Here is a 1135071-nt window from a genome sequence, read left to right on the forward strand (position 1 = left end):
GTGCTGAAAAAATCTCTGAAAACAGGGAACCTTGCACTCACAAAAACGAATGAAGAAAAAGCAAGTCGTTTCTGATCAGCCCTATGATAATTTGCATTGTAAACTGTTATGGACTATTTTATAGCATATTGGCTTCCATCCAAAGCGTGAGCCGAATGAGAAGGTATATTAAGGCTGTTCCTGGAGCTGTCATGGAAAACTTCTCACAGTGCAGCATCACAATGCATCATGTATGAGAAACAAGAACCCTCTTCAGTGTTTCTTCTTACTGTGGCGAAAGAATGCAAGAGGAGAGATGCGCTTCAGTTCCGCCCCTCTCCCTCATTGGATCTCTTGCCCTGTACGTGTGGCGGGTGACTGTCTGAAGTGGAGAACCTCCTCTATCCATGCAGACTCTCCACACAATCAAGAAACCTGATTTTCCAGCATTCTCAATCACGTGGAGAGTCCCTCCAGATACAGAAGGCTCTCCATTTCAGACAGGCACCCTCCACATGTACAGGGTGACAGATGCAACCAGCGAGAGGGGTGGGACTCAAGTGCTCCTCTCCTCATGCATTCTTTCACCATGGTAAGAAGAATGACTGAAGAGGGCTATGGTCAATAAGGAATGTAGCAGATAAACTCTAGTTGGGTGCAAAAACCTCTTGAGAAAGAGCTTGTGTAAACAGAAGAATGTCTCTATATTTGTGTGCTACTTTTCCCACTCAGTGCTCTTCCACTAGGCCAGAAACAGCCTTCCGGTGAGCAAAGGAGGGTTTTTCTATTAGTCGAATAACACGTCTGGGTCCAAATAACTGTTACCCATTCTGAGTGTTTGGGGAACTGGGTGGAATGCTGTTGATAACAACACAGTCTTTCCCCAGAGCCTCCAGGCATCTCTGATGCTGTTATGGCAGACTGAAGAGGTAAAGGTAGACATTCTCTTGCCATTATCATAACTCTTCCCCCCCCCCCCCGATGATCTTCTGAGCCTGGCAAGCAGGCTTTGTTGTGTGGGATTTATGATGTACACAATTACATACAAAATGGACAGGAAGCTTTATTACGGAGCACAATGTGCTGTTGAGAAAGTAAATTGATGAAGATGACTTGTTGGTTGTCAAACCGGGTGTTCCTAATTTACAGAAAAACTGAGAGCTCCATTATTCAGTTCCACCCACCCTTACCCCATGTGTCTTCCCATGCCAAATTATTTCTTATTTATGGGAATAGGAAGGATTTACTGGTTCAGAAATGAGACCTCGTCTACAGTAGGTATATAAATAAAAGGGAAAAATATCTCACTTTCTGTTGTCTGACAAAGCCTTTCTTTAAAGAAAGATCAATGGGCAAAAAAAGCTGTTGTCTAGAAATGCAGAATGAGCTTTTTTCTCATTACATGCTTCTACAAAACATAGATTTAAAAGGTAGTTGGTGTTCAAAGCCAATGCAAAGAGCATGAAACCTGATGGAAGGAAGCATTATTGTGTAGAGCTACAATGAATGTGCCTCTCTGGAGCCTCCCAAAACTGTCCCCTGGGAATATTTACATCCATTATTCCTTGAATGTCAGATATCAATAGGGAAGTTGGAGAAATCTGCAGCAGAATCCAAAGAGTTTTGATTTCTATGAATCTGACCTGCAGATTCCACAGTGGACTGGCTTTTCCCAAGTCGCACAGATTCTGCAGACTTGAGGAGCACTTCTTTTTTACTTTCTGCAACTTGACACAAAAATTTAGTCATAGACAAATACATTAAAAAAACACATACACTGGCCAAAAATCCAGATTTCCTCCATAGGCTAAAGCATGAAAATGCACATTTGGGGGGGATTTCTGCATTTTTGCAAGTGAGAATTGGCATAAATGTGAATGTCCACATATGCAAATTTGTACACATTCAGGAAATTGGGAAAAATCCAGTTCTGTCAATGAGCAGAAGATGGAACAAAAAGCACCTGACAATCTGCAAAACACAGGCATAAAGGATTTCACAAAATCTGTACATCCCTTGATATCAAAATGCTCAGGCAGACAACTTATAGAGGCTTTGTTGAATATTTGATATATTCCACTATGCTTATTTAACAATATAAAATATAAAAGCTTAAAACCACAATATAGCAATACAACCAGAATAAAACTTAACAGCAATGCATAGATTTAAAATACATATTTAAACACCCGAGCTAAAAGTTTAGGAAGCTAAAATGCTAGAATACGTGGGAGAATAAAAAGGTCTTGACATGGCGTTGGAAGGAGAACAACATAGGCTCCAGGATGATCTTAGGGTTCAGGCAGGCACATATGGGAGGAGGCAATCCTTCAGATAACCTGGCCCCAAGCTGTTTATGCTTAATTCAATGTTTTATATCTGAGCGTTGATGCTTGGCAGCATTTGATATTTGACAAGCAATGGAATTTAGCATTAGACATTATTGTTTGGACTCTGAAAGTGTTGGATGGATGATCCTTACAGCATTTGATATAACATCAGGAAGAAGCATGGTAAATCTGGTGCTTTCGGTTGCTGGCTGGGGCTGATGGCTGTCTGAATCCAACAACATCCAGAGAGCTACAGGCTCCCCAGAACTGCTCTAGAGTTCACACGCAGCATACAAGAGCCAGTGTGATACAGTGGTTAGAATATCAGACTAAAACTGGGGAGTTCTGGCTTCATATGAACCTCACTGGCTGACCTTGGCCAGTCACCATCTTTTCACCTTACCTGCTCACCCACAATCCTGTGAAGGATAATGGGGAGAACAGGAAGAACCATCCACTCTACCTGAGCTTCTTGGAGGAAAATTATATCATAAATTTAGCTATGTAATTAAGTAAATACTCATTGCCAGACCCTCCTCTTCCTGGTCCTAGATTTTCAGCTGTATTTTCTCTCTTCCTGAATAGACCTGTCCTCCCCAGATCCCTTTTTTAGTTATAGATCCTTTTGGCAGCCAAACAGGTGCTCCTACAGAGAGTTTGGGATGCCAACTGGGTCACTGCTGCCTTTGCTCTTGAGAGCCAGGGTGTAAAGAGGGAAAATTGGGAATCAAGGCAGGGCTTGGGATGGGTGAGAAGGGTTGTTGGGGGCCCCAGGCATGGCATCCCTGAGATGGGGCTCTTCGAGCTGCCTTTGGACTACTGCAGGTTCCTCCAGGTTTTCAGTTGGAGTGAGTTTCTCCACAGAATCCCACAGTTCGTCCTCTGAAGAGGATTCTCCAAGAACTGGGCCAGACAGGATCCTGACAAATATTCAGAAATGTGTGAACTGAAATCTGGTGGGTGGCTAAGTTCTGATCCATATATTGGTCTAAGAGGGTCATTTCATAAAAGAATCTTCATAGATAAAATTCCTCAACCTTGCCTATTCTATCTCTCACCTTCCTCACACTAAAAAATATATTCCAAAAATAATACTCTATGTGTTCACTTCTTTTTTTACATTATTAATGCATACATTTAATTGATCATGATAATTCCCTGCTCATTTGTCTTCCATTCATTCTGTCTTTGCATATATTGCCTGACACACCAAATATGTTTGTCTCTTTCATTGTATTTCAAAGCCTGCTGCAATATAATGCTTTGTTGAAACAAATCTACTCAGTGATATACTTAAAAGAATACAGAGGCAACCAAAGATATATTTTCTTTAAGACATTAGAAGACAAATCCTCCTCACCAAGCATAATCCTGTTGAAGAAAATTAATCTATGGATAAAAAAGCCCTGCAACATTAGTATGACATGGGACATGCCCCTAAGTGACTGCCTGTTCATTTAAAACTTCAAATAACGATATAGTTATGACTGAATACAAATTAATACTTGGATTTGTCTATCCATTTCAAAGTTTGAAGTAGGGGCAAATGGCAGAAGTTTGAGGCCTCTATGTAGTCCTATGTTGACAGGACCAAAAAGGCAAGATCATGGAGATTGTGGAGATGAGGACTCTGTGATGTTTTCTAGTGGTATTTTGAAGGGCCCAGAAGAATGGCTGGAGGACTTATGCACTTACCTACTACCACCAAGTGCTGACTGTAATGGGCCAGTTTGAGGCCTAAACAAATATTACCTACTGTCTTTGTAGGGTGGCCAGGTATACTACTATACAGAGGACAGTCCTCTGTTTGAAGGTGTCCTCCATTTGATGGGCTGACGAGTCCAAGTCTGATTTAAAGTCAAAGATCCAGAAGGAGGGAAAGCAGGGGCCTTGAAGTTGTCCATCCACAGTCAACAACTGGACAGCAGACTGAGCAGGCATACAGGTTACCTGGCTGGTTTTCTTACTATGGTGAGATGTACTGTATTTCTATTTAAATTATAATTATTTATAAATGTGCATCTATACATATAAATTGCCATATGAAATTGTTATGCAAATTAGTGAACTCTTTTGTCCTCTTTTTTGGTGATGCGTTTTCTCTTTTTTGGGTAATGTGTAAGTGGCCACCCTTCTAAGAGGGTGCACCCTACTAAGACTTTGTGCATGTCTCTGTGTAAGGCAGAGGTCCCCAATTTTTTTGGTCTGGAGGGCACATTTGGAATGTTAAGAGCATGCCATAGGCATGTTCCCAAAATGGCTTCCATGGGAAGCCTTACTCATTCATAATATGACTGCCATGGTGGGTATGGCCAGTCACATAACACTCATTTTCCAGAAGGCAAACTGGTCAGACTAACAGAAAAAGCAACTTGTCCAAAAACCTAAGTACAAGGCAGAGATGGAATCTGAGCTCCAAAACACAAAACCACTCTTTGGAACCCAAATAAAGATGGTGCTGGAGGGCAGCACTCTGTTTTGCCCAAGCTAGCCTCCCAGTTCGAAAAAATAATATTAATTTTTTTAAAGATATAAAATTAAAATCAGGAGGGGCAGGGAGCCTGGTGGGTGCCAAGAGAGGTGTCTGCAGGTCATCCCAGGTGTAAGGGCAGTCTTATAATGCCAGGCCAGGCCCACCTTCACCCCACAAACCACTTGGTGGTAGCAGTTAATATGCGCTATCGACAACCCTGTAGGCCATGGGTGGAAACGTATGCATTTCTGTGCTTACAGAACTCAGTACATGCTTGGAATTAGTATCAGGTGCCAAACCCATTCAGGAAGGTGCTGACAAAAAAATGAATTGTAGTTTGCAAAGGCTACAATTACAGACAAGTACTCTGGTAGTAGCAAAGAGAAGGCAAAACAAACAGAGAACTTGGCTTAACTTAATGCTTAACTTGAGGGGAAAACATTATTAACAGAAGACAAAAAGAAACTGCTTAGCTTTTTCTTTGTATATAATGCATCAAAGGTAAATCACAATCAAACAATACAGAAGGTGAGGGAAGGTTTGTAGGTCAGTTCTGGAAATGTAGCAAATTAAAGAATATTTGTCCAATTTATAGGAATTTAGCCAGCACGGGCTGATGAATTACACCCCAGGATGCTGATGGAAATTGCTGAGGAAACCAAGAAGTCATTTGCATTTATATTTGCACACTCATAGGGGGCAAGAAAGGTCCTAGATGGCTAGATTAGAATAAACACTGTTTCTGTTGTTATGGGAAAGGAAAATAAGGGGTAGTTGCCCATTTGACTCACCCGAAGCTGCTATCAGGTATTTTAATATTTCAAGAGCTCTTATCAGGTGTTCACTCTTTTCATGAAACCTGCTAGCTGATCCTTTTAACTGCTGGGGATGGAAGCTGGAACCTTCTGTCTGCATAACACTGAGCTAAGCATGGCAGTAAGACTGAATGGCAGAAGTAGGAAAGTGGCAGGGAAAGAACAGCATTGGAAAAAAAGTGGATGTGTTAGGAACAAGTGCCAAGAAATCATTGAGAATGAGAGGCACTTTTCACCACTTGTGAATATAAACATAAAACAAGGTGAGTAGTTTCAGCTCAGCCTTACTTTAATTTCTCTGTTCCAAAGATTTAAAAATCTCAGGGTCTATATTGTGGAACAGTATTGGGAAAAAAATCACTTCATACAGAGCAGGGGTGTGCAACTTTGGGAGATTCAGGGGGGCATTTTTGCCCCTCCAGACCTCCCCTCAGGTGGTGAAAATGGAGGGTGGGGGATAAAAAAATTAAAACAAAATATCATCTGGGACTGAGGGACCGATATGAGGTGAGCGTCCAAGTACAGCATAGTGAGCAGAGAACCACCTTGTCAAATGGATCAGGTTTGTTTCCTTGTCACTAGTTTCAGAACCTCCAAAAATGGGGAGGTATCCTGAAGTGATGTGTGTGTGTGTGTGTGTGTGTGTGTAATATTTGTTGTTGTTGTTGTTCAGTCGTTAAGTCATGTCTGACTCTTCGTGACCCCATGGACCATAGCACGCCAGGCCTTCCTGTCCTCCGCTCTCTCCCGGAGCGTGTTCATATTCATTGCATCGGTGATGCTATCTAGCCATCTCATCCTCTGCCGTCCCCTTCTCCTTTTGCCTTCAATCTTTCCCAGCATCAGGGTCTTTTCCAGTGAGTGGGGGAGTATTACCTGATTAAAAAAAGGATTTTCAAAAGGAATTTGGAAACGCATCCATTGTTGCTTTCTAGCCTTCCAAATAAGTAAACAGGTGAACCGTTGTCCTTGGCAATTCTTTTCTCTACTTTGTAACCTATCAAATGTTCTCAGGCCTTTTATTCAGTAAATCCGCCATAAAAGGCTGTGTGTGTGTGTAACCAGACATCAGAGAAAGCAGTGCGAACATGCTATATGGTTTCCCATGATATGAAAAACAAAATTCATCATCCTTGGATGTACAGAAATGATGAAGAAGAGAAACGATTTCGTGCTTTGAAGCAATTTTTGGCAGCTCAACTAAACATGGCTTAACCTTGTAATGTGAGTTCAGACTTGAGACTATTTTAAAGTCCAGTAGCTCAAGCTGTGATTACAAGGGTTTGGAGTCTAGTGTTAAATGGGCATCTGGATGTTCAAAGGAGATTGCTCTACAGAAGTGGATTTGGAGATAAAACAGACACATACACCCCATATTTCACAGATTAGGTACAAGCAAAAGGCAGCCTAGCAGATGCTAAGTGCATTACACCTTCATTTCCAGTGCAATTGACAAAAAAATTAAACGTCAGCAGCTGTTTGCGAGTGAATCTGTAGCAATCCCTCATTTGACTTAATAGCCCAAGAGGCCAAGTAAAGTTGGAGATGCTCTACACGGTGGTATTACTGGGCAGACACAGGATACAAGGGGCAGGAGAACAGAAAATATAATCAGAGATTTATTGACTGTGTTCTCTTTTTAAAGAATTTAAATAAAAGGCTTTGTGCAATGGAATGAGGACATTCCAGGTGGTATATATTACATTAGTGAACCTGGCATTGGGCTTAAGCTTCCTTTGAGAAAAATGTTATCTTCTGCCTATCCAGTTATTGTTATCAGTGCATACATTCATACAAGGGAAGATCAGTTTACATCATTCTCATTTCAAGATTCTGTGGGATTTCCTTGAGCCCCATAAATACCATGTCTCCTGCATGGTGTGGAGCCAAGGATGCAAAGCAGCAACATAAACTCTAGTAGCTAGTCCTGTTGCATTATGGCTAGGGATGTTGCGAATGGCTGCCTGGGTCCAGAAGTCCAGAGGACTTCCCCACGTCTGCCCTCCCCCGGACCCCACTTGCCAAACCACGGGGCGCTCATAGATTTGGCTACTGAGTGCTCTGGGGTTTGATGAGCAGCCAGGAGCAGCCTGCCCTCATTGTGAGCCATGGAAGCCACCAGAGTCCCCTTCACCTCATGCCACCCATTCTCCCTCTCCTCCTTGCAAGGAGGAGAGGAATAGTGGTTTGTGCACGGTGATGGGGAATCCAGCCTCCACCAGGTGTCAAGCCCTCAAAGTTTCCTTCCTTGCAAGGAAGGAGACCAGGAAGGCTCCAGAACCTGTGAGGGCAGGATGGTGGCAGCTTGCAATGGAGGTGGATAGCCCCACAGCCTCATCGGCTGCTTGCCAAGCCACCAAGTAGCTTGCACAGTGCCACAAGTAAGGGCGGGTGACAGCAACAGTTTGATAAGCAGCCAACAAAGCCAGGTGCGGGTGAGTCTGTCTATCCCTAAATATGGCAGACCTTTTCTATAATATAGTTGGGACTATGTGGGCAGATGCTTCAAGGAAGAAGCTATCCAACGAAGTTGTTGATAATGTGGCCGTTGGATAGTATCTAGTAGTGTCTGGCTGCTAGCACTAATGGTATTGTGCTAGCATAAACCAACGCTTGCACAACATAACTATGCACAATGGGGGAAAGAGGCAATTTGCTGCCAAAGTTGTCAAAGTTGTGGCATCTGGGTAGCATCCAAGGGTGTAAGAAATCCAGTGGGAAATCGACGCTTTCCCCCCATTGCTCTACTTATGTTGGGCAAGCTTTGGTTAAAGGTAAAAGGTAAAGGTGTCCCCAACCAGTCGTGTCCGACTCTAGGGTGCGGTGCTCATCCCCATTTCTAAGCCGAAGAGCCAGCGCTGTCCGAAGACGCTTCCGTGGTCATGTGGCCGGCATGACTGAACACCGAGGTGCATGGAATGCTGTTACCTTTCCTGCCGAAGCGGTACCTATTTATCTACTTGCAATTTCTTGCTTTCGAACTGCTAGGTTGGCAGAAGCTGGGACTGAAGACGGGAGCTCACTCTGTCACGCAGCACTCGGGTCTCGAACTGCTGACCTGCCGACCTTCCAGTCTGCAGATCAGCATCTTAACCACGCCATTAGCACTGGCACCCAGACACCACTGGATCCTTCCCTTTGTTTGTGATGATAACTCTTGGCAGCTGCCAAAGTATGAACTCCTGTCTCCTATTCTTCTACCTAGAAGTACCTTTTTTTCTGTATCAAGCCAGAAGATTACACAGTGTGTTGGTAGGGAAATGTATCAGCAATGAAATCCCTATGGAAATGTTGTTGCTGATTGTTTTCATGCTTTACTATTGAGTTGTGTTCCCCATATACTGTTTGGTGACCAGGATGGTCCTGAAAACATCCTTCCCATGACCTATTGTAGATTAGGAGTTGCTCCAGGTGAACAACTCTATACAGCATCTCAGGTATCTTGCTGAAGTAACTTTAGTAAGAATGGCTTTTCCCAGCTGACCTGGGATTAGGGATGTCCGTCGCCAGGAAATCTTTCTCTCTTTCTGCTCAACAGCGTTCTATGGTGCGCCTGACTCAGCTTGCATTTGTAGGCTGAGCCATGGGGTTTTCCTGAACTCTAGGAACTTTTTGTGTATTTTTTTTTTTGGTGGTGGCTCTAATTTGCGCAAATTGTAACTGCAATTTGCATAATTTGCATAAATTGTGACTGAAATTTGAAAATAAAAAATATGAAAAATCTGCAAAGTGGCCTGACTCAGTGCAGATCAAGACAGCCTCCATGGTGGAAAACAAGCTGAAGACCAGGTGTCTGAACCAAGGGAAGCTCATTGAGCTTCACCCCCTAAATGGATTCCCTGACATCCCTACCTGGATAGATTTTGCCTGGTCATTCATTACACATATATGTTATGCACAGAGTCCCCCAAAATGACAGTAAAATCAAATCAGTACATCTGATTGTAGTGGGGAGGATTTGAATCAGAAATTAATGAACGTATTGGTCATGGACACTTCAAAAGAACCTGAAATAGATACATATAATAACCAGAATGCAAGAGATTTTAAAATGTCTGATACGTGTTCATGTGATAACAATTATCAGAAGAATAAGGAACATTTTACATTAAATGAAGTTCTGGAAGAAATATGGGAAGAAAAGTTTGATTAAAAATGGTAACGTAGTATTCAAGGCACTATATGTAAAGGTACAGAACCTAGATCGTATTAAGTATTTCTACAAGGAATGCACTGCAAGCAAATTGGAGATAGTCATAAAAAAATTGCCAGAGTTGACAGGTACCAAGGATTTGCCAGAAGCATAAAGGAATTGCCTATCTCAGCCAGTGTCAATGGAAAGCACTATCCTGGATTTACAACATACCGGAGTTTTTAAGAAAAGGATATTTTAACAATTTAACATCATACTAATGCAATAAATAGAACATCTGGTGTAGTTTAGCTCTAGGTGAAACTTCTGTCTTAGCAAAAATGCAAATAAGAAAAGCATTTATGCAACAAGGGGAATGTGCAACTCTGTATCTGCCTTTACCTGGATATTATCCTTGTGTCATTGATCCTGACTCTGAAATGCACCCAGAGGTGATGCACAATTGCCAAAGAAACTTGTATCCTATGATGGTTGTAGCTTTAGATTTCATGCTGCCTCTTGTCCAACTAACTTTTTATTAGATATCTGGCCCCAAGGGTATAACAAAGATAATATATACTCTCACATCCCTTTCTAAAATTGGGGTAGGGATACTGTTCATCACTTACCCCTGATTGTGATTCCTGACTCCTGTCCCTAACTAAAACAGGTATACAGATCCACCAACCATGACTCAATTCCCATTACTCTGCTATAGAATGTAAACATCCTAGATTTTGAAAATGAGATGTTGTTTAGTCCAAAAAAGGTCTGAATGTCATTTTCTGACTGGAGGAAAAGAGGCTCTTCTTAGAATTTTTATTTAAACTGAAGTGAAAGTGATCCAGGCCTCCTGGCTTTTCTTTGAGAAAAGAAATGGTGGGGGGGGGAATCTTTTTTTTAAGAGGTTGGTGAATGCATTGGTTTTGGTACTCAGGACTCTCCACAAATTATCTTGAATTGTTAAAATGCTCCTACCTGGTCCACTGTTGGAGAACTCAGAGATCATCAGACAGGGTGTTGGACAGTTAATTAATTCTTATGCTCTAGAAAATGATGAAAAGATGAATTAGCCCAGATGTTTGGGACAAACTGTGACTGTTAATGGAGCCAGGAATGTTAAGTCCATGTGAAATTTAAGTTCGTTTTGGAAATGGTTGAATAGGAATTATTTTTGCCACTGAAGAGAGAAGGTCTGCTCATATTTCCTGGCTTGTGTAGTTCTCACTTGCCAAGTGTGGAGAAGGAAAATGAAAAGAAGAAATTAAAAAAGAAAACCATTGAAAAGCAAAATTCAGCTGAGAACTTGCTGGAAAGCCACTAGTCACAGCAGTAACCAAGCTCACTCATGACTCAGTTTCTGATATTCACTGACATATTTGCTATGGAACAATAATAGGAAAATATATGCAAAGAAATTATTACTACCATTGCTTTTGCTTCTCTCTGGGCTTCTCAGATGATGATGAACACCTAATTGCATGATTTACAGAACAAGGGAAAGTGAGAAAGCAGGGAATGGGGGCTAGAGTTGCTAAATGATCTGACCCTCCTGAGATTTAATGGAAATGAATTGAGGTTGTTATGTAGCTTGGGGATGCAATTACAGGGAAATAATCTAAGCTGTTTAGTGAAGCGTTGATATGGGGCTTACCAAAAATGATGGATGCTAGCTGCTAGCTCCACTTAATAAGAACACATTTTCAAAGGTTGGCATGGACCTGGTTGTTCTTTTGTGAGACTGTTCAATACACTATGAAGTTCAGCTTATAGTCTTATCTCCACTGACCATTTGTCTTGATTCTAGAAAATGATGTTAATGCAAAATTGGCTTTTGTATTTCAAGAAGTCACTCACAACAAGATTACATCATCTTAAAAGGTTTACATTTGCTGTGATAACACTGACAAAAATCTATGCCAGTCTAACTCAAAATACAACAAAGGAATGGGGTGAGTGAAAAAGCCCCCATTGGTCCTCCCTTCTTGCCTGACTTTTTCTGGCAGGGTTTAGGACAGATCAGAGTTCAGAGCCCTCCATCTAGCAAGCATCTGTCCTGTTGGATTGCACCCTAAGAGTACAGTCCTCTAAACTCTAGAATGATAAACAAGATTCTGATCATGCATGATCACCATTCAGTACAGCAGGTGGCCAAAATCAGCTACTTTGTAATCCATATGTACATAAGTTCTGATGTTAACCCCTTGGTCTTTATTAACTTATCATCGATTAGTATGAAATTACATCTTCATAGGCTTATTTGTATGCCACTTGTCCATGCTAAAGCATACTCAGAGTGTCTTATAGCAACATAAAAAAACACAATAAAATATAGCAACATTTCCAAATAATTAGCTAACAGTTACAAGTAATAATAACAAGATTTAAATAGTCTTATGCATAAAACATCCCACATTAATAAATATGCACTAGGATTAAACAATCAAATATAATTTATACTAAGGTCAAACAGAGGGGAAATAAAACAAAAATCCAAACAGCTACAACACCAGCTGCTTTGGATACACATGCACAGACGTTATTTAATATTAACTCTCCTTTCATTGGCTTTCCTTCAAATGCTCTACATGATCAGACTTACCACTGGTAAGTATCTTTTTTTTAATTCCTTATAAACATTTTATGTGGTTGTTGCCCCTCATCGAGATCTATTCACCACCAGCCCTTATTCCAAAGTGGCCTCTTTTTTTGGAGGGAGGGTGTTTGAATTTCTGGGAAGCTCTCTACTATGGTTGGTGCTAAAGTGGGTTGTAACTGAAGTACAATTCCTAGGAGGCAACATGACAGTGCACATGGACATTGAACCATGGGTTGGATCCAGACTTATTCTACTTAGAGGAGACCCATTGAAATCAAAGCAACTTAAAGTTAGTTAAGTTAGTTGCTTATTTACAAAGCAACTGATTGCAGTGGATCTTCTACTCTAAGTATGAGTAAGGATCCATCCATATAAAGGTCCATGTGCCAACATTTCAGCAGAAGTGAAAACTCTTGGAAAACATATGAATGAATGAATGAATGAATGAATATGAGCTTTTTCTGAATACTCACTGAGAAAGCTCTTAAATCTCAAGCCAATTCCAAGGGAAATTTCAGGGGAATTGCCAATCACTAGTTTGAATGGGTCTCCCAGATTTCAATTTTCATACCACGCAGAGGCTTCTTCATTTCTGGTACATTGTTAGATTCTTATGGACATCAAGTGTGCATTATTTTAGTACATTATTTTCAAATGAGGATTGAGTTATAATCATGTAATCCTCCTTGGCATGACAGCATCTAGTGTTTTCAGCATTTAACCTTCCCAAGTTGGTTTATTTCAAGGAACTCCTTTCCCATGATAAAATGGGAAGTAAGAGGCACAGGAATACCCCCTTAGAGAAGTTGAATCCAAAAACAAAGAGTTCCACCATTATACGCCTCAAAATTCTACTGCTTATAAAAATGACGCCTGTTGAGCTACTAACTTGAAACTTGGCATTCACAATCTACCTGATGTGGTCTACAATTGTACAACATTTAAAACAATGTGATACAATTGCCACGGATGCAGCAAGTTAAAAAGTGCTGAAAATTTTTTACTTCTTACTCCACATTGTGACTTAGCATAGCAAATATTTCCTTCAAATTTTGTGGGAAAGTACTGAAGTACTTCATTCAAGCTTGTCAGGGAGGTGTGACTTTCATTGGGTTGGTGAAATTCTGAGGAACAGTTTAGAAGTTATCAAGGTGTTCTGCCCCATAAAAGCCTATGTCAGCAACTGCTGGCAAAGTTATGTTGGGCAGCCTCAGTTTCATTCTGGAGCAAGGATGCTGTTGCCAGAACTCCAGTCTTCTGAGAGTACTGAGAGGATTTCTAGTGTTCCTGTCAGCATTCATTCAGACAGTGGGGGAAAGGAAGTGGGAAACTGTGTCAACTGAGACAAGAATGAAATAATGTTGAGGGCTGAGGGAGTCATTCTGCCTGGGAGATCACTGATGAAGAGAGGGAGAAAAAGGAAACAGTTATGCTGGAACCCTGTGCAAGCTTACTCAGAAGTAAGCTATTCTGAACATACAGGGGCATATCTATTCATTTGTATACATCTACTCAGTTAATGACTTCTTGGTGCTTAGTTTTTTACTTTGTTGTTGTTGGGGGGGGGAGGGTCAGATCACCGTAATACCAAATTTCCTTTTTTAAAACCAGGAGAATTTGATTATCAAAAAACCTGCCAGTTTAAGATCAGAGTTAAAGCTGACTTAACTATGTTGGCTCAGACTCCACAAAGCCAGGAACTTGGAAGCTAAGGCTGATGCTTTAACTAATGTGACCAGTGATAAGTAATAATGTTGTGCAATGTCACATATTGTGCTTATTTACAAGCAACAAATAGGCATGGTCAACTCACAAGAGGATTCCTCTTCCCCATCTGGATTTAGGCCTGAAAGACCAAGGAGAAGTGTGGGTGCATAGAGTTTTAAGCAAGCACAATTTGTGACACCATAGAGCATCATTGTTGATCATGATGGGACACATCTGTTAAGGCATCAGCTTTAGCTTCCAGTTTCCTGGCTTTGTGGAACTTAAGCCAACATGAGATTGCCTTAACTCTGGCCTTAAACTGTATTTTTTAAATCATTGAATACATATTCAGTATATACATATGGATGAAGAAATCTTAGACTTAACTAGATTCCAGGATAAACGATTTAACATTGTCATGCAAATTGATGATGAAAGAGTTTGTGATTACAGAATAACAAAATAAAAACCTGAGCTGACATATACTGAGTATTGCAACTGGGATTGCAACCCCTTGTCATGGCTGTTTAATGTCTTTGATTTCCTTGATATATTTTTTTCCATTCCACAAGAAAATCTTTAACCATGTGCTTCAAATGCAGTTCATAACTAAAGTAACTTATTTGGGATTAGCAAATCTATTGCAAACAGCTCTTGGCTCTTTATGCATGCATGTGTTGTTGGTATGTGCCAATAAATGCAGAAAATCATTTTTCTGCCTGTAGCATTATTTGTTGTCTGCTTACTTATTTTGATATGTTACTCATTATTTGTGCTCTGGAACTCACAGAACATGCTGTCTCATTCATGCTTTTTTTTTGGTCAAAGTTACCCAACTCTATGCTTAGTTTTGATTGCTTGCACAAATCCTGCTTAAGTCCATGCTCAAAAATTAAGCATGTGTTTGCTTCACAAATGTGTAGTTATAATAATAATCTTAAAAGTTTTTTTTTTTAAGCATTTCTGAGCATGAGTTTTTGGATGAATATTCATTCATGCTGCAAGCAGTGAAAGTTTTAGTTTTGCAAACCATGTTGTTAATAACTCTTCTATTGCCCTTCTACTTGTATATAATAAATTATGTGACCCAGTGAATTATAGCAGAATGCTGAACTCTGTGCTTTTATTTGCAAATCAATTATTTCTTACTATCCAGCCAACTGTGATATATACAGCAGTAATGATGCTGTCATTGAACACTGCAGTGATCTCATATTATTTCTAACCCCGACATCTGCAGGAAATGCAATAAATTTTGAAACAAAGCCTGGCCTCCCAGAAATCTCTTTTAGCTAGATGTCTAGCCAAAAGAGTACATTGAAATAAACCTCTATCAGGATGGTATTGCATAGATTTTTTTGCAATAATTATCCAAGTAGCCATCGTTTTTGCAACAGAAAGAGACACCCTGAAATCAGTGGAGGCTGATGGCTCCAATTTTAGTAGGACTGTGAATCCTGGGTTTTAGTCAGAACCAGCCGGAACTCTACAGGGGCTATCTAAGGTGCTGAACCTATTTTGAGGATAGGGTTCAGAGCCTTGAATAACTCCTTTAGAATTGTGGCTGGTTCTGACTAAAACCCAGAATGGATTCAGAGTCCCACCAAAATTGGAGCCACCAGCTTCTAGTGCTGCAATAGATAGAAACACCTTGCAGTGATGTCTGCTTCCACGGCTTTCACAATGAAGGAAGAGATTAGAGGCATCTCTCTAATCCTGCCATCCAGTGAAAGAGGAACAATTAAATGTTGCTCAGCTCATCATAAAACGATCCTATGAACGTTTTAAACAAAACAATTGTTCTGAATTTTAAAAGCATCCTTTGTTTTGAGATGAGACATTCAAGTCTTGCAGGAGGTGCCAATGTCATCATAGAAGCAGCACTGGGTGTACCCAGACTTAGTAATACAGAGTAGACCCATTGAAATCAATATGACTAAGTCTTATTCATTCCAATCAGTCCCATTGTCTGCTGCATGAGTTAGAAAGAGGAAGATTTCCCCTAAGATGTTGCTTGCCACTCATGATTTATGCATTAAAAACAAGGAACACGTGATTATTATGATCAATGTCTTTTAAGCAAATCAAATGCTTTTTAACTGAGGAACCTAACTGATTAAGTATCAATGCTGTTCCTTCCTTGCAAGAGGCAGCAGTTATTTTTAGGATTCAGAATACAATGAACACACTAATAGGCTAAAATGCTAAAAATGTATTATGCAGGAGCAATTTAACAAAGCAGAGAAAGCAAAACACTACAGAGCAAGATTATAAGCTTACGTCCCTATACCATATGACAATGGACGTGACTTCAGTAACATCCTGGCTTATGCAGCACCTTTCTGAATCAGGCTTCACTGAGATTACACCCTGGGAGTGTCTCAGGGATTCATATATACTATTATTGCTCATAGTAACCCCACCCCTATTCTGAAGCTCTACTCCTATGACTTTGAGAATGTCTGGCAATAAACCAGTATAGATAATTCCAATCCAGCTAGTCTGGCTAACCTCAAGATCTCACCAGAGGCTTATCTATTAGCCTCTCAAGTTGTTCAGTCTCAAATAGGGATGTCTCGAGAGTCTGCAGGGTGGGAGTGGAGTCCAATGGACTCCCCCTCGCCCATACTCCCAGACCCCATAACCTGAACTGTGGGGCACGTGCAGACCCACTCTGTGAATGCCCCACAGCTTGGTGAGCACCCAGCCCCATCCTCCTAGCGATCCACTCTTGTCTTTGTGCTGAAGAATGTGACTCGAGTGCCTCTAGGTAGGTAATATTGCATAATTGGTGGCCATAGAGGGCCCATTTACACAACATTACAGACATGAATGGAGCATTCATGCCTGTAATGTTGCATAAATGTATTCATTGGGAGCTCCCCGGGGTGCGACGAAGCTTGAATGGTGCAGCAAGCAGGGGCAGGCAGCGGCAGCTCGGCTTGTGCCTGACAAAACTGGGCTCAGGTGAGTCCATCCATCCCTAGTCTCAAACAGATAACTGGCCCTGGGAAGAAGAAGCATAGCTAACCACTAAAAGCAACAGGTCCAACCAGAAGTCTAACTACAGAAAGAGAAATTGTTGTACACCATTGACTCGGTGAAACAATAATTGTCTTCCACGTTTCCACTACAGCTTATTTCCTCTCATATCACATAGGAGATAAGACATGAGTCTAAGTCTATGTAAGAATGCTTCACAGCAAAGTCCAGCACAGCTCAAAGTCTGGCATAGTCCAGAGTAGAAACATGAAATCGGGTACAATGTTAGTGTTTAATTCATCCTTTCAGAGTAAAGGGCAAATGCATGTTCCTGGATGTATTAAAAACAAGTGGTACCACCAACAAAGTACTGCAGGAAGGAATGGTCCCGTTCAGGGTTCTAGCCAGACAGACATGCCCTCTTCCACAACACTCTATTCCATCCCCTCCCCTTTCCCCCTCATCCTGCAACAATCAGTCAGCATTCCATGATCACTGAACATGTCCAGTCTTCACTGGGATGTCCTTCTCCTCCCCCGCAACACACACACCTTTAGGGGAGTCCATATAGAATGTGTACTTCTGCAAAACTTTGGGTTCCCCCAAGCCTGCTGATACCTCCCCTTGTGCACAGATGCCGCCATTTTGACTACATAAGGATCCACACTCAGAGAATGAGTTCACTTTTAGTATATAGGGACACTTGGGACACTGGCCCAATTTTCTGCTAACAGTAATCATTGTTTTAAGGTAGTGGTGATAACATGTATGCCTGATGTGCAGTCACAACGAATTCAAAATGTATGTATATGTGTATGAGAGAGACAGGGAGGGAGGGAGGGAGGGAGGGAGAGAGAGAGAGAGGCTGTTTTTGCCTTGCATAGCTCAAAATTAGGGATGTCTGAAAAATTCATTTCAGTTGGGTTTTGATCAATATTTTACCTAGTTCACACCTTCTGGACTGAACATGGACCTGGATGCAATCTGCAGTCAAAGCCCATACATTTCCGAGCTTGCAATGTGATTTGCAGACCCCAAAAATGTATTCAACAGCATCAGCATGCGTACATTTGGAAAATGCATATGAAGAAATGTGAACTTTTGAAAAAAGCATACAAATTCTCTGTAATCAATGGAAGGAGAATATGTACATTTCAAAGATGCACACAACTGATGCATACATTTGGAAAAATGTGCACAAAAATATTCACAGATTTTCATGCAAAGAGAAAAAGAAATTCACAATGTGATATGGACTCAAGTCAGAACGGGGTTCAGGATAGAATTCGGAGAACTTTGGTGAGCTTGTGTTTTGCTGATTCTCACATACCTACTCAGAATCCAGTTGCCCAGTGTGGTCCTGCACTATTTTATTAATACTGGTATTGTGGTGCCTAGTGTGTATTATTCAGCCAAAACATGGGCAGATTTGCTGCAAACAAATGCCTGTGACAAAGTGGCAGCCCTAAACATTTTAACAGAGTGTCAGAAGTGAAGAGTCCTGTTCTCAGAGTGAAAAAAAAAAGAAATATAATTAAAAACTATCCTAAAGAAAGTATAATTTCACTCTCACCCATCTCAATAAATCTAAATATCAAAGGAATAAATATTGAAATAACAATTTATGTCAAAGCAAATCGGAATCTGTAGCAGTTACTCATCTGAGGAGTCAGCAAGTTCTGGAGGCAATGAGGTTCGTGAAGAATCTGAAATAAATCCCATAAGAGGACCACAGAACACACACATGTCATAAATGTGTTTTAATTGACTGCAAAATAATGAAAGAAAGTCCAGGAGGTGATATTTCTTCTAAGTCTCAGTGTCTTCAGGATGTCTAATGCTCAAGAATGGTTACAGCTTGCAAATAAAACATAAGAATAAGTACATATAAGAAAATCAATTCTGTGAATGGGCCATTTACACCTGCAATGTTGCGTAAACAGTGCTTTGTGGCCACCATTTACATAACGTTAGATTTACAGAAATCCTTGAGCTGCAATGTTTACACAAAATAGTGGCTTGCTAAGAGGACAGGCAGCAGCTGGACTCACTTGCTCAGTGAGCGGGTCCAGGCGAGTGTGGGGGCTCATCAAGTGAGTCTGGGGATAGCAAGCATGGGGGGGGGAGTCCATTGGACTCCACCTCCTTCCCAGGCTCTCATGCCATCCCTACATTTGGGGCCTTTTAATTTAGGGGAAAAAGGCTAATATTGGGTGGGGGGAGGGATGTGATCAAGGTCCATAAAAATATGCATGGTGTGGAGAAAGTGGCTAGAGCTGGCATGGAGGAAGTCTATGTCATAACATTAGACCGTGAAGTCATCCAATAAAGCAGACTGACGGGAGATCCAGGACAGGCAAAAGGAAGAACTTCTCCACACTGGACATAGTTAAACAATCGAATTCACTGCTACATAATGTGGCAGGAATTACACAAATTCATGGAGGATAGGTCTATTTGTGCTTTCATAAAACTCCAGCCCCTGTGCACAGACAAAGGTGTAGCTTCACACTGCTTGCATTACACTGGCCACTCTGCTCCCCCACCCAATGGTCTCCATGACAGGTGTAGAACCGGGAACACAAGTCATGGAAAACGCATATCCTGTGAAGTTTTATGTGAAGAGTAGGGATGTACAGACTGTGCGAAATCGGTTCTATCTGTGTTTTGTGGATTGTCAGGCGCTTTTTGTTCCATCATCCACTCACAGATCGATGTGGATTTTTTTTTGTCATGCAGAAATATACGCAAATTATGTATGAGGTTTCAGAAGAATTTACGTAATTTACCTTAGTACATAATATTTAGCATATTTTCCCCCATTCCATTCAACTGTTCCTTAGCAGAAACCTGTGTATTTTCCTATGAATAAATATGCATACATTTCAGGAAAATTAAAGAAAAAAATCCGAAAGTCCACGGACTCCATGCTGACTGAGGGGGTTGCTCCACAGTGGATTCGGCAGGTCGGATTCTTAGAAATCTGAGCTCATTTTAATCCATCTTGAATTTCTCCAGCATCTCTAGTGAAGAGTACATATGCCCTCACTTCCCCTGCTTCCACAGGAGCTGGTGAAATAACAGCCTTATTGAATGAGCTTGGCAAAATCTTAGTAATGTGTTAGGCTGACTGTTGTTTAGCTGAAAAAGCATATCCTTGTATTCATTTCATGCATAGTTTCCCTTTGAGTCAGTCATGTTACCACCTAACCTTTTGCTCCGCAGGACACAACCTCATGTAGCTATTTAACAAAATGTCATCCTTCCCTATGCATGCCATACATCTCATAATTGGAAGTGCCTCAGCTTTCTCATCCTTCTTGGCAGATCCGAGCCCACTCAGTGAAAGAGCTGTCACCCAACTATCAATAAATCAAAATGTCACCATCGATACAATGCCCCTATGTAAGTGGAGCGCAGTTTGAAAGCCTCCTTGGCATTCCATTTCCCTCATATTGTTAGGGAAGATATTATGAATCAGCTGCTGCTCATTTTTCTAACACTGAAAGATTCATCTATAGCATCTAAAAAGAAGAGAGATCAAATGACAAGCAGAGAATGAAATTATGCAAAACCTCACACACATTTACTTGGAAGAAAGCTCCACTGAATATGAATTCCAGGTAAACATGTTTAGGAGTTTCAGGGGCTATCTGTGCCATTAGTTTCTAATGGTCCCCACCTTTCCATCTTGTGCTTTCTACAAATGGGGCAATATACCCAGTGGTAAATTTGATGAATAAATCCATGTTCCTAATTTAAAAACTACATCCTCAGTCCAGCTAAGGTTAATCATGCTTGTGTAGCCTGTTGAATCTTGGAATTCAGGCTTCAACATGGGTTTCGGTAAGTTTATGAACATGTTCTAAACTATGGAAATCCTGGATCTTGAGATGTGGAAGAGGAATCTGCTGCAAAATTGTAAAATGACTCAGGTGTGGAAGGGAAAGAAAGACTCAGTATAACACAATGATGAAGTTCCATTGAAATCAGTGAGACAAATTAATCACACAATTAAGACCAATTGATTTCAAAGGGACTTAAGCCCGACAAACACTATCTATTTCCTTTTCCTTTGAATAATTTACCTATTTAAGCAATATCTCGGATAATATTCAGGATACATTCAATGGCTGTATCAGTTTCTTGTGGCTTAGCAACACAGACACATGATTGATTGTTGGGTAAATTACCTTAACTGCAGTGTCGGAATCGAGAGAAGCTCATAGATACTTTACAATGATGCAATCAGTACTGGGAACTGTTCGCAAGGAACCGCTTTAACTAAAATACACATTTTGTTCTTTCATATTCATACACCAGACTTCTCCAAGGTGCCGTCCAGATGTGTTGGACTTCTACTCCCAAGAGCCCCAGCCAGCATGGCCAATGGTAAGGAATGCTAGGAACTGTAGTCCAAAACATCTGGAAGTCACCAGGTTGAGAAAGGCTGTCATATGCACTCCCTGAGCTCAGACTGAGGAGAGAGAAAAGTCACTGAACAGTTGGAAGGAGAGATTGTTGGCAGGGAAGGCTATCAAGGAGCCTGGGAGCTCCAACTTAAGACATTAACAGCACTTGGGGAGGGGATTCTGTGCTACTACTGTGTTAGTAGCACAGAAATACAGGAATGAATAGAAGGTATGAAATCAGGGTAGAATAAGACACTTTGGAACAATCAGTAAAGAAGCCAGGATTATTGGGTGAACTAATGGACAGAATGTAGAGTGGAAAAATATGAGGCCGAACATTATTGGGCAGGATAGCTAAAACTTTGGAAGACAGAAACAAAATTCAAAGTGATCTGGATAGACTGGAGCGCTGGGCAGAAAACAACAGAATGACATTTAATAGAGATAAATGCCCAGTTCTGCACCTAGGAAAAAGAAACCAAATGCACAGTTACAAGATGGGGGATATGTGGCTTAACAACACTACAAGCAAGAAGGATCTTGGAATTGTTGTTGATCACAAGCTGAATATGAGCCAACAGTGTGATGTGGCTGCAAAAAAGGCCAATGCTCTTTTGGGCTGCATTAATAGAAGCACAGCTTCCAAATCCCGGGAAGTACTAGTTCCCCTCTACTCAGCACTGGTTAGGCCTCATTTTGAGTACTGTGTCCAGTTCTGGGCACCACACATTAAGAAGGATGCAGACAAACTGGAGGGTTCAGAGGAGGGCAACAAAGATGATCAGGGGACTGGACACAAAGCCCTCTGAAGAGAGACTGAAAGAACTGGGCATGTTTAGCCTTGAGAAGAGAAGACTGAGGGGAGATAGGATAGCGCTCTTGAAGTACTTGAAAGGTTGTCACAGAGAGGAAGGCCAGGATCTCTTCTCAATCATGCCAGAGTGCAGGACACGGAATCATGGGCTCAAGTAACAGGAAACCAGATTCCGGCTGAACATCAGGAAAAACTTCCTGATTGTTAGAGCAATACGACAATGGAACCAATGACCTAGGGAGGTGGTGGGCTCTCCCACACTGGAGGCATTCAAGATGAGGCTGCACAGCCATCTGTCAGGGATGCTCTGACTTGGATTCCTGCATTGAGCAGGGGGTTGCACTCGATGGCCTTGTAGGCCCCCTCCAACCCTACTATTCTACGATTCTTAGGGATGTACGAAAGTTCTGCCACAGATCTCGGGGAGGCTGAATGCCAGCGCATTCGGCCCCCCGAAATCGGTGGCGGAATGGCCCGCCCCCCCCCACACACACCCCGGGACGGGACTTACCTGGGGCGGATCTTCCTGGCGGCGGCAGCTCCGGCTCCAGCAGCGGCGGTGCGGTGGCGGCAGCCGGTCTTTCGACTGGCTGCCGCCACCATTTCCAAGTTTAAAAAACAAAACAAAACAAAACAAAAAAACGTGATAGGCTACGTAAACATTTACGTAGCCTATCACGGCTAAATTTTAAAAAACACTGTGATAGGCTACGTAAATGTTTACGTAGCCTATCACGGCTGATTAAAACAAAAAACAAAAAAAACGCGCGTATGCAAATGGCGGCGCCCATGGGCGCTGCCATTTGTGTTCCTTATTTTGGCACGTCTAGTCTACGTAAACATTTACGTAGACTATGGCGAAAATAAGGGGAACGCAAATAGCGTAGCTTCTACGCTATTTGTGTGCCCCTTACTTTTGCCGTATTCTACGTAAATGTTTACGTAGACTAGACGTTCCAAAATAAGGAATGCAAATGGCGGCGCCCATGGGCGCCACCATTTGCGTACGCGGGTTTTTGTTTTTTAATCAGCCGTGATAGGCTACGTAAACCTTTACGTAGCCTATCACGGCTGACTGCAGGGACGCAAACGGCGGTGGTTACGGCCACCGCCATTTGCGTCCCTGCTAGCCAGCGGCCGGCGGCACCGCAGAATTACTGCGGAGCGGAGCCGGACGGCCAGGATTCAGGGGGGGGGGAGGGACGGAGCGCCTCCCCCCTGGCTAGAATTTCGGGGGGAGGGACGGAGCGCCTCCCCCCCAGCATCAGCATAATCCACGAACGGGTAAGTGACTTTCGTACATCCCTATGATTCTATGTTCTGGATTCCATACCGCCAGTAGTAGTGATGAAGAGGAGGAGAGGCTGAAAGAGTCAAAGGACTTGGAGAAGATGATATTGTAAGAAGTAAAGGACAGAATGATGGACAGTGCAAAAGGCCAGGTGCATAATAGAAAGAAAGCACACACAGCACTTTTGGCTGCCTTGCAGTTGCAGTGGTTAGATAAGCTCAAAAACACCACAAAAATTAATTATAAAACACCCTGAAAATGAGGCAGAACACTGGAAACCTCTTTCATGGGGAAAGAAAACTTTCAGGAAATTGAAGGACAGATTTAGGCACAGCACTAGCTCCACTTCTTCCCTGGAAATAGATACAACACTGCCTTCCTCGCACCTGCATTGTTGTGGGTGCAAAATGGGGAACTGCCTGCCAGCACAGTTGATGCATTGCTGTTGCCACTTGTAACGGCAGCACAAAAACCCTTCAGAAAAATTAAAGAAGCTGTGTTGCACCTCCTGCCAATAGCGAACCCTACCTTTGAGAAACTGTTAAGAATTTCCCCTCATTCTGGAGAAATTTAGTGAAATTGTCCCCCCCCACCACCCCAATTTCTCTGCCCACAAATAGGGTGGAGACTTTCAAGAAGCTATTTGCACACTGCTCTAGTAAAAGCATTATCCATCCTGCTGCTTGCCAGATTACCTTTTGTGCAATTCCTCTTTTTCATAAATTGCTTCAACCTCTTCCTTTGATTCTAGCTTTGGAAACAAAATCTTGCTGTTGGCTAATTACGTTTGTCAGCACCTTTTGCTGCTGCCGTTGCTATTGCTTTTAAAAAGACGGCCTGTCTGTGCTTTTAAAGCAATTTGCATAGTATTACACACATTTGCATTAAATGTACTTACTTATTTCTACCCCCAAAGCACATATGTGTCTAGGAGACAATTATAGCCTATTTATACGTACTTCAAAAAATATCACAGTTTAAAAAAAATATTCCTTTGGGGTCAGCTGGACCCTGTTAGCATTCGGTGCTTAAATTCAATAACAGTTGGCAAATATCCCGGGGCCACTCTGAACAAATAAAGCAGAAAAATGAAGGGTTTGAGTAGCCACATAGGTTTTTATCAAGTTCAGTGGGAGTCCTGCACATGCTATCTGAAGCATAACATTTGATTATTCTTTTTTTCCAGGTTGTTCAATAAAAACAGTTATTATATGTTATTGCAGGGGAGTTTCTTGTTTTAGCCTTTACCATACAAGCCCAAACATTATCCCCAAATATACTAGCCAAGTGTAGCCTTTATGTACGTAACTGAATCACACCATCATAGAGTACTCCTATTTGCATTTTGTTAGGGTTAGCTTTTCAAGGGTGCAGCCCCCAAGGAATATCTTGGACCCATTTTGAAGCATCCTATTTATCAGCACACACATTCATCCTGCTGAGAAAACAGGGTGAAGGGGAGTGTGAGGTCTATCCCGATTAGGGATGGCGGAGAATTCCGCCACGGATCTCAGTAAGGCCGAATGCCAGTGCATTTGGCCCCCCCCAAAATCCGTGGCAGAACGAAGCCCCCCCACCCCACCACCCCACAAAAGGCGTGCGAAACGGAGCACCTACCTGGTGCCATTCACGCTGCTTTGCAAATGGCAGCCGTATCTGCAGCTGCCATTCGCTTCATGATTTTTGCTGTGATAAGCTACGTAAATACTTATGTAGCCTATCACGGCTAATGCAGGGACACCATTTGCGTCCCTGCGGAGGCTGTGATAGGCTACGTAAATATTTACGTAGCCTACCACGGCGAAAAAAAGGGATGCAAATGGCAGCAGCTACAGTGGCTGCCATTTGCGTCCCTGCGCAGCCCAGCAGCGGCTGGATGTTGCTGTGGGTGGCCCTGGCCAGCGGCTCCGTGGAGCTGGCGCAGAGCGTAGCTGGCTGGCAAGAATTTCAGGGGGAGGGACAGAGTGCCTCCCTCCCCACGGATGTCATGAACTGAAACAGTCGCTTTATACGTTCCTAATCCTGATGTTGCCCAAATAGAATAAAGAAATTGTTTTTAAAGTATAAAAATGGTTCTGCTGAATTGGACCAACATTCATCTAGCCCAGAATTCTGGTTCCAAAAGTGGATAGCAAGATATCTCTGGGCACCTACCTAGGAACAATGTACACAGGAAGTAGATTTTCCTTCTGGGCCCCCAGCACCTGGTATTCAGAGGTCTACAGTGCACGTATACCACTCTTCTTCAGGGTCTCCAAAGGGACTCACAGCAAAGGCTTTGTACAGGGACAATTCGCATATATCATTTTAGGGCGCAATCCTATGACCACTAGTCAGTAGCTAGATGGCCATAGGATTGGTCAGTTCCCGGAGAACTGCCTTCCACCCCCTCCCATTGCCACTTTGTAGGCAGTGCAGATTGGCCTGTGTTCCATGCTTGGAAGGGCAGCGACAGCGTCCAGCGGGAGAAACAGGGCGTTCCTGGAGGCGGAGCATGGAGGTCAGAACGTAAGGGTGTATGAAACCCCGCTTACCTGACTTCGCTGGGGTCTGCAGGTGGGGAGAGGAGATCCGTTCCTCCCCCCCGGAATCCTGCCCCACCGGCTCTGCTCCACGGCCAGTCTGCAGAGCCGCTGGCCAGGCCGATCTGCAGCAGGGCCTCCACCCGCTACTGGGCTGCTGCAGACGCAAATGGCGTCCTGCGTAGTGGACGCCATTTGTGTCCCTACGCTAGCCCATGATAGGCTACGTAAATATTTACGTAGCCTATCACGGCTAAAGCAGGGATGCAAATGGTGTGATAGGCTTTAGCCGTGACACCCCACTTTAGCCATGATAGGCTACGTAAATATATATGTAGCCTATCACAGGCAAGCGTAGAGATGCAAATGGCAGCCGCTACGACGGCCGCCATTTGCGGCTGCAGCAGCCCAGCAGCAGCCGGCTGGGAGACCAGCTGGAGCTGCCGCCACCGCTGCCGGAGCTGCTGCTGCTGCCACATCCACCGCCAGGTAAACTCCATCCCGGGGGGATTCCGAGGGGTGGCGGGAGGGAGGTTGTTCCAAAGAATCCGACCTCACTGGAGTCCATGGTGGAATTCTCTGACATCCCTAGTGCTGGTACAACACTTCCTATGTGTTGTCTGGCCTCCCCACCATGAGCTCTGAGGTCCCACAGCTAGACAGCTGAAATCGGTTTTCTAGCCAAAACAGCAGGGTGGCTGGAGTGTGGAGGAGATGCTCCTCCTGCCCTGCAGCGGATAGGCGGTCACCCCTGAGTTCGGAGGTGGCTGTTTCCCCCACAGGATTGCCCTCTACATTTCTTAATTAAAAACAATAATAATGCACATTTAATAATTTTACATGCATAACAATTCTGCAAAAAAAAGCAAATACTATTTTGGGCTACATTAATAGAAGCATAGCTTCCAAATCACATGAAGTACTAGTTCCCCTCTACTCAGCACTGGTCAGGCCGCATTTTGAGTACTATGTCCAGTTCTGGGCACCACACTTTAAGAAGGATGCAGACAAACTGGAGAGGGTTCAGAGGAAGGCAACAAAGATTACCCGGGGTCTGAAAACAAAGCCTTATGAGGAGAGACTGAAAGAACTGGGCATGTTTAGCCTCGAGAAGAGGAGACTGACATGATGGCGCTCTTTAAGTACCTGAAAGGTTTTCACAGAGAGGAAAGCCAGGATCTCTTCTGAATCATCCCAGAGTTCAGGACACGCAATAATGGCCTCAAGTGACAGGAAGCCAGATTCCAGCTGAACATCAGGAAAAATGTTACGACTGTTAGAGCAATATGACAATGGAACCAATGACCTAGGAGGGTGGTGGGCTCTCCCACACTGACTGGAGGCATTCAAGACGAGGTTGGACAGCAATGTGGCAGGGATGCTTTGACTGAGATTCCTGTATTGAGCAGGGGGTTGGACTCGATGGTCTTATAGGCCCCTTCCAACCCTACTATTCTATGATTCTATGAATTCACTTATCACCAAAACAATAAAACAGGGCACAGCCCTCCCAAAGTTCTGTCTTTCAGCTTGAGTCCACAACAAAAATATAAATAAAACTTATCTCTGAAGCTTGATTTTTCTGCTGGCTGAAGAAAGAAAACAGTCTACTCAGTTCACTCCAGCACCACAGCAATCTTCTCAAAATGGATCAGGACCCAGCAACCCAGGAACAACTTGTAAACAGCCCTTTATACAATATAAAGAACATAAAACAAACAAGGAACTCGTAGTGTTTGTAAAAAAAATCATGACTCTTTAAAAAAAAAATTCAAAGGAAACCTCCCTACCAGCCTGTCTCAAGAGTTCAGGGTCTTCTTACAGAGAGGAGAAAGCAAGCTTCTTCCAAACTGCATTTTGGAACAGCCTGAAAATGGTGGCCACTCCCTATCTCACTCCTTTACTGAGCATGTGCAGGAATATCTCCCCCTCCTTGAATTCTTAAAGGAAAATATACCAGTGGGTTACACATGGACGGGGACCGCAGTGGCTTAGTGGGGACCGTGGTGGCTTAGTGGTTAAGATGCTGAACTGCAGACTGGAAGGTCAGCAGGTCAGCAGTTCGAGACCCGAGTGCTGCGTGACGGCGTGAGCTCCTGTCTTCAGTCCCAGCTTCTGCCAACCTAGCAGTTCGAAAGCAAGAATTGCAAGTAGATAAATAGGTACCGCCTCGGCGGGAAAGGTAACAGCGTTCCGTGCACCTCGGTGGGTGTTCAGTCATGCCGGCTACATGACCACGGAAGTGTCTTTGGACAGCGCTGGCTCTTCAGCTTAGAAACGGGGATGAGCACCGCACCCTAGAGTCGGACACGACTGGTTGGGGACACCTTTACCTTTACACATGGACATTCCTTTTACCTGTCATGTCTAACAGCTGTTGATCCTCCACACATTTGTCTAAACCAGCCTTCCCCAAGCTGGCACCCTCCTGATGTGTTGGACTACAATTCCCATTATCCCCACCCAACCATCTGGATGGCATGAGTTTGGAGAAGGCTTTTTTTTTTTAACACCTCTAATAACTTTAGGGGATATATAAAGTATCAGGGTAATAAGCCGAAATGCAAATGCGTGGGACTTAGCTAGCAGTGAACTAGGGTAACCCGTATGTCACAAAGTCACAGAATAAATTCTGTGGGGAGGAATTTTCAGAGGGATTTAGTTTCAATCATGGTTGTTGTTAAACTGTGGAACTCGCTACCATACGATGTAGTGATGGCCACCAGTTTGCATGGCTTTAAAGGGGGGGTTAGACACATTCCTGGAGGAAAAGGTTATCAATGGCTACTAGTCTTGATGGCTATGTGCTACCTCCAGTACCAGAGGCAGTGACCCTATGTACACCAGGTGCTGGGGAACATGGGTGGGAGGGGTGCTCATGCCCTGCTTGTGGGTCAACAGCTGGTTGGCCACTGTGGGAATGGAATGCTGGACTAGATGGACCTTTGGTCTGATCCAGCAGGGCTCTTCTTATGTTCTTACCCTTGATAGCAGTTCTAATAAAGGAAAACCAAGTTCAGATTCCTGCTCACCCACAGGGCTCACTGTGTGGTCTGGGACTCACCCTGTGGTCAGCTAGCCTCAGGGGCTTGGCTGACTTGGCCCAGGATGTGCTTCTTTACATGACGGTGTCTGCCTTGCTTAAAGAGGCAGTAGTACATCCACTCCTAAAGAAGCCCAGCCTCAACCCAGAGGTATATGATAACTACCATCCAGTAGCAATACCCCCCTTTGGGCAAAGATGCTCAAGGGGGGAGCTCAGCTCCAGCAGGTGCTCTTGGCTGAATTGTCTAGAGCATTCCAATCTGCTTTCAGGCATGGTTTGGGAACAGAATCAGCATTGCTTGCCCTCCTTTATCAGAAGAGAGACCCAGTTGATTCTCCTTGATCTTTCAGTGGTTTCTGATGCCATTGACCATGGTATCCTCCTGGGCTTTAAATGGGAGGCACTATATTGCAGTGGTTCCAGAGAGGTGCATTGGGTGTCTCTGTGTTGGCCCCTTGGCATTTGTACTGTGGCATGTAGCAGGGTACTGTATTTTCTCTGCCGCTCTTCAACATCTATATGAAGTTGCTGGGAGTGCTCATTAGGAGAGTTAGAGCACTATGTCATCAGTATGCTGATCACTCTCTCAGCTCTATTTGTCTGTGACATCTGATTGAGATGTGGCTGTACAAGTTCTAGATCAGTGCCTGGCAGCAGTGGCGGGCTAGATGAGGGTCAATAAGATGAGGCTGAATCTTGACAAGATAGAAACTCTATGGGTGGGAGGTTCCTGTCTCTGGAAATTAGGCAGGTTATCTGTTCTGGATGAGGTTGAACTCCCCCTGAAGGATCAGGTTTGTAGTTTGAAGGTACTTCTCAAACCATCTTTGTTACTGGAGCTCCAGGTGGAATCAGTGTCTAGGAATGCCTTTTTCCAGCTTTGGTTGGTATGCCAGATATGGCCATTCCTGGATAGGGGAAGTCTCCCCACTGTGATCCATGCATTGGTAAACTCAAGACTGGATTATTGCAATGCTCTCTATGTGGGAGTTCCCTTGAGACTGGTGCAGAAACTGCAGCTAGTACAGAATTCAGCAGTTAGGTTTAGGGATGGGGAAGAAATTCATTTGGTTTGCATTTTAATTTAACTGTACACTTTCGAACTAATACATGGACCGAAATTTAGTTGGAACTCAGAAATTGCACACACAAAAAATGCATGTCAGAGAAATGCACACAAAAATGTATACAAATTTTCATGGAAACTTAAAAAGAAATTCTCCAAGCTCACTATGAACTGAATGTAAGATTGGAAAAATTGTCAAAATTCAGGATGAACTGAATTTAAAATTGGAAAAATGACAGAGGGAGAAACCAAAATGGACAGATTCATTCATCCCTAGTTAGGTTGCTGCATGAGGCATCGAGTATGTTACCATTGCTCAGAGAATTGCACTGGCAGCTAATATGTTACAGGGTAACAGGGGAAGGTTCAAGGTGATGTTTTTATGAGGCCCTAAACATCTTGGGACCAGGTTACTCGAGAGGGGATGCCTTTTCCTATAGTAAGGTGCTCATTCATTGAGATGTACAGATCAGGGCTTACTGCTTGCCTGCACAGGTACATCTGATGGCAACCATGGTGAGGGCCTTTTTGGTTGTGGCACCCCACGTTTGGAATTTTCTCCTCCCTGCAGTGCAATAGGCACCACTTTGATGGTATTTTGGCCCTTGTTAAAAACCAGGTATTTGCTGGGTTTTGATATTCCATTTGGTGGCTTTTCTGTTTTTTATTGTGGCTTGTGTTTTTATTCTTAAGGAATTATATACACACAGCCCCATGATTTCATAATGAAGGGTGGTATATCAATGTTTTAAATGAATAAAATAAGTACCCTTGACCCTTTGGGATAGAACAGGAAAGAAAGCTTGTTTGGGAAGGAAATAAATGTTAGTGTTTAAGTGATGACCACTTAAACACTAACATGTTTAAGATATGTGGGTGATGGTAGAGGAGTGGGAGGAGGAGGAGGAGGAAATATTTAGGGCAGTGGAGGATGGTGGCTCTGATGTCACTGGTTTCAGTCAGAACCAGTCAGAACTCTAAAGGAATGCTCCAAGCTGTGGAGGCACCTTGGGTAGCTCCCTTAGAGTTCTGACTGGTTTTGACTGAAACCTGGAGCGGATGCACTGCCCCCCTGGCATCGGACCCACCAGTCTCCACTGATTTAGGGGCATAGGAACCTGTCTTATCTTAGAGCAGCTTGTTTGTCCACCTGGCCCAGTATAATCTGTTATGACTGGTAGCAACTGTTTTTGGTCTCAGGAAGAGGCCTTTCCCATTACCTTCTACCTAATATTTTAAACTGAAGATGCAAGGGAGTGGACCTGTAACCTTCTGCATGCAAAGCACATGCTCAACCTCTGAGCTATGGTCTCTATATATTTGGCTTAAAGTTCCTCTGGTGTTCAACTGAGGTCCATTCTTTGGGCAGAGAGAACAAAGTGAAATTCAACACAATTGCTCACAGAAGAATGTAAACAAAGCAAACTTCTGCCCTTCTGCTGTATCTTTAAGGGGGAAAAAATGCACAGTAAACACACAGTCTGTCTCCTTTATTGGCCACTTGGCATTTCGCACTCAAAATGCTCAAACAGAAAGGATACAGATAAAAGGCAAAGTAAGAGGGACTGCCTCTTATTCTTGGTACATTAAACAATAGCATGAGCTTTTGATCTACCATGGTATATTGTTCATTTCAAAGATGCTGTTATTCCTGACATCAGCTGAGTCTGGGATGAGTGCGTAAAAATCCAAAAGTAAATCATAATAGTTGATGGAGTACATGGAATGAGTTATAGCACAATTCCTCATTTGAAATGTGATGGCTGATAGGCATCTACCCATGTATATCACTGAGGCTATCAAGGCCCAATGGCCCAAAGAGAATTCTATATTGCAGAGCAGTGGTGAGAAAAGAAAATATTGAGTAGGGTAGAATACGGGAACACAGATTTGCCTTTGTTCAGGTGTCTCATAACAGGAAACTGATATGAACCACTTACCAAAGCAGCCTTCATTTAAGAAGCGTTGTGAAAGGAGTAACAACCACCTGCTTTTTCAATAGATTGTCTATGCAGGAATAGGAATATGCTTTTGCATCTGTATTCAGATTACTGCATGCTAAAAATGGCAACCTTCCTTTATTCTTCTATGAATTTCCTGCTGGAAAGGAAATAAAGTTGGCTAAAATCTGGCATGAAATAGATGAAGTGAGGGATGGTTTGAGGTGTGTGTGTAGAAGGGGGGGACTATTACAAATCTGCTGATTTTTCTTTTAAATGGAAAATATAAATATTTTCCAATAAAATAAATATTTTAAATATTTTAAATATATTTTTAAATTTTAAATATATGACCACAACTATTACAGAAACTAGTACCCCCCCCGCCCCCGCTCTCCAAACCCTTGCAAATGTCAAATGATTTAGAACCAGGCAAGGGCCCTTTAAGGAAAACAGATGGTTTCTTCAGGGATATGGAGCCTAATGCAAACTAGGATTTGCCTGCCTTTATAAGGCCTCAGATGGTTTCAGCTGTCTGTTGAACGAACATCATTTGGCTTAGCCAGCAGAGCCCACTGGGAGCTTTTCAGGTTTCCACTTGATTTCTTTTAAGTGACCTCCCTTGACTTTGACTTAGCCTAACTGGACTTTGCCTGACCCTCTGGGCCTGTTTTCATGTAACAATAACCCATTAATTTAAAAACCAGTAGATTGTCATGCCTGCCTCTTCCCCTTTTACCCCACAACCCATGATTGGCTCCTTCATAGGTTGTGGAGTGTGATGTGTAGAATGAGGACTGCTGGGTTGTTTAGGGGCTAAACAAACCAGCAGTTTAGCCAACAACAAACCCATTTTTGAACTGATGGGTTGTTGTTACATGCAAACCAGGTCTCTGTGTCTCCAGACCGAGCAAAACAGGTTACCCTTCTGTATCCCTCCAGACTTATTGAAAAGGAAGAAGCCTAAGGATAAGGTGAAGATGTTGTCAGAGTAAAGTATTCAGTTACAAAAGCTAAACAACAGCTTGGCTTTATTGGTCTGCTCATTTCTTCTTATTCATGGCATAGCTCCCTTGAGAAAGAAAGAAACACTCAGACAGAGAACCCACCAAATTGTACCTAGCATTTATATTTTACTTGCACTTCTATGGTACATGGATTTAATGTACAGTAATAAATAGCACAATGATATCTTACATTTCTATTGCACCTTTTATGTTCCCCAATATATCCCACAACACTCTGCAGATGATGGAGCTCACATCTCCTCTCATGTTAGGTATACAAGGTCCATTGATTTTAGTGGAGTAACTCTTGACTGACATTGGCATGACTGAGATTGGAATCAGGCCATCATTATGCAAGAACTACTTCACTTACCACCGAGGCATGGCAAGGCAATTATGGAATGAGATTGTCTTGCATTACGGGAATCTGTTAGCACAGGAAAATAGAATAACCCTTTCTCTACGTGAAACAGATGTGCATTTAGAAAGGGCAAATATGAAAAACTGGAATTGCAGTTTGGCTAAGACTTCAACATCAAGATCAAATATGAGCATTCCTTCTTGTTATCACAGTCCTCATAAGAATAGTTCAATACAGGGCTGGCCATCTTCTGTATGCTTGGGGGAAGCAGCAATATATTCTCCAGACACTAGTCCAAAGGCCAGAAGAACTATTTGGTTTCCTCACATATGGTCAGTCTCTACAATACAGTTGGCATCACTTAATCTTTATAGATATGGAGTAAATGCAATCAGGTGGTAGGAAGTCATTGATTTGGGGGCCTGGAGTATTTCTTATTAGCCTCCCCTCAAAAGGCAGATTGGCACTATGTCCTTAGCCCTCTTCAGACATTCTACTTTACCATGTTGAAAGAACATGTGAAAGGAGGAGCACTCAAGCTCTGCCACCTCTGCTGTTGTATCTGTTGACCTGTATGCATGTATGGTGACCATCTGAAGAGGAGCTCCTCCTGTAACCATGGAGGCTCTACATGTGATCTTGGACCCTGGAAAATCAGTGTTCTTAATCATGCTGAGTGCCTCCACAGATACAGTAGACATTCCTCTTCAGACCATCACCCTACATGTGTACACAGGGCAACAGACATGAAAACTGAAGGGCTGGAACACTCCTCTCTTTGTGCCTTCTTTCAAAATGGTAAGTAGAACACCTGAATAGAGTTTTTGTCTTTACAGAATATGCATGACATGTGATACCATAGTATTCATATGAAACACACACGAAGCCTTATTACTTTTCCTTTAATTGTTTATTCATTTAAAATATATGTACTAGGGATGTACGAATTGTGTACCTTCCGTGCCGCTTGACTTCCGCAGTTTGCGGCCAGTTCTCCGTACCGTCGTTCGCAAGCCCCTGGAATTCTCCTCTTTTTTTTTCCACTCCAAGAATTTCGAAGATAAATCTGTGCTGACAGCCGTAATTCTGCATAACTTCCATAAGAAAGGCTATTTTTTGTAGATATTTATGTATTTTTTCCCCCTGCCCTGAGACGTGCAGTAATTACTTTCAGCCAAAACACCTCCTCATCCTCAGGGCTTCCCAAAACAAGGCTGCCCTAGGTGTGCCTGAGCGATGCACTCTTTGTTTAAAGCAACGCTGTTTGAAAGAAAGAAAGAAAGAAAGAAAGAAAGAAAGAAAGAACCTTTTAAAATGACCATGCCAGTCTGGAGCCCTGCACGACTATTATTCCCCCTGCTAGGCTTTCTATTTCCACATCCAGACTTTTTGGTGACATCCTGAGGCTAAAATGGAGAGGAGAACCAACTCTGTGCATGTCTACTCAGAAGTAAGTCTTACTGAGTTCAATGCAACTTACTCCTACACATATCAGCACCCCACTTGCCCCCAGCTCAGCTTTGTATTTCCACATCCAGCTCATTAGCAAACCTCCTGTTAGTTATCTCAGAAGACCCTTGGGTGAAGGGGGGGGGCGGTTTCCAGGGAACAGCTGGATGGAGGGAGATTACACACACACACACACACACACACACACGCGAAGAATATAGTTCTTCAAATTCCCTGGTATGTTTATTCCTCATTTTGTCCATTCCCTGAGCATGTGCAGAGTGTGCTTTTTATTCAAACAAAGAGAAGGTTGCTGATCTTTCCCTTCATGCTGCATTTGTACAAGTGAAGTGTGACTGCTTCTGAAAGAAATTTCCATTATACTGTCTCTTTTTCTTCATGAGTTTCATATAACAGAAGTGTGGTGTAGTGGTGAGAGGCCAGCCCAAAGTCACCCAGTGAGATAACTAGCAGGAGGTTTGCTAATGAGCTGGATGTGGAAATACAAAGCTGAGCTGGGGGCAAATGGGGTTTTTTCTTTCTTTCTTTCAAACAGCGTTGCTTTAAACAAAGAGTGCATCGCTCAGGCACACCTAGGGCAGCCTTGTTTTGGGAAGCCCTGAGGAGGAGGAAATGTTTTGGCTGAAAGTAAACAGAGATGGAGGATTTCAATTGAAAAAGAACACCACAAACAAGGCGATGAGCACAATTCAGTTTTTTTTTTTTTAAAAAACTTACATATTTCTTATCGAAATATAATACCTTACGTTTTTATTTACGAAAATTTCAAGACTCTGTGCGGATGACAAAAAAAAGCCGCATGACTGCTGGCTCCGCAGGACCTCGTGGTGCTGTTCCGCAGAGGTTTCCATGGCACAGACTGAAGGGAATTCGATCCCATTTCAGTCCATGGCAGAATTCTCTGACATCCCTAATGTATGCTGTCATTTGAGGTAGAGCCTTCTCAAGGTGGTGGCAGCACACAACAGCAGCATAAAACGTAATTAAAAATAAACAGTAAAATTATAAAATAAAAAGGGCATGTATTCATTAGGGCTGTGCACCGCTTCAGTCCAAAGCCTGAATAACAAGGTGAAGTGGGCTGATTCAGAGGTGCCTCATCTTGCTACGATGCAGATCAGCACAGCACCAAAGTGGGTCACGAACAAGGCGCCTTGTATATTCAGAGCTCTTCTTATGCCTTCTGAGCAGCCCAGACAGGCTGTCTTCAAAATGTATCAACTTGTGAAAGATCATGCAGAGGGGGAGGAGGAGGGAAGGGGAGAGGAGGCAGAAGTGCCAAATGCATCAATTTGAGAGAGATCTGGCCACCGGGAGGGGCAGAAGACAAGGAGGGAGGGGGAAAGGGAGAGGAGGTGGAAGAGGAGGAGTGAGTGAGCTTTGCTGTGAGTCAGCCTCCGTTAGCTCATTTATTTATTTACTTACTTACTTACTTACTTATTTCATTTATATACCGTCTAATAGCTGAAGCTCTCATTGTGAGAGAGGTGGTGTTACTGGAGAGGAGAGGACTAGAAGCTAGAGCAGTGGTCTACAAAATGGAGTGCATGCACCCAAGGGGGGGCACAAGAGGATCCATTGGGGTGCGCAAGCTGTCTGATAATTGAGCAGGCTCCTGCTGCCCTGAGGAGCTGCCATTGTGTGCAATGATGGTGCTGGTGGCAGCAGTGGCATGATGGGACGGGAACCATGACGGAAGCTCCACGGCATTTCTCTCTTGGCTCCAATCCTACCTGCATCTGCTGTGGCCACCAAGAGCAACTGCTCCAGTCTCAGCCAGTCATGGCAGAGGAAGCCATGGCACCAGAGTAGCTGGCATCCTGCTGAAGGAGAGCGGGAAGGAGATTAACCCTTCCCACTCTCCTTTGGTAGAATGAAGCCAAGAAGGAAGTGCATGCTATGACAGATATGTTAGTGTCCCCACTGTAATAGGTTTACCATTTATTCTTGTTTGTTCATTTGAAAATCCAGAAAATTTCACTATAGTTGCTTATCAGTCACCCCCCTCCCTTTTCAATTCTCTCTTAACCATTAGTTTGCCCTTACTTTGATTCTGTATATTACCCTTTCCTTGTTCTTGGCTCCCTTCCACCTCCCCTTCTCAATTCCTGTCTTCCTTCCGTTCCCATTTTTGATCTCTTTTCCCTAAAGTGAAAAAAAGGGAACAATCTTATGGCCGCTAGTCAGTGGCTAGATGGCCATAGGATAGGTCAGTCCCCTGAGAACCAACCACCACCTCCTCCTGGGCCACCTCATAGGCAGCGCGGAATGGCCCTGTGCTCTGCACTTGGGAGAGCGGAGCAGCAAAAACAGGGCATTTCTGGGGGCATGCTGGGGCAGGGAATTTGGAAATGCTGGTACGATACATCCTATGGGTCATCTGGCTGCCGCTTCCTGAGCTTCCACAGCTTGACAGCTAAAATCAGCTGTCTAGCCATGAAAGCCAGGCTGGGGGAGCAAGGAGAAGATCCGCTCCTCGCTTCTACTCCTGCCCTGCACTGGATAGGCGGTCACCCCCAGGTTCAGAGGCGACCATCGATCCAGATAGGATTGCTCCCTAAAAACCCTTTTCTCTTCTGTTAAGATTATAGTTAGTCGTCCCCCCCCACCGCCCTGCCACTTGTGGTTTAGTGTTGGCTTTTATTTTTGCTCGTGTGCGTGTGTGTGTGTGTGCACATGCTTGTGCTGTGTGGACAAGCAAACAGTGTCTTTTCAGTTGAACAGTGTCAGTGGACAAGCAAAAAGAGTGTCAAACGACTACACACTGTCCACATTTCCAAAAACAGTGGGCAAAGCACTACACACATTAACAACTATTATTTAAATAATACACTACACTGTGTGTTGCAAAGCAGGCAAGCCTGATATGGAGTAGGGCTGCATGACAGTCACTTACCTGGTCTCGCAGCTTTTCACGGTGGGGGGGAGGCGCTTCGCTGCTCCCCCCGCGAAGTTCAGGCCGGGGGGGGAGGCTTCCCGCCTCGCCCGGCCGAAATTCAGGCCGGGGGGGAGGCTTCCCGCCTCGCCCAGCCGAAATTCAGGCCAGGGAGGAGGCGCCTCGCCTCGCCCGGCCGCGAAATTAAAAGTAAAAAAAAAACAAAACGCCCCCGTGATAGGCTACGTGACGATTAACGTAGCCTATCACCGCTAGATCTGCAAAGTCAGCCGTGATAGGCTACGTTAATCGTCACGTAGCCTATCACGGGTGACTTAAAAAAAAATAAACGCGTACGCAAATGGCGGCCCCCATAGGGAGCCGCCATTCGCGTTCCTTATTTGGTCGCTGTAGTCTACGTAAATCTTTACGTAGACTACAGCGACCAAATAAGGAACGGGAATGGCGGTTCCCTATGGGGGCCGCCATTATCCGGACGCGCTTTTTTTTTTTTTTAAGTCACCCGTGATAGGCTACGTGACGATTTACGTAGCCTATCACGGCTGACTTTGCAAATCTAGCCGTGATAGGCTACGTTAATCGTCACGTAGCCTATCATGGGGGCGTGTTTTTTTTTTCTTTTATTGGAATGGCGGCGGCAGCCGCCGGTCGAAAGACCGGCTGCCGCTCCCGCCCCGGACGAAGACCCGACGAACTGCCGGCCGGACCCGCTGCTGGGAGGGACATTCGCCAAAGGTAAGTCCCGTCCCGGGGGGGGGGGTGCGGGGGGGGGCGGAGAATTTCTCCCCGAAACTTGTTCGGGGGGCCGAACACGTTGGCGCTCGGCCCCCCGAAGTTTCAGGGAGAAATTCTCCGCCAACCCTAATATGGAGCATCTTTGGGGTCTTGACAGGGGCAGAGGTGGGCAAGCTGCTGCTGTCCCCTCCTGGCAGGGTGCTTGTATTGCTTCCTGCCTCAGTCAGTCCATCAGACAACTGTTGTTGCTCTTCATTCAAGTCAATGTACCCACCTGGCAGGCTTGCTGCCCTTGTTTGCTTCCTGCCTACCCGCCAGTGTTTTCCCAGGCAATTCAGCCAAAGAGACCCTGAGGTTATTGACTGTCTGTGAATAGGGAAGTAGTACTATTTGCACTTCAAAGAAACCTACAGCAGAGTATAGGGATAGTGACCTCCTCAGCGCTTCATCACCTGACTTGATTATTCCTTTATGAGCTATGGTCTGAGTTTCTGAGAACAGCACATTTTACCTATGTCTAGCACAAAAACCACTGTGCCAACTGTCTGAAATTTGGCAGGTGGGATGCCCTCCAGGGGGGTTGCGGGTTCCCCAAGTTTCATGTACTTCTGTGCAGCCAATGAAAACTTATAGCTCTTTGCTTTGAGAGATTGCCTTGAAAAAGTCAAATTTCACCGGTGCCTTGCACAAAACCTCATTGGCCAAACTATCTGAACTTTGGCAGGTGAGATTCCCTCCAGGGAGTCTGAGAGTTCCCCAAATTTCAAATTATCCTGATAAGTGAAAAAGTTATGGCCATTTGTGTTTTCCTATGCAAGTCCATGGGAAAACGCCAGAAGCGAGTGATTTGGAAGTCCGAATCTCACTTCGGATTCAGATCTGAGTTGAAGCAGATGGGGTCCAAAACAGTCTGAAGCAAAGTGGGGCCACTTCAGAAGGTCTGGAGCAGCATCCAAAGTGAAGTGGGGGGTCCATGCACAGCCCAGAATACCCAGGTCTTTAGGGCTTGTTGAAAAACAGGAAGAGAGGGAATCACATGGACAATCCATGGTGGAGCATTCCACAAAGATGGAGCCACCACAGAAAAGGCCCTATGTGTTGTGCACACCAACCTAACAGATTTTACCAGCGGGGACATAAGCAGGGCCCCTGTGGCTGATCTTGAGGCCCAGTCAGGTTCATATAGGCAAAGGCAGTTCTTCTAATAATCTGGCCCCAAGTTGGTAAGGGCTTTAAAGATGATCAGTAGTGATGGGTGAATATACCCCAAATGAATTTGTTATTTGCTCAGAAAGTAACAAATTGATCTGTGTAATCTTGCAGGAGAGTTCTCCTTTAATTCGAGATCATGCTGTCTGCATACAAGTTTTTGTGCATGTGCAATATCAAACTGCATCTTAGGAGCTGTAATGTGTCATGACATCATGCATCATGTTATGTACCCCTTCCTGAGTCGTTGTTTCCACATGGTCCTTCTACTAAATGTTTACTGACCGTCATCGTTCAGTATATTGAGGAGAGAGAGATGAATCAGTATATGGAGGTGTGTTCAACCTATGTGACTGTTTCCATGAACATGATTGGTTTGTGAAATGAGTTCAAAATGCCAACCTTTCCCTACATGGTTAAAATGACATCAAATTTCCTCTCGAAAGAAAAGGGTTAAACCAATCCTTGGTTGAAACTCAGTGCATGCACAGAAATGCCATAGTTTAGGTGTAGATTGTGCATGCTCCCGAACTTGTAATATCTTCCAAAATCAATAATGGATTTGTAAGGCAGCGATCCAGGCTCATTAGAAAGGTGGACATTATTAATGCATGAGTTTTGACCAATGAGCCAACTAATTACAAAATTCTGTGTCATCACTAGCAATTATTACCAGCACTTTAAACTGGGCACAGAAACACACAAGAAACCAGCGCAGTTGATATAAAATCAATGCTATATGCTTGCTCTGATCAACTAGCTTCTGCAAGCAATAGGGCTGCATTCTGCACCAGCTGAAACTTCTGAACAGTCTTTATGGCATCCCCATGTAAGTGCATTATAGAAATCTATTCTGGTTGTAACCTGGGCCTGGATGACTATAGCAACGTCCACTTCCTTCAGACAGGGATGCAGTTGGTGAATTAGCCAAAGCTGATAAACTGATGCCACTTGCACTTCCATAAATAGCACTGAGTCCAGGAGAACCCCCAAGCTGCATACTTGATCCTTCAGGGGGAGTGTAACCCCACCCAACACAGATCTCCCACTTGTATCCAGATTAGGGATGGCGGAGAATTCTGCCACGGATTTCAGTGAGGAGTCCGAAATCTGTGGCAGAACGGCCTCCCACTCCCCGCCACCCCATGGAATCCACCCAGGACGAAGCTTACCTGGGGCGGATGCTCTGGCGGCAGCGGCTCTGGCGGCGGCTGGTCTCTCAGCCAGCTGCTGCGGCCGCAAATGGCAGCCATTGTAGCGGCCACCATTTGCGTCCTGCCAGGCTGCCGTGATAGGCTATGTAAGTATTTACGTAGCCTATCATGGCAAAGAGCAGGGACGCAAATGGCGGCGGCTATGCCGTTTGCGCCGCTGCTCTTTCCGTGATAGGCTACATAAGTATTTACATAGCCTATCATGGCAGCCTGGCAGGACGCAAATGGCGGCCGCTATGATGGCCGCCATTTGTGTCTGCAGCAGCCTGGCTGTGGCAGGAACTCCGGCTGCGGACGGCCCTGGCCGGCGGCTCCACGGAGCTGCCGCGGAGCAGAGCCGGCCATGGAGGATTCCGGGGGAAGGGATGGAGCACCTCCCCCCACCGCGGATCCCCCACTGCGGAGCCAGGTAAGGCATTCGTACATCCCTAATCCAGGTCAGTAGGACTTCTGTCTTATCTGGATTAAGCCTCAGATTGTGAAAAAGTTTGCATCTCTTCCCTCTAGCTCTGTACTTTTTTCAGGTGCACAGTAGAGGATGAACGGATAAAGGCCAAACCTAAAACCTGATCTGAAATCCCAGTGAGAAGAATAAGGAGGCTACCTTTCATCAAACAAAAAGTAGGGCTGTGCAGGGACCCCCTGATCTGACTTGGAAGCTGCTTCATGGCTTCAGAAGTGGGCCCGATTTTTCATGGGCTGATTCGGGGAGGCCCTGGCCTGACTCAGTCCCGAAACCATAGCAGGATTCAGATGGCTGAATCTTGCTTTGAGCCCCCCCTGACACCCCGCACAACCCCCAGCTCCTTACCTTGCCGCCGCCTCCTCCTCCTCCACTGCTGCCTCCTGCACTGCTGACATCATCGCCGCTGCCAGCTCCTGAAGCCTGGACACGCGCCTGCTCTTATTGCAGGGAGTCGCCATTTTCAAAAATGGCAACTCCCTGCAATAAGAACCGGCGCGTGTCCAGGCCTCAGGAGCTGGTAGCGGCGATGGTGGCAGTGCAGCAGTGGAGGCAGTGGTGGCGGTGACAGAGGCAGCAGTGGCGGAGCCAGAGGTGGCAATGGCGATGGCAGTGGTGGAGGTGGCGGCAATGGAGGTGGTGGCAGAGGTGGCGGTGGTGGCGGTAGCAGTGATGGGCGGCTCTCAGGTAAGGACCTGGAGGCGCCAGCGTGGCTGGGCCGGGGGTGCCGAAGCTCTGAAGTGCACCGAGGCATTTCAGAGAGCCCCCAACCCACTCCAGGTCATCTAGTGCCCCCTCCACTTCACCTCAGAAGGGGCTCGAGGTGACCAAAGCAGCCTGCTTCGATGCGGGCTTCGAGCCTCAGGCCGAAGCGGTGCACAACCCTAATGAAAAGTGACAGTTGTCCTATCGGGGGTGGTGTGCAACATACGCCAAAGTGGACAGAGGTCATGTATCCAACTTGTCCCAACTTTCCAAGGTGTTCATTTGCTAAGGACATTGGCTGGGGAAAACAATAGCCAATGAGATCCTGGCTTGGATATGCTGCCTTAGAATGAGTCAGCAGATGCCTAGTGCAATAGGTGCACATGCTAACCAACAGGCATCTCAGAATGATCCAGAAGGACTTAAAAGCCATTTGTACTGTTCAGGGGTTTGAGGCCGAGTGTATAGAGTGGCCACAACCCACCTTATGGAATATAGTAACTTGCAGCTTCAAAATGGCCACTCTGTCAGGTGGAATACAGAAAACAGCTACTCTGTTGGTGGGGGGAATACACAAAAAGGCTGCTCTATGGGGCTGGGGCAGGGAGCAAGGGGAAGGAGACCCTGGAGAGGGTCCTGGAGGGCAATTGGACTGGGGGCATGGCATTTTAGCCATGGAGTGGGCCCTGGGGGTGGGGCAGGGCTGAGGGGGCAAGGAGGGCCCTGGAGAGGGCCACAGGGGGCAGGACAACTGTCAGATTTTGTTTGACATAAGGTATATCCTTTATTCTTCAGTGTCCTACCCCAGAAATGGAGAGTTTGCCTGGCATCTCTCACGGAAGAAAACAGCATTCTGTAAGACAGCTTCTTCTTCATGATAGCTTGGAGAGCCTTGGTTCATACATACTAACTCTTGGCTAATCAGCTCAAAATACAAAGGCAAGGAACAAAGGTTCCTTTAAAAGGACTTGTTTGTTTTGAATGAGTGCTGAACAAGGAAATAAAACACAGATCAGGAAGCAGCAATAAAGCAGATGAACTAGTGCAGCTGACTTCCCAGGGGAGCAATTTAGGAATACCAGTGATATGTGGAGGTCTTTCTTTTCAGTCAGATGGACTGGGTTTATGATAGTAAATGAGGCCTTGTAGTGGCTGGGCGAGAAAAAAAGGCAACTCCTCCTGGCTGAATTGATCAAGGTACTCGCTCACTTCTCCCTGGAGAGCTTTTACCTTGGAGCTGGTGGCTTTTGGTTTAAATGTGTATATCTTCTTTCTGATGGCATTTATCCCAAACAAAGAGCCACAATGTCCATACCTGCTAACCTTTTAAAATCAAAGACAGAGAGGGATTCTACTTTCTCAATGTGACCTTGAGCCGAACCTCTTTGCCCAAATATATTACCCATATGAAAAGTAAAGACAGGAAAACTGGGATGTATAGTTTTGTATTTGCATTCTGTCAGTTGATCAATTCATAGGTGTCACATCCATGCTGTAAGGTTTGAACAGTAGATCAATGAAACATTATTCTGCCCTGTTTTCCTAAAGTTCTAACTAGGAGTTAATTAAGAACCTTTTCTAATTAAGAAACTCAGCTCCTAGTTAGTGCAAATCAAAAGTCTGGCAAAATCTGCTTGAGTCATGTCATCTGCTTGACCAGCTGCCGCCGCTGCCATTACAAGAAAAGAAAAAAAAAATGCCCCTGTGATAGGCTACGTAATGATTAATGTAGCCTATCACGGCTAGATCTGCAAAGTCAGCCGTGATAGGCTACATTAATCGTCACGTAGCCTATCACGGGTGACTTTGAAAAAAAAAAAAACGCGTACGCAAGTGGTGGCCCCCATAGGGAGCCGCCATTCGCGTTCCTTATTTGGTCCCTGTAGTCTACGTAAAGATTTACGTAGACTACAGCGAAAATAAGGGCAACTCTATTTGCGTTGTCCTTATTTTCACCGTAGTCTACGTCAATCTTTACGTAGACTACAGGGACCAAATAAGGAACGTGAATGGCGGCTCCCTATGGGGGCCGTCATTAGCCGTACACGCTTTTTTTTTTTTAAAAGTCACCCGTGATAGGCTACGTGACGATTAACGTAGCCTATCACGGCTGACTTTGCAAATCTAGCCGTGATAGGCTACGTTAATCGTTACGTAGCCTATCACAGGGGCGTTTTTTTTTTTTTTTTTACTTTTCTTGTAATGGCAGCGGCGGCAGCTGGTCAAAAGACCGGCTGCCGCCCCCGCCCCTGACGAAGACCTGCTGAACTGACGCTGGGACCCGCCGCCGGGAGGGACATTCGTGAAAGGTAAGTCCCATCCCAGGCGGGGGGGGCGGAGAATTTCTTCCCGAACAACCTTCGGAGGACCGAATGCGTTGGCACTCGGCCCCCCGAAGTTTCGGGGAGAAATTCTCCCCCATCCCTACGCGACAGCAGACCCAACGTTCACTACTTCTTTCTATTTCAGCTCGTCTCTGGGTTCAGTACACTTGGACGCCATGGAGGCCTTCCACCTTGCTTCGTAGGTTCACCATGGCAGCACTCCACCACTGCAGGCAGTCCACCTTCCTGCGACATCTCTGTTAGCAATGATCCAAGCAGCATCCTCCTCCTTGTGGTTTCGCCCAGGCGACGCACCACAGCTGGAGGCGGTTCGCCCTCATAGGGCATCTCCGTCAGGAGCACTGCAAGTGGCATCGTCTCCCTGGCTCCTGGATATGGGTGAAATGACTGCACTTTGCCCCACTTGTCCAGACAGGCGACCTTCAGGGCCGTGGGGTTGCCACCTTAGCTTACCTCCCTGGGGCGGCTGTCCCTCCCAATGTCATCTCCCTATACGATGCCCTTGCCGCCTACAGCTCCGTCAGTCACACCCCAGTAACCCCAGCCGCTTAACGCAGCATCTTACAGGGTTTTGCTGGATTAATTTGGGATACCTTGCCTGCCCCCGCCCACTCGGGCATCCACTTACCTGCGGTAAGTGGCATATCAGATCCCTATGCTAAGTTGGCGAGTTGTAATGTTACCAGCGCTACTCCTTCTCGTAATGATTTTCACCTGAGGAGGTGTGGGACTGGCTTAGGTTGAGGCCTTTCGCAGGAGGGCCGCCATTGCCCTTCTCGGCTCAGGGACCTGTTGGATCAGGACCTCTTGTTCCAATTTTGACTCCTTCCCGGCTGGGTTCGGCGACAGTTCTGGCAGTGGCCACATTCACCTGGCTGTCTCCAGCACTGGCCCTAGGACTATGGCTTCAGCACCGCTGTTTGTGCTGGGAATACAGCCCCAAGGGCACATGCTCCCAAGACATGTGCAGTTTCCATCGTGGGTGCTCCCTTGTAGTAGTCAGCCCTCATACACCTCTTGTCCAATGCCCGGGGATGGTAGGGTCCCCCTTGGAAAGGCCGAGGCAGTGGGAAGCTTGGGTTGGCCATGCCTGGTTAGGTTGGCGCCGCTACTCCGGCTTTAAGACGCTACCCCAACTGGAGGAACGCATCTTACCTTGGAACACGATTTTATGCTAGGTTTTAGGACCCCTCCCCCCTTTCTTAGGTCAACATATGCCATCCTTACCTCGTAAGCAACATTTTCCTCGCCAGGCGTCAACAGGTTCATGAGAGGTTAACAAGGCAAGTAATGGTAGAAGGGTTATGCCACCCCCCTTTTTCCCACACCCGTTATCTAGGGATCTCCCTTTTTGAAATGGTGCCCAGGAAATCCTCTAGGGAGTTTATCCTAATTCGTAACCTCTCTTCCCTGAGTGTCAGTCAGTTAATCATGAGATCCTTGATCATCTCTGTTCAGTGCGACACACCTCTTCGTTGAGGCAGCTGCCTTGGTCTGGGATCCCGGCCACGGGTCCCTGATGGGCATGTGCTACTGGGAGTCCAAAGATGGTGGTCAAGGTTCTGACCTAACGCAAGTATTGCTCCCCTTTCCTGTTACCTCGGTGTTCCTTAGCTCACAAAAGGCTGTGGGCCTGTCTCCCACATCAACATTCAGGGAAGTCAATCCGATACCCTTAGGCGTTATTCTCGCCTCCCTCAGGACAACTTTCAGGCCCTTAAGGCTCAGTTCCAAGCAGTTATACATCTTTCTAGGGTTTTTTCCTTTAAGGGGCCATACAAGATATGGTAGGACATCTTCTTTTCAGGTAGCGGCCCCTGACCGAGCCTTCTTGCGCCGGCTCAGTTTGAGCAGTGCAGGGACTGCGGCTGCCACACCATCGAACCAGGGTCACTTCTGCTGTGTGCATGTATCCATAGGCATGGCTTTAACTTAGTAAGGCTTTATGGCACCTCCTTCCGGAAGCGTGAGCCTCTACTCAAAGCCGGACTGCGGATTCACATGGTTCCGCCGCTACCATAAGGGGTTTCAGATTCTTGGGGCAGGTCCGATCGTGCTGTTGGTAACGGCCTGTAGAGTGGAGGCTGCTGCCGCCGCTAAGCACATTTTGGATGACCTTACAGCCAAGTAAGTAACACCCCCCCTTCAGTATGACAACATGAACTCGTTATTCATTCTCTGTCCTCCTGAAATTTGAAAGTCATGTCATGTGTCAGTGTGTTCGCGCTCCAGAGTTGGTGTTACAACATCTGGTTCGGGGTCCACCAGGTACCGGGTTAGGCAAACCCAATTGTCAGAAAATTGGGTCAATGTCTTCCGGGCCTTAGCCTCGTGGGTGCTCCTTTCCCACATCCCATCCTTGCAGTACCATGGGAGTCCGGGATACTGAAGCCAGGTATGCCATCCTGCATTCCATGGCTCTCCGTACAGGAGCCGCCTGCGACACAGCAGGTAGGGGGTGCTGCGCACTTGACAGAGCTTCAGCGATAGGACTCATGGCCCTTATCTATAGATCATTGGCCGCAATTTTGCGCCTCCTTAAGGAACAACAGACTATCTGGGTCCATAAGTCGCAAGCTGGCCATTTAGCCTTCCGGCCCATAACGGTGGGATTCACTGACAGGGCACAGATGTTGCCTGCTTTAGTAACTTAGCCACCCTTTCTCCCCAGATACCCCTTTCGGGCTCCGGGGGTAACAGCCCTCCATTTGAGCTTTACAGTAAAACGTTTCCTTCGGAATTCAGGGTTGGTTTGGGCTCCCAAGGCCGACTTGTCCCGGAGGGCCTTCGATATGCTTCAAGATACAGGTCTGGACCAGTGTAACCCATTTACATATTTGGTGATCAAACTGATCGTTATGGCAAGGGCACGGCAGTGGCCCATGGCCAAACGCAAGGCAATGAGTTCTGTCCAGTCGGCACCTTACGGGTTTTAGGGAATGCCACGGGTCTGAGGAAGGGCCTACATTTTATCACTTCAACGGCTTACTGTTGACATAAAGGCAATTTGGGCAGATTCTACATTAGCTCTACCCCGCTAGGCCTAGGTAATTTACAGTCAGAACCCACTGTTACATCGAAGCAGTCTCCATGGTAGCCGCTGGAGGTTTCTTTCAGGCATGTTATGGCAGTTAGAAAATGGGGCTTCACAGCATTCCGGCCTGCGTTCACGAGTTGTCCACTTCTTCCTGACACAATTTTCGCCTTGCTTGCCCTAATGTGCTTATTCCTTAGACCAGCAGACTCGTCGTACGCTGGTAGGGGTGCTCTTACATGGGCACATTATGATGTATGGAGCTGCATGAAGGGCTTGTATGTCATTTTCAGACTTCAGCTTTTGTCACCCCGTCACATTAAGATCCAGTGGCTTCACAGACATGGCATACGGTGGGAGTCCCCTCCTCACTCTGTTCCACCAAAGTTTGTCAATATTCCTCCGCAGGTCCAGGTGCTGCACATTGAGAGGAATGACTTCGGCTGTAAGCCAGGTGAGGACCTGATTGAACAGGCCTTGGTTGAGATGCAGGTGGTCTGGCATACCTGGCCGGAAGTAGCCTATTGCAGCCCTCACTGCTCCCATGGATCAATGGGAAGGAATGGAATGATGTTGCCAGTGGCAGGGCACGTCTGAAAGTGCACAGAGAAATGGCTTATGGCCTATGCGAATGAGGTGATGGATGCACCACCCGCCAGGGAATTCTGTGGACATGGAGGGAGCGTTACAGGATGGACAGTGTCCGCCTGTCTCATGTAATGTATAACATATTTCTGTCTGATCTGCAAAGGGGCCTGCGGGAAGTTCTTCTGCGCAGGTGGGGGGAGTTTCACAAGCTCTAGGCTTGTGACTCCTGTGGCGGCTAGGACGGGCAAAAACAGGAAAGTAGGGATGGTGTGCATGCAGAGGCACCTTATGGTGACAGGTGACACCTGAGGCCCCCCGAACGGGTTGTGCGGCTCAGCAGGGGGATAAGGGTTGCCTGGGAGACCAACCCTACTCACTCACCCAGGTGTTGTGCGGCACCGGGTTGGGGGTGACACCGGAAGGTCTACCTCCCCCAGAAGGGGCAGTCCAGAGGGATGGCGAGATCACCGCCACCCCTCAGGCTGGGTGTGTTTTCGCCCAAGAAGTGCCAGCTAGCCGCTGACACAGTTAGATGCCCGTCCTAGTTACCCCTTTGCAGCTATTTCAATAAACGTGGCCCAATTTTCAACCCACGTTTGCTGCCTGCGTCTTCTTTAACCCATCTCCGCTCGCAAATGCCCTCACCCCGGCGCCAGCTTGTCTGGCTGAAAGGGGGGGCCATTGCGGGCGGGTGGGGTGACAAGATGTAGGGGCCTCTGATTGGTGCACCGCAGTGGCACCACCATGCAGGGAGGGGCAGGCTGAGCTGCCTTAAACTCAGCTCTCCCTCCCAATCTCAGCTCTCTGGCTCGACGCAGCTCCCTCCCACCCTCCCCTAAGCAGTGTGGGTTTATTACCGGTTGCCCTTTGGGAACCATGTAGGAATTTTTTGGCTCACAGTTCGATTGGCCTATTACTGTGCGTCTTTTTTGCCTACGTCACACTGTTCTGCGGGTCGAGTGTGTCCTGTAAGGGAATATGGTCTTTATCATCAGTCACCTTCCAGTTGGCGGCTAGGACGGGCAAAAACAGGAAAGTAGGGATGGTGTGCATGCAGAGGCACCTTATGGTGACAGGTGACGCCTGAGGCCCCCCGAACGGGTTGTGCGGCTCGGCGGGGGGATAAGGGTTGCCTGGGAGACCAACCCTACTCACTCACCCAGGTGTTTCGTGGCACCGGGTTGGGGGTGACACCGGAAGGTCTACCTCCCCCAGAAGGGGCAGTCTGGAGGGATGGCCCAAGAAGTGTTTTCGCCCAAGAAGTGCCAGCTAGCTGCTGACACAGTTAGATGCCCGTCCTAGTTACCCCTTTGCAGCTATTTCAATAAATGTGGCCCAATTTTCAACCCAAGTTTGTTGTCTGCGTCTTCTTTAACCCATCTCCGCTCGCAATTTGACCTTTCTGAAAGTGTTCCATATATGTGAAAATGCTCCATGCATTTTCCTTTGGATTGGGGTAATCATGCATGGCATCATCTTTCCTTTCTCCACAACAGTCTATTAGAGGGCCAGTTCCTTGCAAGGACTGACAAATGGAGGTTTCTGGCTTTTCAAACATGCCCTTGAAACCCTCTCCACATTCCTTTTTGCCAGCTCTCAGTCAACTTCACTACTTCCAGTCAAACTGCCAGACTGTTTATCTTCAGATCCAAAATAAAGACAATGCATCTAGAAACTACTAGACACCAGCCACTCACTGTCATGTAAACAAGGATGTTTAATATTGTTTGCTATTATAAGTATCTATTTTATTTACTACATTTATAAACTGCTCCACATCTAGACAGATTCCAGAGGGTTGAACAATAAAAGATAAAAAAAGATGAGAAGATAAAAGAATAAAACTTCATATTAAAAATTATTTTTACAAAACAGAATACAAATTAAAAAATAATGGCTGGTCAGTCAAGAAAGGCTTCCTGAAATAAAGATGTTTTCAGGAGGCACCAGAAATACAGTGTTGGGACCTGCCTGACTTCCAGATGCAGGGGGTTCCATAGAGAGGGGGCCACCACACTGAAGGGTCTTCTCACAATTAGGTCCTTTGCCTGGGTTTTGAAGTTGACAGAAGCCCTGTGCAGGCATTCCTCACACAGCTGTCAACTCAAGTACAAAGGGGCTCTGGGACCACAGGTTTAGCCCCACCCCTGAGGTCATGTGGCTCCTGCCAGCCCTTCATGTGTTGAGGGATAATGTCTCCAGCAGTAAACCTTTTCTATCTGTGTAAGGCTCCCTGTGTGATTTAGAACCCTGGAAAATCAGGGCTCTAAACTGTGCACGGAGCCTACATGGGTAGAAAAAGGCTCCCTGCTGCAGACATTATACCCCTCAACATGTGAAGAGCCAAGAGGAGTTGCACAACTTCAAGGGCAGGGCTAAGCACGTATCCCTGCAGCCCCTTTATACTCACGTTGACCATCATGCAAGTGATACTTGCATAGGATACTTTTAATTCTTAACTAGTGATGTCACCAAATTTTGTAATTAGTCCACTCACTAGCTGAACCTCTCCCTTTGTAATGCTCACCTTTTTAATGACCCTTTTAATGAACCTGTTTAGCCTTGAGAAGAGAAGACTGAGGGGAGATACGATAGCACTCTTCAAGTACTTGAAAGGTTGTCACAGAGAGGAAGGCTAGGATCTCTTCTTGATCATCCCAGAATGCAGGACACAGAATAACGGGTTCAAGTTACAGGAATCCAGATTCCGGCTGAACATCAGGAAAAACTTCCTGACTGTTAGACCAATACGACAATGGAACCAATTACCTAGGGAGGTGGGGGGCTCTCCCACACTGGAGGCATTCAAGATGAAGCTGAACAGCCATCTGTTGGGGATGCTCTGACTTGGATTCCTGCATTGAGCAGGGGGTTGGCCTCGATGGTCTTACAGGCCCCTTCCAACCCTACTATTCTATGGTTCTATGGTTCTTTGGTTCTTTGAGTGTGGTTTACGAATTCGCTGTTAAGTTCAGAACTGATCGCAAGCCTTTGAGCATGTGCAATCTGTATCTACAACATGCCATTTCTGCACATGCACTGCATTGGTTGGATTAACTCTGTCCTTGCATAATCCGGTGCTGCTTCCCTCCTCACTGCCAACACTCTGGTTCTGTGGGAAGGAGGACTTGGCAGCCGCTCCCTATTTTTAGTCATCCTACAGTCTCCTTAGCAGCTTCCCCCATTGTCCCAGCTGCCACTACAGCTTCCAAGAGATGCACTTTGATATTGCCATGTGCAAAAGCTCATTTACATGGAATGAGAGGGAGAACTTGGAGGGAGAACTCTCTCATCATCCAAGCCTACATGAGTAAGTTCATTATTTTCTGAATAAATAATGAACTTACTTGGGGCATGTTCACCCATCATTAGTTCTAACCACCTGTTTAGGGCTACATGTTACTTGGGAGTAAGACCGACTGAACTCAGTGGGACTTACTTCTGAATAGACATGCATAGGTTTGCTTTGTAAGATACATTTATTAATAAAATCCTTTGGGGTCTGATTTTTTTTTTTTATCCCCCAAGAAACTAGGTACCTCTAATGGAGCAATCCTAAGGTGTAGGTGGGGGAGTTCCATGGTGAGAAACTGCCACGTCCTAAGCCTGCCAAGATGAAGGGGATGGATGGCTGTTTTTGTTCATCCCCATTTACTGTGCTAACTGTCATAGTTTCCTGGTGTGTTCGGGGGCATGTTAGAGGAACAAGAAGACCTAGGAAACTGCAGACCCTTGGCTGCCCCTGTCATGCTCCCCAAACTGCCCCATTTTTTGTCCCCACCATTGACAGAACATTGACAGGAAGAACAGATAAAAGGAAGTACTTCTTCACACAGCACATCATTAAACTATGGAATTCACTGCCACAAGATGTGGCCATCATTTTGGATAGCTTTAAAAGGGGATTAGACAAATTCATGGAGGATAAAGCTATCCATGGCTACTAGTCCTGTTGTCTATATGCTACCTCTAGCATCGGAGGCAGTATGTATACCAGTTGCTGGGGAACACAGGCAGGAGGGTGCTGTTGCACTCATGTCCTGCTTGTGGGTTTCCCCACAACTGGTTGGCCACTGCGTGAACAGAATGCTGGACTAGATGGACCCTGGTATGATGCAGCATGTCTCTTCTTTTGTTCTCCATGGGCAGACCTCCCTCTCTTCCCATGGAAGGGACATCTGCAGCATGCTATGACCCCTGGGATGCCCCCCTGGGGATCACAGGATTACATTCTAGCTGTATTTTTTTTATAATTTATAGGCTGCCCTGTAACAAAAACTTCTCAGGGCAGCTTACAGCACAAAATGAACCAAGTTAAAATTAATAATTTAACACTTTGGAAATTAAATAGCTCAAACTTCAGAACATGTGTCAATGACTTAGGCTTGCGGTATTGGGAGCGCATTTGGAAAACCGAGGTTCTGCTGCTGCCATGATGGTTAGTGACTATAGTAAATCTGCTTCCTGCATCTTGGCAGTGAAGCTCATAAGCAGAACGGCTCAGGGTGTTCCATTTTGGAACACTGCAGACACAGTCTATGCAGTATTGACCAAATGTTGTTTATTTTTATTATAATCATTATGCTCCTCTGTAAAAGGTTATTAAATGCATAATAAAATCAGTTCCCCAGAAAAGAGAGAGATAGTCATTTTGGAGAATTGTTCAGCCTTATGCAAACTTCAATCTGCATTGGCAGAGCAAAGATTTTTAAAGAATTGATTAGCCTCTTGTGTTCTGTGTTCCTTGTCATTTAAATGAGAAAGAGAGAGAGAGAGAGAGAGAACACCTGTTGAAGGTAGTCTTCCTACTAGGCATGCCAGAGAAATCTGTCACTGACTCAAATGAGGCTGGATTCCAAAGAATCTGACCTCTGGATTCTTCACTGGACTGGCCACACTCACCTCCATGTCCGCAAGAGTTCCCATGGGGTGGGTCTCCAGCTTTCTAAAAAATGCAAAAAATGTAATTATCACAGGAAAATTACAGCTGTAAATGGTGTATGACAGATTTTATTTTCTTGGGCTCCAAAATCACCGCAGACGGTGACTGTAGCCATGAAATTAAAAGACGCTTGCTCCTTGGGAGGAAAGCTATGGCAAACCTAGACAGCATAGTGAGAAGCAGAGACATCACCTTGCCGATAAAGGTTCGTATAATCAAAGCTATGGTTTTCCCAGTAGCAACGTATGGCTGTGAGAGCTGGACTCTAAGGAAGGCTGAGCGCCGAAGAATCGATGCTTTCGAACTGTGGTGCTGGAGAAGACTCTTACGAGTCCCCTGGACTGCAAGGAGGTCAAATCAGTCCATCCTAAAGGAAATCAACCCTGAGTGCTCATTGGAAGGACAGATACTGAAGCTGAAGCTCAAATATTTTGGCCACCTAATGCGAAGAGAAAACTCCCTGGAAAAGACCCTGATGCTGGGAAAGATTGAAGGCAAAAGGAAAAGGGGACAGCAAAGGATGGGATGGCTAGATAGCATCACCGATGCAATGAATATGGACTTGAGCACACTCCGGGAGAGAGCTCAGGACAGGAAGGCCTGGCATGCTATGGTCCATGGGGTCACGAAGAGTCGGACAAGACTGAATGAACAACAAAAATGCCATCTGTGGCCATAAAGCACTTACCTTTACATAAATACAGTCATAAGCAGCTGCAATATTTGTAAAAGTAAGTATTTTATGGCCGCAGATGGCATTCAATATGCCATTTACAGCTGTAATTTTCCCACAATAGGCTAATGGCAGCCACCATTAGCCTACTGTGTCTTTTAGAAAGCTGGAGAGCCACTCCGCCAACTCTGGTGGAAGCAGCAGGTCTCCAGAGAAATCTGCTGGGCTACAAGAGGCCTGAATTGCCCCGTGGTGGACTGCCCTCCCAGACCGGATGTTGGGGGATTCGCCCATCTCTGCTTCCCACACAGGTTTTCATAACAGTTTTCAAAACAATAATTTAATAAAAGCATAGAAATGAGGTGGTATGGGCTACTCAGCCTTCCCCAACATGGTACCCAATGGTCAGGAAAACTAGCAGTTGTAGCCCAAAACTTTGTTTGTTTATTTATTTAGAACATTTATATCCTTCGCTATATCATTAGGATCTCAGGACAGCATACAGATACAATCAATTTAGATAGTATAAAACAATAAATAATTTAAACCGCTAAAAACAGATTAAACCATTAAACAAGCTAATGCCAATTTAAAATCTAAAACAATAAAACAGTTAAACCAGTGTGCTACTTTAGGGAATGCATTTAGCCCTCAAAGGTTTTGATAAAAAGCTATGCTTTAACTTGGCGCCAAAATGAAACCAATGTCTGCCCCAATTGTGCCTCCAAGGGGAGGGCATTCCACAACCAGGGTGCCACAGCAGAAAAAGCCCTCTCCCATGTCCCTCCAAAACATATGGAGGGCACCAAGTTGGACAAGGCTGAAGTACATTATGTTAGGGATGTATGAGAAATTCATTTCAGTTTGTTTTTTGACCAGGATTTACCCAGTTTGCACCTTCCCAACCAAACACTGGCTAGGACGCAATCTATGTTGCAAACTTGAAATGTCCTTTGTGGACAGAAAACAAATGTGTTCAACAGCATGCATACATTTGAAAATAGTGCATGAAAAAATGCATGCTTTTGAAAAATGTGGATAAATACACTTTAATTGATGAGAGAAGAATGTGTACATTTGGAAAAAAAAATATGCATGAAAATAAGCACGGATTTTCATCCAAAAAGGAAAAAACAAAAACAAAGCTCACAATCTGACAATGCCTCAAGTTGGAACAAGCTTCAAGGTAGAAATCAGTGAACTTCAGCAAGCTCAATTTTTGCTGATTCATACATCCCTACATTATGTTATAAGGTCATTTCCTGATGGCTTCCCACTGCCTGATGGCTTAGCTTGCATTTGCAGACTTTTCCCAAAATCTGGGAACTTCTTTCAGGGGGTTTCCCCCTTAAATTGACATTTGTGCGAATGGTGCGTAATTTGTGCTTAATTTGTGCAAATTGAGGTGGTCATTTGCATAACGTATGCAGATTACAACCACAATTTGCACAAATGTCAAATTAAGAAAGAGAAAACAGTCTGGGAGCTGGCCCCACTTGATCTGCAACAAAGAAAAGGCAGAAGTGCTCAGTTCCTATTTTGGCTCTGTCTTCTCCCAAAAGAGGGTCTATGACCCCCCTGGCAAAGGTGAAGTACAGGCTGAAGGGGCAGGATTGCAGCTTGAGATTGATAGGCATATGGTCAAGGAACACCTATTTACTTTGAATGAGTTCAGATCTCCAGCACCAGATGAACTGCATCCTAGATTAATAAAGGAACTGACAGAAGAACTCTCGGAACCACTGTATATTATCTTTGAGCCCTGGTCAAATGAAAACAAAGAGATGGATAGGTGATGTACGAAAGTCACTTACCTTTTCGCAGGGGTGCTTCGCGGTGGGGGGGAGGTGCTTTGCTTCTCCCCCCGAAGTTCAGGCAAGGGGGGGAGGTGTCCCGCTTCACCCGGCCGAAATTCAGGCCGGGGGGGAGGCTTCCCGCCTCGCCCGGCCGAAATTCAGGCCGGGGAGAAGCGCCCCATCTCCCCGGCCACGAAACAAAGTGTAAAAAACAAAAACAAAAAAAAACCCGTGATAGGCTACGTAACGATTAACATAGCCTATCACGGCTAGATTTCCAAAGTCAGCCGTGATAGGCTACGTAAATCGTTACGTAGCCTATCACGGATGACTTTGAAAAAAAAAAGTGCTTACGCAAATGGCGACGCCCTATGGGCGCCGCCATTTGCATTCCTTATTTGGTCCCGGTAGTCTATGTAAAGATTTACGTAGACTACCGGGACCAAATAAGGAACGCAAATGGCGGTGCCCATAGGGCACTGCCATTTGCGTACGTGCTTTTTTTTTTCTTTTCAAAGTCACCCGTGATAGGCTATGTAACGATTTACATAGCCTATCACGGCTGACTTTGGAAATCTAGCCGTGATAGGCTACGTTAATTGTTACATAGCCTATCACGGGGTTTTTTGTTTTTTTTACACTTTGTAATGGCGGCGGCGGCAGCCGGTCGGAAGACCGGCTGCTGCCCCTGCCCCCAACGAAAGGCCGACAAACCGCCGCCGGGACCCGCCGCCGGGAGGGACATTCGCCAAAGGTAAGTCCCATCCCGGGGGGGGGCGGGGGGGCGGAGAATTTCACCGCCGATTTCGGGGGGCCGAATTCGGGGAGAAATTCTCCGCCATCCCTAGAGATGGATAAAGCCCAGACCAGGATAGGAGACCTCCTAAGAACCCTTGGAATGCCACTTTGAGTTCTATTGAAAATGGCAGAATATAAATGAAATAAATGGGACTTAAGAACATAAGAAGAGCCACACTGGATGTGACCAAAGGCCTATCTAGTGTAGCCTTCTGTTTGCACAGTGGTCAACCAGATGCCCTTTATGAGAAGCCCATAAGCAGAATTTGAGTGCAACAGCACCTTTCTGCATGTTTTCCCAAGGAACCTGCATACAGAGGCATCCTGGAAGTAATATATAGCCATCATGATTTGTACCCAGAACTTGGTTTCAGTGGGTCTACTCTAAATATGTCTAAATATGGATCCAACCCATAATGGAAGATGAGTTGGTGTGTGTGTTGTGGGGGGATAGTAGGCAAAAGAATGGGAACAAATGCCTGGGAGATTAGATATTAATTCCATCTAAAGTAGATAGTCACAAACCATTTAGGAAAGGCCTTATGAGGGGGCAGACTTTAAAGAGATCCTTATCATTCAATGAAACTTATCTCAGCCCTCAGCAGGGCTGAGATAAATATTTCTGTCCTCAAAACTAGCATGTCTCAGAATTAAAAAGGAGAGTGTTTTGTTTTGTTTTTTAAATCACTTCAAAAGCATGGAGTTTCATTTTCTTATTTCTCTCTTGATTTTTCATTCTCGGTGTCTCTAAAACGCTATATATTAATAGCATCTCCTTCTTACCAGGAAATAAAAAGGGTTGTGAGGAAAACTAGTCACCAGAAATGGCAGGATTTATTTTCATCTGGGAGCACCCTCCTTTCCAAGCAATAGAATTTTCCTCAACGAATTGGCCAGCAATATGAAGCTTCTGGCTTGGTTGTGTTTGGTATGAAATAGTAGGATCCTATTCTTCTATCCTTGCTAGTGATAGAACAAACTTATCCATCAGGCTTGGCACTGGTCACAAACTATTTCAAGGAAAATATCTCAGTTTATTCCAAGCGCAATTCTGAGACTACGTAACCCCTGTCACACTGCCAGTGATGTGACTGGGAATACAATGGGATCAAAACTCTCCCCACCATCCTCTAGAGAACCTCAAAACTGTCCCTCCTTCCCTCCTTCCTTACTACTCCAGTGATAGCAATAGAAGTGAGACGGAGGAAGGAAAAGTGTTCTCTCCCTCTCTCCACTGATATGCTTCCATGTATGTGAACCTGATGTCAGGAGCACACATTCCCCAGTGCTACTGACAGATGGAAAAATTACATTTGCCAGTGTTAAGAACATAAGAAGAGCCATGCTGGATCAGAACAAGGGTCCATCAAGTCCAGCATTCTGTCACACAGTGGCCAACTAGCTGTTGACCAGGAACCCACGAACTGGACACGAGCACAACAGAACCCTACACCCATCTTCCCCAGCAACTGGTGTACATAGGCTCACTGCCTCTGGTACTGGAGGTAGCACAGAGCCATCAAGACTAGTAGCCATCGACAGCCTTCTCCTCCAGGAATTTGTCTAACCCCCTTTTAAAGCCATCCAAACTGGTGGCCATCACCTGTGGTAGCAAATTCCATAGTTTAACTATGCACTGTGTGATGAAGTCCTTCCTTTTATCTGTCCTGCATCTCCCACCAATCAGCTTTATGGGATGACCCCAGGTTCTAGTATTTTGATAGAGGGAGAAAAATGTCTCCCTATCCACATTCTCCACACCATGCATAATTTTGTACTCCTCTATCATGTCTCACCTTACCCTTCTTTCTTCCAAGCTAAACAGTCCCAGCTGTTGTAAACAGCAGCTAAGTGATGGAGGAGAGGGCTGTGGACCCTGCAGCCTTCCCTGTGCCCCCTAAGCTAGCCTGCTGCGTGTGGTGGAAGCTGAAGAAAGATTCAGCTACCAGTGCAGTCAGCTTTTGTACATGGAATGGGAAAGACCACCATCTTGTGGTCTCAGGCAGCAAAATATCTTGGGCCAGTCCTAGTAGCCCTTGCCCAGGTAACAGAGTAGTGTCTGGTCTACTTCAGGGTCCAGCTTCACCAAATTACTTCCAAGTTCTCCACACTCTCATCTCCTAGGTTAGAAGATATTTGCCCACATCCCTGCTCAGTCTTCCTGACACAAATAATCATTCAAGAGAAGGCTACTCTCAAATGTGGAGCTACCTTTTCCTAGATAATAGTGCAACATCACACATCTCAGGAAATTATGCCTTACCTTTTAAAGAGATGTCATTGGAATGGATAATGGAAATGCAAAAACAAAACCCAATTTTCAAACAGGGCTGTGTTTCTAGGAAGAAATCAACAACAATCCAAACACTTATTCTTTCTGATAGATACAGGGTTCTTTGCACAAGAACAAAACAAGAGCTAAAAGGCCATGAAAAACATACTGGCTCTTATGATATTCCATCTGAGACCTGAAAAGGCATCTCATTAACCATAAGATGCAATATTGACAGGCCATAAGATTTGGAATATATTTATAAATGATTTACAGTTAGAGCCAAGTGACAACTAATTATGGTCACCGGGCACAAACTGCCTGCCCTAGTTCTTCTCTCGCTATCAATCCTCCAGTTCTCTGCTTGTAATTAGAAGTCATATTGACTACCTATAAATTGACTTCATTAAACCCAGAAAGGAGTCTTCTGCTTTTTACATAAAGAGCATTAGACTCAGACACTTAAAGTAGCAGGAGTGCATTGCCACCTAAAAGAAAGTTATTGCCATTCATACTGGAAGGAACTTGTTGATATTACAGGGTTGTTGGTGGGAAAGTAATTCATTTTTTTTCAACCAAATTTACAACTTAGATTTGGTGTTGGATTTGTTTTTTGTTTTGTTTTTTACTTTGTATGCTTATGCGTTTCTGTCCTTTATAATGTGACAATATTGCATCTTTCTTTTCTGAAATAAACATTTTTACTTTGAATTTTGCTTTGGGATTCAAAGCAGTGAGGCTTCTGAATGTCTCTTCTACTATTTATGTGAATGCTTGATCACTAATAATGCACCATAAAGACCAGATCTACACAAACCCACTCGGACATTAATCCAGAGTAACTGGAGTACTTTCCCACATTCCAACTGGATATTTAAATAACAACAACAACAACAACAACCTGGACACCTTGTGTCCAGAGCAGGCCATGATATGATGATGGCATCATTGCCAGATGGCAGAGCCAAGGGGTCTTAGGGAATAGAGTTCTCACCCTTCCTCCTCTCACCTAGTAGGTTGTACAAAAGGGTAAGATGTGCTCCATTCACTGCTGGAAAACACAGTCTCAGGCACAGGTTTTTCTAGCTCTGCTAGTTACCAAGAGCCCTTTTTTAAACCGGAGAGGATTGAACCTGAGACTGGGACCTTGTGTATGCATGCAAATACTTTAATGCTGAGAGATGGCTCTTAAAACTGGGAGATCAGGAGCAGCATCCAACAGGGCTGCTGCACTTATGCAAATGATGTGATGCTAGGGATGTATGAGAAATTTGCTTCAGTTCATTTTTGACCAGGATTTACCCAGTTGGCACCTTCCAGATCGAACACAGGCTCAGACACAATCTGCAGTCCAAATCCTTACATTTCCAAGCTCTCAAATGTCATTTTCAGGCAGAAAGATAAATGCGTTCAACAGCCTGAGTACATTTGAAAAATATGCATGAAAAAATGCTTAGTTTTGAAAAATGTGCACAACTGCACTTTATTCAGTGGGAGAAGAATGTATACATTTTGTAGATGTGTACAATTGATGCTTCCGAACTGTGGTGCTGGAGAAGACTCTTACGAGTCCCTTGGACTGCAAGGAGGTCAAATCAGTCAATACTAAAGGAAATCAACCCTGAGTGCTCACTAGGACAGAAACTGAAGCTGAAGCTCAAATATTTTGGCCACCTAATGCAAAGAGAAAACTCTCTGGAAAAGACCCTGTTGCTGGGAAAGACTGAAGGCAAAAGGAGAAGGGGACGGCAGAGGATGAGATGGCTAGATAGCATCACTGATGCAATGAATATAGACTTGAGTACGCTCCGGGAGAGAGCGCAGGACAGGAAGGCCTGGTGTGCTATGGTCCATGGGGTCACGAAGAGTCAGACACGACTGAACGACTGAACAATGACAACAACTGATGCATACATTTGGGGAAATATGCATGAAAATATGCACGGATTTTCATGCAAAAAGAAAACAACAAAACTCACAATCTGAAACCGACTTGAGTCAGCATGAGCTTCTGGAGAACTTTGGTGAGCTCAGGTTTCTCTGATTCTCACATTCCTTTTGAACATTAGTGCAAGTGACCTCTAGCACAACACCAATTTTCTCTGGAAAACCCCTTGCACCAGCTTATGCTATTGGTGTTGCACTAGATGTCACTTGCACTAACACTACATCAACTGCGTGAGCTCAGTGGCCCCACTGGATACTTCTCCAGTTCTATAACTCAGCAAACACATATTTAACAAGGAGAGCTTTTGAATATCAGGGTATAATTGCCCAGTGGAAACTAATATAAAGAAAAATGGAGGAAAGGTCTATGCCAAGAACCAAGCAGTATGGACATGTAAGTAAGTGAGTCTAATCTAATTTGCTTTCTGTTCATAGATACCTTTCTGATGGCCTTGCCATGGTGATCTCTTTCTGTCTTATTGATTCTTACCTGGGAGGAACTGGCTTTTTTTTTAACTGCAGAGTCAAGAGGTAATTTTTACATTGACTCTATTACCTACTTATAATTAAACTCATAAAAATCTGTCTCTAGCACAGAATCACTTCCTTAGCTGAAGAGAAGTTTCATAAAATGAAAGACATTAAGGGAACTTGCCATGAATCCCATATAATGACAGAGAAAATAACATAATTGTAGCTTATTGCAACATTTCAATCGGACTTCAGGCCTGGTTTTGGAATGGAAACGGCCTTGGTCGCCCTGTGGGATGACCTCTGCCGGGAGAGGGACAGTGGGAGTGCGACCCTGTTGATTCTCCTGGACCTCTCAGTGGCTTTCGATACCATCGACCATGGTATCCTTCTGGATAGGTTGTCTGGGTTGGGAGTTGGAGGCACTGCACTACAGTGGTTCTGCTCCTACTTGGATGGCTGATTCCAGAAGGTGGTGCTGGGGGATTATTGCTCTGTGCCACGGAAATTGTGCCATAGGGTTCCACAGGGCTCTATTTTATCCCCCATGCTGTTTAACATCTACATGAAACCGCTGGGGGAGGTTATCTGGAGGTGTGGGCTGAGGTGCCATCAATATGCGGATGACACCCAGCTCTACCTCTCTTTCTCATCAAAACCAGGTGAGGCAGTGGCTGTTCTGAGGGCACGGTAATGGACTGGATGAGGGCTAATAAACTGAAACTCAATCCAGACAAGACGGAGGTACTGTTAGTGGGTGGTTCGTCTGCCCGGCTAGGTGATATTCAACCTGTTCTGGACGGGGTTGCACTCCCCCTAAAGTATCAGGTTCGTAGTTTGGGGGTGCTCTTGGATCCAGAACTGTCACTTGAGGCACAGGTGAACTCAGTGGAACGGAGCACTTTTTATCAGCTTAGGCTGGTATACCAACTACGCCCTTATCTGGACAGAGATAGCCTAGCTACAGTTATCCATGCTCTGATAACTTCTCGTCTGGATTACTGCAATGCGTTATACATGGGGCTGCCTTTGAAAATGGTCCGGAAACTTCAGCTGGTCCAAAATAGGGCAGCAAGATTGTTAACAGGGACTGGCCTGTGAGCTCATATTACGCCAGTACTTTTCCAGCTGCACTGGCTGCCAGTCCATTTCCGGGCCCGATTCAAAGTGCTGGTGTTAACATTCAAAGCCCTTAACGGCTTGGGGCCAGGTTACCTGAAGGATCGCCTCCTCCCATATGTGCCTGCCCGGACCTTAAGATCATCATCAGCGGCCCTTCTCCGTGAGCCCCTGCCAAAGGAAGTGAGGCGGGTGGCTACTAGGAGGAGGGCTTTTTCTGTTGTGGCACCCCGGCTCTGGAATGAGCTCCCTAGTGAGGTTCGCCTGGCGCCTACATTGTACTCCTTTCGGCGCCAGGTGAAGACCTTTTTATTTTCCCAGGCATTTTAGCTTTCTAAATTTTTATCTTTGCTGTTTTAAATCTGTATTTTAAACTCCTGTACTGCTGCTAGGTTTTATTGTGGTTGTATTGTTATATTGTGGTTTTAATGTTCTATATATTTTAAATTGTTTTATTGTGTGTTGTTTGGTTTTAGTTTTTGTGAACCGCCCAGAGAGCTTCGGCTATTGGGCGGTATAGAAATGAAATAAATAAATAAATAAATAAATAAGGGAAGAGATGAGGCCTCCTTCAACTTTTTATAGTTCTACACCTAATACAACAAGTGCTAAAGCAACTTATCTTGGAAGAGTTCTCAGATCCCAGTTCAAGGAGGTCACCTGTCCAAAAGCAATGCTTTGGAAATGATTAATCAGCTAAGAACCTGTGGGGTGTCAGCTGCAATTTCTGAACTTGGTGATGCATGTGTCTGTTGGTCCTAATAAAAACATGGTAATAACACCATCATGGTATGTCAGCATTACTTTTTCCATATATTCCCCTGAATCCATTTGCCTTACAGGGTGTTATGTCAGCAAGCCAGTTAAAGAGCTCAGTTGGGGTGCTTGAATACAATGTGTGTGTGTGTGTGGGGGGGGGGGCAATAATAATAATTTTAAAAAGAAAGAGTGAAAATTCTAATAGCCTGATTAACTTCTAAATCTGTTTGTGTGAATGGCTCCATTACATGCCAAACTCTCTTTAGGACTAGGCTCTAAATGTTGTGTGTTATGAATAATCTAGATGGAATTTTGCAGGGACATAGGTGAGGAAGTTTGATTAAGGCCTTGTGCCTCTGAGCATAGGTGATAAAAATAAAATATATCATCCACTGTCTCTGTTTTGTTTTTAGATACAATGATTATTCATATCTCAGTGGAACACCAAGGACAGATTGCTCAGTCACGAAACAGAGCCATTGTACAAAAGCTTCTGCAATCTCACACAAAGAACAATCTTGACATTTATTAGCATGTATTCAACAAAAGAAGTTGTATGCAGATAGATTTAGATTTGTTTTGCCAAATGTATACCCCACCTATTCATAGAAGAGTCTCAGTACCTTCCAGCCTTGAAAAACCATATTCAAAAAGAAATTGCACAAATAAAATAAAAATCATATCTAGTAATAACATGCCCATAACAATGTATATAAATAGTAACAGTAAAGGTAAGGTTAAATATGACCATAATAAAATATAAAATTCCTACAAAAGCACAAAAATATAACCTAAAAAAATGTTTTCTGAAAATCTACATACTCGGACTTTGGCTGGGCACATATAGGAGGACAAACTCTTTGGTCTCTCCATCAAAATAATAAAGACTTCGTTGATTTCAGTACTTCATATAACTTTTATGTTACAAACAATTTCCATTTTAACAAAACAAACAAAATATGATTGAGGCTTAGTGTAAATGCCTTACTTCATGCCTGGCTTGCCTAGGTGCTGCAGGAGGCCTTTGAGGTGGGAGGGGAAGGAGACCCAGCAAGAAGGAATGCTATTGGCATTCTCCATGAGGCCTCACAGGTGGAGGGAGGGGCTCACAAGGTTCTTTTAGCCTGTGGGACCCCTCTCTTCCACCTCTTCGATGCATGGCTCCCGCCCTCCTTGTATGCAGTGTGGGTTTTGCTGGTCATCCTTTTGGGGGCTGAGTAGGCTTTTTTGGCTCATAGTCTGATTGGGTTATGTATCTTTTTGCCTACTTCACACTGTAAGTGGGGCCTGGGACTGTGTGCTAGGTTTATCTGGTTGGTTTTGTTTTGGTTAATTTGGTCACATTTAGCAGGTGGGCAGGTATGTGCAGGCATCTTTAATGGGAATAGGGTTGGTGAGCATTCAAAGGAACTATTTTGGTGACAGTAATGCCTGAGGTTTGCAGCCCCAGCTGGGAGATAAGGATTATATTTGAGGCCAACTCACCTCATCCACTCAGAGTTGTGCAGCCCGGGAGGAGGTGACATGGGAAGGCCTCCCTTCCCCGAATGTGGCAAGCTTGAGGGATGGTGATCTCACCAACACCACTCAATGTGAATAACTCACCTGATTCACTGCCTTGCTAGTTGCCAGCTTAGATTAGATGCCTGCTCAGGTTTCCCCCCTCTGCAGATCTTTCATAACAATAGCATTCAGTAAATGTGGCCCAAGTTTAAATACCATATCCATGTCTTGTCTAGTTATTTCCCCCTCTCCTTTCACTCACAACAATCCTAAACATTTTTGCTACTAGAATTCTAGCAGAAGTGAGCCATGGTATATCGTATCTTAAATTCTTTTCAAGTGGACTGGAAGACACTGCAAGTATTTTCCATCAGTACTTTTGTACTGAAAGTGAAACATTATTCAAAATTTCCTGTTGGTTAACTCAGTATTGCAATGGGAATGAGAGTGAGAGAGAGGGGGCGAGGGAGGGAGAAGTCAAATCGTGAAGTCGAAGTGTGAAGAAAGGTAACTGCTATAAGTCAGGATGGGTGATTCTTTTGAGTCTGTTTCCAAGCAAATTGCCAGATGCATGCAGCAGAAATCATTCTAACCCATTTCCCTAGCAATTTGTGGATTATGTGTACTAGTTTGCAAATAAACTGCAAATAAATCCATGCTTTTCTATATGCATTTTTCCAAATATGGGCATTTGTGTGCACGTTTCAGAAATGTATATATTCCCCCATAAGATAAAACAGTGTTGTGCGTATTTTTCAAATATATGCATTTTTGTTCACATTTTTTAATTGACAGAACCTGAGCATGGTGTTCCGGGAAAGTAAGAATTTCCGGTCATGGCGGTGTTCCAGTCCATGTCTTGGTCCAGGGGATGTATGTATGTATGTATTTACAATATTTATATCCTGCTCCACATCAAAGATTTTGGAGCAATGAACAGCAAGATAAAAAGAATAAAATCCCATAATTAAAACATTTTTAAAAAATGGATGAACACACAGCTGGTCACTGAGGGAAAGCCTTTCTGAATAACAACATCTTCAGGAGGCGCCAAAAGCAGCACAACATTGCACCCACCTGACCTCCAAAGGCAGAGAATTCCACAGGAAGGGGGCCACTATGCTGACTGAAGTCTCTCTTCCTGGTGGACTCCAACTGGGCCATAGGTCCATATGAAACCACCAGGAGCAAGGCCTCGACCTCAGTGACCGGGCAGGTTGGTAAAGAAGGCAATCTCTCAGGTATCCTGGTATATAGATATATAGATATGAGCCTGTGTGATATTTCTAAAAGATTAGCAAAGGAACATAGGAAGCTGCCTTATACCATTGGTCCATCTAGCTCAATACGAATGACAGTGACTGGCAGCAGCTCTCCAGGGTTTCAGACAGGGCTCTTTCCTAGCCCTATCAGGAAAATTCAGGGATTGATTCTGGAACCTTCTGTGTTATGTATCATGCATCTGATAGATATTAACGCAAATCCCAGCAACAGACACATGGATTGTTTTTCAACTTTATGAATCCCATTTTCATGACAGACAGATTAAGCTTGAAATGATGTGATAAAAACATATTACTCTTGTTGTTTTGTTTTGTTTTTTGCTGGGGAGGAGCTGTTAGCCTTCTGGCACTTACCAATCCTCCTGTTAAAGGGAAGCCATATTTTTTTCATGCTGGAAATGTTTTCCATCAGGAAATGCAATAATTTAAAGGCCAGCCAATATGCTGACCTTTAACCCAATTCTTTGGAACCAAGGAATCTATCATACAGGCAAGCTTCTACATAAATATAAAATGGCTTGGAAGTGGATAAAGCGGGCAAAGAAATACAAGAGAGCTTTGTTTTCTAAGCCAGGAGTCAAGGAAAAGCTCATGTAGCACTGAAAGCAAGGCATGCAGAACCCAAAATGTTTAATAGGTGCAATTGGCAAGTGATCCACACTAAGCTGTACATCATTGTGCTGACAAAGGGCACCAACACAGTTCTAGACAAAAGTGGGCAATGAAGACAGTTTCTTCATAAGCCATGGATTCCTGTATAAGGAAGTCTAAAAACCCAGCACTGAAATCATTCTTGTTGTTGTTGTTCAGTCGTTCAGTCGTGTCCGACTCTTCGTGACCCCATGGACCATAGCACGCCAGGCCTTCCTGTCCTGCGCTCTCTCCCGGAGCGTGCTCAAGTTCATATTCATGAAATCATTCTAGTTGGCCATAATTTAGCACAGGAAATGAAAAGGTAATGGGTGGATGCTGGAAGAAGACAAAGTGTTGAGCAAAAGAAAGACAGAAGAATTAACATAATAATTGGGAGTTTTAGCACTAAAATGACACCGGAACAAAGCTAAAAGAAAGGTTTCAGAAAGAGCAAAAGAGAATGTGAGAGTCAGCCAGAGCAACAATGAGAAGGAAACAAATCAAAAGGTTTTTAAAACCTGGGAAAGAGAAGATCATTGAAGGTCTGGTGGACGATACAATATATTGCCAGGCTTTACGATCGACACACACAATTCTGGATTAAATCTATGTTGTAGTACACTAACAGTGCAATCTTATAATGTCCATTCAGAAGTAAATCCCACTGAATTCAATGACTCTTGAGTTTTTGCTCCCAGGCAAATGGGCTTACGATTGCAGCCCAAGAGTTTTTATGGCCATGGTGATGAACCTTTAACCAGTGATTCGGTGGTAGTGGTGGTACTGATGAAACCTCTGGGAGGGGAAGGAAAGCTAGGCAAGAGAATGGGCAGGAAAGAGAAGTGCCTATAGAGTTGCTGAAGTTCAGATGTTGATTTGTGATTTGTTGCAGCCTCTAGTAAGTTGTGGGAAACAGGATGGTCTCTTCTGGTAAATGAAAGCACTGGATGTCCTCAAATCTGGATGAATTTCCTAGTTTATCCAAAGACTAGATGTGATGCTGGTGCCTGGTAATGGTGTTGAATACAACATTCTGCGTAAGACTGTGTCAAAGGTTCCTCACAGAAATGTGCTTCATTTTCATTACGCATTTTTCCCAACCTTCTTATGCTCTCTTTGCCGATTTTTGTTGGCACCTTGCAAATCCTGTGCTGTGCCTCCAATATAGCGATAACATGACCGTACTGTCTGATGGGGGTTGGACTCGATGGCCTTGTAGGCCCCTTCCAACCCTACTATTCTATGATTCTATGATATTGTATAATAATGGTATCACATTGCCATTTAAAGTGTAGTAAATGTGCTTGACCAATCCCAGGTGGTTCCTCCCTTTCCCCTGAGTTTAGGGAAGGAAATGCAGGTAAATTGCCCAGCTCTGCCCCACCCAGGGGCTCCCCAGGGCCTAGTGTATGATGCTCTTTATGAAGGTGCCTGCATTCCCCTGCTTCATTGCCTCCTCATGAAAGAAGCTCCCAAATCCATCACAATTTTTTTTTTCTTTTTTCTTAAATCGACATGGGTCATGAGACATTTCCCTGACTTTTCCTTGCCTGCCACATAGCCAGCTCCAGATTTGAAGGGACCCTGGGCAAAGTTCCCTCTGGTGGTCTTCCTCCTGGGTTTGAGGACCCTAACAGTCTTACCAGGTCTCAGCTGGCGGCATTGGCAGTGCTCACAACAGTGCCACATTGCTGGGTCTAGCTACCACCTTAATTTTTCCTATAATGCCTGTGTGATAGTGTCACCCTTGGGCATTCTGGGATGGGAAACTAAAAGAGCAGGTAGACTTGGCTGCCCAATGCTGCTTGGCATGCCAGGCCAATTTTTAAGGAGAGGGTAGAGCATGCATTAATAGCTGGCCAAGGATGCCAGGTCCCAACACTGCCCCTGCTGCACACCAACCTATAAAATCAATTGTACCTGTGCCAGCTTGGATGCAAAAGTTGATACAGGTCTGGTTGGATGTAGCCTTAGCCTCAGCTTGTCCAGCTATAATGGATGCTTTTCAATTTGTACAACCTGAAGATGTGGACAGGATCCTTAGAGGGGTGAGGCCTACCATGTGTGTGCTGGACTCTTGCCCTTCCTGGTTTATAAAAGTAGCTTGGGCTCAGGGGGGTGGGGGGACTGGCTGACTGGGTAAGAGTAATGGTGAATGTTTCCTTATGTCAAGGTGTAATTCCAGCTTGCATAAATGGGCTGGTGATAAGGCCTCTACTAAAAACACACACCCCTCCCTGAACCCCCACCGTATTGGATAATTTCTGACCAGTTTCCAATATTTCATGGGCAAGGTGCTGGAGTGCATGATGACATCTCAGCTCCAGGGGTTTTCTGGATGACCTGGGTTATCTAGATCCATTTCTAGATAATTATTTCTATCTAGCTTCAGGCCTGGTTATGGGGCAGAGACTGCTTTAGTTGCTTTGGTTGATGATCCAGACTGGGAACTGGATAGGGACCACGTGTCCCAGTTGGGTTTCCTGGATCTGTTGGCAGCTTTTGATACCGTCAACTATGGTATCCTTCTGAGGTACACATCTGGGATGGGACTTAGAAACAGTGTTCCATGATAGTTAATGTTTTATTCTGAGAAAGCCAATTATGAATGAAGCCCAGAAACAAACAAACAAATAATAAATACCAACCAGTGGCTGCTACAGAATTAAAATATTTTAACATTTTAAAAAATCTGAAATATTACACATTTGTTATGATTTCACTTGAACATTTTCAGTGAGGTAGGCTTGGTATATGCATGACATTTATTTTGTACATATTATACACATCTGTTCTATCCAAGCCCAGGCTTCAGCTGGCTGTGTTAAACTGTTACTGCAATACAAACAGATAAGGATGAATGGTTCTAAAAATATATAGGAGGAGGATGTAACATCTTCTAAGACACTCTGAGAAAAATGACAGCTCTTTTCAATGTGCTTCAGTTGTCCCTGTCTATAGATGGAACTGAAAAGAGATCACCAAAGTGATTGAATGTGAATGTAGTATCCTTGTTTTGTTTTCACATCAGAAACAGAAACATTTATTGAACTTTACTGACTTCTCTCCATCATTGCTCACAGTTTTGTTATTTATGCCTAGGTGTGGTTTTACATCATGCATTGCTGCAATGTTATACACAGCTAATCTTGTCTGCCCAGTCCTTGTGTATGGCAATGACAGGGCTGATATTCTGGGAGCTCAAAATGCAAACTCCCTCCTTGGAATGAAGAGGCAGTTCGAATTAGGGCTGTGCACTGCCTCATTACAAAGTCTGAATAACGAGGCAAAGTGGGCTGTTTCAGAGCAAAAGCCTCATGATACAAGGCAGTTCAGAGCAGTACCGAGGTGCCCCGGGGCAAAGTGCCCCCCCCACCATGAAGCACCTCCTCGTGTATTCGGAGCTCTATTGAATGCCTCAGCAGTCCAGACAGGCTGCCTCCAAAATGTACCAACTTCTCAATGTTCATGTGGAGGGGCATGAGGAGGAGGAAGAGGAGGAAAGAGGGGGTAGGCGAGTGGATGTGGGAAGGTGGGGGGAACTGAGAAGGCGAGTGCAGGAGGAGGAGGCAGTGTGCTTTGGCGAATAAGAACCCTCAGCCAGAACTGACACTAGCAGTCTCCAATCACAGAGTCAGAATCACAGAATAGCAGAGTTGGAAGGGGCCTACAAAACCATCGAGTCCAATCCCCTGCTCAGTGTAGGAATCTAAGTCAGAGCATCCCTGTCAAGGGGCTGTCCAGCCTCGTCTTGAATGCCTCCAGTGTGGGAGAGCCCACCACCTCCCTAGGTAATGGGTTCCATTGTCGTATTGCTTTAACAGTCAGGAATTTTTTCCTGATCTTCAGCCAGAATCTGGCTTCCTGTCACTTGAACCCATGATTCCATGTCCTGCACTCTGGGATGATCGAGAAGAGATCCTGGCCTTCCTTTCTGTGACAACCTTTCAAGTACTTGAAGAGTGCTACCATATTTTCCTTCAGTCTTCTCTTCTCAAGGCTAAACATGCCCATTTCTTTCAGTTTCTCCTCATAGGGCTTTGTTTTCAGACCCCGGGTAATCTTTGTTGCCTTCCTCTGAACCCTCTCCAGCTTGTCTGCATCCTTCTTAAAGTGTGGTGCCCATTTATGGCTGCATTTAGCTTAAACTAAGACCTTTATGGCCGCAAATGGCGTAGTGGATAGGGATGTTGTTAGAGAATTCCGCCATGGATCCCAGGGAGGCCGAATTCCAGTGAAGCAACCCCCCCACCCTGCGAAAGCCCCGCAAAACGGAGCTCCTGGCGGCGGCTCCGGCAGCAGCAGCTCCAGCAGCAGCAGCAGCTCCGGTGGCTCCAGCCACTGCTGGTCTGCAGCTGCAAGTGGCAGCCACTACGCCGGCTGCCATTTGCATCCCTGGCAAGCCGTGATAGGCTTTGTAAATATTTACAGAGCCTATCACGGCAAAAGCAGGGACGCAAATGGCAGCTGCTATGCTGGCCACCATTTGCCTCCTCAGACCTGCCGTGTGGATGCACCTGGCCGGTGGCTCCGTGGAGTTGCTGCGAAGTGGAGCCGACCAGGGTAGGATTTTGGAGGGAGGTACGGAGCGCCTCCCCCCCACCGCAAATGTCACCCTTCTAAAAGGTCAGTGACTTTTGTACATCCCTAGTAGTGGATGCCATTTGTGTCCTCAGTCAATCAGCCCAGCCAGCAATATAGCAATGGCGGCTGTATCGCTGGTGCTCCGGAGCCGGCCAGCAGCTCCACAGAATTGCTGTGGAGCGCAGCCAGCCAGGTAAGATTCCGGGGGCAGGGACGGATCACCTCCTCCCCCATGCCCCTCCCCGGACCTGGAGGCAGGTATTCCGTACATCCCTACCCTAGTCATTGTGCTAGCTGTGTCTTTGGGAGAGAGGGCTGGTGTGGGTAGATGATCATTTGCATGTGCATTCCTAGGAGTTCTTCCTTCAATTTATTCTGTTTTGATTGCCATTAGGCTTTCCTCCAAATTTAAATTAAAAGGAAATAGCTTGGTTGTACTGGGATCCTTCCCTCACTCCTTGATCGTCCGTCCCCTTTGGGACAGTGTCTTTTGCAGCACCCCTTCCAGCCACTTTCTCCTATATCTTTGTACCTCTGACTCATTTGTTATTTGTATTTGATTAGATTCACCTCTCCTTTCCATATTTTTTCACACTAACATAGTTTTCCTTGCAAGTTGCTGTCATGCTCGCCCTCCCGCAACATTCCTGTATTTGTTTGTTTATCTTGATTTTGGACTCCGGATAAGGCTGTGTTCGTTGTGTAACATTGAGCCTTTCTCCATTCTATTTTCTTGTCATTTTTGTCAGTCAACTGTGTTAGATTTTTTACAAACCCAGTCTTATTTGGAATTTTAAAAACAAACATTGACTTCTGGACATGTTCCTCCCCCCACACACATATTTTTAAGTCATATTCAAGCATTTGGTTTTTTCTTTCTTTCTAAATCCTTAAAGAAAGACATATTATAGCAGCTTATGTGTGTACTGTTTGTCCCACCAGCCCCATGCTGAAGTGAACCACCTGTGTCTTCTCTGTGTTGCTCCTCCCAAAACAGAAATTAAAGAGGGTTTTTTTTAAGGGGTTGATTTGGCTGTTATCTAATTGCCTGCACTATCGCCCTGTATTTCTTGAAGTTATCCTGCCTTTTATAAAAGAACATGAAATATAAAACAATAAATTAAAGACACATGTCATTTGCTTAGGTAGTTCTGCTTTTCTTTAGCTCTTGTGTGTCTGTGTCTGTGTCTGTGTGCATGCTAGGTTGTAATTCCACCAACAGTATACATCCAAATTTCAAGGCAGTGTTGAAAAAGCACAAAAGACATAGTATTCATATTAATTACCTTCTTATTCCAGTAAGAGTCCACTGTGTGGCAAAGCAATTCAGCGCTATATGAGGCATCTTCAGGGGGGTGGAGAGATCCCCAAATTTCATGCCTGTATCCTAAAAACTGGAAAACGTATGACCATTTGTGTTTTCCCATGTAAGTCAGTGGGAAAATGCCAAAACTGGCTGATCTGGTTAGCCAATTGCGAGCGGAGATGGGTTAAAGAAGATGCAGACAACAAGCTTGGGTTGAAAATTGGGCCACATTTATTGAAATAGCTGCAAATAGCTGCAAAGGGGTAACTAGGACGGGCATCTAACTGTGTCAGCGGCTAGCTGCCACTTCATGGGCGAAAACACACCCAGCCTGAGGGGTGGCGGTGATCTCGCCATCCCTCTGGACTGCCCCTTCTGGGGGAGGTAGACCTTCCGGTGTCACCCCCAAACCTGGTGCCGCACAGCACCTGGGTGAGTGAGTAGGGTTGGTCTCCCAGGCAACCCTTATCCCCCCGCTGAGCCGCACAACCCGTTCGGGGGGCCTCAGGCGTCACCTGTCACCATAAGGTGCCTCTGCATGCACACCATCCCTACTTTCCTGTTTTTGCCCGTCCTAGCCGCCACAGGAGTCACAAGCCTAGAGCTTGTGAAACTCCCCCCACCTGCGCAGAAGAACTTCCCGCAGGCCCCTTTGCAGATCAGACAGAAATATGTTATACACTACATGAGACAGGCGGACACTGTCCATCCTGTAACGCTCCCTCCATGTCCACAGAATTCCTTGGCGGGTGGTGCATCCATCACCTCATTCGCATGGGCCATAAGCCATTTCTCTGTGCATTTTCCCACGTGCCCTGCCATTGGCAATGTCATTCCATTCCTTCCCAATGATCCATGGGAGCTGTGAGGGCTGCAATAGGCTACTTCCGGCCAGGTATGCCGGACCACCTGCCTCTCAACCAAGGCCTGTTCGATCAGGTCCTCGCCTGGCTTACAGCCGAAGTCCTTCCTCTCAATGTGCAGCACCAGGACCTGCGGAGGAAGACTGACAAACTTTGGTGGAACAGAGTGAGGAGGGGACTCCCACCGCATGCCTCGTCTGGGAAGCCACTGGATCTTAATGTGACGGTGTGACAGAAGCTGAAGTCTGAAATCGATGTAAGCCCTTCGAGCAGCTCCAGACATCATAACATGCCCATGTAAGGGCTCGTGTTCCGGCATACGACAAGTCTGCTGGTCTAGGGAATAAACACATTGGGGCAAACAAAGCGAGAGTTGTGTCAGGCAGAAGCAGACGACTCGCGAATGCAGGCTGGAGCGCTGTGAAGCCCCCTTTAAACTGCCACAACGTGCCTGAGAGAGAAACCTCCAGTGGCTATCATGGAGACTGCTTCAATGCAACGACCGTGGGTTCTAAACTGCAAAATTACCTAGGTCTAGCGGGGTAGAGCTAATGTAGAAAATGCCCAATTGCCCTTATGTCAACAGTAAGCCGTTGAATCGATACAACGGAGGCCCTTCCTCCGATCCACGGCATTCCATAGAACCCTAAGGTCCCGACGGGGCACTAACCATTGACTTGCGTTTGGCCATGGGCCACTGCCGTGCCCTTGCCATACCGATCAATTTGATCACCAAATGCATAAGTGGGTTACATTGGGCCAGATATGCGTCTTGAACTGTATCAAGGCCCTGCCGGGACAAGTCGTACTTGGGAGCCCAGACCAACTCTGAATTCCTAAGTGGGGGGGTTTGATGAAGGCCATTAAGGCTGCTGAGAGGAACAGGGAAACATCTTTCTGGAAAGCACAAATGGAGTGCGATTACCCCCGGAATCCAAAAGGGGTAACTGGGGAAAGAGGGTGGCTAAATTTACTAAAAGCAGGCCACATCTATGCCCAATCCTATATTGCCCGCCGAATCCAAAATCTGACCTGAAGTCTGAGAATCCCATCATTGTGGGCCGGAAGGCTAAATGGCCAGCTTGCGACTTATAGTCCAATATAGTCTGTTGTAGTTAAGGAGGCGCAAAATTGCAGCCGATGATCTGTGGTAAGGTCATGAATCCTAACACTGAAGCTTTGCCTAATGCACGGCACACCCTACCTGCTCTGTCACAGATAGCTCCTATATGGAGAGCCCTGGAATGCAGGGTGGCATGCATGGCTTCAGTCTCCCAGTCCCTGCAAGGATGGGATCTGGGAATGGAGCACCCGCGGGGCTAAAGCCCGGAAGTCATTGACCTAATTTCATGACAAAGCGTCGACCATTGGGTTTGTCTGACCCGACACATGGTAGACCCAGAACCAGATGTTGTAACACCGACGCTGGAGTGCGGGCACACTGACACATGACATGACCATCCGGTTTCAGGACTGAGAATGAATCACGTGGTCACGCTGTCATACCGAAGGCGGGAGGTTACTGACTTATCTATAAGGTCATTGAAAATATTGCTCAAAGACTGCGGCCACCACTCTACAAGCCACTACCCACAGTGCGATCGGACCTGCCCTAAGAGTCCGAAACCACCTTGGGCGGCAGCGGAACCAAGTGAATCCGCAGTCCGGCTTTGAGGAGCAGCTCACGCCTCCACAAGGAGGTGCCATTAAAGCCTTACCCAGTAGAAGCAATACCTATAGATACTTGCGCACAGCAGAAGTGACCCTGGTTGATGGTGCGAAAGCCGCAGACCCTACATTGCCCAAACTGGGCCGGCGCGAGAAAGCGCGGTCAGGGGCCGCTACCCTAACTGTGAAAAGAAGATGCCCTACAATATCTCGCATGGCTCCCACAAAGGAAAACTCTAGGAAGATGTATAACTGCTTGAAGCTGTGCTCAAAGGACCGGAAAATTGTCATGAGGGAGGCTAGTATAATGCCTAAGGGTATCAGATTGGCTTTACTGAATGTTGATGTGGGCAACCGGCCCTGAGCCTTTGTGAGGTAACAGGAAAGGGAAGCAATACTCGCGTTAAGTCAGAACATTGACCACCATCTTTGGACTCATGTAGCATATGCCCCCCAGGGACTCATAGATGGGATCCTGAACCAAGACAACTGCCACGTCAACTAGGTGTATCGCACAGAACACAGATGATCAGGAATCTCATGATTAACAGGCTGGCCCTCAGGGAAGAACAGTTACGAATCAGGATAAACTCCCTAGATGATTTCCTGGGCACCAATTCCAGAAGGGAGATCCCTAGAGTAGATAACGGGGTGTGGAAAAAAGGGGGGGCTATAATCCTTCTGCCAGTACTGCCTTGTTAACCTGTCAGGAACATGTCGACGCCTGGCAAGGAGCAATGCTGCTCACGAAGTAAGGATGGTGAGTGTTGACCTAGAAAAGGGGATGATGTCCTATAACCTAGCATAAAACCGTGTTCCACGTTAAAACTTGTTCCCCTTGTTGGGGTAGCGTCTTAAAGTTGGAGTAGCGGCAGCAACCTAACCGGGCATGGGCCCAAGAAAGCTTCCTGCTGCCTCGGCCTTTCCACAGGGGGGGACACCCCACCGTCCCCAGGCATTGGACAAGGGGAGGACGAGTACTGACTGCTACAAGGGAGCACTCATGACGGAAAAAGGCACGGGTTCTGGGAGTATGCAGCTTTGGGGCTGCATTCCCAGCACAAGCAGCGGTGCTGAAGCAGCGAACCCGCCATAGGCGAAGGGCCATTGCAGGAGACAGCCTGGTAAATGTGGCCACTGCCAGATCTGTCGCCGGACAGGCTGGGAAGGAGTCAAAAGTGGCGCGAAAGGTCCTTGGCAACAGGTTCCTGCGCAGAAAAGGGTCAGTGACGGCCCTCCTGTGAAAGGCCTTGACGTAAGCCGGGCACACACCTCCTTAGGTGAAAGCCGTTAGGAGAAGAAGTAGCCCTGGTGGCATCCCAACTTGCCAGATTAGCGTCGGGATCTGATATGCCACCTATGTGGATGCCCAAGCGGGCGGGGGCAGGGCAAGGGATGGTAAGATAATCCAGCAGAACCCAGCAAGCTGCTGAGTTGAGCGGCTGGGGCTACCGTGGGGTGTGACTGACAAAGTTGCAGGTGTCATTGGGGGGGGCAGCCACCCCAGGGAGGTAAGCTAAGACGGCAACCACACGGCCTTGCAGGTCACCCATCTGGACAAGTGGGGCAAGGTGCAGTCATCTCACCCATATCCAAGGCAGCCGCGTGCGGGACCCCGGGAGCAAGGAAGACGATGCCGCCTGCAATGCTCCTGGACAGAGCTGTCCCAGGAGGGCGGACTGCCCCCAGCTCTGGGATGTCGCCTGGGCGAAACCACAAGGAAGGAAATGGAGGCTTCAACAGCATCCAGACGAGCTGCACCCATTGTGGCCGTGCTCTGATCCTTGACTGGAAGCTTAGATGTTGATGCTTGGGCATTCGGGGAAGAGGAGGTTGCAGAAGGGAGGAGCTCAACCGTGGGTGGTGAGCCATCTGGAAGAGCTAATGAAAAAGAAGTGGAGGCTTCAAGAGCGTCCAGACGAACTGAAAGAAAAAGTAGTAGCGAGCGTTGGGTCTGCTGTCATGTTTGCTTGGGCTGGACAGCTGAGAGCTTCTAAGGCCTGACCAGGGGAGGGGGTAGGGTTGGCGGAGAATTTCTCCCCGAAACATCGGGGGGCCAAGCGCCAACATGTTCGGCCCCCCGAACAAGTTTTGGGGAGAAATTCTCCGCCCCCCCCGCCCCCCGCACCCCCCCCGGGACGGGACTTACCTTTGCCGAATGTCCCTCCCGGCGGCAGGTCCAGCCGGCGGTTCAGCGGGTCTTCGTCCGGGGCGGGAGCGGCAGCCGGTCTTTCGACCGGCTGCCGCCGCCGCCATTCCAATAAAAGGAAAAAAAAAAAAACGCCCCCGTGATAGGCTACGTGACGATTAACGTAGCCTATCACGGCTAGATTTGCAAAGTCAGCCATGATAGGCTACGTAAATCGTCACATAGCCTATCACGGGTGACTTAAAAAAAAAAAAAAAGCGCGTACGGATAATGGCGGCCCCCATAGGGAGCCGCCATTTGCATTCCTTATTTGGTCGCTGTAGTCTACGTAAATCTATTTGCGTTGCCCTTATTTTCGCCATAGTCTACGTAAAGATTTACGTAGACTACAGCGACCAAATAAGGAACGGGAATGGCGGCTCCCTATGGGGGTCGCCATTATCCGTACGCGCTTTTTTTTTTTTTTTTAAGTCACCCGTGATAGGCTATGTGACGATGTACGTAGCCTATCACGGCTGACTTTGCAGATCTAGCCGTGATAGGCTACGTTAATCGTCACGTAGCCTATCACGGGGCCTTTTTTTTTTTTAACTTTTTAGTTCGCAGCCGGGCGAGGCGAGGCGCCTCCTCCCCGGCCTGAATTTCGGCTGGGCGAGGCAGGAAGCCTCCCCCCCGGCCTGAATTTCGGCCGGGCGAGGCGGGAAGCCTCCCCCCCTGGCCTGAACTTCGCGGGGGGAGCAGCGAAGCGCCTCCCCCCCACTGCGAAAAGCTTCGAGGACAGGTAAGGGACTTTCGTGCACCCCTAGGAGGGGGAGAGATCCTCGAGGAACACTCATCGGCTTCCAAACGAGCAAGAGTTGATGCCAGTATCGGGTCTGCCTCCTGATCAGACTCAGAATCAGGCCTTGGCAGCAGTCTCTTGGGGAGGGGAGGCGGGGCACTACCCTTCCCTTTTTTTTTTTTTACTTTGGCCTTTCTTGGGGGGCAAGATGTGTAAGGTGGGTTAAGCTTGGCACGAAGTTGGTGAGAAAGAAGCAATAGAACAGGTGCCAGACCTAATCCAACCAGCATCCCTAGAAGTAAATGCAGCAGGAGGCGACACACTGGGCTTGGAGGGCAACAGACAACACCCCACAGGTCTCGGGATCTGCAGACCCGAGATCAAGCTAAGGCGGAGAGTCCTGGGATGGGAAGTGGGCCGCGCTTCTAGATAAGAGGGCCACACTCGGCGGCCGATAACGACTAACTAGGTGAGTGGTGCGGAGGGAGGGAGCAATTGTTGCCCATTGCAAAAACTAGTGCCCAAAAGGCACGGGGAGGGCCCATGGCCATGGGAGCAGGGCCTGAACGCGGGGCGCTGCCTTGCCCCCCCTTCTTTTTTCTTTCTTTCTCTCTCTTTCTCTCTCCTTTTTTATTATTATTATTACTACTACTACTGTTGTTATTATTATTATCATTGGTTTTGTTTTGGTTGGGGTGTGTGTGTGTGTGTTTGCTTTGTCGTGGGGAGGGTGCATGCGCCGCCACCGCGAGCGAGCTGGGCTCCCCAAGTGGCGGCGAGAGCCGGCTAATCGGGCGGGGGGGGGACGCTGCGGACGCAAGCGCCGGCGTTCTCGCATGCCGGGAAGTGCCGGCAGCAACCAGAGGTGCACCCAAACGCGTGCTGCCACTGAAAAGGCGGCGAACCCGCTGGCGCGGCAAACCTCGGCCCGGAGGGGCGGCGCAGAAGCATGCGCGCCCTGAGGGAGGCGATCCCAGGGCCCATGCCAGTGCAGGAGGAAAAGGGGGGCGTCGGAGGGGGGGTGCGCTGCTGCCAACAGCACCGGCGCCCCCGCAGGGAAGCGAGGTACCAGCGCCGCCGCTGACAGCACCGGCGGCCCCGTAGGGAAGCGAGGCACTGGCGCCGCCCCCGATGCCCGCCACTGGCGCCGACACAGGTGCCACCGCCGGCGCGGCAAGGCACGCGAGGAGGGAGCGGCGCCCAAGCTCGTGCATCCCGCCACGAGCGGCGGCGCCCCAGGGGTGCAGCGGCATTCGCACGCCGCAACCCTGGGGAGGAGGCAGCAAAGGAGCAGGTCTGCCGCCGCCGTCAATGCCGCCAGCCCCACGGGGAGCGGGAAACAGGCGCGACCGCCTAAGGAGAAGCCAAGGGAGGGGGCGGGCGCACCACAGCCGCAAGAGCCGGCACCCCCCGTATGGGAGGGCCGAGGAGGGGGCAGCGTCTGGGCCCGGGCGCCCCAGCCGCACGCGCCACCAAACCCGGGGCCTGGTAGGCGCGCAGACCAAAGGTGGGAAGAAGGAAGGGGGTGGCGGGCGGGCCACCGCCGCAAGCACCGGCGCCCACGGGGACTGAAACCGCCCGTCGCGACAGGCGCTGCTCCCCAGTGCCTACCGCCACCAACGCCAGCCCCACCGCCAACAGAGCAGGCGGCGGGCCCGCTGCAAGAACTGAAAATGCTGGAGTCGAGGCAAGCGTCGACGTAGAGCGGTTTAGGCGCGCAGGTTGCACGCAGAGTCCGGGAGGCTGGAACGACAACGAAGCTGATCTCCAGCAGGCAGGTGTTCTTCATTTGTTTTCAGGCGGAGCTGTAACTCTCTCTAGCTGCGTCGAGCCAGACAGCTGAGATTGGGAGGGGGAGCTGAGTTTAAGGCAGCTCAGTCTGCCCCTCCCTGCATGGTGGTGCCACTGGGGTGCACCAATCAAAGGCCCCTACGTCTTGTCACCCCACCCGCCCGCAATGCCCCCCCCTTTTAGCCAGACAAGCTGGCGCCGGGGTGAGGGCATATCTTGCTTCAGATTCAGATCTGAGTCAGAGCAGAGGGGGTCTGAATCAGTCCAAGGTGGATTGGGGTCACTCCAGATGATCTGAAGCAGCATCCAAAGCAGATTGGGGGCGTCTGTGCACAGCCCTAGTTCCAATCTGAGTCTGCTAATGCGCCTTTGAGCTTGACTGACTTGACTTCGGTTGCATGCCCCACAAAGCTGTCATTTGCAGTAAGGAGTCATGGAGACTTGCATGAACCCAGCTCCAAATAAAGGGAACTCCTCAACTGTTACACTCTCCATAAGGCCTTGGAGAAAGGAGAGGATGTGTTGTTTCCACACTTCCATTTTGTCTTTCAGCATCCAGCTTGTCTATCTATGGCCACTAAGCTGGCAAGGGCTGACCACCAAGGACAAGGAGACCAGTGTCCACCCTTCACTGAAAAGGAAAAGACAGCAACCCAAGCCCGAAGTTCCCTGTGCTATGGAACTCTTGGACATGGAAAAGCCAATCTTAATACAACCAGGTCAACAGCCTGCCTCTTATTAACTCACACAATGCTGAGAGCCTTAAGCACCTTTCTGACCATCTACCTAGCAGTGGTGCCAGCAGGGAGGACTTTGGACCAGAAGTCCAGGCCTCCTCAGCAGAATGAGCAGGAGGGCCCCCAAAGGCAGCAGGTCCCATGTTCCACATTTTGAAATAATAAGAGAAGTAATATCCATTACCATCTAAACAGATCTCCCCACCACCCATAAGATCATTAACTTCAGGGTCTAAAAGGACCTAACTACTCAGATGCTACCTAACACACCTATCCAGCATCTACTTCTGCTTTTTCAGACTGTGGCCTTGGCATCTCCACCTGTTTTGACCTCCCAGAAAACCCCTTTCAGCAGACAAGCTGGTTTTTGGTTTCCAATGCCACAGCTCAGGCGAGGGAAACCTGTGGCCCACCTGATATTTTGGCATAGCCAATGGTGAATGGAGGTGTAGGCCAAAAACATCCGGAGGGTCACAAGTTGCCCACCATTCCTATGAATGCTTTTGGACCCTTTGATGAGGTGTGCTTTCTGAGAACTGTAGCAAATGCTTGGCTTGACTCATTCCTAGAAGCCCCTAACTAAATGTGCCTATTCTTGGACCTCTGCATCCTGAATGCTTACCCAGTAAAAGCTCTTCTCTGGCCAGGGAATTTCTGCTCTCCCTGCCTTTTGGGGTTTACTCTGCCACTGTGGATCTTTCTCCCCCTCCCCCTTGCTCCTTATCTCAGCTTATCAAGGACAAGTAAAATTTAATCTGCCTCTTTCCCTCCCCTCCCACCCAGAGGTGGTGCTCTTCAGAGTGCAGGGGGGCATTGCCCAGCCTCCCAAAAAGAAGAAAAAAAAAACATTTAAAACAATTACCTCCATCTTTGTCTTGGTGCTGGAATACCGGCTGAGACTGTGTGTGGGCAAGATGGTTTCCTTATTTTTGTTGCAGATGTGTAGGGATGTTGGAGGAATCCACTTGGGGGGGGTGGAACTTGACCAGCATTCTTTGATGTCCCCCCCCACCACTTTGGCTTGTTTTCTGCTGCAGAGCCCTACTCGGTCTGCAGCAAGTCAGGCCGGTTTGTAGATTTTCCTTTTTTTTTAATTTGTGCAAATTATGGCTCAATGTTGTGCAAATCTGCATACATTTTGACCACAATTTGGCAAATTATGCACATTTCAGCACTCAGCAGGTAGCACTTGAAAGCCACAAGGGAGGAAATCTGGGCTACATCCTCTAGGGGGCTTTCCGGGAAGCTCAAGAAGCCAGAGAGGCTGTAAGGATAGAATGGGAAAAAATGGTAAAAGAAACAGCCTCAGCCACCTCCTTACCATAATGTAAGCACTAAAGCCCTGCACCCTGAGAAATTTCTCCCAAATTCTCAAAATCCCAAAGAAAGAGGCAGAAAAATGACTTCCTCTTTTGCAGGGAAACAAAGAGTTTGCAAAATGGCAGGTAGTGTTTCGGCACAGTACAATCTTCAAGTGTAGTATCAACACTCAAAAAAGCCCTCAAGGTTTTTCAAGTGTTCAAATGGGCTACTTGAAGCAGCTTTTATTTGATGTCAGAAAGGAGGCAGGCCAGGGAACACAACCCTGATGGTGTTTGTGTTGTGTGTGTGAGCTACAGACATGATTTAGAAATAGCACCAGAGAGCTGAATTCTTGATTGTGTCAGTCACAAAGTCTTTGTTTCCTCCATGACATTCAGTTCATGCAAATGAAGGGAATTAACTCCTCACTAAGGATGGGCAAATCTGTCAAGCTCAGTCTCACTGAGGTTCTTGTTTTTCCATCACCATGTTCATTCCATCCTGATTCAGTATGAGCTCCCCACACACAGAGACAGAAATTTGTATATATTTGGGGGTACATTTTTCAAATTTTTGCATTTTTGTATGCACTTTGATTCTTGTACACATGTTCCCATTGACTAAAGTGTTTCCGTGCACATTTTTGAAATGCATATATTTTCTCTGCATATTTTTCAACTGTGTGCATGTTATTGAATGTATTTATTTATTTTGAGGAATGCACCACAAACCCAGAAATGTATGGCTTGCCTTTGGGTATGTGTTCAGTTCTGGGAGATACAAATCAGGTAAATGGGAAAGAAAACCTCAGTGGAGTACATTTTGCATCCATACTTACTCCTCATCTGGCCATTTTTAGAATTGTTACTCATTGAAAAGAAAATAAGTTTAAAAAACAACAACAACCAAAACCTAAAAGCAATTGTAGTCAAGAGATGGTCTCTTTTTCTGGCAGAGAGCTGGAAGAGTGGCAAGAGCCAACAGCAATTGCTTTACTCAAGAACAGCATCACATGTAGAGTTTAAAATGGGATATGTGTGTACAAATATGGTACCCAATTAACTGCTCAAGGACAGATTAATTGCCATATATTTCCAAGAATTATGAATGTGCTTCCAGAGCAGAATAAAATTAATTATAAAGTGGTTGTCTTGTGAAATATTTTGCTTGATAAATGAACAGTTTCAGGCCCGTGTGTGTGTGTGTGTGTGTGTGAGAGAGAGAGAGAGAGTGTGTGTAGCCTACATGTACTGGTTAGCTCTGACAGTGAATTCTGAAGAATTTTAGAAGGAAAAGAGCCACTTCTTGGCAAAGCAGTGAAAATGTAATGCACCTTCTCTAGCAAATACAGGAAATGTGTTTCTGCATGTACGAATCCCTTACCTTGTTCCGGTCTGCAGAATCCCTGGTGGCGGGGAGGCGATCTGTCCCTCCCCCCAGAATCCTCCCCGGCTGGCTCCACTCTGCAGCGAATCTGCAGAGCTGCCAGCTGGGGCCGCCCGCAGCCAGACCTCTGTCTACTGCTGGGCTGCGGCCACAAATGGCGGCTGCCATAGCAGCCACCATTTGCATCCCTGTGTTAGCCATGATTGGCTACGTATATATAGGGGTGGGCGGATCACTTACCTGGCTCCGTTCCAGGGATCCATGTGGGGGGGAGGCAATCCGTCCCTCCCCCTGGAATCATCCCTGGCTGGCTCCACTTCATGGCGAGTCCGCAGAGCCACCGGCCGGGGCCGCCCACAGCCGGACCTCTGTCTGCTGCTGGGCTGCGGCCGCAAATGGCAGCTGCTGTAGCGGCTGCCATTTGTGTTCCTGCTCTTTGCCGTGATAGGCTACGTATATATTTCCGTAGCCTATCATGAAAACAGCAGGGATGCAAATGGCATAACGGATGCTATTTGCATCCCTGCTCTTTGCCGTGATAGGCTACGTAAATACTTACATAGCCTATCATGGCTAACGTAGCGAGGGAAATGGCGGCCGCAGACTGGGGCCGCCATTCGCACCGGCGGACGGCCGACAAATGGTAGGTTTCGTCCAGAGGAGGTTTCGCAGGGTGGCGGCAGGGATTGTTCTGTTCCGCCACGGACTCCGGGGGGGGGCAGATTCTAAAGAATCCTGCCTCACTGGAGTCTGTGGCGGAATTCTCCGCCATCCCTATGTATATATTTACGTAGCCTATCACGAAAAGAGCAGGGACGCAAATGGCGTAGCGGACGCTATTTGCCTTCCTGCTCTTTGCCATGATAGGCTACGTAAATACTTACATAGCCTATCACAGCTAAAGTAGCGAGGGAAATGGCGGCCACAGACTGGGACAGCCATTTGCGGCCGCACACCAGGGGCAGCGGATGGACCGGACAGCCAACACAAGGTAAGATCTGTCCTGGGGAAGTTTCGCAGGGTGGTGGTGGGGATTGCTCCGTTCCACCACAGACTCCGGGGGGGGGGCGGATTCTAAAGAATCTGGCCTCATTGGAGTCCGTGGCAAAATTCTCTAACATCCCTACTGAGAATAACAGAATATATCCAAAAACTTTCCATGTGGCAGGTATGTATGCATTACATACTCAGTGTGTGTGTCTGTGCATGTTCATGCACAGTTTCAACAAACCGCTTGTGGTTTCAGGCATTGATCTCAGACACATGCTGGCTTTCATCACCCATGTATAACAAATCCCAAGCAGCATTCTGAGAGCATGAATATGCAAACCATTTTAAGGCAATTTAGAACTATAAAAATAAAATCCACCCCCCACCAAGTGTTTGACACTAATCCCCCTCATGCGTTATATACCAGGGGCAATGAGATTGCACTGCTTCTGAAGTTATGTGGCTTCGGCCTTGTCCACAGAGTCTACACTTTAGGTATGGAGATCTGTAGGGTAGAAACCTTCATGGGGGTTGAGGTGAGAAGGGAAGCTGTGTGTCCTTGGGAGCTGGGCCAACACTATGGCCCTGCTGCCCCTTGTGTGGAATCCTCTTCACAAAAAGAGGGCTAATGTTTGCAATTTGTGACTCAATTTCAATTGGGCATCCACATATTACTATTAAGCACCTGGCAGGTCACAATTCATGGTTGTTTGACTCCGTTTGGCATGGTTGGCCACAGGCTATATAGGCCTGGTTTATTTGCATTTTTCACCAGCTTTAAAGAACTCTAGCTAACACTTGGGGGTGGGGGAGTGTAATGCCAAATGCCTTGTTGCTCTCCCCCCCCCCCCCCGGTTAATGCATGTTTTCCATTTAATTATTTAAAATATGATATCCAGCCATTCATAGCACCATGGCAGCATTTATGAAAGCCTCCAGCTGGATGCATATTTACTGGCACCATGTCATATACTGAGTTTACATTCCAGCTCTGTTTTATGCTTGTCTTTCCTCTGATACAATGACGGTCTTGGGCTATTACTGTTGCAAGTCATAAAATATGGATATCACCACCATGAATATTAGATCTCAATTTATGGCCTTCTGAGGCAATTTGGGCTGTATAAAAGAATGTTTAAATACAGCTAACAGTGAAGAACTTTAAAATGCTCACAGTAAGCACAAAAGAGTAGAGCTAGCCATGCAACTATCAAGCAGTAACAATAATGGACAAAGCTTAAACCATAGCTTATAAGTATGGAATGGTTCAAAGGTAAGAGAACAGGGAGTGGTGTCCGAAAAGATACAAAAACTAGTGATGGGTGGCAAACAGCAACAGCCCCCACCAGCTCAGCTCATCTTCACAACTACCTGGGTTTTGAGAGACGAGAGATGGGGGACAAATGTGTTCAGTTTGCATTTTAATGTGAACTTACCTAATTTCATACATTCAAACCAGTATGTGAACCAAAAGTCACTTATGCTTCAAAATTTGCACTTTTCTGAATTTTTCAATAGAGTTCTCAAATTAAAAATGCATACAAAAATGAATATATTGTGGAAAATAACATTAACAATGCATTATATTAGGTGATTGCTTGCAAAAGTTGGAGGTTCAGCAAAAGCAAAGCAAACAAAGATGCATGTACTCGGAGAATATTGCTCAAAAATGCTTATGAGTTTTCATGAGAACTTAAAAAAAAACCCCAAACCTTTAAGTTTTGGATGAACTGAACCTGAGAGTGGAAGAATGAGAAATTGAAAGAAACTAAGCTAGGGATGGGAGAATGAGGGATGTTCAAAAATACTAGCACTCTCAGAACATTGTCTTGCCCCTAGGGTTGTCCATCGTGGGTTAATCTGGCCCTTTTGGAGCCTAATGGGGCCCACAATGAACCCCGCTCAGATTGCATTTGCAAGCCGAGACATGTGATAGTTCCTGAAACTCAGGAACTTTACCTTGCATGAACCGTACCTGTCCCAGCCCAGGAGCAGAAGGAGAGACCCAGGTCCCAGGAGTGGGAGAAGCAGCCATTTGAGCACAGAGACCTCAGAGGGAGAGGGGGAGCCAGGAGAGGGAGAAGCAGCCATTTGTGCACAGCAGCCCTGCTACTGTGCGAAAAATGGAGGATGAGGGAGAAGCACCGCTTCCCTCTCACTCTCCTGCCCCCGCAACTGTGCCGCTGCCACTGTAGCAGCGGGGGCAGGAGGATGAGAGGGAAGTGGTGCTCCCCTCTCATCCTCCCAAGTCTGCTGCTGTGCCACCGTGCAAAGGCAGAAAATCTGCCAGCCGGTCCAACTCAGTGCGGGCCAAGTTGGGCCAGCTGGCTGATGTCAGAATGAAGTCCATGGGAGGGGAGGGTCAAGCCGGTGAAAGCTCACTGAGCTTCTGCCCCCAAATGGATTCCTCTGACATGCCTGCTTGCTGCTTATCTTGGGCCTGATTCCCGTTCATGTTTGTGATTGGTACTCGCGCTGTGTGGATGAGAAACTTGCACAAATCGAGCAGCAATCTAACCGGAGATTTGAGACAAAAAAAATTCCCCAAATATGCATAAATTGTCTCCATAGACTAAAGGAGGGCTGATTCAATCTACATAGGAAATTTGCACAAATTGAACTGGGAATTGGGAATGAGACGAATGCGAGCACGTGTCTGACAATTTACAAATACTTTCAGCAGACACTTGCACTCACATTTGGAGATTTGAACTGGGCATGCTCACATGTTTTGCAAGCAAGAACAAAATTCTCATATATCTCTAAAATTAATAGATTCATCCATCCCTACAAGAGACATTTCAAGCATTCAACAGGAATGCTTGCAAAAATCTGTATGGTTTCCATGCAGCCTTTCTTTCCTGCTGGTTCTGACAGTTGGCATTGGCAAGCAAACACACACACACACACCCTTACCATTCCAAAGGGAAGGGAAGTAACTAGCAGGAGTGAGGGCTCACTAAATGCTGTCCTAGGCTTGATGTGATGCTCCTGAGTATAAAGGTAAGGATTTCTTTTTTATTTTATTTTCATGAATTGGCAGGGAGGATTAGAAGCAGTGATAGAGTCTAATGAAATGGGTCTGAATCCTTTTGCATTTTGAATCCCCCTTTAACTTCATTGGTGTCACTACAAAAGTTTTGCTTAAAGAAAATGGAGGCTTACTGTTTACCTGCAACTGTGATGCAGCGTCAGGGTGAAATGTAACATCCTAGAATTCTTGTATTGGGTTTCATTTCCCCTGTCCAATATGGTCTTTGGAACTACATTGCATAAAAAACACCCATGGGGCTGCTACTGAAAAAAAAATGGCAGCCTTATGGAGAGTGGACTCATGCCCCTCCATATTGTCTAGTTCAGTTTACCTTATCTACCAATTGTCCTGCTCCAACTAGGCTCAGCTCTTCACTAGGCAATAAGGATGGCTTGGGTGCTTGGCTGAGTCTGGGAGTCCAAAGGACTCTCCTGCCCCTGCTCATGCCCCTGGCTGTGCCTGCCAAGCTACTGTCCCCTTTCATGCCTACCACACTCACCAAGCTACCCGCACCTACCCTAAGCCATTTGCGAACACCTGTCATTCCCGGGTTGCCATTTTTTAAAAAAATATATGGCAACTTGGGAACTACCATAAGTTTAATACTGTGCACATAATGGCCATAAAGGCCCCATCTATGCAATATTACAGACATAAATGGAGGCACCCACCCAGGGTCAGTGGCTGGATGGGTGCCTGGAGAACGCAGATGGAGGTGTGGGGGGGTGTTCTTCCATCCCTTCTAGGCAAACACACAGTTGATTACAGCAGAGAAGCCAAGCAATCAAAAGTTAAGCACAGTATTAAAGGGCAAACACCAATTTTCTGGAGAGAAATTAGAGGTGTAGTCAAGGTCAAACACACAGGATATCAGTCTAGTAGAATCAGAGTCCAATAGGCAGCATCAGGCAGAAATCCAAAGACTGATACAGGGAGGTCTAAACATGAGTCGAGATCAGGGTACAAGATACTGCAGCAGGAGAAATGGCACTGTTTCCAGCAAAGGCTAGACTGATAATGCAGGCTTATATTGCCAGAGCCTCCTGAGCCCTATCCAAGGGTCAGCTGCAGTACATTAGAAGCCTTGCTTCTGAGGAGTTCTCTTGTGGAGTCCTTCTTTGGAGTTGGGTACTTCTTCTTAAAGAACTTGAGCACACTCCAGGAGAGAGCAGAGAACAGGAAGGCCTGGCGTGCTATGGTCCATGGGGTCATGAAGAGTCGGATACGACTTAACGACTGAACAACAACAACAACAACTTCTTAAAGGAGCCCTAATGATCTGCCTCGTAAGGCAATGGTGCTCTCTGGGACTAGGTGGTCACTTAGCTTCTGTCTCTGAAACAGTCCTCTCCTCTTCCTGCATGGTCCTCTCCCCTGAGGGCCCAGACTCCTCCATGTGTCCTGGTAGGGGTGAAACCCACTGTCCTGAGGGCCCAAGAGCCTCCCAGTCAGTCCTAGGATACCCTGAACTGACATCTGACTCAGGAGGCTCTAGACCATCCCGATAAGAGGTTTTTTCCAAGGAGGGCATGGCAGTGATGTCATTTCCATGTCCCCTGATTCATGTTATTGGTGACACTGGTGAGGAAAGAGAAACACACATTGTGATGGTTTCAGGAGATGGTATAAGTTGAATTATGGGATGGAAGGGGAACTTGACCTCAGGCTCTTATTTTCAGCAGTATCCACCTGCTCACTGTAAAATCTCTGTGTATTCTTCTGTTATGAATTTGAACCTATGTCAGTTATGTTATATTTAACTATACCCTGGGAAAGATTAGCACTGAGCATTTATATCATGCTTTTTTGAGTACTCAAAGCATTTCATGTACATTGCCTACATAAGAAATAAATCACCTGCAGACATATCAGTCCACAGCTCATATTCTAAGTTATTACATTAGACCAGCTTTCAATACGAGCTCTTAATAAACAAAACCAAAGAAACATCAGTTTTAAAACAAACAAACCATGAATCTTACTTAGAAAGTGATTACATGTATATATCTGACTTTGTGGGGCATGCAATTAACCTTTACCATGGGAGAGTGCCATGGAAAAGATATCCTGTGGTAAAGTGCTCCAGCTCATTGGTAGAGGACATGCTTTGCTTGCAAAAAGTCGCAGGTTCAATCCCCAGCATCTCCAGACATAGCTGGAAAATACTCCTGGAGAGCTCCTTCAGTCAAAATAAAGTGATAGTCTGGGGCATTTCAGAGTGGAGCCGAGATCATTACGGGTCAGAGTCCAGTGCAAAATGGATTCAGATCAGAATAGGCTCCTTCAAGCATTCAAGCCTTGTTTGTATCAAGAGTGCTACATCAAGGCTTGGAGGCTTCAAGGGGCCCATTCTGGAACCATTTTAGACTGGGCTCTGACACATAATGACCTGGCTGGGCTCCACTCTGAAATGGCCCCATAAACTGGAGTTTACCACTTTTCATTCTACTGTGTACCTTAATGCACATCTACCAGCTTCACACAGCCCACTTTCATGCATCAGTATACAAAACCTTATGGAAAAATATAAACCAACTAGTTAGTCCCTGAGGTGCAACACTGTCTCCCCACCCCCTTTATTTTGTTGTTGCCACTATAGATTGTCATGGCTGATCTTCTGGAAGCTGATGCGCTTTCAGTTATTGCTCTAAATCGGCTCGTGTTTGGGGGTTGCTTTGATTTGAGCTGCATCCCTTGTGGCCTCCCAACATGACTTCTTGCTTGCAGATAAAGATTACAGACTAGTCTCTGTCTTGCCTCTTCAGGTTTATCCTATGATATAGATTTCCCCAGTGTCTCACATTAAGTGCCATATATAAGAAGATAAAGGATTTTTTTTTCACTCTCCAAAATAAAGATACTTTAAGTACCCACAGAGGATTGCATACATCCACCTGAGTCTGCAGAAAAGATCCAGGCATACTTCTTCCCATCAGTGATTTTTTTCAAAAAAGATCCCTGCAGGCAGTTGGTTGATTGATGAGACTTGGATTGTGTAGCCACTATCTCTGTGAAAACTCTTGCAAAAGCTGCATTCCATTGCAAAGTGGTTTATAGCTGCCAGTCATGGTCCTTCTTTTTAAAGTACCAAGGAGGTGATGCCTACTCCAGGAAGAGCTGGGTCATGTCTGTCAGGGGACTCAAGCTGTTGCAGGCAGCAGTACAGGATAGAGTGTTGTATGTACCACTTATAGGAGGTATACTTGCCATGATTGAAGTTGCCCAGCATAAAAGCACTCAGACAGATGAAATAATGGTGGAACTAGGGCTGATACCCCAGAGAGCTGTGGGGGTCTCTCCCCTCAAGAATATTCTAGTCCCTCCATGAATTTTGGCTTTTAAAAGGGGCTTCTAGCTATGCCTCTAGCCCCTTCACTTGTGGAGATATAAAGAAATGCAGACAGAATTCAGAAATGTCCATCATTTGCAAATCTGGCACTTTGGGGGCCTGACAGATTCCTGCTTGCATTTGCAAGCCTAGCCACAGGTTTTTCCTGAACTCCGGGAACTTTAGGGGAGATTCCCCCCCCCCCCCCGTAAAATTGCAGTTGCAATTTGCCCAGCTTTCTATTTATGAAAAAACAACAACCAATAACTGGAAAATCCACGAGCTGGCCTGACTCTATGCAGATCACATTGGGCCAGTTCACGGTGAAGGGAGCAGAAGTCGTTGTTGTTGTTGTTATTATTATTATTATTATTTATACCATGGCTTTTTCCCAGTACTGGGACACAAGGCGGCTTACAAACATTAAAACATATTCAATTAAAACATATGAAAATATACAAAAGTTAAAATATAATTAAACAACAATACAATTAAAATTATATTAAAACATTAAAATAGAATTTTAAAACAGCATTTTAGCAGCTTACCCCCAGGTTCCAACTATGTCCCAAAGGTCTGCTGGAACAAAACTGTTTTAGCCTGCTTCCGGAAACACATCAAGGAGTGAGCCATCCTAGCCTCCCTAGGAAAGCTGTTCCACAGCCGTGGGGCAGCCACTGAGAAGGCCCTCTCCCAGGTTCCCATCAAACATACCTGTGACAGTGGTGGGGCTGAGAGAAGGGCCTCCCCAGAAGATCTCAGGACATGGGCAGATTCATAAGGGAGGATATGGTCTTTCAGATAACCTGGACTGGAGCTGTATATGGCTTTATAGGTCATAGCAAGCACTTTAACTTGTGCCTGGAAACAGACTGGAAGCCAGTGAAGCTGTTTTAACAAGGGAGTTGTATGCTCCCTGTAGGCAGCCCGAGTCAACAGTCTGGCAGCAGCTCTTTGGACCAACTACAGCCAGTTTCTGAACACTCTTCATAGGCAGCCCCACGTAGAGCTCGTTGCAGTAATCCAAACGGGATGTAACTAAGGCATGTGTCACTCACTGTGGCCAGATCAGACATCTCCAGTTGGGGGCGGGGGAGGGGGGAGGGAAGCTAATGAAAGCTCAGCAAGCTCTACCCCCCAGATGGATTCCTCTGATATCCCTACTTCCCATAGACCATAGGACTGAAACTTAAGTAATGCAATAAATTACTATAAACATATTAATTTTCGTGTATTTGTATTTTTGCTTTTCTGCAATGATTCCCTGCCCTCAAAGGCTCCCTCGGTGTTTCTGGCTGCAGACTAGGTAGAGCCAATCTAATTTAGGGAATGTTAGGGATGTATGAGAAATTTCACTGCATTTCTGACCAGAACTTACCCCATTCACACCTCCCAAACCTGAAAGCGAACAGGAACTCAAGCTGTGGTCAAAGGCTGTACATTCTCAAGCTTGCAATACTGTTCGTGGGGAGGGGGGAAGGGGAGACATGCATTCAAAAGCAGCATACATTGGAAAAATGTGCATGAAAAATGCATACTTTTTTAAAAAGTGAGCGCAAACACATTTTAGTCAATAGGAGAAGATTGTGTACTTTTAAATGCACACCCAAGTACACTCTCCAGTGTGATTTTTGTGTTTGTGTGTTTCTCATGAAACGAAAAAGCTTGCAATGCTATATAGACATGGGCCGGACGGGGCTTTGAGGTGGAACTCAGAGAACCTCAACAAGTTTGTGTTTTGCTGATTTCCACATCCCTAGGGAATTTAAGGGAATGCTAAAACAAAGTAGAAGGGTCACAGCTATAGACATGGAGATGTCTTCCGAGTAGCGAAATAAATGATTGTTTGGGACTATATATCTCTGATTCTGTGTAAGTAGTGAAGTTTTTATTATTTATTTATTTAGTCCATTTTTATACCACCCAATAGCCGAATCTTTCTGGGCAGTTCACAACAGTGAAAATGATAAAATATGAAACAATACAATACAATATAAATACAATACAATATAAAAATAAAATAATCAAACAGAAGCTAACAGCAAGAAATTTAAAATATATCGCTAGATTAAAAAACCAAACTAATAAACTAAAATGCTTGGGAGAGTAAAAAGGACTTCACCTGGTGCCGAAACAAGCATGACGTAGGTGCCAGGTGAACCTCTCTGGGATGCTCATTCTACAACTGGGGTACCACTGTAGAAAAATCCCCCCTCCTAGTAGCCACCCACCTCACTTCCTTTTGCAGGGGTTCCCATGGAAGGGCTACTGAAGCTGATCTTAGGGTCCAGGCAAGTGTATATGGGAGGAGACGATTCTTTAGGAAGAAAAGCCCCAAGACATTTCGGGTTTTGAATGTTAGTACCAGCACTTTAAATTGGGCCCAGACATAGACCAGCAGCCAGTGGAGATGAAAGAGTACTGGCATAATATGAGCACATTGGCCAGTCCCTGTTAAGTCTTGCTGCCCTATTTTGGACCAGCTGAAATTTCCAGATCATTTTCAAAGGCAGCCCCACATACAACAAATGGCAGTAATCCAAGTTACCAAGATAAATGCAGTTGTTATAAGTTAGTAAAAGCTGAGCGCCCACATTTAGAGCAGAACTGCTAGTGTAGTTGCTATATCCTCAAAAATGGTTTCTCTCTCATTTAGCTTAATCCTGTTACTCCTTAGAAAATGCTGTGTAAGTAGAGATGGAACACAAACATTAACTGGACCCTGCAGTTAATGGGTCCAATGACCAGATTAGGATTTTGCTTTTGTTTTCCATTTTTCCTGATGTTTGCTTACAGAGATTGGTGACAGGGTTTGAAGCCGTTTCGAGGTGTGATGCTGATATTAAATATCTGTCACCTTTTATCTGTTTCATTTGCTTGAGCAGTCTGTTTTATGTTATTGTGTGAGGTATTTTGACCACCTGGAGCTTTTTGAATGGGGAAACCTGAATATTCATTATTCAATTGAGTCATTATGTATTAATGTATTGCTTATGTGCCTCCATCTGAAGTCAGGTGTGTGTGGTTGTTCTTCCCAAGACCTGAAGAAAAGCCACTAGGCTGAAAATAATTCTGTTGAATGTGTAAATCTTGCTTCCTTCCTCTGCCCTCCCCCCACATTCAACCCTGTAACCAGGTAGGTTTGCTGACAATTACATCTGGAGCTGTGGAATACATCAGTGTTGGGAAGAAACCACTGGCTTCTGGCTGACATTTCTTCACACCAAGAGATTGGGAGAGGTTCTTTGAGCCAAAAAGCCATTCCATACCAGCCAGGCTTGCTTTTCATGTAAATTCTTATCCCTAGGTTTGTGAGGAAAGGTCATTGGGGCCCCTAAGTTCCTTAGAAGAGATGTGGCACCAAACCGGCCATCAAAGTTGTGCTAAATTCAGAGGCATTTGAAGAGGATCTAGTGATGACATTTGATGATAGCCATTTTCTTCAAATGTGGTTATCAGTGTTTGCTTAGGCTCCTCGTTTGCTCTTTCTCACCTCCTGATTGGTTTTGTTTTGTTTGCAACTTTAAAGGGGAAAAAAGGCCACAGACTAACAAACTCATCCTTTCATTTGCTATTCCACACTGATGGGAGAAAAAACAGATACTTTTACAATTCATAGCTTCACTGCTATCTATGCCAAATATTCGCTTCAGGAATCGCAGTTCATTCCTCCAGTGGCACTGCCTTATCTACAGAGCGCAGAGATTTAAGCAGGTTTCTAAAGGTCTTCAGAAATATAAATGTGGACTGAGCTCTTCATCGTTCATCCATTTACTGACAAGCTACATCCCTGCTGTAGTCTTAATTTCTCCTAACAAGGGAATAGAAGCTCGTCGCATTTGTAAATCTGCAGGTGATTCAAAGCTAGGGAAAAGAGCAAAGACTATGAAGGGCAGGATTCCAATGCAAAGAGGAGTGAAAAACTGTAAGAAAATGGCAGGGGACAGAAGCGATGAAACCGGCTCTGTTTATTCCTTTGCTCCCTCCCTTCCCTTCGTAATAAATCTATTAGGTGAGGAGGAGGGAACTGGGATTGGAGGAAGTCCACTCCCCTGTTGTGAAGTCACTTCAGATCAAAAGGGATGCCCAGGCCATCCTTTGTCCCCAAAACGCCTATTGGGGCAGGGGGAGCAGGCCCAGAGAGATGATCTAGCAAAATAATACATTGTCTCTGAATGCAAAAGAATGCATTGTCTCTGATGATCTAGCAAAAGAATGCATTGTTTCTGAGCCCAGTCCTTTCCGCCTTGTGTGGTCTCTTCAAGGAGGGAGGGAGGGCTCACCTTTGTCTCCAGCAAAAGGGCCAGAGCCAGATTTGAGTGGGTCCTGTGCATGATGCCCACTGCCCCCCTGCCAATGCAGGGGCTGCAGCAGGCAGCAACAGGGATGGGCAGCAAGAGGATGGTGGCAGGCCAGCAATAGGGATGGGGGAGAAAATCATTCGGTTTGCATTTTAACGGATATTTACCTAATTTTGCTCTTTCAAACCAAACATGAACTAAAACTCAGTTATCCTTTGAAATTTGCACTTCTGAAAATTTTGCAATGGAGTTTTCCTATCAAGAAATGTGTGCAAACATCCATATATTGGGGGAAAGCGTACACAAAAATGCATAATATTGGGGAAAGTGTACACAAAAATGCTCTAACCACGGAGCCAGCTTGTCTGGCTGAAAGGAGGGGGCATTGCGGGTGGGTGGGGTGAGAGGACATGGCTGTTGGTGCACCCCCAGTGGCACCGCCACGCAAGGAGGGGCTGGCAGAGTTGCCTTAAGCTGTGCCCCCCTCCCATCTTCAGCTCTCTCGCTCATGCGGCTCCCTCCCACCCTCCCTTAAGCAGTGTGGGTTTCTTACCAGTTGCCCTTTTGGGAGCCATGTAGGAATTTTTGGCTCACCATTCAATTGGCCTGTTACTGTGAGTGTTTTTTTTTGCCTACTTCACACTGTTACTGGGGTAGGGTGCGTCCTGTAGGTGAATTAGGTTCAATCGCATCGGTCACGTTTTAATTGGCGGCTAGGATGGGCAAAAGCAGAAAGAGGTTAGGGATGGTGTGCATGCAGAGGCACCTTATGGTGACAGGTGACGCCTGAGGCCCTCCGAACGGGTTGTGTGGCTTGGCGGGGGGATAAGGGTTGCCTGGGAGACCAACCCTCCTCACTCACCCAGGTGTTGTGCAGCACCGGGAGGGGGTGACAGGGGAAAGTCTACCTCCCCCAGAAGGGGCAGTCTGGAGGGCTGGCGAGATCACTGCCAGCCCGCAGGCTGGGTGCGTTCTCGCCCAAGAAGTGCCAGCTAGTCGCTGACACAGTCAGGTGCCCGTCCTAGGTACCCCTTTGCAGATATTATCAATAAATGTAGCCCAAGTTTCAACCCAAACTTTGTTGTCTGTATCTTCTTCAACCCATCTCCGCTCACAAATGTACACTCCCCAGAATTGGGGAAAATAACATCCAAAAATGCATTATATTAGGAGAACTGCTTGGAAAAATGTGTGTATTTGGCAAAACTGGATACCAAAATGCATGTATTAGGAGAACAATGTATATTTAAATACAAAAATGTATATGAATTTTCATGTAAACTTTTTTTAAAAGAAAAGAACCAAACTTGATTGGAAAATGAGAGAACCTGAAATTGACAGATTCATCCATTCTTAGCAGTGGAGTAGACACAAGCGGCACTGAAAAGAGCAGCAACTCACCTTGTCTGGTACTCCTTCATTCTGGCACTGAGAAGTGCTGGGCCAAATGACTACAGCCACCGTCTCCATTTCTCAGACTGCCTCTGAGCCTCAATGTCACATCAGAAAGAGATGAGTGGGGACCATCTCACATCTACAGTGGGAGTGAAGTCCAGATACTCAAGGTCGAAGATGGGGCAGCTGCAGTTGCCTGGCCCAGTGCATCATTTCTCAAGATTGGAATCTATTTTTTTAAAAAAATAAGGGCATAATCCTATGCATGTTTAGACAAAAAAATGCTGGCTGGGGAATGCTGGGAGTTGTAGGACTGTTTTATGTCTAAACACACATAGGATTGCACCTGAAATGGAGATGCCACCATCGGATGCAGTGGCATTTCCCCAACCATCCTGTGTGCTAATACTGGGTCTGCAGCCACACACTGACCTTTGCTGCCAGAGATATTCCTCAGTCGCATGAGAGAAATATATGTTCAGCTTTGGGCAGTTTTGGTAATTCTGGGAAGGAATTAGTAGTAGTAGTAGCAGTAGTAGCAGCAGCAGCATTTAAATTTCTCTGTTACCCTTTCTCTTCAAAGACCCAAGGCAATTTACAACAAAATTATTAAAACAAAATTATTAAAGCGTGTTCCACCCTTAAAGACACCCTTAAAGATTTTAGATAGACATACAAAAATATATTTTAAAAATCCATTAAAAATACCCAAACATAAAACCTTTGGTCTTTTCCTGACCACCTGCTATTTTTCTGCAAGTACAGGGGGTCCTAGACACCGTCTCCTAGCCTGACCTTCCAGTTCCACATTTAATTCATCCAAGATGCCTTCATGTAGACATCTCACTTGCAACATTCCAATATATATACTTCATAAAGACTTGATCATCTTCTTGATAGTCGCAGCTCACTTAGAAGTTGTGCAATATTAGAAAGAGGGTGCCATTGGCTCTTTAGAACCCATATACAGGAAATGGCCTTACTGGGGAAAAATAATGCATGAATTATTAAGAAATGTGGCCAAACTGATTTCTATTAAATATGGTATCCCTATATCTCCTGTACGACAGTTTATCCCTGTGTTCCTAGACCAACACAGGTGTGGTTCTGGACAGACACATTAAAACAGCCTTCCTGGTGCCCTCCAGATATGTTGGACTACAACTCCCAACATCCCCCAGCCAGGCTGCTCTAGGGTAAAAAGTCCAAGGACATTATGACTGTGTTAGTACTGCATGTGATGTATTATTACAACACTACAATGGCTGGTTTCTACTTTTTAAGAAATCAAAAAGGGAGAATATTCAGGTGGAAGAGTTCAGTACTGCTTTATGGTTTCACTGTATAGCATATTCTTCTTGGAGCTACTGAAGCCACAAGATTTTGAACACGCGTTGTTGGACACATGACTTGGCCCTCAGGAAAGTTCAAACAAGAACAGCTAAGAGCAGTGATTTGAGAGCTGGTTCTTGAAGCAGGATGAAATCTGTTAAGTGTTTAATGCTGATCCTGCCATGGCCTATAACTTCATTTTCAAAAAGGCTAAATCCATCTGCAAACGTTATTTTTTGAAGGTTATCTCATAGTTCAGTTGGTGCAGCGTGCTCTTATCAAACCTACAGAGTTTGCCATAGGATTGATAACTCTTAAGCCTCCCCTGTTTTCACAATTCTGCGAGGGAGAAGGAGAGGGAAGCAAATGGTGAATAATTGCCTCCTGCAGCAACAGATTTATCACCATGAAAATATGATTTGATCCCCTGGAATTTATATTACTCTCAGATCTTGTTGTGCTCCCCTGCTAGCAAAGAAATTACATTAGATAGAAGCTCCCACACCACTCCTTGTCAAGCCCCAGTTGGGCTCCATAGTAGAGATAATTGTTGTGAAGGCGGAAATTGCAGGCAGCGAGGGAATAAATGCAAAAATGGTTGCTCCGTGCACCAAAAAAGAAATGACAACTCTGTTAGGTGTTCAAGCATTCATTTTCTTGTTTGGATAAATTGGACTCCAGGTGTGGTGTTTTTCTTTTAACATTTAAACTTCAAATGCTTTCAGGGTCAGCATAAATGGACTTGCCAGCTCACTTGATGAATGCCACAAATGTGATAAAGAAAAGAGAAATTCATATGGAGAATTCATATTTGTGGTGCTGTGAGGGAGGTGGCAGTGATCCCCTTCATGGATCACTGCCTTGTTGTGGCGAAGGGGCTTGCATAACTCAGTGAAGCCATAAGCTATGCCGCGCAGGGCCACCCAAGACGGACAGGTCATGGCAGAGAGTTCTGACAAAATGTGGTCCACTGGAGAAGGAAATGGCAACCCACTCCAGTATTCTTGCCAAGAAAACCCCATGGAACGTATCACAAGGCTAAAAGATATGACGCCGGAAGATGAGCCCCTCAGGTCGGGAGGTGTCCAAAATACTACTGGGGAAGAGCAGAGGGTATTTCCAAGTAGTGCCAGAAAGAGTGAAGCGGCGGGGCCAAAGCCGAAAGGACACTCAGCTGTGGATGTGTCTGGTGGTGAAAAGAAAATCCGATGCTGTAAAGAACAATATTGTTTAGGAACCTGGAATGTCAGATCAATGAATCAAGGTAAGCTGGAGGTGGTCAAACATGAGATGGCAAGATTGAACATCGACATCTTGGGAATCAGCGAACTAAAATGGACAAGCATTTATTTATTTATTTATTTATTTATTAAATTTATTAATTGCCCATCTGGCTGGTCACCCAGCCACCCTGGGCGATGCACAGCACACCATAAAACAATTTAAAACAATAAAATTCTACCATAATTTTTTTAAAAAATACCCTAACCCACCCCAAATGCCTGCCTGAACAACCACGTTTTTAATGCACGACGGAAGCTCATTAAAGAGGGGGAATGACGGAGTTCCCTAGGGAGGGAGTTCCACAGAGTGGGGGCCACCACAGAAAAGGCCCTCTCCCTCGTCCCCACCAGTCTAGCTGTCCTGGCTGATGGGACAGAGAGAAGGCCATCCGAGGCTGATCTTGTTAAGCGGCCTGTCTGTTGTTGCTGGAGGCGCTCCTTAAGATAGGCTGGGCCGGAACCATATAGGGTTTTAAAAGTCAAAACCAACACCTTGAATTTGGCCCGGAAAACAACTGCCACTGCAACTCCTTCAGCACTGGAGTGATGTGATCTCGCCGGCGGCTGCCTTTAATCAGGCGAGCATGGGCGAATTTAATTCAGGTGACCATCATATCTACTACTGTGGGCAAGAATCCCTTAGAAGAAATGGACTAGCACTCATAGTCAACAAAAGGGTGGGAAAAGCAGTACTGGGGTACAATCTCAAAAATGATAGAATGATCTCAGTACGAGTCCAAGGGAAATCATTCAGCATCACAGTAATTCAAGTCTATGCCCCAACCACCGATGCCGAAGAAGCTGAGGTTGATCGGTTCTATGAAGACCTACAACACCTTCTAGAACTAACACCAAAAAAAGATGTCCTCTTCATCATAGGGGATTGGAATGCTAAAGTAGGAAGTCAAGAAATCACCGGGATAACAGGCAGGCATGGCCTTGGTATACAAAATGAAGCAGGACAAAAGCTAATAGAGTTTTGCCAAGAGAACACGCTGATCATAGCAACACTCTTTTCTAACAGCACAAGAGATGACTCTACACATGGACATCACCAGATGGTCAATATCGAAATCAGATTGATTATGTCCTTTGCAGCCAAAGATGGAGAAGCTCTATACGGTCAGTAAAAACAAGACCTGGAGCTGACTGTGGCTCAGATCATGAGCTTCTTGTTGCAAAATTTTGGCTTAAATTGAAGAACGTAGGGAAAACCACTAAACCATTCAGGTATGTCCTAAATCATATTCCTTATGAATATACAGTGGAGGTGAGGAATAGATTTCAGGGATTAGACCTGATAGACAGAGTGCCTGAAGAACATTGTTCAGGAGGCAGCAACGAAATCCATCCCAAAGAAAAAGAAATGCAAGAAAGCCAAGTGGCTGTCTGATGAGGCTTTACAAGTAGCTGAGGAAATAAGGGAAGCGAAAAGCAAGGGAGAAAGGGGAAGATATACCCAACTGAATGCAGAGTTCCAGAGAATAGCAAGGAGAGACAAGAAGGCCTTCTTAAATGAACAATGCAAAGAAATCGAGGAAAACAACAGAATGGGAAAGACTAGAGATCTCTTCAAGAAAATTGGACATCTCAAGGGAACGTTTTGTACAAAGACGGGCATGATAAAGGACAAAGAAGGCAGGGACCTAAGAGAAATGGATGAGATTAAGAAGAGGTGGAAAGAATACACAGAAGAACTATACAGGAAAGATCTTAATGTCCCTGAAAGCCATGATAGCGCGTTCACTGAACTTGAGCCAGACATCCTCGAGAGTGAAGTCAAGTGGGCCTTAGGAAGCATTAGTAACAACAAAGCTAGCGGAGATGACAGTCTTCCAGCTGAGCTATTTAAAATCCTAAAAGATGATGCTGATAAAGTGCTGCACTCAATATGCCAACAAATTTGGAACACTCAACAATGGCTGCAAGACTGGAAAAGGTCAGTTTACATTCCAATTCCAAAGAAGGGCAACACCAAAGAGTGTTCAAACTACCGCACAATTGCGCTCATTTCACATGCCAGCAAGGTGATGCTCAAAATCCTACAAGCTAGGCTTCAGCAGTATGCGAACCGAGAACTACCGGAAGTACAAGCTGGGTTCCAAAGAGGCAGAGGAACTAGAGATCAAATCGCCAACATTCGCTGGATCATGCAGAAAGCAAGAGTATTCCAGAAAAACATCTATTTCTGCTTCATTGACTACGCTAAAGCCTTTGATTGTGTGGATCACAACAAATTGTGGCAAATTCTTAATGTGTTGGGAGTACCAGACCACCTTACCTGTCTCCTGAGAAACCTGTATGAGGGTCAAGAAGCAACAGTAAGAACCAGACATGGAACAACCGAGTGGTTCAAAATTGGGAAAGGAGTACGACAAGGCTGCATATTGTCACCCTGCTTATTTAACTTATATGCAGAGTACATCATGAGAAATGCCGGGTTGGATGAATCAGAGGTCGGAATTAAGATTGCTGGGAGAATTATCAACAACCTCCGATATGCAGACGATACCACCCTAATGGCAGAAAGCGAAGAGGATCTCAAGAGCCTCTTGTTGAGGGTGAAAGAGGAGAGTGCAAAAGCTGGTTTGAAACTCAACATTAAAAAAGCTAAGATCATGGCATCTGGCCCCATCACTTCCTGGCATATAGAAGGGGAAGAAATGGAAGCAGTGACAGATTTTACTTTCTTGGGCTCCAAGATCACCGCAGACGGTGACTGTAGCCATGAAATTAAAAGATGCTTGCTCCTTGGGAGGAAAGCTATGGCCAACCTAGACAGCATAGTAAGAAGCAGAGACATCACCTTGCTGACAAAGGTCCGTTTAATCAAAGCTATGGTTTTCCCAGTAGTAATGTATGGCTGTGAGAGCTGGACTATAAGGAAGGCTGAGTGCTGAAGAATTGATGCTTTTGAACTGTGGTGTTGGAGAAGACTCTTACGAGTCCCCTGGACTGCAAGGAGGTCAAATCAGTCCATCCTAAAGGAAATCAACCCTGAGTGCTCATTGGAAGGACAGATACTGAAGCTGAAGCTCAAATATTTTGGCCACCTAATGCGAAGAGAAAACTCTCTGGAAAAGACCCTGATGCTGGGAAAGACTGAAGGCAAAAGGAGAAGGGGACGGCAGAGGATGAGATGGCTAGATAGCATCACGGATGCAATGAATATGAACTTGAGCACGCTCCGGGAGAGAGCGCAGGACAGGAAGGCCTGGCGTGCTATGATCCATGGGGTCACGAAGAGTCGGACACGACTGAACGACTGAACAACAACAACAACAACAACGAGGGAGGTCGAATAGTACTGGGCTAGCAATACACTTCACTGTCTCAGCTACACCTCTTCCTTCCTCTCTAAGTCCTGTTCCATGGAAGTAAGTGAAATATTCCCAACTATATATTCTTTTTATTACTGAAATATATTTGAAATGTTCCCACTTTCCTTCCAGTGTTAGGTCACAGTTCCAAGCTTTCCACATAGCCTTTTTAATAAAGCCTGAGTAAGCCTTTTCTCTAGTGATGTACAAGAATTTTGTTTCAGTTCACAAATCATTCTAACTTGCCTTGCTTGCAATCCCAAAAGTTCAAAATGTGCATATTCCCATTCGAATGAAAGAAAAATGGGTTGCAAATGAGAATGGGAGCAAGACAAATCAAGCTACAAAGTGGAGTTTACAGAATTTCAGTGAGCCCAAGAACCCCTGTTTCTCCTATCCCTACATTTGATTTCTCTCACTTCTAAAGCAGGAAGCAGATCCACCATTCCTTCTCTTTCTTCAGGACTGGATAACACAGTTTGATTCTGTCCAGATCCAGTGGCATTATACACAGTAGGATTACTCAGTCACCCTTCACCATCCAATGGGAAAGGAATCATCTGCCCTTGGAGATGTCTTTTCCCTTCTTCCTTGTAGTACATCGGAAGAAGCCACATATCCACAACAGCTGATGCTCTCCATCCTAAGAATATATTTCCTGGTTGTTCGTCTTCTGTAGCAGGGTGAATATGTTCCTTCTATACTTAACTACTTTTTTTCTAATCCCTGCCAACAGTCTTTTCGATTTTAGTGGCCCATTGACCCTAAATGTTTGAATCAGCACATCTACCTGTAAAACCAGTCATAATTCATGCTTTGTGACAGATACATTGGCACAGCAGTCTGGACGCTGCATCTTAAGCACAACATTGAGGTACAGCAGGTCATTAGATTAGGTCATTTGGGACTAAATATTTTTCATGACAAAGTGGCAGTGCAGTTAATGAAGTGTTTGATTCTACTTTAAAAAAAAAAAAAAAGTGGCTTACTGAATGTCTACAAAGCAAGAGATCTGTTTTGAGTAGAAATGAACCAAAACTATCCCTAAAGTTTTGGTTTGGGATGCAGGAAATATTTGTTGGTTTTTGTTGGTTTTTCAGCACACCTCATTTTTTTTTAAAGGATATTGTTTAAGTACCAATGGACACCCAGCGTTAGAAGTGCCTTCTAATGCTGGGTGTCAGTGGGCACCCATGGACACCCATGGAGGTGAAAAATGACCCTGATGATTGGGGGAGTGGTAGGATAATTTTCCGTGTATATATTCATTCAGGGGCTTGGCTTGGCTTACCTTAGTATTGGACAAGGTGGATGAGAGGTTTACTTCTTCTTTTTACACTTTAACATAAGGCCTCATGACTGTTCAGAGCAACTGCAAGACCTTTTTATTCTATTTAAGTGTAAAAAAAGAAAACAAACCTGTTGGCCACCTTACCTAAAACTGAGGTAAGCCAACCCCCTGGTTATTTCTCAGAAATTTCTCCCACACCACTGAAAGCAGCCAAAAATCCCCCCCAACCCCAGCTTTGCAGAGGTATGGCTTTTCTTCTGGCTCAGCATTCTGTTTCCCACAGGGCCTCTGGAAGTTAACAGGCATGGTGTTAAGAGGATGGCACTCCCCTGTTTTATGTCTCCAGCATCTTGCATCTAGAAGAATATTGCTTTCATACAGACAGCTCCATTTCAGTAGCCTATTTAACAGTATTGATAGACCTAGTCTCCATGAATTTGACTAAAACCATTTTTTAGAGCAGTGAATTCCACAAGCAAATTGCCCTTGGATAATAAAAAGAATACAAAGAAGATGAAGAAGAATTTTCTTTTGCCAGTTCTGAACCAACTGCCAATCAACTTTACTGAGGGAGTGCAAGTTCTATTATTAAGAGGGGAGGGCTATGTCTTCACCCCATTTGTTTATATTTCTATCATGCCTTCAGTTGTGTTTGCCTCCTCTGAACTAAAAGGCCCCAAATGCTTTAGCCCAGCCTCCTGCAACCTGGTGCCCTTCAGAAGTTTTGGGTCCCAGCCACCATGGCCAATGGTCCAGAATGTTCAGTGCTATAGTCCAAAACACTTGGAGTGCAGCAGGTTGGGAAAGGCTAGTTTACGATTCCCTCATTGGGAAAGGTGCTCCAACGCCTTGATCATTTCCATGTCTGTGAGCACTCTCCAGCTTGATAGTCTTGACTTGCCTTGATCTTCCAAGCCACCACCAACTCTCCCTTGCCTAGGCCCAGAAACGTACCTGGGGGCAGAGGAAAGGGGAAGCAGTGATGGACACTTTATTCAGCACTGGATGCCTCCAGTCACTGTGAGCATCCAGCTGAAATTCTTGCAAAGGTTCACCCTCTTTTAGGATGGACAGCAGAATGCTCATGCATCCACGGGGGGATCTTCACGACAACGGAATAAGAAGCGCTTTGGAATATTACCTGGATTTTCATGGAATCGGCTTTGGTCCATCAGGGACACATGAAGCAAGATAAGTCGAGTATAGCATACCTTTAATATCTGGTTTTCAGAGCTTGAAAGGAACATACTTCTGAGTAGGGTGGGGGTAGTAGACCTGAATGTCATCAAAATGGCAGGGGCTGCTCAACCAATGAGAGAGGCTTGTTTCCCACCCCTGTCTAGGCTTCCTGCTGCTACTACATTATGAACGGAGAGAAACTAATTTTCCCTGTGTGTGCAGATTTCCCTGAAGAAACCAAAATCCCCAGTTCTCCAGTGCAGCATCTGAAGGCTCCTGAGAGCTCCTCCCCACCCCAATTTCGCCGCATCCCAGCAATCTGCTGTGGAATTATTGCTCCCACCCCATTTGCCTATTGCTCCCAACCCCCCTTCCTCTCTTTCTCCTTCTCCCTGCTTGCAATGAGAAGCTCCCATAAATCTGAAAGATCATTACTATGATAAAGCAATAAAGCGGAGAAGGGGCTTTACATAACAATGGAGAAACAACTTTATAACAGAGAAAGTACAGGATGTCAAAGAAGCACAACATTACAATAGCGATTCAAGACAGCAATGGAAAAGTGAAAGAGTGCTTTAGGACAAGTTACTGAAGTTAGCCTTTAACCCTTTCACTTCAGGGGAGAGAGATTTATTTCTTACTTCTGAGTAAACATGCATAGAAGTGGGGGATGTTAAAGATTAAAAGCAGGCTAGCTAAGGTGAATGTGTGTCCCCACTACTGCGGAAATGTAAGGGGTTGCTGCTGTGCTCCTGGGGATTTTCTCAAGGGGAAAAACTACTTCCATTGGGGAAACAAGAGGGAATGGGGCATCCCACCCCCTTGACCATGTCACTGCCAGGTCACAGAGGCACACCTAGAATTTAATGCAGGGGGGATATAGCACACTGTGGCAAATCCACCAGGGAACCGCTTTTAGTAAAAAAAAAAAAAGTTGGAGTAAAAGGAGTTTCAGAAAATACGGCTTTTCAAGAGGGAAGTAGCTGCCTGGGTGGCAGCGGATTGGTGATGATGTCATCCATCGTGAACGAGCTCATACTGCTAGAATTTTGTGAAGACCGACCCCATACTGTGCATAACATTTTAAATGTGGATTCATGATAGATTTATATAAAGGCATTATGAAATTTTTCATTTTATTTTTGGTCATTTTCCTAATATGCCCTAGCACTGAATCTGTCCTCCCCCCATCCCCTCCACTGTTGAACAATGAGCTGGCATTTTAAGTGAACTCATTCTTTTCTCGGTAGTTAAAGGCATTTCAGTCTCCCTAGTCTCATTTTTATACTCTGTGAAGTTAGGAATTCATTCCCTACCCCCATTGTAGATCACTTTACATGCACCCTAAATACCCTGTTCCGTTTTGTTGCAAATTCATCAAGTACGGAGATATCTTTTTGGAGCGCTTCAGTCTGCTTGGCATTTCCCTATCCTAAATTGTTTGGTGTCATTCACAAACTTGGCTACATCACTGCTCACTCAGATAATTTATGAATGTCAATCCCTATAATAGACAGCTGTGGGTGTCCATGAGCACACACCCATAGAAAGAGAGTCCATCCTTCCCAGCCAAATTAGCATGGCATTGACCCTTCTGTTTTTTAAATATAGCAGCAGTGAAGGTTTATCTTCCCGTTAAGCATGAAAGTCCTTAAAGGTGCAATGCTATGCATGTTTAGACAGAAAAAAGACCTACAAGTCTCCCAGCATTCCCCAGCCAGGATGGCTGACTGAGGAATGCTAGGAGTTGTAGGTCTTTTTTTCTGTCTAAACATGCATAGCATTGGACAAGAAGTTAAGCATTACAACTACCTCCTTCCCAGCAACCTTGTTTATTTTTATTTTTTTTGTAATCTGATCACAACATACACTGAATTCCACACACCCCAAAAAACACCAGTGCAAGAATCTCTTAGTAAAACATTAATCTTGGATCACAGGTTTATTGTATGGATTTTGCAACACAGCTCATATTACAAACATTGTCTGGGAAACATTTACAAGAATAAATAAGATGGACTTGCAGTTGTAAAAAAAAGTTTACACTTCACTGTCATGTACAGTCAAAAAATATATCTGATGATATTCATTGACTTGACATTATTTACCCTCCCTTCTTGTAAACTAGAAAGAAAAGAAAAACTCTGAATGCACAGTGCTGAATTTTTGTATTTATATATTTTTTCTTTTTTTTTTCTTTTTTTTTAAATACGTGCTTTATCTATCAAACATCCAAACTGTACAAGTGAGCTTAACTGGTAACCTTAGGCATCAAGGGGATACTGAAAAAGAAAAGAAATTTAGGTCTCATGCAACAACCCCTCCTAGCTAGCAGAATTTGTTCAAAGGAACTAAAAGAGGAGTCTTTCAGCTAGCTTGGGACACTGCTGACACAGTTACTTCCCTCAGCCTTACAGGGAGAAAACAACAAAACTGTCTGCACAATACCTTTGTCAGATGCCAGTACAGCTTGGTTTCAACAGGGAGTAATGTGAAGCAAGGAGGAAGGGAAATCAATAGGGGTAGATTAATGCTTATTCCCCACCCCTCCTAATTGGTTTATAGAGGCAGGGTAAGGTAAATTTGAAATTGCATTTATGTATGTATGTATGTATGTATGTATTTATGTATTTATTTGGGATTAATGAGACCTGATTCTCAAGACAGTTTTTAATCTGGGAAATCTTACCAAAATGTGGTTTTCCCTGCCACTTTGATGTTGCGAAATGGTCTTATGTATTATGGAGCTAACAGCATAGAAAATGTCAGACAACAAAAGATGCTTTTCAGGATGTGGCGAGAGTTGTGACCTTAACATACACAGTATGAAATTTACGAGACTGCTTCATGACGCCAAATCTATGAATCACCTCATGGTGAGATTTCTCAGACGAAAAGGGTTCTATCAACTGGGCCTTAGCATGATGTGAAGGAGGAGGAGGAGGGGCAAGGGTTAGTTCTGTTCTGCAAATACCAATGATTACATCCAACCATGTCTACTCACTTTTGTGGTAGCTGACCTCACAAAAGCTTGCTGGCAAAGAGCAAATGATGTGATCTGCCAGCTCTTCATTTTGGAGCCGTAACCTGACATTTTTCCATAGAGACCTATGTGCACACGAAATACAGCAAATTGGCATCCTTGACAGCAAACCGCAGTAGTTTCACTCATCCCTCTGAATCACTACCACCACCACCAATACCATCTACGGCTTACTAATAATTTTTCCTTAATACGGCATAGCAAGCAAAAAAGGTAATCCCACTGAGATGAACAGTTGCCAGTAATCAGTCTAGCATGAGATTAAAATGAGCAGTGAAAGCTATTATTTGGGTTTAAAAAGGGGAGAAAGGAAGAAAGTTTTCAGACATTCATTCATCTTTCATTTTCAAATATAGCTGGCTGAAAACTTACCAAAACATCCTTATTCATACATTTCTTCATGGCCCAACCAGAGTTGTTCTGGTTAGCCAAGCCATGGGCCGGAATTTATGAGACAGATGCCTTTATAGACAAAAAATAAAATAAATCTCTTTTGGAAAGGGCAATCTGGTTGCTTGGAAGGCAGAGAGATTTCAGAGATTTGTTGTTATCATGTTTATGTTGGACCAGCTGCTCATCACAGCTACCGTCTTGTTCTCTCAAAAGAGACGAGCTGCTTTTAAAAATAGCCTCCAGCTGTTATGTCTGTGAAGAACCCCTCAAGAAAGTAAGCCAGTCATGAGGTGATGAGATGTTCACATTGACTGTACTCGAAACCTAAAACAACACTTCTTGGTTTGGGTGTTAAATTAAGCTCCTCAGTGAGGTGTTTCTCCCTCTGCCCATCCCAACCACATTGTGATAGAAATGTAGATGTTAACATTAGCAGTTCTATTCTTGACAAAAGAAAAGTGAGTGAGAATAATGGTGTTACTTAATTAGTTCCAATGCAGCCTCATTCTGAAAGTGTGAGGCATTTGGGTGAGTTCTTCCATAAAAAAAATAATTCTCAATCAGGATACACACAGAATACTGGCATGTTTTGAATGGATTTCCCATCATACTAGGCTTGATATTTCATTTCTGCAAGTCACATTTATTTGGTGGGTGGAGGGCAGCTGGGGAATGTCAAGCACTTCTCAAACTTAAAATAATCTTGAACAAAACAGAATTTATGCTTTATTCAAAGGCACTGCTGAATGGACTTTGTAGCCTTGAATGGCTAGAGGGAGTGGCTGAAGCATAGTTCTGTGAGAGGTACACTATGTAGTGGGTACACTGTGGAAGAAAGTTCTCTCTTGAACATTCCAGATGTATCTTAGGGTAAATCACTCATGTCTCTGAATCTGAGGATAGAAAGACACTAGTACATAGGTGCATGGAGACATCTATACCATGGTGAACAACTTATGGCCCTCTAGATGTTTTGGCTTACAGTTCCCATGATCCTTCACCATTGGCTATGCTGGCTAGGACTGATGGAAGTTGTAGGTCAAAACATTTTGGAGGGCCACAAGTTGTGTAGCCCTGACACTATACTCTGAGAGTTTGAACTGTTTTTAGATTCAGATAATGGTGTTACCACTGTAACATTCAGTCCAGATCCTGCAAAAGCTGCAGTCTCACTATGAATGAACTGCTGTGTGTTCCTGTTCTCTGTCTCTCTCTTAGACATGCGCATACGCACAGCTGGGACAGTGTTGCAGTGGGACAGTCCTCATTCAGTAATACCATTGCTGGATTCAAACCAACATTTTTTTCCCACAAGTGATTCCTTTTGCGCTCACCAGTGTAAACTGAGTAGAACCTAGCTGTGTGACTGGATCCAGTGTGTAATAGAATCCACTGCCCTCTCAATTCTAGCAACCAAAATGTTTTCCAGCTTGTCCACAGCTATTCCTTTTGGAGCTTCACTGCAGACCTAGTTAGGTGATCTTGGTCACGTCACTGTCTTCTAGCCTTAGTTCTCCCGTAAACTGTTAAATAACAGTGACCTGTCTTGTATGGCTGGTGAATGAAATAATGGATGTAAAGCATGTTGCATTATTTTAAAAAGGGGTATATACAATAAATAATCGTAGGACACGCCGCTTGCCGATTAAAACTTGCCTAATGCTTAAGAGAGCCAGTGCTTGATTTTCTCAGGATATGGCCCTTTGACAACAAGCTTGCAAATTTTAGTTTCTAAAATACAAACTAAAGGGAGCTTGGACTAAAGTCCCCTGATATAAAGCTCGCAGAATGCCAAACTATATATACATAAATACAAATAACAGCAATAATGCTGATGAATGATCACTCAACACTGTTGCATTACTACTGATGTTCAGGTCAAGGAATATATCAAGCAAAGCCCTTTGGCTTTTTAATGCACAGTCAATGGTCGGCATAATGTATCATTTGTGTACAATCTCACATCAGACAGTTTGTCTGATTCAGCAAATTACTACACATTTCTGCCCATCCACACACACCAATACACACTGTGTGAGTTCCAAATTAACTGTCCACAAAGAGCCCTTTTGGAAGTGTAGATTTCATATCATGGACTTCTACTACTTTCCAAAATCTGGTTACAAAATAAAAATAAGATTCCTAATCTAATTTTGCCATCTGAATGTTAAAAAAAAAAGGTAAAGGTGTCCCCAACCAGTCGTGTCCGACTCTAGGGTGTGGTGCTCATCTCCATTTCTAAGCCAAAGAGCCAGCGCTGTCCGAAGATGTTTCTGTGGTCATGTGGCCGGCATGACTGAACACCGAAGTGCACAGAACGCTGTTACCTTTCCCACCGAGGCAGTACCTATTTATCTACTTGCAATTTCTTGCTTTCGAACTGCTAGGTTGGCAGGAGCTGGGACTGAAGACGGGAGCTCACGCCGTCATGCAGCACTCGGGTCTCGAACTGCTGTCCTGCCGACCTTCCGGTCTGCAGTTCAGCATCTTAACCACTAAGCCACCGTGGCTCCTAATCTGAATGTTACTGCTGAACAAACAAACATTTGACCTCACAGAAATGCTGGCTTTGCATTCTTTATTCTGAATGTGAATGCAGCGCAAAGGTAAGATGCGAAAAGCACAAATATAGTCTGACCATAAGTGACAGATAAATTAAACAGGTGCAACATGGCACTACTCTCCCCTTCCACTTTCAAAATGAGCTTCCAATCTGTTGTCTGTCTCCAGCCTTGCTGAGTGAACCTGCTGATGCTCTTTTGTGGTTTTTGTTAGGGATGTACGAAAGTTCCGCCATGGATCTTGGGGAGGCCGAATGTCAGTGCATTCGGCCCCCTGAAATCGGTGGCGGAATGGCCCGCCACCCCCGGGACGGGACTTACCTGGGGTGGATCTTCCTGGCGGCGGCAGCTCCGGCGGCAGCTCTGGCGGCGGCGCGGTGGCTGCAGCGGCCGGTCTTCCGACCAGCTGCCACCGCCGCCATTTCCAAGTTAAAAAAAAAATGTGATAGGCTACGTAAAGATTTACGTAGCCTATCATGGCTAAATTTTAAAAAACACCGTGATAGGCTACGTAAATGTTTACGTAGCCTATCACGGCTGATTAAAAAAAACAAAAAAACCATGTACGCAAATGGCGGCGCCCATGGGCGCTGCCATTTGCATTCCTTATTTTGGCACATCTTAGTCTACGTAAACATTTATGTAGACTACGGCGAAAATAAGGGGAATGCAAATAGCGTATCGTCTACGCTATTTGCGTTCCCCTTATTTTCTCCATAGTCTACATAAATGTTTACGTAAACTAAGACATGCCAAAATAAGGAACGCAAATGGCGGTGCCCATGGGTGCCGCCATTTGAGTACGCGCGTTTTGGTTCTTTTTTTTTAAAATCAGCTGTGATAGGCTACGTAAACATTTATGTAGCCTATCACGGCTGACTGCAGAGATGCAAATGTTTGCGTCCCTGCTAGCCAGCGGCCAGATGTTGGCTGACTGCAGGGACGCAAAAAGCATTTGCGTCCCTGCTAGCCAGCGGCCGGATGTCCGGCCACTGGCGGAGCCGGCCAGCGGCTCCGCAGAATCCCTGCAGAGCGGAGCCAGCCGGCCAGGATTCGGGGGGGGGAGGGACGGAGTGCCTCCCCCCCGGCCAGAATTTCGGGGGGAGGGACGGAGGGCCTCCCCCCCCAGGATCAGCATAATCCGCGAACAGGTAAGTGACTTTCGTACATCCCTAGTTTTTGTATCAGCTGCCAATTACTGTACTGTTAGAAAAGCTGTTCATGCATGTGCTTGAAGTGGGTAGAATGATGGGGCTGTGCACGCTGGTCCTGCCCTCTATGTCTCCAGACATCCTGGCCTCACCCTCTTTGGTTCAGACATTGCTGTGTAGAATTGGCAAGGTCTGAAAGGGAATTCTTGCGTTCGCTTGAACATGAGTAGAAGTCTCTGCACAATTGGGAACCCTGATAAAGCAGGGTCCCCGATCACAAGGAGAATTTGCTTTCAACACAGCAAGATCGGGACTGAGGGGGTGGGGACGTAGGGGGCAGGCCCAGAATGCACATCCCCATCGCTCTACCCACTTAAAGTCCTGAACAGGACTTTAATGTGGTGGAATTAAGCTATTTTATAGCTTCTGTTTTATACAATGAGTTATTAATTTTTTTTTAGAAGTTTATTTTTGTTAGATTTTAAATATGTGCATAAACTGCCCTGAGATGTGAGAAAGGTGGGATGAAATATTTTAAGTTAACAATAAACAAATCTTCCAGGAGGAATGCAGCAAGGTTTATGACAAAATATGCTTGCTAATAATGAGATTCTTTACTCCCACGAACTCCTCTTCCTACTCTCACATATAGCATTAGGAACAAAGGAATTCAAACCTGAATTTATCTTTTCCTTTTAAACTTTCGTACATGTCGCAATCTTACTTCTCATACTTCACTTCTTCTTAATGCCTGTTCACCTCAACCTCCATCTCACTAGGGATGTATGAACCCCTTACCTGGCTCTGCACCGGAGCATCTGTGGTGGGGGGAGGTGCTCCGTCCCTCCCCCCAGAATCCTCCCCGGCTAGCTCCACGGAGCCGCCGGCCGGGGCCGGCCGCAGCCAGAGTTCCGGCCACAGCCGGGCTGCTGAGGCCGCAAATAGTGGCCGTCGTAGCGGCCACCATTTGCGTCCTTGCAAGCAGCCGTGATAGGCTATGTAAGTATTTACGTAGCCTATCACGGCAAAGAGCAGGGATGCAAATGGCGGCCACTATGCCATTTGCACCCCTGTTCTTTGCTGTGATAGGTTACGTAAGTACTTACATAGCCCATCACGGTAAAGGCAGCCATGCAAATGGAGTAGCAGCTGCCATTTGTGTGGCTGCCTTTACCGTGATAGGCTACGTAAATACTTACGTAGCCTATCACGGCAAAGACCAGTGGTGCAAATGGCGTAGCAGCTGCCATTTGCATCCTGCTCTTTGCCATGATAGGCTACGTAAATACTTACATAGCCTATCACGGCTGCAAGGCTGCAAATGGCAGCTGCAGGAGCCCGGCCGCAGCCAGCCAGGAGACCAGCTGGAGCCGCCGCTGGACCCGCTGCCACCGCCTCATCCGCTCCAGGTAAGTTCCGTCCCGAGGGGATTCCATGGAGTGGCGGGGGGCGGGAGGCCGTTTCGCTACGGATTCCGGGGGGGGCGGTTTCTAAAGAATCTGGCCTTACTGGAATCCATGGTGGAATTCTCTAACATCCCTACCTCTCATCTTTTCTTTAATACTTCATATGGAGCCTGTGTACATTTCCATCCAGATGTTTTTTTGTTAACTGGTGGTGCTCATTCAGTGCAGCTCATCCTCATAACACTCAGCCAATGTGGCTCCTCCTACCACTCTCACACACACTGGTGTACATGGCAGACTGAGGCATCACAGGGTTGGCATCAGTAGACCAGTTAACACAGGAACATGACACGCAGATCACACACAACATAGTGTTGTTTTCAGGTACTTCCCCACTTCTGGCTCAAGACCAAACTGGGATCACAGGAAGCTCCTATGTGTACATGTCTTTAGCTCACCCTTAAGGCTTCCTTTCTTCCACCAACCTTCTCTGTTTTTATTAAAACAACATCTTAAACTCTATATTAGATTTCACCTACCATCTCCTCTGAATAATTGATTCTGATATCTAATCATAACACTGCAAAAGCTGCAGGAGTATTGTCATTCATTATGGCCCAGTCTTTGTCATTAAAAAAATATGTCCACTGTATCTAAACGAAAGAGTAGTCTGTTTTATTGAGGTTAGTATATGGTCCAAATGGACATTTCTCATTTGGGAACTGTGACATGCAGTTGGATGCATAGGAAAAAGTTGACATGCATAGGAAAAAGTTGACAACTGTGACATGCAGTTGGATGCATAGGAAAATGCCCCTGCAAAAGGCAGGGGCATTTTCCCTACAGAACACTTCTTCAGTGCATCTAGAAAGCCTGGGGATTGCACAGTCCATTTAGGCCTCACCATCGTTCCCAAGTCAGACAAGTTGGAATGATTGGAGCTAACATAAGTTGACACCCTCTGGCAGAAATCACATGCACATTATGCCAAGCGCATCCATTCCCACAGTAAGCAGCAGTGGATGCACCCCGATAATCAGGATATCTGAAACATGTAAGAGAAAGTTGCTGTCAAGGACAAAGATCAAGCCTACTTGATGCTAGGGGCCTTTATTTTGAAGAATTTCATGGGGATTCAATTCCTAGCTTTGGATGCTACAATTGCTGTAGCTTCTTCTGAGTTATTTACTTGAACATTTGAAGCATAGATGGTTTCACTGGGATTTAATGATTTTATTCTCTGAGTGAACTTGTTAAAATATGTCTTGGGAAGCAAAAGGGATTACTAATTAAAGGTGCCTTCTAAATTAAGCTGTCTTGCAACTATCACTGTTTTGCCCTTTTATTTTTTTATTTTTTAAAAAAGAAATTAACCCCATATTTCAAATGCCAAAAATCAATGGGCCTAAAGCTTGAGTGCTTGCTTATTAATGAAATGACCAGAGGGTAGAATCACATCAGTAGGGACCTGTATGAAAGATTTCCATTAAAAGTAATAGCCTCTCCTCTGATGTGCAATGGAAATGAACAAGCCAAGCCAAGCAGCAACTCATATGCTAGGTATTCAAGTGTTTCTTACACAGATATTCAGGACCAAACTAGATGTCACAACAGAGATCTATGACTGGTTCTCTATAAATTTTACAAATAGTAGCCACAAGTATACTATTTTGGCACATGTAAAGGGGGATTTAAGCCCCCACCCCCTGACAGTTTCCTGTAAGGTTGCACCTAGGGATGTATGAGAAATTCATTTCAGCTCATTTTTTTATCAAGATTTTACCTGGTTCATAAGTTCTGGACTAAGCACAGACTGAGACGCAATCTGCAGTTGAAGTCTGTAGCTTTATGAGCTTGCAGTGTGATTTGTGGACCAAAAAATTGTGTTTACATTTGAAAAATGCATACTTTTTAAAATTAAAAATACGCAATTATGCTTTAGTCAATGGGAGAAGAATGTGTACATTTCAAAAATGTGCACAATTGATGCATACATTTGGGAAAATATGCATGAAAATACGCACAGATTTTCATGCAAATGAAAGAAACAACGCTTGCCATCTGATATGGACTTGAGTCAGAAAGAGCTTCAATATAGAATTCAGAGGACTTCGGTGAGCTTGCGTTTTGCTGATTTGCACATCCCTAGCTGTATCCATATGCTTTTCTAATGAGGGCATATAGCAGCTCCAAGAAGGTGATTTTCATCAGGAAAATGGTGGAGGGGTTTAAATGCTGTCTTTACATGCTTTGGTCCCAATCCATCTGTCTACCCACCCCATCTGCATCTACTACTCTGTTTAAAAAACAGAGATGCAGTCACACATCTCTGTTGTCATGCCTACTTTGGATCATAAGGATCAGAACAGCATGCTGCTCTAGTCTATGGCAGAAATTGACTGGATTTTTAAAGTTTTTAAACTAGGGATGGGGGAGAATTTCTCCCCGAAACTTCGGGGGGCCGAGTGCCAATGCATTCGGTCCTCCGAAGGTTGTTCAGGGAGAAATTCTCCCCCCCCCCCGGGATGGGACTTATCTTTCACGAATGTCGCTCCCGGCGGCGGGTCCCGGCGGCGGTTCGGCAGGTCTTCGTCAGGGGCGGGGCGGCAGCCGGTCTTTCGACTGGCTGCCGCTGCCGCCATTACAAGAAAAGTAAAAAAAACAACAACAACGCCCCTGTGATAGGCTACGTAACGATTTACGTAGCCTATCACAGCTAGATTTGCAAAGTCAGCTGTGATAGGCTATGTTAATCGTCATGTAGCCTATCACGGGTGACTTAAAAAAAAAAAAAGCACGTACGCAAATGGCGGCCCCCATAGGGAGCCGCCATTCGTGTTCCTTATTTGGTCCCTGTAGTCTACGTAAAGATTTACGTAGACTACGGCGAAAATAAGGGCAACGCAAATAACGTTTGCCTCCCCCCCATACGTACGTACGTTTGCGTACGCGCTTTTTTTTTTTCAAAGTCACTCGTGATAGGCTACGTGATGATTAATGTAGCCTATCACGGCTGACTTTGTAGATCTAGCCATGATAGGCTACGTAAATCGTTACGTAGCCTATCACGGGGCTTTGTTGTTTTTTTTTACTTTTCTTTTGAAGTTCGCGGCCGGGGAGACGGGGCACTTCTCCCCGGCCTGAATTTTGGCCGGGCAAGGCGGGAAGCCTCCCCCCCTGGCCTGAACTTCGGGGGGAGAAGCGAAGCACCTCCCCCCCACCGCAAGGCAAGCTGCGAGACCAGGTAAGTGACTTTCGTGCATCCCTATTTTAAGCTTAGCCTAGCAACTGCCATTTTTTTCCTACAGCCCACAAAACTCTTTCCCCATCCCATTCCTAGTTGCTTTTGGGCATATGTGTGTTTCAAGCCTTGCCTTCACTGGCTGGACTTTTTCTCTGCATTTCTGTCAACTTGTACCTTTTGTGGTTTCTCTGTGGAGTTGAATGTTTTGTGAATAAAATCTACCTGAGCTGTTTGTTGTTTTACTGTTCCTCTTTATTTTAGTCTTGATGGAATCTTTAATAAGATTACAAACAATACTTTCTGCCCAACCAGTGATTGGAGTTTTCAATCCCATGGGGAAATTGAAACAGAAAGTGGTTTTTATTTTATGTTATTTTTTGGTCTGGGGCTCAGTAGCCCCAGTTGTTGCCATTTGTATGTGTTCCACCATGGAATAGCTTCCTGATTGGCCTTGCTTCTTTGGGCATCTCTACACCTCCAGTTCATGGCACATTCATGATTGGCCATTCACTGAATAATGTTGGTCCATTACATGACATCGTCATTGTCCAGTTATTATCCCACCATTTCCGACCACCTGTCCCGTGTTTTCCTCAAACGGAAAAAATGTGATATTTTTCCAAATATGTGCAAAAGGAGCACCATGGCATCCCTGTGTATTTCTCCCCTAGCATGAATGAACTATGTGCTGAGGCTGAGGGCGGTTGTTTTGGGTTGTTGGGGGTGTGGTCATGATGGCGAAGGCAGTGACGACAGTCTGTGAGGCATGTTGACTCCTCTAATCTGCACCACTTTGGGTCCTTGCCATTTTCGGCCTGCAGCATTCTGAACAAGGCAGCAGATCAGCAGAGTGAGCAGCAAGGCGGCAGAGTGGCTGGTCAGCAGAGCGGCAGGTGAGCAGAGCGACAGGTTGGCACAGCGGCATGCTGGCCTTCCGACCTGCCAGGACACCCCTCTGCTGTGCATTCCCAGTGAGTAAACAGCTGAATAAATGGCAGAGATTGTCAAAAGACTGAACGAGGAGGCAGGGGCCTGGGAGATCGGTGGGGGGACTGTCTGTGTGTCAGTCCCCGTCCATCAGGAATGTCCAAGGGGAAGGAAAGGGGCAGGAACCAGGGAGGAGCTGTTGCGACACCCCAAGTATGTGCAATGCTTTTTTGTGGAAAGGTGGCGATGCCTCTGAGTGGCATCACCACCCCCATGGGAAGGACAGAAACGAAAAATAACATGACAGGGACAGCCATCTAAAGAGAACAACCCAGTCCTGGAATGATACCAGATGGGGAAAGAACTGGCATTGATGCGGAATTCTCTGCCTGGGTGATGGAGCCCTTTGAGATGCCTATCTTCCTCCATTTTGAAATGGGTTAAATAAAAACTGTCTGTTTTGGATCTAAGTAACTTGTAAGGGACCCTCCTCGTGTTGCAGATAAGTAACCTGAACAGGAAGCAGTTTGGTAATATTATTATATCTGGGGTAGGGGAGCAGTAACCATCTGTGAACACTCTTGCACATATAAGCCAATTTTGCAGAATACATTTATGCAAGGAGTAGGAATGATTCAGATCTATGTTATACTATTAGAGAGATTTCTGTGCTTTCAGATGCAGAATGTGATGTACAATGACATCAATTGCATATGCAACAATGCAAATTTGTATTCCCAGAACTGCATATCCACTTCAGCAGGTAAGTGTCCCAAATGTATATATAATGCAAGCATTTGGAAAGGACAGGTTTTGCACATCTGTAGTGGTGACCAAAAATCTGACATGTGATGAGAACATGTGGATGAAGGGCTTCTGGAAGATGATACAACTCAGAGTACTTTCCAACTAATTATCATGCCACATTTGAGCCATGACATTTTGCACAATTACTCCTTTCATCTGGGATGATTGTGCTGCTGCATGAACCCATGCTTGCAGACATGATGGATTGGGCGGAATCGGAGGGAGATAACATTTTCTTTCTTTCTACAACTTTTTAAAGAAATTTGATGGCTAATTAATGATGGCTAGACATATAAAAATACTGATCAACTGTAATACCTATATCATTTCTACAGGCCTCATGGTCCACAATGAAACAGAAACTGGCCATTTCATATTTCCCAATTTACACATGGCTCTGCAGCTTCAAAATATAATTGTTGACCTGAGGCAACAAGGCAGAATTGTCTGGTGTTCATTCCAAAAATTGCTTCTTGAGATTACACAGAAAAATCTGCAGAATATAACTTTGACTCTTTCCCCCCTAATATACCAGCATTTACCCTCTTTGTATGTGCTTCCCAACCTCTACCTGAATTCTTTCCTTTTGAAAGGCAAAGCAGCTCTTATTTTGGAGGTGAAGGGTTGTCATATTTCTTCTGCCTTTTACAAAACTGAAAAAACAAAGTATTTTTTGTTCTGAGGCATAACCTGCATTTTATCATGTACCAGTTAGGAATTACTTTGTTCAGAGAGCTGTCAGATAACAGAAATGTTAAGGCTCATATTTTATTTTAGGTAATCTTCCTTATTCTGTGTCATGGCAACTCCAAGGAATGTCCACATCCCTCCAACTCTCCTAGTCAGATATGACAGCTTTATCATGTCCCTTGTGTGGGGTATTTTGACCAGCAAGTCTAATCTGTAAAGGTAAACTTGTCTATACCACAAACTCATATGTTACATTTTTCATAAAAATGTAGTTCAGCAGAAGTTACACACTGCTATCATCCATTCTTATCAGATCAGTCATTACAGTCAATACCTCCTATCATGTCAGTTAATCAAGTCTTTACTGAGCTTGCCAACTTGACCATCTCCTACCACATAACAGAACATGTCCCTAGGAAAACACTGTATAGATGGTGGAAACAACCTCCAACACAAGTATACTGTAATACAACCAGCAGCTATATATTAAGCCCATCCCTCCATTTCAACCTATTTTAAAGAGACACTGCACACACACACACAAATACTTATGGTAAAATGAAATTAACTTCAGTACAAACCAAAGAACAATAATAGTTTGAAGCATTAAGGTAATTTTAGGGTGCCCTCAATTTAGGTGGCGAGAAGGTATGATTTTACAGAACCATTTCAGCAGTGCTGCAGCTGATATAAATGATTAAGATGGAACCAACCCATGCAGAACATTGGAAATCTAGAAGCACTGTGTAACAACCAAGGCAGCAAATTAGCCAGCAGCTTCTTGGTTCCATGGCCTGCTTCAAAGACAACAGGAGCAGACAGAAAATTACAGCTTCATGACAGAGGCCTTTTCATTTGAAAAAATGATCACAAAGGCTTACTGTGCTGAAAACCTTGACATGTGTCTACTGAAGCTTTCCTCCCTTGCCAAATGGCTGATAGATGAAATTAAAAACATAAAGTGAAGATTTGTGGGGAAACAGAAAGAGGGGCTGAAAGACAGTGGATTTTCCCAGTATTTTTTCCTCCATTTGTATCAAGGAGAAACAAAAATACACATCCAAAATGGCAGAGAGAAGCAGTCAAAGGGGATTAGAAAGCAGAGTCTTCTAGCCTGCCTCCTGCGTTGCCAATTTGTACAGTAGGTTGTTTAAAAAGTGAGAGATATTCCTGAAAGCAGACGGCAGCAGATCTCTCCTTCTTCCAATGGCACTGAGATATGACCTGGTTGCTTACTCAAGGGTGCAGAGCTTTATGCTCTTCACCCCATTACTCCTTTGAAGTAAAGGGGAGAACCAATGTCCTTCAAACATCAAGGCTTTTGGAATTCAGCAAGCTCCCTGCCCTCAGGGGCTAAAATGAACTCAAGTATTCCAGGGCAACTTCATATACAAATTTATATTGTTCCTAGAAGAGAATAAAGAAATACAGAAGAGAGAGAAAGAGCACAATGAGAAAAAGAGGCAATACTTAAGGGACTCATCCTCTTGTTTTTACTTTAGCATGTCTGCTTATCCCTCAAGGCCTCCATAAAGTTCATACAAACAGGGACTCTAAGGAAAGTATCCAACACTGCTGCTGTACTCCCACTGGGTCTGTTGCACCCATGGGTCCCACTGCCAACAGAACAGGAAGCTAGAACTTCCTAAAGAAACCACAAAAACACTGGTTTCCAAAATGGGACAAGTCAGTGGAGCTCCCTCGTACAAGCTCAGCTGACCTATCCAGTTCCAGAAACAAGCACTTCACTTGTTTCCATTTGCCTCAGGATCCACTAGCTTCCTGCTGCGCTAGGGTTCCTTTAGCATGTGGGCAGAGTAGGAATGAAAGGGGCTATGCGTATGAACTAGTGCTGTGCTGAAAATTTTGATCCTTCCATTTTGGCATTGGGGGGGATGAAAACTCTGGTGAAAGAAGCTGGAAGAGGTGAGAATTTTGGAGAATTTTCTCCTTGGGGAGGGGGACAGGATTTCTACATACCTTTTGAGTATAGGCAATTCTTGAAGGGTCATCTTTCTATTATTTATTAAAAACAAACACCCCCTGCACTTGCAGGTGCCCAGGACTCTTCTTCTGCCCAGCAGTTCTTTCTGAACTCCGAGTAGACCATGTGATCTCCCCCTCTTCAATAGGCATTCAGGAAGAGTGCCCAGCTGGAGAAGAGTCCTGGGCTTCTGCTAGGGATGGCAGAGAATTCCACCATGGATCACGGTGAGGCCGAATGCCCCGAAATCTGTGGCGGAATGGCCTGCCCCCCTTCCCCCCCACGGATCCCCCCGGGACGAGACTTACCTGGGGCGGATCTTCCGGGCGGTGGCAGCTCTGGCGGCGGCAGCTGGTATTCCGACCGGCTGCCGCCACCACCATTTGCAGTTGTTGTTGTTGTTGTTGTTTACAGAGACGTGATAGGCTACATAAGTTTTTATTTAGCCTAAAACGTCTGGGTAAAAAAAAAAAAAAAAGTGTACGCAAATGGCGGCGGCCATAGCCACCGCCATTTGTGTACCTGGGTGTTTTTTTTTTTCCCCCAGAGCCCTCCGCAGCCAGAAATCCTCCCCCCCCCCATAAACATAATCCGCGAAAGGTAAGTGACTTTCGTACATCCCTAGGTCCTGCAAGTGCAGGGGGTGTTTTTAAAAAAACAATAGAAAGAAGACACCCCCCCAAGAATCGCCTACACTTAAAAAAGGTATGTAGAAACCCTGTCCTCATCCCCAAGGAGAAAATTCTCTGAAAATCTCCCCCTCCTTGAGGAAGAAGGAGTATAGAGGAAGAAAAAATAATGCCTCTTTTGCAGGGAGAGAAAAAGTTCCAAAAATAGGAGGCAGGATTTGACACAGCAGCACTAGTATGAACTGAAAGGCTACAGGGCTTTAGATTATGGTACAAATATATATGGCTTGTAATTTACTGGAAGGTGGTTATATGTGTGCAAATGAGAAACTTGAAACATTTAAAATGCCTTGCTAACTATCCTATTTCTATTGAAACTAATTGGGGCAGTCATATTTCACAGCCAAGTGAAGTCAGGTGGAGGAGGTGAAAGAATTACCCACAGCTAGAAAATGAAGAAGTGTTCCTCTTCAGCATCCAGAATGAAATGTGCCCAAAATATATGCCCAGTCCCATTCATTTCTATCTGTTATGTCTCTGTTATTGCAGTCCTATTTATGCTACTCAGAAGTAAGTTCCATTGAAAACAATGGCATGATGCTGTCTAGGGGGCCATAGGATATGCTCATTTCCGGGAACTGACCTCCGAGGTCAGTTCCCAGAAAACCGACTGCCCCCCTCATCCGTGCTGCCTCAGAGGCAGCAGAGGGAATGGTCCCCCCATGCCTCTCCTGCCTTGCTTTGGATAGGCGGTCACCTCCGAGGTTGGAGGCGGCTGCCTATCTAGTTAGGATTGCACCCTTAGTATATAACACTGCAGCTTATGTTATTTAAAACCTCACCAATATCCTTCCAAAGGCCAACATAGGGGTTATAACCTCTATGTTGGCCTTCAGAATTCCAGTACACTCTCTCTCTCTCTCTCTCTCTGTCTCTCACATACACACACACACACACACACACACACACAGATACACATACACATGGCTACAATAACTTCCTTGAAAAAGTATCACTCAGCACAACAACATCTCGATAGAGAAGATACAATACTGTTGTATGTTGCATGTCCAATATTGAAGGACATGCATGGATGTCAGAGGATTTGTGACCTATGTTTTATGGACTATATGAATGCTATAATACAACAGATGTACTTATTTTGTTTGATATCTTAAAAAGAAGTGTGATTATTATCTCATACTGAAAACAGGATTTCTTTATTTGTTGTTACTTCATGTAAAATGTATTTTTACGTAAACACAGCAGGATTCCGTAGTAGGATTTTGTGTAGACAACTGCTCTCTACTGTCATCTTTCTCATAATTCAACAAAGTCCAAAATGGATGTTTAGGATGGAAGGAAGAACATGCCAAATTAGTAATCATGTACATTTCACACCAAAGAGCAGAAGGATCCAAGGTGAGGCATAAAATGGCCCACAGCATAACCACCTCTGTACCCTTTTCCTATCTTGCTGTACTTACCAGTGTCTCCACCATGTTGGATTTGTTGTTCCGTAAGGTTTTCACTATGTGAAACACATCAATGATGTTTTGCTGCTGGATCATTTCACACACGCTGCATATGGCGCAGAAGGTGCCACTGCGGCCACCACCATTCCTAGGCACAGAAGGAAGAGATGGTTCAGAAATGTAGGCAAATGTATATTAGTTGAGGACTACAAGGCACTCCATAACACTTCCCTAAAAATGCAACATGCAACTTATGTGTGTGTAGGTTCTGTGCACAATACATGGAGGTTCAAGGTGGGTCAATATACATACTCCCATCTCTGTCCTTCATGTGTTGATACACAAATATTCCAAGGATTGAGCAGACATACCATTCCACAGACTAATCCATCTGGAGTGTTGGGTGTGAGGGATCTTGCCTTAGGAGCATGGTTCTCAACTAGATTAAGGCTAGCATCAGAACCTGACAACCTTGGATAATTTCAGCAAAAGCCAAAGTTAAGGTAAATGTATACCTCCAAACAGCATTCTTTAATACACATGTATACAAATGTTATAACAACATAGTAATGACAAATACATCAATATAATTAAAACCTGAATGTGTAAAACCTAAAAACTATAATAGATAAACATGTTTGGACAGCAGTCTTCATCGGTAGCCTAAGAACATAAGAAGAGCCATGCTGGATCAGACTAAGGATCCATCTAGTCCAGCATTCTGTTTACACAGCCAATTAGCTGCCCACAAGAAACCCATAAGGAGGACATGAGTGCAACAGCACCCTCCTGCCCATGTTCCCCAGCAACTGGTGTACATAAGTGTACTGCCTCTGATACTGGAAGTAGCATATAGCCATCAGGACTAGTAGCCATTGATAGCCTTCTCCTCCAGGAATTTGTCTAATACCCTTTATTTAAAGCCATCCAAATTGGTGGCCATCACTACATCTTGTAGTAGCAAATTCCATTGTTTAACGATGTGCTGTGTGAAGTACTTCCTTTTATCTGTCCTGAATCTTCCACCAATCAGCTTCATGGGATGACTCCATTGGGTTCTAGTATTATGAGGGAGAAAAATGTCTCCCTATCCACATTCTCCACACCATGCATAATTTTGTAGACCTCGATCATGTCTCCCCTTACCCTCCTTTTTTCCAAGCTAAACAATCCCAGCTGTTGTAACCTCCCCTCATAAGGGAGTTCCTCCAGCCCCTTGATCATTTTAGTTGCCCCTTTCTGCACTTTCACAAAAAGAACACTTGGCCTAAACTCTAGTAAATAAACCTTTGATTGGAGGACTGAATAAATGCATCCATGCAACCTAAAAGTATGATCATCCTAAGTGAGCAGTTGCTTAATAATATGGTCATCATTACGTGGGATTTCTCTACTTATACCTGGCAAGTATTTCCAAAAACTCAGTGTTTTGTTTTGAAATTTTGAGGGGTTCCTCTCCACCACGAATATCTTTGAAACGGATGCAAATTCCAATTTAAGAAGGTGGGTTTGATTTTCCAGACCTTGCTTTATACCACCGGCTCTACTTGTTGACCTATACTAAATTTTGGTCTTTTCCAGTCCCATTAGATTTTCCATCCTGGTCAGATTGGGAATCCTGCTGTTTGGACCCCCTTTCCAAATGGATGGCATAAGGTTTTCCATATATCAGGACAGACAAACCCACTCCCACAATCCTGATTGTTAGAGAGGTGTAGTATATAATATCACGTCAATTACAGTTTGATCCATTTTCTCATGCTCAATTGACTTCATGGGGAAATCCATATTTAAAAATTGGAAATAAAATGTTTTTGTGGTGTACATGGATGGATAAGATGATTTTTACTCTGGATCAATTACTGGGTCTGGATGATGAGTTTCTGTCATTTTATGATTTGCATGCTAAATACAATTTACCCACTGTGGCTGAATGGCAATTCTTGGAATTGCAACGCTTGTTGGAATCTAGGTTTGGTCTGGCTGCTTTTACTGCTTCAGAGTCTTCATTGTTATTGGAAAAACTGATAGAGGCTGATCAGTCATATAGACCCACGATTTATGTATATAAATACTTGTTATCAGTAAATAAATATGATACTGTCTAAGACAGGAATGGAATAGAGAATTGGAGCACCCCATTTTGCCTAATCAATGTATCATTGTTTTAGCAGCTGTACCTAAAGCATCTATGGACCTTTGGCTATGCCTGATTCAGCAAAAAATATATATCTTGTTTTGGGTTTATTGGACTGCATAACATCTTTTAAATAAGGGTTTGTCTAAGTCACATAATTGTTGGAGATGTAATACACCTAATGCTTCTCTTATCCATATGTTTTGGCAATGCCCAATAGTCTCCTCCTTTGGGGAGAGGTCATAAACTTTGTTTTGGAACACTCTTTAATATTGAACGATGTACATGTCCTCCTAAACTATTTACTGTTTTTTTGGAATTTAACATATCCTCAGTGCAAATGGATTTTCTGAGGCATTTTGACAGCCAAAAGACTGATATTACAGCATTGGAAGGATAAGTGTTCACCTCCTATAATGCAATGGACTGAGGACCTAACAACACTATCAGTATTTGGTATTGGTATTTGGGTGATATATGGGTACCACTCGCGAATGGACAAATAGATGAATATTTAGTCTGTTTTTCTTGAAGCTTATGCATATCTCCTGTTGTTGTTGTTGTTGTTGTTATTTTAATGCTGTATTGTTTTTTGTATGCATATAATTTCTTGTCTTTTTTTTCTTTCTTTTTCATGATCCATTTTGTTTTGTTAAAATCACACTAAAAAGATTAATAGAAAATAATAATAATAATAATAATATGGTAATAAAAAAACAGTTAGCAGCAGCTAAGAATGCAGATGAAAGATGCATAAAATATCGTTCTCCTCCACTTTCCTGGGACAGTTTCAAGGCCATGTGTGAGTGATTTGTCTGGCTTCTGTTGATGGTACATTTTGTTGATGGTACATTTTGTTAAAGACTATTTTTTTCTCTGTTCTTCATTGAACCTTGGATACCTGGCAAGACACATTACTGACACCTGCCTTGGGCTCCCCTTTTCTTTTTTTCTGGTGTGACATTTCAAGTAGTATGCTTATAAGCTGGATTTAGCTACTATTCAAATTTCCCTCAAGGCCCTGGACTGACACTACATTGAGGGGGTATTGTGGGAAAATAAAATGGTGGCTAGACCCAGTTGCCTAGCATGCTGCTGCTGGCACCACCAATTAGGCCCTCCAGGACCCATCCATGGATGAGGGGTCCAATCAGAGGGCACTCTGCATGGGGCCCCCTCAAATCTGGAGTTGGCCCTGAACTAGATGATGTTTCTAGCTCTGCAGTTCTATAATGTGGTATTCAACAAGTGTTTGGGTCAGTAGGGACCACTTAATATATACATATACAACACACAGGGTATGGTGTTCCATCAGACAAAGGAGTAGAAGTACTTACAGGCAATGGACAACAGTACGTCCATCTCGCCCATCATACTGTTCCTGCCACTTCTCCAGCCGCCTGACCACCTTCAAGAGAGAGCGCTTGGAAGGAGGTATGTCTCTATATGCTGGCCAGCCAATATACTGCAAGTGCTGAACGATACGGTACCCATCTTGGGGCTAAGGAAAAATGATTATATATTGGTTGGATTGTGTAAAGGGATTGTATGAAAGTTTCTATGTACTCTCAGAAGACCATGTGTTGGAAGGACCATGAGCTCCTCCTTCTCACTGCAGAAGGATTCCAAAGGCAGCTACAAGTAGGGATGTACAGACTGTGTAAAATCCGCTCCGTCTGTGTTTCGCAGATTGTCAGGTGCCTTTTGTTCCGTCGTCCACTCACAGATGGATGCGGATTTTTTTCCATCATGCAGAAAAATACGTGAATAATTACGTAAGTATTTACATAATTTACCTTAGTATGTAACATTTAGCAGTGTCCTCCATTCCATTCCATTTTTCCTCAGCAGAAAGTTGCATATTTTCCTACCAATTTATATGTGTAAATTTCGGGAAAGTAAGAAAAATCATCTGAAAGTCCATGGACTCCCTATTGCTCTGCAGCAGATTCTGCAGGTCAGATTCTTAGAAATCTGAGTTCATTTTAGTCCATCTCAAATTTCCCCAGCATCCCTAGCTACCTCAGTTTTTTTGTACTTGGGGAATATTTGCAGTTGGCACTTTAACAGAGAAAACATGCAGACCAGTATGTTCTTCAGTTATGTCAGAAGAATTGACATTGTTCACATTTCCTGCTTTAGGAAGACTGGTTATCAAGAGAAATGACATGACATCCCACTTAGAGGGGTTTCCTTATAATGAACAGAATCTATAGGTTCTCTCCTGAATGTCACAAGAAAATATTTGGAGAAATCCAGTTCTTGGAACTGGAAGTTGATTTATACAATAGTTGTAAAACAAGTATCTTCTTTTTTGAGGTCCACCACAATCAATAGAGAGTTGGCACCTAATTTGTGGGATAAACTGCTCTGAAGGAGCGGTGAACATCAAGATGATCTTTGGCATTGGCACTGCAAGATTTTCTCAGACTGTTATTCAGAGAATCTTAGTTTGTAAGCATACTGGCCATTTCCCCTTCATATTCAGGCTCAATAATACTGATATGTAGCACGTTGAAGGGAACATTATTGGTCATGTTTGTGGTTAGGGGGATCATTTATCATGATATGTGTCATGATAAATGTGTCATGATAAATTATCATGGGGGGCAGGGGACTTCCAAGTTCTTGTAGATGGGAAATGGCAGAAATTTTGGAACTTGAGTCTGCTACTAGTTTTTAGACTTCTATTTTTTTTCATTGATCACCCCCTTCTTCCACCCAATTAGGATTCTCTAGAGTAGAGATGGGCAACCTGTACTCTCCAGATATTTTGGACTACAGCCCCCATACTCTCTGTCCCTTGGCCAACCACTCTGGGGCTTATAGGAGTTGTGTAGTGCAAAACATCTAGAGGTCACCAGGTTGTATATTCACACTCTAGAAACTTATTAAGGGAGAAGCTCTTAGGATTATAAAGAACAACTGTGGGTAATCTCAAGTAGTCCTTTTGTAGTGATTATCTTGCAATGTTAAATTCTTAAGATTTGGGGAAAAGGTCTTCAACTTGGATCCTTTCCCTAACCCTCTGGGTGGCAGAGGCTGGGCTCATCTCTGCCATTCTCCTCAATTCCGCCATGCTGCAGTATATGCCCAGTTTAGTTCTTCCAAGATCAAGGGCAAACAGGCAAAAGGTAGGATACCTGGGAAAGGTGTAGCCTCCAGGGAAAAGGACAGGAGGTGTAACAGGATATGTCCCAGCTACAGAGATTCAAGATATATGCCACAGGTATAGTGGGTTTAAAGAGAACCCAAGCTATGAGCAGAGCAAGCAACTGAGAAAGAGATCAGGCCACAAACTGGTAGTGAGAAAGCTGGACATCTTTTTACCCTTGCCATGTTGCAGATCCGGAATATCCTATTGATAATATCTTCATCTATATCAGCAGAAACAAATTCCACTTGGATTGGCCCATAACAACAGGATGTCTTCTCTGGCCAGTACTGCATACAGAGCTGGTCATAGAGAAAGGGAATCAGATAATAAATCAAAGGAAGAAAGGGAAAAATGCAAGACACCAGCTTTTACACATGAAAATCCCAAACGTCTAGTGATATTATGGAAACCTTGAGCATGATTGATCTATAATATAAAAACATGACCCTAAATAATGCAGTGGGGAGGGGAAAATGCCAGGATTCTGCCCCCTGATCCTCCAGCACAAATTGATAAACACAAAGTCATTGAGCTGGAAGGGGCTTTGTAGGCCATCTAGTCCAACGCCTTGCTTGATGCAGGAAATCATCATTGTAGGAGTACTTACCAGTTATTAGAGGAGGTGCATGCACAAATATTAGCAAGGATTACTACTATACATGCAGTCTTAATGCTTGATAAGGTTTCTTTTTTCCTTTCCTTTAAAAAAAATACTGTTTGGCACCCAGAACTGTGCATGGCAAGTGCATCCACTGAGGTATTTCATGGCTTGTGGCTTAGTCTTGTTGTATTGAATCACTGGTTAGTTGGTTCAGATAAATATCTGAAATCAGGGGTGGGCAACTATGGGTGGTCAGGGGGCCATTTTCACACACACATCCTGTGGGCCGCACTCTGACCCCCCCCCCAATGGCTACATTAGCACTATGGAGCACTAAACGGGCCAAATGTAGCTTCACAATTAGCTAAATTTGGTCTGTTGAGCACTCCTTAGTGCTAATGCAGCCACTTTTTGTTAATTGTTCATTTTATGTGTGTGGCACAGGTGGTGGGGGCCACACCAGGTGGTGGTGGGCCTGCATGTGGCCCATGTGTAGCCCATACCTGTCTTAAATGAATGGTGCTAGATAGCAGCAACAATACCAACTCTTCAGTAAGGCCAGGCCAAATATCTCCCCCGCACACACACACACACACACCTTCACCTTTATGGGACTATTTGGAGGGAGATATCAATTATCAAGGATATCAAGGTAGGGTGATATCAATTACTTTTGGGGGGCTAAATCTAAGAACAGTCAAGTGAGTTTACCATTACAAATGGGGGAACAAGGGGGTTTCTCCTTCCTTCCTTTTTCTTTTTTTCTTTTTCTACAATTGAAAGTGCTTCACCACCACTTGCTATCAGCAGCAGAATGCAGCAATGGGAATGATACTTTCTCAGGAGTTATCTCTGTATTTGACAGAACAACCATGGTTTTGGCAAGAGCATCAGCCAGACCTGCCAGAAAATCCCCCATAGCCCGCTGGAATCCCTCAGAATCTATTAGACTCCAGGAATGGGCCACTTAAATAGGAACTTGCTTTAAGCTTAAACCTCAGGAGGAAGTGATCCACCTATTACAATAGAATAGATGTATCACCAACCATTCTCCTGTCCCAAAAAGCGAACCAAGAGCATGTCCTTCTACATGTCTTGGCCCAATGACATGTTGAGACAGCCCCACTGCTATCATGACAGTCATGAAGTTCGGCACCACCCCAGATATGGCAGTCTTGGTCAACAAAGGACACCACAATAATTGGAAGCAAATCAGGGAAGAGCCCTTGACTGTCAAGGAAGGCCTATCTCACACTCTGAGATCGCAAGAAAAATGAAAACTTTAAGGAATATGTTTTATAGGAATCAATTTGAATGTATTTATCCAGTTTCCATTTGGCCAGACTATTTAGCTTTGCTGAAAAGGCCTGATCTGCATATACTTGTATGCTCAAACTTCTACCTACTTGTGCAGCATCCATTTCATTCAGCATCACGATAGAGGAACAGTTGTAATCAAACACCAGCCTCCAGAAATCTGCTACAGTGTTGGGTAACGGATGCTGGGTAACTATAAAGGCAGCAGGTTGTTTGTGGCTCTGACAAAGAGGTGGGGAGGGGAGGAGAGAAAAGGGATTAATGTTAGTGGGAAAAATCAATCACCATTTATTCTGAAGAATATTAAACCCATGAGGCTGTGGGTAGGCAAATGGATCCATGTAACCAGATTATACAAATTGCACCTCATACTCCTTGTTATCGCTGCACATTGAATGAATGAATGAATGAATAAAGCCTTTGTAATGGGATCCCAATGAAGGCATTTCATTAGAGAAGTGGCATAAGAACAAGGATTGAATAATGAATTATGTATGAATTATGTATGTATGCTCAGCAAAATAATAATAATAATTAGAAGAAATGACCGAAGGCAACAACTGGAAGCAGGATTTCTCTTTTCTTAAAGATATCAAAAATGGAGCAGTCAGGATCCAAAAAGCCACTTAAGCTTACACAGTGAGTTTGTGCTATCCCACTTTCCTAAACAGGAATGGTTTACTTTTTCTTTTAATGGTTCAACCCCATGTTGTAACAGAAACTGCTCTTGGAACTCCCCTTAGTTACAAAAGCAACGTGTGATGTAATATGTGAAGAAGACTACTGTTAAAGAAAAACAAGTTCAAAGCCCTTTCAGCCCATGCAACAACTTTCAATGTTCTTTGGATCCTAACCAATGCTTATGCACATCCTCTTCTCTCTATTTCATTCATTATGCAAGAAAAAACAAGTTAGCCAATCCTGTCTCTCTGACAAGTATCCTTATATGACACACCGGTTTATCAACATCAGTTTGTTGCATTCTCACTATACATATTTAGGTGTAAAAACATAATATGGAAGAGTCTCTCTCTCTCTGTTTTCAGACATTGCATCTATGTCGAGTGAACACATGTGGAATCATGTGCCCCCCAGTCTATGCAAGTTCATTTGAAAACAGGAATAGAGTTCTCAAAGATACAATTGTAGACATGTACAGCTCTCTCCACATGATCGTTTCCTAACTGGGAATCTGCACCCAAGAGGGAAAGAACTAGATAGGAAGAGTGTGGCCCATTCCCAATCTCTTAACAATTGTGTGTGCAGATTCCCTTTGATTTCAATGATTATTTTATACAGATAAGAGAATTCAGCTTTTCTTGATGTAGAATTTGGCCTACCTTGCACAAAATGTTTATTTAGAGTACCATACTGTACCCTCATCTTCTGTTATTATTCCATGGACAATAGTCACCACCCATCTATCAAATATGCCATCTCTAAAGGCTTCTGACACTAAGGAAACATCACATGAGAAAGAAACTCTTTTCCAAACTGCATGGAAAAAGCCATACACACATACAGTTGTACACACCCTATTCTGACCTTCAAATGAACACTCCTTAGAAACTTTAAAGTCTACATTCACAGCAGTACAGGCTCAAAAGTGCTATATGAAGAAGCTGAATTCTATACCACATTAACTGTGTTTTCACATAACACTAAACCAAACTTTAGAGTTAACAAGCATAAGCCTCGGGCTCATGTGCTGCCCCCTCCCTTCTTCTCCAGTGCAGCCACAAGGAGATTGGAAGATTTTGCTTTTGTTTTCAACAAACTGTGGTTACTTGTTATGTCTGAGCAGGGAACTCTGATCAATGTTAACTATGGTTTAGAAAACAAGCAAGGATCATTAGCTACGGTTTGAAGCTGGCTTATTTCCCTAAACTATAGTTAATACTTACAGGGCTGCGGTGGCTTAGTGGTTAAGATGCTGAACTGCAGACTGGAAGGTCGGCAGAACAGCAGTTCGAGACCCGAGTGCTGCGTGACGGAGTGAGCTCCCGTCTTCAGTCCCAGTTTCTGCCAACCTAGCAGTTCGAAAGCTACAAATTGCAAGTAGATAAATAGGTACCGCTTTGGCGGGAAAGGTAGCAGCGTTCCGTGTACCTCGGTGTTCAGTCATGCTGGCCACATGACCACGGAAGCGTCTTCGGACAGCGCTGGCTCTTCGGCTTAGAAATGGAGATGAGCACCACACCCTAGAGTCGGACACGACTGGTTGGGGACACCTTTACCTTTTTATAGTTAACACTAGCTACAGTTTGGCCAACTTTGGACATAACGAGTTAAGAGTGGTTAGCTGAAAATGGAAGTAACACTTCCGATCTCCTCACAGATGCATTGGAGCAGGGGAAGGAAAGGGAGGAATGCACAAGCCCAAGGCTCATGCATGTAACAACTAAGATTTGGTTTAAATGTTATGTGTGAAGACAGCCATTGTATGCCTTTTCTTTTCTTGGGCAGAACCATGCTATAGGTCTAAGTATTGACTGAACTAGATTACACTTCTGTCAAACTTGCCCTGCTCTTCCACTTGATATTTTACTTAGATATCCCAAATGTGCCCTGTGATAATATACACATCAGGTATCACTTTTGCTTTGGACAAAGCAGTGGAAATCCACTCTGTACTGTTCCAGTGATTTCATCCTATTATTTTAAAATGTGGGGGAGCTAAATGTTGGATTTCTTTAATGTTACGGGACATGTTTCTGCCTTATGCCCTCCTCTACTTCCAAGAACTGAAGTTTTGAGTATTTTAGCTCCCTAGTAGGGGAAATCAAGCCCTCCCTGCACATTTCTTGGAAATTGTAGCAGTCTTTCCTTATTCTTCATAAGTGAAAAAAAATCTCTTGTATTTCCAGCAAAGATAGAAATAATGGGAGAGAAAGAATATGCCCATGTGGTGTGGACTGACTGGTGTGTGTGTATGTGAGTGCGTGCATGCGTGCATGAAAGAGAGAGAGAGAGAGAGTTAACAGACCAAATGCCTTTGAGTGTAAAATAACAGCAAAATGTTATTAGCGAAGTGTTGCAGGTTCCCATGTGTGTTATTTGTATGTTTGCTACAGGATTAGCTTTTTTTTCATCACCATTTTGAGAACAAATTTTTGCTTCAAAATAGAATCAATCCCTATATTCTGAAGAATTTGGATGGTTCATAAGGTGGGTGCCCAGATTCTATAGTGAATAAAGCTCCTGTACCTTTAGTAGCTGTACAGAAGAAGGAATCTTGGCAGGTGCAATTTGTCTCAAGCTTGCAACATTATGGTTGACAAACTGCACCTGCCAATATTCCTTCTTCTACACAAATACTAAGGGTACGGAAGAACTGTCCTCTATTGTTTCTTATTAGCCTACCCAACACGGTTCATTTAGGAAAGCTGGATTCTGCTATTGACAACGCCGTCACCGTTTTGTAGATTTACAACATTTCTGGGCTTTGCGTTGTCTTTAGAGTACAAGGAAATGCTGGCATAAAAAGAGATTATATAGAGAGGGGGGGGGAGAAGGGAGTATTATTCCATTTTGACTGTGGCTTATAGTTTAAACAATTCTTTCTGAACATCTGTGGAATATACATGGATTAGGATATGGGTTAGTCTGAAAAGCAGATATTTAACTCCTTAAAACAATCAGCTAGCACATAAGAATCATGCCTGATGTATTCAAAAAGCAGCTATCAATCCCAAACAAATCAGGACCAGTGCAAATGTAGTGCCGACCATTCCTTAACCATAGCTAAGGGATCTGAAATGGGATACAAGATCGCACATACATGATTTCTCTCTTCCACCTCTGTCCTCTCCCCACCTCTCTCCCTCTCATATATCATTCCTTCTCCCATTATATGATTTCTCCTACCATTAACTATGATTTGGCATTATGCCTGCACTGTTAACCATAGTTGATCTTAATTGTATGGGGCCCATTTGAAATGAATTCTGGTTTCAAAAGCTTGGGCAAAATTGCATTTGAGTTCAGGTTAACCATGGTTAATAATTCCACAGGCACACCCATGCAAACCATACTCCACATGATTGTCCGACTGTTAGAAATGGGCTCCTCATAATCATAGTATACATGGTAATCTGGATGATCATGTTGGTATGCCCTGACCATTGGAGAATGGGATATGTGTGAGTGAGTGTGTATGTGTGTGTTTGTCAATATTAACTTGCATATGACCAAAAAGAGGATCTTAAAGCATTCATAAAATTAATCTCAGGGTTGTTTCAGGATTCCCATGTGAATACTGTTATTCACCAACATTTGAACTTTGACTATAAAATATATATGTCACACAACATGCATCCCCGAGAAAATTGGCAGTATCACACTCTTATTGCACTGATATTTTCCCTAGTAGTACACGTGTGGCAAGGCAGGAGTATGACATAACTGGCAGCAGTGGCTGGTGAGGAGATGTGCTGGAAGGTAAGAGTCAGGAAGAGGTCACCATCATTGAGTGGCAGGGGAGGCAATGCAGCAACCAAGATGAGAAGCCAAGCTCTCAAGACATATACAATGGTGGAGGCAGGGCAGGGGGGCAGCAGTAGTAAGCACCACAGAGGTCTGTAGGTGCTGACCAGCTAGGATCACCCAGTGTGGGTGGCAGAGGCTGACAGGTATTCCTAATCCATCAGCACTGTGTGCCTCCAGCTGTCACCTGCCTCCACCACTGGATTGTACCTTCTGCCAGTAAGGATGTCACACCTCTTTCCCCTTGGTTGGTGGCCCCTCCTGCCTCTTACCTCCTTACATGCTTCCTCACAGGCCACTGTTGAAGTTTAAGCACATAGGCAAAGGAAAACCCAAGTCTGTAATAAGGGCAGGAGACAGATGATCAGAAGGGGATTGTGAGACATGAGAATTACTGCAGTTTTGAAGTAGAATTGATCACTGTGCAACCTTTGTAAATGTGAAAAATACAGCACTTTTATTGCTGGCAGCTGCACAACTCACGAGTTAGACACAGACGGTTTGTGCAGAAAACAGCTTCTGCTTAGTGAAGCAGTAAAGGCCTTTGCTCACTCAGCTGTTAGATAACAGATATGTACCTACAATCACAACGCCTTTGAATCACTTCGACATGACTACATACTGTATCTGAAAGTACCTGAAGACTTGGGCGGGGGGAGGAAGAGAAGCAAATGTTTGATTGTGTAGCAACAGTTCTCCTCACAATAATGATAGCCTCAAATGAGCACGTGTTAAACAATGGAGAAGAGAAGGAAGACAAATATTGGTTTGCAGGACCTGTACTCTCAATTTATCTCCATTAATTCTAGGTTTAAGGAATAATACTGTATATAATAATGAAAGATAAGTCACATCATGTCTAGGAAATCTGTGTCAGTGAGTGCTGGGAGGAAGAAATGACTCAGGATACATACCAGTGGGGTTTTCCACTGTGCGCACACACACAGTGTGGTGTGCCATTTTGCAATCACCTTGTGTTGGAGATCCTGCCTACATCTTGCTCTTAGGACTGATTATCCATAGGAAGCTGCCTTAAACTGAGTCAGGCCATTACACCCCATTTCCACATTGATCTGCAGATTATTTTTTTTTAAGAAATCTGTACAAAAAATCATATGCATTTTATATATCCATTTTATCCCAAAATATGTATTTTTACATTCAGTATCCCAAAATTGCATGGCAATGTTCAGAAAAGTGCAGAATCAGAAGGATAACCATGTTCTGATTGCCGCATTCAGTTTGGAGGTGCGAATCAGGTCATTTCTTCTTTTTTATTATTAATATTTTAAAATATTTGTTATTGATTTCCTCATATTTTCACCCCACCCCCCACCCCCTTACAAGCGATAGTCCAGGCATATCAAAAATTGTAATAGGTCAAGGCAGAAAAATACAGAATATATTATTCACATGAACCAGAGGGACTGATTTGCTACAGGCAGAATATTATGAAGTTGAGTATTGCCAACATACAGGACAATATGATACCAATCCATAGTAAATGTATTTTGTTCCTACTTCCTTTCACCAGCCATAACTTATTTGTTATTTTTTCTTTAAAGGCAGTCTTCCAAACCTGAGCCCACCAAGTGTCCAAAGAAACTCCTCTTATGTCCTTCCAAAGAGAAATCCAGCCAACAGTTTAGAGTAGCAATGTCCATTGTTACCCCAAAACAATCCTAGAAGTGCCAGCTCTGGTGATCTCTCCAATTGCTGTCCAAGTATCTTATCCATTTCATCAAAGACTGCAGTCCAAAATTTTACCACTTTTACACATGAGCTAGGTGGATCCCAAATCAGGTCATTTCACTTCCAGATGTGGACTGAACAGAATCCTCAAATATCCCTGCTGGCAATAGCTCTCAAGGATTTCAGACAGAAGCATTTCCCAGCCCTACCTGGAGATGCCAGGGATTGAACCTAGAACCCTTTTGCAGGCAAAGAATGTGCTTTAACGCTGAGTTTGCCCTTCCATTCATCAACAGTCAGCTACTTTACAATTAGAAGGAGGAGAAGAGAAGAGAAGAGAAGAGAAGAGAAGAGAAGAGAAGAGAAGAGAAGAGAAGAGAAGAGAGAGCCTGGGGCCTTTTGCTTAGGGATGTATGAAAGGCGCTTACCTTTTGCAGATTATGTTTATGGTTGGGGGGGAGGCATTCCGTCCCTCCCCCCGGAATCCTCGCCGGGGCGGGAGGTGCTCCGTTCCTCCCCCCCCCAAGAATCCTGGCCGGCCAGCTGTGCTCCGCAGGGATTCTGCGGAGCCATCGGCCAGCTCCGCCAGCAGCCGGACATCCAGCCCCTGGCTAGCAGGGACGCAAATGGCGGCGGCCGTAGCAGCCGCCATTTGCGTCCCTGCAGTTAGCAGTGATAGGCTACATAAATGTTTACGTAGCCTATCACGGCTGACTTAAAACAAAAACAAAAACGCACGTATGCAAATGGCGGCGGCCACGGCCGCCGCCATTTGCGTTCCTTATTTTGGCATGTCTTAGTCTACTTAAATATTTATGTAGACTAAGACGGCGAAAATAAGGGGAACGCAAATAGCGTAGTGGACGCTATTTGCGTTCCCCCTTATTTTCCCTGTCTTAGTCTACGTGAATGTTTACGTTGACTAAGACGTGCCAAAATAAGGAACACAAATGGCGGCAGCCATGGCCGCCGCCATTTGCGTATGTGCGTGTTTTTTTTTTAAGTCAGACATGATAAGCTACGTAAACATTTACGTAGCCTATCACATTTTTTTTTTAACCTAGCCGTGATAGGCTACGTAAATTTTTATGTAGCCTATCACGTTTTTTTTAATTTTTTAACTGGAAATGGCGGCGGCAGCAGCTGGTCGGAAGACCAGCCGCCGCAGCCGCCACTGCTGAACCGCCGCCAGACCTGCCGCCGTAGCCGCCACCAGGAAGATCCGCCCAAGGTAAGTCTCGTCCCGGGGGGGGGGGCAGGCCGTTCTGCCACCGATTTCGGGGGGCCGAATGCGCTGGCATTCGGCCTCCCCAAGATCCGTGGCGGAATTTTCGTACATCCCTACTTCTGCTAGCCTTCTTGTGACAAAGCAAACAAATGCTACCAAGAAAGACAAGATCAGTGCCATATCCGGCAATGTAGGTTAGAGATGTGCATTAGATTTGGCTGAAACCCACAGTGTGAGCCAAATTCAGACCATTTCTGGTGCTTCCTGTCGTGAAGTGGACTTCCCTTCAAAGTGACCAGAACTGAAGCTGGACACTGCCAGGGATGGCGGAGAATTTCTCCACGAATCTTCGGGAGGCTGAGTGCCAACGCATTCGGCCCCCCGAAATTGGTGGGGAAATTCTCCGCCAGCCCCCCGCCCTCGCCCAGGATGCGACTTACCTTCGGCGAATGTCCCTCTCGGCGACGGGTCCCGACGGCGGTTCAGTGGCGTTTTGGCAGGGGCGGGGGCGGCAGCCAGTCTCCCGACCGTCCACCGCCGCCGCCATTACAAAATAAAAAAGTAAAGTAAAGTTAAAAAAAAACACACACCCGTGATAGGCTACGTAACGATTTATGTAGCCTATCATGGCTAGATTTCCAAAGTCAGCTGTGATAGGCTACGTAAATCGTCACGTAGCCTATCACGGGTGACTTTGAAAAAAAAAAAGCGCGTACGTAAATGGCGGCGCCCCATGGGCGCTTCCATTTGCGTTCCTTATTTGGACAAGGGTAGTCTATGTAAAGATTTATGTAGACTACGGCGAAAATAAGGAAACAGTATTTGTGGTGCCCTTATTTTCGCCGTAGTCTACGTAAATCTTTACGTAGACTACCACTGTCCAAATAAGGAACACAAATGGAAGCGCCATTTGCGTACGTGCTTTTTTTTTTCCAAAGTCACCCGTGATAGGCTACGTGACGATTTACGTAGCCTATCATGGCTGACTTCGGAAATCTAGCCGTGATAGGCTACGTAAATTGTCACGTAGCCTATCACGGGTGTGTGTGTGTTTTTTTTCTGTACTTTTTTTTTTCGTGGCCGGGTAGACAGGGTGCTCCTCCCCGGCCTGAATTTCACCAGCGAGGGATGGGGCGCCTCCCCCCCCGGCCTGAATTTTGGCCGGGCGAGGTGGGGCGCCTCCCCCCTCGCCTGAACTTCGGGGGGAGAAGCGAAGTGCCACCCCCCCACCGCGAAGCAAGCTGCGGGATGAGGTAAGTCCCTTTCGTCCATCCCTAGACACTGCATGAGGCTTCATTTGCAATTCAGCTTTGGAAGGGGAGAAGTATGTACAAGAATAGCATCTTTTGGTTAGGGATGTACGAAAGTCACTTACCTGGTCTCGCAGCTTGCTTCGCGGTGGGGGGGAGGTGCTTCGCTTCTCCCCCAGAAGTTCAGGCGAGGGGGGGGGAGCCGTCCCCCTTCGCCCGGCTGAAATTCAGGCCGGGGGGGAGGCTTCCCACCTCGCCCGGCCAAAATTCAGGCCGGGGAGAAGTGCCCTGTCTCCCCGGCCGTGAACTACGAAAGTAAAAAAAACCTAAAACCCCGTGATAGGCTACGTAACGATTTACGGAGCCTATCACGGCTGACTTTGGAGATCTAGCCGTGATAGGCTACGTTAATCGTTACGTAGCCTATCATGTTTTGTTTTGTTTTTTTACTTCAGCTGTAATGGTGGCGGCGGCAGCCGGTCGAAAGACCGGCTGCCACCCCCGCCCCCGCTGAAAGCCCGCCGCGCCGAACCGCCACCAGGACCCGCCGCCGGGAGGGACATTCGGGTACGGTAAGTCCCATCCCGGGGTGGTGGCGGGGTGGTGGCGCGGGGGTGGTGGTGGGGTGGCAGAGAATTTCACCGCCGATTTCGGGGGGCCAAATGTGTTGGCGCTTGGCCCCCCGAAGATTCGGGGAGAAATTCTCCGCCATCCCTACTTTTGGTTTTGTTTCTCTAAGTGCTGATTGTGGGGACGGTTGAGTGATGGATGGGTGTACCTTAAAAAAGCCTTAAGCTGGTTTTCAGTAATTAAAACCCTCTAGTCCCTGCACCTATCCTTCTGAAACTTTACAGGTTTCTTGCCTGGAGACACCTCTATGCTGTGTACCATTTTCATATAAATTGCTCAAAAAATCACCAGGGGAGAAAGGGAAGGGGAAGCAAATCACTACCTTCCCCTCCAATTTTAGGGTTCCCCTTCCATATAAACCATTGCACCTATCCTTCTGAATCTCTTCAGTCTTCATACTTAGGGCCTCCTCTAGGCTGTCTGATATTTTCAGAAAAATTGTCCACAAGGGACATAGGGGGATAAGTGTGTCCTCTTTTGAACACCTTTAAAATGTAAAGGCACAAACCCCCCTGCAACTATTTATCTGAAACATGGTAGGCTTGATCACCTCAGAAGGGGAAACTATCCTTGCAAGTCTCATCCAGTTATGCCACGAATAAATCCGCTGTTCCCTTAAAAAAAAAAAAAATCCAAATACAAGGTGCATAGCACAAAAATGCCTGGACCTATTTTTCTGAAACTTGGCAGACATAATCCTTTCCTAAAGGCTACTATGCCCGCAAGGCTTATTCACTTCTAATAAATAGAAAAAAGATGTAACTGTTTTTTGATTTTCCATTATACTCAATGGGGTCAAGATTTCTGAATCTTGACTCTAAGTGGACTGCCTCCAAATCAGTCCAAGCACCAAATCGGGGGTTGAGTCAAATCTTGTGATCAGTGCACACCTCTAGTGAAGATGGAATTTCTGGCCCAGTTCTCACTGTGGTGGTAAACCTGTGCCTGGGCTTCGGTCTGTAAAAGGGAGCTCAGATGATTAGATGTTCCTCCATATAAAAAATCCCTCTACATAGAAAAATAGCATATCAAGGAGATGGGTTTAAGTTCTGCCTGGCATGCTTGGTTTCTATGTGTAGGGACTATTCTTCATAGGGAAGCATTCAACCATGTGAGCCTCCTCTAGTCTGAAGTGGTACAGCCAAGGCCACCTCAGTGAGAACTAGGCCTCTATCGGGAGAGAAAGGAGGAATGAACCAGAACATTTCCACTGAGTCTGTCTGGGATCAACCACTGAACAATGATAGTTTCATCCCTCACTTGTGTAATATAGGCTACCTACGTTACAACATTTTTGTGTGTTTTTATGGAAAGAAGACTAAAATAAAATGAAATGCATACCTGAGCAGTTCATAGTGATCAGGGGTGAGGGCAGGGAGGTGGCATATACATTTTGCACTTAATTGTTCAAAAGGCCAAACAAGAATTGGATTTAAAACTCTATAAACTGTTCAGGAGAAAAACCCAGTTATAGCAACCGTATTGAATATTCTACTGTTGTACTACTGTACACATATGGCTGCAGAAAATTCTGGATAAATCATCTTTAGATTGTCTGTCATTGGTTGTCATAACCAGTACGGTGCAGTGGATAAAATGATGGACTGATTTCAAATAATCTCAGCCCTGAAGCTCACTGGGGTGACCTTGGGCTAGTCACTCTCTCTCAGCCTATCTCGTCACCTAGCAGGATAAAAATGGGGAGAAAAGAAGGAAGCTGCTCTGAACCCCCTCGACGAAGGGTAGCATACAAGGGCCGTGGCTTGGTGGTAGAGCACATGCTTTGCATGCAGAAGGTTCCCAGCATCTCCAGGTAAGGCCAGGAATGAATCATGCCTGAAAACCTGAGAGCCACTGCCAGTCAGTGTCAACAATACTGGGCTAGATGGACCAATGGTCCATCTAGCTTAGAAGCTGACTCAGTATAAGGCAGCTTCCTATGTTCCAAGTGTGATAGAAAGACAATAGCTGGCTGCCCATTTCCTACTTGGCTATAGAGAGGAAAATGAATCCAAGGTGTGATTTTTACTTACATCCATGAGTGCAGCGTTAATGTAGTTGCTTGATTCCCCATCAACGGAGATAAGGAAGGGGAGGCACCGGTCCAAGGGGAGTACATCCATGCAGCGGTTCTTGTCGTGGTTCCTTGGCAAGAGTCCAATGCTGCAATCTTCTGGCCGTACTCGAGGCGTAACTATATTAAGGGTCTATGGTCAAGGGCAGAAACAGGCATTGATGAGTACTGAACTCCCAAAAGATGTGATTTCTTGCATAAAAGGTAAGTGCTGTCTTTGTCCCTTCTCTTTAACAACGGTTAGACTGAACTTTCAAATCTTTTCAAAATATGAGGCCAGAACTCATACAGGTACAAGGGGTGGGGGTGGGGGGTGGGGTTGGGAGAGCAATAGGATCATCTTACTTCAGAATTTTGCTACAAAACTTTCCCAATGCTTGCAGAGTGCCTAAAAATAGAGATTTGGATTAAGCACAACCCTTGTTTTGAGACTGGTTGTTTTAAATAGAAAGAATGTGCATTTGTTAAATAGCCTAGTCTGCAGACACGCCAAAGCCAAAGAAACATGAAAAATATGACTAAGGCAAATGCGTGTAATACATAATGGTGAAAGGCCATCTTGATATTGCCTGAGCTATGGTTATTCTAGATAAACACTGGCTTAGGACAAGGTATATTAATGGCAGTTCACACTGTTCAGCATTGATGCTTCCAAACTACCTACCTGCCCATCTTGATTTAGTGTAGGCTAGGTCTTTCCAAGCCTTTTTGGAGAATTCTCCAAAGCTCAGAAAGACCTATGCTGGTGCACTTTCTCCGTATCAGCAACCTTCTCATCTGCCAGTTTCACTGCTCTCTTTCTCACACTTTTCCAGTTGCAGGCGAAAGGAGTGATGAGGGAAAATGGCAGCTGAGAGGGCTTGTAAAAACGGAGTTTTTCAGCTCTCTGCTATGAAGGCTTTAGAATATGCTCTAACTGTCCACTCTAACTGTACAATTTTGGGAACTGTAGTTCTCAAGAAGAGTAGAATATCATGAAATGCCAAATTCTTTTCTGGCTCAGTCACAGCAGAAATCCCAGCTTATCCTCGTGTGTGTGTGTGTGTGTGTGTGTGTGTGGGGCGGGGGGATGGTTATCCACAATGGGTTTCTCTGCAGCCAGAGATCCTAAGGGGGTGGGGGGAGTCCATGCAGGGACTTTCTTGGGCAAGAGAGAGCTTCTTTGCAGTTGAAGATCAGGCAAAAGAATCTGCAGCACCAAAAATGCCTGATAGTGGTGGTGGGGAAAATACATCCCCTAGCTGAAGGCCCTTCTTCAGACAAGAGGGTCTCCAGCAATGGACTGATGTTTGCCCCCAAATAAGCATATTTGTGGGCAAACTTGTTTCTGCCTGTTTCTATTCCCTACGCAGCCTAATGGAGCAATGTTGCATGGGAGAATTAAAGGAGGCTGCAGCCCTGAAAACACCTGGTGGGGGCAAGCAGCAATCGATGGAGGAAGATCCTCTTGCTGTTTGCTCCCCACCAGGCATTTTGAGGCTGGAGACTTTTAAAGCCTTCCTGCACAATCAAATGAAAAACACACACATTATCTTCTTAATGTTAAAGTAATGCATACGGGGCAGAAACCGATTGTACTGCACAACCCCTGGAAGGGGGGTGATTGGATTGGCTCAGAAATGAGCCAAGCTGTTCTGCTATTGTTTGGTAAGTAGGCACCTTACAAATTCTTATGAAATTGACATTTACAGCACCCACACTCAGAAATTCCCAGACCTGGGGGGCATGCTTCCCAATGACAAGCATGTACAACATATGAATGCACAAAACAAAAACCAATAAATGAACTGGAAGGAAGCCAGCACAGAGGGAACTAACTGGCTTTACCCTCCTTCTTTTGTCCTTCCAGAACAATCTGAAACATTAAATTGTCCTATCAGCTACAGATGAACGCAGTCACTCCCTCCTCCTGCTTCAAGTCTGTGCATCTGATTAACCATCAGTGGGGAGATGTTTTAATACGGCCCTCTTTTGGATTCCAGGGACAGCCAATTATCATCCCTTCTCTGGATTCAGCTTTAAATTTTAATCTTTATTATTATATTGTGCTCTAATTATAGTTCATATACTACCAGCCATTTTAATTTTCTTCCAGCCCAAGGAGCTAAACCAAGGTCAGTAAAAGTGTGATTTTTTTATAATATTCCACTTCCTACTGCCATATTAACATGACTCTTAGAGGAAGGAAACTCTGTATTCATGGGCTGATGCACACCAGGGTGTATAATGCATCCTCAGATTATATCAGTTTCAGATCAAAATTGCTGGCAATGTTGCAACCTTGCTTGCAAGTTACTGGAAGGGGGTAGTGTTGCAGCTAAGGATGGACGAAAGTCCCTTACCTTGTCCCGCAGCTGTGTTCAGTGGGGGGGGGAGGCGCTCTGTTTCTCCTCCCGAAATTCAGGCCGGGGGGGGAGGCGCCCCATCCCTTGCCACCAAAATTCAGGCCGGGGGGGAGTGCCCCGTCTCCCCGGCCACAAAATAAAAAAGTAAATTAAAAAAAAAAACATGATAGGCTACTCAACGATTTACGTAGCCTATCACGGCTAGATTTTCAAAGCCAGCCGTGATAGGCTACGTAAACCTTTACGTAGCCTATCACAGCTGACTTTGAAAAAAAAAAAGTGCGTATGCAACTTTTGCCATTTGCGTTCCTTGTTTGGGCAGGGGGAGTCTACGTAAAGATTTACGTAGACTACGGCGAAAATAAGGGCAACACAAATAGCGTTGCCCTTATTTTCGCCGTAGTCTACATAACTCTTTACGTAGACTACCCCTGCCCAAATAAGGAACGCAAATGGCGGCGCCCATGGGCACCGCCATTTGCGTACGCGCTTTTTTTTTTTTCAAAGTCAGCCGTGATAGGCTACGTAAAGATTTACGTAGCCTATCACGGCTGACGTTGAAAATCTAGCCGTGATAGGCTACGTAAATCGTTACATAGCCTATCACGTTGTGTTTTTTTTTAACTTTACGGGGAAATGGCGGCGGTGGCAGCTGGTCGGAAGACCGGCCGCCGCCCCTGCTGAAACGCTGCCGAAACGCCCCCGGGACCCGCCGAGAGGGACATTCGAAGGAGGTAAGTCCCATCCCGGGGGGGACAGGGGGTGTCGGAGAATTTCACCACCAATTTTGGGGGGCTGAATGCATTGGCATTCGGCCTCCCAGAGATTCGTGGAGAAATTCTCCACCATCCCTAGTTGCAGCTAGTTAGTTCATGGGAATTTTGACCACAGCTAGCCTCAGGATCTCTATAGACTACAATGTGGTTTCCTGTGATTTCTTCCTTTTGCTCCTCCCCTTCCCACCCCCCTCTCTGACCTCTACCACTGCTGGGAGCACGTGTGTTTGTTCTCTCGTAATGGAGCACCAAATGGACTGAACAAACCTTTTTTTGGAAACTCTACACTGTACTACATTTTATGTACAAGAATATTGTGAGTAAAACCATTTTACCTTTTCTTCATCAAAGAAGAGTGTGGTCTCTATTCTCCTAAGATAGCCTGCATGCATGTGGAACAGGCAAATGCTCATTCAGCTTTGCCTTTTGTTTTTTTCTTTGCTAATCACCTTTCTAACAGGCGGCATCATTACTAAATAATCCCATCAAAAACTAAGCACACTCAATGCCTTCAGTCAAAACTTGTCATATCATCATGTTCCATCTATGAAATCATATCAATACTAGTAGCTTAACTGTCTTCCTCCATATAACCATTGAATTTATCAAACCTAATGCTATACTGAATAAGACTAATGTACTCTTTTATATAGATCCATGGCAAGGCCAAACATTAAACTCAGAATCTGAATAAAAATACTTTGAACTGTCAAAATATGTGGGATGTTTTAAATCTGTGATCTCAGCAGGAATTAGGGATGGACTAAAGTCCCTTACCTGGTCCCGCAGCTTGCTTCGCAGTGGGGGATAGGCCCTGAAATTCTTGGCGGGGGGGGAGGCGCCCCATCCCTCCCCGCCAAAATTCTGGCCAGGGGGGTGGCGCCCCGTTCCTCCAGATGCGAATCCTCCTTGCCGGCCGGGACGCAAATGGCGGCGGCCATAGCCGCCGCCGTTTGCATCCCTGCAGTCAGCCGTGATAGGCTACGTAAATCCTTACATAGCCTATCACGGCTGACTTTGGGGGGGGGGGAAGCACGTACACAAATGGTGGCGCCCATGGGCGCCGCCATTTGCATATGCACGGTTTTGTTTTTTTTTCAAAGTCAGCCGTGATAGGCTACGTAAGGATTTACGTAGCCTATCACGGCGTTTTTTTGAAAATCTAGCCATGATAGGCTACGTAAATCTTTACGTAGCCTATCACGTTTGCTTGAGGTTTTTTTTTTTTACTGGGAAATGGTGGTGGTGGCAGCCAGTCGGAAGACCGGCTGCCGCCGCCACCGCTGCCGAACCACTGCCGCACCATCGCCGGGAGCCGCCAGTGCCAGGGACATTCGCCAAAGGTAAGTCCCATCCTGGGGGGGGGGGGGCGGACCATTTCTCCACTAATTTTGGCCACTAATTCATTTCTCCACTAATTGGCACTCGGCCTCCTGGAGATTCGTGGAGAAATACTCCGCCATCCCTAGCAGGAATCGAAGCATGTGATAGCTACCTTAAGTTTCCTCCAAATATATATATATGTATGTATACACACACACACACACACACACCAGAATACTCTCCCACAATGCTAAATCCTTTTGATGGAGTCCCATCAGGCAGCAATCTGGCAAAAAAAGTGAAACCTAAAATCCATTGTAATGACACTCTTTTGCCAGGATGCACATGATAAGCTGCATCATGAGAATGGCTAGACATTTGGCCTAGTGATTCATCAGTGTCTCTTTTCCACTAATCTGATAAATCAACATTCAAGCATGCCCACAGTCCCAGATTGTTTGGTTAGCTATAAATACAAGCAAACCTGTACCTATTAATGTCACCCGGGTCTCCTGTCTCCATCCCTGCAGCCATTCAGTTAATGTGCATAGGGACTGGAATCTAAATCTTTTTATACAGCTCAGCAAACTGAGGTCCCAGTCTGAACTGAGGCCTCCAGGTACCATTCAGATACACAGAGTAACAATAAATCAGCATCTCCAGCAAACTATATGATTTTATAAGGACAGCAGGCATTTTTACAGCATGCACAATGCATTTGTGACTAAACAGGAGAATGAAATTCAGAAAGAAATTTGGCCAACGGAAAACTTATATGAAAAAAGTTGCTAAGACTCAGATTTGTACAGATGCCTTAACTGATCACCAGATAGTTTGAATCTAGCTTAGTGATGAGCAAATTCACACTTCCGAACTGAGCTGGTCAAAGCAAGCTATTTTCTGAAAGCTATGTTTTTTAAAATTAATTATCTAGCAGACAGTATAGTTATAATCCATCAATACTGCACAAACCAAATAAATCAAAATTAACATCAAAATAAAGATTATATCAAACAATGTTACAAAATCCATTCTAATATTGCCAAAAAAAAAATCTTATCAAAAATAGTATTTATGCCACTTAATATTGCATATACCCATTCTAATATTGCAGAAAACCTACAAAACCTACATGGAAGCTCACTGGGTGACTTTGGGCCAGTCACAGATTCTCAGCCCAACCTACCTCACAGGGTTGTTGTTGTGAGGATACAACGGTGAGGAGGAGGATAATGTAAGCCGCCTTGAGTTCCTTGCGAGAGGGAGAAAGGCGGGGTATAAATGCAATAAATAAATAAATAAAAATAAATATTAAATAGTGCTCAAAGCAGAAAAAAAAACTCCATTTAAATCACTAATAGGGCTATCAAATATAAAATATAAATGATCAATAAGTATAAATATTCATAATCAAGTTTCCTAAATTCATAATAACATCAATAATAGCTAATAGACTAACAGTAATTAAACTGTATTAAAAACACATTAAGACAGCAATCCTATGGTTCCTGGGAGAGAGTCCCAACAATCATAGGCTTGCCTGTAAAATCCTTCTGAGGTCAGAGACAGTGCTCCAACCTTGGAAGGGGGGGGGTTGAGGATCCGATCCCTCTCCCCTGCCACCTTGCAGCTGGCACAGAGAGAACCATGCCAGCTGCCTCTCTGAGGTTGGAAACAGGACCTCAGAGTATGGGAATGGTGGTGTTCTGGGGGGAGAAGAGGAGACTGGTGAGGCCAGGATATCAATTATCATAACCGTCTTCCAGCCTCCTTTCTTCTCCCTCCAAAGCATCCTCACCAGACAGCCTAAAAAGCCCATCTAGTGAAATCTGCAGGGTGGGAGGACAGGGAGGTGAAGATCACCTGCACTGCTCCATTGTATGACTGCATGCCTACAAGTTTGGGGGCTTGTGATCAATCCTATCAATTATGCCCTAATACTATTTATAAAGGGGTGGAAGGTTTACCAGCGATAGCTCTCACTTTAGAATTCCAGAAGACTCTGGAAGGCCCTCATTCTCTCTCAGATTGATGGATTATTATTTATTACTGATGGCTGAAAAGTCATCAAGGGGGTGTACAACAATTTAAAACAATAAAACATTAACGTAATAAAAATAAGAACACTAAAAACAGTAAGACATGGAAACATGGGCAGAGCTATCACTTCTCAGACAGCATCTGAGAATCCATAGGATGGTGTGGACCCCCCCTCCCACCTCCCTGACACAGACACAGATATGATTTCAGGATTTTTCTACACACACCCTTGCAGTCGTCAGGGAAAGTATCATAGTGGTTTCTCTTCCAAGGATGCAACAGTGTCCTCAGGAGAGGGGGGGGGGCAAAATGGGGACATTCTGGTGGGCAGGGAGGGGAGGGAGGAGGAGAGACTTGGAGCCGCTCAATCCAAGAGCCTGTCCATTGCTGCCTCCACCCACCACTGTCTGCTAAGTTGGGTAGACAGGCTGAGAGGTACAGCTAGCTGTGAATGTTTAAAATGGAGGGATAGGGTTGCTGTAAAAAAAACCCTCCATCCTCCTCCTGCCCTGCCTAGTTCTTGCTGAAAGGGCTTTTGATAGATAGAGGGCTTCGAGACCAGAACCCTCTGTCTACTGAGCATCAATCCCTTAGGATTACACTCTAAAATAACTATATAATGTAAAGGACTAAATTAAAAAGATTTGTTTTTGTACCCTTTTAAAAGCAAAGAGAACGAGGTCCAATAATCGTTCTTGAGGGAGTACATTCTTTGGGAGCAATACCAGAGAAAGCCTTTTTGCACATGCCTGATAAATGGCACTGCAGGTAACAGTGTCCTCAAGAGGACCTCTCCTGCAAATCCTAATAAACAGGCAGATCCGTGATGAGACAGGCAGTCCCTTAGATAGCCAGGTCCTGAGGCATTTAGGGCTTTGAAGGTTAGAACCAACACTTTGAACTGAGTCCAGGAAGCGATTGGCAGCCAGTGCAGTTTTTTCAAAACAGGTGTTATATGATCCCAGTATCATGCACCAGTCAGCAGCCTGGCTATCACATTGTGCACCAGCTGAACCTTCCAGGCACTCTTCAGTTGGGACATGCCCCATTTATAGTGCACTGCAGTAGTACAAACATGATGTAACCAAGGCATTGATTACAGTTGCCAAGTGAGACCAACTCAGGAAGGGTTGCAGTTGACGCACTAAGCATAAGTGTGCAAACACAATCCTTGCCATTGCCGCCACCTAACAATCCCGGGACACCGTAGGATCAAGGAGCACTCCCAAGCTATGGACCTGATCCTTCAAGTGGAATGAAACCTCTTCCAGAACAGGTTCTGTGTGTATATTTATTTTTTCTTGCTTCCTATGTATATACCATAACATTTTATTCAGTTTTACCAAATCTCACATCTCAATGTACCATTCTCTTACTTGAGGCCCCTCTCCCCTTTTCTAGACTTTTGTATATATTATTCCTGCTGCCGAGAATATCATGTGAAAGATAGTCTCTTTCTGTTTTGGATCCACAGTAACACCCATCAAAAATATTAATATAAATATTTGGTGATCCAAAAGAAGAGTAATGTTTAAAATTCAATAGCTATGTCCAGTTTCAAAGTTTTGACCTCATCACGCTCCCAATGACATCATGGAAAACATGACAGAATCCCAACTTCTCTGCCCAATTGCAATTCATTCTGGGAGCAATATCATTTCTCTTGTGCTAGATCCAAGGGGTGAAGGAAGTGCTCAGTTTAAATTTGGAGTCAGAGAAGACTTTTGAGGGAAACTGCTGCTCAGTTTATAATGCAGCCAAGCATTATAAGCTGCACAAGTTCAGTGGTTTATACATTATCATGAGTTTGGTGAGCAGTGAAGTGGCCAAGTTTGCTGACAGCACCAAATTATTTAGGCTGGTTAAAACAAAAACAGACAGCAATGAGCGCCAAAATGATTTCAGCAAACTGGGGAAAGGGCATTAAAATGGAAAATATGGTTCAATGTAAGCAAGTGTAAAGTGATGCACATTGGGGCAAAAAACCCTAACTTCACATATATCCTGATGGCTGTCAGTGACTGACCAGGAAAGGACCATAGGGTTGTATAGGGATGTATGAGAAATTTGTTTAGTTATTTTTTTTTTTTTAACCAGAATTCACTCATTTTTTATTTATTTATTTACAGCATTGATATACCGCTCCACATCTAGCCAGATTCTGGACTCATAAAAGATAAAGTGATAAAAGAATAAAACTCCATGTTAAAAATTATTATTATTAATTATTATTATTATTATTATTGTTATTAAAAACAGAATTCCAATAAAAACCTTGGGTAGTCAGTCAAGGAGCACTCCTGAAATAAAGATGTTTTCAGGAGGCACTGGAAACAACACAATGTTGGCACCTGCCTGATCTCCAGAGACAGGAAGTTCCATAGAAAGGGGGCCACCACACTGAAATGTCATTCCTGGGTGGACTCCAATAAGGCCATAGGTCCATGAAGGACCACCAAGATGACCTCAGTGATCAGGAAGGTTGATAAAGAGGGAAGGTGCTCTCTCAGATACCCTGGTCCCAAGTTGTTTAGGGCTTTATATACTAGTATCAAAATCTTAAACCTGGACTGGTAGTGAATAGGCATCCAGTGCAGTTCCCTCAGCAAAGGAGTTGCATGCTGAAAAGGGGCAGCTCCCGACAACAGCCTATCTGGCAATAAGCCTATCTCGCAGACCCGGGAACCACTCACCCACAGAATCCATCTTGCCAGGATTCAACTTGAGTTTATTGGCCCGCATCCAACCCATTAGTGAGTCTAGACACTGATCCAGGACTTGCACAGCCTCACCTGGTTCAGATGTCACAGGGAGATAGAGCTGTGTGTCTGATGGCACTTGGCTCCAAATCCCCTAATGACCAACCTCAGCGGCTTCATATAGATATTGAACAACATTGGGGACAAGATGGTACCCTACAAAACCCCATATCTCAATTGCCAAGGAGGCGAGGAGTGGTCACCCAGTGCTACTATCTGAAATTGACCCCACAGGTAAGCCTGGGATCACTGTAACACAATGCCTCCAATGCCCATCCCACGGAATCGATCCAGGAGGATACCATGGTCAATGGTATCAAAAGCTAAAGAGAGATCAAGCAGGGTTGCACTTTCCCTGCTCCTCTCTCAGTAAAAGTTATCCATCAGGGCCACTAAGGCTGATTTGGTTTGCACCTCTTGTACCAATTTGGTCTATACCAATTTGCAGTTCATGGACATAATGCAGAGATCTGAACAGACTTGAAGTCCATACATTTTTGAGTTTGCACTGCAATCATGCCACACAAAAAGATATGTTAGAAAAATTAATACATTTGAAAAATGCAAAAAAACCCCCAAACCTATGCTCACAATCTGATATAGATATGAGTCAGATTGAGCTTTGAGATGGAAATCAGGGAACACTGATGAGCTTGAGTTTCACTGATTTGCACTTCCCTAGGATTGTGGTGGATAGCTTGATGAAAACATCAGCCCAGTGTGCAAGTGTGGTAAAACAGGCAAACTCCATGTTGGGAATCATTGGGATAAGAATAAAAAATAAATACTTTTTTCAGGTGCCAGGTGAAGACCCAGCATCTTAGCATTTCCCCAGTATTTTAGCATTATAGTCTTTTAACTTTGCTGTTTTAAATCTGTTGCTGTATTTCAAATCTCTACAATGCTGCTAGGTTTTATTCTGGTTGCATTTTTATACCATAGTTTTAAGCTTTTATATTTTATTAGGGGTGTGTGAAATACTTACCCCGTTCTAGCTGGCAGTCCGCGGTGTGGGGGGGGAGGCGATCCGTCCCTCCCCCCAGAATCCTCCCTGGCCACAGCTGGACTTCCGGTTGCTGCTGGGCTGTGGCCGCAGATGGCGGCCGCTACGCCAGCTGCCATTTGCGTCCCGGCCAAGCCGTGATAGGCTACGTAAGTATCTATGTAGCCTATCATGGCAAAAGGCAGGGATGCAAATGGCGGCCTGACAGCAGCTGGAAGATGACCCAGAGCCGCCACCGCCGCTGTGTGAGCCGCCGCCAGGTAGGTCCATTCCGGGGGGGATTTGGGGGGTGGCGGGGGGTAGTCCGTTCTGCCATGGGCTCTGGGGGCCCAGATTTTAAAGAATCAGGCCTCACTGGAATCCATGGAGGAATTCTCCAACATCCCTATATTTTATATTGTTTTTAGGGATGTACGAAAGTCACTTACCTTTTGACGAAATGTGATTCAAGGTGGGGGGGAGGCGCCCCATCCCTCCCCCCAAAATTCTGGCCGGGAGGAGGTGCCCCATCCCTCCCCCCCAAAATTCTGGCCGGCGGGAGGCGCCCCATCCCTCCCCCCCGAAATTCTGGCTGGGGGGGAGGCGCCCCGTCCCTCCCACCGCGAATCCTGGCCGGCCAGTCTGCAAATGGCGGCGGCCGTAGCCGCTGCTGTTTGCGTCCCTGCAGTCAGCCGTGAATGGCTACGTAAATATTTACATAGCCTATCACGGCTGAGTAAAAAAAAAACACAAAACCGCGCGTACGCAAATGGCGGCGCCCATGGGTGCCGCCATTTGTGTTCCTTATTTTGGCACGTCTAGTAAACATTTATTATTTATTATTATTATTATTATTTATTTATTTATTTTATTATTATTAGTGCCTTATTTTGGCACTACGTAAACATTTACGTAGACTACGGCAAAAATAAGGGGAACGCAAATAGCGTAGATGCTACGCTATTTATGTTCCCCTTATTTTCGCCGTAGCCTACGTAAATGTTTACATAGACTAGACATGCCAAAATAAGGAATGCAAATGGCGGCGCCCATGGGCGCCGCCATTTGCGTACGCGTGTTTTTTTTTTTGCTCAGCCGTGGTAGGCTACGTAAACATTTACGTAGCCTATCACGGTATTTTTTTAAAATCTAGCCCTGATAGGCTACGTAAATCTTTACATTGCCTATCACTTTTTTTGTTTTGTTTTGTTTTTTTACTGGAAATGGCGGCGGCGGCACCCGATCGGAAGACCGGCCGCCGCCGCCGCCGAACTGCTGCCGGAGCCACTGCCGCCAGGGAGATTCACCCAAGGTAAGTCCCATCCCGGAGGGGGGGCGGGGGGGCAGACCATTTCGCCACCGATTTCGGGGCGAGAATCTCCCCGAGATTCATGGCGAAATTCTCTGACACCCCTAATTTTTATTCTGTCCTTTGTCCTTTTCATTTTTGTGAACTGCCCAGACAGCTTTGGCTATGGGGTGGTATAGAAATATAATCAATAAAAAATAAAAGTGCTAATATTATAATGCCTTTATACAAATATATGGTGCAATCATACTGGAATAATATGTACAGGATATTGTAGAGACAAGGGCAACCCAAATGATCAAGGGGCTGGAGTAATTCCCCTATGAGGAAAACTTACACCATTTGGGGCTTTATTACTTAGAAAAAAGGCAAGTTCAGGGGAGGGGGGATGACAGAGGTAAAAAATTATGCCTGCTGTGGAGAAAGTGGATGGGGAAACATTTTTCTCCCTCTCTCATCATACTAGAATCTGGAGTCATCCAATGAAGCTGAATGGTGGGAGATTCAGGACAGATAAAAGGAAGTCCTTCTTTGCACAGCACACACGTAGTTAAACAGACTTTGGAATTCACAATCACAAGAAGTAGTGGTGCCGAATAACCTGGATGGCTTCACAGAGGGATTAGACAAATTAATGGAGGATATCAATGGTTCCTAGTCATTATGGCTATATATAGTACCTCCAGTAACAGAGGCAGTACAACTTTGTATTATTATTCTTATTTTATTATTTTTATAGAATTTATAAACTGCTCCACACTGACAGATATTGGAGCAGTGTACAATAAACTGAAACATAAAACACAAAAAAAGGGAAAGTGAATCAGCAAAGCCAAATGAGGTTGGGGAGCCATTTCCCAAAACTATTTCTCCTTGAGTTAGTGGGCCAGTTTCAAATATACCTGATTGAATCACTGTTTCTCACCAGCTCTAGGGGGCATCTCAGACTAGAGGGGGGGGGTGACAGTAATACTGGCCCGCATAGCAGGGTTGTTGTAAGGATTACAAGATAATGTAAGTGAAGGAAAATGCTATTATTATCATTATTATTGTTGTTGTTGTTGCAAATTTTATGCATTTTTTCTACATCCAAGTAGGAAAACCAATATGCATGAATTCACCCCCAGGGAACTTCATGAAAGTGTATTATAACCAGCAAGTTTTCTCTTGCATTTTTTTTTTTTACTTTTAGTAACAATTAGCATAAAGTGGTTGCTCATCCCATATCACTTGTAGGCCAGTTGCTGGTGAACACGAGTGGGAGGATGCTGTTGTGCTCATGTTCTGCTTGTAGGTTTTTCATAGGCATCTTGTTGGCCACTGTGTGAACAGAATACTTCACTAGATAGGCCTACTGGAACCCTGAATCTCCCATGATTTAGCCCCACTGGATGCCCCCAGTTTCTAGTATTATGAGAGAGGGAGAGGTGTCCTGCCAACTTTCTCTACACCGTGCATAATTTTATACACCTCTATTATGTCCCACCAATTACTTGCCTTTCTTCTAAGTGAATAAGTCCCAATCATTGTAACTGTGCCTCATAGGGGAGCTCCTTTGATAATTTCTGTTGCCTTTTCTGCTTGCATTCATGAACTGAACATAATTTCCCAGAGAAGTTCTTCTACAGCTCACAACATAAAATAAGAGTCTGTAGATGCATGGAACAGGCTTTTCATTTTAAATCTATTTTTGTCCCACTTCTGGATGCTAATCACAGCTCTAAGCAAACATCCTCAGACATTTCTTTTTCAGGCTTTATGTTCTGATGGACAAGCCTAGGGATGCTACCAGACATTGGCAGAAAGAAACAATGTTGTCCCCTGAGCTGCCTTGACTATGCTTTGGGAAGCTTCCCAGTCAAATGGCCTATAGCATATGTCAAGGCTTTCATTATAGTTTCTGTTATAGTTTCTCCTCAGCCTAGCCTGTCTTTGCTTGACCTCTTTAGCTTATAGAGACATTTTCTTGCCAGAAGACTCTGTTAAATGTCAAAACTTGGGATTGCAGTGTTGCTTATTAATTTGAAATAATATTCTAAAAGCTAAGGACACCACCAACAAATTACACACACTGGCATCTCTAGCCTGAAACCCCAACTGGGATAGAACTCTTTCCAGAATTGGATGGATCTAGGCCCATTCTTAAAATAGCTAGATGCCTACCTTGGGGACATCCTGGTCTGTGCTAAGTCTACAACTCGGATGCCTCCAAGCCTTTAATGTGCCAAGGGAAAATAGTAAACACCCATCGCTCACTGTGTCAGAAACATTAGCACATCGAGCAGAAGCCTAAGTATGGCCCAAAGAATCTCTCAGACTGCTCTAGCCACCACCACCCCACCACCCTGCTCACAAGCTCCAGAGCTTATGATGCATGGAGAGCAGAAAACTTTTTGGAATGGAATCAATTGCCAACAACTTTTGTATTTCTAATTTTTGTAACTCGCTTCTCTCTTAAGACCAAACTATATGTATCTTGATTCAGAAAGACTTCCCCAAATCAGTGATGATATATGAAAAGCTGCAATAGTTTCTGTGGTACATGACATTTTCCTAAATCCAGATCTTGATGACTGGTTGCAACATTCTATACAAAGAAAACATGGAATGCGTCTTTTATAGATTTCATTTTGTGCAAAACAATGTTTCAGGTGATATGTATGTCCTTCCGGTATGAAGAAAATGTTAATGGCCCTTTGAGTATGGGGCATGCTAAACAAATCAATGAAAATATGTCCGTGCTCTACCTTCATAATGGCCATTTTTAGATAAGGCAAGGTGAACTTAGTAACATAACAGAATTTAGAAACAATTTGGTGAATGGAAGAACATTCTGTTCACTGCTGTGAAAAAGGTTGTTACATTTTGTTTCAAAGCCCCAGGCAGACATTAGTGAAAATGTCCATGGAACCTAAATGTTGCCTCAGTGCTAGCACCAAAAAATTGTAGCAGAAAATGTGTCACCCGTTGATCACCTTTTTCTCCGATTCATAGGATTGTAACTTTTCAGCACTCTTGTAAATGAACAGAAATAATGCAATAGGAGAAGACTTGATAAGCAAACATCTGCCACAGAAACAGAATTGCAAACGAAGCAAAGAAATAACCTCAGTATTACTTTATGAAAAGAGAGGTACCAGAGCTCAAACATTTTTGGAGTTAACATAGCTGAACTTAGGGCAAGAATATGGTACACAGGAGGTGGGCTTCCCCCACACTGGTAGTTTTCCCAGGTGCAGCTGTCAAAGCCAGCCAAGAATTGTTGAAGGCTTACAGGCAGCTCTAATCCCTGCCTACCTTTGACAAAAATTTCATTCCTGTTCGGAAATCATGCAAACATGTCCCATTTGTAACCCCAAATGCGAACAGGAATGCAATTCTTGGGAAATTTTCACTATTTTCCAAACTTGCGTTCATGTTCAAAAGTGCACACTTGTGCACTTCCAAATATGCACAGTTGTGCAAATCCCCCCAAATCCACATTTTCAGGCTTTAGTTTATGGGGGAAATGCGCATTTTTCCCAATAAAAAATGCACATTTTTCCCAATGGGGGTGGGAGGTGGGAGAGACACTGGCATTTGGGAACCTGAACAAGGCAAAATGAACATTGAGGAAGAGTTTGGAGAACCTCAACAAACTCGAACATTGCATGTTCATCCATCCCTACTATTGACAACTTCATGCGGTCAGAAGAGGTAGATGTGGATCTTCTTCTGGCTGTAGAAAGCAATCATTTTCACCTGAGATCACAGGAGAGGGATAAACTTGAATTTTAATCCTAATTGGAAAAGGAATTGGGAGTTTGCAATGCTCAGTTCTTCTCTGAGGTAAGCATTATGGGCCTCGAAATTTCATATCTGGGTCTAAGGCTTCCTGGCATCTCACCCTCATTTCAACTAAGCCCTATAACATAGAAAAATACACATCTATCCACTGACACACATACCAATGCAATGGGTCTCTTTCCCTAGCTGCTGTCTTTTCAATCTAACCTGGTTTTAATTTCCACTATTGTCCCCAGTGCGCTAACTGCATATGCTACTTTCATGTACCCAGAGCAGTGGGGAAAGCTGCAATCTGAATATAAGCACATTCTCTTTTGTACTGAATACATATGAGATAACAAACAACATATTTGTGACAATCCTTAACATCCTATTGTGAGATTAATTTGAACACAGATAAAACAGCCAGGCCAGACACTAGTTGCCATGAGGGATGAAATATGAGGTCTGTTATTGGGTTTTACCTGGAATTCATCTTTTATTTGGCTGGAATTCGTCTGTGGATCCAATCTGCTGATGTTGTAATATATGGATCTGAATTCACAAACAGGGATGGCTGTGTTGCCACAAAGGCATGCTTCCAGAATGGCATCATGAACAAAGACATATTGCTCCTACACAGCAAGAAGTTGAACATTCATCATTGCCAGGCTTTTCAAGAGCTATCTTATGCATCCCACTTTAAGAAAGGAATTCCCAACAACCCCACTCAGAGGTCTCAGGTCAATAAGTAAAGCAAAACCATTCTTTCTCCAACAGTGATGAATGAAGTATTACATTTTACCATCATGTGTATGTTATGCGAATGAAAAAGAAAAGGGGTTTTCCTCCTCACCAAAATTAAACTCAGAGAAAACACATGCCAAATATGTGTATGTGGGCAATGGGAGGATATATTAAAGAAGAAGTATATAGCTTATCAGCATTTGGATAGGTGGAACAAATGCATATTGATCTGGGTTCGCATGACACTGGGTTCGCATGAGTTAATTAATCCATGATGAGCTGTGGTGCCTTCAGCTGCCACTTTGCATATCCAACTCCTATTTGGGGATTGTTGTGTCATGCGAACCTGGTGAGTGTGAGTTATGCAAGGGTTAAACAACCCTCATATGACCCTCGCATAACCTACACTCATCGGGTTCACATGACACAACAATCCCCAAATAGGAGTGCACTACTATGCAGTGTAACTTGTTAACCAGCCTGAACAACCCAATAAAAAAACATGGGTTCTCAAGGTGGCTTTTTTTGAGAAAATAAGCAATACCACATGGTTAACAAGCCACCCTGGCTGTGTGCAGACAACATGTTAACTCACAGTTCAACAAACAACCTATGGTTCAAAACAACCCACACTCAACCACTGAGTGTGGGTCAGCGTGTTGTATGAACAGCTTCACTAAGTGAACAAATGCTTTTCTTGGTCCTTATCCATCTTGAGCATTATAACTGAGTCTATTGATCGATGTCTATTCTATAGCACGATCTATGTACATGGCACTTCACGTTCTACAAAATGTAACTACAATTCCAGCTTTACATGTTTAATTGCCAAGTCAGGGCCTGATTTTAGATTAAAATAATCTAAATGAACATAGACTTCAATTCTGTAAAATAGTCTACCTACAAAATACTTTACCTGGTTTTTAAATTGGTGATAGTTAAGTGTTCTGAGAACACAATTACAATCTCTAAAATAAGGCTCATTTCATTCATTAATATGTAGAGGCAAACCTAGGTTTGCCACCAAATGTCTGTTCAGCAGGTAGTTGCATCCCAATCAGTATATCTGTATTGTGTGAGGCACGTTTGCAAACCATGTTTGTCGCAATCATGCCTTATGCAAACTCAGCATATCTTAGGTGTATGACTACAATTGTAATGTGTGAAGTAGCTATAAGACATCCTTCCTTGCTGGGGGTGGGTAGGCATAGGCTAGATGATCATGTGGATCATCCAAACATTGCAGCCATAATAGATATATTCACACCATTGCCTTCTGTTCCATTCAATAGTCTAGAGCCATCTGTAAGTGCTGAGCTCTTTCTTGGGAACAGGCTAGAAAGCAAGAAAAAAACCCTCACACCTACCTCTGTCTGCACCAAGTTGACCCTCTGAGATCGCAGCTCCCGCACACAGTTAAATATGTCTACCACACCTTCGTTCTCCGCCATGTCAAGCATGATGTCAATGGCAATAAAACACCCTGTCCTCCCAGCACCAGCACTGAAGGAGAGGTGGAAAGAAGAACAAGGACCTGATCAATGGACTGTGAAAAGGCAGAGCATTCAGAGGGAGGCAAAAACAAGTGTTGTAAATGCAGCTGTCTTCTTTCATTAGTCCCTCTCTGCCCCAAAGGTCTGGGCCTCATAGCTGTGCAACCATTGCTTTTTGGGGAGGGCAATGCCAGGAAACCTCAGGAAAGAGGAAGGTACAGAGATACAGAGAGAGAGGGAGAGAGCAGAAAATAAAATACCAAGATTGTACCCTAAATTAAAACAGACACAGTATATATCTCCAGGGCTTGGAAGAGCAGACAGAGAATTTAGTTATTTTGGCAAGCAGAGCAATAGGCATATTCAGAAGATCTATTTTGAATTGAAAGGGTCTTTCTTGAACTATATCTTTTAAAAGCAAACTTCCCATTGCTTCCAGAGGGAAAGAAAAGCTTGAAGCTTCGAACTGCAACTTTCCTCCTGCACTTTGCCCATCTGGTTATTCAGATCATACAGGTAGAGACTGAAACCTTGTCTCATGATGTTTCAAAGCAAATGTCTCACTATTCTGAGTATCTGGGATATCTAGACTTCTTCCCCCCAAATTATGTACTTGTTATCCATAGTAGTCTCGATTCTGTAAAGAGGACAAGGTGTTTGCCATTGTGCTGAGTGCACTGATTCATCTTGACAAACTTTCAGAAGCATGGACTCCTGAAGATATGGTGCTATCTTCACCCAGCACAATCATATGGAGGGGCCTCATTTGTGGGCTTTGCTCCTGCTAGGCCCAAGGAACTACTGGATTCTGCAAGCTCTACAGCAGCCATGATGGACTAAGTTAGATTTCAACTATGGAAAGTTTCAGCTCGGTGCAAGCTGCTTGGAAATGTGGCTGAATCTTTGTGACAGCCAATGTGTGACCCACCTTGGCATCTGGACTGACAACAAGGAAAAGAACACTTTGTAGTTACTAAGATGTCAAAGCAGCAGATGATGAAATGCTTGGTCTGTTTTGGAAGAAGATGCTTACATGGAAAGTGCTTATGAAGCAATTGAAAGACAACAAAAGAAGCACTAGTGACTTCTAACCTAGAAAGATTATGGGCTATGTGAGGTTAGGGATGTCGCAGCATCTGATTCGGGGCCAGAGTCCAATGGACTCCAACCCACTCAACCTAACAGACTGCTTGCCTGCCCTTGCTCATCGGGCTCACTGCTGGATAGGGATGTCAGAGAATTTCTCCACGAATCTCGGGGAGGCCGAATGCCAGCGCATTCGGCCCCCTGAAATTGGTGGAGAAACGGTCTGCTCCCCTGCCCCCCCAGGATGGGACTTACCTTGCTTGAATGTCCCTGGCTGCGGCGGCTCCGGTGGCGGTGCGGCGGCGGGGCAGCGGCAGCGGTGGCGGCTGGTCTTCCGACCGGCTGCTGCCGCCGCCATTTCCAAGTAAAACAAACAAACAAACAAACAAATGTGATAGGCTACATAAATGTTTACGTAGCCTATCACGGCTGACTTTAAAAAAAACCAAAAAACCACGTACGCAAAAGGCGGCGCCCATGGGCGCCGCCATTTGCATTCCTTATTTTGGCATGTGTAGCGTTGCCCTTATTTTCGCTGTAGTCTACGTAAATATTTACGTAGACTACACGTGCCAAAATAAGGAACGCAAATGGCGGCGCCCATGGGCGCCGCCATTTGCGTACGTGGTTTTGTGTGTTTTTTTTTAAAGTCAGCCGTGATAGGCTACGTAAACATTTACGTAGCCTATCACGGCTGACTGCAGGGATGCAAACGGTGGCGGCTACGGCCGCCGCCATTTGTGTCCTGGCAGGAGATGACGTTTCGCAACCGGAGGGATGGGGTGCCTCCCCCCCGGCCAGAATTTCGGTGGGGAGGGACGGGGTGCCTCCCCCCCACCACGAAGCAAGCGTCGGGATCAGGTAAGGGACTTTCATCTATCCCTACTGCTGGATGACTTGATGAGCACCTGGCAATTGCTGCGCGGCCACCCGGTCCCTTATTGAGCCACCAATTTGCATAAAAATGGCAGCTCATTATTCTGCATAAAAGGCCTTTTATGGAAATGGCAGCCATAAAGCTTCCTTTTATGCAAGATTAGAGGCAATCGCGAATGCAGGTAAGTCTGTCCATCCCTATGTGAGATGAAATAATCTATGTATCTACCCACATGCTTCATTATCAAATTGATATAAAACTTGAAATATAGATCATAGAATCATAGAGGTGGAAGGGGGCATTTAGACCACCGAATCCAACATCCTGCTCAGTGCAGGAATCCAATTTAAAGTATCCCTGACAGATAGCTGCCCAGTCTCTGCTTGAGCTTACAGCCTACCTAGCCAGTTGGTTCCATTGTCTGTCTGCTCTGACGGTTAGTAAGTTTTCCCTGATGTTTAACTGAAATGATTGAAATCTGCCTTCCTATAACTTAAGCCTGTTATTTCATGGCCTTCTAAATTGGATGACAGAGAAGACTCTAGGACATGAAATACGATATGATCCCATTTCAGATCAACATAGAAAAAAGAGCTTCATGGTCACTTTGGGGTGGTGGGGGTGGAGGATACATATTTATTTCTTTAAAATTATTTTTAGGCCACTTTTAAGGGTAAAACCCTTAAAATTTAGTGTGCACAGTGTTGGAATGCATCTCTCCTTTCATGTTCCATTTTAAGTAAACTCCAGGATGTTGATGCTCACATACAAAATACTAAATGTGAAACATGACAAAAACACTTAATACAAACAAAATAATCACATATAAAAACCGTTATTAAACATAAATACTGTTAATTCATAGGTACAGATTTTTTATAAATGATAAATACTAATATGATTACTGAGTTTCTATTGAATACTGATATTCAAATCAATACTGAAAGGATATAAACAACATCTGAACAATATACTGAATTGTTGGGAGAGTTAGGGAATGAGAACAATTCATTTTCAGAACTCATTTGAAACACAGTGGTTCTACTATCCAGTTGAGGATCCTACTGTGCCAGCCACTCTATCCCTTAGGTAGTTTGCATTCATGATAGAGTGGTGAATCTGGTGCACTATGTAGGATTTAAAAATTCTGCAGCTACCAAAAGCTGTATAGCTGTTTGTGGTAGCACTGTCCCTGGGGGAGCATAGATCTCTCCCATTTGCTATAGAGAAGGGTTTTGGACTACACAATATTCATTCCCATGATTCTGTAGCACAAGATAGTGGAACACCTGCTGGGCTAAGCAAACAAGCACAACTGGAGAAAATGGATGAAAAGAAATAACAGACAGAATCAAAATGTATACCTGCAGTGCACAACAATAGGCCCTGCCTCTGGTGGATTGAGGAACTTCACTTGTCGAACAAAGCCCAAGAGGCCTGTGGCATAACAAGGAACCCCATGGTCTGGCCAGCTGGTGAAGTGGAACTGCCGAATCTCTCGGATCTCATGGTAGCCTTTCTGAGGAGGATTAAAAAATCCTCTATTTCTCTCCATAACAGCAATAATAGTAAATGTATTATGAATCCCCTGCCAACACCCAGCCATTTCTTTAGGATATTACATTTTAAATCTAACTACATCCACATACATTTCATACGTACTTTGTATTCTCGATATTTCAGGGTGAAGAAGAAAAAAAGAATATACCATCTGGATGTCTCTAATAAACAGCAACAGATTTCCAGTTATCATAAATTTGTTTTAAAAAGAAGACATTGAACGGTGAAAACTATTTACCAGAATGGGGAAGGATGCACAATAGCTTGAGTTCTAGCAAGCCAATCAGGGCTTTGTATGGGGAACTAGAAGAACACTAGCAAGCTGATTAAGGATTTACATACAGAATTATGGTGAAAGCCAGTCAAAGCTTTGAATGGGGAACACTCAGGCAAGCTGGTAAAAAAAAAAAAAAGTATTATAATGGTGCCCTTCTCATTTCCAGTGTAGAAATGGTGCACAATTAAGCCCAGTATCTGTGCCTTTCAAAAGGAAGCATGCTCAATTAGACTACAATCCAAACTAATGACAAAAGCAGCATGTGAAATAACAGTTCAGAAAACTACTTGATTGTGCTTTTATTTTTTTCAGATGCAATCGTATTTTATTTTTACTTTTAAAAATGTTTTAATTATTTTAAATGTAGGCTACTATGGATTCCTAAGAGAGAAAGTGTATGGGATGGCCTTGGCCCTGCTCACCGCTAACAAGGAAACCCATGTGCAGGACATGATAACAATAGCTTTCCCCCCAGAAAAAGGTTGTCCTGGCTAAGGCTTGGACCTGTGCAAAGTGGCCAATCAGGTGCTCAAGAAGGCTCTGGTGGAAGGATGCTACAACTAGCAAGGCAAGGGTCACATTTGGTTGGCAGCTATGCTGGGTAAACAGCAAGGCAGAGACTAACCGCAGCTCAGACAGCAGTCTGTGAGTACTACTAGGCTGGAGTCATTCCTCATGGAAGGAGCTTACAGCAATCGAAGGCTTAAGTAAGACTGTCAGCTCCTGCTACTGACTGAATCCTTAAAGGGCCCATGCTCATTTTTGTAGCCTTAAGCTCTGATGTGGCTGAAGGACCTGAGAGGCTTTGGTAGAGCCATTCTTGGACGCTGAAGTTGATGGGAGGACTGAGTCCATGGGTCCAGAGAATTTGTTAGGGGTCCCCAAGACTCCTCCCTGGAATGGGGTGTTGGGTATCTTGTTGGGCTCAGAGTCCTCTTCCAGATGATGCTGAGCCTCCAGACCTGGGGTCATGACATTGGTATTCAGAGGCATGCTGTTTCTGACCTTGGAGGTACTACATAGCCATCATGAGTAATCACCACTGTATCCTTACCTTTTGGACTGTAAAAGTGCGTATGACATACTCTGCCAATGGTTCTGTCTCAATTAAGGTGACTTTGATATCTCCATAGACTTCTGTATCATCAGGCCAGTATCGGACACACTTCACCTATGAGAAGAAAGATCACACAGTGAATACCAGGGCAAGAAGTACGGCTATACACCTCTATTTGTATGTCTTGTCTGCATATAAACCCAAAGCATGTATATCTGCAGAAGAACAAATCAGAGTTGCATGATCAAAGTGCACATGTCCCCTCAATGTCCCCTGGTGCATCTTCCATTGGCCCCATGCTCAACTTGCATCAGTTGAAGGTGGCACTGTCACTCCACAGCCCACCTCACATGAAAGAAACAAATGACTCCCCCCCCCCGGCAATTAGTGGATTCCCAGAACTCATTGTTCTAGTGGAACAATTAACCTGGATGTGGCACATTGGATATGGCTATGATTGTATCCTGCTTATGGTTTTTTCCCCAGTTCATATTTTCAGTATTGCATTCCCAAGCAATATACTTATTTGCATTACAGATAAATGCATACTGGAACATATTCTACTGTCTTTGGAGTAACATTTGTTGAACAAGTTGTGAGCAACCGAAGCAGCTATCACACAAGAACTATTCATCCCAATAAAAGGTATCATCTGCATTCTAGTCACAGAAACGTTGGAGCAGTTGACCATAGCAAACTGTTCATTCAACAAGCCAATGAAAGATTAATTCAGATTACCTTTTTTTTCTCACTGTGCAATGGGCTTGGTAATCACCCTGCATGGTGAGATTCTCATGGAATTGTCTCTCTAAAACTGCCTAGCTCACAGCAGAATTGCAGCAACTATTCTCTTAGCAAGCATAAAAAACTGTAGCTTTCTGAAAGCAGGACAGTCACAGTGTCCCTTCTGCAGAAGCTACAGTACAATACAGAAAGGTGGGCCATCTGAATCCATCCCCATTCCTCACACTTGTTAGGTCCCGATTTCCGTATAAAACAAAGTTCAAACACTGAGATAGTAAATATAATACCAGGAAAGGGCTTCTGAGTCTGAGAGAAAGCAGGTAGGAGTGAAAAGAAACACAGAACTAATTATCATGTGGTAGTTGCATAAAGGCGCAATCCTATGGTGACGCCTGTACGCCTCCGAACTCAGAGGCTTACGGGCATCCTATGCCGAGCAGGAGGATGGTGAAATCAATTTTCGCCTCTGTAATCCTCCGGCTCTGCATGGCTATGCAGGCTTTTTTGTCCATCTAACTGGAGCATATCAGAATGGGAGGGAAAGAAGCTAGCGAGTTCTCAGAATACATCATATCCCGGTTTCCCCAGTGCCTTCCCCTCCCTGCCATCTGGCATGCTTCTTTTGCCCCCTCTCCGAGGTTGTGGTTGTGACTTCAGAGAGGCAGCTGGAGCAGTTCTCTCCATGTCAGCTGGAAGGGGGAGGGAGTGAGGGCAGACAGCACAGATTCCTGGATGCAGGGTTGGGGTGCTGTCTCCGACCTCCAATCCAGGAATCCAAACTATCCTATCCTACCCTAGACTCTGACTAGCGGCCACACAATTGCTCCATAAGAGTGTCTCCATGGTAGCTCTCATCATCATGGCGATCACTCGTGATGGAGTAAGATTGTCTTCCAAAGATAGAGTCTATATAGATAACTCTTTAAAAGGATTAAACAGATTCATAGAAACATTAATATCTAGCAGTGGGTCTGCAGGTGGCTGTAAAGGCCGATTCTGGATCTACACAGCCTCCCACAGTGAGGACATGGGTTTCCAGGTGGAAGGTGGTAACGGTGAGGGTTTGCTTGACATGCCTTCCGCTGAACTCATTTCTCCCTTTCGCCCTGTACTCATGCTTCTTCAAAGTCCATAGCGCCTTTAGGCTATGGTCATAATATAGGCTGACCTCCAGTTGGAACGCTCATGGGTTAGAGCTTCCCAGTTCTCAATGCTTATGTTACATTTTCTTAGATTAGCTTTGAGAACATCTTTAAATCTCTTTTGCTGTCCACCAATATTCCATTTTCCATTCCTAAGCTGGGAATAGAGTAACTGCTTTGGAAGACGATAATCAGGCTTTCGAACAACATAGCCAATCCAGTGAAGTTGATGTTGGAGAATCATTGTTTCAATGCTGGCGGTCTTTGCTTCTTCCAGTATGCTCACATTAGTCCATCTGTCTTCCCAAGTAATTTGCAGAATTTTTTGGAGGCAGCATTGGTGGAACTTTTCGAGAAGTTGGGAGTGGTGTTTATAGATGGTCCATGTTTCACAGGCGTACAGTAAGGTTGGTAGTACATACAGTGGCTTTGTAAACAAGCATTTTGGTCTCCCTGCGAATGTCCCGATCCTCGAACACTCTATGCTTCATTCGGGAGAATGCTACAGTCGCAGAGCTCAGGGGATGCTGAATTTCAGCATCGATGTCAGCTTTTGTGGAGAGATGGCTGCCAAGATAAGAAAAGTGATCGACATTTTCCAGCATCACACCATTAAGCTGGATTGATGGCGCTACAGAGGGATTGGTTTGTGCTTGCTGGTAAAGCACTTTGGGTTTTTTGATGTTAAGCGAGAGGCCGAGCTTTTCATATGCTTCTGCAAAGATGTTTACCATAGTTTGGAGATTTTCCTCTGAATGTGCGCAGATTACATTATCATCAGCATATTGAAGTTCTGTGACAGAGGATGTAATTACCTTACTTTTTGCTTTCAGCCTACTGAGATTAAAAAGTTTTCCATCTGTTCGATATATGATTTCTACACCAGTGGGAAGTTTCCCTTTAACAAGGTGTAGAATCATGGCGATGAAGATAGCAAATAAGGTTGGAGCAATGACGCATCCCTGTTTAACGCCTGATCCCACTTTGAATAGATCACTTTGTGAGCCATTGTTATCCAAGATTTTTGCCGTCATGTCATCATGGAGGAGCCGCAAGATGTTCACAAATTTATTCAGGCATCTGGTTTTCAGAAGGATGGTCCAGAGAGCAGTACGATTTACAGTGTCAAAGGCCTTAGTCAGATCAACAAACGCCATGTACAGGGGTTGGTTTTGCTCCCTGCATTAATGTTGGCACTGTTGTGCAGTGAAGATCATATCCACTGTCCCCCTGGAAGGGTGGAAGCCATTTTGGGATTCAGGGAGGATGTCTTCTGAGATAGGTAGAAGGCGGTTTGCAAGGATCCTTGCCAGGATTTTGCCTGCCGTAGGTAGAAGGGAGATGCCTCGATAGTTTCCACAATCTATTCTATCACCCTTTTTAAAGACAGTGATAATTATGGCGTCCCTGATCTCCTCCCTCATCCAGATTTTTTTGATGAGCTTGTGAAGCTGTTGTGTAGCTTCAGGCCCACCTTCTTTAAAGACTTCAACAGGGATCCCATCGGGTCCACTAGCTTTATTATTTTTCATTTGGTTAATGGCTTTACTGACTTCCTCCAAACTAGGGGATACTGCAAGCTCATCTCTGGTTTGTTTTTGTGGGATTTGTGAGAAAATCTCATCAGCCACAATAGAGTTATGGTTAAGGAGGTTGTGGTAATGCTCTTTCCAACGCAGTGCAATAGACTCTTTGTCCTTTAGAAGTTCGGCACCATCTATTGAGCGTAAGGGGCTTGTACCATGGTTTGTTGGTCTGTAGATGGCTTTTGTGGCATTAAAAAAGCCCCGTGTGTCATGGGCATCTGCAAAATGCTGGATTTCTTGAGCTTTCTTTATCCACCAGGTGTTCTTAAGTACTCTTGTTCTTCTTTGGACCTCAGCCTTTGCACTGGCATAGATTTTTTTCTTAGCAGCACAGTTGATGTCTTTTTGCCATATTTGGAAAGCTTTCCTTTTCTTATCAATAATATGTTCAATCTCCCTATCAGTCTCATCAAACAAGTCCTGATGTTTCTTAGTTTGGTATCCGATAGTTTGTTCACAGGCTGTGATAATGGAAGTCTTCAGTTTATTCCAGTGTTCCTCGACATTTTCAGGGGTTTCCATAGGTAGATGTTCCTTGAGGGTTGTTTGAAAGCAGGCTCGCTTAATAGGGTCTTGAAGGGCTTGGGTGTTCATTTTATGCCTTGGTTTTCTTCCTTGGAGCCTACTGTCAGGGTGGAAACTGAGCCCATAGAGCCCCAGAGCAGTTCTTAATCTGAGGAGGAATCATAGAATCATAGAATAGTAGGGTTGGAAGGGGCCTACAAGGCCATCGAGTCCAACCCCCTGCTCAATGCAGGAATCCAAGTCAGAGCATCCCTGACAAATGGCTGTCCAGCCTCGTCTTGAAGGCCTCCAGTGTGGGAGAGCCCACCACCTCCCCAGGTAATTGGTTCCATTGTCGTATTGCTCTTACAGTCAGGAAGTTTTTCCTGATGTTCAGCCGGAATCTGGCTTCCTGTAACTTGAGCCCATTATTCCGTGTCCTGCACTCTGGGATGATCAAGAAGAGATCCTGGCCTTCTTCTCTGTGACAACCTTTCAAGTACTTGAAGAGTGCTATCACATCTCCCCTCAGTCTTCTCTTCTCAAGGCTAAACATACCCAGTTCTTTCAGTCTCTCTTCATAGGGCTTTGTTTCCTCTGATCATCTTTGTTGCCCTCCTCTAAACTCTCTCCAGTTTGTCTGCATCCTTCTTAAAGTGTGGTGCCCAGAACTGGACACAGTACTCCAGATGAGGCCTAACCAGTGCTGAGTAGAGGGGAACTAGTACTTCCCGGGATTTGGAAGCGATGCTTCTATGAATGCAGCCCAAAAGAGCATTGGCCTTTTTTGCAGCCACATCACATTGTTGGCTCATATTCAGCTTGTGATCGACAACAATTCCAAGATCCTTCTCACTTGTAGTGTGGTTGAGCCACGTATCCCCCATCTTGTAACTGTGCCTTTGGTTTCTTTTTCCTAGGTGCAGAACTGGGCATTTATCCCTTTTAAATGTCATTCTGTTGTTTTCTGCCCAGCACTCCAGTCTATCCAGATCACTTTGAATTTTGTTTCTATCTTCCAAAGTATTAGCTATCCCTCCCAATTTTGTGTTATCTGCAAATTTGATCAGCATTCCCTGCACCTCCTCCTCCAAATCATTAATAAAAATGTTGAAGAGCACTGGGCCCAGGACTGAGCCCTGCGGTACCCCACTCGTTACCTCTCCCCAGTTTGAGAAGGTCCCATTGATAAGCACTCTTTGAGTCCAATTCTGTAGCCAACTGTGGATCCACCGGATCGTTGTTTCATCTAGCCCACTTTGAGCTAGTTTGCTCATCAGGATATCATGGGGCACTTTGTTGAAAGCTTTGCTGAAGTCGAGGTATATGATGTCTACAGCATTCCCACGGTCTACAAGGGAGGTTACTTGATCAAAAAATGAGATCAGATTTGTCTGGCAGGACTTGTTTTTGACAAATCCATGTTAGCTTCGAGTAATCATGGCATTGTTTTCAAGGTGCTTCCAGATGGATTGCTTTATCATCTGCTCCAGAATTTTCCCAGGGATTGATGTCAGACTGACTGGTCTGTAGTTCCCAGGTTCCCCCTTTTTACCCTTTTTGAAGATAGGGACAACGTTAGCCCTCCTCCAGTCATCTGGCACTTCCCCCGTCCTCCATGATTTCTCAAACAGAATAGACAGCAGTTCTGAGAGTTCTTCTGCCAGTTCCTTTATGACTTTAGGATGCAGTTCATCTGGCTCTGGAGATTTGAACTCATTCAAAGTAATGAGGTGTTCCTTGACCATATGCCTGTCGATCTCAAGCTGCAATCCTGCCCCTTCAGCCTGTACTTCGCCTTTGCCAGGGGGGTCATAGACCCTCTTTTGGGAGAAGACTGAGCCAAAGTAGGAATTGAGCACCTCTGCCTTTTCTTTGTCATCTGTTATCGTTTTGCCATCCTTATTTAATAGCTGAACCACCATTTCTTTCCTCTGCCTTTTACTATGCACATAGCTGAAGAAAGCCTTTTTGTTGTTTTTAACATCCCTTGCTAACCTCAGCTCATTCTCAGCTTTAGCCTTCCTGACGCCATCCCTGCAATTCTGTGCTATCTGCCTGTACTCTTCCTTTGTTACTTGGCCTTCTTTCACTTTCTATATGTGTCCTTTTTTGTTTTCAGGTCATCCCTAAGCTTTTTGTGAAGCCACATTGGCTTCTTCTGTTGTCTTCCAGCTTTTCTTCTTGTTGGAATTGCTTGTGATTGTGCCTTGAGAATTTCCTTTTTTAAAAGCTCCCACCCATCTTGGACTCCTTTTCTCGCTAGCATCACTTGCCATGGCACCTTACTGATCATTGTTCTGAGTTTATTAAAATCAGCTTTCCTAAAATCCAGGGTACGCGTTTGCTTCCCTTAGAACCAAGAACTCAAGTACAACATGGTCGCTTTCCCCCAGAGTTCCTGTAACTGCTACTTTATCCACTAAGTCATCTCTGTTGGTTAGGATCAAGTCAAGGATAGCCGATCCTCTAGTTCCTTCCTCTACTTTCTGTAGGAGGAAGTTATCCACCACACAAGTCAGGAATTTCCTGGAGGGGCCATGTTTTGCAGAATTTGTCTCCCAACAAATATTGGGGAAATTGAAGTCCCCCATTACTACTACATCATGCTTCCTTAAAACATTGGCTATTTGCTTTTCAAAAGTTTCATCCTTGTCTTCTCCTTGATTGGGTGGCTGGTAGTAGACTCCGACCACCAGGTTCCTTTTATTCTTTGCTCCATTTATTTCAACCCATATGCTCTCGATGGGGCTACCAAGCTCCTCCTCCTGTATTTCTGTGCAGAGATATGTATTTTTCACATACAGTGCAACCCCACCTCCCTTTCTGTTCCTCCTGTTCTTTTTGAACAAGTTATATCCTTCAATTGCTGTATTCCAGTCATGAGAGTCATCCCACCAAGTCTCAGTTATACCTATCAGGTCATAATTTCCCTCTTGTATTAAGAGTTCAAGTTCGTTCTGTTTGTTTCCCATACTCTGGACATTAGTATATAGACATCGAAGACCATGTGCTTCATAGTCTGGCTTTCTTCCTACATGTGTCTGAAGACTATTATTGGGCGTTATCAGAGCTGTTCTCTCCATTGCAGTGTATGTGCCTATGTCCATTGTTACCCCCAACATCACATCTCCCTTCCCCGTAGGATTCAGTTTAAAGCCCTCCTGATGAAGTTCTTCATGCTGTGGCCAAACACATTCTTCCCATCCTTTGTGAGGTGCAACCCATCCCTAGCCAACAGCCCATCTTCCAGGAAGTATAGCCCATGGTCCCAGAATCCAAATCTCTCTTGTCGGCACCACCTTCGTAGCCAGTCATTCACCCGGAGTATTTTTCGTTCCCTTTCTGTCCCTCTTCTAACTACTGGAAGGATGGATGAGAAAACTATCTGGGCCCCCAAGTTCTTGAGTTTCCTTCCCAAAGCTTCAAAGTCTGACGTGATCTCTTCATAGCTCCGCTTGGCGGTATCATTTGTTCCCACATGGATGAGAAGAAAGGGATACCTGTCAGTGGGCTTTATGAGTGCAGGCAACCTTTCAGTCACGTCTCTAATCTGTCCTCCCGGGTAGGGATGGCGGAGAATTTCTCCCCGAAACTTCGGGGGGCCGAGCGCCAACGTGTTCAGCCCCCCGAACAAGTTTCGGGGAGAAATCCTCCGAACCCCCCCACCCCCCACACACACCCCGGGACGGGACTTACCTTCACCGAATGTCCCTCCCGGCGGCGGGTCCGGCCGGCGGTTGGCGGGTGTTCGAGAGGGGCGGGAGCGGCAGCTGGTCTTTCGACCGGCTGCCGCCGCCGCCATTGCAATAAAAGAAAAAAAAAAGCCCCCTGATAGGCTATGTGATGATTAACGTAGCCTATCACGGCTAGATTTGCAAAGTCAGCCGTGATAGGCTACGTCAATTGTCACGTAGCCTATCACGGGTGACTTAAAAAAAAAAAAGCGCGTACGGATAATGGCGGCCCCCATAGGGAGCCGCCATTCCCGTTCCTTATTTGGTCGCTGTAGTCTACGTAAAGATTTACGTAGACTACAACGACCAAATAAGGAACGTGAATGGCGGCTCCCTATGGGGGCCGCCATTCGCGTACGCGCTTTTTTTTTTTTAAAGTCACCCGTGATAGGCTACGTGACGATTGACGTAGCCTATCACGGCTGACTTTGCAGATCTAGCCGTGATAGGCTACGTTAATCGTCACGTAGCCTATCAGGGGGCGTTTTTTTTTTTTTTTTTTAACTTTCGCGTTTGCGGCCGGGCGAGGCGGGAAGCCTCCTCCCCTGCCTGAATTTCGGCTGGGGCGAGGCGGGAAGCCTCCCCCCCGGCCTGAATTTCGGCCGGGGTGAGGCGGGAAGCCTCCCCCCCCGGCCTGAACTTCGCGGGGGGAGCAGCGAAGCGCCTCCCCCCCACCGTGAACATCCTTCGAGGACAGGTAAGGGACTTTCGTCCACCCCTACTCCTGGGAGACAACATACCTGGCGAGTCCATGGGTCTTCGCGACATACTTGGGTCTCGATCCCACGCAGCAAGGAGTCTCCCACTACTACCACTCTTCTCTTCTTCTTCTTGTAGGCCTGGGTTTCATCGCCTCTGTTTGACTGACCTTTAGCCTCTTGCTCACTCTCATGCAGGTTCCCCTGTGATTCTTCCTCTGCAGGCTGTCCTCCAGTCTCATCCGCAAGTACCTGGAATCGGTTCCACAGCTCCACTGCTTCCACTGGTGCAGAGTGGCGTCTAGTTCTTCTTCTCCTAACTGTCACCCTTTTCCAAGGACTATCCTCTATTCCATTGTTCTTCACCTCAGCATTTCCCACTGCCTCATCTTGCTGTTGCTCTTCAAGCTTCTGGTCTGCCCTTTGCTGCTGTAGTTCCCCCATTCTGTCCAAGAACTCTTCGTGTTCTCTTATTCCCCAGAGGGTCAACAGTCGCCGCTCCAGTCCACTTACTTTTTCCTCCAGCAGTGTGATCAACTTGCACTTGTTGCAGGTGTAGGCCATGTTGTTCTCAGGCAAGAAAACAAACATTGCACACACCTTGCAGGTCACCAACACTGGAGAGTCTTGTCCTTCCATAGCCTCTTTTCCCTTTTTGTGTCTAGCTCTGTGATTGCTCTAGACTAGCCTGTGCCTGCTCCTCTACTCAGTAGAGGTTAAAAGCAGAGTCCCACTGGTGTGAAAGTGTGTGTTACAAGACAAATAAATGGGAAAAAGTTAGTTAAAATAAAAAATAAAAAAATGAAAAAAAATGTTAGGGGCCTCCCCCTTGACCTCCCCTGCCAAACTCCCCTGGCCAACTCCTGTTTGCTCCCCCTGTCCGCTCGCTCTGGTCGCTCGCTCTCTGGGAGCTTGCCTGCTTCTGTAGTCCCTGGAGCAGCTGGAACAGCTTGCTCTGCTCTGCTCAGCTGGGAGGCGGGAAACAGACTGAAGCTTCCCGCCCAGTCAGCTGCTGGGAGTACTCAGGCCACACCCCTCCAATTCAGTTGGAGCTCTCAGAAGCACCTGGTGAGCTCACAGCCATCTCTCATCTCTCATCTCTCACAGATGAGAGATGCTCATCTCTCTCAGGCACAGCGGCTGGCAGAGATTCCTCCTGCCAGTATTCCTGGGATAGATAGTGACCCTGGCAGTGAGAGAGCGCTGGAGGGGGGCTTGCTGGATGCTCGGCGCAGACCCAGGGAGCGATGACAGCTGGAGGGCACCGAAAGGAGGCATACCACTCGTTTGGTGCTCAAACAACGGTCACGTCGCAAGGACCCAAGGGAAAGAGGGAGGATCTCTCCATAGCCCATATGTTCAGAGTCTTCCTGTGGTTCCTCTTCAAACGGGGACCAACTGCCTTACCTGGAGCTTAGGCTACTCTGCTATCTTTCCCCAGTGCTGTTCCTTGCTTAGTCGCTAGTGATTAGTATCTGAAATAGTCATAAAGTAATAAGGGAATAAAGCCTCGGAAAGAATCCTCGTCATCTGTGTCCTGAATTGGCTATTGGAGAGGACTGCAAGAGGCAGCTAGGGAGCTCCTGACACCTACGTTGAGGGACAATCTTAATGGCCACCATGGAACGAATTAATTGGTGGTCTGTCCAGCAGTCATCAGCACTTGTCATGGCTCTAGTGAGGAGTACATCGCAGCGATCTCTGGCACGGACAATTACATAATCTAGAAGATGTCAGTGGTTTGACTGAGGGTGCTTCCATGATGTTTTAAATTTATTTTTCTGACAAAAAAAAGTGTGTTGGTAATGACAAGATTATACTCTGCACATTTACTCAGAAGTAGGGGTGGGGGGATCACTTACCTGGCTCCGTTCCAGGGATGTGCGGTGGGGGGAGGCGATCCATCCCTCCCCCCGGAATCCTCCCCAGCCGGCTCCACTCTGCAGCGAGTCCACAGAGCCACCGGCTGGGGCTGCCCACAGCCAGACCTCCATCTGCTGCTGGGCCACGGCCGCAAATGGTGGCTGCCATAGCGGCTGCCATTTGCATCCCTGCGTTGCCATGATAGGTTACATATATATTTATGTAGCCTATCATGGCAAACAGCAGGGATGCAGATGGCAGCCGCTACGCCATTTGCATCCCTGCTTTTTGCCATGATAGGCTGCGAAAATATATACGTAAGCTATCATGGCAACACAGGGACACAAATGGCGTAGTGACCGCCATTTGGGTCCCTGCGTTAGCCATGATAGGCTACATATATATTTACGTAGCCTATCACTAAAAGAGTAAGGATGCAAATGGTGTAGCAGACGCTATTTGGATCCCTGCTCTTTGCTGTGATAGGCTACATAAATACTTACGTAGCCTATCATGGCCAACGGAGTGAGGGAAATGGCGGCTGCAGACCGGGGCCGCCATTTGCACCCACAGATGGCCAACAAAAGGTAGGTTCTGTCCCGGGGAGGTTTTGCAGGGTGGAGGGGGGGATTGTTCCATTCTGCCACAGACTCTGGGGGCTGGATTCTAAAGAATCTGGCCTCACTGGAGTCCGCGGCGGAATTCTCCGCCATCCCTAGTCAGAAATAGAATTCCATTCTGGTTGCTACTGCTGACTCCTTCTTTCCCAATGGACCCTGGCCACAAATCAAAATCATGCCCAACTCTTGCATTGAAATCTCCCAGGAGGATGATTTTATCCTCCTTAGGTATCTTTGATAAGATGGCATCCAGTTGGGAGTAAAAATTTTCTTTGATGTCTTCATCAGTGTCTAATGTTGGTGCATAGGCACTTAGAATAGTTGCTGCTGGTTTTTGGTGAGTTTTATTCGGAGGTTTGAGCGTCATTCATTAATGCCAGTAGGAACTTCTGACAAGAGCTTCATAAGATAATTTTTAACAGCAAAGCCTACTCCATGTATTCGTTGTTCTTGTTCAGGCAGTCCTTTCCAGAAGAAAGTGTAACCTCCGTTTTCTTCCTTCAGTTCTCCCTCTCCTGCTCTTCGAGTTTCTTGGAGTGCTGCTATGTCAATGTTAAAATGTCTCAGCTCCCTTGCAATGATGGCAGTCCTGCGTTCAGGGCGTTCACTATCTGTATTGTCCATGTTCCAAAGTTCATTTGTCTTTTGTGACCACTAAATGGTGACCCCACTGGACATGGTAATCCAGTCAGGGAGAATCATATAATCATAGAATAGTAGGGTTGGAAGGGGCCTACAAGGCCATCGAGTCCAACCCCCTGCTCAATGCAGGAATCCAAGTCAGCGCAGCATTTCTGAGAGTTCTTCTGCCAGTTCCTTTATTATTCTAGGATGCAGTTCATCTTGCCCTGCAGATTTGAACTCATTCGAAGTAATTAGGTGTTCCTTGACCATATGCCTATCGATCTCAAGCTGCAATCCTGCCCCTTCAGCCTGTACTTCGCCTTTGCCAGGGCAGTCATAGACCCTCTTTTGGGAGAAGACTGAGCCAAAGTAGGAATTGAGCATCTCTGCCTTTTCTTTGTCATCTGTTATCATTTTGCCATCCTTTTTTAATAGCTGAACCACCATTTCTTTCCTCTGCCTTTTACTATGCACGTAGCTGAAGAAAGCCTTTTTGTTGCTTTTAGCATCCCTCGCTAACCTCAGCTCGTTTTCAGCTTTAGCCTTCCTGGTGCCATCCCTGCAATTCTGTGCTACCTGCCTGTACTCTTCCTTTGTTGCTTGGTATTCTTCCCACTTCCTATATGTGTCCTTTTTTGTTTTCAGGTCATCCCTAAGCTTTTTGTGAAGCCACATTGGCTTCTTCTGTTGTCTTCCAGCTTTTCTTCTTGTTGGAATTGTTTGTAATTGTGCCTTGAGAATTTCCTTTTTTAAAAACTCCCACCCATCTTGGACCCTTTTCTCGTTAGAGTAGCTTGCCATCTAACTCAGAAAATGAGGCAGACTATGTTTAGGGCACCTTTTCTAGCCCCCTCCCCATACGGGGTGAGCAGAGTGGATCCTCCTGAATAGGACTGCTCAGTTGTGGATACAGGTGCTGAACTACTCAACTGCCTTGGTCCTTGAATCAGGACGACTGAATCTGTATCCACCGCCCATAAGCCGGTCCATGACTAGGGGCTTCCGGATTTCACAGTCCTGCCCCCATTGCCAATTCACTGATCGCCATAGGACTTTTGGTTGGTTGGGTTTAGATTGGAAGACACCTGTGCGTGAATTTGTTTTATGTGTGGAGATCAGTGCACAATGATCAACACACAGTCTTCACATAAAAGGCTCTAATCCAATGGCATGAATATAGGGATGGACGAAAGTCACTTACCTGGTCCCGCAGCTTGCTTCGAGGTGGGGGGGAGGCGCTCCGTTCCTCCCCGCCGAAATTCTGGCCAGGGGGGAGGCGCCCCATCCCTCCGGCCGAAATTCTGGCCGGGGGGGAGGCGCCCTGTCCCTCTGGCCGAAATTCTGGCCGGGGGGAGGTGCCCCGTCTCCGGCCGTGAATCCTTCTTGCTGGCCGGGATGCAAATGGCGGCGGCCATAGCCACCGCCGTTTGCGTCCCTGCAGTCAGCCGTGATAGGCTACGTAAATCCTTACGTAGCCTATCACGGCTGACTTTGGGGGAAAAATAAAAAAGCGCATATGCAAATGGCGGCACCCATGGGTGCCGCCATTTGCGTTCCTTATTTGGGCACGTGTAGTCTACGTAAACATTTATGTAGACTACGGCGAAAATAAGGGGAACGCTATTTGCGTTGCCCTTATTTTCGCCGTAGTCTGCGTAAATATTTACGTAGACTACACGTGCCCAAATAAGGAATGCAAATGGCGGCGCCCATGGGTGCCGCCATTTGCATACGCGCTTTTTTATTTTTCCCCCAAAGTCAGCCGTGATAGGCTACGTAAGGATTTATGTAGCCTATCACGGGTTTTTTTGAAAATCTAGCCATGATAGGCTACGTAAATCTTTATGTAGCCTATCACGTTTATTGTTTTGTTTTGTTTTTTACAGGGAAATGGCGGTGGCGGCAGCCGGTCAGAAGACCGGCCGCCACTACTGCCGCCGAACTGCTGCTGAACCGCCGCCGGGACCCGTCAGCGCCAGGGACATTCGCCAAAGGTAAGTCCCATTCCGAGGGGGGGTGGCGGAGGGGTGGCGGACCATTTCTCCACCAATTTCGGGGGGCCGAATGCGTTGGCATTCAGCCTCCCGGAGATTCATGGAGAAATTCTCCGCCATCCCTACATGAATATCATGACAATTGGTGGTCCTTTATCTGCTGCAGCCTTCATCCGCCTTCTCAGCCATTGTAACATACACCTTGTTATTCCACCTGTTCTGCCACTGAGGACTTTCTTGGATCGTTCTTTGTCCGGTTCCTCCCCCTTGACCTTGCTGCCATGGGTGACCCTGCTGGGAGTACATAACTCCCGAGGACTCGCTCACAGGGTTCATTGGAACACACAAACCCACTCACCACAGCAAGGTGACGATCCAGCGAGTAGGTAGCTCTAGCCATATGAAGACCTGGTTATTTTAACATGAAGCCATGTGGTGAGCTGAATATTATTATACTCCTGCAAGTTCTTGAAAATTTGGGAAAGCAAAGTAGTGATGGTAACACAAGTAGGGATGTTGGAGAATTCTGCCACAGATTCCAGGGAGGCTGAATTCCAGTGGATTCAGCCCTCCAAAATCCATGGCAGAAAGAAGCAACCCCCCCCTGCCACCGCCCGAAATGGGCCCGGAATGGAGCCTACCTGTTTGCAGCCATCTGGTGCTCTGTGAATGGCTGCCGCATCTGCGGCCGCCATTCACCTTCCCACGAATGGCCGTGATAGGCTACATAAGAATTTACATAGCCTATCACAGCCAACACAGGGATGCCATTTGTGTCCCTGTGGAGGCCGTGATAGGCTACATAAATATATATGTAGCCTATCACGGCAATAGGCTAAGTAAATATATACGTAGCCTATCATGGCAAAAGACAGGGATGCAAATGGCGTAGCAGCCGCCATTCGCCTTCCCACGAATGGCTGTGATAGGCTACGTAAGAATTTACATAGCCTATCACAGCCAACACAGGGACGCCATTTGCGTCCCTGTGGAGGCCGTGATAGGCTACATAAATATATATGTAGCCTATCACGGCAATAGGCAGGAACGCAAATGGCAGCTGCTACGCCATTTGCGTCCCTGTCTTTTGCCATGATAGGCTACATATATATTTACTTAGCCTATCACGGCAAAAGGCAGGGGCGCAAATGACGTAGCGGCCGCCATTTGCGTTCCTGCCTTTTGCTGTGATAGGCTACGTAAATACATACGTAGCCTATCACGGCAAAAGACAGGGACGCAAATGGCAGCGGCTATGGCAGCTGCCATTTGCATCCCTGCGCAGCCCATTAGCGGCCGGATGTCCGGCCGTGGGCAGCCCCAGCCAGCGGCTCTGTGGAGTCGCCGCAGAGCGGAGCTGGCCAGGGAGGATTTTGGAGGGAGGGACGGAGCGCCCTCCCCCCACCGCGGATGTCCCTGGACGAAACCAGGTAAGTGTTTCGTACATCCCTACACAAGTTACTACATGGTAGGGATGCTTGAGGAATTCAATCTGTGCAAATTCTGATATGAACTGATCTTATCCGCACTTCCTGAGCTAATGTGTGGATCAGAACATAGTTATCCTTCAGATTTTGCACTCCACTGAATATTGAGTTTGGGGCTCAAAAAGTGTTTAAAATGCATATTTTGGGATGAAATACATTTAGAACATACTTTGAGAATAAATATGTTTAGAAATGCATATTTAGGGCAAAATGCATTAAAATCTATTTTAATATGTATTCAAATAACTTTTTTGTAGGTAATAGTATAATATACTGTACTAATAATAGTATAATCATTTCATTTTTTTCAGATTAATGTGGAAACGGGATGGAACGGATTTAGGAATGAACACATGCAAAAATGCCATGGACCGCAATATGTGACTGAATGTTTTGGGCAAATGTCATCATACCCTGCCAACTTCTACCAGGTTGGTGACCATGACAACACTTGCAGAGTTCTCCTGCCAGGTCATCCTCCAAAAATCTTTCACTGTCTCTTGCATTGGACCTGAGGGGCAGAAGATGTGAGTGAGAGAGAAAGGAACACCCGAAAGTTGATTTTAGTACAAACAATTCATTTTCCTGACTTCCTACCAACAGCCCTACCATATCTGAAATGCCAAGTTTCTTAAGGAGGACTGCCTGTTCTTCAAAGTGAGGTTTGCTGAGTAACATGATCAGGGCTGGCATCAAGGGTAGGCATAGCTGGGCACCTGTCAATATCCCAGCAGGGGCCCATTGACAAGAGCCCACTGGACCTGTTCCTCCTCTTCATCATTGCAACCTGCTTGTTCATCTGCCACTTGCTCCAGACAACAGTGGTGCTGAGAAGGAGCAGCGGTAGATGCTACTCCCTGTTTGCTCACTGGCTCTCTGCCTGTCAAGCATGTTGTAGCAATGCTGAAAAAGGATGATAGGAGCTTGTGACAATTGCAAAAAGAAGCTACCCTCACTGAGGGAGAGGGCCATCGAGGGAGTCTTGCACAAGGGCCCTCAGAAACCTGGGGACAGCATGGGATACAATCCTTGAATCAAACAGGCAAATCCTCAGCTGGTGGTCAGGTCACCAGGCCCCTTCTTTGTAGACCCTCAGGAAAGCTCTGAAGTCCTACTTAGTCTCATTAGCTTTTTCTTGAATTGTATTTTTGGGCTACTAGTTTTACTTGTAATTGTTGTTTTTATTTTATTTTTACTCTTTTAATGTATTGTTTCTTTTATTATTTGCACCATGCCATCTTAGAAGGCTTCCACCCTTAAAGGCGGCCTAAAAGTAATTTTGAATAAATAAATAACAATATATAAAATATGGAAATTAAGCCACTCTACAACCAATGTATAACTAAATTTAAAGTGTTAGATCCGGGCATAGTAGTTACTAGACAGAAATGACAGCTACAATTCTGAACATACCCTCAATTATTTGGTGAGATTTTAGGTGATAATACCTTTGGGATACATCTTCATCATGTTAAATATAAATTGAATGTGTGATTTTTAACAGAAAGGTTTTCTTTTCCTCAGGAATTTGTTGCTAGATACTTTTATTCTTTTTTGTGAATTCTCTCTGCAGCATTTCCTTTTGAGCAGAATCATAAACACTGCTGAAACAAAATACTAAAAATACTGTGATCAGATTATATATATATATATATATATATATATATATATATATATATAGCTGTTGTTCAAATTGAAGGTCAAAAGTTGCACCAGCTGCAAACGTTCGAATGTCTCCAAAGGACTATATGATGGACTTAGTGAAATGAGGGGCAATAGGTCTTGCCCATGTGGCCAGCAGAGCCAGTTCCGGTCTACGTATGGACCCTACTATTTGTGGCCGCAATGTAGCGCTTCTGGGGGAAAGCCCTGAAATGAGCAGAAATGCTTGTTTCTGGAAGCTGCAGGTCATGCCTTCCAGAAATGAGCATTTCCATTCATTTCAGGGCTTGCCCCCAGAAACGCTACGTTGCAGCTGCAAGTGGTAGGGGTCATTCCTGAACCATGACCAGAGGGGCTGGGCATGTGCAGACCGCGGCCGACAGGACTGGCCACGCATGCAAGGCCCCTATTGGATACTGCCCCAGGGGCAATACTAGTGAGGTGCAATTGAGTGTGTGGCATACTATGAATGGGAGGAGAATCAATTATATATTATTAGGGGCACTTGAATCATTGCAAAGTCCAGTATGAATTGAGATAACACGATCTGCAATACTTGCCTTGAAAACAATAACAATGCGTCTTAAACTGTATTTTGAGAGAGAGTATGTTTCGAAATATGTATTTAAATGCAAATTGTAGTGAAGATTCTTGTTTTAAAAATCAGTAATTAATGCAAAAATGGAACAGAATGGACTTATGAGATAACACTTGAAAGTATTGGACAGGAAATAGTTTGATTTTTCCATCCCTATGTATTAAACGGAACCTAAATTTCTTTTTTAAAAACTACCTGCAGTGATTAGCCTTCTAAGCAGGTTGCATATTATGCTTTTTAGAAATCATTACATCAGTTCTTTATTTATAGTATTTACACCATGTCATTTGGACCATGGACCAGTTGTATTATCCTTACCTTGAGTTGCAATGTAATGGTGAGGCCGATGGTATCCCTGGAAAAAAGAAACAAAGAATGGAACTCAATGAGATTCTGGGCACCACACTTTAAGAAGGATGCAAACAAAGTGGAGAGGATTCAGGGGAGGGCAACAAAGATGATCAGGGGACTGGAAACAAAGCCCTATGAGGAGAAACTGAAAGAACTGGGCATGTTTAGCCTTGAGAAGAGAAGACTGAGGGGAGATATGATAGCGCTCTTCAAGAACTTGTAAGGTTGTCACAGAGAGGAAGGCCAGGATCTCTTCATGATCATCCCAGAGTGCAGGACAAAGAATAATGGGCTCAGGTTACAGGGAGCCAGATTCTGGCTGAACCTCAGGAAAGCTTCCTGACTGTTAGAGCAATATGACAGTGGAACTAGGGATGGCGGAGAATTCTGCCACGGATTTCAGTGAGGCCGAATGCACTGGCAATCGGCCCCCTGAAATCCGTGGAGGAATGGCCTGCCCCCCCGCCCCCCCATGGTTGTACGTAGGCTATCACGGCAAGCCAATCAATAAAAAAAATGGCGTACGCAAATGGCGGCAGCTACGGCGGCCTCCATTTGCATTCCCTATTTTTCGCCGTTTTAGTCTACATAAATATTTATGTAGGCTATTGCGGTGAATAAAAGGGGAACACAAATAGCATAGTGGGCGCTATTTGTGTTCCTTTTTTCCACTGTTTTAGCCTATATAAATATTTACATAAGCTATTACGGCAAAAAAAAAAAAAAGGAACACAAATAGCACCCACTACGCTTTTTGCGTTCCCCTTTTTTTTTCGCCGTAAGAGCCTACGTAAATATTTACGTAGGCTAAAATGGCGGGAAAAAAAGGAATGCAAATGGCAGCCACTGTAGCCGCCGCCATTTGCGTATGCCATTTTTTGGGGGGGGTGCTGTGACAGGCTACGTAAATACTTACGTAGCCTATCACAGCAGCCTGGCTGGACACTATGGCGGCCACCATTTGCGTCCGCAGCAGCCTGTCTGCGGCCGGAAATCCGGCTGCGGATGGCCCTGGCCAGCTGTTCTGTGGAGCCACCACGGAGCTGGCCAGACAGGATTCCAGTGGGGAGGACTGGATCGCCTCCCCCCATCGAGGATTCCGGGGGGAGGGATGGGGTGCCTCCCCCCCACTGTGAAAAATTCCGCGAAAAGGTAATTATTTTCACCGTAGTCTACGTAAATGTTTATGTAGACTACACATGCCCAAATAAGGAACGCAAATGGCGGCGCCCATGGGCGCCGCCATTTGCATACACGCTTCCCCCCCCCAGTCAGCCGTGATAGGCTACGTAAACTTTTACATAGCCTATCACGGTGTTTTTTGAATTTCTAGCTGTGATAGACTATGTAATCTTTATGTAGCCTATCACGTTTGTTGTTTGGTTGGTTTTTTTACTTGGAAATGGTGGTGGTGGCAGCCGGTCAGAAGACCGGCCACTGCCGCTGCCCCACCACCGCCGCCCTGCCGCCACCGCCCCCCCGCCCCCGCCATTCGACAAAGGTAAGTCCCTTACCTTTGACATTCGACAATGACATTCGACAAAGGTAAGTCCCATCCCGGGGGTGGCGGGGGGGGGGTGGCGGACCGTTTCTCCACCAATTTCGAGGGGCCGAATGCGTTGGTGGATTGAGGGGCTGAGTGCTCAGAAGGGAGTGGGGAGGAGGCAGGTAAACTGGTTGAGATTCAAGGCCCTATTAAAGTGAGCATCACAAAACTCCAAAGCTCATATTGGAGCTGGGATATGGAGAGGCTGTATCTACACTTACTGCCTTTTTTCGCTTCCAATGAGGTTTCACCACCCGCCTTTCACACTATGCAGTACCTGCCTCAAATTGGAACCAGAATTTCCCACTTCTGTGTCCCCGCTTTCAATACCCTAATATCCCAGTATTTCCCCTTAATGTGCTCTGATTTTCTGCCTTCGCTACCATATCCGGTCGTAGTCCCTTCCCCCACATGTCCATATGCAACAGTGTTTGTATTTCCCTCCTGTCCAATCACAGCCCCCAACGGCCCCATGTCTTCTCCCGGCTACTGATCGCATAGCTTCCTCAGCAGCCCCCGTTTCCTCATGATCAAGCAAAGGGCTGGATGTGCACCCGCTTGTCTGATCTCAGAAGCTAAGCGGGGTCGGCCCTGGTCAGTAGTTGGATGGGGGACCGCCTGGGAATCAGGCTTCCTGCACTGAACAGGGGGTTGTTGTATCCCTTCAAATGAGATTAAGTTTTACCCCCTCCTATCCCCTGCTCCGGATGTGTGTTTTTTTTAATTAAGGCATTATCCTCGCAGAATCGGGGCTTCTCCGCAATGTTTTTTTTTCCTAATTCAGGCATGATCTTCGAAGATTTGAAATTGTGAAGCTACACAACTTCAAATCTTCGAAGATCATGCCTGAATTAGAAAAAAAAAACATTGTGGAGAAGCCCCGATTCTGCAAAGATAACGCCTTAATTTTAAAAAAAGCATCAGGAGCAGGGGATAGGAGGGGGTAAAACTTAGTCTTTACTAACTTAGGCAGTGGCTGTTCTGAACCAGTGCCTGGGCATGGTAATGGACTGGATGAGGGCTAATAAACTGAAACTCAATCCAGACAAGACGGAGGTACTGTTAGTGGGTGGTTTGTCTGCCCGGCTAGGTGATATTCTACCTGTTCTGGAGGGGGTTGCACTCCCCCTAAAGGATCAGGTTCGTAGTTTGGGGGTGCTCTTGGATCCAGAACTGTCACTTGAGGCACAGGTGAACTCAGTGGCACGGAGCACTTTTTATCAGCTTAGGCTGGTATACCAACTACGCCCTTATCTGGACAGAGATAGCCTAGCTACAGTTATCCATGCTCTGATAACTTCTCGTCTGGATTACTGCAATGCGTTATACGTGGGGCTGCCTTTGAAAACGGTCCGGAAACTTCAGCTGGTCCAAAATAGGGCAGCAAGATTGTTAACAGGGATTGGCCTGTGAGCTCATATTACGCCAGTACTTTTCCAGCTACACTGGCTGCCAGTCCATTTCCGGGCCTGATTCAAAGTGCTGGTGTTAACATTCAAAGCCCTTAACGGCTTGGGGCCAGGTTACCTGAAGGATCGCCTCCTCCCATATGTGCCTGCCCAGACCTTAAGATCATCATCAGCGGCCCTTCTCTGTGAGCCCCTGCCAAAGGAAGTGAGGCGGGTGGCTACTAGGAGGAGGGCTTTTTCTGTTGTGGCACCCCGGCTCTGGAATGAGCTCCCTAGTGAGGTTCGCCTGGCGCCTACATTGTACTCCTTTCGGCGCCAGGTGAAGACCTTTTTATTTTCCCAGGCATTTTAGCTTTCTAAATTTTTATCTTTGCTGTTTTAAATCTGTATTTTAAACTCCTGTACTGCTGCTAGGTTTTATTGTGGTTGTATTGTTATATTGTGGTTTTAATGTTCTATATATTTTAAATTGTTTTATTGTGTGTTGTTTGGTTTTAGTTTTTGTGAACCGCCCAGAGAGCTTCAGCTATCGGGCGGTATAGAAATGAAATGAAATAAATAAATAAATAAATAAGTGTGAAAAAGTGTATTTGGGGGGACTTTGCACATTTGGGGGGGGGCGATTTGTTCATTTTCACACTGCATGCAAGTTTGGAAAATCGAAAAAAATCTGTTAATGAACAGACCATGGAACCAATGGCACCTGGGAATCTGTGAAACACAGATGGAAAAGATTTTATGAAATCCGTACATCTCTAATCTAGGCTAGTATTATCTATTCTGATTTGCTCTCTAGCACAGGTGTTGGGGACACCTTTGGGGTGGGGGCCAAATGACACCCCCACATTGAGCCCTTTGTAGGCTGGATGACATCAGGGGACATAGGCACACCCCTGACATTGCCCAGTCCCCAGCTGAAATGCTGGCTGGAGCTCTAGCTGGTGTTCCCAGTGAGGGAAGTTGCAGCATAGCGTTGCCCTTATTTTCGCTGTAGTCTACGTAAATCTTTACGTAGACTACAGGGACCAAATAAGGAACGCGAATGGCGGCTCCCTATGGGGGCCGCCATTAGCCGTACGTGCTTTTTTTTTTTTTTCAAAGTCACCCATGATAGGCTACGTGACGATTAACGTAGCCTATCACGGCTGACTTTGCAAATCTAGCCGTGATAGGCTACGTTAATCATTACGTAGCCTATCACAGGGGCGTTTGTTTTTTTTTTTACTTTTCTTGTAATGGCGGCGGCGGCAGTCGGTCGAACTGCCCCCGCCCCCGCCCCTGACGAAGACCTGCTGAACCGCCGCCGGGACCCGCCGCCGGGAGGTACATTCATGAAAGGTAAGTCCCATCCCGAGGGGGGGGCGGGGGGCACGGAGAATTTCTCCCCGAACAACCTTCGGAGGACCGAATGCGTTGGCACTCGGCCCCCCAAAGTTTCGGGGAGAAATTCTCCCCCATCCTTACAGCACGGATGTAGCTGGTGACATTTTGCCCACTCTGCAAAGGCCCAGGATCTTTTTCCACTTCACTCATGCTGCATCCCCCCCAAAGCAGGAAGGTACACCATGGGTGAAGCTACCCCAAACCAGGGAGTGGCTGGCCTGATCCAGCCACTGGTTAGGCCAGGGATGCTTCACTGATTTATCCAAACTGTGTCCTCCCAAATGCATGAAGGTGTAGTGCAGGTGAGTCCCTGGGTTCACACTGTTCACATAGGGACAACACATAGTGCATGAACTGACTTGGCTGCCGCTCAGCAGAGCTGTTCCTCCCAGCGCCACCTGAATCCTCCACCACCCATATCCCCACTGTTCTCTCCAGTCTGAGATCTGAGATAACAATGGGGATTCTTCTCAGGGCACTCCTCCAGGGGGTGGGTCTTGAAGGCCAAGCCCTGGCAGAATAGTATACAAAGAGACCCCATGGGCCAGACGAGGAACCTCCATGGGTAAAATTAGGCCCATGAGCCTGCGGTTCTCAATCCTGCTTCTGGTATTTCCGACATCATCTGCTACCTGATCATCTGCTACTGGAGATGCTGGGGATTGAACCTAGAACCATCTGTGTGCAAAACATGTGCTCTACCTAGTTACATGATTCCTAAAGCAAACAACGTGATGTGACATTACTGGATTCACTCCCCACTCAAACAAAGAGACACAGGAAGTTATTACATCTGGACAGGGACTGGGACTTAGACTTTGATTACAAACACCATGTATTTTGGAAGTTTACACATGCCTTTCAAATGCTTTCTTCATTCAGAACTGAAAAGTACAGAAGAAGAAGAGCCTCAAAAGCCTGAATTCAATTTTACTACAAGGAGCTGAATAAAAGGAATGGCCACCTCACTTCATTTTTTTCTTTCATTAGCAGGGCTGCATCAGCACCTGACATCCTTGGACATCTGTGAGGAACACAGCAGCGCCCACTGCTAATGCCTGCACTAGCTCCTCCTTTTAAAAAAATTCTGGCCGGGCATTTCAAGCAGCACCAGGTGGTTGGGTCTAGCCTCTATTTAAATGTCCACAGTGCCCCATCCTAGTTTCCTTTGTGGCATTGTGGGAAATTTAAATAAATGGTGCTGCTTGGAGCACTGCTGTTGTTGTCCCCCAGCACAGTCAACCAAGCCCATGGCTTGGAGTTACTAACAAAGGAGGGGATCCACCAGAGGGCATCTGGCCCAGAGTCCCCCTCATCAAGGTTTCCCTTATGACCTGGACCTCCTGAGTAACTCCTTAAGGATCTCTTGCCTCCTTAAGAGTCCCACCTTCCTTATTTTAAACTTCCCTTCCTAATAAAATGGGGTTTAGGCTGTAGGCATGGGGTTACCAACACTCTAGACGCAGGGTTTAACTACAACAGTTTACTGGTAAATTAAAGCAAGCAAATCACAAGTAAAGGTACTTACACAATAGAGCTGAGTGCTACAAAAGGCATTAAGAGAAAATAAAAGTTGCAAAATGCAAATTCCTTTACCCTAGCTGTACTTAGACTTCTCCAGGCTGCTTCCTCCTGCTCTCTTTTCATGCTATGGTGTCTCCTCTTACTGGCTCTCACTCTCACTCTTTTTATATACCCTCCTCCCTCAAAACTGAAAGTATTGTTTCAAACCTGAAGAAATGAAACTTAACTGGGGAAATGGAACTTAAACAGGGAAATGAAACTCCTCCTCCTAGGATACCCCCTGCTAACAAAAACAAAAAACAAAACAAAAACCAGGCCTCTAGGCCTCAGCTTTTTCCTTGCCTCTATAGGTCTCAAACCTTCACGCTCCTCAAACCTGGAGCCAACCCTGTTCATTAAGATGCTTTTTAAAAGAAAATGTTTTCATTGCACTTACATCTATATAGTTGGCATTTATGTAGTCTGAATGGGGATCTCCATCCAACAATTGTAGTCTCACCCTGGAGTGATCGTCTGAAAATAATCAAGGGAAATGTGCTATTGTTATTTAAAGGAACATGCATATAAGTGAATATGGATGGCAGAAAGACACAAAAGCATGGAAAATTCAGGAAAAATAATTATTTAATTCTAGTTGTGTTTACTTTTAAACTATAATGCATATAGCTTCACCTCAATGCATGACGGACCTATTCAGAAACTCGTTTATTATTTATCTAGAATGTAAACTTCACCTTCAGTGTGATTTATTAACACTCTGCTTAGACTCAGTATTTCCTTCAAAAGGTTTTGAAATATTAGCACCTTTTGTAACATGTTCTTTGTTGGGTCATAGCTCAGTCATTGCAGAGATGAATCTGAATCACAAAAACCATCTTGGTGTCAGAACTAGCTCATAAACTTTAGAGGCTTAAATTTTCCACCAACTATTTCAGCCCAATAGGTGAGAGTTAAGACACTTGTTATTAAATAAGTTTAAAGATATGGCAAATAAGACGGCAAGCAAATAATTTATAGTACAAAGATGGTAAATTATCAATGTTGGGATTACTTTTTTTTCACGCACCTACAATGACTTGGTGCTGTATAGAGCGCTCCAAGTTTACTCTCCAAGGGACTGGATACAAGAGGCAATGAGAAGGGAAGAGAGAAGGCTTGAGAATTCCAGGATGGATAAATATTGTTTTAATTTAAATATGGATATGGAAATTGTGAGCTGAAGGTAGACTATTCTAGTGACACAAGTAGGAACACAACTTAGCTGAAAGGGTTTGTAAGAATTGACTATATAGTACGGAATATGTTCTCCTGAAATGAGAAAACAAATCTTAAAGTAAAGGAGTTTTTTTTTTTAAATAAAGCTGGGCTTTAGGACTTCCTGGTGTTTAATTTTGTTACAGAGTTGTTGCAAAGGTGAAGAGGATTCCTCTCTCCTGGGGATTTATTTTGTTCAAAAGTATGAATGGCATGAAAGACATTCCCTTTGCTTATAAAGGAAGGGTAAGAAATATTAATGATCATAGCTCACTCTTTAGAAGGTAATGAGGCCTTTTATTTTATTCATATTTTTAGTGGGCTATGCTTAGTTAAAGCTAGCACCATAACTTATCTTCTAAATTCTGTTCTTCTATATGTTCGGAAGCTGTTGGGAAGATACAAATATATTTCATTGTGCTACAAAAGGTTTATGTATTAATAATCACTAGTAATAACTAGCAGTGAAACAGAATCGACAGAAAGAAGATAGAGCTATTGAAAGCTACCCACACGATGATATTTCCATCATCATACCAACTGTTTCATGCATAGCTTTCATTCCCCAGTTCAGTGTACCAGCTTTATACCACTCAAAGACTTTCAGTTTACTTTCTTTTCTGTGCTCATGACAAGTAGGAAGTGAAGCAAAAGAAGTTGTGGTTCTGGGTGTTAAACATAATGCTTGGCCTAGAGGCTGCTGGTTCTAATCTTGTCTCCCCTCAAGATTAGTCTCCATGTAATTAAGATAGTGTAAAGAGAGGGATCAGGGCTGCTGGCCCCACTCCAGCACTGCCCATGCATTGGGTGGGGGGGCATATCTGCAATGGGGAAACCTGCTGAAAATGCATAGATTCTCCCTGTGAGCTATCTCCCTGATTGTGCAGGGTTCCAGCTCATGGAGAATGCCTATGCACATTCAGCAGGCTTCCCCACTGCAGACATGCACTCAGTGCATGGACAGCATGGGAGCAGGACTAGCAGGAGAAGTGATGATGGCAGTGCGGCCAATGAGTAATGACTGAAGAGAGCTCTTGTCTTCAATCTTAATATTTGATCAGCACAGTCTCCCCATTCTAGCTAAAGTTACTTATGTGTAAGGGCTACATTACACATCTACATTAAAACAAAAATCCAGCCTTTTTTCTTGTGGAGTGAGTCTTTCTGGGATTATGATCAGCCCAATACAGATGCCTCCCCCTTTCCTCCCCTCCTTTTTTAGTTTTTGGGCATTTCCTTTATGGGGAAGTTCCAAAGAATCATAGAATAGTAGGGTTGGAAGGGGCCTACAAGGCCATCGAGTCCAACCCCCTGCTCAATGCAGGAATCCAAGTCAGAGCATCCCTGACAGATGGCTGTCCAGCCTCGTCTTGAATGCCTCCAGTGTGGGAGAGCCCACCACCTCCCTAATAATTGGTTCCATTGTCGTATTGCTCTAACAGTAAGGATGTTTTTCCTGATATTCAGCCGGAATCTGGCTTCCTGGAACTTGAGCCCATTCTAGGGATGGACGAAAGGGACTTACCTCGTCCCGCAGCTTGCTTCGTGGTGGGGGGGAGGTGCTTCGCTTCTCCCCCCGAAGTTCAGGCAAGGGGGGGAGGCGACCTGCCTCACCCGGCCGAAATTCAGGCCGGGGGAGGAGGTGCCCCATCCCTCGCTGGCGAAATTCAGGCCGGGGAGGAGCGCCCCGTCTCCCCGGCGGCGAAAAAAAAAAAGTACAGAAAAAAGTCACCCGTGATAGGCTACGTGACGATTTTTTCAAAGTCACCCATGATAGGCTACGTGACGATTTACGTAGCCTATCACAGCTGACTTTGGAAATCTAGCCGTGATAGGCTACATAAATCGTCACGTAGCCTATCACGGGTGTGTGTGTGTGTTTTTTTAACTTTACTTTTTTATTTTGTAATGGTGGCGGCGGCAGCCGGTCGGGAGATGAAACGCTGGGACCCTCCGGCGAGAGGGACATTCGCCGAAGGTAAGTCCCATCCCGGGGGGGGGGTGCGGGGGGCCGGCGGAGAATTTCCCCACCAATTTCGGGGGGCCAAATGCGTCGGCACTTGGCCTCCCGAAGATTCATGGAGAAATTCTCCGCCATCCCTGGCCCATTCTTCCGTGTCCTGCACTCTGGGATGATCAAGAAGAGATCCTGGCCTTCCTCTCTGTGACAACCTTTCAAGTACTTGAAGAGCGCTATCATATCTCCCCTCAGTCTTCTCTTCTCAAGGCTAAACATGTCCAGTTCTTTCAGTCTCTCTTCATAGGGCTTCATTTCCAGTCCTCTGATCATCTTTGTTGCCCTCCTCTGAACCCTCTCCAGTTTGTCTGCATCCTTCTTCAAGTGTGGTGCCCAGAACTGGACACAGTACTCCAGATGAGGCCTAACCAGTGCTGAGTAGAGGGGAACTAGTACTTCCCAGGATTTGGAAGCTATGCTTCTATTAATGCAGCCCAAAAGAGCATTGGCCTTTTTTGCAGCCACATTACATTGTTGGCTCATATTCAGCTTGTGATCTACAACAATTCCAAGATCCTTCTCGCTTGTAGTGTTGTTGAGCCACGTATCCCCCATCTTGTAACTGTGCCTTTGGTTTCTTTGTAGAACTTGGCATTTATCCCTATTAAATGTCATTCTGTTGTTTTCTGCCCAGCGCTCCAGTCTATCCAGATCACTTTGAATTTTGTTTCTGTCTTCCAAAGTATTAGCTATCCCTCCCAATTTTGTGTCATCTGCAAATTTGATCAGCATTCCCTGCACCTCCTCCTCCAAGTCATTCATAAAAATGTTGAAGAGCACTGGGCCCAGGACTGAGCCCTGCGGTACCCCACTCGTTACCTCTTCCCAGTTTGAGAAGGTCCCATTGATAAGCACTCTTTGAGTCCGATTCTGTAGCCAACTGTGGATCCACCGGATCGTTGTTTCATCTAACCCACTTTGAGCTAGTTTGCTCATCAGGAGATCATGGGGCACTTTGTCGAAAGCTTTGCTAAAGTCGAGGTATATGATGTCTACAGCATTCCCACGGTCTACAAGGGAGGTTACTTGATCAAAAAATGAGATCAGATTTGTCTGGCAGGACTTGTTTTTGACAAATCTATGTTGGCTTCGAGTAATCACGGCATTGTTTTCAAGGTGCTTCCAGATGGATTGCTTTATCATCTGCTCCAGAATTTTCCCTGGGATTGATGTCAGACTGACTGGTCTATAGTTCCCAGGTTCCTCCTTTTTACCCTTTTTGAAGATAGGGACAACATTAGCCCTCCTCCAGTCATCTGGCACTTCCCCCATCCTCCATGATTTCTCAAAGAGAATAGACAGCGGTTCTGAGAGTTCTTCTGCCAGTTCCTTTATTACTCTAGGGTGCAGTTCATCTGCCCCTGGAGATTTGAACTCAGTCAAAGTAATTAGGTGTTCCTTGACCATATGCCTATCAATCTCAAGCTACAATCCTGCCCCTTCAGCCTGCACTTCGCCTTTGCCAGGGGGGTCATAGACCCTCTTTTGTTCCATTTATACAGTGAACTGATGGTGCTGTGACATTGCAGCAGTATTGCACTATCCTGGAAATACACCACCTCTTTGATGGCAGTGTGTATTTATTACTGCATTTTCAGCAAGTTAAATCATGGTGGAATAAAGCTAAAAATGGTGGAAGAGGCACAGGAGGACGACAACATCATGAGAAGCAAACTTCAGTGAGTAACCAATCTTGATCACACTATATAAGCCCAGTGTGGAGAAGCCCTAAGTCCCAATGAAAGAAGCAAATTGAGTAACTAACATAAGGTGTATTGTTTTCAATATGACTCAAATCACAGAGTGGGGCGTATCTGAATTAGTCATGGCCCAGAGAATGGTCTGAAGGCATGTGATGCACATCTACTGTGGCAACTAAACAGATGTGGCCCTGTAAGTGGCTTAGATGGGAGTCTGCCCAGAAACCATATTTAAGCAGCTCTGAGCCATTTTGAAGAAGACTGGGGTATGTTTCTGTTTATTTAAATGAACTGCTATTCTTTAAATGAACTGTTGGTGAATTGCTGAACTGTCAGTATTATACTATAATGTCTTATTGCCATTATGGTTATTGATATGCATTGTATTTAGACTGTGGACAATGTACTTTCTAGGAGCCTCTTCAAGCACAATGCATTTGAGGAAAATACGGTATATAAATAAACTGTGTACAATCAATACATAGATAATGCAATTCTAAGCCTACTTGCTTGGAAAGGAGCTTCCATTAAAATCAAGTGGCCTAATTTTCAAGTATATATGCAGTATGGTATAAGATCAGAAAGTAGCAAAAGCTCCAATGCAGAGGTTGTAAACTAGAAGGCACTCTGGGACAACAACCTTCAACCAGCCTATCTTCTGCTCAGTAATAAAGTGAACACACTCCCTTACTTCCCATGAAAGCCCTTTGTTTGCATCATGCTTGGTTGCCACATTCTGTATTATTTCATTATTCATGCCCTGTCCTAGAAGTCCCATTGACTGCTTTAATTCAGCTCAACAGCTCTTTGAGAGAGAAAAATAACTATTGTCTTTTTCTTTGTTTTCGTATTCAGCCTCTCATATTTGCTTCTCTATACCTCTTCATTCTTTCCATCATTGCCGTCAACTGCTGGGCTTAACTTGGATGCTGATATTTTATGCCTCTTACATTTCCTTAATCAAATACATCCCTTCTCCTTCTTTATGCCTATGGTATTGTATATCTATTGTATAGCTATAGTTAGGCCCTTTGTTGAACAATGATTCAACTTCATGAACATTTTCCTAACGTTTCACTTCCTTGTTATCTGTTTGATGTTGCTTTCTTAGTTCTTTCCCATGTTTTGTTGTTGTTCAGTCGTTCAGTCGTGTCCGACTCTTCGTGACCCCATGGACCATAGCACGCCAGGCCTTCCTGTCCTGCGCTCTCTCCCGGAGCGTGCTCAAGTTCATATTCATTGCATCGGTGATGCTATCTAGCCATCTCATCCTCTGCCGTCCCCTTCTCCTTTTGCCTTCAGTCTTTCCCAGCATCAGGGTCTTTTCCAGGGAGTTTTCTCTTCGCATTAGGTGGCCAAAATATTGGAGCTTCAGCTTCAGTATCTGTCCTTCCAATGAGCACTCAGGGTTGATTTCCTTTAGGATGGACTGATTTGACCTCCTTGCAGTCCAGGGGACTCGTAAGAGTCTTCTCCAGCACCACAGTTCGAAAGCATCAATTCTTCGGCGCTCAGCCTTCCTTATAGTCCAGCTCTCACAGCCATACATTACTACTGGGAAAACCATAGCTTTGATTAGACGGACCTTTGTCAGCAAGGTGATGTCTCTGCTTCTTACTATGCTGTCTAGGTTGGCCATAGCTTTCCTCCCAAGGAGCAAGCGTCTTTTAATTTCATGGCTACAGTCACCGTCTGCGGTGATCTTGGAGCCCAAGAAAGTAAAATCTGTCACTGCTTCCATTTCTTCCCCTTCTATATGCCAGGAAGTGATGGGGCCAGATGCCATGATCTTAGTTTTTTTAATGTTGAGTTTCAAACCAGCTTTTGCACTCTCCTCTTTCACCCTCAACAAGAGGCTCTTGAGATCCTCTTCGCTTTCTGCCATTAGGGTGGTATCGTCTGCATATCGGAGGTTGTTGATAATTCTCCCAGCAATCTTAATTCCGATCTCTGATTCATCCAACCCGGCATTTCTCATGATGTACTCTGCATATAAGTTAAATAAGCAGGGTGACAATATGCAGCCTTGTCGTACTCCTTTCCCAATTTTGAACCAATCGGTTGTTCCATCTCTGGTTCTTACTGTTGCTTCTTGACCCTCGTACAGGTTTCTCAGGAGACAGGTAAGGTGGTCTGGTACTCCCATCACTTTAAGAATTTGCCACAGTTTGTTGTGATCCACACAATCAAAGGCTTTAGCATAGTCAATGAAGCAGAAATAGACGTTTTTCTGGAATTCTCTTGCTTTCTCCATGATGCAGCGAATGTTGGCGATTTGATCTCTAGTTCCTCTGCCTCTTCGAAACCCAGCTTGTACTTCCGGTAGTTCTCGGTTCACATGCTGCTGAAGCCTAGCTTGTAGGATTTTGAGCATCACCTTGCTGGCATGTGAAATGAGCGCAATTGTGCGGTAGTTTGAACACTCTTTGGCGTTGCCCTTCTTTGGAATTGGAATGTAAACTGACCTTTTCCAGTCTTGTGGCCACTGTTGAGTGTTCCAGATTTGTTGGCATATTGAATGCAGCACTTTAACAGCATCATCTTTTAGGATTTTAAATAGCTCGGCTGGAATACTGTCATCTCTGCTAGCTTTGTTGTTACTAATGCTTCCTAAGGCCCACTTGACTTCACTCTCGAGGATGTCCGGCTCAAGTTCAGTGACCGCACTATCATGGCTATCAGGGACATTCAGATCTTTCCTGTATAGTTCTTCTGTGTATTCTTGCCACCTCTTCTTAATCTCATCTGCTTCTGTTAGGTCCCTGCCTTCTTTGTCCTTGATCATGCCCGTCTTTGCACAAAACGTTCCCTTGAGATCTCCGATTTTCTTGAAGAGATCTCTAGTCTTTCCCATTCTGTTGTTTTCCTCGATTTCTTTGCATTGTTCATTTAAGAAGGCCTTCTTGTCTCTCCTTGCTATTCTCTGGAACTCTGCATTCAGTTGGGTATATCTTCCCCTTTCTCCCTTGCTTTTCGCTTCCCTTCTTTCCTCAGCTACTTGTAAAGCCTCATCAGACAGCCACTTGGCTTTCTTGCATTTCTTTTTCTTTGGGATGGATTGAGTTGCTGCCTCCTGAACAATGTTACGGACCTCCATCCATAGTTCCTCAGGCACTCTGTCTATCAGGTCTAATCCCTGAAATCTATTCCTCACCTCCACTGTATATTCATCAGGGATATGTACTTTGCTTGAAAAGAACATTCACTTCCCTGCAGTCATACTTAGTAAATAAATGGTCACCCCCTCCTTGCTGCTCTTGCTCAACTTTGCTTATTCATCCTGGCTTCTGTTTATTATGAACTATAAGCTGCTTTACATAGTCTGCTATCCCCAACAAAGAAACTGAGCTGCACTTATATCATCAAAGCACTTACATAGTCAAAGCATTAGCTCCGTGGGTGTCCTCAAAGCTTTATTTTATGTAATTGTGATACAACCATTAAAGCTGCAATATTTACAGTGTAATCTTATAACATGTAGCATCATTGTGTAAGGAACTGTTTTTCAGGACATTTGGGTGGGGTGAAAAACAAAGTGCCAAAGATGATTTGGCTAGAGGTGGGATTACTAGTAGTAGATGAGGTGGCTGGGTGGCCTGCCTGCCTGTCTGCCTGCCTGCCTGCCTGCCTGCCTTCCTTCCTTCCTTCCTTCCTTCCTTCCTTCCTTCCTTCTGTTACAGCCATGCTGCTGCTTCAAGCAACACTTTGGCTGCATGTGGCATCATTCCCATGGACATTCCTGGGAGCAACGTTGGCTGCCTGCATACACAGCTTTATATATATCTATCTTCTCAGAAGTAAGTCCTCTTGAGTTCAAGGGGACTTACTTCCATGCCAGATAGTGTGTTTAGGACTACAGCCCAAGTTGATAAATCAAATAGATTAACCAATAAAAAACTTCCTGAGCAACTAAAAAGGTTCCCTTAGTGAATTAGGCAGCAGATTTGTTTTATCATGAACTGAATTATTTTCAATACAAGAACTTACAAAACCTGTAGCTGGCAATCACTGTCCTAGAAGAGGCATTCCTCTCACACAAAAGACAGAATGCCTCTTCCAGGATGGTACTTGCTATGATATGTGTGCATCATTTAAAAACAAAGTTTGCTTTTTCATCAAAAGTATTATTTCTATTATTAAATATGCAGATTTAATCAACAAAAACTCACATGATCAAATGGTTGTATTTCCTCAATTGGTTTACTGAATGTCTAATTTTATCATTACTATTATATTCCCATCAATGCTGGGCCTGTGAACCTTCAATTCACTGCAGCCAATTTGTTCAGGTACATAGCACTGGAAGATGATAGAACTGGGCCAAAAAGTGACATTCCACATGTTCATTGAAGTTTCTACTGCTTCCATTTACCACCTGCCAAACTATGACACATACCAGGAGAAACCAGGGTTGTTTATTACCTGCCACTAGAGCTGAACTAAATGTTCACCCATTTTGGTTATAGAATTCAAAAACAGTGCTTTAACTGCTTTTAGGGAACAGAATCCTTAATTATGCCAGTGTTCATACTTTTCCTGATCCTGTTCACTCCCATTGTTTCTCCAATCTATTGTGGTGTCAGCAGCACCAATTTTCCCCTTATAATTTGTCATTAATGACTGGATCAACATCTTCTTGGGAATAGTCACATTGTTGATCCCACCTAATCAGGGATCACATTGCATGATTGCAAACAGGGAGGCATTAGACTTAGCTATGTGTTCTAAGGCCAAATTAAGCCAGCTGAGAGTGAAGTCAATAGTTCATTCCTGAATTGGTGGATATTTTTGAGTTCTTTTGCAACAATTGCCTCTGAAAGGGGGGGGGGATTTCAGCAGAAGCTGCTTTTGAAATCTGAGGGAAGTTTGCTATATTTAAAGAAAGTTTCAAATGTTGCTTGTGGCACTGGGTGGCTACTCTTAGGAAGCCTCTGTGTGCATATATGAAGGACTATTGAGGTCACAAACTCAGGAGTATTGATCATTATATTAGTGCTAACAGAATCTCCTATACATATAAGAATGTCTCGTGTCAATGCCAGATGCAACCTGCAGTCCAAAGCAATGCTATATTCCTATGGGTATGTGGAGTTCTGTGTGAACATAAGCAGCCCGATTCTGGGGTGGGCAACTTGTTGACCTCCAGATGTTTTGGTCTATCCTATCAAACCTACCCAGTATAGCCCATGGTGAGAGATCATGGGATTTGTAGGCCAAAACATCTGGAGGCCCACAAGTTGCCCAGTCCAGATTTAAGGCACAGTTCTGCATGGGCTGTGATGATGTATGCAAGGGCTAGTTCATTTCAGACTCTGTGCTAGGACCACCACATTCAGCATGGAAAACAAGGCCTCCATGCTGTAATAATGCCATAGGAAGAGAGGTTTGGAATTGTGATGTTTCCTGCTTTGGCATTCGAAACTACACCGGCCAAAATGCTCCTTTTTTTACCACTAATAAAGGCATGTGAGCCCTCTTCTGTACACAATCTAGCAGCTGTCTTAGCACTAAGTTTCCTTCCCCCCATTTTTAAATTCTTCTTAAGTTTCAAATTCTTCTTAGACTTGATTCCTCTCTGATGAGCTCACCTAAGTTTATTGCTTAAGGATCATTACTTTTCACCTGGTATTTGCAGATGTCCTGTGCTTTTTCAGACAGAATCCATAGCAAGGAAGACAAAATAGTGGATGTGATTAGTACCCTGAGATTTAATGTTCACCGCTTATCTGAAGCTAGGTGATAAACCTGTCCCTCAGGGCCAAGACACCTTTAAGCATGAAGAGCTGCATAGTTAGAAGTGTTTGTCACAAGTAATAGCTTCCAGTATGTACAGATAATGCCAACAAATGGTGAAAGAAGATAAAACGAGAAAGTATGTGTGCACTTAGCCCCTTTGTACTCCCTGCCGTGGGACATCATGAAGACTAACATTTCAGGTTTGGTTCGAAGAAAGAATTATTACCAATTAAAGGGCAGAAGAAGAAAGCCTGAAAATAGGAACAATGAAGAAAAAACAACTTGATATGTGGAGAACACCACACCAGCAAGTATTCTCTATCGCCCAAACTGCGGACCAGTGGAATAAAACCACACTTGGTCTCTAAGATCTGAAACAGAGGTTTGTCCCTCTTTAATTTCTCTGTATGAAGCCCAGCATCTGTGAATGGGCATAGGGGCAATAGTGGCATTGCACTAGCAGTTTCTTCTCCCAATGTATGCATATCCATTAGAATGTGTGAACAGAGACCCACACATCAAATTGTAAGTGCAAAGGACTCTTTATATGCAATCGAGAGGGCTGACTGCCCTGCAAAGACAAGGTTCCTGCTCGCATGAAGAGCTGTACGTGTGGGTCTCTCTCCTGTGCATGTTCTACTGAACATGCACAGATCAGGGAATGAGCCTGCAACTGTGAAAGCATTACTTCCCTACCTATTTTCTCAAATATCCTATAACAGCCTTCCCCAACCTGCTACCCTCCAGATATTTTTGGCTGTAACTTCTAGCATTCCTGACCACTGGCCGTGCTGGCTGGGGCTGGTGGGAACTGAAGTCCAAAACGTCTGGAGGGCACCAGGTTGGGGAAGGTTCTGCACTTCCTGGCCTGGGTTCTGCATTTCCTTGCCTTTTTCATTCACACACACACGTGTGTGTGTGTGTGTGTGTGTGTGTGTGAAGGAAAAGGTCAAGAAAGTGCAGAACTTGAGTCTATTGCGTCCACTGAGATAAATACAGAGGGTAGCTATGTTCGTCTGTTGAAGCAAAAACAACAAAGAGTCTTGTGGCGCCTTAATGGCATACAAATTTATTCTGGCATAAGCTTTAATTGACTGTAGCCCACTTCGTCAGATGCATGGAGTGTTGGGGGAGAGTGTTAGTTTATATACAGTTTCATATAGTGGAGAGAACTGTAAACAGTGAGGTCAGAAGGAAATTAAAAGCAGAAAGTATCAATGGCCAATCACATTATTAATGGTGATCATTCAGCCAATTAACACATGTAGTGTGATAACGAATCCTTTATCCCAATCTGGTGATAGAATTAAACCTGCTGATGAATTCAACAACAGGTTTAATTCTATTGCCAGAGGCTTGAATCTGGATAAAGAATTTTTATCACACTACACGTGATAATTGGCTTCTCTAGTGCCAGGGTGTTTGTGTTATCAGCAGCTACTACACTGTGAATGACCACTGCTAATAATGTAATTGTCACTTTCAGTACTTGCTGGGTTTAACTTCTTTCTGACCTCAGTGTTTACATTTCTCCTCTACACATACATGTACACACTCATATAAACCTGAAACTCTCCCGAACATGTCCCTGCACCTGAGGAAGTGGGCTATAGTCTACGAAAGCTTATGCCAGAATAAATGTGATGGTCTTAAAGGTGCCACAAGACCGCTCGTTGTTTTCATTGAGAGAAATGACTGTCTGAAGTAGAAAATTAGAAAAATAAAGGAAAAGGTGGGGAGGAAGAGAACAATAACAAGGAAGTTGAGTTTGAAATGAACAAATAGAAACATTAAGAATGCTAGGAACTGAGTGCTTGTATTCTTTTTTACAATTACGCTCTCAGACATACCCCCTCTCTGCTAGATACAGATACACACAGGAAGTTCAGTTCACTTTGAATTTGCACCTACAGGAGATGATGTTGCCATATCTATTCTTATTGCGATTTTCATCTTCTTTGGCTGTATCCCAAGACGCTGTCTGCCCCTCGGGTAGAGCCTGCAAAACAAACAACAGTGGTATATTTATGAAATAGCCAATGCCTTCAGGTGTTTTAACATAACAAAGTGGGGGTAGGATAAAGGCAGCATATAATTTAGTACTCAGCCAAGCCAACTGTTTTTCTCAAGAAAAGGGCATGTTTAATAATACAATGATGAAGAGACCATTAGCATCCTATGACTTATGCTGGCTTACAATTGGTTTCCCAGTGCAACTGGAATGAAAACAAGTGGGAAGGATTTTGCTTGTGGGTGGCTTTGTAATCATCAGGGTTTTTTTTTTATTTTTAATGTACCTTCTAACAAATGAATGTAGATAATTTCTTTCATGCCCATGAGAAATACCAGGATACATGTAAGATATTTAAATTGAAGACAGAGGCAGTGTTTCTGTAATATAAATTAAGGTATCTCAAACACATGGGCTTTATGAATGTCCCATATAATACATCCATATATTATGCTATATGTAGGTGTGTGCGCACAGACACACACACACACACACACACACACATTTAGTACCTATTCTTGCAAACACAATTCAGTGCTAATTTTGATACATAAATTCAGCTTGAGGGCTCCTTAATTTAGAGAACAGCTACCACATTTGTTCTTCTGCAACATTTAATTTCAGCCAAGAGCATGCATAAATATATAATCTGTGCATAAACTCTGTATTAGAAGGGCACAGAGAGGCATTCAGAGCAGATGCCCTAGTAATGTAGAACTCCCTTTGCTTAGACTCTTGCTAAAATCTGAGCCAGAACATCTGGAAATGGATGTCACTTTGTTTTTTAAGGCTGGGATTATGTGTTTGTGACAGATAACTATATTCAATATAGTCTTTTATATTTTTATGCAGGCGTCTATTAGACTTTGTCACTCTTGCGAAAGAAAAGAAAAGGAAGATTTTCCAAGGATTAACAAATCTTTCCCTAATGTGGTGCCCTGCAAGTGTCTTGGACTTCAACTCCCACCAGCTCCAGGCAGCATGGTCAATGGGCAAAAATACTGGGAGTTGCAGTCCAAAATATCTTAAGGGCGCCAGGTTGGGGAATGCTAGATTAACAGCTGATAAAAGTCTGGATGGTTTTATAGGAAGAGGATAGACTCACACAACAAAATGTATGTATTTATGTATTTATTACATTTCTATACCACACAATAGCCAAACAATCTAGGCGGTTCACAACAATTAAAACCACAGAATAAAAGATGATAAAATACATATACAAATTTAAAAGTTTAAAACTACAGTATAAAAATAATAAGCAAATAGAACCTAGCTGCAGGGCAAAGATTTAAAATACCATACCAGATTTAAAATAGAAACTGAAAACTGTTTGCTTCCTTGTGAATTCTCCTTCTACTTGTTTGCCATCCAGTGGTCCAGACACTGGGTGATTTCCTGTCTGTTCACTGGGAAGGAGGTTCTTTAAAAGGCAAAGTTGGGCTGGGGGGGTGGAGGTACCTCCTACTTCTGTTCTAGAACTAATTATGACTGATGTAGTAATAAGTATCCCCAGCCAATGAACTGGCTGGGAAACCAGAGATCTGCCCCAGAAATCTCTTTTCAAAAGTGGCTGTTGAGAATGCAATAGAACTAATGGAGTTTAAGTTGCCATGAATTCTTGCTCATGAATTTTGCCAGAAAGCACCTTCTCACACATGACAGAGCTACCACCACATTTTGGCTTATCTTTGTGATGGAAATAGGAAAAGAGTTCCTGCATCAGCTCTGTTTGGAATGCTGAATGTCAGCTTTAAAGATGGTGTTGGCTTAGGATTCCCAGAACAGAGCCTTCTCCTGTGATCATGAATTGCGCCCAAATAACACTCATTAAGAAGCCACATTTTCTACTATTAAGAAATAGCAATTTTCTGATAATGTACTTGCTTGTTTCTTGTAATGCTAGCTACTCCATTTGTAATTCCAAAGAAGGGCAATGCCAAAGAGTGTTCAAACTACCGTACAATTGTGCTCATTTCACATGCCAGCAAGGTGATGCTCAAAATCCTACAAGCTAGGCTTCAGCAGTATGTGAACCGAGAACTACCAGAAGTACAAGCTGGGTTTCGAAGAGGCAGAGGAACTAGAGATCAAATCGTCAACATTCACTGGATCATGCAGAAAGCAAGAGAATTCCAGAAAAACGTCTATGTCTGCTTCATTGACTATGCTAAAGCCTTTGATTGTGTGAATCACAACAAACTGTGGCAAATTCTTCAAGAGATGGGAGTACCAGACCACCTTACCTGTCTCCTGAGAAACCTGTACAAGGGTCAAGAAGCAACAGTAAGAACCAGACATGGAACCACCGATTGGTTCAAAATTGGGAAAGGAGTATGACAAGGCTGTATATTGTTGCCCTGCTTATTTAATTTATATGCAGAGTACATCATGAGAAATGCTGGGTTGGATGAATCACAGGTCGGAATTAAGATTGCTGGGAGAATTATCAACAACCTCCGATATGCAGATGATACCACCCTAATGGCAGAAAGCGAAGAGGATCTCAAGAGCCTCTTGTTGAGGGGGAAAGTGGAGAGTGCAAAAGCTGGTTTGAAACTCAACATTAAAAAAGCTAAGATCATGGCATCTGGCCCCATCACTTCCTAGCATATAGAAGGGGAAGAAATTGACAGATTTTATTTTCTTGGGCTCCAAGATCACCGCAGACGGTGACTGTAGCCATGAAATTAAAAGACGCTTGCTCCTTGGGAGGAAAGCTATGGCAAACCTAGACAGCATAGTAAGAAGCAGAGACATCACCTTGCCGACAAAGGTCCATATAATCAAAGCTATGGTTTTCCCAGTAGCAATGTATGGCTGTGAGAGCTGGACTATAAGGAAGGCTGAGCGCCGAAGAATTGATGCTTTCGAACTGTGGTGCTGGAGAAGACTCTTACGAGTCCCCTGGACTGCAAGGAGGTCAAATCGGTCCATCCTAAAGGAAATCAACCCTGAGTGCTCATTGGAAGGACACATACTGAAGCTGAAGCTCAAATATTTTGGCCACCTAATGCGAAGAGAAAACTATCTGGAAAAGACCCTGATGCTGGGAAAGATTGAAGGCAAAAGGAGAAGGGGACAGTGGAGGATGAGATGGCTAGATAGCATCACCATTGCAATGAATATGGACTTGAGCTCTCTGGGAGGGAGTGCAGGACAGGAAGGCCTGGCATGCTATGGTCCATGGGGTCACGAAGAGTCAGACACGACTGAATGACTGAACAACAACAAAATGCTAATGTTAAATTATAATTATGTTGTTTAAGAAGACAGTCCTTGCTAGACCACAGCTCACAAAGAACTCCTGGGGAGATAATCTCTGGATGCACTATGGATCCTGTTCTTGATAAAGATGGGTGATAAGTAGATCTATCTCAAATCACCACATGTATGAAGTAATGATTCAGGAAATGGAAAGATCTTTGATCACACATCCATTTCATTGTACAAAGAAAGTGCTACCTAATAGCACCTAATGTCTAGAGTAGTGGCAGAAGTATGGGAAAAAATAGATGAAGGAAGCTCATTTTCATCATCAAAGATAGAGAAGAAAAGGTACATTATTTGTACATTAGTGTCTAGTTGTAACAGATTGCCCAGAGAATGGTATAAGTCATTGGGGATCTCATCATGTGCTACCGAAGGAAAAAAACAACTCATCATATTATACATGCACCTAGGATGGTAAATTTGACTTCTGTCTAATGCACTTGTTACCAGATATTCATTGCTTTGACCAATAAGCTTCCAATCAAAACAATGGCATTTTGTTTAAAAAGCATGGATCCAATGTGTGCATACAAAATCCTGGAGAAAGCTGATGCCTCTTCTGTTTATTAAAAAGAAAGAAAAGGAGGCACTTGAGTCATATAACCAAATCTCAGTCTGATACATGGAATTGTTTGTTACAGTATGATTTATACGAAAACTCTTATATCCTTAGCATAAAATGGATTTTAACAATGGCTCAGTGGTATATCTTTCTCCCATTGCATGGTTGCCACTTTGAAACACTTATGACAATGATACACTTGGATCCACACTTGGTGTTCTGTGTACAGAAGAGCTCTTTCTATCCACAGAAGGTGTCCCCTAACCTTTCAGAGTAGATTTTCAGATGGTGCAAGCAGCTGCAGGGAGATGGGGGAATTGGTACAAGTCTCCTTCCGCTTTCACTGTTGAGAGCAAAGTCTGAATACAAGCTTTTGTCTTTAAAAGCTCGGAGTACTACTGATATACCCCGGCTGTGGAATGAGCTCCCTACAGAGGTTTGCCTGGCACCTACGCTGTATTCCTTCCGGCCCCAGGTGAAGACCTTTTTATTCTCCCAGGATTTTTGCATTGTAGCTTCCTAGTCTTTTAGCTTTGGTGTTTTAAATCTGTCTTTTTTATTATTTATTTATTTATTTATTTCTATACCGCCCAATAGCCGAAGCTCTCTGGGCGGTTCACAAAAATTAAAACCAAACGGCACACAATAAAACAATTTAACATATACAGAACATTAAAACCACAATATAACAATACAACCACAATAAAACCTAGCAGCAGTGCAGGAGTTTAAAATACAGATTTAAAACAGCAAAGCTAAAAGTTTAGAAAGCTAAAATGCTAAAATGCCTGGGAAAATAAAAAGGTCTTCACCTGGCGCTAAAAGGAATACAACGTAGGTGCCAGGCGAACCTCACTAGGGAGCTCATTCTAGAGCCGCGGTGCCACAGCAGAAAAAGCCCTCCTCCTAGTAGCCACCCGCCTCACTTCCTTTGGCGGGGCTCACGGAGAAGGGCCTCTGATGATGATCTTAAGGTCCAGGCAGGCACATATGGGAGGAGGCGATCCTTCAGATAACCTGGCCCCAAGCCGTTAAGGGCTTTAAATGTTAATACCAGCACTTTGAATCGGGCGCGGAAATGGACTGGCAGCCAGTGCAGCTGAAAAAGTACTGGTGTAATATGAGCTCGCAGGCCAGTCCCTGTTAACAATCTTGCTGCCCTATTTTGGACCAGCAGAAGTTTCCGGACCGTTTTCAAAGGCAGCCCCATGTATAACACATTGCAGTAATCCAGACGAGAAGTTATCAGAGTATGGATAACTGTAGCTAGGCTATCTCTGTCCAGATAAGGGTGTAGTTGGTATACCAGCCTAAGCTGATAAAAAAGTGCTCCGCCGTGCCACTGAGTTCACCTGTGCCTCAAGTGACAGCTCTGGATCCAAGAGCACCCCCAAACTACGAATGTGATCCTTTAGGGGGAGTCTCTGCATTGCTGCTAGGTTTTAATCTGGTTGTATTATTATACTGTGGTTTTAGTGCTTTTATATTTTATATTGTTTTATCCTGCGCTTTTTCGTTTTAACGTTTGTGAACTGCCCAGAGAGCTATTGGGCGGTATAGAAATGAAATAAATAATTAAATAAATAAATAAATAAATAAATAAATAAAATAGAGATTATATACTGATCTGTATATAACGTCTGAGTGGCACAGGTAAAAAAATGTAGCTGGTACAGCAGGAGAAGGGGACGGCACGGCAGAGGATGAGATGGCTAGATAGCGTCACCGATGCAATGAATATGGACTTGAGCTAGGGATGGCGGAGAATTTCTCCCGAATCTTCGGGGGGCCGAGAGCCAACGTGTTTGGCCCCCCAAACAAGTTTCGGGGAGAAATCCTCCGCACCCCCCCCGCCCCCCGCACCCCCCCCAGGACGGGACTTACCTTCACCGAATGTCCCTCCCGGTGGCTGGTCCAGCCGGCGGTTCGGCGGGTGTTCGAGCGAGGCAGGAGCGGCAGCCGGGCTTTCGACCGGCTGCCGCCGCTGCCATTGCAATGAAAGAAAAAAAAAAACGCCCCCTGATAGGCTACGTGACGATTCACGTAGCCTATCATGGCTAGATTTGCAAAGTCAGCCGTGATAGGCTACGTGAATCGTCACGTAGCCTATCACGGGTGACTTAAAAAAAAAAAAAGAGTGTACGGATAATGGCGGCCCCCATAGGGAGCCGCCATTCCTGTTCCTTATTTGGTCGCTGTAGTCTACGTAAATGTTTACGTAGACTACGGCGAAAATAAGGGCAACGCTATTTGCGTTGCCCTTATTTTCGCCGTAGTCTACGTAAACATTTACGTAGACTACAGCGACTAAATGAGGAACACAAATGGCGGCTCCCTATGGGGGCCGCCATTCGCGTACGCGCTTTTTTTTTTTTTTTAAAGTCACCCGTGATAGGCTACATGATGATTGACGTAGCCTATCACGGCTGACTTTGCAGATCTAGCCGTGATAGGCTACGTGAATCATCACGTAGCCTATCAGGGGGCGTTTTTTTTTTTTTTTACTTTCGCGTTCGCAGCCAGGCGAGGCGAGGCGCCTCCTCCCCGGCCTGAATTTTGGCCGGGCGAGGCGGGAAGCCTCCCCCCCGGCCTGAATTTCGGCCAGGCGAGACGGGAAGCCTCCCCCCCGGCCTGAACTTCGTGGGGGGAGCAGCGAAGTGCCTCCCCCCCACCGTGAACGGCCTTCGATGACAGGTAAGTGACTTTCTTCCACCCCTAACTTGAGCACGCTCCGGGAGGGAGCGCAGGACAGGAAGGCCTGGTGTGCTATGGTCCATGGGGTCACGAAGAGTCAGACATGACTGAACGACTGAACAACAACAGCTAAAATAAGGCACGTTTTAACAAAAACAACATCATCAACAACAAAGCAACTTTAACAGTTGTTGGCGCCATCATCGTTGCTGGCTCCAATTCTTGCACGTGGCCCTTTGCTTTGACATGGTATAGATAATTCTGAAATTAAATCTAAAGTGTTAATTAGAAAATTTGTTAGAAGATTTAAAGCAAAGTTCAGAAGTGTGGTATTTTTAATACCTTTTCAGTCTAGCAGGAGTTGTTGTGCCAGCAATGATCTCATTATCACTCTCAATTTATGAGAGAAACTTGGTTGGAATAAAAATAAAAATCTGCCTAAACAGTATGCATAACATACAAGAACATAGATGGTGCACTGGCTAAATCCAAGGAACCGTGTTTTTTTTAAAAGGTTAATTTGCATATTTTTTCTGAGATGCACTATAAAGTTGCAGCAATAGCAAAAAGCTTTGTGACACTGTTTGTGTATTATTATTATTAAATTTATTAATCACCCAGCCACTCTGGGCGATGTACAGCATACAGTAAAACAGTTTAAAACAATAAAATTCTACAGTAAAAACATTTTCTAAAATACCCTAACCCAGCCCAAATGCCTGCCTGAACAACCACGTTTTTAATGCACGACGGAAGCTCATTTAAGAGGGGGCATGACGGAGTTCCCTAGGGAGGGAGTTCCACAGAGTGGGGGCCACCACAGAAAAGGCCCTCTCCCTCGTCCCCACCAGTCTAGCTGTCCTGGCTGATGGGACAGAGAGAAGGCCATCCGAGGCTGATCTTGTTAAGCGGCCTGTCTGGTGCTGCTGGAGGGGCTCCTTAAGATAGGCTGGGCCGGAACCATATAGGGTTTTAAAGGTCAAAACCAACACCTTGAATTTGGCCCAGAAAACAACTGGTAACCAGTGCAACTCCTTCAGCACTGGAGTGATGTGATCTCGCCGGCGGCTGCCTTTAATCAGGCGAGCCGCCGCGTTCTGTACCAGCTGCAGCTTCCGAACCGTCTTCAAGGGTAACCCCATGTAGAGCGCATTACAGTAGTCTAAACGAGAGGAGACCAGGGCATGTACTAGCGATGGGAGCAGTTGGTCGGAAAGGAAGGGGCGCAGCTGCCATATCAGATGGAGTTGATACAGCGCTGTCCAGCTCACAGCTGACACCTGAGCCTCCATGGACAGCTGGGAGTCCAAAATGACCCCCAGGCTGTGGACCTGGTCTTTCAAGATGTGTCTGATCGTCTTTGGAGCGAGACTTCTGCCACCGGCGCTCTAGCCATCTCATCTCCTGTTTCAGAGCTCGTAACCATGGATTGAACCATGGTGCAGTCCGAGCCCTGTTCAGGGCGAGAGGGTGTTTCGGAGCCACCTGATCTAATGCCCCAGTGATTGCGGCATTCCAGCCACCCACCAGGGTCTCGACCAAGTGGCCGTTGGTGTGCCCCAGAGAATCCTCAAGCATGTTCAGGAATCCATTTGGATCCATAAGACGCCTGGGGCGGACCATTTTAATGGGTCCTCCACCCCTGCGGAGGGGTTGTGGAACCGAGAAGTCCAACATCACCAGATAGTGATCTGACCATGACAAGGGGGTGGTGGATATACCCCCGACTTCCAGATCACTCCCCGCTTCTCCAGAAACAAACACAAGGTCTAGCGCATGACCGGCTACATGGGTGGGCCCAGTTAGAATATGGTGCAGCTCCCAGGAGGCCATGTTCTCCATGAAGTCCCAAGGTGCTCCTGTGAGAATGGCCTCCGAATGTACGTTGAAGTCCCCCAACCCCAATAAGTTAGGGGACTGTACATGCACATCAGAGACCACCTCAAGCACCTCAGCCAGGGAGTCAGTCATGCAGCGGGGTGGACAGTACATGAGCAGAATCACCAGACTGCCCTTCAGGCCCAACCTCCAGTACATGCACTCAGCAACCTTGATCTCCCGCAGAGGGGGTCTGGTGAAGACCAAGGACTCTCGGTAGATAACAGCCACTGCCCCTCCCCCATCCCCATCCCTCGGCTGCTGTGCATACAAAAATCCGGCTGGACACATGGCTGCAAGGGTTGGAGCAGCAGCCTCGGCCAGCCAGGTCTCCATAATACATGCCAGGTCTGCACCCTCATCCAGGATCATGTCATGGATGAGGGGGGTTTTCTGGGTAACAGACCTGGCATTGCAGAGCAGCAAACGAAGGCCAGAAGATGGGGTCATGCCTCCCCCAGCCATCCTTTGGCTCTGGACAGGCCCGGAGCAGGGGACAGATACTACACATCTCTCCCTTGTTCCCCTTATCTGGCATGGCCTGCCCGTAGTGCTCTGCCAGCGCCTGCCGCCCAGCCTCGGTATGTTCTGGCCCCCAACACTCCCCCCACTGCCTCCATCAAGTGGACACATGCCCCCTCACTCCCACCTATCAGGCAGGCTACCCACCCCTAAAAATACAACAAAATCCCCCAGAAAAACAACAACAACAAAAAACAATTAAAAAAATCCCCTTAAAAATAACGCCAGGCAGGAGTCCACAGGGAAGGCCTGGTGGTGGTGGTGGCGGCGGTGGCAGCAGCGGTGGCAGCAGCGGCAGGCACGCCTCTTCTCCGGTGGTGGTGGTGGTGGTGGTGGTGGTGGCTTCTCCTGCAGGCCCTGGCTCTCCCAGGCCACCTCAGCCAGCCAGCTTATGTAGCCCCTCCAGGGAGGGGCAGGTGGAGCAGCACAGCTGGCTTGGTACCGGCGGGCCTGGTCCTGCAGGGACTGGCAGTCTGCCAGGCAGAAGTCTGAAGGGAAGGCCTGGTGGTGGTGGTGGCGGCGGTAGCAGCAGCCGCAGGCCCAGCAGCAGCAGGCACGCTTCTTCCCTAGTGGTGGTGGCTTCTCCTGCAGCCCTGGTGTAGATGTTGCTATGCCCAATCCTATGGCTTTATATTCCACCACAGGATCAAGCCTCCTTCTTAGTGTCCTCTTGAGGGCTGGTGAAGACAATATTTTCTCACTGAGCCTTTAATAGTTAATGCTGCTCTCTGTTCAGCTTAGATGCTGAATTCATTAGCATAGAGCAGAGGTTGAGTTGAGTAGGGAGCTTGAAATTACTTCCTTTGTGTTTGTTATGACTGCAACCTTTTTTAAAAAAAGACCTTGCATTTAGAAGCATCAAACCGTCAATGATAGGGGGGATATATTGTTATATGCCACAAAGCTGCCAGAAACTGATGCTGAAAATTAAAACCTGGATCTCACTTACAGTTAAGCATTTAAGCGACTTTATCTGACATTATCAAAGTCTGAGCAATTCAGTTCTTCATAGTCCATTAATACCCCATAAGGCATCTTATCTAAATTTTACAAAGCTGCTTAGCACATCTCATATAGGGTCATAATGTCTGCAGGAGGCCATGTTTATTAGCTACAGAAACTAAAGCCTTTTTGTAGAAGTGCACAGTGGGCAATACATATCTTTAATGTATCCACAGGTATTTAATGCACAGGGAGACATGCTTCTGTAAAGCCATGTTCACAGAAGAGATGCATAATACCTTTGGAACTCACAGTCATAAAAACCCCATTCAGCTCTGCCTTATGATGGCCATTCATGACTGAGGAAGTGTACCAGAAGACCACTGTATTTTGAGTAGGGATGGGGGAGAAATCCTCCACGGACCCCAGTGAGGCAGGACCCCGGAGTCCATGGAGGATTGGAAGACTTACCTCTGCCTCCTGGAAGAATCCATTTACAGCTGCATTTAGCTTAAACTAAGACCTTTATGGCCACAAATGGCATAGTGGACGCCATTTGCGTCTGCAGTCAGTCCACCCAGCGAGCGATATGGCAATGGTGGTGGTATTGCTGGTGCTCCAGAGCTAGCCGGCAGCTCCATGGAATCACCGTGGAGCAGAGCTGGCTGGCTAGGATTCTGGGGGGGGGGGATGGATCACCTCCCCCCCCTGCACACACACACCCCGGACCCGGAGGTAAGCGTTCCACCCATCCCTAATTTCAAGGAGATAGGAGAGTGGTGTGCCACAATTGTTCCTTGCATGCCTGAGTCTCCTGGACAACCTTAAAAACCTGCTCCCCTTAATAGCTCTCGAGCTTCTAGGCTGGAGGCTTTGCTTTTCAAGGTCATTTCTCTGCTTGGGAAACATACATTCTTGAATCAATTAGGTTGGCCACTGTCCACTTGCTTTAGCTTATCTTTGGGGCAGTACAAAAATGTATGAACGTCATGAGACATGATAAACTGACCATCACCCCAAGTGTGAGTAATTAGGGTGCTCCTCAAACCTGCATGTAGCAACAGGGGAACTCAGGTATAAAAGTCACTAGAGACTTGCCCACAGTGAGCTTCGACAGAGACCTGGACCATGGAGGTTCTGCGTGCCAGCCGTTTGACTGAGGGATCTCCGTTGTCGTTCACCTAGAGCTCCCAACAACTGGATGGGGAAGTATGCTATCTTGCTCAGTATCAGTGTTTTATGTTTCTCTGAATCATTTTGCCTGCTCTTTAATAAAATTCTTGATTTCTATCCACTTGTGTGTTTATTGCTTCTGAATCCTCTTGGCAAAAGATATGGATGTATCAGTGCATGACTCCTGCCACAGGCATGGAAATGCTGGTGGACCAGGGTTCCTATCCCTGAGGAAGCAGCCCTATACACATACGTTCAAACCCATGTAAGCTCCATTCAGAATGACAGCAATCAGACGTTGCTTGGAGTGTGTGGCTGGCTGGCACACGTGTTGGTATCTGGACTCTAGATAGTTCCTTTATGCATTCAGTACCCACCAGTGGTGTAGTGGTAAATATGTATGTATGTATGTATTTAAGCTACTTCTATTCCATGACATCCCATAATATAAAAACAATATAAAACAACAAATACCTTAAAAACATTGGAACAAAAGCAGTAAAACAGAGCAGTGCCATATTTGATTACAAGTCAGGGAAAGCCTGAGTGAATAAATACATTTTCAAGAGGTGTTTGAAGCTTGCCACAGTTAGGGATGGACGAATCCTCCCACACCAGCCCCGCATGCTGCTCACCGAAACCCCGCTACTTACCCGACCCTGGTGACTGTGTGGGGCAAGCCACGGAATGGCCCACAGGTGCTCAGCAAGACCAAGCATTACGCCAGGGAACAATACACGGTTGCTAGGGAAATTATGTTTCCCCAGCTACTGTGAAGGTTTCAGCTAAGCTCAGGAAACAGGGAATTCTGAGGAGGGTGGCAGATGATGTCCACATCAGAAAGTGGTGTAGTGCACCCCTGCAAGCCCTGGATCCACTTCATCACTGGTACCTACAGGTGCTGAATGCCTGAATATGACTGTGAGTGCAAAGTATGTATACATCTCTCGTATCAATATGGTGTTTCCTGGGACGCATAGCCAGCATGCACATCAGTGTCTGGGGAAAGAGGTAGCTTGCATGTTCTAGCTATGCCCTTCACATCTTTGTTACGATGGGTATGGAATGCCTGAATGCATATAAAAAGTTATAGGGAAAATTTAAATGGTAACCAAAAAAAGGACATTTTTGGCTGTGGTGTCCTGGTTGTGGAACTCCCTCCTCAGGGAGATTCAACTGGTGCCTTCTTTGTAATCATTTTTGGTGGTGTGTGTGTGTGTGTGTGTGTGTGTGTGTGTGTGTGTGTGTATTTCATGTCTCATGGAGGAACAAAACATCAAGAAACAGCCAACATGGTCTAGTAGTGTTGGAAGATACATATAAAATGTAGACTGATTACAAGTGGACCCTCCCCAGCTTACACTTCAGCAGTCCTCCCAGCATATCTGCCAAAGCACTTTTTAAATTTGGACATGGGGATATAGTTTAAAAAGTGATTTCATGCATGTGAGAGGGTGGAGGGAGGAGACTGTGTACAACTGAAGAAAGAAATGGAGAAATAGAAAAGCCCAGTGAGTTGTGATGAGTGGCTCAGAGACTCTGAGGAGGGGGGTGAGTCAGGTGGATCCCTCCCTGCCTGACCACCCAGACCCCATGCGCCGGGCCAGAGGGGGCTCGCTTGCCCACTCAGCAACTGACAGCAAGCGCTGCAAGGCCATCCGTTGCCTTACCAAGCTGCCATTGTGCACAGAAATTGAGGCTCGGTTAGTTCCGTAAATCTAATGTTGCATCTATGATTGCCTTAAAGGGATGATGACTCAATCAACATTACTGAGGTAAAGGGCCAGTAATGTAAAGTTAAGCCATTGAACTTTTAAGGCAGCTATAGATGCAACGTCAGATATGCAGAAGTAACCAAGCCACGATTTCTGTGCACAATGGTAGTGTGGTAAGGTGATGGATGGCCTCACAACACTTCTTGGGTGGTCACTCAGCCGTCCTCTAGCTCCCGCAGTGTGGCTTGCATGGGCAGGCAGCAATGGCGGCTGGTCAATGGCCTGAAGGGACCAGACGGAGGAGAGTCCATCCATCCCTACTGATGAATCCAGCTCATAAAGAATCCTTCACAGAATAGGAAAATGATCTGCTACTATATCATTAAAGGCATAATCCTAATATCCTACACACAGTTAAGACAGAAAAAAGTCCTACAATTCCTAGTATTCCCCAGCCAGACATTTTTTCTGTCTAAACGTGCATAGGATTGTGCCCTAGATTATGGTTTATGACACTTGCTATCAGAATAAAGGATAAAACCAGATCATAGAAGGCCAAGTATATTTGTATGTGAAACAGGTAACATCCTAGAATACATTACATTTTGGAAGTGAGGATTAGTTAGTAGAGACACCAGTGGAGGCTGGTGGCTCTGATGTCAGTGGAGCTGTGAATCTGCTCTGGGTTTCAGTCAGAAGTACTCATAACTGTATAGGGGCTTTCCAAGCTGCTGAACCCATTTGGGGGGATGGGGTTCAGCACCTTGGATAGCTCCTCTGGGGTCCTGACTTGTTCTGGCTGAAACCCAGACTGGATTCAGTGTCAGTGCCATCGGAGACTCCACCGGGAGACACCTAAACAACAGGTTTTCAAAAATAAGTTTGTTAATCTTGTCTCCTTCATAAACCTGCATATTCTGTCCTTCATAAACCTGCAGCAGCATGATGCCATATGAAGTAAAGAAGTATTTTCTAATGGAACGTATTACTGTTAATTTCCATAGCACTCTAATAGTGCAGAATGTTTAACACGGCTCATTTACTGTATCACTTCAGTTGTCTTATACAATACGTGGTTGCCATTCCCTCTTTATAGATGTAAAACAGAAGTGAGGAGCAGCGATGGGTAAGAAACCCTGAGCTCAATTTGGAATGGAGTCTTCTAAATTGAACTAATCTGGGCATAATTCAGATAGGGTTCAAATTGCTCATTTCATGCTCAAGCCAATTCTAAGCTCCAGGTCTTGATAAGCTCTCAATGATATACCTAGGAATATGAAAACCCATACAGGCCACTACTCTTCCAAAGGCCTCACAAGCCTCACCCTCCCCAGTTCTTCTCTGACTTTCCCCTCAAATGTAATTGGTTGTGGCAACTTTTTTTCCAGGGATCTTGTTGCCTTCAATGCTACTGCTACTCAGTGACACCTGCAGCAGCAGACCTTCTCATTACTGCCAACATCCACTAAGTAAGTCTGAGCAGGAAGAAAAGGGACAACTGTGGCAATGAAGACAACCAGAGCTAATCTAACTATAAGCTGAGCCCCAACTTCATAGAGGTTTGGGCCCTCTCTATAATTAGTCCGGAATTTCCAAATGGGACAACAGATGGATGGATCAGTCTACATGCAGTCCACATCAGTTTCCATGTGTTCATTCATAAGTCAGTTCTGCCCTCTTTTTGCATCAATCTGCATTTTTTAACCACACGGTAATGCACATTATTTTTATAGTTGCAGCAAAAATGTGCATTTTTTTTAACAACGTATGCATTTTTGCTATTATTTTAACAAATTACACATTGTTTCACAAATTACACATTTTTGTATGAATTTATCCTAAAGCACACATTTTTGAAGGCATTTCATTTTAAAATATGCATTGTTGTACACATATTATCCTAAAATACACATTTTATATGCATTTGGGTATGTTGTTTGAGCCAGGCACTGTATTGCAAAATTTGGAAAATTGCAGATTTGAAGGATAACTGTGTGTCAATCTGCATGTTAGTCCACAAAGTGCAAATAAAGTTGATTCATTAAAAAATGAGGACCGAATGAAATCCTCGAATATTCCTACAGTAAACTTCCAGATTCTAATGTTAGCCTTCATCACTTGTTCAAAGACAGTAAATTGAACCAGCTTGGTTAACCTTAAGATCAAACTCTTGGTTAACTCTTAAGATCAAATCTACTAGGCCTCAACAACTGGTTTGGTTTTTGTTACTGCTGCTTCTGAGTGTAACTTTATTATGCATAGCAATGTACAGTGAACTTGGGAAACTTTGTATACAGATTTAAATTCATCTTGTAATATGATCAACAGCTAACATTCATTTCCACACTTTGGTTCCTCATTAAAAATAGTTATCATCTGAAGTACCCCAGCAGAGTCTCAATATAGTTTTATTGAATATGACTGCAAAAGGAGGGAAGAAGGCCATGCCATACAGAAAAAAAAATGTGTAAGGCAGAAGCCAAGAAGTACTGCAAATATTTTATTGCCAAACATTTTATTGCCAAACAATTCCCAACATATTTGAAGCATGCGAGTTCTTCTTCGGGGACAGAATTAACAGAGCAATCCTACCAGGGAGTGGGTGGGGATCCAAGAGTGGAGGAGCCACCTTATACAAAGCCCTGCTGTGCTCATGCTGGCAGGGTAGAAGAGAGGGAGAAGCTGTGATTTTCCCCGCTTTTTGTCTCTCCCTTACCATTGGTAGTAATGGAAGGGAAGGGAAATTAAGTACGCCAGCTCCAGGGCTGGTGTACATTTTCCCCAAAACTAGGGCTGTGTCAGGTCAGGTGAATGGGAAGACTATGGATCCTGAGGTCTTGAACCTTCCTCTGACATGCCCTTCACATGATATTGGAATGCTCCCTTTGGGTCTCTCCAACATTGGAAAGGCAAGGGCCATAGAAGTTTGTGTAGTGGCTGGGAGGTGTGTGTTGTTGTTTTGCAAGGTTGGATCAACACCTCTGAGGTTAGACTTGAATAGACAGACCAGATATATGGCTGGATGGATGTCAAATAACTGCACTGACTAAAGGGGTTCCATGCATGAAGGGGGACAAGGAGACTATCCGCACTCATTGCCAGCCATGCCTCCTGGAAGCCACACACTTGTTGAGTGTGCGAAGGGGCTGTAGGAGCTCCTCCTCTGTGGGGAGGAGGTGGGATCCTACCCCAAACAGAGCCCTGGTACATTTGTAGGGCCTCGTTTCACACTCAATAAATGTATAGCTGATGAGGTGGGGCTTAATCCATTCCTCTTCTCAACAAATCAAATATGTTCATTTGAAGTCTCCTTAACTCACAGGGATATCATGATTAGAGATGGATGAACCATCAAATTCCAGTTTAACGGGGTTTCTTATTTTTACAATCTTAAGTTCCTTTCATCCCATTTTTGTATCAGTTCGCTTTTTTAAAAAAAAAGTCTGATTTTTTATGCAAAATTCTCCTAACACAGTCATTCTGTATACAATTTTTATGCATCACATAATTTAGAAAAGCACAACTATCGAAGGACAAAAACATTTCTGTTAGCATATTTATTCGGGAAGTGTGAATTAGGTATTGTGTGCATTAATAAGTGAACCGAATCAATTTCTCTTCCATTCCTAATTATGACCTAGAAAGCTGACATTTACTGCACACATATTGCAAGATATCCTAATTACTAGAAAAATCAGAAAAATGGGACATTTGCTCATCTCTTTTTCAAAACGAAGAAATGAAACTATATCCCAAAATGGTGAGGGTAGTTCTACCCTGAAAGAGCCCTGAAATTTGGGGTACATGTAGTCCAGATTACTAGAGAGTCTGAAAATGAGAAGCTTGCATTAGGGATGTATAAGAAATTCATTTCAATTCAATTTTTTTACCAGAATTTATACAGTTTGCACCTCCAGGAACCAAATGCGGACTTCAACACAATCTTCAGGTGAAGCCCATACATTTCTGAGGTTGTGATGCAATTCACATAAACAAATAAAAATGTACATGGGGAAATGCATACTTCTGACCAATGAACACAAATGTCCTTTAATCAATCAGAGAAAATGTGTATATTTCAAAAAAGCACACAATTGAAAAAAAATGTGCACAAAAATATACACACATTTTCATACAAAAAGAAAAAAACAAAGCTTGCATTCTGAAACAGGCACAGATTAAAATTAGATTCAAGGTGGAATTCATAGAACCTCAACAAGCTTGAATGTTGCTGATTCACACGTCACAAATTTGTATATGTTGCTCATAAAATGGGGTACATTACTTATTGTTGTTGTTGTTCAGTCGTTCAGTCGTGTCCGACTCTTCGTGACCCCATGGACCATAGCACGCCAGGCCTTCCTGTCCTGCGCTCTCTCCCGGAGCGTGCTCAAGTTCATACATTACTTATACTCCAAAATAATTAAAGTACTTCAACACTACTATAAAGGCTGAAATTGCACACACATGTGTGGAAATGGGTGAATATCTGAGCTCATTGAGGTTCTCTGAATTCCCTCTCAAAGCTTGGTTCACCTTATTTGCATTCCTGAACACAAGCACCCTTTTTATTATTATTGGGAGAAATGCACATTTTAAAAGTGCACACCCCCAATGCACTTTCCCCCACTGAATAAAGTGTGAGACATGTGCATTTTTCAAACGGGCTCACAAGTTCAGAAATGCATGAACACTTTCTCCCAAAATGCATGCGCATTGGCATTCATGTTCGGGGTTGCAAATGGGGCTTGTTCAGAGGTTTTGTGAGCAGAAATGAAATTCTCGTACATCCCTACACACATGGAGGAGATGGTGGGTCCCAATGATCAAATGAAAGATGGGCACATCCCCTCTTTTAAATGCTGGGACTTGGAGTGACCTTCCCTCTTTGCACTTCTCACCTCTAGGCACCATGGGCCATTCTGAGCTCTCGGTAACCTGCTGGGCTTATGCTCTGCCTCATCCCATCTTGCAACTCTTTCCCACTGCCTATAATGTGGTTGGGCTTAATTGTATTGTGTGGTTAAGAATGCTTTCCCCCAGATAATTGCTGTGAGAGTTCCTGTCTTCTCCATCAGCTGCTTCTATCGGGGTATTCTTTTTATTGTTCTCTGACTGGGAGTCAAGTGCAAGACTTTCACCCCCACAGCCCCTCTGTCTGATTGAAATGCTCCAATTTTAATTAAATTGTACATACTCAGAACTTGCACATGCTCTAATGTCAGAGCTGATACAGCGGCTTGCACTTACGGAAAAGTGAGGGTTAACAGTTGCTTTTCTGCAAATCTGCTGATAATATAACATCTTTTGGGGCCTGAACCACACCTGTTCGATCCCAGTAACTACCTTAACATCACCCACACTCATCCTGGCGAGTTTGGAAATAGGACACAGATTAGCTGAATATTTCAAGTGGGATCCCAGCCTTTCAGATAGATGATGCTGTACAGTATTACTGCAGCAACCATTGATTTTCCCCTCTTCTGCACTGAGAATTTGTCAGCATCTGTCCTTTCATAATTCAAAAATCACACATACAGTTCAGTTGCCACAGAAAGGAATCAAGAGTCACAAGAGAAAATTCCCTATTGTATCCCTAATAGAATTGAGCACTCTTTGTTCATCTGTTATATCACAATGTCTGTGCTGACAGCAAGACTAGAATGAAATGGAATGGAATGAGCATTTATTCTATTTTATTTTTAAATCTTAGTCTTCAGCTATTGCCGTGCAGTTCTATGGTAATGAGAACTATTCACCCAATAACCCAGGGGCAGCCATTTCACTGGAAAGTACTGTATGGAGAAGGATATGAAAGAGTCATCCCCTGCTTTGTAAGATAGTAAGGTAGTGTGTGTTCTGTGAGAATTTACCACAGTATGACAAAGTAAACAAGTGCAAATATGTCTCTTTATCCTATATCTAAGCTACTCTGAAGGCAATTCAGCACATAATCAATTATAGTTTGCCAAGAACTGCATTTTAAGAAATGTGTTATTAGGATTCTGTAATTGCTCTTCAATCCATGTACAACTAGTCACAGAAAATCTTTTCTATTACTTACTACTCATCTTTCCATCAACACAGCCCTATGCAGTCCCAGGCCATCTCCCTGTCTTGAATTCCCCTATCTGTAAAATATTCAGCTAGATTTGAAGGTTGAGTTTACTCAGTTTAGCCAAGCACAGTGCTAAGTTAAATAATCATTTAAATAGGGATGTCAGAGAATTCCGCCATGGATCTCGGTGAGGCCGAATGCCAGTGCATTCGTCCCCCCAAAATCTGTGGTGGAACGGCCTACCCCCCGCCCCCCCACAGATACCCCCCGGGATGAGACTTACCTGGGGCGGATGTTCCAGGTGGCGGTGGCTCCGGTGGCGTCTGCGGTGGCGGCGTCTGCGGCAGCTGGTCTTCCGACCGACTGCCGCCGCCGCCATTTGCAGTCTGGAGGTGGGTTTTTTTTTTTTTTTTACAGGGATGTGATAGGCTATGTAAAGATTTACATAGCCTATCATGGCTGGGTTAAAAAAAACAACAACCGCGTACACAAATGTACGTAGATTATTTACGTAGGCTAAAACGGCGAATCAAAAAGGGACGCAAATAGCGCCCGCTACCCTATTTGCGTTCCCCTTTATTTTCGCCGTCATAGTCTACGTAAATATTTACGTAGATTGAGATGGCCAAAAATAAGGAACGCAAATGGCGGCGGCCGTAGCTGCCGCCATTTGCGTACGCAGTTTTTTGTTTTTGTTTTAAACCCAGCCATGATAGGCTATGTAAATCTTTACGTAGCCTATCACGTCTTTTTTTTTTTAAACCCACCCAGCCATGATAGGCTACGTAAATCTTTACATAGCCTATCATGTCATTTTTTGTTTTTTAAACCCAGCCATGATAGGCTATGTAAATCTTTACGTAGCCTATCATGACATTGTTGTTTTTTTTTAAAGACGGTAAATGGCAGTGGCGGCAGCCAGTCGGAAGACCAGCCGCCGCCGAAGCCACCGCCAGAGCTGCTGCTGCCCAGAAGTTCCGCCCCAGGTAAGTCTCGTCCCGAGGGGGATCCGCAGGGGGGCGGGGGCGTGGCAGGCCATTCCGCCATGGAGTTTGGGGGGCCGAATGCACTGGCATTTGGCCTCACTGAGATCCGTGGTGGAATTCTCTGCCATCCCTACTCAAATGTAATTTATACTCATATATGTGGGTAATTTCAATGTATGGTTCCTGGGGTACAGACGGTAAGCAATTGGCTCTGTTCTCCTGAGACAATATTTTGTCTCTCAGCCATTATTTTGCATTTGTCTCCAGTTTTACTAGAACCCACCAGTCCTTGAGGGTTCTAGTAAAAAAATGAAATAGACCTCATAAACCTAAAGCCTGCCCACCTCTGTTCTAAAGGATCCCAGGAATAAGTTGTGTTTTAACACAGTAAAGTGACACTGTAGCCTTTAGGGATGCAATTAATTAAAAGTCAAAGGCAGTCAAGAGAAGATGTTTCTAGCCATTGCCCAGTCCAGCATTTTATCACACCTATTAAATCACAAATATCAGATATTGATTATGGGATCCAATATTATGCCAAATGCATCAACTGTTTAATAAAAGGTTCTAGCAGTGTTGTGCAGCAGACAGCTCCACAGGCAGAAACAGCCTCTCCACAACTCACTTATTTCACAGCAAGCTGAAAGCCGATCCACTGAGAAGGGGCGGCAGAAGGGAATCTGCAGCCAGCCAGAGCCAGCTCCAAGGTTGAGGAGGCCCTCAGCAAAGTATCTTATGGTGGGCTCTCCTATTTTGGACTACTGTAAAGTGCTTGCTCTACATGGGTCTGCCTTTGAAAAGTATTCAAAAACTTCAGCTTGTCCAGAATGATGGGGCCAGACTGTTGACTAGGGCTGACTACAGGGAGCATGAGACTCCCCTGTTACAACAGTTTCACTGGCTACCAATCTGTCTCTGGGCACAATTCAAAGTGCCTGGTTATGACCCATAAACGCTTATTCAGCTTGGGACCTGAAAGACTGCCTTCTCTCCATGAGCCTGCTTATGTTTTAGGATTGGGGGGGGTGTCTGGTGGGGACACAAGAATGGGCCTTCTCAGGGGTTGCTACCTTGCTCTAGAACTCCCTGCTGAGGAAGGCCAGATCTCTTTTTATTATTCAGGCAGGCTTTTGGCATGCACGTTCTTCTGCTGCTGAAGGTGTTTTTCACTGGTAGGGCGCAGTTAATTTCATTTATTTATTTATTTCTAATCTTTGCATTTGCAACACAATAGTAACAAGCAAAACAAAACAATCAAAAAATGGGAATTGATGTGTTTCATGAAGTTTGTTTTATTGTTGTGTTTCTAGTTGTATTTGTAATTGCATTTTTAGGTTATGTCTTAATTAGCTTTTTGTTTTGATCTCTATTATCCGCCATAGGCAAACGTTTTGCGGGAAAGGTGGACAAATGTAATAAACAAACAAACAAACAAACTTGTTTCCAATTTTGTGTATTTTTGTTTATATTCCAATTTCCAATAAACAAAATCTCCAGCTGCCACCAGGTAACTATGTCACTGGAGACCCGGGGCAGGGGTCAGCACCAGTGGATCCTGCCAGTGTGCTGGGTCATGGCAGCTGCCCAACAGTACCAGGTGCTGATGCTGGGCCTGAGGATAGCCAGATCTGCCCGGTTTAAACAGGAGACCATCAGCACAGCCATTCAACTTGCCCACTACATCAGTCACAAAGCCCATCCTAAAATTGCAAGCTTTTAACTACTTCCATGTTTTCAAGGAGCCAGGAATTAATGTATATCATCTCCAGGGTTGAGCACCAATGCCTTGAGGCTATTCATTCCATTACTATCAAGTCTCTGGTGTGCCATATCTCTTGGGTGGCATGCTGGTTGTAGCACACCAAATCTGAAAGTGCTGCTCTGTTGTCCAGCCCCATCACCCTTTACAATCTCTGATATATTTCTTGGCTGCATTGGGTGGGTGGGGAGGAATTATTAAATTATCAGTGATAATTATCAGAGAGCCAGTGTGGTGTAGTGGCAAGAGTGTTGGACTGGGAGCCGGGAGATCCGGGTTCTAGTCCCCACTCGGCCATGGAAGCTCACTGGGTGACTTTGGGCCAGTCACAGACTCTCAGCCCAACCCACCTCACAGGGTTGTTGTTGTGAGGATAAAATGGAGAGGAGGAGGATAATGTAAGCCGCCTTGGGTTCCTTGCAAGAGGAAAAAAGGCGGGGTATAAATGCAATAATAATAATAATAAATAAAATCAGAATACTTTAAGAGGGAGCTCACAAAACAGCCTCTGAAGTAACATTCATAGGGCCAGATGCTTCCAAGTGCCTGTACCAGCTAGCAGTTCTTATGATAGGCAAGTTTGTCACCTGTGGAAAGCCCCTTACCAGCTCTGTCAGGGCTGTCACACATCTGTTCACTCTCCAACAGCATCTGCTTTGGTTGGCAGGTAGTCACTATAATGGGAATTTGTTTGTTCCTCTCTACCTTAGAGGATTGGCAGTAATAGGCTGGTATGCCAGTTGCAGTCCTATCTAGAAAGGACGGACCTTGCCTCAGTTATTCATGCACTAGTGGTCTCCCATCTGGACTACTGTAATCCACTCCACATGATGGGTCTGCCTTTGAAGGTGGTTCAGAATCTTCAGCTGCTGCCACCCACATGTTGGAGGGCACGAGGCGATTCGATCATCTAATGCCTATACTGCACCAGTTGCACTGGTTACCACTGCATTTCTGAGCCCAATTGAAAGTGCTGGTTTTGACCTTTAAAGCCTTAAATGGTTTGGGGCCAAATTACTGGAAGGTCTGCCTTCACCCATAGCAGCCTGCCCAAACTTTAAGATCAGAAAGAGAGGCCCTTCTCATTTGCCCACCTGTGAGAGAGTTAGGTAACATGTGAGAGGGCCACCTCTGCAGTGGCCCCACACCTTTGGAATAAGTTGCCATTGGGGGGGGGGGTCTGCCATGCTCCATCATTGCAGGCTTTTAACAAGGGTTTGAAAACATTATTGCACCTTGGCCTTCTCCTGATATGATTGCTGTTGTTGCTATTGTTGCTGTGGTTTTTATTGTTGGTTTTAATTGCTGTTTTAAATGCTGTTTTAATTGTTGATTTTTATTGCAGCTTTTATTGTGTTCATGTTTTTATCACTTTCAATATCTTAATGGTTATGTGTTTTATTGTTGTAAGCCGCCTTGAGAGGGCTTCTGCCCTGAAAGGCAGCCAATAAATATTTTAATAAAATAAATAAAATAAATAAATAATAACAGTCAGTAGTGTAACTGCTACAGCCACATGGAGGCTTCTGAACATACAGAATCTGGTTCAGAGGCTACAATGTGAATAAACCCTTAGTAGTCCAACAAACTACTAAGTCTGGGGCCGCGGTGGCTTAGTGGTTAAGACGCTGAACTGCAGACTGGAAGGTCAGCAGGACAGCAGTTCGAGACCCGAGTGCTGCGTGACAGAGTGAGCTCTCGTCTTCAGTCCCAGCTTCTGCCAACCTAGCAGTTCGAAAGCAAGAAATTGCAAGTAGATAAATAGGTACCGCCTCGGCGGGAAAGGTGACAGCGCTCCGTGCACCTCGGTGTTCAGTCATGCCGGCCACATGACCACGGAAGCGTCTTCGGACAGCGCTGGCTCTTCGGCTTAGAAACGGGGATGAGCACCGCACCCTAGAGTCGGACACGACTGGTTGGGGACACCTTTACCTTTACCTTTAGTCCAACAAACATTTTATCAAATACAGTGAGCAAACTGAAAGCACCTATGCAACACCATATTATTGGTGGAATGTATATTAGACCTGAGTACAAATGGCTTCTTGAAATTCCCCACCTTATTTGTGGCCAGAGAAATTGAAGATATGATTTCACCAAATCTCCCGGGGGAGGAGAAATTCTCAACAGTTTCTCACAGGTAGGGTTCACCATTGGTAGGGGGTATAGCACAACTTCTTTTTTTTCCCTAAGGTTTTTCTGTGCCGCCACAAGTAACAACAGCATCACCTATGTTGGCAGGTAGGTCCCCATTCTGCACCCGCAACAATGCAGGTGTGTATGTGTGGGGGGGAGTGTGATGTCTAGCTCCACGGACAAGGCGGAGGTAGTGCTGTCCCAGAATCTGTCCTCCAACTTCCTGAAAGCTTTTTCCCTGATAAAAAAAGGCTTCCGTTCTTCTGCCTCATTTTCACGGTGTTTTATAATGTATTTCTGTGGTATTTTTGAGCTTATCTAATCACTGTGAGGCAGCAAAGGATGCTGTGTGTGTGTGTATTTTCTTTCTATTCTACATCTCTCCTTCACTCTGCATCTTCTAAGACTGCTTGTGGTTTCTGATCAGAGAAAGCCCTGTGGGAGGAATTACCTCATGGTGACTTCCGTTGGACTTTAATTCAATCCTGAGAAGCCAAGGAGGCTACAGGCTGCTGGAGAGATGATTGTACCCGGGACTATCTCCCTGGCCACTTCCTAAGTAAGGTAAGCGCAAGAAACCCGAACTCAGCCCATAATAATTTCTCTGAAATGTTCTTCTCCTTTGAATTTCTTTTTGAAAGCAATTTCTTTTCTATGAAATTGAATGAGAACGGTTGGGAAAAAAATGTGGGGAACATTTTTGGCACAGCACTAATGACATTTGGTGGCCACCACTCCAGATTCCATGAATGTTATGTATATGGCTGCAGTGAAAGGGGCAGCTTCATCACATTCATTTTCATACGTCAAGCTGTTGGGAAGCTTTTGTGGAAAGAAGAGCTCTGCCTCCACCTCACTGGACTGGGGCAAAGGCATTTAGGTTCTCAGAAATAAGATAATAAACCACTACAAAGAAGAGAAAGAGGACTCAGACAAGGATTCGGGGGCAAATGGGGGGGAAAGCATTACAGTTAGCATGTAAAATAAGCCTCTTAAGCTTCTGAGGCACTTCTCCAGAGTACTCATTCTGATTTGACAGTAGCCTTAATTTCATTCTTTATCTCCATATTCAAGTGAGTGAACATTCCTCTCACCTCATACTCCTCTTTAAATCCATAGCCCTGTCCCCGTTTCATCTGAGTGATGTGCTGCAACAGGTCGGCCACTCGGATTGCTGGCTGGAACTGCCCCCTGGGGTAGGACATTTCCACTGGGTCACAGCTTCGATAGGGATGGGTCTGGATTGTCAGTGTCGGCTGAGTCATCTCCCCATGGCTATTGTCTGTTTTAAAGATAGGGAGGCAAAACAAACTTTCACCTAGCTGTTATATGTTTATTTGTTCTCTTCCCCCAGAGGTTAATTTCTCCCCAGGGTGAAACAAACCACAGCAGGGAAATCATCCATGCCCAAAGCCAACCCAGAAAAGCTAATATAGATTCAATGGGCTTCATGAGAGTGTGAAGGAAGAAAGCACAGAACTGACAAATTACAAAACGGTTCTAACAACAGCAGGAGGAAATAGGGTTATTTGATGCACGTTACCTAAGAACTCGGAGCCTCTTATCTCGTGCTACCTACCTATGGGGTCTCCACCTCTTGACCTGCCTGTTACTTTCACAGCGTGAGGGCAGAAAGACATTATGCAGGCATCTCCTTCCTCTGGTCAATTCTCCCACCTTTATCCCTTGCTAGTGGAAGCAGGCAGGGTGATCACTGCCACTTCCCAGTGGACAGGAAATGTGAGTGGAAGAACAAACAGTTGCAGTAGGGTGGCCACTTACACATTGCCAAAAAGAGGAAATGCATCACCAGAAAAAAAGGGAGGGCAAGAAAGGACTCAGATTTGCATAAAACTTACATCTACTCATTTATATGTACAGATGCAAATGAGGAAGAATGACTATAATTTAAGTAGCAGTACCATACATCTCACCATAGTAAGGAAGACCATGATCAGGTGATCTGTGTGCCTGCTGAGCCTACTATCCAGGTGCTAACGGTTGATGGGCAACTTCAAGGCCCATGCTCTCCCTTCTGATGCTTCTTTATCTTTAGACCAGGCTTGGGCTGGATAGCCCTTCATACAGAGCAGGGGGGCAACCTCTTTTGGTCCTGAGGCTGGATTGCTCTCTGGACCAAGCCTGGTGGGCGAGATGGCATCAACTGGATGGGGCCCTAAGCCCCGCCCCCTCCCATCACATCATCAGTGTTGCCTCGCTCACCCGCTTTTTTCTCAGCATGGAAAGCAACTCTTTCCTGCAAGCTCCAGCCAAGCCAAGCGCCCATTTCCCGCTGCACTCATGTCCTGATTGGGGCATAAGTGGGTTGGGAAGGGACTTGGCTGGCACTTGCAGAAGCTGACTCCTGCAAGCACCAGCTGAGTCAAGAGCCTCCTGCTCAGATCCTGCTCAGGGTGTGTGCGGGGAGGGGAGGGACTGCAAGTCCCAGTCCAGTGGGAGGGGTACCCCCAGGGGATCCCCAGGAGATTACCCTCCCCAGGCCAGGGGGCAGGGCATGGGGGGGAGGGGGGAGGACTGCAGGAGTTGCCTAACACTCTACTGGTTGGATTGGGCAATCCATGGGCCAGATTATGCCCAGGGATTGGAGGTTCTCCTCCTCTGATATGAAGGACTGTTCTCTGTACAGCAGGACACATAGCCAACCTCAACTGCAGTATCAGGGCAGCAAAACCTGAATCGCTCTCCTTCAGCCTTCCTGAATCTGGTGCCCTCCAGATATTTTGGATTTCGATTTATAGCAGCCCCAGCCAGCATGGCAGATGATCAAGAATTCTGAGAATTGTCGTCAAAAATATCTGAAGTGCACCCAATTGGGGAAGGCTGTTCTACTTCATAACGTCAGTATGCCTTAGAAATGTGAAAGCAATTGAAATGTAGTTCTTGGTGAACAGGAGCTGGAAACCCTAAAAAGAAGGCAAGAAGAAAGAGGTTGTACAAATTCTCTCTTCTCTTTTCCCAGATTGTAGTTAAACTGTGCTGATGTGATGGCAGTGGGGGGTGGGGAGGAATCAGAGAGCATTTAGATGCTTCTTTAATGGGTCATATAGGAGGACGGGCCTTATACTATACTTTACCCATAGTTTTTATGTATTGGACTGTATTCCGAACATTTTCTCTTTAAGTAAAATCAGCTTAGATGAAGTGCTTCCCATAATACTTTATAAACCTTCACATGCTATAGGGGAAATGGGGAAAGTTTGCTTTTGGACCATTTATAGTTGGGGAAAGGTTAGACAAACTCAACTGAAGAGCAGGTTAACTGGAATTCTTCATTAAAAATCCCAAATTCCATGTGACAATTTACTCTTACATCTGCACAGCCCAGCTATTCTATTTGTATATCTTGCTAGGTTTTTGTTTCAATTGTTATCAGGTCTTGTACTGGTGAAGAGGGAAAAGGAAGAGGAAGATGAGGAATATAACGACAAGGTGAGAGGACCTTAGGGCCAAGCTAAATGTGATGCAGGAGAGACACATAGGACATAATGCTATGCATGCTTAGATAGAGAAAAGTCGTACAAGTCCCAGCATTCCTCAACCAGCCATGCTGGCTGGAGAATGCTGGGAACTGTTGGACTTTGTTCTATCTAAATATGCATTGGGTTGTGCCCATAGAAGGTTTGTCAATGTGTGGTGTGTGTTTCTTAAAAAAATGTTTACTGTAGCTGTCAGGGAGGGGAGCTCTACATTTGGAGAAGTAATACAGGTGGAGGGGTCACTTAACATTTTACCTGCAGGACAGTTATTCTGATTCAAATTCTCTCCCTCGCCCTAAAAGTGCTCTTTAAATTTGAACACGATGATACTGGTAGAGGAGCATGAGTATCATCTATCTATCTATCTATCTATCTATCTATCTATCATCTATCTATCTATCTATCTATCATCTATCTATCTATCTATCATCTATCATCTATCTATCTATCATCTATCTATCATCTATCATCTATCTATCTATCTATCATCTATCTATCTATCATCTATCATCTATCTATCTATCTATCTATCTATCTATCATCTATCTATCTATCTATCTATCATCTATCTATCTATCATCTATCTATCATCTATCTATCTATCTATCAATCATCTATCATCTATCTATCTATCATCATCATCATCATCATCATCATCTATCTATCTATCTATCATCTATCTATCATCTATCTATCATCTATCTATCATCTATCTATCTATCTATCTATCTATCTATCTATCATCTATCATCTATCTATCTATCTATCTATCATCTATCTATCTATCTATCTATCTATCTATCTTCTATCTATCTATCATCTATCTATCTATCTATCTATCTATCATCTATTCCTCAGAGCACGAGCAACACCTGATGAAGAAAGCTGTAGCTATAGATATAAAAGCACTGAGTGTTAACACAAATTTCAAAACTTTATCATTGTAGAGATATTAATTAGACATGAAAAATAAACATTCATTGGCTCCTGTAAACCTATTATTGTATATGTGTGTATATGTGTGTGTGTGGGGGGGTGGGGGCTAATAGAAGAGTAGCAAGCTAAGCATTTATTTATACAATAACCAGCCTAATGGTGTTACTAATGATAATTTGGGAACTCTGAACAGAGGGGATTTTCAAGGCCTATTAGTTCTCCAAACTGGATTTATTTTCCCATGCATCTTTCTTCACCCTATTCCTCTTTAACCTTTTGTAATAAAGAAAGGGGGCATTTTTTTAATGGTAGACCCCTCCCAGGGGACATGTGTTGCTTAATTTTCCATCAGTAGGCTGAATTCAAACCCAATTTCACAACTGACTTCTCTGAGGACTCTACATTTTTTTTATCAGCCTCAATTAAAAAACATTACAATATACTGTTCCAAGAGGGAACTATAAAAAGTAATGTGCAGGCTTACAAAAGCACACTCAAGGACTTTGGATTTGACATGAAATATAACTCAAAACTTCTCAGCTCAGTATATTCAGATGTAATTATTATTTTCTATGTTCAGAATAAATGTCAGGGGTGGTTTGTTTTCTGGTAGCCTCTTTTTTACAGTTCCATCATCAGAAATATATGGTGGAAGCACCTTCATATAGGCCTTTGACTTCACACACTGTCTAATTATGCAGCCACCTTGCAGCTCAGCCAGCAGAAGTTTATGGCACACATCTGAATTCTGAACTGGAGCAAAAAGAGATAGTTATGACATAGGATGGGATTGCCCATAGCTGTCCAATATAAATTGCACCTAAAATATCTGTGCGACTTCTGAAATCTACAATAAAAGTCTGTATGAATTCTACTACACAGACAAATTTAAAACCTTAACTTTCAGACTGTCTTTTCCATACTCTGATATTTGAGCATGAGCTACTGAATGTGATGGTAGCTCATGTGAAGCAGTCAGTGACATGCTCTTCAATTAATGGACTAGGTCAGCTTTCCCCCAACCTAGTGCTCTCCAGATGTGTTGGGCATCAAGTCTCATCAACCCAAGCCAGCATGGTCTTGGAATGGTCAGGAATGCTGTGAGTTGTAGTCCAGAACATTGGATATCACCAGGTTGGGGAACGCTGTATTAGACTTCATTGTCACAAGCTAGGTTCACTTGTAAAGCGGGAATAAAATGTTAAAATGTTTGAATAAATTGGGGAAGGTAATGTAAGAGCCTGGATAATTTGCAGAGAACATCTGGAGTTGATCATCATCTCTCTATATATCTATATCTATAATCTCTGTGTGCGTGTGTGAGTGTGTGTGTATCAATAAGACACTCACATACACTCACACACACACCAACTCAAAATGGACAATATGTGGGACCACAGCCAGAGGCTGCTTCTCCGACTTGTAAAACAAAAAGAAGAAAAAGAAGATTGTGTTTTCCTGTACCAAGAGCTCAAATGTTCCACAAGAAATACATAATGCTACAAACATATTGTTCCCAGTATGTCCAATTGTACTCCAAGACTAACGAAGACTAATGAGACATCTTTGGGCTTTGGGCCATCTCTATGGAAGTACTGTTTAGTGCTTACAATACCTATAAGAATAATTCAATATGTACTAGTAGAAGAAGTTTTAACAAATTCTTGTTTCTAAACCTCAGAGGAGCTTTCTGAGGGCAGTTTAAAATTTCTGGTCCTTTAGTTCTATTTCTACCATATTGACAAATGAAACTGTACATGAAAACTACTCAGAAAGCATTGCTGTGGGGTGGTATATAAAATTAATAAAAGAATTAAAACAAGTTGACAGTGCAGTGCCAAGGCATGGTGGTCCCTAGTCCTGTCAATGTGCAGAGGATTCCACTTGGTGCCACTATTCCACCATCCTGACCTCATTCCACTCACATATCATTCATCCAGTGCTTTTTATGGTGCAAGCGCTCTGCCCTGGGTTGCACCAAGGCAATCTCTTAGCTCTTCTGTTCAAACATGGAAATGGTACATTGAGGGATCCATTTCTATGCTAAATCCCACCAGCTTTCTGCTTTCTAGAGTGGATAGTAGGATTGTTCCATGAAGGTAATGTATTACCTACCTCTTAAAATATGTTTTTAATATAAGTATGCTCTGTTAGAAAGAATAATGTACAAGCACATTAACATGCATGTCCTCTACAGAAAAACAACACGGAAAATTAAGAAGTGTGGTCTTGCCACCACTGTCCACTGTTTTGTGACATAGTGTGTTTTATAGTGCTTCACAGGCTCCAGTAAGATTAATACTTCTAAAGTTAAAAGGCAGTAAAATAATCCATATTTTTTTCTTTCTTCATGCCAGATTATTAATCTTGTAAAATGAGAAGAGGTTGGGGAGTAGGAAAGCCTGTCAACAATACGACTAAGCTCTGTTGAAACAACTCAAGCACTGCCACAATGAAGTGTGTCTTGAATACAAAAAGCAAAGTTTTGTTTCAAAACTCTTCCTTTAATATCCACAATGTCTCTCTGATTTTGAAATGATAAGCCTATCATATCCATTTATATTTTTATTTTGTTAGCCCTGGCAAGTGTGTAACATGATAAGACATCCTTTGCACAAAATAAATTATTTTTGGAGTGGTGTTTGCAATGGATTTAATTACACACATTTCCAGTCTCACTCTCTTAGAGTAAAGGGTTGTCATTTATTTGACATTTCCTAAGAATCGCTCCAGAATGGCTAATGTCACTCTCTGTATTACCGAAGTGGCAATGGAAACACTTGTAAAATTGGCTCACAGATTGTCTTTATTTGTGTGTGTGGGGGGGCTATTATGTATGTGACAAACGGCTTATTTCAAGGTGATATGCTAATCTAACACAAACATGGCCAAAAGTGAAAAATGATCAACTGTCATACTACTCTGACTTAATATAGCTGAGCATATTTCCTCTCCTCTCCTCTCCTCTCCTCCTCCTTTTTAAAGACTGGTGTCAGGATGTATGAAAATTTCATTTCGCTGCACAAATCACTGAAAATGCCCATTTCGCAACCCCAAAGGCAAATGTGAACAGAAGCCCATGTTCTCTAAAAATGTTCACAAATGCCTGAACTGGCACTTGCATTCACAAAATGTGCACTTTAAAAAATGTACACTTATAAAAATGCATTTTTAAACTGTATATTTTTTAATTCATATTTTTAATGCTTTAGTCAATGTGTAGAAAGTGTGCTCTTTTGAAAAATGCAAACTGGAGCATGTGTTCTCTGAAAATGGTTTTGAAATGCACAACTTTTTAAAAAAACTTTTTTAAGTTGCGTGTTTTTTAAAGCTGTGCATTTTGGAAGTTGTGTATGTTTCAAAATTCACATTTTTCATGCTTTAGTCAATGGGGGGAAGTGCACTTTTTTTTTTTAAAAGGCGCACTTCTCCTGTTTGAACAAACCAAAACAAACAGGTTGTTGCAAATGAGAACGGGAATGGGCTGAACTGAGCTTTGAAGTAAAGTGCAGAGAATTTCAGCGAGCTCAAGCAGCCCTGGTCCTCCCATCCCGAGTGTGAAGTTGAACCCACTTCAGGGCTCAAACCAGGAGCCCTTTGGGTCAACCACTGGGCTCCCTGTACAGCTGGGAATGCTTGGACAGAGGAGGAAACTACAAGTCATTCCTGCTAGGAGTTTGCTGCAGCAGCCTATGATCTTTTTGGTCAAGTAATGCTTGAGGGCCAAACTAGTGCTAAAGAGGTATATAAAGGTATACTGATGTATATAGCAGACCTGCTGATTTCTCTCAGTCAGAGGATTTGCTGCTGGGAGGGGCCACCTGTACCTCCCTCTGCATCTCCTGACTTGTAGTAAGCCTTACTCTCAGCCTGCCTATTGGCTACTTGCCTGCTCTCAACCTGGAAGTGTATTTTGGCTTGCTAGCAATGCTGGCTGGGGAATTCTGGGAGTTGTAGGACTTTTTTTCTGTCTAAACACCCTAAAACTGTTTCCTGTTTGGATCAGCCTGATCTGGAGAATCTTCATGCCAGTGCTACACATTCCTGCTGGCTATTTCTGTTGGTGTGGATCAGTGATCCATACTGAAGTAATAAAAAGGGGGCAGAAACACAGATACACTGCAGGGGGGCGCTGCCATTAGGGATGTATGGACTGTGTAAAATCAGCCTGTCTGTGTTTTGGGGATTGTTGATGCCTTTAGTTCCGTCATCCCCTCACAGATGGACGCAAATTTTTCCCTGTCATGTGGGAAAATATGCAAATAATTCCATAAGAGGGTTTGTAACAATTTACATAATTTACCTTCGTACGTAACATTTAGCATATTAACCCCCATTCCGTTCAACTTTTCCTCAGTAGAACCTTGCTTATTTTCCTACAAATAAATATGTGTAAATTTTGGGAAAGTAAAAATAAAATAAAATCCAGAAGTCCACAGACTCCCCGCAGCCTGGGCAGGTCATTCAACAGTGGATTCCACAGGTCGGATTCTTAGAAATCCAAGCTCATTTTAGTCCATCTTAGGGATGTACAAAAGTCACTTACCTTTTCGCGGATTGTGTTTGTGGGGGGGGGAGGCGCTCCATCCCTTCCCCTGGAATCCTGGACGGGGGGGAGGTGATCCGGTCCTCCCCCTCGGAATCTTGCCCAGCCAGCTCTGCTCTGCAGCGACTCTGTGGAGCAGCCGGCCAGGGCCGTCCGCAGCCGGATTTCCGGCCGCGGACTGGCTGGTGTGGACGCAAATGGCATAGTGGGCGCTATTTGCATTTCTCTTTTTTTTTCACTGTAAAAGCCTACATAAATATTTACATAGGCTAGAACAGCAAAAAATAAGGAACGCAAATGGTGGCCGCCATAGCCACCGCCATTTGCGTACACCTTTTTTTTTTACACAGCTGTAAAGACTTACGTAGCCTATCACGGCTCGAAGGACGCCTTGGTGGCCATAGCAGCCCGGCCGTGGCCGGCCAGGAGACCAGCTGCCGTCACCACCGCAGCTGCTGCCGCAGCCGCTGCATCCGGCCCAGGTAAGTTCCATCCCGGAGGATTCCGTGGGGGGGTGGGGGGGCAGGAGACCATTCCGCCACGGATTCTGGGGGGATTCTTTAGAATCTGGCCTCACTGGAATCCGTGGCGGAATTTTCTGCCATCCCTAGTCCATCTCAGTTTTCTGCAGCATCCCTAACGGCTGTGCAGAAGCTTTTCTTTGCTACTATCTCATGCAAACTGTAATGTGTTGTATCAGTCTAAGGAGGTAGTCATTGTATCCTAGCATCAAGTCATTGTATCCTAAAATCAAGTCATTGTATCTTAGCATCAGGCTACATAACCAACCTATCATGGCTATCTTAAAATCAAAACAATGTATACAAATATATAACTCAAACTGCACTGCTCAAGGTAAATCATTTCCACAGTAGTTGCGTATTCTTAAAAAAGCAACTACAATGCCACCCCAGACGTTGAATTAATTGCATTGTTTACACAGTCAGTCAGTTGCCCTATGATAAATATGTATCTTTCTTTCCAGATTGTCTATTAAATGTTAAATCATCTCTTGAAAGTTTCATGGAAAGAAATTCCACAGTTTACTTTGGAAATATGTTCCATTGGTGGACTCTTTTTGTAATTATTTATTCATAAGTGCAGAACTTAGTTAATTATTTTTTCTTAACCTGTCTAAATTAGTTTAACCCTCTGCTTCTTGCCCTAGCAATATCTTTATTTGCTAGGGTAATCAACTGGTCTGTTACTTTCTGGAATCATTTTACATATCCAAAAACTGTAAGAGGTACAACATTTTTATTCTATTTTTTAAAAACAACCCAGTTTGTCCTGCTTTCCTTCTCTTGCCTTCAAGACCTTTTAATATACACTGTTCTCTACTAAACTCTTAACAAGTTGTTAACATTCTATGTGCAGATATTTGGAATTTGCCATAACCACTAAAGATGGTAAGGACAGTTTGGATGGAATATTGTTAAAGATACTCATCAGTCACTTTGCCTTGACAACTTAGTGTTGGGCTATTTTGCTGCAGATGAATCTATGGATCCTGTCCCTGCAGCAACTCTGGAATAGACTGCAATATGGCAGCTAATTTATCATGGATTGAGTTTTTAAACTCCCATTCCCCCCCAAAAAAGCTTATAAAAATAACTCAATCTTCAGATCAGGTTAATGATGCAGAACCTCAGTTATCATGCACTATCATCAGTTCTACTTTTTTCAGCTGTCTAGACACATGTAGCAGGGAAGCAGCACTTTCCAGGAGACAAGTAAGTAAAGTGCAGTGATTTTTTCTCCCCTGACTGTATAAGACTAAATTAGGGCTGATTTCCACCAAGATATTTGTTCATTAGAAGAAGAGAAGTCAAAGGAACTTGCATTGTGAATTCATGAGCAAAAATGCCAGTGGACTTTTCCCAAGCTGGGATCAGCCAGAAAACTCTCGGTGATCATACATGTCCACCTCAAAGGAGAAGACAGCTTCACAAGCCACCCAAAACCCAGGTTCTACTCACATGAGAGGTTGGAATGGAGAATAACACTTTAAGGGTGTGATCGTTTGCATGTTTAGACATAAAAAGTTCCTACAACTTCCAGCATTCCCCAGCCAGCTCTGAATGAGTATCTGAGCCAGAGAAGAATTTGTAGCTTCTCTCCACAATCCCTCTCTTTACCTAAAATACCCTCCCTGCCAGCCCCACACTTCCCCAAACACCTGTCTTTACTTACCTGTCCAGGAGCACTGGGGAAAGCTTTTCTTCAACACTCTGGCATAATGTACAGCTGTGCATCAGTAAGAAAAATGGGGTGGGGGGGGTTGATCTGTCTTCCATTGCAGCAGCCATTTCAAAGATCACAAATTTGAAAGGAAGGAGGGTGAGGGACAAACCTCCATCCTCTCCCTTCCCATACACTCTTGCTAGAACCCCATTGCTGCTGGTGACATGTTGATGGGGAAAGGGCCAGACCACCTTCCTCTCCCCTCAGCCTGCCACTGGCCAGATAAGGAAGGCAAAGTGTGTTTCAGGGAGTGGACATGGCAGAGATGGCATTTTGGGAATGGAGAGGGCTGGCAGGATAGGGGGTCATCTTCCAAGGAAATGAGTCTCATGGAAAGATTAGAAATCTTTTGGAAAGATTTTCCAAAAAAAGTTGAACTTTTTTTGTTTGAAAGAACTGGAATCATTTATGGGTCAATCTGAGGCTAACAAGGAAGAGCTCACCTATTTCTTTTTTCTGAGTCATATAGATAGAAAGGTCATCATTACACTCCATAGAGGAGTATAAAACTGAAACAAAACCATGTTTGCTTTTATTATTGTCAAAAGGCACCTCCATTCTTATTGTGCTTTTGAATGCGTGCCTCAAAAACCCTGTCTATTTTCTGTCCAATTCTTGGGTCGTAGAATACATTGTGAAAAAAATTCCCCAAAGCTTGTTTTTAATGTTCTAAGCTGTGCATAGCTCATAGAATGCAGCTCTGGGGAAGTAGCCAAGCCTGGGAAACAGTGTAACCACTGAATTTGTATGAGAAAGTTCAGGGAAGCTTCCAGACCTCACTGAACTAAAGCTTAGATAAGTTCCTGTTAGATATTCTGTGTAAGCCCTCAGACAAGGTGTCTGGTAACAGCCTTACTCTAACCTCGCTCCCCAATTACATAAAGGGCTTATGGACAGTATATAAAGGGACTCTACCTAAGCTTTAGGTCAATTGAGTGAGCATGGGCAGACAAGCTCAAGTATTATACAGCTACTTTGCTTCCAGACCCAGGAATTTCCTTGAGCTGTGCTCTGTGGGCTAGCTTGGGGGGGGGGGGAGTACACAATTCTCTTGAGCCCTAAAAACCAGCCTTGGGAGGATTTTTTTTTTTTACAGTTCTGCATGTGATTATTGTCCACAACACAGATGAAAAATAGAGAAGCATTTTCCATTTCCAGGACATTAGCTTAGCTGTTCAAGGAAAGGTTCTCCCAGACTGAAGATGCAAATTTCAACATGAAACTCATGAAAATTCACCTCAGTTCTAATCTTCCTTAGGATGAGCACATGAGGAGGGATGGGCCATAGCTCAGTGGAAGAACGCTAGGGATGTCAGAGAAATCCATTTGTGGGGTGAAGTTCAACACGTTTTCTTAGGTTCAGCCCCCTGGACTTTGTTCTGGCTCCTGCTGTGGTGCCTGACTGAATCTGCAGCAAGCTGGGCCACTTCATGGATTTTCTGGGAATTTTGCACATTTTTTGCAGGTTCCTCAATTTGTGCAAATTTCTGAGCAATTTGTGCAAATTTCTGAGCAATTTCTGCACATTATGGCTGAAATTTGCAGAGATTGTGGAACCTGTGGGGGGAAAAGTGTGCAAAAAAGGTCCTAGAGTTCAGGGGAAATCCTGTAGTTTGGCTTGCAAATGCAAATCGAGTTGTACAGGCCGCAGAACTCTGTTGCCTCAAAAAAGAACTGGATTTCCCAGCAATGGACATCCATAATGAACACATGCCTTGCATGAGGAAGAACCCTCGTTTGATCACTGGCATCTTGAGTTAAAAGAGTCTTGGATAGCAGGGCTTGAAAAGACCTTGCCTGAGAGCGTGGGGAGCCACTTCCAGTGAAAGTAGAAAGTGCAGGGCCAGGTGGACCAATGCCTGGACTCAGTATAAGCCCCCTTCATATACCATATGACCTGAAAACAAATACTGGGTCAGTCATACAACCCAATGGGTGACCTGGTACCACCAGTACCCTCTCTTAAACTAATCTATCACATAGAATGATATTGCCATTCTTAGTTGTTTGATAAGATACACATCTAAGATACATATTTGTATCTTAGAGAAGATACAAATGTGATAAAATAAAATATATATTCTGCTAGTGCTTTGGGTTACTGCCAAAAAAAGTCAGGCCAACTAATAAATAATAGTTTATTTTATAATTAAACGTATTAACAATAATCACAGTGCAGTACCAAAATATCTAGTCCATCAAACGCCTCCTATAACTATATTCAAACAAATAAATCCACCCCCCACTTGACCACATTTTCTTCCCCCTACGAAAGCACAAATCAACTTCTGTGCTTCTATTGTCTGACCACATTTTATGTTACAAATCTGTCCTTATTTCACAACAGTACACATCTGTACCATTGGACTTTATTTCTTTGTCTTAAAGATCACAATTCCAGAAGGATGCAATCTAACGTTTCTTTTATCCAAAATATGAAATAACTATGCTGCACACAGAATTATGGACTGGTTGTCAAGAAACATGAATATGAAGCATGGTAATGCAACATCACATACATTTATGGCTGAGTTACTAACTCTCAAACCCAAAGCACCATTCAAAAACTACCATAATGTGCTGTCTATAATGCACAATGATTGCTACATAAATAAATTTGCTGGCTTAGCTTTAATTTCTTCACTTTTGCAATCCTAAATTTTCATAAATATATTTAAGTAAGCACCTCCATTTCTTAAGAAAATGTGGTGCTTTTGACAATATTTATTGTTGTGTCTGGATGCTTACTGCAAGCACTCTAAAATAGCAGGTTGCATAAATATGAAAGGATAAATTATATGTTTTGCCATAAATTTTTCTCTTAGATTCAGATCAGATGAGTTGCCTTTTGCAAATTTAATACACATATAGTGGGTACACACTTCTTCAAGAGATATTCCAAACCACTAGGAAATAGAGTTAAGGTGATACAGGATTCACTGGAGCTAGGATATTATCTGCTAATGTAAGACATTCTTCCAAATTCTCCTCTGGCATATTATCATTAAGAAAACAATTAACGTTGCATGGAATATTCCCATGCATGGATGGTGCATGCTTGCCTCAGACTAAGCTGGCCCCACTTCTACTTGGGACTAATTATCCATGAATATGTGATGCTGACCATGTGATAGGGTGTATGAACAAGAAGGTTTTATACCAGTTGGAAAGGTATGCGTGGTTGACAATAATCTTTGCCTTGTGGAAAAGGATGCAGAAAATATGCTTACAAGGGATTGGTGAGAATTTCATTTCAGTTTGGTTTTGATAAGAATTTACCAAAATTCACCAAGCATCCCATATTCGGTACAAAAACCTAGAGATTTAAAAAATTCAAATGTGGGAGAAACCAAAACTGATCAATTTGTCCATCCACTCCAAAGGCTTTGAGTACTTAGCTCTTAAAAATCTGGGCTTGAATCCCTGTCTATTCAGCTTATGTTAGTGCTTAATTGGGGTTGCCACCTCTTGTTTTTTGACAGGTCCCTCATCTTTAGCAGCTATATATCAGGCAGATGTATCATGGTCCATTCAATGCTGGGAATAGCTGTTCCTATTGAATTTGGCTGCTGCAGATGGATGAGAATTTCGTTTCAGTTCATTTCTTATAAGGATTTACCAAAATTCGCAAGTTCTTCATATTCTGTACAGAAAGAACTCGAGATTTAAACAATTCAAATATGGGAGAAAGTGAAACTGACAGATTCACCCATCCCTAGCATTTACACACAAATGTCTAATCCCATGGAGGTCCCATCCTTATAATCTTTCCCTTATCACTACTTCTCTACCATAGAACGTTGTCCAGTGGCCAAGGTATTGTGAACCAGACTTAAGTCTACAACAGCGGGCTTATTCTGTTTTTAATGTGGGTTCATCCCTGATTTGTGCTATGTTACTGCTCACAGCAGCATTCAACCCCTGGAACCATTAATTAATTTCCCACTCCCTGTAACAGGAACAATTACTAGAAACTCACTGCTCTGTTCTGGATCTTATCTTCACAAATGAAACATCTGTGCATCAGTTTTCCAGATGCAACCTGTTTCATAGGGATGGCGCAGGCACCCAATTCCATCCGGGAATCAGGCGGAACCCCACTACCACCCATGCCCCGGAGCTGCACTCATCAAGCCCCTGCCCCCACATGCCCCCTGCCTGCACTTGCCGAGCCGCTTGCACTCAACCAGGAGACCTCGTTGAGCTCTGTGATCACCGTTTTCAGGGGAAAATGGCAATTGTGACAATGTGTATATTTGCATACATGCAAAATGGGGCCATGAATTGCCCATATACACAAGATTGCAGGCATTTACTTGCCTGTAATCTTGTGTATATGGGCCATTCATGGCCCCATTTTGCATATACAGTATGCGAATGTGCGCATTTCTGTTAATACCTAATATGAGGTATTCATGGCCCTGTTTTGCATATAAATATGTGCATATTTGCATATATGCGAATATGTGCATTTGTGAAAATGTGCATATTCGAGTATATGCAAAATGGGGCCGTGAATGGCCCATATACGCAAGATTACAGGCAAGCAAATGCCTGTAATCTTGCAAACATGGGTCATTCATGGCCCATTTTGCATATATGCAAATATGCACATTTTCATGATCAGCATTTCCCCCCAAAAAAATGGTGATTGCAGAGCTCAACAAGGCTTCAGGATGAGTGTGGGTGGCTCAGCAAGAGGCAGGGAGCTCAAGCACAGGTCCGGGTGCACGTCAGCAGGGGCATGGGCTGGGAGGGTGCCCAAAGAACCTGAAAGGGGGGGCGCCTGCCCGTCCCTACTGTTTCATTTGCCAAGGTAGGCATGTAAAGCTGAAGAATACAGATTTTGAGACCTTTATTCCTAAGAATACAAATATCTAATCTTAAAAATGAAAAGTAGAATGATAAAGATTGTGAAGGCATAAATTATTATTATTATTATTATTATTATTATTATTATTACTGGAATCAGTGATAGAAATTGAATCCCATAATGTGCCTCAAATGCTGTTCATTCAGGGCTCTTAGCACAGAAATAAATTTCCATGAATTTTTGTTACAATGGAGAAGATCAGAGCAAATGCCCCTAACTTTAGGCCCCTCAAATTAATTTGGGCAGGGGAGTGGATTTTAACCCTTTAATTTTCAAACAAAATTCCATGATGCTGTTTTTGAGTGTGTGTGTGCATGTGTGTCTGTGAGCCTACATCATAGTAAACAAGCTTTTAAGGAAAAAAACTGATAAAATAGCCCAGTTTCTACTCTGTGCATATAGTGAAATGATTATACTTTCACATATTAGTTTTTCAGTGATGAAGGGAGATGGTTACCATCCAAAAGGGTGCTTAACCCTAATAAATCACATTTTGGAGTATCTCTGTCAATGTTCTATTGAGCCATTTTCAGATAGAATGAATATGTTTTCTCATCAACAGGCTATTGTGCATCATAACAGTTCTCTTACCTAACAGTGTGGTCGATGGAACAGTGTCTGATGATACTTTGAGATGAAATTCCATTTGCGTACAGAACACGGATCAATGGAACCCAACAGAAGGTCAACAGGAGAAAAAAAATGTGGAAAACAAAATAAAAATACAAGGTTAGCTGTTTCCAACATCCCAAAGACTTCTCTGCTGCCATATTTTTGTATCTACAGGGAAATGCGGAAAAGCAAACACAATCAAGAATAAAGTCTGGCATAAGTACCTGAGTAGTAGGAATTCAACAAAGATTTGCTCTGAAGGGTTTTGCTTTGGACAGAAAATGAACAAGGAGAGGATGGTGCTAGGTAGGAAAGACATAAGGAAGAGACTTTAGAAATGTATATATATATAGAGAGAGGTAACAGAACAGGGAGAGAAATGCCTCAGAGAACAGGGTAGTATTGAATACATTGGACATATCGTAATTAAAGTGACTGGAAGCATATTGTCCTAGTAATACCTTTTCCTTTGTCTAAATATAATAGGCTTCAGTTACTTGGGTATTATTGATATATAGCAGAGACAAGCAACACAGCACATATAGGACACTTCTGTCTGCCAGCCTCCCCCAATCTGTTGCCCTCCAGTGGCCTTGGATTACAACTCCTCTCATTCCCAGCCAGCATGGCCTTTGGCTGTGCTGGCTGGGGATGATGGGAGCCAAAATCCAACATGTCCGAAGGGCACCAGGTTGCAGGGAGGCTGTGCTATGTTATTTATGTTCCCCCTCTCCAAGCACCATGCACAGAATAAGAATATAAGAGAATAAAGTCCATGGCTAGAACCCCAGAAGGACAACAGAATTGATATATTACAGTTTACATATATTTAAAACTAAGATTAGAATTAGGAGGTTCTCCATTAAACACATTTTGGGGGATTGGTTGAAGGAATGCAAAATCTGAAATATGTACACCAAAAATACAATTTGCAAATAGATGAATAGATAAACCAGAAGCCTGGTGCTCAGACAAATGCATCTCAATGACATGAGTTAGCTTGAAATTATATGAGAACTTGAAGTTGAAGACAAAGTCTCCAGATGTTAAGATTGCAGTGGCACTCCCTAGGGCTAGAAGCGTCTCATCATCACTGTTCATCAGGCCAATTCCTTTTCCTCCTTTGGGTCCATCCTTATGACCCAAGTTAGTATCAAACCTCTTGTCTGTTTCATCTTACTTGTATCTTGGCTGCCACATGACACCTCCCAATTCCCTTCCTTATTACTCATAGTCCATTCCTGACCTGATTGCTTTCCCCTTCCTTTCACCAACCAGCTAATGTAGAAACTGTGCTACTTCTATGTTCTATAGTACACTTAAAGAATAGTTTTGGTAATTGGAAAGAAAAGGGTTGCAATTTGACTGCAATATCTTTCAATAACTGCTGGATTCAGAGGAAGATAATGAGACAACTGAAACGGTTCATAGATGAGAACTTTAGTTTGGACGTCAAAGGCAGAGGTTATTCTGAGTATGTGTGTGCTTTAGGTTCTAATAACCCTGGGGTTATAACTTCATTGTTATCTATATGCAGCCACATAAGTATACTTATGTAAAACAGTCAAGAAAGGGCTGTTTCTGCATAAATCCATATAACGCTTTATTGTCAAGAAGATATTATAGAACTGACATCTATGAAGTGATATATCTGGACAGAGCAAGCAATTTCCTTTCTTGAACAGAGAGGGACATTGCAGTGCTAATCCATACTTTTGTAAGGCTTGACTACTGTGATGCATTTTATGTGGGGCTGCCCTTGAAGAGAACACCGAAGCTTCAGCTAGTACAAAATACTGCTGCGAGTTGTCTTATGGATGTGAATGATGCAATCAAATTCAACCAATTTTGTTCCAATTGCACTGGCTGTCAATATGCTCCTGGATTCAATTGTGATGCTGATGTGCAGCTTAACTATAAAGCCCTTCATGGCTTGGGTCCCACAGATCTCAACAAGCAAATATCTTCATACTCTCCCTTATGTCAGCTTTGATCTTCTTTTCAGGCCCTGTTCTGAGCTCCGACTTCCAGATCCACACAAAGTGAGGGCTGTGACAATGAGCTGCCCTTCAGTTTCTGTTCCTCTGAAGCTACAAGTATCTTTGGCCAGGATGCTTGCACCAGTAGCCCATTTGGAATAACACTCTTCTGTCTAAGAGTTTCCAGAACCACAACACAGGAAGCCTTTTGATGCATCCAGTCTGCCAGAGATGGCTAGGGATGGCAGAGAATTCCGCCACGGATCTCGGTGAGGCTGAATGCCAGTGCATTTGGCCCCCCGAAATCTGCGGCGGAATGGTCTGCCCCCCCGCAGATCCCCCCCGGGACAAGACTTACCTGGGATGGATCTTCCAGACAGCGGCAGCAGCAGCTGGTCTTCCGACTGGCTGCCGCCACCGCCATTTGCAGTCTTGTTGCTTTGTTGTTGTTTTTTTACAAGACGTGATAGGCTACATAAAGACTACGTAGCCTATCACGTCTGGCTTAAAAAAAAAAAACGCGTACACAAGTGGCGGCGGTTATGGCCGCCGCCATTTGCATTCCTTATTTTTGGCCGCTTTAGTCTACGTAAATATTTACGTAGCCTAAGACGGAGAAAATAAGGGGAACGCAAATAGCGTAGCGGACGCTATTTGTGTATATAGCCGCCATTATATACGTATATAGCCGCCATTTGCGTACGCGCGTTTTTTTGTTTTTTTTAAGCCAGACATGATAGGCTACATAAATCTTTACGTAGCCTATCACGGCTGACTACAGGGACGCAAACGGCGGCGGCTACATCCGCCGCCATTTGCGTCCCTGCTAGCCAGTGGCCAGATGTCCAGCTGCTGGCGGAGCTGGCCGGCGGCTCTGCGGAATCCCTGCGGAGTGGAGCCGGCTGGCCAGGATTCTGGGCAGGAGGCACAGAGCACCTCCCCCCTGGCGAGGATTCCGGGGGGAGGGACGGACTGCCTCCCTCCCCCAGAGGAAACTGGCAGAGCCAGGTAAGGGGACTTTCGTACATCCCTAGAGATGGCTAACATCATCCTTAATTAAAAAGTGGTAGTCCATCTCCAAGATCCCAAAGATGTGAAGAGGTTCTTTCTGCTTATGTACCACTCCTCTGATCTGTGAAACTTGTCGGGTGGTCACTCCTGCCACCCACGTGGCCAAGCATAATAAAACTGGAATGTGTTTTTTTATTCCTTTGTTATTCTGGACCATCATTTGGTCACTCTGTCACACTGGTCTCTGGTCCATCTGTTCACTCCCTCCATTGACTACCCAAACATGCTGTGCATGCTCCAATTCTCCAGACGACCTCTGCATTGTATGTTACCTCAAAGAGTTTACCTAGCTTAGCAAATGTTTATTTTCAAGGGGTGAAAGGGGGTGACATCCTACCACTCAGCTAGATCTGTCCACAGCTGGCCCTCCTCACAAAGCAGCTGTGGCATGACAAAGCATTACGACGACTGCTGTGAGGAGGAGCAAGGTTTTACTCGATTACCCAGAGTCTCTGGAGTGGACTTTTCATCACAATCTGAAATTCCTTCTCTATCAGTCTTCCTGATAGGGTGCAAATGGTTCCATTTAGCCTCTGGTTCTGCTGGCTAACTTCGTTTGCTTTTACTGGTGCTGTTTCTCTGGTTTTGTTGGCCCCTGCATTTTTGTTGTTGTTGCTTTATTTCTCATAGCATGCAAGCTTGTGTGCCAGAAAGCAGTTAATAAATTATTTTAATAAAACAAACAAACGAACAAACAAACTTTCCATTGAAGCAGGAGGGGCATCCAATGCACTCAGCAGAACTGAGAGGTAAAGCTTTTCCTGTACTGCAGTCTGTATCACTTTAGCCTGTAATTTAGGGATGTCAGAGAATTCCGCCACGGACCCTAGGGATGTACGAATTGTGTACCTTCTGTGCCGCTTGACTTCCACAGTTTGCGGCCAGTGCTCCGTACCGTTGTTCGCAAGTCCCCGGAATTCTCCTCTTTTTTTTCCGCTCCGAAAATTACGAAGATAAATCCATACCAACAGCTGTAATTCTGCATAATTTCCATAAGAAAGGCTATTTTTCGTAGATATTTATGTATTTTTTCCCCTGCCCTGAGATGTGCAGTAATTGCTTTCAGCCAAAACACTTCCTCCTTCTTGGGGCTTCCCAAAGCAAGGCTGCCCTAGGTGTGCCTGAGCGATGCACTCTTTGTTTAAAGCAATGCTGTTTGAAAGAAAGAAAGAAAAAACCTTTTAAAATGACCATGCCGGTCTGGAGCCCTGCATGAGTATTATTCCCCCTGCTAGGCTTTCTATTTCCACATCCAGCCTTGTTGGTGACATGCTGAGGCTAAAATGGAGAGGAGAACCAACTCTGTGCATGTCTACTCAGAAGTAAGTCTTACTGAGTTCAATGCAACTTACTCCTACACATGTCAGCACCCCACTTGCCCCCAGCTCAGCTTTGTATTTCCACATGGAGCTCATTAGCAAACCTCCTGTTAGTTATCTCAGAAGGCCCTTGGGTGAATGGGGGGGAGGGGGTTTCCACGGAACAGCTGGATGGAGGGAGATTACACACACACACACACACACACACACACTAGAAGAATATAGTTCTTCATATTCCCTGGTATGTTTATTCCTCATTTTGTCCATTCCCTGAGCATGTGGAGACTGTGCTTTTTATTCAGACAAAGAGAAGGTTGCTGATCTTTCCCTTCATGCTGCATTTGTACAAGTGAAGTGTGACTGCTTCAGAAAGAACTTTCCATTATACTGTCTCTTTTTCTTCATGAGTTTCATAACAGTAGTTAGAGTCCAGCCCAAAGTCACCCAGTGAGATAACTAACAGGAGGTTTGCTAATGAGCTGGATGTGGAAATAAAAAGCTGAGCTGGGGGCAAGTGGGGTTCTGACATTTGTAGGAGTAAGTTGCATTGAACTCAGTAAGACTTACTTCTGAGTAGACATGCACAGAGTTGGTTCTCCTCTCTGCTCAGCTTCCATATCCAGTTCATTATCAGACTTCCTGTTAGTTATCTCAGAAGACCCTTGGGTGAAGGGAGGGGGCAGTTTCCAGGGAACAGCTGGATGGAGGGAGATTACACACACACACACACACACACACACACACATAGGAAGAATATAGTTCTTCATATTCCCTGGTATGTTTATTCCTCATTTTGTCCATTCCCTCAGCATGTGCAGAGTGTACTTTTTATTCAAACAAAGAGAAGGTTGCTGATCTTTCCCTTCATGCTGCATTTGTACAAGTGAAGTGTGACTGCTTCAGAAAGAACTTTCCATTATACTGTCTCTTTTTCTTCATGAGTTTCATGACAAAAGTATGATCTAGTGGTTAGAGTCTAGCCCAAAGTCACCCAGTGAGATAACTCACAGGAGGTTTGCTAATGAGCTGGATGTGGAAATACAAAGCTGAGCTGAGGGCAAGTGGGGTGCTGACATGTGTCACTAAGTTGCATTCAACTCAGTAAGACTTACTTCTGAGTAGACATGCACAGAGTTGGTTCTCCTCTCCATTTTAGCCTCAGCATGTCACCAACAAGGCTGGATGTGGAAATAGAAAGCCTAGCAGGGGGAATAATACTCGTGCAGGGCTCCAGACTGGCATGGTCATTTTTAAAAGTTTCTTTCTTTCTTTCTTTCTTTCTTTCTTTCTTTCTTTCTTTCTTTCTTTCTTTCAAACAGTGTTGCTTTAAACAAAGAGTGCACCGCTCAGGCACACCTAGGGCAGCCTTGTTTTGGGAAGCCCCGAGGAGGAGGAAGTGTTTTGGCTGAAAGTAAACGGAGACGGAGGATTTCAATTGAAAAAGAACACCCACAAACAAGGCGGTGAGCACAATTCATTTTTTTTTTAAAAAAAACCTTACGTATTTATTATTGGAATATACTAGGGATGTACGAATCCCTTACCTGGCTCCGTGCAGGGGCATCCGCGGTGGGGGGGAGGTGCTCCGTCCCTCCCCCCGGAATCCTCGACGGGGGGAGGTGCTCCATCCCTCCCCCCAGAATCCTGCCCGGCTGGGTCCGCTCCGCGGCCAAGCCGCAGAGCCGCCGGCCGGCTCCAGCCGCCTGCAGCTGGACATCTGGCCACTGGGCAGCCCTGCAGGGATGCAAATGGTGGCTGTCGTAGCCACTGCCATTTTCGTCCCTGTATTGAGCTGTGATAGGCTATGTAAATACTTACGTAGCCTATCACGGCAGGGGACAAACCCCAGCATACGCAAATGGCGGTAGCCGCTGCCATTTGTGTACGCTGGGTTTCCCCCCCCCACCGTGATAGGCTACGTAAATACTTACATAGCCTATCACGGCCTCCACAGTGACGCAAATGGTATCCCTGCGTTAGCCGTGATAGGCTACATAAGTATTTACGTAGCCTATCATGGCTATGAAGAGGAGGAAGCGAATGGCGGCTGCAGGACAGCCGCCATTCGCAAAGCAGCGTGGATGGGAGCAGGTAAGTGCTCCATTTTGTGTGCCTTTCATGGGGTCGGGGCAGCGGGGACTTCGTCCCATGCCCCTTTCATGGGTTGGGGGGGCAGGGGCTTCGTTCTGCGATGGATTTCGGGGGGCCGAATGCACTGGCATTTGGCCTCATCGAGATCCGTCATGGAATTCTCTGACATCCCTAGAATATACTACCTTGCGTTTTTATTTACGAAAATTTCGCAACTCTGTGCGGATGACAAAAAAGCCACATGACTGCTGGCTCTGCAGGACCTCGTGGTGCTGTTCCGCAGAGGATTTCATGGCACAGACTGAAGGGAATTCGATCCCATTTCAGTCCATGGCGGAATTCTCTGACATCCCTAATGGACCCCAAGGAGGCCAGATTCCAAGAATCCGGCCCCACTGGGGTCCATGGCAGAACGGAGCACTCACCTCCGTGCCCTTCTGGAATCTGTCCAGGCCGGCTCCTCCATGTGGTGGTGCTATGGAGTCGGCGGCAAATTATATTTATGTAGATATTTGTGTAGCCTATGTGGACACCATTTGCATCCAGTGGACACCATTTGCATCCAGACTTAGCACAGCGATACGGCATGGCAATGGTGTGCGGCGGAGCTGGCCTGGACGGACTCTGGGGGCCGGGATGGATCACCTGCCCCCGCATACTCCCCCCTGTGGAACCCCCCTACCTGGAATGGGATAAGTGATCCGCCCATCCCTACTGTAATTGAAGAATCATATGCTTGAATGCATTCCCATGAGACAGAATACTTGCATATATAAAATCAGCATGTCAGGGAGAAGACAGACCCTGCTGTCTTACATGCTAGATTTTTATATGCAGAGAGGATTTTTCACCCTATAGAAGAGCATTAAAATATGCAAAACCCCATCTTTAGACTGAAGGTTTGTTATTTCAAAAAGGGTTTAAAAAAAAGAAGTCAAAATTATAATCTATGCAAAATATTTATATCTTAACATCTTGGAACCTGGCTTCTACATGGACCAGCCAATCTTCAAATTTTGTAGTTTGTAGGGATGTACGAAAGTCACTTACCTTTTTGATGGGGTGATTCGTGGTGGGGGGGAGGCGCGCCGCACCTCCCCCGAAATCCTAATCTGCCCGGCTCCGCCCCGCAGAAATTCCGCAGAGCCGCCGGCTGGGGCCACCCGCAGCCGGACATCCAGCCACTGGGCAGCCTGCAGGCAAAAAAACCACCAACAGCGTATCCAAGTGGCAGCGGCTACGGCGGCCGCAATTTGCATTCCCTTTTTTTCACTGTTTTAGCCTACGTAAATATTTACGTCAGCTATTACGGTGAAAAAAAAAGGGGGAACACAAATAGCATAGTGGGCGCCTTTTTGCATTCCTCCACCCCCCGTTTTAGCCTATATAAATATTTACATAAGCTATTACTGCGAAAAATAGGGAACGCAAATGGCGGCCGCCATAGCCACCGCCATTTGCCTACGCTGTTTTTTTTTTTTTGCCCAGCCATGATAGGCTACGTAAATATTTTTGTAGCCTATCATGGCAGCCTATCATGGCAGCCGCTATGGCAGCCGCCATTTGTGTCCACAGCAGCCCATCTGTGGCTGGAACTCCGGCTGCGGACGGGCCTGGCCGGCTGCTCTGCGGAGCCACTGCAGGGCAGAGCTGGCTGGGCAGGATTCTGGGGGGGAAGACTGGATCACTTACCCTCCCGTTGAGGATTCCGGGGGGAGCGATGGAGCGCCTCCCCCCCACCGCAAATCAATTCCGTGAAAAGGTAAGTGACTTTCGTACATCCCTATGAGGAAGCGAATGGCGGCCGCAGCGCGGATGGCAGCAGGTAAGTGCTCTGTCTTGCGTGCCTTTCATGGGGGGGGCTGGGGCTTCGTTCTGCCATGGATTTCGGGGGGCCGAATGCACTGGCATTCGGCCTCACTGAGATCCGTGGTGGAATTCTCTGACATCCCTAGTAGTTTGTTTACAGATATCAGGGCATGGGGTGCGTAATCCTTTCATATTTGTTTACAATTATATATTTATCTAGAACTTTACCATGATGGGAAATGAGTTAATAGAAAATAGGGATGGCAGAGAATTCCGCCACGGATCTCAGTGAGACCGAATGCCAGTGCATTCGCCCCCCTGAACTCCGTGGCAGAATGGACTGCCACCCCCCTGCCACCCCGCGGATCCCCCTGGGACGAGACTTTGGCAGCGGTGGCTGCGGCAGCGGCAGCTGGTCTTCCAACCAGCTGCCGCTGCCGCCATTAGCATTCTTGTTAAAAAAAACAAAACAAAACCACACATGATGAGATAGGCTACGTAAAGATTTACGTAGCCTATCATGGCTGGGTTAAAAAAACCCCAACAACAACGTGATAGGCTACGTAAAGATTTATGTAGCCTATCATGGCTGAGTTTTAAAAACAAACAAACCCGCATACGCAAATGGCAGCGGCTACGGCCGCCGCCATTTGCGTTCCTTATTTTTGGCCGTCTTAGTCTACGTAAATATTTACGTAGACTATGACGGTGAAAATAAAGGGGAATGCAAATAGCGTAGCGGGTGCTATTTGTGTCCCTTTTTGATTCACCGTTTTAGCCTACGTAAATATTTACGTAGGCTAAAATGGTGAATCAAAAAGGGATGCAAATAGGGTCCGCTACGCTATTTGTGTTCCCCTTTATTTTTGCCGTCATAGTCTACGTAAATATTTACGTAGATTAAGACGGCCAAAAATAAGGAATGCAAATGGCGGTGGCCGTAGCCGCCGCCATTTGCGTACACGTTTTTTTTTTTCCCAGAGCCCTCCGTGGCCGGAAATTCGGCTGTGGACGGCTGTGGCCTGGCTGGGCCTGGCTGGCTGCTCTGCGGAGCTGCCGCGGAGCACAGCCAGCCATGGAGGATTCCAGGGGGGAGGAACGGATCGCCTCCCCCCCGTTGAGGATTCCGGGGGGAGGGACGGAACGCCTCCCCCCCACCATCAACATAATCCACGGAAAGGTAAGTGAGTTTCGTACATCCCTAAGAAAACTCACATTATATAATATAGATGCTGAAACATAAAGTAGAAATTACTGTTCCATAATACAATATAAAAGTGGATAAAATTCAATATACATCAAAGTAATTTAAGAAGCAATTTCTGGGTCTTCAGAGTAAACCTTACTTACAAATATATAAAAGCTCATCGGAATTACTACATGGGGTGAACAATACTAATCTAAACGTCTCAGGTAGTGATGCATCAAGCCCACACAAATTATTATTGCATAGTTTTTTTAAAAAGTCAAGCAATTTCCCAAAGAATTGTCCAATGGGAAACTAAGAAAAAAAATATGTTTGTGTGCCGGCAGGATCTAATAATAACAAGGCTGTTTATAACTAGGGTACTCTGAGGTTCAGTTGATGGCATTTATGCACCCAGCTCACACACTCTATAAGTCTTGTATGAAGCCAGATCCTTTGCTTAGCAAAAAGACTGTGTATTACTTAGCACATAGGTGCTCCATCGATTTTAGATTGTACATGTATTGATGCAAACACACAGGCCTTTGGAAAGCACAGCCTAAACTATTACATCAAGAACACAAACTGGTTAGGAAAATACTGAGAGGGGCTCTTTTGGCTTGATCTAATTTGTCAGCACCACCCTTCCCTCCTGAGCTTCACAGAAAACCTAAAACTTACTACTGAATATACAGCAGGGAGCACCACACTGAATCATCCAATGGATGCAAAGAACAGACAACTTTTGGCAGTAAGCTATTCTGGGTTTCAGTCTGTTACTTTAATCACCCCTGAAAAATATAAGTTTTGTAAGGTGCCAACGAGCTTCAACAGAGGTGCTGCCAGGTTTGAGAGTCCCCAGATAAGGTGCCTTTTGGGGAGCATCCATTCCCTTCACTGCTCCCCACCACCACTGTCATTCCCTCCCTGTCCCACTCCTGCCCCACTTTTTTTTACTCTAGTAGTAATGGCAGCAACGAAAACAATATTCTTCTTCTCCTTCTCTCCTCTCCTTTCCCTATTGCCTCCTGGGCGGCGGGCTGCCTGCAGCCATGCACAGTAAAGGAATATGCTGCACAGGACAGTTGAGGCTGCCACTGTTCATGATTTTAATCTGAAGTATTTCCCCAAATGGGAGAGCGGCAGTGAGCTGAACCAACCAGATGCTGCCATTGGGGGGCATGCTTGGGTTAATACGTTAAATTAAAGTGGTGTGTGCCTGCAGACTTGACTGGCTGGGCAACATATTCCTTTACATTCATTCATTCATTCATTCATTCATTCATTCATTATATTTCTGTACAGCCCAATAGCCAAAGCTTTCTGCATGGTTCACAGCATGATAAAACACAATACAAAACCTTTAACATTCAGAAATTTTAAACAGTTTAAAAATAAGTTAAAAACAATTGACAATAAAACTGCCAGAACCTGATAAGAAACTAAAAGACCCTGTCATATGCTGCTGCGAGCCTGCCTGTCCCAGGGTTGTTTGAGGGTCCTGGACATGCACCTTCCTTTAAGCTAGCAGGGGTCACTTTGTCCCTCAAGGAGGCATTAATCACCCCCGAAGTCCATATTATCAGCCAGCTCTGGCCACTTTCACAAGCAAGCATGGGTAAAGTTTCAGAGAGCAAGAATATAAGACCCAGGAGCAGGAAAAGAAAGAGGATGCTACCCATGGATGCTTTGATTCTCCTTGGAGAAGAAATACACTCCTTGTTCTGGCATTTAAAAACCAATACCTGAGTTGTACCTGGAAGTTCTGAGCCAAAAAACTGAATTGTATTCGTAACTGAGCTGGAGAAGTGGGGCTATAAGCAAAAAAACACCCAAGACCCTGTTATTCCCATTGTCCTTAACTTCCAAGTTTTCCATACTGAAATCTCTTTACTTTTTAGAAGTAAATGCATAAAAAATAAATAAAACAAAGAAAGCGAAAGCCCCGTACAAATACAAATTCCAGATTCATAATGTCAAGAGATAGCACATGTCAATGCTGTACAGGCCTTAAAATGTGAAGTTCCAATATCTGAGAAAGGGGTTTCTACTCTTTCCAAAGGATGCTTATATCTGCCTGGTCTGCTTAATCTATAACCCTCTTCAAGACAACCCATCAGCATGGTGTCAGTGTAGGAGTGCCTCTGTGCAGAACACATCATTAGTGTATCATTGCTCATTTGATACAGTGCTCATCTGATACTCATCAATGCTCATGGGATGGCAGGCTACATGAGATGAGCTCCCTGTAATGACCTTGCATGTGCCTTGTTGGACACTCGAGACATTTGTGGATAATTTTAGCTCCCTGCTCTGATCTTCCCCATCATCTCTTTTGTTTACCAAGCTGGTAACTGTATCCATTTGTTTTGCAAAGCATGGAGTAAAATCACAGCACCTTCAGAAGAAAACTTTTGATATCACAGAACAATTTCAAATTCAACATACTCCCGATAATTGTCTGACTTGTCCTCTTTGTGTGTAGAAATTATTGCAAGCTTCTTGAAGGATAGCATTAAAACCAGTGGCACCTGCAACAAAATGTTGCAGTGTATCCTCGCCTCCTTACAGGACTGTACTTCTTCAGGGTTCCAGACAGCCTCCCCTGCTCCTAAACCAATTTCCCAGGTTTCTTTTCAAATTGTCACTATATTCTGTGGCTATTGAGCACACATTCTCCTGACAGGTAGGGATGGCAGAGAATTCTGCCATGGATCTCGGGGAGGCCGAATGCCAGTGCATTTGGCCCCCTGAAATCTGTGGCGGAATGGCCTGCCCCCCCCGCCCCCCGTGGATCCCCATGGGATGAGACTTACCTGGGGTGGATCTTCTGGGTGGCGGCTGGTCTTCTGACCAGCTGCCGCCGCCACCATTTGCAGGTTTTTTTTTTACACCGACGTGATAGGCTACGTAAGTATTTACGTAGCCTAAAATGTCTGGGTAAAAAAAAAAAAAGGCGTACGCAAATGACAGCGGCTACAGCCGCTGCCATTTGCATTCCTTATTTTGGGCCATCTTAGTCTATGTAAATAATTACGTAGACTAAGACGGCAAAAATAAGGGGAACACAAATAGCGTCCGCTATGCTATTTGCGTTCCCCTTATTTTCGCCATCTTAGTCTACGTAAATATTTACGTAGATTAAGACATCAAAAATAAGGAATGCAAATGGCGGCAGCCGTAGCTGCCGCCATTTGCGTACGCGGGTTCCCCCCCCCACCACCAGAGCCCTCCGCAGCCAGAAATCTGGAGCACAGCCAGCCAAGGAGGATTCCGTGGGGGAGGAACAGATCGCCTCCCCCCCGGTCCAGGATTCCGCGGGGAGGGACGGAACCCCCCCCCCATAAACATAATCCACGAACAGGTAAGTGATTTTCGTACATCCCTACTGACAGGGCCAGGGTTCTTTTTTGGGGGGGATTGGGATATTCCCCTTGTATTTTTTTAAACAAGAATTAAGAACAAAAGAACATAAGAAGAGCCATGTTGGATCAAACAATGGGTCCATCTAGTCCAGCATTCTGTTCTCACAGTGGCCAACCAGCTGTCGACCAGGAACCCACAAGCAGGATATGAGTGCCATGTTCCCCAGCCTCAGTTCGTTGTACTTCTGCAAACCTGAGCATGGTGACACATCCATCCTGGTTCTCAGTGGTCTTGTTTGGGCAATAATTCTGCCAGCACTCATCTGTGCTCTCTCACAGCTTGTTGTGTCATCCCAACCCAGACACTGGGGGTTGTGAAACAACAGTCACATAACTCTATAACACACTATGGGTTATGCAAGGGTTATTTAATCCTCACACAACCCTCACTGTCAGGATTGATTCTGAGCACAGGGAGATAGTTAGCAGCTCAGATTCAGAAGAGGAGCAGCCAGAACTGGGGGAGGCATTTTCACAAGCTAGTTCAGATATGGATAGGCATGCTTCTCAGGTTACCAACTCCCAGATGGCTGGGCATGAAGCTTCCTCCTTGCCCCCCTCTGTGAGAAGCAGTGGGGAGGAGGAGGTGGGGCCTGAGGTCTGTGACCTAAGGGATGCCCGGCGGAGATGCAGAGCTAAGAGGGAAACATCAGGGGCAGAGCTCAGACGGTCAACCCGGTTAGCGATGCGTGAGAGGCTACGTAGGGAACCATCAGGCGAGGGGTGGGACCTCCCTCTCTAAGTTGGCCTAGCCAGAGTGCCTCCCTTTCAAACTGCAACTTTCGGTGATCCCATTTGAATCCCCTAGAGGCATTCTTTTGTAGCCAGAGAGTCTTCAGGGATTTGCATCTGTAATGAAACTGTGAATAATGAATTAAAGGCATGAGACTGAAGCCTCTCTATTTGTGTGTGTGTGAGTGCTTGAGGAAAGAGGGGGTCTCCAAAGGGATTTTGGACACTCACTGCCCGGAGTTTGGATAACACAACGAGCCATGGTCACAGTCTGAATATTCATAGTGGCCATCTGCACACACCAGCACACACCGCAGCACCCGGTGACTTATTTGATTATGCAAACCAGCCCATTGTGATACAGATATTCCCAAAGAAGGCCTAAATAACTCTCTTAGGGTGCATCTGATAACTATAGAGAAAGAAAGCAAGGGAGAGAAACAAGTATATTCTTACATGGCCTTAATGGTCGTGACAATCATTGTGGAAAAGTACCTAATGCTATTTGCCATTCTTCATATCAGTCCAGGTGGGGGCCAACTCAAGTGAAAGGGGCATCAAGTGGAAGTACAATCTCTCTAGGACTCACAGATAGATCATGAGACCATAGGGCTCCTCTTGCATTGGCAGCATTCCTGGTTTTCTAGCTTTTGCATGCTATATTGCCTCTTCCAACAAAACAGTTCAACATTGTTGAGACGGTATTGATTAGGAACTGAGCCAAGTGTTATTTTGAAGAATGCGATGACAAAAAAATAACACTGCGTAATGTAGCACAGTGTTCTATTTTGTGCACTTTTCACCAGCCATCCCTTCCTCATAGCAATAATGTTAGCAAAGTATATCTTTCCATCTTAGCGAAAAATCTAAAATCTGTGCAGAGCATCCTCAGCTTGACTGCACTGATATGACACCCCTTTCCAGTGTAATGGAAGGAAACAAAATACCAGGCATGTCTGAGAGCTGAAATATTAAAGGTCCCAGCAGCTGTGCAACAATCCAGGCCTGCACCTAGTCATGAAGGACAAGGTTGTTATTCATATGCAACATGTGACCAAGAGCTGCAACTGGAGTTGGAGCTGCAATTGTTCTGATCAGCCTGCAACAGCATCAACTGTTGCTAGAAGTCCATTGTGCCATGCAGAATCCCAGCTTCCAGGGGGTAGGATGCCTGTTCTGGGTGGGGTTGCACAGCTGCGCTGAGGACTATGTCCATAATTGTTCTGCTCAAGCCAGAATTCAATGAGATATAGACAGCTGCTTAAACTACTCCGATGCAAAAATGAAACATTTTAACAAATTTACTCAAATTATATTAGAAAGGCAGTGAGGCCCATTACCACTTGTAAGCACTACAGCAAAAAGATAAGCATTTTAGGGGCAGTAATGGAGACATTTTACTCTCTGAAGTAATGGCATTGCTCTTCTTTCCCTTATATTTAATTTCAAGTCCTTAAATTTTTACTCCCATGGGATTCAAGTCTTTTAAGTTCCAAAGGCTTCCAGAATACAGAGGTGCCATTGCAAACAACTGAAACTTACTGAATCCATTAACATCTTGGCAGCTCGAAGTAAAAGCTTCTTCATTATGAACAGCACTGAGTTTTGTAGAAGTCTTGTCCGAAGAAGCAACGGGCCCCATTTCTCTCTGTGTGCTGCTTTGAGTCTCCTTTTGCTTCTTGGCTAATTTCCTTCAGGATGTTTTGAAGAGGAAGAAATCATGGTTAGTTTTTTTTTTTTTTACTCATTAATCAAATCAAAAGAACAACAACAACAACAACAACAACAATAACCACCTTTGAAAAAGAATAAAACCTTTTTGGCTTGGAACAACATGCAAAGATTGTTGCAAACGTGAAGAAGCATCATGTTGCATCTCCATTGTAAGCGTTAGCAATGGAGAGTGGATATGCAAACCAGCAATGGAGTGCCATGGAACTTCAGCGCAAACAAAAGTGAGGCCAAAGAAAAGAGAATGCAGCAGAATGGGACAATAACAGAATAATACCAAGCAATTATTTAAATCCAGCTTGGAACTATCTATTGATAGTTTATGCTAGGTCAACATCTAACAGCCTAGGATGAAATCTACTCCCCCTGATAAATGTTGTCTGCCTCTCCCTCAGATACCAAAGAAGAGGGGAAAGAGGCAAGCAACTGAGGCAGTAGGTGGGGTTTGCAGGTTCAGCCTTGTTCCACTACTTTCTTCCCATGGTAAGCCTCCTGAATAAAATATATAGTTTAAAATATATAGAATAAAATATATACAGGAGAGAACATTTAATAAGGTAGCATTTATGTTATGCTTAAACTGGGTATTTTATTGTAAATATCTGAGTGAGCATGATAGCCCTATCGAGAGCATCTGGACCAAAATAAATGGAGCAAAGAATAAAAGGAACCTGGTGGTCGGAGTCTACTACCAGCCACCCAATCAAGAAGAAGACGAGGATGAAACTTTTGAAAAGCAAATTGAAAAGTAGAAGTTACAGGAACTCTGGGGGAGAGTGACCATGTTGTACTTCAGTTCTTGGTTCTAAGAGAAACAAAAGCCGAGTGTAGTCAAACGCGTACCCTGGATTTTAGGAAAGCTGAGTTTAATAAACTCAGAATAATGATCAGTAAGGTCCCATGGCAAGCAAATCTAATGAGAAAAGGAGTCCAAGATGGGTGGGAGCTTTTGAAAAAGGAAATTCTCAAGGCACAATTACAAACAATTCCAACAAGAAGAAAAGGTGGAAGACAACAGAAGAAGCCAACGTGGCTTCACAAAAAGCTTAGAGATGACCTGAAAACACAGAAGGACACAGATAGGAAGTGGAGAGAAGGCCAAGCAATAAAGGAAGAGTACAGGCAGGTAGCACAGAATTGCAGGGATGGCGTCAGGAAGGCTAAAGCTGAGAATGAGCTGAGGTTAGCAAGGGATGCTAAGAGCAACAAAAAGGCTTTCTTCAGCTACATGCATAGTAAAAGACAGAGGAAAGAAATGGTTGTTCAGCTACTAAATAAGGATAGCAAAATGATAACAGATGACATAGAAAAGGCAGAGGTGCTCAGTTCCTACTTTGGCTCAGTCTTCACCCAAAAGAGGGTCTATGACCCCCCTGGCAAAGGCGAAGTACAGGCTGAAGGAGCAGGATTGCAGCTTGAGATCAATAGGCATATGGTCAAGGAACACCTACTTACTTCGAATGAGTTCAAATCTCCAGGGCAAGATGAACTGCATCCTAGGGTAATAAAGGAACTGGAAGAAGAACTCTCAGAACCGCTGTCTATTCTCTTTGAGAAATCATGGAGGACGGGGGAAGTGCCAGATGACTGGAGGAGGGCTAATGTTGTCCCTATCTTCAAAAAGGGTGAAAAGGAGGAAAGTGGGAACTACAGACCAGTCAGTCTGACATCAATCCCTGGGAAAATTCTGGAGCAGATGATAAAGCAATCCATCTGTAAGCACCTTGAAAACAATGCAGTGATTACTCGAAGCCAACATGGATTTCTCAAGAACAAATCCTGCCAGACAAATCAGATCTCATTTTTTGATCAAGTCACCTCCCTTGTGGACCGTGGGAATTCTGTAGACATAATATATCTCAACTTCAGCAAAGCTTTCGACTAAGTGCCCCATGATATCCTGATGAACAAACTAGCTCAAAGTGGGCTAGATGAAACAACGATCCGGTGGATCCACAGTTGGCTACAGAATCGGACTCAAAGAGTGCTTATCAGTGGGACCTTCTCAAACTGGGGAGAGGTAACGAGTGGGGTACCGCAGGGCTCAGTCCTGGGCCCGGTGCTCTTCAACATTTTTATGAATGACTTGGAGGAGGAGGTGCAGGGAATGCTGATCAAATTTGCAGATGACACAAAATTGGGCGAGATAGCTAATACTTTGGAAGACAGAAACAAAATTCAAAGTGATCTGGATAGACTGGAGTGCTGGGCAGAAAACAACAGAATGACATTTAATAGGGATAAATGCCAAGTTCTGCATCTAGGAAAAAGAAACCAAATGCACAGTTACAAGATGGGGGATACGTGGCTCAACATCACTAGAAGCGAGAAGGATCTTGGAATTGTTGTCGTTCAGAAGCTGAATATGAGCCAACAATGTGATGTGGCTGCAAAAAAGGCCAATGCTCTTTTGGGCTGCATTCATAGAAGCATAGTTTCCAAATCCTGGGAAGTACTAGTTCCCTTCTACTCAGCACTGGTTAGGCCTCATCTGGAGTACTGTGTCCAGTTCTGGGCACCACACTTTAAGAAGGATGCAGACAAACTGGAGAGAGTTCAGAGGAGGGCAACAAAGATGATCAGGGGACTGGAAACAAAGCCCTATGAGGAGAGACTGAAAGAAGTGGGTACGTTTAGCCTTGAGAAGAGAAGACTGGGGGGAGATAATGATAGCGCTCTTCAAGTACTTGAAAGGTTGTCACAGAAAGGAAGGCCAGGATCTCTTCTCGATCATGCCAGAGTGCAGGACCCGGAATAATGGGCTCAAGTGTCAGGAAGCCAGATTCCGGCTGAACATCAGGAAAAATGTCCTTATTGTTAGAGCAATACGACAATGGAACCAATTACCTAGGGAGGTAGTGGGCTCTCCCACACTGGAGACGTTCAAGATGAGGCTGGACAGCCATCTGTCAGGGATGCTCTGACTTGGATTCCTGCACTGAGCAGGGGGTTGGACTCGATGGCCTTGTAGGCCCCTTCCAACCCTACTATTCTATGATTCTATGATTCTATGAGTGAGACTGTAATGAAAAGTCAATTCTGAAGAAATTGTATTTCTTTTCTTTCTTTTTTAAGTTTCCTCTGCTTCCTACCCACACATTATATATTTCAGACGGAAGGACATTCTTAGTTTGCATCATGATTCTCTTGTGAAATCCTCTAGGTTCCACTGGAAACAGGATGATATCGTGGTCAACGGTATCAAAAGCCACTGAGAGGTTGAGGAGAACAAGGAAGGAGCATTCACCCCTATCCAAAGCCCTCCTCATATCATCCACAAAAGTGACCACGGACATTTCTGTCCCACGCCCAGGCCTGATTCTGAAGCACGATTGAAATGGATCTAGATAATTGGTTCTTCCAAGTGTGCCTTCAACTGCATCGCCACCACCCACTCAATGTTCTTGCCCCCAAATGGCAGATTCTAGACTGGGCAAAAGTTGTTCAAAACTTGGGGATCCAAGGAGGGCTTCTTTAAGAGCGGTCTTATCACTGCCTCCTTGAGGGCTGATGGCATCACTCCCTCCTCAAGGGAGGCGTTCACCCACCCTGATCCCCTCTCCCAATCTCTCTCTGTAGCTCATAATGAGCCAAGTTGGGCAAGGATCAAGTAAGCAGGTGGTCAGCTTTACAGATGAAAGCACCTTGTCCGCTTCATCAGAAGGAAGAAGCTGGAACCGATCCCACAAAACCAGTATGCCACAGGCCACCTCTCGCTCTCTAACTGTATCCACGGTGCATGGAATAGCACTCCTGATTCAATCAATTTTATCTGCAATGTGCCTTGCCAAGGCCTCACAGGAGGCCTTAGAATGTTCCAGCAGTTCCAGAGCAAGTGGACCGACCAGGCTCCAGATGACTTGGAACAGCCTCCTGGGACGGCACTCTGTGGATGCGATAGAGGCAGCATAGTATTCCTTTTTTGCTGCCTTCATCACCATGTGATAGGCTGAAGATACAGCTCTAGCCCGTGTCTGATCATCTTCGGAGCGAGACTTCCGCCACCAGTGCTCTAGCCGTCTTACCTCCTGTTTCAGGGTTCGCAACCACAGATTGAACCATGGTGCAATTCGAGCCTCTGAGAAACTAAGCCAAGTGATACCACAAAAATGAAAAAGAAAAACAGATGCTTGCTTTCTTCCTCTTATACTAACAAACAGAGCTTAATAAAAGAAACTTTTACAATGTTGAAATCTCCTGCACACTGATCTCAGATCATTGAGCTGGCATATCTGCCTGTGGTGATACGATATTTCACCAGTATGCTACACCTACACCATCCATCATAAGCCCTTTTGTGATGGGACTTCAGAGCTTTGAATAAGCCTGGTAGTTTCGCATAGATACAGCAGGGATGTATATATCCACAGAGACAGAGCTGGTCTGAGTGCAATTTGTACTAGGCTCCCCCAACCTTGCTTTCCTTAAATGGATTGTAGACGGGTGCAATAATATGGCACTGTAAAAGAGAGGGAAGCCACTTTTAATTCACACATTCAGCTACAGAGGATTCACTTGTGTTGAGTGTCAAAATCTGAACAGATTGTGAACGATAGCAAAAACATTGGCATAAACAAAAACCAGTACCAGTTAGGGATGTATGGATTGTGTGAAAGCTGTTCCGTCTGTGTTTTGTGGATCGTCAGGCACCTTTCAATGGAATCAGATTTTTTCTGTTTCCGAATCTGCGCAAATTCGCATTTGTGCATATTCGCACATGTGAAAATGTGCACATTCCTCCCCAGATGTGCATTTTCACAGTTTAGCCTCTGTGGGAAAATGCACATTTTTGGCCACGTTTTTGTATTTTGCGTATTTTTCTAGGACAAAATTTGCACAAAATTTGGGTAAGTTAGAAAACTGGTCTGCAAGTCCATGGAATCTGCCCAATATGGGGAAAGCAGGTCCACTGCAGAATCCATTTGGTGGATTCATGAAAATCCAAACTCATTTGGCTCTGTTGCGGACTTCTCTGACATCCCCAGTACCAGTGTATGCTCCAAAAATGCACTAACCTCCTCCCCCCAAGATGAAAGATGTCAATCTTTGCTTCTAGCTACCAAAAGTAAAATGGAGAAGAGTGACCAGATCAGCTTCTGTTGACATTTGACTACACTGGACCTCATTTGTATTGGGGTGGGGGGACTCTTTAAAAACTGAACTGTGACTTTCTATAAACCAGCAGCTTGGAAAGATGCTGCATGAATCCTCTGCACCAGCAAAGAAATTCGCTCACATGGCTTTCATTGATAAGAAAATAAAACAAATAAAAGTAAGGGAGGAAGAGAAAGATGACCATAAGTAGAGACTTTATGGACTTATTTTCTTTGTTTCTGAAATCTGAATAATGAAATTAAATTATGTGAAGATTTTTCTTTTCCCCATAGACTAAATTGATTTGCTCACAGGAAAAAAATGACTCTACATCATGCCTCCCTCTTTCAGTAAAAAATAATTTGATCCTTGCATAGGAAATCCATCTTTTCAATGATTTATCAACATGCTTATTTAACACACTGAAAACATTTACAGCCAAGCCATGATGAAAACTGTGGGCTGCAGATATAACTGTCCCAGGTATTCTAGGACCGTAGAATGCCTCCTCTCATGCAGAAATGTCACAACAGAGCTAAAAGTTTAAACCACATTGGAGCAAATAAATAACACATATGTTGCAGCCTTATCAACCTCTGGGAAGGAAGTTATGGCTCCTATCTGTGACTCCTGCCTGCCAAACTCTCTGGCTGCTACCCTTTGCAGCCATTGGCTGTGAAGCACCGAAGGAGAACCAAACACTTTTGCTACAGGTTCCCACTGTTGTCTGTGGCCATGAATGTTTCCTCTGTGTGTGTATTGTTTGTATCACACCAACAATGGAAACTACCATTTGCGTTCAGCATTGTGGTTATAACAATGTCACGGCCACAACCTTTCTGAATGGAGCAGGTTCAGGCCTGGCACCAGGTGTCATCATCAATGGGAACCTGCCCACACCCCAGCAAGGGGACCACTCCTGATGAACCCACAGATCCCCCTGAGCCTGCTCCTTACTGGAGCTGACACCGGCCAATGGAAGGCATGATTGAGCACCTGCTAAGCGGTCACACCCGAGGAGGGGCCTACTGACAAAAGGCCCCTGCACCTGCTCCTCCTCTTTACCATTGCAATCTGCTTGTTCACCTCCCTCTTGCTTTGGGTCAGACAACAGTGGTGGTGAGAAAGAGGAGCAGTATATGTCAATGTGTACTTGCTCACTGGCCCTTTGTTTGTCAAGCAAGGAAATGGCAGCAACGAGAGAGAGAGAGAGAGAGAGAATAAGGAGCAATAGCAGCTGGTGACAATGGTGATGAGAAGATAGATTCTCTGACAGAGGGGTTGCAGTGAAGGTGCCTTGGTCAAGGGTCCTCAAAAACCTGCAGCCAGTACTGGCTGCCTTTCACCTGCCCTGTCCATGTATATGAGCAGTGTCAAAAGAAAAGACAATGAGCAGCAGTCTCCATTTGCCTTGCCCTTTGGGGAAGTGGTGTGGTTGGCGACAGATGGAGAGAAAAAAACCAAATCAGGTGTGTGATGACAAACAGTGGTGCAGTTAGGTAACTTGAGACTCTGGATTTAATTTACTTACATTGGAGCTCTTGTTAGATGATAATGGATATTATTTCACTTACTTCAAAATGTGGAAAGCAAGCCCTGCTGCATATGGGCGCCCTCCTGCTTATTCTGCTGAGGGGGGTGGCAGTGGCCCTCTGCCCTAAAGTCCTACCCTGATGGCACCACTGGTGACAATGGTGAGAAGGTGAACCTACTCCAGGAGGAAAGCCTACCAAATGCACCTTGTCCAAGCCCCAGCTTCCAAAAAATCTGGAGCTGACAGTTTAAATATTTGCACTGCTTCCTCAGTTTTCAGTTTTGAAGAAGAATTCAGTAGTCTTGCACAAATAACATTAGGATGCAAAGCCAGGTTTGTCTTGCATTTCTGGGTACATCAGCTGCTCAAAGGAAAAGGAGAGTATTCCTATTTTAAGTTCAGACATGTTCCACTTCCTCCTTACATTTTACGGATCAATATGACAAATTCTAACTGACAGAACTAGATGTGCTAGTGATAAAAACAGCACTATGATCAGAAACAAAGAGCTTCATTAGGGAAAGACCTAGTAATGATGTCTTTTTAAAACAAAACAAAACACTCATTTATGGACAAAGCACAATTTATCTCAAAGTTCAGGAAAGTAAAAAAGCTTCACTCAGGGTTTTGGAATAACAGGACCTGGAGAGTGGAGTCTCACCAAATGAAATCTCTCTAAGAAGTTTTGCCATACTACATTAAACCTTTCCCCATCCCAAATATAGCATATTGATAAAAGTATATATTTAGAATGAATGCTGATTGTTTTGTAGTTCAGGTAAGTAACCTTCGATATTGGGGCGGGGAGGACGACACAGATTGAGGGAATGTAGCTATTTATTTCAAAATGTTGAGAAGAAGGGAAAAATACAGCGTCTCACAATGCAAATCAATGTATATTTACTCATAAGTAATTCCCACTGGGTTCAGTGGGGCTTACACCCAGGTAAGTGGGTAGCAGATTGCAGCCTCAGCCTATTTAACAAGCTTTATAGACAGGAAGTTGGGTACTGACACTAAAATTTTAAAGCCTGTATTAAATTATTTGTTTACCAAATATGGTTAGGCAGACCTAATACCAGCTCTCTAAACTGCAGGCATAATTTAATTTTTGTAAGATTTGTTATAATTAGGCTGACCATACGTACCGTTTTAAACAGGACAGTACCATTTTCTTCATATTTCCCGACCATCCCGTCGTTCTAATATAAATGTCAATTTTGCCCCATTGTTAATTTTTGTAAAAAACTGAACATGTTTATCATAAGGCTCCATGCTAATCAATGTGTGCAGTAAAACTACTAGTGTGATGAAAGAGGAAGTTCCACTTACGTTATCCAGTCAGGCCAGGCTTCTTGAGCTAGCGACAATCAGACGCCGCCCCCTGGCTTGTCTGCAGTGGCGGGGAATTCGAGAGGCGTCGCTAAGCCCCATTCAGTGTGTGGGAGCCAGGAGGGTGAGTCTTGCTGTTATTTCTACCATCATGCAGCCCATAGAGATTCTTTCTGCCCTACATTCAGTTTGATTCGGACTTTTCAGACTCATATTTCGGTTCAACAGGCTGTTAGCTATTTTTTTATTACAGTGGAACTCTCTGCTGTAATAAAAACCCCGTCCCTTTTTTGTCATCCCAATATCCCATTTTTGTCTCAAGGAAATATGGTCAGCCTAGTTATAATATAAATAACATCAAAACATAAATGATTCACAGGGTATGTTATGTGCAAACTCCATTGAAATGAATGGAAGTTACACAACCATTCAGAGTAGCATCAGGCGTACAGCCCCAATCTTAGGGACTCGTTGCACACAAAGAAACTCCAATGCACGTATGAGCAGCTTGCAGTAAATGTGAGCTTCCCCATTCACTGTAATGGAAAGGCCATCTCTAGGTGTATATTGACTTTGCATGTATCAAGCTGCAGCAAATGGGAAAACTCACTCTTCCTGAAGGAAGCTCTGTTTAGTCTAACAGTTAGTAACCTGGTTTGCATGTAACACAATGTCTTGGGTTCATTAACCCAGGATTTGCTGGGAAGAGCAGCAGTGAGCAAGCCCAGCAAATTAACAATCCACAGTTGCCCCGTTCATAGGTTGTTATCATGATGTCTGAATTTGGGGGTTAAACAACTGTGAGTTAACCTATGATTTGTTGCATTAACTCTGGGGTTTTTTTAACCCCTAAACAATCCAGAGGGTCTGGGTTTGGACATCACAATAACAGCCTATGAACAGAGCAATCATAGGTTGTTAAGTGAAAGTAGAAGGGCGGAGCTCATTGGAGGTAATACGCTCATTTACTCCCACTCATGCCTGGCAAGTCACGGGTTCATTAACCGATAATGTTGCATTACATGATGTGAATCAGTTCAGTGTTTGGTGTGGGGCAATTATGGCAAGTCAAAAATAAATAAAAATAACACCTATAGCAGGCTGCTCTTGAGTCTGAGCTGAATCTGATACTAATGAAACGTAGGGACACACACAGGTAGCTCTCACTACATAGTATTAAATTTCCAGTGAAGCATTGCTACACAATTTAGGGTACAATCCTATGGGGATAGGAGGCGACAGACTATCTAATGCAAAGTAGGTGGAGTGTGGAGGGGATCTTGTCCTTCATGCTCTGGCTGCCCTGAATTTGTGGCTAGATGGCCAATTTTGGCTGTCTAGTCAGGGCACCTTGGAGTTGGGATGGGGGGAAGATGGATGGTGCATAGGAAGCATTGTAACGGCATTTCCGCCGTCCCCTCCCTGCCCCCAGGAACACCCCAATTTTTATTATTATTATTATTATTATTATTATTATTATTAAATTTATTAATTGCCCATCTGGCTGGTCACCCAGCTTCAGAATTTCAGCTGCTTCACACAGCTTTTCCAAGTGGGAAGCCAGGGGTGAAATGCACCACCTATGAGGCAGTGGGGGAGGGGTGTCAGCATTCTGGGAACCGACCTCGGAGTGCTGGCTCCGAGCTTGGTTCCCAGAAAACAAAAAATCCTATGGTCATCTAGATGCTGTCTAGCAGCCATAGGATTGCGCCCTTAGTGTGTTTTAGTGAACATCATCATAATCTTTCTACAGGACTTTCATTTCATATCAGTTATTTGCAACAGACAAAGGAAATAGACGCAGGGTACATACCATAGCAATGGAATTCATAGATTTAAGCTGCTCTGTTTCAACATGGTAGTCTATAGTGACAAAATATGTCAGAGTTCTTTGTCCAGTTCTCCTCTGCTTTGTTATTGTAGGCTTTTGCTCGGCAAGCATACCATTGCCATCACACTGATAAAACTGTATTGCGTTAGTCTAGCTTCAAGGTTACAAACAGGTAAGGATTAGAGGTTTGTTTTCATTGCGTTCACACTTCCTTGAGTTAAACTGATCTTCAATTCTAGTTTAACTAGGAGGGCTTTTGAAATAAATTCTGAAATTAGAGCATGGACATTTTGCAGAGCATTATGGATATAAGGTTTGCTACAGTTCATAGTTGCATTGCATCTTTCTCCTCTCTTATGTTACCCATGCATGATATGCATTGGTAAAACATTACCAATGCCCCTCCCCCCATCTCAATGTGATCAAACATATTGCATCACAATTCTTTTGTGTGGAGTTTTACTAATGCACACATATGCTCACATTTCCCCTTCATGGATCACTGCCTTGTTGTGGTGAAGGGGCTTGCGTAACTCAGTGAAGCCATAAGCTATGCCGTGCAGGGCCATCCAAGACGGACAGGTCATGGCAGAGAGTTCTGACAAAATGTGGTCCACTGGAGAAGGAAATGGCAACCCACTCCAGTATTCTTGCCAAGAAAACCCCATGGAACTAATCACAAGGCTAAAAGATATGATGCTGGAAGATGAGCCCCTCAGGTCGGAAGGTGTCCAGTATACTACTGGGGAAGAGCAGAGGGTATTTCCAAGTAGCACCAGAAAGAGTGAAGCAGCTGGGCCAAAGCTGAAAGGACACTCAGCTGTGGATGGGTCTGGTGGTGAAAAGAAAATCCGATGCTGTAAAGAACAATATTGTTTAGGAACCTGGAATGTCAGATCAATGAATCAAGGTAAGCTGGAGGTGGTCAAACATGAGATGGCAAGATTGAACATCGACATCTTGGGAATCAGCGAACTAAAATGGACAGGCATGGGTGAATTTAATTCAGGTGACCATCATATCTACTACTGTGGGCAAGAATCCATTAGAAGAAATGGAGTAGCACTCATATTCAACAAAAGGGTGGGAAAAGCAGTACTGGGGTACAATCTTAAAAACGATAGAATGATCTCAGTACGAATCCAAAGCAAACCATTTACATCACAGTAATTCAAGTCTATGCCCCAACCACTGATGCTGAAGAAGCTGAGGTTGATCGGTTCTATGAAGACCTACAACACCTTCTAGAACTAACACCAAAAAAAGATGTCCTCTTCATCATAGGGGATTGGAATGCTAAAGTAGGAAGTCAAGAAATCACCGGGATAACAGGCAGGCATGGCCTTGGTGCACAAAATGAAGCAGGACAAAAGCTAATAGAGTTTTGCCAAGAGAACACGCTGATCATAGCAAACACTCTTTTCCAACAGAACAAGAGGCGACTCTACACATGGACATCACCAGATGGTCAATATCGAAATCAGATTGATTATATCCTTTGCAGCCAAAGATGGAGAAGCTCTATACAGTCAGTAAAAACAAGACCTGGAGCTGACTGTAGCTCAGATCATGAGCTTCTTCTGGCAAAATTTCAGATTAAATTGAAGAACGTAGGGAAAACCACTAAAGCATTCAGGTATGACCTAAATCATATCCCTTATGAATATACAATGGAGGTGAGGAATAGATTTCAGGGATTAGACCTGCTAGACAGAGTGCCTGAGGAACTATGGACGGAGGTCCATAACATTGTTCAGGAGGCAGCAACGAAATCCATCCCAAAGAAAAAGAAGTGCAAGAAAGCCAAGTGGCTGTCTGATGAAGCTTTACAAGTAGCTGAGGAAAGAAGGGAAGTGAAAAGCAAGGGAGAAAGGGGAAGATATATCCAACTGAATGCAGAGTTCCAGAGAATAGCAAGGAGAGATAAGAAGGCCTTCTTAAATGAACAATGCAAAGAAATCGAGGAAAACAACAGAATGGGAAAGACTAGAGATCTCTTCAAGAAAATTGGAGTTCTCAAGGGAACGTTTTGTGCAAAGACGGGCATGATCAAGGACAAAGAAGGCAGGGACCTAATAGAAGCAGATGAGATTAAGAAGAGGTGGCAAGAATACACAGAAAAACTATACAGGAAAGATCTGAATGTCCCTGATAGCCATGATAGTGCGCTCCCTGAACTTGAGCCGGACATCCTAGAGAGTGAAGTCAAGTGGGCCTTAGGAAGCATTACTAACAATAAAGCTAGCGGAGATGACAGTATTCCAGCTGAGCTATTTAAAATCCTAAAAGATGATGCTGTTAAAGTGCTGCATTCAATATGCCAACAAATTTGGAACACTCAACAATGGCTGTAAGACAGGAAAAGGTCAGTTTACATTCCAATTCCAAAGAAGGGCAACACCAAAGAGTGTTCAAACTACCGTACAATTGCACTCATTTCATGCCAGCAAGGTGATGCTCAAAATCCTACAAGCTAGGCTTCAGCAGTAAGTGAACCGAGAACTACCGGAAGTACAAGCAGGGTTTCGAAGAGGCAGAGGAACTAGAGATCAAATCGCCAACTTTCACTGGATCATGGAGAAAGCAAGAGAATTCCAGAAAAACGTCTATTTCTGCTTCATTGACTACGCGAAAGCCTTTGATTGTGTGGATCACAACAAACTCTGGCAAATTCTTAAAGTGATGGGAGTACCAGACCACCTTACCTCTCTCCTGAGAAACCTGTACGAGGGTCAAGAAGCAACAGTAAGAACCAGACATGGAACAACCGAGTGGTTCAAAATTGGGAAAGGAGTATGACAAGGCTGCATATTGTCACCCTGCTTATTTAACTTATATGCAGAGTACATCATGAGAAACGCCGGGTTGGATGAATCACAGGTCGGAATTAATATTGCTGGGAGAATTATCAACAATCTCCGATATGCAGACGATACCACCCTAATGGCAGAAAGCGAAGAGGATCTCAAGAGCCTCTTGTTGAAGGTGAAAGAGGAGAGTGCAAAAGCTGGTTTGAAACTCAACATTAAAAAAACTAAGATCATGGCATCTGGCCCCATCACTTCCTGGCATATAGAAGGGGAAGAAATGGAAGCAGAGACAGATTTTACTTTCTTGGGCTCCAAGATCACCGCAGATGGTGACTGTAGCCATGAAATTAAAAGACGCTTGCTCCTTGGGAGGAAAGCTATGGCAAACCTAGACAGCATAGTAAGAAGCAGAGACATCACCTTGCCGACAAAGGTCCATCTAATCAAAGCTATGGTTTTCCCAGTAGTAATGTATGGCTGTGAGAGCTGGACTATAAGGAAAGCTGAGCGCCGAAGAATCGATGCTTTTGAACTGTGGTGCTGGAGAAGACTCTTACGAGTCCCCTGGACTGCAAGGAGGTCAAATCAGTCCATCCTAAAGGAAATCAACCCTGACTGCTCATTGGAAGGACAGATACTGAAGCTGAAGCTTAAATATTTTGGCCACCTAATGCAAAGAGAAAACTCTCTGGAAAAGACCCTGATGCTGGGAAAGATTGAAGGCAAAAGGAGAAGGGGACGGCAGAGGATGAGATGGCTAGATAGTATCACCGATGCAATGAATATGAACTTGAGCACACTCCGGGAGAGAACGCAGGACAGGAAGGCCTGGTGTGCTGTGGTCCATGGGGTCACGAAGAGTCGGACACGACTGAATGACTGAACAACAATGCTCACATTTCCATAATCTTGTTCATACCCTTCTCCATGGCAGCAGAGGAAGCATCCATGGTGAGCAAGATAAGCCTGAGGCTTCCTTCAGTCCTGAAGCTAAAGAGAAGAGATGCCCCCACAACACAGGTACTAACATTCAGCTAAAGCCTGGGATTTGTTTGGGGTCTATGCTTAACATATGCAGGGGCAGAGTCACAACCAGCCTCCAGCTCCTATCTCCAACTTAGAGCTAGAGGGGTAAGGTGGAGTCCTTTGCACTTGACAGCTGCTCAGAGCACCTGTGAGGCTCAGATGCAGAGAAAGGCGATGTGCCTCCCTCCTCTCCCTTCCAGTGCTAGAAAGGAGAGGTCAAACAAGTGTCAGCTTGCATCAGTGCCTGTCCAGTGCTCCAAGCCTGGAGTGCCAGTCAGACACACAGCCAGAGAAAGCTGTTGTGTCTCCATCTCTCCCTTTTACTGGGGTGGGAGCGTTGTTTTCTGTTCTCCCTTCTCAGCTTGGAGCATGAAGCTGGAGCAAAGAGGGGGAGATTTTCCCCTGACCTCATCATGCTCCATTTCAGAGATGTAGAACAAGGTGAGGGAGGAGATCCTTGGGACTGGGCATGGGTGGGCAGAATCCCAGTGGCAACAAATGTTTGGCTGCACATTAAGGCTATCCAAAATTTGTTGACCTCTGCAACCAAAATTTCTTTACTCCTGCATATGCTCCTCTAGACTGAGAGATATGCACACAAAAATAATATTGATACAACTGTGCATACAATTACTTCAAGATAGCATTCCCCCCAGGGTTTTATCAATGCATGGGTGCTCATCAGTAGTAATACAGGAGAGGGAAAAGAAAAATGAACTGATGGTGCTGAAAGCTGTGACATACTATGCATGCATAGCACTTAGCATGCATAGCACATAGCACAGAATTTGGAAATAAAAAAGACAATATACCCATATCTGATGCCAGTGTAGCCCATTATGTTATAATTCCTTCCTACTTTGTTATTTTCTCGTGGAAGTCATGATCATAATGTGCAAAATAGCTTTCAGATATCAACACTTGTACATTTTGTAATAGTTTCAGTTACTATGTAACTATCTATGATTATCCACAGGTACACCATGACATATTCACTGACAAGTCAGGTGAACCTTGGGCAGTAATTACCTATCACCATAACAAATACTAGCAAATGGGTTTCCCAACCTCCTGTACAGAAATCATTAACTATGGACACAGTAGGGATCTCATGTGAACAAGCATTTCCTCCTTTACTGCACAGCCAGCTAATTAGTAACAAAAACTAGTCTTCATCAACCATTTTCTAGGAATATTTATGTTCTCAAGAACAACTCATATGATGGTGCAACATCAGTTTTTATAAATGTAGCCCAATGATGTGTACATTTACTCTGACTTAAGCCCCTGTGAGGTCAATGGGACTTACTCCCAGAAGAGTGTGCACATTACTATGGCCTTAGGGTATTAATGTGTGGCTGTTTTAAGAGGGAATGGATATAGATCCAATCACAACTGTGTTGTGATCCAATCACAACACAGGTCATGTCAGCCTATGCCATTCTTTTGCCTATAACTGACTAGACTCATTAAAGGCACGAACAATGACAGGACTAGTGTGCTGTAATCTGCCTGGCAGGCCCTGTATTTTCAGTGGGTGAGAAAAGGAAGCTACTTTCCTGTTTTCAGTGGTTCAAGGTTAGTGCAAAACACTGAAATAGAAAACACTGTACTGGTATGTCATTAAGGAAAGAGGGAGAGTGGGAGGATATTACACATATCATAACACACACAAAATCATACAACTAGCACTATTTCATAGTAGGTGGCCAGGTGGACTTTAATTTTATGTACCTTTACACCTCATAGAACAATGACTACGGCATTTCTGTCCATATACTCTTGAGTAATGGTAGTCTTCTGGATTTGCTAATAGAACACAGCTACATGAATTGCTTGGCACCAGGAATCCATCAGATTTCTCAGTGGGAAATGCTGATCTAAAACGAACGAGTCCTTAATAATGAGCACTCTGGACTGCTGGGGCAAACCACTATTGATGCTTTTAAAAAGGCTGTAAACAAAGGTGAGAACTGCTTATTAAATTCAGTTTGAATTAGTTCTGGCAATGAGTGGTTAGATGCCCTGATGCTTCCATTTCTTTTTTTTAAAAAAACATGACAAATGGCTCCATCTGGCAAGCTTAGTTTTCTTTTCAGGAAACAAACAATACTGTTTTGATTGGAATGGTCCATACAGAATGGAATACTTGAGCTTCAAAGGCACATCTGCAGCAAAGCAATTCCAAGTGATCCTGTTGCCCTGTAGATGACACAGGGGGTCCTGAAACACTGGCCTGGACTTGTATGTTTAAAAGGGAATGGTTTGGCAGAGGTCAGTATCCTTCATGCACTTGACATACCAGCCAAAATGGTAACCTGTTTTGCCAGCATGGAGGAGAATCAATGGATTGAACTAAGTATTGAAAAAAAAACCCTCCATGGAGCAAGTTGTGCAAAAGCTTCCATTCCTTCCTGCAAATGCTTCTATAGCCTAGCCATTATAAATATGTCAGATTGACATCTCAAAACAAGGGAGATTCAAATGTCTATCCCTCTGAATTTAACAGTGGGGAGGGGGTGTTCTATACACCAAAGATATACACTACATCTCATGCATACACTAGTCTGTAGAAAGCCTTGCAACCATGTTTAACAGCTTCTACTATTGCTTAATTGAAGGCCATGCCATGGTCCTTTTAGGGCAGCAAGACCTGGGTTGATAGATGTTGTACTTAGGCATATGGCAAAATGGTCAGCAGCTTCACTGTAGGCACCCAAGTGCAGCACAGCCAGGTTAGCATCCCCACTGTGCTGAACTGCCTCTTAAAATAACCATTCAATTAATTATAACATAATTTGCACAAAACCACACTATTCTTTTTGTGCATTATATATTTTTCATATAAGAGTACGGGGTTAATAGTTCTGGAAAAGGAGTTAATGGATGCTAAAACAGCTTTCCTCTTCCACCCCCACCCTCACCTCACTCTGGTGTTGTACTGCAATACAAAAGGTAAATCCAAAGTTTCAAAACAAGACTCCTCCAAATGGGCAGACAAAGGCAGTGGTTTAGTGGAACCAGGGATGTAGCGCTGGCACTTAAAAAAAAAAAAAAGTTAGCAGGGAAGCTAATGTCATGTCACCTCCCTCAGAATACCCTGTTCCCTCCGAACTTAGCTGCAGTTCTCACAATTGCTGGGGGGGAAAGAATTTTCCCAGCAACAATATCTTGTTCCGTATTGTAATGCAAAATTTTGCAGTGACTTGGTCTTGAATAGGCAATTAAGACACAACAACTTTACAAAAAAAACTGCTCCTAGTGGAGATGAAAACTGCTAGAACTGGTTTGTTGATATGGATCAACACAGGTGCCTGAATTTTTGGACTCTCTTTGGGGGTGTGGCTATGGGGACCATCATGAAGAGTGCCTACACGTCAAAATTTACTACTACAATACTGTGCAAAGGGAGAGGCATTTTTTAAAATGGTAGTATTCCATTAAAAAGGTAAAGGTGTCCCCAACCAGTCGTGTCCGACTCTAGGGTGTGGTGCTCATCCCCGTTTCTAAGCCAAAGAGCCAGCGCTGTCCTAAGACGCTTCCGTGGTCATGTGGCCGGCATGACTGAACACCGAGGTGCACGGAACGCTGCTACCTTTCCCGCCGAGGCGGTAACTATTTATCTACTTGCAATTTCTTGCTTTCGAACTGCTAGGTTGGCAGAAGCTGGGACTGAAGATGGGAGTTCACTCCGTCACGCAGCACTCGGGTCTCAAACTGCTGACCTGCCGACCTTCCAGTCTGCAGTTCAGCGTCTTAACCATTAAGCCATTATTGGCTATTAATTCAAAGGAAGGTACAATACATATTTACTTATTTATTTAATGTATAGCTTGCCTTTCCACTAAAATAGTGTTCAAGGCTGCTAGCAAGTTAGACCTTCAACTCCCCGCCCCCAAAATGTTAAACTGAAACTCAACCTATAGACATTTTGTTGATTTTCCATACTGTTTGAAGGAACAGTAGTCCTGCTATGGAAAAAAAAAAAAAATCAAATGATCAAAAAGATTAAAGCATCTAACATGCTAGAGCTTGACTTGTAGGCTGCCAGTCTGTTGAGCTGTCTTCTGAATGACATAAACATTTATCTGAAAATGCTTCCCTTCCACAAATCAGGCAATTGAATCACTGTCTCTGAAGTCCTGACAAGCCGTATCAGTGACAACTCCTGCTCTCTTCCCTGACCAGTATCCCATGAACACAACAACTGGAACATCCAGGGAAAGTGGCTTTCATCACATTAGTGTCAGCCCTTTACAGATCACAGGCTGTATATGACTGTGAAACAGGCAGGAAACTCACAAGCCAGTTATCAGACACTGAGAAGAAGTGTATGTGTATGTACTATGTTCCGTTCATTATACAAATGAAAAGGTCTATGAAGAAAGAGTTCCTGGATGGATACTTCAGAAAATAATGTAACAGAAGAAACTGAAATGTGCTGACATAAATGAAATATCAGAATGTCAATAACAAAGAATTAATTCATGTATTACTTCCACTTGTCTGAGAGCGTCTAAAACAAGAATGTGAGAATTTAGTTTATTAAGTTATTTTCTAGGCTACAGGGAAGAAAGCATCTCTGAAGCATGATTGACATCTAACAAGGTTTGGATTTCAATTAGAATGTGTAATGGTTACAAACCTGTTTACATAATATATTATTTGGAGATAAACAAACCTTGAACTTTTTTCCAGTCTCTGATTAATTGACACATTGAATCAGATGTAATGACTGGAAAGGTAGTTAACCACTTGTTGCAAAACCACGGGGCTTCTGAACTGCTTCTGGGATAAGTGATCATATATAAAAAAGAAGATTGTTATCTCTGGTGGGTGAGGCTGACATTTTGAGACAGTCATGTATAGTGGTTAGAGCATCAGACTTTGATCAGGGAGACATAGATTCAAATCCATGAATGAAATGCCTTGGGAGTAAGCTTAGGCCAATCACTACCAGGAAAAGAACCTTCTTTATACCCCCGCCCCCAATCTGTGGAATGCTCTTGCCAGGGCTAGCCACCTCGTGTCTTGATTGCATGTGTTTCGATGCCAGGTTGAGACCTTCTTCTTCCAGCAGCATTTAATTTCTAATCTGGTGCTCTCTGATTATTAACCTTACAGCTGGCTCTTTAATATTTTAAACATATTTTTAATGTTTTAATACTTTCATTTCTTCATTGTTGTATTTATTGTTTTGGTTGTTATTTTATTGTTGTTGGGGAGGTTTTAGGGCATCTGCCAATTGGGTGGTATATGTATTTAATTAATAAACAAACAAACAAATCACTATGTCTGAGTCTAGCCTACAGGTTTACAGGGGGAAGCCCACGTAAAGTTCTTGGAGGAAAGGCAAGATAAAGATGAAAATAATACTAATTACTCATAATCATCTATCTATCTATCTATCTATCTATCTATCTATCTATCTATCTATCTAAAATTATTTATAGGCTACCTTTCAGGTGGAACCCCTGTTGATGATAAATAATACATAACTACATAGAAACACCCCCTTCATGGATCACTGCCTTGTTGTGGCGAAGGGGCTTGCGTAACTCAGTGAAGCCATAAGCTATGCCGTGCAGGGCCACCCAAGACGGACAGGTCATGGCAGAGAGTTCTGACAAAATGTGGTCCACTGGAGAAGGAAATGGCAACCCACTCCAGTATTCTTGCCAAGAAAACCCCATGGAACGTATCACAAGACTAAAAGAGATGACGCCGGAAGATGAGCCCCTCAGGTCGGAAGGTGTCCAATATGCTACTGGGGAAGAGCAGAGGGTATTTCCAAGTAGCGCCAGAAAGAGTGAAACGGCTGGGCCAAACCTGAAAGGACACTCAGCTGTGGATGTGTCTGGTGGTGAAAAGAAAATCCGATGCTGTAAAGAACAATATTGTTTAGGAACCTGGAATGTCAGATCAATGAATCAAGGTAAGCTGGAGGTGGTCAAACATGAGATGGCAAGATTGAACATCGACATCTTGGGAATCAGCGAACTAAAATGGACAGGCATGGGTGAATTTAATTCAGGTGACCATCATATCTACTATTATGGGCAAGAATCCCTTAGAAGAAATGGAGTAGCACTCATAGTCAACAAAAGGGTGGGAAAAGCAGTACTGGGGTACAATCTTAAAAATGATAGAATGATCTCAGTACAAATCCAAGGCAAACCATTCAACATCACAGTAATTCAAGTCTATGCCCCAACCACTGAGGCCGAAGAAGCTGAGGTTGATCGGTTCTATGAAGACCTACAACACCTTCTAGAACTAACACCAAAAAAAGATGTCCTCTTCATCATAGGGGATTGGAATGCTAAAGTAGGAAGTCAAGAAATCACCGGGATAACAGGCAGGCATGGCCTTGGTGTACAAAATGAAGCAGGACAAAAGCTAATAGAGTTTTGCCAAGAGAACATGCTGATCATAGCAAACACTCTTTTCCAACAGCACAAGAGGCGACTCTACACATGGACGTCACCAGATGGTCAATATCGAAATCAGATTGATTATGTCCTTTGCAACCAAAGATGGAGAAGCTCCATACAGTCAGTAAAAACAAGACCTGGAGCTGACTGTGGCTCAGATCATGAGCTGCTTCTTGCAAAATTTCGGCTTAAATTGAAGAATGTCGGGAAAACCACTAAACCGTTCAGGTATGACCTAAATCATATCCCTGATGAATATACAGTGGAGGTGAGGAATAGATTTCAGGGATTAGACCTGATAGACAGAGTGCCTGAGGAACTATGGACGGAGGTCCGTAACATTGTTCAGGAGGCAGCAACAAAATCCATCCCAAAGAAAAAGAAATGCAAGAAAGCCAAGTGGCTGTCTGATGAGGCTTTACAAGTAGCTCACGAAAGAAGGGAAGCGAAAAGCAAGGGAGAAAGGGGAAGATATAGCCAACTGAATGCAGAGTTCCAGAGAATAGCAAGGAGAGACAAGAAGGCCTTCTTAAATGAACAATGCAAAGAAATCGAGGAAAACAACAGAATGGGAAAGACTAGAGATCTCTTCAAGAAAATTGGAGATCTCAAGGGAACGTTTTGTGCAAAGACGGGCATGATCAAGGACAAAGAAGGCAGGGACCTAACAGAAGCAGATGAGATTAAGAAGAGGTGGCAAGAATACACAGAAGAACTATACAGGAAAGATCTGAATGTCCCTGATAGCCATGATAGTGCGCTCCTTGAACTTGAGCCGGACATCCTAGAGAGTGAAGTCAAGTGGGCCTTAGGAAGCATTAGTAACAACAAAGCTAGCGGAGATGACAGTATTCCAGCCGAGCTATTTAAAATCCTAAAAGATGATGCTGTTAAAGTGCTGGATTCAATATGCCAACAAATCTGGAACACTCAACAGTGGCCACAAGACTGGAAAAGGTCAGTTTACATTCCAATTCCAAAGAAGGGCAACGCCAAAGAGTGTTCAAACTACCGCACAGTTGCGCTCATTTCACATGCCAGCAAGGTGATGCTCAAAATCCTACAAGCTAGGCTTCAGCAGTATGCGAACCGAGAACTACCGGAAGTACACGCTGGGTTGAGAAGAGGCAGAGGAACTAGAGATCAAATTGCCAACATTCGCTGCATCATGGAGAAAGCAAGAGAATTCCAGAAAAACGTTTATTTCTGCTTCATTGACTACGCGAAAGCCTTTGATTGTGTGGATCACAACAAACTGTGGCAAATTCTGAAAGTGATGGGAGTACCAGACCACTTTACCTGTCTCCTGAGAAACCTGTACGAGGGTCAAGAAGCAACAGTAAGAACCAGACATGGAACAACCGAGTGGTTCAAAATTGGGAAAGGAGTACGACAAGGCTGCATATTGTCACCCTGCTTATTTAACTTATATGCAGAGTACATCATGAGAAATGCCGGGTTGGATGAATCAGAGGTCGGAATTAAGATTGCTGGGAGAATTATCAACAACCTCCGATATGCAGACGATACCACCCTAATGGCAGAAAGCGAAGAGGATCTCAAGAGCCTCTTGTTGAGGGTGAAAGAGGAGAGTGCAAAAGCTGGTTCAAAACTCAACATTAAAAAAACTAAGATCATGGCATCTGGCCCCATCACTTCCTGGCATATAGAAGGGGAAGAAATGGAAGCAGTGACAGATTTTACTTTCTTGGGCTCCAAGATCACCGCAGACGGTGACTGTAGCCATGAAATTAAAAGACGCTTGCTCCTTGGGAGGAAAGCTATGGCCAACCTAGACAGCATAGTAAGAAGCAGAGACATCACCTTGCTGACAGAGGTCCGTCTAATCAAAGCTATGGTTTTCCCAGTAGCAATGTATGGCTGTGAGAGCTGGACTATAAGGAAGGCTGAGCGCCGAAGAATTGATGCTTTCGAACTGTGGTGCTGGAGAAGACTCTTACGAGTGCCCTGGACTGCAAGGAGGTCAAATCAGTCCATCCTAAAGGAAATCAACCCTGAGTGCTCATTGGAAGGACAGATAATGAAGCTGAAGCTCCAATATTTTGGCCACCTAATGCGAAGAGAAAACTCCCTGGAAAAGACCCTGATGCTGGGAAAGACTGAAGGCAAAAGGAGAAGGGGACGGCAGAGGATGAGATGGCTAGATAGCATCACGGATGCAATGAATATGAACTTGAGCATGCTCCGGGAGAGAGCGCAGGACAGGAAGGCCTGGTGTGCTATGGTCCATGGGGTCACGAAGAGTCGGACACGACTGAACGACTGAACAACAACAACAACATAGAAACACAGAGCCAATTCAAACATTTAGGAAGGCTTCTGGTGTAGTGCTGCATGTTGTTGTTGTTCAGTCGTTCAGTCGTGTCCGACTCTTCGTGACACGCTCTCTCCTGGAGCGTGCTCAAGTTCATATTCATTGCATCCGTGATGCTATCTAGCCATCACATCCTCTGCCGTCCCCTTCTCCTTTTGCCTTCAATCTTTCCCAGCATCAGGGTCTTTTCCAGAGAGTTTTCTCTTCGCATTAGGTGGCCAAAATATTGGAGCTTCAGCTTCATTATCTGTCCTTCCAATGAGCACTCAGGGTTGATTTCCTTTAGGATGGACTGATTTTACCTCCTTGCAGTCCAGGGGACACGTAAGAGTCTTCTCCAGCACCACAGTTCGAAAGCATCAATTCTTCGGCACTCAGCCTTCCTTATAGTCCAGCTCTCACAGCCATACATTACTACTGGGAAAACCATAGCTTTGATTAGACGGACTTTTGTCGGTAAGGTGATGTCTCTGCTTCTTACTATGCTGTCTAGGTTTGCCATAGCTTTCCTCCCAAGGAGCAAGCGTCTTTTAATTTCATGGCTACAGTCACCGTCTGCGGTGATCTTGGAGCCCAAGAAAGTGAAATCTGTCACTGCTTCCATTTCTTCCCCTTCTATATGCCAGGAAGGGATGGGGCCAGATGCCATGATCTTAGTTTTTTTAATGTTGAGTTTTGAACCAGCTTTTGCACTCTCCTCTTTCACCCTCAACAAGAGGCTCTTGAGATCCTCTTCGCTTTCTGCCATTAGGGTGGTATCGTCTGCATATCGGAGGTTGTTGATAATTCTCCCGGCAATCTTAATTCCGACCTGTGATTCATCCAACTCGGCGTTTCTCATGATGTACTCTGCATATAAGTTAAATAAGCAGGGTGACAATATGCAGCCTTGTCGTACTCCTTTCCCAATTTTGAACCACTCGGTTGTTCCATGTCTGGTTCTTACTGTTGCTTCTTGACCCTCGTACAGGTTTCTCAGGAGACAGGTAAGGTGGTCTGGTACTCCCATCACTTTAAGAATTTGCCACAATTTGTTGTGATCCACACAATCAAAGGCTTTAGCGTAGTCAATGAAGCAGAAATAGACGTTTTTCTGGAATTCTCTTGCTTTCTCCATGATCCAGCAAATGTTGGCGATTTGATCTCTAGTTCCTCTGCCTCTTCGAAACCCAGCTTGTACTTTTGGTAGTTCTCGGTTCACATACTGGTGAAGCCTAGCTTGTAGGATTTTGAGCATCACCTTGCTGGCATGTGAAATGAGTGCAATTGTGCGGTAGTTTGAACACTCTTTAGCATTGCCCTTCTTTGGAATTGGAATGTAAACTGACCTTTTCCAGTCTTGCGGCCATTGTTGAATGTTCCAAATTTGTTGGCATATTGAATGCAGCACTTTAACAGCATCATCTTTTAGGATTTTAAATAGCTCAGCTGGAATACTGTCATCTCCACTAGCTTTGTTGTTACTAATGCTTCCTAAGGCCCACTTGACTTCACTCTCGAGGATGTCCGGCTCAAGTTCAGTGGCCACACTATCATGGCTATCAGGGACATTCAGATCTTTCCTGTATAGTTCTTCTGTGTATTCTTGCCACCTCTTCTTAATCTCATCTGCTTCTGTTAGGTCCCTGCCTTCTTTGTCCTTGATCATGCCCGTCTTTGCACAAAACGTTCCCTTGAGATCTCCAATTTTCTTGAAGAGATCTCTAGTCTTTCCCATTCTGTTGTTTTCCTCGATTTCTTTGCATTGTTCATTTAAGAAGGCCTTCTTGTCTCTCCTTGCTATCCTCTGGAACTCTGCATTCAGTTGGATATATCTTCCCCTTTCACCCTTGCTTTTCGCTTCCCTTCTTTCGTGAGCTACTTGTAAAGCCTCATCAGACAGCCACTTGGCTTTCTTGCATTTCTTTTTCTTTGGGATGGATTTTGTTGCTGCCTCCTGAACAATGTTACGGACCTCCGTCCATAGTTCCTCAGGCACTCTGTCTATCAGGTCTAATCCCTGAAATCTATTCCTCACCTCCACTGTATATTCATCAGGGATATGATTTAGGTCATACCTGAATGCTTTAGTGGTTTTCCCTACGTTCTTCAATTTAAGCTGAAATTTTGCAACAAGAAGCCCATGATCTGAGCCACAGTCAGCTCCAGGTCTTGTTTTTACTGACTGTATAGAGCTTCTCCATCTTTGACTGCAAAGGACATAATCAATCTGATTTCGATATTGACCATCTGGTGATGTCCATGTGTAGAGTCGCCTCTTGTGCTGTTGGAAAAGAGTGTTTGCTATGATCAGCGTGTTCTCCTGGCAAAACTCTATTAGCTTTTGTCCTGCTTCATTTTGTGCACCAAGGCCATGCCTGCCTGTTATCCCGGTGATTTCTTGACTTCCTACTTTAGCATTCCAATCCCCTATGATGAAGAGGACATCTTTTTTTGGTGTTAGTTCTAGAAGGTGTTGTAGGTCTTCATAGAACCGATCAACCTCAGCTTCTTCGGCATCAGTGGTTGGGGCATAGACTTGAATTACTGTGATGTTGAATGGTTTGCCTTGGATTCGTAATTTAAATGACTAAGAGAAGCAGGAAAGATAATGCTGGAGTGTTTTAAAATAAATGGTTAGCATTAATCTGAGCCCTACTGTGCCCTGGGATTGTTTTGAAGAATATGCTGGCATGTATCAAAGTGACCTGAGTAAGGACCTACCAAAAAGCAGGGGTTCCAGTTGCATTTTCCCCTAGATAGATTTTAGGCTATGATGAAAGAAGATGCAATTGATGAAAAGATCTGGTCCCATATCTGATCAGTATAAAAGGGTGTTGAGGGACAGGCTCACACTGCACCTCCTTTATCATCTCATTCCTCCTCTCATTTCATTTTATTTATTTTTTCCTTCTTAATGTCCCCCCCCCCTCCCTCCTACCCCACTCCCTCCCTCCCTTCCTTCCTGTTGTTCCAGCTTTGCTGGAGATGAAAAGACCCTTGAATCCACTAGATGGGAAACTTTGAACTTCATCTAAAGTGCCAGGTAATTTAGAGTGGCTAGGAAACTAAGGATTGTTAAGAATCCTTGAAACTAAATGTGGTGGAGAAAGCAGCAGTAGGAAACAGCAGTCTTAAGAGTCTTGCTTTGAGTCATGGCCAATGCCATTCTTCAAACTATTTATATTATTCTCTGAATACTCACGTTGCTGTGTTTTTCTTCAAGTTATTATTTTGTATGTAAAGATATTATTTTCTGTGTGAAGCACTATGTATCAGTAAACTGATGAATGGGTTTGTTACAAACTCGAGTTTGTGGTTCTTGGCAATGGTTTTGCTTTATCCTCTGATTTACTGAGTTGCAACACTGCAAATTCGAACCCAGGTTAAACATCATCAGATTATCACAGATCACAGATTAGCTCAGATTAAAGACAGGGAGAATGAACCATGGGTAAGATCGCCTACCTCTTCCTATGTCTGAAGGCATCTGTCCTGCTCTCCTTACATGGCACATGGTGCTGTTTCATCTGCAACAGTGCTTGCCTTTGCTTGCCCAGCAATTGCTGAAGCTACCTCATAAAAACGGACTGCCCAGACATGACCGTTTAACAATTGCTGCTGCAATGCAGCCTCTTTTCCATTCATCTCAAAGAGGCTCGACATGAGGACCTTATGCCAGCCCTTTAAAAAATGCATGAAGAATGGCACAGCAGCAGTGCTTGCTGGATTGTATCCTAAACATACAGAGAGAATGGATGTTTTATTTATTTTCACATATCCTACAAGAAGCAACAGATTCAGCATGTAAATGGTGTCATTTTCCAAAATTGCCAGTATACATTTATCCAAATAATCCTTCATGAATTACGTCTTTTAAGAACAACTCCATCTATTACCTTATGAATGAGATTGCAGTGGAAGACAAATGAATTCCCTGCACAGCACCAGTTCCCTGCACCAGATGTTAAGTGTGTAGTGAGTGAGCTGCAAATGGTGTCTGGGGACTCATCTTGAGGCTGTGCAGAAGTCTCCAAATATCTTAGACAAGATAGAATATACTGTCAGAGATCCCGAAGCCTGAAGGACCTAGTCCAGTGAGCTGTCCTCAGGCAAACAAGAGAACAGATATGAGCAACATTCACCCCTCTGATTGGCGGACAATATGAAACCTCTGGATTGCCCCAGAGTATGATCTAAAGAACTATGAAACTGCAAAATTGGGGTCTGGTTCTTGTCTGGGTCTGGTCCTTGTCTGAATTAGAGAATACCTGGAAATAGGGGTGTATGAACCCCGCTTACCATTCCATTCTGAGGTCCGCTGGGGGGGAGAGGCAATCTGTCCAATCTGACCCGCAGCTGGACTTCCATCCGCTGCCGGGCTGCAGCCACAAATGGTGTCCGGCAAAGGGGACGCCATTTGCATCCCTGCCCTTTGCCATGATTGGCTACGTAAATATTTACATAGCCAATTACGGCAAAGGGCATGGATGCAAATGGCATCCCCTACACCACTTGCATCCCTGCTCTTTGCCATGATAGGCTACGTAAATATTTACATAGCCAATCACGGCAAAGGGCAGGGATGCAAATGGCATCCGCTACGCCGGATGCCATTTGCGGCCGCAGCCCGGCAGCGGCCGGTTGTGGAACGAGGAGAACAGACCCGGACCAGCCAGCTCCAGGTAGGGTCCATCCTGACCAGGCTTCACAGGGTGGCAGGAGGGAGCAGTCCATTCCGCCATGGACTCCGGATTTTTAGTTTGTAAACCTCACAGCAGGGCCTGCCTCTCTTTTTATTGATGGGGGCCCCTTGAAAGACAATAATTGTCTGAAAGGTGGGGTAGTATAGAGTGAATAAATAGGTAATAAACAAGCAACAACAATTGTTTGGGTCTGGAGTAAAAAAAAAAATGGTTCTGGAGTCTGGTTGGATCCAGACTCAGTTAATTGCACCTAGGTGCCACTGAAATCAGTGGAATAATTAGTTATGAGTTAACTTAAGTGCCATCCATTTCAATCAAACCTAAGTGCAAGTAACATAATCTGTATCCAGCCCTAGGAACTTGGCCTCCTGTCTTTGTGGGGTCAACAGGAGCAATATAGTCCCAGCTCCTCCACCTTGAGCCATTGACATTTGGATTCTGGATTTGGTGTAGCTGCCCACAGCCTTGACTAGGTTTGAGGAGATCTGAATCTTTCTGCAGCCAATGGTTGAGTTGTGCTATGGATGGATTGTGGGGGATAAGCTAGATGATAAGAGCATCCCCAGATAAACTGGGGATGCTCTATTAAAGTAACAGGGATAGGGAGATGGAATATTTGGATTTTTTTTACTACAGAAATATATTGTCCCCAGAATATTATGCTCCGTTCTCTCCAGAATACCAGTTTGGGTAATATTAAACCATTGTGTCATCATTATGAGCTTTTCTACACAGGCTGTTAATGCGCTGTATTTACTTTCGGTTTCATCACAGAAACTGAGATCCGAGCACTACACCAAGAGCATCTCCTTTTCTACTTTTTCAGCACATAACCTCTAGGTGGCACTGTAGTATAGCAGAATAGCACAAATACATAAGTGAAAAAAGGTTTTTCTTTCACTTTCACAAACACCACATTTTCCCTGCTCTAAAAAAAAAGTCACTGAAAGTGCTGTTTAGAAGCAGAAGTGAAAGTGGAGGGTACTGATGACATCTAAAGAACCCATAAACAACAGTGAGTAGGGAATGATGAACACACAATAAATACCTTGTGTGGAAAAGCTCTATATGTACATACTAAGGTTGAGTCATGATGATAAACTTTCAGGCAGCCACAGAAGTAATCCAATCAGAAAAAGGGAGAGGAAAGGGGGCATATATGTTCCCGCCCTTTACTAATTGGAAAAATCATATGGTTTTTATTAATGTTCTTTCAAGAGAAAATAATATAATATACATAAAATATTATAGCAATTGTCGGCTAAGTACAAAAAGCTCTTTTAAAGCAGGATTATAGTTCTTAGAGATGTGAATAATATGAAATGAATAAATTAAGCTAAACAAATACATTCATGATTCATTCTTTACTAAGACACATTTGTCTCTTTCTTGATAAATATTGGAAAATGTAAGTTGGCTAGAGTAATCAGAAGATATTGCTTTTTTGGAATCTAAGTAGATACAGTGCCCAAACCAGTTAAACCACAATACTTTCATCTGCGATGACTTACACTTTTTAAAATCTGGTAAATCAAAGTTCACTTAAAAGATATGCAGAGAATCAAAGTGATAAGCCAGTTTTATAGTGTTAGTGAGGGAGCCCCAAATTTATGCACACATGGCACACACAGGCATCTCAGCTGGACTGAGTCTCTCCTCCTTCCATTCAAAAAGGGGCCCAAACACAAGATGTTTTAGGTAATTTTCAGTCTGGCAACAGTATTGGCATAGCAGTAGCAGCAGCAGCCAAGCATTGCATGCAGCCCTTCGGAGAACTGCATCTCCCATAGTCCCCTGGGTTTTTTGCCTCATGACACAGAGTGTCAGAAATATAAAGATGGATAAAAAAGGCAAGCTTCCCTCCTCTCTTTTCCCTATGTGCATGCAACTTCTGCTCTTGTTGCTTGCTGCTGCCACTTATTAGGAGGGAAAGGGAGGTATGTTTTGGGCATCTAGCAAGGACAAGCTGGAACAGGGATGGTGCGGGTGCCCGATTCAATCCAGGAATCCAGAAGAACCACCCCTGCCTGCACCCTAGAACCCCACTCACCGAGCCTCTGACCCCGCTTGCCCCCCGCCCACATTCAGAAAGCAGCCCACACTCACCCCGGTGGCCTTGTCGAGCTCCATGGTTGCCATTTTTTGAAAAATAAAATGGCAATCGCAAAAATGCAGATATGCGCAAAAACGCACATTTTTGCAAATGCACATATTTGCGTATGCATGAAAATGTGAATTTTTCAAAAATGCACATTTACGCGCAAGAATAATATGCACATTCACAAAATGTGCATTTTTGTGCATATACAAATATGTGCATTTTTGTGATCACCATTTTATTATTTAAAAATGGTGACCACAGAACTCAGTGAGGCCACAAGGGTGAGTGCAGGCCACTCGCCGAGTGTGAGAGGGGCTCGAATGCAGTCTGGGGACCAGCGAGTGGGGGCTGGGGCTGGGTGGGCACCCAGAGAACCCAGATCGGGTGGGGGGTCGCACAACCCTAGCTGGGAATTCTTATCCAACTTGGTTTAAAATCTGAGCCAGAAAGGAATTCAGGGCTTTGAAAGCCTGTGTCTTCTTTTCATTCACTCTTTATGAGACCCTGAATCACATAGTGAAGCTTGAGCTCAGAGATGCTCATTGGCATCTCTACCTTTGGGCCACCTTGCACAATATCTGACATACTGTGGTTGCGTCTCCATCTGTGGTTGCTCCTATGACACTCTAAAAAGAACAATAAACCTTCTGTCTGATTGTTTTATTGTACTTGTCTTGCATACTTCCATAATATGCCAGAGACTCACACTTCCCCAGGAGGATGGGTGTCACAGGTACGTTATGTAAACTTACAAGTTCAGTTGAACAATGCAAGTGCAAACTTGCACATTCCCTGAGCAGCATGACAGAAGTGATGGCAACCATGTGCTTCACTTAACAGGTAAAGTAGCCGTAATGTCTGGAATATTACAGAGTATTTCAGTAAGAAGTGGTTACACATAGGAATTCTCTGCAAGATATGTTACCCCTTTGAAAGAAGCTTATTAATCACCCCCAAAGAGAGAAGGGATGCCAACCACCCTGCAGGAGTGGCTACCTCTTAACACAAATTTCACTAACCACACTTTTCAAACAAATCAAAGATTCCTACCCATATGACTTGAGCAACATTGCTGACATTTCCTGATGTCTGGATCCATTTGACATTGGTAATGTTTGGACAAAGAAATCATTTTAGGCTGGTGAACTACTTGGGAAGATCCCAATTTGGTGCTGTACTGTTAGTGGAGATGATGTGGGAAATTTCCTATGTGGTTCACCTATCCCCCATCATCTTGATGTTACTACTGGATGGATGCCATTTCAACCCATCTCCCTTCCAAATATAATGCCTCTAAGCACCTGCCATTTCATTGTATACCACTACTCACTGATCATTCCCCCAAACACTCAAGATACATTTTTGTGCTGCAGATCAATACAGAAGCCTCACCCAACCATCTTGCATCCTGAAAAGATCTTCTCAAGCCACTGCAGTTTTAAAAGAGTTTAGTAATGGTACACACACACAACAAACTAGCCAGAAAGGAGTCAGAGTCACAAGAACTCTTGAAGTGAAGACAGTGAGAGCCCCAAATGCTCACCGCCTGCTTTCAGATATACTGTTTCCTGAAGGAAGTAGAGGACAGTTATGATAACTTGGTATTCACCCTGTTAATTCCTTTTTAACTTATACAGACAGAGATGATAGTCAACAAGACTGCAAGGGGTGAGTGGGGTATGAAGGGCATGGATTTAATTGCAAAAGAAAGAAACTGTGATGGGTTCCACTACTTTTTTCCTAAAGGGGGGGGGGGCTTGGTGGCAGGAATATTGGGTTGATGGAGTACTTTAAAAATACAGACTATTGCAAAACAAAACAAAAAACAAAAAAAACAATACATGGCAAAATTAAAAAAAACAAACTGGTAAAAGAAAAAAGTAATTTGTAAGGAACAAAACCCCTGCAACTCTAATGAGCATGCTCAAGAAAAATCATATTCAGCTAGGTACTTACAAGTAATAGGAGTAGGAATATGCATTTCTTCTAAATATGCAGTCAGATGAAGAAAATGTCCAAAAGTGGGGAAGAAGGAAAAAAGCATGATTAGACTTGATATCCATTATTTTAAATTTGAAATGTACATAGTATTGCAGTTCTTCCTCCGCTACTCAGTTTACATTTACTTCCTCTACTTTTGAGCAGTGCTCTAAGATTGGTAGTTAGTCTGCTAGAACAGGAATTCCTGGGTCCTACAAATATAACTGCCACTAATGAATTGCATGGTCCTGGGCAAGTCACTTCACTGTGTTTTGAATCCTCCTCAAATGGTTATGATACCTACCCATGGCTATTCAAGTCTATCAATGAAAAGCACGAAGAAGAAAAGCTTGGTGCTATAAAAAGATAAGTCAAGAGGGTAATGAAACACTAGGGTTCAGCTGAAAATAGGGATGTGTGAGAAATCAGCTCAGTTGAGGGTTGTTGTTTTTTTTTTTTAATGGATTCACCCACTTCTCCTGGACCTGAATGCAATTTGTGAGCCAAAATCCATACATTTCTGAGCTTGCAATCTGTTTCATGAAACAAAAAAAATGCATTCAAAGACATGCGTGCATTTGCTAAATGCACAACGAAAAATGTGTACATTTCCAAAATGTGCACAAGCACACTTCAGTGCATGCATCCAAAAATGCATACATTAAAGAATGTGTATATTTAAAAACGTGCATGTAATTGTGTACAATATGAAAATGTGTACGATTTTTCATATGGATTCTTTCTTTTTTAATCACAAGCTGGTGTGGAAATGGGATAAAATGAGTCTGACCTGAAAAAAACTGACAATCTCAGCAAGGCCACAACTGACATCTCCACCTGTTTCTAGGAGAAAGTTCACTAGCAAACATTTTAAGCTTGAAGAGGGGTCTTTTCAGGGGGCAAAAAGGTTTAATGAAAGCCCTCCTTGCTCACCTTGCTACCTGTATGTGGTCCTTGGAAGCAGCAATTATTGTTTTTCCTGCTTCAGTGGGGCAATTCCCCCCCTTTTTTTATGCAGAAGGTTCCCGAGTGAGTCCCAGAAGCATTGCCCTTACTTTGTCTTCAAACATTATTACATAATGAAATCTTATTACAACGTAGGCAATGACATTTGACTAAAAGATGACATTTGAAGCCAAATCTGTGTTTTCTACTCTCAATCTGGAATCTCATGGGTAAAAAAGGGACAAAAATGGTGTTTGAAAGCAGTGGAGAGAGCAACTGCTGCCACAGCAAATGGGATAGACACTTTGTCTATGTGTAGGCTTGCCTCAACAACAGTCACTAGAGAGGGCGCAGCATGCAAACAACATGATGAAGTAAGGGGACATTTTGGCTCAGCCCAAATAAATACTGGTTGATAGGCTTATTTCACTTCTTGTATTTCCTAGTAATGGAATTGCTTCTGCATATGAAAATGCAATAAATAAAGTATGCACATGTCATAACTCATAATTATGTGTTCTAGACAAAAATGATGTACCCATGAATATTTTGGTTTAGAATAATTTCTTGGAAAGAGTAATGGGTTAGCAAGGATCCTAACCATGCCAAAACCAGTGTTAGCTAGTTGTGCGTGCATGCGCGTGCGCACACACGTACTCACACAAACAAACACACACACTTTAATAGGTGTATGACTTGCACAGAAATCAGCTGTTTGTAGGAAATACAATTAAACCTGCATGCAGGTTGTATCACACATGCATATACATCCTGTACAATTGCACACACCCCACTGATGCATTGCCTAGTTTGAGTATTGAGATATCAACAATTATTATTACACAAATGCTCTAAACCAGCTATGGGGCGTATACAAACAGGTACATGGGGATCCTCATGCTGTTGAAGCTGTGTGTACATAGTCCAGTTAGTAAATCAGTGATGATGACAATAAATTGTTTCGAGGATGTGATTTATTCCCCACTTCCTCTTTGCCAAACTGATCACTTAACAGAGCTACACATGCACAGCCCTGGCAGCTGAGCATGTACACTGTGGGATTGCAGACATCTACAGTTAAGGAACAGAGTACATATAATTGACTTATTTAGAAATAAGAACTTTTTATGGTCATTTTCTCTAATATTCCTTACTATTCCATATCTATATATTTATCTAATTAAGACTCTCTTGTTGGCAGTATACAATGTCCTGCTAACTCACACATAGAATCATAGAATAGTAGGGTTGGAAGGGGCCTATAAGACCATCAAGTCCAACCCCTTGCTCAATGCAGGAATCAAAGTCAAAGCATCCCTGACAAGTGGCTGTCCAGCTTCATCTTGAATGCCTCCAGTGTGGGAGAGCCCACTACCTCCCTAGGTAATTGGTTCCATTGTTGTATTGCTCTAACAGTCAGGAGGTTTTTCCTGATGTTCAGCCGGAATCTGGCTTCCTGTCACTTGAACCCATTATTCCGTGTCCTGCACTGTGGGATGATCGAGAAGAGATCCTGGCCTTCCTCTCTGGGACAACCTTTTAAGTACTTGAGGAGCGCTATCATATCTCCCCTCAGTCTTCTTTTCTCAAGGCTAAACATGCCCAGTTCTTTCAATCTCTCTTCATAGGGCTTTGTTTCCAGTCCCCTGATCGTCTTTGTTGTCCTCCTCTGAACCCTCTCCAGTTTGTCTGCATCCTTCTTAAATTCTGGGGGCCAGAACTGGACAGAGTAATCAAGATCTCCCCTGCTGAACCAGTATATGAACCGGAATACAGTTCTCCTTCAGTATTCACATTTCTAAGAATTTTGCGATGAAGTTTTCCAAACAGAAGATGTGTACAAAAATGCACGTACTAAAATTCACACATAGATGTGCACACATAAATGTGTATATTAGTGAAAAAGCCAAACAAAAAGCATTACAAAAGGGGAAACCGCTTGAAAAAAGGCATATAGTAGGCACAATTGCATACGAAATGCAATTGAGAAAATTGCACACAAAAATGAATACCAATTGTAATGCAGACTATTTTTTAATTCACAAGTTGATGTGGAAACAGGATGGAACAAACTGAAGTTGGAAAAATGAAAGAAATGGACATTCACAGATTCAGTCATCCCTAGAAAAAAGCTATCTTGATGTGATCATCATATGTATGATTATAACAAAATTGCTTTTTGTGTGGTGTCTTATTGAAGCGCACATGCACTCCAGCACGTTGGTAAAATGCCACACAAAAACAATCTTGATATAACTGTCAATTGATCAACACATCGACTTCTTCTTCTTCTCCTCCTCCTCCTCCTCCTCTTCCTCCTCTTCCTCCTCCTCCTTCTTTTTCTTCTTCTTTTGCAGTGTTATCAACACACCTACGAGTGCACATTCACATTGTTAAAATGCCATGCAAAAAGAATAAGGATGCAATCACACATTTTAATACATTAAGCGCACAATCCTATGGGTTGAGCCCTGGGTACTTGTAAGCCCTGAACTTGGAGGCTTACGCGTATCCTATGCAGAGAGGGAGGCACCTTGTGCCTCCCATGCTGCATTTTAACTAGACAGAAGATTTTGCCTGTCTAGCAGAGGTTTCAGGAAAGGGGAGGAAAGGAGGCTGGGGAGGTCATACGAAAAGGCGTAAGCCAGCTGCCGTGGCCTCTTGCCCTCCCTGCCCCCAGGAATGCCTCCTTTCCCCTATCTGCACTCTGTTTACTGAGCACGGAGGGGCAGCCAGTGTGGTTCTTTCCACTCTAGCTATGAAGGGGAGGGGAGGGAGTGCAGTTTTGGAGCCCTGTCTTCGAGTGCAGAGCCAATCCTATGTCCCCCAGATGCTTAGGGGACATAGGATTGCTCCCTGATTGCTTTTTTGTAATGTTTTATTAATGCATGCATGCATGCATATCAGAAATGCAAAGATCACGGAATACATGAATGAACTGAAGGCACTGAAAGACACAGCAAACTGCACGTGCACAGTGCTGTGTTAAAAATTGAGAAGTAAACCATAGATGAATGGAGAATGCTCTAATGCATTTGTTCCATTTTGAAACAAGACCAAGTAATCTGGAACTCCAAAATCTGGGGAGAAATTAAGATGATGAGAATTTTTGAAGCATAACTAGACTGATCCAGAGTAAATGATCTGTGGATTGCAGGCGAGGACATATTCTCAGGTTTGAAGTGGAATTAATTTGTCTTGCTGAATTCACACTGAGAAAAACCATTTAATCTCTCCTCTGTTTTGCAGGGGCTGGGCATTTGCAGACTCAGGAGACACAAGTCCTCTTCCTCCCTCCCCAACAACACAACGAGTGTTTCAGGGATGGTACAGGGACTACATTCATTTGTTTCTGAACTGTGAATCTCTACACCATCCTCGGTAAGAAAACCCCTACACTCCCTACATGCTGGAGCTGAGAAATAAAATGTTGTTATATCTGTCTAGTCATTATAGGCTTGGACTTGAAGCAGTAATTATTAAAAGCATGTGTCCTCAGTCCAGATACTACAGTGTCATGGGAGGAAATGCATTAATTCTAAGTAAGTTTAATGTTTGTCATTTCCTCTTTTGAGCCCCACATTTAATTTTTACAATTACAAATATGCAGCACTTTTCTGATGACATTTTAAAGAATCTGCCAGCAAGAGACCTAAAGAAGCCCATGCTCTAATTTTGAAGCAATGCTATTGGGGACTTTTAGAAATTTATGCAGAGTTTGTCTTCCTTTTAAAATGTTTTAAATTAAATTATGCTTCCTTTAAACAGAAGAAAATGACTAACACCACATCACAAGTAACAACATGTAATAATTCAATGACTAAATTTGATAAAGAAAAAAGTTTCAAAAACTATACAAAGATATGTCAGTTCACTTATTAAATAGATTATTTAATGATTAATTATTATGATTACATTATTATTAAATTATTATTTAATTTGCATACTGAATCCATTATCATTTGGATATTTTTGCACTGTAGAAATCTTTGATCTAGATCATAATCCAGTTTTATGAAATGTTCAACCATACTCCAAGGTTTATTTGTTCCCTGCATTTATGCGCTCACCCCGGCGCCAGCTTGTCTGGCCAAAAGGGGGGGGCATTGCGGGCGGGTGCGGTGACAAGACGTAGGGGCCTCTGACTGGTGCACCCCAGTGGCACCACCATGCAAGGAGGGGCAGGCTGAGTTGCCTTAAACTCAGCCCCCTTCCCAATCTCAGCTCTCTGGCTCGATGCAGCTAGACAGAACTACAGCTCCGCCGAGAAACAACGAAAGACACCTGCCTGCTGAAACTGTCGTCGTCGTTCCTTCCACGTGAACTCCGCATGGTTTCAGCGCGCCCAAGGCCTCGCTGCCACGCTGGTGCTCGCCGCAACTCCAGGATTCCTGGCGCTCGCGGCAGGGTGCGCGCGCTTCGGCGCGCCTCCCTCGTGGCCGGCGCCTGCCTTGACGGCGGGAGCAGTGGTATTTGTGAGTGTGCGCTGAGGGCCCCGGCACTTGCGGTGGCAGCGCGCCCGCCCTCCTTCTCCTCCATTCCTCCTTCTTACTCCTGAGGGCTCGGCGCGCCTGCAGAGGCTCCGACTTTGCCGGCAGCCGCGGCGGAGGCGCACGTGCTCTGACATCATCCCCTTCACGGCCAGTGTTTGGTCGCGCCGGCAGTAGTGGAGGTGGCTGTGCCAGCGGCACTCACCCGGGGGAGGTGCTGGTTGCCCGCTCCTTGTGCGCGGCCCCGGTCCCCCTTCCTTTTTCCTCCTCGGGCGGTTGCCGTGCGCCTGTGCCGCCGCGACCCCAGTGTTACCAGCGGTCGCGGCGGGGGCGTGTTTGCGCGGGTGCCGCCCCCTCGGCCGGTGCTTTTCACCTGACGGGGGCTCCGGTGGCTTTGAAGGCGCAGGCCCGGGCGCGCCGCCTCCAGTGTGCGCTCCCCTGCTGTGGCACGCGCGCTCCCGGCAGCCGAACGCCCGCCCCCCCAATCGCCTCCTTGGGCGGATTGCCGCGCGCCTGCACCGCCACAGCCCCGGGGTTGCCGGGGCTCACGGCGGGGGCGTGTGTGCACGAGTGCCGCCCCCTCGGCCGGCGCTTTTCACCCGAGGGGGATACTGGCAACTGCGACATCGCGGGCCCGGCGCGGCGCCTCCTGGTGCGCTCCCCTGCTGCGGCTGCGCTCCCGACGGCCGAACGGCTGCCCCCCCCACTCGCCTCCTCGGGTGGATGGCTGCGCGCCTGCACTGCCGCGGCCCTGGGGTTGCCGGCGCTCGCGGCAGGGGTGCGTGTGCACGGGCGCCGCCCCCCTCAGCTGGCGTTTGCCGCCCATCGGGAGCGCCGGTGGCTGTGCGGGCGCTCCTGGGCACGGCGCCTCCTAGTGCACTTCCCTGCTGGGGCGACCGTGCTCCTTTAAAAAACAAAACAAAACCGGCAGCTAGGCGCCCCCCCCGGGGTCACGGCTCCGTGGGTCGAGCGCCTGGTTGACATGCCGGGGGTCCCAGGTTTGATCCCCGGCAGCTCCAGGCAGGGCTAGGAAAGAATCCTGCCAGAAAACCCTGGAGAGCCACTGTTGCCATTGAAGGTTGGCACTCTTGGGCTGGAGGGAGCAATGGTCTGGCCCAGTATAAGGCGGTTTCCAACGTTCAACCCCCCCCCTCTTCGTTCTCGCAGGCGGTTGCACGGGCCTGGGTGCCGAGCACATCGGTGCCGGCTCTTGCTGTCTCCCGTGAGCGTAGGGCGCTCGCGGCGGCAGCACGTCCATCCCCTCCCAAAAATACACAAACAAACTTGAAATAAACAAAACAAAACAAAACAACTACCTGGGGGCGCCCGTGCTCAGGAGCAGCTCCCGTGGCCGCAAGCCCATGCTGCGCCTCTTGGACGCTGGGATTGCAGCAGGCGGCAACTGCGCCCCCTTCAACGACACTGTGTTGTAGTGGCTAGAGTGTTGGACTGGGACTTGACAGTCCCAGGTTCTAGACTCCTTTCCAGGAGCATCGTTAAGGCTGGAGCCCCTCCCGGGCATGCAGAAGGTCCCAGGTCCAGTCCCGGCATTTCCAGGTAGGGCTAGAAAACCCCTATCCAAACCCCGCAGAGCCATTGAGGGAGCCACAGATTCTCCACCCCTGCCCTATAAGCTAATAAGGTTAATGGCTAGACACACGGTGTCTTAAATGTGAACACACAGACACATACAGAGAATGGGTCTATGTTTTTGAGCTCACCTCTCTAGCCACTGCCAGACACCAAGGGTGCCCCCCCCCGTCTGGCGGTAGCAGCAGCACTGCCGCCTGTTGCCCGGGGTGCCCAGTGACTAGCCCACTGGAACCTCCTGCTATGTGCCTTGACCCCTGCCGTATTTACTTCCAGGGGTGGTGGTTGGTGTGTTGGATTGGGTTCGGGCACCCGTGCCCTTGCTTCTTCTTGCCAATGTCATGCCAAGCTTACCTCACTTTCTACATCATCCCCCTCAAGAAGGGCCATGGTTGAAAGATCGAGAAGGCTCGGGCCCGATGATGAAACAGACCCGGTTTTGGCGGCAATTCTTGCTCATCTGGAAGCCGCTGAGCATTCTTCAGGGATCCTGTTGGTCCAGCCTAAACGACCGCGACAGCAGACCCAACGCTCGCTACTTCTTTCTATTTCAGCTTGTCTCTGGGTTCAGTGCACCCGGACGCCACTGAGGTCTCCATCTCGCCTTCGCAGGTTCACCATGGCAGCATTCCACCACTGTAGGCAGTCCACCTTCCTGCAGCATCTCCATCAGCAGTGATCCAAGCAACATCCTCCTTCTTGGGGTTTCGCCCAGACCAGGTGACACACCACAGCTGGAGGCGGTCTGCCCTCATGGGGCATCTCCATCACGAGCACTACAAGTGGCATCGCCTCCCTTGCTCCCGGGGACCCAGACACGGCTGCCCTGGATATGGGTGAGATGACTGCACCTCACCCCAGTTGTCCAGACGGGTGACCTTCAGAGCCGTGAGGTTGCCGCCTTAGCTTACCTCCCTGGGGCGGCTGTCCCTCCCAATGTCATCTCCCTATATGACGCCCGGGCTGCTTGCAGCTCCGCCAGTCACACCCCAGTAACCCCAGCTGCTTAATGCAGCATCTTACTGGGTTTTGCTGGATTAATTTAGGATCCCTCACCTGCTCCCGCCCGTTCAGGCATCCATGTAAGGGGCATACCAGATCCCTATGCTAATCTGGCGAGTTGTATTGTCACCAGGGCTACTCCTTCTCGTAATGTCTTTCACCCGAGGAGGTGTGTGAATGGCTTGTTGAGGCCTCTCGCAGCAGGGCTGCCATTGCCCTGCTCTGCGTAAGGACCTGTTGGACCAGGACCTTTCGCTCCAATTTTCGACTCCTTCCCAGTCAGGGTTGGCAACAGATCTGGCAGTGGCCACATTCACCAGGCGGTCTCCTGCACTGGCCCTCGGCCTATGGCAGGTCTGCTGCTTCAGCACTGCTATCTGTGCTGGGAGTGAAGCCCCAAGGGCACATACTCCCAGGACACGTGCAGTTTCCATCGTGAGTGCTCCCTTGTAGCAGTCAGCACTCATGTGTCTCCTGCCCAATGCCCGGGGATGACGAGGTCCCCCTTGTAAAAGCCGAGGCAGTAGGAAGCCCTGGATGGCCCATGCCTAGTTAGGTCGGCACTGTTACTCCGGCTTTAAGACACTACCCCAACTGGGGGAATGCGTCTTAACTTAGAACTCGGTTTATGCTAGGTTCTAAGCGGTTAACAAGGCAGTACTGGCAGAAGGGTTTTAGCCCCCCCCCCTTTTCTCCACACCCCGTTAGCTACTCTAGGGATCTCCCTTCTTGAAATGGTACCCAGGAAATCCTCTAGGGAGTTATCCTGATTTGTAACCTCTCTTCCCTGAGGGCCAGTCAGTTAATCACAAGATCCCTGATCATCTCTGCTCAGTGCGACACACCTCTTCGATGAGGCAGCTGTCTCGGTCTGGGATCCTGGCCACGGGTCCCTGAGGTGCATGTGCTACATGGAGTCCAAAGACGGTGGTCAATGTTCTGACCTAATGCAAGTATCGCTCCCCTTTCCTGTTACTGCAGTGCCCCTTAGCTCACAAAGGCTGAGGGCCTGTCTCCCACAGCAACATCCGGTGAAGCCAATCTGATACCCTTAGGTGTTATTCTCACTTCCCTCAGGACAACTTTCAGGTCTTTTAGGTACAGCTCCAAGCAGTTATACATCAGGCATGGCTTCAACTTAGTAGGGCTTTAATGGCACCTCCTTCCAGAAGCGTAAGCCTCTCTTCAAAGCTGGACTGCAGACTCGCATGGTTCCGCCGCTACCCCAAGGGGTTTCAGATTCTTAGGGCAGGTCCGATCGTGCTGGGGGTAGTGGCCTGTAGAGTGGAGACTGCTGCCCCCGCCAAGCACATTGTGGGATGACCTTATAGCCAAGTCAGTTACCCCCCCCCCTTCAGTATGACAACATGACCACATTATCCATTCTCCGTCCTCCTGAAATTGGAGGGTCATGTCAGGTGTCAGTGTGTTCACGCTCCAGAGTCAGTGTTACAACATCTGGTTCTGGGTCCACAATGTGCTGGGTTAGGCAAACCCAATTGTTGATGCCTTGTCATGCAATTAGGTCAACATCTTCCGGGTCTTAGCCCTGTGGGTGCTCCATTCCCAGATCCCATCCTTGCAGTACTATGGGAGATGGGGATACTGAAGCCAGGCATGCCAGCCTGCATTCCATGGCTCTCCATACAGGAGCCACCTGCGACAGAGCAGGTGGGTGTGCCGCGCATTAAGCAAAGCCTTAGTGATAGGATTCATGGCCATTATCTATAGATCATTGGCCACAATTTCACGCCTCCTTAAGGAACAACAGACTATTTGTGACCATAAGTCGCAAGCTGGCCATTTAGCCTTCAGCCCACAAAGGTGGGTTTCACGGACTCCATGTCAGATTTTACGTTTCGGCGTGCAAGATAATGTTGGGCACAGAAGTTGCTTGCATTAGTAAATTAACCACCCTCTCTCTCCGGATACCCCCTTTCGGGCTCCAGCAGTAATGGCCCTCCATTTGAGCTTTCCAATAAGAAGTTTCCCTGTTCCACGTAGCAGCCTTAACGGAAGGCAGGGTTGGTCTGGGCTCACAAGGCCGACTCATCCCGGAGGGCCTTGATTTGCTTCAAGGTACAGGTCTGGCCCCATTTACATATTTGGTGATCAAACTGATCGGCAGTGGCCCACGGCCAAAACGTAAGGCAACGGATTATGCTCTGGTGGCGCCTTACAGGTTATGGAATGCCACGGGTCTGAGGAGGGGCCTCCGTTTTTATCAATTCAACGGTTTACTGTCGACTTAAGGGCAATTGTGCAGTTTCTGCATTAGCTTTACCCCGCTATGCCTAGGTAATTTGCAGTTCAGAACCCACTGTTGTTACATGGAAGCAGTCTCCATGGTAGCCGCTGGAGATTTCTCTCTCAGGCATGTTATGACATTTTGAAAATGGGGCTTCTCAGCGTTTTGGCCTGCGTTCGCGAGTTGCCCGCTTCTTCCTGACGCAATTTTCGCTTTGCTTGCCTTAATATGCTTATTCCTTAGACCAGCAGACTCGTCGTACGTCGATACGGGTGCTCTTACATGGGCACGTTATGATGTCTGGAGCCGCATGAAGGGCGTGTATGTCGTCTTCAGACTTCAGCTGCTGTCACCCCGTCACATTAAGATCCAGTGGCCCCATAGACGTGGCATACGGTGGGAGCCAGGGCCTGCAGGAAAGGCCACCACCACCACCACCACCGGGGAAGAGGCGGGCCTGCTGCTGCTGGGCCTGCTGCTGCTGCCGCCACCGCCACCAGGCCTTCCCTGGAGACTTCTGCCTGGCAGACCGCCAGTCCCTGCAGGACCAGGCCCCCAGGTACCGAGACAGCTGTGCTACTCCACCTGCCCCTCCCTGGAGGGGCTACATAAGCTGGCTGGCTGAAGTGGCCTAGGAGAGCCAGGGCCTGCAGGAGAGGCCACGACCACCGGGGAAGAGGCATGCCTGCTGCTGCTGGGCCTGCTGCTGCTGCTGCCGCCGCCGCCGCCGCCGCCGCCGCCACCACCACCACCACCACCACCAGGCCTTCCCTGTGGACTTCTGCCTGGCAGACTGCCAGTCCCTGCAGGACCAGGCCCCCAGGTACCGAGCCAGCTGTGCTGCTCCACCTGCCCCTCCCTGGAGGGGCTACATAAGCTGGCTGGCTGAGGTGGCCTGGGAGAGCCAGGGCCTGCAGGAGAAGCCACCACCACCACCGGGGAAGAGGTGCGCCTGCTGCTGGGCCTGCTGCTGCTGCCGCCGCCGCCACCGCCACCACCACCACCACCACCACCACCACCAGGCCTTCCCTGTGGACTCCGGCCTGGCATTATTTTTAAGGGGATTTTAATTGTTTTTTGGGGGGGTTGTGTGTGTCTGTGTGTGTGTGTGTTTTCTGGGGGATTTTGTTGTGTTTTTAGGGGTGGGTTGCCTGCCTGATAGGCGGGAGTGAGGGGGCATGTGTCCACCTGATGGAGGCAGTGGGGGGAGTGTTGGGGGCCAGAAGATACCGAGGCTGGGCGGCAGGCGCTGGTGGAGCGCTAGGGGCAGGCCATGCCAGGTAAGGGGAACGAGGGAGAGATGTGTAGTATCTGTCCCCTGCTCCGGGCCTGTCCAGAGCCAAAGGATGGCTGGGGGAGGCGTGACCCCATCTTCAGGCCTTCGTTTGCTGCTCTGCAATGCCAGGTCTGTTACCCAGAAAACCTCCCTCATCCATGACATGATCCTGGATGGGGGTGCAGACCTGGCATGTATTACGGAGACCTGGCTGGCCGAGGCTGCTGCTCCAACCCTTGTAGCCATGTGTCCAGCCGGATTTTCGTGTGCACAGCAGCCGAGGGCTGGGGATCGGGGAGGGGGAGTGGCTGTTATCTACTGAGAGTCCTTTGTCTTCACCAGACCCCCTCTCTGGGAGACCAAGGTTGCTGAGTGCATGTACTGGAGGTTGGGCCCGAAGGGCAGTCTGGGGATTCTGCTCGTGTACTGTCCACCCTGCTGCACGACTGACTCCCTGGCCGAGATGCTTGAGGTGGTCTCTGATGTGCGTGTACAGTGCCCTAACTTATTGGTGTTGGGGGACTTCAACGTACATTCAGAGGCCATCCTCACAGGGGCACCTCGGGACTTCATGGAGACCATGGCCTCCTGGGAGCTGCACCATATTCTAACTGGGCCCACCCATGTAGCCGGTCATGCACTAGACCTTGTGTTTGTTTCTGGAGAAGCAGGGAGTGATCTGGAAGTTGGGGGTATATCCACCACCCCATTGTCATGGTCGGATCACTATCTGGTGACGTTGGACTTCTCGGTTCCACAACCCCTCTGCAGGGGTGGAGGACCCATTAAAATGGTCCGCCCCAGGCATCTTATGGATCCAAATGGATTCCTGAACGCTCTTGGGGGTTCTCTGGGGCACACCAACGGCCACTTGGTCAAGACCCTGGTGGGTGGCTGGAATGCCGCAATCACTGGGGCATTAGATCAGGTGGCTACGAAATGCCCTTTCCCCCTGAACAGGGCTCGGACTGCACCATGGTTCAATCTGCGGTTACGAGCTCTGAAACAGGAGGTGAGATGGCTAGAGCGCCGGTGGCGGATGTCTCGCTCCAAAGACGATCAGACACGGGCTAGAGCTGTATCTTTAGCCTATCATGTGGCGGTGAAGGCAGCAAAAAAGGAATATTATGCTGCCTCCATCGCGTCTGCAGAGTTCTGTCCCAGTGGTCCGGAGCCTGGTCGGTCCTGTGGCTTCGGAACCACTGGAGCATTCTAAGGCCTCCTGTGAGGCCTTGGCAAGGCACTTTGCAGATAAAATTGATCAGATTAGGTGTGTTACTCTGCACGCTGTGGATACAGTTAGTGAGCAAGAGGCGGCCTGTGGCAAACCGGTTTTGTGGGATCGGTTCCAGCTTCTTCCTCCTGATGAAGTGGACAAGGTGCTTTCATCTGTATGGCCGACCACCTGCTTACTTGATCCTTGCCCATCTTGGCTCATTATGGGCTGCAGAGAGAGACTGGGTGAGGGGATCAAGGCGGTGGTGAACGCCACCCTTGAGGAGGGAGTGATGCCATCAGCCCTCAAGGAGGCAGTGATAAGACCGCTCTTAAAGAAGCCCTCCTTGGATCCTCAAGTTCTGAACAACTTTCGCCCAGTCTCAAATCTGCCATTTTTGGGCAAGGTGATTGAGCGGGTGGTGGTGGTGCAGTTGAAGGCACACTTGGAAGAAACTGATTATCTAGACCCATTTCAGTTGGGCTTCAGGCCTGGGCATGGGACAGAAACATCCTTGGTCGCCTTGGTAGATGATATGAGGAGGGCTCTGGATAGGGGTGAATGCTCCTTCCTTGTTCTCCTCGACCTCTCAGCGGCTTTTGATACCGTTGACCACGGTATCCTCCTGGACTGCCTGGAGGGGTTGGGCACTGGGGACACCGTATTGCGGTGGTTCCGGTCCTTCCTCTCCAGCAGGTACCAGGGGGTAGCACTGGGAGAGGAGGTTTCGGACCTGTGGCCACTCACTTGTGGGGTGCCACAGGGTTCCATCCTCTCCCCGATGCTATTTAACATCTATGTGAAGCCGCTGGGGGCTATCATCAGGAGGTTTGGGGTGCAGTGTCATCAATATGCGGATGACACGCAGCTCTACCTCTCGTTCAAATCTTCACCAAGGTTGGCCGTAGAATCCCTGTCCAAATGTCTGGAGACGGTGAGTGGCTGGATGGGGAGGAATAAGCTGAAGCTGAACCCTGACAAGACCGAGGTACTTTTGGTGGGAGACAAGAGGAGGCTAGGGGATGTTGACCTCGTGTTGAATGGGGTACGGCTACCCTTGAAAGACCCGGTCCGCAGCCTGGGGGTCATTTTGGACTCCCAGCTGTCCATGGAGGCTCAGGTGTCAGCTGTGAGCTGGACAGCGCTGTATCAACTCCATCTGATACGGCGGCTGCGCCCCTTCCTTCCCGACCATCTGCTCCCATCAGTAGTACATGCCCTGGTCTCCTCTCATTTAGACTACTGTAATGCGCTCTACGTGGGGTTACCCTTGAAGATGGTTCGGAAACTGCAGCTGGTACAGAACGCGGCGGCTCGCCTGATTAAAGGCAGCCGCCGGCGAGATCACATCACTCCAGTGCTGAAGGAGTTGCACTGGTTACCAGTTGTTTTCCGGGCCAAATTCAAGGTGTTGGTTTTGACCTTTAAAACCCTATATGGTTCCGGCCCAGCCTATCTTAAGGAGCGCCTCCAGCAGCACCAGACAGGCCGCTTAACAAGATCAGCCTTGGATGGCCTTCTCTCTGTCCCATCAGCCAGGACAGCTAGACTGGTGGGGACGAGGGAGAGGGCCTTTTCTGTGGTGGCCCTCACTCTGTGGAACTCCCTCCCTAGGGAACTCCGTCATGCCCCCTCTTTAATGAGCTTCCATTGTGCATTAAAAACGTGGTTGTTCAGGCAGGCATTTGGGGTGGGTTAGGGTATTTTAGGAAATGTTTTTTATTGTAGAATTTTATTGTTTTAAACTGTTTTATTGTATGTTGTACATCGCCCAGAGTGGCTGGGTGACCAGACAGATGGGCGATTAATAAATTTAATAATAAATAAATAATATGGGAGTCCCCTCCTCACTCTGTCCCACAAAAGTTTGTCAGTCTTCCTCCACAGTTCCAGGTGTGGCACATTGAAAGGAATGACTTCAGCTGTAAGCCAGGCAAGGACCTGATCGAACAGGCCTTGGTTGAGATGCAGGTGGTCCGGCATACCTGGCTGGAAGTAGCCTATTGCAGCCCTCACTGCTCCCTTGGATCAGTGGGAAGGAATGGAATGACGTTGCCAGTAGCAGGACACGTCTGAAAGTGCACAGAGAAATGGCTTATGGCCATGTGAATGAGATGAAGGATACACCACCCGATAGGGAAGTCTGTGGACAAGGAGGGAGCGTTACAGGTAGGACGGTGTCTGCCTGTCTCATGTAGTGTATAACATATTTCTGTCTGATCTGCAAAGGGGCCTGCGGGAAGTTCTTCTGCACAGGTGGGGGGAGTTTCACAAGCTCTAGGCTTGTGACTCCTGTGGCAGCTAGGACGGGCAAAAACAGGAAAAGTAGGGATGGTGTGCATGCAGAGGCACCTTATGGTGACAGGTGACGCCTGAGGCCCCCCGAACGGGTTGTGCGGCTCGGCGGGGGGATTAGGCTTTCCTGGGAGACCAACCCTACTCACTCACCCAGGTGTTGTGTGGCACCGGGTTGGGGGTGACACCGGAAGGTCTACCTCCCCCAGAAGGGGCAGTCCGGAGGGATGGCAAGATCACCGCCACCCCTCAGGCTGGGTATGTTTTCACCCAAGAAGTGCCAGCTAGCCACTGACACAGTTAGATGCCCGTCCTAGTTACCCCTTTGCAAGTATTTCAATAAATGTGGCCCAATTTTCAACCCAAGCTTGTTGTCTGCGTCTTCTTTAACCCATCTCCGCTTGCAAATGCCCTCACCCCAGCGCCAGCTTGTCTGGCCAAAAGGGGGGGGGGCATTGCGGGCGGGTGGGGTGACAAGACGTAGGGGCCTCTGATTGGTGCACCCCAGTGGCACCACCATGCAAGGAGGGGCAGGCTGAGTTGCCTTAAACTCAGCCCCCTTCCGAATCTCAGCTCTCTGGCTCAACACAGCTCCCTCCCACCCTCCCCTAAGCAGTGTGGGTTTTTTACCGGTTGCCCTTTGGGAACCATGTAGGAATTTTTTGGCTCACAGTTCGATTGGCCTATTACTGTGCGTCTTTTTTGCCTACGTCACACTGTTTTGCAGGTCGAGTGCGTCCTGTAAGGGAATATGGTCTTTATCATCGGTCACATTCCAGTTGGTGGCTAGGACGGGCAAAAACAGGAAAAGTAGGGATGGTGTGCATGCAGAGGCACCTTATGGTGACAGGTGACGCCTGAGGCCCCCCGAACGGGTTGTGCAGCTCGGCGGGGGAATAAGGGTTGCCTGGGAGACCAACCCTACTCACTCACCCAGGTGTTGTGTGGCACCGGGTTGGGGGTGACACCGGAAGGTCTACCTCCCCCAGAAGGGGCAGTCCGGAGGGATGGCGAGATCACCGCCACCCCTCAGGCTGGGTATGTTTTTGCCCAAGAAGTGGCAGCTAGCCGCTGACACAGTTAGATGCCCGTCCTAGTTACCCCTTTGCAAGTATTTCAATAAATGTGGCCCAATTTTCAACCCAAGCTTGTTGTCTGCGTCTTCTTTAACCCATCTCCGCTTGCAATAGACCTTCTTAGTCTTTGGAGATGCCCAGATGACTACTTCATACCCACCACCCCTATCCACACCAGATGAAAGGATTTTGCAGACAATCTTGGCATACCTCTAGGAGTACACCAGCCCCAGGAAGGGGACATAGATCTCATATCTCAATATGCATGTTAGGAGCTACCTTTGTCTGCCCCATCTCTAAAGAACAGAAGAATACATGTGAGAACTTTGTATGAAGGGAGCACTTTGCACACCGAACAGTAAACATCTTAAAGACAGGGAGATCAAAAAGAAATGAAAGATACGTTAATACATTGTTCTTCTCAGAACCATTACAGGTACCCTGTCTCATGGCTTCAGGCCCTAACAATAGGCCATCAGGAACCTCATCATAACTTCAACGCAGCAACTGAAGCTGCAAGCACAACATACTCCATAAAGGTAACAAGACCAGGTGCCCACCAGAGAGAAGAACATGCTCCAAAGAAGAACATCTGCACCTCCAGAACCCTCTCAAGGTAGTATCAAACATAAAAAAATACAGAAATATGCCAAAAATAGAGAAGTAATAAATAAATATTCAGTAAAATACTATTAAACAGGTAACACCAATAAAACAGATAACACCAATAACATCTAAAATTACTGTTGCTAGCAGAGAGTCCAAAAAGTGAGCTTTGTTTTGTTTTTATCACCCTGAGGTGGGGGTTAAACCCACATCTCCCATTGGACTGCCCTTTCCAACTGAAATACAATCAGCTCACTGTATGGCCTCCCTTTCTGTTATAGATCCAGTTCCCTGCTTACTGGGGAGCCGCCATTGTGAGCGCATGCAGGTCCTGTAGTGGGAAAGGAAGGGAGCTGGTGACAGCCTGGGCAGCAGCAGCGTCGGCACCTCCCCTCGGCGTGAGCGCCGAGCCAATCAAAAGGCTGGTTACCTCCACTGGTGGGAACAGCGGCAGGCAGTTCCGAGTTCCCTCTCTTGGCCATCTGAGGCTCACAAAAGAGCGAGGTGTTTGCTGGCACCTTTGCTGTTGCTAGCTTCACCACCTCCAGGGCGGGCAGGGCCAAGGCCAGGAAAACCCGGAAGAGTCAAAAAGTCAAGACAGCACAGAGGGGAGACAGACAGTGGGGGAATATCAGGTGAGACCTCCTCTTAGGAGGAGGGATCCCCAGTACCAGCCCCAATACCCACACCCCTGGCCTCCCTGGGTGGGCACTGCACCACCACAGGGCAAAGAATGCAAGGGGAAAAGGAAAGCCTGGGTAGGTGCGGACAACAGGAGAGAGCAGTACAGATGTCAAGCCCAACATCCATACATATGGGGACAATGAGGATTCCCCTGGCATTCACCTCATGTGAAAGGTGCGGGAGCACAACTTGAATGATGATTATGTAGATAAGTTCTCACTATTAAAACCAGAGATGGAGGAAGGGAAAGGTGAAACAAAAGGGAAGAAGAGCAGCAAGGGGTAGAGGAGAGATGAGGTGGAGAGGTCATTCTCTAACTGGCTTGCAGGATACGGTATATATATGGGGGTAGTAGTATCTGCCTACCCAGAGAGGGCATGGCACTTAATTAATCATTACTGCACAGTGCTGAGGGCCCAAGCATTAGCGGGTGACAGTGCAGCCATGGAGTATGACCAAGCCTTCCTCAGAAGAGTATCCCACAACCCCAAGCCCCGGTGGGACATCCTAAATGATAAACTATGTCTATTGATAGTGGGACCACACATAGGGGATAGCCCTGAGTCTTTTTGTCAAGTCAGGCCACAGGCAAGATGAGATGCCCTTCATAAAGTGTGCTGGGAGTTCAATCAGGGCAAGTGTCAAAGAGCATGGTACAAATTCCACCATGACTGCGAAATCTGCTTCGGCCCCCACCCTTGGGCCTTTTCTTGACCACAGACCTGATGGGGCCAGGGCTCCTTTCAGGGCACTAGAAGACTGGGGATAGCTATGGGAAAAGGGATGGTGCCTGGTTATTAGGGATGTACGAATCCCACTCACCCATCCGTTCCGGGGCATAGGCAGTGGGGGGGAGACGCTCCGTCCTTCCCCCCAGAATTCGCGATGGGGGGGAGGCACTCCGGTCCTCCCCTTGAACTCCTGCCTGACTGGCTCCGCTCCACAGCCAGTCTGTGGAGCTGCTGGCCAGGCCAATCCGCAGCAGGGCCTCTGCCCGCTGTCAGGCTGCTGCAGATGCAAATGGCGTCCCCTACGCCATTTGCATCTGTACTTTAGCCATGATAGGCTATGTAAATATTTACATAGCCTATCATGGACTAGCGTAGGGACGCAAATGGCATCCCTTACGCAGAATGCCATTTGCATCCGCAGCAGCCCAGCAGTGGGCAGAGGCCTTGCTGCAGATTGGCCTGGATGGTGGCTCCACGGACTGGCCACAGAGCGGATCTGGCTGGGCAGGATTCCGGGGCGAGGACTGGATTGCCTCCCCCCTGTTGAGGATTCCGGGGGGAGAAACAGATCACCTCCCCCCACCTGCAGACCCCAGCAGAGCCAGGTAAGTGGGGTTTTGTACACCCCGAGGTGGGATTCCCTTAAGAGATCTGGGTTGGTCCCTGGGTGGGCGCCACCAAGACCAGGCCAATGTGGTGGCTGCAGGCATGCACATCCAGGGTGGAGGCAAAGGGTTCACGTTAGCGGTCTGTGCCATGGTGGGCCTCTGACCCTTCCACCCGTCACCAACGCTCCTGGCAGGTGGGCCAGGAAGGAATATCAGGCAGCAAGAGGGCTGCCTGATGGGGGATCCATGCCCTATGTCTCTGCCATATTCAAATCAATAAAGTTGTGGCCAATTTAAGTTGGTGTCTGTGGTTTGTTCCTTTCATCTGCCACACGGACACAATTAGACTCTGTGCCACACAATGTCTATTCTTTGTTGTCCACATGGCTTCCTTTTTTCTCCTTGCACAAAGCTTGCTTGCCCCACACAGACACAACAAGTACAAATGTGCTATGTTATTTGTACAGTGCGTGTTTAATTGCTGTCAGGATTCAAATCTTTCTCCTAACTTAGTCTGGATCAACCCAATAACAATACTCTATAAAAATTACTAGAAACAACCATTCCCCACAGTTCTTATACTTATACATAGTTCTTATATTATGGCACTGTATTGCACTGCACACAAAGTCTTCTGCTAGTTAGTGCAACATTTCCATATTCCCCTTCTTTTGAGAGTATCCAATACTCATTTTATGTACCTTTCCATTAGAAAGCTTCAGCCCCTTAATGCAGTGTACTCTGGATTAAGATCTGCATATACAGAACTAGTAGTTCAAGTACTGCAGTTGCCAATATTAATAAATGTGAAGTTGTCTAATTCCTGTCATCCTACTATAATGTGAATTATAACTGTTTCTTTCCTTGGAAAATAATGTATAATTACTATTTTCTGTGGCTGACATATATGGGGTAAAGCAGCACAACAGCCAAGCAACAGGGAGGCTCTGGATACATTACAGATGCAGTCAGTCTTAAATAGAAATTTAAGACAGACAGACTAACAACAGAGTAATTTCAAAATATAATTACTGCAAAACATTTTGGCTTCCACCTTCATCACTAGCTGTAATGTTAAAAAAAGCTTACACACACACACACTCACACACACACACACGCCCGCTAAAAATACCTTGTTCATTTTCTTAAATAACTTGTACAAAGTTTCTGTTTGCATTATTCTGTCAAGCAAATTATCCATTACTACATTTATATCATTCCCTAAAATGATTTCTCCTTCTACAAAATCCTTCCATTAACATTTTCTCCAAAGTCTAAAGAAAAAGTTTTGTTTCAGAATTGGACATATGGATGCAAGAGTTAAGAAATTAAATTTATTTAGCTAATATTTTCCTTCCATAATGATACTGATCTTTGTCTTTCTATTAAATGAGCAATTTTGCACATTTTCCTCTTTGAGATTTAGGGACTACACATTCTGGGTAAACACTGGGTTCTGTGGTTTGGAAAGTGTTGAGTTAACTTGCTTGGGCTTGTCCACATAATGCTTATTTTTGAGATTAGGGGTTTCCTGTTTTAGCATTTCTGATTGCTGTAGTCCAGGTGTGCAAGTTACTTCCGTATATATTGGGTTTTGCTGAACTTGATGGTTGATAAGGAGTGGAATGTTCTGTGAGGGTTGCTTCTATAAGTCAACACTTAGATGTCCCAGTGAAAAATGTCCCTAAATTCCTACTGTACAAAATAACAATGAACAGCAGTGACTGAATGAACATCTATTCTTCAGGATCATGACACATATCATCCCAGTTATGTAGCTTGTAAAATTAAGATAAATTGAGGCTGCAATCCTATACAAACTATCATGGGAATAATCCCCATTGCACTGAGCTCAATGGGGCTTACTTCTGAGTAGGGATGTAAAGGACTGTACTGTAAGTGACATAACAGTTATCTCCTTATCTAGGATGTTTTCTTAGCCCACATAAGTGAGAGAAGGACAAGATGTATCTTGCATTGATCTTCCCCCTTCTTGGCTTTCTTGCACTCTGCTGTGTTCTCACTCCTCAGCAATGAAGGCACAATCATGATTGCAAAACATTCATGCAGAGAAACATTATGTCTAATGTAATTTCAAATAGAGTCTTAGCAGTTATTTTCATGTTTTAATCATTATTCTGTGCAGAAACTTTTCTTCTCCATGGCCACTCGTATACAAGGGGCTCGCTACTTGAACATTTCATACCTCTAGACAGACTTGCAAGACATAAATGTAATCTAAAATCACCAGGTCCAAAGACCAGCAGTGAAAAATTTGCCTTAGACAAATTAACGTAAATGGGTTAGGGATGGCGGAGAAATCTGTCACGGACTCCAGTGAGGCCAGATTCTTTAGAATCCGCCACCCGGAGTCCGTGGCAGAGCAGACTGCTCCCCCCCGCCACCTTGCGAAGTCCGGCAGGGACGGATCCTACCTGGCACCAGCCCATCTGGGTCCGTCCGCAGCCATCCACTGCCAGACTGCGGATGCAAATGGAGTCTGGCATAGCGGACGCCATTTGCGACCCTGCCCTTGGCTGTGATTGGCTACGTAAATATTTACATAGCCTGTCATGGCAAACAGCAGGGACACGAATGGTGTCCACTACGCTGGACGCCATTTGCGTGGCAGCGGCCGGAAGTCCAGCTGCGGACGGGCACAGCCGGCAGCTCCACAGATTTGCCACAGAGCAGAGCCGGCCGGGAAGGATTCTGGGGGGAGGGACGGATCGCCCCCCCCCAGTGGATGCCCCGGACCAGATGGGTGAGTGGGGTTTGTACACCCCTAATATGGGTCTACTCAGATGTAAGTCCCATTGAGTTCAGTAGGACGTACTCTCAGGTAAGTGGGTGTAGGATTGCAGCCTTGTTCTTTTGAATCCATTATTGTCATTGTAGGGTTAGGTGGCCTCTGTGGCTCAGACTGCCTTCTGTCCAGCAGGTAGCCCAGTTGCAACCCTATCTGGATGAGGATAGCCTAGCATCAGTAGTCTATGCTCTAGTAACCTATAGGTTAGATTACTGCAGTGTGTTGTATGTTGGGCTGCCTTTGAAGATGGTTCAGAAACATTGGTTCAGTGCCATTTGGGGGTAGAAAGCTGGGATACAAATTAAATAAACAAACTGCAGCTAGTGAAGAATTCAGTGGCTGGGTTGTTGACTGGGGTTAGGTGATGTGAATCAGGGATGTCATAGCCGCCTGATACAGGGGTGGAATCCGATGGACTCCCCCGCCCAGCTCAGACCTCTGGACCCCCATTCACGACCGCACAACACTCACCAGAGCCATCCACAACCACCACGTGGTCTGCGAGCATCCAGCAGCCTGCCCAATCGTTCCCCGAGCCACCATTCTTTGCAATAATGGTGGCTCGGGCATTTCTGGGAAAGGAATGTTGTGTACTGTAGATTGCATCTGTAAAGGGCCATCTACACATCATTACAGGCATGGCCCATTCACGCCTGTAATGTTGTGTAGATTGCCCTTTATGGCCGCTACCTATGCAACATTCCCTTCCCCAAAATGCCAAGGCGCCATTGTTGTGAGGAATAGCAGCTTGAGGAAGGAGCAGGCGGGTCTGCGGCACTTGTCGGTTGCTCTGCTCGTTGAGTTGTCGAGGGGCTCATGCGGCACGACAAGCAGGCACGGATGGTGGCAGATCCGCAAGGGACTGACGGCTCTGGATGGAGGTGAATCTGTCCACCTCTAATGTGAATGTATAAGCACAGTCCTAGGGATGGGCAAACAAGTGATGTACAAGATTGCCAGGACTCTCTGGACATTGTCTCACCACTCGTCTCATGCCCAGTTCCCATTCACATTGGCAAACACTGCTCACTCTGTGCGAATGGGAAACCTGCACAAATCAACTCTCAGAACCACTGTCTTTTCTCTTTGAGAAATCATGGAGGATGGGTGAAGTGCCAGATGACTGGAGGAGGGCTAATGTTGTCCCTATCTTCAAAAAGGGTAAAAAGGAAGAACCTGGAAACTACAGACCAGTCAGTCTGACATCAATCCCTGGGAAAATTCTGGAGCAGATGATAAAGCAATCCATCTGGAAGCACCTTGAAAACAATGCAGTGATTACTCAAAGCCAACATGGATTTGTCAAGAACAAATCCTGCCAGACAAATCAGATCTCATTTTTTGATCAAGTGTGGACTGTGGGAATGTTGTAGACATAATTTACCTCAACTTCAGCAAAGCTTTCGACAAAGTGCCCGATGATATTCTGATGAGCAAACTAGCTCAAAGTGGGCTAGATGAAACAACGATCCGGTGGATCCACAGTTGGCTACAGAATCGGACTCAAAGAGTGCTTATCAATGGGACCTTCTCAAACTGGGGATAGGTTACGAGTGGGGTACCACAGGGCTCAGTCCTGGGCCCAGTGCTCTTCAACATTTTTATGAATGACTTGGAGGAGGAGGTGCAGGAAATGCTGATCAAATTTTCAGATGACACAAAATTAGGCGGGATAGCTAATACTTTGGAAGACAGAAACAAAATTCAAAGTGATCTGGATAGACTGGAGTGCTGGGCAGAAAACAACAGAATGACATTTAATAGGGATAAATGCCAAGTTCTGCATCTAGGAAAAAGAAACCAAAGGCATAGTTACAAGATGGGGGATACGTGGCTCAACAACACTAGAAGCGAGAAGGATCTTGGAATTGTTGTCGATCACAAGCTGAATATGAGCCAACAATGTGATGTGGCTGCAAAAAAGGCCAATGCTCTTTTGGGCTGCATTAATAGAAGCATAGCTTCCAAATCCCAGGAAGTACTAGTTCCCCTCTACTCAGCACTGGTTAGGCCTCATCTGGAGTACTGTGTTCAGTTCTGGGCACCACACTTTAAGAAGGATGCAGACAAACTGGAGAGGGTTCAGAGGAGGGCAACAAAGATGATCAGGGGACTGGAAACAAAGCCCTATGGGGAGAAACTGAAAGAACTGGGCATGTTTAGCCTTGAGAAGAGAAGACTGGGGGGAGATATGATAGCGCTCTTCAAATCCTTGAAAGGTTGTCACAGAGAGGAAGGCCAGGATCTCTTCTCGATCATCCCAGAGTGCAGGACACGGAATAATGGGCTCAAGTGACAGGAAGCCAGATTCCGGCTGAACATCAGGAAAAACCTCCTGACTGTTAGAGCAATATAACAATGGAACCAATTACCTAGGGAGGTAATGGGCTCACCCACACTGGAGGCATTCAAGATGAAGCTGGACAGCCACTTGTCAGGGATGATCTGACTTGGACTCCTGCACTGAGCAGGGGGTTGGACTCGATGACCTTGTAGGCCCCTTCCAACCCTACTGTTCTATGATTCTATGATTCAATAAGTAGCAATCGAATGGGAGATTTAAGCAAATTTTCCCAAATTTGCACACATTTCCTAATTTGTGCAACTTTCCTCCATAGTCTTAAAGCAGAACTGATTCAGTCTATGGAGGAACTTTGTGCAAATTAGGAAATTTGCACAAATCGAACTGGGAATTGGGAAGGAGACGAATGCAAGCACGTGTTCAACAATTTACAAATATTTTCGTCAGGCAGACATGTGCTCGCATTCGGAGCTTTGAAAGGGGCATGCCTGCATGCTTTGCAAGCAAAAATGAAATTTTCATACATCCCTACACAGTCCTGGCTTGCCTCCACTGGTTGCCAATTTGTTTCTGGGCCAAATTCAAAGTGCTGGTCTTAACTTATAAAGCCTTACATGGCTCAAGGACCACCTCTCCCTGTATGAACCTACACAGTCCTTGAAGTCAGCTTCAGAGGCCCTTCTCTGTGTCAGTACAGGAACAGACTTTTTCTATGGTAGCCCTGTATTTATGAAACATTCTCCACAAGGAAGCCTGTCTGGCACCAACACTATCCTCTTTGTGGTGCCAGGCAAAGATGTACCTAGTATTTTCCCAGGCATTTGGATGTTAGTTATATGGCCAAATAGTTGTGGATAGCTGTTGTGATTCTTATTCTTGGTGGTCGGGGGGGGGGGATTTTGTATATTTGTGAATGAACACTGTTCATATTTTACCATTTTTAGATTATGTTTTTGTGATATTTATTTTTATTTGTATCATCGTGCTGATTATGGTTTATATTGATTTTATTTTGTTTTTTCTTTCTTTTCTTTTTCTTCCTATTATAGTAATCATGGATTTCTGTATTGTGTATGTAAGTTGCTTCAAGACTGCTTTTTGCAGTGGGAAGCAGCAATACAGACATTTAATAATAATTCTCCCCCCCCCCCCCGCAGTCCTTTAGACCAACCCTGATTTCGAAACTGTTCCATGGCTTCCTGGGCTTCACCACCATTCCTGCCAAATAAAATCCTTGTCTCCCTATAAAGCACACAGTTCCTCTCCTTCTGTCCATATAGATAATTAAACATATTTGGATTTTGCACGCATCCAAATTTGAGCATTTAGCAGCTATTTGTACACAGACTGGCTGCCTGTCTAATGTTACTACTTATTTTTCTTGTGGCCTACTACATTTTCTCTAAAACTTATGATCCACTGTATAGGAAGAATCCTTCCTCAGGGCCCCAGGGATGTGTGTTTCACTACAAACAAGCACAAGAATATGGCTGAAGCTGTTCATATAGTTTGTCAGGTTTCAGGTCCGCTTACATCAACAGAGCAGACTACCCAATGGATCTTAAATTATTCTGGAACCTTGTGGAATCCTGAGTGGTTCCATATCAAGCCAACATTTTGACAATAAATGAGGTAACATGAAGACCTTCAGTTTGAGGTTATTAGATCATGAAAGTAAAAGGGACCAAGAGAGACACATGAAAAGGAATCCTGTTTATGATTATGATGATTAAACAAACAAACCAACAAAGAAGGAAGTTTTTGAACAAATCCCAGGGCAACAAAAGTGCTATGATTTGAAGCTTTAGCACCAACAAATTTATCTATTTTTTAAAAAAATTCTAAAATATTTTTAAATAATAAAATAAAATAAGGAAAGAATGATGTTTGTTTCTGAAACAAATAAAAGATGCAAGACATGACAGATAAGAGGTGCCCTTTTCCATTTAGTCATGTGCAGAAAATCTCCCTTGTATTATCTGCTTGGTCTTTTCTTATCTCTTAATGAGAATATGGCCAGAATAATTTTCTGTAATGCCAAACAACACCATTCAGGATTGCTCATGCAATCATCGTTAACAGCACAGCTAGATGTAAAGACCAGCTCTTGAAACATTTACATGAGCAGAGCTTTCGCAAAGCTGCTGCCCTTTGGCTCAAAAATAAGCTACACATTTGCCTGTGGGGGTGCATGGATATGGAAAGAACTAGGACAGGAAAACGATGAGGATGTAAAATCCAGGAAAATGAAGATAAACTGCAGTTGTGACCATAGTGCCTTTGTAAAAAACATCAGCTGCTTCCTTTAGAACTTGGTGACGTTCTCCCGCTTTCTTCTTGGTCTGGAATTGGAGCTGACTTTCTTTTCTCTTCATCATTGCAGAAAGTGACAGGAGAGCCTAAGGTAAATGCTGTCATAGATGCACAGAGCCAAGTCTCTTTTCTTGCTGGGGACCTGGACTTGAACTACAAATCCCAGGACCCCTGAAGGAAAAAGACACTCCAAAAGCACATTCTTTCACTAGTACATTAGAGTGAATGGGTCATCATCCCCATATGCAAGAGTTTTGCATGTCAACCAAAACCAGTACACCCATGGAGCTCTAGATAAGCTAACTACCATGCAAACATTCCTGTCTCCCAAGAAGTTAAAAGATCTGTATTCTTCTTTACCTAATTTTCACCTTATTTAATGTGCAACAAAAATTAAGTTTAAAAGCGAGATAACTGCTTATTAATCCTAAGCAGACAAGGGGTGTGTGTGCCCTAACATAATGTTGCAGAGAGGGGGAAGACAGAAAAAGATGATTTTTCTTTCCTCTTTTTATCCTCGCTCTTCATCCCATACTCATATTTCCCAGCCCATGAAGCTGAAGCTCACAAAGGCTGCAACCACAGCCACCTGCCCATAAGCCAATGACTGAGTTCACATGATCACCACAGTCCACTGTGGTTTATTTAAGCCATGGTGGAGTGCAGCATGTGCTGGTTTCCCTTCTGAATATTCAAGCCATGGTGGGGGGTCGTCATGCCTTATCATGTCATGCAAGGGTGGTTTATGTGACTGTTAAACAAAACAGCCCATGGGTTATAAGCCACCCTTGCCAGGTTCGCATGACACGATAAGCCATGGCAACTTCCCACCGCAGCTTGAATATTCAAAATGGCCCAATAAGTATGCAGCAGCAACTGTTTGGCTATTGTCACCTCCCTAATGGTTTCAGAGGCAGAAGGGTGTGTGAGAGAGAGCTTATTCCTGCCCTTCGACCCAAAAGCCATCACATTTTTAAACACACTGTTTTTGTAATACTGACAAATCTTGCAGGGCCTCTTTATTTATCACTGTCAAGCTTGCACATGTGAATTCAATTGAAGCTCATAGATTGACGAACTTCCTAATACTACAGGACTTGAATATTGTCAAGCAGGTCCGAGATGCTAATATTCAACAAGGAATCACTTTAATTTCCTAAGATAACTAAGCTTCCAAGGAGCATCTCAATCTGAGTTTGTGTCAATCAGATGGAATCCTTTGGCTCTTCACCCACCCCTAACTTCAGTCATGTTTACTTCTGGCAGTGTGTCTTCTTCGCCAAACATTTTCTGCTTACACAGTTCCTCACTGTGATTGTTTCCCCATTTGGTTAGCAAAATGCTACATTCAGGAAAATTAAATGAATTGTGTCTATTACTAATCAGCTATAATGCCCTGGGCCATGAGCAGATGTCACTCTGATGTCTGAAGGTAGTGCCTCAAGTTTGTCTAATCAAATTACTACTTTTCTGCTTCATTGCCTTGAAAGACAAGAAAATCTTGTACTAGCTGCTTTGTGGGCTGAGAGATTATTCCTTTTATGGAAGCAGGAATTCAAAGTGGTTAAGCTGCATATGCTTGTTTTTTATATAAAGTGGTCACTGCTTAACTGTTTTAAAATTTATTTATTTAATGGTTGCTATTTTTTAAAGAATTCATTTATTACAAAAATTGTTCCTGCCCATCAATATCTTTGGATAGCTTCTAATCTGTATGCATTTCCAAACAAGCTATATTTGGTAAACACTTCCCCCAATAGGACAATCTTAACCACTGTTATCCTATTTATTATGCAACTTGATTGGCTAAGGACATCAGCAGCAACTTCAGGATATCAGCAGATTTAGTACAGAAGGGACTCCTGTTTAGGGCCTACCCCCTCACTTAGTTTAATTTCTGTTGTGTGCAGCCTGAAAGCAACTGAATCATATTACCTATGCTATGGTCCAAAGCCATCACTCTCTCTCTCTCTCTCTCTCTCTCACACACACACACACACACACACACACTTCACATATTGCCAGCAGGACTAAATAACCACTTTAAAATCTATGCTTGAATTTAAGGCAATTTAATCCCAGCATTGATGACAACAGCCTAAGGAAGTGATCCTAAATTCTCTTACACAGAAATAAATCTCACTGAAATTAATAAACGGAACCTAGATTCATTTATAGACCATGATCATCCAGTACAGATGACTGTATGAAAGTAGGTCTTTTCCATTGTCCATTATGCAATGAGAAATGGCAATGGTGAATGTATTTAAGGATTACAGAAGGCATCTAAAATGGATAAATATTGTACACTGCCTGTAGGACTTTAGAGCCAAATATTTTATAAGTTATAGTAACTAATCAAGCAGTATGAAAAATATATGTTTGCATTAAGCATTGTTGATGGTACTTTGACATCTCATTAAAAATCTAAGAAAATGTTTGTCTAGTAGGATGGGAGTAATTTTTACAATTTTCACATTAACATTAAATAACATTGTCTTATTATTAAGCAGTGTATTTGTCATATGTGTAATGAAAATAGTTTTAAAAGTATTAGAAATATATAATATCTTTATTCTTTGAAGTCTGCATTTTAAGTAGGTTTGGATATTTCCATATACAAAATGTACAAACTACCTTGTCTCCCCCATTCCACAACAAAGGATATTGTTCTTCACATAAATGAGGATGATTTGAGAGGAGACAGTAAAACTGTGGTAACTTGACAAGTACATTATTGTAGAATGCAGTTTTGTGCTTAATGTTTCCTTTAAATAAGACACGCACTATTTTTGTTCCAGTTATTCCTTTAATTAAGTTTCATTGTAGTTAGCAGAGAGAGTGGAACAAGGAATAAAAAGTAAATGCCCAGAAATTTAGTTTTACTATGAAAATTTTCTTTTTCTCACAAGAGAGGGAAATATTTTCTCCCTCTCTTTGGATTAGAAAAACTGCAAAAGAGGCAGAAAAGTATAAGGTACTTTGTATTGGACTGAATTTTAACCACAATTATATGAAAATGCATGCAGGATAGAAAAAATGTCCTATCCTGATGTACAAAGTGGTATTTGCAGATACTATCTAAAGATTTCCTAAGCATCCTCAACATTTACTCAAACAAATGAGACGTGAGGTCATCTTTAGTGCATTAGCATTTATTTTATGTGTGCTTGTGGGTGGAGTGGTTGCCTTTGTAATTTTGTCAGTGCAACTCTTGGAAAATGGAATGAGAGAAAATGGGGAGAGAGGCATGTTGAACAGGATCTAGAAAAGGTTTTCCTGAGACTGTAACATTTGTCCCAGAACAGGTTTTAGGCTAGATAATCTACAATTACAACACAAATATAGCTGCAGTTCTTGCCAAGCAATTAACTTACAATTAAATGAAATTCATTTGACACAACTAAAGATGGAAAACTATGCAACTTGTATGCACAAAGTCACACCATTGCAGCACTGGGATTTGGCAGACCATGGGCTTCCTTGAAAACTAGGCTTTGAAATGTGAGTAGAATGTCAAAAAATGACTTAGTATAAAATAAATACAAAAATGCTTCCTTGGTGCTAGGCCCTGCCAGCTAACTGAATCACTACTTCACAATATGTGGTAGGCATGGTGGTCATAAAATGAGAGCAAGGAAACTCAGCTGACATGCCATGCTGGTTCAAAGTGTGAGAGCCAGTGGTTCACATAGAAAGCATATACAGATGCAAAGAAAGATGGACTGCTTCAAAACTTTGTTTCCAATACATGCCAGCAACAGCTTCATAAAGTGGTGGTCATATATGAATTGAAACAAATCCTCAGACAACCCTTCTTCCCTGGGCAAGTTTTTAATAACTTTGTCCATCTGAATGGATGGTCCAGAGGAAATGGCTGTCAGTGAGCATGCACGGTCAAGCCACACTTAGAAGGTTAATAATCACCTTGGATCTACTGCACCGCTCCTTCAAAAAAGAATAGAAAGGCAGTTTGTGGAAGCATCCCAGACATTTCATAGCTTGTCATATCGAAATCAAATGGGAAACGCCATACACATACAAACTGCATGTTTTGTCCTTCTCCAAATACATACATATGTAGTTACACACACACACACACACACACACACACACACAAAGAATTAGAAAATAAAGTTTGCACAAGAGGTCCTCATCATTTACTATTCCAGTACGAAATTCCAGAAAAAATTCAACTTTAATAACATTGTTTATGTACATATATGAATACTACTGATCATCTGAGGGAGTGGAAGTGCTTGATAATTAGCCTTCTCAACACCTCCATGAGGCATGGCTTTCTTTTAATAGCTAAGTGAAATGACTTGCTCAGTTAGTACAAAATGGCCCTATCTAAACTACAAACTATATTGGTTTCATTTTTAGAATACCACTTTAAGGGCGCAATCCTATGCATGGTTAGACAGAAAAAAGTCCTACAACTCCCAGCATTCCTCAGCCATCCATGTTGGCTGGAGAATTCTGGGAATTGTAGGACTTTTTTCTGTCTTAACATGCATAGGACTGCACCCTAACTGTCATGGCTCCCACTGTAGAATCCTGGGATTCATAGTTTGGTGAGGTGTTGAAAATTCTGTTAGACATCACTAACCCTGCTCCTCAAACTCACAGAACTACAATTCACAGAATTTTCTGAGAGGAGAGAATGACTATGTAACCAGTGTAAGTCTGTATGTCTGGATATGCCCAGTGACAGAATTGAGTCTAGAACTCAGAACTTCTAATTGTCTCTTACACAGTTGTACATCCATTACATTGGTAGATGAGAATACAAAATGTTCTTCACCCTTCACACACTCACCAAGCCAGAAGGAAAGGTATCATGGGAAAGACTCACCCAATTGTGTACCACAACCACTGGGTGGGAGCAAACACACACAAAGATATACATCACAGTCATGTGGGACAGACTCACAGGGAGGTGGTTCCCATGTGTCTTACTGAGTGCATGAAGGGGGGGGTAGTTTTTCAGGTATGTAACTAAAACTCCATTAACCAAACCATCAGCCCTAAACTACCTAGCTCTGCTCCCCCAAATGAGCATTACATATGCTCTAATAAAGTACTACTTTTTTTAAACAAAAGACAAACATCCCCAAATCAAAGCAAATTAGAGACTGTAGAAACTTACCTTCTCTTGATTGTAAGCATTGCTCCCAAAAGGATAATTACAAACATCAGAAGACCAGCTATAACTCCTGCCATTTTCACAGTGTTGTCAACCTGCTTTTCTGGCTCCACTGCATTGGAATTCTGTGTAGAAGCTCCTTAAGAGGTTTCAGAAAAGAGGGAAATAATGACAAAAGTATTGTTGAAATATCCCAGGCAAATCAGCTGGGTTTAGACACAACACATTAACAGCAACTTTTCAAAAGACCAATCCTGCATTTGGCCATGACAGAAAAGAAGATGTAACTCCATCCCCAAATATGATGTAACATATGGGAATTTTTTTCCTTAGAATCTATTCAATTATACACTGACACACAGACTAAACAGCAAACACACATTTCATTTTTGCTAGCTTAACAAATGCTGCAAAATTTGCAACAAAAGCTTTTAACGTCTCTTCCTCCAAAGAGAATCTGATTGTTTTATGCCTGTTACTATACTTTTTGGGCTCTCAGACTCACTTGTTATAATTATTTTATTTATTATTTTATTTAAAACATTTGTATCCCGCCCTATATCATTAAGATCTCAGGGCAGGGTACAGATAAAATCAATTTAAGCAGTATAAAACAATACATAATTTAAACAGCTAAAAATATATTAAACTATGGACAAGCTAATACCAATTAAAATCTAAAACAATAAAATATTAAGAAGTGTGCTACTTTAGGGAATGCATTTAGCCCTCAAAGGCTTTAAAGGCCATGTTTTTACTTGTCGCCGAAATGAGACCAATGTCTGCGCCCATGATTGAGAATATAGATATCCATGACTATTGAGAATATAGATATCAGACCTGTGAGGTCTGAGTGAAAACTGAAATAAAATGAGTGGACATTATTTCTTACAGTCTCATGTCTGTACTTAACATAATGTTCATGAGAAGGTTTGTCTCAACTAGTTTCTGTATGACTATTAAGATGTCTTGAAAATACATTGTCACCTCCGGTACCAGGGGCTTTAACAACTGTCCTGTCTCCCCATCACCACCATCATCCATTGCGGAACAACATCTTAATTGTCAAGGCTTGATGGTTGGAAAGTGGGAGGATAGCAACCTAGTCCTGCCTACCTGTTAGGACTTCAACAGCTGCCCTAGCTCTGCATCCCTCCCTTTCCAGCCAGCAAAGGGAGAGGACCAGCCAGGTTCTGCCTACCTGCCATGAATTTCAACAACTGTTGTGATTTTGCCCACCCTCCTAACTGACAAGTAGAACTCCATCTTAAGAACTGCTGTGGACTGCTGCCTCAAACTACTGGCCATTATGGGAGCATGTAAGTAAGCTGTATTTCATCCATCTGCTGCAGTTGTCCAGAAGCATTTTGTAAAAGCAATGGAGTTTCTCATGGCCTTTCAGATTCCCAGTAAATGAGACACTCAGATGAAATTGGCAAAACTGGAATATCAGTGTATGGAGACATTAAAAAAAAATCAAGTGAAACTGGTAGCAAAGTGAAGGAAGAAGATATACGAATGCAGAGCACCAGCAGAAGAATATGATGAGTTTTCAACTATCCATCTATAGCAGAAGAGTCTAATTTGCTTTAAGCTTCGTTCTTTATTGTAAGCCATTTTGAGTCTCTGTGAGAAGAAATTGGGTAAATAAATAACATGAGAAATTGGATCTGTGAGATAGTTTTGGCTACATAACACTTATAAAAAGATGGATTGTATGCACTCCATCTCAAAACCATGGTAAAATTCTACATGTTTGATGGCCTTCCACAGCTCATTTTTTCCTGCCTTAGCAGTAACTAACTCCTCCAGTAGATGGGAAAGAAGTTAGGAGGATACAGGACTGAAAATAGAAGCAGAACATCAATTAGAAGTTAAAAAGATAGAGAAACACTGGGATGGTAGATAAAACAAAAGGAATGTCCCCAGTCCTGATTTTGAAAGGGCAGGAAAGTTGAATAGAGAAGGGCTGGACTTCACAATCTGTTAATTTGTTATGAGAGAAACATAGAACTATATAAAACATACAGCATAAAACTATAACTACATTTACTCTGATTAAAGGATTTCTTTGTATCTCAAACAACTTCTGTACAAAAGGTCCACACAATTATATTATGCTTTGGAGGATCTCTGGTGTAGTTGGCTCAGTAGGCCTGTTAGCAAGAACATGGATCCAGGAAGCCTATCCCAGGGAAAGGGCCAGGTTCATGGACATGGTAAATAATCTGGTGCTCTATAAAAGCTGTGGGACTCAGTAGGAAAGCATAAAAACAAAATTAAATGTGGAATGTCCCACATCGAATTACACTGAAAAGTACAGAATGGAAACTGGGTTCTATACACTGCTTTGCGTTCCCATAACTGCTCAGATTCTGGGCACTGGAATTGCTTGGAGTTGATACTCCAAATATGCCACAACTAAACTCCTTGCCAGCCTTTTCAAAGACAAAATTAGCACTTTCTATTGCCATTCTTGTTCAAAGTCCTAAGGGGCTGTTAAGCATAATATGCCTGGAGCAAATTATATTATCAATGACAAAGCTTGTCCAAAAATCATCTCTGAGGTCTTGCGATATTTTTTTCAAATTTCTTATAGCACCATGTGTCTGTTTATTTGTTTGTTTCTTACATTTATATCCCACCTTTCCTTCAAAGAGCCTAAAGCAATGTACATGATCTTCCTCCTCTCCATTTTATCCTCACAACAAACCTGTGAGGTAGGTGAGAATAAGTGACTGGCCCAAAGTCACCCAGTGAGCTTCATGGCCAAGTGGGGACTAGAATCCAGTTCTCCTGTGTCTCAGTCCAACATTATAACCACCAAACCACACTGTGTGTGTGTGTGTGTGTGTGTAATGTAATATATTTGTTACAGGACTAGTTTGGGGTTCCCCCCCGGATGGACCCTACCTGCCGCTGGCCGGTTCGGTCCATCCACTGCCATCTGCTGCTCCGGTCTGTGGCCACAAATGGCGTCCAGCATAGTGGATGCCATTTGCTTCCCTGCTTTAGCCGTGATAGGCTACGTAAATATTTATGTAGCCTATCATGGCTAAAGCAGGGATGCAAATGGCGTCAACTACGCCATTTGCATCACTACTCTTTTTGTGATAGGATACGTAAATGTTTACGTAGCCTATCACGGCTAAAGCAGGGACACAATAGGCGTAGCGGACACCATTTGTGTCCCTGCTCTTTGCCATGATAGGCTATGTAAATATTTGCGTAGCCTATCATGGCTAAAGCAGGGACGCAAATGGTGTCTAAGCTCATAAAGCCCACTGACAGGTATCCCTTTCTTCTCATCCATGTGGGAACAAATGATACTGCCAAGCAGAGCTACAAAGAAATCACATCAGACTTTGAAACTTTGGGAAGGAAACTCAAGAACTTTGGGGCCCAGATAACTCAAGAACTTTGGCACCCTGGCTGTGGAATGAGCTCCCTAGTGAGGTTTGCCTGGCACCTACATTGTATTCCTTTCGGCGCCAGGTGAAGACCTTTTTATTTTCCCAGGCATTTTAGCATTTTAGCTTTCTAGACTTAGCTTTGCTGTTTAAAATCTGTATTTTAAATTCCTGCACTGCTGCTAGGTTTTATTGTGGTTTTAATGTTCTATGTATTTTAAATTGTTTTATTGTGTGCCATTTGGTTTTAATTTTTGTGAACCACCTAGAGAGCTTCAGCTATTGAGCGGTATAGAAATGAAATGAAATGAAATAATGAATGAATGAATGAATAAATGAATGAAAAAATGAAAAAATAAATAAATAAGATAGTTTTCTCATCCATCCTTCCAGTAAGAGGGATAGAAAGGGAAATAAAAATACTCCAGGTGAATGACTGGCTACGAAGGTGGTGCCGACGAGAGAGATTTGGATTCTGGGACCATGGGCTATGCTTCCTGGAAGTTGGACTGTTGGCAAGGGACAGGTTGCACCTCACAAAGGCTGGGAAGAATGTGTTTGGCCACAGCATGAAGAACTTCATCAGGAGGGCTTTAAACTGAATCCTATGGGGAAGGGAGACATAAAGTTGGGGGTACCAATGTACAAAGGCTCATGCACTGCAACAGAGAGAACAGCTCTAATAGCGCCCAATAATAGCTTCCTGGGAGCTGTACCCTATTCCAACTGGGCCCTCCCATGTAGCTGGTCATGCACTAGACCTTGTGTTTGTTTCTGGAGAAGGTGGGGGGTGATCTGGAACTAGGGATGTACGAAATTGCCCTTACCTGGCTCCTCCAGGTTCCACTGGGGGGGAGGCGCTCCGTCCCTCCCCCTGGAATCCTCGCTGGGGGGGTAGGTGCTCCGCGCCTCTCCCCCGGAATCCTGGCTAGCTGGCTCCGCTCAGCAGGGATTCCGCAGAGCCGCCGGCTGGCTCCGCCAGCAGCCGCACATCCGGCCACTGGCTAGCAGGGACGCAAATGGCGGCAGCCATAGCCGCCGCCGTTTGCGTCCCTGTAGTCAGCCGTGATAAGCTATGTAAATCTCTATGTAGCCTATCACGTCTGACTTAAAAAAAAACCCCAAAAACGTGCGTACGCAAATGGCGGTGGCTACGGCCGCCGCCATTTGCGTTCCTTATTTTGGGCCATCTTAGTCTACGTAAATATTTACGTAGACTAAGACAGCGAAAATAAGGGGAACACAAATGGCGTAGCGGACGTTATTTGCTTTCCCCCTTATTTTCGCTGTCTTAGTCTATGTAAATATTTAGATGGCCAAAAATAAGGAACTAAGATGGCCAAAAATAAGGAACGCAAATGGCGGCGGCCGTAGCCGCCACCATTTGCGTACGCTTGTTGTTGTGGTGGTGGTTTTTAAGTCAGACGTGATAGGCTACACAAAGATTTATGTAGCCTATCACGTCTTTTTTTAAAAAAAACCTAGCCATGATAGGCTACATAAATCTTTACGTAGCCTATCACGTATTCCCCCCCCCCCAACACTGGAAATGGTGGTGGCGGCAGCCGGTCAGAGAACCAGCCGCCGCCACCGCCGCTGCCACCGCTGGAGCCGCCGCCGCCCAGAAGATCCGCCCCAGGTAAGTCTCGTCCCAGGGGGGATCCGTGGGGGGTGGGGGGGTGGCAGGCTGTTCCACCACGGAGTTTGGGGGGCCGAATGCACTGGCATTCGGCCTCACCAAGATCTGTGGCGGAATTCTCTGCCATCCCTATCTGGAAGTCAGGGGTATATTCAGCATCTCCTTGTCATTGTCAGATCACTATCTGGTGATGTCGGACTTTTCAGTTCCACAACCCCTCTGCAGGAGTGGAGGACCTATTTGTCAGGGTGGACACTGAGCCCATAGAATCCCAGAGTAGTTCCGATTCTGAGGAAGAGCTGTCGCTCCTGGGAGAGGAGCGCGCTCCTCTTTCCCAGGGCCAACAGCTGACGGAGATTCCTCCCACCCACATTCCTAGCTTAGATAGCAGTCCAGGGAGTGACAGAGTGCGGATAGCAGACTTGGTGGATGCGTGACGCCGACGCAGAGAGCGGCGCCAAATGGGGGGCGCAGAAAGGAGGCGTAGTGCCCGGTTGGTGCGCAAACAACGGCTGTGCCCAGAGGATCCAAGGGAAAAGGGGAGGGACTCTCCCTAGTCCTTAAGTTCAGGGGTCTGCCAGTAATTCCCTTTCAAATGGGGACCAACTGTTCCAACTTAGGGCATAGGTACTGTGCTGCTCAGATCTAGTTGCAAACAGTAGAGTTGTTAAGTTGTAAAAGTAGAATAAAGCTTTGAAAGGAATCCCTTTGTCTGTGTCTGGCCTTGGCTACTGGATTAGACTGAGAGAGGCCTCCAAGGAGCCCTTGATACTATTAAAATGGTGCGCCCCAGGCATCTTATGGATCCGAATGGATTACTGAATGCGCTTGGGGATTCTCTGGAACACGCAAACGGCCACCCTCATGGGTGGCCTGAATGCCACAATCACTGGGGCATTAGATTGGGTGGCTCCGAAATGCCCTCTCCCCTTGAACAGGGTTTGAACTGCATCATGGTTTAATCCATGGTTACGAGCTCTGAAACAGGAGATGAGACGGCTAGAGTGCTGGTGGTGAATGTCTTACTCCGAAGATGATCGGACTTGGGCTAGAGCTGTATCTTCAGCATGTCACGTGGCAATGAAGGCAGCAAAATGGAATATTATGCTGCCTCTATCACATCCACAGGGTGCTGTCCCAGGAGGCTGTTCCAAGTGGTCTGAAGCCTGGTCAGTCCAGTTGCTCCGGAACCGCTGGAGCATTCTAAGGCCTCCTGTGAGGTCTTGGCAAGGCACATCACAGATAAAATTGACTGGATCAGGAGTATTATTCCATGCACCATGGACACAGTTAGCGAGAGGCGGCCTATGGCAAACTGGTTTTGTGGGATCGGTTCCAGCTCCTTCCTTCAGATGAAGTGGAAAAGGTGTTTTCAACTGTAAAGCCAACCACCTGCTTACTTGATCCTTGCCCATCTTGGCTAATTATGAGCTGCAGAGAGCGATTGGGTGAGGGGATCAGGGCAGTGGTGAACACCTCCCTTGAGGGAGTGATGCCATCAGCCCTCAAGGAGGCAGTGATAAGACCACTCTTAAAGAAGCTCTCCTTGGATCCCCAAGTTTTGAACAACTTTCGCCCAGTCTCAAATATGCCATTTTTGGGCTAGATCATTGAGTGGGTGGTGGCGATGCAATTGAAGGCACACTTGGAAGAAGTCAATTATCTAGATCCATTTTAATCAGGCTTCAGGCCTGGGCATGAGACAGAAATGGCCTTGGTCGCCTTGGAGGATACCGTTGACCACAGGTGCCCTCTGAATGTACATTGAATGTGTATATGGGCAAGGAATATCTAATTACTTTGAATTAGGGGTGGACGAAAGTCACTTACCTGTCCTCGAAGCTTGTTCGCAGTGGGGGGGAGGCGCTTCGCTGCTGCCCCCGCGAAGTTCAGGCTGGGGGGGAGGCTTCCCGCCTCGCCCGGCCGAAATTCAGGCTGGGGGGGAGGCTTCCCACCTCGCCTGGCTGAAATTCAGGCCGGGGAGGAGGCGCCTCGCCTCGCCTGGCCGCGAACTCCAAAGTTTTTTTTTTTAAAAAAAAACCGCCCCCGTGATAGGCTATGTGATGATTAACGTAGCCTATCACAGCTAGATCTGCAAAGTCAGCCGTGATAGGCTACGTTAATCATCACATAGCCTATCACGGGTGACTTTAAAAAAAAAAAAAAAAGCGCGTACGCGAATGGCGGCCCCCATAGGGAGCCGCCATTCGCGTTCCTTATTTGGTCGCTGTAGTCTACGTATATCTTTACGTAGACTACAGCAACCAAATAAGGAACGGGAATGGTGGCTCCCTATGGGGGCCGCCATTATCCGTATTCGCTTTTTTTTTTTTACGTAGCCTATCACGGCTGACTTTGCAGATCTAGCCATGATAGGCTACGTTAATCGTCACATAGCCTATCATGGGGGCATTTTTTTTTCTTTTATTGGAATGGCGGGGGCGGCAGCTGGTCGAAGACCGGCTGCCGCTCTTGCCCCGGACGAACACCCGCCGAACCGCCAGCCGGACCCGCCGCCGGGAGGGACATTCGGCAAAGGTACGTCCCATCCCGGGGGGGTGTGCGGGGGCCGGGGGGGTGTGGGGAATTTCTCCCTGAAACTTGTTCGGGGGGCTGAACACGTTGGCGCTTGGCCCCCGAAGTTTCGGGGAGAAATTCTCCACCATCCCTACTTTGAATGAGTTCAAATCTCCAGGGCCAGATGAACTGCATCCTGGAGTAATAAAGGAAGTGGCGGAAGAACTCTCAGAGCCACTGTGTATTATCTTTGAGAAATCATGGAGGACAGGTGAAGTGCCAGATGATTGGAGGAGGGCTAATGTTGTCCCTATCTTCAAAAAAGGGCAAAAAGGAGGAACCTGGGAACTACAGACCACTCAGTCTGACAACAATCCCTGCAAAAATTCTGGAGCAGATTATAAAGCAATCAGTTTGCAGTCTTGAAAACAATGCAGTGATTACTTGAAGCCAAAACGGATTTGTCAAGAACAAATCCTGCCAAATGGATCTAGGGATGTACGAAAGTCACTTACCTTTTCGCAGCTTGGATTCGTGGGGGGGGGAGGCGCTCCATCCCTCCCCCCGGAATCCTCCATGGGCCAGCTCTGCTACGTGGTGGCTCCATGGAGCCGCTGGCCAGGACCATCTGCAGCCGGAGTTCCGGCCATTTGGATCCTGCCAGGCTGCCGTGATAGACTACGTAAGTATTTACGTAGCCTATCACAGCAAAGAGCAGGGGTGCAAACGGCGGCCGCTACGCCGTTTGCGCTGCTGCTCTTTCTGTGATAGGCTATGTAAGTATTTACGTAGCCTAACGTGGTAAAGGCAGCTACGCAAATGGCGTAGTGGCTGCCATTTGCGTCCCTGCTCTTTGCTGTGATAGGCTACGTAAATACTTACGTAGCCTATCACGGCAGCTTGGCACGACGCAAATGGTGGCTGTAGCAGCAGGCCGAAAGACCAGCCGCCGCGGCTGCCACCGGAGCTGCCACTGCAGCTGCCGCTGCCGGCGGAGCCCCAGGTAAGTTTCATTCCGGGGGGATTCTGTGGGGTGGCGGGAAGCTGTTCCGCCACAGATTTTGGAAATCTGTGGCAGAATTCTCTGCCATCCCTAGATGAATCTGATCTCATGTTTTGATCAGGTCACCTCCCTTGTGGACTGTGGCAATGTTGCTAGGGATGTACGAAATTGCCCTTACCTGGCTCCACCGGGTTCCACTGGGGGGGGGGAGGCGCTCTGCGCCTCCCCCCTGGAATCCTAGCCGGCTGGCTCTGCTCCGCAGCGATTCCGTGGGGCCGCCAGCCGGCTCCGCCAGCAGCCAGACATCCAGCTGCTGGCTAGCAGGGACGCAAATGGCAGTGGCCGTAGCCGCCGCCATTTGCATCCCTGTAGTCAGCCGTGATAGGCTATGTAAATCTTTATGTAGCCTATGATGTCTGACTTTTTTTAAAAAAAACAACACGCGCGTATGCAAATGGCGGCGGCTATGGCCGCCACCATTTGCATTCCTTATTTTTGATGTCTTAATCTACATAAATATTTACGTAGACTAAGACAGCGAAAATAAGGGGAACGCAAATAGCGTAGCGGACGCTATTTGCGTTCCCCCTTATTTTCGCCGTCTGAGTCTACGTAAATATTTATGTAGACTAAGACAGCCCAAAATAAGGAACACAAATGGCAGCGGCTGTAGCCGCCGCCATTTGCGTACTCACGTTTGTTTTTTTTAAAGTCAGACGTGATAGGCTACATAAAGATTTACGTAGCCTATCACGTCTTTTTTTTTTTAAAACCTAGCCATGATAGGCTACGTAAATCTTTACATAGCCTATCACGTTTCCCCCCCCACATTGGAAATGGCGGCGGTGGCAGCTGGTCGGAAGACCAGCCGCCGCAGCCGCCACCACCGAAGCCGCCACCGGAGCCACCGCCGCCTGGAAGATCCGCCCCAGGTAAGTCTCATCCCGGGGAGGATCCGTGGGGGGGGGGGTGGCAGGCCGTTCCGCCATGGAGTTTGGGGGCCCGAATGCACTGGCATTCGGCCTCACCGAGATCCATGGCGGAATTCTCTGACATCCCTAAATGTTGCGGACATAATATACCTCAACTTCAGCAAAGCTTTCAACAAAGTTCCCCATGATCTCCTGATGATTAAACTAGTTCAAAGTGGGCTAGATGAAGCAACAATCAGGTGGATCCACAGTTGGCTATAGAATTGGACTCAAAGAGTGCTTATCAATGGGATCTTCTCAAACTGGGGAGAGGTAATGAGAGGGGTACCTCATGGCTCAGTCCTGGGCCCAGTGCTCTTCAACATTTGTATTAATGTCTTGGATGAAGAGGTGCAGGGAATGGTGATCAAATTTGCAGATGACATGAAGTTGGGTGGGATAACTAATACTTTGGAAGACAGAAACAAAATTCAAAGTGATCTTGATAGGCTGGAGCGCTGGGCAGAAAACAACAGAATGAAATTTAATAGCAATAAATGCCGAGTTCTGCACCTAGGAAAAAGAAACCAAGTGCACAGTTACAAGATGGGTGTCAGGACTGATTCTGAGCACATGGAGATAGCAGCTCAGATTCAGAAGAGGAGCAGCCAGAACTGGGGGAGGCATTTTCACAAGCCAGTTTAGATATGGTAGGGATGGCAGAGAATTCCATCATGGACCCCAGTGAGGCCAGATTCAAAAGTGTCTGGCCTCCAGAGTCCATGGCAGAATGGAGCACTTACCTCCATCTCCCTTCAGAATCCTCTTTGGCCGGATCCTCCCCAGCTGGCTCCATATCGCCAGCGATACAGCCACCATTGCTGTGCTGCATCACTGGCTGAGGACTCACTCTGGACACAAATGGCGTAGTGGATGCCATTTGCGGCCATAAAGCTCTTAGATTAAGCTAAATGCTAGCCTATCATGGGAAAAACCAAAGACGCAAATGGCGTCATTTATGGATGCATTTAGCCAGCTATATGGCATGGCAATGGCGGCCATATCGCTAGCAATACGGAGCCGATGGCCAGCTCCGCAGAGCCGGCTGAAGTGGATTCCGGGGGAGGGACAGATCGCCTCCCCCCGCGGGCAGATTCCCGGCCGGAATGACAGGTAGGGAATCTGCCCATCCCTAGATATGGGTAGGCATGCTTCTCAGGTTACCAACTCCCAGATAGCTGGGCATGAAGCTTCCTCCTTGCCCCCCTCTGTGAGAAGCAGTGAGCAGGAAGAGAAGGGGATTGAGGACTGTGTTCTAACTCCTAAGAGACACGAGGCAGAGGTGTAGAGCTAAGATGGAAACATCAGGGGCGGAGCTCAGACGGTCAACCCGGTTAGCAATGCATGAAAGTCTACGCAGGGAAGCATCACGTGAGGGGCGGGACCTCCCTCCCTCAGTTAGCCTAGCCAGAAAGCCTCCCTTTCAAACTGCGGGCAACTTTTGGTGATCCCATTTGAATCCCCTGGAGGCATTCATTTGTAGCCAGAGAGTCTTTGAGGATTTGCATCTGTAATGAACCTGTGAATAATGAATTAAAGGTGTGAGACTGAAGCCTCTCTACTTGTGTGTGTGTGAGTGCTTAAGGATAGAGGGGGCCAAGGGATTTGTGACAACAGGGGATACTTGGCTCAACAATACTACAAGTGAGAAGGATCTTGGAGTTGTTGTAGATCACAAGCTGAATATGAACCAACAATGTGATGTGGCTGCAAAAAAGGCAAATGCTATTCTGGGCTGCTTTAATAGAAGTATAGCTTCCAAATCATGTGAAATACTAGTTCCCCTCTACTCAGCACTGGTTAGACCTCATCTGTGTCCAGTTCTGGGCACCACACTTTAAGAAGGATGCAGACAAACTGGAGAGGGTTCAGAGGAGGGCAACAAAGATGATCAGGGGACTGGAAACAAAGCCCTACGATGAGTGACTGAAAGAACTGGGCATGTTTAGCCTTGAGAAGAGAAGACTGAAGGGAGATAGCATAGCGCTCTTCAAGTACTTGAAAGGTTGTCCCAGAGAGGAAGGCCAGGATCTCTTCTCGATCATCCCAGAGGGCAGGACACAGAATAATGGGCTCAAGTGACAGGAAGCCTCTCCACTGAAAGAATACTGTGGTGGGGAAATAGAGCTCTGAGGCATGCTTCTGCTGAGCTCAGTTTCTGACTGCTCTTTAGGGCTGAAAGGAAGCAAATAGAAGGCTTCCTTGGCTTTTAGTCTATCAAATGATCAAATGCTGAGGACTTTGACTGTATTCTTCTCTCTGCTGGTGGGATGGAATCCCTGGAATCATGAGGACAGTGCACATTCCTAACCAATTTAGGTGGTTTACGTACATATGTGGGTTCCTCATCCCCCTATATTTTTCTGCAAGGATAAGGGCCACTACCATAGGTAGGGTCTCTATCATATCCTACCCTGACTCGTCAACATTTAGGCTCCAGTGTATGAATGGGAGTTTGTCTATGTGCAGGGTCAGCTCCAGATTTTTGAAGGTCTTTGGGCAAAAAAACTCTCAATGCGCCCTGTTCCTCAGGGAGTCTACCTTCTCACTGCCATTGTCGCCAGCTACTGTTTTCCTCATTTTCTTTCTCATTATTGCTATCACTTGCTTGCTTGACAGATAGAATGCCAGTGAGCAAGTAGGCTGTGGCATTTGCTACTGCTTCTTCTCACCACCTCCATTGTCTGGGCCAGACCCAGAGGCAGGTGAACCAGCAGGCTGTAATGGTGAAAAGGAGAAACAACTCCAGGGGACTCTTGTCTGTGGGCCCTTGCAGGGGGTGGGACCTCAGCTGGGGCCCCCAGCAGAACGCCCAGCCATGCCTACATGTGATGCCAGCCCTGTCTGTGGGTGTACCTCACTTTATTGAAATACTGACTTTTAAAATGTATGATGGTTGATACTGTTCCTTGATTTTAGCAGCTAGAATTATGTTATTCTATTTCTGTTGTTTTTAATTATTGCATCTTTTTATTGTATTGCTTTAACTCATTATGTTAATTCTGAAAGCTGTCTTGATAATTACAAGATTGAAAGGCATAATGGATATGTTTCAGATAAATAAATAAGTTTGCAATAGAAGTAGAAAGAGAACATTCCCTACGTGTTCCTCAGGAAGAATGAAGCTCCGTGGCAGAGCACTTTCTTTGCATGCAAAAGGTCCCAGGTTCAACCTTGGTATCTCCAGTTAGTCTGGGAAAGACTCTTGTCTGAGAAACCCTGGAGAGCTGCTTCCAGACAACATGGACAATACTGGGTAAATTGCTGGTGGAAACACCCCCCAGCACAACTGAAGTAATGTTCTGTGTCCCTGTGCAAAACTTCCATTTTATAACCACAACTAAGACAGTGAATTTACATGAGGGTTTTTTTTTATGATCATAGCTTAGCCTAGGAAAATTGTAGGGATGTACGAAAGTCCCTTACCTGAACCCGAAAGTTGATTCACGGTGGGGGGGAGCCGCTCCATCCCTCCCCCCGAAATTCTGGCCAGGGGGGAGGTGCCCCATCCCTCCCCCCTGAAATTCTGGCCAGGGGGGAGGCGCCCCATCCCTCCTGCCGTGAATCCTGTCCTGCTGGGACGCAAATGGTGGCAGCTGTACCCGCTGCCGCTTGCGGCCCTGCAGTCAGCCGTGACAGGCTACGTAAATGTTTACGTAGCCTATCATGGCTAGGGATAGCGGAGAATTTCTCCACAAATCTCCAGGAGGCCGAATGCCAACGCATTCGGCCCCCCGAAATTGGTGGAGAAACGGTCCGTCCCCCCGCCCCCCCGGGATGGGACTTACCTCATGCAAATGTCCCTCGCAGCGGCGGGTCCCGGCGGCGGTTCGGTGGTGGTTCGGCGGCGGCGGCAGCGGCGAACGCTATTTGCGTTGCCCTTATTTTCGCCGTAGTCTACGTAAATCTTTACGTAGACTAGACGTGCCAAAATAAGGAACGCAAATGGCGGTCCCCATGGGAGCCGCCATTTGCGTACGCGCTTTTTTTTTTTCAAAGTCACCCGTGACAGGCTACGTGACGATTTACATAGCCTATCACGGCTGACTTTGGAAATCTAGCCATGATAGGCTACGTAAATTGTTACGTAGCCTATCACGAGTGTGTGTGTTTTTGGGTTTTTTTTACTTTTTTTTTCACGGCCGGGTAGACGGGGTGCTCCTACCTGGCCTGAGTTTCGCCGGCGAGGAATGGGGTGCCTCCCCCCCGGCCTGAATTTCGCCAGGCGAGGCAGGGCGCCTCCCCCCCCACGCATGAACTTCGGGGGGAGAAGCGAAGTGCCTCCCCCCCATCGCGAAGCAAGCTGCGGGACAAGGGACAAGTCCCTTTCGTCCATCCCTAGAATTAAGGGATAGCAGTAAAATATTAATTTAAGATACTGGCATAGGTATCCAGCTTCTCAGAAGAACTTGAATAGGGATGTCAGAGAATTCTGCCACAGATCTCGGGGAGGCAGAATGCCAACGCATTCAGCCCCCCGAAATCGGTGGCAGAACGGTCTGCCCCCCGCCCCCCCCTGGGATGAGACTTACCTGTAGGGATGGCGGAGAATTTCTCCCCGAATCTTTGGGAGGCCGAGCGCCGCCGCATTCGGCCCCCCGAAGTTGGTTGGGAAATTCTCCGCCGGCCCCCTGCCCCCACTGGGATGGGACTTACCTTCGGCAAATGTCCCTCTCAGCGGTGGGTCCCAGCAGCGGTTCGGCGGCGGTTCGTCGCGGGCGGGGGCGGCGGCCGGTCTCCCGAATGGCTGCCGCTGCCGCCATTGCAAAAAAACCCACTAAAGTAAAAAAAACGAAAAACACTCGTGATAGGCTATGTAACGATTTACGTAGCCTATCACTGCTAGATTTCCAAAGTCAGCCGTGATAGGCTATGTAAATCGTCACATAGCCTATCACGGGTGACTTTGAAAAAAAAAAAGCGCTATTTGCGTTGCCCTTATTTTCGCCATAGTCTACGTAAATCTTTATGTAGACTAGACATGCCAAAATAAGGAACGCAAATGGCGGTGCCCCATGGGTGCCGCCATTTGCATACGCGCTTTTTTTTTTCCTAAAGTCACCCGTGATAGGCTACGTGACGATTTACGTAGCCTATCATGGCTGACTTTGGAAATCTAGCCATGATAGGCTACGTAAATAGTCACGTAGCCTATCACAGGGTCTTTTTTTTTTTACTTTTGTTTCGCGGCCGGGGAGACGGGGCACTTCTCCCCGGACTGAATTCCGGCCGGGCGAGGCGGGACGCCTCCACCCCCTCGCCTGAACTTCGGGTGGAAAAGCAAAGCACCTCCCCCCCACCGCGAAGCCAAGCTGCGAAAAGGTAAGTGACATTCGTACATCTCTACTTACCTGGGGGGGATCTTCCTGGTGGTGGTGGCTCCGCTGGCGGATCCGGCGGCGGTTCAGCGGTGGTTCGGCGGCGGTGGCTGTGGTGGCCGGTCTTCCGACCGGCTGCCACCGCCGCCACTTTCAGTGTTGGGGGGGGAAGACGTGATAGGCTACGTAAAGTTTTACATAGCCTATCACAGCTAGGTTTAAAAAAAAACCATGGTAGGCTACGTAAATGTTTACGTAGCCTATCACGGCTGACTTAAAAAGAAAAAAACAACGCGCATATGCAAATGGCGGTGACCATGGCCATTTGCGTTCCTTATTTTGGCATGTCTTAGTCTACGTCAACATTTACGGAGACTAAGACGGCGAAAATAAGCATCCGCTATGCTATTTGCGTTCCCCTTATTTTCGCCGTCTTAGTCTACATAAATCTTGATGTAGACTAAGACGTGCCAAAATAAGGAACGCAAATGGCAGCGGCCGTGGCCGCCTCCATTTGCGTACGCGCGTTGTTGTTTTTTTCTTTTTAAGTCGGCCGTGATAGGCTACGTAAACATTTACGTAGCCTATCACAGCTGACTGCAGGGACGCAAACGGCGGTGGCTACGGCCGCTGCCATTTGCGTCCCTGCTAGCCAGTGGCCGGATGTCCAGCTGCTGGCAGAGCCGGCCAGGGGCTCCGCAGAATTGCTGCGGAGCACAGCCAGCCAGCCAGGATTCCAGGGCGGGAGGAACGGAGTGCCTCCCCCCCGTCCAGGATTCCGGGGGGAGGGATGGAGCACCTCCCCCTCACCATCGACATAATCCGCGAAAGGTAAGTGACTTTCGTACATCCCTAAATGTGTAGAGATGCTCATAATATGTAAGCTGAACACCTAGCTGAGAGTGCAGAGGCTAAAGCAAACCCCAAGCAAACCCCATAGACATTCCATACAGCCAATGTACCAAAGAATTCAGTACTTAAGTAGCAATTACACTTAAGGAGAAGCATTTGACTTTTGCCATTCCCGCCTACCTCCTGCAGCCTTCTGAGCTATATCACATATGGTTCCAGCATGTCCCCCAGGCCCCAGGAGCAGCTTTGCAGGACATACAGGGACTGCGCTGGGTAGGACAGCGTAGTAAGTAGGGATGGCGGAGAATTTCTCCCCGAATCTTCAGGGGGCCGAGCACCAATGCATTCGGCCCCCCGAAATCGGCGGTGAAATTCTCTGCCCCCCCCCCCCGGGATGGGACTTACCTTTGGCGAATGTCCCTCCCGGCGGCCGTAGTCTACATAAATCTTTACGTAGACTACCGGGACCAAATAAGGAACGCAAATGGCGGTGCCCATAGAGCGCCACCATTTGTGTACGCACTTTTTTTTTTCAAAGTCACCCGTGATAGGCTACGTAACGATTTACGTAGCCTATCACGGCTGACTTTGGAAATCTAGCCGTGATAGGCTACGTTAATCGTTACGTAGCCTATCACAGGGTTTTGTTTTTGTTTTTACACTTTGTTTCGTGGCCGGGGAGATGGGGCGCTTCTCCCCAGCCTGAATTTCGGCCGGGCGAGGTGGGAAGCCTCCCCCCCCCGGCCTGAATTTCAGCCAGGCGAGGCGGGACGGCTCCCCCCCCCTCGCCTGAACTTCGGGGGGAGAAGCGAAGCACCTCCCCCCCACCGCGAAGCACCCCTGCGAAAAGTTAAGTGACTTTCTCACATCCCTAAGTAAAAGTTGGGTGCCCTACCTCATGCATGTGGATGTGCTTCCCACTGGTACAAGGCCAACACTGGATATAACCCATAAAGAACAGAGCCAAAGTTCCACTAAAAAGGTTTGTTACTATGCCAGAAGATAAAGATTAATGAAGATCTGGCATCACTGCAACAACCAAAGGTCTCAAATGAATAAACACTGGTATCACATGCTGTAATCACACATTTCGGATGAATTATTGAAAATACTCTGGTCTTATCAGACGTGGTCTGCTTTCTGTTCCAGCTGGCAATATATGTTGTAAAGGTGCTTCTTTTTAGTCCTTCTCACTCCAGAGGAGAAGAAATGCCTATTTTAATACAGCTATTGGCACTGAAGAACCTGTCATCATCTCTGGAGTCAAAAGGAATCCATCTCATCTCAGTAGTGTTTTGTTTGCATATCAAAGGGCTCCAAGCACTGAAATGCTTTCCTTCCCATCAACCCAGATGTGAATATTCTTTGCCAGATCCTGCATAATAAATAACCTCCTTAATACATGCTCCATGGAGAGATGGAGTTTGACATTATATGGTAAACTGGTGCTGTCTGATCTGCCTACAATACTGTGAGATATGGGGTTCAGCTGACAGAGGGGTTCTTGAGGAAGAAGAGTACTCCAAATCTTTATAAACACAAGGATCAATAGCTTTTCCCAAATTGGTGCCCTCCAGATGTGTTTTACTATAGCTCCCATAATCCCCAACTAGCATCAGCAATGGTTATGCTGGCTATGGATAATGGGAGTTGTAGTCCAACACATCTGGAGGGCAGCAGGTTGGGAAAGGCTGCCATAAAGCATCACTGATTAGGGATGTACGAAAGTCACTTACCTTTTCAAAGGGTGACATTCGCGGTGGGGTGGAGGCGCTCCGTCCCTCCCCCTGAAATTCTCTCTGGCTGGCTCCGCTCTGCGGAGATTCTGGGAAGCCACCGGCCAGGGCCGCCTGCAGCCGGACATCCGGCCGCTGGGCAGCCTGCAGGGATGCAAATGGCAGCTGCCGTAGCTGCCGCCATTTGCGTCCCGGTATTTTGCGTCCCGGTATTTTGCGTCCCATTTGCGTTCCTTTTTTTTTTTTTTGCCGTTTTAGCCTACGTAAATATTTTTGTAGCCTATTATGGCAAAAAAAAGGAACACAAATGGCAGCCATTATGCCATTTGCGTTCCCCCCCTTTTTTTTTTTTGCCATAATAGCCTACGTAAATATTTACATAGGCTAAAACAGCAAAAAAAAAGGGAACGCAAATGGTGGCCACCGTAGCTGCTGCCATTTGCGTTCCCTTAGTTTTGCCATGATAGGCTACGTAAATACTTACGTAGCCTATCACGGCTTCCACAGGGATGCAAATGGTGTCCCTGCGTTAGCTGTGATAGGCTACGTAAGTATTTACATAGCCTATCACGGCTATATGGAAGAAGCGAATAGTGGCCACAGACGCGGCCGCCATTTGCAAGTCAGTGCAGACAGCAGCAGGTGGGTGCTCCGTTCCGGGCCCATTTCACGGGGTGGGGGGGCGGGGGGACTTCGTTCTGCCACGGATTTCGGGGAGCCGAATGCACTGGCATTCAGCCTCACCGAGATCCATGGCAGAATTCTCTGACATCCCTATCACTGATGAAGACAAATTATTGTGGTGGCAGTGGTATAAGTCCAGCTTTAAAATCTGAGAAAATTGTAATCATCATACAGAAGGGTGCTGCAATATCAAAGAGAAACATTTATGAAGAGGATTCAATTTAATGCTTTAAAATTTGTCTATATATCATGAGTAGTTCCACATACATGCATATCCAAATTTAGGTGAGCAATTTCCTATTGGGAAAAATAATAATGAAAGTAGGTTTTTACTTTCCTGACCTTTGACAGCTTTAATGAATTTGAGCTAGTTCACAGTAGTTGGCAGTACCCCATAAAGGCAGCATTGCCTTATCTGCCATTACACAAATTGAAACAGGCACATGAATGGCTACCAGATGGAGGCACCAGTTCAAACCAATAGATCTTGCATGTGAACGCTTCTTGGTTACTGATAATCCCATGTACTCCTAAGGTGCACTGCTCATGTGGGGGCTGCTGATTAATGTGAACAGGCCGTCTCTCTCCAACACCTGCCTCTTTCTTGTATCACTGTTAATGCTGTTACAGAATTTTTAGGCATTATACCCAAAATAAGAATGTTAATGCAATGAGGATGAGGATGATGAGGATGATGAGGATGGCTGTATAAAGAGATGGAATCCCGGAGAAACCTTTTTAAGGATACTAAGGCATAATGTATTAATAATAGGTTTGGGTTTCTCATATCTTTGGAAGCTTAATTTTAAGGACACTTCATGGCAGTAATATATTCATGCTAACCTTTTGAAGCAACCCAGAGAGAATGAACAATTGATTCACGTTGTTCCATTGAAACAGTTTTGCTCCTTCGGGATCATGCCAGCACACCTTATGCAAAGGTGCTAAGGTATGTAAATTATGAACAGAATGTCAATCTGGTGACTGTTCACAGATATATTATCTTCAAAAGCTGTGTGATATTCCTTCTGGTTTGATGCTCCCTTTCCTCTTGATACATATGGCAGTCATCTGGGTGAAGCTTTGTGCCTGCGATCTCCAACATTCTTGATGTCTGCTGGGTAGGGATGGGGGAGAATTTCTCCCCGAAACTTCGGGGGGCTGAGTACCAACGCATTCGGTCCTTCGAAGGTTGTTCGGGGAGAAATTTTCTGCCCCCCCCCCGGGATGGGACTTACCTTTCATGAATGTCCCTCCCGGCGGTGGGTCCCGGCGGCGGTTCGGCAGGTCTTCGTCAGGGGCGGGGGCAGCAGCCGGTCTTTCGACCGGCTGCCGCCGCCGCCATTACAAGAAAAGTTAAAAAGAAAAAACGCCCCTGTGATAGGCTATGTAACGATTAACGTAGCCTATCACGGCTAGATCTGCAAAGTCAGCCATGATAGGCTACGTTAATCGTCACGTAGCCTATCACGGATAGGGGTGGATGAAAGTCACTTACCTTTTCTCGCAGCTTGTTTGCGGTGGGGGGGAGCGCTTCGCTGCTCCCCCCGCGAAGTTCAGGCCAGGGGGGGAGGCTTCCCGCCTCGCCTGGCCGAAATTCAGGCCGGGGGGGAGGCTTCCCGCCTCGCCCGGCCGAAATTCAGGCCGGGGAGGAGGCTTGCCGCCTCACCCGGCCGCGAACACGAAAGTAAAAAAAAAAAAAAGTCCCCTGATAGGCTACGTGACGATTCACGTAGCCTATCATGGCTAGATCTGCAAAGTCAGCCGTGATAGGCTACATGAATCGTCACGTAGCCTATCACGGGTGACTTTAAAAAAAAAAAAAAAAGTGCGTACGCGAATGGCGGCCCCCATAGGGAGCCGCCATTCACGTTCCTTATTTAGTTGCTGTAGTCTACGTAAATGTTTACGTAGACTACGGCGACCAAATAAGGAACGCGAATGGCAGCTCCCTATGGGGGCCGCCATTTGGTACGCGCTTTTTTTTTTCTTCGAAGTCAACCATGATAGGCTACGTGATGATTAACGTAGCCTATCACGGCTGACTTTTCAGATCTAGCCGTAATAGGCTATGTAAATCGTTACGTAGCCTATCACAGGGGCTTTTTTTTTTTTTTACTTTTCTTTTGAAGTTCGCGGCCGGGGAGATGGGGCACTTCTCCCCGGCCTGAATTTCGGCCGGGCGAGGCGGGAAGCCTCCCCCCCGGCCTGAACTCGGGGGGAGCAGCAAAGCGCCTCCCCCCCACCGCGAAGCAAGCTGCAAGACCAGGTAAGTGACTTTCGTACATCCCTACTGCTGGGCTTCCTACCCCTCCTGATTTTTATTTTGTGAAGATTTTTTTTTTAAAAAAATTAAGTGCTAGTTTGGCATGTTTAGGGATGGACGAAAGTCACTTACCTGTCCTCGAAGCTTTTCGCGGTGGGGGGGAGGCGCTTCGCTGCTCCCCCCGTGAAGTTCAGGCCGGGGGGGAGGCTTCCCGCCTCGCCCGGCCGAAATTCAGGCTGGGGAGGAGGCGCCTCGCCTCGCCCAGCCGCGAACTAAAAAGTTAAAAAAAAAAAAAACGCCCCCGTGATAGGCTACGTGACGATTAACGTAGCCTATCATGGCTAGATCTGCAAAGTCAGCCATGATAGGCTACGTTAATCATCACGTAGCCTATCACGGGTGACTTAAAAAAAAAAAAAGCGCGTACGCAAATGGCGGCCCCCATAGGGAGCCACCATTCGCGTTCCTTATTTGGTCGCTGTAGTCTATGTAAATCTTTACGTAGACTACAGCGACCAAATAAGGAACGGGAATGGCGGCTCTCTATGGGGGCCGCCATTATCCGTACGCGCTTTTTTTTTTTTTAAGTCACCCGTGATAGGCTACGTGACGATTTACGTAGCCTATCACGGCTGATTTTGCAAATCTAGCCGTCACAAACGTCACGGGGGCGTTTATTTTTCCTTTTCTTTTCTTGGAATGGCGACGGCGGCAGCCGGTCAAAAGACCAGCTGCCGCTCCCACCCCGGACGAACACCCACCGAACCGCCGGCCGGACCCGCCGCCGAGGGGGACATTCACCAAAGGTAAGTCCCGTCCCGGGGGGGGTGCGGGGTGCGGGGGGGTGCAGAGAATTTCTCCCAGAAACTTCTTCGGGGGGCCGAACACGTTGGCGCTCGGCCCCCTGAAGTTTCGGGGAGAAATTCTCCACCAATTCTAGGCATGTTGCAAAGTGAAACACACCTTTTTTATTTGGGTTCAAAATGGTGGTTTAGTGGTTTAGAGCTCAGACCTCTCCTCTGCCTTGTCCATAGGTTCCTGGGTAAGTTACTTTTCTTTTAGTCTCACCAATTTGTCTTCTGAGAAAATCAGTACATTGTCACTGGGCATGTTCACTATGACAGCCATTTTAGGAATGGGCAAGCCCCAACCACCCATGGCAGCCATTTTATGAGAATGCCCACAACATTCTCTCAAAATTCCAAATCTTCCCATTGACCCAAAAAGTATGGGGACCCCGTGTAGCACACAGCAATTCTAGATAACTCATCTTGCTTACAAACCATCCTTTCCTTTTTCATTTGGCCATTTGTTATAATAAACGGAGAAGATGCCTAAGTCATATTTAAACATACTGATGTAACCTGTCTTCCACTTCTGGATCTAATGGTGATGTCAGAATACTTCCTTTTACTTCTCATCATTAAAATTTCACCCTAGGGAAATTTTACTTTCATTACTATGGATAAGCCTGTGTTTCCAATTTTGTTTTTATGCCAAGGCTGATGTAAAAAAAAAAAAAAGTTGTCCACACAGAATTAGACTAACACTGTGGCATTCATTTTGTTTGTAAACCAATCCAAATTGTCTTGGATAAGACAAGGTTATTGCATTAGGCTATGAACACAGCAGGATTTCAGTATGTACTTTTAACACCATTTAGAAAGGCATGGTTTGGATTTCAAGCAAAAAGTATTCTTATAAACCAAGCAAGTATGTTGATTTTAGGATATTAATTTTTCTAAAATGGGGCATCACTCAGTAAGAGTGGTACAAACATGTTGCTAACACTTCTTCAGAGTGATACCTTGGAATTTCTTTTGGACAGAACTGAAGTGATGCAAGGACAGTATTGATGGATCTAACCTAGGGAGAAAAGCAGCAAAGCCTTTTGAAAATGAGAGTACCTAATGCAATAAACCTATCAAAAGAGTAGCATTCAAGTGTATCAAAAGACAAATGGCCATAACAGAAAAAACAATGGAGTTGTTCTAATAATCTGAAAGAAGTTTTATTAAAGGAGCAACCATTCTAAAGAATAGCCTTCTGATGTTACACAGTTATTCGTGTATTGAGGATGGAGTTGGACCTTTATTTGTTTTTATTTGTTTGTTTTACAGGCAGTTATTGTCTATATGTACTGTCAGTACATTAAGGTTTATGTTGATTTGTTGAGCTCTTCACTCCAATTCTATGTGTGCTTACAGTGGTAGATGGACTTCCTGCATATTACTTGGTTTCTCCATTTACTTTATCACTAAAACTTTCATGTACATAGTGAGGACAAATGTACAGAGCTACCCCAGATGTCAAAGGATAAATCTGCTTTGAAAAACAAGCAGCCCCACAGCAGCTGTTTCAGGGAATGGCTTCTAGCTCATCATAACACTTTAGAAATGGGATCCATATTTACTCAACTGATCCACGGTTGTAGAACACTAGCCAAGAGGAGTGCAAAATTCTTCCAGTGTCTCCAGTTACTGAAGTCTAGTTCAAAGTCAAGCAGCACTCCCACATATTGCATCCCCACAGCCACATTAGGGTTGCCTTTCTCAACCATCCCCAGGTTCCTCTAGCTTCAGGTTTTCCAAGGAAGGGAGGAATAGCAGTTTCCTTCCATATTCCAAGCAGGAAACCAAATCCTCACAAGTTCATTCCTCCTTTGAAATCATAATCACCACCACCACCACCATCAGCATCATCACAAGTTACATTGAACGTGTGGAGAAAAGCAGAAGTACATGTCTTGTTCACTCTCTCTATGTTCACATAATTAATCAATGATACATTGGGTTGGATCCAGATTTAATTATACTTACAGTAGACTTTTTGGAATTAATGGGACTTCTTAAGTTAGTTATCACTAGCTTAAGTCCCACTGATTCCAGTGGGTTTACTCTAAGCATGAACCCAGCTATCAGGAGTTATCCAGGATTTGTTGTAGGGTTTTGCAAGGGTTGTTTAACCCATGCATAACCCCCAATGCCTGGGTTCAGATGACACTCTGCAACCCCATTGGGGATTGCATATTCAAAATGTTGCCCGGCACATGCTGCGACTCATTGTGGGTTAAATAATCCACAGTGAGCCCATCATATCATGTGAACTGGGCTATTGTCACTGTGCATGGTTTAGATGCGATTGCAGAAAAATCTGTGAGGAAGCAGAATTCATAAGATATTTGCTTATATGTATAAACTGAAAATTGAACTGCAGTTGTTCTGGTGTAATATTTTCCAACATTTCAGCAGATATTCTAAAAAGATAGGTTACATAGTATCACCCCATCTTCATAAGTCATTTATCCACTCTTGACCTTTTCCTCTGCCTTGCCTTTTTCCATGTCATTTTTTATGTTAAAATAAATGTATATAAATAATACCAACAGCTATCATGTTTAATTGTCTACTAGAAACATATCCAGAGGAACCAAGGAAAAGATGGGTCATCTTCTCTTAGCATTAGGAACTAAATTATACTTAAAGTTTCAAGGCTAGTTTGGCAGTCTGAAGTTATTTCCAGACTGTACTAGTTGTCATTCTGAATATAGCAATCCAACATTACATTATTGTCTAACTACATTCAAATTGGATTTAGTTCTGGCCCAGTGCAAAATTATTAAAGAATCTCCTGTAAACAAATCAGACTGACATCATACTTGTTTCGACATGCAGACAAAATATGCCATGACAATCAAGTGGGTGCCAAAATGTTTTCATTTTTATGACATTCCCTTTCCTGAACTGATAATCACCTGTGCTCATGAGGCTGGGTGGGTTTCGGGTGGTCACCTGTTGCCTACTTATTACTGCTAAGAACAAGGAAAACGGTTCCCAGGCAGCATGCACAAGAGAGAAAAGAAAAAATAAAAAAAAATAAAAATGTGCCACTTAAATAAAACTGCATTTTAATTCCAAGAACTTGCACTCAGAAAAAAATGAACCTTCAGAGATATGGAACCATTTATGAGCCCTCTGCCTTAGTTTCAATTAGGTGCTGAAATTAATGAAACACACTCTGAGAGAACACAGGAGGTAATTGTTTTCTCCTTAGCAATTTCACTAAGCAATTTTTTCACTAATAAATTGTCAATACTAACTTATATTGTTTGGGGAGAAAGGGGGAAAAAAACCCAGTTCATGCCAAAAGAACCACTCAGATTAAAATAAGTACATAAAATGCATGTGACTAAGGGAAGAAAAGAGGAAAAAAACTGATTCAAAATCCTTTTTGAACTGAAATTCTGTGGCAGAGAATTGGTAAATTGGTGATTAATTATCAGCTTCTTTTAAAGGCTTCTGTATCAACACTAATGATACACATTCATGTTGTCAAATAAGTTAGCCATTTTTTAAAATCTTTAGTACACTCCCATCTCCTCCTAATTTAAACACAACTAGTCTGACTGTGGATACAAGTCTATAGGTGAAAGAGGCCAAAGATGCAAGGCAGATAATAACACTAATGGTAAATAATAGAAAGAAGGGCAATGTGTTGGCATTGAATGAGTAGAAGATGTAACTGAAATATAAAGTAACCATACAGGAATGGACAACACACAAAGAATGTGTTCAAATGTGAATGTGTGTAATATTCATGATAAATTCTGGAACTGTGATCACAAGGAAAGACTGGGATAAAGTACAATGGTCACAAACATCAGAGGCATGTGTTCAGCTTCGAACATTCAGTCAAACTAATGGTGAAGAGTATGTATTTATGTGTGAATAACCTCACCATTCAAGCACTCAAGATGATGTACAGAACAACAAAAACATCAGTTGTCCACTGTCAAAGACAGAATGCCCGACTAACATTGCAACCCTCCCATCGGGTTCAATGGGATGTACTCTCAGATAAGTGTGCATAAGATTGTGGCCTTTTAGAATGATTTAGCAAGTCAGTTCTTATGTTCTTATCGAAGATGGGCCAAAACAGCCCCCCCCGCCCTAATTTGTCACCCCATTCACAGATGATGAATTAGGGGCAGCTGTTTTGGGGGTCACAATTTGATTCCTGAAATGGTTTAGGAGGGGCATTACAAAACCAGCACAGTGAGGCTTCTATGCCATTTCTTCTTTAGAATGATTAACATCATCATCACCATCATCATCATCATCATCATCATCATTATTATTATTATTAGCTATAACTTTGCTAGCAGCTTTTGTAGCATGGCAGCAGCAGCAACAACAAAGATCTAGCAGCCAGCAGTGCTCCTATCACTGGGAAGGCGGTTGTGTAAGTGTACATCCATACTCATATAGGCCCCCTTAGAATAATGCCTATGACATGTTAGCCAGGCAACAGGGACAGCATGTGCGTCAGTGGCTATGGGGTGGGGGCCTACTCATGCATTCTCAATAGCCCCTTCATGCACTCAGTACTAATGGGTACCAGGTGCCTAAATAGGGCTTATGGGAGGCATAAATGCCAGCTGCACTGACCAGTGTTCAACTCCTGGCTATGCCTTTGAAGCTGAGACTTTAAAAAAAAAAAAATGAAGGAAGGAGGAGAGATCTAAAAAGACTAAGAAAAAATGAAGGGGGCAGGGGAGGTAATAAGCTCCCAGCCAGTGCTGAAGTTCTTGCCTCAGTCCTCTCCCCAAATCATTTCAGCCCTTCCTCTTTTTAGTTTTACTTCAGGGTTTCACCAAAATACCACCAGATTGAACTCTGGAAGTGTCACAAAATGAGCCTATGTTGTTTAAAGATTGCTATGGGATTTTATGTCAGATGCCATTGCTACCAAGTGTAACAGATTCATTTCCAATCCTTTATTTTAAGGGCATTGTTCTTTACTGTGTTTGCCTCATTCTGAGATATTGTCACACCTTGGATGGGCCTAAGACTTCCCTACAGGATCAGGGCTTCTGCTGGTCGAATAGTGCAGATAGGGAGCTCTTCTTCTCAATTTATTTAGGGAGGGGAGGGGCAGTGACCAATCATGCAGTGAAAGGGTGGAGCAAAGCAGATTTGTTAAGCTGCTTTGGGCTAAGCAGATGTGTGGTTTTCTTTATTTATTAAATTTTCATTCAGCCTTTCTGCCTAAATGACATTCAAACCTTAGGGTTCTGTTAAGCATTACACAACAGCAAATTTTGTTTTGCCACCAAGTGTACTCTTGACAGGCCAGGGAGCCACAGTCCATTCCAACTCCCTGACACGTATACTTGACAAATATACATTTGCAAACATGAATTTGCTGCAGTCACACACTTTACATTTTTAGTCTGTTCCTGCACACACACACACACACACACACACACGTATCAAGAAGGTCTTAGGACTGCTTCTCCAGTTACCTATGAAAGACCTGGATTAACTCTTAGAATAACCTAATATTAGGATTATAATACATAGATATCTTGGAGAAGAAGAAGAAAAATTGGAACTACTGCTAGCGCTCTCCTTTTGAGCATAAAAATATTTTCATGCATCTTTCAATACTCTTATGCTGTCCATGAGTTTTGAAAGCAACATGAGAAGCATGGCTTATAGTGACAGTATTAATCATGACCACACTTCAGAAATGTGAAATTTGTTATTGGGCAGAGAGAATCCAGCACAGCTCGAACTGTTCTTTATCCCTTGTGAGTGCAGAGATGAGCATGAAAACATGAGGAAAAGCATTGTTAAATCACAGAACTCAGAAGGGAGGTCAAGCAGAACTTACTAACATTGTGAGCAGTGGACTTTGGAGCTCTCCACAACCCCTTGTTCCTCTTCTGTGGCTAAAATACCAAAGACTAAATTATGCAAACTATGGAAGTATGATGAAAATTATTTGATTTATGTAACTTATGCTAAAAGCAGTATCCAATGGTGTCATTCTGCAATCTCAAATAGTGGTACTGGGCTCTGGTGAATCTTCCATTGCGCAACCAGTTCTGAAAGTAGTTGTGCAAGTGGTTGTGCTACCACTTGCACATAGAGTTGTGCAAGTGGAGTGTGCAAATAGTTACACAAGCATGATGCACACACACTTGCACAACCACTTGTGCAATCATGCTTGCATGAACATAACTTTAGATGGATTCTCCTCTTGTGCATAATTCAGAATCTATGTTCTGCTAGCACAATGTCATTTGCACTAATGGAATGACACAGTTGAATCCTGCCCAATATATAGAATATGTGTGTGAGGTAGTGGGTCTTTAACCCTTTGCCCCCTGCTGTGTTCCCAATCAGGATTGGGCATTGGGGGACTCCCACACCTATAATTTTAATTGCCCAAAGGTCATCCATTTGTTTTAATAGATCACATTTTGGAAATTAAAATGACAGGTAAAGGGGGGAATCCAGATAAGAACCACAATGGGGAACAAAGGGACAAAGCCCCTGACACCCCACAGTAGAGTCCCAATCCAAACTGAGCTCCCCTGCACTTACTTTAGAGAAAATGAAATAAAGCCATAGCCTCTAGCTATGCCTTCAAAGTAATGTGTAGTCTGAGTCTAAGTCAAGAAAGAACAGTTTGGGCTGGATCTAGAATTACGCAGCAGCCTGCACAACCTATAAAAACTGTTCACTCCCATTTGAAAGCTATTCTATTAGGATTGTTCAGCCAAAACAACATTTTTCCCAGCCACACTCTACCAATATTTATGAAGCTCCTTCCTTATGCAGGTTGCTGGAGACTATCACAATGACATTCAAGATAATGGTAATCAGATTATACATTTGCTTAAATGTATGCATTTATACATATAATTTGCTCAACATTGTGTCACACAGCTCAAATGCTTGCATGTATCTACTAAAATAAAAGTGAATATCTCAAATGAATAAAACCTTTTAAAAAGAAGTATGGTACATTGGCCTTTTGATGGGTGCATAACAGTATGGCTCTTTCTTTACCCTTCCTACATCTACCTTCTATCTTTCACACCTTGTTGCAGAAGTAACAAATGATTTATCAGTACAGCTTTCTCTTAAAAGAACATTTAATTTTCTCCGTCAATGCTTAACCCCCCCAAAAAAGTTCTGACAGGGTAGATGCCAATGGCATTTTGGAAGAAGGGTCAATAAGAATCTTATGTGCTCCATATATTTTCACCTATGTCCAAATTATCTTTCCACCAATCCCACTCCGCTGCAAGGCAGTAAAGAAAAATGAAGCAGTCCAAAATCATGTAAGTGTACATGAGAGCTTGTTGTCATGAATCAATCAGTTCACGGTGGCCAGGAGAAAAAAAGGCAGCCTGTGTTCACTCTTAGCCCTTCATAGTACTACTGTGTACCTCACAACATAAGCATAATTTGATCACAAGTAGGGATGTCAGAGAAATCCTCCATGGACCCCAATGAGTTCAATAGAATCCGGCCCCTGGAAGTCCATGGAGGATCAGATCTCTTACCTCCGCCTCCCCGCAAAGTCCTCACCGGCTGGATCCTGCCTGCCGCTGGCTCCGTACTCCCAGCAATACAGCCACCATTGCCGTATCACTGGCTGGACTGACGGACTGCGGACGCAAATGGTGTCTGCTACGCCATTTGCGTCCCTGCTCTTTGATGTGATAGGCTATGTAAATCTTTATGTAGCCTATTGCATGAAAAAACAGGGACGCAAATGGCGTCCGCTACGCTGGACGCCATTTGCGTCCGCAGTATGTCAGTCTAGCCAGTGATATGGCAATGGCGGCCATATCGCTGGGGCTTTGGAGCCGGCCGGTGGCTCTACAGAATTGCCACAGTCACAGAACGGAGCTGGCTGGCGAGGATTCCGGGGGGAGGGACGGATCGCCTCCCCCCTGCGGACCCCCCCCCCGCCGGAACAACAGGTAAGTAATTCGTACATCCCTAAATTCACAAGTTACCATGAAGTCATATTAGGCCTTTAGTGGTGGAATACCAGAGAAAGACTTCAGGTTGTTGACAGTGGGTGTACAAAACCAGTTTACCATGTGCTGTGTGGGATTAGGAGTCAACATGACCTGTTTTTCCCCCATGGACATAATGGCTGGGTCTGCACAATCATGGGGGTAAAAGAAGCTATCGTGGCTTCTCCCCCAATGTGTGCCAGTTGTGTGACCGGCATTTGCATAATTACTCGCAATGCAGTGGCGGTTGCTGAATCATCCAAACCAGTGTGCAGTGCAACGGGGGTAACTTTGTACCCACCCCAGAACTTCCACTGCACATCGTGGGTTGTTGGGTCAGTGTGAAGCTACCGCCACCACTCCATGTGCCAGGTTTGGACAACACAGCAACTCCCGCTGCATCGCAAGTAATTATGCAAATTCGGGTCAAGTGACTGGCATGCACAAGGGTGAAAGCAGAAGCCACGATGGTTTCTTTTACCCCCGTGATCATCTGAATCCAGGCAACATGTTCAAGCTGTGAAAAAGAGGTTTCATTGTTAATGCCAGTAGGAATAAAATGCATAAAGAGTCTTAAGTACATGCCTTCAGTGGCATACAAGTGTATTTAACTTGCTCTGATTTATCCTCACTGTCTCTTAAGTATAAGATCATGGTAACAATAAACTCTACAAAATATGTTCTTGTTTTTAATCCACACAGGAATTAAGGTGATAGATTGACCAAGAACTTCTCTGGAGAAAAACAATATGGAAAGACAGCAATATACTAAAAAAAAGCTCTACAATACAAAAATAATGAGTCAGAAAGAAGAATGACATACTCTCTTTGATTCACAGCAGTCACATAAGCCATTTACAGCATCATTTGTTACCACTTTCAAATTTTCAGCATAAGGACCTCTACCAGGTTCTCTGTGGTGTTTCATAAGTGCAGCTACTACCCTACCTATTAGAGATTGGTGGATTGCACAGAGCTCTCCCCTTTTTGAGTTGAGCTCTTTAAAAAACTGTCAAGGACCTGGTTCATTTTTCCAAACCAAAATGGTGCTTAGAAAAATGCCCATCCTGTCAGCCGTCTTCCATCCTGAAAAGCTCATCCCCCACTGCCTTTGCTTTCTTTCCAAATGGTAACTGATGCAAGAAAAGCAGCAGGGGCATGCAGGAAGAAGAGAGAAGGTGGTTGTTTCCTTTCCTTCCTCTGTCTTCTCTCCCCAATGCACTAATAAGCATCAAGGAGCAAAGTGCAGAGACTGATGGGACATGGAGTTCTCAGCCACCGGGCTTTGGCCCCCATGAAAAAACCCCCCAACCTTCTCCAGACATTGTCCTGATGTTTCTCTCACCACCTTTTAGGAAGAAACCAAATGGAAGAGGGAATCTGTTTGGGGTGATGACAGGAAAGGCTTGGGGATGACTGTTGGGGAAAGGCAGCAGGAAGAACTGGGAATTATTGTCTGCCTCTCATTTTAATCTGAGCCATATGTGAATTTCAGGGCTTGTAGAACTCCCCATTCCTGCTGAGGTGGGCTTCACAGGTCCCAAAGTTTGATAAGAAGCCTGGTTGAGGAGAATTTCATCGGCAACCCTACCATCTATAATTTTGGTTGCAGATTTCAGATGGGTACTTCTCCATCCTATACAAAGAATATTTTTCAGTTGGTGCTCTATGCTTTTGTTGTTGTCATTGAGAGGTAGCGCAAAATAGTGTTACACTGACATCTGATAAAATGAGTTGAACTCATGGGGAAGTCCTTGTCAATGTGAAAGATGGCGTGAGAGAAGGGATCTCCTAGAAACACAGCTTAATCCTCAGTCAAAGTAGCCCCTTTCTGGCTCAAAATGCAGTGGCTATTCCTACTAAAAGAAGAGTCTAGTGAAGGTTTTCTATAACACCACTGACATCAGTCTTCCTTGTTTCTGGAATTCAGGCTAGAGGTCACTTAAGAGCATTTTCAATTTTTATTTAGCTACATGTCCATCACCTGACCACCATCTTTTTTTCTTGATTATTTCTTGTAATTTATTATTATTATTATTATTATTATTATTATTATTATTAAATTTATTGATCGCCCATCTGGCTGGTCACCCAGCCACTCTGGCCAATGTACAGCATATAATAAAGCAGTTTAAGACAATAAAATTCTACAATAAAAATGTTTTCCAAAATACCCTAACCCACCCCAAATGCCTGCCTGAACAACCACGTTTTTAATGCACGGCGGAAGCTCATTAAAGAGGGGACATGGCGGAGTTCCCTAGGGAGGGAGTTCCACAGAGTGGGGGCCACCACAGAAAAGGCCTTCTCCCTCGTCCCCACCAGTCTAGCTGTCCTGGCTGACGGGACAGAGAGAAGGCCATCCGAGGCTGATCTTGTTAAGCAGCCTGTCTTGTGTTGCTGGAGGCGCTCCTTAAGATAGGCTGGATTTATTTATTTATTTACAATATTTGTATACTGCTCCATATCTAAAACAGATTTCAGAGCAGCGAACGTAAAAGGTAAAATAGTTAAAGGATAAAAAGATTAAAACACCATATTAAAGTTATGCTTTTAAAAAACAGAATGCCAATAAGAACTGTGGCTGGTCAGTTAAGGAATGCCTCCTGGAACAGTGCTATTTCCAGGAGGTGCCAGAGAGAAGAAGCAACCCGGTGTTGGTGCCTGCCTGACCTGCAGGGGCAGGGAACTCCAAACAAAGGGGAGAACAAAAATGTTACAAAGGTTTCCTGAGCTATTGTCATGCTGAGCTGATCCTTGATTAATTTTATAAGGCATGGAAGTAGTACCCAAACAAAAGGCTCAAATTTCACAAATATAACTACAGGAAAGGAGGCAGCAGGAGGGTTTCAAGTCATAACATGCAAAAGAGCTGTGAAGGCCACTGCTGCCAATGATACTGGGATAAACTGAACTTTTATAATTATGTTATTCTGCATGATATCAGTGCAAAGTTTGGGCAAAGTATTGAGAATACAGAACTGCCTGTGAGGCAGTCTTTATATGACTGCATTTTTTTCCCACTTCTGCAACTGTGTTCAAGGGTATGTTTATTGAGGATGTAGAATTGGCTGACAAGAATTCTCCTCTTTTACTTTTTGTTACAAATAAATTGCTTTATTGACACCTTTGCTGGCAAAGCTACCCCCAGGGTGATTCTCTTCCATTCTCAGGAGGCTCATAATAACTATTATGATCAAAAAAACGTACTAGGCCACCTATAATGCTTTTCCACAGGAGTCACAACCTTGTCATTTAGACTGAGGGGTGACAAATGTATTATTTTAACAGTGCACTGCCATTCCATTTGGATCAAGCTAGACACTGGTATGTGGCCAGTTTGGTTTCTTATCTCGTGTTAGTATTAATCTGAAGTCTTTCTTGTCAAGGTCACTGGAACAAAACCAGCAAAACTGGTAGATGACCAATATCAAGACACAACAGAAATGTAAGAAATGGTGAAATCAGACCCATTGGAAATCAGTGGCACATGTTATCTTTGAACTCTGCTTGCCAATTCAATTATTCCACCCAGGCTTTCATACCATTATGAAGAACAAAAGCATTGCCAACCCTACTATTCTATGATTCTATTCCTGAGGCACTATGTTTTTATGAGGGTAATTAGAAAAAAATGAAAGAAGCTAGAGAAAGCAAGATAAATGTTGGGGAATTAAAAAAAAATGAAGATGAAGATCTTAAACTGCCTTAAACCAACACGTGTAGATCCTCTGCACCAAACGTATTCATTAAGGGCACAATCCTATGCCTGTTTAGACAAAAAAAGTCCTACAACTCCCAGCATTCCCCAGCCAGCCATGGTCTTTTTTCTGTCTAAATGAGCATAGGATTGCATCCTAACTTTCCTTTACTGCCTTTTCTTTTGTGAATTCATCACATATCATTTAAATGACCAAAAAAAAAACTGTTTTGAGAAGGTTAGCTACAGTATTCTGTTGCAGCAGAACTACAAAATGTCCTATAGAATCTTAATGATCACCCGGTGGCTGTATTTTGTATCACAAGAGAATGTTTAGTACTAGGAGAAAGAGATCTTCAACATACCTTTTGTGGCCAGCCGGACACAGTTGATTTTGGTCTCCTGAAAATGACAGAATATGGAAGAGCATCATATGTGTTTGTTTCATTATTTATAAACAGTTTAATAACTAGTACTTTCCTTGAGTTGTTTGCAACCAGGCACATGGAGTTTTATTTCAGTTTTTATCATAATACATTTACAATTGTTACTGATGTGTTGCACAGGATCCAGATATCTTCCCTCTAGACTGTGCATCTTTTGCAGGGATATCTTATGTCCTCATAACTGTAACTCAAACAGTAATATTTCATATCTGAGAAAATAGCCTACCCATAACTATTGCAATTTCTATGTGGAAAGTGTACCGTGGGAATTGATGAATGCCTGTTCAGATAGCAAATGTTCTGAAAATTACATTGCTTAAGGATGTGCAAAGCAGCAAAACTCATCCTCCACCTCAATTCCGCCTCAAAGCTCATTCTGACTCATGTCTATATCAGATTGCAAGCACTGCTTTTTTCTTTTCAGACAAAAATGTCTGCATATTTTCATGCACTTTTCCACAAATGTACACATCAATTGTATACACTTTTAAATGTACACATTTTTCTCCCCTAGAGCTTGGAGGGATCTAGATAGAAGTTAGATGCAAGCTAGGAATACAGGGGCCAGAAGTAGACAGGAAGCAAGGTAGACAGGCAAGGATAGCCAACAAACTCCATGCAAGTTTGTTGACCAAACAGTGAGTCCTTGTGGGAAAACCATCTTTACAGCTGGAAGGATCAAAGGGCCTTTTGTTGCCACCGAAGATGGAGAATAGGAGGAGATCAAAAGATCCCAGTGAAGTATTTCCACTGTGTCTGGAAGTGACTGTCCAAGTGAGGTGCCACTGCCAGGCTAAACTAACAGCAGGCTCTGGTTTGAGACCCAAAGCTCTGTGACCCATATTTAGATTATGCTTAATACCTGCCTTGATCCTGGATCTGCAGAAAACTTACTATCGCCTTCATCCCATCTATAGTGAATGTGTGCTAACACCAGTGTTCAGAATCTCTCTCTCTCTCTGCATTATTTATTGACACAGCTCATACCCATATGGCACATTGGTTCTGAAAAGTTACTTTGTCAGGTGATAATAAGCTGCAGGCTTTACTTCCCAGTTATGTTTTTTACACTGTTATGTACACATCTCTGGTGTAATGTATATTGCATAAATTACTGTATGTAACAGGGTGTCATTAATATGGATACATTCTGTGCACATTTTGCGAATGCTGGCATGGAATTGCATCACAAAATGTCTATCTTGCCATATCATAATACTAATTTTAAAAGATTAAAATATTGCTCAGTTTCAGTAACATCTTATTATGGCAAATATGTTCTCTATGGGCTATAAAACATGACTACATCTCATAGCATAGATGCTCATGATTTTTTGCTCCTCAAATACTTCATGTGCAAGCTTTAGGAATATTTAGAACCCTACAGTAGGGATCAGCAACTAGAAGCCTCCACACTACGATTCTATGATTCTAATTTCTGCCCCCTGTCCCTCGTAGCTAACCAAGAAGCACTCTATTTGTGAGAAGAGAAACTGTACTGTCCATTTATTTACTGTATTTCTCCGGAGGGAGTAGAAATTTTTTGGAGGTGGGCATTACTAGTGGCTGTAGCACAGCTTCTTACTTTTGTTTGCTGTTGTGAATCATCCAGGGAGTTTTGGCTATTGGATAGTATAGAAAAGTAATAAATAAATAAATTTCCTAAGGTTTTTTTTTTTTTTACAGGGTGTGTGGGTTCCAAAGCCAGTGACAACAGAAACAACCTGGTGCAGTCTGACCACTGTTTTGCATGCTCCGCAATGCCCCAAACGTTATTTCGTGGTATTGGGGGGGGGAGTGGAGGAGGCAGCGAGCTAGCCACGACCACCCCCAGAAAAGGAAAAATGATGAAGAAAATTCAGAGAAAACTGTGCAAAGTGGCCTTCTATTTCTAAAAAAAAGGTGTCCCCAACCAGTCGTGTCTGACTCTAGGGTGTGGTGCTCATCTCCATTTCTAAGCCGAAGAGCCAGCGCTGTCCGAAGATGCTTCCGTGGCCATGTGGCTGGCATGACTGAACACCAAGGTGCACGGAACACTGTTACCTTCCCCGCCGAAGCAGTGCCTATTTATCTACTTGCAATTTCTTGCTTTCGAACTGCTAGGTTGGCAGGAGCTGGGACTGAAGACGGGAGCTCACTCCGTCACGCGGCACTCGGGCCTCGAACTGCTGTCCTGCCGACCTTCCGGTCCGCAGTTCAGCGTCTTAACCACTAAGCCACCACGGTCTTTATTTCTAGGGTTCTATTTCTATTTCTTCTATTTCTAGGAGATAATAAAAAGAAAATCTGCAGACCTTTTTTTTCAGATAAATGGCTCTGTTTTGGCTCAGTTCTAGTTGACATTCTTCAAGGTTCAGCTCCTCCCCCAGCCCCAGGGTCTCTCAAATGTTAACATTTCTGAGAGGTGATTGTGGATACATCTTGTCTGCAATACAAATGCTTATAATGCCACTCCTTCCTAGGGATGGACAAAAGTCCCTTACCTGTCCTCGAAGCTTGCTTCGCGGTGGGGGGGAGGCGCTTCACTTCTCCCCCCGAAGTTCATGCGAGGGGGGGGAGGCGCCCCGCCTTGCCCGGCCGAAATTCAGGCCGGGCGGGAGGCGCCCCATCCCTCGCCGGCGAAATTCAGGCCGGGTAGAAGCGCCCCGTCTACCCAGCCGTGAAAAAAACAAACAAAAAAACCCCACCCCCGTGATAGGCTACGTAACGATTTATGTAGCCTATCACGGCTAGATTTCCAAAGTCAGCCATGATAGGCTACGTGACGATTAACGTAGCCTATCATGGCTGACTTTGGAGATCTAGCCGTGATAGGCTACGTTAATCGTTACGTAGCCTATCACGGGGTTTTGTGTGTTTTTTTTACTTTCCTTGTAATGGCAGCGGTGGCAGCCGGTCGAAAGACCGGCTGCCGCCCCCGGCCCTGACGAAGACCCGATGAACCGCCGCCGGGACCCGCCACCGGGAGGGACATTCGTGAAAGGTAAGTCCCATCCCGGGGCGGTGGCGGGGGGGTGACGGGGTGGTGGTGGAGAATTTCACCGCCGATTTCGGGGGGCCGAATGCGTTGGCACTCGCCCCCCAAAGTTTCAGGGAGAAATTCTCCCCCATCCCTACTCCTTCCCCACACGCCCTGTAGTAGGTGTGAGGGCAGTGTTACGTCCAGCTCCAGGGAAAAGATAAGGCTAGTGCTGTGCCAAAATGTCCAATTTCCAAATGTTTTCTTACCTTGTGAAAGAGGCTTCTGTATTTCTGCCTCATTCTCAAGGCACTTAGAATTTATTTTGGTGGCGTTTTTGTGAGGAAGCCGAGGGTGCTTTGTGTGTGTTTTCTTTCAATTTTCACCTCTCTCCATCTCTGTGACCTCCCTCGCTGCCTATGCATCTGAAAAAGTCCCATGGGGAAGTTACCTCATGACATCTTCCCCTGGGCTTTAACTGAAGTGTGGGAAACTGGGGATGCTGCACAGATTGTACAAAGAAAGACAGGACACTCGGACACACTTCTCGGCTACCTCATAACTAAGGTAAGCACAAGAACCACCATCAAATTGAATGAGAATGGTCAGGAACAAAATGTGGAAGAACCCTAAATCTACAAAGTGGTTGTCCAAAGAGAGTTTGCAGAGACCGTCATGTGTATTTCTCATTCAGGGCGCACTAAGGTAGTGTAAATGCATCAGACAAGGCAGAAATCCAAGGTGAATATCCCCACTTTAGACATATTCAGGCTACCTCCAAATCCAAGGTGACTCCAAGGTCTGAAGAGGTCTGAGGCAAAGCAGGCTGGTCGAATCTGTCTCGGAGCCTCAGCAGGGATTTTAAACTTGTCTTGTCCAGTTTTTGAACCTCCCACAAGCTCTCCAATTTTTCCATCACAGGAAAATCCAAGCAGGAGAGGCAGAGGAGGGCATGTAATTTTGTGACTGATAGATCTAGCTTCTAATCATGGTATGACATAATCAGCACTTTCCTTTCACTACCAGTCACTGAGGTTTGGGGAGGGGAATATCCTATTTCAGTTATATCAGTGATGTCTCTGCTCTTCATTGACTGTGGCCTTCATCACAAGGTTTTTTATCCTGCAGCTTACCAGGGCTTCTGCTTCCAGGTTCCTTGCAGGATTTAAATCGGTTCTTTATACAGCTGGTTTTTCTTTTCATAATGCTACCTGCCATTTACACTGGTGGGTGGAGCCTGGTGGGATGTTATCAGATGTCAGCAGCATTGTATGCCCTCTGTCGATTTCTCTAGGGTAGCTCTTTCCCCCTCTCTGCATGAACTTTTCCATTTCAACTTCCTTGCCTCCCCTTTTCACTTCTGCTGCTGCCTCCACTACCTCAGCAACTTCTATATACAATCAACAGTACATTTGCAACTTAAGAAGTCTGTTCCCCCTCCCATGTGTGCAAGACAGTGTCTGCCATGCTGTGCTAGTGAAACACCAGTATGCTGCACTTCCAAAGTCCCCCCTCTCTGCCGTGTGCACAAGTTTTACAAGTATTGTCCTTGTAAATGCAAGCAGCAACACTTTTCTTGTTTGAGTATACAGTGGGAGAGGGGATTGAGTGGAAAGGGGTTGAAACATGGAAGGCATTCGGAGCAGCAGCGGTCTCTGCCATGCTGTACTAATGAAACATCACTATACTGCACTTCCAAAATTCCCAGTGTCGTTCCCAGGAACGGAATAGTGAAGGGGCTGGAGGACAAGGGAGGCACAGGTGGGTGACATTTCCACCCAATCGACATCACTAGGTGATGTCAACACTGCACTGCCCAACACCTCCCTACACAAAGCTTGCTGTAGTATGATGTCAGCAATACATGGGTGGGTGATGACAGATCCATTATGCGGCTGCAAATAATACTGCATTTTCCATCTACAGAAATATCACGGAGAAAAGGGGAGAAGGTGCGGGACAGCTGATGCAGGACAACGATGTCATGTGTTGCACATGGGAAATACCGTGAGTGAAGAATGACAATTGCACACACACACACACACACACATGCACACCCCATGCAAAGGAGCCCTGTGTCTGAGCAGCAGCAGCAGCAGCAGTCCTCAGGGTCTCTGTGGCTTCCAAAAATGGCTTGAGAAACACTGCTGCCTGTTTACAATAGGTGGCTGACACCAAACTCCCTGAACCTGGCTCAGCCAACCTTGTATGGAGTTCCACCAAGACTCCATCCATATTCAGAATCAAGCTCTGCCCTCCACAGCTCCATCCACCAACATTTTCTCCCTGGCTGTACAGGAAGGGTGTCATGCTCTTGCTAAAGATGCTGCATGCTGGCAGTTTCTAATAGTGGGCCACGGTGCATCTGGTTCTGGAACCAGATAACTGATCTTGCCACCTCTACTGCCTCCTCTTCCTCTACTCCTCCCAAAAACAACTGCTCTTAAAATAAAGCTACAATAATGAACTGGGCATCTCAGCTCTGAAAAGACCCAACCTCCATCTCTGCCTAAAAGAGGAGGAGAGTCAGGTTCTGATGGTTTTATAGTAGGGAGATTTTTAAAGTAGTGCTGGTGCACAGTATAATACAGTGTGTGTGTGTGTGTGTGTGTGTGTGTAGCATAGTCACACAACACACACAATAAAGAACAGAGACAGACAATGACTATAACATCTGGCAGGCTTTATCCCCTCAGAAGGGAAAACTCTGCCTGCCAATTCTGCAACCACAACAAAAAGTTAAAAGCTTATAGGTGTTTGTTGATTTCCCTTTAACAAAAAACAAACGAAGTTAAATTGTAAAAGTGCCTAGCACAATCCCTACACCTATTTGTCTGATATTTCTCAGGCTTCAGCCCCTAAGAAGGGGCTACTATACCAGTACGCAGGGCCAGCATCATGGGTAGGCATGGTCGGACACCTGCCAAGAGCTCACACCCCAGCAGGGGCCCACTGACAAGAGCCCCCTGGACTTGCTTCTCCTCTTTACCATTGCAAGCTGCTTTTTCACCTGCCTCTCAGTCTGGCCCAGACAACTGTGGTGGTGTGAAGGAAGGAGCAGCAGTGGATGCCCCTGCTTTATTTCACACTGGCTCCCTACCTGTCAAGCAAGCAAGTGATGGCAATGATGGGAAAGAGGAGCAGCAGCAAGAGCAACTGGTGACCATGGTGGTGAGAAGATAGACTCACTGAGGGAGGGCGGCCATTGGGGGTGTGTCTTGCCCAGGGGCTTTCAAAACCCTGGCGCTGGCACTGAGCAGGGGAAACCCAGAAATGATTCTTTCTCAAGTGACCTGTTTTTGTTTTGTGACTAACAGAGCATCATAAGACCCTGGTGCTGGCAGTTGGGGAGAACACTTTACATGCCCTAATCAGCAAGGGTGGGGCTGGCGTCAAAGGCTGGTATGGTTGGGGACCTGCCAAGGGCCCATATCCCAGCAGGGACCCACTGACAAGAGCCCCCTGGACTTGCTTCTCCTGTTTACCATTGCAAGCTGCTTTTTCAGCTGCCTCTCGCTCTGGCCCAGAGACTGGTGGCAGTGAGGAGGAGGAGTAGTCAATGCCACTGCCTTCTTGCTCACTGGCTTTCCGCCTGTCAAGCGAGCAAGCAATAGCAACGATGAGAAAGAGGAGGAGAGCAATAGCAGCCGGTGAAGCTGGCGGTGAGAAGGAAGGCTTGCTGGGGAAGGGGGCCCATTGAGGGTGTCTTTCCCAAGGGCCTTCAAAAACACTGCCTCTATGTTTCATCCAATTCTGCCCAAAATGGAAAAACAAAAAGTTATAGACGTTTGTTGATTTCCCCGTTGAAGTCGAAAGGGAAGACACCAGCGGTTCTGGAAGATAAGGCAACGCAAGGTTCTGCTCCAGATCACAGCTGAAGTGTGATGCCATTCCAAGGCTCCAAACAAAGGTGCTTTCCCCCATATGAGCCAACAAGGTGGTTCCAAGGCAACACACAAAAAAATAAAAGTCTGCACACAGCCCTAGCATGCACATCTTGACTTGAGGCATAAATAAATAAACGTGCACTGATTTTTACTGTGAGTTGTTTTGTCCTTAAGTTAGTAGCTGGGATGCACAGTTTGCAGGGTAGGTTTACCTTCAGGGGTGGGGGGTGGGGGGCGAGGAGGGTTGGCATCAGGGACAGTATGACCTGGGCCTGAACTTTGAAAGGGTTTGCACAAACTTCCCCTGTTTCAAAAATCTTACTGCTGTTACCCTTATAGATTCAAGTCGAGGCGCCTGCATTTTGCAGAGTCAAATTGGAGAGAAGGACTGAGTCATAAATGCTTGCACTGGTGGGTGGCTGATGCTGCTTAACCACTTCTCCAGTTTTGTAAAAATTTAGTGTATTTGTTCTCCAGCTTCTTTAGGCTGGAGGATGGAGCCCAGAGAAAAGAAGCTGCGTTAATGCATAAGCTCAGGCTGTGTGATGAAAGAGAGACAGAGCTGGACTGCTTGTAATCAAACCATGAGTGAGAAAATTTGAGACGTTATTTCTTTTTTTTGTAAAGGGAAGTAATTGGCAACAATTTTTCAGAGTACATGTGGGGATCTGGGTGGGGAGGTAATTGGGGGAATCTTGGGATGTTTTCTGTAAATTAATTTAAGGGGAATGCATTTGTGGGATCTGTGTTGGAAATGGATTGGGCATATTAATGGAATAATGGAAGTGGATTTAGGGGGGGTGATGTTTGGGATTCAGACTCCACCTTTTGTACTCAGTTTGTGTTTTAGGGTATGACATTTGTCTCCATCTGGTTTAGCACTTGGTTTCTAACAATGGACAAGCATATTTCTCTTGGAAGTTTACAAATACGGCATGAAAACAACAACCATCCACTGTTGTTTGACCAAACAATCTCATATTCAGAAGTGTCTGGACTCTGGAGGGGGTTCCATTTCACTATCAAGGCTAATAGGGGCTTCCATAGATGGACCATGGGGTGGAACAGGGAGGAGGAGCTTTGGGTAAATGGAGCTGAAAGGAGATGTGGTGGGAATGGTTTAGCAGGGTGCAGAGGACTTGTAGCAGCCATACCTTTTGGTGGTCCTGTCATCACAAGGCACTGAAGCCCTGGAAAACTATTCTGTTCTCTACAGTCTATAAATACTGGTTTCATCAGGCATGAGGGAGGAAAGCCAAAGTATGTGATTTTGAATATATTTGTATTGTTTTCCTCTGTAATTTTAAATCCTCTTTGGATTGTACATTGGAGGCTAGTATGTATGCCTTAGTCAGTAGCATTAGGTGACTGTGAACTATTACTTCATGTCACTCACAGCCCTTGCTTATTAACACTTCTGTAAAAGACTTTTGGGGGCTTCAATTTACTCATGTGATAGATGTCCTCAAACACTCACCAAACAAGTACACACATCTGATGCCCAAATCCAGACCATGAGAATGGTGCCCAGAAGGCTTATCCTGTTACCAGTGAGCTCTTCCCACCTCTTGTTTCTCCATAACCCCCTTACAAAGGAAAATTTGCTTAAGAAGGAACTGGTAGGGAGGACTCACTGGTGGTGAACTCAAGAAAGACAATCCAGGCAGTTTCTGAACTCCTCCAATTCCAAATTTGACCCCATTGAGAATCGTAATTTAGCCAATTCTGATCCTTAATGTGTACACTGGGAAATCAAGCAAGCATGCAAACATAGTGTTTCCCAAGAGGTGTAGGTAATTGAACTCTGTGGACTGCTGAGCTGAGTTGTATTGTTGTTGTTCAGTCGTTCAGTCGTGTCCGACTCTTCATGACCCCATGGACCATAGCACGCCAGGCCTTCCTGTCCTGCGCTCTCTCCCGGAGCGTGCTCAAGTTCATATTCATTGCATCCGTGATGCTATCTAGCCATCTCATCCTCTGCCATCCCCTTCTCCTTTTGCCTTCAATCTTTCCCAGCATCAGGGTCTTTTCCAGGGAGTTTTCTCTTCGCATTAGGTGGCCAAAATATTTGAGCTTCAGCTTCATTATCTGTCCTTCCAATGAGCAGTCGGGGTTGATTTCCTTTAGGATGGACTGATTTGACCTCCTTGCAGTCCAGGGGACTCGTAAGAGTCTTCTCCAGCACCACAGTTCGAAAGCATCAATTCTTCGGCACTCAGCCTTCCTTATAGTCCAGCTCTCACAGCCATACATTACTACTGGGAAAACCATAGCTTTGATTAGACGGACCTTTGTCGGCAAGGTGATGTCTCTGCTTCTTACTATGCTGTCTGGGTTGGCCATAGCTTTCCTCCCAAGGAGCAAGCGTCTTTTAATTTCATGGCTACAGTCACCATCTGCGGTGATCTTGGAGCCCAAGAAAGTAAAATCTGTCACTGCTTCCATTTCTTCCCCTTCTATATGCCAGGAAGGGATGGGGCCAGATGCCATGATCTTAGTTTTTTTAATGTTGAGTTTCAAACCAGCTTTTGCACTCTCCTCTTTCACCCTCAACAAGAGGCTCTTGAGATCCTCTTCACTTTCTGCCATTAGGGTGGTATCGTCTGCATATCGGAGGTTGTTGATAATTCTCCCAGCAATCTTAATTCTGACCTCTGATTCATCCAACCCGGCATTTCTCATGATGTACTCTGCATATAAGTTAAATAAGCAGGGTGACAATAGGCAGCCTTGTCGTACTCCTTTCCCAATTTTGAACCAATCGGTTGTTCCATGTCTGGTTCTTACTGTTGCTTCTTGACCCTCGTACAGGTTTCTCAGGAGACAGGTAAGGTGGTCTGGTACTCCCATCACTTTAAGAATTTGCCACAGTTTGTTTTGATCCACACAATCAAAGGCTTTAGCATAGTCAATGAGTTGTATATCAGGTCTTAATTAGACATTAGAGCCAATCGAATCCAGTTATGTGTCCAATAACTGGACACATGTGGTTACTTGTCATATGAGCCCATTCTGTGGCTTATGGTCTGGATAATAAAGAGGCTTTTGCTTTGATAGCCTATTGTTTCCAAACAAACCTGCGTGGGGGAGCAGTATTTACATGCCCATTTATATTTTACCCTAAAATGTTGCTAAACTTCCTTTGAAATAAATTTACTGATAGGGATGTGCGAACCCACCCCAGTCTAGGTTCTCTGGGTGCCTGTCCAGCCCCTGCCATGCTTGCCGCTCTCGAGTCCATCCCACACTTGGTGAGCAGCCCACACTCACACCAGTGGCCCTTTTGAGCTTTGCAGTCACCACTTTTTGAAAAATGAAATGGCTAGTGTGAAAATGTGCATATTTGCGTATGCGCAAAAATGCGCATTTTTGCAAAATGTGCATTCTCATGCATATGCAAATATGCACATGTGTGAATATGAGCATTTTGCAATTGCTGTTGCCGGGATGAGTGTGGGCTGCTCACCAAGCCTGGGCAGGGGGTGAGCGGGGGCAGGTGCTGGGCAAGCAGGGCTCAGGGATGCGGGCAAGGAGGCTTCCTCCAGATTCCCAGATGGAATTGGGTATCCAGGCCATACCTATTTACTGAATACAGTCAGAAAGCTACTGGCTTAAAATGAGTAACAATAGTGTCGGATTTGCATTGTTACCACTTTACTTTGTAGCAGAGTAAGCTCTATTCCATGATCTTATAGTGTCCGCTACCATTAGCTGTGATTGTTGCATTGAAAAAAGAACAATAATTAATAGCCAGTTATATAACAAATGTGGAAAATTGCAGCTGAATTAGATCATGCCCCTCCTCGCCTTCTGGTGCACAATATGATATTTGTTTTTTTGAGTCAGGATAAGATAGACGCTCATTTGAGTTCCAGTCTGTGGGCGGTCATAGGGGAGTTGGACTATCTGGTGTTTCTCCCAGAAGGTAGTCTAAATGGAACATGTGTGAAGCAGAATATTCTTTGGCTTTGTTGTACAAAGCACCTGTTTCTGAATGGTGTGAATTTTGCTCTGTGGGCTTGTCAAAAGCCAGATGCTTAACTGAAATGTGTCAGAGTTTGGTGTAAAGGAAAAACAACAAAACAAAAGAAAAGCATAAGCCAAGCTTTATACTCGTGGGAGAGGGAGAAATGCTATCAGTTCTTGTTGATCCTATGAGATCATGCAATAAACTGATATCACACCCAACAACTTATAGGCAGTAAAGGAATGATATCAAGCTGATATCACACCCCATAACTTATAGGCCATGAGCTAGCAGAATTCAGCTCAGGAACACTTTGAGAAGTATGTTCATTTCTCCAACCCTGTCAAGAATATGCACAAATGCTGCATATGACTTTATTTTCTATCTTGTAATTCCCATCTGTTTTATCCCTCCTGAAGCGGCAATGTTGTTCACATTGTAGTCAGGCAAAGGTGAGGTCAAGCCCTCATCTCCTTAAATTTATTTACCAAAAACTTACAAATCCTCCCAATTAATTTAGGAGATCCCCACTGCGCACACACTAGGGATGTATGAGAAATTTGTTTCAGTTCATTTCTTATCAGATTTACAAAGTTTCTACCTCCTGAACCAAACATGGAGTTGAACACAATCTGTGGTTGAATTCCATACATTTCCAAGCTTGCAGTGTGATTTGTGGACCCCCAAAATTGTGTTTGGCAGCATGCATACATTTGTAAAATGTGGATGAAAAAATGTGTATTTTTGAAAAATGCGCACCATCATGCCTTAATTAATGGAAGAAGAATGTGTACATTTCAAAGATGTGCAAAATTGATGTGTACATTTGGAAAAATACACATCAAAATATGCACACATTTTCATATGGAAAGGGAAATAAAACTGAGCTCAGTCTGATACAGATACAAGATGTAACGAGCTTTGAGGTAGAATTTGAAGAACTTTGAGAAGCTCAAGTTTTGCTTGTATGCACATCCCTACCACACACATATCAAATGTGGGCAATATAGATAGACAAAACCATGGTAACTACTAGCTACATTCACCTCCTCAATTACTGTTGTATGCAACCGAACCAGCATATTCATTCCTTCTTTTATTACATTTCTATACTGCCCAGTAGTTCAAGCTGTCTGGGCAGTTCACAGCATGGTAAACATAATATAAAACCTTTAACATTCAAAAATTTTAAACAGTTTAAAAATAAGTTAAAAACAATTGACAATAAAACTACCAGGACCTGTTTTAAAAAACAACAACACTAAATTGCCCCATCATATGCTGTCAAATGCCTGGGAGTAGAGGCAAGTCTTAACCTGGTGCTGAATAGATGACAATGTTGACAACAGCTGGACCTTACTGGGGAGCAAAATGTTGACACCATACGGTCTTTACTGGATAGGACTGAACATAGACTATCATGGTTGATACAGATTTCATTGTTGCAGATGATGACTTCATATTAAAGTGTTATTTTTGAACAGTTTTAATTGAAGTGGAAGAATTTGAACTGTAGCCTCACAGTTTACGATAAAATGGGAAATAGTGTGAATGCCACTGTATAAACTCACCTTCTTTCTCTTGTTTTGTGGCCTAAATCAGTTGCCATCAGACTTTTCAGACATATAGAAACCTTTGATGCCTCTAAAGAATGCAGGCACCTCTGATAGAAATGTAGCCCTGTCCACCTTCTGGACAGGAGATATATGTTAATGAGGAATAGGAACTGGGGAAGAGTCTGAAGAAAACCCAAGGTCAATAGGACATAAGATCAGGTAGGGGCAAAACTTTGGGACAGAAAGCAAGTGCTGGAACGAGAGCAGGAATATGGTTGCCATTTCTATCCTAACTACGTCACTTGGTTTAAATGCATCTGTTGCAGACAGAAACAAAACAAAAGCAATATTCATATTATACATTTATGACACATTATACTGAAGTGGAATAAAATTGCTGTGGTGACCAATTCATAATTAGGGATGGTGCAGGCGCCCAATCAGGCCCAGGAATCAAGTGGAGTCCCACCCGCTGAGCGCCCTGCTCCACCCAACCTCCCCCCATTTGCCGAGCCACCCAAACTCACCCCAGGCCCATCAGTAAATGGACAATACATGCAAGATTACAGATGTGAATGGTCCATTTATGCCTGCAGCCTTGTGTATATTGGCCATTCACAGTGCTGTTTTACGTAAGATCAAATGTGCACATATCTGTGGCTGCCATTTTTTTTCCTTTGCAAAATGGCAGCTGCAGAGATCACCAGATGGGCCTGGGTGAGTGTGGGTGGCTTGGAAAATATGGGGGGTCAGTGCAGGTCTGGGGGCACATGAGTGGGGGCAGGGGCGTGGCGGGCACCTGGAGAACCCAGACGGGCTGGGCGCCCATCCATCCCTATTCACAGAATCACAGAATAGTAGGGTTGGAAGGGGCCTATAAGACCATCGAGTCCAACCCCCTGCTCAATGCAGGAATCCAAGTCAAAGCATTCCTGACAAGAGGCTATCCAGCTTCATCTTGAATGTCTTCAGTGTGGGAGAGCCCACCACCTCCCTAGGTATTTTATTTTATTTATTTCATTTCTATACTGCCCAATAGCCGAAGCTTTCTCAGCGGTTCAGAAAAATGAAAACTAAAAAGCACACAGTAAAACAATATAAAATATAAAAACATTAAAACCACAATATAACAATACAACCAGAATAAAACCAATAGGTAATTGGTTCCATTGTCATACTGCTGTAACAGCCAGGAAGTTTTTCCTGGTGTTCAGCCAGAATCTGGCTTCCTGTAACTTGAGCCCATTATTCCATGTCTTGCACACTGGGATGATCAAGAAGAGATCCTGGCCTTCCTCTCTGTGTCAACCTTTCAAGTACTTCAACAGTGCTATAGTATCTCCTCTCCATCTTCTTCTCTTCTCAGGGCTAGACATGCCCAGTTCTTTCAGCCTCTCCTCATAGGGCTTTGTTTCACATAAAGTGGGACTAACTGGACACAAATATATATTTTATACTTTCCACTGAAGAGGCTAATGTGACATTGTTCCGGAAAGGGAAGAACTAAAGATTAACAGTGCAATCCTATACTTATCTATTCAGAAGTAAATCCTGTAGAGTTGAATAGGACTTACTAGCAGCCTTACTTGTTGTTGCACTCTTGGAGAAGGGTTTTTTTCCTGTCTATCTGTGTGTTTTATATTTATTTACATCCCACCTTTGCATGGTATTGGTAAAGCATGCTAAATAAGCTATGTTGGTGGGAGGAAAGAGGGCTAAATGCTGCCAGAAAGGCTATCAAAGCAAAAGATTGCAGCTATCATTTAAAAATACTAAACAAAGTTTTTTTTAAAATGTGTATATTCATTCATGCTATAGGAGAAGAAATGGCACATATTCTGGAAGTAACATTTGAAGCTTGAATCTCTTAGAATACAGTGATTTGAATCAAAACTTTCCTAAATTACTGGGGGGAAATGAGAGAATGGACCACACAATGCAGAGGGGAAAACTTTAAATTGAAATGTTTATAGAAAGCTATGAAGTACTCTGTTATTTCTATGACATCTACCATAGAATGTATGACTTCTATGACATCTCCAAGAACTGGATCCAATGAACAGTTTTATGCACGTAAGTTTTATGAACTCCAACTGAAAAATAGAGACTGTTCCAATGGCCAACAGCAGGGGTGCATAACCTGCATCCTCCAAGGCCTTTACTGAAGCCACCCAAGGATGCCCTGAGAGTAGACCCCATTCCAGCTGAGGTCTGCTCCCCCCCCCATTGCCTGTACTCTCTACTCATTCCCCCAGACAGCCTCATACAGATAGCTCTTATCCCACCGCTACTAGCAATGAGGAAAGAGCGATCTATAGCAGGATCACTGGGGTGGATTCATGTGTGCATACAGGTGTGTGTGCGCGTGTGTGTGCGTGCATGTGCACATGTTTTTGTGCACAGAACCCTAAGCCAGTATCACATGTGGCTCTCAGGGCCAAAAAAGCTGTGCATCCCTGTCCAACAACATCACCCAACAATACTAGAAGAAATGGAAAGGAACATGGGCTCCACATCATGGCTCAATGATGACGCCACAAAAAAATGGAAGGTACTGGAGCTAAGGTTTCCTCTTCATAGGTTTGACTTGGTGGCCTTTGTTTCTTTTTCTTTATGTAATGCACTATATTTAGTGGTTAAAAGTCAGGTTCAAATCCCCTCTTAGCCATGAAGTTCATGGAACAGCCTTCAGTTTGTCTCTCAATTGCACAGGTTTTTTGTAAGCTGGGGTCGTAGAGGTGAGTTGAAAGGGCCCTCCCCATTTTGCTGCCTTATTTTCATGACAAAATATGGAGAGCAACCTATCCAAACCTAGCAATGGCCAGATAAGTCATGTCTGTGTCAGTTTGATATGTGTGCATTCACAAGTGCCTTCTATGTGATTCTGCATTAATCTCTGTGTGTTTTTAAACCATGCATGGAAATGTGCATTTAAATATATCTATATATACATATTTTTTAACTCATTTCCCCACATAATGCAATTTCTAAACATATTTACTCCCAAATCATGCATTTCAAAATGTATTCTATCTTGAAATGCACAACATATTTTGATACATTTTTTAAACTGAAAGCTTCATTGCAAAATGCAGAGCAGTGTGAAATGTAAACGATAGCCATGTTCCAATCAGCACATTTGTCAGGGAAGTGTGGATTTGGCCAGTTTGTATCAGAATTTGCAAAGAACAAATTCCTCAAGCATCTGTATTCAAAACATCCCAGCCCTTAAATGTCCCCTCCCCAAGATGCACGTCTACAAGAGGAAGGACATGATCCACTTAAGTCACATATTTTTAATTTGTATAACTATATAACTGCATATAAGTCTGTGTAACTTTTCCAATTAACAGCTATAGGCACTTAAATTCTGTCAATGAACCTCTCACTAACAGCAACTGGTTAGGGCATAGCACTTATGCTACAGTTGTCTTAATTTGAAGTAATTTACATAGGGGTAGCCTTTTTAGTATGTTACAGCAAAAATGACAAAGAGCTTTGTGGCACCTTAAAGTTCAACAAATTTATTCTGGTATAAGTTTTCATGGACACCAAAAGCTTATGCCACAATAAATGTGTTAGTCTTTAAGGTGCCACAAGGCTCATTGTTGTTTTTAATTTGAAGTACTTACCTTCAAATACAGAAATAATCCATGAGAAGTGATGACAGAGGAGTTTAGAATGCAGACCCATTTATTCTTATCAAAATGTTGGATGAAACTGAAGTTCTCCCAACCAGAGCTGAGATAGATCACAGCAACAAGGATGGCTAAGCTAAACTTTGTTCTTAACACACTTACCCCATTTGCCTTACTGAGAGCCTGAAAGTAAATGCTGTAGCTTTTCAGTGGTGAAAGTGGAGCATTCCAATAGCCATTGTATGTTTTGTTGTCTCCCACTGTGAAGGGCTGAGTAACAGGAAGATTGACTGGTTTCAGCTCAGCTGCAAAGTAATGGGGAGAGTCGAGACTTGAAGCATTTTTGTAGCTCACTGGAACAGAGAAGCATTCAATGATGTCTGCAGCTCTTCGTGATTTCTGTGGCCTTTCTTCTTTCACAACAAGCTGATAAACACTGGAAGAGAAAGAACAGCAAGGTTCAATAGGCAAGTCTACACCTATTCTACAGGAATCCCAAATCAAGTGGATGCAAGACAAAATATCCAAAGAATCCAACCAGACAGCATAAGAGGCAAAGTTAATGAGTAAAGGAGAAGCAAGGCAACAAGAACAATGCTAGGATCACCGGACAGGATTGTGATATGGCCAATACCAGCACCGAGCCAGAGTTCTCTAGCTGGTCAAATTCCAGAAAGATTTACTAGGGGCTGGAACTGGAAGCAATCTCTAACCAATCAGAAGCTGAGGGTAAAAATTATAATGTGTCTTTTTTCTTACAATCGTTGATTACCACAGCTAATTCTGAATGATAGTGCACAAAATGAGCCTCAGCTGCAGCCTTTGGGATCTTAGGGACCCTAATCCTTCAAGACATGTAGCTGATGTGACACCTAATACAAACACACTCTTTCTGCAATGCCAGCCAGAGGAATTGTGTGTAGGCTTTGAAATTCTTCTGTTGCTTTTGCTTTTTCACTCAAGGCCATTTGCAAAATAATAATGCCCTGGATCATGTCCATCTAATTCTGATGTTCATCTTAGACCTTTTTCTGTTCATCTCAACACAAGTTCTCAGGCAGGGTTTCTTATAGCCAGAAACTCAGCATTTGTGTGAGATGGTTAGGATGGAGGCAACGGCACTGCCTAGACTTTCAAAATAACCAGAAACATGGCTGAAATTATTGGGATGGGTATAAAATGGAAATGCATCGATGGGAGGCAAAGGGACATGAAATTATTCTGGTTAGTTTCTATACACCAGGTCCAAGGGATGAATCACAAGAGACTTGAAAACAGAATAAAAAACAAAAAAGAATGAACATGTTCAGAATCCCTCTTCAAACTTTTGTTCTGAGCACATAAAGTTCAGGAGTGGAGGAGGCTGCACTGGCATATGTGCGGATGTTAAGGGTAGGGTTGCATGCACACTCCCAGCAAACTTTGTGCTATCATTCATTCAGGGTGAATGTCTGAATGGAGCTACCATGATTGTACATTCTAGCCAACATAGGTTTTACGGTTGCATTTCAGAAAGTAGATCATACAAACACTGTAGCTTCTCATATGTGAATGCTCTCGAAATCATCAGAACCAATTGTTTTATCTATTGTCAGTATGTGCCATAACTTCCTTCATCTTCTTGAAAACAGCTAGAAAACCTGTACACATCTACTAACAGCAGGGATGGAAACCTCCAGCCCGCAAGCCAAATTTGGCCAGCCAGTCGTCCCCATCTTGCCCACCAAGGGCTCCACTGAGGCCCCTCCTCTTCCCTGAAACCATGCCTGCACTAGTTTGGAGAACAGGGAGGGAGCATCAGACTGGCTCCCAACTGAACTGCCACCTCAAGGGTGCACTCCTCAGGGGGCTTCGCTCCTCCCTCAACTTTCTCAATTGGGAAAGGAAGCCAACTCATGAGTGAACCTCTGAGTGTGTGTGCATGTGTGTGCCTGTGAATCTTGTGTGTGAATGATGTGTGTAAGAATGGGGTCCAGACAACCACATCAGGGCTGCATGCCAGGGGTGGGGGCATGTGGCCCCTGACATGTTTACCCAAAGCCAGTTTGGAACTCAGGCCAAAAAAGATTCCCACCACTGCACTAACTTGTTCAGATTCACCATTTGCAATACCCTTAATCCAATATAGTTCCATTTTGACTTTAAAGGCTACTATTTTCCTGCTGTTTGGATATTTATTTATTTATATTGCTCCTATGTTCAGTTTTAGTATAAATTATTATAGTAAATTGTTTATTTTTAGTTTATTTTTATTAACATATGATGTTTTAATTATTCTATGTGTATTATTTAAGTTTTATTATGGCCTAGTTTTTATAGAATTATCTTGAAATTTTATATTTTATTGTGTACATTTTTCTGATGTAGCTGTAAGCCACTTGAGCATGGTTTTTCCATGGAAAAGCGGCATACAAATAAACAGATGATGATGAAGATGATGAAAGGAGAAACTGGAGGTTACATGGATTATGTCTTGAAAGCCAAACACCTTAATAAGCTGACAGCCCTGATGTAAACACTTTAATGCTGTGTAAATGTCATGCTACCCAGCCATGATGCAGAGAAATTATATCAAGAAAGGTTGAAAGTCATCCATCAAAAGTGTATTATTGATTGATTGATTGATTTGATTTGTGCCCCGCCTTTCTACCAAGAAGGTTGGCACTCAAGGTGGCCCACAATCATAAATACAACTTGATTAAAACAATGCATCACAATACAATAAAACACAGCCACAACAGAATAAGAACAGCACCCAACCCAGCAGACCCGCTTACACATGCCAAAAGCTTTCTTGACTAAAGCAGTCTTTGCCTGCTGGCAGAAGGGCAACAGAGAGGGAATGAACCTAGCCTCCCTCAGCAGGAAGTTTCACAGTCTGGAAGCGGCCACTGAGAAGGCCCTCTTTTGCATCGCCACCAGATGTGCCCCTGAAGGCAGCTGTGTCAAAAGAATGGCCTCTCCTGAAGATTTTAAAACCTGTTCAGGCTCATATGGGATAAGGAGGTCTTTCAAGTAGCCTGGTCCCAAGCCATATAAGCTTTAGAAGTCATAACCAGCACTTTGAATTCTGCCCAGAAACAGACCAGCAGCCAGTAAAGCTGCTGTAACAAGGGAGTTACATGCTGTCTCTAACCGGCCCTGGTCAATGGTCTGGCCACAACATTCTGGACCAGCTGACGTTTCTGATCAGTTTTCAAAGACATCCCCACATAGAGAGTGTTATAGTAGTCCAAATGGGATATAACTAAGGCATGCATGACTGTGGCCAGATTGGACAGCTCTACGAACAGATGAATTTGGCACATGAGCCTCAGCTGCATGAACACACTCCAGGCCACACTCCTGGCCACTGTTGAAACCTGGGCATCTACATCCAAACTGCAAGCCTCAATCTTCAGAGGGAGCATAAACATAACCCCATCCTTCTTCCTTAATCTGCCTTTTGACTGACCAGGAGCACCTCTGTCTTGTCTGGATTAAGCTTCTATTTATTTGCCCTTATCTAGTCCATTACCGACATCAGGCACTGATTTAGAACTAGAATAGCTTCCATGGATTTAGATAGAATGGAGAGATAGAGTTGGGTGTCATCAACATACTGGTGGCACCTAACCCCTAACTCCAGACAATCTCACTCAGTGGTTTCATGTATATTTTTTCAGCCTACTCCCTAAAGTCCCTGCTTTTTCTCATGGTGGATTAAAAGATCTTGAGCCACAGAGAAAGAGAATAAAAAGAATATCATCCAGGCAACTGCCATCGCAAAACTTCCAACAAAACATTCCCGTAGCACAGGGGTAGCAACACATGGCCCATAGGCCGCATGTGCCCCCTGCCAAGGCCTCTGAAGGGCTACCTACTGGTGCTGTCAAATTGATGCTGATTTTCCCTCTTCCACCCCATCCTGGAAAGCACAGCAAGAGCACTGCTGTTGTTGCCACTGAAGCAGCCATCCACCCAGCACTCAATGGCATGGCAAAATGAACTCCAAGCACTGGCCCACTTTCTTCTTCCACATCACTGAAATACAGGAAGTCACACTTTTTTACCACATGACTGCATCTCTCAGTTCCCTCAATTCTTTACTGGAAATGGTGGCAGAAGCAACAGCCATCGCCACTGTTTTCTCCTCCGCCACCCTCCTCTGGAAAGTAGGAATTGCTTGTTTGCCGCTGCCTTCTCCTCTCCCCCACCTCTTTGGGAATGTGCCACCTTCCCCCTTTGCCCTCCTACATCCTTGTCTCTCTCTTCGCTATTGCTTCTCTTTCCCTCCTACAGCAGACATTCTTGCAGTTGCTCTCACTATGGTTTCTGCCCTCTGAGACTGGAAGCCAGAAAGTCTACTGGCAAACACTCTTGCTGGCAAACTCGGAGGGCATGAGGGTTGGAGAGCTCTGCACGGAGACCCCTGGTGCATTTGCTGGGAGTAGGGACAGGCTTTAACCTCACCCTCCTCCCAGCAATCCTGCTGTGTGATGTGTGTGCCTGTGATATGAGAGTCTGTATGATGTGTCACGTGTGTGTGTGTGTGCGTGCAAGTCCCAACCACTCACCTATATGAGTGGTCGGGACTTGCATATGCAGCATATGCAGCCCTTGACCTAAAGAACGTTGCCCAGTCCTGCTGTAGCAGGACACCACTTGAGTCCTCCCTGTCTGCTCTTACGACATTAAAAAGCCGTGAGGCCCCAGGGAACAACTGTCTTCAGGGTGATGTTAATCATGACGTCTAAAGGCACCAACCACTTTCCTACATTTGGTAATAGGGCTTTGGAGGTGAGAAAATAACATAACTTAATAAATCTATTAAAATGATGCGGGGCTGGGGAGAGTGATATGTTATAAGGTGCTGAGGACAGATGAGCTACAACAGAATCATATCACACAGTGAGAACTGAAGAATGGGGTGGGGGAGAGAGAACAGGGAAAGCTGGGGGATTGATCTGAAAATATTGCAAACTTCTCTGAAGACCTAAATGTTTAAAAATGGAATATAAATCTAAAGACATAAATAAAAGCCAAGTGATTCGTATCCTGGAGTTAAAAGATTGAAAGGGCATCCAATGGTAGTTTTTGTCGGGATTTATGAGAGAAATGATAATTGTGATAATTATAGACATCCATTTTGTCACTGTGTAATCTCTATAACTTCTTAATCTTAGCAATATGTTTCTGTATACCAGAGAACACAGGCAGGAGGGTGCTACTGCATTCATAATCTGTGGTGGGCTTCCCATAGGCAACTGGTTAACCACTGTGCAGACAGAATGCTGGGCTAGGCAGCAAAGCTCTTATCTTCTTATATCATTTATTAATTATTATTTTATTTTAAATTATTTTTGGCTACCTTTAAGAGTAGACCCATGATGTACCAACTACTAGGATCTCATATTCAGTCCTTCACATTTAAGAGAAGAAGACTATGTAACATCCAGATACAGTTCCTTGTTCCCTCTGCCACTCCTAAAGCGCCCTGGTTTGGCACTGATACAGCAGAGGCAGACATACTTGAGTCTTAACGCTAGTCACCCATTTGACAAAGAGAAAGGTATCACTGCAAGTCACTGCACTTCTCATCAGGGTATTCATATATGCTGCCCTCAGCTGTCTATATGAAGCTGTTCCTTTGTCTTGTTAGACAGCAGAGATGGATGCAGGGCCTGGGAACAGCCAGTACCCATCATTCCAGCTGCTTTCAGAAGCTTGTTGTGGCAGAAAGACAGGCCTAAAACATTTTTAGCAATGTCTCACCAATACTACTGTAGGAAACAATGGGATGGCAGCTAAAGCAAGAAAGAGGATCCAAACATCTAACCCACATGCTGAAATCAATCACTGTCTTTTTGTATGAGTGCATGGCATACTCTTTCCTAAGAGAGAGAGAACAAAACAAAAACGAACTGTGTTTTTCTCTTAAAAGACAGAAAGAACTAGAGAAAACTGAAGTTTATATAGAAGTGCAGGAGCATGGATATCTGTAGGCATATACATACATCTTATATGGGTACGTGGGGATGGGGGGAGGCATTAGGATTGCGTCTTCTGGACCAACCCTAACCTCATTCAGTGTCATGTCTGTAGAGCAATATTTGCAAGATGGGCTCAGAACCCATTCATTCAGGCGCTATATTAAATATATGGATAAGATGCTAGCCGTTGTTTAATGGAGAAGCATCATTTGTCCAAGCATGTAAGATTTTTTTCTGGAACAGAAAATCCTCCTAGCAGTTCTGCTAAAGTCAAATATACCAGTGAACTTATTCTTTCCCCTACAAAACTATCTCAGTGTAGTCAATGGAGAACACTGCAACTCACAATACCATTGCCATGCATGCAGACACAATATGTTCATTACTGTGGTCTTCGAGGCCAGAAGAGGAAGTACGACCAAGCTGCCACATCAGGGCTGCTTAAAAAAAATAAAAAATACATACGCAGTACAACCCTACATAAAAGCTGCCAAAAGGCACTTCTGTATGGTAGTGTGTCCCAAAGGAGCCATAATGTTTGCAAGGCTTCTGCAGATTATTCATTCACACACACACACACGTGCACACGATGGCCCAACTACATGAAATATCTCCGTGTGAGTGTCGTATTTTCTGGTGGTTGCTAGTAAAAGCATTCTTCATGTGATCTCCCAGCACATGCAGTAAGAGACTTAGGGCACAATCCTATGGGTTGCGCCCTGGGTACTCGTAAGCCCCGAATGTGGAGGCTTACAAGTATCCTAAGCAGAGTAGGAGGTGCCTAGCTTCTACATTTTAGCTATACAGGTGATTTTGCTTTGAAGTGGAGGCTTCGGGGAGGGGGTGGAAAGGAGGTTGGGGTAGCCATAGGAAAGGTCATAGGAATGCCACCCCTGTCTCCTCCCCTTCCCTCCCCCAGGAACACCCTCTTTTCCCCATATCTGCACTCTGTTTACCAAGTGCGGAGAGGCAGCTGGAGCAATCCTCTCCATGCTGGCTATGAGGGTGAGGGGAGTGTGGTTTCCTGGCTCTGAGCTTGGGGCCCTGTCTTCGAGCATGGATCCAAGAAAGCAGAACATTGTATCTCCCCCAGATGCTATCTGGGGGACATAAGATTGCTCCCCTACAAATATTATACTCCATAAAGGGAGTGCCACTATGCAAAGCCAGTTTTCCGTGGCCTACACATGGGAGCTCTAATGCATGAATCCATAAGGAGGTGTAATGTATGAAGTGACCATCTGAGTTCATTGGAGAACATACGAATAGCTCTAAAACTGCTGATTCATCCCTCAAATATGCACCGCTACCATGGTATACTAATGCTTGCGTCCATATTCTCATTGTTATAGGATTTTATTGTATGAGATTTCATTGTGTAAGCCACCTTAGGAGGGCTTTTGGTCTTAAAGGTGGACAAGAAATATTTTAAAGAAATAAAATGGCCTCAGAATGTGAGCCTAATTACATTTATAGTAACTTCTCCCTGGCCCAAAACAGTTTTAAAGCAGGAATCCCAACTTTTATATGCTTTATACAGCACTATTCCCGGATGACACATAAAGTCTACCCTGCCCACTTGATGCCTGGATGGGTCAGCTAACAAGGTCTATCAGAGGCTGTTAGAGGCCAGTTGATCACCTGCTGAGATACCTGAGATTCCTATCCCATCACTGCCTCACACCAAACTGCTTTCCAAAAAGATCTCTCCAAGGAATATTATGCAGCATCCATAATAATAAAATATCTATCTATCATAAAAACAGGATGTGTCTGTCTGTCCATCTGTCAGTGTGATAGTGCCAAGACCATGAAACCTAGACACCTGAAACTTGGCATACATACCAAGGGAACAGTAGGGGTGTGCATCTCATGGTTATTTTGCTTTTTAATGCATTAATTAATTTAAATGTGTCCATGTGGTCAAAGCCTTCAGTAACATCTTCAGCCACTAGGGGCAGGCTACTCTAACAGCAAATAGCTTTGTAGCCCATATAGTCTGAAGCCAAGGGAGATTAGTGGAATGAGAGACATATATGCCTGCCCCCTCCCCCTGCTGTGGGGCAGCCCCCCACTCAGGGAAATGGAGTGGACTGACCCCTCTCTCAAGGTGCTACTATATGGTTGCACCATGGCAAGGGCAGGGGCCTCTGCGTCTGCCTGGAGTGCCATAGGGAATGGCTTCGCTCATACAATATGTCCAGCTCTGACAGCTGTGTATGTTTGCTTGAAGGCTTCACTGTAACAAACAAAGGGCTATTCCAGCCTATGTAAAACTGGGTCCATTTGCTAGAAAATAGGAAGATACAGATTTGAGTTACAGCTGGCTTTTATATTTTCAGAAATGGGGTTCAGCCATTGCTTCTTTGTCTCAGAATGGTAGGTGTAATCCAGGGGTGCCCAACTCTTTTGACCTGTGGACACATTTGGGAATTTGATAAACTGTTGTGGGCACCACCACAAAATGGCTACCTTTGGAGGATGTGGCTAGTCCCACAATGGCTGCTGTGGGGGACTGGCTAGTTAAAAGTTCGCTAAAGAGGAGGGGAAACAGTGAGGGTAGAGGCTGGGAGGGAGGGGGAAATAGCAAGGCAAAGGGGTAGAGAAAGAGCCAGCCTGGAGGCTAGGAGGGGAAGAAACAGTGAGCTAAAGAGGTGAGGGAAAATAGTGAGGTTAGAGGCTGGGAGGGAAGGGGAAACAGCAAGGCAAAGGGGTAGAGGGGAGAGAAAGAGCAGGGCTGGGAGGGGGAGAAACAGCAAGGTAAACAGGTGGGCTGAGAAATAGTGAAGCGAGAGGCTGGGAGGGAGAGGGAAATAGCAAGGCAAAGGGGTAGAGAAAAGGAGGGCTGCAACAGTGAGCTAAAGAGATTGGGGAAAATAGCAAAGCTAGAGGCTAGAAAGGGAGAAAAATAAGACAACTCTTAACATTTTCCAAGGTTTTTATTTTTAAAAAGCTTTTTGAACTGGCAGGGAGTGGAAAGCTTCATGAGTATCAATGGAGTTGCCTGCAGGTGCCATGGCAACCATGGGCAGGGGACCCCCAGTGTAATCTGTTAACTGCAACACCTACCAGACACTAATTCATTCAGTCTACTATCTACATTTTGAGACTACATCTAAACTGCAGACCTCGTGGCCCCATCATCTGGCCTAATATTTGGATGTTCTCGTTTCTTCCCCCATCCCATTATCTATTTATTTATTTGATTTGAACCCCACCTTTCTACCAAGAAAAATGACACTCAATGACACTTATTTTTGTATCACTAAGTTTGATGAAGACTTTTGGAGAACTTGAATGGTTGCACACTGTTTAGTGACTTTTGGTCCTAATGAATGTATCACCCAACTGTGATTTGGATTTTTTATCTCTCTCATGGACCACTGAGGCTCTTTGGGGTTTATTTATGTATTTAATTTCTTAATTGCCCATCTGGCCGGTCACCTGGCCACTCTGGGCGATGTACAGCAATACAATTTTCAAACCATAAAATTCTACTTTAAAACATCATATTTCTAGAAGTGCCCTAACCCTCCCCAAATGCCTGCCTGAACAACCATGTTTTTAATGCATAGCAGAAACTCATTAAAGAGGGACTACAGTAGAGTTCCCTAGGGAGGGATTTTTACAGAGTGGGGGCCGCCACAGAGAAGGCCCTAGCCCTCATCCACACCAGCCTAGCTGTCCTGGCTGATGGGACAGATAGAAAGCCATCCGAGGCTGATCTTGTTGAGTGGCCTGTCTGGTGTTGCTGAAGGTGCTCCTCAAGTTAGGCTGGGCCGGAACCATATAGGGTTTTAAAGGTCAAAACCAACACCTCAAATTTGGCCTGGAAAATGACTGGTAACCAGTGCAACTCCTTGTGCACCGGAGTGATGTGATCATGCCGGCGGCTGCCTTTACTCAGGCGAGCAGCCGTGTTCTGTACCAGCTGCAGCTTCCGAACCGTCTTCAAGGGTAACCCCACGTAGAGCGCATTACAGTAGTCTAAACGAGAGGAGACCAGGGCATGTACTACTGATGGGAGCAGATGGTCGGGAAGGAAGGGGCGCAGCCGCCGTATCAGATGGAGTTGATACAGCGCTGTCCGGCTCACAGCTGACACCTGAGCCTCCATGGACAGCTGGGAGTCTAAAATGACCCCCACACTGTGGACCTGGTCTTTCAAGGGTAGCCATACCCCATTCAACACCAGGACAACTTCCCCAACCTCCTCTTGTCTCCCACCAAAAGTACCTCGGTCTTGTCAGGGTTCAGCTTATTCCTCCCCATCCAGCCACTCACTGTCTCCAGACATTTGGACAGGGATAGGGATGTCAGAGAATTCTGCCACGGATCTCAGTGAGGTCGAATTCCAGTGCATTCGGCCCCCCGAAATCCGTGGTGGAATGGCTTGCCACCCCCCCGTCAATCCCCCCCGGGACGAGATTTACCTGGGGCGGATGTTCTGGATGGCGGCGGCGGCTTTGGCAGTGGCTTTGGCGGCGGCGGCTGTTCTTCTGACCGGCTGCAGCTGCCGCCATTTGCAGTCTGGTCGTTTGTGTGTGTGGGGTGTTTTTTTACATAGATGTGATAGTAGGGATGTCAGAGAATTCCGCCACGGATCTCAGTGAGGCCGAATGCCAGTGCATTTGGCCCCCTGTAAGCTGTGGTGGAATGGTCCACCCCCGTGCTGCCCCGCAGATCCCCCCGGGACGAGGCTTACCTGGGGCAGATGTTCCGGGTGGCGGCGGCGGTGGCGGCTGGTCTTCCTACTGGCTGCCGCAGCCATTTGCAGTCTTGTGTTTTTTTTGTTTTTTTTACAGAGACGTGATAGGCTATGTAAAGACTTACGTAGCCTATCACGGCTGGGTTAAAAAAACAACAACAACCGCGTACACAAATGGCGGCAGCTACGTCCGCCGCCATTTGCGTTCCTTATTTTTTGCCATCTTAGTCTACGTAAATATTTACGTAGACTATTACGGCAAAAATAAAGGGGAATGCAAATAGCGTAGTGGGCGCTATTTGCATCCCTTTTTGATTTGCCGTTTTAGCCTACATAAATATTTACGTAGGCTAAAACGGCAAATCAAAAAGGAATGCAAATAGCGCCCACTACACTATTTGCGTTCCCCTTTATTTTCGCCGTAATTGTCTACGTAAATATTTACGTAGACTAAGACGGTGAAAAATAAGGAACACAAATGGCGGCGGCCATAGCCACCGCCATTTGCATACGCTTTTTGGTTGTTGTTTTTTTAACCCAGACGTGATAGGCTATGTCTTTACGTAGCCTATCATGTTTGAATACAGGGACGCCAACGGCGGTGGCTACGGCCGCCGCCATTTCTGTCCCTGCTACTCAGCGGCCAGATGTCTGCGGAGCGTAGCCAGCTGAGCAGGACTCCGGGGCGAGGGACAGAGCGCCTCCCCCCCATTGAGGATTCCGGGGGGAGGGACGGAGCACCTCCCCCCCCACCGCGAAGCAGATCCGCGAAAAGGTAAGTGACTTTTGTACATCCCTAGACAGGGATTCTACAGCCAACCTTGGTGAAGTTTTAAATGAGAGGTAGAGCTGTGTGTCATCCACATATTGATGACACTGCACCCCAAACCTCCTGATGATAGCCCCCAGCAGCTTCACATAGATATTAAATAGCACTGGGGAGAGGATAGAACCTTGTGGCACCCCACAAGTGAGCGGCCACAGGTCCAAAACCTCCTCTCCCAGTGCTACCCTCTGGTACCTGCCAGAGAGGAAGGACCAGAACCACCCTAATACAGTGTCTCCAATGCCCAATCCCTCCAGGCGGTCCAGGAGGATACCATGGTCAATGGTATCAAAGGCAGTGCTACGGATGGCAGAGAATTTCTCCATGAATCTCGGGGAGGCCGAATGCCAGCGCATTCGGCCCCCCGAAATTATTGGTGAAATTCTCCGCCCCCCTGCCCCCCCCCCCGGGATGGGACTTACCTCCCTCAAATGTCCCTCTCGGTGGCAGGTCCCGACGGGAGTTCGGCGGCGTTTCGTCAGGGGCAGGGGCGGCGGCCGGTCTTCCGACCAGCTGCCGCCACCGCCATTACAAAATAAAGTAAAACAACAACAACACACCCGTGATAGGCTACGTAACGATTAACGTAGCCTATCACGGCTGACTTTGGAAATCTAGCTGTGATAGGCTACGTTAATCGTTACGTAGCCTATCACGGGTGTGTGTGTTTTTTTTTTTACTTTTTATTTCGCGGCCGGGGAGACGGGGTGCTTCTCCCCGGCCTGAATTTCGGGGGGAGAACCGAAGCGCCTCCCCCCCACCACGAAGCAAGCTGTGGGACCAGGTAAGTCCCTTTCGTACATCCCTAAAAGCCACTGAGAGGTCGAGGAGAACAAGGAAGGAGCATTCGCCCCTATCCAAAGCCCTTCTCATATCATCCACCAGGGCGACCAAGGCCGTTTCTGTCTCATGCCCAGTCCTGAAGCCCGACTGAAATGGATCTAGATAATCGGCTTCTTCCAAGTGTGCCTTCAACTGCATCGCCACCACCTGCTCAATGATGTTGCCCAAGAATGGCACATTCGAAACTGGGCAAAAGTTGTTCAAAACTAGGTGATCCAAGGATGGCTTTTCAAAAAGCAGTCTTATCGCTGCCTCCTTGAGGGCTGATGGCATCACTCCCTCCTCAAGGGAAGTGTTCACCACCACCCTGATCCCCTTACCCAGCCTCTTTCTGCAGCTCATAATGAGCCAAGATGGGCAAGGATCAAGTAAGCAGGTGGTCAGCCTTACAGATGAAAGCACCTTGTCCACTTCATCAGAAGGAAGAAGCTGGAACCAACAAAACCATTTTGCCACAGGCTGTCTCTTGCTCGCTAACTATATCCATGATGCATGGAATAACACTCCTAATCCGATCAATTCTATCCACAAAGTGCCTTGCCAAGGCCTCACAAGAGGCCTTAGAATGCTCCAGCGGTTCTGGAGCAACTGGACTGACCAGGCTCAGGACCATTTTGAAACAGCCTCCTGAGACAGCACTCTGGAGACATGATAGAGGCAGCATAATATTCCTTTTTTGCTGCCTTCACCACCATGTGATAGGCTGAAGATAAGGTCTAGCCCGTGTCTGATCGTCTTTGGAGTGAGACTTCCACCACCGGTGCTCTAACCATTTCACCTCCTGTTTCAGAGCTCGTAACCGCAGATTAAACCATGGTGCAGTCTGAGCCCTTTCAGGAGGAGAGGGCATTTTGGAGCCACCTGATCTAATGTCCCAGTGATTGTGGCATTCCACTCACCCACCAGGGTCTTGTCCGAGTGGCCATTTGTGTGTTCCAGAGAATCCCCAAGCACATTCAGGAATCCATTCGGATCCATAAAACACCTGGGGCGGACCATTTTAATGGGTCCTCCACCCCTGTGGAGGGGTTGTGGAACAGAGAAGTCCAATGTCACCAGATAATGAGCTGACCATTACAAGGGGGTGGTGGATATATCCCTGACTTCCAGATCACTCCCCGCTTCTCCAGAAACAAACACAAGGTCTAGCGCATGACCGGCTACATAGGTGGGCCCAGTTGGAATAGGGTGCAGCTCCCAGGAAGCCATGGTCTCCATGAAGTCCCAAGGTGTCCCCATGAGGATGGCCTCTGAATGTACATTGAAGTCCCCCAACACGAATAAGTTAGGGGACTGCACATGCACATCAGAGACCACCTCAAGCACCTCGGCCAGGGAGTCAGTCATGCAGTGGGGTGGGCAGTACATGAGCAGAATCCCCAGACTGTCCTTCGGGCCCAACCTCCAATACATGCACTCAGCAACCTTGGTCTCCCGGAGAGGGGGTCTGATGAAGGCCAAAGACTCCTGGTAGATAACAGCCACTGCCCCTCCCCGATCCCAAGCCCTCGGGGATCCCCAGCCCTCGGGGATTTATGCTTCTAATGCTGTTGCCCAAATGTTTTTTTCTGGACAAGGAGATCAAGGAGGAAGGAGGAGTCACAGCACAGGAGAAATGCTATACATGAGTGTACTCAAGATGTTGTTGTCCTTGGTCTTTTTTCTATGCTAGGTCATTTCAAAACTTGAAGACTGTTATGGTTTCTCTCATGCACCTCATATGGAAATATATTGCATACTGTATTACGTAAAGGATATGTCTTGAGTAAAAGTCCTATGTATTATGATTTATTCTAGGATGCCAATACTAGGGATGTGCAAATCAGCAAATCTTGAGCTTGTTGAGGTTCTCCAAATTCCACCTCAAAGTTCATTCCAACGCATGACTGTATCAGATTGCGAGCTTTCTTTTTTTCTGTTTGCACGGAAGTTTGTGTACGTTATCATGCATGTTTCTCATGCATCAATTGTGCACATTATTGAAATATACATATTTTTCCCACTGATTAAAGCATATTTCTGAGCATTTTTCAAACATATGTATGTCGTTGCACACCTTTTTTGGTCCACAAATCACATCACAAATTTGGAAATGTATGGACGTCAACCACAGGCTGTGGTTGAGTCTGGGTCTGGGTCCAAGTGGTGCAAATTGGGTAAATTATATTCAAAAACAAGTTAAAACGAATTTCTCATACATCCCATTTAATACAAGTCTGAATTACCAAGGAGTCAAGTACAAGTTGCTCCACGAACATCTCCTAATTATAAGGAGCATATCCTTAAACAGACCTTTGCATACTGTTTAAACAATAATTACAATTAAATAATATTTTACTAAATGAATCTTGGCTTCCTGGTTGTAAGAAATACTCCAATGTTATAATCCTTCAGACTGGACAAATTAGTTTGGCTGTGAACGTTAAGCAGCCTGTAGGGCTAACTATATGGAACTGAAGTCCTTTTCAAACCAACCTCTACAGATTTTACAAACTCTTCATCTTCAGAGGATGGCTTAGGCTTTTAAGATATGACTGTTTAATTAGTTGTGCAGTCTTCTTAAAAATCTTGAAAGAAATTGCATCATGGAGTCATTAAGAACACACGGGAAAAATGAAATAGCCTCATTTGGAGCCGAAACACAGAACTATTCGGCAGAAACAGTGCTCCAATTTTTTTTAAAAAATGTATATTTCTCAGTGGAGAATAAGCACGCACACACAACTCCCTCCCCTGTACAAATACTCTTCTAATCCAGAAAACTTTGATTCCTCTCAAGAATAAAATTAGACTTTATCAAGAATCAGACAAGAAGCTTTCAAGCTAAAGGAGGTTGTTTTGCGGGTAATCATAAAGAGCTTCACACATTTCAAAACCTGGATTATATCAAAAATCTAGTTATAAATGCAACAACTATTTTGCTGAGATGCTCAGCAATGCTATTCATATATTTCCATTTCTAAGATGGTAGCAAGGTTTCAGAGCAATTGCATGCATACAATTTTCTGCCTCTTTTGCTATCGTTAATCAATCTATATGGGGATTTTAAGGTAACAAAGGTTTTTAAGTGGGATATGACATGTTTCAAAGAAGCACTTGACAACTGTGCACAGTCAAGCTAACCCCAAATTTAATTTAATGTAATAAATTAATAGTGCAGTTTAATGATGGGGGGAAATTAGGATCAGAAGAGATTAAAAAAATAAAAATAGAAGATATGAAAGTAATGCCTATGAATTCCTTACACTTAAAAGATTTGTATAAGGATAACCTACAACTTGACCTGCTGGTGTCACTTACCCTGAAAGGCCCAGGGGCAAGTTCTTGCATTTGAGTTCTCTAGCAACTTTGATATTTAAAATTTAAATATACCTGTCAAATGAAAGATACAAATCACATGTACAAGAGCCTACATGAATTCAGCTATACACACATAGGCACTGGTCTCCAACCAACATCACACTAATTGATCTCTACTTGTGGAATGGGACTCCCTGATCTATTTCTTTTTGCACCCTGCTATATACTCTCCAGATCTGCTCTGGAAGGTCTCCTAACCCCCCAGAGCCCATAAGAGGGTGCGCAGGGCATATCCACTCTGCTAGCTATTTCCGTTCTGCTGGCAAACTGTTAGCAATAAAAACCTAAGAACATCAGAAGGGCCATGATGGATCAGACCAAGGGTCCACCTAATCCAGCATTCTGCTCACACAATGGCCAACAAACTGCCCATGAGAAACCCACAAGCAGGACATGAGTCCAATAGCACCCTCCAGCCCTTGTTCCCCAGCAACTGATGTACATAGGCATATTGCCTCTCTGGTACTAGAGGTAGCATATAGCCTTCAGGACTAGTAGCCATTGATAGCCTTGTCCTCCAGGAGATACAACCTTCTGTCTACATGAGCCCCCTGAACGAAATAGGAGTCAGACTGGCAGAGCCAGTAGACTTGATCCTGGCCCCACCCCAGTGGTTGTGATCCTGGTCTTTCCTGGTATACACACTTTCATTTCAAATGAACATGTATGTATACAGGGTTCAAGATAGACATGAGATAGGTAAACTGATTATATATATATGTTCCTGCTTAAATTGTCACACAAAACTCCCTGCTTCACCTTTCTGCATCAAAATTGCCTGAAGAAAAGTATCAGTGGGCATTTCAAGTTGTGTGTTCTCATATCACAATCATCTCCATAAACATGACCTGCCTTGCAGCACAGATTAGGCATAATAGCTACTTCCCTTGGTCTCTATCTTTCCAGTTCAATGTTACTCCTTGCTGACAGATTATAGATAATGACTGTGTACAGCAGTGACTTCTGTCATGAGAGAAGCAACATTGTGGCCTTTCCTATCCTGAACCACCTTCAATTCATTTGATTTGCAAAACAGGGCAACAAAAAGGTGTTCATGTCATTTAGCATTAAGCAGATTTTTGTTGGCTGGGATTGTCTAGGCATTTTGCGTGCTAGCTTGGTGCTTTCTTTCAGAGTTGCAAGGAAAGATCCAAGGACAAAGTGTTATTACATATGCAGCCTTCTAAGATGAGAAGATTGGAATCCACACACCTGAGGCTGCATTATGTTATTATATTCATATGGATCAATACACATGGAAATGTTACTTTGGAATATGTCATCTATGCAGCTTGTTAAATTATCATCACATAACCTGTATCTAACAGAAATCTGGAATATAGTTCACACTGGTCCTGTACATGTGTTCAGCTGAATGCGGGAGGGCATAAACTGTGCAAGGCATGTGTGTGTGTGTGTGTGCATGCGTGCGTGTGCACGCAACCCTGCCCCCCATGTGCCAGCATGTGCTGGCTCTCCCCCCGCTGCTAATGACCTTGCCACATTCAGTGTGAATGTCTGAAGGGAGATTATAAGTACAGAAGCCTCCTGGGTTGGGAACCCTGATACATGCTTAGAACTCTGAGCATGCTTAGAATCCATCTGAAGTGGAGCCAGTGTATGCAGGAATGTTTCCCGCACTCTAAGCCAATATGTATTAACTCAAACGCTTGAATATGGCTACCCTCTTCCAATAAATTATGTACATGGCACATTTTGACAAAGCATTATGACTTGCAACTATCCATGGGAATTCCTGAAATCATCCTACATGTGCAAAACATTTGAAATATGGGTAGAGATGTCAAATGTCCTGTATTTTGAACATAAGGAAAACACAATGGCTGTAATTCAGCGCAACAGTGCCTCAACCAATTCTCTTATACGTTGTGGTCAAAATACTTAGTGAAAATTCTGCTTAAGCAAACTGTTGTTTTTATTTCCTATCACTTTTCCATAAAGAAATACTACCAGTACAGCTGACCTGAGAGTCTTTTTAGTTTCAGTTCTGCTTTTGTTTCTGTCTAAAATAACCTGCTTTTCAGTGTGCTTTCAGTTGTCCCTGTTGGTCAATGTTTTGTCCACATCAGGATGTTTTGTCCACATCCTGAACACAAGAAGGAAGTATGCAAAAGCCCCCAAAGCTGCAAAGCTTTTGGATAACCTGTGGGAAAGTGCAGTCCTAGATTGAATAGTAAAAACTCTGCCCTAGTCCACCACCCCAGTACTGCTTATATTTGTGTAGGCTTTTACATGAATGTTTACAGACAGTATATAAAAGGACTTTTGCTTAAACCTTAGTTCAGTCATGTTAGCCCAAAAAGCTCAGGGACTGGTTCACCATGCTTACTCCCAAGAGTTGGGAAATCCCCTGAGCACTATGGACTAGCTCAGAGAACTCTCAGTTCTCTGGAAACTTTTTTTAAAGGCTTTGGAGCACCTTAGATAACTCCTTTAGAGTTCTAACTGGTTCTGACTGAAACCCAGAGTGGATTCACCGCCCCACTGACATTGGAGCCACCAGCCTCCACTGTTTATGACTGAGATAGAAAGTAGACAAACATTTTAGATTTCGATGCAATTTGCTTAGCTGCTTGACAAAGGTTTCTCCCTCACTGAACATGCAAGATTTCACATGGAAAAATTGCTACAGCTCTGGCATTGAGTAGTCTGCTTAGCTCTTTAAACTGAGATAACTCTAGAAATCAATCAATATAAAACCCTCTATTAAGAATAATGCAAAGTATACTTAGGAATATGGAGTTCTGAAACACGAGTTGCACACTAAGATACTTAAGTATGGGACTCTGAAGACAGACAATAAATGTTCAAAATACAGAGAGGAGGATTTGGACTCAAAACAGATGCACCAGCCATTATCCTACTTATACAGACGAAACACACTGTTCTAGAGAAAATAAATATCACCATCACATAAAAACCAAGCACACTAATAAGAACAACAGACAATTGTGATGCATATTAAAACAATACATGATAAGTTAAGGACAGGAGGATTTCCCCCATTCCAATACTTTATTGTTCCCAGGGTTTGCTCTGCCCCGCTGGTTTAACCAAAGCCCGATTCAGGTATTCTTTATTTAGGTAGGCTACATATGCAAGAAGGGATGCATTTTAGACCCACCGTGTCCTTGCACTTTTCCATTCCCCTCTTCTGAAAAAGTGAGCCTCCTCTATCCATGGTGGCTCTCTTGGAATGTTGATTTTCCAGTGTTCCAGACAGCATAGAGAGCCTCCGTGGATCCAGGAGGTTCTCCTTTTCAGAACGTTACCCTCCACATGCAGAGAGAGATAGAACCATGTGAGGAAGGGGCAGGGTAGCACGTTTCCCTTCCTTGTGTGTTTAGCCTAATTCAGGGGTGGGCAACACTTGGCCTGCAGGCCACACGTGGCCCCCGCCACCCCAAAAATGCTGGAAAAAATGTCATCTTCAGTGACTATGGAGCACCAGAATGTCAACATTAGCTTGCTTGCTCCACCGCCACCTCCATCGCTGCCACCACCACCACCATTGTCCTTGCTGCTGCTGTCCTTGCCGCCGCCGCCTTTGCTGCTGTCCTCACCACCGCCGTCCTCGCCACTGTTCTCACTGCCTCCACCGCCACTGCCTCCTCCTGAGGCCTGGATGCACGCGCTGACTCCCTGCAGTAAGACTTGGTGCACGTGTCCAGGCCTCAGGAGTTGGCGGCGGTGAGGACAGCAGCAGAGAAGGCAGTGAGGATGGCGGTGAGGATGGTGATGTCAGAGAAATCCGCTGCGGATTCAAATGAGGCCAGATTCTTTGGAATCCAGCCTCAGGAATCTACAGATCGGGACCACTTACCTCCGCTCCAGGAGGACTGGAGGTGGAATGGCACTCGGCTGCTTCTTGCCAGCCGGAGCCGTTCACCTCCTCCCTGCCAATCGCCAAGTCTTTAAAAAAAAAAAAAATGGCGATTGGCAGGATGTGTCCATACACTTAGATGCAAAATAGAGCCGTGAATCTTGCTTATAAGCCTATGGACACATAGACTTAGATGGAAGAGTCATGGCTCTATTTGCGTCTAAGTCTATGGGCACATCCTGCCAATCAGCATTTTAAAAAAAACAACACATGGCGATCAGCAGGGAAGAGGCGAACAGATCTGGCCAGCAGGAGGGAAGGTACCAGCCCCCAAGCTGGTTTCCCCACTCCTGGAATCACTCATGGAGCAGAGTCCGGAGGATTCTGGGGGGAGAGGAATGGATCACTTTCTCCCCCATGGATTCCCCACAAGAACGGACGTTGGGAATCCGTATACCCCTAGTGAGGACAGCGGCAGTGGTGGAGGGTGCAGTGGCAGCACTGAGGACAGCAGCGGTGGTGAGGACGATGGCGGCGGCAGCAAGGACGGCGATGGAGGTGGTAGCAGTGAGGATGACAGCGGCGGCGACACAGGCAGCAGTAGAGGTGGCAGCGAAGATGACAGCAGCAACAGTGAGGACAGCGGAGGAGGTGGCAGCGAAGGAGGTGGTGGCAAGGTAAGGGGGTTTGCGGGGGGCCGTTGGGGGGCCCTGAAGCGGGGTTCGACATCTGAATCCCTCTTTGGGTTCAGGGCCAAGTCAGGTCGGGGCCCCCTGAATCTGCCCGAGCCAAATCAGGCCCGCCTCCAAAGCCACAAAGCAGCTTCCAAGTCAGATCAGGGCGTCCCTGCACAACCCTACCCTTTACACGTGTGTTTTTTTCCCCCCAGCATTTTTTTCTCTACCTTTCTATATAATCCCTTACACAACCACTAGGTGGCACTGTGGTATTTCACAATTGTGCAAATACACAAGGCTTCTGTAATGACATTGAGAAAAGTACCAGACTTCCCTTGTTAGGAAAAAGGCCTGTGATAATGGTTGCAAAGCACGGGAGAGGCTCTGAAGGGTGATGACATAGTGTAAAGAACCCGCATACTACCGTGAGTGAGGAATCACGAGTGCACAATAAAAGCCTTGTGAAGAAAGAAAGTGTCAGAGCTGTTGGAACTGGAGAATGGATTGAGAGAACTAGACCAATGACAGTAAGATATTGCTTGGATAAAGGACTTCGATAAAATAGGGACACAATCTGGATGCATTTATACCTGGTTGTTTTATTACCCTATTGCTCATATGGGTGTGTGTGTGTGTGTGTGTGTGTGAGAGAGAGAGAGAGAGAGAGAGAAAAGAGAGAGAGAGCTCTGCATTAATTTGCATATACTATGGCATCCTATGCAAGGCTTTTGACCCACTCTTCCTGCTTGCTTCTAAAAGCTCAGAATACACTTCCTGGCAAGATACAACACCAGAAATAGGAACTCTGGGGAATCTCAGTATGCCTAAAATGGAGCACTTGGCCCTGCTAGCTGCCATCCTGTGCAGTACATGCATTTTGTATAAGTACATGGAGATTTTGTGTAAGAAATCTTTGTTTCAAATTACAAAATATTGTGCAGAGATGAAGGGAAGTGGTTAGAGTCTGTTTTTTTAAAACAACAACATTTCCCTAAAACATTGATATTTCTGAAATATTCTATATATTTTCAGTTCTCCAACCAAACGTCTACACCCCTCCCCCCATTTTAAATAGGCAAAAATAAGGATTATACCATTTGGATTTGATTAATCTACCTCCATCTCTCTCTGAAGTCTAGCTTTTGCTTTTAGGTAACTGTTAGACAGACAGAAGAATTCTTAGTGACATACCATAATTGCTGCTATGGTTTCCTTTGTATCTTTGCTGTGCATTTATGACAATCCCCTCATTCCATCTGCAGCCCACGCATTAATGCGGCAGCCCCCTTTTCTAGTTCCAAGAATTATGTATGCATTATGGAGGAAAATTAACACCTCAAAGCAAACTATAATTAGGAATTCTTCAATTCAGTTTATGCTTTTTCAATTAGGCCCTCTATAATTTTAATCATGGGAGCATTAACATGTTTCCGTAATTTATATACCTGTGGTATAATTAAGTCCTGAAATGCCTCAGTCAACTGCAGCAAAAGGGGAGCTTAGTCATCTCCCTTTTCATTTGTGTTTAGGAACAAACACATACAGTACACTGTGCACCACGTGGCCTGAATGTAAGGAACGAAAAGATGCACAGAGCCAAGTCTTTGTCTAGTCAGAGACTTTGCTGTCATCTGGATCTAAATAATTCTCTGCAGAGGGGTCTCCCAAGGGAGATTAATGTTAATTTATTCATAAATGATCTGCAGCCAAGGGTGAGCAGGTAGACAAGTTTAGAGATGACACCATACTATTCAGAATGGTGAATATCCAAGCAGGCTGTCCAGAAGTGCGGGAAAATATCTACATATCAGGGAAAGGGCAACAAAATAGACAATGATGTCAATGTAAGTAACTGTAATATGATGCACACTGGGACAAAAAATCCGAACTTCACATATGCTGATACAGTTTGAGATGGCAGTGAGTAACCATTAAAGAAATCTTGGGGGTACAGTAGATAGGAAAATGAAAACATCAACTCTGTATAGTGTCAGTGAAAAACACAAATGTCATGCTAGGGATTATAAGGAAGGAGACTGAAAATAAAACGGCCAGTAACAGTTTGCTCTTACATAAATCTATGATGCACTCGCATAGGTTCTGGCCATCCACTTTCAGGAAGGATACCCTAGATATGGAAATGGTGCACAAAAAACCAACTCAAATTATTAAGTGATTGGAACACTTTGCTTATGAACTAAGGCCAATGTATTTGCAGATTAGAATAAAAAAGATGAAGGGAAATGATAGAGGGTTGTAAAGTTATCATGGTATAGCGTTAAGTGTATAGAGATAATATGTTTCCTCTACGTTTCATAATACTAAAATTTAGGGCTGTGCACTGCTTCAACTTGAGGCCCAAACCCTGAGGTGAAGCGGGCTGCTTTGGATCACTTCGAGCCCCTTCCGAGGCAAAGCGGAGGGGGCACAAAGCGACCCAGAGTGGGTCACGGGCTCCCTGAAGCACTCAGTGTGCTTCAGAGCTTCAGCACCCCTGGCCCAGCCGCACCAGGTCCTTACCTCAGCTGTCTCCACCTCCTCCGCTGCTGCCTTCATCACTGCCTCCACTTCCACTGCCTCCATCACCGCCATCCTGGCTGCCTTCTCTGCCGCCAACTCCTGAGGCCCGGACGTGCATGCAGACTCTTACTGCAGGGAGTCACCATTTTTAAAATGGCAACTCCCTGCAGTAAGAGTCTGCGTGCACGTCCAGGCCTCAGGAGTTGGCGGCAACAAGGATGGAGGTAGACAAGGTGGTGAGGATGGCGGTGAGGGCAGTGGCAGAGGTGGCGATGAGGACAACAGCAGAGGCGGCAAGAGCAGTGGCGGAGGAGGCAGTGGCAAGGTAAGGCAGTTTGCGCGGGGGCATCAGGGGGAACTCGAGGTGGGGTTTGACATCCGAATCCCACTCTGGGTTCAGGGCCGAGTCAGGTCGGGGCCCCCCCGAATCTGCCCGAGCCAAATGGGCCCACCTCCTAAGCCACAAAGTGGCTCCCGAGTCGGATCGGGGGGGGGGTGTCCCTGCACAGCCCTACTAAAATTCACAGTTAACCAATGAATTTCAGTGGCAGTAGACAGTGCACAGAAAAAAGGAAGGCCTTCATGCTATAAATATACGCATTCACTGCCACAGGACAGGGTGATAGCCACGGAGTTAGGGAATTTAGTCAAATTCATTGAAAATAAAGCTATCAAGACTTATTAGTAATGACAGCTTCCTGAAACCACCAGGGGTGTGCTTCCAAATATCAATTACTGAGGAGGATGTTGCTTTTATGCTCTGTTTGTGGCCTTTTCGGAGGCATCTGGCTGTCTACTGTGGCAGAAAGAACTAGATGGATCTGATACAGAAGTGTGCTTCTGATGATCATCAATCCACTAGGAGAAACAATCCCAGAAAGCCCCTGCAGGAGACAATTTGGGACACTAGTCCCTGGTCATGTGAATGTGAATGGTCAGTATGACTGTTAAAATGCTAGTGCGCAGTGGGGAAGAGTGTTTGCCCCCAGTCCTGGTAGCTCCAGTTTCTTTTATCTACTCCTACAGTCTTGCAGGCTGCAGTCTATGCACATTCCCCAAGGCCTGTTCGAAATTATTCACAATGGCCAAAGAATGTGCAAAACGTAGTCGAGATATCGACATTCCCCAAGCCCTGTCGGGGATTATACACAATGGCTGGAGAATGTGCAAAATACATTTGAGAAATGCACATACCCCAAGGCCTGTTGGGGATTATGCACAATTATACATAATGGCTGGGGAATGTGCAAAATGCAGTCAAGATACGCACATACCCCAAGGCCTGTTAAGGATTATGCATAGTGGCCTGAGAATATGCACAATTCCCTATTCACCAACAGATTACATTCACATTCTCCATGAAGAGTGGTGAATGAGTGCAATGACTGGTTGTTATGCACATTAACTTACATTAGCCCCAACGTATAGTTAGAGAGCACCTACGTAAAGAAAAGAAATTTACTTTGTTCTTAACCGCCTGCTCATTTGTGTTGCCAAGTCTCTATCTATAGCTTGTAAATGCATTTTGTTTAATGCTTACAGAGCAAATATGCTTTTTCTAGAGAAGGCAAACACAGAATAAAGCAGGTATTCAATATTAATGGAGAGTTGTACAATAAACCTCCTCTGGCACTAAGCGCTCTCCAGCATGCCTCATTGGTAGTGGATGTCAATTTCAATTTACATAGAAATCCCAACAATACATTCCTAGCTACCTCCTTAATATCTACAACTTTAGCCACAAAATCAGCATCTGGCACTAAAACTAGCTCATGGAGGTAATGAACTCACAACCAAAATATTACTTTCCAGGAGTTATCCACTTCTTGAATTGTTCATTACGCATTCAGAACACTTAGGAACTTGAAGCTATTGCTATGGCATGGTGGAAAAGGTGTTTGTGAGCTAGCTTTATACAATAATAATAATTTAGAGCTTTCTGATTTCAGTCCAAGCCAGGGATGGCATCAAACTCCACCAAACTATTTTAAAAAACAGATCTGGCATGTCCATTTCACACAGGTCCAATTTAGAGTGGGCCTGAGACAGCTGGAGGCATGGGTCTGGTCCAAAAATTAATCTGGATCTGATGGTGCCATGGCCTGTCACAGAGCAATGACATCACCACATGCCAGATCACTGAGCCTTTAGATCCTGCCTGCTACAGACTTTCAAATAGGGTATCTCTGTGCTGCCATCTCCGATGACGCATCTAGGTAATATTAGACCCTGTTCTTACAGAGGGGCCCTTTAGATGGCCATGTGTATTGCTTCATTTGTGAAACACACAACAAACAATTATACACAGCCATTCCATGTATTATTTACAACTGCTTCTGGATGCCTGATACATTAGAGCAAAAAACCACCCACCCACCCAACAAACACAAAACTGTTTGCCAACACTGATTTTTTTTTTAAAAAAAAATTACTTTGGGCATGTGCACTTTTGCATTTTAAACTCATTTAAATCAGAGCATCATGACTACAGGAATAACAAGGAGCTTGCTTATGCTGCAGTAATGTAAAATTCATTTACTCAGGAATAAGACCATTTTCTTGTAGAAAAGGATACTGTATTTTAAAGTAAAACTAATGAAGCCAGCAGCTGTAGCTATGTCCATGCCCAGCTGGATTCCCACTGACTATAACATTAAAAAATAAAATAAGAAAGGATGCTGCGGTGGCCAGGATCAGCATCTGGTGGTCCCTGAAGTCCATCCTGGCCCAGTCTCTGACTCTAGGCCTGCTTTCCACTGCCCCACCTCCTGTTCTTTGAGTGATAATTGGGAAGGGGGGCAGGACTGGGGCTCTGGACTTTGCCTCTAAGTTCCAGCCCTAGCAGCACCACTCTTCATTGACCTAGTTCTCACATAACGACAAGGTACCATGGGTTAATTTCCCTGTGGGGCTTGTAGCTGTGGCACTGGCCAACATTTTTACAAATGCACGCTGCGGCAGGGCACACCGTGGCTTCTTGTTAAGTGCGAACCCTTCCAGGGTGGGTTCTTAGGGTTGTTAACAAACCACCCAGAACCCATGGCCTGTTTTAGGGTTGTGGGTGATTTGTTAACCACCCCAACAACCCACCCTGGATGGGTTTGCATGTAACAACAAGCCACAGTGTTTCTGCCGCCATGGCTTGCATTTTAAAAATGTCAGCATGGAACAACAAGGCCCATGGTGAAATGGAGCCATGGTGGGTTGTCATTAAGTGTCAACTGGCCCATCGTCTCTCACCTAGCAGAGGGGTGGTGGCAGCAGGGAAGGACTCCATTCTAGCAGGGAAAGGACAAAGGACAGAAGCCCTGGAAACTGTCACATGTGCATCCAGGGGTCCTGAGAATAATGAGAAATCAAGTTGTTGAAATCAAGAAATAAAGTCAATCAATCCTGGATGCATTGCATGCAGTTGTCAGGGCTACAGCATGGACTGAAACCCTGGTAACTGCATGGGACACAATTCAGACAAAGGTAAGTTATCACTTCTACATCCAAGCTAATTTCAATGGGAGAGAGTTAAGGTAGGACATGATTAGCTCCATTCAATTGAATTTAAGAGGACAGAGTGCTTAATGTTGACTCAATCACTAGACATTATTCTATGTAAGGCTAGGGGAGAAATTCAGAGAATCATACTTTTTTAGGGAGGTGTTTAGATTAGAAATATTGTTAGGATTTTTATATCTGTGACCTTCAAAAAAATATATCCTCTCATGTTTCTATAGAAATAAGGGTTTTGCAGTTTCTCATTCTTAGGAACAAACAAAAACATTGGTAGGGGTAGAAATGTTGGAATATAAACCAATATTCCTGTTTGTTTAGAAATATGGAAGGGGAAACCTTAGTTTGCTGATGGCCTATGTCAACTGTATTAAAAGTCATATTTTCTAGTACTTTAGACATAGAAATTCCATCAGCTTTCTACAGAGGGATAGTTGTATGCTGTTAGAGAGCAGAAAATGTCAAAAAATACTATTTAGGGTTTTTTCTAATGCCTGCTGTCCTAAGTGTTGCTATTTTCTTTCTTTTATTATTTTTCCTGTTCTTTATTTTTAAGCGCAATTTTCCTCACTTTTTTCTATATTCAGTATGTCTTAATGTCTATGGAAAAATGAGCCCATAATGAAATCCTTTCTGAGTGAAGTTGACAAAACTCCAGTGTGAATTCTTATTCCACTACAGTGTCTTCCATTGACTAAATTGAAATGCCACACATGAACACACACGCAGTGTGTGTTAGGCCTATTATAACAATCACATTTTCTTCACAGATAGGGCTCAGGCTGTTTTACAAAGTTAACAAGGGCTGTGGAAGCTTTGCTTTTCACTGACCCCTCATGAAATTGTAAGCTTTAAAACCAACATATTTCTAGAGCATCCCAGGGACCACAGGTTATGGTGGATCCCCCCACCCCTCCCAAGTCTGTAGACACTGCTTTGACTTCAGGAGGGGGAACCCAAGATCAGATTCTTCCTACTCCCCCTGCTTCTTGCAACTACCACCGAAAGCACCACAACGTCTGCTCTTCCAAGGTCTCAACAGGGGTGTCAGAAGAGGACATGGAGAAGAAAAAGGGGGTGGGACGATGGGTAGGGATGGAGGAGGAGAGGCCAGGATCTGCAGGATCTTAAAGCTTCTCCATCACTCATCCCACCCACAACCAAATAGGTCTGTAAATGTAGTGGTAAGAGAGAAACAGGAGGCATTTTTGCCTCTTTCCTCCTCCCACCCTGTCTGGCTCCTGCCAGTACAACGTATGGTACATGGAGCACTCCGATCTTGTAGCCCTCTGTCTATTGAGTGGTCATCCCTTAAGACTGTGCTCTTGTCCTGGCATAAGCTTTCGTATGCTAGCCCACTTCATCAGATGCATGGAGTGTTACAGAGAGATTCAGGTTTATATACAGTCAGTGACAGCTCTAGGTTTTTGAGGGCTCTTGGGCAAGACACCCTTAAAATGCCCCCTCCCTCCACAGTGAGTCTACCTTATGGATGTTGCGGGCATCTGGTTGAGACTCAAAGCTCAGCAATTTCTTGCCAGCTTGGCCCCCCAGGTGCCAGTCCGCAGATCCCCACACTTGCCCGACTCAGCACACGTTGAGTCAGGCAAATCTGGGGATCCTTGATCCCTCACTGAGTCACCATTTTGTGTAAAAATGGTGGCTCAGCCTTTTACAGAAAGGCTGATTTTGTGTAAATGGCAGCTGTAAACAGCCCATTTACACAAAATTACAGGCATAAATGGACCATCGACACCTGTAATGTTGCGTAAATGACCCCTTTATGGCCACCATTTATGCAACGTTACATTTAAGAAAAAAAACTGAGCCACCATTTTTTTGCAAAATGGCGGCACAGTGGACCAGCGGGGCCTGCCACACTTGCCTGAGTAGGCACTCACCAAGTTGGGCAAGCGCAGCAGACTGATGACTGGGAGCCTGAGTGAGAGGGAGTCCGCTGGTTTCCACCCCTTTCCCAGACTCGAGTCCTGCAACATCCCTAAGTGTGATAAAAATATTTTATCCTAATTCAAGACTCTGTTGATGCATTCTGACTCAGCAGTCTGACACTTTAATCTCCTTTGAAGATTTTTTATTCCACAATGATCACTTTAAGAGAATATCATAAGAAGAGCCGTGCTGAATCAGACTGAGGGTCCATCTAGTCAGCATTCTGTTCACACAGTGGCCAACAAGCTACTCACGGGAAACTCACAAGCAGACATGACTGCAATAGCACCCCCATGCCCATGCTCTCCAGGAACTGGTTTACACAGGCATACCACCTCTGATACTGGAGGTAACATATAGCCATCAGGGCTAGTAGCCAGTGATAGTCCAATACTCCATGAATTTGTCCAATCCCCTTTTAAAGCTATTCAAATTGGTGGCCATTGCTATATCCTGTGGGAGTGAATTCCACAGCTTAACGATGCACTATGTGAAGAAGTACTTCCATTTATCAGTCCTGAATATCCCACCAATCAGCTTCATGGGATGACCCCAGGTTCTAGTATTATGAGGGAGGGAGAAAAATGTTTCCCTATCCATTTTCTACACACCATGCATAATTTTGTAGACCTCTATCATGTCCCCCCTCACTTGCTTTTTTTCCAAGCTAAACAATCCCAGCTGTTGGAACCTTCCCTCATAGGGGAGTTGCTCCAGCCCCTTGATCAAATGATGCCCCTTTCTGCACTTTTTCCAACTCTACAATATCCTTCTTTAGGTGCAGTGACCAGAACTGTACATAGTATTCTACGTGTGATTTGTATAAGGACAGTATGATATTGGCAGTTTTATTCTCAATTCCTTTCCTAATTATGCCTAAAAGTAGTAAAATGGAGTTTGCCTTTTCACAGCAGCTGCACACTGGGTTGGGATTTTCATTGAGCTGTCCACCACAACCCCCAGATCTCTTTCTTTAGTCAGTCACTGCTAGTTCAGATCCCATCAGTTTATACTTGAAGTTTTTTTTGCTCCATACCTGAATGAATTTTTTTGCCCTAACGTGCATCACCTTACACTTGCTTACATTGAACCATGTTTGCCATTTTGATGCCCATTCTCCCAGTTTGGAGAGATCATTCTGAAGCTCCTTGCAATCCCTTTTTGTTTTACCACCCTAAATAATTTGGTGTCATCAGCAAACTTGGCCACTTCACTGTGCAGTAATTCATTTATGAATAAATTGAAAAGCATTGGTCCTAATACAGATCCCTGTGGGACCGTCCTGTTTACATCCCTCTGGGAGAATTTACCATTTATTCTTGCTCTCTGTTTTCTGTTCTTTAACCAGTTACTGATTCATAAGAGGACTTCTCCTCTTATTCCATGACTGTTAAGTTTGCTCAGGAGTCTTTGGTGAGGGACTTTGTTAAATGCTTTTTGGAAGTCGAAGTAAACAATGTCTACCAAGTAAACAATATCTACCCTGCCCACATGTTTATTGACACTCTCAAAGAACTCTACAAGTTTAGGGAGACTAGGGATGGCGTGGATGTCTGGTTGGGGCTTGAAGTTCGGCGATTTCTCTCCAGCTCAACCCCCAGGCACTAGTCTGTGGATCCCCATGCTTACCCAACTCGGTGCATGCTGAGTTGGGCAAGTGCGCGGCTGCTCACTGAGCCACCATTTTGCATAAAATGCAAGGCAGCTTGGCCTTTTTCATAAATAACCATTTATGCAAACGGTGTCTGTAAAGGGGGCATTTACGCAACATTACAGGTGTGAATAGACTTTTTATGACAGCTTAGCAAGGTAGCAGGCAGCCATGCGCTACGTGCCCACAGACTAGGGATGTACGAAACCCTTACCTCGTTCCGATAGTGGCGTCCGCTGGAGGGGGGGGCACTCCATCCCTCCCCCTGGAATCTTCCCCAGCCGGATCCGCTCTGCGGCAACTCTGCAGAGCTGCCGGCTCCGCAGAGTCACCGGCTGCGGCCGCCCACAGCCAGACTTCCATCTGCTGCTGGGCTGCGCCGGCTGCAAATAGCAGCCGCCATAGTGGCCGTCATTTGTGTCCTTGAGGAGGCCGTGATAGGCTACGTATATATTTACGTAGCCTATGATGGCAAAAGGCAGGAATGTAGGGGAGTCAGAGAATTTCTTGCCGAAACTTCGGGGGGCCGAGTGCCAACGCATTCGGCCCCCCGAAATAGTTTTGGGGAGAAATTCTCCGCCCCCCCACCCCCCACCCCCCGCCCCCCCCGGGATGGGACTTTCCTTTCCCGAATATCGCTCCCAGCAGCGGGTCCCAGCGGCGGTTCGGCAGGGCTTCGACAGGGGTAGGGGCGGCGGCCGGTCTTTTGACCGGCTGCCGCTGCCGCCATTCCAAGAAAAGTAAAAAAAAAAAACACCCCCGTGATAGGCTACGTGACGATTAACGTAGCCTATCACGGCTGACTTTGCAGATCTAGCCGTGATAGGCTATGTAAATCGTCACATAGCCTATCACGGGGGTGTTTTTTTTTTTTAATTTTTTATTTCACGGCTGGGCAAGGCGAGGCGCCTCCCCCCCGGCCTGAATTTCGGCCGGGCGAGGCGCCTCCCCCCCCGGCCTGAATTTCGGGGGGAGAAGCAAAGCGCCTCCCCCCCACCGTGAAGCAAGCTGTGAGACGAGGTAAGTGACTTTCGAGCACTCCTACAGGAATGCAAATGGCGGCCGCTACGCCATTTGCATCCCTGCCAAGCCGTGATAGGCTACCTAAGTATCTACATAGCCTATCATGGCAAAAGGCAGGGATGCAAATGGCGTAGCGGCCGCCATTTGCGTCCCTGCCTTTTGTCATGATAGGCTACATAGATACTTAGTAGTACGGAATGGTAGGGGGGATTCCGTGGGGTAGCGGAGGGGATTCTTTAGAATCCGGCCTCACTGGAGTCCGTGGAGGAATTCTCCAACATCCCTACCACAGACTATTCAGGGGCTCACTGCATGTGGCAAATAGGGCCAGGCAGCTAGCAGGCGTCCAGCAAGCAACGCTCAGCACAGGATGGGATGAGTTCACCCAGCCATCCCTAAGAGAGACAGACTTACCTTTGCAGAAGCCATGTTGATTCTTTTGCAGCAGGGCTTATCCTTCTATATGCTTACTAATTTTATCTTTAATAATGCTTTCAATCAATTTACCCATAACAGATTTTAAGCTAACCAGCCTGTCATTTCCCAGATCCTCCAGGATCCCTTTTTAGAAATGGTGTTACATTGGCCATTCTCCAGTCCTCTGGCACAGAGGCTACTTGACATGTTATATATATTTTGTTAAAAGATCAGCAATTTCATATGTTCTTCCACTGGTTTCTGGATATTGCCATCTTGTATGTCAATTCTATTGGTTCAATTCTATCACCATGATGGTTGAATCAAGCTGTTTCAGGTGCTGAAAAGCTTATTATGATCTGACCCTGATAGGGTATTGGTCACACCAGTAGGAGTTAACTCATTTTTAAAAAAGTTCAAAATTCCATTGGGAACAACTAATTCCTTAGACATTCCTAAGTAGCTTGTTGAATCCCATCCATAATTGCAAACTATGGTTTGATGCTTAGTATGGTTAGCAAAAACACTAGTGCAGATTAATGTTATCACTGAATCTTGTACTTCATTACATGGTTCAGAAAGAATACAAATTTGCCTAGCTCATAATGTTCAAAAGCAATACAGATTGAATATAGTTTCCCTCAGGAATTCTTCTATAGCCTGTAATGTAAAATAGGGGATATGTGCACATGTAGGTAGTGCCTTTTTCTGTCCAAGTTCTAGACACCAATTGCTGTTCAGAAAGAGTTAAGCAAATGACCCCAAAGAAGGATTTTTAAAGCTCTAGGTGAGCCTTCCCCAACCTGGCACCCTCCAGATGTCTTGGACTACAACTCCTATGATCCCCCTGCCAGCTCTGCTGCTCAGTAATTATGAGCAAAGTCCAGGAAGACTCAGAGTCGAAACTGTGCGAACCCTGAGCTTGCCTGTCCAACCACTGGCCACTCTTAACCTAGTCAGCCCCAACTTTGGAATCTTCTTCTTAGGGTTATCTGTATGATATTTATTCTGCTAGCTTTTACTTCTGCCTTGGCTGTTTTACAGTTTCCCCTATTCTGTTATCAATAGTTTTATTGTCAATTTGTATTATTTATTTTACTATATGGTTATCATCCTTGATGTTAGCCACCTTAGAAACATCGTACTGAAAGGCTGTATATAAAAAAAGAACATATGTCTTCCAGAACATCTGTAAAACAAGGAAGTAGAGACACCAAGTGAGAAGAAAGGCTCTTTTTACCTGACAGGTGCTCCCCGAGACTGTGCAGGCTTCAGCATGACTGTGATGGTGGTCTCCGTTTCATTCAGAGGGGAGTCTGTATCATATTCAGGCATTGATGGTGCTGGGGAGTGATAGAGAGATCCATGTGTTAGCTATCCTCCATGGAACATCATGAGGTTTGAAGCGAGTCACAGTATGTTGACAGTGGGGCTGAATCTCAAATGAGTTAGCACTCCACTTTTTATTCTTGGATGACAATGAACTGGATTTTTGACTGCTATTTTACAATAATTAGCAAGAACTGGTAATTCAAGTGTTCTTGGCAACCCTTAGTGTCAATCTTATTATTCCAGCTTATATGGCATGTTTGCATAGCTGATAATGTTTCAGGATCCAGCAGATATAATGTTTCAATGAACTCTGATCACTTTCCTACATACCATTTTAAGAGATACTGAAACAAAAGTGATTATATTCTGCTCTGTTTGCAAGTTTGGATCTTGACTTGCAGCTGATCTCTCACAAGAGCCCTTTACCAAGGAAATGACATCTGTACATGCAGATGCTTTTATTGGCAAATTTTCACATCAAATGCCAAAAACAGCTTGTTGAACTTGGGGTTCAAAGAACGTCTTGGGGTTCTTTGAAGGGAAAGTCTCAGAGATGCAAATAAGCAGTGCACATAGGTCATGGTCATTAACTTGCAGAAAACCTTGAGGCTGAGAAAAATTATCTCAGGTTTTTTATATGGTTACATGATGATATATAAATGTTAAATAGTAGTAGTAGAGTAATACCATTAAGAGAGCATGCTTGATCTTTAAACACATGTCCAACATGCACTCAGATGCCCAACCTTTATGAGTACTCTAACAGGTGTGATGGGCCTTTCCTGTTTGTAATCCATGTACAGGCTTCTGCCCCCATGGCTACTCCAACAGTAACATACCACGCAAGTGATGCTGCCTCACTGCTTGAGAATGGAGTTTCTTGCATGACATTAAACACACTGTTAGGAACCTTGTTAGCAGAAGACTTTACACAGACCATAATTGAGAATAATTCATATAAATTCCAAACTGAGAAACTAAACTCATGGTACTGAAACATCTCCCCTGAATATCAATGTTTCCAAAAAACCTTAGTGGCCAAAAATAAATGTTCATGCTCTTATTTATGCTCAAGAAAAAGGCATTCCAGAATGCCATTCATAAAATATATTGTGCAGAAAGTGATGGGGCATGGGGAACAGGTTCTGTACATTTGGTTTTATACGGCAGTCATTTAACAGAGCATCTGATATCTTGGGTAGTGGTAGAACTATACTACCTCTCTTGGTGAAAATGCAAGCGTCTTTCATCAAACAGCCTAATTTAGTCATAAATCTAAAATACATTTACTGCTAGGTACCTCTGCAGGTAAAAACTGGGATTGAATAAAGCTCAGTGGTCAAGTATATGCTTTGTATCTTTAAGGATCAATCACTGGATTATGGTAAATGGTTCAGGAAGCAGTGCTTGAATGGAAAAAAGTGCCATGTTTCACAAACCCCAATGAACTAACCTTGAGAACAGTTACTCCTTAGTGTTCACAATGCTAGATGATTGGGTTGTACCACTGGTTTTTCAAAGTTATTTGGCAACTCCTTTTTTTCTACAGGAACTTTTCTTTAACAATCCAGACCAAAATGCTAATTACTTTAAGCTAGGGATGGGCAGATCTGTCTAGTCCAGTTCCACAAATTTCCTTTCTTTCCCTCCTCTGAGTCTTTTCCATGCCAGTTCCATGTGGATGTCTGTAGTTTTTAAAGAGGGAAAAAACTGTACGGAGATTTTTCTCATGTTTTCATAAATGTGCACATTTTTGTGCACATTTTCTAAATTGTAGAAACATTTTTGTATGTGTCCACCCATTAAGTGAAGCTTGTTTGTATGCATTTTTGAAATGTATATATTTTTCTTTGCATACTTTTTATATGTGCACATTTAATCAGACATTTTTTTTCTGCAGAATGCATTGCCAGTTCTGAAATGTGTGGATTTCTGAACATAAAGTGTGTGTGGGTTTGCCTCCGGGTGGTCCAGATTGAGGAAATCCATACACAAAAAAATCCAGTGATGGATTCCTCACACACCCCTAATTTAATCTGGGTTTAGTCAGATCGAAGTGGAAACTGGGTTATATCCCTTTCCCCTTAAGTGTAGTACCTGAAATTTTAGTTGCAATCCGTGTAGTGATGGGAGGTCCAAAACCCTTCACTGTGCTGGCTTTGATAGTGAATGAATAGGTAGTCCCTGGATATAGCCCTACAAAGAGATGATGAGTTTCATTCCTTAGTTTGAAGACTTTTCCTCTCTGGTTTGACAAGTCAGCAGTAGGATCTAGGGATCCAACAGCCTTGTATGTAATCTGAAATGAAGGAAAGAGAAAATCAAAGTTCCTGTGTAATTTGTAATGAGTTACTAACTCTCTTTCCCCTCCCTATAAGTAACATATACAAGTATTTATAAGTTGCCCAAGATGATGTACAATAAAACATACTACATAAAAGTAGTAAAATAATACATATACCACTGGGATTTTAAAATGTCAATTACATGGTAATTACAGGTATGATTTTTTATTTTTATTATTTAGTAAGGGTTTCTCTCCATATGACACCTTCTGTTTTAAAAGCAAATCCATGATGATGATGATGATGATGATGGATGTACATCGGATTTGGCTGAAGCCTGAAGTTCGAGCCAAATTGGGCCCCAATGGACTGTTCTTGGTGCTTCCTGAGGTGAAGAGGGCTTCCCTCTGGAGTGAACAGAACTGAAGCTGACCTTGCACTAGGTTTCATTCACATTTTGGCTTCCAAAAGGCCTCAAAAAACTAGCATCTTCTTGCTTGCTTTCTTAAAACACTGATGACGGAGAAGGGAGGGTGGCAGGAGGGAGGTTGAGTGACAGACAGAACCATCTTCTAATTGTAGGTCATGTTTTACCAGGGGCTTTAGAATCACTGTGCTTCTAAACTGAGCACAAGGATGGGACAGTGAAAATCACCATTCTTCCAATCCCATCAAGCTTCACTATGAAAAAAGCCTTAAACTGGTTTAAGGCTCCCTAGCCTTAACTAACTCCCTAGCCACTGCACCTATCCTTCTGAAACTCTGCTGGCTTCCTTTCTGGAGACACCTCTATGATGTGTGCCATTTTCATACAAAATGTCCAAAAATCACAGGGGGAGAGGGAAGGGGAAATGAATCACACACACACACACATTTGAGGGCTCCCCTTCCATAGAAACTATCACACCCATCCTTCTGAAACATTGCATTTTTTGTACTTAGGGCCATCTCTAAGCTGTTTGTAATTTTCAGAAGAATGGTCCACAAGGAACATAGGGACATAAATGTCAAGACTGCTCTTGTACAAACCTCCCTGCACCTATTCATCTGAAACTTTCCGGGCTCCATGCCCTAAGAAGGGGCAGCTATCCAGTTCTGACAGAATATAATCAAAATATAAAGATGTGCAGCACAAAAAAACGCTCTGCCTATTTTTTTCGGAATTTGGCAGGAGTAACCCCCTCCTAAGGAGCTATTATGCTTACAGATTTTATTTCTGTCTGACAACCATAAAAAAGTTATAGCCATTTTTAAATTTCCCATCATAGTCAATGGGAGGCACAAAGCCTCGTGTTTCCAAATCTTGACTCGGGTATTAAACCCACATCAAACAAAGCTGACAGCCTCCAAATTGATGTGAGCAGAATTGGACCATTTTCAAAGTGCCAAATTGGGATCCGAGTCAAATTCTATGGTCAGTACACACCATTAATAATTTATTTCCATGATGTACTCCTCAGAGGTACTCTCCTGATGGCAGAAGGAGGAGGAAGAGTCCACCTCAGTTGGAACCACTGGGAGATGTATATTAAGGTATCTTCTTCCAGGAAACTGGACATAGTAAGTATATGTATACACATGCACACGTGCACGCACACACATGCACATACTGTGTGATGATACAGTGTGTGTGTATGTACATATACTTACTAGGTTTAGTTTCCTGGAGGAAGATCTCTCAATATACTAGTAGGGGCCCATGAAAATTGTATGGATGTTAAAAAACAATGGAGTTATCCTTTCAACATTGTTGTAAACAACCCACAGAGCTTCAGCTATGGGGTGGAATAGAAATGAAATTATTATTATTATTATTATTATTATTATTATTATTGACAGGAGGCTACCCACTGCTGAAAGGGCTGGGGGGAATTGGGCTACAAGGATGTGTACTACGTGGCATACATTTCTGGGAGTACCTGCCCTCTGTGCCTAGCTCCTGAGCTACACTTTCAGCAGTGATGGGACAGCCTCCTTTGCACTATGGGTTCCTTCTTATGTGTCATACCATGATGCAGCATATATAGCAATTCAGCCACATAAAGCCCACATTATACTTGGATTGCAATTGCTAATTTGGACAAATGGATATGCAAGAGAAGCAAATTTCATTTAGTAGTCTCTAAATGTCTGGGGTAAAAGTAAAGGTGACTGAAAAAAAATGAAGGATTTCTCTAAATAATTTTGTTGATACTGTAGATGGAAGGAAGGATCGGAAGAGACTTTGAAGTTCAGATCTTCAGTCCATTTTGAAAACCTGAATCATGAAAGCCTGTGTGATGTGGGATAAGGTTGTGGTTCCTTCCTAGTACCATAATTCTGGAGACTTTCCAAAGTAAAATCACAAGGCCGTTCTCAGGTGTCCAATTCAAAACCATGGCAGTAGAGGTCAAAATGACCGATGTTGGTGTTCAACACTTTGACTGTCATAATTTTTCCTCCTGAACCACACCTTGCATTAGATCCAGAAATATTAGATCCATATTTCTCCTGACAGAAATAGATTCATCAACAGAACCAGGAGGGTGGAGGTTTACCCACCTTCCTGCAGCTCCTCTCTCATACCATCAAAATCTGGAGACCTGGGAAACTCTTTGGAACTGATTTTTGGGTGAGGGGGGCTGCAGTGGGGAGGAGAGAGGGAGAATGTCCCATCACAATAACGAACTTCCACTAGCACAATGTTGGATCTATCACTGTGATCTTGATGTGGACGTATGAAAGAACCCTAATTTCATTATGGCTATTCTTGAATAAGTGGTCTCTGGCTTGCACCCAATGCCTCTGAAATATAAAACAGTGAAACATTTTATAAAGCTTAGCTTTTAATTTCACTGTTTCATATTTTAGAAGCACTGGCTGCAAGCCAGAGACCACTTACTCTATTATTTTGATTCTCTTTCTTCTTCTGATCACTGTCCTTAGTTTACAGAGATTCTATACAATGTCCATCTCAGAATGCTGGCACTTTAGTACAAACTCAAGCAAATATTCATGAGTACATACATTGTTGCAGCTACAAACACACATTGTGAGAACTACAAGCCCAAAGCTCACCTTTGAAATTCTATCTGAGCTCCTTTATTATGCTTATTAATGGCAACTGTACAGATATACACACACATTCAGAGGTAAAACTCATGACTTATTTACCAACCAATTTCTTCTCTGTGTTCTCAATTCAGTCTAAAGGTGGCTCGATTTCAGCAGAGCTGTCAATAAAATATAGCATGCTCTACTGCTCCCTTAACCTTTCCTGATATTACAGGATCCTTACTTATACGTAATGTAACAGTGTAAATAAATCAGTCTTTGTTATATGCACACATCTTCAATTTTTTATAAAAGGCTTCATAAAAAATCAAATTCACAGGTGTGAATTCGTTCCCCCACAGTCAGGGCGGCTGGGTGGGAGGTGGGGGATGAAAACAGTATTTTATACTAGGAAGGAGCTATTGCATGCCAACCAAGCCACAAAACCAAACCAGAAAAACTAGAATTCAGTCTTAATAAATCTGAAATAATGCAACTTTAAATAATGCACATCAGAAACATAGATATGGGGAAAAGTCAAAAGTGTGGTGCATTCTATTACCTAAAGCAAACTGATTTAATTTTAATCAGAAAATGTGTTACAATTAATCAATATTAAACAATATTAACCGTTGGTATTTAGAACTGTCAACATTTTAAAAAAATACACAGGATGGCATGATGATCCAGCAAAAGGTAAGCACTTGTAAATCCTATTGATATCAATGAGGATATTATGTTAACTATCTTTCACTGAAATTAATGGGATATAAAAGTAGCTCAGTCTTGTCCATTGGTTTGTCAAGGATCCTTAGAGGTTGCTCAGAATATCTGTCATGAACATCGACTGGTTCTAGCACAAATAAACTCATCTGCTGGCCCCAAGTAATAGTGCTAATAAAAACACCTGTGGGATTTTACTTCCCATGACAAAATTAATCAATCCCGTTGCCACAATAATTTTGCAAGAGAAATGAAAGTATTAAGAATTAGGTATCTGGGTCCTTGAATCTTCTCCCACAGCTAATTCCAGCCCACTTGTGGAAGCGATGATCAAATGATGGATTCTTGAGGAATTTGATCTTTGCAGATTCCAATATGAGCTGAGCTGACCTGATCTGCATCTCCAAGACTAATGTGTGGGTCAGAACTTAGTTACCCACTGGTTTTCATACTTCATGTTCTGACCTGGTTCAAAAAGGTATAAAAACACATTTAAACTGCATATTTTGAGAGAAATATGTTTATATGCATATTTAAATGAGACTGTGTGTGCAGTTTGTTTTAAAAATCACAGATTAATTCTGAAATGGGACAGAATGGATCTATGGGTGAACACATGTGAAAGTAACATGGGCCAGAAAATAGAATGATTTGCCCATCCTTAGCTCAAATCTCCTTTGGCTTGAACTATAATTGGGCCACCAAGTATGACCATTTTCAAAAATATTTGTGTTTGGGGACACTTACAACTGGTTCGCATTTTTGGCACACATGCCACCTTGCATTGTTGCCCAGGAATTGTAGTGTAGGGGCCATGCATTGCCTTGGCAACTGGGCAACACTTTCTTACCTACCCTGTATGTCAGGGATGCAGAGCTTCTTTCAGTCTGAGGGCCTAGTTCCATTTCATAGAAGCTCTTGGGTTCCACATTCCAGTGGTGGGTGAGGAGCCAAAAGCAAGAGGGATAGTACCAAAATACCAAAAACACCAGCATATTTTAGGTTAAGGGCACAATCCTACTGGGATAGGTGACTGCCTCCAAACTTGGAGGTGAATGCCTGTCCAATGCATGGAAGGAAGAGTGCAGAGGGGATCCTCTCCTCCATGCTCCAGCTGCCCTGCATTTGCAGCTAGATGGCCAAGTTTGGCTGTCTAGCTGCAGGACATCAGAGCACGGGACATTGGAGCATAATGCACAGGACATACTGGCACTTCCACACTCCCCACCCCTCCCTGCCTCCAGGAATACTCCCTTTTGCTCCGTTCCATGCTGCTCTTACGAGTGCAGAGCCCGGAGACAATCCACACCACCTACAAGGGGGAAGGGAAGGGGGAAGGGGAGGGGGGTGGTTCTCTGGGAACTGACCTCAGAGTGTGGGCTCCGAGGTAGGTTCCTTGAAACTGACCAATCCTATGGCTACCTAGCTGCTGTCTAGCGGCCATAGGATTGCACCCTAAAGCTTTTACTGCCACTAACTAAACCTTAGGACAAGCATTTCAACCTTTTAGAATGGGGAAAAAAACTGCACAAAAGCCCAGAAACCACCAAAGAACTGGTGGTTGGGGGAAAGAGGGTGGGGCCAAGGGAAAGGGGTGTGGTTTCTGGGTAACCCTGGATGGCCAGATTTGGTCCTCAGGCCTGAGGTTCTACACCCTGCTGCATTCCATGCATTGAAGCATTTGCACATGGTGTGTCACAATGTCTTGGCCCATGATTAATGTTCTTCAAAGAAAGATTAAAACAAATAATTGGAGGTTTTTGTTTTTTCAACAGCCAGACTTGCATTATTTGCATTTCTAAATTTCACACTTACATTATGCATGTCCTGCCCTCAGAGCATATATGAGGAGACATGATGATGTTCTCTAAATTCCATACCCATTTTTAATAAGTGGTTTGAGCCCACTTTGGCATGCAATGAAATGCTAACTGCTTTTTTGAGTGCCTAGATCGAGTTCCCCGCTTACTGGGGATCCACCATTGTGGGTGCATGCAGGTCCTGTGGTGGGAAAAGAAGGGAGCCATGCAGCAGCAGCGGTGCCTCCCTGCAGCCCAATAGTGCCGAGCCAATTGAAAGGCTGATTGGCTAGGCTGGGGTGTGGCCATGAGGAGACAAGCTAAATGGGAACAGGGGCAGGCAGTTCCCTCTGGTCTGCCTGGCTCATAAAAGAGCGGGACCTCATGTGTTGGCTGATGCCATTGCCATTGTCAACTTCCCCACCCACCCACACCTGGTAATAGTAGATCTCGAAGTGGACAGAAGTCAGTCGCCAGCTAATGGGGCTGGGAAGGAATTTTACCTGCCTTCTAATTGGCAACTAATTGCCTTCTAATTGTCAAGAAAGGGGAGGGCAGGGTTTTTGCCTTCCTCATTGCAAGAGTAGTCCATGTGTAAATAAGTTGAACTATTTATTTGTGTGCTCTCTTGGTAGAATTATATTGTTTGTGTCACAACTTTGTGGGGCATGATAGGCATTGGGCTGGATCAATTTGGGAGGGGGAGCAGGATTGGGCTCCCCACTTCCCTGCGGTGGGATGTGTGCTGTAGTGCTGAGAGTGTTGAACTGGGAGCCAGGAAATCTGGGTTCTAGTCCCCACTCGGCCATGGAAGCTGACTGGGTGACTTTCGGCCAGTCACAGACTCTCAGCCCAACCTACCTCACAGGGTTGTTGTTGTGAAGATAAAATGGAGAGGAGGAGGATAATGTAAGCTGCCTTGGGTTCCTTGCAAGAGGAAAAAAGGCGGGATATAAATGCAATACATAAATAATAAACAAACAAACAAATAAACCCTTTGGGGGATCTGGGTAGAGGTGGCACCAAGACCAGGCCAGCATGGTGGCTTGCAAGTGTACCACATCCAGTGTGGAGGGAAAGGGTTCACGTTAGTGGTCTGTGCCGTGGTGGGCCTCTGACCCTTCCACCCACCACCAACACTCCTGGTAGGAGGGCCAGTAAGAAAAATCGGACAGCAGTTGGGCTGCCCGATGGCGGGATCCATGCCCTATGCCTCTGCCAATCCTCTTAATTAAAATTAATGTTATAAAATATAACATAATTGTGGCCAATTTAATAACCCATTTAAGCAGGTGTCCCTGGTTTGTTCCTTTCACCTGCTGCATGGACACAATTAGACGCTGTGCCATACCATCACAGCTGGGAAGAAAAGTTTATGGTTATGAGGGCAGTGCTCACTGAAGGCTTATTTTCCAAAACTAGGATTACAGTCTTGAAATTTACAGAATTTATTAGGAAGAGCTATCTCCCATCTTGTCTGAAGTCACAGTCACCAACACAGATCAAAAAACTCCCACATCACATGTAAACATGCACTGACAGAATCATGGGGTGGGGAGGGGTTTTTTCCCTCTTTTACCATCATGATTGCAAGGATGGTCAATTGAGATAACTAACCCATATTAAGTGGTCTTGAATATTTATATGACCCTAAATTAAAAACCTTTCGGGTTTGGCCCAGCCACTTCACTCTTTCTGGCGCTACTTGGAAATACCCTCTGCTCTTCCCCAGTAGCATATTGGACACCTTCCGACCTGAGGGGCTCATCTTCCAGCATCATATCTTTTAGCCTTGTGATACGTTCCATGGGGTTTTCTTGGCAAGAATACTGGAGTGGGTTGCCATTTCCTTCTCCAGTGGACCACATTTTGTCAGAACTCTCTGCCATGACCTGTCCATCTTGGGTGGCCCTGCACGGCATAGCTTATGGCTTTACTGAGTTAGGCAAGCCCCTTCGCCACAACAAGGCAGTGATCCATGAAGGGGACACTCAGCTGTGGATGTGTCTGGTGGTGAAAAGAAAATCCGATGCTGTAAAGAACAATATTGTTTAGGAACCTGGAATGTCAGATCAATGAATCAAGGTAAGCTGGAGGTGGTCAAACATGAGATGGCAAGATTGAACATCAACATCTTGGGAATCAGCAAACTAAAATGGACAGGCATGGGCGAATTTAATTCAGGTGACCATCATATCTACTATTGTGGGCAAGAATCCCTTAGAAGAAATGGAGTAGCACTCATAGTCAACAAAAGGGTGGGAAAAGCAGTACTGGGGTACAATCTTAAAAATGATAGAATGATCTCAGTACGAATCCAAGGCAAACCATTCAACATCACAGTCATTCAAGTCTATGCCCCAACCACTGATGCCGAAGAAGCTGAGGTTGATCAGTTCTATGAAGACCTACAACACCTTCTAGAACTAACACCAAAAAAAGATGTCCTCTTCATCATAGGGGATTGGAATGCTAAAGTAGGAAGTCAAGAAATCACCGGGATAACAGGCAAGCATGGCCTTGGTGTACAAAATGAAGCAGGACAAAAGCTAATAGAGTTTTGCCAAGAGAACATGCTGATCATAGCAAACACTCTTTTCCAACAGCACAAGAGGCGACTCTACACATGGACGTCACCAGATGGTCAATATCGAAATCAGATTGATTATGTCCTTTGCAGCCAAAGATGGAGAAGCTCCATACAGTCAGTAAAAACAAGACCTGGAGCTGACTGTGGCTCAGATCATGAGCTGCTTCTTGCAAAATTTCGGCTTAAATTGAAGAACGTCGGGAAAACCACTAAACCGTTCAGGTATGACCTAAATATTATCCCTTATGAAAATACAGTGGAGGTGAGGAATAGATTTCAGGGATTAGACCTGATAGACAGAGTGCCTGAGGAACTATGGACAGAGGTCCGTAACATTGTTCAGGAGGCAGCAACTCAATCCATCCCAAAGAAAAAGAAATGCAAGAAAGCCAAGTGGCTGTCTGATGAGGCTTGACAAGTAGCTCACGAAAGAAGGGAAGCGAAAAGCAAGGGAGAAAGGGGAAGATATACCCAAATGAATGCAGAGTTCCAGAGAATAGCAAGGAGAGACAAGAAGGCCTTCTTAAATGAACAATGCAAAGAAATCGAGGAAAACAACAGAATGGGAAAGACTAGAGATCTCTTCAAGAAAATTGGAGATCTCAAGGGAACGTTTTGTGCAAAGACGGGCATGATAAAGGACAAAGAAGGCAGGGACCTAACAGAAGCAGACGAGATTAAGAAGAGGTGGCAAGAATACACAGAAGAACTATACAGGAAAGATCTGAATGTCCCTGATAGCCATGATAGTGCGCTCCCTGAACTTGAGCCGGACATCCTCGAGAGTGAAGTCAAGTGGGCCTTAGGAAGCATTAGTAACAACAAAGCTAGCGGAGATGACAGTATTCCAGCTGAGCTATTTAAAATCCTAAAAGATGATGCTGTTAAAGTGCTGCACTCAATATGCCAACAAATCTGGAACACTCAACAGTGGCCACAAGACTGGAAAAGGTCAGTTTACATTCCAATTCCAAAGAAGGGCAACGCCAAAGAGTGTTCAAACTACCGCACAATTGTGCTCATTTCACATGCCAGCAAGGTGATGCTCAAAATCCTACAAGCTAGGCTTCAGCAGTATGCGAACCGAGAACTACCGGAACTACAAGCTGGGTTTCGAAGAGGCAGAGGAACTAGAGATCAAATCGCCAACATTCGCTGCATCATGGAGAAAGCAAGAGAATTCCAGAAAAACGTCTATTTCTGCTTCATTGACTACGCTAAAGCCTTTGATTGTGTGGATCACAACAAACTCTGGCAAATTCTTAAAGTGATGGGAGTACCAGACCACCTTACCTGTCTCCTGAGAAACCTGTACAAGGGTCAAGAAGCAACAGTAAGAACCAGAGATGGAACAACCGATTGGTTCAAAATTGGGAAAGGAGTACGACAAGGCTGCATATTGTCACCCTGCTTATTTAACTTATATGCAGAGTACATCATGAGAAATGCCGGGTTGGATGAATCAGAGGTCGGAATTAAGATTGCTGGGAGAATTATCAACAACCTCCGATATGCAGACGATACCACCCTAATGGCAGAAAGCAAAGAGGATCTCAAGAGCCTCTTGTTGAGGGTGAAAGAGGAGAGTGCAAAAGCTGGTTTGAAACTCAACATTAAAAAAACTGAGATCATGGCATCTGGCCCTATCACTTCCTGCCATATAGAAGGGGAAGAAATGGAAGCAGTGACAGATTTTACTTTCTTGGGCTCCAAGATCACCGCAGACGGTGACTTTAGCCATGAAATTAAAAGACGCTTGCTCCTTGGGAGGAAAGCTATGGCCAGCCTAGACAGCATAGTAAGAAGCAGAGACATCACCTTGCCGACAAAGGTCCGTCTAATCAAAGCTATGGTTTTCCCAGTAGTAATGTATGGCTGTGAGAGCTGGACTATAAGGAAGGCTGAGCGCCGAAGAATTGATGCTTTCGAACTGTGGTGCTGGAGAAGACTCTTACGAGTCCCCTGGACTGCAAGGAGGTCAAATCAGTCCATCCTAAAGGAAATCAACCCTGAGTGCTCATTGGAAGGACAGATACTGAAGCTGAAATATTTTGGCCACCTAATGCGAAGAGAAAACTCCCTGAAAAAGACCCTGATGCTGGGAAAGACTGAAGGCAGAAGGGGACGGCAGAGGATGAGATGGCTAGATAGCATCACGGATGCAATGAATATGAACTTGAGCACGCTCCGGGAGAGAGCGCAGGACAGGAAGGCCTGGCGTGCTATGGTCCATGGGGTCACGAAGAGTTGGACACGACTGAACGACTGAACAACAACAACAAATTAAAAACCACATTTGGAGCTGGACTTCTGGATCTTGAACAGCTCCATATTTTTCTTAAATACCGTGGGTCCCATCCAGATAAAGTTAAGAATACCTAAATCTTGCCGAAATATGATTTAAGCATTTCACAGTGACTGTAAATCCTATTCATTTCAATGGAATATAGACATATGTCCCCTTGACTATTATTTCCTCATCACCCATGTAATCCTAATGCCTACGTCGCTTCCTTTACTCTAATGCCTATGCCACTGCAGTTTTTACCAAAAGAAAAAAAAGAGGAAAATAAGTCAAGAGGGGAAGAGAGGAACAAGGAGAAAAATATTGGATGCAAAATAAATTCTGCAAAGTATGTATGTGTAGATTTACTTAAACTCTGTTTAAGTAAACTTTGTTTCTTAAACTTTGTTTCTTAAACTTTGTTAAGTAAACTTTGTTTCTTAAACTTTGTTTCTACCTGGCATGCATTTGTGCTATTTGTTCACAGTGAAATGGAATATTTCTGGCATAGATTACAAATAACCCTACATATAGTGCATAGAAATTATTTCGGTAATCCCAATAGATGCCCCATCACATTGGTCTCCCTCATCTCCATTGCAATTCTGTGTACATTCCATCACATTATGCAGCCTAGCTAACCCTTTTGTCCCAGTTCTGATGCTATCTTGAAACAGCAAGCAGCAAATGTGTACTAATGCTGCAAGCACCACCTGGCCTTGTGACAGTGACAAGTAAGGAGCAGGGAGAGGAGAAACTCAAGAAGTCACTGCATTCAAGACCATCCTAGGATCTGAGCTTTGGGCCTCTAGGGAACATGTCTTTTCTTGGTTTTTCACATCTTCTGGGAGCCAAAATCCTGGAAACAGCTATTTATACGTCGAGTCTTGCCACATCATGGTATGTGCAACTGGGGCAGATCAGACAAGGGAAAAAACTAAGGATCCTCAGGTGGCTGTTACAGGAGTCAACAACTTTGCTAAAGCTTTTGAGTAGTAGAATACATGAAAAGCACACTTAGGGATGCTGGAGAAATTTGAGATGGATTAAAACGAGCTCAGATTTCTAAGACTCCGACCTGCGGAATCTGCTGCGGAGTGACCCCCTCAGGCCGGGCGGAGTCTGTGGACTTTCGGATGATTTTTTTATTTTCCCAAAATTTACACATATAAATCCGTAAGAAAATACGTACATTTCTGATGAGGAAATGTTGAATGGAATAGGGGACAATACACTAAATGTTACATACTGAGGTAAATTATGTAAATACTTACGTAAATACTTACATAATTATTTCTGTATTTTTCTGCATGATGAAAAAAAATATTTGCATCCGTCTGTGGGTGGATGATGGAACAAAAGGCAACAGGCAATCCACAAAACGCAGACGGAGCGGATTTTACACAGTCCGTACATCCCTAACACACCCATCCTTTCAGGTGGAAGACCTGTTAGTTCACACGAACGTAAAACTCACCCATCACTAAATATTGACTCAGTCTCCTCTGAGGCAAGTGCGAATACTGAATAAAGAACACTTTCCAAACACACCTACAGAACATAGTTCTCCCATATATGTGTAGAGATGATGAACCTGGCAAAATCAGAATAAAGACACATTCCTGATCACATGACCATCCACCCACCATTTCAGCTAAATAAATGACAGCTCATTTGATTTTCAAGGTATTCCTCATTTTGAAGTAGGGATGGTGGAGAATTCGCCACGGACTCCAGTGAGGCCGGATTCTTTAGAATCCAGACCCCTGGAGTCCGTGGCGGAACAGAGCAATCCCCAGCACCACCCTGAGAAGTCCCCACAGACTGGATCCTACCTGCCTCCGGTGGTCCGGATCCGGCCACTGCTGGCCGCTGCTCCGCTGTGCGGCCGCGAATGGTGTCTGGCGTAGGGGACACCATTGCGTTGCCGCTTTAGCCATGATAGGCTACGTAAATATTTAATTTACGTAGCCTATCACGGCTAAAGCAGGGATGCAAATGGTGCCTGCTATGCCATTTGCGTCACCGCTTTACCTGTGATAGGCTACGTAAATATTTATGTAGCCTATCACGGCTAAAGCAGTGATGCAAATGGCGTCCCCTACACAGGACGCCATTTGCATCTGCAGCAGCCTGGCTGCAGATCGGCCCGGCCGGTGGCCCCGCGGACATGCCATGGAGCGGAGCCAGCCGGGGAGGATTCCGGGGGGGGGGAGGATTCTGGGGAGGGGAGGAACAGATTGCCTCCACCCCTGTCGAGGATTCCTGGGGGAGAACTGGATAGCCTCCCTCCCCCGTGGACACCAGCGGAGCAAGGTAATTGGGGTTTCGTACACTCCTATTTTGAAGCCTAGATTTTTGTTCTTGTTTTTCTGAGTGAATTAACAATTCTTTGCCCATATTGCGGTTGTTTTAATTAGCTCCAAACAGGGGTAAACGAACTTAGGTTACAGGATCAAAATTTATATTAAAACAATCTAATTGGCTGAGATGCCATATATTCTATTGAGGTTTGTTTAGTAGCATATGTTAAATAAGGAATATCCATCTCTTTCTAAGATATTATAGAATACAGGAGGTTTACTTATTTATTTCAATGTTAAAAACTATCCAGAAAAATGCAAAGTTTGAACAGCATTCGATACTGAAGTGCAGTAAAATAAAATGAATTAACAGGCATACAAATATTCATAGCCATAGTATACTGCATAGTCATTTGTATACTGCATTTTCCACAGTACATCGTGCTCAAACAAGTTCACAGAAACAAACAAATACAATAGCCGTAATACATTAGAATACAACATTGACTCACAGTTCATTTAAACTACATCAAAATTTTAAATATGCACGAGACATACCAATAGATCAGTTAACAATATCCAGTATGAATAATAGCAACATTATACTCACATTAAACAATTTACTATACAGCTCATGATCGAACAATAAGATACCTCATTCAGATCAAAATTATAGCACAAAAGGGAAAGAAACACACACACACACCACAAAGCACTTCAAACAGCCCACCCTCAAGCAGCAGAAAGAGACCCTCCTCTCACCAAGGTCCCATGTCCTGAAACAAAAATGGGCACCCCCAACCCCATAGTATCTCCCCTCCTGGCTGGCTCTTGGCAGTACAGCGCCAGGACAGGCAAGATGGGAAATGCCTCTTCCTGGGCAAATGCCTTCAAGCTGATTTAAGACAGCACAGACATACCAAAAGGAGTCTCTTAAGAAGGCTCCTAAGTCTGGGGTGTATGGTGAGGCAGATGGAAAAAGCCAAGCCCTGATGGGCGGCAAATACAGAGAATGGCTTCGCATGACCACGGAGGGAGAAATAAGCCATGGTGGCTTATTTCCCATGTTGCAAGTGCTGGCCGCATGCCCAGGGGATTTTCATAATTACCCTCACAGGCGCAGCTTGCTGTGGCATGCAAACCCACTGAGAGTGGCTTGTTGTCAGTGTTAACAAGGCACCCAGAACCCATGGGCTGTTGCAAGGTTCTAGGGTGGCTTGTTAACCACAGCAACAAGCCACCATCACTGGATGCACATGATACAGCAAGCTGCAATGGTGATGGTAATTATGCAAATCCCCCTGGCATGAGAGATGGGGGAAATAAGCCACCATGGCTTATTTCCCCCTCCGTGATCTTGCGAACAGACCCAGGGTGTCTCTCCCCTCCCCTTTCCTTCTGGCAGCAGCTCCCTTATGAAGGGTCATGGCAAAGCAGGTAGAAACAGCCAAACACTGAGGGCAAACACAGAAGGTGGGTTTGCACAATCACAGAGGGAAAATAAGCCATGGTGGTTTATCCCCCCCCCCCGCATGCCAATTGCTAGCTGCCTAATTAGCATAATTACCCTCACCAGGTGCAAGTTGTCATGATGTTCAAAGCCAGTGAGGATCCTGGGTGGCATGGTTTACAAACCACCCAGCAACCCTAGGCTAGAACAAGCCACGGGTTTCAGGGTGCTTTGTAAACCACCCCAGCCAACCACCATCACTGGGTTCAGATGTCATGACAATCCGCACCCAGCGAGGGTAATTACGCCAACTAGGTGGCTTGCAGCCAGAGGAAAATAAGCCAACGTGGCTTATTTTCTGTCCATGATGGTGCAAACCTGTCTCTGTCTCTCTCCCCTCTCACAGTTCAATATACAGTGTACATTTCAAAACAGAATCAGAAACAGAATCATCATTAAAAGCACACTCCACAAGTCCTGTGTAATTAACTGGAATTATATAGTAGTGGAGAACCCCATCACTTTGATTGGCAGTGGAGAGAGGAAGGGACTATTGATTGACGAGACTCTAGAAGACAGAAATGTAATTCTCCCTCTGAAGGGCCAATGACACAAATAGCTAATGATAACATAGGATGTTCTCATCTCCCCACTCTCAGTTGGGATACAGTGGAAGTGGAACAAACAATCTGCAGCTCATGTCATCCTAGGCTAGTGAGTGGGAGGAGGGACCATGCTCTTCTATTCAGCATAAGCTGACAAAAGAGAGAATCTCTCTCCCTATTAGTAATGAATGGGTGGGCTTTCTTTGGCTTGATTCAGAATTGGGCCGGACATTATGAGTGTCATCAAAGAACTGTAAAAATAAATAAATGGGTTAGTTCTGAGAGCTCCTCATTGGCTTGTAATTCTTCTTTAATTAATGTATATTTCCTTTCTGGGATGCATACACATTCTCACATTGCCACTTGGGAATTGCAGTCTCTTGGGGAAAGGAGGTGGGTTCTTGAGGCAATGCTGTTGCTATTGTTGTTTTTATCAGCTGTAGTTGGACTTGTGAATTGTTTGAAATGTTCCCATTTACATTCTGCACACCCTTATGCCATATCTACATTTTCAAACCTGGAAATTCCCTGCCAAATTTCAATTGACTGGAGAGAAGGTATTGTTCTGTGAATTACATTCCAGTTTGCTAAAAAATCTCAAGTCAATTTCAGCAATCAACCATAGTTTCATTGAGAGTAAGGGGTTAAAGCAATCAATACCTCATGCACTAACTGTGGCTGCCAGGTCTGAGCACCTAATCTATCTGAGAAACAGACGTGCAAAATCAGCACACAAACCCAAATAATCTCAATTTAAATTTTGAGCCGTTGGAATAATTTCAGGGCAAGGGTTCTCCTTCAAATACATCTGAATGTGACAAGCAGAGAGAATCCATATTCCAGTTTTATTAATTTTGGTGGCATCATTAATTCCTACTTGCAGCAGCTAGGAATGCACACTGCACAAGTCCTGTGTAATTAATTTCCATTATTTCAATTTCAGTTTCTCTCAGTTTAACATTTTTCCAGTCTTCAGCTTGTTCTGTCCTGTTTCTGCATCAGTTTGAAGCTTTTTTTTAATAAAGCCCACATGAACATTTGTATGCATTTTATGCACATTTTTCTTAATATATGCATTTTTGTATTCACATTTGCCTAATTGTAAATTGCCCAGAATGCTTTGGGCAGTTCACAATAAATGAATATAATATATTCATAGTTTGTAAGCAGTTTCCCCTTAAATAGTGCTTTATGAGTGTATTATGTAATAGCCTTATGTCCCAGATATTAAAGCTTCATGAATAAAATGTCTTCAATAAAACTAAAACTTCTCTTTATCATGAGGTCCAGTTCCCATCTCATATATGGACCGCAATGCATTGCATAAAATCAGTGATGCAATTCTGTAAACATTCTTACTTGAAAAACTTCACCTAAAATCTTGATTTCCATATTCCATTTAGTAAACAAATCTTACTAAAAGCTCCTTAACATTAAAATCATTTTTCATTCTCATAATACAAATAGTTCCCAAAACAAACTGTTTTGCCTGGAGTCTGACATGTTCCTGCCAAGTTGCTTGCACAGTGCTGCTAACTCATTTCTATCTCAAAGTGAAACCCTAACTAGATTTAGAGTTCATGGTGCTTTGGGATAAAGGTGTTTTCTGTTATTTCAGTTCTTGTCTATGACAGGGGAGGTCGGTATTAGGAGCATACAACACTTCCAGCACAACTAGTGTTCAGTTTTTCCACGTACCTGTCAGTTTTTGTTAGTTCCCATGTAATGTGACATTAAATGAAAATTATTTGAGCTCATCTGCGTATTAGACATGTCTTTGTGGTCATCACACAATGCCTTACATTGAAGCAACAGAAGGCAGTCAGAGCTGGATCAAATTTGGCAGCTAAATTCTGGATTGATTGATTGATTGATTGAATGAATGCTCAGGGATTTCTACCAGGCACTATTCTGAGTTGTTCCTGAAGCTAAGTGTGAAGTTAAAGTTCAATGTGATTATCATTTAGAACAACTGAGCATACCAGTGATTTTGCATATGGATCAAATTGCATGCTGGGGAGTGAGGGCAGAACTCTAAACTAGGTTATTGTTGTAGTAGTAGTAATGATGATGATGATGATGATGATAATCATAATACAGGGAAGGGAGCTGACCTCATATTCTCCCTCAACCCCCTGCAAAACAGCTGGACAACAGCACATGTGTTCTAGATTCAAGCCACTGATACACTAGTCACAGCTAGATTAGGAGAGAGTGTTTAGCACATCAGGGTTTTCCCCACGCTAGCAAGCCACCTCATCCCTATGCCTGCTATCTCCATGAAATATATAGGAAGGAATTGCTATCACTGTGAATAGGGCTGAGCAAACTGGTCTCCTCTCCAGTGAATCTTTCTGGCACAAAAAGCCCTGGCTTTGGCCTAAAATATTTCCTAGAAGACTGCCCACCCCCTGGTTACTTTCTCCATGACTATTTGCAACCCAAATTGGCTCCTGTGTCTGTACCATTTTATATATATATATATATATATATATATATATATATATATATATATATATATATAACCTTTCTTCTTCATTCAAGCACCAGTTGGATTTATGTCTATATTACTGATGGCAAACAAAGTTAATTCAGAGTGAGTTAATATCTGCCTATTCAGGAGCAGTACCTTCAACATTTGCCCTCAGTAGCATCATCACATGAACACTGCTGATTGGCTATGTGATGTCAATGTTACTAGGAAGAAGGGTGATACGAAGAAAAAATAATGTGCAAGCTGCAGACCACTGGGGGCTATAAAGAGGCTCACAATGAATGAAGTTGCTGCTTGAATGCATGTTTGGGATGACTTTATTCCCTCTATAATCATGAGGGCACCATGTTTTCATGAAGAACTCACCAATAAAAAGCCTCCACCTGAAAAATTTCCAAAGGATGGGGATTTTTTTTCCCATGAAAAACACCCCTATTTCTACCTCATTGCTGGTCTTTCAACATGCAGCCAAAATCCAGCTGTTCAGGAAAAGCTTTAGGCTGATTTAAAGTGGCCTAGCATCATTTTTATTGGTTATATTGTTGTCTGGATGGCCCCTATCTCTTGCAACTTGGTGATACTTAACTCAATGTAAAATTTCTGTGATTAGAGCTGTCATGGTGGGTTTCATCAAAGTAGTGCCTTTTAAGGCTCAAGAAAAGATTTCTGATAGCCTGTAATGATCTGGTGATGTGTTTCAGTGGGGGCTAAGATGGCCCAAGAAGGCGTAGGTAATGGGTGGAGATGATTCATTGTCATTCCCCCTACTAGATGGGGGAGTGACAAGCCAGTTCTGTGTGTAAGCTCTAAGCAGGGAACCACAGGAGAAGCCTCAAGCCTGCAGTTCTGGAGTGAGACTGAAAAAGACACAGAGCTGAGTTGTTCTCTAAAAGAATCTTATGGTGCCCATTAGAAATCTAATGCGGGAGCAGTATTTGGAGTGTTAATGCTGTGAATCTCCTCTTATACTTAACCTGTAAGTGTAAATAATCCACGTATCACAAAAAAAAGCTATAAGCCTCCACTGACCTCATTCCAAAGAAACAAGACCCTGAGTAATGCCCACACCTCTGGAAGTTCTCATTGCGTAGATGTTTGACATGTGAAGGCATAACAATATATTGATAAATTATGTCATTGTAAGCCACCTTGAGCATTTTACTGAAAGCTGAAATAAATATTTTAATTAATTAATAAGTACAAATTCATATCAGATCGGCCCTAGTAACGAATCCACTCAGTCCAAGAATATCATTGAGTCTATTTCCCCCCACCATGATTAAGCTTGGGATGGGTGAATCTGTCAGTTTTGGTTTTATTCAGTTTCTCATTTTTCCAACCTTAAGGTTCATTTGCTTTGTCCCAATTCTGCATCAGTGTATGAATTTTAACTTTTAAAGACTGAAAATTGGTACACATTTTTGTGCACACTTCCCACATTATATCCATTTTTCTGCAAAATCTTTACGGACGTACATATTTTCATGTGCACTTCTTGCTAATGCACACATTTTTGCAAGCTATGTTCCCCTATAATAATGTTATAGTGTTATCTTCACTATTGTATACATCGTTGTGTGCACTTTTCCATAACGTATGGATTTTTGTGTGCACTTTTCCTGATGTCCACATTATTGTGCACTTTGCATGGGAAAGTGTAGTGCACACTTTGGAAAGTGTGAATTTCAGTGTGCAGCTCTGTTCCCATTTGTTCATTGGTTTGGCAGCTGCAAATGTGGTAAAATTCACATAAACATTTGTAGTGAATGAATTCCTCACTGAACCCTATATTTAGCATCAGTTTCCATTTGTGTGTAGGTTTGTTGACTACTATGCCAAAAATGTCCTAAGGAGTAAACAATAACAACTAGAATTTCAAAGACAATTAGTTTACAATAGTCCATATGCCTGAGGCACAGGTGGAGACCTTAGGAATGGAAGACCTCTAGTAGGCAATAATGAAACAACCCTTAAACAAAGGGAAGAAGTGATAAAACTAGGAGAAGTAATTAGTAGGGATGCATGAAACACTTAACCTTGCTCCATTCCGGGGCACCCGCAGTGAGGGGGAGGCGCTCCGTCCCTCCCCCTGGAATCCTCCCTGGCCGGCTCCACTCTGCAGTGACTTCGCAGAGCTGGTTGCCAGGGCTGGCTGCAGCTGGAATTCCGGCAGCTGCTGGGCTGCTGCGGCTGCAAATGGCGGCTGCTATGCCAGCCACCATTTGCATGGCTGCCAAGCCGTAGTAGGCTACATAAGTATTTACATAGCCTATCACGGCTTGGCAGCCACGCAAATGGCGGCCGGCGTAGCGCGGCCATTTGCGCCCCAAAGAGCAGGGGCGCAAATGGCATAGCGGCTGCCATTTGCATCCCTGCTCTTTGCCGTGATAGGCTACATAAGTATTTACATAGCCTATCACAAAGAAAGGCAGCCACGCAAATGGCGGCCACTACGATGGCTGCCATTTGCGGCCACAGCAGCCCGGCAGTGGCCGCATCCGCTGCCAGGTATGCTCCATCCTGGGGGGATTCCGCATAGTGGGGAGGGGGGGAGGCCGTTCCACCACGGATTCTGGGGGGCTGGATTCTAAAGAATCTGGCCTCACTGGAGTCCGTGGTGGAATTCTCTGACATCCCTAGTAAATAGGTTTCCAAGAGCTCACCAAAATCCACACTGGACTCCACATCAGACAGTATGCAAACATACCCAACATAATGACATGCTTAAATTGCATACGGAAAAGCAAACAACTGGAGAGAGATATCTCGGAGTGGTTTCCTAGGGCAGTATCTAATGCTGCCTGTTGTGCCAATGGAACCCACCAGCACGACAGGAAGCTAGTACTTCCTGAAGCAAACAGAATTGAGCCAAAACGCTCATTTCTGGAAAGGAACAGGTCATAGAATCATAGAATAGTAGGGTTGGAAGGGGCCTACAAGGCCATTGAGTCCAACCTCCTGCTCAATGCAGGAATCCAAGTCAGAGGTCAGCAGCGCTCATGGAATGGAACTCCACTGACTTGTCCCATTCTGGAAATAAGCATTTGGCTCATTTTAGGAGTTGCTCTAGGAACCAATAGCTTCCTGTTGAGCTGCTGGTGGTGCCAGTGCAACATAATCAGTGGAGGTACATGAGAAGCACTGGGTAGTGCCCCTAGACTAGCATGATGGATAAACTCTACCAGTCCAGGTCATCTATCCCTCAGCCAATGTACCAAGAACGATATAAGAACTGAGATTCCAGAGGGAGGATGCTGTCATTTAAAAAGGTGGGGGGGAGAGAAAAGATTACTAGATCATGTCTAATTTGGTCCTCAGTTTGCTCATCTTGAAGGGAGCAGTTAATATCAAATTATTCCTATAAGATTTTTGCCTCACACTGTCTCTTACAAAGACACCATTACAGTCTCTAGACTGATTTCACTTAGATTCATAACACTATCCTCTTCCAGACTTACAGAGACAAAATGAAAAATGCTAGTCCCTCTGGTAGGAAGTATCCTTGACTGAAATTTGCAAGGAAAAGCAGGTTTAGCCAATCAAAGAACCTTGCTGCCTGAAAAGAATAATTTCATCTACTACTATAGTTTACCACTGAGTTTGCCCTGATATGGTGGAGTGACAAAAAAGCACAAAAGTTGAAGACATGATCATTTCCTGTCATTGTCTGTTCGAAACAATGACTCTGATTGCTGTTTGTATAAGTGCCTTTGCAAGTTGCACTGTCAAGCTGCCCTAGATTGAGTTTCGACTCACCATGGAAGATGGAAAGGAAGCTGTTTCAATGGAAGGGAAAGGAGGAAATAGTCTGTGTGATTTACAACCCCACTTTTCTATTTTTTAAAAAATTAATACCTTTACACTTCTCACCTAGCGATATAATTCCCTAAAGTATAGCCTGGCTGGCCATGTAGAGTTTGAGAACCACAGAAACACAACCTATTCAAAATTAACTAGAAACAGGCAGAACACATTTTCTTCCTCACGCATTTCCAATGCCTGTCACAAAGAAGAAGGCAAGAGCTTTTTTCCATGACAAGATTTGTTTTAGAAAGTTAATCTTAATGCCCTAAAGTATACCAAACAATGTGAAGTTCCTGCAATGTGATTTTGCATTTTATGATGTGCTGTTTTATTGTAAGACATAGAATCATAGAATAGTAGGGTTGGAAGGGGCCTACAAGACCATCGAGTCCAAACCTCTGCTCAATGCAGGAATCCAGGGGAGTAGAGGGGAACTAGTACTTCCTGGGATTTGGAAGCTATGCTTCTATTAATGCAGCCCAAAATAGCATTGACCTTTTTTGAAGCCACGTCACATTGTTGGCTCATATTCAGCTTGTGATCTACAACAATTCCAAGATCATAGAATCATAGAATAGTAGGTTTGGAAGGGGCCTACAAGACCATCACATCCAACCCCATGCTCAATGCAGAAATCCAAGTCAAAGCATCCCTGACAAATGGCTGTCCAGCCTCATCTTGAATGCCTCCAGTGTGGGAGAGCCCGCTACCTCCCTAAGTAATGGGTTCCATTGTCATATTGCTCTAACAGTCAGGAAGTTTCTCCTGATGATCAGCCGGAATCTAGCTTCCTGTAACTTGAGCCCATTATTCCATGTCCTGCATTCTGGGATGATCGAGAAGAGATCCTGGCCTTCCTCTCTGTGACCACCTTTCAAGTACTTGAAGAGCGCTGTCACATCTCCCCTCAATCTTCTCTTCTCAAGGCTAAACATGCCCAGTTCTTTCACTCTCCCTTCATAGGGCTTGGTTTCCAGTCCCCTGATCCTTCTCACTTGTAGTGTTGCTGAGCCACGTCTCCCCCATCTTGTAACTGTGCATTTGGTTTTCTTTGTCCTAGGTGCAGAACATGGCATTTATCCCTATTAAATGTCATTCCGTTGTTTTCTGCCCAGCACTCCAGTCTATCAAGATCACTTTGAATTTTGTTTCTGTCTTCCAAAGTATTAGCTATCCCACCCAATTTTGTGTCAAATGCAAATCTGATCAGCATTCCCTGCACCTCCTCCAAGTCATTAATAAAAATGTTGAAAAGCACTGGGCCCAGGACTGAGCCTTGCGGTACTCTGCTCATTACCTCTCCCCAGTTTGAGAAGGTCCCACTCATAAGCACTCTTTGAGTCCAATTCTGTAGCCAACTGAGGATCCACCTGATCGTTGTTTCATCTAGCCCACTTTGAGCTAGTTTACTCATCAGGAGGTCATGGGGCACTTTGTTGAAAGCTTTGCTGAAGTCGTGGTATGTCCACAGCATTCCCACAGTCTACAAGGGAGGTTACCTGATCAAAAAATGAGATCAGATTCATCTGGCAGGATTTGTTCTTGACAAATCCATGTTGGCTTCGAGTAATCAATGCATTGTTTTCAAGGTGCTTCCAGATGGATTGCTTTATAATCTGCTCCAGAATTTTCCCAGGGATTGATGTCAGGCTGACTGGTCTATAGTTCCAATGTTCCTCCTTTTTACCCTTTTTGAAGATAGGGACAACATTAGCCCTCCTCCAGTCATCTGGCACTTCACTAGGGATGGCGGAGAATTTCTCCACGAATCTCCAGGAGGCCGAATGCCAACGCATTCGGCCCCCCAAAATTGGTGGTGAAATTCTCCGCCAGCCCCCCGCCCCGGGATGGGACTTACCTCATGCGAATGTCCCTCTCGGCGGCGGGTCCCGGCGGCGTTTCGGCGGGGGCGGCAGCAGCGGCCGGTCTTCTGACCGGCTGCCACCGCCGCCATTGCAAAATAAAAAAGGAAAGTAAAAAAAAAAACCACACACACCCGTGATAGGCTACGTAACGATTTATGTAGCCTATCACGGCTAGATTTCCAAAGTCAGCCGTGATAGGCTATGTAAATCGTTACGTAGCCTATCACGGGTGTGTGGGTTTTTTTTTTTACTTTACTTTTTTTTTTCGCTGCCAGGTAGACGGGGCGCTCCTCCCCGGCCTGAATTTCGGTGGCGAGGGATGGGGCACCTCCCCCCTGGCCTGAATTTCGGCTGGGTGAGGCGGGGCGCCTCCCCCCCCTCGCCTGAACTTCGGGGGGAGAACCGAGGCGCCTTCCCCCCACCGTGAAGCAAGCTGCGGGACCAGGTAAGTCCCTTTCATCCATCCCTACTTCACTCCATGATTTCTCAAAGATAATAGACAGTGGTTCTGATAGCTCTTCTGCCAGTTCCTTTATTACTCTAGGGTGCAGTTCATCTGGCCCTGGAGATTTGAACTCATTCAAAGTAATTAGGTGTTCCTTGACCATATGCCTATCGATCTCAAGCTGCAATCCTGCCCCTCAGCCTGTACTTCGCCTTTGAGCACTTTTTGGTGTAGACAGAAATCTGGACTGGCACCAGCATCAGTACCATTGGACCGTTGCTGTTGGCCCAAGCCCTCTGGAGCATGGATCAGTGTCATGGTGCCCGCAGGCACTGCTGTGCCCCCAGACACCTTCCTTGGTGCCCACCTACTCCTGCCAATTTTTATTTTAAAAGTATTTCCTTACTGGCAACTGGGATTACTTCAAAGCATAGTATGATCCTCTAGCTGCTGACATCTTAATTTCCCATGAATGACTCTGGTCAAGTTACTTACTTATTTATTTACAATATTTATATACCGCTCCATATCTAAAACAGATTTTGGAGCGGTGAACATAAAAGGTAAAATAATAAAAGGATAAAACGATTAAAACACCAGATTAAAATTATGTTTTTTTAAAAACAGAATGCCAATAAAACTGTGGCTGGTCAGTTAAGGAATGCCTCCTGAAACAGTGCTGTGTTCAGAAGGCACCAGAAGCAACACAGTGTTGCCTGCCTGATCTCCAGGGGCAGAGAGTTCCAAAGAAAGGAGGCCACGACACTGAAGGCTCTTCTCCTGGTAGATTCCAATTGGGCCATAGGTCCATGTGGAACCACCAGGAGCATGCACTCTGATGACCTCAGTGACCAGGAAGGTTGGTAAGGGAGAGGCGCTCTCTCGGGTATCCTGGTCCCAAGTTGTTTAGGGCTTTGTATACTAGTAAAAAGGTAAAGGTGTCCCCAACCAGTCGTGTCTGACTCTAGGGTGCGGTGCTCATCCCCATTTCTAAGCCGAAGAGCCAGCGCTGTCCAAAGACGCTTCCATGGTCATGTGGCTGGCATGACTGAACACCGAGGTGCATGGAACGCTGCTACCTTTCCCGCCGAGGCGGTACCTATTTATCTACTTGCAATTTCTTGCTTTCGAACTGCTAGGTTGGCAGGAGCTGGGACTGAAGACGGGAGCTCACTCCATCACGCAGCACTCGGGTCTCGAACTGCTGACCTGCCGACCTTCCAGTCTGCAGTTCAGCATCTTAACCACTAAGCCACGACCTTAAACCTGCCCCTGTAGCAAATAGGTAACCAGTGCAGTTCCCTCAGTATCCTTTATGTCTAGCCATGTCTACCACTGCCAACCATTTTATGGTTGTGCCCATGACAGTTTCTCAAATTTCCAGATGTGCCCATGGACCCAAAAGGTTGCTACCCCTGCTCTGGAAGGTCTACTACTTCACTTCGCTGCCCCTTACATTGAGGAAGAAGGACTCAGCAGGAACAAAAAAGCTGGTCTAGTTGGCAAGTGCTGCTGTTGGTGCCAGACATTTTAATTGCGCTTTGGCCCTGACATGGAGTCACTCCAGAGCAATGCTTCAACAGGGTTCCAGAGGCACTGTGGGGAATTTAAAATGGCTGGAACCAGAAGGAGCACTTGCTGGCTAGACAGGCTTTTTTGCTGCTTCTGCATCAGCTGGCCTCAAAATAAAGGGAGAGGAGCTGCCATACACAGAGTGGGAGGAGAAGCTGTTGCCACTGCCGCAACCACAGCTTTGTGGCTGAGGGCCCCACCCAGGGGAGCTGCTGAGGGCCCTGTCCAACATGGCAGCCCTGATAGCAATTACATAAATAAATAAACAACTGATACCCAGGGACTGCTGATTCATTTGTTATCTTTTCTTGAACTCATCTTCTTGAATTAAAATTATTAGGGCAGGGCATTTAAGAAAGAGCAATTGACCATATAACTAGAGAATGTTATAGAAACTCTTAACTGGGAAACCTACAGTTTCAGAAATCTCAGAAATGGTTCGTTCGTTTGTTTTTTATTTATTACATTTATATCTGGCCTTTTCCCCTCCTTAAGGAACCCAAGGCAGTGTACATTATCATCCTCCTCCTCTCCATTTTAGCCTCACAACAACCACCCTGTGAGGTAGGTTGGGCTGAGAGTCTGTGACTGGCCCAAAGTCACCCAGTGAGTTTCCATGGCCAAGTGGGGACTAGAAGAACCCAGATCTCCCAGCTCCCAGTCCAACACTCTAGCCACTACACTGGCTATTTCCTATTTAATTACTATAAAATGTAACTTAACTTCCTTTCAATGCAGTCTAACACAGTAACATAACCAGGCAATGAGTGAATGTAAATATATGTCTTTTTGTTTGGTTTTTACTTTTTCCCTGAGGAAACGTCAGCTTTTTGCCCTTTCACTAGTGAGCTGCAAAATCCACCTCCAAGCTGCCAGATGAGACTGACAGGCTTCCTCTATCTTATCCAAAACTGTTAATTTGCAGATGGAAAAGAAAACTTTGCCCAACAAGAAGAAACCCCAAGACTTCATGAAGTGAATATTCACAAGTTTAGCCCTGTCAAGCTATCACCAGACATCTCTCTTCTCTTGTCCTTACTTTTCTGGGAGGGTCTCCTAGTTAGCTGTTATTTCATTGTCCCATAGGTTGATTGCTACTCATAGCGACAGTTTCAAAAGTACTGCTATATAAATTCCTTTTTTTTAAGAAAAGAAAAAAAAGACAGCTGGAACAGTAGCACTTTGGTGAGTAGCCCACAGCGGAGGCCAACTGTTTTAAAATTATGAATGGTGTGGAGGTGAGTGAGGTTAATTGCTGAGGATGTAGGTTTAAGCTTCTTCATGCTGGGAGTCTCAGAACTAAACTGATCTTGATAGGATGTGGCAGTTCTTTTAAAGTTATACTTCATTAGGCTTCAGTAGCAAAGGGAAATTGGAAAGCCAGAGAGGGAGACATTTGGGCAATTTCCCTGCCGAAGAAGAAATTATTTTTCTTGGCTTTAATGTATTTGTTGTAATGCACAGTCTCCTTGTGGAATAGTTTCTGCCAGTTCCTTGAGGTGTTCCTCCAACTCCAAGCCACTTAGGCTGAATCTACACATAGCCGTTATACCGTTATCACACCTTTATCATAACTACTGGTGCCTCTTGGTGTTATGTGTACCAATAGTTATGATAACAGTATAACTGCTATGTGCTGTAGACTCAGCCCTAGACATGATGGGGGGAAAGAAACCACAAGTGCAAGTCAAATACAATTACATTTCCCCACATGGGACAATATGCAAGATGTTCTCGCACTAGAAGGTTGCCCTTCTTTCCACAGGGGACTATATTGCTATAGCTTCATGTGAGAGAAGCATTCACTGTCCCATGTAAAAATCACAGAGCATACATAATTAGAAAAAAAGCTAATTTTTAGCGCTGATCCACAACTTCCCAGAATATTTTTTGGGGAGAAAAAATCCTGAGAATTTTCTTCCCACACTCCTTCCCCCCACAAGGGGGGGCATTTTGTAGAATATTCACCCAATATTCTCCACCATTGTTGTTATGGCTGCTATTTTTAGCCCTCCGTCTCCAATGCCATGGAACAATGCTAGATGTGGACACTGTGAGGGTGCAAAACTGTGCCAGGCTGAAAACTCAGTCGCCACTGTTGCTGCTTATAGGGTCTTATACAGTCTTCCCCTCATCCCCAAAAATACTTTAGGAAAAAGTGAAAAAGCTATATAGCACTACCACTGCTGATGGGACGCCTTACCTCCAAGGATCTGTTGGATAATGGACATTTCTATATGAGGCTTTTATTGTGCACTTCTGATTGGTCACGCATGGTTTTTTGTGGGTCCTTTACACCACGTTGTCAACCTACTGGGCCCCTCCCATGTTTTCTGGCCATTATAGTGGAATTATTCTCAATGGGGGAAATCCAGTAAGAGATCTTATCCTGGTTTGAAGCACAATACATTTACAGTGAATTTCCAGAATCCTGCTATATCACAGCACCATCTAGCGGCTGTATGATTAAACATATAGAACTTGCCCAGAAAGAAAATCTCTGGGGGAAAAAAACATGTGTAAAGGAGGCAATCTTAATCCTGCAAGGAACATGGAAGCAGAAGCCCCAGAGAGGGTGTGGGATTTTAGCCTTGTGTGGAGAAACTCAGTTTGCTCAGTGTCTCCTCCTCCGTGGGGAAGTATTTGGCAAAATATTTTGCAAATAGGGTGGGCACTATTGGGAAGCTATTTTTGCTCAGCTCTTGTAAAGTTGTAGAGACTGTGTGAGGACTGCACCTCTCAGACAGTCATATATAAATCTATCCAAAGAACAGTGACAAAGAAAATCCTGAAAAAATAAGTCTGCCCCTTTAAAAAATGCTTTTCAAAGATTTAAAGTGTTTCATCATTCATCATTAGATGACCATGTAAGTTAGGTCCCTTGAGTTATCAGCTTCCCACAGGGCACATCCCTGAACCTCTGGTGCTGTTAGATGAAGCATGGTGTTGGTTTGTGACCCTGGTTCCCTTTTCCCTTCATCTATTTCCCTTTGCTTTCAGCATGGGAAGGATAAAAGGCATCTGAGTCTTTTGCTACTTACATTACCTGGACCTGGGATAGAGGCTGTATTTGGCATGTGATTGTCTATTCTGGGCTGGTTTTTTGTCTGTGTGTGTGTGTGTGTGTGTGTATATATATATATATATATATATATATATATTCAGCCACCATGTGTGTGTGTGTGTGTGTGTGTGTGTGAGAGAGAGAGAGAGAGAGAGAGAGAGGGAGAGAGAGAGAGAGAGAGAGAGAGAGGGAGAGAGAGAGATCTGGATAAAGACCAATGGCACACAGGAAGGGGGGGGCTGACTCTTCCCCTTCCCCATGCTGTTTTTCTGCCAAAAATCACCCCCAGTTTGTATTTGCTCCAGAAGGTGCCACCATTAATTTTTGTAAATGTGAATCACCCAGAGAGCTTTGGCTATGGGGCAGTATAGAAATATAATAAATAAATGACGTTTGCTGCAATAGCACCTCGCTCTGAGAGAAAGCAGCAGCTTTAGGGGAGGGTGTCAATTTTCTGGAAAACAGTGTAGAGGGGAAGTGTCAGACCCTTCTTCCCTGCAGGCCATGCACCCTGTCCAGATCATGCCCCCTTCCCATCTGCGATTCCTTAAAAAAAAAACACCCACACAAATACACACATATGCACACACGCATGCACACACACACACCTGAGATAGACAAGCACGTGGCAAATGTATCATTCGTTGCATTTCTGGATACTATTTTCTTAAATATGTTCTTTGCAATATGATTTGAAAAACCCTAGTATACAGTATATGATGTACAAGTGAAAGGTAAAAATATGAAATCACCACTTTTGATGCCAGCGGTCACTCTAATAGAGCTGGATCATCCTGTGGACAAGCATTCCATGTTCCCCAGGCATCATGCCCACTCATATATGAGCACTTTTGAAGATATCAAACCCTTATCAATATATTAAATAATCAAATCAATAAATTATATTCAATGTATTAAAATGTTATAAATATTTTAAATAATCCAACACATAAAATAATGACAGAAGCTTTCCACGTGGTTAACGGATATATAAGTCACACAGTATTACTCAGAGGACTTTTCTCAGTTTGTAAAAATACATTGCAACATATATAAATCCTGTGACCTTGGACCTTTAGAAAGTGCACAACAGTCCAAACCTGATAAGGATGCAGGCACATACAGATCTGCTGAGACAGCACAACCTGCAAGCCCTCAAATTCATGAAAAAATATGGCTTTAAATGCATAGTCTCAATTTCATAATAACCTCGATGATTTAGCCTGCAACTAAATACTTATGAACGGAACACGTTTTAAACAGCTTTTGCTTATTTTTATGCGAATAGACCAGAGGCTTGAAACTAAAACAGTCTTACCAACACACTGGGGAATTAAAGAGAGTCATCACAAACTAATGGAAAAGCAAGTTTTTATTCATTCAAATTAAGAGTAATTTATTGGAAAAGTAATCATTAGCTTCAAAGTCATTGCTTAAAGTCTCCTCAATTGAAGTTTGCTTTGATACATTTTTATACATACACATTGCGTTCCCACACACACTTTGTCACATAACGTCCAGTTGACTGACCTAAATAAACAGAAGTTACTATTTCACTACCATGAACTCTAAGCTAAAGCTAAACAATTTGATCTTCTCTTTCTGCCAACTGAATTTTTACTCAATGCAAGAGAGAGAGAATACTAATTCACCTACTCAAGTGTTTTAGACTTACTCAGTGACAAGATCTGACTACTGCACTGCTTAATAGCAAGACATTAACTAAGCTAATGGAAACCAACCCAAATGCTGAGACCCAAAAGCTTTCTTTAGGCATGCCCAAAATTTGTATCTTGGGGGTGCTTATATCCTGTGTCATTAGAGGCACAAGTTTTTTCACAGAGTACCTTTTATAGCTTATGCTGGTATTGCACTGTATGATAGAAATCTACAAACCTGCACAGAAATTCAAGAGAATGAACATGGTGATCCTTTTGAAAGCATCTGGGTTAAAATAAACAGAGGAAGGAATAAAACAATACTGTGGTTAGGGTCCAGTTGGGGACTGGAAACAAAGCCCTATGAGGAGGAGAGACTGAAAGAAGTGGGCATGTTTAGCCTTGAGAAGGGAAGACTGAGGGGAGATATGATAGCGCTCTTCAAGTACTTGAAAGGTTGTTACAGAGAGGAAGGCCAGGATCACTTCTCAATCATCCCAGAGTGCAGGACATGGAATAATGGGCTCAAGTTTCAGGAAGCCAGATTCTGGCTGAACATCAGGAGAAACTTCCTGACTGTTAGAGCAATACGACAATGGAACCAATTACCTAGGGAGGTGGGGGGCTCTCCCACACTGGGGGCATTCAAGATGAAGCTGGACAGCCACTTGTCAGGGGTGCTTTGACTTGGATTCCTGCACTGAGTAGGGGGTTGGCCTCGATGGTCTTGTAGGGCCCTTCCAACCCTACTATTCTATGATTCTATGCCAGCTATGACTTACCTGGATAGAGACAGCCTGGCTTCAGTAACTCATGCCCTGTTAACCTCCCATTTAGATTATGCCAAAGTATTGTATGTGGAGCTGCCCTTGAAGATGATGTGAAAACTTTAGTTATCACAAAATATGATGGCTAGGATACTGCCTGGAACAGGGCATTATGATCATATTACACTAGTATTGTATCATCCTCACTAGACCCCAGCTTGTTTCTGGGCCCAGTTCAACATGCTGATGTTAGCTACAAAGCCCTTCACAACTTGGGGCCACAGTATCCAAAGGTGCACTTCTTCCTATATTTGCCTAAAAGATGAAGGTAAAGGTGTCCCCAACCAGTCATGTCCAACTCTAGGATGTGGTGCTCATCTCCATTTCTAAGCCAAAGAGCCAAAGAGTCCGAAGATGCTTCTGTGGTCATGTGGCTGGCATGACTGAACACCGAGGTGCACAGAACGCTGTTACCTTTCCTGCCGAAGCGGTACCTATTTATCTACTTGCAATTTCTTGCTTTCGAACTGCTAGGTTGGCAGGAGCTGGGACTGAAGACGGGAGCTCACTCCGTCATGCAGCACTCGGGTCTCGAACTGCTGTCCTGCCGTCCTTCTGGTCTGCAGCTCAGCGTCTTAACAACTAAGCCACCGTGGCCCCCACATTTGCCTACCTATGCCCTAAAACTGTCATCAGCAGTCCTGCTCTGAGTACCCTTGCATGCTGAAATATAGTGTGTGGTGACCTGGGAGCAAGACGGTTCAATAGTAGCTCCCCATTTATGGAAAACCCTCATCACATAAGTCTGCCTGGCACCTACTTTGTTATCTCTTAGGTGCCAGGCAAGTACTTTCTTTTATTCTCTCAGGCCTTTTAATCCTCTATATTTCTTTGGTTATGCTACATTTTCAAGTAGTTTTATGTTATCTTTGATGTTTTTAGTCCTTCTTCTAATGTCTGTTTTCAGCCTCCCTTGCTTTTCATCATTTGTTGCTTTTTAATTGATTGTTGTATTATGCTGTGGCTCTGTTTATTTGGATTTTAGATTTTATTTGGGTTTTTACTGTATGCTGCCCTGAGAGCTATAAGCTATAGGGCAATAAAATCTATAAATAAATAAATATCTAGTGATTTTTTCTTTAAAAAAATATTTTTTTTCTTTGAAAAATGGAGCATCATAACATGCCACAAATGGCTTTGGAAAGTTCCTCATTTCCAAAAGTGCTTGAATTATAGGGGGAAAGGCAGGGATGTACGAAAGTCACTTACCTTTTCGAAGGGTGAAATTCGTGGTGGAGGGGAGGCGCTCTGTCCCTCCCCCCAAAATTCTCTCCAGCTGGCTCCGCTCTGTGGAGATTCTGCAGAGCCACCGGCCAGGGCTGCCTGCAGCAGGACATCCGGCTGCTGGACAGCCTGCAGGGCTGCAAATGGTGGCTGCCGTAGCCACCGCCATTTGCGTCCCTGTACTTTGCTGTGATAGGCTATGTAAATATTTACGTGGCCTATCACGGCAAAAAAAAGAAAAAAACAGCGGACGCAAATGGTGGCGGCTACGGCGGCCGCCATTTGCATTCCCTTTTTTTTGCCGTTTTAGCTTACGTAGATATTTACGAAGGCTATTATGGCCAAAAAAAAAAAGAGAACGCAAATGGTGCAAATGGCATCCCTGCATTAGCCGTGATAGGCTACGTAATTATTTACATAGCCTATCATGGCTATAATGAGGAAGTGAATGGTGGCCGCAGACGCGCCCGCCATTCGCAAAGCAGCGCGAACAGCAGCAGGTAAGTGCTCCGTTTCACGTGCCTTTCGTGGAGTGGGGGGGCGGGGGGCTTCGTTCCACCACAGATTTCGGGAGGTCGAATGCACTGGCATTCGGCCTCACTGAGATCTGTGGCGGAATTCTCTGACATCCCTAGAAAAGTAAGGGCAAAGATCATAATAAAATCTACAAACCTCACCAGGACTCACCCCAATTCTAACCAAATCAGGACCCCACCAATACCCTTCTAAAGACAGTAACTGAGGTGGCTGTCCCAGGCTTCCTCTCTTCCCTCTGCAATTCAAGCACTGGTTTCCAAAGTGATTTACTATGTGATTTGAGGGACTGGTGATAACATCCAACTCCCACCCTACCCCCAGTGAACACATGGTTATTTAGATTCCAATTAGGGATGGGGTAGAAATCCTCCACAGACCCCAGTGAGGCTGGATTCGAAAGAATATGGCCCCCCAGAGTCTGTGGAGCATCGGAAGACTTACCCCTGTCTCCTGGAGGAATCCTTGCCGGGTGACTCCTCCCTGCTGGCTGGCTCCGGAGTGCCAGCGATACAGCTGCCATTTCTGTATCGCTGGCTGGGCGGATTGACTGCGGACGCAAATGGCATCCACTATGCCATTTGTGTCCGTAAAGGTCTTAGTTTAAGCTAAATGCAGCCATAGATGGCTGCATTTACTTTAAACTAAGGCCTTTATGGCCGCAAATGGTGTCCCAGATGCCATTTGCATCCGCAGTCAGTAGTCCCCTTCAGCCAGAGATACGGCATGGCGGCCGTATCACTGGCACTTTGGAGCCTGCCGGCAGCTCTGCAGAATCGCCGCAGAGTGGAGCTGGTTGAAGAGGATTCCGGGGGGAGGAACGGATCGCCTCCCCCTGCCTGCGGATTCCCCCTCCCCCGGACTGGCAGGTAAGGGATTCGTACATCCCTAATTCCAGTCCATTATTTCTATAGTTCCATATTGACAGGGTGGTGTGCATGGGGGGGGGGGGTTGGGGGGGGATACATGGGTTTGGCAGTCGAGCAGAATATTACAAACAAATATTGCATGCATCTTGGCAACTGATACTACATTCATGTTGGTTAACTAACAGGATGTTTCAACAAAATCCACAATGCAATGACAATAGGATGTACAGGAAGGTTGTGGTATTAATGGGAACAATTCTGCTGGATCATCTAGTTCTGTATCCTATTGGACACAATGGCTGACCACATGGCTTTTTGAAGCCCCTATCAGGTCACGAATGCAATAGCCCTCCTCATACCATCATTTCCACCCAGCAAATGGCGTTTAGTAGCATACTGCTCCTGAACATGGAAGTGCTATTAAGCTATAACAGCAAATCCCACAGACCACTCTGTCACAAATTTTGTTATAGGAATAAAGCCAGTGGCAATCCCACTTTGTTACAGTGAGTTCCACAAATTCATTATGCATTATTTGAGGACATTCTCTCTTTTCTCTCTGTCTGATCTGAGTCTACTGTCAATAGCTTTTATCTCATGTAGTTCCAAGGCCTCTACAAAAGTAGGTATAGCTAAGAATTGTCACTACACATTATAGACTCTGGCTTCTAGCGCTGTATGGAATATATCTCCTTCTGAGCTTTCATTTGAAAAAAAAAGTGCCTGTTTCTAGCCATTATGATGGTGGAAAAAAAACTTAATGGATAAAGGTATTGTTGTTTATTTGGTCAGTCGCTTCCGACTCTTCGTGACTTCATGGACCAGCCCATGCCAGAGCTTCCTGTCAGCCATTGCCACCCCCAGCTCCCCCAAGGTCGAGTCCGTCACCTCCAGAATATCATCCATCCATCTTGCCCTTGGTTGGCCCCTCTTCCTTTGGCCTTCCACTTTCCCTAGCATCAGCATCTCCAGGGTATCCTGTCTTCTCATGATGTGGCCAAAGTACTTCAGTTTTGCCTTTAATATCATTCCCTCAAGTGAGCAGTCTGGCTTTATTTCCTGGAGTATGGACTGGTTTGATCTTCTTGCAGTCCAAGGCACTCTCAGAATTTTCCTCCAGCACCACAGTTCAAAAGCATCATTCTTCCTTCACGCAGCCTTCCTTATGGTCCAGCTCTTGCAGCCATAGGTTACTACGGGGAATACCATTGCTTTAACTATGCGGACCTTTGTTTTTCTTCAGCAAAGGAGATCGTTACCTTGTCATGGTGCTGGAGCTTGAGCACTCAATGACGTCATGAGCTAAACCGTGAAGGGACATCCAAGACTGGAAGGTCAAGGCAGAGAGGTCAGACTAAATACGATCCCTGGGGAAGGAAACGGCAACCCACCCCAGTATTCTTGCCATGAAAACTAAATGGATAAAGGTAGCTGCAGCTAAAAGAGAGCTGGAGTAACCATGATGCAATGTGAAACAGTGGCTGTGAGTGGCAGATACCAGAGGGAATGCTATTTTCCTTCTTTCAACCTCCACTTCTGTGTGTCTTTAAAAATGAGCTGGGAAAGGATGTGGTTATGACATGTTCAGATATGAACATGTCTAAAGTTAAGTTTGGGATAAAGCAGGGATGAACAACTGGTGGCCCACCAGATGTTTTGGCCTACAACTCCCATTAGCCCAAGGCAGCATAGCCACTGGTGAGCAATGATGACCATTGTAGGCCAAAACATCTAGAGGGCCACAAGTTACATGTCCCTTGGTTAAAAGTAACTTTGTGTGTTATAGTGGGTATCCTGAACACATGAAGAGGTGCACATATGCTGGTAGCTCTTGCCTTGCATATACATGGTATGCCCACTATATTTATTTATTTATTTATTAAATTAAACACTAAATAGTATGATCAACCAAAGATAAATACATGCATGTTCCATTGATTTCAATTGACATGAGTTTAGCACAAAATCAATGGGACTTAAAACCGCATAGATTTGGCTGGGTGGTGCTTAAAATCTGTAGCATCTGAAGTGCATAAGAACATATGAAACTGAAACAGGAGCATGTGAAACATATCAACAGTCTCAGACAGGGTTATCTGTAATACCACTTCTGCATGCAGCATACACCATACTAAATCACTACTATTAAATACAAAAGAACCATTTCCCACTTTAATTTCTGTACCAGATAGATATAACATCCTGAGCCAATATACTCCAGCTATAGGAACAGAACACAGAAGTATCATTAATAGATAAAAATCCTATGGCTTCATCCACAGGAATAAACGATGGCCCAATATCAACAAAGCATGCAATTTACAGTACAAAAATAAATCAGAACTGGGATAAAGGATCACTTGTACAGTAGTGGCTTTTTCCTCTGACATTTTGTTTTATTGCAGTTACATTTTAAACTGAAAGCTTGAGGAAACAATGCAAGCAACTAAAAGGAAATGTCAATGAAAGGACATTTGTGGGAAGGAATTGGAATGATAGGGCTTCAAAGACCTGCTGAAATGTTTTGCTTGCTGTACCAACTTCTTCTTTAGAAAGATAAAATGACTTTAACTTCTTGAGTATTTAAACGTCTTATTTTTTGGAAAGTTATCACATGAAACAACATGGGAGAAGACCACGTTTGGTACTTCAGGAATTTCCAGTCAATTGTAACCAGCATCAATGGTAGATCTTAAGGTTTCTTTGAACATTACTATCCATGTAATTAGTTGCTACTGAGAATTCATCTACATTGTATCAAAAGCCATCATGCATTATTTATAACTGGCATTAGCCAGTCGCAAATATTCTGAATCTGTTTGTTAGCAGAGGTGGTGATGTGGCAGAAATGTTTCACCATTCCTGGCCATTGTGCAACAGCCTAGTTCCTAGCAGATGGATATCTCACTCAATACGGAGTATATTTAGGAATATCAGGGACAAGCCACTCAAGCATCATTGGGCTTAACTCTACCTGTTCAGCCATATTTTCACCCTATGTGTAGTAAACTGATTGTATACATCAACCTTCCACACAAAAAAACACCTTGGCATGGCACTGCTTGCACAGCACATATTCAGATGATGGAGGGGGGGAAATCTACATGGATTGAAAAATATGGTCAAAGGAGGGATGTATGAGAAATTTCTTTCAGCTTGTTTTTGATCAGGATTTACCCAGTTTGCACCTCCTAGACCAAACACAGACTCGAACACAATCTGTAGTTGAAATACATACATTTCTGAGCTTGCAAAGTGATTTGCAGACCAAAAAACCCTGCATTCAACAGCATGTGTACATTTGAAAAATGCACATAAAAACGCATACTTCTGAAAAATGTACACGAACACGCTTTAATCAATGCAAGAAGAATGTGTAGATTTCAAAGGTGTGTACAACTGATGTGTATATCTAGGAAAATGCACACAAATTTTCATGCAAAAAAAAAAAAAACAAAGATCACGATCAGATATGAACATGAGACAGAATGAGCTTCGAGGTGGAATTTGGAGAATTTTGATGAATTCAAGTTTTGCTTGTGCACACATCCCTAGTCCAAAGGTTTTGTGTTCTCATTTTATGTTCTCATTTTATAAAGATTAAAGGACTAATTGAATGCCACTGCATAAGGAGAATAGCCCTTCTCACATGTTTTATGGAGAAGTTCACCCATGGTGGCTTTCTGTACACATGTAGTTCCTGTTTTGTTTTTTGTTTTTTGATTGGCATCACCCTGGCACTGTGGCTGAAGTATCCATTTTTTTCTGAGAAAGGGAGGAAGAGCAAGAGGCTTCACAGCTGCCAGGAACAAGAGAATCCTCTTGTAGCCAAGTGTGTGTGTGTGTGGGGGGGGGGGTAGTAATTGCCTATGAGTGTCATCTACTGATTAAATTACAAGGAGTTGCCCCCATGGAACTCTGAATGCTTTCCAAGCTACCAAGTCACCATCCCCAGCCAGATTATCCACAAGGCTACCTTTAATCTGGTTAATCCAGAGACTTGGTATGGAAGTGTCCCCAGTCCAAGATTAATCATCTGGTTAAAGCACTGTCTGGGCATTCCTTGTGAACTGTATACCTCTACTGAACTTACTCCCAGAAGCATGACTTTTGTAGTGCTCAGTCTGCTAGCTTTAGTTCAGTCCATTAGCCAGGAACCTCCTTGAGGAAGTTCCTTTTATTCCCCACAGTCAAGCTGTTAATCCCTTTGTTCTATCTCATCCTAAATCGAGCCTAGAGCTGTTGATCCCTTTGTATACTCCTCTTTTTTAAAAAAAAATCTATAACTGACCTTTTGTTCAAGCACATAATGCTCATTCTTGCTTCTCCCTGTGATCATAGGACTCAGTGTTGCCAGACATGCTGTAGCATAGCTTCAAGATCAGCCTGGGTTTAGCTTTCAAGTCCATTTCACATTATCCTTCCTAGAGCTCTCCCTGTCCTACTCTGGTGCCTAGCCCACAAAACTGGCATTGCCATTTCCTTAGCACCCTTCCCACTCGTTATTTGTCAAACACTAATTCCCCACCTCCTCCTTTCTCTATGTCTATGGGTATAGGACTTATCTGAGGTACATAGACTTCTGTGTGCACACTACACTTCTAGAAAAGATCCCTCCGTTTCCATGTTCATCGTGACATACAGTCAGGGCCAGAAATATTGGAACAAGGATAACTGTTTTGACAGTTGGCCTCTGTACACCAACACATTGAAGTTGAAAGGAAACACACCCAGATGGGAGCAAAGTCAGGACTTTCAGCTGCAATTCAAGGGGTTGGACAAAAGTGGAGAACTAATCATACAGGAAGTACAATCAGCGGTATACACACACCCCCATCGTTGGTGGCTCATAAGTAATGGAACAAACCAACATCATTTCAAACTTTAGGATCACCTTTAATACCTGGATGAAAATCCTTTGCAGTTAATGACTGCGTGAAGTCTGGAACCCATGGACATGACCAAATGCTGAGTTCCCTCTCTCAAGATGCTTTGCCAGGCCTTTACTGCAGCTGCCTTCAGCTGCTGCTTGTTTGTGGGTCTTTCTGCCTTCAGTCTTGTCTTCAGTAAGTGAAAAGCATACTTTATTCGGTTGAGATCAGGTGACTGACTTGGCCATTGAAGAATATCCACTTCTTTGCCTTGAGAAACTCTTGGGTAGCTTTTGCTGTATGTTTTGGGTCACTATCCATCTGCAATATGAAGCGGCGTCCTATCAGTTTGTCAGCATTTGGCTGAATCTGAGCAGAAAGTACAGCCCTATACACTTCAGAATTCATCCTGCTGCTTTTATCAGCAGTCAGCTCATCAATAAACACCAGAGACCCAGTTCCATTGGCAGCCATACATGCCCATGCCATAACACTGCCTCCACCATGTTTGACAGATGATGTGGTATGCTTTGGATCATGAGCTGTTCCTTTCCTTCTCCATACTTTTCTCTTCCCATCATTCTGGTACAGGTTAATCTCGGTTTCATCAGTCCAAAGAATCTTATTGCAGACCTGGGCAGGCTTTTTAAGGTGTTTGCTGGCAAAGGCTAAACTGGCCTGTGTGTTCTTGAGCGTTCCCAGTGGTTTGCACCTTGTTGTGAAGCCTCTGTATTTACACTCATAAAGCTGTCTCTTGACTGTAGATGTTGACAATGACATGCCTACCTCCGCAAGAGTGTTCTTGACCTGGCTAGAAAGGGTTCCTCTTCACCATGAGCAGAATTCTGCAGTAGGGATGTACAAAAGTCACTTACCTTTTTGACAGGGTGCCACAGAGCTGCCAGCCGGGGCCACCCGCAGCTGGACATCTGGCTCCTGGGCAGCCTGCACAGGGACGCAAATGGAGGCCGCCATAGCCGCCGACATTTGCGTCCCTGTATTTTGCCGTGATAGGCTACGTAAATATTTATGTAGCCTATCATGGCAAACAAACAAACAAACAGTGAATACAAATGGCGGCGGCTACAGTGGCTGCCATTTGCAATCCCTTTTTCTTCCGTTGTGATAGGCTACGTAAATATTTACGTAGCCTATCACAGCAAAACATAGGGAACGCAAATGGTGGCGGCTACAGAGGATTCTTAGGGAACTTGGGGAACGCAAATGGTGGCCACTACGTCATTTGCGCCCCTCTGTTTTGCCGTAATAGGCTACATAAATATTTACGTAGCCTATCACAGTGGGAAAAAAAGAAACACAAATGGCGGCCGCTGTAGCCGCCGCCATTTGCGTTCCCTAAGTTTTGCCATAATAGGCTACGTAAATACTTACGTAGCCTATCACGGCTTCCGCAGGGACGCAAATGGCGTCCCTCCATTAGCTGTGATAGGCTATGTAAGTATTTTACGTAGTCTATCATGGCTATATGGAAGAAGCGAATGGCGGCTGCAGATGCGGCCACCATTCCCCATGCAGCACGGACGACAGCTAGGGATGGCAGAGAATTCCGCCACGGAGCTCAGTGAGGCCGAATGCCAGTGCATTCAGCCCCCTGAACTCCATGGCGGAATGGCCTGCCCCCCCGTCCCCCCCGCGGATCCCCCCCAGGACGAGACTTACCTGGGGCAGATTTTCCGGGCAGCAGTGGCTCCGGCTTCAGCGGCAGCGGCAGCTGGTCTTCCAACCGGCTGCCACCGCCGCCATTTGCAGTTTTGTAAAAACAAACAAACAAACAAACAAAACACACGTGATAGGCTATGTAAAGATTTACGTAGCCTATCATGGCTGGGTTAAAACAAAAAACAAAAACGATGTGATAGGCTACGTAAAGATTTACATAGCCTTAGCCTATCATGGCTGGGTTTTAAAAACAAAAAACAAAACCGCGTACGCAAATGGCGGCAGCTATGGCTGCTGCCATTTGCATTCCTTATTTTTGGCCGTCTTAGTCTATGTAAATATTTAGGTAGACTATGACGGCGAAAATAAAGGGGAATGCAAATAGTGTAGCGGGCGCTATTTGCGTCCCTTTTTGATTCGCCGTTTTAGCCTACGTAAATATTTACATAGGCTAAAATGGTGAATCAAAAAGGGACGCAAATAGAGCCCGCTATGCTATTTGCGTTCCCCTTTATTTTCGCCGTCATAGTCTACGTAAATATTTACGTAGATTCAGATGGCCAAAAATAAGGAACGCAAATGGTGGCGGCCGTAGCTGCCGCCATTTGCGTACGCATTTGTTTCCCCCCCACAGAGCCCTCCGTGGCCGGGAATCCGACTGCGGATGGCTCTGGCCTGGCTGGGCCTGGCTGGCTGCTCCGTGGAGCTGCCGCGGAGCACAGCCGGCCGTGGAGGATTCCGAGGGGGAGGTACGGATCATTTCCCCCCCGTTGAATATTCCGGGGGGGGACAGAACGCCTCCCCCCCCACCATCAACATAATCCGTGGAAAGGTAAGTGACTTTCGTACATCCCTAACGACAGCAGGTAGGTGCTCCGTTCTGGGCCCATTTTGTGGGGTGGGGGTGGGGGGGCTTCGTTCCACCACGGATTTTGGGGGGCCGAATGCACTGGCATTTGACCTCACCCAGATCCATGGCAGAATTCTGGGACATCCCTATTCTGCGGTCATCCACTTTAGTTGTCTTCCGTGGTCTTCCAGGCCTTCTGCTGTTGCTGAGCTTGACAGTTAATTCCTTCTTTTTCAGGATGTTCCAAACTGTTGTACTGGCCACTCCCACTGTTTTTGCTATCTCTCTGATGGGTTCATTTTGTTTCCTCAGCCTAATGATGGCCTCCTTCACTCGCATGGACACCTCTTTGGACCTCATGTTGGGAGTTCCAGTGAACAGCTATCAAATGCAAATGTAACACTCAGAACCATCTCCAAGCCTTTTATCTGCTTGATTGGTCATGGGGTACCCAGGAAACAGGCCACACCTGGCCATGCAGCCATTTGTTCCATTACTTATGAGCCACCAACGATGGGTGTGTGTGTTTGCCACTGGCTGTACTTCCTGAATGGTTAGTCCCCCACTTTTGTCCAACCCCTTGAATTACAGCTGAAAGTCCTGACTTCGCTCCCATCTGGGTGTGTTTCCTTTCAACTTCAATGTGGTGGTTTACAGAGGCCAACTGCCAAAATAGTTATCCTTCTTCCAATATTTCTGGCCCTGACTGTATGTACACATGTGAGTTTATGTGTATGACTAATCAAAGACATGCACACAATACAATGAATTCATGGAGGGAGGGATGGACGAGCCAATCTCCGTCCAGGGCGGGGGGAGCTCAACGAGCTGCCCCCCACAGCTCATGCAGCCCGGACCTGCTCGGCGAGCTTCCTTGCTTGCCCCACTTGCCTATGAGCTGCGCGAGCCACCCCTCTTCCTCTAGCCAGCTGTGAAGGGCCAGGTCGGGGAAGGAGGGTGATGGAGGCCAACCTCCAGCCTCTTGCCCTGGCCTTCTCTAGAGGAAACCAGGGTGAGAGCCCTGCGGTGCTACCGCTGCCCTTCTTCCCCTCACCAGCTGTCAAGGGCCAGCATGGGTCAAAGGGCCTGGGCTGCCAGCCCCCAGCCTCTCGCCCTGGCCTCCAGCAGGTGGGGGGGGGAGAAGAGGATAAGTGCCTCCTTCTTTCCTCCATCCCCACCTGCTACAGTGTCAACAGCAAGGGACAAGCTGGTAATTTTCTGTAAGGCCCGCAAAACTTATGGAAAACAACCAGCCTTTCCCGCGCCACTGCCACGGTAGCAAGGATGGGGGAAGGAGGAGAGGTGCTGCCTTCTTCCCCTATCCTTGCTAAGGGAGCAGGCACTCAAGCTCTTGCTCGAGCTCAGATCCATGAACTGGTGTCGGGGGGCTGAACTGGCAACTTCTCGCCGGGCTTCAAGCCCCAACCGGAGGCTTACACCATCCCTAAATGGAGGGGAGGGGGAAGCAGTATCATGAGTAGGGATGTCAGAAAAATCTGCAATGGAATCAAATGAGGTCAGATTTCTATGAATCTGACCCATGGATTCCACAGTAGACTGGCTTTTCCCAAGTCGCACAGATTCTGTGGCCTTATGGACTGTTTTTCTTTCTTTCCAGAATTTTATGCATATTTAGTTATAGAAAAATAAAATAACACTGGCCAAAATATGTATTTCCCCCATAGGCTAACCATGAAAATGCGGGGGGGGGGATTTGTGAATTTGTGTGTGTGTGGGGGAGTGTTGTACATTTTCACAAATGCAAATTTTTGCAAATGCAAAGTTGCACATATTTGGGAAATTGGAAAAAATCCAATTCCATCAATGAGTGGATGGCGGAACAAAAGGCACATGACAATCTGCAAAATGCAGACAGAAAGGATTTTACAAAACCTGTACATCCCTAATTATCAGTGCTGTTCCTGCTCCTGACCTCTACATGTTCATAAAATCTAAATGTGTATAACTATATGTATTTAGGTTACTCTTCCCCAATCAGAAACCCAGGGGAAGTAGTATTCCCATCACAGAGAGAAAACCCTTGCATGTACAACTGGATCACAAGCCACACGGACCATTTTTGCCCTGTACTGTGGGACCTATGTCAAGTGCAGAGCAGTAGTCACATTGCTTAATCTGAATGTGAACACCCCAGATTCAAATCCTTGCTCAGACATGTTGCTTGGTGGGTAATATTGGACAAAACACTATATGTCAGTGTAATCTATTTCACATGATGCTTGATAAGGTAAACATGAGATTGCTCCATGTAAATCATCTTGAAATCACTATTAAAAGGATGACTAAACCTAGCAAAAAGTAGAAAGTGGCCAAAACCTGACCACATTTAAGATTTCACTGCACTTGCGATCTCAACTGGAATCTTGATTTTACTGTGGCTACAGTACTAAAAGATTCCAGATCTCAACTGGAATCTTGTAGTACTGTGGCTACAACTTCCTTCTAGATATCAATCATTTACCCCAGATCTTGTAGGAGTGGGGAGAGAAACTGCCATCATCTTGAAATGCACAATACGTTGGTGAAAATTAAGACATGGAGTTCCTTATGACATCTCATGTAAGAAATGTTTAATATCTTACACCTTACTTTCTGCACCATCAAGACATATTTAGGACAAGGCATATAGACCATTTTATATGTACGGTTGGGGTATGCTACACAGGCCTTCCAAGATGGCTACACCTGCACAAAATAAGCAACAAAAAAATCCTACAATGCATTTAGAGGAGTATAGATGTGGCATACAGCAGTACTAACTTTTAGGTCTACAATTATTTGTAGATGAAAATCATAATCATTTTCATAATTCAACACTGGAAAAACATAAGCCAGAGATATAACTTCTATATTTTGTTACCCTGAGTGTGTCAACAATTCAGAATCCATAAATGGTTTTAATAAAAATAATTATTTGATGTTTAGGGTTACACATTCCCTAGACATGGTGATGGATCCAGACATGGCCTTTCCTGCGAATGGAAAGGTTCCTTCCATTCATGGAAGGGACTCTGACCCAGCTCCTAATAGAGGAAGGGAGAGAGAGGCAATTTTTGCCAAATCTTTTGCCTCTTTCACCTGCAGCCCCCAGCATCATGTCCCATGCTCTTCCAACGGGTCTTCCAACCTTCTGGAGCAGCTTTTCAGGACTCAGGAGTCACAAACACTGAACATGTAGGAATAATCCTATTATCAAGGAGGATGCTGATAATGAATATACCAAAATGGGAGAACATCACTTTTATTAACCGCAGAAAAAAACTATGCACAAAGTGTACATTTATCTCCAAAGGAAACAAAACCAGAAGAACACTGCTTTTAAAATTATTCCCACAATTCTTCTTACTTTAGAACTCAGAAGGACATGCACCAACAAATGTTTAAATCCTGCACCAAAAACTGTCTAAATCCAGCACACAAAAATCTTTAGACAAAAGTCTAAAGACAGCAAGACCATAAGAGCAGTATATCTGATCTAAACTAGATACTAGGAATCAATGAAGCTGTCTGTTCCTGGTCCATTTAAATTTAGCATGTGCTCATTCATATATCTGTTTCACCCCCTTTCCACATTAATGTGCATTAAAAAAATCTGCATTAAAATACATATATAAATATGTATTTAAATATGCATTATTGAACATGTTTTCTTCACAAAACATGCATTTGTAAACATATTTTATCTAAATGTATGCATTTCTTAATGCACTTTAGCCATTAATTTTTCAGTTTGGATAAGTCTGAAATCCACAGGAATTACATTCCAATCCACATATTAATCTGGGATCTCTAGACCAGGTCAGTTCACATCAGAATCCACAAAGATCTATAACCTTACTAGCACCATTAGAAACATGACAACTTTATTTCAAGTGTGGTTTTCAAGCCAAATGCACTGATGAACTGGATAAAATATTCCCATTGACCTGCCACATTTCATGGCTTTGTGGTCAATTCCTCATTTTCTGATTTGATTCATTTAGGGCTGCAGCATTGATTTAAAATTGAATCTTCATTTTTTCACAACACTAGATATCTGATATATTGCAATAAAAGCACAGTTCACTCCAGGGTACTTTGTGTGAAACACAAATGTTGTTGAACAGAAGGCATTATTCTTTCATCTGAAGTTTCATCCAGGGAGATGTCTACTAGGTGGGTAAAGCAACTGCAACCTTTGATGGGTGGCTCTATCACATCAGATGTTAACTTGCTGCAATAAAAATTAGTACTTTTCAAGGCACTGCCAAGGCAGAGTGGGCTTACACTAGACTGCAGTGTTTTTAGCTGCTGGCAATATTTATAAGCTATAAAATTTATATGCACCAATATTTATAAACAGCAAATTCAGGGAGTGGTAAATTGTTAAATGCAATACTGAACATGACTCTATTACATTGGCTATAATGTAAAATTTCTGAGGCCAGCAGCAAGAAGCAACAGGAATGTCAATGAACTTTTTGTTGGCTGGGGCAGGGGGGCGGGGGAGCCCTAAAAAGCCAATGGACTTGCTAAATAAACTGAGGGTGAATGATAACATTTCTGTCAATTTTCTCATTGGGCTCCATCTTCTTGCTCTACAGTGTGGGAGTTTTTAATACTCCCCCATCCATTTCCAATCTCAGTGTTTCCTCTATTGCGGAGAAAAGTGAAACATTTTAATAGTAACAAACACTGTTCCAAACACCATTTGCTACAGAACTGATGTTAGTTTCCCCAGCCTGGCAGATGATTCTGAAATATAGAAGTATTATAGTAAATACTAATGAAAAATATTAATGAATGTATGTTTTCTTTAATTGGTTGCTCAGGTGGTTTTTCCAGCACACACACACAGAGAGAGAGAGAGAGAGAGAGAGAGAGACAGAGAGACAGAGAGACAGAGAGAAACAGAGAGAGAGAGAGAGAGAGAGAGAGAGTGTTCCTCGATGGAAGAGCAATACAAGCTCAAGCTTGAAATACATCAAATGCTATTGCTAGCCAACCTACTACATTGCAGAAATGTGTAAAAGTATCCTAACATTTTTTTTTTAAATGAAAAGTAGCCATAGGGTTGCAGTTGTCAACAGTGGGGGAAAGACCTTTGGCCTCCACCAATCTTTTCCATTCAAAATGCCCCATCCCACCCAAGTTGCTCTTCCAAGCACTGGGGGGGGGGGATTGTTTTTGTTTTGCCTCCATGGATGAAAAACTAGTTGGGGGGTGGGTGATTTTTAGTGGGAGAAAATACCCAGAAGGGAAATAATTAAGCAGACTCTGCTTCCGTCCTTCTTCCACCTCAGATCAACACCTGGAATGGCTACTTTTCATTTAAAAAGAAAAGAAATATAGGGGAACTATTACATGAGCCTGCTGTGTAACATCTAATCTGGCCCTGCTTTGTGGTTTATTTCACTAAAGACATTTTCATACCATTTTTGGATATCTTGTTTTCTGCAGAACAATCCTATGACCTGAAAGGCTAGAAGCTACACCTCCAGGGGGCTGATAATAGCAGATGACATTGGCCAGTGTCTGCTTCTGCCTGGAGCCATTCACCTTCCATTTTACACTGCTGTAATTCATGCTAGGGGTTGCTGAGGCAAACACTCCTGGCGCCTTGACTAATACACATGGATGCTTCAACTTGCTGGAAATTGATATATAATAAAGCTGCAGCCTTCTTGGTCTCCTCACTGCTCCTGGTCTTCTCTGCAGGCATAAGAAACACTTCCCATACCAACATACCTTTTCTGATGCTTCTTAAATCTCTAAATTTAAGAATTTATGATTTCCATCTGGTTTCCATCTACGACTTCATGGTTTCAAAGCACTGTAAGTCTTACATTTCTCCTATTATACATTTCAGACTATTATCTTTATCCCATTATCCTTATTGTTCCTTGAAGAAACCACAAGCTGTTATTTTGAAAAAAGAAAAGAACGCAGAAAACAAATCAACCCTAGGCATGTTGCCTACAAGGAAACTTAGCAGTTCATCAGTAAGACTTCTTCATTTGAGAAGATAAAATAAACCACACTCACTGTACGGGATTCTCTGGTCCAGGCAGGCTTTTGTAAAGGTCTACAATATTTTCTTCATTTAAATTTCTCAACAAAAGGAGCTAAGAATAGCTCCACCTTCCTTGCTGCCACAGCCATGTTGCTGCTGGAATTACATGAGTTAAACTAGTGGTGAGGAACTGAGGAGTTCCTAAAAACTCTTCTATAAGCAGCCTTCTTGATTACCATGACAGAAGAAGCTGGGAGTCTAAGAAACTCTGCTGACAGCAGAGCAGACCTTTGCCTCAGGCGAAACAGAATGAGTTCCTAACAGTTCCCAAATCAGTGTGATTTATAGCTCAAGGCTATGCCTCATTATTTCTGCCTAGCCAAGGTCGTTAGAACATCATGCCTTAGTTGTGGAATGGGCTTGCTGATTCCCTTGCCAACACTGCTATGGTTGAGAAGCCAAGGGGTTTATCATCATGGGAAACAAGTGGGCAAACTTTTCCTTGGTGACTACATTTGCACACAGCAGTTATGTAGTTGGTAATTATTTTACCATCAAGTAAGAGGAACAATATAGGTACTGTTCTATTTGGTCAAACTGGGGATTAGGAGAAGTCCACATCACTAGTATCTGCATTTTGAACAGCTAACAGAGAAAGCTGTTTCATGAGCATTTTATGATGTACACATTAATGATGGTGGCTTCTTATTTAAGCAGCTTTCTGGCTTATTGTGTTATCCACATATTTTCTAACATGCTGATTACGTTATATTGTATTAACATCAAAGATATATTCAAAGACATATGGCCACGCTAGGTAGAGGTCCTGTATTTGTAACATAGGAATGGGTGACAGGGAGAATGTTCTCACTCAGGACCACTCTCAAGCCCATTATGGCCATTTGTTGTTGTTGTTGTTCAGTCGTTAAGTCGTGTCCGACTCTTCGTGACCCCATGGACCATAGCACTCCAGGCCTTCTGTCCTCCGCTCTATCCCGGAGTGTGCTCAAGTTCATATTCATTGCATCGGTGATGCTATCTAGCCATCTCATCCTCTGCTGTCCCCTTCTCCTTTTGCCTTCAGTCTTTCCCAGCATCAGGGTCTTTTCCAGGGAGTTTTCTCTTCGCATTAGGTGGCCAAAATATTTCAGCTTCAGCTTCCGTATCTGTCCTTCCAATGAGCACTCAGGGTTGATTTCCTTTAGGATGGACTGATTTGACCTCCTTGCAGTCCAGGGGACTCGTAAGAGTCTTCTCCAGCACCACAGTTCGAAAGCATCAATTCTTCGGCGCTCAGCCTTCCTTATAGTCCAGCTCTCACAGCCATACATTACTACTGGGAAAACCACAGCTTTGATTATACGAACCTTTGTCGGCAAGGTGATGTCTCTGCTTCTTACTATGCTGTCTAGGTTTGCCATAGCTTTCCTCCCAAGGAGCAAGCATCTTTTAATTTCATGGCTACAGTCACCGTCTGCGGTGATCTTGGAGCCCAAGAAAGTAAAATCTGTCACTGCTTCCATTTCTTCCCCTTCTATATGCCAGGAAGTGATGGGGCCAGATGCCATGATCTTCGTTTTTTTAATGTTGAGTTTCAAACCAGCTTTTGCACTCTCCTCTTTCACCCTCAACAAGAGGCTCTTTAGATCCTCTTCGCTTTCTGCCATTAGGGTGGTATCGTTTGCGTATCTGAGGTTGTTGATAATTCTCCCGGCAATCTTAATTCCAACCTGTGATTCATCCAACTCAGCATTTCTCATGATGTACTGTGCATATAAATTAAATAAGCAGGGCAACAATATACAGCCTTGTCATACTCCTTTCCCAATTTTGAACCAATTGGTTGTTCCATGTCTGGTTCTTACTGTTGCTTCTTGACCCTCATACAGGTTTCTCAGGAGACAGGTAAGGTGGTCTGGTACTCCCATCTCTTTAAGAATTTGCCACAGTTTGTTGTGATCCACACAATCAAAGGCTTTAGCGTAGTCAATGAAGCAGAAGTAGACGCTTTTCTGGAGTTCTCTTGCTTTCTCCATGATCCAGCGAATGTTGGCAAATCGATCTCTAGTTTCTCTGCCTCTTCAAAACCCAGCTTGTACTTCTGGTAGTTCTTGGTTCACATGCTGCTGAAGCCTAGCTTGTAGGATTTTGAGCATCACCTTGCTGGCATGTGAAATGAGCGCAATTGTGCGGTAGTTTGAACACTCTTTGGCACTGCCCTTCTTTGGAATTGGAATGTAAACTGACTTTTCCAGTCTTGTGGCCACTCTTGAGTGTTCCAAATTTGTTGGCATATTGAGTGCAGCACTTTAACTGCATCATCTTTTAGGATTTTAAATAGCTCAGCTGGAATACTGTCATCTCCACTAGCTTTGTTGTTAGTAATGCCTCCTAAGGCCCACTTGACTTCACTCTCTAGGATATCCGGCTCAAGTTCAGTGAGCACACTATCACGGCTATCAGGGACATTCAGATCTTTCCTGTATAGTTAGTTCTTCTGTGTATTCTTGCCACCGCTTCTTAATCTCATCTGCTTCTGTTAGGTCCCTGCTTTCTTTGACCTTTATCATGCCCATCTTTGCACAAAACATTCCCTTGATATCTCCAATTTTCTTGAAAAGATCTCTAATCTTTCCCATTCTATTGTCTTCCTCGATTTCTTTGCATTGTTCATTTAAGAAGGCCTTCTTGTCTCTCCTTGCTATTCTCTGGAACTCTGCATTCAGTTGGATATATCTTCCCCTTTCTCCCTTGCTTTTCACTTCCCTTCTTTCCTCAGCTACCTGTAAAGCCTCATCAGACAGCCACTTTGCTTTCTTGTATTTCTTTTTCTTTGGGATGGATTGAGTTGCTGCTCCTGAACAATGTTATGGACTTCCGTCCATAGTTCCTCAGGCACTCTGTCTGTCAGGTCTAATCCCTGAAATCTATTCCTCACCTCCACTGTATATTCATAAGGGATATGATTTAGGTCATACCTGAATGGTTTAGTGGTTTTCCCTACGTTCTTCAATTTAAGCCGAAATTTTGCAAGAAGCAGCTCATGATCTGAGCCACAGTCAGCTCCTGGTCTTGTTTTTACTGACTGTATAGAGCTTCTCCATCTTTGGCTGCAAAGGACATAATCAATCTGATTTCGATATTGACCATCTGGTGATGTCCATGTGTAGAGTCGCCTCTTGTGCTGTTGGAAAAGAGTGTTTGCTATGATCAGTGTGTTGTCTTGGCAAAACTCTATTAGCTTTGTCCTGCTTCATTTTGTACACCAAGGCCATGCTTGCCTGTTATCCTGGTGATTTCTTGACTTCCTACTTTAGCATTCCAATCCCCTGTGATGAAGAGGACATCTTTTTTTGGAGTTAGTTCTACAAGGTGTTGTAGGTCTTCATAGAACCGATCAACCTCAGCTTCATCAGCCTCAGTGGTTGGGGCATAGACTTGAATTACTGTGATGTTGAATGGTTTGCCTTGGATTCGTACTGAGATCATTCTATCGTTTTTGAGATTGTACCCCAATACTGCTTTTCCCACCCTTTTGTTGACTATGAGTGCTACTCCATTTCTTCTAAGGGATTCTTGCCCACAGTAGTAGATATAATGGTCACCTGAATTAAATTCGCCCATGCTTGTCCATTTTAGTTTGCTGATTCCCAAGATGTCGATGTTCAATCTTGCCATCTCATGTTTGACCACCTCCAGCTTACCTTGATTCATTGATCTTACATTCCAGGTTCCTAAACAATATTGCTCTTTACAGCATCGGACTTTCTTTTCACCACCAGACACATCCACAGCTGAGTGTCCTTTCGGCTTTGGCCCAGCTGCTTCACTCTTTCTGGCGCTACTTGGAAATACCCTCTGCTCTTCCCCAGTAGTATATTGGACACCTTCCAACCTGAGGGGCTCATCTTCTGGCGTCACATCTTTTAGCCTTGTGATACGTTCCATGGGGTTTTCTTGGCAAGAATACTGGCGTAGGTTGCCATTTCCTTCTCCAGTGGACCACATTTTTACATTACATTGTCATTTACACATCACCAAAAATAGGAACTGTGTCATGCCCAAAAAGGACAAAAGAGGAAACAGATGTGTCTAAAAATGTTATATATAGTAAGACACATGGACAACCTACTCAAGCTCCATCTACAGGAGCCAGCTGGCACATTGGCTCATAGGGCAGTGCCTGGGCCTCAGCATGAGCAGGTGGTAAACTAGTCAGCAAGCCACTAGCCAGCCACTCACAGGAAAGAAGGTCTGTGATGCCTCCTCTCCACCCTGCAAAAGGCACAAAGCCCTCCCCGCAGGTAAGCATGGAACCATGGCTTGGTGGTTCAGTGTGGGAGGAAACTCTCTAAACTGCAGGCCCAATATACAACCCCATACTGTTAATCACTTTGCAATATTAGACAGATAGATGTACAATAACATGTTTTGTTATGTGTTTCTCAGTAAAGAAGAAGAAAAAGTAAAACAGATTAAATACCACTCACACAGCACTAATGAAAAATGCAGGTAGATGTCAGGGTGGAAACTGAGCTGATAGAACTCCAGAGCAGTTCTGATTCTGAGGAGGATCAGCAATCCGTGGGAGAGGAGCTAGCTCATCCCTCACAGGCCCAGCAGCTGGCAGAGATTCCTCCTGCTGGCATTCCTGAGATAGATAGTGATCCTAGCAGTGAGAAAGTGTGGGAACGAGGCTTGCTAGATGCTCGACGCAGACGCAGGGAGCGACAAGTGATGGAGGGCGCAGAAAGGAGGCATAGCGCCCGTTGGGCGCGCAAGCAACAGCCGCCTCCCGTGGACCCAAGGGAAAGAGGGAGGATCTCTCCCTAGCCCATAAGTTCAGGGTCTTCAAGTGACTCTCCTTCAAAGGGGGATGAACTGCCTACTCGGCGCAAAGGCCACTCTGCTGTTCCTTGCTTAGTCACTGGTGATTAGTATCTGAAAGAGTCATTAAGTTGCAAAAGGATTAAAGCCTTGAAAAGAATCCTTTTGTCTGTGTCTTGAGTTGGCTATTGGAGTCTACCGAAAGAAGCCACTAGGGCGCTCCTGACAGTAATGTATGCCCTTCACCCATTTCATTTTCTTCAAAATGAAATGGAGTATTATCCATAACCCAATGTATTTTCTGGGCGCTTACTATTACTCTCTTATACATACTTCCATGGAAATTATATTATTTTCATTAGCTATAAATAAAGCTAAATGGAGCAACATGTAAATGTAAAAGTGGAAAAATGAAGTGGATAACAAAGCAACTGTGAGCTCTACTATGATGTATACAGACCATTAAGGATTTCATTAGGTTTACTAAAAGGTCATTAGTGATAAAATATCTTCTTTTTTTTACCTACTTCCCAAACATTATAGTCAGTTCAGCTTCCCAAGCTCTGTAACCCATTGACATTAATTAGAAAGCTATATATTAGAGGAGCAGTTTTAATGAGCTGTTATTTCAAATGGCTTTATTGGCGAACAGCATTGTTCAGTTTAATAGCACATAAAATGACAACTATAGAAATTGCTTTGATAAGATTAAAGTATCTAAGGGTTATTCAATCCCCTGTACTGTACCTCTCTCACTCCTTGGGGCTAATAATATTTTATTTATTTATTCATTCATTCATTCATTCATTTATTTCATTTCATTTCTATACTGCCCAATAGCCGGAGCTCTCTGGGCAGTTCACAAAAATTAAATTATATTTTGCTATATACACACACAACTTGCTGTGCCAGCTCTTCCTAGGAGGATAGATAGATGATAGATAGATAGATAGATAGATAGATAGATGATTGATTGATAGATAGATAATCATCCTCAGAAGAGCAAAGAGAATACCTCATCTGAAGATTGTTGTACAGTACTACATGAATACATGCAGAACAAGTCACCTAAACTTATCTTTAAATATAGTCAGATGTTTCACATTTCTAAGACCTAGAGCAAACAATAATGATAATTTAGCAAGGTTTAGGATAAAACTATGCATTGCACTAAATATGTAGCATGCAGTTCTGTATATGGGGTTTTTGTTTGTTTGTTTGTTTGTTTTGTTTACCTAGAAGTAAGCATGGGCCCACTAATCCAAATCTGCACCATGATGTTTGGAAAGGGGAGGTTTAATCCTTCATTTCCCCACTTCTCTCTCTCTCTCTCTCTCTCTCTCTCTTTCTCTCAAAACATACACAGCAACTACTTGCTACAACAATAGCAATAGTAAAAATGATCCTGTTGGTGCAATAGATAGATAGATAGATATCCAATCACTATTTCGATTTTTTTTTTTTCATGAAAGCAGGGTGGGGGTGGAGAGAAGAATTAAATATCACCTCCCCATTTGTTGTAGTCCCAATCCAGATCAAGGCCCCCTGTGTTTACTTTTAAGTAGTAAACCAAAAAAATGAAAAAATGAAAAATGAAACTGCATGCTATGTATTTAATATAACATGCGGTTTGACCCTTATATATGTAAGTCCTACTGAAATAAATGGAACTAAATGGAAAAGTTAAATGCTTATGTTCTTATTTCAATGGCATATAGCCATATCTAATTTTGACAGGATAGCATTTATTACTTATAATCTTATGAAGTAACGTAAGATAATCATATCTACCCTCTAACTCATGCCATTGGCTTTCATGTATCCCATTCCCATTCCCACCAGAAATCCCACCTTTCCAAATAAGAAAATGTAGTTCTTTCTCAATTGTATTCTTTCTGTTAGTTATATATGCACAAACTCAAAATAACCTGTTGGTGAAAATGTATGATGAGCAAGTGAGGGGTGGGGAGGAGAGAAGATGAAGTCTAACAAAACATGTTTGACACATTTGGGATCTGCCAGGTGGGAACCCAAAAATACAAATCAGACATTAAAAAATAAAATATTAAAAACATTAAAATGTTGCCACTCAGAAACCATTCAGTTTCCCAGGATATTCTATAGCACACCTTGAAGTCACCATAGTCCAAAAAAGTTTCAAGGAAGACTCCAACGTGAAGCCACTGAACTTGAATTAATTTGCTTCATTTTCATTTGAATTTAGTCTCATCAAATCTAGGGAATTTCGAGGTTACTACAAAATGGAATTGACCCTCCTTAGGCATTTGTTTACATTATTGATTTTGCTATAACTATTTATCACCCATGATTGTTGGCCAGAAGTGGGTCTCACCCATGCGGTGAAAACATATTTATTGACTGGTTTCTGAATGTATTACTACTCCACAAATCATTGTGAGCAGAGATGGGTAATAAGGAGATGGACACATGTACTTGGATACAAATCAGGCCACATTTACTGGAATATCTGCAAAGGGGAAACCCAGGACAGGCACTAAACTGTGCCAGTCACTAGCACAGTTAGACACTGCAATGGGCAAAAAAACATTCACAGGCTGTGGAGTGGAGTGTCAATGTCACCACCCCACAGGGCTACCCCTTAGGGGGAGATAGACCTTCCCCTATCACTGTCCCTTGGGCCACAAAACACTGGGTGGGTGAGGTGAGTCGGCCTCACAGCTAATAACCCTTATCCCCTGATGGGCTGCAAAACCCAGATCGGAGACACCTCAGGAGTCACCTCTCACCAGAAAAGTACCTCTGAATCCTTACCATCCCTATTCTCATCCCCATTGCCTGTCCTAGCAGCTATTTGAAAATGTGACCAAAACTTGAAAAGAATTATATCAAATTCACCTAAGGACTCACCCTCCCCACTTACAGTGTGAAGTAGGCAAAAAGACGCATAGCCCAGGCCAATAAGACTAGGAGCCAAAAATTCCTGCTTGGCCCCCAAAAGGGCGACCAGTCAAAACCCACACTGTATAAGGGAGGGCGGGAGGGAGCTGCGCATCTGAGAGGTGTTTGAGAGGGGCACGGAGAGCAAAAAGAGACCTCTCCAACCCCTCCCACCTCTGGTAGTCCTACCGCTGACCAGCCAATGGCTGCCAGGCACGTGTCCTCTCCTCACCCACCCGCAATGGCCCCCCTGTGGCCAGGAAGTCAGACACAGGGTAGGGCAACTCTGACACACTGTGAAATGCTTGGGAGGTAGGGGGACCTCAACGCCCCACCCCTTGAGCTACAAATCAGTCACACTGATACTGAAGTTACATTTATGTGCCACATACTGACTTGAATACATGGGTATTACACCTAAGTCCTGTGACCCTCAACTTGTTTGCATGAAGTTCAATTCAAGGCAAAAAAGAACTTTTTCTTCTTCCCTCAGGTGGTAATATTACACTGGGTGGGTGCATTGGATACCTTGGGAACTGGCCAGGTAAGTACTGTTGCATAGGTTTTGGCACCTGGGAGGTTCAGACACTTCCAATAGACAAGCTGTAGGGAAGGCTTGGCCTCTGCCTTGTCATTCTCAGTGGTCAAAGGAGGTCCCTGAAGATGCTTGCCCCAGCTGTGTGATGAAGATGGGACAAAGACCAGTAAGCAGGGGGTCAGGGTGAAATTTCCTCTACACCAAGCAATGCCTTTCTACTTCCCTTTCCCCCAGCCAGCTCCAATTTGTCTCCTCATTCTCCACCTCTTCATAGATTAGAGATAACGAAGGGATTCTTCCTCCCACCTCCCCACAAGCCCCTGGTAGCTTGTGAACAGAAGGGGTGGGGCCTGTGGAGGGAACACAAGCCTCCATTGTCCAGATGGGGAATCTCCATTGGTTGGAGGATCCCAATCTCTGATCTACATGCTCAGGTGACCACTATGCATCTGACAAAATGGGTTCTGGTTTATAAAACCACAATATATTAGTTTGTTAAGATGCCACAGTCAGGACCCCATTGTTTTTGCTGTCACAAGCATGCTACTCCTCTGGAATCACTCAGCACTAGCTGTTACGGCCCAGTACTAATTATGATTCTATAAATACAGGACAAATAATTGTCCCAGAACCCTTTGCATTTTGCAAGACTCCAGCGCCAACCTGCATGATAGGCTACCTGGCAAATATTTATGCAAAATAGAGTTATTGGTCTTCCACATTTCTCTCATAAATTTCTACTCCCTCTTAAGTTAATAATTTTTATGAAGAAAGAAATGATATATTAAAATATATTCATGCATTAAGTTTGAATCAGTTTGATTCTAAAACCAGCATTCTAACAGAAGCATTTGTGCTAAAATGCTGTGAGTTTTCACTGAACTTTTCACTGACCTAGGATCCTGCTATTGTTAAAAGAATCTGTGAAAAGCAAAGTTTCCCATCTAAAGTAAGAAAAACATGCATTAGGCAAGAACAAAGGAAGAATAACTGTGTACTGGACTATTGTTCACATGTTTTTGCTCATGACGCAAATCATAAATATTATGAATTGTAAATAGAACTAAGAAGCATTTCAAATTTAAAACAGCAAAACATGACCTATGAAAGAGAACCAGGTTGCATCCTGTTTTAAAGGAAACATTTGGCTCACCATTGCTAACAAAACTATGATATAGATCATAGCTTGGAACGTTGGGAAAAATAATAACTCACTGTTATGAGCTGAATCACGTAAGCAGCGCTAATAAGAAATCATACAAATATGAGAGCCAGAGCACAAACTCTAGAACCAAACATTGGTTCTTAACAGGACATAATTTCTGCCATTGCAGGACACAACATCCATCCTCATGGGAAAACAATGGCACCAGTCCTCTGTTTTGCTCCAAGTTCAGCTATGTCAGTGGGTAAGAAACTTTAATATTTACAATGAAAAGCAAAACTCCTAAAACGATTCCTAGAAAACTTCTGAAAATGAGCTTTGTTTGTAACAGCTATGTATTTTGCATATTCTAGGCTCTTATATCAAATGTGAATCAAGTAAAAACTGCTTAAAATGTTGAAATTAAAAATGAAAAGAGACACCTGATCTCAGAGTCCTCTATTTAAAACTCTGTGCGTCAATACCAGGAATTTCGTAAATGTACCATTTCCACGGTCACACTTTGTTCTGGAATATGGCATGGGATATGTTACCTGCTGATCCATGATCTAGCTAAATATAGAAATCCTATCTCGTACAATCCCTAGACAAGGACAAATCTTGTCACAAATAGATGCGGAAGCCTGGTTCTCACAAATAGCGGTTGATGTGATATACCTCAGGGTATGTGAGCACACCCCAGCTCAGGTTCTCCCGCTGAGCCACTGTCCTTGCTCACCCCCTGCTCACCCCCGCTCACCCCCACTCACACCTGCTCACACCCGCTCGCGCCCTCCCAGACTCACTGCGATCCCGTCCAGTGAGCGCCTGCCATTTTCCTGCCTTTGTTTTCTGCGCAAAAAAGGCAGTTTTGAAAATGCACACTATGCGTAGTTTGGAGGCCTGGAAAGCTTAATATGCACAATTAATATGGAAGGGATTGCGGTACGTCCAGGAGGGCGTGAGTGGGAACAAGCGGGTGCGAGCAGGGGGCGAGTGAGGACAGTGGCTCGGCAGGCGCAGTCCGGGGGTTGCGGGCAGGGGGGCGACGGACTCCCAGACCCAGGCGGGCACCCACAACATCCCTAGATATACCTTTGTCTCAGCTATCACTTCAGAGTGAAGGTGGAGTCTCAGATAATGGAATCATCCCCACACACACCCATACACACAGAAACACACACATTCCTAAATGTAGAAAATTGGCCAGTCAGGTAAAGTGCATATAAAATCATTCTCCCTGAAATTAAGCTTTCTATATGCAGGGAGAATAGCATGGCCATGTGTCCAACTTTACAGTCTTCTATTTGATGAACTGGCAGACAGCAGTTCTGTATCTGAGGACATCCTCTCTTTGAATGGTTGTCCAGTTGAAGCCTAGTTTAAACATAAAGAACTAAGAAGGGATTGCCCAGGGGCCTTGAAGTTGCCCATTAACACTTAGCACCCGAGCAGCAGACTGAGAAGGCACACAGGCATTTCCATTTAAATTACAGTAATCATCATTACAGTTTCCTCTATTCACACAAATTAGCATATGCAAATTTTATGCAAATCTGCATCCTCTTTTGTTTTGTCCTCTTTTTCTGGCCATGCTTTTCCTCCTTTTTGGCAAGGTGAAAGAGGGAAGCAATCAATTATATGTTTCCCCCACCTGTGTGAAGTCACACTTCACCTGTGAGAAGTGGCACATTCCAGACAAGGGCAAATATCATCTTGCTTTGTTTCAGGGATTCAGCTGTTTGGGGGCACTGCGTTTTGGCCAATGCAGTGCCAGAAGCTAACCAAAGGGGAGCAGCAAATTGATCCAGCAAGAAAGAGAGGAGGCTAACAATTCTAACATTCAGAATTCCACACTGCACCACCTATAGAAGAGATCATTAGGTATGGAATGTTCCTTGCTCTAAATATACTAAGAAAGTGACCCACAGAATGCTTCTCAATTCTCTTTTTCCTCATGTAAATGGTGCATAGTATCTGAAGTTCCCTTTAGAATTTACAGGGAAGGTGTTGGTGTTGTTTTTTTGTTTTTTAAGAAATGGTTTGGGATCAGCCCTGATGGTTATATATACAGGTATAGAGTTTTTAGTTCAATTTGTTTAAATATTATTCTCATGGAAAAGAATGTGGTCCATAGACTGCCTTTGAAAGATGGCTTTGAAGGGTGAATCCTTTCCCTGTTCATTCACTCTGGGATAATTCTTAGTTTTCCTTTATGCTCAGTAGAAGGATGTGGATTATTCATCATGCAGTGACTGTTGGAATGGCACGGCAGTAATTGCTTTGCTAGAGTACTGGCCAGCCTATACAAAACCATGGGACTGAGTCCCTCCCTCCAAAGCTCATCATGTGCTGATCAGCAATCTGGATAAATGATCTGGCCTGGGCAAATAATGACGCAATCAACTTACTGCTTTGCCATCTTTCAACTTTCCACCATATGTTGTGTAGCCCACTTTCCGCAAGGGAAAAAAGAAACACCCACCCACAGGTTAATGGGTTCCTGTTGTAATCATGCTATCAGTTTTCATTTTGAAATGACTTCTTTTACCTACGAGGAATGCCATTTTGATATTAGTATCTTTTTGTTTCTCTCAAGTATAGTTAAGTCACTTGCTCAACAACTGAATAATAATGCTAAACTGAAAATGGGGAAAAATAAGGAAAAAAATTAGATGCAGGACTGAATAAATGCCATCATGCTTTTTAGTCTTTGCTTGATTTTAGAGCAGAGATGTTGTCCATATATAAAGTTTAAAGATAGCATGGCTTACATTCCCAGTACTTTGCATTCAGAGTTCCCCTTGAGAAAATTATAAATTCTTAAGAACCAATTCTTCTTCTGAAGTGAGGAGAAAAATCATGTATGAATAAGGAACTGTTAGAAATCAAACAAACATTCCTCCTAGCTTCAAGCATAAGTCAGAGCCTGGATACGGTGATCCTTCCAGGCCTGTATGGATCAGATACTTCCAGAGGAATTTTGCAAATCTGCATTTAAATGCTAACTAAAAGGCATCACTAGAAACTATATCTGGCTTAGAGGGAAACAAACTGAACCCTTTAAAATTAATCTCCCGCAATTCTTTCCCCTTGCAAACATTAGGCATAATATTTCATTCTATTGGATTCATACAATTACATCTACAGAGAGGCTTTAAGAGCTCAATAAGAAGAGCTCAGATGTATGAGTGTTTGACATTTATTTTTCAGCTTTTAATTATGGCAAGAATTAATTGATTTTTTCAAAATAATTCCTGTAATTTATTTGTCTTCCTGTGCATGGTACATGGAAATTATATTCTGAAATGTGTAACACAGAGAGATTGAGAAAGTCACTTATTAATAGTTCAGTTCACACAACATTTTCCTGATGCTGCAGGATTTTAATATCTATAATAATCAGCAGACAACTGGAGGAATCATGCAGCCTGATGCTGTCACGTTGGCTACTGCTCTATAAAAACAACTTCTGTGTCAACAGCTAAAGTAGCATCTTATACCTGGAAAGTGGAGCTAAGTTGTTTCAGGCTCTGCTCAACTGCCTTATTAAAGGAAAAACACACACCTTGATCCCATAAATGATAGGCATAACACTACTCCAGCAGTAGAGAATAGGGCCACTACAGTGTTTGCTTAAGACTGGGGGGGGGGGGCTTGGGCAAGATGCCCTCAGTTAGCCCTTCCCCAAAGGGCCTACCTCCTTGATACTCTGACCAGTGCCCATTCATTCATTCATTCATTCATTCGTTACATGTCTTATACAATCCATTAGCCAAAGCTCTCAGAGAAGATGCCTTCTCCTTCTGGGCCCAAATCCATATCAGTGCCGAGAGGAAGAGGGCAAGTTGGGGTGGGGCTGCTGCTCCTTTACCTTACTGTGGTAATTGCTTGCACACTTGGGCTGGATCTACACTTACTGCCCTTTTTCACTTCCAATGAGGTTTCACCGCCCGCCTTTCACACTTAGGGGTGTACGAAAGTCACTTACCTGGTCCCGCAGCTTGCTTCGCGGTGGGGGGGAGGCGCTTCGGTTCTCCCCCCGAAATTCAGGCTGGGGGGGGGAGGCGCCCCTCCTCGCCCGGCCGAAATTCAGGCCGGGGAGAAGCGCCCCGTCTCCCCGGCCGCGAAATACAACGTGGAAAAAAAAACCCACCCGTGATAGGCTACGTAACGATCTACGCAAATAAGGAATGCAAATGGCGGCACCCATGGGCGCCGCCATTTGCGTACACGCTTTTTTTTTTAAAGTCACCCATGATAGGTTAAGTAACGATTGATGTAGCCTATCACAGCTGACTTTGGAAATCTAGCCATGATAGGCTACGTTAATCGTTATGTAGCCTATCACGGGTGTGTTGTTTTTTTTTTACTTTATTTTGTAATGGCGGCGGTGGCAGCCAGTCAGAAGATCGGCCGCCGCCCCCGCCCCCACCGAAACGCTGCCGGGACCCGCCGCCGGGAGGGACATTCGCAGGAGGTAAATCCCATCCTGGGGGGGGGGGAGAATTTCACCAACAATTTCGGGGGGCCGAATGCGTTGGCATTCGGCCTCCTGGAGATTTGGGGAGAAATTCTCCGCCATCCCTATTCGCACTACGCAGTACCTGCCTTGAATTGGAACCGGAATTTCCCACTTCCGTGCTCCCACTTTCAATACCCTAATATCCCGGTATTTCCCCTTAATGTGCTCTGATTTTCCGTCTTCGCTATCATATCCGGTCGTAGTCCCCTCCCCTGCCTGTCCATATACAGCAGTGTTTGTATTTCCCTCCTGTCCAATCACAGCTCTCGACGGCCCCATGTCTTCTTCCGGCTACTGATCGCATAGCTTCCTCAGCAGCCCCCGTTTCTTCAGTAACAAGCAAAGGGCTGGATGTGCACACACTTGTCTGATCTTGGAAGCTAAGTGGGGTCGGCCCTGGTCAGTAGTTGGATGGGCGACCACCTGGGAATTAGGCTTCCTGCACTGAGCAGGGGATTGTTCTATTCCTTCAAATGAGATTAAGTTTTACCCCCTCCTATCCCCCGCTCCGGATTTTTTTTTCAAATTAAGGCGTTATCCACACAGAATCAGGGCTTCTCCGCGATGTTTTTTTTTCTAATGCAGCCCAAAAGGGCATTTGTCTTTTTTGCAGCCACATCACATTGGCTCATATTCAGCTTGTGATCAACAACAATTCCAAGATCCTTCTCACTTGTAGTGTTGTTGAGCTATGTATCCCCCATCTTGTAATTGTGCATTTTGTTTCTTTTTCCTAGGTGCAGAACTGGGCATTTATTCCTATTAAATGTCATTTTGTTATTTTCTGCCCAGCGCTCCAGTCTATCAAGATCACTTTGAATTTTGTTTCTGTCTTCCAAAGTATTAGCTGTCCCATCCAGTTTTGTGTCATCTGCAAATTTGATCAGCATTCCCTGCACCTCCTCCTCCAAGTCATTAATAAAAATGTTGAAGAGCACTGAGACCAGGACTGAGCCCTGCGGTACCCCACTCGTTACCTCTCCCGAGTTTGAGAAGATCCCATTGATAAGCACTCTTTGAGTCCGATTCTGTAGCCAACTGTGGATCCACCTGATCGTTGTTTCATCTAGCCCACTTTGAGCTAGTTTGCTCATCAGGGTATCATGGGGCACTTTGTCAAAAGCTTTGCTGAAGATGAGGTATATTATGTCCACAGCATCCCCACAGTCCACAAGGGAGGTTACCTGATCAAAAAATGAGATCAGGTTCTTCTGGCAGGATTTGTTCTTCTTGACAAATCCATGTTGACTTTGAGTAATCACTGCATTGTTTTCAAGGTGCTTTCAGATGTATTGCTTTATAATCTGCTCCAGAATTTTCCCAGGGATTGATGTCGGACTGACTGGTCTGTAGTTCCCAGGTTCCTCCTTTTTACCCTTTTTGAAGATAGGGACAACATTAGCCGTTCTCCAGTCATCTGGCACTTCACCCATCTTCCATGATTTCTCAAAGAGAATAGACAGTGGCTCTGAGAGTTCTTCTGCCAGTTCCTTTATTACTCTAGGGTGCAGTTCATCTGGTCCTGGAGATTTGAACTCATTCAAAGTAATTAGGTGTTCCTTGACCATATGCCTATCAATCTCAAGCTGCAATCCTGCCCCTTCAGCCTGTACTTCGCCTTTGCCGGGGGGTCACATAGTCCTTCTTTTGGGAGAAGACTGAACCGAAGTAGGAATTGGACACTTCTGCCTTTTCTTTGTCATCTGTTAGCATTTTGCCATCCTTATTTAATAGCTGGACCACCATTTCTTTCCTCTGTCTTTAATATGCACGCAGCTGAAGAAAGCTTTTTTGTTGCTTTCAGCATCCCTCGCTAACCTCAGCTCGTTCTCAGCTTTAGCCTTCCTGACACCGTCCCTGCAATTCTGTGCTACCTGCCTGTACTCTTGCTTTGTTGCTTGACCTTCCTTCCCCTTCCCATATGTGTACTTTTTTGTTTTCAGGTCATCTCTAAGCTTTTTGTGAAGCCACATTGGCTTCTTCTGTTGTCTCCCACCTTTCTTTCTTGTTGGAATTGTTTGTAATTGTGCCTTGAGAATTTTCTTTTTTAAAAGTCCCTCAGGCTGAAAAATGTTCCCCACACCTGTTCTATAAAAACTGTGAACAAATTATCTCCATTCTCAATTGTGGACTAGTGTGGAAGTGACCTAAGTCATTTTAATGATGCATCAACCCCACAGCCTAGCCCAGGCAACGCAGTATCCCTGTAGCTGTTCTGCCAGACTAGTAACTTCAGAATTAGAGAATTCCTTTCAGCATGGTGTATCCAAAAGGCACTGTTTAAATAGCAAAGTATTTCTTCAAACATTACAATGTGCTATCTTTTTCATTGTCACTACTGTTGGTTTATTTTCACTCAGCAGATCACCGAAATTCCCAGAATCTGCCTTGAAATATGATTTGATGTATAATTTATTATCTGCCATTATGTGTAGGGATGTAATATACTTTTAAGACTGTCAAGCCAGAGCTCATGTCAACCAATGAACAAAAAACAATACTTGCCTTGATTCATTTACAAGCAATTTTCCCTCTATAGATCTGCCACATGCCTCAACTATAATGTCCTACACTGTTGTCTGTAATGTACACAACACAGAAATAGCTGAGGATTTCCTATTAGTAGGATATCCTGGAAGCCTTTTGGTGACATGCACAAATATCCACCAGAAGCTTCGCTGAAACTATTCAACTCAATTTCTTAGTTTGACCCAAACCACTTTGGAAAATCATGTTTCCAGATGTGAAAGGCTTAGCAGTAGCACATTAACCTTGCTGCAAACACCCAGCCCTCTGCCATCTGCTTTTATAGCACAGGCGACTGGTAGAATTGCAGTAGTCACAGCAGTGCCTGAAACAAGACACAACAGACAAGATAATATTCTACCTTAAATGTCTTCTTTTTTTCCTGTATTAAATAAGCCTTTCAAGAACATTACAGGCAGGAGGCTAGATGGAATCACACTTGATGCCAGAAAAATAGGATGGAAAAGCTTGTAGCTTTCATTTGGCTACCTTATTAACACAACCCATTTTCACTACCATTGATTATATTTATTTTATTAGGTATTTCTTTGGCACACAGGGGCTCTCAGAAGGGTTTACAATGAAAATAATAAACAAGATACACTGCACGCAGGGTGTCCCCCACCACATTCTCTTCTATGGTCAGGGAACATACCTTGCATAATGAAACCCCCAAACACACACAGATTAAAGAGCTGGGAAGCCTGGGGGGGGGGGATCCCCACAGCAACGGGTTTAGTTCGCTCACCACTTTGCTGCAGTTTTTTACTGGAGCTGAATCTGCTCCAGGAAAATACATGAGGCTTGAAAACCCTGGGGACACACAGGGCTTGAAAACCTGGATTAACCCATAGCTAGCCTGGGGCTCTCAGCAGGTCATAGTTTGCTGTGAATTTGTTGGGTGGCTACTAGGGAGAGTTTTGTACACATCATCATTTAGAGAGCCTGTTCCCTCCCTCCCACCCTCACCTTGCCCCACCCCTTCTGCTTTCTCTGGCCAGTGTGTGTGTCAGTGCCCCCTCCCTCCCCATCCTATGTCCGACCCTCCCCCACCATTTAAAAAAAAATCCCCTCTAAAACCACAATAGCTAGGGATGTGCGAACCCACCCCCTTGCAGGTTCTCCAGGCACTTGCCCAGCAGCCCCTGCCCCTGCTCACCAGTCCCCAGACCGCACTCGAGTCCCTCCTGGGCTTGGCAACCAGCCCACACTCACCCCTGCAGCTTCCGCTTCGTCAAGATCCATGGTCACCTTTTTTGAAAAGTAAAAAGGTGATTGTAAAAATGTGCATATTTGTGTATGCGCAAAAATGCGCATTTTGCCAAAAAGCTAATTTTCACTCATATACAAATATGTGCATTCACATTTTCACGCATACTCAAATATGTGCATTTTCGCGCATACACAAATGTGCACATTTTCTATCGTCATTTTATTTTTCAAAAAATCAATGGCAACCACAGAACTTGATGAGGCTGCTGGGGTGAGTGTGGGCCGCTCGCTGAGCATGGGCAGGGGGTGAGCAGGAGCAGCTGCTTGGCAAGTGGGGCTCGGGGGTGCGGGCAGGGGGGTTCAACTGGATTCCTGGATGGAATCGGGAGCCCGGGCCATCCCTAGCAATAGTGCAACTGCGACAGTACTAAATGCGCAGACCTATTGATTTCATTTTACTTGTGGTGCTGGAACCATCAGGTGGAGTAGTTCCTTCCTGGGGGACTTTACCCATTCCCCCTTGTTTCCCCAGTGGAAGTAGTTTTTCCCATTCTGAGAAAAACTCCAGGAGTGCAGCAGCAACCCATAGTTTGATATTAGGAGAACAAGCCTAGGCTCCCTCTGAGCTCACATACTCCCCCATCCTTCTCTGGTGCAGCCGTAAGTTGTATTTTAGAAGCTCTGCAGTTATTCATAACTATGGTTAGTGGGAACAAGCAAACTCCAAACCATCGTTTATGAAGCTGGCTTGTTTTCACTAACCAACCACAGTTAAGATTCACTACACTTTAGGGTTCAAATGACACACTAAACTGGCATTAAACTAAACCAGAAATGCAAACTTCTGATTGCCTCATGGCTGGGCTGGATGAGGATAGATGAAGGGGGAATGTGCAAACATTCTTATAATGGTAAAACACAGTTTGGCATTATGGCAAAACACAATCATTGTAGGGACTGTGGGCTGCCTCCAACCCAGCAAGATGCCCCTAAGTCATCCAAAAAAGTGTACCTAGTTTTTTCCCTAGTGCTCATCCTCTATTCTCCAGAAGGAGAACTATAGTGAGAAGAAAAAATGACCAGTGATCCATAAAGATAGCTGTTAATGGCAATACAACTGTGGCACTTTCGCATAACAAAAACCAGAACCAGCACAGAAAAGATATGAGATGGATTTCATTATGTCTGAACTTACTATATTTCAGCCACAATTTGTCAAGATGGCAACCAACTGATGGATATGTCAATTTCTGCTCTACAAACATGTGACACAAACCTCTTTTCACCTTACTACAAGCACATTTGCATATGTACCATAGTAAACTACTCTCCAAATTTCACAATTAGCATTGACCTTATGATGGGGGAGCAAAGATGGCTCCGGACTGAGCTGGTGCTTCATGGATCCTGTCTTTGAGTTACTGGCTCAGGGGGCTTCACCTGCCCCTCACATTGTCTGAGGTAATGGGTCATAGGGCTAGCCCACCCCTTGCCTTCCCCAATCCAGGATGGTGAGGTGTGTGTGTGAAGCTAACTCTAGTCTCAGCTGTTTCCTAGAAGAGCCACTTGGAAAAGGCAAGGGGAAGTGAAGTTGCTTTGCTCTCCCTCACATTTCCCTACTGGGATAGGGAAGGCAGGAGCAAAGCCAGCTCCCAACTGGGCCAGCAGTTCAAGGAACACTCCTTGAGATGATGGGTCAGTCAAGAGCTGGATCAGGACCTCTCTATTCCTCAGCTGACTGGTGCAAATCAGCTGAGGATCAGAGGGGGGCTGATTTTCATTCCCTCCTCATCATGACATGCTGGTCAGGGAGGGTTAAGCCTCCCTGCCCACTGAACATCCCCAGTGTTCAGTGATGAGGATGAAAATGCCTCCTACCCTCAGCTAACTTACATGGATCAGCTGAGGAGGGTGTGGTCTCAGAAGGGTGTGTGTGTGTGTGTGTGTGTGTGTGTGGAAACTGAGCCGACAGAACCCCAGAGCAGTTCTGATTATGAGAAGGAACAGCAGTCCGTGGGAGAGGAGCTCGCTCATCTCTCACAAGCACCAGAGATTCCTCCTGCCAGCATTCCTGGGATAGATAGTGACCCTGGCAGTGAAAGCGCTGGAGGGGGGCTTGCTGGACGCTCGATGCCGACAGCAACGACAGCTGGAGGGCACCGAAAGGAGGCATAGTGCTCGTCTGGCACGCAAGCAATGGTCGCATCCCAAGGACCCAAGGGAAAGAGGGAGGAACTCTCCCTAGCCCATAAGTTCAGGGTCTTCCCGTAATTCTCCTTCAAACGGGGACCAACTGCCTAACCTGGAGCATAGGCTACTCTGCTGTTCCTTGCTTAGTCGCTGGTGATTAGCATCTGAAAGAGTCATTAAGTTGTAAATGGATTAAAGCCTTGAAAAGAATCCTTTTGTCTGTGTCTTGAGTTAGCTGTTGGAATAGACTGAAAGAGGCCACCAGGGGGCTCCTGACAGCGTGAATGTGAATGGTGTATTATGTGTGTGAATGATGTGTGTAAGCATGTGTTTGTGAGAATGTGTGTCTCTGTGTGTGAATGGAGTGTGTGTGTGTGTGTATGAAAATGTGGGGAAAACGCATGCCAGCAGTGGCTCCACCCACTTTGGGTGATGGCCCTTCTGACCAGGGATGGGAGAATGAACAATGTTCAAGATCTCTAGGATTCTATTATCATTGTCTTGCCACTCCCCAAATCTCCCCAAATTTGCACACTTTTCACAATCTTCACAGGTCAACAAGCAGCAGATCTTTCCAATATCAGCTGCAGAGACCTACAGAAACATTTGCCACAGGGGAAAGAAGTAAAACTTGCTTCATGGCAATCTATCCCCTTACCTCATAGAGTGTAATTATCCCATTTCCTAATTTGCGCAATGTTCCTCCATAGACTAAAGCAGGACTGATTCAGTCTACTGAGGAAGTTTGTACTAGGAAATTTTGCAGATCCAACTGGGAATCGGGAACAAGATGAATGCAAGCATGTGTCTAACAATTTGCAAATGTTTTTGGTGGACACATCCTCATGCTTGCACTCATGTTTGGGGCTTTGAATGGGGCACGCTCACATGTTTTGTCAGCAAGACCAAAATTCTCATACATTCCTACTGCCAACTCCTTGGTTCCTCACCCTGCTTTACGTGCTCTCCACTATTATGCCATCAGTTATAACTGAAAATAAAGCAGTCAACCTATGTCACTGAGTAGCATGACAAACCCGGGTACAAGCATCAGGGTATTTGAGTTAAGATTCTCCTTACCACCTCTACCTCTGAGTACCACCTCTACCTCCACAATAATCTTCACAGGTCAACAAGCAGCAGCTCTTCCTAATATCAGCTACAGACACCTACTAAAACATACTTCACATTTACAACAGGTGAAAAAATTAAAGCTTGTTTCATGACAATCCATACTCCTACCTCATAGAGTGTAATTATCCCATTAGTTTCATTTGGTGGCTTCCATTGAACGTAGATCTTCTCTTCAAAGGGTCCTCCCTGAATGGATTCAAGGGGAACAGATCCAGGAACTAGAAAGGAAATGAGAAAACCCTGTAAGTTACAATATATTCTACCCTCTTCTTCTAAAGATTCCAGTCTCTAGAGTCACTGCATCATGCACTAAAGAGGGTATTTAGAATTGCTGGGGCATTCTTCTTAAACAAGGCATTGAAGCTGCAAGACTGTGATTCTAGAAGATTCTTTCTTATGGTGGGGGGTAATGGGGGAAATTGCCCCCAGGTCTCACAGATAGATAATACAATTCATCAGTGTTGATGTGGCTATGTTTCAAAGCTTGAAATGAGCAAATCCTTTTCTCTTCAAGGCAGCAAAACTGGTCAATGAAAGCATAACTCCAGATCAAGAATAATTTCAGTACTTTGGATTTGCTCTGTGTCCATTTACTGGACCACTGACTTCAGTGGAGGGCTGTACAAATTTAATTAACATATAGCTCATTAACTCCTTTCCTTCTCCTGAACTTTTAGCATCCTTGGAGTGTGACATATTAGCCTCATGAACTATTAGCCTTCTGGGAGTGTGGAGGAACAGATCAATCACTTCATCCAATAGCAGCAAGGGATAGTTACTTGCTCAGCTCAAGTTCCTGCTAGACATGTTTCCCACTAACTTGTCTTGAGGTTAAAAAAAAATGGGGGAAATCACTAAACTTTATTATGGGGTGATAACATCCCTTTGCCAGAAATTAACTAATTTTTAAACAAACTTCAGAAACACAGGGTACAGTTGTTGGCTTAAATTTGGAGAAAATGATGTAATTCCCCCCCCTCCACATAGTGTGCCAGTGTGGTGTAGTGGTTAGAGTGTTTGACTGGGACTTGGGAGATCTGGGTTCCTCTAGTCCCCACTCAGCCATGAAGCTCATTGGGTGACTGTGGGCCAGTCATTGACTCTCAAACTAATCTACCTTGCTGGGTTGTTGGGAGGATAAAATTGAGAGAAGGAGGACCATGTAAGCTGCCTTGGGTTCTTTACAAGAGGAAAAAAGTTGAGATATAAATGTAAAAATAAATAAATACATATTTTAATTGATTTTTCCCAGAAAGGTAGCAGAAAATCTCCACCCAAAAATTGAGGTTGGCACCTTTGGTCCTTGATTGTATGAGCAGCATCTGTGGGGAGGAGTCTTTGCGATTCTGTATTATAGTCACAGAGTGTTGTGAAATGCTGATAGAGTTTGTACTTGCAAAATCTGACTCCAAGCCCAGTTGCTCGTGTGTGTGTGTGTGTGTGTGTGTGTGTGAGAGAGAGCATTTTGTGTATGCTGATTTTTACAACTTTGTTTTTCAACCATTTTAATTCATGAAAACTTTATTTTTCTTACCATCCTCCTCAGTTTGCACCACCAGCTCCTCACTCTCCATCTTGCCCTCTGGATTTGAAAGAGCCAGCCTAAGTCGTATAGTCATGAAGGGTCGCAGTCCTCGCAAAGTGTAGTGTGATGATGTCTGAATTAGTTCCTCCGCTTCATACTTCTGCTGGTTGAACACATACTGGTAATGGACTGTCAGGTTATAGCTGTGGCAACGGGTCACAACATAACCAAAGGGCTCCCATTGCAAGGTCAGCTGCCGAGATCGGATGTCAACAACCTCCACATTCTGGGGACCGTGCACTGGATCTGTGGAGCAAACACATGATCCTTTAGATAAGCAGGAATGCAATAAGTGTATTCTTGCAGGCCCTTCATAGGTTAAGATTGCTGGCATTACTTCACTCGAACAACCATTATTTCTGCATTTACTTGAGAGAAACTCAGATATTTTGGTCATATGGGCAGATACATTATATTGAAGAAAATCTGAAAGAGTCACAGGATGGATTGGCCTTTCTCAAGCAGCAAATTCTGGGGCAATAAATTCAGCCTATTATTATATTTTTATTTTAGTGAGGTGCCATTTATAGGTGAGCTGCCTCTGGGACCAAATTGTCTTGGGTACTCTCAGGAGAGATTTCATTAATACCAGAAATTCATTTAAGCCTCAACACAGTATTAAAGTTTCTACAATAGTGTGTGCAAAATGTTTTGATCAAATCACTGTGCATATATAGTGTGCAGCTTTGGACATTTCCTGCAATTATCTGGAACTATTTTGCTCAGCAGACATCATGGTGTGGTACATATTCTTCAGTCTGGATTAGGTGAAGTTAAACAGTTTCTTTCGAGCATGACAGCAGTTTCAAAAGGTGTGCTCAGAAATCCTGTACACCAACACTGCTGCCAAAAATGGTCAAATAAATGTTGTTTTGTGGAGTTAATTTACAAGACAAAAGTAATTACAAGGAGACATATGCTATTTGCCTTGCTGCACCCACTGCAAAATGTAACATGGCCAAAACTTGCTGAGATGTTGCTGGCTCTGTGACCAGAAAACCAACTGCACATGGAATTCCTTTCATAAGATCAACACATAGATCCCAATTTGGAGCAACTGAAGCCCTGTGCAGACAGACAATATGGGTATATAAAAGATCTGTACAGGGGCCTATACACATACACTCCACTGTACATAGGTTGTATATGTGTGCTCCACTCCCACTTTAAAGCTTATGTGCATAGGACAGGCATCAGATGTAGGCAGAGATACTATGTGTAATCCCTCCCATGTGCACAGTTGTTTATAGAATGAACATCTGCCCAAGGTTAATAAAACCACACTACTTGGGGTGTGCCCTTATCAAATGCTGCTTGTTATGAAGAATATTTACATAGACATTTCAGAGCAGGAAAAGCATGATACATGTCTTAATTCTGATCATTCTATTTGAACACATTTCAAATGGATTACCTGCTGTTTCTGTCTTCTATTAGAAAGGAAGTACACAAGCATTACCCATTTGTGCATGAGTTTTATGGACACAAAATGTGTGTGTGAAAGAGACAGAAAGAGAGTGAGAGAGTGGTATGTTTATACATTATTACTGGATGCCTTTCAATACTGTGTTTGGGAAATCTTAAATATTATATTCTCCAACTGCTCACTATGAGTGCACATATGGAGATGCATAATATAGTGAATGATTATATATAATTTTCACCCATAATTCCACAATTTCAAGATGCAATTAAAATATACTGCTTGCTAATTCCATCCTCTCCCAGTACGAATGTGTAGAAACATCAGTACTTTTTAAAAGCCCACAAAAACAAAAACATACAGTCTTTTGTTCTTAAAAGCCACATGTGATGTAAGGAAGACAATCTAAAAATTGCTGGGAAACAGAATAATCAAACCCATTTTATTTTATTTCTGCTCATGAACAAGGAATAGATGTGTTGAGCAGCTGGTGTGCTGTTTCTAGCTGTAAGATGGATTACCATTTTTTTCCCCAAAGCCTCAATATAGTCATATTTATTTTAAATCTTGTTTTAACAAATACAGAATTGGCTCCAAATTCCAAACATGCAAAAGAAAGATCTCTCATGCGACTGCGAGAACAGGCTTAGTTGATGTTGCCATTTAAAGAAGTATGAATGTAACTCTTGACCTGCCACCTTCTTTTCTGTCAGGACCTCTATACCTTTAAAAGCTTCATCATGCCAAACAGGGATATAAAGCTTAAAGATGCAGGCATATGAAAATATACACCTGATAGATTATTTCTACCAGGGATGTAGCTTGTAAAGGCATATGGATCATACTCAGGATGATCCTAGAATAAGGATGGTACAAAAAATACCACTTTAGTAAGACTCTTGCTTTACGAATCTTATAGTGCAATGCTATATATGTCTATGCAGAAGTAAACATTTTTGTGAACCACCCCGAGAGCTTCAGCTATTTGGCCATATAGAAATAAATAAATAAATAAATAAATAAATAAATAGTAAGCTCCACTAAGTTCAATGTGACTTACTCATAGGTGAGTGTGTATAGAACTGCAGTCTTAGTAATTTTGCTTTAGGGATCTTAGTAAGCCCCTTGCATTTGGAAATACTCAAGGTTCCTGTTTTCTTGGCATTCCCAATAATATACCGTCCTTCCCTTCTTTTCTGCTAAAGTGGCAAGGGAATCCCACGCAGCTTATTTCAGTATGCAGGAACACTTCACTTATTCTAGACAACAGCAATGCACAATAATGCGAGAATTGGGAACATCCAAAGTATAGCCACCATACATGGCTTGGGGCTCAGTTCTCACATTAACCTCTCTTGACACTGAGGTCAGTGAGTGAGGCACTCTTCTGGGTCCCCCCACCACCTGAAGTCATAGTGTGACAACTGGAGAGTGGGCATTCTCAGTGGTGGAATTCCATTTCTATTCCCTCCTCCATAGAGAGGCTCATTTGGTCCTTAAATTGCTATCTTTTGGTTCCAGGTATAAACCATTTTATCCTTTCAAGCCTTTTAAGTTTGGTTGTAAGGTGGTATGCAAATTTGTAAAACAAATACATAGACAGGTCTTTGTGTTACATGATGGAATGCTTGCTTAGGGAGGATGTTTACAAAAAGATTTAATGGGAAATTTAGATGTTTCTGGGAGAGAGCACACCCACCAGGCTACAATGGGGCAGTTCCCAGTTCATTAGGGATGTATGAGAAATTCATTTCAATTCATTTTTCACCAGATTTTACCCAATTTGCACTTCCTGGAACTGAACATGGACCCAAACACAATCTGCGGACAAAGCCCATACTCTTCCGGGCTGATTATGCAATTCACACTAGAAAAAGCGTGTTCAAAAATGTGTCCATTTGAAAAATGTGCATTTAAAAAGCACGCACACACTTTAAACAAATATGTACATTTCAAAAATGCATACAATTGATGTGTTGTTGTTGTTCAGTCGTTCAGTCGTGTCCGACTCTTCGTGACCCCATGGACCATAGCACGCCAGGCCTTCCTGTCCTAACTGATGTGTTGTTGTTGTTGTTCAGTCGTTCAGTCGTGTCCGACTCTTCGTGACCCCATGGACCATAGCACGCCAGGCCTTCCTGTCCTGCGCTCTCTCCCGGAGCGTGCTCAAGTTCATATTCATTGCATCCGTGATGCTATCTAGCCATCTCATCCTCTGCCGTCCCCTTCTCCTTTTGCCTTCAGTCTTTCCCAGCATCAGGGTCTTTTCCAGGGAGTTTTCTCTTCGCATTAGGTGGCCAAAATACTGGAGCTTCAGCTTCAGTATCTGTCCTTCCAATGAGCACTCAGGGTTGATTTCCTTTAGGATGGACTGATTTGATCTCCTTGCAGTCCAGGGGACTCGTAAGAGTCTTCTCCAGCACCACAGTTCGAAAGCATCAATTCTTCGGCGCTCAGCCTTCCTTATAGTCCAGCTCTCACAGCCATACATTACTACTGGGAAAACCATAGCTTTGATTAGACGGACCTTTGTCGGCAAGGTGATGTCTCTGCTTCTTACTATGCTGTCTAGGTTGGCCATAGCTTTCCTCCCAAGGAGCAAGCGTCTTTTAATTTCATGGCTACAGTCACCGTCTGCGGTGATCTTGGAGCCCAAGAAAGTAAAATCTGTCACTGCTTCCATTTCTTCCCCTTCTATATGCCAGGAAGTGATGGGGCCAGATGCCATAATCTTAGTTTTTTTAATGTTGAGTTTCAAACCAGCTTTTGCACTCTCCTCTTTCACCCTCAACAAGAGGCTCTTGAGATCCTCTTCGCTTTCTGCCATTAGGGTGGTATCGTCTGCATATCGGAGGTTGTTGATAATTCTCCCAGCAATCTTAATTCCGACCTCTGATTCATCCAACCCGGCATTTCTCATGATGTACTCTGCATATAGGTTAAATAAGCAGGGTGACAATATGCAGCCTTGTCTTACTCCTTTCCCAATTTTGAACCACTTGGTTGTTCCATGTCTGGTTCTTACTGTTGCTTCTTGACCTTCGTACAGGTTTCTCAGGAGACAGGTAAGGTGGTCTGGTACTCCCATCACTTTAAGAATTTGCCACAGTTTGTTGTGATCCACACAATCAAAGGCTTTAGCGTAGTCAATGAAGCAGAAATAGACGTTTTTCTGGAATTCTCTTGCTTTCTCCATGATGCAGCGAATGTTGGCGATTTGATCTCTAGTTCCTCTGCCTCTTCGAAACCCAGCTTGTACTTCCGGTAGTTCTCGGTTCGCATACTGCTGAAGCCTAGCTCGTAGGATTTTGAGCATCACCTTGCTGGCATGTGAAATGAGCGCAATTGTGCGGTAGTTTGAACACTCTTTGGCATTGCCCTTCTTTGGAATTGGAATGTAAACTGACCTTTTCCAGTCTTGTGGCCACTGTTGAGTGTTCCAGATTTGTTGGCATATTGAATGCAGCACTTTAACAGCATCATCTTTTAGGATTTTAAATAGCTCGGCTGGAATACTGTCATCTCCGCTAGCTTTGTTGTTACTAATGCTTCCTAAGGCCCACTTGACTTCACTCTCGAGGATGTCCAGCTCAAGTTCAGTGACCGCACTATCATGGCTATCAGGGACATTCAGATCTTTCCTGTATAGTTCTTCTGTGTATTCTTTCCACCTCTTCTTAATCTCATCTGCTTCTGTTAGGTCCCTGCCTTCTTTGTCCTTTATCATGCCCGTCTTTGCACAAAACGTTCCCTTGAGATCTCCAATTTTCTTGAAGAGATCTCTAGTCTTTCCCATTCTGTTGTTTTCCTCGATTTCTTTGCATTGTTCATGTAAGAAGGCCTTCTTGTCTCTCCTTGCTATTCTCTGGAACTCTGCTTTCAGTTGGGTATATCTTCCCCTTTCTCCCTTGCTTTTCGCTTCCCTTCTTTCGTGAGCTACTTGTAAAGCCTCATCAGACAGCCACTTTGCTTTCTTGCATTTCTTTTTCTTTGGGATGGATTTCGTTGCTGCCTCCTGAACAATGTTACGGACCTCCGTCCATAGTTCCTCAGGCACTCTGTCTATCAGGTCTAATCCCTGAAATCTATTCCTCACCTCCACTGTATATTCATCAGGGATATGATTTAGGTCATACCTGAACGGTTTAGTGGTTTTCCCGAGAATTTTACAAGAAGCAGCTCATGATCTGAGCCACAGTCAGCTCCTGGTCTTGTTTTTACTGACTGTATAGAGCTTCTCCATCTTTGGCTGCAAAGGACATAATCAATCTGATTTCGATATTGACCATCTGGTGACGTCCATGTGTAGAGTCGCCTCTTGTGCTGTTGGAAAAGAGTGTTTGCTATGATCAGCGTGTTCTCTTGGCAAAACCCTATTAGCTTTTGTCCTGCTTCATTTTGTACACCAAGGCCATGCCTGCCTGTTATCCCGGTGATTTCTTGACTTCCTACTTTAGCATTCCAATCCCCTATGATGAAGAGGACATCTTTTTTTGGTGTTAGTTCTAGAAGGTGTTGTAGGTCTTCATAGAACCGATCAACCTCAGCTTCTTCGGCCTCAGTGGTTGGGGCATAGACTTGAATTACTGTGATGTTGAATGGTTTGCCTTGGATTCGTACTGAGATCATTCTATCATTTTTAAGATTGTACCCCAGTACTGCTTTTCCCACCCTTTTGTTGACTATGAGTGCTACTCCATTTCTTCTAAGGGATTCTTGCCCACAATAGTAGATATGATGGTCACCTGAATTAAATTCGCCCATGCTTGTCCATTTTAGTTTGCTGATTCCCAAGATGTCGATGTTCAATCTTGCCATCTCATGTTTGACCACCTCCAGCTTACCTTGATTCATTGATCTGACATTCCAGGTTCCTAAACAATATTGTTCTTTACAGCATCGGATTTTCTTTTCACCACCAGACCCATCCACAGCTGAGTGTCCTTTCGGCTTTGGCCCAGCCGCTTCACTCTTTCTGGCGCTACTTGGAATACCCTCTGCTCTTCCCCAGTAGCATATTGGACACCTTCCGACCTGAGGGGCTCATCTTCCGGCGTCATATCTTTTAGCCTTGTGATACGTTCCATGGGGTTTTCTTGGCAAGAATACTGGAGTGGGTTGCCATTTCCTTCTCCAGTGGACCACATTTTGTCAGAACTCTCTGCCATGACCTGTCCGTCTTGGGTGGCCCTGCACGGCATAGCTTATGGCTATGATGTGTACATTTGGGGAAATATATGCACAAAAATATGCATGGATTCATGCGAAAAGGAAAAAATAAACAAAAGCTCACAGTTCTGATAGGGATGAAGTCAGAACAAGCTTCAAGGTGGAAATCAGAGAACTTTGGTGAGCTCAAGTTTTTGCTGATTCACACATCACACTTCCCTACCATTAATGCAGCATGAGGACAAGAAATATGCTGTCCTTTCCAATACAATTTCAATATTTGGCTTCTCTTGCCCCCTCAAGCCATTTGTGAGTGAGAGGCTTGTTTTAAATACATTCCTATTCTTCTTAGCCGCTGCCACCCCATCATGTGTTGGTTGGATTAGCACTCAGACACCACTGGGAGAAACGCCTCTGCAGAAGGCTGCAAAGGCCATCCACAGTAGCACTGCTGTGGCTGGTCAACAGGAGGCAGCCTGGAGCTGGATATTTAAGGCTGACTGGTTCATGATCATCCCCAGCCCTGAGGTTTTGCCCATTCCCACCCTATATTCCCATCCAACCTGTGTGTGAACCTAGCAGGCTGTTTTTTGAGTTTCAGGAGGATTTGTTTCTCTCATGTGGCCTAGATGCTTTGGAGGTTTTTTCCTCCTCCCTATCAGGCACTGCTTCATGGAGGCACCACTTTATTAAGAGTTGAGCTGTTGAAAGTTGAAAGTTCCTGCAATTTTGTTAAATAGGTCACATCTGGCAGGGTAAAGGAAAAGCAAGGAAGATTGGTGCACATGCTGTGTCATCATTTAGAAAGTTCTCCATACCTGAATCTCAAGTAGGGATGTATCCCTTACCTGGCTCCATGCAGGGGCATCTGCGGTTGGGGGGAGGCACTCCGTCCCTCCCCCCGGAATCCTCAATGGGGTGGGAGGTGCTCTGTCCCTCTCCCCAGAATCCTGCCCGGCTGGCTCCTCTCTGTGGCCAAGCCGCGGAGCCGCCGGCCGGCTCCAGCCACCCGCAGCTGGACATCCGGCCACTGGGCAGCCCTGCAGGGACACAAACAGCAGCTGTCGTACCTGCTGCCATTTGTGTCCCTCCCTGTATTGAGCTGTGATAGGCTACGTAAGTATTTACTTACGGTAGCCGCCACCATTTGCGTACGCTGGAACTTCCCCCCCCTGCCATGATAGGCTACATAAATACTTACGTAGCCTATCACGGCCTCCTCAGGGATGCAAATGGCAATGGCTACGACAGCCGGCATTTGCATCCCTGCAGGGCTTCCCAGCGGCTGGATGTCTGGCTGCAGGCAGCCGGAGCCGGCCGGTGGCTCCATGGCTTGGCTGCGGAGCGGAGCCGGCTGGGCAGGATTCCGGGGGGAGGAACGGAGTGCCTCCTCGCCATCGAGGATTCCGGGGGGAGGGATGGAGTGCCTCCCCCCCACTGCGGATGCCCCTGCGCGGAGCCTATCATGGCTAAGAAGAGGAGGAAGTGAATGGCCAGGATGGCCGCCATTCGCAAAGCAGTGCGCACGGGAGCAGGTAAGTGCTCTGTTTCACGTGCCTTTCGTGGGGTGGGGGCAGCGGGGACTTTGACCTGCGCACCTTTCGTGGGTTGGGGGGCGGGGGGCTTAGTTCCGCCACAGATTTTGGGGGGCTGAATGCACTGGCATTCGGCCTCACCGAGATCCGTTGCGGAATTCTCTGACATCCCTAATCTCAAGGCTCCTAGGGCATATGGGATCAAGGCTTAGAAAGTTCTCTATACTTGACTGTCATGGCTACTAGGGTGTATGGGATAGGGATGTACGAATCCCTTACCTGGCTCCATGCAGGGGCATCTGTGGGGGGGGGAGGCACTCCGTCCCTCCCCCTGGAATCCTGCCCAGCCGGTTCCGCTCCACGTCCAAGCCGCGGAGCCGCTGGCCAGCTCCGGCTGCCCGCAGCCGGACATCCGGCCGCTGGGCAGCCCTGCAGGGACACAAATGGTGGCTGTTGTACCCACCACCATTTGCGTCCCTGTATTGAGCCATGATAGGCTACGTAAGTATTTATGTAGCCTATCACGGCAGGGAGGAAAAAACCCAGCATACGTAAATGGCGGTAGCCACCGCCATTTGCGTACACTGGGTTTTCCCTCCCCCCCGGCCGTGATAGGCTACATAAATACTTATGTAGCCTATCATGGCTAGGAAGAGGAGGAAGCGAATAGCGGCCAGGACGGCCGCCATTCGCAAAGCAAATGGCGTCCCTGTGTTAGCCGTGATAGGCTACGTAAGTATATACGTAGCCTATCACAGCTAGGAAGAGGAGGAAGCGAATGGCGGCTGGGACGGCCGCCATTCGCAAAGCAGCGCGGACAGGAGCAGGTAAGTGCTTCATTTTGCATGCCTTTCGTGGGGTGGGGGCAGTGGGGACTTCGTCCTGCGCGCCTTTCGTGGTTTGGGGGGGCGGGGGACTTCGTTACACCACGGATTTCAGGGGGCCGAATGCACTGGCATTCGGCCTCACCGAGATCCATTACAGAATTCTCTGACATCCTTAGTATGGGATCAGGGACTGGCACAGTTTGGGGCCTGAACACCTCACTCACCAAAAGCTTTTTTGCCCTGGGAGGTGGTGATGTGGCCAGGCTTCTGTCAGTACATCACTGAATATGTAGGTTGTGAGTACGAGCCAAGAGAAAGTTGTGCAACTCTTCCAGGGCTCCAAGCCCTACAGGGTAGGTATAGGAGTGAGCTAAATAGAATGAAATCAGCACATTGCAAATCCAGTTAAAATAATAAATAACGCTTTGACCTCTGCGTGGGCTCTTAATTTCTGAGTCTAGGTGTGACCTACTTGTCATACGTGAAACAGGGCTTAACTTGAGACCATGTCAGGAAGACTGTGGCCAGGTGATCTATATGCTTGCTCTGTCTGCCGTCCAGGTCCTAACTTTTGATAGGCACATTCAAAGCCCCTGTTTTTCCTTGTTATGGTTCTTTATCTTTAAACCAGACCTTGGACTGGACCACCAACTTTCAACAGCTCAACATTTAATAAATAGAGGACACTATCAAATAGAGGACTGTTCTCTGTCAGCCATTCAAAAAGAGGACTGTCTTCTATAAAGTAGGATACATGGGCATCCTACACCTCAGTCTTTTTAATGTCTTGCTACTCTGTCTCTCAACCAGAGCCATGATTACCTACCTTCTCCCCCCCCCCACATTTGCAAATAACAGAAAGTGCCCAGGTCTGAGAATGTGACTTGTAGGTAGGTCTCAGCCCCATAGATCATTCTTTGAAAACAAAGCACCCACAGTGAATCATCTTGACTTAGATTCCTGCATTGAGTAGGGGGTTAGACTCGATGGTCTTATAGGCCCCTTCCAACCCTACTATTCTATGATTCTATGAGCTGTCATCACTGGTTTGTGTAGGATCCCAGTCCTCTAGGCTAGGCCCATGTTTTGTTTTAAATAAGGCTCAACACAACAGTTCTTCAAAGTTCCATTCTGAGCAACTGCCCAAATGTAACTAAACAATAGCATATCCACATACTTTGGTTAAAATAGTGCAGCTTTCTCATGCAGAGACTGATAGCTTTTTACCCCATGATCCCTGTAATATTGCAGGAAGCACAACTGAATAAACATGTAAAGCAATTAATCCAAGAGGGATTCTTAGCATGAAATTTCTGGAAATAAAAGAAAAAGATAAGACCAAAAATCAATCATTTTCCCCCTAGTTGACATTAGAAATTGCTTCCTATCTCATCCTCTTATTTATCACAGATGCTTAGCCAACAGGGATGTACAGAATGTGAACAATAAATATTTCGACAGCTGACTAACAAGCAACCAAGAAGTATAGTTTTCTGTAAAAGAGCAACCTCTTGAAAAACACAAACAGGGACAGATCACTTCATGGTGAATCAAAGGAAGAAGCAGCAAAAGCGTCATCTGATTCAAACTCCCATTCCAACCCCCTGCCCCAGAAGTGCAGGGTAGCAGCTCAGACTTTAAACCACCATGCAGGACCAAGCTATGGAGTATATGCAGTCATACAAGGAGTTAAGCAAGGCACCCTTGAGTTAATCTGATTTAGTTAATTGTTTCTCATTTCCCTTCCTATTGTATCCTTCCCATTTCCTTATGCTTTTGCTTATTAGATTGTAAGTCTGTGCACAGGGCCTGTCTTTAATTTTATTAGTGTACAGCGCTTTGGTTTGAAAGCACTTTATAAATAATAAATATTCATCATTTTTATTAATTATTAATTATTCATAATGTGTATACAAGATGGTAATTATCCAGCCCAATAATACTTCCACGTCCTGTAAGTAGCATTTATGTCATTGGCTCTCAAAGACTGCTGTCAGATGATAATATTTACTGCCGAGGTGCTTGCTCAACTAACAAGCAACAATGTGTACTGGCCCTTGCTTCAGACCTGCTGCGCAGAAACTGTCCCACATGCTCACCACATGGCAAGACCTCCAAACCAAACCTCACCACACTGCCGCAAATGGACAGGATAGAGGACGGCTTCGAAGAGTGTCCTTCCATCAGCAGAACAGACACCTCTGGTGGATTTAAGTCCTCTTCCCTCTGCACTCTCCCCCCCCCTCCATATGACCCACAAATCTGCACTGGAGGGTTGGGAACTCTCCAGAGCAGATTTGGGGTGTCTGCAGGGCACAGGTGAGGAAGGAAAAGGGATACTTCCATTGCTAGAGTGGAAGTCTGGTCATGTAATGTTGGATTTAGCCCATGTGGTTTCCAGTGGTATGGTGAGAATCCATGTGGGGAAACACTACACATAGGCAGCTTCCCTACATGATGCAGTCTGTAGACTGTGTGTGACCAGTTTTAAAAGGCAGCAGTCAGTTGGCTGCTTGTCATTTGAGTCTACTCTGTAAGGGCCAAACTAGGCCTGGTTTAAATATGGTACATGGTGTAATTTAAAAAAGAAATAAAGAAAAAAGAACAACTGTCCATGCAGAGTTCCATTATCGTGTATGGACTGGGTTGCTGGGCTTGAGTATTTAGCATTTGTGCACCAGCCAGTTGCAATGACCAGGCCAAAGATCCCACAACACTAATGTCTGATGTGTGCAGGAACCACCAATGTGCTTTAAACGTGACATCAAGCATATGTAACCCTACATGGCTATAGTATGGTTATTTTTCTTTAACATCCCAGACATCTCATTTAACCAGTGGTGTATCCAAGCCAGGGCTGAGGGGGTCAAAGCACCAGACCCTTTTTATTAGCAGGAACAATGACATCAAGTGCCACCCGCCACATCCCCTGTTCCTCAGCATAGCAGCAATCTTCACAGTAGCTGGGCAGGCTGGATTAATTTTCCAGCAACAATATATTGTTGAGAGCTATCCCATCCATGCCCACGCATGCACGTGCATACATACCGATATGGATCAACATAGCTACCTGGATTTTTGGACTCTCCCAGGGGGTGGGTGTCCATCGGGGCTGTCATGAAGACCACCTGCACATCAAAATTTACCACTACATCACTGCTTTTAACCCAGACCCTAGGCATGATGCTAAGCACATGGCTGCTGTGAAGAGGGCAGCCACACACTCCCTTTCCCTATTTTAACATCCAGTAGAATTTAGCCACAGTCCTACATAAAGGCATTCTACATTTCCCCTCCCCTGCTCAATATTATGGGGTGGGCAAACACTGGGATGTTAGGGTACTGATTTCTTCTTTTAGCAGTTTCGTTTATTGAATGAAGACAGCAAAGATGAAGTAGAATAGTTCTCTTTAAATGCTAGTCTATGTGCCATGCTCATTTCTTTTCCTTCTGAACAGTGCCAGTGTAACTTACTGGTGGGAAACAGAATTCAATCAGTGTGCATCTTGTGCACCATTAAAAGCAATGCTGTGTGCCACTGACAGGGTCACAAAAGATGAGCTTTGGGGGGCTCAGAGCAATATGGACATCGACTCAGTGCTGTTTCATTAGTGACAGGAACAATTTCACAAGAAGATGGGCTTTGGGGGGTTCGGAACAATATGGGCATCTTCTACTCAGTGCTGTTTCATTAGTGACAGGAACAATTTCTTGCAATTAAGCTCCTGCAGCAGGTAGTTAACCTAAAGGGCAATGGCTGATTGTCTCCATTTAGCTTTGCTGCTCAACTGAAGCCTTTCATTCAGAGTACAGCACTTTGATAGGAGCTCTGCCTTCCCTCCCACTCTGCTTGCCTGGCAGTGGGAGGCAAAGCAGATAGCTGTTATTAACAAGAGCCTAAATCAAAATTCCCAATCCCACAGCTTGCTATATGCCAGCAATCGCAAAAGAGTAAAGAAAATCATCCTCATCAGTCAAAAAGGAATGACAGAAAAAAGGAATAACAGATTCAGAAAGTGGGACACTTCTAACTGTAGCAGATTGATGGTGAGTGACTTTTCCTTGAGAGATAGTGAGGTCCTGGGTGTATGGAGGAACCAGGGCCTTCAAGCAAAATGGTATATTATTTTCAATAGAAAGATGGAACAAAGCACAAACAGGATGGAATTAAGGCACAAAAGGGGCTTCCCTGTTCTCTGTTGAAAATCAGTTTCTTGACCTATAGAGTTTTATGGCTTTGCATGCATGGCAAAAGGAGAAGAGTCAACTCTGTTGCCACTGCTAATGGTCATGAGTCCTCACAGATTGTCTTCATCCACCCCCCTCTAATGAATAGTCTGTTTGTTAGCCATCCCTGTTCTCAAATTGTCTCATATACCATATGACCACCACATCCTCTTTCCTCCACTTTTGCTTTGTCTCTGGAAGTTCATGTTCCAAATGAACCCTTGTTTGCAGCTTTCCCTAAATGATTCCTGTTCACATGAGCATAATGCTATGCTGCTCTGATTCTTCCTGCTGTGTTAGTAAGTGATTTGCTTGGGCTGGTCCTGAGGCTGCTCTGCAGGTTAATTGTAATCTGTGGTTGATCTTGTAATATTGTTGAGCTTTTTGCTGCCTGTTATTTGAATTTTTATTTGCTGCCCTGCATCAGTTTGTCATGGAGGTCTTTGTGTGCAACGCCCATGTGAGGTATGCTATTTGCCACACTACCTCCTTTCCTAGATTCTGCCACCGCTCTGTGATTAGTAGGTGGCCACTGAGGTGCAGAGAAGCCTCAGAGTCTCTGGGAATTTTAACTAGAGGGAGAAGGAGCAACCATCTGAGCCTCCAGTCACCACTGGGAGAATCAGCCCATTTTCACCTGTGTCTCCTTGAAACAATAGACAAAGCTGTTATCTTGGTTGAAACCTGGGATAACATGACAAGGCGGAGTGTCTCATGAGTGGAACTGCTACTTCTAGGGATGGATGAATCTGTCTGTTTTAGTTTCTATGACTTTCAAACTTTTTGAAGTACAAGGTCGTCTTTCTGCCCTGTTTCTGCATCAGTTTGCAAATCTTTGGGTAAAAATTTCACATGAAAACTCATTTGTAGTTTTGTATGCATTTCTCCCAGATATGCATTTTTTACCCATTTCTCCTAATGTATGCATTTTTGTATATATGTTTTCTAATCGAAGTATGGATTTGGGGATGCATTTCTCCTAATGCATACATTCCATTCCATTCCACGTATGAGTTTGAGGAATGTGCATTGTGTTGGTTCGCATTAAAATGTGAACTAAATTAATTTCTCCCCCATCTCTACCTACCCTTACTTGCAAGGTGCAATTTATCTGATGGAGGTCTTTGATAAGCTGAATTGTGCTAGCAGACATCTTGACTGGCTGCTTGTGCCAGTTTCTCTGATCATCACAAGGAGAATGTCATAACTTCTGCCCTCATTGGCCTGTTTATTTTTCATTGATTTAAGACACTTATATCCTGCCTTTCTACCAAATTTAGGTCTCCAAGGCAGTTTACAAAATAATGAAAACAATCAATTACAATAAAAGCAAAGATTAAAATAGAAAATAGAACTTGTAGCCAACAAACAAACAGTAAAGATGAACAACTAACTAATCAGTTGCCATCAAAGGCTTGGGTAAATAGGAAAGTTTTAATTGGCAGCTAAAAAGTAATAACGTAGTTAGCTGTCCTGATAAATAATGCAGTGTGTGTGTGTGTGTGTGTGTGTGTGATTCTGTTTAATCCCAGCTCCTGGTATATACATTTATACATTAAGGCTCTCTTTTGGGAGGGCAGGGAGGACAGTGACCCCCCCCCCGCCATACCTCTGCCCCATGTTTCAGACCAGTGTTCCCCAAAGCACCTACAGTCAGGGCCAGAAATATTGGAACAAGGATAACTGTTTTGGCAGTTGGCCTCAGTATACCACCACACTGAAGTTGAAAGGAAACACACCCAGATGGGAGCGAAGTCAGGACTTTCAGCTGTAATTCAAGGGGTTTGACAAAAGTGGAACACTAACCATTCAGGAAGTACAGCGAGTGGCATGCACACCCACCCACTGTTGGTAGCTCATAAGTAATGGAAAAAACCAACATCATTTCAAACTGAAGGATCGCCTTTAATACCTGGCTCATAAGTAATGGTAAGAATGGCTGACAAGCAGCTGCATGGCCAGGTGTGGCTTTGTTTCCTGGGATCCCATGACCAATCAAGCAGAGAAAAGGCCTGGAGGTGGTTCTGAGTGTTACATTTGCATTTGGTAGCTGTTCACTGGAACTCCCAACATGAGGTCCAAAGAGGTGTCCATGCAAGTGAAGGAGGCCATTGTTAGGTTGAGGAAACAAAATAAACCCATCAGAGAGACAGCAAAAACAGTGGGAGTGGCCAGTACAACAGTTTGAAACATCCTGAAAAAGAAGGAATTAACTGGCAAGCTCAGCAACAGCGAAAGGCCTGGCAGACCACAGAAGAAAACTAAAGTGGATGACCGCAGAATGCTGCTCATGGTGAAGAGGAACCCTTTCACAGCATCTAGCCAGGTCAAGAATGCTCTTGAGGAGGTAGGCATGTCATTATCAACATCTATAGTCAAGGGACAGCTTTATGAATACATAAATACATTATACAGAGGCTTCACAAGAAGGTGCAAACTACTAGTAATGCTCAAGAATCGAAAGGCCAGATTAGCCTTTGCCAGCAAACACCTAAAAAGGCCTGCCAGTTCTGGAATAAGATTCTTTGGACTGATGAAACCAAGATTAACTTGTACCAGAATGGGAAGAGAAAAGTATGGAGATGTCAGGAGCACCCTGGCGGCCTCTTTCAGTAGACTCCAATAGCCAACTCAAGACACAGATGGAAGGTTTCTTTTCAAGGCTTTAATCCTTTTACAACTTAATGACTCTTTCAGATGCTAATCACCAGCGACTAAGCAAGGAACAGCAGAGTGGCCTATGTGCCAAGTAGTCAGTTGATCCCCGTTTGAAGGAGAGTCACTTGAAGAACCTGAACTTATGGGCTAGGGAGAGATCCTCCCTTTTTCCCTTGGCTCCACAGGAAGCGGCCGTTGCTTGTGCGCCAAAACAGGTGCTACGCCTCCTTTCCGTGCCCTCCATCACTCGTCGCTCTTTGCGTCTGTGTCGAGCATCCAGCAAGCCCCCATCCTGCACTTGCTCACTGCCAGGGTCACTATCTATCTCAGGAATGCTGGCAGGAGGAATCTCTGCCAGCTGCTGTGCCTGTGAGGGATGAGCTGGCTCCTCTCCCATGGATTGCTGATCCTTCTCAGAATCAGAACTGCTCTGGGGTTCCATCAGCTCAGTTTCCACCCTGACAGGAGAAGGAAAGGAACAGCTCATGATCCAAAGCATGCAACATCACCTGTCAAAAATGGTGGAGGCAGTGTTATGGCATGGGCATGTATGGCTGCCAATGGAGCTGGGTCACTGGTGTTTATTGATGACCTGACTGCTGATCAAAGCAGCAGGACGAATTCTGAAGTGTATAGGGCTATACTTTCTGCTCAGATTCAGCCGAATGCTGCCAAAATGATAGGACACCGCTTCATATTGCAGATGGATCATGACCCAAAACATACAGCAAAAGCTACCAATTCGTTTCTCAAGGCAAAGAAGTGCGATGTTCTTCAATGGTCAAGTCAGTAACCTGATCTCAACCCAAAAGAGCATTCTTCTCACTTACTGAAGACAACACTGAAGGCAGTACGACCCAACAAGCAGCAGCTGAGGGCAGCTGCAGTAAAGGCCTGGCAAAGCATCTTGAGGGAGGAAACTCAGCATTTGGTCATGTCCATAGGTTCCAGACTTCAGGCAGTCATTGACTGCAAAGGATTTTCATCCAGGTATTAAAGGCGATCCTTCAGTTTGAAATGATGTTGGTTTGTTCCATTACTTATGAGCCACCAATGATGGAGGGGGGTTATGCCACTAGCTGTTCTTCCTGAATGGTTAGGGCCCCACTTTTGTCAAACCCCTTGAATTACAGCTGAAAGTCCTGACTAAGGATGGACGAAAGTCCCTTACCTGGTCCTGCAGCTGTTTTCGGTGGGGGGGGAGGCGCTCTGTTTCTCCCCCTGAAATTCTTGGCAGGTGGGGAGGCGCCCCGCCCCTCCCCACCAAAATTCTGGCAGGGGGGGAGGCGCCCCATCCCTCCCCGCCAAAATTCTGGCCTGGGGGGAGTGCCCCGTCTCCCCGGCCGCGAAAGAAAAAAGTTATGTAAAAAAAAAAAAAAGTGATAGGCTATGTAACGATTTACGTATCCTATCATGGCTAGATTTTCAAAGTCAGCTATGATAGGCTATGTAAATCTTTACATAGCCTATCATGGCTGACTTTGAAAAAAAAAAGCGCTACGCAAATGGCGGTGCCCTTATTTTTGCCGTAGTCTACGTAAATATTTACGTAGACTACCTGTGCCCAAATAAGGAATGCAAATGGTGGCGCCCATGGGCGCCGCCATTTGTGTACGCGCGTTTGTTTGTTTTTTCTTTTAAAGCAGCCATGATAGGCTACGTAAACATTTACGTAGCCTATCATGGTGTTTTTTAAAAATCATGGTGTTTTTTTAAAAAAAAAAAACACGTGATAAGCTACGTAAAGATTTACGTAGCCTATCAAGTTTTTTTGTTTTTTTGTTTTTTTTTTACTGGAAATGGCAGTGGCGGCAGCTGGTCGGAAGACCAGCCGCCGCAGCTGCCACCGCTGCCGCACCGCTGCCGAACCACCACAGCCACCACCGCCAGGAAGATTCGCCGAAGGTAAGTCCTGTCCCGGGGGGGGGGGGCAGACCGTTTCACCACCGATTTCAGGGGGCCGAATGCGCTGGCATTCAGCCTCCTCAAGATTTGTGGCGAAATTCTCTGAAATCCCTAGTTTCCTTTCAACTTCAATGTGGTGGTGTACAGAGGCCAACTGCCAAAACAGTTATCCTTGTTCCAATATTTCTGGCCCTGACTATGTATCTCTGGCTATGCAGTTTAGAAAACCCTAAACCCTAAATTATTTTAAAATGCACTGCTTTTCTGCAATGTAATAATGAAAAGATTAGGAGAGCTCTTTGAAGCTTGCTGTGAGTCTTGAGCAGGGATGTGCAAATCAGCAAAACCTGAGCTTGCCGAAGTTCTTTGAATTCCATCTGAAATTTTTTTCCAAAACTTTATTCTGAAACTCAAGTGTGTATCAGATTGAAAGCTTTTTTTTTTTCTTTTGGCATGAAAATCCATGACTATTTTAATATTTTTTCCCCAAATGTATGCATCAATTGTGCATATCTATGAAATGTATGCATTGTTCTCCTATTGATTAAAACATATTTGTGCATATTTTTCAAATGTACACATTTTTCATGCACATTTTTCAAATGCATGCATGCTGTAGAACACAATTGTTTTAGTCCATAAATCACATTGCAAGCTGGAAACGTCCAGACATCAACTACAGATTGCGCCCAAGTCCTTATTTGGCCCAGAAGGTGTCAACTTAGTAAATCCTGATCAAAAACAAAATGAATCTCATACACTCCTAGTTTTGAAATGGTGTTCCTCTTCCATATCAAAATATAGATGTGCAGGTGGCATCAGAAGCACCATGGGCAGCACTAATGTGGTTTAGTATGTTGTTGCAGGTGGGTCTATAAGTTAGGGGTGGGAAACATATGGCCCTCCAGATTTGTTGGACTGCAAGTTCCATAAGCCCTTGGCAGGATAGCCAATGGTGAGGGGTGGTGGGAGTTGTAGTCCAACAACATCTGGAGGGCCACACATTCTCTATCCCTTCTCTAGATTGAGCCCATAGACCAAAGAAGGCAAAGGGAACTAAGCAAGGCTGGCCCTACCATTAGGCAGAATGAGGCAATTGCCACAGGCAGCAGATCTTGGGAGGTGGCAGCAAAGTTTTGGAGGAAAACCTGTGTGCCATGCAGCCTGCTCTGTGCCCCCTAAGTTAGCTTGCTGCCTTCAGGTGCAGTGGAGAATGCTGTACCATTGTCAGTGTTGAAGACAGATTCATCTGGCAGGCCAGCTGGCTTTCATACATGGAATGGGCAGGAGTGCCATATTGTTCTTTGCTTCAGGCAGCAAAATGTTTTGGGCTGGCCCTGGAACCAAGGGAAGTGTGAGACAGAGGGACAGCTGCCAGTTCATTGTCTTTAGTAATATCCTGAAATCATGAAACTGGTTCACACACTGGCCCCTGTGTGTAAGCATGAGTTGGGTTGCAAGCCCAGGTTAGTAGCTCATGCACATACTCCCACCATGTATGAGAAATTGCCCACACAATCATTCCACATCCTTTTGGGGATTGTTGGCAGATCATGCATATGCCTCAGCTCAAACATGCCATTGTACCATTGACAGGTATAAGAGCCCAAGACTTGCTCCCATTCCCAAGTATGGCAGATTCTCAGCAAGGATAAAGGCTGTTTCCCGCCTCCCAGCAGAGCAGAGGAAGCTGCTCCAGCTGCTCTAGGGACTATAAAAGCAAGCAAGCTCCGAGAGAGCGAGCGATCAGAGCGAGCGGACAGGGAGAGCAAACAGGAGTTGGTCGAGGGAGTTTGGCAGGGGATGTCAAGGGGAAGGCCCCTAACATTAAAAAAAACAACAACTTCTTTTTTACTTTATTTTTCTTGTAACACACACTTCCATACCAGTGGAACTCTGTTTTTAACCTCCAGTGAGTAGAGGACCAGGCACAGGCTACTCTAGAACAATCAGAAAGCTAGACAAAAAAAGGGAAAAGAGGCTATGGAAGGACAAGACTCTCTAGTAAGGATGGGAGAAACCCCTACCTTTTGTTCTGGGGGGTGCTGCAGTGGGGGATCTGTCCCTCCCCCCAGAATCCTCTTCAGCCAGCGCCTCTCTGCGGTGATTCCACAGAGCCAGCTGGTGGCTCCGTATCGCCAGCGATACGGGCGGCCGCCATTGCTGTGCCATATCGGGCTGACTCCAGCCGCAAATGGCGACCTCACGTGACCTCACCTCCACAGACAATAAACAGAAAAGATGGAGGATTTCCATGGAGTTCAAGACTCAACCCCAGCAAAAGAAAGCCTCGGATCACAGGGAAAATGCCTTGTAAAAAGAGTAAAGCCGGTAGGGTTGGCGGAGAATTTCTCCCCGAAACTTCGGGGGGCCGAGCGCCAACGTGTTCGGCCCCCCGAACAAGTTTCGGGGAGAAATCCTCTGAAACCCTCCCACCCCCCGCACCCCCCCCCCGGGACAGGACTTACCTTCGCCGAATGTCCCTCCCGGCGGCGGGTCCGGCTGGCGGTTCGGCGGGTGTTCGAGCGGGGCGGGAGCGGCAGCTGGTCTTTCAACCGGCTGCCACCGCCGCCATTACAATAAAAGAAAAAAAAAACGCCCCCTGATAGGCTACGTAACTATTAACGTAGCCTATCACGGCTAGATCAGCAAAGTCAGCCGTGATAGGCTACGTCAATCGTCACGTAGCCTATCACGGGTGACTTAAAAAAAAAAAAGTGTGTATGGATAATGGCGGCCCCTATAGGGAGCTGCCATTCCCGTTCCTTATTTGGTCGCTGTAGTCTACGTAAAGATTTACATAGACTACGGCGAAAATAAGGGCAACGCTATTTGCGTTGCCCTTATTTTTGCCGTAGTCTATGTAAACATTTACGTAGACTACAGCGACTAAATAAGGAACGCGAATGGCGGCTCCCTATGGGGGCCGCCATTAGCGTACGCACTTTTTTTTTTTTTTTTTAAGTCACCCGTGATAGGCTACGTGACGATTGACGTAGCCTATCATGGCTGACTTTGCAGATCTAGCCGTGATAGGCTACGTGAATCGTCACGTAGCCTATCAGGGGGCGTGTTTTTTTTTTAAAAAAAACTTTCGCAGTCGCAGCCGGGCGAGGCAGGAAGCCTCCTCCCCGGCCTGAATTTCGGCCGGGGCGAGGCGGGAAGCCTCCCCCCCGGCCTGAATTTCGGCCGGGGCGAGGCGAGAAGCCTCCCCCCCCAGCCGGAACTTCGCAGGGGGAGCAGCGAAGCGCCTCCCCCCCACCGCGAACGTCCTTCGAGGACAGGTAAGGGACTTTCGTCCACCCCTAAAAGCCGGTCACGTTCTTCTTCCTCCATTTCCGATTTACAGATTTCTTTTCATAATTATTTTCGTAAAATCCGCTGTTTGGTGGACAAAAAAAAAAAGGGTCCATGTGATCTCCAGTCTGGGTAACCGGGCCACTCCATTCCGAGGAGGATTCCGTGGACCAGATTTGTCAGAATTCGATCCCATTTAAAATTCATGTGGAATTCTCTGACATCCCTATTTTCAGGTACTTGGGGATGAGACTGGAGGACAGCCTGCAGAGGAAGAATTACAGGGTAACCTGCATTAGAGCGAGCAAGAGGCTAAAGGTCAGTCAAGCAGAGGGGATGAAACCAAGGCCTACAGCAACAAGAAGAGAAGAGTAGTAGTAGTGGGAGACTCCTTGCTGGGTGGGATCAAGACCCAAGTATGTCGCAGAGACCTGTGGACTCGCCAGGTATGCTGTCTCCCGGGAGGACAGATTAGATACATGACCGAAGGGTTGCCTGCACTCATAAAGCCCACTGACAGGTATCCCTTTCTTCTCATCCACGTGGGAACAAATGATACCACCAAGCAGAGCTATGAAGAAATCATCTCAGACTTTGAAACTTTGGGAAGGGAACTCAAGAACTTTGGGGCCCAGATAGTTTTCTCATCCATTCTTCCAGTAGTCAGAAGAGGGCTACAAAGGGAAAGAAAAATACTGCGGGTGAATGAGTGGCTATGAAGGTGGTGCCAACAAAAGAGATTTGGATTTTGGGACCACGGGCTATGCTTCCTGGAAGATGGACTGTTGGCAAGGGACAGGTTGCACCTCACAAAGGCTGGGAAGAATGTGTTTGGCCACAGAATGAAGAACTTTTATCAGGAGGGCTTTAAACTGAATCCTATGGGGAAGGGAGATGTAAAGTAGGGGTAACAATGGACAATAGGGATGGATGAGCCCATCTCTGTCCAGGATCGGGGAGCATGACAAACTGCCCCCTCGCAGCTCACGCAGCCCAGGCCTGCTTGCTGAGCTTCCCTGCTCGCCGCTGCCTGCCTACGAGCTGTGCGAGCTGCCCCCCTTCCGCGCGCCGGCTATCAAAGGCCAGTGTGGGGAATAAGGCCCTCAGTGCAGCCACCCCTAGCCTCTCACCCTGGCCTTCTCTAGAGCAGGCCAGGGAGAGAGCTGCAGTGCCGCCATTGCCCCTCTTCCGCACGCTGGCTCTTAAAGGCCAGCGCGGGGAAGAGGGGCCTCGGCGCAGCCACCCCCAGGCTCTTGCCATGGCCTCCAGCAGGTGCGGGTCGGGGGGAGAAGAGGATAGGTGACTCCTTCTTCCCTCCATCCCCACCTGCTATAGCAGTGGCGGCTAGGGACAAGTAGGGATGGCAGAGAATTCCGCCACGGATCTCGGGGAGGCCGAATGCCAGTGCTGCCTTCTTCCCCTCTCCTTGCTGAGGGAGTGGGCGCCTGAGCTCTTGCCCGACTCAGTGTGCTGCAAGTCGGGCAAGAGCTAAGGTCCACAAACTGGTGTCCAGGGGGCTGAACCGGCAGCTTCTCACTGGGCTTCAAGCCCGAACCGGATGCTTGCGACATCCCTAATGGAAGAAGGCTCATGCACTACAATGGAGAGAACAGTTCTAATAGCGCCCAATAATAGTCTTCACAGACATGTAGGAAGAAAGCCAGACTATGAAGCACATGGTCTTCGATGTCTATATATTAATGTCCAGAGTATGGGAAACAAACAGAATGAACTTGAACTCTTAATACAGGAGGGAAATTATGACTTGATAGGTGTAACTGAGACTTGGTGGGATGACTCTCATGACTGGAATACAGCAACTGAAGGATATAACTTGTTCAAAAAGAACAGGAGGATCAGAAAGGGAGGTGGGGTTGCACTGTATGTGAAAAATACGTATTTCTGCACAGAAATACAGGAGGATGAGCTTGGTAGCCCCATCGAGAGCATCTGGGTTGAAATAAATGGAGCAAAGAATAAAAGGAACCTGGTGGTCGGAGTCTACTACCGGCCACCCAATCAAGGAGAAGATGAGGATGAAACTTTTGAAAAGCAAATAGCCAATGTTTCAAGGAAGCATGATGTAGTAGTAATAGTGGACTTCAATTTCCCTGATATTTGTTGGGAGACAAATTCTGCAAAACATGGCCCCTCCAGGAAATTCCTTACTTGTGTGTTGGATAACTTCCTCCTACAGAAAGTAGAGGAAGGAACCAGAGGATCAGCTATCCTTGACTTGATCCTAACTGACAGAGATGACTTAGTGGATAAAGTAGCAGTTACAGGAACTCTGGGGGAAAGCAACCATGTTATACTTGAGCTCTTGGTTCTAAAGGAAGCAAAAGCCGAGTGTAGCCAAACGTGCACCTTGGATTTTAGGAAAGCCGATTTTAATAAACTCAGAACAATGATAACTAAGGTCCCACGGCAAGCCACTCAAACGAGAAAAGGAGTCCAAGATGGGTGGAAGTTTTTAAAAAAGGACATTCTAAAGGCACAATTACAAATAATTCCAGCAAGAAAAAAAGGTGGAAGAAAACAGGAGAAGCCAGTGTGGCTTCACAAAAAGCTTAGAGAAATCCTGAAAACAAAAAAGTACACATATAGGAAATGGAAGGAAGGCCAAGCCACAAAGGAAGAGTATACGCAGGTAGCACAGAATTGCAGGGATGGCATCAGGAAGGCTAAAGCTGAGAACGAGCTGAGGTTAGCAAGGGATGCTAAAAGCAACAAAAAAGCTTTCTTTAGATACATGCATAGTAAAACACAGAGGAAAGAAATGGTGGTCCAGCTATTAAATAAGGATGGCAAAATGATAACACATGACAAAGAAAAGGCAGAAGTGTCCAATTCCTATTTCGGCTCAGTCTAGGGTTGGCGAAGAATTTCTCCCCGAAACTTCGGGGGGCCGAGAGCCAACGTGTTCAGCCCCCCAAACAAGTTTCGGGGAGAAATCCTCCGAACCCCCCCCCGCCCGCCGCACCCCCCCCCCGGGACGGGACTCACCTTCACCGAATGTCCCTCCCGGCGGCAGGTCCGGCCGGCGGTTCGGCGGGTGTTCGAGCGGGGCGGGAGCGGCAGCCGCCATTGCAATGAAAGAAAAAAAAAAAACGCCCCCTGATAGGCTACGTGACAATTCACGTAGCCTATCATGGCTAGATCTGCAAAGTCAGCCGTGATAGGCTACGTCAATCGTCACGTAGCCTATCACGGGTGACTTTAAAAAAAAAAAAAGCGCGTATGGATAATGGCAGCCCCCATAGGGAGCCGCCATTCGCGTTCCTTATTTGGTCGCTGTAGTCTACGTAAAGATTTACGTAGACTACGGCGAAAATAAGGGCAACGCTATTTGCGTTGCCCTTATCTTCGCCGTAGTCTATGTAAAGATTTACGTAGACTACAGCGACTAAATAAGGAACGCGAATGGCGGCTCCCTATGGGGGCCGCCATTAGCGTACGCGCTTTTTTTTTTTTTTTTTAAGTCACCCGTGATAGGCTACGTGATGATTGACGTAGCCTATCACGGCTGACTTTGCAGATCTAGCCATGATAGGCTACGTGAATCGTCACGTAGCCTATCAGGGGGCGTTTTTGTTTTTGTTTTTTTAAACTTTCGCGTTCGCGACCGGGCGAGGCGGGAAGCCTCCTCCCCGGCCTGAATTTCGGCCGGGCCGAGGCGGGAAGCCTCCCCCCCGGCCTGAATTTCAGCCGGGCCGAGGCGGGAAGCCTCCCCCCCCCGGCCTGAACTTCGCGGGGGGACCAGTGAAGCGCCTCCCCCCCACCGCGAACGTCCTTCGAGGACAGGTAAGTGACTTTCGTCCACCCCTAGCTCAGTCTTGTCCCAAAAGAGGGTCTATGACCCCCCTAGCAAACGCAAAGTACAGGCTGAAGGGGCAGGATTGCAGCTTGAGATTGATAGGCATATGGTCAAGGAACACCTAATTACTTTGAATGAGTTCAAATCTCCAGGACCAGATGAACTGCACCCTAGAGTAATAAAGCAACTGGCAGAAGAACTCTCAGAACCACTGTCTATTCTCTTTGAGAAATCTTGGAGGACAGGTGAAGTGCCAGATGACTGGAGAAGGGCTAATGTTGTCCCTATCTTCAAAAAGGGTAAAAGGGAGGAACCTGGGAACTACAGACCAGTCAGTCCGATATAAATCCCTGGGAAAATTCTGGAGCAGATATAAAGCAATCCATCTGTAAGCACCTTGAAAAAAATGCAGTGATTACTCGAAGCCTACATGGATTTGTCAAGAACAGAACCTGTCAGACAAATCTGATTTCTTTTTTTGATCAGGTAACCTCCCTTGTGGACCGTGGGAATGCTGTGGACATCATATACCTCGACTTCAGCAAAGCTTCTGAAAAAATGCCCCATGATATCCTGATGAGCAAACTAGCTCAAAGTGGGCTAGAAGAAACAACTATCAAGTGGATCCACAGTTGGCTACAGAATTGGACCCAAAGAGTGCTTATCAATGGGATCTTCTCGAACAGGGCAGAGGTAAATATGAGCCAACAATGTGATGTGGCTGCAATAAAAGGCAAATGCTGTTTGGGGCTGCATTAATAGAAGCATAGCTTCCAAATCCCTGGAAGTACTAGTTCCCCTCTACTCAGCACTGGTTAGGCCTCATCTGGAGTACATTGGACCAGTGGAGGCATTCAAGATGAGGCTGGACAGCCCTCTGTCAGGGATGCTCTGACTTGGATTCCTGCATTGAGCAGGGGGTTGGACTCGATGCTCTTATAGGTCCCTTCCAACCCTACTATTCTATGATTCTATGACTGAAGAGCCTAACACCTTTTCCAGTTCCAAGCCAAGCTGTAACGCAGTTCTCAGCTCAAAAAAATAAGAAAATACATTTAAAACGTCAGCATCCAAAAATACATATTTAAATATATATATTTAAGAGCAGATTTTTAAAAATCCACAGATTAATGCAGAAACAGGATGGAACAGATTTCATAGAATCATAGAATACTAGGGCTGGAAGGGGCCTATAAGACCATCGAGTCCAACCCCCTGCTCAATGCAGGAATCTAAGTCAAAGCATCCCTGACAGATGGCTGTCCAGCCTCATCTGGAATGCCTCTGGTGCGGAAGAGCCCACTACCTCCCTAGGTAATTAGTTCCATTGTCGTATTGCGCTAACAGTCAGGAAGTTTTTCCTGATGTTCAGCCAGAATCTGGCTTCCTGTACTTGAGCCCATTATTCTGTGTCCTGCACTCTGAGATGATCGAGAAGAGATCCTGGCCTTCCTCTCTGTGACAACGTTTCAAATACTTGAAGAGCGCTATCATATCTCCCCCCAGTCTTCTCTTCTCAGGGCTAATCATGCCCAGTTCTTTCAGTCTCTCTTCATAGGGCTTTGTTTCCAGTCCCCTGATCTTCTTCATTGCCCTCCTCTGAACCCATTCCAGTTTGTCTGCATTTTTCTTAAAGTGTGGCACCCAGAACTGGACACAGTACTCAAGATGAGCCCTAACCAGTGCTGAGTAGAGGGGAACTAGTACTTCCCTGGATTTGGAAGCTATACTTCCATTAATGCAGCCCAAAACAGCATTTGCCTTTTTTGCAGCCACATCACAGTGTTGGCTCATATTCAGCTTGTGATCTACAACAATTCCAGGATCCTTCTCACTTGTAGTATTATTGAGGTAAGCATCCCCCATCTTGTAACTGTGCATTTGGTTTCTTTTTCCTAGGTGCAGAACTTGGCATTTATTCCTATTAAATGTCATTATGTTGTTTTCTGCCCAGTGCTCCAGTCTATCAAGATCACTTTGAATTCTGTTTCTATCTTCCAGGGCATTAGCTATCCCTCCCAATTTTGTGTCATCTGCAAATTTGATAAGCATTCCCTGCACCTCCTGATCCAAGTCATTAATAAAAATGTTGAAGAGCACAGGGCCCAGGACTGAGCCCTGTGGTACCCCGCTCATTACCTCTTCCCAGATTTATGAGTGAACAAATGCAAAAATGACATGGAGCACAAATAGACTGATTCATCTATCTCTAGTTTTGAGCCTGTGCATTGTTGTTGTTGTTTAGTCGTTAAGCCGTGTCCGACTCTTTGTGACCCCATGGACCATAGCACGCCATCCATCCCTCCCCCCGGAATCCTCCCTGGCCAGCTCTGCTCCGCGGCAGCTCCGTGGAGCCGTTGGCCAGGGCTGTCCACAGCCGGTGTTCCAGCCGCGGCCCGGCTGCTGTGGACACAAATGTCGGCCACCATAGCAGCTGCCATTTGCATCCTGCCATGCTGCCGTGATAGGCTACGTAAGTATTTATGTAGCCTATCACAGCAAAGAGCAGGGATGCTAATGCCACTGCTCTTTCTGTGATAGGCTACGTAAGTATTTGCATGGCTGCCTTTACCGTGATAGGCTACGTAAATACTTACATAGCCTATCACGGGAAGAGCAGCGGCGCAAATGGCATAGTGGCTGCCATTTGCATCCCTGCTCTTTGCTGTGATAGGTTACGTAAATACTTACATAGCCTATCACGGCAGCTTGGCAGGACGCAAATGGCGGCTGCAGCAGCCGGCCGAAAGACCAGCCGCCGCCGCCGCTGGAGCCATCGCCGCCACCGCTGGAGCCCCAGGTAAGTTTCATTCTGGGTGGATTCCGCAGGGTGGTGGGGGGGTGGGAGTCCGTTCCACCACGGGTTTCGGGGGGCCGAATGCCAGTGCATTCGGCCTCACTGAAATCCATGGCGGAATTCTCTGCCATCCCTAGTGCTCATATTCATATTCATTGCATCGGTGAGGCTACCTAGCCATCTCATCCTCTGTTGTCCCTTTCTCCTTTTGCCTTCAATCTTTCCCAGCATCAGGGTCTTTTCCAGTGAGTGAGCCTGCACGCAGGACTGTATAAACAGCCCCTTAGTTACAACGAACTGAACCTGACTCCATGCTTTTCACACTTTTGATATATTGACTGTAGCTTGATTTAAAAATAAAAGACTGAAAATATATTCCCTTCCCTTCCGTGTTCTCAGGTTGTTCTTGGAGAAAATAACTCATTACCATGTTGTAATAAGCAAGCTGAGGTTGTATAATATATTCCATCAAATCCAGGAACTTCAGAACTCCCGGTAATGAAAGCAGAGCAGAACTGATTTTTAAGATTCTCAAACTGCTGGAGGAATTGAACAGACAAGAGACCAAGACCACAGCTCTTTCTCCTTTCTTTTTTTCAAAGCAAGGCTAGAAAACGTTTTAAAATGGTTCATGCTGAAAATAAATCAGACTTGAAAAAAAGAAACAAAAATCATTTTCTAAATTATATGGTCACACAGAAACAGAACCTTGTGGCAGAGAAAAGAGCAATCAGTACTTTTTTTCTTCCACTGTTCACATCAGTTTATTGTATTCATTTCAGACCTTCTCTTTGAACCTAGGGTGTGAAAAGCTGGGCGGGGGGGCTATAAACACAAGGAGGGGGTAAGGAATAAGCTGTGCTTGAGCAATGTATAAGCTACATTTTAATAGAGACAATTGTTGCCATGTGGGACCCACAGAATCCAAAACATAAAATGGACAAGGAAGTATCTTCGGCTTCTCAGGTATAGCAGTAATTTGGAATTAATGCAGACAGACAGACGGATGGACGGACAAGAATGAAATATATCATGCAGGAATGTTTTTCTTTCCATCATGTTCCACAAGGATTCAAAGCTTATATTTATTCTGGCCCTTTTTCACAAAGATATTTCAATTTTACATAGCAAAATTACATTAATTTTACATGGAGTTTGAAGAACTACCTTCTCCAAAATTCACAATTGCCTAGATTTGATGCATGGAAATTATTTCCTCACTAGGTCAACATGACTACCAAGTTTGGTTATGGTGTTAGGTATATGTGGATGATTTCACTTGTTTGAGGCATTATATAATCCTGTGGCATGGGCTTGTTTGTTCACACCTCTGCTAGTTATATACTAGAATCTGTATGATAAAAATTAGGACTGGAACACATATTACAGTGGCCATGAGAATAGCATCATAAAGGCTTCCCTGGGCAAACAAATACCTTCTCTCCCATGATTGTAAAATATAGAAGTCTTCACTGTGTGAATCTCTGCTATCATAAAGATTTTTTTTTTATTCTGGCAGGCCTCTGACATGTAAGCTGTTTTGTTAAATTTCTTTTTATTGTATTTTTACAATACAATTTCATTTGTTTTTATGTTATGTTTTAATCAAGGTTCTGTTTTCATGTATATTTTGTTACTGTTAGCCAGCGTGGATGCCATTTTGGGTGGAAAGATGGGATATACATTTAATAAATAAATAATAAATAAAGAGCTACCTAGCTTCTGCCAGCAATCTTCTGGAACATAATGGCAGGGCGGGGTGTGTGTGTGTATGGGATATTCAAAATATGATGGTGGACATCAACATGGGAAACAGTTCTATTCATTGATGGGAACCCCACATCTCTAGAATCCCATCTCTACTATTCACATTTCAGATTTTAGAAAAGTTTAGCTGTGTCACAGAACTCACATTGGGTTGTGAAACAGGAGTATGGCGTGAGTCTCACTTCAGAATAGGGATGGATGAATCCATCTATTTCTGGCCTTTTTCAGTTTTTCATATATTCAGTAATAAGCTAGGGATGGCAGAGAATTCCGCCATGGATTCCAGTGACGCCGAATGCACTGGCATTCGGTCCCCCACAATCCATGGCGGAACGGCCTCCTGCCCCCCCCGCAGAACCCCCTGGGATGGCACTTACTGGGGTGGATGCGGCGGCTTCGGCGGTGGGTGAGGCGGCGGTGGTGTGGTGGCGTGGCAGCGGCAGTGGAAGGGGTGGTGGCGGCAGCGGCAGAAGGTGTGGTGGTGGCGGGTGCAGCGGTGCAGCAGCGGCAGCAGCAGGTGCGGTGGTGGGGGTGGCGGCAGGGCCGGAAGGTGTGGCAGTGGCAGCGGAAGGTGCGGCGGCGATAGGTGCGGTAGCGGTGGGGGCGACGGCAGCGGTGGGGGCAGCGGAAGGTGCAGTGGTGGGGGCGGCAGGTGCAGCAGTGGCGGGGTGGTGGAAGGTGCAGCAGTGGGGGCCACAGTTGTGGTGGCGGGGGCGGAAGGTGCGACGGCGGCGGGTGAGGGGGTGGCGGCGGCGGGGGCGGCGGCTGGTCTCCTGGCTGGGTGCAGCATATGCAAATGGCGGCAGCTACAGCAGCCGCCATTTGCGTTCACTATTTTTAGCCATTCTAGCCTACGTAAATATTTATGTAGGCTAGAATGGCTAAAAATAGCGAACGCAAATGGCGGCCGCCGTAGCCGCCACCATTTGCATACGCATTTTTTTTACTTTGCCGTGATAGGCTATGTAAATATTTACATAGCCTATCACGGTTAAGTACAGGGACGCAAACAGCGGTGGCTATGGCCGCTGCCATTTGCGTCCCTGCTGCCCAGTGGCCGGATGTTTGGCTGCGGACGGAGACGGCCAGCGGCTCCACGGAATCCCCACAGAGTGGAGCTGGCCAGGCAGGATTCTGCAGGGTGGGATGGAGCGCCTCCCCGCCGTCGAGGATTCTGGGGGGAGGGATGGAGCGCCTTCCCCCCCACCGCGAAGCAGATCCGCGAAACGGTAAGTGGCTTTCGTACATCCCTACAATAAGCAGATTCTGTCCAATTTCTGCATCAGTTTACTTTAAAAACAAACAAATATGCTGAAGTTCATCTTTATTTTCAGACATGATTTTGCATTTTTGTATGTAATAGGGATGCCAGAGAATTCTGCCATGGATCTCGGTGAGGCCGAATGCACTGGCATTCACGAAATGCACCCATGAAATCTGTGGCGGAACGAAGCCCCCTGCCCCCACCCCGTGAAATGGACCCGGAATGGAGCACCTACCTGCTGCCGTCCACGCTGACTTGTGAATGGCGGCCGCGTCTGCCGCCACCATTCACTTCTTCCATGTAGCCGTGATAGGCTACATAAATACTTATGTAGCCTATCATGGCTTAACTAAGGGAACGCAAATGGCGGCGGTACGGTGGCCACCATTTGAGTTCACTTTTTTTTGCCGTTTTATTATGGGGAAAAAAAGGGAACACAAATGGTGGCCACTATGCCATTTGTGTTCCCTTTTTTTGCCGTAATAGCCTTCGTAAATATTTATGTAGGCTAAAATGGAAAAAAAAGGGAAAGCAAATGGTGGCCGCCGTAGCCGCCACCATTTGCATCTGCTGTTTTGTTTTGTTTTTTGCTGTGATAGGCTATGTAAATATTTACGTAGCCTATCACGGCAAAATACAGGGACGCAAATGGCAGCATCTACGGCAGCCGCCATTTCCATCCCTGCAGGCTGCCCAGCAGCCGGATGTCCAGCTGTGGGCGGCCCCAGCTGGTGGCTCCGCGGAATCTCTGTGGAGCAGAGCCAGCCGGAGAGAATTTCAGGGGGAGGGACGGAGTGCCTCCCCCCCACCACGAATGTCACCCTTCAAAAAGGTAAGTGACTTCCGTACATCCCTAGTATGTAATCTCCCCTAATACATACATCTTTGAACCCAATTTTTGAGCCAAGAACTGCATTGTAAAATTGGAATAAGTCCGCAGTCTGAAGAATAATTGTGTTCTACTCCACATATTTGTCAAAGTGCAAATTAGGTCAGTTTACTTAAAAATGCAGACCAAAATAAATTCTCCCTCCTCGTTACTAACAACTCCTTTCTGCTGGACTAAGTACTGGGGCTAAGTCATAGGAGGAGAATATGTAAAACATGCTAAAAAGATAAGAAAAGAATGCTACTTCACCTTAAGAACAACGTGACAAGCAGAAGCATTCTTCCTGTCAGTGACAGGTTTGCTGGCAATAACATACCACCACCAGCAAAGAAATGGAAGATAATCCCAAGAATGAAGAAGATAGCCCAATAATGGTGACTTCATAAAACGAATAGACATCATCAGAAACCATGGACAATATGGCCACAACTAAGAAGTAACTTATAGAAGTGAAGTCTCCAAACATCAGAATTGAAGACAAAAGGAAGGTACAGTAAAAGAGTGCTAAAGTGCACATACAGATAGCTGTCACTGTTAAGTGATCTAAGGTGTGAGGTGGAGCAAGACAGGACCATATAAAGAGAAGAAGCAAATGAGCAGAAGTGGGTAGTGGACCAGCAGTGTAAAGCAGTAAAGCACAGACAAACAAAAGTGAGGAAGAGCTTGAAAGGCAACTCAGAACCAGGGAAATAGACTTACCCAACAGATGGGCCATTATTCTTTCTTTCCTTCTTTCTTTATTACATTTTCATCCCACCTTTCTTCTGTCTTGGAACTCAAGGTGGCTACATGTGTTTCCCAATCTCCCCTCCAAGCACAGACCAGACCCAGACCTGCTTAGCTTCAGCAAAGTGGCTGCCTCATGTGCCTGTAACATGGTCTGAAGGCATTTAAATCTACATTTGGTGTGTGTATGTGTGTGTGGGGGGAGCTAAGGCACTTTGTTCCTCCAATAGTCCTGTTGTCTTCCTATTTCTGTCACCTGCTGTGGCAAACAAATCTGCCATATAAAGCAGGGGAGGGGAGAGGTGGATAAAAAGACCAATGAGGGGATGGGAAAAGGAGCCACTGGTGCCTTTCTTGTGTTTCTCCTGGTGTCTGGTCTTCTGGGTAGGGGTGTACAAAACACCGTTTGCCTGGCTCCGCTGGGTTCTGCTGGGGGGGGGGAGGTGCTCCGTCCTTCCCCCTGGAATCCTCAATGGGGGGGAGATGATCCGGTCCTCCCCCCCGGAATCCTCGAAAGCCGGCTGTGCTCTGCGGCAGCTCCGCGGAGCAGCCAGCCAGGCCCAGGCCAGGGCCATCTGCAGCCGGATTTCCGGCCACAGAGGGCTCTGGGTAAGGGGGGGGGGAAACGTGTACGCAAATGGCAGCAGCTATGGCCGCTGCCATTTCCGTTCCTTATTTTTCTTCGTCTTATTCTACATAAATATTTATGTAGACTAAGATGAAGAAAAATAAGGAATGCAAATGGCAGCAGCTGTAGCCGCCGCCATTTGCTTATGCCTTTTTTTTTTTTTTTACTCAGACGTTTTAGGCTACGTAAAAACTTACGTAGCCTATCACGTCTGGGTAAAAAAAAAAAAAAAAAGACAAGACTGCAAATGGTGGCTGCGGCAGCTGGTCGGAAGACCAGCCGCTGCCACCGCCGCCGAAACTGCCGCCGCCAGGAACATCCGTCCCAGGTAAGTCTCATCCCAGGGATCCGCGAGGGGGCGGGGGGGTGGCAGGCTGTTCCGCCACAAATTTCGAGGGCCGAATGCACTGGCATTCGGCCTCACTGAGATCCGTGGCGGAATTCTCTGACATCCCTACTTCTGGGTAAAAGATGGCAATGCTTTCAGTAGCTAGCCTGTTTTTCATACTGAAGGAGCAGATTCTCAGACCTAGCCCCAGTGCCACTGTGAGAGCTATAGGTTCTGAGCCAGACTCTGATTCAGACTTAGAACAGAATAAGTGGGGACCCAGTCCAATTGTGTGGAACTCAAGGCCCGCTCTGCCTGCTTCCCATCTAATTACAGGCTGAAGGGGAGCGGGACTCTCTTTCAGCCATAGCTACAAGATAAGGCTTTGAATCAAACCTCTGAGAATGTGGGAATTAAGCAGGAGGAAGACTCCACAGTGAAGGGGGTTTCAGGGTGTCGCCCAGATTAAGACATCAAATAAAACAGGTGGAGCAGAGACACCCGGTTCAGCACAGTACTCAGTTACAGGCTAGATTCCCGCATCAGGTTAGATTGTCAGAAGATAAGTTCTAGGAACCCCTCCTCTATATTTAAGCCAGTGCACAGCACAGGCTGGAACCCTTGGTGGAGAACATCATTCTAATGGCCTGAAAAGCTTTCTTGCTTGGACGTATTGTGAATTTTGGACTCTTGTCTGCTTTGAATCTCACACCATGTGCTGGTGCAGAGGTTGATGAGCCTTTGCTGGGAACATTGTCTTCCTCTGCTCAGAATGCATTCTTGTTTGGACTTATTGTGAACCCTGGACCCTTGTCTGCATGAATCCTGCACTGTTTAATCCATGACCTGAACTACCTTGTGTGACTTTGGATTCTATCTTGATACTGTGCGGATACTAGCCTTAGAACTGTTTCTTAAACTAAGCAAAGTGCTGATAGTAAATGCCTTTGCTATCTATAGAATCATAGAATCATAGGGTTGGAAGGGGCCTACAAGACCATCGAGTCCAACCCCCTGATCAATTCAGGAAGCTTGATTCCTAGGGATGGGGGAGAATTTCTCCCCGAAACTTCGGGGGGCCGAGTGCCAACGTATTCGGCCCCCTGAAGTAGTTTCGGGGAGAAATTCTCCGTCCCCCCGCCCCCCCCGGGATGGGACTTACCTTTCCCAAATGTCCCTCCCGGCGGCGGGCCCCGGCGGCAGTTCGGCAGGTCTTCGTCAGGGGCGGGAGCGGCAGCTGGTCTTTCAACCGGCTGCCGCCACCGCCATTCCAAGAAAAGTAAAAAAAAAACCACGCCCCCGTGATAGGCTACGTGATGATTAACGTAGCCTATCATGGCTAGATTTGCAAAGTCAACCATGATAGGCTACGTAAATCGTCACATAGCCTATCACGGGTGACTTAAAAAAAAAAAAAAGCGCGTACGGCTAATGGCGGCCCCCATAGGGAGCTGCCATTCATGTTCCTTATTTGGCCGCTGTAGTCTACGTAAAGATTACGTAGTCTACGGCGAAAATAAGGGCAACGCTATTTGCGTTGCCCTTATTTTCGCCGTAGTCTACGTAAAGATTTACGTAGACTACAGCGACCAAATAAGGAACACGAATGGCGGCTCCCTATGGGGGCCGCCATTTGCGTACGCGCTTTTTTTTTTTTTAAGTCACCCGTGATAGGCTACGTGACGATTAATGTAGCCTATCATGGCTGACTTTGCAGATCTAGCCATGATAGGCTACGTAAATTGTCATGTAGCCTATCATGGGGGCGTGTTTTTTTTAACTTTTTATTTCGCGGCCGGGCGAGGCGAGGTGCCTCCTCCCCGGCCTGAATTTCGTCTGGGCGAGGAGGGAAGCCTCCCCCCCCGGCCTGAACTTCGGGGGGAGCAGCGAAGCGCCTCCCCCCCACCGCGAAGCAAGCTGCGAGACCAGGTAAGTGACTTTCGTGCACCCCTATTGATTCCCAGGCAGTCTCCCATCCAAGTACTAACCAGGGCTGACCCTGCTTAGCTTCCGAGATCAGATGAGATACAATAAAAGACCTCACTGTTACTTGCGATTCTTATAAGCTTGCCAGTGTGTAGCAGAAAGGTGGGTCCCAACAGATTTATACAGAAGAAAATCAGATATGCAAGAAGACAATTAGGGATGCAAAGAAAGTATTTTGAGGAGGATATCACTAATAGCATCAAGGCCAATAATAAAATATTATTTTAAAACACCAGAAGCAGGAAACCTGTTATGCAGGAGGTAGGACGAATGGATGACAACAAAGTTAAAGGAGTACTATAGGAAGATAAGGAGATTGCAGAGAAACTGAATGAATTCTTTCCATCTGTCTTTACTGCAGATGTAGGACAGATACCTGTGCCTGAATTGCTATATTCAGGAAGGGAGCCTGACAGATTGAGACAAACAGTGGTGACAAGAGTTGAAGTTCTAGACCTTATTGACAAATTGAAAGCAAACAGTGAAGAGAAACCAGAGTATAGAATGGTTACAGAATGGTTACTTATACCATGGTTAATGAAAGTTTTGAAAATTGCAGAACTGACAAAACTAACAGAGTTCTTAAGACTGAGGGACAGCAAAGCAAACAAAAAATTGGAACATTTAATATTAGCTGGTCTCCTTTCATTTCTTTTATGAAATGAAGGTACAGTTTTGATATTGGTAAGTATAAGAGTTCTCCCATGTTGTAACATTTTAGAAATATTTTAAAATCAAGCAAGCAAGCAAGCAAACAAACAAACAAATCACCAGGTCCATATGGTATCTATCCTAGAGTTCTTATATGTCAAATTGCCGACCTTCTAATAAAAATATGTAACATGTCCCTAAGATCAGCCACTGTACCAGAGGACTGGAGAGTGGCTAATGTAACATCAGTTTTTTAAAAGGGAGCCAGGGAAATTACAGGCCAGTTAGCTTAACAGTTGTTCTAGAGAAATTGGTCAAAAGTGTCATTATTAAAGATAAAATTAGCAAGGAAATAGAAGGACAGGTCCTCCTGAAAAAGAAACTCTGCTTATCAACATGGCTTTTGCAAACTTATGTACTGTCTCATTAACATTTTAGAGTTCTCTGAGAGTGTCATTAAACATGTGGACAGGGTTATCCAGTAGACAATGTTTATTTAGATTTCCAAAAGGCTTTTGACAAAGTTCCTCACTAAGGACTACTCAGCAAACTTAGCCACTATACGGTAACAGGAGAGGTCCTCTTATGGATTAGTAATTGGTTAAGCAGAAAATAGGAATGGATGGTCAATTTCCATAATGGGGGGATGTAAACAGCAGGGTCCCACAAGGATCTGTGTTCGGATTCTTGCTTTTTAACTTGTTTATAAATGATTTTGGAAGTAGGAGTGAGTACTGAGGTGGTCAAGTTTGCTGATGACACCAAATTATTTTGGGTGATTTTTATTTTATTTTTTTAAGGGAAATGCTCCAAAAGGATCTCTCCAAACTGGGGGAATAGAAATTATACTGGAAAATGCAGTTCAATGTAAGCAACTGTAAAGTGATGCATATTGGGGCAAAAAAAATCCAGCTTAACACATATGGTGATGATGGGATCTGAGCTAGCAGTGACTGACCAGGAGCTGATCTACATGGGGCAAATGAGTAGAACTGAACATCATCAAATGGGTAGGTGTGGGAAAGTGAAGAGGCTTGTTCTCCCCCCCCACCCAGTGAAGCTTTTAAAATCAGTAAGGCTCTACATACTTTTGCACTACCATACATAACAGCCTTGTTATGCTCCCCTCCCCACTCCTGTGCTCAGTGAATATTTAAAGGGATAGGCAGAGATGAGCACAGGGTCGAACAGCATCATTTCAAAGCAGCAGGGCTGACTCCCATCCTGAAGGCAATGAGTTACTTCTGGGTAGACATAAGCCCCTGCCCCATGCAACTCTTCCCTTCCGCAAATCAGCGCCACTTCTACCAGCCCATGCTGAAGCCAGCTGAGATCACATGGACTCCGAACCTGCACTGAAGCTGCTGTGACCGGAAAACCCACCACAAATAGGGTTTTTAAAAATGGATTTAGGGCAAGAAACACCACATTAGCTATGGGATGGGGTGTGTGTCATCTGTCACAATCGACTCATGGGAAGAACTCCCCCTCTCCGGGAGACCAAGGTTGCTGAGTGCATGTACTGTAGGGATGTATGAAAGTCACTTACATTTTTGACAGGGTGATTCGTGGTGGGGGGAGGCACTCTTCACCTCCCCCCAAAATCCTAATCCGGCTGGCTCCGCTCCGCTGACATTCCGCGGAGCCGCGGACTGGGGCCGCCCACAACCGAACATCCGGCTGCTGGGCAGCTTTCCGGAAAAAACAACAACAGCGTACGCAAATGGCAGCGGCTACAGTGGCAGCCATTTGCGTTCCCTTTCCCCCCCACTGTTTATTTATTTACGCAGGCTAAAACAGCGAAAAAAAGGGAACGTAAGGCCGCCATTTGCGTACAGGCCGCCACTTGCATACACGTTGTTTTTTTTTTAGCTTGCCGTGATAGGCTACATAAGTATTTATGCAGCCTATCACGGCAAAGGCAGCTATGCAAATGGCATGGTGGCCACCATTTGCATGGCTGCCTTTGCCCTGATAGGCTACGTAAATACTTACGTAGCCTATCATGGCAGCCAGGCCGGACGCAAATGGCGGCTGCTACGGCTGCTACATTTGAGTCTGTAGCAGCTGGCCGAGAGACCAGCCACCACCGCCGGAGCCGCCGCCGGAGCCGCCACCACCGGAACATCCACCCCAGGTAAGCTTCGTCCCGGGGGGATTCCACGGGGGCGGCGGTGGGGGGGGAGGCCATTCCGCCATGGGTTTCAGGGAGCCAAATGCCAGTGCATTTGGCCTCACTGAAATCCATGGCAGAATTCTCCACCATCCCTAATGTACTGGAGGTTGGGGCCGAAGGGCAGTCTAGAGATTCTGCTTGTGTACTGTCCACCCCGCTGCATGACTGACTCCCTGGCCTAGGTGCTTGAGGTGGTCTCTGATGTGCGTGTACACTACAGTCCCCTAACTTATTGGTGTTGGGGTACTTCAACATACATTCAGAGGCCATCCTCACGGGAACACCTCAGGACTTCATGGAGACCATGGCTTCCTAGGAGCTGCACCCTATTCCAACTGGGCCCACCCATGTAGCTGGTCATGCACTAGACCTTGTGTTTTTTTCTGGAGAAGCGGGGAGTGATCTGGTAGTCGGGGGTACATCCACCACCCCCAGCCCCCGTCATGGTCAGATCACTATCTGGTGATGTTAGACTTCTCGGTTCCACAACCCCTCCGCAGGGGTGGAGGACCCATTAAAATGGTCCGCCCCAGGCATCTTATGGATCCGAATGGATTCCTGAACGCGCTTGGGGATTCTCTGGAGCACGCCAACAGCCACTCGGTCGAGACCCTGGTGGGTGGGTGGAATGCTGCAATCACTGGGGCATTAGACCGGGTGGCTCCGAAACATCCTTTCCCCCTGAACAGGGCTCGGACTACACCATGGTTCAATCTGCAGTTACGAGCTCTGAAACAGGAGGTGAGATGGCTAGAGCACCGGTGGCGGAAGTCTCACTCCAAAGACAATCAGACATGGGCTAGAGCTGTATCTTCAGCCTATCACATAGCGGTGAAGGCAGCAAAAAAGGAATATTATGCTGCCTCTATCACGTCTGCAGAGTGCTGTCCCAGGAGGCTGTTACAAGTGGTCCGGAGTGTGGTCGGTCCAGTGGCTCCGGAACCGCTGGAGCATTCTAAGACTTCCTGTGAGGCCTTGGCAAAGCACTTTGCAGATAAAATTGATCGGATTAAGAGTGTTACTCCATGTGCTGTGGATACAGTTAGTGAGCAAGAGGTGGCCTGTGGCAAACCGGTTTTGTGGGATCGGTTCCAGCTTCTTCCTTCTGATGAAGTGGACAAGGTGCTTTCACCACCTGCTTACTTGATCCTTGCCCATCTTGGCTCATTATGGGCTGCAGAGAGAGACTGGGTGAGGGGATCAGGGCGGTGGTGAATGCCTCCCTTGAGGAGGGAGTGATGCCATCAGCCCTCAAGGAGGCAGTGATAAGACTGCTCTTAAAGAAGCCCTCCTTGGATCCCCAAGTTCTGAACAACTTTTGCCCAGACTCACATCTGCCATTTTGGGGCAAGGTGATTGAGCGGGTGGTGGCGATGCAGTTGAAGGCACACTTGGAAGAAACCGATTATCTAGACCCATTTCAGTCAGGCTTCAGGCTTGAGCATGGGACAGAAACAGCCTGGGTCACCTTGGTGGATGATATGAGGAGGGCTCTGGATAGGGGTGAATGCTCCTTCCTTGTTCTCCTCAACCTCTCAGCGGCACTGGCTTTTGATACCATTGACCACGGTATCCTCCTGGGCCACCTAGAGGGGTTGGGCATTGGAGACACCGTATTGCAGTGGTTCTGGTCCTTCCTCTCCGGCAGGTACCAGAGGATAGCACTGGGAGAGGAGGTTTTGGACCCATGGCCACTCACTTGTGGGATGCCACAGGGTTCCATCCTCTCCCGATGCTATTTAACATCTATGTGAAGCCGCTGGGGGCTATCATCAGGAGGTTTGGGGTGCAGTGTCATCAATATGCAGATGACACGCAGCTCTACCTCTCATTCAAATCTTCACCAAGGTTGGCTGTAGAATCCCTGTCCAAATGTCTGGAGACAGTGAGTGGCTGGATGGGGAGGAATAAGCTGAAGCTGAACCCTGGCAAGACTGAGTGGGAGACAAGAGGAGGCTGGGGGATGTTGACCTGGTGTTGAATGGGGTATAGCTACCCTTGAAAGACCAGGTCCACAGCCTGGGGGTCATCTTGGACTCCCAGATGTCCATGGAGGCTCAGGTGTCAGGTGTGAGCTGGACAGCACTGTATCAACTCCATCTGATACGGCGGCTGCACCCCTTCTTTCCCGACCATCTGCTCCCATCAGTAGTACATGCCCTGCTCTCCTCTCATTTAGACTACTGTAATGCGATCTATGTGGGGTTACCCTTGAAGATGGTTCGGAAGCTGCAGCTGGTAGATAACATGGCAGCTCACCTGAATAAAGGCAGCTGCCAGCGAGATCACATCACTCCAGTGCTGAAGGAGTTGCACTGGTTACCAGTTGTTTTCCAGGCCAAATTCAAGGTGTTAGTTTTGACCTTTAAAACCCTATATGGTTCTGGCCCAGCCTATCTTAAGGAGCACCTCCTGCAACACCAGACAGGCCGCTTAACAAGATGAACCTCGGATGGCCTTCTCTCTGTCTTGTCAGCCAGGACAGCTAGACTGGTGGGGACGAGGGAGAGCGCCTTTTCTGTGGTGGCCCCCACTCTGTGGAATTTCCTCCCTAGGGAACTCCGCCATGCCCCCTCTTTAATGAGCTTCTGCCGTACATTAAAAACGTGGTTGTTCAGGCAGGCACTTGGGGTGCGTTAGGGTATTTTAGAAAATGTTTTCGTTGTAGAATTTTACTGTTTTAAACTGTTTTATTATATGCTGCCTTGTACATTGCCCAGAGTGGCTGGGTGACCAGCCAGATGGGCGATTAATAAATTTAATAAACAAACAAACAAACAAATAAAATAAGAACAGAACTGGAGTAAAAGCTTGGTGTAGATGAGCCCCAAGAAAGAAATCTTGGGGTTATGGCAGACAGCTCAACGAGAAGGTCAACCTAGTGTTCAGCTGCTGTAAAAAAATCAAATTTCAGGTTGGGCATAATTAGAAAAGGAGAACAAAAGTGCCAATATCTTACTGTCCTTATGCAAATCTATGGTGCAAACAACTTGGAATACTGTGTGAAGTACTGATCACTGGACCTCAAAAAAGGATATTTTAGAATTGGAAAAGGTGCAGAAAAGGGAAACCAAAAACATCAAGAGGCTGGGGCAACTCCCCTATGAGGAAAGGTTACAATGTCTGTTTAGTTTAGAAAAATGGCAAATAAGAAAAGACATGTTCAAGATGTACAAAATTATGCATTGTCTGCAGAAATTGGAAAGGGAGGCATTTTTCTCCTTCTGTCACTAGAACCCGGGATCATCCCATGAAGCTGAATGGAGGAAGATTCAGGACAGATAAGATGAAGTACTTCTTCCAGCTGTAGTGTTGTGCACTTTTAACACCAACTTAGATGGCTTTAGAAGGGTATTAGACAAATTTATGGAGGATAAGATTATCAATGGTTACTAGTCATGACGGCTATATATTTCCTTCAGTTTCAAATGACTAGATAGAGGTCTTTGATCTGATCCAGCATGACTCTTCCTATGTTCTTAGGTATAATTTGCACTTCCTGTTCATTTGATTTCCTAGCTAGAACTGCTATGCCCAGATTTTGTCTGCATGTTAGCTTGAAGGATCTGCACAACCCACCCATCCTGTTGGCCGACTATTCTGGTGATTCAGTGAGTGAGAGCCTGGCTAACTCCAAGGGCTCCCAGTTCAGGCCTGAGGGCACCTGATAATAATAATGGCAGGACAAACCCTATGCCAAAAAATCTAGCTCTTCCTAGGACTGCTTCTTATCAGTAATAGAGAACACAAGAGGCATCCTGTGTGGGTGCAACCCACACTGTATCCATATAAATGTTTTTTATTAGGTGATAAGAAAGAAAACAACTTGGATTTTTTAAAAAACACATTTCCTTCCCACATATGTTAGTACTTCATTAACCTGGGTAGAGTCATATTATGTAAAGGTTTAAAAATAGCTCAAATCTTTTTCTTATCTATCACCTTATTATTTTCTCAATACATAAGAACAAAAAGAACAATTAAAAATAAACCAGCACCAATAAAAGACAATTGTTGACTTTATTAAACACATCCATCATACATTCACAGAACTGGGTATTATTTCAAAGCTGACAACTGGGTATTATTTCAAAGATGACAATGGAATATACATTATGAAGTATTCTGAGGATTAATTATAAAAGCACGTTTGTAATAATTAAACACACACACACACACACACCTTATAACCCTTCCCAGGTATCACCAATACTTGGGACTCAATAAACTTAAAACTCGGAAGGGTGCAGTCAATTTCATTTGATTCAGATCCAACCTCTAGAACAAACCTCCTGATGTTTTGGACTTCAACTTCCATCAGTCCCAGCCAGCACAGCCAATGGCCAGGAATGCTGGGAAATATAGTCCAAAACATCTGGAGGGCACCAGGTTGGGGAAGGCTGCTCTAGACTGTGAAATATACAACCCACACACAAATATACATAATGAAGCACTGGAATGAAGGCTGGAAGCAGTGTGGCTTAAGTGGAGCCGCTTCTTCCTAATTGTTGTTGTGTTGAATTATACAGGGGAGAAAACAAGCAAAAAACCAGGGGATTGTTTCTATGGATAAGCATTTCTCTTTCATTGCTAAGGTTTTGTTCTCTGTTGTGCAATCTGCATGGACAAAACATTTGTTTTTCTGTCAGCCTAATTCACAGTAAACACAAATTAAAAATAAAGGATTTTCTTTCCCAGCTCGTGCCAGACAGGCACCACAGATGCAGCTTGGTCAGGACTGCACTTTCTCATACACACAAACTCACTCTCCCTCCCCCCACCACACACAGATACACCCAGGATGAACCTGACCAATGAGTAGGGATGGCGGAGAATTTCTCCCCGAAACTTCGGGGGGCCAAGCGCCAACGTGTTCGGCCCCCCGAACAAGTTTCGGGGAGAAATTTTCCGCCCTCCTGCCCCCCCCGGGATGGGACTTACCTTTGCCGAATGTCCCTCCCGGCGGCGGGTCCGGACGGCGGTTTGGCAGGTGTTCATGAGGGGCGGGAGCGGCAGCCGGTCTTTCGACTGGCTGCCGCCGCCGCCATTCCAATGAAAGAAAAAAAAACAAAAACACCCCCGTGATAGGCTATGTGACGATTAACGTAGCCTATCATGGCTAGATTTGCAAAGTCAGCCATGATAGGCTACGTAAATCGTCACGTAGCCTATCACGGGGGTGTTTTTGTTTTTTTTTACTTTGGAGTTCGCGGCCGGGTGAGGCGGGAAGCCTCCTCCCTGGCCTGAATTTCAGCCGGGCGAGGCGGGAAGCCTCCCCCCCGGCCTGAATTTCGGCCAGGCAAGGCGGGAAGCCTCCCCCCCCGGCCTGAACTTCATGGGGGGAGCAGCGAAGCGCCTCCTCCCCACCGTGAACAAGACTCGACGACAGGTAAGTGTCTTTCGTCCACCCCTACCAATGAGGTACCAGCCTGTCAGGGTGGACACTGAGCCCATAGAATCCCAGAGTAGTTCTGATTCTGAGGAAGAGCAGTCGCTCCTGGGAGAGGAGCGCGCTCCTCTTTCCCAGGGCCCACAGCTGACGGAGATTCCTCCCACCAGCATTCCTAGCTTAGATAGCAGTCCAGGGAGTGACAGAGCGCGGATAGCAGACTTGGTGGATGCACGACGCCAATGCAGTAGGGATGGCGGAAAATTTCTCCCCGAATCTTCGGGAGGCCGAGCGCCGAGGCATTCGGCCCCCCGAAAGTGTTGGGGAAATTCTCTGCCGGCCCCCCGGCCCCCCCCCGGGATGGGACTTACCTTTAGCGAATGTCCCTCTTGGCAGCGGGTCCCAGTGGCGTTTCGGCGGCGTTTTGTGTGGGGCGGGGGCGGCGGCCGGTCTCCCGACCGGCTGCCACCGCTGCCATTACAAAATAAAAAAGTAAATAAAAAAACAACACACACACCCGTGATAGGCTACGTGACGATTTACGTAGCCTATCACGGCTAGATTTCCAAAGTCAGCCGTGATAGGCTACGTAAATCGTCACGTAGCCTAAAGGGTTGGCGGAGAATTTCTCCCCGAAACTTTGGGGGGCCGAGTGCCAAAGTGTTTGGCCCCCCGAACAAGTTTCGGGGAGAAATCCTCCGCCCCCCCGCCCCCCCCCCGGACAGGACTTACCTTCGCCGAATGTCCCTCCCGGCGGCGGGTCCAGCCGGCGGTTCGGCGGGTGTTCGAGCGGGGCGGGAGCAGCAGCCGGTCTTTTGACCGGCTGCCGCCGCCGCCATTGCAATAAAAGAAAAAAAAAATGCCCCCTGATAGGCTACGTGACGATTCACGTAGCCTATCACGGCTAGATTTGCAAAGTCAGCCATGATAGGCTATGTCAATCGTCACGTAGCCTATCACAGGTGACTTAAAAAAAAAAAAAAGCGCGTACGGATAATGGCGACCCCCATAGGGAGCCGCCATTCCCGTTCCTTATTTGGTCGCTGTAGTCTACGTAAACATTTACGTAGACTACGGCGAAAATAAGGGCAACGCTATTTGCGTTGCCCTTATTTTCGCCGTAGTCTACGTAAACATTTACGTAGACTACAGCGACTAAATAAGGAACGTGAATGGCGGCTCCCTATGGGGGCCGCCATTAGCGTACGCGCTTTTTTTTCTTTTTTTTTAAACAATGGCTGCTCCCAGAGGATCCAAGGGAAAAGGAGAGGGACTCTCCCTAGTCCTTAAGTTCAGGGGTCTGCCAGTAATTCCCTTTCAAACGGGGACCAACTGTTCCAACTTAGGGCATAGGTACTGTGCTGCTCAGATCTATTTGCAAACGGTAGAGTTGTTAAGTTGTAAAAGAAGAATAAAGCTTTGAAAGGAATCCCTTTGTCTGTGTCTGGACTTAGCTACTGGATTAGACTGAGAGAGGCCTCCTAGGAGCCCTTGACACAGCCAGAGAAACTCTAGGGAACCCAAGTGATCCCTTATGATCATTATTTTGACAGGGGTTTTCCCTCTCACATTACATGGCAGCAAATTTGGGATTTTGCTAAGGGGTGTACTCTCAATGGGAAACAGTCAATCACTTATACTGGCTGCCTGACAGGTGTATCTATATGAAATTGCAAACATGCATTGGTTGTATTCTCAGGTTACCTAAAGTGTGTTCCTAAAACGTAGGTGTACATGTAAAAATAAAAGGCGTTGGATTGGCCCTTATCAATACAAAAACAGCAGGCCAATGCCTATGTTACAGTCGCTGGAAGTGGACAGGGTGACACTCTACATTCCAAGACAACCAAGAAACATACTGGGAAGGAAATTGTGACCTCCCATGATCAGCGGCTACACTTCCCTAGGACAGCCCATCTTGCACTTTTTGAACCTGTCTAGTTTTGGTTCAAGCTCAGCAGTTTTTCATTTTCACTTGACGTCTTACTACATACAGTAGTAAGAGCCAGGGTGGTGTAGTGGCTAGAGTGTTGGACTGGGAGCCAGGAGATCTGGGTTCTAGTCCCCACTCAGCCATGGAAGCTGACTGGGTGACTTTGGGCCAGTCACAGACTCTCAGCCCAACCTACCTCACAGGGTGTTGTTGTGAGGCTAAAACGGAGAGGAGGAGGATGTACGCCACTTGGGCTCCTCAAAGAGGAAAAAAGGCAAGATATAAATGTAATACATACATACATACATACATACATACATATTCAGCTATGGCAAATGGGCCCAAATGGGCAATTGGGTTTTTATGTACACAAATTAGATGTACTAAAGAGAATGCATTTTTGCATACACAGTTCTGCATTCTAGGCATTAATGTTCATCAAGTGATTTAAAATATTCGTAATTCAGGACATCACTAGTAACAGCCAAAGGATGACTTTTCATGTGATTTCATCTTCCTAGTGTCCATTTAAAGAAGCTGCCGACAAGAGTAGTCTGCCATTATTATATCAGCAGTTTTCAACTGATAAATATTTGTACAACGATGGCTTCCAAGGAGCAAGAAAAGAACAATCCTGGGGAAAGGATGGTTATGTCAAACAGCTAATAATAAGAAGAAAACAACAACAGAAAACTGCTTACATGAATTACTTGTGGGGCTCCTTTATCACAAATATAAACACTTCCAAAGAAGAAACAAAGCCAATTATTATTGCTTTCATTAATTAACAGACAGGGACACAATCTTACTGAAGTGGTTATTAGAAAAGGTTATTCCTCTGTGCTGTGTACTCGAGTTATTTTTTCCCCCTGCAACTTGTAAGCAACTCTGAAACTTTAATAACGTTAATGACCTTTTTGTACCTTGGTGGTGATAGTTTTAACTATAATGCTACTTAGCATTTCTATAGCATTCTTCCTGAGTATTCAAAGCACTTCACATGCTTTATCTCAGCAATCCCAAGGATGTCAGGTAGGTCAATATAATTTATCCACATGCTGCAGATGGGAGAAGGTGGGGTGGTGGTGGTGGTGGCTGAGGTTGCGAGATAGTGACTTGCCTAAGGTCACCTAAGGGAGTTCACAGCTTAGGGAAAAATTGAACTGGAGACTTCCTGATAGTGCTGCACCAAAAAGACTCCCCTCCATTTGCTAGTGTAGTGTAGTAGTTAGAGTGTTGGACAGGGACTCAGGAGATCCGAGTTCTAGTCTCCACCCAGCCATAAAATTCACTGATTACTTTGGGTCAGTCACTGACTCTCAGCCTAACTTGCCTCACAGGGTTGTTGTGAGGATAAAATAGAGAGGAGAAGGATCATGTAACCTGCCTTGGGTTCCTTGAGGGAGAAAAAAGGTGGGATATACAAATAATTAAATAAATAAATAAATAAAATATTCAATTATTGATTGGCAAATGGATGGTAGTGTCACATTGCCTGCTGTTTGGCCCCCAAATCATTTTATGATGGTTCAGGGGAGGAGGTGCTTAGCGTAGTGCCAGTAACTCTTTTAACTGATTTAAAATTCTGTTGTGAGGTTGTGGTGGACAAAGCAGAGCAGAGCTCCATCCATTATGTTTTCCACTAGGAATGGATGAATCAGTCTATTTATGGTACATATCAATTTCACATTTATTCCATCATAAATCAGTTTTGTCAAATTTCCCCATCGTTTTTCGAAAAGCACATGAAAACTCACATTTATTTTTTATACATGATTCCCCTAAATACCTGCATTTCTGTATACAGCTAATAAAAACATTTTTGGACACTACTTGCCCTAGTAAATGCATTTTTTGTACACAGTCTTTGAGCCAACGTTTGGAGAAGTGCACAGTCTGAAGGATAACTGGGTCCCATATTAGTCCAGAAAGTGCAAATTAGGACAGTTTGCTACAAAAAAAAAGGCAGACCAAACATAGAATCATAGAATAGTATAGTAGGGTTGAAAGGGGCCTAGAAGACCATCGATTCCAGCCCCCATGTCTCCCCCATCCCTAATTTCCTTTTCCCAGAATGTCTTTAGCAGTTGAGCAGTTTAGAGAGTCAGCAAAAGAAAATCATGTAGGGATGTATGAATCCCCTACCTGCCAGTCTGGGGGGGGGGGTTCTGTGGGGAGGAGGCAATCTGTTCCTCCCCCCAGAATCCTCGCTGGCTGGCTCTGCTCCATGGCAACTACGTGGAGCCACCAGCCGGCTCTGTACAGCAAGCGATATGGCCACCATTGCCGTGCCGTATCACTGAGCACTCACTGAAGGTAGGGATCCGGACGCAAATGGCATCTGCTACGCCATTTGCATCCCTGTTTTTTCACGCGATAGACTACGCATTTATATTTACATAGATACTTTTTCTGCTGTGGCACCCCGACTGTGGAATGAGCTCCCTAGTGAGGTTCGCCTGGCACCTACATTGTATTCCTTCCGGCGCCAAGTGAAGACCTTTTTATTTTCCCAGGCATTTTAGCATTTTAGCTTTCTAGAATTTTAGCTTTGCTGTTTTAAATCTGTATTTTAAATTCGTGCACTGCTGCTAGGTTTTATTGTGGTTGTATTGTTATATTGTGGTTTTAATGTTCTATATATTTTAAATTGTTTTATTGTGTGCTGTTTGGTTTTAATTTTTGTGAACCGCCCAGAGAGCTTCAGCTATTGGGTGGTATAGAAATAAATAAATAAATAAATAAATAAATCAGGGATGCAAATGGTGTAACAGTCAGATGCCATTTACTTCTGGATCCCTTCCTGTAGTGAGAGCTCAGCGATATGGCACAGCAATGGCAGCCGTATCGCTTGCTGTACGGAGCCGGTCAGCGAGGAGGATCCAGCTCCGCGTGGGTCCAGTGGGAGGCAGAGGTAGGTGGACCTATTCCACCATGGACTCCAGAGGCCGGATTCAAAAGGATCTGGCCTCAATGGAGTCTGAGGCTGAATTCTCTGCCATCCCTAAAACCATGAGGAGGGTAGGGATGTATGAAAGTCACTTACCGTTTCGCGGAATCTTTCAAGAAGGGGGGGGGAGGCGCACCGTCCCTCCCTCCGGAATCCCCGACGGCCAGCTCTGCTCTGCGGGGATTCCGCAGAGCCGCCAGCTGGCTCTGCCAGCAGCCAGACATCCAGCTGCTGGCTAGCAGGGATGCAAATGGCGGTGGCCGTAGCCGCCGCCGTTTGTGTCCCTGTATTCAGCCGTGATAGGCTATGTAAAGACTTATGTAGCCTATCATGTCTGGGTTTAAAAAAAAAAAAAACACATATGCAAATGGCGGCGGCTATGGCCGCCGCCATTTGTGTTCCTTATTTTTGGCAGTCTACGTAAATATTTACGTAGACTAAGATGGCAAAAATAAGGGGGAATGCAAATAGTGCTATTTGCATTCCCCTTTATTTTAACCGTCTTAGTCTACGTAAATATTTACGTAGACTAAGACGGCCAAAAATAAGGAACGCAAATGGCAGTGGCCATAGCCGCCGCCATTTGCGTACACGGTTGTTGTTTTTTTAACCGAGACATGACAGGCTACGTAAGTCTTTACGTAGCCTATCACATCTATGTAAAAAAAAAAGAAGAAGCGACCAGACTGCAAATGGCGGCGGTGGCAGCCAGTTGGAAGATCAGCCGCTGCTGCTGCCGAAGCCACCGCTGGAGCCGCCGCCGTCCGGAACATCCGCCCCAGGTAAGTCTCGTCCCGGGGGGGGATCCGCGAGGGGGCGGGGGGATGGCAGGCCGTTCTGCCATGGATTTTGGGAGGCCGAATGCACTGGCATTCAGCCTCACCGAGATCCATGGCGGAATTCTCTGACATCCCTAGAGGAGGGGAAACCGGCTAGCACCTCCCCCTCCCATCACCATTTCTGTCACTCTCTATGCATGGAGAGTGAGTCTCTGGAGGGAGACCCTCCTCTCTCCATGGAGGTTCTCCACATGATTTAAAACCATGGAAAATGGGGATGGGGTTTTGATGGGAAATCAGAGGGTTTAACAGAGAGAGGGCAGAAATTGTGATGGAAGGGCACGCTCCCCCTCCTCATGCATTTATTTTACCAGCATTCTGAATGCCTGAATAGGGCTCTTCTCTGGTGATATAGTGTCAGCAGAGAGAGGCATTCTGGGGGAGTAAACAACTCTGCTCTGGCCACCAAAAAGTTTACAATTAACTTTTAAGGGCGCAATCCTATGGGGATAGGTGGCTGCCTCTAAACTCGGAGGTGACCACCTATCCAATGTAAGGCAGGAGGGGATCATTCCCTTTGTGTTTCTCCTGCCCTGCATTTGTGGCTAGACAGCCAACTTCAGCTGTCTAGCCGCAGGAAGGCGGAGCGGGGGAGGAGGCTGCTGGATGACACATAGGATGTGTTGTACCGGTATATCTGCCTTCCTTGCCCAAGAATGCCCCCCAGAACACCCCATTTTGACAGCTGTGTGTGCTCTCCTCTCCTGAGCGTGGGGCTGTTCCATGCTGCCTGTGAGGCAGTGCAGAAGCAGGGGGAAGGTCGGATCTCTGGGAACTGATCTTGGAGCATGGGCTCCGAGGTCGCTTCCCGGAAAACCACATATCCTATGGCTGTCTAGCTTCTGACTACCAGCCATAGGATTGCTCCCTCAATCAATCTTTGTTGGAAGGAAAATATTGCCTCCACTGCCACCATGCTAAGCAACGACTCCCTCTGGAAAGTCACAAAATCATTTGGAGTTCACTCTCTTCTCCTTGAAAGCACCCTTGCCCTATTTCCGACAAGTCCAAATATTCCCCCAATTTAACAGAAACAATTGTTTTGGCTGAGTTCAGTTCAGCCCTGCTTTCTCATCACAAGCTTTCACTCTTTTTCACCATATTAACAAACTCTCATAATTTAACTAGGAACAGCCTACTCATCTATAAAAAGGAGTACCTTGTGACTTACTTAATCTTGTGTTTTAGACTAGGGACAGAATTCTTCAGGAATCTAATATGCAAGCACCATCAAAACAACACAGAATGCAAACACGTAGCTAAATTAGGATATATTGATCAGTTCTTAATATGTGCATCGGTGGCCATGTTCCTCAGGGTAACTAGCGATGGGCAACTCCTCTGAGCTCAACTCAGAAATTCAACTCAGGAACTCATCCCATCCCCATCAATTTTTTCTCAGAGAGTTCTAACTTGACTAGTAATGCTTTATCACATTGCCTCGCCTTACACTTCCATCTATTTTTGACCAAGTCCTTGATGCTAATTGCTTTACATTGTTCCTCAGCTGTCAAAGAACGTCTGAGAGAGGTAACACATTAATGTTGCATCTGAACATTCCAAGCTAGGCAAATTTGTATTCTGAACAAGGCAACTGCAAAGTCTGGTGACATCACTATCTTGTTTCTTTATTATATGAAGATGCAATGTGTCAAAAATGAAATGTGTGCAGCTGTTATCCCCAAGTACCACGGAATATGACATATGACATTCCAGATAGACCCTCTTTAATCACTACTCCATCATACACTATGCCCAGAATCATTTGATTGATAATTATAGTTTACTGTAGACTGAAAAAATGAATGACACTGTGGGAAAAATGATACTATGCCCCCAACCCAGCTACCACTTACTTGGAATTCACCCAAGTTCTTAAAAAAATAAAATCAGAAGAACTCAAGTAATTGTTCCAAGAGGGCTCATCTCAGAAGTCATTTTTCCCACTCCCAAAGGAAAGAATGGAACTGAAAGTACCTATTGGGCAGAAGGAAGGAAGCTGTAGGAGTAAAATAGAGAATAGGGCCCAAGAACCAATCCCCTATGGATAACCCATGGTAGAGTGGCATTCCGACCCAACCCCAAATGTAGTTGCCCCATCTCAGGGTCTGTTTCCTGACCAATAGGATCAAGTAGCACCATTAGTTCCTAAAGGGAAGGTAGAAAATGCAGTGTGTGTGTGAGAGAGAGAAAGGGGGGAAGGTTGGGCAGTGAAGGCAGAAAGCCAGATACCCACATATGAACTGCAGGGGCATTTTAGCCCCCCTATCCTTCCCAGTGTTTCCTGCCCTCACAGGAACTAATGGAACCAGTAGTTCCCATGGGAACATGAAAAAGCACGGTAGAAGTGAAAGCAGGGTGGGGTGCCCAACTCCTACTGGTCCTCAGTAGGAGTTGGCCCTCCATCACTCACCTCCCAGTTTTGCCCAGGCTGTTTTATTCCCATCCCAGTGTAAATGAAAACAATGAAGTGGCTTGATCAGCTTACATTAGAGTAGGGGGGAAATACAGCGGGGGTGAAATGGGGGAGTGGAAAGGGAGGCCCAACCTTCATTGGTCCTCAGCAGGTGTTAAACCTCCATCCCCCACCCCCTGATTTCACCCCCATGTAAGCTAATAAAGTCATGGGTCTGAAATTGGAGGGAGGGGGCCACATCCATGCTGGTACTCAGCAGTATGTCAGGTCTCCTTACTTCAGCCCCTGATTTTGCCCTGGCATTGAACTACTGACTTCTAGTAGCCTTAATCCCTACTAAATGTGTTTGAGAGATCATAGTCAGAATGTCAGAATACTATGCAAAATAAACTGGCTAATTTGGGGCACAATCCTATGCATGGTTAGACAGAAAGGAAGTCCTACAAGTGCCCCAGCAAGCACGGCAGACTGGGGCATGCTGGGAGCTGTAAAACTTTTTTTTCTGTCTAAACATGCATAGGATTGCACCCTTATTGTATGTATGCTAGAGATGGCCATCAGGGGGGAATCCAGCCCATTTTGGCTCGCTGGGTTTTGCTGAAGCCCTCGGATTGGCTTGCATTTGCAAGCCAAGCCATGGGCTTTTTCCCGAACTCTGGGAACTTTCTCGGGGGGGGGGGGGGTCTTTTCTTACATCACCATTTATGAAAATTGCAGCTGTGATATGCTTAACTTTGCGTAAACTGCACTCACAATTTGCAGAAACCAAGCAAATTACAGCCAAAAATTGTGTAAATTATGTAAATGCCTAAATTGTGTAAGTGGTGATTTAAGGGAACACCCTGTCTCCCTCAAAATCCACAAGATGGCCTGACTCAATACAGATCAAGTTGGGCCAGCTTGTGGATAAACTAGCCAGAGTTGGGGGGGGGGGAGCTGCTAAAAGCTCAGCAGACCTCACCCCCCAGATGGCTTCCTCTGACATCCCTAGCATGCACAATGCTTTCGTGCACCTGCTCACACTGGGGGGTTGTCGTACAGACCGACAGATCCCCTCTTCCATTCCAATGTATAAGCACACTTTTATAACAAAGCTAATGATTTCCCTTCTTTTCTCCTTTAAATAAATATTGGACCCTTTGAAGAAACAGTAGCTTCCAGAGCTGGAATTCACAATGTGATTTGGCAAGAAGCCTTCTGTGGGCCACAAGAGTGGGATTACTATAGCCTTGACAACATCCAGTCTATTTTAATTCTCAGTCTTTTTTTAAGCCCAGGCATACTTTGTTGAAGACCCAGAAGCTTTTTTTGGGGAAAAAAAATGAATGGATTAATTGCCTCCTCAGAAAATGGCTCACTTGTAAGTGATTCTAAATGCCTCTAATACCTGTAATCTTTTGACAGCCACATGGCAAGAAATGCATTATTGAATGTTTCTATTACCAGGGCATGCTCCAAGTTAGTTCAGGATGCCACATTCAACATAGCAGGAGGTACAGATTTGTGCATTACACACTTCAGGAGCGGGAAGCTTCGCTTGTATTGAGAAGCAAAGAAATTGATGAAATGGCCACAAGGCTCACTACAAAACTGGTAACAAATGAAATCTACATTTTCCACTTATCAAAGCAAAAGAGGACTTCAGTTGTTCATGGTGATGATAGTAGGGAGAAGGTGAAATCAATGTGGCATAGCCTTTTAGAGATGATCACAGGGTTTAATATTTGTTACTGCTCAGAACCAAATCTATTGTCTGTACTAGTGCTCAAAGAATGAAGTGTTTCTCAGAACTTGAATTGACTTTACACCCAGCTACGACATCTTTACTGAAGGTATGTCAAATAATCCCCCCTGGGGGGGATTTGTCCCCTTAAAAAAAGTGGGATGGTGTCATGCCCTAACTGGAGGAGGATTTGACTGACCTGACGGGGAGAGCCAGCATAACTGACTGACTGACTGACGGGGAGAGCCAGCATAATGGGCCCCGGCCAGAGCTAAGCAAGTAACAGGAGGCTTTGGCTGTAGGGATGTATGAAACGACTCACCTGTTTCGTTTCGTGACATCTGCGGTGGGAGGGAGCACTCCATCCCTCCCCCCGAAATCCTCACTGGCCGGCTCCGCTTTGCGGCAACTTTGCAGAGCAGCTGGCCGGGGCCACCCGCAGAAATATTCGGCCGCTGCTAGGCTGTGCAGGGACACAAATGGCAGCTGCCGTAGCCGCCACCATTTGCGTCACTTTTTTTCTCTGTGATAGGCTACGTAAATATTTACGTAGTCTATCACGGCCTCTGCAGGGACGCAAATGGCGTCCCTGCATTAGCCGTAATAGGCTACGTAAGTATTTATGTAGCCTATCACGGGGAAAAAAGGGAAGTGAATGGCGGCCGCAGACGCCATTCACAAAGCAGCGCAAACGGCACCAGATAGGTGCTCTGTTTCGCGCACCTTTCGCAGGGTGGTGGGGCGGAGGGGCTTCGTTCTGTCATGGATTTCAGGAGGCCGAATGCACTGGCATTCAGCCTCACTGAGATCCATGGCGGAATTCTCCGCCATCCCTACTTGGCTGACAGTCCTCCTAGGGATGGCAGAGAATTCCGCCATGGACCCCAATGAGTCCGTGGTGGAACGGAGCACATACCTCCGCCTCCCTGCAGAATCCTCTTTGGCCGGATCATCTGGCTCCAGAGCACCAGCGATATGGCTGCCATGCTGTATCGCTGGCTGAGGGGTATTGACTGTGGACGCAAATGGCATCCAGGATGCCATTTGCGGCCGTAAAGGTGTTAGTTTAAGGTAAATGCAGCTGTAAATGGATGCATTTAGCTTAAACTAAGATCTTTACAGCCACAAATGTAAACTAAGACCTTAGCTAAAAGCTTAAACTAAGACTTTTACAGTCCTGGACACCATTTGCATCTGCAGTCAATACCCCTCAGCCAGCGATATGGCAATGGCGGCTGTATTGCTGGCGCTTCAGAGCTGGCCGGTGGCTCTGCAGAATTTCCGTGAACCGGAGCCAGCTGAAGAGGATTCCAGGGGGAGGAACAGATCGCCTCCCTCCAAGGGTGGATTCCCTGCCAGAACGACAGGTAGGGAATCCGCCCATCCCTAAGTCCTCCCCTGGAAATGTTACAGGAGCAACCTGATCCCTCTTGAACAGTTCCTGAATTCTCCCAAATTCTGGAAGCAGAGAATGAGATAATCCATCTCTCTGAACGGCATTGAATCAGATGTGAGCAGCAAAAGAACAAAAGGAAGTCACCGCATGGGGCCTCCCTTAAAAGCAACATGATGACCTAATTAGCCAGCTGTGCTGATTAACGACCAGTTATAAATCAGCCCAGCCGATGCCAGCTCTCTGCTGCGAACAACAGCACATTAACCCCGGCATTGCAGTTCAAAATCCTAGAACTGACAGACTCCTAGACTATCAGGTATCAACCTAGACTATGATTTTGGACACTCCCTGACCGGCCTTGATGCTTGATAAAACTGATGCTTGTGTACTGACCTCTGGACTGCTTTGACCTCACCTCTGCTTGTTCTTGCAAAACCTCCTTGGAATTCCTATGTATGACCCTGGACTGAACTGGTTGCTCTCTCTTTGCTATTCCTGGGACTATCTGTGCCTTGCCCAAGGCTCTTGCCAGTGTTGGAATAGGACCGATGGAAACTTGAAGACTTTTCATCTTATCTATAAATACAAGGTGGTTGCAATAAATACATTGTGACAAAAACAGACAGACATACACAATGTGTGCCAAAACAAGGGCAGCCATTTTCCCCCCAGAATGCGTCTAGGAAGAATGTTATGCCATGTCATATGGTAACATCATTCCCAGGGGCATTTTTCTCCCCAGGAAAAAAAATGTCACTCCACCTCAAAAACCTAGAAAATTTGGCTGGGTTGAACACTTCAGTCCACGACAAATATACACACCTGGAATGAATTATAGCAGCCTTCCCCAATGTGGTGCCCTCCAGATGTTTTCACTACAACTCCCGCCATGGTTGACCACTGGCCATGCTGACCGGGACTGATGGGAGTTGAAGTCCAAAACATCTCGAGGGCACCATGATGGGGAAGGCTGAGTTATAGCATCCAGAGCAGAGAATGTGGCAAACATGAGCTCCAACAACCCTCTTTTTTGGAAATTAAAAAAGTATCTTGCTTAAATACTTGAGTATTAAGGGCCTTTAGTATCTTTTCAAGTCCAGCTCTGAGCACTGGATTGCCTCAAACAAACTGAAGAAAAGCTTCGTACATGCCTGGGTATGTATATGTGTCAGTGCAGTGAGAGAGTCAGAGAGCCAGCCAGTCAGAGATTTTGAGTCACTTCCATTTTGCTATGGCATTATAGGAACAAGGCTGGAAGCAAGCATATGACCATCCATGTGCAAATAACAGCCAGAGTTTTTAATAGAATTAGGCAGCTGAGCCCATTTCCGCCCCATTAGGATCAGTATATGAGACATGGCCACTGAAGAAAAGCAAGCACAAAAGATTAGTTTTCCTCCTCACTGCTTTAAGTGAGGCTCTGAGCTCCAAATAGAGGAAGTGAAGCTGTCCAGGGAAACTACAAAGCCCAAAGAGAGTGTAGAAATGGCTATTGCCAGCAAATTCCTTTTGAAGCACCATTTTCACACTAAGACGCTCCTGACCAATGCTTTACAGTATCAGTGCCTCACACTGTGGAAGAGCAGGGGAAAGAAGACAGCAAAGAAAGCAGCATCTGCTTGAGACTCTGTTTTTATTGAACAGATGTGAAGAAGCTTACGGCTGCAAAGCTTCAGTGAGTCCCACACAGCTGTAGCATTGTTCATATGCCATGCAGGCAGCCTTTGCCGATGCTTGCAGAGACGCTGCTTTCTCCGTGTGTTCTGAGAAGGGAAGAGGTGGCAAGCACTCAGTTTGTCCACCTGTGGCATAAGTGTATGTATCCACATGTGTTATGGAGAGAACATGGATTGTCTTTCTTTTCTTGATGCTTCAATATCTGGCATTGCTATTAATGATTTTCCTCTTGGGCTCATTGCAGAGAAGAGATGGATAGCAAAGTTTAGCAAATTCAAATACTAGAATCCTATGATCATTTGTCTCTTAAAAGGTGGCTACAGCTTATCTCCTCACACACACAAAGTGGAAATATAATGGTTCCTTGAATGATCCAAATAAAATAATAGAAGAGCAATTGAGTTCTGTCATTCAAACACTAAACTTTAAAACAAATAAACAATGGGCTTTCCATTCTATCCCTATTCAGGCATTATTCCTGAATAGGAAATCTAAACCCATTTATCATAGAATAGTAGGGTTGGCAGCAGCCTACAAGACCATCGAGTCCAACCCCCTGCTCAATGCAGGAATCCAAGTCAGAGCATCCCTGACAGGTGGCTGTCCAGCCTCATCTTGACTTGACTCCAGTGTGGGACAGCCCACCACCTCCCTAGGGAATGGGTTCCATTGTCGTATTGCTCTTACAGTCAGGACGTTTCTCCTGATGTTCAGCCGGAATCTGGCTTCTTGTAACTTGAGCCCATTATTCCGTGTCCTGCACTCTGGGATGATCAAGAAGAGATCCTGGCCTGCATCTCTGTGACAACCTTTCAAGTACTTGAAGAACACTATCCTATCTCCCCTTAGTTTTCTCTTCTCAAGGCTAAACCTGCCCAGTTCTTTCAGTCTCTCTTCATAGGGCTTTGTTTCCAGTCCCCGATCATCTTTATTGCCCTCCTCTGAACCCTATCCAGTTTGTCTGCATCCTTCTTAAAGTGTGGTGGCCAGAACTGCACACAGTATTCCAGATGAGGCCTAACCAGTGCTAAGTAGAGGGGAACTAGTACTTCCCAGGATTTGGAAGCTTTGGTTCTATGAATGCAGCCCAAAAGAGCATTTGCCTTTTTTGCAGCCACATCACATTGTTGGCTCATATTTAGCTTGTGATCTCCAACAATTCCAAGATCCTTCTCACTTGTAGTGTTGTTGAGCCACGTACCCTCCATCTTGTAACTGTGCATTTGGTTTCTTTTTCCTAGGTGCAGAACTGGGCATTTATCCCTATTAAATGTCATTCTGTTATTTTCTGCCCAGTGCTCCAGTCTATCAAGATCACTTTGAATTTTGTTTCTGTCTTCCAAAGTATTAGCTATCCTGCCCAATTTTGTGTCATCTGCAAATTTGATCAGCATTTCCTACACCTCCTCCTCCTCCAAGTCAGTAATAAAAACGTTGAAGAACACTGGGCCCAGGATTCAGCCCTGTGGTACCCCGCTTGTTACCTCTCCCCAGTTTGAGGAGATCCCATTGATCAGCACTCTTTGAGTCTGATTCTGTAGCCAATTGTGGATCCACCTGGTCGTTGTTTCATCTAGCCCACTTTGCACACTATTCCCACTCCTACAGTATGTGTGTGAGCCAGCCAAGCCCCTCTGTTTACAACCTTGCCACGTTGAGCAGCAAAATATAAAGGGGGCTTCTACTTGTGTTCTCTTGAGCATGTGTAGAATGCTTCTCCAGACATTGCTGCTCGATATGGCAAGGTTAGGAACAAGGAGGGTGGAGACAGGAACACTGATGCAGAGCTGCCATGTGCAGTCCCTTGGTCCCTGGATGGCTTAAGATTTCTTGTTCAGGCAAGAACTTGTGTGGCTGCTAGACATTCCACATATAATTGGCCTTTTGCAAAGTCTGTGTTCGATATGAAACTCAGATGTGCAAACCTCCCACTGAGGAAAATCACTAATCTTGCAAAAAAATATTTTTTAGTTCTTCCTTGGCTAACATAGTGGATTTTCCAGGCAAATTTGAAAGCAGCTTTCCTCAAACTGGTACCATCCAGGTGTTTTGGACAACAATTTTCAGCATTACTGTCCATTGGCCATACTAGCTGGGACAGGTGGGAGTTGGTCGAAAATATCTGGAGGACACCAGGTTGGAGAAGGACTATGCCCAGAGAAGCTGAACAGTCCTAGCTGAGAAAAACTGTATAATCCCCACATTACCCCGTGTAAGCCCTCCCCATAACCGACCTGGCTGTCAGCAAGCCATCCTTGCTTATGGCCAGGGAATATCTAGAGCTTAGTCTAGTTGAAGCTGGAGCTGAAAAGGTTCAGAAAGGGGAACCAAATGATCAAGGGACTGGAGCAATTCCTCTATGCGGAAGGGTTACAGTGTTTGGAGCTGTTTAGTTTAGGGGAGTGGAAGGCAAAAAGAAGGGGATATGATCTACATTTATAAAATTATGTATGGTGTGGAGAAAATGGAGAGAGAGAGAGAGAGAGAGAGAGAGAGAACATTTTGTCCCATTGCTGCTACTAGAATCCAGGATCATCCAATGAAGCTGAATGATGAGAGGTTCAGGAGGACAGAAAAAAGTACTGGTTCACAGAGTTAACTATGGAATTTGTTGCCATGAGATATGATGACAGTAACCAATTAATATGGCTTTAAAAGAGGATCAGATAATTTCCTGGATGATAAAGCTATCTATCAATGGCTAATAGATATGATGGACATACGTATGCTGCTTCCAAGATCAGAAACAGTACACCTTTGTATACCAGCTGTTAGGAAACAGTACCAGAAAATGGCTGTTGCCCTCATGCCCTGCTTGAAAGCTTCCTAGAGGCATCTGGTTGGCCACAGTGGGAAACCTGATGTTGGACTAAATAGGCCTTTGGTCTGATCAAGCAGGGCTCTTTTGTTCTTAATCAGTCTCTTTGAACTAGCTTTGGGTTTATTTCTTTAGAGCACAGATAGGAACCAGTGACCCTCCAGATGTCGTTGGACTGCAAGTCCCATTATTGCTCACCTGGGACTGATAGGAGTTGCAGTCCAACAACATCTGCAAGGCCACACATTCCCCATCCTGCCATAGGGCTAGCTGGAGATTCCACATCCTTCCTTTACAAAACTAAATGAATTGTGTAGTACCACACAAACAACATTTTCAGAAGGTCATGTCACAATCAGTTTTCCCCATGCCAAAGTAATGTTCATCCTATACAAAAAAAATAAAAGCTAAACTATGAATGAGTTATCTGAGCTCTATTTTTTTGCCACGGGGATGGCTCCAATCTGAAGTAGGGATGTACGAAAGGTACTTACCTTTCGGGGATTATGCTGATGGTGCGGGGGGAGGCGTTCTGTCCCTCCCCCCGGAATCCTCACTGGGGGGGAGGTGCTCCGTTCCTCCCCCCCAGAATCCTGGCCGGCCGGCTGTGCTCCGCAGAGATTCTGCGGAGCTGCCAGCCAGCTCCGCCAGCAGCCGGACATCCGGCCGCTGGCTAGCAGGGATGCAAAAAAGGGATGCAGGAATTCTCTGCGGTACCCCACTCGTTACCTCTCCCCAGTTTGAGACGGTCCCATTGATAAGCACTCTTTGAGTCCGATTCTGTAGCCAACTGTGGATCCACCGGATCGTTGTTTCATCTAGACCACTTTGAGCTAGTTTGCTCATCAGGATATCATGGGGCACTTTGTCAAAAGCTTTGCTGAAGTCGAGGTATATGATGTCTACAGCATTCCCACGGTCTACAAGGGAGGTGACTTGATCAAAAAATGAGATCAGATTTGTCTGGCAGGACTTGTTTTTGACAAATCCATGTTGGCTTCGAGTAATCACGGCATTGTTGTCAAGGTGCTTCCAGATGGATTGCTTTATGATCTGCTCCAGAATTTTCCCAGGGATTGATGTCAGACTGACTGGTCTGTAGTTCCCAGGTTCCTCCTTTTTATCCGTTTTGAAGATAGGGACAACGTTAGCCCTTCTCCAGTCATCTGGCACTTCCCCTGTCCTCCATGATTTCTCAAAGAGAATAGACAGCGGTTCTGAGACATGGAGCTGAGCATGTCTTGGCTCCATTTTGCTCCTATTTCTCACTTTTTTTGTCTCCTCCAAAATGTCGAGCAGGTTGAGGGTTTCCTTGTGCTGACAAGAAACTAGGGATGTATGAATTGTGTACCTTCCATGCCACTTGACTTCCACAGTTTGCGTCCAGTGCTCCGTTCCGCTGTTCACAAGCCCCCGGAATTCTCTTTTTTTCCACTCCAAAAACTACGTATATAAATTCGTACCGACAAACATAATTCCTGTGCCCAGCCATCTCGGTGAGTCTGCATAATTTTCGTAAGAATCACTGTTTTTCATAAATATTTACGTATTTTTTCCCCTGCCCTGACATGCAGTAATTACTTTCAGCCAAAACACTTCCTCTTCCTTGTAGGGGCTTCCCAAAAGAAGGCTGTCTTAGGTGTGCCTGAGAGATAAACTATTTGTTTAAAGCAATGCTGTTTTAAAGAAAAACAAAACCATTTAAAATTACCATGCCGGTCCTGGGGCTTAGCAGGGAGAATAATACATCATGCAGGGCTCCAGGACCCTTTTCTTTCTTTAAAACAGCATTGCTTTAAATAAATAGTTTATCTCTCAGGTACACTTAAGACAGCCTTCTTCTGGGAAGCCCCTAAGAAGAGGAAGTGTTTTGGCTGAAAGTAAACTCCCCAATGGAGAAGGAGGATTTCAATTTAAAAAGAACACCCACAAACACGGCGGTAAGCACAATTAATTAAAAAAAACTTACGTATTTATTATTGTAATATTACTATACTGCATTTTTATTTATGAAAATTCCGTGACTCCTTGCAAATGACAACAGAAAAGCCACATGACTGCTGGCTCCGCAGGACCTCGTGGTGCCGTTCCGCAGAGGATTCCATGGCACAGACTGCGGGGAATTCGATCCCATTTCAGTCCATGGCAGAATTCTCCGACATCCCTACAAGAAACCCTACGGACATTGTGGGCAGGCGGAGGAGCAGCTGGTGGACAACCAGTGTTATCTGTGTCCTCACTGAGCATATTAGTGCAATGCCTTGCTACTCATCTGGTGCTCTGCCACTCTGCCAAGAAACAGTAACAAATGAGGAGGTGGAAGGGCGCAGGTGCGGTGGGGTGACACTCCCACCCTGCTGTCATCAATGCCATCATCATCATAACCGCACCACCCGCAAATGCCCACACACAGCACTTAATTTTGCCATCTCGCAAGTACATGGGCTGGCGCTTTCATGGTGCGACAAGGGAAAATACCGCATTTTCCCCTTTATGAAATAGTATGGGGAAAGCAGGGGGAAGTGCGGAATAATCACTGGAGGACAACAATATCATGTAAAGGACACAGAAAATTCTGTGGTTGAGGAACACACAACAAAACACTGGTTTAGAGACACCCCTGGACTCACTATGGAACAGTGAGATGGAATGTTGTTATGACCACTTCCAAGCATCCTCTCCTGTGTTGTAGAGCCCATCTGGCTAGGGATGGCAGAGAATTCCACCACGGATCATGGTGAGGCCGAATGCCACTGCATTCAGCCCACCGAAATCTGTGGTGGAACGGCCTGCCACCTCCCTGCGGATCCCCCCGCGATGAGACTTACCTGGGACAGATCTTCCGGGTGGCGGCGGCTCCAGCGGCAGCTCTGGCAGCAGCGGCTGGTCTTCCGACCAGCTGCCACCGCCACCGGCATTTGCAGTTTTTTTTTTTTTACAGAGACGTGATAGGCTACGTAAGTTTTTACGTAGCCTAAAAAGTCTGTGTAAAAAAAAAAAGCGTACACAAATGGCGGCGGCCATAGCCGCCATTTGCGTTCCTTAGTTTGGGGTTGTCTTAGTCTACGTAAATATTTACGTAGACTAAGACGGCGAAAATAAGGGGAACGCAAATAGCGTCCGCTACGCTATTTGCATTCTCCTTATTTTCGCCGTCTTAGTCTATGTAAATATTTACGTAGACTAAGATGGCTCAAACTAAGGAACGCAAATGGCGGTGGCCATAGCCGCCACCATTTGTGTACGCGGTTTGTTCCCCCCCCCCCGAGTCCTCCGCGGCCGGAAATCCAGCTGCGAATGGCTCTGGCCTGGCTGGGCCTGGCTGGCTGCTCCGCGGAGCTGCCACAGAGCACAGCTGGCCGCAGAGTATTCCGGGGGGGGGAGAAACGGAGCACCTCCCCCGCCGGTGAGGATTCCGGGGGGAGGGATGGAACGCCTCCCCCCCACCATCAACATAATCCATGAAAGGTAAGTGATGTTCGTACATACCTACATCTGGCTCCCTGTTTACCAGATAGTTGGGTGTAATGAAACTAAAGATGGGAGAATCAGAAAGGCATTGCAGTTTTCCACATTCCACTTCAAAGCTTGGTCTGCCTTGTTCCTATTCCTGAATGTGAGCTTCTTCTATTTTGTTATTCAAATGGGAAACATGAACATTTAGGTGAGCATTTTTGAAAACGTGCACCCAAATGTGTACTTCCTCCCATTGACTAAAGAGTGAAAATGTGTATTTTTTCACAGTGCACATTTTAAAGGTGCAGATTTTTCTAACCAATGCATTTTGCAAACACAATCGCAAGCTTGAGAACATGCAATCTTTGCCCCCCAAATGTGCTCACATTAGTGTTCAGGGGTGTGAACAGGCCAGGCTCTAACATTAATGACTGAATGCAGATGGGATTGGTCTCATTAGTGACTACAGCCAGACACAAGGAAGAGCACGTTGTCATACTACTTTGTGGTGGTGAAGACGTGCTCCCACTTGTCTGCCTCCACTGCATCCTTGAGTAGCCATTCAGCAGAGCTTTTTTGAGCTTCTGGACCCTGAAAGGGATATGTTGGAGCCCTCAGAGATCTGTTGTGACAAGTCTGCTAGGCACTTGAGGGTATAGTCACTCATATTAACTCTGATCTAGACACCATCATCAAGACAGTTCCAGATGAGAAGTCCAGAATATTGACTGAATCAGTTCCAGTCAGTACTCTAGGATATGGTCAAGGTACTTGGAGAGGTCTGAGAAACCACTTGTATTCTCAACCCTTGCCCATCTTTGGCTCCTTAGATCAAGCTGAAGGGGATTAGGGATGTACGAAATCCCTACCTGGCTCTGTGCCAGTCAATCCGTGGTAGGGGGGAGGCGCTCCGACCCTCCCCCTGGAATCCTCCCCGGCCGGCTCTGCTCTGTGGTAGCTCTGTGGAGCCACCGGCCCGGGCTGGATGCAGCCGGAGTTCCAGCCGCTGCTGGGCTGCTGCAGCCACAAATGGCGGCTGTCGTAGCGGCCATTTGCATCCTTGCAATAAGCCATGATAGGCTACGTAAGTATTTACACAGCCTATCACGGCAAAAGGCAACCACGCAAATGGCGGCTGCTACGCCATTTGCGTGGCTGCCTTTTGCTGTGGTAGGCTATGTAAATACTTACGTAGCCTATCACGGTTTACTGCAAGGATGCAAATGGTGGCTGCAACAACCCGGCAGCAGCTGGGAGACCAGCTGGAGGTGCTGCCATGTCCACTGCTGCTGCCGCCGCTGGAGCCACAGGATCCACAGCCAGGTACGTTCCATCCTGGGGGGATTTCACGGGGTGGCGGAGGCCGTTCTGCCATGGATTCCAGGGGGCCAGATTCTAAAGAATCCAGCCTCACTGGAGTCTGTGGCAGTATTCTCTGACATCCCTAAAGGGGATTGATTGGGTGGGTCCAGAAGGTTATTAATCCTTCATTGAAACAGGGAGTGGTCCTGGCTGCCTTGAAGAAGCAGTTGCCTTGAAGAAGCAGTCACTTGTGAGAACATCTCACTGAGCCCAGAAGATTGTAAGGATGGATGAAAGTCCCTTACCTGGTCCCGCAGCTTGCTTCTCAGTGGGGGGGAGGCGCTTCGGTTCTCCCCCCGAAGTTCTTGGCGGGGGGGAGGCACCCCGCCCCTCCCGGCCGAAACTCAGGCCGGGGGGGAGGTGCCCCATCCCTCGCCGCCGAAATTCAGGCCGGGGGGGAGTGCCCCGTCTCCCCGGCCGCGAAATAAAATAATATTTTTTTTAAAAAAACACACACACGGGATAGGCTATGTAACGAATACAGATGTGCTTCAGCCAAGCAATATTTCGTAAATCCAAAGATCCAGCCTTTATCACAATTAACTGCATGTGTGTGTGTGTGAGCATGCGCGTGCATTGGTACTTGAACTTCTTTTCATGACCCCATTCATGACACAGCTATTACTCAGAGATAAAGCATTCTTCTTTTTTGCATGTTCATAATGAAAATTGCAAGAAGGCCTGCCTACACAGCACCTATCTCCCAATGTTCCCTTTATTTCCTGCACCTTTTCAGGAAGCTCCATTTGAATATAAGCACACTTTTCATGTTGAATGCCAACTGAACAGATCTCAAAAATACATTAATATACAAAGAAAACAACATCTGAGAATGTACAAGGAAACATTAAAGCATCCAAGTGGAAAAGTTTACTCATGGGATGGAACCGAGATTGCTAAATAAACTATGAAATCATGAGAAATCAAACCCACTATCCACATTTAGCATAAAGTTGCTTTACAAACTCTGCACTTGTTGAAAATAAAGAATATGAGCCAGGAAAAGCTGCAGAAGCCTTAATACAAGAATTGTTATATTGGATCAGACTAATAGTTCACTTCATTTATATTCCATCTTTAACAGTGACCAACTAGTTCACAAGGGAATTATGATGGTGCTTTTAACCATCCAATGTTTTTCAGCATTTGATAGCAAAAACAAAAACAAAAACAACCCATTATCTTAGACATGACAGTGTCAGGGTTGTCCCTGAGCATATAGAGTGTCAGAGCAGCTCAGATTCGGAGGAGGAGCTGCAACATGTGGGGGAGGAACTTTCCCAGGCTTCAGAGGCACAGCTGCACAGAGAGCCCCCCCCCCCTTCACACATCCCTGGGAGTGACAGCGAACAGGGGGAAGCGAGGGAAGAACAACCTGAACTCTTAGACGCAAGATGCAGATGCAGGCACAAGTGGGAAATTGCAGGGGCTGAACTTTGGTGCTCTGCCCGATTGGCTTGGCATCAACAGCTGTGCCTAGAAGTGTCACGGGAGAGGGGGAGATCTTCCCCTCCCACCCCTTAAATTAAGATTGCTTGCTGCCTTTTTCCCAAATGGACATCAACATCCGTAATTTCCCTTTGAACTCCCTGAAGGCTGTTCCTTTTGTAGTCTGTGAGTCTCTAGCAATTTGCATCTGTATGCCTCATTAGGGCAAGTGGAATTAAAGCCTTGGAAAGGCAGCCTCTTCTCTGAATGTTGATTTGGCTATTGGGGTTCTCAGCTGGGCAAAAAGGGAATCCTGACAGCTTGATCTCCATTTTTGGAAAAAGGTGGCAAGCTCTCTTAACTTAAGGGGTGGGAGGGGAAGATCTCCCCCTCTCCCATGACACCTCTAAGTGCAGCTGTTGATGCTGAGCCAATCGGGCAGAGCGCCCAAGTTCAGCCCCTGCGATTTCCCGCTTGTGCCTGCGTCTGCGTCTAAGAGTTCAGGTTGTTCTTCCCTCGCCTCCTCCTGTTCGCTCCCAGGGATGTGTGAGAGGGGGGGGCTCTCTGTGCAGCTGTGCCTCTGAAGCCTGGGAAAGTTCCTCCCCCACATGTTGCAGCTCTTCCTCAGAATCTGAGCTACTCTGACACCCTATATGCTCAGAGGCAACCCTGTCAGACAGTTATTATTCTGACTAATACAGCCACTAGACATGGAGAGAACTATTCTCCCAGGTACTTATAAAAATACTTATGCTTGCCTCTATTAAGAATCATACAGTAACTGTAATCATGCAGGTTTGGTGGAGAAATACATCCTTCTGTTTTATCTTGCGCTTACTGTGTATCACTTTTCACTGGATGACCCCAAGTTCTTATACTTCGAAGGAAACAAGTAACAATTGATCTTTCTTTTTGTTTTCTCTATACTGCTCATTGTTAGAGGTGCCTGGAAAGTCACACACCCGCGCACACACACACTCACATTTCACTAGCCTTAGCAAAACTTTCTTTATTTCCCTTGACATTCCTTGGGTGCATTGGCCAAAGCAAGCAACTCCAAATTCACCTTGAAGTTTCACTTGAGTTGAAATTTGGTGGGAACTCTCTACAATCTTCAAGGAGTTTCAAGCATTTCTTCCTTTAGGAGACTGACCATGTCAAACTGACATAAAACTTTCTTTTCCATATGCTTTGGAAATCTTTGACAGCAGATGGAATCCCACTGCTATGCTATACACATCTTAATTGAAAAAAATACTTTAAAACTATGAATGCCAGCAAAGGAAGAAAATACATGTCATGGATGAAGTCTAAGAGATGAAGTTATATAAAAAAGGTTTGGATGTCTGATGAGGCTTTACAAGTAGCTGAGGAAAGAAGGGAAGTGAACAGCAAGGGAGAAAGGGGAAGATATATCCAACTGAATGCAGAGTTCCAGAGAATAGCAAGGAGAGAGAGAAAGCCTTCTTAAATGAACAATGCAAAGAAATCGAGGAAAACAACAGAATGGGAAAGACTAGAGATCTCTTCAAGAAAATCGGAGATCTCAAGGGAATGTTTTGTGCAAAGACGGGCATGATAAAGGGCAAAGAACGCAGGGACCTCACAGAAGCAGATGAGATTAAGAAGAGGTGGCAAGAATACACAGAAGAACTATACAGGAAAGATCTGAATGTCCCTGATAGCCATGATAGTGTGGTCACTGAACTTGAGCTGGGCATCCTTGAGAGTGAAGTCAAGTGGCCTTAGGAAGCATTAGTAACAACAAAGCTAGCGGAGATGACAATATTCCAGCTGAGCTATTTAAAATCCTAAAAGATGATGCTGTTAAAGTGCTGCACTCAATATGCCAACAAATTTGGAACACTCAACAGTGGCCACAAGACTGGAAAAGGTCAGTTTACATTCCAATTCCAAAGAAGGGCAATGCCAAAGAGTGTTCAAGCTACCGTACAATTGCGCTCATTTCACATGCCAGCAAGGTGATGCTCAAAATCCTGCAAGCTAGGCTTCAGCAGTATGTGAACCGAGAACTACCGAAAGTACAAGCTGGGTTTCGAAGAGGCAGAGGAACTAGAGATCAAATCACCAACATTCGCTGGATCATGGAGAAAGCAAGAGAATTCCAGAAAAGCATCTATTTCTGCTTCATTGACTACGCTAAAGCCTTTGATTGTGTGGATCACAACAAACTGTGGCAAATTCTTAAAGAGTTGGGAGTACCAGACCACCTTACTTGTCTCCTGAGAAACCTGTACGAGGGTCAAAAAGCAACAGTAAGAACCAGACATGGAACAACTGATTGGTTCAAAATTGGGAAAGGAGTACAACAAGGCTGTATATTGTCGCCCTGCTTATTTAACTTATATGCAGAGTACATCATGAGAAATGCTGGGTTGGATGAATCAGAGGTCGGAATTAAGATTGCTGGGAGAATTATCAACAACCTCTGATATGCAGACGATACCACCCTAATGGCAGAAAGCGAAGAGGATCTAAAGAGCCTCTTGCTGAGGGTGAAAGTGGAGAGTGCAAAACCTGGTTTGAAACTCAACACTAAAAAAACGAAGATCATGGCATCTGGCCCCATCACGTCCTGGCATATAGAAGGGGAAGAAATGGAAGCAGTGACAGATTTTATTTTCTTGGGCTCCAAGATCACCGCAGATGGTGACTGTAGCCATGAAATTAAAAGACGCTTGCTCCTTGGGAGGAAAGCTATGGCAAACCTAGACAGCATAGTAAGAAGTAGAGACATCACCTTGCCAACAGAGGTCCGTCTAATCAAAGCTATGGTTTTCCCAGTAGCAACGTATGGCTGTGAGAACTGGACTATAAGGAAGGCTGAGCGCTGAAGAATTGATGCTTTCAAACTGTGGTGCTGGAGAAGACTCTTACGAGTCCCCTGGACTGCAAGGAGGTCAAATCAGTCTATCCTCAAGGAAATCAACCCTGAGTGCTCATTGGAAGGACAGATACTGAAGCTGAAGCTCAAATATTTTGGCCACCTAATGCGAAGAGAAAACTCTCTGGAAAAGACCCTGATGCTGGGAAAGATTGAAGGCAAAAGGAGAAGGGGACAGCAGAGGATGAGATGGCTAGATAGCATCACTGATGCAATGAATATGAACCTGAGCACACTCCGGGAGAGAGCAGAGGACAGGAAGGCCTGGCGTGCTATGGTCCATGGGGTCACGAAGAGTCAGACACGACTTAACGACTTAATGACTGAACAACAACAGCAACAACAGAGGTACTGCTGATTGCTGAGTAGCAGGGATAAGCTTAAAAATGAAACGGCAAAAACACTGATTGAAGACTTACAGATGAGTGGAAAGTAGGGATCTACAGATTTGGTTAAAGCCAGTCAGTCTGTGTTTCGAAGATTGTCTGGCGTTTCATTCCATCATCCACTCATTGACAGACTTGGACTTTTTTAAAGAGATGTACAAGAACTTTGTCCCTGTTTGTGAAAGGGCATTTGCACTAATGTATTTCCACAAATCCCCCCTCCCCAGTAAAACAAAAAGGTCTGCAAGTCTGCAGAATCCACACAAGTCATAAAAAGCCAGTCTGCTGCAGAATCTACAGGTTGGATTCATAGAAATCCGAACTCATTTGAATCCACTGAGGATTTCTCTTACATCCCTCGTAGAAAGTGACTGATGTTCTATTATGCTTCTTCCACTGCTGATTTATGTTAGCCCAATTCTTCTTATCCATTCAGTTAAGTCACTCATAGGATTGTGCTTCTAAATTCCAGCTTGAGGGAGCAACATTCCCCTTGTACAAATCCTGTGACTACACTCTCATCTTCAGATCTAGCACAGTATTTCACAGTGTTCCCTCTGGACCCCATGATGTGAAAGAGGCTTAACGGACACCGCCAAACTCGCCAAAGTTTAGATCCAGTGGCAGCTCTATAAGTCTTAAGCTAAGCAGGACAGCCCTATGCCACTGTTCCTTACTGGGGAGGGGAGATAGGGGGTTGGGAGGATTATGCCAACAACACTGTTTCATTTTAGCTTAGTGGTGCAAGCCATTTGGTGCAGTGATGTGGGCTATTGCTCATGCCATTACAGCTAAAACTGATATATAGAATAATCCTGCATTTACACATATCATGGTTTTTCATACTTTCAAAAAAAAATTTAGAAAGTGCAACATTACCACCAAGTTAATTGATTTTATTTAGTTATATAAGGACTAGATTAATGAAATGCTATGAAAATATATAGTCATTTACCACAATCCTCTGGCATTCCATTGCTCTCTGAATATTATAGTAGCTAGCTGCGTATCCTTAAGTGGTATGTTTTGTAATCCCCATTTCCCAGAAAGCTGTGCCAATTCAAGGCATGTATTTTGGACAAGTCCAGAATAAGTTGTAAAGTGACCTAGGCCTACAGAGTTCCAGTATGGTATGGCAGTTAGACTGTTGAGACCCAAGTTCAAATCCCACTAAGCCATGAAGCTCATGGCCTGATCTTGGCTCAGGATGCTTCCAAATGGAGGGCTCCTAGCAGTTAATTCTCTCTTTTCCACCTTAACATATTTTCTGCACTAAGACAAAAGATGGAAGAAGTGGTGGGAAAAATAAGGGAGGGTTACAAAAATGGAAGATGACAACATTGTCTGGACCCCTCATAAAACTTCAAGTTTGAGGCAGGACAATTGCACACTAAAAGCCTAATCCGGAAGCACCCCCAGTCTCTCTCTCAGCCTAACCGATCTCACAGGGTTGTTGTGTTGTGAGGATAAAATGTGGCGAAGATAAGATAATAATATTACATGCTTCTTTGATGAACTACATATATACTGATGCCCAAGAAGCCATGGTAGGCATCAGTCAGCTGTTGTCTTTGATTGGATGGCAAATTATTGTGCTAAATGGGATACTGAAAATATTGTTCTTTTTGGGGGGGAAACCCCTCTGCTGTGGTTTTCATTACACATTTCAATTACTGTTATAGATTAATCAATTTATACCCAACCAAACATAGTAACAAAGGCATGTATTGACACACTGCAACAGCTTGCTGCCAGAATCCGTGAGAAGACTACAAAATAGTGAGGACTTCCTGCAAGAACAGTGGTTACACTGTCAGCACTGGTGACAGTACCAAAAATATGCAAATCTAGCAGCCTAATAATAAAGATGAATGAGCTTTCCCCTTCCCTCCCAAAGGGACATGGTTTTGATCTTTTGGAATTAGAGGATGAACAGACATGTATGTCTCATATTGATGGTTGCCCTAGAATGGAAAGAAACAGAGGGTGGGAGGTTGGGGTGGGAGATTAGAAAAAGTAGGAGCTAGAAATCATTAACTACAGGGCTAATATCTTGCTGAGGCTAATTTCCCTATCTGAGATGTGACAAACCATGCTTCTTAAGAAATGATTTAAAAAACTGAACTCCACACATGGCAGCCAGTAACCATGAATGTCTCTCTACTCCTGCCTCCTTTGTAAAGGAAATTAATATTGAGGAAGAAAAATAACTATAAATCAGCCTTACACTGAGCCCATCAGCTGAAGTACCAGCCTGTGCATGAGAATGCATTTTGGCATTTCCGAGCTGATATTTCAAATGTGAAGAAAAGGCAGTGCTGTCAGTAAATCCAGCTTTGCTAATTGTGCACGAAGAGAAGAGAGAGCCAAGAAGTGATGCTTGCAGCCTGCTATTCACATTAGAAATAATGGCAAGGTAGGGAACCATTCTGTTTAAAACTCAACTCTGCATTTGTCACTGTACTCAAACCCAGTGGGAGGGAAAAGCACACGATTCACAGGCATGTCAATTATGGATGCTTGCCAGGCAGGTAGTCAGCACTTTAGGCTTGATCCAGTGAGAAAGTTCCTTTGAAGCCTTGCATACAAGACTTTAAATTACAAGGCTGTTATACATATGAGTGTAGTTGATATAGCTGGTTACAGGGGCTGCATGCATTAGCTTTTGAGAGAGGTTTTTGCATTAGCTGTGCTCACATTTATATACACGCAATCCTTTATGTCTTTCATAAAGGAAGTGAGAACAGGGAAATGCCAGCGCAGCCAGTTCTTAAACCCGGCATGATAGGAATATGAATGACAGCGCTACACTTGACATATTACACTTTGAATATAATAAGCATAAAAAGGAGGATATTTTCTTTGAGCTGTGAACCCTGCATGCTCATGGTTGTCAGAAAGTCCTGACAGAGGGTGAGGTGGAGTGAACAATTAAGTCCTGTGGAAATCTCCAGGATAAGTAGATGAACACTGTCCTTTACTCAAGGGAATGGGCTGGATTCTTGACATCTGAAAAAAAAGTGTATTTTCAGTCAAACCTTTCCAATGCAACTTCTCTCAATAGAGGTGAGCTTATTTCCAAAGGATTTTGACCTCCTAACTGGAAGGCAGAAGCTATGTTTTGCTGGATGCGCCTGATCTGGTCTGATCACAGCAGCTAAGCAGGGTCAGCCCTTCCACTTGGATGGGAGACCGCCTGGGAATCAGGCTTCCTGCATTGAGCAGGGGGTTGGACTCGATGGTCTTGTAGGCCCCTTCCAATCCTATGATTTTATTATTCTAAACCCCATTCAGAGGCACAAACCGAAAAAGAAAAATGAGAAGGCACCAAATGCAAGAAAAAACAGTGAAGGAAGCCTTGAAGTGCCCAGAAGAATGTTTACTCAGCCAAACACATTTCAATACAGATACTTCTTTGGGGCATTCTTAAGCATAACCAGCATCACTAAAGCCTGTGCACAAGGCATGCAGACAACCATTTGCCCAAGAAAATGGTTAAAACAGCTTCAAACTCTACCAACAGTAGCATAGCCATAGGCCACTGAATCAACTGGAAAAGAAAACTGGTGATGTTGGAATAGAATCAGGTGGCTGGCCAGAAATGTCTGGTAATTTACTTATTTTTGAGACTCATCTCTTACATTATGAGCTCATATTGCAGCTGCTGTGGATGGAAATGTGTTTTTTTACCATCTTCCTGGATGTTGCAGTTTCTATACACAAAGTACCACAAATTTATATTTTACTGAGTTCCTATGCTTTTCTTTGTCTGGGGAGGTTACCTTGGAGATAAACTGTTCTTGAATCAGCAAACTTTTTGGTTGCTCCCCTTATGACTTTTAGTAGTGGTTATTTACATCTTCATATAAACTGAAGAGAAAACAGCTGGTATGCATGAGGCTTTTCAATTACATGCATAAGATCACAAAACAAATACTTGATGGTGAGCTGTTAGCTGCTATGTAATTGTCCTGGTATGGTAGGTACCATAAAACAAACTGTGAAATCTCCCTTGCAGAGCATGAATACATTTAAGTTTGTTTGCATGCATATTTGTTAGTGCAGTACTTATTTTGTATTTCAATACTTTCCCTTTTGTATTTGAATACAAATTGAGAACAATTTACATCTACTTCTATGAGTTTTATTTTGCATTCAAATAACAAAACCTTGCGTGCACATTATACTACAAACAAAACAATGAAATGAGGTGTGTGCTATAAAAAATACATTATATGGGACTAAATCAAGTTAGAAATCTTACTTTCTTCCTTGAGTGAATGACTTGTTCTGTGATGCTTGAACACAGACAGCACTGCAAGCCAAGGCAAAAAGTATGGCGCAAGTTAAACGAAAGAAACAAAGTATAGTATCCTATTCTGCCTGCGCACTCGCAGGACCCACCACTCACATAATGGGGCTTTGCTGGCACTAAAAATAACCCAAAACAAGTGGAAACATTCATTTAGGAAAGGGGCGGATCACTGGAACTAGCAGAAGGTAGCTGTGGTTACCTGTCCCAATTTGGAAATGAAGTGTTTCTGCTCAATTCTAGGGTTATTTTAGGGATGTACGAAAGTCACTTACCTGTGACAAAATTTGATTCGCTGTGGGGGGGAGGTGCTCCATCCCTCCCCCCGAAATTCTGGCTGGGGGGGAGGCGTCCCATCCCTCCCCCCCCCCAAATTCTGGCCGGGGGAGAGGCGCCCCGTCCCTCCCACCGCGAATCCTGTCTGCCGGGACTGCAAATGGCGGCGGCCGTAGTCGCCGCCATTTGCGTCCCTGCAGTCAGCCGTGATAGGCTATGTAAATGTTTACTTAGCCTATCACGGCTGAGTGAAAAAAAAACCCTGCACGTACGCAAATGGCAGCGCCCATGCGTGCCGCCATTTGCGTTCCTTATTTTGGCATGTCTAGTCTACGTAAACATTTACGTGGACTACGGCGAAAATAAGGGGAACTCAAATAGTGTAGATGCTACGCTATTTGCGTTCCCCTTATTTTCGCCGTAGCCTACGTAAATGTTTACGTAGACTAAACATGCCAAAATAAGGAACGCAAATGGTGGCGCCCATGGGCGCCGCCATTAGCGTACGCGCGTTTCTTTGTGTTTTTTTCACTCAGCCATGATAGGCTACATAAACAGTTACGTCGCCTATCACGGTATTTTTTAAAAATCTAGCCGTGATAGGCTACATAAATCTTTACATAGCCTATCACGTTGTGTTTTTTTTAACTTGGAAATGGCGGCAGCAGCTGGTCGGAAGACCGGCCGCCGCTGCCGCACCACCGCCGCACCGCCACTGCAGCCACCGCCGCCACCAGGGAGATTCGCCCAAGGTAAGTCCCGGGAGGGGTGGGCGGGTGGCAGACCGTTTCGCCACCGATTTCAAGGGGCCGAATGCGCTGGCATTTCGCCTCCCTGAGATTTGTGGCGAAATTCTCTGACAGCCCTAGTTATTTTCAGAAATGCCAAAGCCCCATTGCACAAAAGGTGGGTCCCGCAAGTGCAATGGAGCCAAGAGAGGCAAAGCGGCCCTGTCAGATACTGCCCAAGAAGCTTGCTATCCAAAGCAAACTGTTAAGTTGCTCACTTTATTTGATAACTGCTGTTACACACAGGATATTCATTCATTCATTCATTCATTCATTCATTCATTCATTCCTATACTACCCAATAGCTGAAGCTATCCAGGCGGTTCACAAAAATTAAAGCCACAGAGTGCAACTTAAAACAATATAAAATATAAACGCTTAAAACCACAATATAACAATATAACCAGAATAAATCCTAGCAGCAATGCAGAGATTTAAAATACAGATTTAAAACACCAGAGCTAAAAGATTAAGAAGCTAAAATACTGGGAAAATAAAAAGATCTTCACCTGGCGTCGGAAGAAGAACAATGTAAGCACTAGACGAACCTCTCTAGGGAGCTCATTCCACAGCTGGGGGGCCACAGCAGAAAAGTCCCTCCTCCTGGTAGCCACCTGCCCCACTTCCTTTGGCGGGGGCTCCTGGAGAAGGATCCCTGAGGATAATCTTAGGGTCTGGGCAGGCACACATGGGAGGAGGCAGTCCTTTAGATAACCTGGCCCCAAGCTGTTTAGGGCTTTGAATGTTAATACCAGCACTTTGAATCGGGCCCAGAAATGGACTGGCAGCTGGAAAAGTACTGGCATAATGTGATCCTGTTGGCCAGTCCCTGTTAACAATCTTGCTGCCCTATTTTGGACTAGCTAAGTTTCTAGACCATTTTCAAAGGCAGCCCCACATATAATGCATTGCAGTAATCCAGACGAGAGGTTATCAGAGCATGGATAACTGTAGCTAGGCTATCTCTGTCCAGATACAAGCATACTAGGTATGTCAGCCTAAGCTGATAAAAGGTGCTCTGTGCCACCGAGTTCACCTGTGTCTCAAGTGACAGTTCTGGATCCAGGAGCACCCCCAAACGACGAACCTAATCCTTTAGGGGGAGTGCAACCCCCTCCAGAACAGGTTGAATATTACCTAGCTGGGCAGACAGACTAACAGTACCTCTGTCTTGTCTTGATTGAGTTTCAGTTTATTGGCCCTCATCCAGTCCATTACCATGCCCAGGCACTGATTCAGAACAGCCACTGCCTCACCTGGGTTTGATGAAAAAGAGTGGTAAAGCTGGGTGTCATTCACAAATTTATGGCACTTCTGCCCACACCTCCGGATAACCTCCCCCAGCAGTTTCATATAGATTTTGAACAGCGTAGGGGATAAAATAGAGCCCTGTGGAACCCCATGGCGAAATTGCTAAAAGGCACATAGCAACATATAACAATTGTTTATTTGCCATGGCCAAACTAGTAAATGACTAGCTGACACACAAATGTCCACTACACATCAAGTTCGGACCAAGGTCCATCTAGTCCAGCATTCTGTTCACAAAGTGGCCAACCAGCTGCCCATGGGGAATTCCACAATAAGACATGATGGCATTAAAAGGGGGTTGGACAAATTCCTGGAAGAAAAGGCTATCAATGGCTACTAGTCTTGATGGCTATGTGCTACCTCCAGTGCAAGAGGCAATGAGCCTATGTACCCCAGTTGCTGGGGAACTTGGGAAGGAGGGTGCTGTTGCACTCATGTCCTGGTTGTGGGTTTCCCATGGGCATCTGGTGTGGACAGAATGCTGGTCTAGGTGGACCCTTGGTCTGATCCAGCGGGGCTCTTCTTATGTTCTTATGCTCTTTATGAGTTCAATTGGACTTATTCTCAGGTAAATGTGTATGGCAGTAGCATAGAACCTCAAGCCAAAGGGCTAAATCTGGCCCTCCTGGAGTCACAATCCAGCCTTCTAGGCTTCCCCAAATAGACATACCCTCTTCCTTTGGCCCCATGCCCTTTCCCCCAACAATCAATTGATTGGTGGTTTCCTAACATGTGCACAGTTTTTTTCCCCAGTCTAAAACGTTGGCATGCCTCTCCTAAGGCCTTGTTACTGACAGTAAGAGCTTGAAGCTACAATATGCTGGTTTTTTTTGGTATTTCAGCCTGCCCCTTTTGCCTTCGGCCCCACCCATCACTGGAATGTGGCCCCCAAGAGCTTTTCCAAAATGGAATTTGACCCTCAGGCTGAAAGAGGTTCAACATCCATGGTAAATAGGATTGCAGCCTTAACTTCTGCACTAAGCAAGAAACCTGGTTTGTGTGTGGGGGTATCGATACTGATACACAGTTGAGATTTTGCTGGCATATTAGTACCCACAAAGCAATGCTATTGTTTAGAGGTTAATCATCATGCTGCTCCAAGGAACAGATATTTTTTTAACGTCACTCAGAAATCAGCATGGTGTGCTCATCGTTCATTGAAGCAATCAGAGGAATGCATTCCAGTCAACACCATTCATCAATGTCAACCACAAGAGCAATTATATTTTATCCAACAAAAAACACACAGATGACAGACATCATATCCTAAATGACAAGCGGAACTATCATCTGTAACTATATGTCAGTCCTGTCCTGGCTAGGGCAGGCTTGTTTATGAAGATCTGCAATGAAAAGGATTCAAGGATATTAAATAGGAACAAATCCCAATGGCAAAAATTGCTCATCCCAAGCAAAAACCAGAATCTGTTACCTCCAGGAATTTGTGAGTATGTGTGTTACCTACACACTGCGGCAGAAAACGTTCTATCGAGTCTCCCTCTGCTAAGTAGACATAAGGCAGTTAACAACAACAAAAGAGTATAATAAAAAGTATAACATACCATTTAAAAATTAGCTAATTAAAACAAAACAGAGCAGACAAAAACAGTAAAAGAACAAGACCTGAAAGGCCTTAACTAAAAGATGCCCTGTGAAACAGCACTGTCTGCAGTGCCCATTTAGAAGTGGCCAACAAGGGCAACAAACCAGTGCCGAGCCAGATCTTTCCGCCTTTTTGCAAGACCAGTCTTCCCTGGCCTAGCTGCTTTCAGAGGGTAGGTGAACGTTTCAGAGAGGATTGTCTCACCTTAGTTTAAGGCAAGGTGGCTGGGTGTTTTCTTATTTTGTACACTTTTTTAAAAAAAAAGTCTTGCCGCTGCTTATAGAGGCAGTAGGGGTGTACGAAACCCCGCTTACCTGGCTCCGCCAGGTTCCGCTGGGGGAGGAGGCACTCCGTCCGTCCCCCCGGAATCCTCGCTGGGGGGGGAAGGTGCTCTGCGCCTCCTCCCGGAATCCTGGCCAGTCAGCTCCGCTCTGCGGGGATTCTGCGGAGCCGCTGGCTGGCTCCGCCAGCAGCCGGACATCCGGCCGCTGGCTAGCAGGGACGCAAATGGCGGCAGCCGTAGCCGCCGCCGTTTGCGTCCCTGAATTCAGCCATGATAGGCTGAATTCATAGCATCCGCTATGCTATTTGTGTTCCCCCTTATTTTCGCCGTCTTAGTCTACATAAATATTTATGTAGACTAAGACGGCCAAAAATAAGGAACGCAAATGGTGGCAGCCGTAGCCGCCTCCATTTGTGTACGCTTTTTTTTTTTTAACCCAGACATGATAGGCTATGTAAGTCTTTACGTAACCTATCACGATTGGGGAGGGGGAAAAAAACAGACTGCAAATGGCGGCGGCGGCCAGTCGGAAGACCAGCCACCACCGCCGCTGGAGCCACCACCGTCTGGAACATCCGCCCCAGGTAAGTCTCATCCTGGGGGGGATCCGCGGGGGGGCAGGCCATTCCGCCACGGATTTCGGGGGGCTGAATGCACTGGCATTCGGCCTCACCGAAATCCGTGGCAGAATTCTCTGACATCCCTAAGGGGCAGGGAGGCTCTGTGCAGCCTATCAGCACTGTTTCCTGGGCCAGAATGACCATGGGAACAATGTTATGTCATGACACAATGTCGTTCCTAGGGGAATTCTGGCCCAAGACACATGGACTGAAGAAATTCCCCTAATCTTAATATTTTGGGGAATTTTATTTTCATCATTCCCCACTACTAATGCCCCCCCCAAATCTGAGCAGAAATGTATACAGATTTAACTAATTAAAATGTCCTTAAACAGTACACATACATACATTAAAATATTATTTTTTAAGGAAAGTAGGACCTGATATCAGCAATGTATTTGTTTCACTATTGTGTACCATTCTAGGAATACCATGGGGAAGTCAGAAAATGGTGGAATACTTCCCTAGGCTTGCCTTGAAGCTCCTCCCCATTTCTGTAGATCCTAAGGAAATGGGGGTCTGTGGAAGAATCTACTCCACCTCCTATGGAAGATCCTATTGTCTTGATTGTGACTACCAATTCCTGTGTAGCAAGCTGTGAAGGGCTGGAATCTTCATATTATCCCACCTATGTAACCTAACATGGAGAATTCTTCTTTATAATCCCACCCATAATCCTATTTATTGACTGTATCAGGTTTAATTATACTTCAAGGAAACCATCTAATACTTATCAAACCCTTATTACCCTTATCACACAATCTGTAGGAGATTTCAGGCTATAGGCATAGGATGAACAGACACAATAATAAATATATTATTTATTTAAAAACTGATTACACTTTAAGAAGTTAACTTATTTAGCAGTTTAGAAATAAAAACAATCCTTTACTTGGTTCTTGCTTAAAATGTTGCCGCTACTTTAAGGAAACAGCTATTACTTAAACTTAGTTCACTTTTCTAATGAAAACCAATTGCCAATTTCCTACTTCCACCTCAGTTAGCCCTCACAGAATATCTGAGAGGTCTAACTCACAGTTTTAGTCACAGCAGGCAGCTTCTTGAGACTTAGAGATCTTCATCTGGAAATCTGGTCTCAGCTTCACCTGGGCTCTGGTCACAGACTCACTGGCAAGGACACAGCACAGGAAAAGCATTTCAGTTGTCTCCTCCCGAAGGAACAGTACTTCCTGTATGGATGTGTGAATCAGCAAACTTAAACTCAAAATCCCCAAAATTCCACCTTGAAGCTTGTTCTGAATCATGCCTGTTCCTGATATCCTTTTTTTTTCTTTCTGCACAAAAAAATGTGTAAAATTTTGTGTACACTTTTTAAATGTGCACAGTCATTGACTAAAGTGGGTTTGTGCAACTTTTCAAAAGCATGCACTTTTTCATGTGGATTTTCAAATGTATGCATTTGTTGAAGACATTTTGTTGTTGTTCTGTGAATTTCATCACAAGCTCGGAAGCATATGGACTTTGATCACAAATTGCATTTGAGTTTGTGTTTGGGCCTGGGAGGTGACAACTGCGTAAACTGATAAAAAATAAACTGAAATGGATTTCTTATACACCCTAGCTTCCTGAGACTAATTAGTGTGGAAAACAGAAGATTTTCAAAAGGCAGCAGGACAAAACTACCTACCTCATAGGCATGCTTGTCAGTTCAACTACTGGGTGAGTGAATTTATGAATGGAATTTCTTCTGCCCATCAGTCGATATATTTGAAGAGGAGACTATCACGGAACATAAGTGAATGTTTGGAAGGAGAGTTTCAATAATGGAAGGTGTGCACTAGGTTTTGTGGGCTGAATTTCTGCTGTAACTTTCAGAGATATCCTTGACAAATTGCTTAAAATTAAAAGTGGATTGATTACTTTCCTTATTTTATGTACAAATCCCATTTCACAAACGCAAAAAAAAAACACAACACTTTAGAGAGGAAATATCGAGGTGGTTAATTAATTTCTCATGTGTTTAAAACCACTTCATCTTTGACCTTGTGCCACCCAAGGAAAATTATAATCACCTTTAACAAGAGCATTGTCTCATGTGCATTAATTCTTAATTATCAAGGTGAGAGGCTCATATTGAATTAGGTGTTTAATCAGAAACACACATATTTCTAAACATTAGTGTTCCACAAAATTTCTTAGCTAAGGATGATAATTCATCACTTTGTTTTCTTTATTGCTTTTTTCTTCCCCAGCATTAAAATACATGTCACAGCATTACAATTTAGACCTGCTAGATGGTTCTAGTAAGATAAGCAATTAGATAACCATGTTCTGCACATCCATATATTAATTGAGCAAATAATGAGGATTCTAATTTGCCCCCACAGTGGATTGATTGAATCTGTCATTGACTGAGCTAGTTGGAAACATCAGCAACCAACCACAGACTTACAGAATCATAGTTCTAAAAGCAGTCTGAAGCCCAATTGCTGGTCAAGGAGCTGCCTTCTCTTTAATCCTCATTTGTAGAGCCATTTATTCTGTGATGTGATTTAGGTATCTCTTTATTTACTATATTTATATACCGCCTTTCTGCCAAAGGACTCAAGGCGGTTTACCACTGAAAACAATGGATTGCAATCTAAGAGACACTATAAAAAAAGAGAAAGGAACAATGGGGAGGGAAGAGGAAAATAAGAGGCAATCCACTTGAGGTCAAGACTGGCCCATATATAAACATAATATATGCTCTGTGAAAAGTTATTTCTGTAATATATCAGACATATAAGTTTGAACAGAAAAGGTAGCACAGTAATAAAACAAATACTGAAAAAAGTGATCTTCTACTTTCTGAGGTCTGGAAGCCTGCACAGAGGACAAGTTCACAGCCTCCAACGTTTGTCAGATGAATTATGTACACAGGCTTGATATTACACAGGGGAAAAAAATGAATTCTTATAGTAGAGTAGAGAGAGAATCATGACAAAAAACCCAGTTCCATGGGATCTGCAATGGGCTTATACCATGAAAGAACTTTAGAAAGTGTGAAATTGCATAAAGTGTTATTTCCTGTCACCTAAAAACAAATATTTATTTGTGTGAAAACCATAAATACTTATATTTTTCACTGTCATATAAACTTGCCCACAAATATTATATACTTTTCCAGCATATACTAGCAAAACTTTTAGTTCTGGTATAAAACCAATGAAGTGGGTGATCTACTAGGCTAATAGGTTTATTTTAGATGGGCAGATCTGTCACAGATGTCCTCCTTTTCCCACATCCATGGGGATGTTTCCACCAGCGATTTACTCTGAGCTGGCTGCATGTTGAGGTCGTTAGGGATACATGACATCATGGCCATCCAGCAGCCACCCCGGAGCTTATCAGAGAAAAAACCAGATTCCCTGAGACTGCTTAAAGTCTGATTCTTTTCCTCAAGTCAGGTTCTCCCTGATATAGTTGCTGTGTGACCCCACCCTTGCATTGACCTCAGGTATGCTAGCCCTGCCCAGGGGTGTGCCTTTCACTGTGACCTGGGTCAAAGGGTGTTTCCTGTGTGTTTCCCGTCCCTGCACAAACCAATTAGTGTCTCCTCAGAAGTAACTGCCATTGTGGTCAATGAGGCTTGCCCTCTGAATGCCCACATCAGTACTTACAGATATCCCCCTCAATTGAAATGGCACAGTTTAAAGCCCAAATCCCGAAGTGTGATTAAGTGCAATCTTGAGGTGCCACTTCTCCATTATTTGCTTTATTGCCTTAGGAAATTTATTTATTTATTTATTTATTTAATTTCTATACTGCCCAATAGCCAAAGCTCTCTGGGTGGTTCACAAAAATTAAAACCAAAGAGCACACACTAAAACAATACAAAATATACATATAAAACATTAAAACCACAGTAAACAATACAACCAGAATAAAACTAGAATAAAACCTAGCAGTAGTGCAAGAATTTAAAATATAGATTTAAAACAGGAAGTAACTAATTCACAGCTTTGTTATAGAGATCCTGCCCAGTATCGGTTTGGTTAGAAAGGAAGCTGGTTTCCCCTCCCTGTGTTCTCCCCCCCCCCGCTCACTTTCCCAGCACAAACATATGTGTGACTACTCAGAAGTAACACCCATTGTGTTCAATGAGGCTTGGGGCTCCTTACAAATGCACACAAGGGGAAATAATGTCTTTCCACCTTCCTTACAGAGCATGGAAGGCAGGGGGAAGCCTCTTTTATTGGTTGAACAGCCCCTGCCACTCAGATGACGTTCACTCCAACCTCCCCGCCCCGAAAGTAAGTTATGTGAAGCCACTTAGAATGGTGTGATGTATACCTCATGGAGCCCTGCCCAGACCAAGAGCGGATCCAACAAAAATGCAGGTGAAGCACTCCTTTCTCCTTCCGTTGTCATGGAAATTGGGCCCAAGTCAATTCTGTGCTGGTTCTGGCCAAGTTTGTTTACAGGGGGAAAAAAATATGTGTAATTTCATGCACATTTTTCAAATGGATGCATGAATGGACACATTAATGAACACATTTCTTCACTGAAGTGTTTGTGCATATTTTAGAAATGTATGCAGTGGTTTTGCATTTTTCAAATCTGCGCATTGTCAAACACATTTTTTTGTCTTTCACATCACAAGCCCAGAAACATATGGCTTTCCAACCACAAATTACATCCGTTTCTGCTTTATTTATTTATTTATTTATTTATTACTTTTCTATGCCACCCAATAGCTGAAGCTATCAGTTCCAGGAGATATGAATCAGGTAATTCGATTAAAAAAATCTGATTGACCAAATTTCTCACCCATTCCTAGTTTATTTTAAAGATATGTTCTAGTATTAGTTAGAACCATACCAAAATATTCAGCCAAGACAAATTTCATAGGTTTTGTGAGGGGGCTGTATAAATACAGCCCCCCACAGGCTGTATTTGTATTTGGGGAGCAGGCAAGTTTAAGGAATGTTCACCTGACCTTAAATATGCTAAGGGGTTTTATTCTTTTCCCCTTTTATTAATCCACCTCCCAAAGGCTTGCTCCTTGTAGGCAATGGGGACAGCCATTTTTTTAACCAAGAATAACTTTGGGAATTATGCTATGTCATGACATAGCATTATTCCTATGGACATTTTGACCCAGGAATGTGACAAGGTGTTGTTGTTATTTAAAAAGAAGAAAAGCCCTAGGCAACTTTGTATTTAAGGTAAGATTAAAATTCTTTAAATTCCCCCCATTATCAAATCTCTCTTTACCCTTCACAGGGGATGAATGAGCTCCACATGAAAGGGGGAATATTTGAAACACCTTTAATATTAATGCATATTAGTTATATATAGCAACAACTGGTACTTGAGGAAATAGTTTCTGTACCTATAAATAGGCACAGTATGTGGGTATATCTAAGTTGTTCATAATCCATCTCTGCAGTTCTGTTACTGAATTATTACAGGAGGTTTCCATAACATAATGCATTGAGAATCTTTCCAAACATCTGGTTCCAAATAAGCTGTAGAGAAACCTGTTGAGAAGGGGGCATTGATTGCTCAGGGTCAAAAATCTGCCCCAAGTATAATCACAGAATTAGTATCTCTTCTTTACATATTATTCTACTAAAACAAAGATATGAATTACTGAAAGATGAGATAGAAGAAAATGGCTCAGAGGCAGTGAGGTGACAGGTAAGATAAAATGATACATACAATGGATGACTGAATTTTGAGCCACTGTCTTTTCTCAAGATGATATTAGTAAAAACAGTGAACAAGTTACATTAAGACGTGCCTAATCAAATAAATGTTTCCAAAACCACTATGCATCACAGTGCCAGTACTGGAATATTTTAGATTGTACCATTCATTGCGGATGGGTGATACTTTTGTTTCGTATCATTTTTGAAAAGGATTTACCAAAATGTGCATATTTTTCTTCGTATTTGGGAGAGAAAGAAATTGAAATTTTACAAAAATTGAATGTGGGAGAAACCAAAACTGGCAGATTCATCAGGCCCCGGGCTTTGCATGCTTAGTTCTGAAAAGTCTTAATGTGAATCCCTGTGTTTTCAGCCATGTTTGAGCTGAATTTGGGTTGCCACAACCTTTTTCTGACAGGCTCCTTATTAGGGATGTCAGAGAATTTCACCACTAATCTCAGAGAGGCCGAATGCATTCGCAGCGCATTCGGCCCCCCGAAATTGGTGGCGGAACGGTCTGCCACCCCCCCACCCCCCCGGGACGGGACTTACCTTGGGTGAATCTTCCTGGCAGCAGCGGCTCTGGCGGCGGTTCGGCAGTGGCGGCTGCGGCGGCCGGTCTTCCGACTGGCTGCTGCCGCCGCCATTTCCAGTAAAAAAAAAAAAAAAAAACGTGATAGGCTACGTAAAGATTTACGTAGCCTATCACGGCTAGATTTTTAAAAAATACCGTAATAGGCTACGTAAATATTTACGTAGCCTATCATGGCTGATTTAAAAGAAAAAAACAAAAATGCGCATACGCAAATGGCGGCACCCATGGGCACCGCCATTTGCGTTCCTTATTTTGACACGTCTTAGTCTACGTAAACATTTACGTAGATTAAGACGGCAAAAATAAGGGGAACGCAAATAGTGTAGCGTCTACACTATTTGCGTTCCCCTTATTTTCACCGTCTACATAAATGTTTAAGTAGACTAAGACGTGTCAAAATAAGGAACGCAAATGGCGGCACCCATGGGCGCCGCCATTTGCGTACGCGTGTTTTTTTTCTTTTAAATCATCCGTGATAGGCTACGTAAACATTTACGTAGCCTATCACGGCTGACTACAGGGATGCAAACGGCGGCGGTTACGGCCGCCGCCATTTGCGGAGCTGGCCGGCCAGGACTCGCCTCCCCCCCTGGCCAGAATTTCAGGGGGGAGGGACGGAGTGCCTCCCCCCTGGCCAGAATTTCAGGGGGAGGGATGGAGCACCTCCCCCCCACCGCGAATGTCACCCTTCGAAAAGGTAAGTGACTTTCGTACATCCCTACTCCTTATCTTTAAGAGCTGTATGGCAGGGAGATACAACATGGTCCATTCCATGCTTGCAATACTACCTACTGAGTTTGGATGATGCAGATGAGTGGGAATTTCGTTTCTGTTCATTTTTGATATGAATTTACAAATCTGAAATTTGAAAAAAAAAAAAAGAATGTGGGAGAAAGCAAAACTGACAGATTCATCCACCCCTATCATTCATGTTATGTTTTTTGAATGGTGCATACGTCTGACTTCTCTTTTACTGTATAGCTGCTCAGAAAGTTCAAAGAAGACTCCAGAAGAAGGAAAAAATATCAAGAAATATTAGCATCCAAAAGTCCTAAAACTCCACTCTTACCTATATATATCAACACTTTGATTTAAGCACATAGCTGTCCTGCTTTGGTCTCCAAAATTCCACTGGGTCTTTCTCCTTATTCAGCAAGTGATATACTTCCTTGGTTACAGGGTGTCCCCACAATAATACAGACCTCTTCCTAAACCACTTCCTTTACCTCTTCCTTCCTTCTCTGTTTCCTTGGAGCTCTGATTTCTGATTTTTGTTTCCTAGCTCTTAGTTATGTTATGTTCAGTACGTGTGTGTGTGTATATATATATATATATATATATATATATACACACACACACACACACATACACACACACACGTAATACACACACACATACATATATGGAGAGAGAGAGAGAGAGAGAGAGAGAGAGAGTGCTTTCATATGACTTTAACCATTATGGCTCCATTTCACCCTCTTCCTTCCACTGCCAATAATAGGGACTGTAGAATGGTGAGGATGCTGAGAATTCTCAGCCCCTCCAAAAGAACTACAGTTCTCAGATCCTGTACTGAAAAGAAATGACTGTTAAACTGGTTTAAGCCTGGAATGTGGATGCACTGTACAAAATATTTTCTTGGGATAGTTGTATGAGTGTTCAGATCCTAGCAACATTAATTCTGTTTTGAAAATACAGTACTCCAGACTTTTTTTCTTTTTTTTTAAACAAGAGTAGGATTTATTTTTAAGATAAACAAGATCATAACTTTGGGATGCTTTAACTAAAGTTCGTCTTTCCCAAACCCCTTACAATTTCCCCCCTTTCATACACAGAAACAGAAACACACACACAGCAAGTTCACAGCCTCATTTGGAGGGCTCTGAAGACAGCCTTCTTCTCAAATGCCCCTCTGCCCTAGGCATAGGAAACTGGAATCCCTATTCACTCAGGTCAGGTCTTCCCCTGGAGTTCGGTCTTCCCAACAAATTGCTCAGTCCTTTCTTTGGTGTCCTGAAGAACTATGCCTACAATTCAGAAAGCTAAGATCTTCATCTTGACTTCCAGGGTCTTTTCAGGTTTCTCCCCAGAGATTCAGTATGAGAGGGAATATATTAGATTTTATGGAAGATCAGGAAAGACATTCTAAAATATTCATCTCATTCTGTTTCTAGGATTTTTCACATATACTTTGGTCATATAGATTTTTCCAGAGCTTTATGTTCCGTGTTTATCTCATCAAATGCTGCAATCTTTGCTGCTATTCAAAGCATTCAGTGATTCCATCCCAGTGAATCTCCATGACCTCACGCCTTTGCACATTAACCAGGGGTGAGCTCTGGCAAAATGGAAAGACATCTTGTGACCTACTGAGATAACTGAAGAGCTTCAGGTCATGAACTTTAGCTATAGGGATCCCTAAATTTGCAACTCAATTCATTATTTCATCCAAAGGTCTCTGAAAGAAACCATGCTGAAAACATTTCATATAAAAGAGGTTCCAATAATTGACCATCTTATTATTATTATTAAACCATTCCTCCCTTCCTTTTAATTTATTTTAACGACAAAGTATTTTAGGATTTTGGCTTATTTTAACACCTTTTCAGAGGGTGCTATTAAATGAAGTCAGTGTTTTTAAAAGAGAAAAATGCACCAAAACAATATTCTTCTTATACAATAGAAATTATTTTTCTTTGTTTTGCAGGTCACAGATAATTTGATATTTCAACAGTTATGTTTGTAATCCTGCTTCTTCGAGGATGCATGAATTTTCATTACTGACATCTTTTAAATTATCACTTGGTTGGTCTCAGCGATGCGAAGTATATTTGTGGAAGGAATGGAAATAAAGAGGTGAGACAACAGTGTTGGATGAATCTCGGGCCACATTTCTTCAATATTTAAGAGATAAATCTTCAGAGGGGAAAAATGACGTGTGTGGGAGACTCGCTTGTTCTTGATCCCACAGGCCCACAGCCTGCAAGCATTTAGGGTGAGATAGGGTTGGGAAGTGGTTCCCAAGACCACACCCAGAGGCTGTGGAGGGTGGCCTTCCTGGGTTGCCCCCTCCCAGTGCCACACAACTCCAGGTAGGTGAGCCAACTTGGCCCCAAAAGCCATCTGTACCCTGCCACACAAGCTCAGGAATGGCCAATCACCATAAAGGTGTCTCAAGGTGCTCTCCAATTCCTATGTGCACCTGCTGGATCTCACACATCCCTGTCACAGGAGAGGGTCAAGTGAATGCTTAAACCCTTTGGTTGGTCTCAATGAAGTGAAGTATATTTGTACAAGATGTTTCTAAAATTAAACCCTGGTGTGTGTGTGTGTGTGTCCATGACAGTGAATAGCGCCTATCCTTCACTCTATTTTTTGTGCTCCAAGATACACAGCCTAATCTGATGCATGTTTACTCAGTAACAAATACCACTGATTCCAATGGAACTTCCAAGTAACTGCAGATACAATTGCAGGATGAATTAGACTAATAAAATGGTTTTGTGAAAGTAGCTAGCAATAATACAACGCTAGCCACTTGCAAAAACCACCACTTATGCAATGGGTCTACTGACATAATCAGTGGAATGAAAGGAAGGATACAAATAATTGTATATTTGTGTGTATGTATAAATATATAAATAAAAGCAAGACAGCCACTTATTTTCAATGTAAACAAAAACCACAACTTGAACATATACAAACTTTCTTTCTTTCTTTCTTTCTTTTATATTTCTAATCCACCAAATAACTAATATTATCTGGATGGATTAGGGACACAATTGACTCTCTTGGTTCAATTTCCAACACTGGAAATGTCAAACAACAACAACAGCAGTTAATAATAATACAGGGATATCTGATATATGGAAATATTAAGAGGTGGATTCAAGTAAGACTAACAGATGCAATTACCTTTTGTTACAGGAGAATAAAATGCAGCGTTAAGTATTTTCTCACATTTCAAGGTTGAATGAATGAAATCCCATCATAATCTCCTTGAACATTCTGTTAACATTAATAGAATAGGTTTAATTTGGAACACATGGCTTGTGGACAGGCCATTTCCATAAATGTGGAATTCAAGTAAAAATTTACAGTTTGGGTAAATCAGAACAGTGTCCAGAAAAGGGACTGCTAACTTTGCAGAATTCACAAATTGGTAACTAACCCTTATTGCCCCTCCCAGTCACTAATACAGAGAAGTAGCATGCCTGATCTATGCGGGTCTGAACGCACATGCAGGAATCTTGATGAACACTGCCAGGTCATGGTCTGGTCGGTGCCCAGATGGGGGACTGCCAGGTCCACTAGAGGTTGGATCCAGGTTTACACTGGATCGATTGCACTGGCAGAAGTGGACTTCCATGCCTCCCCTTCCCATGGCAGTTCAGCCCTCTGAAAATACTACACAGTGAGTCAGAAATAATGAATTCCTGCTGAATGGAATGAGCTGTGGGGTGGGTGGGTGGGGTGAGGGAGATCCCCCAAAAGCAGGCAGAGGGGCCTTCTGCAAGCAGAGCCCTTCCTCTCACAGAAGGCAGATCCAGGATCCAACCCTAGGTGCATTCCTTATGCTTCACAGAAGAAAGGTGAGATATAATTGATATAAATACAATATGTTGGACTCAAATGTCAGTTTCCATGAATTGAAGGGCTTCTTCCATCCATGGATGGCTTTTGATCTAGCGGAGGGGTCCCACTGGTGGAGTGTGGGTTAGTAACTTCTGCCAAATTCTCTCTTCCTCCTGCAGCCCCAGCACTCCCACACTGTTTTCTCCCACACTCCCAACCCTCTGGAGCAGACTTTCAAAGAGCTGCAAGGGGAAGATGGAATTGGCAAGTGTTGCTCCCCCCTTCCACTGGAAGAAGTGTCCTTTCAGCAGAACTCTAACTCAGGGGATGCTCCCACCAGTGGGAGCAAAGTATGGAACCAATCCATATAATATAGAGGGCAGAATACAATCATTCTGTGCTTGTTCAGAAGGCTTTAGGTACTGGTACTAAGCAATGTCCACATTGGCCTTCATCAGAGTCATGCATGAAGGTACAACTTCCACATAGATCACCTGCTGCCACCCTCTCTAGGCAGATAGAGGATCTTACCCAAAGAGGTTTTCCATCAAATCTACTACTAGGAAAGGGCAGGGGGGGGGATCAAAATTCAACCAGCATTCATGGGGAGGGTTGCTCTGATATCCTTGTGGAGTATGTTAAGACATGTCAATATCCCCAAGTTGAAACAAAAAACAGGAATGTGACTACATTCCCAATACAAACTAATAATGCAAACGGCATCCACGTAATCCACTAAAAACACTGTAATAGATTGGTAGGTCCCAAGCAACCATTTAGGAATAAGACTGTTTTAAACAGCTCTCACACAGCTTCATGAGTTATTAACGCACTGCTAATTAAGACTAAGTACAGCATGGGCCACAGTGCTTGGAGGAAGGCACTAGATTTTAATGATACACCTGCCATGCCACCAATTGGTAATCAGGCAATTCATCAAGTTGCTCTTTTTTAAAACAGACCACAAAACATACAAATAAGGCTTATAAGAATGAAATGAGAAGAGGGAGTGCTGTAACATGAAGCAGAGCCCAGAGGGGTTAGGGGGAAATCCAACACTGAGCTAGCTTCTTTGACAATAAATATCCAATTATTCTGGTTGGGCAGGGACAACCATTTGCCACAACCAAGAACCCCCTGGAATAAAAAAGAGACCATACCCATACTTTTTCTGGAAGGGATGCATCATCTCTTTTAACTAAGGAAGGAATAGAGAAGAAAACTGTGGCGTGAAGTGGGTGATTCGGAGAGAAAAAACCCAACAATACATACAATTACGTGGCAAAAGATTCAGAATAATGGGCCTATTTTCCATCATTTCAAGAATAGCAAAGAAACAAACTACATTTCCATTTAACACACTTTCTGAATTCCATTACAGGTGTTAAATGAACAGAGCAGCTTCAGGGTAAGACGACAGTAAAATAAATGGAATGTCTACTTCATATAAGGAGGGTGGTGTTTTTTGTTGTATTTTTTAATTGAACACTTTGTTCGACTGCTATTGCAATGCAGAATCGTTCACATACACTGCCCTGCCCCAACATGTTTTACTCTATGTACATTTTGGTTTCAACCCCTGTATTCCAACCCCTATGTCTCCACAGATATGCCTTACCCCTATGTCCGACTCACCTGGCCATGGGGAGGGGGTGCACTGCGGGCGGGCGGCGGGGAAGACAACTTGGACTGCCATTGGCCAGCCCTTCCCGCCATTCAGAGGGGGGAGGTGCTGGAGGGGTTTTGTTCACGTTTCCGCACCCCTCTCCCCTCAGTCTCTTGCTGGCGCTGCTTGCTGTTGGTCAGTCGGCATCAAGGCAGCGGCAGAGCAACCAGCGCCTTATCTCCCTCTGACTTGGCCTCTGTGGTTATGTGGCAGTGGCCTCAGTGGCTTCGGCAGCAGCCAAGCAGGCCCCAGCAGCCCAGCGGCATCGGTGGCAGTGGCCTCAGCAGCAGCGGCGTCCTCGGCAGCTGCGGTGGCGGCCGGGCGGCCTTGGCGGCAGCCTCAGCAGCTTCCCCAGCAGCTGCAGCCAAGGCAGCGGCCTTGGCAGCTTCCCCGGTAGCCCAGCAGCCTCGGCGGCAGCCCCGGCAGCAGCACTGACCTCAGCCTCGTTGGCAGTGGCCTCAGCAGCTTCAGCAGCTGCCAGGCGGCCTCGGCAGCGGCCTCAGCAACTTCCCCAGTAGCCCAGCGGCCACGGCTGCAGCCTGGCAATAGCGGCAGTGGCCTCGGCAGTGGCCCAGCTGGCCTCCACTTGGTGGTGTGTTCAGCCCAGTGGTGGTCCGGGCAGCACGTTCTTTCCCCGCCAGGCCTTGGCCTGCCCAGTGAGAGGCGGGGGAGGCCATGGCACCCGGCTTGCTGGGGATACGCTGCGTGTTTAAGCAAGGGGCGGTAGTTGCTGGCCTTCTGGGACGTGGCTGGGCCGCTCCCCTGCTCTTCGACTCAACCGGGCCTTCCCTCCCAGTGGCTGTTCAATGGCAAGCATGCCCAATGATCTACAGGGCCTTTAGGCCTGAGGTTTGGAGATTGGGCCCTGGGAGGGGGGTGAAGGGAGGGGCAGAAACTGGTTTTGTTCTTCAGGCCCAGTGCCCTTCATCTTTAGTGGCCCCAATCCCCCCAATACATTCTGCACAGATTGCGGCCTGCTCAAACAAAGGGAACACTGAGACTTTAGGCCCAGGGTTGGGCGGTTAGGACCTAGGGAAAAGCAAGGCCCAACTCAAGGCTGCGGCCTCCTTTTAGCTAGCGGCCTCCACGACTGGTACCTTCCAGGAGGGGAGGGCTGGGCTGCCCACCGGGGGGGGGCATCCACATCATCCTTCCACATGGGGGCATCCATGCCCAACACTTTCATCACACCAGCGGTTGCATTACCGAAGTTAACCAGGGCTTAGTTCAGTGGGGGTTTTGCACTTGGTGAATATACTAATTTCTCAGGCTTGGCATCATGCCTCCCAAAAAAGGGCAGGGCAGCAAGAAGGGAAAGGGCAGGACCCCTAGGGCCCCCACAAAGAGGACTCAGGGGAAGCAAGATTCTTCTTCTGAAGATGAGGTGGGCCCTGACTTAGCTTGATCCTGGCTCGCTTGAAGGCCGTAAAGCAGGGCAATGGGATTGTGCCTCCTCCCCCCGCTGGGCCAAATAAGTCCAGTGCCGTGCAGCCTAAAAGAATGAGTCTACAGACACAGCGCTCTCTTTTGCATTCCATTTCAACCCGTTTGGACACCAGAGAGGCGTCCTCCACACCCTCGTTAGCCCGTTCAGGTCTGGAACATCAGCATGAGGATTTACGTTCCTCGGCAATGGCACAGGCACAGACAGCAGGTGAATCAACAACCACCAGTGCTCCTGGGGTCTCAGGTCTTGCTGCCCAGGATGCAGGTTGCACCACCGCACACCGGGCCAGGCTCGGGGCCACTAGGTCCTTGGGGATGGTTCCCTTGGTTCAATCTCCAGGGCTGACCTTTCTCACCACCCTAAGGTGTCAGGCTTAACACAAATGTGGGTGGCCCAGTGGTTGCGCCAGAGACTCCTACTCTCTCACCGTATGATGGGACAGTGCCCTTGGCTCCAGCCGCAGTAATCCCTCTGACTACAAGTCCTACTGCAGCTGTGGGGGTGGGGGCGCCCCCCACCTCACTGCAGACTGAACAGGGGCAGGCCTTTTCCCCCTTTTCTGGCCTGGTGGGCCCTCCAGATTCAGCCTCACATGGTGCGATGTCTCCTTCATCTTTGACGGCCACAGCGGCTTGCACTAGCATGTGGCAGGGCCCTGCAGGACAGATGCAGGGGCTGTTTCTCTTGCTTTAGCCTGTGCAGATGGACCCCCAGGTTGCACACTCGCCTTTGCCTGCTCCTGCAGACCCGCAGGCAGTACTGCTGGACCCTTTTTCTAACCTGGGGAGGGGTGCAATGCCTACTGGCGCCACTTCCTCTCCAATAGGTTTGCACCTAACCCTAGCCACCAGGGACAAGATCCTGCGGGGGGAATTCATTTATATTTTTTCCTTGCTATTCCAAGAATCAGAATATGTCAACAATGACAAACCTAAGGAAAGACTGCTCCAGTGGAGCAGAGGAAAAAAGGTGGTGTGCACCTGGTCAAACTGGCTACCAGGTTTTCTGATTTATGTGGAAATCGTACAGCAAAGATTTCCGGAATGTGGGTGGGTTCTCACCAAATAAAAAAGGTAAAGGTGTCCCCAACCAGTCGTGTCCGACTCTAGGGTGTGGTGCTCATCCCCGTTTCTAAGCCGAAGAGCCAGCGCTGTCCGAAGACGCTTCCGTGGTCATGTGGCCGGCATGACTGAACACCGAGGTGCACGGAACGCTGTTGCCTTTCCCGCTGAGGCGGTACCTATTTATCTACTTGCAATTTCTTGCTTTCGAACTGCTAGGTTGGCAGAAGCTGGGACTGAAGACGGGAGCTCACTCCGTCACGCAGCACTCGGGTCTCGAACTGCTGACCTTCCAGTCTGCAGTTCAGCGTCTTAACCACTAAGCCACCGCGGCCCCTTCTCACCAAATATATGGACATTATTTACAGAACTGTCAGGGTGGACACTGAGCCCATAGAATCCCAGAGTAGTTCTGATTCTGAGGAAGAGCAGCCGCTCCTGGTAGAGGAGCACGCTCATCTTTCCCAGGGCCAACAGCTGACAGAGATTCCTCCCACCAGCATTCCTAGCTTAGATAGCAGTCCTGGGAGTGACAGAGCGCGGGAAGCAGACTTGGTGGACGTGCAACGATGATTCAGGGAGCGGCGCCAAATGGAGGGTGCAGAAAGGAGGCGTAGTGCCCGGTTGACGCGCAAACAATGGTTGCGCCCAGATTTTCCAAGAGAAAAGGGGAGGGACTCTCCCTAGCCCATAAGCTCAGGGTCTGCCAGTGATTCCCTTTCAAACGGGGACCAACTGTTCCAACTTAGGGCATAGGTACTCCGCTGCTCATATCTAGTTGCTAACAGTAGAGTTGTAGGGGTGGACGAAAGTCACTTACCTTTTCTCGCAGCTTGTTCGCGGTGGGGGGGAGCTCTTCGCTGCTCCCCCCGCGAAGTTCAGGCGGGGGGGAGGCTTCCCGCCTCACCTGGCCGAAATTCAGGCCGGGGGGGAGGCTTCCCGCCTCGCCCGGCTGAAATTCAGGCCGGGGAGGAGGCTTCCCGCCTCGCCCGGCCGCGAACACGAAAGTAAAAAAAAAAAGTCCCCTTATAGGCTACGTGGCGATTCATGTAGCCTATCATGGATAGATCTGGAAAGTCAGCCATGATAGGCTACGTGAATCGTCACGTAGCCTATCACGGGTGACTTAAAAAAAAAAAGCGCGTACGCGAATGGCGGCCCCCATAGGGAGCCGTCATTCGCGTTCCTTATTTAGTTGCTGTAGTCTACGTAAATGTTTACGTAAATAAACGTAAATAAGGAACGGGAATGGCGGCTCCCTATGGGGGCTGCCATTATCCGTACACACTTTTTTTTTTTTTTTAAGTCACCCGTGATAGGCTACGTGACGATTCACGTAGCCTATCACGGCTGACTTTGCAAATCTAGCCGTGATAGGCTATGTGAATCGTCACGTAGCCTATCAGGGGACGTTTTTTTTTTTTTTCTTTGATTGCAATGGCGGGGGCGGCAGCCAGTCGAAAGACCGGCTGCCGCTCCCGCCCCGCTCGAACACCGGACGAACCGCCAGCCAGACCCGCCGCCGGGAGGGACATTCAGGGAAGGTAAGTCCCGTCCCGGGGGGGGGTGCGGGGGGCGGGGGGGTGCGGAGGATTTCTCCCCGAAACTTGTTCGGGGGGCCGAACACGTTGGCGCTTGGCCCCCCGAAGTTTCGGGGAGAAATTCTCCGCCATCCCTATAGAGTTGTTAAGTTGTAAAAGAGGAATAAAGCTTTGAAAATAATCCCTTTTTTTGTGTCTGGACTTGGCTACTGGATTAAACTGAGAGAGGCCTCCAAGGAGCCCTTGACAGCGGCATACACAGAATACGAGGGTGGGCCCTGGCTGGCATATGGTGAGGCCTTCTGCCAGAGGGCCGCAATCGACCCATCCACGCAATGGGACCTTAAGGATCAGGACCTCTGGCTGCAATACATGACCTCATCCCGACCAGGTTTTGGTGATAAATCTGGCAGCGGTCACATCTTGGCCAAGTATGCACCTGCATTGGCCTCACGGCCGCTTGAAAAACAGGGGATTCAACACCGTGAGCTGTGCTGGGAATACAGTTCCAAAGGCTCTTGCTCTCGGAACCCATGTAGGTTTTGCCATGAATGTTCCTTTTGTGGCGGACAACACTCCTGCACCTCTTGCCATCGTGCCAGGGGCTGGCGGGGACCATTTAGGACGTACAGCGAGGCAGAAAAGCTGGAGGCAGGCAACAGCCCCCTCCAAAGGGCCCAGTCCAGTTAAGATCGGGCCTCTCCTACAACTATTAGGGCACTACTTACGCAAGGCGGACGCTGTATATCTTAAGCAGGGCTTTAGGCATGGTTTCAGGATTCCTTTCCAGGGTCCATGAAGGACGCAATCCGCTAGAAATCAGAAATCTGTCATGGCCATGCAGCATTTGGTACAGTACAAGTAGGGATGTACGAATCCCTTACCTGGTTCCAGTCGGAGCATCCGCTGGGGGCGGAGGTGATCCATTCCTCCCCCCGGAATCCTTGATGGGGCGGAGGCGATCTGGTCCTCCCCCCTGGAATCCTGCCTGGCCTGCTCCACTCCGTGGCCGTGCTGCGGAACCGCCGGCCAGGCCAACCTGCAGCAGGGCCTCCAGTCGCTGCCGGGCTGGTGCGGACGCAAATGGCATCCTGTGTAGGGGATGCCATTTGTGTCCCTACAGTAGCCCGTGATAGGCTACATAAATATATATGTAGCCTATCACAGGCTAGCATAGGGACGCAAATGCCAGCCACTACGACGGCCGCCATTTGTGGCCACAGCTAGGGATGGAGGAGAATTCCGCCATGGATTTCAGTGAGGCCAAATGCACTGGCATTCGGCGCCCCCGAAACCCATGGCAGAACGGACTCCTACCCCCTGCCACCCCGTGGAATCCCCCCCGGGACAAAGCTTACCTGGGGCGGATGTTCCGGTGGCGGCAGCTCTGCTATGGCCACCATAGCAGCCGCCATTTGCATCCTGCCAGGCTGCCGTGATAGGCTACGTAAGTATTTATGTAGCCTATCATGGTAAAGGCAGCCACACAAATGGCGTAGCCTATCACGGAAAAAGCAGCGGCGTAAACAGCGTAGCAGCCGCCGTTTGTACCCCTGCTCTTTGCCATGATAGGCTACGTAAATACTTATGTAGCCTATCACAGCAGCCTGGCAGGACACAAATGGCAGCCGCTATGCGACCGCCATTTGTGGCCGCAGCAGCCAGCCGTAGCCGGAACACCGGCTGCGGATGGCCCTCGCTGGCAGCTCTGCGGAGCTGCCGCGGAGCAGAGCCGGCCCAGGGAGGATTCTAGGGGGAGGGACAGAGCGCCTCCCCCCCACCACGAATCAAAGCTGTGAAAAGTTAAGTGACTTTCGTACATCCCTAGCCGCAGCAGCCTGGCAACGGCCGGAGTCGCCACCACCGCCGCTTCATCCGCCACTGGAACCGTCACTAGAGCTGCCACCGCCGCCACATCTGCCACCAGGTAAGTCCATCCTGGGGGGATTCCATGGGGGGGCGGGAGGCCGTTCCACCATGGACCTCATTGGAGTCTGTAGTGGAATTCTCCGCCATTCCTACGTGCAAGATTGACAAGGAAGTGCTTGCTGGCTGGGTTATCGGCCCGTTTGCCTTGCCTCCAATTCCTAACCTACGTGTGTCACCCCTGAGTATAGTACTGAAGAAATCCTCTGGGGAGTTCAGGTTAATAACCTCTCCTTCCCTAAAGGTAGGGATGTACGAAAGTCACTTACCTTTTTGCGGAATTGATTCGCAGTGGGGGGGAGGTGCTCCATACCTCCCCCTGGAATCCTCGATGGGGGGAGGCGATCCAGTCTTCCCCCCCAGAATTCTGCCCAGCCGGCTCCACTCTGCGGCAGCTCTGCAGAGCAACCGGCCACGGCCATCCGCGGCCGGAACTCCAGCCGTGGATGGGCTGCTGCGGACGCAAATACATACGTAGGCTAAAACGGCGGGGGAAAAACGAACGCAAATAGCGCCCACTATGCTATTTGCATTCCCCTTTTTTCCCACCATAATAGCCTATGTAAATATTTACATAGGCTAAAACGGTGAAAAATAGGGAATGCAAATGGCGGCCACCGTAGCCGCCATTTGCGTAAGCCTTTTTTTTTTTTGCTTGGCTTGCCGTGATAGACTACATAATACGTAGTCTATCACGTAGCCTATCACAGATTTACGTAGCCTATCACAGCAAAGACCAGGATGCAAATGGCGGCTGTGGCAGCTGGTTGAAAGACCAGCCCCGCCGCCATCGCCGCCGCTGGACCTGCCACTGTCCGGAACATCCTTCCCAGGTAAGCTTTGTCCCGGGGGGAATCCGCAGGGGGACGGGGAGTGGCAGGCCGTTCCGCCACGGATTTGGGGGGGCTGAATGCCAGTGCATTCAGCCTCACTGAAATCCATGGCAGAATTCTCCGCCATCCGTACCTCTGGGCTGACCGATTAGCCAACTCCGTGGTTCTATTCTGGTGTGACAACTTAGCCGCTGTTCACGTCATTAATACCCTGACCTCCTTAAACCACAGGGTTATGTCATTGGTAAGAGTATTCACGCTCCATTGCCTGCGACTAGGGATGTACGAAAGTCACTTACCTTTCACGGATTATGTTGATGGTGGTGGGGGGGAGGCGTTCCGTCCCTCCCCCGGAATCCTCAACGGGGGGGAGGTGCTCCATTCCTCCCCCCCATAATCCTCTGCAGCCAGCTGTGTTCCGTGGCAGCTCCGCGGAGCAGCTGGCCAGGCCCAGCCAGACCAGAGCCATCCGCAGCCGGATTTCCGGCCGCGGAGGGCTCTGGGTAAAAAACAAAAAAACAAAACCGCGTACGCAAATGGAGGCGCCTGCCGCCATTTGCGTTCCTTATTTTTGCCCTCTTAATCTACGTAAATATTTACGTTGACTATGACGGCGAAAATAAAGGGGAACGCAAATAGCATAGCGGGTGCTATTTGTGTCCCTTTTTGATTCCCCGTTTTAGCGTACGTATATATTTACATAGGCTAAAACAACGAATCAAAAAGGGACGCAAATAGCGCCTCCTACGCTATTTGCGTTCCCCTTTATTTTCGCCGTCATAGTCTACATAAATATTTATGTAGACTAAGACGGGCAAAAATAAGGAACGGAAATAGCGGCGGCTGTAGCCACCGCCATTTGCGTATGCAGTTTTGTTTTGTTTTTAACCCACCCAGCCATGATAGGCTACTTAAAGATTTACGTAGCCTATCACATCTTTTTTTTTTTTACAAGAGTGGAAATGGCGGCAGCGGTGGCTGGTCAGAAGACCAGCCGCTGCCGCCACCGGAGCCACCGCCGCCCGGAAGATCCGCCCCAGGTGAGTCTCGTCCCGGGGGGGATCTGCGGGGGGGGCGGGGGGCAGGCTGTTCAGGGGCCGAATGCACTGGCATTCGGCCTCACCAAGATCCGTGGCGGAATTTTCTGCCATCCCTACCTGCGACATAATATCCTGTTCCATGCCTGCCATGTGCCTGGCTTGGACAATTCAATAGACGATGCTTTGTCAATGTAACCATATCACCAAGTTTCAAGAGTTAGCACTGTGGGCTCGTCCACTGCCAGACCGTATGCCTGCTGCTCTATGGGAGATTGGAGGACTGAAGTTGAGCACACCATGATGAACTCCATAGCTCCCAGCACTAGGGCCGCCTATGACAAAGCAAGTAGGGAGTTCCAGGCCTTCCAGAGCAACTTGCAGTTGCATCACATGTGGCCCATCCCAGTGGATCACCTTCTGCAATTCTGTGTGTATTCCAGGAAAGGGGGCTGGCAGCCAGGACCATAAGCAGAAAGCTGGCCGTGTTGGCCTTCTGGTCTAAAGTCAAGGATGTAAGCAACTCCACAGCTGATTTCAGGATGCAACGCACCGTACAGGGCTGGGCTAGGATGTCACCCACACTGGTTGACCCTAGGCACCCCCTTTCTCCGGATACCATGTTGGGTCTTCGCAGACTTTAGCCATCCATTTGTGCTTCATACTTTGAGTCTACATTGTTCTAGGGATGGCAGAGAATTCCGCCATGGATTCCAGTGAGAATCCAGCCCCCCTAAATCTAAAGAATCCGGCCCCCTGGAATCTGAGGCAAAACAGCCTCCTGCCCCCCGCCCCCCTGTGGAATCCCCCCGGGATGGAACTTACCTGGGGCGGCTGCGGCGGATGCAGCGGTGGCGGCTCCGGCGGTGGAGGCTGGTCACCTGGCCGGCTGCGGCCGGGCTGCCACGGCCACCATTGGCGTCCTTGCAGCTGTGATAGGCTACGTAAGCATTTACATAGCCTATCACGGCTAACCAACCCCCCCCCAAAAAAACACCGTACGCAAGTGGCGGCGGGGTGGGTGCCATCGAGAAGGCTTGGCGAAAGGTCAACAGAGTGGTTGCCTTGGGGCTACACGAACATGGTGATGGAGTCATCACTCATCAGGAAATTCAACGGACTCAGAGGGAGCTCTACAGACAGGATGGTATGCATCTGTCTGACGCAGGAAATGACATCTTTCTGTCAGATCTGCAAAGGGGCTGTCAGGGTGGAAACTGAGCCGATAGAACCCCAGAGCAGTTCTGATTCTGAGGAGGATCAGCAATCCGTGGGAGAGGAGCCAGCTCATCCCTCACAGGCACAGCAGCTGGCAGAGATTCCTCCTGCCGGCATTCCTGAGATAGACAGTGATCCTAGCAGTGAGAAAGTGCGGGAGGGGGGCTTGCTAGACGCTCGACGCAGACGCAGGGAGCAACGAGCGATGGAGGGTGCGGAAAGGAGGCGTAGCACCCGTTTGGCATGCAAGCAACGGCTGCCTCCTGTGGACCCAAGGGAAAGAGGGAGGATCTCTCCCTAGCCCATAAGTTCAGGGTCTTCAAGTGATTCTCCTTCAAACGGGGATCAACTGCCTACTCGGAGCATAAGCTACTCTGCTGTTCCTTGCTTTGTCGCTGTTGATTAGCATCTGAAAGAGTCATTAAGTTGCAAAAGGATTAAAGCCTTGTAAAGAATCCTTTCATCTGTGTCTTGAGTTGGCTATTGGAGTGTACTGAAAGAGGCCGCTAGGGCGCTCCTGACAGGGGCCTGCAGGGAGTTCTTCTGCACAGGTGGAGGGGAGTCTGACAAGCAATAGGCTTGTCACTCCCTGTGGCAGTTAGGGCAGGCCAAGAAGAATGAGCTTAGGGATGGTGAGCATTCAGAGGCAACTTACAGTGACAGGCAATGACTGAGGCCTCCAGCGCGGGTTTTGTGGCAGGGGGATAAGGGTTGCCTGGGAGACCAACCCTCCTCACTCACCGAGGAGCTGTGCAGTCCTGGGAGGGGGTGACATGGGAAGGTTTACCTCCCCCATGAGGGGCAGGCAGGCCACCCCTCAGGCTGGGAATGTTGCTGCCCAAAAGGTGCCAGCTAACAGCTGGCACAGACAGGGCCCGTCCTATTTCTCCCCTTTGCAGTTATTTTAATAAATGTAGGGATGTCAGAGAATTCCGCCATGGATCTCGGTGAGGCTGAATGCCAGTGCATTCAGCCCCCCGAAATCCATGGTGGAACGAAGCCCCCGGCCCCCCAACCCACGAAAGGCGCGTGAAATGGAGCACTTACCTGCTGCTGTCCGTGCTGACTTGTGAATGGCGGCCGCCCTGCGGCCACCATTCGCTTCTTCATCATAGCCATGATAGGCTACGTAAATACTTACGTAGCCTATCACGGCTAATGCAGGAAGCCTTTTGCGTCCCTGCAGAGGCCGTGATAGGCTATGTAGGTATTTACGTAGCTTATCACAGCAAGCCAAAAAGAAAAAACCCCGCGTGTGCAAATGGCGGTGGCTACGGCGGCCGCCATTTGCGTTCCCTTTTTTTCGCTGTTTTAGCCTACGTAAATATTTACGTAAGCTATTACGGCAAAAAAAAGGGGGAACGCAAATAGCGTCATGGGCGCCATTTGCATTCCCCCTTTTTTTTCGCCATAATAGCCTATGTAAATGTAGGCTAAAACAGCGAAAAAAAGGGAATGCAAATGGCGGCCGCCGTAGCCGCCGCCATTGCGTATGCGGGTGGGGTTTTTTTGCAGGCTGCCCAGCGGCCGGATGTCCGGCTGTGGGCAGCCCCGGCCGGTGGCTCTGCGGAATCTCCGTGAAGCGGAGCCGGCCAGATTAGGATTTCAGGGGGAGGTGCGGAGCGCCTCCCCCCCACCGCGAATCATCCCATCAAAAAGGTAAGTGACTTTCGTACATCCCTAAATAAATGTGGCCCAATTTTGATCTAAGACTTGTTGTCAGTCTCTTTGTTACACCGTGTCCGCTCACAATAATTTCAACCAAGAGATGACAGATGATAGAAGATGATAGATAGATAGATAGATAGATAGATAGATAGATAGATAGATAGATAGATGATAGATGATTGATAGATGATAGAAGATAGATAGATAGATAGATAGATAGATAGATAGATAGACAGACAGACCACATTTCTTTTTTTGGCATAGCAATTTTCAGTCACTTTGTATTCAAATATCCATAGTCCAAATATTAATGGCTAGTCAAAAGGGTTGCCAGCTTGCAACCTGGAGATTTTATCTGCCTCTTAAAAGTAGATTAAATTGCAGCTGTGGCTTCTCCCACATATTCCTTCCTTGGTCCTTTCCTCCACTCTTAGTACCAATGTGTGACAGATGCATGGAAGGAAAAGGAATTGGACCAATGGGTAGAGAAATTGGTGGGAACAATTTCAACTGCTGTTGCCCTTCACACTTGGATACAGCAAATCTCCAAGTTGCAGCCTAGCAACCCCATCAGTAGGCCATGAGCCAGCTTGAGGCAATCACTGCATGGAGGGAACTCAAAATTTGTCAACAGAGATTGGGATTTCTTGATGACATGTCTTTAAGAACTTTGTGTTATCACCTGCTTCCCCTCCCTACCTCTTTTAGAGTTTTCTTTTTAAAAGAACAGCATTTATTGTTCTGTTTGTTTGTTTAGTCAGCTTTGTGCAAGGTTTCAAGATAACTTGCACATCTCTTCTGAAAGCCATGGCTGGAAAGATCAGGAAAAGTTAAGGGAAAGGCCTACTAGAACTGAAAACCAAGTGCTGGAATAATGGTAATGTTACAGCCCACCCATCAATCTTCCCAAGTTTCCAGTAGATTCTTGCTTTCCAGAATTTTGCTTTCCTTCTTATATTCTCCTGGTACCCCAGCAGCCCAGAAACATTGTGTTTTATTCAGTACTGTTTCTTTTTAACAGTTCTACCACATGGAAGATCTCACAACTGTGAAAAGAATTTATAGCAGACCATACTTGGCTTGCCAAGGACAATAGCTATAAATACATTTCTCCCCCCCCGTCCCTCTATTTCTTCAGAATTGTTTATCTACTAAAAGAAAAGGGGGTGGGGTGATGAAAAACATTCACAACGCCACACTATTAAGTACCCAGAAGCTTCAATTAATATATTAGAAGCTTCATGTTAAATTCATGCCAAACTATGGCAGTACTGAGGTGCCATTTCTGGCAGTTAATATTGAGATTCATGGTATTCAGTGTTTCTTAGTTAGAGAGGCTGTTTATGTGCATTTTTGGACATAAACATACCCTTCTTTCTGTGTGTGGTGGTTTCCCACCAGGTCGAGTGCCATAGTGTCAGTGCTGGGCTGTAATTGAATGTCTGCAGGATCAGGGGCCACTTTTTCAGGAAACTTCAGTAGCCATTACCTCAAGATTTAGGATGTATCTTAAAAATGGGGTTGTCCAATGGTCAAGTTATTCACTGGCTCAAATCCAAGTTGAGATCATCAGTCTAAAGGAGCAGGATGTTGGAAGGAGGTAGACAGGCAGGGAAACTAACAGGCTTGACTGCAACAGATTGCCTTGGCAGAAGATCCTGACCCTGGAACCATTTATATTCATCCCCTGATTTAATTTGTACGGTAACTGTACCCCATCTTTCTACTAAAAATGGCACTCAAGGTGGCCAGGCCAGACCAGGGAAAATCAATGAGTTGTCTATGGCTGGAATCATTTTGGATCAGACTATTAACGTGAGGTGCTTTCTGTTGCTCTGGGGTGAGGCTGGTTTTGATGTTAGCCCCTCAAGATCCCTTAAGGGGATCCCCCCATGGGGGTGTGGGGAGCCCAATCCTGTTCCCCACTTACAAATGGATCCAGCCCAATGCCTGCTATGTCTATACAGTTGTGACTTAACATAAAATGTTTGTAGCTTGATGTACCTCACAGGTCAACTATATACAACTGGAATAATATTCTTGTTATGAGGAAGGCAAAACACATGCATCATAGTACCACTCCACATGCAGGTAAAATTTCTTCACAGTCCCATTAACCGGGAACTAATTCTATCCACAGAAAGAGATCTCTTACTTAGGAGTGGGAGGGTGGCGAAATCAGTGATGGCAATGAGAAATCTGTGCTGGTGGCCTGTATTTATAGGCCAGGAGCAGAAGCCCCACCCACCTGCTGAGCAATCTGAGCCCTGACTTTCTCCTGGGCTGTCCATGCTGCCACAGGACTTGGTCAGCATTTCAGCCACCTACCCTGTCACTTCCTTCCTCCCTGCTGGAACTATGTACCTTGCTCCCAGGTAAGCCTTTGGGGGGGGGGGAGCAATGAAATTAATAGCTGAAGGTGTGAAAGAAATGAAAGAAGTCACATGAAAAATCACGTGAGGAGTTCTGTGGATTGTAATAATAAAAAGTCACGCAATAATGACAATGTTTTTTTAAACAACCATAGATTATTTAATATAGAAATTTCTTCCTGCAACAGAATTCTATATGATAATTGATATCTTCTGCTTTATGGCTTAATCTGTGCAGAACCATATTAAATGTTCATAGTGCACTACTGTATTTATCATCTAGGATTATTCTTTAATGGTCTACATAATTTATACTGCATAAGGAACAACCTTGATAACAAACTTTAATTCTAAATTGTATGTGCCGAGCTAAAGATCTTCATGTAATTTCAGTTTTGTTATTATCAAAAATCACTTGTGTTTTATGTGTATTCAACACCCCTTCATAATTTATGCAGTTATTGTTATCTAAGTCCCAGACTTGACGCAGAACCCCCAAAAGTTTTTAAGGCTATACTGACCTGTACAACCCCTAAAGGGCAAAGCAGACATAACCTTTAAAGACATAACTAGCAGCTACATCTTTTGTTCTGTTTTTACCCTAGGGTAGGTTCAGAGGGCGTGATCTTGACGGGGTCCCTTGAGTGAGGTGTAGAGGAGCTTTAAAAAATTTTCCCTCTGTGGTCCTGATCTACATGGGGAGGAGGGGCTGGAATCTATATTAGGGATGGACAAAACACTTAACCATCCGTTCCGTTCTGTTTCCGCGGTGGGGGGGAGGTGCTCCGTCCCTCCCCCAAGAATCCTTGATGGGGGGGGGGAGGCGATCCGGTCCTCCCCTCCGGAATCCTGCCCAGCTGGCTCCGCTCCATGGCCAAGCCGTGGAGCCACTGGCTGGCTCCAGCCGCCCGCAGCCAGACATCCGGCCGCTGGCAGCCCTGCAGGGACGCAAATGGTGGCTGTCGTAGCCGCCGCCATTTGCGTCCCTGTATTTAGCCGTGAATACAGCTATAGCTGTATGTAAATATTTACGTAGCCTATCATGGCCTCCGCAGGGATGCAAATGGCGTCCCTGCGTTAGCCATGATAGGCTATGTAAGCATTTACGTAGCCTATCACGGCTATGAAGAGGAGGAAGCGAATGGCGGCCGCAGGACGGCCACCATTCACAAAGCAGCATGGACGGGAGCAGGTAAGTGCTCCATTTCGTGCGCCTTTTGTGGGTTGGGGGCGGCGGGGACGTCCTGTGTGCCTTTCGTGGGTTGGGGGGGCGGGGGCTTCATTCTGCAACGGATTTCGGGGGGCCGAATGCACTGGCATTCGGCCTCACCGAGGTACGTCGCAGAATTCTCTGACATCCCTAATTTATATAGTGATCGATTCAAGCAAATAGAGTAACATGAGCTTTGTGCCTGACCTAACAACAGTACTGTTTAAGCGTAGCTGGTCTGCATTCTGTAAACACATACATATTATTAGGACTGCAAAACTGCACAGAAAACTTGGATAATATTAATGAAACACTTGGAGCTTCCCTCAACATTCGTCAGATGTCTTGCTCAGCCACAAAACTCCAAATTCACCCCCAAATTCACTGCATTGCCCTCCCTTGGGGCTTTCCAGGGCTGCTGCTTGCTGAGTGCCTGAAAGTTGAGTGAGGTCTTCTTCTTCTTCTAGTTAAAAGGTTAACAACAACAAAACAAAACCAAATATGCCTCGCTCAGCTTTCAGGCACTCAGCAGGAGCAGCGCTGGAAAGCCCCAAGGGAAGAAGTACTTGTTAAGTCCTGTAGGAGGCTTTCAGAAAACTCAAGCAGCCAGAGAGGCTACAAGGACAGGATAAAAACAGTAGAATAAAAAGTGCGCACGCCGCCACCACCACCACCCTCAGGTGAGCACTGAAGCCCTGTACCCTGAGAAAGTTCTTCCAAATTCTCAAAATCCCCATGACGGAGGCAGAAAAATGACTGCCTCTTTCACAGGGAAATGAAGAGGTTATGAAAGGGCAGGTGGGGTTTCGGCACAGCAGTACTAATAACATTCATCACTGTAGTAAGACAACCCTGGATTGGCAGCGGGGTTGGGGGTGGGGAGTGGAAGTCCCTGTTCCTAATGACCGAAGTCCCTTTCAGAGGTTGGGAAAAAGTAGCGCACATGTTGGGCAGCAGGCTGGGGCAATGACATCATGGTAACAAGTTCCTGAGGTCATTACACAATATGCAGTGAGTCTACATCTATACAAGCAGGGCTGAGGGAGGATCCCGCCCACCCAGCCCAGTGCCATTCCCCCCTTCATATATGTTCATTTCACCCAACTTCTGAAAAGGACTACATTTACCAAGGATGCTTGAAAGGTATTATCTTTGTGAATTCCGATATGAAAAGACCTGATCCGCTGTCTGGGCTAATGTGTAGATTGAAGTTATCACTGGCTTTCACACTTCCAGAATGTTCCAGCACATTTACTTCATTTTATTTTTTAAAATGAATTAAAATGCATTTGAGAGAAAATAATGTCTAGAAATGTGTATTTTGAAAGAAAATATGTTTAAAAATACATATTTAAATATGAATTTTAATATTGCAGACTAAAGCAGAAATGGGATGGAATGAGTGAATGAAAGCAAAAATGGCACAGACTAGAAACAGATTCATTTATTCATCCATCCCTACACTTACCCCAAGCATGCTCATCTCCATTCCTTTTCCTCATATTTTGGGCCTACGCACATTAAAATGACTGATTGGGGCTACAATCTGCCTGACTACTTTTTTTAGACCCTTCCTGTTCCCTCCTCATAGAATATCAATACTATGTAAGCTCACAGGTTCCTGGCAGGCAGGGTTTTTCAAAATGTCATTTTCTTTTAATTTGCAGCATTATTTCTGAGCACATAGAGCTCATTCTTATTTTGAGTGGCACCGTTTCATTTTAACAACTGATAGGCACTCAACCATCTGAGTTGTCTATTAGAGGGATGATGATGATGATATTCTAGGTACTGTACGAAGATTTCAAAAATTTACACAGGCCATGCCCTCAGGATTACCATCTGGAAGTCACAGTATTTGCTTCAAAATTCAGCGGAGACATCCATTCCCAGTAGTGTCCTACATTAGATGTGTCCTACATTACAGAGGGCAGTCCTCTATTTGAAAGTCTGTCAGAGGACAGAGGTTTGAAGGTGTCCTCTGTTTGAAGGGCTGTCCAGTCCAAGTCTGGTTTAAAGATAAAGAACTGTAAGACAGGAGAGCAGGACTTTGGAGTTCCCATTAACATGCATACAGGTTACGTGGTCAACATTTTCTCCACTATGGTGTGATATACTGTATTTCTAAATAAACTATAATAATTCTTTCTAAATGTGCACCTATGCTATAAATTAGCATGTGGAATTTCTATGCAAACCTGTATCCCCTTTTGTTCTCTTTTTTTGGTGATGCATTTCCTTTCTTTCTTTTTTGTCAATTCAAACTTGGTTACCATAATTTTCAAACTGACCCTCAACACTGGGTTGTAAATTAATATGCAAACATCTATGAAGCTCAGATGATCAGAATCAGTTACTCTTCAAAATAAGCATTCTAGCAGGCATACATAAACCTTTCTAGAAGGCTATCTTGAGAAATTATTTTGATGCACAGTAGTTTGAAATGGTATCTATTTTTATAGCACTAAGGAATAAGCCATTCTTGCTTTTATATATTGCGCTTTTTGATCTACTATGCTTTTGAATAAGTGCATTATCCATCATGGTGAAAGACAGATTAAAACAAATATTACCACCATCAAAGGGAGATGGGCTTTGATGGCTGAAACAGCCAAAATAGCAGGCAGCATCTCTCAAAGAAATTAAGTCCTGAATCACTTTCCTATAGGCCCAATTTGTGTTTTGAAAATGTGTTGGAAATGTCACTTGGAAAATGAGTAACTCAAATTCCTTCATTTTTATTTTTACTTTTACTTAACAAAGAAATGCATTTGTTGTTGTTGTTCAGTCATTCAGTCATGTCCAAAGGGCAAAAATAGTTTATAGCGTGGTCCACAGATTACTTAACCTGCTGTGAAACAGTGCCACATATATAACTGTTTCTCTGATGTAATGTTCTGTAAATACTCTGTGTGGCCTCTTAGAGGCTATAATGTATCTGTGTAGGCCTGAGGCCTAGTGTTGCTGTGTTGAAGACCTGCTTAGTAGTAGCTAGTTGGTGACCTTCTGAAAGGGGAGAGAGATATGATTGCTTTGAACATTTATAGATGGAGCCTGAATCAGGTAAATTCAATTCTGATAGGCTGAGGATAGGTAGGTGGAAAAGACCAGTTGGAAAACAACAGTTAAGGAATTGTCAGTTAGGCATTGAGCTGGTTTGTGAAGAGTGGTGAAGAAGGTCTGCTGGTTGGTGAGTGATGTTATAGAAGGACTAGGAGAAAGCTGTGGAGAAAGTGAATCGCTAAGGTCTGAATATTATGCTATTCCTTCTCTGGAGGATAACCATACATGTCTGGTGACGTTCAGGAGTACAGAGCAGGTGGCTGTGCTGTGCCATGAGGCTGCCCTAAGATCTTGCCAGAAGAAGTTTGCACAAGCTGGCAGCAAAAACCCAGATAACCTGTCCAAGCAGCCAGAAATTCAACAGGAAGAGTGTATTTGCCTGGGGTGAAGGTTTAGGGAATTTGGCCTGAGGTAAAAGTCCTTAAAAGGGAGTAGCAACAGTATCTCTTGAGTCCTTATGAACTGACAGTAAGCAGTCTTTTAATGCTAAGTAAATACTAATATTCCCTTATGTACAAAATATCCCTTTATTATAATAAATTAACTTGTTTAATAGTTCATCTTGTCTCTAGTGTTGGTGTCCATGTCATGTCTAAGCATTTTATACCAAGCTATTAAGGAGGTATTAAAGTTTTCAAAGAAAATGCATGGCAGCGGAAAAAGTTGTGGAACTCTGGGTTACAGTAGCAGAGAATTCCTTAGGCCCTGACATAAGCATTTGCTAAAAATAAGAAACCCCATGGGCAGGATTGTCCAGTGAAGGAGCAGTTTCCACATATGTGGTGGCAGTGCTAGAGAGAAAATCCCCCATACTGCCATTAATGGGCACACTGATGTATGGCTCGATTCATAGGTCTCCTGAAAAGTGAGGATTTGAGTCCTCCTATGTTACTCATTTGGTTAGACGGCAGCTGACCTCCTCTGACTAGGGAAAGGCACTGGCTGTTAAAAGTAGGAACTGGGCCACCACATCCTGGGCTAGAAACATAGCTTCTGGTTGGTGTGGAGGCATGTCTAGAGCAGACCCAGGACTTGGTGCTTTCCAGTGCATTCCAGAGCCATTCTGCAAATGGAGTCTGAGCTGACAATGACTAACAGGAAACAGATCTTAGGGGTGTAGTAGACAAGCTTGATGAAAACATCAACCCAGTGTATAGCTGATAGGGATCTTTAGTTGTTGTTCAGTCGTTCAGTCATGTCCGACTCTTCGTGACCCCATGGACCATAACACACCAGGCCTTCCTGTCCTGCGCTCTCTCCCGGAGCGTGCTCAAGTTCATATTCATTGCTTCGGTGATGCTATCTAGCCATCCCATCCTCTGCCGTCCCCTTCTCCTTTTGCTTTCAGTCCTTCCCAGCATCAGGGTCTTTTCCAGAGAGTTTTCTCTTCGCATTAGGTGGCCAAAATATTTGAGCTTCAGCTTCAGTATCTGTCCTTCCAATGAGCAGTCAGGGTTGATTTCCTTTAGGATTGACTGATTTGACCTCCTTGCAGTCCAGGGGACGCGTAAGAGTCTTCTCCAGCACCACAGTTCGAAAGCATCAATTCTTCAGCGCTCAGCCTTCCTTATAGTCCAGCTTTCACAGCCATACATTACTACTGGGAAAACCATAGCTTTGATTAGTCGGACCTTTGTCGGCAAGGTGATGTCTCTGCTTCTTACTATGCTGTCTAGGTTGGCCATAGCTTTCCTCCCAAGGAGCAAGCGTCTTTTAATTTCATGGCTACAGTCACCATCTGCGGTGATCTTGGAGCCCAAGAAAGTAAAATCTGTCACTGCTTCCATTTCTTCCCCTTCTATATGCCAGGAAGTGATGGGGCCAGATGCCATGATCTTCGTTTTTTTAATGTTGAGTTTCAAACCAGCTTTTGCACTCTCCTCTTTCACCCTCAACAAGAGGCTCTTGAGATCCTCTTCGCTTTCTGCCATTAGGGTGGTATCGTCTGCATATCGGAGGTTGTTGATAATTCTCCCGGCAATCTTAATTCCGACCTGTGATTCATCCAACCCGGCATTTCTCATGATGTACTCTGCATATAAGTTAAATAAGCAGGGTGACAATATGCAGCCTTGTCGTACTCCTTTCCCAATTTTGAACCAATCGGTTGTTCCATGTCTGGTTCTTACTGTTGCTTCTTGACCCTCGTACAGGTTTCTCAGGAGACAGGTAAGGTGGTCTAGTACTCCCATCACTTTAAGAATTTGCCACAGTTTGTTGTGATCCACACAATCAAAGGCTTTAGCGCAGTCAATGAAGCAGAAATAGACGTTTTTCTGGAATTCTCTTGCTTTCTCCATGATCCAGCGAAAGTTGGCAATTTGATCTCTAGTTCCTCTGCCTCTTCGAAACCCAGCTTGTACTTCCGGTAGTTCTCGGTTCGCATACTGCTGAAGCCTAGCTTGTAGGATTTTGAGCATAACCTTGCTGGCATGTGAAATGAGCGCAATTGTGCGGTAGTTTGAACACTCTTTGGCGTTGCCCTTCTTTGGAACTGGAATGTAAACTGACCTTTTCCAGTCTTGTGGCCACTGTTGAATGTTCCAAATTTGTTGGCATATTGAGTGCAGCACTTTAACAGCATCATCTTTTAGGATTTTAAATAGCTCAGCTGGAAGACTGTCATCTCCACTAGCTTTGTTGTTACTAATGCTTCCTAAGGCCCACTTGACTTCACTCTCAAGGATGTCCAGCTCAAGTACAGTGACCGCACTATCATGGCTATCAGGGACATTCAGATCTTTCCTGTATAGTTCTTCTGTGTATTCTTGCCACCTCTTCTTAATCTCATCTGCTTCTGTGAGGTCCCTGCCTTCTTTGTCCTTTATCATGCCCATCTTTGCACAAAACGTTCCTTGAGATCTCCAATTTTCTTGAAGAGATCTCTAGTCTTTCCCATTCTGTTGTTTTCCTCGATTTCTTTGCATTGTTCATTTAAGAAGGTCTTCTTGTCTCTCCTTGCTATTCTCTGGAACTCTGCATTCAGTTGGATATATCTTCCCCTTTCTCCCTTGCTCTTCACTTCCCTTCTTTCCTCAGCTACTTGTAAAGCCTCATCAGACAGCCACTTGGCTTTCTTGCATTTCTTTTTCTTTGGGATGGATTTCGTTGCTGCCTCCTGAACAATGTTACGGACCTCCGTCCATAGTTCCTCAGGCACTCTGTCTATCAGGTCTAATCCCTGAAATCTATTCCTCACCTCCACTGTATATTCATCAGGGATAATATTTAGGTCATACCTGAACGGTTTAGTGGTTTTCCCTACGTTCTTCAATTTCAGCTGAAATTTTGCAAGAAGCAGCTCATGATCTGAGCCACAGTCAGCTCCAGGTCTTGTTTTTACTGACTGTATAGAGCTTCTTCATCTTTGGCTGCAAAGGACATCATCAATCTGATTTCGATATTGACCATCTGGTGATGTCCATGTGTAGAGTCGTCTCTTGTGCTGTTGGAAAAGAGTGTTTGCTACGATCAGTGTGTTCTCTTGGCAAAACTTGATTAGCCTTTGTCCTGCTTCATTTTGTACACCAAGGCCACGCTTGCCTGTTATCCCGGTGATTTCTTGACTTCCTACTTTAGCATTCTAATCCCCTATGATGAAGAGGACATCTTTTTTTGGTGTTAGTTCTAGAAGGTGTTGTAGGTCTTCATAGAACCGATGAACCTCAGCTTCTTCGGCATCAGTGGTTGGGGCATAGACTTGAATTACTGTGATGTTGAATGGTTTGCCTTGGATTCGTACTGAGATCATTCTATCGTTTTTAAGATTGTACCCCAGTACTGCTTTTCCCACCCTTTTGTTGACTATGAGTGATACTCCATTTCTTCTAAGGGATTCTTGCCCACAGTAGTAGATATGATGGTCACCTGAATTAAATTGGCCCATGCCTGTCCATTTTAGTTCGCTGATTCCCAAGATGTCAATGTTCAGTCTTGCCATCTCATGTTTGACTACCTCCAGCTTACCTTGATTCATTGATCTTACATTCCAGGTTCCTAAACAATATGGTTCTTTACAGCATTGGATTTTCTTTTCACCACCAGACACATCCACAGCTGAGTGTCCTTTCGGCTTTGGCCCAGCCGCTTCACTCTTTCTGGCGCTACTTTGAAATACCCTCTGCTCTTCCCCAGTAGTATATTGGACACCTTCCGACCTGAGGGGCTCATCTTCCGGCGTCATCTCTCTTAGCCTTGTGATACGGTTCATGGGGTTTTCTTGGCAAGAATACTGGAGTGGGTTGCCATTTCCTTCTCCAGTGGACCACATTTTGTCAGAACTCTCTGCCATGACCTGTCCATCTTGGGTGGCCCTGCACGGCATGGCTTATGGCTTCACTGAGTTACACAAGCCCCTTTGCCACAACAAGGCAGTGATCCATGAAGGGGAGGGATCTTTAGGAAAGGAATAAAAAATAAAACTGCCACTATCACAGTGCCTTTATACAAATCTGTGGTACCACACATGGTACCAGTACATCCCCTGCTGTCCCCCAAAAGTAAGATTTTGGTTTTTTAAAGCAGCAGTTTGCCACCGAAATTCGGTGGCACACTGCTATGGAGATGAAGTAACGCCATCAACAATTAAACTAACATTTTTTTGTCACCACCACAGGTGTGTGTGCAGAAGATGGGGGGGGGAGTTGGGGTGGGATTGCTCCATGGACCACCTGAAGTTGCCACCATGGGCAAGAAGAACTCCTATAAGAAGAAATGTTACACTGTCTGGGACTGTTTAGCTCAGGAAAAAGGGCAAAAAGAGGTCTATGCACACGGTATGAAGAAAGTGGATAGGACAAAACATCTCATAATGCTAGAACCCAAGGTCATCCAATGAAGTTGAATGGTGGGTGATTCAGAAATTAAATACAGCACATAGTTAACTATCACAAGATGTAGTGATGGCCACCAATTTGGATTAGACAAATTCATGGGCGATAAGGCCATCAATGGCTAGGAGTCATGATGGCTATATATTACTACCAGTAGCAGAGGCGGTATGCATCTGAATACAAGTTGCTGTGGAACAAAAGCGGGAGGGTGCTATTGTGCTCATGTCCTTCTTGAGAGCTTCCAATAGGCATCTGCTTGGCCACTGTGGGAACAGAATGCTGCACTACTAGGTGGCCCTTTGATCTGATCCAGCAAAATACACAAGAGGTGGGTGCAGCATGGACTGAACTGTCCCTGACTATGCAACATCCAACTCTGGTGGCATCCAGTATACTGCAGAGGTGTATGTTATTTCTCCTTCTGTGCTCATCTGCTATGAGGCCACTAGTGCACTGATGGGGCCACGTACTGGAGGACTCACAGCAGATGAGAATTGGCATAGCACACCGAGAGAGACCTTACCCATGTACCACTAGGTATCTTTAACTGGCTCTGACACATCCAACATGCTAGCTGGAAACCATAGGACGTGGGAGGTGGGTGTAGAATGTGGGAGAAATGGAAAATCACAGTGTTGTCCATCCAGTCAGAGGACGCTGAGTACATAGTTCTTAAAAGTCTGGGTTTGAATCCCTGAGTGGTGCTGTTTTACTTGCCTCATCTTTTTTTTCTTTTTTCCTGACAGGCTGTCCATCTTTAACAGCTAAATGGCAGGTAGATACAATATGGTCCTCTCCATGCTGGGGGTAGCCATACTTGCTTGGCCTGTGCAGTTGGGTGAGAACCTAGTTTGGTTTGCTTTTTTAAAAGAACTTCAGTAAACCTTGACACATTTCATAATAAATGCAGGGGGTTGGACTCGATGGTCTTACAGGCCCCTTCCAGCCCTACTATTCTATGATTCTAGTATGAAATAATTAGAATATAGGTGAAAGCAAAACTTACGCATATGTCTATCTGTAGTGTGGTACAGCAGAGAATGGCTAAAGAAGTGCTGCACCCACCGTTTTTAGAATGGGCAATATCACTGCTCCACGGGTTTGTCAGAGGCATCAGAGAAAGTGAAAGGAAAGGAGGTCTAGTGGGACAATGCAGGAGGTTCCTTGAGCCATGCAACACATCCTCTAACCTGTTGTGAGACCAGTATCACCTACACCATAGCATATTGGAAGCCTCAGAAAAGAATTTAGCAGGCTCACAAAATCCCTCAGAGATGCTAGACATTTTGCATGCTTCATTTTTGTCTGCTAAACGGCATCCAGAGGATGCCTGGAATGGATTGCAAATTCATCTCACACTCCCCTAGAATCTTTCAGAGTGGAGATGTTAGGCTGTGTACACCCTTCAGTGAAGCAAATTTATTTATTTATTTATTTATTTATTTATTTATTTATTACATTTATATCTCTCCTTTTTTCCTCCTTAAGGAACCCAAGGCAGAGTACCTAATCCTCCTCCTCCATTTTATCCTCACAACAACAACCCTGTGAGGTGGGTTGGGCTGAGAGTCTGTGACTGGCCCGAGAGTCTGTGACTGGCCCACAGCCACCTAGTGAGCTTGCATGGCTGAGTGGGGACTAGAACCCGGATCTCCCGACTCCCAGTCCAACACTCTAGCCACTATACCATGCTTGCTCTCCTGATGAGGACCTGATGCTTCCCAAACATAGCATAGCTGCTGAGGCAGACAAATTGGTTTGAAGAAATAGTAGTGGAGCCTTCTCCATTCTGATTTCTTCAAACATGGAGCAAAAGAATGACAACCATGCCTTCAAATCCTCTGTACTGCTTTGGCTGACTACTCCAAATGCTGGTGCAACAGTCCTATCCCTTTCTTAGAATTTCAGACAAACAGGAAACTCACATCTACATGTTTGTAGAAAGTGTGAACTGAATCTTCGTTAGATTATGCACCTTATATCAGGGGTAAGAAAGCTGATGCCCTCCAGATGTTTTAGACTAGGAGGGAGCAGTCCTATGTGGGGAGGCAGCCCTCTCCAAACTTAGAGGTGACTGCCTACCTAATGCATGATGGGAGGAGGGCAGAGGGCATTGTCTCCTCTGCACTCCAGATGCTCTGCATTCGCAGTTTGACAACTGATTTTGGCTGTCTAGCCGTGGGGCATCAGAGAGTGGCGAGGGGAGGCGGATGACACATAGGAAGTGTTGTATTGGCACGTATGCGCTCCCCACCCCTGGGAATGCCCCTTTTGAACAGCTCTGCACTGCTCTTACGAGCATGAAGCCCGGGGATGATCCGCGCCAGCTACGAGGCAGAGGGGGAGGAGGCGGGGAGGCAGTTCTCTGGGAACTGACCAATTCTATGGCCATCTAGCTGCTGACTAGCGGCCATAGGATTGTGCCCTAATTCTCATAAGCCAATGGTCTGGAGGTTACCAGGTTGCCTATTCCTGCTTCATATAGTTCAGCCTTTATTCATAACCAGTAACAATTATCTTTACTTCCATCCACAAAGAGTTCGTCTGAAATTGTTCCATCTTGTTCCATTTCATTCCATCAGAATAAAGTTTGAAATAGAATCTTTGAATAAAGTCTGTTCATTAAAGCTTCCAATTTCTAAACACCACAATGCATTGCCAATGGATCTTTTCTTTTTTAAAACAATGACTTTATGACTAGGAAAATGCTAATCTGCCACTACCAGATTGACTCAAGATTACTTCACTGAAATTCTGGGGAAATAAGAACCTTCATCTCTGTATTAATAAAAGGCACTTTCTTAAAAAAATAGAAAGTTCAAACCATAATATGAAGCACAAAGACTTTGACAAAACAACATTCAAAATCTGAAACACCTGATAGGAGATGTCAAGGTTTTAAAAAGGATGCAACAGTGGAATAATGGAGCTTCATCATACAGAACATTTGGAGAGAAAATGTCCTATATCCTACATCAAACAAAATATATTTATTTCTGACCAAATTGATTTTTAAAAAAATGTTAGTGTGAAACAACATTGTTGCTGTAAATAATAAATGTTTGCTTCAAGGACACAAAATGTATCACGGGCATGGCTCACAGCTGCAGCCTACACAAAGGCCCTAAATTGTGTCTTAATATTTCTGTCCTCACCTTTACTGTTCTACGTAAGGTGTCACACTGCCTGCCTGGATGCTCCCTGCTGTCTTCTGTACCACAGCGAGAGTCACAAACAGAAATGAGGACTGTTCTCAATCTCAGCTTACATGTGGTAAAATCTAATTCCTCCTAAAAGTAAAGCAGATCGTCCCCATGCTGATTGCTTTGAAAGCAAAATGTGGCCACCCACAAACAAACCAAAGGATTTTGAGAACCTCAAGGTACATGATATTAAACATTCAATCCCCTCAGAGGGGCTCCACTTCCCAAATTGATTGCTGGGCACTGTGCAGGAATGTCTGCCATCATCCTTTTCCATATGCAGTGCCTCAGCTCTAGCCTGAAACTTGCACGTGTCAGGATTCTCCACCTCACCCCTGAAAGCCAGGTGAGGGACAGCAAGAGGCAGGGGAACAAAGGACAAGTGAAGAGATATGGTGAGAGTTGATATGGTAAAACTTGAGCAGAGGCAGAGGGGAGGAAACAGGACCATTTCTTTGCTGGGTGGGGGGACAGGGTTACCACTCTGAGCAACAAATTCCAGTGGTAGAAAAAAAAACCCTGAAATTCCATAGCAGAAAAGTGGCCAGTGAGGCTCCCCATACAACCTGCCTCCCCATACAACCCAGAATGCCTTGCTTTGAGTGGTCCTTCCTCATAGCAAGGTATTCTGGGTGAGGTAGCCTTGGAGATTGCCTCACCTAGAATGCCTTGCTAGGAAGGATCCTTCATGATGAGCAAGGCAGTCAGGCAGCAGCCCAGTGGAGGACCAAATAGTGGAGGATGGTGGCGGCCAGCAGGAACGGGGAGAAGGGAAAGAGAAGAGGAGGAGGAACAGGCCAGGGGGGATGCATGGGAAAGGGAATGAGGTCATGGCGGTGGCAGCCACAGCCAAGGTGGATGGGGAAGGCAAAGAGAAGAGGAGCAGGAAGAGGAGACTGCCAGGAAGTAGGTGTCAGGGTGGAAACTGAGCCCATAGAGCCCCAGAGCAGTTCTGATTCTGAGGAAGAACAGCAATCCGTGGGAGAGGAGCTTGCTCATCTCTCACAAGCACAGCAGCTGGCAGAGATTCCTCCTGCCAGCATTCCTGGGATAGATAGTGACCCTGGCAGTGAAAGAGCATGGGAGGGGGGCTTGCTGGATGCTCGGCAGAGACGCAAGGAGTGATGACAGATGGAGGGTGCCGAAAGGAGGCGCTCCGCTCGTTTGGCGCTCAAACAACGGTCATGCCCCGAGGACCCAAGGGAAAGAGGGAAGATCTCTCCATAGCCCATAAGTCCAGAGTCTTCCCGCAGTTCTCCTTCAAATGGGGACCAATTGCCTTACCTGGAGCTTAGTCTACTCTGCTATCTTTCCCCAGTGCTGTTCCTTGCTTAGTCGCTAGTGATTAGTATCTGTAAGAGTCATAAAGTAATAAAGGAAAAAAGCCTTGGAAAGAATCCTCGTTGTCTGTGTCCTGAGTTGGCTATTGGAGGGGACTGCCAGAGGCAGCTGGGGCGCTCCTGACAGTAGGTGGGTAGGAGGGAGGTGGTGGTGGCAGCAGATGGAGGTGGGAAGGCGAGGACGAGCAGGTGATGGCACCCTCTGCTGCCGGGGCAGGCAAGACAGAAGAGAGGGTGATGGCACATCTGCCAGTGGCGCACCACAATATCAGTTTGCCTAGGGTGCCAAAACAGGTTGAGATGGTCCTTGGAGGAAAGCGGCAAAATGAGACACACAGCAAAGAGGAGGAAAGAACAAGAAAAGAACAAAAGGAGAGCCAGAGCTTAGGAGCGAGAAAGAAAGAGCCAGAGATTGTGTGACAGGTAGGGGAAAGGAAGCAAAGGACAGCGGAGTGAGACATTGTGACTTTGTGGGAGGCAAGCATCAGAGCAGCAAGAAGAGGTGTAGGTAGGGATGTCAGAGAATTCCGCCACGGATCTCGGTGAGGCCAAATGCCAGTGCATTCGGCCCCCCGAAATCCATGGTGGAACAAAGCCTCCCCCGCCCCATGAAAGGCACGTGAAATGGAGCACTTACCTGCTGCCATCTGCGCTGACTTGTGAATGGCGGCCACGCTGCGGCCGCCATTCACTTCCTCATCATAGCTGTGATAGGCTATGTAAATAATTATGGAGCCTATCACGGCTAACACAGGGACACCATTTGCGTCTCTGTGGAGGCCGTGATAGGCTACATAAGTATTTACGTAGCCTATCATGGCAAGCTAAAAAAAAAAAAAACAGCGTACGCAAATGGCGATGGCTATGGCGGCCACCATTTGCATTCCCTTTTTTTTTTGCTATATTTATATAAATATAAATATTTATATAAATATTTACGTAAGCTATTACGGCGAAAAAAAGGGGAACGCAAATAGCATAGTGGGCGCTATTTGCGTTCCTTTTTTTTTTCTCCGTAATAGCTTACATAAATATTTAAGTAGGCTAAAATGGCAGGGGAAAAAAGGAGCCTAAATGGCGCCCACTACGCTATTTGCATTCCCCTTTTTTTCACCATAATAGCTTATGTAAATATTTATGTAGGCTAAAACAGCGAAAAAAAGGGAACGCAAATGGCGGCCGCCATAGTCGCCGCCATTTGCATACGCTGTTCTTTTGTTGTTGTTTGTTTTTGCTTGCAGGCTGCCCAGCGGCCGGATGTCCAGCTGCGGGTGGCCCCAGCCGGCGGCTCCGCGGAATGTCTGTGGTGTGGAGCCGGCCAGATTAGGATTTTGGGGGGAGGTGCGGAGCGCCTCCCCCCCACCGTGAATCACCCCTGTGAAAAGGTAAGTGACTTTCGTACATCCCTAGGTGTAGGAGATGGGAACAAATGGAATCATGTGTTTTTAGTTATTATTTGAGGGGTATCTAAATTTGCACAAATTGGATCGTGTTTTTTTCCTATTATTTTGGGGGTCTTTTTTCTGGGTCTTTAAATTTGCACAACTGGGGTCATTTTAATTTTTTTAAAAAAATAGCGGTCTTTCACAAGTCCACCTGCCTGCTGTGTATTCCCTTCATAAATATCCTTGTCAGTTTCATCCTCTCCACACTACCAAACACTATCCCCGCAGAGCCATATTTCCTACTTGTCAAAGAACTTGTCAAGGCTTCTGATTGGCCAAATCAAAGGTAAGCTCAGGGTTAATTGGCTGGGTCATAGTGATATGCATAGTGATATTATAGAACCCTAGGCCCAGGGGGCAAATCCAGGCCACCTGGGGTCCCAGTCCAGCTCTCCGTGATTCCCCAGATGGCCACAACCCCTTCCCCAGCCCCTTTCCCCTAACCACCCATCGTTTTGTAGTTTCCTGCCTTTTGTGCAATTTTCCTCCATTGTAAAAGGTTGAAATGCCTCTTCTAAGGCTTAATGACCCGCACTAGGGGCTTTATGTTAAAATACGCTGGTGTGATTGGTATTTTGGCCCCAACCCTTTTGCTTTTGGCCCTGCCCCCTTGCCCCTTGGCCCTACCCCCTTTGCCTTTGGCTGTGTCCCCTTTGCCTTTGGCCTGCTCACCACTGGATCGTGGCTTCTGGGAGTGTCTCTGAAATGGAATTTTCCCTTGGACTGAAAGAGGCTCAATAGCCCTGCCATAGTTATGGTGAGGAACTCCCTTTAATCAGTGGAGGAAGCACATGCCCACTCTGGCTCCTGAGCTCTATGGCCATCTGGAGCCTTGATGATGATCCAGGCAGCTTCCTATGCTGCAGATTCCAGAACAAAACAGATATATATCAAAACAGATTATCATACATTCTTTGTATGAAACAAAGCTTTGAAACCCAGTGAAGGACAGGCTACTGCGAGATAAGTTAAGAGCATATGGTAGGGAGAGAAGAGGCTCTGTAAATGTGTAATAGTGAGGAAGGGCACTCATTCAGTTATTCTTAGTGTATAGGGTTTGTTGAAAGAATAATGTAAGTAGATACATGTGTTTACGAAATATTGGAGAATATGAAATTGAAGGCAGGTGTTAATGCCAGTGCTGCCTGCTTAGGGATGTCAGAGACTTCTACCACGGATCTCAGTGAAGCCGAATGCCAGTGCATTCAGCCCCCCAAAATCCATGGCAGAACAAAGGCCCCCCCCCACGAAAGGCGCACGAAACGGAGCACTTACCTGGTGCCGTTCGCGCTGCTTTGCGAATGGTGGCCGCGGCTGCGGCCACCATTCGCTTCCCCATTTAGGCTTTGATAGGCTACTATCACAGCTAACGCAGGGACGCCATTTGTGTAGCTGCCGCCATTTGTGCTCCTGTTTTTTTGCTGTGATAGGCTATGTAAATATTTACGTAGCCTATCATGGCAAAAAAAGGGAACACAAAGGGCAGCTGCCATAGCCGCTGCCATTTGCGTTCCTTTTTTTTTTTTGCCGTGAGAGGCTATGTAAATATTTACGTAGCCTATCACAGTAAAGCAACGGGGGCGCAAATGGTGTAGCGGCTGCCATTTGCGCCACTGTCTTTTGCTGTCATAGGCTACGTACATATTTACGTAGCCTATCACGGCCAAAAACATGAACGCAAATGGTGGCCACTGTAGCCGCCACCATTTGCGTCCACAGGCTCCAGACGCCTGTGAATGCACCCGGCTGGCAGCTCCGCAGAGTTGCCATGGAGCGGAGCCAGCCAGGTTAGGATTTCCGCAAATCACCCCTGCGGAAAGGTAAGTGACTTTCGTACATCCCTATGCTATCTTTCATTCCACTGGAGAAATTGCTTTTAGTATGAAAGCTCATGCTTTGGTTAAACTTTTTGGGTTTTACACTTAGAAACTGACACCTCTGAGTATACCAAAAACCAGACACACACACACACAAAAAGACCACCTTGCAGTTCTGAAGATGCAACCGCTTTCATTATAGAGTAAAAGGAACTGTGATTATAGCACACTCATATGTTATTGCAGTATTCTATTACAGGTTATTGTAAGTGATGGGAGGGGCAAACATATTGAGTTCTTCCAGCACTTAAAGTCTTCTTCTGTTCGCAAAAATCTACACTGGTCTAGCAAATCCCAGTAGGGAAGGCCAATGGAATCCTGAGCATAAACTACTGTTTCGTTCAGTTAAATCATTAAAGGGTAAAGTTGGAAATAGAGTCCAGGTGGCTTCACATATGCCCCTACTAAAAAAGTGGGATACATGTAGGGATGGCGGAGAATTTCTCCCCGAAACTTCGGGGGGCCGAGCACCAACGTGTTCGGCCCCCCGAACAAGTTTCGGGGAGAAATTCTCCGCACCCCCCTGCACCCCACCCCACCCCCCCCAGGACGGGACTTACCTTTGCTGAATGTCCCTCCCGGCGGCGGGTCCGGCCGGCGGTTCGGCAGGTGTTCGTCCGGGGCGGGAGCAGCAGCCGGTCTTTCGACTGGCTGCCGCCGCCGCCATTCCAATCAAAGAAAAAAAAAAAACGCCCCCGTGATAGGCTACGTGACGATTAACGTAGCCTATCATGGCTAGATTTGCAAAGTCAGCCATGATAGGCTACGTTAATCGTCACGTAGCCTATCACGGGTGACTTAAAAAAAAAAAAAAGCGAATACGGATAATGGCGGCCCCCATAGGGAGCCGCCATTCCCGTTCCTTATTTGGTCGCTGTAGTCTACGTAAAGATTTACGTAGACTACAGCGACCAAATAAGGAACGCGAATGGCGGCTCCCTATGGGGGCCGCCATTTGCGTACGCGCTTTTTTTTTTTTTAGTCACCCGTGATAGGCTACGTGACGATTAACGTAGCCTATCACGGCTGACTTTGCAGATCTAGCCGTGATAGGCTACGTTAATCGTCACGTAGCCTATTACGGGGGCGTTTTTTTTTAAAAAAAAAAAAATTTTGAGTTTGCGGCCGGGCGAGGCGAGGCGCCTCCTCCCCGGCCTGAATTTTGGCCGGGCGAGGCGGGAAGCCTCCCCCCCCGGCCTGAACTTTGTGGGGGGAGCAGCGAAGCGCCTCCCCCCCACCGCGAAAAGCTTGGAGGACAGGTAAGTGAGTTTCGTCCACCCCTAGATACATGCACATTCTCCACTACCACCACACTCCCTCTCTCTCTCTCTCTCTCTCTCTCTCACACACACACACACACACACACACACATACACACACATAGGCTGGTGTAAAGTAGCACAACAGCAAAGCAACAAGGAGGCTCTGGATCCCCTGTGGATGCAGTCAGTCTTAAGGTAAAATATATAAGAAAGAGAGAAAGGCTAATGACAAAGTCTGTTGTTAGTCTTTCTATAGTTCATATCTATCTATCACCGAGAGAGAAGTAAAAGAGAAAAATGAAAACCTTAGTTTATTATTTTTAGTGAAATTGTTTGGTAGACAAGTTCCGAAAGGCTGCCAATCAATTGACTTTCAGAGAATTTGGCCACGAATCACCGAAATCGGTGATGAAACGGTCTACCCCCCCCCCCCGGCACGGGACTTATCTTGGGTGAATCTCCCTGGCGGTGGCAGCTCCAGTGGCAGTTTGGCGGCGGTTTGGCAGTGGCAGCTGCGGCGGCCGGTCTTCCGACTGGCTGCCACCGCCACCATTGCCAAGTTAAAAAAAAAAATAACGTGATAGGCTACATAAACATTTACGTAGCCTATCACAGCTAGATTTTAAAAAAATACCATGATAGACTATGTAAATGTTTACGTAGCCGATCACGGCTGAGTTAAAACAAAAAACAAAAACGTGCGTACACAAATGGTGGCGCCCATGGGCGCCGCCATTTGCGTTCCTTATTTTGGCACGTCTAGTCTACGTAAACATTTACGTAGACTATGGCGAAAATAAGGGGAACGCAAATAGCGTAGACGCTACGCTATTTGCGTTCCCCTTATTTTCGCCGTAGTCTACGTAAATGTTTACGTAGACTAGACGTGTCAAAATAAGGAACGCAAATGGGAGCGCCTATTGGCACCGCTGTTTGCGTACGCGCGGTTTGTTTTTTGTTTTTTTAACTCAGCCGTGATAGGCTACGTAAACATTTATGTAGCCTATCACGGCTGACTGCAGGGACGCAAACGGCGGCGGCTATGGCTGCCGCCATTTGCAGTCCTGGCAGGACAAGATTCGTGGTGGGAGGAATGGGGCGCCTCCCCCCAGCCAGAATTCCGGGGGGGAGGGACAGGGCGCCTCCCCCCCGGCCAGAATTTCAGGGAGAGGGACGGAGCGCCTCCCCCTCACCGCAAATCAACTTTCGTAAAAGGTAAGTGACTTTCGTACATCCCTACAATTACCACTTTATTCTCTATGAAAAAGAAGATAAAAGCTAGTGCAGAAAAGCCATTAAATAAATGCAGTTAAGAGAACACTGATTTTTTTTAAAAAAGAATTGTATGAGAAGAGCAGAACTCAAGCAGCCCTACCACTTCCCTTGAATGCTTAGGAATGTGATGGTATTTTAGGTACTTGTTTACTCTCTAATAGGGATATACGAAAGTCACTTACCTTTTCGCAGAATCTTTCGTGGTGGGGGGGAGGCGCTCCGTCCCTCCCCCCGGAATCCTCAATGGGGGGGCAGGCGATCCGGTCCTCCCCCCCCCCAGAATCCTCGACGGCTGGCTCTGCTCTGCGGCCAGGCCACGGAGCAGCCGGCCAGGGCCATCTGCAGCTGGATTTCTGGCCACGGACGGCCTGGTGCGGACGCAAATGTTGGCCGCTGTAGCAGCCACCATTTGCATCCGGCCAGACAGCTGTGATAGGCTACGTAAATTCTACATAAAAAATATTTACGTAGGCTAGAATGGCGAAAAATAAAAGAACGCAAATAGATAAATAGGTACCGCCTCAGCGGGAAAGGTAACAGCGTTCCGTGCACCTCGGTGTTCAGTCATGCCGGCCACATGACCACGGAAGTGTCTTCGGACAGCGCTGGCTCTTCAGCTTAGAAACGGGGATGAGCACCGCACCCTAGAGTCGGACACGACTGGTTGGGGACACCTTTACCTTTTTATGCTATTTGTGTTCCCCTTTTTTTTGGCCATTTTATCTTACATAAATATTTACATAAAATAAATCGGTGAAAAATAGGGAACGCAAATGGCAGCCGCCGTAGCCACCGCCATTTGCATACACTGCGTGTTGTTGGGGTTTTTTGAGGTTAGCCATGATAGGCTACGTAAATTCTTACGTAGCCTATCATGGTAAAAGGTTGGTAATGGCGGCGGCAGCAGCCCTGCCACAGTTGGCCAGGAGACCAGCAGCCAGAGCTGCAGCAGCTGGAGCCGCCACCACCGGAGCCGCCACCGGAGCGGCCGCCACCGCCGAATCCACTGCATCTGCCCCAGGTAAGTGCCATCCTGGGGGGATTCCACAGGGGGCAGGGGGGAGGAGGCTGTTCCGCCACGGATTCCAGGGGGCCGGATGGAATCCATGGTGGAATTCTCCACTATCCCTACCCACTAACAGTGAGCTTGTCCATGCCTTATACAGCTGTCTCAAAAATAATGAAAGCAAAGTAGGCATAAAAAGGAAGCATAGAGGCTGAATCACTGAAGCATGGAATTTTTAAGTAATATAAATTATACATCCAGGCAACAGTTATGTAAAATAATTTATAACCTGTATTCTGCAGAATTCTGCATATAGAGAACAAACAAGACATTTGGATATTTTGGCATATTACTTGCAGTTCATTCTGTGTTTCTAGCATGTCTCCTTTAATAAGAATAATTTCATAATGAGAAGTCAGTAACCTCCTGAGTTAAAATTAACTCATTAGGCATTCAGAAGAGTATACCAGATACAAGGAGCTGTTAATTTTGCCTCATTGAATGAGATTCAACAGGAATTAGATATCGAATCTATGATCCATCCCTTGCAAAATCTAGAGGAAAATCTCCTAGAGTTACTTGCAGTGCAAGCCTATACATCTCTACTCAGAAATAAGCCCCACTGAGTTCAATGGGACTTACATCCAGGTAAGTAAGTGTACAGGATTTTAGCCATAGTAAGTCTTACTGTCAAATCTGATGCATGTTTACTCAGAAGTAGGTTTTGCTATGTGTTACCATGCCCCCCACAACCCAAAAGCAAAAGAAAACACCAAATCCTGGTACTGCTTTGATTTGGCTGAGTTATCAGTAATCTTCTGGTAACCTGTTTATTTGCAGTTTTGTGATATGCTGATATTTTTCCTGCTATTAATGCTTCTATTTTGTTTTTGTGGTTGTTTTAGGGATGGCGGAGAATTCCGCCACGGATTCCAGTGAGTCCTGGAACTCACTGTCCAGTGAGTCCTGGAATTCCACCATGGAATACATGGCAGAATGGCCTCCTGCCCCCCACCCCCCTGCGGAATCCCCCCGGGATGGCACTTACATGGGCGGATTTGGCAGTGGTGGATTCGGCGGCGGCAGCTGGTCTCCTGGCCGGCCGTGGCCGGGCTGCTGCCGCCGCCATTGCCATCCTGGCTTGCAGCCATGATAGGGTACATAAGAATTATGAGCCATGATAGGGTACATAAGAATGGGTTAAAAAAAAAACACCCAGCGTATGCAAATGGTAGCGGCTACGGCGGCCGCCATTTGCATTTCCTATTTTTTGCCAATTTATCTTACATAAATATTTACGTAAGATAAAACGGCGAAAAAAAGGGGAATGCAAATAGCATAGTGGGCTATTATGTAAGATAAATATTTATGTAAGATAAAATATTTACGTAAGATAAATCTGCGAAATATAGGGAACGCAAATGGTGGCCACCATAGCCGCCGCCATTTGCATGCACTGGGTTGTTTTGTTTTGTTTTTTACCCAGCCGTGATAGGCTACATAAATTCTTACATAGCCTATCATGGCTAGGGATGGACGAAAGTCCCTTACCTTATCCCGCAGCTTGCTTTGCAGTGGGGGGGAGGCGCTCCATCGCTCCCCCCGAAATTCTGGGTGGGTGGGAGGCGCCCCATCCCTCCCCGCCGAAATTCTGGCCCGAGGGGAGGCGCCCCGTCCCTCCGGCCGCGAATATTGTCTCCTGCCGGGACGCAAATGGCGGCGGCTGTAGCTGCCGCCGTTTGCGTCCCTGCAGTCAGCCGTGATAGGCTACGTAAATCCTTACGTAGCCTATCACGGCTGACTTTGGGGGGGGGGAAAGCACATATGCAAATGGTGGCTCCCATGGGCGCCGCCATTTGTGTTCTTTATTTGGGAATGTGTAGTCTACGTAAATGTTTACGTAGACTACATGTGCCCAAATAAGGAATGCAAATGGCGGCGCCCATGTGTGCCACCATTTGCGTACGCACTTTCCCCCCCCAAAGTCAGCCGTGATAGGCTACGTAAGGATTTACATAGCCTATCACGGTGTTTTTTGAAAATCTAGCCGTGATAGGCTACGTAAATCTTTACGTAGCCTATCACGTTTGTTGTTGTTGTTTTTTTTTACTGGGAAATGGCGGTGGTGGCAGCCAGTCAGAAGACCGGCTGCCGCTGCCGCCGCCGCCACCGCACCACCGCCGGGAGCTGCCAGCGCCAGGGACATTCGCGCAAGGTAAGTCCCATCCCAGGGGGTGGGGCGGGGGGGTGGCGGACCGTTTCTCCACCAATTTTGGGGGGCCGAATGCATTGGCATTCGGCCTCCCAGAGATTCGTGGAGAAATTCTCCAACATCCCTAACACGGCTGCAAGCCAGGATGGCAATGGCGGCGGCTGCAGCCTGGCCGTGGCCAACCAGGAGACCAGCCGCCGCTGCTGGAGCCACCGCTGCTGGAGCCACCGCTGCCAGAACCGCCAGCCGTCAAGGATTCCGGGAGGGAGGACCGGATCACCTCCCCCGCGTCGAGGATTCCAGGGGGAGGGATGGAGCGCCTCCCCCCCACCGCGAAAGATTCCGCGAAAAGGTAAGTGAGTTTCGTACATCCCTAGATTGTTTATTATTATTGGCTGCCTTGAGTGGCTTAGGGAATATTGCAGCATACAAATTCCCCAAAATGAATGAATGAATGAATTATATGGAGCAATGATTTTTTCCTCCAGTGTTCTCCAAAGATGCTCATAATTGCTTACCCCAAAATTTTCTTGAAGGGAGTTGGCCTTTTGCTATCATCACCTGGTTATTTTCTTCATTGCACAATGACTACTTTTCTCTGTCATTCAAATATCCTCTAGAGCCATCCAAGCTTAGCTCCAGGGTTGTTAGACAAGTGACCACCACTGGACCCATTAACCAGAGTGTCAAATTGCCTAACCTTTTCAACCACCATTACATATACTGTGCTTCTCACCTGAGCAGTTCAAATGAGAGGCACATTGCAAAGAAGCAATTGGCAGATAAGAACAAAAGAAGAGCCACAAGGCCTATCTATTCCAGCACCATGTTTTCCACAGTGGCCAACTAAATGCCTCTAGGAAGTCCACAAGCAGGATATGAGGGCAATAGCCCTCTCCAGGTGATGTTCCCCAGCAGATGGTATTTGGAGGCATGTTGCCTGTGATCTTCATCCTGGAGACAACTTATTACCATCATGACATAAAACAGCAACTGTGAAGCCATGAGAAAACATTTCCCTTCTAATTCCCTTCTCTGTCTGATCGTAAGGCAAGGCAACTCCCCACAGCACACATCTCCACTAGAAGATGCCAACTGCAAATGCTGCCTTAGGCACCATTCTCAAATATAAATTTAAGAAAGAAAGAAAGAAAGAAAGAAAGACAAAAAGAAGGTTTTTTAAAAAAAACAAAAAAACCCACCAGCTCTATGTACTTTTCCTTCCCACCCTTTCAGAGGTGCCTCTCAGATAAAAGGTATGAGGCTGAGATGGCAGGAGAATTGCATTTGACTCAGCTACATCTGAGCCCCTCCTGCCTCTGAAGGACAAGGACCAACTGGTCCATAATATGGAGACATTCTAGGGCTAATATTGCTACATGGAATAACTTGTTGGAAACCAAGAATTATGATTCTCAAATAATGAAATTTCTATTCCCATTGAAATCTGAATGAAATTACACTTGCTAAACTTGCTAAAGTGCTAAACATGCTGTCCTAGTGAAGTTTTAACTTCTTTTGCATCTAACCAAATACATGTAAAACAGCTTTAATTTCATATTATGGTGCCTGAAGCTAAATGTCAGAAACTAGATCTATCAGTTATTTGCTTGTCCTGCTTGTTGACAGTTAGGCAATACTTGGGCAAATCCTTTGTTATGACATTTATCATATTTGCATATGCTGATGTACTATTCAGTCTGGAGATTAGTTACCAATGTGTTACCAATGCATGTTTTAGTTTAATACTCTGCCCATTGGTGACAAACTCACAGTTCAAACACGTATTACACACACACACACACCCATCACATCACATCACAATAGGTAAAGAAGGTTCAGAGGTCTTGTTCAGAAAAGGCTATACCTGCTTAGGTAAAATAAAAGAAGTTCAAAAGGAGCTAAAAGACTTTTGATACGTTTAAGTACATTTCTTAAGAGGGTGTGCACGTCCCTAAATTTCTGGAATAATTTCAAAAATAAAAGGGCTTATTTTCAAAATATTCTTGAATTTCTACTGGACCTGAACTGAAATTTCATAACATTTAAAAATCTAACACATTTTCAAATTTTAAAGAAGTCAGTACACAACTTATTAAATTCTATTGCAATATTGACCAAATATCCACACACTCTCAGAATATTAGCCATCAAAATTCTCAAAGGAGAATTTGGAGAGTAAGGACTTAAACTATAATTCCAACCTTCAGCTCAGTTTTAGCAAACTGTGTGACTAAAATATAAAAATACAACATCGTACAAAAGAAGACTGATACCTGGTCATATTTAATTATTTTCATATGTATAATCCTTTAAAAAAAATCAAGAAGAACTGTAGCGTACTAAAATGTACTCCGATAAAGGCAACAAAAATGTTAGCTAGATGGGCGTAATAAAAGCAGTAAAACCTCCCCACTTTTTAAACGACACGTTTAAGCATTTATTGCTTTCAACCCATTGCCCATTTTTATGTAGTGGGTCTCTTCATCCTGGGCATTGCATGCAGGAGACAATGAAGCAGAACAGCACTTCCTTCATCACAGACCCAAAGCAACAGATGGAACAATTAGCTCCCTGCCCTACAACACTGTTGTTTTTCAAAGCAAGGGTGCCAAGGAAGATAATTGCTTTTACTGTTCTCTTGGAACATGCTGTATTGTTTGCTGACAGCCTCTTCTACTCAGAGCACACTCCACAGAGCCCTGGGCGGTAAAGCTCATGTGTACATTGCAGATTTCTTTTCTAATTTAAGTACTCAGGATATTTCAGTTCCAGGATGGCATCCAATCTTAGCATTTTTTTTTAAGCCATGTTCACTTGAAAGTTTGCCTCAAAGACATCAAGGTCGCAGAGTAGTGAGCCGCTACCTTCTCCTGACCTTTGTTCTCAGTGATATGAAGGGAGAAAAAGGAAAACGTGCATTTTTATGTTGTGAAAAACAAATCCTATCTAACATGAATGGCTTGTACTAACAACTTATACCCCAAAAATGTTATCATCAATACAATCATATATATGTTCAGGGTAATGTGAGTTGAATGGTTAATGTGCATAATAACCAGCCATTGTGCACTTTTACCGTGACTCATTGAGAATGTGCACATAATCTGTTCACGAAGAGAAAATTGTGCACAGTTCCCAGTTTATATACATAGTATCCAGCAGGCCTTGAGAAATGTGCATATCTCAAGGGCATCTTATATGTCCACTGGTCAATATGCTCATTGTTCAGTCAATATCCCCAAGAAACATGCTTTTTGTTTTATCCCTACTTCAGAGAGAGCAACCCACTGCCCAGAGGCTGTGTTAAGTCTGCTGTCTAATTTTATGCTACTGGTGGCATTTCCTCCTGCAGTGGGAGAAAGGGTTAAAGGCTATGTGGCTGCAGCCTTCTTTTCCTGCTGCCCAGCTATTCCCTGATTATCAGCTGAGTGGCATGCGGACATCACTGTGGGGGAAGGTTTAACTGTTCCCTGCCCCTGCAATCCTGATTAAAATTGCCCTGCCCCCATTACACACAATTTAGGAAATACACAGACACACACACACACACACACACACACAGTGCTCAGCAGGAAACAGCTGAGCAGCAGGGAAAAGGGAGCTAATCCACAGATCAAATTAATATTTATTTGCAGTCCTACCCCCTTTTGCTCTCTGCTCAGCTGTTCCCCACTGCTCAATGTGGATGGATAGATGAGAGGGTGAGGGAGGTGGGGTGTGAATCCCACAGGATTGGGAGCCATTGCCCCCAATGACATGCTAAAGAACCTCTGGTTTTCCCCTGTTCAGACAACTTTTGTGGTCTGTCAGAATGATAGGAAAACCAGGAATAAGGCTGCAATCCTATACACATTTACCTGGTAGTGAACCCCATTGAACTCAGTGGGCCTTATGTCTGGGTGGACATGCATAGGTTTTCATTGTTAATCCTTCTTCCCTGCCCAAACCAGAGAATAGCTACATGCAGAAGCAGATATGATGAAAAATGAAAGTAATACAATAATGGAAGGTATTAATTTGGTATTCCATGCCACCAGATGCAGGCAGACAGACTGGTATAACTGATGAGTTAAAACTGGAAGGCATATACAAAGTCTTTGCCTCAAAATCAGTTCAATCACTTTAGGATTTTGTCTTTGATCATGAACAATCAGATCTGCCTGGGTGGCTGCTAAAAACACAAAGAACCACAATTACTTTTACACAAACCTACAGCAGCATATGGCCCTAGAAGAGACAAGATAGTACTGCTGCATGGGAAGAAACCCCCAAAACTGTGTTATTACAGTATTCATCTGCTTTGCAAACCATCTCTACTTTTTAATCTATTTATTTGCACTAGGGTTGAGAATCTCCCATTTACAGACTCTTCACTTTTCCCAAATGTTCCTGAGGGCCACTTCAAATATTAATTAATTAATTCATTCATTCATTCAAGAAACCGAGACCCCACTTCTCTTCCCCCCGCCACAAAAAGTAATTCAAAATGGCTAACAAAATATAAAAACAATAAAAGCAATAATTAAAATGCATTTAAAACAAGCTAAAAATAGCAGCCAAAACAAAAAGACAAAGAGCCAAACTAACAGTCAATAAATAAAATTTAGCAACAGCAAAGTTGAATGTTTGCTTAAAAAGAAACTTCTTCACTTGCTGGATGAACACAGATAAAAAGGAAGATAACTTCTTGCTGCAGGGAATTCCATGTACAGGATGTTGCCACTAAGAAAGCCCTCATATGTGTTGTCCCCAACCATGCCTCTGAAGGCAATGGCACATTCAAGGAAGGGCTTATTTACAAACCACAACACATGTTTGACATGCAAGGCATTTCCAGCTATGAACCTGTGAAAGCCTCACATCTTTTCTTGTGTGTCTCTGTGTGTGCATATTTCATGACACGTACCCTAGTTACATAAACAATGCCAAGTGAATGAAAGTCATTCCTTTCCTGCTTTTATATGAACCAACTGGGTACATTCTGGTCAAAAGTGAACTGAAACAAATTTCTCATACAGCCTCTGGCCACTGTCCTCAACATTGCTGTTGGCCACTATGTAGAGAATGCTACAGTAGACCAATTTAAATGTAACCAAGACATGCATGCTCATGGCAAGTCTGTGTTCCCCAGGAACAGGTCATTTGGTGCACTGGTCAAAGCTGGATGATAACACTCTTAGCCACAACTAGCACCTGGAAATCCCAGAGTAAGTCCAGATCAAGGAGCACTACGAAACTGAAAACCTTATCTTTCAAGGGGAGTGTGACTAAATTCAGAACAGGTTGCACCCCTACTACCAAGTGAACTTGTGACCAAAAGCACTTCTGTTGTGCCTGATGTAAACATCACTTTGTTATCTCATTTGCCATCCATTACAGTTTTCAGACATTGATCCAGTACCTCAACAGCCTCACTGGATTGGAATGGAAAAGAGAGATAGAACTGGGTAGCATTCACACATGATGGCACACTACTCCAAACTTCCAGACAACCTCCCCCAATAGTTTCATGTAACCGTTTAATGGCATAAGACAGGGGTCCCCAACCGCCGGGCCACGGACTGGTACCAATCTGTGGCCTGTTAGGAACTGGGCCACAGCAAGGGTGTGGGAACCCCCCTTACCTTGGGTCTGAGGGCAGGGAGGCGATCCACGGAGATCACCATGGACTCACCATGGAGCGGAGCCGGCCAGGGCCGGCGAGGATTCCGGGGGGAGGGGAAGGATCGCCTCCCCCCCATGGACCCAAGGTAAGGGGGGTTCCCATCCCCCCACTGCAGCCCGGTCCCATCCCCCCCCCCCCAGTCCAGGGAAATATTGTTTTCCACGAGACTGGTCCCTGGTCCCAAAAAGGTTGGGGACTGCTGGCATAAGGGACAAGACTCTGAGCAAAAACTTCCCAGCACCACCTTCAGGAATCTACTCTCCAGGAAAGACTGAAACTACTATAAAACAGTATCTCCAAGTTCCATCACAGACAGGAAAACCAAAACAATACCAAGGCTAATGTTACTGAAAACTGCTGAAAAAATCTAGCAGCACCACAGGGATGGAATTCATCTGTTAGTTCCTGGTGTATGCCATCTGGACTGGAAGCACAACAAAGGTGCTCTCCATCCCAAAATAAGGACAGAAACCAGACTGAAATGCATCTAGATAATCCGTATCATCCAGAAATTACTGGAGTTGGGTCACAACCATGGGTTTGAATGCCTTATCCAAAGAACAGAATATCAGAGATTGCCTAGTTACAATCCAACATGGTAGGATCAAGAAAGTTCTTTTCCACACAGGATATTACCAATCATAATGAGTTACCAATCATTACCAAGCACTACAGTATGAGAACCACATATATTTTCATGGGTTTTTTGTCCTTACCACATGGAGAGGAGAATAAAGGAGAGGAGAATAAAAAATGATGACAACAGAAATGACCTACATTGCTTTAAAATCTCACAATTCCTAAGATTATTTACTACAGTTCTTTAGCACACCAACCAGCTACCTGAAACACTAACTGGAGAGAAAGGAACTGTTATACTTACAGAAACACTAATAATTTTTTCCTAGAAGTGAAGTATTACATAATACTTGTACATTCTCCACACCACACATAAATACCTCAAAACAGCAATCATTCAAAGATTTATTACAGTCACAAACAAGCATAAGTGCAACTAATATCAATCAAATTCTCATTGCAGGTCCTTTTTTTCTTTTTTCTTTTGCTAAATCTTCAGTCTGCTATGTTATTTACATAAATGAAACATCTGATTAGCTCATTCAAAGATTTCTTTAACCAATCAGTTCAACTTGATCTCTTCATAAAATGGACGGTATCATAAGACCTGTATCACATACTCAGTCTCTCCAATCCTACAAGGATATAAACATACAGCAAAAGAAATACCCTGAAATCTTCCTTGTAGCAATACAGAAGGTAAAATATTGAATCTAGCTAATGTTACAGCATGCCTATATATTTAGGAAGGCTTAATACTTCTTACTATTTTTGCTTCTTTAATCCCATAATTGGGACTCACACCCACAAATAATAAAGAACAGGTTTTATTTGCTAAAGATAATTTATTTTTAAGATCTTAATCCCTAATTCTCTGAGACAGTAAATTTTTAGCTCAATTAGCTGCAATCATTATAAAATCCTCAGAGAAAACCCCCAGCTGAAATCCACCTAAAATTGTCCTATGTTGAGAAATAATTTCTTCTATTAACTAATGGATCAAAACAGTTTTGGGTTGGAACTGCAAATTCAATAAATCCTTCTGTTGATGTAAAATATGAATCCAATCTAATCTGCTTTTTGTTAGGCAACATTGAAATAGCATCTTTATCAAAACACCTCAGCTACTTAGTTTTACCCATTGCAGGGGAAGGAGATAAAGGGCATCACATAAAGCTTTTATCCTGCGATTGAGATTGCTCCTTCACAGATGTTTGCAGGCTCTTTACATGATGCTATGACCCTGTGGTGACCCTCCTGCACTACATGCCCTTTGTTCCATTTTTAAATAGATTGCAGATAATGAGCTATCAAATTACCCCGTTGTGTTCCGCTTCAGTTTCCTCTGTGAAAAACCTTAAATCCGCAAGAAGAGGAGCGAGATCAAAGAAAGAGAATGGAAGACTCAGATACCGGGGGGGGGGGGGAGCGCATGTAAAGGGAGTTGGTGGTGATCCTGCATTTAAAATGGAGGCAGAAAGCCCTGCTTTAAATGCAGGATTTTAGGCTGGTGTAGAAATGCCCGAAGTAGACAAACAAAATCATTCTACTGTTGATGTACACTTGGCACATGGTGCAAAAGAGTAAAAGTAACTAACTGTAATGCCAAGTGTACACTTGCTACATTGCCAAGGCACTTTACTACTGCAGTCTCTTATGCTAAAGAAAATTCAAAATCAAAACTTCCAGCCTCACCCAAAGTGAGGGTCCTGCCCACTTTGTGTAAGAAAAAGGAAGCTGTTGGAATCCTGGCTAATGCAGAGTGGAGACAAATATCATGACTTGTTCATCAGCAACAACTTTAATATATTGTTCAGTTCTTGACAGCCATGGTGCCACCAAGAATTAAGGTGCTCAGTCTTCTGACAGCACAACATAGAAAAGCAAGAAAGGCAACATGATATTTGATTGGATCAGTACTTAATTCATAGAAATGGAAAAACATTCAGCTTCATCAAAAGTAATGGAAAGCTAACTAGATTTTTTTGATGGGGGGACGCAAGGATAAGGTATCTTGATGATGTAAATTAGCCACTTTAGGTATCAAGTAGCATAATCAAAAGGCTTTACACTTGAAACTTTCATAATCCATTAATCAGCACATGGTACTGACTTTTTAGGTCATTATAATAATCTCTCACCACCATCACTATCAACCACCCCTTGCTAGATAATAATCCTGTATTAAATGTCATTGCTGCACCATTTACCTAAAGTGATATAAAGCTCAATCTGGTTCTGTTACAATCAAAAGGACAATTGCTATTTACTGAAATAGGATATGGAATGCATTCTAAACTTTCTCCATTAGAAGCATTGCTTGACCATAGAACTGTGCATTTGCTTTATGTCAAATTCTGTTCTGAGCATTTCTTGAGGGCAGAAAAAAGTTACCCTTCCCACCAAAGTAAAGATTTATTTAGGGCATGGTGTACACATGATAATAATTTTGGCATCAAAAGTATTAATCAGAGATTCTGCAGTCCTGGTAAGCAACTAATCATTTTGAAAGTGCATTTTGTATAAGAAAAAAAGACTGTGTCATCAATCCCCATCCTGTCAGCAAGTTCTGTTGCCACTTTCCCCATACCTTTTTTGCCTCCTAATTTGGCAATTAGGGAGGGGCAATTGACATCTCTCAGGGGAGTGGATTTGGCTCAGTAGCCTTCACATGCTGACCCCTACCATACAGTGTCAAACCATTTCTTGGCAAAGCCAATATGTGGTGAACAACAACAAAAAGCTTGTTCATTTGATAGTACCAGCCAAATACAGCTTTCTTCTTACCATAAGAAGCTAGTTGGTTAATGTGGAATGTTGTTCTACTTCTCTTTATTTTTCATTCTTAAAACAGTTTGGCCAAGCTACTAGGAACTTACCAAAAGCTACAGAACTTAAAATAGAGTCCCTTCTTTTCTAATGATCATCATTAAGAATACCAAATAGACACAATGATGGAGAATACATAGTAAGGATTTTAGTACTGTTTGATATTGCCTCACTGAGTTTGAAATAAGCAATGATAAAAGTTCACCAATGCATCCAAACCTACCCTTCACTTTAGAAATTCATTCCTAAGGGTGCTTGCTGTGATGATATAAAATCATATCTTATGTTCCTTCTTTTTATTATAATATTTTATTTGCTTTTCTTCTCAGCTGTCCACTTTGATTTAAGGTATGTTTTCCCTCTAGACTGACAAGGCAGCATGATACAGGCATATCAAAGCTAAAGAGTTATTTACTTGAAAAATGCCAGCTTTGAACATCTTTTTTCACATAAATGGTGCCTTTTAAAGCCTGGTCTATGCAGCAACCCACTGGGTGAAATTATCCCAGACCACTTTCATACATCCACTTCGGGCAACAACTCTGCATTATACAGTCTGTCCAGTGGCTCATGTAATTTATAATGGTGGCTTAATGGAGTTTATAGAGTTAAGAGAAAGCACCATTCTTACCAAAGTAAAGCACAATGCAGAGCTTTAGGGGGAATATATATCTCAGAATAGCATAACCAAATGCTGGATCATATTCATGTTGCAAACCATCTGTTCTTTCATTCCATCTATGGAAAGGATAACCATAGGATTAACAACTACTGGTTTTTACCAGTTTTCAGTTTTTCAATGCCTGAATCAGCACCATTCCAGGTCAGTAGTGTAGTGGCAAATTCAGAAGTGCAGGGTCCTTCATGACAGTCACAGCCATGCCCCCTCACAGCCACACCCCCTTCTAAGATTATACAACCTTGTAAGGTATATAGCCTTCAACTGGGATCCACAAACAGTGCAGCTGAGAGTAAGGCAGGGGTATTTCAGTTGGATGTCTGAGAAAAAAAATGCAGGGTTGCTAAAGGCTTTTTCACTCACTCACTCACTCACTCACTCATTCACTCAAACACAAACATTTTAGGTTTTCAAAATATGATACTCTATGGAAGCTTCACCCTCTCAACTCATCCCTCATGGATAGATCCCTTCTCATTTAAACAGCCCCCTTGCACACTTCCTTAGCGCCCCAACATTACCCATTAGCCTTCCCTAAGCTCCTTCATTATATCTCTCCCCTCCCCCTCCACATAGAACAGAAACATCCACATACCCAGCTGGATTGAACTACACACACACACACACACACACACACACAGTGTTGTAGTGGTAAATTTGGAAATGCAGGAGCTCATTGTGACAGTCCCTAACGGCAGTCCAAAAATTTCAGGCAGCTGTGTCGATCCATATCAACAAACCAGTTCTAGGAGTTTTCATCTCCACTAGGAGCACGTCTTTGGTAAAGGGAATAGGTCTTAACCAGACCAAGTCATCCCAAATACTTTGCATTGCAACATGGACCAATATATTGTTGCTTGGAAAATTCATTCCCCCCACAGCTACAGTGAGGATTGCAGCTAAGCTCAGGGGGAACAGGGAATTCTGAGGGGGGTGGCAGGTGACATCAGAGTCCCTGCTATGAAAAAGTGCCAGGGCTGCATCTCTGCAAGCCCTGCTTCCACTACACCACTGGGCCAGGTATCAGAACACAAGAAACTTCCTGCCACCATCAGACAAGAAGTCCATCTAGTCCAGCACCCTGTTCTCCACAGTAACTAATAAGATATTTCTGGGTGTCCACAAGTAGAGCTTGAAGGAAACACTGTTGCCTCTTCCACTGTTGCACCCTAGCAACTGGTCCTCAGTGGTCTTCTGCCTCCGAACACAGATGTCACATAAAGCTATTATGGAATATGTGGATGTTCATCATCACTCCATCATAGCTAATAACCATGAAAATGCCATCCAATGCCCTCCACTCTAACTATGGTTGCCAACTATCCAGAAACAGTACCAAAACAGCCTGGCTATTTTGCTTGCTTGCTTGGTTGTTTTCAGTGACATTGCTGGGCAAGCCCTTTTGTAAAAGTCTGGTCCTTCCCCTTTCTAACCCCTCCAAAACACTGGGCTCTATTCCCAGACTCACTAGAAATCACTGAGCTAAACCCACCATAAACCACTTGGCTCAGTCCCCGCAGTTTGCCAGAAACTGCAGGGGTCTGTAGCAGGTTTAGTCGGGATGCGATCAGGGCTCCTTTCTAAATACCTGATTTTTTAATGAGATTATCTACTCCCATCTAACAGCTGCAGCCTGACCTCAGGGCATGAGGGCCACATGGACAAAGCCACCCTCTCCTTTCCTGTCTCCAGGGCCGGCCTTTGGGGTGGGTAAGCTAGGTGATCATCCAGGATGCTGAGCTGAGGGGGGAGCCAAGCTGAGCTGAAAGGGGCACCAAGCTGAGCTTGGGTTTTGTTTTGTTTTTTAATTTATTGTCTGCAGTGAGTTAGGGTGGCAAAAAGCAAGTGTCTGTAATCCTCCCCCGCCACCAGCTTCTACAGGTTGTTTGGGTATTACCTACCAAAATGATCTTCCTTCAATTAGCTTTAAAGTATTTTTCTTTTTGACTTTCCACTTTGATGTCATTTGTGCTACGCAAAAATCAGTGGAACACTGTCAGGGTGGACACTAAGCCCATAGAATCCCAGAGTAGTTCTGATTCTGAGGAAGAGCAGCCAATCCTGGGAGAGGAGCGCGCTCATCCTTCCCAGAGCCAACAGCTGGTAGGGATTCCTCCCACCGGCATTCCTAGCATAGATAGCAGTCCCGGGAGTGAGAGAGCGCGGGAAGCAGACTTGCTGGATGTGCGACGCCGACGCAGGGAGCGGCGCTAAATGGAGGGTGCGGAAAGGAGGCGTAGTGCCTGGTTGGCAGGCAAACAACAGTTGCGCCCAGAGGTTCCAAGGGAAAAGGGGAGGGACTCTCCCTAGCCCATAAGTTCAGGGTCTGCCAGTGATTCTCCTTCAAACGGGGACCAACTGTTCCAACTTAGGGCATAGGTACTCTGCTGCTCATATCTAGTTGCTAACAGTAGAGTTGTTAAGTCTACTTAAATAAAGCTTTGAATAAAGGAATAAAGCTTTGAAAAGAATCCCTTTGTCTGTGTCTGGACTTGGCTACTAGATTAGACTGAGAGAGGCCTCCAAGGAGCCCTTGACAAACACAGCCTTACTTTGAGGCAACATTACTGAGCACTTCGCACTTCAAATTCAGTCCATCCATGCAATAATTCTTGCATGTGGCCCCCAGCTTTGTACACATACACATGGGTTCTGGTAGAGGGGCAGCAGCAGGGCCCCCAACATCATACCTGCACCATACCTAAACCCTCTGGGCGGCCTTGAAAAGCTGACCACAGGTTGGGGGGCACCAAAGGTACTCCTCGCACACGGAGTTATTTATCCTAGGGCCAGCCCTGAGTTGAACAATACTGAGATAGTGCTATTGATTCACCATACAACCTAAAGATCACACTGCCCAATCAGTTAAGAGGGGATTATCAATCAGAAAAATCCCCCCCCCCGCCCAACCTCAGAAATACTGTTGTAACCACAGTTAACCATGATGGATATTGGGCTTCTGGCAGCAGTATGCCCTTCCAGAAACAAGGCCACACTCCTGTTCACCCAGCCACACAGCTTTCTTGCAGCTGTATGCTTCTTGGGCCCAAGCAGTCTCAACAGAATAGATGTAGCATCATTCCCAAGGAGATTCTTGAGAGGAAAAGACAGCTGTCTGCCATGGAGGAAACCATCTTCCCTGCACCTCCCGCTCAAATGCCCCTGGGAATTATGCTACATCATTACACAGTGTTGTTCCCAGGGGCATTCTAGCCAGAATTCCATCTCACTTTTACCTTTACTTTGGATTTCCCCTAATGCTGTGTTGTCTCCTGTTTTTGGACAGAGAATAGGGAAGGAAAGGTATAATTCTCACTCACTCACTCACCCTCACCAGCTTTTCAATTCCGACTGCAAATCAACCTCTTCTCCCTTTCTCAGAAGTCTAGTTTCTGCACCAGACAGCCATCTCACTACTCATCCTTCCCCAAGTCCTCCTGTCTCTGGGGCAGCCTTTATAGTTAACTATTTCGTTTCCAGTTTGTTACATTTTCTCAATAAAATTTTATTTCCTCATGAAAACTCATGAGGTAGTCCACTACCTTAACTAAACAAGCCAAAGTTACTCAAACTGTGCTCATCTGTATTTGGAAAATACTTTCATTTCTGGGCCAACTCTATAGCCCCCTGGCAGACCACAGTCTGGGTTGCAGTGGGAAATGGTTCCCCTAGTACATTTGATTTGAGCTATATTTCACTCCCTCACCCACCACTGGTCATTTGTGTTCCAAAAGAGATTTTTGCCATAATATGGAGAAGTAGTCTGCAAACATGTGCAGAGACATATATCCCCCAACCCAGTGTGGTAACACTAGATGAACCATTTTAAACACAAACACAAATTAATCATTTCTATATAACATGTCCCTCCCCACTATAATTTCTTCAATAGCCATGTCATAGTTAAGGAACGCAAAAAAGAAAAACAGTGTGAAAGAATAGAAGAAGTAAAAAAAACTGAGATAGAAAAATTTCTATCAAATATTATTACTATTTCTTTCAACCCAAAGGTTCCATAAACTAAAAATAAACTCTCTTACCACTGTTGTTGTTGTTCAGTTGTTAAGTCGTGTCCGACTCTTCGTGACCCCATGGACCATAGCATGCCAGGCCTTCCTGTCCTGCGCTCTCTCCCGGAGTGTGCTCAGGTTCATATTCATTGCATCGGTGATGCTATCTAGCCATCTCATCCTCTGCGCCGTCCCCTTCTCCTTTTGCCTTCAATCTTTCCCAGCATCAGGGTCTTTTCCAGGGAGTTTTCTCTTCGCATTAGGTGGCCAAAATATTTGAGCTTCAGCATCTGCCCTTCCAATGAGCAGTCAGGGTTGATATCCTTTAGGATTAACTGATTTGACCTCCTTGCAGTCCAGGGGACTCGTAAGAGTCTTCTCCAGCACCACAGTTCAAAAGCATCAATTCTTCGGTGCTCAGCCTTACGTATAGTCCAGCTCTCACAGCCATATGTTACTACTGGGAAAACCATAGCTTTGATTATACGGACCGTTGTTGGCAAGGTGATGTCTCTGCTTCTTACTATGCTGTCTAGGTTTGCCATAGCTTTCCTCCCAAGGAGCAAGCGTCTTTTAATTTCATGGCTACAGTCACCGTCTGCGGTAATCTTGGAGCCCAAGAAAATAAAATCTGTCACTGCTTCCATTTCTTCCCCTTCTATATGCCAGGACGTGATGGGGCCAGATGCCATGATCTTCATTTTTTTAATGTTGAGTTTCAAACCAGCTTTTGCACTCTCCACTTTCACCCTCAACAAGAGGCTCTTTAGATCCTCTTCGCTTTCTGCCATTAGGGTGGTATCGTCTGCGTATCTGAGGCTGTTGATAATTCCCCAGCAATCTTAATTCTGACCTGTGATTCATCCAACCCGGCGTTTCTCATGACGTACTCGGCATATTGTAGGGATGTACGAAAGTGACTTACCTGTAACGAAATCTGATTCGAGGTGGGGGGGAGGCGCTCCGTCCTTCCCCCCTGAAATTCTGGCGGGGGTGAGGTGTTCCGTCCCTCCCCACCGAAATTCTGGCCAGGGGGGAGGCGCTCCGTTCCTCCCCCCCCGAATCCTGGCCGGATGGGTGCGCAAATGGCGGTGGCCATAGCCGCCGCCGTTTGCGTCCCTGCAGTCAGCCATGATAGGCTACGTAAATGTTTACGTAGCCTATCACGGCTGATTTAAAAGAAAAAAAAAGCGCATACGCAAATGGCGGCACCCATGGGCGCCGCCATTTGTGTTCCTTATTTTGACACGTCTTAGTCTATGTAAACATTTACGTAGACTACAGCGAAAATAAGGGGAACGCAAATAGCATAGCATCTACGCTATTTGCGTTCCCCTTATTTTCGCCGTCTTAGTCTATTTAATTTTTTTCCCCTTTAAATCAGCTGTGATAGGCTACGTAAACATTTACGTAGCCTATCACAGTATTTTTTAAAAATCTAGCCGTGATAGGCTACGTAAATCTTTATGTAGCCTATCACTTTTTTTTTTTACTGGAAATGGCAGCAGTGGCAGCCGGTCAGAAGACCGGCCGCCACCACCGCCGCACCGCCACCGGAGCCGCCGCCGCCAGGAGGATTCGCCCAAGGTAAGTCCCATCCTAGGGGGGGGGCAGACCGTTTCGCCACCAATTTCGGGGGGCCAAATGCGCTGGCATTCGGCCTCCCTGAGATTCGTGGCAAAATTCTCTGACATCCCTACATATAAGTTAAATAAGCAGGGCGACAATATGCAGCCTTGTCGTACTCCTTTCCCAATTTTGAACCAATCGGTTGTTCCACGTCCGGTTCTTACTGTTGCTTCTTGGCCTTCATACAGGTTTCTCAGGAGACAGGTAAGGTGGTCTGGTACTCTCATCTCTTTAAGAATTTGCCACAGTTGGTTGTGATCCACACAATCAAAGGCTTTAGCATAGTTAACGAAGCAGAAATAGATGTTTTTCTGGAATTCTCTTGCTTTCTCCATGATCCAGCAAATGTGGGCGATTTGATCTCTAGTTCCTCTGCCTCTTCGAAACCCAGCTTGTACTTCCGGTAGTTGTTTCGCATACTGCTGAAGCCTAGCTTGTAGGATTTTGAGCATAACCTTGCTGGCATGTGAAATGAGCACAATTGTACGGTAGTCTGAACACTCTTTAGCATTGCCCTTCTTTGGAATTGGAATGTAAACTGACCTTTTCCAGTCTTGTGGCACTGCTGAATGTTCCAAATTTGTTGGCATATTGAGTGCAGCACTTTAACAGCATCATCTTTTAGGATTTCAAATAGCTCAGCTGGAATACTGTCATCTCCGCTAGCTTTGTTGTTAGTAACGCTTCCTAAGGCCCACTTGACTTCACTCTCTAGGATGTCCAGCTCAAGTTCAGTGTCTGCACTATCATGGCTATCGGGGACATTAAGATCTTTCCTGTATAGTTCTTCTGTGTATTCTTTCCACCTCTTCTTAATCTCATCTGCTTCTGTTAGGTCCCTGCCTTCTTTGTCCTTTATCATGCCCATCTTTGCACAAAATGTTCCCTTGAGATCTCCGATTTTATTGAAGAGATCTCTAGTCTTTCCCATTCTGTTGTTTTCCTCGATTTCTTTGCATTGTTCATTTAAGAAGGTCTTCTTGTCTCTCCTTGCTGTTCTCTGGAACTCTGCATTCAGTTGGATATATCCTCCCCTTTCTCCCTTGCTTTTTGCTTCCCTTCTTTCCTCAGCTACTTGTAAAGCCTCATCAGACAGCTACTTTGCTTTCTTGCATTTCTTTTTCTTTGGGATGGATTTAGTTGCTGCCTCCTGAACAATGTTATGGACCTCCATCCATAGTTCCTCAAGCACTCTGTCTATCAGATCTAATCCCTGAAATCTATTCCTCACCTCCACTGTATATTCGTAAGGGATATGATTTAGGTCATACCTGAATGCTTTAGTGGTTTTCCCTACGTTCTTCAATTAATTTAAGCCAAAATTTTGCAATAAGAAGCTCATGATCTGAGCCACAGTCAGCTCCAGGTCTTGTTTTTACTGACTGTATAGAGCTTCTCCATCTTTGGCTGCAAAGTACATCATCAATCTGATTTCGATATTGACCATCTGGTGATGTCCATGTGTAGAGTCGCCTCTTGTGCTGTTGGAAAAGTGTGTTTGCTATGATCAGCGTGTTCTCTTGGCAAAACTCTATTAGCCTTTGTCCTGCTTCATTTTGTACACCAAGGCCATGCTTGCCTGTTATCCCAGTGATTTCTTGACTTCCTACTTTAGCATTCCAATCCCCTATGATGAAGAGGACATCTTTTTTTGGTGTTAGTTCTAGAAGGTGTTGTAGGTCTTCATAGAACCAATCAACTTCAGCTTCTTCGGCCTCAGTGGCTAGGGCATAGACTTGAATTACTGTGATGTTGAATGGTTTGCCTTGGATTCGTACTGAGATCATTCTATCATTTTTGAGATTGTACCCCAGTACTGCTTTTCCCACCCTTTTATTGACTATGAGTGCTACTCCATTTCTTCTAAGGGATTCTTGTCCACAGTAGTAGATATGATGGTCACCTGAATTAAATTCACCCATGCCTGTACATTTCAGTTTGCTGATTCCCAAGATGTCGATGTTCAATCTTGCCATCTCATGTTTGACCACCTCCAGCTTACCTTGATTCTTTGACCTTACATTCCAGGTTCCTAAACAATATTGTTCTTTTCACCACCAGACACATCCACAGCTGAGTGTCCTTTCGGCTTTGGCCCAGCCACTTCGCTCTTTCTGGCGCTACTTGGAAATACCCTCTGCTCTTCCCCAGTAGTATACTGGACACCTTCCGACTTGAGGGGCTCATCTTCTGGTGTCATATCTTTTCGCCTTGTGATACATTCCATGGGGGTTTCTTGGCAAGAATATTGGAGTGGGTTGCCATTTCCTTCTCCAGTGGACCACATTTTGTCAGAACTCTCTGCCATGAGTAGGGATGTATGAAACTCACTTACCTTTTCGTGGATTGTATTTGTGGTGGGGGGGAGGTGCTCCGTCCCTCCCCCCAGAATCCTTGACGGGGGGGGAGGTGATCCGGTCCTCCATTTGCGTCCAGCCAGGCAGCCGTGATAGGCTACGTAAGTCTTTACGTAGCCTATCATGGCTGGGCAAAAACAACAACAACAGCGTACGCAAATGGCGGCGGCTATGGTGGCCGCCATTTGCGTTCCCTATTTACGTAGACTAAAACAGTGAAAAATAAGGAATGCAAATGGCAGCCACGTAGCCGCCGCCATTTGCGTACGCCTTTTTTGTTGTTGTTGCTTGGCTTGCTGTGATAGGCTACGTAAAGTCTTACATAGCTTATCATGGCAAAGACCCGTATGTAAATGGCGGCTGCAGCAGCCGGTCGAAAGAGCAGCTGCCGCTGCCGAAGCCGCCGCCGCCCGGAACATCTGCCCCAGGTAAGCCTCGTCCCAGGGGGAATCTGCACAGGGGGCAGGCCATTCTGCCACGGATTTCAGGGCGGATTTCACTGAAATCCGTGGCGGAATTCTCCGCCATCCCTAACCATAACCTGTCCGTCTTGGGTGGCCCTGCATGGAATAGCTTATGGCTTCACTGAGTTATGCAAGCCCCCTCACCACAACAAGGCAGTGATCCATGAAGGGGCTCTTACCACTACAGCTAAATAAAAATCAATACAGCTCTCCAGCGTCCTTCATGCAGCCTACTTATGACCTATTTCAGATGACTATTAAGTGGTGGTAAAGTGAACATGAGATTTTACCATGTTGAACCATTTTTCTGTGAAGGCCTGCAACACCATTTTTCTTTAAAATGATTTTTATTTTTTAAAAAGCAATTTAAAACAAAGAGTAAAAATAATTAGGAATGAATGGCATTTCCTCCAAGAGTTCCTAAACAGCTCAAATATGAAATTATAGAGCCATTAAATAAAATCAGGTAACATCAATGATGGTTTATTATTCTAGTTTATTCTCTAACTAGAGTTTAAACAAATCACTGTTTCCTAAGTTTCAACATAATGGGAAACCATGGCTTGTTTAAAACTAGAAGTATTTTTTTCTGATTTCCTCCTCATTACTGTGCAAAGGAGGAGGCGGGGAGTGTGTGAGTCCAATGCTTGCTGTAGCCCATTCACATAGCAGAGAAAAACATAGCTTCCTATAACGTCTGAACAAGGCCGGAATCTGTCTGGGTACTTGATGACAGAATGTCATCATGTTGCCTATATGATCCCTGATTGGTTGGGATCACCCCAGGAAGTGACCCCAGGTTTGTTTTTGCAAAAATAAAAAAAATGAAAACATTTTTGTTTCACAGGGTGCAGATCAGGGGTGGGAAAATCTGAAAGGCTCAAGCTCATCAAAGTTCTCCAAGTTCTACCTCGAAGGTCACCTCGAAGGGCACATTTGCATGCACATTTTTTAACATGCACACCCAAATGCCTACTTTCTCCACATTGGTCAAATTGTGAAAATGCACATTTTTTTTTCAAAATGCTAACTTTAAAGTGTGCATTTTTTTCCCCAAGGGATAAATTTAGTGAATTCAATCATTACCTCAGGAATTGGCTAGCTTTTCCTGAAAAAAATGTGATTACTTTCGTGTTCAGGGGTATGAATGGGACAAGTTTATTTATTTACTGTACTTTTAAACCGCCTGGTAACCAAAGTTCTCTGGGCAGTGTACAATTACACCATAAAACCAAATTAAAAGTGCCAGCAGAATAGAGTACTAAAAGCATTAAAAACAATTCTTAAAATTTTCTGATCAAAAACAAATCAAAATGAAATGCTCATACACCCCTACTACAGATTGAGGGCAGGGGGAAGCAACTGTGAACATATAATGAATAGCATAGGAGTGGTAAGAGGGAAAGGGCTATGAATGTTTTTATCCCCAGACCCCAGCCCACTTTTATCTCAAATATATATATTTGAGTGAAAATTTAGGACAGCCCTAGTTAAAACTATATAATTAGGCATACCTTGATAATCTGTATTCTTCTTTACATGCACAGTCAAGAAAGTACACTTCCTCTCTCTCTCTCTCTCTCTCTCTCTCTCTCTCTATATATATATATTTGCTTCCACCTCTCAGAAACAAGAGGAAGAGAGGTCCAAGCAGCCATGAGGAACAACAATACCAAATTAGTCTTTAAGGAAGACAAACTGTCTGAGAAAATAAAGACAAATTGGCAAATACTTTGAAATCTACAGAACCCTTGAAAGTAATTAAAGGTACAAAAGCTCATCACATATGCTTTCACCATGAAAAGTACAAATAAACACAGATCACATTAAACTGGAAAACTAGCTCTTGGCATTAATCCTGCTGACAGCTTGTTGCCTTATGCATTTCAGTATTTATTCTTTGCTGCTTATTTGAAAGCATATGAATGGATGCAGTCATTTAACAGAATCTGCCCAATAAAGTATGAACCTTATTTTTATTCTTATTTTTGAGTCACTGTTTCGCTTGAAGCTGTGTGGGCCAGCAGGGGCTGTGTTGTGAAAACAGAGAAGGGTGCCATGTCCCACTGGAATCCACACCCAGGATTATAGATAGACCAAGGAATGATTAACTAGACCAAGCCCAAATCTAAGGAACAAAAAAAATAATAATTGAGCCATGTAGTCACCCCACTACCTCCATGTACAGTAAGATTAGTGTGAGTTAATTATATTTGAACTTGGGTGGGAGACTGCAGTTAAGATTATATTTAGCAACAAAGGTATTTGTCTTGCGTGGTCAATCTCTCCCCTTCTCTGTTTTCCGATCTGTAAAAAGGGACTAATAACAGTGTACCACATATGGCTCTGAAAATGAATTTATTAACAACTGTAAAGTAATTTGCATATTTCAAAGAATGGTGTAAGATTAAAAATAATCAGGGCCACTTCGTTATTTGTGGGATGCCACATGCATTGTGCCTGACCCACATGCATGTTATATTATGCACATTGTATGGGAAACAAACAGAATGAACTTGAACTCTTAATACAGGAGGGAAATTATGCCTTGATAGGTGTAACTGAAACTTGGTGGGATGACCCCCATGACTGGAATACGGCAAATGAAGGATATAACTTGTTCAAAAAGAACAGGAGGAACAGAAAGGGAGGTGGGGTTGCACTGTATGTGAAAAATATGTATTTCTGCACAGAAATACAGGAGGATGAGCTTGGTAGCCCCATTGAGAGCATCTGGGTTAAAACAAATGGAGCAAAGAATAAAACGAGCCTGGTGGTTGGAGTCTACTACTGGCCACCCAATCAAGTAGAAGACAAGGATGAAACTTTTGAAAAGCAAATAGCCAATGTTTCAAGGAAGCATGATGTACTAGTAATGGGGGACTTCAATTTCCCTGATATTTGTTGAGAGACAAATTCTGCAAAACATGGCCCCTCCAGGAAATTCCTGACATGTGTGGTGGATAACTTCCTCCTACAGAAAGTAGAGGAAGGAACTAGAGGATCGGCTATCCTTGACTTGATCCTAACCAACAGAGATGACTTAGTGGATAAAGTAGCAGTTAAGGGAACTCTAGGGGAAAGCGACCATGTTATACTTGAGTTCTTTGTTGTAAAGGAAGCAAAAGCCGAGTGTAGCAAATTGCATATCTTGGATTTTAGGAAAGCCATTTTTAATAAACTCAGAACAATGATAAATAAGGTCCCATGGCAAGTGACTCTAATGAGAAAAGGAGTCCAAGATGGGTGGGAGTTTTTTAAAAAGGAAATTCTCAAGGCACAATGACAAACAATTCCAACAAGAAAAAAAGGTGGAAGACAACAGAAGAAGCCAATGTGGCTTCACAAAAGGCTTAGAGATGACCTGAAAACAAAAAAGCACACATATAGGAAGTGGAAGGAAGGCCAAGCAACAATGGAAGAGTACAGGCAGGTAGCACAGAATTGCAGGGATGGCATCAGGAAGGCTAAAGCTGAGAATGAGCTGAGGTTAGTGAAGGATGCTAAAACCAACAAAAAGGCTTTCTTCAGATACGTGCATAGTAAAAGGCAGAAGAAATAAATGGTGGTTCAACTATTAAATAAGGATGACAAAATGATAACAGATGACAAAGAAAAGGCAGAAGTGCTCAATTCCTACTTTGGCTCAGTCTTCTCCCAAAAGAGGGTCTATGATCACCTGGCAAAAGCGAAGTACAGGCTGAAGGGGCAGGATTGCAGCTTGAGATCGATAGGCGTATAGTCAAGGGACACCTAATTACTTTGAATGAGTTCAAATCTCCAGGGCCAGATGAACTGCATCCTAGAGTAATAAAGGAACTGGCAGAAGAACTCTCAGAACCACTGTCTAATATCTTTGAGAAATCTAGGGATGGCGGAGAATTTCTCCCCGAATCTTCGGGAGGCCGAGCGCCAACGCATTCAGCCCCCCGAAATTGGCGGTGAAATTCTCCGCCAACCCCCCCACCCCCCCCGGGATGCGACTTACCTTTGGCGAATGTCCCTCCCGGCGGCGGGTCCCGGCAGCGGTTTGTCGGCCTTTTGTCGGCAGTGGGGGCTGCAGCCGGTCTTCTGACCAGCTGCCGCCGCCGCCATTACAAAGTGTAAAAAACACACAAAAACCCCGTGATAGGCTACGTAATGATTAACGTAGCCTATCACGGCTAGATTTCCAAAGTCAGCCATGATAGGCTACGTTAATCGTTACGTAGCCTATCACGGGGGTTTGGGGGGGTTTTTAGACTTTGTTTCGCGGCCGGGGAGAAAGGGCGCTCCTCCCCAGCCTGAATTTTGGCCGGGCGAGGCGGGAAGCCTCCCCCCCGGCCTGAATTTCGGCCGGGCGAGGCGGGACGGCTCCCACCCTCGCCTGAACTTCAGGGGGAGAAGCGAAGCGCCTCCCCCCCACCGCGAAGCACCCCTGCGAAAAGGTAAGTGACTTTCGTACATCCCTAGAGAAATCTTGGAGGACGGGTGAAGTGCCAGATGACTGGAGGAGAGCTAATGTTGTCCCTATCTTCAAAAAGAGTAAAACAGAGGAACCTGGAAAGTACAGACCAGTCAGTCTGACATCAATCTAGGGATGTATGAATTCCATGCCGCTTGACTTCCGCAGTTTGTGGCCAGTGCTCCGTACTGTTGTTCATGAGCCCCCGGAATTCTCCTCTTTTATTCCGCTCTGAAAATTACGAAGATAAATCCATACCAACAACTGTAATTCCGGTGCCCAGCCATCTCCGTGAGTCTGCATAACTTCCGTAAGAAAGGCTATTTTTCGTAGATATTTACGTATTTCCCCCCCTGCCCTGACATGCAGTAATTACTTTCAGCCAAAACACTTCCTCCTCCTAGGGGCTTCCCAAAAGAAGGCTGTCCCAGGTGTGCCTGAGCGATGCACTCTTTGTTTAAAGCAATGCTGTTTGAAAGGAAGAAAAAACCTTTTAAAATGACCATGCTGATCTGGATCCCTGCACGAGGTATTATTCTCCCTGATAAGCTTTATATTTCCATATGCAACGTTGTTGTTGATGTTGTGGGGCTAAAATGGAGAGGAGAACCAACTCTGTGCATGTCTACTCAGAAGTAAGTCTTACTGAGTTCAATGCGACTTACTCCTACACATGTCAGCACTCCACTTGCCCCCAGCTCAGCTTTGTTTTTCCACATCCAGCTCATGACCAAACCTGACACGTGCTGACATGTGTAGGAGTAAGTCACATTGAACTCAATAAGACTTAGTTCTGAGTAGACATGCATAGAGTTGGTTCTCCTCTCCATTTTAGCCTCACAATGTCAAACAACGCTGGATGTGGAATTATAAGGCTTAGCAGGGAGAATAATACCTCATGCAGGGCTCCAGACTGGCACGGTCATTTTAAAAGGTTTTTTCTTTCTTTAAAACAGCATTGCTTGAGTGCATCGCTAAGGCACACCTAGGACAGCCTTCTTTTGGGAAGCCCTTAGGAGGAGGAAGTGTTTTGGCTGAAAGTAAATGGAGACAGAAGATTTCAATTGAAAAAGAACACCCACAAACAAGGCGGTGAGCACAATTCATTTTTTAAAAAAACAACACTTATGTATTTATTATCGGAATATACTACCTTGCGTTTTTATTTAAGAAAATTTCACGACTCTGTGCGGATGCCAAAAAAATAGCCGCATGACTGCTGGTTGTGGTTCCGCAGGACGTCGTGGTGCCGTTCGTCAGAGGATTCTGTGGCACGGACTGAAGGGAATTTGATCCCATTTCAGTCCGTGGCGGAATTCTCTGACATCCCTATATCAATCCCTGGGAAAATTCTGGAACAGATAATAAAGCAATCAGTCTGTAAGCACCTTGAAAACAAAGCAGTGATTACTCAAAGCCAACACGGATTTGTCAAGAACAAATCCTGCCAGATGAATCTGATCTCATTTTTGATCAGGTCACCTCCCGTGTGGACTGTGGGAATGCTATGGACATAATATACCTCAACTTCAGCAAAGCTTTCAACAAAGTGCCCCATGATATCTTGATGAGCAAACTAGCTCAAAGTGGGCTAGATGAAACAATGATCAGGTGGATCCACAGTTGGCTACAGAATCGGACTCAAAGAGTGCTTATCAATGGGACCTTCTCAAACTGGGGAGAGATAATGAGTGGGATACCGCAGGGCTCAGTCCTGGGCCCAGTGCTCTTCAACATTTTTATTAATGACTTGGAGGAGGAGGTGCAGGGAATGCTTATGATATTTGCAGATGACACAAAATTGGGAGGGATAGCTAATACTTTGGAAGACAGAAACAAAATTCAGTGATCTTGATAGACTGGAGTGCTGGGCTGAAAACAACAGAATGAAATTTAATAGGGATAAATGCTAAGTTCTGCACCTAGGAAAAAGAAACCAAATGCACAGTTACAAGATGGGGAATACTTGGCTCAAGAACACTACAAGCGGGAAGGATCTTGGAATTGTTGTAGATCACGAGCTGAATATGAGCCAACAATGTGATGTGGCTGCAAAAAAGGCCAATGCTATTTTGGGCTGCATTCATAGAAGCATCGCTTCCGAATCCCGGGAAGTACTAGTTCCCCTCTACTCAGCACTGGTTAGGCCACATCTGGAGTACTGTGTGTAGTTCTGGGCACCACACTTTAAGAAGGATGCAGACAAACTGGAGAGGGTTCAGAGGAGGGCAACAAAGATGATCAGGGGACTAGAAACAAAGCCCTATGAAGAGAGACTGAGAGAACTGGGCATGTTTAGCCTTGAGAAGAGAAGACTGAGGGGAGATATGATAGTGCTCTTCAAGTACTTGAAAGGTTGTCACAGAGAGGAAGGCCAGGATCTCTTCTCAATCGTCCTGGAGTGCAGGACACGGAATAATGGGCTCAAGTGACAGGAAGCCAGATTCTGGCTGAACATCAGGAAAAACTTCCTGACTGTTAGAGCAATACGACAATGGAACCAATTACCTAGGGAGATGGTGGGTTCTCCCACACTGGAGGCGTTCAAGATGAGGCTGGACAACCATCTGTCAGGGATGCTCTGACTTGGATTCCTGCATTGAGCAGGGGGTTGGACTTGATGGCCTTGTAGGCCCCTTCCAACCCTACTATTCTATGATTCTATGATACCCACACATAACCACACACACACATGCATACGCATCACAGGCAGCAGTCCATATCAGACTCATCAGGGTCTCTTCAGTCAACAGTAGGAAGGCTTGGGGCTCAGGGGAGCCAGCACTGAACAAATGACTTACCAAGCAGCCATGATTAGTTTATAGGAAACTGCCTGTTCCAAGTGAGTTATTGTAAGGGAAGCTGAGCCTCCAACTGTACTATATGATCTACATACTACCCAAGCATGCATGACAGCACAATGCATTGTTTCGTGGCCTCTGAGTTTTATAGACTTTTCCCCCTGCCCTCGTGAACAGATAGCAGTTTAGCTAGGTTTGATGGGAAAGTGGCTGGTATTCTTATTTCAGCCTCAGCTTTATTTCCAAAGCCATTATTAATAATAATTTTAAAAGCAGCAGGGAGAAAAGCTTACTGTCTTGTCCACTGTCGAGGACAACCATTGCATGAAACATTTTATGCTCAGGAGTAAAATAGCAAGTAATATTACCACAGGTCCCTTCCTTGCTCACAGTTGCACTGCATTCTTTTTTAAAATTATTATTTTAAAATATTATAATTTTATTAAATTATTATTTAAAATAATTAAATTTTATTAAAATATATTATTTATATATTTATTAAATGTATATATTGCATCCTCCATCTAACAGGCACCCAGGGTGATCTACAATAAAAAGATGATTAAAAAATACAGTACAATTTGAGCAGCATCAAAATGAAAATTGAAGTGTGACAAAACATTAAAAGGTGTCCCCAACCAGTCGTGTCCAACTCTAGGGTGCGGTGCTCATCCCCGTTTCTAAGCCAAAGAGCCAGCACTGTCCGAAGACGCTTCCGTGGTCATGTGGCCAGCATGACTGAACACCGAGGTGCACGGAACTCTGTCACCTTTCCTGCCGAGGCGGTACCTATTTATCTACTTGCAATTTCTTGCTTTCAAACTGCTAGGTTGGCAGAAGCCGGGACTGAAGCCGGGACCTCACTCCGTCATGCAGCACTCGGGTTTCGAACTGCTGACATGCCGACCTTCCAGTCGGCAGTTCAGCGTCTTAACCACTAAGCCACCACGGTCACAAAGGAAAGGTTCCTCCTGTGCAAGCACCGGGTCATTACTGACCCCTAGAGGGATGCCGCTTGCACTAGCGTTTTTGTGACAGACTGTAGCGGGGTGGTTTTGCCATTGCCTTCCCCAGTCGTGACTACCTTTCCCCCCAGCAAGCTGGGTACTCATTTTACCGACCTCGGAAGGATGGAAGGCTGAGTCAACCTGAGCCGGCTACCTGGGACCCAGCTTCCGCTGGGATCGAACTCAGGTCATGGGGAGAGCTTTGGTTGCTATACAGCCGCCTACCACTCTGCGCCACACGAGGCTCTGAACAAAACATTATATAGAGTTAAATGTCCGACGGAACAGAATAGTCTTTGCTACCCATCTAAAACAGAACAAAAAATGAGCCAATCTCTCATCTCCCTTTGGACAGAATTCCACACTTGTGCTGCTGCTACCAAAAGGGCTCTATCTTGAGTACCCATCAACCCAGGCTCTCTTGGAGGTGGGACATATAACAGGGCCTCTGATGATTATCACAAATGATGGGAAGGTTTATATGGAAGTTAATAGACATCAGAACCACCAAATTCCATATGACTGTCCTTCCAAATGCTTGATCAATAGGCGAGTAGCAACCCACTTCTTTCCGATGACATCTACTCTTTCATATTCTTGATGATCAGATTGCTTATCTATAGGGCACCGAACTGCAGCACCATCATAGACTAGGGATGGGGGAGAATTTCTCCCCGAAACTTCGGGGGGCCGAGTGCCAACGTATTCGGTCCTCCGAAGGTTCGGGGAAAAATTCTCCCCCCCCCCCCGGGATGGGACTTACCTTTTACGAATGTCGCTCCCGGTGGCTGGTCCCGGCGGTAGTTCAGCAGGTCTTCGTCAGGGGCGGGGGCGGCAGCCGGTCTTTTGACCGGCTGCCGCCGCCGCCATTACAAGAAAAGTAAAAAAAGAAAAAATGCCCCTGTGATAGGCTACGTAACGATTAACGTAGCCTATCATGGCTAGATTTGCAAAGTCAGCCGTGATAGGCTACGTAAATCGTCACGTAGCCTATCATGGGTGACTTTTAAAAAAAAAAAAAAGCACGTACGGATAATGGCAGCCCCCATAGGGAGCCGCCATTCCCGTTCCTTATTTGGTCGCTGTAGTCTACGTAAAGATTACGTAGACTACGGCGAAAATAAGGGCAACGTTATTTGCATTGCCCTTATTTTCACTGTAGTGTAGCAGCCATATCGGGGGTCAGACTAAGTAGCCGCATGCAGTCTCATGCTTCATGTTCTTGCTGAGCTCTTTCTCCCTTGAATATATTGTTGTAAGCTGACGAGACACAGGAATTCCTTATCTTGTCAAAGGTCATACAGTTGTATATCTTGTTCTCTGCTGTTCTCTCCTTATCATGGCTACCCTATAACCCAGTTCTTGTATTATAAACAATAGTGCTAAGAGAAGAAATGTTGAGGATTGCAACCCCATGCGGGAGGGAGAGGAGGAGCTGTTTCATATGTGTCACAATGTCTATAAAACCAATGTGCTGATGTATTTCGGGGCTTCTGGCTCTTTGGAAATGATTCCAGCCTTAAGCCCGCGCGTTAAATAAAGAATCTCTTTTTCCTTCACTCCGTGGTCTCTCTGACTCTGGGTTCTGCAACATAAATGGTGCCGTGACTCGGATGTGGCAGGCTCTGAGCCAGACAGGTGGCAGTTGCCTGCTCTTGATCGCCGCACCGGGAAGACGAGCTCGGCGCATGCCTCCCTTTCTTGGCGCCACCGACCTTTTTGTCGAGTGAATGGGAGAAAGCCTGCGCCGGGATCGCCCAAACGGCAGCGAGCAACAAGAGAACCTTGGGAAGCGGAGGAAGGAACTTGAGCCCTGCCTATATCGCAGCTGCAATTGAGTTGAAACCCACATTGGAAGCCTTCAGGAGAAAGGCAAGTAAATGGGAAAAAGAGGGCCCCGCCTTTAGGGAGAAAGGCCACTGGGCAGAAAAAAAGAGGGCCCCGCCTTATGAAGAAGGTCAGTGTTGGTGGTATACGTATACAAAAGAACCTACTCCTTGCGGGTAGAAGGGGGGCCTGATCACACCCCCGAGTGGGCGCCAGTACCCAGCACGCCAGTACTCAGTAGGAAGCTGAGGAAGCTGGGGAAGCCGTTTTCCGCTCTGGTAAAAAGTGGGAAAAGTGGGTGGCAGGGACATATGGATGTAGTGGAGAGATTGATGATTGTGTGAGTGGCTACTGCGGTTTCTGAAGCATACCGTTGACCGTCCGGGTGCCCAGGCCAGTAGCAAAGTGCGTGGTGTGAAAAATCCTCTTGTGTCGGCCAGTGAGACCCCTTACTCACTGACCAATTCCCATTCCCTAATTGTGTCTGTCTTCAATTTAAGAGGGAGGCTATGGGTGGTGGGGGAAGCAAACCTTGCACCCCCTTGAGATGTTTGTCAAACAAAGAAGGAAAAAGGTTTTTTTTTTAAAGATTCAGAATAGAAAGAGAAAACAGCAAAAAGCTCAAGGTCGAGCTGAGAGGAAAAAAAGAACAAGATCTGAGGCTGTTAATTAGAAAAATGTTGCAGGACAGTCTGGCTTTTAACAAAGCGTGGGAGCGTGAGAGTGTAAGGCCGAAGAAGTAGCTGTTAGCCTAGCGCGCCGAGAGAGGGGGGGCAGGAAAATTGCCCACAACGTTCTGAGTTGTACAACATCATCACCTCGCCTAATTGAAATAAAATCCCTAAGAAATGGAAACTGAAAATGAAGACCCAAAAAATGAAGGCAAAATAGAAAATAAAGGTGAAGAATCAGCCCCCAGAGCACAAGCTAGACCCCTCTTCGAGTGAAAAGTGTGCCATAAGACTGTCCCAAAGCAGAATGAAGCGGAAAGACCATGTTGAAGATCTCTGTCAAGGTAACCGTGTTTAGCTTTGAACTGTGTTAGAATTGCATAGAGCCTGTAGCTACTGACCATCAGCTATATGATTTCTGAAGAGCGTAACCATTAAGCTTTTGCCGTGGGATTCCCTGCAATGAAGAAATCTCACTGATTTAAGTGTCCAGTGTTACACTGCCTAAGTGTGTGTGCTAAAGAGACCGAGAAACCAGACAGCATGTTCCTGGCCAAGCCAAAAATCACGCTACTACCATGCTCCTGAAAGCTGCAATGAACTGTGTAAGCTGGGAGACCCAACCTGATTGAGAAGAAAAGAAAATATTGGAGCAACTGTCTTAAAAAACAATGAGATCTGTGTAGCTGGCTGGCTGATGCTGTCAGTGATGTTACAACTTTAAATTAAGACTGTTTTCCTGTTTGAGACCCCAGCGAAGAAAGCTGACCCGAGTTATTTGTTGCCCGTGCCAAAGCAAGAATTTGGCTGCCCTGTACCTCATCGTGTCCTGTTTTGAGCTTGGGATTTACAAATACAAACAAACTGAGAAGCTTGCCTTTGAAGTCCTTCAAATCACTCCACCGTCTCCCCGAAGATTAATGGCTGCCTGAAAAATGCAAGTATAAGGCGATGCCCATCACCCCCCAGCGTCCTGAGTTTTGGCACTCAATGTTTCAGTGCTTTCGTGTACCAGGTTAGAAAAGAAAAAAAAAAAGAGTAAGTTTTTAAAATGTCTGTGAGAGAACCTGACAGAGGTAGAATAAAATTTACAGAGGAGTTGCCCAGGTTAAAGTGTCACGGCTAGAGAGCTGAGCTGTGCCGCTCTGTTTAGACAAAGGCCTTGCTAAAAAGTGAAAGGCCCTTGTCTGTCAGAAGGGGTGTAGGGCCACACTTTCCCTTTTTAAACTGATGCAAAAGTGGAGAGCCTTTGCTGGAAACATCTCATCTTCATTGCCCAGAGCCTTCTCTGTTTGCCTCCATCATCATCTGGGCTTTTTAGAGACACTCTGCACATGGACTAAAATTTTAAATTGTCAAAGACTTGCCATGGACAGTGCTGTGAAGCTTTTGATAAACTTGAACTCTCATCGCTGTAGACCGTGTGTCTGTGTTTGTAGTCAGCTCAGTGTACAGCAAGCTGAGTTTGATCTATAACTTTTAGATTTCCTTCCGCTAAAACTCATGCAGCATAGAGTTGCCGATGCAAAAATGGTGACCTAGAACTCTTTGCGTGTGTGGGTATGCCCGTCCCTTGATTTTAATGGGCCCTGAGCTTTCAGCCAGAAGAGCAGTATGATTGCTGGATCTGCTCCATCATGCCTTACCATGCAAAAAGTGTTTTCCATTCATTGTGTTAAATTGCAGAAAAAGTTTGTTGTGTATATTTTATGATTTCTTAAATATCATAAAATATATGTGATATTTGCAGATTAGTGTTAGTTGCAACTCCAAATGATACTAAGTGTGGTTCCCAATGGATGACAAGGAGAAAAGACAAAGGCAAGTAGAAAAGAAGGAAATAGAGAAAGTAGCAGACAGATAGAGAAGGGAGAAAAAAAAGAAAGAAAAGGCAAGAGGCAAAGAAAAAACATTTATAAAAAAGAAGCGTGGCCATAGTTACCCCCAGGGTAAATTAAAAGCAGCTGATTGTGCCTGGAGCTTATTACCTGGGGTAAAGTAGCCACAATAATGTAATAGTTCTTTAAAATGAAGAAAATGTAACTAGAAAGAGAAGAAGAGCCTATCCCAAATGTGTGTCATTGGGACTAGTGTAAGGCAGAAAGGTTTAAGTAAGTGAGTTTAACTTGAAAAAGACAAATATAGAGACAAGGCTGGTGCATGGATCAGAAAGTTGTATGTAAAAAGTTTGAAACATGATCTGCAATACAGACAGATCAGCAAAGAAAAAGAAAGCAAAAGAAAGAGAAAAAATTTGTCTTCCCATACTAATGAATAAAAGTGTTATCAAGCACTTTGGGAAGCAAAGTTGTTTACAGGAAGCTGTGCCTGAGAACCAAACACTTCTAGCCTATGCTGAAAATGCTTGCTAGTGTTGTGCTGCCTCATGGGTAACATGTATAGTATAAAAACCCATTTAGCCCAATAGCTCGTGGTTCAGAGAAGCTGTCTGATCCAGCCATTAAGTACGCCTGTGTGCTGTAAGTTACCCAATAAAGTCTCCTTGTAAGTAAATCCCCCCCTCGCTGGAATCCCAAAACACAAGTGGGGCTAGAGCGCCTCACCCAGTATCAAACCCTGCTGTTAAAAGCCATGAAAGCAGGTATGAAGAAGTCAGTTAATATGACCAAAGTGTCTAAAGTGCTGCAAGGTGCCACCGAGGCCCCAGAGCGTACTTGGAGCGTCTTTCAAATGCCTATCGCCAGTACACCTCCCTCAACCCAGAGGCCCAAGAAGACATGGATGAAAGAAGAAAAGAAGACCCGGCAGAGGCAGAAGATTCTTAAAAAAGAACCAGTGTGCCCAGTGTGGACAAGATGGACATTAGTGGCATGAATGCCCAAATAAAATAAATCAAATACACAAAGGAGAAAACCAAAGGAGCCAGAATGGGCGAAGAGGGAGACAGCTTGAGAGGGGCCGTGACATTGACTGTGAGGGGCCGTGACTTTGACTTCATGATTGACACTGGAGCGGCATCAAGAGCAACCAAACGTTAGCCTTAGACAAGAAGTCCAAACACTGAGCAAAGTTCTTCAAGCCCAGCGTCGCTTTGTCTTAAAAAATTAAGCCATTCCCATCACAGAAGCTCATCCTTTCCAACCAAGAGTTAAAGTATGAGTTAAAGAGGGAAAAATAACCCTTTGACTCCCATATGGAGAGGACTGAAAACTGTCATACTTTCCACCCCCGCAGCTATGAAAGCAGCTGGAGTTAAATCCTGGATACATTGGACACGAGGGGGAGAGTAGACTGTAAACAGAAATCCTGAAAATCCTTTAAAAATCATTCTGAAAAAGCAGTAAGAAGACTCAGGCTAGACCTTACTGTGGACACACCGGGAGACTGTCCCCCTGCGTACGGTCAGACCTGCAACTGGAGAATTGAAGAAGGGGACTAGACCCTACTGCAGCTTGCCAGGTGAATAGCTGCCCAGCATACGGTCAGATCCCAAAGAAGATCAAACATGCGTGTTGTAGTGTTAGTAGTGTTGCATTGTGTCTCCTTAATAAGGTGCAAAAAGGGGGGCCAGCCCCTAGAAAGAGAAGTTTGTCCCAGCGATTTGCTGATAATTACTGGTTTCACCTGGCTAACATCACGAGAGTAAAACATTTTTGTTTGCCAAAAGGTATACCTGCAAACAGGCTTATTAGCTCTTGCTTAATACCTGTCTGTAGACATCCTGGGAAAATTCAAAAAGATACCATGTTAAGAGTTTATAGTGTAAGTTTAACTTATTCCCAAAATGCTAATTGGGGCGTGGTTGCAAAGATCCTACCCCCTACAGAGTTCACTCTACGCACCCCCATCGTTGCTGAAACAAATGCTACATGTGCACGAATGCTTAATTGTCAAAAATTTTTCCAGAAAATATAAAGCTATCCCTGGCCCCCTTCCACTGTAATAAAATTCAAAACATATCTTTTAATGATGCCCACATACTTTTGCCTCATAGATGGTTTTAGACATGTAGTTCCCGCACTTGGTCATTCATTCCTGCCAACTTGTCTAATAACCACCCATGTTGCCTCAGCCGCCAATTGAACTGGTGCCAATTCTTCCCCTGTAGCCCGAGAAAATCCGTCAACGGCAGCCTCGAGCACTCCAACTAACTAAAAAGGAGCCGTTTCATATGTGTCACAATGTCTATAAAACCAATGTGCTGATGTATTTCGGGGCTTCTGGCTCTTTGGAAATGATTCCAGCCTTAAGCCCGCGCGTTAAATAAAGAATCTCTTTTTCCTTCACTCCGTGGTCTCTCTGACTCTGGGTTCTGCAACAGTAGTCTACGTAAAGATTTACGTAGACTACAGCGACCAAATAAAGAACGCGAATGGCGGCTCCCTATGGGGGCCGCCATTTGCGTACGCGCTTTTTTTTTTTTTAAAGTCACCCATGATAGGTTACGTGATGATTTACGTAGCCTATCACGGCTGACTTTGCAGTTCTAGCCGTGATAGGCTACGTTAATCGTCACGTAGCCTATCACGGGGCATTTTTTTTTTTTAACTTTTAATTTCGCGGCCGGGCGAGGTGCCTCCTCCCCAGTCTGAATTTCGGCCGGGCGAGGCGGGAAGCCTCCCCCCCAGCCCGAATTTTGGCCGGGCGAGGCGGGAAGCCTCCCCCCCCGGCCTGAACTTCGCGGGGGGAGAAGCGAAGCGCCTCCCCCCACCGCGAAAAGCTGCGAGACCAGGTAAGTGACTTTCATGCACCCCTACTCTTCATAGGGCTTTGTTTTTTTTTCTTTATCTGTAAATTGGTATTATCCAACAAGCTGTAGCTGAAATTAATGCAATAAAATTAATTCATGCTTGGAATCACAAATGAGAAAAAGAACAAATAAAGAAACACATAAACTGTGGCAAAGAGCTGAGTTTTACTACGAAACTAGAATTTAGATCCTAGCATTGGGAATTTCTGGCAGAATCTGCAAAGAACAACCAAATTTGTCTACTAGACTCTCTTATGCAATCTAATGCTGGAGAAGAGGATGGAGGAAAGCACTCCGGCTAAAAGTACTACAAAAATATATCTTAGTGCTGCTTCACAGCTCTTTGTAAGTTACAAGGAACTGCATGTGTACTAGTGTTTGGGAGGATCTCCATGTGGTTAACTGCAGCAGAATACATGTGACTAAGTTAAGAATGCTAGGAACTTAGAATAAACAAGTGGAACCTGCAACAAAATGATGCAGTATATCTTTACTCCTAATTCCTGTTCAGTGTTCCAGCCAGCTATGCCCTCATCCAAAATAATATAAGCCAGCCTTCACTAATGTGCTGCCCCCCAGATATTTTGGACCACAACTAGCATCAGGTCAAGTTAGCATGGTCAGTAGTTAGGGATGATGGGAGTTGTAGTCCAAAGCGCCAGGTAGGGGAAGATTGCTATAAGCTGGATGGGACTGTTGCAGGGCCTTCCTCCACCACCCTCTGGTTTTCTTTTTTTCTTTTCTAAGCATTGTGGTGCAGAGAACCAGTGTGGTACAGTGGTTAGAGTATTGGACTGGGACTCGGTAGATTTGAGTTCTAGTCCCCACTTGGCTATGAGTGAATTTGGGCCAGTCACTGACTAACCTACCTCACAGGGTTGTTGTGAGGATAATATGGAGAGGCGGAGGAGGACCCATGTGAGCCACCTTGAGTTCCTTGAGAAAAGAAAAAAGTAGGGATAGAAATGTAATAATAAATAAATAAAAATTAAAACTAACGGTCAATATTATGTGGCTACTGGTCACGTTAAGTCCTTACTGGCCTGTGTTTTTTGTTAGTTTGATTGCTTGTTTTATCCCTTAGGTTATTTTAAAAGGGAGGGTTGTATGCCTGTAAACCTCAGGGTTTCCCTGAGCATGCTGATACGTGCATCTTGTTTATTTTATTATTTATCTGTTATAAAATTTATAAACAACTCTACATCAAGAGATATTGCAGCAGGGTACAATAAACTGAGATACAAAATGTTACAGTACAAACAGATGCAACCATGGTGTTTTTCTTCTTCTTCTCAGTGGCTCTATTCTGTCAGCATTCACCACCTGTGTTTGCTATTAGAGAGAGCGATTTCGAAGAAGGGCGAGTTCAGAGGGTATGAGAAACACTGCCTTGGTTGTGTAGTCAAGGTATTGTTGAAAACTGACTGTATGCTTACAGTTAGGCCCTTTGGACCTTCCCCTGCTAGCCAACAAACCACGTTTTCACTGCAACTGAAATTAGCCAAGAAATATTGTTACATTACCTTCTTGCATTGCTGAAACCTGAAGTAATTCACTTCAGAATGGAGAGACTGTCTATCAGCTCAACAGTTCCCGATAAACTTGCTCAGCATTTAATGACACGTAGGACATTTAATAATATCATATCACTTGAATGAATATACGCACGTATATTATGCCATACTGAATATTCTACTACCCCATCCATCTGCCACAACAGAAATATAGCAAATAGATATCTATACATTTTTTAAAAATCGCAATTCTTTTTTTCTATTTAGAAACAAATGTTGTTATTTAAGCTAGGGGAGACAGTTTTACTCTGCAGTTAAGTCAAATCATGCATCAACAGCCAGTTTCTATCATTATTGCCTAAGCAATATTCTGGCTTTATTCTGAGAGTTTTCAAATGCTTTTGGCTACTTCATGAACAGCATACATACAGTTATATGTGAGTGTGGGGAGTGGGGCTGGAGGGGAGAGATAGGACACTGTATTAGCCCTTCTGATTTGTAACAGAATCATAGAATCATAGAACAGAAGGGTTGGAAGGGGCCTACAAGGCCATTGAATCCAACTCCCTGCTCAATGCAGGAAAAATACAATAGTGAAAAAGAGAGTCAAATATCTACACACACACAGCAACTTGAATGACAGTCCAGCATTTAGGAAGTCAAGGTATAACTTATGGAAAAGAAAATATATTTGCTAATTTCAACAGCTCATTAACATTATAGTTGTGTGGCAGTCAAGATTGACTCCAGACACACGATTGTCTCCAGACACACTGATATTTTACCTTTATGGAATTTCTAATGAAATCCATAATTAATCCCCACACTACCTTAAAGTTTGTTAACAGCAGTATTCTTTGTTATTCCCCATGCTAGATAATATCCTTTGGACAGATGGTTTTACTTCAGCCTGAAACACATATTTATCTAATAATTCATTAATAATAATTAAAAATGTAAGCATTACCCAAACTCCTTGCAGCTTGAGACTGATAGGCATATGGTCAAGGAACACCTAATTACTTTGAATGAGTTCAAATCTCCAGGGCCAGATGAACTGCATCCTAGACTCATAAAGAAACTGGCAGAAGAACTCTCAGAACCACTGTCTATTCTCTTTGAGAAATCATGGAGGACGGGGGAAGTGCCAGATGACTGGAGGAGGTCTAATGTTGTCCCTATCTTCAAAAAGGGTAAAAAGGAGGAACCTGGGAACTACAGACCAGTCAGTCTGACATCAATCCCTGGGAAAATTCTGGAGGATATTATAAAGCAATCAGTCTGTAAGCACCTTGAAAACAATGCAGGGATTACTCGAAGCCAACATGGATTTGTCAAGAACAAGTCCTGCCAGACGAATCTGATCTCATTTTTTGATCAGGTAACCTCCCGTGTGGACTGTGGAAATGCTGTGGACATAATATATCTCGACTTCAGCAAAGCTTTTGACAAAGTGTCCCATGATATCCTGATTAGCGAACTAGCTAAAAGTGGGCTAGATAAAACAACAATCAGGTAGATCCACAGTTGGCTACAGAATCGGACTCAAAGACTGCTTATCAATGGGATCTTATCTCTCTGGGGGGAGGTAACAAGTGGGGACCACAGGGCTGAGTCCTGGCTCCACTGCTCTTCAATGTTTTTTATTAATGACTTGGAGGAGGAGGTGCAGGGAATGCTTATCATGCAGATGACACAAAACTGGGTGGGATAGCTAATACCCTGGAAGACAGAAACAAAATCCAAAGTGATCTTGATAGTCTGGACCACTGGGCTGAAACAACAGAATAAATTTAATGGAGATAAATGCCAAGTTCTGCACCTAGGAAAAAGAAACCAAATGCACAGTTACAAGATAGGGGATACTTACCTCAACAATACTACAAGTGGGAAGGATCCTGGAATTATTGTTGATCACAAGCTGAATATGACCGAACAGTGTGATGTGGCTGCAAAAAAGGCCAATGCTATTTGGGGCTGCATTAATAGAAGCATAGCTTCCAAATCCTGGGAAGTACTAGCTCCCCTCTACTCAGCACTGGGATGCAGACAAACTGGAAAAGGTTCAGGGGAGGGCAAGGAAGATGAGAAGGGAACTGGAAAGAAAGCCCTGTGAGGAGTGACTGAAAGAACTGGGCATTTAGCCTTGAGAAGAGAAGACTGAGGGGAGATATGATAGCACTGTTCAAGTACTTGAAAGGAAGGCCAGGATCTCTTCTCGATCATCCCAGAGTGCAGGACCAGGATACGGAATAATGGGCTCAAGTGACAGGAAGCCAGATTCCGGCTGAACATCAGGAAAAACTTCCTGACTGTTAGAGCAATACGACAATGGAACCAATTACCTTGGGAGGTAGTGGGCTCTCCCACATTGGGGGCGTTCAAGACGAGGCTGGACAGCCATCTCTCAGGGATGCTTTGACTTGGATTCCTGCATTGAGCAGGGGGTTGGACCCGATGGTCTTATAGGCCTCTTCCAACCCTAGTATTCTATGATTCTAAGTAACAGAGCAATCCTAAGGAGGGAGGAGAGGATAAAGTGGCAGATCATCCACCACTTCCAAAAACCATCCAGGGAATGAGGTGGGTAGGAGAGCTTTTCTGGGTTTTTTAGCTTGGCAGTTCTTCATTGTTTGATATTCTCCACCTCCACTGAAACAAATGTGGGGAAAATATTAGGAATGTATGAGAAATTAGTTCCAGTTTGTATTTTACCGGGATTTACCAGTTCACACCTTCTGAACACAATCTGCAGTTGAAGTCCATACATTTCCGAGTCTGCAGTGTGATTCATGAACCCCCCCCCCCCCCCGCCCTGCAAAATGCATTTGACAGCACACGTACATTTGAAAAATGTGAGTGGAAAAATGCGTACTTTTAAAAAATGTGTAGAAACCCACTTTAATCAATGGGAGAAGAATGTATACATTTCAAAGATGTGCACAGTTCATGAATACATTTGGGAAAATATGCATGAAAATAAGCATAAATTCTCATATGAAAAAGTAAATAACAAAGATCACAATCTGATACAGACACGAGATGGAACGAGGTTTGCGGTGCAATCTGGAGAATTTCAACAAGCTTGGATTTTGCTTGTTCACACATCCCTACTTATTAACCACACCAGTTCCATCCTGGTATAGCTGAGGGGATGGCTTCTAGGGTAACTCTGGAAAATGGATCTAAAGCTCCCCCAGCTCCACCCCAGAATCCCTCATTTTGAGGCCTAGTGCCAGCAGTACATCTACCCTGGCAGAAGGGTACCTTCACCCTATTCTAAGCCTCTCCAGCCAGCAGATCTGGGGGTTATACTGCACTCTAAGTTCTATTGCCACCTAACTCCCATGGAAGAGAACACAATCAATGGCTGCTAGTCATGATGGCTATGCAGTATTGGAGGCAGTGTGACTCTAAAAATCAGTTGCCTGAGGAACACAAACAGGAGCGTTCTATCGCTATCATGTGGTGGGCTTCCAGTAAGGATCCAGATGAATCTGATCAAACACAGGGTAGAGGTTATTTGAAAGCCTACACCATGGCAATAAGGGCAACGAAGAAATTGTTCTTCATCACCACCACTGCATCTGCTCAGAGTCACCTGGCGGAGCTTTTTTGGGTGGTCAGAGGCCTGTTATGCTCTGACCCACAAGAAAAAGAGGAGAACCACTCAATATCCCACTGTGACCAATTTGCGCAACACTTTGCAGATAAAATTGATTGTATCCGTGCCAACTTGGATAGTTGATTCAGGTCCAATGAATGTAACTTTGGTTCTTGCTTGTCCAGTTACAATGGATACTCTTCAAATTGTACAGCCCAGGGATGCAGACAGGATCCTTGTAGAAGTGAGACCTACCACTTATGTGCTGGACCCTTGCCTTTCCTGGCTTATAAACGCAGCGAGGAGTGGACTGGCTGAGTGGGTAAGAGCACTGGGGAAAGCCTCTTTATGGCAAAGTGTGATTCCATCTTCTCTAAAGGATGTGGTGGTATGACCTTGGTTAAAAAAATCCCTCCCCGAACCCCATTGTGTTAGATAATTTCTGGCCAGTCTCCAATATTCCAGTCTTGGACAAGGTGCTAGAGCATGTGGTGGTTTCTCAGCTTCAGAGGTTTCTGGATGAGATGGATTATCTAGATCCATTTCAATCTGGCTTCAGGCCTGGCTATGGGACAGACACTGCTTTGGTCAACTTGGTAGATGATCTACACTGGGAACTGGACAAGAGGAATGTGACCCTTTAGTTCTGCTGAACCTTTCAGTGGCTTTAGATACCATCGACCATGATAATCCTTCTAGGGCATCTGTCTGAGATGGGACTGGGAAGCACTGTTATACAGTGGATCCAGTCCTTCTTGAAGGAGCAATCTCAGAAGGTGGTGCTGTGGGATTCCTATTTGACACCATGGCCATTGGCCTGTGGTGTCTCTCAGGGTTCCATCTTATCCCCCATGCTATTTAATATACACATGAAACTGCAGGGAGAGATTGTCCAGAGTTTGGGGATTCAGTGCCACCAGTATGTTGATGACACCAACTCTATCTCTCCTTTCTATCTAAATCCAAAGAAGCTGTTCTGGTTCTAAATCAGTGCCTGATGTCGGTAATGGACTGGATGAGGGCAAACAAATGGAAGCTTAATCCAACCAAAACACAGGGGGCCCTGGTCAGTCAAAGGGCAAATCAGGTAATAGGGATTCAACCTGTGCTGGATGGGGTTACACTCCCTCTGAAGATTCAGACTTGCAGTTTGGATCTACTCTTGAACTTGGCCCTCAACCTGCATGCCCAGGTCTCAGAGATGGACAGGAGTGTGTTTGCACAGTTGAGGCTAGTGCACCAACTGCACCCATTCCTAGAGATGTCTGATCTGGCCACAGTCACACATACCTTAGTTATGCCCTGTTTGGGCTACTGTAATGCACTCTATGTGGGGCTGCCTGAAAACTGTTCAGAAACTTCAGCTGGTCCAGAATGCTGTGGCCAAATGGTTGACTGGGGCCAATTGCAGGGAGCACACAACTCCCTTGTTACAGCAGCTTCACTGGCTACTCGTCTGTTTCTGGGCAGAATTCAAATTGCTGATTAAGACCTATGAAGCCCTATACAGCTTGGGACCAGGCTCCCTGTGTAGAGGAAATGCCGGAATACCTTTGTATTTCGAGGAGATAGATGTGACATGCTGCAACTGCTCCTTGCTTGATGAAACTTTCTGTGAGGCCCTAAAAGTTAGGCCTTTTAGGCTTCCTGGCTTGACGCTTGCTTTCCAGGCTCCTTGGCCTGAAAACATGTTTTCTCTAAGGTTCCTCAAGGTTAGAATCAGGATGGTACAACCTTGGAAGGTGGGAGGATCTCCCTGGCTGTGGTTCACCTGCCTTAGCTTATGTCATGGGAGCATGCATAAACATCATCGGACTAAGAATCAGAACACCAAAACAGGTGTGATTGATTAAGGAGGTTGTGGACAATGGCACGTAGACACAAGGGATTTGAGGTATATAAGTCCCTTTGCAGTGGCACAGACCAGGACCATGGAAACACTTCCATGTTTTTCACAATGGGAAACACTTCCCCTAGCATATTTGAACTAAACCTCCCCCCTTCCAGACATTCATGGACCAGAAGGGCTTTCTGAACACAGAGAAGTAGCGTGCAGACATCTACAGGGACACATGCCCCAAGCAAGCATGGTAACAGCCGTCTTTAACTCAGGGATTGTTGTCCACCACTTAAACTGGACCTGATGCTGACAGTGCTTTTGATAACCTGCAGAACAACTTTCCCACACTCCTGAAGAACTGCAAGCAGCCCCTACACATTTGCTACTATTAACAGTCTCCAGGGCAGAGCAGGCAATGCAGATATCTCTCTCTCTCTCTTCAGAAATTAGCCACTGCTTTTTGGGTTTGAGCCTTGTACCATCTGGCAAATCAAGAGAAAATCAGAAATAAAATAATGACTGTAGCTTGTGGGTGCAGGTGCATTTCCTAAAGATAAAGTGAATTTTACCAAAACAATATTCTTTTCAGCCTGTGTCTTCATGATCAGATTTGGAGATTATTGCTTAGTACAACTGAGGATATCATCTGGCTTTAGGCTTGAACAAATAAAGATAGGCAAACAGTCATTCATACTAATGAGCCTCTTCTAATCAGTTAGGGGAGGTTAATGTTTAGGAAACTGGCAAGGACCAGATGCATCAGTGCCTTGCGTGTGATGAGCTAAAGTACATAAACTCAAAAAGAAAACCTCAGATTAAGGCACTAATCAATTTCTGTACAAAATACTGAGAGGATATGAAGCACCTAATTGCATAAAATGACATTCTGGATCTTTGCACAGTGAGAAATTTATGTCAGTATGAACACGAGTAAATATTTATTTTATCTTGCCAACTAGTTCAGAAAAAAAGCTGCACATTGCCTGGTAGATGTCTATGGACAGGAACCAAAGATCTGAAGAGGGTGAATATCTCAAATTCTGATGCACCATGCCATACGTCCCCAGCATATGCCAGAAATAGTGTTAAGAAAGGGAAGTTATTCTAACAAGATACTTGATACAAAACATTGTCCAGTAGCAGCAATTATCAAGTGGTGCAGAAAAGTTAACATTTAATATTGCCCTCATACCTCTGAAGTAAGATGGAGGTTGTTGGCTCTTGTTAAAATGATGGACCTCCCAGCATTCACAATATTTCTAGCTTTCATGGTTATAAAGATAAGCTTTAACATGCAATGGCAAAAGTGTTTAAAAACAAGGAAATTGGCCTGCGGCTACAGGGAAAGGGCAGCTTAGCCCTATCCACCAGCCTGGTGTTCCCTCAATTTGGTGCCCTCCAGACACGTTGGACTGCAACTCCCATCATTCGCAGCCATGGCCTGCTGGCTGAGAATGATGGAAGTGACAATCTAACATATCTGGAGAGCACCAAGCTGTGAAAGCTGCACTAGTCACAGGACTAAGAGCTGCTGGGAGCTTATCCCCAGGCCCCCAGCAAACACTCCAGAACTACTCATCTATTTTGGATAACTGGAAGAGAGAGCACTGACTCTTTTGAAGTCATCTGTTGCTTGCCACTGATGGTTAATAGAATTTGGGGAAATCAAAGGTCTTTGTTCTTTCCCTGGTTTTCTTTTAAACTACAAATTCTTTGTGTAACCTCTCATCTATAAATTATAGCCATGGACAGGGAAAAAGATATAAACTTTTAACTCTAGCATTAGCAGTGAAGCAAGAGCATAAGATAAAGCTGTGAAACAGGAAGTTACATGAAGACCATGACATTATAGGACATGGTCTCTGTAGAAGGGTGGGTGAGGTGCATACCTGCTCCAGATGATACAGCAACTTTGCTATAGCTAAGGAGACCTGTTTAATGTCTGGATCTGGACCTCCTGGGCATCTGATGTGCATCACCTTGAGCACCTCTGAGGACAGGCATGTCCATGCAATCAGTCATTCAGTCTTGGGCCCTTTCTGCAGAGGCGGCCCACACAGATATCCTGTGGCAGTGGATTACCGCAGACATTGAAATATCACAATATCAGACATGGATGCTCAGATGTGAAATTATTTAGTGAGATATGAAATAGTTCTTAACTGTGTTGTTGCTAGTGGCAAAATGTTCGTTGCAAGTGAGTCTTTTGTCTTTGTGACTGGAAGACAATGTCACATTTTTATCACATTACTTCCAGGAACTGAAATCCAAAATGTTTTAAAAGCATAGCAGTTGTTTCTATGTCACAATGAAAATGGGATACAAAATTGTTAAAGGGAATCAGTACTGCTAGAAAATATAAGGCACAGACTTTTATCTCAGACCCACATGGAAGATTGGCTTTTTTGTACCCTTTGCATTCCCATGCTGTTTTGTATATCAGCATTAAAAATTCAGATGCTTTTGGGGGTAGACATTTTGATGCTACCGAGTCCATGGTAATAGTTTATAGGCATGAGGTTACACAAAACTCCCTGTTCACTGTGACACTTCATGAATCATGGGATGGGTTTTATGGGAACAATGAAACATTCATCTTTGACATAATAAAAATCAATCTAACTTGCAAAGAAAAAAATTACTTCAAAATGGCATACACATCTGAGGTTAAAGGCATAATGCTATAAAAATGTATTTAATTTATTGATTGATTGATTGATTGATTGCATTTATACCCCGCCTTTCTCTCTCTCGCAAGGAACTCAAGGCGGCTTATATTATCCTCCTCCTCACCGTTGTATCCTCACAACAACAACCCTGTGAGGTAGGTTGGGCTGAGAGTCTGTGACTGGCCCAAAGTCACCCAGTGAGCTTCCATGGCCAAGTGGGGACTAGAACCCGGATCTCCCGGCTCCCAGTCCGTCACTCTCACCACTACACTACACTGGCTCTCAACAGTGTCCTTTTAAATTTGGCTCTTTTTCTCACCTTCAATATTACATATTAGAGCTTCCAAAAAGCCAGTTAAAGTGCACTTAATTTTGTGTAATGTCTGAAATTGGGCACTTTAAGTGTGTAAACCAAAATGCCTCTTATTATTTGAGTGCTTTTTAATGCAGAGTTGTGCACATTAAAAATACATTTGAAAAAAAAATGAAAGTATCATTTAGGCTTTAAGCTGTCTCCAGAAAAATAAAAGGTACAAACAGATAAGCAGGAAATTGGAAAACAGCTTTCAACACTTTTCTGTAGTAAGTGTGTTGACTGAGAAACACAATCTGTGTTTTAAGATTTCTGTGATTTTTGCACTTTACACGTATTTGATCATCGGCAGATGTTCTTTATAGTAGAAATTGAGAGCAAGTTTTTATTCCCCTTTTTTCCCCATTGAAAGGAAGATTGGAGGTATGTGACCAACTGTTGAATATTTGCTGCATTAAAATAAAAACTTTGGGGTTGTTATCCTTTATAACTTTGTGGGAGGTAAAAGAAGATATTTCTACATAGATGCTTGTAAAGCAGGCAACTGGAGAATCTTCATCATCATCATCATCTTTCAGTTGTCTAGACTCTAGAGGCTAAAGATGCTTCAGTCTAGTAGGTAACAGAAATGGAACATTTCAAAAGAAAGGAATAGTAACATTGTATAAGGTTTAGCCAGCTTCAAAAAAGGGATCTATGCATTTGTTACACAAGCAAATATGCTTAAGGAGGTATATTGGCTAATTGATTATCCAAGTAAGAGGAATATGTTAGACCTTCACCTACCCTCTATTTTTGTGAACATTTTCAGCAGTGTTGAAAAATTCTCTCCACTTTGAAAATGTTATAATAATTGCTTTGAAAGTGTGTACCTATTCAGGGAGCATTCCCCACACCTAAACTGACTGTATTTGACTTAAGTGATGCCAGCATGTCAAATTTTATTGGATACATAATTTTGTGATATCATAGTCACACAACATGGTCCCTGATTGGCTGGGATCCCTGGTTATCTGGGATCCCTGATTGGCTGGGTTAGCCAATAATGTGAAAAATGCAGGAAGCATGAGCTCACTCTAAATCTTAGTTTCCCCTCAGAGATGTCAACACATAGCCAAATTTAATTCATAATGACACCAGCATGTTCACTATGATCTCTGATTTCCTGGGTTCATCTCTGTGAGTAATGCAGGAAGCAGAAAAGTTAGAGCAATTCACCGGTCAAATATATTCACCATATTACTTCTGTAAATGACCTATGCTATGAACTTTTTTTGCTGCAAGGGAGTAGTGGTGGAGTCCAGTCAACTTCCACCATGTAATGGCTGCCTATTCATGCCCACTCTTAGGGCAAATTTCTAGGCAGGAATTTGGAGATGCAGTTTAAACACCAGCTGCATGTACCTAGCTCAAAAGAGGATGGATGGATGACAGACAGAGTTGACAATAATTTTGTCATTGACTGGATGCATGAACCATCAGCACTAACTGCAGTTTTGGAGATGGTGTCATGGAAGTGTGTGTATTCCTGTCAAGCTACCAAACTGCTAATGCCTATCCAATGGACTTCCTTGCACTGCTATGTGCAAACTAGAGTCATGTAGCAACCAGGGGAGGGAAAAGGATGTAAACTTTGCAGTTGAACTTGAGGACTCAGAAGATGACTGCAGTGGTGACGAACATTACAATTAAATTAAATTAAACTAAAGATTAAATGTTAGCAGTTGTGTAATGATAACATTGTAACATTTGTAAATTAAAACATATGCATATTGAATAGTTGCTGAACTCACAAAACTAGTAGATGTTTCTTTGCAATAATGCTAAGTTACCTGTTATCCATACACTGTGTAAAATTACATAAAATGTGGATATGTTCGTCTGTGTCTAACTATGAGATGTCAAAATTAATGTACTCAAGTTATGGTTTGTTGGAAAGGTAAAAGAGTTAGGGATGGGGGAGAATTTCTCCCGAAACTTCGGGGGGCCGAGTGCCGTATTCGGCTCCCCAAAGGAGTTTCGGGGAGAAATTCTCTGCCCCCCCCGCCCCCCCGGGATGGGACTTACCTTTCCCGAATGTCCCTCCCAGCGGCGGGTCCCGGCGGCGGTTCGGCAGGTCTTCGACAGGGGCAGGGGCGGCAGCCGCCATTCCAAGAAAAGTAAAAAATAAAAATGCCCCCGTGATAGGCTACATGACGATTAACGTAGCCTATCATGGCTAGATTTGCAAAGTCAGCCGTGATAGGCTACGTAAATCGTCACATAGCCTATCACGGGTGACTTAAAAAAAGAAAAAAAGCACGTACAGCTAATGGCGGCCCCCATAGGGAGCCGCCATTCGCGTTCCTTATTTGGTTGCTGTAGTCTACGTAAAGATTACGTAGACTACGGTGAAAATAAGGGCAACGCTATTTGTATTTCTAAAGAATCCGGCCTTATTGGAGTCCATGGTGGATTTCTCCGCCATCCCTACTATCATGTCAGGAAAAAAGCTAGCTCTTCATTTGTTCAAGCCTAAAGCCAGATGAAAAGAATCCTTTTCCCTTACATGTTTTCTATATGCAAAGAGAACCTTATGTGGAGGAACCTTCAGTGACACAATACCCTATGTGTTGTTTGAAGCAGTGTAGTCCACAAACACTTTTATCACATAATGAGCTGTTTGTCTACCTTATGCTTCTCAGCTGACAAAGACATGCAACTTCCATAAGGACCCTAGTCTGCCTACCTTTAAAGAAACAGCTGTATCAAATGACAATACTCCATCTTTACAGACTTTATCTAGGAATGGATAATTATTATTCTTTGTTTAGTTTGGACCAGAATTTATCCAATTCATACATCCCAGAACCAGCCAATTTGCAGTTTGTTAAATGTCTGTACATTTCTGAACTTGCAATGGGATTCAGGAAACAAAAATACTGAGTTTGTTAAATGTGTAGATTTGGAAAATGCACAGAAAAAAAAGTGTGCATTTTTTAAAAGCATACATGTACACACAAACTTTAGTCAATGGGACAGAAAAGTACACTTTGAAGAATACACTCCACAACACACACAAAATTCTGAACAAGGGGGATAGAAGACTGCAACCTGATATGGACTTGACTTGGAATGAGGTTTGCAGTGGAAATTGGAGAACATCCATGAGCTTGAGTTTTGCTGATTCACACATCCCTACTTTTATCCTATGGATGTATGAGATACGGATGTATGAGAATTTCATTTTTGCTCGCAAAACATGCAAGCATGCCCTGTTCAAAGGTCCAAATGTGAGCACGCGTGTGAGGATGTGTCTGCCAAAAATATTCACAAATGGTTGAACACATGTCCATGTTTGTCTCATTTCCAATTCCCAGTTCGATTTGTGCAAAAGTCCTCATTTGTGCACATTTCCTCAGTAGACTGAATCAGCCCCATCTATGGAGGAAATTTGCACAAATTTGGGGAGATTTGCTCAAATCTCCACTTGGATTGCTGCTCGATTTGTGGAAGTTTCCTGCTCACGCAAAGTGAACAGCAATCACAAATGTGAACAGGAAACAGGCATAAGATGAGCAGCGGGATGATGTTTGCAGAACCCTGGCAATCTGCAACACCAGTTGTTCACTCATCCCTATTTTGTTCTCCCGCTGTCAGGAGCGCCCTTGCTGCCTTCTGAAATCCTCAAGTAGCCAGAATCAACACGCAGACAAAAGGGCTCTTTTCCAAGGCTTTATTTTTATTTAACCTAATGACTCTTACAGATGCTAATTGCCGGTGACTAAGTGGAAAACTCAAAGTAGCAGCCTACCAGGGGAGTCTAAGCTTCAGGAAGTCAGTTGGTCTCCGTTTGGAGAAAAAGCATGGCAACTCTCTGAACTTAAGGAGTAGGAGGGAAGACTCCCCCCCTTTCCCATGAGGCATCAAGGCACAGCTGTTGTCATCGCACCAAGCGGGCTGAGCACCTCCTCTCAGCGCCCGCAACCTCTCGCTTGTCTCTGCGCCTGCTCCTCACATCTAGAAGCTCAAGATGTCCCTCCCTCTCCATGCCAGGGTCACTGTTGCTCCCAGGAATGTGAGTGGGGGGGCCCCTCTCCCTTCAGCTGCGCTTCTGAAAACCAAGCGGGTTCCTCTTCCATGGATTGTGCCTCTTCCTCAGAATCAGAGCCGCCGCCATTTGCGTACGCCTTTTTTTTTTTTTGGCTTGGCTTGCCATGATAGGCTACGTAAATACTTATGTAGCCTATGACGGCAAAGACCAGGATGCAAATGGTGGCCGCGGCAGCCGATCGAAAGACCAGCCACCGCTGCTGGAGCCACCGCCGTCCGGAACATCTGCCTAGGGATGTACAAAAGGCACTTACCTTTCGCAGATTATGTTGATGGTGGGGGGGAAGGCACTCCGTCCCTCCCGCCGGAATCCTGGACAGGGGGGAAGCGCTCTGTTCCTCCCCCCCCAGAATCCTGGCCGGCCGGCTGTGCTTCGCAGGGATTCTGTGGAGCCGCCGGCTGGCTTTGCCAGCAGCCGGGCATCTGGCCGCTGGCTAGCAGGGACGCAAATGGCGGCAGCCGTAGCCGCTGCCATTTGCATCCCTGCAGTCAGCCGTGATAGGCTACGTAAATGTTTACATAGCCTATCATGGCTGATTTAAAAGAAAAAAAAACCGCGCGTACGCAAATGGCGGCGCTCATGCGCGCTGACATTTGCGTTCCTTATTTTGGCACGTCTTAGTCTACATCAAGATTTACGTAGACTAAGACGGCGAAAGTAAGGGGAACGCAAATAGCATAGATGCTATGCTATTTGCGTTCCCCTTATTTTCGCCGTCTTAGTCTACGTAAATCTTGACGTACACTAAGACGTGCCAAAATAAGGAACGCAAATTGTTGGGTTTTTTTAAGTCAGCCGTGATAGGCTACGTAAACATTTACGTAGCCTATCACAGTTTTTTTTAAAACTTAGCCGTGATAGGCTACGTAAATCTTTATGTAGCCTATTACGTTTTTGTTTTTTTTTAACTGGAAATGGCGGCGGTGGCAGCCGGTCGGAAGACCGGCCGCCACAGCCGCTGCTGCCGAACCATCGCTGGAGCTGCCACCACCAGGAAGATCCACCCCAGGTAAGTCTCATCCGGGGTGGCGGGGGGGGTGGCAGACCATTCCGCCCCCGATATCGAGGGGCCGAATGCGCTGGCATTCGGCCTCCTGGAGATCCGTGGCGGAATTCTCTGACATCCCACATCCGCCCCAGGTAAGCTTCGTCCCGGGGGGAATCTGTGGGGGGGTGGGGGGCAGGCCATTCCGCCACGGATTTCGGGGGGCCAAATGCCAGTGCATTCGGCCTCACTGAAATCCGTGGCAGAATTCTCCACCATCCCTAGTCAGATCAATAAACGCCATGTACAGAGGTTGGTTTTGCTCCCTGCATTTTTCTTGGAGCTGTCATGTGGTGAAGATCATATCCACTGTCCCCCTGGAAGGGTGGAAGCCATTTTGGGATTCAGGGAGGATGTCTTCTGAGATAGGTAAAAGGTGGTTTGTGAGGATCCTTGCCAGGATTTTGCGTGCCGTAGCTAGAAGGGAGATGCCTCGAGAGTGATAATTATGGCATCCCTGAAGTCTGCTGAGATCTCCTCCCTCATCCAGAATTTTTTGATGAGCTTGTGAAGCTCTCATGTAGCTTCAGGCCCACCTTCTTTAAAGACTTCAACAGGAATCCCATCGGGTCCACTAACTTTGTTATTTTTCATTTGGTTGATGGCTTTCCTGACTTCCTCCAAACTAGGGGATACTGCAAGCTCATCTGTGGTTTGTTTTTGTGGGATTTGCAAGAAGACCTCATCAGCCACAATAGAGTTATGGTTAAGGAGATTGTGGTAATGCTTTTTCCAATGCAGTGCAATAGACTCTTTGTCCTTTAGGAGTTTGGCACCATCTATTGAGCGTAGGGGGTTTGTATCATGATTTGTTGGTCTGTAGATGGCCTTTGTGGCATTAAAAAAGCCCCGTACATCATGGGCATCTGCAAAATGCTGGATTTCTTGAGCTTTCTTTATCCACCAGGTGTTCTTAAGTTCTCTAGTTCTTCTTTGGACCTCAGCCTTTGCACTGGTGTGGATTTTTTTCTTAGCGGCACAGTTGATGTCTTTTTGCCATATTTGGAAGGCTTTCCTTTTCTTATCAATAATATGTTCAGTCTCCCTATCATTCTCATTGAACCAATCCTGATGTTTCTTAGTTTGGTATCCGATAGTTTGTTCACAGGCTGCAATAATGGAAGTCTTCAGTTTATTCCAGTGTTCCTCGACATTTTCAGGGGTTTCCATAGGTAGATGTTCCTTGAGGGTTGTTTGAAAGCAGGTTTGCTTAATAGGGTCTTGAAGGGCTTGGTTTTCTTCCTTGGAGCCAAGTTGAGGGACAATCTTAATGGCCATTGTGGAACAAATTAATCGGGGTCTGTCCAGCAGTTGTCAGCACTCATCATGGTTCTGGTGAGGAGTACGTCGCAGCGATTTCTGGCATGGACCATTACATAATCTAGGAGATGCCAGGGCTTTGACCGAGGGTGCTTCCATGATGTTTTGAAAATTTATTTTTCTGGCGAAAGAGTATGTTGGTAATAACAAGATTATGCTCTGCACATTTAGTCAGAGTCTACAAGATCAGAAATATCCCATAAACTCTTGGTAACATATTCAAAGCACCTAGGTTGTGGCTTAATTTATCTAATGTTATCCACTTTCCAAATTTTGATTGCATCAAGCAACATAGAGAATCATAATCTCATCTGTCACGCCACAAAACAATGATAGTAATAATATGGCAAGAAAGGCTATTGGCTTATGAAAGATGCCATTTAACCGAACAATACAGGACACCATGCAATTTGAGCAAATTGCTTTTAGCTGAGGATTGTATGACAACTCAGAAGAGATTTCTCTCTTATTTCTCTTAGAGCTTATACCTTGTGATGTGAATTTGGGTTGAGGTGGCAGTTTTTCAGCTGCTGCAATTCAATAACCTCAATGTAATTACATCTAGTTTCAGTTGTGTTGAATTTCACCTGAAAAGGCAAGACATTTTAGGGCATATTTTATTTTAAAAAAGAAACCCCAAAACAGGACAGGACAGGACAGAAAAAAGTCTCATTTGAGGCCAAGTGATGCTTGAATTTTGTAATTCACATATGAAACATCCATTGGCTAGTAGATATATTAAGTTGAAAAATAGTTTATCCTTGCCATTTGATCATAAGAATTCACAATATATTCACAAGTGATGCATTCAAGTAGGGGTGGACGAAAGTCCCTTACCTGTCGTCGAAGGACGTTCGCGGTGGGGGGGAGGCGCTTCGCTGCTCCCCCCGCGAAGTTCTGGCCGGGGGGGGAGGCTTCCTGCCTCGGCCCGGCCGAACTTCAGGCCGGGGAGGAGGCTTCCCGCCTCGCCCGGCCGCGAACGCGAAAGTTTTTTTTTTAAAAAAACGCCCCCTGATAGGCTGTGACGATTCACGTAGCCTATCACGGCTAGATCTGCAAAGTCAGCCGTGATAGGCTACGTCAATCGTCACGTAGCCTATCACGGGTGACTTAAAAAAAAAAAAGCGCGTACGCTAATGGCGGCCTCCATAGGGAGCCGCCATTCGCGTTCCTTATTTTGTCGCTGTAGTCTACGTAAATGTTTACGTAGACTACGGCGAAAATAAGGGCAATGCAAATAGCGTTGCCCTTATTTTCGCCGTAGTCTACGTAAACATTTACGTAGACTACAGCGACCAAATAAGTAACGGGAATGGCGGCTCCCTATGGGGGCCGCCATTATCCGTACGCACTTTTTTTTTTTAAGTCACCCGTGATAGGCTACGTGACGATTGACGTAGCCTATCATGGCTGACTTTGCAAATCTAGCCGTGATAGGCTACGTGAATCGTCACGTAGCCTATCAGGGGGCGTTTTTTTTTTTCTTTGATTGCAATGGTGGCGGCTCCCTGCTCGAACACCCGCCGAACCGCCGGCTGGACCCGCCACCGGGAGGGACATTCGGTGAAGGTAAGTCCCGTCCCAGGGGGGGGTGCGGGGGGCGGGGGGGTTCGGAGGATTTCTCCCCAAAACTTGTTCGGGGGGCCGAACACATTGGCGCTCGGCCCCCCAAAGTTTCGGGGAGAAATTCTCCGCCATCCCTACATTCAAGGCTGAAATAGGGATGGCAGAGAATTCCACCATGGATTCCAGTGAGGCTGGATTCTGTAGAATCCAGCCCCCTGGAATCCATGGCGGAACAGCCTCCTGCCTAGGGATGGCAGAGAATTCCACCACGGATTTCAGTGAGGCTGAATGCACTGGCATTCAGCCCCCCAAAACCCATGGTGGAACGGCCTCCCACCCCCCACCCCCCCGCGGAATCCCCCCCGGGGACGAAGCTTACCTGGGGCGGATGTTCTGGAGGCAGTGGCTCCGCAGCGGCTCTGGCAGTGGCAGCAGCAGCTGGTCTCTCGGCCGGCTGCTGCAGACTCAAATGGCGGCCACCACGCCATTTGTGTAGCTGCCTTGCTGTGATAGGCTACGTAAATACTTACATAGCCTATCATGGCAAGCAAAAACAACAACAGCATACACAAATGGCGGCGGCTACGGCAGCCACCATTTGCATTCCCTTTTTACGCTGTTTTAGCCTACGAAATATTTACGTAAGCTATTATGGCGAATAAAAGGGGAACACAAATGGCTCCCACTACACTATTTGCGTTCCCCTTTTTTCGCCGTAATACCTTACATAAATATTTACATAGGCTAAAACAGCAAAAAAAAGGGAACGCAAATGGCAGCAACCATAGCTGCCGCCATTTGCGTATGCATTCCCCCCCCCCCCCGGAAGGCTGCCCAGCGACCGAATGTCTGGCTGTAGGCAGCCCTGGCCAGAGGCTCCATGGAATCTCCACGGAGCGGAGCCAGCCGGATTAGGATTTCGGGGGGATGTGCGGAGCGCCTCCCCCCCACTGCGAATCACCCTGTCGAAAAAGTGACTTTAGTACATCCCTACTCCTGCCCCCGCACCCCCCACAGAATCCCCCAGGATGGAACTTACCTGGGGCGGATGAGGCAGATGTGGTGGCAGCGGCAGCTCCGGCAGCAGCGGTGGCTGGTCTCCTGGCCGGCTGCGGCTGAGCTGCTGCAGCCGCCATTGCCGTCCTTGCAGCTGTGATAGGCTATGTAAGAATTTACGTAGCCTATCACGGCTACCCCCCAAAAAAAAACACCCAGCGTACGCAAATGGCAGCGGCTACAGTGGTCGCCATTTGCGTTCCCTATTTTTTGCCGTTCTAGCCTACGTAAATATTTATGTAGGCAATTATGGTGGAAAAAAAGGGAACCGCAAATAGCGTAGTGGGCGTTATTTGCGTTCTTTTTTTTCTTCGCTGTTTTATCCTACATAAATATTTATGTAGGCTTTTACAGTGAAAAAAAAGAAATGCAAATAGCGCCCACTACGCTATTTGCGGTTCCCTTTTTTTTCGCCGTAATTGCCTACGTAAATATTTACGTAGGCTAGAACGGTGAAAAATAGGGAACGCAAACGGTGACCGCCGTAGCCATCGCCATTTGCGTACGCCGTTTTTCTGTTTTTTTGGGGGGGGCATGCTGTGATAGGCTACATAAATACTTACGTAGTCTATCACAGCAGCATGGACAGACGCAAATGGCGGCCACTACGGCGGCTGCCATTTGTGTCCGCAGCAGCCCGTCCGCAGCCAGAAGTTCGGCTGCGGACGGCCCTGGCTGGCTGCTCTGCGGAGCCACCGCAGAGCAGAGCCGGCTGGGCAGGATTCCGGGGGGGAGGACCGGATCGCTTGCCCCCCATCAAGGATTCCGGGGGAGAGACGGAGCGCCTCCCCCTCAGCCAATGCCCCAACCGGAACCAGGTAAGTGTTTCGTACATCCCTAGTCTGAAAGCTTTCTTACTAGTATAAGATGCATGCAGGGTGGTGGTGGGGAGGTATATAGCACCTGCTAAATTGTACTTTAGCTTGTCTTTACTTTTCTCCTATGATTTTTGGGGATAAAATAATATAAACAAGAAGTTTTTGTATAGATATGCACAGATTACTCACAAACATAATGGATATCATGTTGTGATACATTAGAATGAACTTTCCTTTCATGTCCATAATGGGTTGATTACCCACAGTTTAACATTTTATCAACTTGTGTCCTATCCTTTCGAGCTACTAAATTCATTCTTTGTCTAAAATGCATTCTTAATAAGGCAACATTTTAAAACTGTAAAGTGAGAAGGAAGAAATCAAGTAACTAAGACTGATGTAGCATGTGGGTGCATAGAGAGTAAGTTGTGAGAAAGCACAACATCTTTACTGATCACAGTAGGGAAGTTGAAGAAATCCGCAACAGATTCAAATGAGTTCGAATTAATATTAAACCGATCTGTGGATTCCGCAGTCCAGTTTTTACAACTTGTGCGGACTTGTGGAGCGGTTTATACTGGGGGGGGATTTGCACAAATTCGCATTAGCACAAGTGCACATTTGTGTAAGTGGAATAAAATTCTGATACATCCCTAAAAGAAATCTAGTTCCATCAATGAGCAGACAATAGAACGAAAGACACCTGACAACCTGAAAAACACAAGCAGAACAGATTTAACAAAATCTGTACATCTCTAATCATGGGGCATATATGTTAAGGCATCAGCCTAAGCATCCAATTTCCTGGCTTTGTGGAGCTTGAGCCAACATGAGCCTTAACTCTGGTCTTAGGCCAACATGTTTTTAAATCATTTAATTAATTCTTAGAGCCAACTTAGATACGACATCAAACATGTCACTGAACTTTATATGCTTGGTTCTTATATCATGTATAGTAGGGGATCTGGATCAGGACCACTGGGGGGAAAAGAGAATTAGCATTCAGGACTATGGTGTGGTGGGGAGAGGAGATTTAAACTTTTACCCCTGCCACACTCCTAATCACTCAGAAGTTCATGGAAACTATGAGAACTTATGGGTCAGATCCAGAGTTAATTATGCTTACAGCAAACTGAAATTAATGGGACAAGTTAGTCATCATAACTAACTTAAGCCCCATTCATTTCAACTGGTCTACTCAAAGCATGGTTAACTTTTGTAAAATGGAAACAATAATATTGTAAGGCAACAAGGATTTGCAGTGCAGCCCAGATACTTTGCTCCCTGAAATGTTAGGGCAGCTTTTAGGCACAGGGAACTTCTAGCCATATCTCTGCTGCACTGAAGCACCACCCTGTAATGACCAGATATGGTATTATATTTTTGTCAGGCCAGCCAGATCAGGTGACTTGAGAAACCAATAAAGGCGTGGCTGGCTCCCTACTGTATAGCTGTTTCTCCATGTAGAGATAGACAACTCAGTCTATTTGTGGTCCACATCACTTTCAGATGTATTTACTCATACGTCTGTTTCATCCTGTTCCCACATTGCTGTGCTGTTTAAAAAAAAATCTCCACAAAAGTCACATTTCAATATATTTAAATATGTATTTACATATGTTTTCTCTCAAAACATGCATTTTTCAGGCTGTCTTTTGAGCTGAGAATTGCACAGGTACATTCAGGAAGTGGATCCAGCCACTGCACATCAGTGTGGGAGGTGCAGATTAGCTCAGTTCTTTCTGTGCACCAGAATTCGCAAAGATCAAATTCTTCAAACATCCCTAGTTCCAGGCTGAGAATTTGTATGTTATGGAAGGTGCTGAACAGGCTCCTCTTCCCTTGCCTTGTCACACCACCACCTCACCTGTCTACTCCAGAACCTCATCACCAGCCCATCTTAGACCAAGTAACATGCCTTTGGATTCTTGTCTGCCTTTTTAGATTATACCACTTTCTTCTGACTGCTCTGGACCCAGACAAATGTTCTTCTTCCATGCGTAATAGATAAAATAAGAGGTTCTGGAACAGAAGGGCCACACAAGAGCCCTACCCTTTACCATGGAAATCCATTTCCATAATCCAGACCTGTGAGACTAGTCAGAGGTAAGGCAACCTACCCTTACCTACCTACCCAATCACTGAGGTCATCAGAGGGCATGTTCCTGGTGGTAAATTCTCCCAGTGGAGGGAAGTACATAGTGAGGTCCCACAGGGATCTGTATTAGGACCAGTGCTTTTCAACCTGTTCATAAATGATCTGGAATTAGGAGTGAGCAGTGAAGTGGCCAAGTTTGTGGATGACACCAAATTATTTAGGGTGGTTAAAACAAAAAGGGATTGTGAAGAGCTCCAAAAGGATATCTCCAACCTGGGAGAATGGGCATCCAAATGGCAAATGCAGTTCAATGTACACAAGTGTAAAGTGATGCACATTCGGGCAAAAAAAATCGCAACTTCAAGTATAGCCTGATGGGATCTGAGCTAGTGCTGACTGACCAGAAAAGCAATCTTTGGTGGACAGCTCAATGAAGATATACAACCCAGTGTGCAGCTGATGTAAAAAAGGCAAACTCCATGTTAGGTATAATTAGAAAAGGAATCGAGAATAACTGCCAACATCATACTGCCCCTGTACAAATCTATGGTGCGACCACACTTGGAATACTGTGTACAGTTCCGGTCACCACACCTAAAAAAAAGATATTGTAGAGCTGGAAAAGGTGCACAAAAGGCAACTAAAATGATCAAGGGGCTGGAGCATCTCCCCTATGAGAGAAGGTTACAACAGCTGATATTGTTTAGCTTGGGAAAAAAAAGGGGGGTAAGGGGAGATATGATAGAAGTCTACAAAATTATGCATGGTGTGGAGAATGTGGATAGGGAAACATTTTTGTCCCTCTCTCAAAATACTAGAATCCGGGGCCATCCTATGAAGCTGATTGGTGGGAAATTCAGGAGAGATAAAAGGAAGGACTTCTTCACATAGCACGTAGTTAAACTATTGAATTTGCTACCATGGGATGTAGTGATGGCCACCAATTTGGATGGCTTTAAAAGGAGGTTGGACAAATTCCTGGAATAAAAGGCTATCAAGGGCTACTAGTCTTGATGGGTCTGTGCTACCTCCAGTACCAGAGGCAGTGAGCCTATGTAAACCACTTGCTGGGGAACGTGGATGGGAGGGTGCTGTTGCAGTTGTGCCCTGCTTGTGGGTTCCTGGTCGACAGCTGGTTGGCCACTGTGTAAGCAGAGTGCTGGACTGGATGGAACCTTGGTCTGATCCAGCATGGCTCCTCTTATGTTCTTATGGTTCCACATAGACCTATGGCCCAACTGGAGTCCACCTGGAGAAGAGCCTTCAGTGTGGTGGCTCCCATACTATGTAACTCTCTGCATCTGGAGGTCAGGCACACGCCAACACTGGGTTGTTTTCGATGACTCCTGGGGATGGCGGAGAATTTCTCCCCGAAACTTCGGGGGGCCGAGCGCCAACGTGTTCGGCCCCCCGAACAAGTTTCGGGTAGAAATCCTCCGCACCCCCCCGCACCCTGCACCCTCCCCCCCCGGGACGGGACTTACCTTCCCTGAATGTCCCTCCCGGCGGCGGGTCCGGCTGGCGGTTCGTTGGGTGTTCGAGCGGGGCGGGAGCGGCAGCCGGTCTTTCGACCGGCTGCCGCCGCTGCCATTGCAATCAAAAAAACACAAAACTAAACGTCCCCTGATAGGCTACGTGACGATTCACGTAGCCTATCACGGCTAGATTTGCAAAGTCAGCCGTGATAGGCTACGTGAATCGTCATGTAGCCTATCACGGGTGACTTAAAAAAAAAAAAAATGTGTACGGATAATGGCGGCCCCCACTCTGCTTACACAGTGGCCAACCAGCTGTCGACCAGGAACCCACAACGCTATTTGCGTTGCCCTTATTTTCGCCGTAGTCTACGTAAACATTTACGTAGACTACAGCAACTAAATAAGGAATGCGAATGGCGGCTCCCTATGGGGGCCGCCATTCGCGTACGCGCTTTTTTTTTTTTTTAAGTCACCCGTGATAGGCTATGTGACGATTGACGTAGCCTATCATGGCTGACTTTGCAGATCTAGCCATGATAGGCTACGTGAATCGTCACGTAGCCTATCAGGGGGCGTTTTTTTTTTTTAACTTTCGCGTTCGCGGCCGGGCGAGGTGGCAAGCCTCCTCCCCGGCCTGAATTTCGGCCGGGCGAGGCGGGAAGCCTCTCCCCCGGCCTGAATTTCGGCCGGGCGAGGCGGGAAGCCTCCCCCCCCGGCCGGAACTTCGCGGGGGGAGCAGCGAAGCGCTCCCCCCCACCGCGAACAAGCTGCGAGAAAAGGTAAGTGACTTTCGTCCACCCCTACTCCTGACACAACAGCTCTTTTCCATGAAGCCTTCCTTGGTTAATCAGCCTTGGTTTTATTGGCCCTCTGTTTTTAAATAATAACCTTAATATCATGTTTCTTCTTTTTATCCTTTGTTTCATTTTATCACTTGTGTTCACCGCTCTGGAATCTTTTTAGATGTGGAGCAGTATACAAATGCTTGAAATAAATAAATAAAAGTGCTCAGAGTCGGAGTCATTCTTTTTATTACAGATTCACATATTCTAGGGAGCCCTAGTATTCAAAACAGGCTTGAGGTTATATAATAATATAATAACCTGAAGCTCCTTTAGGTTATTGAGTTGGCATTCCGGTTGGCATAAGTCCTTACTTATTATTCAGAAAAAAACAATTCCCTGTGGCTGCACAAACAGGTAAAACACACCAAGGTACCAATTAAAAAGGGAGAGGGCGTCTCCTATTTATGGGCAACCTCAGATTTTATTGTACAAGAGACAAACTCAGTTGGAACAGAAGGCCATCTTATTGATATAATCTAAGTTTCTATTTTGACAACAGCATAAGGTCCATGGAAGACCCTGTGCCTTCCTTGAAGGTAACCTGCTAATTGCCATCCCACTAGCTACTCAGAACAGAATGCTAAATTCACACCCTGCTAGAAAGAAGTCAGAAATTGAAACACCAAAAGTAATTTATGGAAACACAGCTTGATGTGGAAGCGAATAGCTAAATACAAAACAAAATGTGAGAAAAGAACTGAGAACTATTTATCTGGGTTAAAAAAGATCAAATCGTAACAACAAAATCCCTTAGAATTTAAATCCAGTTTTAGCAAATATCCCTGTGGAAAAAGAAACAGGCCCAAATACTCGTAAGAGATGACAGTTTCTCAATAACATTTATAATGGCTACATTTATGTGTACACTAAGATGCAGGTAATCAAATCTTATGTTCCAGGCACAAGCTGATTTCATGCAGAGCCCAGGAGGAAGGGTTGTGAGGAAGGGATTTCCATCATCATGTATGAGGAATTGTTTGCATAATTGTTCAAATCACTAGATTCAGCATATGTGTTTCCTTAGTCTGGCATTATCTGCTGTTGACTGCTGCTTCAACCAAATTAGACTTGTGACTAGACTGCAAATTCTTATATTATGCTGCTCACAAGAGTGGAGGCCTTTGAGAAGGTTTCAGTATTATGTGCTTTGGTCTCTTAAACCTTTTCTTAATGGTGAGATTTCTGAACTGATGTAGACCAGCACTGTGAGTGTCGAGCCAGGGAGGAGAGCCCAGAACAAACCAAGCTCATAGCCAAACATTTTGTGTGGAGAAATCCTAAACAGATAGGAAATCATTTTAGAAATACAGGTAAATGAATATGTTTAAATTAGTATTTCTTAATGGTATGAAAGGGGCACAGGAATGCCCCTTTAGCTAAGACAAGACATAACAGAAAGATTCTTCCATTATTGCTATGGGTATTGGGCAGTATAGAAATGTAATAAATAATAATTATAACAATAATAATTATAACTCTCAAAACTGTATTGTTTATAAAAATGACTCCTGTTGAGCTAATAGCATGAAACTTGGCATCCATGATCTATTTGATTTCAAGGTCATTCCCAAGTAAGGGTTAGTGGTTTGGGTTTTTTTTTAAGAACTGTAGCCTACAGAGAATTTTGCTATTGTTGTTTTTACATGAAAATATATGGATCTGAGTACACCGCCCTCCTTTCTAAGCTCAGTACAACCGTTGCAGGTTCAGCTGGGTACAGATAGTTTTTGTTATCATGTGCTTGTGTGGAGTATCTTTTCTTGTCTCTTCTTTTTTTCTATTCTCTTCCTCTGTTTGCTATTATAGAAACTAGGGATGTGTGAACCTATCCCCATCCGGGTTCTCCAGGTGCCCACCCAGCCCCTGCCCCCGCTTACCAGTCCCTGAACCATGCTTGAGCCCCTCCCGTGCTCAGTGAGGAGCCCTCACTTACCCCGGCGGCCTCATGGAGCTCCGCGATCACCATTTAAAAAATATAATAAAATAGGACTTACTTCTGGGAAAATCGTGCATAGGACTGCAGTGCTTCTCTTTTGAATTTCCTGCATTGAGCAGGGGGTTGGATTCAATGGCCTTGTAGCCCCTTCCAACCCTACTATTCTATGATTCTATGATTCTGTACCAGAATACACCTGCATTCAATATATGTTCATAGCCATATTTTCACTTCTGAAATGCTATGGTTTTGAAAAGCAGGCATACATGTTTGCAAGACCCACTGACCCTAAGAAACAAGCAAGAGTTTGACTGAAAGCAAAAGACACAGGGCAATGAGCAACAGAAATGTGTGCATGCGAAAAAAACCAAACAGCATATACTTTGTGCTACTTCTCTAGCAGCAGGGGAACCCTTATTATGTAAGACTCTAATATTTATCCATAACCATCCACAGAGGTAAGCAGGGTGAATGACCAGCTCTCCATACTGCCTGTCACCTCCAAGAAGAGTCAGAGTGAAGTAATGGGGAAAGAACAAAATATTCAGAATGACTCTACTCTAGGGGAAGTGAAGTTCTACAATTCCCTTGCTCCACAGCCAACTTAAGCTTAGCAATCCTTCTGCCCCCTTCTCCCATGTTTATTCAGGATGGTATTTAATAGACCTGGTCACAAAACAGAAAAAAAAGGTGACTGGAAGTAAAAGAACCCTCAATCCAAGAAAATATCCAGACAAATAATAGGCAGTGCTTTCCCACCATCCTTCAGACCTGCAGGTCACATGAGCCAGAGTGACAGAGAAGAAAGCACATTGTATAAAGTGGATAAACAGAGGACACCTGGCCAGTAATAGAATCAAATTTATATTGGGTACAAAAGGCACTGTTTTGTAAACCCCAGACAGAATCAAACAGTCAGTGCTGACAGTCGATTTGGAAGGTTTGGACTCTACTGGACCTACAAATCAATTCTGGAATAAGGGGTAGAATTCAGAATTAGTACATTTTACTATGGTCCATAGGGTCATGAAGAGTCAGACATCACTTAACGACTGAACAACAACTCATGCTCCCAAAGGCGATGTATAATTAACTTGTGGATTTTATTCCACAAGGGATGTGGTGGTGACCAGTAATTGGAATCTCCATGTTCAGAAGCACAATATCTCTGAACATCAGATTCCGCATACATAGAAACTGCCCTGGTTGTAAGCTTCCCAATGACATCTGGCTGCCCAATTTTGAAAACAGGATGCTGGACTAGATGGACCTTGACCAAACTCTTATTGCACAGTGCTCAGCTGTAAGTGGTATAAATAATGATGAAAAAAACCAGTTATTGCTATTAGCAAGACAATTATTATCCAGCAGGAGAAGCCACCCCCAGCTGTAGAGGCCCATATGTTGGGCCCACTATAAAGGGCTTTCTCCCTTGTTATGCCCAAACTCTGGAATGCACTCCCTTTGGAGTTGTGATTGGTCCCCACTTCCTCTGCATTCAGGAAGGGGGTCAACACACATTTCTTTAACTTGGCTTTTAAAATTCTTATTATGGTTTTAAAGGTTGCTTTTTGTGTTTTGTTGTGTTTTTATTTGATTGTTTTATTTTGTGATTTATTCATTTTTTTGCAAACCATCTTGGTTGGCTAAGGCTTCAGAAAGACAGTACAGAAATACCATAAGTCAGTGAGTTACCTGGGATGCTTCCTGTCAAGGCTTTTATCATGCAATCACCCTGCCACATTCACAGAATTTCATGGAGGTCCAGACATCATCTCCTATTTGTAGCTCTCCACTGTTTTCACGCTACCTTCTATCTTTTTTCATTAAGGGGGATGTCTTTTGACTGATAGTGCTAGGAGCCATCTGTTTGGAAGCACCCCGGCTGATTTCCCTTACTATATTGCTGTCACAGGAATTGTTCTCCTTCCTCTCACGGCCAATGGCTTGGTCTTGTTGAAGCAAGAGTTGAAAAGGTACCTCCAGGGCATAGATGCTAGCATGCTGCAAGGGCCTGAGCTATTAGGAATGTAACACTATCTTTCCAGATAGGCTCATCTCCATGGAAGCATTAGACCCATGTGCCCACATCCCAAGGAGAATTGGGCAAATCTTATTAAGCATCCCCAAACTCCATTTCTTATCTTTTAATCTGATGTCTCTTTATGCTTCTAAATTCTACTGATGGACAATATGTCTTGGTTAATTTATCACTCCTCCCTGTGTGACATGGCATGGGCAAATTAGCTTAGACTTCTTTCCCTTTTCTATCTCCCATGGTACACACAGTTCCTTTATTACACACCTGTGCCCTTTCTGTTAAATTTCTTTCCACTTGAAACCAAGCAGACATCTGCCTATGACAAATGTATTGCATTAATACACTGCCAATGATTACTCAGAGACAACAATTTCTAAAATGCAGCCAACAAACTTCTGTTTCTGGAACTAAACATCACAACAAGTGCTCCATAAGCAAATGTTTTGTTTTAAATTTATTATGCTTCCCCGCACCTTTTCCACACATGCGCCTCCACCAGGGCCACATCTCCACTGACATCATCACTTCTGCATTATGGAGCCATGCCACACAATGTAGCATAGCTGTGGGAGGAACCATGGTCATGGAGCAGAAGATACCGAGCTCGAGCCCTGGCATCGGCATCGCAGCAAGTGATGTGAACCAACTTATTTTATTTACTTATTTATTTATTATTAAATTTATTAATCACCCATCTGGCTGGTCACCCAGCCAATCTGGGCGATGTACAACATACAATAAAACAGTTTAAAACAATAAAATTCTACAATAAAAACATTTTCTAAAATACCCTAACCCACCCCAAATGCCTGCCTGAACAACCACGTTTTTAATGCATGATGGAAGCTCATTAAAGAGGGGGCATGACGGAGTTCCCTAGGGAGGGAGTTCCACAGAGTGAGGGCCACCACAGAAAAGGCCCTCTCCCTCGTAGGGTTGTACGAAAGTCACTTACCTGGTCTCGCAGCTTGCTTCGCAGTGGGGGGGAGGCGCTTTGCTTCTCCCCCCGAAGTTCAGGCCGGGGGGGGAGGCTTCCCGCCTCGCCTGGCTGAAATTCAGGCCGGGGGGGAGGCTTCCCGCCTCGCCTGGCCAAAATTCAGGCCGGGGAGAAGCGCCCCGTCTCCCCGGCCACCAACTTCAAAAGAAAAGTAAAAAAAAACAAACACAAAGCCCCGTGATAGGCTACGTAACGATTAACGTAGCCTATCATGGCTAGATCTGCAAAGTCAGCCGTGATAGGCTACGTTAATCATCACGTAGCCTATCACGGGTGACTTAAAAAAAAAAAAAGCGCGTACGCAAATGGCGGCCCCCATAGGGAGCCGCCATTCGCGTTCCTTATTTGGTCCCTGTAGTCAACGTAAAGATTTACGTAGACTACGGTGAAAATAAGGGCAACCTGCCGGAGAGGAAGGACCGGAACCACCGCAATACGGTGTCTCCAATGCCCAACCCCTCCAGGCGGTCCAGGAGGATACCATGGTCAACAGTATCAAAAGCCGCTGAGAGGTCAAGGAGAACAAGGAAGGAGCATTCACCCCTATCCAGAGCCCTCCTCATATCATCTACCAAGGCCGTTTCTGTCCCATGCCCAAGCCTGAAGCCCGACTGAAATGGGTCTACATAATCAGTTTCTTCCAAGTGTGCCTTCAACTGCACCGCCACCACCCGCCCAATCACCTTGCCCCAAAATGGCAGATTTGAGACTGGGCGAAAGTTGTTCAGAACTTGAGGATCCAAGGAGGGCTTCTTTAAGAGCAGTCTTATCACTGCCTCCTTGAGGGCTGATGGCATCACTCCCTCCTCAAGGGAGGCGTTCACCACCACCCTGATCCCCTCACCCAGTCTCTCTCTGCAGCCCATAATGAGCCAAGATGGGCAAGGATCAAGTAAGCAGGTGGTCGGCCTTACAGATGAAAGCACCTTGTCCACTTCATCAGAAGGAAGAAGCTGGAACCGATCCCACAAAACCGGTTTGCCACAGGCCGCCTCTTGCTCACTAACTGTATCCACAGCGTGCAGAGTAACACACCTAATCTGATCAATTTTATCTGCAAAGTGCCTTGCCAAGGCCTCACAGGAGGCCTTAGAATGCTCCAGTGGTTCCGGAGCCACAGGACCGACCAGGCTCCGGACCACTTGGAACAGCCTCCTGGGACAGCACTCTGCAGACGCGATAGAGGCAGCATAATATTCCTTTTTTGCTGCCTTCACCGCCACGTGATAGGCTGAAGATACAGCTCTAGCCCGTGTCTGATCGTCTTTGGAGCGAGACTTCCGCCACCGGCGCTCTAGCCGTCTCACCTCCTGTTTCAGAGCTTGTAACCATGGATTGAACCATGGTGCAGTCCGAGCCCTGTTCAGGGGGAAAGGGCATTTCGTAGCCACCTGATCTAATGCCCCAGTGATTGCGGCATTCCAGCCACCCACCAGGGTCTCGACTGAGTGGCCACTGGCGTGTCCCAGAGAATCCCCAAGCACGTTCACGAATCCATTTGGATCCATAAGATGCCTGGGGCGGACCATTTTAATGGGTCCTCCACCCCTGCGGAGGGGTTGTGGAACCGAGAAGTCCAACGTCACCAGATAGTGATCTGACCATGACAAGGGGGTGGTGGATATACCCCCGACTTCCAGATCACTCCCCACTTCTCCAGAAACAAACACAAGGTCTAGTGTATGACCGGCTACATGGGTGGGCCCAGTTAGAATATGGTGCAGCTCCCAGGAGGACATGGTCTCCATGAAGTCCCGAGGTGCTCCTGTGAGGATGGCCTCTGAATGTACGTTGAAGTCCCCCAACACCAATAAGTTAGGGGACTGTACATGCACATCAGAGACCACCTCAAACACCTCGGCCAGGGAGTCAGTCGTGCAGCAGGGTGGACAGTACACGAGCAGAATCCCCAGACTGCCCTTCGGGCCCAACCTCCAGTACATGCACTCAGCAACCTTGGTCTCCCGGAGAGGGGGTCTGGTGAAGACCAAGGACTCTCGGTAGATAACAGCCACTCCCCCTCCCCCATCCCCAGGCTGCTGTGCATATGAAAATCCAGCTGGACACATGGTTGCAAGGGTTGGAGCAGCAGCCTCGGCCAGCCAGGTCTCCGTAATACATGCCAGGTCTGCACCCTCATCCAGGATCATGTCATGGATGAGGGAGGTTTTCTGGGTAACAGACCTGGCATTGCAGAGCAGCAAACGAAGGCCAGAAGATGGGGTCACGCCTCCCCCAACCATCCTTTGGCTCTGGACAGGCCCGGAGCAGGGGACAGATATTACACATCTCTCCCTTGTTCCCCTTATCTGGCATGGCCTGCTCCTAGCACTCCACCAGCACCTGCCGCCCAGTCTCGGTATGTTCTGGCCCCCAACACTCCCCCCACTGCCTCCATCAGGTGGACACATGTCCCCTCGCTCCCGCCTATCAGGCAGGCTACCCACCCCTAAAAACACAACAAAATCCCCCAGAAAAAAACAAAACAAACAAACAAAAACAATTAAAAATCCCCTTAAAAATAATGCCAGGCAGGAGTCCACAGGGAAGGCCCGGTGGTGGTGGTGGTGGTGGTGGTGGTGGCGGCGGCGGCGGCAGCAGCGGCGGCAGCAGGCCCGCCTCTTCCCCGGTGGTGGTGGCTTTCCCTGTAGTCCGTGGCTCTCCCAGGCCACCTCAGCCAGCCAGCTTATGTAGCCCCTCCAGGGAGGGGCAGGTGGAGCAGCACAGCTGGCTTGGTACCTGGGGGCCTGGTCCTGCAGGGACTGGTGGTCTGCCAGGCAGAAGTCTACAGGGAAGGCCTGGTGGTGGTGGTGGTGGTGATGGCGGCGGCGGTGGCAGTAGGGATGGACGAAAGGGACTTACCTCGTCCCGCAGCTTGCTTCGCGGTGGGGGGAAGGCGCTTTGCTTCCCCCCAAAGTTCAGGCGAGGGAGGGGAGGCGCCCCGTCTCGCCCAGCCGAAATTCAGGCCGGGGGGGAGGCGCCCCATCTCTCGCCGGCAAAATTCAGGCTGGGTAGGACCGCCCCGTCTACCCGGCCACGAAAAAAAAAGTTAAACACACACACACACACACACCCGTAATAGGCTATGTAACGATTTACATAGCCTATCATGGCTAGATTTCCAAAGTCAGCCGTGATAGGCTATGTAAATCATCACATAGCCTATCACGGGTGACCTTGAAAAAAAAAAGCGCGTATGCAAATGGCGGCTCCCATGGGGACCGCCATTTGCGTTCCTTATTTTGGCACGTCTAGTCTACGTAAAGATTTATGTAGACTACAGCGAAAATAAGGGAAACGCAAATAGCGTGCCCTTATTTTTGCCGTAGTCTACGTAAATCTTTACGTACACTAGACGTGCCAAAATAAGGAACGCAAATGGCGGCGCCCATGGGGTGCCGCCATTTGCGTACGCACTTTTTTTTCCAAAGTTAGCCGTGATAGGCTACGTGACAATTTACGTAGCCCATCATGGCTGACTTTGGAAATCTAGCCGTGATACGCTACGTAAATCATTACGTAGCCTATCACGGGTGTGTGGTTTTTTTTTTTACTTTACTTTTTTTTTTGCAATGGCGGCGGCGGCGGTGGCCGGTCGGGAGACCGGCCGCCGCCCCCGCCGCTGACAAACCGCCGCCGAACCGCCGCCGGGACCCGCCACCGAGAGGGACATTCGCCGAAGATAAGTCCCATCCCGGGGGGGGGGGCGGTGGAGAATTTCCCCAACACTTTCGGGGGGCTGAATGCGTCGGCACTCGGCCTCCCGAATATTCGTGGAGAAATTCTCTGCCAACCCTAGGTGGCAGCAGGCCCAGCAGCAACAGGCACGCCTCTTCCCCAGTGGTAGTGGTGGCTTCTCCTGCAGGCCCTGGCTCTCTCAATCCCAAGACCCTGAAGAGCCAGTGCTAGTCAGAGTAGACCAGGAGGAGGAAGCCTGGTGTCCTCCAGATGTTTTAGACTACAACTCCCATAAGCCCTAACCATTGCTTATGCCGCCTGGCGTTGATGGGAATTGTGGTTCAAAACATCTGGAGGGCACCAGGCTGCCGACCCCTGGAGTAGAAAATACTGTGCTAGGTGGACAAATAGTCTGGCCGATATAAGACAGCGTCCTGTGTCATTGCAAGGAAAGACAGGCTCACAGTGCCTTTCCAGAGGAACGGTGCAGCTGCTGTTAACTTATTTGTTGTAGCACAACTCTAAATGTCATTCCTTCAGGTTTTGCTTCTTTTCTGTGTCATGTTTTGGAATCAGAAACTCCTCATTCAGGAGAAAAGACCATTGCTTCTGATCCCCCAGATGGTTATATTTGAAATATACTAGGCATTACAACAGAAAATTGGAGTGCTTAGGGATGTCAGAGAATTCTGCCACGGATCTTGGTGAAATCTGTGGCAGAATGAAGCCCCCCCCACCCACCCCACGAAATGGGCCCGGAATGGAGCACCTACCTGCTGCCATCCACGCTGACTTGCGAATGGCAGCTGCGTCTGCAGCTGCCATTCGCTTCTTCCATGTAGCCATGATATGCTATGCAAATACTTACGTAGCCTATCACGGCTAACGCAGGGACACCATTTGCATCCCTGCGGAAGCCATGATAGGCTACGTAAGTATTTACATAGCCTATCACGGCTTAACTAAGGGAACGCAAATGGCGGCGGCTACAACCGCTGCCATTTGCGTTCCCTTTTTTTTGCTGTTTTAGCCTATGTTAAGATTTATGTAGGCTAAAATGGCAAAAAAGGGAACGCAAATGGCATCCGCCGTAGCTGCTGCCATTTGTGTCCACTGTTGTTGTTGTTTTGCTGTGATAGGCTATGTAAATATTTACATAGGCTATCATGGCAAAATACAGGGACGCAAATGGCGGCGGCTACAGCAGCCGCCATTTGTGTTCCTGCAGGCTGCCCAGCGGCCGGATGTCCGGCTGTGGGCGGCCCCAGCCAGCGGCTCTGCGGAAACTCCGCAGAGCAGAGCCGGCTGGAGAGAATTTCAGGGGGAGGGACAGAGCGCCTCCCCCCCACTGCAAATGTCACCCTTCGAAAAGGTGACTTTCGTACATCCTTAGGAGTGCTTTTATAAATACATTTTACTGTTCACTTCAGTGTCTTGTGAGGTTTGCCTCTTGGACTTTTTCAGACCTGGAATTGGTGACACCCTCTTTCTTTCCTTTTTGAATACTATGTTTTCCCAGCACTGATCTCATGGTGTCTATTTTTCATTGAGAAACTTTGGTGAGGAGTGAATGGGGGATGGAGGATATTTGTTCTCCATCCCCCATCCAAAAGTTTGTTCACATCACTTGTTGCTACTTTGAGATGCCAGGGATTGAGTTTGGGATCTTCTCCACACAAAGCATGTGCCCTATGGCTATGGTCTCTCCCACAGCTATGCTGCATTGGGTGACATGGCTCCATAATGCAGAAGTGATAATGTCAGTGGAGATGTGGCCCTGGATGAGGCGCATGTGTGGAAAAGATGTGGGGAAGCATAATAAATTTAAAACAAAACATTTGCTTATGGAGCACTTGTTATGATGTTTAGTTCCAGAAACAGAAATTTATGAGTCTCATTGGCATGTATTGGATAGTGCCAGTGACATTTCTGACAATGAATGTCAGAACTTTGTAATTTGTTCTTAAGTTATGAAAATGTTATTTTAACCTTCTGCTGTACTTCTGCAATTCTGAGTACTTAGGTAAACCTCTAAGAACAATAATTAAAGCACTGACGAATCCCTATAAAGCTAACCACCTCTCCACAATGTCCACAATTTCATGAATGTTTTGCTTAGGGATGGAAAAATTCAAGACAGGCTAAAATGAGCTTGGATTTCTAAGAATCCGACCTGCGGAATCTGCTGTGGAGCGACCCCCTCAGGCCGCACGGAGACTGTGGACTTCCGGATAATTTTTTTACTTTCCTGAAATTCATGTGTATACATTCATAAGAAAATATGTAAGTTTCTGCTGAGGAAACATTGAATGGAATGGGGACAATATGCTAAATATTACGTATTAGGGTAAATTATGTAAAAACGTAAATACTTATATAATTATTTTAGGGGTATATGAACCCCACTCACCCGTCCGGTCTGGGGCATCCGCTGGGGGGAGGAGATTATCTGTCCCTCCCCCTGGAATCCTTCCCGGCTGGCTCTGCTCTGCAGCGAGTCTGTGGAGCCGCTGGCCGGGACCATCTGCAGCCGGACTTCCAGCCGCTGCCACACAAATGGCGTCTGGTGTAGCGGACGCCATTTGCGTCCCTGCCCTTGGTTATGATAGGCTACGTAAATATTGGTGCAGTGGACACCATTTGTGTTCCTGCCCTTGGCTGTGATAGGCTATGTAAATATTTACGTAGCCAATCATGAAAAGAGCAGGGACGCAAATAGCGTATGCTATGCCATTTGTGTCCCTGCTCTTTGCTGTGATAGGCTACATAAATATTTACGTAGCCTATCATGGCCAAGGGCAGGGACGCAAATGGCATCCGATACGCCGGATGCCATTTGCATCCGCAGCCTGGCAGTGGATGGCTGCGGATGGCAGCGGATGGACCCGGACCAGCCAGCGCCAGGTAGGGTCCATCTCTACCAGACTTCGCAGGGTGGCGGTGGGGAGCAGTCCGTTCTGCCACGGGCTCTGGGGGGCCAGATTCTAAAGAATCCGGCCCCCCAGAGTCCGTGGCGGATTTCTCCACCATCCCTAAATTATTTACATATTTTATCGCATGGCCAAAAAAAAAAAAAAATCACTTCTGTCTGTGGGTGGACAATGGAACAAAAGGCACCTGACAACCCATGAAACACAGATGGAGTGGATTTTACACAGTCTGTACATCCCTAGTTTTGCTACTTCTCGTTTGTACTTCTCTCCTGCATTGCTGCACTTATCTTCCCCTTCCCAAATTTACTGGAAACTTAGGATGAGAACCTGACCATCCATTCACACCAAGGCTATATCTGCTATATCAGTACTGCCTGCACTGATCACACAGGGATAGGATAATGGGGTTGGATCAGAGAAAAGAAAATGACAAAGAAAACATATGTTTTTCATTTTCAATTATCTGGAAATAATTGGAGGAGTGCACTTCTCATGTTTAGGTGGAGGCACCCATTGTCCCCCTAGTGTGGTATAATATTTCGTCTTTGCCTGTGGGTCCAGTAGTTATTCTCTTAAGTCAGCAGTCACAGATAGGATGATAAACCTGTTCATTGAGAACAACATGTAGAAACATAAACTTCTGGTAGCAAAGCAAAGTCTATGCATGCTATATAATCCAACATACACACAGAGATGGAACAAAATCAGAACTACACCTAGTGGGACTGAACCATACCAGGCAAGTATCAGAGGGGGAAATCCTACTGTTTGAGTACAGGCCACTTAAAGACACATTCAGTTTAAGACACACAGTGGGGAGAGGGACAGTCGGAGACTGCAGGCAACACAACCAGCATTAGTCAGCTGAAGGACAGGAATAACTGGGCAGATTGGGGAGAACAATACTTTGCTATAGTCCATGCCTGGCTTTAATGGCCCACATGACTGTTATCAAGTCTATAACCTGGAAGTCTCTATTGTTGTTTTATAGTGGGCTTTATTTGGTTGCTGGCTGATAGAATCAAAAAGGAATTCTATCAAGTCCCCAGGCTGACAAAATGTGGGACCTGGGTTTTTGCCTTCCATTCCTCGTAACAAAGTGCTTTGTCCTGTTTGTACATAGATTGGTTGGTACAACTGATTATGGGCACAGCCCTATGCATCTTTAGACAGAAAAAGGACCTACAACTCCCAGCATTTCCCAGCCAGCCATGTTGGATAAGGAATACTGGGAGTTGTAGGAACTTTTTCTGTCTAAACATGCATAGGATTGTGCCCTATGTTGCTTTGCTGTTCATACTGTCAGAATCAGTGCTTGGCCATTGGGCAGAACCATAATACAAGAGGAGAGCAAGCAGGGGTGGGGTCCTCACAAACCTTCACAGGGGAGTGTTAAGCATTCTCAGTGGTTTGGGCAGACAGGGCCACCTACCATGGAAACTGGCTATCAACTATTTGATAGTTGATATATCAACTATACCGCCATATTGGTGGTTTTCTGGGCAGCTTGAGCAGCTCACACCATTTTTTGTCTTAGGCCACTCTTCTGCCCCCCCCCCCGCCCCCCAGTTAACCCAGCAAGAAAATTGGGTCAGTTTTCCCTGTCAGCACTTTATGCCAAATTCTTGGAAGTTGGAAGCCATAAAATTAAGGGCTGTTTTCAACTCAGCTTAGTGTGTTGTTCCTGCCCTCTCTCTCTCTTCCATCTGCTCCTCGCTTAGGGCACAAAGGGATGCTTGGTAATGAAGTTTGCTTCCAGCAGCACTATACGATTTACAACCTTGTGTCTGATGAGCTCACTTAAACTACTGGCATGCATAATGGAAATCATCATAGGATTGTGTGTGCTGGGACAGGAGATACAAAAAGAACGCAATCCCCCACTTTTAAAGCTCTTTGGAATGGAGAACAAAAAAAGCTACTGAGGCATGAACTGGCATATGCTGCTGTGAAAACGAAACTTATTTGGTAACCGAGTATACCTCTTCCTTTACAAAAGAGTGTTCATTGTGGTTATTATATTTACAAAAGAAAGAAAGAAAGAAAGAAAGAGAGAGAGAGAGAGAGAGAGAGAGAGAGAGAGAACAACAACAAAAACCTCTGAACCTGATCTTGCTGTTTCACAGGGTATAAATATCAGCAATTTGTTGTTGTTTTGCCATGGTAGTTTGAACGGGTGGATTTTATGGGCCAAGGCAGGTCAAAGAAAATGGAAAAAATGAAGAAATGTGTGCCAGGCCAAATACATAACTTTGAAGATTCCCATCAAAACCTGCTCCAGGGCATGCTGCACCTTTGATCATAAAAAGAGCTACCTCTCTCAAGTGAGTCACCACCATCATACTAAGTACAGCTTGCACTGCTTCCCATTCTGTGACAAAGTGAAGCAGAAACATAAGCAATCAGGAAAACTTTATTCAAAGACTGGTCAAGGATCTCCCCTAGGGATGTTAGAGAATTCCGCCATGGATCCCAGGGGGGCTGAATTCCAGTGAATTCGGCCCCCCAGAACCTGTGCTGGAATGGTCCCCCCCCCGCCCCACCACCCTGCAAAAGCCTCGCGAAACGGAGCCTACTTGGCTGCGGCTCTGGCGGCAGTGGCGGCGGCTCTGGCCAGTGCCAGGCTGCTGTGGCTGCAAATGGCAGCCATTGTAGCAGCTGCCATTTGCGTCCCTATGCTGGCCCATGATAGGCTACATAAATATTTACGTAGCCTATCACAGCTAAAGCAGGGACGCAAATGGCGTCCCCTATGCCATTTGTGTTCCCGCTTTAGCCATGATAAAAAGGTAAAGGTGTCCCCAACCAGTCGTGTCCGACTCTAGGGTGCGGTGCTCATCCCCGTTTCTAAGCCGAAGAGCCAGCGCTGTCCGAAGACACTTCCGTGGTCATGTGGCCGGCATGACTGAACACCGAGGTGCACGGAACGCTGTTACCTTTCCCACCGAGGCAGTACCTATTTATCTACTTGCAATTTCTTGCTTTCGAACTGCTAGGTTGGCAGAAGTTGGGACTGAAGACGGGAGCTCACTCCGTCATGCAGCACCCGGGTCTCGAACTGCTGACCTGCCGACCTTCCAGTCTGCAGTTCAGCGTCTTAACCACTAAGCCACTGCAGCCCCCTAAGCCACTGCAGCCCCTTAGCCATGATAGGCTATGCAAATATTTACGTAGCCTATCATGGCTAAAGCAGGGAACAAATGGCGTCCCCTACACAGGACGCCATTTGAGCCCGCAGCAGCCTGGCAGTGGCTGGAGGCCCTGCTGATGGTTGGCCTGGTCGGTGGCTCTGCGGCCTGGTCGTGGAGCAGAGCCGGCTGGGCAGGATTCCGGGGGGGAGGAACGGATCGCCCGTTAATGATCCTTGCCACATTATCTCTGATATTTTTTAAAAAATGGGATAAAGGTCAGTTAGCAGGGGAGACGCCCTGAGGTTGACAACATCATGTAAAGGACCCACAAACTTCTGCGAGTAACCAGTCTCGATGGCTGGATAAAAGCCCCATGTGGAGAAGGTCATAAACACAATGGAACCCTTCCTTTTCTGCCTATGACATAACATTACTACTTGTAGTTACAGCCATTTGATACAAAATGCAGGACATGGGCAAAGCATTTATTCATACAGATTTCCACACAGCCCAGTGCCTTGTATAGCACAACCTCCTTTGTGTACTGTGAGTAAGGTTGCAGTTTCCCTCTAAGTCATAGACCATTGGTGGGCTGTGCATGTAAAAATCTGCACTGTGGGCAGGACTGTGCATGGACCCCCTGATCCAACTCAGAGGCCGCTTTGGGGCTTCTGAGGTGGGCCCAATTCAGCTTGAGCTGACTTGCTTCAGCCTACAAAGCCAAAGTGGGATTCAGACATCCAAATCCCACTTCCCCCCACACACACACCACACAGCCCCCTGCTCCTTACCTGGGCTCTTGTTCTGTGGTGGGGGCACCACCCTGGGGGAGCTGCTGCCACTGGCACTGCCAGGGGGAGCCACTGCTGCCATCGGGAAAGCTGCTGCTACCGCTGCTGCCACCAGAAAAGCCACTGCCAATGGTTCCAGGGGAGCCAGCACTGGGGGATCCACCAATGCTAGTGCTGCTGGGGGAGCCGCTGCCGCCACCAGCTCCTAGGCTCTGTGGGCATACATCGGCAGCCATCTTGTTGTTCTGGAGGGGGAGCCATTTTTAAAATGGTGACTCCCTGTATTTCCGGAAATACAGGGAGTCACCATTTTAAAAATGGTTGCCCCCCTCCAGAACAACAAGATGGCTGGTGGTGCATGTCCAGAGGACCCAGGCAAGGAGCTGGGGTCTGGGCGGTGGCAGTGGCAGTGGCGGCAGTGTGGCAGCTGAGCTTCCAGATCGCTCCAAAGCACACCAAAGCATTTCAGAGGGACCTGCTTTGCTTCAGGCCATGTCAGGCCCCCTTGCTTCGCCTCAGAGGCAGCCTGAAGTAGCCTGCTTCGACACAGAGCTCGGGCTTCAGGCTGAAGTGGTTCACAGCCCTAATTGTGGGTAAAATATATATATTCAAAGAAGATGCTAGGATGTGTGCAGTCCTGCATGGGTACGTGCTTTGCCCTTACCAGGTCTTTCCCCCCTTTTATTATCAATGAGACCTGCCTGTGCACACACTTTGCTGTATCATAGTCACTGCCACCGTCTCACAGACCGAGCAAAACCTGTAAATGTTACATATGGAACAACTGAAGACATCAGATTTTGATCAGGTGGTTACCTATTAAAAGGTACTAATAAGACCTCCTAACAATATAATATGTAACGGTACAGTAGATTTCAGTAGATAAGATGGACCTGGGAGATCCGGCTTCAAATTAAGTTCATACATTTATGCATACGGTGACATTGAGTAGGTCATGGTCAGTTCCACATCTGCAAAATGGAAATATTATGGACCTGATTACTACTAGTACTGAACAACTACAGTTACAATTTATTGTACCCTAACAACACACTGGATACTCAAGAAAATATAATAAGAAAGCAAGAAAGACAACACAGAGATGGGGCTCTGGAAGTGTTCAAAGACTGACAAATGAATAGAGTGAAGTAGGTAGGCATGGTAGAAGTGGGCTTGCAGGGAAGAAGGGACTAGGGTAATTCGAGAAAGATTATTCAGAGGTATGCTGTGATAATGAGTAAGGATCACTTTTCTTACTCATTTTGTATCAGACTGAAAATTCTATGGAAATATTGTAGGAGCAATTATGTTGATTTCATTGTTCTATAATATCAACAGCATTTGTTTTAAAGGCTTCAAGCTAGAGAGATAATATGAGCACCAAAAATAGACATATTGCAGCTTCTGTCTCAGTGTTTATTAAATAATCAAGTCACTTTCCAAATTTACCACTGAAGCAGAAAGAACAAGACTTTCAGGTACTGTGCTCCACTTGCAGCATACAGATAAGAAAAGAACATGTTTTGAAAACAACCACCTCTTCCCACTGAACAGAAGTCTATTTTGTAGAGAACACTATCTTATAACAAAATGCCACAAACCACTGTACCTGTCCTGAGCCGTATTGATTGGAGCATTAGGCATTTGCAAAGGAGATTTCCATCTATGAAGCTTTCCTCTCAGCATCAGGGCATTTTATCTCAAAATTGCCTAATATTTTACTAATGCACTGTGATGCTGCCTATCTGTCAACTTAGAAAAAAGGGAATGAAATTGTATTAATTGCATCATCAATATAGTGCAACGTTGTTTTGGCAAGCACCTTGGGGGCCATAAAGATGACTTCAATGGAGTCATATGAAGAATGGGGGAAGAGAAAGACACATAAAACATACTGATATATTAACAGCAGGCATAAATCGTGTTTGGGATAGAGAGGTATTGATCTATAAAAAACCTTGACATATGATGTTAGACTATGAAGATTGTGGAGATATAGGGCAGTATCCAGTGGTGTCATAACATTCCACAAACTGAATCCTTCCATTTAGCAAGCAGTTGCCCATTACACACGCAGAAGGGGTTGTGCAGGCAGTTGCGCAACTGGTTGCACAATGCGTTGCACAGCCCATTGCACAATGGGTTGCACAAGTAGTTGCACAAGAGTTATGCACAACATGTTGCACAAACATAGCACACAACCGCTTGCGCAACTGCAGTTTTTGTTGGATTCTTCTCTCGCTCATAGTTCAGAGCCTAGTTTACACTAGCATAACATCATTTGTGCTGATGGAATGACACAGCTGAATACTGCCCAGATGATAGATAGATAGATGATTGATAGATAGATAGATAGATAGATAGATGATAGATAGATAGATGATAGATAATTAGAATCACATAATCATAGAGTTGGAAGGATTTCAAGGTTATCTAGTCCAGCCTCTACTGATGCAAGACATCCGCTACTACAGCATCCCTGACAGGTGGTCATCCAGCCTCTGCTTAAAGATCTCTAACAAAGGAGTGTTCACCATCTTCCACAGTCATCTGTTCACAGTTGAACAGCTCATACCAACAGGAAGTTCTTCCCACTGTTTAGCTGAAATCCTTTTGTAATTTGAACCGAATGGCTATTACCCCCTGGAGCAAGATAAAATAATGTTTGTCCAGCATCTGTGTGATACTTCTTCAAATATTTGAGGATAGTTATCACATAGCTTTTTGTCCAGACTAAATGATCCCTACGTGTTCAGTCTGTCCTCAACTGACTTGTTCTCAAACCCCTCAGCATCTTTGTCACCCTCCTCTGATCATGTTCTACTTTGTTGGCATCCTTCCTTAGTAGTAGTAGTAGTAGTAGTTGCTGTTGTTGTTGCAATATTAAAACGAATTGGTAAAACAAAAAATGGCAGAGTTGCTATGTCTGCAAAACTGAAACTGCTTGCTCTGAGATATTCCTATTGACAAAAATGACATTTGGTGAAAATGGATAATATTGCGTCTTTTCTTCAAGGTCATAATAGACACTTCAATGACAGTCACATTATCTTCTTTTGTCACAAATGATGAAACATATTTAAAAAGCTCTATGAAACTCTGAATCTGGAACACCCTCACCACAATGGGTCACTCTCAATAAAATGTTATTGTTTGGCTTTGGATAGGATTCCCAGGCCTGAGCCAGATTGGAGCCCTGGTGCCACTTTTGGAAGGGGCTTCAACCCCAGACTTAGGAATACCACCTGACTATCTATTTTTTCCCAATTCAAGATAAAATTTAGTTAGAACTACAGATGCTTATGGATTTGGTGTCTCCAGAATTCTGACCTTTGTTTTGATGTTCTGCTTTACCAGAAATGCTTTCCAGAACTCAAACCTTCAGAATCCATGATTCTGGAAGAGAAAGGAGAAAGTCAAGAAACTCTTTTCCCTCTCTTCCAGCCCAGTCTGTGCTAAGAGTTCAGTGGTAGCTGGAAGGGAAAGATGAGAGCCAGGTGATTCTTCTCCCTCTCTACATTTATTTTGTCATATGCACCTGTGCACTTTTCTTGCTTTATTTGTTTTTAATGGAACAAAATCCAAATATTGGAAAATAAATGCCTAGACTAAAAGAGTAATATATTAATATGTGGGATTTGGTAACCTTAAGCAAAATTGCATGGGTTCTCTGGGTTAAGAAGGGAAGATACCGGATACATACATGGGAACAGGAATGCGAGCCATTTTGGAAAATTTTGAATGATAAGCATGGTGTGATACATGGTAATCCATTTCCTCTATTGTAAGTTTGAAAGTTATTTATGCCTAGATGTTTTATTATTGTTAGATATTTGATGGGTCTCACTGCTTTTTAAAGTTTGTAATAGTTTTTAGTTTTCACAATGCCCCCCATGTGCTCACAGTGATCTGTTTTGTAAAGGAATCTGTTCTAAGAATAATAACTGTATTAATAATATTTTTTTTAAAAAAATCATGCATTTGAAAACTGGGAATGACATATGTGCAGAATCAATTCCGCCATCATTCTGAAAACTAAATCTGTGATTTCCATTCAACCAGAATGGAATCAAAGGATTGTTGGAATTTCAGAGCAATTATGAAATCCATTCATCCCTATAACACCACCATTGTGATGAGACAGAGAAACTGTTCTTCACATAGCAATAGGCCTCAAGTTGAAACAAAGCACAGATTAACCTCCAGCCTTCTAGTCCATCCAAATGCTTTTAGTCAGCCTCTTGTTTGAAGTAGGTCAACTCTTTTACCCTCTGCACTATTCAGTCCTTTCCACTGACAGTGCTTAGCTTGTTCTATCAGCCCAGGCTTCTTCATCTGCCAACCTCCAGCCTCTCAGGGCTGCCCCTTGTGAAAGGACATGCAGATACACAGAACATCAGGTAGTGATAAAAATGTGGTCAGGTTTTTCAGAACCATCAATTCCAGAAATGAGGAGAAAGGCAGTGTAAGATATTTCACACAGAATGGTTATATACTAAGACCACAAGCAATTTTGGTTTCTCATTTTACAATCTTAACTTCGGCTTTTCCCACACTTTCAGATTTTTTTTTTTAAAGTTTGCTTGAAAATGTGTACACATTTTTGTGTGCATTTCTCCTAATGCATGTAATTTTTTTTATTTTTTGTGAATACCAAGTTTATTTTTAAAAGATAATTAATTTTATTTTCTACAAATAGATCATATTTTCTTATATATAAAAGTGATATTTTATGCACACACAGAGATAAAGAGAGAGAGAGAGAACAAGAAACACTATATAGTAAAGAGAAGAAAATATATGGCAGAATATTATCTTGACATTTGCTATTCAAGAACATTACAAATAAGGTCAGTTTTTCAAGAAAAAGTATTTGTTGTTTATTCCTTAATCTTCTATAATAATTTTGATAAGATCGCAGTGTTCCACATTCTACCATACGATTCAGATATTGTTGGAGCAGCAGCATTCTTTCAATTTGCTGCTATACACATTTTAGCTCCTGTGGGCAGGTTTACAACAACTTCCAGGTCAGTGCCATTAACCAAATATTTAAGATAATATAATAGTACTACCTTAAGATTTTGTGGTATTGAGTAACTGGTGATTTCATTAACCCAAATGCAAACTATTGGTCCAAAAGAGTTGTATAACTGGACAATTTCAAAATATATGCAAAAAGTCTATGTGACACCCCCACACACACACACACACACTTCCAACAAAAACGAGAAGCTATAATAAATCTGGCTTAACCTATGTCAAATGCCATTGATATTTAATTTTTTTAAAGTTTTCTTTCAAATCAGCTAATATTAATGCATTTGATATATTCCTCCATATCCATTCTCACTCCTCCATTAGGCTTTCTTATCCCAAATCTTTTGTCCCCTTTTTAATAAAGGGACCAGATAACTCTCTTAAATCTAGTAACCAAGTATTCAGTTGGCTTCTGAGACCTATGGAAGTATCAGTGCTGATCAGTAAAACTATAATGCCATATATATTTTCTACATATCACGGCATGTCATTCTTGAAATACACGCATTTTTGTATGCAATTCTGCCTTATAAACATATTTTGCAGCAATTTTCCTAATGTCATGCATTTTAAATGTTATTTTCACAACTATATGCATTTTTGTATGCACCTTTCCCTAATATATGCATTTTTGTACACATTTGTGATTGGAGAACTCCACTGCAAAATTTGGAAAAGTGCAAATGTGGAAGGGTTATTGAATTGGGGATCATGTATTGGTTCAAAAATGCAAAATTAGGTAAGATGTGAACCAAATAAATTTCTCCCTCCTCTCTGGGGTCAACTATCAAGTTGAATAACTCCTAAGTTATGAAATAGTATCCTGTGTTCACCTAAGGCTAACTAGCAACAATTTCCAAAGAACCAATGATTTCTCAATTCTTAGATCCCTAAATTCAAAGTAAGCCAGTTTTTGCTGACCTGAAGTCAAATGCAGGTGATATGATTTGTCAGCAGGATAAGGACATACATAAGATTTTTGGAAAAAGTAGGGCCACATTGGAAGCACACTTACAGCAATCAGTCAAAACATTACTTCTGCCTTTCTAGGGTCTAGCTCTAAATGATTTCCAAAGTACTGGCTGTGAACTCTCTTTTATATATATATTATAAGGAGGGCAACAAAGATGATGGGGACTGGAAACAAAGCCCTATGAAGAGAGACTGAAAGAACTGGGCATGTTTAGCCTTGAGAAGAGAAGACTGAGGGGAGATAGGATAGCACTCTTCAAGTACTTGAAAGGGTGTCACAGAGAGGAAGGCCAGGATCTCTTCTCAATCATCCCAGAGTGCAGGACACGGAATCATGGGCTCAAGTTACAGGAAGCCAGATTCCGGCTGAACATCAGGAAAAACGTCCTGACTGTTAGAGCAATATGACAATGGAACCAATGACCTAGGGAGGTGGTGGGCTCTCCCACACTGGAGTCATTCAAGATGAGGCTCGACAGCCACCTGTCAGGGATGCTCTGACTTGGATTCCTGCATTGAGCAGGGGGTTGGACTCAATGGTCTTATAGGCCCCTTCCAACCCTACTATTCTATGATTCTATGATAAGTCTTCCTTTACCCCAAGACAGGCCAAATTAGAAAATAAAATACTGATACTGAATGCAGATTGATATAGGACATCTGATACAATACCTCATTTTGCTTGTTACTTCTAGCAATGGGTAAACTTCTCAAGTCTGCCATTCGCATGCCAACATAGTGTTCCTCTTTAAGGTCTGGCTGGCGAGTGTTTTCCAACAGCGAGCATCCAATTGTCACAGCAGACAGACTTAATTTATTGTGAATATAATTTCTAAACATCAAAAGCAGTAAAGACCCATAAAATCCTGCCTTGCCAATATAGCTATGTCAGCAGGATTTAAAAACAAACACACACACACACACACACACTGCTATGTATGGATATGCAATAGCTTCAGAAGACAGATAAGATTATTCTGTTTAATGTAAAATGTTGTTATTGTTCTGTAAAGCAAGACTTTTCATCACCAGTTGATGTGAACTTTTCCCCCTTTTTAATAAATCAAAAGCCATTGTAAACTTCTAGAAGAGCCCCATCCATTGCGTAATCAAGAATCTCAGAGAACGTAAATGGTGTTGATAACGGTGGTGTCGCATTTTCTTGAATTCATATTGAACTATTCCTGATCATGTTTTTCCTTTGATATAAAGAAACTTTGAACCTTCAGGAGGAGTTAAAATTCTGCAATATCTTCCCAATATGCCAATGGACAGAAGTAAAACATGACCATCATTATATGAAATTGGGCTGCTAAAAATTTCATCTCCTGAAATGTGTTCACACCTTGTGATTGGGAGAGTGTGGTGGGTGAGATTGAGAAGGATAACCCTAGAGATATTACTTGATGTAATATCTTAATTGCTGTTCCTGTAAGAAAGGGACACAGTGAGTATGAGCATACAAATTCACTTTTCCTCTAGAAAACTCTTGACATAAGGTTTGAAATCCTTGTAATTTTCCTGTAATTGATGTTCTTATGAATGCTCCCCCTAACAATAAAACAGATGTTCAATCATGGATTTTCTTCTCTATCGGAATTAGGCACAAGTGTTTCAATGCTGGAAATTCTCCCTTTTATGGCCCGAGGGCTACATTAACTGCTATAGAAGAAAGGGAGTACTCTAATATGGAAGTTGCATGGAGCACAGCAGATGCAAAATATCATGTTAAAGTATTTTCGAGAAACACGCACAGCCTGCTGTTACACTGGGACCTCTTGTGGATAGTGATGTCTCACAGTAAAAAAATTCTGAGCTGTTGCTGACAACCAAGTCACTGCCCCAGCTATCCTGTATTAAAGAACAACCAGCCTCCAATCTCTTGCAGTTTTGACTTTTCAGAATCATTCTGTTTTCCACTGGAGTCATTTAAGACAATCCTTTACAAAATGAGTTTTGGCTGCAGGCTGTAGAATTTGAGTGACTCAGTCTTTGGGAGGATTAACAGAAGATGAGACTGGCATGTTCTCAGATAATGAGCCCGTTGGGATGTTAGAATCCATATTTCTCACCTCTCATTCCACCTGCAACAACTATAAGCAACTCCTCCTTTCCTCCTGCTTCCAAAATCCATCTGCTGATTACTGACTGTGATAAAATAATCAAACATCTGTGTGCTAGAATGAATGGAGTCCAGAAATCTTTTTTTCTCAAGACGACCAGTGAAACAGGGCTAACTGTCTCTGGGACTTTGTAGGGTTCTAAGGGTGGAATGAAACAGCCAGCCCCAATTTGCTAGCCCTCCCTGAATGGGAGGGAAACTGTTAATGAAAAAGAAATCTGGCAACAGAAAAAAAAAAAAAGGAAAAAACACACACACACACCTTGTTTCTTGTCAATGCACAGCAGGGGATATGTAAGGCGATTCTTCCCTCTCCCACCCCATAGGATTGTTTTGCCTATGTATTATAAGCCACCATGAACTTATGGGACAGGGCATGGCACATTATCATAAGAAAATAAAATGAAATGCACAGCCTTTAAAATGATTGGAATTCTATGCACTAGGGGAAAAAATACAACCAGAAAAATAAAAAATATGTATGCCATATACTGAATTTAACCATAGGTAGGGATGATGGAAAAACCTGTAATGGATTCAAATAAGTTCAGATTTCTATCAGTTTGACCCGCGGATTCTGCAGTGGACTGGTTTTTTTCGAACAGTGCGGACTTTACACTGGAATTGTATGCAAATTTAGTCATAAAGAAATACAAAAGTTGCTGGAAAATATGCTAATATATATGCTTTTTGAAAACAACAACAACTTCTATACATCTCTGATCTCTGTTCAACCTCTCTTCAGCCTCTGCTATGTAGCAGTCTTTTGTATGTGCGCGCTCTGCTCATTGATTGTATGCTGAGCTAAGGAAAAAAAGTGCAAAATGTTACATGCCGCTGAAAGTTCTGTAAGTTGTGGCAGACTTTTTAACATACTTTTATGAAGGGGGGGGGGATCTGAATCCGTCAATAAGTGTATGATAGAGCGAAAGACACCTTACAATCCGCGAAATACAGACAGAATGGGTTTAACAAAATCCATACATTCCTAACCACTAGTCAACAGAAAAACATACGAGCCAAACAGCCTTTACCATAACATTTTCCTGCTTGTGTATCCCATGCACAGAGCCCTTAGTATTAAAACCAAGATGGCTTACCTGCACATTTTGTTCTTGTTGTGAGGGGAGGCCCCGGAGGTCCAGTCCCTCCTTCTCCAGGACGGGTAAGAAGCACTCTGATCTCATACTCCACATCTGGGTCTAGATGCCATAACTTGTAATTGGGTGAATCCACAATGTGGGTTTCAGCCCAGTTCCCATTGGTTGTACGGTATTCCACCTCCTTCAGGATGATAGGCCCATCTCCAATGATGGAGTTGGCATTTGGTTTGATCCACAGATAGGTGGCTCCAACTGCTAGAAGCTCTGGGGGTGCAATAGGAGTGGGAGGTTCTGCAAGCGACAAAAAATTAGACATTTGTGAATGCTCATTATTTTATTTTATTTTATTTTATTTGAGGAGGCTTATTATTATGCAATGCAAGAGGAGACCATATTCAAGTGTTTTAAAAAGAGATTATTATCCATGACACAAACATGAAAAGATTCATCCAAGCTTCACTTACTTAGCATGCCAATCAATACTGTTTTATTTTGAAGAATGATTTTACATGGACGGAATAATTCCTTTAAGAAAACATGTGGGAGGTTTTGTTTGTTTTTAAGAGATATTTTTATAGATAAATAATCTGTTGTTCCGTCCTGTTCAAGTGATATATCTGTGCTGTTGCTGGAGTGGGATTGCCCCATTGTTTTCATCCCCCCCCCCAACGCCTGACACATACACACCTTCAGCATCACTTCTGAGCAGAAGTTTCATGCATTCAAACTCTATGCAAATAGGCTCTGTCCAAGCAATTGTGTCCTTAATTGTGTGGGCGAAGCCTGGATGTGTGGTTTATACATACTTAAGGCTCTGTTGGGGAAGGGAATAATACTAAATGCACATAGAGCAGAGCTGGTGGACCTTTTTCAGGCTAGGGGCTGAACTACAATTTGGGAAGGGTTTCAGGAGCAAGATTCCAGCAATGGGTAGGGCTAAGGGCACAGAGAGGGCCAAGAACAAAGTGGGTGGGGCCAAAGCAAAGTGGGCACAGCCAGATGTAATTTGTATCAATTTGGACAGTTTCCCACCAAGTATTTAAGCCACAGCTCAGTTCTATGCATGTTTACTCAAAAGTAAACCACAGTACAATTCTGAACTACATCCCAGTTGTGTGGAAAGTTCCTGAGATGGCCACAGGAAATGGTTGTTACAAGCCTTCATGACAGCTAAAAGCCTTATACTCCAAGTAGGGATGGCATGGGAGTCTAAACAGGGGGTGGAGTTCGACAGCCTCCCTCTCATCTGGCCACTCACTTGCCAGGCTGCAGAGGACTCACTGGCCCGCTTGGCAACCAGCGGTAAGTGCTGTGAGGCCGTCGATCCCCTTACTGCAATTGTGCGCACAATCACATCTCTCAGTTACTTCCGAATATCTAAAGTTTCATATATGGATGCCTTAAAGGGACAATGACTCAAGATTACAGGCAGTAAGGGGATGGACAGCCTCGCAGCGCTTCTCGTGTGGTCACCGAGCCGTCCTTTAGCTCCCGCAGTGCGATTACCCAAAGGGACCGGATAGAGGTGAGTCCATCCATCCCTGACTCCAAGGCTGGAAAGAGAAATCTACTCCATCTACAATACATTGGACAGCAAGTCCCACAATTCTGGCAAATTTTGGAAAGGTTTATTATCACTGTCAGCTTTGCTCGGACAAATACACACATATTTGGTCCTCATATTTAGAATTATATGTGTAGTGGAAATTTGTGACTGACTTATGATTTTATCAGTATAAACTTTTATTTGCATTGCTATTCTTATTCTTGTTATTTTTGTTTTCCTTTTCTTTGCCTCCCCCACCCAGTGTTATTCTTGTTGTTTTGATTGTGTATGTCGTTTGTATGGACAGTTGTTAAAACCTGAATAAAAAAATATTAATAAAAGCAGTAAGCCCCAGTGCAACAACTTTCAGGCATACAAAGCAGAGCCCAATTCTATGCAAGTCTACTCAGGAGTAAGCCCCAGTGTAACAGCTTAAATATTAAATATCCAGAAGACTATTTAAAGTTTAAGTGCCTTTAAACTGATGTTATCTCTGATCACTGATTAGAGATAAGAGCAGGGTTTCCCTGAAGTGTGCAGAAAAAATGCTGTTTTGCTTGGAAAATCCCACTTCTAATCTCTGATCAGTGACTGAAGATAAGAGTGGGGGTTTCCTGCACATAGCTGGGGTGAGTAGGGCAGGGCCTGTAGAGGAAGTGCATAGGCCAGATGGGAACCTCTACAAGCCAGGGGTTCCCTACTCCTGATGTAGAAGGCTGAGGTAGCAGGCATAACCCTGCTTCCCCAGCATATGTTTTCCGTCAAGACAGATATGTTTTCTGAATATACTTCTCTTTCAATTCACCCTGACTTCACCTTCAGACACCATAATGGCTAAGCGCTCCATGTCATTCTATTTCTGAAAGCCTATATACACTCTAATCAAAACCCATCATTCTAGACAAACCATCTCATCTGTTCTCGGTATCCCCTGTGGTTCAATTACCAAATCTGGACGTAAAAGAACTTTGTGTTCAAAACGTTTTTTCCTTGAGGAAGAATCCTGAAGTTCTGCAAACTTGCAACACTTTTGCAAAGTCATTTGGACTTAAAATTATCAGTTCACCTCATGTGTCAAGAAAACACTTTCTCCCCATAAAAATGCAACCATCACAATTAGAGTATTGGCTGAGAATTTACCCCACTCTTTGTTGGGATTCCTAAGGGACAGAAGTGGCCTTTAACTAGAAACTACAATGCTGAGTACTCTACTTAGAATGAATGTGGTAGGGTGCCACATGGCAGAACAAGGTGTATATGTCACCATGCACTGGATAGACAGAGTCTTACACACTGCCTCTGCCAGCATAGAGTTAACTCAAGATATATGCTATATGGGAATTAGGTCACTGAATATGTATATATACTCTTCAAAAGTCCTGTGTAGAGGATTTAATTGAAATCTAATATCACTTGGAGTGACTGAAACACGTACCATATTAGGTGGGTTTTCAAGTGCTATATGAGCCTCGTGTGGCGCAGAGCGGTAAGCAGCAGTATCGCAACCAAAACTCTCCCCACGACTTGAGTTCGATCCCAGCAGAAGCCGGGTCTCGGGCAGGGTTGGCGGAGAATTTCTCCCCGAAATTTCGGGGGGCCGAGCGCCAACGTGTTCGGCCCCCCGAACAAGTTTCGGGGAGAAATCCTCCGCACCTCCCCGCCCCCCGCACCCCCCCCCGGGATGGGACTTACCTTTGCCGAATGTCCCTCCCGGCGGTGGGTCCGGCCGGCGGTTCGGCGGGTGTTCGAGCGGGGCGGGAGCGGCAGCCGGTCTTTCGACTGGCTGCCTCCGCCGCCATTGCAATGAAAGAAAAAAAAAAAAACGCCCCCTGATAGGCTACGTGACGATTCACGTAGCCTATCACAGCCAGATTTGCAAAGTCAGCCGTAATAGGCTACGTCAATCGTCACGTAGCCTATCACGGGTGACTTTAAAAAAAAAAAAAATGTGTACGGATAATGGCGGCCCCCATAGGGAGCCGCCATTCCCGTTCCTTATTTGGCCGCTGTAGTCTACGTAAATGTTTACGTAGACTACGGCGAAAATAAGGGCAACGCTATTTGCGTTGCCCTTATTTTCGCCGTAGTCTACGTAAACATTTACGTAGACTACAGCGACTAAATAAGGAACAGGCGGCTCCCTATGAGGGCCGCCATTAGCGTACGTGCTTTTTTTTTTTTAAGTCACCCGTGATAGGCTACGTGACGATTGACGTAGCCTATCACGGCTGACTTTGCAGATCTAGCCGTGATAGGCTACGTGAATCGTCACGTAGCCTATCACGGGGCGTTTTTTTTTTTTTAACTTTCGCATTTGCAGCCGGGCGAGGCGGGAAGCCTCCCCCCCGGCCTGAATTTCGGCCGGGCCGAGGCGGGAAGCCTCCCCCCCCGGCCTGAACTTCGCGGGGGGACCAGCGAAGCACCTCCCCCCCACCGACAACGTCCTTCGAGGACAGGTAAGTGACTTTCGTCCACCCCTACCCAGCTTGCTGGGGGAAAGATAATGACTGGGGAAGGCAATGGCAAACCACCCCGCTATAGTCTGCCAAGAAAACGCCAATGTAAGCGGCATCCCTCTAGGGGTCAGCAATGACCTGGTGCTTGCACAGGAGGAACCTTTCCTTTTTCAAGTGCTATATAGAATTAAATACTACACAACAACTAAAACTACCCGTGTATATACTTGCGGGTAGGGTAGGGTTGGCGGAGAATTTCTCCACGAATCTTTGGGAGGCCGAATGCCAATGCATTCGGCCCCCCGAAAGTGTTGGGGAAATTTTCCGCCGGCCCCCCACCCCCCCCCCGGGATGGGACTTACCTTCGGTGAATGAATGTCCCTCTCGATGGCGGGCCCCGGCGGTGGTTCGGCGGCGGTTTGACGGGGGCGGGGGCGGCGGCCGGTCTCCCGACCGGCTGCCGCCACCACAATTGCAAAAAAAAAAAAGTAAAGTAAAACACACACACACACACACACACCCGTTATAGGCTACGTAACGATTTACGTAGCCTATCACGGCTAGATTTCCAAAGTCAGCCATGATAGGCTACGTAAATCATCACGTAGCCTATCACGGGTGACTTTGAAAAAAAAAACGCGTATGCAAATGGCGGCGCCCCATTTGCGTTCCTTATTTTGGCACGTCTAGTCTACGTAAAGATTTATGTAGACTACGGCGAAAATAAGGGAACGCTATTTGCGTTGCCCTTATTTTCGCTGTAGTCTGCGTAAATCTTTACGTAGACTAGATGTGCCAAAATAAGGAACGCAAATGGCGGTCCCCATGGGAGCCGCCATTTGCGTACGCGCTTTTTTTTTCTTTTTTCAAAGTCACCCGTGATAGGCTATGTGACGATTTACATAGCCTATCATGGCTGACTTTCGAAATCTAGCCGTGATAGGCTACGTAAATCATTACGTAGCCTATCACGTGTGTGTGTGTGTTTTTACTTTTTTTTCGCGGCCGGGTAGACAGGGCGCTCCTACCCGGCCTGAATTTCGCTGGCGAGGGATGGGGTGCCTCCCCCCCGGCCTGAATTTCGGCCGGGGAAGGCGGGGCACCTCCCCCCCCTTGCCTGAACTTCGGGGGGAGAAGTGAAGCACCTCCCCCCCAACGCGAAGCAAGCTGCGGGACAAGGTAAGTCCCTTTCGTCCATCCCTAGGGTAGGGTATACCCCAAGTGAAGTAAGTGCGCTGCTAAACAATACAATTTCAATGCCTAGTAGTGGGAAGGGACCATAGCTCAGTAGCCGAGCACATGCTTTGCATACAGAAAGTCCCAAGTTCCTAAGTTCAATCCCCAGTACCTCCAGGTAGGGCTGGATGCCCAAAACCCTGGAGATCCACTGCCGGTCAGTGTTGACAGTACTGGGCTAGATGGATCACTGGTCTCATTCAGTATAATGCAGGTTCCTATGTCCCTGTGTTCCTAGATTCCAATGATTTCAAGGAAATACACATTAAGTTCTATTCTTTAAAGGTGGCAGCTCTTTTAGCATGGTAAGATTTTGATTGACTCAGTCTGGGCTGCAGTTCATCCTGCAAGGATATGGAAGCTTCACACTGATGTCCTAGGAAATGTCTGTTGCTCTATTTCTATGGCTAACCCAATATGAAAGATGAAATATTCATACTAGGGAAATGCCTGTCAATATAACAGAGGTGTGAAGGATTGCTGGAACTAATCCCAATGACCCTGCAAGGTAGGACTAGCCAAACCTGGCCTCAAGTCCCCAAGAGACACCCGGTAGCCACCCTCTGTGGACAAGAGGAACTGAAATTAGCACTGAGGTTACCCAGAAAGAAGCACACCAACTTGGAGTCAAGTAGATGTTTATTGAAGGGGTAGGAATAGGAGAAAAGGGGGAATTAGAGGTGGAAGGTTGTACAGAAGGTTACAAGCTGGAATACTTCAGACAGAAAACCACCAAACACAGAGAGCCTTTATACTGTTCCCCCAAGCAAAATAACTTAACTATCTAGCCAGTCCTTCCTAGAGTTGTACAAACCCCCCACTTTCAGGTCCGGGGGAGTGCAGCGGAGCTGTTCATGCCACATACGGCCCCTCGAAATCCTCTGGAGTGGCCCGCGTCTGGAGGATTTCATGGAGCAGCACTCCAGCTTCCTATACTAGGCGATACGGTAATGGCGGCTGCTATTACCCTATCACTGGCTGTCATCGTCCCTCTTCTGCATGCCGGCTGTCAAAGGCCGATGTGGGGAAAAGGGGCCTCGGCACAGGCCCCCCCCCCAGTGCTCTTGCCTGGTCTAGGGAGCAGTGCTCCCTAGACCAGGCGATATGGTAATAATGGCTGACATTAGCCTATCGCTGGGAGAAATACAGACACAAATGGCATATTTGTACATAGGGATGTCAGAGAATTCCGCCATGGACTCCAGTGAGGCTGGATTCTTAAGAACCTGCCCCCCCCTGGAATCTGTGGCAGAACAGCCTCCCCACCACCACCACCCCGCAGAATTCCCCTGGCACGGAGCATACCTGGCGGCGGATGCGGCGGCTCCAGCAGCGGATGCAGCAGCTCCGGCTGGTCTCCCGGCCACTGCCGGGCTGCTGCGCCTGCAAATGGCAGCCATCGTAGCGGCTGCCATTTGCGTGGCTGCCTTTCTTCATGATAGGCTACGTAAATACTTACATAGCCTATCACAGCAAAGAGCAGGGGCATAAATGGCAGCCGCTACGCCATTTGCGCCCCTGCTCTTTGCCGTAATAGGCTACGTAAGTATTTACGTAGTGTATCACGGCTTGGCAGCTGTGCAAATGGCGTAGTGGCCGCCATTTGCGTTGCTGTCTTTTGTTGTGATAGGCTATGTAAATACTTATGTAGCCTATCACAGCTTGGCAGCCACGCAAATGGCCACTGGCATAGCAGCCACCATTTGCAGCCGCAGCAGCCCAGCAGCGGCCGGAATTCTGGCTGCGGCTGGCCCTGGCCGGCGGCTCCACAGAGTCGCTGCAGAGCGGAGCCAGCCGGGAAGGATTCCGGGGGGCGGGACAAAGTGCCTCCCCCCCACAGATAACCTGGGACGGAGCCAGGTAAGTGTTTTGTACATCCCTAATTGTACTCCACTTGCGGCTGTAAAGCACTGTTTTTGACCTAAATACAGCCCTAAATGGCTGCAATTAGGTCAAAGTCAGGGCTTTACAGCCACAAGTAGCATCCAATATGTTATTTATGCCTGTATTTCTCCCAGAGATAGGCTAATGGCAGCCACCATTAGCATATTGCTTGGTCTAAGGAGCTGGGGAGCCGCTCCACATGAAATCCTCTGGAGCCAGAGGTAAGTGGAGCCACTCCGTCGCGGATTCCAGAGGTCAGATTCTTTGGAATCCAGCCTCATTGGAGTCCACAGAAGATTTCTCTGCCATCCCTAATCCTTCCACATACCTAGGTACAGGCATTTCTCAGGATAGCATCCAGCCAACAGCAAGTCTAAAACCACCATGATGAAGGGAGACACCACATCCCTCTCCCAACTTTAAGGCCCAGCTTTGGCAACCCAGGGCAGATTTCCCTCTACCCAGTCACCAGCTCAGCCCCAAAGGGGACCACCTTCACACTATCAGAGGCTGGATCTTCCCTAGGGATGTACTGACTGTGTAAAATCCTCTCCGTCTATGTTTTGCAGATTGTCAGGTGCCATTTGTTCTGTCATCCATTCATAGATGGATGCATTTTTTTCGTCATGTGGAAAAATATGCAAATAATTATGTAAGTATTTATGTAAGCATTTACGTATTTACATAATTTACCTTAGTACATAACATGTAGCATATTGTCCCCCATTCCATTCAATGTTTCCTCAGCAGAAACGTATGTATTTTTCTACGAATGTATATGCGTAAATTTTGGGAAAGTAAAAAAACATCATCCCAAAGTCCACAGACTTCACATGGCCTGAGGGGGTTGCTCCGCAGCAGATTTTGCAGGTTGGATTCTTAGAAATCTGAGCTCATTTTAGTCCATCTTGAATTTCTCCAGCATCCCTAATATTCCCACCAATTCAGCCATTATCTCCTTCCAAATTAGCAAAGACTGAGCCTGGCCTTGAGCATCAGGGCCAAAGAGCATTCAGATAACAACCCATTCCACGTGGCTGCCATGGACATGACACCAGGGCCTGGCCTTATGGTGGAAAAGCAGGCTGGTCTTCTTGACAGGAGGTAAGCTGTATGGAAGGTAGGCTTGAATATTGCAGGATTCCTGTGTCAGGAGGATGAGTCCAACCAAGCCCCTTGAGATGTCTACAAGCACCGATTCTGAATCAGAGTTTGAACAGCTAGATTAGAGCCTGGGAGAGAGGACCTTCCCAAGAGCCCCAAGAGGCTGGGAGAGATTCCTCTGAAGGCCTTGACAAACAGATGGCTCAGGCTGAGCCTCTGCCTCCTCCCTCTACCATGAGAACTCAAGTTTCTGAGGAGGAGGAAGAAGAGGGGCGTTACCTGAGAGACTCTAGGGTGCGTCACAAAGCAAAGCAGGGGAAGTTAGGGACAGGGCTTAGATGTTCCTCCAGGATAGCCACTCCTAGAAGCCAATGTAGGAGGAAGCCACCCTAAGGGAGGGGCATCACTGTGAAGCAAGTTTAGCCATAAGGTTCATGGGCAAACTGTCAACAACTTCGCTACCCTCCAGTTCATCTCCTCTGATTAGAGATCGCAGATTAGTTGTTTAGGGCCTGGGGCAGTCTGACAGCTTCCTTGAATCTGCATTTGTAGCAAGGCTAGTCTCTAGCAAAAAAAAAAAAAAAAAAGTCATATTAGCCTGAAGCTAAAAAGCTTTTAAAAAGCTAAAAAAAGCTAAAAAAAAAAGAAGTCATATTAGCCTGAAGCTAAGTCATATTAGCCTGAAGCTTTGTCTCTTTGTGGTGTGGATTGCAAAAGAGAAAGACAATCCAATCCTGACACCCTGTGAGATGTGATGACCTAACTTGAAGTGTTGGTGTTCAAGCTGAAATGACTGGGACACCTGCTTGCACGGACATCCTGCTCATATGGAGTAGCTTACATATAAGGATGTTGGATAAAGTCATTTGGGGGGTGGAGTTCGATGGGTTTTCCTAGGTTTGTCCCCCTGGACTTTGTTTCGGTTCCTGCTGCGGTGACCAACTTGATCTGCAGCAAGTTGGGCCAGTTTGTTGATTTTACAGAAATGTTGTGGGGGGGGGGAGGTTCTTCAATTTGTACAAATTTCTGAGCGTTTTGTACAAATTATGACCAAATTTGCACAGAGTCAGGTGTAATTTGCACAAATTGCTCAGAAATTTGCACCAATTGCCTGAACCTCCCCGCCCCCAAGCTGCAAAAATGTTCCTGGAGTTCAGGGAACAGCCTGCAACTTGGCTCTCAGACACAAAGCAAGTTGTACAGACTGCAGAATTCCATCAAGCCAAAAAAGAAGTGGACTTCCCAGCAATGGACATCCCTATTTGCATGTTGGGGTTCCTCTACAGAAAACCACATTAAACACGCAGATGGCAAAGAGTGTGGGTAGTGTGGGGAAGCAATGTTGGTGGTGGGGTGAGAAGCACAGCCCCTACTGTGCTTCACCATGGGGCTGCTGTACACGTTAGCATTCCATGAAAGGGGCTTTTCTGTCTGAATGAAGAGAATCTGTTTTCAAAGTTCACTCTGATTAGAACCGAGATGTGATGTTTGCTTCATTCAGTACAATTGTCATTAGAATGCCTGAGATCACACAAATCTCTTTGGATTATTCATGTTTGCTTTACATTTGGTGACCCAAATCACAGCAAGTGGATATATAAGTTCATTCTGCAGGGAGGGATGGTGGGCGTGGGAGCAAGCATACATTAACCAACGAAGAACCTCTAGAGAACAGGATGACAATAAGCATACTAAGTAAGCTATATAAATATTCAGATAATTATTCCAGAAAAAGCGTACTGCTTACTTAAGGTTACACTCTCCTAGACCTACACACAGAGATAATGAATATAGATAATTGAGCCATGGATAACGAGGATTCTATACATCTAAATGAGTAACCAGAAAGTAGGGTTGCCAACCATCAGAACAAAATAAAACAAATACGGCCCAGCCTCTGTCTATCTATTTATCTTTTTGACCAGTTGCTTGCCAATTCCTCTTTCCCCATCATTTCCACCAAATAATATTTCTATCTATTTTTTTAAACAATTTGTATATGCATGCATTGGGCACTGACCATGGAGAGGCCAAGTTGGTGCTTGTAAAATGGACATCACCTCTTTCCCTGGTTTCCGGTAGTGGCAAGGAGGAGGAGGTAGTGGTGGTGGGTTGAAAAGAGGGTTGCTGCACTGTTGGCTTACTGACTCATTCACGCTCACTCCACTGTGGGATGATGATGACAGGTAAGCAGGCGGGGGGGAGCAGCTCAGCCAGGTAGAAAACAATGGAGCCTTCAGTTAAACGGGTTGATTAGTGCAGCATTGAGGTTGCAGTTTTAAGTGAAGGCAGGGTGCTCACAGCTAGGGATGTACAGCTTTTGTTAAATCCATTCCATCTGTGTTTCATGGATTGTCAAGAGTCTTTCATTCCATCATCTGCCCATTGATGGAATCAGATTTTTTTAGGGGTGCACGAAAGTCACTTACCTGGTCTCGCAGCTTGCTTTGTGGTGGGGGGGAGGCGCTTCGCTGCTCCCCCCAAAGTTCAGGCTGGGGGGGGAGGCTTCCCGCCTTGCCCGGCCGAAATTCAGGCCGGGGAGAAGCGCCCCGTCTCCCCGGCCACGAACTTCAAAAGAAAACAAACAAACACGCCCCTGTGATAGGCTACGTAACGATTAACGTAGCCTATCACGGCTAGATCTGCAAAGTCAGCCGTGATAGGCTACGTTAATTGTCACGTAGCCTATCACGGGTGACTTAAAAAAAAAAAGCGCGTACGCAAATGGCGGCCCCCATAAGGGAGCCGACATTCGCGTTCCTTATTTGGTCCCTGTAGTCTACGTAAAGATTTACGTAGACTACGGTGAAAATAAGGGCAACGCTATTTGCGTTGTCCTTATTTTCACCGTAGTCTACATAAATCTTTACGTAGACTACAGGGACCAAATAAGGAACGCGAATAGCAGCTCCCTATGGGGGCCGCCATTAGCCGTACGCGCTTTTTTTTTTAAAATCACCCGTGATAGGCTACGTGACGATTAACGTAGCCTATCATGGCTGACTTTACAAATCTAGCCGTGATAGGCTACGTTAATCGTTACGTAGCCTATCACAGGGGCGTTTTTGTTTTTTTTTACTTTGCTTGTAATGGTGGCGGTGGCAGCCGGTCGAAAGACCGGCTGCTGCCCCCGCCCCTGACGAAGACCCGCCGAACCGCCGCCGGGACCCACCGCAGGGAGGGACATTCATGAAAGGTAAGTCCCATTCTGGGGGGGGGGCGGGGGGCGGGGGGGCAGAGAATTTCTCCCCGAACAACCTTCGTAGGACCGAATGCATTGGTGCTCGGCCCCCCGAAGTTTCGGGGAGAAATTCTCCCCCATCCCTAGATTTTTTGTACAAGAATTTCATTTGTTTGCAAATGCGCATTTGCACTAATGTACACTTGCGCAAGTGCGCATTAGCAAAGGTGCGCATTTGCAAATGAACGAAATTGTGCGAATCCCCCCCCCCAAGTTAAAAACTGCTCCACAAATCTGTGGAATCCGTAAGACTTGGAAGAAGCCAGTCCACTGCGGAATCCACAGGTTGGATTCATAGAAATCCAAACTCATTTGAATCTGTTGCAGATCACTCTATTGTGCCAACTCACAGCTGTGGCAGCACTGTGGCTGCTTGCCAAAAGTGGTGAACAACAGCAGTCAGTGGTATACCAAGCTTATCCTTCAGTGGCAAGCTCCACACCAGTCCTCTGTGTGTGTGTGCACGTGGGGCAGTATCCAATTGGAGCCTTCCATGAGTGGCCAGCCCCATCAGTTCCAAACTCCAATCTACAAGCAGCCAGCCCCACCAGCCCTGGTCTGCAAGCAGCCCTTACTGCTTGCATAATACAGTATAGTGCTTCCAGGGGCAAGCCCTGAAATGACCAGAAGTGGTGGTTGCTGGAAGTGGGGAGGTCACCGGAGCCCTGCCCCTTCCAGAAACGAGCATTTCTGCTTGTTTGGGGGCTTGCCCCCAGAAGCACTATATTGCATCACAAAAGTGGTAGGGGCCGCTTGCGGACTGGGGCTGGTGGGGCCACACATGGAAGGGCCCAACTAGATACTGCCCTTAGTGTTCAAATGCTGTCTCTTCCATGTATCTTGTTATCGTTCATCCTCTCTGATCCACAGTTCTGTCTATTCCCCCTGTTTCTTTGCAGCCTTGGTGCTCTTGTTTGCCTGTCTTTTTCCCCTTACATGTCTACCTCTGTGGCCTTGTCTATTTTATCTGCACCATCTCTGTTTATCTGCACCATGTGTTTGAGTTGTCTGTCATGTGTTCATTGATTGTCATTGGGACTAGTCTTGGCTTCAGTGTTACTATTGTATGCTGTGATAATGTTTTCCAGAATGTCCTATATAGGGGTGTATGAACCCCACTTACCTGAGTCCCCCGGGGGGTCCGCGGGGGGGAGGCAATCCATAGCCGGTCTTTGTCCGCAAATGGCGTCTGGCATAGTGGACACCATTTGTGTCCTGCACTTTACCGTGTCACGTTAAAGATCAGGGACGCAAATGGTGTAGCAGACACCATTTGTGTCTGCAGTCCAGCGATACAGCCACGGTGGCTGTATCGCTGGATCTTCGGAGCCGGCGGCAGGGAGGATCCGCCAGTGAGGAGTTCGTGCTGGAAGACAAGATAGGAGATCTGATCCTCCATGGTCTTCTGGGGGCCAGATTCAATAGAATCTGGCCTCATTTGGGTCCATGGAGGATTTCTCCAACATCCCTGGTCCTATATACTTCATTCCTTATCCTTGGCAATATGCTGTATGTGTACAACTTGATGTATATTGCTTGGCTTGGTTCACTTTAGCTATCTGTTCTGCAATCACTTCATTAATGCCTTCTTTCTAATAGTGGCACAGCTGTAGTCTAGATTATATTGTGACATGCTAGGCAGTAGGGGCCTTGCAATAGTTTTTTCCCTGTGCCTATTAGAAACCACTAGGCTCCATCCAGATATGAGAATTTTTGATTTTAAGCACTGGCAACCTTACTAGAATGCAAATGGGAAGACAGCATTCCACAAACCACTTTGATGAGTACATCTAGATTAGGAATGGACTCACCAGAATCCATGCTCAGTGGGTGGTCGAGCAGCCACCATGGCTGCTTGCCTACGTAAGCTAAGCTGCGAGAGCCCCGGAAGGGTTCTGAGAGCTATCTGGGAGAGCACCACAGCTACCTGCTACTTCATGTGACCCACCATCTTTGACGCAAGATGGGGCTCTATATTTTCATATATTTACTGTTGCGCACAATGGTGGCCGTAAAGGGCCATTTCCACAACATTAGACACCTCTAATGTGGTGGAAATGTCCCTTTACAGCTGCCATTGTGCTCAACAGTAAATATATGAAAATATAGAGCCCCATCTTGCGTAAAAGATGGTAGCTTGAATGGAAGATGGGCAGCTACCAGGTGTGAGGGGACAGGCCCATTAAGCCCCAGCCACTCACACTGCTCAGCAGGCAGGGGTGGCAGCTCACTGAGCTGGATTCCAGGGGAGGGGGCGAGCAGGGGAAGAATCTGATGGACTCCCAGACCCAGTCAGATGCCTGCGTCATCCCTAATTTACATATATTGGGGGGTATAGAAATAAATAAATAAATAAACCAACCAGTGCTCAGCTGGAATTAGGGATGTAGGAAAATCCATTTGTGGGGTAGAGTTCAATGTGTCTTCCTAAGCTTGCTCCACCAGACTTTGTTTTGGTTCCTGCTGTGGCACCCGAATCAATCTTCAGCGAAATGGCCAGTTCCCTTTTTTTTCCAAGGAATTTTGTATATTTTGGGGGTTGGGAAGGTTCTGCAATTTGCACAAATTTCTGAGCAATCTCTGTAAATTATGTCAGATTTGCACAAAGTAAAGCTGGATTTTCATAGATTACATCCACATTTGCATAATATGCACAAATGTGGTGGTATTTTGTGTAAATTTGGCAGTAATTTGCATAAATCACTCAGAAATTTGCACAATTGCATAAACACAAACCTCCCAACAAATGTGCAAAAAAGTTCCCAGAATTTGGGAAACAGCCTGCAGCAGCTTGGCTCACAGACACAAAGTGAGTCATACACAACTTGGAATTCTGTCAAGCCAAAAAAGTATCATTTTTCACAGTGACGGACAACCCTAGCTGTAATGGAAGTCTGTATTTCATGAAATCTCAACATACATTTTCTTGTTTTGTATTCCTGTGTTGAAAGCAGGTGAAACTGCTCACAAGAAAATTGGCATTGCCAAAGCAACCATACTAATGCTTCATCACCCTAATCTATTTGGGTGTGTTTGTTTGACTAGTGGTGGGACATAATATGAATGGAGATGTGAATACATACTTGTATCTGAACACAGAACAACATCCAGATTCTGTGACAAGTCATATGTTATGAACTACTAGAACTACTTGCATTGCTGCAAGGTTTTATTCTGGTTTTATTCTGGTTGTATTGTTATACTGTGGTTTTAATGTTTTATATATTTTACATTGTTTTATTGTGTGCTCTTTGGTTTTAATTTTTGTGAACCGCCCAGAGAGCTTCGGCTATTGGCTGGTATAGAAATGGAATGAATGAATGAATGAATGAATGTGGATCAGGGCACATGTCTTGCCAGGTAGCACTTACTTGTGGTCAATGAAACTGCCAGGGCAGTCGGGTAACAGGGAAAAATTGTAGCCTGAGCTGGAAGGATTTTTTTCCCCTCCACATTCAAAGTGAGGTCAATATAAGGGGTTTCTTTTCCTTTCAGTTAAATCATCATGAAGCCAAACATGACTAGCTATGTGGCACCTCGAAGTCATCATGTTCACTACATGATCCTTGATTAGCTAGGATCACATGGTGACCATGACATTTCAAGTTTACATAAATGGGACTGAAGCAACAGTAGACTGGGAGAAAAATGGCTTCAAATATGTGCAAAAACGTTCAAAAGAGTAGAAGGGGAGATGACAAACCTTGCTCCCCCAGGTAAGTTTGCATAAAATTTCACAGTACTAACAGAAAAGCTAGAGCTGCATGTTCCATTTGGCCTGTCAACATTCCCCACCCAATTTGTGACCGGAGAAATTGGGAGACCATGTTGTTGCACTTCTCCAGTTTCTCAGGGGTCATGCTCATGGGTAGTTCACATTTAACTGCATTAGCAGCTTCATACCTCCTTAAGGGTGTTGTTGCTGCTGCTGCTGCAGCTGCTGCAAGTAACAGCAGCAGCAACTATGTTGGCAGCCTGGCCACCACTTTGTATTCTCCACAATGCCTGGATCTGGCAGAGTTCGGGAGCACTGTGTGGGGAAATGCCAGAAATATTCAGAGAAAATTCTGCAAAGCGATTTTCTTTCTCTAGAGGGTGAGAAGATGCAAAATCTCAGTTAATTTTATCAGAAAAATGTATTCTGAGAAGTTTTTGTCTAATAGAAACTAGCCTGATCCATAGAAGAGACTACAGATGGGCAAGTTCACCTGCTTAATTGGCTTAGACACTTGCAGTAGTAATTTCCTAATTCTCAAAATGCTATGAACTTCAGTAACTATTGAAATTTTCCAATTAACTGATTAGTTAGAGCTTATTCTCAATGCCACTGAAGTCAAATAAGGATTTAACATAGACATTGGTTGAATTATGATGAAGCATTTATGCGCTTGCTTTACTCTTAAATGTAAAACATTTTGAATGAAACTATAATTTTAACAAAACAAGAATCTGCAACAGGGATAAGCATTGTTGGCCTTTATCTTGCATAGTACAGATATAGATGATTTGCCTGTTCTTGTTCTGGACGGGCTCTTTTAATTATTGCTTACTGTCCTTTTCTATAATTAGTTCTAAATGTATCTTAAGCAACGCGATTTACAGCAGGGATTCAAACAGAGCTGGCCAGGTCACCATAATAAAACTGTTCCTCTTAAAAACCTTTAATTTATGAAACCTTGTAAGAATGCCAAGCCAGTAGCTGAATCCATTGTACCTTGCTCTTAGATTGTGTACAGCCGCCCTACCAACTAAAATGGCTTTTCTGGTGATTAAAAAAAGGAGGACATGACAAAAAAACCCTGCTAAAATGTGTGCTTTGGTTATTCCTTTCATTGGGAGACAACTGCAGCACTATAATCAGAAATGAATAAAGCACAACAAAAGGCAGACAAATATACATCGACAAAGCAAGGCACTCTGCAGTTCCTAGTCTACTATCAGTAATTTCAAAGTGGGGAACCAAGTTAGAGTTGAGATTCAGTATTCAATCTAGCTCTTGCATTTTATCTACTGAATCATCCATCTAAGGCAGATGTTTTGGACTAGAACTACCATAAGCCCAAACCAGCATGGCCAAAGTTCAGGGATAATGGGAATTGTAGTCCAAAACTTTTGGAGAACACCAAGTAGCCTACCCTTGATCTAAGGGGTCATAAGAACACAAGAACCACCATACTGCATCAGATCAAAGGGTTATCCAGTACAGCATTCTGTTCACATAGTGGCCAACCAGCTGTCTGTGGGAAGCCAACAAGAAGGACAGGAGTGCTATAGCACCCTCTCCCTCTTGTTCCCCAGCAAATGGTATACAGAGGCATACTTCCTCTGAATCTGGTGGAAACTGCCTCTGTACCTGACTTCATAAATTATACTTTTTCCTAAATAGGTACAGGGGAATCAACTCCCATTAGCAGTTTCCCAGTCTGAGTACAAGTGATGAAACAGACATATGCACCATCTTTTAAAGTGACTGTGTACCCAGTTTCCCCCTCCCCTATGATCATGAACACCTGCATGGACAAAACCTAAGTGTGAAATGCCCCTAATTCATGGGGTTGATGAGGATCTGGTATGAGGTGTATGTGTGTGTATTATATATCTAGATCAAGATCTAATTTGCATTTATGCTTTTCCATATTAAAAAAGACATAACAACAGCCTATTAGGGTGGCCATTTATGCATCATCAAAAAAAGAGGAAATGCATCACCCAGAAGGCACTGATTTGCATAAAATTTGCATATGCTGATTGGTATTTCTAGATACTAACTTAGAAAGAGTTATAAAATTTAAATAGAAATACAAGGCATCTCACCACAAATAGAAATACAAGGCATCTCACTGTCCAGGCATTAACTGTTGATGGGCAACCTCAAGGTCCCTAGGCTCTCACTTCTTATCTTTAAACCAGAATTGGACTGGACAGCCCTTCAAACAGAGGATACCTTTAAATACAGGACTGTCTCCTGTAAAGTAGGACACATGGCGATCCTGTCATCTAACTATGAGGCAGCAAAACAGCTGGATGCATGCAAGTAGGACTTTCCCATAACTGGCAATGGAATGACACAGATCTATGAAGTCATATCTCCACACCCAGGAGCAGAGTTCTCATGTGTGCATGGAGCTACAGAACATAGCAGTTATGTGCAAAGCCACAGAGTGCGAGCACTGAACCTATGCTGTTCCATCCCAAAGATAAACTGCAGTTCTAACAAAGGTGATACATGTCAAGATTAATTCAAGATACAAAGTGACAAAGTTGAAAGTCTCTATATTAAAAACCTTCTGAGACATGTCCTTATAGCTCCACTTTATGGGAGGGAGTAACTTGGGGTCTTCACTCTCATTGAGGAATTTAAGCAGTGTGATTTTTGCCAGATGAAATGCAGCTGAATATGGATGGTTGGTGATGTGTGCTCAAAGGGCGTTTATTGTGCCCTTGTGTGTTGGATATTGCCCACAGTAGTACAAATCCATATCTATCTTGGCCCTACATAGTAGGTCACTTTGATATAATGGTTGATCCAACCCACAGGTATATCTTGATGCTGACCAGTCAGATAGACACATTTCTGCCTAAATGACTTGCATTCATATCAATAATGGAATGACTTGGCTGCTAGCAGGAATATACAATTTCTTATTATAACCAGCTATGACAGATTAGCAACCAGACATATCTTTTTAACAGATGCTAGGTAATACTAGGAATTACTGATTAGTACACATCATTAGCTCTGTAAAGAACCAAAGAAAGATTAGTTATATTTGCTTCTGAAAATTAGCCTATATGATACATTACATTCTAATACCAGGCCAATCAACAATAGTTATCACACCAAAAATGCCAAATGAACCCTTAAGAGATGGATATATTAGGTGCCTCTCCTCTAAACTAAAGCCTGAAAATCTTTATTACTTTAAATTTAAAAAAAAAAAAATCTCCACACACCAGTAAATCCAGCTAGCGACAGAAACTGGAAGATCTGATTAAAACAACTGGCAAGAGCTCAAAGAACAAGGAAAAATATGGATAAGGGACTAATCCTCACAAGGAAAGACTGCATGGTATCTAGAAAGAGGTGAGAAAGTAACAGCACTGACTAGAGGGCTGGTTTTCTGCAGGGCCACAGTAATACTATATCATGATAGAAATTCCATGCACCTCTCATATGCTATAAGCAGCTCTCCAATAACACCTTTTGCAGACTCCTATCCTTAGGGCCCACTGAGGAGTATGAGACAAAATTGCACAATCGGATTAAGGGATTTCCTGCAGACACGTAGGAGCAAATCTGCCCCGATACACCCAGGAGCCTGCACCCAGAGTCTTCTACCGGGTATATATGACCTGAGAATCCTAGGTGCCCCAAAGTTTGGGACATTTGCACTTTCTGACTATATGGACTCCATTCTCAGTCCCTCTGCCATCAGTATACCAAGTTATTTGGGGGGCAATATAGACTCCCTAAGGAAACTACAATGTATTCATTGACAGACAATGCCATCCTATAAAACATGGATGTTCGGGCTCTGTACACCAACATCTCAGACAAAAACAGATTACAAGCTATCAAGGTTATTATCCCAGATGATGCCACAGCACACATGACTACCAAGATTTGCCACTTTGTCCTCACACACTATTATTTCAGATTTGGTGAGGACTTGTATCTACAGGTCAATGCCATCACCATGTGTACTCACATATCTCCACAGTATGCCAGCATATTCGTGGCTGACTTAAAACAATGCTTTCTCAGCTCCGCTCCCCACACCCAAGATACAACAATATCATCTGCATCATCTGGACCCATGACCAGGAGACACACTCTACCAGGAGTCCACCAACTTTCACTCCACCATCAAACTGATTCTGGACTAAACCAGGGAGCAAGTGCACTTTGTGGATACTACTGTGCAACCACATGATGGACACATAAGAACCACCTTATGCTGGAAACAAAACTTTTCACATATATGCATACTTCTAGCTTTCATAAAGAATACAAGTGACTAGCCTCTCATAGAAACAAATGAGAACTAATTAAACACGCACACACAGACACACACATCACTGAAGTGTGAAAGCCAAAATTACATGCAAAAGTATATTTAAAAGAGTGAGAAAATCATAGCATGTTAGACGCTTCAGAATGAAGGTACATTAATTAGAATGTGTAATTCTAAGAGACGGCATATTGATAGAAAGGTTTTATCTAAAAATCTGGTTAAACAGTGGGATACAGATATCTCTGGATGTATAAAATCTATAGAAATAGTCTGTTTGTTTGTTTCTTTGTTTGTTTACAACATTTATGTAGCACTCCACATCAAAAGATTTTGGAGTGGTGAACAGCAAGATAAAATAATAAAACTCCATGATAAAACCATTAAAACATTTTAAAAGAAACAAATTCCAATAACACTGAATTTAATAAACCTCAGCTGGTCACTCAAGGAAGGCTTCCTGAAATGACAATGTCTTCAGGAGACACCAGAAGTAACACAACGTTTGCATCTGCTTGACCTCTAAAGGCAGGGAATTCCACAGGAAGGGGGCCACCACACTGAAGGCTCTCTTCCTGGTGGACTCCAGTCAGGCCATGGGTCCATGTGGAACCACCAGGAACATGCCCTCTGATGACCAGGGATGGTGGAGAATTTCTCCACAAATCTTCGGGAGGCCGAGTGCCGACGCATTTGGCCCCCTGAAATTGGTGGGGAAATTCTCCACCAGCCCCCCGCCCCCCCCGGGATAGGACTTACCTTCGGCGAATGTGCCTCTCGGCGGCGGGTCCCGGCGGCGTTTCGGCGGCGTTTCATCGGGGGCGGGGGCAGCGGCCAGTCTCCCGACTGGCTGCTGCTGCCGCCATTACAAAATAAAAAAGTAAAGTTAAAAAAAAAAACAACACCCGTGATAGGCTACGTGACGTTTTACGTAGCCTATCACGGCTAGATTTCCAAAGTCAGCTGTGATAGGCTACGTAAATCGTCACGTAGCCTATCACGGGTGACTTTGAGAAAAAAAAAAGTGCGTATGCAAATGGTGGCGCCCCATGGGCGCCGCCATTTGTGTTCCTTATTTGGACAGGGGTAGTCTACGTAAAGATTTACGTAGACTACAGCGAAAATAAGGGAACGCAAATAGCGTAGACGCTATGCTATTTGCGTTCCCCTTATTTTCCCTGTCTTAGTCTACGTAAATGTTTACGTAGACTAAGACGTGCCAAAATAAAGAACGCAAATGGCGGCGGCCATGGCCACCGCCATTTGCGTACACATGTTTTGTTTTGTTTTTTTAAATCAGCCATGATAGGCTACGTAAACATTTACATAGCCTATCATGGCTGACTGCAGGGATGCAAACGGCAGCGGCTACGGCCGCCGCCATTTGCATCCCTGCTAGCCAGCGGCCGGATGTCCGGCTGCTGGCGGAGCCGGCCGGTGGCTCCGCAGAATCGCTGCAGAGCACAGCCGGCCAGCCAGGATTCCGGGGGGGGGACGGAGCGCCTCTCCCCCCACCATCAACATAATCCGCGGAAAGGTAAGTCACTTTCGTACATCCCTAGCTTTAATTAGCAAGGAGGGACAAGGATTGCGAGGGCATGTGGTCAGTCACATTGCTGCAGGCACCTTGGCCACATCATCAAGCTGCAAGAACTGGAACTGATCCTAGGGATGGGCAAAAGTCCCTTACCTGTCCTCGACGCTTGCTTCGCAGTGGGGGGGAGGCGCTTCGGTTCTCCCCCCGAAGTTCAGACGAGGGGGGGGAGGCGCCCTGCCTCGCCCGGCCAAAATTCAGGCCGGGGGGGAGACGCCCCATCCCTCGCTGGCGAAATTCAGGCCGGGTAGAAGCGCCCTGTCTACCCGGCAGCGAAAAAAAAAAAAAAAACACACACACCCGTGATAGGCTACGTAACGATTTACGTAGCCTATCATGGCTAGATTTCCAAAGTCAGCCAGGATAGGCTACGTAAATCGTCATGTAGCCTATCACGCATGACTTTGAAAAAAAAATCCACATACGCAAATGGCGGCGGCCCATGGGTGCCGCCATTTGTGTTCCTTATTTTGGCACGTCTAGTCTACGTAAAGATTTACATAGACTATGGCGAAAATAAGGGCAACGCAAATAGCGTTCCCTTATTTTCGCCATAGTCTATGTAAATCTTTACGTAGACTAGACGTGCCAAAATAAGGAACGCAAATGGCGGCGCCCATGGGCCGCCGCCATTTGCGTACGCGCTTTTTTTTTTCAGTCACCTGTGATAGGCTACGTGACGATTTACATAGCCTATCACGGCTGACTTTGGAAATCTAGCTGTGATAGGCTACGTAAATCGTTACATAGCCTATCACAGGTGTGTGGGGGTTTTTTACCGCACTTTTTTTTTTTTGCAATGGCGGTGGCGGCAGCCGGTCGGGAGACTGGCCGCTGCCCCCGCCCCCGACGAAACGCCGCCGAAACAGCGCCGGGACCCGCCACTGAGAGGGACATTCGGCCACGGTAAGTCCCATCCTGGGGGGGGCAGCGGAGAATTTCCCCAACACTTTCGGAGGGCCAAATGCCTCGGCGCTTGGCCTCCCAAAGATTTGGGGAGAAATTCTCCACCATCCCTAACTGATCCCACAAAATCAGGCAGATGGTAGCATCAGACACTTCGACTGGAATCGCACTAACAACAGCATCAAGTTCACTGTGGAGACAAGCAATTTTGTCGTCAAAGTGCAATGCAAAATGGCCACAGCGGGTCCTCAACAGGGCCCGGGCCCCATTTACTGGGGAGGTGTTAACAGCCCCCGGACCACCCAGAACAACTCCGCTGGATGGCTACTTGAGGATGCAATGGAGCCAGTAAAATAAGCCTTCTTTGCTGCCTCCAGTGCCATGCAATAGGCACAAGTATGTACTCTAGAGCATGCTCAGTCATCTTCGCTTTGAGTCTTGTGCCATTTGTGCTCTAGCTGATGTCCAGCCTGTTTCATTGGCCACAGCTCCCCAGTAGACCAGGGAGCAGGATGGGCCTCATAGTGCCAGAGAGGGCACTCAGGTGAAATCAAGTCGATGGCCCTCTGCATTTCACTCTTCCACAGTGAGGCTAGGGCCTTGGCTGGATCACCAGCTCTCTCCACTGGGAAATCCCTAAAAGCATTCAGAAATCCATTGGATTCAATCAGTCTACTGGGGCGGACCATCCGAATGGGTCCCTCACCCCTGTAGGAGGAAAGTACAAAGTAATGCTGTAAGTTCAAATATCACCAGGAAATGGTCTGACCATGACAATTGGGTTACTTGGAACCCCCTCCCCCAAAATCTTCAGACTACCCATCTCACAACTTGGAGCAATAACCAAATCAAGGGTATGCTGTGCTTCGTGTGTTGGGCTGATGACATACTAAGACAGCTCCATAGTTGTCAATGGAGGCCATGAAGTCCCAAGCTGGAACTCCAAAGACAGCCTCAGACAGTCTCAGTTATAGCGGAGACTGTGTTGCACTGTATGACAAAGGCAGCCCACATTTAAATAAGACAGAAGGAAATATATCTACAAAATCACCATGGGTAGGAATTTCCACCAAAAACAAAAAGTAGTTCCTACCTTTCCCCAACATTCCTTATCTTTAATCCCCATCTGTTAGTACTGCATGGAATACTTTTTCCAAATAGTATTTGAATTTTCATACCAATTATTACATGACTTTGCTACTGTAGCAAAGATGTACTTGTTCTAGCATGGGTGGAATTAGCATTGTAGAATATATCTAACAGCCCTAACTTGTCAAAACAGCAGCTTCGTCTTTCGATCCCTTCAAAGGAATTGTTTCCCATCTTTTAAGTATGAGGCCCTCCCGCTGAGAGAAACTCACTCTTCACAACAGCATAGTGATGACATTGTGACCATTCTCCACAATACCCATTAAAGTATTTATATATTTCTCTGTATCATTGATCTCAGTCACGTTGCCTGTTGCTGTAGTTGAAGTATTCTTACACTGACAACACTCAGACAAGCAGTGTTTCTGCACGTAAGAGGGTGAAGAAATAGCAGACAATTCTATTTTCATACTAAATTTAGCTATGCATAATTAGAAATAGCTCTGCATTATACTCTCATGTTATCAGGTAAAGAAGCTATGGAAATCGTGTCAGTCTGGAAATCTACAAGTGTACCGTCAATTGAAAGCTGGGAAAGGAGACTTTGGGATATTGCCTTACTAGAAAAAAATAACCAAAGAGCTAAGGGCCATGCAAAATAATGACTTTTACACATGCTGGCAACCATGGATTTCTTCAGACAACGTGAGTGATGGGGGGTTGACACCTCCACAATCTCATGTAACCATCTGGAAGCCCTAATTAATACTCACTACCTACCTAAATCTAGATGGGTAGACTCTCAAGAGGAAATTTAGCCCTACAGTTTTATATATCTGTACCATTATATGGAGGTCATTGTCATTAGGTTATTGTATGTTTGGTGTCAGTTGTGTAGGGATGTCAGAGAATTCTGCCATGGATCTCGGTGAGGCCAAATGCCAGTGCATTCGGACCCCCGAAATCCATGGCGGAACAAAGCCCCCTGCTCCCCCACCCCACGAAATGGGCCCGGAACGGAGCACCTACCTGCTGCCGTCCGCGCTGCATTGCGAATGGCGGCCGCATCTGCGGCCGCCATTCGCTTCTTCCATATAGCCGTGATAGGCTATGTATGTAAATAGGCTATGTATTGACGTAGCCTATCACAGCTAACGCAGGGATGCCATTATGACAAAAGAGGGGCGCAAATGGCGTAGTGGCCGCCATTTGCATTCCTTTTTTTTTTTTTTGCCGTAATAGGCTACGTAAATATTTACATAGCCTAGCACGGCAAAATACAGGGATGCAAATGGCAGCAGCTATGGCAGAGCTGAGCTGGCCGGAGAGAATTTTGGGGGGAGGGATGAAGCGCCTCCCCCCCACTGCAAATGTCACCCTTGGAAAAGGTAAGTGACTTTCATACATCCCTACAGTTGTGTTTTCTAGGGATGGGGGAGAATTTCTCCCCGAAACTTCGGGGGGCTGAGTGCCAACGTGTTCGGCCCCCCGAAGTAGTTTCGGGGAGAAATTTTCCGCACCCCCCTGCCCCCCGCACTCCCCCCGGGACGGGACTTACCTTTCCCGAATGTCCCTCCTGGCAGCGGGTCCCGGCGGTGGTTCGTCAGGTCTTCAACAGGGGCAGAGGCAGCAGCCGGTCTTTTGACCGGCTGCCGCCGCCGCCATTCCAATAAAAGTAAAAAAAAAAAAACACGCCCCCGTGATAGGCTACGTGACAATTAACGTAGCCTATCACGGCTAGATTTGCAAAGTCAGCCGTGATAGGCTACGTAAATCGTCACGTTGCCTATCACGGGTGACTTAAAAAAAAAAAAAAGCGCGTACGCAAATGGCGGCCCCCATAGGGAGCCGCCATTCACGTTCCTTATTTGGTCGCTGTAGTCTACGTAATCTTTACGTAGACTATAGCGACCAAATAAGGAACGCGAATGGCGGCTCCCTATGGGGGCCGCCATTAGCCGTACGCGCTTTTTTTTTTAAGTCACCCGTGATAGGCTACGTGACGATTTATGTAGCCTATCACGGCTGACTTTGCAGATCTAGCCGTGACAGGCTATGCAAATCGTCACGTAGCCTATCATGGGGGCGTTTTTTTTTTAACTTTTTATTTCGCGGCCGGGCGAGGCGAGGCGCCTCCTCCCCGGCCTTAATTTCGGCCGGGCGAGGCAGGAAGCCTCCCCCCCGGCCTGAATTTCGGCTGGGCGAGGCGGGAAGCCTTCCCCCCCGGCCTGAACTTCGGGGGAGCAGCGAAGCGCCTCCCCCCCACCGCGAAGCAAGCTGCGAGACCAGGTAAGTGGCTTTTGTGCACCCCTGGTGTTTTCATGTCGTATTGTTTGTTGATGAAATAATAATACTAACAATAACAACAACAATGAATGTAGTTGAGCTGTTCAGGGCTTGGAGAAGGGGTAAAAAAACCCCAGGAGATAAAAACCCTTGACCACCACATATTTAAAGGTAAAACCACCAGCAACAAAAATCCTTAGAATTTCACCCACTCAAAAGTAGGGATGTACAAATCCCTTACCTGGTTCTGGTCGGGCATCCGCTGGGGGGGGAGGCGCTCCATCCCTCCCCCGGAATCCTCGATGGGGGGGAGGAGATCTGGTCCTCCCCCCCCCCGGAATCCTGCCCAGCCAGCTCTGCTCTGCGGCAGGTCCGCGGAGCAGCCGGCCAGGGCCGTCTGCAGCCAGACTTCTGGCCACAGACGGGCTGCTGCAGACGCAAATGGCTATCATGGCTATCAGGGACATTAAGATCTTTCCTGTATAGTTCTTCTGTGTACTCTTATCACCTCTTCTTAATCTCATCTGCATCTGTTAGGTCCCTGCCTTCTTTGTCCTTTATCATGCCCGTCTTTGCACAAAACGTTCCCTTGAGATGTCCAGTTTTCTTGAAGAGATCTCTAGTCTTTCCCATTCTGTTGTTTTCCTCAATTTCTTTACATTGTTCATTTAAGAAAGCCTTCTTGTCTCTCCTTGCTATTCTCTGGAAGTCTGCATTCAGAAGATAATTGTGTCTTGACATCAGTGAGATCATCAAAGAGATGATCTCTTGGGGGTTGGACTCGATGGTCTTATAGGCTCCTTCCAACCCTCCTATTCTATGATTCTATGAGATCATGGGCACTATCCAATAGCTGTGCATGCAACTTTGCAACTATGCATGTAACTATGAGCACACTTGTCTCAGGGTTGTGTTTCTAGAGAAAGGTTTCAGATTTCACTCGGCGCTTTCTGAGGCATTATACGGAACCCCTGAAAAACCAACAACCTGGTTTGCCAGTGACAAAAAATGTAATCCTGCCCCACATGAATAAAAAAGACTGTGTTCCACAGAAGGACAAGTACTCTGTTTCTCTGACAATGTATTGTCTGAACAAGCCCTAAGATAGTAAGAAAGCTTTCTTTACTGAAAGCATGGTAAACGTTACTTAAACAGGTTTGTATAGGCACCTTTTCAATAGCTGCCGGGTGGTGAATAACAAGATAAATGCTGCTGTAACACATGATGGACTTTTTCCATTTGGATTTGAAATGTCAAGGAGCTTTATCTGGAAAAGAATGGGAACATTTGGAGGCTCCTAGTTATTTGTTCCAAAACAGGAAAATGCCACTACTATTTCACTTCCTGCTTTATTAACTTGGTTTTATGACTATTACCTGATGTTAATGTTTCAAATTCTCATCTGAGCGTTCACTTTAAGTTATTGTCCTTGGCTTTTGTTGGTTGTTGAGTTTTTTAAAAAACACTTTAATCAGTAGCTTGGATTTTCTGAATTGCAGCATTTATACTGGCAATTCCTACAAGACATTTCTATGGCATGCACTGTAAACATGATGTGTTTGTTACTCGCTATCTCCTTGAACTTCCAAATATTTTATTTTATTTTATTTAAAGGTGAAAAGATTCACAGAATCTTTATTACAGCTTGTAGTGGAGGACTGCATCTCTGTAACAATCAGCAAAGGGCTACAAGGCACCTTATCTCAATCTCAGCATTGGTGACAATGTTTGCTTGTAATAACACATTGCAGGAACCAAAGTTGAGTTGGCTGGATAAAGTTTAAGCAGGTTTCATGCAGCAATTCATTTCAAACAGGGATGTGCCTAATGGGGTATTCATGAAATACGTGTGAGGTGGGGAAATAAACTGCAGAACCAGCTTAGCTTAGTCTTAGTGACAATTTATTTATTTATTTATGTATTCATTCATTCATTCATTCATTTCATTTCTATACCGCCCAGTAGCCGAAGCTCTCTGGGCGGTTCACAAAAATTAAAACCAAACGGCACACAATAAAACAATTTAACATATATAGAACATTAAAACCACAATATAACACAACCACAATAAAACTTAGCAGCAGTGCAGGAATTTAAAATACAGATTTAAAACAGCAAAGCTAAAAGTCTAGAAAGCTAAAATGCTAAAATGCCTGGGAAAATAAAAAGGTCTTCACCTGGCGCCGGAAGGAATACAATGTAGGTGTCAGGCGAACCTCACTAGGGAGCTCATTCCACAGCCGGGGTGCCACAGCAGAAAAGCCCTCCTCCTAGTAGCCACCCACCTCATTTCCTTTGGCAGGAGCTCATGGAGAAGGGCTGCTGAGGATGATCTTAAGGTCCGGGCAGGCACATATGGGAGGAGGCGATCCTTCAGATAACCTGGCCCTAAGCCATTAAGGGCTTTAAATGTTAATACCAGCACTTTGATCTGGCCCAGAAATGGACTGGCAGCCAGTGCAGCTGAAAAAGTACTGTTGTAATATGAGCTCGCTGGCCAGTCCCTCTTAACAATCTTGCTGCCCTATTTTGGACCAGCTGAAGTTTCCGGACCATTTTCAAAGGCAGCCCCACGTATAACACATTGCAGTAATCCAGATGAGAGGTTATCAGAGCATGGATCACTGTAGCTAGGCTATCTCTGTCCTGATAAGGGCATAGTTGATATGCCAGTCTAAGCTGATAAAAAGTGCTCCGTGCCACTGAGTTCACCTGGCTGTGCCTCAAGTGACAGTTCTGGTGACAAGTGAGTACAAACTTGGAAAAGCCAACATTGTGTGACTGCAGGAGCTTCTTAGTGCCAAAGGCCAGTCTGAAGGCTGGGTTTTCATATCCTTGTCCAGGTAATGGAGGTGCTTCCCGAAGACTCACTACTGCTCAGTATTCCATCTTGTTCTTATGTAAAGTTTGGGTTCTTTGTGAGGAAGGATGAGATATAAATCAAATAAATAAGTAAATAAACCTTTAGCCTGTTTTCAACTTTTATAAATGATCCATGTCCAATCCATTTCTCAGCCTGGGGCCTTCTTGCCTTCTGTCTGGATCTTTACTCCTATGGAATATCTACCTAGCCCTGAGAACAATTCGAAATGGTTGCTTACACAACAGTTTTTAGGGATTATCTCCAAATGGTTAAACTCATCGGGATGCATTAAAGCAGTAGATCGCCAGGTGTTTTAAAACAGATCAGCAAGGATTTCTGACTTCCAATGGTTTAGCAATAGCAATGACAAAACCCTTCTTTTTTTTCTTAAATCAGGTTGCTGAAATCAAGACAACTTTGGAGAAAATAGGAATTTGTGTGTGCAAGATTCAGCTCTGGTACTGAAAACAAATTGCTGGGCTAGTGAACCTATGTTCAGAGAAACCTTTTTCTGCAATTCAGTGACCACCTTCTTGAGCCAATAATTTGCACTGAGCTCTGATTGATGGAGCTTGGGATCCTAAATATAATGGAGAAAATATGGACTCAATGTCACTTTTGTTGTTCTTGGTAGATGCATTTTTGCTCAGAAATCTTTGTACTATTTGCATTTTTATTCTGGCATCTTGTGTTTCTCTGAACCTTGCATGACTTTTGCACTGCCCTGGGTAACACTTGCATAATCAATGTCATGACTAAATATATTGTTGCCCATATCTCTCATAAAATATATTGAGAATACAAGTTGAAATCATTTTGATTATAGCAGATTATTAAGTGATTTATACTGCAAATTTTCAATGTATCTTTCACCTCTGACTTGGTAGTCTACCATTGTTAACCTCAGTGACAAGTGACAAAGAAGGCTGAACTGTTTCCCCACCTAAACTTAGGAAAAACTAAGATACAGTTCAGATAAGGAGTTTGAAGGAAGGCTAGCTGGTTAGGTAGTAAAAGATAGTATTTAGTATTTTCTGCTTGTGATGTAAATGAGTGATTGAGATTAAATATTTCAAGGAGTGTATTCCATTCAAAGAAGTTTGTGGTTAAGCTATCCCAAAGACAATATTGATCAAAAGAAGGGAATTCAGAAATGACTTAAAGTCAAATATCTTGTTTTTGGAACTTGAAGGAAATATCTTGTTCAGACATGCTGACCAAAGAAATGAAATAAATATATTACTCCCAGGTTCTTTCTGGGATTTTGGTAAAATTAATAGTCCATTGTTAAACAGTGCTAAGCTTAAGTTCCTTTCTTTATTAAGTATCATGTACCAGCTCATATTCTGCCAACCTAGCAGTTCGGAAGCAAGAAATTGCAAGTAGATAAATAGGTACCGCCTCGGCGGGAAAGGTAACAGCGTTCCATGCACCTCGGTGTTCAGTCATGCTGGCCAAATGACCACGGAAGTGTCTTCGGACAGTGCTGGCTCTTCGGCTTAGACACGGGGATGAGCACCGCACCCTAGAGTCGGACACGACTGGTTGGGGACACCTTTACCTTTACCAGCTCATAAGGAAACATTGATATTAGCGACAGAGCTGAGAGATTTCAGGATGGGAACACCTGTCCTCATCTTGGCTTTTCTTCTCCTTTTAGGACCACTCAAAAATAGCACATGCTGCCTGAGCCCTGAGGCAGTTGCCTCGCTGTGCCTAATGGTAGGACCATCCATGCCTGAAGGCTTAAACGATGGTCTTTAGGCACCATCTCCAAGGGTATTCTCCAAATTTTGTGGAATCATTTACATGGCTACAACTCATTTCTTTGCCTGGTTTGTATATAGGAATTTTACTTCTTAATTTACTTACATGTAACCAAAGGAACATCACAGGTTCATCTAAGGTTCCTAACATCTTTCAGTCTTTCCAGATCCAGATTCCCCTCCCTAGATCTCACTAGAGATAAATCTTCCTTCCTAATGGCCCTTGATGTGCAGTGGAATAAGTAGGAATGCTGAAAATTTGGCAGCAAGAAAATCTGAAGCCCCCAGTATTAACCACAGCCAGCTATAAGAAACCTCCACAGTCAACATAGTGTTTACAGGCCCCTTATGCCCTCCAATACCATAATGAAGGAAGTCTTTTCCTTCACTGTCTTGGATCTGTGCCCTCTCACCACTTCCTCTCCTTTCCCATTTCCACTTTGGTTGCAACCCCTATGCAAAAGAGAAATTTATATTTCTGTAACAGAATAAAAGGCTAACGTGTAAGGACAGAGGATAGTGAAAAAAGAAAGTATCAAGTCATTCACTTTCACAAGCCTGTCATTTCTCTCCCCCCCCCCCACAAGAGATTTACTTGGAATCCCAACAGAGCTTCAGAGGATGCATTCATTCTTTGATAAGGCATAAAACGGCATCAGATTAGTGAAATTGTATCTCATTTCCCAGAGTAAATTAAGTGAATTAGATAGAAGATGTGTTGCTCTAATTGTGGAGTTTATTATGGACATCACATAGATTGGAACTGAACACTTCTCTTGGAGACATTATTTGTGCCTTTTAGATAAAAGAAAGCAAGACAGTAGCTTGATCCATCTCATGGCCAGTACTGGTGGAAGCAATACTTGCAAAGATATTTTCAGCTTGGAGTAGGGTTGGGCTGACACAGGCTGGATCTAAACTTATTGCCTTTTTTCACTTCCAATGAGGTTTCACTGCCCGCCTTCCACTAGGGGTGGATGAAAGTCACTTACCTTTTCTCGCAGCTTGTTCGCGGTGGGGGGGAGCGCTTCGCTGCTCCCCCCGCGAAGTTCAGGCCGGGGGGGGAGGCTTCCTACCTCGCCCGGCCGAAATTCAGGCCGGGAGGGAGGCTTCCCACCTCGCCCGGCCGAAATTCAGGCCGGGGAGGAGGCGCCTCGCCTCGCCTGGCCGCGAACGCGAAAGTAAAAAAACAAAAAACAAAACGCCCCCTGATAGGCTACGTGACGATTCACGTAGCCTATCATGGCTAGATCTGCAAAGTCAGCCGTGATAGGCTACGTCAATTGTCACGTAGCCTATCACGGGTGACTTAAAAAAAAAAAAAAGCGCATACGCGAATGGCGGCCCCCATAGGGAGCCGCCATTCGCGTTCCTTATTTAGTTGCTGTAGTCTACGTAAATGTTTACATAGACTACGGCGAAAATAAGGGCAACGCAAATAGCGTTGCCCTTATTTTCGCCGTAGTCTACGTAAACATTTACGTAGACTACAGCGACCAAATAAGGAATGGGAATGGCGGCTCCCTATGGGGGCCGCCATTATCCGTACACACTTTTTTTTTTTTTTTAAGTCACCCGTGATAGGCTACGTGATGATTCACGTAGCCTATCACGGCTGACTTTGCAAATCTAGCCATGATAGGCTACGTGAATCGTCACGTAGCCTATCAGGGGACTTTTTTTTTTTTCCTTTTATTGCAATGGCGGCGGCGACAGCCGGTCGAAAGACCGGCTGCCGCTCCCGCCCCGCTCGAACACCCGACGAACCGCCAGCTGGACCCGCCGCCGGGAGGGACATTCAGGGAAGGTAAGTCCCATCCCGGGGAGGGTGCGGGGGGGTGCGGAGGATTTCTCCCCGAAACTTGTTCGGGGGGCCGAACACGTTGGCACTCGGCCCCCCGAAGTTTCGGGGAGAAATTCTCCGCCATCCCTACCTTTCACACTACGCAGTAGCCGCCTCGAATTGGAACCGGAATTTCCCACTTCCGTGCTCCCGCTTTCAATATCCTAATATCCCGGTATTTCCCCTTAATGTGCTCTGATTTTCCGCCTTCGCTACCATATCCAGTCGTAGTCCCCTCCCCCACCTGTGCATGTGTGGCGGTGTTTGTATTTCCCTCCTGTCCAATCACGGTTCTTGATGGCCCCATGTCTTCTTCCGGCTACTGATCACATAGCTTCCTCAGCAGCCCCCATTTCCTCAGCAACAAGCAAAGGGCTGGATCTGCGTGTGCTTGTCTGATCTCAGAAGCTAAGCGGGGTCGGCCCCGGTCAGTAGTTGGATGGGAGACTTCCTGCACTAAGCGGGGTCAGCCCCGGTCAGTAGTTGGATGGGAGACTTCCCTTCAAATCTGATTAAGTTTTACCCTCTCCTATCCCCCCTTCAGATGTGTGTGTTTTTAATTAAGGCATTATTCTCGCAGAATTGGGGCATCTCCGCGATGTTTTTTTTTCTAATTGAAGCTTTGAAGATCATGCCTCAATTAGAAAAAAAAAACATCGCGGAGAAGTAGGGATGTCAGAGAATTCTGCCACGGATCTCGGTGAGGCCGAATGCCAGTGCATTTGGCCCCCCAAAATCCGTGGCGGAATGGCCTGCCCCCCTACGGATCCCCCCCGGGACGAGACTTACCTGGGGCGAATGTTCCGGATGGTGGTGGCTCCAGCGGCGGCGGTGGCTGGTCTTCCGACTGGCCGCCGCCACCATTTGCAGTCTGTTTTTTTCCCCCTCCCCAATCGTGATAGGCTACGTAAAGACTTACATAGCCTATCACGTCTGGGTTAAAAAAAAAGCGTACGCAAATGGTGGCGGCTACGGCCGCCACCATTTGCGTTCCTTATTTTTGGCCATCTTAGTCTACATAAATATTTATGTAGACTAAGATGGCGAAAATAAGGGGGAACACAAATAGCATAGCGGACGCTATTTGCGTTCCCCCTTATTTTCGCCGTCTTATTCTACGTAAATGTTTACGTAGACTAAGATGGCCAAAAATAAAGAATGCAAATGGCAGCGGCCGTAGCCGCCGCCATTTGCGTACACGGTTGTTGTTGTTGTTTTAACCCAGACGTGATAGGCTATGTAAGTCTTTACATAGCCTATCATGGCTGAATTCAGGGACGCAAACGGCGGCGGCTACGGCTGACTGGCCAGGAGCGGAGCTGACTGGCAGAGCACCTTCCCCCCCCAGCAAGGATTCTGGGGGAGGGACGGAGCACCTCCTCCCCCAGCGGAACCTGGCGGAGCCAGGTAAGCGGGGTTTCGTACACCCCTACTGCCCTATAAGCAGCGGCAAGACTTTTTTTTTTTAAAAGTGTACAAAATAAGAAAACACCCAGCCACCTTGCCTTAAACTAAGGTGAGACAATCCTCTCTGAAAATTTCTAAGATGTTCACCTACCCTCTGAAAGCAGCTAGACCAGGGAAGACTGGTCTTGCAAAAAGGCGGAAAGATCTGGCTCAGCACTGGTTTGTTGCCCTTGTTGGCCACTTCTAAATGGGCACTGCAGACAGTGCTGTTTCACAGGGCATCTTTTAGTTAAGGCCTTTCAGGCCTTGTTCTTTTACTGTTTTTGTCTGCTCTGTTTTGTTTTAATTAGCTAATTTTTAAATGGTATGTTATACTTTTTATTATACTCTTTTGTTGTTGTGAACTGCCTTATGTCTACTTAGCAGAGGGAGACTCGATAGAACATTTTCTGCCACAGTGTGTAGGTAACACACATACTCACAAATTCCTGGAGGTAACAGATTCTGGTTTTTGCTTGGGATGAGCGATTTTTGCCATTGGGATTTATTCCTATTTAATATCCTTGAATCCTTTTCATTGCAGATCTTCATAAACACGCCTGCCCTAGCCAGGACAGGACTGACATACAGTTACAGATGATAGTTAAACTAAGCAATGGAGGGCACAATTTAGATTGACCCACAGTGAATTTATTAAAAATTATGAAATTGAACCACAAAGTTGAGGAGAAAGTTTTATGAAGTGGCCACTCCTTCAACATTGTTTCTTTGATTCATTTCATTGGGAGTAAGACCCATTGAAATCAGTGGGGTTTACTTGATTAGACGTGGGATTGCACTGTTAACCTTGGATTGCTCCCACCCCCACTCCCAAACTCAGCATGGGCTCCCTTTTTAAACTTTTCGGTCTGCTTCCAAATAAAGCCCGGGGTGGGGCATGGGAAAAATGTTTTTCCTAGTAGTTCATTTCTAAAAATAGGGTTATATGGAGTGGGGTTCTTCAAACACTGCCCTTCCTTTGAAGAGGTATTTAACACTGCATCTCTCAACTATAAGGAGGTGCTAGGTGCATGAACAACCTATTCTGTAAAGTGTTTGGCTGTAGATATGGTAGCAGCCATTTTGAATTTCCCGAAATTCAAAAAGTACCTCAGAAAAGAGATTTCTGGGAAAAACAAAATAGCAGCTGCTCTGATTCTTTTCCCCTCAAAAGAATTTTATGTTTGCCCCTGAAGCATAACCAAAACAAAGTAGCCAGTTTCTATGTGGGTGAAATGGCTGAGAAATGGTCGTTGTCACTTCAGTACAACCCTAGCTCAGAAAAATGCAAAGCCAGCCTCAGTGACTGTTCGATCAAATGTGTAAAACTAGGTGATCTTTTGACATGGATTTCACTGCTCTAATATGAAAGGATTAACTTAAAAATTGTCAAACTGAAAGTGATGGAGCATGACTGCATAAGTAAAATTAACAATATAATTTCTATATAGTGAGTCATTTTATTCATATGCACAGACCCTCATCTATGCACATATAGCAGGGCTTTTAAAAAATCTCTTACTTTTTTAACAGCAGATCGCCTGGCATATGAAAAAAGCTGCCTTTGAAACTCAGGAAAGTTATAAAATCTCTTCTCATAAAATCGTGTGCATATCTGGGTACTGTTTAAAAGAGAATAGATATCAGTGCTGCTGACCCTGATGTTCCCAGACATTTCTCTGAATTAGACATTTCAACCAGCAATATTCAAGACACAGCTATAGAAAATTATAAGAAAAGATTGCACCGAATTAGGGTGTTGTACTAAAAGGAGGACAACTTTTGTTTGAGCAAGAAATTAAATTATCTATAACAGCTTTAGTACTGGTGCTAAGGAATAGTTCAATGTTGCTATGTAGAGGGGTAGTCAAGGAGGTGGCAGCAAAGGATCAGCATTTCAGTAAGAGTTGTCTTCACCTGCTTTTTTGACAAATGGCATTGTCTACTCAAACTATATAGCACATTTATAGCAAGAAAGAAATAGAGCAACTGAATCTAGTGTTCATAATTTGTGTATACATACATGTGTGTAGTAGGTTCTGGGTAATCTATTGGGGGGAATCACAGTATCACTTATAATTTGCTTCTACTTCCCCCTGCCCCCCCCCAACCCACATACACAGGCAGATACATTGGAAATTCATTTCTCACCCTAACTGGAAAGGACTTGATAACAGAGGCATTTTGAATATCCACAGATATCATGAACAGCTGTGGTTATGAGTAGCTGAAGGGAATAAACAGCCAGATGACACATGGGACTATGAATCTGGAGGGGACCTATACAAGCAGGCTCACACACTCCAGACTAATGTTCCTGAGGCTAATTTAAAAACAACGAGAATAACAACAACAACCAGATGATCAGGCATCTAAAGAATGTAGGTGATGAAGTCAGTGAATTTTGAATAAGGCAGCAATAAGCTTATCAACCAAAGCTTTACTGAGCAATTCTACAAACCAGGGAAGGGGGGAGATCAATGACAGAGTGGCCTTTTGTTGCTAGAGTGGGAAGTGAGGGGGCTTTGATCCATTGGGTCCCCCACACACATTGACTGCAATGAGATGGATTTACATGTGCAAGCTTTTGGACCTGATCCATGGGCATGGTGGGAGATTAAAGGGGCTTTGGATCCTGTGAATTCAAGCCCATCCCAGTCATAACCATGGAACCATTTGGGGCCCTATCATGGGAGGTAAATCCATACTCATGGGAGGCCTTCAGGATGCAAATGCCAAACCATAGATGTCCCTACCTTTCATCTGGTGGAGCAGCGTATTTCCACTACATCCTATGCCCCCCCCCAGCCAGCCTTGGTGGGAGCTAAGGATTGCTTACTTGATTAATTAGTGGGGAACAATTCTAATGCTGAGGCTGTGAATTAAGGACATACTCATTTTTTTTCAAGCTATTGTGTTTCTGGTTTGTTACTGTAATTAGGGATGTCAGAGAATTTCGACATGAATCTCGGGGAGGCCGAATGCCAGCACATTCGGCCCCCTGAAATCGGTGGCGGAACGGTCTGCCCCCCCGCCCCCCCGGGACAGGACTTACCTTGGGCGAATCTCCCTGGCGGCGGCGGCGGCTCCAGCAGCAGTTCGGTGGTGGCAGCTGCGGAGGCCGGTCTTCTGACCGGCTGCCACAGCTGCCATTTCCAAGTTTAAAAAAAAAAAAAGTGATAGGCTACGTAAAGATTTACGTAGCCTATCACGGCTGAGTTAAAAACACACAAAAAACCACGCGTACGCAAATGGCGGCGCCCATGGGCGCCGTCATTTGCATTCCTTATTTTGGCACGTCTAGTCTACGTAAACATTTACATAGACTACGGCAAAAATAAGGGGAATGCAAATAGCGTAGCGTCTATGCTATTTGCGTTCCCCTTATTTTTGCCGTAGTCTACATAAATGTTTACGTAGACTAGATGTGCCCATGGGTGCCGCCATTTGCGTACACGCGGTTTTTTGTTTTTGTTTTAACTCAGCCGTGATAGGCTACATAAACATTTACGTAGCCTATCACGGCTGACTGCAGGGACGCAAACGGCGGCGGTTATGGCCGCCGCCATTTGCAGACCCGGCCAGCCAGGATTCACGGAGGGAGGAACGGGGTGCCTCCCCCCTGGCCAGAATTTCGGGGGGGAGGGACGGGATGCCTACCCCCCGGCCAGAATTTTGGGGGGAGGGACGGAGCACCTCCCCCCCCATGAATCAGATTTCGTAAAAAGTAAGTGACTTTCGTACATCCCTAACTGTAATACAGAATGAAAAAAGAAAGTATTATAGATACCCTCTCCTTCTAACAATGAATGATAGCTTCCATTCTAATTTGTTGTACATTCTTCTGTGTCTCAAAAATGCACCTATAATTAGGTTTTGATAATATGCTAATTTATTTAATTCAATAAGTTGCCATAGTGACATTTTTGTGATTAATAATTGACCAACTAATTGATTACTTGATGACAAGGCAGGAGGTAAATTAACTAAATGCTTCTAACACCTATTTATGATATATAAATAATTTTAAAAGAAGTATTCAAAAATTAATCATTTTTAGCTTTGTTTCTTTCTTTTATGAACAGAATTGATTGTTGTCATGTAATAGGGTATATTGATTGACATAGGTGAATACATGGTATTAAGTCAAGTGAATTAATTTATAAGACATAATAAGGATGGAAGTGAAAAAAGTGGATTAATTGGCAAAATACAGTAAAATGAATTGATAGGAGTAGAAGAAGAATATAATTATGGTGAAAGCTGATAAATTGTTTTGAAGTAATTATAGGCTGATGAACTTGTTTTGAATTGAAGGAATTAAATTGGAATTTACATGTAAGAAATTACCTCTAATTTGAATGACTATCAGGTAATTGGTCTTGAAATTAAAACATATAGAATTAATGGATAAAAAAGATAAAGATGAATTATAACTTTCAGAAAAGAAGGAAGACATATTCTGTAATAGTTAAAGAAAATAGAGAGGACAGTCCTGCCTTTAAACAGATGGTAGTACTTCTCTGTAAGCACTTTTGTTCTTTGGAGAGAGTTAAAGTAAATTAGGAAGTAAAATTTCTGAAGTGGAGAAAAAATAATAGCTTTAGAAAATAAGATAATGGCTTATAATGAAAAATATGAAGAGATAAACTAAAGATATCAAATAGGGCAGTGAAGCATTAAAGAAAAAAGTTGTATAACATGGAAAGGCTATCACTAAGATAGATAAAAATTCCAAGTCTTTTGAAAAAATAAATAAATAGATAATTGAAGAAGAAAATATGAGGAACTACCAGTTACTATACATTTATAATCATTCCTACATGTCTTCTGTTTCTAGGACATATGGTTGGTCACTTTTTACCAGTCTCTGCTTCTGTGTTCTTAGCAGCTGATATTAACAGGTAACATTTGCCTTTTAATATCAGCCCCTACCCTTTTTGGCCACTCTCCATGCCTCATATGGCTGAAGACTCTGGTACAGAGACTCAGGGTTTAGGGATGGTGCGGGTGCCTGATTCAATCCGGGAATCTGGTAGAACCACCCCTGCCCGCACCCCCAAGCGCTACTCACCGAGCAGGGTTGCTGCTAGGTTCTTAAAAGATCCAGGGCACAGGTCCATAACACAAATGTGCATATATATATATATATACACACACACACACACACACACACACACATATATATATATATATATATATATATATATATTTCCAAGTCCAAGTGGACCTCTAGTGTGTGTGTGTGTGTGTGTGTGTGTGTGGTATGCTCATGTGTGTGCATAGATTACATACATACATTAGGGATGTCAGAGAATTTTGCCACAAATCTTGGGGAGGCCGAATGCCAGCGCATTCGGCCCCCCGAAATTGGTGGTGAAACGGTCTGCCCCCCACCCCCCCCAGGACGGGACTTACCTGGGGCGAATCCTCCTGGCGGTGGCGGCTCCGGTGGCGGTGGCTGGTCTTCCGACCGGCTGCTGCCGCCGCCATTTCCAGTAAAACAACAACAACAACAACAAAACGTGATAGGCTACGTAAAGACTTACGTAGCCTATCACGGCTAGATTTTTAAAAAATACCGTGATAGGCTACGTAAATGTTTACGTAGCCTATCACGGCTGAGTAAAAAATAAACAAAAAAAACGCGCGTACGCAAATGGCGGTGGCCATGGTCGCCACCATTTGTGTTCCTTATTTTGGCACGTCTAGTCTATGTAAACATTTACGTAGACTATGGCAAAAATAAGGGGAACGCAAATAGCGTAGTGCCCATAGGCGCCGCCATTTGCGGACGTGCTTTTTTTTTACTCAGCCGTGATAGGCTACATAAGGATTTACGTAGCCTATCACGGCTGACTGCAGGGACGCAAACGGCGGCAGCTACGGCCGCCGCCATTTGCGGGCCTGGCCGACCAGGATTCAAGGGTGGAGGGACGGAGTGCCTCCCCCCCCCAGCCAGAATTTCAGGGGGTAGGGATGGAGCACCTCCCCCCCCAGCCAGAATTTCGGGGGGGAAGGGACGGAGCGCCTCCCTGCCCGGCCAGAATTTTGGGGGGAGGGAAGGAGCGCCTCCCCCCTATCATGAATCAAATTTCGTTAAAGGTAAGTGACTTTCGTACATCCCTAACATACATACATAAGCAGTGTGCAGTGACCCTCCAACTCACTTCAACTCAGACCCCGATTCAGCATTTTGGAAAACATCCCGCTTCTGCTCAGGCCAATTTGTAGTCAGTCCACTTCACCTCAGCACCAGACCTGAGTCAAGGTTTGGAAAAATGAGTCTTTATGCTTCCTGTTGACTACAATGGGAAATTAGAAAAAAAAAACTGTAAGTTTTTTCCTCTTGGTCAGAGCTGGAGGGTAATTTCAGGCATAGTAGCCCCCTAGAAGGGGATTACACAGGCCCAATGTCAGAAAAATAGGTACAGGATTTGTATTTTGATTTTCTTTTAAAGGGAACTGCTAATAACATTGTTATTCCTTGGAAGAATAACATAAAAATTTCAGAATTTGTTGCCCCATCACAGGAGATGATGCATACCAAATTTCAGAATGATAGCCACAAGGGTTTTTGTGCAAGGTTCGCCTTGACATACTAAGGTCTCCAAAAGAGGACATATTTCTCTCTCTATGTTCCTTGTGGACCATTGTTCTGAAAATTCCAGACAGTCTAGAGGTGCCCCTAAGTAAGAAACCAGCAAAGTTTCAGAAGGATAGGTGCAGCAGGTCATGTGGAAGGGGAGTTTTCCAATTTGGAGGAGGGAGAGAGTTGCTTTCCCTTCCCTTCACCCTCTCCCCAATAGTTTTTGGGTAGATTTGTATGAAAATGCACAGGTCATTAGAGGTGTCGCCCAGGCAAGAAACCTGCGTAGTTTCTGAACCATATACATGCCTGCAAATTTGAAATTACTAGAATTTATCTACATTTCACCAATGTTAGCAGCAGGGGAACATGGGTGAGAAGGTACTATTGCACTCATGTCCTACTCGTGAGTTTCCCATGGGCATCTGGTTGGCCACTGTGTGAACAGAATGCTGGACTAGATGGACCTTGGTCTGATGCAGCATGGCTCTTCTTATGTTCTTAAATATAGAGTGCCTCTGAACATATGCAGAATGCTTTTCTTTCACCACTGAGCACTTACATTCTCCCCCTACCAATTCTATTCCCCTCCATGCAACCATCCACCTCATCCTACCATCCTCCAGCAACTCTTCATAAAAACAGATGTCTTGTTTGGTGCAAATCTCCTCTACCTCCTCCTTGTTATGCACAAGCTCTCACTATATCTTCCTCCCCATAATGTCATTTGTACCAAGACTTCACCAGGATTCAGCCAATGAGTCTGTTTTCAAAACTAGGGTTAAGTTATGGAGAAACTCACCAGTGAAGCTAGAGTTCATGCAAAACCACCCACCCCACCCCACGCCACCCCACCCCAAAGGGTAGCCAATTCATTAGCCAGAACTGGGTAGGCACTGTATTAAGCCTGCAGTATCATGCTCACAACTCAGGACTTATTTCTGAGTAAACATGCAGAACATCAAGGTGCAAACTTCCCTGCAAAAGTAACTTTGGCTGGAATCCTATGCACACTTTCCTGAGGGTAAGCCTCATTAATCATAATGGGGTGCTGAGTAGGGATACATAGGATTGTATAAATTAGCAGTATTTATCTCCCCTCCACTTAAAAAAATAAACCCCAAACTCCCATTTTTTAAAAAACTTTTTGTTCATAGGAACATAGGAAGCTGCCTTATTCTGAGTCAGACCCTGGGTCCATCTAGCCCAGTATTGTTGACACTGACTGGCAGCAGCAGCTCTCCAGGGTTTCAGGCAGGAATCTTTCCTAGCCCTACCTGGAGATGCTGGGGATTGAACCCGGGACCTTCTGCATGCCAAGCATGTGCTCTACCACTGAGCTACAGCCCTTCCTATTGCTGGATAATGGCAACTGACAAACAAAACAGCCCCAGATTTGTTCCTCTGCAACCATGTGAACCCACTTTTCTCAAATGCTTGAGTAAGAAGGAGAAAAACCAACCCTCTTGTCTGTTTGTATAAAGTCCAGTTCAGAACTTCTCTTGCCCACTGAAGAGAATTCTCTTTAAGAATTCCCCAAGATATGCCCCAGGTGGAATAAAGAAGAGAAAGAAAGAACAAGATAGGAGAGGGAAGAAGAAAAGAAGAATGGTGATTGGAAATGCAGGAGGGGGGTTGTAAAGAGAATTCCCTAAACCAAGTAGCTCCTTTCAGAAAGGTAGTATTTCAGAGGAATTTAGGAGGCTGTGGAGGGTTTGTAAGGATTGCTCATACTTACATTAACTTTATGAGGTGAGGTGACTGAGAGCTCCTTCTAGCTTTTTTTTTTAAATTCTGAAACCTATTTAAAAGCCTCAGCAGTTCCTCGATCATGACACCACATAGTCCTAACCCTTCTTTTTGAATAATTCAAATCCTATAGCTATTTAGGAGAAATTAAAGTGGAGGGGGAGAAAGAAGTTTGTGGAGGCTAATTGGATCTTTTGCTGCACTGAAGCTACTAAACTTCTGCAGAATCCAAAGGTTCCAGTTTGGGGCAGTGAAATTAAATGCTGTGTGAAATATCAGTATTTCACATGGAGCTCTTTCTTCCCTTCCATCTCCCTCTTCAAAATTTAATTGCAAGCAAGCTCACAACAGTGGGCATGTAAGAGCAGAAAAGTAGGGGAAGAGAGGTTTTTGGCACCTCCAAAAAACCTACACCAGAGATTAGAGATAGTGGCCTCCTAATGGTCACCTTAAACACCTTCTGATTAGGATCTCTAATCTCCTGTGTGGCTTGACAGTTTTTACTTTTTATTTTAGTCTTTGAGAAAAGGAAACTTTATGCATGGCTAGCACAAAAGCCACTAGACCTGTCTGAAATTTGGCAGGTTCAGTAAGCTTCAGAGAATCCTCTGAATCCGGAATCCTCCCTGGCCTGCTCCGCTCCACAGCAATTCCACAGAGCTGCCAGCCAGGGCCAGACGCAGCCAGACTTCCGGCCACTGCCGGGCTGCTGCGGCCGCAAATGGCGACTGCTATGCCGGCTGCCATTTGCATCCCTGCCAAGCCGTGATAGGCTATGTAACTATTATAAATGGCCACTACGCCATTTGCATGCCTGCCTTTTTCCGTGATAGGCTACGTAAGTATTTATGTAAGTATTTACATATTTACATAACTATTTACGTTATTTACGTTACCATCAACATAATCTGCGAAAGGTAAGTCACTTTCGTACATCCCTACAACCGCAGAGCTCAACAAGGCCGCCAGTGTGAGTGCAGGCTGCTCACCGAGCACAGGAGGGCTCAAGCATGGCCCGGGGACCAGCAAATGGGGACAGGGACTGTGCAGGTGCCCAGAGAACCTGGACGGCGTGGTGGATTTGCACATCCCCATCAGGGCTTCTCCACACAGAGGCTTTTTATCCCGCAATTTTACCAGGGCTTCTGCTTCTGGATTCTTTGCAGAATTAAGATCAGCCCATTACATGCGCTTTCCTTCTCCATATAGAACTACTTTCCCCCTTCATCTTCTAGTTCTATCTATCTATATTCTACTAGATGGTGCTGTGGTATACCTCCTATTATTGCATGACTTCCTCTTTTCACGGAAAAATTCAACATGCTGTATATTAATGGCTCATTATCTCCAATCTTTAAAAATTGGGATGAAGGTCAGAAAACATGGGACAGAACCTGGAGGCTGACAACCTGTAAACCGCTTTGGAAGTACTGCATTTTAGTATTCTAATCTACCACCTATGGCTAGGGATGGCTGTGGATTTCTCCACGAATCTCAGGGAGGCCGAATGCATTGGCATTCAGCCCCCCAAAATTGTTGGTGAAATACTCCGCCAACCCCCCGCCACCCCCAGGATGGGACTTAGGTCCCTCAAATGTCCCTCTCGGTGGCGGGTCCCGGCGGCGTTTCGGCGGCGTTTCGGCGGGGCGGGGGCGGCGGCCGGTCTTCCGACCAGCTGGTGCCGCCGCCATTACAAAATAAAGTAAAAAAAACACACACACCCGTGATAGGCTACGTTAATCGTTACGTAGCCTATCATGGCTAGATTTCCAAAGTCAGCCATGATAGGCTACGTTAATCGTTACGTAGCCTATCACGGGTGACTTTGAAAAAAAAAAAAAGCGCGTACGCAAATGGTGCCCATGGGCACCGCCATTTGCGTACGCGCTTTTTTATTTCTCAAAGTCACCCGTGATAGGCTACGTAACGATTTACGTAGCCTATCACGGCTGACTTTGGAAATCTAGCCGTGATAGGCTGCGTAAATAGTTACGTAGCCTATCACGGGTGTTTTGGTTTTTTTCCACTTTTTATTTCGCGGCCGGGGAGATGGGGCGCTTCTCCCCAGCCTGAATTTCGGCCGGGCGAGGCGGGGCGCCTCCCCCCCGGCCTGAATTTCGGCTGGGCGAGGCGGGGCGCCTCTCCCCTGGCCTGAACTTCGGGGGGAGAAGCGAAGCGCCTCCCCCCCACCGCGAAGCAAGCTGTGGGACCAGGTAAGTCCTTTTCGTACATCACTACCTACGGCTGCATTTAGGCTAATCTACTAGCTTTACAGCCGCAAATGGCTCCCACTATATGGGGAAGTAAAGCGCTTGTAATGGGAGTCACTATGCCATTTGCATCCGGTGACTCACTTAGCCTACCCCAGTGATACGGCACGGCAATGGCGGCCGGCTGTATCACCAGGGGAGCGGAGCCAGTGGCCGGCTCCACAGGATTGCCGCAGACCGGAGCCAGCCCACACGGATTCCAGGGGAGAGGGACGGATTGCCTCCCCCCCCCACGGACCTCCCCACCGGACCCGGAGGTAAGGGATTCATACATCCCTAGACCTGGGCCATGTTTCCACAACAACAGAAGGGTAAAGCAAACAGGATACCAGATTTTTCATGGAATCGGCATTGCTCCACATAGGGCTCCACTAATGAGTTCCCTGCACCATTATAAGCCACTGACGGAAACATACTTCCAGCTGGGGTGGAGGGACTGGATGTTAACATCATCAGACTGACAGGGGCTGCTCAATTAATCAGAGAGGCTCCCCCCTCCAGGCTCTCCTCCCATTTCTCCTGACCCCTGAAGCTCCAGTTAGGTGATGATGCAAAGGACTGAAACTGGCATTAATTACTCCCAAAAAGCCTTGAACCAAACATCAGAGACATACAGCTTCCAAAACTGCGCTTCACAGCCATTAGGGGAGTTAGTTTGCCTTTCACCGGATGGATACATGAAGTACTCTGGGTTTGCTTAGTGCTCTACTTCCCCAAGAGATGCCTGATTCCAGATTCTGCCAATTATTTTTCCTTTTCCTCTAAACCTGCACTACCGCATTAGCAGGAACCCCTGAATAAATTTGCGATATCACAAATGCGTGATAGTGCCATTTCAGGAAGAAGCCTCGCTGTGCACAATGGGGGTTAGTGAGAATCCCTGAATGAATGTGCTATCACGTGATAGCACAAATGCATGTTAGCGCTATTTCACGGTAGAGTGATAGCGTGATAGCGAAATCAGGAGATGGGCATATGCATATCGATGGCAAAAATGTGCAATCCTGTTGTAATGAGATAGCGAGAGTGGGAATAGACATGCTGCTGGAGAACTGGGGCTTTTTTCACTGTGAAGTGATAGTGATACCTTCTAAATGTGCACCTGAGGATTCAGCATTAACTACCTCTAGCTCTAGAATTGTGATCTGGCCAGGATCTTCGATATGTGCACCTCACCCCATGGCTCTTTTAGTAGTGTTAGCCCCTGATAGAGTAACAACATTAAATGTACAAAATTGATACATTTGGAGGCTGATGAATGGGGAGTGCTTACTTCTGGTTCACAACATAGCACTAAAACACTGTTTCAGTTTAATCCTTTACTTTCCAAAAAAAAAAAGAACTCTGGTGGGCAGTGAGGGAGTGGTGGAAACAACAGGGAAATGCAGTCGGGGGAGGGGAATGGGGAAACACTCATTGACTGGGGTCATGGTGAAAGGCACACCCCTAGGCAGGACTAGCATACCAGAGGTCAATGCGGGGATTGGGGCACACAGCAACTATACCGGGGAGAACCCAACTTGAAGAAAATAATCAGAATTTAAGTAGTCTCAGGAAATCTGTTTTTTCTGCAATAAGCTCTGGGGTGGCTGCTGGATGGCCACGATGTCATGTATCCCTAATAGGGATGTATGAAACTCACTTACCTTTTTGTGGAATCTTTCTCAGTGGGGGGGGAGGCGCTCCGTCCCTCCCCCTGGAATCCTCGACGGGGGGGAGGCGATCTGGTCCTCCCCGCCGGAATCCTCGATGGCCAGCGGATTCGGCGGCAGCGGCGGCGGTTCCGGCGGTGGCTGCAGCTGGTCTCCTGGCTGGCCGTGGCCGCGCTGCTGCCGCTGCCATTGCCATCCTTGCAGCCAGCCATGATAGGCTACGTAAGAATTTACATAGCCTATCACGGCTGGGTAAAAAAACAAAACAAAAACCCAGCATATGCAAATGGCGGCAGCAACGGAAGCCGCCATTTGCGTTCCCTATTTTTCACCGATTTATCTTACATAAATATTTACGTAAGATAAAACGGCGGAAAAAAGGGGAACGCAAATAGCGCCCACTACGCTATTTGTGTTCCCTTTTTTTTGCCATTTTATCTTAGGTAAATATTTACATAAGATAAATTAGCGAAAAATAGGGAAAGCAAATGGCGGCCACTGTAGCCGCCGCCATTTGCGTACGCTGGGTGTGTGTTGTTGTTTTTTACCCAGCCGTGATAGGCTACGTAAATTCTTACGTAGCCTATCATGGCTGGCTGCAAGGATGGCAATGGCAGCGGCAGCAGCGCGGCCACGGCCAGCCAGGAGACCAGCCGCAGCCACCGCCGGAACCGCCGCCGCTGCCGCCGAATCCGCTGGCCATCGAGGATTCCGGCTATTTGCGTTGCCCTTATTTTCGCCGTAGTCTACGTAAACATTGACGTAGACTACGGCAACTAAATAAGGAACGCGAATGGCGGCTCCCTATGGGGGCCGCCATTCGCGTACGCGTTTTTTTTTTTTTTAAAGTCACCCGTGATAGGCTACGTGACGATTCACGTAGCCTATCACGGCTGACTTTCCAGATCTAGCCGTGATAGGCTACGTGAATCGTCATGTAGCCTATCAGGGGACGTTTTTTTTTTTTTTTTTTTACTTTCGAGTTCGCGGCCGGGCGAGGCGGGAAGCCTCCTCCCCGGCCTGAATTTCGGCCGGGCGAGGCGGGAAGCCTCCCCCCCCGGCCTGAACTTCGCGGGGGGAGCAGCGAAGCGCTCCCCCCCACCGCGAAAAAGCTTCGGCGAAAGGTAAGGGACTTTCGTCCACCCCTAGTGGCAGGCCAGGAGACCAGCCGTCGGAGCCGCCACCAGATCTGCTGCCACTGAATCCGCCGCAGGTAAGTACCATCCTGGGGGGATTCCACGGGGGGGCAGGAGGCCGGTCTGCCACGGATTCTGGAGAGCCAGATTCTAAAGAATCCGGCCTCACTGGAATCCGTGGCGGAATCCTCTGCCTTCCCTAATCCCTAACAACCTCCACACACAACCAGTTTGGAGGAAATCTCTTGTGGAAACAGGCCCCTGATCTTTTAAGTGGAAACCCATCCAGGACAGGCTACACCTCTGAACTTGAAACAGAAGATCCACCTACCACCAGTACTTTATCTTGTCTGGGTTAAGTTTCAGCTTGTACTCTCCCATGCAATAGGATGGGACAGTACATAGGGATGTACGAAAGTGACTTAGCTGTTCGCGGATTCTGTTCGTGGTGAGGGGGCGCACTGTCCCTCCCCCCGGAACCCTCGACGGGGGGGGGAGGCGATCCGGTCCTCTCCCCCGGAATCCTGCCCGGCTGGCTCTGCTCCACGGTGGCTCCATGGAGCAGCCAGCCAGGGCAGTCCGCAGCCGGATTTCCGGCCGCAGACTGGCTGGTGCAGACGCAAATGGCGGCCGCTGTAGCGGCCGCCAATTGCATCTAGCCAGGCAGCCATGATAGGCTACATAAGTCTTTATGTAGCCTATCACGGCTGGGCAAAAAAACAAAAAAGGCGTATGCAAATGGCGGCAGCTATGGCTGCCGCCATTTGCGTTCCCTATTTTTCACCATTTTAGCCTACGTAAATATTTACGTAGGCTATTACGGCGGAAAAAAAGGAGAACGCAAATAGCGTAGTGGGTGCTATTTGCATTCCTTTTTTATTCGCCGTTTTAGCCTATGTAAATATTTACGTAGGCTAAAATGGGGGGGGAAGGAACACAAATAGCGCCCACTATGCTATTTGCGGTTCCTTTTTTTTCCGCCATAATTGCCTACGTAAATATTTACGTAGGCTAGAATGGCGAAAAATAGGCAACGCAAATGGTGGCCGCCATAGCCGCCGCCATTTGCATATGCTGTTTTTTTGGGGGGTTAGCTGTGATAGGCTACGTAAATTCTTACCTAGCCTATCACATCTGTAAAGACAGCAATGGCCGCTGCAGGAGACCAGCTGCCAGAGCCGCTGCCAGAGCCGCCGCCGGAGCCGCCGCCGCATCCGCCCCAGGTAAGTTCCATCCTGGGGGATTCCACGGGGGGGCGAGGGGGCAGGAGGCCGTTCCGCCATGGATTCTTTAGAATCCGGCCTCACTGGAATCTGTGGCGGAACTCTCTACCATCCCTACTTTCACAGCAGACGAACAGTTGGGTAGAGTTTCCACTGCCTCCCTAGTATCTGATGTATAAGAGAGAGAGAGAGAGCTGGGTATCATCTGCATACTGATGACTCTGCAGTCCAAATCTCCAGATGATTTCTTCCAGTGGTTTCATGAAAATATTACATAGCATAGGTAACAAGGTGAAACTGTGCAGAACTCCAGAGACTACTGGCCAAGGGGAAGAGCAGAGATCCCACAGTTGAGCTTGCTGCAAGTCTTCCTCCATGGTTGTCCCAGTTGTCTTCCAACTTGCTTCATTACACACACACCCAACCCCATCAACCAGGAAGCTTTATGAGTTCCACCCAAGGGAAGAGAACATTTAAGGGTAATTTAAGCCTCACAACTTCGAAGCTTCGAAGATCATGGCTCAATTAGGAAAAAAAACATCACGGAGAAGTCCCGATTCTGTGAGGATAATGCCTTAATTAAAAACAACAACAACATCCAGAGCAGGGGATAGGAGGGGGTAAAACTTAATCTCATTTGAAGGGATAGAATAACCCCCTGCTCAGTGCAGGAAGCCTGATTCCCAGGCGGTCTCCCATCCAAGCACTGACTGGGACCAACCCCGCTTAGCTTCCGAGATCAGACAAGTGTGCGCATATCCAGCCCTTTGGTTGTTGCTGAGGAAATGGGGGCTGCTGAGGAAGCTATGCGATCAGTAGCCGGAAGACGACATGGGGCCATCGAGAGCTGGGATTGGACAGGAGGGAAATACAAACACTGCCGTATATGGACAGACGGGGGAGGGGACTACGACGGATATGGTAGCGAAGGCAGAAAATCAGAGCACATTAAGGGGAAATACCGGGATATTAGGGTATTGAAAGCGGGAACATGGACGTGGGAAATTCTGGTTCCAATTCGAGGCGGCTACTGCGTTGTGTGAAAGACGGGCGGTGAAACCTCATTGGAATCGAAAAAAGTGTAAGTGTAGATCCACCCTAATATACTTGACATTATTTTGATATTAAAAATAAAATTTATAGTACATTGTTATAGAAAATTGCCTAATTCTAAAAAAAACCTTTATGGACATAAAGTCCCAACTATGAATTATATTGAAAAGTATTATTATTCATGGAATCTGCATGTCAAGAGCTTTCTAATGAAGTGTGTTTCATAAGAATCACCCAATGGGAAGGCAGTCAAAAAGGGATGACCAACTAACTCCTGACTTTGAATTAATGATACACACACACACACACACACACACAGAGAGAGAGAGAGAAGATATGAATTATTGCTGCTTCTGGTTCCTTGAGCTGTTGGTCCTTCCTTGGCTCATGGATGAGAGGTATTCTTAAGCTTCACCTGACTTGCATCCTTAGCTTTAAGAAATCAGGGAGTGTTAGAATTTATCAAATAAGTATTTGTAAAAGTTCATAATGGCCTTTGAAAGAACTAACATATGTTACAGATGTTGAAACTCTTCTTTGAGTCTTCCCTTTATCTGCCTAGGCAGTTTTTTCCCCTTAAGCTCTGATATATATTGCTTTGTGAATTATTTAATTTAGTAATTAGTAAACTTTGTCCATCTTGTATTTATCTGATTTTTCGGAATATAAAAAGTGTCATTGTTACACTTAACTGAATTTATCTGTCATTTTTATCTCATTTATGATTTCGTTCCTTTCCATTTATTATCCTTCAATTATATTTTGCTTTTTAATGTAATCTTAATTGAATACTTTGTTCTCTTTCCTGGTGAAGTTCACAGGTTAATAATGAGAACTCAGTTAAGGAATAAGCCAGATGTAATTGCTTATATTATTCTAATTTACTACTCAGGATTCAGGAAGTTGACCCATAACAATGGTGATTCTTAATGTTGCCAAGACTCATATTTCTGAGCCTGGAAATCGTCACCTTAATATGAGATAAGCATGATGAACTCTGGATTCTTTTCTGACCCCACACCCTAACCCACTTCAAACCTTTCCCCACCACCCCCTTATTTGGCTGCTGCTGCTGAAATCATAGCTATTGGGAAGAAGAAAAGGAGGGAAATTGTCCCCCTCTGCAAAGAGCACTGCTGCTATGCAGCATGCCAGGCATAAATAACCCCTCAGTGGTCTTCCATTTACAGAGTAGGCCAAATGCTTCCCCCAACCACCCACTTAGGCAACAGAAGACTTTCTAAAGATAGATAAAGGTATTTGTTGCCCAACTGCTATGCCTTTTAGATTTTTTCTTGTGAACCAACACAGCTTCTCTTGTTCCTTCCGTATCTTGGAAAACATTGTATTTAACCAGTCAAAGTTAGGGTTGGCGGAGAATTTCTCCCCGAAACTTCGTGGGGCCAAGCGCCAACGTGTTGAGCCCCCCGAACAAGTTTCGGGGAGAAATTCTCCGCACCCCCCCGCACCCCGCACCCCCCCCGGGACAGGACTTACCTCTGGCGAATGTCCCTACTGGCGGCGGGTCCAGCCGGCGGTTCGGCGGGTCTTCGTGCGGGGCGGGAGCGGCAGCCGGTCTTTCGACCGGCTGCCGCCGCTGCCATTCCAATCAAAGAAAAAAAAACAACGCCCCCGTGATAGGCTATGTGATGATTAACGTAGCCTATCACAGCTAAATTTGCAAAGTCAGCCGTGATAGGCTACGTAAATCGTCACGTAGCCTATCACGGGTGACTTAAAAAAAAAAAGCGCGTACGCAAATGGCGGCCCCCATAGGGAGCCGCCATTCGCGTTCCTTATTTGGTCGCTGTAGTCTACGTAAATCTTTAAATAGACTACGGTGAAAATAAGGGCAACGCTATTTGCATTGCCCTTATTTTCGCCGTAGTCTACGTAAAGATTTATGTAGACTACAGCGACCAAATAAGGAACGCGAATGGCGGCTCCCTATGGGGGCCGCCATTTGCGTACGCGCTTTTTTTTTTTAAGTCACCCGTGATAGGCTACGTGACGATTAACGTAGCCTATCACGGCTGACTTTGCAGATCTAGCCGTGATAGGCTACGTTAATCGTCACGTAGCCTATCACGGGGGCGTTTTTTTTTTTTTTACTTTTTAGTTCGCGGCCTGGCGAGGCGAGGCGCCTCCTCCCTGGCCTTAATTTCGGCAGGGCGAGGCGGGAAGCCTCCCCCCCGGCCTGAATTTCGGCCGGGCGAGGCGGGAAGCTTCCCCCCCCGGCCTGAACTTCGCGGGGGGAGCAGCGAAGAGCCTCCCCCCCACCGCGAAAAGCTTCGAGGACAGGTAAGTCACTTTCGTGCACCCCTAGTCAAAGTAAGAACCTAAAACTGGAGGAAGATGGTTTTCTATCAACTGAAGATGGGACTTCACTGAGGGCGGGGATACATTCCCTCTAACCACTAGGCAATGCTACCCAATTTGACTTCTACTGACTTCTTTACCAAGTGGATTGCCTAAATTTAATCTCCAGCTGTTTTCCTCTTTTGTTCTCTAGTTAACAAGGAACCTGTGTGTTTCACTCAAGGTTGAAGATAGACTTGGGCAACTGCTGGATTTTTTCATTTTCAGCATGGAAAATCAGCTATTGCATCTTTTTCTGTCCCTGCAATCCTAGGTATAATTTGAAACCTTCATAAAATGTAGTTGAGTCTAATCCAATTAAGTCTGCTATCTCTTCCTAGCCTCCTTACAGGATTCAAGATGATCTTGTCAGGCTGGAGAACTATGCCAAAACAAAACGAATTTCAACAGAGATAAAGGTAAAGTTCTGCATTTAGATTAGAAGAGTCAGATGCACAAATACGGGATGGGTAACAATTGGTTTGACAGCAGTACATGTGAATAGGAGCTAGGAGCTCAACATGAGTCAGCAGTGCGATGTGGGGGTTAAAAAAAAGGCTTCATCAACAGAAGTATGGTGTCCAGATCACAAGAAGTAATGGTATCCCTCTATTCTGCTTTGGTCCCCCATGGCCAGTTCTGGGCACTGCAGTTTAATAAGGGTTTTCCATAGGCTCCTGGATGACCACTGTGGGAACAGAATGCTGGAACAGATGGGCCTTTGGTCTCATCTAGCAGGACTCTTCATATGTTTTTAAGGATATCAACAGGCTGGAATGTGTTCAGAGAAGGGCAACAAAGATGGTGAGGGGCCTGGAGACTAAATTTTATAAGGAAAGTTTGAAGGAGTTGGATATGGTTAGCTTGGAAAGAGGTTAAAGATGGCCATCTTTGAATATTTGAAGGACTGTCATACAGATGATACTGTAAATTTGCTTTCTCTTGCAGTAGCCAAATCAATGGGTTCAAATTACAAGGAAAAAGGATTTCACCTAGATTAGGAAGAGCTTCCAGATGGTACAAGGTGAGCTGTGGTACAAGTGGAATGGACTGCCTTAGAAGGTGGTGCACACTCCTTTGATAGATGTTTTAGTAAAAGCTGGATGGCCACCTATCAGGGGTAGTGTAGTGGGGCATGTCCTGCATTAGCAGCAGGTTGGACTATATAATCTTTGAGTCCCCTTCTAACTCTATGATTCTATGATTATCCTCCAGTGTCCTGTTAAACACATACACACACACACACACCAGGCGATCAATTGCAGTCTGTGCCAATGTACATTAATCTACACCTACTAAAGATTTGTTGAATCATGATAGCTGGCTAGCCAAGTCACAAGGATATATAAGTGACACTTGGCAAAGCTGCCAAGCTTACTGTGAAGTGGATTAATATAATCCCAAATGACGCCGGCTTCTTTACAACAGGAAAGTTCTTCACACTAGTAAGTAGCTTGGCCTAGCTTTCGTTGTGGCTCATATTCTTAACTCTGCGTACTGCTCTGGTTCGTCTGTCATATGTTATTAAATCCGTTTCAGCTTTCTGCATGAGCAAGCTGCTAATCTCCCACAGGTATGGCCGATTTACACTCAGCAAGCGCTATACAGAAAAGGGATGGGAGATAATGTTGGTGGGGAGGGAGGGGGAACACATGCAGACTGTGAAACGGGTAATTTTAGGTCAATTTCAGTTCAAGCAGTTTCATCAGTTGCTATGTTACCTGTTTACAAGGATGGAAATGATTAAGGCTGTGAAGTTTGGGAGGTTTACCTATTGAGGCAATTTAGAAACTTTTGTTGTGTGGCACGTCCCTGTGTGCAGAAGAAAAGGATGCTAGACTGTAAGCTGCTGAAATAGCAAGTGACTGGAGGTATTTGTACCAAGAGCTCCATAGATGAGTTTGTCTGGACTGATTAAGCAGCTTAATCTATAGGAACCTCGAACCTGCTAGGTTGGCAACAAAAAGCCAAGGCAGCATTTTTCATTTAATTTTCAGGAAAAGGACGAATGAGACTTCTAGTTTTTTGCCCTTTACCCCCCCCCATGCTTTCCACCCACAGCCACCAAAGGTACAAGGGGGGGCAGGGGGAGACTTAGAAATACGAGGAACTAGGATGGCAATTGCATGTGGTTTATGAACAACAACAGCAACAACAACAGCAACGTAGCGGTAGAGGCAGTGCTAATGCCCAGTTCATTTATATATTCTACCCATGCCTGTAGGCCTCTGGGCTGGCTCAGAACAATTTTAAATATAAAAACATGAAACTTACTCTGATGTATAAAGCACCAAAATGAATGCATGTGTATATCTATGGCTTTGTACTCAAGTAGAAGTTGCAGTGGAGTATGTCATTCCCATGATTCCAGGATATCGAGAGAAGCTCCAGACTACATGGAAGGAGCACATGCTTAGCTACCTCATGCCTGTGTGGCCTGGGGCTTCTCATGTTATCCAAGGAATTCAGGAAGGACTGGTAATGCTGCAGCTCCCATTCTGCCAGAGTACTATGAATATAAAAATTGAAATTCTAGCTTAGTGTAGAGCCTCCAAGGAGAGGGAGTGCTTTAATTGTGAGGCAGTTGTCAAGAATGCATCTGTGCAATTTTCTACATGAAACACTTATCATGTGCTCGTCATTCCCTACTCATGGTTGTTTATGGGTTCTTTAGTCAGCATCATGGCCTTCCAGTTTTGCTTCTGGGTCTAACCAGCACTTTCAACAAGTTTTTTTAAAGCAGAGAAAATGTGGCATTTAATTGTGAGCAGACAAAAAAGCGTGATTTCCTCTTGTGAATTTCCACTACTCCTCTATATCACAGTTCCACCTAGAGGTTATGTAGTGGAAAAGCAGGAAAGGAAATGCTCCTCATGTAGTGCTCGGATCTCAATTCTGTGACGAAACTGAAAGTACAAACAGCAGATTAACAGCCTATTAACAGCCTGGTGTAGAAAAGCTCTGTATCAGCCTTCATCCTATGGGCTTATTGCCATCTCGGTAGATTTTATAGGGCATGTTAAAACACAGGAAAAAAGGTGGTCTCTAAGGAAGCCTTCCCGAGCCTGTTGCCCTGCAGATGATTTGGACTTCAACTGCCATTAGCCCCAGCCAGCATGGCAAACGGTCAGGAAACCTTGGAGTTGGAGGGCACCAGATTGGGGAAGGATGCTCTATGGTATATAGGAGTCAGGGCCCAGCCCACTTACAGGAGTGTATACTTTTGCACAGATAGTACAGGGAGCCAGGAGAGACTTTCGAGCATCAGTCTATGGTACACTTAGGGTGAGTTCCTAACATAAGCCCAACAACAAAACATGGGTTAGAACTCACGGTTTGCTTAACCGTTCCTGCTTGCAGTGGGAATGGCTGGGCAGTATGCGCCAGCGCACTGCCTTTTTCATAATAAGATAGAATTCTTTTGAATTCTGGCTAATTGTTATATGTAAACCAGGCCAGAGTGAAGCACAGTCAGGGTAGATGACGATACTGAGCTAAATGGATCCACGGTCTGATACAGTTCAAGGCAGTAAAATTAGGTCTCCGTTATTTGTAAGTACAAGTTAAATAAAATGTTTCTAGTCAAACAGATGTAAATGACCAGTTGGTGCAACAAAATACAAAGCAATGCCTACTCTTTTTTGATGAATGATCCACTTAATTACGTGCACCAAATAAAAGACAATACACAGCAGCAGGGCACCTGAACCTGACCGCCCTTGTGCTTTTAAACCACTGTTTGGAAATTCCCCGAAGGAAGTTAAAAACACACACACACCACCAACTCAAAGCGTCCCATTTCTACTGCTCAGTCTGATTTAGAAAGCACCTGAGAGAGAGACCTTTTAACCTGACCATGGGCCAGCTCAAAGAGGCATTTTCCAAAGAGCCGTCTCCGACTATTCCAATTTGCCTGAATATACTTTGAACCAGCCTGCAGCCTCTGAAGCGTAGCCGCTTAAAAAGGTCTGGCAGGCTTGCAGCGGCTTGTGAAAAAGTCCTGCCACTGTTTCAGAAATCATTCAGCTGAAGAAAGTATCAGCTGATTGCTTGACTGCTGTATTCTCCCCACCCCTACTTATAAGGCCTCCTGTCAAAAACCCAAAATGCAGATTTTAAGCACTGCTGGAAATAGAATAATTTACTCAGAATTCATCAGATCCTACTAAAACTTAAATCCCCATTGCAATTTATGATTAATGAACAAATTATTTACTTGTATCATGGGCAAGTATGCTGCTGTCGACCAAATGCTGTGATGATTTTGGACTAGATAATTACTCAGGTTAAGATTCCTCATAGGATAGCTTTTGAGATGTACATGCAGTAAGAAATCTGAAGCACATCATGTTATATGAAGATTCTTTGTTCTCTCTCTCTCTCTCTCTCTCTCTCTCAGGTGTTCAATTTTTTTTTAAACTACTCTACTTCAGGTAAACTACCTGAAACCCAGTACATATGTAGCCCATGGCATTACAGAAAACATGAATACACACCACAATGGTTAAGATATTTCCAAGCCATCCAAAATGCTGAGATTTGGTACAGATGGGGTAGCCAAGGACACTCTGATGCCTAGAAAAGTCTGAAAAGGGATATTTGCCCCCCACACACACACACACACGCTGTCACTCTCTCTTGAAACAGGAACTCGACAAATATTTCCAAGCAGTATTCTTCTATGCTAACTAGGAAGCTAAAATTTGGCACACACATAACCAAAAGAAATTCTGAGTCCCTTCCCAGAAAAAGAAGTCAAGAAATATACTCCCAAATAATTAAGATATTTCCAGATTATCCAAAAAGTTGAAATTTGTTAAACCCATGGCCCAAGACACATTGGGTTGGATCTAAACTAGTCATACTCTAGTTCCATTGAAATCAATGGGACAAGTTGGTCCTAAATAACTCATTGATTTCAATGGGATTAAGACATAACTAACCCACCAATTCCTATATGAGTCTGAAAATGGGACATTTTTATATTTAATAGTTAACACTTGGAAAAGTACATTTCGAGTATGCCACAGGATTACGAGATAGAATATAGGACTGTGTCAATTCTCCTGTTTCTTCGGACTTAGACTTTGGGGAGGAGACAATTCCAGATGCACAAAGGAATTGCAGGGGGATGCTGCATTTGCTAGTATTTTGCAATGCTCCAGAAGTCCTAAATAACAATTAATGCTTCCAAACCACAACCCATCCTATGTACAGGTATGAGAGAGTACCTTAGGTGCATCTGTGATGGAAGATGATTTGCAGTGTATTTGGACTTCTTTTGTATCTTTATCAGTCATCGGGGCTTCTAGTTAAAAGAGATGAAACAGTCTAATAAGCAATTGCCTTAAAAGTCATTTGGATCTGGTCCCACACTCAGGTCAAGATTTAGCAATATAACTTAATCAAACATGCTAAAATTGAGTGCCTCAAGATCCGCATACAGCCTTTTTCAAGGCTCCTTTTCCTTGGCAACTGCAGGACTTTCCTAACACTTTCCCCAGCTGCATCTTCAGGAACGATCCAATGGAATCCTTGGAAAGGTATTTTTCCATTATGCCCTATCTTCTGGAGGTTCTTTCCCTACAAATTGTAGCCTCCATCCCTTAACCGTGCTTTTTCTGTAGAGTGATTTTGTGAGTGATTTTGTGAGCACATCTAGAAATGTGCTCCATATTTTAACCAGCTGTAGACCTAGGTTTCCCCTTTGTGGATCACTGCCTTGTTGTGGTGAAGGGGCTTGCGTAACTCAGTGAAGCCATAAGCTATGCCGTGCAGGGCCACCCAAGATGGACAGGTCATGGCAGAGAGTTCTGACAAAATGTGGTCCACTGGAGAAGGAAATGGCAACCCACTCCAGTATTCTTGCCAAGAAAACCCCATGGAATGTATCACAAGGCTAAAAGAGATGACGCCAGAAGATGAGCCCCTCAGGACGGAAGGTGTCCAATATACTACTGGGGAAGAGCAGAGGGTATTTCCAAGTAGCGCCAGAAAGAGTGAAGCGGCTGGGCCAAACCCGAAAGGACACTCAGCTGTGGATGTGTCTGATGGTGAAAAAAAAATCCAATGCTGTAAAGAACAATATTGTTTAGGAACCTGGAATGTCAGATCAATGACTCAAGGTAAGCTGGAGGTGGTCAAACATGAGATGACAAGATTGAACATCGACATCTTGGGAATCAGCGAACTAAAATGGACAGGCATGGGTGAATTTAATTCAGGTGACCATCATATCTACTACTGTGGGCAAGAATCCCTTAGAAGAAATGGAGTAGCACTCATAGTCAACAAAAGGGTGGGAAAAGCAGTACTGGGGTACAATCTCAAAAACTATAGAATGATCTCAGTACGAATCCAAGGCAAGCCATTCAGCATCACAGTAATTCAAGTCTATGCCCCAACCACTGAGGCCAAACCACTGAGGTTGATCGGTTCTATGAAGACCTACAACACCTTCTAGAACTAACACCAAAAAAAGATGTCCTCTTCATCATAGGGGATTGGAATGCTAAAGTAGGAAGTCAAGAAATCACCAGGATAACCGGCAGGCATGGCCTTGGTGTACAAAATGAAGCAGGACAAAGGCTAATAGAGTTTTGCCAAGAGAACATGATGATCATAGCAAACACTCTTTTCCAACAGCAGAAGAGGCAACTCTACACATGGACGTCAGCAGATGGTCAATATTGAAATCAGATTGATTATGTACTGTGCAGCCAAAGATGGAGAAGAATATACAGTCAGTAAAAACAACACCTGGAGCTGACTGTGGCTCAGATCTAGGGATGGACGAAAGTCCCTTACCTGGTCCTGCAGTTTGCTTCATGGTGGGGGGGAGGCGCTCCGTTCCTCCTCCCGAAATTCTTGGCAGGGCGGGAGGCGCCCCATCCCTCCCGCCGAAATTCTGGCTGGGGGGGAGGCGCCCCGTCCCTCCAGCCCCTAATCCTCCTTGCCGGCCGGGACGCAAAAAAAAAAAACCTCAAGCAAACGTGATAGGCTATGTAAAGATTTACGTAGCCTATCATGGCTAGATTTTCAAAAAACACCGTGATAGGCTACGTAAATCCTTACGTAACCTATCACGGCTGACTTTTGAAAAAAAAAAAGGCGTGTACGCAAATGGCCGCGCCCATGGGCGCGGCCATTTGCGTTCCTTATTTGGGCACGTGTAGTCTACGTAAACATTTACGTAGACCACGGCGAAAATAAGGGCAACGCTATTTGAGTACGCGCCTTTTTTTTTCCCCCAAAGTCAGCCGTGAAAGGCTACATAAGGATTTACGTAGCCTATCACAGTGTTTTTTGAAAATCTAGCCATGATAGGCTAATTAAATCTTTATGTAGCCTATCACGTTTGCTTGAGGGTTTTTTTTTTTTTACTTGGAAATGGCGGCAGCGGCAGCCGGTTGGAAGACCGGCCGCCGCCACCGCCGCCGCTGAACCACCGCCAGGAGCCGCCAGCGCCAGGGACATTCAGGAAAGGTAAGTCCCATCCTGGGGGGGGGGGTGTGGCAGACCGTTTCTCCACTAATTTCGGGGGGCCGAATGTGTTGGCATTCGGCCTCCCAGAGATTCGTGGAGAAATTCTCCACCATCCCTACTCATATCATGAGCTTCTTGCTTCAAAATTTCGGCTTAAATTGAAGAACGTAGGGAAAACCACTAAACCATTCAGGTATGACCTCAATCATATCCGTTATGAATATACAGTGGAGGTGAGGAATAGATTTCAGGGATTAGACCTGACAGACAGAGTGCCTGAGGAACTATGGACGGAGGTCCATAACATTGTTCAGGAGGCAGCAACTCAATCCATCCCAAAGAAAAAGAAATGCAAGGAAGCAAAGTGGCTGTCTGATGAGGCTTTACAAGTAGCTGAGGAAAGAAGGGAAGCGAAAAGCAAGGGAGAAAGGGGAAGATATATCCAACTGAATGCAGAGTTCCAGAGAATAGCCAGGAGAGACAAGAAGGCCTTCTTAAATGAACAATGCAAAGAAATCGAGGAAAACAACAGAATGGGAAAGACTAGAGATCTCTTCAAGAAAATTGGACATCTCAAGGGAACATTTTGTGCAAAGACGGGCATGATAAAGGACAAAGAAGGCAGGGACCTAACAGAAGCAGATGAGATTAAGAAGAGGTGGAAAGAATACACAGAAGAACTATACAGGAAAGATCTGAATGTCCCTGAAAGCCATGATAGTGCGCTCACTGAACTTGAGCCAGACATCCTAGAGAGTGAAGTCAAGTGGGCCTTAGGAAGCATTCCTAACAACAAAGCTAGCGGAGATGACAGTATTCCAGCTGAGCTATTTAAAATCCTAGAAGATGATGCTGTTAAAGTGCTGCACGCAATATGCCAACAAATTTGGAACACTCAACAGTGGCCACAAGACTGGAAAAGGTCAGTTTACATTGCAATTCCAAAGAAGGGCAACGCCAAAGAGTGTTCAAACTACTGCACAATTGCACTCATTTCACATGCCAGCAAGGTTATGCTCAAAATCCTACAAGCTAGGCTTCAGCAGTATGCGAACCAAGAACTACTGGAAGTACAAGCTGGGTTTCGAAGAGGCAGAGGAACTAGAGATCAAATTGCCAACATTCGCTGCATCATGGAGAAAGCAAGAGAATTCCAGAAAAATGTCTACTTCTGCTTCAGTGACTATGCTAAAGCTTTTGATTGTGTGGATCACAACAAACTGTGGCAAATTCTTAAAGTTATGGGAGTACCAGACCACCTTACCTGTCTCCTGAGAAACCTGTACGAGGGTCAAAAAGCAACAGTAAGAACCAGACACGGAACAACCGATTGGTTCAAAATTGGGAAAGGAGTACGACAAGGCTGCATATTGTCACCCTGCTTATTTAACTTATATGCAGAGTACATCATGAGAAATGCCGGGTTGGATGAATCACAGGTCGGAATTAAGATTGCTGGGAGAATTATCAACAACCTCAGATACGCAGACGATACCACCGTAATGGCAGAAAGCGAAGAGGATCTCAAGAGCCTCTTGTTGAGGGTGAAAGAGGAGAGTGCAAAAGCTGGTTTGAAACTCAACATTAAAAAAACGAAGATCATGGCATCTGGCCCCATCACTTCCTGGCATACAGAAGGGGAAGAAATGGAAGTAGTGACAGATTTTACTTTCTTGGGCTCCAAGATCACTGCAGACGGTGACTGTAGCCATGAAATTAAAAGATGCTTGCTCCTTGGGAGGACAGCTATGGCAAACCTAGACAGCATAGTAAGAAGCAGAGACATCACCTTGCCGACAAAGGTCCATCTAATCAAAACTATGGTTTTCCCAGTAGTAATGTATGGCTGTGAGAGCTGGACTATAAGGAAGGCTGAGCGCCGAAGAATTGATGCTTTTGAACTGTGGTGCTGGAGAAGACTCTTACGAGTCCCCTGGACTGCAAGGAGGTCAAATCAGTCCATCCTAAAGGAAATCAACTCTGACTGCTCATTGGAAGGACAGATACTGAAACTGAAGCTCAAATATTTTGGCCACCTAATGCGAAGAGAAAACTCTCTGGAAAAGACCCTGATGCTGGGAAAGACTGAAGGCAAAAGGAGAAGGGGACGACAGAGGATGAGATGGCTAGATAGCATCACCGATGCAATGAATATGGACTTGAGCACGCTCCGGGAGAGAGCGCAGGACAGGAAGGCCTGGCGTGCTATGGTCCATAGGGTCACCAAGAGTTGGACATGACTAAACGACTGAACAACAACAAGACCTAGGTTTGTGTGTTAGCTCAGCTTCCCCTATAGCCACTCCCTAACATGTTATTCTGACCCAGCATACTGGAGAGCCCTTTGAGCTATACCCATGCCACACACAAACCACTGCAAAATCCTTCTTCTCTCCCCCAAATCTGTAGTTCTCTCCCTAATTTCTCTCCCCCCCCCCCACACACACACAGACATGTAAGTTCTGGGAATCTTCTTATTTCTGTATTTATTTATGAATATTTACAAACCACTTACATCTAAAGACTTCAAAGAAATGTACACAGTTCATAGAAGCATAAAAATAAAGACAAATGCATAGACCATATCATATTTACATAAGACTACACTACACAGGCAAAAAAAGAGGAGTCTTCAACATCTGCCTAAAAATAAAGTGTTCATTTATGTTTTATTTATTTTAGTTATTTATTACATTTCTATACCACTCAACACCAAAAGCTGTCTGGGAGGTTTACAAAAATTAAAACCACAAAGTACAACATAAAATAATATAAAATATAAAAGCTTAAAACTACAATATAAAAGTACAACCAGAATAAAACCTAGGAGCAATTCAGAGATTTCAAATACAGATTTAAAACAGCAGAGCTAAAATACTAGAATGCTAAAATCCTGGAAAAATAAAAAAGTCTTCTTCACCTGGTGCCAAAAGGAGTCCAACATAGGTGCCGGGCAAACCTCTCTAGTGAGCTCATTCCACCACCGGGGGGGCCACAGCAGAAAAGGCCCTCTTCCTAGTAGCCAAGTGTTGGCATATATCTAATGTGGAGGGGGGGGATTATTCTACATAGTGGATGCCACTACATTAAATGTCTTGCTCCCAATGGCTGCAGATCAGACTTCACAAGTATGTGGCATCACTAGGAGGGGCCTCACCAGATGACCTCATGAATCAAATGGGTCTACAGGGGTGAAGGCAACCAGGTAACCAGGTCCTAAGTTGTTTAGCAATGTATATACTATAGGGATGTCAGAGGAATCATAGAATCATAGAACAGTAGGGTTGGAAGGGGCCTATAAGACCATTAATTCCAAACCCGGAATCCGTTTGAGGGGTGGAGCTTGGCTAGCTTTCACTAGCACAACACCCTCAGACACCAGTGTGACATCAGCCAGCTGGCCCGACTTGGCGAGCACCGAGTCGGACCAGCTGGCTGATTTTCTACCTTTGAATGGCAGCACAAGGGTTGGGGAGGAAGTATTCCCCCACCAGTGGCAGGGACAGACCACTGCATAGCAGCAATGGTGGTTGAAGGGAGGGGGGAGTTGTCTATTCTAATATGCCAAGTACCTAGTGCCATCCATTTGGAAAGAGGATCCAAACAGAAGGTTTCCAGAACTGAAAAGGGTGGAAAAACTAATCAGGTTTGTCTAACCTGCATAACTGATGGAGATGTAATACAGCTACTGCTTCTTTTATTAATATGTTTTGGCAATTCCCAATATTAGCCACCTTTTGGGAGGAGGTCATAATATGGATAAACTTTATACTGGAACACTCTTTAATATTGAATGATATACATGTCCTCCTAAACTATTTACTGGTTTCTTGGAAGTTAACATATGGTCAGCGCAAATAGATTTTCTGAACCCTCTTGACAGCCAAAAGACTGAAATTACAGAATTGGAAGGATAAATGTTCACCTCCTATAGTGTACTGGATTGAGGACCTATGTAATCTCTTGTCTTTCCCCCCATTTTTCTTCATGACTTGTTTTTGTTTTGTTAAAATCACAATAAAAAAGATTAATATTAAAAAAGCATATGACCCACATTTTTTTCAGGCATACTGTTGCATAGATCTCCCAACTCTACCCACATAATGCAAGGGATAAATCTCATAAACTCTTCCTCCTGCAACCCCCAATTTCTTGCTGCTTTCTCAAATGTAAACAAGAAGCTCTGAAGACCTTTTCCCAGAACAATTTCTTTACATATCCCTGCAGACAGGATTTCTATAGTCTGCAGAACTCCCAGATTTCCTTGTGCCTGTCACTCTGCTTTTGGAGACCAAATCATCTGTCCACATGTCATACCTTCCAAGCTGATTTTTCAATTTGTAAATTTTAAAAAATGACTAAATGAGACATTCCTAGCCATGTGAAATATGTTTGCCATTACACAAGAGATGGCCATTTAGGTGGCTGGTCCCAAGCTCTGGAACCCTTTGCCAAGAGAGATCCATCTAAGCCCCTTCACTGATGACCTTGTGCTGGCTGGCAAATATATTTTAGAACATGATGTAAGAACATTAGAGGAGCCATGCTGGATCAGACCAAGGATCCATCTAGTCCAGTCTGTTTACACAGCAAATAGCGTTCCCTTATTTTTGCCGTAGTCTACGTAAATCTTTACATAGACTAGACGTGCCAAAATAAGGAACGCAAATGGCGGCGCCCATGGGCCGCCGCCATTTGCGTACGCGCTTTTTTTTTTTTTTCCAAAGTCACCCGTGATAGGCTACGTGACGATTTACATAGCCTATCACGGCTGACTTTGGAAATCTAGCCATGATAGGCTACATAAATTGTCACGTAGCCTATCACGGGTTTTTTTTTACTTACTTTTTTATTTTGTAATGGCGGCGGCAGCAGCCGGTCGGGAAACCGGCCGCCGCCCCTGCCCCCGACGAAACGCCGCTGAACCGCCGCCGGGACCCGCCGCCGAGAGGGACATTCGCTGAAGGTAAGTCCCATCCTGGGGGGGGGGGCGGCGGAGAATTTCCCCAACACTTTCGGGGGGCCGAATGCCTCGGCGCTCTGCCTCCCAAAGATTCGGGGAGAAATTCTCCGCCATCCCTAAGGCTATGTAAATGTTTACGTAGCCTATCACGCCTGATTTAAAAGGAAAAAAAGTGCGTATGGAAATGGCGGCGCCCATGGGCGCCGCCATTTGCGTTCCTTATTTTGGTACGTCTTAGTCTACGTAAACATTTACGTAGACTAAGATGGCAAAAATAAGGGGAACGCAAATAGCATAGACGCTACGCTATTTGCGTTCCCCTTATTTGCGCTGTCTTAGTCTACGTAAATGTTTATGTAGACTAAGACATGCCAAAATAAGGAACGCAAATGTCGGCGCCCATGGGCGCCACCATTTGCGTACGCGCATTGTTGTTTTTCTTTTAAATCAGCTGTGATAGGCTACGTAAACTTTTACGTAGCCTATCACGGTGTTTTTTAAAAATCTAGCCGTGATAGGCTACATAAATCTTTACGTAGCCTATCACTTTTTTTGTTTTTTGTTTTTGTTTTACTGGAAATGGCGGCGGCAGCAGACGGTCAGAAGACCGGCCACTGCAGCCGCTGCCGCTGCACCACCGTCAAACCGCCGCCGGAGCTGCCGCTGCCAGGAAGATTCGCCCCAGGTAAGTCCTGTCCCGGGGGGGGGCAGGGGGGCAGACTGTTCCGCCACCAATTTCGGGGGGCCGAATGCACTGGCATTTGGCCTCCCCGAGATTCCTGGCGAAATTCTCTGACATCCCTAGAAATGTAGGATACAAATTTAATGAACTATTGGAGCCACAATAAGACGATCAGTAGAATAAGCATTATGTACTATTACATGAAAATCGGGGGGGGGGTCATTCTAACCTTAATAAAATTGAAAGGGTTTCACCAATCTTCCTGAAATTTGCATCATTCTGCAACATGACACCAGTGGGCACCAATAGTTATCACTGCAGTATGATAATGGTAAAACTGCTATGTGTAGATTCAGCCAAAATGTCCTGAAAACATGTGTTGGCCAGCTTTTGTGCGCATCATTTGTGAAAGAACTCTAGGCTCCTTATTTTAAAGACTGATATTTTCATCTTCCCTTTTTATTGTAGTTGGTGGAATGGAATTTCTTTTATTGAAAAAAAATCAATTTACTTATTCTTTATATAATTTTTATTTTATAATGAATGTCTATGGGAGTCTCATAACATGGCACTCAAAATGTTGAGAGTGGCGGAGGTTAATAACTGCCATGTGGAAGAAAAGCAGCAGAAGCAAGTTTCTGGCACGTGTGTGTGTGTGCGTGTATGCGGACAAGCAATCACATCAGCGTGACTAGACCCCACCACTTCTGTTTACTGGTCTGTGTTCCTACCCATTCCCCTTCTTCCTCTCCTCCCCACTTTCTCCTTAACTGTTTGTGTTACTAAGATCCCTTTTTAGGTTCAAGTGCTGGGAACAGAGGGCTTAAGAAGGAAGCTATGGAATGGAATAGGAGTGAAACTTTGCTTCATAAGCAGGCCTGTCTTTCCTAGAGGGCAGAAAGTTTTGCTGCCTGAAGTCTGAGAAGCAAGCAATTGTGCTGACAAAGCAGTGGTCAAGCCGTGGAACAATGGACCGGTATGAGAAAAGGTTACAGCCTTTGTTACTCCCTGCAGCTAGCAGCTCCAAAAGTCCAGAGTGTTCCCATGTACCCCGATAATGCCTAGAGAAACATGAGCTCCCTAAAACAATGAGAAACTGTCCCTGCAGGTTTCTTCCTTCAAGCACAATTATCTATTTCAATTCAAGCACAATTATCTATTTATCCTCCTCCCCCTCCCTCCTGGTAATGGGCTTGCAGCTAATGCTCAAGTAAGGTGTCCCATTCCCCATTTTGGAACTGTGAATGGGGATGTGCAAAGTAAAATCATGATAGGCTTGATACACTTATTTCCAAATGTTATGCAGGGAAGAGGATTGGTTATTATGGGGTATGCTCTCTTCAGCATCACAGTTTTGGCAATTAATTTGTGCTCTTGCCTAGGAACAGGAATTTGAAGTTGCAAGTTGGCAAGATGAAAGGGAATCCAAAAAAAGGGCTGCTGCTGCGATGTTGGATGTTACACTGCATATCTCTGGCCGGTATGTGGGTTGACCTATGTGGGACTCTAAAATATCATTCAATTAAGGAAATTCCCACTCTCTTTAGTATAGCTTGAGTGATGATTGAGGCCTGGTCAACATATTTATATCTGATGGAGGCTGTATTGGGTGACATGCACGGCTAGATCACTCACCTATGCATGCATGATGGAGATCAAGTGGAAACCTTCCCTTCAACCGATGCGTTTGTCACACTTTCATTGCGAGACAACTTCCATGCATAAGTGTAACATTCAGAAAGCTGTATATGCGTAAAACCTATCATGCATATGCTCAAATTGTACAGTCAATATCTGACCTATAAACTGGGAATCAATTATCAAGATAACATATGGGAAACATAAACACATCGTTCTATTTAACCCTCATGGATAAGTCAATATGAGGTGACTTTATGATGCTATTTTTGTCTGATGAACCTTGCTTTTCAGTGTGCCTCTGCTTACTGTATTCTAAAAGCAGCTTTAAAGATCACCAGCATGTAACGCATTCCAGACCTCATCATATGAGACAGTCCCTGTTTGAAATACAGGATCACTGTGGGAAAATGATGAGAAAAATTGGTCCTAAGTGTCCTACTCTGGTGCATGCAGATAAACATTTTTAGGAGATAAATAATTAGAACACACACACACAGATATATATAATGGGCAATTAAATGCAAGTGAGAATGAATGCATTTTTGAACACACAAGAGAAAGCAGCAGATTTGTTTCCAAACAAGATATGTTCCATAAATTTCCACAAGGTGTTAGCAGCCCTTTAACGTGTTTTGTCTGTGTCTTTGCAGTTCTCCTTGGCAGTCCCATTTGACAGCTCTACTTTATTTTTATAAATGTTTTATTGAAAGCTGTTTGAGAAAAATATAGAATCTAGTGAAACCACATGGTGATTTAAAACCATTGCATACACACACGTCTGTGATCAAGTTCTAGCTGGAATGTATCTGCCATTTGGAAGAAAATCAAGCTTTCAAATGGCTTTAATACACTGTTAAAACTAAATATTTATTTATTTATTTATTAAATTTATTAATCGTCCATCTGGCTGGTCACCCAGCCACTCTGGTCGATGTACAACAAAAGAACAATTTAAAACAATAAAATACTACATTAAAAACATCAGATTTCTAAAAATACCCTAACCCACCCCAAATGCCTGCCTGAACAACCATGTTTTTAATGCGTGGCGGAAACTCATTAAAGAGGGGGCATGGTGGGGTTCCCTAGGGAGGGAGTTCCACAGAGTGGGGGCCACCACAGAGAAGGCCTTCTCCCTTGTCCTCACCAGCCTAGCTGTCCTGGCTGATGGGACAGAGAGAAGGCTGACCTTGTTGCTGGAGGCACTCCTTGAGGTAGGCTGGGCTGGAACCATATAGGGTTTTAAAGGTCAAAACCAACACCTTGAATTTGGCCTGGAAAACAACTGGTAACCAGTGCAACTCCTTCAGCACTGGAATAATGTGATCTCACCGGTGGCTGCCTTTCATCAGGCGAGCCGCCGCATTCTGTACCAGCTGCAGCTTCCGAACCATCTTCAAAGGTAACCCCACGTAGAGAGCATTACAGTAGTCTAAATGAGAGGAGACCAGGGCATATACTACCAATGGGAGCAGATGGTCGGGAAGGTAGGGGCGCAGCCACCGTATCAGATGGAGTTGGTACAGCGCTGTCCAGCTCACAGCTGACACCTGAGCCTCCATGGACAGCTGGGAGTCTAAAATGACCCCCAGGCTGCAGACCTGGTCTTTCAAGGGTAGCCGTACCCCATCCAACACCAGTTCAACATCCCCCAACCTCCTCTTGTCTCCCACCAAAAGTACCTCGGTCTTGCCAGGGTTCAGCTTCAGCTTATTCCTCCCCATCCAGCCACTCACTGTCTCCAGACATTTGGACAGGGATTGTACAGCCAACCTTGGTGAAGATTTGAATGAGAGGTAGAGCTGCGTGTTATCCACATATTGATGACACCGCACCCCAAACCCCCTGATGGTAGCCCTCAGCGGCTTCACATAGATGTTAAATAGCATCGGGGAGAGGATGGACCCATGTGGCACCCACCAAGTGAGTGGCAACGGGTCCGAAACCTCCTCTCCCAGTACTACCCTCTAGTACCTGCCAGACAGGAAGGACCGGAACCACCGCAATACAGTGTCTCCAATGCCCAACCCCTCCAGGCGGTCCAGGAGGATACCGTGGTCAACGGTATCAAAAGCCGCTGAGAGGTCAAGGAGAAGAAGGAAGGAGCATTCGCCCCTATCCAGAGCCCTCCTCATATCACAAATATCACAAAGTACTTGAGGAAATTATGGTGGAAAGTTATCAAGAAATCTACTAAAGCATTGTTATTTGAGGAAATCAGTGAGCCACATATTCTGGAATTCTGTCTGTATTTGCACCTTCTTTATAAACTATAGATTCTACTTTTATAGTAACCTTAATATTAACTATGTTAACATCTCCTGGTGTGTGTGCTAATTTGCCCTGAACACATACTTTTCTTAGCACAGAACAGTGTGGCTATTCAACACTCCCTTGTAATAAGTAAGGAAATATTGAGAAAGTTCCATTGGATTACACAACCATTTTTATTGGGGAGGTGTCCACTGCAGTGATGGACAAATCTGTCAATTTCAATTTCTCTCAGGGCAGTATCCAGTCAGGCCCTTCCATACATGACCAGCCTCTTTCTGGAAGGGGGACGTAACCGGGGCCCTGCCTCTGACAGAAATGACAGTTTTTTGCAAGCAATTTTCCTAACATAATGAATTTTAGAATGTTATTATCACTAATATGCACATTTTTGCGGAAACTTTCCCCTAATATGTGTATTTTTCTTGGAGAACTCCACTGAATAACTGAGTGAGGCACAGATTTTGAAGGATGTCTGAGTTTTGGTTTGTGTATAGGTTCAAAAGCATGGAATTAGGTAAATCCACATTAAAATGCAAACCAAACACATTTCTCCCCATCCCTAGTCCCTTTACTACAGGTTCTTTGGGAATGCTCAGAAATCCAACTAGGCCCTTAGTGATTTAATAGCAAAATTGTAGGGCTCATCAGAGAGCACCTCCCCACTTTCACAGCCCTATTCTGAATTGCAGAAGTAGGGAAGGGGGCACATGACTTTCTTCACATTCTCAGCAGATCTGGCGAAATTATGAAGCAAGTCCTTCAGAAGTGGGAGACATATTTTTTTAGCACAGAATAGCCATGAGAGGCATCTCCTTTATCTTTCATCTTCACTTTTTCCTTTCTTGTTTTTATTTAAACAGTTTTTGCTGTCATTTTCCTTGTTTGTTTGCTTGACTTCTATTCTAATGAGATGCTGCTGTTCAAAATGGTCTCCGGGTTGGGGGTGGGGGCTTCAAAGTCCTGAAATTTTACTTCAGATGCCTCAGGACTGCCTAAGGTTTTGAAGGAAATGTGTTCTGTGTATGCTCAGAAGCATGCTCCCAAAGTTAACAGTTGCTTCCCAAACAGCTTGCTTGTTTTGTCCCTTAGAAACAGAGTGGGTTTAGTATTCTCTCTCTCTCTCTCTCTCTCTCACACACACACACACACACACGGAGGGGGGAGGGGGGAGGGAGGGATCCTCTCCAGTGAGTTCCTACTGTTCTTCTTTCTCTCAGCCCCACTTGGTAAATCCTTGGGGTCAGTATTCTTCCCCACCCTCCACTTAACTGCTTCAAATTGCAATCTCTCTCTCTCTCTCTCTCTCTCTCTCTAATGCACAATAACTGAGTCTTTTCTATAAAAACTGCGTGGAGAAGAGACTATTCCTGATCATGAGTAGAGTGCCCTTCCATTTACAACCAAGAAGAGGGTTCTGCAAAGCTTTGAGCCTCAGCACCTCTTAAAATACATCAGGTTTCTTGGAGTAATGCCTCTAATATTCCAAAGATTAAGCTTTCCCAGCCCAAATGTGCACATATTTAAAGATGCACATTTTAATTAGTTCCTTTTTTCATTAAAAACAAAAACACCTCAGCAAAATGGCAGGCGCTCACGGACGGGTCCGGGTGAGTGCAGGGAGCATCTGGGAGAGTACAAGCAGGGGTGGGCAAGGCCAGGGGCTTGGCAGGTGCAGTCCAGGGGTGCAGGCAGGGAGAAGCCCAATCAACTCCCGGACCCAGTTGGGCATCCATGCCATCCCTACTTGCTGAAGGGGCAACTATCCCTCCAAATTACATCAAATTCTGCTAAGAAAAAAGAGCTATCAGCAGTTCCCTTAACATAAAATGACAGTCATGTAGCACAACCTCCTGCACCTATTTTTCTGAAATTTGGAAGGCGTAAGCCCTTCAAATGACATAATATATCACTCAGTTCTAAAAGAAAGAAGTTATTGCCATTTATTGATTTTGAATGTCAATGGGAGACATGAAGATTTGGATTTCCATATCAAGATTAAGAGTTTGGATTCAGGCCCGAGTTGAAGTGGGAGATCTCTCAATTAGTCCAAGCCAAATTGGGCTGTATTCTGAACTGGTGAATCAGGGAGCAAAGCGAATCTTGTGGTCAGTGTACACACCTAATAGATATTTATAGTGGGCATTACAATCCACTATAATTACTGTGCTGTACTTGAGCCTATTCAGTTGTTCCCCTCTCACCATTTATACACTTTTGCTTATCGCCTTACACTGTGCATACTCAAATGATGGTCCTAGAGATCTGGTACATTCGGCAGCAATTCAAGAGTGTGACATTAAGTGGTATTGCGGTTTTTCAACACGGAATGTTCTTTTCACTTATACTGCACATTACTGATTAAGTCAGACAAACATCTACTGGGTGACCATTTGCTATAGACATAAAAGAAGAAGGCTACCAGTTGAGTTTATGCATTATTGTGTACTACTAAGCATTACTGAGTATTCAGTAGAGCACTTTTTATTATTCACACTACAGATGAGGCATTTTACATAAGAGAAAAAATGCAAATACCTATGAGGATTTTGAGCCCCCCTCCTGCCTTACTGAGAGAGCACCGAAGAACTTATGCGTCCGAACTGTGGTGCTGGAGAAGACTCTTACGAGTCCCCTGGACTGCAAGGAGGTCAAATCAGTCCATCCTAAAGGAAATCAACCCTGAGTGCTCATTGGAAGGACAGATACTGAAGCTGAAGCTCAAATATTTTGGCCACCTAATGCGAAGAGAAAACTCCCTGGAAAAGACCCTGATGCTGGGAAAGACTGAAGGCAAAAGGAGAAGGGGATGGCAGAAGATGAGATGGCTAGATAGCATCACCGATGCAATGAAAATGGACTTGAGCACACTCCGGGAGAGAGCGCAGGACAGGAAGGCCTGGAGTGCTATGGTCCATGGGGTCACGACGAGTCGGACACGACTTAACCACTGAACAACAACAACCTGCCTTACCAGTTGCCCAAAGTGGGGGGAACAGTGGAGGAAACCCTGCCCGTCCAGAGTTTGCAGACACATCCTACTTATCTCTAAGTAGCTGGAGCTCACTCTCTCATCTGCCTCCAGTCCCACATTTAGCTTTTAGGTCGAGTGGCAGAGCCCTGCATGACCTTCTGCCCAAGAGATGACTCTGCTGCACCACCTTCAGCAGAGGTGCAGGGCTTGGATTTTAGATTCCCAGCCTATTTCAGGGGGTTGGACACTGTTTCCTGGCCATGGATCCAATTGCTTGCTATGATCCCACTATACAGGCTTCCCTGTGTTTCTCAAAAGGATTAATTTTACTCAGAACATCCACAGTGTTGCTTGCTATAAATCAGCAAACAAATCAAGGTAATAATAAGATGCTACATGTTCGGTATGCCATGCAGTACAGTTTAGCATTGAACGATTTCTTAATACACTGTGGCATTTTGGCAGTTCCTACCTAGTCCTCATAATATGGGGGAAAATGACTAGTGCTCATCTATTCATACCTAATAAAAGCCACACCATCAAACACCTCAGGAAACACACATCCATGATGGCATACAGCCAGTTTTTTATATAAATAATTTTGGCAGGAACTATAAGAGGAGAAACCTATTCAAACAACTGGGAATGATAGAACTGAGTGAGCCTGAACTGTTACTGAATTTTCAAGATTCCTTTTTTCCACCCATCCATGAAGGGGTCATCATCACATTTTTTAATCAGCTTTTATGGGTCCCTTTAAAGAAAAAAAAGCATTTTTTTCTTCTCTTTTAAAATACCATTGCTCTCTAGACTCCTAGGTATTGCCAATGCCAAATCAATGTTAAGCAGTAATACTCATAATAGGGAACTTTGAGGAATTTGCTCTTAGCAAATTCTGATACAAACTGACCCAATCCACACATCTTCTAATGTGCAGATCAGAACAGATGCTTCATCTTTCAATTGCACACTTCTTTGCATTTTGCAATATAGTTCTTGGTTAAAAAAAAGGACCCAAATGTGTATGAAAATGCAAATTTTAGGATAAAATACTTTAGCAATGTACACTTTGAGACAGAAAAAATGTTTACTGATGCATATGTTTGAGAAAATAGGTTCAAAATATTTAAACATCCATTTAAATCTGATTTTTTGTACAGAATAAAATAAATCACACATGAATGCAGAAACAAGACGGAACGGAATAATGAACACATTCAAAACTGACATTGATTTTGACCAAAACTAACCAATCCATCCACCCCTAATAGTATTAATAGAAGTTAAGTTTTCCTGAAAGCCAGTGACAACGTGTATGTTGAATTACTGGATAACAGGCTATGAGCTACGTAACAAGAGCAATTAAGAAATCCACAACAGTCAACTCTCTCAGTTTGCTTGTACTGAAAAGCCACTGATTCAATAGCAACGGACAACATGCATGAAACATCCTTTCCCATCCCCCACCCCACCCCTTGTTCAAAGCAACATGTATGATGGAGAAATTCAGCTGTTATTTTTTTCATCAGTCATGTGGAAGGTACACAGGGGCTGCAGCGGGGAGGAAAGCATGGCGAAATCTACTTTCATGACATTGGCTTTAAGCCTAGATTTCTAACCATGGGCTGGTGCAGACTACAGGTAGAAATCACAGACATATACAATACAAGATCATATGTATCCCATCTTCAGGGTGTCTGCATACCTGCTGACTATGTATAGCAGCAGTCTAGTGTGGACATGATGACCGCACATGATCATTGTATGTGCATATATAATAATTTCCATAATCAAATACAAAGGTTCCTCTAAAGGGTGATTATAATCCTGGAAATACGTACCACTCACATGCACAATGATCAAGGGAAGGCTGGTTCTTATTACACTGCATCTATATGATCAGCTGACATAGCAGAGCCCTGAAGACTGGGCATTGTTATGCATGACCATGACCCATAGTTTAAACCAGACCACAGAATTCTAACATGGACTCAACACAACCATTCCTAATATGCAAGATCAACATTATCCAGATCATCAAAAGAAGCACTGTTCAGACAATATACCTAGCAGTATAAATGTGTGGATGGGAGGGGGGAGGGATCATGCCCAGTGGAACCTTCACAAAGTTTCTTCAGAAGTTCTGATTCTGAATGGAGCCTTTGTACGTAGACTCTGCTCAGAGAGCTTTGGATGAATGTATGGAGGACAGGGTGTGGGATGTAGATGTGATCCTGATCCCTGATACCTCATGTGAAACAGGCTTAGTTTCTCATACAGTATGCTATACTTGGTTTTTATAACATTGAGCATGAACCTTGTCACCCATAAGGGGGTGAAAAAAGACCTTTTCCTTCCCATCTCAACAAAAGCAGAAACAAAACACAATTCCCCCCAATCTTAAGCATGTTTACTTGGGAGCAATGCCCTTACTCTAACGGGGTTTACTTCTACATAAGTCATAAGTGTGCTTATGATTGCTGCCACACCTCAATATAGCACTGAGCAAGAACAGGATTTCTGAATACTGCATCCCAACGAAGAACAGTGTGTGTAAGACTAGCACAGATGATGGAAAGAGCTGGGCAGTGCAGTAATTTAGGGCAAGAGACAACACACAGTGGCCCAAAAAAGAAAACAATAAAAGGGTGGCCAACAAAAATATAACACTAAGCTATATAATTGAGCCATTAATTACTGTTCTCCGCAGTAAACTCTGAGATCACTGTCACACAGCTGACATCATGATCAACCCAGGACAGGGATGCTGTCACATACCCCACCCAACATTCTCAATGAAAATATGGACACTTTTGTGTCCAATCCGCACAACAAAGATCACTCATCAGTGTGCACTCCTCTCTCTCTCTCTCTCTCTCTCACACACACACACGCGCGCGCACGCACATACACACACAGAGTCCTACATTGCAAAAGTCTCTTCTTTGCCTGCTGTATGTTTTATTCATTTATTCTGAAATGGCTTGCATTTGATTCTGGCCTATTAGTAAATTTATACAATGAAAAAAAAGAATAGTTTAATGTTATAGTAGATATTGCACTTATTATAGAACAGCTACAACCGAAACACGTTTGGATAGACGTTTATGGGTAGGGATGAATGGACCCATCTCCAACCAGGGTGTGGGGGAGCTTGGCAAGCTGCCCTCTCTGCTCATGCAGCCTGGACCTGCTTGGTGAGCCTCCCTCCTTGCCTCACCCACACACTGAGCCTCCCCTCCACTCCACGCCAAGGACTTCAGCAGTCAAACCCTTGTGCTTTATGCACACAAGGGCTTGACTACCAGAGTCCTCAGTATGGCACACCTCCCAAGTGCTCTAGCCCTATCCTCCTCCCAAGGAGGCCAGGACAAGAGCACTGGGGTGCTGCTGAGGCCTTTCCTACCCATGCTGGTTGTCAAGGGCTTCCTTGACAGCTGGTGGAGGCAGTACGAGTCCTCTGTGGTGCTCCCAATCGCTCACCAAGCTCCAAGGACCTTGGCGACTGGGTCTGTCAGTGCCCCACAGCTTGGCAAGTGGGGTCTGGGAGGCAAGATGGGGAGGAGTCCATTGGACTCCACCCCCTTCTCAGACCCCCATGCCATCCCTAGTTATGGGAGAAAGAAGGGATGCAGAACACTTTCTTTTCATCTTCTCCCTACTCTCGCTCAGTACAATCCTAACATGCCTATGTTCCAGAGAACTTACCCCCAGCCAGGTAAGTGGATATAGAATTGGTGCCTTAGAGCACAACCTTATGCATGTTTAGACAGAAAAAAAGTTGTACAGCTCCCAGTATTCCCCAGCCAGCCAAGCGGGCTGGGGAATACTGGGAGTTGTAGGATTTTTTTTCTGTCTAAACATGCATGGGATTGTGCATAGGGATGTACAGATTTTGTTACATCCATTCCATCTGCATTTTGCAGCTTGTCGGGCGACTTCTGTTCCACTGTCTGCTCACTGACAGAACTGGATTTTTCTCAGTTTCCTGAACTTGCGTTTAGGGATGTCAGAGAAATCTGCTGTGGATTCAAATGAGGCCAGATTCTTTGGAATCCGGCCTCCGGAATCCGCAGCAGAACGGCTCCACTTACCTCCGCTCCACACTCCGAACGGCACTCGGCTTTAGGCTTAACCAGACCCATTTGCCTCCACGCCGATCTCCATGTTGCTTAAAAAAATGGTGATCAGCAGGATGTGCCCATGGACTTACGTATATGGAAAATAGAGCCTTGAATCTTGTGTATAAGTCTATGAGCACATCCTGCCGATTGCCATTTTTTTAAGACTTATACACCAGATTCACAGCTCTATTTGGCATATACATCTATGGGCACATGCTGCCGATTGCAATTTTTTAAAGCAACATGCCGATCAGCGTGAAGGAAATGGGTCCAGGTAAGTGGCCCTCAAGCCGGGCGGCTCCGTAGAATCCTCGCGGAGCAGAGCCACCCCGGAGGATTCCGGGGGGGGGGCAGGGCAGAATGGATTGCCTCCCTTCCCCGGGCGGATTCCCCACCAATCGGACGGTGGGGAATCCATACATCCCTATTTGTGTTTGTGCGCACTTGCACAAATGTGCACTTCTGAAAATGCGCAAATCCTCCCAAGATGCTCAAATCCCCTGAAAATGCACAGTTTCACACTATAGCCTATGGAGGGAAGTTCACATTTTTTGTTGGTGTGGGGTTTTGTTCTGTTTTTGTATTTTGGTACAACTAAATTTGCATAAAATTCCAGAAATTAAAAAATAGGGCCACAATTCCATGGAACCCATGCAACTCGGGAAAAGCTAATCCACCGTGGAATTCATAGGATGGATTCATAGTGATTTGAACTCATTTGAATCCATTGTAGATTTCTCTGACATCCCTAATTATGCTCTTAAAATTTAACTGCTAGAGTGTTGGTGGAGGGGGCTGGAAACTGACTAACATGTTTGTGTATTTGTGTCTGCATGTATAATAAAAAATTTGTTAAACGTATTCCCAGGATGTGACCAAAAGGCAAAATAAGGTCATGTTATACCAGGAACAGATATATGAAAACAGGGACCATCATTCATTGGAGTCATTTGTATCCTGTTAACATCTGTAACCATCATTTGTAACCATCATTCATTGGAGCCATTTGTATCCTATACTCTCTAAAACCTCTGCACAAACTTTACTACGTGTCCCACCACCCTGTCATTACCTGCTTCTTGTTTATGGAAGGGACACACACCTATAAAAAAACTGGCAGAGGCCAATTTTAGCCACATAAAAATATCCCGAGTCCCCCGCTTTCAACTTAGCCAAAGGAGGATTATGGATTTGTGAAATGAAAGGATAAGCTTTCAGACGTTTATCCCTTTCCCAACTTCCTTCTGCTGTCATTTGTGCTTAAAATATATACTTCACTGCTTTGTGTATGTATAACTGTGTGTAGGAAAGGAGGTAAGCACTTTTTATAAGTTGCTGTAGCTCCCTTTTGTGTGAAGAACTAGACTGAGCAGAATTGAGAGAGAGGCTGGCTTGTTGAAAACGTAGACCAAAGGCTTATTAACAACTTACCTCTCTATGAAGGTAAATTAACAACTTACAATCTCTATGAAGCCCAAGCAATAAGGTACTTGGAGGAATTTATTGGCACTGGTACACAGAATCTATTCTGAAAACACTCAGTAGGATTTTCAGCACTTTCAAAATAAATGGACAAAAAGTATGCTGACTGAATAGCTGATGTCTGTCTCTGACTGTAGCACCTCATTTCCCACTAAAACCCTAGTCAGTACCACTGTTCTTTGGTCAAAGTGCGCTCCATAAGCTAATACTCATAATTGAGAAACATGACCTTAATGACTTCTGAAACTATCTTTAAAGTGGATCTCATATAAATTGCATGTTATGAACCCACATGTTCCTTTTTGATTTGTAAGCTGCCACCTCTGCACTTAATAGAATTGCTGTATGCTAGCTCTTCAAATCAATACCATCTCTCAAGAAACCTGCAATAGCCACATGAAAGGGAAATAGCCACATGAAAGTGTTGGCTGTATAAAATTCTATCTGACACAAGTTAATTACTTCTTTAGATTAATTTATTACTGAATCACAGTATCCTCTTCCTCTTTGAAAGCCTAGCAAGGAAACCTATGATGCTAAACTTCCATGGCCAAATGAAAAGGGTAGGGTGAGAACCCACTGTGTTGGACATCAAAGGAGCAGAAATGTGCTCCCACTGTGAAAATGCATATACCATATGCCTTCTTAGAATTGGAACTCCTATGTAACAATCAAGCCTAGGTAAAACAGCAGCAAGACAATCCCACTCAGTCAAATCAAGTTTCACTTGCTTCTTGGCAGCCTCCATCACATTACATTTATCAGGCATGTGAAAGAGCGATTATCAATGAAGCATTAGCTTAAAGCAAACTAATCAGCTTTCAGTTCAACCTGTTACTCGGAAACTTGATATTCAGAGGGCACTTTGCGAAGCTCCTATATATTTTTAGAAAACTATGCTTAATGAACATAACGTACATGTGCATCCTAGACAGAGCAGGGAACAGATTCTTCACAGCATTGTTATTTGCAATTTAAAATATATACACACACGAAATATTAAAAAAGGTGCCATAGACAGAGCGAGCTCATGTCGCCTAGTCCATTCACATCTCTGTGCACTTGTCGTGTCACATTACCTTTTAAGTGAAAAATCAAGCATTCCGGAGATCAATAAAGCCTGAGAGTTATTTACACAACAATTAGCATGCACTTCACTCTGATGCTGAGTTGGCAGCAAACCTTCAGCAGATTTCATTTCTTAGAAGATTATGGGCACAAACAACAACAAAAACCCTCCCCTCTCTGGCTTAAGTCCAGCAACAGTGGCAATCTTTTTTTTCACAGCATCATAACAAGCAGACTCATGTTGATATGGTCTGCAACCTAAGATGCTGGTTGTTCCAGAGTTGTTCACAGAGGACTGTTGCATTCTGAAAATCATGGTGGAGTGATCTGGGTTTGTTTAGTTCAAGGAAATGGCAACAGTCCCAAATCGGCTGGGACTATTACATACATACTTGCACATAGTACACTCTCATGCTGTGGGAGTCCTGTTTGAAACTTAAGACATCACTGTATTCAGGTTGCAGCCTGGATCATGACCCAGTTTAAACATTCACGAGGAAAGTTCATCCACTGCAAGAGCTGCTAAGTGACCACAGATTATGTATTACGCATGCCACATAGGCATGGTAGTCAATCTTGGAAGAAGTAAGCATCAATGACCCCTGACAACATGGTTCTGGTTGTGGTAGTAGTTGCTAGAAGATTCTTCTTCTAATGCTTCTACATCAGAGAATCATAATATGAGAGAAAGTTAACAGCAAATACTATCTAAGGGTCTTACCTGGCAGAGCTAAGGAAGAGAAACCAAGGCAAGGGATTACTTAGTTTACCTAGTTGTAAATTGCCATTTATCTAACTGAAAATTTCCATGGTATGATTGTAACCACCCCGTAAACTGGTTGCCTACTTGGCTAAGTGAGGAAAATCCTACTACTCCACAGCTTTCATGGATTTCTGATAAGGTTCAGAAGACTGGTATTCTTCCTTCAACACATAGAAGCATAATGTGACTGATTGGTTTATATGTGAGTTCTCTACAGTCATATCAATATATGAAATTGCATTGTACCAAGTCAGGTCACTATTCCATTAATTCAAAGTGCTCCTTTTGACATTTAGGGCCCTAAATATTTTGGGACCAATGTATCTGAAGAACTGCTAGCTTCCATATGAGACTTCACACCCACTGAAATCTTCAGAAGTGGCTTTATTTGCTGTCTGACCTTTGACTGAGTTCAGAATAGTGGGCATGGGCATGCAGGGCAGACCCTGCTCTACAGTGGCATCCAAGGTTTCCAGTTTATCTAGACTCTAGAGGTATATTTGGCTTTCTTCATTCCAATGTATGATGACCACCCTTTTCTGTTGGGCCTTTTGTACTGATTTCAGTCTTTTATTCTTGCCCTCTGATGCTGTTCATTTTCAGTTTTAAAGATATGGTTACTGCGAATTGCTGTTCTGACATAAATTGTAATTTTGCATTTAATTGCTTCAGTTTATTTTTTTATTTTAAATTTTGTGCATCACTTTGGGGGCTTTTGGCTGAAAAGCGGCATTAAAAATCTCTTGTTTGTTTGTTTATTTGTTTATTTATCATTTTAACCCATCCAGTAACAAGTGTTCTCTTTTACCTTTACGAAACCCAGTACTCTGGTACAAACTCTCTAAAACCTTAGGCAGAATTCTTTTCCAGCCCTGGCACATGAGATCTTTCTTACATGGAAGTTAACAAAGGTTTGAACCTGGGAGCTTGTGCAATGCATGTGCTTTGACGTTGAGTTATGGCTGTGGGCATGAACTGACTTAAACTGGCAAAAGGTGTTAGACTGCAGAGATTAAGTCTTTCCCATGATATACATTTATTTTTCCTTGGATTTGTCAACATTCATATAGTAAGTAATCCATTTATTTGAGATTCTGAAAACATATCAAATTCAAAACTGGCATGATCAGGAATGCTACTCGATTAAAATGTAATAACTTTAGCAATAATTCAGTTTTAAATAGGGATGTCAGTAGGAATGTCAGAGAATTCCGCCACGGATCTCGGTGAGGCCGAATGCCAGTACATTCGGCCCCCCGAAATCCATGGTGGAATGGCCTGCCACCCCCCTGCCCCCCCCAGATCCCCCCCGGGATGAGACTTACCTGGGGCAGATGTTACGGACAGCGGCAGCTCCAGCGGCGGCGGAGGCTGGTCTTCCAACTGGCTGCCACCGCCGCCATTTGCAGTCTGGTCGCTTCTGTTTTTTTTTTTTTTTTTTTTACATAGATGTGATAGGCTACATAAAGACTTACGTAGCCTATCACATCTGGGGTTAAAAAAAAAACGCGTAGGCAAATGGCGGCGGCTACGGCCGCAGCCATTTGCTTTCCTTATTTTTGGCCATCTTAGTCTACATAAATATTTACGTAGACTAAGACGGTGAAAATAAAGGAGAACGCAAATAGTGCCCACTACGCTATTTGTGTTCCCCCTTATTTTCGCCATCTTAGTCTACGTAAATATTTACGTAGACTTAGACGGCCAAAAATAAGGAATGCAAATGGTGGCGGCTACGGCATTTGCGTACACTTTTTTTTTTTAAACCCAGATGTGATAGGCTATGGCAGCCGCCATTTGCATCCCTGCTAGCCAGATGTCTGGCTACTGGCAGAGCCGGCCGGCGGCTCCACGGAATCACCGCGGAGTGGAGCCGGCTGTTGAGGATTCCTGGCAGGAGGGACAGAGTGCCTCCCCCGCCTTGCAAAAGATTCTGCGAAACAGTAAGTGACTTTCGTACATCCCTAGATGTCAGAGAAATCTGCAATGGAACCAAATGAGCTGGAATTTTTTATGACTCTGACCCATGGATTCCAAAGCAGACTGGCTTTTCCTGTCTGGTGGATTCTGCAGACTTGCAGACCATTTTCTAACCTTCTGAATTTTGCACAAATTTTGTTGCAGAAAAATAAGCAGAAATAAAAAACACCTGGCCAAAAATGTGCATTTCCCCCCTAAGCTAAAGTGTGAAAACGCGCATTTGGGGGGATTTGTGCATTTTGTGGGAATTTGCACATTTTTGCATGTGTGAATTTGCACAAATGTGGGGAAAAAATCTAATTCTGTTGACAGGCAGACAACGAAACAAAAGGTGCCTGCCAACCTGCAAAACACAGATGGAACAGATTTTTCACAATCCACACATCCCTAGTTTTAAACCATTCTGCTAATCTGAACAACAAAACATGCTCAATCACTCTAGCAATAGTTATGGCACATGCAAAATAGTTATAATAGTTATTTAGAAAAAATTGGACACAAACGGGAAATGTGAATTCTCTTTTTCAGAAGCAGACTCTCTGATTTCAACTAAACCAATATGTAATGGCAAATTATTGGAGCTGTAGTAGTGTTGTGTGAATCAGCAACATTTGAGCTCATCAAGGGTCTCCATATTTCACTTTGAAGTTCATTCCAACTCATGTCCGTATCAGATTGCAAGCTTTCCCATTCCACTTTTTGCATGGAAATCTCTGTGTATTTTCATGTGCATTTCCCCAAGTATACCCATCAATTGTGCACATTTTACAAATGTATACATTTTTCAAACACAATTTTTTGTTCTGTGAATTGCATTGCTAGCTTGGAAATGTGTGGACTTTGACTGCAGATTGCGTTTGCGTCCACATCCAAGTCTGGAAGGTATGAACTAGGTAAATTCTGTTAAAAAATGTACTGAAACAAATGTCTCATACATCCCTAAACTGTATCTGTGTATGCTGTTTATAAGTTGAAGCAAAGCTCTTATCTGCACATGATGAGAGATGATGATAATGATGATGATTTATTCTTCCCATGGCATTTGCTTGAGTTGTTTTTTGAAAAATAAATATCCATATAGTCCAGATTGAATAATCTGGTTTGACTAGGAGAATTTGTATCTGGTTTTATGCAAACCGTATTTTTAACATGAGAATGCACAGGCTGACCTCAGGAGGACATTTCTTAAGTCAATAAAGCTTTGAGCATTTGAAATCTGTCCTAAAAGTGGAAAGCAAAAAGCAGGCAGATGGAGGGAGACCCTGACAGCAGAGTTTTAAAGACAGAACATGGATTAAAGGGAAAGTACTGCACAGGTTGGCACTCACAATGATTGTTAAGAGCGAAGCTAGAAACTACACTTTGGAGATATGAATGGATATTTCTGTTATACGCCATCTCCAGCTGTCTTGTTTGATCTCTGCACTGTATGGTTTCTGCTTATCTTGTGCAGTGCTCAGTGTAATCAGGAAGCAAAATGTTAGCAAAATCTCATCAGTGAAAAGAAGATTTCCTTCATTTTTGAAGAACGAACCAATGAGCTACATTGCATTACATTACAGCCCTTTTTGTGCTAAAAGTCAGGGCACTGGTTGGAAGAGAGGGAGAGTCATCCAATGATTAACAGGGATTGTAGCTCACTGGTCGAGTACACGTTTTTCATGGACAAGGTCCCAGGTTCAATCCTTGCCATTTCCAGATAAAAAGGCTTAGGGCAGGTGGTGTGAAAGACCTCTGCCTGAGACACTAGAGAACCACTACCGTCATTCAGAGTAGTATTACCTACTAGGGCTGTGCAGGGACCCCCTGAATCTTCATGGCTTTGGAGGTGGGCCCAATTCGGCTCAGGCTGATTCAGGGGGCCCCCAACCCGACTCGGCCCTGGACCCAAAGCGGGATTTGGATGGCCAACTCCTGCTTTGGGGGCCCCTGACACACCCACGCAAACCCCCAGCTCCTTACCTTGCTGCTGCCTCCTCCTCCTCCTCCATCACTGCCTCCTCTGTCGCCACTGCCTTCTCCTCCTCCACTGCCTCCTCCACCTTCTCCTCCTTCTCCTCCTCCACTGCTGCACCTCCACCAGCTCCTGAGGCCTGGATGCATGCCGGCTCTTATTGCAAGGAGTTGCCATTTTTTAAATGGCAGTTCCAGGAAGTTGCCATTTTAAAAATGGCGACTTCCTGCAGTAATAGCCAGTGTGCATGCAGGCCTCAGGAGCTGGTGGCAGTGATGACATCAGTGATGGTGGTAGCGCAGTGGTGGAGGTGCTGGTGGATACTGAGGCGGTGATGACAATGACAGCGGAGGAGGTGGCAGTGGCGGCAGCGACAGTGATAGGCGGCTCTCAGGTAAGAGCCTGGAGGTGCCAGCGCAGCTGGGCCAGGGGTGCCAAAGCTCCAAAGTGCACTGAGGCACTTTGAAGAGCACCTGGCCCACTCCAGGTCGCTTCGTGACCCCTCTGCTTTGCCTTGTTTTGGGTTGAGGTGACCCAAAGCAGCCTGCTTCAACTTGGGCTTTGGGCCTCGGTCTGAAGCAGTGCACATCCCTATTATCTACTCTGGACAGGAGGTCTTCTGCTGTGAAGCAACCTTTAAGTTTTGAGTCACCGCAGTATAGTGGGGAAAGAGAGAAGAGTTGCCAGATTGTTTTGGCGATTATGGTAGTGATGTTTTAGCAGAAGCAAGAACATAATTAAGGTAAGAACTGTCAACATGTGGTCTGTTTTATCCCTGAAAGACAGAAGGTTTGATGAGCTACTGTTCTTTAGCAAGTCTCTCCCTCCACCTTTAGAGACAAAAATAAAAATCACAAAAGCTTCCTGGCTTCCTTAGGATCTCTGCTGCTAAGAATAGAAACTGAATGATGGCTGATTTGCTTAAAGTCTCAATAGTGACTTTCACTTAAGAAGGAGGAAGACATCCAAGGAAAATGCAGTAATTGCACCCTGAGTGAGATAATTGGGAAAATCTACGCTAGTTCTGCTTCCGTGTGGCAGTTCACCAGTCTTCAAAACACATCCAACATTCCTTAGACAGGTATAACAAAATAGGGTAGAATACAGATGCCTTATGCAAGTGAAAAATATGTTTCTGGACCATATTGGTTAAAAGAAAGTGTAACATTTATCTATATCTTGTGAATTATCATCTTAGGCATTAATATATTATGGACTTGAAGTAACAACATGTACAGTCATCCCAAATGAAAAGAAAAATGGAATTTTAATCAACCATTCTACCTAGGCAACCAATAACCTTAGTTTAAGGACTCTCCACATTAGCACTGTAAGGTATTTGGTGACCTAGCTCAAATTAGACTCATAGAGTTGGGAAGAGCTGAGTCATTTAGCCCAAGAGTGGGGAACCTCAGGCCTGGGGGCCAAATCTGGCCTTTCTGGTGTTTCAATTCAGCCCTCCGGGGTTTCTCAGGTGGATGAGGTTCTCCCTTCCCTTGGCCCTACCCTCTTTCCCCCAACACCAATTATTGGGGGGTTTCTTGGCATTGTAAAGTTTTCGTTTCTCCTGTTCTTAAAAGTCAAAATGCCCCTCCTAAGGCTTAGTTACTTTAAGCTAATAATATGCTAGTATTTTGGGCCCAACCCATTTTGCCTCTGGTCCTGCCCACTACTGGAATGCAGCCCCTGATATCGTCTCCAAAATGAAATTAAACCTTAGGCTGAAAGTCATTCACCACCCTGATTTAGCCCTGATTAGTCATTCACCACCCCTGAATTCATGCCACCACTGGCATGAAACCATACACCAAACTAAATCCCCAAATGGCAAGCTTCATAATCAGACTTTTAGTATGCTAAGAGTAGGGTAGTACTTTGTGAGCTAAAATAGCTAGCTACATTCAGCAACAAATATTCCCTTTAAAAAGATGTACAACACTGAGATTTTGTTCATTATCATAAATAAAAAAACTTTTCTGTACACCTTCCACCACTGAAAGGTTTTGCAACTTAGAAAAATACTTGCAGACTGAATTGCTCCAGATAATGCAATCAAGTGAGTGAACAGTACAAGGGGAAGGATAGATAGATAAATAAATACCCCATATGCTAGCTTTATAATAGTTTTCTGGTTCCTTACACTTCTCAGGGTTCAGAAATTGGTGCAGAAGTCGGTCCAACAAGGGCATAGTGGGCACACAGAGTTCTTCTGGCAGAAGAACTCTCAGAACTGCTGTCTATTCTCTTTGAGAAATCATGGAGGACGGGGGAAGTGCCAGATGACTGGAGGAGGGCTAATGTTGTCCCTATCTTCAAAAAGGGTAAAAAGAAGGAACCTGGGAACTACAGACCAGTCTGACATCAATCCCAGGGAAAATTCTGGAGCAGATTATAAAGCAATCCATCTGGAAGCACCTTGAAAACAATGCCATGATTACTCGAAGTCAACATGGATTTGTCAAAAACAAGTCCTGCCAGACAAATCTGATCTCATTTTTTGATCAAGTAACCTCCCTTGTAGACCATGGGAATGCTGTAGAAATCATATACCTCGACTTCAGCAAAGCTTTCGACAAAGTGCCCCATGATATCCTGATGAGCAAACTAGCTCAAAGTGGGCTAGATGAAACAACGATCCAGTGGATCCACAGTTGGCTACAGAATCGGACTCAAAGAGTGCTTGTCAATGGGACCTTCTCAAACTGGGGAGAGGTAACGAGTGGGATACCGCAGGGCTCAGTCCTGGGCCCAGTGCTCTTCAACATTTTTATTAATGACTTGGAGGAGGAGGTGCAGGGAATGCTGATCAAATTTGCAGATGACACAAAATTGGGTGGGATAGCTAATACTTTGGAAGACAGAAACAAAATTCAAAGTGATCTGGATAGACTGGAGCGCTGGGCAGAAAACAAACAACAGAATGACAATTAATAGGGATAAATGCCAAGTTCTGCACCTAGGAAAAAGAAACCAAATGCACAGTTACAAGATGGGGGATACGTGGCTCAACAACACTACAAGTGAGAAAGATCTTGGAATTGTTGTCGATCACAAGCTGAATATGAGCCAACAATGTGATGTGGCTGCAAAAAAGGCAAATGCTCTTTTGGGCTGCATTAATAGAAGCATAGCTTCCAAATCCTGGGAAGTACTAGTTCCCCTCTACTCAGGACTGGTTAAGCCTCATCTGGAGTACTGTGTCCAGTTCTGGGCACCACATTTTAAGAAGGATGCAGACAAACTGTAGAGGGTTCAGAGGAGGGCAACAAAGATGATTGGAGGACTGGAAACAAAGCCCTATGAAGAGAGACTGAAAGAACTGGGCATGTTTAGCCTTGAGAAGAGAAGACTGAGGGGAGATATGATAGCACTCTTCAAGTACTTGAAAGATTGTCATAGAGAAGAAGGCCAGGATCTCTTCTTGATCATCCCAGAGTGCAGGACACGGAATAATGGACTCAAGTGACAGGAAGCCAGATTCCGGCTGAACATCAGGAAAAACTTCCTGACTGTTAGAGCAATACAACAATGGAACCAATGACCTAGGGAGGTGGTGGGCTCTCCCACACTGGAGGCATTCAAGACGAGGCTGGACAGCCATCTGTCAGGGATACTCTGACTTGGATTCCTGCATTGAGCTGGGGGTTGGACTCGATGGCCTTATAGGCCCCTTCCAACCCTACTATTCTATGATTCTATGTGTGATGACAAGATTCCTAAATACCCACTCTACTCTTTGAGGCTGCAGTTCCAGTGGGGCAGTTTGCTGGCCAGTTGATCAGTTGCAATTGTCACTGTCATGTTTTGGCTAAAGTCCAAGAGTGTAGGAAATTTCAAACAGTTGTGGGAAAAATAATGTCGATGTTCTACATGTAGCTGAAATACATTGTGTGTGTTTCTTTTCTTTGAAAAGATGAAACACACGGTTGTTGAGTTGTGTTTGTTGATGCAAAGGATATGTAAATATTGGGATTCCTACCCCTTCACCCTTTAAAAGCACACACTCATCTTTTTTTTCATTTTAGCATAATGCAGCTCTTTTTGTATAGCAGTGATTATCAATGATCAACCATTAATCTAGGCACTTCGCAGGTATATTAGGGCTAATTACGATTGGATGCCAGCATTGCCTAGCCAAAACTAATCCCAATTTGGCATATTTTCCAATGAACACATGATGGGATTCTTCCTACTGTCTGAAGAAATCTAAATGGTCTTATATTACAAATACTGGAGTACCAACACGTGCAAATTAGAATTAATATGGTGTGAGAATGCATCATAATATCAGAATTGTGGGGGGAATCTCCTAAAAAGACAGCCAAAGAAGACAGCCAAAGATTATGTCCACATCTTCCAGCTGTAGTGGAAACATTTCCAGAGCAGAACCTAATCTGCTGTTTTCTAAAAGATCCTGGGTCTGCTTTGGAACATGGGAGGCCATGATGGACTCACCTCTCATACTTGTAGAGTGTGCTGTGCTTGTAGAGGGTGGCTGAAAGGGTGGCTAGGCCTCTTCTGAGGAAGTCCAGAATGGACTGTGACATCCAGAGTGTTTTCAGTGATGGTGCCCCGTCCCTGGAATTCTCTCCCCAGGGAGTTCCACGTGGCACTGACTCTTATCTTTTTGGAACTAAGAGAAGACCTTTTTTAATTTGTCCAGGGTTTTATTTTCTGTAGCCCTAATTTGATGTGTGGCCTGATAGTATCCTTTTTGATGTTCTGCTGTTTTATCGTTATTAATGTGTTTGTTGACTATAGTTGGTTGTTTTTAATCCATTTGATTTGTTAGGTGCTCTGGAAACCTCTTTGGAGTTGAGGAGCAAGATATAAATACATGAAATAAATAAATGCACAGCAAACAGGTAAGAGAGTTAAAAGCACTGTAAGGCTACACTCCCATATGCACTTACCTATGAGGAAGCTCCATTGAACTCAATGTGACTTACTTTTGAGTAGACATGTATGGGATTGTGCTATAAGCAAAATCTGTCAGTTTTTCTTGAGAAACAAAATCAGTGAAATGCAGATTGCTTTATAGTAGGGATGAACTGATTTTGTTAAATCCCTTCTATAGGTGTTTCCTGGACTGTCAAACATCTTTCGTTCCGTCATCTGCTCATGGGCGGAATTGGCCTTATTTTTTTAACCAGAATTTCATTCTACTTGCACTAATTCATATTAGCATTAATTTGCATTAGTGCTGTAAGGCCACAGGCCTGAACCAAGCTATTGGTAGTTTTAGAGTGGCTTAGATCCATAATGCTCTCTGGCTTTGGTCAGAGGGCTGCTGTTTCCCTTAACAGGCATCTTGATGTAGCCAGATGAGTCAAAAGGATGAGAAGCAGCTCCAAGCACATTCCTTGCTAATGAGGAGAGTGTCTTATCACTGCCGTGCCTGAGAAGCAGAGGTTGTTTACCTTGAAGCTACGGGTGGCTATGCTGAGAACCAAACACTTCTAGTCTATGCTAAGAATGGATGCTAGGGGGCGCTTGCTGCTGTTATGCTGCCTCATTGCTAACTAGGGATGGCAGAGAATTCTGCCACGGCCTCCAGTGGGGCCGGATTCTTTGGAACAGAGCAGTCTCCCAAGCCACCCCGTGAAGTCTGCATGGACTGGATCCTACCTGCCTCTGGCGGATCTGGATCCGGCCACTGCTGGCCACCTTCCGGGCTGCAGCGGCGAATGGTGTCCTGCATAGCAGACACCTTTGGCGTGCCTCCCTTTGGCCATGATAGGCTACATAAATCTTTCCATAGCCTATCACAGCCAAAGGGAAAGACGCAAATGGCGTCCGCTACGCCATTTGCGTGCCTCCCTTTTTGCCGTGATAGGCTACATAAATCCTTACATAGCCTATCACAGTAAAGCAGGGATGCAAATGGCGTCAACTACGTGGGACGCCATTTGCAGCTGCAGCCCGGCAGCGGCCAGAAGTCAGGCTGCAGTGGGTGGCCCCAGCCGGTGGTTCCGCAGACTCATTGCAGAGCAGAGCCGGCCGGGGAGGATTCCGAGGGGGAGGCACAGATTGCCTCCCCCCCCCGTCGAGGATTCTAGGGGGAGGAATGGATTACCCCCCCGGCGGACCCCCCGCAGATGCAGTTAAGTGGGATTTCGTACACCCCTATTGCTAACATGTATGGTATAAGACCTATTGTACCCCATGGTTTGTGGTTCAGAGAAGCTGTCTGATCAGAACCATTGGGTACGCCTGTGTGCTGTAAGTTACTCAATAAAGTCTCCTTGTAAGTAAACCTGGGTCTTATTTATCACTATCTTGGCACCTCTAAATTAAGAGGTCAAAGCCCATGGCTGGGGCAATACAAGCGCACATGCGCAAATGTGCTAATCTGCACTAGTGCTAATTCGTATTAACTGACATCGATTAGCACATTTGCAGATTAGTGCAAATCCCCCCTGCCCCAATGTGAAAAACTGGTCCGCAAGTCTGTGGAATCCACGTGACATGGCAAAACCCAGTCAGCTGAGGAATCCACAGGTCAGATTCATAGAAATCCAAACTCATTTGAATCCATTGCAGATGTCACTGACATCCCTACTTTATAGTATTAAGTTCCTTTTGATAGTCTAAACTTATTTCGGTTTTTAGAATATTCAGACTTGCTTCAAAATCATACAGTAGTCTTTCATCTATTGATTAAATCACATGTGACTTTCAATGGCCAACTCCTTAAAAGCAGAACATGGTCATATTTCATTTGGTGCAATGCACATACTATATCCCCTTCATGGATCACTGCCTTGTTGTGGCGAAGGGGCTTGCGTAACTCAGTGAAGCCATAAGCTATGCCGTGCAGGGCCACCCAAGACGGACAGGTCATGGCAGAGAGTTCTGACAAAATGTGGTCCACTGGAGAAGGAAATGGCAACCCACTCCAGTATTCTTGCCAAGAAAACCCCATGGAACGTATCACAAGGCTAAAAGATATGACGCCGGAAGATGAGCCCCTCAGGTCGGAAGGTGTCTAATATACTACTGGGGAAGAGCAGAGCGTATTTCCAAGTAGCGCCAGAAAGAGTGAAGCGGCTGGGCCAAACCCGAAAGGACACTCAGCTGTGGATGTGTCTGGCGGTGAAAAGAAAATCCGATGCTGTAAAGAACAATATTGTTTAGGAACCTGGAATGTCAGATCAATGAATCAAGGTAAGCTGGAGGTGGTCAAACATGAGATGGCAAGATTGAACATCGACATCTTGGGAATCAGCGAACTAAAATGGACAGGCATGGGCGAATTTAATTCAGGTGACCATCATATCTACTATTGTGGGCAAGAATCCCTTAGAAGAAATGGAGTAGCACTCATAGTCAACAAAAGGGTGGGAAAAGCGGTACTGGGGTACAATCTTAAAAATGATAGAATGATCTCAGTACGAATCCAAGGCAAACCATTCAACATCACAGTAATTCAAGTCTATGCCCCAACCACTGATTCCGAAAAAGCTGAGGTTGATCGGTTCTATGAAGACCTACAACATCTTCTAGAACTAACACCAAAAAAAGATGTCCTCTTCATCATAGGGGATTGGAATGCGAAAGTAGGAAGTCAAGAAATCACCGGGATAACAGGCAGGCATGGCCTTGGTGTACAAAATGAAGCAGGACAAAAGCTAATAGAGTTTTGCCAAGAGAACATGCTGATCATAGCAAACACTCTTTTCCAACAGCACAAGAGGCGACTCTACACATGGACGTCACCAGATGGTCAATATCGAAATCAGATTGATTATGTACTGTGCAGCGAAAGATGGAGAAGCATATACAGTCAGTAAAAACAAGACCTGGAGCTGACTGTGGCTCAGATCATGAGCTGCTTCTTGCAAAATTTCGGCTTAAATTGAAGAACGTAGGGAAAACCACTAAACCGTTCAGGTATGACCTAAATCATATCCCTGATGAATATACAGTGGAGGTGAGGAATAGATTTCAGGGATTAGACCTGATAGACAGAGTGCCTGAGGAACTATGGACGGAGGTCCGTAACATTGTTCAGGAGGCAGCAACGAAATCCGTCCCAAAGAAAAAGAAATGCAAGAAAGCCAAGTGGCTGTCTGATGAGGCTTTACAAGTAGCTCAAGAAAGAAGGGAAGCGAAAAGCAAGGGAGAAAGGGGAAGATATATCCAACTGAATGCAGAGTTCCAGAGAATAGCAAGGAGAGACAAGAAGGCCTTCTTAAATGAACAATGCAAAGAAATCGAGGAAAACAACAGAATGGGAAAGACTAGAGATCTCTTCAAGAAAATTGGAGATCTCAAGGGAACGTTTTGTGCAAAGATGGGCATGATCAAGGACAAAGAAGGCAGGGACCTAACAGAAGCAGATGAGATTAAGAAGAGGTGGCAAGAATACACAGAAGAACTATACAGGAAAGATCTGAATGTCCCTGATAGCCATGATAGTGCGGTCACTGAACTTGAGCCGGACATCCTTGAGAGTGAAGTCAAGTGGGCCTTAGGAAGCATTAGTAACAACAAAGCTAGCGGAGATGACAGTATTCCAGCCGAGCTATTTAAAATCCTAAAAGATGATGCTGTTAAAGTGCTGCATTCAATATGCCAACAAATCTGGAACACTCAACAGTGGCCACAAGACTGGAAAAGGTCAGTTTATATTCCAATTCCAAAGAAGGGCAATGCCAAAGAGTGTTCAAACTACCGCACAATTGCGCTCATTTCACATGCCAGCAAGGTGATGCTCAAAATCCTACAAGCTAGGCTTCAGCAGTATGCGAACCGAGAACTACCGGAAGTACAAGCTGGGTTTAGAAGAGGCAGAGGAACTAGAGATCAAATCGCCAACATTCGCTGCATCATGGAGAAAGCAAGAGAATTCCAGAAAAACGTCTATTTCTGCTTCACTGACTACGCTAAAGCCTTTGATTGTGTGGATCACAACAAACTGTGGCAAATTCTTAAAGTGATGGGAGTACCAGACCACCTTACCTGTCTCCTGAGAAACCTGTACGAGGGTCAAGAAGCAACAGTAAGAACCAGACATGGAACAAGCAATTGGTTCAAAATTGGGAAAGGAGTACGACAAGGCTGCATATTGTCACCCTGCTTATTTAACTTATATGCAGAGTACATCATGAGAAATGCCGGGTTGGATGAATCAGAGGTCGGAATTAAGATTGCCGGGAGAATTATCAACAACCTCCGATATGCAGACGATACCACCCTAATGGCAGAAAGCGAAGAGGATCTCAAGAGCCTCTTGTTGAGGGTGAAAGAGGAGAGTGCAAAAGCTGGTTTGAAACTCAACATTAAAAAAACTAAGATCATGTTATCTGGCCCTATCACTTCCTGGCATATAGAAGGGGAAGAAATGGAAGCAGTGACAGATTTTACTTTCTTGGGCTCCAAGATCACCGCAGATGGTGACTGTAGCCATGAAATTAAAAGACGCTTGCTCCTTGGGAGGAAAGCTATGGCAAACCTAGACAGCATAGTAAGAAGCAGAGACATCACCTTGCCGACAAAGGTCCGTCTAATCAAAGCTATGGTTTTCCCAGTAGTAATGTATGGCTGTGAGAGCTGGACTATAAGGAAGGCTGAGCGCCGAAGAATTGATGCTTTCGAACTGTGGTGCTGGAGAAGACTCTTACGAGTCCCCTGGACTGCAAGGAGGTCAAATCAGTCCATCCTAAAGGAAATCAACCCTGACTGCTCATTGGAAGGACAGATAATGAAGCTGAAGCTCCAATATTTTGGCCACCTAATGCGAAGAGAAAACTCCCTGGAAAAGACCCTGATGCTGGGAAAGACTGAAGGCAAAAGGAGAAGGGGACGGCAGAGGATGAGATGGCTAGATAGCATCATGGATGCAATGAATATGAACTTGAGCACACTCCGGGAGAGAGCGCAGGACAGGAAGGCCTGGCGTGCTATGGTCCATGGGGTCACGAAGAGTTGGACACGACTGAACAACAACAACATACTATATAATACTACATAACAGTTTTAATTTCAAACCCTAAACCCCACTGCAGACATTTTCACTGGAACTCTTGAACGGCTCTCTACAGTAGTACCTCTAGCTTTGCCAAGTTCAAATGACTTCATCATGGCTTGAGACCTTCAGACCCAATTATGGGATTATTTTGCGGTAAGTGGTTTAAGCTCCTAAAAAGGCTTCTGAAGATGGGATTTAAGCATTTTCAAAATCCTAGCCACAATCAGAATAATTAATAGTCTCCTTCTAGTATGATTTAAGCAAAGCCTTCAGTGGGTTTGCATTTATCAATATCCCTAGCAAGAATATATAAATTATTGGAGGCAACCAGTACTGACAAAAGAAAATGTGTGAAATCCTTATTCTCCAAGTATCCAGACATCCAGTTTCCCATTTGGCACATCTAGTTCAAGGGAAATCAGATTATAGTATAGCAGATGCACTGACACCCAACGAGAGAGAAAAATCCCCTTTCCTATTGTATTTATTTATTTATTTTTAAAAGTACTCTATACGCACTTATTGGGGTTTTTTATATAATAATTTTTATTTTAAAACACACACACACAACAACAACATAAACACACAATACACATACACTAAAATATCTCTTAAGATTGTAAGATATCTACCTTTGGCTCCCCTTACACAACAAATGCTTATTATTCTCTTCTTCTTATCTTAGTTGTATATCATACATTGAGTTCACAGACATTACCACATTTCTCTCCTAATTTTGAACAACAACAACAACGAGAACCAACTATCTCAAAGTTCAAAATCCACATACATACATATCATTTTTCTCTATTTCTTGTACAAATTCTATAAAAGGTTTCCAATCTAACATAAATTTAGTTGTTAATCCTTCTTTAATTATAATAGTAAGTTTTGCCATCTCTGCCAACTCCATCATTTTCATGATCCACTCGTTTACATTTGGTATTGTTATATGCACTTCATGTAAAAAGTTCCAAAGGGGCGTACAAAGTTAAATTAGTTTTAAATACTTATTAAAACAACTAAAAATAAGCAGACAGAAAAACAGCAGCAGCAAAATTAATCGGCCAGTCAACTCAGAGTCAGACCTGCTTGGGATAACAAAGGTTTCGACCTGCACGTGAAAAGACACCTCTCAGGGGTGGTCATTTCAAAGCACTGGAACGACAATGGAAAAGGCATGGTTTCTCATGATATGCCAGTTTAGTTCCATGTGAGATGGAATGTGAAGCAGGGTCTCACTTGCAAATCTTGATCTAAGAGGGTTCATAAGGGAGGAGATATTCCCTCATATAATCGGGATTGAGGCCAGTTAGGGGAGCCTTCCAAACCTGGTGCCGCCTAGATGTTTTGAAGTACAACCCCCAACATTCCTGACCATGCAGGCTGGGGCTGATGGAAGTTGAAGTCCAAGACATCTGGGAGGCACCAGGTTGGGTAAGGTTAGTTTACAGATTTCAAAGTAAAAAAACTAGCACTTTTAACTGGGCCCAGAGAAGAAGTTGGTCAGTACTTTGAAGATAAGTAGCTTGTGTCTGCAACTGGGAACACTCATCAAACACAACAAGGAGCAATGAGGTAAGCAAGCAAGGAACAAATATCATGTAAAATATTTTACATTTTATATTGTTTTATGCTGTATTCTGTGGTTTTAATTTTTTTTTGAACCACCCACAGAGCTTAGGCTGTTGGGTGGTATAGAAATGAAATGAATGAATGAATGAATAAAAGCGATTGCTGATTAGCCTGTTATGTGTGTTATTTATTTATTTATATTTATTTATTTAGGATTTGTAATGCCTCAGCGTATTATCATTACATATAAGTGACTTACTCAGAAATAATACAACAGCCCACATAATTAAACATAACAAAAATGTACTGTATGATCACAAAGGATCATATGGAATCTTACAACTTGTCTATGTCTGCTAAAACATTACTTAGTGCTAGGGATGGTGTGGGCGATTTTGGGGATCTGGCAGAACGCCCCCTGCCCTCACCCCTGATCCCCACTCACCGAGCCCCTGACCCTGCTCGCCCCATGCTCGTGCTCGCCAAGTGGCCTGCACTCACCCCAGTGACCTTGTTGAGCTCTGCAGTCACGATTTTTTTGAAAAATAAAATGGCAATTGTGTATATGCAGAAATGTGTATATTTGCGTATGCATGAAAATGTGCATTTTTGCAAATGTGCATATTTGTGTATGGGGAAATGTGCATTTTGCAAATGCACATATTTGCTTATGCATGAAAATGCACATTTTCGCACAAACACAAATATGCACATTTTTGCAATCCCCGTTTTATTTTTCAAAAAATGGCAACTGCGGAGCTTCTTGAGGCTGCTGAAGTCAGTGTAGGCTGCTCACCAAGTACGGGAGGGGCTTGAGTGTGGTCCGAGGACCAGCAAGTGGGGGCAGGAGCTGGGCAGGTGTCCAGAGAACCTGGATGGGGGTGGGTTAGCACATCCCTACTTAGTGCCAACGTTTTGCCAAATGCAGTGTAGAACTAGGGATGCATATGAACTTCTCTCTATTTGGGGATTCCAAATTACCTGCTCTTCTTTGCAGAGTAGCACTTATACATGAGCTATCTACTGTTCTTCCAATTTCATTTTCATCCTCACTATGTTCCATTATATATAGTCATTTGGCCATAGCTTTTAATACCTTCTGTTCATTCGTATGCTTTTCTTCTGGTCCACGAGATTTAAGAAAATCTCCATCTTAAACTTGGAGAAAATCAGAACAGAATGTAGGGCAGAGCCAGTCCATGGAACAATAATGGAATTGAATGGGGGTTACCTTATGCAGAACATAGCCATCTCATTGCATGGATCTTCAAGGCTTACAGTCAACGTACCAAGAGTAGATGAGAGAACATATTTATTATATTCCAATGTGTTTCAGACCCTAATGATCCTTAGGGATGGCGGAGAATTCCGCCACGGATTTCAGTGAGGCTGAATGCCACAGGTTTCGGGGGGCTGCACTGGCATTCAGCCCCCCAAAACCTGTGGCGGAACGGCCTCCCACCCCCCCGCAGATTGCCCCCCGGGATGAAGTTTACCTGGGGTGGATGTTCCGGTGCTGGCGGCAGCTGGTCTTTCGACAGCTGCCACGGCTGCCATTTGCATCTGCTGTTTGCCGTGATAGGCTACGTAGCCCATCACGGCAAGCAAAAAACAAAAACAACAGCATACGCAAATGGCAGCGGCTACAGCAGCTGCCATTTGCATTCCCTTTTTTTCACTGTTTTAGCCTACGTAAATATTTATGTAAGCTATTACGGCAAAAAAAAGGGGAATGCAAATAGCATAGTGGGCGCTATTTCCATTCCTTTTTTTCACCATAACAGCCTACATAAATACTTACGTAGGCTAAAATGGCGGGAAAAGAAAGGAATGCAAATAGCGCCCACTACGCTATTTGCGTTCTTTTTTTTCCGCCGTAATAGCCTACGTAAATATTTACGTAGGATAAAATGGCAAAAAATAGGGAACGCTAATGGCGGCCGCCGTAGCCACCACCATTTGCGTATGCTGGCTTTTTGGGGGGCCTGCCGTGATAAGCTATGTAAATACTTCCTTAGCCTATCATGGCAGCCTGGCAGGATGCAAATGGTGGCTGCTACAGCGGCCGCCATTTGCGTCCACAGCAGTCCGTCCACAGCCGGAACTCCGGCTGCGGATGGCCCTCGCCGGCTGCTCTGCGGAGCCGCCGCAGAGCAGAGCCAGCCAGGCAGGATTCTGGGGGTAGGGATGTCAGAGAATTCTGCCACGGATCTCGGGGAGGCCGAATGCCAGCGCATTCGGCCCCCCGAAATCTGTGGCGGAACAGCCTGCCACCCCCTCGCCCCCCCTGCAGATCCCCCCGGGACGAGACTTACCTGGGGTGAATCTTCCGGGTGGCGGTGGCTCCAGTGGTGGCTGCGGCGGCGGTTTGGCGGCTGCGGCGGCCGGTCTTCTGACCGGCTGCCGCCGCTGCTATTTCCAGTGTAAAAAAAAAAAAAGACGTGATAGGCTACGTAAAGATTTATGTAGTCTATCACGGCTAGGTTAAAAAAAAACAAACCATGATAGGCTACATAAATCTTTACGTAGCCTATCACGTCTTTTTTTTTTTATATACTACGTAAATCTTTACGTAGCCTATCGTGTCTGACTTTAAAAAAAACAAAACACGCGCGTAGACTAAGATGGCCAAAATAAGGGGAACGCAAATAGCGTCCGCTACGCTATTTGCGTTCCCCTTATTTTCGCTGTCTTAGTCTACGTAAATATTTATGTAGACTAAGACGGGCCAAAATAAGGAATGCAAATGGCGGCGGCTGTAGCCGCCGCCATTTGCATACGCACATGTTTGTTTGTTTTTTAAGTCAGACGTGATAGGCTACGTAAAGATTTATGTAGCCTATCATGGCTGACTACAGGGACGCAAATGGCGGCAGCTATGGCCGCCGCCATTTGCGTCCGTGCTAGCCAGCAGCCGGATGTCCGGCTGCTGGTGGAGCTGGCCAGCGGCTCCGCAGAATCCCTGCGGAGCACAGCCGGCCGGCCAGGATTCCGGGGGGAGGGACGGAGTGCCTCCCCCCCACCATCAACATAATCCGCAAAAGGTATGTCACTTTTGTACATCCCTATCTGGTGGGGGGAGGACCGGATCACCTCCCCACCGTCGAGGATTCCGGGGGGAGAGATCAAGCACCTCCCCCCCACCGTGAGTCACATCTGCGAAAAGGTAACTGACTTTCATACATCCCTAATGATCCTTCATCCAGAAACATCACAATGAAGAATTTTGAGATTTGAATATGCTGGCCCTTCAACCTCCTGTCCTACACAGGACTTCCCTGTTCTAGAAAGAAGAGCATTAAAAAATAGCAGTGAATAAATCAGCCAATCAGGGATGCAAAAAGACAAAAATGTTGCTAGGGAGAGGAGCACTAAAAGGGAGCATGTGGCCATGTCAAGAAGGATTGCTGAAGGTGGGAGAGGGTGACACAAACACACACCCACTTTGGCATGCTCACTTGAAAAATAAATAGAAGGATATAACTTTCACAAAATGTGTTTCAACTCAGCACCACCCATCATTGTATATAACAAACTAGCCTGCAGTGGGGCCATAGACCTTTGAGAAAAGGTCCACATAAAGGTCTGATAAATGTAACACATAAAATTGTCTGTTGAAAAAGCACATTCATTTCAGGAACCAAAACAGTTATTACATTCAAGATTCCTTGAGTACAAAGAACTTCTTCTGTACCCTCAAGCCTCTAGCTAACTTATTAAGCAGCAGATTTCCAAACATTTTGCCTGATATAAAGCTATAAGTACACACAATGTAAGAGAAGCTTGCAGCAAATTATGTCTGGATGAGTGCAATCCAATAACCACCAAAATCAGGCCAGAAGACCTCAAGTTTATTTTAATTACTGTTCTGAATTCATCTAACTATACTCTCAGTCCTTTTCAAGAAAAAAAATACAGGACAGCAGATGGGAATGTTACTTGTATATCTTAAATAATGTTTCATTTCATCTCCACCTGCAATCGTTCCCTGAAACTGATATAATTTTAATAAGGTGTTTAGTGGTTCATTTATCAGTTTGTGGGAAAGCACCTTGTATTAAAATACACCATTACAATATTCAAGCTGACCTTATTAAAAACACTGAATCTAATTTTAACCTAAATGAAAACAGCTCCCCCTAAGGCTTTCTTTAAAGAACAGGAGAAGCATTTGCTGACTAACTAAATTTGCAACCTTTTCTGCAAATTGGAAAATAAAATGCTAATTGGTCAAAAGTGATGTGCCAAGCTTGGAGGCAATTTAAAGGACCTCCTTGCCTTGAGATAACAGGAACTAAAAACATATGAATCACAGGAGAAAATCAACAAGGCTATCCTAAATGGAGTTAACTTAACCCTGGCTATCTCACATTAGCCCACACGTCACACATTAAAAATAGGGATGTACAAAACACCTATCTGGCTCTGCACTGGGCAATCCGCGGTGGGGGGAAGGCACTCCGTCCCTCCCCCCGGAATCCTTGACGGAGGGGGGAGGCAATCTGGTCCTCCACCCCGGAATCCTGCCCAGCCGGCTCTGCTCCGCGGCCAAGCTGTGGAGCCGCTGTCCGGCTCCGGCTGCCTGCAGCCGGAAATCCAGCCACTAGGCAGCCCTGCAGGGATGCAAATGGCGGCTGTCGTAGCCGCCGCCATTTGCGTCCCTGTATTGAGCCATGATAGGCTACGTAAATATTTACGTAGCCTGTCACGGCAGGGGGAAAAACCCCAGCGTACGCAAATGGGTTCCCCCCCCCGCCGTGATAGTATTTACCGTGATAGTATTTACATAAGTATTTACGTAGCCTATCACAGCCTCCGCAGGAACGCAAATGGTGTCCCTGCATTAGCTGTGATAGGCTACGTAAGTATTTACGTAGCTTATCACAGCTATGAAGAGGAGGAAGCGAATGGCGGCCGCAGGACGGCCGCCATTCGCAAAGTAGTGTGGACGGGAGCAGGTAAGTGCTTCATTTCGCATGCCTTTTGTGGGTTGGGGGCAGTGGGGACTTTGCCCCGCGCACCTTTTGTGAGTTGGGGGGGGCTTTGTTCTGCGACAGATTTCGGGGGGCCGAATGCACTGGCATTCGGCCTCACCGAGATCCATCGCGGAATTCTCTGACATCCTTAATTAAAAATCTCTTTCCCAAAGGGAATATAATTCTCAATTAAATTTGTACCTGAAAGTCACTTATTTACAGTTAGTCATAACAAGTACCAATCTTATAAAACATTATTTGTGCACATAGTAGAAAGGCACAAATGACATAGCTTTCAAGCATATGTTTTCTGTGCTGAAATCCCCATTCCCCACCTCTGCCATTACATGGGCAATCCATTCTGGTATACTGTATTCAGATGTATTCATTAAAAGATCCTGCTGTGGAAACAATCCCCTGAAACTGGCTTAGGGTTAGAGTTTCAAAGATAAAATTTAGGGTCTGAATGAATGATATAGCAGGGAATAATCCACATTTTAACAAATAAAGGGCAGTATCCAAAACTGCTGTTGAGCCTCAGCTCTTTCACTTGTGCCCATGGGACCCACCCCAAGCATAACAGGAAGATAGCACTAGCTTCCCATTATGCTGTCAGTGGGTCCCTCTAGCATGTGGGCAGTGTCGGATGCTGCCCAAAGTTGCCACCTTTTTACTCCCAGTCCCGAATATTTCACAACCAAGGCAGCAAGGGATATTCTCTAGCACAAATATCCTCTATTCCTCCTCATAATCTTACACTCAAATGATGCTGATAAAATATTCTCAGCCAGCTTCCAGAACAATGAGCAGGTAACCTCCTTGCAACTGTGGTATAGCCCAATTACCCTTGCCTCCAAGCACCCTGCCCTCCCCCTTTGATCTGTTAGACAGGGCTTAGGAATGAGACAGTGCTTTCTGAGCAATGGTGAAACCCCTGGGAGTCACTTGCACCTGTAGGTTATAGGTCAGGCTTTATCAGCAAATCCTGAAATCCTGGTTCATCTTTACACTATCCTTTGGGATTATATAGGGATTATTTACACTCTTCTTTCAGGATACATTGTGCATATATGACTAAAGATGGGATCAATGTCCACATGGTAGTAGATACCACCTTGAAATCTTTTGATATAAGGCAGTATATAAATGTGTTGAACAAATCCTATAAATAATAAATATGGTTTTTAAAGGCACATTTTTCGTGAATCATTATGTTAGACTAGGAGCATTAATGCACTGAGTTCAAACTACACAGAGAGATGAGAAACTGACATCTGTTGGTTTTTTCAAGTGAAACTCGGGCTCGGGGAATTGTGAATTTGATTGCTGCATCGGGCCTTTCCTGCAGGCCTTTTTAAGAAAAACAATATTGTCTCCCCACTCAGCTGCTTTCCAAACTGCAGGGGTCCCAGTCTGTTTTCCCTACCAAAAGGGTGAGAAAGGAGGTTGGGAAATGTTGGGTTCTTCAAGTGAAACATGCATTTCACTTGAAGAAACACTAAAAAATTTAGTCTACAGCATTGCATGTAGTTTGAGGCATAGCCTCACTGCAGAAGACTGTTCTTCTAGCTGGGATTGGGCGAGCATGAAAGTCTTCACCTCAGAATTGAATCATTGCTTTCTACAACTGCAGACTAGACATAGCAGCAGTTTCATGGATATTTTGAACTACATGCTTTGGTTTACATGTTTCTTATACAACAGAGTACAATGTGGAGTTGGAGAAGGGTACAAGGAACTAAATTATTTGTATCTGGACAATCCTCAGAGACCTCTTACACCTATATTGGTGTAAGAACATGTTGTATTCAGCTTATGCCCCAAAGCATAAAAGCCTGCAAACAATCACGTTCTTATGTTTACTTTTACTACTTGTTGTGATGTGTTAATGTCACTGTTATAACACATTGTAGGGGTGGAAATACAGAAAATGTTGAATTTTGGAGTAATAAATAGCAACCTTGCTTTGTGGGATATTTTTTAATAGATTACCATGTGTACGAAGAGGGAGAAGTCCACCTTATCATGATGTTTTTCCATGATCACAATGGTCATGTGAATTGGTCCATGGTCATCTCCGTTGCTATTAATATGTGGCGAAGTTTCTACCCTTCTTTCTTTAAATATTGCACATGCTATTCAGAGCACTGTGTTGGCCATTTCAGAGCATTAACAATCTTTCCCTGGATCCTCCCCTGCTTATGATTGCGAGTGATTATTGTCAGTTCAAAACTAAACTTCTAAGCATGTTTCTTAATTTAGTTTGCTCTCCACAAGATACTATATAGATTAGACTGAAATATCTTCCTGTCTCCCTTGCAGAACGCATTTTGAAGCCATAATAAATGTTAAAAGTCCAGTATCTTTCACCTTGTGTGTGTGCATAATGATAGTGGTTAGAAATGATCAGCAATAGAGATTTCAGTATTTTTCACACACACACACACAGTAAAGGCATAAAAGAAAAGGGAAAGAAACTGGATCCATCATGTAGGCTAAGCTACAAACTGAAAAGAAAAAATGACAAGAATGGAATTGCCACTAAACTAAATCTGTGTTATATTTATTCCAAACGAGCACAATATCTCTTTGTGTCAGATATTAGGGCCAAAGTAATAGTCCTATGCAGGTGGTGAAATTGCAGATGTGAGGGTGAAAACTGTAGTGGGGTGAGGACATGTGCAAGCCCTGCCCAATATCCCTGCATGCTCAGTTCCTCTGTAGATATGTGTTGAGCATGGAGGTCCGCAGGGGAGTTGTAGGTGTGTTCAGCTGAATACACTTATAAACCTCCTTGCAATCAGGAGCCCTGATAAAGCAGATTTCCCAGTCACTGTGAGGCTTGTAAGTGCATTCCATCAAATGTTCTTAAAGTCCTCCTACAGACCTGAGCACTAAATGCACAAAGATCTACAGAGGAGCCAGGTGTGTGCATGCCCCCTTGCCCCCACCTTGTGTGTGCAGGCTGAACACCTGCATAGGATGGATGTGTTGCACTTATGAGTTTTGCTGCCAACTGCTCCATTTTCAGGCATCAACACTTAGCTTTTCTACTTACAATGTGGGCAGTCAACATAAAACTTATGTAACACCTCCTATGCCATTTGATTTGTCATGATCCCGATCTTTTAAGCACACACTCTGGCAAACTGACAAAGAACAATCAAATCAGTGAGACTTCTTTATTGTAGGGTTGTATGAAACCCCCTTACCTGAAGTCTGCTGGGGGTTCTGTGGCGGGGGGAGGTGATCCGGTCCTCCCCCCCCCGGAATCCTCCCCAGCTGGCTCCGCTCCACGGCAACTCCACAGGTCCAGCCGCAGGCGGACTTAAGGCCGCAGCCAGTCTTTGGACGCAAATGGCATCCAGCCTAGTGGATCCAACTGTTGGAACCAACTGTTCCAACTTAGAGCATAGGGATGCTGCTGCTCAGATCTAGTTGCTACCTGTAGAGTTGTTAAGTTGTAAAAGAAGAATAAAGCTTTGAAAAGAATCCCTTTGTCTGCGTCTGGACTTGGCTACTGGATTAGACTGAGAGAGCCCTCCAAGGAGCCTTTGAAAGCTTGGTCCCTGTTTGAAAGGCAATTACTGGCAGACCCCTGAATATAAGGACTAGGGAGAATCCCTCCCCTTTTCCCTTGGATCCTCTGGGCGCAACCGTCCTTTGAGCGCGAACCCTTTGGTGCCGCTCTCTGCGTCTGCGCCGCGCATCCACCCAGTCTGCTATCTGTGCTGAGACACTCCCTGGACTGCTTTCTAAACTAGGAATGTGGGTGGGAGGAATCTCCGTCAGCTGTTGGTCCTGGGAAAAAGGAGTGCGCTCCTCTCCCAAAGGAGCGACTGCTCTTCCTCAGCAGCAGAACTACTCTGGGAATCTATGGGCTCAGTGTCCACCCTGACAGTTCCATGCCATAGCTTTCACCTTGGTAACTCCATGCTGCATGAGTCCAAGCAGAGAAAAGTCCAGGAGTCTACAGTAGATCAAACCCTTCCTGCCAAGAGTCTGTATAACAACAAGGAAGACACACAGTCCACAGCAAAACAAGAGTTCAAGGTCTATGAAAAGCATCACAGCACTTCTCATGACAAGTCCTTAGCAATCTCAAGTTCCCGTTAGAAATGTGCAAAGTACCTCGAGAGGCTCAGATGATGATGGATCCAAACAGAGAGGGTTTCACGCAATGGAGACGAGATATTCTTAGCAAAGGCTCTTTGCCTTTTCATCAGCTTAAAAGGGGGAAGTGTGACTGTAAGACACCTCCTCTGGACCTTGACAGATAAGGGCTTTTGGCCTTTCAGTAAGGCCCCTGTCCAAACAGGGCATCACTGCTCAACCCTCTGGCGATGACTTGGGTGACCCTTCTGCAAACCCCACCCCACTTTTGTCAGGTTCTCACAGAGAGCTTCCAGCCTCCCTCCTTGCCAAGGCCAATCTAGCAAGTGGACGCAGGGAATATGGAGACTCCCACCAGCTCTGCTCTGAGAATGCTCTCAACTGTGCGTTCAATAAACTCACATTGAATCAATAAACTCACATTGATTCTGACATTCCACAGGGTGAATAGGACCAGGCCTTTCCAGACTACTTCTAACCAAATCCTAGCTATAAACTACAAGGCCTGCTGCAGCGGTGAAGCTGGGCCCTGACATCATTATATTTTGAGGAGTAAGGCGGGGGTTCAGTGACATGAAGGAGGGACAATAGATCTGTCCTTTCCTGCCATGGTCTTTGGTGAAATAGGTTTTGCAGGGTTTTGTAGTGCTTCCAGAACCTGCTAAAAACTGATCAGAGATCATAGCCAGGGCAAAAAAAAAAGAAAAAGAAACCCATACTTCAGTACAATAGCTAATAATAACTCAATTTCATCTCCAAATCCTTGATACTTAGCATATGCATGCACCGTTAAGCCCAGTTTATGTATGATCAGCAGCCCAGATGAGGCACCGCTAACATGCGAATTCTGCACACATGTGCTGACACACATATTAAGTGCATTTAAACCTGATCAAGAATTATCAACAACCTCAGATATGCAGACAATACCACCCTAACTGCAAAAAGCGAAGAGGATCTAAAGAGCCCCCTGTTGAGGGTGAAAGTGGAGAGTGCAAAAGCTGGTTTGAAACTCAACATTGAAAAAACGAAGATCATGGCATCTGGCCCCATCACTTCCTGGCATATAGAAGGGGAAGAAATGGAAGCAGTGACAGATTTTATTTTCTTGGGCTCCAAGATCACCACAGATGGTGACTGTAGCCATGAAATTAAAAGACGCTTGCTCCTTGAGTGGAAAGCTATGGCAAACCTAGACAGCATCGTAAGAAGCAGAGAGAGACATCACTTTGCCAACAAAGGTCCGTCTAATCAAAGCTATGGTTTTCCCAGTAGTAACGTATGGCTGTGAGAGCTGGACTATAAGGAAGGCTGAGCACCGAAGCATTGATGCTTTCGAACTGTGGTGCTGGAGAAGACTCTTAGGATTCCCCTGGACCGCAAGAAGGTCAGATCAGTCAATCCTAAAGGAAATCAACCCTGACTGCTCATTGGAAGGACAGATACTGAAGCTGAAGCTCAAATATTTTGGCCACCTAATGTGAAGAGAAAAGTCACTGGAAAAGACCCTGATGCTGGGAAAGATTGAAGGCAAAAAGAGAAGGGGACGGCAGAGGATGTGATGGCTAGATAGCATCACAGATGCAATGAATATGAACTTGAGCATACTCTGGGAGACAGCGGAGGACAGGAAGGCCTGGCGTGCTATGGTCCATGGGGTCACGAAGAGTCGGACACGACTTAATGACTGAACAACAACAACAAACCTGATCGAGGGGAGGGCACATAGAAACTTAAAAATAAATTCTTCACCCATGCCTTCTGTCAAATATAAATTAGGACTGAGTAGGGATGGACGAAAGTCCCTTACCTGATCCCGAAGCTTGCTTCGCGGTGGGGGGGAGGGGCTCCGTCCCTCCCCCCGAAATTCTGGCAGGGGTGGGAGGCACCCCGTCCCTCCCCCCAAAATTCTGGCCGGGGGGAGTCGCCCCATCCCTCCAGCCGAAATTCTGGCCAGGGGGGAGGCGCCCCATCCCTCCGGCCGCAAAACCTCCTCTCCTGCCGGGACGCAAATGGCGGCAGCCGTAGCTGCCACTGTTTGTGTCCCTGCAGTCAGCCGTGATAGGCTACGTAAATGTTTACGTAGCCTATCACGGCTGACTTTTTTGGGAAAAAAAAAAGCACGTATGCAAATGGCGGCGCCCATGGGCGTTCCCCTTATTTTCGCCGTCTACGTAAATGTTTATGTAGAGTACATGTGCCAAAATAAGGAACGCAAATGGCGGCGCCCATGGGCACCGCCATTTGCGTACGCGCTTTTTTTTTTTCCAAAGTCACCCGTGATAGGCTACGTAGGGATGGGGGAGAATTTCTCCCCGAAACTTCGGGGGGCCGAGTGCCAACGTGTTCGGCCCCCCGAAGTAGTTTCGGGGAGAAATTCTCTGCACCCCCCCGCACCCCGCCCCCCCCGGGACGGGACTTACCTTTCCCGAATGTCCCTCCCGGCGGCGGGTCCCAGTGGCGGTTCGTCAGGTCTTCGCCAGGGGCAGAGGCGGCAGCCGGTCTTTCGACCGGCTGCCACCACCGCCATTCCAATAAAAGTAAAAAAAAAAAAAACGCCCCCGTGATAGGCTACGTGACGATTAACGTAGCCTATCACGGCTAGATTTGCAAAGTCAGCCGTGATAGGCTACGTAAATCGTCACGTAGCCTATCACGGGTGACTTAAAAAAAAAAAAAAGCGCGTACAGCTAATGGCGGCCCCCATAGGGAGCCGCCATTCACGTTCCTCATTTGGTCGCTGTAGTCTACGTAAAGATTTACGTAGACTACAGCGACCAAATAAGGAACGCGAATGGCGGCTCCCTATGGGGGCCGCCATTTGCGTACACGCTTTTTTTTTTCAAAGTCACCCGTGTTAGGCTTCGTGACGATTAATGTAGCCTATCACTGCTGACTTTGCAGATCTAGCCGTGATAGGCTACGTTAATCGTCACGTAGCCTATCACGGGGGCGTTGTTTTTTTTTAACTTTTTATTTCACGTCCGGGCGAGGCGAGGCACCTTCTCCCCGGCCTGAATTTCGGCCGGGCGAGGCGGGAAGCCTCTCCCCCGGCCTGAACTTCGGGGGGAACAGCGAAGCGCATCCCCCCCACCGCGAAGCAAGCTGTGAGACCAGGTAAGTGGCTTTCGTGCACCCCTAAGTCTACGTAACGATTTACGTAGCCTATCACGGCTGACTTTGGAAATCTAGCCATGATAGGCTACGTAAATCGTTACGTAGCCTATCATGGGTGGTTTTATTTTTCTTTTCACTTTTTTATTTTGCGGCCGGGGAGACGGGGCGCTTCTCCCTGGCCTGAATTTTGGCCGGGCGTGGTGGGGCGCCTCCCACCCAGCCTGAATTTCGGCCGGGCGAGGCGGAGTGCCTCCCCCCCCGGCCTGAACTTTGGGGGGAGAACCAAAGCGCCTCCCCCCGCACCGCGAAGCAAGCTGCGGGACCAGGTAAGTGCCTTTCGTACATCCCTAGGCCGAATGCGTTGGCATTCGGCCTCCCCGAGATTCGTGGAGGAATTCTCTGACATCCCTAGGCCTGAGACCTGGAGGGAGATACGAACAAGGAAGCTGAAAGTTCCACAACCTCTCACAGAACACTGCATTGTGAGTGTTCCCCCTCCATCAGTTCCTGAAAACTTCACAATAAATCTACTTAAATCAAGGATATCTATGTTCTTGCCTCATATACTTCTTTCCTTGTATTCCCTTTTCTATGAAGTGTCTCAGAATAGGCACTCATCCATGTCATATGCTGAAAAGCCAGTGAGAAGTGATGAAAGTTAATTACAAAAGTTATAGCTTTGGGGAGAAGAAAGAAAAGTCAAAGTCAAGGTTACTAGCTCTGCCTTTCATTTGTTACATTTCTGCATGTAGCCATAACAGTCCTATGGATTTTGGAGGAACATAGGAGGCTGCCTTATACTGATTCACACCATTGGTCCATCTCACTCAATATTGTCTACAGTAACTGGTAGTGGCTTTCCAGGTTTTCAGACAAGTTTTTTTTCCCCCAAGACTTATGTGGAGATCATGCCAGGGATTGGAGGGATAAGCAACCATGGAGACTGCTGCTTAGTGTCCTTCATGCTGTTTCATTAAACTGGTTCAAACCTGATAGAAGGGACTTCTTTTAAAATGTGGTGGGAGGATCAGTCTCCCTGATCCGGATTCAAAATATGTTTACTTGGAATTGAATCCTACTGATTTTTATGCAATTATTCTTCCCAACAATCATGTTCTTAGCCACTCGTTTAGTACTCTTTAGTATTAAACACCCTTCAGCCACTACACCAGTATTTTTTAATACTCTTCAGGTTTACATCCTAGGCATCTAACCCAACCTGAACCAACCCAATCCATAGCAATAATCGTTTTGTTTGATAACAGTGGTTTTGTTTCTGTCCTTTCTGATTTACTCACTGTATAAATGCAGATATATATCTATATCTGTAACTATTCTCTCTCTCTCTTTGACCAGGTCAACATAATGCAATAATTAGTTTTCCATTTAGATAAGAATTATGAGCAGTTTTAGAGTTTCCTCTCAGCTCTCTCCATGGAAACAAGTGTTGGGACTTATAGAAAAGTGGTGAGGAAACAGATCTACAAGAACAAAGAGATATGGAATGGGGGCCACGCAGAATGATGGATAGTCACATTCAGTGAAGCGGTCCTATCTGTGGCCTTTTGGCATCACTGGCTACACTTCTGTTTTCTTCAGGTGGTTAAAGTAACCAATTTACCACACACTTGCAGGTGATACACGTGCAGGTATTATTTATTTATTACATGTCTATACCTCCCAATAGCCAAAGCTCTCTGGGCAGTTCATGACAAATTCATTGTACCAGGATGGCAGAGCTCATCCTAGGGTAGTTTGTTCATTGGTGTGAACTGTTATTATATTTGCAGGTATAATAACCTGATTTTAGTGGTGTTTGGCGGTGGGGCCTGCTATCGAAGCCTGCTCTCTTGAGGCTTCTCCCACCTTCTTACAATCATCAGCTGAGCAGCCACTCTTCCCCAGGTATTAAAGGGCAGGGGCTGCCAGAGGCAGGGAGCTGGAGTGTGTTGGGGGGGGGGGCACCTGCTATTGAAGCCTGCACTTAGCGACTGAACAACAACAATGACCCTGTGAAGTAAATGGATTAAAAGCTGTAGACCGAAGCCTCTCGTGTGTGTTTGTTTTCAGCATTGAAATAAAGTGGGGGCTAAAGGAATCTTGATAGCTCCTGCCAAAAGAAGTGAAACAGATGGCTTCCAAGAAGAGGGCCTTTTCTGCTGTAACACCCCAGCTGTGGAATGAGCTCCCTAGAGAGGTTCACCTGGCACCCACGTTGTGCTCTTTCCAGCACCAGGTGAAGACCTTTTTATTTTCCCAGCATTTTAGCATTCTAGTCTTTTTGCTTTGCTCATTTAAGTCTGTTACTGTATTTTAAATCTCTGCATCGCTGCTAGGTTTTATTCTGGTGATATTATATATTGCAGTTTTAAGTGCTTATATTTTATATTGTTTTTATGCTGTATTTTGTAGTTTTAATTTCTGTGAACTGCCCAGAGAGCTTCATCTATTGGGTGGTATAGAAATGTGATAAATAAATAAAAAAATATGAGGTGGGAATTTGATGTGGGTTTTGTGTAAGAGTGTGTTTATGTGTGTTTAGGATGGGAGAAGAATGAATAAATTAAAGCCGATCTCCCATGTTTTTGCTCAAGATTCTGATTCCATGTTACAATTCATCCTGTGCTCTGTCGTAAGGCAGATTTATAGGCAACTCGGGTTGGATCCAGACATGCTTAGAGAAAACCCACTGCAATCAATGGGACAAGTTAATCATGATGACCTTAAGACCAATTGATTTCAATGGGTCTATTCTAACCATGGGTAAGTCTGGATCCAATCCCTTTATCTATAAGCAGGCATGGTACCACCAACTGAATCCATCAGATGATGGTTCTTTATTTCAACCTCCTTAAAAAAGAAAGAAAAAGAGATACATGAAGGTTCAGACAACTTGTCAGTGCAGAGCACAAACATCAAGTGAGAACAAGTGCCATGAGATTAAATGTGTATGTATGTATATAAAGGACTGGTGAGGTAAACATGATTGTTCCTGGAACCTGCTTTCTACAGCAGAAAGAAATGCATTCAGGATCACCCACTCTCAGGGAAGGAACACCAAGGTTTGAAAAGTGTACATTAATCATTGTATTTCCTTAATAAATTGCTTATAAAAATGTTACTAGAAGTCAAAGAAGTTTTAATAGAAGTCAAAGGGGAAAAGGATCAGAGAGGTATTTCAAAACTTTTACATTTGCTGTTATGAAGGAAAGAAAATAGAAAACAAGCCATTCAGTCCTGCTGCGGAACAAGCAATTTGTACATCATGTTCAATTGTGTAATACTAGCTTCAGGCTAGAAAGTAGGGCACAAAGTACACACAAAAGTCTGAATTATGGGATATAAGGATAGAATTACCCAAGATCCTTCAGCTATTTGCATCTGCTTCAAATACACACAATGTAGATGGAGTGTTTTCTGCTGCGGACTTACTAGAAAATGATGTAAATATAAGTGAGGCTATAGGGTGCCTGACGAAAATGCAATGGGATGGAGTGGGCAAATGAAATGCAAGAAAGCCTGAATCTAAGAGCAAGTCCCATTTTGCGGAATCTCAATCCATGCCATCAGAGTAATAAGTGCTGCAGTAAGGTACGTAAGCCCAATTCTTCTCACAAACACTTTGCCAGTAGCAACACTGACAGCAATGTCACTTCACATGTGCCCTATAGTGCATATACACACACATACAGCTTTACAGAAATTGGTTTTCAAATACTTGTGGTTCCAAATGCCTGGCAATTAGGGATGTACAAAATTCTTACCTGGCCCCATGCTGGTCAATCCGCGGTGGGGGGGAGGTGCTCCATCCCTCCCCCCAGAATCCTCCTCGGCTGGCTCCGCTCCGCAGCGGCTCTGCGGAGCCTCTGGCCGGGGCCAGCCGCAGCCGGAGTTCCAGCCGCTGCCGGGCTGCTGCGGCCACAAATGATGGCCATCGTAGTGGCCGCCATTTGCATCCTTGCAGTAAGCTGTGACAGGCTATGTAAGTATTTACGTAGCCTATCACAGCAAAAGGCAGCCACGCAAATGGCGGCTGCTACGCCATTTGCATGGCTGCCTTTACTACGTAAATACTTACGTAGCCTATCACGGCTTACTGCAAGGACGCAAATGGCGTAGCAGCCACCATTTGCACCCCTGCTCTTTGCCGTGATAGGCTACATAAGTATTTACGTAGCCTATCATGGCTTACTGCAAGGACATAAATGGCAGCCATTACGACGGCCGCCATTTGCAGCTGCAGCAGCCCGGCAGTGGCTGGGAGACCAGCCAGAGCTAGGGGTGGACGAAAGTCACTTCCCTATCCTCGAAGCTTTTCGCAGTGGGGGGGAGGCGCTTCGCTGCTCCCCCCGCAAAGTTCAGGCCGGGGGGGGAGGCTTCCCTCCTCGCCCGGCCAAAATTCAGGCCGGGGAGGAGGCGCCTCGCCTCGCTCGGCCGCGAACTAAAAAGTTTAAAAAAAAAAAAAAACGCCCCCGTGATAGGCTATGTGACGATTAACGTAGCCTATCACGGCTAGATCTGCAAAGTCAGCCGTGATAGGCTATGTTAATCGTCACGTAGCCTTTCACGTAGCCATAGCGTTGCCCTTATTTTCGCCGTAGTCTACGTAAATCTTTATGTAGACTACAGCAACCAAATAAGGAATGGGAATGGCAGCTCCCTATGGGGGCCGCCATTATCCGTACGCACTTTTTTTTTAAAGTCACCCGTGATAGGCTACGTGACGATTTACATAACCTATCATGGCTGACTTTGCAAATCTAGCTGTGATAGGCTACGTTAATCGTCATGTAGCCTATCGGGGGGGGTTGTTTTTTTTCTTTGATTGGAATGGCGGCGGCGGCAGCAGCCGGTCGAAAGACCGGCTGCCGCTCCCGCCCCGCACGAAGACCCGCCGAACCGCCGGCCGGACCCACCGCCGGGAGGGACATTCGCCAAAGGTAAGTCCCGTCCCGGGGGGGGTGGGGGGGTGGGGAATTTCTCCCTGAAACTTGTTCGGGGGGCCGAACACTTTGGCGCTCGGCCCCCCGAAGTTTCGGGGAGAAATTCTCCGCCATCCCTAGTAGGGATGTCAGAGAATTCCGCCACGGACTCCAGTGAGGCCGGATTCTTTGGAATCCGGCCACCCGGAATCTGTGGTGGAATGGCCTCCCCTACCCCGCCACCCCACGGAATCCCCCCAGGACGGAACGTACTGGCGGCGGATGCAGCGATGGTGGTGGCAGGGGCTCTGGGCATATCAGAGAGTCTAGAGTAGGGATGACAGAGAATTTCTCCCTGAATCTTCGGGGGGCCAAGCACCAACGCATTTGGCCCCCTGAAATCGGCGGTGAAATTCTCCGCCACCCCCCCGCCATCCCCCCGCCACCCCCCTGGGATGGGACTTACCGTAGCCGAATGTCCCTCCCGGCGGCGGGTCCCGGCGGCGGTTTGGCGGGCTTTTGGCGGGGGCGGGGGCGGCAGCCGGTCTTTTGACCGGCTGCCACCACTGCCATTACAGCTGAAGTAAAACAAAACAAAACCCGTGATAGGCTACGTAACGATTAACGTAGCCTATCACAGCAAGATCTCCAAGGTCAGCCGTGATAGGCTACATTAATTGTTACGTAGCCTATCACGGGTGACTTTGAAAAAAAAAAAGCGCGTACGCAAATGGCGGCCCCCATGGGGCGCCGCCATTTGCGTTCCTTATTTGGTCCCAGTAGTCTACGTAAAGATTTACGTAGACTACGGCATAGTCTATGTAAATCTTTACGTAGACTACCGGGACCAAATAAGGAACGCAAATGGTGGCGCCCATCGGCCGCCACCATTTGCGTACGCGCTTTTTTTTTTCCAAAGTCACCCGTGATAGGCTACGTAACGATTTACGTAGCCTATCACGGCTGACTTTGGAAATCTAGCTGTGATAGGCTACGTTAATCGTTACGTAGCCTATCACGGGGTTTTGTTGTTGTTTTTTTACACTTTCATGGCCGGGGAGACGGGGCGCTTCTCCCCGGCCTGAATTTCGGCCAGGCGAGGCGGGAAGCCTCCCTCCCCCGACCTGAATTTTGGCCGGGCGAGGTGGGACGGCTCCCCCCCCCTCACCTGAACTTCGGGGGGAGAAGCGAAGTGCCTCCCCCCCACCGCGAAGCCAAGCTGCGAAAATGTAAGTGACTTTCGTACATCCCTAGTCTAGAGCAAACTCAGCTCTGGAATTAAAGCGAAGAATCTAGTCTAAGAATATAAGGGTTGACAGCAAAGAGAAAGGCATAATCAGGGAAGGCTGGGAATAGGAATCCATCAGTTCATAGGCTAAGAAAAAGTCTCAAAGCAGATGCACAGAAATACGAGGCAGGAGGTCTACTGGTAGGCAAGCAGATGCCTACCATCTCCACAAGCCTCTTTGAGCTTCTTTTGGCAAGGGCTGTTATGAGGCTGAAGCCAATAAAGGTGCAAAAGCATAAGCATTCCCGAAAACTCCATTTTGTATCTCATTCTTAGCCAGGGGGCCTATGCACACAAAGCTCTTGAAATAGTGCATTGCCGTCTTTTCCCACCTAATGCTCTCCAGATGTTTTAGACTTTAACTTTCATCAGCCCCAGCTAGTGTGGCCAAGGGCCAGGAATTCTATGGGTTGTAGCCCAAAACATCTGGAGGGCAAGTGGTTGGCGAAGGCTGGTTTGTTGTATTTATGCTGAAGGCCTTCCCATACATTATGATCTGGTGCTTGTTTTTCCTACCAGTCACTCTCATCTAAAATCATAATGAGCAACAGATTTTTCCCAAGTACCAGCAGCCTGTATTAAAATGTATCAAGGGCCAAAGGGCAGCAGGTATGATGACCTATGTATTGATACGTATAATTTGTATAGATATTTTCTTGAAGATGGATGAAAAATTATTGTTGAAGAGAAGACAAGTTACATTTATCCTACAGTGGTGAGTCTTTCTTTCATATTGCCATTTTCACATCCCTAGTTGAAATTCAAACAAGCATGTCTCAACTTTATGTTACTGGATAGTCATTCAAAAAACCCTATCGCCTGTTCTCAAAGCTAAGTCCACTTATGGTAACTCCCGCATTCAACTTCTCAATATACTCATCTCAGTTTTTACATTTCATCTTACAGGAATAGTATAATTTCATGGAAACCAATACAATTATACAGTTTATTGCTTTTTAGCCAATCAGGCCATCTGCACACAAAACAAATAGAATTCTCACATCAACCCAAAAGGGAGACCGAAGTACAAATTATTAATAAAATAACTAACAAGAGCAAGTTAAAAACATTTTAAAATCCTAAAACAATACCTGCCAGAATATTATTACCATGTTTACGGATTTAGTTTTTTTTATAACAGTCAATGACTTTCGCCTCTCCAGGGCTCGACTGACACACTTAGCAGTCCTATATGATGTATAATGATCTGTTCCAGCTAATAACAATCGAGTTATGCTTGCACCAGAAGTATCCTCAAGCACAGCTAATAGGGGCTCAAGGTATTGCTTCCTCAAATCGATATACAATGGGCATTCTGCTAGAAAGTGTACCATGTCCTCTACCTTGGGGCAACCAGCTGGGCAATCTGCATACATGCCATGATGGGTCCTATAACGTGCCTTCACCTCCATCAATTGGAGTGAGTTCAGTCTACACCTAGTCATGAGTAGGGATGGCGGAGAATTTCTCCCCGAAACTTCGGGGGGCCGAGCGCCAACATGTTCAGCCCCCCGAACAAGTTTCGGGGAGAAATTCTCCGCACCCCCCCCGCACCCCCCCCGGGACAGGACTTACCTTTGCTGAATGTCCCTCCCGGCGGCGTGTCCGGCCGGCGGTTCGGCGGGTGTTTGTCCGGGGCAGGAGCGGCAGCCGGTCTTTCGACCGGCTGCCGCCGCCGCCGCCATTCCAATCAAAGAAAAAAAAAAAAACGCCCCCGTGATAGGCTACGTGACGATTAACGTAGCCTATCACGGCTGACTTTGCAGATCTAGCCGTGATAGGCTACGTTAATCGTCACGTAGCCTATCACGGGGGCGTTTATTTTTTTTAAAAAAAACTTTTGAGTTCGCGGCGACTCCTCCCCGGCCTGAACTTCACGGGGGGAGCAGCTCAGCGCCTCCCCCCCACCGCGAAAAACTTCAAGGACAGGTAAGTGAGTTTCGTCCACCCCTAGTCATGAGCCATCTCAATTCATGTGAGGTGATGGAAATCAAATACAGGGGAGCCTTCCCCAGAAAGGTCATGATGCTTTTATAGATCTTGTTAGAGCGACTTTCAGCAGCAACAGCCATTCTTGTTTGAATATCAACATCCTGTAACCTCTTTGAAATCTCATCCCTAGCTCTATCATAGCCCCTCGCAAGCAAATATGATTGTGAAAAGCCCAACTCAGAGATAGATGTGGTTATCTTGTCTGCCCATGAGCCCCTTCCCATAGCTTCATATGCTAATAAGACCAAGGGGGAGGCCAGTTGGAACTAGGGATGTACGAAAGTCACTTACCTTTTCAAAGGGTGACATTTGTGGTGTGGAGGAGGCGCTCTGTCCCTCCCCCCGAAATTCTGGCTGCGGGGGAGGCGCTCCATCCCTCCCCCCCGAAATTCTCGCCGGCCGGCTCCACTCCGCAGGGATTCTGCGAAGCTGCCGGCCGGCTCCGCCAGCGGCCAGACATCCGGCCACTGGCTAGCAGGGACGCAAATGGCGGCGGCCATAGCCGCCGCCATTTGCGTCCCTGCAGTCAGCCGTGATAGGCTACGTAAACATTTACATAGCCTATCACGGTGTTTTTTAAAAATCTAGCCATGATAGGCTACGTAAATCTTTACGTAGCCTATCACATTTTTTTGTTTATTTTTTTTTTAACTGGAAATGGCGGCAGCAGCAGCCAGTCGGAAGACCAGCCACCACAGCCGCTGAACTGCCGCCGAACCGCCACCAGAGCCGCCACTGCCAGGAAGATCCGCCCAAGGTAAGTCCTGTCCCGGGGGGGCGGGGGGGCAGACCGTTCCGCCACCGTTTTCGGGGGGCCGAATGCACTGGCATTTGGCCTCCCCGAGATTCGTGGCAGAATTCTCTGACATCCCTAGTTGGAACACTATCTTTAACCAGAAGAAAGTGGCAGCTTTTTGGACAAGCATTCCCACTGAGTGACAAGCTGTTTCTAGTTGGACAATGGCCTTAGAAGTGGATCTGGGAACCCGGAGTACTCTGGATAGAAATTTATGCTGTACTGACTCCAATGAAGCAATGTTAGCATTAGGGATGTCAGAGAATTTCGCCACGAATCTCGAGGAGGCCGAATGCCAGTGCATTCGGCCCCCCGAAATCGATGGCGAAACGGTCTGCCACCCCCCCCCCCCGGGACAGGACTTACCTTTGGCGAACCTCCCTGGCGGCGGCTCCAGCGGTAGTGCGGCGGCGGTGCAGCGGCGTTGCTGCGGCCGGTCTTCCGACCGGCTGCCGCCACCACTATTTCCAGTAAAACACACACACACACACACACACACACACATAAACGTGATAGGTTACGTAAAGATTTACGTAGCCTATCACGGCTGAGTGAAAAAAAACAACAATGCGCTTATGCAAATGGCGGCGCCCATGGGCACCACCATTTGCATTCCTTATTTTGGCACGTGTAGTCTACGTAAACATTTATGTAGACTATGGCGAAAATAAGGGGAACGCAAATAGCGTAGTGTCTACTCTATTTGCGTTCCCCTTATTTTCGCCGTAGTCTACGTAAATGTTTACGTAGACTACACCTGCCTAAATAAGGAACGCAAATGGTGGCGCCCATGGGCGCCGCCATTTGCGTACGCGTGGTTTGGTTTGGTTTTTTTCACTCAGCCGTGATAGGCTATGTAAACATTTACGTAGCCTATCACAGTATTTTTTGAAAATCTAGCCGTGATAGGCTACGTAAATCTTTTTACGTAGATGCTACGCTATTTGCGTTCCCCTTATTTTCACCGTCTTAGTCTACGTAAATGGAGACCATGGGCGCCGCCACTTGCGTACGCGCATTTTTTTTTCTTTTAAGTCAGCCGTGATAGGCTACGTAAACATTTACGTAGCCTATCACAGCTGACTGCAGGGACGCAAACGGCTGCGGCTACGGCCGCTGCCATTTGCGTCCCTGCTAGCTGGCCGGCGGCTCTGCAGAATCCCTGCGGAGTGGAGCCGGCCGGCCAGGATTCGGGGGGGGGGGAGGGACGGAGCGCCTCCTCCCCAGCCAGAATTTCGGGGGGAGGGACAGAGCGCCTCCCCCCCACCGCAAATGTCACCCTTCGAAAAGGTAAGTGACTTTCGTACATCCCTACCACCATGCCCTGTCACTGCAGACTTTTAAGAAGGCCTTGAAAGCATATTATTTTACCCTGGCCTTCTGTTAATATGACTGCTACTGCTGCTGTTAAAATCATCATTGGTTTTATTGTTGGTTTTAATTGTTGTTTTAATGGTTGGCTTTTATTGTTTTTATTTTTTTATCACTTTTAATATTTTAACTGTTTTATGTATTTAATTGTTGTAAGCCACCAGCTTCTGCCCTGAAAGGTGGCCAAGAAATATTTTTAATAAATAAATAATACCACACCGTGAGAAGGGCCATCAACAGCAGTGGCTTGGCTTAGAGAAGGATCTGGAATTGCCTTTTTAGCACCTTTATCTTTGGGGACCATAGCTTAGGGGTGTATGAGAAATTACTTTGAATTTGTTTCTGAGCAGAATTTTCCCAGATCGCACCTCATGGAATCCAGCACCACGGAGCCTCGTGGAAAATGTGTACTTTTGAAAAATGCACCCCACCCCACTTTATATTCAGTGGGAGAAAAATGCATCTATTTGGAAACATGCGGATGAAAATGTGCGCAATTGTTTGTACAGAAAGAACCACAAAACTCACAATCTGATACGGACATGACTCGGAACAAGCTTCAACGTGGAATTAGGAGAACTTTGATGAGCTTGAGTTTGGCTGATTTGCATATCATGACGATAACTTTGTGGCAGAGCAACATGCTTTGCATACAGAAGGTTCCAGGTTAAATTGCACAGTTACAAGATGGGGGATACATGGCTCAACAACACTACAAGCGAGAAGGATCTTGGAATTGTTGTTGATCATAAGCTGAATATGAACGAACAATGTGATGCAGCTGCAAAAAAGGCAAATGTTCTTTTGGGCTGCATTCATAGAAGCATAGCTTCCAAATCCTGGGAAGTACTAGTTCCCCTCTACTCAGCACTGGTTAGGCCTCATCTGGAGTACTGTGTCCAGTTCTGGGCACCACATTTTAAGAAGGATGCAGACAAACTGGAGAGGGTTCAGAGGAGGGCAACAAAGATGATCGAGGGACTGGAAACAAAGCCCTATGAAGAGAGACTGAAAGAACTGGGCATGTTTAGCCTTGAGAAGAGAAGACTGGGGGGAGATATGATTGCGCTCTTCAGGTACTTGAAAGGTTGTCACAGAGAGGAAGGCCAGGATCTCTTCTCGATCATCCCAGAGTGCAGGACACGGAATAATGGGCTCAAGTTACAGGAAGCCAGATTCCAGCTGAACATCAGGAAAAACTTCCTGACTGTTAGAGCAATACGACAATGGAACCAATTACCTGGGGAGGTGGTGGGCTCTCCCTCACTGGAGGCATTCAAGACGAAGCTGGACAGCCATCTGTCAGGGATGCTCTGACTTGGATTCCTGCATTGAGCAGGAGGTTGGACTCGATAGCCTTGTAGGCCCCTTCCAACCCTACTATTCTATGATTCTATGAAATACTTGGCATCTTCAGTTAAGGCTTCTGTATTGGCATGGGTTGCAGTTTAATGGGACAGGATCTAGTGGAGGTTGGTGGCTCCGATGTCAGTGGGGCAGTGAATCCACTCTGGGTTTCAGTCAGAACCAGTCAACCTGTTAGCCCTGACCCACTACTTGCTTTATTATCCATTTATGACAATGTTGGTAGAAAAATAATCTATAACAGCTTGTTAAACTACTTGTTAGCAGCCTTCAGAAATTACTCATCACTGCAGGTTTTACTTTACAAGGTTGGCTAACGAAGGATTGGCAAATAGTTCTCTCAGAGCGTCTGATGCATCATAACAGACTTCTCTGAGGACTTAGCAAAAAAGACTGTGTTATTGAAATCTGGTCTCCCTTCTTTGCATTTGTGAATAGAGGTGTTCCTGAATACATGTCCCAGAGAGAGACTTGGGTCCTTTTGGAGGTACTTAGTTTATTGAATTTGTTGGTACCATAGAATATCTCTAAGTTCCAAAGCTGAAATTTGATTATTTTCTGTGATGTTGTGTAATTTTTTTAAAAAAGAATTTTAAAGAACTCTTAAGTGCTTCACACCTTGAGTAGCTCCTTTAGAGTTCTGACTGGTTCTGACTGAAGCCCAGAGTGGATTCACTGCCCCACTGACACGGGCGCCACCCACCTCCACTGGGAGGATGTGCTTTGCATGTAAAATGTCTCAGGTTCTGTCCCCAGCATCTCTGGTAAGGCTTGGAAAGATGTCTGCCTTAAACTCTGGAGAGCCACTGCTACTCAGCATAGACAGCACTGAGCTAAATAGACCAATGTTCTGATTTAGTATAATGCAGCTTTCCATGTTCACAGAATCATAGAATAGTAGGGTTGGAAGGGGCCTACAAGGCCATCGGGCTGGTAATACTATTTGTAAAATTTAAAAGAATGTGCATTCATTCTGTTTGCTTCCTCTGCACAAATGGAGGTTTGTGCAGAGGAAGTACAAACGTCCTACGCTGAGTGCTGCAGGGCTCAGCACCCAGCGAATGCGCTTCCAGTTTTATGTAAAACTTTACCTATTGAAGTGCAGCCTCCCTATGCCACCCCTGTACTACAGATATTTTAAATGAAGCTAAGTTGTTACCCATTTGTAACTAAAAGTTAAGTGACAGTGCTGTGTAAATGGACTATATGCTACTAAGGGGAACTAGCTAATACGTTGAGCTGCCAAATGCAGATACAGCAGTGTAAAAACAGTAACAAATTATATTGGAGATTTTTGTTTTGTGAACAGTTTGTGAAAAGCTGGTGTGCACCATTTGAAAATGTGGACATTTTTTCACCCAGGGTGCCTAATCCAGTGCTACGGAAACTATGGGGGGAAATCCAATGTCATGCAGACATCTGCAAGCACAACAGGATATTCTCCCTTTCTTGTCCCCCCTGCAGCCCTCTGAGCCACCCAAAACTCTGCTCCAGAGAGTTTCCCAGGCTTTTAGAGCAGGCTTTGAAGGCATGCAGGGGGCTGCAAGACAAGAGCTGGAGTTGCTGCCCTCCATGTTCTACTGACAGAAGCAGTTCTATCTGTAGAATTACACCACTGGATTCAACTCTGAGCGAATGGAGACTGGTTAGGCTAAAAATTCATAGGGCAGTCTGGGAGGAATGTGATTCTGCTGGGAAACAAGGCAAGCACATTCTTTCCCAGCAGAAATTCCGGTTCTGCAGAGGAACAGGGTGCACAAGGATCACACGCCCTGTTTCCCTGCAGAATCTTGCTCCCCCAGACCGGTTTGGCAAACTGGGGAGAGTGAAATTCTGCCGAGAAACGAGGTGCACACTCCTCTGGGGATGCAGCCATGTGGCCACTTCTGGTTGTGGCTATGGTGGGAGAGGGGTGCAGCCCCTGAAGGTTTCAAAGGGGCCCAATGCCACCCCCAACCCTCTGAAGCTGCCCACCCCTGTGCTAGATGTTCCTTATGCCAGCAGAATGTAATTGACGTTAATGCTAGTGACGTTAATGCAGAAAAAAAAATCCTGTAGAACAGGGCATATTACACCCAGAAAAGAAGATAAATGTACACAATATTCTGAAGATGAGACAGAAATAAAGACAGATCTCTTGGGGACAGGAAGTAAACGTTTTCTGCTGCAACATTTGCACAAATTACTTAAACTACTCAAATTACTCAAAATTATTCACACAGGAGATTACAGTCATTAAACAAAGGTCACTACCATTAGATCATCTGACTCTCATAGTATTTACCTATTTATTATTGTATTTACCTATTATCGTAGATTAAGGAAAACAAAATTACAAAAGGATCTGTGAGTACAAAAAACTGGGTGCATACCTGAAATCTCTCCTAAGTTCAAAGTTTGTCCATTTCCCCAAGGACCCCCCAACGCACCAAACAGCCAATTAGGCATTTGATCATCAGGGATCAGCAATGTATTCCCATTTGTATTGCCATCTTTGAACTTTCAGAAGATTAAGGGTGCAATCCTATCGAGGCAGACGTCAGCATCTGAACTTGGAAGCTGACGCCTACCCAATGCAGGTTGGGCAGAGCACAGAAGGTAATCCTCTCCTCCGCACTCCGTCCACCCTGCATTCTTGGCTAGACACACAATTTCACTCATCTAGTTGGGGCTTTGGTGAGGGGGCAGGACCGGGTCTGGAGACCCCATAGGAAGCAGCATAAGTGGGCTTCCATGGTCTCCTCCCCTCCCCGCCCCCAGGAATGCCATCTTTTCACCCTCTCCACACTCTGTTTTATGAGCATGGAGAGGCAGCTGCCACGGTTCTCCTTGTGCAGGCTACGAGGGGGCAGGGAGTGGGGAGCACAGTTTCCTGGCTCGGAGCGCTATCTACAAACTCAGAACCAGTAAACTGAAAAATCCTATGGCCCTCTAGACAGTGTCTCTAAATTACATTAAAATTATGTTCCACTCCTTCTACCCTTTCCCGTCACCCCCTATTAATCCAAGGACAATCTCAACACTGGACCACAACACTTTGCTACAATGACAGAAAAAGAGGAGGAGAAAAGTACAAGCTCCCCCCATCCTCAGTGAGATAATAGCAGAGGTCCCCTTCTCAGTTGTATGCATTTCAGGAGCTGTATAGCATTTGTGGACAGTTTGCACACACAAAAAGATTTCATCCATGTGCACAAAGAGGTGGAATGGAGCAACCTCATTACACAGCACATCAAATCCATATTATACTGGCTGAATCTAATTTCTTGAAGTAGAAGCCCTGGGGGAGAAACCCTCATTACTGAAGCTTAACTGGTATGTAAGGCAATGCTGGCACAAGAGTCTGAATTGCCTTGTTTCCCAGCTGATCATGTGATGAATCTTGATTAATATTCTTTACTCATGAAGCCAAACCTATCCAGCAGACTTTTTCCAGTTTGGTGGCATCAAGTAAGTACATGAAAAGTCCTAATGAACCATTTAGTATCCATAGCAGGAATGTGTTTTAGGCCTTTTAGGAATCAGACTAAGCTCCCTCCCCACCCCCTGTCCCCACACTCACATGCTAATGGGAGTTGCCGTGCACCCCAGCAGCTCTTTCAAGTGTTTGTAAGACCTTTTTAAAGCAAATCTGAATCAATTCATACTCCTCCTCCTCACCAATTGTGAGACCACTTGGCTTGTGGGTTTTCATCTCCCTTCCCCCTTTTCAGTGTTTTAATAAAATAAAAAATAGCATAATAAGGTATCAGGGCCCAATATACCCCTGTATCATACATTTAATTTTTTTAATCTGGTTATACCACTTCAAGAGCAATGGAGTAGAATTTTTGTTTGTTTGTTTTTGAAACAGAAAAAAATCCTGTGTGTACAAAAGCAACAAGAAGAACCTATTAGAATATTGGGATACATTGGACTCCTTCTATGATTTACTATAAGTCCTAGGCATTTTTGGTTTCTGTTTTGCTTGCTCTTCTGTTAATATTGTGCGGTGTCATTCACCCCAATGGTTTTTGTGTTAGACTACATTTTTGGAATGTGATGCCAATAACATCTATTTTTCTCTCTGTTAAACCATGGTCATTATGAAATCAAATCATATATTTATTTCCAGCTAGGACTTCGAAGTGGTCTCGTGGACCCTGGTAGCGGATCGATATGGTAAAAAAGAAAACACCAGTAGAGCAAGGTAAACAATCACTTTATGCCTCTGATAGGGTACCAAAATTACTGAGAAGTTCCACTGAGCAGTGGAACTTATTACTAAGTAAGTGTGATTATGATTGAAGTCTTTGAAAGCAGATCATTAGTGGGAACACCAAATGGAGTTCACAAAATTAAATCTCCTACCACTAACTTACATTGCCCTAAGATGAACTGAGTATATTAAAAAGAAGAAGAAGAAGAAGAAGAAGAAGAAGAAGAAGAAGAAGAAGAAGAAGAAGAAGAAAGACTGGCACCAAATATGACAAGAGCAAAGAACTCCACTCATTCAAGAGACACTTCATATCAGTATTCACACACTGAAGCACACCGACAAGCAACGAATGACCATAAAAACAAAGCAAAACACACTTTAGGGTCAGAAATGGACATGGACTTATTGAAAAATCAATGTTAGGTCAAGGAAATAAATCAGAGTTCAGAACCATCTTCTGAACCATGTACTTTATATGACCAGTAAAACACATAGTAGGAAAGAGCTTATCTCTTCTATCAGGCTATCATCTGGGAAGGAATTTGCAAGGTTTTCAGCTTCTGTTTCAAGAACAGTTCACCTAAAATTGAAAGACTAAGCTCTCATAATTATCTTTGCTGTTTTGCATCTCATGAGGCCAGATGAACAGAACTGAGTGAACTCCATACAAACTTTTATTTTATACGCACACACTATAGACAGTGACACAGAATCAGTGACACAGAAAGACAAGATAGTTTTTTAAAAAAATAAAATACAAATTTTCCAATAATTTCTCAAGGTCATGTATAAAAACTAAAACGTGTGGCACCTTAAAAACTAACCAATGTATTTATGGCGTAAGCTTTCATGGATCTGAGTCCACTTCATCAGACGCAACGTATCCTTTAGAGGTGTTATATGAGAGGGTTGGACAACATGTGGCCTGTATGCACCCCCACCCTGGCTCTCACTGCTGCTGCTGCTGCTGCTGAATTTGCTGTGGCAAAAAAAAAATGGTATTTTCATTGCAAACAAGGCATGCAAGGAGTATGTGGCTTTTTTATTTGTTTTTGCCATTGCCACAAAAAATTCAACAGCAACAATATTGTGCCAGAGATGGAATGCATGCAGCCTCCAGTGGGTTCTGTGAGGCAATGCAGACCTCTGACCCCTGGAACTTGTCCACCCCTGTAATAGTACAGTCAGACAAGTCACATTCCAGCATTAAAACCAGAAATAAGGGGGGTGTAGGTTCTATGGCCTATATGCAGATAATTGATCTGAAACTTAGCAAGGTAAGATAAGTTGTTTTGAGGTTGCTTCATGCCAATTTTGAAGAAGAAAAGGTAAGAAATGGCTTATTTCTAGGACTTCAGGTCTGATGAGTGACTTCCAGTAGTTTGACAGAAAATGTCTGTTTCTGATAGACTTTGCAGGGCCAATTTCTCCCTTTCTACAGCATCTTTTGGGAAACTGTTTCTTGTGTTAGGTCAGGGGTAAGGACTTGTACATACTGTGCCCTAGTAGTAACATAATATAGTTGTAGTTTATAAAAATGAATACGTGGACCATTTTATCCTATGGAAGTTCATGTCCAGAATGATCCTGCTGGAGGGAGGAGTAGAATGTGAGTGAGAGTTGCTGGTAACCAGGGAGGACGGGAAGGTGGAGCAGGTAAGGAGGGAGCTTATTATGTCAGTTAAGGTTTTAGGTAGTTGGGACACAGTGAGATTGTGAGTGGAAAATAGGAGTAGCAGCATTAATTCTACTTGGGGATGGAGTGGGTGCCCAATTCAGTCTGAGAATCCCGCACCCCAAAGCCCTGCTCACCGAGACCCTGCCCCTGCTTAACCCCTACCCGCGCTCACCGAATGGCCTGCACTCATCCCAGTGGCCTCATCAAGCTTCACGGTCACCATTTTTTGAGAAATACAATGGCGATGGAAAAATGTGCATATCTGCGCACACATGAAAATGGGCATTTTTGTGAATGCACATATCTGCATATGTGAAATGCACATTTTTGCGAATTCAAATATTTACATATGCACAAAGTGTGCATTTTGAAAAAAATGCACATTTTTCTGCCCACACAAATGTGCCTTCGCAAAAATGCACATTTTGCACATAAGAATATGCACATTTACAGAAATGTTCATTTTCAGGCATACAAAAACGTGCACATTTTTGCGATCACCATTTTATTTTTCAAAAACATTGTGACCACAGATCTCGATGAGGCCGCTAGGGTGAGTGCGGGCTGCTCGTAGCACGTGGGAGTGGCTCAAGCATGGTCCAAGAAGAACCAGTGAGCAGGGGCAGGGGCTGGGTGGGTGTCTGGAGAACCTGGATGGGGGTGAGTTCGCACATCCCTAATTCTACTTTAATAAACATAGATAATTTTTGCTGTTTTGTTATACTGCAGAGTGTGGGGAACCAACTGTAGGCTTTTTAAAGTATAACTTATTATTTTGCTAGTTCTAAATTAGCCAATTGGAAGACAGTCAGGTTTTGGGGAAAAGTAGGAGCTGCAGCATTAATTGTACTTTGATAAGTTATTTACGCTGTTTTTGTTTTATTATACTGCAGAGGTGGGGAACCAAACTGAGCACCTTCTTTAAACTATAACTTAAAACTGAACACATTCTGGGAGCTGGCTTTTCCAGAGTTTTCCATGACACAGCTACGTTCTAGGACTGTATATGGAACAATATTTCTTTATTGAAACTCTAGGAGGTCTTGTCTGAGAGTCAGAGAGTAATGTGTCTACCTATGAGATGTGGTCTTTAAAGAATTACACATTCCGGAGTTCCTTAGTTCATGCTGGCATTTTCTGTGCACTTGCAAGGAGCCATTTCTGCTGCTAAATTTACAGGTCTCAGATGGCCCCCAAAACAGGCCCCCAAATTTATAGCCCTCGAAAAAAAAACAGCGACTTATTTTTGGCTGAGGAAATACATGAGCCACAGCAATCCTATGTCCCCTAGGCAGCATCTGGGGGAGAAAGAATTTTTGGTTGCCAAGTTCTAAGCTCATAGACAACACTATGAGCTCATAGCCAGGAAACCGTGCTCCTCCCCCCTCCCCCCACTTGTAGCTGTGGCAGAGAGAACCACACCACTGCTGCCTCTGTGCTCGTAACATGGAGCATGGAGGGGTGAAAACGGAACATTCTTGGGAGCGGGGATAGAAGGAGACTACAGAAGCTGTTTTAGATAGCTTCCTATGTGGTATCCAGCCCCATTCCCTCCCAAAGCCGCATGAAAGCATGCATCTAAGGCAAAGTGCAGGGCAGCTGCAGCATGGACAGAATCCTCTCCTCTGTGCTGCTTCTGCCCTGCATTGGACAGGTATTTGCCTCTGACTTCAGGGGAGGTCAGAGGCACCCATCTATCTCTATAGGATTGAACCCTAAATAAGTGATCCTTCATTTACAAGTTTATAACTTTATCAGAGATCTATGCCACTAGGATTTTTGTGATAAAAATCATTTTCAGAATTCTGGGTATTTATATGGTAGAGCTAAATTTCCTGAAATAATAATCAGCAGTCCATATTAAAATACATGCATCATGATATTTCTTTTTGTTGGACTAAATCTGTGTTTGTCTGTTTGTTTGTTTATTTATTACATTTATAGCCTGCCATTTTAACTCTTTAAGAAACCCAAAGCAGCATACATAATCCTCCTCCTTTCCATTTTATCCTCACAACAACGACCCTGTGAGGTGGGCTGGGCTGAAAGTCTGTGACTGGCCCAAAGTCACCCAGTGAGCTTCCATGGCCGAGTGGGGACTAGAACCCGGATCTCCCAGCTCCCAGTCCAACACTCTAGCCGCTACACCACACTGGCTCTTAACATAATGTATGTTAAAGTGTTTCTACATTAGTTTTTACCCTTCTACACTATATTACATTTCAAGTCTGTTTCCCACCTCCCAGCTGAGCAGAGCAGAGCAGAGCAGAGAAAGTTAATCCAGCTGGTCCAGGGGCTACAAAAGCTAGCAAGCTCCCAGAGAGCGAGCAATCAGAGTGAGCGAACAGGGGGAGCAAACAGGAGTTGGCCAGGAGATTTGCAGTGGCAGAAGAGATAAAGGAGACAAAGGTGACAAAGGCAAAGAGGTAAGTGGGAGGGAGGAAGCTGGAGGAAGCCCAGAGGGCTGTCCTTTGTCCTTCTCAGTGGCTCTGAGCTCACCAGGTGCTCCTGAGAGCTCCAACTGAATTGAGGGGGTGGCCTGAGTACTCCCATCAGCTGTGTGGGCAGGAAGCTTCAGTCTGTTTCCTGCCTCCCAGCTGTGCAGAGCAGAGCAGAGGAAGCTGCTCCAGCTGGTCCAGAGAGCATGCTATCAGAGCGAGTGGACAGGGCGAGCGAACAGGAGTTGGCCAGGGGAGTTCAGCAGGGGAGGCCAAGGGTAGGGATGGGGGAGAATTTCTCCCCGAAACTTTGGGGGGCCGAGTGCCAACGCATTCGGTCCTCCGAAGGTTGTTCAGGGAGAAATTCTCCGCCGCCCTCCCCCCCGGGATGGGACTTACCTTTCACGAATGTCCCTCCCAGCGGTGGGTCCCGGCGGCGGTTCGGCAGGTCTTCGTCAGGGGCGGGGGCGGCAGCCAGTCTTTCGACCGGCTGCCACCGCCGCCATTACAAGTAAAAAAAAAAAAAAACGCCCCTGCAAATAGCGTTGCCCTTATTTTCGCCGTAGTCTACGTAAATCTTTACGTAGACTACAGGGACCAAATAAGGAATGTGAATGGCAGCTCCCTATGGGGGCCGCCATTTGCGTACACGCTTTTTTTTTTTTTCAAAGTCACCCGTGATAGGCTATGTGATGATTAACGTAGCCTATCACGGCTGACTTTGCAGATCTAGCCGTGATAGGCTACGTAAATCATTACGTAGCCTATCACAGGGGCGTTTGTTTGTTTTTTCTTTTGAAGTTCGCGGCCGGGGAGACGGGGCGCTTCTCCCCGGCCTGAATTTTGGCCGGGTGAGGCGGGAAGCCTCCCCCCCGGCCTGAACTTCGGTGGGGCAGCGAAGCGCCTCCCCCCCACCGCGAAGCAAGCTGCGAGACCAGGTAAGTGACTTTCGTGCATCCCTAGTCAAGGGGGAGGCCCCTAACATTTTTTTAAAAAAGCTTTTTTTCCCATTTATTGTCTTGTAATACAAACTTCCATACCAATGGGACTCTGTTTTTAACCTCCAGTGAGAAAGGGCCAGGGACAGGTTACTCTAGAATAATCAGAAAGCTAGACACAAAAAGGAAAACAGACTATGGAAGGACAAGACTCTCCAGTGGTGGTGACCTGCAAGGTGTGTGCAATGTTTGTTTTCTGGCCTGAGAACAACATGGCCTACACCTGCAACAAGTGCAAGTTGATCACACTGCTGGAAGAAAAAGTAAGAGGACTGGAGTGGCGGCTGTTGATTCTCCAGGGAATAAGAGAACGTGAAGAGTTCTTGGACAGAACAGTGGAACTACAGCAGCAAAGCAAAGTACAGGAGCTAGAAGAGCAACAGCAAGCTGAGGCAGAAGAGGGAAATGGTGAGGTGAGGAAAAATGAAATAGAGGATACTCCTTGGAAAAGGGTGACAGGAGCAGAAGAACTAGAAGCCACTTTGCACCAGTGGAGGCAGTGGAACTAGGGAACCATTTCAAGGTACTTGAGGATGAGACTGGAGGACAGCCTGCAGAGCAAGAATCACAGGGGAACCTGCAAGAGAGCGAGCAAGAGTCTGAAGGTCAGTCAAGTAGAGGCAATGAAACCCAGGCCTACAACAAGAAGAAGAGAAGAGTGGTAGTTGTGGGAGACTCCTCGCTGCATGGGATCAAAACCCAAGTATGTCGCAAAGACCTGTGGACTTGCCAGGTATGCTGTCACCCGGGAGGACGGATTAGAGACATGACTGAAGGGTTGCCTGCACTCATAAAGCCCATTGACAGGTATCCTTTTCTTCTCATCCATGTGGGAACAAATGATACCACCAAGCGGAGCTATGAAGAAATCACATCAGACTTTGAAGCTTTGGGAAGGAAACTCAAGAACTTTGGGGCCCAGGTAGTTTTCTCCTCCATCCTTCCTGTAGTCAGAAGAGGGATAGAAAGGGAAAGAAAAATACTCCGGGTGAATGACTGGCTATGAAGGTGGTGCCGACGAGAGAGATTTGGATTCTGGGACCATGGGCTATACTTGTCAGGGTTGGATCGGAGCCCAGAGAGCCCCAAAGCAGTTCTGATTCTGAGGAAGAGTTAGAAACGGCGGGACAGGAACCTGCGCGTGTTTCAGAGGAGCAGCCAGGGGGAGAGCCCCTCCCGGTACACATTCCTGAGAGTGAGAGTGACCCTGGCAGGGAGAGGGCAGAGCAACAGCAGTTTCTGGATGCTAGGCGCCCACCCATCCTCAAGTACGAGATGGCGGGTGCTGAGAGGAGGCGCTCAGCCCACTTGGAGCGATGGCAACAGCAGCGCCGCGATGCCCCATGGGAAAGGGGAGGACTCTCTCCTCAGCGTATTCCCGCCTTCCCCTCCAAATGGAGACCAACTGATTTCTAAGGTTAGAACCCCCGAGTAGGCAGCTCTCTTAAGTCTCACTCATAGGATCAAGCAATTAGCATTTGTAAGCATCATTAGGTTGAATGGGAATAAAGCCTTGGAAAAGAGCCCTATTTTCTGCGTTTTGATTCTGGCTACCTGAGGATTTCAGAAAGCAACAGGAGCGACCCCCCAACAATACTTCCTGGAAGATGGACTGCTGGCAAGGGATGGGTTGCACCTCACAAAGGATGGGAAGAATGTGTTTGGCTACAGCATGAAGAACTTTATCAGAAGGGCTTTAAACTGAACGCTATGGGGAAGGGAGACGTAAAGTTGGGGGTAACAATGGATGATGGCTCATGTACCACAATGGAGAAAACAGCTCTACTAGCACCCAATAATAGTCTTCACAAACATGTAGGAAGAAAGCTAGACCATGAAGCACATTGTCTTCGATGTCTATATACTAATGCCCAGAGTATGGGAAACAAACAGAATGAACTTGAACTCTTAATATAGGAGGGAAAATATGACTTGATAGGTGTAACTGAGTCTTGGTGGGCTGACTCTCATGACTGGGATACAGCAATTGAAGGATATAACTTGTTCAAAAAGAACAGGAGGAACAGAAATAGGAGGAACAGAGGTGGGGTTCCACTATATGTGAAAAATCCATATCTCTGCACAGAAATACAGGAGGATGAGCTTGGTAGCCCCATCGAGAGCATCGGGTTAAAATAAATGGAGCAAAGGATAAAAGGAACCTGGTGGTCGGAGTCTACTACTGGCCACCAAATCAAGGAGAAGACAAGGATGAAACTTTTGAAAAGCAAATAGCCAATGTTTTAAGGAAGCATGATGCAGCAGTAACGGGGGACTTCAATTTCCCCGATATTTGTTGGGAGACAAATTCTGCAAAACATGGCCACTCCAAGAGATCCCTGACTTGTGTGGCGGATAACGTTCTCCTACAGAAAGTAGAGGAAGGAACTAGTGGATCGGCTATCCTTGACTTGATCCTAACCAACAGAGATGACTTAGTGGATAAAGTAGCAGTTACAGTTAGGGATGTACGAAAGTCACTTACCTTTTTACGAAATTGATTCGAGGTGGGGAGGAGGTGCTCTGTCCCTCCCCCCGAAATTCTGGCTGGGGGGGAGGCGCTCCGTCCCTCCCCTCCCGAAATTCTGGCCGGGGGGGAGGCGCTCCGTCCCTCCCCCCCGAATCCTGGCCGGCTGGGTCTGCAAATAGCCGCCGCTGTTTGCGTCCCTGCAGTCAGCCGTGATAGGCTACGTAAATGTTTATGTAGCCTATCACGGCTGATTTAAAAGAAAAAAAACGCGCGTACGCAAATGGCGGCGCCCATGGGCGCCGCCAATTGCGTTCCTTATTTTGACATGCCTTAGTCTACGTAAACATTTACGTAGACTAAGATGGCAAAAACAAGGGGAACACAAATAGCGTCGCGTCTACGCTATTTGCGTTCCCCTTATTTTCGCCGTCTTAGTCTACATAAATGTTTACGTAGACTAAGACGTGTCAAATTAAGGAACGCAAATGGCAGCGCCAATGGGCGCTGCCATTTGCGTACGCGCGTCGTTTGTTTGTTTTTTTAAATCAGCCATGATAGGCTATGTAAACATTTATGTAGCCTATCACAGTATTTTTTAAAAATCTAGCCGTGATAGGCTACGTAAATCTTTACGTAGCCTATCATGTTTTTTTTGTTTTTTTTACTGGAAATGGCGGCAGCAGCAGCCGGTCGGAAGACTGGCTGCTGCCGCCACCGAACCGCCACCGAACCGCCGCTGGAGCTGCCACCACCAGGAAGATTCGCCCAAGGTAAATCCCATCCCGGGGGGGCGGGGGGGCAGACCGTTTCACCACCGATTTCAGCACTGGTTAGGCCTCGGGAATCTCCCCGAGATTCATGGTGAAATTCTCTGACATCCCTAGTTACAGGAACTCTGTGGGAAAGCGACCATGTTATACTTGAGCTCTTGGTTCTAAAGGAAGCAAAAGCTGAGTGCCAGACGCATACCCTGGATTTTAGGAAAGCTGATTTTAATAAACTCAGAACAATGATGAGTAAGGTCCCATGGCCAGCAACTCTAATGAGAAAAGGAGTCCAAGATGGGCGGGAGTTTTTAAAAAAGAAAATTCTCAAGGCACAATTACAAACAATTCCAACAAGAAAAAAGGGTGGAAGACAACAGGAGAAGCCAATGTGGCTTCACAAAAAGCTTAGAGAGGACCTGAAAACAAAAAAGTACACATATAGGAAGTGGAGAGAAGGCCAAGCAACAAAGGAAGTGTACAGGCAGGTAGTACAGAATTGCAGGGATGGCATCAGGAAGGCTAAAGCTGAGAACGAGCTGAGGTTAGCAAGGGATATAAAAGCAACAAAAAAGCTTTCTTCGGCTACGTGCATAGAAAAAGACAGAGGAAAGAAATGGTGGTTCAAGTATTAAATAAGGATGGCAAAATGATAACAGATGACAAAGAAAAGGCAGAGGTGCTCAATTCCTACTTTGGCTCAGTCTTCTCCCACAAGAGGGTCTATGACCACCCTGGCAAAGATGAAGTACAGGCTGAAGGGGCAGGACTGTAGCTTGAGATCGATAGGCATATGGCCAAGGAACACCTAATTATTTTGAATGTGTTCAAATCTCCAGGGCCAGATGAACTGTGCCCTAGAGTAATAAAGCAACTGGCAGAAGAACTCTCAGAACCACTATCTATTCTCTTTGAGAAATCATGGAGGATGGGTGAAGTGCCAGATGACTGGAGGAGGGCTAATGTTGTCCCTATCTTCAAAAAGGGTAAAAAGGAGGAACCTGGGAACTACAGACCAGACAGTCTGACATCAATCCCAGGGAAAATTCTCGAGCACATGATAAAGCAATCCATCTGGAAGCACCTTGAAAACAATGCCGTGATTACTCAAAGCCAACATGGATTTGTCAAAAACAAGTCCTGCCAGACAAATCTGATGTCATTTTTTGATCAAGTAACCTCCCTTGTAGACCGTGGGAATGCTGTAGACATCATATACAGGAAAGCTTCAGGAAAGCTTTCGACAAAGTGCCCCGTGATATCCTGATCAGCAAAGTAGCTAAAAGTGGGCTAGATGAAACAACAATCCGGTGGATCCACAGTTGGGTACAGAATCGGACTCAAAGAGTGCTTATCAATGGGACCTTCTCAAACTGTGGAGAGGTAACGAGTGGGGTACCGCAGGACTTAGTCCTGGGCCCAGTGCTCTTCAACATTTTTATTAATGACTTGGAGGAGGAGGTGCAGGAAATGCCGTTCAGATTTGCAAATGACACAGAATTGGGTGGGATAGCTAATACTTTGGAAGACAGAAACAAAATTCCAAAGTGATCTTGATAGACTGGAATGCTGGGCAGAAAACAACAGAATGACATTCATTAGGGATAAATGCCAAGTTCTGCACCTAGTAAAAGAAACCAAATGCACAGTTACGAGATGGGGGATACTTTGCTCAACAACACTAGAAGCGAGAAGGATCTTGGAATTGTTGTTGATCACAAGCTGAATATGAGCCAACAATGTGATGTGGCTGCAAAAAAGGCAAATGCTCTTTTGGGCTGCATTAATAGAAGCATCGCTTCCAAATCACTTCAAATACTAGTTCCCCCCTCCTCAGCACTGGTTAGGCCTCATCTGGAGTACTGTGTTCAGTTCTGGGCACCTCACTTTAAGAAGGATGCAGAAGGATGGAGAGGGTTCAGAGGAGGGCAACAAAGATGATCAGGGGACTGGAAATAAAGCCCTATGAAGACAGACTGAAAGAACTGGGCATGTTTAGCCTTGAGAAGAGAAGACTGAGGGGAGATATGATAGAGCTCTTCAAGTACTTGAAAGGTTGTCATAGAGAGGAAGGCCAGGATCTCTTCTCGATCATCCCAGAATGCAGAACACGGACTAATGGGCTCAAGTTACAGGAAGCCAGATTCCAACTGAACATCAGGAGAAACTTCCTGACTGTTAGAGCAATACGACAATGGAACCAATTACATAGGGTGGTAGTGGGCTCTCCCACATTGGAGGCATTCAAGATGAGGCCATCTGTCAGAGATACTCTGACTTGCATTCCTGCATTGAGCAGGGGGTTGGACTTAGGGGTATATGAAACAGCCTCAGCAGTCTGGTGGGGGGGGGGTCCGCTGGGGGAGGTGATCCATCCCTCTGCCTGGAATCCTCCCTGGCTGACTCTGCTCTGCGGCGAGTCCGCAGAGCCACTGGCCAGGCCTGTCCACAGCCGGACTTCCAGCTGCTGCCATGCAAATGGAGTCTGGTGTCGTGTAGCAGATGCCATTTGCATCCCTGACCTTGGCCATGATAGGCTATGTAAATATTTACATAGCCTATCATGGCCAAGGGCAGGTACACAAATGTCATCCGCTACGCTGGACGCCATTTTGTTCTGCAGCCTGGCAGTGGATGGCTGCGGAACGAAGATGATGGTCCTGGACCATCCACTGCCAAGTAGGGTCCGTCCCATCCGGCCTTTGTGAGGTGGCGGGGGGGAGCAGTCCGTTCTGCCACGGAGTCTGGGGGGCTAGTTGGACTCAATGGTCTGTAGGACTCTTCCAACCCTACTATTCTATGATTCTATGGTTCTAGACTCACCTCCTTCACTTTTGCATGCTTCTCTATCACCTTATCTCTTAGTATGCATAGATGGATTTCTCCAGTGCCAATTTTCCAGTCATCTTTGTGAATGAAGACAATTTCTTAATAAATAGCTTTTATTATGCAAGCCAGAGCCAAATAAGCCCTGCTTCAGGTTTCAGATGTAATCCACATACAACCTCACAGAGCAGAGTTCTCTACTCAGCTTTGTACAATACCAATTAGACTACAAGAATAGGGATGTGCGAACTCACCCCCGTCTGGGTTCTCCAGATTTCTGCCCAGCCCCTGCCTGCTCACTGGTCTCTGGACTGTGTTTGAGCCCCTCCCATTCTCGGTGAGCAGCCCACACTCACCCCAGCAGCCTAGTCAAGCTCTGTGGTAGCCATTTCTAAAAAAAAAATGGCAATCTCAAAAATGCACATTTTTGTATGTGCAAAAATATGCATTTTTGCAAATGCGCATATTCTCATGTGTGAAATGTGTATTTTTGTGAAGGCACACATTAGTGCGTATACAAAAATGTGAATTTTTTGTAAAATACACATTTTCGTGCATATGCATGTATGCGCATTCGCAAGATGCGCATTTTTGTATGTGCGCAAATTTGCTATTTTTGCGATCAACATTTTATTTCCCAGAAAATGGAGACCGCGAAGCTTGACAAGGCTGCTGGGGTCAGTGCAAGCCATTCACTGAGCGCGGGCAGGGGGCGAGCGGGGGTAGGAGCTCAGCGAGCGGGGCTCAGGGGTGTAGGCAGGAGCAGGTCCACCGGATTCTTGAACTTAATTGGGCACCTCTGCCACCTGTATACAAGAAGCTACCTTTGATGAATACACTATGTTAGGAAGTTGCAACGAAAACTGGAGCCAGCCAAGAGTACGAGACCTCAGTAGCTTTTCTAGTGCCATCCCCAGAGAGGGTCTTCCCCTAGGGAACCCTTTCAGAATGTCCCAAATCCTGAAGTTGCTCCTCCCTCGTCACCAGACATCTGATTCTCTGGTCTATCACTCTGAATGCCTCACCTACCATAAGATCTGGCACTCCTGTGGATGGAGAGATGTGTGGCTGGCTTTGATCCAACTGATTAGCTGGCATCTAGAAATACTTTTCTCGGCCACTTTTACCCTGCCCTATCTCCACCAACCTTGGTAGCTCCACCACACCTTCCCCCTCTCCCTCATCTGACTCTGAATCTATTCCCATGCCTTCTTGGAGAGCTTCTGCAGAGATGTTGGGCCCAGTCCTTACAGGATTCTCCCCATACACCCATCTCTCATGGGCAACCAAAAGAATGACCCAACCCCCTTTGAAGCCTTCTTTGCATGCTTCCCCCACTCCCAAATTCCATATGCTCATTTGAAAGTCAGTATAGACATTATACATGCAGTGCTCTCTCTCATTGCAGCTGGGAGCTCTGAAAAAGCAAAGTTGACTGCACCATTGTACAAATATACCTAGGGATGTCAGAGAATTTCTCCATGAATCTCCGGGAGATTCCCTTGAAATTGGTGGAGAAATTCTCCGACACCCCCCCTGCCCCCCCAGAATGGGACTTACCTTTGGTGAATGTCCCTGGCACTGGCAGCTCCCGGTGGTGGTTTGGCGGTGGTTCGGCGGCGGCGGTGGTGGCGGCCGGTCTTCCGACCGGCTGCTGCTACCGCCATTTCCAAGTAAAAACAAAAAACAACAAACGTGATAGGCTACGTAAAGATTTACATAGCCTACACGGCTAGATTTTCAAAAAACACCATGATAGGCTACGTAAATGTTTATGTAGCCTATCATGGCTGACTTGGGGGGGGGAAGCGCGTACGCAAATGGCGGCGCCCATGGGCGCCACCATTTGCGTTCCTTATTTGGGCACGTGTAGTCTGCGTAAACATTTACGTAGACTACGGCGAAAATAAGGGCAACGCAAATAGCGTTGCCCTTATTTTCGCCGTAGTCTACGTAAATGTTTACGTAGACTACACGTGCCCAAATAAGGAACGCAAATGGCAGCGCCCATGGGTGCTGCCATTGGCGTACGCGCTTTTTTCCCCCCCAAAGTCAGCCGTGATAGGCTACGTAAAGATTTACGTAGCCTATCACGGCTGACTGCAGGGACGCAAACAGCGGCGGCTACGGCCGCTGCCACTTGCGTCCCAGCCGGCCAGGAGGATTCGCGGCTGGAGGGACGGGGCGCCTCCCCCCCGGCCAGAATTTCGGCGAGGAGGAACGGAGCACCTCCCCCCACTGCGAAGCAAGCTACGGGACTAGGTAAGTGACTTTCGTCCATCCCTAATATAGACTGTACTCCGCCCTTCAAAAGAAGGCAGAGGTCAAAAGTAGGGACAGTGTGCAAAACCCTACTCCCCTCCCCCACTATATGCATGGAATTTGGGGTGGCAATGTTTAATCAATCAGTTTATCAGAATAATTACTTTAAAAACTTTTAATGGTGCCAAGATTAACTGGGCAGCAGATTTTATTCATAAAGAAATTATTATTTTGAATACAACAGTTTGTAAAAACCGCTGATGGCAAGCACCATCTTAGAAAGAGGCACTCCCCCTTTCTCTCTTCTAACAGAGAAACTCTTCCAAGGTTATGCTTGATATAATATTCATGCATCATCTAAAAACCAAAAAAGAATTCTTCTTGATTCAGAAATATTATTTTACCCATATGCAAATATAATCAATTATGCAAATGTAATCAATAGATTAAATAAACAAAAACTCATACAAATAATTGATACTTTTAAATTGAATTGCAGCCCTAATTCAAATAACATACGAAAATAGGTTCCATTCCTTCACAGTATGCTTATTGTTAATGTTGCCCTTCTAGAATTTCTATGACCCATCTGTGCTCTTCTTGCATTACTTCTGTGCCAAAGCAGATACATTTGCTGAATGCTGAATTCAAACATTTGTCTGAACCATACGTTTGGATTTGCCTTGATCTAGGTTTAAGGACCAGTCTGTTAATTGAACTAGACTTCAATTACAGACTAATATAATGTATATCCATGCTGCAATTCAATAAACAGCTCCTTGGAATTAAAAAGTTCAAATTTGCTTTCATTTCAGCTTCTGAACATGGACATAATTGCAAATTTGATAATACCGTTACCAAATTAATCAGACCTTTCCAGAAGCACTGATCCATATAATTTCAAAGTGACATCAGCACTTCATTATCCTACCTCACATCACACACTCTTAAATTTACCTGATCAATGGGCAGGAAAAGACAAAGAAGAATAAGTCTTGGCAAAATAATACGTAATTATCTTTACCTCTTTTTTTATAAGCATTTCCAACCACAATAGCTTCTCCACTTCCCCATCTGTTTTCTCCCAACATTGAATATATCAATGTCGTGTCTACTGGATGGCCATTCATCACTGTTTACCACTCACATTACATCATGACACCTACCATAACATGTATGAAGATTAAACGATTCTCTGCCTATGAGTTGATGCTGCTGATTTTGCTTCTCAAAGAAGCTAGCATTCAATATTTTTAAACATTAGGGACTTTTCATAGGGATGAAGGAGGTATTTGTTCAGTTCACATTTCAATATGAACCTATCTAATTTGCACTTCTGAAACCAATATGTGAACTAGGGAATCTGTCCAGGGGTGTGGGAGTGTGAAGCTCGCTGAGCTTTAGTCGCTCAGCCCCCTGGTCTTCTGCTCACTTTCCCGTAAGCTGGCCCGATTTGATTTCTGTTTTTCTGGGTTTTATTATTTATGTAAAGCAATTTGCACAAATTACACGAATTGTGGCCGTAATTTGCCTAATTTGTGCAAATCACAGCCATAAGTTGTGCAAATTGCTTTTTATGTGGGGTAAAAAAACACCTGAAAAAGTTCCTGGATTTCAGGAACAAACCCCTGGCTCATTTCACAAATGCAAGCCAAGTTGGGGATACTGCAGGAATTTGTCAGGCCCAGTCTATGTTATCCTTTGCTATTGGTTCATGTCCAAATTTTACAATGCAGTTCCCAAATATTAAAAAAGTGTATAAAAATGCATATATTAGGGGAAAGTGTACACACACGTGCATATATTGGTTAAAATAACATACAAAATGCATTATCCTAGGGGAAATTGCTTGCAGAAATTTGTATATTAGGAGAAGTGAATGCATTATATACAGAATATAATATACAGAAATTTGTATATTAGGAGAAGTGAACATGAAAATGCTTATACATTTTCCAGTAGACTTATTTAAAAAAAAAACCCTGTAAACTGATGTAGAAATGGGACAGAACTAATTTAAGGTTGGAAAAAAATGAGAAAACAAAGTCAACAGATTCCTCCACCCCTATTTTATTGTAGGGATGTACGAAAGTCACTTACCTTTTCAAAGCGTGACATTCGTGGTGGGGGGGATGCGCTCCATCCCTCCCCCTGAAATTCTCTCTGGCCGGCTCCACTCCGCAAAAATTCTGCGGAGCCACTGGCCAGGGTCGTCAGCAGCCAGACATCTGGCTGCTGGGCAGCCTGCAGGGATGCAAATGGTGGCTGCCATAGCCGCTGCTATTTGCATCCCTGCATTTTGCCGTGCCCCTTCATGGATCACTGCCTTGTTGTGGCAAAGGGGCTTGCGTAACTCAGTGAAGCCATAAGCTATGCCGTGCAGGGCCACCCAAGACGGACAGGTCATGGTGGAGAATTCTGACAAAATGTGGTCCACTGGAGAAGGAAATGGCAACCCACTCCAGTATTCTTGCCAAGAAAACCCCATGGAATTGCAAAGAGAAAAAGACCCTGATGCTGGGAAAGATTGAAGGCAAAAGGAAAAGGGGACGTCAGAGGATGAGATGGCTAGATAGCATCACTGATGCAATGAACATGAATTTGAGCACACTCCAGGAGAGAGCGGAGGACAGGAAGGCCTGGCGTGCTATAGTCCATGGGATCACGAAGAGTTGGACATGACTTAATGACTGAACAACAACAACAACAACAACATTTTGCTGTGATAGGCTACGTAATATTTATGTAGCCTATCACAGCAAAAAAACACAAAAAAGCAGCAAACACAAATGGCGGCCACTACACCATTTGCAATCCCTTTTCTTTTTTGGCCGTAATAGCCTACATAAATATTTACGTAGGCTATCACGGCAAAAAAAAAGGGAACACAAATGGCGGCCACCGTAGCCGCCGCCATTTGCGTTCCCTTAGTTTTGCCATGATAGGCTACGTAAATACTTACGTAGCCTATCACGGCTTCCGCAGGGACGCAAATGGCATCCCTGCGTTAGCTGTTATAGGCTACGTAAGTATTTACGCAGCCTATCACGGCTATATGGAAGAAGCGAATGGCGGCCGCAGACACGGCCGCCGTTCGCAATGCAGTGCGGACGGCAGCAGGTAGGTGCTCTGTTCCGGGCCGATTTTGCGGGGTGGGGGGGCGGGGGGCTTTGTTCCACCACGGATTTCGGGGGGCTGAATGCACTGGCATTCGGCCTCACCGAGATCTGTGGCAGAATTCTCTGACATCCCTATTTTATTGACATGTTCTCTGTGGGTGGATTCAGGGAACTCTAAAGATGCAGTGCCCATTTTAAAAGTTATTGCATGGTAGCTCTAGCCAGCTCCCACACTTGTTCAGGCAAGATGAAATATTGTGTGGAATGAGGCTAAAGGCAAATGCTTGTATTTGCAGAGAAAGCTACTGTATGACACACTTTTAAGTGCTATTGCTGACTACTCCGATGACCATTAGAGCTGTGTCCCTGCCAGTCCACTGCTGCCATTCAGGCACTCTCTTATCCAGGAAAGAAATGACTGTATTTGTGGGAGCAGGTGCTCTGCAAGAATTTTCTGCAGCTTTGAAATTTTCAAGAACGACTGTACCTGACATTGTTACACATTCATTGAGGCCTAGTGATGTAGCAGTATATGTTGAAGTATAGGTGCTTGTGACAAAACGGTATATTGTTTTATGGTTTAGGATGCAATCCTAACTAGATAGGCATCTGCCTCTGACCTCGGAGGCAACCGCCTATCAAAGCAAGGCAGGAGAGGCACGAGGGGATTGTTCCCTCCCCTCCTCTCCTGCCTTGCTCTTTTTCGCTAGTGGTGGGAGGGGCAACCGGGAGAGGAGGCTGTGTGTCCGACACATAGGATGTGTTGTACGCACAGCTTCACTCTCCCCACCCCGGAACACCCCCCCAGCCCCACTCCTTTTCAGTCACTCTGTGCTCTTCTTGCATGCACGGAGGATGGAGCTTCTCCGCACTGCCTTGGAGGCAGCATGGACGAGAGGGGTGGGCGGTTTTCCAGGAAATGACCTCAGAGCGCGGGCTCCAAGGTCAGTTCCTGGAAATGAGCATATCCTATGGCCTGCTAGACAGTGTCTAGCAGCCATAGGATTGCTCTCTCAATTGTCTATTATAATGTCTGTTTGCATGGTTGATGTACTATAACATGCCTTGTCTCTTTAAGGCTTTGGTAAGTAGGTGGGAGGGGAGAATTCGAATGTTCAGAATTTAAATACTGTCTCCTGATTGGCTGTGGGGTTTTATTGTTGGGAGAGAGGGATAATAACAGGAGCTGGGTTTGTCTTCAGTGGTCAGATAGGGTTTGGTGGCTAGAGGGTTAGGAAGGACTCTGGGCTCTAGTTGGGGTGTGTGTGGATAGATTCCCTGGGAGGTGGGGGGAGGTTTAATTATTATTTTTAAGACTATTATTAGATGGGGTAGAGTAGGCAAGGATTTAATAAAAATGTGAAAAAACTATTCTTTACCATATGTTACACCAACTAACTTGAAACATCTTATCCTTTGTAAATAAAATTTAATTTTTATTTTGTTAATACAACCACGCCATTCTCGGTCTCGTTATTAACAGGGAAAAGGTTTGATGATAATAAGAATGTAATAAGCTAGAGTCATAATATCTACACACATAAAGAGAGAATCTGAAGGTTCTCTCCTAGCTAAGAGGAGAGTGGTGGCAGTGACAGTTTTAAAGGTTTGTAAAAGAAAAGAGGCTTTCCTCGGCAGTAGGAGAAAAGCACCTCTGTAGTAGATGTTGAGGTTATTATATTGATGTCGGAGAATTTCTCCACGAATCTCCAGGAGGCCGAATGCCAACGCATTAGGCCCCCCGAAATTGGTGGAGAAACGGTCTGCCCCCCCACACCCCCCCAGGATGGGACTTATCTTTGTCGAATGTCCTTGGCGGCGGCGGCTCGCAGCGGCGGTGCAGCGGTGGTGCAGCGGCGGCTGGTCGTCCGACCAGCTGCCATCGCCGCCATTTCGAAGGTGAAAAAAAAACAAAACAAGAAACGTGATAGGCTACGTAAAGATTTACGTAGCCTATCATGGCTAGATTTTCAAAAAACACCATGATAGGCTACGTAAATGTTTACGTAGCCTATCACGGCTTACTTTGGGGGGGGGGGAAGCGCGTACGCAAATGGCGGTGCCCATGGGCGCCGCCATTTGCGTTCCTTATTTGGGCACGTGTAGTCTACGTAAATGTTTACGTAGACTACACGTGCCAAAATAAGGAATGCAAATGGCGGCGCCCATGGGCGCCGCCATTTGCATACGCGCTTCCCCCCCCCCAAGTCAGCCGTGATAGGCTACATAAACATTTACGGAACCTATCATGGCTGACTGCAGGGACGCAAATGGCGGTGGCTATGGCCGCCACCATTTGCGTCCCGGCAGGAGACGAGATTCACAGCCGGAGGGACGGGGCGCCTCCCCCCCGGCCAGAATTTCGGGGGGAGGGACGGAGCGCCTCCCCCCCACCGCAAAGCAAGCTGCGGGACCAGGTATTGGACTTTCGTCCATCCCTAGGTTATTATGGTTGTATCCATTCTTCACACACTCACTCTCCATTTTTCCTTAAAGGGAGAGGGTGAGAGAATATAAAGGCATTAAGAATTCTAGAGTTAGAATTTGTACCTGATGCTGTGGAGAGTTTCATGAGGAGTGGTGATGAGATTATAATGAAAAGTGGGGAAAGGGTGGATATGCCACAGCGCTCATCATGACAGTCCCCATAGCCATGCCACCAAGGAGAGTCCAAAAACTACAGGCAGCTGTGTTAATCCATATCAGCAAACCCATTCTAGGAGTTTCCATCTGCTAAGATGGTCTTTAGTAAAGCTAATGGGTATTAATTGCACAGTCAAGACCAAGCCACCCCCCAAATACTTTGCATTACAACAGGAAGACAATGACCAGATTCACATGATTGGCAAGCAGTTAACAAGCCATGGTGGGTTCTGGGTGGCTTGTTACCCGCAGCAACAAACCACCCTGGCTGGGTTCGCATGACACAACAAACCACGCCACTGAGGGTAATTATGCAAGTCCCCAGCACATGCAGCGCAGTTAACAAGCCACCATGGCTTGTTAACTGCCTGCCGATCAGGTGAAGTGGGCAATATATTCTTGTTGGGAAAGTTACCCCCCCACCCCGTGCCACTGTCTGGATCAGAGAGAACAGGGAATTCTGAGGGGGGTGGGTATGGCATCAGCATCCCTGCTAATGCAAAGGTGCTGGTGTTGCATTCCTGAGACCCCTGGCTCCACTACACCACCCTTGATGCCTCTAGAGAATAATAATACCAAATAGGATCAGAATCCCAAAATTTAAGGAGGCAGTGGATCCTACCTTGTCCTCACATGCAATGCAGGAAGGGATTTATGAAAGGCACTTAACTTTCGCGGATTATGTTTATGGTTGGGGGGGAGGCGTTCCGTCCCTCCCCCCAGAATCCTCATGGGGGGGAGCCGCTCCATTCCTCCCCCCCCCAGAATCCTGGCTGGCCGGCTGTGCTCCGCAGGGATTCTGAGGAGCCGCCAGCCGGCTCCGCCTGCAGCGGGACATCCATGTGCTGGCTAGCAGGGCCGCAAATGGCGGCGGCCATAGCTGCCGCTGTTTGCGTCCCTGCAGTCAGCTGTGATAGGCTACGTAAATGTTTATGTAGCCTATCACGGATTACTTTAAAAAAAAAAACGCGCGTACGCAAATGGTGGCAGCCATGGCCGCCGCCATTTCCATTCCTTATTTTGGCATGTCTTAGTCTACGTAAACATTTTAGGGATGGCGGAGAATTTCTCCACGAATCTTCTGGAGGCCGAGTGCCGACGCATTCGGCCCCCCAAAAGTGTTGGGGAAATTCTCCGCCGGCCCCCCACCCCCCCCCGGGAAATTCTCCGCCGCCATTACAAAATAAAAAAGTAAAGTTACAAAAACGCACACACACGTAAATCGTCACATAGCCTATCACGGGTGACTTTGAAAAAAAAGAGAAAAAAGCACGTACGCAAATGGCGGCGCCCCATGGGCACCGCCATTCGCGTTCCTTATTTGGTTGCTGTAGTCTACGTAAGATTTACGTAGACTACGGCGAAAATAAGGGAACGCTATTTGCGTTGCCCTTATTTTCGCCGTAGTCTACGTAAATCTTTACGTAGACTACCCCTGTCCAAATAAGGAATGCAAATGGCGGCGCCCATGGGCGCCGCCATTTGCGTACGTGCTTTTTTTTTTTTCAAAGTCACCCGTGATAGGCTACGTGATGATTTACGTAGCCTATCACAGTGTTTTTTTAAAACCTAGCCGTGATAGGCTACATAAATCTTTAGGTAGCCTATCACGTGTGTTTGGGGTCTTTTTAAGTGGAAATGGCGACGGCAGCTGGTCAGAAGCCCGGGTGCCGCGGCCGCTGCTGCCGAACCACCGCCAGAGCCGCCGCCGCCAGGAAGATCCACCCAAGATAAGTCTCGTCCTGGGGGGGGCAGGGGGGCAGGCTGTTCCGCCACCGATTTCAGGGGGCCGAATGCGCTGGCATTTGGCCTCCTCGAGATCCGTGGCGGAATTTTCGTACATCCCTAAATGCAGGTATTATAGACAGAAGAATCTACAATGCTAGAGCAACGTTCCCACATTAAGAGTGGGATTCTTATTACTTCTGTATCATAAGTAGAATGTAGTACCTCTAGGGATGGGGGAGAATTTCTCCCCGAAACTTCGGGGGGCCAAGTGCCAACGCATTCGGGCCCCCGAAATCGGCGGTGAAATTCTCTGCCACCCCCCGCCCTATGGGGGCCGCCATTTGCGTACGCGCTTTTTTTTTCCCCCAAAGTCACCCGTGATAGGCTACGTAACGATTTACGTAGCCTATCACGGCTGACTTTGGAAATCTAGCCATGATAGGCTACGTTAATCGTTACGTAGCCTATCACGGGGGTGGTTTGTTTGTTTGTTTTTCACGGCCGGGTAGATGGGGCGCTTCTACCCGGCCTGAATTTCGCCGGCGAGGGATGGGGTGCCTCCCGCCCAGCCTGAATTTCGGCCGGGTGAGGCGGGGCGCCTCCCCCCCCTCACATGAGCTTCGGGGGGAGAAGCGAAGCGCCTCCCCCCCACCGTGAAGCAAACTTCGAGGACAGGTAAGGGTTCTTTCGTCCATCCCTAAGTACCTCTCAGGAAATCTGTATCTTTTTAGTCTCTAATTTAATTTTTCACTAAACTCATCCCCACATCCCAGAGAACAATATAGCAAAACTTCCAGAGGGGTAGGCATGTTAGTCTGCTGCAGCACAAGTCTGACATAAATTCTGAAAGTTGCACTTGGCACATTCTGTATGAAGCTCAGTTCTCTAAGTAATATAGCGAGTAGCACAGCTTCAGTCTATGTCTTAAAACCATACCAAGTTAAAAAAAAATGAGTGGAGGTTTCAGTGTCTAATAGCTCTGGAGCAAATTTCAGGGTTCTGCTGAGACTACAAGGTAAGGTATACATCTGATAAGACAACAGCAGCAACATAAATATTCCTAATAGTGACTAAGCACTTCTTGATCATGTTTAGAGACTGAAGGTCAAGGACAAAAACTAATTAATTGTCAGTTCGGACTTTTTGAGAGTCTTGCTCCTGGAGTTCTATGTGGGAAACATTCTCATTCATTCATTTCATTTCATTTCATTTCATTTCTATAGCACCCAATAGCCGAAGCTGTCTCGACAGTTCCGAAGTTTTCTGGGCGGTTCAAGACATTATTATGTTTTCTGTAGCCTGGAAAAGAATGCAAATATGTTTTATTGGTTGCCACTTACCTTTCACTATCAATTCTGCATAGTTTGAAACTCCTGATCCACCATCTGAGCGGATGACACATCGGTATTTACTGATGCTGCGCTGGGAAGTGTCAGCTACACTGACCGTAGCAGAGAAACGTCTGTGGTTGACTACTCTGGTGACCATTAGAGCTGTGTCTCTGCCATTCCACTGCTGCCAGACAAACAGAGGGGTGGGGGGCACCCAAAGTAAGTATGGTATGGTCATGGAGGAGGTTTCCTAATTCATTTGTGCTTCTGTATTCAGAATTATTTATTAGAATACAACAGTTAGGGATATTTTCCCCCCAAACAAATATCTATTGTTTAGATCTATATCTATCCGTAAAGAAATTAGGTAGCCTTACAAAAACTCATTTTGCTTCTCTAATTTAAGTAGGGATGGACGAAAGTCACTTACCTGTCCTCGAAGCTTTTTGCGGTGGGGGGGAGGCGCTTCACTGCTCCCCTTGCGAAATTCAGGCCGGGGGGGAGGCTTCCCGCCTCGCCCGGCCAAAATTCAGGCTGGGGAGGAGGCGCCTCGCCTCGCCCGGACGCGAACTAAAAAGTTAAAAAAAAAAAACGCCCCGTGATAGGCTACGTGACGATTAACGTAGCCTATCACACCAGATCTGCAAAGTCCGCCGTGATAGGCTACGTTAATCGTCACGTAGCCTATCACGGGTGACTTAAAAAAAAAAAACGCGTACGCAAATGGCGGCCCCCATAGGGAGCCGCCATTCGCGTTCCTTATTTGGTCGCTGTAGTCTACGTAAAGATTTACGTAGACTACGGCGAAAATAAGGGCAACGCAAATAGCGTTGCCCTTATTTTCGCCGTAGTCTATGTAAATCTTTACGTAGACTACAGCGACCAAATAAGGAACGGGAATGGCGGCTCCCTATGGGGGCCGCCATTATCCGTACGCGCTTTTTTTTTTTTTTTTAAGTCACCCGTGATAGGCTACATGACGATTTACGTAGCCTATCACGGCTGACTTTGCAAATCTAGCCGTGATAGGCTACGTTAATCGTCACGTAGCCTATCACGGGGGCGTTTTTTCTTTTCTTTTCTTGGAATGGCGGCAGCGGCAGCCGGTCGAAAGACCGGCTGTCGCTCCCGCCCCGGACGAACACTCGCCGAACTGCCGGCCGGACCCACCGCCAGGAGGGACATTCAGCAAAGGTAAGTCCCGTCCCGGGGGGGGTGCGGGGTGCGGGGGGTGCGGAGAATTTCTCCGCGAAACTTGTTCGGGGGGCCGAACACGTTGGCGCTCGGCCCCCCGAAGTTTCGGGGAGAAATTCTCCGCCAACCCTAAATTTAAGTAGTTACCATACACTGTTTTATTTCACCATATGTTACAGTATTCAGGTGTGTCAAAGGAACCCAAATTACGCATCTCAAGTTGTACTCACAAACTTAGGGTACAATCCTACGCATGTTTAGACAGACAAAAGGCCTACAGTTCCCAGCATTCCCCAGCTGGCTGGCTGGGGAATGCTGGGAATTGTAGGCCTTCTTGCTGTCTAAACATGCATAGGATTGTGCCCTTAGATACTTGTATGAATGTTTGTGTGATGGCTGCATGCATGTTCAGATTTTTAATTTGCACTTCGCTTTTTGCCCTGTTCTATGACAGTGGCAGATCCTGTATGCTTGAGTGCCAACTCGCTTTTTGTTTTATGCAGTGAAACTCCTCACATAGTAATTCTACCATGTAATCCCTGGCTTGACCTCTTTGTAGGAAGAAACCACAAATGGTATATGGAAAAATTAAATATTACCAGAGAGATAAATAATTTACAAACTAGCATTTTGTCAGTAGCATAGTAGTTTCTACTTTCCCCCCATTGGTGGACCCTTTCAACCAAATAGGTCACCATACGAATGAAAATTAAGTCATTTCAAGACAAAAACCTCATAGACTTAATAAAGGCACAATCCTGTGGCCGCTAGACAGCAGCTAGATGGCCATAGGGTTTTTTTGCTTTTCTGGAACCAGTCTCGGAACCACTGCTCCGAGGTCAGTTCCCAGAAAAACACCTCCCCGCTCCCTCCAGAGTGGTTCATCCCCAGCCCTGCACTCACAGGAACAGCGTGAAGTGGGGGGAAAAGGGGTGTGCCTGGGGTGGGGAGAGTGGAAGCACTGGTATGGTGCTTCCTATGCACTGTCTGGCCTCCCCTCCCCTCTCCCCGAGCCAACCCAGCTAGACAGCCAAAATCAGCCATCTAGTCGCAAATGCAGGGCAGCTGGAGTGCAGAGAAGATCCGCTCCATGCTCCGCCTGACCTGCATTGGTGTCAGGGTTGGAACTGAGCCCATAGAGCCCCAAAGCAGCTCTGATTCTGAGGAAGAGCTACAACTCATGGGAGAGGAGCCCGCTCATCTCTCAGAGGCACAGCTGCAGGGAGAGGCCTCCCCTGCTCGCATTCCTGAGAGAGACCCTGGCAGCGAAAGAGCGGGAGATCGGTTGTTGCTAGACGCAAGGTGCTGGTGCAGAGAGAGGCGCAAGGTGGAGGACGCCAAGAGGAGGCACTCAGCCCGCTTGGCACTAAGGCAATGGCTGCATCCCGATGCCCCACGGGGGGGGGAGCCTCCCCTCCTAGCCCTTAAGTTTCAGAGCTTTCTCACTCTTCTCCTCCAAACGGGGACCAACTGTGTACATGGAGCTTAGGTTACCCTAAGATACCCTTTGCAGTTCCTTGCTTAGTCGCTGGCAATTTAGCATCTGAAAGAGTCATTAAGTTGTAAACGAATAAAGCCTTGGAAATAATCCCTTTTGTCTGCGTCTTGTTTTGGCCACTGGAGGGGACTTTAAGAGGCAGCTAGGGCACTCCTGACAATTGCATGGTTGGTCGCCTCCAAGTTTGGAGACTGTCCCCACAGGATGGAGCCCTAAAGGACTTAAATGGCGTGCAGCGCAATACCAAGCATACATCCTCAGAAGTAAGGTAAAAGTATATATATGATTGCAGCCTGAGCACATTTACCAGGGGGTAAACCACAGCACAACTGAATACACTGACTGCCTTTAGGACTGCAACATAAAAATGTTACATAAAGGAAAAATACTATTAAAAAGAAAAGTTTGGATTTGTACAAATGCAAACATTCTGGAACGTGTGTAATTTATGGGATATCAAAGGTCACCCAGTGGCCAAGATGCATGATTTTAATTTCTTTCCGACAGTATAACAGTGCCTCAAGGCTTCACTTCAGCAGATATTAGGGGCCAGATCAGAAACTCATAGGCTTAGATGAAATAAAGGGAGAACATGTCCGAATACAGGATGCACAATCAGGCCATAAGCTCAACTTAATTTTCTTCCATTATGTACTGTGACCCTGATGGCTTTGTGGCAGACAGAAGGGTGCAAACAGGGGTGAGCAAGGCCAGGGTTTCAGCAGGCATGAGCCTGATCGAGTCCCAGTCTCCGTTGGGTGTCCATGACATCCCTACTTGTAAAGCTGGCTACCCTGACTGACATGGCCAGAATAATGATGAGGATAATGATGAGGATGATTTTGAGAAAGTTGACTCCATTCCATTTTCATAAATGGTGTGGTTTGACTGATTGTGATCAGATCCATGGATACAGATCAATTATCTAATACAGAGATAAATCATGTATGTGAGTCATGTATCAAAGTTGTTAAATGAACTGCAAAAGCAATAAAAATAAAGTATTCAGAAGGTGAACAAATGAAGGAGGCACCAGTGACAGTTCTAACCTGGAGAATCATTTGCTTTACAGGTACCCCTGGTTGTTCTGGAAATGTCCACAGTGACAATCACACAAGACTACATTTTTTCTAGCATAGAATAAATTTTTATGTAGATAATATGGAACATTTCAAGGTTAAGTTTCTAGTCATCATGGATGTTGTGAAAGACTGAACATACATGTTCAGAGTAGGGATGGCGGAGAATTTCTCCCCGAAACTTCGGGGGGCCGAGCGCCAATGTGTTCAGCCCCCCGAACAAGTTTCGGGGAGAAATTCTCCACACACCCCCGCCCCCCGCACCCCCCCCCGGGACGGGACTTACCTTTGGCGAATGTCCCTCCCGGCGGCGGGTCCAGCCGGCGGTTCGGCGGGTGTTCGTCCGGGGCGGGAGCGGCAGCCGGTCTTTCGACCGGCTGCTGCCACCGCCATTCCAATAAAAGAAAGAAAAAAAAATGCCCCCGTGATAGGCTACGTGACGATTAACATAGCCTATCATGGCTAGATCTGCAAAGTCAGCCATGATAGGCTACGTAAATCGTCACGTAGCCTATCACGGGGGCGTTTTTTTTTAAAAAAAAACTTTTGAGTTCGCGGCTGGGCGAGGCGAGGTGCCTCCTCCCCGGCCTGAATTTCGGCCGGGCGAGGTGGGAAGCCTCCCCCCCCAGTCTGAACTTCGCGGGGGGAGCAGCGAAGCGCCTCCCCCCCACCGCGAACAAGCTTCGAGGACAGGTAAGTGACTTTCGTCCACCCCTAGTTCAGAGTCTTGAATTTTAAACCCAGAAGGTACCTTTGTGGATATTCAAATAGCAAAAGGATAGTTTCATTCTATATGCTTCCCTTTCCCTTCCACATGACCCATTCTTTATCTTCCCACACTATTCACATATCTATTTTAATTCCGTTTGTTCTTTCTCTTCAGCTCTTGACTCAAACCTCTTATTCTGAAAACTCAGAGTTTTCAAACAGAATAAATTAGAAAAAATAGGTGAAAGGCAAAGGTGCTTAATTTGTATAAGGCACCCAGATGCTCAATACACTTAATGTGTTCAGTTGAAGAATTCTTCAGTGCACAAAGACACTAAGGACATGGTTCAAAATATGCAGCACCTTCTTTACATAAGGGGAAATACAGAGCAATTAATTCTCCCTAGGAATGCAGAATATCCCTCTGCCCATGAAAAGAAGAGACATCCTTGAAAGTACAGAGCTTTATTTCAGCTTTTGTACCTCTGACAAATAACACAGGGTTCATGTCCATTTTACCTGTAGCCACAGCTTGTCATGTTGCGACCACTTTCCTCCAGCAATGCACTGAAATGTTGCATTCTGTCCAACATTAACCTCCACATTTTGAAGCCGCAGGAAGTGAGGAGCTTTTCCTAACAAAAATGCAAAATATTATCTTGGTAGAGCATCACAGTACACAGTAATAGCACAGAGGTATATTATGACAGTCAGTCATCCTTAACAAGCATGCCAGGCTTCCCACAAACACATGACTTGACAAAATAGCGCTGGGCACTGACTTTGTCTTTTAAATGTGGTATGGCTCTGCTGTTCTAGCTAAGGCCACTAAAGAAAAGTGTTGACCATCTTGGTACAGTCAGTGTACAATAAATAGGGATGTCGCAAGTTCAGGGTTCAGGAATTTGTTGAGCAACTCCTGCCCACAACCCTTGAACTGCACTCGCTGAGACGCTGTCCTTGTTCACCCCCTGCTCGCGCTCCAACATACTCACCATAAACCTGTTCGGTGAGCACCACCATTTTTGTGCCTTTGCTTTCTAGGAAAAACAGGAAGTTTAAAAAGTGCGCATATCTAAATATGTGCAGTTTGGAGCTGGGAAAGCTAAATAAGCGCAATATTAGAGGTATAATCCCTCTAATATTGTGCTTATTTAGCTTTCCCAGCTCCAAACTGCACATATTTGAATATGCACATTTTTTTTAACTTCCTGTTTTTCCTAGAAAGCAAAGGCACGAAAATGGCAGCACTCACCGAACAGGTTTGCGGTGAATGCTGGGGAATTCACCGAACTCATGGATGGCTCGAGCACAGGTTCAGTGGGGAAGCGAGCAGGGACGCTGCTTCGGTGAGTGCACAGAGAACCAAACTAGAGTAAGTTCTTACATCCCTAACAAGAAATAACAGTTCTGCGACAAAAGAATTCAACATTTCCCAAGAGTCCATTTCAATTAACATTTGCTTCAAGCAAATGACAAATTTCTTCTGTGGAAGGAGGGAATAATAATACAACAGCAACAACATCCTGGAGAAAATAAGGTACAATGAGAAGTCTACAAAGCAAAACTGAGCAAAGGCATTTTTGCTATGCAGTGAGATTCCTCCTGGGCTGCTACTTATATACTGATCACGTTCAGACATTGTAATAAACCACAGTTTAGGGCAGGGGTGCAGAACCTCAGGCTGGGGGTCCAAAACCAGCCCACCTAAAGGCCTAATCTGGCCCTCCAGAGTCCTCCAGATGGCCATGTCCCCTTCCTGTGTACCATCCCCTTTCTCCTGACCACTGATCATTTGGTGATTTGCCTGCTTAGTGAAGTCCCCCACACACATTTCCTAAAAGGTAGAAATGCCTCTCCTAAAGCTTAGTTACAAGCAGTAAAAGGTTAAAGTAAACTATGCTGATATTTTTGGCTCCTCCCCTTTGGCCCTGCCCACCACTGGAATGTGGCTCCCAAGAGCTTTTCCAAAATGGAATTTGGCCCTTGAACTGAAAGAGGCTCAGTACCCCTGGTTTAGTGTAACAAGAATGAGCCATGGTGAGCCTTGGGCCCCTGCCCTTTTCATCTCTGCTGCAGCTTCAATGAGGAGCTTGGAAGCTTTTGCTTGTTTCACATTGACCACAGTTTACTGTGACATCTGAACCCTAGAACTGGTTTCTTTAAGCTAAAGCAACCAGCTTCATAAGCCTTGAGTTGAACATGGCTTGTTTCAAACAAACCATAGTTAACTGGTCTGAATGACATAAACTGTGGTTTAACAAAAACAGACAGAAACTTTCCAAACTGCTCTTCATGGCTGAGCCACAGAAGAGGTGAGGAGGGAGTGTGTGAACCCAAGGCTCACTGTGACTTATTTTCATCATGTCCTCTTTCCTTGCAGGCAGCAGCTGTTTGGCTAGTTGGCAGGAGCCAATGCTCCAGGGTAATGCTTTCAGTGGGAGCAGGTTGGCAGCAGGTTGGCGCGGGGGAGGGGTGGACATGCAGTGGCCACACAAATAGCTATAGAGGGCTGCATGTAGCCTATGGGTCACATGTTGCCCACCCCTGCACTAAACCATGGTTTGTTTGAAACTATGGTTTAGCATGACAGCCAAACTCTCCCACCAAGTGACAGTCAATAATAATTAAAAAGTCAAACCTGATGCAATCCAATTCTATGCAAGTATACTCAGAAGCAAATCCCACTGAATTTGATAGGGCTTACACCCAAGGAAGGATACATCAGATTAAGGCTTTAGATCTGCTAGGCATGATCTTGGCTTTGTCCTAACACTCCTTATTTAACTTAAATTTGTAGTGAGATCTAAAATAAAAACGATTTTTCCATACCAGTCAATCAATTCTATGCTTTTACAATTTAAGGCCAATGGACAAGCAGAAGGATTATGCTACAGAAAATTCCCCAGTGCACAGCTTCCTTGAGAATAGAACTTGTTGATATTTTCGCCTAACATAATTATTTATTGTGTTCACTAATGATATTTAAGATACTACGTTTGATCTTACCCAAAAGGTTGAGATGCAATGGTCTACAAAGAATGGCAATAGATGCAGTGCAAACCTGAATTCAGTTGATATATTCCCATCCATATGGGCAACTGAATCAAGCATCACCATCGTGGTTTTTGTTTTTGTTTTCCTAAAGAAATCTGTTTTTGTTTTTTTTAAAAAAAATGCTTCTCCCTCCTAATTCCTTTCCTTGTGTCTCATGTCTTTTTAGATTGTGACCCTGAGGGCAGAGCCTGTCTGTTGATTCTTGTAAGCCGCTCTGATAGTCTTGTGATTGAAGAGCAGTATAGAAATGCTGTGAATACATAAAAATAAATACAAATACATATCATGCACCTTTAAATGTAGCCTTAGTCACATGGGAGCAATATTCCAAAGAGTGAATCCCATGTAGCTGGGGACTATATCTGACTGACAAATGAGCAGGGACAATTCCATGGGAGAGACTTGTGGCTGGCCCCACCCACATGTTTGCATCATTCAGAGACAGCTCCCAACTGTGTGGGATCTGCCACTGGCTAGCAGGGATGCAAATGGCAGTGGTCGTAGCCGCCGCCGTTTGCGTCGCTGTAGTCAGCCGTGATAGGCTACGTAAATGTTTACATAGCCTATCACGGCTGATTTTTTAAAAAAAATGCACGTACGCAAATGGCGGCGGCCATGGCCGCCGCCATTTGCGTTCTTTATTTTGGCACGTCTTAGTCTACATAAACATTTACGTAGACTAAGACGGCGAAAATAAGGGGAACGCAAATAGCGTAGTATCTATATACTACGCAAATAGCGTAGCATCTACGCTATTTGCGTTCCCTTTATTTTCGCCGTCTTAGTCTACATAAATGTTTACGTAGACTAAGACATGCCAAAATAAGGAACGCAAATGGCGGCGGCCATGGCCGCCACCATTTGCATACATGCGTTTTGTTTTGTTTTTAAGTCAGCCGTGATAGGCTACGTAAACATTTACGTAGCCTATCACGGTGTTTTTTTTAAAATCTAGCCGTGATAGGCTACGTAAATCTTTACGTAGCCTATCACTTTTTTTGCTTTTGTTTTTGTTTTAACCTGGAAATGGCGGCGGTGGCAGCCGGTCGGAAGACCGGCTGCCGCAACCGCCAAACCGCCGCCGGAGCTGCCGCTGGAGCTGCCGCTGCCAGGAAGATCCGCCCAAGGTAAGTCTCATTCCGGGGGAGGCGGGGGGGCGGGCCATTCCGCCACCGATTTCGGGGGGCCGAACGCGCTGGCATTCGGCCTCCCCGAGATCCGTGGCGGAACTTTCGTACATCCCTACTGCTCTCAGAAAAGCAATCCCACATGGCTTTGTTGTTGTTCAGTTGTTAAGTCATGTCTGACTCTTCGTGACCCCATGGACCATAGCTCGCCAGGCCTTCCTGTCCTCCGCTCTCTCCCGGAGTGTGCTCAAGTTCATATTCATTGCATCCGTGATGCTATCTAGCCATCTCATCCTCTGCTGTCCCCTTCTCCTTTTGCCTTCAATGTTTCCTAGCATCAGGGTCTTTTCCAGGACTTTTCTCTTCGCATTAGGTGGCCAAACTATTTGAGCTTCAGCTTCAGTATCTGTCCTTCCAATGAGCACTCAGGGTTGATTTCCTTTAGGATGGACTGATTTGACCTCCTTGCAGTCCAGGGGACTCGTAAGAGTCTTCTCCAGCACCACAGTTAGAACGCATCAATTCTTTGGTGCTCAGCCTTCTTTATAGTCTAGCTCTCGCAGCCATACCTTACTACTGGGAAAACCATAGCTTTGATTATATGGACCTTTGTCAGCAAGGTGATGTCTCTGCTTCTTACTAGACCACTGTATACCTGCGTCACCTTGCAACTCTGAAGAAGGAAGGACCAGATTTGATACCGGGTGAAGAATATGCAAAACGTTCTTTAGAAAGCTAGGCCCAAGAGAAGAATACTGGGACAGGCTAAAATGGTACATGACATCTAGTGCCCCAAGAAACAAGGCTGAAGAGGAACACTCCGGCCACCTGTACGTTGGGTCTGTGCATTGCTGTAGCCAGACTAGAGAGTGAAAGAACTGATTATCCAATACTGATGTGTCTGCCCTTCCATTATGTCTGCAGGAGCTAAATTATTATTATTTATTACATTTCTATGCCACCCCATAGCTGAGGCTGTCTAGGCGGTTTACAAATGAGTATATAATTGGACCAAATGCCTTTTCCTGTGATGTGGGTCAAAATTCTGTTTTCTCCTCCACTCAGTCACATCTCTTCGCAATGCATGGTCTGTGTTAATTAATGTTCTCCCCTGTGAGAAGGTATTTGGTTCTATGCTATAGTTGTATACTGGAGGCAGGCATTGCCCACATCTGCCTTCGCAAAGGTGTCTCCCCAGAAAATCTTATACCCAAGAATAACTAGCCTGATGAGTTGCCAAGCCACAACTGTATACTTTATTGTTCAAATATAGCGTGCAACTAAATGTGACATGGGAAATCCATGAACAGGATCTCCCATAGATTATAGCAGCCATGGAATCAGATCATGGCCTTGGCACTGGGAGAGGGAGGGCTTATCCCATTCCCCCATACTCTTTTTCTGATCATTCCCTGGAAGGGAAAATATACAGGTGAGAGACCAGTGGGCATTTGATAAGCAGCATTTACTACATTCTTGAAGTACCAAATCCAGCCAGCACAGTTAAATAGTGCTATGCCATCCCTTTTAGCTGGTCCGTAGTTTATCCATGTCACAATTTATTGATGTACTAGCTGTTGGCCGAGACAGGGTCATAGATCTGCCACCTGAAATGGAGAGGCCTTGGTAGGAAACAATGCTGCTTCTGCAGAATATTTACAGCAAACAATTTTGACAGTACCTTCCATTCCCTCCAACTTTAGTGCGTCAAATGGACCTATTTAATTGACAATAATGCTACTGTTTTGAGTCCTCTACATTTTTGAAGAGGAACTAAAAGAATTTACTAAGACATGCATAAATAAAATGAAATAAAGCTCATAACTTCATGTTCAAGCTAATAGTTCCCAGCTGTATTAAAAATATTTGAAGAGTATGGTCAGTTAAAAAACAAACAAAAAAACAACTTTACTGGCATCAGACAAAGACTGCTCATACTAAAAGCCCAGAGAAACTGATTTTTAAAAGAAATCCCAGTAGGACTGCATTTTAGAAAGAATATAAATGCCTCATTCCTTCATATATTTGAAACATGAACAGAGATGAAATCTGACTGAAAGTATTTGAAAAACTTCATATCATTCTCCTCATGTTCATTATTCTAATACATTCCTGGCATTAGTATATGGCAGGGGTGGGCAACACATAGCTCATGGACACCCTGAGGCCCCCACTGCCTCCCCCAAAAAATAGGTTTTCAGTGTTGTTGTTTTTTACAAAAATGGCATCCAGAGCACTATGGAGCACCCAAACGGTCCAATTAAGCTTGCATAGTGCTCTGGATGCCATGGGGGTGTGTGTGTGTATTAATTAACATTTAGATTTCTTGGCAGAGTGGAAACATGGGGGGGTAGGGGGCAAAAATGGGCCCCGGACCTCCTGAAGTTGCCTGAGGCATCCCTAGGGCTTTGATCTCATCCCCCATCTTGTGGTTATTTTGATTTACTCCACATTGATTAACATCTCTATGGAACCACTGAGAGAGATTGTCCAGGGATTTGGAGTTCATTGTCATCAATATGCTAACGACTAGGGATGTCGCAGGGGTCCAGGAAGTGTGTGGAGTCCAGCAGACTCTCCCCTGCTCAGCCTCCCGAACTCCAGTCCACGGACCACCATGTTTGCCCAACTCATCATGTGCCTAATCAGGCAAGTGAGGAGATCCCCGCTGGTTAGGGATGAAAAGATTCCCCACCATCCGTTCTGGAGGGGAATCGACCTGCGGGGGGGGGGGGGGGCTATCCATTCCTCCCCCCCCCCGGAATCCTCTGGAGCGGCTCTGCTCCGTGAGGATTCTGTGGAGCCATGCGGCTTGAGGGTCGCTTACCTTGACGGCCGGAGCTGTTCTCCTCTGTGTCGATCGCCATTTTTTAAAAAAAAGAAATGGCGATCAGTAGTATGTGCCCATAGACTTATACGCAAAATAGAGCCATGAATCTTGCATATAAGCCTATGGACACATAGTCTTATATGCAAGATTCACGGCTCTATGTTGCGTATAAGTCTATGGGCACATCCTGCTGATCGCGATTTTTTTTTTTTTTTAAAGGCAATTGGCGTGGAGAACAGCTCTGGAGAAACAAGCAGCTGAGTGCTAGCCCACGCGGAATCCTCCTGGAGTGGAGGTAAGTGGGGCTGATCCGCTGCGGATTCCGGAGGCCAGATTCCAAAGAATTCAGCCTCATTTGAATCCATGGCGGATTTCTCTAACATCCCTACCGCTGGTCCACCAAGCCTCCATTTTGCAAAAAAATGGCAGCTAATTTTTTTTGTAAATGTAATGTTGCATAAATCAATGGCAGATGTAAAGGGGCCATTTACACAACATTAGAGGTATAAATGGTCCATGTTGCATAAATGGCTCCTTTACGGCCACTATTTCTGCAAAACAACAACAACACCAAGCTGCTATTTTTTCACAAAATGGCAGCTTGGCAAGGTTTCAGGTGGCCGTGAACTGTTCTCCGGGCACCCACAGACTGCACAGCAGCTGACATGACATGGCAACAGGGGCAGGCAACCAGCGGGGATTCGGCATGCGGCGCGGTGTGGATGAAGGTGAATCTGTCCATTCCTACTAATGACACCTATCTGTATGCCACGCAGGATCTTTCAAGACCTTAGCCAGCTCCAAGTTAGCCAAGACTCAGCTGAGATAAGCTATTAACACAGCAACAGTCAAAGGCTTTCTGAAGCCTTATAAAGGTCAGCAGCTTATGACCTGCAGTTAGCTCCACCCTTTCAGAGAAGCAGTTTGTTTCTGAAAGGGCTACTGCCTGATTTGTAGCCACTGGCTCCTACAGGTAGGAGGTGGTGAAGGCCGTAATGGGGGAGTGTCCTCTGAATCTGAGGAGTCAGGTAGAGGCACATCCTCTGGCCTGGAAGGCCCTGGCATAGCAGGAATTGGATTAACGGAGGGGGTCTCCTCTGCCTCCGAGTCCTCCTCGGAGCCAGAGGACAGGCCGTTGCAGAGCATGACACTAGCAGCAACAGAAGAGGATCATGGGAAAAAAGTTGGAAAGGAGACACTCCACCACCTCTTCCAGACATACTCACATAGATTGCTCTTCCCTGCCAGTGAGGAGAGAGCATGTATTAGGTTTGGGGGGGGGGGTGCACATGTTTGCTTGTGTGTATGCACATGAGTGCACACATTCCACACTTACAGGCAGCCTAGAAATAATTTTAGATTTTTAGATAGTATGGCCCTGAACCCCTAAGCCAGCGTCATATGCAGCCCTCAGAGCCAAAACGATTCAGCACCCTTGTATTATACCTATCCTGCAGCAGCTGGTTACCTGTTTGTTTCCAGGCACAACTGAAAGTGTGGGCAATTAATTTTAATGCTCTAAATGGCTTGGGTCCAGGATACCGCATCTCCCATATAAGTCTGCTTGCTTGATAATATGAAGTGGGGAAGCATCTTTCTTAATAGATACATTTTTGTACACAAGTTTGCCTAATATACACCTTTTTGTACACAGATTTGCATAATATACACATGTTTTTGCAAGCACTGTTCCTTAACATAATGTTTTGTGTCAGGGTTTTCACTAATTTATTCATTTTTTAGCACAATTTCCCCAAATATACACATTTTGGTATGCACTTTCCCTTTCAGTATGCGTGTTTGTAAACATCTTTTTTTTTTTCGTTCGGAGAACTCCATCACAAAAATTCTAAGCAGTGTAAATACTGAGGGATAACTGTGTTCCAGTTCATATACTGACACAGGAAGTGCAAATCTGAGAAGTTTCATCAAAATGCAAAGTGAACAAAATTCTCCCTTTCCCCTATTGTTATTTGCCATGTTTGTCTTATTGTTGTATTTTACTACTGTGATTTTAATCAGTTTAAGCTGTCTTGGGTAAAAATACTTAAGTATTAGAAAGGTGGGGTGTGTATCTTTATCATAAATAAATAATAAATTATTGATGGTCAGATCTTAAAGCTTTAAATGGTCAGAGCCTGAAGGCTGGATCCAAACACAGAGTAAAATCCTACAAAAGTCTTACTTAGAGTAGAGTGATTGAAATGAATGAAGTTTAAGTTAGTCATGACTCACTGAAACTCCATTCATTTCAATGGGTCTACTCTATATAGGGCTTAAGTCATAATCATTAAGTCATAGGGCTGGGTTAATTTTGGCTGAAGTTGATGGCAGTTGTAATCTCACACATCTGGAGAGCACCAGGTTGGAGAAGGTTGCTGCACATTGTGCCATCATCCATCTCTAACCTTGATAATTTCATGAATGTGAGCCATCAACAAAGACTCGTGTTTGCACACTGCTAATGAGAATTTTTATGCAGTAAGAAGATGGAAGCTCCTAGGCAGACCTAGTGCAATCTGACTCAATTTGGATCCAGTCAGTTTCTGGATTTACTGAATCTTGGCAATTCCCCAAAGGCATGGGCCAAGCTTTCTCCTATAGAAATCAGTGGGGCTTAAATGTGCTTGACTGTGGCTGCACTGTGTTAAATATTAAGCTTTTCACAGGAATATAGAGGTCAGACATGTCTGGGCAATTTTAAAAGCACCTTAATGTTACATTTAAACTAATCCTGAGTATGGGCAAGTTTGTTATCTTAGGGTGCAATCATATGCCTGTTTAGACAGAACAAGCGTGGCTGGCAGGGGAATGCTGGGTGTTGTAGGACTTTTTTTCTGTCTAAACATGCATAGGATTGTGCCCTTAATGTGGCAAATTGGATATCTCTAATGACAACTGGATACAAATCCCTAATTAAATGCTTTGAAATAAATCTGGATAAAACAGCTGAAAGAAAATACAGTAGCCTAGGGAATGTAGTGAAACAATCTTTGACTTACTTCTCTATTTCACAGCATGGGTTGCAGGCTTTGAAAGTGATACATATTTCTTTAAATGCTTTCACAGAGGCACTGAAAAGATTTACATTCCTTTAAAGAATAATAAAAAAAAAACACTCTAGGGCATTTATTCCAGGGTGAATGTTGCACTGATTTGCTTAGGTGTGTACATGAAGGTCCCCCCACTTCCCAGATCTGCCACCACATTCTCTCTTTAAGTTAGTTCTATAGGGTACCATCAAGACCCTGTAATTCTTCCCTTTCAATGGTCTGAATCAGAGCTAACAATCAGGGCTTTCTATCCCCTTAATAATGGACTAGAATTTTGGCACTAGCTGCACATTCGTAGCATTTCCGCCTGTTGCACAACTTGAAAAATTATGTATTTATTCAGGGCTGATTGCTTCCACTCTGTAAGCATTTGGAAAGGATAAAAGAAGATGTTTCGGAACTGATTGAATTGGGTGAATGACTCCTCTTGGTGCCATTGGTAACACATCACTATGGTTAGGAAGAAAGGTTAAAAAAAAAGTGTGCTTACTGCATGGATGGGCAAGGACTCTGACTTCATCCACAGCTATGTACCCAGGGTGTCCTTTCAATGAAACTGATTCAAATATCACCTGAAATACATAGGGGGGAAAAGATGCTTAAGTAAACTATCTGAAATTATCTTTTACCTATTCTCTCTTACATAGCTTAAGCTCAAAACATTCATAAGAACATAAGAAGAGCCGTGCTGGATCAGACCAAGGGTCCACCTAGTCCAGCATTTTGTTCGCACAGTGGCCAACCAGCTGCCTCTGTGAAATCCACAAGCAAGACATGAGTGCAATAGCACCTATGACCCATGTTCCCCAGCAACTGGTGTACATAGGCATAGTGCCTCTGATACTGTAAGTAGCATATAGCCATCAGGACTAGTAGCCACCAATAGCCTTCTCCTCCAGGAATTTGTCCAATCCTCTTTAAAGCCTTCTGAAGTGGTGATCATCACTACATTTTGTGGAAGTGAATTCCATAGTTTAACTATGTGCTGTGTGAAGAAGTGTGTCCTTTGTCTGTCCTGAATCTCCACCAATCAGCTTCATGGGATGATCCCACATTCTGGTATTATGAGAGAGGGAGAAAAATGGATTCACTCGATCTGCATCGAGTCAGGCCAGCTCACAGATTTTCCAGGGGTATTTTTATTTTCATAAATAGAAATTTCCACAAACTGTAAATGCAAACTGAGCCAGGTGCATTGAGGAAATCCAGCAAGCCCAAAAGGGCCAGATTTCCCAGCGACAAACATCCCTAAGAACTCATCATATCCATAGTTTTCACAGACTAGCCAAACCAATGCCCCCTAATATTTAGACATGCATATATAGGAGATAAAAAGACAAACATCACACTTTCCAATGTATAGCTACTGAAAAAAGAACACAGCTAAACATACACCACACATATAATTGGCAGAAGTGCTTGTTTTTTAACCCAGCTGCTCTGAACAGCAAATGTAAGCATAAAGCCAGGTATATTTTAACCTGTCTTAAATGCTCATGAAGAGAGATAAAGATCCAGGATTGTGCAGGCAGAACTAAGTATTATAAGAACACAGCAAACATGGTAGCCCCAGTTTGAATTCTCCTCTGTTTCATGGCACATAGTACAATTTACCTGGTGTCCCTCTGACAAAACTGCTTTCCACAGTTCCTTGTCCCCACCACTGGCTGCCATGCCAATGGGAAATGGATGGAGAAACACATGGTGAAATGGAAACTCCACATAAGACAGCCACTTTCTTGTCGTGGGTACTGCTGCCCTGAGAGATTTGCTGCTCATTCGATTATGACAAGCATATAACTGTAAATTATGCCAAATCATGAATTTAGATTGCTATGGTGACAATTAGAGCTGTGCCAACAAATCAGCCCATTTTAAGTGGAGGGAAAAACACCTCCCTTAAACAATAAAAGTACATTTCTTGACATTTACTTTGGTAATCTTCTCCCACATACACAGTCCCAGAGAATTCACTAGTTAGAGTGAAAATTAACATTTTTGTGAATTTTGATTTTCAAGTCGAAATGTGCATGGCTGATGAGATGGAACCTTTCATCAAACTGCTAAGCAAACTGCATGAAAAGCAACCGTGTTTCTCTGCTTTTCATCCAAGTCCTGGACACTAATCACAGCTCTGCAAGAGCAGTGCACTAATCACTGTGCAAAGGCCCCTAAAGGCTGACATTTAAGGTTCCATAGAATCAGGGATGTGCGTGCACACACACACAGAGACACACACAAACACACACACACACACCAAGCTAGCCCACAGCACAGGTAAGGTGTAGTGAGGCCTAGGATGGAGCTAGGATAGGGCTGGTATCACTACCATGTGCTGTGGGGAGGAGTTATAAAGGTGCTCTGGATCAGTTTAGTGATGGAGCGTTCCCCAAGTTTGGTCATACAAGCTCAGGGATTGCATAGCTCCTTGCTTCCAAAGTTGTGAACCTTATGAGCAAGGGAACTATGCAATCCCTGAGCTTGTGTGACCAAACCTGTAGAAGCTCCCTGGGATAGATTGAAGCAGAGTCCCATTATAAGTCCTCCCCGCAGCCCATGGGACTGATAACAGTCTTGTCCTAGCCTTCACTACGGCAACTCTAATTCCAGCATTTAAGCTGTTCAAGGCCTAAAACCCACATTTATGTAAGGCTTGAACAGTGAGGGGAAATGTATTGTTACTATAATCAGACCGTGTTGGCATGATTATTGACCCAGATATTTCTGACAGCAAAGCTCAAATTGAGTTCAAAGAACGCATCTGTTGTACTAAAATGCTTTATCATGAGGAAGTGAAAGAATTTGTCTACAATACCTACTAAGAAAGTCTCTTTGCGATTTTGGAAGCCAAGAATATCTCCCAAAAGTAAGTGGGTGAGGGTGGAACTTGGAATTACAGAAGACATTGGATTGCTGCCGAAAACATCTTGGCTAGTCCATTCCCTCTTCTGTAACATTTAGTGAAAGTCACAGTGTGGTGGGAAGTCATAAAGTGAATTTCCTTATCTCTGCTCCACATCATTGGTTACCACCAACGAAGGTGGGGAAATTCACAGTATGAAGTTACATGACCACACTGTGAGTTTCACTAGATATTAGAGAGTAGAGAGGGGAAACCAGATAACAGCAATTTGTTTTCAGCAGTAGCCTCATGTCTTCCATAATACCTACTTGTTCCCAGAAGAGATCATCCAGGAAGGATCACAGAAGGTGGTTTTGCTGTTCTTGAAAAATAAATTAAGCTAAAATGGCAACCCTTTTGATGTCCCAGAATGTTTTTTCTCTACCCTTCAGAGCCATTAACCTTATAGCAAACAAGGAGTAATGTTTGCCAATTAACCTTGCAAAAGCTTAAAAACATGTAATAATTTTGAGTTAATATGCTGTGTATGAAATTATCTTTAAAAATAAAATTAATGAAGTCCGTTCAGTTTTAAGAAGAAACTGTGTCACCTTTCTTATTTATTTCATTTATAGCTCTTCAGTGTTCTGTCAAAATATAATTATGCATAAAAGATTAATAATCAGAAATGAAATGAATGTATCTCCCACTGCTAACCTATATGCATATGCCTTTTTAAAAAAAATGATGATGAAACCCATGTTTGTTTGTTGGGGGGGGGGCATTTAAATATATTACTGTAAGCCTTAAGTTGTTGCAAGTGGTTTATATAATATGAAGTATTAGTCATCTGTTGGGATTTGGGGATGTCCTGAGCAACATAGCTTAGTTGTGACTTTGCCATCCACCAATTTGGGATAATGCTGAAACTCATGGAAAAGCTGCAAACTCTAGAGCAGAGCTGGAGAATCTTTTTTTCTGTCAGGGTTCCCATTTCTTTGTGGGTAATCTTTCAGGAAGGATGCCCATCGTAGGCAGACCTAGAGACAGAAGTGGGTTGCCCATCTCCTTTTATTCTTTCTTCTAACCTTTCTCTCTCTTATCTCTTTCTCTGATACCTCTTTCTCTCTGTCTCTGTCTCTTTCTCTGTCTCTCTCCCTTCCTGCCTAGCAGGCTGACAGGAGAGGAGTATATTGTCAGAAGGCTTTTTTAAAAAGGATGAGGACTGTTGCAGCCCTAGAGCTGCAGGTTGCTCACCTCACCTCTACCCTAAAGCCCGGATGAAAAGGGCAACTTAAAATAAACCATCTTAAAGAAATATGCTGACCGTAGAAGAAAAAAACATTTGAACCTGATCTACCTAAATTGACAGAATATTCTCAGCTATCCAGGAGCTCAGTATTGTCAGCCAGACCAGATGCTTTTGTTACTTTTGGAGAGGTTAAAACTGTTAATTTTACTACATCACTTTTGTGTAGTCCATATGGTACACATTTCCATTTTTATTCGCTATACCAGAACAGACTTTAGTATTGAGTTGTCCCCACTAGCATGCTAGATAGTAACATGCATTATAGCCCATTCACATAAGGTACAATGAATGACATACATAATTGGCAAGATAAAATTATGTCATGGCAATTTTATCAGTTAATGTAGATGTGCAAAGCTTGCCTTTATTTCAGTGACTATTTCAACATCTCCTCAGGTTTATCGCAAATATCTGTGGATCCCCAAGTATAGGTTCACATCTCCAAATATAGGAATGAGAAGGGAAGTAAACTGGGAAACCTTTGGAGAGGGAGACACTTCTGCCTTTCACCCTTCCTCCAAGAGGACACACTTCCATGTCCATTAATGCAGCAGTACCTGAAACAGTAGCCTAGCATGGGCCAGACTAGATGTTACGTACATTGAATGAATGCTTTTCCAATGGGAACTCCCCTTGAAATGCAAACAGCAGCTTCAGAAAGCAGATTTGTTTCAGGGCCATGGCAAGGAGATAGAGTTAAACTCCCCTTCCCACCCACTCCTACAGTCCCAAGGCTGCAGTACCCAGGCTTCCCTGCAGCTGCTAATTACTTAACAAAACTGTGTACATCAATTGCATTCACGCAATCAACATCACCTTTAGTTTGGCCCTGTGTTTTCCATATTGCACGTCTGTTCATTCCCCACGCAAGTGAATGCAGTCCATTAATTTGTATAGAGGAAAAGGGGCTATAATCTGGAAAACCCCTGTTCCCAAAGTCGTAGGGGAAAAGGGCAGTAATCCGGAAAACTCTTGCTGTGGAGAGCAGACTTGTCTACTCTTGTTCCCAAAGTCTGCAACCCTCTATGGCACTTAAGAATAAGGAAATCACATTTTCTCAGATTTGTCCAAATGCAACTTGTACAAAAGTACAGAATAAAGGGATTTTGGCACTCCTGTACACACAATGATAAATGCCACAGAAATGTTTTCTGAGTGTTTGTTTCCTTCATCAGACCCATTAACTTGCATATGATCTAATTTGCAAGTTCATTGCTAATTCATATTTCAGTTCTAGCAAATTGTCTTTTTGCAACAAAAAACACTAACTGCTCTTTTACCTAGCACAGTGGGATACTGTGTACCAGCGTTATTTACTGAGAACCAAGAGTGTTCATATCCATTCCATAGAGGAAGTTCTCTGTAATAGCTAGGGGAAAGGGAGATGTGGTTATCATCACAGAATTACCAAAGTGCCTGAACGCTTTGGTAATTGACAAGGACAGTGGAACAACTCTTTTGGTGTCAAGGAAGAGGAATCGCAAACGCACCTGATAGAAGTGTGGCCAGAATGTACTGATAGCAAGTTCTGCCTTCACCCATCCTTCTGTAACAATCCCAGAGACGTTCCAGATAGGGTTGCCTTGAGGTCCACCATTGACCTTCACATAAACGTTCAATGATCCAGGACTTGAGCGGTCTCGGCTGGACAGGTAGTAATGAAAGTCAATGCAGTGAGTATCATTTTCCTTGAGTGTTGGTAAAAGCAAATGAGCTTTTTGTCCAGATGCCCTCCCAGAGCTATTCACCATCATGAAGGAGCCTAGAGATAAGCGAGAAGCAAAGAGGGAGGATAACAGAGAAAATAAGGTCAGTGGTTTCTTTGACTTCCCCCTGCAACAATACCATGATGAAGAGCCAATAGTTCTAAATCCTCTGCTCAGTAGTCAGAAAACAAAGCAGGTATTCATGTCAAAGAACTCGAGCCTATTATTTTATGCCAGCACTTATCTGAAAAAGACAAGACATCAAAATTACAGGAGTGACAAATAAATTTGCACCCACTGCCTCCTCCACCAGTTAAAGAGGATTATTTATTACTGTTTTCAAACTGTCCAACCAGAGTTTCAGATGGGCTGACAGCAAAATATTTACACCACGCATGAAGAGAGCATACACATTCTTCTTCATTCTACTAAACTCTTAGGAAGTTGCCAGATCCTCCCAACTGCACATACAACCACTATTAAACTGGATGCTCTTATAGCTGAATCTTTTGATTACAATACATCATTGAACAGGCGCAATTTTTAATGGCATGCAAAAGTGTGGGATTTCTCCATTGGATTGCAGTTCTAGGAGCCAAGTAGCTCACTTGACCGTAGAGTTCACCAGCCAAAACCAAGGGAGCTAGCCCTAGGCTGAATAGTACCTCATATGAGGAACTTCTTACATGCTCTCCTCCATTTATTCAGCTTTGGAATATGTCATTTTTAATTGCATTTGTAGCCCATTTCACAACTTTGACACAAGATTTGCATGCACAATATATCCTAGTCATGTAAGGTGAGAAATTTGCATGCATGGCTCAGATTGTAATCACTCAAATTACACACCATTTCATGAATGGGCACTGATGTAAATTTTCCCACAAATAAATAAAAACAAAAGAAAGCTAACACAATGCGGCTATGCCAACTTTACAAGTTGTTTTACTGTTGAGTGGATAGTTGAGTGGATAGTAGATAGCCAGCCGCTCCAAAGACCAGCACCCGCCAAGCAGTTGCCTGGGTTACCTGCCCCTGAATCACATTCTCTTAATGGTTGTGGTGTAGTCTCACCTTTTGACACTGGAAGCTCCTCCTAAAGGTGGAGAACTGTTATGGGTCACCCTTGGGGGCATGGGCCCCTCCATCCTAATGCCCTTCCCCCTCCAGCCCCACCCACTTCCCCAAAGCCACACTCCCTGACATAATAGGAATCCCCTTCTCCGTGTGCAGAAAGGTTTGGAGTAATTATTCAGTACCTCTCTCTATACAGAGAAAGGAGTCTCTTCCTCTAGGCAGAGTGAGGCACAGAAAAAAAACAAACCCCATTCTCTACCTTACTGTACATGGAGAAAGGGGCAGAAAGGGACTGTTCAGAGCTAGAGAAAGGCAACCTCTCTCTTGTGCTCTTAGCACCCACCAATCACTAATTGGAGAGGGGCGGGCCTGGGAACCCAGAGCAATCAAGTATAGCATCAGCAGCATCCCTCTCCCCCAGATACTGTACTCTGTGGCATACTAGCCATACACCTGAGTGCACCACAGGTGTAGCACACCACAGAGGAAAGTGATCTGTACTGCAAAGTATTACCATTTGCCAATTACAGCTATTTCAAGAGCCCCAAGGCAGGAGGCATTCATCAAATCCAGTCCCGTTGCTTGCCTTTGTGGTGGCTTTTGTAAGTTAACTCATTAGAATGGGATGTATTTCTACTCTGATAATATCTGATCTGTGATAAGTGTCAGGTTCTGTTGCCAGAGTGCCTCTTCTCCATAGCCCTATTCAAGCATTTCTTAAGTGTACAGAATAAACACATGAGGAGGGACAGCATCTAGCCATATCCCCTCATGCATTTCCATTGCCCTGCTAATGCCAATCACCCCTGCTGCATCCTAGCTTATTCAGGGCAACTTGCTTTCACTCATTAACTATCAATACCAAAAAATCTTGAGGACCTTTGTGACTTTCCACATAGCCCCAAACACACCCATCCTGTGTTGCCTAAAACTGTGCAAAGTAATCCCTCTGCCTTTGTATTTTTTCCTTCTCATCTGTCGGGGATGCTCTGACTTGCATTCCTGCATTGAGCAGGGGGCTGGACATGATGGCCCTGTAGGCCCCTTCCAACCCTACTATTCCATGATTCCCCACATTAGGGAAGGTGGATCTTGGGCAGGGGGGTGGGGGGGGGAGGAAGAAAAGTCATATGACTTTCAGGTGAGGGTACACAGTACACTAGTGACACTTATGAGGTGGTCCAAGTGCTTCCTTCCTCCCCACTCCCCCACACTTAAACTGCAAAGCTAAAAGATGTCTTTCCCAAGCCATGGATTCACTGCACAGTGTAGTCAGACTGTCACGCAATTTGCAAATGGGGACGGAAAGGCCCTTAGGATTGATGCTACATAGTTCCCAGGGGCCTTTCTGGACCCATTTGCAAAGTGTGTGACACAGGCCGACTACAGAGCATAGGAAAGATGCAGCTTGGACAGGTACCGTTTAGCTCTGATTTAAAAAAAAAAACCCTGCAGTTTAAAGAAAAAAGGGGGAAACAGCAGGTTTCAGACCACTTCGTAACTCTAATTAGCGTATTGTGTCCCCCCACTTGAAGTCCCCACCACCGCATGATCTTCAGGAATATATTTTCTTCCTGAAGTCTCTATTATTTGGCTGGACTGGACTGAACTTTCATGGGCAGCTTTCCTAATGCCCCTTTTTCATAAAATAGCCTTGGCATCTCCACCCCATCCCCCCCCCCCGAAACCCATTTCAGCAGACACCCTGGTTTTGGGTGGTGACGGCCGACAGGAAGCTCTGGCGTGGGCTGGTCCATGAGGTCACGAAGAGTCAGAAGCGACTGAACGAATAAACAACAAACTATAACAATTGTTGGATGCCTGAATTAAGTGTACTTTTGGGGAGACTCTTTTCTGCAGCCCCTGGGCTGGTACCCATTTTTGCATCTCTGCATCCCACAATCCTGCCCGGTAACAGCTCCTCTGTGGCCTGGAAACACTAGCTCTCCCTTTTGGGGGACATACCCTGCTGCTGTATCCACCCTCTGTGCATCTTGAAAGGTTTAGAGATAGGTTAAAAAAAACCCCTCTCTTATTCACTTTTTTTCCGCTTTCCCTCCGGTTGATCCTTTGAGTTGCTTCTTCCTCCTTTCCCCACTCCTTCTAGTCCTTGCTCTGCCACCGCCTCTTCCTCTCTTGAGCCACACAGCCTTGGCTTGGAGATGCTCATCACTTGTCTCTTCCTTCTGGGATAGCATTCAATAACATGACTGGGACTGGGCCCATTATTACCTTTTAAAAAAACTCCTTTTTTCTCCCAAACACGTGGCTCTAGTTTCCCTTCCCAGGAGCCTTACATGGAAGTTCCCCTTTCTAGTCCAAGTTATCCAAAATGTGCTCCTGTTAATTTGACAAATTGTGCTAGTTTCTGGTCTCCAGCAGGAAGAAAACCAGAGGATATAGTAGGAACAGCACCAGATTAAATTTCCCCAGTCATCTATTATTCCCAAGGGGTTTACTCACCAAAGAAGGTAGATTCAGATGTGCAGAGATGCGTGTCCTGAGCAAATGTGGTAACAAACCTGCTTATTCCAGTTCAGGAATCACTTTTCTGGAGAACTCCGGTTTGCAGAAGGGGTGGGGCAGGGGGTAGGCCTGTGGAGGGTGTTCAACCCTCTGTGAGCCGGATTGGGCCCCAGTGCAGGCTGGGATAGATCTCTGGGCCGGAAGTTGCCCTCCCCTGATTTAAAGGAATGGAGGAAACAGGTACTCTGGTGGATGCATGAGTTTACTGGGGTACCACTAGGGTCAGTTAGAAAATTGGACCCACCCACACACAAGGAAGCGGCTCCCATGCCATTGGGTGTGTGTCTGAGTAATTAAGGGTGCAATCCTATGCGTGTTTAGACACAGAAAAGGCCTACAACTCCCAGCATACAACACCCATGCTGGCTGGGGAATGCTGGGAGTTGTAGGCCTTTTCTCTGTCTAAACGTGCATAGGATTGCGCCCTAAAGGAATGCAGCCACTGGAACCCACAACAACCTATTTTGAGAAGGCCATTTAAAGTTGCACCAAGGTGGGAAAAAAGAGCTTTTCCAGCATTAAAAATAATGATAATTATTAGTTTAATAATTATATTTAAAGTATCTGCTTTGCGGACGTGTGCACACATGCCATCAGGAAAGCTAGCAAAAATAATAATAATAAGAGATTGGGGGAGTGAGTCAGAGAAGGAGAGGAAGGAATATCCATTTTAGCAGTCAGGCATGGTAATTTTTAATCAGATGCAGCCTTCTTGACATTCTCAGTTCCAGCGCTGCTGCCAAATCATGCTACAGATGTATTTCTCTGCTAGTCCTTTTGCAGTTCACAGAAGATTGCGTTTGGAAAGGCTTGTCTCCCGTCTAAGCTATTGAAGTTTGCTTTTCCTTTTGTGTGCCATGTTGCAGCAGTGTGACAGACACCCAGATAAGCCAGATAGGCATCCTGATCAATTCTGCTCGGTGAGCAGCCATATGTGTGGTATTTAGAGCAACAGACTCTAGCAGCTTTTGCCCAAACAAGCTTTTCTCCTACTGCACAGTCTCATACCACAGAAGGGTGTGTGTGTGTGCACGCGTGCATGCATGACTCCTCCTATTTTCAAGTGGGCTATGTAAAATACAAACACACCAGACAGCTACACAGGAGAAGGGAGGGGATCAGAGTAAGTTTACTTACAGGAAAATCATGTTTTCTTGAGAAAACTGGCTGACAAGGCATCTCATGGTGCCTTAGAATACTGGTAGTAAAAAGCAGCAGGCAGGTGTAAGCACTCAGCCACCAGTTAAAATGAATGAAATCAAGTTGTCCTCTGAGCATAATCCTCTGCCCCCCCATCCCATGCCGATCTTTAAAAGTCCCTTGCCATTTAAAGGACTGTAGGGGAATGTCCCCCTCTTCTCCCTCCCCAGCCATTCGAAGTGAAGGAATGAGCACTGCATAAGAGAGGATGTCATTTAATATTTCTCCATCTATTTGCTTACACGCATATTTTATTCACTCTCCCCTGCTCTGCTGTTTTCTGTAGTTCCTCCTGCCCAATGCTGGATTTCATTGCATTTATTGTTGTTTTATTTCTTTATTACATTTATATCCCACCTTTCTTCCATCACAGAACTCAAGGTGGCTACATGTGGTTCCCAGGTGGTCTCCCCTCCAAGCAGTGACCAGACCCAAACCTGCTTAGCTTCAGCAAGGTGGCTGCCTCATGTGCCTTCAGGCTATGCCCTGGGACCATTTATCATTTCATGTAAGCCACCCTGAGAGCTTTTAAAGTGAAGGGTGGCATATAAGTATTTTACATAAATAAACAGTGAGTACATAAACCAAATAGCTTAGAGAAATATGAAGGGTATTCCTTTAAACCTCTTCACGGGGCCACATACTAAATCTGATATGCATGCCAGTATCTGACTGTAGATGTGGTCTATTCACACTTCATTGTTTTCAGTGAAATGCTCACTTAGATGTGCATCCGAATGGTTTCTGAGCATATGTTTAGCTTAACATAATATGATGAAGATAGCACCTGCACTCTCAGATTCACATTTGGATGTGCACTGGAGTTGCAGATGCTGCTTAGCTGCACTGCATAGTTTTCAATGGAATGTACACTTGGATGCACGTCCAGATGTGTACCCAAATGCACATTTCATTGAAAGAACAACAAATGTGTACCCAAATGCACATTGTTCTGTGGACACACATCTGATTTACCCCAATACATACTACAAAGTTTTTTCGCAGGTCTACACTTGTCTTTGTATGGGATGTCAATAGGTTAGTCTTTTTAGTAATCGTCTGGCTTTTAGTAAATGAATTAATTATATTTAATCCAATATGAACATTGCCAAAGCCTCTCTGCTGAAGGAAGGACATTGTTTAAACATTATCTTAAGTGTGAGGTAACATGCAGTTGAATTTTTGAAAACTAGTAATATTTTTTTTTATCAGTTTGGACATCTAGTACAGATTGCAAAAACACAATTGAGTTAAAATGGAGAAAAATCTTACTGCATCATAAATAATGCAAATTTTCAGCTATTACATAATTCAAAAACAACCACTTCCACGAAATATAAACTGATAACCACATGGAGCTATTAGCATTTTAAAACTTTCTAGCACATTTGGGAGCTGTCATCATTTTGGCAACGTTTTGCTTGATATCCTGACAGCCTGCACTGCTTCTTCTAGGCAACGAGAAAAGCAACATCCTGAAGATCTTCCCAGAAGGGTAGCTGTGTTAGTTTGTGTTGCAGTAAAACCAACAAAGAGTCTTGTAGCACCTTAAAGACTAACACATTTATTATGGCATAAGTTTAAGTGGACTAGAGTTGACTTCATCAGATGCATGAAATATTATCCTCTGTGGAATGCATATATACACATTGTCTGGGGAGTGGGGTGGGGGGCAGTGAAAGCAGTGAGGTCAGAGGGAAATGACTGTGGCAGCTGTGGTGGTGGTGATGACAGCAGTGCTGGAAGGCTTCCCCAGCCGCCATTGAAAACTAAAGAGCCTGCACTTTCATAGAAAGTTCCAGCTGCTGCCATGTTTTCCCACCCCTAGTATCATTCCTACAATGAATCCAGTATGCTGGGCACTGGGAAACATGGCAGTGGCCAGAGCTGTTGCTTCAGCCACTATGAGTTCAGTTTCAACCAGGGACAGGTTGTCAGCCACATAAGCAGCAGATTGAGGAGGAGGAGGAGAGGGAAGAGGAGGAGGAAAGCCAAGCTGCCACTACAGTAAGCGTTCCTCCCACCTTAAACCAAGTGCACCACTTCAGGCTCCACACCCAAAACAACACCCCAGTTTTGGGGAACAAAATCTCACCCCTGAACCCAAGTACGTAGCCCTGACCTGCTTCCTGATTGTGCATACAGCTTGATAAACACTGGGGCCAGAGTTAGTGCATGCAATCCCACCTTCACATATGTTCTGTCAAGATGAATCCATTGTCTGAATTGGGCTAGTGACTGAACATACCTCTTTTACTGCAGTCACAGAGCAGAAGATTTGGCCAACTACAAGGTTTAAAAACATGTTTATTTTACTACCAGTAATAATAATTTTGTTGTCTACTTATCTCAGTGAGGATGGAATCAGAGACTAACCATCATGGCTGAATCTACACATAGCAGTTATACCATTATCATACTGTTATCATAACTATTGGTGCCCATTAGTGTCATGTGTACCAATAGTTATGATAACGGTATGATGACGGTATAACTGCTCTGTGTAGATTCAGCCCACGTTGTTTTTTCCCCTCATAATTCCAACACTGCTAATTTTCTGGAATGCTGGCAATCGTATGATAAGACAATTGTATTTTATCATTATTCCCCCCTAAATTAAGCATCCATCCATCCATCCATTGTGCCATTGCTAGTTTCATCTACAAATGTCAAGAAATCAGACAATCTAATCCTAAAGCTGAGGAAAGGCATTCTGCATGCTGACAACGACCAAGGGGTTTGTATTTATTAATGCAGACACAGGAACACATGGTCTTTCAATCATATCAACGGAATGTAATATGTTTTGGTCAATAGGTTACCTAACTTGGTACCTAACTGTTGCTCTATTGCTGCCAGTTTTCTGAATAATAATAATAATAATAATAATAATAATACGGAGAAGGAGGAGGAGAAGGAGGAGGAGAAATTTATATGCTTAGGTCATTCTGGATTAAAAGAAAGATTATTTTTGGAGAAATAAAAAGAATCTTCTAAAAAGACAAGAAGTGTAAAATGGTGCTTGCTACTGTTACTGAGCATACCACTAAAAGTGGGGAATTAAACCATGAAGTGCTCTCTAGATGCCCATAAATTTCATTTCCCCCCTCCTTGGTGCATAATGATGCCTTGATAAGCCTCCTATTATTGATGCATCTGCAACATATATCCTCTTTTCAGAGCTGAAATCGTACTTGGTAACAGATGGTGCCTATTGTGTTTACACATCAGCACTTTATGATTGCATTTTCTCACGTCTACAGTAAAAAAGAAAGCCATAATTGAGTTTTTAATGGCTTTGCACATTGTTCATTAAGATTACATGACTGTGTTCCTGCAGATGACAGCTGAAGAAATGAGCCACCACAAAAGAACCCCTCGTGACCAGCTCAGACGGATCTCAGTCAAGGCTGCTTCAGCATCACCTTTCAGCTGCCACGCTGCTTAAAGGCTAAATTATTGCAGACACCAAAACAGCAAATACACATTTAAGAGTATGGATGTGAAATTACTCAGGCACAAATGTGATTTCCAGCACCTTACATGATTACAACCAAATGAGGAAACCATTTTATGGACTTCCCTTTCCTTCTTCAGTGGTACATGCGAGGGCTTCTTTTCTACCCTCACATGTACAATTGAAGAAGGAGGAAATGGAAATACACCTCACCACAGTGGGAAAGGCTGTGACCACTTGACCTGTGTGCCTGCTCAATCTTCTGTCCAGGTGCTAACTGTGGATGGTCAAGTTCAAGGCATCTGCTCTCCTTTCTTACGTATCTTTATCTTTCAGCTGGACTTGTACCACACAGCCTTACAAACGGAGGATGCTTTCAAATAGAGGTCTGTCCTCTGTACAGAATGGCACAGGGCCATTCTAGCAGCAAACCAGTACACGACATTGATGTTGTTTTGTGATAAAACAGAGAATAAAGAGGACCTGTTCACACTTCAATTTTTATTAGAAATATATTAAAGACGAAATGCAAAGTTTGCTTAATTGGAACTAGCAATGAATTACATTAGGAAAGATGTTCTTTCAATGGTCAGTTAATTTAGAATGATGGCACTACCAAAAGGCCTATTTTGACAATTCTTAAATGATGGTTTTAGACTCTGCCAAGAGATTTTCAGTGGGTAATCTGGCTGCTGAATGTGAACATGGTATTTGCCCAAGTACTAGGGAAACAGAGGAGATCAAACTGACAGAATTGTCTTGTTCAGAAAACACCAGAGTGAAAGCAGGAAGCATTGCTTCCCACTTCTACTCTCAATCTGGTTGGTCTTCAGGCCAGACACCATTAGTGTAAAGGCAGAAGAAAGGAGTTTCCTATCTAGAGAGGATGAGAAACAGAAAGTTATAATCCCACTAAAGGAGTTTTCTTCTGACCATTCAAATATGTAATGGAAAATAAACTACATCTCATTCAACAGATCTGTGTTAGGTTAAAAGCTGTTTTATTGTTCCTACCCTTGGTACTTGGTAAACATTTCAGTACTTAAAAAAAAAATTCTCAAAATACCAGAATTGACTGGGCTATCCCTACTTCAGCATTGCTAATAACAAGGCAGCAGGAGATGACGGTATCCCAGCTGAACTGTTTAAAATCTTGCAAGATGATGCTGTCAAGGTGATGCATGCCATATGCCAGCAAATTTGGAAAACACAAGAATGGCCAACAGATTGGAAAAAATCAATCTATATCCCCATACCAAAAAAGGGAAGCACCAAAGAATGTTCAAACTATCGAACAGTGGCACTTATTTCACATGCCAGTAAGGTAATGCTCAAGATCTTGCAAGGTAGACTCCAGCAATTCAAGGAATGAGAATTGCTAGATGTACAAGCAGGGTTTAGAAAAGGCAGAGGAACTAGAGACCAAATTGCCAATATCCGCTGGATAATGGAGAAAGCCAGGGAGTTTCAGAAAAACATCTATTTCTGTTTTATTGACTATTCTAAAGCCTTTGACTGTGTGGATCATAACAAATTGTGGCTAGGGATGTACGAAAGTCACTTACCTTTTCGCAGGGGTGCTTCGCGGTGGGGGGAGGCGCTTCGTTTCTCCCCCCAAGTTCAGGTGAGGGGGGGGAGGCGTCCCGCCTCGCCCGGCCGAAATTCAGGCCGGGGGGGGAGGCGCCCCGCCTCACCCAGCCGAAATTCAGGCCGGGGAGAAGCGCCCCGTCTCCCCGGCTGCGAAACAAAAAGTAAAAAAAAAAAAAAAAAACCCGTGATAGGCTACGTAACAATTAACGTAGCCTATCACGGCTAGATTTCCAAAGTCAGCCATGATAGGCTACGTAAATCGTTATGTAGCCTATCACGGGTGACTTTGAGAAAAGAAAAAAAAGCGCGTATGCAAATGGCGGCGGCCTATGGGCGCCGCCATTTACGTTCCTTATTTGGTCCCGGTAGTCTACGTAAAGATTTACGTAGACTACGTAGACTACCGGGACCAAATAAGGAACACAAATGGTGGCGCCCATAGGCCGCTGCCATTTGCATACGCACTTTTTTTTTTTTTCAAAGTCACCCGTGATAGGCTACGTAACGATTTACGTAGCCTATCATGGCTGACTTTGGAAATCTAGCCATGATAGGCTACGTTAATCGTTACGTAGCCTATCACGGGGTTTGTTTTTTTTTAACACTTTACTTTGTAATGGCGGCGGCGGCAGCCGGTCGGAAGACCGGCTGCCGCCCCCACCGAAAGGCCGACGAACCACCGCCGGGACCCACCGCTGGGAGGGACATTCGCCAAAGGTAAGTCCCATCCCAGGGGGGGGCGGGGGGGCAGAGAATTTCACCGCCGATTTCGGGGGGCCGAATGCGTTGGCGCTCGGCCCCCCGAAGATTCGGGGAGAAATTCTCCGCCATCCCTAATTGTGGCAAGTTCTTGGTGGTATGGGGATACCAAGTCATCTTGTCTGCCTCCTGAGGAATCTGTATAACAACCAAGTAGCAACGGTAAGAACAGACCACGGAACAACGGACTGGCTTAAGATTGGGAAAGGAGTACGGCAGGGTTGTATACTCTCACCCTACCTATTCAACCTGTATGCAGAACACATCATGCAACGTGCTGGGCTTGATGAAGCCAAGGCTGGAGTTAAAATCGCTGGAAGAAACATTAACAATCTCAGATATGCAGATGATACCACTTTGATGGCTGAAAGTGAGGAGGAGCTGAGGAACCCCATGATGAAGGTGAAAGAAGAAAGTGCAAAAGCTGGGTTGCAGTTCAACCTCAAAAAACCCAAGATTATGGCAACCAGCTTGATTGATAACTGGCAGATAGAGGGAGAAAAGGTGGAGGCAGTGGCAGACTTTGTCTTTCTAGGCGCAAAGATTACTGCAGATGCTGACTGCAGCCAGGAAATCAGAAGACGTTTACTTCTTGGGAGGAGAGCAATGACAAATCTTGATAAAATAGTGAAGAGCAGAGACATCACACTGACAACAAAGGTCTGCATAGTGAAAGCAATGGTATTCCCCATAGAAACCTATGGCTGCGAGAGCTGGACCATAAGGAAGGCTGAGCGAAGGAAGATAGATGCATTTGAACTGTGGTGCTGGAGGAAAATTCTGAGAGTGCATTGGACTGCAAGAAGATCAAACCAGTCCATACTCCAGGAAATAAAGCCAGACTGCTCACTTGAGGGAATGATATTAAAGACAAAACTGAAGTACTTTGGCCACATCATGAGAAGACAGGATACCCTGGAGAAGATGCTGATGCTAGGGAAAGTGGAAGGCAAAAGGAAGAGGGGCCGACCAAGGGCAAGGTGGATGGATGATATTCTGGAGGTGACAGATTCAACCTTGGGGGAGCTGGGGGTGGCGATGGCTGACAGGAAGCTCTGGCGTGGGCTGGTCCATGAAGTCATGAAGAGTTGGAAGCGACTGACCGAATAAACAACAACAATCCCTACTTCACCCAGTAAAATGAAATTTAAAATAGCTCTCCAGAAGCCTCCAATATGCACAGTGCCACCACCTGCACAGAGTTATTTATTTATTTATTTATTTATTTATTTTATTAATCACCCATCTGGCTAATCACCCATCTGGCTGGTCACCCAGCCACTCTGGGTGATGTACAACAATAAAAACAGTTCAAAATAATAAAATTCTACATTAAAAATATCACTTTTCTAAAATTATCCTAACCCACCTCAAATGCATGCCTGAACAACCACATTTTTAATGTGTGGCGGAAGCTCATGTTAAGTGCTGGAACACAACACCACCACTTGCACTTTAAGGTGTTTGCACCTTCAAGGCAAACACAAGGATCACTCAAAGCTCACCCCCCTCCACATCAAGGTGCATAGTATCCAAGGCTAGCCAAGTTATTTTGGCACTTGAGGCAGAAAATCCCACATGTACCTCTCTTCCTCCCTGGCATTAAAATACAGTTGTCATCAGCAGCAGCAGCAACAACAACAAACCAACAAACCTTTCATGACATGTAATTTCAGCTTTCTGAGGCACCTGCTACATTCTGTCTAATAGTAGGGTTTGTCCTGGATTTCCAGCACTGAACATGATTACAACCAAATGAAGAAACTGTTTTATGGACTTCCCTTTGGAAAGTTCACACAATATATTTAGCGTCCATACAACCACTAGAAAAAGTACTGGTATAATAACTGGAACAGCTGCAATAACTATGATGGTTCAATTCACACATTGTTTTCCCATCTGAACACATACTCAGAGAATGGTCAAGACGATATTGATAGGCAGATCCCACATTTCATTTGGAATGAGAACATCTGAACTAGCTTATTTTGGAGGATTTCTGCTAGATATCCTAAATTAATTCAACCAGCCATCCCTATTCTAAATTGGCCCCATCATGTTCTTGAGGTCATAAAAAATCCAACAGGGTCTAGACCTGTCCTTGCTGCTCTCCCTGCCAACCAAGAGATATCTCCACCAACCACTTTACTTTCCCTAACTTATCAAGGTGAGAGATGGTAACAGGGAGGACTCTGCATTACTAGCCATAGTAGGACCTCAATATTTAGTTCCTGGGCACAGCTGTAAGCAGGCCCAGTGTCAGGGGTTGGTAAGACTGGGTAGCTGCCAAGGGCTCACAGGCTCAGAAGGGCCCATTTCTGGTGACCCCAAAGTCCCTCCACATACTACAGCCACCACCAGATCCTGGAGACCCATGTCAACATGAGAAACTGGCCAGTGCAGCTCTTCAGAGAGCCAGCCAGACCCAAATGGCTGGCTCTCAGGGGTTCTTCCTCAGAGCCAGGCATTGTAGAGACTGGAGAGGTGTCCCAGTAGATCACTGTGCCATAGGCTGCCTGTTCTCCAGAGTAGCTGCTTGACCTCTGTTTTGCAATGACAGTAGCAATGGGATGGAAGGGGGTAGGAAGCAGTGACAGTGGAGAAAGCAGGGAAGAAGAGGAGGGGGAGGGGCTTTCAGCAGCATCATGCCCAAAGGCACCCTGATGTCTGGCACCAGCCCTGGCTGTGAGCAATGAGCATACAGGACAGTATCTGGGGCTGAAAGGAACCACAGGACTGAATCATGAGGCTGTACTGTTTACTAATGATGCCTGATGCCTTCATTGTAGCCAGCCCTTTACTGCAATTTGGGGGAGTTTGGGAAATAGAATGGGTAGTGGGGGAGGGTTGTGAGGGTGCTTACATGCTGAAACATACCCATGGAAGATTGACCTACTCCAGAAAGGCCTAAATGGATACAGCAGGATGGGCCCCTGAACTCTCTAATTCAACTCCCCCACACATTCCTTCAGACTCTGACTGTATCACTAGACTACTTTCATGAACAAATGTATTCAAGCATTTAACCAACTATCTTTATACCCCTTTGGACGTAGAAAGATACGATTATCTATTTCTCACTGTATTCTGTCATTTAATAGATAGCCATTTTTGCCTTCCACAATCAAACATAATAGATGAACAATTTGAACATTGTTAACATAATTTTGTGTTATGACTGGATAATGTATGGCGTAATGAATCGACAGTGTTCATACATTTAAATGCCTACAGTTTCTAGAACCTTAACAGATATAATCATTAACAACCTGAAGGGCGACGAGAGGCTTTAATTATACACAGTACCAAAATTAAGATGAGAATGCAACTTTGAAATAACAGAATTTCCCTTTAATACATATGGGATCTTTTATGGAAGGGTTCTTCTAGGTTTATACAAGGGTTGTTTAACCCTTGAATAACCTACGCCACCCAGGTTCACATGACATGACAAGCCATGGTACACACCCACCATAGCTTGCATATTCAAAAGGGTGGCTGACACACTCCGCAAAGCTCCACAGGTTAATTAACCCACAGTGGCTTAGCATTACATGTGAACTAACTCACTGAGTTCAGTAGTTCTTGCTCCCAGTAAAGTGTGTATACATAGGAAAACTGTTTCCTGAATATTGTTTTATTATTTCAATGTCATTCAATGACATTCAATGGGATTAAAACAGAACACAAATTTATTAAAGGGACATGTCAAAAAAATAGCTATCAAGAAGACTAGTATGTACACTAACCTCTTGAGCTGTCATAGATCCCAAACAAAATGTAATAACTCCATTCACAAGCTGAGCCCAATCCATGACACATTCCTTTTGTGGGTATAGCTATGTGTTTTTCCCACTAGAGCCTCCAGTAACACAATGGTTATACTGTACATTCACTCCACTCATGAACTGCTCCAGGCTTGCGAGTGTCTTCCCATCATACATTTCAGGTGAGATGGTCCTCCCAGGCAACTTCCCCTACTCCCTGCACTCCTGGTCAAAACTGATCCTTCTGCTAAATGTTGTGGCAAAGGAAGATTAATATTCAACCAATGGGGAGAGCAATCCTATCACCACTAGACACTGTCTAGAAGGCCATAGGATTTTTCAGTTCCCAGAAACCGCACTCCCCTCCCCCTCCCCTCCCCTCCCCTCGTAGCTGGGGTGATTCTCTCCACACTGGCTGATTCTCCATGGAGAGATCCAAAAGGGGGTGGGGAGGAGACCGCAGAAGCCTCTTTATGAGGCTTCCTATGCACTGCACAGCCTCCCCACCACCACTCTGAGGTCCCTAGCTAGACACACAAAATCACACATTTAGCGAGGGATGTGCAAACCCACCCCCACCTGGGTTCTCTGGGCACCCACCCAGCCCCTGTCCCCACTTGCCAGTCCCCAGACTGTGCTTGAGCCTCTCCCATTCCCAATGAACAGCCTGCACGTCATCCCAGCAGCTTTGTTGAGCTCCACAGTCACCATTTTTTGAAAAATAAAATAGCGATTGCAAAATGTGCATATTTGCATATGCGTAAAAATGCGCATTTTTGTGAATGTGCATTTTTGTGTATGCACTAAAATGTGAATTTCCATAATATGTGCATTTTTGTACATACGCAAATATGCACATCCACAAAAACTGCATTTCCGTACACACACAAATATGTGCATTTTTGCATTCACCATTTTATTTTTCAAAAATTGGTGACTGTGGAGCTCAATGAGGCCACTGGGGTGAGTGTGGGCTGCTCACCGAGTGCAGGCAGGGATGAGCGAGGGCAGGGGCTCAGTGAGTGGGGCTTGGGGCTGCAGACAGGGGTGGTTCCATTGGATTCCTGGATGGAATCAGGCGTCCAGGAATCCAGCTTCCAGAGGCCGGCGACTATCTTCATAGGATTGCACCCTAAAACAATTAAACAAAATGACCTTTACCCAAAGAAAGCCACTCTGGAAAAGGAGTGCCCCAAATAAAAGACACACCCATAAAAGAAATGCCAGGCCAATGGCCAATCAGGCCATAAAAAGGCCATAAAATTCCTTCCCAGTACCCAGAGTCATCATTCAGTGTCACAGGGGCTCACTCAACTTCAGGTTTCATGAATTTGGGGAGATATGGGCCAAAGCCATGGGCACAGTGAGGCTCATTCTCCAGACCTGTGTTCTATTCATCCCTGCTAGCTCCTCTCTTCCTGAAGGCAGATGTCATAGAACAAGGGCAGGCAATCTTTCTTTTTGTCAGTGGATGCATTCCCTAATCTGCTGGGGACTGCATGCTGGCAGTGAGCAGGACTGAAGTTAGCAGTGGGCAGGACCAGAATCAAAAGTGGGTGAGTAGCCCCTTTTCTCTTTCTGCCTTTGTTTTTTTGTCTTTCTTTCTGTCATCCCCTTTCTCTCCCTCTTCTTTCCCATGCAACAGGCTGCCAGGGAAGGCACAGATCACTCTTGCTAGAGGTCCGAACTAACCACATGCAGGGAGCTTTTGAAAATACATTGAGCGCAGGATGAAATTACATAGAGGGCCTAAACCTGTGCACCTCTACCATAGAACAATGAGATGTTTCAATGTGCAAACTTGAAGTAATGTTTGTTTTCAGATATCAGGGAATCATGAAACTTTTACGTATTTATTTTACATATTCAAACTATTAAGAGCTTGATCTACTAAACATTCTTACATATATATAAGCAACTTATATACAGTATCTTCTTAAGACATGAGATTTTGTTATTCATTCCACAGTTGGAGGCTTTCCAAATACACAGAGCACTAATTCAAAAAGTGTCTCAATATTGATATTCTTTAAAAATAATATTTATGGATCTGACATCATGTCCTGTAAAGAGGACTATTCATTCTATTTAAAATCATTTCAAACATCCTGGGGGGTGGGGGAGGAAGGACAATAACTGGTAACAGTAACACCAGCTGAGTGAACAAGAAAGAGGTAAAGAAATGTTTTCCACATGTTTTTAAGAAAATTGAGGTCATTTCATGAAGCAATCACATAATTGTTTGACTTTGTAGCAGTTTGCACACTCAATCACATCCTTTTAAAAATGTGCAGCCTCACAGGCTACTGTTCTCTGCTTCTCACAGACTACTTAAACTAAGGAATCCAAGCTTTCCCACAGCTTCATAACTGCAATCCACCACAGATGTTCTTTGGAGATACCCCTGATTGAACAACAACTGATTGCAGACATTTTCAATGGCTTCCCAGGCCTGGTCACTGGTCAATCACAGGTATTATCAAGCTGGATGCTGGTTTTAAAAGGCCTCTGACAGCTAAATAATGGCATTGTTAGATCATCAGCATCTTTCACTGGCTTCTTCCAACCAACTGATAATTTGAGACAGAATGAAAGAATGAGTGTCTTCTGGTAGGGAGGAGGAGGAGTACTGTGTACTCTGCCTGCACAGTAGGGAAAAGCAAACCAAACACAGGCAAACAGAGCATGAGAGCAAGCATGTCCATCAGCAAATAAGATGAAGGCACATACCCGCAAACAAACAAAATAATATAAATGACACATGGGAAGTCACAGTACCACTCAAATTCAGCAACAATTAGCTCTTCACCTCAGTTGTGCATCTGACTTTGGGCACCATATTTCAAAAACAACACCTTAAAATGTAGAGGACAACAGCAAATATTAAATGTTAAATATTAAATTGTTGAGTATACAAGGAAACATTGAGCTGCAACCTATTGGCAAAAAGAGAGTAAAGGGGGTGGGGGAAGCCATAAAATTGCAGAGTAATGGAGCAAGTGATGGTGGTGAACATACCATACATTTCTAAGGAAAATCTGGTTAAGATGTTGTCAAGTAAGTACAGAGAATCCAACTCAGTCAGTGAACTCAACAAGATGTCCTTTGAACTCCTTTCTAACTCCATGATTCTATAGGAGACTCTGTTTTTGTAACACACGTATATTGTACAAGAGATATTCAATGCTCAGTTTTCATGAATGAGAAGGTAGTCTGCTATAAAGAACATTGCAGTAATTCAGTCTCAATGTAACTTAAGGCAGGTGCTACAGTAGCCAAGACTGACCTTCTTAGGAACAGGTTGGCATACCAGCTTAAGCTTGGCAGTGGTGCTCTTTGCCACCACTTCCACTGAGGCAACAAGAACAAGATCCAAGTCTGAATTAAGAGCTCTGTTAAACTGTGAAGCTGGTTCTTCAGTGGTAGAATGAACTGTACCACTTCAGATTCACAGACTTCCAAGTATACTGGCCAGTTCTGGCTGATTGCACAAGTCAGGACAGGCAAGGATCTAAAGAGCAAGTAATAGGCCTCAGTCCTCCAAGCAGTTTGTCTGCATCCTCAGGTTGAACAAGCTGAGAAGTATCTAAAACCTGAGCAGACACTGCAGTAGTCCTGTGCATTCTTGTTTATAATTTACCTGTACAACAGCCAGGGAACTCTGGTTATTGGGTGGTCTATAAAGTAATAAATGAACAAATAAAACAGTGGCATCCAATTCACATGGATACAGGCAGTTTTATCCACAAAATGTCCAGCAAATTGGTCACAGAAGGTCTTCAAGGTTCAAGCTGCTGTATTTCAGATGACAAAGAAGAGAAACAGGTTCTCAGAATGTATGTGTATATATGTGTGTGTATGTGTGTATGTGTGTATGTGTGTGTGTGTATGTGTGTGTGTGTGTATATCTATCTATCTATCTATCTATCTATCTATCTATATACATACAAAAATTCTTAGTACAATTTTTTCCCCCATCCCGAGAACCTGTTTCTCTTCTTTGTGATTTACTCTGGATGCTCACCTCCTTCTGTTTTCTTGTTGTATTTCAGAGCTTACACCCAGGAGACCTTTAACCATCTGAGAAAGCTCTGGACAACACTGAGCAGATGCAATGGTGGTGGAAAAGTAAATTTTCTTCACTTCCATCACTGCCACAGAACAAGATCATAAATGGATTGTTACATGTGTTCTATCATTAGAAATCTTCCACCATTTGTGCTCCAGTCATCAATGCTGTCATTTCATTGCCCTCAGTTCCTCAGAATACCAGTGAGCTGACATGGTTCTGTGGCTATGTTGCACACATTTGGGAATTATTATATTGAGGGCCCAGGTCATCCCATCATTCCAAGCAGAGAGCAGGGCCTCAGCACTACCACTAGCTAAGCTTCCAGGAAAATACTCAAGTTTCTTCCTCAGTATGAGTGTTTGTATGGTATTGACTACAGAGCCTAGAGGATTAATGATTAATTAGCAGCTTCTGGGCATGATTTAATTAGCCATCAATAGCTAATAAAAGCAATTAATCTAGCTTAGTTTCACACATTACAGGAAGTGCAAAAAGGAAAATATGCCAACTAATACCATTTAATGCTTTTGACGTAAATGGCTGAAGAAATGTATGGAGTGTCAGATGTATGTCTGGTTTACAAAACACACTACACTGGAGATGCAGGAGTCACTGATCTAGACATTGCATCAAAAAGGGAGGAAGGTGAAGCATCAAAAACCAGGGGGCCACCCCCGATTATGGAATGCCCTCCCCAGTGCGGTCTGCCTGGCACCAACATTGTCACCTTTGGCACCAGGTTAAGACTTTCCTCTACTCCCAGGCATTTGGCAGCATAAGGTTTTTAATGGGTCCTGGGATTTTTATTGTTGATTGTGTAACATTCTTTTATGTCTTTGTATCTAAATAGTTTATTATGTTGTTATATTGAATTTTTAGGGGTTTAATCTTTGTAAACCTGCCAGAGAGTTTTGGATATTGGGTGGTATAGAAACGTAATACATGAATGAATGAAATCTGAGCATCCAGTTTCAGCAGTTCCTGTACCATCCAAAGTTCCCCGTAGTTCCATCAGGAGAAGGGTATAAAAAAAAAAAGTGCCATGTACAGAATCATACTTAGACTATCTAGATAAGTACAGCATATGATGATTGGTCTCCAAGCTCACCGCAGACGGTGACTGTAGCCATGAAATTAAAAGACGCTTGCTCCTTGGGAGGAAAGCTATGGCAAACCTAGACAGCATAGTAAGAAGCAGAGACATCACCTTGCCGACAAAGGTCCATCTAATCAAAGCTATGGTTTTCCCAGTAGTAATGTATGGCTGTGAGAGCTGGACTATAAGGAAGGCTGAGCGCCTAAGAATCGATGCTTTCGAACTGTGGTGCTGGAGAAGACTCTTACGAGTCCCCTGGACTGCACAGAGGTCAAATCAGTCCATCCTAAAGGAAATCAACCCTGAGTGCTCATTGGAAGGACAGATACTGAAGCTGAAGCTCAAATATTTTGGCCACCTAATGCGACGAGAAAACTCTCTGGAAAAGACCCTGATGCTGGGAAAGACTGAAGGCAAAAGGAGAAGGGGACGACAGAGGATGAGATGGCTAGATAGCATCACGGATGCAATGAATATGAACTTGAGCACACTCCGGGAGAGAGCGGAGGACAGGAAGGCCTGGTGTGCTATGGTCCATGGGGTCACGAAGAGTCGGACACGACTGAATGACTGAACAAAACAAAATGATGATTGGTAGCCTGGGGCTTTCTAGTGTCTCAAATGTCTCCCTCAGTTCCTTCAACAGGCCAGGCAAAGGTTATTAAACTGGTATCTGAAAGGAAGAAGCAATCTGAAATAGATATTCTAGCAACAAAGATGTGATCGTTTATTTTTCCAGCTTTATATATTTATTTTATTACATTTCTATACCACCCAATAGCCGAAGCTCTCTGGGCGGTTCACAAAAATTAAAAGAAATTCATATTTATTTCAGATGAAAGAAGACATACTATATAAAGTTACCCTCAGAGACATGGTTATAAGTCAGTTAAATGAATAAATTATATAGTCTTCTTTACAAAAGTTCCCTTGGAGTTTAGGTACCAGTGGAAACAACATTGAACTAATCAAACACAGAAGCACAGTAAAATATATGTCCAGTTTATATGATACTTCCTCTCCCCATACACACATGACTGGTCCGACACATGAACAGGAGCAAGCTATGCAGCTCCTCTATGCATCTGTCGGCCACAACTGTACATGCAAGGATGGAGTGACCAATTTCCATCATGTGTATCAAAGCTATCATGGAATGCAACAATTGGTATGTGCACAGGCAGAAATTGAACAATCCATCCCTGCATGTGCAGGTGGAGAAGATGAAGAAAGGACAGTGCACCAGGTTGGGGGGGGGGGATAGGAGATGTGCATGTTCACTCCTGTCCATACATGGGGCTGGGGTAGAGGGAGTATAATCTGAAATGGCTATTGTGTCAAAGGGCGTCATCACACCAGGCCTTTTATCCCACAGCTTACCAGGGCTTCTGCTTCCAGATTCTTTGGGGGATTAAGATTGGCTCCTTACACAGGCTGGCATGGGCTGTTTGTCTTTCTTGGAAAGTTACTGGCGAATTCTGTATGTTTCATTTTACAGCCATTAGATGGTGCTGCTATTACAGAGCCATTACGGAAGTACACAGCAAGAAAAGTGCTTCATAAGCACTTTCTAGCAAAAAATCGGACTTTCCCTGTGCTTTACAATGGTGGGATAAAGGTCATAAACTGCAGAAGGGGCCCTGGAGGTTGACGACGTTGTGTAATGGACCTGTAAACTTCTGCGAGTAACCAATCTTGATTGCATCACATAACCCCATGTGGAGAAGCCCAAAATCTCAAATGTGAGGTGATAACACTCAAATGTTGTTGCCTGCTCCCTTAATGTGCTGTTGAGTCATGCTATTTCAAAATTACTCTAATATTAAGAACTCTGCTATGGTGTTATCTTCTAGATTTTTTTTTTTTTTTTTTACTTATATGGTAACTGCAGCATCAGGTAATCCAAATTGTGGGTGGAAAACATTTTCCATCAGAGTGTATTGGCAATAGCATAGTGTTTCATATAGTAATGGTATCAGAATCTACCTCAGATGGATTCTGCCTTGAATTTTGCAATTCCATACTTCCAGAATGGTTTCTGGATGGGAATTTGAGGGGACAGAATCTTGCTGGACTGCTTCAGAATTGTTCCTAGGGGAAAACTGAACTGCTGCAATTTTGAAAGAGCAGTTGTTGTTCATTAGCAGTTCAGTTTTCCACTGATGAAATAATTTAATTCGAAAAATTGTGTAATGGTGCAATGGTGTAAGGCCTTGCACCATTGCACCATTACACAATTTTTCAAATTAAATTATTTCATCGGTGGAAAACTGAACTGTTATTTTTTTAAAACAACAACTGCTCTTCCAAAATTGCAGCAGTTCAGTTTCCCCCTAGGAACAATTCTGAAGCAGTCCAACAAGATTCTGTCCCCTCAAATTCTCATCCAGAAACCATTCTGGAAGTATGGAACTGCAAAATTCAAGGCAGAACAGAATCCATCTGAGGTAGATTCTGATACTGCACAGAGAAAGTCACAGTAAGGCATGCTGTGAGCATGCAGAAAACTCCCCACCCCTATTCAATCATGAGGAGTGGAAAAATTCCTTGAACAGTTGTTAGCTTCTGGTGCATTCTCAGAATGGATTCAGTCACTCAGAAGCCATACTTTTAAAGTTATAAGTCATAGAATCTGTAAATCAAAACTAATTTGACAGATGTATCCATTTATTCTACTTCTGCTTATCTCATGGAATGTGGCAGTTCCCTCCTCCCATGCCGTCATGCAAGGATATAGAGAACAGGTTGCTTGCACAGTATATGCTTAATCAGTAATTAATTTCTACTTTTCTCATTGTGTTAGAAAATCTCTGTTATTTACTAGATAATTAACTTTTACTAATGCTTTTTGTCAAGCTGCATTTTGAGAAAAATCAGAATTCAATTAAAATGCAAAAAAGGAGCTCTTTAATATTGTTTTCATCATGAAATAAAATTAACTTAAATTAGTTGGATAGACAAATAAGGCAGCAAATTGAAAGTAGATCGACATCTAAAGTCATTCTCCTAGTCCAAAATTACAGAGCAATAATGAAGACACAAGCGATTCTGCTCAAATGACATGTGGGGATGCAGAGGGGAGAACTCTACCAGACATCAAGGGTGGGATTTAAGCATGGAAAAACCTTAACAAAGACTCAAACTGGTCTCATTTCCATCCACATAGTAACATCTTGTGGAGGCTGGTGGCTCTAATGTCAGTTGGGCTGTAAATCCACTCCGGGTTTCAGTCAGAACCAGTCAGAACACTGGATAACTCCTCTATCCAACCTTGGATAGCTCCTTTAGAGTTCTGACTGAAACGCAGAGCGTATTGACTGCCCCACTGACATTGGGGCCATCAGCTTCCACTGGTGACATCTGAAGTCTAACAGGAGATCTACATTTGACCCTGAGGGCCTTTTATTATTCCTGAAAATCAGCAGGTTACTTCTGGGGTAACCAGCTCTTTAACATGCTTCTTATAAAAACATAAGAAGAGGCCTACTGGATCAGACCAAAGGACTATCTTGTTCAGCACCTAGTTTCCCACAGTAGCCAACCAGATGCCCATGAAAGCTTATGAGCAGCAGGGCATGAAGGATATCTTCCACTGCTATTCCCCAGCAACTGGTATTCAGAAGCATGCCAGCTCAGAACCTAGAGGTATTATTTAGTTATTCTGTGGAATAACCGTTTATAGCCTTGTTAGTAAACACCAGCACCTGTATACAAAAGAGCAGCTGTTGAACTCATCCACAGTCCAGAGAGTTTCTTGCGAACATGGTAGCTCTTATGCCATTAAACCAGAGATGGGGGGTTTAAAATGCCGGGGAATATAAAAAGGTATTTGCCTGGTTCCACAAAGTTATCAGAGCGGGCGCCAGATTAGCCACTCAGGGGAGAGTATTCCAAAGCTGCAAATGCAAAGGCCTTCTCCCTGGTAACCACCCCAGATGAGAAAGGAACCTAGGGAACCACCTCCATGTGGACAGGCGCATCTGAAGACGACAGGAGATCCTTCAAGTACCCTGGAAACAAGCCATGATGGGCAGTAATGGTCAAGACCTGCACTTTGAACAGGTCTGTAAATGGGCCAGGGGCCAGTGCAGTTGGCAATATGCCCCTGTACATAAAAGCTGTACCAGGACACCTGCACCTTCCTTCCTTCCTTCCTTCCTTCCTTCCTTCCTTCCTTCAAATCCCTCCTCTAAAACCCAACTTTTCCATGAAGCCCTTAACACAGCCCCCTAATTTCTATGCCCTACTGTAATTTAAATGACCTCATTTTGCTTCTTTGTTAATTCCTACTTCCACTTCCCTCCCCTGCCTCTGTTGTTTCTCCTGTTTGAATTTTAGTTCGTAAGCTCCCTGGGGCAGGGAATTGTATTCTGTAAAGTCCTATGACCACTGATGGTGATATATAAATAATACATAAATAATAATGCATCAGTCCTTAAGAATGGAGAAGGCTACAAATTGAATAAAGAAATTTCAGGATCAGGCACTAACCAGGAACCATTTTTGCCAGTTCAAACTGCCAAAATAATGAAGCAGCCCTTCTTCTGAGATTCGGACATAGCAATGATAATTCACACTTTTTGTAACCTCTAGCTTGACTTCTCCAGAGATCTCTGTGTGAGGAATGAATTATGGTTGGTTATATATAGGAGAAATCCTCTATTAATGTAGCTCATAAAAAAGTAATGAAAGTTACATAGAAACCTACTTGACAGCAAAAAAATGAAGGCCTTATAGCAAATAACCATGAAAATTAATAGAAAACCCTATCATATAGCCATAGAAGGCATCATATTACACCATTACATTAAATGTAAACTCTGTACAGACAGTGAACTTGTTTGCATGTCACACTAAGCCACAGTGAGTTGTCACCATGGGTGGTTGCAGGGCAGCTTAGCATGACATCTGAAGCCGGTACAGCTTTTCCATTGTTTTTCGCAAGCAAGCCATCCTGAGAAGCCATGGCTTGTAGCAGAATTGTTTAGGGTGGGTGCAAAAACTTTTTTCCCCCCAGTTTTTAAATCTGGATTTCCCCATAAAGTCAATTGAGCATGACAGAATGGACAAACTATAAGTGACATGATATTCTATGCCACACCTCTCTAAAAGTTGGAATTGTGGGAAGGGGTTTGTCTATTTTAATATGCTGAGAAGCTAGTGCCATCCATTCGGAAAGAGGATCCAAACAGAAGGATTCCAGAACTGACCAGGGTGAAAAATTCAATCAGACTGGAAAAACCAAAATTTAGTATAGGTCAACAAGTAGGCCTCAGGGTAGCTTGATATGACATCTGAACCTGGCAGAGTCACTTCAGCATGGGTTGTTTAAAACAGTGAGAGAGCCATCTTGCAAGAGCAGCAAAAAATCTGCACACTTGTGCAGGGCTGGGAAAAAAAAGATAAAAATAAAAAAATCATGATCCTATTTGCACAAATTTGAAGGACCGTTTAAAAAATAGCGATCCCATTTGCACAAATTTGAAGAACTGTAAACAACAACGATCCCATTTGAAGGAAGGACCATAAAAAAAAAAGATTGCCAATGTTAAAATTGCTCAGGAAATGGGTAGCGATCAGAGTAGCCTTGGGTCCCCTGGCTGAAGGCAGAAGCTTTCTTCTGCTCTACCATTTGTAACTTTGTAATAAATTGTATTGCAAGGTTGTAATAAAATCTACCATTTTATTACAATATATTTCCTTATGAAAATCCATGGTACTTTACACAATTACTGAGCATCTGTGGTAGATTATGCATTTGAATCATGATCAGACAATGATTATTTAATGAAGCATGTTCTTGTATAATCAGGAATAAAAAATAATAGTCCTAAATAAGATGTATAGAAACAATGTAAAATACTAAAGGCTTGATTACAGAATTAGGCAATTAGAGAAGGAAATTAAAGATGGCCAAAGGGTACATTTAAAAACTTCAATCACCTTTTCGTATTAAAAAAAATTATTAGAATTCCATAAATAAGCATGACAGGTTTTGGATTTTCCTACTCAGTTGAATAAATATTTATTCACTCACTTTAGTGAGTGTTTTAAGAAAGGCAGCATCTTATAAAACTTGTAAGAGAGTTTTCCTAATGTACTAAAAGGGAGACCCTTTCTTAAAACCTTATTCACATTGGCTTTGCTCAAAGAACAGTAGGTGAAATTCCATTAATGTTCAACCCTTCCCACAGTAGCCCCTCAGGCCTCCCCAAAAGCCACCCTGTTAACACGCTAAAGATGAATAGCATACCTCGGATTGTTTATGTTATACATGGGATTCCTCTACTTATACTTGGCAAATATTTCCAAAAACTTAATGCTTTGTTTAGTAAATTTTGGGGGGTTCCTCTCCACCACGAATATCTTTGAAATGGATGCAGCTTCCAATTGAGGAAGGTAGGTTTGGTTTTCTGGACCTTTATACCATTGGGCCTACTTGTTGACCTATACTAAATTTTGGTCTTTTCCAGTCCGATTGGATTTTTCACCCTGGTCAGTTCTGGAATCCTTCTATTTGGATCCTCTTTCCAAATGGATGGCACTAGGTTCTCAGCATATTAGAATTGACAAATCCCTTCCCACAATTCCAACTGTTAGAGAGGTGTGGCATAGAATATCATGTCAATTATAGTTTGTCCATTCTGTCATGCTCAATTGACTTTATGGGGAAATCCAGATTTAAAAACTGGGGGGGGGGGGAAATGTTTTTGTGGTGGATGTGGACAGGTACGATGATCTTCACCTTGGATCAATTATTGGGTCCAAACGATGAGTTTCTGTCATTCTCTGATCTGTCAGCTAAATATTAAGGCTGTGCATGGACCCCCTGATCTGACTCAGAAGCCACTTCGGGGCTTCCAGGATGGGCCCAATTCAGATTGGGCTGATTTGGGGGTGCCCTGACCATCTCAGCCTACAAAGCTGAAGCAGGATTCAGACATCCAAATTCCACTTCGGCCCCCCAACATGCCCCCCAGTTCCTTATCTGGGCCCTTGTTCCATGGGGGGGAGCCACCGCCAGGGGAGCCGCTGCTGCCACTGTTGCTGCTACCACTGGGAAAACTGCTTCTGGCACTGCCAGGGAAAACGGTGCCCATCGCAGCCCATCAACCACCGACAGGCACGAGGGCAGGAGTCACCCTCCAACTGCGCTCTCTCCCATCCTTGGAAGGAGGGAAGACTAGAGCATCCAGTTGGAGGCCGACTTCTGCCTCTGCTCAAGTCTTTACGGGTTCCTTGCTTGCGAGGAGCCCATGAAAGCTTGAGTCAGGTGGCGGAGGCAGGAGTCGCCCTCCAACTGTGCTCTCTCCCTTCCTTGGAAGGAGGTGAGGGCACCTGGTTGGAGGCCTACTCCTGCCAATAAGGGTGGGCTGCCACCACTGCCACCACCAGCTTAGGCCCTCTGGATACGCACCAGTAGCCGTCTTGTTCTGGGGAATGGGAGGAGCCATTTCTCCCTGTTTTTGTACCTTGGTGGCGGAACCATGATTGTTCTGATTCAGTTCATGGAGGTAGATGTGCTCTGTGATATGATGGTGGTTTGGGGGATTTGCTCTGCAAAAATCATATGAAATCAAGAGGATCCCTCTTTGATTTTATGAATCCTCGTTTTACCCAGTTCCCATAGCATGTGCTTTCCTCTTGGCTTTGTTCCGCCAAAGGAGAGTGGGGAAGGTTATGGCTCCCTTTGCCATGCCTGGCAGAGACTGGGGCAGTTGCTCCCAATGGCTAGGACTGGAGCAGAGAGAGAAATGCCATGGATCTTCCCTCTCAGCCCCTGTCCTATCCTGCTGCTGCCTCTACCACCACCACTGCCATCACTGCACACAATGGCAGCTTGTCAGGGCAGCAGGATGCTTCTCAATTGTCAGGTGGTTCGCACACCCCAATGGAACATCTTGTGCCCCCCCTGGGGTGCGGGCACCACACTTTGGAGACCACTGCTCTAGCCAAATAATGTTCAGACAGTCCTCTACTGTCCAGTAACACTACCTGTCTCACAATGAGCAAACTCACAGCAACCTCACTCCTTCCTCCTCCTTCTCTTCTCCCCTTCCCCCACCTCTCCCGATGGCCAGATCTTTCTCAAATTGATACATTTTGTGCCTCCACATCCTCTCGCCTTCTCCCTCCCTCCTCCTCCTCCTGCACCTCCATGTGATCTTTCAGAAATTGAGAGCAGGCTGTCTCCAAAACTGATAAATTTTGGAGACAGCCTGCCTAGGCTGCTCAGAAGGCATAAGAAGAGCTCCAAATATACAAGGTGGACAAGGCGCTTCATGGAGGAGCCACTTCACTTTGAGGCACCTTGGTGCTGGTCTGATCTGCTTTGTATCATGATGAAGCACCTCCGAATCAGCTAGGGGTGCACGAAAGTCACTTACCTGGTCTCGCAGCTTGCTTCGCGGTGGGGGGGAGGCGCTTCGCTGCTCCCCCCGAAGTTCAGGCAGGGGGGGAGGCTTCCCTCCTCGCCCGGCCGAAATTCAGGCCGGGGGGGAGGCTTCCCGCCTCGCCCGGCCAAAATTCAGGCCGGGGAGGAGGCGCCTCACCTCGCCCGGCTGCGAAATAAAAAGTTAAAAAAAAAACGCCCCCGTGATAGGCTACGTGACGATTTACGTAGCCTATCACGGCTAGATCTGCAAAGTCAGCCGTGATAGGCTACGTTAATCGTCACGTAGACTATCACGGGTGACTTAAAAAAAAAAAAAAAAGCGCGTACGCAAATGGCAGCCCCCATAGGGAGCCGCCATTCGCGTTCCTTATTTGGTCGCTGTAGTCTACGTAAATCTTTACGAAGACTACGGTGAAAATAAGAGCAACGCAAATAGCGTTGCCCTTATTTTCGCCATAGTCTACGTAATCTTTACGTAGACTACAGCGACCAAATAAGGAACGCGAATGGCGGCTCCCTATGGGGGCCGCCATTAGCCGTACGCGTTTTTTTTAAAGTTACCCATGATAGGCTACGTGACGATTTACGTAGCCTATCACGGCTGACTTTGCAAATCTAGCCATGATAGGCTACGTTAATCGTCACGTAGCCTATCACGGGGGCGTTTTTTTTTTTTACTTTTCTTGGAATGGCGGCGGCAGCAGCCAGTCGAAAGACCAGCTGCCGCCCCTGCCCCTGTCGAAGCCCTGCCGAACCGTCGCTGCGACCCGCCACCGGGAGCGACATTCGGGAAAGGTAAGTCCCATCCCGGGGGGGGCGGGGGGCAGAGAATTTCTCCCCGAAACTACTTCAGGGGTCCGAATACATTGGCACTCAGCCCCCCGAAGTTTCGGGGAGAAATTCTCGCCCATCCCTAGAATCAGCCTGTTTCGCCTCATTATTTGAGCTTCATACCAAGGTGATGCACTGCCTTACTAAATATGATTTACCTGCTACAGCTGAATGGCAACTCTTGCAACTGCAATACCTGTTGGCATCTAGGTTTGGTCCAGCTGCATTTACAGCTTCAGAGTCTCCATTGTTATTGGAAACACTGATAGAGGCTGACCAGTCATATAGACCCACGATTTATGTATATGAATACTCATTATCAGTAAATAAATATGATACTCCGAGTCTAAGGAATAGAATAGAGAATTGGAGCACCACATTTTGCCTAATCAATGGATTGTTGTTTTAGCAGCTGTACCTAAAGTATCTATGGACCTTTATTCAGCAAAAAATCTTGTTTGGGTTTATTGAACTCCACAGTGTCTTTTTAATAAGGGTCTGTCTCATTCACATAACTGTTGAAGATGTAATACATCTAATGATTCTCTTTTTTTTTTTGAAATGCCCAATAGTCACTGCCTTTGGGGAGGAGGTCATAATATGGATAAACTTTGTACTGGAACACTCTTTAATACTGAATGATGTACATGTCCTCCTAAACTATTTACCAGTTTCTTGGAAGTTAACGTATGGCCAGCACAAGCCCTCCTGACAGCCAGAAGACTTATATTACAACATTGGAAGGATAAATGTTCACCTCCTACAATGCAATGGATTGAGGACCTAACAACACTATCAACATTTGAATGGGTGGCACATAGGTGCCACTCACAAATGGATAAAGGTATGGATTTTTGGTCTGCTTTTCTTGACACTTATGCATAGTCCCTTGTTTTTTTGGGGGGTGGGGGGTCTAGAATGTTGTATTTAATGGAATATTGATATTTCTATGCATGTAATTTCTTGTCTTTCCTCCTTTTTTTCTGCATGATTTGTTTTTGTTTTATTAAAATCACAATAAAGAAGATTAATAATAAAAAGGCCATCCCACAGTAGCCCCTCAGCCCACCCCAAAAGCCATTCCTGCAAGTTAGGGGATCCTCTGGAATAGAATGAAATGCAGATGGGAGGGTCTGTATTGGGGAAGAAGGCTGGTGAAAATTGTTCCCCTTTGTACAAGCATTCCACACTCTCTGGATGTAAACCATTCTATCTGAAATAATAAGCTGAAATGCATGCAACAGAAAAGGCCCAGGGTCTTAAAACAAATACTCAAGGTGAGTTACAACACAACAAAATGCACAATGAAATGACAACTAAAATCAAGCATGTACTTAAACCTTAGTCCGACTTAAAGGTCTATCTTTTGGATGAGAAATGTGGATGAGGAGAATTTTGGAAGTGTCCCCAGAAATTTTCAAGTTAGTGGCCTCTGATATTTTAGATCAGAAAAGAATTATGTGTCAACAACACGTGATACTAACCAAGGGTGCAATCCTATGCATGTTTAGAGAGAGGAAAAAGTCCTACAACTCCCAGCATTCCCCAGCCAGTCATGGGGAATGCTGGGAGTTGTAGGGCTTTTTCTGTCTAAACATGCATAGGACTGCACCTTTACTGACTTATTCTGAGAGAGACTATTGGTCTGTGTAGCCCATTACTAGGGTCTAATGATGACCTCAGTGGTACTCCAAGGTTTCAGATAGAAGTATTTCTAGTAAGGATGGACGAAAGTCCCTTACCTGGTCCCGCAGCTGTGTTCGGTGGGGGGGGAGGTGCTCCGTTTTTCCCCCCGAAATTCAGGCCGGGGGGGGAGGTGCCCCGCCCCTCCCGGCCAAAATTCAGGCCGGGGGGAGCGCCCCGTCTCCCCGGCCGCGAAATAAAAAAGTAAATAAAAAAAAACGTGATAGGCTACGTAATGATTTACGTAGCCTATCACGGCTGACTTTGAAAATCTAGTCGTGATAGGCTACGTAAATCGTTACGTAGCCTATCACGTTTTTTTTTTAATTTACTTTGTAATGGCGGTGGCAGCAGCCGGTCGGAAGACCAGCCGCCGCCCCCACCCCCACCGAAACCCCGCCGAAACGCCGCCGGGACCCGCCGCCAGGAGGGACATTCGAAGGAGGTAAGTCCCATCCTGGGTGGGGGCGGGGGGGCAGAGAATTTCACCACCAATTTCGGGGGGCCGAATGCGTTGGCATTCGGCCTCCCAGAGATTCGTGGAGAAATTCTCCTCCATCCCTAATTTCTAGGGATGGCAGAGAATTCCGCCATGGATTCCAGTGAGGTCAAATGCACTGGCATTCAGCCCCCAGAAAACTGTGGCAGAACAGCCTGCTCCCTGCCCCCCCCCGCAGATTCCCCCCGGGACGAGACTTACCTGGGGCGGATGTTCCGGACGGCGGCGGGTCCGGCGGTGGGTCTGGCAGCGGCAGCTGGTCTTTCAACTGGCTGCCACGGCCGCCATTGTCATCCTAGTCTTTGCTGTGATAGGCTAGTAAGTATTTACGTAGCCTATCAAGGCAAGCCAATAATTAAAAAAAACCGGCATACGCAAATGGCGGCAGCTACAGCGGCCGTCATTTGCGTTCCCTATTTTTCACCGATTTATCTTACATAAATATTTACATAAGATAAAACGGTGGAAAAAAGGGGAAGGTAAATACCGTAGTGGGCGCTATTTGCGTTCCATATTTTTCGCCGATTTATCTTACGTAAATATTTACATAGGCTAGAACGGCGAAAAATAAAGGAACGCAAATAGCGCCCATTATGCTATTTGCTTCCCCTTTTTTTCACCATTTTATCTTACATAAATATTTACGTAAGATAAATCGGCGAAATATAAGGAACGCAAATGGCGGCCGCCGTAGCCGCCGCCACTTGCGTACACCATTTTTTTGTTGTTGTTCTTCCGGAAGGAAGTTGCCCAGTGGCTGGATTTCCGGCTGCAGGCAGCCCCGGCTGGCGGCTACGCGGAATTTCTGAGGAGCAAAGCCAGCCGGAGAAGGATTTCGGTGGGAGGTGCGGAGCGCCTCCCCCCCACCGCGAATCACCTCGTCAAAAAGGTAAGTGACTTTTGTACATCCCTAGGTATTTCCCAGCCCTGCATATGCAAGATATATTTTTAACTGGCACTGCTAGGAAATAATCTGGGACCTTCTGCATTCAAAGTTTGTGGCTCTCCTGCCAAGCTATACTCGCCTGCAAGAATATCAAAGGCACAGTATGCAGGAAACAGAACCTACATGTCAGATTCATGGTTCTCAATACAAATGGTAAGAAGTCAAGAGCAGTACCGAGAGTTTTTCATAAGTTTACTCTGCCATGATGAGTTTTTCATAAGTTCATTCTGCCATGAAGCAGATAATTAATTTGGTCTGGTTCAATTATTGAGCTAGAGGTGACAGTGTAGGTAGCCACAGGTCTCTCAACCCCTCACCTGTCCTGGGATGATCCACGATGTTATGGAAGTTCTGGTTCCCCAGAATTTCCTCTCTCTCACTGTGTAGCATTCAGAACAAACAATCTTGCAGTGCATATGCCAATTTTGAAAAGAGCTACAGTAGTATAATTATATACTGCTGTTGAGGATATGCTTTGCCTAGCAGGAAAAGACCTTGGAAGATAACCTTTGGTGAATAACCTTTTTTATTCTCAACAACTCATAAGCATAGATGAATTGTGTCAGTGATTGGATAGGGGATTTATTCAAGATGGGCTTAAGGATGTGCAAATCCCCTACCTGCCAGTCTAGGGGGGGGTCCGCGGGGGGGGGAGGCAATCCTCCTTGCTGGCTGGCTCCGTACAGCAAGCAATACAGCTGCCATTGCCATGCTGAATCGCTGAGCACTCACTGCAGGAAGGGATCCAGATGCAAATGGCGTCTGCTACGCCATTTGCATCCCTGTTTTTTCATGCGATAGGCTACGCATTTGTATTTATGTAGATATTTGCGTAGCCTATCGCGTGAAAAAACAGGGATGCAAATGGCGTAGCAGATGCCATTTGCATTCAGATCCCTTCCTGCAGTGAGTGCTCAGAGATACGGCATGGTAATGCCGGCCGTATCGCTTGCTGTACAGAGCTGGCCGGCGAGGAGGATCCAGTTCCGCACGGGTCTGTTGGGAGGCAGAGGTAGGTGGACCCATTCCACCACAGCATCCAGATGCCAGATGCGAAAGAACCTGGCCTCAGTGGAGTCCATGGTGGAATTCTCTGCCATCCCTAGATGGGCTACTGTTGTTTTGTAGTTTAAGTATGAAAATATCATTTAGAATCCAAATACACAAAGTTTCCTCTCATTTATTACTGCTGGCATATGGGCCATCATGATATGAGCTTCTGGAGGGAAGGAATCTAAGTGGGCTCCTTTTTGAAAATTTACTTTGCAAATTTGCCTGTGAGGAAGAATCCAGTTTCCACAGCCTACAGGCAGTCTGTTTTACAAACTTATCTAACCATTTTTAACGATTGTGGATTGCATTTCTTGTTTTTAACATATCCAGTTATGTTTCTTTTTAGTAAGGCAAAAGTTCACCATATCCCACTGTGAGAGCTGGGAACTTTTCAGTTTCCAAGAGAACACTCAAAACACTACACTGGCAGAACCCTAGCTGATGATGGAGGGGATTTGTGTGCAAATTAGGGATGTACGAATCCCTTACGTGGTTCCGGTCGGGGCATCCGCTGGGGGGGGAGTTGCTCCCTCCCTCCCCACGGAATCCTTGACGGGGGGGGGAGGCGATCCAGTCCTCCACCCCGGAATCCTGCCCGGTTGGCTCTGCTCCGCGGCAGCTGTGCGGAGCAGCCGGCCAGGGCCATCTGTTTTACATCCTTCTGTCCAGGGCCACCATTTGCATCCTTCCAGGCTGCTGTGATAGGCTACAAAAGTATTTACGTAGCCTATCATGGCATGCCCCCCAAAAAAAGGCATACAAAAATGGCGGCGGCTACGGTGGCCGCCATTTGCGTTCCCTATTTTTCGCCATTCTAGCCTATGTAAATATTTACGTAGGCAATTATGGCACACACAAAAAAGGGAACCGCAATTAGCGTAGTGGGCGCTATTTGCATTTCTTTCTTTTTCGCCATAAAAGCCTACATAAATATTTACATTGGATAAAATAGCAGAAAAAAAGAACGCAAATAGCGCCCACTACGCTATTTGCGGTTCCCCATTTTTTTGCCGTAATTGCCTACGTAAATATTTACATAGGCTAGAACGGCGAAAAATAGGGAACACAAACGGTGGCCGCCATAGCCACCACCATTTGCATAAGCTGGTTTTTTTTGGGGGGTTAGCCATGATAGGCTACGTAAATTCTTTTGGAAATGGATGCAAGGATTGCAAGGATGGCAATGGCGGCTGCAGCAACCCGGCCACGGCCGGCCAGGAGACCAGCCGCTGCCGCCACCGGAGCCGCCGCATCCGCCCCAGGTAAGTTCCATCCCAGGGGATTATGTGTGGGGGCGGGGGGCAGGAGGCCGTTCCACCACGGATTCTGGAATTGTTGTTTTAGCGGCTGTACCTAAAGTATCTATGGACCTTTATTCAGCAAAAAATCTTGTTTGGGGTTTATTGAACTCCACAATGTCTTTTTAATAAGGGTCTGTCTCATTGGAATCTGTGGCAGAATTCTCTGCCATCCCTAGTGCAAATCACAAAACTGAACTTGCTGAACATCACCTCCTTCCTCGTGCATACACACAAGAAGAGAGGCTTCAGTCTCATGCCTTTAATTCACTATCAACAGGTTCATTACAGATGCAAATCCTCGAAGACTCTCAGGCTACAAAGGAATACAGCTGCTTCTTTTACGAATGGCAACAGGGGATCCAAATGGGAGCTACGACGTTGCCAGCAGTTTGAAACAAGTACTTGCTGGCTAGAATAACTTAGAGAGGGATGCCCCTCCCTTCCAGTGATGCTCCCCCACGTCAACCCTCACGCATCACCAACCAGGTCGACCGTCTGAGCTCTATCTCTAATTTTTCCCACTTCACTCTGCACTGCAGTCTAGCATGTCTCAGGTCACACTCCGCACTCTCCTCCTCCTCCTCCTGGGTTCTTACGTAGTGGGGGGGCACCTTCAGGCCCAGCCATCTGGGTCTTAGCATCCTGAGAAGCATGCCTATCCATATCTGAACTTGCTCGGGAAGATGCCTCCCCCTGTTCTGGCTGTTCCCCTTCTGAGTCTGAACTGCTGTCTCCATACACTCAGAATCAATCCTGACATGGAGTTTCTCCAAATTCCATCTCAAAGCTTGTTCCAACTTGTGCCCATATCAGATTGTGAGTTTTAATTGTTTTTTCTTTTCACTTGAAAATTTGTGCATATTTTCATGCACATTTTTATCAAATGTGCACATCAGTTGTATGCATTTTTGAACTGTACATATTTTCTCTTATTGATTAAAGTGTGTTCGTAAGCACTTTTCAAAAATGCACATTATTAATGCACAACTTTCTAATGTATACATTTTTCAAAACTTGTTTTTGTTCTGCAAAGCACATTACCAGGTTGGAGATATATAGATATATACCACAGATTGCATATGGTTCCGCGTTCAGTCCCAGGAGGTCCCAGGAGTAAATTTTGATAAAAAATGAACTGAAATGAATTTCTCATACATCCCTAGTTTGTGCTGGCAGCTTTTAGAATCTTTAGTCAGAATAGACAGAAATAGCTCTGTTCCATCCTGCCTTAGAATGTCAGCTTGTGGTTCCAGCCTCCCAAAAGCTACAGTACACACATAAAAGTTACAGATGAATGAGAAATTTATTGGGTTCATATTTTAATGCAAACTTCCCAAACTTCTTCACAAACTGGAAACCAGTTATATAATGATATTTGCACTTTTTTGCATATAGAAGGGGAAGAAATGGAAGCTGTGACAGATTTTATTTTCTTGGGCTCCAAGATCACTGCAGACGGTGACTGTAGCCATGAAATTAAAAGACGCTTGCTCCTTGGGAGGAAAGCTATGGCAAACCTAGACAGCATAGTAAGAAGCAGAGAGAGACATAACCTTGCTGACAAAGGTCCATCTAATCAAAGCTATGGTTTTCCCAGTAGTAATGTATGGCTGTGAGACCTGGACTGTAAGGAAGGCTGAGTGCCGAAGAATTGATGCTTTCGAACTGTGGCGCTGGAGAAGACTCTTACGAGTCCCCTGGACTGCAAGGAGGTCAAATCAGTCCATCCTAAAGGAAATCAACCCTGACTGCTCATTGGAAGGACAGATACTGAAACTGAAGCTCAAATATTTTTGCACACCATTTGCTAGGAAACATGGGTGGGAAGATGCTGTTGCACTTGTGTCCTGCTTGTGGGTTCCCATTCAAAAGCTGGTTGGCCACTGTGAACAGAAAGCTGGTCCAGATAGACCCTTGGTCTGATCCAGCAGGGCTCTTCTTATGTTCTTATCCATACCATATCCCAAACTGATAAAAATCAGGTTTGCCTTGCACTAAACTGAAAAAAAAACTATTTGCGTTGCAAAATTCCTCCAATCAAGTGCTGTAAAAATCAGGCAAAAGGTGATAGGAACATCCCAAAAAATCTGGAGGTGAAATCTGGATCAATACCTACCCCAACTCATTCAACAAAATATGGTTTGTTTTCCACATGGCTATTAATAAACATAGCACCATGAAGTTAGTCCTAGGGTGAACAGATCTGCAGACTTTTTTTGGCTATTTGAAAACATCCATCATTCCTTGAAAAACCTCAGAATATACCACAGAGTCTTCCTGGATTAACCTAAGATCCCAATGTCCCCTTTACACTGAACTCACTGGCTCAGAACATGTTTTAATGCTGGAGATTGGTTCTGGTATCTGCATTGTAATAATAAAGGAAACAGTGGTAATTATATGGTAAGCAGACAGCTGGCTGTTAAACTGAAATCATTTGCTTATTACATTGCCACTGTTGGGTACATTTTTATCTGAATGTTCTGGGCCATTAAATATAACTTTCAAACATATCAGGGCTTAGGGTAGGACATATCAAAACATACCTCACTTAATATCACAAAATGTAATGTTACAGTGACATCCAGGCACATTACATAGTACAAATAGGTAGTATGAGAGAGATAGTATCTCCTAAATGTTTCTAACAAAAGCTATACAGAAATAGCCCATATTGTTAAACTGTACCTAAACAAGAACCCAAACACATTTCCATTCTCCAGTTTTGATTCTTCAGGCTGAAAAAAAGCTAATTTGGTGGGTTAGAAATATATTCCAAAAATCCTGGTCTGTGCCATTGCCACCCTCACCCCACCCCCACCCAAGCCAGCCACTCCAGGACCATCCCCACCCCCCAAACCTGGCTGAGGCTATTTCTTCTTCCTTGAATTGAATACATGGGTCTAGCTGATCAGTGGGATGACATAATGCACTAATGTAGCTAATCAGATTTGGATCACTGAAGAAAAGTGTTCTTTTTGGGAAAAAAGGAACAGAGGGTAGTGCAAATCTGAGGCACTTCTCCGGATTCTCTCTCCACTAGAAGCTGGGTGGCAACCTAAGAATGAACCTTTTATGTGGCAGCACTTTGCCTATGAAATTACCTCCCAGGGAGGCTTGCCTGCTGTCCATTCTGCCATCATTTTAGCAACAAGCAAAGACCTTTTTCATTTGCCCAGGGTTTTTCGCTTCACCATTTTCTGACTCTCTTAAGCTGCTGTGAGTTTTAATTGATTGGAATGTTATACTGCCTTGTGCTGTTGCTTTATAATTGTTTAAAATGTTTTGTAATATTTGTATTGTTTTGCAAGCTACCTCTGGAAATGCCAATTGGCCATCGAAGGGTGCAATATACATTTCAGAAATAATATATTTTTTAAAATGAATAAACAGACATTTTTCAAAGGAGTGCCAAAAAGCATCACTCACAGAAGCCATTTTTAATACTGCCAAAAATGTTTGTGAAAAACCACTAGTGGTCCCACCTCAGCCCATGTAGAACCATTAACTTTGTTAAGGTGATATTTTTCTTCATTACATAATTCCCAGGGAGGATTATTTATTTATTTGTTTGTTTTAACTGATTTTTAGGCTGTCTTTAAGGGTAGAACCCTTTATGGCAAATTAACATGTGATAGAACTGATCAAATAATCAGTTCTATCACATGTTAATTTGCCATAAATGTGTGCTAAGATCCACATGGAATTGGGTCATGTTTAAAGGGCTAGACACATAATTGTTTATGCGTTTGGCAATCAAGTTGTTTAGGCCTGCTGACAAGATGGTGATTGCAGAGCTAATCTCTTCACCCAGTTTCATGTGGTTCCCACCACACAATGATTACAAGAGTGATCGAATGAAGGGGAAGAACTAGTTCTCTAAATTCACACTCAGGCACTTAAGGCAATTTGGGAGAAGGCAACCATTTTTTTCCCCCCTCCCTGAAATTTTTTTGCCTCTTTCTAAATGATCTAATGCATTTTCTACTCTCCATCAATGAATCCAGAGCACTAAATGCATTCTCTTCTGCCTTATAAGAAAACAGAAGCAAAATCGCTTCAAGGCACACAGAGGTGCTGAAGGCATGTACAAGCAAGGAGGGTCAATGCAAGTCCCCCATCAAGGTAAGTCTGGTCACATCCAATCAGGTAAGGTCAGGTGGGTCAAGTCTCATGGCATCAGGTCAGGTCAAGTCAGGTCTGGTGCACTAAATAGCAAGGCAAGGTTAGACCAGACAGGGTCTTTCAGGACCTTGGCCAGCTCCACATTAGCTGAGACTCAGGGCTTCTCTATGTGAGCCTTTTATCCTGTGATTGAGATTGGTTACTTATGGAAGTTTACAGGTCCTTTAAATTACGTTGTCAGCCTCCAGGGAATCTCCAGTGTATTCTGATCTTTATCTCATTTTTTTAAAGACCGGATATAGTGAGCCATTAACATGCAGTGCATTGAATTTCTCCATGAAAAGAGAAAATTGTGCAATAATAGGAGCTATACCACATCGCCATCTAGTGGCTGTATAATGAAACGTATAGAACTTGTAGATAAGGGGGGAGGGGAAAGGGGGAGGGGAAAGGGGGGAAGGGAAGCACATGTAAAGGGCTGATCTTAATCCTGCAAAGAATCTGGAAGCAGAAACTCCGGTAAAATTGCAGAATAAAAAGTCTCTGTGTGGAGAAGCCCTCAGTCAACGTGAGCTGTTGACTCAGCAATAGACAAAGGCCTTCTGAAGCCTTATGAACATCAGCAGCTCAAGGGGTAGAATCCAGTAGGGATAGTGCATGCATGTCGAGCCCCACAGGCCCAGGTCCACATGTGGCCATGATATAGTGCTTCTGGGGCAAGCCCCAATGCACAGGAAAATGCTGGTTTCTGGAAGAGGCATGACATGCTCCTTCCAGAAACCAGCATTTTTGCATGTATCGGGGCTTGCCCTGGAAGGACTATATCATGGCTGTATGTGGACCTGGGCTGGTAGAGCTGGACACACACGCACCATGGCCTGGTGGGGCTGGCCTCACACAAACTGCCCCTATTGGATACAACCCAAGATCTGCAGTTAGCTCCACCCCCTCAGAGAAGCAGTCTGTTTCTTTAAAGGTGACTGCCTGATAGTCACTGGCTGCTACGGGGTGGGTGTGGTGAAGGCTGTAATGGGGCAGTGTCCTCTGCATCTGAGGAGTCACGTAGAGGCACATCCTCTGTCCTGGAAGGACCTGGGATAGCAGGAGTTGGGTTAATTGAGGGAGTCTTCTCCGCCTCTGAGTCCTATTCAGAGCCAGAGGATGGGTCAAGGCTGGGGAACATGACATTGCCTTGGTGTTTTCCCCTTCCTCCAATCCTCCAGTTTCACTGTTTCTCCCCCTGACCCCTGCTCTTTAGCTCACTTTTGACTAGCCTGGCTTTCACAGCAGCCATTATGTGACTGGCCACATCCTCCATGGGAGCTATTTTGTGGTGTTGCCCACAGCAGTCTCTCAAATTCTGAAATGTGCTCACAGGTCCAAAAAGGTTGGGGATCCCTCCCTGATCTAGTCTCTCTGCAGGCATTTTGCCACTCCACCAGCTGCAGCACGCAATCCAAACATGCAGCCTAGGAGCCCATGAGACATCGGAGAGCATATTGGGTGCACCTCTCAGATTGTATTTTGCTTCTGGCATTGGCTGAAGAGCACAATTCCAGTGGTAACTCATGTTGAAGTAGCCATGGCAGGGGTCACACCAAAAGAGAAAAAATAGGTGCAAGCTAAGGGGTAATTTGTTCTTGGAGTTTTAGAAGCAGTTATTAGGTACAATAACTACGGCCCCTCTGGGTGCACAGCTAATTAACAGCACTGGATGCATCAGAGAGCCCTAGCTCAAAGAGGGGTCACAAGATGGGAATATTATCTAGCAGCTAGGTGGAGCAAAATAGTTTCCCCTTTTAGCCTTGCTTTCTTGTATATAAAAGGACTAGCAAGTTCAGTATATTCTAGGGATGTACGAAAGTCACTTACCTGAACCCGAAAGTTGATTCGCGGTGGGGGGGAGGCACTCCGTCCCTCCCCCCAAAATTCTGGCCGGGGGGAGGCGCCCCGTCCCTCCCCCCCAAATTCTGGCCGGGGGGGAGGCGCCCCGTCCCTCCCACCGCGAATCCTGTCCTGCCGGGACGCAAATGGCGGCGGCCGTAGCCACTGCCATTTGCGTCCCTGCAGTCAGCCGTGATAGGCTACGTAAATGTTTATGTAGCCTATCACGGCTGAGTGAGAAAAAACAAACAAACCATGCGTACACAAATGGCGGCGCCCATGGGCACCGCCATTTGCGTTCCTTATTTTGGCACGTGTATGTTTGTTATGTATGTAAATGTATGTAAATGTATGTAAATGTTTACATAGACTACAGCGAAAATAAGGGGAACGCTATTTGCGTTCCCCTTATTTTCGCTGTAGTCTACGTAAATGTTTACGTAGACTACACGTGCCAAAATAAGGAACGCAAATGGAGGCGCCCATGGGCGCCGCCATTTGCGTACGCGCAGTTGTGTTTTGTTTTTTTCACTCAGCCTTGATAGGCTACGTCAATATTTACGTAGCCTATCACAGTGTTTTTTAAAAATCTAGCCATGATAGGCTACGTAAATCTTTACGTAGCCTATCACTTTTTTTTTTTTTTAACTTGGAAATGGCGGCGGCGGCAGCCAGTCGGAAGACCGGCCGCTGCCACCAAACCGCCGCCACCAGGGACATTCGCACAAGGTAAGTCCCATCCCGGGGGTGGCGGGGGGGGTGGCAGACCATTTCTCCACCAATTTCGGGGGGCTGAATGCACTGGCATTCAGCCTCCCTGAGATTCGTGGAGAAATTCTCTGACATCCCTAGATATTCATTGGTAGTGGTGGTTCATTTTGTTAGAAGCCTGGCCTGTTTGGCTTTGCTGTTTTACACTTCTGGCTGCTCAGCAAAGGGCAAACTGACTCAGTACAGTTTTCCAAGTCTTGTGCTTTACTGATTCAGTCAGTCTGCTTTATTCAGCCGCTTCTGATAACATAAATTCCAGTATATAACCCACTTCAAGCCTTTTAATAATTTCGCAATTAATCACATAGTCAAGGAGATTTTTTTCCCAGATGGGCTGGTTTAAGTGATTTGGTGTTGTTTTGTTGATGTTGCTGTTCTGAATTATTCCTTTAATCATGACGATTTCTCCACCACGGATTCTTTGATAGCTGCTGGCTTCTGCTTATGAAACATCAAATACTGGACATCATAGTTTTCATTACAAGTTCTTCTCCACACATAAAGTAGATATGTGGAAGGGGACAGAGACCACACACATTGGTCCCATGAGTGAAGTTGCATTCTCCACTGGTCCTGCTCAATCACCTGCATATTCAACAGAATGTCTGCAAAGGGGTGCCTACTGCCTACATGTGTACAGTTGCAAACATGCTGGCACTCGATGTGACTAAGCTGTATGTATGTGGGTGCCTGTTTGCAGATGTTCTGCTGTAAACTATAATAGACACGGTCCCCTCCATGCTTTGATTTTATGTGTGGACGGGTATGCGGTAAGAGGGCTTACATGTTAATCTGCAATTTCATTCGTATTTGAGCTGCACATGGGTTAAAACATAAAGGATAATTTGGGTTAACTCCAGACTTTAGGTTATAAAGCTGGTAGACATTTTTCTTAGGATTGATTTTACTGGTCCGCAAATACAAAAGAATGATGGTATGACATAATAACACTGCCTATGCTTTTTGAGATATCATTTAACATTATCTGCTTTGCAATCAACACAGATTCACAAAATAAACAAGGCAAGTGCTTAAAAGTCATCAGAGACTGAATTAACTAAAATCTAAAAAGGAGATGGGATTAAAATGTTTTAAGGCCTCAAACATAACTCTTATTTTATCTGCAGAAATTTCAGGATGCAATTAGCAATGCCTTAACAGAGCCATTTTATTGAGGGCATTTGCTAGATGATAGCATTTAACAATGTTCCAAATTCATAGATGTAATCAGGTTGTAAGACTGTAAAATCCTGTTAATAGACTTTCACAATTTGACCCAGAGCCAACATTAAATACTCTTCAATAAAAACATTATGGAGAAGAGCCAAACCAAAACCGAAAATTGGAAGAGCTTAAACCTATGTTGCTTATTAAATTTTGCCATCCAGTTTTCACAGAGGACAACTTGGCAGAAGTTAACTATCCTTGTGGCGAACATGAAACAGATCAGACTTGACTGTGCTATTTGACAGCTCTTGACCCTTGTGGAAATATGCAGTGGTTATTTTTATTATTTATTTCACATACCCTGCTCTTCCTCTGTGAAGTTTCCACAAGGCTTAGATCTTCTTAGCTCCAGCACTATAACCCAATCTTGTATTTTCATATAAATTTCAGGGACCATATGTTTTCTACTTCCAGAATGATTTTCAGGGACCATAACCATGCCAAAAGCAGACCACTGAAGCACAAATATGTGGTGGTTAGCTAGTTTTTCTGCTGCCTTTGTAGCTGAGTGGCTTCATTTGGACATAAAGCTAAATGATATTTTAGCATTAAAAGAACAAGCCAAAGTGAGTCTTGGGCTCATGCACTCCCCCAGTCAAATGCTTCCACTTACATTTTAGATTAACTACAGTTTAGCATGTTATCTGAACATGCTTCAGCTATGGTTACTCTTCTTAACTATGGAAAATGAGGATGATGATGACAATTTCAGTTTATAAAACTCCCTATAGCTGAACCTGTCAGGGTGACATATATAATAAAAACAAATACAATAAAACCAATGATAAAATACATTAACAGAATTTAAAAGCCACAACAATAATTTAAAATAGTTTTAAAAAGAGAGATAACAAAAGAGAGAGTTTGTTGAAACAAGGCAGTTTAATAATCCATGGTTTGAAGTAGGGCCGTACACCGCTTCAGCCTGAGGCCTGAACCCCGAGTCGAAGCGGGCTGCTTCCGGTCATTTTGGGCCCCTTCCAAGAAGAAGCGGAGGGGGCACAAAATGACCCAAAGTGGGTCAGAGGCTCTCCAAAGCACTTGGCGCACTTTGGAGCTTCAGAAACCCAGTCCAGCCGTGATGGCACCTCCAGCTCCTGACCAGAGCTGACTCACAGGAATTGCCACCACTACCACCTCCATCACTGCCACTGCCTCTGTCACTGCCACCGCCTCCGGCTCGGCTCCTGAGCCGTGGACACACGTGAGCTCTTTGGGGCAGGAGTCATCATTTTAAAAATGGTGACTCCCTGCAACAAGAGCCGGTGCACGTCCAGGGCTCAGGAGCTGACAGTGGCAGGTGGCGATGGTGGTGGCAGCGACAGTGGAGGCAGAGGTGACAACAGTGGTGGAGGTGGTGGAGGAGGCAGCGGCCCAGGTAAGGAGCTGGGGGTTTGTGCGGGGGCGCCAGGGCCCTGAAGCAGGATTCGGATGGCCAAATCCCACTTTGGGTCCAGGGCCGAGTTGGGTCGGGGGGGACCCCGAATCAGCCCAAGCGGAATCAGGCCTGCCTCTGAAGCCACAAAGTGGCTTCTAAGTCAGATCGAGGGGTCCTTGGACAGCCCTAGTTTGAAGTTGGCTTGTTGCAAACAAACCACAGTTAAGTTTAAGCACAATTTGTTCAGCAAGCTGCATTTAACCTAAAATGGAACCAAAAATTTCCAAGCTCCTTCTCACAGCTAGACTGGAGGAGGGAGAGTGTGAGCCTGGGGGAAGGCTAGGCTCATTTTTATAATGTTAAACTATGGTTTAGTGTTCTATACTAACCAGCCCACTGTCTAGCTTGAAAACCGCCACTGAATTATAAGCAGGCACTGTGTTTACACGGCACTAAGCAATCCTTGTGACAAAACAAGGTGTTCCCTAACTGGTGTCGTCGTTGTTGTCTTCCTGTGCTAGACTGGTAGCAGATTTGCTTTGACTGTCATAATCACAGATGGTAATTTCTTATATTTTAAAAATTTCTCAGAACTCCATGCAAGATGAGTCTTTTGATAACACTTCCTTCTTCTTTTACATGAACTTGGAATATTTACATTAAAAACCTTTTTTTTAAAGCCAATGGAAAGTCAAGTGAACCAAGGAAAATAACTGGACTTACTTGGGACTCAGTTCCATTTAGCACCAGATTGCATAGGCAAAGGCTGCAAAGAAAAAGGTAGGGGAGTGCTCAAGTATGGACTAGCTCTAGTAATTCTTGCTATGGTGACATAATAGAGCAGCCTTCCCCAGCCAGGTGCCCTTGACATGTTTTGGACAATAAATCCTATCCCCCCGACCAGTGATCATGCTTGATGGGGCTGATAGGTATTGTAGTCCAAAACTTCTGGAGGGCAACAGGTTGGGGAAGGCTGTAATAGAGTGTTTTCTTTAGGAGCGTCGGAGAAATCTGATGGCACTGTGGTGCAGCCAAGATCTGGCCAGCAGTTGCCTCTACTTCCTAACTGCCACAGTGGTACAGGGAGTAAGGCACCTGAATACCATAGTAAAGAGCTCATAATGTGAAACCCTTAGGACCTTACAAGGACCACTTCATATGATACAGATTTAGCAGGTATATCTTATATTGTATGGGACAGATACAAACATTTATTTCATTATGTATACAAGTAACCAAGAGTGATTAGTTTCCTAAAGTGCAAGCATACAAGCATATAATACAGTGATATGAAAAAGAGTACTTGCCTTGATTGCTACAGAATTTTCCACAGGTATCCATGGTATTGCTGGGAAAGACTGAAGGCAAAAGGAGAAGGGGACGGCAGAGGATGAGATGGCTAGATAGCATCACGGATGCAATGAATATGAACTTGAGCACGCTCCGGGAGAGAGCGCAGGACAGGAAGGCCTGGCGTGCTATGGTCCATGGGGTCACGAAGAGTCGGACACGACTGAACGACTGAACAACAACAACAACAACAATCCATGGTATACCTGCTAATTCAATTTGTGGAGCAACCTTTAGATTCTAAAGTTTAGAATTTATTACTTCACTCAGCTCCAAGTAACTGATAATAAATTCAATGAAAAGCCCCATGATTAGGTGATAGTCATAATTTTGCGTAAGATTTAAGAAGAAACCCTCCACAGCTGTTAACAAACAAAAGAATGTACAGTGCATGGTTAATTTAGACTGGATGGGCCCATTAATGTAACCACTGCTTCTAATATTGGTCTAATTTTTTGTACTTCAAAGTAAAGTAAGTTGGTTTCCCTACAGAAGTGTTCAATGTCCTTAGGGAGTATTTCTTCTCAATATGTGCTTATTATAAAAAAGTTACTACTCTACAGAGAACACTGGATATGCCGTTGAACATTCACGTGGGATTTGCGTTGAAGAAGCAGATGTGTATAACTTCCTGCAGCAACATGTTTCAAAGGAGACCAAGGTCTGAGAAACCTTCTGGAAGCTTTAAACTTTTACAGAACCCCACCATTACCTTTATTGTATGGAATATAATCAGAGAATCTCCCCTCATGATTACTGCCATGCAACATCATTTAATTAGGAAAAATCTCTGGAGATTTTATATATATATATATATATATATGTGTGTGTGTGTGTGTGTATATATATATATACACACACACACACACACACACACAGACTCAAGCTCCTTAGTGCTGAAACAGAGCTTGAATTATGTTATTTATTGATTACCATGGCTGGAATCTAGGGACATTTATAGTAGATTTGCTGTACAGCTGTAGGGCTATTAGTTTTCCTAAACAATGTCCACCCCTCATTGTTACAACAAATCAAAATCCAGGATAAAATAATAAAGCAACTTGAGAAGCAATGGAGATGCTTATTACATGGGGGGGGGGGGTTACAGTACATCATAAACCTATGAATGGGAATGGCCAACAATAGTTTATGAGGAAAGCAATTTTTCTCAGGAAAACAGTGAGGGACAGGGCTCACTTGGCCTTCCGAAGGACCATGGTCTCAATTGTATCACCTCCCATTCCCTTTAAGAATGGACAAAACTGTCTGTTTCCTGTCCATGCCACTTTTGAGTGTTCTCACCCATAATATCATTCTATTCTACCGCCACATTAATTTTAATCTGCCAATTACAACTGCATATTTTGATATGTTTAAACAAGTCCTAATAACACATCACTCTTCTGCCTGGGAGTGTTTTGATGAGAGACTTGCTTATGGCATGTTACAGGAAATGTAGAGTGGAAAGATTTTGTTAAAATGTGGAGAGGAATACTCCTCCTCCTCCTCCACAAGCACTGGGGAGCAAACTTGGGACACTGGAGAAAGTCTGAGGAGGGACCTATTCCTAATGTCATTTCCTGCAATTAAAATCATGCATAATAAATAGACTCTGACATTATGCAAGGTGAGAAATGGGTATGTCTGGCTTTGCCCTAGACTTGTGACAAGGTTTATCTCATCAGATCCATCCAACTGAATATTATCTTTGCTGACTGGCAGCAGCTCTCTAGGCCTCCCTAGAGTTGTGGGGGATTGAAATTGGAACCTGATGCATGCAAAGCATGTGCTCTTCCACTGAGCTATGGTTCTCCCCTCCTTTCTGTTCTGGATTCTGTAAATGCCTTTGGACTGAAAGAGGTTCTGTACACCTGCTTTATTCTCCAATTCCCTGTCATTGCCAGAGGTGGGAGGCTAAACTTGCGTTCAGGTCACACAGTCCTGACAAGGGGCAGCTAAGACCTTGCCATTGCTAACCCTCGCTCATATTTGCCCATACCTGGCATGATAAAGTAATCATTGATATCATCAGCATCATTCGTCCAAGTCTGTGGACCAGGTATTGATTCTCTTAGTAGAAAGAAACTACTTTTGGAAGAAAGCAACACAATCATATCATCTGATTATTATCATATGAAGATAATAATAATATATTCATCATCATCATCATCACCACCACCACCACCACCATTATTAAGCAACTTGTTCACCTGCTGTTTATGGTAGAGAAACAGAGGCCAGCAATGATACTGCTCCATATGCTCTCATCACACATCTGTTCACAAACACTTTGCATTCTTTTTCACTCTCCCTTTGCTAGGGCTAATGAATGCACCGACTCTAACTCTCTTCCTGCCCATTTTGTACCACTGCCAGTTGATCAGAAGGTGTTGTTGCTTGGAATAAAGCTGACAGAGGAATGCTAGTTCCAGCTAAATTCCTTCCTGGGCCAATGTATTAAACAAAGGACATCACTTAAAAACAACAACAAGGATAACTACACAGAGCAACATATACAGCTGGTGCAAAATGTGACTCATTGTTTTGACTAGAGCAAGGCAAGATGTTCATATCAAGCAATTTGCCCAACAAAATCACAGTCTTCCCCACTCACCCCCATATACATATGAATCATCTCATTATCTACAGCTTGTCATCTGTGAATTTACAGTAATTTCATTGAATTCATTATGTGAATGCAATGCAGCTTGGCTTGGAGATCGTTGGGTGGAGGTGGGGAATTATCAATATAACTCTCAGTGACACAGGGGCATTTGACCCTTTTGTAAAATTGGTTCTATGTACTGAAGGGTGGATCCTCACATTTGATTCATAATTGATAATTCAAAATTAAGAGGACTGTCAGGCCTAACCCAAGTGGTGCTGGGCAGCTGGGGGCCATATAGTTTTAGAGTCAGCATTGAACTCAGAAGTGGACTGGAATGGCTTAAAACCCAGTTCAGTCATGGGAAGCTTCAGTTTCATCTGATGCCAACCCAAGGAAGGGGGGCTGGTTTTTGAGCCTGTTCAGGCTGTTCAGACTGTGGGATGTTAGAATGGTGAGAGCCTCGCACAGCTAGGGATGGGCAGATACCCTACCTTCTGGTCTGTAGGGAATACGCCTGGGGAGGGAGGGGATCCGTTGCTCCACCCAGAATCCTCTGCGGCCAGCTCCGCTCCGCTGCAATTCTGCAGAGCCGCCAGCGAGCTCCGAAGCGCCACCGATACAGCCACCATGCCGTATCGCTGACTGAAGGGGACTGACTGCAGGGGACTGACTGCAGACACAAATGGCGTCCAGGATGCCATTTGCAGCCATAAAAGCCTTTTGTTGTTGTTGTTCAGACGTTAAGTCGTGTCCGACTCTTCGTGACCCCATGGACCATAGCACACCAGGCCTTCCTGTCCTCCACTCGCTCCCGGAGCGTGCTCAAGTTCATATTCATTGCATTGGTGATGCTATCCAGCCATCTCATCCTCGGCCGTGCCCTTCTCCTTTTGCCTTCAATCTTTCCCAGCATCAGGGTCTTTTCTCTTCACATTAGGTGGCCAAAATATTTCAGCTTCAGCTAGGGATGGCGGAGAATTTCTCCCCGAAACTTTGGGGGGCCGAGCGCCAACGTGTTCGGCCCCCCGAACAAGTTTCGGGGAGAAATCCTCCGCACCCCCCGCCCCCCGCACCCCCCCCGGGATGGGACTTACCTTTTGCGAATGTCCCTCCCGGTGGCTGGTCCGGCCGGCGGTTCGGTGGGTTTTTGAGCGAGGCGGGAGCGGCAGCCGGTCTTTTGACCGGCTGCCACCGCCGCCATTGTAATGAAAGAAAAAAAAAAAAACTTCCCCTGATACGCTACATGACGATTCACGTAGCCTATCACAGCTAGATCTGCAAAGTCAGATCAAAGTCAGATCTGCTATTTGCGTTGCCCTTATTTTCGCCGTAGTCTACGTAAACATTTACGTAGACTACAGCCACCAAAAAAGGAACGGGAATGGCGGCTCCCTATGGGGGCCGCCGTTCGCGTACGCGCTTTTTTTTTTTTAAGTCACCCGTGATAGGCTACGTGACGATTCACGTAGCCTATCACGGCTGACTTTGCAGATCTAGCCGTGATAGGCTACGTGAATCGTCACGTAGCCTATCAGGGGAAGTTTTTTTTTTTTTACTTTTGTGTTCGCGGCCGGGCGAGGCGAGGCGCCTCCCCCCCGGCCTGAATTTCGGCCGGGTGAGGCGGGAAGCCTCCCCCCCCGGCCTGAACTTCGCGGGGGGAGCAGCGAAGCGCTCCCCCCACCACGAACGGCCTTCGACGACAGGTAAGTGACTTTCGTCCACCCCTAGCTTCAGCTTCAGTATCTGTCCTTCCAATGAGCAGTCAGGGTTGATTTCCTTTAGGATAGACTGATTTGACCTCCATGCAGTCCAGGGGACTTGTAAGAGTCTTCTCCAGCACCACAGTTCGAAGGCATCAATTCTTCGGCGCTTAGCCTTCCTTATAGTCCAGCTCTCACAGCCATACGTTGCTACTGGAAAAACCATAGCTTTGATTATACGAACCTTTGTTGGCAAGGTGATGTCTCTGCTTCTTACTATGCTGTCTAGGTTTGCCATAGCTTTCCTCCCAAGGAGCAAGCATCTTTTAATTTCATGGCTACAGTCACCGTCTGCGGTGATCTTGGAGCCCAAGAAAATAAAATCTGTCACTGCTTCCATTTCTTCCCCTTCTATATGCCAGGAAGTGATGTGGCCAGATGCTATGATCTTAGTTTTTTTAATGTTGAGTTTCACACCAGCTTTTGCACACTCCACTTTCACTAGGGATGTATGAAAGGCACTTACCTGGTCCCGCAGCTTGCTTCGCAGTGGGGGGGAGGCGCTTCGGTTCTCCCGCCGAAGTTCAGGCCGGGGGGGGGAGGCGCCCCGCCTCGCCCAGCCGAAATTCAGGCCAGGGAGAAGTGCCCCATCTCCCCGGCCACGAAATACAAAAGTGAAAAAAAAACCCACACCCGTGATAGGCTACGTAACGATTTACGTAGCCTATCACGGCTAGATTTCCAAAATCAGCCGTGATAGGCTATGTAAATCGTTACGTAGCCTATCACGGGTGACTTTGGGGGAAAAAAAAAAGCCCATGGGCACCGCCATTTGCATATGTGCTTTTTTTCCCCCCCAAAGTCACCCGTGATAGGCTACGTAACGATTTACGTAGCCTATCATGGCTGACTTTGGAAATCTAGCTGTGATAGGCTACGTAAATCGTTACGTAGCCTATCACGTGTGGTTTTTTTTTAACTTTATTTTGTAATGGCGGTGGCGGCAGCCAGTCGAAAGACCGGCCGCCGCCCCACCCCCAATGAACTGCCGCCAAACCACCGCTGGGACCCGCCTCCAAGAGGGACATTCGAGGGAGGTAAGTCCCATCCCGGGGGGGTGGCATGTGGGTGGCGGAGAATTTCACCGCCAATTTCGGGGGGCCAAATGCGTTGGCATTAGGCCTCCCCGAGATTCGTGGGGAAATTCTCTGCCATCCCTAACTTTCACCCTCAACAAGAGGCTCTTTAGATCCTCTTTGCTTTCTGCCATTAGGATGGTATCGTCTGTGTATCTGAGGTTGTTGATAATTCTCCCAGCAATATTAATTCCGACTTGTGATTCATCCAACCCGGCGTTTCTCATTAGGTACTCTGCATATAAGTTAAATAAGCAGGGCAACAATATACAGCCTTGTCATACTCCTTTCCCAATTTTGAACCAATCGGTTGTTCCTTGTCTGGTTCTTACTGTTGCTTCTTGACCCTCGTACAGGTTTCTCAGGAGACAGGTAAGGTGGTCTGGTACTCCCATCTCTTTAAGAATTTGCCACAGTTTGTTGTGATCCACACAATCAAAGGCTTTAGTGTAGTCAATGAAGCAGAAACAGACATTTTTCTGGAATTCTCTTGCTTTCTCCATGATCCAGCCAATGTTGGCAATTTGATCTCTAGTTCCTCTGCCTCTTCGAAACCCAGCTTGTACTTCTGGTAGTTCTCGGTTTGCATACTGCTGAAGCCTAGCTTGTAGGATTTTGAGCATCACCTTGCTGGCATGTGAAATGAGCGCAATTGTACGGTGGTTTGAACACTCTTTGGCATTGCCCTTCTTTGGAATTGGAATGTAAACTGACCTTTTCCAGTCTTGTGGCCACTGCTGAGTGTTCCAAATGTGTTGGCATATTGAGTGCAGCACTTTAACAGCATCATCTTTTAGGATTTTAAATAGCTCAGCTGGAATACTGTCATCTCCACTAGCTTTGTTGTTAGTATTAGGGATGGCAGCGAATTCCACCACGGATTCCAGTGAGGCCAAATTCTTTAGAATCCCCCCCCCTGGAATCCGTGGCAGAACGGCCTCCTGCACCCCTGCCCCCCCGCGGAATCCCCCCAGGACAGAACTTACCTGGGGCAGATTCGGCAGATTCAGTGGCGGCGGCAGTGGAGGTTCCGCCGGCAGCGGCTCCAGCAGCTGTCCTCCTGGCCGGCCGCGGCCGGGCTGCTGCAGCCGCCATTGGCATCCTTGCAGTTGTGATAAGCTACGTAAGTATTTACGTAGCCTATCATGGCTAACCCCCCCGCCAAAAAAAAAAAACAGTGCATGCAAATGGTGGCAGCTATGGCGGCCGCCATTTGCATTCCTTTTTTTTCGCCATCCTAGCCTACGTAAATATTTATGTAGGCTATTACGGCAAAAAAAAAAGGAACGCAAATAGTGCCCACTACGCTATTTGCGTTCCCCTTTTTTTTGCCGTAATAGCCTACGAAAATATTTACGTAGGCTAAAACAGCGAAAAATAGGGAATGAAAATGGCGGCCGCTATAGCCACCACCATTTGCATACACCGTTTTTTTGGGGGGGGGGGTTGCCGTGATAGGCTACGTAAGCTACTTGTAAAGCCTCCTCAGACAGCCACTTTGCTTTCTTGCGTTTCTTTTTCTTTGGGATGGATTGAGCAGCTGCCTCCTGAACAATGTTACGGATCTCCGTCCATAGTTCCTCAGGCACTCTGTCTATCAGGTCTAATCCCTGAAATCTATTCCTCACCTCCACTGTATATTCATCAGGGATATGATTGAGGTCATACCTGAATGGTTTAGTGGTTTTCCCTACATTCTTCAATTTAAGCCGAAATTTTGCAAGAAGAAGCTCATGATCTGAGCCACAGTCAGCTCCAGGTCTTGTTTTTACTGACTGTATGGAGCTTCCCCTTCTTTGGCTGCAAAGTACATAATCAATCTGGTTTAGATATTGACCATCAGTGGTGATGTCCATGTGTAGAGTTGCCTCTTGTGCTGTTGGAAAAGAGTGTTTGCTATGATCAGCGTGTTCTCTTGGCAAAACTCTATTAGCCTTTGTCCTGCTTCATTTTGTACACCAAGGCCATGCCTGCCTGTTATCCCGGTGATTTCTTGACTTCCAAATTTTGGTATTCCAATCCCCTATGATGAAGAGGACATCTTTTTTTGGTGTTAGTTCTACAAGGTGTTGAAAGTCTTCATAGAACCGATCAACCTCAGCTTCTTTGGCATCAGTGGTTGGGGCATAGACTTGAATTACTGTGATGTTGAATGGTTTGCCTTGTACTGAGATCATTCTATCGTTTTTGAGATTGTACCTCAGTACTGCTTTTCCCACCCTTTTGTTGACTATGAGTGCTGCTACTCCATTTCTTCTAAGGGATTCTTGCCCACAGTAGTAGATATGATGGTCACCTGAATTATATTCGCCCATGCCTGTCCATTTTGGTTCGCTGATTCCCAAGATGTCGATGTTCAATCTTGCCATCTCATGTTTGACCACCTCCAGCTTACCTTGATTCATTGATCTGACATTCCAGGTTCCTAAACAATATTGTTCTTTATAGCATCAGACTTTCTTTTCACCACCAGACACATCCACAGCTGAGTGTCCTTTCGGGTTTGACCCAGCTGCTTCACTCTTTCTGGTGCTACTTGGAAATTCCCTCTGCTTTTCCCCAGTAGTATATTGGACACCTTCTGACCTGAGGGGCTCATCATCCAGCATCATATCTTTTAGCCTTGTGATACGTTCCATGGGGTTTTCTTGGCAAGAATACTGGAGTGGGTTGCCATTTCCTTCTCCAGTGAACCACATTTTGTCAGAACTCTCTGCCATGACCTGTCCGTCTTGGGTGGCCCTGCATGGCATAGCCTATGGCTTCACTGAGTTATGCAAGCCCCTTCGCCACAACAAGGCAATAATCCATGAAGGGGATAAGGGGGTTTACCCCATGAAGGGGGTAAAGGCCTTAGTTTAAGCTAAATGCAGCCATTTACGGCTGAATTTATTTATTTATTTATTTATTTAATTTATTAATCGCCCATCTGACTGGTCACCCAGCCACTCTGGGCGATGTACAACCCCCATAAAACAATTTTAAACAATAAAATTTTTACCATAATTTTTTTTTTTTTAAATACCCTAACCCACCCCAAATGCCTGCCTGAACAACCACGTTTTTAATGCACGACGGAAGCTCATTAAAGAGGGGGATGACGGACTTCCCTAGGGAGGGAGTTCCACAGAGTGGGGGCCACCACAGAGAAGGCCCTCTCCCTCGTCCCCACCAGTCTAGCTGTCCTGGCTGATGGGACAGAGAGAAGGCCATCTGAGGCTGATCTTGTTATGCGGCCTGTCTGGTGTTGCTGGAGGCGCTCCTTAAGATAGGCTGGGCCGGAACCATATAGGGTTTTAAAGGTCAAAACCAACACCTTGAATTTGGCCTGGAAAACAACTGGTAACCAGTGCAACTCCTTCAGCACTGGAGTGATGTGATCTCGCCGGCAGCTGCCTTTAATCAGGCGAGCCGCCGCGTTCTGTACCAGCTGCAGCTTCCGAACCGTCTTCAAGGGTAACCCCACGTAGAGCACATTACAGTAGTCTAAACGAGAGGAGACCAGGGCATGTACTACCGATGGGAGCAGATGGTCGGGAAGGAAGGGGCGCAGCCGCCGTATCAGATGGAGTTGATACAGCGCTGTCTGGCTCACAGCTGACACCTGAGCCTCCATGGACAGCTGGGAGTCCAAAATGACCCCCAGGCTGCGGACCTGGTCTTTCAAGGGTAGCCGTACCCCATTCAACACCAGGTCAACATCCCCCAGCCTCCTCTTGTCTCCCACCAAAAGTACCTCAGTCTTGTCAGGGTTGAGCTTCAGCTTATTCCTCCCCATCCAGCCACTCACCGTCTCCAGACATTTGGACAGGGATTCTACGGCCAACCTTGGTGAAGATTTGAATGAGAGGTAGAGCTGTGTGTCATCCGCATATTGATGACACTGCACCCCAAACCTCCTGATGATAGCCCCCAGTGGCTTCACATAGATGTTAAATAGCATCGGGGAGAGGATGGAACCCTGTGGCACCCCACAAGTAAGTGGCCACGGGTCCGAAACCTCCTCTCCCAGTGCTACCCTCTGGTACCTGCCGGAGAGGAAGGACCGGAACCACCGCAATACAGTGTCTCCAATGCCCAACCCCTCTAGGCGGTCCAGGAGGATACCGTGGTCAATGGTATCAAAAGCCGCTGAGAGGTCGAGGAGAACAAGGAAGGAGCATTCACCCCTATCCAGAGCCCTCCTCATATCATCCACCAAGGCGACCAAGGCCGTTTCTGTCCCATGCCCAGGCCTGAAGCCCGACTGAAATGGGTCTAGATAATCAGTTTCTTCCAAGTGTGCCTTCAACTGCACCGCCACCACCCGCTCAATCACCTTGCCCAAAAATGGCAGATTTGAGACTGGGCGAAAGTTGTTCAGAACTTGAGGATCCAAGGAGGGCTTCTTTAAGAGTGGTCTTATCACTGCCTCCTTGAGGGCTGATGGCATCACTCCCTCCTCAAGGGAGGCATTCACCACCGCCCTGATCCCTTCACCCAGTCTCTCTCTGCAGCTCATAATGAGCCAAGATGGGCAAGGATCAAGTAAGCAGGTGGGCGGCCGTACCGATGAAAGCACCTTGTCCACTTCATCAGGAGGAAGAAGCTGGAACCGATCCCACAAAACCGGTTTGCCACAGGCCGCCTCTTGCTCACTAACTGTATCCACAGTGTGCAGAGTAACACACCTAATCTGATCAATTTTATCTGCAAAGTGCCTTGCCAAAGCCTCATAGGAGGCCTTAGAATGCTCCAGTGGTTCCGGATTTACCTTAAACTAAGGCCTTTACGGCCGCAAATGGTGTCCTGGATGCCATTTGAGGCCCTGTCTTTTCACGTGATAGGCTACGCAAATATTTGCATGGCCTATCACGTGAATGGCTGCATTTAGCTTAAACTAAGACCTTTACGGCCATAAATGGTGACCTGGACACCATTTGCATCCGCAGTCAGTCCCCTGCAGTCAGCGATACAGCATGGCGGCCAATTTAGGGATGGGGGAGAATTTCTCCCCGAAACTTCCGGGGGCCGAGTGCCAACGTATTCGGCCCCCTGAAGTAGTTTCAGGGAGAAATTCTCCGCCCCCCGCACCCCCCCGGGATGGGACTTACCTTTCCCGAATGTCGCTCCCGGTGGTGGGTTGCAGCGGCGGTTCGGCAGGGCTTCAACAGGGGCAGGGGCAGCAGCCGGTCTTTCGACCGGCTGCCGCCGCCGCCATTCCAAGAAAAGTAAAAAAAAAAAAACGCCCCCGTGATAGGATACGTGATGATTAACGTAGCCTATCACAGCTGACTTTGCAGATCTAGCCGTGATAGGCTATGTAAATCGTCACGCAGCCTATCACAGGGGCGTTTTTTTTTTAAGTTTTTATTTCGCAGCCAGGCGAGGCGAGGCGCCTCCTCCCCGGCCTGAATTTCAGCCGGGCGAGGCGGGAAGCCTCCCCCCGGCCTGAATTTCGGCCGGGCGAGGAGGGAAGTCTCCCCCCCTGGCCTGAACTTCGGGGGGAGCAGCGAAGCGCCTCCCCCCCACCGCAAAGCAAGCTGCGAGACCAGGTAAGTGACTTTCGTGCACCCCTATCGAGATCTCAACTTGGGAAACTATCGTTGGAGTGATCTCTAACACAGTTGTAGTTATTAGGCTTGGAGCTGTTTCTAGAACTCAGTAGTGTGCCTATAGCTGTTGTTTAGCAATATGATTTCTAGGAAGTGTAGCCATTAAGGTCTTACTGTGGGAGTTACTACAGTACATAGTCTGACTGATTTGGATGTCCTGTGTCAGAGTACCAGAGTGTCTGCCAGACAACACAGGCCCACAACAAGGACATGCACCATATGTTCTAAATCAGGAGTGGGAACTTGTGGCCCTCCAGATGCTTTAGCCTACAACTCCCATCATCCCTCACCATTGGCAATGATGGCTAGGGCTGATGGAAGTTGTAGGCCAAAACTTCTGGAGGGCCACAAGTAGCCCACCTCTGTTCTAAACGGATATATATATATTAGCAAAAGAATTGTGAATCTCTGAGGCTTCTAGGCTCCTTCAAATTTTCAGTGGTGCTGTGCTATTGAGAGCAAAAAAGGATCTAGGAGCTTTCCTGTAGTCCGAACCCCTCCCAGCTTGGATGGGATCGTTCCTACCATTCCCCCTATTTTGCATTACTTACCGTAGCTGGTGGAGAAGGATCCATCCAGGCAAGCTTCCATACAGCCTCAGATGTTGCCTCACATATTGCAGTGTCACATATGAGAGATCCAGAGGTCATGAGAGGTATACCCACCATGAACCCTGGTTGCCTTGGACACACCACATATGAACCTTCCTATCCTGTGTGGGATCCTCTGTCAGGTCCGCCTGCCCCTACCATAACACTCATTCTGAACTGCATTGGCAAGTGTGTAACAAGACTTAGGGCGCAATCCTATGGGGATAGGCGGCTACCTCTAAACTCGAAGGCGAATGCCTATCCAATACAGGGCAGGAGAAGCACGGAGGAGATTGTTCCCTCTGCACTTCTCCTGCCCTGCATTTGCAGCTAGACAGCCAACTTCGACTGTCTAGGCACGGGAAGGCAGAACGGGGGAAGAGGCTGCCGGACAACACATAGGATGTGTCATACTGGCATTTTTGCCTTCCCTGCCCCGGAACACCCCCCAGGATGCCCTGTTTTGGCTGCTCTGCACTCCTCTTCTGAGCGTGGAGCTGTTCCTCGCTGCCTGAGAGGCAGTGCAGAAGGGGAGAAAGTCGGTTCCCAGAAAACCAGATATCCTATGGCCGTCTAGCTGCTGACTAGTGGGCATAGGATTACTCCCTTATGGCACAATCCTATGCATGTTTAGACAGAAAAAAAGTCCTACAACTCCCTGGGAATGCTGGGAGTTGTAGGACTTTTTCTGTCTAAATATGCAGGGTATTGCACCCTTGAGGCTTTTTCAGATCTTTTGGCATCATTTATAAGCCAGATGCCAAAATATGTAGACTCTAAAATATGATTGCAAACAATATCCCCCCACAAATCTGTTTGGCAGATCTGGGCTAGGGATAGGCAAATCTGTCAGTTCTACTTTCTCTCGCATTCATATTTTTAAAATCTCAAGTTCTTTCTTTCCCGAATATGAAGAACTTTGCAAATTTGGGTGCATGCTTATAAAAAATGCACCAAAACAAAATTCTCACCCATCTGCCATGGCCAAATTCAACAGATACAGTTGCTCCCAGAATGAAGACGACCATGTTGCACCTACCTGCCATATAGGTATTATTAAGGAGCCTGTTCAGAAAAAAGAGGTGGCAACCCTAATTCAGCATCATAAATATAGTTTAATAAATGGGGGGGGTTGTCTCCACAGTTGATTTGCAATGAGTTGGCTCTGTTTTGAGGTCATTTGGGGCACATGACGTTGTGGACATCCTGTAGCCACCCTGGAGCTTTTTGCGGAAAACCAGATTTCCCAAAACTACTTTAAGTCCAATTCTTTTCCTTAAGTTGGGTTCTCCTCATATAGTTGTTGTGTGCCCCAACCCCTGCATTTACCTCAGGTATGCTAGCCCTGCCCAGGAGTGTGCCTTTCACCGTGACCCCAGTCAAGGGGTGTTTCCTGTCCCTGTGTTTCCCATCCCTGTGTTTCCCAGCACAACCAATTAGTGTCTACTCAGAAGTAACTCCCATTGTGGTCAATGAGTCTTGTCCCCTGAATGTGCACTTCAGAATTTACAGAGATCCCCCTCAATCAAAATAGCACATTTTAAAGCACTAATTCCCTGAAGGCTGTAAAGCGCTATCTCAAAGCTGCAATTCTCCATTGTTTGGTTTATTGCCATTTGGAAGTAACTAATTAGCACCTTCGACCCTGTGCTGGATAGGGTTAGAAACGGGGCTGGTTTCCTGTCTCTCTGTTTCCTGTCCCTGTCTTTCCTAGCACAAACACATATGTGTCTACTCAGAAGTAACTCCCATTGAGGTCAATGAGGCTTGTTCCTGAAATGCGCACTCCAGAAGTTACTGACATTCCCATGCATTGAAATAACGCATTTAGGAGCCTTAATGTCAAAGCTGCATGTCTTGATGTTTGCTTCCTTGCTTTTCAGGAGTAATTAATTTGCAGCTTCGATCCTTTGCAGCATCAGGAGCTTCAGCAGAAAGGAGAGAGGGGATTAGAAAGGGGGCTGGTTGGAGCCATGGTGCTTCCAGTATTCAGAGAGTTAACTCTCCTAAAGGCTGTGAAGCGCTATGTCAAAACTGCTTTCTCAGCTGTAAGGGAGTAATTAATGTGAAGCTTTGAAGCTTCGATCATTCACAGCTTTGTCAGATGTAAGTGGGGGGGAAGACTCTTACATTGGTTGATCAGCCCCTGCCAGTCATATGACATTCACTCCAGTTTCCCCACCCCACCTGGAAGTAAGTTCCTGTGAAGGGACTTAGAATGGTATGGCGCACTCATTCATGGAGCCCTGTGCAGACCAAAGCCAGCTCCTTGAAAAATCTGGGTAAGCCACCATTGGCTTCTCCTTCCGTTGTCATGTAGACACCCACCCCACACCCACCCCAGATTCAAAACCAGACTTTTAAGAGTTCATGCTTTGGACCTAGATGGACATATCTGTCAGTTTCAATTTCTCCTGCATTCATATTTTTTAAAATCTCAAGTTATTTTTGTCCCGAATATGGAGAACTTTTTGAATTTTGGTTAATGCTTATCAATACCAAACTGAAACAAAATTCTCACCCATTCCTAATCTGGACCTAGTTCATATCTAGCTCCTCATTTGCTCCACCAAGCTTGCAAACAGGTAGACTGTGGTGAGTTACTATTGCTTTTAGACTATTGGGCAGGGAAACTTTCCGCAAATTACTATAAAATAGAAAAACAATCATGACAGCAGCAAAACCTTACCTCTGAACAAAGAGCCTCAATTTATTTTCTTGCCATAGCAGCACCTTGTTTTTGTTTTTTGTTTTTAACCCTTTAAATAGTTTTTTTTATTAAAAGATTTTAAAATGGGGGGATGCAACCTAGACTAGGAAATGCTTGAGAAGCCTTATGGTAACTGTATTTCAATACAACTTCTATGTACATATCTGCCTATGCCACCACATTATAAACCCTCAATACCAACTGAGACCTGGACCATGCAATACACAGAGTTAATTACTGATACCACATTCCCAATTCAGAATACAAGGTAGATATTATACAGTTGCTTCTTGTTGTGTGAATTTGCTTTTCTGCTCAAAGCTGATTTTGTTCCTTCATTTCCCCCAATAAATATATGATGCCAAACAGCACAGCACAGGAAACCCCAGTGGCAATAGAGTTAAATTAGATCTATCTAAGTCCAGTCTAAGCAAAACAAAATTTATTGTACTCATGTGCAATAAACCAGAATCCCCTAAAGAGCCTTCATCCCTGTGACTGGAATTGGAATTCAGTTTCCAATAGATTTGCTTCAGCAGCCTGAATGGGTGCTATGGGCCAATTCAGAAGAACTAAAGAACAGTATGACATCTGCCACAGTTTAGGGGATAGGGCTAAGAGCTAGCGATAACTGAGAAATTTGCATTTCAACTGAAATGGAATGTTATGATGATATTTGCACTTTCCTGACTTTTGCGATGCAATTCACAAATTTAAAAAAATACATGCAAAAGTGTATAATGGGGGAAATGGGCACCAAAAAATTATACATTTGGGGAAAATGCACACAACCTACATTATATTAGGGAAACATCCTTGCAAAAATAAACAAAATGTATATTTAGAAAAGTGCACACAAATGTGTATATTTGGAATAATGAATAGAAAAATGTGTACATTTAGACAAATGTGCACAAAAATACATACAATTTTTCATGTGGACTTAAAAAAACTTGATCAACAAACAAACTAATGTGAAAATAGGAAGGAAAAAACTTAGCAGAGGAAAAATAAGACACTGAGCAGAATCAAACCTGATAGATTTGTAGATCTTAGGGATGTACGAAAGTCACTTACCTTTTCGAAGGGTGCCATTTGTGGTGGTGGGGAGTTGCTCTGTCCCTCCCCCCGAAATTCTCTCCAGCCGGCTCCACTCCACAGCGATTCCATGGAGCCACCGGCCAGGGCCGCCTGCAGCCGGACATCCGGCCACTGGGCAGCCTGCAGGGACGCAAATGGAGGCTGCCGTAGAATGGGAAAGACTGGAGATCTTTTCAAGAAAATCGGAGATCTCAAGGGAAAATTTTGTGCAAAGACGGGCATGATAAAGGACAAAGAAGGCAGGGACCTAACAGAAGCAGATGAGATTAAGAAGAGGTATAAAGAATACACAGAACTATACAGGAATGATCTTAATGTCCCTGATAGCCATGATAGTGCGGTCACTGAACTTGAGCCGGACATCCGAGAAAGTGAAGTCAAGTGGGCCTTAGGAAGCATTAGTAACAACAAAGCTAGCAGAGATGACAGTATTCCAGCTGAGCTATTTAAAATCCTAAAAGATGATGCTGTTAAAGTGCTGCACTCAATATGCCAACAAATTTGGAACACTCAATAGTGGCCACAAGACTGGAAAAGGTCAGTTTACATTCCAATTCAAAGAAGGGCAACACCAAAGAGTGTTCAAACTACCGTACAATTGCGCTCATTTCACATGCCAGCAAGGTGATGCTCAAAATCCTACAGGCTAGGCTTCAGCAGTATGCGAACCGAGAACTACCGGAAGTACAAGCTGGGTTTCGAAGAGGCAGAGGAACTAGAGATCAAATCGCCAACATTCACTGTATCATGGAGAAAGCAAGAGAATTCCAGAAAAACGTCTATTTCTGCTTCATTGACTACGCTAAAGCCTTTGATTGTGTGGATCACAACAAACTCTGGCAAATTCTTAAAGAGATGGGGGTACCAGACCACCTAACCTGTCTCCTGAGAAACCTGTACGAGGGTCAAGAAGCAACAGTAAGAACCAGACATGGAACAACCGATTGGTTCAAAATTGGGAAAGGAGTACGACAAGGCTGCATATTGTCGCCCTGCTTATTTAACTTATATGCAGAGTACATCATGAGAAACGCCGGGTTGGATGAATCACAGGTCGGAATTAAGATTGCTGGGAGAATTATCAACAACCTCAGATACGCAGATGATACCACCCTAATGGCAGAAAGCGAAGAGGATCTCAAGAGCCTCTTGTTGAGGGTGAAAGAGGAGAGTGCAAAAGCTGGTTTGAAACTCAACATTAAAAAAACTAAGATCATTGCATCTGGCCCCATCACTTCCTGGCATATGGAAGGGGAAGAAATGGAAGCAGTGACAGATTTTATTTTCTTGGGCTCCAAGATGACCGCAGACGGTGACTTTAGCCATGAAATTAAAAGACGCCTGCTCCTTGGGAGGAAAGCTATGGCAAACCTAGACAGCATAGTGAGAAGCAGAGACATCACCTTGCCGACAAAGGTCCGTCTAATCAAAGCTAAGGTTTTCCCAGTAGTAATGTATGGCTGTGAGAGCTGGACTATAAGGAAGGCTGAGCACCGAAGAATTGATGCTTTCAAACTGTGGTGTTGGAGAAGACTCTTACGAGTCCCCTGGACTGCAAGGCGGTCAAATCAGTCAATCCTAAAGGAAATCAACCCTGAGTGCTCATTGGAAGGACAGATACTGAAGCTGAAGCTCAAATATTTTGGCCACCTAATGCGAAGAGAAAACTCCCTGGAAAAGACCCTGATGCTGGGAAAGATTGAAGGCAAAAGGAGAAGGGGACAGCAGAGGATGAGATGGCTAAATAGCATCACCGATGCAATGAATATGGACTTGAGCACGCTCCGGGAGAGAGCGCAGGACAGGAAGGCCTGGTGTGCTATGGTCCATGGGGTCACGAAGAGTCGGACACGACTGAACGACAACAACAAATGAATAGCTTCAAGCTAGATTTCCTGGAATTATTCCCTGGTATAAAGGGAGGATGGGTCTACCAATAGCTATTGGTATCTTCATGTTCAAAGGCATTATGCCACTGAATAGCAGTTACTGGTGAGCAACAATGGGGAAAGACTATGCCTTCACACCCTGCTTTTGGGCTTTGTAGAGGCATCTGATCAACCACTAGTAGGAAGCAGGATGCTAGACTATATGAACCTTTAGCCTGACCTAGTAGGACTCTTCATATGTTTTAATTAATTGGCTCTATGACCATCCCATCTCCTCAAAGCATTTCTCTTCCTTTGTCCCCTAAACATATTCAAAGCAAAGGAAAGCAAGAAAAATAAAATATTCCCTTTGATTCATTGAGATATAGAACTGATCCCACACCTTTCCTCTGAATATAGAATGAGCGTCAAGGCACAACCTCTTAAGCAGATACCCACTCACAATGTTTTCTTTGGCATGCATACAGGTGGACTTACCTTCAGAATCTAAGCATATTAACTGCAGAAAAGCCCCTCAAGCAAAGTAACCTTTTCAAAAATACTGTAAACAACTTGAATGGCACTTGTATTTCCACTTGTTTTAAACAGAAACAGGAGCGAAAAAGGCTAACATTTCCATTTGGGGCCAGGCTTTCTTGCCTACACAAGTAGATCAATTTAACGAAATAGCTGCTCTAAATGAAGAGGCCACTGCCTATTTTATTTAACATGTAGGTGTGCTAAAGCTTGCTGCTGAAGTGTATGCTTCCCAAACCCATCTTTTTATGCCCATAAAGGGGAAAAAACTGTTATCGAGGTATCCCACACTTTCATAAACAACATGGAAACTCTCCAATTTAAGCTTTCGACATAAAGTTTTGAACAGTGCTAAATGGGTGCAGTGAAGAGGAAATGGAAACAGAGCAAAAGAACATTTATGCTGGCTATCACAAATAACTCTCTGGTAGTGATGTCTATTAGACTGTGAAATGATCACCCAAGGGCAGTTAAGGAACTCCCATCACTTGAGTTTCTCCCAAATACAATGGTCAGAATCCTCAAGCATATAATGTAGGTAGAAATCATGTATCATGAGAAATAAAGGAAGTACTTCTTCACACAGCGCGCAGTTAAACTATGGCATTCACTACCACAGGATGTAGTGATGGCCACCACTTTGGATGGCTTTAAAAGGGGGTTAGAAAAATTCCTGGAGGAAAAGGCTATCAATGGCTACTAGTCTTGATGACTATGAGCTACCTCCAGTACCAGAGGCAGTGCCATGTACACCAGTTGCTGGGGAACATGGGTGGGAGGGTGCTATTGTGCTTATGTCCTGCTAGTGGGTTCCTGGCTCCTGTAGGGGAAATTACCCAGAAGACCTTTGTATATTGAGGAGATAGACATGCTACAACTGTTTCTTTTATGCCTGAAACTCCTGTGAGACCTTAAAAACCAGGTCTCTTAGGCCTCTTTCAGAGCCTTCTAGCTTCTTGGCCTGTCTCCTTGTTCTTCAAACAAGTTAGGATAGTATGGCCTTGGAAGGCAGGGAAGATCTCTTTGGCCGCGGTCCACCTGCTAATTTAGTTTATCTTTTGAGTAAGATGATAAAATGCCTAAACATCATGAGACCATCACAACAGGTGTGATTGATTAGGGAGCTGTGAAAGACAGGAGGTAGCCACAGGAGACTTTGAGTATATAAGTCCCTCCAGAGCATCGCCCAGTTGGAGATTCGGCGCAGACTGGGACTGCGGAGGTGCTGCACGTCAGCTGACTGGAGTCTCTCTGCTGTCGTTATCTGGGGCTCCTGACAGCAGAACGGAGGAGTGAGATATTTTGCTTAGCTTTCCTCTATACCATCATCTGCTTCACTGTAATACCCTGCCTGCTATAGTTAAAAAAGCTTTTTGACTCTTACTCCCCCGTGTAGCCATTGCTCTGAATCCAAGAAAGAACCTCTCTGCCTTTGACAAAACACTGGTCAACAGCTGGTTGGCCACTGCGTGAACAGAATCCTGGGCTAGATGGACCCTTGGTCTAATCCAGCATGGCTCATCTCGTCTTATGTTCTTAATATGGATGTGCTAATTTCGGGTCTGTGGATGAGATGCTACCCTTTTTTATATCAATGGAGGATGCAATCCAATGGGGATAGCCAGCCACCTCCGAACTCCAATGCAGGGTGGGTGGAGTGCAGAGGGGATCTTCTCTGCACTCTGGCTTCCCTGTATTAGTGGCTGGATGGCCGATTTTGGCTGTCTAGCTGGGTGAGTCGGAGTGGGGGGGGAGGAAGGCTGGATGGTGCATAGAAAGCGTTGTAACAATGCTTCCATCATCCCCTCCCCAGGAACGCCCCTTTTCCCCACTCCATGCTGCTCTTATAAGCATAGAGCTGGGGATGAACCATGCCTCTTATGAGGTGGCGGCTGGGGTGGGGTTTCCTGGGAACCGACCTTGGAGCGCTGGCTCTGAGGTTGGTTCCCAAAAACTGAATAATCCTATGGCTGTCTAGCCTCTGTCTAGCAGCCATAGGATTGCACCCTAAATTGGCCTAGTATAAAATACACCCTCTCCCTCTTTTGTCTGTACTCATATTCATCAACATTGGTTGATGCTAGACTCCACACACCTGAATGCATTACAAGAGTAGAGGAAAAATACGTTTTAAGCTACATCACTGGAAAGTCAAGGCTAATTCATCTATATAAGATCATCTTTAGGATCTTATTGTTCAACTAAATTTATTTATTGTATTTATTTGATCTATTTATGGACTGTTTGACTATATCTAGAAAGATACCTTGAAGAAGTTTTACAACATAAAAAAATAAAATGCAAAATATTCACAGTTAAAAGATGTATAAACAGAAAATACAAAATATCTCAGTTTTTTTTTAAAAAAAATAAATCCTCAGTTAAAACATTTAAAATCAGTAAACTTACAATCAACAAACAGGACAGCAGAATCAGTCAGGGAAGGCCTGGGTGAAAAGGTAGGTCTGAAAAGGTAGGTGCTAAAAACAGCCCACAGTTGGTGATTCCTGTATAAAAAGGGGGAGGTATACCACCCATGGAAAAAGTCTGTTTCCAGGTGGCAATCTGCAGGTTGCTGTACAAACAGCAAAGTCTCCTCCAATGATCTTCGTGATTGAACAGGTCTGTATCAGGGAAGGCAATCCACCAGCAACCTGGTCCTGAGGTGTTCAAAGCCTTATATGCAAGCAGCAACAAAACCTTGAACCTAGCTTGGTAGTAAGCAGCTACTGCAGTTACTTCAACACCAGTCTAATCTGTGAGTGGCCAGGAGCCTCTCTCAGCATCTTGGCCAGCACATTCTGCAACAGCTGGATTCTTTGTTTCTCTACGAGGTTTAGGAGAAAAGTGGCTAAGTAGTACTAGTAGCACAGTTATTAAGTTATTGCCATCAAGAAGAATGATGTACTGCTGGACTTTTCAGGGTGGGCCTCCCTCCTCCAAGACCGTAACAGTCTTCAAGTGTTGACTAAAATCTACTGTTTTTTGTTGGAGAGTAGTGACGGTAGCGGGATTTGCCTAGCACTTTCCAAGCTCTTGGTTTGGATCCAGAACGTTTCTGGGTTTTCCCTTATTGGGGGAGGGGGGGGTGCAGCTCTGGGGGGGGGGAAACTAAGCCAAAATGAGGAGAGCCTTGGAGAACTCACCCATCCCTACTGCCAGTAAGTGTCAGAAACTTGTGATAATCTATGTGCCTTGGGGCCAATTTTAAATGGAAAACTCTTTGTGAAGTGATTTTGGGCAAAATCTGCATTTCACAGAAGTGAATGAGTTCTTTCCTTGCACACACAGCACTGTATCCCTCTGCTTTTGTGGGGGTAAATGGGAACTGAAGCCGCATTAGTTGGGGTGGGGTGGGCGGGTCCTGCCACAAGTAGAAATGAATGTCAGCAATTGCGTAGGTGTGGGGCAGCCAATGAGTGGAGGCTTGCTCCCCCTCCCTTGCCTGTTCAACGAAGTGCAATGGAAGACTTGCTTATGAATAAACCTTCATGATAAACCCCACAAACTCACAAATTTATGAAGCGGGAAGACAAGCAGGCAGCTGCCATCGCCTGGAGATGGAGCAGAATGAGCAGGAGTGCAAGAGGTGCTGAGAGCAGAGACTGCGGAGCCGGCAAGGAGGGAGAACTAGGGATGGCAGAGAATTCCACCACAGACCTCAATGAGGCTGAATTCTTTGGAATCCAGCCTCCAGAGTCAGTGGCAGAATGGGGCACTCACCTCCGCCTCCCTCCGGAATCCGTCCAGGCCGGCTCCTCCATGCAGCAATGCTGCAGAGCCGGTCACTGGGTCCACATCACTGGCGATATGGCCAGCTGCCATTGCCGTGCCATATTGCTGGGCTAACTCCAGACACAAATGGCATCCACTACGCCATTTGCGTAGGGATGTACAAATCTTTTACCTGGTTCCGGTCCAGGGTTTCAGCAGTGGGGGGGAGGCGATCTATCCCTCCCCCCAGAATCCTCCCCAGCTGGCTCTGTTCCATGGCAACACCATGGAGCCACCGGCCAGGGCTGGCCGCCCGCAGCTGGACTTCCGGCCGCTGCCGGGCTGCTGCGGCCGCAAATGGCGGCTGTCATAGCAGCCACCATTTACGTCCTTGCATTAAGCTGTGATAGGCTACGTAAGTATTTATGTAGCCTATCACAGCAAATGGCAGGGATGCAAATGGCGGCTGCTATGCGTGATAGGCAAATGGCGGTCCCCCAGAATGGACCTACCTGGCAGTGGATGCGATGGCGGTGGCAGTGGCGGCAGTGGCAGCGGCGGCGGCAGCTCCGGCTCATCTTCCAGCCACTGCCGGGCTGCTGCGGCCACAAATGGCAGTTGTCGTAGTGGCCACCATTTGCGCCCCTGCTCTTTGCCGTGATAGGCTACGTAAGTATTTACGTAGCCTATCACAGCCTAATGCAGGCACGCAAATGGCAACCGCTACAACAGCTGCCATTTGTGGCCGCAGCAGCCCAGCAGCGGCCGGAAGATGAGCCGCTGCCGCCGCCACTGCCGCCGCTGTCGCATCCACTGCCAGGTAGGTCCATTCTGGGGGGGATTTCAGGGGGTGGGGGGGGAGGCCGTTCCACCACGGACTCTGGGGGGAGTCGGTGGTGGAATTCTCCAACATCCCTACATTTGCAGCCGTAAAGCTGTTAGGTTAACCTAAATGCAGCCATTTACAGCTGCATTTATGTTAATCTAACAGCTTTACGGCTGCAAATGGCATCCACTACGCCATTTGCATCCCTGTTTTTTCATGCAATAGGCTACACAAATATCTATATAAATATAATTTTCATAGCCTATTGCGTGAAAAAACAGGGACGCAAATGGCGTAGTGGATGCCGTTTGCATCCGGAGTTAGCCCAGCGATACGGCACGGCAATGGCAGCTGGCCGTATCACCAGCGATTTGGACCCAGCGGCCGGCTCCACAGCACTGCTGCAGAGCGGAGCCGGCTCGGATAGATTCTGGGGGAAGGGACGGATTGCCTCCCCCCAAGGGTGGATTCCCACCCAGACCAGCAGGTAGGGAATCCGCCCATCCCTAGGTGAGGTCACATGGACTCCTGAACTGCACTGAAGCCACTATGACAGGAAAATCCAACACAAAATGAGTTTGAAATAAAACTGGACTTAGGGCAAAAAATGCCAGGCTAGCTACAGAGAGCGGCATGTGTCATCTGACACAACTGACTTGGGGGTGGAGTAGAACCAGCATAACAGCCCCATGTAGATGGGGCCTTGGTCTATGATATCAATAATCTATTTCCTGGGGTTTGCATTAAAAAGTCCTAAGGCTTTCAGGTGAAGGGTTTTCCATAATGGTAGAATAGTTACCAAGAAGACTTCTCCACATGTTCATACCTTAGCATTTGGCTGATATTATGAATGATGTTCACAGTTATCTTGGAGATTGTGATGGAACATGGAGGAAGAGGACAAAGAGGAGGAGGAGGTCTATAAGGGCTGGGTTTCACTAGTTGGCTGCACATACACAAGCAACCTTGAAGTACCCAGGACTACTACGAGGCTGTCAGAGTACACTCATGCAGAGGTACTGTTCATGTGAACCCTTGTGATATGAGTAATTACAGCTGCTAGAAAAAGTATCGGCTCAATCATGCAAATAAAATATGCTATGCAAACAGCACACATTGAGTGGTGCAAGTTCATGATAAGATGGTGCCTCCATTTTGTGTGCTGCTTGGACACAAACCTAATGACAGGCATAGGGGTATACGAAACGCTGCTTACCTGGCTCCGCCGGGTTCCTCAGGTGCAGGGAGGCGATCTGTTCCTCCCCCCGGAATCCTTGACCGGGGGGGGAGGTGATCTGTTCCTCCCCCCGGAATCCTCGATGGGGGGGGAAGCAATCTGTTCCTCCTCCCTGGAATCCTGCCCAGCCAGCTTCTCTCTGCGGCCAGGCCACGGAGCCGCCAGCCGGGCCAACCCGCAGCAGTGCCTCCAGCCGCTGCCGGGCTGCTGCGGACACAAATGGCATCCTGCATAGGGGATGCCATTTGCATCCCTACGCAAGCCCCTGATAGGCTATGTAAATATTTATGTAGCCTATCACGGCTAAAGCAGGGACGCAAATGGCGTCCCCTACGCCATTTGCGTTCCTGCTTTAGCCATGAAAGGCTATGTAAATATTTATGTAGCCTATCACAGCTAAAGCGGGAATGCAAATGGAGTAGGGGATGCCATTTGCATCCCTGCTTTAGCCATGATAGGCTACTTAAATATATACGTAGCCTATCATGGGCCGGCATAGGGACACAAATGGCGGCCACTACGACGGCTGCCATTTACGGCCACAACAGCCCGGCAGTGGCCGGAGCCGCTGCAGCTGCAGCCAGGTAGGCTCCATTTCGCGGGGCTTTCGCGGGGTGGTGGGGCAGGGGGCTCCATTCTGCCACAGATTCTGGAGGGCCGAATTCACTGGAATTCAGCCCCCCTGGGATCCATGGAAGAATTCTCTAACATCCCTAGACAGGCGTGCACTTTCCCAAAGCACTTTGGAGGAGGCAATTGCTTTTGTGAACCAGTCTTAACGTATGTGCATGTCATCATAACCAGCACTTTGAATGGTGCTTAGAAGGCAATGGCAGTTCGAATAGACCTGTAGATTGGCTCAAAGTTTGTTTTGTAACAAATGATCAAACACAGCTCTATTCCATTTCCTATTATTGCAACAACTCAACTTCTACTATATAGTTTCTATGACAGTAAAATTGCTTACCAAGGAACATGACCTCCCTAGCCCTTTAATATGGAGCTAGAATAGTATCTTCCACTTTAGTGTTGCTGGTTTTATTAATTCCAGAAGTATTTGCTTTTTGTAATGGGCTTTTTTAATGCTTTTCAGCACTGTGCTTGAAGGCAGCAGTTTCACCCTCCGCCCTCCATTAATCCTTCCTACTATACAAGTGCTGAGGCTAGAGCTCCTTGTTTGGTTTGGGGCTTTCTTTGATGCTATCAACTCATTCCATTACATGTCTTCACACCAAATGACCTAGTCTTTGCTCCTTCCTTTTCCTGTCCAAACAAAGTCTCTGACATTTTATTTCTCTTTTGATTTTTACCGACTGTCACCTGAAAAAAAGCTTAGATTATCACCTCACTGCAGCGTTTTAATCTGCTGCCACTTTATAAAATCAAAAAGGCTGTCCTAGATAATATCCCTGTGGAACTTCAGTAAATGTGTTTCTCCATTTCAAAATACCACTACTATACATCACTTAGAACTGCCTTTATTATTGTGATCCACCTGAGTAAATATCTCACTTGACCTTGCCAAATAGAACTTCAGCAGTGGGCTTCAGAAAATTACCATCAGTTCGTTTTGCATGTCACAACAATCATGTGTTGTTGTTGTTTTAATCCTAGGTTGTTGTGAACAAGTGAGCATGCTAGTGCCCACTGCCTGATTGCTCCTAGTATGGTTGGGAGTGGCTAAACAACCCAGGGATGTTCCATCCCTGTGGTTGTATGTCGTGATGTGCAAACCAGAAACTCTGGCTTGTCTCCTCGTCAACAAGTCAGAAATAACCCACAGTTTGTTGTTGGGTTATTTTTCTGGCTTGCTGAGGGAGAGACAAGCCATAGTCCGTGGTTTGCATGTCATGACAAACAACCCAGGGGTGGAATGTGTTCCATCCCTGGGTTGTTTAGCCACTCCCACTCACAGAAAGAGCAATGAGGCAGAGTGCACCAGCACGCTCACTTGTTCACAACAACCCAGTTAAAACACACACACAAAAAACCCTGTGTTATCGTGACATGCAGACCGGGCTATTATGTTGATTTCTTGTTGTTGTTCAGTCATTAAGTCGTGTCCGACTCTTCATGACCCCATGGACCATAGCACGCCAGGCTTTCCTGTCCTCCGCTCTCTCCCGGAGTGTGCTCAAGTTCATATTCATTGCATTGGTGATGCTATCGAGCCATCTCATCCCCTGCCGCCCCCTTCTCCTTTTGCCTTCAATCTTTCCCAGCATCAGGGTCTTTTTCAGGGAGTTTTCTCTTCGCATTAGGTGGTGGCCAAAATATTTGAGCTTCAGCTTCAGTATCTGTCCTTCCAATGAGCAGTCAGGGTTGATTTCCTTTAGGATTGACTAATTTGACCTCCTTGCAGTCCAGGGGACTCATAAGAGTCTTCTCCAGCACCACAGTTTGAAAGCAGCAATTCTTTGGCGCTCAGCCTTCCTTATAGTCCAGCTCTCACAGCCATACATTACTACTGGGAAAACCATAGCTTTGATTATACGAACCTTTGTCAGCAAAGTGATGTCTTTGCTTCTTACTATGCTGTCTAGGTTTGCCATAGCTTTCCTCCCAAGGATAGGGGTGGACGAAAGTCACTTACCTTTTCTCGCAGCTTGTTCGCGGTGGGGGGGAGCGCTTCGCTGCTCCCCCCGTGAAGTTCAGGCCGGGGGGGAGGCTTCCCGCCTCACCCGGCCGAAATTCAGGCCGGGGGGGAGGCTTCCCGCCTCGCCCGGCCGAAATTCAGGCCGGGGAGGAGGCTTGCCGCCTCGCCCGGCCGCAAACGCGAAAGTAAAAACAAAAAAACAAAAAAACCGCCCCCTGATAGGCTACGTGACGATTCACGTAGCCTATCACGGCTAGATCTGCAAAGTCAGCCGTGATAGGCTACGTGAATCGTCACGTAGCCTATCACGGGTGACTTAAAAAAAAAAAAAAGCGCGTACGCGAATGGCGGCCCCCATAGGGAGCCACCATTCGCGTTCCTTATTTAGTTGCTGTAGTCTACGTAAATGTTTACGTAGACTACAGCGACCAAATAAGGAACGGGAATGGCGGTTCCCTATGGGGGCCTCCATTATCCGTACACACTTTTTTTTTTTAAGTCACCCGTGATAGGCTACGTGACGATTCACGTAGCCTATCACGGCTGACTTTGCAAATCTAGCCGTGATAGGCTATGTGAATCGTCACGTAGCCTATCAGGGGTCGTTTGTTTGTTTTTTCTTTTATTGCAATGGCAGCGGCGGCAGCCGGTCGAAAGACCGGCTGCTGCTCCTGCCCCGCTCGAACACCCGACGAACCGCCAGCCGGACCCGCCGCCGGGAGGGACATTCAGGAAAGGTAAGTCCCGTCCCGGGGGGGGGTGCGGGGTGCGGGGGGGTGAGGAGGATTTCTCCCCGAAACTTGTTCGGGGGCCGAACACATTGGCGCTCGGCCCCCCGAAGTTTCGGGGAGAAATTCTCCGCCATCCCTACCCAAGGAGCAAGCGTCTTTTAATTTCATGGCTACAGTCACCATCTGCAGTGATCTTGGAGCCCAAGAAAATAAAATCTGTCACTGCTCCATTTCTTCCCCTTCTATATGCCAGGAAGGGACAGGGCCAGATGCCATGATCTTCGGTTTTTGATGTTGAGTTTCAAACCAGCTTTTGCACTCTCACCCTCAACAAGAGGCTCTTTAGATCTTCTTCGCTTTCTGCCATTGGGGTGGTATTGTCTGCGTATATGAGGTTGTTGATAATTCTCCCAGCAATATTAATTCCGACTTGTGATTCATCCAACCCGGCGTTTCTCATTAGGTACTCTGCATATAAGTTAAATAAGCAGGGCGACAATATACAGCCTTGTCGTACTCTTTTCCCAATTTTGAACCAATCGGTTGTTCCATGTCCGGTTCTTACTGTTGCTTCTTGACCCTCTTACAGGTTTCTCAAGAGAAGGTAAGGTGGTCTGGTACTACCATCTCTTTAAGAATTTGCCACAGTTTGTTGTGATCCACACAATCAAAGGCTTTAGCATACTCAATGAAGCAGAAATAAACGTTTTTCTGGAATTATCTTGCTTTCTCCATGATCCAGCAAATGTTAGTGATTTGATCTTAGGGGTGCACGAAAGTCACTTACCTGGTCTCGCAGCTTGCTTGGTGGTGGGGGGAGGTGCTTCGCTGCTCCCCCCGAATTTCAGGCCGGGGGGGGAGGCTTCCCGCCTCGCCCAGCCGAAATTCAGACCGGGGGGGAGGCTTCCCGCCTCGCCCGGCCGAAATTCAGGCCGGGTAGAAGCGCCCCGTCTCCCCGGCCGCGAACTTCAAAAGAAAAAAAAAAACGTCCCTGTGATAGGCTACGTAGCCTAGATATGCAAAGTCAGCCGTGATAGGCTACGTTAATCGTCACATAGCCTATCACGGGTGACTTTGAAAAAAAAAAAGCGCATACGCAAATGGCGGCCCCCATAGGGAGCCGCCATTCGCTTTCCTTATTTGGTCCCTGTAGTCTACGTAAAGATTTATGTAGACTACGGCGAAAATAAGGGCAATGCTATTTGCGTTGTCCTTATTTTCGCCGTAGTCTACGTAAATCTTTACGTAGACTACAGGGACCAAATAAGGAACGCGAATGGCGGCTCCCTATGGGGGCCGCCATAAGCCGTACGTGCTTTTTTTTTTTTCAACGTCACCCGTGATAGGCTATGTGACGATTATCGTAGCCTATCATGGCTGACTTTGCAGATCTAGCTGTGATAGGCTACGTTAATCGTTACATAGCCTATCACAGGGGCATTTTGTTTTTTTTTACTTTGCTTGTAATGGCGGCGGCGGCAGCCGGTAAAAAGACCGGCTGCCGCCCCCGCCCCTGATGTGGACCTGCCGAACCGCCGCCGGGAGGACTTCGTGAAAGGAAAGTCCCATCCCGGGGGGGGGGGCGGGGAGTGGAGAATTTCTCCCCGAACAACCTTCGGAGGACTAAATGCGTTGGTGCTCGGCCCCCCGAAGTTTCGGGGAGAAATTCTCCCCCATCCCTATTTGATCTCTAGTTCCTCTGCCTCTTCGAAACCCACCTTGTACTTCTGGTAGTTCTTGGTTCACATACTGCTGTAGCCTAGCTTGTAGGATTTTGAGCTAGGGATGTCAGAGAATTCCGTGACAGATCTCGGTGTAGCCAAATGCCAGTGCATTCGGCCCCCCGAAATCCATCGTGGAACGAAGCCCCCGCCACCCCCAACCTACAAAAAGTGCGCGAAATGGAGCACTTACCTGCTCCCGTCCACGCTGCTTTGCGAATGGCGGCCGTCCTGTGGCCGCCATTCGCTTCCTCTTCATAGCCGTGATAGGCTACGTAAATACTTATGTAGCCTGTCACGGCTAATGTAGGGACGCCACTTGCATCCCTGTCACGGCAAGGGGGAAAAACCCATCGTACACAAATGGCGGTGGCTAGGGATGGTGGAGAATTTCTCCATGAATCTCGGGAGGCCGAATGCCAACACATTCGGCCCCCCAAAATTGGCGGTGAAATTCTCCACCCCCCCCATGCTGCGTTGCCCTTATTTTCACCATAGTCTACGTGAATCTTTACGTAGACTACCCGGGCCCAAATAAGGAACGCAAATGGCGGCGCCCATGGGCACCGCCATTTGCGTACACGCCTTTTTTTTTTCTTTCAAAGTCACCCGTGATAGGCTACGTAGATATTTATGTCTACGTAAATAGACTTTGGAAATCTAGCCTTGATAGGCTACGTAAATCGTGTGTGTGTGTGTTTTACATTCACTTTTTTATTTCGTGGCCGGGGAGACGGGGCGCTTCTCCCCAGCCTGAATTTCGGGGGGAGAACGGGGTGCCTCCCCCCCTGGCCTGAACTTCAGGGGGAGAACCGAAGCGCCTCCCCTCCACTGCGAAGCAAGCTGCGGGACCAGGTAAGGGACTTTCGTACATCCCTAGCGGCGGCTACCGCCATTTGCATACGCTGGGGTTTTTTCCGCCTGCCGTGATAGGCTACGTAAATAGGCTATGCCTACGTGATAGGCCTACGACAGCCGCCATTTGCTTCCCTGCAGGGCTGCCCAGTGGCCAGATGTCCGGTTGCAGGCGGCCGGAGCCGGCTGGCGGCTCCATACCTTGGCCGTGGAGCGGAGCCAGCCAGGCAGGATTCCGGGGGAAAGGACTGGATCACCTCCCCCCCATCAAGGATTCCAGGGGGAGGGACGGAGTGCCTCCCCCCACCAGCGGAAACAGAACGGAAAAGTAGGTAAGTGTTCCGTCCATCCCTAATGACCTTACTGGCATGTGAAATGAGCACAATTGTATGGTAGTTTGAACACTCTTTGGCATTGCCCTTCTTTGGAATTGGAATGTAAACTGACCTTTTCCAGTCTTGTGGCTACTATTGAGTGTTCCAAATTTGTTGGCATATTGAGTGCAGCACTTTAACAGCATCATCTTTTAGGATTTTAAATAGCTCAGCTGGAATACTGTCATCTCTGCTAGCTTTGTTGTTACTAATGCTTTCTAAGGCCCACTTGACTTCACTCTCAAGGATGTCCGGCTCAAGTTCAGTGACCGCACTATCATGGCTATCAGGGACATTCAGATCTTTCCTGTATCGTTCTTCTGTGTATTCTTTCCACCTCTTCTTAATCTCATCTGCTTCCTTTAGGTCCCTGCCTTCTTTGTCCTTTATCATGCCTGTCTTTGCACAAAACGTTCCCCTGAGATCTCCGATTTTCTTGAAAAGATCTCTAGTCTTTCCCATTCTATTGTTTTCCTCCATTTCTTTGCATTGTTCATTTAAGAAGGCCTTCTTGTCTCTAGGGATGTACGAATCCCTTACCTTGCTCCGCTGAGGGGCATCTGCGGTGGGGGGGAGATGCTCCATCCCTCCGCCCGGAATCCTGCCAAGCCGGCTCCGCTCCGCAGCCAAGCCGGACATCCGGCCGCTGGGCAGCCCTGCAGGGACGCAAATGGTGGCTGTCGTAGCCGCCGCCATTTGCGTCCCTGTATTGAGCTGTGATAGGCTACGTAAATATTTACGTAGCCGATCACGGCAGGGGGAAAAAAACCCAGCGTACAAAAATGGTGGTAGCCGCTGCCATTTCCGTACGCTGGAGTTCCCCCCCCCCGCCGTGATAAGCTACGTAAATACTTACGTAACCTATCACGGCCTCTGCAGGGATGCAAATGGCGTCCCTGGCCTGCGTTAGCCATGATAGGCTACGTAAGTATTTACGTAGCCTATCACGGCTTGAAGAGGAGGAAGCGAATGGCAGCCGCAGGACAGCCGCCATTCGCAAAGCAGTGCGGATGGAAGCAGGTAAGTGCTCCGTTTCACGCACCGTTCATGGGGTAGGGGCGGTGGGGACTTCATCCCGCACGCCTTTTGTGGGGTGGGGGGGTGGGTGCTTCATTCCACAATGGATTTCGGGGGGCCAAATGCACTGGCATCCGGCCTCACTGAAATCCGTCGTGGAATTCTCTGACATCCCTACTTGTCTCTCCTTGCTATTCTCTGGAAATCTGCATTCAGTTGAATATATCTTCCCCTTTTTCCCTTGCTTTTCGCGTCCCTTCTTTCCTCAGCTACTTGTAAAGCCTCATCAGACAGCCACTTTGCTTTCTTGTAGGGATGGCGGAGAATTTCTCCACGAATCTCGGGGAGGCTGAATGCCAATGCATTCAGCCCCCCGAAATTGGCGGTGAAATTCTCTGCCCCCCGCCCCCCCCGGGATGGGACTTACCTCGTGCAAATGTCCCTCTCCGCGGCGGGTCCCGGCAGTGTTTCGGAGGTGTTTCGGCGGGGGCGGGGGCAGCAGCCGGTCTACCGGGACCAAATAAGGAATGCAAATGGCGGCGCCCATGGGCGCCGCAATTTGCGTACGCGCTTTTTTTTTTCCCCCAAAGTCACCCGTGATAGGCTACGTAACGATTTACGTAGCCTATCACGGCTGACTTTGGAAATCTATCTGTGACAGGCTACGTTAATCGTTACGTAGTGTTTTTTTGTTCACGGGTGTTTTTTGTTTTGTTTTTTACTTTTGTATTTTGCGGCCGGGGAAACGGGGCGCTTCTCCCCGGCCTGAATTTCAGCCAGGCGAGGCGGGGCGCCTCCCCCCGGCCTAAATTTCGGCCAGGCGAGGCGGGGTGCCTCCCCCCCCAGCCTGAACTTCGGGGGGAGAACTGAAGCGCCTCCCCCCAACTGCGAAGAAAGCTGCGGGACCAGGTAAGTCCCTTTCGTACATCCCTACTTTCTTGCATTTCTTTTTCTTTGGGATGGATTGAGTTGCTGCCTCCTGTACAATGTTACGGACCTCTGTCCATAGTTCCTCAGGCACTCTGTCTATCAGGTCTAATCCCTTAAATCTATTCCTCACCTCCACTGTATATTCATAAGGGATATGATTTAGGTCATACCTGAATGCTTTAGTGGTTTTCCCTATGTTCTTCAATTTAAGCCAAAATTTTGCAATAAGAAGCTCATTATCTGAGCCACAGTCAGCTCCAGGTCTTGTTTTTACTGACTGTATAGAGCTTCTCCATCTTTGGCTGCAAAAAGGATATAATCAATCTGATTTCGATATTGACCATCTGGTGATGTCCATGTGTAGAGTCGCCTCTCGTGCTGATGGAAAAGAGTGTTTGCTATGATCAGTGTGTTCTCTTGGCAAAACTCTATTAGCCTTTGTCCTGCTTCATTTTGTACACCAAGGCCATGCTTGCCTGTTATCCCGGTGATTTCTTGACTTCCTACTTTAGCATTCCAATCCCCTATGATAAAGAGGACATCTTTTTTTGGTGTTAGTTCTACAAGGTGTTGTAGGTGTTCATAGAACCAATCAACTTCAGCTTCTTTGGCCTAGTGGTTGGGGCATAGACTTGAATTACTGTGATGTTGAATGGTTTGCCTTGGATTCATACTGAGATCATTCTATCGTTTTTGAAATTGTACCCCAGTACTGCTTTTCCCACCCTTTTGTTGACTGTGAGTGCTGCTACTCCATTTCTTCTAAGGGATTCTTGCCCACAGTAGTAGATATAATGGTCACCTGAATTAAATTTGCCCATGCTTGTCCATTTTAATTTGCTGATTCCCAAGATGTCAATGTTCAATCTTGCCATCTCATGTTTGACCACCTCCAGCTTACCTTGAGTCATTGATCTGACATTCCAGGTTCCTAAACAATATTGTTCTTTACAGCATTGGATTTTCTTTTCACCACGAGACACATCCATAGCTGAGTGACCTTTTGGCTTTGGCCCAGCCGCTTCACTCTTTCTGGCGCTACTTGGAAATTCCCTCTGCTCTTCCCCAGTAGTATATTGGACACCTTCCGACCTGAGGGGCTCATCTTCCGGTGTCATATCTTTTAGCCTTGTGATATGTTCCATGGGATTTTCTTGGCAAGAATAGGGGTGGACAAAAGTCACTTACCTGTCCTCGAAGGACGTTCGTGGGGGGGGAGGCGCTTCGCTGCTCCCCCCGCGAAGTTCAGGCCGGGGGGGAGGCTTCCCGCCTCGGCCCGGCCGAAATTCAGGCCGGTGGGGAGGCTTCCCGCCTCGCCCGGCCGCGAACGCGAAAGTTAAAAAAAACCAAAAAACGCCCCCTGATAGGCTACGTGACGATTCACATAGCCTATCACGGCTAGATCTGCAAAGTCAGCCGTGATAGGCTTCGTCAATCATCTCATAGCCTATCACGGGTGACTTTAAAAATAAAAAAAAGCATGTACGCTAATGGTGGCCCCCATAGGGAGCCCCCATTCGCGTTCCTTATTTAGTCGCTGTAGTCTACGTAAATGTTTACGTAGACTACGGCGAAAATAAGGGCAACGCAAATAGCGTTGCCCTTATTTTCGCCGTAGTCTACGTAAATGTTTACGTAGACTACAGCGACCAAATAAGGAACGGGAGTGGCGGCTCCCTAGGGGGGCCACCATTATCCGTACACACTTTTTTTTTTTTTTAAGTCCCCCGTGATAGGCTACGAGATGATTGACGTAGCCTATCACGGCTGACTTTGCAAATCTAGCAGTGATAGGCTACGTGAATCGTCACGTAGCCTATCAGGGGGCGTTTTTTTTTTTCTTTTATTGCAATGGCGGCGGCGGCAGCCGGTCGAAAGACCAGCTGCCGCTCCCGCCCCGCTCGAACACCCGCCGAACCACCGGCCGGACCCGCTGCCGGGAGGGACATTCGGCGAAGGTAAGTCCCGTCCCGGGGGGGGTGCGGGGTGCGGGGGGGGTTCAGAGGATTTCTCCACGAAACTTGTTCGGGGGGCCGAACACGTTGGCGCTCGGCCCCCCGAAGTTTCGGGGAGAAATTCTCCGCCAACCCTAGGCAAGAATACTGGAGTGGGTTGTCATTTCCTTCTCCAGTGGACCACATTTTGTCAGAACTCTCCGCCATGACCTGTCCGTCTTGGGTGGCCCTGCACGGCATAGCTTATGGCTTCACTGAGTTATGCATGACCCTTCGCCACAACAAGGCAGTGATCCATGAAGGGGTGATTTGTTGTTACTGTTGTTTTAAACACTCCAATATGATTCAAGACATGAAATGATTTTACATACAGCCATACCTCCTTTGCTTAACAGTGGGGAAAATATACATTTGTTATATTTTAACTAGCCCCAAGACCTCACCTATCTTAATCATATGTGGCAGATAGTTATTTTTTTTCTTTCAGATCATCAAAGAACCATGTCTGATCCAATTAACAAAATAGGAAACCCCTTTCTTTCCTGTAGATGGATCCTTACTCATCACAGATGACTACATGAGAGGCTAGTCTGAGCCTGTATTTTATGACTTGATCTCTCACCTCTGCACCTGATCTTGCCATGTCCCACAACCATCCTCACAGGACCAACCCAGAACTAAAAGAAGCTTTAGTGGAACTGATAGCCCTAGTATTACAGGGAGTCAGCAGATACTAATGCTCCCCTCCTGAGGTCACCATCTGTTGAAATTCCCTGCTTGAAGAGGCTGCAGGATCAGGAAAGCCAATGCTCCCTAACCCCGAGTGGTCCCACAACTCCCAGCTCCAGACCTGCCAATGATCACCCCAGGAGCAGAGGTAGTGGTGTGTCTGCCCAGAATTAAAGGCACAGTGTCTGTGCCACAGCACAAAATCTCCTTTCCCTGAGCCCTATTCCTGAGCAGGAAGTCAGAGATGTCAGAAAGGATAGAACAGCAGGACCAGCTATAACACTGCCCAACTGAGGACCAACTAATGCTGAAGCAACAGTTTATGATGTACTTCCTGTGATGCCTTGCTGGATAGCTGTCCTGCTATCCAGAATATCTAGATCAGCCTTCCCAAACTCAATATCCTCCAGACGTTGTGGACTCCAACTCATATCAGCTCCAACCAGCATGGCCAATGGTCAGGAATCCTGGGAGTTCTAGTCCAAAACATCTGCAGGACACTAGGTTGGAGAAGGCTGATCTACAGAGATGGAATTGGGACAGAATATGCACAAGAGTGTTAATGTTCTGTGCCCCTTGGATGTTTTCTGTTATTGTTTTCAGTAGAAGGGAGCAATAGATTGTCTCTTACTGGATTTTAGTATTCATATTCCCTAACAGCTGGCTTAGAGCATTTAACTTGCCATGAAAACTAACCCATTTTCTCCTTCCAGTAGCTCAAAATTAGATTCATTTAAAGTCCAGTAACTTTAAAAGTGAAAAAGTGCCCAGTATCTTTAGATGTACCAGGAGAAAATTCCCTCCTGTTGGAAGGAAGGAGAGATCAAAGCCTCTGAAGGTAGGAACTCTTCAGAACTTACAGGCTTCACATATAGTCCATCTCAAAGCCTAGATAATTTTTAAATGTAAAGATCTGAGAAAGAATTTCCCTCATCTTGTCATAAAGCATCCTTATATGCTCACTCATGAGGCACTGTGTGTGTGTGTGTGTGTGTGTGTGAGAGAGAGAGAGAGAGAGAGAGAGAGAGAGAGCAAGAAAGAGAACCTAACTGAAAGAGAAATCACACATGCAAATGGATGCATCACATGATGTGACCACCACCCAGAGGCTCTATCCAGGATGCAGAACTATGCCAAAACTGTTCCACATAGATTATTTGTGTGCCCCATCAACAGCATCATGCCAAGGGTCCAACTAAGTCCAACTTAGGGCTGTACGTATTTTGATTAATCCATTCATCTGTGTTTTATGGATTGTCGGGCATCTTTCATTCTGTGATCCGCTCACTGATGGAATCAAATCCGCCCCCCATTGGAAAAGCACACAAAGAAGTCCGCCACAATTTACCTAAATTTCATTGGCATGTAAAATTAACCACTACCTGGCCCCACCTGGTCAACTCTCCCTAGGTAGTTTGAATCAGCCATGTTGGGCAAGTGTTATGAGGCCATGTGGTTGGTTGAACCTCTGCAAGTGACTTGTCCACATCCTCAGCCCACAACAGCTGGAACTGATCCCAGAAAACTGCACAAGATGGTGCATCGGACACCTCGCTGGGGCCTGCTATAATAGCAGTGTTACATTTCTTATGAAAATGGTTTATTTTTATCCTTGAAGTGCCTTGCAAAATTGTCACATCAGGCCTCTGAGGGTTCCAACTTACCATCCACTGGGGTAGCTATTAATATCCTCTGAAACACCCATAATCTGATGTGTGGCTACTTGAGGACACAATGTAGGCAGCAAAGTAAATCTTCTTTGCTGCCCTCATCACCACAATGTAGATGTGATTATGCACTTTTACTTAGGCTGCTTGTGCTCTAGGGATCACCCAGACTGTTTCATTGCTCAGAGCTCACCTGAAAATAAGGATGGATGAAAGTCCCTTACCTGGTCCCGCAGCTGTTTTCAGTGGGGGGGGAGGCACTCCATTTCTCCCCCCGAAATTCTTGGTGGGGGGAAGGCGCCCCGCCCCTCCTGGCCAAAATTCAGGCTGGGGGGGAGGCGTCCCATCCCTCCCCGCTGAAATTCTGGCCGGGGGGGAGCGCCCCATCTTCATGGCCGCGAAATAAAAAAGTAAATTGTAAAAAAAAACATGTGATAGGCTACATAACGATTTAGGTAGCCTATCACGGCTAGATTATCAAAGTCAGCCATGATAGGCTACGTAAATCTTTACGTAGCCTATCACAGCTGACTTTGGGGGGGGGGAAAAAAGCGCGTACGCAAATGGCGGTGCCCATGGGCGCCGCCATTTGTGTTCCTTATTTGGGCACGGGTAGTCTACGTAAAGATTTACGTAGACTACGGCGAAAATAAAGGCAACGCTATTCGCGTTGCCCTTATTTTTGCCATAGTCTACGTAAATCTTTAAGTAGACTACCCGTGCCCAAATAAGGAATGCAAATGGCGGTGCCCATGGGCACCGCCATTTGCATACGTGCTTTTTTTTTTTTCAAAGTCAGACATGATAGGCTACGTAAATCATTACGTAGCCTATCATGTTTTTGTTTTGTTTTTTACTTTACTGGGAAATGGCGGCAGCGGCAGCCAGTCAGAAGACCGGCTGCTGCCCCTGCTGCCGCCGAAACGCCGCCGAAACGCCGCCGGGACCCGCCGAAACGCCGCCGGACATTCGCACGAGGTAAGTCCCATCCTGAGGGGGGGGCGGGGGGGCGGAGAATTTCCCCACCAATTTCGGGGGGCCGAATGCGTTGGCATTCGGCCTCCCGGAGATTCGTGGAGAAATTCTCCGACATCCCTACCTGAAAACCACAGGCTGCTCAGGAGCAATTGTGTCAATATCCCAGTGCATCTTACTATTCCCATAGTAAGATAAGGGCCTCGGCAGGATTACCACTTCTAGTTACTGGAAAATCCTGATTAGTCTAGTCTTCTTTTTTTTTTTTTTTTAGCAACTTGGCTATTGCTATTCTATACCTACAGCAACATAGATATTGTGTTCTATACAAAGCAGGATTTGGGTAGATGTGAATTACCAAAGGCCTTTGCAATTTGTGAACAATTATCTATACATTCAATTCTTTGACAAATGTTTGGATTTAAATTCCATAAATTCCGTAAGTCTCTGAGGGTGGACCGTTTCAGTGGGTCTTCCATTCCTGCAGGAAGGGACAAATGCTATGAGACCAAATTTCACCAAGAAGTGGTCTGACCATAGCAATGGGGTCATCACAACCCTGTCTATATCCAGATCACCCCTCCTACCCTTTCGGGCAAAGAGCAAGTCAAGGGTATGTCCTTCCCTGTGAGTTGGGCTGGTTATCATTTGAGACAGCTCCATGGCTGTAATGGAGACCTTGAAGTCCATAGCTGGCATGGCAGTCTCAGTGTAGATGTTAAAGTCACTCAGAACAGTCGTCCTGGGGTTCTCCAACACCACATCCAAGACCATCAAGCTCCATTAGGGCAGCAGGCTGAGTGATACACCAGCAACAGCTCCAATCTGTCTCTCTGGCCCAGCGTATAGGCCTTTTGAGGGAAAAGAGATTTCCTGGTGAGTAAGATGCTGCACTGTGTTGATGCTGCACCAAGTACCCCACCAGGCACAACTGGGTCAGGTAAACTCCACCCAGGTCTCAGTAATATACACCAGGTCATCTCCTTCATCCATTATTAAATCATCTTTTTACAGCCCAATCTGGTATTAAACAGCAGAACCACCAGAACAGAAGGTCCAGTAACCTAACAACAAGACACTCAAAGGGGCAAAGGCCTTCAATCATCCATGTCCCCTTTGAATCCAATGACACATTTCCCTCTTGGCATCATATATTCCCCCCCCCATCACAACAGTTATTGGACCTCCCTCCACACCCTTCCCTTGGCTGATGTTATCCCAGCACATCCCACTCACTCCCCCACTCTGCAAAAAAAGTCAATGCTCATGATACAAAAGGGTATCCGGTAGGGATGGTGGAGAATTTCTCCCCGAAACTTTGGGGGGCCGATTGCCAACGTGTTCGGCCCCCTGAACAAGTTTCGGGGAGAAATCCTCCGAACCCCCCCCGCACCCCGCACCCCCCCGGGACGGGACTTACCTTCGCCGAATGTCCCTCCCGGCGGCGGGTCCGGCCGGCGGTTCGGCGGGTGTTCGAGCGGGGCAGAAGCGGCAGCTGGTCTTTCGACTGGCTGCCGCCGCCGCCATTGCAATGAAAGAAAAAAAAACGCCCCCTGATTTTTTTAAAAAACTTTCGTGTTCGCGGCCGGGTGAGGCGGGAAGCCTCCTCCCCGGCCTGAATTTCGGCCGGGCGAGGCAGGAAGCCTCCCCCCCGGCCTGAATTTCGGCCGGGGCGAGGCGGGAAGCCCCTCCCCCGGCCTGAACTTCGCGGGGGGAGCAGCGAAGCGCCTCCCCCCCACCGCGAACAAGCTTCGGCGAAAGGTAAGGGACGTTCGTCCACCCCTAGTATCCGGACACTTAAAGTGGCCTATCTCAACAGTGGGAAATACCCAACCCTGACTCTAGGCACCAACCACCCTTACAATGGTCATTAATCCATCCCTATCCCATACATACTATCTGTCAAGGGCTCCTTGGAGGCCTCTCTCAGTCTAATCCAGTAGCCAAGTCCAGACACAGACTAAGGGATTCCTTTCAAAGCTTTATTCTTCTTTTACAACTTAACAACTCTATCTGTAGCAACTAGATCTGAGCAGCACAGTACCTATGCCCTAAGTTGGAATAGTTGGTCCCCGTTTGAAAGGGAATTACTGGCAGACCCCTGAACTTAAGGACTAGGGAGAGTCCCTCCCCTTTTCCCTTGGATCCTCAGGGCGCAGCCGTTGTTTGCGCACCAACCGGGCACTATGCTTCCTTTCTGCGCCCTCCATTTGGCGCTAGGGTTGGCGGAGAATTTCTCCCTGAAACTTCGGGGGGCCGAGTGCCAACGTGTTCGGCCCCCCGAACAAGTTTCGGGGAGAAATCCTCCGAACCCCCCCACCCCCTGCACCCCCCCCCCCGGGACGGGACTTACCTTCGCCGAATGTCCCTCCCGGCGGCGGGTCCGGCCGGCGGTTCGGCGGGTGTTCGAGCGGGGCGGGAGCGGCAGCTGGTCTTTCGACCGGCTGCCACCACCGCCATTACAATAAAAAAAAACAAAAAACGCCCCCTGATAGGCTATGTGACGATTCACGTAGCCTATCATGGCTAGATTTGCAAATTCAGCCGTGATAGGCTACGTCAATCGTCACGTAGCCTATCACGGGTGACTTAAAAAAAAAAGTGTGTACGGATAATGGTGGCCCCCATAGGGAGCCGCCATTCCCGTTCCTTATTTGGTCACTGTAGTCTACGTAAATGTTTACGTAGACTACGGCGAAAATAAGGGCAACGCAAATGGCGTCCCTGCGTTAGCCGTGATAGGATACGTAAGTATTTACATAGCCTATCATGGCTATAGTGATGAAGTGAATGGCAGCCGTGGCCACCATTCACAAGTCAGCACAAACGGCAGCAGGTAGGTGTCCCGTTTTGTGCGCCTTTCACGGGGCCGCGGGGCTTTATTCCGCCACGGATTTCAGGGGGCCGAATGCACGGCATTCGGCCTCACCGAGATCCATGGTGGAATTCTCTGACATCCCTAATTAACATGTTACCAGAGCGCAATGGGAAACAGTCATGCTAAAGCAGCTCACATGCTGCTCAGGTACTGTACAAATCACCGGCTTCCAAACTATAGATAACTTTTATATGAAGTTCATCATAACAGCTCTGAAACCTTTTAGCATTCTAGAAGGTAAGAAAGCTCTTTAAATCATCTGACATTTTTACTGGCATACATAACAGAAGGAACCCTCTGGAGAACGGCAGTTTACATAAGCTTGGAGCTTGTTCCATGTTAATTAAATTAAATTAAATTAATTAATTTAATTTAATTATTAATTAATTTAATTAATACATTTAAATGAATTAAAGACTATATAAACTAAGAAACCTAAATTGATAATAATCCAACAGCTTCCTGAATGATTGGAAAGGAATTATTTAACAACTGGACCCAGAGAAGTGCAAATTCTCATAGCCTCCTATGCCCAGTGTTTGATTACCAGTTAAGTCCCTAGTTGACTTCAGCACTATATGATTATCATTAGTTAAGTGAAATGAGGACTTTGGTTTAACTCAGCTGTTTGTAAGTTTGTTTGCTTTTTTCTAATGCAATAACTGGAGAGCTCACAGTAAAACATGAAATGTACAGTTGTGAAGAACTCATTCTCCATTAGAAGTTAAAACATTTGCTCTTTGCCAGAGTAGGAAAGGGGAAGGAAAGACGCAGAATATATTGTAATGTGATGTCTGGCTTGGATATTGAGATGTTAGAATGAATATGGGTGTCCAAATTCAAAACACAATTCTACATTTCCTATTCAGATCTGAGCTCAACTCAAGCACCCATTTTATCCCCAAGTGGACCAATTTGCTTCTAATACAATAATTCAATTGAACATTGAGATATTGGAATGAATTTTAGTACAGGTGAGGGGCCTTCAGGAACTGCCACTTGAAGGTACTTAGAGTGTCTTGAAGCAGCAGTTTCTGAAGGAACAATTCCCTCTTTGCTGCAGGAGCAGAAGCTAAGAGAGAGCATTCTCTGTGTGTGTGCGTGTGTGTGCGTGTGTGTGTGTGTGAGAGAGAGAGAGAGAGAGAGAGAGAAAGAATGGGATATAAGAATGGTTTTTCTGTGGGCATCTCTACACCAGCCTAAAATCCTGCATTTAAAATGGGGCTTTCTGCTTCCATTTTAAATGGAGGATCATGACGACTCCCTTTTTCACTCACCTCCTTTTCCCTCTCCCCTTTCACACTCCTTCTCCCCATATCTGAGTCTTCCATGATCTTTCATTGATCTCACTCCTCTTGCCACTTTTCTTCTTTTCACAGAGGGAATTCAAGAGGAACACAACGGGGTAATTTGATAGCTCATTATCTGAGATCTATTTAAAAATGGAACAAAGGGCATTTAGTGCAGGAGACACCCTGGAGGTTCATGGTGTCATGTAAAGAGCTCGCAAACTTCCGTGAAGGGGCAATCTCGAACACAGGATAAAAGTTCTATGTGAAGAAAGCCGGTGTGTTTCTGGGAAAGCACATGGGGGAGGCGGATGCAAGCAGTGGGGTGGCCCCGTCTGCTTTGGGCTGTGGCTCACCCTTTTGCTGGAATGTTGCCTCCAATGTGCTTCCCTGGAATCAATGTGGCCCTTGAGACAAAAAAGGTTCCCCACCCCTATTATACTATATTACTGTTGGATTCTTCCATGGTTACAATATAGCACAGGCACTGTGAATATATTGTCCATAAGAGAATACATAATCAGCAGCCTCACTTGATGCATTTGTTCCTGGACTGGACTCTCTCCCCCCCCCACTCACTCTCCCCCCCCCATCTCTCTCTCTCTCTCTCACACACACACACACACACACACTATTAAGAAGGAAATGAAACTCTAGATTGAAAGAGAACTTCTGCTGTCTAATTAAACCCAAAGGAATGAGTGAGGCTTTTCATGGTGGTTTTAAGCACCATGGAAAAAGAGGACAGGGATTTGGCAGCTGTGACTGTCCCATCCTTACCTTGTACTGTTTTCTTATACTTCCAGAAACCCAGTTCTTCAACTAATCCTAGCCCTATCCATAGATTTTCCCCTGTCAGCTCTAATCCCCCCCTCCCCAACAAGTATTTTTTCAGAACAGATAAAATAAAAGGACGTGTTTGTATTTAGAACAATTTAAACCAGGTTTTTGGTTTGTTTGTTTGTTGTCAGAATAAGGAATCATAGACTGTTGTAAGATCCAAAAATATCTGTTGTAGTAGTATTTTTCTCTTGCATGGCTGTATGTACATCTTATTACCCTGAGACAGATTGCGCTCAACGATAAGCAAAACAAACTGTCAGGAAATGACAAAAAGGCAATTAGTACACCACTATATTTTTTTTTTGCAATTGTTGATAAAATTTTAACACCCCGTCCCCCCGTCCCCACGCCTTATTCTTTCCAATGAGCAAGACAGCACCTGGGAGAAAAATCCAATTAACTGAAGCTTTTAAGAACTGGAAGAAAAGTGTTTCCTTCTAAATTATGTTCCTCAGAAAAATATGGTAGTAGGATACTTCAGACTATAAATCTGATTGGTTGCTGCTATTGCGAAACAAACATATGCATCCAAAATGACCTTTAAAAAAGCTACTCATCTCCTGCATATAGGGCAGGGATGTGCAACTTGTGACCCACTCCAGGATCTACTTCCTTTTTTCCCCCCCTAGAACTCCAACATCCAACTACTGAATCCAGGTGCAAAAAGGGGGCTTAGAAGGAGGGTGAACATGCAGTTAACAAGCATGGGGAACCCATGGCCCACCAGATGTTGTTGGAATCAATCTCTTATCAGACCCAGACAGCATGGCCGATTGACAGGGATTATGGGAGTTGTAGTCCAATGGCATCTGGAGGTGCACAGTCTGACATCCTACCCCTTACTTAGAATTAAGGAACAGGGCATATCTGAATGCACCTCAGCTCAGGAATCTGTTTTCATTACCAGAGCTGAGTTCACAGTCCTTTCACATAAAAATCCATTTCTGGTTTTCCCCCAAGCTTTCTTCATTTCAGTAACCTCATTTGAAGAAAAAATTTTTTTTGCTATTGCTTAACTATTAGGAATTGAAAATCCTTTGTGTTCTATGGCAAATCATTCAGACCTCTACCAGTAGCTTCCAATCTACCTTGTACTCCTACACTAGACAAACAATGAAAACGTTGATTGAATCCTGCTGGGCCACCATAAATTATTTTTTTTTAGTACTTTTTAGATCTTGCACTGCTTCTGGTTTCTACTTTTTTTTTTTTTTACTTTTTATTAGAAAAAAAAGTAGCTCTAAGACTAACACTTGTACAGATCATCAACTATAAGCCCTAAATTGTAAAAAATTGAGCACGGTAAAAACGTAAGTCTCCCTGGTTGCCTTATTCTCAGTTCTGGAAGTCCTTCCCAATAATCCTGTGTATACGTAACGTAGTCTACCTGTGGTTACTCACACAATAGGTTGCAGAGTGTGTGGTGCCCCTCAGACAAAATTATGCCCTGAGCAGTCATCCTGCCAATTCTAAACCCCATAAAGTCCACTTGATCTGTAACATAACAGCAAGGCCAACAGAAGTACTATGTGCATTTGTACTTGTTAGTTTGAAGTTACAGCTCAATCAAAAAATGCTTGGCCAGTTCAGAAGCAGCACATTAATTAATACAACTGGAAGCAAGAAGTTTCGGAAGTCTCCCAACAGCTTTCATTAACATACACCATGAGAGATTTCATAAAGTTCAAAGCTTATCTTGTAGCCTTCATGCTCCGCATGTGCTCAGAACAGCAGCTGTCCAAGTGAGCGCTCTCTGTCTCTCTGTCTCTGTCTCTCTCTTGCAAAGAACAAAATTAAATTAGATCAGATCATCATCTTTCCCCTTTTAGAATTCAAATTGTGCTATAAAAACAAGCCAATTAGCTTCTGGAATACACATCCTATCAGATACTTAATAGTAAAAGATTAAATGAAATACCTTCAGCATAAGCCCAGCTGTAATACAAGAAGTCAGTGAAATTTTCACGGAAAGTTGAATTGATATTCAGAAGGAGGAGGATTCTGGAGATAGAACTAGAAATTCCTAACATCGTGACAAGAGTTCTGTGGCTGTAGAACATTAAGGAAGACTTGAGGGTGAGAATCCAACCAGTTAAACAAGTATTATGAGAAGGAAACATGGAAATACTATATGTCCAGTGCCATCACCAAATGAAGGGAAGATGTATTGTTACTGGGATTTGGCAAGGCTAGCTTGGGGCAGGGGGAGTCAGGAATTATCCAGTGGGCACATAAAAATCTGACCTGGAGGAGAATTTGGGGGCTTGTAAATAGGGATGCCAGAGAATTCCAGAACAGAATGAAACAGGTTTTGATATCTGGGGGAAAGCACCACAATGAGATGAATCCACCCACAGGTTCTGCAGCGGATCAGCTTTTCCCAAGTCGAATGATTTCATGGACTTGTAGACCAGTTTTTGTTTTTGTTTTTAACTTTCTGGAATTTTATGCAAATTTAGTCATAGAAAAATATGTCAAATAAAAAACCACCAGATGAAAATGTGCATTTTCCCCATTGGCTAATGCATGAAAATGCACATTTTAGGGGGATTTGTGCATTTGGGGGGGATTGAGGAAACTAGAAAAAAATTGATTCCATCAATGAGTGGATGACAGAACAAAAGAACCTGACAATCCATGAAACACAGCTGGAATGGATTTTACAACATCTGTACATCCTTATATGTAAAGTTTTCCTCTGTTTAGAGGTGAGCTTTAATGAGTCCCCGAAGTTCATTTCCAAGCCTGGCTTGGGAGAATTTTGCTGGTATCTCTAATAATTACTGTCCCAAATGCAATTCAAGCAGAGGAATTTTTTCACATCACTACAAATTTCACAGTAATTCCACATTGCCTGCCTGCCTGCCTATGGAGTAATCATGTATTCAGATGAAAAGACATTCATACTCCTGAGCTTCTCATCAAGGATGTATCTTCTTTCTTTAACTACACTGTAGTTTCCAAAAAAAAAAAAAAGCACTTAGTACTGTCCACAGTTGGAGATAGAGTATTGGAACTAGACTGATTGACCTATCATGACATGAAGAGCAGAAGACAAACAACAGCTGTTGTTATTGAGGATACTTTTCCAGCCCAGAAAAAAGACACTGGATAAATCCAGAAACCCTATATATGCCTATGCGCAAAAGACTTTGAGAAACATCTTGTTTGTCTTTGAATTCCATCCCTCGCATCACTTTTATCATGAGTTACATCTGTTCACATAATTCAGAGAAAATTGTATAAAGAAACATAAGCGAGAGCAAAAGGCTATTAGAATTCACTGAACAATGCTTTTTATTTGAAAACCCCTCAAAATATATAAAATTACTTTACTCTGCTTCATTTTCCAGCATTCACAAACATAATTGCATTTATTTTTTTTTCTAGTCAAGGCTAGAAAACAAGTGATAATTTACAATATTACAGCTTGCGTCTCCTAAGATTACATATACTATATCTGTTACCCATACTGATAAGAATGCGAAATGGAAAGACAATTCAAAACATTTGCACAGATCTCATCCTCCCTCCAAGGAAATTCTCTACACCATTATTATCAGCTGCGTATTCCACACACACACACACACACACAATCCCAAATCCATTCGAAATCGCACACTTGTTAAATGAATCCATTTTCCACATATCAAGTAGAATCTACAAAATAAAGTTGACTTAGGGCACAATCCTATGCATGTTTAGAAAGAAAAAAACGATGACTCCCAGCAATTCCCAGCCAGCCATGGAGATTGCTGGGAATCATATGACTTATTTCTGTCTAAACATGCTGCATGCATAGGATTACACCCTTAGTAAATAAAGTATCCAGGATGGGATATATTGCAGCTTGGTAATATCAAGCCAAATTGATTACATTTTCGGGATGTACTGAGAAGTGAAAATGGTACACTGCTAGAGTGCTCTACCACAAAAAAATTTTACACAATCATTTCTAACAGAACATGGCAGTGCGACTACATGGAGAGTGTGTGTGTGTGTGTGTGTGTGTTTTCTTTTAGCTTTCTAAAAGATGCAATCAGGACCCTGCAATAAAATGCTGTATTGTGCACCCAACCTCTAATAGTTTTGTAGTGTTCTTCAGACCTCTTTGGGGGAGAAGGGAGTTTCTGGAATAGGGAAAGGGCTCTTTCCCCCCCTTTCCCCCTAATTCCAAGATCTTGCCCTGTTGTTCTGGCTGCTATCCCTGTAACTGAGCATTTTAATGCTATATAGCCAGGGGGAGGGGAGTTCTGGAGGCATGATCATCCATTTGTCCCCACATAAAGTGTGTGCTTATGTGTGTGTGTGTGTGGGGGGGGGTATTTGGCAGCATTTTGGAGTGGGTTGCAAAATTCTAATAATTTTCAGCGGGTGGTGGGATTTTTAACTTCTATGCTTGTACGGTAACAAAAATAGCTTTGCCACTGCTTCAGGTGATGGCAGAGCTCCAGTCATTGGCCTGTTGGCATTCTGTACTCCCATACAAAGGCCCAATGGGAACACTGCAGAAAAGATTCCCTGAAGGTAGAAGATTTGAAAAGCACTGGCCTAAGCCAGCCAGCCAGCCAGAATGGCTCCTGCAGTCTCAAGGAGTTTTATTCTAGATACTCCAGTTTATAATGCCCAACAAACCTGTGCTGGAGTGATAGGAAGGTGGAGTACGTTAACCCAATATGCTACCTCTGAACATGTCCAATACAGAATGCTTTAAAGGATGACGTGTGACAATATTGAACTCACAAAATACACACCAAGGTATATTCTTCATCTCTTTCCTTCCCTGCCAGGTCACATCCCAGGGTCCTTGATGCTGTTACTGTCCTGATAATGGCGATAATGGGAAGGTGCCAATGCTCACAGTCAGGAGTGCTCACTTCTTGATTGCTTTCACCGAGGCAGAGGGGGGAAAGCAGACTGAAAATAGCTCAAGTCCACCATTTAACACAGCCAGAGTGCAGTGATTTTATGGACCCCTAAGCAGAACAATTCATTCTGGGCCATTAAGCCTCCCTTGGAATCTCAGTTCCATAACATACTTCTTTCTCCCCTCCATGTTTTTAGGGAGATGGTATCTGTGGGCAACTGATGAAGTGTCTCTGCAGCTCTGTGGGCGATGTATGATTTTTGAACAAAAGTGCCTCTGGCGTATACACTGGACATGAACTGTCCTTGCTACTTTTTCCCACTTGGAGTGAGGGGGCGGGTGGCAGGGGGATTAAAATATGTGAGGAGAAATATCTATATTTCCAGGGGGGAAAGAGGCAGCTGATTAGTGAAGGTGTGTGGTATTTTTTTAAAAAAAAATATTCATTACCAGGTCTTTTAGAGTCACATACTCAAGAGCACTTCGAAGGTACTAAAGCTAATGTTTTAAACACCAGATCCATCATGTTTTCCCATCCTTTCACGTTATGTTTCTGTGCAGCAGAGTGGTCCCAGCATTTCCTGGCTTGTGCCTGCCATGTCTTGTGCTCAGCCATGGAAGGTTGGAGAGTAGTGGAAGAGGGATCTATACTGTTTTCTTGGGCTCCAGCATGAAGCCATCTTCCCAGCAGCCATTTTGTTCCTTCTAGACTACCTATCAATTCTTGCAGCTCAGGCCTGGTTCTGTGTGGATGCCTAGTTCCTGTCTAGATTTCCCTACCTGCCTATTTTCTTATTTTCCTGTTTACCTGATGCTGTCCCAGTCTGCCAGCCTCCTTATCTGCTGACCTATCTTCTTTTCTGCTGCTTACCTACATCTTTGTTTTAGCACTTTTTAGCTGAACTCATTGACTTACATCACTTTCAATATACTCTGCCTTTAGACCTTTTCATACATTCAGTGAACGCATGGGGAAGTAAACTGCTGTCCTTGCTCCTGACCTCTGCATGTTCAACTGAAGGTCTCAATAGATCCTTCATATCTGTGGAACATCTATCCAGATATTTGAATGGACATGTGATGGTTGGGTGCAATCCTCCTCCCCACTCCATGTTTTCATTACCTACAATTTCTAAATCTGCACAGAGCTTCTGTGTTGACTCGAATGCTACCCAGGTGCAGATCTGAGCTCTGCCTATATCTCTGTGGTGCAATGCTGCATCCCAATTTGAATCCAAAACCTGCTGGGACTCAACTGCCTATGACCTAAAACTGAAGTCGCCATTCAGAGAGAAGCAACCACTACAACATGCTTCTTCAGGTTTCCCTTGTGAAAAGTGGCTTCTGTGAAAGGAGAAACACAATAATGGGGCTGAACTGAAATGGCCTCCCCCAATTTGTGACCTCTATTCACAGGTGGAAAACTGGAGTGCTATTTTAAAACTTACTGGGGGGAAGGGGCAGCTTCCTCTTCTTCTTTTCTTTTTGCTTCCTTTTTTACAGTTTAAAATTGCCACTGTTTCTCCATATTATCATAATTCAAGGGACAGCAGCAAGAGAAATGTGCCTGATCTTGTCTGATCTTGGAAGCCAAGAATCTGGGAATCAGGCTTCCTGCATTGAGCAGGGGGTTGCACTTGATGATCTTGTAGGCCCCTTCCAACCCTACGATTCTATGTTTTCTATGATTCTGCAAGAGAAAGATGGCAGTGACACAGGTATTGGGTTTTATGCTGTTAAAAAGCAAGAAGGGAGTGGGGAGAAAGAGCTGCCAGCACAGCAGCATTTTTATACAGTTAAAAGAAAAAACATGGAAGTCATTACCACCCTAGTAAATGCTTCCACCCTGAAAAACATTTCACCCCCAACCCCTCTGAAATCATACATCTATTTCAAGGTTCACTCCAAATGACCCCTTCCAAATCAAGTGAACCACAAGAGTGGGCAAAAATAGCCTAGGCCTAGCTACTATGTGTTAAACGCAGTGCCAACTCCATGTTTTGGGGGGCCGTTGGGCAAGATGTCTTCATGGGTCCATCTCCTCACGTCTATCCCACTGCTTATTTATTTACCATCTCCCTCTGACCCAAATCTGTACAACCATTCAGAGGAAAGCAAGAAAAAGCAAGGATGCTGCTCTACTCCCTCACTCTTGTCACTGCTTAAAAGCTCAGAGAGGGCAGATAAACAAGCAGTGACAGCAAGGAGGAGGAACAGCAAAGACAAGAGGACATGGGAACAGATAGCTGCACAGATGTGGGCCTCAGCACGTACCCAGTAATGCCTAACCCTGATGCCAGCCCCGTTTAATTAATGAGTGAAGCTACCCAAAGTTTCAGGAGATTCCAGACCCACAGTTACAAAATTCAAAGTAACTGATATTACTGTTTCAATACTGAATTGTTCAATGATCTGTTTATTTAACCATTCTAAGCAATTTCTCTAAACAAAAAGAAAACTCCCTCATCCCCCATGCCCTGTAGTCTTAGATGAGAACAGATAATGATTCATGATGTACACAGTCAGACTCTAAATTTATTCCTTTAGCGAGTCTGTGTATTTCCTTGTAAGCAAAAATTAATGCACCCAGGCATGAGTCAGAAATATGGTAATAATTTCATTGCATTGCTTTTAGAAAAAAAGAAAAGATGCTATTTCTAACAGCTGTTGTCAACCAGTGCAGTCTGAGCAAAAAGACAATGATAAATGTAATGTCTGTGCTCAGACATGCACAATTTGTTTGATTTAAAACATACAGTCTTTCAGTACTAAGATTAATAATTTACTGAGTACAGAAAGAACTCCATCCCATTCTTACTTACTGTGGACACTATTGCAAGGTGAAAGAGTATGCCAGATATGCAAATGAATGAATCAGAACACTGGAAGTAAAAAGAAAAAAAGAAAAACACCTCCGGAAACCAATTAGTCACCCTTGCAATAACCTTATCTCCTTGCTTCTCCTGAAAGTGATAACTCATAATCCATCCTTCCCTCCCTCCCCCACTCACTATCAATGGCAATTAGTCATAATAACTATGTGGAATCTCCAAGTCCAGAAGCAATCTACCTGTGAATACCAGATATGACAACAGGAAAACACAGAAGGGTGAATTTCTTCAGACCCAGCTTGTAAACTGTCAAGAGGCCACTGCTGAATATAGGATGAGTTTTTAGTCTCATCCGATGCAGCCTCTTATGTTGTTATACCTTCTAGAATGCAGGGATGCTGGAGAATTATGCTGCGGACTCAAATGAGGCTGGATTCCAAAGAATCCGACCTCTGGAGTCCATGGTGGAGAGGCTGCACTTACCTTACATAAACAGCTGCAATTTAGGTCAACGTCAGTGCTTTATGGCCACAAATGGCATACAATACGCCATTTATGGCTGTATTTTTCCTGTGATAGGCTAATGGCAGCTGCCATTAGCGTAATGCGTCTTATAGGGAGCCGGAGAGCCGCTCCGCCAACTCTGGAAGATGTGGCTGGGCTCCAGAGGGTTCTGCAGGGCCCTCTGAGGCCCGACTTGCCTCTCCACAGACCACCCCCCCCCCGGACTGGACAGTGGGTGGTTCGTACATCCCTACTAGAATGTCAATTGTATCCTATAAGCCAGGGCTGTTGAACCTCTTTCAGTCCAAAGATGAATTCTATTTTGGAGAAGCTTTCAGGGGCCCATTTCCAGTGGTGGATGGGGCTGAAGGCAACAGGGGTACAGCCAAAATACTAAAAAAAATACCAGCATATTTTAGCTTAAAGCTTCTACGTCCAGTAACTAAGCTATCTATAGAAGAAGGCATTTCAACCTTTTAGAATGGAGGAAACAACTCCACAAAAGCTAGGAAACCACCAAATGATTGGTGGCCAGGGGAAACAGGGTGTGGCCTTCTGGGGAACCCTGGAGGAATAGATTAGGACCCCAGAAAAACCAGATTTGCTCCCTGGGCCTGATGTTATTCACCCTAGATGTAAGCCTTCTGGGGTAGTGACTGTGTCATGTCTGCATTGTATACTGCACTAAGCAAATTGTTAGCAGTAAATAAATGTTCAGTGATCGCATCATAACTGAAAAGTTAATAGCAAGCATTATTGAAGGTCATCTTTGTAAAACTGCTGTTAAACAGCAAACAGATAGAATGCCCTTACAAATGATATCAGAGTAATTACTCCAATCAAGTTAGCCCTGTTTAGGTCTCCACTGCAGTTAATTAATTAATGTCCATGACACTCTTTTAACATCTAAAATATGAAGATTTTCTTGTACTATGAAGGAGATTGGGGCCGACTTCTCTAGGGTACTTGGAATGCTAAACATGTCTTGGCCTGCCTTGTAAAAAAATACGTTTCTGCCTGGTTGCCCACAAGACAGGAATTTTATTTATTGCATTATACAGGCTTGCTTTTAAAAACAGAGGCCTTTGGGCACTTGTGGACCAGTAAAACTGAACCAAGGCAAGATTGAACCAGCAAGACTGAACCCAGCCTGTCAGAGACAGAACCAAACTGGTTAGCATGTGAGACCATGCACTGCTGAAGAAAATAAACCTAGGTCAAATGGTACTGAAGAGAAATGAGTAGGAAAAGATGTGCTCACAGAGTTCTATACTTGCAGCACCAAAGCCTCAATTTTAAGTTTGTTTTAAAGTCTGTGTCAGTAGCTTGAGCAAAAACAAAGGGATACTTTCCCTTGTGGTCTGCTATGAAGAGACACTGATACGTTCACAGTGAGTGTACAGGGGAGGAAAACATTTCTACACACACCATACAATTTGTCCTTAATGCAACCTGTCTGAACATAAGATTAATATCCACCTTACAAATACTAATGCTCAAATACTCAAATACCTTCAAGATTCAGGAATAGGGGGGCAGTGTCCAGCAGAGTCCTTGTGCGGGCGGCCCAAGCCCACTGGCCCCGGTGCGCATGCAGCCCCTACCACGGGTGGCCACAATGTAGCACGTCTGGGGAAAAACACCACAATGAGCAGAAATATTTGTTTCCGGAAGGGGCAGGTTGCATTCCTTCCAGAACGGAACGTTTTCACTCTGTGCTGTGGTGGTTCCCCCTGGAAGTGCTGCACTGAAGCCACCAGTGGTAGGGTCCGGCCACGCATCACTGCCAGCAGGGCCAACCAGGCAGACACCAGGGCCAGCAGGCTTGGGCCATCTGAGTCACAATTTCCAGAGGGTAACTATATCAGTCTATTGCAGCAAAAACAACAGAGTCTTGTGGCACCTTAAATACTAAAATCTTTATTCTGATATAAGCTTTTGTGACCTATAGTCCACTTTATCAGATGCATGGAGCATTATAGAGAGTTTCAGGTTTTTATCCAGTATATATGGGGGTGGGAGGTGGGGCAAGAATTGCAAACAGAGATGTCAGAAGGAAATTCAATGCAGAAAGTAGTGATGATGACAATCACATTATTAACAGTTGTCATTCACAGTGCAGCTGTTGCTGATAGAGTCAGTTGCCTTAAAACAACTGAGTAATCACATCCCTAATCATGACATTTGATTCATTTTAATAAGTTTTGGTCAATTTATATCCTACCTTTCATACAAATGAAAACATAAAACAACAATATAAAAAAAGCAAACTGATTTTTTTAAAAAAATGGAATTCCTAAAACAAACCAGAGAATACCACAGATAAAATACCATAAAGTTTAACCAGATAAATTTACAAATGCCAACTGGAACAATTAAGCTATGCATATATTTTTCTTCTTATCTTCCTCCCTCTCTCCTTTTTTTCTAGGTATCACATATATTCAAAATGAACTTGAAAGTGAACACATTTTAACCTAGCAAACCTTACAACTGTGTAAAATAGAGTATAATTGGTCAGAAATGAGTACATAAGGGAATATTTTTAACCTATATACTTATACTTACTTACCTGAGTGCCACCCCCCAAACACACACACTAACACATACATATATCAACCAACGTATACTGCTCTAAAAGCATGCTTCAGGTCTCTATGTAAAAGAGGCCTGAACAAGCCGTAATCTACTAAACTAAATGTAGCCATGTCAATATGTTTTGTGACCTTCCAGGTACTTAGCAATCTCTGACCCCCATTTTTCTAGGGCCAGGTTGATAGAGGTTGATCAACCTGGTTGATCAACCAGGTTGATTGTCTGTTTCCCGCCTCCCAGCTGAGCAGAGCTGAGCAGAGCAGAGCAGAGCAAGCTGCTCCACCTGGTCCAGGGACTACAGAAACAGGCAAGCTCCCAGAGAGCGAGAGAACAGAGGGAGCAAACAGGAGTTGGCCAGGGGAGTTGCAGTGGTTGAAGAGACAAAGGAGACAAAGGAGACAGAGGCTAAGAGGTAAGTGGGCTGCAGGAAGCCCAGGGGGCTGCCCTTTATCCTTCTGATTGGCTGTGAGCTCACCAGGTGCTTCTGAGAGCTCCAACTGAATTGGAGGGGTGTGGCCTGAGTACTCCCAGCAGCTGACTGGGCGGGAAGCTTCAGTCTGTTTCCCGCCTCCCAGCTGAGCAGAGCAGAGCAGAGCAAGCTGCTCCAGCTGGTCCAGGGACTACAGAAGCAAGCAAGCTCCCAGATAGCGAGCGAACAGAGCGAGCGAGCAGGAGGAGCAAACAGGAGTTGGCCAGGGGAGTTCGGCAGGGGAGGTCAAGGGGGAGGCCCCTAACATTTTTTTTTAACTAACTTTTTCCCATTTATTTGTCTTGTAACACACACTTTCACACCAGTGGGACTCTGCTTTTAACCTCTACTGAGTAGAGGAGCAGGCACAGGCTAGTCTAGAACAATCACAAAGCTAGACACAAAAAGGGAAAAGAGGCTATGGAAGGACAAGACTCTCCAGTGGTGGTGACCCGCAAGGTGTGTGCAATGTTTGTTTTCTTGCCTGAGAACAACATGGCCTACACCTGCAACAAGTGCAAGTTGATCACGCTGCTGGAAGAAAAAGTAAGTGGACTGGAGCAGCGACTGTCGACCCTCCGGGGAATAAGAGAACACGAAGAGTTCTTGGACAGAATGGGGGAACTACAGCAGCAAAGGGAAGACCGGAAGCTTGAAGAGCAACAGCAAGATAAAGCAGTGGGAAATGCTGCGGTGAAGAAAAATGGAGTAGAGGATAATCCTTGGAAAAGGGTGACAGTTAGGAGAAGAAGAACTAGACGCCACTCTGCACCAGTGGAAGCAGTGGAGCTGTGGAACCGATTCCAGGTACTTGCGGATGAGACTGGAGGACAGCCTGCAGAGGAAGAATCACAGGGGAACCTGCATGAGAGTGAGCAAGAGGCTGAAGGTCAGTCAAACAGAGGTGATGAAACCCAGGCCTACAAGAAGAAGAAGAGAAGAGTGGTAGTAGTGGGAGACTCCTTGCTGCATGGGATCGAGACCCAAGTATGTCGCGAAGACCCATGGACTCGCCAGGTATGTTGTCTCCCGGGTGGACAGATTAGAGACGTGACTGAAAGGTTGCCTGCACTCATAAAGCCCACTGACAGGTATCCCTTTCTTCTCATCCATGTGGGAACAAATGATACCGCCAAGCGGAGCTACGAAGAGATCACGTCAGACTTTGAAGCTTTGGGAAGGAAACTCAAGAACTTTGGGGCCCAGATGGTTTTCTCATCCATCCTTCCAGTTGTTAGAAGAGGGATAGAAAGGGAACAAAAAATACTGCAGGTGAATGACTGGCTATGAAGGTGGTGCCGACGAGAGAGATTTGGATTCTGGGACCACAGGCTATTAGGGGTGCACGAAAGTCACTTACCTGGTCTCGCAGCTTTTCGCGGTGGGGGGGAGGCGTTTCGCTGCTCTCCCCCCGAAGTTCAGGCTGGGGGGGGAGGCTTCCCGCCTCACCCGGCCGAAATTCAGGCCGGGGGGGAGGCTTCCCGCCTCGCCCGGCCGAAATTCAGGCCGGGGAGGAGGCGCCTCGCCTCGCCCGGCCGCGAAATTAAAAGTTAAAAAAAAAACCTCCCCCGTGATAGGCTACGTGACGATTAACGTAGCCTATCATGGCTAGATCTGCAAAGTCAGCTGTGATAGGCTACGTAAATCGTGACGTAGCCTATCACGGGTGACTTAAAAAAAAAAAAAAAGCGCGTACGGCTAATGGCGGCCCCCATAGGGAGCCGCCATTCACGTTCCTTATTTGGTCGCTGTAGTCTACGTAAAGATTACGTAGACTATGGCGAAAATAAGGGCAACGCTATTTCTGAATTTCGGCCGGGCGAGGCGGGAAGCCTCCCCCCCCGACCTGAACTTTGCGGGGAGAGCAGTGAAGCGCCTCCCCCCCACTGCGAAAAGCTGCAAATAGCGATGCAAAAGCTGCAAAAAGCTGCAATGTGGCTTCACAAAAAGCTTAGGGATGAAACAAAACAAAAACAAAACTGAAAACAAAAAAGGACACATATAGGAAGTGGAAAGAAGGCCAAGTAACAAAGGAAGAGTACAGGCAGATAGCACAGAATTGCAGGGATGGCGTCAGGAAGGCTAAAGCTGAGAATGAGCTGAGGTTAGCAAGGGATGCTAAAAACAACAAAAAGCCTTTCTTCAGCTACACGCATAGTAAAAGGCAGAGGAAAGAAATGGTGCTTCTGTTATTAAATAAGAAAAGCAAATAGCGGAAAGGACTTACCTTTCCCAATGTCCCTCCCGGCGGCGGGTCCGGCTGGCGGTTCGTCGGGTCTTCGTCAGGGGCGGGAGCGGCAGCCGGTCTTTTGACCGGCTGCCGCCGCCGCCATTCCAATAAAAGGGGAAAAAAAACGCCCCCGTGATAGGCTATTAACGGCTAGATTAACAATTAACGTAGCCTATCACGGCTAGATTTGCAAAGTCAGCCATGATGGGCTACGTAAATCGTCACGTAGCCTATCACGGGGGACTTAAAAAAAAAAAAAAAAGCGCGTACGGCTAATGGCGGCCCCCATAGGGAGCCGCCATTCACGTTCCTTATTTGGTCGCTGTAGTCTACGTAAAGATTACGTAGACTATGGCGAAAATAAGGGCAACGCTATTTCTGAATTTCGGCCGGGCGAGGCGGGAAGCCTCCCCCCCCGGCCTGAACTTTGCGGGGAGAGCAGTGAAGCGCCTCCCCCCCACTGCGAAAAGCTGCGAGACCAGGTAAGTGACTTTCATGCACCCCTAACTACCAGCCACCCATCAAGGAGAAGACAAGGATGAAACTTTTGAAAAGCAAATAGCCAATGTTTTAAGGAAGCATGATGTAGTAGTAATGGGGGACTTCAATTTCCCCGATATTTGTTGGGAGACAAATTCTGCAAAACATGGCCCCTCCAGGAAATTCCTGACTTGTGTGGCGGATAACTTCCTCCTACAGAAAGGAGAGGAAGGAACTAGAGGATCGGCTATCCTTTACTTGATCCTAACCAACAGAGATGACTTAGTGGATAAAGTAGCAGTTAAGGGAACTCTGGGGGAAAGCAACCATGTTGTACTTGAGTTCTTGGTTCTAAGGGAAGCAAAAGCTGAGTGTAGTCAAATGCGTACCCTGGATTTTAGGAAAGCTGATTTTAATAAACTCAGAACAATGATCAGTAAGGTCCCATGGCAAGCGACGCTAATAAGAAAAGGAGTCCAAGATGGGTGGGAGCTTTTAAAAAAGGAAATTCTCAAGGCACAATCACAAACAATTCCAACAAGAAGAAAAGGTGGAAGACAACAGAAGAAGCCAATGTGGCTTCACAAAAAGCTTAGGGATGAAACAAAACAAAAACAAAACTGAAAACAAAAAAGGACACATATAGGAAGTGGAAAGAAGGCCAAGTAACAAAGGAAGAGTACAGGCAGATAGCACAGAATTGCAGGGATGGCGTCAGGAAGGCTAAAGCTGAGAATGAGCTGAGGTTAGCAAGGGATGCTAAAAACAACAAAAAGCCTTTCTTCAGCTACACGCATAGTAAAAGGCAGAGGAAATAAATGGTGCTTCTGTTATTAAATAAGGATGGCAAAATGATAACAGATGACAAAGAAAAGGCAGAGGTGTTCAATTCCTACTTTGGCTCAGTCTTCTCCCAAAAGAAGGTCTATGACCCCCCTGGCAAAGGCGAAGTACAGGCTGAAGGGGCAGGATTGCAGCTTGAGATCGACAGGCATAAGGTCAAGGAACACCTAATTACTTTGAATGAGTTCAAATGTCCAGGGCCAGATGAACTGCATCCTAGAGTAATAAAGGAATTGGCAGAAGAACTCTCAGAACCGCTGTCTATTCTCTTTGAGAAATCATGGAGGACGGGGGAAGTGCCAGATGACTGGAGGAGGGCTAATGTTGTCCCTATCTTCAAAAAGGGTAAAAAGGAGGAACCTGGGAACTACAGACCAGTCAGTCTGACATCAATCCCTGGGAAAATTCTGGAGCAGATGATCAAGCAATCCATCTGGAAGCACCTTGAAAACAATGCAGTGATTACTCGAAGCCAACATGGATTTGTCAAAAACAAGTCCTGCCAGACAAATCTGATCTCATTTTTTGATCAAGTAACCTCCCTTGTAGACTGTGGGAATTCTGTAGACATCATATACCTCAACTTCAGCAAAGCTTTTGACATAGTGCCCCATGATATCCTGATGAGCAAACTAGCTCAAAGTGGGCTAGATGAAACAATGATCCGGTGGATCCACAGTTGGCTACAGAATTGGACTCAAAGAGTGCTGATCAATGGGACCTTCTCAAACTGGGGAGAGGTAACGAGTGAGGTACCGCAGGGCTCAGTCCTGGGCCCAATACTCTTCAACATTTTTATTAATGACTTGGAGGAGGAGGTGCAGGGAATGCTGATCAAATTTGCAGATGACACAAAATTGGGCGGGATAGCTAATACTTTGGAAGACAGAAACAAAATTCAAAGTGATCTGGATAGACTGGAGAGCTGGGCAGAAAACAACAGAATGACATTTAATAGGGATAAATGCCAAGTTCTGCATGTAGGAAAAAGAAACCAAATGCACAGTTACAAGATGGGGGATACGTGGCTCAACCACACTACAAGCGAGAAGGATCTTTGAATTGTTGTCAATCGCAAGCTGAATATGAGCCAACAATGTGATGTGGCTGCAAAAAAGGCAAATGCTCTTTTGGGCTGCATTAATAGAAGCATAGCTTCCAAATCCTGGGAAGTACTAGTTCCCCTCTACTCAGCACTGGTTAGGCCTCATCTGGAGTACTGTGTCCAGTTCTGGGCACCACACTTTAAGAAGGATGCAGACAAACTGGAGAGGGTTCAGAGGAGGGCAACACAGATGATCAGGGGACTGGAAACAAAGCCCTATGAAGAGAGACTGAAAGAACTGGGCATGTTTAGCCTTGAGAAGAGAAGACTGAGGGGAGATATGATAGTACTCTTCAAGTACTTGAAAGGTTGTCACAGAGAAGAAGGCCAGGATCTCTTCTTGATCATCCCAGAGTGCAGGACACGGAATAATGGGCTCAAGTTACAGGAAGCCAGATTCCGGCTGAACATCAGGAAAAACGTCCTGATTGTAAGAGCAATACGACAATGGAACCAATTACCTGGGGAGGTGGTGGGCTCTCCCACACTGGAGGCCTTCAAGACGAGGCTGGACACCCATTTGTCAGGGATGCTCTGACTTGGATTCCTGCATTGAGCAGGGGGTTGCAGTCGATGGCCTTGTAGGCCACTTCCAACCCTACTATTCTATGATTCTATGATTCTATGAGACAAACCAGATATCAAGCCATTTTGTTGACTTGATCAGATGCATTTGGCTTTAGTCTGGAGGCATGGTATAGAGACCTTAAAGCTAGGGCTGTGCCTGAACCCCAAGTCGAAGCGGGCTGCTTCGGGTCACTTTGTGCCCCTTCTGAGGTAAAGTGGAGGGGGCATGAAGTGACCCAGAGTGGGTCAGGGGCTCTCCAATGCACTCCAGGGTGCCTTTGTGACTGCCTCCACCTTCTCCCTTGCCACTGCTGCCACTGCTGCCTTCGCCGCTGCTGCCAGCTCCTGAGGCCTGGACACGCAGTGACTCTTCTTGTAGGGAGTCACCATTTTTAAAATGGCAGGTCCCTGGAACTTCCAGGAGGTTGCCATTTTAAAAATGGTGACTCACTGCAAGAAGACAAGTCACTGCGTGTGCAGGCCTCAGGAGATGGCAGTGGCAGTGGAGAAGACAGTGGTGGCAGTGAGGAGAACACAGCAGCAGCAGCAGAGAAGGTGGTGGCAGTGTGGCGGTGGCGTGGCAGTGGAGAAAGAGACGGCTGTGGCGGAGAAGGAGGAGGAGGTGGCATCCCAGGTAAGGAGCTGGGGGGTTGTGTGGGGGCATCAGGGGGGGACCCAAAGCAGGGTTCACCATCCAAATCCTGGTTCAGGGCCGAGTCGGGTCAGGGCCCCCCTGAATCTGCCCAAGCTGAATTGGTCCCACCTCAGAAGCCGCAAAGCAGCTTCCAAGTTGGATCGGGGGGTCTCTGCACAGCCCTGCTTAAAGCTATATCCAAACTCTACCCCCACCAAGTGGGGCCTTGGGATAAGTTCCCACCCCAACCCCCAACCCGCATTGGTAGAACTCCTTTCTGCTAGTGGAGGGGAACCTCCATTGCATTCTGACTGCCTCGAGCCAATTATCTGTGAGGTAGGACTGTAGTATAAGCCATCTGCTAGATTTTAAGTGTATGTTTTAAAATAAGGCCAGGAGTATCTCATAATGCATAAATAGAGGGGCAAGGAGAGAACACTGACATGAATCAACCAGGATAAAACAAAGGAAAATGAACTGACGTCCCATTAGCTTTTCTCAGAACTAGTTTAACAAAAACATTAATAGAGAATTCATTCAAAACAGGAAGGTGAGTGGGGAGGAAATCAATAACAGCTTCATAATCCTCTAATTAAGTAATTTCTTTGTTTCCAACCCTGAGGAACCTATTATAAAAACTATTTGCTTGTAAAGATCTAAAACAAATTGTCCAAAAAATTCTTTGGGGTTGGCAATGAAACAGTTTAATCTGTTCTTGATGTTCTGTGATTCAACAAATAAAAAGCAAAGCATAGTTAGAAGTCCTTCATGTAGCCTGGGACCAAAAGAATAAAAATAAATAAAAGCCCACCCTAAACCACTGACACAAGCCCACATTATTTGAGAACAAGAATTTCAAATTGTATTGGGTGCTCAGAGGCATTTAGAAAAGCCACACAAATTTAAATGGATCACACAGTATACAACACCCGTATCCTTAAGAATATGTCTTTAAACATGTCTATATTAAATCCACTTAGGGCTAATTTTCCAGATGCAAATACTGAAAAACATGGCATTCTACACTAAATTAAATACGTTTAAGAGCCACAAGCAAACATATAACTACAGCCAAATACTCAGCACACGTATCACTTTACCTTGGTGTTCCTCTCTTGACAACACTTTAAACCCCTAATTTAAAAGCTTAGTTCTAAATGGCAGATTACTTTTTCTGGACGGTGCTACTTCAGGCTAGGGATGCTGGAAAAATCAACCAAATGAGTTTTTGATGTTGATTAATCTGACCAGTGGATTCTGCAGTAGACCAGCTTTTCCCCTATCATGCAGATTCCACCGAGTTGCAGACCATTTTTCGAACTTTCCTGATTTTACACAAATTTCATTGTCAAAAAATACACAAAAAATAAAACGGACCAAGAATGAGCATTTCCCCATAGGCTAAAGCGTAAAAATGCACATTTGGAAGAATGTTGCACATTTGGGAGGAATTTGTGCATTTTCACACATTCAGATTTGCACAAAAGCGGATTTGCGTAAATTCAGGAACTAAAAAAAATCCGATTCCATCAACGGGTAGACTGTGGAACCAAAGGCGCCTGACAATTCATGAAACGCAGACAAAACAGATTTTCCACATTCTGTACATCCCTACTTCAGGCTACAAGTGGTCACTGATATGGCTGAATGCTCCTCCATAGCCACCCTCCAAATTCCTATACATAAAAATAAATTTGCTGTAAGCAGGTGTATAAATACAGCCAAATGCATACAGGGATCCTGATAAGGCTAACCACGTGAAGATATATAAGGCAGATGACAACTGATTTGAGGGGAGAGACTACTCAGACTAGGCAGTCGTAGGGATGTGCATATAAGCTAAACTTGAGCTAGTTGAAGTTCTCCAAATTCTACCACGAAGCTCATTCCATCTGATGTCCATATTAGATTGCAATCTTTGGGGGGGTTTTCTTCTCGCCTGAACTCATGTGTTTATTCTCATGCATATTTTTCCAAATGTATGCATCAATTGCACACATCTTTCAAATGTACACATTCTTCCCACGCTGATCAAAATGTGTGTGTACATATTTTTCAAAATATCAGTTTTTCAAATGTATGAATGCTGACGAATGCATTCTTTTGTTTTTGGTCCACAAATCACACTACAAGCTCAGAAATATGTACAGACTTGGACCACAGATTGTGTTCACATCTGTGTTTGGTTTCAGAGGTGCAAACTGGGCAAATCCTGATCAAAAACAATCTGAAATTAATTTCTCATACATCTCTAGGCAAGCAGTCCCATGTGGCAGAGTCATTTAGATGTTCTCCCAGCCATGCAGCAGGTGCTCACAGATAAGAGGCTCCCACAAAGTTGGAGGAATATTTGAAGGCCACCTGAATCTATTTTGAACAGGACCATGCAATGCTGGGTGGCATATAGATAGATCCATTTCTAACTTAAAAATCAGAGAAAATGAGAGTATTGGCGAACAAGATTCTTGGCAAACAAGTACTAACCCTTTGCATGTCCACTCAGAAGTAAGCATGAGCAGCCTGTCTGCTCACAAGTAAGCAGGGCAAGCCTATGCAAGTCATGCCTCAGATGTAAGCAGGGCAACACAAGCCACATCCCTTCTCCCTTGCAGGGAAAAGCTCTCACAGTGACAAAGGCTAGCTTTCTTACTGTGCGGCATGGCAAAGCTCTCACCTCTGATCTGCTGCTGATCGAAGATAAGAGCTTTTCCCTGTTGGGAGAGTGGGCAGAATTTAGGAAGAAGCTGGCAGGCTGGATGGGAGGGACCACCACCCACCCACACATACCCACATGGTCAAAAGAGCCAAAGGTTCACCATTCCTGGTATATGATTTCTACTATACACTCTCTCCAACTCCTTAGGTTTTTCATAAACCACCCTTCCCAAACCTGGTGCTCTCCAGATGGACTTGGACTACAACTCACAGCATTCCTGACCATTGGCCAAGACTGATGGGAATCAAAGACCAAAACATCTGGGGGGCACCAGGTTGGGCATGGCTCATCTTGACAAATGAAATCACTAGATTTTTTTAAAGTTGGCCAAAAGTATAAAGGCATAACATTTAACAACTTACCGTATAAGCTGAAACACAGTGCCAATTCCTACATTTTACTAAGGTGCTTCACTCCCTAAAAGCAACATTGCTTTGCAGAATTGGCTTTTTAGAGAAAGGAAAACATAAATCTATGCCTGATTTAATGCATGAAGGTTCCTTGCATATGAGCTGCCAGGAAAATTACCTGCCATTTCTTCTTTTAAAGACATTTCATAAAGGTCCATGTTGCCAGGGTCAAGGAGGCAGATATATGAGCAGATGACAGGCAGTCTGATAGGACATACTTAATCTGATCTAGCATGTTATATCTAGCTCATGATTTCTGACACCGATGGAAACAGTGTGAATTAAGGCTGTACCAAATGTTTGTATTTGTATACAAAATAATTGGACGTTTAAAGAAGTAGGTGGAAATTTTCCTCTAACTGGTAGCTAAACATTGATCTGGCACTATTAAATTGCAAATTTCACCCTGCCCTGTGTCTTCAACTCTCTCTTTCGCAATATCACAGCAGACTATCTTGCAGTAAAACAAAATCACATGGGTCTACTACCCAATGTGGACTGACTCACATATAGAAACCATCCGTTTCCCCATGATCACTTTTTTTTATATGGATTTTTTGTGCACTACCAGCTATGAACAACATAATCAACAGCCATATCCATCACTGTGGTGGTGGCTCATGGCTGGTATGAACTAGTGCTCCAATATCCCACAATAAGTGACATGACATTATGTAATAATGCATGACATTGCAAAATCACTAATCTTAAGTAAAATAGTGTAGTACTATGCAATTAACCAGATGCCACATATTAAACAAGCTTGAATGTTGGGGTATGTGATAGAAACCAAAATAAATGATTTTATTTATATATATATATATATATATATATATATATATATATATGTATGTGTGTGTGTGTGTGTGTGTATGTGTGTGTGTGTGTGTGTGTTTCTTTTTTTAAAAAAATAACAAAAATGCAAGGGAGAGAAAAGGGGAAGAAAGGCAAATTCCATGTTAGGTATAATTAAGAAAGGAATTGAGAATAAAACTGCCAGTATCATACTGCCTTTATATAAATCTATGGTGCGGCAATGCCACCGCACCTAAAAAAACTTATTCTTGAGCTGGAAAAAGTGCAGAAAAGGGCAACTAAAATGATCAAGGGGCTGGAGCAACTCCCTCCCCTATGAAGAAGGTTACAACAACTGGGATTGTTTAGCTTGGAAAAAAGGAGAGTAAGGGGAAACATGATCAAAGTGTACAAAATTATGCACGGTGTGATGTGAATAAGAATATATTTTTCTCCCTCTCTCATAATACTAGAACCTGGGGTCATCCTATGAAGCTGGTTGGGGGGAGATTCAGGACAGATAAAAGGAAGTACTTCTTTACACAGTGCATAATCAAACTATGGAATTTGCTACAAGACATGCTGATGGCCACCAATTCAGATTTAAAGGCTTTAAAGGGGGGTTAGACAAATTCCTGGAGAAGGCTATCAATGGCTACTACTCCCAAAGGCTCTATGCTACCTCCAGCACACTATTTGCGTTGCCCTTATTTTCGCCGTAGTCTACGTAACTCTTTACATAGACTAGACGTGCCAAACAAAGGAAAGCAAATGGCGGCGCCCCATGGGCGCTGCCATTTGCATACGCCCTTTTTTTTTTTTCAAAGTCACCCGTGATAGGCTACGTGATGATTTACGTAGCCTATCACGGCTGACTTTGGAAATCTAGCCGTGATAGGCTACGTAAATCGTTACGTAGCCTATCACGGCTGTGTTTTTTTTTTACTTTCCTTTTTTTTTTTTTGCAATGGCGCCGGTGGCAGCCGGTTGGGAGACCGGCCGCCACCCCCACCCCCGCCAAAACGCTGCCGAAACGCCGCTGGGACCCGCCGCCGAGAGGGACATTCGGCCATGGTAAGTCCCATCCCAGGGGGGCGGGGGGCCGGCGGAGAATTTCCCCACCAATTTCGGGGGGCCAAATGCGTTGGCATTCGGCCTCCCGGAGATTCATGGAGAAATTCTCCGCCATCCCTAGTGTGAACAGAATGCTGGACTAGATGGATCTTTGGTCTGATGCAGCATGGCTGTTCTTATGTTCTTATTGTAATTGTGCTAGGGATGTCAGAGAATTTTGCCATGAATCTCGGGGAGGCCGAATGCCAGCGCATTCGGCCCCCCGACATCGGTGGCGAAACGGTGTGCCAGCCCCCCGCTCCCCCAGGGTACCTTGGGCGAATCTCCCTGGCGGCGGCAGCTCCGGCGGCGGTTCAGCAGCGGTTCGGCGGTTCGGCGGCAGCTGCAGCGGCCGGTCTTCCGACCGGCTGCCACCGCCGCCATTTCCAAGTTAAAAAAAAAAACGTGATAGGCTACGTAAACATTTATGTAGCCTATCACGGCTAGATTTTTTAAAAAAACCGTGATAGGCTACATAAATGTTTACGTAGCCTATCACGGCTGAGTAAAACAAAAAACCGCACGTACGCAAATGGCGGCGCCCATGGGCGCCACCATTTGCATTCCTTATTTTGGCACGTCTAGTCTACATAAACATTTATGTAGACTATGGCGAAAATAAGGGGAACGCAAATAGCGTAGACACTACGCTATTTGCGTTCCCCTTATTTTCGCCGTAATCTACGTAAATGTTTACGTAGACTAGACATGCCAAAATAAGGAACGCAAATGGCGGCGCCCATGGGTGCCGCCATTTGCGTACGCGCGGTTTTTTGTTTTACTCAGCCGTGATAGGCTACGTAAACATTTACGTAGCCTATCACAGCTGACTGCAGGGACGCAAACGGCGGCGGCTACAGCCGCTGCCATTTGCAGACCCGGCCAGCCAGAATTTCAGGGGGGAGGGACGTGGTGCCTCCCCCCCGGCCAGAATTTTTGGGGGGAGGGACGGGACGCCTCCCCCCCGGCCAGAATTTTGGGGGGGAGGGACGGGCCACCTCCCCCCCGGCCAGAATTTCAGGGGGAGGGATGGAGCGCCTCCCCCCCACCGCGAATCAAATTTCATCACAGGTAAGTGACTTTCTTACATCCCTAAATTGTGCTGACATCCAAATATCAAAAGCAAGTCTCCAGGACAAAGGAAAGCAATCATGAATACCTCTCGTAAATACTGATTCTGGTTCTCACTGAGATGGTAAACATAAGCCTGGGCTCCTACCAATTCAGTCTGAATTTGTGCATTTCAGACTAGAGGTAGAGACTCATGTGATGGAATGCTCACATATGTGGAGGAGATTCCAAACTATGCCCTCCTGCTACCTGGAAGAAAGTTATCCTAAATCTTCATTAGATCAAAGTCTGTTTGTGGGGCTCAGTTACCTGAAAATATTTGTCATTACGTTCATACCATGTATGTTCTTAATGGAAAGATATATTGAGAATTTTTCATTTGATTTCGTTAATGCCAATGATCTTTATTAGATTGTTATTTGTTACCCAACTATGATACGTTTCTTTCTTATCTCGTCATGGAATTGAGAGTGCATTTTCCAGGAATTAATGCAGATAATTGTATCAACCTTTAAGTTTGTTTTACTCTGTCAGATATGAAAGATGTTACTGTTAAAAACAGTAATCAGCTCTAATACTGATTACTGTAATAACTTAACAAATTCTATAATGATCTAATTGGTTGAACGATAACATTTATTTATCTATATTTTGAATTTATTTAACTTATCAACCTTTCTAGTGTAGTACTCAGGCAGCTTACAGTAAACATTAAGAACAGTTAAACAAATTACAGAAATTACAAATCTAGCAAATCACACAAGGAGAAGATAAAAAACAGGCTACTAATTTTTAAAAGAGTTAAACTCCCACCATGGCCAGGTAAAACAATTAAGTAATAAGAAATAGTCAGGGAGTTCCAAAGCTTGGGTTCAGGCACTGAAACAGCCATTTCCATGTCCCTGTCAACTGTGTGGCTACAAAAAGGACTTTCTAGCAGATCTCTCAACCACCAGGCAGGGAAAGAGCAGTCATTCAGGTATCCTAATCCTAAACTATGTAGGGCTTTATAACTAGCACTGTGACTTGCACCTGAAAATTGTGCTTGGCAGCTAATGAAGATGCTGGAAGATGGGAGTCATGCTCTCCTAAAATCTGACTGATTGTGAACATGTGAGTCACTTTTTGCATCCCCTTACTAAACCCCCCCCCCCAAACTTGACATCTGAATTGCTGTCTTATGGCAGTAATCTTTCTAAATGAAAAGAGAAAAATTGGGATTCAAGTGCCAGTCGTCTAACACACTTGAACAACAACAAATGTTACTGAATAATATCCAAAGCTGAACCCACAGGCTAGCATATACTGCAAATTGTTCTATGATGTCCTCATATCTGCATCATCCTTTCCCAGCTTAGTGCCCTCCAGGTATGTTAGACTACAACTTCCATCGTTGGCCATGCTGACTAGGTATGATGGGAGGTATAGTCCAACACATCAGAAGGACACCAGGTTGGGGAAGGCTGGTCTCCACCACTCTGTAAAACGCCATGACTAGCTGAATTGTCATTCATGTCCTCATAAGCCAAAACAATCCCAACACTGGAAATTTTCACCATGAAAGAAATAGTTTTGTTTAAAAGCTTCCCTGTCCAGCATGCTTTTTACTCACCAGTTGGGACAGCTGGATCCATCGTTGGTTTCTCCCAGGTATTAATCTGCTCCCAAGTAAATCCATTGGTCCCCAGTGCCACGCTGTAACCACAGTTACTGTAGTGTTCATCAAATGAACAACCGCCTAAGGAGAAAAGAGATGAATAAATACTTCTGATTTAATTACTTCTGTCTCATTATGTTACTCCATTTAAATCAGCGCCTTTTATAAAAACCCTGCAAGACAAAAATAAAATGAATTTCTGGCACATTAAGTTCTTGTCATTGCCCTTGGGGTATCTAGCAGAGATTTCTAGATCTTAAATGTATATTCGGAACATATGGCTGCCTTTCTTAATTTAATAAGCAATTGTTTCTCAGGTCACTTTTCTTAGTCACAGCTTTGCTTTAAATCTTTACAATCTAGACAGTAGTGCCATATACCAAGCATTAATCCGAAGATTTGTGCTCATATCTCTGTTAACTATCCCTTAGGCATTGTGCAGTAAAATCTAATGTTCGTAAAAGATCATGTAGAGGGAAGGAGATAACTTCATCTTTGGATAAGCAGCACATTAAAGTTTGACGCCCTCCTGCCACTTTGGTTTCCCTTTGAAAGTGCAAAAAAGCATGTTGGAGTTATATGCCCCAGTTGTATGTGACTTTCTGTGGGAAAGTTTTGCATGGAGTCCCCTACATTATATTTAGCAACACTTTAAAAGTCTACACCATATTTATTTATATTCTAATTCAGAAATCAACACAGAAATAAGGGGCTGAGCTTCCTGGTTTATATTAAACCAAAACAAACACAGATCCCTACTGGATGGCTATTCCCACATCCTTATACATGAAACTGGATCCGTAAGCATTAATTTTTTTTATAAAAATCTTTATATATTTGTATCTAATTTGAAGTATTCAGGACACTTCATGACATAAGCACATAAGAAATTAAGAAGAGACCTGCTAAATCAGACAAAAGATCCTTCATCCTATTTCCTACAGTGACCAATGAAAAGTGTCCAGGAAGTCCCAAAGTAAACCTAAACATAACAGATCTCCTACACTGTTGCCTCCATCAACTGGCATTCAGTAGTATATTGCCTCTGATCATGAAATATTACTTCAGTAATCTAAACAGGCCTGTAGATAGGTCAGTATTATACTTCCTACATTGAAGAGTGGGGGACAGCGAGCAACTGATGGAAGAGGGGCTTGTCTAAAACAACCTAATGTGTTTGTGAGGCTGGAACCAGATTCTTCTAATGCACCCTTGCAGCCACTATATTAAGTTCTCATTGATCTTGAGGTCTGGTACTATAAACTCAAGACCTCTTACTTAACCAACTTTCTTTCCAAGTGATCAGTTTTATAACATACTGCTACTGAAGTAGAGTTGTTTTTCCAAACCACATGCCACACCCAGTTCATGAATAGTTGATGTCACATATCCCTTATACAGTTGCTTTTTTCCCACGCTGGGCTTCACAGGGTATATGGAAAATATATATGCTTATTTGCCCTACCGTGAGGAGACAGGCAGTTGCTACAGACAGAGAAAGGTTTAGGCGCCATAAGCAATTGTGTATTGATTCATTCATTTATTATATTTCTATACCGACTAACAGCCAACAGGGTGCTGGGTTGCTTACAAAGCTCTCCGGGTTGTTTACAAAGATTAAACCTTAAAAATACAATTTTTACATAATATAAAAAGCATTTACATACAAATATCTAAATAGACAACACCTCACCCCCCCCACACACAAATAAATAAACAGTTTTAACAATCAATGATAAGAAATCCTGAGACCCAATGAAACACCTTATCATATGGTGACAAATGCCTGAGATTAGAGAAAGGTTTTAACCTGGTGCAAAAAAGATGACAAAGTTGGCATCAGGCAGGCCTCACTGGCAAGATTATTCAGGCCCTCCTCTTGTTGCAACCTTCTGAGCCTCCTTCGGAGGAGTTATTGGGGGAACAGCCTCAGATGATGAGCATAGTATATGGGTAAGTTGTTTTCAGGAGAGCCACTCTGTCAGGTATTGTAGTCCCAAGCCATGTAAGGCTTTATAGGTGAAAAACAGCACCTTGAGTTGGGCTCTTGAAATATACAGGCAGCCAGCGCAAATAGGTCAGAATGGGTATTATATGTTTGGACCTTCTGGTCCCTGTTATCAATCTGGCCACTACATTTTGCACAAGCCGCAGCTTCTAGAGGCAGCCCCATGTAGAGTGCATTGCAGTAATCTAACTTGGAGGTTACTGGAACATAGACTACTAATGCCAGTTTATCCCTGTCCAGATAGGGGTGTAGTTGGGCCACCAACCAAAGTTGGTAGAAGGCACTGGGATCACCTGAAGCTCAAGTGACACTGATGGCTCCAGGAGAACCCCAAACTATAAACCTGCTCCATCAGGGGGAGTGCAACCCCGTCTAGAACAGGTTGAGCACCCTTCATCCAATCAGAAGAACCACCCACTAAAAGCATCTCGGTTTTGTCTGGATTGAGCTTCATTTTATTAGCCTTCATCCAGTCCATTGCTGCAGGCAGGCACTGCTCTAACACATCCACACCCTCACCTGATGAAGATGAAAAAGAGAAACAGCTGTGTGTCATCATCAGCATACTGATGACAATGCACTCCAAGACTGTTCTAACTACCTTAGGAACATTACTTACTACGGTCTTGTTCTTTAAGCCTGACTAATGTGCATAAGCAAAAGTTACAAATTAATGTATCCCGTATCCACTTTATACCACCCAAATCCTATTTTTCCTTTGGAAACTGGAATTTAATCATCTGATATACTAGTTGAAATACAATTTGCTTCCTCCTCCCATAAGACACTCAAAATGGAGTCCTTTTTAATCTGAGGAATTCATGCAATGCTGAATGCAAATTAGCACTGCTGAAAACACCATCAACTTGCTCTACAACCAAGTAGCACCAAGTGCAATACCAAGAAACAGGGCTCATAGGGATTGTTATTGGCCTGCTTATTCCTCCTTGCAAGCCACATTCTCTATGTATGTGCACTGATGATACACAGTGTAAGTAGCCTGAAGTGGCTCTGCATTGTTATTGGGAAACAACAGAGTGTCAGCAGAAGGGCCCTTCAAGGTCTCTCTGTTCAGCATTCATCATCTGCTTTATTGTGCCTTATTTAAACTGTGATTCCCCACCCCCCACCCCTTACTTTTGCTCTAACTACTGGAATAAAAGCAGCTCCTGCTTTCACTTCCAGAAATAAAGAGATTCAGAAATATCTTGATGAAGATTCCCCAAGGCTAGTTTGATTAAGCAGGTTTGATGGCTTCCAAATGCAGAGGGGTAATGATGCAGTTTTTCACACGTCCACTTTGGGAGGCTGATCGTTAAGAGTTATGAGGAAATTTCGGCTAACACACAAGGTGTCAAGTTCATTTCTGAGGCTGCTGCTCTGTTGAAACTGCTGAGTTACTGGAGAAGAAATAAAAACAAACATGAGCATTTTGATAAGATTAATGAAGTTTAGGGCACAATCCTATCGGGATAGGTGGCCGCCTCCAAACTCAGAGGTGACCGCCTATCCAATGTAGGGCAAGAGAAGCATAGAGGGCATACTTCCCTCCATGCTTCTTCTGCCCTGCATTTGCATCAATTTTGGCTGTCTAGCTGTGGGAAGGCAGAGCAGGGGAGGAGGCTGCTGGACAATAAATAGGGTGTGTCGTACCAGCGTTTCCGCCTCCCCTGCCCCGGAATGCCCCATGAACATGCCGTTTGGTCACTCTGCACTCCTCGTCCAAGCACAGAGCATGAGACCATTCCATGCTACCTGCGAGGCAGCACGGAAGGGGGGGGGGAAAGTCGTTCTCTGGGAACTGACCTCAGAGCACAGGCTCTGAGGTCAGTTCCCGGAAACCCACATATCCTATGGCCATCTAGCCGCTGACTAGCAGCCATAGGATCGCTCCCTCCAGAACATAGTTCAGACTGCTTGTCCACCTAGCCCAATTTTTCTATTCTGACAGGCAGCGGCTCTCTATACTACTTTGCCTTTTCAACTAGAGATGTAAAGGATTGATCTTGGGATGTTCTACAGATGAAGCATGTGTTGGACCACTGAGCTATGATTCCTCAAAGAGGAGGCTTTAAGGAAGCTTTGTGCATCCTATATACTAACAGTCAATTATGTAGCCAAAAGCATCACACACACAAGAGGAAGGAAAGGAATACCCTCCCAAGGGAGGTCTTACTGGAACTGATATACGTATTCTTTTTGGCTCCAGATCATAACATTTTTATTTGCACAGGGATTTTAAAGTGAATGTATTCTTTTAACTGACTGAATAATTTGTGTTTATTGCCTCTCAACTTCATTATTATGTTTAATTTTTATTGTTCTAATATTGATAACTGGGATTTTTTTAAATGTAATCCACCCTGAAATCCACTTTTAGATAATGATGCAGTTTAATTCTTTTGCTAAATAAAATAAATATCAACATGCTTGGGGAAATGTAAGGTTTGCAGAAGTTCAAAATATTTTAGGAAGGAACCCAGAAACAATCAGTTGAGGACTGAGCATGTTCAGTGGGCACAAAATGTTTACTGAGGGGCAGGGGGAGGAATACAGAAAACCAGGGGGCAGGGGAAATGGAGTAATACAAATGAACCATGTCTACCTCACTGAAATTCTGAACAGACACTCTCCACACTGAGTCATTTATTACAGGTCCCATTTGTTTCTACCTATTTTCCATGTGTGGGAAGTTTCTCCATTAAAAGGAATGAATAAAGTAGCAAAGCATACTGAATTCATATACATGGAGAAACTTCCCAGCTTCTTTGTTATTCAACAAATTACTGAACATATTTGTTTGGTACACCATTACAGAGCCATCTTAAAAAACCTGGTGGTCACAGGAGATCAAGTTCTGGTACCTTATCTGGTACCTATTCTTTGCTAAAATTATTGATGGCAACACAAATCAAATGGTCCTCAGTACAGTATGGTTAAAATAATGCACTAGACAAAGCAGAAAAATGCAAATTAATAGAATCAGATGACAGTACTAATTACTTTACAATTTTTTTTGGAGAACATATGGTATGGATTATGGCTTTGGTGATGCATTGACTTATTCAACAAACTTTAAAAAATAATGTAGGTGTCTAAATAATAAATTTATGTAAACATTAAGCACCAAGATAGGGCCTGGAGCATCCATTTGATTTAAAATCAAAGGTCTAAAGAACCATGCTAAGGAACTCCATGTGTGCAGCAAGATTTCCAAGTTTCTTCCCTGCAAAAGTAGCCCAGATACACCCTGACAAGTCATTCCTAAAACTTGAGACAAATGTCTTCACTACAGTACAAAGAGGGAAGGTACCAAAAAAAGTTAGAGGAAGTCCCCTATGCACATTGAAGCACACGTGAAGAAATCTGAAGAAAATCACTGAGAGTCAGCCTTTGCATTAAAAACAAATTCATATACAGTCTTAACAAATGAAAGCACACACACACAGAGATTTCTACCATGTAACTACCAGATGCATTAAGAAATTTCAAATGTCCCTATCAGACCATCTACAACATGAACAGTTGGCTTTTGAGAGAGCTTCGGCTATTGGGCAGTATAGAAATGAAATGATAGATAGATAGATAGATAGATAGATAGATAGATAGATAGATAGATAGATGTTGTTGTTTAGGAGAGGAAAGAGGAGAGGGAAAATATCTCTTACAAAGAAATAGAGAAGTTGAGTGTTGCTTGAAAATATCTAGAGAATGACGGAGTTTATGGGACATGGTTTTTGAAAAGGAAATTTATCGTTACAGTGTTGGCAATCTTACCCTCTCCCTGTTGCCTCCAACTCACTTCCTCCCCTCCCTTCCTTTTGTTTGCACCTTCCCACTGCTGAAACAGTTTTTAAACCCTTCAAGGCAAAGTACTTTGTGCTTTTGTTACTCTACAAAACATTTATCGCACACGTTGGTGGTGTTATATCAATAATAATGTATTAATAGTAGTTATTAGAGATTATCCACACTCAGTGAATTGATTTACATATACAAACTGCCCTGGATAAACTGCTTATTTTTTTATTTTTTTAATGGAAATAAGAATGATTTCACTGTAACAATAATTTTAAAGACTACCAGTAAGGAGGAACATAGTAAACACAACAATGACAAAACCCATCCCTGTGAAATAATCTGTCTCCCATGAAGCAAAGTCAATGAATGAGCAACCTCTCAGCACTGAACGAGAAACCCAAATAAACAAAGTCTCCTTTGACCCACAGTAAGCTTGCAGTAGTAACTAATCATGACAAAGGCTGAAATAACCCCTGTTTTACACTGCATGCTGGTAACAATGATGCTGCTACTCTGAATGATCCTAATTAATTTTGAAAAGACCTATCATCAGCTACTGAGTCTTGCCCCCGGATTAAATGTAAACCAGCCTTGCATAAATTGAGTGCTTTCTTTGAATACATAATTGAATTTGCAGAAGTGTGCGCCAGGGGGGTGTTTAAATAAGTGCACAAATATGATAAAAAGGACTTCACGCCATTATATCTAATTCAGTAAGCAAAAATAATGGCAGGGCACATCCCAATTAGCTTTTGATTTATTTATTTTAACAAATCCAATTAGGAGAATGTTTTATAAAGTCATCCAATGTCAGAAACTCATGGACACAATAAAGAAAGGGTACTTCTAAAACAGGAGAAGAAATTAAGCTTGGCTCAATGAATAATCTATGGTGCTTTTAAATTGTGCACAGGAAAAGCAAACGTAACAGGAATAATTTCAATGTAGATTTTTAACATTTCCTGGAGAAATAATGCAAGGATGTTGAAACTACCATTCTTTCCACTCCTGTCTCATGCAATATTATTATTATTATTATTATTATTATTATTTCCCCCCACATTTCCTTTGAGAAGCTCAAAGTATATGGTTCTTCAGTCACCTCCATTTTATCCTCACAACAACTCTGTGAGTTAGATTAGGCTGAAAGAAAGTGACTGGCCCAAAGTCACCCACTGAGTTTCATGGCTGAGTGGGGATTTGAACATGGGCCTCCCCAGTCCCACATTCTAAGCACTACACCACACTGGCTCTACAGTGCTCTATAATGTATTTGAACCCACTCAGTCCGCCTAACTATTTGGCTCTTCTGCCAATGCTGCCTCCTTACGTGTCTGTAGTGGGACACCCAATCCAAGACCCAGCGGGGTAGCCTTGTTCAGATCTAGTATCACCACCTGTCTTCCTTGTCAGGGGAATGCCAGGACCCATGGTGGTGGATGATGCCTCCTCCTGGGGCTCACTGTTCATGATGAAGTCTACCACAGCCTCTGACTGGCCCGCAAAATCTTAAGTTTCCCAAAATGCAATGCTCTGGCAGTTCCATCATTTCACAGCATTATGGATAAAAATAATGGACGCTGCCACAAAATATGACTGTGGAATGTCAGAATGTCTGGGGCACTAAATTTTTGGAGAACTAAGATGGCGGATGCAACTGCAGCCACCACGACCCCATCAGATGGCAGGCACCCTGCTGAGGGCACCCTTAACCCTGGAGAAGGCCCCGGCCATATTTGTCTGAAGAAGGAAAAACAAGGGAGACTTGTAGTACCTTAAAGATAAACAGATTTACTGTGGCATAAACATTTATGAACGAATGTCAACTTCATACTGGGTTGTCACAGATCACATCATAAATCCTTTTCAGCAGAAGAAAGACTTCTCCGACATTCCCAGTTTAGGACTGAATTGCTCCCATTCACAAGCCCTTGTTCTTGTCCAAAACAACAACAATCCATGTCAGACATTCAGTGGAACAAATGGTGAATTGAAAACTGGTTGACAATATGGAAGAAAGCAAGAACTGATTCATCCACAACATAGAGACTCTGGATCCATGATCAGCATCTGGTGCTGCCACTGGGAGAAATCTGAATTGTGCCAAGGCCAAATAGTCTGCCACCAAGTGCATTTGCCACAATTGCCACTTCCCTCCTTTCCTGCCATCTTCCAAGCTCTTTCAGGCAGTGTAAGGAACAGGAGTGAGACACCTGTCTCAGGTGAAAGAAGGGGGTGTGCAGCTGGGGGAGAAGGCAGCAGCTGGAGGAGGCATAACAATCTAAGGGCTGATTTGGCTTAAGGGCTGCAAATTGCTGACCTTCAGTGCAGGGGAATTGGGCAAGGATATTATGAAACATAGATCAGATATAATCTACTGGCCTTTGTCCCACACTGATATTTTCCCATACATGGTCCCAATACTTTGTAGCTCCCAAACTGCTCCCTTTATTTTCTTCTTTTTCAAGTTTCAGAAGAAAAGTACCACACTTAAGGTTACCAGGATTTTATGTGATGGAGAAAAGTTCTCACAGAGTGAAAGCAGAATGTAAGTGTGTTTCAAGAGACCATGGCCTCTCTCTTCTAGAACTTAAAAGTTATCGGAAAGTAATTAAGGAAGAAGGTCAAAGTAACACCACAGCATGCAAATACCGTGGAGAAAGATAATAAGTATCTTTGCAAGCCACTGCAACAGCAATTAATAGAAGAAGCAAAGATTTCCTGAAACCCTAAAATTTTATTATGAATCCAGATCAAGAGTAATTGAATGAACAGAAGAACGATAAAGGTTCTGTTAGGTTAATGCTTAGCCCATTAATTATGATAGCTTTGCCTTAAATTATAATTTTAATTGGCACCAGAAAGATGCTGTTAAGAATGAGCCCTTTACATAGCTGCAGTGTCCAAGAACTTTTGGGAAAAGACATATTTTATCTTATTTCTCCAAAGGGGGATTTAAATAAAGTCTATTCTGACTTTTACAAAAATAAGGCTGAGGGTGATTACCTCATTCACAGTTTCACAATTATTTATCAATATCCAATTCCATCTCACCGGTTGAGGTGGTGAAAATTCAATGTAGTATAATCAGATAAAGAGACTTGAGACATATTTCACAGAGTAGGTTTGAATATCTGAACTGGTCCTATTATACTTTGGTTCCAAAATGTGACGGGAAAATCTGGGCTTCCACAAGATGAAAATCTGGGCTTCCACAAGGCTTATAGAATATACTAAAAGTCTCAATGAATCAGGAAGTTCCTTAAGGTCTAGCAAAAAGTTTAAATTTAAAAGGGACCCAAATAAGGAAAGCTTCTGCTGGTGGTCCATGTTCTCTCCCCCCCACCAAGGAATTGGAAAAGGAGGGATGGATTGTTGCTTATCCTTTCCAGAAAGACAGGCCGTTCAAAGAGTTACCAGAAGACATCTGGGCTGGGAAGAAATGTCTATGTGAAAGGGAGGATCTTGGCGATAGGTGGAGGAGTGGGAGAACACTGCCAATGAATTCTAGAGAACACCACCAATTCTCATTCTATCACAAAATATTATGCAGTCACTTATTCAGTATGGAGTTCCCCATCACAATTCAAACTCTGTTTTGAGAAGTAGCAACTGATCTCAAAATTAATATTGTCTATTTCAGCTCCTGAAATCTTTATATATTGTTCAGCAGAACTCCGGAAAGTGTTTGTAGAAACCCTAATACAATCAGGACGAAGGTCACAGTGAGTAACTGGAGTGGGGTTTGTAGAAACATTTGGATCTAACACTGCTGTTATCTCTTTCAGGCGCAGCAATATCTGTGGCACCATAAGGTCGGCTCCAGTCTCTGCTGCTTGTGGATCAGGGATACAGTTCAGTACTTCAGTATTCTATATTGACATTATAGTACCAAATTGCAATACATCATCCAAAATCTCTACAGTCATCATCATTTTGAGGAGCTGTTTGACTCAGCACACAGTATATATTCCATGGAGTCTAGATAAGATTTCTGTGCATGGATAATAATTTTGCAGTTTCAACATTACAGACTACTTCTAATGTGCTAAATCTTTGTGCATTTCACATTACTTGAAATGAAACTATTCTATTACCATTTTATATATAATGTATCTGAAAAGGAGGGAAAGGGTCAAATGCTTTCCAGACTTCACTAGTTACAAATTAAAAGGATGGAAACTAGAAACAAAGTTAAATTGTTCAAGGGATTATGGTAAAATCACTATGATGTGAACATTACAAATTTTGCAGTTTGGAAGTTGAAACATTCAAGTTTCAGATACTTTTTTTTTACTTTTATGACAAATAATCCTGAAATTAATTAAAATCACTGAAAAGTGTCCATTGCCATAAACTGAGTTTATATATATTCTGTCTGCCAATATCACAATTTCAAATAAATCAGTATATTGACTCCAGGTTAAAAAAAAAAAGAAAAAAGCCTCTAACCGTCGGTGCTTTGCAAAGATATTTTGCTTGATAATGATCCAGGATTAGCTAAATCCAGAAATGCAAGAACATTGGCAAGAAATTATGTTTGATCCAGTAAAATCCCTCTTATGGGCTTTCCTCCTATCAATGCCAAGCAAGGTCATCTGACAATTCTGTTAAGAGGCTTGTTGACCAAAGAAAGATAATTAATATCACTATAGAATAAGAGGGCATATTTGAGCAATGATTGTACTACATTATTTGTACTTAATTCATGATTGTTTATTATATTTATTAGCAGTAGTTACATATGCATCCATCCTTCCTCTGAGGACCTGAGGACAGAATACATGGGTTTTCTTCCCATTTATGTTAGGCTGAAAGATAGTATCTGAACACACATCTCCCTATGCATTTCATGGCTGAGTATGGATTTGAACATCTTCCTAGTCCAGGTCTGACACACTATCTACATTAGCACACTTGCAAGGTATTTCTCTTATTCAGAGCAAAACAACAACAATAACAACATGTTGACTCATCCATGGTTCAATTTAAGCAGGGATGTATGAGAAACTCATTTCAATTTGTTTATGATCAGAATTTAACCTACTTGCACCTCCTAAACCCAAACACAAAGGTGAATGCAATCTGCACGAACTTCAGACATTTCTGAGCTTGCAATGCTGTTTGCAGGGGGGAAATCTGTTCAAAAAAATGTGTACATTAGAAAATTACACATAAAAATGCATATATCAAAAAGGTGTGGACAAACACACTTTAAACAATGGGCGAAGACTGTGAACTTTTTGAATGTGCACCCAAATACACACCCAAATTGTTGTTGTTCAGTCGTTCAGTCGTGTCCGACTCTTCGTGACCCCATGGACCATAGCACGCCAGGCCTTCCTGTCCTGCGCTCTCTCCCGGAGCATGCTCAAGTTACACACCCAAATACTTTGCAATTTTTATATGAAAAGAGGAGGGAAGCGTGCAATCTGATATGGACATGAGTCAGACCAACCTTTGAGGTGGCACTCTCAGGGCCACGGTGAGCTCAAGATTTTTCTGATTTCCACATCCCTAAATTTAAGAAGCCTAGCCGTAGTTGACCTCCTCCCGTTCACCTCCTCCCTGCCGACTGCCATTAGTATAAAAAAAAAGGTGATCAGCAGGATGTGCCCATAGACCTATACGCAAATAGAGCCATGAATCTTGCTTATAAGTCTATGTGTCCATAAGCTTATATGCAAGATTCACAGCTCTACTTTGCATATAAGTCTATGGGCACATCCTGCCAATTGCGATGTTGGAGGATTTCTCCAACATCCCTACTGTGCTAGGATGATGAATTTAATACATTGCCATACATGTATGTGCAATCTCAGTTAGTTGAACATGAGTAGGAAGTTGTTCTCAGTTGTGAACTTCCCATAGCCATCTGGTTGGCCACTGTGAGAACAGAATGCTGGCCTCCATAGGCTTTTGGTCTAATCCAGCAGGGCTCTTCTTATGTTATGTTCTTATGTTCTTACACTATAGGCTTGGATCCAGGGTTTGCTCCAGCCAGTGGAATATGGAGACAACTTTTGACAACTTTCCCCTGTGCCCTCTCAAAATCTGCTCCAGAGAATTGTGTGATTCCCCTGAACAGGGGAGACCTGCAGGGGGAGATTGGCAATTGGCAAAAAATGCCTCCTCTCCTTTTCCACCAGTAGGATCCTCTTCTGCTTCAAAAATCTTTTGTGTACAGAAGGAGCTGTTTCTTTCATGGAAGGCTAACTTAGGATCCAACCCATAAGGCAGGTTTTCAGAAAGACAAACTATTATGTCTCCCCTATCCAATACAGCATACTATTTCAAAACCCTATTGGAGAGAATATTTCTAATGATTTAGGGAGCAATCCTATGGCCACTAGACACTGTATAGAGGGCCATAGGATTGTTCAGTTTCTGGAAACCGAGGTTGGATCCAGGGCTCTGACCCTGGTTCCCAGAAACCATGCTCCCCACCCCTCCCCCTCCTCTTCATAGCTGGTGCAATTCTCTCTGTGATCTGAAATGGAGAGTGGAGATGGGGAAAAGGGGGCAGTCCCAGGGGCAGGGAGGGGAGGAGATGGTGGAACCTGATTTATGCAGCTTCCTAATGAGACTCCAGGTCCCTTTCCTCCCTGAAGCTGCACTTGTTGTTGTTGTTCAGTCGTTAAGTCGTGTCCGAATCTTCGTGACCCCATGGACCATAGCACGCCAGGCCTTCCTGTCCCCCGCTCTCTCCCGGAGTGTGCTCAAGTTCATATTCATTGCATCAGTGATGCTATCTAGCCATCTCATCCTCTGCCGTCCCCTTCTCCTTTTGCCTTCAATCTTTCCCAGCATCAGGGTCTTTTCCAGGGAGTTTTCTCTTCACATTAGGTGGCCAAAATATTTCAGCCTCAGCTTCAGTATCTGTCCTTCCAATGAGCACTCAGGGTTGATTTCCTTTAGGATTGACTGATTTGACCTCCTTGCAGTCCAGGGGACTCGTGAGAGTCTTCTCCAGCACCACAGTTCGAAAGCATCAATTCATCGGCGCTTAGCCTTCCTTATAGTCCAGCTCTCACAGCCATACATTACTCCTGGGAAAACCATACCTTTCATTAGACGGACCTTTGTCGGCAAGGTGATGTCTCTGCTTCTTCCTATGCTGTCTAGGTTTGCCATAGCTTTCCTCCCAAGGAGCAAGCGTCTTTTAATTTCATGGCTACAGTCACCGTCTGCAGTTATCTTGGAGCCCAAGAAAGTGAAATCTGTCACTGCTTCCATTTCTTCCCCTTCTGATGGGGCCAGATGCCATGATCTTAGTTTTTTTTTAATGTTGAGTTTCAAGCCAGCTTTTGCACTCTCCACTTTCACTCTCAACAAGAGGCTCTTGAGATCCTCCTTGCTTTCTGCCATTAGGGTGGTATCATCTGCGTATCTGAGGTTGTTGATAATTCTCCCGGCAATCTTAATTCCAACCTGTGATTCATCCAACCCGGCATTTCTCATGATGTACTCTGCATATAACTTAAATAAGCAGGGTGACAATATGCAGCCTTGTCGTACTCTTTTCCCAATTTTGAACCAATCGGTTGTTCCATGTCTGGTTCTTACTGTTGCTTCTTGACCCTCATACAGGTTTCTCAGGAGACAGGTAAGGTGGTCTGGTACTCCCATCTCTTTAAGAATTTGCCACAGTTGGTTGTGATCCACACAATCAAAGGCTTTAGCATAGTCAATGAAGCAGAAATATACATTTTTCTGGAATTCTCTTGCTTTCTCCATGATCCAGCGAACATTGGCGATTTGATCTCTAGTTCCTCTGCCTCTTCGAAACTCAGCCTGTACTTCCGGTAGTTCTCGGTTCGCATACTGCTGAAGCTTAGCTTGTAGGATTTTGAGCATCACCTTGCTGGCATGTGAAATGAGTGCAATTGTGCGGTAGTTTGAACACTCTTTGGCGTTGCCCTTCTTTGGAATTGGAATGTAAACTGACCTTTTCCAGTCTTGTGGCCACTGTTGAGTGTTCCAGATTTGTTGGCATATTGAATGCAGCACTTTAACAGCATCATCTTTTAGGATTTCAAATAGCTCAGCTGGAATACTGTCATCTCCGCTAGCTTTGTTGTTAGTAATGCTTCCTAAGGCCCACTTGACTTCACTCTCGAGGATGTCCGGCTCAAGTTCAGTGACCGCACTATCATGGCTATCAGGGACATTCAGATCTTTCCTGTATAGTTCTTCTGTGTATTGTTTCCACCTCTTCTTAATCTCATCTGCGAAGCTGCACCTAGATGGGCAAAATCTAGGCAAAAATGCAGGGCGGCTGGAGCACGGAGAAGAGAATCCCCTCCATGCTCCAGTTGCCCTGCAAAGGATAGTCAGCACCCTCCAATTTCAGAGGCTGACAACTATCTGGATTAGATTGTGCCCTTAATACTTTCTTTTCCCACAGTTAAGATATTACACATTTCTCAGAATAACTCAGTATTCTGCTGTAATATTCAGAATAGGATTAATTTATATGGAACATTAATATTTAGCTTGTATTTTCTGGATTAGCATTTCTTCTGTAGAGAATTTTCCTACAAAGTAGTGCTTTGTTATTTCCTATATGATGGAGATGTATTTTGATTACATTGTATTTTATCCTTTCCTTTACACTTTAGGAACATTTGAGAAATGTATGCTTTTAAAAATATATACATCAAATGTTCAGAGTAAAAGGTTTTGAAGATTTCATACTAACAGAATTCTTTCTCTTCATCTTGAACTGACATCATATGAATTAACTTCTGTCACTATACTGGATGCAGTATGGCCTACTGGTTTAGTTATGAGAACATCAGTATAAAATCCTTGATGAACATATACCTCTCCCAACATGAACCTACACTGACATTACAATCAACATCAGAGAAATACCTCCGAATGCCTCCTCTGAGGGAGGCTCAGAAGGTGGCAATAAGAGAGAGGCCTTCTCAGTGGTGGGCCCCCCAATTATGGTGGAATATTCTCCCTACTGAGGTCTGCCATAATAATCTCTTCAGTGACTAGGGATGTACGAAAGTCACTTACCTTTTCGCGTATGTGATTCGTGGTGGGGTGGGAGGCACTCCATCCCTCCCCCCGGAATCCTCGATGGGGGGGGAGGCAATCTGGTCTTCCCCCCCAGAATCCTGCCTGGCCGGCTCCACTCTGCTGCAGCTCCGCAGAGCAGCCAGCCAGGGCTGTCCACAGCCGGAGTTCCGGCCGCGGATGGGCTGCTGTAGATGCAAATGGCGGTCGCCGTAGCTGACGCCATTTGCGTCCAGCCAGGCTGCTGTGATAGGCTACATAAGTATTTACACAGCCTATCACGGCAGGCCCCCCCAAAAAAAAACAGCGTATGCAAATGGCGGCAGCTACGGTGGCCCCCATTTGCATTCCCTATTTTTCGCCATTTTATCTTATGTAAATATTTACGTAGGCTATTACGGCAAAAAAAAAAAAGGGGGGAACGCAAATAGCATAGTGGGCACTATTTGCGTTCCCCTTTTTTTCCCAGCCGTAATAGCCTACGTAAATATTTAGGTAGGATAAATCGGCGAAAAATAGGGAACGCAAATGGCGGCCGCCATATCCGCTGCCATTTGCGTACGCGTTTTTTTCTTGCTTGCCGTGATAGGCTAGGTAAATACTTACGTAGTCTATCACGGCCTCTGCAGGGATGCAAAAGGCATCCTTTTCACGGCTATGATCACGGCTATGATCAGGAAGCGAATGGCAGCAGGTAAGTGCTCCGTTTTGCATGCCTTTTGTGGGTTGGGGGCTCCGTTCCGCACACCTTTCGTGGGTTGGGGGGCAGGGGCTTCGTTCCGCCATGGATTTTTGGGGGCCGAATGCACTGGCATTCGGCCCCACCGAGATCCATGGCGGAATTCTCCACCATCCCTATCAGTGACAGGTTAAGACTGCCCTCTACTCCCAGGCATTTGATGGCATATGATCGGGGAAATTATATCAGTTGTTTCTGTCAGGTCCACTATCTTATTGTAAATGTTTTAGCTATTTAGGGGCATGATCCTATCTGGATGCCCATCAGTGTCCGAACTCGGGGCTGACAGGAGGAGTGTGGAGGTGATCATTGCCTCCATGCTGTCCCCTCTTTGCATTTTAGTTAGATGGATGTTTTTGCCCATCTAGCTGAGGCATCAGGGAGTTGGAGGGAAGGAGTCTGGGACAGCTGGAGGGTTATTCGTAAGCCAGCCAATCTGGTCTCCTCCCCACCCTGCCCACTAGGGATGTCAGAGAATTCCGCGACGGATCTTGGTGAGGCTGAATGCCAGTGCATTCAGCCCCCCAAAATCCATTGCGGAACGAAGCCCCCGCCCCCCAACCCACAAAAGGCGCGTGGGACGAAGTCCCCGCTGCCCCCACCCCACGAAAGGTGCGCGAAATGGAGCACTTACCTGCTCCCGTCTGCGCTGCTTTGCGAATGGCGGCCGTCCTGCGGTCACCATTCACTTCGTCTTCATAGCTGTGATAGGCTACGTAAATACCCTGACATCTTACGTAGCCTATCATGGCTAACGCAGGGACACCATTTGCGTCCCTGCGGAGGCTGTGATAGGCTATGTAAGTATTTACGTAGCCTATCACGGCAGGGGGGAAAAAACCCCAGCGTACGCAAATGGTGGCGGCTACCGCCATTTGCGTATGCTGGGTTTTTTCCCCCCTGCCGTGATAGGCTACGTAAATATTTACGTAGCCTATCACGGCCCAGTACAGGGACGCAAATGGCGGCGGCTACGACAGACGCCATTTGCATCCCTGCAGGGCTGCCCAGCGACCAGAGCCAGCCGGCGACTCTGCAGCTTGGCCGCGGAGTGGAGCCGGCCAGGCAGGATTCCGGGGGGGGAGGACCAGATCACCTCCCCTCCATTGAGGATTCCGGGGGGAGGGACAGAGTGCCTCCCCCCCACCGCGGATTGTCCAGCGCAGAGCCAGGTAGGTGTTTTGTACATCCCTACTGCCCACAGAGCCACCCCCTTTCTCTCCTCTCCAAGCTCGTGTTTGTGAGCTCATAGAGGCAGCCTGTGCATTTCTCTCCATGATGGCTGTGGGGGTAGGGGATGGGGACCTCGGATTCCTGGGTTGGAACACTGTCTCTGAACTCAGATCCAGGAATTCGAACTATCCTCCCACACACACACTGTCTAGGGGCCATAGATTGCTCTCTAATAGTTTTAAATTTTGTATGTTAGAGATTTTATATTATGTTTTTATTATCTTGTATTATGGTATGTATTTTTTGTGAACTGCCCAGAGAGCTTTGGCTATTGGGCAGTATAGAAATTAAAATAATTATAATTATAATACCACCACCACCACCACCACCACACATCCAACTCTTTGTCCATCTAGCCCAGCATTGCTAATGGCTTCCCAGTGCTCTGGGCTTCCTGCAAGACCAATTCCAGATTGTATGGAACCTGGTTTTTGACTCAATGGCATATTCTGACAGGGGGCAAAGCTTTCTCTCTTGGTATATGGGTCCAATGCATTTGGGGCAAACAAACCAGGAGATGGAGGAAGGGGCTCTGGCCCTGGAAATGTGGGATAGGAACAAGAGTAGGGCAGAAAATCATGCTAGGAAAGAGGACTGGGGAACAATATTACTTGATATTTGGATCCCAGGTTTATTCTCAGAGCTGAGACATACCAATGTGAGGCATGCCCAGAAAAAAAGAATGAACGTCAACTGCCCAAACTTCAAGACAGTTATAGAGTTCAAAACAAAGGGACCAGACAGATTGGGGACTCAGGGAGGCTACTGGGCTCAGGACAGGTTAAAACAAAGGAAACCATAGTTTAGTTCTGGCCACTGAACAAAAGATGCAGAGAGTTTCCTTGCCTCTTGATCCATCTACCTGGCTAAACAGATTAACATAGCCCAATATTCAAAACAAAAGGGTGTAATTAAAGCTACTCCTGTAGTACCTGACCTAGCTGGGAAGTGGGGACACTTCAGGGTTGGACATTTTTTTCTCACCATGGTTTTGGATTGGCCAATTCAAGGTACTCTTATGGGTTAGTCAGCTGGAAAGTGACATGGCAGTCAGGCATGCATTTGCATATATTTCTCTGACATAGGGAGCAACCTTCTTCAAATTAATCAAGGAGGAAGCATTGACATTCTATGGCTCCTCTGCCTCTGTGGCAGATCCAAAGTCTTAACATCATTCCTGGGAGCTCCTAGACTATAACGCTATTTGCGTTGCCCTTATTTTCGCCGTAGTCTGCGTAAATATTTACGTACACTACCCGTGCCAAAATAAGGAACACAAATGGCGGCGCCCATGGGCGCCACCATTTGCGTACGCGCTTTTTTTTCCCCCAAAGTCAGCCATGATAGGCTATGTAAGGATTTACATAGCCTATCACGGTGTTTTTTGAAAATCTAGCCGTGATAGGCTACGTAAGTCTTTACGTAGCCTATCACATTTGTTTGTTTGTTTGTTTTTTACACTTGGAAATGGCGGCGGCAGCAGCCGGTCGGAAGACCGGCTGCTGCTGCTGCCACCGCCGGGAGCCGCCGGGAGCCGCCAGCACCAGGGACATTCGCCAAAGGTAAGTCCCATCCTGGGGAGGGGGTGGGGGGGCGGACCGTTTCTCCACCAATTTCGGGGGGCCGAATGCGTTGGCATTCCGCCTCCCAGAGATTCGTGGAGAAATTCTCTGACATCCCTAGCTTATGATGCTGGCTTCAACTGAGGAACCAGCAGAGGCAGTAAAGCAGGGCAAACTCAAATGGAAATACATAACTATGGGGCTTTGTACAACTTCCCTAACAAAAGGGAATATTTTGCTGCTTTAGAGAGTTTTCCTACATTTTCCTTCATGTCAAGACGGGCTCCCTTGATTCACCAACAGCTTACCACAAGTTAAGATAAACAACAAATTGTCTCCACTGCAGTAGTTAGCAATACAAAGCAATCCTTCAGAATCTATGACCCATAAACTTTACAGAGGTTTCAGTCCCAATAAATCAAATAGACAGGATTGTGAAGTCCAGCATCAAGTTCCAAGACAACAGCCAAACAGGAGCCAGAAGCAGGGTCATATAATCTGCCAGTTAATTACAAGACAGTGTCCCTATGATATGAATTTCCAGGCTGACAAGAGTTCATGATTCAGGAGTATATTTCTAGACAGGGACCCAAGAACCTGGGAGACCAAGCAAGCCAAAAGTGCAGAGTTCAGGTATAGCCCAAGCGAAGAAGTTTCTGGTAATAGAGGTGTTGTACCCACCAAGCTTCTCTTTGGCTTCTTCAGCAGAGTCGGGGCAGCTGGAGCTATTTGCCAGGGTCACCTATCCCTGCAGGACAACTTTCTCTGTAATCGCAAGCTATGTCTCAGCGGGCATCTCTCCTCCCATCTCTTTAATTGTCTTTGTACCCAAGGAGACAGGCCTAAAGCCTCCCCACATTTCCTCAGCTGAGTCTCCCCCCCCCCCGCTCAGTTCCCACAGCATGGCTATCAACCTCCTGAGCTGCAGGTATGTTGCTCAAGGTCGAATCATGCAGCTGGTACTGAGTGTCAGATTCCTCCAGCCTCCTCCTCACTGAGAAACCAGGCAGTCAGGTTCTCACCATTCTGACATTCCCCTGCCTGTGCAGACCCCAAATTATCAGCCCTTCTATGTCTGAGTCTGAATCTTCTTCCAAGGCCTCAGTGCCAGAGATGGGAGGAAGCATGGCACTTAAGCTTCATTCCACTAGGCCTGCAGTTTATTGTGTACCTGGTATCAGGTACACAATAAACTGTCTGGGGTGAATATCAATTGTTCTGAAAGAGTGCCCAACATATACAGATGTGCAAAAACTGGAGTAGGTGCCACCATGTCAGGCAAGCCAAGCTTTAAGGTGTAGAGAACTTCTGAGAGTCACTTGTGCAGTCTGACATGGCAGAAGGTCGATCCTGCCCGAATACTGTGCTTTGGTTCAAAGCTGGGGGATACAGAATGAGGCTGTTGGCTGTGCCTCCTGCCATTCTTTCCCTCTGGGAGAGCAAGAGAAGACAGACAACAGCAGCGCGGAGCTGATGCACTACTCCTGCCCAACTCTAGGCATTCCTAGCTTTGAGGTGGCTGCTTTTGGCTGGGCATTGCCATTGCATTTTCACAATACAGCTTTGTGAAGCTGGGAGATCCGGGTTCTAGTCCCCACTCGGCCATGGAAGCTCACTGGGTGACTTTGGGCCAGTCACAGGCTCTCAGCCCAACCTACCTCACAGGGTTGTTGTGAGGATAAAATGGAGAAGAGGAGGATAGTGTAAGCCACCTTGGGTTCCTTGCAAGAGGAAAAAAGGTGGGGTATAAATGCAATAAATAAAATAATAAAAATTGAGGCAGCCTGATCTGGCTCTTGTGTGCCCATGAAAACTGCACAGGATAGACAGAGCTGAGGTAGTGTGGATGAGGAAAAAGCAGGAAATAGAGCAAGGATGCATAAACTAGGGATGTACGAAACACTTACCTGGTTTCGTCCAGGGACATCCACGGTGGGGGGGAGGCTCTCCGTCCCTCCCCCGGAAATTCTCCCCAGCTGGCTCCACTCTGCAGCTACTCTGCAGAGCTGCCAGCTGGGGCCGCACGCAGACAGACATCAAGCCACTGGGCTGTGCAGGGACGCAAATGGCAGCCGCCGTAGCCGCCACCATTTGCGTCCCTGTCTTTTGCCATGATAGGCTACATATATATTTACATAGCCTATCACAGCAAAAGACAGGGGCACAAATGGCATAGCGGCTGCCGTTTGTGCCCCTGTCTTTTGCCGTGATAGACTACGTAAATATTTACGTAGACTATCATGGCAAAAAAACAGGAATGCAAATGGTGGCACCTACGGCGTGATAGGCTACATGATATTTACGTAGCCTATCATGGCCTCCGCAGGGGCGCAAATGGCACCAGGTGCAAAGCAGCACGAACAGCACCAGGTAAGTGCTCCATTTTGTGCACCTTTTGCAGGGTGGTGGGGCAGGGGGCTTCATTCTGCCACGGATTTCAGGGGGCCGAATGCACTGGCATTCGGCCTCACTGAGATCCATGGTGGAAATCTCCAACATCCCTAGCGTAAACTGTTGAGATATTGTTTGAGAGCCTGCACTATACCTCTGTCAGCATGACTTAAGATAAAGGTCACGAAGGCTTTGGGACTTCTGTCTTGTAAGATAAATTCTAAAGCCTTCCGTTTTGAATAGTTTCCAAAGTGTAGGATTAATTAGATATAAAATCTAAATGAAACATATATTTCAGAACTAGCAGCACTAATCACCACAAACATCAACTGGATCCTTGCAGATTAACTTAAGCACATTTCTACATGAGACAGGCACACTTCAGCGTTACATTTCAATACAAATAATTATAGTAGCCAATTAGCATTTAATGGCATACAATAAACACAAAATTCAGGATGTCTTATTACTTTAAATAAGGTGGTACAAAACACTAATCCTGATTATATTGGCATAAAATATATTTACTGAGGTTGAACAATTTACATGTTATAACTTACAGGTTACAGGTTGATGTATTTATCAGTTGATTATAGAGCTGTTAAGGATCAGCAAATATTAATTAATCCTCTATTGTACTGGTCAAAAAGGAGGAAGCTGAATGTTGGACTAACTTCCTCTATTAATACAGCTCATAGCCTATAAATGTTTCCAGGTAATAGATGACTAACTTGTTTATGATGCTATTTGCATCATAAATAGCAATGCTATTTGCGTTGCCCTTATTTTTGCCGTAGTTTACGTAAACATTTACGTAGACTACAGCGACTAAATAAGGAACGCGAATGGCGACTCCCTATGGGGGCCGCCATTAGCGTACGCGCTTTTTTTTTTTTTTTTAAGTCACCCGTGATAGGCTACGTGACGATTGATGTAGCCTATCACGGCTGACTTTGCAGATCTAGCCATGATAGGCTATGTGAATCGTCATGTAGCCTATCAGGGGGCGTTGTTGTTGTTTTTTTAACTTTCGCGTTCGCACCCGGGCGAGGCGGGAAGCCTCCCCCCCGGCCTGAATTTCAGCCGGGCCGAGGCGGGAAGCCTCCCCCCCCCCGGCCTGAACTTCGCGGGGGGAGCAGCGAAGCGCCTCCCCCCCACCGCAAACATCCTTCGAGGACAGGTAAGTGACTTTCGTCCACCCCTAAGCAGGGACGCAAATGGCAGTGGCCATAGCTGCCGCCGTTTGTGTCCCTGTAGTCAGCCGTGATAGGCTACGTAAAAACTTACATTGCCGATCACGTCTGGCTTAAAAAAAAACACAAAAAACGCTATGTTTTACTAAGACGGCGAAAATAAGGGGGAACGCAAATAGCGTCCGCTACGCTATTTGCGTTCCCCTTATTTTCACCATCTTAGTCTACGTAAATATTTACATAGACTAAGACAGCCAAAAATAAGGAACGCAAATGGTGGTGGCCGTAGCCGCCACCATTTGCATACGGTTTTTTTTTTTAAGCCAGATGTGATAGGCTACGTAAGTCTTTATGTAGCCTATCACGTCTTGTAAAAAAACCCACCACACCTCCAGGCTGCCAATGGCGGCGGCGGCAGCCAGTCGGAAGACCAGTCGCCGCCGCTGCCCAGAAGATCCGCCCCAGGTAAGTCTCGTCCCTGGGGGGATCCGTGGGGGGCAGGGGGGCAGGCCGTTCCGCCACAGATTTCAGGGGGCCGAATGCACTGGCATTCGGCCTCACCAAGATCCATGGCGGAATTCTCTGCCATCCCTACGCAAATGGTAGCTGTTGTAGCCGCCGTCATTTGCATCCCTGCAGTGAGCTGTGATAGGCTATGTAAATATTTACGTAGCCTATCACGGCAGGGGGAAAACCCCAGCGTACGCAAATGGCGGTAGCCGCCGCCATTTGCATACGCTGGGGTTTCCCCCCACACTGTGATAGGCTACATAAATACTTACGTAGCCTATCACGGCTGAAGAAGGAGGAAGCAAATGGCGGCCGCAGGACAGCCGCCATTCGCACAGCAGCGCAGAGGGGAGCAGGTAAGTGCTCCGTTTCGCGCACCTTTCGTGGGGGGGCGGGGACTTCGTTCCGCAATGGGTTTCGGGGGGCTGAATGCACTGGAATTCGGCCTCACCGAGATCCATCGCGGAATTCTCTGACATCCCTACATGTTAGCAGTGAGGCAGCATGACAACAGCAAGTGTTATTTAGCATTCACCCACAACTTTCCCAGCATAGGCTAACAGTGCTTGTTCAGAAGGAAAACAATCAGAACTTCCCCAGCACAGCCACCTGTAACTCGGCATAAACATAGCCTCACTTCTCAGGCACATCCTAGGCCCTGATAAGATACTAGCCTTTGTTAGCATGGAATATGCTGACGCCACACTATCGGCCTTTGACTCATCTCACATGCTCAGAGGCCCACTAGCAAGGGAATTGCATTAATAATGAACCTAAGCCAAGCATTATAGATCTCTAGGCCCCTCTAAAACTATAGGTGCCTTGGCTACCGGCCTGGGACCAATATACTTACCTATAGATTTTAAGAGTTTGGTTTTATTAATGTTTTGTAATTGTGGTTTCATAACTGTTTTTTGATGCTGATTTAAATGGGTTGGTTGTTTAATGTATTTATTGTATACTGCCTTGGTGCTGTTGTCACAAAGGCTATGTAAAGAATAGAAAAATAAATAAAAGTGACTAGCTAAGTGAAGGCAAAATTGTGTTTTTTTCCCCCAACTGGGTGTCAAGAAGCAGCTTGGGGAACACAAAGGTGTGTTGTTGACTTTGGGAAACTGGCGCTGCTTTAAAGATTAGTGATACAACATAAGAGGATTGCAACAATAACTCTAACTCAACATAGCAAAAGAAGGACAATTCAAAATGGCATCAACCACTATTTATTGGGCAATTCTAAATATCCCTATGTGTTTTGAGCTTGAAGCTGTTCCACAGGGAAGTAATTTCTGAGAACAAAACTATGTTACCAGATTTTTAGTGAGCAGATCCTCTTATTGTTGGGGGGGGGGGGATTTTTCAGTAAATATTGTTTTTCACCATTTGTGGAATGTCTTCTTGCTCCTTTTGTTATGCTTTAGAGAACAAGTACTATCACCTGTCTGCTTCCACTTGCTTTACCTGCAAATATGAGGTTTACAGTTCATTGCAAAAGGAACCATGAGTATATTCTCAAAAGGAAGCTGAGCTAACACTGTAAAAAATGCAGCCTTCAGACTCCTTTGCCACTTGAGGAAGTGGAAAGCATGAATGAATGGTAACTGGCCAGACCAGGGCCAGTCCAGACATTTTGCTGCCTGAAGTTCAGGACAAGATGGCACCCCCCATTCCATATACAAAAGCCGGCTGAACTGGCTGTTAAACTTTACTTTTTAACTGCCAATGGGACAGCATGCTCCAATGCACCTGAAGGCAGCAAGCTAACTTAGGGGTTTCAGGGCAAGTCACATGGCAAACAGAGCTCTGTGTTCCAGCACAGATATCTGTGTTCCTTGTCATCATTCCCTGCCTCTCAGCATCTGCTGCATTTCTGGGCCTGTCTTGATCTTAAGAAGCCAACTACATGGTGCACCCCATGCAAAACAGTTACACAGAAGAATTCTCACTTGAGACTTCTTCCAAATCCATAGAGGCACTCTCCTGTTTAGTCAACTTTTCTATTTACAAATACACAGCTGGAGATCTTAGATTTAAAATATCTGATCCATAGCACACACATCAAGTCCCAGCTGTTCTGTTCTCCAAAGCTGGCTATTAAAAGCAAGGACAGCAGGTGGGAGAAAGAAAAAGAAATATACACCTTGTAACATTAACAACACCAATAAAAACATCTACTGCCTCTATAGAGACATCTTTTAAAAATCTGAAGTGCAGGGAAAGCAAAGGTTAAAAATACATACACAGACACACACACGCATGCACACACAGACACACACACACACACCTTTGTTGGGAACATTTGTATTGTTGACAGCCAGAGGAAAATATAACAATTCAGATTCTTGTCTCTTTGCCAAAACATGCTCAAATTCAACCACTCTGATTATTCTCCTCATCTCCCCACCATGCTTCTAATTCTCTCTGCCACAATCACATCTCTTAACCCTACAAGCAGAAGACATAAAAATGGTTACTCGCTCCTCATCCATCACAAGAGATTGTTCTGCTGAGCTTGTTCTTCAGAATTGTCCCTAGCCAACTGCTGCTGCTGACAAATTGCAGGGAATCTAAAGCCATGATCATCAGGCTAATTCTAGCCATGTTTCATGGTTGCAGTCCCATTGTTCAGATCATTAGGGAATTTGAGTCTTCTCTTGCACCTATCCATTTCAAAGGGTACAAAGACCTCTCTGCATTTGTGGTGCTTTGCATGACTCCCCAGTAACCCGATAAAACTTTATGTTGGTGGGACTCTTAAATTATACAGCTGGGAAATAACTTAAATATCATTCTAGGTAATCCAGGGGGAGGGACAAAATCACATCCACTATTAATCCATTTAACAGAATACCAGTATGAAAAAACTGCATTCATGCAGACCATTCCACAGTGGTCCTGATTTCACTTGAAGCATTAAAAACTGGACAGATTGTTTCCCATGAGGTTGGACTGAGGGATGTCCCTACCCCATCTTTACTTAAGGGTACCTATCACAAATCTAAGAGGGGAAAAATGGTTACCATTAAGCTCCAATACATTCCCACAGGGAACAATGGGAACCCACACAGGTATGCATTGACAACTTTGAGTTCACTTGAAACATAATGCCAACATGAGATGGAAAGCATATTGATCAATTCATAGGGAAACCAGCTAACACAATTACTATTTGTTTGCTTGAACAGATTCCTCTCTCATCTGAAAGCTGTCCAAGAAATTAGAAATCAGATTTAAACACAATCAGAGAAACACTTTAAAAACAAAAAACAAAATTACATATAGTCAGGGTGGAAGATAAAACAGCAGTTATAATTAGGGATGGGAGAAAAATTTGTTCACTTCCCCAACTAGCACCCAGACTGGAATGCAGTTATCCTTTGAATTGTGCACTTCTCTGCATTGTGTGATGCAGTTCTTGTCCCAAGAAGTGCATACAAAAATGCATATATTTGGAGAAAAACACATTAAAATATATATAGGAAATCTACATAGGAAGCTAGAGGAGCAACAACAAGCCAATCAGCACTCTGAATGCGGGAACTAGATAAGCAATATCTGGAAACAATTGCAAACTGATATATACCGTGTGTGTGTGAGTGAGTGAGTGAGTGTGTGTGTGTGTGTATAATGACTACTCATTCACTTCCAAAGCAGAAATCATGCACGCTTGAAGTTAGATTGTTGTGCCTTTCAAGTTGGGGAAAATTACAACAATACCAAACTAATATGCAAAACAACAATTTGAAAACCCAGATTTTGAAACTAGGCCTGTGCACGGACCCCCGCCCCCATTCATTTTGGAGGCTGATTCAGATCTTCTGAATCAGACCTGATTTGCTTTGGACCGATTGAGACCCCATCAAATTCACTTTGGATTTGGATCTCGATCAAGATTCGGTTATCAGAATTATTCAGATTTTACGTTTTCCCATTGACTTGCATTGGAAAACAGAAATCACCATAACCTTTTCAGTTTTAATAATAAATACATGAAATTTGGGGACCTGGCAGCAGCAATGGAGATGACTGAACTTGCAGAATTTCACACAAGTTTGTTTTGTAGTTTTTGTGCTAGCCATGCATCAACTTTGCTTTTCTCGGAAAATAAAAGAAAAGGTAAAAAGCTGTCAGCCACATGGGATTAGAGATTCTAATCAGAAGGTGTTTAAGGTGACAATTGGGACGTCACTATCCCTAATCTCTGGTGTAGGCTTTGTTTGTTTGGGGTTTTTTGTAGTGCAAAAGTACTTTCCTTTCGTCTGTCCTGAATCTGCCACTGACCTGAGGCTCTCATTAAGGGAAGAAAGAAAAGCTAAACATCTCTTTGGCTGCAAATTGCAATACACATTACCTGGAAAAGTCACACTGACTGAACTTAGTGGGGCTTATTTATTAATTGCACTACTGCACTTCCTTTACTCCATATAATTTTATAAACTCCCCCCCCATTTGCCTTTCTTCTAAATTAAATAGCCGAAACATTGATGCCTTTCATAAAGGAGTCTTCCAGCCCCCTGATGATTTTGTCAGCCCTTTTCTCCAGGAAGGTTAAGATGAAGCAAACATTAAAAAAAAAATACATATAGCCTAGCCTGATCATATTCTTCTCTCATTTGATGTACACAAGAGAAAACAAGCGACAGACAAGGTGTTTGGGAAAATCAGCAAAAGTGATGATGCTTCATAATATATGTATTGTATACTACTTTGCCCCACAGTATATAGTGGCCTGTGTATTAGCATATTGCTTTGGCCACACAAAGCAATATGCTAATATGCTGGCTTGTGCACAATCATGTTTATGGTGTGCGCGCGCACACACACACACACACACACACATGACCAAAAGAAAAGCAGATACATAAAGAAAAAACTACCTAGGGGGTGAGGGGAAGGGAAATAACACTAAAGGCTAACAGAAGAGAAAAGGGTGTGTGTGCGTACATGCGTATTCTTTTTTTTATTATAAGAATATAGAGAGTTGAAAAATGGGGAAGGAAGGAGAAGTAATAGAGAAGGGCAGGGAGCCAAAGAACAAACAGTATAAAGCAAAGAAGGAAACTACTGGGTTAAAGTTCAGCTCTGTTAGCACCTAGAGATGTCACATTCCAAGGCTCAGTCCCACCCCAACTCCTCCTCTCCCTCTCCCTTCTCTAGCAAGTTGTTACATTTGCTCAGGCAGGCTGTCTAGGTTTCACAATTGTCCAAAACAATCCAAAGCCCTTCAGATTTCTCTGACCCACTTACGACCACCCCGGAACCGCTTCAGATTCAGACCAAAGTGGTCTGAATCACTCCAATTCACTTTGGAATTCGAGATTCAGACTGAAGCACAGCTCAACTGTAAACATTGCATACCAGAGAATATTTTGCACATCTCCAGATAGTTCCCTATGCAGTCTTGCCTGAAGTCCTTATTTCATTGAAAAACTGAATTCAGCACTGAGACTGCACATCTCTTTCCACAGTACACAAAAGTTCTTCCCATGTGTAACTTCAAAGTCTCGCTCATGTTAGGCTGGTGAAAATTGAAACACTATTCCAAATGTGTGATCTAATAGCAAGAACGTGTAGCGAGAATCCAATTAGAAGTACTTTATTTCCTGTACATGAACATATGGTGTAGTACTGTAGTTTCAGATGCAAGCTCGTGGATCATTAGGAGTTAGATGAAATCTTCACATACCCTCTTCTTCCAATTTAGTAATGTTGTGAAATGTCAAACTGTAGGATTTTTTTTTTGCAAATAAACATAACCCGAAGTGTGATCACTACTGGATCTTAGGATTCTAAAAATAGGACAACAGAATGGTAACACATGCAAGCACAGTTAAGCTATGTCAAGATTTCCCTCTTAAGGATATTATATTACATATAATTTAATTCTTTAATGAGCTTCTGCAACACATTAAAAACATGGTTGTTCAGGTAGCCATTTGGGGTGGCAAGAGTGTTGGACTAGGAGCTGGGAGATCTGGGTTCTAGTCCCCACTCGGCCATGGAAGCTCACTGGGTGACTTTGGGCCAGTCACAGATTCTCAGCCCAACCCACCTCACAGGGTTGTTGTTGTGAGGATAAATTGGAGAGGAGGATGATAACGTAAGCCACCTTGGGTTCCTTGCAAGAGGAAAAAAGCCGGGGTATAAATGCAATAAATAAATAAATAAATAAATAGGGTATTTTTAGAAATATGTTTTAATGTAGAATTTTATTGTTTTAAAACTGTTTGTGTTGCTGTACATCACCCAGAGTGGCCGGGTGACCGGCCAGATGGGCAATTAAGAAATTTAATAAATAAAATAAATAAATAAATTTAATTCAACAATTAATTGCAGTTTCTGGCCTTGTGGATTTGAATTTGTGACAGGGAAATTTGTGCCACCAGTTAATTACCCTAACAACTCTAGTTAATTTACCTTTAACAAGGAGGATATCCAAATTTATTAAGATACCTGATCTGGAACTCTAACAGATCTCTTCTGTTAGCATATTTCCAGCCACACTTTTGTTTTAATTGTGGGGAAATCCCGGAAGGACTAAGTCTCAAATATTTTAGCTGTGTTCTGTTCTCTCAGAGGGGGGAGGGTAAATATTTTGGAAGAACTTGCTGCTCAGAGCAGATGGAATAAAGAGTCTTTTGCAAAAATATTCACATATTCAATTACTAGCATTATACTGCATGAGGGTAGTCATTTTTTTGAATGGATATTTGCCATTCTCTGGTATTTGCCTGAATTAAGAGACTAAAATCTACAGTGACTGAGGTCAGATTCTCCTGACATGAGGCACCATTTCTTGCTAGTTTTTCTAAGTCAGGATAATTTCATTCAAACCTGTCCCTATATGCATAACCACAGGGCTAAGGGGCTGCAGCTGTCCTAACCCACCATCTGATGGGGTCCTCTAGCTAGTCCAGATTCACAGCTTCCAAATAAAAATGAGCAAGTCTCTAGCCCTTGAAGAACCTGAGATATGAGACAAAGTGTTCAGGCACATTCCAAACATTTTGTGAGAAATGGACAATAGTTTTGTTGTCCAATACTTTTGTGAGAAATGAGCCTCCTACCACCTTTCTGTGTGTTTAGCCAATGAGCGAAGTCAAGCAATGACCAACATAGAAGTGTACAGTGACCGCTTATAGTATCTGCAGAAGGCACTTAGTGGTTCATTTTGAATCTTTTTTCTTTTTCCATCCAACGAATTTGTGGGAGAATACATTTGTTCATCTTTAAGGTGCCATAAGACTTAGTTGCTTTTGCTGTTAATAAAGTTTCTTTGAGTTGATGTTCATGTAGAAGATGGGTCATATGAGAAGCAAGAGGATGTTCTTTTGTAGGGATGCTTCTGATATTATCCAAATTTTTCCCTGAATTTTGGGGTTCTGAAATACCAAATGCCTAGGAGAAGAGAAAGGTCTTAACCTGGCGGTGAAAAGATAACAATGTTGGTGCCAGGCAGGCCTCATCAGGGACATCCATTGTGGGGGGGGCACCACCAAGAAGACCCCCTCCCTTGTTGCTGTCTTTCAAGCTTCCCTCGGAGTAGGCAGCCAGAAGACGACCTTAGATGTTGAGCTTAGTGTATGGGTAGGTTCATATAAGGAGAGGTGCTCTGTTCAGTATTGTGGCCCCAAGCCATGTAAGGTTTTATAGGTTAACACCAGCACCTTGAATTGGGCTCAAAAACATACAGGCAGCCAATGCAAGTGGGCCAGAGTCAGTCTTATATAGGGGTGTACGAAACATACTTACCTGTCTGCTGAAGGGGTCTGTGGGGGGGGAGGCAATCCGTCCCTCCCCCCAGAATCCTCCCCTCACCGCTCTGTGGTGAGTCCATGGAGCTTCTGGCTGGGCCCGTCCGCAGCCAGACTTCCAGCTGCTGCCATGCAAATGGCGTCCAGTGTAGTGGACACCATTGGTGTCCCTGCCCTTGGCCATGATAGGCTACTTAAATATTTATGTAGCCTATCATGGCCAAGGGCAGGGACACCAATGGCATCCGCTACGCTGGATGCCATTGGCGTCCACAGCCCAGCAGAGGATGGCTGCGGAACAAAGATGATGGACCTGGACCAGCTGCTGCCAGGTAGGGTCCATCCCAACCAACCTTTGACGGGTGATGGGAAGGAGCAATCCATTCTGCCGCAGACTCCAGGGGGACAGATTCTAAAGAATCCAGCCTCATTGGAGTCCATGGCGGATTTCATGGAGGAACGCCTCCCCCCCCCCCACCATGAACAGAATCGGCGAAAAGGTAAGTGACTTTCGTACATCCCTAATCACAGGAAGCTGCCTTATACTCAGTCAGATTATTTGTTCATCAAGTCCAGTATTATCTGTGCTGACTAGCCATGCTCCCCTGGGTCTCAAGCAGAGGACTTTCTTATACTTGACTCATTTAACTGGAGGTACTGGGGTTTGAACCCCGGACTTTTTGCATACAAAGCATCTATTTTATCACTGAGCAATAATCCCTCCTCCCCATTCATGTCTCCCACCACCCCACAATACACGTTACCAACTCACATGTGTACATGATTAAAACACTGCCAAAAAGCCATCTTATTGTAGTACAGTTCTACCAAAATCTTTATTTTTTGGCAGTGTTTTACCAATAAACAGGAGTACATGTGCAATTCCATCCACCTATTCTTTCATGCAGGGTTTTAGTGATGCACACCTCCAAGCCACCTCTGCTACTGCTTTCAAGTAGCCCACAGGAAACAGCAGTAATATAATAGTCAATAGTCAACTGTCACTGATTGTAGCCCTATTCAAGTGTTCTAAACCTGAATAGGGCAAATGTGTGAGGAGAAGGAGCTCTCCAGCCCTGCCCCATCCCTCTACTTTGTTGTGTTTGTCACCCTCAACTCATGGAGGGTGACAATCTGAAAAGGAGACCCTCCTCTATCCATGGAGGCTTGCCATGTGAGCAAGAACTCTCATGTGCAAGGCTCTCTTTAGACAGTCGTCCTCCATGAGTTGAGGGCAACAAACATGACAGAGGAGAGGGACAGAGCTGGAACACTCCTTCTCCTCAGGTGTTTGCCCTATTCAGGTTTGCAACATCTGAATAAGGCTTAAGTCAAGTGCAAAACTGGAGGAGCTACCCAGTAGGAGCATATCCAGCAGTAGTTCCTAGATTCCCCTCACAGCATTGAAGAGTTGTGTTAAGGCTATATCCATGCCACAATTTGTAACTCAGGCATTGTTTGCTTTTCATTTCCAAGATACCATGGTGACAAGTGACATGGTCTATATTCTTCCCATCTCATTATATTACCAGTTAAATGGGTCAATAATTGAACAAAAGCTGAGGATCAGGTCCCATTTGGGATACCGATTTTAAATTACCTGTATCTGAAAACAGTTAGCTGTGGAAAGTTGTAACATCATTTGTCTTTCTTGCAAGTGCTGAATAAATTGGGTGGTGTCTTAGTAACGGTTGTGTAGAATTGGTTTCAAGATAGGTAGAAAATTAATCTCCCTAGTACTGACCCACCCATTTTTTTTTACCTAGGAACTATTACCGTAGTGATCAAAACTACAAGCCTGGCTGGATCTGGGGTGTCTGGCTCCCCCAGATCCTGGGAGAAAGGGGAAAAGCTGCTTCTCTGTCCCAATTATTTATTCTAAATATTTGTTTTATGCATGCACACTGGGTTTGGGCTGCAAGCAACAGAAGGAGGTGTGAGCCCGCGTACATCGCCTTTAAAATGTCCATTGTTGTGATGCTGACCATCAAAAGCAATATCAAGAAGTTTGGTTTACTCACTGAAAGGGCAACAGATACTGGTGGTACTGATACCTCAACTGATACTGGTGGTACTGTAGCAGCAGTTGTAGTGACAAGGCAATTGGGGATGAAGAGGGGAACAAAGCATGCAGTCTGGATGACTGGGTCTTTAGGTCAGGACAGATGATGAGCAAGACAGGAGAAATAGGAGACAGGATGAGAGGTGGGCTATTGTTATTGAATGAGCAAATGTTATTACTATTAGGGTTTTGTCTTGGGAGAAGACGTTCTGAAACCTCAGCAGGGCCACAGCTGAGAAGGTCAAAAATGGACTTATGGTTCAGGTGGAGCCTGCTGTAACTTCTGGTACATGCTCCCACAACAGTATCCCAGATGTCAGGAAACCTGAAAGATATAATTTCCTACGCTCACAGGAGGATATAGTGCATCAAGACTGTTGCTGACATCCAAAATCAATGGCCACTGTTGGAACCATGGGTCCAATAGAGACTCCATCAGTGGTCACCCTGTCATTTCTGCAGCTGAAGCAAGTGGTCTGGGTCCTAAAGGAAGCAGCTGTGGTAGAGAGCTCATTTTAGGGCCTTCCAAATTGGATAGATTTGTACTTCACGTCTGAACTTCGCTATCAAAACTGTATGTGATTGAATCATGCAATGCTACTGCTTTTAATGTAAGTGACCCCAAGCCCTTTTGCCACAGGTAGGATTTTTTTAAAACCAACCTCAATGAATGAAATCTATTTTTGCCCACCTAGATTCCAGGAACCATCAAATTTGATGTTATTCATACTGCATTTTATGTGTTCTCCCTCGTGCTCTTTTGAGTATATTCTCATAGGTTTTATACAAACTGTTTTAAAGCTAGCTGGCTAAAGGTGGAGAATGAAAATTAATTGCTCCTAGTACTTGAAATTCTAAGAACAACCCTTTTCTTTCCCAATACGGAAAACTGCTTATGGCACTGTCTGTAAAAATGGGGGGGGGGAGTGACACCTTTCTAAAATGAACGTAGGGCAAAATGTCTAGTGGGTCATCCTTTTTTATGCTGTGATTCAAATAACTACATATGTTTCTAGGTATTTGAATGTTTTACTTGAAGTGGCTCTGCGGTATAAGGATTAATAAGTTCTATGCCAGCACAATGAAAAACAGAAGTACACCACGGGGTATATGAACACAGGAAGGCCGCCAGAGGGAATGTGCCAATACAAGAGTGCCTTGGTTCCCGCAATTACCTCCCTAGCAGAGGCCCCCTGGAGTTACTTTATTACTGTAATAAAGCTGTGTAATAATTACGTTGATGAAATCCATTTTAAAAAGGAAGCCTGGTGTTGAATGCAATTTTAACTGCAGAGCCTGTGACGGGTACATTAAGTCCATCATTTTCAAACTACTGAAGAACCAAATGAGTATCAGCTACAACCTATAATCTACGCCAGCCTCACAAACACAAGGGTTGGGGTGAGGTGGGCTGGAGAGGTGATGAAATCTGTTTGGCTGTCAACATCTGCCTGATTTCCTGACTGCGCATCAGCTGTACCATAGCCATCGCTTAATGCCCTCAGCTAGCAGCTTCCCACGTTTTCTTCCACTCAAGCCATTTCACACACAGCAGGAGCAAAGTGAAGGAATGTGTTTCTCTCGTATGGTTACGAAGTTAAAGGGCTTTTGGCCTCAAGAACCTCAGGTATTTTTTTATTAATATGAATTTCACTTTTATAACAGATATTTATAGTAGAAATGGAATGCCACATAAGCCTTTTCAGCTTAAGAATGCCCAGAATGTTGGAATACACTCAGATGTAATTTCTTTAACCATATAATTGTAGTGCAAAAATAACAAACCAAGGGTTTAATGAGAAGGCCTGAAGGAAGCTAAGCTGGCAAGAAAGCTCTAGGCATTACGTAACACGGGCATCCCAGTGAAATGGACCTCATTCTTACTGTGAAAAAATGAATGTCTATCACAATTAACACAGTATAATGCACTTCATTTAACTCTTTTCTGTAAGCGGTCCTGACTAAGGGAAAACTCAGGCCACAGGTAAAGCACTACCCATGTAGGCATTCCATGAAGCTTCCATCTTGTTTAAATGCTGTTTCCATATGAACTAGGCTATATCCGTGCAATGTTAGCAGGCCAACAGTGTGTGGCCTCAGCACCTGAGCTGCTGGCATACTAATGCTATATGTACATTGCCCGGTACACATGGTAAGAGCATTTTTAAATGAGATGGGAGCTGTGTGGAACGTTTACATAGAAGTGCTTTACTTGTGGGTTACGTCTTATTGAATCCAAGATGTTACTATGAGGGATGCTTGATGATTTTGGGCCTTTCTGGATTCTGATGTGGACTGACCTGATCAGCACTTCCAGGACTAATTTGTGGATCAGTTTATCTTCCAGCTTTTGCACTTCTTGAATGTTTCAACACAGCTTTTGCCTTGAAATGCATGTCAAAATGCATTCAGATATGTATTTTGAAAACATTAGGGCTGTGCCAAATGTTGCAATCAGAACTTTTTCAGCACATTTGCTGGGATATTGAAAGCCAGTGTGGTGTAGTGGCTAGAGTGTTGGACTGGGAGTCAGGAGATCCGGGTTCTAGTCCCCACTCAGCCATGGAAGCTCAGCTAGTCACTTTGGGCCACTCACAGACTCTCAGCCCAACCCACCTCACAGGGTTGTTGTTGTGAGGATAAAATGGAGGAGGAGGATTATGTACGCCACCTTGGGTCCCTTAAGGAGGAAAAAAGGCAGGATATAAATATAATGAATGAATGAATGAATGAATGATATTGGTGGTAGAGAAAAGGGGGGTGGAAAAGGCAGGCTCTGGTGAAACTCTTGATACATTTGGGGCCTTTTCATACACTTTTACTCCAGATGCTGCTGTTGGGATTACACTACCTTTGTATACTTAAAACACAACACCCACTGGGAGTGCTGCCTCATTTATAGAAGAGGTGGGCAACCTATGGCCTTCCAGCTATTGTTGTATGCAACTTTCATCAGTCCTAGACAGTATAGCCAATGGTAAATGGTAATGGGAACTGCAGTCCAACAACATCTGGAAGGTCACAAGTTGCTCACCCCTGCACTGACAAATCCAGTGGCCTCATGTATATTTCAGTCTAATTTTTCAAGCACTGTGCCAAACGTTTCATTGGTAGCTTTTGGATGGTTGGACTGCAAATGCAGAGAGAGAAAATAGCATCAGCTTCTGTTCAGCTAGTGAAAGTTAACTTAATCTGATAGTGTGTGTGTGTGGGGGGGCTTACTGTTCAGATACTAGATAGCATAGGCAGCTTCCCCCAATTTTTGGTTCTTCAAAAGCATTTTGCCAAGCCTGCTCTGGGGCCATTGCCCTCCACAATGGCCGGGTTTGCATGATCAGCAGGGGAAACAATGCAGTATGGGTTGTTTCCCCCACTCCCACATGTGCCACTTGTGCGCCCAGCATTTACCTAATTGCCCATGCCATGGGTTGCTGAGTCATCTGAACCAAGTGTACAGTGCGAATGGCTTCTAACCCACCCCACAACCCCTAGAACAAAGCGTGGGTTAGGAGCCACCCCTGCCCCACCATGCGCTGGGATTGGATGACACGGTGAGGGTAATTAAGTGTATGCCGGTCACAGGGGAGAAGAAAACAAGCCATACTGCATTGCTTTCCCCTGCGATCATGCGAACCTGGACAATATCTCTATAGAAGGATGCTATGTCATGGCATAGTATTCTTCCAGGAACACTGTTGCTGGGGCAGCCATTTTTCTCCCTAATAATGTCCCTGGAAGGATACTATGCTGTGACATAGCATCATTCCACAGAGCCATTGTGTGTGCATGTGCGTGTGTGTGTGTGTATGAGGGGCAGGGGAAGAGAATAGCCCCAGAGTAGAATTGAAATGCCATTTGCCACAGTAGCAATATTTTTTTAAAAAATGAGAAAAGTGGGAGAAGGTGCCTGTGTCACATGGTCTTCAAAGGTAAACACATTCACCCCACAATGATATTGACCATCACTACCCTACCCCCAAAACTGATCACAAGTGTCTTTCCAGTTTCATGGCCATAAAATGGGGTTACAAAAGGTATGCGGTGCTTCTGGCCCCACTCTGAAAAAATTCTTCTCATCTGACTGCTTTTAGGTTCTTTAAAGGAAAATTAAATTAAATTTGTGGTTATGAACTTGCAAGCCTAGAAAGCTCTAACAGAAAAGAGCAAACACCAGTATTTCAGGGGATTAATGAAAGTTCAAAGCTTAGGTTCTGTGCTGAGAGAATTATTTCAGATGCATATAACAAAACTAATTTTAAAAAAGAAAAAGAAACCTCATTATTCCTACCAATAACGTAGGAAAACATCTCGCTAGAGCTGAGACGGCACTAGGACCAGTGGACCAGATGCAATTAGGGGTGCTGGAGAAACTCAAGATGGACTAAAATGAGCTCGGATTTCTAAGAATCCGACCTGCAGAATCTGCTGCGGAGCGACCCCCACAGGCCACGTGGACTTTGTGGACTTTTGGATGATGTTTTTACTTTCCCGAAACGTGCGCATATAAATTTGTAGAAAAATACGCAAGTTTCTGCTGAGTAAACATTGAATGGAATGGGGGATAATACGCTAAAGGTTACATACCAGGGTAAATTATGTAAATACTTACGTAAATACTTAGGTAATTATTTATGTATTTTTCCGCACAACAACAAAAAAATCGCATCCGTCTGTGGGCGGACAATGGAACAAAAAGCACTGACAATCCGTGAAACACAGACGGAGTTTTTACACAGTCCGTACGTCCCTAGATGCAATTAGGCAGTTCAGCAGAAAGGCAGATAGATTATTTAGGAGGGAATCAAGCAGGACGTCAGCCCAGCCTGCATCTGAACAGTGAGCTGTTCAGTATGAGCTGGGGCAAATATCACTGAAACAGCTGGGGCGTATTGGCTTTTTGTGTCACTCACCTGATCCCTGCTGGGCTCAAATGTGCAGTACCATCCATCAGCAGTGGTGGCTCTTCAGTGGAGCAGGTATAAGACCAGTGCTTGAAAGCTGCCACAGTGACACAGGGAGTTAAGTATTTGTTTCAAAACTCTATGGATCTTAGAGTCAGAGAAGAACGGGTTGCTTACCTGTAACTGTAGTTCTTTGAGTAGTCATTTCTACACTCACACGTATGGGTTCTGTGCCTGAGCAGAGCTCAGTCAGAACTTTCTGAGGTTTTTAGGCAGGAAGACTGCTCTCCTGGTCTCCTGTGTATGCCTAGGGGAGCGCTCCTGCCTTTCCCCCCATTTTCTCTGAGGATACTGCAGTGACAGCGCCAGACCAAGAGGAATGGTGAAACATATTAAAACACCTATAGCAGGCTCGGTTGTGAGAACGCACAGATGAGCACTCAAAGAACCACAGTTACAGGTGAGCAACCTGTCCTTCTTCTGCATGGTCTCTGTGCATCACACATATGAGTGATCAGCCAACTGACTTAACAAAGGAGGTGGGAACAAGTGGTCAATTCAGTACAGAAACGAACGCTGCCCATCCAAAGGAGGCAAACATCAAGGCAGTAACGTTTGATGGACATAGTGGGTTCTGACCAGGTAGCAGCCATACATACTTCCTGAAGAGGAATGCCCCTTGAAAAGGCAACTGAGGAAGCGACAACCCTGGTGGAATGTTCCTATGTGTTACTGGAGTCAAGCCAGAGCAGAGCAAAGTTTAACAGTTTTTGAAACTCAAACTGAAAGGTGCTGAGTTGAGATAGCAAGTCCTTTATTCTTGCTCCCATACCCATAGCAGACAAAGATTTTCTGAGTTTTCCCAAATGAGGAACTTCTGTGAATATAGAAAGCAAGAGCCCTCCACACATCAAAAGTTTGGAGGGGGGACTCCAAAAATGAGGTCTGATTCAGAAAAACGACAGGAAGGGTAATATCCTGACTCAACTGAACAGATGAAATGACCTTGAGTAGAATGGCCAGGTCTGGTCTGAGTACCACTTTGTTCTTATGGAGAACAGTGAAAGAAGGATCAGATTTAAGGGCTGTAGTTCACTTGCTCACTATCCAGACGTTATGGCGACAAGAGCACTTTAAAGGTAAATAGTTTGGGATGAGATGTGGCAAGGGTTTCAAATGGTTTTGACACCAAAGCAGTCAGTACTATGGACAGACTCCAGGCAGGAATTGGTCTAGAGACTGGTTCCCAAAGTACCGCATGAAGGTGAGAGGAGTTATTTCATTGCACTTGTTTAGTAAAACCTTGGCAATGTGTGCATGATTCTACTACATGAGCTTCACCCAGACAAAAGAGGCAGAGGTTATGCCCATCAGTTGGCTGTAGCTTTCTCCTGCAAACTGCACATTTACGGAATGGGGCCCAATCAGCGATTTCAATACTGCAGGAGTGGTTTCAAATAGATCATGAAGAAAAGGTAAACAAACATTTTAAAGAAAATTTTAAGACAAGGAAAAATAGGGATAGAAAGAATAAAAGTAGACACCTCAGTTGCTTTTGTTTACTAAAGCGATTTGTGGAGAAAGTTCCGGAGAAAGTCACAGCAGCCGCCATTTGCGTCCTTGCAGTCAGCCATGACAGGCTACGTAAGTATTTACGTAGCCTATCACGGCAAAGAGCAGGGACGCAAATGGCAGCCGCTATGCCATTTGCACCACTGCTCTTTGCTGTGATAGGCTACGTAAGTATTTCTGTAGCCTATCATGGTAAAGGCAGCCACACAAATGGCATAGCAGCCGCCGTTTGCATAGCTGCCTTTACTGTGATAGGCTATGTAAATACTTACGTAGCCTATCATGGCACAGAGCAGGGGTGCAAACGGCCTAGCAGCTGCCGTTTAAACCCCTGTTCTTTGCCGTGATAGGCTACGTAAATACTTACGTAGCCTATCACAGCAGCCCGGAAGGACGCAAATGGTGGCTGCTACGATGGCTGATCTGGCCAGCAGCTCTGCGGACCTGCCGCAGAGCGGAGCCGGCCGGGGAAGATTCTGGGGGGAGGGACGGAGCACTTCCCCCCCAGCGCGGATGCCCCAGCGCGGAACCAGGTAGGTGTTTCGTACACCCCTACTTTTGCCTGCATCAAGAACACTCTTCTCACTGCAATTTTGCTTCAGAGTTTTTACTTCAGCCTTAGGGAGAAAAATATGTGTAGCAGTGAACTTTGAGCATTTGATGCTAGGGATGTCAGAGAATTCCACAACGGATCTCAGTGAGGCCGAATGCCAGGGCATTTGGCCCCCCAAAATCCATCGCGGAATGACCTGCCCCCCACCCACCGTGAATCCCCCCCCCGGGATGAAACTTACTTGGGGTGGATGTTCCAGATGGCGGCGGCTCCAGCGGCGGCTTCGGCAGTGGCGGCAGTGGCGGCTGGTCTTTCAACCGGCTGCTGCCACCGCCATTTGCAGTCTGTTTTTTTCTTTTTTTCCCCATAGACGTGATAGGCTACATAAAGACTTACGTAGCCTATCATGTCTGGGTTTAAAAAAAAAAACGCGTACGCAAATGACGGTGGCTACGGCCGCCGCCATTTGCGTTCGTTATTTCTCACCGTCTTAGTCTACGTCAATATTTACGTAGACTAAGACGAAGAAAAGAAAGGGGAACGCAAATAGCACCCACTACGCTATTTGCGTTCCCCTTTCTTTTCTTCGTCTTAGTCTACGTAAATATTGACGTAGATTAAGACGGCGAAAAATAAGGAACGCAAATGGCGGCGGCCGTAGCTGCTGCCATTTGCGTACACGTTTGTTTTTTGTTTTTTACCCAGAGCCCTCCGCGGCCGGAAATCTGGCTGCGGACGGCCCTGGCCTGGGCCTGGCTGGCTGCTCTGCGGAGCCGCCACGGAGCACAGCCGGCCATCGAGGATTCTGGGGGGGAGGACCGGATCACCTCCCCCCGTCGAGGATTCCAGGGGGAGGGACAGAACGTCTCCCCCCTCACCATGAACAGAATCCATGAAAAGGAAGTCATTTTCGTACATCCCTATTTGATGCACATTTCCACACAATGGAGTTACTCAGGGCCTGTCTTCATGGATGATTTGTTGCAGATTGGGACTGTTTGGAGGGTCCTTTGCAGCATGTGACATCGTGGCCAATCTGCAGTAACCCCAGAGTTAACCTGTGGGGAAGCCACATTTTTGCAGAATAGTTTTACTCTTTTTTCTCTTAAATTTGGCTCCCCTGCAATTCAGCTGCTGTGTACCCATCCCTCCCTTTAAATTCGGTATGATCAGGCATTCCTAGGGGTGTTCTTTCACCTGGCATGACATCAGTAACCTAGGTAACTAGAGTAACTAGCCTGCCTTTCTAACTCATCAAAGTGCTAGAGTGGTCTTCTGTGGCTTCAGAATGGCACTGTACTTCCTTTTCGCCAGTGGGAGTAACTAGCCTCCATTTCCCAGCCTGTCCCTATTGAGAGCCTTCTCTGATGCTTGTGTTATAGGGATGCATGAAACTCCTACCTTCCATTCCGGGGGAGGGTCCACGGGGGGGGGAGGAGATCCGTTCCTCCCCCCCAAAATCCATTCCTCCGCAGCACTGGCAAAACGGTAATGGTGGCCACCATTACCGTATTCCTTGGAGAAATGCAGCTGCAAATGGCGTATTGGATGCCACATGCAGCTGTAAAGCGCTATTTTTTACCTAAACAGAGCCGTAAACGGCTGCATTTAAGTTAAAGTCAGGGCTTTATACCTGCAAGTGGTATCCAACATGCCATTTGCGTCTGTGTTTTTCCCCGCAATAGGCTAGCCCATTTAGTCCTCTTTCTCCAAGGAATATGGTAATGGTGGCTACCATTACCATATCACCAAGGATCCGGAGCCGGAGCGCCAGTCTGTGGGGAATTCTCGGGAGGTGAAGGTGAGTGGTGCCATTCCACCATGGATTCCAGACTTTGGATTCCAAACAATCCGGCCTCATTTGAGTCCGTGGCGGAATACTCCGCCATCCATATTGTGTTACTTTGCTGCTTCTCTGCATGGAGGGACAGGGCTGGCTGGAGTTGCCTCCCCCGGCTAGTGCTGCTGCTGCCTCTGCTGGCTACCTCCTCTCCTCCCTCTCCTGCATTCTTTAGTTTTCACTGTATTACCATATCAATACAGTGAAATACGGGGATGCGGGGTCCCTCTCCTCTGGCCACCTCCTCTCGCTAGATAGCTAGTACTTGAAACAATGTGGCTCCAATTTTATCAATGAGAAAAGATGCTACAGATTCTCAGTGGGGGGTGGGGGAAAGCACGCAACAGAGGCTGCAGACTGAGAATGGGTGAAGCAGCGAGATCACTGTATTTACTCCCTGGAAGTGCACAAATGGGGTTTTATGACTGGGCAACACAGGCCACAGACTGTCAATGAGTGAAGCCGCTAGATACCTGTATTTACTCCCTGGAAAAGGAGAAAGGGGGTGGGAGCTCTAATTCCCTGACTGTTGGCTGGATGGGGGCAAAATTCCACTGGTGGAATGCTCCCATAGGAAACTGTCAGATGCTGTCAGGGATAATAATGTGGTAGCTGGGGGAAGAGCCTGGACAGGGGAGGGAAATAAGCCTCTCTCATGGGCTGAGCAGCACCTGCCAGGTTGATGATGCTGAGTTCTACTTCTTCCACCCAACCCAGAAGTATGTTGGTTTCAAGTGCTGTGGACCAGTGAAAAGCTAATTTTTAAGGTATGGTACACTTGGGTTTTCTTGCTTCGCGTGTTCCTGATGAACCAAAGCCAATTCCATGAAAATCTGGATAATACTCCAATGAGCTTTGCATTCCGTTGTCATGAAGATCCTCCCTCAGTCATCAAGCTTCTCTTGCTGGACAGTTTGGATATACACCTGTTTACACTGAGGTATAACAGGATTTAAACTTAGTGGTACCTGGCAACTCTAGGTTTGATGGCTATGTTGAAAATGCTAGTAGATCTCATGACAACAGGTTCCCTGACATTGCAAGATACCGGCATAACTTTCAAGGGGATGGTGATGGTGGAGGGATAATTACTTTTGTTTTCAAAATGTTTGCGATATGACATTTCTACTGGAACTTGGCAGTAGAACTTGGCTTACCAGCTTAATGTCTGAAAGTAGCATTCACTGGAATCAAATACAATTTCCATTGCTAAGTGGATAGAAAACTGTCCAGAGCATCAAGGGGGTTGGGATCTGCTTCACTTAAACTTTTCTATTTGACTCTCATCTTTGTGTGCTACTGGCCAATAGTGAGTATTTCAGCGTTATTATTTAAACAGCTATCTCTGGAAGAGAAAAACCTTAACCTAAGGAAAGAACTTATACAGCTCCAAAGGACTGCCCTGAAAATAATGAGGTCCTGCAACCTACTTTCTGTTGTCATAGTCATTTATTTTTCTTTTGAAGCAGAGCCCAAGGCATTAACTGAATAGATGTGGTCAAGATGTACCATTCTGTTAAGATATGATCACGGCTCAACACAGCTACTTTCTGCAGAAATTGATTGCTCAAGCATTTTTTATTGATTTATAACAAGAGAAATAATACATGATGTCTAATGTTGTCCTGATTTTTTTTTCATTCCAGAGTTTCACTGATATAAAGGCCAATATCCTGCAAAGCAGTTTTCAGTTAATCACAAGCAATTGCATGTTATTATAACATTAACTCTGTTCACCTGAATTTGTCAGGACTAAATGTGTGTAGAGGGAAGGGACAGCACAGGTTGGCCCTGACCTCAGTATTCCTGTGCATACCGAGTCCCATCCTTTATTTTCCGACCTTGCCTCATTGTTCGTTTGAATGTGAGTAGAAATTTCTGTGCGATTGGGGACCCTGCTTCATCACTGGAGACCTTGCTTACTGGCCCATATGAGCAAAGTCTGAGTATACTGACTAAGGATGGACAGACTTACTTCTGTCTGGTCCCTTTGGGTGATTGACGAGCAGCCGTCACTGCCTGCCCATGCGAGCGGCGCTGCAGGAGCTACAGGACAGCTCGGTGACCACCTGAAAAGCACTACAAGGCCGTCCATCGCCTTACCAAGCTGCCATTGTGTGTAAAAATCGTGGCTCAGTTACTTCCACATATCTAATGTTGTGTGTGTCTATGACTACCTTAAAGGGGTGATGGCTCAACATTACCGGCATAAAGGACCCTTTACATCTGTAATGTTGTGTTATCACAGCTTTAAGGCACCTGTAGAGAAACATTAGATTTGCGGAAGTAGCTCATTCATGATTTCTGCACACAATGGCAGCTCGGTAAGGTGATGGATGGCCTCACAGCACTTCCCGCTGGTTGCCAAGCTGGCAAGCACATCCCCCACAACCTGGCAAGTGGGATACAGGTGGTCGGGTGGAAGTCCACCTGACTCCACCCCATCCTCACACTGTCGCGTCATCCCTAATGCTGACCATACATCACCCTATTGTGAGCTTTTTTCTATGTTTGGCACTTATTCCCAAAGCAGCTGGCCTTCTACGAGAATCGTTTTGGACTTTTGACAAATCAAAATTCAGTTATTCTTTAAAAGTCGCCCTTCTCCGAGTTTTGCAATGGAGTTCTCCAATCAAAACATGTGTACAAAAATTGGAAAGGTGCAAACAAAGATAGACGTGTTTGTGTGTGTGTGTGTGTGTGTGTGTGTGTGAGAGAGAGAGAGAGAGAGAGAGAGAGAATATAATTATAAAATTTAATTTCAAAATGTACTATATTAGGAAAAGTGCTTGAAAAAAAATCATGTATTAAGAGAAATGTGCAAAGAAAAATGCATATGAATTTTCATGCATTTTTAAAAAATCAGTGTTTGGGATCAGCCAAAGTTAAGACTGGAAAATTTATCAATGTTGGGGATGAACTGACTGTTTATCAATGTGAGGATGAACTGAACTTCAGACTGGAAAAATGAGAAACTGAGAGAAAACAAAATTAACAAATTCATCCCGATCATGTCTAGGGAAACTAGATCCGAATGATGAAACTTTCCTGTAACTTCAATATAATTTATGCATCTGGTTCAGATAGCAAAGGTGTCTTGGTAAAAGCCCCCAACTACGCCCCCTCCCAGATGACAGATTTTCTTTCTTGGTAAAAGCCCCCAATTATGCCCCCTCCCAGATGACAGATTTACTGAAGGTTAAGCCTGAGCATGTTTTTGAAGCATCTTTGGGTTTCAGGGTCATACTGGTAAACCAGTAAATGTTGTGGAAACTGAAATGACTTTCAGTAGACTTGACTCTGTTTTGCCAAATGACTTGTTTTTTGTCATCCTCTTCAAGCCAAGGATAGGGTGGACGGTAAATCCAAACAAATAAAATTAACTATAAAAGACAAATAAGCCACATCCCCTGTCCTGTCATCCTGTGCACAGGGATATGCAGAACCCACCCATATTTCATTTGAGGAGGGACCCCCAAATTCACCTTAGATGAAATTTCAGTGGCAACTCTATTGATTGCACACCTCTCTGACACACCTCTCACAGCTATAATTGAGGTTACACCATTTGCTGGACAGCATGACTGGGAGGGTGCTCTTGCACTCATTTCCTACTTGTGGGTTTCCTGCAGGTGGCTGGTTGACAGTGTGTGAACAGAATGCTGGACTAGATGGATCTTGGGGTGATCCAGCACAACTCTCATAGAAGCACAGAATAGTATGGTTGAAAGGGGTCTACAAGACCATCAAGTCCAACCCCCTGCTCAATGCAGGGATCTAAGTCAGAGCATCCCTGACAGATGGTTGTCCAGCCTCAACTTGAATGCCTCCAGTGTGGGAAAGCCCCCCACCTCCCTAAGTCATTGGTCCCATTGTCGTGTTGCTCTAACAGTCAGGAAGTTTCTCCTGATGTTCAGCCGGAATCTGGCTTCCTGTCACTTGAGCCCATTATTCCATGTCCTGCTCTCTGGGATGACCGAGAAGAGATCCTGGCCTTCCTCTCTGTGACAACCTTTCAAGTACTTGAAGAGTGCTATCACATCGCCCCTCAGTCTTCTCTTCTCAAGGCTAAACATGCCCAGTTCTTTCAGTCTCTCCTCACTCATACGGCTTTGTTTCCAGTCCCCTTTGTTGCTCTCCTCTGAACCCTCTCCAGTTTTTCTGCATCTTTCTTAAAGTGTGGTGCCCAGAACTGGACATAGTACTCAAAATGAGGCCTAACCAGTGCTGAGTAAAGGGGAACTAGTTCTTCACATGATTTGGAAGCTATACTTCTATTAATGCAGCCCCAAAGAGCATTTGCCTTTTTTGCAGCCACATCACAGTGTTGCCTCATATTCAGCTTGTGATCAACAACAATTCCAAGATCCTTCTCGCTTGTAGCATTGTTGATCCAAGTATCCCCCATCTTGTAACTGTGCATTTGGTTTCTTTTTCCTAGGTGCAGAACTTGGCATTTATCTCTGTTAAATTTCATTCTGTTGTTTTTTGCCCAGTGCTCCAGCTTATCAAGATCACTTTGAATTCTGTTTCTGTTTTCCAAAGTATTAGGTATCCCGCCCAATTCTGTGTCATCTGCAAATTTGATCAGCATTCCCTGCACCTCCTCCTCCAAGTCATTAATAAAAATGTTGAAGAGTACTGGGCCCAGGACTGAGCCCTGCAGTACCCCGCTCATTACATCTCCCCAGTTTGAGAAGATCCCATTGAAGTTCAAGCCATACTGCTTCTTTCAAAAGCTCGGGTTGCACATGGACAAAACACTAGCGCTGCAGCTTTATAGAAGCTACAAATGGTATCTCTTTATCACCATCTTTGAAGCACCCTCTGAGCCAAACATTGTAAGCTGCCTGTCAGGAGCACCCTAGCTGCCTCTTGCAGTCCCCAACAATAGCCAACTCAGGACACAGACGACGAGGAATTCTTTCCGAGACTTTATTCCTTTATTACTTTATGACTCTTTCAGATACTAATCCCTAGCAACAAAGCAAGGAACAGCACTGGGGAAAGATAGCAGAGTAGACTAAACTCCAGGTAAGGCAGTTGGTTCCCGTTTGAAGGACAACCACAGAACTTATGGGCTAGGGAGAGATCCTCCCTCTTTCCCTTGGGTCCTCGGGACGCGACCGTTGTCTGAGCGCCAAACGAGTGGAGTGCCTCCTTTCGGCGCCCTCCATCTGTTGTCGCTCCTGCGTCTGCGCCGAGCATCCAGCAAGCCCCCCTCCAGCACTCTCTCACTGCCAGGGTCACTATCTATCCCAGGAATGCTGGCAGGAGGAATCTGCCTGCTGCTGTGCTTGTGAGAGATGAGCGAGCTCCTCTCCCACGGATTGCTGTTCTTCCTCAGAATCAGAACTGCTCTGGGGCTCTATGGGCTCAGTTTCCACCCTGACACTGCCTTATACTGTGCCAGGCCATTGGTTAATCTAGCTTGGTACTGTCCACACTTACTGACAGCAACTCTCTGAGATCTCAGGCAGGAGTCTTTCCCAGGCCTACCTGGAGCTGCCATATCTTAAGCTTGGAACTGTTTACATACAAAGCATGTGCTCTGCTGCTGAGCTCTAGCCTTTCCCCAAAGGAAAAGAATGCAAAACTTTCTTGAAGGATGTCCACTATGCAACCCAGGTGGCCATATTTGGGGAAACAGCATGATTGTCTCTTGAGCTAGGAAGCATTATTCTCACAAACGAGCAATGCATACACTTGTGATGAAGAGAATCCCCCTCTTCAGTCCTCATGGCATTAGCACGCTCATCATTTTGCTCCTCCTTCCATCCCACTCCACCACAGATCAAAACATCTGTTACTTCATTTGTGTAGAAGTTAAATATCTATAGATCCTTGAATTTTAATTACCAAAGGCCTGATAAAAATTTTAAACTAGCAGCTGTTGCCATCAAGATGGCTCCAGGGATGTCTTCCATGTAATAACAGGATGGGAAGAAACAGAATGACAGTAAAATTTTCATCAGAACTGTGGCTGTTCCCAAGGAAGTGCACTGAACAGCCAAAATAGCACCTGCAGCCAAACAAAGGAACAAGGAGGATTGGGGCTCAAGGGGGGTGGGGCGGAATGAAGACAGCTACTTTTAGCTCCCTTAGTTCAACAGATTTACCAGTAGCACAAGCTACAACCTGAAGAAGAAAGCAAATCTCATGCTTGGAGCATACAAAATTATGTTACTGAATAGTTCAAGAATGATTAAGAATGTACCAGTTAAAAAGCATTGGCAGCCTAGGCTGTGCCGCAGTAAGCTCAAGGGTGAAATCAATTTCTAAGACTTCTAAGACTTCATATGAAACTTTCTCCCAATATGGCACAGGCAGCAATTTTGAGCAAAGCTCCTGACCATGCAAGCAGGCAGAGAGGAAGCCAATCCAGACCAAAGCAGCATTGGGTGTACACATGCAGTGCTCTGGTGACGTGCTGCACCCTGCCATCACCTACGATGCATTGCAACATTTGAGCAGGAAGTGAGCAGGCACCAAGCACAGTGGTGATTGAGTGGCTTTGAGGGGTTGGAGGACAGGGCTGTGTGTACCACACATCTTGACCCGTACTTCCTAAGTTAACCTGCCAGAGAATGTCTCCCATAACAAGTGTTGAAGCAAGATTCCGCTGCCAGTCCAGTCAGCTTCTGTATTTGTAATGGGTCTGGGGGGACCATCTTCCGCCTCACAATATCTTGGGCCAGACTTGAGACAAACATAGACTTTCAGAAAGCATCCTGTTTTCCAGCTTCCCCAACCTAATGACCTTCAGATATGCTGGACTGCAGCTCTCATAATTCCCAGCCAGCATACCATGCAGTCCAATACATCTGGAGGCACCAAGTTGGAGAAGACTGCTATATATTAACAGTGAACTCATCCTCCAAGTGTGGATCCTTATGTAGCCAAAATCCACACACAAGGAGGAGGTACTAGTAGGCATGGGGAAATGCCAAGTTTTCAAATTACAAAAAAATATTTATTGAAGAAAGCCCTAATGGAGGGGAGGGAAAACTCCCAGAGCAGCTCAATGTGGACTGAGCATGTTCAGTGGTCATGGAATGCTGGGGAACTATGTGGTGTGTGTGTGTGTGGAAAATTGGAGTGAGGGTGTAGGGAATGGAATGGAGAATCCTGGAAAGGAGCATGACTGGCTGGAATCCTAAACAGGAGAGCCCACAATGCAATGTTTGTTACATTGTTTACTCGGAGTTCCAAAAGGCTTTTGACAAAGTCCCTCACAGCTGTCGTGGAAGGTCCTCTTATATATCAGGACCTGGTTAAAGAACAGAAAGCAGAAAGTAGAAATAAATGGTAAATTCCCCTAATGGAGGGATATAAATAGTGGGATCCCACAGGAATCTGTATTGGGACCAATGCTTTTCAACTTGTTCATAAATAATCTGGAATTAGGAGTGAGCAGTGAAGCGGCCAGGTTTGGTGATGACACCAAATTATTTAGGGTGGTTAAAACAAAAAGGGATAGTGAGGAGCTCCAAAAGGATCTCCCCAGACTGGGAGAATCAAGTGCAAATCTTGAGTGTTTGTACCTTGTGTTGGGTACCCGGGACAGATTAGGGATTCTGTTGGTGTACCGCCCACCCCGCTGCCCATCAGACTCCCTGCCTGAGCTGACGGAGGTGGTCTCAGACTTGGTCTTGAGGACCCCCAGGATGATGGTCCTGGGGGATCTCAACTTCCATGCCGAGGCCGCTGTATCCAGGGCGGCTCAGGACTTCATGGCCGCCATGACAACCATGGGGCTGTCCCAACATGTCATCGGCCCAACGCATATAAAAGGACACATGCTTGATCTGGTTTTCTCGACTGGGCAGGAGGATGGTGATCTGAAAGTGGAGGAATTAACATCTGTCCCTTTGTCATGGTCATATCAATTCCTGCTGAGGTTTACACTCCTGGCGGCCTTTCCCCTCTGCAAGGGTGGGGGACCTATTAAAATGGTCCGCCCCTGGAGATTAATGGATTCCGATGGATTCCAGAGGGCTCTAGGGGATTTTCCTGCTGGTATGGCTGGTGCTCCTGTCAAAGCCCAGGTCGCTCTGTGGAATGCAGAGATGACTCGGGCGGTTGACACGATCGAGCCCAAGCGCCCTCTCCCTCTGAGCAGAGCCCGGCCAGCTCCTTGGTATACACCTGAGCTGAGGACAATGAAGCAAGAGGGGAGACAGCTAGAATGCAGGTGGAGGAAAACTCGTGCTGAGTCTGACTGAACACAGGTAAGAGCCCACTATCGAGCCTACTCTGTGGCGGTGAGGGTGGCAAACAGACAGTTCTTTTCCACCAGCATTGCATCTTCTCAGTGTCGTCCAGCGGAGCTTTTCTGAGTGGTTCGCGGCCTGTTACATTCTGGGCCAGGGAGAGAGATGGTGGAACCCTCGGTAGCACGCTGTGACAAGTTTGCACGGCACTTTGAGGATAAAGTCGCTCAGATTCGTCATGAATTGGACACCACCATTAATGCAGTTCCATTGGTAGAGGCGTTCAGAGAACCGTCTGGTCCAGTTTTATTGGATGAGTTTCAGTTACTGAGGCCTGAGGATGCGGACAAAGTGCTTGGCCAAGTCCGATCGACCACTTGTGTGCTTGACCCTTGCCCTTCATGGCTTATTAAATCAAACAAGGAGGGGTTGTCCGGCTGGGTCCAGGAGGTTGTAAATTCCTCCTTGAGAGAGGGAGTGGTGCCTGCCGCTTTAAAAGAGGCAGTAATTAGACCACTCCTGAAAAAGCCTAACCTGGACCCAGAGGATGTTAACAATTATAGGCCAGTGGCCAACATCCCCTTCCTGGGCAAGGTGCTTGAGCGGGTGGTTGTAGGACAGCTCCAGGCACTCTTGAATGAAATGGATTATTTAGATCCATTTCAATCGGGCTTCAGGCCTGGTTTTGGAACGGAAACTGCCTTGGTCGCCCTGTGGGATGACCTCTGCCGGGAGAGGGACAGAGGGAGTGAGACCCTGTTGATTCTCCTGGACCTCTCAGCGGCTTTCGATACCATCGACCATGGTATCCTTCTGGATAGGTTGTCTGGGTTAGGAGTTGGAGGCACTGCACTACAGTGGTTCCGCTCCTACTTGGATGGCCGATTCCAGAAGGTGGTGCTGGGGGATTATTGCTCTGTGCCATGGCAATTGTGCCATGGGGTTCCACAGGGCTCTATTTTATCCCCCATGCTGTTTAACATCTACATGAAACCGCTGGGGGAGGCTATCCGGAGGTGTGGGCCGAGGTGCCATCAATATGCAGATGACACCCAGCTCTACCTCTCTTTCTCATCAAAACCAGGTGAGGCAGTGGCTGTTCTGAATCAGTGCCTGGGCATGGTAATGGACTGGATGAGGGCCAATAAACTGAAACTCAATCCAGACAATGCGGAGGTACTGTTAGTGGATGGTTCGTCTGCCCGGCTAGGTGATATTCAACCTGTTCTGGAGGGGGTTGCACTCCCCCTAAAGGATCAGGTTCGTAGTTTGGGGGTGCTCTTGGATCCAGAACTGTCACTTGAGGCACAGGTGAACTCAGTGGCACGGAGCACTTTTTATCAGCTTAGGCTGGTATACCAACTACGCCCTTATCTGGACAGAGATAGCCTAGCTACAGTGATCCATGCTCTGATAACTTCTCGTCTGGATTACTGCAATGCGTTATATGTGAGGCTGCCTTTGAAAACGGTCCGGAAACTTCAGCTGGTCCAAAATAGGGCAGCAAGATTGTTAACAGGGACTGGCCTGCGAGCTCATATTACGCCAGTACTTTTCCAGCTGCACTGGCTGCCAGTCCATTTCCAGGCCCGATTCAAAGTGCTGGTGTTAACATTCAGAGCCCTTAACGACTTGGGGCCAGGTTACCTGAAGGATCGCCCCTCCCATATGTGCCTGCCCGGACCTTAAGATCATCGTCAGCGGCCCTTCTCCGTGAGCCCCTGCCAAAGGAAGTGAGGTGGGTGGCTACTAGGAGGAGGGCTTTTCCTGTTGTGGCACCCCGGCTCTGGAATGAGCTCCCTAGTGAGGTTCGCCTGGCGCCTACATTGTACTCCTTTCGGCGCCAGGTGAAGACCTTTTTATTTTCCCAGGCGTTTTAGCATTTTAGCTTTCTAAATTTTTATCTTTGCTGTTTTAAATCTGTATTTTAAACTCCTGCACTGCTGGTAGGTTTTATTGTGGTTGTATTGTTATATTGTGGTTTTAATGTTCTATATATTTTAAATTGTTTTATTGTGTGTTGTTTGGTTTTAATTTTTGTGAACCGCCCAGAGAGCTTCAGCTATTGGGCGGTATAGAAATAAATAAATAAATAAATAAATAATAAAAATCCAAATGGCAAATGCAGTTAAGCAAGTGTAAAGTGATGCATGTGGGGCAAAAAAGTATAATGTGATGCTATCTGAGCTATCAATATCATACTGCCCTTATACAAATCTATAGTGCATCCACACTTGGAAAAGTAATACTGCATACAGTTCTGATCACAACACCTAAAAAAAGATATTGTAGAGTTGGAAAAAGTGCAGAAAAGGGCAACTAAAATTATCAAGGGGCTGGAGAAATATATTCTATAAATTTTAAATTGTTTTACTGTGTGTTGTTTGGTTTTAATTTTTGTGAACTGCCCAGAGAGCTTCGGCTATTGGGTGGTATAGAAATAAATAAATAAATAAATAAATAAATAAATAAATAATTAAAAAAAATGATGATGGATCCAAACACAAAAGGCTTCAGGCAATAAATGTTTCCGGGAAAGGCTCCCTGACTCTGCATCAGCTCAAAAGGGAAGGTGTGACTGTACACCCCTTCTAGATCCTCCAACAGACAAAGGCCTTTAGTCTTTCAGCAAGGCTTCTGTCTAAACAGAGAGGCACTGCTCAGCTTTCCAGCCATGACTCTTTAACCTGGGCAATTCTTCTACAAATCTCACCTTCTGTCAGGTTCTCACAGACATCTTCTAGCCTCCCTGCCCACCAAAACTAGACCAGGGTGACTCCCCTTGGCTCTGCTCTGAGGACACTGACAGACATAAGCTCACACACTCTGACATTCTAAACACTGAGTAGGCCCAAACCCTTCTATGCTACTGCTAACTAAATCTTGCCTATAACTTACAAGGCCCCACTGCATTTCGGAAGCTGGGCATTGACATAGACATTGCCAGTGCTTCTGAGCTTTCAGTGCATCTACTTGGAAATCTAAGCTATTTCAAACACATTAAAAACAACAAAAGCACATCTTTTGCAAGGAGAAAAGGAGAGCTAATTGGCTATGATCCCCTCCCCTTCCCAAAAGTAAACTTTTAGTTACAGGGCAGTTTTAAACTGCATGGCTCTTACCAACAACAGAACAAAAATTGTACTTTTAAATGCTTCTCAAGCAAGGACTAAGAAAACTGAGACTTGCATGGGGGGAGGGGGGGACTCTTGGGGCTATCAATCACTAGACAGGCTAGCTAGGGATTCACAACATGACACCTCCCTCTCTTCTTCTTCCTCCTCAACCTGGCACACAAAAGCAAAGTGCCGAAACTCAGGACACTGCAGGGAGATGGTTTTTTATTATTATTTATTTCGTGTCCAGATCAAACTTTGCTCTGCCAAATGTAGCCACTGCCACAGCTTTGTCATTAGCTTGCTGTAGATCGTCAACAGTACAAGACTCCGGCACTAATGGAAACACCATCAGATGTACTTGGTCTTGGGTTTCTCCACATTTACATAATGTATTGTCATCAACCAGCAACCCCCACTTAAATAAATTCATCTTACACCTTGGTATCCCGACCCTCATCTGATTCATTGTCCTCCAAACTATATAAGGGAGAGTATTTCCAGCGGCCATTTCTTCCTTCATTAAAATACTCAAGTCGGTACGCTCATTCCTCCATTTATTTATCCGATTCTGTTCTTTGGTCCCCTCTAGGATATTAGTTCTTGACATAAAGCTCTTTCTAGATCTAAGTGGACGAACTGGGGGAGTATAACTGCTCAAAGGGTGACGAGAGTCAGTCTCTTGCTTAGTTCTTTCAGCATCTGCTTCTACTTCCCTTCTAATCTTAGGTGGAGCAATGCCAACAAGACGATATAGTTTATTAATAGGCATCTGTTTGAGGCATTCTGTCACTATGCACATTGCCTCATTCACAACAATATCTACTTGCTTCGCATGTACCAATGCGTTCCATACTGGTGCTGCATATTCAGCAGTAGAGACACTCAAAGCCATAGCTGATGCTCATAAAGTAGCTGGCTGGGCTCCCCATGTATAGTTTGTCAATCGTCAGATAATGTTATTCCTAGCACATACTTTAGCCTTAGTATTCAGGCAATGTTGCTTAAAAGAAAGCATTCTATCCAACGTAACACTAGGGATGTACGAAAGTCACTTACCTTTTGGAAGGGTGACATTCGTGGTGTGAGGGAGGCGCTCCATCCTTCCCCCTGAAATTCTGCAAAATACAAATGGCATCCCTGCATTAGCCATGATAGGCTACGTAAGTATTTATGTAGCCTATCACAGCTATAATGAAGAAGCGAATGGTGGCCGCATACGCGGCCGCCATTCGCAAAGCAGCGCGAACGGCAGCAGGTAGGTGCTCTGTTTCGCGTGCCTTTCATGGGGTGGGGGGCAGGGGGCTTCGTTCCGCCATGGATTTCGGGGGCCAAATGCACTGGCATTCAGCCTCACTGAGATCCGTGGCGGAATTCTCTGACATCCCTACGTAACACCCAAGTATTTAGGTGTTGGGCAATGTTGTAATCTATTCCCTCTCCACGTAATATCCAGTTCAACTCCTGCATCTCGATTACAAAGATGAAAGGCACATACTTGAGTTTTACTTGGATTTGGTTTTAAGTGATTATCATAATATCGCTCCAGTTTGTCTAAAGCCCATGATAATTGTACAGCACGCTCATCGAAACTCGGTTCTTGTATGGCCATCACTGTATCATCCGCATATATAAACATTTGCGTATTGGCCGGGGCAGGTTGATCGTTAGCATATATATTGTATAAAATCGGAGAGAGTATGCTGCCTTGTCGTAATCCATTATTTTCCTTCCTCCATCTACTGTTCTTACCATTCAGAGTCACATAGAACCTTCAATTTTGAAGGAAACTCCCTATAACCCTGGTGAGCTTATGGTCTCCAGTAAAGTTGACTATCTTGCGCAGCAATTTTCTATGACTGACTGTATCATATGCTGCAGTAAGGTCAATGAACACCACTCCAGTGATTAGTTTTCTTTCATATCCATCCTCTATGTGTTGTGTAAGATTCAATATTTGTCCGCAACATGACCTTCCTGCTCTAAAACCAGCTTGCTCATTCATGATCTTTTCATCAAGAGTCTCTGCCACTCGATTAAGAATCATTCGCTCCAACACCTTGTAAAGATGGTTTGTTTGCCTGCAGGGAGATGGTGGTCACCTCATTCTTTACACAGCCATCAATTTTCTTTGGGAAGCGGTGGGGTGATTTGCAGGACTTGAAAATAAAGTTCACGGTTTGTTTGTATTTGTAAATCCCAAGTTCAAAACAAGACATGATGAGGCACAGGGCAACTGAATCTTTCCCTTGTCAGGGGCGACAAATGACTCAGGTCAGCTTTTTATGCTGGAGTCATCAAAAAGGAAAACAGTCTTAGTTTGCAGCTGTAGCATCACTTACAGCATCAGCCCGCCAGCTATTCAGGTCTCACTGTTTTTGAAGACAGCTACTACGATATCTTCTTTTCACTCGATCAGGTTGGGTCTCTTAGCTTACACAGTTTTCTTGCAGCTTGCAGGAGCATAGTAATAGCATGTTTTTTTGGCCAGGAACATATGCTGCCAGGTTTTCTTGATCTCTTCAGCGCACACATTCAGGCAGTCCAACACTGGAAACTCAAATCACTGAAATTTCTTCATTGCAGGGAATCTCACGGCAAAAGCTTAATGGTTACACTCTTCAGAAATCATATAGCTGATGGTCAGTAGTACAGGTTCTATGAAATTCTAGAACAGCTCAAAGTTAAACACTATTACCATGACTGAGATCTTCAATATGGTCTCTCCACTTCATTCTGCCTTGGGACCGTCCTCTGGTGCACTTCCCGCTCTAAGAGGGGTCCAGCTAGCCCGTGCCCTGGGGGCACTGATTCTTCACCTTTACTTGGTTCCTCATCTTCATTTTTTGGGTCTTCATTTTCAGTTTCCATTTCCTAGGTGATGATGTTACACACCTCGGCATTTTTCAAGTAATTCTTCTGATCTCAGCGTACCAGGCTAACAGCTACTTCTTCAGTCTCACGCTCCCACGCCTCATTAGAAGCCAAGCAGTCTTGCAATGTTTCTCTAATTAAGAGCCTTAAAACTTGCTCTCTTCCAAGCTCGTCCTTAAGCTTTTCTGCTGTTTTTTCTCTCCATTCTGACTCCTTCGGCCTGACAGTTTGCAATGCTGTCAGCACCAGCCATGCTAGAGCCCTGCATACTGCTTCTCTTTAGCTGACTGCTCTTCCAGCTGCAGAGATTCCAAAGCAGTTTCCAGACCCACTGGTGTGCAGTCCTCTTCAACCCTGGCCACTCAACCAGGCCACACAGGACCACTAATTGCTCTGCGGCAAGGCACCCACAGCTCCAACTGTGGCCAGCTCAGGAGTTGGTTTAACAAGCTGACACCCGCATCCTCCTTCCCTTTGAATCTGAACATAGCAGTATTCTTGGCACCCTGCTCGCTCTGCCAATTGTATCGCCCCAGCTGTAGGCTTTGAACTCTTAATTTAGAGGTGCTAAAGATAGTGATAAATCAGATCCAGGTTTACTTACAAGGAGTACATTCCTGAGTACGATCAGCACACAGGCGTACCCAATGGTTGGATCAGACAGCTTCTCTGAACCCAGAGCCATGGGGTAAAATGAGTCTTATACCATACATGTTAGCAGTGATGCAGCATGACAATAGCAAGCACCACCTAGCGTTCATTCCCAGCATAGACACCTGCAGCTTTAAGGCAAACAAACTTCGCTTCCCAGGCACATCTTGATAAGACACTCCACTCATTAGTATGGAATGTGCTTGACTATCACCCTTTGACTCATCCTGGTAAATCAAGAGGCCTGTTAGGGAAAACAGCAGCCTTCTGAACCAAAGTCAGAGAGCATTATGGGGCATCTAAGCCCTTCCAAACCTACTAATAGCATGGTTCAGGCCAGGGGCCTTACAAGCCAACACCTCTTCTCATGTCCACCCTTTGTTGGTGGGAATAAGGGTCATTTGGGGGCAATCAGCTTTTAAAATCATTGTAGCCTTTCATAAGAGCAGAGATTTAAAACAGGCTTGCATCCCATCCCTCTCCCCACTTGTGCGCTCAGTGAAGTGCAATGGAAGACAATAAGTTACTTCCGAGTAGACATGTTTATCCAGCACCTCTCCTCATGTCCATCCTTTCATGACACAACTTTTCCTTCCACTTATCAGTGCTGCCCCTCCCCCCCCCCCAGGCCACACTGAAGCCAACTGGGGTCTCACAGACTCCTAAACTGCACTGCCGACAATGTGATGGGAAAACCCATTGTGAAATGATTTTGCAAAGAAGTAGTTGTGGGGGCATAAAAATAAGTGGTTGATGCAGAATGGGGGTTACATCATCTGCCATGATCATCTGTGAGGCATAACAGAACTGGAGTAAATCCCCCATGTAGAGAGGGCACCAGTGGACAAGAAGTGGGGTACTGAAGAATCAGTGCCTGATTTGCAGAGTTTGATCTGTGTGTTGCCTGACAGAGAGTATGACAAAAGCGCAAGTGTTCTCTTTGAGCCATAGGAAACTACACTGTGTTATAAATGCCCCAAGAGAAATATGCCCAGATCAAATGTTCATTTTGCATTGTATCTACCACAGAAAATGAAAGAAAAGTGTAGCAGAACCCTATGACATTCTTAAGACGCCAACGTGCTCTTCTCCCATGGATCTTCCAGATCATGTGGGAAGCAACTGCTCCAGCACCACCATTCCTTAGGAAAACGTGGTAAGTTGCCACACAACCTGGCAGACTTAGGTTGCAAGAGCAATTAGAATCTAAATTTTAGATTTCTGGCAGCAGGAGTCTCAACCATATACCTATTATTTTCACTAACAGCTACACTGAAAAAGGAATGCCTGGATTAGGCAGTGGCATCTGAGTTTATGCAACAGGGCTTGACCCAACTGCCACCTCGATATCAATACTTCATTGATGAAAGGTAGACAGTCCAATCAGCCACCACATTTACATGGAAATATCACTCCGGGAGAGAGCGCAGGACAGGAAGGCCTGGCGTGCTATGGTCCATGGGGTCAAGAAGAGTCGGACACGACTGAACGACTGAACAACAACAACAATCACAAACACTAGCCCTCTTCTTCTCCACTTGTATGCACAGCTGGCCCCACCATTTAAATTGTATATACTACTGGCCCAAACCCGTGCCACACATATTTAAAAGGAGCACCTATATGCATGCAGCTCCTCCATGCGGTTTGGAATCAGGGTTCCCAATCACATTGAGTTAAGGATGTCAGAGAATTCCGCAATGGATCTTGGTGAGGCTGAATGCCAGTGCATTCGGCCCCCCAAAATCCATCGCGGAACAAAGCCCCTGCCCCCCAACCCATGAAAGGTGCATGAAATGGAGCACTTACCTGCTCCCATCCGCACTGCTTTGCGAATGGCGGCCGTCCTGGCCGCCATTCGCTTCCTCCTCTTCCTAGCCGTGATAGGCTATGTAAATACTTACTTAGCCTATCATGGCTAACGCAGGGACGCCATTTGCATCCCTGCGGAAGCCGTGATAGGCTACGTAAGTATTTACGTAGCCTATCTTGGCGGGGGGGGGGGGAACCCCAGCGTACGCAAATGGTGGCGGCTACCACCATTTGCGTACGCTGGGGTTTTTTTTCCCCTGCTGTGATAGGCTATGTAAGTATTTACGTAGCCTATCATGGCGGGGGGGGGGGGGGCAAAACCCCAGCATACGCAAATGGCAGTGGCTACCGCCATTTGCGTATGCTGGGGTTTCCCCCCCTGCCGTGATAGGCTACGTAAATATTTACGTAGCCTATCACGGCTCAATACAGGGACGCAAATGGCGGCGGCTATGACAGCCACCATTTGCGTCCCTGCAGGGCTGCCCAGCAGCCAGATGTCCGGCTGCAGGCGGCCGAAGCCAGCCGGCGACTCTGCAGCTTGGCCGTGGAGCGGAGCTGGCTGGGCAGGATTCTGGGGGGAGGGACAGAGCGCCTCCCCCCCATCAAGGATTCCGGGGGGAGGGACGGAGCGCCTCCCCCCCACCGCGGATGCCCCTGCATGGAGCCAGGTAAGGGATTCGTACATCCCTACATGGAGTACCTATACTTGCACAGCTCCCTGTATGTAGATGCCCCTTTGTATACATCACATTGAATGCAACTGTATCAACATGTGAGGGCATGGCCATTTATGGCTATTTATGGATATGAAACCTCCATCTTAAGAAGCAGGATGAAATACCCACTGCCAGTGGGCAACAGAGTGGAAAGGCTATTGCTTTCATGCCATGTTTCTCACCTTCACAAAAACATTGGGTTGGCCACAATGATGCTGGACTACATGGATCTTTTACTGATGCAGCAGGACTCTTAGGTTGGATGCAAAATCTATGCTCTACAGTGAATGCCTGCTTTGGCCTCTGCCCACTTCCCTGTAGGATACTTTATCTGCCTGTAAATCTTTGGTTTCCATAGGAACAGAAGTACTGTAATAAAGTGAAGACAAAAATATTGTATTCCGTCAATGCAGTTTGTTAAGCTACAGACAGGTGGTTGCTTGTATGAGGGCACACACCCAGGGCTCTGTGTTACTTACTCGCTCTTGACTTCAGTTCCTGTCCTGTCAGATTCATCTACTATTAATGAGCGCTGCAATCCCATAACATTCTTCTCCTGCACTATTGCTAGTTCCTTTTGTTCTATCTGAGAAGAAAAGCTGAACCTATTCCCCCTGTCTAACATTCAGTGTATATGCCAAGGCCAACCAAAGGGTATTTTTTGCTACATAATCACACTAGAGAGAATCTGTCCCCAAAAAGGGCAGTAGCACATCAAAGTCCACAATCTCTGGCATGCTTTATTCCTCTGGGCTTCAATTGCTCATACTGCCTTTCAACAACAACAACAAAAGAGTTGGTGAAATGTTATAAGTAATATATTAATTAACCAGCAAAATACGTGTCATTTCTTATTTACTTTATTTGAGATCATTGCCCTGGGACTGCAGAACAGAAGGAAAGAACAATCTGGCCTCTCCCATGGGTCAGGTGACCAAGGGCCACTGGAGGGCTGCACCCTCTGCCTCCCAAGGAAAGCATCATGGCTAGGGGACAACTAGCTTGGCCCCATCTGTTGGCCAGAGAAAGAGCATCTGCAGGGAGCATGCTTCTCCACTCCCTGCTAGAAAGAATACTTGGTTCTAATATCTGCTTTCTTCTCCCCTCCCTCTTCCTTTTCTATCATGTGCATTAGACTGATAACCTGTGACCAGGGACTGTCTTATCTTTTAATCCCTGTACAGCATTTATAAGATCTTTGCTACTTTATATGTGATGAATAATACGACCTTTCCATGGAAATCTCCAAAGCAGTTTACAGCAACATTCAACACAGAGCAATAAAATATTGTAAAATATTTTTTAAAAAAAACAGCAGAAGCAACAGCACTGTTTAAAATCACAGAAAAACAAAAGAGGGCAAAGTAAGGCAATAAAAGCAACAGCAACCAAGAACCAGGTGGAAAGAGAGGTGAGAGAACCAGCCAAATGACAATCCAAAAAACAGCACAGGGCTTAACAGGACATGTGGTGGAAAAGGCTAATAATGGGTACTAGTTATGCTGCTGCCGCCGATTTATTACATTTCTATACTGCCCCATAGCCGGAGGTTCACAAAGATTAAAAACCATTAACAATACTTTATACAAAGTATAAAACCATCTACATAAAAACATATAAACAGACAGCACACACACAGACAACATATATCTAAAAACAATTTTGCAATGATGGCTATATGCTTCCTCTAGTATCAAAGGCAATATGCCTCTGTATACCAGTTCCTGGGGAGCATGAGTAGAAGGGTGCTGTTGCACTCATTCCCTACTTGTGGGCTTCCCACAGGTAACTGGTTGGCCACTGTGGGAACAGAACACTGGACTGGATAGATCCTTGGTCTGATCCAGCATGGCTGTTAAGTTCTTATGGTGAGTCCAGCATAGGGTGAGTGAAACAGCCACAAATGGGTTAAAAGTGGGGAAAAGTGTAAAAAATATTTACGTAGACTAAGATGGCGAAAATAAGGGGAACGCAAATAGCGTAGCGGACGCTATTTGCGTTCCCCCTTATTTTCGCCGTCTTAGTCTACGTAAATATTTACGTAGACTAAGACAGGCCAAAATAAGGAACGCAAATGGCGACGGCCGTAGCCACCGCTATTTGCGTATGCGCGTTGTTTTTTAAGTCAGACGTGGTTTGTTTGTTTTTTAACCTAGCCATAATAGGCTACGTAAATCTTTACATAGCCTATCACGTCTTTTTTTTTTTTAACACTGGAAATGGCGGCGGCAGCAGCCGGTCGGAAAACCGGCCGCCGCAGCTGCCGCTGCCAAAGACACCGCTGGAGCCACCGCTGCCCGGAAGATCTGCCCCAGGTAAGTCTCGTCCCAGGAGGGATCCACGGGGGGGGGGGTAGGCCATTCTGCCAAGGAGTTCGGGGGGCCGAATGCACTGGCATTCAGCCTCACCGAGATCCGTGGCGGAATTCTCTGCCATCCCTAGGCAGAACAAGAACAAGAGGGAGAGGTACTGAGGGATGTTCAGGAGCAATACATGTTGAGGAGTGGTATGACTGATGCAGAAGAAACATGGAGCCCTCTGTCAGCTGGGCTTACGGGAAGAGCCAGAGATTGTAAAAATAGAAATGGCTACAATGGTATCTAGACTGTGAAGCCAGTTAAAACAAAATAATGCAGAATGGCAACAAATACAGCGAAGGGTCTGCAGTCTGCAGTTCAGAGCCCTGGAAGACAATAGTGGAAATAGGGAAAAGGTTGATTGAGCCAAAAGCCAGGATGTATTAAAGCACAATAAAGTACAATTGTATTGGGATTACATAACTCTATTCATGCTATTTTTTCAGAGCTCTTTTAATATGGAGCCCTATGAGGTGAAGCTGCCCCCAGCTATCCCGGTGGCCACACCTTTCATACATTTATTGTTGTTGGAAATGTCCACAATTAATCATTCAAAAGAAATATTATTAGAAGCATCTTGGAAAATAAAAAGGTCTTAACATGTTGCCTAAACAATAACAGAGTTTGTGCCAGCATCACTGGAGAGCCACCACTGAAAAGGCTGTCTGGCACAGATCTTAAGTTCCAGGTAGGCTAATAGTAGAAAGTGACCCATGTCAATGAGAACTGACTTCCCTGTGTCAGTGTTGTGGACATATTTGTAGCTCAGTGTTGCAAGAATAGCACTTAGCTTTCCTTCATAGGAAGAATAGCAACAACTCACTTATACAGGAGAAAGAAAAAGGGTCCATTTGTAGGCTTGTAGCCAGGGGGAGCTACAGAGGGGGCTGGGACCCATAAATTCTCTCTGCCTCCCTAATTTTTTACAAGTGAATAATTAAAAACCAATTTACAATTTTGTCTTTAAAAGGCCTGCGACCCAGATGAACTGCTCCCTACTTTTTGTGGCACCCCTCCCCCCCAACTTTTAGGCTTGTTATGGGCCTGTCCATTTGGTGACAGAATTGAGATAGGAACTACTTCCTGGCCTGTTAACGTCTACCGTTTAGACTTTTCAACCCCTGCCTGTAAAGCCCATACTGTGTTCTGTCTCTTGGTCACTGCAGAGTATGACAAAATGTTGGGAGAGTGGAACAGAATGTCAGCAGTTATTGATATTTTAGACAGACAATGTCAGTCCTCTGGCTGTCTACCAGGGGTGGAATTGCCCCACCCCCATCAGACAATAATGGGTCTCATGGGGTGATGTGCCAGTGTTCCCACATAAACCAGTGGGAAGCATGCCTTTATATGGTGCTGCCTTCTCCTCAGCCTCTTTGACCAACACAGCTGTCCACTCATCTGTCCCTGCACAACAGTAAAGGATTAGCTAGTCACACATTCAGGGGCTGAGTAGAATTGGGGGAGGGGGCTCTCTGATTGGCTGTTGGGGTACTCCTCCCCCTCCTTACAGTTTTGGCACCTGGGTGTGGATTCTTTCTAATTTTGCCAATTTGGTATATGAACTGGCTTTGGTAACAAATGGGCAGGTAGTGTGAGCATGCAGGGAGGAGAGATAGGATACTTCAGTGATCACCCCAAGGCACCTGAAAGGTGAAGGGCCACATACCCAGCTTACCTCTCATTGCTGGCCAGCTTGGGAAGGGTGCAGCTTCAGGGGTAGAGTTGTCAGAGCCTTTCCTAGCTCATCTTAAGGGTGGACAGGTGATGAAAGGTGCAGATCAGGAAGTCACTGATCTGGCACTTGCAGACAGGGTAGTATCACCCTGAAGAAGCCTTTGAGAGGCTCTCCCAATAGTCTTCACATTTTATAGGGTATCCACACTTGGTCTTTGGATATTAGGCTATGCTTATGGCAGATCTAGGTGTTTTACTAATAAAGTAGTGACTCTTTACCCATAATACCGTGTCTCCATTCCAGGTGTCTTCATTCCACTAAGCTTTTAGCTTACTATCTTCTCTTTCTATGTTGATCAAACCAAACAAATTGGAATAGGAAGAAATGACCTCTCATGCACTCCTTAGCTTACATTCCATGATTATTCTCAAAATAGGACAAATCTTTCTTCAAGAGGGTCAGGGAAATGCCAGATTAATTAATTTATTTATTTTTCGGTTTTGCAAAGATGCAGGATACCAGTCCTTTTAATAAATCAATGTTTCATGTCCCGTGATTCAATGAACAATGGAAGGATTCCCTGTTTTCCCAAGGGAATGTCAGGCAACAGATATGCATTGGTCTTCCGGTCTTCCTTCCTGCTTCCCTTTTATTTGCCTACAGTCTCAGTCACAGTCCTAGAACTGGCCAGGAGGACTGTTTACACGTTACTTTGGAGAGGTAACAGTAACATTTTATTCTTTCCACAGTTGGAAAACACCTTTATTAGGACCAAGGAACACCAGCAGTAAGAAGGGTAGATCAATAATGACAAAATGTGAAAAGAGAAAGAAAGGCATGTAACTAAAAACAAAACTGATAAAACTCCTGAAAATTGAATGAAAACATCCAAGAACAAATAAAAGTTGGAATTAGATATAGCATTCTCAGATATTTATGCTATTAACGATTCCAGGTGAGCTTATTGAAGCTTTTACTCATGAGCCAAAATTGCTCCAACCATGATATCTCATTTTTTGTAATGTAAAAAATAAGTATACTGTCCTATGACAAACTGCCCCTATGGAAGCCAGAATAATACTCTTGTAGCTTATTCAAAATTAAGCACTATGAAGTCCAATTCATCTTGGCTAACACAGGAACTAGTAATGGCCACTAGTTTGGATGGCTTTAAAAGGGGATTGGACAAATTCCCGGAGGAAAAGGCTATCAATGGTAGCCAATGGCTACCAATAGTCTTAATGGCTCTGTGCTACCTCCAGTACCAGAGGCAGTGAGCCTATGTATACCAGTTTATGGGGAACGTGGGTGGGAGGGTGCTGTTGCACTCGTGCCCTGCTTGTGGGCTCCTGGTCGACAGCTGGTTGGCCACTGTGTGAACAGAATGCTGGACTGGATTTACCCTTGGTCTGATCCAGCATGGCTCTTCTTATGTTCTTATCTTAATTGGAAAAGGGTGAAGTGCATACTTAATTTTCCCATTGAAATCAATGGAACTTCAAAGTGCTTAACTGAAACGTATCTCAAACTTTTTTTAAAAAAATGGAAAGGTCACATCAGAATTTTGAAAGCAAAAAGCTAGCATTTAGCACAACTATGTATGTATTATCACCCACAACAATGTCTGGCAAGACTAATCCTTAGATGCTAAGGATCAGAGTAATGAACTTCTGATGAAACATGGGGAAGGAAGCAATAGATAAACATTTAAAAACATTAGTGCTGATGTCCCAGGATTGTTTGTGGATTTGAAGTTGTGCATGGTCCTGTATATCTCAGGGACCACCAAACTATAGATCGTATACAATGTTAGTCCTACTTAAAGTAGACCCATTGAAATGAATGGGACTTGTGTTAGACTAACGTTGAATACAACTCATTCATTTTCCAAGCCAAGAAAAAAAGGAAGCCTTCCCACAAGTATCACAACAGAGATGGTGGTGCTTATCATTATTAATAAATGCCTATGGTTTAATTTAGACACAGGGAAAAAAAAATAAAACAAGGAAGCCTGCCTGCAAGCTTACAAGCTTTAAGAGATAAACACAAACAAGGAAAGGCATAAAGAGAAAGAAATTAGAGGTACTGATGCCAACCAAGTCCAAGCAGAGGAGGCTGAAAATATGAAACCTGTTCCCTGCTCTAAAAGGTATGTACCATTTCAGGTTGACCTTAGGACCCTTCAAATCTGGGACAGGTTCAAAAAGGGATTCACTACCCACTCTGTCACAACTATCTCTCCACATGCCTCGCCTTCTCAATCAATACCTTTTGCAAAGGGGGAGGGGTAGCTGTTGATGGGGAGGACACAGTGTCAGTCACATATCTGATGCTCTTGAGATGAAGATGTTGCTCCTGACCATGCTCAGGCATATAACATCCTGCTGAGATCTTTTATAGTTATATGAGCAGACAAGACATAAGAGCATAAGAAGAGCTCTGCTGGATCAGACCAAAGGCCTATCTAGTCCAGCATCCTGTTTCCCACAGTAGCCAATCAGAGGTATATGGGAAGTCCCAAATGAGGATGAGAGAGCAATAGCCCTCTCCCACTGCTGTTCTCCAGCAACTGCTCTTCAGAGGCAAACTGCCTCTGATCCTAGGGGTGGCATGTAGCCATCATGATTAGAAGTCACTCCATTCCTTATACTCCATGAATTTGCCTAATCCTACAGATGGGGGAGAAATCCTCCACGGACCCCAGTGAGGCCGGATTCAAAAGAATCTGGCCCTCTGGAGTCTGTGGAGGATCGGAAGACTTACCTCCGCCTCCTGGAGGAATCCTTGCCGTCTGGATCCTCCCTCCCGGTTGGCTCCGGAGTGCCAGTGATACGGCCGCCATTGCCATATTGCTGGCTGGGCGGATTGACTGCCACTGCAAATGGCATCCAGGATGCCATTTGCGGCCGTAAAGGCCTTAGTTTAAGGTAAATGCAGCCATACGGCTGCATTTACCTTAAACTAAGGCCTTTACGGCCGCAAATGACATCCCAGATGCCATTTGCAGCCACAGTCATTAGTCCCCTTCAGCCAGCGATTTGGCATGGCGGCCGTATAGCAGGCACTTCGGAGCCGGCCGGCGGCTCCACGGAATCGCCACAGAGCGGAGCTGGCTGAAGAGAATGCCGGGGGGAGGAACGGATCGCCTCCACCCCGCTAAGGACCCCCCCCCCCAGACTGGCAGGTAAGGGATTCGTACATCCCTACCTAATCCCCTTTTGAAGCTATCTATGTTGGTGGCTGTCACTGCATCTTCTGGCAGTGAATTCCATCATTTAAATACGCACAGTGCAAATAAATACTTCTTTTTCTCTGGCTTGAATGGCCCAGCATTCCGCTTCAATGGATGATGAGAAAAAACACTACTTAACGACCTACTGCTATCCTTAAGGAGGCAGTGGCTGACCACTCCTAAAGAAACCCACACTGGACACAATGGTACTTGACAACTACCACTTAGTCACAAATACCTATTTTTTAGGGAAGGTACTTGAGAGGGCTGTGGCAAAGCAACTGCAGGCACTCTTGAAAGATGCTGATTATCTAGACCCCATCCAGTCTGGGTTTTGACCTGGTTACAGGACCAAATCAGCCTTGGTCGCCCTGATTGATGACCTTTATCAGGAGAGGGACTGGGGAAGTGCAAACCTGTTAATTGGGCTCAATCACTCATTGGATTTTGATATCATCGACCATACCATCTTCCTGGATCAACTCCATGGAACGCACATTGGAGTCACTGTGTTACAGCGGTTCCAGTCTTACCTGCAGGGACAATATCAAAGAGTAACAAGGGGTGACTTTTCTTCAGCCCCTTGCTAATTGAGCTACGGGGTTCTGCAGGGCATCATCTTGTCCCCAGTGTTCATCATCTATATGAAGCTGCTGGAAGCGGTCATTAGGGAATTTGGAGCCAAGTGCCATCAGTATGCTGATGGCACACAGCTCTATCTCCCTGTGACATCTGAATCAGGTGAGGCTGTGAAAGTTCTGGATCAATGCCTAGACTCAGTAATGGGTTTGATGAGGGCCAATAAACTGAAGCTGAATCCTGGCAAAATGGAAGCCCTGTGGGTGAGTGGTTCCTGAGTCCAGGAGATAGGTCCATTGTCTGTTCTGGATGGGGTTGCACTCTTTTTAAAAGATCAGGTTCATAGTCTACTCCTGGACCCATCACTGTCACTGGAGGCCCAAGTGGCCATGGTAGCTTGGATTGCCTTTTACCAGCTTCAGCTGGTTCGCCTGCTACAGCCTCTCTTGGACAGGGATAGCTTAGCCTCAGTGGTACAGGCGCTAGTAACCTCAAGCCTGGATTACTTCAGTGCACTCTATGTGGGGCTGCCCTTAAGACTGCTTCAGAAGCTAGAGCTTGCGCATAATGCAGCAGGTCAGCTGTTATCAGTAGCTACCCCCTTTCAGCATGCAACTCCTTTGCCAAGAGAACTGCACTGGATGCCTATTCGCTACCAGGGCAGCTTTAGGTTTTGATACTAGTGTATAAAGCCCTAAACAACTTGGGACCAAGATACCTGAGGGAGCGCCTTCTCTCTGCTCAGTCATGAAGGTCATCAGATGGCATGCTTCCACATTGATGTATGGCCTGATTAGAGTCCAGCCGGAGAACTGCCTTCAGTGTGGTGGCCCCCTTTCTATGGAACTCCCTGTCTCTGGAGGTCAAGCAGGTGCCAACATTGTGTTGTTTTTGGCACCTCCTGAAAACATCTTAATTTCAGAAAGCCTTCCTTGACTGACCAGCCATTGTTTTTACTGATACTGTGTTTTTTAAAATATCAAATTTTTAATATGGTGTTTTATTCTTTTATCTTTTATTATTCACCTCTCTGGAATCTATATACTACTCTTTGTGGAGTAGTATATGAATGTTGTAGCTAAATAAATAAATATATTTTCTCTCTATCCATTTCTCCACATCATTACAGATTACAAATGCTGAAAATAAAAATGCGTAAGTATATCTAGAGCTGAAAGATGAATATACTTTTTTTTCTTCATCTAAAAACCATTCCTAAAGTTGCTCAAGAGGTGTCCTGAGGAAGAGATGACATTTAACCAGACTGTATTTGTTTTAAACCATAAACCAGGAATCTCAGTGTACAATATTAAATATAGTTTGCCAACATAGCACAGAATACAAAAGCCAATTTTCAAATACAGAACAGAAAAGCCATTTATCAAACAGCACCACCACACAATGTAAAGTTTTAGATCAGAGATTCCATAACAGCAAACCCTGTGGATTAGAATTGCCTCATATTTTTCTGGCTGCTACTGCCAATAGATAATAATATACATGCCTTGTCTACTCAATTAGAATAATACTTTTGTTTTTGTCTTTCTGAAATATCTTTCTATTTAGCAGGTCAGGTCCTTATGACTGGAATAGAACAGACGATATAGTAGATAATGGACTAGGCCTTCAATGACCTGCATACTGCAAATGCAGAGTCTCTGACCATTTCAAATTCTACTGTATTTACATTCCATTCAAAGACCAAAGTGGGTACTGTGTGAATTTGCCTCTTCTTTATTAGCCATGATGATCCTTTGAGGATGGACAGAAGGAACCTGACCTATGAGAATTTTATGACCTGCAATCGTACGCACACTTACCTAACGGTAAGTCCCACTGAACTCAATGGGGCTGACTTCTCAGTAGATGTGTACAGGATTTCATTGTTAGGATTTAGAAATAACAGGATCAGAAACCAGGGATGCTGGAGAATTTCATTCAGTCCTCTTTTGTAAGCAAACCAATGTTATTTCCCAGACTGATGTGCTCATCGAAATGCAGTTATCCTTCGGATTGTGCACTTCTCCAAATTTTACAATGAAGTTTTCAGCTCAAACAATGCATATAAAATGTACTTTTGGGGGCAAATATGCAAAAAATGTGTAATTTAGGGGATTATGTGTACAATTTAAATCTGAATTATTATTTTTTTTAATTGCAGAAAATGGGATAGAACAGACTTATGACTGAACGCATGATTGAAAGTAACAGAGTGGAAACAGACTGATTCATTCCTATAAGAAACCACTGCAAACTTTTACCATTGCTAATTTAATTCCAACAACACAAATAGAGTAGCTGTTCAGAGTTTAGCATTGTCAATATAACTCAGTCCAGTACCTTATAACATTAATAATTGTTTCCCACTATCACAGGCTGTAATTCCACATGCAGTTTAGTGCATCCAGTAACACTGCTATATAAAAAAAGAAGACTTCTATTTATGTAGTAATGCTTATGCTTGTGGAATTTCAGCCAAACAGAAGAAGGAAAACTCCATTCATTATTCATGTCAGTGTTGATTTGGTATTGCAAACACCAAGCCACTGATCTCATTTACATATCTAGCAATGACCTTTTCACAGAGAGTGGTTCCCAGGGAATTTTGCTCATTATATGGGCAATTCCCTGATTTCTACATTCATTTCTAATATATACACAAGGTAATACCCTGATAATTCTAACAGAGGTATCCTTTGAGCTTTCAATTGTCCAAGATGTCTTTTCAGCTTTAGACTGCTCCACTGTTAAGGATACTACAACAGGATAACTGAACAAATGAATTGAACAGCAATCCTAACTCTCAGGTCCACTGGCTGGAGGGGATGGTTGGGACAGAAGTGCCCCTTCATTCCCCCAAGAGGCCTGAACATCAGGCTTCTTACCTACACCATCCTGGAGCTGGCATAGATATTTTCCCTCCTGTTGAAACCAATGGGAGCAAAACTAAAAAAATAAAAAGCCACTGGGACAAAAAGGTAACACACCCATGCTTGCCCTAGACAGCACAAGCCAGAAGCGTTTTGGAAGTGGAAGATAGGATTGCTATGTCCATCATCAAATAGCAATGGATAGCATTGGTCCAGGAGAGCACTGACCTTTAACCTAGAGCAGCTTTCCACAATCTGGTGCCCTCCTGATGCTTTGGACCACAACTTCCAACTTCCCCGACCACTGGTTATGCTGGCTCAAGAAGATGTGAGTTGTACTACAAAACATCTGGATGGCACCAGGTTGGGGAAAGCTGACTTAGGGCGCAATCCTATTGGGATAAGTGGCTGCCTCCGAACTTGGAGGCGACTGTCTATCCAATGCAGGGCAGGAGCAGCGCAGACGGGATTGTCCCCTCCGCACTTCAGTCACCCTGCATTCACGGCTAGACAGCTAACTTTGGCTGTCTAGCCATGGGAAAGTCGGAGTGTGTGGGGGGGTGGATGCCGGATGATACATAGGAAGTGTCGGAACGGCACTCCTACCCTCCCCACCTGCTTCCAGGAAAAGCCCATTTTTGCTGCTCCGCATTCCTCTTGCAGAGTGGAGGGCCAATCCACACTGCCTACGAGGTAGCGCAGGAGGGGGTGGAGGTTGGTTCCCAGGAACCGACCTATCCTATGGCTGTGTAGCCACTGACCAGCAGCCATAGGATTGCACCCTTAGAGTCATCACATAATAGATACCTGTGCTTAAAGAACACAACATCTCTCAGTGTTGTGATGTCCACTACCACATTTTCTAAATGCTTCACACACTTTAATGGATTTTATTTCCGAAAATCATTAATAACTTTCATTTTATGCATAACGAACTAAGATGAAGGGAGAATGATGGCTTGATTTGGGGAAAGTGATGTCCTTAAAAACAAATCAAATTTGCACTGAATTTAAATAGACAATGAAGTCTATTCAATTCAATTGTTCAGATAATGCTTAGAACATTTATGTACACTTTTGAGCAGCACAATTCCCCATATGAGGCTAAAAGCAACTGGGGGGGGGGGTCAGGGAAATGGTGCAAAGGGAAAGAGTTATGCATCTCTCCCAGTGATACTACGCTGATCCAACATCTGCATTAAGTAAAAAAAAAAAAATGTCAGGAAATCCAATTCAGATTTTCCATATCACATGTAGTTTTGATTAACATGGTTCAAATGCACCATTTTCAGTGGAATTCTAACACATGTCTACTCAGAAGTAAATCCTAATGAGTATGTATAGGATTAAAACCTTTGAATATTTATGGATTCAGCCTACATGTCACTTTGTCCATGACACCTAACCTTTTTCAGAAAGAATTTCCCAGGTATTTTCGAATATAATGGTTGAGAAGCAAAGTGCTACACACACCACACATCTATTTGTCAACACACCAATTCATCATGCATCTCACTGAAATTGTACTCCTTTGTAGACAAACATAGACATGGTCTTAAATGAATTAAGACATTTAATGATAAGACATAAAAACATTTAATTCTTCTCTGAGCCTAAAGTTGGCTGGCATTAGCCAAATCCTCAGTTTAGTGGAACACTTTTTAGATGAGTCGAAGTTTATTAGGTGATCATCAACTATAGTGCTGAAATGACAGAAGGGTGTCAAAGAGTAACCTCCACTCTCAATAACAATTTGGTGATTGCTTTGAAGGTGTTCCTTATTTATGAAGCATTTTCCCTCACTATGAGTTGGCTTCATTTGCCCTCAGTAACATAAGCAACAAATCCAAATCTGAATGGCTATACAGCCCCATTATATCATTCCATTCGCTATGTGATCCTCAACTGGCTGGAGTAACCCATGTGTCTACAGAAGAAGGAGATGTAGTAATGGGAAGACATACCGTGCCAAAACAGTAGCAGTGAACAGGACTGAAAAAGTGAATAATCTCACAATTTTCAGAGGTCGGAGAGAAATGTTTTTCCTAAAAGCACTACTTTTTATTAACCCCAAAACTGAAATGGGAGATTGTTTGGTGCATCCATGATCACATTTAACTGACATTCAGAAGAATTAAGCACATAGTATCCTAAATCTCCTTCAATATTTTCCTATAAATGCATGAGACATGGTAGACAACACTGAAAATGTATAATACATCATACAGTAAAACACTATTGAAAGTCTATCTTTTTCCATTTGAGATTTATAAATGCAAAAGATGCTCCAGTATTAACCTGTCAAGAACAGAAACTGAAAGAGCACCATATACTTAAAGGGCTTTGTAAAAATAACTAAATCGATTATTTATTTATTTATTTATTTATTGCTGATTTCTCATAAACATGGGCGAGAGAAACTATTGCCCATAGTTACTGGAGTGTCACAGATGATGATGATGATTATGCCTTGAGCAGGAAACTTAAAGCCAGTAAAAACAGAGAAATCAGCACATCAAAGAGTCTTTTACATACATTTCAGACTGAAGGAGAAATCTGATCAATTCCAAAGGGACTGTGGGAGTTGAACAAAAAATGGTAGTTGAAGAGCAACGGAGCTTCTTTAGAGCTACTTCTGTTAAAAACAACAAGGGAAACCAGCTCTTTGAGGTTGCCTTGCTTTAAATTTGTGAGAAAACATATGATTATCTACTAAGCCTAAATCAAGAGTTACTGCATTAAAGAGAATGGGATAATACTGGTGCCCTTTCAGCTGTCAGAGAAACAAAATGTAGGTCAACATTGGGAAAGTATAGGAACAGCAAAATCTGAAGAATATGCCTGATCACAGAATACTCTATGTTCATATTAATTTAGTGGAAGTTTTGTCACTTGAGGAGGTGAGAAACACCTTTGTAGCAAGACATCCCAATATTCTGCTATTTTTGACATGGAAAAGGAGGCTTCATTCCTGCTTGGGAAAGGAGAGGAGAAGCCTGCCATCTTAAAAGCCAGGCTTGATAATCAAAACAGAACAGTGTCCATGATAGAAGGCCATCACCCCTCTGGCATAAACATTGTTTTCCAAACATAATCCCTTCATCTCTTTCCCTGTTTGGTCCTTGCTTCCAAATTTGAAATTTGGCTCCAGACGCCAGCCCTAGAAGAGTCATTTTTACCTTTCTGCTTAAGCTGGGAGGAAGGAAAGATCATCAGTCCAGTTTACTCCCAAGCACACATCTTAGTTTCAATGACCCAGCCAGCAGAGACAGGATTTTTGCCATGTTTGAGTTTTGATAATTAAACTCAACTTTGGGGCATATAAGCAGCAATCAGTCCACCCAATAGTTAGGGCTCTTTTGATTCATTCTCTCTCACAAGAGGACTCTTATGGAACCGCCTTCCTGCTCTTTCTCTCTCCTAGTTGCTAAAGAGGCATCCCACTGCCTCCACCTTCATCACACCCCAAACTGCGCTGATATGGATCGGTAACACAACCCCTCCTTTATTAACCTCCCCCTGGCAAGATCATTAGCTTGTCAGATTCCCCTCTCTTCATTACTCTACTTTTCTGGAGAGCCCAGTCAGATTTTCCCTGCTCCATTTTCTATCTCTTCCCTAGGTGTGTGTATTTCCAGGGACGTAAGCACCATGCTGGGGCTGCTTCTCTTTGACCAAAAGCTGCAGTGATTTTCCTCTCTCCTCAGCTTAACCACAACTGTGGGTGTGAAGGGAAATAGTCACCCTTTGTGGATGATGTTGTGCCCTGGACAAAGTGGAGGTATCCATCCAGTTGCCCTGCCCCCTTCTTCTCTCTGGCTCTGCTGCTCCCCCTCCCTGTTCAAGGAGGTAGCTTTTATCTTTGTCTGCAAGGGGGTCAGACTTCTAGCTGCAGATGCCTGTAGCCACACAGTGGCCTTCCTGCAGTCATTCAAGCCCCAGAGACATAAATGGATGGACAGCAGGGCAGCTAACTATAGGCAGGGCCATCTGTAAGCAGAGGCAGGGTTCACAATAGGTAGAACCAATTTTAGGACAGCCAGGGTTCAGGAGGCCAGAGCAACCCATCACACAAAAAAAGCAAACTGAGATTAGGTTGAAAAAGGATTAAAATTTATTTTAGGGAGGGGGAAATCATGGCCTCTAGTTTAAAAAAAGAAAAAAAAATAGGAATGACCTACCTGCTGCTGACTGTATTACTCTATCTCCATGGGATGGCTAAGGGTTTTGGTGTTTGTTTTTGCCTGATTCCCCGTTTTATGAATATCTATCTATCTATCTATTGTTTGCAGAGCTGGCTGGCTGAGTGAGGAGAGTATTACCACAGATTGTCAGCTTAAGTGTGCTTTCTGATTTGGACACATTTAGACAGGACTTTAAAAAGTTGTGTTGAACTCATCAGCATCTAAATGCATGGTTGGTACTTAGTCTATTAGTGTCGACGATTGTTCAGTACCCTCACTCAACAAAGTAAGAAGCAGAAGAAAATATTCTACAAATAATTTTACATGGTGTGTCAGCACTTTTACAATTTGTTAAAGGAAAGGCAAGAAAAGAATGCCCATACAAATAAATTCAACCCAGAATTTAGAGTTATGCTTTAGATGGCAAACTGGTATGAGTAGCACTCAAGAGTGAAAAAAAGAACCTAAGGTCTTTATCTTTAAGTGCTCAAAGGCTGATTTATGTGCTAAAGGCAACAAATAATGAATATGAAAGGAAATAACCTCAGTTAACTCATGTTCTGAGATTCTACAGAGCAATCCTCCAAGCCACCATGATCTTTTCTGAAACCTGTAATCTTCCAGGGATGACATTTTATAATTCTCCAAATGCTTATCTTTTCCTATGATTCTAACTCACTCTCCTACAGTTCTTTTCACTTTAAAATGACTCAGTACTGCATAGAATTTTGGCATTTGCTTTTCAATACACAGTGTCATTTTCTCCCACACACTGACTACTTCTTAAGGTTCTTTTAAGATTTTCCTTAAATGCCAGGTAAGAAAATGTAGATGCCTACCTATAATTGTTGTTACTGCAAAATAGCCCATTCATTCATAAATTTGCCAGCCACTGCATGGGGAAACTCTTCAAGAGCAATGCTTTACTGTTGAGAAGAGGTCTCAACCACATCTTATAGCAGTTTAAGGCAGTCATGCTGACATATGGGAGGGGGGATGCATCTCTCTCCTCACATCAGAATTTAACTGCTATGATGACTCAGCATGGTCCACAAGTGAACTGTAAATACTGAGGCAACAGGAAGTTCAGCAATACCTCACCATCCCCTCCAGTCCTATACCATCCCAACTTTATATTGAAGGATGGCTGTATACAGCATGGATTTAGCTATCTGTATCATAAGACTTTCCAGTGTGCAGCAGAGGATTCTGAGGAGGATGAGGTACAGCCTACTTCCTTGGGGCTGGAATTCAGGACTATCTCAGGCAGAGGTCACAGCCCTGCCATCTCCCCGGCCTTGCAAAAGTCTCAAGCTATAAGCAGATAAGGGCCCTTTAACAGTCCCATCTCCTCCTGGAGGGACAGAGATTACCAAACTACCTGTTCCTGTCAGCCTACAAAAGGCTTCAGTTGGCTTTAACTTCCTGCTAGGGATGGCGGAGAATTTCTCCCCGAAACTTCGGGGGGCCGAGCGCCAACGTGTTCGGCCCCCTGAACAAGTTTTGGGGAGAAATTCTCCGCACCCCCCTGCCCCCCCCCCCGGGACGGGACTTACCTTTGCCGAATGTCCCTCCCGGCGGCGGGTCCGGCAGGCGGTTCGGCAGGTGTTTGTGCGGGGTGGGAGCGGCAGCCGGTCTTTCGACTGGCTGCCGCCGCCGCCATTCCAATAAAAGAAAAAAAAAAACACGCCCCCGTGATAGGCTACGTGACGATTAACGTAGCCTATCACGGCTAGATTTGCAAAGTCAGCCGTGATAGGCTACGTAAATCGTCAAGTAGCCTATCATGGCTGACTTTAAAAAAAAAAAAAAGTGCGTACGGATAATGGCGGCCCCCATAGGGAGCCGCCATTCCCGTTCCTTATTTGGTCGCTGTAGTCTACGTAAAGATTACGTAGACTACGGCGAAAATAAGGGCAACGCTATTTGCTAATAAGGGCAACGCTATTTAGAGGCAATCTAGAGTAGCAGTGCATTACCACATTACTTTGTTACCTGATTTCCACTTGATTACAGATACATCCAAAAGTTAACATTTTGAGCCATGATGTGAAATGATTGTCTAGTGGGGCAACAATGGAGTGCTTGTTTAACAGAAAAGCTACAGGCCAATAAATGATACCAGTAAATCAGCTATTAGCATGACCTGCAGAGCAATTTATTTTTCTAAATTTCAGAACCCAGTATTTCCCTCAAAACAGCAAAATAAAACATATTGGGGTGGGGTGGGGAATCTGTATGTAACCATGGCTTTGTCCCATCAAACTCCCATATGGTGAGGAGAACCAAGTATATCAGATTAAACCCTAAAAGTAGACATTTCAGATTAAACCTTAAAGTAAGAGAGGAATTTCAGGCACATCCTTGGAGACACAGCTCTCAGTCCCATGGCCTTTGATTCAAAGAATATGTGACAAAAATACACCCAGAAGATGGAAAATATTTTTTGATAGCTGTGTGATACAGTCATTGGGGTTTTTTTATAGACATACTGTGTTTGAGAGCTCCTAAGCGTCTAGGTTAGCTGTCTGTGTGTGCTCCCTGTGCATGTCAATAGGCTTTTTTTCCCTAAGGAATAAATGAAACAGCAACAGGAACTCTCTTCCCCATGGCTGGTTTGTGCTAAATGACTGCTTTAAAAATAAATCAAACCACTTCACACAACAATGTCTGAAATGTGTCAGTTTCAGTGTTATGGAAACTGCACAGATACAACACTCAGCACTATGCCAGGACACAGCCAAACTGATCCCAAATCTACAGTGCATTTCTGGCAGTATGACTAAGGAAAGACACTAGCCCTAGGATTATATTAAGAAAACTCCTTAGAAGAAGGGAAAGGAAGACAATCCACATTCATAAGCGTAGCTCCTCAAGATGCTGTTCATCCTGTACAGGTACAATTATTCTGTTAATTGGTCTATTGAATCTAAGTAACACCCAGTTGAACTGTGGTGCTGGAGAAGACTCTTATGAGTCCCCTGGACTGCAAGGAGGTCAAATCAGTCAGTCCTAAAGGAAATCAACCCTGACTGCTCATTGGAAGGACAGATACTGAAGCTGAAGCTCAAATATTTTGGCCACCACCTAATGCGAAGAGAAAACTCCCTGGAAAAGACCCTGATGCTGGGAAAGACTGAAGGCAAAAGGAGAAGGGGACGGCAGAGGATGAGATGGCTAGTTAGCATCACCGATGCAATGAATATGAATTTAAGCACACTCCGGGAGACAGCGGAGGACAGGAAGGCCTGGCGTGCTATGGTCCATGGGATCACGAAGAGTTGGACATGACTTAACGACTGAACAACAACAACACCCAGTCACCAATACATCTAGTTAATCTTACAGAATTATTCACCATATCTTTTGAGAACCTTTTTTGTTCTGGTGTTGTGATATAAATGGCCCAAAGGCCAAGAAATAAGTGTTTTCCAGGAAAAGCATCTGTAGGATAGAATATAATGAATCTACAAAAATCCTTGGAACACAAAAGATCAAAAATTATACCTCCATTTGAGAAACCTTTATCTAAAAGTTCAGATCATGAAATTTTTGGCTTGTAAAAAGGCTATACTGTCAAATTGGAGCATGTTCAAAGGGTGACCAGAACGGTGAGGGGTCTGGACAATAAGCCCTATAAGGAATGGTTGAAAGAGCTGGATGTCATATGCCCCCCTGCGGAGTCCGCCTCAGAGGAGAAACTTGGTTTACCTGAGCTCAAGGACTCTTCATCCCCCAAGAATGATTCAGCAGCACAGTCTCAGGAGGGTGTTCGATGGGCAGAAGAGGAGGCAGTCCCCTCTGGAATGTCTGATGGCGGCCTCCCTCCTCCTTCCCCAGATGGTTCAGATTCTGAGCCAGAAGTGGAGTGTCCACCCAACCTTTGAGAAAGATGGCATATAAAGTGCAGAATGCAGGCCCAGCCCCTTAAGAGAAGTGTCAGGCTCCAGTTCCAGGAACCTGGCCCTGTGAAGGCCTTCTTTATATAGCTGGCTTCACCAGAAAGCTTGCTAGTGAGCTGCAGCTGGGAGGTGGGCGTGTCCAGGCAAAGGCCAGTATAAAAGGCAGCAAGACTGGTCAACCTGTCATTGGCAACAATGCCGTTATCAGTATCCGTGTGAGCTTCATGTATCCTGAACTTCTCTGTTCAGGATACATGAAGCCTCCTCCTCTGTGTCCCACCGGTGAAAGACATATGCTATGGTGGGATGTGGGAGAGAGCATTTTCTGCTGTGGTACCCTGGTTGTGAAATGCCCTTCCCTTCGAGGCCTGATTGGTGCAGACATTGGTATCCTTTCAGCACCAGGTTAAAACACGGCTTTTTATCAAAGCCTTTGAGGGCTAAATACATTATTTAAAGTAGCACACTATTTTAACTGTTTTATTGTTTTAGATTTTAAATTGGTATTAGCTTGCATAATAGTTTAATATGTTTTAGCTGTTTAAATTATTTATTGTTTTATACTGTCTACATTGATTTTATCTGTATGCTGCCCTGAGATCCTAATGATATATGGTGGGATATAAATGATTTAAATAAATAAACAAATAAGTAAATTCCTGAACTGAACTGGGTTTTGTGAATAACTTTTGACTATGTTTAGCCTGTAGAACCATTCCATTGTTCAGGAGGCAGCAACGAAATCCATCCCAAAGAAAAAGAAATGCAAGAAAGCCAAGTGGCTGTCTGATGAGGCTTTACAAGTAGCTCACGAAAGAAGGGAAGTGAAAAGCAAGGGAGAAAGGGGAAGATATACCCAACTGAATGCAGAGTTCCAGAGAATAGCAAGGAGAGACAAGAAGGCCTTCTTAAATGAACAATGCAAAGAAATCGAGGAAAACAACAGAATGGGAAAGACTAGAGATCTCTTCAAGAAAATTGGAGATCTCAAGGGAACGTTTTGTGCAAAGACGGGCATGATAAAGAACAAAGAAGGCAGGGACCTCACAGAAGCAGATGAGATTAAGAAGAGGTGGCAAGAATACACAGAAGAACTATACAGGAAAGATCTGAATGTCCCTGATAGCCATGATAGTGCGGCCACTGAACTTGAGCCGGACATCCTCGAGAGTGAAGTCAAGTGGGCCTTAGGAAGCATTACTAACAACAAAGCTAGAGGAGATGACAGTATTCCAGCTGAGCTATTTAAAATCCTAAAAGATGATGCTGTTAAAGTGCTGCATTCAATATGCCAACAAATGTGGAATACTCAACAATGGCTGCAAGACTGGAAAAGGTCAGTTTACATTCCAGTTCCAAAGAAGAGCAACGCCAAAGAGTGTTCAAACTACTGCACAATTGCGCTCATTTCACATGCCAGCAAGGTGATGCTCAAAATCCTACAGGCTAGGCTTCAGCAGTATGCGAGCCGAGAACTACCGGAAGTACAAGCTGGGTTTCGAACAGGCAGAGGAACTAGAGATCAAATCGCCAACGTTCGCTGGATCATGGAGAAAGCAAGAGAATTCCAGAAAAACGTCTATTTCTGCTTCATTGACTACGCTAAAGCCTTTGATTGTGTGGAGCACAACAAACTCTGGCAAATTCTTAAAGTGATGGGAGTACCAGACCACCTTACCTGTCTCCTGAGAAACCTGTACAAGGGACAAGAAGCAACAGTAAGAACCAGACATGGAACAACCGATTGGGTCAAAATTGGGAAAGGAGTATGACAAGGCTGCATATTGTCACCCTGCTTATTTAACTTATATGCAGAGTACATCATGAGAAACGCCGGGCTGGATGAATCACAGGTCAGAATTAAGATTGCCGGGAGAATTATCAACAACCTCCGATATGCAGACGATACCACCCTAATGGCAGAAAGCGAAGAGGATCTCAAGAGCCTCTTGTTGAGGGTGAAAGAGGAGAGTGCAAAAGCTGGTTTGAAACTCAACATTAAAATAACTAAGATCATGGCATCTGGCCCCATCACTTCCTGGCATATAGAAGGGGAAGAAATGGAAGCAGTGACAGATTTTACTTTCTTGGGCTCCAAGATCACCGCAGATGGTGACTGTAGCCATGAAATTAAAAGACGCTTGCTCCTTGGGAGGAAAGCTATGGCAAACCTAGACAGCATAGTAAGAAGCAGAGACATCATCTTGCCGACAAAGGTCCATCTAATCAAAGCTATGGTTTTCCCAGTAGTAATGTATGGCTGTGAGAGCTGGACTATAAGGAAGGCTGAGCGCCGAAGAATTGATGCTTTCGAACTGTGGTGCTGGAGAAGACTCTTACGAGTCCCCTGCACTGCAAGGAGGTCAAATCAGTCCATCCTAAAGGAAATCAACCCTGACTGCTCATTGGAAGGACAGAAACTGAAGCTGAAGCTCAAATATTTTGGCCACCTAATGCGAAGAGAAAACTCTCTGGAAAAGACCCTGATGCTGGGAAAGACTGAAGGCAAAAGGAGAAGGGGACGGCAGAGGATGAGATGGCTAGTTAGCATCACCGATGCAATGAATATGAACTTGAGCACACTCCGGGAGAGAGCGCAGGACAGGAAGGCCTGGCGTGCTATGGTCCATGGGGTCACGAAGAGTCGGACACGACTGAACGACTGAACAACAACAACAACAAGCCTGTAGAAGAGAAAATTAAGGGAACGCATGCTAGCTATCTTCAAATATCTGAAGGGCTGTCACACAGATGATAGAGCAGACTTTTTCTTTATTGCTCCAGAGGGAAGGATTTGAACGAAGGGGTGGGAATTGCAGGGAAGCAGATTTTGGATAAACATTATGAGAGAATCATTGTAAAGTTCAGCAGTTGTTGAGACTGCCTTAGAAGATGATGAACACTCCTTCACTGGAGATATTTAAGCAGTAGCTAGACGTCCAGCTGTCAGGGATGATGTAGTTACATTGAAGATCCTGCATTGAGCTGGGGTTTGGACTCAATTACCTCCAAGGTCACTTCCAACTGTATAATTCTGTGATTCTACTTGCACATATCATTGGTTTGGCATGGATCTACCTGGGAGGCACATAATAAAGAGGATCATAAGATATTTCATGTAAGGGATCTTAGAGTAAATTGGGCTTTTACTTTTACCCACATACAGAGCTAAAAGGTGGCATACTGTACAAATAACATTAGTGGTTTTCATGGCTTGTGAAATATAAAAGTTTATATCTCCTATTTTCATGCTCTTTTTTTTTTTTTTTTTTTTTGCTGCTCTTCTAACCACCTCTGCAAAACTTGCTATGCATGGGGCAGGCAGTGACAAGTCGGTGACATAAGAGAAACACACATGCATACTCACATCATGGAGCAACAAGTTAAGTTCACATTCACACAGGGCCTTCAAAGCCTAAATATGATTGTTAATTGGTGCAGTCCTGCCAGCAATCTTCAGGAGAGGTACTTGCTAGGACTTGTAGTTGTAAGGACAGTTTCCAGACAACCCAGAAAGGCCAGTCACAGCTGAGTTCCCTTGAAAGCTTTGCAAAAAGACTACATTTAACGGGAGAAAATCAATCCACAGACAAAAAGAAAAGGGCATGTCAGCAAGCACTAAAAGATAAGTAAGAATGGTATTGTGTTTGATTCCTTTCTAACATATCAAAATGATTTTACAGGCCACGTAGGTTATAAAGTTCTGTTGCTTTCCAATTCAAGCTTGAATTATCACACTGAATCGATTGACTAGGTCATCCCAACTTGAGTCAATATGACTAATCTAACCACGGTGGTTTGAAGTTCTTTCTTCCTTTCTCTCTCTCTTAGATACCAAACAACCTTCTGTAAATATAGACTGGAAGCTACTATAATTAGGAGAAAAGCTGGCATGTGTTCACACACAAAAACATTTCTATTTTTAAATGTATGTTCTGTTTTCACTGACAAAATTCATTTCTAAGATACCAAACAGCTGAACAAACTCATGTAGTCATAACTCTTTTTTAAACCTCACCTTAACAAACAAACAAAGCCATAAGAAAAGAAATATAACATTTCCATACCTATCTGCTGATAAAAGAGGAGTAAGATTTGTTCTTTGAAAAAGTGACAAGCAGAATAGCAACAGTTATTTAAAAGAAGGTGGCTTCCTTATTGCCTTCTCCCACCTTTTCTGACAGAGATATATCAGGAGTGGCATTTTCCTTGAAAGGAGGAATTGCCCTATTTTGAGAAGTACCTAGAATCAAACTGGCAGAGTTCCCTTAATGAAAAGCAGCCACCTGTCTGTTCCTATTTTATGTGCCAATCAAGTCAATACCACCCACGCATTCACAATTGGATTCCCTTTCCTGCCTCTTATAGGCAAGTAGATTAAGGATGTTGATTTGACTGGCAGGTGAAATATAAACAGATGATAGATTTTCTGAACTTTAATACAATACAGCTCCAACTAAAAACACATTATGGGCTGCTATCCAACAACCAGAACTATTTTGAAGTCCCTGGGAGATCTAGTCATGCTTCAGAGAAAATGTATCAGACACAAAAATGGAATAGAATCTCATCTTTCTTTAGAAAGTCAGTCATTGAGCAGAGCCCTTTATACACACATCTCTACAGAGGTTTGTTTCATGTGTATGCAAATATTTGCAATAATTATGTGAAGAACTAGGGAATTAAGCTCTTCTCTCTCACAGGTGGATCTGCTTACAATCAGAAGTGAATAGCTCTGTTTTGCCCCATGTGGTGAGTCACCAGGGCTCTAGAATTCACCATATCCTTATGTCTTGGCTGACACTACCATTAGGCAAAGTGAGGCAGCTGCCTCAAGCAGCAGATCCAGGAGGTAATAGCAAGGTGTTGGAGGAAAGTGCTGAGTGCCATGTGGTTTGTCTTGAGCCCCCTAATCTAGCCTGCTGCTTTCAGGTGCAGTGGAGGACACTGTCCGATTGTTAGCACTGAAGAAAGATTCAACTGCCAATTCAGTCAGCTTTTGTTCAAGGAATGGGATGGGGGCACCATATTGTCCTTTGCCTCAGGCAGCAAAATATCTTGAGCCAGCCCTGCCTTAGGAAGGTAGTGGGGTGACTCTATCCACCCAGCCCAGTCATTCGCTCTCCTCATTAGAAAGGGCTATAAAGCCTTCTTGTTTGGACTGAAACTTCAGATGGGCAGTGATATTGTTTACTGACTCTGGCTCTCAGTTTGTTCTGTGGTTCTGAACTCCCAGCTCTGATTCCTGGTTTGAATTCTTGTCTCCTACTTCTTGCTATATTATTAAAATTATATTGTTAGAATATTTTTACACTGTGATTTTATGGATTGCCATATGTGATAAATGAAATTTTGTCCTTTAATATATGAGCCACCTAGGGAGGCTTAATCCCTGAAAGGGAGTCTATAAAATAGTGCCTATGGTACTGCCCAGACAGGCCCAAGTTGTGCTGTGACATCACATGAGTTTTTCCAAAATACGCAGCTCACAATGGTAACATAAGAAGAGCCCTATTAGATAAGACCAAAGGCCTATCTATTCCAGCATCCTGTTTACCACAGTATCCAACCAGATGCCTATGGGAAGCTCACAAGCATGACATGTGGGCAATCTCTCCTGCTGTAGTTCCTCAGCAACTTGCACTGATCCCCACAAGCAGCTTTGTAGCCTGGAAAGAATTGCGCCCAGGAAACTGGCTTGTAGTGAAGAACAGTGGAATCCTAGACATGGCTACTCAGAGTTCCATTGAGTTCAATGGGGTATTCCCCAGTAAGAGGCATAGGATTGAAGCCTAAGAGAAGGATGTTTATTTCAAAGTCATACCCTGAGCAGTACTCTGGGAGGTCACTGTTCTAGGAAAAAGAGACAATGGAAACTTGTTTGATTTCCATAAGGGTGATTTTCCTTTCTCCTGTAAGGGGAGTCCTTTCACTCATCCACCAACAAATCAGCATTCCAAAGACACTTGAGTGACCTTTACACACATGCTGTCTTTTTCCCCAGAGAAGCTGTTAGCAGGTTCCAGGCTGGGGAGGTGGAATATGGAGCTTCAGACAAACCTAGTAAAGTGGGAACCAGGCAGTGTGTCTTCTTCCGTCTCATGATGGAAAGGGGTGGGGGTGGGGGATGATGAAATCAGAAGTATGAGCTTAAATATTTCTGAACACATCTTGGATTTTTTTAAAAAAATCTTTTGAATATTGACCTTTTGCTACTTTTCCAAAAGGAATCAGTTTATGTCTGGTTAAAAAGAAGAAAACTGACCCAGAATTATTCACAAGTCAGTAATTATTTCACATGTTTTTAAAAGTCACAACTCTGATTAATAGCACAACTTGCTTCCCTAAGCCTAACAAAGTCCACCTCAGGTCCATACAATTTCATTTCAGTCAGAATTCACTCATAGAAAGTGGAAGCCAAAACAAATATAGTAGGGGAACATAGCAGGATAGGTGGGCATAGTAATATGAAAGTGGGGCATCTCGTTGGTTAGGTCTAACTCTTCGGTCAACTCTTCACTAAGCGATTCGTGCAGCTTAGCACAAAAGTGGGGCATCTATTATGTGCATGTGCTCTCACTGTGGGCTTGTAACATCTTGGCAACCTGGAGTGGTCCACAGATGTTAAAGACTATTAGAACACTTCAGGGAAAGCTCATGAAACACTGTTATGTCAGGTTCACAGCTGCTACTCCCTGGAATTCAGTGATGAACTTGGCACAACACTCACATTTATACTGCTGAGTTTTGGATGAATTTAAAATATATATATGAGTATCTGTGGACTCCAATAAGCCTTGGGTAAATCCTCATGTGAGTTATTTAATGAAGTTGCTGCATCAAATTAATACAGCCAGTAGCTTAGTGAAATGTTAGTGAAATGGTGCAAATTATGTATACAAATTTTGATGGAATAGTTTCTAACAGAAAACATAATGCTGACAAGAATGAACATTTTGAAGCTGCATTGTGGTAGAATGTTAAATATAAAAGAATGCCTTAACTATACAGCCACTCATGATAAACAGGGCTGAGCAAAAAAAAAAAGTTAATTATGTTAACCTATTGGAATAAATGGGTTTGGATTGTGAACCACAAACAGTGAAAATTGCCTTGCATACTCCAGGGATGGAGTGTGCTGGATCTATGTATACAATCCTCAGTAAAACTGTCCAAAGAGACTGCCCAAGGGTTTAAATTAGTGGATATTTGGAATACATAATTATTTTTAAAAATGCAAACATGTTTACAATAAATTTAATAAAAAAAGCCATTTGCAATACCTAGTGGGAATGTGAAATATGGTTAGTTTATATTTATTTATTTATTTATTTATTTACCATATTCTTCAGTCATCCCATAACCTATGCTCTTTGGGCAACATATAACTAAACAATTTAAAAAGAAAAAAAATCCCCTACAACACAATCAGATATTATTATTATTATTATTATTATTATTAACATTTCTATACCACCCAATAGCTGAAGCTCTCTGGGCAGTTTACAAAGATTAAAAACATTAAAAATACAATATGCAGAGATTTAAAAACCATTTACATAAAAACAACAACACATGAACAGACAATATACACAAAAGAAACATATATCTAAAACAACTTCAAACAAACAATCTGACACAACACTAAAAACCAAAAGAACAAAATAACTAGAATCAACTGGAGAATAAGCATAATGCTTTCTCCACACCTTTACCCCAAATACAACATACCTCTAATTAATTTAGTTATAAAATCTGATTCAGGAGGTTGAAAGGAAGGAAAAATCCCAGCATTCTTCCAGCAGGTTTGGAATTCCTTAAGGAAAGGACAGTGGGATCCAAAATGGGAAGATATTTTTTTCTATTTCCACAGGATATTTTTTACTATTTAAAGACGTTACCTAACGTTTTTGGATCATTCCTTGTTATTTTTTATGGTATAAAGATGCAGTCCTTTTTGTTACATATTGTAATATATTACAAGACATTCTGACATAGCAGGGTAACAAGGCATTTGCAGCTGTATCGCCAGTTGCATATCAAATGCAACTTGGGCAAGCACAATAGCTCTGCTGTAGTACACATGGTTCGTATAGAAAAGTCCCAGGCTGAATCCTTGGTGTCTCAAGAGCCAGTATAGTGGTTGGAGTGTTGGACTGGGACTCAGGAGAACCAGGTTCTCCTCAGCCTAACCTATACCACAGGGTTGATATGAAGATAAAATGGAGAGGAGGAACACCATGTAAGCTGCCTTCAGTTCCTTGTAAGAGGAAAAAAAGGTGGGATATAGCTGTAATATAAATAAAGAAAGAAAGAAAGAAAGAAGGTTCCGATAACATGGCATGGGAAAGACCTTGGCCTGACACCCTGCAGATCTGCCTCCAGTTAGAGTAGGCAAAAGTGGGTTAGTTCAACAAATACTCGGAAAGAGTTTAAGACAGCTTTGTATGTAAATATATATATGCTGTGTTTTCAACCACTGGACAAAAGAACAGAAAGCTACCAGAAAGTCTACGCCCCAATTCAAGTCTCCTATATCGAATAGCCCCGTAACTGCAACTACATGGGCGAAGTAACTTATGAGCCATGGTGCCCACGTTGTCTCTGAGCGTGTGATTTCACTCCCTCAAAAGCTGGAGGAGGATTCATGTGAGTAGAGCTTTTCCTGGGATCATGTATTGGTGTGGATACCGCAATTTATATGCTAGGTCCCCCATGTGGCTAGAGCAATGGGACCGCTTCATGTGATGGATTTATATTTGGCTTAGAGATGGAGGGAACAAAATTCATTAATTTGAACATTAAAGCAAAATGGTTTCTAATCACAATTTCAGATAGCTCCAGATACTTGAGAGCCCTCCCGTGAAACTGGATCAGGGTTTCCTGGAGTTACGATAACCCTAACTCCTAAGAGAGAACATTCATTCAATAGATACTGACTGAGTACAATCTGCAAATGGCAACATTCCATTGCAATTAACATGACTTACTATACAATATTATGTATGACTCCTCAGAAAAAAATCCTATTGAGTTCAATGGGACTTACTCCAAGGTAATTGTGTATAGGCCTGCAGCCTTATATAGGAGCAGAGTTTAGAGAAATGAACCTAATATGTTCAGTTAAAATAAATATCTTGAGGCATAACATGCCCAAATCAGAATTAACTAGAAGGGAAAACGATCTAGATACAAGAATAACAAAGCACAAAAATATTCAAGAAAGCAGAGGTTTGAGCAGCAACCCTCAATGTGTAAACCCCAACGCTCAATCCAGCTCACACAACAGAGAAAGAAACCACAGTGAAAGAAGTATTTGGCTAATGGGGCAGCAAGGTCTGTACCCGCAGGTTTTGCAGAGGTGTTGTAACTTTCACATCAAACTCCAGAGCAGAGGTCTCAAACTCTTTTAGGCATATGAGCACATTTAGAATTTGTTTAAGTGTCATGGATATGACAACAAAATGACTGCTGTGAAGGTGTGGCCACTGGCCAGTCTCAAAATTTTGGGACTACCCACTTCCTTTGTCCTCTGTGTGTGTTCTCTCAGTGTATGTTTTCTCTCACTCACACACGTGCACACACACACACACTCACAGAGAAAACAAGCACCACACAGAAATGTATGTAGCTACCTACTTATTAGCCATCAAGTACATTTAGTTATTAACTTATATGCAGAGTACATCATGAGAAATGCCAGGTTGGATGAATCAGAGGTCGGAATTAAGATTGCTGGGAGAATTATAAACAACCTCCGATATGCAGACAATACCACCCTAATGGCAGAAAGCGAAGAGGATCTCAAGAGCCTCTTGTTGAGGGTGAAAGAGGAGAGTGCAAAAGCTGGTTTGAAACTCAACATTAAAAAAACTAAGATCATGGCATCTGGCCCTATCACTTCCTGCCATATAGAAGGGGAAGAAATGGAAGCAGTGACAGATTTTACTTTCTTGGGCTCCAAGATCACCGCAGACGGTGACTGTAGCCATGAAATTAAAAGACGCTTGCTCCTTGGGAGGAAAGCTATGGCAAACCTAGACAGTATAGTCAGAAGCAGAGACATCACCTTGCTGACAAAGGTCCGTCTAATCAAAGCTATGGTTTTCCCAGTAGTAATGTATGGCTGTGAGAGCTGGACTATAAGGAAGGCTGAGTGCCGAAGAATTGATGCTTTCGAACTGTGGTGCTGGAGAAGACTCTTACGAGTCCCCTGGACTGCAAGGAGGTCAAATCAGTCAATCCTAAAGGAAATCAACCCCGACTGCTCATTGGAAGGACAGATACTGAAGCTGAAGCTCCAATATTTTGGCCACCTAATGCGAAGAGAAAACTCTCTGGAAAAGACCCTGATGCTGGGAAAGACTGAAGGCAAAAGGAGAAGGGGACGGCAGAGGATGAGATGGCTAGATAGCATCACCGATGCAATGAATATGAACTTGAGCATGCTCCGGGAGACAGCGCAGGACAGGAAGGCCTGGCGTGCTATGGTCCATGGGGTCACGAAGAGTCGGACACGACTAAACGACTGAACAACAACAAGATTTCGTTCACATATAATAAGCTTCAGAGCCCAACAAATGGTTCCTGCTCAACATAAAGACCAGACTCCTAGATGCATGCCTTTTTCTTTAGAGCCCCATTCGCTTGTGAAACCTGATCATTAACTAGTGTTATACTCCTGAACCTTTGTGAAGATTTACTACTACTATCTAAGCTGTATTCATTTTCCTAAAGGTAAAAACTTGCCTCTTGTCTCCAAGATCAATTTCAGTTCAGGATTATTTAATAAAAAGATATGCTGGAGCTTAGTCCTAACCTTAGATAAGTGAAAGCAGCCCATGATTTTCCAGAGGTAAAATAAATTCACTTTCCACGTGCTTTGTGACAATATCATCATCATCATCATTTCACATGTTCCAGGACTGAACCAAGATACTTCAAACTGACTAGAGGGGTGACTACAATGAGGCATACTTCAGATTAGGGATGGCGGAGAATTTCTCCCCGAAACTTCGGGGGGCCGAGCGCCAACGTGTTCAGCCCCCCGAACAAGTTTCAGAGAGAAATCCTCCGCACCCCCCCGCACCCCCCCCCGGGACGGGACTTACCTTCCCTGAATGTCCCTCCCGGCGGCGGGTCCGGCTGGCGGTTGGTCGGGTGTTCGAGCGGGGCGGGAGCGGCAGCCGGTGTTTCGACCGGCTGCTGCCGCCGCCATTACAATAAAAGGAAAAAAAAAAAAAGTCCCCTGATAGGCTACGTGACGATTCACGTAGCCTATCATGGCTAGATTTGCAAAGTCAGCCGTGATAGGCTACGTGAATCATCATGTAGCCTATCACGGGTGACTTAAAAAAAAGAAAGAAAAAAAAGTGTGTACGGATAATGGATAAGGGCTATTTGCGTTGCCCTTATTTTCGCCGTAGTCTACGTAAACATTTACGTAGACTACAGCAACTAAATAAGGAACGCGAATGGCGGCTCCCTATGGGGGCCGCCATTCGCGTACGCGCTTTTTTTTTTTTAAAGTCACCCATGATAGGCTACGTGATGATTCACGTAGCCTATCACGGCTGACTTTGCAGATCTAGCCGTGATAGGCTACGTGAATCGTCACGTAGCCTATCAGGGGGCGTTTTTGTTTTTTGTTTTTACTTTCGCGTTCGCGGCCGGGCGAGGCGAGGCGCCTCCCCCCCGGCCTGAATTTCGGCCGGGCGAAGCGGGAAGCCTCCCCCCTGGCCTGAACTTCGCGGGGGGAGCAGCGAAGCGCTCCCCCCCACCGCGAACAAGCTGCGAGAAAAGGTAAGTGACTTTCGTCCACCCCTACTTCAGATTAAACTCCGCTATTTATGACACATTCATAAACATTTCTTGTTAAAAATTAAATAGAAAAAGAAGCTAGGGATTAACCTTCCGTCATGCTTACCTTCATCTGCACCCAGCCACTGGCTAAGACTACAGCTGCAAGACGACCTCCAACAGTGGAACATAATTAGAAAAGTCTGCTGCTCTTTCCAGCTCATTTGGCCAGGGTTACTGGGGTTTGGAACTAATGCCTACAACTGTCACATTTTAATGGAAGATTCAGCAACACCGGTATTTTTCTCCAAGACTGGCTTTTCTTTCCAAACTGTGAAGGCTTCATTCTCCTAGCGTTAATGCTACACTGTGCCTGCCAAACATGCCTACCTCACAGATCAAAAACTTCTTTGAGATTTGGGATTTCAAGTCACCCAAAATATCTCTGCAGATCAGTTCCTAATACTGAATTAAGGATTCCTGCAACAATATTATAAGGAAACAAACAAAGATTTTCAGGGAGTGGGGTAGATAGACTTTTGAAAGATCACACTTATTTTTGCATGATAATAAGCAGAATTTACACAATACCCAGAAATCTGGCATGCAAAATTCAAACATCCCTGTAATCCCTGTTTACAATACATAGAGAGAAATTAAAGCAGGCTTAACTAAGCAGTGTGTGTGAATATTAATCAACCTATATTCCAAATCCAGGCCTTTAAAAAAAGACTGAACAAGGATTGTTTTCAAACTAATTTATATTTACACAGACCCCTTTGAATGTGAAATTATTGGAGCACTATACATGACGCTAAAACTGGGTCGAAGCATATTATAAAACCAAAGCTTAATATTGCATTTAAATAGCCTGATCAATATTCAGCTAGCAGATGATAACATGATGAGCGCATGAAGCTGCCTAATGAATGCCAAGTCAAACCTTTGGTCTGTCTAGCCCAGTACTGCCTGTTTGGGCTGGCTCTCCAAGCATCCAGTGGTCTTGCTAGCTCCACAGTCCAAGTTCCTTTTTAAGTAGAGATGTGGAAAACTGAAACTGGGACCTTTTGCATGCAAATCATGTGCTCTACCACAAAGCTACAACCCCTCCTCAATGAACCTGCTACCATTCCTCAGCACCCCACCTCCTCATGGCTTAGAATTAGGATGAATGGGCTGCTGCGGACGCAAATGGCGGCTGCCATTTGCATACTTCCAGGCTGTCGTGATAGGCTACGTAAGAATTTACGTAACCTATCACGTCATGCCCCCCCCAATCACGTCATACCTCCCCCACCCAGCGGATGCCCTGACCGGAACAGGTAAGGGATTCATACATCCCTAATAGCAGGCCATATGAGGGAGAAATTTGTTTACTTTGCATTTTAATCTGAACTTACCTAGTTTTGCACTTTCAAACCAATATGTGAACCAAAACTCAGTTATCTATAAAATTTGAACTTCTCCGAATCTTGCAGTGGAGTTCTCCATTCAAAAAATTCATTAATGCTCATATTACACAAATGCATAAATTGGACAAACAATGTTAAAATGCATTATTTTAGGAAACATGTTTGTAAAAATGTGTATTGCATATAAAATGCTTGTATTAGAAGAAATGTGTACAAACTGCATTTGAATTTTCAAGCAAACTTTTTTTCAAAAAAAATCAAAGTTCAAGACAAAGCAAACTTAAAATCAGAAAAATAAGAAATGGAAAGAAACTGAAAATGATAGATTTGTCCATCCCTAGCCATATGGCACCCTACCGCTGCATCTTGCCCCTCAGTGATGGCTGCCTTACTTCTGCCTAATAGTAGGGCTGACCCTTAATCAGTCCAAAACTAGAATATTTAGACTTTGTGCTATGTATCTTAGCCCCATTTATACTGCAATGCTGTACTTACTTACCTGGCTGGATGCCCCATAGTACTAAATGGGATATATTTCTGAGTGGACATGTATAGGATTACACTACTAGTCTTGTGTAATAATGCATCACCTCCCATATGCAAACAAGTGGTGCATTCATTTATTTGACTTGTGGCAGAAGAATTTGGGAGACAGATGAACATAGTCCAGCAGACAGGTGAAACAATTGTGCCTTTGATGATAAAAGCATTTTGACAAATGGCCACCAATCGCAGTTACAATTCCTCAATTTCTGGAGAATCATGCATGTTTTAGGGTTTATGAGAGCTGATTTATTTGCATTATAACTTCAGAAGTGCACAAAAAGCCAAATGTGAGTTAATAACAAAAAATCTTACGGTTCTGTAATAGAATACAGACCTATGCTGTTGTTTTTAAAGTTAGGCATTGGAAAAAATAACTTTAAAAAGAACAGAATGATTGCTGTTTATTTCAGGTAACAATGTTGTCATTACCAGGCCTACCACACTTTTTTTTAAAAGTCAAATACACTTGGATACTGCCCTCCCATCTTATTAGTCAGTACAAAGTGTGCCACAAAGACAAAGAGCAGTACACTGTAGAGCAGCCTTGTAATACTTGCCATGTGCTCTACAGCCTTTCTTGCAGCCACATCATATAAGCTCCCTCCAAGGTTGTGTAGCCTCTGGTAGGGTTGTCCATCATAGTTCCCATCCACCCCCATCCTTCTTCTTCCACCCCCAATCACTTGGCGAGGGAGGGAAGATGTGGTGTTGCGATCATCATTTGGGCCGAGCATTGACCAGCCTGGTAGACAGCCCTTTTGATATGCTGAATGAGTGCATCCTGTCTAGGAGGTGGACGGTCATTTGCTCTACCTTTCTGCATCAACAGCTGCTTCCTTGCATCATTAACATGCTCTTCACTGCTGGTACAGTCATATTCAAAACTACAAATCTCTCCAGTGGCTTCAGCCATTTTTCTACTGCTTGCTGTCTTGGCCTATCAGCCAAGGTACAGAATGCTGAGGTAACATGTCCGTATGCATTCCAGGTGTCCCATGCAGTCCTTTTGCCCCTACCTCCAAAAAAGGACATAGCATGACACCCCGTAAATGCGTGGAACATTGGTTAGGTGATACATTGATCAGGACCCAGACCTCTTGCTTAGGGATGTACAAAAGTCACTTACCTTTTCGAAGGGTGACATTTGCGGTGGGGGGGAGGCGTTCCATCCCTCCCCCAAAAAAAATTCTGGTAGGGGGGAGGCGCTCCGTCCCTCCCCCCCTGAATCCTGGCCGGCCGGCTCCGCAAATGGCGGCGGCTGTAGCCACCGCCGTTTGCATCCCTGCAGTCAGCCGTGATAGGCTACGTAAATGTTTACGTAGCCTATCACGGCTGATTTAAAAGAAGGAAAAAAAACACGCACGTACGCAAATGGCGGCGCCCATGGGCGCCACCATTTGCGTTATTTATTTTGGTACATCTTAGTCTACGTAAACATTTACGTAGACTAAGACGGAGAAAATAAGGGGAACGCAAATAGCGTAGACGCTACGCTATTTGCGTTCCCCTTATTTTCGCCGTCTTAGTCTACGTAAACGTTTACATAGACTAAGACGTGCCAAAATAAGGAACGCAAATGGCAGCACCCATGGGCGCCGCCATTTGCGTACGTGCAGGGTTTTTTTTTTCTTTTAAATCAGCCGTGATAGGCTACGTAAACATTTACGTAGCCTATCACGGTGTTTTTTAAAAATCTAGCCATGATAGGCTACGTAAATCTTTACGTAGCCTATCACGTTTGTTTTGTTTTGTTTTTTACTGGAAATGGCGGGGGTGGCAGCCAGTCGGAAGACCAGCCGCCGCCGCCGTGCCACCGCCGTAGCTACCGCCTCCAGTAAGATTCGGCCAAGGTAAGTCCCGTCCCGGACGGGTGGCGGGGGGGTGGCAGACCATTCCGCCACCGATTTTGGGGGGGCCAATGCGCTGGCATTCGGCCTCCCCGAGATTCGTGGCGAAATTCTCTGACATCCCTACTCTTGCTAACTTGCAAGCAGCAAGGAACAAAGTTCTTCCCAACTCCAAATGCCACCCATTGTTCATTAATGTTCAGGCACCATGCCAATGCTATGGCTAGAACTACAATGTCGGTGTCAACAGTGCATATTAGGGCTTTATTATACACTTGCTGCACAGCATCACTTAAGCGGAGTAGGATGCGAGTGTCTGCCTCTTCATGTGAGCACGGAGCTAGTCCCAAGGCATCTTGATGATTTACACAAAGTACATTGGTCTTGTTTGTAGTAATCACCTGTTTGTTAGTGTCAGTGCCTGCTAGCACTGACACTAGCAGTGTCATTGCTAATTGCCAAGAAGAACAACTCAGTCTTGTTGTCATCAACGTGGAAAATCTCGTGCTGGGTTTTTTGGGATTGGACATGATGACTCAACGCGTTTCCAAATACCTTTTCCCCTTTTGCTGCATGTGTCACTCTTGAAGCGTTCAGGCCTATACACTTCCTAGTTGATGTCTAATCTTGTTACTTCCTGAAGCTGTGATTTGGTATACGGAAGGAAAACACCAGTGGCATAATCCTGGAATGTTTCTGCAAGCCCTGATCGTAGCATGTTCACAATGGCAGCTTGATCAAGAATGGTCATTGGCACCATAGGATTGGAAAAATTTTCTTTCACAGATGTGAGCTCATTCAAACAGTGCAACAAATCAGACTTTGTTCCTATTCTCAGACTCCCTATCTTTGACAGTGCTGGGGGATAGGCTTGATTCTCGTGGTAAAAGAAGTCATCTAGATAACCTAGGGATGTACGATACACTTACCTGGTTTTGTCCAGGGACATCTGTGGTGGGGGTGAGGCACTCCATCCCTCCCCCCGAAATCCTCGATGAGGGGGAGGTGATCCGTTTCTCTCCCCCGGAAACCTGCCCGGCCAGCTCTGCTCTGCGGCCAGGCCGCAGAGCCGCCGGCCGGGCCAACCCGCAGCGGGGCCTCCAGCCGCTTCCGGGCTGCTGCGGATGCAAATGGCATCCTGAGTAGGGGATGCCATTTGCGTCCCTATGGTAGCCCGTGATAGGCTATGTAAATATTTACGTAGCCTATGACGGCTAAAACGGAAACGCAAATAGCATCCCCTACGCCATTTGTGTTCCCGTTTTCTCCGTGATAGGCTATGTAAATATTTACATAGACTATGACGGCTAAAATGGGGATGCAAATGGCATAGGGGACACCATTTGCATCCCTGCTTTAGCCGTGATAGGCTACGTAAATATTTACGTAGCCTATCATGGGCTACCATAGGGACGCAAATGGTGTCCCCTACTCAGAACGCCATTTGCGTAGGGATGTCAGAGAATTCTGTCACAGATCTTGGGGAGGCCGAATGCCAGAGCATTCGGCCCCCCGAAATCAGTGGTGGAACAGTCTGCCACCCCCCTGCCCCCCTGGGATGAGACTTACCTGGGGCGGATCTTCCTGGCGGCGGTGGCTCCAGCAGCGGCTCCGGTGGCGGTTCGGCGGCAGCAGCTGCGGCGGCCAGTCTTCCGACCGGCTGCCGCCGCCATTTCCAGTTTAAAAAAAAAAAAGTGATAAGCTACGTAAAGATTTACATAGCCTATCACGGCTAAGTTTTAAAAAAAACGTGATAGGCTACGTAAATGTTTACGTAGCCTATCACAGCTGACTTAAAACAAAAAACAAGCGTATGCAAATGGTGGCGGCCACAGCTGCCACCATTTGCGTTTCTTATTTTGGCATGTCTTAGTCTACGTCAAGATTTACGTAGACTAAATAGTGGACGCTACGCTATTTGCGTTCCCCTTATTTTCACCATCTTAGTCTACGTAAATCTTGACGTAGACTAAGATGTGCCAAAATAAGGAATGCAAATGGCGGCGGCCATGGCCGCCGCCATTTGCGTACGTGCGTGGTTTTTTTTGTTTTTTTAAGTCAGCCATGATAGGCTACGTAAACATTTACGTAGCCTATCACGGCTGACTGCAGGGATGCAAATGGCGGCAGCTACGGCCACCGCCATTTGCATCCCTGCTAGCCAGTGGCCGGATGTCCGGCCACTAACGGAGCCGGCCGGCGGCACCACAGAATCCCTGTGGAGCACAGCCGGCCGGCCAGGATTCCGGGGGGGCGAGGAACGGAGCGCCTCCCCCCCGTCCAGGATTCCGGGGGGAGGGACGGAGCGCCTCCCCCCCCACCATCAACATAATCCGCGAAAGGTAAGTGCCTTTCATACATCCCTACATTTGCGTCTGCAGCAGCCTGGCAGAGCCGGAGCCGCTGCCATTGGAGCTGAAGCTGCAGCCGGAGCCACAGCCAGGTAGGCTCCGTTTCGCGGGGGTTTCGCGGGGTGGTGGGGTGGGTTGCTCCGTTCTGCCATGGATTCCAGGGGGCTGAATTCACTGGAATTCAGCCCCCCTGGGATCCGTGGCGGAATTCTCTAACATCCCTAACATCACCACCGCGTATCTGGGATGCAATGTAAAGTCTAGAGAAGAGTGAGCAGTCATTCTTTAGGGATATTAGTTGCTAATTACTAGCTAATTACTTGACTTTTCTCTGACTGGAGGATAGCTGAAGATATGGAGGTTGTTCCATCTGATAGAATCTGTGACAGGTTTGCCCTGGTTGACAAGCCTGTCACTGACATATGTTTCATATTGGGCAACTCCACGTTTCTCAATCTTGAGTAGTGTGTTTGCCTCTGCTGGATCTACAATGTTTCTGCCGTGAAGTACAATAAGATCACAGCTGTTTTCACTAAATGGGTTTCCCATATCTTATAGGGATGGCGGAGAATTCCACCACAGACACCAATGAGGCTGGATTCTAAGAATCCGCCCCCCCCACCTGAGTCCACAGCGGAACAAAAGACTCACCTTTGCCACCCAGGGGAATCCACGCCAGCCAGATCCTACCTGCCACTGGCCCTCTGCTGCCGCCCTCTGCTGCTGTCTTTGGATGCAAATGGCATCCAGCGTAGCAGATGCCATTTGCGTCCCTGCCTTTTGCCGTGATAGGCTATGTAAATCTTTGCATAACCTATCATGGCAAAGAGCAGGGACACAAATAGCGTCTGCTACGCCATTTGCATCTCTGTGTTTTGCCGTGATAGGCTATGTAAATCTTTGCATAGCCTATAGGGATGACGGAGAATTCCTCCACGGACTCCAGTGAGGCCGGATTCTTTAGACTCTGGCTCCCCAGAGTCTGGGGTAGAACAGCCTCCCCCCCCCCGTCACCCCGCGGAATCCCCCCAGGACGGACCTACCTGGTGGCGGATGTGGCGGCGGCAGCTCCGGATGAAGCGGTGGTGGCGGCGGCTCCAGCCACTGCCGGGCTGCTGCAGCCACAAATGGTGGCCATCATAGCAGCCGCCATTTGCATCCCTAGGCTATTCCGTGATAGGCTACATATATATTTACATAGCCTATCACAGCTAAAGCAGGGACACAAATGGCATCCCCTATGCCATTTGCGTCCCTGCTTTAGCCGTGATAGGCTATGTAAATATTTACATAGCCTATCACAGGCTAGCGTAGGGACACAAATGGCGTCCCCTATGCAGGACGCCATTTGCGTCCGCAGCAGCCCGGCAGTGGGTGGAGGCCCCTCTGTGGGTTGGCCTGGCCGGCAGCTCTGCGGACTGGCCGCGGAGCGGAGCCGGCTGGGCAGGATTCTGGGGGGGAGGAACGGATCACCCCCCCTTTGAGGATTCTAGGGGGAGGAACGGATCGCCTCCCCCCACCTGCGGACCCCAGCGGAGCCAGGTAAGTGGGGTTTTGTACACCCCTAGTAGCCTATCACAGCAAAGAGCTACGCCATTGCGTCCCTGCTCTTTGCCATGATAGGCTACATAAAGATTTACATAGCCTATCACGGCAAAAGGCGGGGATGCAAATGGTGTCCACTACGCCGGACGCCATTTGCGTCTGCAGACCGGCTGTGGCTGGAGCTCGCCAGCAGCTCTGCAGAGCCGGCTAGGGAGGATTCTGGGGATAGGACCGGATCACCTCCCCCCCCCCGCGGACCCACAGGTGGACGAGGGTGAGTACAATCCATACAAACGTAATATCTTGTATAGCTTGAGTGAGAGACTTAACATATTTTGCAAATGCCATCTGTGAGTGTTTTTTTTATTTTATTTATTTAATTTCTATACTGCCCAATAGCCAAAGCTCGCTGGGTGGTTCACAAAAATTAAAACCAAAGAGCACCCAATAAAACAATATAAAATATGTAAAATATTAAAACCACAGTATAACAATAGAACCAGAATAAAACCTAGCAGCAATGCAGAGATTTAAAATACAGATTTAAAACAGCAAAGCTAAAAGACTAGAAAGCTAAACTGCTAAAATGCCTGGGGGGGAAGGAAGGCCTCATGGTGATGCTCATCTGTGTCCCATCTCTTATTACTTGAATTCTCAAATTCTTCAGTTAAGTGAGACATCTTAGGACCAGACACCATCCATTGACACAGAGATGCTGGGTTTTCTGTTAGGCCTACACAGCCCCACCATCACCTTTTAAAGATGCGTTATTCTGCAAATAACGTTGCCCTTATTTTCGCTGTAGTCTACGTAAATCTTTACGTAGACTAGACGTGCCAAAATAAGGAACGCAAATGGCGACACCCATGGGCCGCTGCCATTTGCGTACGTGCTTTTTTTTTTTTCCCCAAAGTCACCCGTGATAGGCTACGTGACAATTAACGTAGCCTATCACGGCTGACTTTGGAAATCTAGCCGTGATAGGCTACGTTAATCGTTACGTAGCCTATCACGGGTGTGTTTTTTTTTAACTTTATTTTGTAATAGCGGCGGTGGCAGCCGGTCGGAAGACCGGCTGCTGCCCCTGCCCCTGCCGAACCGCCGCCGAACCGCTGCCAGGACCCGCCACCAAGAGGGACATTCACAGGAGGTAAGTCCCATCCTGGGGGCGGGACGGGGGGGCAGAGAATTTCACCACCAATTTTGGGGGGCCGAATGCGTGGAGAAATTCTCAGAAATTCTCCGGCATCCCTAAACTGGGGACATACATTACTTCTTTCATTACACCAGTGTTCCAGCGACAAGAGGTGGCTTCTAAGTCTTGGCTGTCCTCATTATAGGCCTGCTGGAGAAGTACATAGAGACTACTGGCTGTGATGGGATGAGCCTTATGGGTGCGTGTCACATGGGATGGTTGTCTAAATGAATCAGCTTTTCCTGCTGTGGTAACACCAGCCTGAACTAGTGCTCCAGTCCACCTGCTTTCATCCAGAAGATTTCCAAGTACCTTGAGAACTGTCATATCAATATTAAGGATGGCGGAGAATTTCTCCCCGAAACTTCAGGGGGCCGAGCGCCAACGTGTTCGGCCCCCTGAAGAAGTTTCGGGGAGAAATTCTCCGCACCCCCCCGCCCCCCGTCTAGATTACGTAGACTACGGCGAAAATAAGGGCAACGCTATTTGCGTTGCCCTTATTTTCGCCGTAGTCTACGTAAAGATTTACGTAGACTACAGTGACCAAATAAGGAATGCGAATGGCGGCTCCCTATGGGGGCCGCCATTTGCGTACACGCTTTTTTTTTTTTTAAAGTCACCCGTGATAGGCTACGTGACTATTAACGTAGCCTATCACGGCTGACTTTGCAGATCTAGCCGTGATAGGCTACGTTAATCATCACGTAGCCTATCACGGGGGCATTTTTTTTTTAAAAAAAACTTTTTATTTCGCGGCCGGGCGAGGCGAGGCGCCTCCTCCCTGGCCTGAATTTCGGCCGGGCGAGGCGGGAAGCCTCCCCCCCGGCCTGAATTTCGGCCGGGCGAGGTGGGAAGCCTCCCCCCCGGCCTGAACTTCGGGGGGAGAGCAGCGAAGCGCCTCCCCCCTACCGCGAACAAGCTGCGAGACCAGATAAGTGGCTTTCGTGCACTCCTAATCAATATGGAGCCCACCAAATATTATAAATTATAAGCAATTATTAATAATGTTATAATAACATTATAAAGTTATATTACTTATTTTTCTTAACTCCATTTTGTGTGTGCATGCACGCATGTGTGTGGACCTGTGCTTGTGTGTATGAGTGTGTATGGCAGATGTCTGCACATGTATTTACACACCAAATTCAAACAAAATCACATTCATTTTGACCCTCAAAGCATCAAACATACAATAGGGCAGACTGAAAATGTTTTTTAGGAGGCCATTTTGAAAGAAGTCTGCCATTGCTGTTACGGGGGAAATCTGCGATGGCCCTGTACCCTAAAATCTATAGCCCTATAGCCTAAAAAAAAAGAATATGTCCTACCCATGCCCCAGGTCTCATGCTTTTATCATCAGAAAACACAATTTGGCCAAATATTGCACCTATCTGCTGGACTAACATGGGGGCACATGGCTTTTATCTTTGAATCATAACAATTCCAATAACATTAGCAACCTGAAACAACTGGTTATCTGAATTTGTTATAGCATACTTCTAAGCCAGTGATATATCCTATGTCTACAGTACTCCCATTTATTCAAACATTTCATTCTCCAAACATATTGCATGTACCCCAAGGCATTCAAAGCTGTATAGAATTAAATGAATGTTCTGCAGAGCAGATCTGCAGAACCTATTTCATTCTGCTTCATGTCTCATTCTCCCTCTCCTTTCTAGCATCCAGTGTCCATGGTTCTCATGACTAATATAAGAAGCAGCTTAGAGTAGAGATCTTTTAGCAGCCCATAGCATAAGAACTATCAGTCACACACCAATCAGTCTTAAGAACCTTCTTGTGACAAGTCTGACTGGTTTCTTTCTATAAAACTGGACTTCTCCTCCCCTATTTTCTCATCTCCATCAGTGCTGATGGCAGGAACACAGACAGCTGCAACCCACATTATTCAGCTTAAATGGAGATCGTCACTTACTGGAGCACAAATGGTTCATTAACTTGTCATGCCTGAATTCTGGGACCCAAAGCATGGAGCAGAAAAAAGAACATACAACAGTACACAGATGTTAACAGACCTTGCAGTAAGCATAGCAGGGACTTCCCTAAAGGTTTAGATAACAGAAGGGATTAGCTTTCTCTTGCTTCCTCCTGACACAGAGTTGCTTTGAAGATACAAGAGAGAGGTTTAGGTTCTCCCCCTGACCTTTCTTGTTCCTATACTTGAGGCATGATGAAAATGGTTACAGATATTTCAATATTTTAATTCATTCAGATCATATTCCTAAATCAAACATAAAAGCAGAAACATTGAGTTAGATCATATCGGGAAGCTTTAAGACTCAGTGGCAGACACAAATCTATAATTGTACTATGTAAGTTTATAATTAGGGCATCTGCAGCTTAGTTGGATATCAAAGCAACGATGTCTTGCAAGAACGTTTGCTTGAAAAATCTAAGATCTAGAAACTCAAATTAAACCACTTCTATGGCTTCAGTCCTCCCACTGGAAGAAGGGGGATAGGAACATTTTGTGGATTCCCCTTTCCCCCTACAGCCCTTCCACCTCCTGAAAATCTGCTCCAGACAGTTGGGGGATCCTCTGGAAAAGTTAGGGGCAGGGTTGAAGGGAGAAGGGGAAATTATTTCTGCCTGTTTTATTTATTTATTTATTAAATTTATTAATCGCCCATCTGACTGGTCACCCAGCCACTCTGGGCGATGTACAACCCCCATAAAACAATTTAAAACAATAAAATTTTACCATAATTTTTTTTTTTTAAATACCCTAACCCACCCCAAATTCCTGCCTGAACAACCACGTTTTTAATGCACGACGGAAGCTCATTAAAGAGGGGGCATGACGGACTGTGATTCTGCCAGTGTGATCCTCTACTTCATTAAAGTGGGATACAAACCTATTTTAATACATTTGCAAAAGGAGTATATTTAATCCTGGCAGCTTGGGTTTCACAAAGCTTCCCTTAATTACTGTAAGATGAAAGGCAAAACCAATGGGTGCAAAATAGGTTTATTAAGCTGGTTTTCAAATTTAACAGTCTGGTTTTAAAAATATATTCTTCACTGGTTTCGCCATATTGTTTTACTGTGTGATGCTTCTTTTTTTCTTCCTAATTACAGTTTCCTTAATTACTAATCATTGTTTAAGAAACCTTTTAAAAATAATTTTGTTGCACTTAGGTGAAACCCATTGAAATAAAGGCGACCTGGGTAGATCAGCTTTCAAAAGAGTGGGAGGTAGTTCTCTTGCTAAAGATAATACTCTAATATTCAAAGCAAGAGTCTTGCCAAATCTTCCAGAATAGTAACTTACCTTTCCGCGGATTATGTTGATGGTGGAGGGGAGGCGTTCCGTCCCTCCCCCCGGAATCCTCGACGGGGGGGAGGCGATCCGTTCCTCCCCCCCGGAATCCTCCACGGCCGGCTGTGCTCCGCAGCAGCTCCGTAGAGCAGCCGGCCAGGCCCAGGCCAGAGCCGTCTGCAGCCGGATTTCCGGCCAAGGAGGGCTCTGGGTAAAAAAACAAACAAACAAACCGCGTACACAAATGGCAGCAGCTACGGCTGCCACCATTTGCATTCCTTATTTTTGGCCATCTTAGTCTATGTAAATATTTACGTAGACTATGATGGCGAAAATAAAGGGGAACGCAAATAGCGTAGTGGGTGCTATTTGCGTCCCTTTTTGATTCACCGTTTTAACCTACGTAAATATTTACATAGACTAAGATGGCCAAAAATAAGGAACACAAATGGAGGAGGCCGTAGCCGCCACCATTTGCGTACACGGTTGTTGTTTTTTACCCAGCCATGATACGCTACGTAAATCTTTACACAGCCTATCACGTCTTGTAAAAAACAAAACAAAACGAAAAGACTGCAAATGGCGGCAGCTGGTCAGAAGACCAGCCGCCGCCGCCGCCTGGAACATCCACCCCAGGTAAGTCTCGTCCCGGGGGGGATCTGCTGAGGGGTGGGGGGGTGGCAGGCCGTTCCACCACAGAGTTCGGCGGGCCGAATGCACTGGCATTTGGCCTCACCGAGATCCGTGGCAGAATTCTCTGACATCCCTATTCCAGAAATGCTCTCAGGAGTGAGAAATGGCCTCGCCACTTGCATGTAAGGCTGGAATGAGACACAACAACAAACATGGGACTACCACCAAAACCAGCAGCCCTTGCCATGTCGTGTTTCTCCTCCTTTCCTCCTGTGTCACAAAGATACAGAAGTGTGATGGGACATAAAATGCTTCTTTGGGCTCACCAGCGGCAGTAGGTAATATCTGAGTAAGGATATGGAAACACACAATGTGATAATGTAATGTCCATTTTTACATGCTACTAAAGGCAAAACTGAAGTACTTTGGCCACATAATGAGAAGACAGGATACCCTGAAGAAGATGCTGATGCTAGAGAAAGTGGAAGGCAAAAGGAAGAGGGGCCGACCAAGGGCAAGATGGATGAATGATATTCTGGAGGTGACGGACTCAACCTTGGGGAGCTGGGGGTGGCAACAGCCGACAGGAAGCTCTGGCGTGGGCTGGTCCATGAAGTCACGAAGAGTCGGAAGCGACTGACCAAATAAACAACAACACGGATGTCAGAGAATTCCATCACAGATCTCAGTGAAGCTGAATGCCAGTGCATTCGGCCCCCCAAAATCCATGGCGGAACGAAGCCCCCTGCCCCACCACCCCACAAAAGATGCACGAAAGAGAGCACTTACCTGGTGCCGTTCGCGCTGCTTTGCGAATGGCGGCCTCATCTGCGGCTGCCATTCACTTCCCCATTTAGGCCGTGATAGGCTATGTAAATACTTACATAGCCTATCACGGCTAATGCAGGGACGCCATTTGCATCCCTGCGGAGGCCGTGATAGGCTACATAAGCATTTATGTAGCCTATCTCGGCAAAAAAAGGGAACGCAAATGGCGGCCACCGTAGCCACCGCCATTTGCATTCCTGTTTTTTTTGCCATGATAGGCTACGAAATTACAATTATGGTAAAAAAAACAGGGGCGCAAATGGCGTAGTGGCCACCATTTGCGCCCTTGTCTTTCGCCTTGATAGGCTACGTAAATATTTACGTAGCCTATCATGGCCAAAAACGTGAACGCAAATGACGGCCGCCGTAGCCGCAGCCATTTGTGTCCGCAGGCTCCAGACGCCTGCGAATGCACCCAGCTGGCAGCTCCGCGGAGTTGCCGCTGAGCAAAGCTGGCTGGGTTAGGATTTGGGGGGGAGGTTCGGAGTGCCTCCCCCCCACCGCGAATCACCCCTGCGAAAAGGTAAGTGACGTTCGTACATCCCTACAAGCTACTGGGTCAGGAGAGGGGGAACTCAACATGGGGTTGCTGTTTTTGATGGCATAACATCTGTTCCACCCTAAGACATTGCTCTCCTGCCTCTGGACCTTCAACAGTCTGGAAACAAGATGGATCTGGGAACTGGCAACCCTGCTTCATTACAAAACAATAATAAAGCTGCTTAAAAAGAAGCATTGTGGCTACAGCTGGCGTATTTTCAAATTAAAAGGAAATCTTCTGGCTTCAAACCTAGATAGGCTATTAGTGCATGTCTGAGTCAGAATCACAGATGTGAACCCCCAAGAAACAACCACAAACTCTTACGTTCCTATTTAACATAACATGGCAAAGTGACATAAATAGATTTCTTGGCCAAGAAGCCTTCTGAGTATCTCTCTGGTGTACTGTGACTAAGCCGGGTTAAATGCCCGAACTTTATTTAATCAAACCCGTGTATTCTTGCTATTGAACTTCCCAGCTGACCCCATAATAATGTATACTCTCAAGCCTATGAGCAAAAGCTCAGGTGTTGCTTGCTCCTTCCCAGCCCCACCAAATTATAGGGAGAGTGCTCATTTATTTCAGACCTGCCAAATGCAGCGACATTTGCCAAAGTTTCAATTTAATTCATCTTGTTCTGTAAAGCCCCATTTCCCAGAGGTAAATACGGCTGTCTAATGAGGGAGAGTCATGCACAATTACACTGTGAAGCGGCAAATGGCCAAATAGCTTGCAAAAGCTGATTCTTCTCTTTCCCTCTGCCCCCGCCCCCATCCCCGCAAGCTAATTCCTGGAGAAAAGGATCTGAGCAGCAATGACTTGACTATGAACTTACAAACTCCCAGAGGTCAACATAAAAAAGACTATGTGTGATGGAAATCACATATTCCTTGTGACAAAGAGGGGGGAAATGAAATAATAGAATCATAGAATCATAGAATAGTAGGGTTGGAAGGGGCCTATAAGACCATCGAGTCCAACCTCCTGCTCAATGCAGGAATCTAAGTCAAAGCATCCCTGTCAGATGGCTGTCCAGCTTCATCTTGAATGCCTCCAGTGTGGGAGAGCCCATCACCTCCCTAGGTCATTGGTTCCAGTGTCGTATTGCTCTAACAGTCAGGAAGTTTTTCCTGATGTTCAGCCGGAATCTGGCTTCCTGTCACTTGAGCCCATGATTCCATGTCCTGCACTCTGGGATGATCGAGAAGAGATCCTGGCCTTCCTCTCTGTGACAACCTTTCAAGTACTTGAAGAGCGCTATCATATCTCCCCTCAGTCTTCTCTTCAATTCTCAAGGCTAAACATGCCCAGTTCTTTCAGGCTCTCCTCATAGAGCTTTGTTTCCAGTCCCCTGATCATCTTTGTTGCTCTCCTCTGAATCCTCTCCAGTTTGTCTGCATCCTTCTTAAAGTCTGGTGCCCAGAACTGGACATAGTACTCAAAATGAGGCCTAACCAGTGCTGAGTAGAGGGGAACTAGTACTTCCCAGGATTTGGAAGCTATGCTTCTATTAATGCAGCCCAAAAGAGCATTTGCCTTTTTTGCAGCCACATCACATTGTTGGCTCACATTCAGCTTGTGATCTACAACAATTCCAAGATCCTTCTCGCTTGTAGTATTGCTGAGCCAAGTATTGCCCACCTTGTAACTGTGCATTTGGTTTCTTTTTCCTAGGTGCAGAACTTGACATTTATCCCTATTAAATTTCACTCTGTTGTTTTCTGCCCGGCGCTCCAGCCTATCAAGATCACTTTGAATTCTGTTTCTGTCTTCCAGGGTATTACCTATCTGTCCCAATTTTGTGTCATCTGAAAATCTGATAAGCATTCCCTGCACCTCCTCATCAAAGTCCTCATCCAACATTAATAAAAATGTTGAAGAGCACTGGGCCCAGGACCGACCCCACTCGTTACCTCTCCCCAATTTGAGAAGATCCCACTGATAAGCACTCTTTGAGTTCGATTCTGTAGCTAACTGTGGATCCACCGGATCATTGTTTCATCTAGCCCACTTTGAGCTAGTTTGATAATCAGGATATCAGAGGGACTTTGTGGAAAGCTTTGCTGAAGTCGAGGTATATTATGTCCACAGCATTGCCACAGTCCACAGGGGAGATGACCTGATCAAAAAATGAGATCAGATTAGCCTGGCAGGATTTGTTCTTGACAAATCCATTTTGGCTTTGAGTAATCACTGCATTGTTTTCAAGGTGCTTACAGATTGATTGCTTTATAATCTGCAACAGAATTTTCTCCCAGGGATTGATGTCAGACTGACTGGTCTGTAGTTCCTAGATTCCTCCTTTTTGCCCTTTTTGAAGATAGGGACAACATTAGCCCTTCTCCAGTCATCTGGCACTTCACCTGTCCTTCATGATTCCTCAAAGATAATAGACGGTGATTCTGAGAGTTCTTCTGCCAGTTCCTTTATTACACTAAGATGCAGTTCATCTGGCCCTGGAGATCTGAACTCATTCAAAGTAATTAGGTGTTCCTTGACCATATGCCTGTCAATCTCAAGCTGCAATCCTGCCCCTTCAGCCTATACTTTGCCTTTGCCAGGGGGCTCATAGACCCTCTTTCAGGAGAAGACTGTGCCAACGTAGGAATTGAGCGCACCTGCCTTTTCCTTGTCATCTGTTATTTTGCCATCTGTTATCATTTTGCCAAATCAAGGATAGCCAATCCTCTAATTCCTTCCTCTACTTTCTGTAGGAGGACATTATCACCAACACAAGTCAGGAATCTCTTGGAGGGGCCATGTTTTGCAGAATTTGTCTCCCAACAAATATCGGGGAAATTGAAGTCCCCCATTACTACTACATCATGCTTCCTTGAAACATTGGCAATTTACTTTTCAAAAGTTTCATCCTCGTCTTCTCCTTGATTGGGTGGCTGGTAATAGACTCCAGCCACCATGTTCCTTTTATTCTTTGCTCCATTTATTTTAACCCAGTTGCTCTCCATGGGCTACCAAGCTCATCCTCCTGCATTTCTGTGCAAAGATATGTATTTTTCACATATAGTGCAACTCTACCTCCCTTTCTGTTCCTCCTGTTCTTTTTGAACAAGTTATATCCTTCAATTGCTGTATTCCAGTTATGGGAGTCATCCCACCAAGTTTCAGTTACACCTATCAAGTCATAATTTACCTCCTGTATTAAGGGAGGTTATGCTGCACATCACACTATACAACATGTGAAATTAAAAGACATTGTGAGATGCCATGGTAAAACATACTACAGCTATGTATGCATAAAGACCACATCCTTGCCCTGCTCACTTTTTGTTTGTATCCCCCCCCCCATTCCCTTCAACCGGTAATTCATATGAAATTGATTGGTAATAGATTCAGGATAGACAAAAGGAGGCATTCTGCACAGGGTGCATAATTAAATTATGGAACTCACTGACACCAGATGTGGTGATGGCTGCTTGCTTAGACGGCTTTAAAAGGAGATAGTACAAAGTTATGGAGGATAAGGTTACCAGTGACTATCACCATGATGTCTATATGGGATTTCCATGTTCAGAGAAAATATGTAACTGAATATCAGTTTCAACAGAAGAGAAAGACTACTGCCTTCATCTCTTGCTGGTGGGCTTCCTGGATTAAACTGGTTGGCTACTGTGTGAAATAGGATGCTGCACTAGGTGGAATTCAGCCAGATCCAACAGAGCTCTTATGTCCTTATATGCCTAAATGTGGACAGCCTGAAAATGTAGACAAGATCCTTGGAGGGATGCCACTTGTGTACTGGACCCTTGCCCTTCCTGGCTTAGGAGTGGGAGGCAATTGCTGAGAGGGTAAGGGCAGTGATGAATGCCTCTTTACAGCAAGGTATAATTCCATCTTGTCTAAAGGATATGGTGAGAAGGCCTTTATTAAAATAAAAAACCCTCCCTGAACCCCACTGTGTTGGATAATTTCTGGCTCATCTCCAATATTCCATTCTTGGGCAAGGTGCTGGAGCATGTGGTGGCTTTCGTAGGGTTGGCGGAGAATTTCTCCCCGAAACTTCGGGGGGCCAAGCGCCAACGTGTTCGGCCCCCCGAACAAGTTTCGGGGAGAAATTCTCTGCACCCCCCTGCCCCCTGCACCCCCCCGGGACGGGACTTACCTTTCCCGAATGTCCCTCCCGGCGGCGGGTCCCGGCGGCGGTTCGTCAGGTCTTCGTCAGGGGCGGGGGCGGCAGCCAATCTTTCGACCGGCTGCCGCCGCCGCCATTCCAATAAAACTAAAAAAAAAAAACGCCCCCGTGATAGGCTACGTGACGATTAACGTAGCCTATCACGGCTAGATTTGCAAAGTCAGCCGTGATAGGCTACGTAAATCGTCACGTAGCCTATCACGGGTGACTTAAAAAAAAAAAAAAAGCGCGTACTCAAATGGCGGCCCCCATAGGGAGCCGTCATTCGCGTTCCTTATTTGGTCGCTGTAGTCTACGTAAAGATTACGTAGACTACGGCGAAAATAAGGGCAACGCTATTTGCATTGCCCTTATTTTCGCCGTAGTCTACGTAAAGATTTACGTAGACTACAGGGACCAAATAAGGAACGCGAATGACGGCTCCCTATGGGGGCCGCCATTTGCGTACGCGCTTTTTTTTTTTAAGTCACCCGTGATAGGCTACGTGACGATTTACGTAGCCTATCATGGCTGACTTTGCAGATCTAGCCGTGATAGGCTACGTTAATCATCACGTAGCCTATCACGGGGGCGTTGTGTTTTTTTTTAACTTTTAATTTCGCGGCCAGGCGAGGCGCCTCCTCCCCGGCCTGAATTTCGGCCGGGCGAGGCGGGAAGCCTCCCCCCCTGGCCTGAACTTCGGGGGGAGAGCAGCGAAGCGCCTCCCCCCCACCGCAAAAAGCTGCGAGACCAGGTAAGTGGGTTTCGTGCACCCCTACAAGTCTGGACGAGGTAGATTATCTCGATTCACTGCAATCTGGCTTCAGGCCTGGCTACTGCTTTGGTTACCTTGGTGGACTGCTTTGGTCACCTTGTACACTGGGAACTGTTAGTTCTGCTGGACCTTTCGGCAGCTTTCGATGCCGTAACCATGTTATCCTTCTGGGGTGTCTGTCTGAGATGGGATTGGGAGGCACTGTTATACTGTGGCTTTAGTCCTTCTTGGAAGGGCAGTCTCAGAGGGTGGTATATGTTTCATATATATGTTAAATAACATGGGGGAATATGTTAGAACCCTGAGGGATATCACAGGCCAATGGCCATAGTGTCATTTCCTTTTTGACACTGTGGCCATTGGAATGTGATGTCCCTCAGGGTTCTATCTTATCCCTCATGCTATTTAACATGTACGTGAAACCACTGGGAGAGATTGTCTGGAGTTTTGGGTTTGGTGCCACCAGTATGCTGATGGTACCCAACTCTCTCTCTCGCCTTTCCATCTAAATCCAAGGAAGCTGTTCTGGATCTAAATCAATGCCTGATGTCAGTAATGGACTGGATGAGGACAAGAAAACTGAAGTGTAATCCAACCAAGACAGAGGCAGTCCTGGTCAGTCAAAAGGCAAATCAGGGAGTAGGGATTCAACCTGTGCTGGATGGGGTTACACTTCTCCTGAAGACTTAGGCTCACAGTTTGTGTATACTCCTGGACTTGGCCCTGAACCTGGATGCCCAGATCTTGGCAGTGGACACGAGTCTGTTTGCACAGCTGAGGTTAGTGCGCCAACTGCGCCCATTCCTAGAGACGTCTGACCTGGCCACGGTCATAAATGCCTTAGTTACATCCTGTTTGGACTAGTGTAATGAACTCAACATGGGGCTGCCTTGGAAAACTGTTCAGAAACTTCAGCTGGTCCAGAATCATGTGGCCAGATTGTTCATGGGGGCCGTTACAGGGAGCATGCAACTCCCTTGTTACAGCAGCGTCATAGGCTACCAGTCTCTTTCTGGGCAGAATTCAAAGCTCCGATTATGACCTATAAAGCCCTAGGTGGCTTTGGACTAGGCTACCTGAAAGACCGCCTTCTCCCATATGAGCCTACCTGGTCCTGAAGATCTTCTGGAGATGCCCTTCTCTTAAGGCACATTGGTGACGATACGAGCAAGGGCCTTTTTGGTGGACACTCCCAGGCTGTGGAACTCCATCCCAAGGGCAGCTAGGTTCACTCATTCTGTCTTTTCAATGGCAGACAAAGGCTGCTTTATTCAAGAAGGCCTTTGGCCTGTAAGTGGGTCCGTGGGTTGGGTACTGTTTTTATTATGTAATTGTTATGTTTTAATTGTATTTTAATGTGTTTTATTATTTTAATCTATTTTTAAAAAAATTTGTAAGCCACCTTGAGTGCCATTTTTGGTAAAAAGGCTGGTATAAATAAAATAAATAAATAATAAATCAGTGCTCATCAACAGGGATTTCCCCCAAAACCAGATCTCATACATGCCATCCTCACATAAATATATAGATCTATGTTTCACGTGACATGTGCAATTAAAATGAAAACATCCAACTGACATTATTCTAGGTGTATGATTATGGAAAACCACAACCAATCATACAGAAGCTGAGTATTTTGTAAAATAAACTCCTGAGTTAAACAGGGATTGAACATTGTGCATGGAATATTCCTTTTCATGGGAATGAAACCACAACTGGTTATGTTTGATCTAGCTCTAGGAGACACAGGGTACATAGATTTTCATAGGGTTTGCTAAGTCCCCTATTGAACATTTGATGTTCCTCCTTTGTTCCCAAAAAAAGAATTCTATCACCACTGTCAAATATGGCCCATATAGCCATGACTGATAATATTTATCATATGTACAGCAGACGAGAAGCAGTATCAGAGTGGGTGGGGGCCAACCAGCAGAAACTTAACCCTGGAAACCTAGAAGTACATTGGTCAAGAATGCTGATAATCTGGAAGATATGACTCATTTTGGATGGGATTATACTCCCCATTCCCAAGGACCAGGTGCAAATTTGGAGATGTCCTGGATCAGTTGCTTTCCATGAATGCCCAGGTGGTGGTGGTGGTTGCCAGGACTGTCTTTTATCAGCTTCATCTAATTCAGCAACTTTGACCTTTCCTGGAGAGAACAGACATGGCTTGCATTATCCATACTTTATCTACCTCCAGAGGTAGACTATTGCAATGCTCTCTATGTGGGGCTGCCGTTAAAAGCAGTTCGAAACCATCAGTTGGTCCAAAATGCAGTGAGTAGATGTCCATTAGGCACTTGCAAATCAGACCATATAATACCGATCTTGTCTCAATTTGATTGATTACCTATCTGTTTCTGGGCTCAATATATAATGTTGATATTGGCCTAAATCCCCAATGGTCTGTGACCAGGTTACCATTAAAAGTTCTTGCTCCCATACAGTCCCGCCTGGGCTTTGCTCTCCACGCTATTGCAAAATGTCCAGCCAGTGAATGCAAAGGATGGGACACTTTAAGTGAAAGCAGCACCATTCCAGAACACTTTTCAAAGTGAACTGTGTCAGCCTCTAAGCTCCTTTCAACAGAAATGGAAATCATACCTATTTTGACTTTAGTGACTCATTGTCATTGGTTAATACTTCTATTAGCTCACTCTTAGTGTTTTTTTAGGGCACAATCCTATGGGTTGCGCCCTGGGTACTCGTAAGCCCCTGAACTTGGAGGCTTACGAATATCCTATGCAGAGAGGGAGGTGCCTCACGCCTTCCTCTCTGCATTTTAGCTATGTGGGTGATTTTGCTCATCTAGCAGAGGCTTTGGGGAGGGGGAGGGGAGGAAGCTGGGGTGGCCATAGGAAAGATCATACGAATGCCACCCTGGCTCCTCTCTTTCCTCAGGAATGCCCGCTTCTCCCCGTCTCTGCACTGTTTTACAAGCGTGGAGAAGGAGCGGGTGCAGTTCTCTCCATGCCAGCTATGAGCGGGAGGGGAGTGGGGTTTCCTGGCTCTGAGCTCGGAGCCAGGAAACTGAAAAATCCTATGTGTCCCAGACACCGTCTAAGGGAAATAGGATTGTTCCCTTAATTGCTACTTTTATTTTAATTATATTTTAAGTATTGTATTGGATCTAAATTTTGCTGTAAGCCATTCTGATTATGATTGTAGAACAGCGGAAAATAAATCCATTATTGTTAAAGTGCTCAAGGCAATTCACATAATTATTTTTTTCACAGTCCTTACAACAAGTAAGTTCAGTGACTATTATTATCCCCATACTGCAGATGGGAGCCTCAGCACGAAAGAGACTGAAAGAACCCTACCCTAACTATTGTCTGTGGCGGTGATTTACTACTAGTCCCCCAACATCTTCCCCCTTAAAACAAAAAACACTCACACAGCACAGTTACATTTGCAGTTACTTCCACATATGGAAGTGGAACTGTGTTATTTCCCAACAACATACCTAATTCACAGCCACGTGATTGTCTCTATATTGGATGGAGCCTCACATATAAACTACCATGCAGGGTGAACAAAAAACAAGATGTTGGTTATGTGATTAGGCTGGCTAAACTCCAGATAAATGTCAATGAGTAATAAAAAAATGAACTAGGGACAGGTGTGAAATTCACTGAATTTACCAACTTCACATTTCCAGAACCTAAACACAAACTAGAATACAGTGTGCCATCAACATCCATACATTTCTGAAGTTTGTGATCCAGGACACAAAGCAATAATGCACACAGAAAATGCATACTTTGAAAAAATGCACACAAAAATGCATATTTGAAACGAGGTGCACAAAATTAATTTTGTTAATCAGAAAATCACTCGGAAAAAAGGGCTATGTTTGAAAAAGTGGGCACAGAAATATGTATATTTTAAAAACTGCATACAAACATGCATTTTTAAAAAAATATGCATGAAAATACACACAAATGTCTGTATGGACAAAAAAATGCCATCAGAATAAGGACAGAATGAATTTAGTATTGGAAAAAAAGCGAAACTGAGCTTGACAGATTCACCGATCCCTAAATAGAACAGGAAGCCAGTTTAGCCCATGAGTGATTAAAGACTACAAGAAGGTTTTCTTCGATCACTCTATTTTAAATCATTAGCAGGGCCAGGAATTCTCTAGTATGAAAGACAAGTTGACAGAAACTTTCAAACGTTTCATTATGCTCATCTGTTATTTCAGAAGTCTATAACCAGAGCCTTTTCACCCCCAAGTATTAGGAAAAAAATATTTCTGAGGATTGGGAAAGGAGAATTGATTTTCGTTTTCACATTATGAAAAACATCCAATAACAACAGGTTGTTCATGGAAACTGTACTTAAGGTTATAGAATATTCTCCCTGAAGGCTTTCAAAGAAAAGCTTTAGGCACAGACTTTCTTAGGGCAGAGAAACTGACTGGAGGACCAGTTGGGATGCTTCTATAAAGGGAAAATATATATATTCTACTGTAAAAATCATTTTATTGGGGGGGGAAACCCTATTCATCAAGAGCACAGGCAACACAGCAACTGCTGACCTATATAATAATGCCAGTCCTTCCTAGAAGAGTTTCTTTGCAGATTCCAGCAAATTCAGACATTTTTCCTTACTGTTGAACTGATTCCAAGCTCTTGGATGGGTAGAAGTACAGATATTGCAAGATGCAAAAGGGGGAAGAAAGATCATGCTGCATATGGTGTGAATATTTCACTGATTTCTCCTGATACACAAAATCTTCCATCCTATGAGTCACAATTACTGGGAGAACAGCCAATGCCTCCACTAGAGTATTATCTTATGTTTCAAAGAAAGAAAATTAAATCAGTGTAGTAGAAATCTGACAGAGGGACATAGGTATCTTATCTTGAAAACTACCCTTCATCTAAAGCACTCTCAGAGTTTTCAGGTATCAAGTTTGCTTCTTATGGAGAAGGAGAATGGCAAACACAAAATTGCATTGCAGCAAATGATCAGACATCAGTCCAACATCCAGTCAAAAGCATCCACAAAATCTCTAGAAGAAAAACAAGGATCTGTACATCCTAAACTTGAACCAAATCCACATCAAAACATAGAGATATTTGGGCAGGGCAGGTGAGTGACTGGTCAAAACCCATTATAAACATCATAATTCAGAAAGCAGGAAGAAACAGCATTGTCTTGTATATGTGAGTATATATTATACCGAATATTCACTGATGCTTATAACTAACTTAATACCTGTGTCTTCTGAGGTGTGGGCCAGAACCTACCTTTATCCCAACCAACCCCCTGGTTATACCAGTGATTTTCCAGAATTTCCAACATGCCCGGTAGTTGTATGGTAGATGTGCTGGCTCCAAAAGAGGAAATTAAGTCATTCCAACATGCCAACAGAAAGGCCAAAAAGGTATGCCAGGCCTGGAGCTGGTGTACTTATTTTTCTTTCCGTCAGTGTCAATGAATGGCAACATTTGAAAGATGTTTAAAATGGGGAGGGGGGGGAAGCATGTAGAAATAAATAAATTTTTATTTTTATATTTTTTTTAACTCAAATGCAGCTTACTTCTGAAGAGACATGTATAGGATTATACTATGACTGGCTTTTAATGGTCAATATTGACTGTAACCTGGATATGTGAGTATTGGAATGGGAGTGACTTGTTGAGCCTTCAGAACTTTGCCCATCGTTAGCTGATGTCTGATTTTTAGCAAATGTCTTAAAATAATAATTTTAAAAAGACCAACCCTGCACCACTGTTGATCCCTTTGGCAGACATGCCTTTAATTAATCCAGAAGGGAAAATGATATTTTTTCCAGTACCTGTTTATGTTCACTTTACAAACAGGCAAAAGCTAATTACTTTGCGGTGCCAGTAAAATCCACCCAGGGAATATGGTGCTTTTATCTAATGCCACTGGCAGTGGGACTAGACTGCTTTGAATTATACCTAAGATCAAAGCGCATCTGTGTGCTGCATTATCATATTTCCTCCTCCTCCCACCCTCCTTCCCTCTACATCCTCTTCATTCCACAAGGCTGGTTTACATTTCAGATCACTGCATTTGCTAAGTTTGTTGCGTTTAATTAGTAACCGACATCCAAACTACTCACCCTTCCTCCCCACAAATCGCAGCAGCATGAACTATGCTGTCATTAATAGCTCAGAATGGATGTGAATGCAACTGTCTTACGCACTTCCATAACAAGTTAAGCTCCTTTTTATTTTTCTTCCTCTTCACCTTCGTTGAGCGGAGGCTGCCAGGGAACTCATCTGCCAATACTCAAGTCAGCAACAGCCATTCATACACACAGAGATTCCCTGTTTGCTGTTGCTAATAAGAGATAGGTTAGGTACAGAGCAGCATTAATTAGCCATAAATTGAAAGTCATTACCATAATAATAAGATGTGTGAATATGAAATTTGCTTTTTTTCCTGTGGTATATACAAAAGGAGGATTAATAAGGTAATTTGTATTAAATTCTTACTAACAAACCTACTAGGAATTCAACATACGTAGCATATCAGATGGGAAAAGAGAGAAAAAGCATTAACTGCTGGACAGATAATGTAAGACACTGTGTCTCCTAATATCCAAAGGCAGGAGGGAATTCATATATTTAACAAGCAGTGCTGTATTAAATGTTGCAGGTACCCTAAATTCAGTTATAATATACAGCTTCATAACCACATCTAAGTCTACTTTTCTACCTTCTGGCAAATTTATGCTAATGATCACTTCACAAATGACATTTCTCCTATACATAAGCCCTTTTCAGACATTCTCAAAGTACTTTCAGTCAGCATATGGAAGGCGCCTAAATAGGGTCCACAGTAGGGATGGACAAACCCACCCCCACCCGGTATCGGCAGGCGTCCACTGAAGCACTGCCCCTGCTTGAGCCCCCCCCCCCCCGGACCCGTGCTCGAGCCCCCATGAGTTTGCCAAGCCACCCACACTCACCGTGGATCCCACCCACAAGCACTCGCCATGGTAATTAAAAATATGGTAATTAAACATGTGCATATTTAAATATGCACAAAATCAGGCTAGGAAAGCTTTATAAATGCAATATTAGAGGCATAAATGATCCCCAATTTTTCTGTAAAAATAAGCTCACCAAAATGGTGGGTGCTCGCAGACAGGTCCAGGTGAGTGCGGGGAATGTCCAGGAGGGCACAAGTGGGGGTGAGGAAGGCCAGAGGCTCAACAGATGCGATCCAGGGGCATGGGGGGGGGGGAGTCCGATGGATTCCTGGACCCAGTCAGGTGTCCACGCCATCCCTTGTCCACAGTCACGTAGACTTCATAAGTATGCAAATGGAATATGTGCAGGTTCTGTGATGAACAGCCAATCAATATAAAGAGGTTAGGAGCAGGAACAGTGGATAGAACATAGGAAGTGGCCTTATAATCAGACTATTTGTCCATCTAGCCCAATATTGTCTACTCTGATGGGCAGTAACTTTGCAGGCAGGGATGTATCAGAATTCCATTCCAATTCATTTAACATGAGACATTTCCCCATGCAACCCCCACCCCCATGCAAATGCGAGCACATTTTTCGGGCAAAGCTTGCATATTCTCAAGCTTGTGATTGGATTCCCAAAATGCATTCATCAGGAAAATGAGCACTTTTAAAATGCACATTTTGAAAAAAAAAAATGCATTTTTATGCTTTTGTCAATTGGGGGAAAGAACATATTTAGGTATGCATTTTAAAAAATATGCACTTAAATGCATGCTTGTCCTGTTCGAACAACAACCAAAGCTTGCATTCAGGAATGAGAACAAGGCAGACTAAGGTGGAACTCGAACAACCTCAACAAGCTTGAGCCTCACTGATTCTCCCATCCCTATCTCCAGGATCTCAAACAGAAGCTTTTCACATCACCTGATCCTTTTTAACTGGAGATCCCAGGAATTGTGTTTAGGACCTTCTTCATGCAAAGCACAAAAATGCCATACCAAATCTCTTCCTCCTATTAGTCTTTCTGATCAAGTCAATTCATTGGACTAAACCTGCCAGAGCTAACTTGCCCCTTGCATATATTCATCTCTCCTTTTCCTTTTTTTTTTGGTGAGCAAATTCAATACTTCCGTCTCTAAAGGCCAATTCCCATACATGTACATCATTCAAAGACTCACAGCTGAATGTGTGAAGTAACTGCCTCTGTTGAAAAGATCAGTTTTTGAGGTAATGTCAGATGCTATGAAAGCGCTCCCACTCTCCATCGGGTGTTTGATCTGTGATGACTGTTTTATACATGAAAGTCTTCATTTGATGTTGTAGTCATCAAGTGATAACCTACAAGTAATTGCAGTAAGGCTCCAGTCCTGTGCATACCTACTTGGAAGGGACCTTAGCTCAGTGGCAGAGGACATAGCTTAGCGGCACAGCACATGCAGAAGATCCCGGTTTCAGTCTCTGGCATCTTCAGTTAAAAAGGATTAGAGGGCGGGAAATGTGAAAGTCCTCTGCCAGAGATCCACTGTGAGATTAGACAATAATGCACCAGACGGTCAAGTACTCCGACCTGCTTTCTAAGTCCCACTGAAATCAGTGATACACACTGCTGTGTAAAGACATATAACACTGAGCTATAAGTCTGTAATTTAGTGAACACGGGATGCAGCTGAAGAGCTAGAAAATAAAGCAACAAAAACAAAGGATGCAGATTTATGGTGTGCTAGAGGGGGTGAAGCAAAATGAGCAAGATGAGATCAAATAAGTAAAGTAACCAGTTTAAAGCAGGGGAGGTATATCTGTGGTCCTCCAGATGTTGCTGGACTACAACCCCTGTCCGGCATATCCAACATAGCCCATGGTGAGGAATATGGACTGTGGTCCAACAACATCTGCAAGGCCACATGTTCCCCATCCCTGGTTTAAAGGATAAGATTCTTTTAAGAGCAACTGCACTAACTATGAAGAACAACCATTAATGTATATTGTACTGCATTAGGAAGTACAGTACATGGATTTTCTAGGCTTTTGCAGCAAAAATCTGGCAGCCGCACACAGCATTATTCATCATTTTTAGCATTATTTGATTGTTGTTGTTCAGTCGTGTCCGACTCTTCATGACCCCATGGACCATAGCACACCAGGCCTTCCTGTCCTGCACTCTCTCCCGGAGTGTGCTCAAGTCCATATTCATTGCATCGGTGATGCTATCTAGCCATCTCATCCTCTGCCGTCCCCGTCTCCTTTTGCCTTCAATCTTTCCCAGCATCAGGGTCTTTTCCAGGGAGTTTTCTCTTCGCATTCGGTGGCCAAAATATTTCAGCTTCAGCTTCAGTATCTGTCCTTCCAATGAGCACTCAGGGTTGATTTCCTTTAGGACTGACTGATATGACCTCCTTGCAGTGCAAGGGACTCGTAAGAGTCTTCTCCAGCACCACAGTTCGAAAGCATCAATTCTTCGGCGCTCAGCCTTCCTTATAGTCCAGCTCTCACACAGCCATACGTTGCTACTGGGAAAACCATAGCTTTGATTTTACGAACCTTTGTCAGCAAGGTGATGTCTCTGCTTCTTACTATGCTGTCTAGGTGTGCCATAGCTTTCCTCCCAAGGAGCAAGCATCTTTTAATTTTATGGCTACAGTCACCATCTGCGGTGATCTTGGAGTCCCCACCACCACTTTTAATTTGGTTTCAAGAGCTGTGCAGCCAATGCTTTCGGGAGATGTGCTCCTCTGCTGACAGTTTACAAAAGGTTAAGATAACACATGAAAATAGCTGAGTGTGATGCCTCCGGAATGCTTAAGCTTTATTTACAAAGGTCTCTGTAGAGGAGGAAATGGTTGTAACCTTTCAATGAATGCTTCCATTAATAAACCTACATATCCTGGAGCAGGCTCTAATTTCTCTCAGTCTGATTTGTAGGGCAGAGATTTATGTAGAAACCATGTTGAGAGTGCAATGTGGTTTCTACATAAATTGAGTTTATGTAGAAACCACACTGAGTTCAGTGAGACAAAGTCCCAGGTAAGTGGGGTATAACTGCAACCGAAACCTGCTAATCATGCTATTGTTATTGGTGCAATGCCTGAAGGCTCCTTCACACTGGACATTTGAGATTGCTCCTTCACAGAAGTTTGCAGGCTCTTTACATGATGCTGTGACCCTGCTGTGACCCTCCTGCACTACATGCCAGTTGTTCTGTTTTTAAATAGATTGCAGATAATGAGCTATCAAATTACCCCATTGTGTTCTGCTTCAGTTTCCTCTGTGAAAAGAGTTAAAGCGGCAAGAAGAGGAGCGATATCAATGAAAGATAATGGAAGACTCAGATACAGGGAGAAGGGGGGGGGAAGCGCATGTAAAGGGAGTCAGTGGTGATCCTGCATTTAAAACAGAAGCAGAAAGACCCATTTTAAATGCAGGATTTTAGGCTGGTGTGGAAATGCCCTGAGACATATACATGAACAGCTAGTGGAAGACAGGTTTTTCACAAATGGTTAGGAATATTGATTTATCTTGAGATAGTGTGTCAAGAAAGAAGAAGCTACGCACACTTTTCTAAATGTGCATTTAAAAACATTTTCCCCAAACACAGGACGTGGCAGGGGGGAGTACTGGCCATGTAGAGAACACGGCCATCAGGTGGTGACATGGCTATGACTGCACATTCAGGAGAATGAGGTGACAGAATCCTGAGGTGGTAGATGGCAGCACACATTTTCGTATTTATTAATGCTTCCATTCTATCTGTCTGTTTATATATACATACAAATACGCAGTACATACATACCTTCCTGGTGGGCTGAGCCAGTTATGTATATACAGACACTACTTGCATTAGCCCTTTGTAATAATTAGGGTAGTTGTTTTGAAATTTGTTCCCTCTTGAAATTTGCTAACTCTTGTACCCTCTGGTATCCCATACAGGATGCTTCTTCTATAATTTCTAACACAGTGAGTCCCACGGAGATGTACATTTGGACAAGGAACTAGTGCTGCAGTGTCAGACCTTGTTCCCACGATTTCCATTTGAAACTTACTGGAGTCACATCACAACAGTGAAGTCTATTGTTGCCAATAATCATTATTAATATCATCCACTGTCCTTAGGGTGAGATGACATGAAAGACGTATGGTGTTATTAGCAATACAGTGTCTTCGCAGATGTTATTATCAATGTTTAGAACTTGGCAGATCTTTTTCGCCAGGCTTGTACTATTAACTCATTGATCCTGAAGCAGCCTAAGACAAGAAAGCCAAGGTCAGCTTTCTTGTTTACTTTGCACTATCTTAATGTGTGACTTTGCTGTCAGTTTAATGAATATTAAGATAGGTCCCAATATGCCCAGACACCACTTTCAAATCCAGACTGCTCCCACCATTTCTCTGTTGCTGATGTCGAAGCCAGCTCAGTAGCTTAAAAAGACATTGCCAATTATTGGGCTTGGGAAGCATGGTTTAAAATGTTCTTCCTGGACGAGTGGTCTCAGAAGGAGGTGCTGGGGGACTTTTGTTCCACCCAGAGCATAGTCTGAAGGCACATGAGGAAGCAACCTTGCTGAAGCTAAGCAGGTTTGAGTCTGGTCAGTGCTTGGAGGGGAGACCACCTGGGAATCACATACAGCCACCTTGAGTTCCATGATGAAAGAAAGGTGGGATATAAATAAATAAATAAATACTCAATGGCCTTTAGCCTGAGGAGTGCCACAAGGTGCCATCTTGTCCCCCAGGCTTTTTAGCAGGCTTTTCTATATGAGGCTTTTTAACCCTCCACTTTACCGAGGCTTCTGCTTCCAGATTCTTTGTGGGATTAAGTTCGGCTCCTTTACATATGTTTTTCCCTGGGATTTTTCTTTCTTTTTCAGTCTATATGTTCCATTACACAACCACTAGGGGGGCACTATGGTATAGCAGTGTTGTGCAAATACACCATGGTTTCATGCTACCATTCATGGAAATACCAGACTTTCCTCATTAGCAAAAACACACACACCATAATGGTTGCGAAGAATGGGAGAGGCCCTGGAGGATGGTGATGTCATGTCAAGCACACGCAAACTACCATGACTAAGGAATCACAAGCTCACAATAAATTCCTCATATAGAAAGGCTCAACATCTACATGAAACCACTGGGGGAAGTTATCTGGAGGTTTGGGCTGAAATGCCATAAGTACGTGGATGATACTCAGCTCTACTTCTTGTTTTCCATTTACATATACCAGGGAGGCTGTTGAATTCATGAAGCGGTGTCAGGAGGCTGTTTTGGGGGTGGATGAGGGCACTTACCTGGTGCCGTTCGCGCTGCTTTGCGAATGGCGGCCGCATCTGCAGCCGCCATTCGCTTCCCCATTTTTGCCATGATAGGCTATGTAAATACTTACGTAGCCTATCATGGCTAATGCAGGGACGCCATTTGCCTCCCTGCGGAGGCTGTGATAGGCTACGTAAATCTTTACGTAGTCATGGCAAAAAAGGGAATGCAAATGGTAGCCGCAGACGCGGCTGCCATTTGCAAAGCAGCGCTCATTAGAGGACTTAACCAGGACTTCCTCCTTTCAGGCTTTCTAGGGATGGCGGAGAATGGCGTCATGGCAAAAAAGGGAACACAAATGGCGGCTATGGCAGCCGCCATTTGCATTCCTGTTTTTTTGCCATGATAGTCTACATAAATATATATGTAGTCTATCATGGCAAAAGACAGGGACACAAATGGCGGCCGCTATGGCGGCCGCCATTTGTGTCCCTGCACAGCCCAGCAGCCAGATGTCTGGCTGCGGGCGGCCCCGGCTGGCGGCTCCATAGAGTTGCCGCGGAGTGGAGCCGGCTGGGGAGAATTTCGGGGGGAGGGATGGAGAGCCTCCCCCCCACCACTGATGTCCCTGGACAAAACCAGGTAAGTGTTTCGTACATCCCTACCTCTTCCTCAGAATGACACCCCCCTTCCCTGAGACCCGCATTCTCCGTGACAGCAGAGGAGCTGTCACCCTGGGAGTGGGACACAGCTAATAGGTCCCTGTAGGTTTCATCCACCAACCTGTGAGCCTCTCTTAGCTTCTCCAGGTCAGCAACCCTGGCCTCAAAAGAATGCACTTGTTCCCGTAGGGTCAGGAGGTCATTACAGCGAGCACACACCAACGACTTCTGGCCAGCAGGCAGATAGTTGTACATGTGGCACTCAGTGCAATACACTGGATAGCCCCAACCCACTGCTGGCTTTCTACCTTCATAACTGTTTTTTTAAAAAAAATATATGGGTGGGTTTTCCCTGGAAAACTTAGTTGTTTACTATGAGAAGGTGGGGAAATTATCTATAGTTATTTATGTACAGGTACTTATTGTGAGTATGAAGTAGGGAGGAAAGAGTCTACTGCTTCCTCACACAGTTACTTAACTTGCTTGTTTGCTGACTCTTTGTCACTGGAACTGAGACACTTCGTCACTGGGGCTCCTCGTGCTTGAAGAGCTGAAGCTCGAAGCTCTAGGAGGGTACAGCTTAAGGGTCTATATAAGCCTGCTTACCCCCACACACACACACACGAGGCCTCTTTCCACTTTTACAGCACCGATTGATTAAGGCACAAAGTTAGCTTAGCTAGTTGCATAATGAGTAGAGTGTAGTAGCAATGTAGAGGGTCAGACTAAGTAGCCTCATGCCTCATGTTCTTGCTGAACTCTTTCTCTCTTAAATATATTTTTGCAAGCTGAAAAAATGCAGGAATTTCTTATCTTGTCAACAAGGCTAAGGTCAGAGTTGTTTATCATGTTCTCTGGTTATCATGTCCTATAACCCATTTCCTGGGCTATAAACAATTGTGCTAGAAGAGGACATGCTAAATACTGCAAAACCACACGGAAAGGGGCGGGGGAGATTTTGCCTATGTGTCACAATATCTATAAAAACAATTTGCTGATGTACTTCGGGGCTTTTTGGCACTTTGGAAGTTATTCCAGCCATAAACCCCGCACGTTAATAAAGAAAAACTCTTTTTCCTTCACTCCGTGGTCTCTCTGACTCTGATTTCTGCAACAAGAGTAGGATTTTTTACCTGGCAAATAGATCAGCCATGGTTTGCTGGATTTTTCATCTGCTCTGCACTGTGGCCAGGACTGGGGGGTTTCATTAGCATTTAGAGGAGTGAGTGGGCTCACTTTAAACAGAATCAGGTTTGTCACAATTGGGCAGGATTGTGCAGGGGGAAAGCATGATAGGTATGGATATTTGGTAAGCACTAAAAGGCACCTTCAAGGCGAGGAAAGATCCAAGAGACTTGCCAGTTGCCACTCAGAGCTGTGAGAGCCAGGAGTGGATTTTGCCTACCTGGAGCTGTGGTATTGGTGTGTGTGTGTGTGTGGTGGGGTGGGGTGCAGTGATTCAGGAAGGCTACCCTCAACATCTTAAAAGGTATGGCCACTGAGAATGGTGGTAGGTATATGACTGCCACTAACACAGATGCCAGCTTAGATTGTTTTATATATATGTAATGATTAATCACTGCACTTGTTAGCATTGCAGATCTTGGTGCAGTATTAATAAAATGTGGCCTTAGCTTACCCAATACCGTAGAGTCTCATTATTCTAGTATTCACACAAAAACAAGCATATTTCCAACACTCTCATCCCAATTTCCCTCCAGATGTTGGAGTTCCAGATTATCTTGTCTTGTTTCTGAAGTGCAACATATGCATTAGGAATCCTCCATTGCTCCATTTTCTGTTTTCAAATTTTGTACAGTACACTGTGGATATGCATTTCCCCACAGTTTTCAGTCATGTCTTCTTCTCCTCTTCTAAAAATCAACAATCTTGATATGATTGTACTATTGACTGTATCAATATTATTTTATTGTTGCTTTATCAGTGCATAGGAGCATGGAACACACTACATAAAATAATATTGATGCAATATTTTGTACAATCACATCAAGATTTCTTTTTTGTGGTGTTTTCTCAGTGCACATTTCACATCGTTAATGTACTGGTGTGGGGAGAGAGATGCAAATAAACTAAAGGAACAGAAAGGTGCATATGCTCTAATTGGAGTATTAGTGTTAAAGATTCTCCTTGGTAAGCCAGAATTCTGGAAGAGTGGGATACACACAGGATGGAGCAAAACTACAAAACAGTAAATAAAATCCTCTCATCCCGTTCGATAAATGGCTTTTCCAGAGCTGTGCCAGAGGGGGAAAAAAGACTGACTTCTGAATCCCAGCCTACTTCCTTATACAAAAATACAAAAATAAAAAATGGGTTTCTCCCATTTTTAGCCGTCAGTACAAACAATAAACCCAATGTTTCCCATGGAATACAGCTGAAGGGGGAAAGGGATTTAGATTCATTCTGATTTTATGCAGCCCAAAATTTCAGAGTAACAGTGCAATTCTCAGCACGCCTACACATATGTAAATCCAACTGATGAGACCTACTCTCTAGTAAGTATGCTTAAGATTACAGCCTAAGATTTTTACCTAGGGGCACTTTATCTTATTTACATTTCAAGCATTGCTTATTTTAAAAGAAGGAAAAGAAAAGGAGGACATTTTAAGGCCAGATCTAACATCACACTAACCTGTCCTTTGGAAGCTAGGTTGGGGAATTGGCATCCTTTATGCTGAAAGACCATCCTCTGGTATGATAGCATTACATTCTCAATTATCCTTCCTGTCCTTCACCTAAAAACCTGCCCTTATAAAATCAGCCAGCACTGACATCTGATGAATCCATAAACACCAATAAATGATTCTTAAAGCTATGAAACATTCAACAAATGCTGTCTCTCTCAAGGGTAGACAGGTACCTTCTCCTTTTATCTATTACAAAATCTATTTAGTGCAGTCAGAGTTCTGATCCAAAAAGTTACCACTGCGAAAAAAAAATGTAAGAAAGGGCAGTTGTATTCGTGCTACAGAGCAGTAGATTTTGGAACTAAAGGATAATTGTTATGTTATGCACAGCTTTGTAGAGCTATCTTTTAAAAGAAGGGATGTCAGAAACTGTTACATCTTTCTTATTTAAAAATATCCACGTTTCAGCCAACATGCAATATTCATTGACCCAAACAGGATCATGCCAAATTTCAACAAGGGGTGGGACTCCTGACTCGCTCATCCACCCATTCCAACCCGAGCTCAGGCTGAAAGCCCAGGTTTGGAATGGGTTGCCTAGAGCTTCCCAACCCTCTGATAATGCTATTCCCTTCCTTTCTGCATCCAAACATAACAGGTGGCAGCACAGAAGCTGTTGTGGAACCTACATCAGAACCTAGAATTCTGCTAGGTTCCTTGAGAAATGTAGTTTCCAGGGCAAAGCTTCTCACCAAAATGAGATATGCTTTGGACAAAAGGAAGTGGTGGATTTCATCAGGTCTCAGTGCACTTTTGAGAATATAGAGCCTGAACTTCAGGCAATGAGACCCAAATGTCAAAATAGCACTGACATTTTTTAATTCTGCCTGCCTGCCTGGCCTCACTATACCACTGGCTGATCTGCAGTAATGCCACAGCTGGACTTTGTCAGTCAAAGTGTTATAGCTTATGATAGGGTTGGGGAACTCAAGTAGGCATAGAGAGTGGGGGTTAATGTCCAGCCTGCTCCTGCAAGAGAGATGAGAAATGTTGTTTACTGGCGTGGAATGCCAACTCCTTCTGTTACTTAAACTATACTCTGTCTACTGATTGAAGATAACGATTCCTCTTCCTGCCTCCTCCCAAAGCCCTTGGTAGCCTCCAGGAAGCAGGACCTGGGGAGGGAGTCTGAGTCTCCGCTGGCTGGCTGGGGCAGAGAGTCCAAGCCTCCACTGGCAGAATGGGGACCCTCTGCAGGCAGGAGGTTCCCCATTCCTGCCCTATATCTAAGTGCCCTAATCCAGCCATTTTGCCGAGTTCAAAAGAAAACCTCCTCCTCCCTGCTATGAGATTAGAGCAAAATCTCTACAGTGAATATCATAGGGCAGCAGCTCAGGCACATGCTTTCGTGAGGAAGAAAAGTCAGCCAGGACACTGAGGCAGGCAGCTGGAGAGTGCAGGTAACCGTGTTCATAGTGATGCCAAAATGCAGACAGGTTCGCCAGTGGAGGCTGGTGGCTCCTATTTCAGTGGGGAAGTGAATCCAGTCTGGGCTTCAGTCAGAACTCTAAAGGAGCTATCCAAAGTGCTGAACCCTGCCCTCAGAATGGGTTCAGCACTTTGGATAGCTCCCTTAGAGTTCTGATGAGTTCTGACTGAAGAAATGAAGAATTAATCCTCTTTTTACCTAAACTGTAATTCTGTCCCAGCTCTTACTTATTTACTTACTTACTTATTTCTATACTGCCCAATAGCTGAGGCTCTCTGGGTAATTCACAGAAATTTAACCACAAGGTACAACATACAGGGCTGGCGTTAAGAATAGGCATGGCTGAGCACTTGCCATGGGCTCATACTGAGCAGCAGCCCACTGACAATGGCTTGCTCCTCCTCGGCTTGCTCTCCTCTTCACCCCCGCAACCTGCTTGTTGACCTTCCTCTCACTGTGGCCCAGACAGTGGTGGTGGCAAGAAGGAGGAACAGTAGATGCCACTGCCAGTGTGCTCACTGGTTCTGTGCCTGTCAAGCAAGCAAGCGGTCGCAATGATGAGAAAGAGGAGGAGGAGCCATAGGAGCTGGCAACAATGGTGGTGAGAAGATAGCCTCGCTGGGGGGCACTGAGGGTGTCTTGCCCAACAGCCCTCCAGAACCTGGACTTAGCACTGCTTCCTGCCATCATCACAATCCGTCTTTTTCCTCTACAGACTTATCAGGTAGTGTCCAGAGCATAAAAATCCATGATCTATGTGAACAATAAGCCCCATGATATCACTGCTGTGACATCAGGGTCCACAGGAACTAGAAATCCAATGGATCCTCACACTTAGGACACTGCTTCACATTCCCATGATATTTTCATAAGTGCAAGGATCCATGAGATATGTATTTCCCATGAATGCTGACATCTCTACTGCAACAATCATCATGATATATGAGAGCATCTGCTGTGTGTGTGAGAGAGTGTGTTTTTATATATAAGAATTATATCTATTGTACGCCTGAGATGCCATGGCCATACTTTCGTGAAGGTCTTGTTGCAGGGGTGCACAACCTTTTTGGCCCTGAGGGAGGCATCGGGAGCACCAGATGCCTCCCTCAGGGCCAAAAGCACACACAAACACACACAAGGCTGGGGATTCCCTTGCTAGTGCTAGTTCTAGCACTAGTAAGGGGTTTCTCTTGCTATTGCTAGCAAGGGAATCCATTGCTTATGCCTGATCTATCATCAGATATTGGAGACAAGGAAAGGAAAAGCTAGGCAGTGCTGCCATGGCAGCAGATGCAGGTGGGTCTGCTGGGCTGCCAGAAATGGCTTGATGGCCCGTATGTGGCCCACAAACTACACTTTTTGCATCCCTTCCTTACCAGCACCCAATAGGTTGGGGGAAAGGGACAGGGGCTTGTGAACAGCACGGCAATTCACAGAGGTGGCAGAGCCTTTAGGCTTTATAACGCTCCTCATGAAATTATTGCAAATGTGACAGGTAGAACTTCATAATGGGCTCAGAATTTAGGAAATAAGCTATCTGGTACAAGCCCATTCCAGACTGAATCAAGAAGTCCACCTATGGTGATGCTGCACAAATCTGCACAGTAAAGATGCATTACACATCTCTGGACTGATGTTAAAGCAGGTTCCATAAGGCCACCCTACCATGTGCCTGGACTGTTTACCCCAGGTGATATAAAGATATGAATGACACTCCAATACAGAACTGTTGACATTCAGGACATACGATGAAAATGGCTGGGAATGTGGCAAGGAAGCGAATAAATACTGACCAAAGTTGTGAGCAGCAGAGGCTGGATTTATTTATAACTGTACATGACTGAATACTCATGAGACCCTCCTTACTTCTCCCTTAATTACTACAAGCAATTTTATTAGTGTACTTTGCAGCATCATTAACTATTACTTTAGGCTCAACATTAAAAATAATGAGCTAATACAATATTAATGATATTAATTAATACCATCAAAGCTCCACAGTCCCATGCTAGGTTGCCAAGTAGGAGCCTGAGAAGTCATTCCCATCAACCCTTTGGTTTTAAGAGAGAGGAAAAAACCCAGCCATGGTGAGGAGACTGGGGAGAGTTGAGAATGAAGGGGAAAGAAGAGGATCCTTGTTTGGCAGAAGTAGCACTTTATCCTAGGCTCTTTTCAGGCCTTGCCAGGAAAGATAACAGTATCAAGAAATAGAAACTACCAAGCAGGCAGAAACAAAGAGGGCCCTCCCTCTCCACTTCCCTTGACCCTAGAACACTAGCAGTATAAGCAGACTCCTCATGCTACTGTCTGGTGCTCATCACTTTGATAGACAGATGCAGCATGGCCATTGACTGGACAGTGAGGTGGCAATGGCACGTGTACTGATATATGAAATCCAGTGAATGCCTGCAGCATGGAATAACATTAGGTAGCTAGCATGGGGGCGAGAGATTAGACATTCTCTGTTCTCCTGATGACATGTACAGAATTTAATCCAGGCAGCACGCAGGCCTGTCAGAGCAACAAGGCAAGGCTTGAGAGTCCACAAAATAAATTATATAAGAGAATGTGTAGATTTATGGCTCTCATGACCAACAATAAATAAAAAGCACTAAGCAGTCAGATGATTTAAACTGGGATGTGATCCAAGAGCTTATTCCCTTACTGAATGAGCAGCCATTTGAGAAAAGAACTTGCTGTAGAATTCTAGTATTATCAAATTTGGTGGATCACAAGGGTTGCAATGTTTTGAAAGGGTACCTCTTTTACACACAGTGTACAGGAAAGTCTTTGATGTGGGGTTGATCCATATCCATTATGTATCACATCCACACAAGCCAACGGGACCTGGGGATTGGCCCAACATAGTTGCATGCCTATGACCTCTGCTGGAGATTTGAATCTTTACAAAGCAAGCATGGATTACATAGTCTGACATCAGATTGTGCAGTGCAGAGTTCTCTGGCATAACATGATACCTTCCTATGATTCTTATACATTGCTGTAGGATTCAACTAGAAGAAGGAGATAAATACCACTGTGCATGCATGCCATAGAAATATGTTCTTCTGCATGTTCTGGAAAAGTTTGGGTGGGAGCAGCGTTGCAGACACTGAAATTCATTAAGTTTGCATATATGAACATGCCTAATTTGTGCTTCCCAAACCAATATGTGAAGAAAAATAGTTATACTTAGATATTTGCACTTTTCTGAATTTTGTGATACAGTTCTCTAATAAGAAATGTGTCGGAATTAAGATTGCCGACAGAATTATCAACAACCTCAGAAACGCAGATGATACCACCCTAATGGCAGAAAGCAAAGATCACCTCAAGAGCCTCTTGTTGAGGGTGAAAGTGGATAGTGCAAAAGCTGGTTTGAAACTCAACATTAAAAAAATGAAGATCGTGGCATCTGGCCCCATCACTTTCTGGCATATAGAAGGGGAAGAAATGGAAGCAGTGACAGATTTTACTTACTTGGGCTCCAAGATCACTGCAGACGGTGACTGTAGCCATGAAATTAAAAGACGCTTGCTCCCTGGGAGGAAAGCTATGGCACACCTAGACAGCATAATAAGAAGCAGAGACATCACCTTGCCGACAAAGGTTCGTATGATCAAAGCTATGGTTTTCCCAGTAGTAATGTATGGCTGTGAGAGCTGGACTATAAGGAAGGCTGAGCGCCGAAGAACTGATGCTTTCGAACTGTGGTGCTGGAGAAGACTCTTACGAGTCCCTTGCACTGCAAGGAGGTCAAATCAGTCAGTCCTAAAGGAAATCAACCCTGACTGCTCATTGGAAGGACAGATACTGAAGCTGAAGCTGAAATATTTTGGCCACCGAATGCGAAGAGAAAACTCCCTGGAAAAGACCCTGATGCTGGGAAAGATTGAAGGCATAAGGAGAAGGGGACAGCAGAGGATGAGATGGCTAGATAGCATCACCGATGCAATGAATATGAACTTGAGCACACTCCGGGAGAGAGCGGAGGACAGGAAGGCCTGGCGTGCTATGGTCCATGGGGTCACGAAGAGTCGGACACGACTAAACGACTGAACAACAACAACAAAATGCATATATTAGGGTACACGCACACAAAAATGTATATTTTAGTTAAAATAATGTGCAAAATGCATTATATTGGGGCAAATTGCTTGAAAAAATGAATATATTAAGAAAAAGTGCATATAAAATGTGTATATTGGGGAAATGTACATGAAAATGCACATGCATTTTCATGTGGACTTTAAAAAAATACATCACATACGTAGGAAGATTTCTCCGAGCACCTAAAAAGTCTAACCACAGTGAAGGGGGTAGGGATAAGCCTGCCCTGAACTCAGGGCTGCGTCAGACTGCCATAAACCAGAGATACAGAACCTTTTCCTGCTAGTGGTCTGCATTCCTTCAGGGCAAAGTGGTCAAGGAACACATACCAGTAGTGGATAGTGTCCAAGCCCAAAGTGGGTGAGGCCAAAACATACATGTGTACACACACTCCATTCACACATGCATACAGGTCAGCATCTCTGTCTCTCTTGTGGAAATGAGAGAGAGAGAGAGAGAGAGAGAGAGATGCTGACCAAGAAGAAAGCAGGTAGGCAAACATGAGAAAGCCAATGATGGAGAATCATCTGGTGAGAGGTGGCATGGGGCCTCTGTGGTCTGATTTCTGAGGCCTCAAGGGCCAGACCTGAGCCATTGTCTGGAGATTCCCCAACCCTGCCCTAAACTCTAGGTAGGTTTCATTACCAGGTAGCTTCTGCTTTTGAGTAGCCTCTCACTCAGGGTTAGTGCTGCACTGTTCACCCATTCTGTACATGCTTCGTCATTGTTTTGAGTGTGTGCAAAAAAGCTATGGGAAATGAATACCTTAGAAATCAATCCATGTTATCAGTTATTGTCTGTTAACTCAGTAGCCATTATTAATTACCCACTGAGCTGACGATTGATATATGTATTCTAAAATTATATTATAATGGCCCTACTGCAAGTACTCTGTATGGTAAATATTATCAGGCAGCAATGAATCCTGTGACTGAATACAAATTCACAACTGAACTGCTCTTACTGTATACTGCACAGAAGCACACTCTCCATGGTGGTAGCTGGATTCTTTAAATCTCTGGAAATTACAGTGTTAGTTAGATGAAGACTAGAGATCTCTTCAAGAAAATTGGAGATCTCAAGGGAATGTTTTGTGCAAAGACGGGCATGATAAAGGACAAAGAAGGCAGGGACCTAACAGAAGCAGATGAGATTAAGAAGAGGTGGCAAGAATACACAGAAGAACTATACAGGAAAGATCTGAATGTCCCTGATAGCCATGATAGTGCGGTCACTGAACTTGAGCCGGACATCCTAGAGAGTGAAGTCAAGTGGGCCTTAGGAAGCATTAGTAACAACAAAGCTAGCGGAGATGACAGTATTCCAGCCGAACTATTTAAAATCCTAAAAGATGATGCTGTTAAAGTGCTGCATTCAATATGTCAACAAATCTGGAACACTCAACAGTGGCCACAAGACTGGAAAAGGTCAGTTTACATTCCAATTCCAAAGAAGGGCAACGCCAAAGAGTGTTCAAACTACCGCACAATTGCGCTCATTTCACATGCCAGCAAGGTGATGCTCAAAATCCTACAAGCTAGGCTTCAGCAGTATGTGAGCCGAGAACTACCGGAAGTACAAGCTGGGTTTAGAAGAGGCAGAGGAACTAGAGATCAAATCGCCAACATTCGCTGCATCATGGAGAAAGCAAGAGAATTCCAGAAAAACGTCTATTTCTGCTTCATTGACTACGCTAAAGCCTTTGATTGTGTGGATCACAACAAACTGTGGCAAATTCTTAAAGTGATGGGAGTACCAGACCACCTTACCTGTCTCCTGAGAAACCTGTACGAGGGTCAAGAAGCAACAGTAAGAACCAGACATGGAACAACCGATTGGTTCAAAATTGGGAAAGGAGTACGACAAGGCTGCATATTGTCACCCTGCTTATTTAACTTATATGCAGAGTACATCATGAGAAATGCCGGGTTGGATGAATCAGAGGTCGGAATTAAGATTGCTGGGAGAATTATCAACAACCTCCGATATGCAGACGATACCACCCTAATGGCAGAAAGCGAAGAGGAACTCAAGAGCCTCTTGTTGAGGGTGAAAGAGGAGAGTGCAAAAGCTGGTTTGAAACTCAACATTAAAAAAACTAAGATCATGGCATCTGGCCCCATCACTTCCTGGCATATAGAAGGGGAAGAAATGGAAGCAGTGACAGATTTTACTTTCTTGGGCTCCAAGATCACCGCAGACGGTGACTGTAGCCATGAAATTAAAAGACGCTTGCTCCTTGGGAGGAAAGCTATGGCCAACCTAGACAGCATAGTCAGAAGCAGAGACATCACCTTGCCGACAAAGGTCCGTCTAATCAAAGCTATGGTTTTCCCAGTAGTAATGTATGGCTGTGAGAGCTGGACTATAAGGAAGGCTGAGCGCCGAAGAATTGATGCTTTCGAACTGTGGTGCTGGAGAAGACTCTTACGAGTCCCCTGGACTGCAAGGAGGTCCAATCAGTCCATCCTAAAGGAAATCAACCCTGACTGCTCATTGGAAGGACAGATACTGAAGCTGAAGCTCCAATATTTTGGCCACCTAATGCGAAGAGAAAACTCCCTGGAAAAGACCCTGATGCTGGGAAAGACTGAAGGCAAAAGGAGAAGGGGACGGCAGAGGATGAGATGGCTAGATAGCATCACGGATGCAATGAATATGAACTTGAGCACGCTCCGGGAGAGAGCGCAGGACAGGAAGGCCTGGCGTGCTATGGTCCATGGGGTCACGAAGAGTCGGACACGACTGAACAACAACAACTACTTCAATTTCCTAGTGGATGAGAAAAAATATAAGGCAATAGCAGGTGGTAGTGATGGCAGTCACCCTCTACTCCTGATGAGCCACAAAACGGAGACACCAAACCAAACACTAAATCCTTCTAAGAAAATAACTTAAAAGTAGAACCAAACTTTCAATGCTGGCAGAATTGGAAGTTATCTTGTGCAAATTTGTAAATGAGCCAATGATCAAATAACCACCAGTGCATATTGGCAGGCAACACGCACTCTTGCTCAGTTCATAACTGGGCCTGGCTAACTGGACTAATTCCAGAAAAAAATGGAAGGTACCTTGTTTCCAAACTCAATTACAAATGCATTTTGGAACCTATTGCATCTCTGATTACATCACCAGAAATGAGGTGGGGGTTGAATTCCTTACCTCCAAACGTTCCCAGACCTCCTTATCTGACTGCTCTTGCTGTAGCTGGTTTCTCTCCCCTTGCAAGATTGTGGCAACTGGGGCAAAAGCAGGAAGGCGGTTTTCCTCTTCCTACCTGACACCTGGAACATTGCCACAGCAGCATTCTAGGCACCAGGAACCCTGGGGAAATGTGCCCACAGGATTCCAGGAAAGCAGGCCAGATAAAGGGGCAAAAGGGAGCTAAGACTACTTCTCCAGCTCATGTTATAATCCAAGCTGTGGAAGAACTATTGTTCACGCTCATAATGCTAATTTTGATTTGGAAAAAAGCAATACAAGTGGGTGAGGTTTATATTCTAAAACAGGGAAATACAAATCATGGCAATATGTCACTACCAATATGTCATGACCAAGAAGAAAAACCTACACTGTATACCAGTCACATCCCAGTGTCTGCATCACAGACACTGCATCACAATCTTTTGGTGTCTTCTGCACTATCAAAGGAAGACATTGTCAAGGCAGGGACTTCTCAGAATGCATCATTTCTGCTTTAAAAAAAGAAGCTAACATCGGTTCTGTGACCCTTATTCCTAGGGTGTTCCTGTGAGAACTAAAAGTACAGGGTTGGACTCAGTGGTCTTATAGGCCCCTTCCAACCCCACTATTCTATGATTCTATGATTATTTTTTATAAGACAGATGGAATCATTGCAGATTCATCAAGGCCACAGAGTCTCCTATCCAATATTTTAAAGAAGTCAAGCTTGAAAAGCATGGCCTGCATATCTGTAAGGATGCATGAGAATTCTGCCTCTGTTTTAAACCAGAACTTGCCCTGTTTGCATTTCAGGACACGAACACATTTTTTGGTCAAACCTTGTAGATTCCTGTGCATGTGATGCTCATTCATGAAATATATACTTTATAAAAATGGCACTTGAAAAATGCACAATTTTCCCAGTGCTTTAGTTGGGGGAGGGGGAGTACACATTTGGGTGTGCACTTTAAAAACTGCACTTTTCCCATTGGGGGAAGCTTGCATTTGGGAATGGGAACGAGGTGGGCCAAGCTTTGAGGTAGAACACAGAGAACCTTGATGGGCTCGAACTCCACTCATTCGCCCATCCCTACATCTCTGCCACCTATTGCAATATAAACCTCAAAATCTTGAAGTCGTGTTTAAAATGTGAAACACACCAGTGTCATAGCCCATTTTATATGACAGTATTATGCATGAACTTCCATGACTACGCAACCCATTGATGGTACTTGCAGAGAGGTTAACAGCATGTGAAAAGAACTACTTTATGAAGAGATGCATTTTTCTTCTTTTTTCCCTTTCAAATATAGGGAAACATACCAACATCCAATGAGGCCTGTGAAATGCTGTTGAACATTTCCTTGAACTCAGTGGGATATGAGAGTCCTCCATGTTTTGCTTGAAACACTAATCCTAATTCAGGATAACATTTCAAATGCTTCAGCACAGTCAGTGGCAAGGGAGCCTATTCAAATTAGGTTTAACATTTCTAGACATAGAGGAAAAAAAGAACAATTATTTAAAATGAAATGTTGCCTTTTTTTCTGCAAGCTTTGTCACTCCAGGATTTTATATTTGCTGCCTATTTTTTCTCTCGTCACCATGGCTTATAATTAATTCATCTATAGCTTGGGCGGGTGGAGGTGAATCAGCAATGAGGGCCTTTCAAACATTCCAATGGTTCACTCGTTTCCTGGAGTTACTATGCAAATTGAAGACTAAGCAATAATGAATGAGTTGTGAACTTGAACTAATGCACAGCAAGATGATATCTGAGGGCCAAGACAGACTGAGTGCCCAAAACGGATTCTTTCTGTTCTCAGAATGGAAAATGTACCTTTCTCTAAAGACTGCATTTTCTGAGCCATTGCTACAATAGCTTAGTGGCAGTTAAATATCTGTAATGCAGACCTGCTGCCATCCTAGTGTCTGTCTCTGGCTGCGACAATGGACTGGATGAGGGCTAATAAACTGAAACTCGGTCCAGACAAGACTGAGATGCTGATAGTGGGTGGTTCTTCTGACTGGATGGAAGGTGCTCAACCTGTTCTGGATGAGGTTGCACTCCCCTGAAGGAGCAGGGTCGTAGCTTGGGGGTTCTCCTAGAACCATCTCTGTCACTTCAGTCACAGGTGGCTTCAGGTGCATGGAGTGCATTCTTCCAACTTCAGTTAATGGCCCAGCTATGCCCCTATCTGGACAGGGATAGCCTGGTTTCAGTTGTCTATGCCTCTAAGTTAGATTACTGCAATGTGCTCTACTTTTTCGACAAAGTGCCCCATGATATCCTGATGAGCAAACTAGCTCGAAGTGGCCTAGATGAAACAACGATCCGGTGGATCCACAGTTGGCTACAGAATCGGACTCAAAGAGTGCTTATCAATGGGACCTTCTCAAGCTGGGGAGAGGTAACGAGTGGGGTACCGCAGGGCTCAGTCCTGGGCCCAGTGCTCTTCAACATTTTTATTAATGACTTGGAGGAGGAGGTGCAGGGAATGCTGATCAAATTTGCAGATGACACAAAATTGGGAGGGATAGCTAATACTTTGGAAGACAGAAACAAAATTCAAAGTGATCTGGATAGACTGGAGTGCTGGGCAGAAAACAACAGAATGGCATTTAATAGGGACAAATGCCAAGTTCTGCACCTAGGAAAAAGAAACCAAATGCACAGTTACAAGATGGGGGATACGTGGCTCAACCACACTACGAGCGAGAAGGATCTTGGAATTGTCGTCGATCACAAGCTGAATATGAGCCAACAGTGTGATGTGGCTGCAAAAAAGGCAAATGCTATTTTGGGCTGCATTCATAGAAGCATCGCTTCCAAATCCCGGGAAGTACTAGTTCCCCTCTACTCAGCACTGGTTAGGCCTCATCTGGAGTACTGTGTCCAGTTCTGGGCACCACACTTTAAGAAGGATGCAGACAAGCTGGAGAGGGTTCAAAGGAGGGCAACAAAGATGATCAGGGGACTGGAAACAAAGCCCTATGAAGAGAGACTGAAAGAACTTGGCATGTTTAGCCTTGAGAAGAGAAGACTGAGGGGAGATATGATAGCACTCTTCAAGTACTTGAAAGGTTGTCACAGAGAAGAAGGCCAGGATCTCTTCTTGATCATCCCAGAGTGCAGGACACGGAATAATGGGCTCAAGTTACAGGAAGCCAGATTCCGACTGAACATCAGGAAAAACTTCCTGAGTGTCAGAGCAATACGGCAATGGAACCAATTACCTGGGGAGGTGGTGGGCTCTCCCACACTGGAGGCCTTCAAGACGAGGCTGGACAGCCATTTGTCAGGGATGCTCTGACTTGGATTCCTGCATTGAGCAGGGGGTTGGACTCGATGGCCTTGTAGGCCCCTTCCAACCCTACTATTCTATGATTCTATGATTCTACATAGGGCTGCCTTTGAAGATGGTTCAGGAGCTGCAGCTTGTGCAAAATTTTGGTGGCAAAATTTCAGTGGCGTAGATTGATAACGGGGACCAGAAGGTTTGAACATATAAGACCCTCCTCCAGGTGCCTACTCCAAGGGAGGCCAGGAAGACAGCAACTAGGGAGAGGGCCTTCTCGGTGGTGGTTCCCCAGTTAGGGAATGATCACCCCAACAAGGCCCTTCTGGCACCAACACTGCTATCTCTTCGGCACCAGGTCAAGACTTTTCTCTTTTCCCAGGCATTTGGCAGCATGCGATGAGTTTTAATTGATCCTGGATTCATTTTATGGTCTGTCTGATTGGTCAAAGTTGGTTTTAGATATATGTTGTCACTGTGTATACTGTCTGTTGTATGTTTATGTTTTTACATTTTCCATATTGAATGTTTAATGTTTTAATCTCTGTAAACTGCCCAGAGAGCTTCAGCTATGGGGCGGTATAGAAATGTAATAAATTATTATTATTTAAGAAAACTACAGCTTTGGCTCCACATGGGCTACTGAACATCGTCCCTGCTCTACAAAACAGGGAAGCAGCGCCACCGCCTGGTTAATTAGACCCTTCTTTTTCAATTAGCACCAGCCATGGTCAAGGCCTCTTGCCGTCTAAGGCAGGAGAGAACATAGGTTGCCGCATCACACTCCTTCCCCCCATTGCAGCATCTCTTCCTCCCCTCTCATCATATGCTCGCCCTTACCCTTGCTGCTGCTGTGTTCGCTCTCCTGGCTGCGGGGTCTCGTAAGAGCTCAGCCGGCCACATCTCACAAGAGCTTGCCTGGGTCTTGCGAAAGCTTCACGCCTCCTTCCGTCCACACTGCAGCAAAGGTGAAGGCACCCAGTGAGGGAAACAGAGGGCAGGCGGCTGCTCCAGAGAACCCCACTAGCCACTCTCTTGATGAGGCAACTGCCCCAGGAGAGTAGCTGGCAGGATTCTCCAGGTGGAGGCTCTGGGTGGCAGCAGTGGGCCATCCTGATGGGGGAGAGCGGAGCGGCACAACTCGCCACTCCTTCTGCTCCACCATCTGATATGGGCACCTCAACCTGCTTCATGATAGGGCTGGCCCTGATTAGCACATTCCTTTTCATTAGCAATTTCTAGCCCAAAAGGTGATAAGTGGGTCTACCTGTCCATGTGCAACTTTTTGTGATTGGTGAATCAGATTACACAGGCACCCCCACACACAACAAATCATATCGCAAAGGGACTAAGCTCCCTGTAGTCCTTTCTGACCTTATCACCTCCCTGACCATCCAAGGGCACTGTGTGTTAAAGCTGTCCCTATGCATTGTGTCTTCCAATAAGCACTTAGCATATGTTAGTAAATTTTGTGCAGTTTGTCTTATTTCAATGTACCTGCCTGCTTTCCCTTGTTATGATCCTTAATCAATATTTATCTTTCGATCTGGATCCAAGGTTTCAGAATGAGTTCCTGACAAACCTCAAGGGAAAGTTCCCTTGCCGTCTGCCTAGTCCAGGGGTGCACAACGCCCAGGCTGCATGCAGCCCTTGGCTGCTCCTGGTGCAGCCAAGGAAGCCAGCAGGACCCCATCCACTTTTCCCCCGCAGCTCATCTGATCAGCTTCATTACAGGGAAAAATGCTGTTCCAGCGATTTTGTTAACAACACTGAGACAGTGATCTCACTGGGGATCATTTAGGGAAGGGAGAGGTAAAACTTTAAAAGCCTCTCCCAATCCCCAGCAATCCAACTTCTGAGACAGTTGTTTTCCCACCACTAGTAGTAGCAAATTATCAGTCCCTGCTCTTCATCCCCTTGCTTTCATAGATTAGGTGAGTGTGTTTGTGAGTCAAGACTCAGGACTTCCTTTGCCGTTGTGACTTTGTAACACTCTCTTCTAAGATAGTTATCTGACCACGACTCCTAGTTTGAGTACCGTGAAGTGAAGGCTTTATTTTGTTCCAGAGGGTTTTGGGGGATTACTTAGATGGCTGTCTTGGACTTCAGTGACATTATGTATGATGGAATAACTTTGTGAACTGCTTAGGTGGTCACTTGCGCACTACAAAGACAGGAGCATATCTGCATAAGATTGCTTATATTAATTTATATGTATAGATGGATATTCAGAAATAACTACTACAAATTCAGAAGTACATCTTACTATAGTGGGGAAGACGATGACCAGATGACCTGTGTGCCTGCTCAGTCTGCTGTCCAGATACTAACTTTTGTTGGGCAACTTCAAGCCCTCCCCCGTGGTCTTTTTTCATATGGTTCTTTACCTTAAACCAGACTTGGATTAGAAAACCTTTCAAATAGAGGACTCTCCTCCAACAGCCCTTCAAATAGAGGACTAGCCTCTATAACATATGACAAATGGCCACCCTAGAAACACTACATTTGGCAATGGAAACTGTTACGTGTTGCTGTGCAAGCACAATGTCCTGGGCATGCTCATATTACCAACAATGAGATACTAGAGGTCATGGTTTGTTGTGTTTCTGTGGTAGTTTCTGAAGTTCATCCTCACAGCTTAATAAATCCCACTCCACCATTTCAACTTCATTTGTGGAGCCTGCTGTTGAATTATTTACTTTGCAACAACCCTGCATTTCTGCCCGTGGTTTCTCCCTTTCCTTCCAAAGAACTGAAGAACTGGATCCTTCAGTGCAGCGGTTGGAGACTTGAAGGTAGATTCTATTCTACATCTCAATAGAAAGGAGAAAATAAATGCAACTTTTTAAAGCTACTTGTGGCCTAATTGGAAATGTGGAATAAATTAGGACACATAAGTGCCCAGGGATAGTTAAAGCAAAAATAGTCTTTTAGCAGCTTTGCATATTTAAGCACAAGGCAGGAAGAAATTAGTGGATAATCTTCAGTGCAAAGTGAATGTAGTTTGTCATATAAAAGCTACTTCAGGAAGGGTGTTCTGAGTTGGATTTTCAGTTTTATAAACATTGCCATCTTTCTGTGCCAAAATGGCCATGATACTCTTAGTGATTACTTGTTTGTTGGATGGAGAATGACTAATATAACTGCAGTTAATTTATTATGGGAAAACAGACACAGAAAAGTTTAGTATTATTGCCAGTGGATGAATATTCCAGTCGAACAAGGATGGTGTATTTGCAGTCCCCAAAGTAATTTCTGTGCAGCTGCAGGATTTTGTTGTAATCTCTTAAATCCCAATGTGTGTGCTCTTTCTAATTCAGTAGAAGAATATTTGTAAGTTCCAAAATGTAGTATCAGATCTCTTGGATGTGATTCTCAGTGGGAAAAACTAACTGACCAACCCATGGACCAGAAGCGGCACAAGAGACAAAATGTTACGTAGAATCAATGCAATTTTCTTAAGGAACAATTCCTTTGTGGGGTTTCTTTTCCATGCAACTGACCATCTGTTTGAGGTCAATAGGGAAGTATGGTCCAAATTAACTAACAATCATGGGGTGGGGGAAAGATATCTTGTGTCACGGGCCTTCTTCTGTAGCATATTTGGTGCATATGCTTTAATAAACTGGAGTTGTTAGCTTGTACTTTTCCATGTTTTTGGTCTAGATTGCATGGAGAGTGGGCTGGAGGTACTGTACATAGTTGTTCATGCTGTTGGGCAAGGTATTAGACTAGCTGAACTTTCCATCTTTAATTATATCCTCCTCAAGAATTCCCTTCTCAGCTGTCTGCTGCCAGATAGGCTAGTGAGAACATGGGAGAAGGCCTTTCATCAGGGTTTTATCAGGCCCTGCCTTTGCAGGTCTTCCAGAAAGCTCTGAAGACCCGCTTGTTTTTTCTGGCCTTCCCTTGAGTCTGGGCCATTGGTTTTTATTTGTAAGTGTTGTTTTTATTTACTTTAATTGGCAATCTCTGTTTTGATGTATTTTATTGAAACATGTTTTAATGGATTTTTTTTTATTGTTTCCACTTTGTGGTTTTTATATTGCATGCTGCCTTGAGAGGTTTCCACTTATAAAGGTGGCCTAGAAATAATTTTAATTTTAGATAGAGATAAAGTTTTCTAGCTGCAGCACACCATCATAAGTTAATTTTTAGAACCATGGAAAATGTATAGCTGGTTTGGCTCAAGGAGAACCCCTCTTCTTTCGTCCTCTAGTCGGAATAATTCTCAGAATAAAACAGTTCTTTCCAGAACTCCTACCCAAAGGTTTGTTGATTACATGCAAAGGCACAGACTCACTAATTTCTAGCAGGAGCTAAGAATGTGCCAGGTTTCAAGCCATGGTCAGGACATGCTTTAAAAGCTGTGCTTATGCCTCCTAACACTCTTTCTCACTTAAGACAAGCTTCTCCTTGCTAATATGTTTGGCTTCATATTGCTTTCATATTTCCCTTAATCTGCTTTCATAACACTCTTTGTCACTTCTTTGTGCTAAGGAAGTTTGCTCAATACACACTTGCTACCTTGTTTTATTTAAAAACACCACCTGACTGTCATTTCCTCTCGTGTGTGTGTGTGTGTGTGTGTGTATGATCTTTTTCATAGTTGGTGCACATTAAAACAAGCCACATCTGACTGGGAACTCTTAGTTATAATCAAGACATAAAAACAAGATATAACTTGGCTGATGGTCTTGGTTTATTGCTTCTATTTATATTACAGTTTACAATCCATCTTTCGAAAAAAAATGTGACTCAAGATAGACCACAAATATTAAATACAATAAATGTACACAGAACAATTTAAAACTTCAACAAAAGTTATTTTCTTGTAGCAAACAGCACCAGAGAGGTCAGAATATATCATTTGAGATTATGTCCTTTCCTCTGATGCCAAATGCTTGAAGAAATAAACACACTTGTATTTTGACAGATCTTACTGTATGTGCACACACAAACAACCCTATGGAGGATTATTTATGTGGCTGAGGGGAGGATATAAAATTATTTATAGTGGAGAGAGAGAGAGGTTTTCGTTCATCTCTCTTAATACTAGAACTCAGTCATCCAAAGAAAAGTATTAGTAAGAGATTCAAGAAAAATAAAAGGAAGTACTTTTTCACATAGTGCATAATAAGTTTGTGGAATTTGTTGCCAAGATGTGGTGATGGCCACTAACTTAGATGGCTTTAAAAAGTGATTAGATACATTCATACAAGACCGATCTATCAATGGCTATTAGCTAGCATGATTAATATATGGAACCTCCATATTCAGAAGCAGTATGCTGCTCAAGATTATTTGCTGGAAAGTAACAATGGGAAAGAACTGTTGCTCTCAAGTCCTGTTTGTGGGCTTCCCATAGACATCTGGTTCACCACTGTGGGTAACAGCACAATGGACTAAATGAGATTTGGCCTGATCTAGCAGGGCTTTTATCTGCTCCTTTACACCTGTCCTCTACATGACAATTGTCATAAGCCAGTGCCAAAGCAAAAAAAAAATTGGTGATGACATTTGGATCTCAAAAGGGGTGTGCAACTAAAGGGAAATAGGAAGGGACCAATCTCATGCAGCCAATTGCTGATGTGCATCATAGGCCATTTCTTCACCAAAATAGCACAACAAAGAAATCTCCTTAAATCACACACTGAAGAACTATGTGGTTCTTTTGAACTTGTTTTAAAGGGAAATTATGAACCATCCATGCCAATAAGCCAGGTTTCTCTCATGGACTGGTGAACTTCATACCTAGCAAAGACACTATAGTAAAGCAGTATTTTTGCAGATGGACACTGTGTTCACAGATACTATAGAAAAGTAACATTCCAAATTAAATGAGATGTAAAAGAGGTGGAAGCAGATATGTTCCCCCCCCCTTGCCACACACACAAACAGCTGTTACATAATTGATGTGTCACGAAATCCTAACAGTGCACACTTTCCAGTATACCAACTCAACAAATGAGAACAAATTTTATAAATTCAAACAGATGACAGAGATGTATGCCACATCTCTCACTGAAGTTTTGCTCAAGTCTGTAGTTGATCTGTTCTTGGCTAAGGAAAATAGAACAAACACAACTGTGCAAGAGCTACAATAGAACCAGTGTTATTTGTTGAGACACCAGAGGGCTTCAGAGCAAAACAAAAACAGGTATCCCAAAGTTCCCTTTGTCCACTGCCATGCTCCCCAGCTGCATTTTGTGCTTCAGTGAGCAATGTCAAAAACGCAGGTGAATGCGTTTAAGACTCTTCTTGAGTTGGCATGATTCTTCTTTGATTCACCAATGAAATGAAATGAAATGCAACATAACACAAAATACAAAGAAGGGTACCATAAACATGTGCAATATGCTGGATTCTTTGAGATTGTGCTGTGAACATCATCTATGAGTGTCATGGATCACTAATGCCCTGTTCCGTGAGTGGAAAGGGAAACAGGTGATAGAGCACAGATGGGCAACTTGTGGCCTTCCAGATGGCCTCCAACTTCCATGACCTCTCACCACTGGCTATGCTGGCTAGGGCCACAAGTTGCCCACCCCTCCTCCACAAAGTTGCCTCCAGGAAAAGCAGCCTTAAAACTCTCTGCATCTCAGGTATCTCCTTTAGGTAGTGTGGGGGGTTGGCTATTAAATTGTGGGGTGGGTATCCCAAAAGGAAAGAAACCAGAAGGTTCCAAAGAACAACGTTTATTTTTTTAACTGAATAAAAACTTTAATATGAAGATTTAAAATCTAAATGCACACGAACACAAAAAAAACCATATCAGCAATAGGGTAATAAAATAACCAGGGATAAATGCATCCAGCTAACTTAACTAGGCTGTACCTCTATTTTATAAGATCCCTTATCCAAGCAATAATTCAAAATATCATAAGTCCAGCTCTCTCTCTCAAGCAATGTTCTATTCCCAGCAGCTTTCATTCTTTTTGGCCTCCTTTCCTTCCTTCTCTCTCCTCTCTGTCCCTTTGCTTCTGCTTTAGGCTTATTATTAAAACTAGTTGAGTTTAATCCCCAATTACAGCCAATCAGGAGGGTAGTTTCTAGTTCACCTTTGCACTAAATTACTTCTCCTAAACTCTTCCCCTGAACTTCTGTTGAACTTCCTAGAAACACTGCTACTGCAGCAGCAGCAGCAGCAAACATCTTGGCTCCTATATATAACTAAACTTTTGACTTGATCTGCCTGCAAACCTTTGGCATCCTGAGCAAACATCCTGACTCCTATAATCTCTAACTAAATGTTGTCCTTGTGGCTGAAACTGACCAGCACACACATAAAAAAGATTTAACCCCATAATATACAAAAAGCACACTAAAAAAAATAAATGGAGATCAGTTCTGTTCCTTCACAATGAGCACAGAGTGAATCTGATTAATTGTCCCAGGACGCTTGCAGGTACAGAATGGTGAACAAATGGCAGAGGGTTCTTACAACATAAGAAATCCAGATTTTAAATTTGCCATTAAAATTATATCCCAAAACAGAAGATACATGTCACAGAAAACAATGGATTTTAACTGCCAGAACAACTGCATTTGCAGTGTGGATAAGCATTAAGGATATATATCCTTTATGGGATGCGTGTGTATATCTCTATCTTAGGGGCACATTACTTGATGTACCCAAGGGAGTCTCCCATAAAGCAGATTTTTTATTTTAAGGCTCCTTCAGAGAACAAAAGAATTCACACTATTGATCAGGGAAAGCCCCTTCCCTCTGGTTCAACTGGGCTTAGCAAACCAAACATTCACATACATACAACAATGGTTATATAACACTTTGATTCCAAAAAATTAATGGGAAGTCCATACCATTAACTGCAGTGGAACTTTCTCCATTTTAGTTTAAATGCCTAGTTTGCATTTGGAATACTTTATTGCGTCAATAAATTTTTCACAGTTGAGGCTTTACTGTGCTCCTCTATTAGATGGAGTGCGCTTGTTGCCAGTTCAAAATCCTTCTCAGAAGGCTATAAATGTGCATGTTATTAGATATAAGAGATGGTCCTTGTCCATTTTGCATAATTCATTACTGCTCCACTGTTTTTTCAGTTGGCCTCTTCCCACTCTCTTTTGACAACACCAGTAAATCACTCACTTGCTTTAAATAAGAGCAGCATTGAGTCCAGTATCTAAATTTACTTTCCCGTTAAAAGGATTTTGAGATTATGAACTTTTCCACAACTTGGTTGTTGCCATCTTTAAATGTTTTAATATTTCCAAGCAACTGGCTCTGCAATGCATAATCCATGATAGGGCTTAAACATTACAATGCATGCATTGCCTTCTTCTTACTGTGCCATTGCTTCCTTCTGTTAAATTCTGAATACTCCGCACAGCACTGCCGGAAGCTGTGCTGAAACCTCACCCGCCCTTTCGCAACCTCTTTGTTTCCCTGTGAAAGAGGCAGCCATTTTTTCTGCCTCTTTTATAGGGATATTCAGAATTTTGGAGAAATTTCTCGGAGTGTAGGGTTTCAGGGCTTACCTTACTGTAAAGAGGTGGCTGAGGGTGGTGGTGGTGTCTGCACTCTTTCTTTTACAATTTTTATCCCATTCTGTCCTTGCAGCCTCTCTGGCTACTTGAGCTTTCTAAGAAGTCACCTAGAGGACTTAACCAGGACTTCCTCCCTTTCCAGTGATGCTGCCTGCTGAACGCCTGAAAGCTGAGCGAGGCATTTTTGCTTTGTCTTTGTTCTTGTTAAAAGTCCTTTTAACATGAGGAAGAGGAAGAAGAACTACACCTCCTCACTCGGATTTCAGGTACTCAATGGGCAGCAGCATTGGAAAGCCCGAAAGGAGGAAGTCCTAGTTAAGTCCTCTAATGGGCTTTTCAGAAAGCTCAAGCAGCCAGAGAGATTACAAGGACAGAATGGGATAAAAATTGTAAAAGAAAGAATACAGACACCACCACCACCCTCAGCCACCTCTTTACAGTATGGTAAACATCTAAACTCTGCATACTGAGACTCTCACCCCTTCCCAAAATTTTCAGATGCAATTTCTTTTCACCCTTCCCCCAAACGAATGGTCAAAAATAAATACATTGAAACATTCAGCACAGTACTAGCAGGCACTCTAGAAAACTGAAAACATAGAACATGCCATCATCCTTGGATCAGATCCAAATGTTTCACTTGGTCCACTGGAGGAAGATTCCTTCCATTGGAGGGTGGGGAACTTTGGATCTAACCCTACTCATTGTTTGAATTACTGCATTATTTTATTTATAATATTCAATATGCCACTTAACAAAATCTCTAAGCAGTTTACATACAAAATACTAAAACCTACAGTTAAAATACATATATAAACAGTTACAAGTTACACCAAATATAAATAAATAAAATGAAACATTAAAACAGATTAGAATAATAATCAATTACAAGCAAGAGAGCTTGTGTAAACAAGTATGTTTTCAGAAGATGTTTAAAATTCACCATATTTTCTGCATCCCAAACTGCATGGGGGAGGATATAGGCAGCGCTACTGAGAAAGCCTGCTTTTGTGAAGTTACACATCAGCATTCTATTGATCACTGAACAGCCAAGGTTGTGGAATAGCCAACTCTTATCAGCCAGCATGACCAATGGTCAAAAATGCTGGGAGTTGTAGTCCAAAACATCTAGAGGGATTGGGTAATGCTGATATAGGGGAAGGTGGTCTGCTAAGTATCCTGGTCCCAAGTAATTTAGGGCTTTGTATGTCAACAGCAAAACCTTGAAAATGGCTCGGTAGCGAATAGATAGCCAGTGCAATGCTTTTAACACAGGTATAATATGAACATAGATAGGTGTCCTACTGAGCACCCCAGTTGCTGCTCTCTGCACTACCTGAAGTTTCTGAACCAGGTGCAAGCCCACATAGAATGCATTACAGTAATCTAATCAGGAGGTAAGAACAGTAATCATTTGCAGACCAGCATTCAGTAATCATTAGCAGAACACTTCATACCACTTAAATGATCACTTATCAGTATAATAAAGCCTTCCCTGAATGCCCTACTCACCACCTGTTACAATTCCATTCCTCACCACCTGTTTCCACCCTTATTTGCTTAACCTAGGAATCTCAAGAGACATGCAGTGCATTTCTTTGTCCCACAACAGGTCACAGAAATATGAAGCTCTTCATACAGCCATGATCATGGTGATTTGTGAATATTCACTAGTCATCTAATATCTATAGAAACAGCTGTCATAAAAAAGATAAAGAATTTTTTAAAAAATAAGAATGGGCTGAATGCACCTGATCTCATCTGATCTCGGAAGCTGAGCAGGGTCAGCCCTGGTTAGTGCTTGGATGGGAGCTGTCTGTGAATCAGGCTTCCTGCTCTGAGCAGGGGTTTGACTCGATGGTCTTGTAGGACCCTCCAACCCTATGATTTTATGATTCTATGACAAGTCTCTCTGTGGCTCTTATCAAAGTTTCCTCCAATAAATGGTTAATAAAATGAAGTTGTTATGATACTGTGGCCAGAAGTGGCAGCTAGAGAAGAGACGAGTGTTATATTTAACATACACCCTTCATATGACAGTTATATAATTTGGGGTTATAATTGTTTAGAAGGGGAAAGTAGGTGACTTCAGTTAATAGGGCGAAATTGTGGGCAATTAGCTATCAAGACTTGTTGTCAACTGTATAGCAGAATTGATTTAAAAAATCAATTATTTTTTTTTAAAAACAGACTTTTTATTTAAATCGGATTTATTTATATTGGATTTCAAAATTTTCTTAAAACAGTTAGATAAAAAAGAGCTTAGGTCAAAGATATCATCATGAATAATAAATATACAACTTATAATTATATTCTATGAATATGTTAACAGCAGTTTATGGAGACGGGAGATAACCTGATCAGTCCTATTCTGCACTGCAGGTGGTATACAGAAGTGCATTCTCTCTCTCTCTCTGCCTTACCTTTCTCTAAGTGCAGAGATAGAGAAGGTCAATGAATAGAGAATTTGGGGAGATGGAGTTGATCTGAACAAGGAGAAGGAGTCTGGGTAGAAATGCAAGGGATGGGGGAAGGGAATAGAAAGTGAAACCAAAAGTCAACAGAGAATATTCATTCAGTCCTGACTCCTGAGGAAAGTTCTACTGCATGAATTGAATCCTCCACTGTGTACCTGTTATAGAAATTTCAGTCGTAATATGTCTGTTATCCCATGATTTTATGGTCCATGGGGTCACGAAGAGTCGGACACGACTGAACGACTGAGCAACAAATGTCTATTCTACCTCTGTGTGAGATTGCCATGCTAAACAAAGACACAGTGCCTTATCAGAGACTCAGGAATGCCAAGAATGTGTTACGTTAGAGTACACAACTATCTCTCTGCTGCCTCTCTCTACGCTTGCCTGAGTATGTAAAAGGTGTTGTCTGTTTTCCGTCTCCCTTTCAGCTAGACAAAGAAAGTGGTAGAGAGCAGGCGTAAGACAGCCCCCACAGACTTTGTGTATATAAGCCTCTGGATCACGTTACTTGATTGTGATCTTTGTTGGTGCATTAGCCCCAAAAGTTGCCTTATTCTGCAGAATAAAATTGTGTTGGACCAGATCTCTGCCTCCTCTCATTCTTGGTAAACAAACTGGAAAGTCTACCAGGGAAAGAACACAATTTTTGTAACATACCCACCTTCCACTGAAACCTACATCTCTGAATATATATTATGGTTATATTGAACAATAATATACTTGTACTAAAAATGATTCAATAGAATCTTCCTCACTGGTGATTTAAACTGTGATTTAAATCTTTAAAATTGAGTCATTCAGAGAAGCAATTTAAATCAGGATTTAAATCAAATCAACCCTAGTGAATAGTGGTAAAGTGCCCATAAGCATGTCATCAAGCTGTGTTTACCTTGTATAAACAGAACTGTCAAACTCAAATGGATTGGAGGGCCAAATTCCCTACCCAGGAGAAGGCAGGAAGCACATATGATTGATACAGTGATACACACACACACACACACACACACACACAAACACACTCTATCACCTGACTCTATCACCTTCCCCTTCCTATGTGGTCTCCCCTTTGACAAATTTTACATTGCAAGCATTTCAGACCTGTCCTCTAATACTTTGTGAAGTGCTATATGTATTGATGGTGCAATCTAAATAAGTAACAACAGTAGAATTCTATAATGTATTTATTTATTTGTTTGTTTGTTTATTAAATTCATTAATCACCCATCTGGCTGGTCACCCAGCCACTCTGGGCGATGTACAACATATAATAAAACAGTTTAAAACAATAAAATTCTACAATAAAAACATTTTCTAAAATACCCTAACTCACCCCAAATGCCTGCCTGAACAACCACGTTTTTAATGCACAGCGGAAGCTCATTAAAGAGGGGGCATGGTGGAGTTCCCTGGGGAGGGAGTTCCACAGAGTGGGGGCCACCACAGAGAAGGCCCTCTCCCTCGTCTCCACCAGTCTAGCTGTCCTGGCTGATGGGACAGAGAGAAGGCCATCTGAGGCTGATCTTGTTAAGCGGCCTGTCTGGTGTTGCTGGAGGTGCTCCTTAAGTTAGGCTGGGCCGGAACCATATAGGGTTTTAAAGGTCAAAACAAACACCTTGAATTTGGCCTGGAAAACAACTGGTAACCAGTGCAACTCCTTCAGCACTGGAGTGATGTGATCTTGCCGGCGGCTGCCTTTAATCAGGCGAGCTGCCGCGTTCTGTACCAGCTGCAGCTTCCGAACTGTCTTCAAGGATAACCCCATGTAGAATGCATTACAGTAGTCTAAACGTGAGGAGACCAGGGCATGTACTACCGATGGGAGCAGTTGGTCAGGAAGGAAGGGGTGCAGCCGCCATATCAGATGGAGTTGATACAGCACTGTCCGGCTCACAGCTGACACCTGAGCCTCCATGGACATCTGGGAGTCCAAAATGACCCCCAGGCTGCGGACCTGGTCTTTCAAGGGTAGCCGTACCCCATTCAACACCAGGTCAACATCCCCCAGCCTCCTCTTGTCTCCCACCAAAAGTACCTCGGTCTTGTCAGGGACCAGGGTTCAGCTTATTCCTCCCCATCCAGCCACTCACCATCTCCAGACATTTGGACAGGGATTCTATGGCCAACCTTGGTGAAGATTTGACCGAGAGGTAGAGCTGCGTGTCATCCGCATACTGATGACACCACACCCCAAACCTCCTGATGATAGCCCCCAGCGGCTTCACATAGATGTTAAATAGCATTGGGAAGAGGATGGAACCCTGTGGCACCCCACAAGTGAGTGGCCACGGGTCCGAAACCTCCTCTCCCAGTGCTACACTCTGGTACCTGCCGGAGAGGAAGGACCGGAACCACCGCAATATGGTGTCTCCAATGCCCAACCCCTCCAGGCAGTCTAGGAGGATACCGTGGTCAACGGTATCAAAAGCCGCTGAGAGGTCGAGGAGAACAAGGAAGGAACATTCACCCCTATCCAGAGCCCTCCTCATATCATCCACCAAGGTGACCAAGGCCATTTCTGTCCCATGCCCAAGCCTGAAGCCTGACTGAAATGGGTCTAGATAATCGGTTTCTTCCTAGTGTGCCTTCAACTGCATTGCCACCACCCGCTCAATCACCTTGCCCCAAAATGGCAGATTTGAGACTGGGCGAAAGTTGTTCAGAACTTGGGGATCCAAGGAAGGCTTCTTTAAGAGCGGTCTTATCACTGCCTCCTTGAGGGCTGATGGCATCACTCCCTCCTTAAGGGAGGCGTTCTCCACCGCCCTGATCCGCTCACCCAGTCTCTCTCTGCAGCCCATAATGAGCCAAGATGGGCAAGGATCAAGTAAGCAGGTGGTCGGCCTTACAGATGAAAGCACCTTGTCCACTTCATCAGAAGGAAGAAGCTGGAACCAATCCCACAAAACCGGTTTGCCACAGGCCGCCTCTTGCTCACTAACTGTATCCATAGCGTGCGGAATAACACTCCTTATCCGATCAATTTTATCTGCAAAGTGCCTTGCCAAGGCCTCACAGGAGGCCTTAGAATGCTCCAGTGGTTCCAGAGCCACAGGACCGACCAGGCTCCGGACCACTTGGAACAGCCTCCTGGGACAGCACTCTGCAGACGCGATAGAGGCAGCATAATATTCTTTTTTTGCTGCCTTCACCGCCACGTGACAGGCTGAAGATACAGCTCTAGCCCATGTCTGATCGTCTTTGGAGCGAGACTTCCGCCACCGGAGCTCTAGCCATCTCACTCACCTCCTGTTTCAGAGCTCATAACTGTGGATTGAACCATGGTGCAGTCCGAGCCCTGTTCAGGGGGAGAGGGCATTTCGGAGCCACCCAATCCAATGCCCCAGTGATTGCAGAATTCCAGCCACCCACCAGGGTCTCGACCGAGTGGCTGTTGGCATGCTCCAGAGAATCCCCAAGCACGTTCAGGAATCCATTCGGATCCATAAGACACCTGGGGCAGACCATTTTAATGGGTCCTCCACCCCTGCGGAGGGGTTGTGGAACCAAGAAGTCTAACGTCACCAGATAGTGATCTGACCATGACAAGGGGGTGGTGGATATACCCCCGACTTCCAGATCACTCCCCGCTTCTCTAGAAACAAACACAAGGTCTAGTGCATGACCGGCTACATGGGTGGGTCCAGTTAGAATATGGTGCAGCTCCCAGGAAGCCATGGTCTCCATGAAGTCCCGAGGTGCTCCTGTGAGGATGGCCTCCGAATGTACATTGAAGTCCCCCAACACCAATAAGTTAGGGAACTGTACACGCACATTTCATAATGTACATTTCACTTGGTCACTAAAATTGCAAGTAAATAAATAAGGTTCATAAAGCATTGGCAAGTCCCTTCTTTAACATTTGTACTGTAGCATAAATATTATGATGAAAATAATGTATCAATACTTTGCTGTGGAATGACGATACATCATTATAATCACAATAAAAGTTACCCTAACATTTAAGAAAGAATTCATTGGCTCAGCTCCAATCCCCTCCCCGAAAAGCACTCTTTTGTGACTGTGGGATAGCTTTGACAAATAAATATCTATTTCCAAAAACATTGCTACTTTCTGATAAAATTATGGTAGGTTATGCAGGTTTGCCAGCCAACAAAATGAAAATTTGATTTATTCCAACTGACTTTTGAAATGAGGCCTATGTTAAAAGTTTATGATTACTTCCATGTCAGAAATATTTCTAGCCTCTTTTTCTGTGCATTCTATGTTATGCCTCCATTGTAGAGAAAAAGAAATTCTTACTGTGAATTTCTGTTTCAAGGACTCTCGGAGGGCATTCCATGATTCTTATCCTTAGGGATTAACCCCCCCCCCCTTCTGTCAGTAGGCAGGGCCAACATCTTGCTGGTCTCCTCCAGAGGGAGGGGTAGCCCTGTTCTCCAGACCAGTACTGGAAAAGCAGACAAAAAAACCCCAATTTCCTCCAAAAAACAAAAACTAGAGAATTAAATAATCAAGACATCCCCTGGCAAGAAAAATGCCAGGTCAAATGACCAACATATTAACATCACAGCTGAAGAACTAACAGATAAAGATGAAAAGTGTGAACTACCCAGAGAGCTTTGGCTATTGGGCGGTATAGAAATAAATAAATAAATAAATAAATAAATAAATAAATAAATAAATAAATGGGACTGTTCTCACCCTCACATATGTGGCAGAGGCAGCAGCCCTAAAAAACATCTCACCTTCAACCCAACAACCAGACTGAAGAGGTGGGAGAATGCCCTCTGAGAGTCCTGGAAACAGAAATTCACAGTAAGAATTTCCTTCTTCCCAGGACTCATGGAGGGCATTCCAATATTCTTATCCATAGGGATGTACAAGAGCAAATTTCATCACTGGACAGGAGTCCAGTTGTCCAACCTTAAAACTGAACCACCCATTGTAAAACTCTCCTCCCAAATGCTGCATCAGCAGAAGAGTATTTGTCAACCTTGTAATGCCTAGAAAAAGTTTATACAGACACCTAAGTGGTGGCCCTCCATATATCCTCAATAGAGGACCTACCCCACAAGGCCGCAGACATGGCTGCTCCCCTGACTGAATGAGCAGTCACCCCTGAGGAACCTGTTTCCCAAGACTAACATATGCCACCTCAATACAATCCTAGAGCCATCAGGAAATAGTAGACATGAACACCTTTTTACCCAAAGAAGAATCCATGAAGGACACAAACAATGATTCAGATTTCCTATGTGCTGCTGTCCTATCAAAATAAAAACAGGGAGCCTTCCTTATGTCTAGCCTATGCCAATCCTTTTCTTGTTGGTGTTAGGATTAGGGCAAAAAGATGGAAGAACCACCTCCTGGGATCTATAGAAAATAAACAATGGATCAAGACAGAGCACCACTTTGTCAGAATGAAAAACACATAACTGAGGGTTAGAGGACAAAGACCCCAACTCTGACACCCTGCGAGCAGATGTAACAGCCACTAAAATACCATTTTTAATGTAGGAACTCTGAAGGAAACCTTCCCCAAAGGTTCAAAGGGATCCCTCATAAGCGCCATGAGATCCCAATTTAAATTCCAAGAAGGAAACCTATGGATAGGAGGACTCAATAATGCTGCCCCTTTTAGAAACCCACAGATATGTGGATGGGGAGACAGACTCATTCCACCCCTACAACCCAGGACGCTATTCAAGGCTGCATCCTGCCACTGAAGTGTATTAGTGCTTAAACCTTTTGAGAGGCCAGCCTTTAAAAAAATCAAGAATATTCTAGACTTGTACCATTTCAGGATTCCTTCTTTCTGTCTTACACCAAACCAAAAAAGCCCTCCAAGTATTGGAATATGCCCTATTGGTACAAGCCTTGCAAGATGTTAACAGAGTTGTAAGCACCTCTGAAGAATAACCTAGTCCTGCCCAACCAATTCCACTCAACCTCCAAGCTGTCAGATGGAACATATGCGGCTGAGGAGGAGTCACCTGACTCTGTGTCAACAACTCTGGCTGGTTGGGAAGTCTCCAACACTCCTGGGTGGAGAGATTGACTAGATCCGGAAACCAGTCCATGTGGCCAAAAAAGCACCACCAGAGTTACTGCTCTCAGCTCCTGTATATGTCAAAGTACCTGTAGAAGCAATTGTAGGGGTGGGAAAGCATAGAGGAGCCTTGGAGGCCATGGTGTCATGAGTGTGTTTCTTCCTACTGCTTCTGGAGAAATGTCTCTTGTCATGAATGGGGAAGTTTGGCATTTTGTGGTATGGCAAAGAGATCTATGTCTGGCAGTCCAAATCTTTGGACAATCTGATGAAACACCACAGGGCGAAGTGCCCATTCTGCTTCCTGTACCACCCTGAGCCAATGGGCCAAGAGGTTGGATTTCCCCACCAAATGCCTTGATTGCCTTCTGCCCATGTTAGAATCGCCCATGCCTCCAAGTGTAATGTCTCTGATTTCAATCCTTCTTGTCTGCTCAAAAAAGCCTTGGCTGCCACATTGTCCATCTGCATGAGAAAATGGTGATTCCGTATTTTGTCTTGAAACTCCAACAAAGGCAACTTGATGGCTTGTAGTTTCAGCAGGTTTATGCTTTTCTTTTCCTCCATCGCTGACAATGTGCCCTGAGCCACTTGTGACTCTTTGTGAGCTCCCCAACCAAACAGGATGGCATCTGTGGTGATGACAATTCTGTCATTCTTTGCCAGTGACATTCCATGGATCAGGCGGAAAGGCTCCAGCCACCAACTTAATGCAGTCCACACTTCCATGGAAATCTCCACCTTGAAGTGTTGCTTGTGAGTTATGTGGCTCTGGAATGGGTGAAGTAAGCGCTGCAGAGGTTGAGTGTGAAAATGTGACCAATTCACAATGTCCTGACAGGACACCATCTAACCTAGAAGCTGTGCCAATGAAATCAAGTCCATGTGGTTTGTCTGTGCTGCTTCCTCCAACAATTGGAGAATTTTGCCTTTTCTGTCCTCTCTGAGGGAACATCCTGTATTCCTTCATGTCCAGAATCACCCTCAAGTGATCCAAGCGCTGTGTTGGCACTAATGAGCTCTTCTGTAAATTCACCTTGAAGCCATGTACCTGGAGACAGGCCAGAGTACCCTGGACATCCTTTATCCTCTTTTCTCTGGTTGCAGAATGGACCAGTATGTTGTCTAAATATGGGTACAGGTAGATCCCTTCCTGTCTGAGATGAGCCACTAATGTTGCCAAGATTTTCGTGAACACTCATGGAGCAGATGTCAGCCTGAAAGACAGTACCCTGTATTGGTAATGACTTATTTATTTATTTATTTATTTATTTATTTATTGCATTTATACCCCACCTTTTTTCCTCTTGCAAGGAACCCAAGGCGGCTTACATTATCCTCCTCCTCTCCATTTTATCCTCACAACAACAACCCTGTGAGGTGGGTTGGGCTGAGAGTCTGTGACTGGCCCAAAGTCACCCAGTGAGCTTCCATGGCCGAGTGGGGACTAGAACCCGGATCTCCCAGTTCCTAGTCCAACACTCTTGCCACTATACCACACTGGCTCTCAGTGATGGTAAACAAAATGCAGGAACTTCTGGTGACTGACCCTGATTGGCACGTGGAGATAGGCCTCTGACAGGTCTATTGAGGTCAAAAAATTGTTATCTGCCAAGGCAGCTACCATGTCTCCATTCTGAAGTGTCATTTCTGAATGAATTTGTTTAACCATTTTAAATTCAATGTAGTTCTGGTATCCCCATTTTTTTTCAGAACCAAGAAAATATTTGAGTAAACCCCCAGTCTTCCCTGAACCTATGGGAATGGTTCAGTTGCCGGAATGGCCAGCAGGTGTTGAATGGCCAGCTTGAAAAGCCAATGTTTCTTTGGATTCTTGGACTTGGGAGTCACCCAATATCTGTTCCTGGGGTGGTGAGCAAGTTCCAGGGCATAACTCTCTGAAACTGACTCCAATGCCGAAGCGTCCATTGTTGTCGACAACCATCGATAAGCAAACCAAAAAAGCCTGCCCCCAATAGGACCTCTGGTGTCAGGAGGATGTAGCTTCTTTGCCCGTTAACCTGAGTTTGCTGATGTATTTGTGGTCTGTGCCTGCTTCTTGTATATGTCTCTGGTTCGTGGCCACTTGGGCTTGTGATCTGAGAAACCTCGGTCCCTAATGGAGGACTTATAACTGGGCAATAACTGGACTGCGCGCTGGCCTTCTTTTCCTCTTTCTTGGAAGAGGGAAGCACCTTCTTTTTGTCCTTTCCCTTCACCAGAACTTTCTCAAGAGGCTCCCCCAAAAGCTTGGCACCTACAAAGGGAGAGGTAGGTAGTCTAGCCCGACAGCCCAGATCCACATCCCAGCTGTGCAGCCATAAGTTTCTGCGAGCTACCACATTAGCCGCCACAGCATTAGATTGAGCCTGAAATGCATCCATGGATCAATCTGCAAAGAGTGCTGCGGTGTGTGTAACCTTGCGTAACTCATCCTTCACAGACTTGGGAATGGAGTCCAACTCTTCCAGATCTTGTGTCCATATGTAAACCACCCTAGCAAACATGGAATTTGTAACTGATCTAAAACCTAATGCAGAGGCTTGAAAGACCTTTCTGAACACAGCCTCTACGTGTTTATCACATGGATCCTGTGGCCCGCCTTCTCCATCTGCAGGAATAGCCACTGTGGAAATAAGTGCTGCCACAGGTGCAACCACCAGAGGCACCTTGAGGTGATCCATAACTTCCTGGGGGAGTGTGTACAGTTCGTTAGCTAATCGGTTGGACAGCCTGCTTTTGGCAGGATTGCGATTGTCCCACGTCGCCTTACATATATTCCTAAAGAAGGAGGGAAAAGGGACTGTAGTAGGCTTTTCATCCTCCTGGGGAAAAACCATCCTAGATCCTAATTGGAATGGAGTATTCCCTGCTCCTGTCTCTGTTTGCTTATCCCCAGTGAACTGTATAGCCTGGCAGGCTTTAGAAAGACAGTGGGAGTGCTATCCTGTTGATCTTCCTGGATCTCTCAGATGCTTTTGACACCATTGATCATGGTGTCTTACTGAATCGGCTCTGCAGGATGGGAGTTGGGGGCACTGTGCTACAGTGGTTCCACTCCTACCTGCAGGGACAATTCTAGAGAGTGGTATTGGGGGACTCCTGTTCTACCCCATGGCTATTAAGCTGTGGGGTGCCACAGGGTTCTATTCTATCCCCCATGCTGTTCAACATCTATATGAAGCTGTTGGGAGAGGTCATTAGGACTTTTGGGGTGGGGTGTCACCAGTATGCTGATGATGTTGTTGTTCAGTCATTCAGTCGTGTCCGACTCTTTGTGACCCCATGGACCATAGCATGCCAGGCCTTCCTGTCCTGTGCTGTCTCCCGGAGCGTGCTCAAGTTCATATTCATTGCATCAGTGATGCTATCTAGCCATCTCATCCTCTGCCGTCCCCTTCTCCTTTTGCCTTCAGTCTTTCCCAGCATCAGGGTCTTTTCCAGAGAGTTTTCTCTTCGCATTAGGTGGCCAAAATATTTGAGCTTCAGCTTCAGTATCTGTCCTTCCAATGAGCACTCAGGGTTGATTTCCTTTAGGATGGACTGATTTGACCTCCTTGCAGTGCAGGGGACTCGTAAGAGTCTTCTCCAGCACCACAGTTCGAAAGCATCAATTCTTCGACGCTCAGCCTTCCTTATAGTCCAGCTCTCACAGCCATACGTTACTACTGGGAAAACCATAGCTTTGATTAGACGGACCTTTGTCGGCAAGGTGATGTCTCTGCTTCTTACTATGCTGTCTAGGTTTGCCATAGCTTTCCTCCCCAGGAGGAAGCGTCTTTTAATTTCATGGCTACAGTCACTGTCTGCGGTGATCTTGGAGCCCAAGAAAATAAAATCTGTCACTGCTTCCATTTCTTCCCCTTCTATATGCCAGGAAGTGATGGGGCCAGATGCCATGATCTTAGTTTTTTTAATGTTGAGTTTCAAACCAGCTTTTGCACTCTCCTCTTTCACCCTCAACAAGAGGCTCTTGAGATCCTCTTCACTTTCTGCCATTAGGGTGGTATTGTCTGCATATCGGAGGTTGTTGATAATTCTCCCGGCAATCTTAATTCCGACCTGTGATTCATCCAACCTGGCGTTTCTCATGATGTACTCTGCATATAAGTTAAATAAGCAGGGTGACAATATCCAGCCTTGTCGTACTCCTTTCCCAATTTTGAACCAATCGGTTGTTCCATGTCTGGTTCTTACTGTTGCTTCTTGACCCTCGTACAGGTTTCTCAGGAGACAGGTAAGGTGGTCTGGTACTCCCATCACTTTAAGAATTTGCCACAGTTTGTTGTGATCCACACAATCAAAGGCTTTAGCATAGTCAATGAAGCAGAAATAGACATTTTTCTGGAATTCTCTTGCTTTCTCCATGATGCAGCGAAAGTTGGCGATTTGATCTCTAGTTCCCCTGCGTCTTCAAATCCCAGCTTGTACTTCCGTATACTGCTGAAGCCTAGCTTGTAGGATTTTGAGCATCACCTTGCTGGCATGTGAAATGACCGCAATTGTACGGTAGTTTGAACACTCCTTGGCGTTGCCCTTCTTTGGAATTGGAATGTAAACTGACCTTTTCCAGTCTTGTGGCCACTGTTGAGTGTTCCAAATTTGTTGGCATATTGAGTGCAGCACTTTAACAGCATCATCTTTTAGGATCTTAAATAGCTCAGCTGGAATACTGTCATCACCGCTAGCTTTGTTGTTACTAATGCTTCCTAAGGCCCACTTGACTTCACTCTCGAGGATGTCCGGCTCAAGTTCAGTGACCGCACTATCATGGCTATCAGGGACATTCAGATCTTTCCTGTATAGTTCTTCTGTGTATTCTTTCCACCTCTTCTTAATCTCATCTGCTTCTGTTAGGTCCCTGCCTTCTTTGTCCTTTATCATGCCCGTCTTTGCACAAAACGTTCCCTTGAGATCTTCAATTTTCTTGAAGAGATCTCTAGTCTTTCCCATTCTGTTGTTTTCCTCGATTTCTTTCCATTGTTCATTTAAGAAGGCCTTCTTGTCTCTCCTTGCTATTCTCTGGAACTCTGCATTCAGTTGGATATATCTTCCCCTTTCTCCCTTGCTTTTCGCTTCCCTTCTTTTGTCAGCTACTTGTAAAGCCTCAACAGACAGCCACTTTGCTTTCTTGCATTTCTTTTTCTTTGGGATGGATTTCGTTGCTGCCTCCTGAACAATGTTACGGACCTCCGTCCATAGTTTCTCAGGCACTCTGTCTATCAGGTCTAATCCCTTAAATCTATTCCTCACCTCCACTGTATATTCATAAGGGATATGATTTAGGTCATACCTGAATGGTTTAGTGGTTTTCCCTACGTTCTTCAATTTAAGCTGAAATTTTGCAACAAGAAGCTCATGATCTGAGCCACAGTCAGCTCCAGGTCTTGTTTTTACTGACCATATGGAGCTCCTCCATCTTTGGCTGCAAAGGACATAATCAATCTGATTTCGATATTGACCATCTGGTGATGTCCACGTGTAGAGTCATCTCTTGTGCTGTTGGAAAAGAGTGTTTGCTATGATCAGCGTGTTCTCTTGGCAAAACTCTATTAGCTTTTGTCCTGCTTCATTTTGTACACCAAGGCCATGCCTGCCTGTTATCCCAGTGATTTCTTGACTTCCTACTTTAGCATTCCAATCCCCTATGATGAAGAGGACATCTTTTTTTGGTGTTAGTTCTAGAAGGTGTTGTAGGTCTTCATAGAACCGATCAACTTCAGCTTCTTCGGCATCAGCGGTTGGGGCATAGACTTGAATTACTGTGATGTTGAATGGTTTGCCTTGGATTCGTACTGAGATCATTCTATTGTTTTTGAGATTGTACCCCAGTACTGCCTTTCCCACCCTTTTGTTGACTATGAGTGCTACTCCATTTCTTCTAAGGGATTCTTGCCCACAGTAGTAGATATGATGGTCACCTGAATTAAATTCGCCCATGGCTGTCCATTTTAGTTCGCTGATTCCCAAGATGTCGATGTTCAGTCTTGCCATCTCATGTTTGACCACCTCCAGCTTACCTTGAGTCATTGATCTGACATTCCAGGTTCCTAAACAATATTGTTCTTTACAGCATCGGATTTTCTTTTCACCACCAGACACATCCACAGCTGAGTGTCCTTTCGGCTTTGGCCCAGCCGCTTCACTCTTTCTGGCGCTACTTGGAAATACCCTCTGCTCTTCCCCAGTAGTATATTGGACACCTTCCGACCTGAGGGGCTCATCTTCCGGCGTCATATCTTTTAGCCTTGTGATACGTTCCATGGGGTTTTCTTGGCAAGAATACTGGAGTGGGTTGCCATTTCCTTCTCCAGTGGACCACATTTTGTCAGAACTCTCTGCCATGACCTGTCCGTCTTGGGTGGCCCTGCACGGCATAGCTTATGGCTTCACTGAGTTACGCAAGCCCCTTTGCCACAACAAGGCAGTGATCCATGAAGGGGATGCTGATGATACTCAGCTCTATTTCTCTTTGTTGTTGGAGCCAGCTGAGGCGGTGAAGGTGCTGGACCAGTGCCTAGACACTACAATGGGCTGAGTGAGGGCCGATAAACGAAAGCTAAATCCTGACAAGATGGAAGCTCTGTGGATTGGTGGTTCCCGAGTCCAGGAATTGGGTAAGCGACCTGTCCTGGATGGGGTTGCACTCCCCTGAAAGAGCAGCTGCGTAGCTTGGGAGTACTCCTAGATTCATCCCTTTCACTGGAGCCCCAGGTGGACTCTGTGGCCTGGAGTACTTGGGGCCAGCTTCGGCCTTTCCTGGACAGGGATAACCTAGCCACAGTAGTACACACACTGGTTAGTTCCCAATTAGACTATTGCAATACACTTTATGTGGGGCTGCCCTTGATGACATCTCAGAAGTTGCAGCTAGTGCAAAATGCAGCAGCTAGACTGCTGACCAGAACATCTCATAAAAACCATGTAACACCAGTCTCAAAGGAATTGCACTGGCAGCCAATACACCTCTGGTCGGAATTCAAGATTTTTTTGGTGATGACATTTAAAGCCTGAATCGGCTTGGGACCTCAATATTTGAGGGAGTGCCTCTCCCTATATATGCCTGCCCAAGGACTGAGATCTGTTGGAGGGGCCCTCCTCTGCATCCCACCAGTATGAAACATACACTATGGTGGGATGTGGGAGAGGGCCTTCTCTGCTGTGGCACCCTGGTTGTGGAATGCTCTCCCTTTGGAGGCCCAATTGGAGCAGACATTGGTCTCGTTTAGGCGCCAAGTAAAAACATGGCTTTTTACCAAAGCCTTTGAGGGCTTATTGAATTCCCTAGCACATTGTTTCAATGGTTTTATTGTTTTAGATTTTAACTGGTATTAGCTTGTTTAACAGTTTAATATGTTTTTAGGTGTTTAGATCATTTATTGTTTTATACTGTTTAAACTTATTTTATCTGTATGCCACCCTGAGAGCTTAATGATATAGGGTGGGATAGAAATTTTTAAATAAATAAATACATTGAATACATTAGCTAACAAAATTGGGAACAATTCTGGCTGAAAAAGTATGTTAACTTTGGGAACCTCCTGCGTTACATCTTCTTCTGATACTCCCCCTCCTCCCAGCCTCTGAGTTATTAGGGGAGAACTGAGGAAGACCTGAAAAACAGCCCTGTTGTTCACTTCTCTATAGGATGGTTTAGGTTTAAGTGTCTTGGAGCTAGAAGCAGTTGTTTTCCCCTGAGCTGCTGAAGACTCTTGTACCACCATCCTGCATTTGCCCCCCTTGCCTTCCCATCTAGACCTTGAATCAGATGAGGAAGATTGTCTGGAGAAAGGACTCATAGAGTAGGAGGAGGGAGAAGAAGAGGGAGATCTACATCCCTTCTTATGTTTGCAATGAGAATGGCTAGGTCTGTGTCTTTTCTTGCCCTTATGGGACTTCTTGGCGGGGCGGGGGGGAGAAATCCCTGCCTACAGCCCACCCAGGCATCATAGCCCCCCCCCCCTTCTTTAAGGACTAGGGCTTGCACCTTCTGAACAAACTCAGGGTGTGCCTTATTGCCACTTAGATCTAGGAGCTTGGGGGAGAGGGTAGAAGATGCTCTACTCCCCGCTCTACTGATATACGTTGCTCTTGGAGCGCCCCACAGTCTTGACTGCTGCTGGTGGAGGCAGCCACATTACAGGATCGCTCAATCTCCATCTCCTTCCCATCGAGTGGAGAAGGAGAGAGACGGTGAGGCCAGCACCTGTCTGCCTGCCCTGCAAAGAGAAGAGGTGGCAGGGCTCTCTCTTCCAGTTGCCTGTGCTGCAGAAGATCGGCAGCAGTGTCCAGCCTCAAAACAGCAGGAAAACACGCCCTGTTGTGGCCTCGAGGGCCCTGCTGTGGAGGGAGGCTGGAGGCTCCTCGAGAATCAACAAACACTCCCTTTGTTCTCTATGTGTAACCCCGCACCGCCCTAACTAGCCTGTGGTCGAGGGGGGGGGAGCGGAGAAGACCTATAACTGAAGAAAACAAAGGAGCAAGCAAGTAACTGACGCAGTGAGCCTAGAGCTCACCGGAGGCCCTGTTGTACTGCCAGTAGGCAAGGCTGGTCTGGGAGAACAGGGCTACCGCTCCCTCTGTAGGAGACCAGCAAGATGTTGGCCCTGGCTTAGGGATGGCAGAGAATTCCGCCACAGACTCCCCGGAGTCCGTGGCGGAATGGAACATTTACCTCCGCCTCCCCGCGGAATCCTCTTCGGACGGATCCTCTGGTCCAGATTGCCAGCGATACAACTGTCACGCCATATCGCTGCCTGAAGGGGGCTGACTGCGGACACAAATGGTGTCCAGGACACCATTTGCGGCTGTAAAGGTCTTAGTTTAAGGTAAATGCAGCCGAAAATGGCTGCATTTAGCTTAAACTAAGACCTTTATGGCAGCAAATGTCATCCTGGACGCCATTTGCATCCACAGTAAGCCAATACCCCTCAGCCAGTGATACGGCATGGCGGCCATATCGCTGGCACTTCGGAGCCAGCCGGCGGCTCCACAGAATCGCCACAGAGCAGAGCTGACCGAAGAGGATTCTGGGGGGAAGAACAGATCATCTCCCCCCCCCCCCCGTGGGCAGATTCCGCACAGACCGGCAGGTAGGGAATCCGCCCAACCCTACCCTGGCTACTGACGGGGAAGAGGAGGGGTTAATCCCTAAGGATAAGAATATTGGAATGCCTTCCTTGAGTCCTGGGAAAAGCATTTAAAGTCATTCTGCTGTTGAATCTTTACACCACCTTCTGTTAGGCCGCTGAAATACTTCAGTCTGTGATACTGAGACAAACTTCATCCAAATCATCTTGCCATATAATATGTTTGGTCAGAAACAGTAGCATTTAAAAAATAATTAAAACAATGAAATCATACCTTATAAAAAGGTATACTTCTCAAGACTGTGGTGTTCAGATCTTCCATTCATCCATTACTATGATAGTATTTAGACTATTACAGCTCTGTAGAATATAAAGCTACAGTCCTTTAAAGCCATCTGCAACTGGTGTGAAAGGATGATGCTGTCAATTAAAGCTTCATCAACAAACCAAGACTTTGGGGAATGCTATAACTGGCTAGTATTGATTTTTACTTTGTTGGACTTGCTTTTCTCTTTAAGCTTTACCAGCTCAATATGTGAGGAGAAACAGCAGCCTATGAGAAAGTATGTGTAACCATTTCAGAGAGAAACATCTGTCAGCACTCACTAGAAAGTTTTCTTCAGGTAGAGAAATTGTTTTCTCCTGCCTGTCACTCAGATATAGAAATCTCAGTGTCTTACAATTGTCTAAGTTTGTATCCACCATCCTTACTCTCAACAAGGTACTACAGGTCTATGAGTGTAGACTTGACTGTACCCATCACAAAAAGTACAGAAGATACTATTAGCCTCCAAAATATATACACCCCTAATGGTATTTATTGGACAAAGAGCCTGTCATTAAGATGGGCCTGTGCTACCACAGGCTGGTGCAACCTCTTCTCTAGTCAATTCCCAGGGCTCATATTGGTGGTGGAATCTACTTGTAACAGTGGAAGGTTGATCTTAATTTGCTTGCAGAGTCATCCAGAATGGTTCTACCTGGTACACCTATCTAGCAAACTATGTATATTCAATATTGCTGACTCCTTGATGTGCCAACAACCCTAGAGTCTTAGCATGACTTAGAAGCTACATCAGGTTACACTAAGGCTTGCCATAGTTGCTCCTGGTCTTCTGGTGCTTGGTTAGTTCTACTGTCTCACAGGTCTTGATGCTTAGCAATTACCAGAACTCATTACTTGTAATAATATAGAGTTCATGCAATGCTTGTTGTTGTTCAGTCGTTCAGTCGTGTCCGACTCTTTGTGACCCCATGGACCATAGCATGCCAGGCCTTCCTGTCCTGCGCTCTCTCCCGGAGCGTGCTCAAGTTCATATTCATTGCATCCGTGATGCTATCTAGCCATCTCATCCTCTGCTGTCCCCTTCTCCTTTTGCCTTCAGTCTTTCCCAGCATCAGGGTCTTTTCCTGAGAGTTTTCTCTTCGCATTAGGTGGCCAAAATATTGGAGCTTCAGCTTCAGTATCTGTCCTTCCAATGAGCACTCAGGGTTGATTTCCTTTAGGATGGACTGATTTGACCTCCTTGCAGTCCAGGGGACTCGTAAGAGTCTTCTCCAGCACCACAGTTCGAAAGCATCAATTCTTCGGCGCTCAGCCTTCCTTATAGTCCAGCTCTCACAGCCATACATTACTACTGGGAAAACCATAGCTTTGATTAGACGGACCTTTGTTGGCAAGGTGATGTCTCTGCTTCTTACTATGCTGTCTAGGTTGGCCATAGCTTTCCTCCCAAGGAGCAAGCGTCTTTTAATTTCATGGCTACAGTCACCGTCTGCGGTGATCTTGGAGCCCAAGAAAGTAAAATCTGTCACTGCTTCCATTTCTTCCCCTTCTATATGCCAGGAAGTGATGGGGCCAGATGCCATGATCTTAGTTTTTTTAATGTTGAGTTTCAAACCAGCTTTTGCACTCTCCTCTTTCACCCTCAACAAGAGGCTCTTTAGATCCTCTTCGCTTTCTGCCATTAGGGTGGTATCGTCTGCATATCGGAGGTTATTGATAATTCTCCCAGCAATCTTAATTCCGACCTCTGATTCATCCAACCCGGCATTTCTCATGATGTACTCTGCATATAAGTTAACTAATCCACTAATGGTGAGCTCTCTCCTCCCAGGGTTGGTTGGTCTTCTGTATCGTGCTGTCAAGTAGCTACCACATCAGGTGAAGATACTTGAGAAAAACATGCGGTACCTGAAAACTTTATTCAGATATTATCTACCTGAATAAACCTTGCTAGAGAGTGCTGACAGTTGTTTCTCACAGAAATGGTTACATGTGATTAAACTTCCTCCTTTAAAGTGTCAACATACTTTCACAACACTAAGAGCCTAAAACATTTTCTAACTGTTGCCGTGTTTGCTAGTTTTCCAACTACGTGGGTGCTAGAGCCCATTTAATTTTCTCCAGATTTGCCTTCTAGCATGTACTTTACTTACTGAAGAGAGGAGAGTAAATCCTGTCCAAGAATACGGCCCAACAGATGGTTTCTTACCTCGGCATATAAACTACAGTAAAATCAATAGTGAGGCAGAGGATGGAATGGAAGATATTCTTTTTGACCTAGCTCACTGCATGTAGGTTTCCTTAGACAAGCTGTTTCGCTTTGTTTCTCGATAACCGTACTAGGAAAGGATATTTATAACAGCATCAAAAGCTCACTTTTCAACTTCAAGAGATGCTGAAAGGAAGTGTGTTGTGTAGGATTTGAATCTCTGCCATAAAAAGAACAGTGTGTAATTATGCCTTGCTAACATAAGTTGCATCAGACTGCTAACACACAGTAACAAAAGACACTCCTGCAACCTTCTATATACACGGACTCCTGGAATCAGAGTATGAAGTACCTAAGTAGCCACTATACTCACAGAATGACTGGTCCAAACAATAAATCAGTCTGGGACAACTCCTGCACTCTTGTTTCACACCATAGCACCCAACTAGAAGAAAAAGACTAGATATGTCCAAGAACAAGTATTACTTCAAGTATTTTTACCTTCCCTTTCACAAAATTACCACAAGATAACTATGATAGGCATAAGGCCAAACCAAAAGCGGGGTGGTGGTGTGCGTGTGTTTGCTGTGGCAGTGTTGAGATCCACTGGTACCGATGTTTACCTTGGCCCCTCTGCACAGCTATGAGCTGCCATTTTAAGTTTCCCACAATGCCCCAGAATATCTGATATAGAATTGCTCTAGAGCACTGTGGGAAATTTTAAATGGCATCTCCTAGCCTCCTCCTCCTGTCACCAGGGAAGCGCGTGCGACCTAGGAGACATCAATGCAGGAGGGGGCCATGGAGGACATGGGGGCCATGCCAAGAGCCTCCTAAAACCTGGAGCCAGTCCTGCAAAATTATATTCACCTATTCAGAGTCAAGGCAATGCTTCATCAATTGGCTTTATTTGCCTTCAGTGACATCAGAATTAGCCAACTGTGACTAGCTACATAGTATGATAATGACATGATAATCACTATATCCCGATTGGCTGGGATTGTCCATTTGACCAGCTGAGGAAGATGATTACGCTGGAGTAAGGGGAAAAAATGGTGCTGAAGCAGGGTGGCCATCTCTCCTACTTTACAGAGGACCTCTGTTGGAAGGGCTGTCCAGTCCAAGTCAAGTTTAAAGATAAAGGATCATGAGAAGCCAGGAAAGCAGAAGCTTTGAAGTTATCCATCAACAGTTAGCCCCTGAACAGCAGACCAAGCAGTCAGGCAGACAGATCATCTGGCCACAGTCTTTCCCACTATCACGAAATATATTTCTATGTAAATTGTAGTAATTCTTTCTAAATTTATATCTACACATATCAATTAGCATATGTCCTCTTTTTTTAGTGATGCATGTCCTCTTTGGAGCTATGTAGGTGGCCACCCTATGCTGAACAACAAAGAGAAAACAATGGTAGACAACAAGATGAAGAAGAAGTGACCATTCTCAGTATTTAGGTGTTTTCTTTCAAGAGATGTATATGCCCTTTTCTCAAAAAGCACCACTTTCATTCAATATGTGCAAAACATCCAGCACAGCACAGTATAGAAATATGCAGCTCTGTTCTTCTCCAGAAGCACTTTTCATATGCACTGATGCTTTTCAAACATCCACTGGATGTGCGGAATTAATTTTTTTCTGCAAATTTACAAGTAAATCCATTAATTCATTTGTAAGTGAAGATTAGCTTTTAAAATGGATCATGTAAAGAAACCCAGTAGCTTTATCAAACCATTTATTTCACACAAAATCATTTTAATAATAATGGAATACGCTTCCCATATTAGTTTAAAATTCATTGAAATCTTGTTCACTCACAGTACTTGAAGAAATCTAGTTATAATGAAGCTATTTATAGCAGAAGAATCTGATTTTTTTGGTATGGTAACACAGCGTTTCTCATTATGTGGGAATGAGGGAGCCTCACACAGTGGTTGTCAAGCTGTCTGGAATGAGTTTTCATGACAATGGAACTCATGAAGTTTTAACTTCTGCATAAAAATGCTGGGTAGACAAGTAGATTCTTCCATTGGTAGATATTCCTTAGTCAAAAGGTTCAGGAGGAGATAACTGTGATCCTAAATATGTTTACTCAGACCTATCAAGTTCAACAGGACTTACTCCCTAGTATACAGAGATGCATACGGTTGCAGCCTAAACTAAATCCTTCTACCTAGAATGACCATAGCATGAGAAATAATAACCAAATCAACACCCTTCCTTTGTATGCTACAAATCTACTGTTTGGACTGAAAAGAAATGCATACACTTGAACAGGTTTAATTGAGAAACTGCTTGATCCAATTGGCACTGCATTTTATGGCCCTTGTGTCAATGTTGGATACCAGTGCTGGAAAAGTTGTCAGTCCTTTGATGTGCATGTTTACAAATGCTCTTTATACTTCAGGTATATTTTTACTAATGTTGGCTTCTTCAGCTAATTCTTCCAACCAGTTCGTCTATCTCTCATTGCAACAAATAATAATTAGTCCACTTACATCCTAAACTCAGAAGAATGCTGAATAGGATACCTTAGAGATTTCACTGTCTCAAAAGTGACACCTCTGTAAGATTTTTTGCTTTACATTTAACATTTCCACTGAATGTAGTCCAAAATTCATTGAATTATTTTGACAACCATAAAAAATCCACCTCTGCCCTTTATTATTGGCTACACTTTTTTTTCATTTTAAGTTAAGTACGACCTGAAGCCGAATCCCAGGAAGAGAAGAATAGGACAGAGTGGACCTTAGGGACTTCTGGAGTTGATACAATAACAACTCTAAATTTAATGTTCCTTTCCCCCTGACATGGAATAATGCCAACAATAGTATCTAAATTTAAGGCACCCTTTGGCTTTTATGCAAATGAAGGCATATTTATGGTGGTAGAAGTATTCTCTTGCAGCTGAAGATATATATTTAGAAGCTACATTTCACATGGTATAAACTGTGTGATACAGACTTCCTGGGACCATACCATTTCAGACTGCAGGTGGTGATAACAAGTTTTAATGCTCCCATACATCAAATATGTGACCTGTAGGAAGTCAGCGTTAGAGGGAGAGACCTCAAGCCTAGTCTTCTTTGTGAAATGCAGACACCTTTTTTGTGCAATGAGTTTCTAACACCAAAGAACATTCAAATATGTAATCTCCTGCTTGAAGCCTAAAGTGATACCATCCAAGGAATGCTGTCAACCTTTTGCTGCTATGTTCAGTTAGAAACTTGTAGGTGCTAATTATGTACAGCACCTAGCTATATCGGGATTTTTTTAAATGAAAACATCTCACATTAGTGGTATCTGAGATTTATAACTTCTTGGCCTCCAGGCAAGATGGACATTTTTAGCATTCATAATTGTTACATCACTGGTATATAGCACAATCATTTCTATGTTCTACCACTAACGAAAACATCATCACCATCACCATCACAACATGCATCACTGAACTGTCTGGTTATATAAGAAGATCACAAAACTCAAGATGCTGTCTCTCCAATATAACTCATGCTCCCCATTAAGAGGAACATAATAGAGATATTTTGGCAAGCATTCTGTCTGAGTACTTGCAAAACCTTGTAAAAACCTGATAGCTTGAGAACGGGGTGGGGTGAAATTAAAATAAGGGGAAGGAGAAAAGTACAAACCTTTCCTTCCAAAGAAGGACACACAACTAGCAACTGGGGGAGCTAATTTCACAGGCAGCACCTGAGAAAACAGTCACTAGGGAGCAAATGCCCTCCTCCCCTCCCCTCCCCTCCCCTCCCCACACACACACATGGGTTAGGGGTAAGGGGGTCTCTTGCAAAAAATAGCTTTTTGCCCCCTATACAGCACTTTTCCTAGGTGTGTCCCATCAAGTGCAGCCCCCTGTGAAAACTAACAAAGGTATCAGTTCTCTATTAGTTTGCATAGGGTGCTAACCTGAAGGGGTACACCCAGGAAAATGGCTACTGGGAGGCAAAATCCATGATAGGATGGCATTTGTCCTACTTTATGGAGGGTATTTGTAACATGGAATGGTAGCTTCAGTTGTATAATAACTTCAGTTGCACAGACTATCCCAGCAAACAGCCATATCTGGGATATAGGTCCAGCACTCTGCCACTGCCATCCAGCTTTAAGATCATGGTGAAGCTGGAATTAACCACAGCATAGGACACCATCCCATAGGACTATTGCCTAAATAACACATCTGTTAAGCGTGTGGCCATAGCATTTTGGAGCTTGCATTAAGATGAAAGCCGTTAACACAAAATGTTAAACCAAAAGCTTTTTTGTTAATTGAATTATACCATTAAATTCATAGCATTTTGATGGCCGGGGGGAGTTCTTCCATACACATGCTAAAATAGCAGTATCAAACATAAAATATCTCTGCCCATCTGATTGGTTGCTGTTGGAAACATCAGTTGCATAAACTATTCTATGTGAAGGGGTGCCAGAGGACTGTCCTCTGTTTGAAGGTATCCTATATCTGAAGGACTGACCTGTCCAGTTCTAGTTTAAACATACAGAACTGTAAGACCTGTTGCCCATCAAGCACCTGGACAGCAGACAGTACAGGCTGGCACACAGGTCACTTGGACACAGTCTTCTGCACTATGGTGAGATTTACTGTATTTTTATTTAAATTATAATAATTGTTTCTTAATTTGCATCTATACATGTAAATTTTATGCAAATGTGTGCCCTCTTTGTCCTCTTTTTTGGTAATTCATAAGTGGCAACTCTAATCTTAGAGCCAAACTAGACAGGATATGGGTAATCCATGAACAGCATCTTTCATGTTTGCTTGCTAATTTAAAAAGTTACAATGGGTCCAATTCAGATCAGGACCTTGATGCTGTGGAGGACAGTTCCTCAGCACACACTGTATTCCTAATGAAAAATGTTGCCCCAAAGCTGCTATTTGAAAAACATACAGTTTCCATATGGGTTAACCCTTCTCCCAAAGTAATACAGTACCAATCCAAACCCCTTCCACCCCACTCCACAATTGCTTTAATTCTTGCTTTAAGTATGAGATTATTCACAGATTTCCTGTATTACATCTAGCTTGATTGCAAGACTAACAACCTTCTGGGTTCAACGCAGTGGCAAGCTTTTAACATAAACATTACATTTAAATTCAAATGTTCTCATTTATTCATACCCCCACCACAGACACTGGAATGCCCTGCTTTGCCTATGCCCTCACACAAGTCCTCATTGGGTTTTGCGAGGCCTTGCACAAGAAGACTTCTTCAGGAGTTTCTTCCCATGTATACAGTCAGGGCCAGAAATATCGGAACAAGGATAACTGTTTTGGTGGTTGGCCTCTGTACACCACCACATTGAAGTTAAAAGGAAAGGAAATAGACCCAGATGGGAGCAAAGTCAGGACTTTCAGCTGTAATTCAAGGGGTTTGACAAAAGTGGGGCACTAACCATTCAGGAAGGACAGCCAGTGGCAAACACACACACCCATCGTTGGTGGCCCATAAGTAATGGAACAAACAAACATCATTTCAAACTTAAGGATCGCCTTTAATACCTGGATGAAAATCCTTTGCAGTCAATCAATGAGTGCCTGAAGTCTGGAACCCATGGACATGACCAAATGCCGAGTTCCCTCCCTCGAGTTGCTTTGCCAGGCCTTTACTGCAGCTGACTTCAGCTGCTGCTTGTTTGTGGGTCTTTCTGCCTTCAGTCTTGTCTTCAGGAAGTGAAAAGCATGCTTTATTGGGTTGGATCAGGTGACTGACTTGGCCATTGAAGAACATCCCACTTCTTTGCCTTGAGAAACTCTTGGGTAGCTTTTGCTGTATGTTTTGGGTCATTATCCATCTGCAATATGAAGTGGCGTCCTATCAGTTTGGCAGCATTCAGCCGAATCTGAGCAGAAAGTATAGCCCTATACACTTCAGAATTCATCCTGCTGCTTTTATCAGCAGTCAGGTCATTAATAAACACCAGTGACCCGGTTCCATTGGCAGCCATACATGCCCATGCCAGAACACTGCCTCCACCATGTTTGCCAGATAATGTGGTATGCTTTAGATCATGAGGTGTTCCTTTCCTTCTCCATACTTTTCTCTTCCCATCATTCTGGTACAAGTTAATCTTGGTTTCATCAGTCCAAAGAATCTTATTCCAGAATTGGGCAGGCTTTTTTAGGTGTTTGCTGGCAAAGGCTAATCTGGCCTGTCAGTTCTTGAGCGTTACCAGTGGTTTGCGGCTTGTTGTGAAGCCTCTGTATAATGTATTTATGTATTCATAAAGCTGTCTCTTGACTGCAGATGTTGACAATGACATGCCTACCTCCACAAGAACATTCTTGACCTGGCTAGATGTTGTGAAAGGGTTCGTCTTCACCATGAGCAGAATTCTGTGGTCATCCACTTTAGTTGTCTTCTGTGGTCTTCCAGGCCTTTTGCTGTTGCTGAGCTTGCCAGTTAATTCCTTCTTTTTCAGGATGCTCCAAACTGTTGTATTGGCCACTCCCACTGTTTTTGCTATCTCTCTGATGGGTTTATTTTGTTTCCTCAGCCTAATGATGGCCTCCTTCACTTGCATGGACACCTCTTTGGACCTCATGTTGGGAGTTCTAGTGAACAGCTACCAAATGCAAATGTAACACTCAGAACCACCTCCAGGCCTTTTCTCTGCTTGATTGGTCACAGGGTACCCAGGAAACAGTCCACACCTGGCCATGCAGCTGCTTGTCAGCCATTCATTCCATTACTTATGAGCCACTAACGATGGGTGTGTGTGTATGCCACTGGCTGTCCTTTCTGAATGGTTAGTGCCCCACTTTTGTCACACCCCTTGAATTACAGCTGAAAGTCCTGGCTTCACTCCCATCTGGGTGTGTTTCCTTTCAACTTCAATGTGGTGGTGTACAGAGGCCAACTGCTAAAACTGTTATCCTTGTTCCACTATTTCTGGCCCTGACTATATTATATTCATTTTAAAATCAGGATCTGACCTTTTCAACCAGCCACTACAGAAAATTATCACACTTTCGGCCAGCCACATTTGATCACTTAAAATAAAACAATTTTGAAGATGATCATCACTGCATGAGATTCTTAAGGCTGGTTCATTTTCTGAACTCAGTGAAACCACCTTTTAGCTAGTAAACCAATTCCTCCTTCCAGCTGGGAGCTATCTTTATCAATATTCTAGGGTTGTTCAGGCAACATTGTCCTAAACTCTAGTTTTCCATAGTACTATTCACAAAGAATTTTTGCAGTTAATTTTTTTTACTAGGTGATTTAATGTAACAGTACACAAACTGGCATCGAATATGGATATGGTTCTTACACAGAAACCATGCTCCTACCCTTTGAACTAACCCTCTTTCCATCCCCTGTCCAGAGTGAAATAGAGACTATAAAAGCAAGATAGCAATCCACCATTGCACTAGAATAGTTGCTAGACTCTCTCTCCAGGAAGTCCAGCCCCACACTTACAAGTTCAAGCCTTGTTTCAGAATTATTGAATCTATGCTTTTTAGGATCAACCGCAAAGCAAAAACAATTCAAAGAATGTCTGTGCCTACAAAACTAGCCATCATCTGCTTCTTTCATATAATTCATGAACAAAATTGCCCAAACTTTTTCCAAAGTAAAAACACACACATACACACTTGTTTCTAATTTGAAAACAAAACTCTCACTTCTCCCCCACTCTTTACAGCTTTTATCTCTGGGAAATATGGAGGCTTCAAGGTTCTATAATTTGCACTTCATTTGAACACTAATGAAAAGAAATGTTCTTCCACTTCAAACTATTTCTTCAGTCAATTAGACAAATCTTCTAAGTGGAGCTTGTGAAGTGATTCGTGTCCAGGAACTTAATTAGTCCCTAATTCTGGAACTTGCAGCCTCCTAACCCATGTTTATCTATTAAGTAGAGGCCACACAACCTAGACTATAGCCTGACAGCCTGTGGCAATCAGAACATGAGGTCAGCAGGGAATGGGGAAGTCTTGGCAAGGACAGTGGCAAGGACAGCCATTTAAAAATAGACTACAGAAAGAGTGGTCCTGCTTTTAAGAGAGACCTAATTCTCATAAAGGACTAGAGTCTCACAATAATTTCAGTAGGCAAGCTTGCAGTACTGAGTGCTTGTATTCCAGGTTCTAAAGTTATGTTTTATAATGAATTCTCAGATCTGTCATTAAAATCATCTGGACTTGAACCCCAGCATAGAGAGTAGGCAGCTTAACCCTTTGCCACTCACTGTGGTCCTGATCTAGGGAGGCAAAATGTTAAAGCCCCCTAATTTCCTCTCCCAATGCTAGGTCCCAATCTGGATCAGATCCCCTGCATTTACTTTAGAGTAGAAAAAAAAAAAGAATAAAGACATTATGTCTTTAAAGTAACGTGTATATTAGAGCTGTGCACAAATGGCTTCTCAAAATTTTCCAGTTTATTTGCAGACAGAGACACTGGGGAGACAATTTCACCAAATTTTGCGTAGAGGAGAAGACATTCTCCAACAGTTTATCACAGATAGGGCTCACTATTGGCAAGGGTTGTACTATAGCTTCTTTCTGTTTTTCATAAGGGTTCTTGGTTTATTCACTGTTCCTGCAGGTGGCAACCACTGAACCGCATCAACTATGTTGAGGCTTCCACTTTTCTGAGGCAGAATTTTGAATTTCTTTTGGGTTTTGAGCTTACCTAATCATTGCGAGGTGGCCGAGGGTGCTGCATGTGTTTTCACTATTACGCATCATTCCATAGTTCTGCAGCCTCCCAGGCCACCTTCCATTCCCGAACTGAAAAAGACTCATGACAGGAATTATCCTGATGTCTTCCTCATGATAGCTTAAATTGAAGTGTGGGAAGCTGAGGAGGCTACAGGCTGCCATAAAGACAGACTATTGTACAATGAAAGACAGGACAATCATACACACACACATCTCATAAGGACAAGAACCCCAAACCTAGCCCATGAGAATTTCTCCAAAATTTCTTCTCCTTTGGATTTCTTTTTGAAAGCAATTTCTTTTCTATCAAATTGAATGAGAATGGTCAAAAAACATGTGGGATAAATTTTCAGCACAGCACTAATATATAAATCTACACTCAGAGCAAAATTACATGTGTAGTCCTGTGCAGCGTAGCACCTGAGGATGCTTCAGTCGCAACCCTTTCTTGGGGGGTGTTTCCACCAGTGATTTACTCCGAGCTGGCTGCGTATTGAGTTCGGTAGGGATACATGACGTCATGGCCATCCAGCAGCCACCCTGGGGATTATCAGGGAAAAACTGGATTTCCTGAGACTGCTTAAAGTCTGATTCTTTCCCTTAAGTCGGGTTCTCCTCAGTATAGTTGCTGTGTGCCCTAACCCCTGCATTTACCTCGGGTTTGCTAGCCCTGCCCAGGGGTGTGCCTTTCACTGCGACCCCATCAAGGGGTGTTTCCTACGTGTTTCCCATCCCTGCACAACCAATTCATGTCTCCTCAGAAGTAACTCCCATTGTACTGGATAAGGCTCACCCTCTGAATGCCCACATCAGAAGTTACAGAGATCCCCCTCAATTGATATGGCACAATTTAAAGCCCAAATCCCTAAGTGCAGTAAAGCATGATCTCGAGGCTCTGATTCTCCTTTGTTTGGTTTATTGCCTTAGGAAGTAACTACTTCAACCCTTCGTTATAGTGATCCTGTAGGTTAAAATGGGGGCTGGTTTCCCATCTTTGTGTTCTCCCCCCACTCTTTCCCAGTACAAGCGTATGTGTGTCTACTCGGAAGTATCTCCCATTGTGCTCAATGAGGCATGCTCCTGAAATGCAGGTGCATCTGGACTTTCAGGGGAAAGGGAGGGGAGGGGAGGGGGAAGCTTCTCTTATTGGTTGAGCAGCCCCTGCCAGTCAGATGACGTTCACGCCCACCCTGACGAGGAAGTATGTTCTGTGAAGCGATTTTTACTGCGGAGTAACCTGCCTGTGGAGCCCTGCATGGACCAAAGCGCAGCAAAGCTGATTTCTTTTAAAAAAGAATCTGGTACTCCTCCATTTGCTTCTCCTTCTGTTGTCATGGAAACACAGCTTTGGCCCTTCGGAGCTGCAGTTTTAAAAGGCTCTTTGTGAGGAGATAAAGTTCTAGGGAGATTCTGAGGAAAGTTTGCTGAAAAGATTAATAGGGAGAGAGTTGAAGATTTGAAAGGGGAAGAGGCTGAGGACACTACAGAGAGACTGGATAAAAATAACCATTCAGAGATGACCATATTTATTTATTTGTTTAGTTATTTATTAAATTTCTTAATCGCCCATCTGGCTGGTCACCCAGCCACTCTGGGCGATGTACAACAATACAACAGTTTAAAACAATAATATTTCACATTAAAACATCGTATTTCTAAAAATACCCTAACCCACCCCAAATGTCTGCCTGACCATGTTTTTATTGCGTGGTGGAAGCTCATTGAAGAGTGGGGGCATGGCAGAGTTCCCTACGGAGGGAGTGCCAAAGAGTGGGGGCCACCACAGGGAAGGCCCTCTCCCTCATCCTCACCAGCCTAGCTGTCCTGGCTGATGGGACAGAGAGAAAGAAGAAGAGAGAACAGCAGCCAGCCTTCTGCCCTCACACAGTTTATCCAACAGCAGCTCCACAACCTTGCAGTGACACAGAGCTTAATGCACTGCAGGCCAGGATTGTGTAGCAATAGTCTGGCCAGAAATACCTAATCACTCACCTGCAGCTAACTATTTTGTTGGAATCTATCCCCTTCTATTTATTTATTTTTTAATTTAGAAACTTACCTTAAATTGTAAATTTATCTGAACTGCTCCTTTTGCACCTTTTCTCCCCCTCCTTGTTAAATAAATCCTAATTGTTGTTGTTTTGTCTTTTGAAAAGTTGCCCCCATTCTGCCACCCCTAATACCTCCTTTCAAGAAACATGAGGGTGGTCACCAGGTCCAGCCTGAAGCAAAGGACCAGATCCCCCACCCTCCATTCCACCTGCAGAAGCTGACGAGAGTGTTAGTTAAATTTCATTTCATTTATTACATTTCTATACCGCCCAATAGCCAAAGCTCTCTGGGAGGTTTACAAAGATTAAAAACCTTAAAAATACAATATTGTCCATAATAAAAAATCATTTATGTACAAACATAAACAGAAAACATAAATTTTACTGCAACGCAGGTGAAGGGACAGCATTCTCCACCCCACCTGAGGGCAGCAGGCTAGCTTAATGAGCTCAGGGAGGCTGCATGGAACACACAGTGCTGTCCTTCAACAGAGAATGGTTAGGGGGACATCGCTCCTGGTTCTTCCACACCACCCATCATCTGCCGCCTGAGGCATCTGCCTCACTCTGCCCAATGGTAGGGCCATCCCTCCTGGTCACTACTTAGGGTCCTGGCATTCTTTTCCCTAATCCATCCCACTACAGTGAGAACCCAAGTCTCATAGTTTTCCCCACAACAAGGGACTACTGGTGGGGAAAGTGGGGTTGGTTAGTTAGTTAGTTAGTCAGTCTGGGCAGCGGGGAGGTTAAGGGAGGATAAGAACGTTTGGGCTCCATTTGTACATATACTCACTTAGGCTGAATTCTGTTCAGATGCTCAAGCTTTGGAGAAACATATCCTAGATTTTTTTTTAAAGTTAGTGGCAGTGGAAGAGCAGTATGGAGCATGTCCCCCCCCCCTTAACATATTTCCTTATAAGGATTTCTATAGTTACATCCTTGCCCAGCTGTAGCAGAAGCTCTGACAGAATACCAGAAAACAGCACAGGTGCCTCCAATTTACTCAGCTCTGCAGCTGAGGAAAAACAAAGGAATTGGCATTGCTTAGATGTTTCTTGAGGTCAATGTCAGGAACGTGGCAGGGAAGAATTAACAACACTCTCTTTGCCAAAAACCCACAACTGAAAAGTCAAAATCCAGGAATGGTCAAGAAATGGTCACATTTCTCTGCTGTTTATAAAGGAAGTTGTGAAACTGATTTTCAATCCTATGCATATACTTTCCTAGCAGTAAGGCTACTGTAGGGCATAAATATTCTTTTAGTTCTAAAGAAAACAGGATTTTCAAAACCTAGGAGATAGATAGTATTTTAAAAAAATCTATAATACCAATGCAGACATATGCACGCACATGCACTGTGTGTGTGAGAGAGAGAGAAAGTGAGAGAGTTCTGCCATAGTTTCTCCTGCCAAAAGAAATATTATTGATGTTTTCCTACTGCCAGCCAATAAACCTCACTCTATTCGTTTACTCAGACTGTAACAGACAGAAAAAGATAAGTAGCATCATTAATGTGAAGCATAAACTTTAATGTATTTATTCTTTTGGCAGCATTTATTTTTGGCTAAAATGAAATCTGTTTGCAATAAACACCATCAAAAGGAAAATCACACACATATGCAACACAAATCTTCACACTTAAAAAAGAAAAGAAAAGAAAGTTAATCAGCATTTCCAGTTTCAGTATGCATAGCAATTACTATGCAATGATCATGTGGAAACGTCCCACTGAAGTACTACTTGCACTTGATGAATAGTTGGCACAGAATAGAAGATGCAAAAGAGCAAACCACTGCAAAAATTATATTCATCATATGAAAACATGGTTATATGTAGTTAGTTCTTTGATTTGAATTCTTCCAAACTTCATCCCTGCAGTAAGCAACGTATGGCCCACCCTAGCATTAAACCCTGACCACTAAAAAGGGTGAGCAGGTACAATACAGAACAGAGCTCCTGTAGTGAACAATACCAAAATAAATTGTGTTCAAGCATTACTAACGAATCCTTCAAAACCTTTGAGGGTGTCCAGCAAGCATTCACAAAATGTTCATTGGGTAGAATTTCTAGCTAGCCTCTGTTCCTGCTAGCCCCCAGCCCCCCAACGAGGGGAAAAAAAAAGCCTCGCCTTGGGAAATGAGTAGGCAGTTGGAGGCAGCGGAGGACTCTGGTGCACAAAGGAGAGGACTCAGGCTTCTTTGCTAGATGGAAAAGGCCTATGGTTAGCCCCATTATTCCCAATGGGAAAAGAGGCTACGCAATCTTTTCCAGCCAGATTACATTCCTGAGGTCTCTCCTTTGTGCAACTGAGCTCTCTACCCCTTGCTACACCTTCCCCCCTTTTGTACTACAAGGAGGGAGAAGGGTAGCACGTG

At 44.9% G+C, this 1135071-nt stretch overlaps 1 protein-coding gene across 1 annotated transcript; it reads right to left on the reverse strand.

Moving 5' to 3' along the window:
* Window positions 1–119926: 119926 nt before the first annotated feature.
* On the reverse strand, window positions 119927–958472 carry PTPRT (protein tyrosine phosphatase receptor type T). The gene is made up of 36 exons (XM_084851682.1): window positions 958445–958472; window positions 957498–957623; window positions 845272–845543; window positions 840118–840199; window positions 830080–830195; window positions 825091–825265; window positions 680447–680740; window positions 471458–471754; window positions 470032–470141; window positions 402164–402365; window positions 399975–400077; window positions 367602–367875; window positions 351352–351388; window positions 342220–342276; window positions 318073–318208; window positions 316848–316868; window positions 286706–286735; window positions 269066–269158; window positions 255379–255527; window positions 240449–240526; window positions 240204–240239; window positions 224611–224798; window positions 199719–199806; window positions 187537–187613; window positions 181206–181242; window positions 179041–179138; window positions 163626–163742; window positions 162099–162253; window positions 158646–158781; window positions 157017–157166; window positions 141192–141365; window positions 129963–130094; window positions 128129–128254; window positions 126136–126299; window positions 122674–122809; window positions 119927–119980 (listed from the first exon to the last, which is right to left on the reverse strand). Exons 1-36 carry the CDS (start codon window positions 958470–958472, stop codon window positions 119927–119929), a joined length of 4548 nt encoding a protein of 1515 aa, XP_084707808.1.
* Between the last annotated feature and the right edge of the window lie 176599 nt (window positions 958473–1135071).

This window comes from Heloderma suspectum, chromosome 4 (assembly GCF_057233095.1).
Source record: "Heloderma suspectum isolate Gila_16-S chromosome 4, 16-S_ref, whole genome shotgun sequence".
NCBI lineage: Eukaryota > Metazoa > Chordata > Lepidosauria > Squamata > Helodermatidae > Heloderma > Heloderma suspectum.

Excerpts from the sequence above, each read along its gene's own strand:
- PTPRT (XM_084851682.1), bottom strand. The coding sequence starts at position 958,472 with ATGAAGGATCTTTTGTCTGATTTAGCAG. Across the intron at positions 825,266-830,079 it reads ATGACAAGCTGTGGCTACAG|CAGTGGAATGGCAGAGACAC; the intron begins GTAAAATGGACA and ends TTTGTCTGGCAG. Across the intron at positions 224,799-240,203 it reads TCCATCGACCACACTGTTAG|ACAATAGCCATGGGGAGATG; the intron begins GTAAGAGAACTG and ends TCTTTAAAACAG.